Source organism: Microcaecilia unicolor, chromosome 6, assembly GCF_901765095.1.
Source record: "Microcaecilia unicolor chromosome 6, aMicUni1.1, whole genome shotgun sequence".
In the NCBI taxonomy this organism is placed as follows: domain Eukaryota; kingdom Metazoa; phylum Chordata; class Amphibia; order Gymnophiona; family Siphonopidae; genus Microcaecilia; species Microcaecilia unicolor.
Window position 1 is genome coordinate 341,323,782 of NC_044036.1, and position 849,237 is coordinate 342,173,018.

Genomic DNA, 849,237 nt, shown 5'->3' on the forward strand with positions numbered 1-849,237 from the left:
CCCCCCCCCCCCCCCCCCCAAATAATTAAGATCATCCAATCCTGAAATGGAAGTTGATGGGTCACCAGGACAGACCATAGAAGTGCATGCATGGTTCATAAGGACTGACAAAAACAAGGCTTGCTAATAGCTGGTCAATAACATCATTGCATACTTCTGATTCCATTAGGTGGCCCCGATTGCCAGGTCCAAGAACTTGTTCCCTCACATATGTGCACTATCAATCCAACCAGCTGTTTTTCATTTCTTTCTCTGTGGTGCAAAGCTATAACCTTCAGCACCTGAACCCCCTATAGAGCTCCAGCAGCACTTTAAACTGGTAAACAAATGGGCAGGGAATCACTGCAGACCAGAAAAAAGTATATAGTGCCGAGTTCCTATTTCTGAAGTAGGAAAAATGTCAAGAAAAAAAAGTTCCTGCTAGTTCGTCTTTTTCAAGTATGGTAACCCTACTGTGTTTTAGTAAAATTGGGAATATTTAGTCAGCATACAGGATGTTGAATTTGCCATCACCTTTGGTCAAAGCAGGCATACTTCAAGCATTTTAAACCCTTGATGACATTACTTCCACTTGCCTTTTCAATGTAAGCTGTACTCGTGCACACAACCTGCCTATAAACTCTTGAATTCTTACTCAAGAATTGTTGTGCAGATTCCCAAATTGTGATAAAGTTCAGAAAAGTCACCCTTCCCCACTGTACCAGTGTAAGAACTGATCCCCTTGACCTAAGACATAAACTAGCCCCATTAAAGACACATATGGTCCAAATTCAGGAACAAAAAAGCACCAAGAGTCTTCAGAAACGGGACAGTTCCTTTAATTTAAAAGTCAAGTTTTAAAGCTGGACCTGACACGGGCTGTGTTTCGGCGCACAGCGCCTGCATCAGGGGTCAAATTTATTCTAACATACAATGAAAACAGTGTACAGCAACCAAACTTCTTTCTTGAAAAGTAAGAAAAACTTCCAATCATTTGACAGCAGAAGGTCCCTTCACTCCTTGAATCCCCGGGCTGGGTATTAAACCAGCCCAAGAAACCCTCTCTGGCCCTGTTTCCAGTCCCTGAAGTATCTCAGGGTCTGCTTTAGACACGGCCAGAGGGATGGATTTTCTTCCAGAGAAGCGGGCAGGAAGCTCTGGGTGAAGTTAAGTACACAAGTATGCCCTACTAGGACAGACTGAAGATCATCAAGCCTCGCATCCTGTTTTCAACAGTGGACAATCCAGGTCACAAGTAGCTGTCAAGAACCTAAAACAGTACAATACATTTTATGATGCTTATTTTAGAAATAAGCAGGAGATTTTCCCAAGTCTATTTAAATATGGTCTATGGAATTTTCCTTTAGGAAGCCATCCAAACCTTTTTTAAACCCAACTAAGCTAACCGCTTTTACATTATCTGGCAAATGAATGCCAGAGTTTAATTACACACTGAGTGACGAATATTTTCTCTGATTCGTTTTAAATTTACTACTTTGTTAGCTTCCTTGTGTGCCCCCTAGCCCTAGTATTTTTGAAAAGAGTAAATAAGCGATTCACTTCTACCGTTCCAGTCCACTCATTTTATAGACCTCTATCATATCTTCCCTCAGCTGTCTTTTCTACAAGCTAAATAGCCCCTAACTGCGTTAGCCTTTCCCTTTCTTCGCCCCTCTCTGTACCTTTTCTATTCCACTATATCTTTTGAGATGTGGTGACCAGAACTGAACACAATATTCAAGGTTGCAGTCGTACCATGGAGCAATACAAAGGCATTATAACGTCCCTCATTTTGTTTTCCTTTCCTAATACCTAACATTCTATTTGCTTTCTTAGCTGCCACACGAGCAGAAGGTTTCCACGTATCATCAGCAATGATGCCCTAGATCCCTTTCAGATCAGTGACTCCTAATGTGAAACTTTGCACTGCATAACTATAATGCGGATTCTTCTTTTCCAAGCATGCACTCGCTTTGCACTTGCTAACATTAAACGTCATCTGCCATTTAGATACCAGTCCTCCCAAGGTCCTCTTGTAATTTTTCATAATCCTCTTGCAACTTTACAACTTTGAATAACTTTGTATCAACAGCAAGTTACCTCTATTAGTTATTCCCATCTCTAGATCATTTATAAATATGTTAAAAAAGCAGTGGTCCCAGCACAGACCCCTGGGGAACCCCACTATCTACCCTTCTCCATACTGACCATTTAACCCTACTCTCTGTTTTCTATCTTTTAACCAGTTTTTTTTTTTTTTTTATATATCTCATGTTTATTGAACATAATACACCAAACCAGGATATTGTTCTGATCCATTATACAATGTAAACAGTGCCACACATATCCTTATTCAAGTCCAAACCGCCAACCTAAACATTTTATAACATTTTTCCTTCCGTCTCCAGGTCCTCTTTCCTTCCCTCCCCAACGCCTACCCCCCCCCCTCCACCTCAGGAATTCAACACTCTACTGCGAGCCACTGGAGTTAAAGTGTCCCAGAACGGTGCCCAGACAGAACAGAATTTGTCCCCCCTGGACCCTGCCAGATCCGTAATTCCACTACGTTCAAATGAGCAACATGTAAATCATCGCCGATCGCCAATGCGATACTGTTGGAATGTCTGGGGTCAACCCACAGTTGTAAAATTAGTTTTTTTGCCATCAACACAGCTCTTTGTAAAAAGCCATCGAGAGCCTGCCCTGGCCGCTCCCCGCATATTGTAGATACCAAACAGTTGGCCTGGAGAAATACGCCACTTTGTGCCCCACATCGAAGAGGTTTGCAGCGCCAATGACTTCCAAAACTTCTGAATACATATACAGTTCCAAACATGTGACCCAAATTTGCATTGTCTTTCCCACATTTAGGGCATACATCTGAGTCTCGCAAGGTAGCTCGGAACGCTCTTCTTGGCGACACATGAAGACGGAAAGAAACTTATACTGTAATTCCCACCAGCAGGCATTTTCTGTCAGTTTGTATGTGCCCATCAATACATTTTTGATACTCTCCGGGTTCACCGAAAAGGCCAGCTCCTTCGTCCATTGTTGTGCCATCCGGGTAAAGTCTGTGGACTGTAGGTGCTCTCTTAGGAGTGAGTGAAAGTACTTCAGCGGAATCTTTCCCTGTGCCTCAAGCGCCAACATTGCATTTAAACACTCCCAAACTTTTACAGACAAATCCTTCTTAGGTAATGAGTTAACATAATGACTTAACTGCATAAATGCAAAAGGATCCCTCTTTCCCAGGTGGAATTCTCCACTGATATCAGACATAGTTTTCATCCCTCCCTGCTCCGACACCACATGTCTCAAATAAGTGACCCCCTTGGCCCTCCAGTCTCTAAAAGTCCCAGAGGAGTCTCCCACTGGGAATTCCGGATTACCTCTTATAGGCAGCAATGGGGACACCGATTTATTCAGTGTGAAAAACCTACAGAGCCACCTCCACGTCTGCCTCAAGGGACCGAGTATGGCGAAGCCCCACCCAAATTCGGGCTCTGCCCCCTCACCTGATGAAGCCAGCTGGAGAAATGCAAAGGTTCAACCCAGCTCGTCTCAGCAGCCGTGAGGGAAAAATGTTCAGTGGCCCGAAACCAATCTGAAATGTGGCGCATACCACTAGCCACCGAAAACATACGTAGATCCATCAATCCCAACCCGCCCTGTGCTCTTGGGAGAATTGCCCTGTTGATTGTCATGCGTGCCCTTTTTTCCCTGCCACAAAAACACATTTAATTTTGACCTCAGCCATTTATCATCTTTGGAGGTCAGGAACATGGGCAGAGTTTGGTAAGCATAAATCCAGACAGGAAACAATACCATATTGTAGAGTGCTACCCTGCCCATCAGAGAAATGGGCAAATCCTGCCAACTCACCAACGATTGTGTCACCCTCTTTTTTAAGTGAACCATGTTTCTCTCGTATAAAGAGCCCAGGTCAATTGGAATCCTCACACCCAGATACGTCACCTCCTCCTGCACCCACTGAAGCGGAAAAGAGTCCCCCCAGTTCCCTCGTATCCTCTCCGCTGAGGGCAAGGCAAAAGATTTCTTTAAATTCAGCGAGAGTCCAGAGTATAGCCCAAACTCGTCAATAGCTGCTAAGACTCTATTTAAAGAATTGTGGGGGTCAGTCAGGGTCAAAAATATGTCGTCCGCGAAGGACAAAACTTTTACCGAGTGATTTGGCAATTGGACTCCCTCAATATCCGGGTCGACCTCAATGGTCCTCAACAAAGGCTCCAAATACAGCAGAAATAAAAGGGGGAGAGGGGACACCCCTGCCTCGTTCCCGCTTTTATCTGAATCGGAGGGGATTTCGACTCATTGACTAAAATTCTGGCTACTGGGTCCTTATAGAGTATTTTTACCGCATCTAGAAACCATCCTCCCACGCCTATGTAGTCTAATACTTTGAATAGGTACCTCCACTGTACTTTATCAAACGCCTTTTCGGCATCTAAACTAACCAGTAGGAGGTCCCGATCCCTTGCTTGGCAGTGTGCAATGGCCAAAAGTACTTTCCGTACATTAATCACTGAGTTCCTGTTTTTCATAAAGCCTACCTGATGTGCCCCAATCAACGTCCCCATGTAGGGTGTGAGGCGATCCGCTAAGATTCGAGCCAGAATTTTAAGATCCACGTTAATAAGGGAGATAGGGCGGTAAGACTCCACCCTATCCCCCGGCTTGCCCGGCTTTGGGATTAACGTCACTAGCGCCTCGTTACCTCCCCTTGGGAGCCCCCCTTGTTCTATCACCTCCTCAAAATATTCAATTAGAGGGCCTATATACTGTGGTGGGAGAATCTTATAGTATTCGGCCGAGAACCCATCGGGCCCCGGCGCCGATCCCAGAGGTAAAGCTCTTAATACTCTCTGCACTTCTTGGGCCTGTAACGGTTTTGAAAGCGCCTCTCTGGCCGACATGGAAAGCCGGGGGAGCCCAGCGTCCCTCAAATAGTCCTCCACTGCCATGTCCGTTGTATCCCCCTTCCCAGAATATAATTTAGAAAAATAGGCGTGGAATTCTTTTACAATCCCCTCCGGGGTACTAACCCTGGCCCCCCCGGGGGATGTCACCGACGCGATCAGTTTTCTCCGCCCTCGGGTTCTCACCATCTGGGCCAGCAGCCTACCCGGCTTATTTCCATATCTATGGAAATTGAACCCTCTTGCCGTGAAACTTTTCTGAGTTTTTTTCGTGGATTAGGGAGTCCAGGGCCACCTTTGTGGAAGACCAAAGATCACGGGTCTCCGGTGAGGGTCTTAGTAGATACCCTTTTTGGCCTGGCGTAGCTGACGTTCTAAGTGAACTATTCCTGTTGAAAGTTTCTTATTTCTGGCACTCATGTACGCTATCGTAGCCCCCCTCAGTACTGCCTTTGACGCTTCCCAAAAAACTAAGGGGGACTCACAGGACTCCAAGTTAAATTCTACATATTGTTCCCATTGGGCTATGATATATTCTTTAAATTTTTGGTCTTGATATAAAAAGGATGGAAATCTCCAAGCAGAACCCCCCACACCTGTGGTCGGGAACCTCATATCTACCCAAATCAATGAGTGGTCGGTAACCTCCATGGGGCCTATCTCGGCTTGAGTGACTTTGGTAAATAATGAGTGGTGCATCAGAATGTAGTCTAATCTCGACCATGATTGGTGTACTCTAGATTGATGAGTATAGTCAATTTCTGATGGGTGGAGTAACCTCCAGGGGTCAATCAAGTCCAGGGAACGACTCAGGGATTGGATTGCCCCTCCCCCCCGTGCCTCACTCCGCTGTCGTCCGGCAGTCCTATTCACCCCTGGGTCCATGACCTGGTTGAAATCCCCGGCCCACACCCAAGGGGCGTCCGAGTATCGCAGACCCAGGGATATCAAGGATTTAAAAAATGTAGGGGAGTGGGAGTTTGGGCCATACACAGCATATAGATACAATTTGTGCCCCGATAGAGTTAGCTGCAAAAGAATCACCCTACCCTCTTGGTCTTTGTATATCAACCTGGGGTCACAAAGCAGCCCCTTCCTAATCAGAATCGCTACTCCACCTCTTTTGGCTCCCGAAGAAGAATAAAAACATTCTCCCACCCATTGACGCTTAAGCTTTTCATGCTCTAGATCAGTCAGTTTCGTCTCCTGAAGACAGGCAATAGAAACCCCGTGCCGCTTCAGTTGCGCCAATATCTTGGCCCGCTTAATCGGGGATGAAATTCCAGACACGTTCCAGGACATCAAGCGCACGCGCGCTCTATCAGTTTCCCGCTGTATCTAGGCATGTCCACGTTACACCATTTGTCCTCCCCCGGGAGCCCAGCCCCCCTCCCCGGGGAGATCAATTCTCCAGTCCGCGGGTACACACTCCAGCTGCAATCCGATTGTAAACCACCCATATTCCTGAGGCTATTATCCCCCCCCCCAATTTACCCCCCCTCCCCTTCTTGCCCTTCCCACCCTTCTAACCCCCCCCTACCCTGCCTACACAAGTCGTTCCCGTCTTTTACCACGGGAGTGGGTCACTTCCATGCTAAGGCCCCCCCGCCATTTACAAACAAGTAGTGTCAAAATCAAGCCCATACCTCAAGTAATGCTTACAACAATTCAAATACCTGTTACAGACATTAATGTATTAGTCCTTCACTCTCTTTGAGTCCCAGACTTTCAAGTGGCTGCATCTGCTCCTTCCGCATTTAGCTGAACATCATCCAATGTTTTTACATAGGCATCCGCCTCTGCAGCATTGGAAAAAACCTTCCATCCATTGCCGTTTTTGATTTTCAAAATTGCAGGATAAAGAAGCATAAACTTAACTTGTAAAGCATGCAGGCGTTGACACGCTGGGTTAAATTTTTTCCTTTTATCCTGCAAGCCAGCTGAATAGTCCTGGAAGATTCGTATGAGCTTCCCTTCATATTTTGTCGTTTCTCTCTTCTGACGATACCCCCTCAGGATTTCGTCCTTGTGGATATAGTTGTGCACTTTTATGAGAACTACTCGCGGTGACTGGCGGCCATCTTGTAGTCGGCCCACTCGATGTGCCCGCTCTAAACACAGCGGGCCCATGCTGTCTGAGAGGGCAAACTCTCTTTTAAGCCATTGCTCCAGTTCCGTGGCCAGGATTCTGTCGCCCACCGATTCTGGAAGCCCCACAATGCGAAGATTTGCTCGTCGTGATCTGTTCTCCAGATCATCAACTTTGGTCAGTAGATTTTCAATTGTAGTTTCTTGCTGTTTTATCCGCGCCGCCATTGGAGCGCACATGTCTTCCAGCTCAGAAACACGACGCTCTGTTTCGCCAGTCCGTGCTGTGGTTTCGGACAAAGAAGATGTAAGTGTGGCGATTTGTGCCGACAGCTGTGCGAGTCTCGGTTCCAGCGCTAGACTCACTGCTTCCGTGATTTGTTTTAATTGTTCCGGCGTAAAGATGAAACTTTCACGTTTTGCCGGCCCGTCTTCTCCGTTCGGAGTTTTCAACTTTTCTTTCTCTCGTTTTCCGCTGCGGGTTAGTACATAAGTACATAAGTAGTGCCATACTGGGAAAGACCAAAGGTCCATCTAGCCCAGCATCCTGTCACCGACAGTGGCCAATCCAGGTCAAGGGCACCTGGCACGCTCCCCAAACGTAAAAACATTCCAGACAAGTTATACCTAAAAATGAGGAATTTTTCCAGTCCATTTAATAGCGGTCTATGGACTTGTCCTTTAGGAATCTATCTAACCCCTTTTTAAACTCCGTCAAGCTAACCGCCCGTACCACGTTCTCCGGCAATGAATTCCAGAGTCTAATTACACGTTGGGTGAAGAAAAATTTTCTCCGATTCGTTTTAAATTTACCACACTGTAGTTGGCAAGCCTTTACCCTGCGCTTCCACAAATTTATCCATTGGACCCTCAGCTTCTTGTAGTATCGATTTTAGGGCTCGATTTCAGCACTCAGCGTCTTGTAGTATCGATTTTAGGGCTCGATTTCAGCACTTTGCGATCGAAAATTGCATAAAATTGGCGAATGGGCCTAAGAGAGCACGGAACCACGTCCTTCACTCTCTAGTGCATCACGTGACCCACCCTCTTTTAACCAGTTTTTAATCAACAAAAGGACACTACCTCCTATCCCATGACTGTCCAATTTCCTCTGGAGTCTTTCATGAGGTACTTTGTCAAACGCCTTCTGAAAATCCAGATACACAATATCAACCGGCTCCCCTTTATCCACATGTTTGTTCACCCCTTCAAAGAAATGTAATATAGATTGGTGGAGCAAGATTTCCCTTCACTATATCCATGTTGACTTTGTCTTATTAATCCATGCTTTTCAATATGCTCTGTAATTTTTTTCTTTATAATAGTCTCTATCATTTTGCCCGGCACTGACGTCAGGCTCACCGGTCTATAATTTCTCAGATTACGTCTGGAACCTTTTTAAAGTCATGACAAAGGTCCCAGGTGGAGTGGAAGGATGAGGAGGGATCAGAGTAAACATCAGGAAATATTTTGTCAAATAGCATGAAGGCTAAAATAGTTCTAAGAGGTGTAAATTAGGTGAAGCTACTACATAAGCATGGCAAAGCAGTGCATGGCTAACTGGCCCATCTGAACCATCTCTCTATATAAAAGGCAAAACCAACGTTCTATGAAGCCTCCAGCCGGAAGTGTGAAGGGGGCGAGATATCCGGTTTCCCTACGAGTGTCTGCCCCACCCTCTCTGTAACACAGTCAGTGAAGGAAAACAGCAGAGCACGAAATCAAATCGCTGGCTCTGTAACAGTGAAGGACTCAGAGGGGGGAGGGGAGAGAGGCCAGAGGGCAGGGACACACACACTCCCACATGCACACAGAAGAAAACATTGCTAGCCCCCGTTTCATTTGCATCAGAAACGGAGCTTTTTAGAGCACGAAATCAAATCGCTGGCTCTGTAACAGTGAAGGACTCAGAGGGGGGAGGGGAGAGAGGCCAGAGGGCAGGGACACACACACTCCCACATGCACACAAAAGAAAACATTGCTAGCCCCCGTTTCATTTGCATCAGAAACGGGGCTTTTTTACTATCTCTCTATATAAAAGGCAACACCAACGTTCTATGAAGCCTCCAGCCGGAAGTGTGAAGGGGGCGAGATATCCGGTTTCCCTACGAGTGTCTGCCCCGCCCTCTCTGTAACACAGTCAGTGAAGGAAAACAGCAGAGCACGAAATCAAATCGCTGGCTCTAACAGTGAAGGACTCAGAGGGGGGAGGGGAGAGAGGCCAGAGGGCAGGGACACACACACTCCCACATGCACACAAAAGAAAACATTGCTAGCCCCCGTTTCATTTGCATCAGAAACGGGGCTTTTTTACTATCTCTCTATATAAAAGGCAACACCAACGTTCTATGAAGCCTCCAGCCGGAAGTGTGAAGGGGGCGAGATATCCGGTTTCCCTACGAGTGTCTGCCCCACCCTCTCTGTAACACAGTCAGTGAAGGAAAACAGCAGAGCACGAAATCAAATCGCTGGCTCTGTAACAGTGAAGGACTCAGAGGGGGGAGGGGAGAGAGGCCAGAGGGCAGGGACACACACACTCCCACATGCACACAGAAGAAAACATTGCTAGCCCCCGTTTCATTTGCATCAGAAACAGGGCTTTTTTACTATCTCTCTATATAAAAGGCAACACCAACGTTCTATGAAGCCTCCAGCCGGAAGTGTGAAGGGGGCGAGATATCCGGTTTCCTACGAGTGTCTGCCCCGCCCTCTCTGTAACACAGTCAGTGAAGGAAAACAGCAGAGCACGAAATCAAATCGCTGGCTCTAACAGTGAAGGACTCAGAGGGGGGAGGGGAGAGAGGCCAGAGGGCAGGGACACACACACTCCCACATGCACACAAAAGAAAACATTGCTAGCCCCCGTTTCATTTGCATCAGAAACGGGGCTTTTTTACTATCTCTCTATATAAAAGGCAACACCAACGTTCTATGAAGCCTCCAGCCGGAAGTGTGAAGGGGGCGAGATATCCGGTTTCCCTACGAGTGTCTGCCCCGCCCTCTCTGTAACACAGTCAGTGAAGGAAAACAGCAGAGCACGAAATCAAATCGCTGGCTCTAACAGTGAAGGACTCAGAGGGGGGAGGGGAGAGAGGCCAGAGGGCAGGGACACACACACTCCCACATGCACACAAAGAAAACATTGCTAGCCCCCGTTTCATTTGCATCAGAAACGGGGCTTTTTTACTATCTCTCTATATAAAAGGCAACACCAACGTTCTATGAAGCCTCCAGCCGGAAGTGTGAAGGGGGCGAGATATCCGGTTTCCCTACGAGTGTCTGCCCCGCCCTCTCTGTAACACAGTCAGTGAAGGAAAACAGCAGAGCACGAAATCAAATCGCTGGCTCTGTAACAGTGAAGGACTCAGAGGGGGGAGGGGAGAGAGGCCAGAGGGCAGGGACACACACACTCCCACATGCACACAGAAGAAAACATTGCTAGCCCCCGTTTCATTTGCATCAGAAACAGGGCTTTTTTACTATCTCTCTATATAAAAGGCAACACCAACGTTCTATGAAGCCTCCAGCCGGAAGTGTGAAGGGGGCGAGATATCCGGTTTCCCTACGAGTGTCTGCCCCGCCCTCTCTGTAACACAGTCAGTGAAGGAAAACAGCAGAGCAGGAAATCAAATCGCTGGCTCTGTAACAGTGAAGGACTCAGAGGGGGGAGGGGGGAGAGGCCAGAGGGCAGGGACACACACACTCCCACATGCACACAGAAGAAAACATTGCTAGCCCCCGTTTCATTTGCATCAGAAACGGGGCTTTTTTACTAGTTTGCATATAAGCAAAAGACTAACATGAAATGTTAAAAAGCCTTAGCGAAAAATAAACCCTAGAGCTGGGTCTGGCAGGATGAATGTACAACAACAAAATCCTAGCAGGATGCTTCCCAAACTTTTCCTACATGTGAATTTTCAGCTGCTAAATAAAGGTCATATGACCCAGATAATGACAAGTATATCTGTTCCCACTCCCCTCCACATGCCACTATGCATATGTGCAGTAGTGTGCAGGTAACTTTTTTTTTTTTTTTTAATGGGCTCTCTGGGCATAACCAGGCCTTTTGAGGGGGGGGGGGGGGCAAGGGTGGACTGGGGAGCAATACATTCTTCTCTTATCCCCTCTTTTTTATTGGGTGGGCCCAAAGGTGGACTGGGGGGCAATGTATTCTTCTCTCATCCCCCCCCCCCCACGTGTGGGTGTGCTAGGCATACTTTTGCTGGCAGGGATGCTGAGCCCTCCCAGACAAAAACAGCTGCCACTCCCTATTCAGAGCCAGAAACTAGCAACAGGGAGCAGCACGTCTATTTGGCTGGCAGGGCTCAGCATCCCTGCCAACAAAGTAAAAGGGAACTTAGGAGGGACCTGAGACCAAATTTTGAGAATACTGCTACTAGTTATTTCTATAGTGCTTTTCTATAGGGGAAAGGGAATGGGACTTGATATATTGCCTGTGGTTTTTACAACTACATTCAAAACAATTTACATAGTATAAACATTATTTGTACCTAGGACAATGGAGGGTTAAGTGACTTGCCCAGAGTCACAAGGAGCTGCAAGAGTGTCCAGAGCAGAGGAGAGAATAGTATCATAGGAAGAAACGGCTTCATTGACAGACTTAGAGTGGTAGAAGAGAAAAGGTTAGAGACACAAGAGGACAGAGTAAGGGGATCAATAGCTTGAAGATTCCGAGATGTGGGGGTTGACATCGGGTGGGACTGGGGAGCAAGGTGCTTAAGTGTATGCGGAAACAGTTAGGGAGCCAATGAAGTGGCTTGAGGAGAGGGCTAATATAAGCATAGTGACACTGGTGGAATACAAGTCATGCAGCAATATTCTGAACAGACTGAAGGGGAGAGAGATGGCTTAGTGGGAGACCTGTGAGAAGCAAGTTGCAATAGTCTAAGCAAGAGATAAGAGTGTGGATAAGGGTTTTGGTAGTGTGCTCAGAAAGGAAGGGACAAATACTGGTGATATTATAGGGTTTGAGCAGTCTGCTGGATGTATGTAGAGAGAAAAAGGAGTCAAAGATGACCTCACGGTTACGGAGCTGATGAGACAGGGAGGTTTAGGGGGAAAGATAAGAAGTTCAGTCTTGGTCAGGTTTAGTTTCAGATGGCAATGAGATATCCAGGCAGCAATATCAGACAAGCAGGCTGAGACTTGGGGCTGGATTCCTGCTGAAATTTCTGTTGTGGAGAGGTAGATCTGGGAGTCATCAGCAAAAAGGTGATAATGAAATCCGAGCACCAAGGGAAGAAGTATAGATGGAGAAAAGAGGACATCCTAAGAAAGATCCCCGAGGTACACCAACTGATAGTGGGATAGAAGTGGAGGAGGATCCACCAGAGTATACACTAGAAGTGCGATGGAAGCAGTGGCATACTAAGGGCAGGGTGGTGGGGGTGGTCCACCCTGGGTGCTCCCCGCACCCCCAGTAAGAGCGATGCGCTGGGGGGGGGGGGCATCATGGTGATCCGCCCCAGGTGGCATCCGACCTAGAACACCACTAGATAGAAGAGATAAAACTAGGAAAGAAAAGAATCCTGAAATTCAAAGGAGGGCAGCATATCAAGGAGTAGGCGGTGAGATCAACAGTGTCAAAAGCAGGAAAGCAGGAAATAGATAGAGAAGGATGAGGATAGGAGACCTTTGGATCTGACATTGGAAACTTTAGCAAGGACTGTTTCAGTTGAATGAACAGGGTGAGAGATTGAAGTGGATCAAGAATAGTTTGATATCAAGTCAAGACAGTGGCGGTGAACAGCACGTTCAAGCAGCTTGAATAGGAAAGGGAGGCAGGAGATGGAGCGAAAGTTGGGAGAATAGGCAAGGTCTAATGATGGGGTTTTTTTTGAGGAGTGGTGTAACTACAGCATGCAGGAAAGTGAAAGACTGAGGATATGACAAATAGCGTTATCTCTCCTACTGTCATCCTGAGTAGATGGGTGGGGATAGGATCAGAGGAACATGTCAGTCAGTCTGGAGGAGGAAAGAAAAGGTTCAGTTTCCTTTTCAGTAATTTCAGAAAAGGAAGCAGGAGTCAAAGCCCACCTCTTTAACGCTGTTTTTGACTCCTAACCACTATTCACCTGCCCTGTACCCTTTTATCCCCACCTCTTGAATTCTCTTACCTCTTAGTTGTTCTGTGTGCCTGTCCTATTTAGATTGTGAGCTCTGAGCAGGGACTGTCTTTTCATGTATGGTGTACAGCACTGCGTATGCCTTGTAGCACTATAGAAGTGATAAGTAGGAGGAGGAGGAGGAGGAGTTGAAAGAGGGTTCAGAGAATGGACTGTGGAAGGGGAAGTGGCAGTGACTTGGTTGAGAACTCAAGGTTAATCTTGTGAACCTCATGAAAGTACTCAGCTAGACTCTGTGGAGAACGTGAAGGGGAGGGGTTGGAGCCAGTTGTTAAAGTAGCAACCAGGGGCCTACTTAACAACTGGTTCTCAAAATTCTTTAAAAGATTTGAACAGCTCTCATGAGCTGATGCGAGCCTGCTCCAGAACACCACTGCGTATGTGTGCAATGGTAAGTGTAGAACGTATGCAGGTGGGGATAAGATGCAACAGAGATGTCTGAGTGGATGACATATATAAGAGCAGTAGGATCTCTAAGGAGGAGCTGGTGAAAATGGGAAGGTAATTAGGATGTCTCGTGTGCTCCTTGAAGTTTCAAGTCCCCTATGTCTTCTCTGTAGTCTACCTTGCCTTCCTCTATTCCACTCCAACCTGCATCTTTGCTTTTGGCACCTGCACCACTCTATCGCCTCGCTGGGGGCAAAGGGAAAGCACAGGCTCCTTCCCAATATGCTGTTCACCGCCTGCTTCAGGCCGTTCCCCTATGATTAGGCCCAGAACGGTTCAATGACATGGCCCACAGAGACTGACAGGACAACCGATGCTGCTGCTCTCCCCAACTCCCACTAAGGGCAAGGGTAAAGGGTCATGGATTTGATAAGCCGCCTTTCCATGGTACAACCAAAGCAGTTTATAGGAGAAGACTAATGATTAATGCACTGGCCTGAGAACCAGGGGAATTGAGCTCATTTTCCACTGCTGCTCTTTGGTGACTGTGCAAGTCACATTCCTTCAATGCCTCAGGTACAAAAACTTAAGATTGCAAGTCCATTAGTACTACTACTACTTAACATTTCTAGAGCGCTACTAAGGTTACGCAGTGCTGTACAAATTAACAAAGAAGGACGGTCCCTGCTCAAAGGAGCTTACAATCTAAAGAACGAAATGTCAAGTTGGGGCAGTCTGGATTTCCTGAGTAGAGGTGTAGTGGTTAGGTGCCGAAGGCGACATTGAAGAGGTGGGCTTTAAGCAGTGATTTGAAGATGGGCAGGGAGGGGGCCTGGCGTAAGGGCTCAGGGAGTTTGTTCCACACATGGGGTGAGGCGAGGCAGAAAGGGCGGAGTCTGGAGTTGGCGGTGGTGGAGAAGGGTACTGAAAGGAGGGATTTGTCTTGAGAGCAGAGGTTACGGGTAGGAACGTAAGGGGAGATGAGGGTTGAGAGGTAAGGAGGGGCTGCAGATCGAGTACATTTGTAGGTTAGTAGCAGAAGCTTGAATTGAATGCGGTACCTGATCGGAAGCCAATGAAGTGACTTGAGGGGAGGGGTGATGTGAGTATCGGTTCAGGCGGAAGGTAAGACGTGCAGCAGAGTTCTGAACGGACTGAAGGGGGGATAGGTGGCTAAGTGGGAGATCAGTGAGGAGTAGGTTGCAGTAGTCAAGGCGAGAGGTAATGAGAGAGTGGATGAGAGTTCGGGTGGTGTGCTCAGAGAGGAAAGGGCGAATTTTGCTAATGTTATATAGGAAGAAGCGACAGAGAAAGTTCCTGTATATAATAAATGTATGGGTAAAGAGTCACAGATTTAATCTACTGCTTTTTATGCTACAGCAGTTTACATTATATGCAGTTTCTCTGTTCCTTGCGGGCTCAAAGTTTTGTACCTGGGGTAATGAAGGTTTAAGTGACTTGCCCAGGATCACAAGGAAATGGAAAAATGTAGGCAGATAAAGACCATATGGCCTATCCATGCCATCTACGCTTCCCTCTGTACTTATCCCAAGCTCTCTTGAATTCAGATACTGTTTTCATCTCCACCAGTTCACCATCCTTTCTGTGAAGTATTTCCTCAGGTTACTTCTGAGTCTCTCCTTTTTCACCTTCATCGTAAGCCCCCTCGTTCCAGAGCTTCTTTTCAACTGAAAGACTCACCTCCTGTGCATTTATGCCACATAAGTCCCGTATTTCCTCAATTCTAAGATGTCCCTTCATTTTGCAAAAGTGAAAAATATGGTAAATACCATAAGCAAACATACAGAAGGAAAAGCACAAACGTTTTCAATTATCAGTACGACAAAAACTCCTTTTTGACACTTATGGCAATGTATGGTAAATAAACTTACCAGTTAACTACAGTACCGTATAAACTTAGAAAAACAAAATTACCAGAATATGGTAAACAAACATATCCAGAAGGAAAAGCACAAACTTGAAAAACAAAAACCGCGATACTAGTATCCAGTATTCAATTACAGTTTGGTATACAGTACTGTAAATCCTTCTAATCACTATCATTAGTATCAGCAGATTCTTCACAAATTGAGTCATCACTATCATAGTTTGATGACTCATCAACACTTTTCAAATCACAGTCACCATCTGTGTCCCACATCAGATCATCTTCCATACTATTAACCATGTTTGTTATACAACACTTCTTAAATAAGGGCTGCATTATATTTTCTGGAACTTTTTTTCCATATAACAGATACAGACTCCACGATTTTTGAAGGTGGTGCTCTCTTGATGTTCCCAGAAGACGTCAAAGGAAGGTAGTCAGAAAACCAGGTCTCGTATTCTTCTCTTAAAAAGTCTTTAAATGGCATATTGACTGAAACATCAACTGGCTGAAGCTGGCTTATCATACCACTTGGAATAAATACCAAATCACGAATTGTTTTGTTTCTGGCTGTTCTTTATTATTTCAAAAATAGGTGTCCTCTGAATGCATCGACAAGCATATTATGTGGTTTGTGAAGAGCCCATGGCCGCCTATTCCAGAACACATTCACCCGATAACAACCCAAGATGGAGGAGGAAGAGGCCGGGTCAACCGTGGACAGCCTCATCAGCCAGTTCAACACGTACGAGGATTTCCTGGACTCGCAAATCACCTCCTTGGATCTCTATTACTTGGAGGATGAAGAACTTGCCCGCCAGCTGGTAGAGCTGGGCTACAGGGGAACTGGAGAGGTGCTTAAAAGAGAGGAATTTGAAGCAAGAAAAGCTGCTGCAGAGGCTTCAAGACTGTCACAGGGAACTCAACAAAAGACATTATCAAGTGCAGGGAAAGAACTTAAGGATAATTTTCTTAAAGCATTAGCACAAAGAGAAGAAGCCAATCGCAATGGAAAAATGACCTCAATACTCTTCATTCGAGACCGAAATTCCTGTGGTCAGGAGTTGTCAGGCTATATCGACTATGCCCACAGACTGGTCAGAGGATTTTGAAATCTACTTTAGCGGGGAAAAAAAGCTTCTTCCAAGACCGACTGATCTCAGCTTTTACAATTGGGAAACCCATGTCTCTAGTTCCAACCCCAGTCAAAACTATCAAGTGATTGCGGAAAATACATCTGGATTGCTCTTCAAGAACAAGAGAGATAGGAAAATACTAAACGTGGATCCTAAGGTTTCTCCAGGTGACAATTCCATTCGGACTCCTATCCGATCAGATCTCTACCTACAAGTAGTCATCTACGACTATATCACTAGAAGAAAGACTTAGGCACTATTATGTCTGAAATTCTTCTGTACTGGTTGTATGCCTAACATAAATGAGAATCGATGTAGCATTAACATAAAGATAGCTATAGCTGAAAAAAAAAAAAAAAGAACACATTCACCCATCTTCCATCGTTTCAGCAGTCATCTAAGCATTTTTCTTTTTTTGTGCACATACAATTACATCTGTTGGGAAAGTGTCATTTTCTTGGAATACTTTCTCTATTTAGAATCAAATAAGGAGATAGAGCAGCTTTTAAACTAGAAACGGGGGGGGGGGGGGGGGGGGAAGGACAACTGTTGCTCAAAAGCGCATGGTTCGGGATAAGGTATCTTTCAAAGATATCACCAAAACAGGGAAGATAGGGTATCCTGATAGTGAAGTTGCAAAAGAGACCATGGTAGATCAGGTGTCCTTAAATAAAAATAAAAGATTGCAAATTAATACTTTCAAGTACTAAGCATGATGTAAATAGGAACAACAAACATACTTTGAAATGTCTATATGTGAATGGAAGAAGAAACCGACTGAAAATAATAAACAGCATAAGGAATGTCAAGTCAAATGCAAAGCACTGATAAGGAAGGCAAAGAGGGACTTCGAAAAAAAAAAAAAAAGACTGAGTTGGAGGCAAACACACATAGTAAATTTTTTTAGGTATATTAAATGCAGGAAGCCGGCAAAAGAATCGGTTGGACTGCTAGATGATCGAGTAAAAGGGGCGATCAGGGAAGACAAAGCTGTAGTGGAGAGATTAAATGAATTCTTTGCTTTGATCTTCACCGAGGAAGATTTGGGTGGGATACTAGTGCCAGAAATGGTATTCGAAGCTGAGTCGGAGAAACTTAACGAATTCTCTGTAAACCTGGAGAATGTAATGGGGCAGGTCTACAAACTGAAGAGTAGCTGATCTCCTGGACCAGATGGTATTTATCCCAGAGTACTGATAGAACTGAAAAATGAGCTTGCAGAGCTATTGTTAGTAATATGTAATTTATCCTTAAAATCGAGCGTGGTACCGGAAGATTGGAGGGTGGCCAATGTAACGCCGATTTTTAAAAAAGGTTCCAGAGATCCGGGGAATTATAGACCGGTGAGTCGGACGTTGGTGCTGGGCAAAATGGTAGAGACTATTATTAAGAACAAAATTACAGAGCATATTCAAAAGCATGGATTAATGAGACAAAGGGAAATCTTGCCTCATCAATCTACTATATTTCTTTGAAGGAGTGAACAAACATGTGGATAAAGGTGAGCCGGTTGATATTGTGTATCTGGATTTTCAGAAGGCGTTTGACAAAAGTACCTCATGAAAGACTCCAGAGGAAATTGGAGAGTCATGGGATAGGAAGTAGTGTTCCATTGTGGATTAAAAACTGGTTAAAACATAGAAAACAGAGAGTAGGGTTAAATGGTCAGTGTTCTCAATGGAGAAGGGTAGTTAGTGGGGTTCCCCAGGGGTCTGTGCTGGGACCGCTGCTTTTTAACATATTTATAAATGACCTAGAGATGGGAGTAACTAGTGAGGCAATTAAATTTGCTGATGACACAAAGTTATTCAAAGTCGTTAAATCACGACAGGGATTGTGAAAAATTACAAGAGGACCTTATGAGACTGGGAGACTGAGCGTCTAAATGGCAGATTATGTTTAATGTGAGCAAGTGCAAAGTGATGCATGTGGGAAAGAGGAACCCGAATTATAGGTATGTCATGCAAGGTTCCACGTTAAGAGGTAACGGACCAAGAAAGGGATCTAGGTGTCGTCATCGATGATACGTTGAAACCTTCTGCTCAGTGTGCTGCTGCGGCTAAGAAAGCAAATAGAATTTTAGGAGTGGTCTAGTGACAGCACCAGTCTTGCAATGCAGAGGTGGCCAGTTCAAATCTCACTGCTGCTCTTTGTGATCTTGGGCAAGTCACTTAACCCTCCATTGCCTCAGGTACAAACTTAGATTGTGAGCCCTCCTGGGACAGAGAAATATCCAGAGTACCTGAATGTAACTTACCTTGAGCTACTACTGAAAAAGGTGTGAGCAAAATCTAAATAATAAAAATAAAATTAAGAAAATTAAAAAAGGAATGGAAAACAAAAACGAGGATGTTATAATGCTTTTGTATCGCTCCATTGTGCGACCACACCTCGAATATTGTGTTCAATTCGGGTCACCGCATCTCAAAAAAGATATAGTGAAAAGGTTTAATTCTGACCTCTAAATTCCAAAACTTCTCAACTAGCTGGTTTTTAGGTGAGCTACCTGATAATCTCTTTAAATTTTAATGCTTATTGCTTAATAAATTTAATTAGCACTGTGAAACCTCTCTTTCTTTCTGGCTTTCTTTCTTTTCTTTCTGTTCCTGCCAAACTCTGATAGAGAGGAACTGCTATAATTATTGGGAATATTTAGACTTATTTAAAAGGAAAGTTAGTAATATCTAAGGCCGTTTTAAAAGTTAAATCAATTGAAAATTCTTGCTCAGACTGGACCATTTGGGTCCATTCAACTAGAGTATTCCCTTGATAACAGCACTTAGCTGACCCGAAGTGGTGAACTGGATTAGGAACTGGTTGACGGACAGACGACAGAGGGTGGTGGTGAATGGAGTTCGCTCGGAGGAGGGAAGGGTGAGTAGTGGAGTGCCTCAGGGATCAGTGCTGGGGCTGATTCTGTTAAATATATTTGTGAGTGACATTGCGGAAGGGTTACAAAGTAAAGTTTGCCTTTTTGCGGATGACACCAAGATTTTCCAGTTTGCCCCATGTAAGCCGCATTGAGCCTGCCATGAGTGGGAAAGTGCGGGGTACAAATGTAACAAAAAAAAAAAAAATCATCAAACATCTCCATTTTCTGTCTGAGGTTCGTCAAATCTTTCATCATCGTAGGTTGCAATGTTTCAGTCTGCTTATTCCTTTGATCCATTTTCTCTATCATTTAAAGCCTTAATCTCTTCCTCTTTTTGCAATTCAATTTCTAGGAAATTTTCGGTGAAACCATCAATTTGTTTTAAGAAAGTTTGTCCCAGGTTAGACACTAAATCCCACAATGCATCTAAAGTCACTTCTTTAGGTTTAACCATAACTCTTTAGGAAGTGCAAACCTTTCAGAAGGCTGCTCACGGCTCTCACTTTGTCCCTCAGCACCTCTCCCCTCATTCCGCAGCGGTTCCATGGGCAAACTGCCCTCCAGTCCTTTCTCAGATGTAAATGAAGCTTCTCCTCGGCTTTCTTCTGGGCCCGTTAACACCTTCCAAGGGGGACCCTGTCGAGTCAGAGAGGAAGGAACTTGTGCCTATCGGCTGGGGAGGTGGAGTGCGTGCAGCGGGGCTCAGAGTGGTTTCAAGACTGGGGGAAGCTGAAATCTCCCATTCACCAGCATTCCCTACTGGTGGCGTTCTGCCGTCATGAGCAACTCCCTGAGGTCTCAGAAAGTGATCCATTGGACCAGGTAACGAGGGAGGCAGTGGAGAAGCTCTGACCACCATTCTCCCTCTTCGTTTAGGCATGCTGTACCAAACTAAGGAAACAGGACTCAGCGTCTTAGCAGAGCGCGGCCATCTTGGATCTCTCCAAATATGGGCATTCTTTAGGATACGGAAAGGGAAGGATATCATCTAACTCAGCTTCTACAGATGCCTGCTTTACCAGGCCAAAACATACGTAGAATTCCAAAAATTGTTAAACTTATTTCTTCACCAGTAAATATAACAATAACCAGTTGATAATCTTGTCTCTTCTATATTGCAAATTTGTAGCTTATTTGCTAATTCCTTACTCTCACCCACTTCATCACACTACTTCACTACTCTTGAAATTTAGACTATTTTTACTGTAAGCCACACTGAACTCCAGCTTGTTTTGGGGATAATGTGGGATATAAATGTCATAAATAAAATAGTTTAGCATCCACGCTGCCTGCTGGGACTTAACTTCAAAATGAATCAAGCTTTTAAACAGATGAAGGTCTTTCGGGGAAAGCCATTTCGTCAAGACATGGGACCAACAATGAACCATAATGATCTGAGATTTTTGTCTTTGGATAATCTCTAATTCAGTAAGGGCTCTTGAGTCCTAGACATGTCATGCAATCACTAAGAACCAGCCTTATTCAGAAAGATTTCCCCAATATATGCCTTATGGGATGAACAAAGGGTTAACTAGGATAAACAAAACTCTTAGCATAACTGGCCGAGCCTTGGCAACTAGTGAAAACAATGTTTCAATTGTACCCTCTGGGCATCTCCCACAAGCTGCTTGCCTTCCCTATGTTGTGTGGGTAGGTGTCATCCTGAAGACCACAGATAAAGGTTCAAAAGGTCCCTGTTTCTTTCCACAGCTTTTAGCACAATTAAAAATTATACAAAATCTACTGGTCCCAAAAGGCCAAAGTGATTTGTAACATTAAATACAAAAACTGCAATGATCAACTTCCCACAACCCTAGCCTAGTGGTTAGTGCAGCGGACTCTGATTCTGGGGAACTGGGTTCGATTCCCACTGCAGCTCCTTCTGACTCTGGGCAAATCATTTAACCCTCCATTGCCCCTGGTACAAAATAAGCACCTGAATATATGTAAACCACTTTGAATGTAGTTGCAAAAACCTCAGAAAGGCTGTATGTCAAGTCCCAGTTCCCTTTCCCTATTGAGATTCTACATGGAATGTTGCTACTATTGAGATTCTACATGGAATGTTGCTACTATTGAGATTCTACATGGAATGTTAATGTTGCTATTCCACTAGCAACATTCCATGTAGAAGTCGGCCCTTGCAGATTAGCAACACTGCCGCATTGCTGATCTGCAAGAGCAGGCTTCCACATGGAATGTTGCTAGTGGAAGAGTAGCCTAGTGGTTAGTGCAGTGGACTTTGATTCTGGGGAACTGGGTTCAATTCCCACTGCAGCTCCTTCTGACTGTGGGCAAGTCACTTAACTCTCCATTGCCCCAGGTACAAAATAAGTACCTGTATATACGTAAACCGCTTCGAATGTAGTTGCAAAAACCTCAGAAAAGCAGTATATCAAGTCCCATTTCCCTTTCCCTCAATAACCCAGCAGCAGAGGGGGGGGGGGGGACCTCTTACCCCAACACCATCACCCCCAGCCCTACAGCCAGGTTTAACCCTCTATGGAAAATGAGATAACACAATTCTTTACAAAGAATTACAATTGCTGGGTAGTTTGAAAATGCTTTGGCATTGAGAAAAGAAAAAAAAGCCCTAAGCTTAACATGAATAAATGAGCAATCAACTTCTACAATCTACTTTGCTTAATTACAACAAATCTGGCTTGGCTCTTAACTGGCTACAGTCTTGGACATCCCCCTAAGCACAAAACGGAAATGCTGTTACATCCAATTCTGTTCACCTTCACTAGAAGGCAGATGCACGGTCAAACTCCTTGCTGCACCTACCTACATGGCTATTTTTATTGTTTTTTTCGGAAGCAAAGTGAACTCACTTTTTAATTACTGAACCAAACAGGTTTTCAGCAAATACAGTTTAGAACAAGCTAAAACTTAAAATTATTTTTACAACCTTTTGTGCCTATTGTACAATCTCTGGGGCCCTAAATGTATTTATTGGGATTTATAAACTGCCCTTATGAAGAGATTCACCCAAGGCGGTGTACAGCAGGTACAGTTTAACATTTTAAAAAAAAAACTTACAATTTTGTAAACAGCATAACAGTAAAATAACCAAAGAATAAACCTAAATACAATAAATGAAGTAAACTTGAAAACAGTAAATTGAAACCTAATAAAAGAACCACCATGAAAAGTTATTAAAAAATACACACATTTAACAGCACTGGAATTCAAACACCAGAGATATAATACAATGTTAGCATAATACTAATGATACACCCACTAAGCATGCATTAGAACATTCAACAGATATGATGCTAAAGCTCTCTCTATATAAAAGGCAACCCCAACGTTCTGAAGCCTCCACGGAAGTTGAGGCGCCCGAGATATCCGGTGTGCCCTGGAGTGTCTGCACCGCCCTCGCGTCAAAACGTCATGACGTCGAGGGTGGAGCTATAACACTCGAGGGCCGAAACGCGAGGCGAACGCGAACCCCGAACAAGTAACGCAAGTAGCTCCGAGGGACGGAGGGAGGGGGCCCTTGCTAGCGCCCGTTTCACTGCACTCAGAAATGGGCATTTTTTCCTAGTTTTCTATAATGGCAGAGAACATCAAATTCAATTGGACCCAGCGAGCTGGAGTCCAAAAATTTAACACACACCCTATAACAGCAACATCTCTTTAATAAAGCTGTTATCCAACGTGTGACCAGTAACTTTTTTCCTAGTTAAATACAGCAACTGACCAGTTGATGGTCTGCTGAACTGCAAAGGCACGCCTGAGAGACTTGGACCATCTCCAAACTCAGGCATTTCATATTCGGAATAAAAAAATCCCATACACCTTTCTTACAACCTGAGCTTTGCACATACCATAAATAAATCAGTGGGCTGAAAACCAGGGGGTCTGGGTTTGATTTCCACTGAAGCTCTTTAGGACTGGCCAAGTCATTTAACCCTCCATTGACTCGGGTACAAAAACAGATTTGAGCCCAGTAGAGACAGACTAAGAGGCAGATGCAGCAACCAAACGTAAAAAAATCTAAATCGTTAAAGTCCCTAACGATTTTAAAATAACGAAACATGCACCAAAAAAAAAAAGTCACACATGCTGAGATCGGTAGTGAAACGTACAATGTATCAAAGAATCACAATACACATCGTTAATCGGCCCCCAAATCATGCGCAGAGCAGCCAAGCGTTATGTTAGCTGCTCTGCGCATGCCACAAACAGTCAAAACACAGTCAAATCGCAAGCACATGGCTCCCAAATAAAACAAAAATTAAAAAAAAGGGTCGGGAGGGGGCAAGGGCGCTCATCAGGAGCGTCCTGTACAGACGGCCTTGCCCCCCCCCCGCTGCTCCCCACTTTCCGCCGCTCCCCCCACCCCAAAAAAGCAAAATTCTAGCAGCCCCTGCCCCCTCCCCACTTTCCGCCGCTCCCCCCACCCCGAAAAAGCAAACTTCTAGAAGCCCCTGCCCCCCTCCCTTCCTCACTACTCTCTCACCTCAGCTCCGCCTCCCGACATCCTCCGTCCGCGCCCCGCCCCCTTTTGGGGTCGTCGCCGCCATTCCCCTCCTCCATCGGGCCCCCCTTCCTCTTACCGGGCCCGTGCAGCGCCTCTCTCCTCTGTCCGAAGGCGCTGCACGGGCCCGGTAAGAGGAAGGGGGGCCCGATGGAGGAGGGGAATGGCGGCGACGACCCCAAAAGGGGGCGGGGCGCGGACGGAGGATGTCGGGAGGCGGAGCTGAGGTGACAGAGTAGTGAGGAAGGGAGGGGGGCAGGGGCTTCTAGAAGTTTGCTTTTTCGGGGTGGGGGGAGCGGCGGAAAGTGTGGGGGGGGGGCAAGGCCGTCCGTACAGGACGCTCCTGATGAGCGCCCTTGCCCCCTCCCGATCCTTTTTTTATTTTTATTTTTTTATGTGTTTCTGAGGTCCTTTGGACCAATCACAGCGCTTTTAGCTCTGCTAATGCGCTGGGATTGGCTCAAAGTTTGTTTATTTTTTCACTTAACACTTTTTCCTGCCACGGAGCTGTCCTAACGAGAGGTCCAGACCTCTCGTTAGTTTTCCTGCCTTTTTCCTGCGTAAAGGCAATCGGAAAAGGTTAGTGCATGTCGTTTCAATGGGGTTTTCACACTAATTGCTCATCTCCATTCCGTTTTCGTTAGCTGCTACTGTCGTCGGAAAATAGGCTTAAGTGCATGGAAAGGATAGGAAATTCTTCCCTGAGGGCTCATTTAACGATGAAAAACGTTTAGTGCATCTACCTCTAAGTACTTTTTTTTTTTTTTATATGTGAGTAAACTGCTGTACCACGAAAAGGTGATATATCAAATCCATGACCATTTACACTGAATTCATAGCTCAATGCATCACCTATAAACAGGGGCAAACCTAATCAAAGGTGTGTATTGCTTTGTTTGAATTCTGTGCATTCTAGCTATCTTGTTTGCATTTGAAAAGAAATTCTCAACCCACATCCTTCAGCACACAATGAAATGACAAGCAGCTGCTATAGAGTTTGAAGTGGACCATAGGCAGAAAGTAAGTGACACCATGAAGCGATAAGCAAGGAATATGGCAGCTAGGGAAGAATTATGCTGCCACAAAAGCTATTACAGCAAACCAGCTGTAAAGTGCCATTTACTACTACTTAATTGGGTGGCGGAGCAGGTGGGGGGGGAAGAGGGGTTGGTGGTTGGGAGGCTAGGATAGTGGAGGGCAGACTTATACGGTCTGTACCAGAGCCAGAGATGGGAGACGGGACTGGTGGTTGGGAGGCGGGAAATACTGCTGGGCAGACTTATACGGTCTGTGCCCTGAAAAAGACAGGTACAAATTCAAGATATGAGTTTATCTTGGGCAGACTAGATGGACCATGCAGGTCTTTTTCTGCCATCATCTACTATGTTACTATGTTAACATTTCTAAAGCGCTACTAGGGTTACGCAGCGCTGTACAATTTAACATGGAAGGACAGTCCCTGCTCAAGGAGCTTACAATCTAAAAGACAGGTGTACAATCTAAAGACAAGTGTACAGTCCGTCTGGTAGGTAATACTATATTTCATGAGAGGTTAGGTGCCGAACGCGGCATTGAAGAGGTGAGTTTTAAGCAGAGATTTGAAAATGGGTAGGGAGGGAGCTTGGCGTAGGGGTTGACATTATATATTCTTTATACCCGACCTAGTTGCCAGTCTTTGTATAACCCCCGTGCCAGTCGGACCACCACTTGATTTGACTTCCACAGTGGTCCATTTGGGACTGGCAGACAACAGGAGAAGGGAACTAGCAGATGCCCCATCAGTCTGAATCCACTTGAGTTTTGTTTCCAGAATCAAAGTGTGACAAAACTTTGGGACAACATCCTGGGCCTATACTAGAGACGTCCTGATTAAGATCCGAAAGAGAGGTGCCATTAAGCTCCAATGGTATATCGTGAAGTGTCTGACTTGCTTGTTGGGCCAATAAACAGCACGCAATGTTTTTGTTTCGAATTCTACGTTGCCTAAAAGTAGCAACCCCCAGAGATCAGTGAAACTAATTTCCTGGGAAGCTTTAGTCAAATTGCTAATTTATGGTTCATTACAAAATTTCCCTTGTAGGTCGGATGTTTCTACAGTCAAGCGATGGTGAACTAGATGTGTTATCCTCAGTAACACTCATAAAGGAGTCCCAACTAGACTGCCATGCATTTTTAGCACCAATTTCTCCGGTTCTGTTGAAACTATTAAGGCAGTTATTGCACTTTCAGAATCCCTGGCTAAAATATACTTGACCTGATGTGGCCCTAAGGTCCTGGGGCCATATTTATTCATCAATATCTCAGACTGGACATCTGTTTGCCCTGGTGTTGCTTTAGAATTACAAATGTGTTATTGAACTTAACATAGTACCATAGTAATGACGGCAAGAAAAGACCGCACGGTCCATCTGAGTCTGCCCACGATACCTCATGTGTATACCTTACTAATTCATCAAATTCTGCAACTTTTTTGGGGGGGGGGGGTGGGGTGGAACAGGCACCTTAATGGGGCCATGTCCAAACAGGAATGATCAGTTTCCATCCAACTTACATTTTTAAGTCTTATGAAATCTGAGACTTTGATAAATAGCCAAGACCTTTCTGTTATTTTTCCCAGCCGGCTACAGCTGGCTGACCTCAATCTGCTAATGTTGCAACTGTATATTGCAAAGGAATTCTTCATGACGCTTGCAGTGTTATCTCACCGAGTTCAACTTGGTTCTTTGTGCATCATTATGGCTTTCAGATTACTGTGAACTCCATGCATGTTGTATATAGAGAAGATAAAGGTAACACAATGCAGCTGATACAGAACATTCTGGCTCCATTGCTTACTGAACGAAGCCTTCACAGTATCTCTCTGCACTTTTGTGCTCTTCACTGGTTCTATAAGATAAGCAAAATTTGTAAAAAGGTTGAAATAGGACCAAATCACACCACCTATCAGGGATATGATTGATTTTTATCTATCTGGCAGGAAAGGCTAAAGGCGGCTAGGGCTCTTCAGCTTGGAAAAAAGGCGGCTGAGGGGAGATATGATAGAGGTCTATAAAATAATGAGTGGAGTTGAACGGGTAGATGTGAAGCGTCTGTTCACGCTTTCCAAAAATACTAGGACTAGGGGCATGCGATGAACCTATAATGTAGTAAATTTAAAATGAATTGGAGAAAAGTTTTCTTCACTCAACGTGTAATTAAACTCTGGAATTCGTTGCCAGAGAATGTGGTAAAGGCGGTTAACTTAGCGGAGTTTAAAAAAGGTTTGGACGGCTTCCTAAAGGAAAGTCCATAGACCGTTATTAAACGGACTTGGGGAAAATCCACTATTTCTGGGATAAGCAGTATAAAATGTTTTGTACATTTTTGGGATCTTGCCGGGTATTTATGACCTGGATTGGCCACTGTTGGAAACAGGATGCTGGGCTCGATGGACCTTTGGTCTTTCCCAGTATGGCAATACTTATGTAGATATGGTTCGATGCCTTCCCCAAGAGAGTTTATAAAGTAGAGATGCAGAAATCTGGCCCAGCCATAGATATAACACAACGATACAACACACTACTGGCTGGAGTAACATCTCAAGCCTATCGCTATTTTAAGACTTTTCATACAGACCTGTGTTGCATCAGCTAATCTACATATTTCATATGCTGGTGCTGTAAGAATACTGATGGGTGGGGTATAAACTACAAAACAAATGTTTTCTATGAAAGCTAGAGTGCATCACTGCTTTGATTAGGTTTCAGGTATTAAGTGTCACTGTCTATCGTCAGTTTTTAGAACTTTACATTTTGCTTGTTCTGCTTACCTTGGTTAATTGTTTTTAGCGTTCCAGCCAGTTTGCACAGCTCATTGTTCCTTCTATTGGGGTGATCTGTAAAACTTGTGCAGACAGCACCAAACCACCCCCCTCCCGTCCTGCATATGGCATTTAATATGAGCAAGTACGAAATGATGCATGTAGGGAAGAGGAACCCAAACTAGAGCTACATGTTGCAAGGTTTCACATTAGGTTCACTCTGGTGGATCCTCTTCTACCTCTATCCCTCTGCCTGTCGGCGTACCTCAGGGTTCTGTTCTTGGTCCCCTCCTCTTTTCTATCTACACTTCTTCCCTTGGTTCATTAATCTCATCCCATGGCTTTTCCTACCACCTCTATGCTGATGACTCCCAAATCTACCTTTCTACCCCTGATATCTCACCTTGCATCCAAACCAAAGTTTCAGCGTGCTTGTCTGACATTGCTGTCTGGATGTCTCAACGCCACCTGAAATTAAATATGACCAAAACCGAGCTTCTCATTTTCCCCCCCAAACCCACCTCCCCGCTCCCCCCGTTTTCTATTTCTGTTGATGGCTCTCTCATTCTCCCCGTCTCCTCAGCTCTGGCCTCCCACTTAGTCACCTCTCCCCTCTCCAGTCGGTTCAAAACTCTGCTGCCCGTCTCGTCTTCCGCCAGGGTTGCTTTACTCATACTACCCCTCTCCTCAAGACCCTTCACTGGCTCCCTATCCGTTTTCGCATCCTGTTCAAACTTCTTCTACTAACCTATAAATGTACTCACTCTGCTGCTCCCCAGTATCTCTCCACACTCGTCCTTCCCTACACCCCTTCCCGTGCACTCCGCTCCATGGATAAATCCTTCTTATCTGTTCCCTTCTCCACTACTGCCACTACTCCACAGACTTCGTGCCTTCTGTCTCGCTGCACCCTACACCTGGAATAAACTTCCTGAGCCCCTACGTCTTGCCCCATCCTTGGCCACCTTTAAATCTAGACTGAAAGCCCACCTCTTTAACATTGCTTTTGACTCGTAACCACTTGTAACCACTCGCCTCCACCTACCCTCCTCTCTTCCTTCCCGTTCACATTAATTGATTTGATTTGCTTACTTTATTTATTTTTTGTCTATTAGATTGTAAGCTCTTTGAGCAGGGACTGTCTTTCTTCTATGTTTGTGCAGCGCTGCGTATGCCTTGTAGCGTTATAGAAATGCTAAATAGTAGTAGTAGCAGTAGTATGAAAAGTATGTATAGGTCATCACTGATACACTGAAACCCCCTTGCTCAACGTACAGAAGCTGCTAAGAAAACAATGTTGGGAATTAGGAAAGGAATGGAGAACAAAACTTATGCCTTTGTATTGCTCCATGGTGCAACCACATCGTGAATACTGCGTGGTCCAAAAAGACAGCAGGATTAGAAAAGGTACAGAGAAAACGATAAAGGGGATGGGAAGACTTCCCTTACGGGGAAAGGCTTAAGAGGCTAGGGCTCTTCAGCAAGGAGAAGAGATGGCAGGTCTATAAAATACTGAGTGGCATGGAATGGGTAGACATGAATTTGTATACTGGACATTTTATCTGTGCTTATTTTGGTCTCTTATGTTTATGCTCACTTATTTTGAGTGTTTTATACCATACCTCACCTAGAGATGAAAGGATAGACTCTTAATGAAATTAAAATGCCCTCTTCCTCTACCTTAGAAAAGTTCTATTGCCACTTATACTCGTGACAAATCTAAATGCTAAAAATAAAGCCATTACCTAATCAAAACTAACAGCCATGTAATTTAAATTGCTAAATATGTTATATCATCTCTTTTAAATAAGAAAGGCTGTATCTTCTAATCTTGCTTTACTGAAAACAAGGTTTGCTCCACCTGACACCACCCTTTGTTTCAGTACATTGAGTTTCTGTTCCTAAAATGCATTAAGTTAATCCAATAAAACTTGTTTGCTAGCCTTTATTGTTTTATGTTTCCAAAGGGAAAGTGCTTTTTTTTTTTTCTTGGTTGGCCCACTAATGGGCTGGTCATCTGTGTTCTTGCTCCTGCCTTTCTAGCATTAAACAAACAAGACACCACCTCCTGTATTCAAAAAGAAACTGGTATGAAACACTACTTTGTTTTAACTACTACTATTTAACATTTCTAAAGCGCTACTTGGGATACGCAGCGCTGTACAATTTAACATAGAAGGACAGTCCCTGCTCAAAGAGCTTACAATCTAATGGACAAATGTACAGTCAGTCAAATAGGGGCAGTCTAGATTTCCTGAAAGGTATAAAGGTTAGGTGCCGAAAGCAACATTGAAGAGGTGGGCTTTGAGCAAGGATTTGAAGATGGGTAGGGGGGGCTTGGCGTAAGGGCTCAGGAAGTTGATTCCAAGCAATCTCCAATAGTAGCAACATTCCATGTAGAAGTCGGCCCTTGCAGATCACCAATGTGGCCGCGCAGGCTTCTGCTTCTGTGAGTCTGACGTCCTGCACGTACGTGCAGGACGTCAGATTTCCTGAAAGGTAATAAAGGTAGGTGCCGAACGCAAAAAAACTGTGTACTTCTCTCTCTTGCAATAGTTTACCCAAGTAGAACATAGGCCTGGAAGAAGCAGCACCAGCAAGAAAATTTTAGCTCACTTAGCCAACAGTTCAAAACGAATCATACTTTGAAAGCTGTTCCTATTTGGACATACTCATCATCATGGATGAAAACAAAGAGCATGGAAGCGGAATGGATTCAATGCAGGCACCACACTGATGCTACATTAGTTTTACATGCAAGGACTTTGGTTAAAGCAGGGAGCACCCTAAACTTGCCATAATGTCAGAGCCACGGCTGCGTCGGTAGCCCACTTGTGATCAGCCTCCGCTGAAGAGATTTGCAAGGCTGTGATGATGGGTCATGTTTTGTGTTGGGTGTACTCTTTCCCACTCTCTCTTCATCCAATCATCTTTATTCCACTCTCACCTACGCCCCCCCCCCCCCCCCCCCCCGAGCAGGGCATGCCCATACAAACCACTGATAGTGCATCAGAGCGCACCAGTCTGCCCCAAGTCCTGCAGTTCCAGGAGCCAAAAGCATCCCCCCCCTCTCCTTACAAAGAGCAGGGAGTACCTCCCTCCTCCCTTAGTAACACCGCTCAGCCTGTGACAGGTACAAACTTGGGCCAAGCTATTACCATGGTGATCAGAGTCAGCTGGATTCAGTTTTGGTAGATTCAACAGTGCTAAAGAAAAACTGATCCATGGGCCAGATCTGAGGACAGCACAAACACAGGATTAAAAAAAACCACACACACAAACCTTACACCAAGAGCCGCCCCCCCCCCCCCCCCAAAAAAAAAAAGAAAGGGTCAAATCATCCCCTGGGCTACAGTTTGGAGACCTCTGAACTAAGCATGGACCCAGATATAAGTTTCAAATAAAGCCAGCATTCATTTTAAAAACACAAGTCAGTTTTTTTTTTAGAAGGCAAGAAAAATTCAAAAGGGCAAGATAGTGTCAGTAGGTTCCTTAACTATTTTAGGAAAGGTTTACCAGTAACAGCTGGGAAGAAGAGAGACCCTCAACCTACTTATAGGAGGTAGAGAGAAAGGAAAAAAGCCAAAGTAACAATACAGTGACTTATCTAGTGCATTGTGTGCACATTACTGGGCACACAATGCACAAAAGGGTTCAGCACACGAGTTAACTCATGCAGGACACATGAGCACATAGTATATTAAAAGTATCCTGTCACAATGCCTAGGAATTTCACTGCCAGGTCATGACAGTGTAGAAAGGTTATTAAGTCCAGTTTTTTGTTTTTTTCCTGTGACCACAGCAAGTGCTGCAAGTGGTAACAGCTCTGTATGCATTCAAAGAAATGAAAATGTGTGCAAGAACTGGAACATTGTTCTGTGCATAGATAGTAGCTTGAAGGGGGGGGGGTGGGGGGGGGGGAAGTGTGCGAGAAACTTTTGTGAGGCTAATATTTACGTGCATCACATTCTGGTTTGCACGCAGAAAACATGTGCACAGTGAAGATGCTCTTACCGCAGAACCTTTTGTATGCGTGTCTAGTGAGCGTTCCCTGATTTGCATACAAATTCTGCACGTATTGAATTTGCATCTCATTAGCTTACTGCATCGCTGCAGTATATTTCATTAGTAATAGAGTAGAAGTCACTTGCTAAAGCTATCAGCGCATGGCTCTATGTGGCTTTATCAACCCCTCAATCTGAGAATCAAGGCTTTACAGCAGATAAAGTCTATATGGCCTTCTCACCTCTGCCCATCCAGTCCTTCTACTAACAAAGATGTCAAATGAGCTAGTTATCAGGATCTTACACTTGCCTATTTAAGAATTTCAAGTTTGACAGCAATCACATTCTGCTATAATTAGAGACTGTACAGCAATTTAAAATCTGAAAAAATATGAACAATTTTAAGCAACTGGTACAACCCCTTTAATTAAGCTACACTAGCTTGATGAACGCACGTGCCCTTTTACTAAAAGCTTTGCACATGCTAAGAGAGAAGACCGTAGAGAAAACAGCATCACTAAAAAAGGTCTCACGCCCCACTCACAAACGCTCACCTTGGTTTTCTCCAGAACTTCGGATCCTTAAACGTGAAGGACAAAAACTGGAAAGGAGATGGCGTAAATCTCGCCTGGATAAAGACAGACTAAACTGTAGGAAGCACATGGCAAAGTACCGCCAAGCATTAACAGCAACCAAAAAATAGTTTCTCGCAATGCATTGTACAGGCTGCCTATTCAACCAATCAGTTGTTCAGTATAGTAAACAGCCTACTGAAACCCCCACAACAAAACCAGCCTGCCTAGTCTAAACTGAACTGCAATGATTTGCTGCATATGTTGTCAACAAAATTAAAAGTCTCCATCAGGATTCACTGGCAATCCCACCCAGTCCCCAACCAGTCAACCAGGGGTGCACAAACTCGCCCCCTCCTGACAGAGGCAGATGGGACACTTTTAACCCAATGACTGAGGAGAGCCTTGACAAAATCCTAACAGACATTCAACCATGGGCCTTATAGAAGCATGGGCCTTATAGAAGGCGCTACAAAAATTGTGAACACCTCTTTCTAATGGGCAAACTACCAACAGCATTAAAAAGGGCAGTGGTCCGCCCTCTGCTGAAGAAAAACAACCTTGACCAGGACAAACTTGAAAGTTGCAGGACAGTATCCAACATCCCGTTTCTAGGGAAACTCATAGAACAAACAGTCTGTGTTCAACTTAATGAATGGCTAGAAAAAAGAGTAACTGGCTAGATCCATGCCAATCTGGATTCAGACCCGGTTATGGTACAGAAACGGTCCTTGTATCCCTGCTAGATGATCTTCACAGAAACCGAGAAAAGGGATTCGCCTCAATGTTAGTACTGCTTGATTTCTTCAGCTTTTGACACCGTGGATCATGATATCAAGCTAGGACGACTGACAGAAACAAGTATCAATGGAACAGTACTTGCTTGGTTCAGATCCTACCTATCAGACAGGCAACAACCCATAATGTTTGGCAGCAACTCAACACCATGGACACTGACCTGCAGGGTACAACAAGGATCGATACTGTCACCTATTCTGTTCAATATCTACCTCAAACCACTAGCTAAGCTGATTCGGTCAATGGACACTCAGTTCTACATCTATGCGGATGATGTGCAGCTATTCATACCCATTGGACCTTACTTACCTACAGCCTTGAATAAACTGATTTCCTGTCTAACATCAATTCAAGAATGGGTTAAACACAACAAACTCAGGAAATTTAGACTGTCCCAACTTGACATTTCGTCCTTTAGATTGTAAGCTCCTTTGAGCAGGGACCGTCCTTTGTTAATTTGTACAGCGCTGCGTAACCCTAGTAGCACTCTAGAAATGTTAAGAACTAGTAAACTTTGCCTGAACCCAAGTGAAAACCGACCTTCTCTGGGTCCCTTACACAAGTGGATACATACCCGACATCAAAATCCCTTTTGAGAAGTATGAACTCCCCCTCAAATCACAAGTCAGGAACATTGGAATACAGTTAGATTCAACACTTACACAAATTCCCCAACTCCAAGCAACCTTCAAGGGCTGCTTCTACTATTTGCAACAGCTACGCTGCCTCTCTCCTTACATCGAGCAGGTAAATCTTATCCCAGTTGTGCATGCCACGATAACATCAAGACTTGATTACTGCAATGCACTATACAATGGTCTGACTACAAAGGGCCTGCACCAGCTCCAGTTGATTCAGAATGCAGCAGCAAGACTCATAGAAGGTTGCAAGCGACGTGACGACATACCACTATAACACCATTTTTGCAAAAACTTAACTGACTACCAGAACAATACAGGGCTAAATTTAAAACTCTATGTCTGATCTTCAAGGACCTGAAAGGAAATGGCTCTGAGTAGCTGAAAAATAGGATGATCCTCCACACACTGCCAAGGACACTAAGGTTCTCCCAAGGACTTTCACTAACCACACCCTCTCCAAAAGACATTACACAATGTGGAGCCTTCTCTGGAGTAGCCCCCACACTCTGGAATGTGTTGTTTAAAAGGCTGCGCTAAACACAAGACTATCTCTACTTCAGGAAGCAGGTGAAAGCTTGGCTCTTCAACCAAGCCTTTACTGGAAGAAGTAACTAACTCATTAGTCTCACTCACACACACAAGGAGTGACACAGGGCTCTACATACTGCAGCAGGATATGTTTATCCACTCCTACCCTAGCTGAGATAATATTTAACCATTTCTCTGACCTCATGTGCAACTTTCTTTAAATCAATCACCTTACTTTCTAACTCTTCCTACTTTCTTACCCTTCGATATATTACATCTGCTTTACCCTTCGCTATCAATTATAATGTTCTACTGCATATTGTGTTGACATTGTAAGTAGTAACTATGCCATACTTTGTATTTGAATATTTTTACTGCTTTGTCTATTGTACACCGCCTTGATTGAATTCCTTCAAAAAGGTAGTAAATCCTAATAAACAAATGTGCTGCACATCCTATGAGCCACAAGGCACTTAGTGTACACTTTACTAAAAAAAATTCACATACTGTTCAGAACAGAGTGTGAAGTAGACCAGCACCATTTCCTGTGCAAACTTATTTTTATAGCATCAGCTTTATATTTTCATCATTGGTAGTTTGCCTACTTTTCTTTTTTTTTTTGGGAGGGGGGGGGGGGGGGAGAACAGAGGTGTTCAAAGGACAAGAAAGTTATATTGCCAGTGGGAGGAAAGGGGCCAATTCAGCATTAGCATCTGCAACATGGAAGGAATTCATACCGCCATCCCTCTGCCCCTTCCCCAAACTACACCACTGAAAAGCAGAGAATGTCCTTAAACCCAAGTAAAGCAATTTATTCTGGGTAAGAATCCCTACCATTACCATGTGTTTTCTGCAGGGATGGCTGGAAAACTTCAGGCTATTTTCAGTAGGCCAGAAGTTGTGCAAGTGAAGAGTCAGTTCCAGAAAGAGTCCTCACAATACTTACCTAACAAGCATATAAACCCTTCCTAGAATAAAAACTACACAAAAACTTTAACTGAAGTAACTACAATAGTAGCACTTATAAAAACAAGTAAAATCCAGACTGCTCTTGAGCATAGCGCTCTGTAATGGTGCTGTGCTAATGATTCATGCCATTACATTAAAGTATTCCTAAATAATGGATCCTAAGGAGCTTAGCCGAGATTGGGTGGCAGAGCCGGTGGCGGGAGGCGGGGATAGTGCTGGGCAGAGCCAGTGCTGGGCAGACTTATACGGTCTGTGCCAGAGCCGGTGGTTGGGAGGTGGGGATAGTGCTGGGCAGACTTATACGGTCTGTGCCCTGAAGAGCACAGGTACAAATCAAAGTAAGGTATACACAAAAAGTAGCACATACGAGTTTATCTTGTTGGGCAGACTGGATGGACCGTGCAGGTCTTTTTCTGCCGTCATCTACTATGTTACATGCTGTCAATATTTGGCCTATGCCATGCTAATTAGACCACATTAAGGGGGAAAAAAAATACCAATTCACCTACAACCTAAAGTATATTTGTGTCTGTAAAAATGTGAAAAACCAGGGGAAGCAATGCCTATTACCCTATCCGCCCCCCCCCCCCAAACAAGTGTGAAAAGTACTGCCTTTCTGCAAGTTTAACATGCCACAGTTGTCAGTGAAACTCAGGCCACCAAATAAAAGCAATAGATCCTCCAATATATTAGTGAAAGCGTATTACAATAAATCTCAAAAGGAGCAAGCACTTGTAACCTTTTTGAGGCTTCCTGCAGCTTGTGCAACTCACTGGTGACTTCTCAGGTCACACCTCTGTGCCACTGTGATAGCAGTGCAAATACAAGGTAAGGATCCAATGACTCAGGCATAACTGGGATTATGCTTCTTCCTTTCCTGCTCTCTACCTATTACTGAAACGTAGGAATAGTTGCCAGTTTTTCCATACAAATGTGGGGAAGGGGTGCTAAACATAAAGTACCATCTCCTGGGTACAGTAAAGCAGCCTGCATCTATAGAGCTGGCACCTATGGATGTAGGCAAATGGGGGGAGGAAACAGCTAGTTAATGCTGTTGCCACCTCATTGAGCACAGGGCTATCTGTGCCATTATAAAGGCCTAAGGAAAGGCTGTTTTTGAGGGGAACATGCTGTGGAATTTCAAAGTATTAAGAGCAGCTTACTGCAAGCACTGCAACAGAACCAATACACCAGAGCTTTCAAAGCAGTGAAGCTCAATGATGGCAAGCACATATCCCACGCATCACTTACACCCCCTCAGTGATGAGGCATCTTATCACATTCCCTCCACCTTTACAAATTCAGCTTATGGGACTTGCAGGAGCAAAAAGGATTTATCTTTCTTCAACAAAAAAGGACTAAATAGCAACAAAATATCAGCACAATTGAAAAGTGCTCAGTACAATGAATTATACCTCATACCATATATGGTGAGATAAACATTATACAGGGGCCATCACAGCCCCTTCTAACTCATTTGAAGGCCCTTGATCCAAATTATGCATGAAGATAGCATAGAGACAAGGGCCTTTGAATGACTTGGAGGGGCTGTTGTGTGCTGTGGGGGCCCCTGTATAACGGTTATCTCACGACATATGATCAGATGTAATTGATTGGTCTGAGCACATTTCATTTTTATAATTATATATTTCTTTCAATTTATAACGCACTAACATTTTTGCTAATATTCTAGTGGAATTAGCACATATGTAATTGAATTGCTTCCATTGTTTGCGATTGTTTATAATAAATAGTGACGAGTCCATATGAGAAAAATATCAGACATGGCACAGCTTAACTACAACCTAACCCTTAACCCTCTATTCATCTGTTCAGTACCCATGTTTGTTTTAATCATTCGCATGATAAATCTCTCTCTATTTCTGCTGTTTTTCTGTCCATCTTACACTGTGAGGTCTGTCGACCATGGATTTCTGTTGTGTGTTTAGTGTAGTGCTAGTAATTCACATTACTTTACATTTGTCCACATTAAATGTCATCTGCCATTTAGCTGTCCAGTCTTGCAGCAAATTTTTCAGTGTTTACTACACAGAATTCAGGATGAGAATATAAAAATATGCACATTTTACTCCTGCTCCAGAAAAACAATCCTTCTCTCCACAACATGAGAAAATCACTGTAATTAACCTGTACTGCTGGCTTTGGAAAAACTGCATAGCAGACATCTTAGAGATGGAAAAGCATTTGCTCCACCCCCCCACTCACCCAAAACAACAAGTATTAATACTATATCCATAAGAACGAGCCTCTTATATTTTCCCTTTGATTACAGAAAATAATTTCGATTTCCTAGTGCAAAGCATTTGAGTAGCACTTGGTTTAATTATTGTCACAACTTATGTACCACCTACACCTAAGCAGTTCACATGCAGGTTGCTAAAGAACTCTCCACTGCTTGCCTTTTCTGTTTGGGGGAATATTATTTTTCTCTGCCACTCCCTGCCAAGATAAACCCTACTAAACAAGTTCTATCGGAACGACAACACACAGCCAAAGTAAACACAGCAAACGCATCACATGCATAGGGCAACCATCGTACCATGGCAAGCACAATCCTGAAGTTCATACTTAAAAAGCAACTTTCAAGCCATGTCACAAATGATAAATATAATTGCCCCCCCCCCCCCCCCAAGGGTAGATGCGACCTGGTGGCCTGGCGAATCGATGCTTTGATTTATTAAGCTGCCTAAGCAAACGCATAGCTGTGAAATCAAGGAGATCAACAACAGATCTAAAAACTTCGATAAGAAGAAGGTATTTGCGGGAAACTATAGGCAGTTGTGATTTGTTGCTGTTCGTAAACATTGATCTCGGTCGGGGTGAAATTTTGCACAGGTTAAATCTAGAGCCAAAGATTGCAAATTAGAAGAACGCAGAAGGCAGAAATGCACAACCACCTTCCAAAGCAAAGCAGGGCAACAAGTCGGGGGGAGAGAGAGAGAGAGAGAGAGAGAGAGAGTCAAGTGCAGCAGCTGATGACTAAAGTGCTCGTCACTCCTTAAACCGTCCAGGGAAGTTTGCAAACGCCTAAGCGCAGGGCGAGGCTCCGGGATGTCCCCAGGTGCAGGGGAGTCGCTGAGTCTCTCTCGCGCGCGCTCTGGGCCACGGGGTCCTGGTCCTTTCCCCTCCCCCCTCCCCATGGAAGAGGAGGGGGGGGACCCAGGAGACCGGCTCATCTCTCTTCCCCTCCCCCCCCCGGGGGGGGGGGGACACCGACACCTCCGCGCGCGGGAGAAGGGGCCGCACTCACCTTATAGACCGTCTCGGTGAGCCGGTGAACCTCCTCCGAGCGCGACATGACGAAACCGGGCAGAAGAACCATAAACCAAACGTTGGGCGGGAAGAACCGTAACTAAAACCCCCGCAGAAGAGCCAGAAAACTCAGCCTCTGCCGCCGCAGCACCTCCGACGCCGCCTTATAAACTTCTCCTGAGCGCGCGCGGCCGCCTCCTCCGCCCCCGCAGGCCGCGCCGTCTCCACGGCAACCACCAACTTCCGCCGCCCGCCGTCTCCTCATTGGTCAACGGGACCGACGGCGCCGTAGCTGACTGGCTCAGAGCGGGCCCCGCCCACATCCTCTGCCGGGATTGGTAGAGCGCGCTGTCCATCGCCGTCTACCCACGGGAGAGCGCGGGGGAGGGAAAAAGAGGGGGCGGCTCGTGCTAGAGCGCTTGGCGCCCCGTGACGTCAAGCTTGCGTGGGCAGCGCGTGAGAGGCTGCGGAACCCCCGCAATGGCTCTGTCTCCGGCGGTCCTGGGCTGCAGTGCCGACGCCGCTCCGCTGGGTGGCGGCCAAAGCTCGCGCCACAGTGAGGTGAGGCACGTGCCGGCGCGCGCGAGGTTGCAGGATGCACATGCACTTAGTTCTCCACCTACCCTCCTCTCCTCCTTCCCGTTCACATTAATTGATTTGATTACTTTATTTATTTTTTTGTCTATTAGATTGTAAGCTCTTTGAGCAGGGACTGTCTTTCTTCTATGTTTGTACAGCGCTGCGTACGCCTTGTAGCGCTATAGAAATGCTAAATAGTAGTAGTAGTAGTAGTCTCTTGTAATCAGAGGTGATATTGTGATGTCATAATGCCTCAGGCCACCAATAAGAGCCAACCTCATCAGTGATGTCACAATGGCTTGATTGTCCTATACTTGGCTCACTTTTATTACATAGCTCTTTGAGCAGGGACTGTCTTTCTTCTATGTTTGTGCAGCGCTGCGTACGCCTTGTAGCGCTATAGAAATGCTAAATAGTAGTAGTAGTAGTAGTAGTTCTCAAGTGCTGGGACCTGGACCTTACACGCTCCGAAATAACGGCAGTGCCCACCGCTAGCTGCAGCCTTACCTGCCTCGGTAGCTCTAGATCAGCAGAACTGCTTGTTCCATGGGACTGTGAAATGAACCAGTACTGCTGTTTCTATGCGCTGCAGAGGGAAAACACATCAGTCTAGCACTGTACCAGCTGTAATCATATGCACCATCTAGCTAATTCCTGCTCAGATGCAATGGATCCACCGAAGCTTAGCGGAGATGTGGTGGGAGGCGGGGCTAATGCTGGTCAGACTTCTACGGTCTGTGCCCTGAAAATGGCAGATAATGGCATACAAATCAAAGTCAGGTGGTATACACATAAAGCAGCACATGGATGGACCATACAGGTCTTTCTCTGCTGTTATCTACTATGTTACTGTGTATATGCCTGGAATAGACTTCCTTCGTCTTCAAGTCTAGGCTAAAAGCCCACCTCTTTGATGCTGCTTTTAACTCCTAGTGCAGTACCCTTATTTTATCATCCCCACCTTAGAAATTCCCTTATCTCTTATTTCTCCTGATTAGTTTGTAAGCTCTGCTGAGCAGGGACTGTCTCTTCATGTTCCCAGTGTACAGCGTATATCTACTAGCGTTATAGAAATGCTAAGTAGTAATAGTAATTGTAGACAAGGGAAGAGCAGGCGTCCTTGCACAGGAAAGGATATGTAATCCATAGGCACCACTGAGGATGAACATAAATTATACCTTCCTGGACACAGTGAAAGAGTTTGCTTAAAATTGGGATGCTCAGCACGCACTACACCTACAGAACTGGCACCTATGGACTCTAATCCTACCCAGTAGATGAGCTGAAGGACTAGGTAGTTGAAAGTACCAGGAAAAATCATTCAGATTTGTAACTTACCTACCCACAAAACATTAGAAAGTTGAGGAGCCAATGCACAAATCATTACAATGGCTTTAATCTGGTTTTAACAAGGGTTTTGTTGGCCAAGCAGTGCTCAAATGGTTTCAGCACAGGTATTAACTCATGCGGAAACTATTACTGCACACCACATTAAAATGCATGTTAATGCTGTCGCTATGTGTGCTACAACTATGCCCTAAAGAAGAAGAGAAAGGGCTTCTGCTATCTCCCTTGAAAAAGCTGGTGGGGGAAATGGGTCCCCGTCGGGAGTGGCGAAACTGGATTAAATAAGGAAGCTAAGTCGCCCTACTTGTTTTTGCTTTAATTTTTGTTTTTCTGTTAGGAGTTTGCACCACTTTATTATATGTATAAGCACAAAGTCAAATTTTGAAGTTAAAAAAAGTGCAAAAATATTTTAGGAGGCTTTTTATCAGCACTCAAGAAAATTATCTAGGTGCTGTTGTAGACAATATGCTGAAAGCTTCTGCTTAGTGTGCAGTGGCCAAATAAGCAAAAAAAGGGTGCTAGGAATTATTAGGAAAGGGATGGTGAATAAGACCGGAAATACTATAATGCCTCTGTATTGCTCCATGGTGCGACCACACCTCAAGTATTGTGTTCAGTTCTGATACCTCAAAAAAGGTATAGTGGAATTAGAAAGGTTCAAAGAACAGCGACCAAAATGATAAAGGGGATGGAACTCCTTTCATATGAGGAAAGGCTAAAGAGGTTAAGGCTCTTCAGCTTGGAAAAGATACAGATGAGGGGAGATATGATTGAGGTCTACAAAATCCTGAGTGGTGTAGAACGAGTAGAAGTAAATCGATTTTGGACTCGTTCCAAAAGTGCACGGACTAGTGGACACTCAAGGAAGTTACGTCTACCATTTGACGCTAAGGCCCTGATGATCAAAAGCAAACTCCGGTGCTAGAGTCTGTTAACATCATACTAGCGCTGGAGTTTGCTGCCGACCCATGATCAGAGCCCTCGAGCGCCTGAAACAACACACTCGAGGGCTCTTAGCGCAAGTAGCATGCAAATGCATGCTAAACAGGGCTTCTAGCACAATTAGCTTGCAAATGCATGCTAATCAGTACTTAACGCATTCATCCCCAATGATCAGCGTCCAGCGCGCCAGGTCGCTGGCTGCAGCAAAATCAACACCAGCTCCAAGCTGGCGTTAGATTTTGCGGATCATTGGGGAGGGCTGGAGATCCGGTGGGTCTGAAGCCCACCCCAAACCCCCAGAAATCGAGAAGAAGCCGCCTCCGGCCAAGGGCTTTTCCACCCAGGGGAAGGGGTGGGCTGGAGACAGATCTCCTGCTTCAGTTACCCGCTCTCTTCTTCAGCTGCTAGCTCTCCTCTCTCCCTCACACTCTGGTGGGGTCTTAAGTGGTTAATGGCTAAACAGGACCCAGCCCATAACCTGCTGCACCTGTTTCCTCCTCCAGGACTCTCCCCGGTCCTAACGACCTCCTTCTATACATCCCCTTACTGGCTCCCTTTAGTGACTCACCCAGCCCTTCTCCCCGGACATTTTAGGGGAACAGCGCCCTCTAGGGGCCTAATCAGGGTAGGATAGCCTCTTCCTTATCACAACCTCCAGCCCACCCCAACTCCTCCCCCCCAGCGTTCTACTTCGAATACCTGGTGGTCCGTGGTGACAACACCCCCTCTTGGCCCCCCTCCAGGCCCCCCTACCTTTCGTTGGAGGAGGGACGCAGCATGCCTGCCTCCCTCCTCTTCCAGTCCATGCCGATGCAAAATGGCGACGCCCAGCACCGCCCATTGCATCCTGGGATGCGCTGGGCGGGGCTGCATACCATATAAGGGAGCGATTCCCTTACATGGTCTGTAGCCCCGCCCATCGCTGGGTGGGAGGGTGGGAGAGGGTTTGGCCACGACATTTTCTGGGGGTTTGGGGGGGGGGGGGCTGGAGACACACCGGAGCTCCAGCCTTCGTTTGGGCCTCGGCAGGCTGTTTGACAGGTTTGGGCTTTTGACAGCCCAGACCTGTCAAACAAGTGCGGGAGGATTGTGCTGAGCGCATGCTCAGGCGCAATTCTCCCGCACTCAAACATGATAATCAAAGATAATAGCGCTGCTTAGATTTGCATGCATTATCTTTGATCATCGATGCAGAAAAGCCCTGCGCTGTCCCGGCGCTATTATTAGGGCGCTGTTTGGAACAGCGCGGGGCTTTTGATCATGAGGGCCTAAGAGGCTAAGCGTGGTCCAGAGGAAAGTGACCAAACTAATGTGGGGTCTATGCCAAAAAAAACATGAGAAGAAACTTGAGGACATAAATAAAGGTGAGGAATCTCCAGAACTAAGGGGATATGATAGGAAGCTACAATGAGGTAAACTCGGGAGAAATGTCTGAAAACATATGGTGGATGTTTGGAATGCTCTCCCAGAGAAGGTAGTGGAAACAAAAGAGATTCGTTAAAGAGTGGGATATATACAGAGGATTACGTATCAGTTTTCACTATCAAATAGTCTAACACAATCTAGCCCAGTGTCCTGCTTCCAGTCCAGGTCACAAATACCTAGCAGAGTCCCAAATAGTGAAAGAAGAAAGAAAGGGAAAGCTTTACTCTCACAATATATACTCAAAGCAAGGAACTAATAACACTGTGAAAACATCACAACAATTCAAATTTATCCCAACTAATTTATTTATTTATTACATTTGTACCCCGCACTTTTCCGCTCATGGCAGGTTCAATGTGGCTTACATAGTAGATAGGGTTTCAGTGTATTGCAGAGAGAATTACAAGCTGTAGTAAAGCTGTAGTAACGTAGCATGATAGAAGTAGTTAGGTGATATAACAAGAGAAGGGGTAGTGGAGGTGGGAGAGTTAGGGAGGGGATGAGTTGTATTAGTCGGGAGATTTGGTGTGACAGGAGAGCATCAGAAATTCAATTATGATAGGCCACGGGATCTCCTATAGCGCCAGCTATTCAAGATTCTAGCCTAGAAGTTAAAATCAATCACTTGCCACTTACTGCCTCAGTTGAAATATTAAAAACAGCCAATAGACTACATAAATTTTATTTCTATCTCAAAAAAAGAAAAAAAAAGACAAATCATTTCAAATCTCATTCCTCCCTCAAAGACAAATAATTATCAACCATAAAAATGCACACAATCTACAAATCAATAATTTGGGGACGTGATATAAGTACCGCAACCAGACCCAACAGACACACCGCTATAGACACAAACCAAAACCGACTCATACCTATATGAAGAACAAAAAGACAATATAGACACACAGCAAGGACCCGACATCCAGCCATTAAACCAAAGTATTGACTATCATAATCTAATCGACTGCAGCATCGGAGGCAGTAACCTAATCACAACCATAAGAACGGACTAAAACAATGGAGGCAGCAACCTGATCTCAACCGTTATAATGGAGAAAATTAATACAACGAGCATACAAAATAAATTTAGGAGACAAACACTCATCACACCACCCAGGCTACCAAAAACACACACACAGGAACACCGACTTTCATCACACTGGGCTATTTCAATGCCAGATCCAACAGAAATAAATATTTTTTTTTTACATTTGTACCCTGTGCTTTCCCACTCATGGCAGGCTCAATGCGGCTTACATGGGGCAATGGAGGGTTAAGTGACTTGCCCAGAGTCACAAGGAGCTGCCTGTGCCTGAAGTGGGAATTGAACTCAGTTCCTCAGGACCAAAGTCCACCACCCTAACCACTAGGCCACTCCTCCACTGTTGCTACTATTTGAGATTCTGCTATTCCACTAGCAACATTCCATGTAGAAGTCGGCCCTTGCAGATCACCAAAGTGGCCGCGCAGGCTTCTACATGGAATGTTGCTAGTGGAATAGCAACATTCCATGTAGAATCTCCAATAGTAGGAACATTCCATGTAGAATCTCCAAAAGTAGCAACATTCCATGTAGAAGTCGGCCCTTGCAGATCACCAATGTGGCCGCGCAGGCTTCTGCCTCTGTGAGTCTGACGTCCTGCACATACGTGCAGGACGTCAGACTCACAGAAACAGAAGCCTGCGCAGCTTTCTACATGGAATGTTGCTAGTGGAATAGCAACATTCCATGTAGAATCTCCAATAGTAGCAACATTCCATGTAGAATCTCCAATAGTATCTATTTTATTTTTGTTACATTTGTACCCTGCGCTTTCCCACTCATGGCAGGCTCAATGCGGCTTACATGGGGCAATGGAGGGTTAAGTGACTTGCCCAGAGTCACAAGGAGCTGCCTATGCCGGGAATCGAACTCAGTTCCTCAGGACCAAAGTCTACCACCCTAACCACTAAGCCATTCCTCCACTATGATGATATAAGAGATCTCATAGAAGAAAAACATTACAATGTAGTCTGCATTCTGGAAGCCTGGATGGCCAAAGAGGACACAATCATACAACAATTGTACCCCCAGAACTATTTAATACATTCAATAAACAGAAGTGAGAAAAAAGGAAGAGGAGTCTCTGTAATCTACAGCTCTAACCTCCCACCTGAACTAAAAAAAAAAAGCCTTGAGGGGATTTTTCTAAACTTTAAATCATACCTCCATTCACATACCCATAGATTGATAATACTATACCAACTCCCAGGATCATGGCAGGGCATCATGGAAGAATTACACTCATAACAGAGTCTAGCGACCATCCCTATGACCACCATTGTGGGTGATTTCAACTCCATGTAGAAGATGCTGATTAGCTTCCTTCAGGAACTACACCTCAGACTAGTGAACACCTGCCCATCGCACAGAGAATGACATCAATTAGATGCTATCTATGTCCCGAAACTCGCAGTGGGCATGACCCAAGCAACATGGATCACCTCAGCACCTACAGGAATTTAACATCCCCATAACGTACCTCGACTGAAAGAAACCACGAAGGGGAACAAAACTATCCGGAGGCAAAATAAGTGAGCCCAAACTATGGGAACTAGTAGATGAAAAACTAAAGAGAAGTCAAACTCCCTACAACTCTGTAGACAAAATGGTCTCAATATGGAACCAATCGGTACAAGACGCATTGGATTAAATATCCCCACTACAAGAGAAAATGACATCCAAATTAAAGACAATCTCTGGTGCACACCAGAAATAAAAAATCTGAAAAAAAAAACATGCAGGAAACTAGAACGAACCTGGTTGAAAACCCAAGACGTTCAACACAAAGATACTTGGAGAGAACAAATCAAAATTTACAAGGAAAAGATAACATTGGAAAAGCAGAAATACTGCAGCCAGAAGGTGATTGAAAGCAGCAATTCAACACACTCCCTATTTAAACTAGTGAAATCACTGACCAAACCAACACAAACTCAGAATCCACTTTAACTGCAGAAATCCTCGCAACTTTCTTTCAGGAGAAGATGGAGAAACTACTCGACACTATTCCTAAGACATCAGCTCCAGAGAACCCAACAATAGAAACACTGGAAGACAAATACCCCACCGATCGCCAGTGGTCTTTCACAAAACCAAACTTTCTAGACCTCAAACCTACGATAACAAAATTCTCAAAGGGACAATGCATCCTTGACCTGTGCAGAGCAGACTTCTCTTAAATCAACACCAATGAAGATACTGAACTACCTAACCATGCTAGTAGAAACCATGTTAACTAAATGATGTTTCCCAAAAGAACTAGGAGGAATCGTACTTAACCCACTAATCAAAGGAGAATCACTTGACAAGAAGTCTACCAACAACTACCGACCCACCGTAGCTAAGATCCTGGAAGCCACAGTTGCCACCCAACTACAGAATTACATAGAACAACGCCAACTACTGGATCTAATGCAATCAGGATTCCACTCTAAATACAGCACAGAAACAGTAATGGCAGGGCTTCTATCAGAGCTACACATCCTCATAGATAAAGATCAGCAAATTTTCATTATACAACTAGACTTATCAGCTGCATTTGACCTGGTCAATCATGAGACCCTCTTAGCAATGTCCTTAATTGGTTCTCAGAATTTCTGAAATACAGATCTTTTCAAGTCAAATAGCAACAATCCCAATCTCAGCCATGGCCCATGAAACACAGAGTTCCGCAAGGCTCTCCACTCTTCCCTATTCTCTTCATCTTCTATCTCAGAGACATAAGGAAGATATTAGCCCCATATAAAATCAAATATTATGCCTATTTGGAAGACATTATCCTTTTATTCCCAGGAACAAACCCATAATCAATTTACTCACTGATGAAAGAAGTCTTCATGGTGTTATAAGAGTGGTTTTGCTCCATGAAACTGAAAAACAAACCCGACAAAACCAACATACTATGGGTGGGAAACAAGACAACAGGAACCCCAGACATATTACTCAAACTGGCAGGAACAACAATGCCACTGAAAAAACGAAATCAAACTCCTTGGAGTATGGCTAGACTCACACCTCGATACGTCCTCGCAGATAACCTGATACATAAAAGCTTCTTTAAATTAAAACTCCGACATATGAAATATTACTTGACCAACCCCATTTCCGCATTATAGTACAAGCTATGGTCCTTACAGGACTATTGCAACCTAGTATATTTAGGCCTACCAGACGAATCACTCAAATGACTGCAAATAGTTGAAAATGTAGTGGCTAAATTAATGGAAGGAGGTAACTGGTCTGATCATACTACACCATTTCTCATCAAGCTACACTGGCTACCTATCACACTACCTTACATTCGAAAACTCATCCAACTATACCAACCCAAAAGAACCCAAAGATCTCTCAAGGAAATCAAACTAGTTATACTAATTATACTAGTTATGCCGACGGAAGAAAATTCACAACACAACAATTACGGGCAAAGAAGTAGAACTGTGGAAATTGCTGCTGTAACAAATAAGATTAATAATGGAATATCTGAATTTTAGATGCTTAATAAAAACTTGGCTATTCCAGAAACACTTTGGCCCAACCACAGGAAATCCTGTCCCACCTGGAAACAAAACATGGAAGATAAAGCACAAAACTACCTGACAGAACACTCACAAAATGAACCCTAACCCGTTCCTGTACAAAACGGTTAAGGTACTACCTTACAGACTATCAGGGGCATTTTCGAAAAAGGAGGACACAAATCGGGAGATGGGCATCCTTCTCTCAGGGTCGCCCAAATCGGCATAATCGAAAGCCGATTTTGGGTGTCTTCAACTGCTTCCAGTCGCTGGGACGACCAAAGTTCACGGGGGCGTGTCAGCACCGTAGCAAAGGCGGGACTGGGGCGTGATTAAGAGATGGGCGTCCTCGGCCAATAATGGAAAAAAGAAGGGCGTCCCTGATGAACACTTGGCCAACTTTACTTGGTCCATTTTTTTCCACGACCAAGCCTCAAAAAGGTGCCCAAACTGACAAGATGACCACCGGAGGGAATTGAAGATGACCTGCCCTTACTCCCCCAGTGGTCATCAACCCCCTCCCACCCTAAAAAAAATTTTTTTAAATTTTTTTGCCAGCCTCTATGCCAGCCTCAAATGTCATACCCACATCCATGACAGCAGTATGCAGGTCCCTGGAGCAGTTTTAGTGGGTGCAGTGCACTTCAGGCAGGCGGACCCAGGCCCACCCCCCCCCCCCCCCCACCTGTTACACTTGTGCTGGTAAATGTGAGCCCTTCAAAACCCACTGTACCCACATGTAGGTGCCCCCTTCACCTCTTAGGGCTTTGGTAGTGGTGTACAGTTGTGGGGAGTGGGGTTTGGGGGGCTCGGCACCAAAGGTAAGGGAGCTATGCACCTGGGAGCAATTTGTGAAGTTCACTGCAGTGCCCCCTAGGGTGCCCGGTTGGTGTCCTGGTATTTGAGGGGGGCCAGTGCACTACGAATGCTGGCTCCTCCCATGACCAAATGCCTTGGATTTGGTTGTTTTTGAGATGGGTGTCCTCAGTTTCCATTATCGCCAAAAAACCGGGGACGACCATCTCAACATTTAGGTCGACCATCTCTAAGGTTGACCTAAATTGAGATTTGGGCGTCCCCGACCGTATTATCAAAACGAAAGATGGGCGCCCATCTTGTTTCAATAATATGGGTTTTCCCACCCCTTCGCCGGGATGTCCTTAGAGACGGGCGCCCTTAGAGATGGTCGTCCCCATTTGATTATGCCCCTCCACGGGTTCCAAAGATTATCATGTTTATATATTAAGATGTAATTCTTACTATGTTAGCCTATATAAACAGGTATAATTTTAGCCTTATATTCTCAGTTAATTCTAACAGATATTTTTACTATAAGATGTAATGTAATCATGTTTGCTGTTTATTGAAAGGTTCCACTGTAAGATATTAATTTTATTGACAACACACTGTTGACTATAGACTGCTTAGAACTCTGTTGGTGAAGCGGGTTATAAATGCCAAATTAAATTATAAAGACAATTAAAAATCCTTAATACTTCAAATAAAAAAATGTAAGAGAAACCAAAGTAACCACTTATCTGCAGTTTGTAGAATCAGCGCTGAAATGTGATCCAATGGCCTATCATAATTGAATTTCTGATGCCCTCTTGTTCATGATACTGAGTGGAGGAGTAGCCTAGTGGTTAGTGCAGTGGACTTTGATCCTGGGGAACTGAGTTCAATTCCCACTGCAGCTCCTTGTGACTGTGGGCAAGTCACTTAACCCTTCGTTGCCCCTGGTACAAAATAAGTACCTGAATATATGTAAACCGCTTTGAATGTAGTTGCAAAAACCTCAGAAAGGCAGTATATCAAGTCCCATTTCCCTTTCATAGTTGGGATACATTTTAATTGTTGTGATGTTGTCACAGTGTTCTTAATCCCTTGCTTTCTCTGAGAATCCCAAATAGTAGGAAGATTCATGCCACCAATCCCAGGGACAAGCAGTGGCTTTCTCCATGTCTAATCTCAATTGCAGACTATGGACTTTTCCTCCAGGAACTTGTCCAAATTTTTTAAAACCCAGATATGCTAACCACTGTTACCACATCCTCTGGTAATGAGTTCCAGAGCTTAACTATTCGCTGAGTGAACAAATATTTCCTCCTATTCATGTTAAAAGTATTACCATGTAACGTCATTGAGTGTCCCCTAGTCTTATTACTTTTCAGAACAATAAACAATCAATTCACAATTACTCATTCTAATCTGTACCACTCAGGATTTTGTAGACCTCTATCATGTTTCCCTTCAGCCGTCTCTTTTCCAAACTGAAGAGCCCTAACCTCTTAAGCCTTTCCTCATATAAGAGGATGCATTTGGACTACAAAAACCCTGAATGAGTAGGATAGCATAGGATGTGAAGTACTTCTGCGTACAAAAGAGGAGCTGGACTTGGGATGATCATATCCGATTATCTTAAAGCGGCCAACTAGGTAGCAAAGGTGACAACTAAAGCTACAAGGATACTTGGGTGAATATGGAGAGGAAAGGCCAGTAGGGAAAAGGAGGTGATGATGCCCCTGTATAAGACTCTGGTGAGACCTCATTTAGAATATTGCTTATAATTCTGGAGAGCTCACCTTACATAAGTACATAAGTGTTGCCATATTGGGACAGACTGAAGGTCCATCAAGCCCAATATCCTGTTTCCAACAGTGGCCAATCCATGTTACATGTACCCAGCAAGATCCCAAGATAGTACAATACATTTTATGCTGCTTATTCTAGAAATAAGCAGTGGATTTTCCCCAAGTCCATTTTAATAATGGTCTATGGACCTTTCCTTTAGGAAGCCATCCAAACCTTTTTTTAAACCCCGCTAAGCTAACTGCTTTTACTATTCTATGGCAATGAATTCCAGAGTTTAATTACATGTTGAGTGAAGAAATATTTTCTCCGATTCGTTTTAAATTTACTATTTTGTAGCTTCATTGCCTGCTCCCTAGTCCTAGTATTTTTGGAAAGAGTAAACAAGCGATTTATGTCTACCTGTTCCACTCCACTCATTATTTTATAGACCTCTATCATATCTCCCCTCAGCCGCCTTTTCTCCAAGCTGAAGAGCCCTAGACACTTTAGCCTTTCCTCATAGGGAAGTCATCCCATCCCCTTTATCATTTTTATCACCCTTCTCTGTACCTTTTCTAATTCCACTGTATCTTTTTTGAGATGCAGTGACCAGAATTGAACACAATACTCAAGGTGCGGTCACACTACGGAGCGATACAAAGGCATTATAATGTCCTCTTTTTTGTTTTATATTCCTTTCCTAATAATACCCACACTGAGCAGAAGGTTTCAACATATCATCAACGACGACTCCTAGATTCCTTTCCTGGACAGTGACTCCTAATGTGGAACCTTGCATTACATAACTATAATTCAGGTTCCTCTTTCCCAAATGCATCACCTTGCACTTGCTCACATTAAATATCATCTGCCATGTAGACGCCCAGTCTCCCAGTCTCGTAAGGTCCTTCTGTAATTTTTCACAATCCTTTCGCGATTTAACAACTTTGAATAACTTTGTGTCGTCAGCAAATTTAATTACCTCACTAGTTGCTCCCATCTCTAGGTCATTTATAAATATATTAAAAAGCAGCAGTCCCGGGGAGCGGTGACGTCACGCTGAGCTATGGCGGTGTGAGAGAACAGCTCCGCACGCCAGTAGCAAAGTTCGATAATATATAGCCGAAGACGGCGAGCGCGGAGCACACGGACAGATATAGCAAACAGTAGAGGAGCAGCGGAGCACGGAGATGGCAGGCAAAGAGGCATCTGGACCCCGCAAATCGCTAAAAGATTTCTCTTACCGGCCGCTGCAGATGGCGGACAAGATGGCGCCCGCTGAAGAGCGCGGGAAAGCTGACAAGGCCCGAAGTGATAGTTCCCCAGAGAACTTAGCGGGGGAGGGGGAACTATCTGCAAAAGATTTCTGGGCATTGCTAGAGGTGATCCGAGCGGACATCAAAGGAGTTCGCGAAGACTTCGCGACCTTAGCAGCAGATCTCCGCGGCGAGGTCTCAGAGATGGGACACCGCGTGGAGGAGCTAGATGAGCAGATGGAAAGTCAGCAGGAGGCCCTGAGCTCCGTTGAGCTTATGCTAGAGGCGCAACAGGCCATGTGCAGGTCGCTGAATGAGAAGGTGGAAGACCTAGAAAATCGGGGGAGGAGATCTAATCTCCGTATTAGAGGCATACCGGAGCAAGCTGAGTATGTGAACTGCGAACAGGTCACACAGCAAATAGCGAGTATGTTACTATCGGAAGAGGGGCAAGAAGTGACCACCTCCATGATTAAAATTGACAGAGCGCATAGAGTACTGGCACGCACGAAAGCTAATGTGCCTCGGGACATTATCGCATGCTTCTCGGAGTACAAAACGAAGGAAGCAATTCTGCGTAAGGCACGGAAATTGGAAGTGGTGCACTGGGAATCCTTCCCGATTGAAATTTATCAGGATCTTGCCCCCTCTACATTAAAACGACGGGCGGAGCTGCGGAACTTCACTAGATACTTGCGAGATAAAGGAATACCATACAGATGGCAGCATCCGTTTGCATTGACATACAACCAGGAGGGAACGTGGCATCGAGTGGCCACTGCGGAGGAAGCTCGGGAAAGATGGCCAGAAGTAGAGGCACCCCGGAGGGCCCCGGACGAGCAGATCAGAGCAGAGGGGGATGCACGCCCGAAAAGACAACGCTGGACTCGAGTGGCGAGAGGCAAAGGGCGCCTCACTAGACAACAATCTGATAAGCAATTGATAGCATCACGCTCTCATATAACTTGACTGTTGCACTATGAACATTGAAGCTCCAGGTTTGGTTGATGTGATTTGTGTGCTCACGGGCTGATATATAAGGGGAAAGTAAGGGCAATAATAATGTGGTTATATACAGGTACAGGGGATAATTGGGCATCTACTGGCGTGGGGATAGTCACCGTTCTCCTAATTTTGGAGGTGGGATACAGTTTTTCCCATCGGTTAAAGATGGATAGGGGAAAGGAGGAGGGAGGGGGGGGGGACACGGGGATTTCTCAGGAAACTGATAGCATTACACATTGTTCTGATAAGCTGGAAGGGACTATGAGGAAGGATGATAGAGTTGCTGATAAGGATCCACCATGACTGGGTTGATATGCTTATCTCTCAATGTATGAGGTCTTAATTCTCCTTTAAAACGTAGGAGGCTCTTTCGAGAGGCGCTGAGGGTGAAGGCTGAGGTTTTATTTATACAGGAGACACACCTACTACCCCGACATGAACATTTACTACAGCATCCTAGATACCCTCATCAATACTTGGCATCTAATAGGCAGCCGGCAAAGACAGCGGGTGTGGGGATACTATTTAAACAAGGGCAACAATGGGAAATACAAACGGTTAAGAAAGATATAGGGGGCAGGTTTGTGATCGTGGTAGGGACTCTCAGGGGTCATACCTATACATTAGTTAACATTTATGCCCCGAATCAAGCGCAGGGAGCCTTCTTTGATACACTGGGGGCTCAACTGTCGCGTTGTGTGCAAGGGGAGCTTCTGCTTGGAGGGGACTTTAATTTGACGATGGATCCCTCCTTAGACAATTCGAGCGGGACAGCGAACTATGCGCAATCAGACCGGGATAATCTGCTTAAATTCTTAAATCAGTGGGGCCTGGTGGATATTTGGAGGGTGTTACATGGGGGAGAGAGGGACTATACGTGCTTCTCCGCCCCTCATGACTCTTATTCGAGAATAGATATGTGGATGGGAAGTGCGGGCTTGGCAATGCAGGTGGAATCCTCAGAAATACACACGAGAGCATGGTCGGATCACGCCCCTCTTTCTATAACCCTCCGGGGATTCCCAGTAAAAGATAGGCATAGGAAATGGCAGTTCCCGGACAGAGTGTTAGATGATCCAAAAAACGTTCAGAAGCTCGCAGGAGAGATCAGGGAGTTTCTGCAATTCAATGACATACCGGGTACATCGCCAGAGATTCTATGGGAGAGCCTGAAGGTTGTGATTAGGGGGTCTTTGATCTCAATGCAAGCCTTTTTACAGAAAGAGCACAGGGAAAAAGAAACAGCTCTGAGACAAACATTACAACAGTTAGAACCATTAGCCAAACAGAATCAGGCTTCCCCGAGCCAGCAAGCGGAACTACATAGCACTAGGGTGCAATTGCTGGACCTAGATCTCAAGATTATTAAAGAGCAGATGCAGAGGACACAACAAGAATTTTATGAATTCAATAACAAAGCTAGTAAAATATTAGCATATAAATTGCGACAGCTAAGGCAAAGGAATGTCATTAGTAGAGTGAGAACGGAGGATGGGCGGATGTGGGATCAGCCGGCAGATGTTAAGAGACTGTTTGTGGAGTACTATCAGAGGCTCTATAGAGCGGAGGGGGGGGGGCGGAGGGGGCCCCTCGGACCTATTTAAATAACATAGATATGCCGAGCCTGAGGGGGAATGATTCTGAGATGCTATCTGCCCCTATAGAGCTAGAGGAGGTGATATCAGCAATCAAGGGTCTGCCTAGTGGAAAAGCCCCAGGAGCAGATGGGTATAATAACCGCTTCTACAAATATTTTAGCTCGCTATTGGCACCAATTTTACTTAGAGTATTTAATGCTATACAGGCTGACACCGGGCTCCCAAGATCTTGGCGCCTGGCAGAGGTGGTCTTATTATTAAAACCACATAAAGACCCGCAAAGTTGCGGTTCGTATCGGCCAATCTCCCTGTTGGGGACTGATTATAAAATTCTGACCACCATTTTGGCCGCCCGACTGCAGAAAGTGCTCCCGTACTTGGTTCATGAAGACCAGGCCGGGTTCATAGCCAATAGACAGACCTTTGATAATACTAGGCGGGCGCAGTACCTACTGGATAGAATTAAACAGTTGGGACACCCGGCAGTGTTTGTGTCATTGGACGCAGAAAAGGCGTTCGATAGGGTGCTGTGGCCCTTTCTGTTTGAGCTGTTGCGGAAGGTTGGAATAGATGGGCAATATTTAAGCTGGGTCACTGCGCTCTATCAACAGCCGATGAGTCAGCTGCGAATTAATGACACGACAACGGAGCCTTTTGAATTGTTTAGAGGTACAAGACAGGGCTGTGCCCTCTCCCCATTGCTGTTTGCACTAGCCATGGAGCCACTGGCAATTTTGATCCGAGCAGACGCTACAGTACAAGGTATTAGAATAGGGAGGCATGAAACCAAGCTACTGCTTTATGCAGATGATATATTGCTGACACTGTTGCAGCCTGAGAAATCGCTGCAAGCTGTGTTGCAGATAATCCAGGGATATGGTCAGGTGGCTGGTCTCAAAATTAATATGCAAAAGTCTGAGATCATGCCCATACAATGCCCGAATGAGTTGCAGGAGCAGTTACAAGCCTCCTTCCATTTCCTTTGGTCACCTCAGTATATTAGATATCTGGGGGTTAACTTAACGCCAGACACGGGGGACCTATTTCGGGAAAACTTTATACCTAAACTACGCGAACTTTTGCAAGAACTGGACAGGTGGGGAGGGCTACATATGTCATGGATGGGCAGAATAGCTGCGGTTAAGATGACACTACTCCCCAAACTTTTGTACCTGTTCATGGCGGTGACAGTTCATATACCATATACATTCTTTCACGATTTGCATAAGAAGGTGTTTTCTTTTGTCTGGCGTAGAAGACCACCCCGAGTGGCGCGTAGTGTTCTCTTTCAAGTACGGAAAGATGGGGGTATGGGAGTCCCTAATTTTACCTTATATTATAAAGCTGCACTCTTTCAGATGCTGTCCACGGTACAGAGAGGCCCAACTAAACTATGGACCTATGAGGCGCAATGGGGCTTGAGGGGGGTGCCATTATGGGCGGTGGCATGGCTCCCCTTGCCGCTCCTGCGAAGCCTTATTTCTGGAATGCGAGGCCCAATGGGGGTGGTCCTGGGGGAGTGGGTTAGATGTAGAGCGGCCTGGTTTCCTGGACGTAAATACCATGTGATGACCCCTATCATTTTTGCATCCGACTTTACCCCAGGTCGGGCAGACGGGGTATATAGACAATGGTCAGCTGCCTCGCTGCGTTTGTTGGGGCAAATATGGGAAGATGGGAAGTGCCATTCATTTCACACACTCCAGGAGGAATTTGGATTAGGGGACAAAGACTACTTCGCCTATATGCAGATTAGAGATTTTATACAGAGAAGAGCGAGAGAGGACTTATCCCTTGCAGACACAGAACTTGAGTTGGCCATAAGATCAGGGGAAGGTAAAGGGGGGATATCCCGCATTTACAGAGCTTTGCTGCATAAGACACAACCAATGGGCAAATACATTAAGAAATGGGAGACTTTACTGGGTACCACTTATGATCCACTGATCTGGAAAAGAATATTTAAACGCTTATTGGCATTTTCAGTGGCGACTCCTTTATTGGAGAACGGGTATAAAATGCTGTATCAATGGTATATGACCCCTAGCCGACTGGTCCATATTTTTAAAAAGGGATCGGCAGCTTGTTGGCGTAAGTGCGGGGCAGAAGGTACTCTTTGGCATATCTGGTGGGAATGTCCAAAGATACAGCAGTTCTGGCAGGACGTACAGTCCAGACTGCAGAGCGGGATGGGGCTGGGGATAAAGTTGGACCCTGGCTTGTGCCTGCTGAACGTAGTTGTAAAAGAGAGTAAAGACTCCTGCTCTGCACTTTTGCGTTATATTGTTACAGCAGCCAGGACTTTAATTGCAAAATACTGGAAACAACAAATATTGCCCACTGTGGACCAAGTACTCACCAAGGTAGATTACTGTTGTATGATGGACAAACTAACTGCTCTGCGAAGAGGAGGAATGCTGAGATTTCTCAAAACCTGGTCTACGTATGTAGAGTGGCGGGGGCTTACAGGCTGATATTTGTATTTGGTGACATACGTGACAAAACAATGTGTATCTTTTGGGCTATGTTATCCTGAGAGGGGGGGGAGGGGAGGGACCAGGGGGTTTGTAATGCAGAAAAGATGGAGCCTATGGTCAATATGCGTTACTATTTGTTCTGAAAATTGTTAACTTAATAAAAAGATTTTAAAAAAAAAAAAAAAAAAAGCAGCAGTCCCAGCACAGACCCCTGGGGAACCCCACTAACTACCCTTCTCCATTGAGAATACTGACCATTAACCCTACTCTCTGTTTTCTATCTTTTAACCAGTTTTTAATCCACAGTAGGACACTAAACCTCCTATCCCATGACTTTCCAGTTTCCTCTGGAGTTTTTCATGCGGTACTTTGCAGTGGTGTAGGAAGGGGGGGGCGGGAGGGGCGGTCCGCCCCGGGTGCACGCGCTCGGGGGGTACCGGCCCCGCTGGTTCCCTGCTCTCTGTGCCCCGGAACAGGTTACTTCCTGTTCCGGGGCAGAGAGAGCAGGGAACCAGCGGGGCCGACGCAGCTCCGAGTGACGTGCACTCGGGATGGATCGGTCCTCCCGCAGGTAAGAATGCGGTCCGGGGGGGGGGGGTTGTGCTCCGGGGGGAGGGGGGGTGCCGCAGAGGGGGGGGGGTCATGCTGTGCTGTACCTGGTGGGGGGTGCGCAGCGGCGACCCGCCCCGGGTGCCATTATCCCTCGCTACGGCACTGGTACTTTGTCAAATGCCTTTTGAAAATCCAGATACACAATATTGACCGGCTCACCTTTGTCCACATTTGTTCCCCCCTTCAAATAAATGTAATAGATTGGTGAGGCAAGGTTTCCCTTCACTAAATCCATATTTGAATTTGTCTCATTAATCCATGCTTTTGAATATGCTCTGTAATTTTGTTCTTTATAATAGTCTTTACCATTTTGCCCAGCACCAACCTTTTTTAAGGATGGAGTCGGTCCAGAGAGTGGCTACTAAAATGGTCAGAGGTCTTTGTCATAAAGCATGTGGGGACAGAATTAAACATGTATTCTTTGGAAAAAAAAAAGGTGGGAGTGGGGAGATAGAGACATTTAAATACCTATATGGCATAAATGCACAGGAGGCGGATCTCGTTCAATTGAAATCAGGAATGAGGGGGCCTAGGATGAGGGTTAAAGGCAGGGCCGGTCCAACCTAGTAAGCGAGGTAAGCATGGCAGGAGGGCGCCGCCGCTCCATGTTGACCCTCGCCGCTTACCTCAGCTCCCGGACCCCGACAGTAGCCCTGCCATCAGTTTCCTGCTCTGGTACCCGCGCCGCCCTAGGGCATTTAAATCTTGTATTTAAATTTACCTCCGATGTCACAGCAGCTGCACAGCATCAGTGAAAGCGCTGCTGCCCGACGTCTCTAGCTTTACCTTCGCTCATTCGTTCCCTTCTCAGTGTCCCGCCCTCGCAAGGAAATAAAGTCAGAAGAAGGCGGGACACTGAGGGAACGAACGAGCAAAGGGAAGGCTGGGAGACATCGGCAGCAGTGCATTCACTGACGCTGCGCAGCTGCTGCGACATCAGAGGTGAATTTAAACACAAGATTTAAACCAGAGAAGAGGGTGGGCAGGTGGACATGGGAGCGGGAGGGCAGGGGAGAGAGGAGCATTGATCGATGGACATGGATGGGAGGGCAGGGCCCAGGGAGACAGGAGAAATTGCTAGACATGGAGGGGAGGGGAGGGAGGAGAATTGCTGGATATGGATGGGTGGAGGAGGGAAGGGGAGAGAGGAGCATCGATGGACAAGGATGGACATGGATGGGAGGACAGGGCCCAGGGAGAGATGAGAAATTGCTGGACATGGAGGGGAGGGAGGAGAATTGCTGGATATATGGATGGATGGAGGAGGGAAGGGGAGAGAGAAGCATCGATGGACAAGGATGGACATGGATGGGAGGACAGGGCCCAGGGAGAGAGGAGAAATTGTTGGACATGGAGGGGAGGGCGGGGGAGAAAGAGGAGAATTGCTGGATATGGATGGATGGAGGGGGGCAGCCGAGGAGAGGAGAATTGCTGGATATGGATGGATAGATGGATGGAGGGCAGGGGAGTTGCTGGACATGGGTGGATGGAGGGGAGGGCAGGGAGAGAATTGTTGGACATAGATGGAGGGGAGGGAAGGGAAGACAGGTGTAATATTTTCAATGATGCCATGGCTAGTAAAAGGGGTGTGACTAATGTAGGGGCGGGGCCACAGTGATCCCGCCCCTGGATGGGTAGGGGCGCCGACTAATAGGCTGCAGGAGGGCACCAGAAACCCTAGGACCGGCCCTGGTTAAAGGGGACAAACTCGGGAGTAACCTAAAGAAAGACTGGTGAATTAATGGACCAGCCTCCCAATGACTGGATCTGTTTCTGTTGCACAGAGTCTTCATTTTTCAGCCCCGATCCCAGTCTCTGCATAGGTTTTCTCCTGGTTCCCTTGTGGTAGGGGCTGAGGCTGGTGCTGTGGTCTTTTAAGCACTGGCCCTTGGTTTAAGTCCCTGCACGAATTGTTTACTAAGGAGGCCGGGAACATGTCTTTGCACTAGAATTACTGCTTAGAACCTTTCTGTGGTTACTAGTTAACCCTCGGTCTTCCAGGTCTCTCTATTTGATATTTACCCTGACTCTGCCTGTTGCCATGGAAAAGCAGATGTACTGTGGGATTTTTTTTTTCTGTACAAATGTTCCATTTTTAGTATTTTGTTGCTTGGTTTTTTTAGTCTCTTACTGTACCCACCATTTAGTTTTCACCAGAACCTCCTCTTTCATATCATGATAACAGCCTATGAAGCTCTGGGCCACACATGCCTTCAAGGGACTGGATTGCCCGGCTGTGCATACAGGATAAAACTTATAATTGGTGAGCAGAAGACAATCTTCCAAATCCTACAGGCTTCGTTCTGCTACCCATTTGTATATTTTCTGGCTTTTATTATGTGGGTCAGAACTAGAAGAAAGAAGAAATGTCGATGACCTGAGGACAGTTGCGATGGCAAAAAGCCACAGAGGTAAAGACACAATGGTGAAGGTTCCAGAGAAGCATTTCTCAAGCACTGCACCATAGCACACTGGTGTGTCTTCACATCGGACTGGTAGTGCCAGGGAAAACAAATTTCACCACTGCGCTGTCTGCACTGAGACCAGAGTGCAGGGCACGGATAGCCAGATGCCTCTTTTCACAGCATCTCTTCCTCTTGCCCCGCTTCCAGTAAACCTGTTTCTCTGAGTCCTTCTAGCCTCCAGTTGGGTTTTCAATGATGCGCTCCACCTTTCCTTCTGCCCAGATAGTTCCTCTGCCATGTCCACACTGCTTGTTTGTTCCACCAAGGTCAGGATGCACCTGGGGCTTGAAAAGATGGGAAAACATTGCTCTAAATTCCTGGTTACACCTCCCCCCATGGGCAGCTGCTATATCCCATCACCTACTGACACAATCATCCTGTGCCTTTGGGTTCCAGCTCAGTCCAAATTAGGGCTCAGGTGCCCCGAAATTTTACTCCCAAGTACCGGGGAATTTTTTTCTGTTTTATACCTCCTTGTGGCTCACCCAGTCCTGTCACTGCAGTGAGGACTCCTTCCAAAACCCTGCAGCAGGGACTCAAAATCTGGCCACTAGGTGTCAGTGTTGTGTAATGGTTGAGACACTCACCCCAGTGGCTGTACAGCATCCCTACATATCTCCAGGAGTGGAAGGCCTGAACTGGGAATCAAACCCAGGTCTTCCACATGGAAATACTCAGCACTGTCACCAAGCCATCAAGCTGTGTTTATGTGAGATATATATAAAATGAAGGGCTTTATGAGAATGAATATATTATAGATATAATTCATCACCATAAAGCCCTTCATTTTCTTGCACCACATTCTATTCCATTTTATACATTAATTTTGTGGAAAAATAAGCCCTCAATTAAATCAACCAAATGAATGGTGCTTAAGAAATAAAACACTGAATTAGAGAACAGACCTGGAATAATACAGATACTAAAACCAGGCAAGGAATGCTGATCAGAGATAAAGCCCAGGAGAGTGTCTGAGGCATGAGGCAGTGATGACAGGACAGACACTGTACTTCACTGCCTTATCTTATAGCAGCTCTTCTACCGTTGCAGCACATAAACAGCCAGGCCAGGAAGGACCAGGTATCTTTGTCATGCCTGATGTTTCTCCCAGTACGAGGGCAGATTTTCATATTTGTTCGGCTGGTGACGTAAAGGGGCAGAGGAGGTCTCACCAGCTAATGGTAACAAATCCTTGAAGGCATGCAGTTTGGTCACAATTCTTCCCAAGGGGGCCAAGAGAACACAGACTGCTCTGCTGGGATGTTCCCATACCTGCGGAAACGTCATATTGCAGAAGGCACACGCATAGTCCCAGTTGCTTTCAAAAATGATTTGGGCATTGGTGGGGAGGAGGTACAAGATGCGGGAGTGGGTTAGTGGAGGGCTACAGCGTGCCAGTGGGTTTCTCGGTGCTCCATTAACCTCTCTTTTCCTTTACATTCGTGCAGGAAAGCAAGGTTCTGAGCATTCCTTTTGAAATCCCTGGAAAGCAGGGCCCGTGTGATCTGGACTCTCGGGAGATCTGCGCTATTGGGGAAGCAGAAGGATCTAGAAAAGAAGAGCAGCACTGTGTTATGTAAGCAGAGAGGCAATTAGGGGAGCCAATGCATTTGTTGCAAGACATGGAGCTGCCACCTCCTACATGTGAAGCTCCCACTTCTGAAGGCTCTGGCTTGCTTCTTCCCTTTCAGCTCTTTCTAATTGGGCTGCCCTGTCAAATTTTGCTGTTCAGTTGCCGCTGACTGAATAGTTTCTATCCTGCCCCGAGCTGGTTTCTTTCACGTTTTCACGGAAGAAGACAGAATTTTAATAGACTTATTTTAGGGTCTGCTATTCCCAGAGGATTTGTGGAGTAGGCAAGAAGTGGAGCAGAATTTTCCAGGAAAGAGTGAGGAAAGCAGTCAGGTTGCCATTACCCAGCTGTTCTCAGCACCCTGCTCCAAATCTCTTGTTAAGATTGTCAGGCTGTTGAATGAACAGACTGAAGTACCTTTCCTTCATAGGTGCATTAATAGTCACCGATAACAGGAATGATGAAATGACTTGCAGAGTGAAAGCCTAATGTACGGCCTGTACAAGGCGGAGAAAAAAAACAACATTTCCATCTGTTACTAGGAGAGTCGGGCTAAGATAACTGCCCTCTTTTCACCTTGGCTCTGGAAGCCTTAGTAAAAAGGAGCCTGGCGAGGTAATTACGGAGCAGCCGAACCTAACATGGCGGCTGCCTCGTGTTAGCTCCCGGACCGAGTCTTGCCCGCTTCCGGATTCCCCGCTCTCATGGGCGACGCTGTAAGAAGATCTGCAGCGTCATTGGCGGGGGGACCGGAAGTGGGCGGATCCTCGAAAGGCGGGTTCCGTGCGCCGTTTAAATGTTCGCCGGAGAGACGGAGAGAGTCTCTCGGCTGCAGGCACACGGCGCACGGGGTTTTCCCCCCCCTCTCCCTCCCATAGAACGTACTCGAGGTAGTCAGGAGGACGATGGATAACTTGGCTGTCCGGTGCAGATGACTAAAAAATAAAAATAAAAAATAAATAAATAAATAAATAAATAAATAAATAAATAAAAATTAAATAAATGTGTAATTTATGTCATACCACAGGGTTTGGAATGTTAGCGAGCCTGTACATGCCAGTTTTAGGTACCAAGAAGTAAGATGATTACCCACGACTATGCACTAGGGCGTGGGGGCTTTAACTGTATGAGATAACGGTATGTCTTATCGTTAGGGTGCCGATGGGTGGCGAGTTTTATCATGTTATGTTCTCTATACGCAACGATACGTTTATTAACCTCGTCTATGTATCAGTAAGAGTAGGCGATGATTGTAGGGCGATGGGAGGGCAGGAGGTCCAATGGGGAGGCTGTAGGGTATTGCTGTTGTAACCCTCCATGACTGTTCTTATCTATGCTTGTATGCTGTCACAGCTGCGGAGGCACCCGAGCCTGAGAACCTGGGAGCTGTCAGAGCGACAGGCGGAGAGAAGATCAGCACTTCTGCCAAGGAGCTGGGGCGCTCGCCGCTGGTAGACCAAACACCTCGCTGGTTCGCATGGCAGGTGGAGCTCAGGGTCTGGGAGCGAGCGCAGTTCCGAATCCGATGGACGCACGGCCACGCTGGGGGCAGAGCATGGCTGGCCGCAGCGCCGGATGGTGAAGCAGGCTCTCTAGCTAGAAGGCATGGCGGAGAGCAGGATCATCGGCAATTCCAGGTTCAGGGCTCGGGTGCTTCCTAGGGATTGCTAATGTGTTTTGATGTGTTTGCAATAAAGCTGTGGCCATTTATCCCCAAGAAAATCCTGTTTCGTGCTTGGTCTGTGGGCATGACGGGTTAGATGAGGGAGGGGGCGGGAACGAGTGCAGCCTGCCCATGTTAAGAGTTTAAGGATATATTTGCACAGATAGTTTATAGTTAAAACTATCACAAAGCACCACTGTCATAGATATCTGCAACTTACAGAGCAGTGCTTTCAGAAAGTTTATAGTGACAACAATTCAGCAGACAGAAGCCTTGAGTCTGGCACATGGATGATGAAAGCCTGACCCAGAAGTACAAGCTGCCCAGTGACAACACAGGAGTCTTGCTATTAGCATCACAAAAATTCTCATCTATTTATTTATTTAGATTTTGCTCACACCTTTTTCAGTAGTAGCTCAAGGTGAGTTACATTCAGGTACTCTGGATATTTCTCTGTCCCAGGAGGGCTCACAATTGAAGTTTGTACCTGAGAAAATGGAGGGTTAAGTGACTTGCCCAAGATCACAAACAGCAGCAGTGGGATTTGAACTGGCCACCTCTGGATTGCAAGACTGGTGCTCTAACCACTAGGCTACTCCTCCACCCCCAAAGAATCTTGTTACTCTTTGGGGTTCTACATGGAATCTTGTTATTCTTTAGAATTCTAGAATCTTTATTTATTTAGATTTTGCTCACACCTTTTTCAGTAGTAGCTCAAGGTGAGTCACATTCAGGTACTCTGGATATTTCTCTGTCCCAGGAGGGCTCACAATCTAAGTTTGTACCTGAGGCAATGGAGGGTTAAGTGACTTGCCCAAGATCACAAGGAGCAGCAGTAGGATTTGAACTGGCCTCCTCTGGATTGCAAGACTGGTGCTCTAACCACTAGGCCACTCCTCCATCCCAAAGAATCTTGTTACGCTTCAGGGTTCTACATGGAATGTTAATACACTTTGAAATTCTGCATGGAATCTTGTTAATCTTTAGAATTCAAGAATCTTTATTTAGATTTTGTTCACAGTAGCTCAAGGTGTTACATTCAGGTACTCTGTGAGCCCTCCTGGGACAAAGAAATATCCAATCTAAGTTTGTACCTGAGGCAATGGAGGGTTAAGTGACTTGCCCAAGATCACAAGGAGCAGCAGTGGGATTTGGGGATTTGAACAAGCCACCTCTGGATTGCAAGACTGGTGCTCTAACCACTAGGCCACTCCTCCACCCCCAAAGAACCTTGTTACTCTTTGGGGTTCTACATGGAATCTTGTTATTCTTTAGAATTCTAGAATCTTTATTTATTTAGATTTTGCTCACACCTTTTTCAGTAGTAGCTCAAGGTGAGTCACATTCAGGTACTCTGGATATTTCTCTGTCCCATACTCATGTATGCCTCTCTCCCAGTGCCCTCAACTCCCCCGACAATCACATCCGCCTACAAACCTGTTCACCCCCTGAATACTGCTCAGCCATTTCACTTCTGATCAAAGTATGGGGTCAGTAAACGGGAGATACACTCTGCATTTTATGTAGATGGGTTTTTTTTTTAAGATGATTGAATTTGGAATGTCTAGGAAAGATGGACAGAAGCCTTGACGACTGACACTAGCAACTCGCAAGTTTCAAATCTTGTGCTTATTCTGTCCGTTTCTGTGTCTGTTGCCATATGTCCAATGCATGGGCAGGTATCTCTGTGCAAACTGCTTGAAAGTAGCATTTGAGACCCTCATGTGGTTAAAAGCAAGAACTGCACCTAAGGCTTCTGAGCAAAGTTCCAGTCCTAGATCACGTGACCCAGATGCCAGTCAGGTTTTCATGATATTCCCAAGGAATATGCAAGAGATAAATTTGCACAGTGAATCTTAATGTGAACATTGTTTTCCCGGGTACCAAGATCATAAGAATTGCCATACTTAGTCAGACCAAAGGTCAATCAAGTCCAGTATCCTGTTTTCCAATAGGTCAAGAAGTTCCCAACATGATCCAGGTCCTCACTGTGGATACCCAGTGTCACCAGGACAGACTGGGGAAACCAGTGACTTAGAGAGTAGATGGTTAATTACAGTATTGCAGGAAGAGGGAATCCCTCTGTTAGGCTGCTTTTATCCAGTTACATGTTCCAGTGTTCTCCACATCAATACAGCTGTCTGATCTCTACTGTTTGACCACATATGAGTAGGTAAAGTGTCATCTATAAGCAGTAAGAGCGCCAAAGGAGAAAATCAGTGTTGAATGTACTGTATTTTCCCAGATGGTAATGTTATTGCTAGAAATCAAAGAAACAACAGACTCTGCAACTTTCATACAGGATTCCTGGTGATTACAAATAGAGACATGGTGGGTATTTATTTATTGCATTTGTATCCCACATTTTCCCCACCTCTTTGCAGGCTCAATGTGGCTTAAGGTCTCTGGGATCATTCCTAGATAGAACTGATTAGCTAAACTTAAAAAAAAAAGTATTCTTGGGCATGAGCAGAAAATAAGGGTCTTGTATATTGTGTTTGACGGAGCAGCTTGCGTCCGCTGCTTTGGGCTTCCAGCTCAGTCAGAAACAGGGCTACGATGGAATGTCATAGACTGAGGGACAGCTAGAGCACAATATCACAACACATAGGGGCAAATTCAGGATAGTCAGTGATTATGAGTGTTGTTGCTTAAATGTTGCAGCTGCAGGGCATAAGGACTAGAGTTTCTAGACACCCCCTGGACCCTTTGCAGTTCCTTTTCTTGAATTGCGCCCAAGTGCTGTAACTGCAAATTAAGGCCCATTATTGGTACTTAATGCCTATTAGCACTTAATTTAGTAATTACATACACAACAGACACTGATTGATAACTTGCAGGTGCAATTTTGCACACCCAAGTTAAGGGGTCATGGATTTGATATACGATAGAACGCTGGATTTCCAATTATCCGCTAACACCTTCCAACCCAATCCTGGCAGTCCACACAGAGAAAAGTCCTGACCTTTCCTGACTCATACACAGCAGAAAAAAAGCCCTTTCTGCCTTGCTGTTGTGGGGGATGCGGCAGAGGAAACAGCCTTGCTATCACTGTTTGGAAATGGAACAAAGCATTACAGAAATTTGATATGTCCAATTATCCGGATTTATGATTATCTGGACCACACTCTGCAGAGGATACTCCAAGTTCTACTGATCTGCCTTTCTGTGGGTACATCCAAAGCGGTTTACAAATATTATAATGCAGAAACTTTTTCTGTCCCTAGTGGGTTACAATCTAAGTTTGTACCTGGGATAATGGAGGGTTAAGTGACTTGTCCATTTACAAGCAGCTGCAGAGGGAATCAAACCAACTTCCCCAGGTTCTCAGCCCACTGTACTAATTAGATCCAGGGGAGACAGAAAATTGAAATGGAGAGAAGGCTGGAAAGGGATTTGGATTTCGCTCACACCATTCTCAGTACTTCACAGCAAGTTACATTCAAGTACAGTAAGTCAGTGGTCAGATTATATACTTATGTTTAATGATTTATCTTTTCACAATAATATCAAAGCAGTTGACAAACAAAAGAAGAACCAGCCTGGACCAGTGATTTCCAATCCTGTCCTGGGGTAACTCCAGCCAGTCAGGTTGTCAGGACATCCAGGATGAACATTATTCATGAGTTCAATTTGCACAGACTGCCTCTTTGGTATGCAAATCCATCTCATGCATATTCATTGGGGATATCCTGAAAAACTGACTGGCAGGGGGGTTCGGAATCAAAGTGAGAAGTAGAGATGTGCTGTATATTAATATAGGAAAAATTGAGCAGAATTAAAAGTAATGACACTTTTATTTTTGTATGAAAAGGTTATAGCAAAGGAAAAAAAAAAGGCATTTTTTCAGAGTCGATAGAAGAAAACCCTCCAGAATATAAAACTTGGGAGTTTGACACACACAGTGCACAAGCTGTAAATGTAAACAGAGAGAAATATATCGACCTATGGAACAGATTTGGTAACGTCAAACTATAGCTGATTTATACTGTACAACATCAAAACAATGGCCTGCTGTGATAAGCGACCAATCGATGACTCTGAATGTGGACTATAAGAAGACATTTGGAGAATTCAAAAATCAAAAACCCAATCTGAGTCAGTGACTGTTGGAATGTATCAAAAACTTATGTGAAGCACACATATCGATGCTCTGCGTTGCTTTCACAAAGGGTTTGGGGTAAGGAGAGAGTTCGTGTGAGACAGTGGCATAGGTAGATGGGGCCATGGGGGCCTGGCCCCCCCCCCCCAATTTGCTCTGGGCCCCTGGTTGGCTGGCAGGGCTCCCTAACCCCCACCAGCTGAAGACTTCATCCAGCGCTGGTCTGTGGTGCCGCATTGCCTGCCCTGCTCTCTCTTCCCCTCACATCGGGCACACTCCTTTTAGTGAAATTGAGCCAGTTTCTCTAAAAGGGAGTGGAGGAGTGGCCTAGTGGTTAGGGTGGTGGACTTTGGTCCTGGGGAACTGAGGAACTGAGTTTGATTCCCACTTCAGGCACAGGCAGCTCCTTGTGACTCTGGGCAAGTCACTTAACCCTCCATTGCCCCATGTAAGCCGCATTGAGCCTGCCATGAGTGGGAAAGCGCAGGGTACAAATGTAACAAAAATAAAATAGATACTATTGGAGATTCTACATGGAATGTTGCTACTATTGGAGATTCTACATGGAATGTTGCTATTCCACTAGCAACATTCCATGTAGAAGCCTGCGCGGCCACATAGGTGATCTGCAAGGGCCGACTTCTACATGGAATGTTGCTAGTGGAATAGCAACATTCCATGTAGAATCTCAAATAGTAGCAACAGTGGAGGAGTAGCCTAGTGGTTAGGGTGGTGGACTTTGGTCCTGAGGAACTGAGTTTGATTCCCACTTCAGGCACAGGCAGCTCCTTGTGACTCTGGGCAAGTCACTTAACCCTCCATTGCCCCATGTAAGCCGCATTGAGCCTGCCATGAGTGGGAAAGCGCGGGGTACAAATGTAACAAAAAAAAAAAAGGAGCATGCTGGATGTGAGGAGAAGAGAGAGCAGGGCAGGCAATGTTGCGGTGCCGGAGACCAGCGCTGGACGAAATCTTCAGCTGGCGGGGTTGGGGACCACTCCCAGCCAAGGTACTTGCAGCGGCAGTGCTTCAGCTAGCAGGAAGGTGACCAAAAGGTGCCCCCCCCCCCACCTTGGGCTCTGGCCCCCTCCCACCTCAAGGTCTTGTAACACCCCTGTGAGACTAGAGTGCCAGAATTCGTCTCCATCAACTTTTCCTGTCTCTAACATCCTCTAGCAGCTGTAATTTAACAAGATCAGAACGTTTCTGTGTATACAATTTAGATAGCAAATTATTCAAGTTGTGTTTTGTACAGATTCTGACTCATATCATTATAAAAACATTACTAAAAATAAAAAAAAGAAGCTGGGCTGGGAGCTGGCACCATGTGCATGGCAATCACATCTAGCCAGACAGCATTTGTGAGTCTTTGAAAGAAAAAAAACAAACCTCTACCATGCGTTCCACTCCTACAGAATGCGGCTACTCGATCGACCCAGGGCTTGAATTTCAGGGAAGACATCTTGGCAGTGTTTCGGGACCTTCACTGGCTCCAAGTAGTGGACACAGTTTAAAATGTTGATGTTAATTGGTTCAGTTAGCAACGAAATAGGAATACAGTGTTTTGCAGTGGTGTCTTGTACACAGGGATGTGCTCTCCACTCTTCCACTGCTGCTTTAACTACGCCAACTGTTAGGGTGGTTCATTCAAAATTTGCCAGGAATAAAGCTTTTTCCATGACTCTGCCATTTTTGCGGGACAAGTTTTCTGAAGGGTTGTACCACACAGGAAATGATCTGCATTATCGTAAGGGGGTTGAGGCCTGGTTATGGGGAAGCTTACAGTTAACTTGAGTTGATGGTCTTTCTGTATTAGTAAGTTTTAAATTATCTAATACACTTTGGTTTTATTCTGCTTGTACATCGCTTTGAGTTTTTTGCAAAAGAGGTTATGAATAAGTATTACTAAAATACAAAGAAATACATTTATTTAGATTTTGCTCAGACCTTTTTCAGTAGTAGCTCAAGGGGAGTTACATTCAGGTACTCTGGATATTTCTCTGTCCCAGGAGGGCTCACAATCTAAGTTTGTACCTGAGGCAATGGAGGGTCAAGTGACTTGCCCAAGATCACAAGGAGCAGCAGTGGGATTTGAACAGGCCACCTCTGGATTGCAAGACCGGTGCTCTAACCACTAGGCCACTCCTCCACTAGCAACATCCCATATAGAATCTCAAATAGTAGCAACAGAATCTCAAATAATTTATTTGGATTTTGCTCACACAGTAGTAGCTGAAGGTGAGTTACATTCAGGTACTCTGGATATTTCTCTGTCCCAGGAGGGCTCAAAATCTAAGTTTGTACCTGAGGCAATGGAGGGTTAAGTGACTTGCCCAAGATCACAAGGAGCAGCAGTGAGATTTGAATTGGCCACCTCTGGATTACAAGACTGGTGCTCTAACCACTAGGCCACTCCTCCACGCCTTCCAGATGACTTTAGTCCAATCATTGTGATGACAGCCCTTGGCTAGGAGCTGCACCTTATGGAAACCAGATGCACTACTGTGTAAGGACTACGCGTTTATCTTGTTGGGCAGACTGGATGGACCGTGCAGGTCTTTTTCTGCCCTCATCTACTATGCTACTATGTTGTAGCATCGCCAACCTCAACTGAACCTCTGCATGGCCACTATGCCCCCAGGCTAGTCCACTCATCTCCCTCTCAACCAAACTCCTGGCTCCTACAGCCACTGTCAGCTCTCCACTACAAGTCACAGAGATGCGTGTCCATAGGATTGTCTGTCCATTCCTGAGGCTCAGTCTCATGGCTTCTTTTCCACAGATGCTTAGTAATGTTCAAGAAAGCCTACCACAACAATCCAACCCTGCAACACAACGAAACTTGTACCAGAAAAGGACACTTAATTCTTCCTCCTCAACTACCTAAGACACTCTGTTACTCTTGAACTTTAACGCAACTACCACTAAGTATTTCTGACACCGGAATCGGCTTTCGCCATCATGGTACTATGTAAGCCACATTGAGCCTGCAAATAGGTGGGAAAATGTGGGGTACAAATGCAACAAAATAAATGTTATAGGGTCTGCTTTTGTCAGTAGTTCAGGGTGAGTTACATTCAGGTGCAGTAGGTCAACGGTCATTTTGAAAAGATTCAAGAAGTCTTGGGGCAATTTTTCCAAGTGGGTTAGTTTTGCTCATACCGTGACAGGAATGAACCTCACTCCCAAGCCAGAGGATGTGGAGTATGATCTCAGTCTTAAATTTACAGCTAACGCTCATTGTAGTACTTGCAGTGTGCCACAGAGAGCTTTCTGGAGTTCATAAGATGTCATATGTATAGGCAACTTGTCCAGGTGCATTTGGAAGTTCTTTTTAATGAAACCTGTGGCACCCAAAACAATGGGAAATATTTCTGCCACATTTTCTTGGTCTCGGACTGCATTTCGTGGTATTTGAGGATCTTCCCTCTCTCCCAGTGATTCACCGAGTAATCACTTGGGACCAACTCCTCCATAATCAATGCCGTTCTGGTGTTTTTCTCTTTTACCGCTATATCTGGTTTTCTGGCATCCAGTTTTTTTTTTACCAGTCGGGATGGGGATGTCGCAGGTGATTATAACCTGTTCATTTTCAGTAATTCTCATGGGGTCATGATCCCAGTGCTTTTCAGGTACTATGATGTTGTAAGGCTTACAGAGCCGCCTTGTTGTGCCTTTCTGGATAAAATATTTTCCACCATCAGCACTTCGCAGCCAGCCACGAGATGACTAACTGTTTCTGGCTCTTTCTTACAGATGTTTAAGTAGAGGAGTGTGGTAGCCGTGTTAGTCCACTCTTAAGGTTATCAATAGAAATCAAACAAAATAAAACATGGAAAAGAAAATAAGATGATTCCTTTTTTATTGGACATAACTTAATACATTTCTTGATTAGCTTTCGAAGGTTGCCCTTCTTCCTCAGATGGGAAATAAGCAAATGTGCTAGCTGACAGTGTATATAAGTGAAAACATTCAAGCATTACTATGACAGTAAAATAGATACCATTGGAGATTCTACATGGAATGTTGCTACTATTGAGATTCTGTTGCTACTATTGGAGATTCTACATGGAATGTTGCTATTCCACTAGCAACATTCCATGTAGAAGGCTGCGCAGGCTTCTGTTTCTGTGAGTCTGACGTCCTGTACGTACGTGCAGGACGTCAGACTCACAGAAGCAGAAGCCTGCGCGGCCACATTGGTGATCTACAAGGGCCGACTTCTACATGGAATGTTGCTAGTGGAATAGCAACATTCCATGTAGAATCTATAGAAATCAAACAAAATAAAACATGGAACAGAAAATAAGATGATACCTTTTTTATTGGACATAACTTAATACATTTCTTGATTAGCTTTTGAAGGTTGCCCTTCTTCCTCAGATGGGAAATAAGCAAATGTGCTAGCTGACAGTGTATATAAGTGAAAACATTCAAGCATTACTATGACAGTCTGACAGGGTGGGAGGAGGGGGTGGGTAGGAAGTATGCATGGGGACATCAAAGCATATCATTGATATTCTAACAGGATGGGTGTGGATAGGTGAGGGGTGGGTGATCAACAGAGACATACAGCTTTCAATGCTTGCTGTAAACCATCTTGTTCATAATCCACTGAGCTGCGACCATGAGGCATGTGACTGCACAGGAAGAATCCAGAGAGGCAGATGCGCAGTCTGCATATTACCCTTACTACCGGTACTGCGTTCCTGCTTTTTTGTTTTAGTACTCTTCGCTGTCTTCATTGCTAACATTAAAAAAAAAATTCTCCTCTTTAGGCTGCTCTTTCTGATGCAGGCGATATCTGTCTTCATAGTCTTTTCTGGTGTCTCCCAGTCACAGATCTGCAGAAGGTGATGGTACTTGTGTCTCACCTGAACTGTGGGCTAAGCAGTGGCCTGCAGCAGAAAGAATGGGGTGAGGGTATGTGGGGGGGGGGGGGGGGGGGGGGGAATGAATAAACTGGGGAAGGAACCCATCATTGTCATTCGTGTTAGTTGCTACCGACAACATTCTGTAAGAGATTCATTTTGTGGGGGTGGTACTTACACTTAAGATTTGAATTCCATTACTCACCTTTCCAAACGTCAAGCTGAAGAAAGTCGCATTTCAGATATGGGGCCCGGGAGTGGGGTGTAATCTAAACTGTACCTGGGCAATGGAAAATGATGCGACTTGTCCAAGTTCACACGGACCATTGTTGGCAGAAGCAGGATTTGAATACTGGGTTCCTCTTGGTTTTTCATTAGGCTGCTCCTCGACTCGATTTTGGTAGCCGCTGGCTAGTGCCAAAGCCTCAGGATGAGTCCAGCGCTCGGTGCCATTCTGCAATCAACATATTTGACCTAGAAAGTGCCAGGCCCCCTCCCCTCTCTACACAAACCTTTTCAATTGAGTGTGGGATGAGGCTTTATCTACTGGGAAGTGGTAGTAATTGAGGCCACTGTGGTTTTCCTGTTCCTGGAAAAGCGTATTAGCTTCTAGAACGTGGCAAGGCTGAAGAAAAGAGCTGCTTGCACAATCCCTCTTTCAAGGCTGGGAAGAAGTAAGCGGAGCATAATCACAAGTTGAAATCCTTCTCAAGTACATGTGGCCTTTAACTAAAACAAAGCCTGGGCCAAGCATTCACCAATCTGAATAACCATAATGGGTCAGACCAACGGTCCATCTAGCCCGGTATCCTGCTTTCAACAGTGGCCAATCCAGGTCACAAGTACCTGGCAGAAACCCAATCTCACCAAGGAATCACCCAAATCAGCTCACTGAAGACATCAATGAAACATATAAACGGTGAGTGACCGACTCACTTGCAAATGCGCAGTAGAGACTTCCCTCTCTGTCCCGCCCACGCGTCAATACGTGATGACGGGGGCGGGACAGAGAGGGAAACTGTGCAAAGCCGCCGAGGTCGCCGCTACCGCTCCCCCCACCCGGTGTCGCCGCCGCCAACCCTCCAACCGGCCCAGGCCCTCTCTCCGCTACTGAACTTACGTCCATTCGCCAGAATGCAGCAGGGCAGATCAGCTGAGCTGCCGTCGGCCTTCCTTCCCTGCCTGTGCCCCGCCCTCGCTGACGTTACGTCACACGAGGGCGGGACACAGGCAGAGAAGGCCGACGGCTGCTCAGCTGATCTGCCCTGCTGCGTTCTGGCGAATGGACGTAAGTTCAGTAGCGGAGAGAGGGCCTGGGCCGGTTGGAGGGTTGGCGGCGGTGACTCTGGGGGTGGGGGGGAACGGTAGCGTCGACCTCATAAACCCCCAATACCAGCCCGTTTTAACAGGCTCAATGGCTAGTACATTCCATATAACACTTTCATGTTTACCAGGAAATAAATCTTTGTTTATAGCTGTGTTCCACTCTTTTGGTGCTTTTACTCCTTGTGATTTGTCTTCCGTTCCTTTTGTTGTTCCACCTTTCAGTTGTTCATTGGGGCAGCTTACAACTGAAAAATAGTATGACACAGATCATACAGACCACCACATTATCCCCTTTAACCAAGATAAAGTCCAAGTGAGACTGCCTCTCCTGCATATTAGTTACTGAGAAAGCCTGGCGTTGGTGACCCCTCTTGGTATGTTTTCCAGTTCTGGAATATTCATTTGAGAATATGGTAGAGATCGCATTTAACTATGGTCTTTGTGCTTCCAGTTCACTTGGAACCAGGGCTGCAGTCTGCTGACACCAGCCTTAATCTGCAACCACACAGGAATCTCTCTCCCATTTTATACCTTCTCCATACGTAATGTGACAGCGCCAAGGCTCATTCTGCAACTCAGTCACTGTGCAAGAACTGATTCTCCCTTCACACTCTCCACAGTAACCCTACCCGATCCAGGGCTTGAACGCCAGGTCTTTCTGGCATTCAGGCAGCCCAAGATTTTAATTTTATACAGTATGGGCAGGTCAGCGGCAGTGCAGAAAGAAAAGAAAGCAAACATGTTTAACATCATTCTCTGCAACTATGAGAGAAAAGGCTATTTCCTGATTCTGCAGGTCTGTTCCAGCATCCTTGGCGTTAATCACCACAACAGATGGAATGAGCAGAGGCAGCTGGGAAAGCTCTGGAGTTTTAATACTAATAGTCCCTACACTAACATCTCACCATCTCTCACTACTAATCCTGCAGCAGCAAAGCTTCTGCCCTGCCACACACTGCAGATTTAAGAGATAGTTTGTTCTGAGACAGAAGCTGCCTGTGTGGAAAAGAGAAGATAATGAGAGGGAATAAAACCTTCAATAGTGCAGGTTACAGAAGTTACTCCACGCCAGGATTCTAGACACATGTCTACAGGTTTCCAACAAACCAGACCACCACATCTCTCCTCCTAGATGTGAGCCAAGTGTCAGGCGGTCATTCACCGTGACAAGGCCCCCAGGTCAATGCGATACTCCTTACACATTCATCCAAAACCAAAGCGAAAGCTTTTCCAAAAAATTCAGACATAAAAAATGGATTTTGGCTGTATGTGTGAATATCGTGCGATGTAAAAATCTTATGCCAAGCTGTTGCACAGTTTCTTATCCTCTACAGCACAGCTTACCCAGAAAAAGCAGGAGCTGTGACTTATGGGAACAATGAGATCATTGTAGCTTCGTGGTATTAGTAATCCACGAGTGTCATAGTTAACAGATTTATGTGACATGCCGCCCAGGCTCGGCTGGTAAACGGCAACAAATACCACATCTCTCATCAGCAAGAATAAAAAAATGGTTTAAACGTTTTTTTAATATGCTGAAGAAATGAAGATAGTTTTTCAAAGTTTATGAGCACAGTACAAACAGACCCACCTTGGACAGATCACTTATATGTCCAATGAAACATAACCATAGCACACTCAATATTCATTTATAACATAGCAATATCATGCTCATCCCAAAGTCTTTTAATCCAAACACAAAAAAACTTATTTTACTTAACTGTGTCACTATTTTGGGTCACAGACATGGACCATGTTTCTCAGGAAGCCGTTCCAAGAAACCCAGCTGAAAAACTTGTATCTTTTGTGCCAGTCCCTCACATTTCAATCTTTAACTTAACGCATGAATGCTAAGTTAAAGACTGAAATGATGCCAAAGGGTGGTGGTTAATGGAGCAGTGCAGTGCTTCAAGGATCGGTGCTGAGGTCGATTCTGTTCAATATATTTGTGAGCGACATTGCTGAAGGGTTAGAAGGTACAGTTTGCCTTTTCATGGATGAGATCTACTACTACTATTTAACACTTCTAAAGCGCTACTAGGGTTACGCAGCGCTGTACAATTTAACACAGGACAGTCCCTGCTCAAAGAGCTTACAATCAAATGGACTAATGTACAGTCAGTCAAGTAGGGGCAGTCAAATTGGGGCAGTCTAGATTTCTTGAAAGGTATATAATAAGGTTTATAATAGAGTGGATACCATAGAGGGAGTGAAAAACATGAAAAAGGATCTGCAAAAGTTAGAAGAATGGTCTAATATTTGACAGTTAAAATGTAGTGCAAAGTGGTGCATTTGGAGAGTAGAAATCCAAGACAGCCATATGTGCTAGGAGGTGAGAGGCTGATATGGACAGACAGGGAGAGGGACCTTGGGGTGATGATGTCCGAAGACCTTAAAGTTTTGAGTTGAATGGCTAAATTGGTGTCTTGGAATGTTGGTAGCATCACTTCACCTATTGGACTTTTCCTATGATCCCTGGCTTTTGCCCCTCATGTTGGGACTCCAAACATTGGATCTTGCTCATCCCATTCCTAAAGGATTTACTGGCTTTGTTCGACAGGACCTTCTTACAGGGAAACGGCAGTGGTTGGTGCCTGATTGTCCTACTTTCTCACACTAGAGAAACTTGATGATCATTCAAGCCGCTTTTGAGCGCCAGGACGTGCATGACTTGAACATCCTGGCAGGCCACTGTTACAGAACTATTTGGGAACCTTTTTGGACTTCATTGAGTTCAATGACTCATAGTCGCATCTTGAATGCCTAACCAACCCATGCTCTTATTTGTGGCACTCGCTGTTTTATCTGATCCTCAGGATCACACCCACTGTTTGGTCTAGAATTGGGGTAGGATGGTTGGGTGGAGGAGTGATTTAAGCATCAAAGGCTTGGGTTTGTTTGACTGCGACTTAGGTTAAGAGAATTGTTCTGCAGTCTTCTATTGCTCTTATACCTTCTGCCTTGTCCTAATAAAGATGATTTAAATAAAACGTAGTGAAATTTTGCAAGTCTGAAAAAGGCAGAAAGGCCAAGTGGTGATGCTTCAGGAAACACATCTGAACTCCTTGGAGCGTAAGAAGCTGTTGTTGTTGCTGGGTGGGGGATTACGTTGAGGGTCCTACCCAGAGGAGTGGCCTAGTGGTTAGGGTGGTGGACTTTGGTCCTGAGGAACTGAGTTTGATTCCCACTTCAGGCACAGGCAGCTCCTTGTGACTCTGGGCAAGTCACTTAACCCTCCATTGCCCCATGTAAGCCGCATTGAGCCTGTCATGAGTGGGAAAGCGCAGGGTACAAATGTAACAAAAATAAAAGAGATACTATTGGAGATTCTACATGGAATGTTGCTATTCCACTAGCAACATTCCATGTAGAAGGCTGCGTAGGCTTCTGTTTCTGTGAGTCTGACGTCCTGCACGTCAGACTCACAGAAGCAGAAGCCTGCGCGGCCACATTGGTGATCTGCAAGGGCCGACTTCTACATGGAATGTTGCTGTGGAATAGCAGAATCTCAAATAGTAGCAACAGTGGAGGACTGGCCTAGTGGTTAGGGTGTTGGACATTGGTCCTGGGGAACTGAGGAACTGAGTTTGATTCCCACTTCAAGCACAGGCAGCTCCTTGTGACTCTGGGCAAGTCACTTAACCCTCCATTGCCCCATGTAAGCCGCATTGAGCCTGCCATGAGTGGGAAAGCGCAGGGTACAAATGTAACAAAAAGTAAATAGATACTATTGGAGATTCTACATGGAATGTTGCTGTGGAATAGCAGAATCTCAAATAGTAGCAACAGTGGAGGAGTGGCCTAGGAGTGGTTAGGGTGGTGGACTTTGGTCCTGGGGAACTGAGTTCGATTCCCACTTCAGGCACAGGCAGCTCCTTGTGACTCTGGGCAAGTCACTTAACCCTCCATTGCCCCATGTAAGCCGCATTGAGCCTGCCATGAGTGGGAAAGCGCAGGGTACAAATGTAACAAAAAGTAAATAGATACTATTGGAGATTCTACATGGAATGTTGCTGTGGAATAGCAGAATCTCAAATAGTAGCAACAGTGGAGGAGTGGCCTAGGAGTGGTTAGGGTGGTGGACTTTGGTCCTGGGGAACTGAGTTCGATTCCCACTTCAGGCACAGGCAGCTCCTTGTGACTCTGGGCAAGTCACTTAACCCTCCATTGCCCCATGTAAGCCGCATTGAGCCTGCCATGAGTGGGAAAGCGCAGGGTACAAATGTAACAAAAATAAAATAGATACTATTGGAGATTCTACATGGAATGTTGCTATTCCACTAGCAACATTCCATGTAGAAGCCTGCGCGGCCACATTGGTGATCTGCAAGGGCCGACTTCTAGTGGAATAGCAACATTCCATGTAGAATCTCAAATAGTAGCAACAGTGGAGGAGTGGCCTAGTGGTTAGGGTGGTGGACTTTGGTCCTGGGGAACTAAGGAACTGAGTTCGATTCCCACTTCAGGTACAAGCAGCTCCTTGTGACTCTGGGCAAGTCACTTAACCCTCCATTGCCCCATGTAAGCCGCATTGAGCCTGCCATGAGTGGGAAAGCGCAGGGTACAAATGTAACAAATATAAAATAGGAAGGCAGGGGTTATTATATTATTTTGTAAGGGTTTCCTTTAGGAGAAGACAAGACGCATTATTGTGGATTCATCCGGGAGATAGAGTATAGCTCATGCTATTTTGAAACCATAAGCTTCTGTTGTTGATAAAAACAATTTAAATTATTTGACATTTACATATTTTTGATAATGTTCCAATCATCACGGGGGACGATTTTAATACAATCTTTGATCCGCTGATGGATAGTTCTAATCAGTCTACGATCGCTCCAGTAGACTCCTCCAGCTGAGTGTCTTTCTTGTGTGCCTCGCTGGACTTCCTTGACTCCAGGAGCTAGTCCTAGCACGGTGACAAAGCTTTCACCCCTCACTCTAGGGCTCTTGATACACTATTGCATATTGTCTATTTTCTCACTTCCTCTGCCCTGTCTTCTTTTTTACAACAAACGGAGATAGACTCCACTCAGGTATCAGACCATGCTTTGTTTTGGATAACCCTGGATTGGGGTTTGGGACTCAAGGGAGGTTTTACTGGACATTTCCTAGACTTGTATTGTGACCCTAAATTTCATACTTATATACGGTGTCAGTGAATAATAAGGAATGCTTCACTGAAAATCATGTTGTTTTTTGGGAAGTGGTCAAAGCTGTCCTAAGAGGTGTCCTATTCGCTGCATAAGTGAGTTAGGGAGGTGGAGCTCCTTCGCTTAGAAGGCCAAGTTGAAAAAAAAAAAACACATGGAACCTCCCGATTCATACCATCTTGCTCAAGGCTAAGTTTTTTGCAAAGGTTTTGGCAAAGCACCTGGCTTGAATTCTTCCGAGGTTGTTAGCGGAATCCCCAGGGGGCTTTGTGCAATTTCATTCTGTGGTGGAAAGAGAATGGGACTTGATATACTGCCTTTCTGTGGTTTTTGCATAATATACGCAGGTACTTATTTGTACCCGGGGAAATGGAGGGGGAAGTGACTTGCCCAGAGTCACAAGGAGCTGCAGTGGGAATCAAACCCAGTTCCCCAGGATCAAAGACCGCTGCACTAACCACTAGGCTACTCCTCCACACCCTGGGAAGAATACGAGGATTTTGGCATCTTTGGAGATGGTGGGCCATCGCTCTACACCTTCTCTGTTAATAGCTTTGATGCAGAGAAGGCATTTGATCAAGTTAATTGGTCTTTTATATTTGAGGTGTTGCATACCTATGGAATAGCTGCAGTTAATCACAGAATCACAGTTATTGCTTTTTTAATCTTCCTGTTGGTTTAAGTGGGAATATTTCTTTATAAATAATTTTAAAAGTCATTGGAATACGTAAAACAAAAGTTATGATTCATAAGCAAACCTGTGCCTCCACCTTCAGTAGATGAACATGGGACTTGTGGGCATGTGTCTGGGAATACACTACAGAACCCAGAATGCTCTGGGGCACAAGATCAGCCTTTTCCTTGCTCTTGCAAGTGATTTGGACCTAACCCCACTGCCTGAGCTGTCATGCAGAAATGGACATTCTTTCTGCTCATACACTCAGGCAGTTCACTTGCTACTACTACTACTATTTAACATTTGTAAAGCGCTACCAGGGTTACGCAGCGCTGTACAATTTAACAAAGGAGGACAGTCCCTGCTCAAAGGAGCTTACAATCCAAAGGACAAAAATGCAGTCAATCAAATTGGGGCAATCTGGATTTCCTGGATAGAGGTACAATGGTTAGGTGCCGAAAGCGACATTGAAGAGGTGGGCTTTGAGCAAGGATTTGAAGATGGGCAGGGAGGGGGCTTGGTATAAGGGCTCAGGAAGTTTATTCCAAGCATAGGGTGAGGCGAGGCAGAAAGGGTGGAGCCTGGAGTTGGTGGAGAAGGGTACTGAGAGGAGGGATTTGCTGCATTACTATAACAAACTATAACAAAAACAAAACACTGCAACTGTCCAACCTTTTTGCACCTTTTATTACAAATGACCTTTTCAGACTGCTTTGTTTTTTTTAAATAAGCAATGAATGGACTCCTTCACTAGGTCTCTCCTTCCAGTACCAAAAATACCAGGTGGCAAAGCTAGAAACTAAAAGTTGAAGGTTTATTTCTAAGGCACAGAATTTCACGGTATGGGGATGGGATTTCTGAAGACCTGGTTTTAAATGTCTGCCCCAAGAGTGATTAACCTGACAGTCCACATTTTTTGGATTCAGCAGCTTCCTTCAGTTCCTTGGGGACTAGGGCTCAGTAGGAGCCCAAATACATTGTGGTTCTTTTTGTCTAATCTGATCTTTTTCCCCTCTTGTCCCTTAGCCCAGCCACTGCAGTGACATTCCTTGACCAGAGTCACAGGCCATGCTTACCTACTAGATGCCATTGCTGTATAATGACAGGAACTCCCTGCACCGTAGTCTCCCGAATAGATCATGAGCACCTTTCTGTGATACAACCATTCGCCAGCTGCAGGAACTAAACCCAGTGCTCCAGCATGGCGCTGCTCCACAGCAGTCGGGTCAGTCCCGATGTGTGTTTGAAAGCCAAAGTAAAGAAAACCACTAATGGCAAAGAAATGTCTGTTTTATTGCCAGAAGCTCTCATTTTTTTTTTTCACTACTAGGTTCACTACTTTTTTTTTTTTCTTAACCAGGAGACTGCCACTACAGCACTTGTGTCCACATTTCAACCTGCAAAAGCTTCAGTACGCCCGATACCATGGCCACGAGCACAAACTATTATAAAGCAGAGAGAACCGCATCTTGAGATACAATGTGCATTTCCCAGTACCACACATATTACTGAACCCAGAGTACAGGCAAACTGCTGAACACGAGGACGGGCAGAACCAGGAACAAAGGCTGCAATTTATCGAAATGTAAGGAGGCCCTTAGCCTCCGGTTCTGGGGCTCATTTTTAACGGAAGAGAAGCTGAGCAGCTAAATTGTTGTGGCCTGACGTTTACAATACAAAAGAAAAACTCTTTACAAGAGCAGTCAGGCAGTTGCTGTTTCCGCATCGGTGTGTTAGGCGAGGCAGCTACCCAGCACATCCCGAGGTGGGCTTGTTCCTGCTTTCCAAAAGTGCTTGCGCTGTCCTCCTCACGGTGCCTGGTCTTCAGAGTTCCTGCTGAACCACAGCACGTCTACGATGCAGCCACCAGCTCCCCTTTCGGTCTGGCCTTGACAGCTTCTTTGTCTACGCAGAGGCAGAGACAAATATATTACAGACCAATTCCAGGCCCTCCGTTGGGGCTCTGATACTACAGTTTCAATACAGCATAAAATTAATAGTGCACATGTAATAACCTAAGACCAATTAGTGTCTATTTCAAATCCCTTCACTCTCCCCCACTCCATGAGATCTGAGGGTGCCTAAATGAACTTCCGCTCAGCTCTGAAAACACACTTGTCTCAGCTGGTATTTAATCCACCTGAATCATTCTGTTATTCCTAGCTTTAGGATGGCTGCTGTGGGCTGTTAATCTTAGCTAGATTGCTTGGATGTGTTTGTCTGTTTTACACTTTTATATTTGAATGGATTCCTTTTCCTTCTTTTATTTAGATTTTTTTTTTTTTTAATTGTGAACCGCTCCGATTTGTTATACAAAAGGGGCAGTATACAAAGTATAATAAGCGATAAACAACGATAAATGGTTCCTGGCTGAAAGTGGATCAGGAAGTTCCCATAGTACATGCAGTTCACACACCCATGTCTGGTGTCTTCCCCATAAAAAAAAATTCCTGGCCTCAGGGAGAGACGCATTCCCCATAGCTATTCTCTGTTGCATGTGCTCAGATCTCATAGGTAAGTATTACCATACTGGGACATATCAAAGGTCCATCAAGCCCAGCATCCTGTTTCCAACAGTGGCCAATCCAGGTCACTAATACCTGGCAAAATCCCAAAAAAGCTGAAGGCATTTTATGCTGCTTATCCCTTATTGCCTCTCACTCACACAGTTCTCCACAGTGTAAATTGTAAGTGATAGCTCATAATAATTTTTCAACAAAGGAAAGAAAAGGTAATAACAGCCTACAGGAACATCTTTCTAATCCTTCCAGTGTCAGAAAAAAATGGCTGATAAGCACTACAAAAGCTGCATTAAACCTACAGAGACATCACACAGAAGAGGAATCCCCCATCTTAGATGTTTCTTTGAACTCTGCTTTACACTGCAACAAAAGGAACTCCAGGTTTTATTCTATCTGTGGCTTAGGGAAAAAAAACCTCAGATTGCAGCCTGACTGCCACATTTCACACAGGCTGATCCTATCAGCTGGCCAGAGTACTACTCTGTGCAAGAGACTCAGAAGGGAAAGCAGCTTCCGCTCTAACAGCAGAACTGAGGGGTTCAGTCTCAGGAGAGACTCCCTTAATCCTCCATCAGTGAGGGATGTGGTCTTGTCTAGGCAATGTGATGGAGACCTTGAGGATGAGGCAGAATAAAGACACACAACATTTGCATCTAAAATTATGTGAAACTGATTTTTCCTACATAAGTAATGCCATACTGGGAAAAGACCAAGGGTCCATCGAGCCCAGCATCCTGTCCACGACAGCGGCCAATCCAGGCCAAGGGCACCTGGCAAGCTTCCCAAACGTACAAACATTCTAAACATTCCTGGAATTGTGGATTTTTCCCAAGTCCATTTAGTAGCGGTTTATGGACTTGTCCTTTAGGAAACCGTCCAACTCCTTTTTAAACTCTGCTAAGCTAACCGCCTTCACCACTTTCTCCGGCAACGAATTCCAGAGTTTAATTACGTGTTGGGTGAAGAAAACTTTTCTCTGATTTGTTTTAAATTTACTACACAGTAGTTTCATCGCATGCCCCCTAGTCCTAGTATTTTTGGAAAGCGTGAACAGACGCTTCACATCCACCTGTTCCACTCCACTCATTATTTTATATACCTCTATCATAATGTGATTTGGAGAAGTGCTATATGATAGCGTACCTGGGAATTTGTCAGGGAGTGGTTCCGTTGGCGCCTCTGGAAGATCGAGGTCTTCCTGTAGAAGCATTAAACAAGATTGTCAGTCATCTAATAAAAAGATTAGAAACTCTCTGCTTCCTTTCCCTTCCACTACGCTGGCAATTAATTCATCCTCTTCTGGCTTTAAAGATAGATACACTGATGCAATCTGACAGTTTAGTTATTTCTAAAAGATAATTTTCTCCATTTCATGTGGTAATTTTTCTTGACTAATAAGATAAAAGGATCACGTGGAAGCTCACCTGAACAATAGCATCCAACTCCTCCAGGATCGCCTCTTCATCCTCTGCACTCAGACTGCCAGCGAGCATTTCATCAATTTGCTGCAAGGAATACAAGGAGAGGCAAGGTAACAACTGTGAGGACCATCCCGCAACATCTACCCATTTTCCCCCGTTCATCCATCGCTCCGCACCTCTCTGGCCCCCTCCCGCACACCCCCATTATCCCCCATCCATCCACTGCCCCTCACATACGTCCTTATTGCCCCTCAGCCCCCCTCCCGCGTGTCCCCATCGCTCCTCAGTTCTCACCCCCCCCCCCCCCGCATGTCCCCATCACTCCTCAGTTCTCAACCCCTCCCCCCACAGGTCCCCATCGCTCCTCAGTTCTCAACCCTTCCCCCCACAGGTCCCCATCGCTCCTCAGTTCAGCCCCACCCTGCACGTCCCCATCGTTCCTCAATTCTCAAACCACCCCCCCTCCGTACGTCCCCATCACTCCTCAGTTCTCAGTCCCCCTGCATCTACCCACTTACTCTCTGGTATTCAATAGATTCTTGTGTTTCATCCATGATTCTTTCCACTTCTTCTATTGACATAACCTTCGGATAGAACAGAAAGGTACAATCAGTTAAGTTCTCATCTGCAGGAAAAGGATAAGACATTAAGAAAAATGTGCTTAGAGCCATGGCTGAAAACCTCGATACAGTCTGAGAGAGCTACAAAAGGAACCACACTCCAGACTCACTGCAGGCACTGGCTCAAGATTAGGAAAGTATCTATAATGGACCATCTTATCCTTACACAAGGGGAGCCAAAGGTTTGTTTTACATCATCTATATATATAAAAGGCACCTCCAACGTTCCAATGAAGCCTCAAGCCGGAAACTTGAGGCGCCAGAGATATCCGGTTTGGCCTGCAGTCAGTGTAGCTCCGCCCTCACGTCAAAACACGATGATGTAGAGGGCGGGGGAAGGCACAACGCACGAGTTCCACAGATTCTGTGACAGCAGCAGGGAGAGCGCTGCGAACTTTAATCACAAACTCACAACCAAGTGACTGAGGGATGGGGGGGTGTGGAAATCGGGAGGGACGGGGGGGGGGGTCTGGAACTCGGAGGGGGGGATTACCTTGCTAGCGCCCTTCATTTTTATCCGAAACGGGCATTTCTCACTAGTTTAACATAAAATACAGGACAGTATAACACAAACAAAATAATCTATGTCAGAAAGTCTTAGGCAACTCAGACCTTGTACGTCTGACAGGGGTCTGTACACGGTCTGAGTGGACAATACAGAGACTCTCTTGGTTGCAGTACCCACCTCATGCATTTTCTTCAAACATTCATTGCCCACTTTCAGGCCTTCAATCACTTTCATTTCTATTTGTGTAAATTCAATATCTTGAACCTAGAGAACAAAATTGAGAATATCACAAACCAAACAGAGCAGCAATGATGGCTGGTCCCCCCTGAACTGCTCTCATGCTTGTAACTTTCTGCAATATTCTGAGGCTTTGCAATCTCATCACATCAGGTAGACCCGGAAAGATGATGGCAACACATTCGAGAAACCACTTGTCCCCTTTTTTTACGATACACACCGAGGTGAAATTGTGTCATACCTGATAAGTTTCCTTTCTTTTAGTCAGGCTGTATTACCACCAGCAGTTGGTGGCAGAGAAAAACTGATCTCTTCCAGTGAGCTGACCGGTATAACCTGATCTAATGAACAAGATGTCTTTTCTGATACAAGGGATGACAACCCATCTATGCACTATTCCAAACACTGGCAATTGCACAGCCAGATTTACTTACCAGGCGCTCCAAATTACTGATCTGGTTCTCAGTTTTATCCAGAAGTTGCTCCTGGTATCTTTTCTTTTTCAAGAGCAGCTTAGCTTTCCTGAACGAACAGAAAACAGGAAAAAAAATGGCAATTCATGCCATTACATTCTGGCTGGATTTCAGGGGAGTGCAGGAGTTACATATGTGGGTATAGCTAGCATATGAACTAAAACACAAATTTCACTACACCAACTACATAAAATGACAGCAGATAAAGACCATATGACCTATCCAGTCTCTCCATCCTTCCTCTCCCTATGTGCTTGTCCCATGCTTTCTTGAATTCAGATACAGTCTTTATCTTCACCATCTCCACCAGGAGGTCCTTTCATGCATCCACCACCTTTTCCAAAAAGAAGTATTTCCTTAGATTACTCCCGAGTCTATCCCCTTTCACCTCATCCTACGCTCCCTCATTCCAGAGCTTCCTTTCAATTGAAAAGGTTTGGATAAGTTCCTGGAGGAAAAGTCAGTAGTCTGTTATTGAGATGGACACGGAGGAAGCCACTGCTTGCCCTGGAATTGGTAGTACGGAGAATGTTGCTACTATATGGGCTTCTGCCAGGTACTTGTGACCTGGACTGGACACTGTTGGAAGCAGGATACTGGGCTTGATGGACCATTGGTCTGACCCAGTATGGCTATTCTTATGTTCTTATGAAACAGACTCACCTCCTGTGTTTAAATGTCAACAGACTTGAAGACTAAAATATGTATACTCTGAAGGAGAGATGGGACAGGGAAGATATGATACAGACATTTAAATACTGGAACAATATTAATGAATGAACAAACTTTTTCCACAACACAGGAAAGCCACAGAACTAGAGGACATGAAATGAAGCTGCAAGAAGGGAAACTTAAAAGCAAATAGTTTTTCACAGAAAGGGTGGCGGATGCCTGGAAAGCTCTTTCACAGGAGGTCCGTGGGAGAAAAATGGTGACAGGATTCCAAAAAGTCATAGGATAAACAGAGGATTTCTATATGGCAAAAGAATGATATTAAAGTCTAGAGTAATTCCAACAAAAATAAAACATAAATGACCTTCACAGTTTTACAAAAGGAGATTTGTACTGGGGGGGGGGGGGGGGGGGGGGGGGGGGGGTTGGGTAACCCACACACAGCAGCAGGTACCAATCCTGACCACCTTTCTGGGAAGGCCGGATTGACCACGTTAGCCTCTATCTACTACCGTGTTTCCCCGAAAATAAGACACTGTCTTATATTTATTTTTCCTCCCCAAAACGCACTAGGTCTTATTTTCGGGGGGATGTCTTATTTTCTGGGAAACATCGGTCGCCCCCCCCCCCCCCCCCGAGGTCGCCGGGCTCCCCCTCCGTCACTCCTGGAACTAACCTGAAGCTCCTTTCACCTTCGTTATGTTGCATCAGGCGAGAGCGGGACACGGAAGGAAGGAGAGGTCTGCCCTGCTGCTTCGAATCCGAACTTGCGAAGGTGAAAGGAGCTTCAGGTTAGTTCCAGGAGCGACGGAGGAGGGGCCCGGCAACCTCAGGTGGGGGGGGGGGGGGCGACCTCAGGTGGCTCTCGGCAGCCCTGCTTAAAAAAAAAAAATTTGGTAGGTCTTACTTTTGGGGGGATGTCTTATATTTTAAATTTGCAGGAAACCCCCGGTAGGTCTTATTTTTGGGGTAGGTCCTATTTTCGGGGAAACACGGTATGTTGCTATGATTCTCTGATTGATGAGAGATGGTTCCACTTATCCTTGAACAGATTTAAGGTCTTTAGGCTTTATACAAGCCAACCTACTCCCTTTATAAGGGCTCAGAGTGAACCTTCTGTTTGCTGCTGACTAACTTGAATAGGGCTGAAGCTATTTTTTTACATAGTAACATAGTAAATGACAGCAGATAAAGACCTTATGGTCCATCCAGTCTGCCCAACAATATAAACTCATTTTACATGGTATGTGATACTTATACCTGAGTTTACTTATTTACCCCAACTTTGTCCTTTAGATTGTAAGCTCTTCCGAGCAGGGACCGTCCTTATTGTTAACTTGTACAGCGCTGCGTAACCCTAGTAGCGCTTTAGAAATGTTAAGTAGTAGTAGTAGTTTGATTTGTCCTTGCCATTCTCAGGGCACAGACCGTAGAAGTCTTCCCAGTACTGTTCTTGTACTAAAAGTTCTGAAGATTCTGGAATCCTAAAGAGTTACAAGATTCCGGAATCCCAATTAGTAGCAACATTCCATGTAGAACCCCAAAGAGTAACACAGTAACATAGTCAATGACAGCAGATAAAGACCTTACGGTCCATCCAGTCTGCCCAACAAGATAAACTCATTTACATGGTATGTGATACTTTATACCAGAGTTTGATTTGTCCTTGTCATTCTCAGGGCACAGACCGTAGAAGTCTTCCCAGTACTGTTCTTGTACTAAAAGTGCTGAAGATTCTGGAATCCTAAAGAGTTACAAGATTCCAGAATCCCAATTAGTAGCAACATTCCATGTAGAACCCCAAAGAGTAACACAGTAACATAGTCAATGACAGCAGATAAAGACCTTACGGTCCATCCAGTCTGCCCAACAAGATAAACTCATTTACATGGTATGTGATACTTTATACCCGAGTTTGATTTGTCCTTGTCATTCTCAGGGCACAGACAGTAGAAGTCTGCCCAGTACTGTTCTTGTACTAAGCTCTGAAGCTAACGTCAAAGCCCCTTAAAAGTTATACTCCAGCCTATCCATATCTATTCAGTCACAATCAGGGCATAGACCATAGAAGTCTGCCCAGCACTCTTCTTGTACTAAAAGTTCTGGAGATTCTGGAATCCTAAAGAGTTACAAGATTCCAGAATCCCAATTAGTAGCAACATTCCATGTAGAACCCCAAAGAGTAACACAGTAACATAGTAAATGACAACAGATAAAGACCTGAACGGTCCTATCCAGTCTGCCCAACAAGATAAACTCATTTACATGGTATGTGATACTTTATACCCGAGTTTGATTTGTCCTTGCCATTCTCAGGGCACAGACCGTAGAAGTCTGCCCAACACTCTTCTTGTACTAAAGGTTCTGAAGCTAACATTGAAGCCCCTTTAAAATTTACACTCCAGCCCATCCATATCTATTCAGCCACGATCAGGGCACAGACCATAGAAGTCTGCTCAGCATTGGTTTTGCTCGCCAATCACCGGTGTCACCACCCAATCTGTATATCCATCCCTTCTAAACAAGATTCCTTTGTGTTTATCCCACATGTGTTTGAATTCCATTACCGTTTTCATCTCCATCACCTCCCGCGGGAGGGCATTCCATGTATCCACCCCCCCCCCCCTGTGAAAAAATACTTCCTGACATTAGTCCTGAGTCTGCCCCCCTTCAACCTCAATTCATATCCTCAGGATTATTATCTTCTTTCTGTTGCCATATGGGAAAGGTGGACTTTTTTTTCGCTCACTTACTCTTTTTTGCCATCTCGCAGCAGCTGGCGAGCCACTTCTCTCTCCCGTTCCAGCTGCAGAGTGATTTTCCTCTGGTACTGCTTCAGTTTATCTCTCTGCTGCTTCAATTGCTAAACAAGGAATACGATGCACTTAGACTACAACATCATATGTAAGTACAGAAATGCAGTATGCTGAAGTTATAATGTGTTAGCAGAGGCATCAGAATAGAACAGATATAAGGGAGAAAATCTCAGGTTAGGAGTTAATTTGGGGATTAGGGAAGCACAAGATCTTCCTGGCAGCCACTGGTCTTCTGACAAAAGTCATCTCACTACTAGTATTGCACAAAACAAGCAAGCACAGTAACATCACAAAATGCAGTGTAATAAGGGGAATGGGAGATTCACTAGGCAGTGCTGCCCATCGGTACAAGACTAAGAGAAATGGATTACAAGAAAAGAGCTGGATTAATTGGTATTGCTCTTGAACTGCGTAGGTATAGGCAGAATACAAGAACAGAGCTATTATTATTATTAGTTACATTTGTATCCCACATTTTCCCACCTTTTGCAGGCTCAATGTGGCTTGTTAGCTATTAGGTTAATGCTTCACATCTGTGCTATTTGAACACCTTGTCATCAACCATGTGTAGCACCTTCTCCTGATCCCACAGCACCCCAACACCCACACAACACAGCCCAGACCCTCCTTTGAGCCACCCTCAATCCTACATCCAACCCCATCCCCATGTTCTCTCCTTCCACATTAGCACAGCCCGTTGCCCCCTCCCCCCATCCCACTCCCCTCCCATCAGTGGCACAGCCCAGTCACTCCTTTGAGCCACTCTCAATCCTACATCCAACCCCATCCCCCATCCCCATGTTCTCTCCTTCCACATTAGCACAGCCCGTTGCCTCCCCCCATCCCACTCCCCTCCCATCAGTGGCACAGCCCAGTCACTCCTTTGAGCCACTCTCAATCCTACATCCAACCCCATCCCCCATCCCCATGTTCTCTCCTTCCACATTAGCACAGCCCGTTGCCCCCTCCCCCCATCCCACTCCCCTCCCATCAGTGGCACAGCCCAGTCACTCCTTTGAGCCACTCTCAATCCTACATCCAACCCCATCCCCCATCCCCATGTTCTCTCCTTCCACATTAGCACAGCCCGTTGCCTCCCCCCATCCCACTCCCCTCCCATCAGTGGCACAGCCCAGTCACTCCTTTGAGCCACTCTCAATCCTACATCCAACCCCATCCCCCATCCCCATGTTCTCTCCTTCCACATTAGCACAGCCCGTTGCCTCTCCCCCAGCGAAGCCCCCTCCCCATCCCACTCCCCTCCCATCAGTGGCACAGCCCAGTCACTCCTTTGAGCCACTCTCAATCCTACATCCAACCCCATCCCCCATCTCCATGTTCTCTCCTTCCACATTAGCACAGCCCGTTGCCTCTCCCCCAGCGAAGCCCCCCTCCCCATCCCACTCCCCTCCCATCAGTGGCACAGCCCAGTCACTCCTTTGAGCCACTCTCAATCCTACATCCAACCCCATCCCCCATCTCCATGTTCTCTCCTTCCACATTAGCACAGCCCGTTGCCTCTCCCCCAGCGAAGCCCCCTCCCCATCCCACTCCCCATCCCACTCCCCTCCCATCAGTGGCACAGCCCAGTCACTCCTTTGAGCCACTCTCAATCCTACATCCAACCCCATCCCCCATCCCCATGTTCTGTCCTTCCACATTAGCACAGCCCGTTGCCTCCCCCCATCCCACTCCCCTCCCATCAGTGGCACAGCCCAGTCACTCCTTTGAGCCACTCTCAATCCTACATCCAACCACATCCCCCATCTCCATGTTCTCTCCTTCCACATTAGCACAGCCCGTTGCCTCTCCCCCAGCGAAGCCCCCTCCCCATCCCACTCCCCTCCCATCAGTGGCACAGCCCAGTCACTCCTTTGAGCCACTCTCAATCCTACATCCAACCACATCCCCCATCTCCATGTTCTCTCCTTCCACATTAGCACAGCCCGTTGCCTGTCCCCCAGCGAAGCCCCCTCCCCATCCCACTCCCCTCCCATCAGTGGCACAGCCCAGTCACTCCTTTGAGCCACTCTCAATCCTACATCCAACCCCATCCCCCATCTCCATGTTCTCTCCTTCCACATTAGCACAGCCCGTTGCCTCTCCCCCAGCGAAGCCCCCTCCCCATCCCACTCCCCATCCCACTCCCCTCCCATCAGTGGCACAGCCCAGTCACTCCTTTGAGCCACTCTCAATCCTACATCCAACCCCATCCCCCATCCCCATGTTCTGTCCTTCCACATTAGCACAGCCCGTTGCCTCCCCCCATCCCACTCCCCTCCCATCAGTGGCACAGCCCAGTCACTCCTTTGAGCCACTCTCAATCCTACATCCAACCCCATCCCCCATCCCCATGTTCTGTCCTTCCACATTAGCACAGCCCGTTGCCTCCCCCCATCCCACTCCCCTTCCCTCCCATCAGTGGCACAGCCCAGTCACTCCTTTGAGCCACTCTCAATCCTACATCCAACCCCATCCCCCATCCCCATGTTCTGTCCTTCCACATTAGCACAGCCCGTTGCCTCCCCCCATCCCACTCCCCTCCCCTCCCATCAGTGGCACAGCCCAGTCACTCCTTTGAGCCACTCTCAATCCTACATCCAACCCCATCCCCCATCCCCATGTTCTCTCCTTGCACATTAGCACAGCCCGTTGCCTCCCCCCATCCCACTCCCCTCCCCTCCCATCAGTGGCACAGCCCAGTCACTCCTTTGAGCCACTCTCAATCCTACATCCAACCCCATCCCCCATCCCCATGTTCTCTCCTTCCACATTAGCACAGCCCGTTGCCTGTCCCCCAGCGAAGCCCCCTCCCCACAGGAATTCTCCACCCACTCCCCTCCCATCAGTGGCACTGCCCAGTCACTCCTTTGAGCCACTCTCAATCCTACATCCAACCCCATCCCCATGTTCTCTCCTTCCACATTAGCACAGCCCGTTGCCTCCCCCCATCCCACTCCCCTCCCATCAGTGGCACAGCCCAGTCACTCCTTTGAGCCACTCTCAATCCTACATCCAACCCCATCCCCATGTTCTCTCCTTCCACATTAGCACAGCCCATTGCCTCTCCCCCAGCGAAGCCCCCTCCCCATCCCACTCCCCTCCCATCAGTGGCACAGCCCAGTCTCTCCTTTGAGCCACTCTCAATCCTACATCCAACCCCATCCCCCATCCCCATGTTCTCTCCTTCCACATTAGCACAGCCCGTTGCATCTCCCCCAGCGAAGCCCCCTCCCCCCAGGAGACCCATTCTCCATCCCACTCCCCTCCCATCAGTGGCACTGCCCAGTCACTCCTTTGAGCCACTCTCATTCCTACATCCAACCCCATCCCCCATCCCCATGTTCTCTCCTTCCACATTAGCACAGCCCGTTGCCTCCCCCCATCCCACTCCCCTCCCATCAGTGGCACAGCCCAGTCACTCCTTTGAGCCACTCTCAATCCTACATCCAACCCCATCCCCCATCCCCATGTTCTCTCCTTCCACATTAGCACAGCCCGTTGCATCTCCCCCAGCGAAGCCCCCTCCCCATCCCACTCCCCTCCCATCAGTGGCACTGCCCAGTCACTCCTTTGAGCCACTCTCAATCCTACATCCAACCCCATCCCCCATCCCCATGTTCTCTCCTTCCACATTAGCACAGCCCGTTGCCTCCCCCCATCCCACTCCCCTCCCATCAGTGGCACAGCCCAGTCACTCCTTTGAGCCACTCTCAATCCTACATCCAACCCCATCCCCCATCCCCATGTTCTGTCCTTCCACATTAGCACAGCCCGTTGCCTCCCTCCATCCCACTCCCCTCCCCTCAGTGGCACAGCCCAGTCACTCCTTTGAGCCACTCTCAATCCTACATCCAACCCCATCCCCCATCCCCATGTTCTGTCCTTCCACATTAGCACAGCCCGTTGCCTCCCCCCATCCCACTCCCCTCCCCTCCCATCAGTGGCACAGCCCAGTCACTCCTTTGAGCCACTCTCAATCCTACATCCAACCCCATCCCCCATCCCCATGTTCTCTCCTTCCACATTAGCACAGCCCGTTGCCTCCCCTCCCCCCTTCTCCATCCCACGCCCCTCCCATCTGTGGCCCAGCCCAGTCACTCCTTTGAGCCACTCTCAATCCTACATCCAACCCCATCCCCCATCCCCATGTTCTCTCCTTCCACATTAGCACAGCCCGTTGCCTCTCCCCCAGCGAAGCCCCCTCCCCATCCCACTCCCCTCCCATCAGTGGCACAGCCCAGTCACTCCTTTGAGCCACTCTCAATCCTACATCCAACCCCATCCCCCATGTTCTCTCCTTGCACATTAGCACAGCCCGTTGCCTCTCCCCCAGCGAAGCCCCCTCCCCCCCAGGAGCCCCCTCCCCTCCCCTCCAGCCCAGCCCCTCCCTCACCAGCACCGCCTTGTCCTGCTCCGTCACTCGGCTCCGTCTCTTTCGTCCAAATATGTTGCCCATAGTCCCGAGAGCAACACTGGGCCCTGCGGCCTCCGCCCCGGCGCCGGGACCCCCGTCTCCGCCCAGTACAGGGGCCCCAAAGGGACAAACCGAATCGCCAGAAAAAGCAAAGCGGAAATGGCGCCTTTTCCGCCGGCCTGACGTCACGACGGAGGGATTCAGCTTCCGGGCTCGTGGCAGGACTGACGGGGCGGGGCTTAGATGCCGGGTCTTGAAGTCCTGTGAGGAGCGGGAAGGGGAAACTTGGTGGGGGGAGGAGTCTCGGCGCTGCCCCTGCTCTGAAGCTCATCCTAACCGAGGAACGACATGACGTCAAAAAGCTGAAGCCACTAGTCTCTGTTTCCCCTTCCCCGCGCTCAGCCGTCGTTCTGCGTCCACTCAAACAAACCCATGAGCTCCCCTCCTCCTACTACTACTACTACTACTATTTAGCATTTCTATAGCGCTACAAGGCATACGTAGCGCTGCACAAACATAGAAGAAAGACAGTCCCTGCTCAAAGAGCTTACAATCTAATAGACAAAAAATAAATAAAGTAAGCAAATCAAATCAATTAATGTGAACGGGAAGGAAGAGAGGAGGGTAGGTGGAGGTGAGTGGTTACGAGTCAAAAGCAATGTCAAAGAGGTGGGCTTTCAGTCTAGATTTAAAGGTGGCCAAGGATGGGGCAAGACGTAGGGGCTCAGGAAGTTTATTCCAGGCGTAGGGTGCAGCGAGACAGAAGGCACGGAGTTGGCAGTAGTGGAGAAGGGAACAGATAAGAAGGATTTATCCATGGAGGTGGAATGCACGGGAAGGGGTGTAGGGAAGGACGAGTGTGGAGAGATACTGGGGAGCAGCAGAGTGAGTACATTTATAGGTTAGTAGAAGAAGTTTGAACTCCTCGCATCCGTGTTGCCATTCATTGTTGGTGGCATTTTTATTAATCTCGCTTGTATTTTCAAACATGGCAGCAGGTCCAGCATACGGATATACTGAGAGGAAGTATAATAACGGAATAACTTTTCACAGGTAGAGTAGTAATTTATTATAAATCATACTCAGGTACATCTTATAGTCCTGCAGAAATTCCCCCCACCACTAAAACAGAAATCATGTTATAAGAAACTCCTATTTATTTATGGCAGTTATATCTCACATTAAACATGAATAAAATGAAACGTTGTAGAATTAAAAAAAAAAAAAAAGTTCCTGCTCCTAGATCAAGAGAAAAATGATTTATAGATTTGTGGAATGCAATGGTATAAAAATGTTCATTAAAGGAGGGCACAGCTATCTTGACGGAAGTCCAGTCTGTAAACATGCCCACATCGTCCTGTGATATATATTTATTTCTTGTTCTAGGTTTTGTCTTTTTATAATTCTGCCAGGTTGAAATCGCCCAACAATAGCACCTCCCCTTGCATAGCAAGTTTAGGAATAGTTTGTCACACATATGCAATCCATTATGTCTCTATATAAAAGGCAACACCAACGTTCTATGAAGCCTCCAGCCGGAAGTGTGAAGGGGGCGAGATATCCGGTTTCCCCATGAGTGTCTGCCCCGCCCTCGCTCTCTCTGCAACACAAACAATGAAGGAAAACACAGCAAAGCACAAAATCAAATCGCTCTCTCTGTAACAGTGAAGGACTCAGAGGGGGGAGGGGAGAGAGGGCAATTACACAAACATAGCACAGCAGGAAACTTAACACTGAAGGACTGGACTCCGAGGGGGGAGGGGATAGAGAGCAGAGGAGACAGACAGCAACTACTACTACTACTACTACTACTTAACATTTCTAGAGCGCTACTAGGGTTACGCAGCGCTGTACAATTTAACAAAGAGAGACCGTCCCTGCTCAAAGAGCTTACAATCTAATAGACAAGTGAACGGTCGGTCCGATAGGGGCAGTCAAATTGGGGCAGTCTGGATTCACTGAACGGTAAGGGTTAGGTGCCGAACGCAGCATTGAAGAGGTGGGCTTTAAGCAAAGACTTGAAGACGGGCAGGGAGGGGGCTTGGCGTAAGGGTTCAGGAAGGTTGTTCCAAGCATAGGGTGAGGCGAGGCAGAATGAGCGGAGCCTGGAGTTGGCGGTGGTGGAGAAGGGTACTGAGAGGAGGGATTTATCCTGTGAACGGAGGTTACGGGCGGGAACGTAAGGGGAGATGAATGTAGAGAGGTAGCGAGGGGCAGCAGACTGAGTGCATTTGTAGGTAAGAAGGAGAAGCTTGAATTGAATGCGGTATCTGATCGGAAGCCAGTGAAGTGACCTGAGGAGAGCACAGGGGAAGGGACAGAGGGCAGGGACACACACACTCCCACATGCACACAGAAGAAAACATTGCTAGCCCCCGTTTCATTTGCATCAGAAACGGGGCTTTTTTTTTTTTTTTTTTTACTAGTTTCTAATAATCTGGTACTATTGCTTTTAAGAGCAGCTGTAGGTGCATTTGTGACTCCGCCTACTAGCTTCAACCCCTATAATGGGCTTGATAGCCTTGTACTAGCTCCTCTTAATCTAACCTCCTTAATCCTAACAGAGCTCCCCAGGGGGAGGGAGAAAGCAAGCCAAGACCCCTAAATCCAGCAGTAGTGTTTATAACAACAAAAAAAAAAAGAGGGGGGGGGGCTGGGACAGCATAAAGCCTAAGCTATGGTCATCCTGCAGAGGAACCAAGTTACCCAGGTCCAGACTGGAGCTTTTCAAACAGTCCTGGATTTCTAACCATCCCATTCTGATGCATTATGAGAGCTGCAGCACTGATTTCAATGAGCAGAATCAGGCACTACAAATCCCACACTGCTTTCAGATTTAATTTTAAATACCAGGACTAAGCATAATGGCTCCAACCTAGAACTGGGTAACTTGCCAAGTTAGCTGATTTGAAAATTGAACCTAATTGTAAGAATGTGCACTTAGGCCTCTGAAAACAAGTAATACATAGGAAATGACCTGAACGGTCCCAGCCAGTCTGCCCAAAAAGATAAACTCATTTTACATGATTTGTGTATAGCTAAGTTTGATTTGTCCCTGCCTTTCTCAGGGCACAGACCGTAGAAGTCTTCCCAGTACTGTTCTTGTACTAAAAGTTCTGAAGATTCCGGAATCCCAATTAGTAGCAACATTCCATGTAGAACCCCAAAGAGTAACATAGTAAATGACGGCAGATAAAGACCTTATGGTCCATCCAGTCTGCCCAACAAGATAAACTCATTTTACATGGTATGTGATACTTTATACCAGAGTTTGATTTGTCCTTGTCATTCTCACCGCACAGAGCGTAGAAGTCCACACTGCACTGGTTTTAGTCTCCCAATATGTGAGTGGAGGAGTGGCCTAGTGGTTAGGGTGGTGGACTGTGGTCCTGAGGAACTGAGTTCAATTCCCACTTCAGGCACAGGCAGCTCCTTGTGACTCTGGGCAAGTCACTTAACCCTCCATTGCCCCATGTTAGCCGCATTGAGCCTGCCATGAGTGGGAAAGCACAGGGTACAAATGTAACAAAAATAAAATAGATACTATTGGAGATTCTACATGGAATGTTGCTACTATTGAGATTCTACATGGAATGTTGCTATTCCACTAGCAACATTCCATGTAGAAGGCTGCGCAGGCTTCTGTTTCTGTGAGTCTGACGTCCTGCACGTATGTGCAGGACATCAGACTCACAGAAGTAGAAGCCTGCGTGGCCACATAGGTGATCTGCAAGGGCCGACTTCTAGTGGAATAGCAACATTCCATGTAGAATCTCAGATAGTAGCAACAGTGGAGGAGTGGCCTAGTGGTTAGGGTGGTGGACTTTGGTCCTGAGGAACTGAGTTTGATTCCCACTTCAGGCACAGGCAGCTCTTTGTGATTCTGAGCAAGTCACTTAACCCTCCATTGCCCCATGTAAGCCACATTGAGCCTGCCATGAGTGGTACAGTGCGGAGTACAAAATGTAACAAAAATGTTAACAAATAAAAATTGTCACCACCCAATGTCTGCTAAAATTCCATAGATCCATTCCTTCTAAACAGGATTCTTTTGTATTTATCCCACACATGTTTGAATCAGGCTCAGGCAGCTGTGGTGAATCAATTTATGGAAACACTTTTAGAGATGAAAGTTTAGCAGTTTCTCACTACAAGCGAGGCATCCTTGCAATGGCTAACAAAGGGACTCACACAAACAGCGCACAGTTCAATATCACGCTGCAACTGACTGAGGGTACAGAAGTTCTTTAGGAATTAGAAAATGTACCTACATACAATGAAAGACCAAAAATAAGATATGTGATAACTGATTGCAGAGTCTTCAATCCTTGAATGCAGAGCCATAATGTATCATATTTGGAGTGCATACTGTTCAGATTGCCATATTTACTTATTCAGGTATTAATAAACAGTAGTCTTGCTATATTGTAATTGTATTAACTATGTAAGCCGCATTAAGCCTGCAATATGTGGGAAAGCGCGGGGTACAAATGTAATAAATTACCGTTTTCATCTCCACCACCTCCCGTGGGAGGGCATTCCATGTATCCACCACCCTCTCTGTGAAAAAATACTTCCTGACATTACTCCTGAGTCTGCCCCCCTTCAACCTCAATTCATGTCCTCTAGTTCTACCACCTTCCCGTCTCCAGAAAAGGTTCGTATGCTGATTAATACGTTTGGAGGGGGTAGACTAGTACCAACACTAGCCGTGTGTGCTACTGGATAATGTACACTGGTTAGCCATACTGTTGAGGTAGAAGCAGGCAAGAGAGAGCAGGTAACAGTAGTAGTTATCTTAGGTGTAGAGAAATTAGTTGCTCTTTGCAGAGATAAACAAGCTCACTTTTCCAATGAAGAAAAATACATAACGCCACAGCCCTCCTTTAAGTCAGCCACTAGGGGGCAGTGCATACAACAGTTCTGCTTCCTGCCTGGCTTGTGCTTTTACTGTCCAGACTACATCTCAAAACTGAGTTTCTACATTGCAGTTGTACCCAGGGTGTCTAGCCTAGAAATAGCCAATTTTAGCTAAGAGCAAAGTGTAAGTTTAGAGCTGTCATTCATACATTTAAGTATTTATATACCACATAAACTGTTTACAATTTCATTTTACAGGAAAATTTGACTCACACTGTTAGTTGTAGTTCAGTGTAAGTTACATTCAGATACAGTAGGTTTTGGCAGATGAGAACCTGAACAATACTGGGTGTTACATGCTCAGTCACACAGGGCCAGTATGGCTAGCAAGAGCCAGACTAATATAATTGTAGAGTAGAATTAAGCCTATTGATTGAAGACAAAAAAAAAAAAATTAAAAAAAAGCCTTTACCTTAAACCTTTGACCCCCCTCCACCAAATCTTAACAAAAACACTAGAACCCATGCAGCTGATCTCGCTTTTGCGTATTTTCAGTAACCCTAGGTTAAGACTGGCACACTGTCAGGAAACTGAAATGGCATATTCGGAGGAGCCAAAAGCACCCACAGAGCTGCCTTCTTCATGCATATTGCCAGTATGTCTCCTTATTTAGATCAGGGCTGAACAAATCATAGGTACCAGGCTGCCAATAAATTTGGACAGGGGCAGTTAGAATTTGACTGCTCCCCATGGACTGAGGGAGACGAAACTGAAACAATTTTACAATTCCTTCAATCAGATTCAAAATTGACTACTCCCCAGAAAAAGTCATTTTTTTGGACACCACGGTCTCAATCTGTGATGGCTATATACAAACATCTATATACAAGAAACCCACAGACAGATGCAGCTACCTCCACAACTCCAGCTTCCACCCTTCACATACAAAAAGATCCATTATTTACAGCCAAGCCACAAGATACCACCGTATCTGCTCTGACCCAGGGGACAGAGACAGACACCTTGAAAACCTGACTGCAACCTTCGAACAGAAAGGCTACAACCCCAAAATAATCTCCAAGAATATTGTCTCATCCCTCAAAACACACAGGGAAAATCTGCTACAGTACAAAAAAAAAAAGCCACAGACAGAATCCCACTTATAGTGACATACAACCCAGAGTAGGAAAAATTAAGAAAAATCATAAAAGATCTGCAGCCTCTACTCCAGGAGGATGAATTACTGAAAGAGATATTCCCATCCCCTGGCCTTCCGACAGCCACCCAACTTAAAACACAAGCTAATTAGCAGAGCCGGTGGTTGGGAGGCGGGGCTAATGCTGGGCAGACTTATACGGTCTGTGCCGGGGCTGGTGGGTGGGAGGCGGGGATAGTGCTGGGCAGACTTATACGGTCTTTGTCAGAGCCGGTGGTGGGAGGCGGGACTGGTGGTTGGGAGGCGGGGATAGTGCTGGGCAGACTTATACGGTCTGTGCCCTGAAAAGGACAGGTACAAATCAAGGTAGGGTATACACAAAAAGTAGTACATATGAGTTTATCTTGTTGGGCAGACTGGATGGACCGTGCAGGTCTTTTTCTACCGTCATCTACTATGTTACTATGTAAGTAAGCTCCAAACACAGACTCAAAAAGAAGAGAATGGCATACATCCTTGCAATATATCCAGCTGCAAACTATGCCAAAACATTTCACAGGACCCCACAGTCATTCACAAAGGAAAAATATTCAACATAAAGGAATCCTTTACATGCTCATCTTCCAATGTGGTATACATCATTCAGTGTAAAAAATGTGACGAAGGAACACCTCTTTTCGTGTGAAAGTTGGATTTTAGTCCCGAGTTTAGGGAGTAGTAACACTACGGTTGTGTATTTAACCACACTGAGGACGGGGCTCCCCACAGGACGCTGATCCATCTGAGCACAGCTACTGTCCCGGAATGAGCTAAGTAACAACATTCGCTCAACATTTCTCCTACGTTTGTTGGATGTAATAGATACATCCAAGCACTAGTGTTACATTTGATGTAGTAGAGAATAGGACAGGGAGGTGGTGTGCAATGATGTTTTAAAGGGGTTTAAAGCAGTATAATACTGCGAATGAGTCCTGTGGACATAACTCCCTCTACTGAGCACTATTAGCATATTTAAAATATAAAAAAATTGTTTTTTGTTTCACAGTACACTGTTATATATTTTTAGTTTATACTTTAAGTGTCAACAGGTTTCTTGTTATAATAGTCAAAATTTAATGCCAAGAAGTGCAGAGATGCATTTGGGGTGTAGAACCCCAAAAGGGAGATACCGAATAGGAGGGGAGAGATTAGTAAGCTCGACTCAGGAGACAGACCTTGGGGTGTTGGTGTCTGAGGATCTGAAGGTGAAGAAACAATGTGACAAGGCGACGGCCGTGGCCAGAAGGATGGTAGGCTGCATGGAGAGGGGTATAACCAGCAGAAGAAAGGAGGTGTTGACGCCCTTCTACAAGTTGTTGGTGAGGCCCCACTTGGAGTTTTGAAGGCCATATCTTGTAAAAGATGTAAAAAGACTGGAAGTGGTGCAAAGAAAAGCTACAAAAATGGTATGGGATTTGTGTTGCGAACCCTACGAGAAGAGACTTGCCGACCTGAACATGTATACTTTGGAGGAAATGAGAAACAGGGGTGACATGATACAGACGTTCAAATATTTGAAAGGTATTAATCCGCATGCAAACCTCTTCCGGAGACGGGAAGGTGGTAGAACTAGAGGACATGCAGGAGATGAGATGAAAACGGTAATGGAATTCAAACATGCATGTGATAAACCTGTTTTGCAAGGCCTACCCTATTGATTCTACTTAAAAGCCTAAACTCTACAATGCATCTTTACATACATTGCAATGGACATTTTCTTATTTCCTTGCCCCTTATTATACCCATTTACCCCTAAACTTACCTGACCCTTTTTCTAATTGTATTTGTTTAATATCTACCGTATTTGGCGTTCACCATTATGGTATTTTGTAAGCCACATTGAGCCTGCTAATAAGTGGGAAAATGCGGGATACAAATGTTGCAAAAATAAATAAATAAACACAAAGGAATCCTGTTTAGAAGGAATGGATCTATGGAATCTTAGTGGACATTGGGTGGTGATGCCGGTATTTGAAGAATAAAACCGGTGCAGGGCAGACTTCTACGGTCTGTGCCCTGAGAATGGCAAGGACAAATCAAACTCGGGTATAAAGTATCACATACCATGTAAAATGAGTTTATCTTATTGGGCAGACTGAATGGACCATACATGTCTATCTGCCATCATCTACTATGTTGTAGATCATTCTATCTGTGAAGAAATCAGACTAACTGAATTTAAATTGCTCATTCTTAACATACAGTCAAATATCACCATGGCATAAGAGTTTTGGGAGCTGTCAAATCCAATACTAAATTAAAATACTGAGAACCCTGTTTGTTCTTGAATGCATTATTGTGCTGCTTTTATTGTCTTTTCCTATCTTTGCTAACATGATATGAACCCTTTGAACTGACCTAGAATACCAGCTTGAGCTCTGTATCCAGTTCCGTCTCCGCATCTCTTCCCAGCCCACTGAGAAGCGAGCAGGCACTAGATGTCACCATTGCTACATGGCAATGCAAGAGCCATCCTTGTGCAGAGATGGAATCCATCCTTAAGGGGTGGGAAGGGGGAAAGGAAAGGGACCACATTAGCACTTATATGTGCTCTACTTCAGCAGCTGTAAAATATGTATGCAAAGCCAACAGCTGCTCTATGCTTGGTGTTCTGTCACTCCTGGAAAAAGATGATTTTCTCTAGCGGATATTAAAGTCTGTACATTTTGAAAAAGGGACAAAACCAGGTGCAGTTCTGACGAGGGAGAGAGGGAGAGGGAGAGAGAGAGGGAGAGGGAGAGGGAGAGAGAGAGAGAAAGAGAGAGAGAGAGAAAGAGAGAGAGAGAGTCTCAGAGGTAATAGGTAATATGATTGTGAGCCCTCCAGGAACAGGGAAATACCCCCTGTAACTCTCACCAAAAAAAGGTGTGACCTAACCTACTACTTCTACGAATGATTGCTATAATGCTACTAGACTAATAAATACATAACAGAGACGGTCCCTGCTGGACAGAACTTACAATCTAATCAAGACAGACAAACAGGACAAATAAGGAAGTGATTCCCAAACCTGGTCCTAGAGGCACCCAGCCAGTCAGGTTTTCAGGATACCCACAATGAATATTCAGGACAGAGATTTGCATGCAGTGGAGGCAAATCTCTCCAGGATCAGGTTTCAGAAGCCCTGGATTAGGGAATTACTTATGATGGGAATGATTGAAACAGATATAATTACAAATAAATACGATCAGGCCTGGGGAGTGGATACAGAGGTGTCCCTTTGACTCTTGGCCCAGGCATGCCACGCAGGGAGAAGAAAAAGACACAGGCAGAACCCAGGAGGGGGTGGGAAGGCAGAGTATTTTTCGCTTTGCATCAGCGCTTTGGGATTCATCCATTTAAAAGGTACTTCATCAAATGCATTTCTCTGAATTCACCTGAGAACAGCAGTACAAGGGCTTCTTGCCAGCCCCCTCCCCTCTCCTTTTCTCCTGTAGTGCTTAATGGGATTTGATTGTTTAGACACACAGCCCTAACAACTGTGTTGTGCCTACTGTACAGCCATCTGCCAAAAGCAAGTTAATAAAAGAGCGAGGAACAGTATTTGGCCAGCTGCCATACCACAGACTACTCAGTGTAAAACATTAAAGCGAGTTCATCCAAGCTGTCTACTTGGCGTTTCTGCAAACGCTGGTGTTCTTGTGTGGATCTGTTTCATTTCTCAGTGAGGTAAGATGCTCTAAGGACTGCAGTGGACAATTATTTAACCAGAGTACTCCACCAACAACCAACCATATCTAGGTCTCGGTCTGCAGCTTTTACAAACAGTACCTGAGGAAACAGAGGAGAAAACTCTGGTTATTGAGACGAGACATAGGGAAGCCACTGCTTGCGCTGGAATTGGTAAAATGGAATGTTGCTACTATTTGGGATTCTGCCAGGTACTTGTGACCTGGATTGGCCACTGTTGGACACAGGATACTGGGCTAGATGGACCATTGACCTGACCCAGTATGGCTACTCTTACGTTCTTATGTAAATCCACTGGTTCAAGGTCACAGTAACGAGACAGGCAAAAGCTGGACTTGAGCCCGGGTCTTCTAGCTTGCAACCATTAGACCTGTCCATTTGGTCAAGCCTTGTGAAAACACACTCTGAAGGGGAGGGGGAGGGGGAGAGATAAATTAATCTACGAACAGACTATAATGGGTAAATACTGTAAAGCTCATCCATTGTATCCACCTACTGCAATAAAGGAGATCCCACTTCAAGCCCAAAATTCTTGTTCTGGTCCAACCCATTTCTAGGAACTCCCAGTGATCTATTTCAGCTGGTTAGCTGGAAGCACATTCTTTAAGAAATGATTAACATCCATAATCAGGGCACCTGGCAGGATCCTGTTCTATAAAGGAACATAGGCACCTACTGTCCTCTTTAGAATACTAGCTTTAAGATTATTAATAGTAACATAATAGATGACGACAGAAAAAGACCTGCATGGTCCATCCAGTCTGCCCAACAAGACAAACTCATATGTGTATACCTTACCTTGATTTGTACCTGCCTTATTCAGGGCACAGACCGTACAAGTCTGCCCAGCAGTACTTCCCGCCTCCCAACCACCAGTCCCTGCCGCCCATCACCGGCTCTGGCACAGACCGTATAAGTCTGCCCTCCACTATCCTCACCTCCCAACCACCAACCCCTCTTCCCCCCACCTGCTCCGCCACCCAATTTCGGCTAAGCTTCTGAGGATCCATATTTGATGAGATACCACAAATCTTTTAAGTCATAGCGGTTTACACATCGGCATAACATAATTAAAGAAAGAAAAGAACTCCATTGCTGATAGGATAGACATTGAGGCATATTTTCAAAGCACTTAGAATTCCAAAGTTCCATAGAAACTTATGGACATTTGGAAGGCTAAGTGCTTTGAAAATATGCCTTGTAGTCACACACACAACCAAGGAACCACTATTATACTCCAACAATCTACCCACATCCCCAACCAACAGTGGAGGAGTAGCCTAGTGGTTAGGGTGGTGGACTTTGGTCCTGAGGAACTGAGTTCAATTCCCACTTCAGGCACAGGCAGCTCCTTGTGACTCTGGGCAAGTCACTTAACCCTCCATTGCTCCATGTAAGCCGCATTGAGCCTACCATGAGTGGGAAAGCGCGGGGTACAAATGTAACAAAAAACAACAACATATATTTGTTTTCACTATTTCTCATTCTGAACACTGTGGCATCCAATCCTAGAGCAGCCGGACCAACTGTCTATTTTAAATTGTGGTAAGGAGGCCTCATTCCTAATAGAGGGGGGGAGATGGTTCCACAGGTACAGCACCAAGTAATAGAAAGCAGTCTTCCTGGCGACAACCCTACATGCAGCAGCTACCGTTGCTGGCAATAGGCAGTTTTCATTTGCACTTAAAAGTTAAGTGCGTCCACTTAATGCTAGATACAGAGCTGGTGTGCTCATGCCTAAATGATAGAGATATACACATAACTTAAGTACTTTGTAAGTTATGTGCATAAGTGGGAGTCGCACCCATGCATACAGCTCCTTACAAATACATGTGCATATTTACAGAATGTTGCTTAGGTGAAATTTTGGCAGTTGCGTGCCGTTGTTCTAAACATTTGTGTGTGTTAATAGGGCACCTGCTGGCACCCTTGTTATAGAAGTGAATGGTGGGGAGTTGAGTTCTAAAGTAGTGAGAAAACACAACAGTTTCTGAGAGTAGCTACCTCTGCATCAGAAAATATTGAGCCATTTCCATGTGGTGGTGACGGTGCCTGAGTGTGAATTTCAAATCTCAGCTGTTTTTGTGTGTAGCAGTAAGTAAAACACAAAACTATATACGTTGAAGTCCTGGGTTTATGAGGCTGAGCACACATCAAAAAGGAACATGCAATGGTTGCCTTCTAGCGTTGAGATATTATGGTGTATTGTTCTTACGGTCAGGAGTGTGGTTGGTTTTGTTTCTGTACAGTGCTGAGGTCTGAAGCCAGATTGGGATTTGTGCAGTATGTTGAAATCAGTGAGGTATTCTGTTAGTTGTTTGGCGACTATGCCTTCTGTCAATTTGGTTGTTAGGGGTATGGAAAGCTATTGGTCTGTAATTCGAGGTGTCTTCTGCTTTTTTTCTTGGTGTCTTTTGGGATGGGAGTTAGTAGGATATTTCCTCTGTCCTGTGGGAATAGGCCTTTTTTGAATAGATAATTAAGGTGGTCTGTGAGTTCTGTGACGTATTGATTAGAGGGTTTTTCATTATATAGTTGGGGCAGGTGTCTAGTTGGCAGTGGGCGGAGGAGAATTTTCTGAGTGTGTGAGCTATTATTTCGGTGCTTCGATGAGTGAAGTTATTCCACATACAGTCTGCCAGGTATTCCCTTGGGTTTGGATCTAGTTCGTTTATGAAGGTTTCTGGATTAATATTTCCCTGATGCAGATTCTTGTGTAGACTGGTAATTTTTTTTTTTCAAAGTTTCTGGCAAGATTGCATCTGGGAGGTTTGCATTCGGTGTAGTTACTGTTTTGGTGTTGTGTATTAGTTTGTATAATTTCTTTGTGTCTTTGTAATCTGTGCCTATTTGTTCTCTGTAGAAGTTTCTTTTGGATTGTCTTATTTTATATTTGTATTTTGTTTGACTTTTTTGTGTATGTGTGTGAGTCAGGGTTGGGGGAGAGAAAAGTCTACCCTACCTCCTCCCACGTCAATCTAGCGGAGACGGCGGTTAAAGAGGCTTTTGTACAATCCCACCCACTAATCAATTAAATTTTCTCTAATAGTAAATATGATCACGTCACACCATTGCTGCTGATTTTACATTGGTTGCCTGTTCCGGCCAGAATCCATTTCAAAGTTTTATGATTTGATTTTAAGATCTTGAATAGATTCTGTTCAGTATATTTTTTAACTTTGATCTTTAATTCAATTTTCTAAATCTACCACTAGACTTGTGCATTTGAATAAATTGCAGTTTTGTTTTTATTTGAAACCTCGCTCGGCCTCTACAATTAAAAGATTATTTACATTGGCAGGTGGTCCCTATTTGTAATTCTTTGCCTTCTATTATATGAACTGAGACTAATTATTTGAGATTCAGGAAGTCAGGGCTGGTCTTAGGCCGAGGCGGCCGCATAGGGCCTCGCACTTAGTGGGGCTCCGCGCGGTGCGCCTCAGTCAGCCTCCTCCCAGGCATTCACATGACCCAGTTTCGCTGCTCGTCCCAACTGCCCGCCCTCTTCTCGCCCCCAAGATCCTTTTTTTTTCTTTTAAATTTACCTCCGAAGTCTGGCAGAGCAGCGTCAGTGAAAGTGCTCCCAGTGAAAGCGCTTCTCTTCGCTCAGTGTCCCGCCTTCTTCTGACATCATGACGTCAGAAGAAGGCGGGTCACTGAGCGAAGAGAAGCGCTTTCACTGGGAGCACTTTCACTGACGCTGCTCTGCCAGACTTCGGAGGTAAATTTAAAAGAAAAAAAAAAGGAAAGGGATCTTCTTGGGGGGGGGGGGGGGGAGAAGAGGGTGGGCAGTTGGGGCAGGGGAGAGAGGGACATGGATGGGATGGCAGGACTCAGGGAAAGAGGGGAATTGCTGTATTTGACCAATCGCTCCATTGGGACCACAAGACTTTTACCTGCAGATCATGAGGCTCTCCAAAGATATCCAGTAGCTAGCCTCTCAGGTAACGTATATATGCAGGGCTACATACTATCTTATTCTCTGGACAGTGATAGAGATGCAGCAAAACCCTAGCACTTGTCCTTTACTCTTAATTAGTAGATGCAGCTTGCAAGGGCCCTGGATACATGTGAATCAGGCCTACGGACCTCCAGCACTACTGTTAGCATAATCCTCTAGATAGAGGCCATCACTCCTATCAGACCATCAGATGATGTAAAGTGGGGACTCACCATAGCAGTGCTAATGAATACCAAAGCAGAGGTATCTTGAAAATACTCTATAGCTACCCACACAAAACAAGAGGAATGTCACCTTTCATGGTACACAAAAGGTCACTGATACACGATGGGATGGCAGGGCTCAGGGAGAGAGGAGAATTGCTGGATAGGGATGAATGGAGGGGGCAGGGGAGAGGGGGGAATTGCTGGACATGGAGGGCAGGGGAGAAAGGAAAATAGTTGGGCAGGAACGGAGGGAAGGAAAGCCAAAGGAAGGAGATGCACATGGATGGAGGGGAAGGGATAGAGGAGAAATGCTGGACATGGATGTAGGGGAGGAAAGTAGATGCACATGGAAGGAGGGGCGTGGGGAGAAATGCTGGATGTGTATGGAGGGGAAATTGCTGAATTTAAGGGCTGGATTGGAACACTTTGAAGGCAGATGCTGAAACTGGTTAAAGGATAGGAACAGGGCTACAGATGGTAGACAGAACACATAAGGAGGATGGTGAGAGAAAAAATATCAAATGGAAAGAAGATACTGCATAAAACAGAAGACACTGGGACCAAAGCGAATAGAAAAACCAAATGATCAGACAACAAAGGTAGAAAAAAGTATTTTATTCAGAATTTATTAATTGGAATATGTCAGCTTTTGGAAATGTGCATCTGTGATATTTTGCATGCAAGTTTCAATTTTTCTAGTATTGCTGCATGCTGAGTCTGAGTTCTTGAGGTAACTTTCCAGTTCAGTATTTTGCCTTCATATCTGTTGTGTCATGTGTTTTTCATGTGTGATCAAGGTGCAGTATCCTGCTAGCGTGTAGCATTTGCAGCCCTTTTTGTTTTGTTTTTTTCCACGAGGTAGTGTATTGGTGTTTTAGAGCCTGGTGTAATTGCAGTTCTGCCTTTCCACGCATAAGGTTGTAGCTCGTCCTGTCCTTGGAATTAGTGCTGTTATGGTTTGGTAAGGTTATGAGTGTGTTTTTGCACAAGTTTGTGTATAGTGTTTTGCAGTGGACAGATTGTGTGTCCGCACCTCTGACCCCCCCACCCCCCCGGGGGTTATGAGAATTGGAACTACTAATTGTAGTGGACTTGAACTGAATAATTTCTGGGAAGGGGGGGGGGGGGGGGTTCATGATAGCATTGTGCTTATTATTTCAATCAGTTTTTCTGTACAAGTTTAGCTTCATTTGTCTTTATTTGAAATTTCATAAATAAAACATTTTCTAAAAATTGAATATCATCATTGGGGGCGGGGCAAGGATGGGGCCCCACCAAATTGGTCTGCATAGGGCCCCGCACTTGCTAAGACCGACCCTGCAGGAAGTTACTTAAGTCCTGGGTTTTTTTCTAAATATCATTCTTGAATTATTAGTATATTTTAGGTAACATTTGGAATTTTAAGTTGAATCTGATCTTTTAACATTTTTTTTTTTTTTTTTACTATGAACTGTTCCGAGCTTCTAGGTGTTGAAACGGTATACAAGATCTGGTACGTTAATGATTTTCATCCATGGTGCAGTATAGTTGGTGTTAGTCCTCGTGTGTGTAACTAGCTAGTTAAAAGAGCCTCCTGACCTGCTGGAGAAAGAATCAAAAGATGACACAACAAATGGTTTCTGCATTAATTTGCTTTTTTTTTTTTTATTAACTAGTTATTTTCTTCTTTGTAACTGTTCATTCCCACATTACAATCTGTGGTTATTACTTGTTATTTTGGTAAAATAAATAGAGATGGTCAACATTCAGATAAAACACTCTCTAGAGCTTTAGTTAATGTTCATGATTGAATTTCCGCACCCTCCCTGTGCACCCAGGCTAGGGTGGACAGGAAGCCGTCCTGCTGCAGTGCACCTGAGCAGTCAGGGAATGCTACCAGCAGCAACTGAAACATAACACCCCCGCCAACACATTTGCTGGATTGTTACAGGTTAAAAATCTGTAATTTGTCTGAAAAGTTGTTCGGTAGCCAGTGATTAGGAAATGAAAGAATTTCTCGCCACTACCCCAGTAAGGTCACTATGAAACATTCTCTGCAAGGGTCTCCAGAAGGGGGAAATGAGTCCCTAGTACTCTAGGAACGGACTAAATTGTGTGAGTGAGGGAAGCCTTGCTAAGGACCTAGAGCTCACGGCACTGACCTGAATCTGTGCATTTATAACAGAAGGCAGGACAGGATAGGGTTTGTTCATATGTACTTGATTATAGTACTTAGTACTCATCAAGCAGCCACACACGCCTTCAGCTCTAGGCACCTCTAGAACCCTGTCTGCCGATCCCTGAGGGGTGCAGGTCTGAGATCTGCACCACATTTCTTAGTCTTGTGTTTATTTGCTTAGTGCATGGACACTACATGTCTCCCCCACCTTCACAAGAGGTCACACAATCCTGTCCATGGGTCAACCCTCTACAGATGACTTGTGTTGGGGCCGACACCTGATCCTCCTCCTGGACGGATCCTGCAGACAGAGCCGACCAAGAGAACAAACTGATCTTTGCACCTTTGCTTCTCTTATTCTGGGCTGAACATCTTCAGTACTTTAACTCCCATATATTTCATCTATTATCTTATGTCCTGAACATCTTTCCTTTGCATGATGTCTTGAAATGGTCCATTTAATTCTTTGGGCACCGTTTCCTCCTCTTTATTCATAACTCTGTACAATACAGTGTAGAAAGTACCCCTCCCCCTCCCCCTAGCAGCTGTTTGTTATTTTTTTTTTTAATATACACACTTTCCAACTCCCGTTTCTCATAGAAGCGATCCTTTCCAAACCAGATTCTGTATTTGCAGAGTCATGTCTTAGTGGGACCTCCTGAGATAAGCTTAAACACCTGCAGTCTTTCACAAAGACTGACACCAGAGCCAGAAAGGAGTCCATACCTGCCATCTCTTTACTGGACAGCTGGCCGATGGCTGAAGCACATCCTCCATGAGAGAGCGGGGAGAGGCTCTCTCACTGTGGCATACAACCACGGAGGTAGCTCTGTTCTTTAAGGCGGTGGACTAGTGGGGTTTTTTTTGTGTAAAGAACTTCCCTCTTCAGAAGCCCTGAAGTGCAACGTTCTTTCATGGGCCCGTGAGGAACGAGGTAAGGACAACACAGTATGCATTCAGACACAGGCATGCAAGAATGAAGGTAACACTTCAAGGGCTCAGGCTCAGACCGGATGGAATGATCTCCTTTCTTCAAGTATACAGTATGCTGAGGGACCTTTAGCATTCTCTTTACTCAAAAAAACGTCCCTCCCACCAGCGACAAGGACGAAGTTTGTACATGACCTCCCAATCTTAGGGAAAATTTCCTTAACAGCTGCATTTAAAAATACACCAGGTTCTCTACCCTTTTTCTTCCAAATGGAGGAGATAAAGTCAACAGGTGCGCAGGGGGTGTCCAGGCTCTATGACAGTGACAGCCAGTGAGGGATGTACGGTTTCTGTGAGAGAGAACACGGAGAGGAGACCCTTTCCCTAGGGATTCCTTAGTACAGTCAGAATAAAGGAAGCTTGAGCTGTGCCACAAAAATCATTCTTGAAGCTAAAATCTATAGTTCTAAAAAAAAGTTAGCTATAAGCTTCAACATAGTCCTTTTTTGATCATGAAAGCCGCAATCTAGCATAGGAGCAACCATAATTTAAAAAGAAGAAAAAGAAAAGTGAAACGGGTGCAGCCCTGTAGCTGGGACCCCCACTGCTAAAGGAAATGAACAGACTAATTTGTAGTTTTAAATTATCAGTAGCCAAGTCAAGGAAAGGAGGGAAAATAATGTTCGAGTTCCAAGTGGAAACAGCCAATACTCAAAATCCAGGTCGATCATTTCCTGATGTCCACTGGAGGCCACTCCTGTCCAGCAAGCGTCAGACTGCTCTAGGAGAGAGGGACCACCTGCAGCTCCACTTCTTTGCACCGTTCAGACCGAAGATTTTGTTACCTGGCTCGCTTTTCCACAGAGTATACTGACATGCAGTAATCATTACTGCCCACCGCCAAATGAGGCTGCAGAGAGAAAACAAAGAGTGCAGTTACAATGACATCCGAATGCCACGAGAGACAGCAGTATCGGTCTCCTCGCAGTTACACTAACGTGAGAATGCAACGTGTGACAGAATCACCAGTCCCCCTTGTAGTTGCACAGACCTGCAAACACCGCAGGCGAGAGAATTACCAGTCCCCTCGTAGTTACAGGGACCTGAGAATGCCGCTGGCAAGGGCCATACCAGTTCCTTCGCAGTTACACGGACCTGAGAATGCTGTGGGCGAAAGCATTACCAGTTCCTCGCAGTTACACTCACGTGAGAACACTGCAGTTGAGAGCACTACTAGTAACCACCACCACACCCCTCTTCTCAAGCGTACCCCTAACTTTCACAAAATCATGTCACCCAGCTCCTGTAGGGCAACACATTCGAACGATTAGATTTAAACGGAACAAACATGGAGATAACTTGGGATTAGTGAGAGTGAAATGTTGATATTCTCTTTGAATGGATTCTAGGGTTCGCTGGACACGGGTTAGTGCCATTGGTCTGTCATCCTAACACCAGCACACATACATTACTAATGTCTGGTTGCATGAGCGCAGTTCATTAGCTCCTTAATAAATAACCCACCAACTGGGTGCGGCTGTGTACTGACCCAATGAGGATGAAATGCCAGGCAGCTGATGGCTCCAATCCTTTGGCCCATAAATCCATCGTAATATTTTATGTTGCTTATCAGCTCTCCATTGCCATTGTAAACAGCAATAAACTGGTTCATGGAGCCACTAACAGAAAGAGACAGAAAAGGTTACAAAATATTTGGAAGACTATATTCTGCTGACACAAGTGAGCCTGCATCTGGAAACAGAGACCAACCAGGCTCAGTAGAGATACAATGGATACTTGGCCAGAGGAAGTTTTAATTCTGGCCCAGCCAGAACTACCTGTGAATCCTGGTTGTAATCGGGGGATACCAGACACAAAAGGAGAGGCCCTGATGCAACTTCAAATTTTCTCTTTGAGGATTCTTTGCAGGTTATATCACCTTATATTATACTGCAATCATGCATGTCCCTTACTCAAGTGCCACCCCTGACAGCTAATTCAATAAAGATCTCATCCATACCTTGTTGTCAATCTTTAATTTAAACATGTGAGGAAGAGTTATACTTACCAAGCAAATAGGTTTGCCTGAGGATGAATATCTAGAGCTGTCAGCCCCTTCACGATCTGAAGAACGCTCAGAGACTCTGGCATCCGGGGGTCAAAGAATCTCACATCTCCATTCACACTGCAAAGACACAACGTTCAGATGTTCACTGCTCAGCCTGAAGATACCTTAGTTAAAAAGGCAGCGCATCAGGCATGGAGTATAGCATATCACCATGGAAGCAATTAGGACTACACACAGGGAACCAGAACAATGCAAGATCTAACATCGCTGAAGAAGTTACTTGCTTCTTTTCAATTTGAGGACAGCTGAGGAAAAAGGTAGGGACTTTGGTAAGTCTCTTTCTATTTTCTTTCAATAGGTACCTAAGCTCCTACAAGTGAAATATGACTGAGAAATACTATCACCAAAGCTGTTGTCCCTGTTACAGCTTCTGTCCAGATGGACAACATGATCCAAGGTGGCGGGGAGGGAACCGATTCCGTGTGCAAGATGTATGCATGAAAAAAAGAAACAGTGAGGCTGGGAAGCAAAGGCATTAATCTCCAGCTGAGGGGAAGATGACTGGACACGGATCACAAGAGCCTGAAGAAGTGAAACCTCAATTCCACCATCCCCCCGAACTGAGGAACCAGTATGCAGCCCTGAAGGTGGAGGAAGTGAGGGATCACAGCTCAGAACATCCAAAGATGCCAGATCAGTGACCATTATGAAGTGAAGGGTGCTTGGTGATCATCTGGCATTCAGTATTAAGACGTACATTGAGAGAATTCATTCAAAAGTGAGGGTCTTAGACTTCAGGAAACTAACTTCATCAAGATGGGGAGTGGAGGAGTGGCCTAGTGGTTAGAGAACTGGTCTTGACCTCCAGTGGTGCCCGGTTCAAATCCCACTGTGATCTTGGGCAAGTCACTTAACCCTCCATTGCCTCAGGTACAAACTGGACTTCTTTACATATTTATCTTACGGGCTTTCTCCCTGTTTACTGACGGCGTTAAGAAACAGGTTCATCAGCTGTCGATTCATATTTATACGGCTGCCCGGACTACTCTGGCGAAATACAGGAAACAAGCCTCCATTCCATCGATGGAAAGTGTTTTAAAAAAAGTGGCCTATTGTTGTTTGATGTCACAACTAACAGCTTGGAAGTATGGACGCTTGCTTCACTATCATAAAACATGGGATGTTTATAAGAACTAGCGTGATAGGACTGTGTCACTATTATAATTTTTGTGTATATATATATATTTTTTTAAACAGATCCTTTGGTCCCATGACATAACAACGGCGGGCCATTAAGGTGGGGAGGAGGAGGGGGCATGGGGTTTAACTCAGCTGATAATTGCTGGAACTTTCTTGGTTCTCTTGAGAATAATTTTAAAAATTATATATATAAAAAAAATTATGAGGGGATTTCCCTATGTGCTCTCAAACTCAACTACAAAGAACCTGGTAAGAGCTAATCAAATTTGTCCCCTCTGTATGATGACTGTTTCTGGCCTCAGGCCTTTACTGTTTAGTCAAAGTGGCAGCAGGCTATAAGCTGCTTGGGGTTTTGGCTTCCCTTAGTGCCAGTTTAGGGGTTATATGCACTAACACACAGAAAAAGTGGGGCTCAGTTACACTGCTTATGCCAGTGCCAATCTCAAAATGGCTGCTGGGCAGTCTTGGCAGCCATTTTAAACCAGCAGTGGCACCAGGCAGGAAAGCGTGGGGTTCTTTCTTGCCCCTGAAGAGGCAACTAGACCACCAAGGCTTGTTAAGATAGGCCTGTGGAGGGCCTACTTGTATTCTTAGGGGGCGGGGTGGGTCAGGGGTCTGTGTGTTTCAGTTTCAGCCAAAAGTGAACTGGCATTTTTGGCTAAAACTCGACCCCTAGCAGGTTTCAGTGCAGAATCCGAAATTCAGTCAGCCTTTAAAGTCCACAACACAGATTTAATCAGCTTTTGGAAAGAGCAACACTAGAGGACTTAGTGAACGCATACAGCAACCTGTCCAGAGGAACATGTGTCCTGGATATCAGTTCTGAACCCCCCCCCCCCGGTGCTTCTTTTAGCCCTAAGGAGAGTTGCAGTATGATTGCTTTGTACCTGACGCTTATGATGTTCCCATCGGAATGTTTCTGCAGGTGTGCCTTCACCACCCAGGCCATGTGCTCACGGTACGTCATTACACGGCTGTAGACAGTGAGAGAGAGAGAAAAACAGAACACATGAAGTAAGTAATTTTCGTGCATTGGATAAAGATGGCAGTAAAGGTGGAGAAACGGAAAATGTGCTCCTGCAGTAGTGGCTGGTAAGATATTAAAAACTGGATAGGCAAAGCAGTGTTTGTAGAAAGGACTGATAATATATCTCCTTCATTGTGTCTCCTCTCATTCTCCTCCACCCCTGGCAGTCTCTGACTGTGTAATCAGAGCATGGATAGATATGGACAGGTGGCCCTTTACCTCAGCTCACAGCTAAACCAGCCATGCAGGAGCAACTGATGTATTACCAGGGTCTGGGTGTCTAGCTGTTCCTCTGAGACAGCAATCTGCCTCCTAGTGGCCATCACAGACGTGTGCCTGAGGGGCAGGTTAGAGCCTACAGTGGCTGTTTAAAAAGCTGACTGACTGGGAAGAAAGACATGAGGGAGATGGGAATCAATTAAACCTCGTTACTCCACTGGATGCCCAAGAAATACAGCTTTTTCAAGGCCCACAACAAAGCTTCTTGGCTGCCAAAACAAATTGAAAGATCTGGGAACTGAGGAGAGCCACCCTGACCAGCCAACACTGTCCCTCTTTCTCTGCCCCCTGGAGAAACATGAAAGGCCACTGCTATGGCTGCACAGCGGGAGAGATCTTCCAAGCGAAAGGGGAGATTGTGAGCAACTGTGAAGATTTATAATCTGCAACTATATAATACCTTTTATTCAGATGAAATTTCGGTGTATTTATCACGGCACTAGAAATATTCAGGACAGATTGTTAACAGTACTATGAAGGGAAGAGAACAGCATGGATTCACACTGCCAAAGGAAGAATCTCATGGGTGGCAATACAGAGGTACAGTGACATGATTGCTCAGCAAGGGCTGTATTTTTAAGCGCCTTTTAATTGGGCACAGATGAATTTATAATACTGGCATTTTACCATTCATTTAGTGCCATCCTGCGGTCATATACCCGGACCGAACCATCTCCCAGACCGGCAACAATCAGTGAGCGGTGAGAATCGCAGGATAGGCTGGTCACACAGCTGTCTGCCCCCGTCGGGATATCCTGGTAGGAAAAAAAGAGCAACGTAGAACCGTGAAAACAAAGTAGAAAGGATACTGGACGATGACCCACCTTACAGAGGCCAGAATCAAGAAAACAGGCACCAAGAAAAACCAGCACATCACTATTCTATACAGGAGCTCCGAGATGAGTGTCCTTTCTAGAATGCCTGGCGCGGATTCGTGCGCCCAACTTTGAGTGTGAACTTACACCAACTGAAATCAGGTGTAAATCCTGGGGTGCAAGTTGTGAGCGGATCCCCAGTAACACCACTTGCATCTTTTGTGAATGCCCCTGACCTGCTCATGCACCCCCACCCCTTTTTCGGCTACATGTGAAGATTTGGGCATGGATGTTTAAAGAATCGTATGCAAATCCACGCACAAATCCAACAGCTAATTATTGTTGATGGCTCAATATCTAATTTGCGTGCAGATCTCAGGAAAGCGCCCGAATTTGGGTGCCATTTATAGAATCCAGGGGTTTATCAGCAAAAAAAAAAAAAAAGAAAGGGTCGAACTACCACTGCTACTGCAAATGCACAGCCACATCAGAAAAGACAACAGAGCACTGTGGAATACTAGACCTGGGGCCATGGGACATTGGGTTTATAGTGGCCAGTAATAGTCACCGTTTGCACTGGCTGCCATGCACGTGACATCTTGAGCTGTAAGGTCTATATTTAAGGGCTCTGAAATCCATGCACAGCTTTACCATTAATTATAAATGAAATTTGTTTTACATTGGGACGTAAGGAAGGAAGGAAGGAAGGAAGGAAGGAAGGGAGGAAGTATTTAAGGGAGGAAGCTCTGCATCTCTTCTGAAGCACAAATCGAGCCAAAAAAAGCAGCAACAATGCAAGAAAAAGGAAACTCTCCTGTCCTACCATGGCCTCCCAGTTTTCCTCCTTTTGAAGAGCAGCTGAGAGCACAGAAAAGCTTGCACCATCCCACCCAGTCCTTGTCTCTCACCTCTGGGACCAGTTTTGGGACACTTTGCAAGTACCCACTTGTTTCCAGGGGTATAGAAAGAATAAAAAGCAGACAAAAAAAAAAAAAAAAAAGGAGAGCCTTCAAGGAATTCCCTTGGCTCCAGCTTCATTACATTTTTAATGAATCTAAACTTCTTTTAAAGTTGAACTGTGCAGTGAGCTGAAGGCAGCACTGTTTGAACTGAGCTCTTCACGGCCTATTCAAATGCGATTGGTTATCCAGTGAAACCAGCAGGCACGTCCCAAAGGAAAAGCCTGATCGCAATCTCACAACATGCATATCCTCTCTCTCATCAAAAGCCACAGAAACCAATTTACTGCATTTGTTATTTAAAATGGAAAATAAATAACTGTTAATTTACAATAGTTTGGTCCTGCTGCTCCTGAAATTGCAGAGGTAAAATACCACCACAGAAAAGAATTCTAATTATCCTCAGTTCCTCTGTGCAGCGGTGTTGGGTCAAAATGTTCTAATTAATGTTCATCCAGAGCTAGTTAATTTGGAAAAGCTTCAGAGACTGATTCTGGCCCTCTTGGCCAAGGAACTAGACTCTTGTACTTTAATCTGTGTTTCTTTCCTCCAAATAATTTAACATTTTGAGCACAACCCCCTTGATATTCAGCCAGCAGAGATCAGAACTTTAAACTCTGTCACTAGATAAATTAGACCCAGATACTCAATTCTGGGCCATGTTTGGGCACTGGTACTTAATATCCGGGTTTTACTGGCTGCCATTACTTGTGTGGGTCCTGGAAGACATTCAGCCAGGACCTGAAAAAGGGGAAGTCCAATATGCCCAATCAATACCCCTCTCTCCAATCCCTGTAGGACGCCCTCAGGTTCTGTTGCCTCCCTTCCCATTCCCCCCAACTCAGTTCCCGTCATCCCTCTACTGTAGAAGTCTCCCCCTACCAAATTCCTGTAGAATGCCCCCTCTGATCCCCGAATCCCTCCCTCCCCACAATCCCAGATCTCCCTTCACCCTCGGGCTTTCCCATCCCTGGTGTCTAGTGAGACGTGGCTGGAGCAGATCCCTTTCCATTCCTGCCCTGTCCGCTCCAGGTCTCAGAATGGTAGCGCTGTGGCCCTAGTGGCTCAGCCTTACTGCTAGGGCTCAGCCTTCCATATAAGGGCTTATTAGTGAGAGGGAAGCAGCGGTATTGTCAGGTGAACGGCTACAACATCCAGCATGGCTGGCTGGCTTTTTTTTGTTTGTTTGTTTTTTAGCAGGATTGGATCCACCAGCCTGGGACTTTTATTCTGATCCTTTCCTCCTGTCCCAGCAAATCATTTATCCTTTATTCTGGATGTTCTCAGCCAACTGAAGCATTCCAGGTCTCTCCTTCGTAATGGAGGTGTTCTCATCAGTTCATCACCTGCTCTGCTGCAAGTATCAGAGAAATAGTGACACACACTGGCTGCCTCCATCATGCCCATAAACCCAGATCCTCACATCAGATCACTGGAAGCACCTAACTGCTCAAATTGCTACCTGCCTCGGGCCACATATGCTCAAACAGTCTCAGTCAGATATTCAGGTTACTCATAGTGAAAATGCAGGACTTTGCACTCCAGAGGTTTATCATTTCAAAATTTAAGGGTTTATTTTTCAAGCAATTTGGTACTTCATCAGGGCAGTTGCATTATTAAAGTAACATTTTCTGTGCTCTTAGGTGGATTCCATTAAATGGTACAAAATGCTAATTCCTCTTCATTGCCCCCAATACAGTATTGTTACATTTATCTAGACTTTCCATGGAAAAGGAACCTTGGAAAAATCTCCCTTCCCTCCACCCAAGGCACCCTTTTCCCCCTCCCTTTCCCCTTATCACACCCTCTAACCCCCCTCCCCCCCCCCCCCCATTTTTTCTCCTTCTTCCTCCCCACCCTGCCCAAGTGACTCTCTTTGCATTTAATTTTAATGTTTTATTTACAGAAATTTCAAGAACACTTATAAGGTAAACAGAGTACAAAAGAAACACCAATTTCAGGGGGGGGGGGGAGAAATAATTTGTTACTCTCTACATTAAGTCCACAAAAAGGGGGAGAAGCATTATATAGGTGAATATGTTTAAATCGATTTAAAATATCCTCAGCAAATTACAGAACTCACTCAATAAACAGAAGAATGACATGCCATTGCTTCCACCCCAGCACCAGCACTCTCCGCTGCCCCTCAGTCCCATACAGCTGGCATCAGCACAATGATGTCATTGAATCAGGACACTAAGAGCAGTTTTCAGGGTTTTTCAATTACAACTGGAAAACCCAGATTCCTCATTGGGGGAGGGGGTGTTTTAGCAAGGTTTAAAAAAAAAATTATAGCCACAAATGAGAAGCCCTATGTACATGTATGAAATATATGGAGCTGCTGCTGCTCTGAACATATAGGTGCTTGTGACAAAGCAGTGGGTTTTTAAACCTGTAAAACTATTATTTCTTAAATGTTTTTCTCTAGTCTGGCCAGCAGGTGGTGCATGTTTATGTTTACAGAGAACTGACTGTTCCTTCTTTAGTTAACACACATAAGAGGTAACCTGCAGTGATGTGGCCAGCAATTTTAAAGCTTGTTGTTCTGGCCCAGGAGCTCAAAATTCAGCTAGCATGTACTGGCTTTTTCTCTGGTCTTAGCCAGGGAGCAAAGAGAGAAGGATCTCTTTGATGAGGCCCTGTGAGCAGCTATATATGTCCTGATCTCCCCAGGTACTATTTAAATAGATTACAAAGGTTTAGTTAGTTTTATAATTGATCCATATTTCAGTTACTTGTTACTGTTTGCACCTTTTCTGTTCATTGTTCTAATTTTTCATGAGAAAAAACATTTTTTTATTGCCGCTGCTTGTCTGGACTAAGAATCTTGGTGGTTTGTATGTTGAGTCTGTGAGTGCTTTCTTGGAACTGTTGGACCACTGGGAGTGTGGCCCCACAGTAACCTAGAAATCACTGGGGAACACCTTGAGAGTGGGAGACTCGCCTGTGGTTGGGACCCAATCGGTGGGAAGAGGGTGCTAGTGTAGAGCACAAGTGGCAGGTGCAGGCGGACCTGAGCTGTCTTGGGATATACCCTCTAAGTGACCATGGGATAGCCCTAGGCGTGTGGATAGGCGTTTCATGACAGTGCTCATTTATATTTGTGATATTCCAAAACTGCCACTGGTTGGGGGCCCTGATGACCAGTTTGAGCACATATATTTCTAATCTATTGCCAGCCCACATGCTGATCAGCTAGAGCAGGAATCTGGAAATCTATTACAACGTGCCATAAAAATCATTAAAAGAATAAATGCCATTAACAGCTGGCCTGTGCCCTCACCTATCAGCAGTGAACCCCCGTATGCACATCATGAGGAAAGAGATTGAAGATCTTACCTGCACTTTCATCTCTCGGTCTGTGTCCCATATGCGGATTATACGTACATCCCCTGAAGTCATGAGGAGACCTGTCTCCTGCTCCCAGTCCACAACCATCCCAGCTCCTGCATGGGGAAACAAAATCACAAGGCTGAGATAATTCAACTGTCCCAACAGCTTAAGAAAACAGCAGAACAGGTTTGGGCTGAGGTAACAATGAACTGTACTATGAGAATTCACAAAACTCAGCCCTGGCCCAGGAGAGGCGGACGTTTCTCTGCTCAGTAGTAACGTCTGTGAAATATTGCAGGAAGACCTTAGGAAATTGAAAAACTGGGCATCCAAATGGCAGATGAAATTTAATGTGGCCAAATGCAAAATGATGCACATTGTTACCTGATGCTAGGATCCACCTTGAGGGTCAGCACCCAAGAAAAAGATCTAGGTGTAGTTGTAGATAAAATACTGAAATCCTCTGCTCAGTGTCCGACGGCAGCCAAAAAAGCAAATGGGATGGTAAGAATTATTAGGAAAGGGATGGTGAGTAAGACTGAAATACTATAATGCCTCTGTATCGCTCTATGGTGTGACCGAACCTTGCGTATTGCGTTCAGTTCTAGTCGCCGTATCTCAAAAGAAGATATAGCGGAATTAGAAAAGGTTCAAAGAAGAGTGAACAAAATGATAAAGGGGATAGAACTCATCTCATATGAGAAAAGGCTAAAGAGGTTAGGGCTCTTCAGCTTGGAAAAGAGACGGATGAGGGAAGATATGATTGAGGTCTACAAAATCCTGAGTGGTGTAGAACGAGTAGAAGTAAATCAGTTTTTACTCATTCCAAAAGTATAAAGACTAGGGGACACTCAAGGAAGTTATATGGAAATACTTTTAGAACAAATAGGAGGAAATAGTTTTTCACTGAACGCACAAGTTAAGCTATGGAACTCTTTGCCGGAAGATGTGGTAACAGCGTATTCGGGTTTAAAAAAGGTTTGGACAAGTTCCTGGAGGAAAAGTCCATAGTTTGCTATTGAGACAGACATGGGGAAGCAACTGCTTGCCCCGGGACTGGTAGCATGGAATGTTACTACTAATTGGGTTTCTTCTAGGTATTCGTGACCTGGCTTGGCCACTGTTTGAAAACTGGATACTGGGCTAGACTGACCACTGGTCTGACCCAGTATGGCTACTCTTATGTTCATTGCATTAAAACAGAATGAGAGAAGGTTACATTTGTGTAACTCCTGTGAGAAAAATATTTTCCAAACAGATGAGAGTATGTATACTGTGTGCTGATAGATAAATAAGATCTGGGAACCAGAGCATCTTACTTAGAATATTCCTTCAGAGTATGTTCAGGGGATAATCATCATATGAATATTCCACAGGCTAGTGGTCTTGTGAAATGTTTTGGCACTGTTTGCAGCCGGATATATTGCAAGGATGTGTGTCATTCTCTTCTTTTTGGGTCTCTGTTGAGAGCTTGATTCTTACTAGCTTCTGTTTTAAGTTGGGTGGCTGTTGGAAGGCCAGCACTGGTGGGGATGGGAATATCTCTTTCAGTAATTCATCCTCCTGGAATAGAGGCTGTAGATCTCTTATGATTTTCCTCAGTTTTTCCAGCTCTGGATTGTATGTCACTACAAGGGGGATTCTGTCTGTGGCTTTCTTTTCTTTGTACTGTAGCAGATTTTCCCTGGGTGTTTTGAGGGAGGAGGCAATATTCTTGGAGATTATTTTGGGGTTGTAGCCTTTCTGTTCGAAGGATGCAGTCAGGATTTTGAGGTGTCTATCTCTGTCCCCTGGGTCAGAGCAGATACAGTGGTATCTTGTGGCCTGGCTGTGGATAATGGATTTTTTTTGTATGTGAAGTCTGGGAGCTGGAGTTGTGGAGGTAGCTGCATTTGTCTGTGGGTTTCCTATATATGGATGTTTGTATGTAGCCATTGTTGATTGAAACTGTGGTGTCCAAAAATTTTACTTTTTCTGGGGAGTAGTCAACTTTGAATTTGAACATAGGATGGTATGTATTGAAAAAACTAAAATTTTTTCGAGTTTCTTCCCCTTCAGTCCAAATCATAAATAAATGTATAAATCACTGAAACAGTAGAAGAGAATGACAACACTTAGGCCATGTGTTTCAGTCCAGCTAACCCTAAAACCCAGGTCACTATAAGACGGAAAAGCTCACTTCCTACTCAGTTAATTGACCAATTTTAACAAGTTTGTGGAGTCAGGTCTTTTTCACCACAAGGCTTATATAAGCTTAAAAACAAAACAAAAATTCCCCACTTCCCCTCAGTCTGAGGAAGGGCCACGCTGCAAATGAACAAAAGGCCGCGTACGAGGGATTTTAGCTCTGCCATCTGTGTTGTGAATAGGTGTTGTGCATGATTTCCAGCGATGTATCAGCAATGCATATCAACAGTGATTCTTGAAGCTGTAACTTTCTACTCTTGCTCCCTGCAGGATTCCCCTGAAAATGAGATGCTGTTCTCAGCGGGACACTTTGCTGTATAAATACATTTTAATAAATAATCCTGGAATGGCAAACAGCTGCATTCCTAATGTGGCTCTTGGTGATGCTGGAGCCTGTCCAACCTGCTTTCTGTATTCTGATTAGTTAGTGAGTGCCTGCAAGGAACTGCAGTGCAAGGTCGTCTCTGTGAGAGATGAACAGAGGCAGGCAGACAGACAGACTGCTCATCTTATAGGCATCAGCCGCCTTAAGAGCCAAGGAGGACCAGTCTCTCAAAAGAGGAAAGAGCACAGCATCACCTAACTCCATTCAGAAAAGTCACCTGCACTAAGCAGGTCATCATCCACATCACAGGAGAAAAAATCTCTCTCCAATTTAACTGTTGTGCTATCTAAGTGTGGCTCCATGGAACCAATAGCATGGATTAAAATTGATACTCTGGCAAAAAATGATCAAGGTAGATTCCAAACAAACATTAATATCAATTTACAGACAATATAATGTAAGACAAAATCCACCCCCAAATCAGCAGACATTCCCTTCCCTCATACATCTCAACACCTCCCTAAATAAACCTTCAAAAGTCAAGTGTAGTTCTGCTCCCCAAGCAAGGAACCCTGAAGAATATTCCGCAGCAATGGACCAGCAACTGGCACAGACCCTCACCGCCCCGGTACCTCCTGAGACTGCAGGGAACACCTTGGTTCATGTAAGTCCAGCAGTTATACATAATAACATACCGGGTCAGACCAGTGGTTCATCTAGCCCAGTATCCTGCTTCCAACAGTGGCCAATCCAGATCACAAGTACCTGGCAGAAACCTAATTAGTAGCAACACTCCATGCTACCAATCCCAGGCCAAGCCGTGCTTTTCTATGTCTATCTCAATAGCAGACTTTGGACTTTTCCTCCAGGTACTTGTCTAACGTTTTTCCTAAACCCAGGCACACTAACTGCTGTTCCCACATCCTCAAGCAACAAGTTCCAAAGATTAACTATTCTTTGTTTTAAAAGTATTTCCATGTAACTTCACTGAGTGTTTCCTAGTCTTTGTACTTTTCAAAAGAGTTAAAAAAAAATCAATTCACTTTTACCCATTGCACACCACTCAGGATTTTGTAGACCTCAATCATATCTCCTTCTCATCCATCTCTTTTCCAAGATGAAGAGCCCTAACCTCTTTAGCCTTTCCTCATACGAGAGGAGTTCCATCCCCTTTATCATTTTGGTTGTTCTTTAAACCAATTCTGCTATATCTTTTTTGAGATATGGTGACCAGAATTGAACGCAACACTCAAGGTGGGGTCGCACCATGGAGCAAGAGAGAGCCATTACAATATTCTTGATCTTATTTTGCATCCCTTTCCTAATAACATGTATTAAAATTCTAGGGATCTATTTAGACAATTCTTTAACATTAGAAGCACAAACTGTTTGATTAGAAAAACATTCTTTTTCTTTAGGAAATTAAGACAAATATGTAAATACTTTCAGGAACAGCAGTTTAAAATAACGGTGCAGGTCAATTGAGCCAATTGGACTACTACCACTACTTAACATTTCTAGAGCGCTACTAGGGTTACGCAGCGCTGTACAAATTAATAACTAAGGACGGTCCCTGCTCAGAAGAGCTTACAATCTAAAGGACGAAATGTCAAGTTTGGGTAGTCTAGATTTCCTGAGTAGAGGTGTTGTGATTAGGTGCCGAAAGCAACATTGAAGAGGTGGGCTTTGAGCAATGATTTGAAGATGGGTAGGGAGGGGGCCTGGCGTATGGGCTCAGGGAGTTTGTTCCAAGCATGGGGTGAGGCGAGGCAGAAAGGGTGGAGCCTAGAGTTGGCGGTGGTGGAGAAGGGTACTGAAAGGAGGGATTTGTCTTCAGAGCAGAGGTTATGGGTAGGGACATAAGGGGAGATGAGGGTAGAGAGGTAAGGAGGGGCTGCAGATCGAGTGCATTTGTAGGTTAGTAGGAGAAGCTTGAACTGTATGCGGTATCTGATCGGAAGCCAGTGAAGTGACTTGAGGAGAGGGGTGATATGAGTATATCGGTCAAGGCAGAAGATAAGACGTGCGGCAGAGTTCTGGATGGACTGAAGGGGGGATAGGTGGCTACGTGGGAGGCTGGTGAGGAGTAGGTTGCAGTAGTCAAGACTACTACAATATATTTTGGGGGATGTTCAAAACAACTTTTAAACAGGATTCAAACTATACAGAATACAGCACTCTGCTTGATCATTTCATTAAAGAAATTCGATAGTTTATCATAACATTACATCAAGTTGCACTGGTTGTCGGTGGGTGCCAGAGTTTTATTCAGGCACGTTTTATATACAGAACCCTATGTGGTTTGGTTCCATCATATTTTCATGGTTATTTTAAGTTAGCATCAAATAAGAGACATTAGGAAGGGAAATGATAATATTTTTCTCTTTCTTCTCCTAAGGGTATAAAAAGGTTAACATTCTTTGAATATCTGCTATCGTTTCAGGCAGTTAGATTGGGGAAATCAATTTCAACCATAATTAGATCTGGCTCCTATATGGAATTTTGTCGCAATATAAAAACATTTCTATTTAGGAAATATGTATTACATTCAGCATAGGGCTATATGGATGACTGAGGATTAAGTTATAGGCATTTGTTTTGTAAACTGTAGTGAGTTCTAAGTTAGCAATGTTATAAGGAATGTTTTACATTTTTTTATAATTCCTGGGTATTGACCAGAATCTTACTCTGTAAACCACTCTGAACTGAAAGGCTAGTCTGGGTTATAAGTTTTGGTATTATAATTCCTAGAATCCTGTTTGCTTTTTTGGCCACTGCTGCACACTGGGCAGATTTCAGCGTATTGTCTACAATGACACCTAGATCTTTGTCTTTGGTGTTGACTCCCAAGGTGGACCCCCATCATCAAGTAACTACGATTTGGATTATTCTTCCCAATGTGCATCACTTTACATTTGTCCACATTAAATTTCATCTACCATTTGGATGCCCAGTCTTCCAATTTCCTAAGGTCTTCCTGCAATTTTTCACAGTCCGCATGTGTTTTAACAACTTTGAATAGTTTTGTGTCACCTGCAAATTTAATCACCTCACTTGTCATTCCAATTTCCAGATCATTTATAAATATGTTAAACAGCACCGGTCCCAGTACAGATCCCTGAGGCACTCCACTGTTCACCCTCCTCCGTTGAGAAAAATGGGCATTAATTTATTCACCTTAGATTCGCAATCAAAAATTTTAGATGTGAAATTAGATAACTTGTTACTAATGCAACATGTATCCTCTGTAATTAAATCATTTTCAGGCTTATTTTCGAAAGAGGAGGACGCCCATCTTTTGACACAAAACCGGAAGATGGGCGTCCTTCTCACAGCGTCGTCCAAATCGGTATAATCGAAAGCCGATTTTGGATGTCCCCAACTGCTTTTCGTTGCAGGGACGGCCAAAGTTCACGGGGGCGTATCTGAGGCGTAGTGAAGGCAGGACTTGGGCATGCCTAACACATGGACGTCCTCGACTCAAGATCGGGAGGCGGGGCTGGTGGTTGGGAGGCGGGGATAGTGCTGGGCAGACTTATACGGCCTGTGCCAGAGCCGGTGGTGGGAGGTGGGACTGGTGGTTGGGAGGCAGGGATAGTGCTGGGCAGACTTATATGGTCTGTGCCAGAGCCGATGGTGGGAGGCGGGGATAGTGCTGGGCAGATTTATACGGTCTGTGCCAGAGCCGGTGGTTGGGAGGCGGGGCTGGTGGTTGGGAGGCGGGGATAGTGCTGGGCAGACTTATACGGTCTGTGCCCTGAAGAGCACAGGTACAAATCAAAGTAGGGTATACACAAAAAGTAGCATATATGAGTTGTCTTGTTGGGCAGACTGGATGGACCGTGCTGGTCTTTTTCTGCCATCATCTACTATGTATGTTACTATGTTACGTCCTCGACCCATAATGGAAAAAAAGGGCGTCCCTGACGAGCACTTGGACGACTTTACCTGGTCCTGTTTTTCTTAAGACCAAGGCACAAAAAGATGCCCAAATTGACCAGATGACCACCGGAGTGGACCTCCCCTTACTCCCCCAGTGGTCACTAACCCCCTCCCACACTCAAAAAAAAAATCTTTAAAAATATTTTGTGCCAGCCTCAAATGTCATACTCAGGTCCATCACAGCAGTTTGCAGGTCCCTGGAGCAGTTTTAGTGGGTGCAGTGCACTTCAGGTAGGGCATATCCAAGCCCACCCCCCCTACCTGTTACACTTGTGGTGGTAAATGTGAGCCCTCCAAAACCCACCACACCCACATCTAGGTGCCCCCCTTCACCCGTAAGAGCTATGGTAGTGGTGTACAGTTGTGGGTACTGGGTTTTGGGAGGGGGGGGTTGGGGGGCTCAGCACACAAGGTAAGGGAGCTATGTACTTGGGAGCAATTTATGAAGTTCACTGCAGTGCCTCCTTGGGTGCCCAGTGGCCTACAAATGCTGGCTCCTCCCACGACCAAAGGGCTTGCATTTGGTCGTTTCTGAGATGGGCGTCCTTGGTTTCCATTATCGGCCAAAATCAGAAACGACCAAGTCTAGGGACGACCATCTCTAAGGATGACCTAAATTTCAAGATTTGGTCGCCCCTGACCGTATTATCGAAACGAAAGATGGACAACCATCTTATTTCGATAATACATCCTCAGCAAAACTTGGGCATCCCTTTCGATTATGCCCCTCTTTATGTTCTCAGGAAGCTAAGTAAGAGCTATAAAAAAAAAGTTTGTTTGTTTTTTTAAATTGGGATACATTTAGAATATTAGTTCAGTCGCTTTTAAAATCGCAATTTGATTGCTGTAATCTAGTATTATGCTGTTCCAAAAAATTAATCAATCATTTACAAATAATGTAGAATACAGCCATTATATTGATTTATGGCTTGTCAAAATACGACTCAGAGTTACTATTTGAAGTTACATTGGCTGCCGATCATAACTCGTATTCATTTAAAGCTTAATGTTACAGTTTTAAGATTTTGTCAGATGAAGCCCCTTCCTATATGGTGAATATGACTACACTTTTACAGTGCTATGTCTAAGTACAACATCCAAAACCAATTTATTTTGCGTTTTCCAGATACAACTAAATTAAAATCATTTAAACATTTTTCTTCTTTGCTACATTATCATATGGCCACACTGTGGAATGCTTTACCTCTCTGTCACTATCTAGCATTCAGAAAATAGTTGAAAACTTTATTCCATGATGTTGGCTTTGTATCATCAGACTCTGACAGGACTGCATTGCTTATGACCTGTTTTTATTTGTTTGCATTATAATTCCTGGATATTTTGATCTGGTCTATTTGGATGTGATCTGTCCTGAACTGTAGAGGTAAAGGCAGAATAGAAGTCCTGGTGTAACATAACATAACCCTACTGTCTGTTTTCTGTCCAATAACTAATTCCTAATCCACACCAGAACCTTGCCTCCCATCTCATGTTAAAAAAGTAATAAGGCAGGCCAAAAAGTCTTTGAAAAGAAGCCCTCTGCAAGAGCAAGAACTAACAGTCAATGATGTAGCCACGGGTGGGCCCAGGACAACCCAGCAACGGCAAAGCTGTGATGTGGTTGGTAGGGGATTCCCAAGCCCTACCAGTTGAAGACTCCCAGCATCTCTCCCTCCACCCATCCAGGCGATAAGGGGTCTCTTAACTCCACTCCCCCAACCCCTGGTACCTTTAAAAATCCTTCTGGAGCAGCAACACATATCTGCTGCTTGCGCCCGAGCTTTCCTTCTGATGCAACTTCCTGTTCATGGCTTGGGGCCAGCATGAGCCACTGTCGGCGAAGAACTAAAGGACTTAAAAAGTACTGGGGGGTTGGGGAAGTGGAGTTAACAGACTCCCCTGATCACTTGGGAGGGAGGGAGGGAGAGAGATGCCAGGTGGGTGTTGAGGTTCTTAGGCCCACCTAAAACTGGGTGTCTGGATACACCCCCTGCTAACAGTAAAAAGTAAATGCTAAGCAAAAAGTCCACAAATGAGTCAGTTGGGCTGCTCAATGACCGCAGAGTAAAAGGAGTGCTCAGGGAGGAAAATGTAATTGCTCTTAAACTAAACTAGTTGGTCTCAGTCTTCTGCTGAAGATGTTGGGGTCAACCTGGGGTCAACCAGAGCAACTAAAGCACATCATTGTAAATCTAGAAGATGTAATGAAACTCAGGAGTAACATATTTGTCAGTTCTGGACAGCATTAACCCTAGAGTCCTGAAAGAGCTCAAACATGAAATTGTGAATCTGTTACTTGTAATCCAGAACCTACCATTCAAAAGAGCCTTGATGCCTGAGGATCGAAGAGTGGCTAATGTAATGCCAATTTCCGAAATTGGCACCAGGGTTGATTTGGGAAACTGTAGGATAGTGCGCATCATGCTAATGCCAGGAAAAATGGCTGAAGCTACACTAAAAACACAAAATTACAATATAGACACATCTCAATGGGAATGAGATACCATAAGCTGAGCAAAGCCAAGTCTTGCCTTACCAATTTATTAGATTTCATTGGAAGGATAATAGTGAACCAGTTAATATAGTATATCTGGAATTTCAGAAGGCATTTGACAAAGTCCTTCATGAGAGACTCCTTGGGAAATCAGTGCATCATGGGACAGGCAGCCACGACAATTTGTGGATTGCAGACTGGCTAGTCAGTTATCCACATGGAAAAGGGTCACTAGTTTAGTGCCCCATAAATTACCTCCCCTTGTTCTCACCCAGTACTTCCCTCGCCCTTAATTGTCTTGTCTGTCTGTGTTATTTTTAGATTGTAAGCTCTATTGAGCAGGGACTGTCTCTCTATGTCAGGTGTTCAGCGCTGCGTGCGTCCGGTAGCGCTATACAAATGTTAATAATAATAATAATAAGTGGTCTGGAGATAGAAGACAACAGTCAGGAGTGAGGAAGCAAAAAGAGAAAACCAAAGCGAATCCAATGATTCAGGTCTTTATTGCCCAGAAATAATTTAAGCTAAACGTCAAAAGGCTGTGTTTTACGTGCTTTCATCAGGAGCCTTATCTTATTGGACACATAAACAATTGTGTAAGCTATAAACAGGTACAAATATAGTACACAGAGTGAGATGTGTAAAGCGGTTATACTCTAATGCACTACTGTGGAGCTTAGTAAACGGGGGGGGGGGGGGGGGGGTATTCGGGCTGTATAAATAACTGATTTATGAGACCTTACTCTTTCTTTTTGTTCTATGTTTAATGTCTCTCAAATCCTATATAATAATTCTCACCTCCAACGTTCTGTTGCTGCCTGGGACCGTGGCTCCCTCGGATGTGGTCTGCTACGTGCGGTAGATAACACTGACGTCATACATCCCTTCGAGTATGCTGCTTTCCCTTCTCTTCGCTCTGACTCTGGTCCCGCTCTTGCGCAAACAGGAAATGAGGGCGGGACCAGAGTCAGAGCTCAGAGAAGGAAAGGCAGTAGACTCGCTGAGTCTGTTCGCTCTTCAATGCTGCCGATGGGACCGCGGTAAGAGAGGGGGAGGGGGGACTGGCACTCGGAGGGAGGCCAGAGTGAAGGAGAATGACAGAGGGAGGGGGGCCTGCAACTCGGAGAGAGAACAGAGTGAAGGAGAGTGACGGAGGAAGCCATGGAAAACGGAGGGGAGGAAAGGGGGCTGTGGGATTCGGGGGGGGGGGGGGGACAGAGGGAGAGAGCAAGGGAGGGGGGGAGGAAAACATTGCTAGCACCCGTTTCCTTTCATACCGAAACGGGCCTTTTTTACTAGTTTTTTTATAATTAAATAGGTCATGTCTCATGTTATACACATTTTTGTCTTTTTAAATTTCTTTGTACTTATCTTTTTTTTTTTGATTGGCAACTTATTGTATTTTTGTTTTTACATATTTATTTCTAAAATGTACAATCCTCACAATCTACCATTCTCAGCGGCTCACAATAAATATATAATCAAGGACATAAAATAACAATACAAAAAAAAATCAATTTGTTGTTTTCTCATCTTGTAATGGATACTGTGTGAACTCTTAATAATGCAATAACATTGCATTGGAACAAAAAAAAAAAAATGGAAGGGATTTAGAGTCATGGTGGATACATTAACATTTTCAGCCCAGTGTACTGTGGTTGCTAAAAAAGCAAATATGGATTATGCAAAAAGGGATGGAGGATAAAACTAAGCATATCTTTACATCTTAGTTTGGGTCCATGGTGCGACTACACCTTGAATATAGTGCAAATAAAAAAGGTTCGGAGAAGGATGACAAAAAATGACAAAGGGAATAGAACCCTTATTAGGAGAGGCTACACAGGTGAGGGACTCTCTAGCTTGGAAAAGAAATTCATTTAATACATTTATAACCCGCCTATCTAGCCATCTAGGCGGGGTACAACATAACACACAAAAAACAGATAAAAACATGTAAAAAACAAAACAAAAACATACAGATAACAGAGGGGAGAGGACAGAAATCTATAAAATCATGAGTAAGACAAGTTAGTTGTTTAATCTTTCTAACATGGAAAAGAAAATAAGATGATACCTTTTTTTATTGGACATAACAATACATTTCTTGATTAGCTTTCGAAGGTTGCCCTTCTTCGTCAGATCGGAAATAAGCAAATGTGCTAGCTGACAATGTATATAAGTGAAAACATTCAAGCATTACTATGACAGTCTGACAGGGTGGGTATATATCATTCAGTGTAAAAAATGTAACGAAGGATGCTATATTGGAGAAACAGGCCAGATGCTTAAGACAAGATTCAATTTACATAGACATCACATGAACAATACTGGTGCCAGCAGGGTTCCCATGCCTGTTGGTCAACATTTTACAGGACCAGGACACTGTACCAGTGACTTCACAGTGAGAATCCTCAAAGGTAACTTTAAAACCATACAAGAACTTAAGACCTTTGAAGTCAGAATGATTGAATATTTTAACACCCAACAGAAAGGACTTAACAAGGACCTGGGGTTCCTAGCCCATTATAAACCATAAAGCTGTATTTCTCTGTTGATCACCCCACCCCTCACCTACCCACACCCATCCTGTTAGAATATCAATGATATGCTTTGATGTCCCCATGCATACCTCCTACCCACCCCCATCCTCCCATCCTGTCAGACTGTCATAGTAATGCTTGAATGTTTTCACTTATATACACTGTCAGCTAGCACATTTGCTTATTTCCGATCTGAGGAAGAAGGGCGACCTTCGAAAGCTAATCAAGAAATGTATTAAGTTATGTCCAATAAAAAAGGTATCATCTTATTTTCTTTTCCATGTTTTATTTTGTTTGATTTCTATTGATAACCTTAAGAGTGGACTAACACGGCTACCACACTCCTCATCTTTCTAACAAAAATCAGACGACACTCTATGAAACATAAGAACACAATAGCCGTACTGGGTCAGACCGAAGGTCCATCTAGCCCAGTATCCTGCTTCCAATAGTGACCAATCACTAAGGACCAGCAGACATAGTACATACTTGAGCTGTGGAACTGGTGGCCAGAGGACATGATTAAAAGTAACCAACATAATGGGATTTTAAAGAAGTGCAGACATGTTCCTGGAAGACAAATTTTGTGATGAATGTCAGACACTCTTAACGGGACAAGAATCTTCTGCAGCTGCCCCATGATAAAGCCATAAAATTTGCTTATTCTGGAAATGAACTATGGGAAAGAGATCTACTGTGACCCAGACTGCCCACTGTCACAAGAATGGTTTTTCTTTCTTGCTCTCTCCTTTATTTCCCACACACAGCAGATGCTTGCATGTCTTCTCTTCTGTTCACCTGACAGCTTTTTGAACTGCATGGAACAGTGTTATCTATGGAGCCAAATATTAATGAAACAGCTGACGAATAAACCACATGAGCAGAACAGATAAGACAAAAGCGTAAAGTACGCACCAGGATGAATGCTAGGGTTAGGACCACCGGGCCAGGAAACAGAGAGGAAGGGAAGTGGAAAAAGAGGAAGGGAAGAAATAGGATGTTACTAGACCCCTCCCTTCCCCCTCTGCCTGGGTGGAATTAACTTCGATACTTGTAAGCAGATGTTGATTACTTTGTGCGATTGTCTGATATGAAGATTCGCAAATTTATACGTTGGAAAATAATGTTAAAAATAAAATCCAAAGGGTCCTATTTAATCTTTCAACCAGCTGTTGAACAAATATTTTCCACCGATTTCAACAAGTAAACACCTGCAGAAAGCAGTGGGCTAAACCGAGGCCTGTTCTGCAGATGGAGCTATTGAAGGGAAGCCCACCTTGACAAACACTTGTTTCCCTTGCTAGTTCAATGAGGAGCAGAAAGCTGAAGGCTCCGTTCAGCAGTGCAGCGCCCCTAGTCTGATTATGCTTTACAACAAAGAGTTCCTGATGAAAGCCAAGTGCAAATGACAAGGTTCTGCATGCCCTCTGAGCTCACAGGATTCACGCTTTCATGTGAAGTATTTCCTACACCCGGCATTAAGAAACAGGAGTTGTACCTAAGTGGTAAAGGTAATTAAATACATGTAGAAAGCATGTTCTCATTCACCGATGTTTATCATCTCATTGGGATGAAATACAAAGCAATTAAGTCATCCCCCTCCACCTCTCACCCCATTTTCTGTTCTGACATGGTGGGAAAGCAGAGATCTTTGCAGTTCAGCACAGACATTGGCACAAGAATCAAAGGAGGGAGACAAAGGCTAGGAAGGCAATAATATTCCCACGACCTATGTGAGCCAGCAACCCAACTCTCTTGCTCCATTAAACATAGAGTATACCTGTCAACCGTCTCAGTTAATCACATTAGAATTAATTCTACTGACCTGCCCCTAAATCCAGGCAAGTCAATCAGTCTGGCTTCCAGGTGCGTTTACCATGACGCCACATGAAAATGGGGGTAATTCATCAGGAAGAGTTACTGGCAGTCATGAGAATGGAGGGTAGGAGTGGAGATGCAGTCTGGGATTTGATAATAATGTTAGAAAAAGAAGCCACTTCTCAGGAGAAAAGTTATCACCCCACTTAAGTCACTGAATCGTTGACAGATATGGCTCAGATGTGAGGTAAGGGGAAAGTAGGCACTCACCTCCCTGCTTACTCCTGTCAAGATAGATTGAAACCCTTCTTGCCAGACCTGTGAGAAGACAGGGATTAAGGGATTGATGCGAAGGGTAAGTTGGTCAGCCAAAGCAAAACAAATTGTAACCATGAATTAAGAGAGCACAAACAAAGCAAAAAAAAAAAAAAGACCAAATACCCAAGTGGAAATCACATCCCCACCACCCTCCAAGCAAAAGTTTTGATTCTGTCATTTTCTTCAGCTTGCCAGGAATTTGCAATGACTACAGACCCTCTCCCCACAAGCTCTCAGTACACAAAGGTCTGATTAAGTCACTAACATGCCTTTAACTTTTCAGATTTTACCCTTCTGATACACAGCCATTTTAGTACTGAGATGGAGTTTTCCCCAACCACCATCATCGATGGAGGCTTTTGTACCTTGGAACTGAGGCTCCCTACTACGGTAAGAAATAGGAAAAGTCAATCCCATCACCCACTTCATTTAGCTGGGACAGCGAACAGCAATTCAGGAAGCATCTCCCCATTACTCAGTACCCAAATCCCTACAAGTTCAAACAGGACAACCAGATCCCTGACGGGGGTTATAGATATCATGGCCGCCTTTAAAGGCCCTCATTAATGCACCTCCTGAACAGTGTTAAGTGTTGTCTGGCAAACACTCAACATCTTAAATGATCATGCCATTATAATCATGCATTGCATGAAATAAATACAAAGTCACGTGAATACAAGTAAATAATCATACATTAGGCATACAATCAAGTCACTTCATCAGCCAAATCAGTTACAGATCTACTGGAGTTCTTGTTTGTTTGTATGTATGTATGAGTTGTATTTTTTAAATGTAAACCGTTCTGTTTTGCAGTTACAATAAGAAACGGTATATAAAATGAATAAATGATAAATGATCTAACATCCAACGTTAAATCTTTCGTATATTAATGAAATATTGTAATCTAGGTTTTCCTTGTTTCTTCCATACTATTTTATTTTTCATATTAATATGATGGGTGCTATATCACATTACAGATGAAACTGTAAACTGACTGAGCAATCGACACATCAGATGCATGCCTGAATTGTGCTGAAGAAAAAAAGTTATTCAGGCTGTGCTCAGCTGCTGATATTAACTCAACATTAAGAACACAAAATGCATCACACTTTTGTGTTACTCTGATGCATAACACAGCAAGCTGCAGCCATCTAAATAAGCAAATCACTTAACGACTGTTTACATCCTCTCATTTAATACTTGGGAGAGGGTAGATAACATCAAATACCACTTTCAAATTGATCCCTGAGGCAAAGGCCAAAAGTGGCCTAATGGTTAGGGTGGTGGACTTTGGTCCTGGGGAACTGAGTTCGATTCCCACTTCAGGCACAGGCAGCTCCTTGTGACTCTGGGCAAGTCACTTAACCCTCCATTGCCCCATGTAACCCGCATTGAGCCTGCCATGAGTGGGAAAGCGCAGGGTACAAATGTAACAAAAAAAAAAAAAAGGCTGACTTACCTTAGTCACACGGGTTAGTGGCAGAAGTGAACTTTGAACTTAAGCCTTAGGATGTCTTCCTAAATTACAGCCCAGTGTACAGACCATTAAAGCTACCATATTGGCTGGTTGCAAATGAGCTGTTTATTTGTTCATCTGACTTATTTGCCTGGCCATATTAGTTTAAGAATACAAAGGGGCTGACACAGTTTAAGCTTCCAAACACCTCAATATACCTATAAATTACACAGCTGAGGAGTAATGTCAAGGACAGAAGACTCTGAAAACTACAGGGAGAAGCTGAACCTTTAATGAGGATATAATTATTAAAATATTCTATTGTTCCAGTGAGGATCTAGATTGATTTTCTGAGCTTCAGATAAATATGCCAACTCGCAGTTATATAAACTGAACGCACAATTACTAGGGCGCTGAAAAGTGACATTCAGAAGAGTCCGATGCTGTCTAGGACCACTTCCTGCTGGCCCCATGACAACCTGAACAAAACACCCTGTATCGAATCCAGTTTTCTATGTCAGGATCACCAACCCAGAACAGGCTACAAAAGCCTCTACACTGAGAAAGACCCTTCACCAGACAGATCATGCAAAACTGCAACAATGAGCAGCCAGTAAAAGGAAGCAATGAAACAGAACACCATCAAAGTATTTAGGGCCAATAAACTTTGTTATGTGGATGAAAGAAGAGTGGGAGGTTAAGAGCTGATGTGGTGAGGCTGGAAGGCATTGCAAAGCTTACTAAGAACCCAATGTACAACAGTAGACTGCCATACAGAAGTGCTTCTCAAAGCTATTCCTGAAAACCCCCTCCCCCACCCCCCCATCCAGTCGGGTTTTCAGGAGATCAACAGACTTCAATATGCTGCCATAGGTGCATGCAAATTTGTCTCATGCATATTCTTTGCAGGGGCATAGCCAGACACCCAACTTTGGGTGGGCCTGGACTCAAGATGGGTGGGCAGAAGAACCCCTCCCTGTCTCACCTGCATGCCATCTGCTGTTTACAAGGTCTGCAGGAGGAACAGTTCTTGGGAATTTTCAGCTGGTGGGGCTAGGGAATCAGCATAGGTGTGCTGCTACTGGGTGGGCCTGGCCCACCCTTGGCTACGCCACTGATTCATTGCGGACCTACTGGAAACCAGGCTGAATACAGAGTACTGCAGGAATGGACTTGAGAAACACTGTCCTAGGACAGTGGCACAGTTACAGAACAAAACTGCTAGGTGGCATATTACCCTCCACAAAGCAGGTGACAGACACGGAGGTAACGGACATGGCTGACAGAAAAGGGAAGCATTGAAATCTTGCTTTCAACAGAGATGGGGACAGATGCACACTGGACTGCCACAATGAAGCAGCTTTTCTGTGGGTTTTGAAAGTCACACCTTTAGACAAATGTAGTTAATATGTATATAAACGCACACACATGCCTATATGTAGAGAGAGATGCACACACAGAGCATGCAGAGACCTCCCCTCGTTAACTATGAACTTCCTCCACCACCTCTATGGCTTTTGACACTCGAAGATTAAGTGCAGAACGTGTGTGTGAACTATCCTCCATTTCTGCATATTTTCAAGCAACACTTCCTTTTGCTAAATCCAGTGGTGTGCTGGAGCCGGCTTGCGAGAACTGGTTGTTACTTTTTCTTTAGTTGTGCAAGCCGGTTGTTGCGCCAGATCAGCTGGGACAAGAGCGATTCTCCTATGTACGCTCCTGTCCATGCAATCTCCACTCTCCATACAGAAAAGTGACTGCCGTAAGTTTCAGCGGCAGTCTCACGAGATTGCTGTGGGAACTTGCAGCAATCTTTTCTGTACAGAGTGTGGAGATTGCATTGGGCAAGAGTGTAGACGAATCACTCCTGCCCCAGCTGACCACTAGACTACCAGGAATGTGTAAGGTAGGCCCGGGGAGCAGCAGTTGTGTTTGGGTTTTGATAAACATAGTTGCATAGTAAATGACAGCAGATAAAGACCTGAATGGTCCATCCAGTCTGCCCAACAAGATAAACTCATTTTACATGGTATGTGATACTTTATACCCGAGTTTGATTTGTCCTTGCCATTCTCAGGGCGCAGACCGTAAAAGTCTGCCCAGCACTGTTCTTGTACTAAAAGTTCTGAAGCTAACATCGAAGGCCCTTAAAGTTTACACTCCCGCCCATCCATATCTATTCAGCCACGATCAGGGCGCAGACCGTAGAAGTCTGCCCAGCACCAGATTTGCTTCCCAATAACCGGCGTTGCCACTCAATCTCTGCTAACATTCCTGCTGCGTGAGGGAGACACAGGGGACAAGCTGCATGTGGATGAGGGAGAGAAGAAGACAAATGTATGTGGATCAGAGGGAAAAAAGGGGGATAAGCTGTACATGGATGAAAGGAAGAGAAGGGCAAGGAGAGGGAGACATATCGTACATGGAGGGAAGGGAAAAGGGAGAAATGCAGCACTTACAAGGGGATGGAGAGAAGGGGACACATTGCTCATGGATGGATGGGAAAGGAAAGGGGGATATGTTGCTCATGGATGTTTGCGTTTTTGGAAATATTTATCTTTTCTAATTTTGTATTTAGTGGAGTATGAAAGAAAATGTATTTGCTACTTTTTTCACTGCGTATAGAATCAGGCGTTCATTGGTGGTGGTGGTGGTGGGGGGGGGTCTTCAGTTTTTGTCTGCATGTTTTTTGTGGCCCCCTATTTTGTATCAGTTGAGGGTCTGTCCATGTTCTGCATGTGCGACTGAGATGAAGGATACTGCTAGCATGCAGTGTCTGGGTAGAAATCTGTAACGGTCCAGCTTGTTCCTGTTTCCCAGTAGTGGGTATATTGGTACATAGGGTGAGAACTAGTCTGACAGTAAATCATATGTCAGATTTAATGTCAATAAATTTATTGTGAAAAGCAAACAGACTCCCTTGTTCATTAAGCCACGCTAGCGCTGGGGGTGCGCTTTGAATGGGCTGTGCAGGTATTGCCGCACAGCTTAGTAAACAGGGGAGCATAGGTTGGCTACTGATACAAGAATGTGGCGAAAAGCAATTGGCCACTTGGAAGTTACAGTAAAGATTATTATATGATTTAATATTATTTCTAAATCGGTTGCTGCCTGCACATATCACTTGTACCAACACATTGTATAATACAGTTATCTACTTATCTACGGGTGTTTTTTTTTTTTTTTTTCAGGGGGGGGAGGGGAGAAGAGATCCCATTGTTAAACATTTACCAGCACACCACTGGCACAGTCTCGTCTCACCTTGGGTGCTCTCCTTTTCCTTTCTCTCTGTTTCACTCTCAGCTGTACGACCCAGATGCACAGAGCTTAAGTGTTTATTAACCTTTGCTTTCGGCTGGTTCTAGCTATTATGTAGCTAGTAATGCATGAAGGCTGCCATAAGGAGCCACTGAGAACCCCATGCAAATGTATTACAATGAGCTCATTAGTAATCTAATATGTATTCCGGGGGATGCACAGCTCCAGAGCAGCAGTAATTTAAGGATCAAATTTTATGGCTGCTCTGGAGCTGCTGGAGAGAAGCAAAGGCTGCCTCTGCTTGTGTTTCCTACTTCTTAACTCCCGGGCCCCCCCCCCCCCCCAAAAAAAACACATTTTTTAAAAATTTCCCTGGTGGTCCAGTAGACCCCGACCACCTCACCCTGTGGCCCCTGCCTGTAACCCCCCCCCCCCTCGAATCTTTTTTTTTTTAATATTCCCTGGTGGTCCAGTAGACCCTGACCACCTCACCCTGTGGCCCTGCCTGTAACCCCCCCCCCTCGAATCTTTTTTTTTAAATATTCCCTGGTGGTCCAGTAGACCCTGACCACCTCACCCTGTGGCCCTGCCTGTAACCCCCCCCCTCGAATCTTTTTTTTTTAATATTCCCTGGTGGTCCAGTAGACCCTGACCACCTCACCCTGTGGCCCTGCCTGTAACCCCCCCCCCTCGAATCTTTTTTTTTAATATTCCCTGGTGGTCCAGTAGACCCCGACCACCTCACCCTGTGGCCCTGCCTGTAACCCCCCCCCCCCCAAATCATTTTTTTAAATATTCCCTGGTGGTCCAGTAGACCCCGACCACCTCACCTTGTGGCCCTCCCTGTAACCCCCCCCCCCCCCCCCCTCGAATCTTTTTTTTTTTTAATATTCCCTGGTGGTCCAGTAGACCCTGACCACCTCACCCTGTGGCCCTGCCTGTAACCCCCCACCCCCCAAATCATTTTTTTTTAATATTCCCTGGTGGTCCAGTAGACCCCGACCACCTCACCCTGTGGCCCCTGCCTGTAACCCCCCCCCCCCCTCGAATCTTTTTTTTTTAATATTCCCTGGTGGTCCAGTAGACCCCGACCACCTCACCCTGTGGCCCTGCCTGTAACCCCCCACCCCCCAAATCATTTTTTTTAAATATTCCCTGGTGGTCCAGTAGACCCCGACCACCTCACCTTGTGGCCCTCCCTGTAACCCCCCCCCCCCCACTCGAATCTTTTTTTTTTTTAATATTCCCTGGTGGTCCAGTAGACCCCGACCACCTCACCCTGTGGCCCCTGCCTGTAACCCCCCCCCCCTCGAATCTTTTTTTTTTAATATTCCCTGGTGGTCCAGTAGACCCTGACCACCTCACCCTGTGGCCCTGCCTGTAACCCCCCCCCCTTGAATCTTTTTTTTTTAATATTCCCTGGTGGTCCAGTAGACCCCGACCACCTCACCCTGTGGCCCTGCCTGTAACCCCCCACCCCCCAAATCATTTTTTTAAATATTCCCTGATGGTCCAGTAGACCCCGACCACCTCACCTTGTGGCCCTCCCTGTAACCCCCCCCCCCCCCACTCGAATCTTTTTTTTTTTTTAATATTCCCTGGTGGTCCAGTAGACCCCGACCACCTCACCCTGTGGCCCTGCCTGTAACCCCCCCCCCCCCAAATCATTTTTTTTAAATATTCCCTGGTGGTCCAGTAGACCCCGACCACCTCACCTTGTGGCCCTCCCTGTAACCCCCCCCCCCCCCCCCCACTCGAATCTTTTTTTTTTTTAATATTCCCTGGTGGTCCAGTAGACCCTGACCACCTCACCCTGTGGCCCTGCCTGTAACCCCCCACCCCCCAAATCATTTTTTTTTAATATTCCCTGGTGGTCCAGTAGACCCCGACCACCTCACCCTGTGGCCCTCCCTGTAACCCCCCCCCCCCCTCGAATCTTTTTTTTTTTAATATTCCCTGGTGGTCCAGTGAATCAGACCCCTTCCCCTGCATGTGCACACACACCTCCCCCAATCCCAACAACGATTCACCTGCACCCCTCCCTGTACCTTTACAAGGTTAAGGCAGGAGCAACAGCTTCTCCAACGCCCAGGCCTTGCCCAGTGAATTCTGGAATGTACTGGGCGGGGCTAAGCACCATATAAGGAAAAATCTACTTATATGGTGTTTAGCCCCAGCCAATGCATCCCAGAATGCACTGGGAAGGGCCTGGGCGCCACCATTCTGTTCTGGGTGGGCCTAAGGCAAGAGGGAAAAGCTGTTGCTCCTGCCCCCCTGCCTCCACCTTGTAAAGGTACATGGAGGGGTGCAGGTCGGGACTGGAAGGGGAGTGTGTGCCTACGTGGGAGAAAGGGAGGAGGGGGGGTCAGGGTCCACTGGACCGCCATGGAGCTGTGAAATCCCTTTGACAGCTCAGACTCGCAAACAGCGAGCGATATACAAAGGAGGATCCGTGCAGCTCATTTGCATGTGACCCCCCCCCCTTTGTGCATCGCTTGACGTTAGCGAGTCGCTAAATTTTACCCTGGCTGCCTTTGTGCGTCAGGCCTTCGGTCCTTAGCCTCACATGGGCTCTTCTCTCGTGAATAGACCATCTCATTCCTCAGTTCAGCTCCTTCTATTAGCAGGAAAAAGCAGAGATTCATGTGGTGTTGCCCCAATTCTTTGTTGCCACATATGGTTGCCAGAACTCCTCCACTACAGTTTTATCTTTATTTAGAAGCATGCATACATCTATGTCCAAATAGAAACAACTGTTTCCTTGCAGCAGTTTAGAACATAATGCACATAAAATCCATATTCATTTACATAAAATACAACAAATCCACACAAAGGGTACCTTATGAGGCTTCCAGCTACCACTTTACTGTCCCTGAAATGCCACCTTCCTCCCCGCCTAACCAGATGCAAACAACCGGGTTTTAAGTAGTTTTCAGAATTATTATTATTATTTTTTTTAGCATCCAGTTCCAGAGAAATATCCCTAGGTAATTAATTCCACCAAATGAAGGCCATTCTGCTCTATAGCATCTCTCCTTTCATCTCCTCAACAGCGTTCCCATCCCAATTTCCCCATCTCATCCTGGGCTTGACTCAAAGGAGTGGCTCAGTAGAGGAGAGAAAGAAATAATGTACGCATTTGTGTGTGCTGTCCGCTAATTCCCACACTTCAGGTCTCAGTCTGTGGTTAGGCAGGGCATGCATGAAAACACCTGGGTTCAAAAAGGAGCCCCCCCCCCCCCCCCCCCCACTGCTGCAATGTGCTAACAGCAGAATCCGGTGGCTTTTGTGGACCTGTGACTTTTCTGTGCTACATCAGTTTGGGTCTCACTGCTCTCGGAAGCAACTGAGCAGCAAGAGCCACTGTCCCAGCCCAGGTACTGGGTTCTTCCTCTCAGCATGACCTACCTCGGGTGGTCGGCAGCATGTCAGACAGGCCCTGCCATGCAGTAACCATCTCCGGGTTCTTTTCCAGATCTGCAAAGTTCTTCCACACTCTTATAGCGCCATCATCTTCAGAGAAAAACAGAGTGAAAAGATTAACAAAGAATACAAAAGCATCTAATCACTTCTATTTGCATAAGAACATAAGAATAGCCATACTAGGTCAGATCAATGGTCCATCTAACCCAGTATTCTGTTTCCAACTGTGGCCAATCCAGGTCACAAGTACCTGGCAGAAGCCCAAACAGTAGCAACACTTCATGCTACCGGTTCCAGAGTAAGCAGTGGCTTCCCTATGTCTACCTCAATAAACTACAGACTTTTCTTCCAAGAACTTGTACAAACCTTTTTGAAACTCACATACGCTAACTGCTCTTAGCATATTCTCTGGCATTGAGTTCAAGACCTTAACTATTCACTGAGTGAAAAAATATTCCCTCCTACTTGTTTTAAAAAGTATTTCCATGTAATTTAATTGATTGTCCCCTGGTGTACAACCTTCCTCCCTCCCTCCTTTCAATACATTTACAGGCCTGATCCAAACATGTGTATTAAGGATGTGAACAGGTTAAAAAGTAAATACATTTTGGTTTACGTTTGGATTTTTCAGACTTTTTTTTTTCCAATTTTGGTTTTTTTTTTTTTTTTGGGGGGGGGGGGGGTGGTTTCAAACCTTTTAATAATTTAAAAAAATGACGCACATTAGAACTTTTTAATGTGCACAAATCAAGTGTGTACACTACTCTAATGCTGCATTCACTAAATTAAAACATTTGCACCAGTGAAAATGCCTCCCTTGTGTGCACACAGGAAGCAGATATCACTATCACATAGAATTTGGTGCTACCACTCGTGAGTGACAGCACTAAGAAGCTGGCCATGTTAGATCATGTTCCTGTCCAAGTGGGGAGACAGCACTGGGCTACATTAGGGAGCTCTGGTAATTGCTACTCATGCAAAAGTTCCTGAGCTGTATTGCAGGATGCTGCCTCTCTCTCTCATCAGTGCTCAAACCCACCAAAGCCTCTGCATATATGTATTCTCACTCAATTCCTGCTACTCTTTTTTTTTTTTTAATGAACCTTTTCTTTCATACTAAAAAGAAAAATACGAAAATCAATACACTCAGAAGAAAGCATGCTCTTGTCCTTTCACACCCACCCCCAGATTTTTTAATTACACACAGCCTGCCCAAAACTTCCACAATAGGCTGAAAAGGTAATTGAAAACACTTGGAACAACATATTAAGACTGAGTTTCTTAGAAGAGCCAGGGAGCAGGAAAGGGTTTCTGCTTAGCATTTTTGCTGAAGCCGGTGAATGGAAAAGCACAAAGGTACATCACTGAAGCACCAGCTCTCACACAACAGAAAATCCTTTTTCCAGGGCATCGTGACAGTACAGCTCAAGATTTGGCTTTAGTCTCTTCCAAAATGAATCTTCAGAAGGCTCTATCTAGATGCCTATTTTCTACTGTGCACCATCTAAGCATTCTTCTGTTTCCAGATCACCGGATCCCCTTCCACAAAGGTTCCCCTCTTTTAAAATGTGTTCCTACAAAACACTGCTCTGGTAAACTCCATCTGTGCAGCCTATGCACTTCATTGCTTTGTTTTCTTATATGCTTAGATTGTAAGCCACTCAGACATTCTTCGATGGGCGGGACAGAAAATCCCTAATAAACACTTCTGTTTTATTCTGAGTGATCGAGAGGACTACATGGACAGTTATCTCTGTTCCACAAAACAGTGCCATCGCTGACACTTGAATAACATAGCGAGGGCCTCAGTAGTACCCTGCCAAAAATGTAAAGCAAAAGAGTTCAGACATCAGCTGCAGCATAAAAATCACCAGAGAAGGTCAAATGAAAGGTTACCCGACCCCCCCCCCCCCCAATACTTTCTCCATCAACAGCTTACAGAAAGGTTAAAAGAACAGAGCACACATCAAATGTCTGTCTCTAACATGTCAGCAGTATTTCCACAAATTGCTAGAATGAAAAAAGAAAACCAAAACTATTTACCATGAAACCGAACAAACTTAAAACTGTATAAAGTGTTGCCAAGTTTCCAAGTTTATTGCAAGCTTCATATACCACCCATTGGAATAACCCCGTGAGCTTTTTCACAAATCATAATAAAATTATACATATAAGAAAAGAACATACATTAAAGGAAATAATAAAAGCAAATGTTAAAACAAAGGAACCACAACACAAACATCTGAACTAAACCATCAGATATACTAATTAGTAGCTTAGGAACATCACCATACTCCGTATTCCCTTCCCTTCTGTCAGCTTACCTGTGGCGCTCATGAGCAAGGAGCAATCCTGTCCGTTCAGGTACTCCACGGCAGTGATCCTTGTGTAACGTGGGTTCCCGTTGTGGAAATAATCCAGCTTCTCACCCTTCTCCCAGTCCCAAAAACTTGTGAAAGGGAAAATAGAATAAAAATGAGCAGAGAGAGATCAGTTTCCTTCCTAAACAAAAGAATCGGAACCCTGACAGCCAGTTGGTTACCGCCAACATCCTAGCATTGATCCAGAAACCAACTGGGTCAGTTTCCACAAGTGACAGTGGCCAGGAACTGCACAGTAAGCTCAGGGCTCAGGAGAAACCAAGGAGCAGATGAATACAGAACCCAGTGACACTGCAAACCAAGGGATACCCCACTTGGTATCTACAAGCAGGCTACAATTCGTAAGAAACTAACGGGTCAGTGTCAGCAAGCCAGTAGTGACTGGGTGCTGGTGAACAAGACCACAAAGCCCAATGCAGATGGATGTTCCGGGAACTGTCTCACTGATTTTGGCAGCTGGGAGCAAGACATGGCTGGGGCTGGGTGCCAGGTTTAATATGGAAATCTAAGTACTCTTGAAGTTAGAGAACCAATGAGGAAAGGAACTACTTAACTTGGATAAGAAGGGTTATCCTACAAGTGCTCACATTTTATGGCTGAGAGCTGGGATATTTTTATCTATTTTAAAAACTTATGTACCACTTAATTGACTAAGTGGTTTACCAAAGGACATGCACAATATTATAGAGAACCTATATCCTGGAACACTGGGTGAACGGACTGCTCTTCTAATCATCACCTCCTGCCTTGTACCGATTCAGGGTTTACCTACTACTTCGGGGAAATTTTGTTTTTATGACCACCTGAAACCCAACCCTGGCACCCAAAAGCTGACCTCGCCAACTGGGAAACTACAGGCATGCAAGAGTGCAGAAAGATTTGTGATACAAGTTGAACACTTTTAGTGTGACAGAGTTCTGTAGCTGCCCGACAATGATGCTCGATTCTTACTATTTGTACAAATGCCTCTCGCTGTTCTCCTTAAGACATTGATTGTTCTGGACTTTTGCAATGCAGAAAATAAACCCTTGTGGCAAGGATCACAGTTTCACACCTGAATCACACAGCATAGACATTACTGTTGGCCAAGAACACACAGGGAGATGCTAATGGGAATGAGCAGGGCTTCCACCTCCATGGACGGATCTATGTCTAATTATAGAAAAAGAACCTTTTGCAGTCTCAGAAAAACCTGCTCAGATAATATCAAAAGCAGAAAACATTTGCTGTGAACCTAACAAAACGGATCAAAGTTCTGCCAGCACAACTTTATTCTGTAAGAGACTGCTGTCCCTGCGATAGGAAGAGATCCAGCATTAAAAAATGAAACAATAATCAGCTAGCTGTTTAGTACCCAGGGAAGGGGGACAACAGCAGGGCAGTGCTTAAACCCCATGGCTAGCTTGCAGACCCTAAAATGCTTTGTGCTTGAAGACCTGCAATCTACGTTTGAAAGGTAAATTCCTAGTGCAGTGTAAAGCTGAGGGTCAGGCTGCTGGAAAGCTCATATGTTCAAGCAAGGGTAAAGGCAGTGATTTTTAACTGTTGTGCTTATTTCTGGGCACCTCTCCCGCCTGCACTGGAGTCCATCTCTCTCCCCCAGCTCTTTGCCTGCCCGCGGGCTCCTCCAAAAGCTGCAGTGGGTCACCATAGGTACAATACTGAAAGTTGCCTCTCTGGCCAGCAGGACCTTTCCTCTGATGCATCCCGCCCACAGGAAGTCGCATCAAAGCGGCAGGACACAGCAGAGGAAAGGTCCAGCTGGCCAGAAAGGCAGCTTTCAGCGCTGCCTCTGCAGTGACCCACTCCAGCCTTTAGAGGACCCAGAGGGCAAGTGAGGAGCTGGGTGGGAGAGATGACAGACCCAGACCCTAAAACTTTCATTTCTTTTTGCCTTCATCGCCATTTTTCCAGAGACACACAATGTGGATCACCAAACTAAGTCAGGATAACCCTGTGGCCCATGTGAAAATGCACAAAATATATAGTTTTAAGAAATGTGCATTAACATCGATTGTTTTATTTAAAATATAAATTTGTGAGACAGAGTTGGAGGTTGCGAGTCTACCTGATGTAATTTGAGAAACAGACCCAAGATTGTACCAAGCCTGCAGTGATTGGAAGCTTAGGCTCCATACAGTTAGAATATGCGAACTAGTAGTCCCCTCCTCCAAGGGGTCTTCCACAGGATGCAGTCTGTTGCACAGGAATATTTCTTATTTATTTATTTTGTTACATTTGTTCCCACCTACTTGCAGGCTCAATGTGGCTTACATAGTACTGTAAAGGCATTCGCCAAGTCTGGTAGAGAAACAAATACAAGGTGATATTGTGGTCGCATAAGGTACATGTGTTTCAGGTAGAATTGGGGGTTGAGAAGGGGTAAGGTTATATAGTGTCTAACAATTCACAAATCCAAAACAGATCAACTGGACAGAGGGCAAGTCACTACGTTAAGTCTGGGTGGACTCCCTTGCTACATATGCCCAATATCAAACACAAGGACATAGGTGGCAGTGAGTTCGCAGGCCTTTCCTCGTATATCAGGACGGCTCTCTCCCTTCACCATTTTTCAGTTTACTGCGGTTCTCCGTATGTGTCTCCAGGGGGTGGAGCACAATCCTAGGAATTTTGGCTTTCACTCGTTCAGAATAGGTGCAGCCACCAGCATGGCTGTGGAGGGACAATCAAAAACATTCTCATACATCCCAGGCCTCATCTTAATTTACTATAATCATATTTGTTTTATTACAGAGGCTGCCTGCAAGGTGAAAGTAGTGTGGATTGTAAGATATTCCTTTGTTAAATGGGCTGCCCACCATGCTGAAGCAAGACCTTACGGCCTTCACCTTGGCCTGGCTCCCAAGGACGTGCGAGTGCATGGGATGGGGACTGAAATGGACATCAGCCGAATTGGCCCTCCCCAAGCGTCATTATGGTAACGGACTTGGGAGCCCAGTCTTGCATTGAGTTGGTGCAACTGTCAAGACACGATCTGTCCATCATTTCAGAACATTTCCTTTACACCCTATTGTTTGGTCGGACATTAGTATGGGGAAAGGGAAGGAAAAAGGTCAACAGACAAATTGCTTCTCAGGTTCTCCAGCTCGGAGGCCAGCAAATATTACATACATGGGCAGAGGAGCTCTGTGAAGGTTTCTACTGGAAGGATGGCATCCATCTTTCCAATATCAGAAGTGACTTATTCAATAATGACTTTCGTTAGAGAATGTGTTCTTGGCCACAACTGACCGCAGCTGATGGGCTTTTGGCAAGGGGCAAGTGATACTACCCCAGGCTGGTGGCAGGTGTACCTGAGTCTGGATGGGTAATGATGCTTGCAGCTGAGATAGTTGCACATTGGGTTGAACACCCTTTGCTAGATGGCGAGGGAGTTCTGGAAACTATCAGTCTTGCTTATGGTGGTGGACTGGAACACGTACAGTTGGCTCGGATACCCTAGTTTATGAATATTTGCTCCATAATCATTGTTTGGAATAAAGCTACGGCCACGTTGTTGCCACTCTAATTTCAAGTGTCTGTGTGATTACTTATCAAGTTACATGCATGACACAGATGGAGATAACTGATGAGTTTCCCAAGCCCACATGAAAAGTGCAAGTATTGTACTTATGGAAAACTCAGAGGGAGGGGATGGAGCCGGCTAACTACACACATGGCTTTCATTTCATTTTGTACATCACTATAGGTAGTTTCAGCTCTGGATTCTGTCTCTGTTGGACAGCTTACGTGTGTACCTATGATGTAGCCAACACTTTCATTTCTGAAAACAGACTTGTGCATGGGCTTTCTCTACCAGAATGAGTTGGAGAGATTCAAGCAGGCATAATACACCTGCAGCACTGCAACCTTCCAACAGCCTTTCAAAATGGTTTCAATATTGGGCACTGTCATACTATAGTTTATCAGGTAAGATCATATAAAAAAAACAAACCAGATGTTATAGTATTAATATTCTGTATCTCAACACAGATGCATGGAAGCACTGTCAGAATCGCAGTGGTCTATGGGAATGTGGTAGCATGCAGGTAACATAGGATATGCACCCATCCTCTTACCAGATACTGTCTTTATCGGCCACTGCTATACATGGGGTGAAAGGATGGAATTTCACTACTGAAGGAACCCCAGGATTCCGGTTAATAAATATCTGGTCATCCAATCTTGAAACTCCTAAAAGGAAAGAAAGGTTGTGCAGCTGGATGCAAGAGTTTCAAAGCAAACTGAAAACACATAGAAGGGTCTGAAATGATCTATTCTGATGTATTATTCTACCCAGATCACAGTGCATACGAAATAAAAATAATATTTAGATATAGTTTTCATATTTAGCTTAAGGTACGCTAAGTATTTTCGTGTCCCTGGAGGGCATACAGTTTAAGTTTGTAGTTAAAGAATGGAAGGTTAAATAACTTGCCAAGATCAAAGGGGCAGCTGCAGGATTTGAAATGAGCTTCCCTGGTTGTCAGCCCGGTGCTCTCATCAATAAGCTACTACTCCATTTAACGTATTAACCAAACTCACTGAACTTAATATTGCAATGCATCCCACACTCATGGATAATAAACTGCCTTGAAATGTACAAACTATGGATTGATTGTGTACATTTATTTATTGCATTTCTACCCCACATTTTCCCACCTATTTGCAGGCTCAATGTGGCTTACATAGTTTTGTTATGACATTAAATTTACCACGTGGCAAACCACACTATCTGAAGTATGAAGATCTACAGTTTGCGATTCCCTAATCTCATGGTCTGGCAGGGAATATTTCAGGCAGATTCCCTGTCACCACTCTTGCTTTGTACAGCACTTAATCCTCCAAGCATCCTTATTAATTCCTTAGGCTATGGGTTAAGCCTTAGTTCTGAAGTAAGCAAAGACGATGAGGTAACATCACATTTACTGTTTGCAGATGGCTAGAAGTTTTATAGTTCCAGCAACCAACACCTAGTAGAACAACTCTGTGTAGTGAAAAGCTTTTCCAAGGACACCAGGATGACTTTTGCCCTGGATAAATATGTAAGGCAACCTTCCTTAGTGGAAAATTGACCAAAACTGAAAACATTTCTAAACTGATGACTGCGACATAAATGAACTTGAATAGGAAGGTGTATATAGATATCTAGGAGTGGAGGAAGGAACAACAATTCAGCATAAATTACTGAAAGAGAAGATCAGTAAAGGATATTAAAGAAGATTAAAACCAACACTAAGAAGTGCTCTAACATCAAAATACAAGCCATTAATCAGTTGACAATTTTGATGTCTATTTTCAAAGCACTTAGCCTTCCAAAGTTCCATAGAAACCTATGGAACTTTGGAAGGCTAAGTGCTTTGAAAATATGCCTCAATCTCTGCTCGTTCATGCAGCTTTGAAACCACAGATTGGCCTTAAAACTGGATGTAGAACAAGATAACTCTCCCATGTGCACAAGGCCATTTGTACGAATTGGTATATACTTCACTCTGACCACTTTGGCGGACTCCAGAAGCATATTGTGTGACTTTAGATTTTCAGCATTAGCTTTGTTTCTCGCATTAACAACCAGAAACAAGGAAACGCCATCCCACTACGCCATAAGAATCCTAAGGCAGGTGCTCTGGCGCCGAAACACAACAGCTGTGTCGAGTCATTTGGTATCCTATATAATAATTTGCACCTCCAACATTCTACGTCTGGATGCCTGGGTTCGTAACATCCATTCCCACTCATTGCCCTGCCCTCGCATCAAAACGTAATGATGTCAGAGGGCGGAACAATGAGGGGGAAGGGAACGCTAGAGGCAAGATGATGTCAGGAGGAGAGAATCGCGGGACATCGAGGGGAGGGAGGAAGGGCAGGGCACAGGAGAATTGATGGACATGGATGGGATGAGAGGACAGTCATAGGCACCCCGTATAAGAGGCTTGGGGAGGCTAGCCCAACCGTAACCTTCCCCTGGCTGCTGCTGCCCCCCCCCCCCCCAAACGCAGGGCTGCCTAGTGCAGCAGCGCTGCAGCCAGGCAGCTCTCGGATGGTCCCTCAGCTCCCTGATCGATAGCCCTCCTCTCCGTTCCTCCCCCCTTTGCGCGTTTAACCCTTTTACTTTTAGACACAGCGACGGCAGTGAAAAGGACAACACAGCTTATTCCTTCCCTCTCACAGTGTCCCGCCTTCTGTGATGATGCATTTCCTGTTTCTGCGAGGGCGGGACACTGTGTGAAGGAAGGCATAAGCTGTGTTGTCCTCTTCACTGCCGTCGCTGTGCCTGAAAATAAAAGGGTTAAAGGCGCCGGGGGGGGGGGGGGGGGGGGGGAGGAACGGAGAGGAGGGCTGTCAGGGAGCTGAGGGAGTGCAGGGAGAATCACTGGAGAAGGATAGAAAGGTAGGGGGAGAGAAGAGATGGCTGGAATTGGACAGGAGGGCAGGGGGAGAAGAGATCGTTGGACAGGAGGGGAGGAGAGAAGAGATCACTGGACAGGACAGGGGGGGGCAGGGGAGAGGATAATTGCTGGACATGGATGGATGGAGGGGGCAGGGGAGAGAGCAAATTTGCTGGATATGGATGGATGGAGGAGACAGCAGGGGAGAATGGAGAGTTGCTGGACATGGATGGATGGAGGGGAGGGCAGGGGAGAATGGAGAGTTGCTGGACATGGATGGATGGAGGGGAGGGCAGGGGAGAATGGAGAGTTGCTGGACATGGATGGATGGAGGGGAGGGCAGGGGAGAATGGAGAGTTGCTGGACATGGATGGATGGAGGGAAAGGCAGGGGAGAATGGAGAGTTGCTGGACATGGATGGATGGAGGGAAGGGCAGGGGAGAATGGAGAGTTGCTGGACATGGATGGATGGAGGGAAGGGCAGGGGAGAATGGAGAGTTGCTGGACATGGATGGATGGAGGGAAGGGCAGGGGAGAACAGAGAGTTGCTGGACACGGATGGATGAATGGAGGCTGTGGAGAGAGGAAATTTGCTGGATATGGATGGATGGAGGAGAGGGCAGGGGAGTGGAGAGTTCCTGGACATGGATGGAGAGGATGGTAGGGGACAGAGGAGAATTGCTGAACATGGATGGATGAATGGAGGGGGCAGGGGAGAGAGGAAATTTGCTGGATATGGGTGGATGAAGGAGGGGGAAGGAGAGAGGAAATTTGCTGGATATGGGTGGATGGAGGAGAGGGCAGGGGAGAACGGAGAGTTGCTGGACATGGATGGATGGAGGGGAGGTAAGTCAGGAAGGACATGCACATGGATTGAGGGGAGGGAAGAGAGGAGAAATGCTGGACATGGATTGAAGGGAAGGAAGAGAGGAGAAATGCTGGACATGGATGGAGTCTGCGTACTCTATCTTTAAAAAAAAAAAAACTATAAATAAAAATCACAAAAAAAGAAAGATTAAAACAAAACAAAAAAAAAAAAACAGATAAAACAATCCGTATCTCATACCCCTGGCACACATTACTCATTATACACTCTTCCCAATTATTACTTATGACAGAACATTTCTCCTAACGGTTCCCTTAAAAACATAATCGCCATTACATGTTAACTCTGCTAGCGCCCGTTTCATTTGTGTGAGAAACGGGCCTTTTTTTTACTAGTTTCTCAATAAATATCTGGAAATGTATATACGTCTCCCTCGTTGTTTGGAAAAAGCCAGCTTACCCTACTTCTTTTTCTCGCTTGACTGATTCTCGTAGGGATTGAGTGCTCTTCTCCTGTCATCACTCCTCCCCCTCTTTACATGGGAAGGGGAGGAGAAGGAGAGATAGGGAGAGAGGGAGAGAGAGTGTGTATGGGGAGGGGGGTCCTGAGCAGCCTTTCCTGTTTTGAACACAGTTCTACTGATTTTCTATTTTATCAATACATTTATGAACTGCTTTGATGCTTGTTGGTAAAAGGCAGCACATCAAGTTTTAAATAAGAGTAAAAGCAGAGAACATAATAGCTGATAACACCATACCCCAATCTCATCTGCCTATTTCCATCATCTTACTAGAAAATTCTACTTTTAGATGCACCAGGCCTCTCTAAAAGGAGCCCTTACCTTTCTTTATCATTTGCTGTGCTTGTTTCCGGACCCGTGCATTTCGCAGGAACCTCCATTCCCTCTCCTTACGTAACTGACTCTCCACATCATGTTCTTCTGGGATCTTGAAGAGAAAGGGGGGAAAAAAAAAACCCCAATCATTTTGTGGAGGAGCCATCTCATAAGTGCCAGCTCTCCTCACATCTCAGGAATGGAGAGAGTTCGTTACTTATTGAGTCAACATTAGAGGAATTACTGTGAGGAGATCCCTATCCTGTTTTTGGGATAACCACTGGAAGCAGTGCAGCGATTTGGGGCCAGATCTGTTTATCTGCACAGCTTGGCTCCACATTCCCCTGTCCAGCACACAGAGTCAGGCCACGCCACAAAGAGCAATACACCACTCCCCCTAGCCATATGCATATCCTAAAGAAAAAAAGGTCTAGTGGAACTCATGTGCAGACATATGACAGAACTTAGCTGCTTTGTACCACAGTTTGACAGGGTGGATTGGCAGAAAGGAGATTTTATGCTGAATGGAACTTTAAAACCCGCTATCCTGCTTGTAGAAGCTTCCATAGCTAAGTGCATGTAGCTAAACACTATAGTATCTTTGCAGAGAACATTGGCCCTCTGGGATCACAAAGCTTGATAATTCAGGAGCACTGATGGGGAAGGGATAGACTGAATCCCACTGATGCAAGGCAAGAATATGAGAATGAAACCTTCCCTTCTTCTAATCTTGCCACTGTGATAATTCCTTTTACATAGATTTCAGTTTAAACAAATTATATTAAAAACATCAGGTACTGAGGAGATGTAATGCCACACGTATGAGGTCCTGGAATGTGCCAGTGTTGATCACGGTAAGAGGAAAACCAAAATACAAAAGTGAAAAACCCTTACGTGAGAAACTACACTGGCTCCCACTCAAGGAACGTATCACTTTTAAAGTATGCACCTTAGTCCACAAAATCATTCACGGTGAAGCCCCTGCATACATGTCTGATTTAATAGACCTGCCACCCAGAAACGCTAAAAGATCATCCCGAACTTTCCTCAATCTCCACTTCCCTAAGTGCAAAGGCATAAAATACAAAGTACTGCACGCATCAACCTTCTCTTATATGAGCACGCAATTCTGGAATACACTACCACACAACCTGAGAACGATCTACGAACTAACCGACTTCCGCAAACTATTGAAGACTCATCTCTTTGAGAAAACTTATCACAAGGATCAAAACACATGAAGTCCATATACACTAATAGAAATGCATCAATACACTCTCTTCTGAATTCTCTTCCCCCGTATTTTCACCACACTCAAAACTCTACCCACAGATAAAATTGTTGTACCCTAATGTTCTCTTGCTATTGTTTCATCGCCCTATCAATCCCCCATTGTTACATTCCATTGTTCTATTCCCCAAATGATATTCTGACTTTGACTTTGTCTTCCCATAACTCTTCACAATGTAACCCATAATTGTAATGCAACAAATTGTATTTCCATCATTCACAATGTATTGTAAGCCACACTGAGCCCGCAAATAGGTGGGAAAATGTGGGATACAAATGCAATAAATAAATAAATAAATACCTAACCTCTCTTGCTCTCTCTCAAAGCTAGTGGGGTTGTTGTGGTCACCCAGCCAAGATCCCTGTATGTCTGTGTTACAGAATTAGGCTCCAGATGCCCTGCCCACACCTTACACCTCTCAACTAATTACTGGCTGTGAAGTCTTGTCCCCAGGCTGCAGGGCACTATCTTGAAGCAAGCAGAAACTGTTAACTGTGTCCTCAGCTGCTGCCAAGGCCAAGGGAAAAAGGGGAACAGGGCCAGGTCATGTGAGATACAAGGGCATAACCAGACCTGTACAATAGTACTTCTGAAAACTAGAAATCATAGCTCAAATTTTTCACCTGCTGTTTTTTTTTTATTTGTAATCCTTATTGCTTAGACAGAATAATTTGTCATTACAAGCATCCAACGAAGAAAATTAGTCATCACCGGATAACTTCAAAGACCACAATTATCCAATTTAAGTTACAAATAAACCATACCCTCTTAAAATTCCTAGCATCCTGTTTGCTTTTTGGCCACTGCCACACACTGAGCAGAAGATTTTAGCGTATTGTCTACAATGACACCTAGGTCTTTGTCTTGGGTGCTGACTCCTAAGGTGGACCCAAGCATTAAATTTCATCTGCCATTTGAATGATCAGTCTTCCAGTTTCCTAAGTTCTTTCTGCAATTTTTCCACAATCCACAAGTGTTTTGACAATGTTGAATAGCTTTGTTTCATCTGCAAATTTAATCACCTCACTCGTCTTTCTGATTTCCAGATCATTTATAAGTATGTTAAATAGCATTGGTCCCTGTACAGAGCCCTGCGGAACTCCACTATTCACCTTCTTCCATCAAGAAAAATGGCCATGTAACCCTACCCTCTGTATTCTGTCCAACAGCTAATTCCTAATCCACAGAAGGACAGTGCCTCCTATCCCATGACTTTTTAATTTTCTCAGGAGTCTCTTATGAGGAACTTTGTCAAAAGCTTTCTGAAAATCCAGATACACTAAATTAACTGGCTCATCTTTATCCACGTTTATTTACGCCTTCAAAGCAATGAAGCAAAGTGGTGAGGCAAGAATTCCCTTGGCTGAACCCATGCTGACTCTGTCCCATTAAACCATGTTTGTCTATGTGTTCTGTAATTTTATTCTTTGTTTCCGCTATTTTACCTGGCACTGAAGTCAGGTTTACCAGTCTAATTTCCCAGATCACCCCTATGAGTTTGTTTCCATGGCAAGTTTTTCTTCATATTCTCTTTTAGCCTTCTTTATCAGTACTCTGCATCTAACTTGACTTCTTATGTTGCTTCTTATTTTCTTCACTCAGATCCTTTTTCCATTCTTTGAAGGGTGCTCTTCTGACTCTAAATAGCCTCTTTCACTTCACCTTTTAATCATGCTGGCTGTCGTTTGCTCTTCTTTCCCTTTGTTAATACATGGAATACATCTGGTCTGGGCTTCCATTATATTATTTTTAAATAAACGTCCATACCTGATTTAAAGTCCTAACCTTTGCAGCGGCCCCTTTCAGCTTCTTTTTAACCACTTTCCTCATTTTGACATACTCACCCTTTCAAAAATTTAATGTTGCTACAGTAGATTTCTTTAGTGATTTCACTCCAGATATCTGCTCAAATTTGATGATGTTATGATCAATGTTTCCCTGCGAATCCAACACAGTTAACACTCTTACCATGCCCTGCATTCCACTAAGGACTAGATATAAAATAGCTCCCCTTCTTGTCGGTTCTTGGACCAGTTGCTCCAAGAAGCAGTCATTCATTACATCTAAGAATTTTAACTCCCTAGCGTTCCCTGATGTAACATTTATCCAGTCAATATTGGGGTAATTTGAAATCACTCATTATTATAATGTTGCACAATTTGCCAGCTTTCCTAATTTCTGTAAACATTTATCCGTCCTGGTGGACGGCAGTACAGACCTACCAGTATACTCTTTCCCTTCACGTATGGAGTTTCTATCCCTAAGGATTCCACGCTGCTATCTGTTTCATGTAGAATATTTATTTTCTTTGACTCAATTCCCTAACACATAGCACAACCTCCGTCCAATCTGATCCACTCTATCATTGCAACATAATTTGTACACCGATAACAGTGTCCCACTGATTGTCCTCCTTCCACCATGTCTCTAAAACACCTATAATATCTGCCTCTTCATTTGGTGCTATATACCCCGATTCTCCCATCTTATTTTTTAGGCTTCTAGCATTTGTATAGAGACACTTCAAATTGTGTTTTTTCTAGCATCTACAAGCTGCTTTGAAGTTGATGGGGGATAATTTGCATCCTTTGCTGCTCTCCCATTAAATGCTCCTGGCTTTTTTTCATCATTATTGAAACCTCTCTGTTGGGATTCCCTAAATGTCCCGTTTCAAAAGTATCCTTCGAGTGCACTTCTGGGCGACTGTCGTTTCCCCCCCCCCCCCCCCCCCCCCCCGCCATTTTAGTTTAAAAGCTGCTCTATCTCCTTTTTAAAATTTAGCACCAGCAGCCTGGTTCCATCTCGGTTGAGGTGGAGTCCATCTGTTCAAACTCCCCCTTCCCCAGAATGTTATCCAGTTTCTAACAGATCTAAATCCCTCATCCCTGCACCATTGTCTCAACCACGCAGTGAAACTTTGGAGCTCTGCCTGCCTCTTGGGTCCTGCGCATGGAACTGGGGAGCATTTCTGAAATTATTATTTATTGCATTTGTATCCCACATTTTCCCACCTATTTGCAGGCTCAATTTGGCTTACGTTGTTCCGTCATGACAATCGCCATTTCCGGAGTGAGAGATAACAGTGGTATTACAATAAAGATCTTAATTGATATAATAGATTGAGCAGTCAAGTTTAAGGAGTTCATATTCGGAATAAGAGATAGGGTGGTATTGCGTTAGAGTTCATTCGTGGTGGAGTACTCTGGAGGATCTGGATTTCAGCTTTCTACCTAAGAGCCTAAATTTGGCTTCCAGAACCTCCCTCCCACATTTCCTACATCACTGGTAGTCACATGTAACAAGACTTGGCTTCTTCCCAGCACTATCTAAAATGTTATCCACATTATGCTTGAGGTCTGCCACCTTCGCATTAGGCAGGAAAGTAACCAGGCGATCCTCATGGCCACCAGCTACCCAACTATCTAAATGTCTAATGACTGAATCACCAGCTACAACAGCTGTCCTAATCCTTCGCTCCTGGAGACACATTCTTAGTGTTAAGAGGATATTGCATCCCTCTAGTGGGCAGCGCCTGGTTACAAGATTACTTCCTACTTCACTAGGGTAATGCTCTCCTTCTAGGAGACTTCCCTCCTCCAAGGCAACACAGGGGCTGCCAGACTGGAAGTGGGACTTCTCTACAATGTCCCTGTAGGCCTCCTCTATGTACCTCTGTCTCCCTCACACCCTACAAGTCTGCTACTCTAGCCCTCAAGAAGACGGACTCGCTGTTTGTATTGAGCACACAGATATAACCTCTCGCCAACTGGGAGAGAATCATGCATGTGAATCTCAGTGCGAAAGACTGGATAGCACCCCTCTTGCTGCTGGACTGCTGTCAGCATTAATGTGCTGTTTAAACTTCTTAAGGTATAGGGATATTAGATTAATATAAAGAACGTTATGATTATATGGTATATTGTGTGATTTATTTAGGGTTTGCTTCTCAGAAAGTAATTAAATGTAATTAAAACTCTAATGAAAACTCCCCTCTTGTTATCCTGGTCTCAGGTGTTAAGCACAGACTCTGTCACATGGTACTAAGAATCAGATAGAGCAGCAGACTCTGTGTGTGTGTATGTGCGCTTGCCTCCTGTGTCCAATGGAAATGATGCACAGCGACGCCTCCTGTGCCACATACGTGATTGAGGAACAGTGTTGGCTTCATGTGTGTGATGATGTGCATCCCTTCCTGTGTGTGTGCTGTGCAGTAGTATTGTGCACAGATTCAGAGATAACAGACAGATTTGCACATGTGTGCATCACCTCACTGCAAGTGCCTCAGCAGTCCATCACTGGGTCCCCTTACCTTCATAACAGGCTGTGCAAAGTATTTAGCACTCCAGTCGCAAAAGCCTGTCTGCAGTGCGGCAGAAATGAAGTTTTTGTGAACTGTGGTTTCATCACAATCATCTGCAGCCTGCCAGGAGCAAAATACGCATATGAGGAATGGAGAAAGAAATGGAGGAGAGAGAGTACAGATACAGTCTGGTTAGTGATGTAATTCCAGTTCCTGACCTGAGATTTCTAAAGAAATTAATAGAATAAGGAGAATGTGGCTGTGAGCACCTGGAGATGAGCCCTTGGCTCAGGAACCTTTTCCGGAGAAGGGAAGGTGGTAGAACTAGAGGACATGAAATGAGGTTGAAGGGGGGCAGACTCAGGAAGTATTTTTTCACGGAGAGAGTAGTGGATGCTTGGAATGCCCTCCCGCGGGAGGTGGTGGAAATGAAAACGGTAACAGAATTCAAACATGCGTGGGATAAGCATAAAGGAATCCTGTGCCGAAGGAATGGATCCTCAGGAGCTTAGTCAAGATCGGGAGGCGGGGCTGGTGGTAGGGAGGCGGGGATAGTGCTGGGAAGACTTATACGGTCTGTGCCAAAGCCGGTGGTGGGAAGCGGGACTGGTGGTTGGGAGGCGGGGATAGTGCTGGGCAGACTTGTACGGTCTGTGCCAGAGCCAGTGGTTGGGAGGCGGGGCTGGTGGTTGGGAGGCGGGGATAGTGCTGGGCAGACTTGTACGGTCTGTGCCAGAGCTGGTGGTTGGGAGGCGGGGATAGTGCTGGGCAGACTTGTACGGTCTGTGCCAGAGCCAGTGGTTGGGAGGCGGGGCTGGTGGTTGGGAGGCGGGGATAGTGCTGGGCAGACTTGTACGGTCTGTGCCAGAGCTGGTGGTTGGGAGGCGGGGCTGGTGGTTGGGAGGCGGGGATAGTGCTGGGCAGACTTGTACGGTCTGTGCCAGAGCTGGTGGTTGGGAGGCGGGGCTGGTGGTTGGGAGGCGAGGATAGAGTTGGGCAGACTTATACGGTCTGTGCCAAAGCCAGTGGTTGGGAGGTGAGGCTGGTGGTTGGGAGGCGGGGATAGTGCTGGGCAGACTTATACGGTCTGTGCCCTGAAGAGCACAGGTACAAATCAAAGTAGGGTATACACAAAAAGTAGCAAATATGAGTTATCTTGTTGGGCAGACTGGATGGACCGTGCAGGTCTTTTTCTGCCCTCATCTACTATGTTACTATGTTACTAGAAGCAGCTACTACACAAGTTGTAGAAGGTCATTAAGTAAAACCAATGAAAAGTCACATAGACGGATACGAAAGGAAAACACAGGGAGGAGCTATTACAGTCTAAAGGGAAGGTACAGCTGTGTCTGTGGGTTTGGTACTGGGAGAGTAAATGGGTGCTGTGGGGAAGGAGTGAGGGGCACTGGCAGAGCCGGGTCTGTGAGAATCTCAATACTAGAATGTCAGGGGATGGTGCAGGGCAGGAGTGAGGTATATTGGCAAAGCTGTCCAAAGGAATCCTGAAAAGCGTGCATGTGCACTGTAATTCTGTTTTCATGTCATTACGAACGAATGGAAGCTTCTACTAAGGTTCTGGCACCCTGTGCTGGAGCTGAACAACAGAGAAAGATTCCCACGACTCTAGTGTGACACAACAGCACCACTCTACGCACAAAGTCACTGAATATTTACAGAAGCAGAAACAACTCACTACCATCAAATATTTAGAGGCAGCAGCTGTTCCATAGTCAACGACGGAAGATTTTAATCTCAATTCAGCAAATAACGTCTCACACATGTTTATTACCCTTTCATTAATTAAACCTGTCATCAGCAGTTTTAACTGACTGGACTGCAAAGTTAACAAAGCTCCTTATAAAAGCATAAATTTAAGGGCATGGATGCAGGACGAAGGTGTAGTGGGGGCAAATGGGAGACAAGCCCACTGACTAAGAACCAGAGAAGTTCCTCCTACCTGATCAGGCCCCTTATCAAACATCTTTCTTGTCCGGGGAAACTGGTGGGAGTGGGGGGTGTACTGCACTCCAATGTTGCTGACGTTAGCAGGTCTCACAGAGGGCGTGTCCCTGCCGATATGCTGCTTTGGCACCTCATTGGTCAGACTGGAGCTGCTTGTGCTTGGAGTTGGAGGAGACCCCCTGCAGGGAAATAAAAGCAGGCATGGCATACTTTCCAAATATTTCTCCCATCCAGTGGACGTGGGCAAACGTGTGAAGGGTCTCGCCCACACCTAGTGAACGCACGAAAGGGAACTTACCCCACCTGATGAATGTGTATGCCCTTGCTGGTGGGACTCGCTGGCGCAGACTGTGTGAGGGACGAGGCATCGAGGATACGCTGTGGGCGAGCATTCACTGTTGCCTAGTCAGAAAGAAATGTTATTTAAAACTGGGAATAAAAAAGACAATGGGTTCTATCAATAACTTACAGAAGCATGTTATGCCCTGTGGGTCTTTGAACTCTAGTCACTGTGTTAGTTCTGGTGATGAGAAAGAGCAGTGGTTAAACTTCAATTTAATACTATGTAAGCCACATTGAGCCTGCAAATAGGTGGGAAAATGTGGGATACAAATGCAATAAAATAAATAATTTCATATACAAAACAACTAATCACTTTATAATAGTTATATTGGGAGATAAGTGAAATTGAGAACTAGAGAAGCCAAAGGTTCAAAACTCACACTGGCTACATACATAAGTACTGCCATACTGGGACAGACTGAAGGTCCGTCAAGCACAGCATCCTGTTTCCAAATGTGGCCAATCCAGGTCACAAGTACCTGGCAGAAACCTAAATAGTAGCAACATTCCATGTAGAACCCCAGAGAGTAGCAAGATTCCATGTAGAACCCTAAACAGTAGCAAGATTCTAGAATTCTAAAGAACAACAAGAATCCATGCAGAATTTCATAGTGTAGCAACATTCCATGTAGAACCCCAAAGAGTAGCAAGGTTCCATTCACAATCCTAGGTACATGAGTATTGCCATACTGGGAAAGACCGAAGGTCTATCAAGCCCAGCATCCTGTTTCCAACAGTGTCCAATCCAGTTCACAAGTACCTAGCAAGATTCTAGATTCCATGCAGAACCCCAAAGAGTAGCACAATTCCATTCAAAATCCCAAGTACATAAGTGTTGCCATACTGGGACAGACAAAAGGTCTATCAAGCCCAGCATCCTGTTTCCAACAGTGGCCTATCCAGGTCACATGTACCTGGTAGAAACCCAAATTGTAGCAACATTCCATGTAGAACCCCAAAGAATAGCAAGATTCTGGAACCCTGAAGAGTAGCAAGATTCTGGAACCCTAAAGAGTAGCAGGATTCCATGTAGAACCCCAAAGAGTAGCAACATTCCATTCAGAATCCCAAGTACATAAGTGTTGCCATACTGGGACAGACTGAAGGTCCATCAAGCACAGCATCCTGTTTCCAACAGTGGCCTATCCAGGCCACAAGTACCTGGAAAAATCCCAAAACAGTACAATACATTTTAAGCTGCTTATCCTACAAATAAGCAGTGGATTTTCCCCAAGTCCATCTTAATAATAGTCCATTTAATTATTTTTAGGAAGCTAGCCAAACCTTTTTTTAAACCCCACAAGCTAACTGCTTTTACCACATTCTCTGGCAACTTCCAGAGTTTAATTACATGTTGAGTGAAGAAATATTTTCCATTTGTTTTAAATTTACTACTTTGTAGCTTAACTGCGTGCCCCCTAGTCCTAGTATTTTTGGAAAGAGTAAACGAGCAATTCACGTCTACCCGTTCCACTCCACTCATCATTTTATGGACCTCCATCATATCGTCTCCTCAGCTGTCTTTTCTCCAAGCTGAAGAGCCCTAGACACTTTAGCCTTTCCTCATAGGGAAGTCGTCCCATCCCCTTTATCATTTTCATCGTCATTCTCTGTACCTTTTCTAATTCCACTACCTTTTTTGAAATGCGGTGACCAGAATTACACACAGTATTCAAGGTGTGGTCACACCATGGGGCTTCCAAAGGCATTATAACATCCTCATTATGATACTGGGAAAGTCATTTAACCCTCCACTGTCTCAGGTTCAAACCAATTGTAAACCCTCTGCAGACAAGAAAATACCTGAATGTATAGTCTTGAATTACTGGCGAAAGAGTGTGAGCTAAACTCAAATGGTAATGGACACACCCAGGATATCTTTCTTATGATGAACTCTTAAAAGCAGATGAGCAAAAAAAGGAGGTAAAAAACCTCACAAAACCGTGAGAATGAAAACAAAAAAGTGAGGAGAAACCAAGGAGGATATCAAAAATAACTTTATTGGGTTCCTAAAAAAACGACCCAACATGGCCGTGTTTCGGCCAAATGGCCTGCCTCAGGGGTCTTGAACAATCTCAGATGTTGCAGTGTAATATTGTACACCAATGAGAATTAACACACAGTTGTTGTTAAATCAAACCTTCTTATAAGAGAGGAGACCAAAGAAGTTTTGATTTAACAACAACAACAACTGTGTGTTAATTCTCATCGGTGTACAATATTACACTGCAACATTTGAGATTGTTCAACACCCCTGAGGCAGGCCATTTGGCCGAAACACGGCCGTGTCAGGTCGTTTTTTTTAGGAACCCAATAAAGTTCTTTTTGGTATCCTCCTTGGTTTCTCCTCACTTTTTTGTTTTCATTCGAACTCTGAAAAGCTCCAGTTGACAATGCTACCACATAGCGAATGCTACATACCTGTAGAAGGTATTCTCCGAGGACAGCAGGCTGATTGTTCTCACTGATGGGTGACGTCCTCGGCAGCCCCTCCAATCGGAATCTTCCTAGCAAAGTCCTTTGCTAGCTCTCGCGCGCATGCGCGGCCGTCTTCCCGCCCGAAACCGGCTCAAGCCGGCCAGTCCAGTATGTAGCAAGACAATACAGTTCAAGGGAAGACACAACTCCAAAGGGGAGGCGGGCGGGTTTGTGAGAACAATCAGCCTGCTGTCCTCGGAGAATACCTTCTACAGGTATGTAGCATTTGCTTTCTCCGAGGACAAGCAGGCTGCTTGTTCTCACTGATGGGGTATCCCTAGCCCCCAGGCTCACTCAAAACAACAAGCATGGTCAATTGGACCTCGCAACGGCGAGGACATAACTGAGATTGACCTAAAAAATTTACCAACTAACTGAGAGTGCAGCCTGGAACAGAACAAACAGGGCCCTCGGGGGGTGGAGTTGGATCCTAAAGCCCAAACAGGTTCTGAAGAACTGACTGCCCGAACCGACTGTCGCGTCGGGTATCCTGCTGCAGGCAGTAATGAGATGTGAATGTGTGGACAGATGACCACGTCGCAGCTTTGCAAATTTCTTCAATAGAGGCTGACTTCAAGTGGGCTACCGACGCAGCCATGGCTCTAACATTATGAGCCGTGACATGACCCTCAAGAGCCAGCCCCGCCTGGGCGTAAGTGAAGGAAATGCAATCTGCTAGCCAATTGGATATGGTGCGTTTCCCTACAGCCACTCCCCTCCTATTGGGATCAAAAGAAACAAACAATTGGGCGGACTGTCTGTGGGGCTGTGTCCGCTCCAGATAGAAGGCCAATGCTCTCTTGCAGTCCAATGTGTGCAGCTGACGTTCAGCAGGGCAGGAATGAGGACGGGGAAAGAATGTTGGCAAGACAATTGACTGGTTCAGATGGAACTCCGACACGACCTTTGGCAAGAACTTAGGGTGAGTGCGGAGGACTACTCTGTTATGATGAAATTTGGTGTAAGGGGCCTGGGCTACCAGGGCCTGAAGCTCACTGACTCTACGAGCTGAAGTAACTGCCACCAAGAAAATGACCTTCCAGGTCAAGTACTTCAGATGGCAAGAATCCAGTGGCTCAAAGGGAGGTTTCATCAGCTGGGTGAGAACGACATTGAGATCCCATGACACTGTAGGAGGCTTGACAGGGGGCTTTGACAAAAGCAAACCTCTCATGAAGCGAACAACTAAAGGCTGTCCCGAGATCGGCTTACCTTCCACCTGGTAATGGTATGCACTGATTGCGCTAAGGTGAACTCTTACAGAGTTGGTCTTGAGACCAGACTCAGACAAGTGCAGAAGGTATTCAAGCAGGGTCTGTGTAGGACAAGAGCGAGGAGCTAGGGCCTTGCTGTCACACCAGACGGCAAACCTCCTCCACAGAAAGAAGTAACTCCTCTTGGTGGAATCTTTCCTGGAAGCAAGCAAGACGCGGGAGACACCCTCTGACAGACCCAAAGAGGCAAAGTCTACGCTCTCAACATCCAGGCCGTGAGAGCCAGGGACCGGAGGCTGGGATGCAGAAGAGCCCCTTCGTTCTGCGTGATGAGGGTCGGAAAACACTCCAATCTCCACGGTTCTTCGGAGGATAACTCCAGAAGAAGAGGGAACCAGATCTGACGCGGCCAAAAAGGAGCAATCAGAATCATGGTGCCTCGGTCTTGTTTGAGTTTCAACAAAGTCTTCCCCACCAGAGGAATGGGAGGATAAGCATACAGCAGGCCTTCCCCCCAATCCAGGAGGAAGGCATCCGATGCCAGTCTGCCGGGGGCCTGAAGCCTGGAACAGAACTGAGGGACTTTGTGATTCACTCGAGATGCGAAGAGATCCACCAAGGGGGTGCCCCACGCTTGGAAGATCTGGCGCACCACTCTGGAGTTGAGCGACCACTCGTGAGGTTGCATAATCCTGCTCAATCTGTCGGCCAGACTGTTGTTTACGCCTGCCAGATATGTGGCTTGGAGCACCATGCCGAGACGGCGAGCCCAGAGCCACATGCTGACGGCTTCCTGACACAGGGGGCGAGATCCGGTGCCCCCCTGCTTGTTGACATAGTACATGGCAACCTGGTTGTCTGTCTGAATTTGGATAATTTGATGGGACAGCCGATCTCTGAAAGCCTTCAGAGCGTTCCAGATCGCTCGCAACTCCAGGAGACTGATCTGTAGACCGCGTTCCTGGAGGGACCAGCTTCCTTGGGTGTGAAGCCCATCGACATGAGCTCCCCATCCCAGGAGAGACGCATCCGTTGTCAGCACTTTTTGTGGCTGAGGAATTTGGAAAGGACGTCCCAGAGTCAAATTGGACCAGATTGTCTACCAATACAGGGATCCGAGAAAACTCGTGGACAGGTGGATCACGTCTTCTAGACCCCCAGCAGCCTGAAACCACTGGGAGGCTAGGGTCCATTGAGCAGATCTCATGTGAAGACGGGCCATGGGAGTCACATGGACTGTGGAGGCCATGTGGCCCAGCAATCTCAACATCTGCCGAGCTGTGATCTGCTGGGACGCTCGCACCCGCGAGACGAGGGACAAGTTGTTGGCCCTCGTCTCTGGGAGATAGGCGCGAGCCGTCCGAGAATCCAGCAGAGCTCCTATGAATTCGAGTTTCTGTACTGGGAGAAGATGGGACTTTGGGTAATTTATCACAAACCCCAGTAGCTCCAGGAGGCGAATAGTCATCTGCATGGACTGCAGGGCTCCTGCCTCGGATGTGTTCTTCACCAGCCAATCGTCGAGATATGGGAACACATGCACCCCCAGCCTGCGAAGTGCCGCTGCTACTACAGCTAGGCACTTTGTGAACACCCTGGGCGCAGAGGCGAGCCCAAAGGGTAGCACACAGTACTGGAAGTGGCGTGTGCCCAACTGAAATCGCAGATACTGTGAGCTGGCAGTATCGGGATGTGTGTGTAGGCATCCTTTAAGTCCAGAGAGCATAGCCAATCGTTTTGCTGAATCATGGGGAGAAGGGTGCCCAGGGAAAGCATCCTGAACTTTTCTTTTACGAGATATTTGTTCAGGGCCCTTAGGTCTAGGATGGGACGCATCCCCCCTGTTTTCTTTTCCACAAGGAAGTACCTGGAATAGAATCCCAGCCCTTCTTGCCCGAATGGCACGGGCTCGACCGCATTGGCGCTGAGAAGGGCGGAGAGTTCCTCTGCAAGTACCTGCTTGTGCTGGAAGCTGTAAGACTGAGCTCCCGGTGGACAATTTGGAGGTTTGGAGGCCAAATTGAGGGTGTATCCTTGCCGGACTATTTGAAGAACCCACTGATCGGAGGTTATGAGAGGCCACCTTTGGTGAAAAGCTTTCAACCTCCCTCCGACTGGCAGGTCGCCCGACACTGACACTTGGATGTCGGCTATGCTCTGCTGGAGCCAGTCAAAAGCTCGCCCCTTGCTTTTGCTGGGGAGCCGCGGGGCCTTGCTGAGGCGCACGCTGCTGACGAGAGCGAGCGCGCTGGGGCTTAGCCTGGGCCGCAGGTTGTCGGGAAGGAGGATTGTACCTACGCTTACCAGAAGTATAGGGAACAGTCTTCCTTCCCCCGAAAAATCGTCTACCTGTAGAGGGAGAAGCTGAAGGCTGCCGGCGGGAGAACTTGTCGAATGCGGTGTCCCGCTGGTGGAGAGACTCTACCACCTGCTCGACTTTTTCTCCAAAAATGTTGTCCGCACGGCAAGGCGAGTCCGCAATCCGCTGCTGGATTCTATTCTCCAGGTCGGCGGCACGCAGCCATGAGAGCCTGCGCATCACCACACCTTGAGCAGCGGCCCTGGACGCAACATCAAAAGTGTCATAAACTCCTCTGGCCAGGAATTTTCTGCACGCCTTCAGCTGCCTGACCACCTCCTGAAAAGGCTTGGCTTGCTCAGGGGGAAGAGCATCAACCAAGCCCGCCAACTGTCGCACATTATTCCGCATGTGTATGCTCGTGTAGAGCTGGTAAGACTGAATTTTGGCCACGAGCATAGAGGAATGGTAGGCCTTCCTCCCAAAGGAGTCTAAGGTTCTAGAGTCTTTGCCCGGGGGCGCCGAAGCATGCTCCCTAGAACTCTTAGCCTTCTTTAGGGCCAGATCCACAACTCCAGAGTCGTGAGGCAACTGGGTGCGCATCAGCTCTGGGTCCCCATGGATCCGGTACTGGGACTCGATCTTCTTGGGGATGTGGGGATTAGTTAAAGGCTTGGTCCAGTTCGCCAGCAATGTCTTTTTGAGGACATGGTGCAGGGGAACAGTGGACGCTTCCTTAGGTGGAGAAGGATAGTCCAGGAGCTCAAACATTTCAGCCCTGGGCTCGTCCTCCACAACCACCGGGAAGGGGATGGCCGTAGACATCTCCCGGACAAAGGAAGCAAAAGACAGACTCTCGGGAGGAGAAAGCTGTCTTTCAGGAGAGGGAGTGGGATCAGAAGGTAGACCCTCAGACTCCTCGTCCGAGAAATATCTGGGGTCTTCTTCTTCCTCCCACGAGGCCTCACCCTCGGTGTCAGACACAAGTTCACGGACCTGCGTCTGCAACCGTGCCCGGCTCGACTCCGCGGAGCCACGTCCACGATGGGGGCGTCGAGAGGTAGACTCCCTCGCCCGCATCGGCGAAGCTCCCTCCGCCGACGCAGTCGGGGAGCCCTCCTGGGAGGTGGCCGCAGTCGGCACCGCACACGGTACCGACGTCGGGGACCTCACCCCGGGCGATGGGCCAGCCGGCGCCACGCTCGACGGTACCGGAGGCGCAAGCCCCGCCGTACCGGAGGGGTAGGGCGCAACAGCTCTCCCAGAATCTCTGGGAGAACGGCCCGGAGGCTCTCGTTCAGAGCGGCTGCAGAGAAAGGCATGGAGGTCGATGCAGGCGTCGACGTCAGAACCTGTTCCGGGCGTGGAGGCTGTTCCGGGCTGTCCAGAGTGGAGCGCATCGACACCTCCTGAACAGAGGGTGAGCGGTCCTCTCGGTGCCGATGCCTGCTGGGTGCTGAATCCCTCGGCGACCCAGAGCTCTCGGTGCCGACGCGGGGAGGGGACCGGTGGCGATGCTTCTTCGACTTCTTCCGAAGCATGTCACCGGAGCTCCCCGGCACCGACGAGGAGGACGTAGAATCCAGCCGTCGCTTCCTCGGGGCCGAGGCCGAAGGAGGTCGGTCTCGGGGGGGCTGTACCGCAGGAGCCCTCAGGGTAGGAGGAGACCCACCCGAGGGCTCACCGCCACCAGCAGGGGAATGGACAGCCCTCACCTGCACTCCACTCGATGCACCACCGTCCGACGACATCAGGAGACGAGGTCCCGGTACCACCGACGTCGATGCAGCTATCCGATGTCTCGGCGCCGATGCAGAGGGCCGATGCCTCGATGCACTGGCAGCCAAGGAAGAAGGTCTGGACGCTGATGACGTCGATGCACACGATGACCCCGGTGCCGATGCCGACGAAGAGCCCGAGAACAAAACGTTCCACTGGGCCAATCTCGCTACTTGAGTCCGCCTTTGTAAGAGGGAACACAGACTACAGTTCTGGGGACGGTGCTCGGCCCCCAGACACTGAAGACACGAAGAGTGCCTATCAGTGAGCGAGATTACCCGGGCGCACTGGGTGCACTTCTTGAAGCCGCTGGAAGGCTTCGATGTCATGGGCGGAAAAATCACGCCGGCGAAGTCAAAATCCGAAATGACGAATTTGGAGCACCAAAACTTTAAGGGAGAAAAATCTCGACCGAGGCCGAAAAGAGGCCTACCCCAACAACGAAAGAAAACTTACCGGGGCAAAAACTGGAAGTACGGGAAGGGGCAAACGAAACCCAAGGGGGTTTCCGGAGCACTTTCCGTAACGAAAAGAAACTTTTCCGAAGAAAAAACACGTCGATTAGATAACGGACGCGCGAGGTCGACTCTCCGGGGCTCGACACGACAAAAACACAGCCGAACCGAGTGCGGACGAAAGAAGACTGGCCGGCTTGAGCCGGTTTCGGGCGGGAAGACGGCCGCGCATGCGCGGTGCGAGCGGGCGCGCGAGAGCTAGCAAAGGACTTTGCTAGGAAGATTCCGATTGGAGGGGCTGCCGAGGACGTCACCCATCAGTGAGAACAAGCAGCCTGCTTGTCCTCGGAGAAAAACAGATACATACTTGAAGACAGGACTGACCAGACAGAGCCAGCCACTCGTCTAAGACCAGTGGCGTAGCAAGGGCGGGGCGGTGGGGGCGGTCCACCCCGGGTGTCAACGGGTGGGGGGGTGCTCCGTCCACCCCCCCAGTGCAGCGCCTCTCACTCCCCCCCCCGACAGTCCCCACCTGCCTACCAGCTGAGCTCCGGCCATCACCTCCAATCTGCAGCGCTGCTGACTTTAAATGAAGAAAACCGTCTCGTCGTTGGCCCTTCACTCACTGAGTCCCGCCCTCGAGGAAATAGGAAGTTATATCAGAGGGAGGGGCTCAGTAGTGAAGGGCCAACGACGAGATGGTTTTCTTCATTTAAAGTCAGTAGCGCTGCAGATTGGAGGTGCCGGCAGGAGCTCAGCTGGTAGGCAGGTGGAGACTGTCGGGGGGAGTGAGAGGCGCTGCGCGGGGGGGGGGGGGGTTTAGGGTCCACACCAGGGGGGTGCCGACGCCAGGGGGGGTGCCGTTCCATGCCGGGGGGGGGGGGGGGGGGCGCCGTGTTGCACTGCACCCAGGGGGGGGGGTGCGTGCAGCGGCGATCCGCCCTGGGTGTCAGCCAAGCACGGAACACCACTGTCTAAGACTAACTCTTTTCACAAATCAATTATGCCTTTGTGATGTGGCCATACAGTTGGACTCAATATCAAAACGAAGCCCGATAGAACAGGACAAAAACAAGGTGGAGTCGGAGTCCAAAAGGAATCTCCTGCCTTTGCATGCGACAGAATCCTTCAGTACTGTAAGATAAAGGAATACTGTGCTGGTAAACAGAATCCAGCCTGCTGTGTTCAGAAATGAATAGAATATTAGTCTGAAAGGGAAAAAAAAAATACTATGTCAGAGACCTAGAATGGCAGGCTTAGTGACAATGTGAACTGTACATGCCAGAAGAAAGGATTTTAATTTAGCTCTCTAGACATAAGAGCTCTGAGGCTGATGTACTTGGTAAGGCAAGGCGAATCTATGTCCAGCCTACATGAAAACACTGACCTCCAGTCCCTTTAAGTGATACACCAGGTACAGTCTACTTAAAGTCACAAGAACCACACTGCAGGTCTACCCAGATCATTTACTATAAGGCTGGACCTGAATGAGGGCAAGTGTGTTATATTAACACATTAATGTTTGTTAAAGCCAAGTATTAAGAACAGGAACACTGGAAAACACATTCATTTTGAAACTTAAAACACCAACAGTACTTCGTAGTCTATGCCACTACAAAAATATTGCTCCAACTGTCCTCTGTCCCCTTCTTCAGCGTTATCTTCTCTATACTTTGTGAACATCCATGAGGGGGCAGGAAGAGCAAGCGAGGTGCTAAAATGGCCACAGGTACAGGACTGAGTATGGAGCAGCCTAGGTAGAAGATTCATGTAGTAATCAGGGTTGCTAAGTTTTACTTAAAGGGCTGTTCTGGCTGCTCAGATCCAGCAGCTGCAGTCTTGATCGTGGAGAGTTTGAATAACAGCTGCATTAGACAGAAGAACGTTCTTTCTGTTTCTGCATTATATATAAACTTTCCACAAGAGAACATGGATATGTGCTTGAAGCCTAAATGGCAATTATTCAGACTTGGAAGACAGAAGGCATTTGTCTTTACAAGTCACTGCTTGTATAAATAACATTTTAATTAAAAAAATATTAAAAATGGGCCCTTTTTTATTGAAGCTAGTCAAGAAATGATTTAGGAATAGATGTCAAACATAGCACCATCTAAGACTTACCCTGTGGTGAGTCTCAGCCACACAGGCCTGTGATGCAGACAGATTTACCGCATTAAGTAATTCAGCCTCCAGAACAAAAATGAAAGAAACGGAGTGCAATGGAGAATTCACATGATATGCACAAGAATATAGGCTGAGATCAGTTGGCTCATTACGCTGTGATCAGCTGCAGCTTTTTGATATTGGCAGTGTGTGTAAGGAGCTGCGATGGACATGAAGAAAACTGTCTGGAAAACCTCTACTCTACGGGGAGAATATTGACCCAATGTCTGAAAATATGTATGTGGGTGGCATCAGAGCTGACTACAGATTATACGTAAAATTGAGCCACTTGACTATATAATTTAAGTATCAATCTTTATAAGACCAAAATTACCAGTCCAAAAAGGGGGCAGGATTTGGGGCATTGGATGGCTGATGACACTCGGACATATAAGAACAATTCTATAACTGGGTGCGCCTTTCAGACATCTCCAGGGAAAGATGAAAAGACTCTGGATGTAGCAGGAAAGAAGACCCTCCAAGGGACCAGACTGAATTCTGAGAGACTGGAGCCCATCAATTTCAGTGGGTGAAATACTACGACCACATACAAAGGAAGGCAAACGCTGTTTTTTTGAGTCTTGCTTACAGAATGTTCTCGAGGTGTGAGGAGCGGCAATGTTTGCTCTAAGGAGTGGCCTGGTGTGTGAAAATTTGTGTGTGTGTGAGCAACAAGTTTTAAAAACCAACAATTTTTGAGCGCCAGTATTAGCGATGCATTTCTGTATATAGCACAAAATACATTTTTGTGAGCAACCATGTAAAATCCGTGAGCAATGCTCCTAAAATGTATGAGCAATCACTCATGTGCTCCGTTTAGAGGGAACACTGAGGAGCGGTCAGTCCAATTTTTATTTTATATAAAAAAATAAAGCATATAAACAATATCTAGGTGAGCAGTATAATACTGGAAGTTCCAGGTTATGCGTATATATTCAGAGGTGCTGTCTACATGGACAGCACAACCACCATTTCAGTAAGACATTTTCAAAATCAAAATATTAATGTCTAAGTTTAGGAATAGAGAAAGCTCTAAGCAACTGTTGTGTGTAATAGGTCATGGAGAAGATAGATAAGTGTTGTGCGATGACTGTGTGGAGAGAAGAGAATGTTGGGGGGGGGGGGGGGGGGTTGGTGGTGGGCGCAAGCAGGAGAGGTGGTGGTCTTCGGGGGGCAAGGAGTGTGTGAAGGGAGTGTGAGCAGGAGAGGTGGTGGTCTTTGGGGGGGCAAGCAGTGTGTGAAGGGAGTGTGAGCAGGAGAGGTGGTGGTCTTTGGGGGGGGCAAGCAGTGTGTGAAGGGAGTGTGAGCAGGAGAGGTGGTGGTCTTTGGGGGGGGCAAGCAGTGTGTGAAGGGAGTGTGAGCAGGAGAGGTGGTGGTCTTTGGGGGGGCAAGCAGTGTGTGAAGGGAGTGTGAGCAGGAGAGGTGGTGGTCTTTGGGGGGGCAAGCAGTGTGTGAAGGGAGTGTGAGCAGGAGAGGTGGTGGTCTTTGGGGGGGCAAGCAGTGTGTGAAGGGAGTGTGAGCAGGAGAGGTGGTGGTCTTTGGGGGGGCAAGCAGTGTGTGAAGGGAGTGTGAGCAGGAGAGGTGGTGGTCTTTGGGGGGGGCAAGCAGTGTGTGAAGGGAGTGTGAGCAGGAGAGGTGGTGGTCTTTGGGGGGGGCAAGCAGTGTGTGAAGGGAGTGTGAGCAGGAGAGGTGGTGGTCTTTGGGGGGGGCAAGCAGTGTGTGAAGGGAGTGTGAGCAGGAGAGGTGGTGGTCTTTGGGGGGGGCAAGCAGTGTGTGAAGGGAGTGTGAGCAGGAGAGGTGGTGGTCTTTGGGGGGGCAAGCAGTGTGTGAAGGGAGTGTGAGCAGGAGAGGTGGTGGTCTTTGGGGGGGCAAGCAGTGTGTGAAGGGAGTGTGAGCAGGAGAGGTGGTGGTCTTTGGGGGGGCAAGCAGTGTGTGAAGGGAGTGTGAGCAGGAGAGGTGGTGGTCTTCGGGGGGCAATCAGTGTGTGAAGGGAGTGTGAGCAGGAGAGGTGGTGGTCTTTGGGGGGGCAAGCAGTGTGTGAAGGGAGTGGGAGCAGGAGAGGTGGTGGTCTTTGGGGGGGCAAGCAGTGTGTGAAGGGAGTGTGAGCAGGAGAGGTGGTGGTCTTTGGGGGGGCAAGCAGTGTGTGAAGGGAGTGTGAGCAGGAGAGGTGGTGGTCTTTGGGGGGGCAAGCAGTGTGTGAAGGGAGTGTGAGCAGGAGAGGTGGTGGTCTTTGGGGGGGCAAGCAGTGTGTGAAGGGAGTGTGAGCAGGAGAGGTGGTGGTCTTTGGGGGGCAAGCAGTGTGTGAAGGGAGTGTGAGCAGGAGAGGTGGTGGTCTTTGGGGGGGCAAGCAGTGTGTGAAGGGAGTGTGAGCAGGAGAGGTGGTGGTCTTTGGGGGGGCAAGCAGTGTGTGAAGGGAGTGTGAGCAGGAGAGGTGGTGGTCTTTGGGGGGGCAAGCAGTGTGTGAAGGGAGTGTGAGCAGGAGAGGTGGTGGTCTTTGGGGGGGCAAGCAGTGTGTGAAGGGAGTGTGAGCAGGAGAGGTGGTGGTCTTTGGGGGGGCAAGCAGTGTGTGAAGGGAGTGTGAGCAGGAGAGGTGGTGGTCTTTGGGGGGGCAAGCAGTGTGTGAAGGGAGTGTGAGCAGGAGAGGTGGTGGTCTTTGGGGGGGCAAGCAGTGTGTGAAGGGAGTGTGAGCAGGAGAGGTGGTGGTCTTTGGGGGGGCAAGCAGTGTGTGAAGGGAGTGTGAGCAGGAGAGGTGGTGGTCTTTGGGGGGGCAAGCAGTGTGTGAAGGGAGTGTGAGCAGGAGAGGTGGTGGTCTTTGGGGGGGCAAGCAGTGTGTGAAGGGAGTGTGAGCAGGAGAGGTGGTGGTCTTTGGGGGGGCAAGCAGTGTGTGAAGGGAGTGTGAGCAGGAGAGGTGGTGGTCTTTGGGGGGGCAAGCAGTGTGTGAAGGGAGTGTGAGCAGGAGAGGTGGTGGTCTTTGGGGGGGGCAAGCAGTGTGTGAAGGGAGTGTGAGCAGGAGAGGTGGTGGTCTTTGTGGGGGGCAAGCAGTGTGTGAAGGGAGTGTGAGCAGGAGAGGTGGTGGTCTTTGGGGGGGGGCAAGCAGTGTGTGAAGGGAGTGTGAGCAGGAGAGGTGGTGGTCTTTGGGGGGGGCAAGCAGTGTGTGAAGGGAGTGTGAGCAGGAGAGGTGGTGGTCTTTGGGGGGGCAAGCAGTGTGTGAAGGGAGTGTGAGCAGGAGAGGTGGTGGTCTTTGGGGGGGCAAGCAGTGTGTGAAGGGAGTGTGAGCAGGAGAGGTGGTGGTTTTTGGGGGGGCAAGCAGTGTGTGAAGGGAGTGTGAGCAGGAGAGGTGGTGGTCTTTGGGGGGGCAAGCAGTGTGTGAAGGGAGTGTGAGCAGGAGAGGTGGTGGTCTTTGGGGGGGCAAGCAGTGTGTGAAGGGAGTGTGAGCAGGAGAGGTGGTGGTCTTTGGGGGGGCAAGCAGTGTGTGAAGGGAGTGTGAGCAGGAGAGGTGGTGGTCTTTGGGGGGGCAAGCAGTGTGTGAAGGGAGTGTGAGCAGGAGAGGTGGTGGTCTTTGGGGGGGCAAGCAGTGTGTGAAGGGAGTGTGAGCAGGAGAGGTGGTGGTCTTTGGGGGGGCAAGCAGTGTGTGAAGGGAGTGTGAGCAGGAGAGGTGGTGGTCTTTGGGGGGGCAAGCAGTGTGTGAAGGGAGTGTGAGCAGGAGAGGTGGTGGTCTTCGGGGGGGGGGCAAGTAAGTGTGTGAAGGGAGTGTGAGCAGGAGAGGTGGTGGTCTTTGGGGGGGCAAGCAGTGTGTGAAGGGAGTGTGAGCAGGAGAGGTGGTGGTCTCTGCTTAAAGCCCACCTCTGCAATGCTGCCTTCGGCACCTAACTCTTACCTTCAGGATATCCAGACTGCCCCAATTTGACTGCCCCTATCGAACTGACTACTTACTTGTCCTTTAGATTGTAAGCTCTTTGAGCAGGGCCTGTCCTTTTATGTTAAATTGTACAGCGCTGCGTAACCCTAGCAGCGCTTTAGAAATGTCAAGTAGTAGTAGTAGTGGTCTTTGGGGGTGGGGGCAAGCAGTGTGTGAAGGGAGTGTGAGCAGGAGAGGTGGTGGTCTTTGGGGGGGGGGGGGGGCAAGCAGTGTGTGAAGGAAATGTGAGCAGGAGAGGTGGTGGTCTTTGGGGGGGGGGGCAAGCAGTGTGTGAAGGAAATGTGAGCAGGAGAGGTGGTTGTCTTTGGGGGGGGCAAGCAGTGTGTGAAGGGAGTGTGAACAGGAGATGTAGGGGGTCTTCGGGGGCAATCAGTGTGTGAAGGGAGTGTGAGCAGGAGAGGTGGTGGTCTTTGGGGGGGCAAGCAGTGTGTGAAGGGAGTGTGAGCAGGAGAGGTGGTGGTCTTTGGGGGGGGGCAAGCAGTGTGTGAAGGGAGTGTGAGCAGGAGAGGTGGTGGTATTTGGGGGGGGGGGGCAAGCAGTGTGTGAAGGTAATGTGAACAGGAGATGTAGGGGTCTTCGGGGGGCAATCAGTGTGTGAAGGGAGTGTGAGCAGGAGAGGTGGTGGTCTTTGGGGGGGGGGCAAGCAGTGTGTGAAGGAAATGTGAGCAGGAGAGGTGTTGGTCTTTGGGGGGGCAAGCAGTGTGTGAAGGAAATGTGAGCAGGAGAGGTGTTGGTCTTTGGGGGGGGGGGGGCAAGCAGTGTGTGAAGGAAATGTGAGCAGCAGAGGTGGTGGTCTTTGGGGGGGGGGGCAAGCAGTGTGTGAAGGAAATGTGAGCAGGAGAGGTGGTGGTCTTTGGGGGGGGGGCAAGCAGTGTGTGAAGGGAGTGTGAACAGGAGATGTAGGGGGTCTTCGGGGGGCAATCAGTGTGTGAAGGGAGTGTGAGCAGGAGAGGTGCTGTCCTGAAAGGCTCTGCTGCACGAAGACACTGAGAAGCTGAGGTAGACAGACCTACCTTGTATGCAATGCTATTAAGCACCTTCATAGCCAGGTCAGAGGCATCAGGATAAGGATCGGCCGCTAGATGCAAGAGTACTCTCCAGATCTGAGTGTAAACGCTGTTGAAGGAAACCCCTGGAAGACCAAACAAGGAGCATTACCCAGAATTAGATACAACCTATTAACTCTCAATTATTACAAAGTACTGTAATTCCCTCTCCCCTTTTCTTCCCCAAATGTAGCAGGTGCTCCTAAAATCTTAAGCCACAAATAAGCTCTGTTCTCACTGTAGCTGGTATCAAGTTGATAGTCAAACCACAGCAAGGGCAAGCCATTCCTCATGGTAGGGGTGGGGTCAGCACAGGGGCTACTGTGTTTGCTTTTTCCAAAATTGTATCTGAATTCAAGATAGGACATGCAAACTTCTAGGCGCAAAATCCCTAGTGATGCTGCTCTTTGAACGTATTATTTTCTAAAATGGCTCTTCCCATTGTCCATGTTGGCACTTAGATGTGTTCCTCTAGTGATGCTTATATGTGTTTTAGGAAGGCTCGATGTTCCCCAAGCCTTTTCTAAATAACTAGGGTTGGTTTTTTTTAATGCACTGACCTAGACACCCTGTACAAAGTTATCTTTCACATCTGCTGAAGCTGGTTTTCACTTTGTTCAGCTTATCCTGGTACAAATGCATCCACTTTTCATTAATAGCGATTTTGCAAGCACTACAGAAAACGTCTATTAGAAATGAACACTTTATATGGAGCGAGATGTCAGGGCTAGGAAAGGTAAGCTGTAGGCCTCGTACAGACATCACATGCTCTTCCATGGGTCAGATATTACATAAAGATCCACAAGACAGAACCATTTCTGACCTGATTACAGGTAAGAGGCAGGACAGGAAATTCTGTCTCAACTCTCTCAGATCTCTGTTTTCATGATAACCAAGTCACGATGCTTGCAAGCTATTCCTTGCACACCAAAGTGAAGGCTCCTTATTCATCAGTGAATAGATGTTTCCAACATGTTACAGCAGAGTCTGAATGGGGCATTTTCTGCTCTCTCTTTCTAGTCCTTGCTTTCTTTAGGGGGTAGTGTTTACAGCTATTAACTCTTAAGAGAGTTATCTGGTTAAAAAGTTCACATCCTGTTGGAACTGGGCAGAAGGGAGTAGGATCACAAACACTGGTGATATGGGTGTGGGGAGGGAGAAAGGAATTAGTGCAATTACTGAACAAAATTAAATCAATCATGGAGACATAAAGCAATAAGCAAGATGACAGCTAATTTCACATGACAGATCTGTAATTAGTAAAACTGATCTGAAGATCGCTCAATAGATTCTGCATGACTCATTTACAAAAACAATGTCTTTTTCGCTAAACAGAAGTACCAAAAAATTTAACCCCATGCAAATGTAGTTTTCTGTTGCTTGTTTTTAAGACGGTACAATATTAATGCAAAGATCATTCACTGAAGATGGAGAGTGCTCTGCAGGAAGAGACTGAATAGTCAGATTACAGGGAACAAGATAGTCTGCAGAGCATTATGGAGGATAAACCGTAATGGCAGCTTACAGACTAAGGGAATTTCGCAAGTCACAGAGTGCAGTAGGTGGCGGTGGTGGAGGAAAGAAACTTGGGATTTTCTACTCTTCAGATTTAAGCACTGCAGTGCTGTACTAACAGATATATATACCTGTATACGTTGCTGCGAACAAAATAGGCCAAGGTTAAATTCATTACACTGATGTGCCACAATTATTTTATTTGATCAGCAAATGTGACATCTGAACACCACAGACAAGACCCTGTGACCTTTCATGTTCCCCCCCAGACAGAGTTCTCTATTCTCTCCAATGCATTGGAGTCTTTCCATCTGCCCCTCAACCCCCACCCCTGTCTGAGTCGGGGGGGGGGGGGGGGAAGAAGGAACTTTGTGCTCCCCATTTTTTTGCATTACAGCCATTCTGCAACACACTTTGAACAGTCTCCCAAGCGATGATGGCTACTACTTCATCATGAGATGTACTTAATGATAGCCTCTAATCATTGATTTTACCACAAAAACATAATTAATCTTACAGCACCGGGAAAACAAGAGAGGAGGTAATGAGTTGTATCAGACAGCACTGCAGTAAGATGCTCCAATCCCTTCTCTTTCATACACAACACAAAGGATTGAGAGAAGGTGGGGGGTCATTCACAAAAGGGACAAAGGGAAAAGGTTAAAGGTTAGTCTTAAGTGTTTCTTGTTACAATAAGGGGTTGCCTCAGCCTCTGTGGAAGGACTGCAAAGGAAGTCAAACATCTGTAAGCTGAGAATAGGACAACTGTTTGACCCAGTCCTGTGCTGGAGGAAAGGGACACTGGTGCAATATGACTCCATTTACTGAGCCCATAAAATTACTCTCTCTGTCAGCTCTGTTCATGTAATTTAGGTATACAACCTGCACGGGGGCCCGCTAAATCAGGCACTAATGCATTACAGGGAAAAGCACCATACTGTAGAAGAGGTGGGCACATGAGTGGCTGGAAAGCGAGTTCAGAATAAAGTATGATTTGCCTAACCACTGGACCAAGTGAGCACAGGCAATAAAGGACACAGAAATCCTCCAGCTTCTGCTATCACTGCCAGCACATCACCTGGTCTAATGGGTAAAGCCTTCTCTCCACAAGTGCAGCATCTCTCCCCACACCTTTGTGCCAATGTCTCTCTACCTTCCTACCCCCATCCCTGTGGATCCACCATCACTCCCTTCCCCCCCCCCCGCCCCCCTGGGGTCCTGTAAACATTTACATGGGTTGCCAGCAGCATGAGGACAGGTTCCCTTTGGCCAGCTCCTGGATCTTCCTTCTGCCATGCCCCACCTCCTCTGATACAATTTCCTGTGGTTGGACAAGGGAAGAGGAGTGATGCTGGGCCAAGGAGGAAGGGGGTATGTGGAGGGAGAGAGAGACTGAACCACAAGGAGCCAATGAGGGTGGGAGAGGGCACCACTAATGCGATAGTAACATAGTAGATGATGGCAGAGAAAGACCTGTATGGTCCATTCAGTCTGCCCAACAAGATAAACTTATATGTGCTACCTAATATGTATACCTGACCTTGATTTGTCCTTGCCGTTTTCAGGGCACAGACCACAGAAGTCTGCCCAGCACTAGCTTTGCTTCCCAATTACCGGTGTTGCCACCCAATCTCCGCTAAGCTTCTGAGTATCCATTCCTTCTGAACAGGATTCCTTTGTGTTTATCCCACGCATTTTTGAATTCCGTTACCGTTTTCATCTCCACCACCTCCCGTGGGAGGGCATTCAAAGTATCTCCTACTCTTTCAATGAAAAAATACTTCCCAACATTTTTCCTGAGTCTGCCCCCCTTCAACCTCATTTCATGTCCTCTAGTTCTACCGCCTTCTCGTCTCCAGGATTAATAACTTTCAAATATTTGAACACCTGTATCATATCACCCCTGGCTCTCCTTTCCTCCAGGGTATACATGTTCAGGTCACCAAGTCTCTCCTCATATGTCTTGTAACACAAATCCCATACCATTTTTGTAGCTTTTCTTTGAACCGCTTCAATTCTTTTTACATCCTTAGCAAGATGCGGCCTCCAAAACTGAACACAATACTCCAGATGGGGCCTCACCAACGACTTATACAGGGGCATCAACACTCCCTTTCTTCTGCTGGTCACACCTCTCTCTATACAGCCTAGCAACCTTCTTGCTAAGGCCACCGCTTTGTCACACTGTTTTGTCACCTTCAGATCCTCAGATACTATCACCCCAAGATACCTCTCCTCGTCTGTACATATCAGACTCTCACCGCCTAACACATACGTCTCCTGTGGATTTCTACTCCCTAAGTGCATCACTTTGCATTTCTTCACAATGAATTTTAATTGCCAAACCTTAGACCATTCTTCTAGCTTCTGCAGATCCTTTTTCATGTTTTCCACTCCCTCCCGGGTGTCCACTCTGTTACAGATCTTAGTATCATCCGCAAAAAGGCAAACTTTACCTTCTAACCCTTCGGCAAGGTCACTCACAAATATACTGAACAGAATCTACTAAACACTATCTGTTTCTCTGTCGTCATCTCCCAACCTGACTACTATAATTCTCTTTATGCTGGTCTTCTTCTCTATTCCACTAAATATCTCCAGTTAATTCAGTTGACCACTGTCAAACTTCTGCATTTCTCTCATCGTTTCGACCATGTTACTTCCCCGTATAAAGTTCAAGATTCTTTGGCCTGGTCTTTAAAGCACACTCACCCTGTGCCCCAGCTTACCTCCAACTCTGTACTGATCCCTTACACTCCCCTACACGTTCCCTGCGTTCTTCTGCTGCTAATCTTCTGGTCATACTCTCCCTTCCTTCTTTCCTTTTGACTATTTCCTGGAAAACTTCTTTTAGCTTTCTAGGGCCCACTCTCTGGAATGTTCTTCCCTCACATCTCCATCTAGAACCCTCCTAATCAAAATTTAAATCCCTGTTAAAACCCACTTTTTGTCTGAAGCTTTTAGCTGACCTGCTCTCTGTATCCTATCCCGGAGAATTTGTGTTTTTAATATTGTAAACTGTGCAGTAGCCACAGTGGCTAGTGGACCCAGTGCAGTATATCAAGCCTCTGTAATAAATATAGTAATTAATGTGCAAGTCCAAAGCATATGCCCCAAAGAGGCCTCCAGGTGACCCCAACATAGGCATGCAGGCGTCGATTGCACTTTTAACGTATGGACCTTCTTCAGGGAGATGTACACCCTCGATTATTTTGTATTGCACTTCTCAAAGGGACATATGATCAGTGACACCAAGCCCTTCACGCTGGCTAAGATAATTTCTTCTCATAACTGTACTCCCCAGTCAGAAGTCCAAGATGTTTATTGTCATTCACCTAGGAGGTATACTCAAAGGTGTTTATGAAGAAACTTTAAGGGAACATTCGTCTGAGAATCCAAAGTATATGCCTCACGCCAACTCCAACTGTAGATGATTAGGGTTTAAATCTGCCAAATAATGCCAAAGCTGGAGGATAAGCAAATATCTCTCTGTTTGGGAGATGAAATTCTTCCTGTTATGTGGGAAACAATTTCAGATGTCCCTCCCTGAGTCTATACGAATTTCCCAGGTAACGAATGCTGGATTATCCAAACCTGGGGGGAAAGATATGTCGAATATGCAAAAAAAGGAGTAATCTAAGCATTAACATTATGAAACTTGAAGATCCATTTTCATACCTTTCGCAAAGGCTTGTATAAAACGTAATCCTGGGCACAAGAATTGGCAGATACCCTACCCATGTGTAGAAAGGTACTATTTTTTATGAAAAACCAATAGTGTCTCATTCCGCAGCCGATAGTCATAACGCAAACTTAGACGTCCCAAACCTCCTCTATCCCTGGGAGACATAACTGTTTTCATGGAAAGTCTCAATCTCTTTCCTGTCACAAATAAGTTTGCATTAGTTTGTGTAGTTTCTGCTTATCTTGCGCCTTAAAAAAAACAATAGTAACATTTGAAAAATAAACATGGCACAACCATCATATTTAATAAACTAACTATGCCCATCAATGAAAGAGGATACGACCTTTATTAGTCTGCAAAAGTGGGAACACACTCAAAGTATATAGGGACAACAGATCTGCTGGAACATTCACCCCCAAATACTTAAATTCTTCAGCTGATTGTAATGGAAAGGGGCCTACCCAGTTTTCACGCACTTCGGGGGTAGATGGAAGAGCCATGGATTTGTCCAGATTCCTCCATCAACTCTATGGATAGAGGCAGAGAAATGGCAGGGTTCCGTCAGGATTAAATAAAAAGTCATCTGCAAAGGCAGGGAACATTTTGGGCTGCCACCTCCCTCTCGCTCCTCAATGTACAAAAAAAGCAGCAGGGGAGTCAGTGGACAGCCCTGCCTTGTACCCTATTCAATAGGAATGAAGTCTGTTTGTGCATCGTTTACTAAGAAGGAAGCCCTAGGATTATTATAGATACAGAATCCCGAAACCACCTCCCAATACTTACCTAATTCAAAGGCCAGCTCACTATCAAAGGCCTGGGCTGCATTCAGGCTCACTAACAAGGTTGGGATATGAAATCTATGACTATAGGCCAAGGCTAAAGGAATCTTTCACACATTAAGAACAGACTGCCTCCCCATAAAGCCAACCTGATCTTCTTCAATAACGGAAGGCAAATGGAGAGCCAGCCTGCTTGCCAAAACCTGAGAAAAAGTTCAAATCAACATTAAAGAAATTGGTCTATAAGAGTCAGGAATTCCCTCTGACCTTCCCGGCTAACAGTAACGAAATTAGGACTTCATTGCCAAAACAGGGGAATGTTTCCTTGGATACAGCGGCATTTAAATAGGTTAATAGTGGACCACAAGGCTGTGGGTTCAATAACTTGTAAAATACACAAGACAATTCACCTGGGCCAGGGGTAATATAGCTTTTGATCTGCTTTATCACTGTTTCAAGTTCCTTTGCCTACAGAGAGATCTTTATCTGCCATCATCTACTATGGTACTAAGTTAACGGCTCAACAATGGCCGGGGTAAATCTCGAATATTACAATATTCCAAGAAATGATCAGCAGAAAATTCCACATCAGCCTTATACATCTCTTGGAAGTAATTTGATAACATTTGTGCTATCTCCTTCACTCAAGCTTCCATCAGGTGCCTGTGTAGATAAAAATATACTTCTTTCCCTGCCAGTTCTTTGTAATCTGGGCTAACAACCCTTCCAGGCTTGTTACCAAATCTGAAAAAAAATTGATATTTGCGATACAGTAGCATTGTTTGTGTACGCCCATGCAACTGAGACAGACATTACATGGCAGGGTGTAAGTGTGTGTATAGCTGCTCCGTCTTCCAGAAAATCAGACTGAAAATGTCCAGTACCAGCCCCTGACCTATCAATCAAGCAAGCAAATACTGCAATGCTTTGATACACAGAGATGTTACTGTAAGAGCACATTAAGTTTTTGATTTGCATTCATTTTGAGTCTATTGTGAATAATTCACAATGCTAGACACCAGTGAGATGGCATGAATTTCCTTGTATTCCCACTTCTGCTGAAATCCCTGCTCTGCTCATTCCCCCATTGCAGAGAATCATAACATCAGGAAGCAACCCCCTTTCAAAAGCAAAATGGCATATTTCCAAATGGGTGGTTCTTATACTCTTGAGAGTTAGGAGATGGGTTTTTAACTACGTGTCCAAAGTTTCTATTGCTAGCAATCTTGCTGAGAATGGTTTTAAAATCTTTTACCAATGGTATTATATCCCAACAGGACTCCAGACAATGTTTCCAACGGCCTCGGCGACCTGTTGAAGAAATTGTGGGCGTCGAGGTACTTTTTATCATGTTTGGTGGACCTGCCCGTTGGTTCAGCCCTATTGGGCATCTGTTTTGGACACTTTACAGAGTATACTGAATAAGCCTTATCCAGGACGAGCAGAATATTGCTTCCTTTATTTTAAGCTTTCAGAGATTAAGGCAGCGCACCACAGGCCGGCGACAATTTCTTTACAGCCAGTAAACTGGCTTTAGCGCAAGCGTGAAAACAGCCTTCTCTACCATCCCTGTCTTGGATACTACAGAAATTGGACTTCATTTTTCAAATGTCTAAGCTGACAGCGTCGAGACATGGACACTTGCCTAACTTTTATAAAGTCTGGCAGATTTATAAAACTTGGAGAGCTATGCCAAAAGGCAGGGCTCTTTGTAAGGAGACTTTCCATAGAGCAGTCTTGTTATTCAGGCTCCTGCTTCTGACACCACTGCATTCCTGAGGTGGGGGATATGTTGGGGATGGGGGTGCTGTGATTTTCTGTAGTTTTTGTAGAGCTATTTATTACTTATTGTTGCATTTCAATGAAGTATTTTGAGGGGGGGGGGAAGCAAAATGGTAATTCACTCAACCCTTTCCTTTCTTTAGCACAGCTCTGCCGCACATTTCTGTTTTCTACATAAATCCAGAGAGCGCGGGGAGGCAGGCCAGAGTGAGGTACTCACCTATCAGTGAGTTGAGAGAGGAGTAGGAGCTGACCCGACGCATTTTATCGATGGTTTCGAAAGACAGGATGTATTCCTCATTATCCGGGCTACCCAGGGTGCTGCTGGCACTGCTGCTTGTGCTCAGGTTCCCAGGGGAGAAAGCCACAGAGTTTCCAGCTGGTGACAGAAGGAGAAGCTTAATTGACAACATACTCCTGACTGTGAGCATCACAAACCCACCAGAAGGTAGGCAGTGAAGAGGCCCAGCCTACAGAGGTCCCACTACAAATGATTTCTTTCTACCTGAGCTGAGTCTAGATTCCTCCTCTTCTGCTGGTAAGCTTGCAGACACTGAAACCAGGCTGATATTGCCAATGTTTTTACAATAAAACTATAAGCTCCAAAATGAAGTAGGACGGTAGTCTGGAATACCTGAACCGAACATTTATCCAAGCTCTAGCATCTACTTTGAATTATGAATAGAGTTTTCCGTGTGGCCCAGACCAGCTCTTACAGACTAATTCAGTTTTAGTTTTACCACACTTTATGGCTGGTCTTTTAATTTCAATTCCTCCATGAAAAGCAGAATCATAGGCACAGAGAGAAACAGGGTAAAACAGAACAGGAGCGTATGTCAGTGCTGTTGCGAGTCAGTCAAATGGCAGTTCTTATTAAGCAGGACATCTTCAGTGGTTTACACTCTGGACACTGATTAGACCGACTACTTTAACAGTATCCATTAAAGGGGTTTATTGAGTTTCATGTGACTGCAGAGTGAACTATCCCTTTCATACAGGGGAAAAAAAAACCCACCACCAAAGACCTGGTTCCTCCCCTTCTCCCCAGGATTTTACCCTCTTCATTCAACGTCAGGTTCTGGAGAGATTTGTTCAGGTTTCGTGGAGTAGTGACTGCTCGAATGTTCCCGTAGGAACTCACAGAACGAAGACGTGGGGTGCAGGGACCATCACGCACTGGTGTCAAACTTCCACCATCTAGCAAGAAAGAAAAGAAAGAAGAAATTTGTTCTGGCAACTGCACAACATAGTGGATGTACCATACATTATTCTAAAGGAAGGAGGCATTGGTCTGCATTATCCCACAGTCCACTTGTGCTTTCCTTGGTGGACATACAAGATCTTACATATGCAACCGTTTCCACTTCAGAATTTGGGAAAGGGGTAGGAGTCACAAGATAAGACGGACCTCTCCCCATGGCATTAAGGCTAAAATCTGTTCCGCAGTCTGCGTGGTAACGTGCATTTCTTTCTCCAAGGCTCCCAGGTATTAACTGCGCTCTGCACCCACTCATTCTAGCACTGGCCTCGCCCTTTATGAATTACTGCACCCTCTCTGCACGCCACCTCTCTCATATCACCATTTCATTAGGTTTTTCTAGTTTCCAGTGGAAGGACAGATGTACCTGTGGCTGCTGGTGAGGGCAGAGGGTAATTCTTCTCCTCTTCCATGAACTGCAGGGCTACGGTACAGAAGTTGCTTTCATACTGAACCACAAGGTGGCTGAGCGCCACCACCAACTCCTGTGAAGAAAACAGAGCTTGGTTTCATAGCAGGGTCTAAATATCACTTTTAGCTGCTCTTCATTAGTTATTTTATTTATTCATAACATTTGCTAGACCACCCTTAGAGAATCCAGAAGCCAGCAGGACTGCTTACCATAAAATGAATTAGAAACTACAATAAAAGCTACAATGTCAAAGTTAAAGGGAAGAAGAGGAGATAGTACTGGTAGCAAGCATCAACACTCTGCCCCAAGGCCCTGGGTGAAAGACAAGTCAAAGCACCAAGCCTTCATACCTGTCTGGAAAAGAGGACTCAATGGAGATATAGTGGCAGACAGACCCATAGGGAAGGTCCAAGATAAGAGAAAGCTGTGTCAGCAAATTTCCAAGCAGCGGCAAGATGGAGGGAGGAATGAACACAGCAAAGCCCAAGAACAAAGTGCACAAACGAGGGCAAGAATCTTACATTTGAGACAGGTGGTGACTGGGAGCTAATAGTGCAAAATAAGAACGGGGGAGGTATGGTCAAAGCAGTGTGCGCTACAGAAGCGTAATAGCTGTGGACTGAATTAACAGGAGACATTTCAAGGAGGAAAGGGCCAGGCCGATAAAGTTGCAACAGTCAACTCCAGAGATAATGAGGGCAAAAACTAAGATTTTAAGTTAAGCAACTGGGAAGACCTAACAAAAAAGATTTTTATGGAGAGCAACCAAGGATATTTCACTACAACAAGCAGCTGAGGTTTAAAGGTGAAGAAGAAAAAAAAAAAGAATGACATGGAGCATCTGAACAGAATCATGAAAAGCCAACACAAAACTGGCAATTAGTGAGGGGAAGGAACATAAGAGCCGAGACCAGGAAATCAGAAAGTCTCACAATTTACAGATACTAAGAAAGCCATGGACAGATCTGAGATAAAGGAAAGGCAAGTTTAGAAATTATCCTGCGGAACCCATTTCTCATACAGCTATGGGCTCTATTGGCCAATTTGTTGAACATTTTGTACCCTTGGGGTAAGGATACCAGGGCTGTGGCATCACCTGAGTTGGGGATGGGGGACAGATGGGTTGGCTCTTTCTCTAGATGCCAACATCATGCTGAGCCCAGCTGTGCAGGAACATTGCCATAGCCATGACAAGGACCTCCGAGTCCCTTTTGTACCAAGGAGGACAGTGGAATGGTTGGGAATCAACGACTGCAGCCAGTTAGCCAGGGCCATACATCTCAATTGAAACAGGAGCTGAAGATGAGATGGCAGTAGAGGAAGCCCGGATTCTGCCTAGGGCAAGACCACCAGTAGTACTGGCCCAGAAGGCAGATTTAAAGTCAATGGATTTGGGAGTAACTCTACCACATAATTTCTTGAGCATTTCTCAATCAGGGACATCTGAGGAATTCACTGTGTTCGTCTAAAGTCTTTACTTTCAAGACCATTTGGAAGGCAAGTGCAGGTCTGGTAAGATTGTTGTTGGGTTAAATCCAAGGAGCCATAAGTAAAGTTAAATAAGCTGAGCAGAGACAATAGCTCAGATACTGAAGTGTGAGTAAATGGTGGCTGCAGCACAAGAACCTGGGTGTTTTTTTGACAATATCCATTGGATTCTGCATAGGTCGCCCAAATGTGGACACAGTTCCAAGATCCACATGCAATTACTCAATTAGGTGCTAATTACTGGCATTAACAAGCACTTATTGGCAGTAATTACAATATTTCCACTTCTTATATTCCGCTAAATTCTAAGCGGACTACGATCAATCAGAGAACTAAAGTACCTATCTAGGAATGTACAAAATTATAAAATTAAGAGTGCTAATTCTAGCGGAGGAGTGGCCTAATGGTTAGTACAGTGGGTTGTGGACCTGGGGAACCAGGTTCAATTCCCTCTGCAGCTCCGTGTGACCCTAGGCAAGTCACTTAGCCCTTCCCATTGGCCCAGGTACAATATACTTCAGATTGTCAGCCCACCAGGGAAAGTGCGAGTACCTGAATAGTCCTATGTAAACCGCCTTGATTTGAGCTTCAAAAGAGGCAGTATATCAAAAATTGAGAAACTTAAACTTAGGAATGTACAAAATTATAAAATTAAAAATACTAATTCTGAAATAATTCATATTCACAAAACAAAATAGTTTTTATAGCCTTCTTAAAAGTATAACAAGACAAGGATCTTATTGCATTTGCTAATAAAGACCAAGCTCCAGCTGCCTGATAGGTAATTGTTGAAGAAAACATTTTTTAATGATGTAATGGCTCTGGGATTTGGAAAAATTAAACTATTAGTGTTACAAGTTAAACGTTTTGTACTAGAAGGAAATCTACCGATAAGGTTTGACATATAATATGGTGCTGTGCCATTGATGATCTTAAATATCATGCAGTAAAATTTATACAAAAAAAAAAAATCATTTCTTAAGAGCAAAGATTAGGCAAAAGCAACGTTCTGCATTGTTTGTAATCTCTTCAAGTAAATAGGAATTCTTAAGTAAACTATAATACAGTAATCCAATTTACTTATCAGCAATTGAACTACTAGCCTAAATCTATCCTGTGAGATCTATTTACAAATCCTAATGTCCCAAAACAGCGCTTTACCAAAACAATTTACTTGAGATTCCACAGTGAAATCACTATGAAAAGTAATTCCCAATATTTTCAGCAGGTTCCCGACTCTAGTTGATGCCATCCACAAATGAAGTCACTGGATCAATCAATTAAAAGTAGACTAGTTACGTGGGGATCTGCCCTGTGCCCAGTTCTATGACATGCACACCTAGTGTGCAACTTCAAGGGGGGAGGGGGCATTCCCACCTTACTACTACTACTTACGACTTCTATAGCGCTACTAGATGTATGCAGCTCTGTACACATGAACATGAAGAGATAGTCCCTGCTCGACAGAGCTTACAATCTAATTAGGGCAGACAAACAAGGACAAATAAGGAATAAGGGAATTACTAAGGTAGGAATGATATAAAATGGGGACTAAGCAAGTGAGTAAGGGTTAGGAGTTAAAAGAAGCATCAAAAGGTGGGATTTAGCCTAGATTTGAAGACGGCCAGAGATGGAGCTTGACCCAGAAATTAAGTGATGTTCGAGAATACCTGCCTTCTGTGTGCCTGCCATCCGTCGGGCACGAGAATTTACACCAGCCTTGTGCTGACTCAGTATATTTGAAAACTTCTTTCAAAAACTATTAAAAAAAAAAGTTCCTTAGGAGTAAATTATAGCTACGTCATGCACGGTTCCACGTTAGGAGTTACGGACCAAGAAAGGGATCTGGGTGTCGTCGTCGATAATACACTGAAACCTTCTGCTCAGTGTGCTGCTGCGGCTAAGAAAGCGAATAGAATGTTGGGTATTATTAGGAAAGGTATGGAAAACAGGTGTGAGGATGTTATAATGCCGTTGTATCGCTCCATGGTGCGACCACACCTTGAGTATTGTGTTCAATTCTGGTCGCCGCATCTCAAGAAAGATATAGTAGAATTGGAAAAGGTGCAGCGAAGGGCGACTAAAATGATAGCGGGGATGGGACGACTTCCCTATGAAGAAAGACTAAGGAGGCTAGGGCTATACAGCTTGGAGAAGAGACGGCTGAGGGGAGACATGATAGAGGTATATAAAATAATGAGTGGAGTGGAACAGGTGGATGTGAAGCTTCTGTTCACGCTTTCCAAAAATACTAGGACTAGGGGGCATGCGATGAAACTACAGTGTAGTAAATTTAAAACAAATCGGAGAAAATTTTTCTTCACCCAACGTGTAATTAAACTCTGGAATTCGTTGCCGGAGAAAGTGGTGAAGGCGGTTAGCTTAGCAGAGTTTAAAAAGGGGTTGGACGGTTTCCTAAAGGACAAGTCCATAAACCGCTACTAAACGGACTTGGAAAAATCCAAAATTCCAGGAATAACGTATGTTTGTACGTTTGGGAAGCTTGCCAGGTGCCCTTGGCCTGGATTGGCCGCTGTCGTGGACAGGATGCTGGGCTTGATGGACCCTTGGTCTTTTCCCAGTATGGCATTACTTATGTACTTATGTACTTAATATACATGGAAAATCAAGAATCCTCAGATTCAAATGTCTTATGTAGTTTAAAGTTTTCTCAGCTTTATGATGAAAAAAGGTTCCATCCTGAACAGAAGCCCGTAGCTGCTTTAAATTGTTGTAATTGTGGAGTAACTGTCTCCAGTTTACTAGTTGGTGTCCCAACACTTTCTTCCAATTTCAATATTTGAGCAGACTTGAAATTCAGCATAGGTACAACACCAGAACATATATATATTTGTTTTTTTAAATAGATTTTTGAAAGAAGTTTTCAAATATCCTGTCAGGTTTGCCTCCATTTCAAAAGGTATATTATAATCCAGTACCTAACCTATGGATGAAACTGCAGATTTACTGGAGGATACCTCAACAGATAGTTTGAATTTAACTCAAACATGAGAAACCTCAACCGACGACGTAATCTCCCAATCAACATTACTGTTACTTTTGTTTTTCTGCAAGATAAAGATGCACTATTAAGATCATTTTTTTTAGACCTCCTAATTGTATATTTCCTGGAGGGAAAATTTCAATATTTCCGGATGTCTCTAAATGGACTCAAATTAGCAGAAAGAAGTTTTTGCAGTTTAAACAGGTTGTGAATTTGGGAGGTAAATTTCAATTAAGATAACCCTGCCAATGTGTGATATTATTAGAGAACCATACGTATACCTTTTGAGTTGCAGTTTTTCTTGGAAGGAAAGGGAGCTGTAGCCCAGGTTCCAGGATCTACCCGAGATGTCAATCATGAGTTTGATAGGACCTGGTAGATATTCTGTTTCTGTTTGATAGTTTTCTTTTTTGTATTAGCTTCCCCTAATTAGGGGGCAGTGGCGTAGGAAGGGCGGTGGGGGCGGTCCGCCCCGGATGCACGCTGCTGGAGGGTGCAGAGAGCAGCTGTGCGCCTATCGGCTGCACTGGTTCCCTGCTTCCTGTTCCGGGGCAGAGGAAGCAGGGAGCCAGTGGAGCAGACAGGCGCGTGGCTGCTCTCTGCACCCTCCAGCAGCCAAGAATGCACCGGGGGGGGGGGGGGGGGGGTGTCTTGATGCGCCGGGGATGGGGGTGTCATTGCGCTGGGGGGGGTTCTTGATGTGCCGGGGGGGGGGGGTGTCATGCTGCACCCTGTGGGGACAGACACCGCTGCACCCGGGGGGGGGGGGGGGGGGGGGGTGTGCACGCAGCGATGATTTGCCCCTGGTGGCAGCCGACCTAGGATCGCTACTGTTAGGGGGGTCTTTTATTAGCTCACGGTAGAAATCAGCTGGCAGTAAACACCCATAAGAATACAATAGGTGTCTCGGCGTTTACTGCAGCTGATTTCTACCGCGAGCTAAAAATGCTACCGCGACTTAATAAAAATTAAAAAAAAAAAAAAAAAAAAAGACTCCCTATATGAATTATTGAATTTCCTTTATGTGGACTATAATTTGATATCTATGTTTAAGATTACTATAGTTATTTCTTTATTTAATTTTGTATACCGATACCAATATCTTTAAATAGGATTAGTTCCTTATATTATCTTATTTGCAAACTTAAAACTATATATATATATATTTCCTATTAAGGATTTCTCCCCATCTTTTGAGAAATGGATTGTGAAGATTTTTTTTTGCGTTTCCTTTTTTCTTATATATATTTTTTTAAATTGTTTCCATAAGCTTCCCTTTTTCTGTGTAAGTGTTTTGCTTGGAATTGTAAAAGTAGATAAAAAAAAATGCTGTTTATCAACAAAATGTAATTAAACACATTCACAAACTAAATGACCCGATGTAAGGACCCATTCCTAAGTTTCCCAAAAATAAAGGTATAGAAACGTAAATGACCCTAAAGAGGGATGCAAGGGGCTACTGGTCTGGCAGCAGAAAGAGAACAGAACTAAAAAACTCAAATCTCTTGAGACAAGGACCATCTGGCAGGAGTCTAAGGGGAAAACTGTGCGGATACTGAAAACTAATGACATGCAGATTAATCTCTAGTGGAGTTATGCCCCGGAAGACTGTTATTTATTGGATTTCTCATTACAAAACAATCTGTTCAAACAGGATGTGCTGTGGCTGGTAAGTTCTTCAAACCAGAGATAAGGGGACAGAGGACAGCAGGACCTTTTCCTAGGACACAACACCGGAATGATTTGCTTCTCTTGTGATAATACAATGCTTCCAAAACCAAGAGCAAGTAGCTGAATATTAATACGAGTGAAAACTGGACATTGATAAAATACAAGAGACAGATTAGATGACTTTGGATCTTGCGAATCAACCTGAAGAACAGCAGACTTGTTATTTGGAGGGGAATTGAATTAGCTTCATGTCTTAGCGACTGAGAAGCCTCCCATACCCAGCCAACGCATAAGAACCAAAACAGGAGGAGTGGCCTAGTGGTTAGAGCACCGGTCTTGCAATCCAGAGGTGGCAGGTTCAAATCCCACTGCTGCTCCTTTTGATCTTGGGCAAGTCACTTAACCCTCCATTGCCTCAGGTACAAACTTAGATTGTGAGCCCTCCTGGGACAGAGAAATATCTAAAGTAGCTGAATGTAACTCACCTTGAGCTACTACTGAAAAAGGTGTGAGCAAAATCTAAATAAATAAATATTGCTTTTGTGAACAGTACATGCTTATAAAAGGTGACACAGACCACCCCCCCCCCCCCCCCCAGCAAGGAAAGAAACTACAGCTAGCTCTTCCTTTTAGGGAAGGTGATCACTGGGGTCTGCTCAGCTACATCACTAATTGATTTTTTCCCCTTCACATAATTAGAAAAGCCAGGCAAAGTTGTTCAGTATTACCTTCTGTCTCGCTGCACCCTACGCCTGGAATAAACTTCCTGAGCCCCTACGTCTTGCCCCATCCTTGGCCACCTTTAAATCTAGACTGAAAGCCCACCTCTTTAACATTGCTTTTGACTCGTAACCACTCGCCTCCACCTACCCTCCTCTCTTCCTTCCCGTTCACATTAATTGATTTGATTTGCTTACTTTATTTTTTGTCTATTAGATTGTAAGCTCTTTGAGCAGGGACTGTCTTTCTTCTATGTTTGTGCAGCGCTGCGGTCGCCTTATAGCGCTATAAAAATGCTAAATAGTAGTAGTAGTACTATGGCACTGGCAGTGAAGTAAGTTATTAATAACTGGAAGGATAATGCTATTTTATCATCAGTGCAGTTATGGTGGGGTTTAGTTTGCCAAATATATAAGTATGAGAGAGGTGGTGGTTTATTGCAGAAATCTGATGATATTTGGTCTCCTGTTAATGAATTTCTGGAACAGCAAACATGTCCTATAACTGATGTAGTCTGTTTGTTGCTGTTTTGTTACCAACAAAGTCAAAGGATTTTTTGAACTCAAAAAGAAAGAAGGAAGAGATACAAAGAAAAAAGTCTTTTGCAGAATCCGGAAAAGCAATTTCCCTCTGAGTCACCCTGTTAGGAACACACTGTCTCAGTTACACTAAGTACTACTAAGAAGGGGCTCAGACCTTCCTGCTCACCCTCCTAACACTTATCATAAAAGGATGAGACACAGGTGTTGTATTGATTGATTTGAATTCTCACTTTCTATGAAGATGATCAAAGCATATCTCATGGTCTGTGCTTGAAAAAACAGCTGCTGATAAAGGGACCAGATGAGTTCAAGCAGCACATAACCTACCAGCTGGTATATGGACCAGGTCATTAGTGCATAAAAGCATAAGAGCTGTCTGTATGGGCAATATTATAATTTTGGAGAGGAGAGCACTACCTTGAAATATATTCAGAGGAAGAAAGGTAAGATAATGGAATCACAATTAAAAAAAAAACTACCTACCTTAAACCCTCCTCTACTACCGACTGGGCTTATATCATGTGGTTTCAACAAAAAATGTGTTTTTAATGTCTAGTAAAACTCTTATCAGAACACAGAAGAGCACATACCATGGAAACAAATATATCACCTGCACGGAGAAGAGCAGAACAAATGCAGAAGGGGCTCTCAGTAGAGGAAAAGCATGCCATGATTAGTTCTTCGATTTCACGTCTCCACTCACCCCCCCCCCCCCCCTCCCTTCATGTCAAGGCTTTGCACCTTCAGTTTATTACAGACTCCCTTCTCAGAGCACCGGTAGGGAAAGAGCTGAGCAGCAGGGACTGTGGTGATGGTGTAAGGGTGGCGTAAGAAAAAGCCTGGCATGGACTCAAAGCAGTGGTGGGAAAGGAGGGCAGCCAGAAGCAAATCTTGGCTATTTACTGTTTTATCACACTCCAGGAAATTTCCTTAAGCCCCTGAAAAGTTCAGATGGAAAGAATACCAAGCCCGAGCCCATACCCAGGTGTAGGTGGTATGTGGACACTATAATCAGCCAGAAACAGCTGAATGATTAACACCAATATTCTCAAAGTTCAGATATACCCCAGCCATGAGGCCCTTCCATCAGCATCTCTTTCTCGGGCAATGCCTTACCCTTTAGGGTGACCAAGAAGCTCTGAAGCCTACTTACAACCAGCCTAATGAAAGTCTGACCACTAAGAGAACAGAGACAGGCAGCACTCCTTCACCCCTTTTGAGTTACAGGAAATTTTTGGGGACACTTAATAGGACGATAGAGCTAGCCATACATTAAGAAGCAGGACTTTGGAGTCCATGAGGATATACAGAGTCTGCTGTATGAGCCTCTCTTAGACGAGAAATAAACATAACAGCAGACTGTTTAACATCTTTAAGTTACAGGAAGCCCTGACAGCTCTCAACCCCTTAAGGTTACAGGACCTCGTATATTTAAGGTACTATAACTAAACTCCACCTTTATACCACCTGCTCTGCCTTTTAATCAGTAGCAGAAAAGAAAAAAAAAAGCTTACAAATGTCAATGCTCTTCATTTCATGTGCTATACATCTGTCGTGCATGTTTTAGACACAAATCAGTAGGGAAGTGCTCTCCTGACAGAATGAATTCGACAATCGAGTGGTTTCCCTTCATGGCAAGCTGCAAATCATCCTAAGGACATGCCTGTGTGTACAAATAAAGCTACCAGAAACAAATGGTGCAGAAATCCCAAGATAAGCTCTCAACATACACTATGAATGCAGGCTTTGCTGTTGATAAGCAAAGATTTTAAAGGAGAAAAACACTTTAAAAGACTGATCATTCCGCTTCTGCTCCCTTGCCCCAGGACCTGGGGGTTAATGTACTGCTCTCAGCTCCTAAAAAATCGTTAAGGAATTGGTATTTGTGTTTCATCAGGACAAACCTATTGAAGTCCTGCCTCAAGCAGTGTATAAGGACCTCTCGCTACAGTAGAGGTTATCAGTCCAGACCTCAGGGTACTCTGAACCAGTCAGGTTTTCAGGATATCCACAATGAATATGCACGAGGCAGAGCATGCAAATTTCTCATGCATATTCACTGTGGAAATCCTGAAATCCTAAGTGTGTACCAGGAACTGGGTTGAGAACCCCTGCTCTATCAGAAAGCAGAGAAGCTTCTACGGGAGTAATGGTGCTCACCCTATTTTTATTTACTTATTTATATTTTTGTTCAGACCTTTTTCAGTAGTGGCTCAAGGTGAGTTACATTCAGGTACTCTGAATATTTCTCTGTCCCAGGAGGGCTCCACAATCTAAGTTTGTACCTGAGGCAATGGAAGGTCAAGTGACTTGCCCAAGATCACAAGGAGCAGCAGTGGGATTTGAACTGGCCACCTCTGGATTGCAAGACTGGTGCTCTAACCACTAGGCCACTCCTCCACCCCCCAAAGAATCTTGTTACTCTTTGGGGTTCTGCATGGAATCTTGTTTTTCTTTAGAATTCTAGAATCTTTATTTATTTATTTAGATTTTGCTCCCAACTTTTCAGTAGTAGGTCAAGGTGAGTTACATTCAGGTACTCTGGATATTTCTCTGTCCCAGGAGGGCTCACAATCTAAGTTTGTACCTGAGGTAATGGAGGGTTAAGTGACTTGCCCAAGATCACAAAGAGCAGCAGTGGGATGGATTGCAAGACCGGTGCTCTAACCACTAGGCCACTCCTCCACTATATCAAGTAATTTATTTATTTATTTATTGCATTTGTATCCCACATTTTCCCACCTCTTTGCAGGCTCAATGTGGCTTACTGTCTGCACTAAGAGTTTTGATCTTTCAGCAGCAAGTCCACGGAATCCCTTACAGCCAAGGAGCAGTCGTTTTGTCAAGTGGCATGATTACAACTATTCACAAAATATTCCCACCAATATATATTCGCTCACATTTACTATACAGCAACTTTTTTCCAGGTCCGTCAGAATTTTAAGATATTTAGCTCTAAAATAGCAACAGGGCATATTCCTAATCATTAATCCATAGATTTTTTTTAAAATAAACTGCCCTGTTACTAAGTAGCTATTTTAGTGCTAAATATCTTAAAATTCTGACGGACCTGGAAAAAAATTGCTGTATAGTAAACTTGAGTGTGTGGTTTTTCCCAGTTTTGATGCTCTGAAGTACCATGTCATGAGTTTATGCAGTGTGTGAAATGTGCAGCTGTGAGAATGAAGAAACATTACTGAGGATGTGGAACCTTTCAAAATATGGAGCCCTGTATCTTTGGACAAATTTTTGACGATAAACTTACGGAAATAAGCTACAAATTCAGATAATCATGTTGGGGACTCCACATATTGATCTGAGGTTAAATTTTAATTACAGAAGGATCAATATTTTGAAAAGTCTGATTTTGTTTTCACCTTCTTTTGTGGGATCTACCGGTTGGTTTCAGTTGTAGAACCTTTGGAATAATGTAAAGTACAGTGAAGGCAGAATGACTGTTTTGGATCTGCCAAAGAGTATTACAGGCCTCCCACCTTTCGGACCATGGCACTGCCGTCGTTAATGAGCTGTGCCAGCATCATGGCCACGTTGTGATCGATGGTGGTGGAATGATCTGTCCTCTCAGCAGAGTTACCCACAAAGGTGCCGAGGGCAAAAACAGCTGAGCAGCGCACCTGGAAGGGACCAAAACAAAATAACATCATAATGAGAAAGGACAGGAGACTGACAATTGCCAAACATGCAGCATCTTACAGTCCCTTTCAGAGCGGCAACTTCCTTTTCTCTAACCAAATCACATTTTACGTTTCTTTCCATTTCTTCTGGGCTGTTTGTGTATATCAGCTTATTATATGGCCCCCCCCTATACCACTAACAGCAGCAGTAATAACTACATTGGGCTTCCATTGAGTAACCATAGTTAAAACTCAAAATTCAATAAATCTTAAACAGGGGGAGGTGGGAAGTTCACTTGTTTTGGTGACTGAGTAATAAGACACAAATGTGCAGGAGGTAGGTAAATGCCTGAGACGAGGACAGTACTTTAGGGTCACTCTTGGAAGGATGTTGTGCACGGTGGTGGGAGGGGTCTTGAGAGGGCTTTTGGAGGCACAGGAGAGAGTTAGCATTGGGCTGCAGGTGGGAATCTGTAAGCTCATCTACCCCAAGTGGAAGTACCTCAGCTGGGTAGACAATGTTTAATGCGTATTGTGTCGACACTGGAAGTAGTATACTGTATGTCATAATGTGTACTGTTATTTTGATTATTATTTTTCTGCTAAAACTCCCCATTGTCTATGTTCAGCTTTTCTTGTTGCATACTGCCTTGCGTTTTTGAAAATTTTACTCAGTAAATTAAATCCTAATAAATAAAAAAATAAGCTGGTCTTTTCCCTGCCATTATTCATGTTAATGACGTGGTCCTTCAGCACTAGGCTAAGCAGCTCTGCAACACTATCACCAACGCATAGGTGTCTTACACTGCTCAGTTCACCTCCTCAGAAGTCACTGAGCTGTGGACAGATTAAGATGTGCTATTCTGGATCAGACGGAGGATTCATCAAGCCCAGCATCCTGTCTCCGAGTGTGGCCAATCCAGGTCACTTGGAAGTACCTGGCAGATCCTAATGGGGAGATCTGTTCCCTATGGCAAAACAACTACTAAAGAGTGGCTAATAATTATTAATGGTCTTTTTCTACTTACTCAAGTCCTTTTTAAATGCAGCAAAACTATTGGCCCATAGGTTAGTTAAAAGCTGCTGCCACTTGTCTTCATGTGGTATCCCCCACTCGCCATGCCTGATTTTATAAACCTCTTTAGGGAACGAGGCAGGGAAGTGGTGAGAGTGACGGGTCCACAGCAGCCAGTGGGCCCTTCCTGGAAATCGATGCAAACATGGGACTACTGGCATTTTCCCCTCTAAAACTTTACCTCTGGGATGGGATCAGACAGCAGGCTATACAGCTTTTCGTGGGCACTGTCTCTCACACCACACCACCGAGCAGAGTCAAAATTCTGCCAAATACGCCCCAAGCAAATAGCCACCCACTGGCGCAGGAGAGGGTGAGGGTCATTCAGCTGCTCCAAGCAGATGGCAATCAAGTTCCCCTGAAGGCAGGCTTCCTACAATGCAACAAAGAGAAGAGGAGGTTAAATATGCTACCAGCTACCCAATTCTCCAATCCAGCCTCCTCCACTGCCGTTTATCAAATGGACACTGTGAACACTGGCAAACGCTGGTGTTAAGGGAGAGCTCCCACACCCTTTCCCAGTGCACCCCTTTTTCCTAATTTTCAGCATGTCTGACAGCAGCCCCCCCCCCCCACCAAAGTGTCACAGATCACTAAACACGATCCCCCAAGTCGTATCCCTGTATCACTTCTCAGATAGCAACTTCCAACGATGTAGCATCACTCCGGACTTTTCGTTAAGTAACCGGAAGACTCATTTTCATTTTTCAAACTGTTTCTACAGTTTTACTGAATGACATCAACATCTATGGTGCACACAGTTTAAAGAAGACCTCAAAACAAAGCTCAAAAAGAAGAGTCTGAGGTCTTATCAAGGAAGAGATGGTGAAGTAGTAATTACTGCTTCAAGCAGTGGGCCGAGAACCAGTGCAACTCACATCCTCCTCCTCAGGTACAGACACACTGGAAGCTCTTTGGGGAAGAGAATTAACAACAGAACCTGAGTTTGTAACCTGCCTTGAGCTCTGATTTGGAAAGGTAATTAAATTCAAATGAAAAACCCACTTCTCCTGCCACAGCAGCTCAGGGCCTCCTGAGCCTCTAACACACCAGATTAAATCTTCACTTGCTGCGGGACCTTAACAGAAGAGCAGAAATAAAGGAGTGTCGAGGGAAGAAGCCAATATCCAGGGCTGGAGGCTGTAGCTACTGGAGACGCTGAGTCGAGGGTCTAGAGGATGACCACTCACCTGCCCTGTGTTGTAGCTGTTCACAATGACAGCCAGAATGAAGGCAGTCATTGTCCGATGCTCAGCCTACGAAAAATAGACAATCACATTTAAAGGAATCCTTGCTACTTATTCCAACAGACAACCTTGCTGCACATCAAGTCAATGGGACAACTCGCTGATTAAGTGCTGTGCAACACTGTCTCGCTGTAACATGCAGCCTTATAATCAACAGATGTCACCTCTGCCCTCCCCATACACTTGTGATCATTTGTTGATAGATTCCAGTGCTCACATGACAATTAACTGTGTAAGGATTTTAACCTCATTCCAACACAACCTCCAAGGTATATGGAAAGAACAAACACAATCTGTCTGTAAAGGTTTGTTTTTTTAATCATTTTAAGAAAATATCTTTACAGTAAAATTTAACAAAAACTGAAAATCAAAGAGGCTGCTACTTGCAAAAAGGCTTTGCTGGTATCACCACCATGCATCTGTTTTATGGCTCAAATAAATCAGGCATGCTTTTGCCTAGTAAATATCCATAAATTTAGCATCCGCAGGAGGCCGTGAGGACTCCTTATGGCTGGAGACCTGTGTGACAGCACAGAGAACACACAGCCTGCTGAAAGGGGTCTGACCTAGTGATGCAACTAGGACTGAGGTTAACATGGATGGGCACTAGGCATTCAGATGCTGATGCTGCCCCCAATTCTCCTCTCATTGGGCTGTGCTGTTGGCTCCTTACTGGGCAGGCCTGACTCCAAAGTGGTGGAGGGCACCAGGACCCAGCAGGACCACTTGTGGCTACAGCCCTGGTGAGACCTTTAATAGAATGGACAGGGCAACCACTAAACACAAGAAAGGGCAATGCTCCTGCCACAGACCTAACACTATCTCAATCACAAGGTGATAAAGGCAAGAAGCTCGAATGTTTATTTTTGGCTGTGTAATAAGAAAGCAGAGGAGAATGTGGGTTATTGTTTCACAAACTGCCACATAGAGTTACAAAGAGACCACACTCGCTTCCACACTCAGCAAAAAGATGGAAACAAAGCCCACTCCAAGGTTGCATACTATGTGGCATTCTATAGACTAAGGTTTCATTCCTCAAAGGAGAGAGCGCTCAACTTCACCGTAAGCCCACTGAAGAGATTACTGGATAATACAAAGGACCCTGCAGCACCTTAGTGTACCAAGTGCAGTAGGTCTCTCAAGGCTGGTGGATCACTGTGTCAGTAGCACCCCACCCCCCTTCACATTAAAAAAAAACATATGGTTTTGTTCTTACTGGCATGTAAGGATCTGCTAGAACGGAGAGGAAATACTTATGTCCGTTGTCCTTCACCAGGTCTGCTTGACAAGACTGAAAAATGAAAGTAGGACAGACAGAGGGTCAGACGTGCTGAAGGGAACATCCATTGTCTTAAGAAAAAAACTTTTCTTGTGTGCAGAGAACACCTGAATCTAACATACCATCCTTGGGGAGCTCTGAGGCCCTCACTCCCTGTCACATGGTACATTCACCTGATTTCCTTTTTTTTTGTGGATTCCTGTGGACCCAAACTCATGATACACAGTACTGGTTGGCAGGTGGTGGCATGCACCAGCTCATTTAATTTCTGGATTACTGTTGGTCCTCAGGGCCAGATGCAAATCCAGACTACCAGGCACATTTGGCCATCGGTGATGCTGCCTATTGCACTAACATTTCATGCACTGAAATACCACTTCAAATGGAAAAACATTTCAAAAGCATTGGGGGTAACAAATCCTTGCAGAAATATTAAGGAGAGTGGAGCACTGCTGCTCAGTAATTTCTGATCCCAAGTTAATGCACCCATCCAGCCCAATGCATGAAGAAGTTCCCAAACTCTGCCCGAGGCTCTGCAGGACTTCGGCAATATATTTGCATGAGACTGAGTAGTATGAACTGCTATTTGAGAGTATAAAAACTTGGTGGCAGCCTTTGAGGACCACATTTGGGAAGTCCGGCCTTACAGGAACTCTCCTGAGGAAACCTGCAGAGACCCTGAGGATCCTCAGCAGAGGCGCGTTTCACTAGGGCTTCTGATCAGCCCTCAAGCAAGACTTGTATGGAACAGGAGAAGTAACACACCACTCAAGTTTCATTTTGTACATTCTAGATGTGTCATCCTTCTTCTGACAGTGTAACTGGTCTGCATCAGGTTCCTTCCCTGATTTAGTGTACTCTTTAGCAATGCCTTCCCGCTCATTACAAGAAATACTATCAAGATTCCTATATGATTCCAGCTTCCCAGCTATGAAACCCTCCAAACACAAGGAAACAAAATGGCGGAAGGGCTTGGTTTTGGCTGTCAGCTCATAGCCTCTTTGTGAACATGTCATATTAGGATCAACACAAGAACACAAGCGGACTGAATTTTAGTACACATACATATGCACACACCCACCTACTCTCCCCCCGTTCCCTTCCAAGTCCTCATATGGCTGTGATAATCTTACATGTTGAATACATTAATTTTGAATAAAAAAAGGAAAATATAGAAAAAAAACAGAAGTCAGAAGATGATAGAGGACAATATCAGAGCTGGGAAAGCAAGCGCTACTCAAGTACCTTCTTTTGGGATTGAGGCCAGGACAAAGCTCAAGAACCTTCAGGATTCAAGGTGGCATCTCAAAACCCACCATGACTCACTACGCAAGTTCCTCGTGCTAAAGGCCAGTTGTTTAGGGCTTTCAGTGAAGGATCAACGTACTAATCCCTCACTCACACAAAACAGACTTGTATATACATAAGTACATAAGTAATGCCATACTGGGAAAAGACCAAAGGTCCATCGAGCCCAGCATCCTGTCCCCGACAGTGGCCAATCCAGGTACAAGACACCTGGCAAGCTAGCTAAAAGTACAAACATTTTATACATGTCATTCCTGAAATTGTGAATTTTTCCCAAGTCCATTTAGTAGTGGTCTATGGACTTGTCCTTTAGGAAACAGTCCAACCCCTTTTTAAACTCTGCCAAGCTAACCGCCTTCACTATGTTCTCCGTCAACGAATTCCAGTGTTTAATTACGCATCGGGTGAAGAAATATTTTCTCCGATTTGTTTTAAATTTACTACACTGTAGTTTCATCGCATGCCCCCTTAGTCCTAGTATTTTTGGAAAGCGTGAACAGACGCTTCACATCCACCTGTTCCACTCCACTCATTATTTTATATACTTTCGTTGCGATTGTGTACAGGTTGACTCGGGTATTTAAAATTGTTTAGAAATGGTTAGTTGTATACGCGGGAGAGCCTAACCTATAAAATTTTTATTTCACTGCGTGCGTTGTAGCCACTTAAGGTTCATTGGGGTGATTACGTTGTAGCTAATCAGCGGGACCCGTTGGACCGCTGCTCCTCGACTCAGAGGACCTTATTCGCAGGTTTTTTGAGTTCATTTTGGGAGTTTTGCAATGTCCCTTTTTGGGGGCTCTATCATGGTGTTGGTGCCCATGGCCAATAATTATCAGTGTAGTTTTTGGCAGGCATGTTGTAGCTGTCTTTAGAAGCACACTCTGGGGAGTAGTTTTTATTAATTTGGGATAGAGTAGTATAAATATATAATAGCTGACACTAGGTATTTATTCACTTATTCACCCATTCTTTGGGTACATCCCTGTTTACTGTTTTTGTCTCTCTCCCTTTTTATGTCACTAACGGTCAAAGCTGTCCGCTAATTTTTAGTAATTTTTATTTTGGGTCCCTATGTTGGAGTACATTAGCAGATGCGTGAGTATGATTGTGTTATGTCTTTGCATGTTCTACTATCAGGATAATGATTGCATGTTTTTGTAACCTATTAGCACATTATCATTTCTAGGTCTCCTTGTTATCCCTGAAGCTGCCTTTTGAACCACTAATCTTGTACCAAGTCTGGTCAATATATATATTATTAATCTAGTTCATTTTTTCCCTATAGCAAATTACAGATCTGGAGCTTATTTGTAGACCACTTGCTCACTAGGTCCCGTTATTATACATATTGGGTGATGTTGTTCACTGCCCATTATATCATATCTTCCTCTCCGCACCCAACACCAGATACTAGTGATCTGACATCCGAAACAAACCTTTCTATTTTGCGGTTAACCTCCCTATGCCACCGAGAGTTCGGAAGGGCATAGTGATCCCGCCAACTGTTCTCTTTCTCAATTGATTTTCTACGCTGGAAATTACATTGTATGAATTGTGAGTATATTTTCATTTATTGTATGTGTTACTATTAAGCTTGCCGTTATATACTTTCATGGCATGTTGGATTAGCTCTAATTTAAATGTTTTATTTTTCCATATTTAGGATTAAGATTTTGTCCTCAGTACAGAAGAACACCTCTGTATGTGGGACAATAACTGTGTATGTGTATGAGTGTGATTTTCCTTTTCTTTTCTGTCTGTGTGCTATGACTTGTAATTGGCTACTGGAATATTTATTTTTATGTTTTTTGTTTTGAAACCCTAAACAATTCCTTAACCGTGCACATTTCCGATGATTGGTTTTAAACTATATTTAACTTTAAGTTTTCCACGTATCAGGATTAGGTTACAGTTTTAATTTTACGTCTGTATGTTCCTGTGTGTCCTGTAATAAATGGCATATATTAAACCAGCTATTTATTAGGGAATCATCTCTTTAGTTTTAAATTTGTGCTTTAAGGTTACTCTGCGAGATTGCCTATCAACTGCAGTGATAGTAAATCTCAAAGGAGTGTTTTGTTTCCAGGATTGTATATTATTTCATTTAAGCAATGTTTGTTTGATTTGTGATGTTAAATATCTGATTGTTTTTGATTTCTGATAAATTGCTTTCACTAGAAATGCAAGCACTTTATGACATTGTTTAAAATAACCTGGCTTTTTATTGGGGATGTGTTCCGTAATAATGAATTAACTGTTTTAATTTTTCTTTTCACGTCTTATCTACTACTTTCAAACTTCCTTCCCTGCCTCTTAAAGATTTATAGTTTTATGATAGAGTTCCAGCATTTTTGGTTCTCAATAGGATTTAGAGATTAACCCTTGCATAACATAACTAACTGGTAAATCAGAACTGAAGACTTTTCTGTGTTATCCTTGGTACTCTTTGTTTAGAATTAAATTTACAATGTAGGCTTACAAGCTGTTCCATTTATCATATGAACATAGCCTACTGGTCAATTTGTGCATTTATTGCATTTATTGCATTAATAAAAATTGTTATTATATTCTTGATTTTTGAATGTTACTAAAATGTTTAAAGAAATGCTCCTACTTCTTGTCTTCTGCTTATAAAGCTGCTCCTCCTCTGTATTTAAAATATACTCTAAATTGTAAATTGATTGCTGGGAATATATAAGCTTATTTTTAGCTATCCCTCTGAATGTGAATCTTCATATGCTGTCATAATTTAGGGCCCAAAATTGTGAGAGCATAGAAAGGATCAAATTAAAATTTAATATAATTTTTATTTTCCAAATTGGCTGTGAACTATTACAGAGGACTATAGGTTATTGTCCTTCTCATTTGACCTATTTTAACCTTGTAAAGGTCACGTAAGGAGGCCTCATAGAAATATATAGTTTTTTACATTTCTGATATTAGCTTTTCTCTATCTCTCTAAATATCATATTAAAAGGCTACATTTTCCTGGAGCAGACTCTTACCACAATGTTTCCTCAGACTCTGCTTACTTCCTGTGCCAGCAACATCAACTTTACAAAGAACATTTTATTATATTATATATTGACACTATGCTCCACCTACTGATGCGCAAAGGAACTAACAATGCATTTTATAATCTATTCTTTCTAATGGTCTTATGCTGAGATTTGACCACTTGATTTTACTTCTTATATCACCTCTATTTATTAAGTCCTGTAGGTTGAGTGAAGACTGTCAATCCAATTTCTGATCTACCGCCTCTATTCTAGTTTAGTACTTCTACTGCAACTGACTTCTGGCAAGAAAAAGAAGCACCAACTTCTCCAATGAGAATTTTCTTTTGTCCAAATGATGTCATTAATGTAGCCCTTCTTGGTTATGCTCTCAAATATTTTGTTGTATTGAATATTTTTGCAGGCTTCTCATCTTTTCCAGAACCTACATGTAACTTTACGTATGAGCTCTCTATTACAACAGACAACGACCGTGATTCCAGAATATACTTCCATCACCTGGACTATTTATGAGTTTTAGATTTCTGCACATTAATCTTCAACTTTGACTATGACTATTTGCTAATTGACCCTTCTTTCTGAATCATCTAACTCGTAAGTCCTGCTGGCCTCCTGCAGCTGAGGGCTCAACCCTTGGTGAATGGTAGTCATCGTAGGTGAAGATTCCATATCTATTGGCGATAAATTGCAACGCATTGCCCTCCATACATCAATAATTGAACATTTACCATCATCTCTAAATTCTAATTGTTTTTTTGTAGATACAATTTCATATATACTATTGCTATTTATGTAAATTGGCTTTTCATTATTGAACCCTTCTGGTTTCCCTTTTGCTTTTGCACGTAATTAGCACTATTTTCTCCATGTTTACATTGTCTTTCATGTCTATTCAATTCACCCTGACTATGCCCACTAAGATATAGCAATGTATCATTCAGGCATACAGTCATGTTGCATATTCCTTTGACAACCTCTGACTCTTGATGAACTGTTTATGATGCTGCATGCCTAGAATAAAGACATGGAAAGATCCCAATTTGTACACCACAAGTACGTCTTCAAGATCTATCCAGGCCCAAATGATGTTAGATCCCCCAACCATCTCAAGACCAGCCACTTCCTTCAGCAAGCCAGCCTGAAAATCCAGCCCTGTTAGATCTCCGTCCAGATTCTTCTGCGCTTCCACCGCCTCAACCATGATCAATGAAGGAGAATTTGGAACTGATACTTAATTTAAGAATTACTGTTGCTGTTTATGGACATTATAGATTCATGTTTTGTTTTATTTTCAGTTTAGCAGTAATCCTGTCTAGAAAAGGTTTTATTTTATTTTCCTATTATTGTTCTTTATTGTTCTAATTGTTTTTCTAAGAGTTTCCTTGTTATTTCTGTTTATGTAATTTGAATGGAAGTTGATATTGCTCAGATACGAGTATCAACCAGTTATGCCGTTCTACTACTGTTTTCCCCTTATCTTTGCCTCCCATGACTTTGAACAAGTGCAAGCTGTATTCACATCTTTGTGCACTACACTTCCCATAAGACCCTATTCAGTTCTTTTAGTTCTCTGAACTATGCTTTCCCTCTAACAGCCCACAGCCCCCCTTCCTGTCCACATTTTTCTCGGCTATTTTTCCTTACGCTGCATTATAACCTCTGATTTCCGTTTCTCCTTACAGATATATAGTTTCTATCTTATACTCCGGTGCTCCGGTGCTATCTTTTCAGCTGTTATGAATGACTGCGTAGTATCTCTTATTCCGTCCTTTTTTCCTTTTGCATCTTTTTGTATGTCTCTGCACTCCGTCTAATTTGGATTTTTTGTGTGAACTATACTGTTCCGTCTCTGCTTTTCTTAGTTCTTATCTCTGTATGCCGTTGTCTAAATCTGGCTTGGCTTTTTCACTTTGAAGCGCATTTTCTGTTCTTTATTATTTACTGCGTAGTTCAACTGACTGCTCTTTTTCACAGCTGCTCAGTTCTGTGCTATCACCCCACCCCCATGGCCATTTCTTTTTCCCTTAAGTCCAATCTGAATTCCTCCCTCCCTGCCCTCTTCTCTGATGCTCTACCGACTTCTATACCATATGTCTGTGGCCCGCACGATACCATTTGGGGTAACTTAACACCTTACATACACCTTTTTGGCTTCTCGTGCAAACTAGAAATCGTTTTTTTATTCCCTATAAAACTATTCTTTCTTCTTCTCAGTCCCATGTGGTGTGAGTTTTAATTTCCTTTCTGAAACAAAAATTTACTACATTACTAGTAATTGTCATATTTCATATATATTCCCTCTTGGGCTTCGAATCTGCCTTTATAAATCCATTTAAATTTACCCGAAGAGCTGAAGTTCTAAACCCTTTTTTCCCTCACATATTTCTGTAACTTTTAAGAGTTTTCCCTAACAAGCGCTGTAGTTCTCTATCTCAAGGACATGAGAATCTGGGAAGCTTGCCCACTTTAGCTGCCTTATCAGTCAGTCCAGCACTGCTTTGGCAGAGGCTACAGTTCACTTTTAAAAGCTCAGAAAGTAATTTTTTTTTCCCTTCTCCGTCCGTTTTTTCTGTTCTATGCTGAAGCGGTACAAGTTAACCAATCATTTACACAGGGATATTGTGAACCTTTTGCTGTCTATCCTCCGTCAACTGTATTGCTCCTAAATTTATCTAACTATATCTAATTCTCTGGTATATTTCCTCATGCTGCCAAGTCCGTTATACGCGCACTTCTGAGCATGTAAGAATGTACGGATGCATCTTTGCTTTCACTTCTACGATTATGGCACTGCATCTTAGTCTTACTTTGCATTCTCCTTTTACTCTAATACTTTCTCACTCTGTCTCTGAGTCATGCTTTTAAACCCGAGACAGGTTTCTTTATTTTTGCACTGCTACTGACAGCCTGATAGACTTCATTGTGCTACACCATGTGTTTACAAAGTGTTACAAGAGTATCTTTCCTTCAAACATACATAACTTACCCCTTTGGAACTTTCTCCTTCTTTGTCCTAGTGTAGCTTTCTGTAATTATGTTGCAATACTTCTTTAATCTGTTTTTCGTATTATGCTGATAGTTCATTTACGTGGCCCCCCATGATTTGTGCTTCATGATCCTGGTTTTCGTACTTTAAATGGTATTATTCAATTCCTACAGATGTTACTTTCTTTTGCCCTGCATAGATATATGTCTTAATGTTCCACTATAATGTCACATTTACCTTGCTATGATTAATACGCATGTATTTCTTGCTGAATGCTTAACTGGTAGTGTTTTAGGAAGACTGCTGCATATTGTGGTTATATTGTTGAGAAGCAACTGTTTTTGTTACATTTAAATGCTATCATATTGTGCTTGTGCTCTATAATACAGGAATATAGCGTGATTTTCAGAGCATGCTAGCTACAGACTTTTTCTTGTAAAAATATTTGTGCTCAAATTTTCATGACTTTTACTTCTATGATGGCAGTGCTGGTCCGCTGCCCATCTATAATCTTTAACACTAAGCTACGTATACCAAAACTGTTCTACAAGGTTAAGGATTTCTCAGACTTTTTCAGCTTTGTTTGTCCTGCATGATTGCTTTTGTACTGCTTGCCCTAGCTTCCTTTCTGTTCTGCTCTACCACCCTCAAGCTTTCCTTTCATAGTTTGCTGTGTGGCAACCTTAGTATACACTGTAAACTAAGGTGCCTTACCCGAAGAGCTTACATGTTTTTCTCTCTTTAAAACAAAATTTTTTCTTGCTACCTTTCTAGCTATGAACCACACTTCCTGCATTCTATTTAGAACTGCACAGCTACCTTTGTTTCCTCCTGTTATTACAGTTTCGTTCTGTGCACACCCCTGATAAGATTGCTGTTCGGAGTGTGTCCCTTTTTCCTCGTACCCGCTTGTATGTCTCCTTATTCTATTTGTTTATTTATAACTTTCTTTCACCGTTAGCTGGATGCACCGATTACGGCGTTCAGCTCTCTAGCCACTTTTGTTTTACTTCTCTCTAATAAAGGAAAGGTCTGTTTCCTCTCTACGGCTGTTTTCAAGTTCTCAGCTTTTTATGACTGAGACCTCTCGCCCTATACTTGCAGTCTCATTTCTCTGTATTTTTGCTTTCCCCATTTACAAGTGCATAGCTGTCTATTTTCCTCTTTTTCTGTGGCTGTTTTATAAATAACTTCCCCTCCATTCTCTGCCCTCTCTGTCTCTCGTATCTGTTAATCTCTAGCTTTGGAATGTATTATCCTGTTTCTAATAATCTCCGGTAATAACCTTTCGCCCTGTACGGCAACGGCACCCTTCTTTTCTCCTGACTATGCTTCCTGCTCTTACATATAGCCTGTCTGTCTGTAAGGTTACGTTCTCTTCTCTGCCACTTATTTAAATATATTCCTTTTTAATTTTGATAGTCTCTTGGCTACTATTTTCAGTTGTTTTATTAAATTTGTACTTGTCCTACTCTTAATTAATGCTTAAGGTTTGTTATTTATTTTCCTATTTGAAATTTGCTTAGACGCTATATGGATTATATCTTGCTCCCGTTATAAGCTAGGCGCTATGCTGTCCCCGCCCATCAGCTTCTATTGCTTGCATTATCTATTTTACTGTTTGTGTTATACTGCGCTAGATATGAGGGGATCTTATTCACTCTCTAGATAAGATTCTCATATAGTTCAGGTTTCTTGTGCTCTGTTTTAATGACGTACTCGTTTTAAAGACCTTAATAGATATGCATATAAAATATGTTTTCCCTTTTCTGTTGAGAAGATGATGACTGCGTGCCATGAGAATACAGCGTTGCTTCACTTCTTCAGTTATTTCCTGTTGGTTCTTTATAACCCAACCCACCTTTTCTTTCCTTCTAATGCTGCAGCTGTTCTGTTTGTCATCACAATCACTGACTAGTATGTATGTTTTATGCTGTATCATTGGAAGTTCTTGATGTAAGAATCACATGTTTTAATTTGTCCTTTTCGATGTTCCAGTTACATATATGGTTCTCCTCTGTTACTCTTATTATAGTATGTAGTAGTTTCATGTCTTGTTTACAGTCTATATTTTGTTTTCATATACAGCTTTCAACCTACCCTTACAGCTTATTTTTGCCTTACATTACAAATTAGGTAGGCCCAGTTTTTATCATATAATATGTACACTTATCTTTCCTAATTAGTTTTCTTCTTTTACTACAGGTATGAATGAATTTATTTGTACTGTTTGCCCTTGTATTGCAGGCTTTCTTATTGTTACTGTTCCGCTCTAATGCTTTTGAGTTTCCTTCTCCTGGTTTGTTGAGTGGAAAATATATTGTCTAGTGAATGATGAACGTGGAATTTTTCACATTTTTTGTCCTGACTAAGGTGTTCCAACTAAAGGCTCTTTTTATGACTGTGACTTTCCCAAAGAGCTTACATTTGTTTTGTTTTGCTTTGGAATATTTCGTTTTTCTCTCTATTTTTCTATCACTTCTATAGTAATTTTCAGGGGCTTTTCCCTGGGACATACTATACTTTTATTGTTTTCTTATATACCAGTGTCACGCTATAACCATTGGGTTTGATACCGATGTCTGGGACTTACATCCATTGAGGGTGCTCCTTCAATGGATGACGGTATCTCATTTATTAGATTTTGAGCAGACTTCCATTCCATTTTTCGGAGTGGCCTGCGGTTTCGGCATTATTGCCCACCTATGAGTTACTTGTATAGATGAGCGCGGGGTTAATAAAGAGACGTCTAACGACTTTCGTTGCGAGTGTATACAGGTTGACTGGGGCCCTAAATTTTTGTTCTCTTCTAGACGAATATTTAAGCATCTATTGGGGGTTAGCGACAAAATGGCGAGTGTATTCCCATATTTCTAACCGGCGAAAACCAATTAGATCGCTGCCCTTTAATTTTAGAGAACTTATTTTCGCTGTTCGCTAAAATCTTTTTTGGAGTTTTTGCTTCCCCCACTTTTGGGGTTTTCAATATGGCGAGTGTTATCCCATATCAAATTCATGGCGAGTGTTATCCCATATGTAATCCAAGGCGAGTGTTATCCCATGGTCAATTTCTATAGAAGCATACTCTGGAGGGCAGTATTTTTAGAGTAGGTTATATATAGTAAGTGACACAACTGACTCCTGCACTATTCTCATATTTATGGCTATCATTTCTTTGTTAATATAACCTGCGGCAAAAGCATAGGGCTTTCCGCCAATTAGTAATTTATGTTTTAGGTTCCACTTCTGGGACGCTCTTGAAGACGCGTGAGTATAAAGGTGTTTTCTATACGCATGATGCATGTTTTCCTTTGAATGATCTGCCTTTGCACGTTTTGTTATATATATATATATTTATAGAGGTACCTATTATAATTCTTTAAACTAGAATCCAACTTGACATTTAATTTGCCATTTTACACTGTACACCTCCCCCTTTCTCCCTTATACCTGACTCCATTATGTCCACTCAGTCCTCCACTAGCCCCCTGGAAAGAGTTCTTAACTTTTTCCCCGCTGATAAAAAAGAACTTTCCCGTTTATGTCAGACCTGGCACACCGTTTGGTCCGCTAAAGACCCAGGACTAGAATGGCCAACAAAGGGTTCATTTGATCAGGGTAAACTCCAAGCCTTGATCTGCTACAATGAATCCAACAAAACAGGAAAATCTAGGGATAAGCATTTAGCTGCTATTAATAAATTCATACTTATTGCACAAAACCAGCATGACAGAGCCCTAGCAAGGTCTGATTGCGATCAAACCCCTTGCCAAGAGGCAATAACACCTACGGCCCCTCCACCCTATGATGCTGCTACCGCTGCAGGTACTACCAAGCTTCTACCATGTGCAGTGGGATACACCCCAATACCCCCGGGATATTGTGATAAACCTCAGCTACAGATTTCTCAGGGATCTCAGACACAGACCCCCCCATCTCAAGGATCACAGACAGCGATACCTTCGCTGCCTGCGGTACATCCCGCTCCTATCAGATTTGACCCACCTACTACCGTACACATTGCCGGTTTAGTTGATCTATCTCTTCCCTCATCACAAAAAGACCCAATTCCAATATCTCAGGGGTCAGTACAAACCCAGACGCCCTTAACCCCTTCAACAACCCCAGTGGCCACGACCACCGCCCAATTGCCTACTATTACTACTGTTCCAACGATGCAAGCAACAACCCAGACGCTAACCCCACCACCGCCTCATGTATATCGTACTATTGGAGGCTATGAGATTGAAATACCCCCTCCCATTATTGAGCAATACCCTTGTGTCCCGAACCCACCGGTTCCGGTCACCGTCCAGCACCCTGCCATCAATCAAATTGATGTGGCTGCCCAGACCTCCACTTGTCCTGGTCTAGGATCAGGATTCACCTCACACATGACCACCCAAACGACTACCTACCCACATATGGGGCACCCAACTCAAACATCACCTCCACCACTACGTTTGGACTCTTCTGTCCAAACTGGTCCCTTGCCCGCTGAATCCCTACAGTCTATCCTATCCCAATTGCGACAAATGGGTTTCATTCCATGTAGTCCTGCTACACAAACACGGGCTATTTGTCAGGAACTCTATGATCGGGGTTTCATTAAACCGCCCCCTGCTCCAGTGAACCCTAGATGGGACACGTTAGGTGCACGGCCAATGCGTCCCTTGGTACTCCCAACCAAACCAGCTAATAAGGAGCGACCGAAGGTTAGACTCTCCCCATTAGACGAAGCATGGGAAGTTTTAAAACAACAACTCCCCACAAAATCGGACATAGAGGATATTCGAAACGAGCCTCCTCCGATGTTCCATTTCTCCCCTTTTTCAGATAGTGAAGTAATCCCTTCCCTTGCAGACGATTCACCTCGTTTTACGTTACCTAATACCCCAGTCCCCTCGGAAGAACAATACGGTCACGCATTGGCTAGTATGGGAAATGGCCTCGCGTTTGTTTCAGAGGGACTTCGTTCCTTACGCAAGTCCCTGACAACACAACCGCGCCCTGATACCCCGGACACCGTGGTATCTGTTGCACCAAAATCTGATTTTCCTCAACAACATGATCTTATTTCTCATCATACCAGACAACGCCACCCTCAAAGTTATTTTACTAATGAGGGATCTAACCGCTGCCTTACAGTCATTGATAGTCCCCATCATCCTACAGTTTTGCCCGCCCTAAATACCAGTACAGAACCTATCCTATCTGGTCCACCTAGCACACCTGCCCAATATGTGGCATTACATGAGAATTCATGGCATTATGTTCGACCATGGATTGATAACCTTGCAGGATGGTCTGAGGCACTCCAGCCCCAGTCCGCCCTTTTCCCACGTGAAGGATCCCTACGATCAGACAAGCTCTCATTAGTGAGAGATCTTGTTTATGATCACCCTGACCCCCATTGGGATCAGAAAACGACCCTCTACCTAATTCAAGGTCTCCAAGTTTGGAAAAAGTATGAGAATCAGTTTCCCCCAACCACCTCGATTGATCTCCTTAAATCAGTGAAACTTTTTCCCCTGTTGAATAAAATGTCCGGAGGTGTCCCTCATACGGAATATACTCCACTTTCAGCTGTTGAATTGAATAGCCTCATACTACAGCTCCCGGACATTGCACAGGGAGGCAACCGATGGTTGAAAAAATTACAGGACATTACCCTGGGGACTACTCTATCAGTAGGTGATATGAAAGCGCTCCTGGGCAGAACCCCGCACGCTAGTGTCACTGACATATTCACTCAATCAGGCTATGCAAAATTTGTCACAGATACTCAGTATGATGGCAATCCTTTAACAGAGATTCAGACCAAAGTATTTCAGGAAATCCGGACCATGTATCCGACCCTGAAAGATTTTTCAGTTATCACTTCCCAAAGATGGGAAATGGATTCAGAGCCTATTGAGGCTTATTTACTCAGACTCCAAGACCTATATAAGGAAGAAACAGAGGAAAAATTTGACTCTGATAATGCCCTCCCAGTATTCTACCATTTACTGAAGGGAACCTTACCTTCAGAAATTAAACTAAAGTTGGAGAACACCGTGGGTCTCCACCTGGAAAAATGGCCTAAAATTCGTGAACACATCCTTCATCATTGCAGACGGCTTATTAAAAGCAAGCAAGATGAAGCCCAACATCGTAAGACAGTACACACTAACTTGGAAGTGCTGCAGACTGAAGATCTCAAAGAGAAAAGAGCCTCTAGGAGCTCTGACCCTGATACCAATACTCCTGACACTTCTCCCCCTGTTATTGTTATGTATGCTGACCAACGCTATGACAATAATGGCCGAAATCGGCCCTACCGCCCAGACCGTAGAATTGATTACCCAGAAGAACGGGGTCGTCGCTCTCTACCCCAACGAGGTCCCCCAAGGGGCCCTCTTGAGGATACTAGGCGACAACGAGACTACCGTTCCCGGCCTAGCCCTGATCGCTATCCTGATGTGCTCTGTTATCGCTGCCAACAATATGGTCATTATGCTGCTGAATGTCTTCAGACACAGCCATATAGATTTAGAAAATCGCAGGTCCGTCAAAATCCCCCTGAACGGCAGTCATTCCCTTTATGGAACCCGGATCAACACCGTCCGCAGTGACCACAGATTTAGGGATCAATATTACCCACCCCATAATGACTAGGCGTTACCCCAAACCCGATTTGATTTTGTTGCTCTCAGTCACTCATACTACTCAGCTCCTCATTTAGTATCCAGAAACCATTTCTCTGTATATGTATTGGTGTGATGTTTCTGTTTCTATTACAGGTGACATGTCTTTATCTTATATTTTTTTTTTTAGGTTTAATTGCAAGTGTATGTTTATGGTACCATACAAATGACCTAACTGAGTCAGCAAGTTCTTTATTTGTTTTTTTTTGCATACCTTCCCTGGGGAGTTCTTATCAACTGCAGGGATAAGCGATCCCCAGAGGATGTTCATTTTATGTTTTTTTATATAAACCTTAACTGACTTATTTATGCCATTTTACTCTATACGGGATCCCTTTTAAATAAAAGCTGTGTATTGCACATTTTTAAAATGTTTTCTGCTTTAACTGTTACGCTGTTTAAATTGATGTTTAAATTAATGTGACATTCACTTCTTTAGTTTTTTCATGAATATAAAGCCTTCATTTTTGAAATTTCTCTATGATATGTGTGACATCTGAAAGCTTTTCATTATTTCCTTGTCTAAGAAAGAAGAAATATTTAATAACCATTATCCGTTATATGGAATGAATGCGAAAAATATTCCCCTGAACTGGCCATTTGGGGAAGCATTTTGCGCTGATCATAGATTTTGTACTATTCTTGGACTAGGAATTGGTGAAGCTTTCAAACATAAATTGGGAAAATTATACACTCCACTTTCTGATTCCTTTCTATTCAAAACAGGTTATCACAATAAGGCAACTATTACTCTTTTTATCTCTCTGTCTTTCACTGTGAGTGATTGTGAGAAGAACTGGTGTACATTATTCGTGTGCAGCGGTCCTGGAATTTATGCTTTGTGTATTTAACTAACACCTTGCTTCAACTAACTCTTACCACATGGTGGCTTTGTCTTAAAGCGATATGCTTCTCTCTACTTCTTTGACTGACTGAAAAGGTTTTATTTTTATTTTTATATATTTTATTTTTTTTGGGGGGATTTTTTATAATTTTTCATTTTCGATGCTTTGTTTCTTACCAAGCCTCTTTCCTGGCCCCTAGCATTCTGACTTCTTTCAATAACTTAACCACATAAATTGCACTACTGGTCTGTTTAAGTTTTGCCTTTCCTCAGATGGATACAGGAATTCCGTTGACGTCCCTCACCGAGGAGACGACTGCTAGCAAAGAAGAACTACCCAATAATGTATCTGATCTGAAGGCTATGTTGCAGCAAAGAATCGCTAAATTAAAAGACAGATGCACAGACCCCAACATTACCCGGCGTGAGATACGAGACATTGTTGAGCGTGAGTTTCAACAGATGCATCAATTGGTCCACGAGCGAAAGAGACAGGCTCTCCACTTACTGAAGTTGCAAGAAGCTTTGGCCTCTACCTTTCCTTCTGAATCATCTAGCTCGTAAGTCCTACTGGCCTCCTGCAGCTGAGGGCTCAACCCTTGGTGAATGGTAGTCATCGTAGGTGAAGATTCCATATCTATTGGCGATAAATTGCAACGCATTGCCCTCCATACATCAATAATTGAACATTTACCATCATCTCTAAATTCTAATTGTTTTTTTGTAGATACAATTTCATATATACTATTGCTATTTATGTAAATTGGCTTTTCATTATTGAACCCTTCTGGTTACCCTTTTGCTTTTGCACTTAATTAGCACTGTTTTCTCCATGTTTACATTGACTTTCATGTCTATTCAATTCACCCTGACTGTGCCCACTAAGATATAGCAATGTATCATTCAGGCATACAGTCATGTTGCATATTCCTTTGACAACCTCTGACTCTTGATGAACTGTTTATGATGCTGCATGCCTAGAATAAAGACATGGAAAGATCCCAATTTGTACACCACAAGTACGTCTTCAAGATCTATCCAGGCCCAAATGATGTTAGATCCCCCAACCATCTCAAGACCAGCCACTTCCTTCAACAGGCCAGCCTGAAAACCCAGTCCTGTTAGATCTCCGTCCAGATTCTTCAGCGCTTCCACCGCCTCAACCATGATCGATGAAAGAGACTTTAGAACTGATACTTAATTTGAGAACTACTGTTGCTGTTTATGGACATTATAGATTCATATTTTGTTTTATTTTAGCAGTAATCCTGTCTAGATATTGAAAAGGTTTTATTTTTATTTTTCTATTATTTTCTTTATTGTTCTTTATTGTTCTAATTGTTTTTCTAAGAGTTTCCCTATTATTTCTGTTTATGTAATTTGAATGGAAGTTGATATTGCTCAGATACGAGTATCAACCAATTATGCAATTGTTTAACTCTGATGTAGACTTACTTACGTTGCATGTCTTCCTGTAGGTTTGACTAAGCTGCAAGTGGGGTAATGGATATATATATAAAATGCTTCCCATACTTCCAGGTCATTATGCATATGTCAAGATCCATGCATAACCTTTGTTACCCTTTTTGCTGTATGAGGCAACCTCATACTTGCTATCCACTTATTAGTGCTCATGATTGGATGCCAATGATGAGTAATAGTAAGATCCAAGAATTCCGACCTGTTTAAGGATTCTGAATACCTACAACCTTAAACAGACTGCAATCTGAATACTAACTATATATTTGTTGAGCCACCATAACAATGCTTAATCGAAACCACTGTTCCTTCTCAAGACTACTGAGATACATACATTAGATTATCTCCCTATGTACTATGCAACAGATACAATAGAAGTCATAGAAAGACCTGAAAGTATTAGTATGACCTATACTTCATGAGAGTTTGTAGATGAACTCATGGTTTTGTCCCATTCATAAAACCTCTATCACTACAAGTTTGAGTACGCCTCAAGAGGGGTAACATCAAGATTAAGGCCCAAGGGGTTGGGTAATATAAAGGGAATTCCATATGCCCAGAAATATACCACCTAAGAATGAAGTTTTCTGTCTGGCATAATATCTGCTAGCAATCCATAAGAGCAAAACTCCCCCTCTCGTTTGAAAGCTTGCCACCTTCTGGAATGGATGATGACAAGCTTGACGAGCTTTGTGTCACCCCTCCTCAGAGGGGGTGACAAGTGGGGAATGTATAATTATAGTACAGCAAGAGACCCTCACTGGATGCCCACCGGAAGGGTGGGAAGGCCAGATTTTAGGACCCAGGCTGTAAAAATACCAGCCAGGTTTAAAAATCTATGACTGGCTGCGCAAGGACTTGCTTTTCCTGTAAGTTAATATGTGTCCCCGCTTGGGATCCATCCACTGGAATAGTGGTGGGTCAATTTACATACCTTTAACAGCTAAAATAACTGAAAAAGTACTGACTAGGCCAAACAACAAGTAAATGATTTAATATTTCAGAATCTGTAAAAAAAAGCAGGTCTGAACAATGAGTCCTGACACAAACTGGTACAACTGTCACTTTAAATCAGATGAACAAAATGGAGTCTATTACTTTTGTATAAAAGGCAACAGAGGTTATACAGGGTTATACAAGGTTATACAGGGTTTTTAAGATGGCGTGAAAAGTATTGCGACACAGACAGATGTGGAACTGTTATCTCAAAGCTTCCCAAAACATGCTGATAACACTGCATGGGAAAGTATCATCTCAGAAATTGAGAGCTAGGTATCTCACCATTGACTTCTATGGAGAGTTTGTGTATAAAAGAGGGGACAATTTGCCATAGCTTTGGTATCCGCCCCAACGCTTCTGTCAGACGGCAGGGCTCCGTCCGATCATACCAAGAATCTGTCTGCTGAATGTACCTGATTAAAGTCTGATGCCTGTACTTGTACCAACTTGAAGACTTGTCTTTGGGTAAGAAATAAAATGTATCTATCTATTTAAACCTATCTCTGTCTTTATTCTATCTTCTCTTTACCTTACATTTAGCTTACAAGGCAGATCACATACACTAAGTTTCTGGAGAAACTTAGACAGATTTTTATTAGGCATTATCTGGGAACATAAATGGCCCAGAGTATACCTAGATCCAGGAAGACAGAAAGCAGTAGTTATGGGAATTAGAATTCGATTACAGCCCCTAATGCAAACCCAGAGCAGACCTCCTTGTGATTGGGTGACAATGGAGGTTGGAGAAACCATACAGAACCTGTTAGGTAAAATAGGTATCTTTAGTCCCCCGTGTGATCTGGAGTCAGAAAGAGGTCCAAGAGGGGGAAAATAAAACAACCTCTATCATGTCTCCCCTCAGCCGTCTCTTCTCCAAGCTGAAAAGCCCTAGCCTCCTTAGTCTTTCTTCATAGGGAAGTCGTCCCATCCCCGCTTCACTAATTTACCTCAGCAAGACCAGAACAGCTGCCAAGGAAGATACATCTGCATTGTTTTACAAGGCTACTTCAATTTTTTGTAACCCTGGAACAGTATTCATGAGGTCTGAACCCACACAGCTGCTAAAATCTGAGGAGTGCCTCATGAGGCTCTTCTATGCGGATTTACTAAAATAGTGGGGGGGGGGGGGGGGGGGAGGATGGAAGCCAGTAGACTGCTGCCTTTGAATGACTAATATTTTTGTCAGCAGCATCCAGTCACTTTGACATCTGAAAGAGTCGTGCCATATTTTGCAAGGTTTCTGCCTTATTCTGCTGCAGAGATCAATCTGATGAATTGGTGGTCTCTCTTCACCTAATAACTAAAACTAACTACACCCTGCACCCTACTGCTAGAACATAAAACCTCATTCTCTTTGTGTATCTTTAATGGCATATGCCTCAATTTAAAAAAAAAAAAAAGAATTAAATTTGAAACCCAGGCTTACATTTCCACTGAAATCAGTTGTGAACAGATAGCTATTCGAAGGCTCTCACCCACTCCTTCCATTCCTGCAATTCTGCATGTTTGCAGATTATGTGCTTTTGCAGGCTCTCCCTCCTCCCCCCCCCCCCGGTTTCTCCTCTTGCAATGCTGCAGCTGTGCCAGTGTTGATTTTCTTCCACAGTGCTCCCCCTCCTGCATTGTTGCAGCCGTGCAGATTCTGAGACTTGGCTGACTCTTCCCCACTGCTTCCCTTCTTGCAGTACTGCAGCTGTGCAGCTTCTGTGCCTTTGTTGATTTTCTCCCCCACTGCTCCCCCTTCTGCAATGCTACAGCTGTGCAGATTGAGCCTTTGCTCTCTCTCACTGCTTCACCTCTTGCAGTGCTGCAACTGTGCAGATTCTGCCTTTGCTAGCTCTCTCCCCCGCTGCTTCCCCTCCAGCAGTGCTGCAGAGTGGCTCTCTCCCCCCACTGCCCCCCTCCTGCAGTACTATAACTGTGCAGAATTTACTTAGGCTTGGCTCTCTCCCCCATGCTTCCCTCCTGCAGAGCTGCAGTTATGCAGAGTCTGTGTCTTTCTGGGCTCTCTCTCTCCTGCAGTGCTCCCCTTCTTGCTCTCTCCCCGCCATGCTCCCCCTCCTGCAGTGCTGCAGCTGTGAAGATTTTGTGCTTTTGTTAGCTCTCTCTCCACAGGCTGATGCTCAAAACCAAAAGAGGAGGAGGGGGGGGGGGGTACTAGAGGCAATTAGCGCCAAACTAGCGCCCGCATTAGTGAGTGCAGAATGCTCTGAGGCTCTAGTGCAGGAGACAAAGAGCACAGCAAAGATGAGCAGAAGTAACACGCAACTGCAGTCAAACGGACTTTAATCTGATCTTTTCCTATTCTCTCCCAATGCTCAGAGAACAGCGCAAAAAACAAAGTCACCTTACTGTTGAAAAAATAACGAGAGCTCAGAGCAGGCGTTAGAGTGTTTGAAGAGAAGATTTCTCATGATTCTTTCTTTAAAATCTGCTGGATGTTATATAATTTGGAAGCAAAAGGAAGCTCATGCAAGTGAATGTGTGCAAGTCACAGCAAACTCAAACGTGAAAGCACACACCGGCGCCTGTTCAAACACTTATATTTAAAGACATATAGAAAACAGACATCGATGGGTGACTCAAGTTTGGGTTTGCCAGGTGCATGGAGCAGAGCTTACTGCAGAATTCTTCTACGCATGTGCCAAGCACATTCTCCCCTTACCTTGCTTTCACTTTTACAGCTACAGCGTGCACATAATTGAATACAATTTCCTTTGAGCATTAGCGAGCTATGTTTCTGCGCTGTTCCGTCAGTATGGTTTCTGTACTGTTGGCTTACCACGGGAGTTCTGAGCATCAGCCTGCTGCCACTGCTTCTCCTCCTGCAGTGCTGCAGCTGTGCAGATTCTGTGCCTCTGCTGGCTCTCTTCTCCACCCCATGCTCTCCCTCCTGCAGAGCTGCAGCTGTGCAGGTTCTGTGCTTTCGCTGACTCTCTCCCCCACCCATGCTCCCCCTCTCCTGCACAGATGCAGTTGTGCAGATTCTGTGTCTTTGTTGGCTCTCCTCTACTGCTTCCCTTCCTGATAGATTCTGAGCCTTGGCTGACTCTCCCCCCACTGCTTTCTCTGTTGCAGTGCTGCAGCTGTGCAGGTTCTGTGGCTTCGCTGGATCTCTCCCCCCCCCCCCTCCCATGCAGAGTTGCAGTTGTGTAGATTCTGTGCGCCTTTGTTGGCTCTCCTCTACTGCATCCCTTCCTGAAGTGCTGCAGCTGTGCAGATTGTGAGCCATGGCTGACTCTCCCCCACTGCTTTCTCTGTTGCAGTGCTGCAGCGGTGCAGATTCCGAGTCTTGCTGACTCTTCCCCACTGCTTCTCCCTATTGCAGTGCTGCAGCTGTGCCTTTGTTGATTTTCTCCCCCATGCTTTCCTTCTCGCAGTGCTGCAGCTGTGCAGATTCTATGCTTTTACAGGTGTTCTTTCACCAGTCCCCTCCCCGCTACAGTGTTTCAGCAGCAGCTGTGCAGATTCTGCCTTCCACCTTTTAGCCAATATGCAGAAAATGAGCTCCTCTGCATAGAGGTATTTGCCTGTTCACTTCACACAGCTTCACATGTAGGGCCACTGCAAGAGTAAAAACGAACCCAATGAAAACTAATGGAAACAAGGTGAAAAGTTCTGCAACTCCACAAGGATTTTCTGTTTTGGTATTCCATTGTTCTTAGTAATCAGAAATAATGTGACATCTTCAGAAACCCTGGCTTAGTGGGGGTGAGTGGTGGGGAGGAGAGAGCGTGAGAGGTATCAGACTGAAATGAGATGATCGGTTCTTCAGAGGCAGCCAGTCTTAGGCTACAGATGACCAGCCTTCGACCGTGGACTAAAACTTCTGCACTTCTCATTCTTATTTTACTTCGATACCTCTTACACAGTTTTACACTCAGAAAGCCTGTTCACTGCCACAATGACCTAAAACTGAGGCTTGGCAGGCTCAGGCACTCAAGTCCTCCCCTCCAATCATCTGATAACAACTGGAAATAAGAAGTCAATGGAAAAAAAAGTGTCAATAGTCTGCACTAAGAGACAAAACAGAATAAAAGCACCTGGGACCTCAGTCAAAGTTGCCAGGTGGGCGGTTTTACCGTCCAATTGGGCAGGTTTTCGCCAGCGGTGGCGGGAAAATTTCGCCAGCCGCGGGATGCGGTTTTTTGGGCGGTTTTCCCGTCGCCGCTGTGCGAGTTCGGCGTTTTTTTCCGGGGCTTCTATTGGTCCAATTTGGTCCAATAGAAGCTTTTCCGGGGCTTCTATCAGTCCAAATTGTACCGATAGAAGCCTTTCAGGGGTGGGGTTGACGTCAGGGATGACATAGGGGGCGGGGCTAGTGACGCGGGGCGGGGTTAGGTGACGCGGGGCGGGGTTCGGTTACGGGCAGTTTTTGGCCGGGTTTACAGCTCGTTTGGGGCTGGGAAAATTTTTCCCAGCTGGCAACCCTGACCTCAGTACGAGATGAAGAATGAGAGCTCAGCTCTGGGATAAGGAAGAAGGGTCTCAGAGATGAACTCACACTGTCCACTGCTAAGATCTTGGCCCAGATGAAGACCAACAGTGGCCTCAGCTCACGAGCTGAGCTCTGCAGCAGTTTCAGCACGTAGGGAAAAATACCGACAGACAGCGCCTGTGTAGGAAGAAGCAGAATCAGTACATATGCATTGCGTCTCCTGAACAGCTCTCTACGCCCAGGCTGCCAACATCTCATAAGAATGCAGGCTTCACAAACACCGGTGTGGCAAGAAATCTGAAAGTGGGCCCTTTGTGATCCTGTCCAATCCTCCGCCTACTTCAGGCTTTGCCACTAGCCGCAAAAATGTTCTATGTTGCATGGCTGTGCCCCCCCACACACGTGCTTGTAGCAAGTCATCCTAATCAGTGCAAATGTCACCCTAGCACAGTTCAATACACTGGAGCAGTTAGGGGGTAAAAGGCTGTTGCATAAAACTTTGTACATTTTATGTGCAAAATGGTTAAAGTTGCAGATCATAGAAAGGGGCCGAGCAAAGGCAAGGAAAAAAAATCTTATATATTCAGCCATGAAATCCAGAAACTATGGATTTAAATGCCAATGGGTAAATAACAAATATAAAACTTTAGACAGATACATTATACGTGACTTTTTGGTGGCAGCACTTACACAAATTAGGTCCCTGCTGAAAATACATATATACGGCAGCCGTACCTCTGAATATTGACCATACTTATTCTATAAACATAATCACACAATAAGGGCTATTCTGATATTCTCAGCTCTGTGCTCTTCCGTGACACTTATGTGGCAGAATCCATAAGAAGAGGTTACAAACTTATCTTGCCCCCTTTCCAGTCTTTCATTTATCAGGTAAGCTGTCAACCTCTCTGCTCCTCCATCACTTTTGTTAATGCAACTTCATTCTTTTCTTTTTAATTACATGCAAACCTCGCCCTCTCTCCATGAGGGACTTTTCACATCCTATAAATGTACAGTTTTTGATGTGCATGAGATACATACCAGGCTAACAGCCCAGGGCCCCAAGTCCAAGAATCGTCCAAGCAGGTCCAGAGCTCGCAATCGATGCACCTGGCTCAGCAGCACCTGTAAACAAAAAAGCACTTTAGAACTAAGACACATTTATGCAGAGGTGGTGCAGATTTTTCTGCCTTTAAAATCATTTGACAGCAGTACCTAGAACTGTTTAATAGCTGTGCAAAATACTATGGAAAAATAACTCACCGCGACCTGATATGAACATAAGTGTTGCCATTCTGGGACAGACTGACGGTCTATCAAGCCCAGTATCCTATTCCCAACGGTGGCTAATCCAGGTCACAAGTTCCTGGCAAGATCCCAGAAATAAGCAATGGATTTTCCTAAGTCCATCTTAATAATGGCTTATGGACTTTTTTTTTTTTTTTTTAGGAAATTACCCAAACCCTTTTTAAACCCTGCTAAGCTAACTGCTTTTACCACATTCTCTGGCAATGAATTCCAGAGTTTAATTGCACATTCAGTGAAGAAATCTTTTCTCCGGTTTTAAAATTACTACTACACCTGAGCTGACTTGTGATGCTCCCTTCCTTCTCCTGATACCACTGAAAACACAGTGGCCAATAATCAGAACCACTTATCTAGGTAGCCTGTAGTGCTACTCAGATGAGCAGTACTGACCGGGGCCATCCATAGACTTTCAGTGGCTTTATTTGGATAATGCTGCTGGAAATCATTACAGACTGCCCAGGTGCCATCTGGAGAGTGTAGGGACAGTCTGGGGACAGTGCCAGAATTTATCTGATTAGCAATATTCAGCATCAGCTAAACAGCTGTCCTTGAATGCCACTATACCTGGATATCTAGCACCAATATATAAATATCAGCCAGCGCTGTGTATTTGATTCCTCATTACATTTACAGAGAGGGAAGCTTATAAACTTAGTTAGGCAATCATGCCCTTTTACGAGACAAGGGGCCTGAAACAGAAATGCAAATGGCTCTAATTTAGCCATTTGGATTATAGGAATTTCATCCAGGCTGAGCATTTGAAGTATCTTCTTAGGAAATCGCTGATAATGCAGAATATCAAGGTGAAGAGAGTTACCAGCAGTAAGCTTCTCCAATAATCTATCATAAGAAAAGCCATGCTGAGTCAGGCTAAGGTCTATTGAGCCCAGCAACCCACCTCTGGCAGTGCTCAGTCTGAGCCACAAGTACCCAGTAGATAAATTATTCTCCAGGTTAGAGAGAGAAGCAGCAAAAGGGACACAAGACTTTTAGTGTGCTCCAATTAATAGAAGAGAGAGAGAGTTGGATGGAAGAATGTTGTTTTAGTTTTCTTTATGGCAAGAATTGTGAAGTTACTTGACAGGTGATGAGGGGAAAAGAGGCCAAGACACTGCAACAGATTTAACACCCTTAGCTGGTTTAGACGGACATCCAGCGTCACAAAGCCTGTTGTACAGCGGCATAACAAAGAAGACCAGGCAACCCCTTTAGTTTTGGCAAATCTAACAAATTTACTCAGTTATATATGTGGAGGTATCTCTAGAAGCAAATAAAGAAGGTAATATTGTCCTTGTATAGGTCACTAGTGAGATCCTGTCTTGAATGCAGTAGAGCAGCAGGAGCCTAGTGGTCAGAGCAATGGGACCAAGAACCAAGGTTTGGGTGTTCTTCCCCTACTGGCATACCTTGCACTCTTGGGAAGTCACTCTCTCTCATTGCTCAACTAACCCCATTGATTGTGGGGGTCATTGGAAGCAGAGACTAACAAAACCTGAAAACTTCCAGAGGGATGGCCATATTAGCCTACATCGAGGCATAAATCTTGAAGGACAAGACCAGAGTCCACTTTGTCAGAGGTGCTGGCAACATCAAGCAATGACATTACCTCTGTCTTATCCTGTTTCTGATGGAGAACCTCTGTCCTCTTTACCGCACCTGAATTACTAATAATTCTGTAAGTGCATTTATTGATATTCTGTGGTCTAACCCTTTGTAAGGTCCCAGAGCCTGGAAGTGGTTTGGAAAAGGATTACTAAAAGGATACAAGGGGTGCAACATAAACCCTTACTGATTGAGGCTTGAGACATGTCAGATGTGTGTGGTTTGGATACTGTTCTACCTGCTTTAATGAGGAACGTGTGGGTATTAGTATGGAAATGGTGAGTTCTTAACCAGTGGTACAAGCAGAAAGAGGTCAAACGGAGTGTAGAGAAGGGTCTTGAAATCTGAGGCAATTTATTTATTAGAAGGATAAGTGTGGACTACTGTAAATTTAGTGACACAAATAGTTGTCAGTAGTCACTAGTGGACATGTGGTTAAAGGAAGAGGTTTGATGGTCTCATTGACCATTCAAAAGGGTGCAGGAACCAACACAAAAGTTAGTGTTAGTTTTTTATGTCTTAATGTGCTATTATGCATTTTAGAGCTGTACCGAATAGTATATTTTACTACTATTCGGCTGAATACGAATAATGAAAAAAAATATTTGGTCGAATACGAACGATGGGCATCGAGCTTTAACATGATAATAATAAAAGCGACGTGAAATCAGAGATCAAGTGTTTCTTTCAGTAGGACTTAGCACAGTACAGCCCCGAATTATTCGTATTCAAATTTAAATCACTATTTGGCTGAATACGAAGAATGTACTTGGGACCGAATCAAATCGAATATTCGGTGCAGCCCTAATGCTTTTACCCATAAGTCATCTTTTGTGGCAAACCAGAAAGACAGGGAATAAAAGTGAGTTAAATGTACTCATTGGAGAAACAAAAATAAGAGAGGTATATACACTGTCAGCTAGCACATTTGCTTATTTCCCATCTCCTCAGGAAGAAGGGCAACCTTCGAAAGCTAATCAAGAAATGTATTAAGTTATGTCCACAGAAACAGAAGCCTGCGCAGCCTTCTACATGGAATGTTGCTAGTGGAATAGCAACATTCCATGTAGAATCTCCAATAGTAGCAACATTCCATGTAGAATCTCCAATAATAGAAACAGAATCTCCAATAGTAGCAACATTCCATGTAGAATCTCTAATAGTAGCAACATTCCATGTAGAATCTCCAATAATAGAAACAGAATCTCCAATAGTAGCAACATTCCATGTAGAATCTCTAATAGTAGCAACATTCCATGTAGAATCTCCAATAGTAGCAACATTCCATGTAGAATCTCCAATGGTATCTATTTTACTGTCATAGTAATGCTTGAATGTTTTCACTTATATACACTGTCAGCTAGCACATTTGCTTATTTCCGATCTGAGGAAGAAGGGCAACCTTCGAAAGCTAATCAAGAAATGTATTAAGTTATGTCCAATAAAAAACGTCTCATCTTATTTTCTTTTCCATGTTTTATTTTGTTTGATTTCTATAGATTCTACATGGAATGTTGCTATTCCACTAGCAACATTCCATGTAGAAGTCGGCCCTTGTAGATCACCAACGTGGCCGCGCAGGCTTCTGCTTCTGTGAGTCTGACGTCCTGCACGTACGTGCAGGACGTCAGACTCACAGAAACAGAAGCCTGCGCAGCCTTCTACATGGAATGTTGCTAGTGGAATAGCAACATTCCATGTAGAATGTCCAATAGTAGCAACATTCCATGTAGAATCTCCAATGGTATCTATTTTACTGTCATAGTAATGCTTGAATGTTTTCACTTATATACACTGTCAGCTAGCACATTTGCTTATTTCCGATCTGAGGAAGAAGGGCAACCTTCGAAAGCTAATCAAGAAATGTATTAAGTTATGTCCAATAAAAAAGGTATCATCTTATTTTCTTTTCCATGTTTTATTTTGTTTGATTTCTATAGATTCTACATGGAATGTTGCTATTCCACTAGCAACATTCCATGTAGAAGTCGGCCCTTGTAGATCACCAACGTGGCCGCGCAGACTTCTGCTTCTGTGAGTCTGACGTCCTGCACGTACGTGCAGGACGTCAGACTCACAGAAGCAGAAGCCTGCGCAGCCTTCTACATGGAATGTTGCTAGTGGAATAGTAACATTCCATGTAGAATCTCCAATAGCAGCAACATTCCATGTAGAATCTCCAATAGTAGCAACATTCCATGTAGAATCTCCAATGGTATCTATTTACTGTCATAGTAATGCTTGAATGTTTTCACTTATATACACTGTCAGCTAGCACATTTGCTTATTTCCGATCTCCTCAGGAAGAAGGGCAACCTTCGAAAGCTAATCAAGAAATGTATTAAGTTATGTCCAATAAAAAAGGTATCATCTTATTTTCTTTTCCATGTTTTATTTTGTTTGATTTCTAATGAAATATGAGAAGGCAAAACATTCCAGCAAAGAAAACTGAAGGATAGAGGTCATGATATGAAATTGCAGACAGATAGGTTCACAGGAAATGTGAGAAATACATTGCCACTGAGAGGCTGGTAGATACCTGGAATAGCCGACAAGCAAGGGATGAAGAACTCAAAAGCACAACAGAACTGAAAGGGCAGGTATTCACTCAGTGCTATGAATTTCAGAGGGACACAGAGGGCAGAAATACAAGGAAGTGGGCCGACACTGCCACTACAACACTAAGTTTGCACGGTGGTTGTGGGTAAACCACAGTAACCACCCGACTTAACTTTAATTAGCACAGGGTGGTCAGTCGTTTCAGAGAACAGGTCTCACTAGTTCTGGTGGTTGTTTGGAATAGTACAAAGCTTGATGCTAGGCCAGACAATACCAAGACCTGGAATGGTCTACCAGCTCAGCTGGTGGGAGGTCAGCACAGTAACAGAGCTTAAACATATGGTACAAATAAAGAGGTGGAGGATAACCTAGAAGACAACAGTGGGCCAAAAATCAGGGAAACCAGGGTTCAGCTCCTGCTTCTCTAACTGGAATTTTTAGGCTGTGCTGAAAGAAGTTAGCGTAGCTGGAAATAGACAAGGTTTGGATATGTTCTTGGAGGAAAAGTCCATAAACTATTATTACAGTAAATCTGGGGAAAACCCAGAGATAGTAGTATGGAATCCTGCTACTTTTTAGGATCCTGCCAGGTACGTGTGACCTGAATTGGCCACTTTTGGAAACAGGATGCTGTGCTTGACAGAGTTTGGTTGATCCTGAAGGGCAATTCTGATGTTCTTATATACAAGAGCTCATCATGGGATGACAGGTATTGGGAATCAAGATATTGACCTATCTAATGTGATAAGGAAAGAGACAACCAAGCAGAATGGATGGGCCATCTGGTCCTTATCTGCCATCATCTACTACGTTAGCCATCTGCAGATTGAAGGGGGAGTAATGGTGAGGCAGCACGGAACCAATATAAATAGGAACACGCCACTGATCCCAAATCACGACAGTGGATTGTCATCATCTAGTCCGGGGGTGTCAAGTTTTTAGGACTTCCATTTGCATGAATTGCCTCCAGTGTATGCGAATAGATCTCATGCATATTCATTGTGGAAATCCTGAAAAACTGACCTGGCGAGGGCCAAGGCTGGACACTCCAATTTAATCCCTTCTGAGCAGCAGCGTTCAAACTTATTAAAAATCGGCAGAGCACACAGTGTTTACTCCAGCTTCGCCACCTGTATACTGTGAGATGAAAGTGGCAGATCTCTGGGTCTTAAGCTCGTTGAAAGCTACAGCAATATATATCACTAATACTGAACGATTTGCTTGAAACTCTGCCAAACACCATCTTCACAAAAGCATGCAATCTGACATTCTCCTTCAGCGTCTCATGTTTGCACAACATGACCTACAAGCCAGTGTGTGGAGGGGATAAGTCACACCGATTACCTCTCATTACCATCTCACATTGCTGGTAGGCGTGAGGGGATCTCTTGTAGAAGGGAAGGAACAAAACCAATAGCCATACATCTGGATTAAAAGCACTGGTTTATCGGGAATGATATACAAGCTGTACAAGTTTAATGACTTGTGGATTCAAGATATGCATTAAGGTCTACTAAGAAAAAGATCTTGGGAAAAGGGGGCAATGTCTAGAAAGCAGAATATACTAATACCCAAAGTATGGGAAATAAGGTTTTAGACCTTCAGGCTGATTTGGATTCAGTGGTTATCACAGAGAACTATGACTGGGATAATCTGTTTAGGAAAGTCAAGGTAGGAAGGGGAGGGGGAGTGGCATTATATGCTAAAGATATTAATGCCACACAATTGCAGGAGCTAAAGGGTAAGGAAGAGGCTGTGGGTCAATCAGGAAAGCGGGAGGTGTGATGCATAAGCCTCCTTCACAGACAGAAGTGGACAGAGATTTAATTGAAGACATTCAAAATATAAAGGGGAAATACTTCTAATAGGTGATTTTAGTCTGCAGGATGTTGATTGGGGTATCCCTATTTCAGGGTCCTTTAGAAGCAGGGAGGGCCTGGATTCTCTATAGGGGGAACTGTGCCAGCTGTTGGTAATGAAACCCACACAGGATGGGGACATACCAGATTTAGTGCTTACTAATAGGGAGAGTGTTTTTGATGTTATAGTAGGTGGGTCATCTGGCATCCAGTGATCACCAGATGCTGTGGTTTAATATTAAGATGGGTGTGGAGAGGGTTTGTTCAAAAGTGAAGGTTCTAGACTTAAAAAAAATTGTTCAGATGAGGGTTACCTCAAGGAATTGTTGTCTGGATGAGAATATCTAGAAAAAGTTGGAAAGCAGTGTGCAAAATTGTAAGGGCAATAAACCTTTAAGGAAAGGAAATAAAAGAGGGAAAGGAAAATGGAGGGGGGAGGGGGAACTCCCAGGTAGAGTGAAGGAAGTCTCACGGCACCAGATCTCAGCCTGGTTCAGACCAAGATGGAAGAAACAGAAGCACGGACCTGAAAAAAAAACCACATGGCTGGATAATCAGCTCCTATCCATGGACCTTTTTGTTGACATGGAACAGAATTCACAAACCTGATACCCCGACGGAGAGGTAAAGCTGGACAAAGGTTATGTCCTTATTCCCTTCCCCTCCCATCCTTCACAGGACACCAGATGCGCCGTGTAAAGCCAGGCACAGATGAGCCCCTTATAACCCACCCACCCCCACCAAATCCCTCAAGGGACACTAGGAAAGAGACAGTAAAGTTGGGCAAAGGTGAGGTCCTCATAGCTCTCCCCCATTCCTCAGGGGATACAGCATTTGGGTCATCTTATATCTGTACTATAGATCCACTCACACTTTTCATTCCCATCCTTCAGCTATAGAGTGTGTCTATTCCTGTATGACAACAAGTTTATTTACTTCTGCGATAAAACATTTGTTAAAGTAATGGTTAAACATTTTTCAGCTGCACCACACTGTAAAATCCCCCTTAATCCAGTGGCAGTTCCTCAGGTCCTGGACTCTGTCCAAGCAGCTGTGATCCTGTGACATGAATACAGAATCTGCTTCCTTCCTGTACTGGAAGGGTATTACAGGTGTCTGGGGAGGCAACGGGAAGAGTCGCAAGAGAGACAGCTTGCATGGGTGGAAAGAAACTTGCAGAGATTGTCACAGCTAAAGCATTCGTGAGCATTAAAAAAAAAAAAGAAAAACTAAAAAAGCATGAAGGCCAGAAAACTACCGAACTGGTTAACAGAGCAACTCCCGAATCTCCTATTAAGAGGGAAAAGCCAATTGTCTCTTTATCAGAAAGGGAATAAATAGGCAATCAGTTCCAATTACTCCTGAACAAGTCTGTGTAATTATTTATACAAACACCATGTGGCTGAAAGCAAAGGAGCAGTGAAGCGCCAGAACACACAGCCGGCTTTACCCATCAGGCAAGCTAGGCAATCGCCTAGCTTGTTAACTTGTGAAGTTGGCAAAATGCAGCTGAGGTCAAAAATGAAGCAACAGATCCCGATAGCACACAAACTCAAAGGAATAGCAGAGAATATTTTATCCACAAGGAGGTGGACAATTTTCAAATAGCTAATTTAAGTAAATGGCTCATTATAGGCAGATATATACCCAGGGGCGTAGCTACTATGGGGCCACGGGGGCCCTGGACCCGCCTGCCGACGACCCTCTCAACCCCCCCTCCCACCGCCAACCCACCATCGCCGTCTGATATCTTTGCTGGCGGGGGACCCCAACCCCCGCCAGCCGAAGTCTTCTTCCTTCGTTTGGTTTCTTCTGAGTCTGATGTCCTGCACGACATCAGACTCACAAAAACAGAACGAAGCCCTGCAGATCGCAAGGCTTTGTTCTGTTTCTGTGAGTTTGACGTCCTGCAGCAGGATGTCAAGACTCACAAACAAAACGAAGGAAGAAGAGGACCTCGGCTGGGGGGGGGGGGTTGGGGTCCCCCGCCAGCAAAGGTAGGCGTCGGCGGGTGGGTGGGTGTCGAGAGGGTCGTTGGCAGGTGGGGGGGGTATCAAAGTTGTTGTTGGTGATGTTGGCGCCGGGGGAGGGGGCTAAAATGTGCCCCCTCACCTAGGGCTCTGGACCCCCCTCCCACCGAAGTCTGGCTACGCCCCTGATATACACATACATGAAACAAAGCTGAAAAGGACCGTGTCACAATTACACGTTTTTACAGAATTGTCCTGGGAGGGGTGATTACTGATTTCTTTATCAAAATCTCAGGGATGGCCTAAGAGTCTGAAAACTCAGGGAGTGCAAAGTTGTAGGTTCACCTCGGGCATCTGATACTTTCCGATACCTGTACGATGTACTCCCGGCTCTTCCTTTTGTCCGCAAAATAGGAGCCAAGAGACAGAAGAGGGTAGAAAGAAAAGAGGCTCAGCCTGCATTCCAGCACACACTTAGGCAGAGGAATGTAAGTGTGTTTACGGGGTAGGATTAACACTGGCAAATTCTACACGCTGCATTTTTGAAGCGAGATCAGAAAAGATCCCTTTAAGCAGAGAATCCCGTAAGATCATATGAGAGATCAAATTTGTTTCCTGAGAAGGTAGAGTGCAGTGCGCTTCCTGTGTTCATGGCTCAGTCTTATGTGAACGTGACACAACCTTGACTAACAACCAACAATCATTACTTACAGCAGAAGCCGTAACGAGAAAAATTTACAGACTCGTGTACATGCTAGTTTAGTAAAACAGAGGAGGGGTGGGGAAGATAGGCTCTTCCAAACAATGGAGAAGACATATGATTTTAAATAAAAAGTAATGTTTATTACAACAGGTTGACTCAACACAGCTGTGTTGAGTCTTCCAAAGCTTTAACAGGTGCTTGAATAGTTAACACACCACAAGAAAATGCACAGAGGAATACACAATTCCATCTCTCCAAAACTATAGCAGTATGACAGACGTGTAACTACGACTTCATTCGTTATATGTCATACTGTTAAACCTTTGGAAGACTCCTGAAAAAGGCGTCACAGCGCCGAAACACGGCTGTGTTGAGTCAACCTGTTGTAATAAACATTACTTTTTATTTAAAATCATACGTCTTCTCCATTGTTTGGAAAGAGCCGATCTTCCCCACCCCTCCTCTGCTTTCTTTTACTTTGTCTCGTGGGGATTAAGTGCACCTCCACACTCTGTGTGGTACCTCCACACTGTGTGCGGTATCTTTTTGGATCATGCTAGTTTAGTATCCTGACTACACAGCATCCATGTTTTCTCCTTAATCTCCATTAGCCGTGTAACCAGACCATCAATTTTGCGGGGGCCTGAGCCTATAGAGGGAATGGGGACACACAACATTTTGCCTGCCCTTGCCCTGCTTGCTGTGCTCCTGTGCCCACCCCCCCAAAACTCTAAATACCTGAAGCTTTTGGTAAGAATCCTCAAGCCCTGCCAGCCAACAAGGTCCCTCACTGGCGGCCTGGCAGGCAATGGCACTTTCTGTGGGCTGCTGAGCTGCTCCTCCCTCAACCCACACATGCTCAGTTTTGCGAAAACTAAGCATGCACTGGGGTGGGGGGGGGGGGGGAAAGAGCAGTGCCACAGCGTGCCAGGCAGCCAATGAAGGACTTTCTCAGCTGGCAGGATTTGGGGATCCTTGCCAGCCATAGAAGATCCCCGGTAACTATTTTAGGGAGCCTGAAACCAAAGTGAGGGGGCCCAGGTCCCCGAAGACCCTTTGTGGCTACACCACTGGTGTCCAAGCACCAACAGGGTTATAAAGTCTACCAAGCAGGTAATCGGGTCTTCTGTCTGCCTGCAACACACTTTTGCACCTTGGGATGATATATAAATGTTGCATAGTACCTACTTGTACTAAAATGAGACAGAAAAAAGTGCCACTGTCTCCTTTTTGCCACTCACCTGAAGGACGATTGGGAGTTGTTCAGGGGGGTTGCGGTTTTCGACCCCCATTGTTAGCCACACTTGGAAGGCAGTCAGCTGCTCAGCAAAGAACGGGCTATGCTGTGGAAAACAGACGACAGACAGACTCTGTGTTAAGGTACCAGGCCACTTTGCTCTTTTCTAACCTCAGTATTAAAATTCACACACTGTTATTTTCTCTGTTCACAGGTGAAGGAAGGACCAGTCAGCATATAAGTTAGACACATTTGTCCTCAACCATGACCTGTGTGTGCCTCGCCCGCACAGCCCATCCGTACCCAAGAGCAAGCCAGAATCTAACCAGAACAGGGCACAACTCAGACTCCCAGTAAGAGAACAATGAACACAAATAAAGCCCATCCTGATGCCTCATGGAAGGGACTCTGTGTGTGGGTTTTCTACTGCGAGACATATGACATTTATACACTGTTTCCCAAATAAACAGTCAGTGACATACTAAACACTGGCCCCAGAGAATTCTTCCTTCTGGGCACAAGGGGAAAGAGGCAACATGCCAACTGAGTGCTTCAGATTTATAGCTACAGGGCTTGAAAAGCAGCAAAACAGCTTGTGTTTCAGCCACATGGAATCATAAGCGCTGAAAGCTCTGTCTGATTTGAAATCTTTTACATGAGCTGAGGAACACAGCCAGGGAAATCAGGAGCAGTTAGTAATTTCATGCATCAAGAATATGCCAAATCATGACATGTAGGAATGATATATACATGAACACACACAATCCACAAGTGTGGCATATTTTATCTATTTTTATTAAAAATGTTTCTAACCAGCTTATTACCCAACCACACAAGCATGGCGTAAAGGCAGAGATGACAAGTTCACACCGTGTCTTAAGAGTATTTAAATAAAAAACAGTTGGACGGATTTGTCTTTATATAAAGGCAAAGATCACATTCAGGTACAGTAGCTACTTTCTTGCCCTGGAGGGCTCACAATCTAAGTTTGTACCTAAGGTGGTGGAGCGTGAAGTAACTTTTCCAGGGTCTCAAAGAGCAACAGTGGAAGAAGTGAAACAAGGGACAAAAGATTTAGGAACTGGAAGAGAAAACTCAGGAAAAAGGCACGATGAGGGCCCTATGTAGCATGACTGCAAATTTGAGCCCCAGAGCGTCTGGCTATTCTGTGACCCACATCTTGCTCAATCCAACTAGAACAGGAAATTAAAGGGACGCAAGATTTCCCTTGACTAAATCTATGTTGGCTTTGTCTCATTAATCCATGCTTATGACAAATGCTCTGAAATTTTGTTCTTTATAATAGTCTCTAACATTTGCCTAGCACCGACGTCAGGCTCACTGGTCTATAATTTCCTGGATCACCTCTGGAACCCTTTTTAAATATTGGCATTACATTGGCCACTTTCCAATCTCCTGGTACCATGCTGGATTTTAAATATAAATTACATATTACCAACAATAGCTGTACAAGCTCATTTTTCAATTATATCAGTACTCTGGGCTGTACACCATCTGATCTAGGTGATTTGCTATTCTTTTGTCAAATTGCCTCATTACATCTTCCAGGTTTAAAGAGATTTGACTCAGTTTCTCTGACTCATCAGCACTGAAACCCATTTCTGGCACTTTCTGAAAACACTACATCAACCGGCTCACCTTTATTCACATGTTTATTTATGCCTTCAAAGAAATGAAGCAAATTAGTGAGGCAAGAATTCCCTTGGCTGCACCCATGCTGACTCTGTCCCTTTAAACCATGTTTGTCTGTGTGTTCCGTAATTTTATTCTTTACATTAGTTTCCACTATTTTCCCTGGCAATGAAGTCAGGCTTACTGGCCTGTAATTTCCCAGATCACCCAGGAACCCTTTTAAAAAATCGGCATCACATTGCTCACCCTCCAATCTCCAGGTACTACGGACGATTTTAACAACGGGTTATAGATCACTAAAAACAGATCAGCACTTTCATGTTTGAGTTCTTTCAGTACTCTAGGATGCATACCATCCAGTCCAGGTGATTTATCTTTCTAACTTGTTAATTTAACTCAATATATTTTCCTTGAGTGCCCCTTTTATCCCTCGGTCATCCAAAATGGAGAGACAGTAATACACATCCAGGTTTCACTGTGACCTACACCCAGCAGTATCAGTCAGGAAGAGGCCTGCATTCACTGACCAATCAACTCCCCCCACCCCCAGTGTTATTCAGTGTATTTACCAACACCCTTCCCCCCCACCCATTACTCTGGAAAGTCATGCAGAGACCCTGGTCTGGGAACACATGTTGACTGCTGCTGCCATTTCCTGTGCTATCCCTGTAATACTATGTACCTAGACATTATAAGCCGCACTGAGCCTGCTATCGAGCGGGAAAGTGGGGTATAAATGCTATAAATAAATAAAACAATTTCCCTGATTTGGTTAAGTGAAGTCATTGGGAAGGGGGTCTGCCATATTGAAAATGGTAGCAGAAAACCACCAAGGTGGAAAAACTGGATCGGCTATGCAGAACGTGTAGCAACAGAGGAGTAGCATGATCAACAGGACTCTTCCAAAACATCACGGAGACAATGGTGAGAAAAGATATCTTTTAATAGCGGATAAAATACTCCTCAACATGGAACCATGTTTCAACAACAATGCCTGCCTCAGGAGTCTGTATGAGTTGGCTGCTTGATTATGAAACTGGAGAAGAATGTGTGAAAACAAAAACCAAATCTAGTCTTTAAAAAGACTAGTGATAGGGATAACACGAGAGGGATGACTTTGGAATGAAGTACAATCAGTAAACACGGAGCAGGACTTCTGCTGTGAAAACAATGAAAATGGTGTCATATTTGATAATAAAATTTGGGAAGACCAGGGGACAGACACACAAGCTTCCAAACATTCTGTGTCCCCACGTAGGGATAATAGAACAAAAACAACAACCCAAATTGACAGAGCATAAAATTGAAGAGAACTGACTCCTGTGCACTACCCGGAAACAGAGAGGGCAGAGCACAGAAACTGGAAATGATTCACTTGTTACAAGCCACCTGACAGCACATGGTGTAGTCGCCCTTTACAGCTGAGCTCATGGAGTGTGGTGAGGGAGGAGGAAGAAACAGCCTGCAGGCAATCACTCATCGCCCTCAGGGGGGGGGGGGGTGCAGAATATAGAGCCCCAGGACTAAAGTTCTTCCTTAGTTCTGCATATACCAGATAAGAATAATTCATATTACAAGAACTCCCATTCCTGCAGAAGGGGGGCTGAAACTATCTGTTAGTCTAACGGCTGCAGCTTACAACTGTGAGGCAAGTGTATTTCAACTGTTCACGTGATCACGGGCATGGATTCCAAGCCACTTCCACATAGTGAGACCTTGAAACCCTACATATGAATGTTAATTCCGTTTCTGCCACAGACGCTGGTTTGGTCTGAATCATGAGCTGATCCCTGAATCTGTCTATTAGTAATGGACTTTCTTTGAGGACTGATAGATCCTCAAGAGTCTTAAGGATGTTGCTAGATCCATCTTTGAGTATGGTGCCACAGATTAATTTATTAACTGAATACATTTTATTTATTTATTTATTGCATTTGTACCCCACATTATCCCACCTTTTTGCAGGCTCAATGTGGCTTACAGAGTAGGTTATGATAAAGACAGTGCCTAATTTAAATATAATTGATCAAAAGCAGAGGTAAGAGAGGTGGTAGTTGGGCGGAAGCTTGTGTTTAGGTGTGTTTGGGTGAATTGGGGGAAGAGTTGTATCATTGATGGAGACTTTTGTAAGCTTTGTTAAAGAGATGCGTTTTCAAAGCTTTGCGGAAGCTGGTTAGATTGTTCGTGGTTTTCAGGGTTTTGGGTAGTGCATTCCAGCACTGTGTACTTTTGTATGCAAAGGTCGTGGCATATGAATACATGAATACATTTTAGTTTAAACAGCTGTGTTTAGTTTTGTTTTTTAAATAATATAGAGCATTTTAGGATTCTTGTCCAATTGTTGACTCTTTTGCAACTGAACTATTTTAACGCTCTGTATTTGGGTGTTTCATCCGAACTGATTAGTAAATTACAGCTAGTTCAAAATACGGCAGCTAAGTTGAGATATGGAAAATCTAAATTTGATCATGTGTTGCATTTGTCGGTACAGATGCACTAGTTACCTGTCAAAACTACAGTTGCTTTTAAGGTCTGTTTTTCATAAAATTTTGATGGGTAACTCCCCAGAGAGTCTTCCCATCTTAGTCAGTAGGTGTGACTAGACATAGTCGGAACAAGGACAGTCCTGTATCAGCATTTGCATCTGCAAAAGGACTAAATCTGTCTAAGAAAATTCATTTATTATTCTGTAAAGCTCTGGAACTGTTTGCCGCAGGATGTTCGATTGAACTTTAACGACCTGTTCTCTGGAAAACTTTAAATCTTATTTACTAAATTTCTTTTAAAATAAGTGTAATCTGTATTTCCTGATGTTGTAGCTGGTTTCTTGGTACTGTAACCCACTTCAAACCTATTTGCAGGGATTAGGCAGGCTGTTAAGTATCTCACATAACTCTCCACATGACCTGGGCAAGGGCTCCCCCCCCCCCTCCCCTCTCTCTGGTTCACTTTAACCCAACTGCAAAGAAGAAGAACGTGCTACCAGAACATGCAGAGCAGGACTAGCTGCAAGTACGTTTCTAAAGTTTATTGGGATTTAACTTGAACCTTTTCGCTAGTAGGTCAAGTTGAGTTCCACGGAAAGCAGAAGTTACATCAGGCTAGGGCTGGACACAGGAAGGGAAGGCCAGAAGAGACGCAATCTGCAACTGCCGCTTTGAATGAAGGGGACCCGGAGCCGCGGAGGCAGGCAGGTGAGACCGCGGACTGCAGCGGTGGAGGCAGGGCAGCCTTGCCCCGGGCTCTGCCTAGTCTCTCGGCGGCCCTGCTTCCCTGTCAGGCTCACAATCTAAGTTTGTACCTGGGGGCGTAGAGGGTTAAGTGACATGCCCAAAATCACAAGGAGTATCAGTGGGTTTGGAACTGGGCAGTCCTGGTTGTCAAGTCCAACCCTCCAACCACTAAGCTACACCTCCACTCTAAATTTGCACTGTACAGGCATCTCTGTTCCACAACAGAATTTGCTATTTTAAGTGAAGAAAGCTACGTGAGAAATCATTTGAATTTAGTGCCAGATTTCTACTCTGTCCTCCACCATTGTTTTTCGGGCTAGCTTAGGTCAATCCTTAAGCATTTGAGTCCCAGACACTGAGCAAGCCACGTACAAATGCAGACGGCTAAGTAACCAGAACCAGATGTATTAGTCCTCAAAATAAATGTGTATTTTGTAGGGAGATATCAAACATACACAGAACATTTACAGGACCAGTTAAGATACCCAGAGTAAAGGTCTCAAATATCAAACTCTGATTAAAGAGGTTTCATTGCATAATACAGATGCACGAAGAATGAAACAGATTGTTCTGTGTGCATGAACAGCTCTCACTGGAAGGCTGAACACGTAACATACAGTATTACACACCTTCAAATACTTACAGGTAAGAGGCTCCCTCAATTTCCACTAACTACAGTAATCTAGCACAGCATGAAGTGAAGGCCCTCAACTAACCCATTGGGTAGACAAGGCACTTGTCTAAGTTGGAAGCCGTGGGAGGAGTTAGAAAGATAAATCACCTGGACTGGATGGTATACATCCTAGAGTACTGAAAGAACTCAAACATGAAAGTGCTGATCTGTTTTTAGTGATCTATAACCTGTTGTTAAAATCGTCCGTAGTACCTGGAGATTGGAGGGTGAGCAATGTGATGCCGATTTTTAAAAAGGGTTCCTGGGTGATCTGGGAAATTACAGGCCGGTTGGAGCAAAACGACAGGTCCTGAAAGTCACACAAAATCAAAAAGCTCTCAGCACTTCCTTTTACACGTGTATTCATTTGTACAGGACTGTTTTAGGAGCAAAGTGATGACATTTACCATAATTATAACTGTTAAATTTAATGACAGAATCTTAGGGGGGGGGGGGGGGAAACCTATGGAACTTGAGAGGGCAAGTTGAATATTTGCCTAGAGCACCTAACCCTCTTGAACAGTTCTGTCTTGATGCTATAGCACTATGTACATGACCTTCCAATGAAAAGCACACTAAATAGACCCTTTCAGGTATCATCCTGCAACTCCCCACCCTGACTACAGACATCTTTAGCTCAAGAACTCCACTTTGGACATTTCGCATAGGCCAAGCTGCTGCTCTAATTAAGTAGCTGAATGTCACAGTTGAACATTATTCCTGGAATCACATGCGCATGATAACACAGTCAGGATACAGAAGGGCAGAAGACATCATACCTACAAGCTAATGTGCACAAAATCTCTATAAATAAGAAATTTGGATAATTAGATGCACAGAACACACATAGCCAAAGTTATTTTTCTCCTGTGTGCAAGAGCCATTAATCAAACCCTGACAGTAAGAGAAAAATAATACACCAAAAGGATTTCCTATTACAGTAAAGAGAAGACTGAGCTGCAGAGGACTGAAGTTAAAATGAAATCCTTGTCTCTTTCACCCCCCCCCCCCAGCAGAAAATTAACTTTTAACAGAAGGATTTTTTTCCCCATCTCTGGATACATCTCAGTTAGAGATATAATGCCCTCAAAGGATATCAGGTGGCAATAAAATGGAAATAGGGTTGCCAACGGGTGGGTATTTGGCCAGTCTGGGTGGCTCTAGCCACTATCTCCCTTCCCTACCTGCTGCCAGACCTTACCACCGTGTTGTTGCGGCCTTTTCACCCCTGTCCAAGACCTGCAGCAGCACCAACGGTAAAAGAAAGAAAACGTGGGGCCTCATTTAGCCTGTAAGCATGCAAAAAGTCTCTGCAGCATCCCGCCCCCTCTGATGTAGACTCCCTGGCAGACACTTTCCTTCCGCACTCTCACAGACTGAATGAGGCCTGGTGTTTCATTTCTCTTATTATCTCTGGTGCTGCCGCAAGTACCACACAGAGTTCAGGAGGCCACAACAGCACAGAGATAAGGTCAGCTGTAGATATGTTCCCATTTATTGTAAGCCACACTGAGCCTGCCATCGAGTGGGAAAGAGCGGGGTATAAATGCTACAAATAAATAAGAGGGAATTCCACTGCTCAGTCTGGAACATGTCAGAAGTCCTGAACTGGGTCCGGTCAGGGAGAAGTTGGCGGCGAACTGGGGTCATGGAGGCAGCAAAGGCGACACAAAGGGAAAACACTAGACATAGGAGAGGAATAAGGAGCCAGGGGAGATGCTGGATGGAGAGATGCTGGGCAGTGGAGAATAAGGAAATGTGGTACATGTCTGACATTTGGGGGGGGGGGGGGGGGGGGAGAAATAATAGAAAAACAGGGTGAATAGAGAGAAGCAGTGGAGAATAGGGAAATGGAGGACATGTCCGACATTGGGGGGGGGGGGGGGGAGAGGGATAATAGAAAAATGGGGTGAAGAGAGAGAGAGAGAGAGAGGGGATATGCTCGATACACGCGGATAAAAAGATAATGGAGATGCTGGACATGGCAATAGAATAGGAAGGGGAGGGGATGCTGGATACAGGAGATACTGGACATGAAGAAGGGAACAGGGAGAGTAGGGATGCTGATAGAGGGAGAGGGGAAATGCTGAAGAGGGAGAAAGAGTGGGAGGGAGGTTAGAGTTAGCCAAAGACTAGAGAGTAAGGCTGGGGAAGGAGAGAGATAAAGAACGAGAGGGCTACGGTGAGGGTAAGAGAAAGCTGTAGGTAGATGCTGCAAAACAAGAGAAATTAAGGATTGATTCATAAGATAGAAAAGCAGAAACATAAATGGAAGAAAGCTGGAAGAGAGATGGATGTAGCACAGAAAGTAAAGACAGAAAGCAAGAGGAGAAATGGCAGATATACAGGACAGGAGACCCTGAAAACAGAGTCAAGAAAAGATGGCTAGAAGACAGCCAAAACTAGAGCCTGGGACCATCACAATAAGAAAAACAAATGACTAGACAATAAGGATAGAAAGGTTTGGGTTTTGAGGGGGCAATGGACTTGATATGCTACCCTTCTGTAGCACAACCAAATCGGTTTATATATATTATAAGCAGGTAACTTTCTCTGTCCCTTGTGGTTTAGAAAAATGAATTACTTTCAATTCTGTGATTGGAATATCAATTTTCGCAATGTACATAAGAACATAAGTGTTGCCATATTGGGTCAGACCGAAGGTCCATCAAGCCCAGAATTTTGTTTCCAACTGTGACCAATCTAGGTCACAAGTACCGGGTAAGATCCCAAACGAGTAAAACAGAATTTAAGCTGCTTATCTTGTACACAGCCTGCAGATTTACAGAATGGAGTGGATGAGGATATGTGGCTCTGATGAATGGTGGTCTTTCCTACAGTTTTTGGGCATTCCATTTTATTTTATTGCATTGCCTGCTAATGTGGGAAAGTGTGGGGTACAAATGCACCAAATAAATAAATAAATAAATTGTAAATCACTCTATGTATTATGAGTGGTATATCAAGATTTTAAAACTACTGAACTATTATGCCAGGAATAAGCAGTGGATTTTCCCAATTCCACTATAATAATGGCTTATGGACTCTTCCAGTAGGAACTTGTCCAAATCATCTTAAAACCCAGATAAGCTATATGCTTTTATCACATTCTCTGGCAGAACTCCAGCTTAATTACACGTTAAGTGAAGAAATATTTTCTCCGGTTTGTTTTAAATGTACTACTTTGCAGCTTCATTGCGTGCCCCCAAGTCCTTGCATTTTTGGAAAGTGTAAACAAGCGATTCATGTCCACCCGTTCCACTCCATTCAGTATTTTATAGACCTCTATCATCATATCTTTATATTTTACACAGTACAAGGGGAAATAGTTCTATATTTATGATGTTGTATTGCATGGAAAAGTGACTTCTTGGGGTTTTGGTTTAATTTCTGTCTATAAATTTGTATTTTCAGCTTGCGGTCACACTTTTTTTTTTTTAAATTTGATGAGAGTCTGTGTTGTACATATGTGATCAAGGCTGTGTATTCTCTCAGCATTGAGTTTTTATGTAAGGATCTGTACTAATCTGGCCTTTTCAGTTTTCCTATAGATATACTGAAGTTCTAAGGTCCACTGCATATTTATGGTGCTGTCTGTTCCTACAGAGGGTCCTTGTTATGCAAGTTTTGGAAGTTATGCTGGAATGGTAGATTTGCTCTAGGGTTCTGAGTGAATTTTTGTGGAGCTTTGCGTTACTACACAATATGCCTGGTATCGAGGTTTATATGTTGTTACTGAGATAGGGGAAGTGGAGGAACACGGATAATCCCCACAGGAACAGAATAAAAATTCCAAAGGGAGCGGGGAACAAGGGATGGCTCCTCAAAGACAAACCATGGAACCACAACAATGAACTACAGAGACTTTTATTCATAGTTCAACACGTGACACGGTACTGTGTTTCGGCATAAGAGCCTGCCTCAGGAGTCTCATCAGTAATGTGAGTGTAGAAAGGTCAACTACTATATCCTTAGGCCTATATGGCTTAGGTGAAGCAGTCTTTAAAAAGACACATTATCACCTCTGGAAAGTACAGGATAATCTTGTGCAGAGCACATTTCTTTCCAGTGCTCCGCAACAAGAGGCTTAAAATATGGCTCAGTCCAAAATAGTTTTAGGTTGCCATTTTTCTTCTCATGGAAAAGCTTTTAACAGTCACATTCTACCTAGGTTGCAATTTACCACAGAGCGGAACTGGGGTTCCGCTACTCAGACAGAAGAAATAGTACAGCTGGTCCTTATTACAATGGAGGTGGGTCTAAAATTCTTACATTAGTAGCACAGTAGTTATGCATGTCTGTACAGCGTCATGTACATGTGGTATACACTACACAAATCATAAGTACAAAAATACATAAGTAATGCCACACTGGGAAAAGACCAAGGGTCCATCGAGCCCAGCATCCTGTCCACGACAGCGGCCAATCCAGGCCAAAGGCACCTGGCGAGCTTCCCAAACGTACAAACATTCTATACATGTTATTCCTGGAATTGTGGGTTTTTCCCAAGTCCATTTAGTAGTGGTTTATGGACTTGTTCTTTAGGAAACCGTCTAACCCCTTTTTAAACTCTGCTAAGCTAACCGCCTTCACTACGTTCTCCGGCAACGAATTCCAGAGTTTAATTATGCGTTGGGTGAAGAAAAGTTTTCTCTGATTTGTTTTAAATTTACTACACCGTAGATTCATCGCATGCCCCCTAGTCCTAGTATTTTTGGAAAGCATGAACAGAAGCTTCACATCCACCTGTTCCACTCCACTCATTATTTTATATACCTCTGTCATGTCTCCCCTCAGCCGTCTCTTCTCCAAGCTGAAAAGCCCTAGCCTCCTTAGTCTTTCTTCATAGGGAAGTCGTCCCATTCCCGCTATCATTTTAGTTGCCCTTCGTTGCACCTTTTCCAATTCTACTATATCTTTCTTGAGATGCGTCGACCAGAATTGAACACAATACTCAAGGTGCGGTCGCACCATGGAGCGATACAACGGCATTATAACATCCTCACACCTGTTTTCCATACCCTTCCTAATAATACCCAACATTCTATTTGCTTTCTTAGCCGCAGCAGCACACTGAGCAGAAGGTTTCAGTGTATTATCGATGACGACACCCAGATCCCTTTCTTGGTCCGTAACTCCTAACGTGGAACCTTGCATGACGTAGCTATAATTCGGGTTCTTTTTTCCCACATGCATCACCTTGCACTTGCTCACAGTAAATGTCATCTACCATTTAGCAGCCCAGTCTCCCAGTCTTGTAAGGTCTTTCTGTAATTTTTCACAATCACACTATCTACAACTAGCAAATCTAAATTTTTCTTGCTCAGCTCAAGTTCTCATTTTAAAAGCAATCATAGACAAATTACTCTATTTCCTGGTCAATATTCCAAAGCCCCTAATGCTTTCACATCAGCTGATAACTACATAAGTCAGCGGTGTTCATGGACAGTCCCTGAGATCGGGTTTTTGTGTCACCTGTTGAGAAAGTCCAAGATCTACCCATTTGTGGCCCTTGAGGATTGGAAATGAATACAGTGCCGCAAGTGTTTTCCTTTTAAATTTACTGCTAGCAAATGGCTAGTTTTTGTCCTTGGAAGTTCACACAACCAAAATTTTCCATACGAGTTGAGGAGCCCAGGGATGGGGCCAAAAGGTTATGCAGATAGCAGCAATATTCAACCTCTATCTAGATAACTTTCTCCAAGTAGATGGACCATGTAGATAGACATCATGCTTTCCAATGGAAACGTATCCATTTAAGTTTAGGATCACATATTCAGCTCTCCAATTTATATGGATAGGCTGGTTGGAAATCCATCTAAAGAACACTAGATAACTTATCCAGTATATCTACATGGTGGCTGTCCTGCTGTCTCCTTCCTTTCTCTAATCCATCCAGCCATTTTTTAATATGGATGACACGGTTGACAACTTTCTGATGTTAAATCAGGGACCTTCTCATTTTCAGTCCAATCAACTCATCTGCTTTCCAGCACGCCCAGTCCCATATGGCTCCAGCATCTAGCTCACCACCCCTAGTACTCAAGGTCAAACCCAGGCCTGCAGAGGTTTCATGCCAGGTATTGCACCGATGCTCGAAACGTCTAGGGGGTCCGATTTACGCAATATCTTTCTACGTATCCTAGAGATGAGTAGAGGAGAACGGCATGACTCTATACAGAATTCCTGTGATGCACAGTTAGGATACAAAAGCCTTACCTGGTTATTTAATGGTGAGATGGAAGTTACAAGGAAGTCACAATTTAGACAAAATGCTGGATTTTCAGAATCTACAAGTATACCAGCCACAGGTGAAGAATGGATTGGATGGTGCCCCCTCCTCCTTCCAAATGTTGTGAGCACTAATGCTCAGTTGGTCCTCCCACAGATAGTACCAGTGAAGCTGGAGATCTCCATCCTTATGATGCATGGCTACCATCAAGAATCTCAGCCAATTAGTGATACATGGATAACTGGAAATGTTCTATGTGCTGTCATAAGTACATAAGCATCGCCATGCTGGGACAGACCAAGGGTCCATCGAGCCCAGCACACTGCCACCGACAGCGGCCAAAAGAACAAGCAATTTACAATACTCAAGGTGCGGTCACACCATGGAGCGATACAACGACAGAATAATATCCTTATTTTTGTTTTCCATCCCTTTCCTGTCGGGGATTAATGTTTGTACCCATCTCTGGCATAAACATGTACAGACTGTACTCCAGAACTCCTTAAGCTGCAGAGAGAATGCTGGTTATGTGGGAGCCAAACACAGTAACACAACTGTTAATTAGAAGCAGAATTCTCTTATCATAGCATTGCACTAATTCAAATTCTACTTACACTTAATGTATTGTTTATAAAACAATAAAAAAAACCCTCTCCAGGCTGAAGAGGGACTGCATAATAATAAAGAAATCTCTCTCACAGAATTCTGACACAATACTACTACTACTACTATTTAGCATTTCTATAGCGCTACAAGGCGTACGCAGCGCTGCACAAACATAGAAGAAAGACAGTCCCTGCTCAAAGAGCTTACAATCTAATAGACAAAAAATAAATAAAGAAAGCAAATCAGATCAATTAATGTGAACGGGAAGGAAGAGAGGAGGGTAGGTGGAGGCGAGTGGTTACAAGTGGTTACGAGCCACTCGTAACAATACAAAACCACTAAACGTACTGATGCATACAAAAGGGATATGCATACAACATTATGCACATCTTTATCTTGAGCACCTTCCAGCTACCTTATTTTGTACGTTAATAAGATTTATATGCATAAAGGGCCACACAAACATCAGTCTCCAGGGACCACGTACATATGCATGATTGAAAAGCAAATTATAAAATTTTGCCTGAAGCCCTTTTTCCTGCTTGACAATGACGACCTCCTAGAATCCCAAGGTGCCTGAAGCTCAAGCCGTCACTGTGAGCTGGGTGTGAACACTACTGGGATGCAGGGAGTGGAGAATATGAGGCTGAAATGAGACTCAAAAGCTGGACTTACCCTGAAGGCTGTTCCTTCCTCTATTATTGTTGGTAACTGAGAAAGACAAATGTCTACAGCCAGGTCCCAGGCCTGCCTAGAGAGAGACGGGGAAAGACATTACAATTAAACACTAGAAAACCTCCATTTCCAAGATGGCTCACAGCAGCACAGTTCCAAGGCCCCCCCCCTCCCCCCACACACACACATATTGTCCTCTGGGAGTCATAGGTGAGAGTTTGTGGCAGAAAGAAAATATATCCCTGGAAAATGTAACTGAAGGAAAAGCCTCTCCCGGCTCACAGTCCTTCTGATATCATATCTAGTGTCTCTGTGCAACAAGTCTCGCTCCATAAACGCCAGAGGACTCAACCCACGCTCGTAGCAGTAACTCAAGTTAATAAGTGGGCACAATTCACATTAGCAGCCTTCACAGAACCACTAAAATGGGTCAGTTCATCTGGTCATTTCTGGTGAATATCAACAAGCATTACAGATACCAAATGGTCAGAGCTGTTAGCAGTACATTTGAGAGGATCAGATCATATTCCCCATACTCTGCGATTCCACCACAAAAACTCCAGTTTAGAAAATCCACACCGCTAGTCAGTACAGTTACATAGGTACAAAAGTATTGCCACACTGGGACAGACCAAAGGTCCATCAAGCCCAGCATCCTGTTTCCAACAGTGGCCAATCCAGGTCACAAATACCTGGCAAGATCCCAAGACAGTACAATACACTTCATGCTGCTTATTAAGCAGTGGATTTTCCCCAAGTCCATTTTAATAACGGACTGTGGACTTTTCATTTAGGAAGCCAGCCAACCCTTTTTAAAACCCTGCTAAGCTAACTGCTTTTACTACATTCTCTGGCAGCGAATTCCAGAATTTAATTACACGTTGAGTGAAGAAAATTTTTTTTGATTCGTTTTAAATTTACTTTGTAGCTTCATTGCGTGCCCCCTAGTCTTAGTATTTTTGGAAAGGGTAAACAAGCGATTCACGTCTACCCCTTCCACTCCACTCATTATTTTATAGACCTCTATCATATCTCCCCTCAGTCCTCTTTTCTTCAAGCTGAAGAGCCCTAGCCGCTTTAGCCTTTCCTCACAAGAGCTCCACAGCCCCTTGAAAGCAGTTTTGCTCAGACACTCCAAAAACCCTATTGATGCAGCTCTTCTTCCCACTACATGCCCTCCCCCATGACCACAGCTGGGACTATTCTGCTATAAAGGCCCACAGGGCGTATCCTACCCTCCTTTCCCTCCCCCCCCCCCCCCCCCCCCCACAGAGATATTCCACCATATCATGCCAAACTATCCAGCAGTGCATACCACCACACTATATCCCCTCTTGCCACTCCCCTCCCCCCCCCCACTTCTCAGCCCCCAGTATAACATTCATCCTTCTTCCACTCCTCAGCACCTGGCATAGAACATTAATATGCCACCAAAGTATTTCCCCAGTAGTATGTGCACGCTTGAAAGCAGCGGAGCACATCAAAGGAGGATCCTTATTGGAAAGGAGAGGTCAGTTGGGTTCTGTGGTGTTACACCAGGGAATCATTTGGACAGACTGATCTTAGAGTGTTTTAATCAAAGTCATTCCCTCTAAAGTATGTGGAAGTTCGCAACCCACGTTCTCGCTGTTTGTACTGCAATCTTGCTGTTTCAGGACAAGCAGACACCTAGGAGACCTGTCGTCTGCCCCGTGCAAATTAAAAAGAAAAAGACTGAAGCACATCTTTGACTGTATGAATGTGGGTGGTGGACTCCCATGTTGCTTACAGGGAACATTTATCTTCTTTAAGAGGATATAAAGAAATATTTATGGCATCTGTTTACACACTCACCTTTCCTTGTAATAAAATAAACCAACGTGTTGGTACCTGTCTAGATTTACACAAGAAAGAAGCTAAAAGATCAGAGATCTGCTCCTGGGCCTTCAAGGAGCAAAACTTATAACATATCTAAACGTGTTTTACCTCCCCCCCTGACCAGCAACCCCTCATTTCGATATACCTGTACACTCAGCAGCATGTTAGGAACATCATTAGGAAGTCATCAAACCTGGTTGTAAGGAAGGGCAATGAATGTCTCCCTTATGTTTAATAAATGAACAGGCTACAGTCAAAGTTTTTACACAGCACTGCTGAGGGAGAGATTTATTCTTCAGCTAGAACCAATGTCAATTTAATGGAACTGTATCAGGTAACGATCACTTATGCACCATTACAAAGGAAAAGGGGGTTTAGGGATGGGGAGCAGATACTGGCTAGAGACAATTAAAATGCAGTCGTCAACCAGTCTCCCAAATTGTGCTACTTTGGTGAAGCATTAGAAAACCTGGTAAAACGACGTTTAATGGAGGAGTGCTAGATTACATAATGGTCCTTCTAAGTCAAAGAGAAAGAAAACGAGGCCTGGAACCAGCTTCCCAGAGGAGGTAGTGGAGGCCTGCAATGTGAGAACACTTCAATTGGGGGGAACCTCCTTTTTTTTTCTTTTCTTCTGTTTTGAGAAGAAACCACAGTGTCGCCTCACTCTTCCTTCCCTTCCTACCCTCTCCAGCGATCATCTTTGCTCCATCTATGGTTCCCACATGCTGACTGCACATGTCTGATGGAAGCCCTACAAGGTAAGTGAGCAAGCAAGCATAACTGGTCTCTGCTTGGGCAGATCATGACAGAACCAACCACCTGTTACGTTTAACCTTCATTTTCTCTGCTTTGTGTTTGATGCAGCTCGACCTACATCTCTCAGATATCAGAGAAACCTTGAGTATCAGTGCTGTTTCTTACAGATGTAAACAACTGGTAAGAGCTGGGACTTGGAAGCATAAAAAACGCAGACCAATGAAGACTAGGAAACTACTGTCCAAGAGACTTAAAGCTACACAGCTATAGAAAAAGGACAGAGACTGAATCTCTCTCCTGAACAGTGACTATGCTCTGCAGACTAACATCCCCCACATGCAGGTCTTTTGAGTTCACTTTACTCTGAGCACCAGAATTTTGTGTATGTTACATGCACTTGGAGTTCTGTTCTCTGTGTAAGAATTTTGCTGCAGTGTGGCAGTCCAACAAAACTCAACATTTCTTACAGAACAAAATGCTCTGCATTTGTCCTTTTGATCATAAGTCTCAGATTATTATAACTTTTATGAGCAAAGTACATTGGGATACTAAAACAAAACCACACTGAAGAATTTGAAGGTACCTCTTGGCATATAAATGCCTAAATGGGCTACGCCATGAACCAAAATACTGCATTTCTTGTAGGAAACGGTGTTTGACATTCAGGGAATATACAGCGCTATGCAATCATTTAACAAAGGAAAGACAATAAACCTACTGCAAAATATGTAAGGTTTTTGAGAGACACAGGGTTCTGTCTAACTAGCCCACAACTCGACAGAGGGAGAGGACGGCCTCCCCGTACAAGCCAGCCAGGTTTATTTAATGGACACACTTCATTAAATCACTGTCTTCAGGTCCAACACAGAAGGCAGTGAGACTTGATACCGGCACAGTGTCATCACTTGGAACATTTACAGCCTGCTTATTCCATAATGAAGCTCAGAGTAGATTACAAAATTAAACACATAAATACAATCTTCACAATGTGCAAATATAAACAGAACAAAAGGAGAGGATGTATTTGAATGAAAAAGCACATGTCATGTGCAAGTCCTTTGCTCGCAGATGCCCAGAGCTGTAGCCACAGAAAATGGGCAGAAGGCTGTTCGGGCTCTCTCTTCTCCCATTAAAGTTGTCAGCAGGAAAGACATTACGAGGGTTTGGCATAAGGCTGAGATGTGAAACTCCAATAACTACAAGGTGATATTAACTTCCAGCACAAAACAATAAATCAAGGTTTTTGGAAGCTCGGCGTGTGTAATGTTACAGATCAGATCACATTACAGCAGACAAAAGGAACAAGATGTGCTTGTCAGAGCAGGACACTTTCCGCAGGAGGAGGGCTAGAGAGTATTTGCAGCAGGTCTACTTCTCAAAAAGTGAGACGATGGAATGCCACAGTCTCATGCAGAGAACACAGCAACTGCAGTCCCGACTCCCAACCCCCCCCCCCCCCCCCCCCCCCCCCCCCCCGATTAATCCCAAAGCATCCTCACCGCCCGATCCACAATTCTCCCCAGAAGACAGCTGATCAATTAAACACTACCCAGCACTGCTAGCAAAAACTCAATTGCTGCATTCTACAGTAGGTTCCTCTCCCCCCCCCCCCCCCCCCCACCAGTGCATTTATACTGTTCCTTATCACCCTTCCGTGATGGTGGGTCCCACTGCCATATGATTTAATATGTTCAAAAGTAAAGGGAGGGAGGAATTCACATGAATATAAGCCAAAGAATAAAACCCAAGACCGCAGTATACAGCAGCAATGGGTCATGAATGAGCCAGTGCACACAGGACGGACCCGTCTTTAAGTCAAAGGCCAGGTACAATATATTCTGAAGCAGTGAAGAAATCACAGACGCTGCATGTACAAGGCAACGTTTTCTTTACTTAATGTGACACTACTTCAATCAATACCAGGAGTCCTAATTAGCATAGTTACTGCCCTCCATTGGAACACAATTAATTCTTCTATGCAACCAGTTAAGGCGACTATACAAGAAATTAGGAAGGAAATGTTGTACGCTGATGTCAATCATGCAAATGAGTTCCAGAAGTATCTCGACGAGTGATCTTAACCCTGAATTCACAATTAATCCCCATTATAAGGGTTCATGAGCAGTTACCTCTTATCTTTATATTGCTAAGCAAGGAACAATAAACACGCACAAAATCAAACTATTTTATTATTATTATTATTGCATTTGTACCCCACATTATCCCACCTTTTTGCAGGCTCAATGTGGCTTACAGTGTTGTTATGATGCAGTCATTACATGATCTTAGATACAGTCGATAATAAGCTAAGGTAGGTAGTTTAGATGCAGGTGCTAGGTAGGTGTTGTGAGAGGTGTTTTAGATGCATCTGAGTAGTTTGGGGAATAGTTAGTGAGGATGTCCTTAGCAGGCTTTGTTGAAGAGATGTGTCTTCAAAGATTTGCGAAAGCTGGTTAGAGTGTCCATATTCTTCAGGGCCATGGGTAGTGCGTTCCAGAACTGTGTGCTTTTATACGCAAAAGTAGTAGCGTATGCCTGTTTGTATTTAATTCCTTTGCAGCTGGGGAAGTTCAGATTGAGGAATTTGCGGGCCGATTTTTTGGCGTTTCTGGGCGGTAGGTCCACTAGGTTTAACATATAGAGTGGGGCATCTGCGTGGATGATTTTGTGGACGGTTGTACAGATCTTGAACTCAATTCGTTCCTTGAGTGGTAGCCAGTGTAGTTTCTGTCTTAGAGGTTTCGCCCTTTCGTATTTAGTTTTTCCAAAGATGAGTCTGGAGGCGGTGTTCTGGGCTGTTTGGAGTTTTTTTAATGGTCTGTTCTTTACAGCCTGCGTATAAAGAGTTACAGTAGTCCAGGTGACTTATCACTAATGACTGTACTAGGGTGCGGAAGATGTTTCTTGGGAAAAAAGGTTTTATTCTCTTAAGTTTCCACATCGAGTGGAACATTTTTTTCGTTATATTCTTCACGTGGGTCTCGAGTGTGAGGTTTCGGTCAATAGTGACTCCAAGAATTTTCAGACTTTCTGAAATAGGAAGTGTGCCGTATGGTGTGGTTATGGTAGTGTAGTCGTTTGTGTTGTATTGGGAAGTAAGAACTAGACTGAGTTTTTTCTGGGTTCAGTTTTAGCTTGAATGAATCCGCCCACGAATGCATGATTTGGAGGCTCTGGTTGATCTCGTTGGTTATTTCGTTTAGGTTACTTTTGAACGGGATGTAGATCGTGACATCATCCGCATATTTGTAGGGGTTGAGGTTGTGATTGGCTAGAAGTTTGGCTAGTGGTATGATCATAAGGTTGAAGATAGTTGGCGAAAGGGGGGTCCCTGGGGAACTCCACATTCCGGTGTCCAAGGTGGTGATATGTCATTGTTCATTGTTACTTGGTAGGATCTGGTGGTGAGGAATCCTTTGAACCATTTGAGAACTGGGCCTCCGATTCCGAAGTATTCTAACAGGTGTAGTAATATTCCATGATCTACCATGTCGAAGGCACTAGACGTGTCGAATTGTAGTACGAGTATGTTCTTGCCGGTTGCAATAGTTTTTTTTTAACACATACACAAAGAAAATAATAGAAGTGATGATAAAAACTATTTTGCAATACATTAAATGATCCTAACCTGATGCCCTTGTAGCATGCTAATGTAAATGGATAGGTTTTCACTTGCTTTCTGTAGGAGGTCGGATTCGATGGATACACTAACAACTGGTAGATTGGTTAGCAGACCCCACTGGATAAGGCACAAGCTAAGTAAAGATCAGCAGTACAGATAAAACAACGAAGATCATTTTTTAAATCTACAGTATGTGCCTAAGGACTCCATGAATGCAGGTCACAAAACCAACATTTACTAATGATTCCTCTGCTGTCCTGTAGTCAATCTTTCACCTGCCAAAGGTCCCGTTTTATGGAACTCAATACCTGCTAATTTTCATCAGCTACAGTTTTTTCTTTTTGTTTTTTTTTTATTTTCAGAAGATACTCTAACCCTCCACCTTTCAGGAAACACACATTCATCTAGCTTGACCTTAGTTCTGTTTCATTCACTATTTCAACTTTTTTGCCTTCTTGTGGTGTCCCCCAGACTCTATTAATAAGACATTAAACTTTCTACTTTTCTAACAAAAACATTCCAGGTGCATGGGGTCAAGAAAAACAAAAGAATTATTCTCTTGTGTTTTCACCAGCTCCCTACTGCAAAAACCCTAGACTTTAGCTGAAGAAAAACTTTTTGTCTCAACTGTGTGGACCTGGCAACTTCTAGGAATATCATAATAGTCTGCCCAAAGAAGCATTCTTTTTTGAAAAATGAGCTGTCATAATTGAAAATTTATGTTCCTCTTTCTGGAAAGATACCAACAAAGAAGCTCTTTCAGTAACAGGCTCCTGAGAAGACTCAAGAAATCTAGACAAAACTACCTGGAGAATGGATACAGCTTCTTCTTTATTAGGCACCTTAGAATTTCTAGGCAAATATAGGTGGTGACTAACTGAAATAATTTTAATCGTCAACCAGGGGCGTAGCCAGACACCCAATTTTTGGTGGGCAGAAGAACCCCACCCAGTCCTACAGGTGATTTGGTCTCTCCTTCTCTCGCCTGCATGCCATATGGTCTGAAACATCCCCCCTCTCCTGCATACCTTTTAAATAGCAGATTTTCACTGGCAGTGAGAAGCAACTAATACACACTGGTCATGTTGGCCCTACAGCCATCCCACTGCTGCAACTTCCTGTTTCCGCATAGGCGGAAATACGTCAGAGGGAAGGCTATGGGGCCGGTGTGAGCAGTATATATCAGTCGCTGCTATTTACAAGGTATGCAGGAGGGACAGTTGTTGGGAGTTTTCAGCTAGTGGGGCTTCGGAATCCCTGCCACCCATATCATAGATTTGCTGATACTGGGTGGGCCTGAGCCCAAAGTGGGTGGGCCTAGGCCCACCCTTGGCAACGCCACTGTCGTCAACTGCAAAACCTTCAGATAAATTTTAAGTTCTAAGGCAGCCAAAAAAATGTATAATAGAGAAATTCAAAAACCTCAAATGTTGAACCCTAGGGACTCCATTTGTAAATGAATGGCCAAACAATCCTTGGTAGTTGCAGAAACAGCTGATTGAGCAGTAATCATCTGAGATTCCATCTTGTCTAACCGGTGTTCAAATATTTTCAGTCTAGACTCTTGTTCTCTCTGTAAACTTTGCAAAGGAAGACGTTTTCCTGCAGGGCTTTCTCCGTTCTATTAATCATTATCAGCAAATCTTTTAATGATTTCAATTACCCCAGTATTGACTGGGTAAATGTTACATCAGGGAATGCTAGGGAGGTAAAATTTCTAGATGTAACCGGTCCATGAACCAACGAGAGGGGGAGCTGTTTTGGATCTAATCTTTAGTGGAACGTGGAGCATAGTGCAAGGGGTAACGGTGTTGGATCCACTGGGAAACAGTGATCGAAACATGATCAAATTTCAGCTGATACCTGGAGTGAAGTCACTAGGAAAATCTACTGTAGCAGCTTTTAATTTTCAAAAGGGTGACTGACAAAATGAGGGAATGGTTAAAAAGAAGCTGAAAGGTTCACCCACAAAGGTTAGGACTCTGAATCAGGCGTGGACGTTGTTTCAAAATACCATTGTGGAAGCTTTTTAACAATCAAATATTCAGGATTTTTTTTGGCTTGATTGTGAATGTTAGTGCTCAGTGTGTTACATGAGAGATTGAGAATTACTGGTCTAAAATAATCTCTAGAGAATACATTTCTCCATATATAGACACCAAGGCTCTAGCAGCTCAGTGTGCGATCATGGCTTCCATGTTTGGTAAGTTCACTGCTAACCTAGCTAAACTGAAAAGGCAGCAAAACATGGCATCACTGCACATCATGTTAAGATTGAAAAAAGCGATTCATAAATTTAATAAATGAAAATGAAATGAATGTTAGGAAATATTTTGTCTTTACCCACTGAACACGCATTAGAACAGCAGATGTGCCAAACTGGGTCAGACCAAAAGTCCGCCAAGCAACCTGTCTCTGACAACGGCCAATCCAGGTGACACATACCTAACAGGATCCCAAGGAACGGATCCATTCCTTACTGCTCACCCCCAGACACACGCATTACTTGCGGGAACTTACCACATAGCATGCATGTATGTAGGAGGCAGGCGTGGGCTGCTGACTGGGGTACAATTGTAAGACCTCATAATCCTTTCAGCCAACAGGAAGTTACGGAACAGACTGGCCACAAGCAGATCCTGCCTGAACAGCTTCTGGAAGAGATCTGTGAAACAGAAATGGAGCTTGATGTGTGGGCACAGAAGTAAAATAAGTAAGCAATAGCCCCTGGCCACACCAAATGAACATACTGACAAATCTCACTTTCCCTGTTCCCACCCCCATATCATGATCATACAGAAATGCTCACCCACATACATAACAATTTGCACCTGGTGACAGGCCAGAATGCATTATCGGCACATTGCGGGACTTGGCTATCGGCACAATGGTGTGTGGGAGTCCGCTAACTTAAGAAGCAGAATGGGCTGTAGGGTCAGAGGGTGGTAAACCCGCAGTACTGTGTACAGTGGGCTCAATACCAGAAAAACAGGGAGGGCCAAGTCAGTGAGGAGGCTTGCAAGAAACCTGCGCATTCACACTTGAAAGAACAAATGCTTAGGTGAACCACAGTCCTAACCTAACAAACAACTTCATAAATGGGTTTTTTTTTGCCAGTAATACCAATTTTTTTGCTATTAGAGAAGGAAAGGTTTCACCTCTGGGGAGGACGTTCCATGCGATAGTGTCTGTGATGGCCGTAAAGATCCAGTTCAGCTCTCCTAGTGGTGTTCTTCTATCATTCAGTCTTCCTGGAATCCTGCAACAGACAAGATGACACCACTCAAAATATGTGACAGCCAGGGCCAGTTTTAGACATGGTGGGGCCCAGGATAGAATTAAGAAGGCCCCAATCCCCTTTTCTCCCCCCTACCTGCATTGCTACTTCGCGGTCCAGGCACCTCTTACCCTTCTTCCTACCACGGTATGTCTCCCTCCCTACCTCTCACCTTGCAGTTTTCTTTAAAAAAATATTTCCCTTCTCAGAGGGGCCCCAATGCAGCAGCCATCCTCATAAGCTGACCTGAAGCTTTCCCTCTCTGCCGCAATTCGCCCAGGCGGAAACAGGAAACTGCATCAAAGAGGGACAGATTGCGGCAGAGGGAAAGCTTCATGGCAGCCGGAGACAGCTTGTGAGTGTGGCTGCTGCACCGGGGCACCTCTGAGAAGGGAAATAATTTCTTTTTAAAGAAGATCGGGAAGGTGAGGAGGAGACAGACTGTGGTGGGGAGAAGGGGAAGAGATGCCTGGACTACGGAGACCCTGGAGCTGTGGGGCCCAGGGCATCTGCCCTGTTTGCCCCCCCCCCCCCCCCCCCCCCCCCCCCACCAAAACACCGGCACTGGTGACAGCATCAGTCAGTGCATCATTGTCTTAGTAAGTGCAATCACCCTGGATCACCTGTGACTAAATGGCAGATTAGCTCTTAACTTTCTTAAATCCCACACACTGAATTTAGCAAACAACTAAACAGCTGCTGTGCTTTGGAAACCAGGGTCTCACTCAGGTTGTGGTTATACTTGCAACTCGTCCAAAGACAAATTTAGGAACTGGGATCTTCAAAAAGAAAGTGGGCTTACAGTACAGGAAGTACAAGAGGTTACCAGTCCCAAGGTTAACAGTCTGAATCTCAGTCACCTGTAAACAGGTTGACAAGCAATGGTGAAAAAACATAAGGAGAAATTCTACCCGAAGGCAAGAAAGTTATCTAACAGTTATCTTGCCAACCACTGTAAAAAACAAAGCATCGTATAACCTTGCAAGTGTAATTGAATCAATGTCATCTGTAGCAACTGTTAAACGTAAGCCACATTGAACCGAAACTTGTTTTTGGATAATTGTGGGATACAAGTATGAATAAATAAAGTTCTTCTGACCATGAAACTGTGTTTAAAGTCCTCATAACGCAGTTCCGCATATCACTGAAGACCCATCTCTTTAATAAAGCATACCACAAAGATCAACCAATGTGAATATACACAACTCGCCTATATATGTTTAGAACTGTTTCTCAATTATCTGCTTGTATACTATAACTTTGTTTAATTATCAACATGATGACCAATACTCTGTAATACTAAATGTTTATTTACTAACATTCCTCCACTACTCATGATGTATTGTAAGCCACTTTGAGCCTGCAAAGAGGTGGGATAAGGTGGGATACAAATGCAATAAATAATAATAATAATTTACATAAATAAGTGACACAGTAAATGGTTCATTTGAAGCAGAAATAGGAATTACAAAGAAAATTCTTTTGCATGTTCCAATAAGCTTACTCGATGAGGAACAACCTTAGAAAGAGACGATACTGGCAGATACATGGCTTGGCTCCTCCAGTCTGCTCATGTCAGCTCTGACAGGTTTCAGCTGAGCTGGGGTGTCCTTTCCTTTCCCTCTGGCAAACCTAAGGGCCTTTTGGTTCTGTCACATGCACGTTGGGCCCTCTTCTGAAGTTTGTTCCTTTCGGTAAAACTTCTCATATTCCTGTAGCCTCTCTCCCTTCAGCTCCATACGGGGACCCAGGATTCTGGAGTTTCTCATTCTATGGAAACTCATAAGAACATAAGAATAGCTATACTGGGTCAGACCAATGGCCCATCCAGCCCAGTATCCTGCTTCCAACAGTGGCCAATCCAGGTCACAAGTACCTGGCGGAATCCCAAAGAGTAGCAACAGTCCTTCCTTTTTGTACCCTCCTGACACTGCCTGTGTTTTCCAGGGCAGTACTTTCCAAACTGAACAGTATCTCCACTTTTCCCAATGCTTGGCCCTAGTGGTCCTCTGGAAAGAGGTGACAGCTGGAAACTTTCTCCAAACAGGCCTGTGGGAGGAAACCTGAACAGGCACTAATTGGCCAGATCAGTTTCCTCTTCACTGTAGGAGTTCACACACAGCACAGGGCTTCATTTCAGCCATTGGCAAACCTAGGTTGGCTGCCACCAGGGGCAGGTTGCCGCTATGTCCCCTCCCCCCCCCCCAAGCACATCAACCCTCTCCCCCCTTCTCAGCGCATTACCCACCTCTCCCTCTTCCGAAGCGCATCAGCCTCACCACCTGGATGTGCACGGAGCAGTCGTGCAGCTGTTGGCTCCACCGGCCCCCTGTCCCAGAACAGGAAGTAGCGTCAGAGGAGGGCAGGGAACCAATGGAGTTGACAGCCGAGCGACTGCTCCGTGCACCCTCTTGCTGCCTACACCCGGGGCAGACTGCCCCCACAGCCCCGCCCTTTGTACGCTAGAGATTTCAGCAACATCCAGGCTAAGAGCTTGTAGCTTCCTCCCCCCCCCCCCACCCCCCAGGTTTAATAAGTATGACCCCTTTCTTAGTTCACTGCACAGAAATTAAAACTCACTTGTATTTTCAAGCAATGTCATCTTTTGCTCTGACCTGCTCAGGCCTGAAAAGAAGGGGGGTTTATTTTATTGCCGTCTCACAGGTCACCACACAACACTGTATGACAAAATGTGCAGGGCCTGATTAGTACATTCACACAGGCTAATTGCAAGCTACCCACTCTTCCTGAAAAATTAAACTCTCATAGGTTATAATCCTTCAAGTTATTTTGACAATGAAATAAGACAATCTAGAAACATTTTACAGCCTACGTTTCACTGGAGATAACAGCAAACCCATCCATACGGTCTTTAATCTAACACAGTACACAGCAGAGAAGTTACACTACAAACAAAAGATGTGATGAAACCAGTAGGGCTCTCCCTAGAAAATAAATGTTGCCTTAATATACATGATCAGCATAAAACTCTGTGCCGCCTTTGCCAGTTAACATAAGCAATTCAATTAACCTATGGAGAACTCCTTTATTCCATTTCAAATGATTCTTCTTGCTTATTTTTAGAACAGACTCACACCAGCATGCAGAAAACAAGAACAAGCCAGTACAATGAGAAACAGTACTGTTACACAAAGTTTGGCTATATAGTGGTACCAGGTCATGTCATATCCTTATTAAAACAGGCATCTAGACAAATGTGATGACTCGGAGGCTCTAAATAGAGCTCAGATGCAGGATGTAATCAGCCCAGGCACCGGATTTTACTCCACAGCAACACCTGCTGGCGGAGGCATGCAAGTGAGCCTGGGATTGTGAAAGGAGACCTAGATTTGCAGGGCCTGACAAGGTGCCCACAACCGTCTAGGGCCCCAGATTAGAGAATGTTAGCATGTGAGAGAGAAACAGGTTTCAACTGATCTGGAAGAGCAGAACACAGCACCCCAGTTTATAGAAAGTTACAGAGAAGTGCGCTCAGGATTAGCAGAATCCTGGGGACAGTTTCCCTTAATCCAGGAACTTTGATGAGACAGGTGTCAATACCCTTCTCATAGCTACAGAACACTGGCATTTCTCCACAAACTTCTAAACTGAGCCCAGTGTACATCAAACTTCCCCAAGTCCGATTAGAACGCTTGGTGATTGTTTTTACAAGTACAGTCTCAATTACCTGACCTTCACTAACCCATCAGGCACATCTGACAGACCCTCTGGTGACCGTCACTGCATTGCCAGTGAGAAGTATGCAGCTTCTCTTCCTGTTTTTCTGGCTTTACACGTTGCTGGTCAGTGTTAACAAACAATACCTTATTTTGAATTCAGATACTCTATGTCTGCTCTTTACACATAAAGTATATTTTCTGTACATTTTTTAAAGGAGGTTATCATTGTTTTGTGTATTATCCAACTTTTCCCTTATCCGATGTTGTCTCGGTCCCATTTACGTCAGATAATTGAGAGTGTACTGTAATGCCGGCCGAGTCAACTGAAAAAAAGTTTTCAGAAACTTTCTGCCCTTAAAAGGCTTTTGAACTCTGTGTTCTAGCCTGGTTTTTACACTGTGACTTTGCCTTCTGTGTGTAGGAGAACAGCTCCTCTTTAACAATACTAATAAAAGTAAGCGTTCCATTTCAATAAAAACACTGATTTATTGCCAAACAAAACCCTCTCGCATTTCACAACTGCAGGAGTAATTTCCCAGCCTCCCTTTCTAGCCCTACTACTACTGAATCATGTTTTACTGGTATGTGCGCTGACAATGTGCCATCACTAACATTTTGGCTGCCAAGATAACACCTAATCTAACATTTCAAGCACAGTGGGGGGGGGGGGGGGGGGGGGGGGGCTCAGCACACCCAGGAATTCACACCACTAACATCCAGTGAAGCTTCTACTATGGCATACAGGCCTAGATGCACAAAACTCTAACGACCCTTTAATGACCCTCTAACGACAAAATTTGCGGCCGTTGCATGCATTATAGGCCTTTTTCTGAAGCCACTAGCAGATAACGAAAACGGAATGCAAACCAGAAACTACCATTGAAATGTGGACAATTCGCTATGCACTAACCATACCGACGATTCTAACGAATCATTTAACATGACAAATTTAGCAAGCTCTCAGACCTGTCGTTCAGGCCTGAGCTGTCATCTCCCCGCTCCCTCCTGCACCTTAAAAATGCAAGCTGGCATGTTAAAAAAAAAAAGAGTTATATAAAAACACAAACCGGTAGTTCCCCACTTCCCCCTGCACTAACCAAAACAAAAAAAAAAATTCAAATAGATCGGGAGGGGGCAAAGGCGCTCGTCAGGAGCGTCCTTTATAGGCGCCCTTGCCCCCCCCCCCCCCCGAGATCGCCGCTGTTCTCCACTTCAGCCGGTTGTAATAAAAACAAATCTCCAAATTTTCTCATCCCCGGTCCCCCTCCCTTCCTGTGTTTCCTGTCCATTGCTCCAGGGCTCCACCTCCCGCCATCCTCCGCCTCCGTGCCCCGCCCCCTGAGATCGTCGCCGCCGCTCCCACCCTCCACCGGACCCCCCCTCCACATTACCGTCCCGTGCAGTGCCTCTCACCTGTATGCGAAGGTGCTGCACGGGATAAAACATCTGATCGCCAATTGCTTCTCCCTTCTCCGACGTTGTTCCTGGGCCCGCCCTCCATTGACGTAAGTTACCTACGTAGATAACGTAGGAAACTTACGTCAATGGAGGGCGGGCCCAGGAACAACAGAGTGACGACGGAGAAGGGAGAAGCAATTGGTGATCAGATGTTCTATCCCATGCAGCACCTTCGCATATAGGTGAGAGGCGCTGCGCGGGACGGTAATGCGGAGGGGGGTCCGGTGGAGGGTGGGAGCGGCGGCGACGATCTCAGGGGGTGGGGCACGGGGGCGGAGGTGGAGGATGGCGGGAGGTGGAGCCCTGGAGCAATGGACAGGAAACACAGGAAGGGAGGGGGACCGGGGATGAGAAAATTTGGAGATTTGTTTTTATTAAAACCGGCTGAAGCGGGGAACAGCGGCGATCTCGGGGGGAGGGCAAGGGCGCCCATACAGGACGCTCCTGACGAGCGCCTTTGCCCCCTCCCGATCTATTTGGATTTTTTTTTTTTTGTTTGGTTAGTGCAGGGGGAAGTGGGGAGCCACATGTTTGTGTTGTGGTTTTTTTTTTGGACGTTTGTGGCATGCGCAGAGCAGCCAGCATAACGCTTGGCTGCTCTGCGCATGATTTAGGGGCCGATTACGACGGGGATTACGATTCAGTGATACATTGTACTTCAGGATACCGCAACGAACATGTTTGACCTGTTTTTTTGGTGCATGCTTCGGTTTTTCAAAATCGTTAAGGACTTTAACGATTTAGATTTTGTTACGTTTGTTTGATGCATCTGGGCCACAGTGAGTCCCGAAGAAGGCTGGATCTGATAGACCTCAGACCATCATCGTTCTTGAATTTGAATTTTTTCTTAGATCAAGGTAATAAATAGAAATAAAACAAAACAAAGAAAATAAGATAGCGCCTTTCTCATTGGACTGATCTAATACATTTATAATATACTGTATTTATTAGTATGATGGATTACACAGCACAACCCTCCCTTCCCCCTTTTCAGCAAATGATGGGACCTGAACCGGATAACGCACGGAAGAAGGAACACCGCACACCTCAATGAAGCAGGACCCGGGGAAAAATGTGTATCAAGGCAGATTCTAAACCAGAATTTACAACAATGGCCATACAATGCTGGATATTAAAAACCATTTACAGAATCAGTGACTCATTTTGATTCCAAAACCTCCAGCAGCAAATCAAGGTGATGGGTCTGCTATGAGGTTTCAGGCCAATCATTTTAGCAGACCTTTCTCCATCATCCAATCCTTCCCCTATCCCCACCCTCTCCCCAGCTTTCATTCACTCTTTTGCCTCTGCTTCTTTTCTTGAATTAGCTCCTGCAAGCACTGTTATAACAGTATTAATAAGTCATGAATTCCTGGACTTGTGTTCATTAATGATTACTGTGTAACAACAAATGTCACTTCTGCAGCAATTTCACTTATATCTTTGAAAAAAAGAAAAAGACAACGTACATATTTTACCCACAGCTGCTGCAGGGTTCTGAAGTGTGTGTGTGTGTTCGTTCTTCCTCCCCATATCTACACAGGGCAGCATGCAAGCTGTAATTACAGATCAAGTCTATTACAAGGAGCTGCACAAGGACTTGTTCTACTCCCAAATTCTGAAGCGTATTCAGGAAACTGATTTGAAGGCAGTTAGACTGCAGATTACTATCCTCCCGCTGATGCCTGTACCTTGCATTCTGAGGTCTACAATATGGAAAAGGTGTTCTCTGAAAATTACACCCAACAGATTATAAGTGGCTGTTTATTTTCAAAAAGCTTCTTTTGGGTACAGACCAAGGCATGCAAGCTTTGTCCTGTCCAGAGGTGCTGATCTCTGAATTATAGATTCGTTTTCTTGTCAGTGCTCCAGGCTGGGAGGTCAGAGATGTACAGGAGGAAAATCCTAGGGACAAGGCAGGCTGGTAGACTGCAGTTTGCTGATGAATTTGATAGAAAGCCTGCCTCTTACTGGCAGCAAAGTTGAAATAGTTTTTACAAACCTGAAAACTCACTTTTAGATACTGTAAAAAAAAAGGACCATTCCAACAGCTTACTGAAAAACACATTTAAAAGTAGGGAGAAGGCATCAGCATCGGGCATCCAGCTTTTCCTACATAAGCATACAACTATGGAACGCGCTACAAAACGCCGTGAAAACAACGTATGACCACCTAAACTTCCGGCAATCACTAAAAACTTACCTGTTCAAAAAGGCATACCCTACCGACCCAACCTAAATGCCTGAACCCTGCAACACAACGAAACCTAAGCTCGTACTGGACATAACCTAACTCTTCCTCCCTATGATTCCCTAATGGGCCTGTTACACATGAACTTCATTCTTTCACAGCATCACTTTGTATCTGCTCATACCGGAATTGGCGATCGCCTTTACGGTACTATGTAAGCCACACTGAACCTGCAAATAGGTGGGGAAATGTGGGATACAAATGTAACGAATAAATAAAAAATAAATGAAGTAGCAGAAATAACACCATTTCCCTGCCAGTTTGAGTTGGCTGTTCTTCAATTTGGACACGTCCTGAGTGATGTCAAGAGAAAATGATGGCAGAAAAAGGCAGCACACCCAATTATATTTAATCAGCGGCCCATGTCTGCACACCAATAAGGACCAGGCACTAATCTTTCCCTCTAAAATGTTATTTCCCAGTACTGGCTGCAGCAAGCCAAACACGGACCACTTTGGGTTCCTAATTGTGAAGCACGTAAGAGTCATGCTCTCTCCCGATAACTCATGCTGCAATGGCCTTCACTCACTCTTGTCATGGGTGAATCAACACATTTGATCCTCACTGGATCTGATCATATGGGAAGTCAGGGCTAAGGATGCAGGCCACACTCCCTCCTTCCCCCACCAAATCTCTGAACTTCCACCCAGCACTTCATGGGCTTGTTCCTTTCCATTTCACTGCTCAGGAAGATTCCTTTAATCCAGACCTTTTGAAAGTGTGGTTATAAAACAGGCTCACTCAAAGCCACTGATTATCATCTCTCCCCTGCTCCATCCTCTGAAAACGTTAATTCCATCCTTTCAGAAACTCACAACCACTAAAATGAACAGCCCATCCAATCAACATCTGATTCTTCTACACATAATCGTATATTACTCGGATTAAAAACGTAAAACAAAAGATTTCCCAAATGGATTAGGACAATGAGGCAGGCAAAAAAGCTTTTGTTGTGCATAAAAATCAATCTCCACTTAAAAAAAAAACTGAATAAAGCAGTTTGGTACAACATACACAACCAAGCTGTGGCATTTGTCAGAGACTGTAATGGGTAATGCATTTGATATATCGCCTTTACATTTACTATATACAGGTATGTTCTTCTGGTCCTAATGTGCTTACAATCTAAGTGTTTGTATCTGGGGCAATGAAGGATTAAGTGATTTGCCCAGGGTCACAAGGAGCTACAGTAGGAATTGAGCCCAGATCCCCTGTGGGTTTTAAGCCTGTAAATGTATTATTTCTTGAAGCGTATTTCTCTAGTTCGGCCAGCAGGTGGTTCATGTTTATATTTAGAGCTGTTACAAATAGAAGATGGTTCCTTCTTTAGTTAGCATACAGATACACAGAGAAGAAGTTAACCTGCAGTGATCTGGCCAGCTACTTTTAAAATTTGCTGTTCTGGGCTCTGATTGGCCTGGGAGCTCAAATTCTGCCAGGATATACTGACTTTTGCCCCAGTCTTAGTTAGGGAGAAGAGAGAGAAAGATCTTTTTGCTGAGGCCCTGTGAACAGTTACATTTGAAAACCTGTGACAGCTATATGTCCTGATCTCCCCAGGTACTATTTAGATAGTAAACAAATGTTTAGATAGTTTTATAATTGGTGATCCATTTTAGTTATCTGTTACTGTTTGATGACTGTACCTTTTCTGTTCATTGTTCTAATTTTTTAGTTTATTGCGTCCGCTTGTCTGGACTAAGAATCCAAGTAACATAGTAAATGACAGCAGATAAAGACCTTATGGTCCATCCAGTCTGCCCAACAAGATAAACTCATTTTACATGGTATGTGATACTTTATATGTATACCTGAGTTTGATTTGTCCCTGCCTTTCTCAGGGCAAAGACCGTGGAAGTCTGCCCAGCACTGTTCTTGTACTAAGTTCTGAAGCTAACCTTGAAGCCCCTTAAAATTTACACTCAAGCCCATCCCTATCTATTCAGTCATGATACCTCCTAATCTACTATCTACTAACCACACATTGTAAGCCACATTGAGCCTGCAAAGAGGTGGGATAATGTGGGATACAAATGCAATAAATAAATGATCAGGGCACAGACCACAGAAGTCTGCCCAGCACTGTTCCTGTACTAAAAGTTCTGAAGATTCTGGAATCCTAAAGACTTACAAGATTCCGGAATCCCAATTAGTAGCAACATTCCATGTAGAACCCCAAAGAGTAACATAGTAAATTGTTTTTACTCTCCAATTACCGGCGTCACCACCCAATCTCCGCTAAGATTCTGTGGATCCATTCCTTATAAACAGGATTCCTTTGTGTTTATTCCACGCATGTTTGAATTCCGTTACCGTTTTCAACTCCACCACCTCCCGCAGGAGGGCATTCCATGTATCCACCACCCTCTCCGTGAAAAAAATACTTTCTGACATTACTCCTGAGTCTGCCCCCCTTCAACCTCAATTCATGTCCTCTAGTTCTACTGTCTTCCCATCTCTGGAAAAGGTTTGCTTGTGGATTAATACCAATTAATTGGCGGATTAGCGCCAACTAACACAGATTAACAGCCAATTATTAAATAAAGTTGTGTGCAAAAGCAATCTTATGCTATAACTTGCATGAGCAAGTTTATAGAACGAAGGGGGAAAGTTTCTCTGCAGAAATGTGTGTGTTAAACCTAGATGTGCTTCTGTGCAAAAGACTGGAGCAAGGAAAGTGGAATGTAGAACCTTTTACAGGCAGGGAAACTAGGAGGTGGAGCTGGGCGGAAAGCAGAACACTTACTCATGGTCGTGCCGTCGCTGTAGCTTCACCAGCTCCCGCTGCTTTTCCTTGTAACGCCACTGCAGCTCAGCCAGCATCATGCGCATCTCAACTTCCTGCGTATCCAGCTGTTCGATGGCCGCTTTCAGGGGACAAACCTACAGCATGCCGAAAAGCAGCAAGTAGTTTACGTGTTGGGTCTTTGAGTGCTTTTCTAGGAACTGTGGGACCACTGGGAGTGTGGCCCCAGTAACCTAGAAATCACTGGGGAACACCTTGAGAGCGGGAGACTTGCCCAGAAGTGGTTGGGTTCCAGTCGGTGGGAGGAGGGTGCTAGTATAGAGCACAAGCGGCAGGTGCAGGTGGATCAGAGCTGTGCTGGGGACAGACCATCTAAGTGGCTGCAGGAGAGCCACAGGTGGGTGGGCTAGATGTTTTGTGACACCCTGGTTCTCAGCTCACTGCACTAACCATTAGAGAAGTTCCCGGAGGAAAAGTCCATGAACAGTTATTAGCCAGGCAGACTAGTGAAAGCCAGTGCTTATCCCCTGGGGAGTGAGCTCCAAGAAATGGATCTACTTTCTGGGATCTTGCCTGGTACTAGTGACCCAGATTTGTTACTCAGATAAGATGTTAGGGCCAGATGGATCTTCAGTCTGACCCAGAATGGTACATCTTATATAATCTTGCTCATATCCCCAAAATCCATGGTGAAAGAACATAAATTTCCTTTTGGTTTATTTCTCTGTGCAAACACGTTTTCATGATGAAACAGCACAGCTATTTATTAAGAATAATGTAAACACACGTGAACATTTTTGGTCCCCAATAAAGCTCAAGATAATCTACAAAAAGCCTTGTATATTCATGCAAAAGCAGCCTTTCTGCAACTCAACTACACCGCCGCTTTTCATGTTTCAAGCTGGCTCCCAGAATCTTCATACATTGTGTACAGCCAGTCTCTAAATTGAGAGGAGCCATACAGGCCATTTGAAAATCACTAAGTGCAGCGAGAGAAGGGTTCCACATGGCATCTGGCCCTTTAATACTTTGAACTGCTGGGCAATGAGGAAGGTAAGAGGGAAATGTTCTTCAGGCTGTGCAGATACTATGTCAGTAATTTCTAGATATCTACAAGCTGGCAATGCTGCCACCTGCTTCCTCCCTCTTCCCCAAATCTGCTCACTGGGGGTTGAAGGGCAGGACTGGTAGGTTTGTGAGTGGCACATTCATCCCATCCCACCTTAAATGTTTCACTCCTCTGCTGGTGGGAATTGGAAGTTCCACCAGCTTGCAGCCATCCCCATGCTGCTGGGTGCTGCTCTATCTGCTGCCAGGGGCTGGGGACCCCGCCAGCTTTGCAGGAATCCTTACACTACAGTATGGGTTTAAGATTTCTGCTGGTGGCAGTTGGAAATCACCTTGCTGCCACCTCCATAAATGGCAGGGAGGGAGCACCTTACTCTTTCGACTGACCTGGCCGCAGCAGGGAAAGTTTGATGGGCCGGAAAGACTAGTTTGCGAACCCTGGTCGAAGCCCTTCAGTCTCAGTTAACAGCCTCTTCACACAAGAACCAGTAACTTATTATAGCTTTAAAAAGGGACATTTTTACTTTATGTACTTTTTAGGATTTATTTACCACCTTTTGGAGAAATTCACCCAAGGCGACACACAGCAAGAATAAGTTGAACATCGGCAACAGCCAATTACAACAGTAAAAATATTCAAACAGCCCATAGTATGGCATAGTGTGCTACTCAGTGTCAACACAACATGCAATAAAACATCTTATTTATTTATGTATTTGTGACATCTGTATCCCACATTTTCCCACCTATTTGTAGGCTCAATGTGGCTTACATAGTGCCAGAGAGGTGTTTGCAGACTCCAGAGTAATCACATACAAGGTGATGTTCTGGTAGGATAAGGTCCAATGTGGTAGGACCACATAAAGGAATCGTCCAATGGTAGAGACGTGTAATGTCTATTACGAACTTTAGTGTTGTTGTGTTGCGTAGATCAGGCATTTATGTTGGATCGGTAGGGAATGCCTTTTTGAACACGTGAGTAGACTACAGACCACTAAATGTGGAGTGACTGATAATGCAACGTACCCTCACACAGGATCTAACTGTTTTACCTCGTGTGCATCCGTTGAAAACCATACAAATTCATGCTATGGATATAAACTGCAGGAAATTAACACTTTCTAAGACGTGGAAAAGGTCCTAATGCTTACAAACACACTAAATCTTCAGCAGATGTATTTACATAGGTAAAGCATAACAACAAGACTAATTAAAACTTGATTAGCCTGAAAAGCAGAGTAATGGCTAACCCCCCCCTCCCCCCCCCCCCCCCCCGGAACAGAATCACTAGAAGTCCTTCAGCTATTCACAGAAATACTAGAAAACTGCATGAGCTACAGTCTTTCAGCTGTTCTTCACACATATTCTACTTAATGAAACACATGGAGGAGATTATAGTAAAGTCTGCCCTCACAAGTTGAATTTGAAATTGTATACAGAAACTTATTTTTAAAAATAGAAGGATTTTAGTGTCTGTTTTACTGTTCTAATTTTTGATAGCATTTCTTGTTCCTGACGAGATTTCGAGAGTGGTGGAAGTTTGGTATGGGTTGGGGGGAATATATGAGTTCATAGTCCACTGTTCTAGCGTGCTGGCGGGGGGGGAGGGGGGTTCTATACCAAAACATTGATGATAATATTATATGTTAGGTTTTTGAGCTGTGAGTTTGTTAATTATCAGAGTATACATTATGTTTTTCTTGGTACTGTTATCCGTGTAATATCATCAATAAAATTGTTGAACCATAAAAAAAATATTTCATCTCTACACACAAAGGTTAGAGATGACCCTAAACAGGGAGACAAAATTCATTAGTTTAAATCTGAGAGAACAGACTGTACAGACATAAGAGTTGCAGACAAATTTGAAGACTTTCTTGCTTGTTGAACACTTCCCTGTTGTGTTTTGTTTTCCAGGTCCTTGCTAGTAGATTAAAATTCTAAATGCTCAACGTTTTAAGAAGGGCAGTGTAAAAGTATGGAAGAAAAAAAGAAAGAAAGCTATAATAAATAAAACAGAAAGTCTATAGAATCAGAGACACGAACTGAAGCTGCAAGGAGAGAAACTGAAAAGCAACATCAGGAAATACTTTTTCAGGAAAAGTGTAGAAGATGCCTGGAATACTCTTCCCTGGGAAATAGCAGGAATGAAAATGGTGATAGAATTCAAAAGGCACTGGATATACACAGAGGATATTTCTATTCAAAATAAAACAAACGAGACACTCAGAAAAGGAGCACACAGGGGGTAAACTGTAAGGCTAACTATGCTGGTCTGCTATTTACTATGTTACTATATTTACAAAACTGAGTTTGTGTTAATGCAGGCCTTAATACAAAATCAAAGAGCTGATGTGCGTTAAAGCACTTTAGCATTTAGTCAGATTTGGAGGGTTTTTTTGTTTCTTATTTATTTTTTGTTATTGGTAATGTGGCATTAACACAAAGAAAATGAACTCATTGCACAAAGTCACACTCACGAGATTACCATAACAGCCATACTGGGTCAGATCAATGGTCCATCAACCCAGTATCCTGTTTCCAACAGTAGCAAATCCAGGTCACAAGAACATGGAAGAAACCCAAATAGTAGGAACATCCCATGATACCAATCCCAGGGCAAGCAGTGGAGTGGAGGAGAAGCCTAGTGGTTAGTGCAGTGGACTTTGATCCTGGGGAACTGCAGCTCCTTGTGACTCTGGGCAAGTCATTTAACCCTCCATTGCCCCAGGTACAAATAAGTACCTGTACATACTACGTAAACCGCTTTGAATGTAGTTGCAAAAACCTCAGAAAGGCAGTATAACAAGTCCCATTTCCCTTTCCCTATTTCAGACTAAATGGAATGTTGCTACTATTGAGATTCTAAATGGAATGTTGCTACTATTGAGATTCTGTTGCTACTATTTGAGATTCTACATGGAATGTTGCTACTATTGAGATTCTGTTGCTACTAGAGATTCTACATGGAATGCTGCTACTATTGCGATTCTGTTGCTACTATTTGAGATTCTACGTGGAATGTTGCTACTATTGCGATTCTGTTGCTACTATTTGAGATTCTACGTGGAATGTTGCTACTATTGCGATTCTGTTGCTACTATTTGAGATTCTACGTGGAATGTTGCTACTATTGCGATTCTGTTGCTACTATTTGAGATTCTACGTGGAATGTTGCTACTATTGAGATTCTGTTGCTACTATTTGAGATTCTACGTGGAATGTTGCTACTATTGAGATTCTGTTGCTACTATTTGAGATTCTACATGGAATGTTGCTACTATTGAGATTCTGTTGCTACTATTGCAATTCTGTTGCTACTATTTGAGATTCTACATGGAATGTTGCTACTATTGAGATTCTGTTGCTACTATTGCAATTCTGTTGCTACTATTTGAGATTCTACATGGAATGTTGCTATTATTGAGATTCTGTTGCTACTATTTGAGATTCTACATGGAATGTTGCTACTATTGAGATTCTGTTGCAGGACATCAGACTCACAGAAACAGAAGCCTGCGTTGCTGATCTGCAAGGGCAGGCTTCTACATGGAATGTTGCAAGTGGAGGAGTAGAACTAAACATGAATCAAAAACACATTGAAATCATCTTAACAAATATCTTTGAGGTGCTGAGAGGAAAAGCTTCATACTTCTGTTGCTCTACTGGGTATATTACCCGAAACTGTATGACGTACTGGAGCAATACAGCAAAAAAGTAATCATAAGCTAAAAAAACCTCTCTTATTTTACTTCAAAAAGTTATCAACAAATGACAAATTGAATTGCAACTTATCTGTGCCATGCTGTAAGCTATGGGCTGTTACGTTGCTGCTCTCTCCCAGGTTGAGGTCCCGACGGACCCATGTCGCAAGACGCTTTTTCAAGAGTCCTCACTAAAAATCCCTGGAAAGCTATCATCTATTGGTGTGTCAAGCCGGCAGCAAGTGGAGGAGTAGCCTAGTGGTTAGTGCAGTGGACTTTGATCCTGGGGAACTGAGTTCGATTCCCACTGCAGCTCCTTGTGACTCTGGGCAAGTCACTTAACCCTCCATTGCCCCTGGTACAAAATAAGTACCTGAATATATGTAAACCGCTTTGAATGTAGTTGCAAAAAACCTCAGAAAGGCGGTATATCAAGTCCCAGTTCCCTTTCCCCCTTTCCCTTATGACATCACAATATCAGAAGTGAGCCAAGTATGGGCAATCAAGCCATTGTGACATCACTGATGAGGTTGGCTCTTATTGGTCGAATGAGTGGAGGAGTAGCCTAGTGGTTAGTGCAGCGGACTCTGATCCTGAGGAAGTGAGTTCAATTCCCACTGCAGCTCCTTGTGACTCTGAGCAAGTCACTTAACCCTCCATTGCCCCTGGTACAAAATAAGTACCTGAATATATGTAAACCACTTTGAAAGTAGTTGCAAAAACCTCAGAAAGGCAGTATATCAAGTCCCATTTCCCCTTCCCCCAAAGCTTGCACAAGCCACATTACCCTTTTTTCAATGGTTGCATTAAACTTTCTATGACTGACCACTTGTGCTGATGCTGAGCTCAGACCATCCCATGCCATGACTGCTAAAGGGCAGGTAGCCCCCCATCCGTGCACCCCAGTGCAGTTAAAAGATCCCAAGCGCATTCTCAGAACTAAACTGCTCACAACACTTTTGCCCCAGGCAGTGAATCGTAGGCCGGCTCTGAAAATAAAGAAATCAATTGCATCTACTTTTTTTCACATCCATAAAAGCTCAAAAAATGTTCTCAGGCACTTTCTGGATCTGTAAAAACCCAAAGTGTAAAGGATCTCATTTCCTGCCAAGATTTCTGAAGTTGCTCACATTCACATGCATGAAACAGAGCCAAGCTGGTGTCCCAAGAACAGAATTATATTCTCAGAGCAAATTAGCAGCAGCAGGGAGCCCCCATCTGACAGTTTTTACTTCCTTATGACTAACTCACATAAATGGTATCAAACATCTTTTATTTGCAAACCCTGGAGATGAAGACATTGTCAAGACTACGGAGATCCCACACACAATTCTGCCGCCACAACTCACTTCTATTCTGTGGCACCTACTTGATAACCCAGCGGCACACGATTCTAGCAGGAGACCAAAAGACACACCTACATTAGGGACCAACAAGACCAAGGAATTTTGCTCCAGCAAGCTCCATTTAAAAATCACTTTTGGCCATAAAACGCTGGCACAGATCCTGGCGTTTCAGCAAACCCGCTCGGAGCTTAGAATACATTCGTCTGCCTTTACCAGACCAATTAGTGGAGAATTATAGGCAACGAAATTCACACAGTTTGCCCAGTCTTTGTCCTGAAGCTCTCTGTTCAGGCACATTAGTAGAATTATATAACCTTCTGCACAATGGGAAATCTCTTCAGCAAAGTGGCACAGCAGCTCTTAGAACTCGGTCAGGGAAGTGCAAATATATATCAATGTACGTTCCCTCGCCTCTGGCTGTTTTTAGAGTGAATTTCCTGCAGTGCAGCTGTGGAGAACAGCACAAACTAGCTGAGAAGGGGGAAAACATGAAAACTTCAAAGTACGAAAGTCCACCATCTTGGCTGCACAAAAGAATGCAAAATGACGAAGAGGCAGGCGTGCCACTCTCAGCCGCAGCACTTACCACAGACAAATCTTAGTCTTTCGAGATGGAAAACCTGGAGTTGGAGTGGAGGAATAGCCTAATGCAGCTATTATCAACTCAGTCCTCAAGACACACCTAGCTAGTCAGATTTTTAGGATATCCACAATGAATATGAATGAGTAAAATTTGCATGCTATATCTCCATTCTATGCAAATCTCTCTCATGCATATTCAATGCGAATAATCTGAAAGCCTGACTAGGTGTGTCCCAAGGTCTGATAATCTTCAAGTTCCACTGATACTCTGACACTGAGAAGTTACACGGTAACGGAATTCAAACATGCGTGGGATATGCATAAAGGAATCCTGTGCAGTAGGAATGGATCCTCAGAAGCTTAGCCAAAATTGGGTGGCGGAGCAGGTGGGGGAAGAGAGGTTGGTGGTTGGGAGGCGGGAAATACTGCTGGGCAGACTTGTACGGTCTGTGCCCTGAATAAGGCAGGTACAAATCAAGGTAAGGTATACACATATGAGTTTATCTTGTTGGGCAGACTGGATGGACCATGCAGGTCTTTTTCTGCCCTCATCTACTATGTATGTTACTATGTTACTATGTTACTTCAACCTCCATCATCTTACATAGAAACTTAAGTAGGCAAATACCTACTGTACATAAGTCTTGCCTCACCAATTTGCTTCATTTCTTTGAAGCTATGAATAAACATGTGGATAAAGGTGAAGCCGGCTGATGTAGTGTATCTACATTTTCAGAAAGCTTTTGACAGTTTCTCATGAGAGACTCCTGAAAATTTTTTTTAAAAAAGTCATGGAATAAGAGGTAATATCCTTCTGTGGATTAGGAACTGGTTATTGGGGGTTAAATGGCTATTTTTCTCAATGGAGGAGAATGAATAGCAGAGTGTCACAGGGATCTGTACTGGGACTGGTGCTATTTAACATTTTTATAAACGATCTGAAAATCAGGACGACAAGTGAGGTGATTAAATTTGCAGATGACACAAACTATTCAAAGTTGTTAAAACACATGCAAATTGTGAAAAACTGCAGGAAGACCTTAGGAAACTGGAAGACAGGGTATCTAAATGACAGATGACATTTAATGTGGACAAATGCAAAGTGATGCACATTGGGAAGAATAATCCGAATCATAGTTACCTGATGCTAGGGTCCACCTTAGGAGTCAGCACTCAAGAAAAAGATCTAGGTGTCGTTGTAAACAATACGCTGAAACCTTCTGCCCAGTGTGCAGTGACAGCCAAAAATCAAACAGGATGCTAGGAATTATTAGGAAAGGGTTGTGAATAGAACCAAAAATAGTATAATGCCTCTGTATTGCTCCATGGTGTAACCCCACCTTGAGTACTGCATTCAGTTCTGGTCGCCATATCTCAAAAAAGATATAGCGGAATTAGAAAAGGTTCAAAGAAGAGCGACGAAAATGATAAAATGGATGGAACCCCTCTCGTATGAGGAAAGGCTAAAGAGGTTAGGACTCTTCAAATTGGAAAAGAGACAGAGGGGGGGGGGGGGGGTTCAGGTTGAGCCTTATAAAATCCTGAGTGATGTACATAAGAACATAAGAGTAGCCATACTGGGTCAGACCAATTGACCATCTAACCCTGTATTCTGTTTTCCAAACAGTACCTGGCAGAAACCCAAATCGTGGCAACACTCCATACTACAAATCCCAGGCAAGCAGTTGCTTCCCATGTTTGTCTCAATAGCAGACTATGGACTTTTCCTCCAGGAATTTGTCCAAACCTTTTTTAAACCCAGATACGCTAACTGCTGTTATCACCTCCTCCGACGCTAACTGCTGTTATCACCTCCTCCGGCAAAGAGTTCCAGAGCTTAACTATTTGTTGAGTGAAAAAAATATTTCCTCCTATTTGTTTTAAAAGTATTTCCATGTAACTTCCTCGAGTATCCCCCCAGTCTTCGTACTTTTGGAACGAGTAAAAAATCGATATACCTCTACTCGTTCTACACCTCTCAGGATTTTGTAGACCTCAATCATATCTCCCCTCAGCCGTATCATTTCCAAGCTGAAGAGCCCTAACCTCTTTAGTCTTTCCTCATACGTGAGGAGTTCCACCCCCTTTATCATTTTGGTCGTTCTTCTTTGAACCTTTTCTAATTCCGCTATATCTTTTTTGAGATACGGCGACTAGAACTAAACGCAATACTCAAAGTGCGGATGCACCATGGAGCAATAGAAAGGCATTATTGTATTATCGGTCTCATTTACCATCCCTTTTCTAATAATTCCTAGCATCCTGTTTGCTTTTTTGGCCACCGCCGCACACTGAGCAGAAGATTTCAGCGTAATATCTATGATGACACCCAGATCTTTTTCTTGAGCACTGACCCCCCCCCCCCCCCCCCCCCCAAGGTGGACCCTAGCATCAGGTAACTGATTTGGATTATTCTTTCCAATGCGCATCATTTTGCATTTGTCCACATTAAATTTATCTGCCATTTGGATACCCAATTTCCTAAGGTCTTCCTGCAATATTTCACAGTCCGCATGTGTTTTAATAACCTTGAATAGTTTTGTATCATCTGCAAATCTGATCACCTCACTCATCGTTCTGATTTCCATATCACTTATAAATCTGTTAAAGAGTACCGGTCCCAGTACAGATCCCTGCGGCACTCTGCTGTTCACTCTTTCAAAAAAATACAAAGACCAGGGGACACTCAAGGAAGTTACATGGAAATACTTTTAAAACAAATAAGAGGAAATATTTTTTTCACTCAAAGAATAGTTAAGCTCTGGAACTCGTTGCTGGAGGATGTGGTAATAGCGGTTAGCATATCTGGATTAAAAAAAAAGATTTGGACAAGTTCCTGGAGGAAAAGTCCATAGTCTGTTATTGCAATGGACATGGGGGAAGCCACTGCTTGCCCTGGGATTGGTAGCATGGAATGTTGCTACTCTTTGGGTTTCTGTATTTGTGACCTGGATTGGCCACTGTTAGAAGCAGGATACTGGGCTAGATGGGCCATTGGTTTGACCCAGTATGGCTATTATGTTCTTATATAGAGGTAAATGAGATAGAGCTCAGACTTGGAAACAATCATTTGTAAAATTCAAGTCTTCATGGCAAACTGTGACGTGGTAAGCAGCTAAAACATATTGTATAGAATGTCTTCACATGTAAATACACAATTAAATATCCTAGTCCTCTCTCAGGGTCATCATTTCATCAAGAAGGAATTATCACAGATTTATTTGGGTTTACAGCCTAATTAATCTTAGCAATAAGCATCCCCAAAGGCAAACATCTCTATCCAATTATATTAGCTTTCTGGTGGGGAGTGATAAGAGACTTGGGAGCACTGAAACTCCCAAACAAAGATGAGAATCAAAGTCAAATCTGGAAGCTTCAGCTAGCTCCAGGGGTTGACCACTGGTGTTAATCAGTCTACTCCATGAACTGCAATAAAAGATCAGAGCAGATCATAATCAAAATAGAGAATAAAAAGACCCTTAAATATATGCAATAAAACTAGGACAGCAGAGCAGACAGTTAAACATCAGAAAATATTCTCAAATGCTTCTACGGCTCCTTTCCCTAATTCACATATTAGCTCCAGTATCTGTCACATACTGAGAACGGAAGTGCCTGTCCCCCCCCCCCCCCCTAAAAAAAAAAAAATCAGTCTTTGTACGACCTGGGAAAGTGTGTCTACACTATGTATAAAGCACAAACCAGTCAACAGAAAACAGACTGAAAGGTCAATCTCTTAATTAAATCAGCTTATTAAACGCAGGCAAAAGAATCCTACACAGGGTATTGGTCCAATAAGTACATCAGACTGACCTGTGCTCTGCTCCCATATCCTAGGGAGAGGGTGGGGGTGTAGGTAATGTGGTTTCTTGCATTGACAAGGCCTCCCAGCTGTTTCCTCTAACACTGTTTGATCAGAATTTAATAAAATGTATTGACTTTTTGACATATTTGAAGACTTCTTGCTTGCACAGCCATCCTTGCTCCATGTGAAACTGGTGCAATTGCCTAATTATGCCTTAGAATCTCTGAGTTGTGCAACCACCAGTTGGCCGGCCTGTTTCATGCTGGCCCATCTGCATATAATTCTCCCTCTTTAAAGTTAATCCTTGTAAGACAAGTCCAGCTTACACTGCAGTAGCAGAGCTCATACCAAAGCTCCATTCTCCCAAACCTCTCGTTACTTAAAAAATAAGCACAGCTGAAAGACAGGTACATTGCATTTACTTTTCCTCAAACAATGCTGTCTCATTAGGTAACAGTTACCATCCTTTACGTTCAGTGTAGCAAGCTTAGAGCAGTGCCTGGGAAGCCAGGGTTCAGATCCCAGTTCCCCCACGGGCCCTTTATCCTCCACTACTTCAAATACAAAATTGGCCCAGACTATAACGATGCCAAGAAACTCTTCTTCTTTGTAAACAAGCTACTGGATACCACAGTACTTACCACTACGGGAGAATGCACCCCGCCTGCTGCCGATTTAGCAAAATTCTTTCAAGACAAACTCAAGAAACTACAGAGCACCCTTCCGCAAAACTATTCCAGCATTAGTGACTTTATTAATGGTTTGGACCCGGGGCCTGACGAGCAACCAGCAGACCGTTTACTCTCAAGCTTTTCCACTCTCTCTGTTGATTCTGTCAAGTTGGAGCTCTGCAGATTTGTCAGGAAGTACTGCAGGCTGGAGGCTTGTCCCAACTATTTGCTCCAAAGTGCCCCTGCCTGTTTCCTAGATGACTTGACACTACACCTCAACTACATGCTAGGTAAAGGCAAGTTCCCTACAAGCCATGGTAACATCTTGCTAACCCCGGTACCTAAAGACGCTAAGAAAAAAAGTTGTGATCTGTCCAACTACCGGCCAATAGCCTTCATCCCCCTTTTTGTAAAACTTATGGAGAGCCTGGTGAATAAACAACTCAGTGAGCACCTGAACAAATTTAATGTTCTGCATACCTCGCAATCGGGATTTCGGCTGCTCCACAGTACCGAGACTGTACTTGTCACTCTCCTATCTAACTTCAAGAGGGAAATAGTTGAAGGGAAGAGCATTTTACTCTTGCAGTTCGACATGTCCAGTGCCTTTGACATGGTGCACCACGGTATACTTTTGTGACTCCTTGACTATTTTGGTGCAAGTGGAAACGTACTAGCCTGGCTTAGAGGTTTTCTTACATCCAGATCCTACCAAGTACAAGCCAACTCAACACTATCATCTCACTGGAAAGCAGACTGCGGAGTGCCACAGGGCTCCCCACTATCACCTACCCTCTTCAATGTGATGTTGATTCCCCCTGGCAACGGCTCTCTCCAAACTGGGGCTAAACCCGTTTATCTATGCAGACGACATCACTATCTTCATCCCTTTTGAGAAAGACCTAAATGAAATTACCTGTCGGATTCGTCAAGGCTTTAACACCATGCTTGACTGGGCCAATTCTTTTCGATTCACACTCAACGCCGAGAAAACGCACTGTTTGATCCTCTCCTCTCCCTACAACAAACTCTGGCCTCCTACATTAATTACACCTGAGCTCGTCCTGCCTATCTCGATATCCCTAAAAATCTTGGGAGTCCTGGTTGACAGATCTTTGACATTGGAGCAGCATGTGAACTCTACAGTCAAGCAAATGTTCCACTCTCTCTGGAGGCTTAAGCGTATCAAGCCATACTTCCCTCGAGACGTATTCCGCAATCTAGTCCAGTCCCTGGTGATTAGCCGTCTTGACTACTGCAATAGTATTTATGGGGGATGCACAAGTATGTTCCTAAAAAAATTGCAAACAGCTCAGAATACAGCAGCTCGACTCATCTTTGGCAAATCTAGATTTGAAAGCTCGAGACCATTACGTGAGCAGCTGCACTGGCTTCCTGTGAAGGACCGCATTGCGTTCAAGACCTGCGCATTGGTGCACAAAATCATCTATGGAGATGCCCCTTCCTATATGGACACTCTCATAAACTTGCCACCCAGGAACTCCCGAAGGTCGGCCCGCTCGTACCTCAATCTCCACTACCCTGCTCCCCGTGGCCTCAAATATAAGACCATCTATGGTTCCTCTTTCCCTTACCTCAGCACTCAATTGTGGAACGGGCTGCCTCAAGAGGTCAAATTCACTTCAGATCACCCGACCTTCAAGAAGCGACTCAAGACCTTCCTTTTTGGCAGTGCATACGCCGCGAGCCCTACAGGTGCCACCCCCTTTTAGCCCACGGCTCACTCTGTGATAATTTATCACCTCCCCTCTCTTCCTCTTCAGTTATTTCTTTCTCCCACTTGTGACCTTGTCTACTGTATTTTGTACTACTGTACTATTGTTTGCTTATTAACTATTGTACACCACATTGAGCCTGCCCATGGGCGGGAATATTGTGGGATATAAATGTCATAAATAAAATAAATAAATACATTTAATAAACTGCATTAATGCAAGTATCAGTAGATTGAGGGGGGGGGGGGGTGACTAACAGTAATGGATTTGTGTTAAAATGTTAAAGTACAAGATTGTAAGTCCTCTAGTAGTCTAGTGGTTAAGTGCAGAGGACTTTGATCCTGGGGAACTGGGTTCAATTCCCATTGCAGCTCCTTGTGACTCTGGGCAAGTCACTTAACCCTCCATTGCCCCTGGTACAAAATAAGTACCTGAATATATGTAAACCGCTTTGAATGTAGTTGCAAAACCCTCAGAAAGGCGGTATATCAAGTCCCATTTCCCTTTCCCCCTTTCCCTTATGACATCACAATATCAGAAGTGAGCCAAGTATCGGGCAATCAAGCCATTGTGACATCACTGATGAGGTTGGCTCTTATTGGTGGAATGAGTGGAGGAGTAGCCTAGTGGTTAGTGCAGTGGACTTTGATCCTGGGGAAACTGAGTTCAATTCCCACTGCAGCTCCTTGTGACTCTGGGCAAGTCACTTAACCCTCCATTGCCCCTGGTACAAAATAAGTACCTGAATATACGTAAACCGCTTTGAATGGAGTTGCAAAATACCATAGAAAGGAAGTATATCAAGTCCCATTTCCCTTCCCCTTTCCCTCTGGAGCAAAGGAATACCTGACATACCCAAATTAAGACATACTTGCTTAGAAAATATGTTCTGAAAGTTAATAAGTAGCTCTGGGTTAATGTGATTAAACGTTACTATTTGCTGTATTTTCATGGTTATATCCAGCCTCTTATTGATGTAATCTGCAGAACACTGCAAGATAAATGGTGGGATATAAATTGTACTGTTATGAATGTAGCTCATCTTGACAATAATTTTGAAAAAGCAAGTAATTAAATCCAGATCTAATATCCTTGAATGTTCAGGAGGTAATTTTCAAATGTTAATCCGTAGTCTACAGCGTTCTACCCATAGAAATGTGTTTTCATATGTGCATAAAAGTGTAGTATAAAGCCTGGATGTGCACCAGATACAGAACTTCTAAAGGAAGAGGAGGTAAAATTGCTGAAGTCATAGCACTTCTGAGCTGCTGGTTCCCTCTTCTTACAGCCTTCAGTCCTGTTAGGAAGTTAGACACTTCTTGGAATCGTTTGGAAAGGGAGAATAAGGAAGTGAAAAGAGAACAGAAGTACATTCCAGGGGTTCCAGACTAGCAAAATATTTTATTAGATCTAAGACAATTTGACAAGGAAAGTCACACACCTCAGAGAGATAGAAGCACATTTTTTTAGTCTGAAAGAAGAAGATACACTGATCCATGGTGAGCAAGCACACAAGTCTACACATAAGGATTTTCTTAGTGCGGAAAGAAGATGGGCAGAGGAGTCTGCTGAGGAGCAAGGAAGTATATGTATTTATTAGGATTTCTATGCTGCATTTTTTGAAATAAATTCACCCAAGGCAGTGTGGTAGGTCTTCTTCCCGAAGCTCCAGGAGACTGACCTGGAGATCTATTTTCTGGGCGGACCAAGCACCCTGAGTGTGAAGCCCATCTACATGGGCTCCTCAACTGCGGTGAGATGCATCCATCGTCAGCACTTTTTGTGGCCAAGGGCCCTTGCGTCTAGAATGGGACACACCACCCTTGTCTTCTTTTGCACAAGTTCCTGGAATAGAATCCCCACCCTTCTTCCCCTGGTGGAATGGGCTTGACTGCATGAGTCTTCAGAAGGGCTGAGATTTCTTTTGCAAGTACCTGCTCCTGTGGAGAGCTGAAGTAATGAGCTCTTGGTGTGCAATCTGGTGTTTTTTGACGCCAATTCAGGGGATACCCAAGATGGATTATTTGAAGTACCCGCTGCTCAGAAGTTGCAAGGAGTCACCTTTCGTGGAAAAAAACTTCACCCTCCTCACAACCAGCAAGTCGTCCAACACGGATACTTTCTGCTGGAGCCAGTCAATATCTCGTACCCTGCTTTGACTGGAGAGCAGCAAGAGACATACAGTGGGGGAAATAAGTATTTGATCCCTTGCTGATTTTGTAAGTTTGCCCACTGACAAAGACATGAGCAGCCCATAATTGAAGGGTAGGTTATTGGTAACAGTGAGAGATAGCACATCACAAATTAAATCCGGAAAATCACATTGTGGAAAGTATATGAATTTATTTGCATTCTGCAGAGGGAAATAAGTATTTGATCCCTCTGGCAAACAAGACCTAATACTTGGTGGCAAAACCCTTGTTGGCAAGCACAGCGGTCAGACGTCTTCTGTAGTTGATGATGAGGTTTTGCACACATGTCAGGAGGAATTTTGGTCCACTCCTCTTTGCAGATCATCTCTAAATCATTAAGAGTTCTGGGCTGTCGCTTGGCAACTCGCATCTTCAGCTCCCTCCATAAGTTTTCAATGGGATTAAGGTCTGGTGACTGGCTAGGCCACTCCATGACCCTAATGTGCTTCTTCCTGAGCCACTCCTTTGTTGCCTTGGCTGTATGTTTTGGGTCATTGTCGTGCTGGAAGACCCAGCCACGACCCATTTTTAAGGCCCTGGCGGAGGGAAGGAGGTTGTCACTCAGAATTGTACGGTACATGGCCCCATCCATTCTCCCATTGATGCGGTGAAGTAGTCCTGTGCCCTTAGCAGAGAAACACCCCCAAAACATAACATTTCCACCTCCATGCTTGACAGTGGGGACGGTGTTCTTTGGGTCATAGGCAGCATTTCTCTTCCTCCAAACACGGCGAGTTGAGTTCATGCCAAAGAGCTCAATTTTTGTCTCATCTGACCCACAGCACCTTCTCCCAATCACTCTCGGCATCATCCAGGTGTTCACTGGCAAACTTCAGACGGGCCGTCACATGTGCCTTCCGGAGCAGGGGGACCTTGCGGGCACTGCAGGATTGCAATCCGTTATGTCGTAATGTGTTACCAATGGTTTTCGTGGTGACAGTGGTCCCAGCTGCCTTGAGATCATTGACAAGTTCCCCCCTTGTAGTTGTAGGCTGATTTCTAACCTTCCTCATGATCAAGGATACCCCACGAGGTGAGATTTTGCGTGGAGCCCCAGATCTTTGTCGATTGACAGTCATTTTGTACTTCTTCCATTTTCTTACTATGGCACCAACAGTTGTCTCCTTCTCGCCCAGCGTCTTACTGATGGTTTTGTAGCCCATTCCAGCCTTGTGCAGGTGTATGATCTTGTCCCTGACATCCTTAGACAGCTCCTTGCTCTTGGCCATTTTGTAGAGGTTAGAGTCTGACTGATTCACTGAGTCTGTGGACAGGTGTCTTTCATACAGGTGACCATTGCCGACAGCTGTCTGTCATGCAGGTAACGAGTTGATTTGGAGCATCTACCTGGTCTGTAGGGGCCAGATCTCTTACTGGTTGGTGGGGGATCAAATACTTATTTCCCTCTGCAGAATGCAAATAAATTCATATACTTTCCACAATGTGATTTTCCGGATTTAATTTGTGATGTGCTATCTCTCACTGTTACCAATAACCTACCCTTCAATTATGGGCTGCTCATGTCTTTGTCAGTGGGCAAACTTACAAAATCAGCAAGGGATCAAATACTTATTTCCCCCACTGTAGGTGTACGCAGAGGACCTTAACGAGCGCATTGGGGTTGTGCCTAATGAGAGGAGGCAGCATACCTATGCCTCTATGAGAATTAGGCACCCCTTCTAGACTTGTCAAAAAACCTCCTAGATGAGGAGACAGATGCAGAAGGCGTCTGGCAGGAGAGAGAGAGGATGGTATCAGTGTGTTTGTTGATCTGGTCAGCAACCTCCTCTCACTTTCTCGCCAAAAAAGATTATTCCCCCCCCCCCCCCCCCACATGAAACATCTGCCAATCTCTGCTGAACCACCAGTTCCAAGTCAGAAACACACAGCCATGAGAGTCTGTGCATTTCTCTACTTTGGGCAGGGATCCTGGATGTCACATCAAAAGTGTTGTAGGCGGCCCTAATGAAGAACTTATGACACGCCTCCTACAGCCAACTGGTGAAGTGATTCGGCCTGCTCCGATAGAAGAGTCTGCCAAATCCAGCAGCTTGTGAACAGAGTCCCGCAAGTACACACTCATGAAGAGCTGGTATAATTGAATACAGGACATGAGCATAGAGGCCCAAAGCATCTTACGCCCAAAAGAGTCCAAGGTTCTAGCTTCCCTGCCTGGGGGCAAAGAAGCATAGTCTCTAAAACTCTTGGCCCTTTTGAGTGTGGATTCAACTACCAGGGAATGATGAGGCAGTTGAGGCTTATCAAACCCAGGGGTACTCTGAATTCAGTACATGGTGTCGATTTTTGGGAAATACTAGGACAGACAGAGGGGACTCCCAATGCCACATGAGAATGTCTTGCAAGATCTCGTGCAACGGGATAGTCAAATTTTCACGTCGCCTTGGTGTTGGGTCTGACACAGGTCAGACCCAGGGATCCTGCGCAGCAGTCATCGCTAAGGCAAGTGGAGACCCACTTGATGCACAATTGCTCCCAGTGTCTACTGGTCTAGCAGCCATATGAACCGATGCTCCCAAGGCCAATGCAACATCCGACGCCGACGCTGGCACAGCCGAGGTCGATGTCGACATCAACATTGAGGATTCGACCTGGCTCCAAAAACTTTTCGAGCTGAGCTTACCTGGCCAACTGGGTCCCTTTTCTTCATGTGAATACACAGAACACAGTTGGAATGGCTATGGTCAGGCCCCAAACACTGAAGACACCAAGAATGGGCATCCGTGCCAGAGATGGTCCTATTGCACTGGGTACAGCGCTTAGAAAAGGAAAAACTTTCATGGCAAAAGCAAACGACTTGATGGTGCCAAAAAAGGGGCAAAGCACCAGAGAAAATAAGAACGGGAGAACCTGACCAAAGTCAAGGACTAAATGTGGCTAAATGACGCAGAAAATAAAGGAAACAAAGCGGGGGGGGGGGGGGGGGGGGGGGGGGGGGTAAGGGGAGAGAAGAATTTTACTTTACTTCTTATATTCTGCAACTACATAAAAACAGGTCAGTGCGGATCACAAGAAGGAGCAGGCATATCCTGTGAGTTAACATAATCTCTCTATATAAAAAACAACACCAACGTTCTATGAAGCCTCCAGCCGGAAGTGTGAAGGGGGCGAGATATCCGGTTTCCCCATGAGTGTCTGCCCCACCCTCTCTGTAACACAGTCAGTGAAGGAAAACAGCAGAGCTCTGCTGGCTCTGTAACAGTGAAGGACTCAGAGGGGGGAGGGGAGAGAGGCCAGAGGGCAGGGACACACACACTCCCACATGCACACAGAAGAAAACATTGCTAGCCCCCGTTTCATTTGCATCAGAAACGGGGCTTTTTTACTAGTTAATACATATTAAGAAGAAAAAAACACCAAGTACACAAGAACTAAAACAATAAGGGAAAAGTAAAAAGGGGTAACCTGAAGTCGGGTACACAAAGGTACAGCGAAAAAAATGCCAAAAAGGCACTCCAAAAAGCTCTTTTGGACCAAGCTGTGAGGAGTGGAAGAAAACCATCGCTGCAGTAAAAGGAAAAAACAACTGTGGTACTGTATGTAACTGCATGTCTCGCACTCTACATAAACTCTAGACTGGGCAACACGGGATCAACGTTACCCATGTGTGAGAATACATAGGCCTGGTTGTCCACGGAGAATAAGTATTTCTTAAAAAGGGTGGTGGATATGAGGAACAGCCTCCTGGTGGAGCACGTAGAGATGAGGAAAATATCTTAATGCAAGGAAGTATGGAACAAGCACAGAGGATCTCAGAGGGAGCGGAAGGGGTGGCAGGGATGTGCATGAGAACAATGGATACGTCATGTGATCATCATCAGTCATTTTCTCTACTGCTGACCTTCCAGAGTTGGGAAGGGGATAGGGTTTATACACACACGGAGGAATGGCGCTGTTCTCCAGATAAATGGGCATAGCAGACTTATCTAAGGATAGCTTGGCTAGACTTCTGACCTATCCCATTAGCGGCAATATTCAGTCTGCTGACCGGATACCTACCTGAATAAAGTTAAGCTCCTTGTGACTCCTGGCAAGTCACTTAACCCTCCATTGCCCCATGTAAGCCACATTGAGCCTGCCATGAGTGGGAAAGCGCAGGGTACAAATGTAACAAAAATAAAATAGATACTATTGGAGATTCTACATGGAATGTTGCTACTATTGGGAGATTCTACATGGAATGTTGCTATTCCACTAGCAACATTCCATGTAGAAGGCTGCGCAGGCTTCTGTACGTGCAGGACGTCAGACTCACAGAAGCAGAAGCCTGCGCGGCCACATTGGTGATCTGCAAGGGCCGACTTCTACATGGAATGTGGCTAGTGGAATAGCAGAATCTCAAATAGTAGCAACAGTGGAGGAGTGGCCTAGTGGTTAGGGTGGTGGACTTTGGTCCTGAGGAACTGAGTTTGATTCCCACTTCAGGCACAGGCAGCTCCTTGTGACTCTGGGCAAGTCACTTAACCCTCCATTGCCCCATGTAAGCCGCATTGAGCCTGCCATGAGTGGGAAAGCGCAGGGTACAAATGTAACAAAAATAAAATAGATACTATTGGAGATTCTACATGGAATGTTGCTACTATTGGAGATTCTACATGGAATGTTGCTATTCCACTAGCAACATTCCATGTAGAAGGCTGCACAGGCTTCTGTTTCTGTGAGTCTGACGTCCTGTACGTACGTGCAGGATGTCAGACTCACAGAAGCAGAAGCCTGCGCGGCCACATTGGTGATCTGCAAGGGCCGACTTCTACATGGAATGTTGCTAGTGGAATAGCAACATTCCATGTAGAATCTCAAATAGTAACAACAGTGGAGGAGTGGCCTAGTGGTGGACTTTGGTCCTGAGGAACTGAGTTTGATTCCCACTTCAGGCACAGGCAGCTCCTTGTGACTCTGGGCAAGTCACTTAACCCTCCATTGCCCCACGTAAGCCACATTGAGCCTGCCACGAGTGGGAAAGTGCGGGGTACAAATGTAACAAAAAACAAAAAAAAATTAGAGCAGCAGGCTGACAATGAGGGAAGCCCAGTTCAAACCCTGCTGCTGCTTCCTTGTGATTTTGGTCAAATCACATAACCCTATGTTACCTCAGGTACAACCATATTGTGAGTTCTCTGTAACTCACCTTGAGGTACTACCGAAAAGGTGTGAGCTAAATCCAAATAAGAGACAGTAAAAAGGCTGTCCAGACTTTATCCTGTTTCTATCCGGATGGCAGTTCTAATGTCACCATTACCCAGATGGCAGTCCTGGTCTCCACTGAATACAGATGTACAGCTCTGGCTGCTATCCAGAGAGCAGTGTTGAGTATCTGGATATAATTCAGCTGTGTGGACTGGTAGTTAAAAACACAAAAACGCTGATTGTCCTAGCTGAATACTGACCTGACACACTCACGTAAAATAAGCTGGGATGTGTGCGTCTGCTAAGTAGCACAAGTACACAAGCGCTGTGCTTTCCACAGGTAAAGTCTGAAGGAGAAGTGATGCACGTTATGCGCAGGTTAGCCAGCCTCTTATAAAATGATCCCAAGAATAGTGGGTCTGAGCTGAGTGTCCCAGTCGGTGAACTTTGTCTCCTCCTTTATATATTTATTTATTTATTTCCATTTTGCTCCCACCTTTTTCAGTAGTAGCTCAAGGTGAGTCACATTCAGGTACTCTGGATATTTCTCTGTCCCAGGAGGGCTCACAATCTAAGTTTGTACCTGAGGCAATGGAGGGTTAAGTGATTTGAACCAGCCACCTCTGGATTGCAAGACCGGTGCTCTAACCACTAGGCCACTCCTCCACTAGCAACATTCCATCTAGAATCTCAAAAAAGTGGCAACATTCCATATAGAATCTTCAATAGTAGCCACATTCCATATATTTAGATTTTGCTCACACCTTTTTCAGTAGTAGCTCAAGGTGAGTTACATTCAGGTACTCTGGATATATCTCTGCCCCAGGAGGGCTCATAATCTAAGGCAATGGAGGGTTAAGTGACTTGCCCAAGATCACAAGGAGCAGCAGTGAGATTTGAAGTGGCCACCTCTGGATTGCAAGACCGGTGCTCTAACCACTAGGCCACTCCTCCACCCCAAAGAATCTTGTTACTCTTTGGGGTTCTACATGGAATCTTGTTATTCTTTAGAATTCTAGAATCTTTATTTATTTATTTAGATTTTGCTCACACCTTTTTCAGTAGTAGCTCAAGGTGAGTTACATTCAGGTACTCTGGATATATCTCTGTCCCAGGAGAGCTCACAATCTAAGTTTGTACCTGAGGCAATGGAGGGTTAAGTGACTTGCCGAAGATCACAAGGAGCAGCAGTGGGATTTGAACTAGCCACCTCTGGATTGCAAGACTGGTGACTCTAACCACTAGGCCACTCCTCCACTTCTTAGCATATAGCAGTCTGTGCGCAGTTGCTGTGCTATTCCTATTAAACGTACACAAACTACCTTAAGATCGGCTTTCAAGTTGCTGTCCTCTACCACCATTTCAGGGCAAGCAATACTACTACTACTAATCATTCCTATAGCGCTACTAGACGTACGCAGTGCTGTACACATTATATGCAGGTACTTTCTCTGTCCCTAGAGGGCTCACAATCTAAGCTTTTGTACCTGGGCCAATGGAGGGTTAAGAGACTTGCCCAAGGTCACAAGGAGCTGCAGTGGGAATTGAACCCAGGTTGCAAGGATCAAAGCTCGCTGCACTAACCCTTAGGCCACTCCTCCCTACCACACAATCACAATACAATTACATAAATATACACAATGGTATAAAAACCATACAAAATATAGCCCCAGACAAACCACACCAAAAAAACAAAAACAATCCTACACCCAAACAAACTGTATGTGTGGGTCACATCAAGAACAAACTGAACAACTGCTGCTCCTACTTTTCATAAAATTTCGTTTAAAACACTGGATAGGAAGTTTTATCTCCTCAAAAGCTGCTTGATTTATGACACATTTAGCTAGACATAATTAAATCAAGGACATCCTGAAACAAAAGTGTTTTCAGTTTACATCTGAACTGCAGCTGTCCAAAACACAACCTGTTCCAGAGTCTTGGAGAACTTAATTACCTTTACTGGAGACTCAAAGCCCGGAAAACTGATATAACTGTCTAGTTTCCAAGTAATAAAGGAGAGAAAAATCACACCACTGCTATCAAGCCTCAGCATCTCCACAGTAAAGATAAAATCAAGCTTGTTTCCCATGAATACATCATAAATCCGATACCACGTTTTACTTACCGAATGTGCACTTATTGGTGCCACTTCAAAAATTTCTATAGATTGTAAAAAGTTGCAGCTTTGATCAAGGCATATAAGGAGACCTACTCTTAGTTTTCCAGATTTTCTTCCTAGTTACCCCCTGCTGCAAGCATTTATTTACAACAAAGCATCGCACAGCTTCTACACATGATTCAACAGAAATTCATACAATACAAATACTGCCATAGTACGAAGGTAATTCTATGACAGCATAAGAGGATAAACAGTGCCTATTTTCAAGCAGAAGAGAACGCGCTTACATTTAAGGTCTGATTATTTACACCAGCCCCATAGCAGGGGTGCAACAGCTTTGCCTAGTGTTAGCCAGAGTATAGACAAATTACGTATTCTACAATTTACACATGTATTTGCATGTTCCACCCTAGCTCCACCAATGCACACATCCAAAGTACACATTATGGAAACACTAGTGAAAAAGGCCCGTTTCTGAAACGAATGAAACGGGCGCTAGGAAGGTGTTTCCTCAGAGTGTGTATGTCTGAAAGAGTGTGTGTGAGAGTGAGTGTATGAGTGAGAGAGAGTGAATACGCGAGTGTGTGTGTGTGTGACAGAGAGAGAGAGAGAGAGAGAGAGAGAGAGAGAGAGAGAGAGAGAGAGAGAGAGAGTGAGACTGGGTGTGTGTGAGAGAGAGTGAGACTGGGTATGTGTGTATGTGATAGAGAGAGTGTGTGTGTGTGATAATGAGAGAGTCTGTGGGGGGAGGGTCCCCCCTCCCCTCTCCTCACTCCCTCCCAGTTCCAGTGTGGTCCATCCAGTTCCAGGGTTGTTGTCACTCTCCACTTCCCCCCCCCCCCCCCCCCTTCCATGGTCATCCCTACCTCCCAGTTCCAGGTTTGGTCCCTCCCTACTTCCCAGTTCCTGGTCCCCCACTCCCTCCCTCCAGGTTCCAGCTCCTTCCCTCTGTGTTTGATGATCCTCCCTCCCTCCCTCCCTTCGTCCCTGTTTCTGGATCCCTTCCTCCGTCACAGTTGGAGGGTCCTCTCTCCCTCCCAGTTCCAGAGTGTTCCTTGACTTCTCTGCCTTTTCTCCTACATTGCCCTGCCACGCATCATTCCCTTTCTGTTCCCATCCATGGCCCTCCCCCTGAGTTCTGTGGTCGCCCTTGCCCTCGAGATCGCTGGTCACGTCCGCCCCCCCCCCGCCACGTCTTACCCCGTTATAAAGTGCTGCACGCAGCAGGCCAGGCCATCCATGGCCCTGCCCCTGAGATCGGCGGTCACCATTTCCAACCCTGGCGCACCAACCTGTTTCTTGGACAACAGAAGCTCCGGTCTAGTGCTGCACGCAGTACGCCTCGCCAGCCCAGCAGTTCGCTTCCTTTCGGGTCATCTTCCCTCCTTGTGTCCCGCCCTCTTGTGACGTAGGTTCCGGAAGGGCAGGACACAGGGAGGGAATAAGACCCGAAGAGAAGCAATATGTTCGTTCTTTGGGGGATGTTTTCCGCAGGAAAGCGTGTTGTCCTCAGGTTCGTGCCGGGGGGGAGGTCCGGGGGGGGGGGGCAGTAACGCGAAGGGAGGGGGGTGTTGAAATTGGAGGGAGGGGTGAGTGTTGAAGTCAGTGGGAGGGACGGGAGGGGCGTTGAAGTGGCAGCGTTGGAGGAAGAGAGTGACATCTGTGTGGGTGGGGGCGTGGTCAGGTGGTTCGAGCGATCCCTTCACTGTTATAGATCCGCCCTCGACGTCTTAACGTTTGATGCGAGGGCGGGGCAGAGAGACATTGTGAGTGGGATGGCTTCACCACCATGCATCCACGAACCCTTCAGCCTGGGAGCGACGTAAGATGGCTTCAGAACGTTGTCTTCAGAACATTGAGGGTGCGTTTTATTATATTAGATAACATCCTATAAGAGGCCATTTACTGAGTCTCCATATACAATAACCCCCCATGTGTAATTAAATGCAATGAAACTGGGCTCTCGAGGGGGCTCACAAAGGGGCTCTCCCCTTTTGGGTTTCCCCTTCGGCAGACCAAGGTTTAAAGTAGTTAGCCTCACCCCTTCCTTGCAACATGCAGCACTGTGGACACTTAGCTGCACTCTTGTGTTCATAGCAAAGGGACACCAAAACATGCAGCCCACTGACACTGCAACAGTTAGCCAGATAAAAAGCACAGCCTTCTGACTAGTGTTCAAAGGACTCCTCTATGGCTGAGGTCCCCAACTAATGTTATCCTCAGCAAGCAGCACGTTTTACCTGCTGCTGCTTCCTTCCGATGTCTGAGGATACAGCGACACACACTAGAACTGCTGTACACCAGATTACTTGAAGCATAAGGGGAAGGAGACGGAAAGCGTCAGAAGGGAGGTGAAGGTGATACGGGTGACGGAAGGGGTTGGGGAGGAGAAGAGGATGATGTGCTGTGACATAAATATTAGATTTCAATGTGACACTACACTCCCACATTACCCTGTATTGACCAGAGGTTCTAAAGTCAACAGCCACATGCTCAAAAAGCAACCGGAAGGGCCAAAAGGCAGAAATCTAAAGTGGAAGTGCTTACTTTTCTATGAGATCCAGCGTGACACCAGGCACCAGTTTGATGCTCTTCTGCATACAAAACCTGCCAGAAACAGAAGCAAAAAAAACAGGTTTACTAGAAATATTCAGTAACATAAGACAGCAGATGATGACAACGACAAAGGTTGGAGGTTTTAAGTGTTCATTTTATTTATTTGGATTTTTTGCTCATCCCTTTTTCAGTAGAAGCTCAAGGTGAGTTACATTCAGGTACTCTGGATATTTCTCTGTCCCAGGAGGTCTCACAATCTACGTTTGTACCTGAGGCAATGGAAGGTTAAGTGACTTGCCCAAGACCACAAGGAGCAGCAGTGGCATTTGAACCAGCCACCTTTGGATTGCAAGACTGGTGCTTTAACCACTAGGCCACTCCTCCACCCCAAGGAGTCTTGTTACTCTTTGGGGTTGTACATGGAATATTGCTACACTTTGAATTTCTGCATGGAATCTTGTTATTCTTTAGAATTCTAGAATCTTTATTTATTTATTTAGATTTTGCTCAGACCTTTTTCAGTAGTAGCTGAAGGTGAGTTACATTCAGGTACTCTGGATATTTCTCTGTCCCAGGAGGTCTCACAATCTACGTTTGTACCTGAGGCAATGGAAGGTTAAGTGACTTGCCCAAGATCACAAGGAACAGAAGTAGGATTTGAACTGGCCACCTCTAGGCCACTCCTCCACTACACGAATGTTACCCCCCCACCTCCCAATTCTCTCTAATCACATCAGTGATGAGAAAATAAAAGCAAACATTTTTTTAATGTAAGAAAAGCTCACTGTATTTCTTCACCACACCAATTCCAATTATGTCATATGAAAAAACCTGTGCCCTCTATTAACCATGCAAGGGTTCTAAGCCACACAAATCGAGCACTACTACACTAATACCCTAATAAGGTATTTGTGGTCCAGGCATTTTGCTGTTGTTGTTGTTAAACCGCCACCACAAATTCCCTAGACACCGAGGGCAACCATGTTAGCAAAAATGAATCTACTCACCAGCAACTCATTTATATTAGTGTAGGAACCTGTGGATCATTGCGCAGAATTTGTGAATAGAAAGTTCCACTGGGTTCCTCTAAGAAAAAGTATGTAAGAAGCTGCTGATCTCACTGGTTGCCACGCAGAAAGGCCCGCTTAAGAGAGCTGTAAGATAATGTCAGTGAGCAGAGGAAATGAGTGTCCCAGCCCCTAACTGGGGAAAATTAGAAAGCTCGGAGGCGTTTCAGTCCTTAAGAGAAATTTGTATCCCACTTTTTCCCACCGTATGGCAGGTTCAATGTGGTTTACATATTGCTAAAAAGGCGATTACAAAATTTAGATTTGTAGACGTCTAGTACATAATAGAGAAGTACAATAAACTCCTAGCTTTGAATTTTGTTGGCTGGCTTCAGTCTCCTGAACCCTGACCCACAGTAATGGACAGCCCTCCTGCAAGATGTCTCCAGCCTTTTATACACAGCTGTACTGTACTAATCCAGTCAACACATTTAAGCCATTTCTTTTTACAGGCAGGATTCAGAAGTGTCATCCAGATTTCTGACCTGTTGTTTTTTTTGCCTGGAAATAGGGGAGTCACCTCATTACATTTGGGCTAATTTTAGAAGGAGAAGGGAGTACTTATATCTCGCCTATGCTGTACCATCAGGAATCCATTTGGCTACAAACCCAGAGTGTGTCAATCTAAGCCATCAGCTTGGTGAGGGGACCTTATACAGCAGCTCCTGAACCAAAACCCCAGCATCCATGGGCTTATCCTACTGACCTCCCAAACTCCTCAGAGGGGGTAAGAGCTAGTGCTGCCTGGCTCAACAACTAAGTGCACCTATTCCTTGTTACTTACTGCTGAGGACCTCTGTAACATATAGCTGGAGAGTAATAATTTTGTTGGAGAACTCCACAGTTCTCACAGGAAGGAGTGGAAGAAAATGTCTATGCCTAAAGGTTTTGCTGCTCTGCATGTATACTGCCTCTGTTTTAATTGTCCATGATTGTTTAATCCTGCCTATTTTTGAACTGAACTATTATTATGGTTCAGAACACATCAACCATATGGCCTGCTTTTATTCCGAGAACTGAGTGCATGGAGCGTAGCCTTATTTGGCCTCCTGGGTTTTTTTCTAGTCCCGGCCTATGACCTACACAAATATATTGTGTACCCAGGCCAGCTCATGCTCCAGATTGTATGCTAGGCAGCTGATTAAAGATCAAAGCTTACATTAGTATATGGTAGGACCTGAAAATTTCTGTATATGTAAGATGACAAGTGGCATCACAGGGTGTATGTCTGTTACCTGCTTGTGCTGGGAACTATAAAAATGAGCTCCCAGTGGGCAATTTGGAGGACTGTATTCCAGATTGAGGGTGTATCCTGACCGGACTATTTGAAGGACCCACCCGGTCAGAGGTTATGAGAGGCCACCTTTGGTGAAAAAACATTAACCTCCCTCCAACTGGCAAGTTGTCTGGTACGGACACTTTTACTGTGGCTATGCTTAATTGGAGCCAGTCAAAAACCCATTCCTTGCTTTTGCTGGAGAGCAGCACGGGCCTTAGACGCACGCTGTTGACGAGAACGAGCGCGCTGGGGCTGAGCCTGGGAAGGCTGTCGAGAAGCAGGAGTGTACCTACACCTAGGATAGGAATAGGGAGCACTCCTCTTCCCCCGAAAATACGTTCTAGATGAGGAGGTAGTAGCAGAAGGCGCCCGGTGGGAGAGAGAATCCATAGCATCATTATGCTTCTTGATCTGATCAACAAGATCCTCTACTTTTTCACCAAAAAGGTAGACCCCCCCCCCCCCCCCCCCCGGCAAGGAACATCTGCCATTCGCTGCTGGACCGAATGGTCCAGGTCAATGACACACAGCTATGAGAGTCTACGCATCACTATACCTTGAGCAGCAATCCTGGATGCTACATCAAAAGTGTCGAACATACCCCTGGCCAGGAATTTTCGACATGCCTTCTGCTGCCTGACCACCTGGCAAAAAGGCTCGGCCTGCTCTGGAGGGAGAGCATCAACCAAGACAGTTGCCTTATCGAGTCCTGCAAGTGAACGCTCGTGAAGACCTGGTATGGCTGGATCTCGGCAGCGAGCATAGCGGCCTGATACGTCTTCCTCCCAAAAGAATCAAGAGTCCTAGCTTCTCTGCCTGGGGGCACCGAAGCATAGTTTCTAGTACTTCTGGCTCTCTTGAGCCACCACCATAGAATTGTGGGGTAACTGAGACCTCATCAATCCAGGTTCACCGTAGATCCGATACTGGGATTCAGCTTTCTTCGGGACCATGGGGCCATACAGAGGGGCCGACCAGCTTCGCATAAGGACTTCCTTCAGTACCTTATGCAGAGGGACTGTCACAGCCTCTTTAGGTGGAGAAGAATAGTCCAGGACTTTGAGCATCTCAGTCCTGGGCTCATCCTCAACCTCCACAGGGAAGGGAATAGCCGTAGCCATTTCCTGGACAAAAGAGTAAAAGGAAAGACTCTCCTGTGGAGATAGTCTCCTCTCTGGTGGAGGGGAAGGTTCAGAGGGAATCCCATAGTCCTCATCAGAAGAAAAGTACCTGGGATCTTCCTCTGACTCCCATGAACGCTCCTGCTCAGTATCGGATAAGACCTCTGTTAAGTTACTTCGACACTGAACCTGCCTCGACACCAAGGAACGATGTCCTCGATGGCGATGTTGAGCGGCCAACGCCCGGACTGACTGCAGCAAAGCTCCCTCCACCAATGTTGAAGGAGAGTCGACCTGGGTGGCAGCTGCACTGCGGTCTGGGACCTCACCGCAGGAGATAGGCCAGACACCGCTGCAGCAGACGGTACAGAAGGCGCAAGCACCCCTGACACTGAAGCTGTCATAGCTGTTCCTCCAGAGGTTCTGGAAACAAGGCCCGGATGTGCTCATCAAGAGCAGCCATCGGAGAAGGCTGCAGGGTCAGTGGAACAGGTGGTGTCAGAATCTGTGGAGGCTCGGGAGCAGGTACCGGGCTGCTAGGAGACTGACGCATCTGCACCTCCTGTATCGAGGGGGAGCGATCCTCTCGGCGCTGACGCTTCTCGGGTGCCGACCCTCTCGACGCCCCGGAGCTCCCGGTACCGTGTGTCGAAGGAGAACAATGATGGTGTTTCTTTGCCTTCGCTCGATGCCCGTCATCGAGACCTCTCCTTGGGGCTGGGTCCGACGGTCAGTCTCGGGGGGGCCTGCATAACAGGAGGCCTCGAGGCAGGAGGAGAACGGCTTCGGTGAATTCAAAAGACGTGATCAGTGAATTCAAAAGACGTGATTGTGCCTGGTAAAAGGAAAAAGGGCACAGAAATAAGGGAATAACCTGACCACGTGGCCTAAAAACCGGCCTTGACAAAAAACAAAGGAAACTTGAAAGGGAAGAGAATCTAAAAGTACATTATGGAAACTTTTTTTTTTTTTTTTTTTTAACGACAATAATAAAACAAAGAAAAATGAGGAGAAAAAAGCGAAAACTCGAAGACTTTCCTGGGCCTGAGAGGAGCACAGAAAAAAACTATCGCACCTCAACACGGAGAAAAGAAAATTGAGGGGCGCGCACGCCTGACGGGCAGGAAGTCTTTCTTGCATGCGCGCTGCGCGTGATTCATGCGCCAGAAGACTCTAGGCAAAAAAACTTTTTATTTTTGCTTAAAAGTTTGTTCCGTTTCCTGGGCCAACGCGGACGTCGACCCACGTGTGAGAACAAGCAGCCTGCTTGTCCTCGGAGAAATAACAGTACACTGAAGAGTTTAATATGGTTGTATTTATATTCTGTACATTAACAGATCACTGTGTGGTTATTAACTATTCAATAAAGATCTCTTGTTAAATTAAAAAAAAAAAAAAGTAGAACAACAAAACGTAATACTTTCTTCCACAAGTAGCCAGTGCAATGTATCTAGAACAGGACTGACCCATTAGCTCTGAACCTGGCTGCAGTGTTCTGAACATGGAGTCGGAAGAGCTATTACAGTAGCAGATCCCCCGTGTTAAGGCATAAACAGCTGCAGCCAATGTCTGCGTCTTTAAAAAAAACAACACAGCTTGCTCTTCTCGGCAGATGAATGTTAGCAGAATACACGCTAATATTAGCTGTAACGGAAGTATCTACAGACAGCTCATCTAGCACAATTCCTAAATAAGAGAGAGAGACCATGTCTTTCAGAAATGGGTATGTTATAAATTTATTAGCAAAATCAGCTAAACTATAAGATTTCAGATCTGACTCAGTCTAATGGTTGGGCCCTATGTAAAGATGGACATTGTCTGCAAAATAATGTGACATCCAAAATATGCTTCTCAATAATGAGAATCAAGTACACATTAAAAAGCAGGTAACAAGCAGCCCTGCAGGACTCCACATTTTCATTCCAATGTGTTAAATAGCTCTCCCCCCCACATCCCCCTACACACACACACTAAGCTTGGAACAAATAAATCCATTCCTTAACTAAACTATCTATAGAGATAGAGAGGTTGTGCATTTTTGTATCAAATGCTGCCAATAAGTCCAATATCATTCATCAGAAATCTACTTCTAACTGGGTTCTGTGAAATTTACAGATGGACAGCATTAATGACGGTACACTCAAGTGTACTAAATCAGATACTGGGTGGGTGTTAGTTCTCATCACCTCCTGTCCCCCGTCCTTTCTGTAGGGACCGGTTTAACTGCTGCATGTTTCAAGGGGACTGATGAACATTTCCTCTGCTTCTTGATCACAGGTCACATATCCCAATAGGATCTCATTTCATGTGAAGTCATCTGTGACAAGTGTTCAGAACACAGTTACTTCCAGGGGCTTAGTGAAGGTGCAAAAGAATAACTTTAAAGTGTTTAGATAATGCTGCAATAAAATATTTAAGCCTTAGGGGCTGAGAAATTCTACCTGCTGCACGTACCTTTATGAACCTGCCCTAAACACGACCAGCACAGATTTGTTTTAAGCTAGGAGACACAGCAAGATACACATCTCGAATGCCCTGAAAAAGCCCCAACGCGCCACGGTGTTCTCACTGCAACAAGAATGGCACATCAAATAATTATAAAATATTTTTAAGTCAATTTAGTATGTTTGGATACAATCCATGCTCTTAAGACTAAGAAATCAATATGAGCAGGAGCCTGCAAAATAAACAGGAAGAATCCCTTGTCCCTGGCACGGCTGCCAAAGATTCCACATTGTGCTGTTTCTAACCGGTGTCAAAGAACTTTCATAACCAGTACAGCATGTTAGAGGAATCTATGATGTCTGAAGATATGAGGAGAAAGTCAACTGTCCTGTACACACTGCAGAGCTTTCTCAACAGCTAACCTCTGCACACTTGTGTTTGGCTCCATGACAGACAGTTCAGATTTGGTTCTTCGTTTTGTAAATGTACCTATGTTTTTATTTTAGATTTGCTGGTAGCTTCAAACAAGTTACATTCAGGTGTAAGAACATAAGAGTAGCCATACTGGGTCAGACCAATGGTCCATCTAGTCCAGTATCCTGTTTTCCAAACAGTGGCCAAGCCAGGTCACAAGTACTTGGCAGAAACCCAAATAGTAGCAACATTTCATGTAGAACCCCAGAGACAAACAAGATTCTAGAATCCCAAAGAGTGACAAGATTCCATGCAGAATCTCAAAGAGTACCAACATTCCATGTAGAACCCCAAAGAATAGCAAGATTCTGGAATCCTAAAGAGTGACAAGATTCCATGCAGAATCTCAGAGTAGCAACATTCCATACTACAAATCCCAGGGCAAGCAGTTGCTTCCCATGCCTGTCTCAATAGCAGACTACGGACTTTTCTTCCAGGAACTTGTCAAAACTTTTTTAAAAACCCAGATACACTAACCTCTGTTAACAAATCCTCCAGCAGCAAGTTCCAGATCTTAAATATTCTTTGAATGAAAAAATATTTCCTCCTATTTGTTTTAAAAGTATTTCCACGTAATTTCACTGAGTGCCCCCTCGAGTTTGTACTTTCTGAAAGAGTAAAAAAAAAAAAATCGATTCACTTTTACCTATTCTACACCACTCAGAATTTTATAGACCTCAATCATATTCCCCCCCCCCCCCCCACTCAGCTGTCTCTTTTCCAAGCTGAAGAGCCCTAACCTCTTTAGCCTTTCCTCATACAGAAGAAGTTCTAACATTTTCGTCACGCTTCTTTGAAAATTTTCTAATTCCGCTATATCGTTTTTAAGATACAGCAACCAGAATTGAATGTAATACTCAAGGTGAGGTTGCACGATTGAGTGATGCAGAAGCATTATAATATTCTTGGTCTTATTTTGCATCCCTTTCCTTATAATTCCTAGCATCCTGTTTGCTTTTTTTGGCCGTCACCGCCGCACACTCACCAATCTAATGCATTTTTTTGAGGGGGTAAGCAAACATGTGGACAATGGGGAGCCGGTTGATATTGTATATCTGGATTTTCAGAAGGCGTTTGACAAAGTGCCGCACGAAAGACTCCTGAAGAAATTGCAGAGTCATGGAATCGGAGGTAGGGTATTATTATGGATTAAGAACTGGTTGAAAGATAGGAAGCAGAGAGTAGGATTGCGTGGCCAGTATTCTCAGTGGAGGAGGGTAGTTAGTGGGGTCCCGCAGGGGTCTGTGCTGGGTCCGTTGCTTTTTAATGTATTTATAAATGACCTAGAGATGGGAATAACTAGTGAGGTAATTAAATTCGCCGATGACACAAAATTATTCAGGGTCGTCAAGTCGCAGGAGGAATGTGAACGATTACAGGAGGACCTTGCGAGACTGGGAGAATGGGCGTGCAAGTGGCAGATGAAGTTCAATGTTGACAAGTGCAAAGTGATGCATGTGGGTAAGAGGAACCCGAATTATAGCTACGTCTTGCAAGGTTCCGCGTTAGGAGTTACGGATCAAGAAAGGGATCTGGGTGTCATCGTCGATGATACGCTGAAACCTTCTGCTCAGTGTGCTGCTGCGGCTAGGAAAGCGAATAGAATGTTGGGTGTTATTAGGAAGGGTATGGAGTCCAGGTGTGCGGATGTTATAATGCCGTTGTATCGCTCCATGGTGCGACCGCACCTGGAGTATTGTGTTCAGTACTGGTCTCCGTATCTCAAAAAGATATAGTAGAATTGGAAAGGTACAGCGAAGGGCGACGAAAATGATAGTGGGGATGGGACGACTTTCCTATGAAGAGAGGCTGAGAAGGCTAGGGCTTTTCAGCTTGGAGAAGAGACGGCTGAGGGGAGATATGATAGAAGTGTATAAAATAATGAGTGGAATGGATCGGGTGGATGTGAAGCGACTGTTCACGCTATCCAAAAATAATAGGACTAGAGGGCATGAGTTGAAGCTACAGTGTGGTAAATTTAAAACGAATCGGAGAAAATTTTTCTTCACCCAACGTGTAATTAGACTCTGGAATTCGTTGCCGGAGAACGTGGTACGGGCGGTTAGCTTGACGGAGTTTAAAAAGGGGTTAGATAGATTCCTAAAGGACAAGTCCATAGACCGCTATTAAATGGACTTGGAAAAATTCCGCATTTTTAGGTATAACTTGTCTGGAATGTTTTTACGTTTGGGGAGCGTGCCAGGTGCCCTTGACCTGGATTGGCCACTGTCGGTGACAGGATGCTGGGCTAGATGGACCTTTGGTCTTTCCCAGTATGGCACTACTTATGTACTTATGTACTTATGTACACTGGAAAGAAGATTTCAGTGTATTGTCTACACCACCACCTAGATCTTTTTCTTGAATACTGACTCCTAAGGTGGACCTAGCATCAGGTAACCATGATTTGGATTGTTCTTCCCAATGTGCATCACTTTGCACTGTCCATATTAAATTTCATCTGCCATTTGGATGACCAGTCTTGCAATTTCCTAAGGTCTTCCTGCAATTCCTTACAATCCACGTGCGTTTTGACAATTTTGAATAATTTTGTGTAATCCGCAAATTTAATCACCTCACTCATTCCAATTTCCAGATCATTTATAAATATGTTAAATAGCACCAGTTCCAGTACAAATCTCTGTGGAACTCCACTATTCACCCTCCTCCATTGAGAAAAATGGCCATTTGACCCTACCCTCTGTTTTTTGTCTAACTGCCTTCTATCCTATGACTTGAGGAACCGTGTCAAAAGTTTTCTGAAAATCTAGATACACCACATTAACCAGCTCACCTTTATCCACATGTTTATTTATGCTGGACATGGATGGATGGAGGGGTTGGCGGGGAGAGAGGAGAAATGCTGGACATGGATGGAGATAAGGGAAATGGAAGAGAAGAGAAAAACTGCACATGGATGGAGAAAATAGGCAAAAGCTGGATCCATGTTATACCTCCTCCAGTCAATTCCACGGAGGAGGACCCAGCTTTTACCTATGGATACAGGGCAAAAAATGAAGAAAGGAGGAAAGTAAAGAAATAAATGGAAAGGAAGCCCTGGAAACAGAGTTAAGAGAACAGATAGCAGCAGAATCAGAGACTAGGACAATATGGATAGAAAAACAAAGTCACCAGACAACAAAGGGAGAAAAAATCATTTTATTTTCATTTTAGTGTTTGGAATATGTCCAATTTGAGAATTTACATCTGCTGTCTTATTTTGCACTGGGTATACTGGAACTGAAATTATTTATAATGAAAAAAAATCACAAGTTATTTTTTTTCTCCTATACTAGTATAATATTTTCAATGTCTGTTTATATTCGCCATGGCTGGTAAAGGGGGTGTGGCTATCATAGGGGCAGAGCCATATATGGTGACCCCACCCATAATGAGTATCGGCACCTTTTTTTCTACAAAAAAAAGCACTGCCCATATCCCTGTATTAGTCTGGATCAGTGGTGCACTAACATGTGGTGCCCTCAGGAAGTTGGGTTTCCAGAATGGCCACAAAGAATATTCTTGAGTGAAGCTTACATGCAGTGGAAGCAGTGCTTGCAAATCTATCTCATGAATATTCATTGTGAATATCCTGGAAACATTGATTGGATGACCTCAAGAACGGTCTGGGATCCAGTGACCTAAACAGTGTTGGTTACCTTTTCTGCTAGATCTAACATAACGTAACATTGATACTTGTGTACTGCTACTACCATAAAGTTTTAAGCAGTTCACAATCCAAGATACCAGGACACACTCCTACGAATTACAGAGAATACAGTACAATAGTGATAAAGAATAATGTGACAAGATTTTAGCTCAAAACCTATTTCCTAAATAGCAAAGTCTTGAGAATTTTTTCTAAAAGCCTGACAGGAGAATAAAACTTATGAAAACATAGAAATCGCTTGCTAAATTTTAGGAGCCTGATAAGCTAGCGACATCTCTTGTATCTTAAATCTTTTTCTACCTCTAACAGAAGGAAAGATAAAAGGTGGTTGGGAGGCGGGGATAGTGCTGGGCAGACTTATACGGTCTGTGCCCTGACGAGCACAGGTACAAATCAAAGTAGGGTATACACAAAAAGTAGCACATATGAGTTGTCTTGTTGGGCAGACTGGATGGACCGTGCAGGTCTTTTTCTGCCGTCATCTACTATGTTACTATGCCTTCAAAGAAATGAAGCAAATTGGTAAGGGAGAAAAGCTCCGTCACTGCAGATTTCATCAATCAGTTGCCATCACTCATCTGACCCCTGTGACAGGCGCTGTGCGCCGAAACACGGCCCATGTCAGGTCATTTATGGAAGATTGATGTTCAAGTTATACAATTAAAGGAACTGTGTCACGATTTTGAAGGCTCTTGGTGCTTTTTTTTGTTATTTGGACTTTGCTCTGTACTTTGGACCCTCTTTGCGCTACTGTGATGCTTAAATTTATATCAGGGATCATACCTCAGTCAGATTATTCCTCACTCTGAATCTGGCAATTTTCCAAATCTGTAGCCAGGTCCAAGCAACCTTTGGAAACGTGTATGCAATTTAAACCATGCTTCTCTCACCAAGGAGATCCAAAATAGGGAAATAGCTCCAGGGAGCTGTGAATGAAGGGTCATGGAACTGGCACCAACACCCAAGAAAGGCTGGAAGCCCAAAGAAGCAGAAGAAAACAACAACCATACTAAAGGAACTGATAAACAGTAACATTCATGGATCATATGCCACATATATCCAGATCCTGCATGATCTGTTCGGACACGATGGAAGTAGTCCTGAGCTTCCATCTAGATACTACTACTACTATTTGACATTTCTAAAGCGCTACTAGGGTTACGCAGCGCTGTACAATATAACATAGAAGGACAGTCCCTGCTCGAAGAGCTCACAATCTAATGGACAAATGTATAGATAGATAGATAGATAGATAGATAGATAGATAGATAGATAGATAGATAGATAGATAGATAGATAGATAGATAGTGGAAATCTAGACAATAGGGAGATCTCAAAACTTAAGCATGCTAAAGTCTCTGTCTATACAGAGGAAAGGCCTCGAGAAGCCCCCGGCAAACAAACAAAGCTCAAGGGGCTGGACTTCTTCATCCTTGGCCAAAAAACCTCTGTGCTGCTGTAATGTTAGTATCAATTTAATTATTTTTACTTACATAGTAACATAGTAGATGATGGCAAAAAAAATACCTGCACGGTCCATCCAGTCTGCCCAACAAGATAATCTCATATGTGCTACTTTTTGTGTATACCCTACTTTGATTTGTACCTGGGCTCTTCAGGGCACAGACCGTAAAAGTCTGCCCAGCACTATCCCCGCTCCCAACCACCGGCTTTGGCACAGACCGTATAAGTCTGCCCAGCACCAGCCCCGCCTCCCACCACCGGCTCTGGCACAGACCGTATAAGTCTGCCCAGCACTAGCCCCGCCTCCCACCATAAAATCTATTTTTAAAGTTTTTTTATTCATTTAACTATGCCTAATACAGCATAGTTAAATGAATAAAAAACTTTAAAAATATGAAATATCCTTATTAATATGCTTCTATGTAGAGGTTGACCAAAACTGCAGCCGAAACTTATCTCCTGGTTTTGGCCAAAACAACCCAAAAACTAAAGTTTGGTTGTATGAATGTGAGAAAATGGCATCCATTTTGAGAGCAGAGCCAGTCAGAAGCAACTGGGGATCACTCCTGTTCCTCACTACAATCCCTGACAGTCTAGGGGTGTAAGACAGGCTGGGGGGGGGGGGGGGTGGTAACTCCTGGTCAGAGGGGAGAGGGTCAGAGGGAGACAAATAGGACAAAGTACGAAGCACAAATCTTCAGCTTCCACCCAAAAAAGACACCATGGCCGTAACCTTTCAGCCGAAACATAAACCAGGCAGAAGAAGGATTTTAGGCCAGTTTTGGAACCATAACCGAAAGTCAGCCAGCCTCTACTTCTATGGCACCATAAATGACCGCCTTTTATATGTGAATTGCCATACCAGGGGGAAGGGGAAGAGGATTGACAGCTGGCGTTTCTTCAATGATCAATTTCTTTAACTAATGAGAGTAAAATAATTTGTCAACATTCTGCCACCTTCCCTAACACCCCGTCCAGAACCTGTACAAGTCGTTGGTGAGGCCCCACCTGGAGTATTGTGTTCAGTTTTGGAGGCCGTATCTTGCTAAGGATGTAAAAAGAATTGAAGCGGTGCAAAGAAAAGCTACGAGAATGGTATGGGATTTACGTTACAAGACGTATGAGGAGAGACTTGCTGACCTGGACATGTATACTCTGGAGGAAAGGAGAAACAGGGATGATATGATACAGACGTTCAAATATTTGAAAGGTATTAATCCGCAAACTAACCTTTTCCGGAGATGGGAAGGCGGTAGAACGAGAGGGCATGAAATGAGATTGAAGGGGGGCAGACTTAAGAAAAATGTCAGGAAGTATTTTTTCACGGAGAGAGGGTGGTGGATGCTTGGAATGCCCTCCCGCGGGAGGTGGTGGAGATGAAAACGGTAACAGAATTCAAACATGCTTGGGATAAACATAAAGGAATCCTGTTCAGAAGGAAGGGATCCTCAGGAGCTTAGCCTTGAATGGGTGGCAGAGACGGTTGGGAGGCGGGGCTAGTGCTGGGCAGACTTATAAGGTCTGTGCCAGAGCCGGTGGTGGGAGGCGGGGCTGGTGGTTGGGAGGCAGGGATAGTGCTGGGCAGACTTATACGGTCTGTGCCCTGAAAAAGTCAGGTACAAATCAAGGTAAGGTATACACAAAAAGTAGCACATATGAGTTTATCTTGTTGGGCAGACTGGATGGACCGTGCAGGTCTTTTTCTGCCGTCATCTACTATGTTACTATGTTATATTTAGGGACCTAATTGCATCTGCCATTTGGGAAAATCTGTTTTCCTATTTCTGTATGAATTTTCTGTGACTACTATTTTGGGTATAAAATCACACCTTGTGATATTCTGTGACAAACATACATTTTAAAAAGACCAAAGACCAAGTACTGCCTCTTACTGCAGATATGGAATGAATCTGAAGAAAGAACTAGAGGCAAGAGAAAGGCCAACCTCAGTACGAGGAACAAAGACTTTCTGACAAGGGAAGGTTTCCTTGGATGCCTCAGTCCCGAGTGTGTCACAGACCAACCTGAGGGGCAGAATCAAACCCTATACTGAGACATGCTTTACTGGATTTCCTGGGGACAAAAAACAGACTTAGCCTGCATGACATTACATTTTGACATGACCATTTATCTGTTCAAAAAGTTTCATTACTTTATGAAAGCTGTTTTGAAGATGATTTGTCTAAAACATCTCTCCAATACATTTTAGTTTGCATATTCCCTTTGTCTATACTGAAAGGGTTTTTTTTTTAAAAGGACTATTTGAATGGTTGTGTTTCATTCACACAACTTGAATTCACAAATGTAGGCGTTCTCCCATCAATAGGTCTTAAACCTGTGCCAGAATTAAATTATCTTTTCTCTAAATATAATTAAAAGGCTCTAAATACATATTTCAGCAACTTGGTTTTGTGTATGGAAAATATACTGTCTCAAATACATGCGTCACTGAACACAAACCAAGCTGTCCTGCATTACTGAACTTATTTTCACTCATGCTTGGAAGATCAGAGCATTTCTGTAATTTCTGATAAGAAAAATATTACTGTCAGCTAAACACAATTGTGTTTTAAGATGACCTATTACAAAAACACAGAACACTAAAAACTAGAGATAATCCTGAGGTCACATCCATTCAAAAATGGCAGCAGTGATCATCTTACCTTAGCTGCCTTGGAGTAATTTCTCCAGATGGTTTTACCAGAGGGAAATCGTGCCAAACGAATCTCATTGAATTCTTTGATTGGGTAACTGGAGAACTGAATCATCGACGTGCTATAGACATAATCTACTTAGATTTTAGCAAAGCTTTTGACACGGTTCCCCATAGGAGGCTCTTAAATAAACTAGATGGGCTGAAGATAGGTCCCGAAGTGGTGAACTGGATTAGGAACTGGTTGACGGACAGACGACAGAGGGTGGTGGTAAATGGAGTTCGCTCGGAGGAGGGAAAGGTGAGTAGTGGAGTGCCTCAGGGATCGGTGCTGGGGCCGATTCTGTTCAATATATTTGTGAGTGACATTGCCGAAGGGTTAGTAGGTAAAGTTTGCCTACTTGCGGACGATACTAAGATTTGCAACAGAGTGGACACCCGGGAGGGAGTGGAAAGCATGAAAAAGGATCTGAGGAAGCTAGAAGAATGGTCTAAGGTTTGGCAATTAAAATTCAATGTGAAGAAATGCAAAGTGATGCATGTAGGGAGTAGAAATCCACGAGAGACTTATGTGTTAAGCGGTGAGAGTCTGATAGGTACTGAGGAGGAGAGGAATCTTGGGGTGATAGTATCCAAGGATCTGAAGGTGACGAAACAGTGTGACAAGGCGGTGGCCGTAGCGAGAAGGTTGCTAGGCTGTATAAAGAGAGGTGTGATCAGCAGAAGAAAGGAAGTGTTGATGCCCCTGTACAAGTCGTTGGTGAGGCCCCACCTGGAGTATTGTGTTCAGTTTTGGAGACCGTACCTTGCGAAGGATGTTAAAAAAAATGGAAGCGGTGCAAAGAAAAGCTACGAGAATGGTATGGGATTTGTGTTCCAAGACGTATGAGCACAGACTTGCTGACCTGAACATGTATACCCTGGAGGAAAGGAGGAACAGGGGTGATATGATACAGACGTTCAAATACTTGAAAGGTATTAATCCGCAAACAAATCTTTTCCGGAGATGGGAAGGCGGTAGAACGAGAGGGCAGACTCAGGAAAGATGTCAGGAAGTATTTTTTCACAGAGAGGGTGGTGGATGCTTGGAATGCCCTCCCGCGGGAGGTGGTGGAGATGAAAACGATAACAGAATTCAAACATGCGTGGGATATGCATAAAGGAATCCTGTGCAGTAGGAATGGATCCTCAGAAGCTTAGCCGAAATTGGATGGCGGAGCAGGTGGGGGAAGAGGGGTTGGTGGTTGGGAGGCGAGGATAGTGGAGGGCAGACTTATACGGTCTGTGCCAGAGCCAGTGATGGGAGGCGGGACTAGTGGTTGGGAGGTGGGAAATACTGCTGGGCAGACTTGTACGGTCTGTGCCCTGAAAAAGGCAGGTACAAATCAAGGTAAGGTATACACATATGAGTTTATCTTGTTGGGCAGACTGGATGGACCATGCAGGTCTTTTTCTGCCGTCATCTACTATGTTACTATGCTATGTAGATGAGTCAGTTTTGCACATACCATGACAGGAACCAGTCACACGTAGTACATAGGGGAAGACCTCAGTCTTTTAGATTCATACAAATCCTCATCTCTACATTTGCACTGTGCAAAAAAGTGCCTCCTTCTGAATTTTGTAACACATTACCTCTATGGGAGGCTCCAAGCTTACCTGTCCTCAGTCCTAAGGTTAATTCTTTATTTGAACATAAGAATAGCCATACTGAGTCAGACCAATAGTCCTTCTAGCCCAGTATCCTGTTTCCAACAGTGGCCAATCCAGGTCACAAGCAGCATTACATGCTACCAGTCACTGGGCAAGAAGGTATCTCCATGAACATCTCAATGACAGACTATGGCCTTTCCTCCAGTAACTTGTCCAACCCTTTTTTAAACCCAGATATGGTAACTGCTGTTACTACGTCCTCCAGCAAGGAGTTCTAGAGTTCAGCTCTTCGTGCAATGAAAAATATTTCCTCCTGTTTGTTTTAGAACTATTTCCATGTAACTTCATTGAGCGTCCCCTAGTCTTTGTACTTTTTGACAAACTACACCACTTAGGATTTTGTAGACCTCAATCATATCTCCCCTCAGCCACCAAAGCTGAAGAGACCTAACCTCTTTAGCCTTTCCTCATATGAGAGGAGTTCCATCCCCTTTATAATTTTGGTCACTCTCCTTTGAACCATTTCTAATTCTGCTACATCTTTTCTGAGATACGGCGACCAGAATTGAATAAAATACTCAAGGTGAAGTCACATCATGGAGTGATACAGAGGCATTATAATATTCTTGGTCTTATTTGCCATCCCTTTCCTAATAATTCCTAGCATCCTGTTTGCTTTTTTGGCTGCTTCCACACAGTGGGCAAAAGATTTCAGTGTACTGTCTACCACAACACTTAGAATGGGGGTTCAGCACCCAAGAAAAAGATCTCTCTCCCACCCCTAAGAAGGACCATAGCATCAGGTAACTATGATTTGGATTATTATTCCCAATGTGCATCACTTTGCATTTGTCCACATTAAATTTCATCTGCCATTTGGATGCCCAGTCTTCCAATTTCCTAAGGTCTTCCTGCAAGTTTTCACAATCTGCATATGTTTTGGCAACTTTGAATAGTTTTGTGTCATCTGCAAATTTAATCTCACCACTTGTTCCAATTTCCAGATCATTTATATATGTTAAATAGCATCGGTCCCAGTACAGATTCTTGCGGCACTCCACTATTCACCTCGTCCATTGAGGATACGTTGAAACCCTCTGCTCTGTGTGCAGCGGTGGCGAAGAAAGCAAACAAAATGTTAGGTATTATTAAGATAGGAATGAAAAACAAAAATGAGGATGTTCTAATGCCTTTGTATCCCTCCATGGTGCAATCAAACTGAATTCTGTGTGCAATTCTGGTCACTGCATCTCAAAAAAGATATAGTGGAATTGGAAAACGTACAGAGAAGGGTGATGAAAATGATAAAGGGGATGGGATGAATTCCCCATGAGGAAAGGCTGAAGCAGCTAGGGCTCTTCAGCTTGGAGAAAAGACGGCTGAGGGGAGATATGGTAGAAGTATATCAAGTGGAGTGGACCAGGTAGATGTGGGGGTACATAATGAAGTTACAAAACAGAAATTTAAAACAAATTGGAGAAAATATTTTTTCACTCGTGTAATTAAACTCTGGAATTCATTGTCAGAGAATGTGGTAAAAGCAGTTAGATTAGCAGGGTTTAAAAAAAGGTTTGGATATCTTCCTTAAAGTCCATAATTTTTTATTTATTTATTTTTGTTACATTTGTACCTCGCGCTTTCCCACTCATGGCAGGCTCAATGCGGCAGGCAATGGAGGGTTAAGTGACTTGCCCAAAGTCACAAGGAGCTGCCTGTGCCGGGAATCGAACTCAGTTCCTCAGTTCCCCAGGACCAAAGTCCACCACCCTAACCACTAGGCCACTCCTCATCTCCATAATCCATTATTAAGATGGACTTGAGAAAAATATTGCTTATTTCTAGGATAAGCAGCATAAAATGTATTGTACTGTCTTGGGATCTTGCCAGGTACTTGTGGCCTGGAATCAGGATACTGGGCTTGATGGACCTTCGATCCGTCCCAGTAAACCAATGCTTATTTTCTTATGTTCTAAATAGCTATTTAACCCTTCCCTGTTTTCTGTCTAATAACTAATTCCTAATCCACAACAGAATATTGCCTCATATCCTATGACTTTTCAATTTTCTCAAGAGTATCTCATGAGAAACTTTCTCAAAAGCTTTCTGAAAATCTAGATACACTACATCAACCGGCTCACCTTTATCTACATGTTTATTTATGCCTTCAAAGAAATGAAGCAAATTGGTGAGGCAAGACTTCCCTCAGCTGAAACCATGCTGTGTCCCCAATAAACCATGTTTATCTACGAGTTCCATAATTTTATTCTTTATAATAGTTTCCACTATTTTACCCAGCACAGACGTCAGGCTTACTGGTCTGTAATTTCACCCCTTGCATATATCACAGCAGGTGGGGTGCTGCCTGGACATGCACTGATCAAGAGGACATAGACTTTTACTCAAGTTATTATATGGGTGCAGGTAGGTATCATACCTCTCTGTGTGATACTAAAATGCATAAAGATATACTGTCAGAAAGCTCTCCATTACACAGTAAGGTCAGACTCACAGCGAAGCCAAAGAAAATAATTTTTGTTTTACTTGAAGCAATCGGTTCTCAGTCCAGTCTGCAAAGCACCTTGCCTCTCTTTCCAGTTGAAATTTCATGCTATAAGTTATGGACGTGCAGGAGATCTCCATGTATACATGCATTTGGTCTCAACATCAAGCTGATGTATTCAAATATTTCAATGCTGGACACTGGACATACACAGCAATACACATTACGGATAGCCCAAGACCCAGACTGGCCAAAGTGTTCCCAAGGACTAGAAGACTGAGTTCTAAGCCAACACTTCGTTACATACAAAAGAGACCAGAAAGGCTTAACGTTCCCCACTGCATCAACACACAGGCCCCTAACGCTCCTCACATATCAACTTCACTTTTTTAAATTATTTAACATTTAAGAAAATGATTTTGAGGCATAGGGCTACTGGATTCTCCTTGCAGAATGAGATTCTCTGGGAGAGTCCAAAATATGGCGCTAACTGTATGTGAGAAAAGGAGATTAAAAGGATGAAAAAACAGGAAACAATTTGTTCTGTGTGGCACGAATGTTTTCCTAAAATTCTCAAGGAATGATGGGCTTCCACATTTATACAGGACTCAAACTGCAAGCAGCTCAAATATAATCAAACCTCTCTCCTTTCCTGACCAGAACGCTACCGAGCAACTCAATGCAGCGCAAAAATACAATGTCAGCAGAAAAGACAGAGGAGGGTTCAATATATGCAGGATATATAGCCAAGACAACCCCGAGAAGCTGCAGTGCAGTTGCTAAGACAGAGCTGCATCCAGCAACCTTTCCTAGCTGTATAATCAGAGGTGTCAATCAACTCTTGCAGGAAAGCCCCAACTCAGATTTAGCACTGCAACAAACACAGACATAAGCAACACAGACCCAAAAACAACACTTAACGGCAAAAGAGAGAGAAAAAAAAGAGGCACAGAATCTCAAGCTTGTGCCTGGACTAATGTGGCACAGACACTAAGCATGTTCTTGCATTGCTTCTTAGGGAGGACATCACCAAGCCAGAGAATAATAAATTTGTTGAGAAGAGATGTTCCAACACACTTCTGGGATCTCAAACTTCCTGGCGAAGCGCTCAACCTGTCTGATTTGTGCATGAGCATTTCCCATCACTCAGAAGCATAAAAATAAGGCTCGTTTATGAGCTTCTTAGGAGATGGCAATGTAATTTTAATTTCAATGAGCAAAACCCCATCACCAGCATCAAATCCCCAGCACAGTTTTAGAGACAGTCCGTGTGCTCAGGGCCAGCTGGAGAGCTGCCAAATCTTAGTTTTGCCACAGGTCAATCAACTGTGATTCCCTTTACTGTCCAGTGCATTGCATCCCACGGTCTGGCGCGATGCAAACAGGGCAGAATCAGCTCCGCAGGCAAAACTAAAGTTGACACATATGCATGAGCTCTCCACCCCCCCAGAACTGCTCTGTTTCCTCAACATTCAAGGTTAGAAGCCGGATGTCGATGCCCTTCCCAATTCTTTTTATGTTCATATTCGGTTTGCAGAACCCCCTTGACTTGGCTGCATGAGCTTCAGGTAGAACAATCAACTTAACACATTATTTTAGTTTTGGTATATGCGAATGTATAAAAGAATGGCATTTATTAACACGCCTCATCAGCAAGGGGTTTAAATATTTAAACATTGTCTGAAGTACTTCTAACGGTGCAGGCGAGCCTGAAAATGATGGAGTCACTGCCGTGGGAAATAGAAGATGCATTAAGAAAGCATGATGCAAACAGGAACGCGGTGTTTCAGTACAAAGCTGTTCTTGTCGGAGAGCAATTTACAACAAATAATACTCCTCTCACAAGCCAACTCATAAATCCAAAAGCACGGAGGTTTACTCCAAAAGGCCTTTCCAAACTGGCTCACCACCAGAATGCCAGCATGCAGAGTCCGTTAATGTCCAGCTCGGAACAGCATTTCTCTCCCCAAGGAACACTTGTCAGCTCCTCTTCCCAGGCAAGAGAGCACAACCTACTACTTCCATAAAGGAAACTTTGGCACATAAATAAAACAAGTGTTATTGGAGAAAAGGTTCCACTCTGTTGATACCTTGTTAGAGAAAAGGAACAGGGGGAACGTGCAGCAAGAAAGCACACCTTTGAAACGTTCAGTTCCAAAACCATCAAACCTGGATTCAGGTTATAAATGTGGCTGTTCTTCCACCGCCTTATGTGTTGCTGAGTAATGGCGGAAAAAGCTTGTGAAACTTTATACCGGAACATTAATCAATATGGGCCCTTAAGGTTTTAGCAGAATACCTATCACCAAAAAATGAGGATTTAAGTCTGTCTCTAAAAAGCAGAGCTCTGGATCATTGACAGTTCCTGCAAAGAATGCAGGAGGATAGAGAAGATTAAAATGTGGGGGCCCAGCGTTGGCAAGTGGTTTATACCTTTCCACAGCATTATTCACCATTACTTCATATAGCAGCACTCAAAGTTTGCAAGTCTCATCTTACATTTCGATGCTGCTTACAGAGCCACTTACTGAGCACTTTGGAAGGAAAACATTTTCTCCTACAGACCACCACCAATTATCTAGTTTGAAAATATTTCTGCCAGATTAAATGCCTGTATTTCATTTAAAAAAATGTGCTAAATTTATGCCCCACTGGAAGACCAAATTCATTTTACTCATGTAGAATAAGCTGCTCCTGTTCCTACTGGGACCACAGTGGTATTCATTTCCAATCCTCAAGGACTGCAAATAGGTTGGGTTTTCAGGCTATCCCTAATGAAAATGCATGAGATAAATTTGCACACAATGGTGGTCTGCATGGTCTTTAAGGATATACTGAAAACCTCACCTCCAGGATCACCAGTGAGTGCCTTTAAGGTACAGCATCCCACTAAAATCAGGAAATGGAGCACTCCAAGCTCACTTGCAGTCAGCCAGCAAAGGATTTTAAAGGTAGCTCAAGAAGCACCACCTACCCTGCTGGCTAAAGACACAAAAATGCATTAGAAAGTTCCTGCTGCTTCAGGGCACATGTAAGAGTAAATCTTTCGCAAAAATCATGTAATGGTCATTTTTATAGTTACTGATCTATCCAGCACTACACAATGGTGATAAATACTCTAGTACAGCAAGCTCCTTGTCCAAACAGCTTACAATCTAAGTATATATCTGAGTGGCTTGTCCAATGTCCTAAGGAGTTTCAGTGGGAGGAGGAGGAGAAATGAATCCGGGTTTTCCACTGGTCTAACCACTACGATGCCATTTTCTCCTCTTTGGATGGTTTCTAAAACCCTGTTCAAACATTGACCAATCATCAGTATACCTAACCAGACTTCTATCACAGCACTCCACAACGCAGTCTGTGCAAAAAATAAAAATTTAATTTAAGACACATGCAATATAATCAAATCCCAATACAATCATATCTAGTACCACCCCATGCATTCATAAATCACAGAGCAACTGGGCAGAGTTCTGAGGTTTAGCACATTTGCTTTACATGAACATCACTAAACAATGGAAGCTGGGAGCACAGTGCAAAAATCTACCTCAGACAAGCCAAAGTTTATTCTCATCTTCTAATATACTTGATTTAAACTAAATGAATTGCTTGAAAAGAAGAGTAATTTTTAACAACTGTTTGGATCATGTGTGGTAATGGAGAGTTCTACAAGATGGCTTAGCAAATGTCTGACAGTTTTCTTTCATTTGATGTCATTCAGGGGCCCAGATCCTTCATCCCAGGGACTTTCATGCTCAAATGCAATCTCTTCTGTCAAGGGATGGTGACTAAAGTCACAAATCACCACAGCATATTTGCCTTGCACTGTAAATCACCAGCCCACTCATGTGCAGAAGCGAGGCCTGCAGAAAGAGGATCTTGCTTCTGCCCATCAGCTCAAGGGTTTGTTACACCCTTATCTAATTTGCTTTGACTGCACATCCCCCCCACCCCCATTGCATCATTTCCGGCACCCCTCCCTCCTCCCCCTCCCAAGTCCAGTCTCTTTCCTTCTCCTCTGTCCCTCTCCCTGCGGGTCCAGTAGTGCTCCCTCACCTCTCTCATTCCCCCATGCTCCTGAGAGCACCGGCTTCCTAACCATTCCCGCATACAGTTCAAACTCCAGTTATTGGCCTATAAGTGCATTCACTCTGCAGCTCCTCAATACCTCTCCACACTCATCTCTCCCTACATTCCTCCCAGGGAACTCCATTCACTGGGTAAATCTCTCTTATCTGCACCCTTCTCCTCTACCGCTAACTCCAGACTCCGTTCCTTTTATGTTGCTGCACCATATGCCTGGAATAGACTTCCTGAGCCGGTACGACAAGCTCCACCTCTGACCATCTTCAAATCTAAGCTAAAAGCCCACTTTTTTGATGCTGCTTTTAACTCCTAACCCTTATTCACTTGTTCAGAACCCTTATTGTATCATCCTCACTTTAATATTCCCTTATCTCTTGTTTGTCCTGTTTGTCTGTCCTAATTAGACTGTAAGCTCTATCGAGCAGGGACTGTCTCTTCATGTTCAAGTGTACAGCGCTGCGTACGTCTAGTAGCGCTATAGAAATGATAAGTAGTAGTAGTGCTGGACCCACAGGGAGGGGGAAGACAGAAAGGGAGAGACCAGATGGTGGGCAGAGGGAGAAAAAGGTTTAAACCTGTGGACTAGGTGAGGTCAGAGGCTGGGTATTTTGGTGCCCTTGATCGCCAGCACCCTGGGCCAGAGCCTCACCCGGTCCAATAGTTAACCTGGCCCTGATACTGGGTACACAAGAGGCTTCACCTGAGCTCATCCTAAAGAAAGCAGGTTTGAAGGACCGAGGAGGAGGGGGGAGAGAGAAGAGAAAGCGGGGCTGGACTCTGGGAGGAGGGTGGAACACAACAGAGGGAAGGATCTGGCAACAGCTCAGGCAGCCTGTTTTAGCTGCAGGGCTGCTAAAAAAAAAAAAAAGCAGGTTTGACAGAATGAGTAGGTTGTGGGGGGGAGGAGGCAGAGGGGGAGGGCCCCAAGACAGGGAAGCTTCAACGGAGGAGGTAGTACATGGTTGATGGTGAATAGCCATTGCTTGCTGCAAATGATGGTCCATAGGGCCCTTGGCAATGGCAGGTTGAGGAAGCTTCTTCAGTCGTTTTCATTTTTCCATGTAGAGGAGCAGAGTGATGTGCTCCTTGCTCCTCTGTGGCTCCAAAGGGGTAGGACCTGCCCCTTTGGGTACGCGCTGCAAACCACAGCAGAAACGTCAACTTGTACCCAAGAGGGCCCTCAGCCAAGGGGATGATGCTCCGTGGTGTCTTCATCACTGCCTGATACTTAGCACCAACACTGCAGCTCAGATGGATCCCAGACAGAAGTGGCAGACACACCAACTTGTACCCAAGAGGGCCTCAGCCAAGGGGATGATGGTTCGTGGCGTCTTCATCACTGCCTGCTACTTAGCACCAACACTGCAGCTCAGATGGATCCCAGACAGAAGTGGCAGAGACACCAACTTGTACCCAAGAGGGCCTCAGCCAAGGGGATGATGGTTCGTGGCGTCTTCATCACTGCCTGCTACTTAGCACCAACACTGCAGCTCAGATGGATCCCAGACAGAAGTGGCAGAGACACCAACTTGTACCCAAGAGGGCCTCAGCCAAGGGGATGATGGTTCGTGGCGTATTCCTCAGCACCAACAACGCAGCTCAAATGGCTCCCCTTCTGAATAGAACTTGGTAGCACAGTCCCACTTATTCCATTTTACCAGTAGTAGGTGTATTGGCATTCTACACTGCCTGTTCTTAATTAGGATTCTTGTGGTTTAAATCATAGAAATCAGTTACTATTCTATGGTAGATTTGCTACATGTATGTTCAGTTAGGATTTTTTCAGGTTTTGTGTTATTTTACAATGTGCCTCTGCTCAGAGGACAAATCCCTCCTTTCAGTCCCCTTCTCCACCACTGCCAACTCCAGTCTCCGCTCATTCTGCCTTGCCTCACCCTATGCCTGGAACAATCTTCCTCAACCCCTACGCCAAGCCCCCTCCCTACCCATCTTCAAATCTCTGCTTAAAACTCACCGCTTCAATGCTGCTTTCGGCACCTAACCTTTCGAGAAATATAGTATGCCTTTTCAGATCGACTCTACACTTGTCTTTTAGATTGTACACCTGTCTTTTTGATTGTAAGCTCCTTGAGCAGGGACTGTCCTTCCATGTTAAATTGTACAGCACTGCGTAACCCTAGTAGCGCTTTAGAAATGTTAAGTAGTAGTAGTAGTAGTAGAGAGATGTATTTAGTTATTACTGAGATAGTATCAGAATCACATTTTAAAAAGTATACATTCATCAACATTTCAGATTTTAACCACCAAGTAAATAACTTGTACAGAAAAATGTAACTATCCAAATAATATAATAAAAAAAGAAAAACAAACCTTTCAGGTAATCAAACAAGAAAGCTACATTCAAGTTCACATTACTGGATCCAAAACTACATAAAGTGGAACAGTTTTACAAGGAAAAAAAATACTTATAGGAAAAACTACACCTGATGTGCTACCGAATTCCAATATTCAAAATAGAGCATAAATCACAAGGGTAAAATTAAGCCCTGCGACCAAAACAGTGAGGTGAGAAGGTTCAAAACATATACACTTGACAGATTGGAATTTAACTACAAATTTACAAGGATAACGCAAATAAAATGTACTGCCAATTTGCAGTACACCTGGTTTAAGCAATAAAAACTGGAGACGCCGCTTCTATCTCTTGATACATCTGGAAAGATCTGAATGCTAAAGGCCAAGAAAGCCTTATCTTTATTTTTGAAAAACAATTCATCGACCAATATTTAGCTGGTGCACGAGAAACAGTAGCAAGAAAAGTCGAAGCAGGGTCCGAAGATTCTAAAACAGCCGACACATCAAGGGATGGGCTATCTGGATCAAAATTTTGCTGACCCCCGACAGGTTTTGGTGGAAGGTAATAAACTTGGGAAAATGAGGAATACTGTCCTGAGAAACGCCCAAAACTTCTTTAATCTATCTTTTTAAGCATTTCCCTAGGGGTAGGAGAAAAAACCCTTAGAAAACTTAAGAAACACACATTATTAGCTCTAACAGTGTTCTTCAATGCTTCATCCTATGAAGGCCAACTACATCCTTTATTACAGTGGCCCGGGTCTTCTGAACATTATCCAAGTCTTTCTCCTGCTTATCAACCCCTTCTTCCAATTTTTTAACCTCAGAGCCAATAGCCTCCAGTCCTGTCTCTAAAGAATGTAGTCCTTGCTCCAATTTCTGAACCTGGGGGCACAAGGCTTTACCCAGGTTCACAATCTGAGCTCACAAATTGTCAAGAGTCACTTCAGATGGCCACAAAAAGAAAAGAAGGAGCTGAAGAAACCGCTTCCTGAAGAACTCGGCTCTTCCGCAGATAGAGATTAACCCACTGATGCCGCTTGGGGATCCGGAACAACCAGCATTCCCAGGTCAGACGTTGGCTGATTCAGAGCCACATCATAAGAGTGGAGACAGAGACTCTGACACTGGTAAGGTGCTGATTTGTGACTACGGAGGAGGAGCTCTACAGTCGGGGCTCAGAGCGACATCCAGCCCTAAGGGTGCCATGGGGTCTCCACTAACCACGGGCGTCTCAAGCAGGCTGCCTTCCGACCATCACGGAGTCTCAGGTCTCACACCACAAGAGAGTCCATAGTGCCGGCAACCTGTGGGGATGGTCACAGTGAGGCTCCAGCTGCTGACCTACTCCTGCACTTCGGCATCATGAAAAAAACTTTAGTGGGAAAGAGGAGACACACAGCACAGGTCAGGTGCATACAGCCATCTTGGATCCTCTAGTTCAACAATCACAATTTTTTTTTATGGTAACCTCCATGAGAAATATGCTACTTATGATCTTCACCTGTTGTTGGGGAGCAGATATGGTTTTTGTGGACGCAGAGCATGTTTACATTTAATATATAAGAAAAGACTACTACTACTACTTAACATTTCTAGAGCGCTACTAGGGTTACGCAGCGCTGTACAATTTAACAAAGAGAGACAGTCCCTGCTCAAAGAGCTTACAATCTAATAGACAAGTGAACGGTCGGTCCAATAGGGGCAGTCAAATTGGGGCAGTCTGGATTCACTGAACGGTAAGGGTTAGGTGCCGAACGCAGCATTGAAGAGGTGGGCTTTAAGCAAAGACTTGAAGACGGGCAGGGAGGGGGCTTGGCGTGAGGGTTCAGGAAGGTTGTTCCAAGCATAGGGTGAGGCGAGGCAGAATGAGCGGAGCCTGGAGTTGGCGGTGGTGGAGAAGGGTACTGAGAGGAGGGATTTATCCTGTGAACGGAGGTTACGGGCGGGAACGTAAGGGGAGATGAGGGTAGAAAGATAGTGAGGGGCAGCAGACTGAGAGCATTTGTAGGTAAGAAGGAGAAGCTTGAATTGAATGCGGTATCTGATCGGAAGCCAGTGAAGTGACCTGAGGAGAGGGGTGATATGAGTATATCGGTTCTGGCGGAATATGAGACGTGCAGCAGAGTTCTGAACAGATTGAAGGGGGGATAGATGGCTAAGTGGGAGGCCGGTGAGGAGTAAGTTGCAGTAGTCCAGGCGAGAGGTAATGAGAGCGTGGACGAGAGTTCGGGTGGTGTGTTCAGAGAGGAAAGGGCAAATTTTGCTGATGTTAAAGAGGAAGAAGCGACAGGTCTTGGCTATCTGCTGGATATGCGCAGAGAAGGAGAGAGAGGAGTCAAAGATGACTCCGAGGTTGCGGGCAGATGAGACGGGGAGGATGAGGGTGTTATCAACTGAGATAGAAAGTGGAGGAAGAGGAGAAGTGGGTTTTGGTGGAAAGACGATAAGCTTGGTCTTGGACATGTTCAGTTTCAGGTGGCGGTTGGACATCCAGGCAGCAATGTCGGATAAGCAGGCCGATACTTTTGCTTGGGTCTCCGCGGTGATGTCTGGTGTGGAGAGATACAGTTGGGTGTCATCAGCATAGAGATGATACTGGAAACCATGAGATGAGATCAGGGAGCCCAGGGAAGAGGTGTAGATTGAGAAGAGAAGGGGTCCAAGGACCGATCCCTGGGGAACACCAACATAGGAGGAGAACCAGGAGAGGACAGAGCCCTGGAACCCAAATGAGGACAGTGTGGCAAGAAGTAAGTCATGATTGACAGTGTCAAAAGCGGCGGATAGATCCAGGAGGATGAGGATGGAGTAGTGGCCTCTGGATTTGGCAAGGAACAGGTCATTACAGACTTTAGAGAGTGCTGTTTCTGTCGAGTGAAGAGGGCGAAAACCGGATTGAAGCGGATCGAGAATGGCATGAGAGGAGAGAAAATCAAGGCAGCGACTGTGGACTGCGCGCTCAAGTATCTTGGAGAGGAAGGGTAGGAGGGAGATGGGGCGGTAGTTGGAGGGACAGGTAGGGACAGGTAGGGTCTAGTGATGGTTTTTTGAGACATACTGCATTGGACCAAAGGTCTGTTAGGGTCATGTATGCAGTGTGTCAGAGATGTGCGCATCATCCATCAAGTGTGTCCTAATTGGAAAAAAAAGATTGAGAACCACTGTATTAAAGTAATGTAGCTACCAGAAGGACCTCCCATGCTAGACGTGTCTTTATTGAGGGACCAGACTAATACTTAAAAGAAATCCATACCAGATTGATTATCACCTGGGGCAACATGGGCTGATTCTCATTCTACGGCTCCTGGGCTTGGCTATGTGTGCTAGGCAACCAGGATGGCCAGCTGTTGAGCAAATGGAAGAGCCAACAAAACCAAAATCGAAGAAAATTGTATAATCAGTGAAATGCTACTTCAAATCAAACCCCAAAACTGATTTCCAAAAAAACAAAATGTACAAAAATTGGAAAACCAAATTCCCATATTCAGAAATCAGCAAACAATGGCTGATGGATCAACCGATTTCATGAACGGATACCTTTTCTGCTGCAACACTGCAAGAAACGGAAAGGCACTTAACATCTGCCACCGTATCAACTGCGCAAGCAGACAGACCTCAATGGGTTCCGGAGAACTGTACAGCAGAAGTTACTGTTGAAGAACAACAACGGGGACTGAATTATTACATCAGTGCAAGCAACGAGAAAATGTTAATCGAAGTTTGCAGGGAAAACATCACTAAGGTGACAGACAAAAAAAAAAAAAAAAGATCAGAACAGAAATGAACAACCAGAAATGTGTGGATAACTGGAAACGCAAGGCCTTACACAGCGAACACCCTGGGGAAACTGAGAATACCATGGATGCCAGGAACTGAAAAAGCTGTGGTTGGGTTCCACGAGAGAGAGACAAAAAAAAAAAATAAAAAGAGAAAGTAGACAGAAGGATTGATTTTTGCAGCTCAGAACAAGCATTACAAACTAATTGCATGAAAGTGAACACTCAAAATATATTTAAACTAACAGCAGAGGTAGACTGTGTAATGAAAAAAGATGAAACCCACTGACCATTTACTCAGTGGATGTATTAAGATTGCTCAAAGTGACCACAAACAATGTCACGACAGGGTAGCCAGAACAATCCACTGGAGCTTCCACCATTTTACAGTCAAACAGAGATGGTGTTTCCTAAGATATGTGAACGGATACAGGAGAATGGTCTGAAAATAAATGCAGCCAAAACAAGAATCTTATAGGTTGGGGGATAAAACCCATGAATTGCCTTGTAGCAACCCAACTCTCTCTGGGATTAAGAAACCCTTACAAACCATGACAAAGGAGGAAGGAATTTCTATCAATTCCAGGTTAACTATGGAAACATGTGAATTCATTTCTACAAAAAGATGTTTGTGAATTTAAGGATGATTTGTCATATTAAATCTTTTCTGGATGTCCAACTCCTGCAGATGGTTATTCAAGTTTCTGTTTTATTCTTTATGGAATACTGCAATATTGTGATGCTGGGACTTTCAGATAAGCAATTACATAGAATTCAATACAAAATGTAGCGGTAAAGCTCGTGGTTAGGGGGGAAAACGGATAGATAATGCAACCCCATATTTAGACTTCACTGACTCCCAGTCAAGGTAAGAACTGGTTTTTAAGATATTATGTGGTTTTACTCCAGAATACTTTACATCTTTCATATCATTGTATTCTATTCTCCATGGAGATGTTTATAATCATTTCAAGACATTCATCTTATAAATACCAAGTTTGAAGCGAAGTTCAGAAACAGAAAAAAAATCTTGGGAGGGGTCCCGACGCCTGGATTCTGGAAGTCCTTATCAATGGAGTTGAGAAAAATTACTGATCTATCATTTCAATACCATTTTAAAAACATGGCTTTTTCATAAATATCTTTATTTGTACCTGTTATTGAATCATTGTCTTTAAGAAATAGTGTTCACACATCAACCTACTGCTCTAAACTACTTGATTTTAAGTGTTATTGGTTAAATGGACTATAAATGTCTATGTTTAAATTAAATTCTGCTATCAAAGAAAATGAAAACATCAAGATTTTATGGATCTTTTGAATTCAAACAGATCAACATTTTGAACATAACACACCTGATATAACATTGTGATACTATGAGATACAAGAATTAAAGATAAACAATGGAAAAAAATAAAATATTGAGACCTGTTAGAAATGGCAAGAATCTGGAGAAAACCGTCTCAGGTCGTACCACTGGACAAATTTCTACAAAACCTTGAAATTTCAGAGTTAACAGATTTACAAAAAACAGTTGCTGGGTTCAAGCTATATTTGGCCTATTTAATTCCTAAGCTTCTAGGTGAAGCATAAATTCTCTGGTGACACTAGTCAAATCTTTGTGCCATAGCATAAGCAGTGCCACACTGGGACAGACCGAAGGTCCATCAAGCCCAGTATCCGGTTTCCAACAGTGGTTGATCCAGGTCACAAGTACCTGGGCAAGGTCCCAGAACAGCTTTTATGCTGCTTAACCTAGAATATGCAATGGATTTTCCAAAGTCCATCTTAATAATAGTTTATGGGCTTTTCTTTTAGGAAATTATCCAAAGCTTTTTTAAAACCTGCTAGGCTAACTGCTTTTACCACATTCTATGGCAACAAATTCCAGCGTTTAATAACGATTATCGCACAATAGTACCATTAATGTATGTTTTCATTACAGCTTACAGTGCAATAACAGTGCATTTGCTCCCTGGCTCCAGCACAAGGATCAAAACTGACAAGTTGCCACGTATTATATTAACAAGCAGGACAGCATGGAGTCCTATTGACTGTCTGGTGCCTGGCCTTGACCATTCCAGTACACATCCAAGCCGCCTACCTCCCAGGAGAATGCAACCAACTCACAAATTCCCTCAGCTACAAGTAGTTTGGACCCACATGAGTAGTCTAACCCCTACATTCTCCAACACAATTTGCCCACTGGGGTTGACCTCACAGTGATCTCTTTGTCATCCCAGATAATACAAAATGCAAGAACTTCTGCTCCTTCTGTCCAGACCCACACCAATATGCTCACAATGGCTTTGCCATTCCATGTGAGAAGGGTCTACTCTATGCCCCCCTTCTCTTGGATAGCCAGACACTTCTCAAGACTCAACAGGACAAAGCTTAGCTCATCCTTGTTGCCTCCAAATGGCCTAGACAACTCTAGTACCTGCTTCTCCTCTCCATAGAGACCAACAAGACAGTTCCCCTGGCCACTCAACCCATCCTTCTCACACAACAGAGCTCTCTTCACACCAACCTTCAAACTCTCCCTCACAATATGGTACTTGAACGGAGTTATATAAGCCACCTTGCATCAACTCCTAACGTCATGGGCATTCTTCTCTCAGTTTGCAAGCCCTCCACCAAGTACTTCTATCACTCCAAATGGGCTCACTTCTCCAACTGAGCACTCACTTGAGGCCATGACCCCTTCTTACATCCTCTGATCCTTACCTAGCTCCTGGAACTCTGTCTGCCTTCCAGGTGCTTCCATTGCAACCTACCATGATCTGGTCAACAACAAAACCATTTCTGCCCAGCTTCTAGTACCTGCTTCATGAAGGGACTCCTGTATGTTTATCCACCAATTCAGGAACTCCTACCAGCATGGGACCTCAACATCATCCTTGCAGATCTCATGTGCCCCCCCACCCCCTTGAATCTCTTGGCATGGCTTCCATCCAGCATCTCACTTGGAAGATGGTGTTCCTCATCACCATCACATCAGCCAAATGCCTCACTGAACTCCAGGCTCTAGTGACCTACCCTCCCCTTCACCCAGTTTCTCCACAAGGTGTCACTCCATATCAATCCAAAATTCCTCCCAAAGATTATCTCCAACTTACACATCAACCAATCCATTGTCTTCCCAAACCTCATTCCACTTCTGCAAAAGAAACACCTAGACTCTCAACTGTAGGCAAGACTTGCTCTGCCACTTCTGGGAAACTCAGGTTCTTTGCAAGAGCTCCCAACACTATGTCACTTTAACCTGAACAACTCTGGTCTGTCCGCCTGCAAACATACCAATTCCAACTGGATTTTAGACTGCATCTTCTTTTGCTATCAGCAGTCAGCTCTCAACCCACCCTTCTGAGTGAGCCCTATCTGCCACCACCACATCTGTGATGCACCTCTGACCCACTCTCTTGATAGACATGTGCAATGCAGCCACTTGGTTGTCCCTGCACACTTTCACCAAACACTACTGCTTGAATTCTACCAATGCCACCTTCGGACAAGCAGTGCTTTGCAACTTTGCTGCCATTTAATCATGCACCTCTATCTCCTGCACCTTATGGGTCACCCCACAACCACCACCCACAGCGACTCTCAGCTTGGGATTCACCAACTAGTATGCCTGCACTTCCCCTGTTTGTTTGTGGCGAAAAGAGTTGCTTACTTAAACAGAGGTTCTCCGTAGACAGCAGGAGAATGCATCCAACACTACCCCGCCCTCCAGCCCTACTCCATTCTATCTCCTCCACATCTCAGCTACAGTACAACCTGACCTCAATCTGTACCAATGAGTTCCCTTCACAGGGAAGTCTCTGAGCATATTTCACTAAATTTGAATTTAAGCTAGGGAAGATGTCCGGCACATTGTCTCCATCGAATGATATCACCAACTAGTGTGTTTACATTTCCTCTGCTTGTCTGCAGAGAAATGTTCTTTAGTACTCAGGTCTGTCCTCTGGTTTCACAAAGCTTCAAAAATAAGCATTTCAATAAATTCCTCCAATAACTGTCTGTGGTTTGGTAACCTTGGCAGTTTTTGCTTTGTTTTAGCTTTTGTTTCGTTATATTTTGTTGCAGATAAACAACTGCTTTTCTCCCTGTTACTGTCTATTTGTTTGGTTGTCCTTGATTGCTCTTGAATGACTGATTTGAGTTCCCATCATTTGAGTTCCTTTCTTCATTTTATGTCAATATTTTATTTTCTCTAAAACCACCTTGTACTGTTATTGCAGCTAAGGTGGTACATTAAACGTTTAATAAAAATAATACTAAGCATAACCACCCCTGCAGCTATAACGTACGTAGTTCTTGAAACAGGACACATTTCAGTTTCTCTGCCTTTTCCTCTAACACCAAACATCCTGTAACAAACAAAATAACCATTTGGACACCAGTTTTCATTTGTGTGCCAAGTCATTTGCAACTTACAAAACACATTTTCTTCTTTACTACTGAAATAGGTGAAGTCATTGTGAAAGAACAGCTCTGAAACAGATAGAGTGGGTGAGGGAAACACAATGTGGAGGAGTGGCCTAGTGGTTAGGGTGGTGGACTTTGGTCCTGGGGAACTGAGTTCGATTCCCACTTCAGGCACAGGCAGCTCCTTGTGACTCTGGGCAAGTCACTTAACCCTCCATTGCCCCATCTAAGCTGCATTGTGCCTGCCATGAGTGGGAAAGCACGGGGTACAAATGTAACAAAAATAAAATAGATACTATTGGAGATTCTACATGGAATGTTGCTACTATTGGAGATTCTACATGGAATGTTGCTATTCCACTAGCAACATTCCATGTAGAAGGCTGCGCAGGCTTCTGTTTCTGTGAGTCTGACGTCCTGCACGTACATGCAGGACGTCAGACTCACAGAAGCAGAAGCCTGCGCGGCCACATTGGTGATCTGCAAGGGCCGACTTCTACATGGAATGTTGCTAGTGGAATAGCAACATTCCCTGTAGAATCTCAAATAGTAGCAACAGTGGAGGAGTGGCCTAGTGGTTAGGGTGGTGGACTTTGGTCCTGGGGAACTGAGTTCGATTCCCACTTCAGGCACAGGCAGCTCCTTGTGACTCTGGGCAAGTCACTTAACCCTCCATTGCCCCAGGTACAGATAAGTACCTGTATATAATATGTAAGCCGCACTGAGCCTGCCATGAGTGGGAAAGCGCGGGGTACAAATGTAATTTTAAAAAATGGAAGAAAAGTTTTATAGGGAGAAAAAGAGGGGGCAAGCTATAAGTTGAAATGCTGGTTCTTCTCAAATCCAGGTCTATTGTCTGGTCACCCAGAGAACTCATAAGAACACCCAGTTACAACTCAAAAGACAGGAACTATGTCATCGTGAACACCCGACAGACACCTTGCAAATAAATTTAACAAGAAATGTGGGGGGAAATATCAATTTGTAAGCACACAAGAGTCAGAAAAAAAAAATAGAGGCTTCATGCATTTAGATCCGAATTGAATAAGGCAATATTTCTTCCTTCCATATTAGCAGATAAAAAAAAAAAGCAGGGACTGGAAATCGTAAATACATTTTTTGACATTGAGACTTTCTTCAACCAAAATTTATTTTACAATGACATTAATAACTCTCTCAAACATAATCACAGCTCTTTCACTGCATGAAATGTAGGTGAGTTATATTCTTGGAGACTCAAAGGAAGACAAGTTTATACTAAAAGGTAATTAAGTCTGAGGAAATCTGACTCCTAATTTTGCTCATGCAAAGGAAGCTGGCACTGAAAATCTTCTTTCCAAAATCAAACCACCAATAATAGGAAAGAAATGGCCAACTCCTGAATCCAAGTTTTTTTTTTTCCAGAGTCTTAGGCTGTTACCAACAGTGTAATTCCCTTGTACAAGGCTCTGACAAATCATTCATAGTTAAGATGTTCTGAGTTTTCACTGTAGGTACGAATACCTTGTGCACCGACAAGCACCTGAAGAGATGGCTGGACAGGGAAACATGGCCCTCAAACAAATTAAAATACTAGAACCCAGGGAAGGATAAAACGGATAAGCAGGTTGTAAAATAAGTGGAAAGTTGATGAATCATCCCCTCTGAAACTGTTCAGGTTTCATGGGAAATGATACAGCAATTGCATTCTTCACCCAGTCACCGGCCATTGATCAGGCGTTTCATTAGACGCGTTGTGCGGGGCTGAACGTTCCATATAAGCTGCTTAACCTCATTATCCAGGACTGGTGGGAATTTACATTTCCAAAGGATATTCTTTAGGGCTCTTAGCTACATTGACAGAAAAATAAATGAAACTGAAAATGTGTTCTACATTAAACCCTGGAGTGCAGAATAAAACTACATGACCTGTGAGCAAAGACCGAGGAAAGGGATGCATTCCATTAGACTGAAGATATGATATTACAGGACGCTCTGATCACTAATGGATTCTTTAAGTTTCAGGGGATATAAGTTTTGAGGTTTTTTTAATTTAATATTTAAAGACAGTCTATTCCTTCATCATAAAGTACAGGCAGTTTTAAACTCCTTAAGAATAAGGAAGCTGTTCCTTTTCTCCTCGATGAGCAGCATTTCAATAGATTTTGTTTTCCTGTTTTTGATTGTAGGAATGTATTCTCATGAAATTGAAATTTAAAAAATTAATTTATCTTTATAGCCTGCCATCCCTAGTAGTTCTAGTTGGCTTACAGCAAAACAGATGAAATAAATTACCTAAATCCATGTGTAATACACGACTAAAAACACTAAAACTTTTATTCTAAACGCACACATCTCAAGATGAAACAAAAGCATTAAAACCATTCAAAAAGCTTTCTTAAAGAGCTAGGACTAGGGGGCATGCGATGAAGCTACAATGTAGTAAATTTAAAACGAATTGGAGAAAATGTTTCTTCACTCAACGTGTAATTAAACTCTGGAATTTGTTGCCAGAGAATGTGGTAAAGGCGGTTAGCTTAGCGGACTTTAAAAAAGGTTTGGACGGCTTCCTAAAGGAAAAGTCCATAGACCGTTATTAAATGGACTTGGGGAAAATCCACTATTTCTGGGATAAGCAGTATAAAATGTTTTGTACATTTTGGGATCTTGCCGAGTATTTGTGACCTGGATTGGCCACTGTTGGAACAGGATGCTGGACTCGATGGACCTTTGGTCTTTCCCAGTATGGCAATACTTATGTACTTATGTAATGAAGTTCTAAAAGGCAAATTACATTCTACTCTTATCTACACTGGTAACAATCTAAAAGATCGTGGCCAGCATTTTGTTCCTACTAACAGACTTCTGAGCAACACCTAAAGACAGAACATTAAGAGAAAACTAGTTTTGCAAGCATAATCTGTGTGTTGGCATATGTATTGACAATGCAAATTTAAGAGGCAAAGATAAAGCCAAACGCATCACTTTAAAACCATATCATCGGCAAACAGTGCAACTGTAGTAGCACAGGGGAAATACAATTGAAATTCCTTTGACCAGAAATCAAGTGTTTATTTGTAAACAGTTTAATATTGCTACTTGAAGCCCCAGGTAGATTACATTATAGCAATCCAAAGGCATTATTACTAACTGGTGCACCGTAGTCCTAAAACTTTTACCATCTAAAAATGGTTTCAATCTACAACGCGGCTCTATGTTTTCTGGGATTTTTTTTTCCTTGCAATGGAACAGGTACCAGGATGTACCCCAACCGTTGTGATGTAGCCTAGCGCTAGGTAGAGTCCTACTGCTGATAGCATAACTTCCAGGTTGCTTAGCTTGCGCTAGTCAGATCCTTGGATGGTCAATAGGCATAAGCTGGAAGCAAGCAGTCCCTCTAACGTGTTTATGTCAACATCAAAACAGCCCCTTTTTAAGCTCTGGCTGCACACCGTCATACTTGGGATAGGGGAGAAACATTTCATCACTATGTGGCTGCCCTGATTACACATGCACCACATTCTCATCTTCAGGTCCTGACAGCCACTCAGTCTGCTGCCCCTCACTACCTCTCTACCCTCATCTCCCCTTACGTTCCCGCCCGAAACCTCCGTTCACAGGACAAATCCCTCCTCTCAGTATCCTTCTCCACCACCGCCAACTCCAGGCTCTGCTCATTCTGCCTCGCCTCACCCTATGCTTGGAATAAACTTCCTGAGCCCTTACGCCAAGCCCCCTCCCTACCCATCTTCAAGTCTTTGCTTAAAGCCCACCTCTTCAATGCTGCATTCGGCACCTAACTCTTACCGTTCAGGAAATCCAGACTGCCCCAATTTGACTGCCCCTATCGGACTGACTGTTCACTTGTCCTTTAGATTGTAAGCTCTTTGAGCAGGGACTGTCCTTCTATGTTAAATTGTACAGCACTGTGTAACCTTAGTAGCGCTTTAGAAATGTTAAATAGTAGTAGTGGTCTTCTTGTTCTAAATTTAACCAACTATGTAGCAAAACTGCATTAACCAACACTGCATGGGCAGAGAATGCCTTCCTGCTGACCTACTTATTCACACACTGTAACTAATAGTACAGAGGCTCACATTACTCCATTAAGAAAACAACAGATGGAAAAAAATAATTCACCCTCACGCCATTCAGTTCCAACAGCCTCCAGATCCTTTTCATTAGTAGGTCATTAGAAATGCAGCCAGCTGCAACGCCCAGCCAAATGATTTCTGGCAGCTACTTCATATAACTGAGTGATGCTCTAATTCACTAAACCAACATGGGTCCCCAAGACCACAGGGTTCTAAGCAAATCAGCACTCGGTGGGGACAATGTCAATAGATAATTACACAAAGTATAAAGTAGAAATTAACTTTTATATATTGGATTCCTCAGTGCTAAGCTTTGTCATGACAGTGGTATTAAATTTATTTATTGTTTTATTTGTTACATTTGTTACATTTGTACCTACATTTTCCCACCTTTTCGCAGGCTCAATGTGGCTTACATATTAACGTTATCGGCGTTTGCCGGTTCCGGTCTGAACAAATAAAGGGTATAAATGATTATAAGGTGATATTATGGTAGATAAGGTGCATGTATGGTAGGTACAATTGGGGGGAACTTGGAGATGGAGGGGGGGGAGGAAGAGTCATAGTAACATAGTAGATGACGGCAGAAAAAGACCTGCATGGTCCATCCAGTCTGCCCAAGACAAACTCATGTGTGCATACCTTACACAAGTAATGTCCATTACGGTCTTTTGTTATATTGTGTCGCAGGTGTCCAGGTAAATTTTTTATGTTGGGTCGGTGGGGTATGCTCTTCTGAACAGGATTGTCTTTAGTGCTTTCTGGAAATTTAGGTGCTTTTGGCAGTGCGTTCCATAGTTGTGCGCTTAAGTAGGAGAAGCTGGATGCGTAGGTGGATTTGTATTTGAATCCTTTGTTGCTTGGGTAGTGGAGGTTTAAGTATGATCGTGCAGATCTTGTGGTATTTCTGGTTTGGCAGGTCGATAAGATCTGTTATATATCCAGGTGCCTCTCCGTAAATAATTTTATGAACGGTCGTGCAGATTTTGAAAGTGATACGTTCTTTGATTGGTAGCCAGTGCAGTTTTTCTCGGAGTGGTTTGGCGCTGTCAAAATGCGTTTTTCCCCAATATAAGCCTGGCTGCTGTGTTTTGGGCGATCTGGAGTTTTTTTATGAATTGATCCTTGCATCCTACATAGATTCCATTACAATAGTCTGCGGGGCTTAGTACCATTGATTGTATCAGATTATGAATTATTTCCCTCGGGAAGAATGGCTTTACGCGTTTGAGTTTCCACATTGAGAGAAACATTTTCTTTATGGTGGATTTCGCTTGGATCTCTAGTGTGAGGTTTTGGTCGATTGTTACCCTGAGAATTTTCAGGCTGGGGTGTTAATGTTTGTGGGTTTGTATGTATTGTATTGGGATGAGGAGATGAGAGTGTGTTTTTTCTGTATTGAGTTTTAATTGGAATGCATTTGCCCACGAGTTCATGATGTTTAAGCTGAGCTCGATTTGGCTGGTGATTTCTGCCAGATCATGTTTGTAGGGGATATATAATGTGACGTCATCAGAGTAGATAAATGGGTTAAGGCCTTGGGTGGATACTGGGTCACTACTGAAATGGCACAGTCAGTATTTAAAACACACAGTATTTGTGCATATTCAGCTTCAGCCGATATATAGATATGCCACAGACTGCCTTCCTTATGCAAAATGTCGACAATATCCAGACAATTCCCCGCTTTGCTCACAAAGAGAACTTGGGCAGACCAACAATTTTCAGAAACATTAGCTGAAAGCTGCTGCTGAAAGTCTACTGACCAGATAGAAGTATTGAACAAACAGCCAATATGTTAACATATCAGAAAGGACTGATAAGCTTACACACCTGAAGCAGCAGCATTCAAAATATTAAGCATGCAGTATTTCTCAGTGTCTTTATCATATTACTAGTGGTGAAAGAAAGTGTTTTTCCCTGGTAACAAATACGTCCCTTTGTCCAGTGACGTTTTCATTACACACTTACTAGCTTAAGTATCTCAGGGTGTACAACTGAATCTGCAGCTCATGACAGACAATGGGAAATTATTTTCTACAGATACCCATTAAAGGGTTCCTGATAAAGTACAGAAAGAACCTACGTAAGGAGTATATTTTCTTCTCCGAGATCAAACCTCTCTTCCCACTAACAGAAAAAGGGATTTGGATCAAGAAATGCAGCAGATATCAGCTTAGAGCCAAAATCCAGGCAGTTCACTAAAGTAACATTCGAACCTGGTCTACTCCAACTCTGGCTAGGCAGAAAGTAAGGGGTGGGGGGGGGGGGGGGGGGGGGTCAGTGCCAGTCTCGCTCTAGTGCAAATAATGCACCAAATTTATCATCAAAACATTCCTACTATTTTCTCTGAGAAAAACAGCAAAAGCTATTACATGGTAGGTGACAGCAAAAAAAAAAAAAAAAGACCAACAGATCCATGCAGACTGCCTTCTCCTAGTGTATCCCTCCTTATCCAAGTCAGGTTCTCTGCTATGAGCATAAAAACTTACCGCAAAACCACTACTACCTCTAGACTTACAGCCAAGCTCTGGAATAATCGGAATGACCTCCAAACCCCAAAAAGCGTTCTGCCAATACATTTAACCTCCTAGATAACTGCAGTCTTGCTGGATACTAACTACAAAAATATATATAATCAATGGGAGTATTAAACCTGATCTCCAGGTTTTTTTTCCTATTGTTTTGTTACACACAGTCATTATTTTTTATTAGTTATAACATTCATGAGTCTAGCATTTGAGTTAATTTTTACCCAACCTTTATAACAGGTTTGGGATATTATTTGGAAAGTAACTAGCCCCAACCAATGAGATACCAACACTGCATGGGCAACGTTGATGGCCTGCGGTATCATTGAGTCACGAATCGTTTATCTGCCCTCTTCCCTTGCCTCTGCTTGAGAGACTGAATAGCGAGTTGTTCTCGGCATTGCAATCTCCTAACCTTGTCCCTACCACACTCACAGAATATAACAGCAAACAAGGGCTATCAGGACCCTCAATCTGCCTGTAGTGAAGAAGTCCTTATAATCAAAGTAGGACACCATGCACGCTTCCAACTTTTTGTTCTGAATGTCGACTTAAGCTCACGTCTCATGCTTGAGTGTGCTCGGAGGCGATGTGTAAGGAACAGGGGCATCTGCAGCATTGTGCACACACACTCACACACCCTCCTGGTTTTCAGCCCTACTGAGGTGCAGTAACATCTCCAACTTCTGCTGTGGAGAAGGTCCTCTGCTTTCTGTATTATAAAAACTGTGGAGAGAGTAACTACTCCCTATTTGCATAATTTTATACACCTATATCGTATCTCCATCCTCAGTCTGCTGAAATTTAAACATGGCTCTCTGCAGTGTTTTTCAGTATCATCTCCCAACACTGATGGAATATAGTCTTCTCTCCTACGGAAAGACCACTCCAGAGGACTTCAGAACAGAAGAAAAAAACAGCAGACCAGTAGTTAAATAAATAATGCAAATTCTTTATTCTGGCTTTGCATTTAGCCATGCAGCCCTGCCAGCAAACCAGTAGGTAAAAGAACTAGAGCTGTACCAAATAGCATTCAGCTGAATATGAATAAAGAAAATTATTATTCAGTCGAACATGAATAATGGGCATTGAAAAGAAGCTACGTTAAATCAAAGATCAAGTGTTTCTTTCAGTAGGATTTAGCACAGTACAGCCCGGATTGTTTGTATTCAAATTTAAATTACTATTTGGCCAAATCAAATATGAATATTCAGTACAGCCCTAAAAAGAACCCAATGTACATTTTTCAAAGCTCAATTAATGCATGGTAAGGGAAATTTCCATTTTGGTGTGCTGGTCAAGAATCCATGGCTAGACAAAAACGCGAACACAAGTTTTCACTTTTCTAGTGGTTCAGATTTTACTGCCTGTAAAGCAGAGCCAAGGAGAGGGAGGGCTTTGATTGTAACCACAGAAAGACAGCATATCAAATCCCTATCCCACAGCGCTTTAGGCATATCAAAATCAGAAGTGTTCCGCGTAGCCAACTTGAGTTTCTGAAACAGAAGGCAGGGAGGGACTTTCCAAGCTTCTTTCCTTCTTCTGATCATGAATCTGGCAATGCACATGAGCTGCTGCCGAGGTTAGAGCACAGCACAGCGCACGCTGAGAAACTGAATCACAGCTGGCTGATGGCTCTGCACAAATTCATAATCATGTTTGAAAAAGGGAGAAAAATCACTGAAAAAAGTGTCACTTCATTTTAGGTATCAACATGATATTTTCGCACATTTCCTGTCCTAGTTTCTGCTACAGGCATTACACATACTGGATGGCAAATGATAGCAAGGTGAAGGTCAAAGAAAATTCATTATTTCCAAAGGCAGATAATAAGCACATAGATAATGGTCACCTTGCCTCTAGAAACCCTTCAATCCAAAATTATGATCTACAAAACAGAAAAAATTTCACTTTAAACAAATGAATTTATCAAGAGTCTAACCAAAAGGCGCAATAAATCTGGGGGTGGGGGGGGGTTATTAAAACATGTAATTTGGGCACTGGAAGCTTTTCTTTCTTATGATTGTATAATACAGTTGTACATCTATCCATAGTTCATCGGGGCCCTTTTCACATCTGTTCAGCACCAGAATCTGGACAGCTCCCATGTCAGAGATACACCTACATCAAAACTAACACCACTTTTTAAGTTGGAAACACGTTAGGATATCACAGTAATAAAAGTTTGCGCTTTACAGTCCATGAGTACCAGACATATACATGAATCACGCTTTGGAAGAACAAATTTACAGTATGTAAACTTCAAAGTTTCAGAACTAAAGTGTCAGCAATATTAATATTTCCCAATTTACGTTCAGCATACAAAGGCACAAGCCACACAAAAGTCATTGTGAAAGTAGGATTTGAACTTAAATCCCAGGAACATTCCAGACTACTGTTGTATGGGGATACTGCAAACACTGTCAGATAAGAATCTGGGAATAGCTGGTGGGAAGGGGATGGGAGCTGAGCAGGAGACACTCGTCCCCCTGCTGTATCTTCAAGTAAAATGTAAAAAGGATACTATCAAATAAAAGTCTTCACGTAAACACTGAAAAGTCCATGAAATTCAAAGCAATGACAGCTCAGGTTAAACAAAATCTTAAATATTTTCATTAGATGTTTAACACACTGTTCCCTGGAAAAGGACAGCATACCTCAGCAAGTCAGTGAGATAAGTACATAAGTATTGCCATACTGGGAAAGACCAAAGGTCCATCAAGCCCAGCATCCTGTTTCCAACAGTGGCCAGTCCAGGTCACAAATATCCGGCAAGATCCCAAAAATGTACAAAACATTTTATACTATTTATGCCAGAAATAGTGGATTTTCCCCAAGTCCATTTAATAATGGTCTATGGACTTTTCCTTTAGGAAGCCGTCCAAACCTTTTGAAAACTCCGCTAAGCTAACCGCCTTTACCACATTCTCTGGCAACAAATTCCAGAGTTTAATTACACGTTGAGTAAAGAAAAATTTTCTCTGATTCGTTTTAAATTTACTACATTGTAGCTTCATCGCATGCCTCCTGGTATTTTTGGAAAGCGTGAACAGACGCTTCACATCTATCCGTTCCACTCCACTCATTATTTTATTGACCTCTATCATATCTCCCCCCAGCCGCCTTTTCTCCAAGCTGAAGAGCCCTAGCCGCTTTAGCCTTTCCTCATAGGGAAGTCACTCCATCCCCTTTATCATTTTCGTCACCCTTCTCTGCACCTTTTCTAATTCCACTATATCTTTTTTGAGATGCGGCGATCAGAATTGAACACAATATTCGAGGTGTGGTTGCACCATGGAACGATACAAAGGCATTAGAACATCCTCATTTTTGTTTTCCATTCCTTTCCTAATAATACCTAACATCTTATTTGATTTTATTGTCTGTTTTTATTAAAGACAAGGCGAACACAGGAGTTTATCTGCATTGAGGCAGTACTTTCCAATGGGAACGTTCGATTTTAAAGATCTTCAGAGGAATTGGATATCTAAACACACTTTTTAACTTCAAAATCAAAACCCTGACCCCTGAGGCAGGCGTTGTTTAACGCCGAAACACGGCCCGTGTCGGGTCATTTACTAATAAAATACTCCTGTTGTCTCAGTTTTGAAGGCCCAGTGTTGCTCTTTTTTGTGTACTTTTTATGTATGCTGGATATCCTCTCTGTTTGGCTTGGGATAAGCAGTATAAAATGTTTTGTACTTTTTTTGGATCTTGCCAGGTACTTGTGACCTTGATTGGCCACTGTTGGAAACAGGATGCTGGGCTTGATGGACCTTTGATCTTTCCCAGTATGGCAACACTTATGCACTTGGGATTCTGATTGGAATCTCCCTGCTCTTTGGGGTTCTACATGGAATGTTGCTACTTTTTGAAATTCTGCATGGAATCTTGTTATACTTTAGAATTCTAGAATCTTGCTACTCTCTGGGGTTCTACATGGAATGTTGCTACTCTTTGAGATTCTGCAGGGAATCTTGTCACCTTTTAGGATTCCAGAATCTTGCAATTCTTTGGGGTTCTACATGGAATGTTTCTATTTGGGTTTCTGCCAGGTATTTGTGACCTGGATTGGCCACTGTTGGAAACAGGATGCTGGGCTTGATGGACCTTTGATCTTTCCCAGTATGGCAACATTTATGCACTTGGGATTCTGATTGGAATCTCCCTGCTCTTTGGGGTTCTACATGGAATGTTGCTACTTTTTGAAATTCTGCATGGAATCTTGTTATACTTTAGAATTCTAGAATCTTGCTACTCTCTGGGGTTCTACATGGAATGTTGCTACTCTGAGATTCTGCAGGGAATCTTGTCACCTTTTAGGATTCCAGAATCTTGCAATTCTTTGGGGTTCTACATGGAATGTTTCTATTTGGGTTTCTGCCAGGTATTTGTGACCTGGATTGGCCACTGTTGGAAACAGGATGCTGGGCTTGATGGACCTTTGATCTTTCCCAGTATGGCAACACTTATGCACTTGGGATTCTGATTGGAATCTCCCTGCTCTTTGGGGTTCTACATGGAATGTTGCTACTCTTTGAAATTCTGCATGGAATCTTGTTATACTTTAGAATTCTAGAATCTTGCTACTCTCTGGGGTTCTACATGGAATGTTGCTACTCTTTGAAATTCTGCATGGAATCTTGTTATACTTTAGAATTCTAGAATCTTGCTACTCTCTGGGATTCTACATGGAATGTTGCTACTCTTTGAGATTCTGCAGGGAATCTTGTCACCTTTTAGGATTCCAGAATCTTGCAATTCTTTGGGGTTCTACATGGAATGTTTCTATTTGGGTTTCTGCCAGGTATTTGTGACCTGGATTGGCCACTGTTGGAAACAGGATGCTGGGCTTGATGGACCTTTGATCTTTCCCAGTATGGCAACACTTATGCACTTGGGATTCTGATTGGAATCTCCCTGCTCTTTGGGGTTCTACATGGAATGTTGCTACTCTTTGAAATTCTGCATGGAATCTTGTTATACTTTAGAATTCTAGAATCTTGCTACTCTCTGGGGTTCTACATGGAATGTTGCTACTCTTTGAAATTCTGCATGGAATCTTGTTATACTTTAGAATTCTAGAATCTTGCTACTCTCTGGGATTCTACATGGAATGTTGCTACTCTGAGATTCTGCAGGGAATCTTGTCACCTTTTAGGATTCCAGAATCTTGCAATTCTTTGGGGTTCTACATGGAATGTTTCTATTTGGGTTTCTGCCAGGTATTTGTGACCTGGATTGGCCACTGTTGGAAACAGGATGCTGGGCTTGATGGACCTTCGGTTTTTCCCAGTATGGCAATACTTATGTACTATGTATGTAAAGAATTTAAGAAAAAATGAATATGATTGAATATTGTGGATTTACAGCAGCCTTTTCAAGCCCTCATCTGGAAGTGAAGCCCCCACCCTCCATTTCACAACCAGTCATCTGACACATGTCACCCCTTCACTGAGGGTACAATTAGTTCATTAGTAGTTTGGCTTTTGCTCTGGTGACACAACTGCTTTATTTTAGCCTCATGACGTTTGAACAAGAAGAATGAAGGCATGTGCACGATAAACATGGCGGAAGCAGACGTGGGTTAAATCATGCACAGTTCATGTTCCAGGTCATATTTATTTAATAGACCAGGGCAACCCATGCTGTTTATTTCAGGGTTTCTTTAGGCGTGCTCAGTTATCAGTGAACATAGCTTTTAGGACCAGCTCTGATCTGCCACCTCAAAATATCCATCAGATGATTCACAAACTGCCAATATTTTTGTAGATATGAAGAGCGAAGCTGGGTATTCGCAACCTCTGTCCTTTGCCACAGTTCAGAACAATCTAACAGGACAATTAATAGGCACGTGCATGTGTCTTGCATACATCACTTCGAATCATCTTGCCTAGGGAAATGAGTTAGAACCACACTAATGTGCAAATTAAATTATGTATTTCAGCATTTGGTATTCTGCCTATTAAAGAAAATGTATAAAACAAAAAGTGAGGAGAGTGGATGAGGATACCAAAAAATTTTTTTATTCACATGAAAATTAAAAATTTAAAAACCTGATGTACATAAGAATGACCCGACACGGCCGTGTTTCGGCCCTAAGGCCTGCCTCAGGGGTCTTTATAACCTCAGAGAATGTAGCTCAAAACGTGTACTCCAAGGGAAATAACGAGACAAAACTCTCTTAGATCTCCTCTCCGAAGGGATGTCTGCAATTGTAAAATATATTGAAACTTTTCAATATATTTTACAATTGCAGACATCCCTTCGGAGAGGAGTTTTACAAGCTTGTTTCGCTTTTTAATATATATTTTATATATATTCTTTAGAAGAGAGGAGATCTAAGAGAGTTTTGTCTCGTTATTTCTCTTGGAGTACACGTTTTGAGCTACATTCTCTGAGGTTATAAAGACCCCTGAGGCAGGCCTTAGGGCCGAAACACGGCCATGTCGGGTCATTCTTATGTACATCAGGTTTTTAAATTTTTAATTTTCATGTGAATAAAAAAATTTTTTGGTATCCTCATCCACTCTCCTCACTTTTTGTTTTATACTCCACGGTTTCGTGAGGGTTTTCACCTCCTTTTTTTGGTTTTTATTAAAGAAAATGGACATCAAGGCGGTGTACAGAACCTTAAGAATCAGCCAAAACCTTAGAAACTAACCCTATAGAACAAAACAAATCACAAATGGAGCAGCCTGGGATCACAAACAGAGTCAGAGGCGAAGGCGATGCGTCGGCCAGGCCCTGCAGTGAGGAGTTTGGCTATAAGGTTTCATTGTTAATTATCAAATTTTAGTTAATATCTTTTGTTTTCAAAAATAAACTGAATCCCTCTGCTTTACTCTTAAATGATTCAGCAGTGAACTCTGAGAACTCGAGATATTCTCTTTTATCTGTGCTGCCTGGCAGTGCAGCCTGGTGATTTAAGCTAAGATTCAGGTTTCCCTCCCAATTCCACCACTCACCAAGTCATTCTGATTCAAAATGAAGTTATAAGCTCTTTGCACCCAAGTGAACTCTCTTATGTCAGCTCTCATCATTGAAAAGTTAGTTTGCAGCTACAGAAGACAATTGACAAGGTGGTACATATTTGTTCATTCCCTACTCCCCATCCCCATATAAACAAGGCAATAATTCTAAAACAATCTACCCCTTAACTAACACTTTACATAACCATTGTCAGAAAACTCAAAAATAATTTTTAAAAATGTCCGTTGCTCTCCCACAAGCCACTTACCATCTCAGAGCTATTTTGATGGGGGTGGTGAGACAAGAGGTGAAGAGGTCAGCTGGTAGATCAGGGTTCATGGGTAAAAGTTCACTCGCTTCACATGCTGCCAGCTGAATACAATTCTTCATCGATGGGGGCAGAGGCATCTGAGCCAGTGGGTGATTGGGATTAATAGCAGCCACCTGTACAAAGAACAGAGAAGCGAGACATGAGTGGCTCAAGGGTAGGGCTCAAGTACAAACTCCCCCAGTCCAACGTACTGGAAGCTAATCCCAAATAAAAGCAGTACTATGAACTAACCTCCCCCTTCATCCATCTGAGACCCCCTCACAATCATCAGCAATGATCGTTTATAGATTACCATCTCCAGGCATATCTTTGTATGCAGATGTGTCACAAAATACAACCTTCAATATATTTTACTATGAGTTACGGTCCAAAAGGGCTGTGGGATGACCTGTGTGAACTTCAAATTAAAGCATATACTATAATTAGCCAAACGGGGGGGGGGGGGGGGGGGGGGGGGGGGAAGAGGAGGAAAAGGAAAGGCACAGAGCACGGGTCATTCAGGAGTAAATTAGTTCCAAAAGGTTGCCTCCTCACTATCAAAGACATGAGTACCAGGTAGCCAACTGAAGAGACACCCAAAAGCAGCTGAGTGTCCAACCCAAGAAAACAGTTGCCTAATGAGCTAAGACATGGCTGCTTCAGTCCTAACTGGAATCTAAAATCTGTTAGAATCCAAGTCATACAGGAGACTGCAAGAAACTCAACTGAAGTGTCAGAGCAAGCGAGAGGAGCCTCAGTAGTGCCTGATCAGATTACAGCACTGCAAATAAGTGGGGAGAGGGACTTTGCATAAATGCATTCACTTCGTCCACTCTGGAGATTTTATGAGACAGGATTTTCTTTGTCAGAGAGCGAGAGAGAGCAGGCAACCCCTTGCGCACTAATGCAGTGATAAATGTGGGCACAGAAGACAGCAGTCTCTTCCAAAGCTTTTCTTTGTATTTTGAGTAGTACAGTAAGAAAGAGCATTATCATCGGGTCAGATGATCCTTAATCACAGACCCACCAGGATTTAGGAAGAAATAGCACAGGCATAACCAGAGACATTGTACATTAAGCCAAGGATACAAATTCCATTTTCTTTCAGATCTGGGAGCTAAAACCAAGGCCTTGCAAAGCCTCTCTCATGCAGGAAGGAGTCCAATACTGCATTCTGAGACTCAGCCACCTTGTTGTTGGCCCCATTTAGTTTTGGTGACTTTGAAATTAAAAAGGTTAAACTATGTTTGGATATGAACCTCAGAAATCGCCACACTCCTGCAGCTCTTTGCGTATTTTCCAAACCTACCAATTTACCGATGGGCTAGGTATTTGGTATTTTTATAGTACAAACAGAAAGATAAGCATAAATGACAATGATATCATGAAGGTCAGTATAGATAAATCATGCAAGGGGAGGGTAAACTTCCTCTGAAAGGAGACCATCTCTGCCTCCCAACTTCATACAATTTCACAGATAAGTTGTTTTAACAGAGACCGAGCTGCTTAAGGCCTTCAGGGACAGAGGGGCTGCTATAATTATCATTCCGCTGCTAACATCAAGGGATAAACCAATAATTTTCAGAAGGGCAACATGGCAGGAGCTTTGAAAATGTCCACTTATGACTTATCTTTGGCAAGAATTACGGTTACAAGTCATTTTTGTTTTGGCCCTTTAGGCTTCCAGGTCAACAGAAGCAGAGTTGGGATCCAGCAGAATGAGTTTTCTTTCACCAGTACTTGGATTTTATACCCCTCCCAACTCACCTAGTCCTCAATAGGACCATGCTCCCCCCCTCTACTACTACTAGTCATCATTTCTATAGCGCTACTAGACATACGCAGCACTGTACACTTGAACTTGAAGAGACAGTCCCTACTCAATAGAGCTTACAATCTAATTAGGACAGACAAACAGAACAAATAAGAGATAAAGGAATTACTAAGGTGGGGATGATAAAATAAGGGTACTGAACAAGTGAGTAAGGGTTAGGAGTTAAAAGCAGCATCAAAAAGGTGGGCTTTCTGTGGAATACTCTCCCGTATATCTCTGCTGAGTCCTCATCCTAGATTTCAGGAACGATTCAATGCTGTTTTCTTTGAGAAAGTGTTGAGGACATGACAGACCTGCAGTAGCTTTTCCCTCATTCGCCTCAACACTCCTCATTTTCTTTGCATCCCTCTCCGCCACCCATGCTGGTGAAATGCTAAATCTAACCAATGGGTATTACCCATTTTAGAATGGCTGGGACTCAACCTCGTGCACTTTTTTTTTTTTTAATTACCTTTTTATTTGGGAATGGCCACAGCAAGTTACAACACAAACTATAACACTGTAAAACAAAATGATGTTAGTTAAAGGACCTGGGGGCAACTTAGCTCAGTAAATGAGGATTTATTATGGATCACATTGCCCCAGGAAACAAAACGAATTGGGATAAACAAAAAAGCTTCCTCTGGGATTACCATTTTGAGGAATCTTTGGCCTATTAGTATACGGGTAGTGAATTATTACTATACATTTTAGAAACTGGTGCACTGCGGTATAGCTTAGAAAGTGCATGGAAGAGTGGGAGATATGGGGTTAACTATCTGCTCATCTTAAGGAGGCCAAACAGGTAGAAAAAATGATGGCAAAAGCTAAAAGGATATTTGGGTGCATAGGGAAAGGAACAGCCAAAAGGAAAAAGGAGGTGATAGTGCCTCCATAAAAATTTCTGGTGTAACCCCGTCTAGAATACTGTGTACAATGCTGAAGACTGAACCATCATCAAAATGATATGAACAGGATGGAATCAGTCCATTGGGTGGCTACTAAAATGGTTAGGGATGTCCATCATAAAGCATATTAGGACAAAGATCTCTGTGTGTATACTTTGGAAGAAAGGCAGGACAGGGGAGATATAACAGACATTTAAATACCTCTGTGGCATTAATGAACAGGAAATGAGTCTCTTTCAATGGAAAGGAAGCTCTGGAATGAGGGGGCATAGGATGAAAGTCAGAGGAAATGAATTCAGGAGTAATGGAATCAAGCATTTCTTTACAGAAAGGGTGGTGGATATGTGAATCGCCTACCAGTGGAACTGATAGAAATCAGGATTGTATCTGAATTCCAGAAAGCATGGGACAAGCAGAGAGGATCCATAAGGGAGACAAAAGGATTGTAGAGCTTAGCAGTTTGTGCCACCGGTTATCCAAAAGCTCTCAAAGTTGGAGATTTGGTTCACCGAAAGTACTACATCCCTATTTACACATGTGATCTTTATCATCTGTCATTTTCCAGGTTTCTATGTTCCTCTTTTTAAGACATTTTTCTATATTTGGATATATTTAAGAATTATGATTGTAAATGCTCTGGGCAGTTTGCTCTGAAAATACCAAACAAGTATGAGTAAAGAAGCATAATTTCAAAAAAGAATGACTAATCAAAAATCACAGACATGACTAAAAATCAACCCTTACTGAGATAGAAAGTATTTAAAGACACAAGCTGAACATCTCTGGGTAATTTGTTCCCCATCATGAGCCCAATCTCTTCTGCTGACTGCAGGAAACATGTAGGTTTCTAGTCCAACCATCAGTCATTCAAACAAGATGGAATGCCTTCTCCACAGCATCCCCAGCTGACCTGGGGCGTAGATGACCTAGTACATTCTGCCTTGCCTCGCCCTATGCCTGGAACAATCTTCCTCAACCCCTACGCCAAGCCCCCTCCCTACCCATCTTCAAATCTCTGCTTAAAACTCACCTCTTCAATGCTGCTTTTGGCACCTAACCTTTCGTGTAATATAGTATGCCCTCTCAGACGGATTCTTCACTTGTCTTTTGACTGTACACTTGTCTTTAGATTGTACACCTGTCTTTTAGATTGTAAGCTCCTTGAGCAGGGACTGTCCTTCCATGTTTAAATTGCACAGCGCTGCGTAACCCTAGTAGCGCTTTAGAAATGTCAGTTAGTAGTAGTAGTAGTAGTAGTAGTACAGGAATGGAACCCAAATCTGCCACATAGTGTGCAGAACTGCCACTGAGACCTAGACTGGCCACCAGTACATTCAATTAAGTAACATGTTGGAAAATGTACAGTGAATTGCTGATTTATTCAGAGTAACTCCAACTCCCTCAAGGCTATGAAAAGCTTACTGTTTTCCAGTGTAAAATAAAGCTTTTCATTTACCTCAAGCTCACTCATTACTTCTACAGGCTTCTCACTTGTCCAGCCCTCACTATACAGTTCACTGTACCCTATAACAATAAATCATACTGTTTTTGCCCATCCTATGTAACATTCTCAAAACACGTTATTAAATCCTATAAGCCAACTAACTCTTAGGCAGGTCATGAGATGCAAGTTAATAACAAATTAGGCCGGCCCAGTGGGTGCAGCTCTACTGGGGCCCTGTCGTCCTGCAGAAAGCAATAGAATTCTACCTTTCCCACTCTGAACTGACTGGTTAAGGCTGGCACAGAAAAATAAGGATACTGGAGGTATGATTACCCTCACTGCATTGTAACCTCTTGTAACATTGTAAGCTACATTGTGCTCGCTCTAGTGGGAAAATGTGGGGTATAAATGTATCACACATAAGGGAATATTAGGTTCTTACCTTGGTAATTTTCTTTCCTTTAGTCATAGCAGATGAATCCATTACGAGTGGGTTGTGTCCATAAACCAGCAGGGGGAGATAGAGAGCACTGAAAAACTATAGTGCCTCTTGGTCAGCTAGCTCCATCTGCCTCTTCAATATTTGAAGCTTCCAAAGCAGTGTTACACCGCAAAGCATAATAACATGAACTTTCCTCACAGCAGATGAACGCCCCAAAACTGGAGCTATAATTCAAAGGAGGGAATGAACTCATCCTCCTATAACTGAACAGAAATCCTGAAGACTGTTTTCCAACTTCTCCCAATGAGGGAACATATCTACAGGAAAAACTGAACATAAAAGTAACATAAATCACATCATGAACCACTGAGGGAGGGCTCATGGATTCATCTGCTATGACTAAAGGAAAGAAAATTACCAAGGTAAGAACCTAATTTTCCCTTCCTTGTCATCAAGCAGATGAATCCATTACGAGTGGGATGTATCAAAGCAATCCCTAGATAGGGTGGGAACAAGCCACACCACGCGCCAGTACTTGTGCTCCAAAATGCGCGTCTCTCCTGGCAGCCACATCCAGCCTGTAATGTCGGGCAAACGAGAGCTTAGAAGTCCTCCAGTTTCAGCCCAAGAAGAGGAAATTGCTCTTGTGGAATGTGCCTTAATGGCTTCAGGCGGAGGCTGGCCAGATAGCAGATATGCTGAAAAGATAGCTTCTTTGAGCCAGTGGGCTATAGTGGCCTTAGACGCTGGAGACCCTCTGCGCGGACCTGACAAAAGAACAAAAAGATGGTCAGAGGTCCTGAAGGCATTTGACATGCGCAGATATTGCAACAGAGCCCTTCGCACATCCAGAAGGTGCAACTGCCCATAGGCTTCTGGAAACTCCTCTTTAGAAAAGGAGGGCAGGAAAATAGGCTGGTTTAGGTGAAACGCTGGCATGAAGGAAGGCACCGTACATACCATTACCCCGGACCCTGAGAATTGCAGAAATGGGTCTCGACAGGACAGCGCCTGGAGCTCAGACACCCGTCTCGCTGATGTCACAACCACCAAAAAGACCGTCTTTAAGGTCACATCCTTCTCCGAAGCTCGTCTGAGCGGCTTGAAGTGCGAACACTGAAGGGCCTTTAAAACTAACCCCAGGTTCCAGGCCGGACACGGAGCCCGCACGGGAGGATGGGGCCGAAGCACTCCTCTAAGAAACCGTGTCACATCCGGGCAAGCAGCCAGAGGGAGGCCAGCGACCTTCCCTCGAAAACATGCTAAGGCTACCACTTGAACACGCAGGGAATTATAGGCCAAGCCTTTTTGTAAACCATCCTGCAAAAAGTCAAGTATCGGTGAGACAGAAGCCCGCATGGGTGTAATCGCTTCAGAAGCACACCAAGCCTCAAATTGGCGCCAAATCCTGGCATAAGCCACGGAAGTGGAACGCTTGCGGGCCTGTAGGAGAGTGGAAATGACTTTATTGGAATATTAAAATTTTGGCCAATAGGCTTAGCAATATTCTACTGTACTTGGTGGCTTCTCATCAAGTTGGCTTTGTGAAGGGGCATAATGCAATAGCTAATGTAAGATGCCTATTATGCGCTATGGAGGTGGCTATATGTAAAGGTCTAAGGTTTGGCAATTAAAATTCAATGCGAAGAAATGCAAAGTGATGCACTTAGGGAATAGAAATCCACGGGAGACGTATGTGTTAGGCGGGGAGAGTCTGATAGGTACGGGCGGAGAGAGGGATCTTGGGGTGATAGTATCTGAGGATTTGAAGGCGACGAAACAATGTGACAAGGCGGTGGCCATAGCTAGAAGGTTGTTAGGCTATATAAAGAGAGGTGTGACCAGCAGAAGAAAGGGGGTGTTGATGCCCCTGTATAAGTCGTTGGTGAGGCCCCACCTGGAGTATTGTGTTCAGTTTTGGAGGCCGTATCTTGTTAAGGATGTAAAAAGAATTGAAGCGGTGCAAAGAAAAGCAACGAGAATGGTATGGGATTTGCGTTACAAGACGTATGAGGAGAGACTTGCTGAACTAAACATGTATACTCTGGAGGAAAGGAGAAACAGGGGTGATATGATACAGACGTTCAAATATTTGAAAGGTATTAATCCGCAAACGAACCTTTTCCGGAAATGGGAAGATGGTAGAACGAGAGGACATGAAATGAGATTGAAGGGGGGCAGACTCAAGAAAAATGTCAGGAAGTATTTTTTCACGAAGAGAGTAGTGGATGCTTGGAATGCCCTCCCGCGGGAGGTGGTGGAAATGAAAACGGTAACGGAATTCAAACATGCGTGGGATAAGCATAAAGGAATCCTGTGCCGAAGGAATGGATCCTCAGGGGCTGATGGTTGGGAGGCGGGGATAGTGCTGGGCAGACTTATACGGTCTGTGCCAGAGCCGGTGGTGGGAAGCGGGACTGGTGGTTGGAAGGCGGGGATAGTGCTGGGCAGACTTGTACGGTCTGTGCCAGAGCCGGTGGTTGGGAGGCGAAGATAGTGCTGGGCAGATTTATACGGTCTGTGTCCTGAAAAGCACAGGTACAAATCAAAGTAGGGTATACACAAAAAGTAGCAAATATGAGTTATCTTGTTGGGCAAACTGGATGGACCGTGCAGGTCTTTTTCTGCCGTCATCTACTATGTTACTATGTATCCCGTGTCTCTCAATTGCGCCCTCTCAATAGCCATGCCGTAAGTGTAAATGCGTTTATATTGTTGGGCAGACTGGATGGACCATTCAGGTCTTTATCTGCCGACATTTACTATGTTACTATGTAAGACCAAAGCGGCAGGCGTCCTCCATGGTCACTGGGCCCTGTGACAACAGGTTCGGTACCAGAGGTAACGGCAGGGGATCCTCTACCAGCATCCGCCAGAGGTCCTCATACCACGGCCTCCTGGGCCAATCCAGGGCAATGAAAACCACCTCTCCTTGGTGGAGCCGAATCCGCAAGAGTACTCGCCCTATCAAGGGCTACGGAGGGAACACATAAAGGAGGCCCTGAGGCCAGGGTCGAGCCAAGGCATCCAACCCTGCCGAGCGAGGATCTCTCCGTCTGCTGTAGAAGCACGGGACTTTGGCATTTGTGCTTGACACCATAAGATCCATTATGGGCTTTCCCCATTTGGCACATATCTGCAGGAATACTTCGTCTGCAAGTTCCCACTCCGCTGGGTCGATCTGATTCCTGCTCAGATAATCGGCTTGCACGTTGCTCTGACCTGCAATATGAGCTGCTGACAGAAACTGCAGATGAAACTCGGCCCAGTGGCAAATGTGCACGGCCTGCGCTGCTAGTGCTATGCACTGAGTGCCTCCTTGGCGATTTATGTAGGCCACTGCTGTCGTGTTGTCCGACATCACTCTGACAGCCAATCCTTCCAGGGTCAATTGAAAGGCCTGAAGCGCCTGGAAAATCGCTTTCAACTCCAAGTGATTGATAGACCACTCCGACTCCTCGGGTGTCCAAAGACCCTGGGCATGCCTTCCCCGGCAATGTGCACCCCAGTCCTTCAGGCTGGCATCTGTTACCACCAGGCACCAATCAGGGAGCGCTAGCGGCATTCCTCGCCGTAGCATGCTGTCTCAGAGCCACCACTCCATACTGAGCCAGGCCGCAGGGAGCCACGTGAGTCTGTATTGATAATCCTGAGATATTGGAGACCATCGTTGAAGCAGGGAACACTGCAGAGGTCTCAGGTGTGCTCTCGCCCATGGCACCACTTCCAAAGTGGCCGTCATCGACCCCAACAGCTGGACAATGTCCCAAGCTCGCAGGCGAGGCATCCTCAGGAGCAGACGGACCTGGTTCTGAAGCTTGCACCGCCTTTGCTCGGGGTAGGAAGACCATCCCCGAGGCTGTGACGAACCAGACCCCCAAATATTCTAGAGATTGAGAGGGGGTCAGGTGACTTTTGGCTATATTGACAACCCAGCCCAGAGACTGCAGTACTGAGACCACTCTGGCTGTAACCTGATGACTCTCTTCTGCAGAGTCTGCTCTGATGAGCCAGTCGTTTAGGTACGGGTGAACCCGGATACCCTCTTGCCTGAGAAAAGCAGCTACTACCACCATTACCTTGGAAAAGGTTCGGGGAGCTGTGGCGAGGCCAAAAGGCAAGGCCTGAAACTGGAAATGTTTTCCCATCACCACAAAACGCAGAAACCTCTGGTGCGGGGGCCAAATTGGTATGTGCAAGTAAGCTTCTTACAGGTCCAGAGATGTAAGAAACTCTCCTGGCTGTACCGCCGCTATGACGTAGCGCAGGGTTTCCAAGTGAAAATGCCGCACGTTCAGAGACTTGTTGACTTGTTTTAAGTCTAGGATAGGCCGAAAAGACCCTCCTTTTTGCAGCACCACGAAGTAAATGGAGTAACGGCCAGAGCCGCATTCGGCGGGAGGCACGGGGGGAACTGCCCCAATGTGAATCAAGCCTTGCAAGGTCTCCTCTACCGCCGCCCATTTGGCAGCAGAACCACATCGGGACTCCACAAACACGTCTCTTATCGGGGCATTGAATTCTATTCTGTAGCCTTCTCTGATCAGGTCCCAAACCCACTGATCTGAGGTAATCTTGGCCCACTCCTCGAGAAAGAGGGAAAGTCGTCCTCCTATCACAGAAATCGAGGAGGGGGCCGGCGCACCATCATTGAGAGGGTCGCCCTTGAACTCCAGGTCTTGAGCCTGCTGCTGCGGAACGTTTGTCTGAGCAAAAGGAGTTCCTCTGCTGAAAACAGGCACGCGAAGTGAACCCAGCAGAACGCCCCAGGCGGTACCTTCTAGCTTCACTTAAGCGAGGTCTGTAAGAGGAGGGAACTGCCTGACCCTTGAAAGAAGGCCGCGGCCTATCCTCGGGTAAGCACTGGGGTTTAGCATCCCCCAGGCCTTTCACAATTTTCTCCAACTCCTCACCAAACGGGAGAAGGCCTTGAAAGGGCAACTTCACCAACCTTTGCTTAGAGGCCATGTCAGCTGCCCAATGCTGTAGCCACAGAAGACGGCGAGCCGCCACCGCTACAGCCATCTGTTTATCCAAAGCTCTGACCAGATCATAAAGGGTGTCAGCCAAAAATGACAAGGCCGACTCCATCCGCGGTGCCACCTCCGTAAGGGGCTCCGCTCCATCTCCGGGCTGTTCCACTGCCTGTTGTAACCAAGCGAGGCAGGCCCGGGCAGCGTAGCAGCTGCATGCAGATGCCCGTAAGGATAGGCCTAAAATTTCAAAGGACCATTTCATAGCTGCCTCCAGGCGACGGTCCTGCATGTCCTTCAGGGCAACTCCTCCTTCCACTGGGAAGGTAGTTTTCTTTGTCACAGCCGTGACTAGGGCATCCACTTTAGGCACTGCTAGGCACACCAAATGCTCCTCACTTAGAGGGTATAATTGCCCCATAGCCCTGGCGACTTTCAAAGGCCCCTCTGGGTCAGCCAATTGAGCCGTGATAAGCTCTTGGATGGAGTCATGCAAAGGAAAGGATCGAGCAGGCTTCTTAGTACTTGCCATCCTCGGATTACCGGAGGAGGTCTCAGTACTCCCAGGGTCTTCTATAGAGAGGACCTGCAAGGCATCAGTAATAAGCGCTGGCCGCTCATCGCGGTGGAAAATCTTCACCGTGGAAGGATCATCTGGATCCGGTGGCAATCCTGCACCATCTTCTGGCTCTCCAGACCATGAAGGCCTGCCAGACCCCTCAGAGTCCTCACATCCCGACCACAGGGGGGAAAAAATGGGGTGTGCCACTTTCTGAAAGGGAATCCACGCTTCTGCGCTTGTCTTGCGGCCATCTGTCAGGGGAAAACGCACCTGATAGTAATCCAAGGCCAGACTCCACTGGCGGAGATAGAGAAAGCAGGGCCGCAGAGGATCCCTGCGGAAGAGCTCTTTTTAACATGTATGCATTATGCAGCAATAAAACAAATTCAGGGGAAAATGGCTCACCCTGGCCTCCCGGTTCCAGTCTGGGGGAAACAGCTCTTTTATTAGCCTTTATACGAGGCGCCCCTCCAGGCTCAAACCCCTCCGCCTCAGCGGGGGTCGCGCCATGCTGTTCCAAAATGGCGCCCGCTGCCAGCTCCACAGAGCGGGAAGGAACATCACTCGTCATGCTCGGGCCAACACTACTGTCTGAAAAGCATGCCTTATAGAGCCCTGCCGATTTGCGCTTGCCACAAACGGAACAGCGCTTTACTTTCTCAGCAGCCATTGACGAAAGCGGCAGAAATTCAAAATGGCGGATTTGCGCCAAAATCGTCCCGAACGCGGGCCCTCCCCGGAGGAGCTACAAAATGCTCTTACCTCACCAGACCGAGTCTCTGAGCTCTGGTCACGCTGCACAATCAGAAGAAAACCACTTTTCTGGGATCACAGTTCCAAAGCGCAACGCGACTTTTTTTTTTTTTTTTAACGCTGTGAGGAAAGTTTGAGGCAACAGCGAAAGAGGCAAATTTCCAACTCCAGAGGATCAGTAGCATGGGAAAGGCAGGGAAAGGGCGGACCTATGTGCCTGCATCCACAGCGTGGGCAAAGACAGGGCTTGCCTATTTGTCTACTTCCACATCGGGGGCCGGGTAAGGCAGGGAAAGGGCTAACCTATTTGCCTTTAAAGTGGGCACATCAGCCACAACACCCCTGCTACAACTGGTAAAAGCACAGGAGCCACCCCAGGCAGATTTTCTGAAGGAGCTTGAACAAGCTGCAACCACCCTGCTGGGGAGATAGAGAATACTGAAGAGGCAGATGGAGTTAGCTGGCCAAGAGCCACTATGGTTTTTCAGTGCTATCTCCCCCTGCTGGTTGATGGACACAACTCACTCGTAATGGATTCATCTGCTTGATGACAAGGAAATAAATAGACATTAAAAAAATATAAATGTTTAAAAAGGTAGAAGTGATAAGTATTGTGTTTTTTTATCTATTAACTTTACTGCTCAGAATTTGATGAAGCAGGATATAATTTTTTTTTTAAATAAGTACAGATTAGTAGCTGGTATGGATGGGCAGACTGGATAGGCCATATGGTCTTTATCTGCAACATTTTCTGTTTCTATGCAAAGATGATCTCCAAGAGAGAGAAGGGAAATTAGAGATTAGTAATTGGTATGGATGGGCAGACTGGTCTTTATCTGCCGTCACTTTCTATGTCTGTTAAAAGACTCCAAAATTTTGAAAATCCACAGCCCATATACATAGTAACATAGTAAATGGCGGCAGATAAAGACCTGAACGGTCCATCCAGTCTGCCCAACAAGATAAACTCATTTTACATGGTATGTGATACTTTATATCAGAGTTTGATTTGTCCTTGCTATTCTCAGGGCATAGACCGTAGAAGTCTGCCCAGCACCGGTTTCGCTTCCCAATTACCGGCGTCGCCAATCTCCGCTAAGAATATAATGGGAATTAAAGGGGATTATCCGCACACTGCTTTGCTATGATTTCCTTTTTAAATGATCAGTGTTGAAATAGTTACAGGTTTAAAAAATAAAAGCCTGGAATAACTGAACACAAATGTCACTGGAGGGATATATCCCACCAAGAATTACCTCCAGGCAGCAAAATCACATCAATTTCTACTATCAGAGTATCATAATCAAAACAGAAGAACTGAATTATTCAAGTTCTGTTTACTCCCTGTGCTGGAAAATTCCATTTTCAAAAGCACCGAACTTGTGATGTGTCCAGGTTTTCTTCTTCCTCCTCATTTTCTTGCAGATTCAGTAAAACTTGTCTGCCCAGAAATGCTGGGTCCGAAGGTCATTTGCCTCTCTTACATGTTTGTACTCAGGAAAGATATCAGGAAGTATTTTTTCACGGAGAGGGTGGTGGACGCTTGGAATGCCCTCCCGCGGGAGGTGGTGGAGATGAAAACGGTAACGGAGTTCAAACATGCGTGGGATATGCATAGAGGAATCCTGTGCAGAAGGAATGGATCCTCAGAAGCTTAGCTGAAATTGGGTGGCGGATCAGTTGGGGGGGAAGAGGGGATGGTGGTTGGGAGGCGAGGATAGGGGAGGGCAGACTTATACGGTCTGTACCAGAGCCGGTGATGGGAGGCAGGACTGGTGGTTGGGAGGCGGGAAATACTGCTGGGCAGACTTATATGGTCTGTGGCCTGAAAAGGACAGGTACAAATTCAAGGTAAGGTATACACATATGAGTTTGTCTTGGGCAGACTGGATGGACCATGCAGGTCTTTTTCTGCCGTCATCTACTATGTTACTATGTTTGCTTCCATGTAGCAGGATCATGGCATGCTTTTAAAAGGAGAACATGCAGCCAGAAGTCCCTGGCTTTCAAAGACCTATGGAAAGTTATTTGGCAGATTCTTTCTATTGCCCATTTTCAGAGATGAATGTTTTCACTGGAAACTTGTTTACTACAGAATCAGAAAACGTTCTAAAATCATTAATTCATAAATTGGCTCATTTAGATGACATGAAAACAATCAGCAGAGCTATAAATTGTGGTTCGCAATATGTGAAGTTTGATCTCAATGTAAATTCAGTTCGGAGGAAATGGTTCCCATTAGGCAGTCTTTGCTTGCGGCCACACTGATCGTGGCATTCTATGTAATCCTAACACAGCCAGCTGTAACATGGCTTTATCCACCCCTCTCCCTGACAGCTACACAAGAAAATGAACACCATGCAGCAGTACACAAGAGACAGAGGTCCACAGGGTGTTAATATATGCAGGGCTCCTCTACAACATGCTATGCAGGCACTATGCAGTAGAAAGAAAGCATTATATTGCATATATACAGTGGAATATTGAAGCAGGAGAAACCATTTTGCACTGTATAAATATAACTAAGGAAAAGCAGCCTGCATATCACTCCAAGACACTGTCATATTCTTCAGAGCAGCAGTTATTCCCAGTCTGTCAGTCCTTCCACAGCCTCCTCACCCAGGACCTCTGGGATCAATTATGCACACACTCCAACATAGGAGAGCGAGAAATTAATTCTAACAAAATAAGAACAAATTATTTTCACTGCTGGGGCGCATGAAATAAAAGGAGCTTTGTAGCCTGCAGCTAGTAGCAGCAGCTAGTGAAAATTTCATTGCAAACAGACGTGATAATGTTGCAGAGTGTACTGCAAGACTTAGGGCGTCATTTGGTTCCCGAGGCTGCTGCTGCAGTTCATCCAGTCTTTTTAATATCCGCTCCCTAAATTGGATGTTTGTTTTGAGATTTAGCGAGGTGGCGATGATTTGGGTGCTTTGGGTACCAATTACGGCTGCGCAAGCTAAACTGAATCCAATTTCCACTCTTGTAAGTGCAGCATCTGGCAGCAGGAAAAGAAGCTGAGCTTCTCTCTAAAGTCTCAGTGCTTGCAATTATGGAGCACCCAACAAGGGCATCAAATGCTAGTGAGCCTCAATATATATTCATGAACATGCCAGATACAATACAAACTGACAGCGATTTGGGAAGTGTGGGGAAGAAAAACATATTCGTGGAGGGCATTTTGGTAGCCCAATAACTATACCACTGACTGGTGCTTGCAGCATGCTGTTATAGCAGCCTTAAGAAACTCTCTCCCATTGGGCTCAGCTTTATAAAGTTGCCAGTGTTCCATGTGTTAATCCCTGGGCTATTGCTGTTTAGCATCAGCCCCCCCCCCAAATATAACAAGCAAAGCTGTGCAGGTACACCAATTCCACTCAACAGCACACCATGCTATTCTATCGACACCGCGCACAAGGGTCAGCCAATGCACCTCATTTTTGCCTCTCAACACCCCTGGCTATTTCAGCAATGAGAACCCACACAAGGTTCAATCAATGCACCTCATTCTCGTCTTGCAGCAACCCCAGCTATTTCAGCAAGGAGCTTCTAAACTGCTTTGATGTTGAGTACTTGGTTTTCACAGAGAAACACTGACATTTCTTTTATTTGAAGTGCCTGAATTCCTTTTTCTTGAATCATTCCATTCTCAAAGCTTCACAGCACAGCAGATCTCTTGACCTGTGTGTGGAAGTAAATACAGCTACAATAAAATGAAGATTCAAACCAAGAGCCCCCGGATTAGGAAGCGATCCCTCACAGGACACTACGACTGGAATTCATCAGACTGTCATGATGGAAAGCCTGCAAAAATTAGTTGGAGCTTAAGAAAAAGCTACAGCCAGAAGCAGTAGCGAGTTCCATCACTTCCATATTAGGCGAATCCTGAGCTTCTGTGCTCTGCAAGGCAGAAAATGAAATCAAACAATATTACCAATTCTTCCAGCCAAAGCCTGTCCCAACAAGCTCTTCTGCTCTTAACACCTAGCAGTGGTACAGAAGTGTGCCTGAAATGGAATAAAGCTGCAAAATTAAAAAAAAAAAAAACCCTCACTTGGGAAATATCAAAGCCTCCCTTCCCTCCAGACAGAAATCTGTCCAGATTTACAGTTCTAAAGCAGTACACGAACATAATAGCCACATTGGGTCAGACCAATGGTCCATCTAGCCCAGTATCCTGCTTCCAACAGTGGCCAATCCTGGTCACAAGTACCTGGCAGAAACCTAAATAGCAGCAACATTTCATGCTACCAATCCCAGGCCAAGCAGTGGCTTCCCCACATCTATCGCAATAGCAGACTATGGAATTTTCCTCCAGGAACTTGTCCAAACCTTTTTTAAATCCAGGTACGCTAACCATTGTTACCGATCCCACTTGACATACCGGATTCTTCTTAAGCTGCAGTCTGTTTTAAAGAGTTCTTATTACTGCCCAGATTTCTGCACCATATAACGAAGCTTCATTCCAGTTGTTAGCTTCTTATTGTCCCAAATCTTACCCAATCTGTTCACATCTGATACCACTTTACCAATTCTAAGTTTCCTTTCTTTTTCAGTGCTGTCTCTTACCGGACTTCCCAAAATAAGTGGAGGAGTGGCCTAGTGGTTAGGGTGGTGGACTTTGGTCCTGGGGAACCGAGGAACTGAGTTCGATTCCCGGCACAGGCAGCTCCTTGTGACTCTGGGCAAGTCACTTAACCTTCCATTGCCTGCCGCATTGAGCCTGCCATGAGTGGGAAAGCGCAGGCTACAAATGTAACTAAAATAAATAAATAAATAATTCTGGCATTTTTTTTTTCTGGTTCAACTTCTTTTAATTGATTGCTGAGTTACCTGTTATGTTTATAAAAAAAAAAAAAAAACATAGAACAGAAAAAGTTGGGTGGATTAACAGGTACAGTATTGAGAAACCTAGTATAGAAAATACCGACTATTTGGTGCGATTTGCAGAAACAGAATTGCTGCGGAAATGTTTATTTTGGATTGACCTCCTTTTGATTACAGTTGTGTTCAAATCCTTTAGATGTCTGCGAATTCTAATGAATGCGATTGCGCCAAAACACAGCACCATGTCGAGTCCTTTTGAGTACTTGCTAATCTGGGACCTATAATCCAGGCCCTTGTAGGTCTATCCTTATTTGTGACATTAACCATTACCCATGGTGGTATTTTCTACACCAGGTTTCTCAATCCTATGCCTGTTGGTCTAACCCTACTTTTTGTGTATCTGTTAAGTTTATAGCCACAAACCTCATCTTTTTACTAGATGTGGAGGGACATTTTCGATATGATGTCTAAGTCCAACTTTGGACGTTTTACAAAAAAACGTTCAAAATCTGAATAGGAAAGAAGGTCTTTTCAAAAAAGGCAATTTTTTTTCAAAAATATTGTTTTGAACAAGGTTTTGCAAATTGAATGTTCTGCTTTTTGGTCCATTTTTGAAAATAAAATGTCCAAGTGCAAAATGCACAAAATCAAGCCATTGGGATGTAGGAGGAGCCAGCATTTTTAGTAGACTGGTTCCCCAGACAGCCCAGGAAAGCAATAGGGCACCCTAGGGGGCACTTCATAAAAATGCTCCCATGTACACATCTCACCATTGCTCCCTTATCTTGTCTGCTAAGCCCCCCCCCCTAAAACCCACTACCCCTAACTGTACACCACTACCATAGCCTTATGGGTGAAGGGAGCACTTATATGTGGATACAGTGGATTTCTGGTGAGTTTTGGAGGGCTCACAGTTTCCTCCCCAAGTGTAACGGACCTGTCTGCAGTGCACTGCACCCACCACTAGACGACTCCAGGGACCTGCATGCTGTTCTAATGGATTTAAATATAACATTTGAGGCTGGCATAGACGCTGGCAAGTCATGTTTTAAATCACATTTTTGTGGGGTGGGAGGAGGTTAGTGACCACCAGGGGAGTAAAGAGAGGTCATCCCTGATTCCCTCCGGTAATCATCTGGTCATTTCGGGCACCTTTTTGTGCCTTATTCATTATAAAAAAAAAAAAAAAAAAAAAAAAAGAGAGATCTAGCTCAAAACGTCTTAGTTTTAGCTCTGCACGGTTTGGTTTTGTTCCATTATGCCTGAAAAATGTCCAAGTGTTAAGAACGCTCATATCCCACCCTTAACACATCACCTTGTGGTTTTAACATACTTCTGACGGACTTCACAGAAAAACGTCTAAAAACTGGTTTTGAAAAAAACAATTTGGACGTTTTTCTCTTTTGAAAATGAGCTCCATAGTTACCCAATCTGTTCACCAAAAATGCATTACTCTTGGAATTTTTTTTTAAATTATTCTATTTTTAACTCTGTCCTTGTTGATGACTTCTCCTCAAGCAATGTAGATCAAAATAAAGTTCATGACATCAAGGAACTTAAAACGGTTACTGGAGAGGACATGCAGGAAGACTAAGTGTCTGAACTGTGAGAAGGATTACAACACTTGCATCTGCTAATGGCTAGAAACAAATCTGGCTATAAAGCACACAGCTGCATCTCCTCTGCTTCGCCTCCCCAGTTGGGTCCTTCCTCTTTGGTTTTCATAGAAAGACATCGGCATTTGCATTTTATCTGAAATCCATTTTCATGGCTCAGCTATGCACTATTCAACCTCCAGTAAGTGTAGGAAAAAGCTACTTCTCTAGGCAGTAAGGGCTGGAAAGAGCAGTATGAGGATTCTCTCCATCTTCCTTTCCCGTTGATGGGCTGTGTACCAAAAGGACCAAGTCCGGAGCGTCTTAGATTCTCAATAAATCATGAGCAGCTACTTCTAAGGTACAGGTTCATCTTTAGCTACACACAGTCATCCTCAAGCTTCTAAATCATATCTTCCCCTAAATACCTTCCGCAACTTGGTTCAATCCACTGTACTTACCCACGCTGACTACTGTAACAGTATTTTCATTGGTTCCAAGGTCCAAATCCTGAAAAAACTTCAAACCGCCAAAAACATTTTTGGTAAGTCGTGATTTGAGATCGCAACTCCTCTCCCTGAAAAGCTCCATTGGCTCCCTATTGCTGAACGAATACACTTCAAAGTCCACACGCTGATTCACAAGATTATCTACGGAGAAGCCCCGGGTTACATGTATAATCTGATTGACCTTCCAGCCAGAAACGGATTAAAATCTTCTCGAACGTATCTCAACTTGCATCTTCCTAATTGCAAAGGACTTAAGTACAAATATTATGCATCCAACTTCTCCGTCATAGGCAGCCAGCTCTGGAATGCCTTACCAAGATCCATTCGAATAGTCAATAGCCTTCTACCTTTTCAGAAGCTACTAAAAACTTACCTCTTCAAGCAAGCCTACACAAATAACCTGACTTAAACTACAAGTTCATCTGCACTACTGGATCAGACTATGAAAACAGAACCTGGAACATGCTCTCCTATTTAATTCTTTCTAGTATATCCCTCTTCCTACCCCTCCCTACACTATCTAGTACATTCCTTTTCCTACCCCTCCCTTATATTTCCCCATACTAAATAACACGTTAATCCCAATACACACCCTCCTCCCTTTCCCCTACGTTTTCCATCCTCCTTCCTTGCCCATCTTACCTATCCATACATAAATGACCACCTCTTTACTTATTATATTACAGCTGCAACCATTCTGTATTACTTTGTCAACCTGATTTTCTATGTAAGCCGCATTGAACCTGCTAATGAGCGGGAAAGTGCGGGGTATAAATGTTACAAATAAATAAATAAATAACTTGTAGGTCACCAGTGTACAACATAATCAATAGTTCAAACAACAAAGCTATGAGCCAAATGCTGTTGAGATGACCACAGTAAAGAATTAAGATGCAAATGATCTCCTTACAGTCCAGATTCCTGAGACCAGATGGTAGAGGGCACAAGCCAAAGCTGGAGAGGGAAAAATATAAATAAACTGAAAACCCCAACAGCGTGAGTTTGGCTGTACTTCTACAGTGTGATGGTAAAGGAGCAGCAGAGAAAACCAAATGAAGAGTCAGAGATGGGTGTGACTGAAGGGCTCCTAGATGGAATACTCAAAGCAAGAAATTAATCAAAGCCAAACGTGTTTAATGCAGAAACAAGTACAGATGCTCAGAAATAATCACAGATACATTAACGCAGTGTTAGTCTAGTGTTTACATTTCACGTGGCTTAAAACATTTGTTCTAAACCAGGCAAGTTCAGCCAAGTTCTGATCTGCAGGGCTGGTTTCAGTTCTAGGTTTGAATCCTCAGTCCTGATATAAAGGCTCTCAAAACCAACAGTGCTCGTTTTCTGTGCAACAGGTTAATGGGACGGACCCTAGGGAGATTGAGAAGCTGAATTTTTTTTGTTTTGGTTGTCAAGTTAAAGAATGCACTTCGCAAAGGAAAATCAGAAATGTACAAAAAGCTAATTAACTTACAAGCACAACACAAAGAAAACAAATACAATTCTAAATAGTCCACAATTAAGAGGAAACCAAGGGCACATTCCATAAGGAAGCTGGAATTATGGAAAAGGTAAAAAAAAAAAAAAAAAGAAAGAAAATACAACTATTACAGATCAAGATACAGGAGCTTTTGATTGGGTGACAGGAGAATTGAATCAGGGACGAGCTATGGACGTAATCTACTTAGATTTCAGCAAAGCTTTTGACACGGTTCCCCACAGGAGGCTTTTAAATAAACTGGATGGGCTGAAGATAGGACCTAAAGTGGTGAACTGGATTAGGAACTGGTTGACGGACAGACGCCAGAGGGTGGTGGTGAATGGAGTTAGCTCGGAGGAGGGAAAGGTGAGTAGTGGAGTGCCTCAAGGATCGGTGCTGGGGCCGATTCTGTTCAATATATTTGTGAGTGACATTGCCGAAGGGTTAGAAGGTAAAGTTTGCCTATTTGCGGATGATACTAAGATCTGTAACAGAGTGGACACCCCAGAGGGAGTGGAAAACATGAAAAAGAATTTGAAGAAGCTAGAACAATGGTCTAAGGTCTGGCAATTAAAATTCAATGCGAAGAAATGCAAAGTGATGCACTTAGGGAATAGAAATCCACGGGAGACGTATGTGTTAGGTGGCGAGAGTCTGATAGGTTCAGACGGGGAGAGGGACCTTGGGGTGATAGTATCTGAGGATTTGAAGGTGACAAAACAGTGTGACAAGGCGGTGGCTGTATCTAGAAGGTTGTTGGGCTGTATAGAGAGAGGTGTGACCAGCAGAAGAAAGGGGGTGTTGATGCCTCTGTATAAGTTGTTGGTGAGGCCCCATCTAGAGTATTGTGTTCAGTTTTGGAGGCCGTATCTTGCTAAGGATGTAAAAAGAATCGAAGCGGTGCAAAGAAAAGCTACGAGAATGGTATGGGATTTGCGTAACAAGACGTATGAGGAGAGACTTGCTGACCTGAACACGTATACCCTGGAGGAAAGGAGAAACAGGGGTGATATGATACAGACGTTCAAATATTTGAAAGGTATTAATCCGCAAACGAACCTTTTCCGGAGATACGAAGGCGGTAGAACGAGAGGACATGAAATGAGATTGAAGGGGGGCAGACTCAAGAAAAATGTCAGGAAGTATTTCTTCACGGAGAGAGTGGTGGATGCTTGGAATGCCCTCCCGCGGGAGGTGGTGGAGAGGAAAACGGTAACGGAATTCAAACATGCGTGGATAAACATAAAGGAATCCTGTTCAGAAGGAAAGGATCATCAGGAGCTTAACTGAGATTGGATAGCAGAGCCGGTAGTGGGAGGCGGGGCTGGAGGTTGGGAGGCGGGGATAGTGCGGGGCAGACTTATACGGTCTGTGCCAGAGCCAGTGGTGGGAGGCGGGACTGGAGGTTGGGAGGCGGGACTGGAGGTTGGGAGGCAGGGATAGCGCTGGGCAGACTTATACGGTCTGTGCCAGAGCCGGTGGTGGGAGGCAGGGATAGTGCTGGGCAGACTTATACGGTCTATGCCAGATCCGGTGGTTGGGAGGCGGGGCTAGTGCTGGGCAGACTTATACGGTCTGTGCCCTGAAGAGCACAGGTACAAATCAAAGTAGGGTATACACAAAAGTAGCACACATGAGTTGTCTTGTTGGGCAGACTGGATGGACCGTGCAGGTCTTTTTCTGCCGTCATCTACTATGTTACTATGTTTATGTAGAAGCTACAAAAACACCTTTTCCTTCCAAGGAAAAAAAAAAAAAAAAAGAAGCTGTACAGGTTCATAAAATATATCTACTACCCTGAAAAGAAACTAAACATTTACACGGAAAGCGCAGTTGAAATGAAGCACCCAAGGAAACCACAGCTGAACAAAAATGAAGAAACTTCTTCCGCTGGAGTTGAATCCATCGAGAAACATCAGGAAAAATATAAAACTGTTATCCATAAATGAAGCTCTTCATGTTCAAGAGTACAACACTGTGTACATCTAGTAGTGCTACAGAAATGATAACTAGTAATAGAAGCATCCTTAACCTTATATTAAAGTCTTTATATTGCACATTTATCCTGATAAAACAAATTGAACCAACAGGGTTGCTCTGCTAGGTATCTCTCCTCTGTAAATTTTCTAAACGTCCAGATACATCCAAATCAGCATCTGCAAGTTCCTCAATTTTAGACATAGATAAGTAATATATCTTATGAACAAGTAGAATATTTGCTTCAATACATTTCAAAACATCTGAAAAAGTTCCTTAGGTGCCAGTAGCCTGGACACTGGAAAATTTGGCTTCTCTAAGTTCTCAATGCCTTATCTCCAACATGTTGGGCAATAGAATTCTTAAGTTCACCCAAAGATTTTTCTACACTATCCTTGAAGATAACTGTTGTTGATTCGTTTCAAGCTTTCTCAGTCCCGTTGAAGAGTTCAATGAATTAAAAACAAAGCTGGAGCATACCTTGTGGAGATTTTCAACAGCATTCCACAAAGCTTTCGTATCGACTCTTGGCGGTTTGACAGGGGTTTGAGAGGGGCCAGCACGACTTGTTCTCCTGAACCACCAGAGCAAGACAAAGCCATTCCCTCCTACTGCTCCACACCCTCCCCACCACCAGACGCCATTGCCAAGGACTCTCCCCCAAGCTGTGGCTGCTCCAATATCGCCGACACTACCAGTGAAACTTCTTTTGGGTCTACAAAATACATCAACCAGCACTCATCAGGATCATCCCCAGCACACTCAATAGCGGCAGCCTCTAATGCCCATGTCATCCCTGGAGGTGGAGGAGTAGATCTGCCCGGGCTCAGTGAAACCTCGCTGTCCAAGCTGGGCTCCTTCCTCAGCCCAGCAGACTCGCCCATGGTAGCAGGAAACATACAAGATGTTATAAACACTTGGCGCGGTGAAGAGATAACAGGTTGGGCCAGAGAGTAACTCACTGTTTCCCCCAATGCGTCAGCATAAACAAGCAATCACTGCAGAAAAGGAGTAAGTAATAATTCAGCGAGTTGGGGGAGGCCTCTGTACCAGTGTCTCACTGATGCCATCTTGGTTCTGGAAGCTGAATTTTCAAGTCAAGATTTCCTGCTAGGGCAAGACTCAGTGGCTTGGTGACAGCACTGCCCGGGGCCATGCAGAATTCCAGCCTTTGATTCCCAAACCAGACTTCTGTCCCCTAGCTCTGTAGGGTTGAGGTGTTCCGCAAACATCCTCTATTTCTTAATCCATGGAAGAGTACAGCAGCAACACGTAGAGGCCAGACTTATGGGTGTAAATGAACCAATGATCTGGACGAAGCTAGTCTGTGACCCTTGGCCAAGCACTGTCACTGCAAAAGTAGTTGTAGGGGGGCTGGGAGAATTAAAGCACATGCTGAAAGCTAACCTAGATTTTTTTAAAAAGTTGCTTCTTCCTCCTCTGGATGCCCAAAGGAACCCATTCTCAGCTTGGCTTGGTGGAAAGAATAGTTAGTGTCATTTGGTGTCCCAAGTGAAACGAGTTGATGGATGGTCCAGTTCTTCAATCACTATAAAACCCAGCAAGTGCCACTGCCCATCTTTTTACTGTCCTCTAACACATTTCATACTTCTACTAATTCCTTTTCCATTATATCTGTACAATTTTCTTTTTATTTTAAGAATAAAGCCCTGCTTCAAACAGCTCACAATCTTAAGTATCAATTTAGGGCATCATACAAAGAGCAAAATCCCAAGAAATTCCTGACACTCGCAGCTAGGTCCTGCTATGTGCCAAGAGTGTGGTGTGACAGACCACCTAATTTACCCTCTGTCTGGTCTGACCTGAAAAAGGTAATGGAAGCTGTCATGCTGGGTTCTATCTACCTCAGAAAAGCCCCAGGAATCTACTAGGGATTAAAAATCGCTCCCCCAACTTTCCCTGAAAGCAAAATAATCCTTTAACAACCAGCAACGGACTTTTCTTCTACCCCGTTTTCTACAAGAACACAGCTCAGAATCACCACCTTCATGGAAAGCGATACTCTGACTTTTATAGCGTGCTGGTGGTCTTTCTACTCGTAAAACATTAACAAGCAGTATAATTTTGCCATACCAAGTCAATGAATAGAATAGATCTTTATTTTATGTATCAAAGAAATCTAAAGGGAGCCTTACCTCCAGCTCCTGCTCCCTCTGTAATGCAAACTGTTTGAAGGACTTTACAATGAGTCCTGCGTTGGAGCAGTCGTAGACAAAAATGGAGGGACTGCCCATCCACGTCTGCAGGTCATATATGGAGAGTGGGATATACTGCGTGTAATTCTGAAAGAGAACGTTACATGAAAACATTACAGTAGACAATTAGAGATGTGAACACAACTGCTGAGTTCTGTTACAGAGTACAGTACTTGAAAATGATCACAAAGTACTGAATTATGTTGGTGGCAATGTAGCTTAAATCTTTCAGAGGTGTAAGGTGACATGCGTGGGCTTCATTAAATCCCAAAGGCATGCCGATCCTCATTTTGAAGATCTTTGTGAAGAAAAACCAAACGGAAATAATCCTTTGGACAAAGAGACTAGGGAGATATTGAGTTTCACTCAAATTACTTCAGCAGAAATAGGGAAGATAATTAAAAGCAACGTATGTGATTTGTTTAGTTAAAAAAAAATCTGATTTGCAAAATATCACTCTGTGGTTATCTGTTACTAAGAAACCTACTCCAATTACTGTGGCTGGAACAATTCAAACACCCCACAAATCCCAGAATGCCACAAGGTTCAAAACACAGATGCCATCAGGTTTTTCACTGTCCGAATTTCATTTATATTACTGCTATGAAACAGGTCAATGAAAGAGTAGGAAACAGCTCCTGCATTTACGTAGTGGCAGGTCTCAGCCTCACATCGACTATGTGCTCGCCCCAAACAAGGTCTCCCTGTTGGCCACTGCTGTTGGTTCACCCTAGCCTCAGCCTCCACTCACTGAGGATACCTGACTCATAGTACCACTCTTACCTACAAATATATGCTCTACCATGTGACTTATTCAATTATATCAAGGCAGAACCACAGCTCAATAAGATTCAAAACCAAAAAGGTCTCTAAAAGAGGCACACTTTCACTAGGTCACAGTAGGACAAATGGATTCTGTGCTTCCTTTTGGTCCAAGTGTAATGGGCTCCATAGTTCTGGCCTGTAAGAGCTGTACGCTAATCTTTTTGTGTGTGTTAATCTTACTTCCAAAGCAGGTGATACTCAGCAGTATTTACTGGCAACGCTGCTGCAGATTTGTTTTGACAAATGCGTCTCCAAGAATGCATGCAGATGTCATCCAATCAGTTCTCAGACATTTAAAATTCAAAAGTAATATCTGAAAATCTATTCTAGCCTTCACTGGTAACCAGTATAATGCATGGAGTAATTCAATATCAGCTTTTATGAGTCACCATTTCCCATTTAGTTCAGAGCAGCTTACAGAAACATTAAGACACAAATTACAAGGTCATAAAAACAATCAGATACAAATCTGCTATACAAATAGATCTATATATCTGTATCTATACATATACACACTCCCTAGGACATAATACATTCAGCAAATACAACTTAATATGGCTATATTCCTAAGCCAATAATTCTAGCAACACGAGAGGCCTAAAAACAGAGACAACTCACTTGAAGTACTGAGAGCACAACCCATCAATCCTTGGTCTCAGTAACAATTACCCCCTTCATCCTCATGCTCAACATAGAAAGGACAGGGAAAAACATTGACTCAAGCAGAATTAAAGTTGGAAATCCATACATAAGTTTTAGCCATAAAATGCTTCAAGAATTAACAATATGTCGAGATTATCATGGCAAAGATCAAAGTGTATCTTTCGTTCTATAGCCCTATTGTCAATACAGTAAACCAGAATGACTAAGATTTCCTATACTGCACAGTATAGAGAGAATAAAATCTGCATCCATAAACACAAGCTGAACAAGTTCAAAATGTGGCATAAAACCAGTATCTGGCTCTAGCAAGAAATCTGTATTCCCAACATTTCAGACCCTAACTCCCCCATCTTCCTTTACTACTACTATTTAGCATTTCTATAGCGCTACAAAGCGTACGCAGTGCTGTCAAACATAGAAGGACAGTCCCTGCTCAAAGAGCTTACAATCTAATAGACAAAAATAAAGCAAGCAAATCAATTAATGTGTAGAGGAAAGAGGAGAGGAGGGTAGGTGGGGCGAGTGGTTACAAGTCAAAAGCAATGTTAAAGAGGTGGGCTTTCAATCTAGATTTAAAGATGGTCAAGGATAAGTTAAAATGTTTTCTACAGCATATATGTAGATCAACCCCTTCTTAATTTCATAAGTACATAAGTAATGCCACACTGGGAAAAGACCAAGGGTCCATCGAGCCCAGCATCCTGTCCACGACAGCGGCCAAGCCAGGCCAAGGGCACCTGGCAAGCTTCCCAAACGTACAAACATTCTATACATGTTATTCCTGGAATTGTGGATTTTTCCCAAGTCCATTTAGTAGCGGTTTATGGACTTGTCCTTTAGGAAACAGTCTAGCCCCTTTTTAGCTTCTCTGGTGATTATGGTTCTTACATCCTCCCGCCATAACTGTTACAAGCACACGCTAACCATTTGCTTCCACAGATAGCCAAGCAATTGCTGCAATACCTAGGTGAAACCAAGGCCACTGGAAGTAGAGGCCACAGAGAGGGTGGAAGATACCTGGAATGAGATGAAAACGTTAACGGAATTCAAAAACTTGCGGGATAAACAAAAAAAAATCCTTTATGGAAAGAATGGAACCAAACAAACATAGTGATGACTAGTTGGAGAGTCCAGGGACTGGGAAGCAAAGCCAGTGCTGAGCAGACTTCTATGATCTGTGCCCTGATCATGGCTGAATAGATTTGGTTGGCCTGGATTGGGGCTTTGATGACAGCCTCTGTAGTTGGAAAACAAGGCCAGTGCTGGGCAGACTTCTATGGTCTGTGCCCTGAAAACGGCAAGGAAAAAATCAACTATATATATATATATATATATATATATATATATATATATATATATATATATATATATATCATCGCATCATACCTTATCCCATGAGTTTATCTTGTTGGGCAAACTGGACCACACAGGTCGTTATCTGCCGTCATCTACTATGTTACTTTGGGGTCACTTTCAAAGCACTCAGACTTGCAAAGTTCTAAAGCTTACTATGGAATATGGTAAGTCTAAGTACTTTGAAAATACACCTCTACATATATTCCTAACATAGTCAACATACTCACAGGGCAGTAGGCAAATCAGAACAAAATGGATCTTAAGGTAAAATTGAAGGTCAACTCTTGTTCTAACAAACATTTTTTCAAGTGGTCAGCTTTCAAATAATCACTTCTCCTACAACTATTTACTAGCATTTAGGGCCTGCAGTATTTCATACTCGCTCACATTCGTAAACATTAGGGTCGCAATGAACTAAGAAGACTAAATGCAAATGGAGAAGTTTCTTGGACACTCCTTAGATCACTCGAGCTCTGCAAGGAAACATCCTCTCAAACACCCGTACTCTTCATTTGGGATACGCCTTTGCCCACGTTGACAGATGACTCCCTGATTCTGTTTTCTTTCTTAATCTTTATAGCATAATGTGAGGACCAGAATTGAAGGAAACTAATTCCTGGGCTTAGTGCCCAAGGGAAGAAGTGTACAGATAGCAAGTTATATAAATAACCCAATTAGAGTTTGTTGGTGAAAGCAACAGCAGAAGACGAAAGCACTGCAAACGAACAAAGGCGGGCTGAAGAGCTCCGACGATGAATCGGGCTGAAGGATTCCACAGTCTTATATCGCAAACTCTTAACACACCTTGCAACCCATGGACATAATGCATACACTCAGCTGCTGACAAAACTTCAGTCTTCCCATAAGAATTCAGCTAATGTATTCCATTCATTATTTTTCTTACTCATCCTTCTGGAAGACACTCAATGTAAGTGTATCTCTGAATCACAAAATTTTAAGGCATAAAGAAAAGAAAAGATGTGTCACTGCAGAGAAGCTTGGAGAGAAAAGAAAGGGAGGCAATGGATGCAGCTCTCAGAGACTAATAAAAGAGTGCATCCCTGTGGGCTCAGATTTATTCTTTAGACCTTCTATATCACACTGGATTAAACACGTCAAACATTGCTGTCTTCATGCCACAAACTTAAAAATATGGAAGCAACTTCAAGACACTTACACCGCTGTCTCTACAACATGATGAAGTCACAATAAATTAAACCACAGGAGGAGGAAGGTGCATGATACATTTTCTTCCAAAAGACAGCGCTAATTGAATGTTGTGCTTCTGAGCCACATTCCTCAATTACACATACACGTTTCTCTGCGATATGTAGCGATTTTCATCCTTGTGCTCTCATTAAATTATATTGAAATATTCCTCAAAAGGTTTTTACCTTTTAAAATCTCCATATCAAAAGCTGTAATGTCACATCTCTTATAAATACACCACCATATAAAAAGAACGAAATAACGTGTCGGCACATCCTGGGCTCACATGTGCTTGGCACTGATGTTAGTCCAGTACTGCACTATTGCAGAGATGAGAAACGGCAGAGACTGAAGAGAGCTATTCATCAAGCTGAGAAAATAAAGTTTCTGATTCAAGCTTACTGACTGCCGCTCCATTAAATCCATATCACCTACACAAACCATCTTTACCTCTACATGTTATGGCCCAATAACAGCTTAGAAAACAGGTACATTTTCTGGGGTTCAAAGAAAAGTCCATAAGCCATTATTATTAAGATGGACTTGAGAAAATCCACTGCTTTTTCTAAGAGAAGCAGCATAAAATCAGATTTTACTATTCTGGGATCTTGCCAGCTACTTGTGAACTGAATTGGCCACTGTTGGAAACAGGATACTGGGCTTGATGGACATTCAGTCTGTCACAGTATGACAATGCTTACGATTTTATGTTTCTTCCAGAACTATCCAAACTCGCACTGTAGGATTGTCAGAAGCAGTGAGCGAGGGGGAATATAAAGGAGAGCGAGATGAGGGACGATGGGGGTCAAGTGTTCATGGTGATATGCAGGTTATTTGCTTATTGCATGGGAAAATTTAACAAGTTTCAATTGATCAGTGGCCATTTTCATTGTTGCTGAATGTGTGTGCACTCCTGTAGGCGAGCAGTGGTTTCTAAGAATGATAATCACCAGCCATATCCCAGTTACAGAAGAATAGCCATACTAGGTAAGACCAATGGTCCATCTAGCCCAGTATCCTGCTTCCAACAGTGGCTAACCTAGGTCACAAATACCTGGCAAAAAGCCAAATAGTAGCAACATTAATTTCAGAAAATCTTCACCTGCAAACCAAAGCACAGTAATAAGTACAACAAATTATTTTTAAGAACATAATAGCTATACTGGGTCAGACCAATTGTCCATCTAGCTCAGTATCCTGCTTCCAACAGTGGCCAATTCAGTTCACAAGTAGCTGGCAAGATCCCAGAATAGTAAAATCAGTGCTTTGCATCTGACTTGCCAGTGCTTATGTTGCTTCTTATTTTGTTCATTTAGGTTCCTCTTCTGTATATATGAAGACACCCCTGGCAAAACTTCTAGCAAGCCATAACCTTAACCCGCATATATACGCTGACGATGTAACAATATACATCCCTTTCAAACAAGACATTAAAGAAATCCACAATGAAATCAACCAAAGCTTACACATCATGAACACCTGGGCAGATGCATTTCGTTTGAAACTGAATGCAGAAAAAAACTCAATGCCTGATACTTACCTCCCAATACAACACGAATGAATTCACCGCTATAAACACACCAAAACTAAATCTTCCAATTTCTAAAACTTTAAAAATCCTTGGAGTCACTATTGACCGCCACCTAACACTCGAAAATCACACAAACAACACAACCAAAAAGATGTTTTACAGCATGTGGAGAATGAAAAGAATAAGACCATTCTTCCCAAGATCCGTCTTCCGCAGCCTAGTGCAATCACTCGTACTCAGCCATTTGGATTACTGCAACTCATTATACGCAGGTTGTAAAGAGCAAATACTGAAGAAACTTCAAACAGCCCAGAACACATCTGCCAGACTCATTTTCGGGAAACCAAAATACGAAAGCGCAAAACCCTTATGAGAGAAGCTACACTGGCTCCCATTCAAGGAACGCATCACTTTTAAAATATGCACACTAGTCCACAAAATCATTCATGGTCAAGCCCCAGCCTACATGTCTGACTTAATAGACCTACCACCTAGAAACGCTAAAAGATCATCCCAAACTTTCCTGAACCTCTACTTCCCTAATTGCAAAGGCATAAAATATAAAGTGATGCACGCATCAACCTTTTCTTATATGAGCACGCAATTTTGGAACAACCAATTTTGGACCAACGAGCTGACCGACTTCCGCAAATTATTGAAGACTCATCTCTTCGAAAATATCTATTGAAAGGATCAAAACACATGAAATCTACGCACACTTTTAGTTATACATCAACACATTCTCATCTGTACTCTCATTTTAACATACTTAAACCTCAATCTACAGGTAAAATGCTACACCCGAACGTTTTTCGCGCTATTGTTCTATAGTCCTATCAGTATCCGTTGTTCTTCCTTTGTTCCACTGTTTTGTTACATTCTCTTAACGATACGTAGACTTTGTTTTAAACTCAATGCATAACAATGTAACCACAATCGAGTTGTTACAAATTGTACTTCCATTAATACAATGTATTGTAAGCCACACTGAGCCCGCAAATAGGTGGGAAAATGTGGGATACAAATGCACTAAAATAAAAAAAATATATATATATATATATATATATATATATATATATATATATATATAAGAGGGACCTAAATGAACAAAATAAGAAGATATATATATATATATGGAGAGAGAGAGAGATACATAGATAAATGAAGAGTTGTGCTAAGGGTGGGCAAGAGTTGGGGAGGGTGGGTAGTAATGCAGCCTAAACTAGGCCTTGCTGTGCTTTCTAGAGGCTATCTGTTAATCTTGTAGGCTGCGGTAGAAAATTCAAGCTTTAAAGTTTTTTTAAAACTGTAGGGAAAAGGGTTTTATAATATGGAAACTAAGCTATACTGCAAAACTAAAATTAAATCACTAAACTAGGGTTTCCTGTGACTACCAGCTCTGTATTCCTTATTTGAACTGGCTAAGCTGTGCTGCAAAACTAAAGTTAAAACATAGGCAGCACATTAAACAAACAGGATGATGATGTGAAGGATAACAAATTCTGCCCGGTCTAGCTGCAGAAAGGAATGAGAATAAATGAAGAACTAACCAGTCTTGGTCTGGAAATCAGACCCTCATATGCTGTCTACATCCCTTTGAACCCTGCACCGAGAAGCAGTTTTTGGAAGTTTCTTGTCAAACACACCATTATACAGAAGAGCCCAGTGCTTATTCTCCGAGATTGTTTAAACTATTCTCCTGGTCCTTCAACAGCTGCAAAATAGGAAGGCGAGCTTCATCACACACAGTGGGATCAGATTCTCTCTCTCTGGACTCCAAGATCACTAAGCAGTATCTAGATCAACTCTCTTCCAAATAAGCTAACTTTGCCCCTTCTTTGATGGCCCAACATTTGCTACGTCAACCAGACTTGCATGACTTCCAGTTTGGATTATCTGAATTCCAACTCAGTCAGTTGCTGTAGCTCATTCAGTATACTGCGGCTTGAACAATGCCAAGTGTGATAAAATTTGAACGGACTGCTCCTTCCTAAAAACCCCTGAATTGGCTCTGAACTCTCTATTGTGCGACAAGTTCAAAATCCCAGCTGACCTTTGGAATCAAAGGTGATGCATTGCCCTACTTCAGTTGTGCCATTATACATCTTCCTGCTCTCTACACTCTTAACCTGAGCCAGCCTAACTGTCCTGGTGCCAAAGTATCAGAAAGAATCTTTTCAGGCTCAATTCCAACCCTCTGGAACTCTGTCACTGAACTTCAGAGCAATTGAATCTGATAATATTCAGAAAACTACTAGAAACCTGGTCCTTTAAAGCACCTTTTGGACTAAAGGTAGACTTAGTCTACCTCTAAGATACACTCTTCAGTGCTTACAACAGGGGTTCTCAACCCAGTACTCAGGACATGCCAAATTAGCTCTCCTCCACCCCTTCTTCCCTTAGTCCACTCTCCCAACCCTCTTACCCCTACCTCCTTTTCCGAAATCACTGAAGAAGAAACTTTACTTCTTCTTCAATCCTCAAAACTAACCACCTGCTCCTCTGACCCTATTCCCACTCACCTACTCAACACTATCTCTCCTGCTGTCACCCCTTTCACCTGTCATATCCTCAATCTGTCACTTTCCACTGCGACTGTCCCTGATGCCTTTAAGCATGCCGTAGTCACCCCACTCCTCAAAAAACTTTCTCTGGATCCTACCTCTCCTTCCAACTATCGCCCCATGTCCCTCCTTCCTTTCTTATCCAAGTTACTAGAACGTGCTGTCCACCGTCGCTGCCTCGGCTTTCTTTCTTCTCAACCTATTCTTGATCCACTCCAATCTGGCTTTCGTCCCCTTCATTCAACTGAAACAGCACTTACTAAAGTCTCCAATGATCTATTCCTGGCTAAATCCAAAGGGCTCTATTCTATCTTCCTCCTTCTCAATCTTTCTGCTGCCTTTGATACTGTTGATCACAGCCTCCTCACTTGGATTTCGGAATTCTGCTCTCTCTTGGTTCTCTTCTTATCTCTCACAGCGTACTTTTAGTGTATACTCTGGTGGTTCCTCCTCTTCCTCTATCCCGCTGTCAGTGGGTGTACCTCAAGGATCTGTTCTAAGACCTCTCCTTTTCTCCATCTATACTTCCTCCCTTGGTGCTTTGATCTCATCGTACGGCTTTCAGTATCACCTTTACGCTGATGACTCCCAGATCTACCTCTCCACACCAGTAATCTCGGCAGAAATCCAGTCCAAGGTATCTGCCTCTCTGGCATTGCTATCTGGATGTTTCACCGCCACCTGAAACTCAATATGTCCAAAACCAAACTCCTTATCTTCCCTCCTAAAGCAACCTCTCCCCTTTCCCCATTCTCTATTTCTGTCAACAACACGCTCATTCTTCCTGTCTCGTCTGCTCGCAACCTTGGGGTCATCTTCGACTCCTCCCTCTCCTTTTCTGCCCATATTCAACAGATTGCTAAAACCTGTCGTTTCATCCTTTATAACATCGCCAGAATTCGCCCTTTCCTTTCTGAACACCCTATCAGAACCCTCATCACCTCTCGCTCAGACTACTGCAACTTGCTTCTCTCAGGTCTTCCACTCAGCCATCTCTCTCCTCTTCAATCTGTTCAAAACTCTGCTGCACGACTAATATTTCGCCAAAGTCGTTATGCCCATATCAGCCCTCTCCTGAAATCACTTCACTGGCTCCCTATCCATTTCTGTATACAATTCAAGCTCCTCTTGTTGACCTATAAGTGCATTCACTCTGCAGCCCCTCACTACCTCTCCACCCTCATCTCTCCCTACACTCCTTCCCTAGAACTCCCTTCACTAGGCAAATCTCTCCTAATTGCACCCTTCTCCTCCATCGCTAACTCCAGACTCCGCTCCTTCTACCTCGCCGCACCTTATGCCTGGAATAGGCTTCCTGAGCCATTACGTCTAGCTCCATCCCTGGCTGCCTTCAAATCCGGGCTAAAGGCCTACCTGTTTGATGCTGCTTTCAACTCCTGACTTATAACTTTTATCTTATCCTTATGTGTCCTTCTGTCTGTCCTTCCCTTCTCCTTTTTGGTCCTGTCTGTTTGTCCTGATTTCGATTGTAAGCTCTTTTGAGCAGGGACTGTCTTCTTCATGTTCAATTGTAAAGCGCTGCGTACGACTGGTAGCGCTATAGAAGTGATTTATAGTAGTAGTAGTTTTCAGAGTACTCACATGAATATGCATAAAATAGATTTGCATACAATGGAGGCAGTGCATGTAAATTTATCTTATGCATACTCATTGTGGAAAACCAGACTGGCTTGGTGTCTTGAGGACTGGATTGAGGAACCCCCGGGTTAAAATGAGCAATAAACTATTCCATGTCTTTTCTAATGTTGTAGCCCCATGAGGATTCTTCTCTAATGCCTCTATGTACCTACACTGTATCCAGTTATCTTGACATCTTATCCCTACACCTCTTCTTCATTATACCTCCAGAAATGCACATCGTCCCACCATTACCTAATTGGACTTACAAATATTAACAATTTCTACATGTCAAATATAATTTGCATTCAAATCATCTTTATTAAAAATATAGCTTATTAAATCTTGATATAAATCTTATATTGCTGGTAAAATCACTCTGAGCTGGTTAGTTGGAAATGTGTCTAATAAACAAATGATTATGTCTGTCTTCTACTAATGCAGGAACTGTACGATTTCTAAATGTTCATAGCCTTTTTTCAATCTACTTCTCATTCTACTTTCTATTCCTCCTACACCTGACCTCTACGAACACTGTCAACAATTTTACTGTCCTAACATCAGGAGAGAGCATTCAATCAAATCATGTTTGCACCCTGGAAAGAGAGGTTAAAATACTAATGACTCGTCAGGTTCCTTCCTGCAGATCTTCACAGACTTCACTTGGCATTTGAAAATGGATCATTTCATGGGGAGGGCCATTTACACTTTCTACATGTGCTCTTTGTCTACACACACGACCAGTTCACATACCTTGTTGAAGACCCAGATCTCGCCATTAACCGTTGGCCGAGGGACACCATGACCATTATAGTGGAAGAGGACCCGCTCTTCCTTGGCATTGCGGCGTAGGGAGGTGCACAACTTCTTAACTTCATCCACGGTAGGATCTAGGCTCTGTTTGTATCGGGCCTGGATTTACAAAAAGAGGGAAAAAAAAGAACAATTGTGAGAGGTGATTACTCTGTGCTGGCATGCAGCTGTGCTACTCAATCAAGCGGACAAGATGCTTCTAATTTGCAAGCCATAAGACAGTTGCCAGAAAGAAGGTTTTGGCTGGGGGCTGACGACAGATCCTACTAGGAGCACAATGAGTTGGAAAGAAACCTTTGGGGATGAAAATTAAGTAAGACATTTAGAAAAAAAGGTTGAATTATTTACATCTGAAAGGGACACAGCGAACCCACTTTTTAATCTTTCTAAATATGCTTCTCTCTTCTACAGACAAGTGCTTAGAAAAACTCCCACTGAGGTCACAAATTGAATTTTAGAGCCCATCAATTACTCCATAAGAGATGCCTACAGAATTGCCGGTTTTTATTGGCATTGACCTCAGGCTGGAGTTAGATTTTTGTTTCTCACAAGGCCTGGCGCATCCTGCTGTTAAGTAAAAGCCCTACGAAGCTGCAGACCAATTCCTCTTCCTACCAGCCCACTTGCAAGATCTGAAATCACTGCACAGTTAAGGAGGCAAATGGACTGTAGAAATTTAATCACTGCTTGAATAGGTCTGCGCACTCACAGTAATATCCGGAGAGCAGGACCTACACAGTCTTGAAGGTTTAAATGCTTCAAAAGTGGACAACTCTGCAATTAGTCTACTGGAAGAATAAATTCAGTATGTAAAGAATTGTGGAGGTAGGGAGATGAAAAGAAAATATATTTGGAATATGGATATGTAGCAGTGAACCATATAATGGAATAAGGTGCCAAAAGTGCAGGCTATTTTCCAAGTATGGTGATGAAAACCAACCATGACTGCGCATTAGAGATTGACTTCTTCCAACATATATTCAAATTAACTTTATCAAGGCAGAGAATGGTGTCGTGGTATAATTCATTCAACACCCTATATACCAGAAACGTCAAACTGCAATTTTTGAGGACTGCAAAACAGCCAGATTTTCCATAACATCCTACGTGCATAAGATAAAATTCACTCAGTATTGTAAACACTCTTTTGCTCACTCTTGATGTCTCCACTAATAACAATGGGAAGTATCCAAAGAACGTGTCCATAGGCTCTTGGTAAGTACTGTGTACTGTGCAATCAGGACATGTGCTTTTGACGCAGGGTAGTATTTCTATTAATTCTCAAGGGGGGGGGGGGGAGTCACATACTTTAGGTGATAAAGCATGCACCCACGCAGATGTGCCAACATATGAGCATAGATGACCTCTCACAAAACTGGCTAGTGCAAATGATGTGCTTTGAAATGATGGTGCACAAGGGTGGAGGTTGGGCAGAGCGTGGGCTAAGCGTGTAAGAATGTGTGCAGAGTTATATACTATAATTCACACATGTACTTGGAAAATACTGGCACAGATGTTTACACCAGCTCTAGTGCTGATGTGAACGTCTGCGCCTGTCACACTCAAAACATGCACATAAGTCAAACACATTTTGTCACATTACTTGGCCTCAGTGTGAGTAAAAGAGAAGCAGGCAATGTAGTGGTATCCATAATTTTACCCATGTTTTATTCACAGCTGAGAAAAGGAGCAAATCCGGTGAGCAAGGGCTGATCAATTAACTCTGCTCATCATAATGCCTCTTCCAACAAACTTTCGGCAAGACTGGGTCATGAGTGTCCTCCAGCAAGGATTTCTATCCCACTCTTCTTTTCCCATCTCCCCTCCCATAACATTTTAGTACGAGTATCTGTCCTATCATACTTTGGTATTCCTTCCTTAATGCTTTATAATTGTAATCATGCAAACCGCAAAGGTTCTACCCCGGCAGCTAGTGCAGGCTCGAATTTTTGAATAAATTATAAACTACTGCCAATTGTACAGGCACTTTCATTAAATCTATATTAAGCAAAGAAGCCTATAAGACAAAACAGTCATACAAGGCACCCCCAAACCAACTCCAGCTCTGATGTCAGGAGCAGAGATTGTCCACAAGCTTGGAATTTTTCTTTCCATTATTTAGCAGAATTATTGCCAGTGGGTGATGATGGGCAGAGGCATCCTCCCAACCCTTAATCTACATACAGTGGGTGGATCACAGGGTAGATTCACACACTTGTGAGATCCATTATAAACTATGCAAATCGCAGAATATATTGATTCAATATCTAATACTGTCATGTTGTATATCCCTTGTATGCTTTAACTTCTCTATCTTCTTTGGCAAATGTAGAAGGGGGTTGGAGTTGGACCGCAGAAAACCTCATCTGCTTATGTCACTCAAGAAAACTAGCAGAAAGTATTGTTTAGCAGTTGCCAATTGGTATAACTTATATGCCATGAGTCACGCTGCAGAAGATTTTGCTCAAACAACTAGAACAAAATGACCTAGTTGTATGTAATTTTTACATAAAGGATATAAAAATGTTCTGCGGAAGTAGAAACAGAGGTAGAGTTAAAAAAAAATCTACTTAACAGTAAACCTCTGGGAAATTATTTCATAAAACCCAGTTGAACAGTGGAATTTAGCAAAGTAAACAATTGTGTGACGTTCCTATTGTGTGTATGCTGATATCAATATGGCTCCGTTGTTATTTCAGATGGTGTGCAATTTACATCCATTCTCAGATTGTTGTCGAGCAATTATGAAAGTTATCTAGCCATGGGCTGCAGGTTAATAGTAGCTCAAGAGAAATCTTGTACGCTCGCCCCTCCTCCCCAAGTACAATCATATTAAATGAGATAGTGGTTCCTGATAAAAACGATGTTACATCTTTGGGAATCATACTAGAAAACAAATGACCATCCCCACTGCCTCCGGTACAGCCTTCTTCATATGTCAGCATAAAGTCAAGATTACAAGCAGTTGAACTGGGATTTGGGCCAGGCTTCCCCGGCTGTCAGCCTTCTGTTCTAACCACTAGGTTACTCCACTTTATGTTCAATTTTCAGACAGTGCTTCAGGTATTTCCATGTCTGGATACTGTAATGCAATTTATGCTGGGTTACCAGTGTCATCCCTTAAAACATTACCGTTGGTATAAAATGTGGCAACACAGACGAACCAGCTCAAAACTTGATTCTATTACACCTTGTTTGCAGCTGCCTCCTGCTCAGTACTGTATTAGATTTACAGCACTGACTGCGATATTTAAGAGTAAACGTAATTTTGTCATCTGTTTCTTTAGGGTCTCATTAACAGCAATGTACATCTGATCGTCCAGTCGGATCATGTCTGCAGAATTCATCGTTATCTGAACGAGACCTTTTAGACTTGTAGCTTTAAGCTTATGAAATGTGTTAGCACACGAGTTAAGGTCTCATCGTGATTCGATTGATTTGTGGATGAAGCTAAGACATTTTGTTTCATTTGACATTTACAGTATAAAATGTATTTGTCTGTATATATGTTGTGTATATCCCACTACAACTGCAGACAGTGGGCAGACTACACATTCCTAAAATAAGGAGCGAGCGAAACCATTATGTCTGAAAGATGCATTTTCTAAGCTTTCAGCTATTCATGCAACGTGCTTGCTCCACAACTCAAGACTCAAATCACTAACCTCTCCCCCCACAAACTTGATGCAAAGGTACTGCAGTAATGAGCAAGCAATGTATATGGTCACATGGAAGAAGCAGTAATGAGGAAATATGTGAAATTCAAATGAGATTCACTGTAAATTTGCAATCTGTCTACACAAGTGCTGCTGCGGAGGAACCCGGGGTAGCCCTTGCGGTGTAAGTTAGCAGTTAAAAATCAGCTGAATGAATCAATGCGTCAATTGACCTTAAGGAATCCCAGCGAGATCCCGTTTTGAGCTATACGGTATTACTTCAAGAGCTTGCCCAGCAGATCCCTCTGGGATCTGTGTATTTCAGTAGCAGCCATTAGATGTGCTACAACTACATCAACTCTTGAATCAGAAGAGCAAAATCAGATTTCTTTCAGCCACACACTGCATTTCAAGGAAGTCGTATCCAAGAATCAATACTGTTTACCATGTCTTATTATGGAAATCAAACAGACCGAGCTCCACACGCTGCACATCAAAGGTTTTATATGCTACTGATAGGCATCACTCTCCTACATATAACATTTGACCAAAGTAATAAGCAGAAATAAAACAAAACAAAAAAAAAGATGAGAAAGCGAATGCTACATACCTGTAGAAGGTATTCTCCGAGGACAGCAGGCTGATTGTTCTCACTGATGGGTGACGTCCACGGCAGCCCCTCCAATCGGAAACTTCACTAGCAAAGTCCTTTGCTAGCCCTCGCGCGCCCGCGCGCACCGCGCATGCGCGGCCGTCTTCCCGCCCGAAACCGGCTCGAGCCGGCCAGTCCAGTATGTAGCAAGACAATACACTTCAAGGGAAGACACAACTCCAAAGGGGAGGCGGGCGGGTTTGTGAGAACAATCAGCCTGCTGTCCTCGGAGAATACCTTCTACAGGTATGTAGCATTCGCTTTCTCCGAGGACAAGCAGGCTGCTTGTTCTCACTGATGGGGTATCCCTAGCCCCCAGGCTCACTCAAAACAACAACATTGGTCAATTGGGCCTCGCAACGGCGAGGACATAACTGAGATTGACCTAAAAAATTTACCAACTAACTGAGAGTGTAGCCTGGAACAGAACAAACAGGGCCCTCGGGGGGTGGAGTTGGATCCTAAAGCCCAAACAGGTTCTGAAGAACTGACTGCCCGAACCGACTGTCACGTCGGGTATCCTGCTGCAGGCAGTAATGAGATGTGAATGTGTGGACAGATGACCACGTCGCAGCTTTGCAAATTTCCTCCATGGTGGCTGACTTCAAGTGGGCTACCGACGCTGCCATGGCTCTAACATTATGAGCCGTGACATGACCCTCAAGAGCCAGCCCAGCCTGGGCGTAAGTGAAGGAAATGCAATCTGCTAGCCAATTGGATATGGTGCGTTTCCCTACAGCCACTCCCCTCTTGTTGGGATCAAAAGAAACAAACAATTGGGCGGACTGTCTGTGGGGCTGTGTCCGCTCCAGATAGAAGGCCAATGCTCTCTTGCAGTCCAATGTGTGCAGCTGACGTTCAGCAGGGCAGGAATGAGGACGGGGAAAGAATGTTGGCAAGACAATTGACTGGTTCAGATGGAACTCCGACACAACCTTTGGCAGAAACTTAGGGTGAGTGCGGAGGACTACTCTGTTGTGATGAAATTTGGTGTAAGGGGCCTGGGCTACCAGGGCCTGAAGCTCACTGACTCTACGAGCCGAGGTAACTGCCACCAAGAAAATGACCTTCCAGGTCAAGTACTTCGGATGGCAGGAATTCAGTGGCTCGAAAGGAGGTTTCATCAGCTGGGTGAGAACGACATTGAGATCCCATGACACTGTAGGAGGCTTGACAGGGGGCTTTGACAAAAGCAAACCTCTCATGAAGCGAACAACTAAAGGCTGTCCTGAGATCGGCTTACCTTCCACTTGGTAATGGTATGCACTGATTGCACTAAGGTGAACCCTTACGGAGTTGGTCTTCAGACCAGACTCAGACAAGTGGAGAAGGTATTCAAGCAGGGTCTGTGTAGGACAAGAGCGAGGATCTAGGGCCTTGCTGTCACACCAGACGGCAAACCTCCTCCAATGAAAGAAGTAACTTCTCTTAGTGGAGTCTTTCCTGGAAGCAAGCAAGATGCGGGAGACACCCTCTGGCAGACCCAAAGAGGCAAAGTCTACGCCCTCAACATCCAGGCCGTGAGAGCCAGGGACTGGAGGTTGGGATGCAGAAGAGCCCCTTCGTCCTGCGTGATGAGGGTCGGAAAACACTCCAATCTCCACGGTTCTTCGGAGGATAACTCCAGAAGAAGAGGGAACCAGATCTGACGCGGCCAAAAGGGAGCAATCAGAATCATGGTGCCTCGGTCTTGCTTGAGTTTCAACAAAGTCTTCCCCACCAGAGGAATGGGAGGATAAGCATACAGCAGACCTTCCCCCCAATCCAGGAGGAAGGCATCCGACGCCAGTCTGCCGTGGGCCTGAAGCCTGGAACAGAACTGAGGGACCTTGTGGTTCACTTGAGATGCGAAGAGATCCACCAGGGGGGTGCCCCACGCCTGGAAGATCTGTCGCACCACACGGGAATTGAGCGACCACTCGTGAGGTTGCATAATCCTGCTCAACCTGTCGGCCAGACTGTTGTTTACGCCTGCCAGATATGTGGCTTGGAGCACCATGCCTTGACGGCGAGCCCAGAGCCACATGCTGACGGCTTCCTGACACAGGGGGCGAGATCCGGTGCCCCCCTGCTTGTTGACATAGTACATGGCAACCTGATTGTCTGTCTGAATTTGGATAATTTGATGGGACAGCCGATCTCTGAAAGCCTTCAGAGCGTTCCAGATCGCTCGCAACTCCAGAAGATTGATCTGTAGATCGCTTTCTTGGAGGGACCACCTTCCTTGGGTGTGAAGCCCATCGACATGAGCTCCCCATCCCAGGAGAGACGCATCCGTGGTCAGCACTTTTTGAGGCTGAGGAATTTGGAAGGGACGTCCCAGAGTCAAATTGGAGCAAATCGTCCACCAATACAGGGATTCGAGAAAACTCGTGGACAGGTGGATCACGTCCTCTAGACCCCCGGCGGCCTGATACCACTGGGAGGCTAGGGTCCATTGAGCAGATCTCATGTGAAGGCGGGCCATGGGAGTCACATGAACTGTGGAAGCCATGTGGCCCAGCAATCTCAACATCTGCCGAGCTGTGATCTGCTGGGACGCTCGCACCCGCGAGACGAGGGACAACAAGTTGTTGGCCCTCGCCTCTGGGAGATAGGCGCGAGCCGTCCGAGAATCCAGCAGGGCTCCGATGAATTCGAGTTTCTGCACTGGGAGAAGATGGGACTTTGGGTAATTTATCACAAACCCCAGTAGCTCCAGGAGGCGAATAGTCATCTGCATGGACTGCAGGGCTCCTGCCTCGGATGTGTTCTTCACCAGCCAATCGTCGAGATATGGGAACACGTGCACTCCCAGCCTGCGAAGCGCCGCTGCTACCACAGCTAGGCACTTTGTGAACACCCTGGGCGCAGAGGCGAGCCCAAAGGGTAGCACACAGTACTGGAAGTGGCGTGCGCCCAGCTGAAATCGCAGATACTGTCTGTGAGCTGGCAGTATCGGGATGTGTGTGTAGGCATCCTTCAAGTCCAGAGAGCATAGCCAATCGTTTTGCTGAATCATGGGGAGAAGGGTGCCCAGGGAAAGCATCCTGAACTTTTCTTTTACGAGGTATTTGTTCAGGGCCCTTAGGTCTAGGATGGGACGCATCCCCCCTGTTTTCTTTTCCACAAGGAAGTACCTGGAATAGAACCCCAGCCCTTCTTGCCCGGATGGCACGGGCTCGACCGCATTGGCGCTGAGAAGGGCGGAGAGTTCCTCTGCAAGTACCTGCTTGTGCTGGAAGCTGTAGGACTGAGCTCCCGGTGGACAATTTGGAGGTTGAGAGGCCAAATTGAGGGTGTATCCTTGCCGGACTATTTGGAGAACCCACTGATCGGAGGTTATGAGAGGCCACCTTTGGTGAAAAGCTTTCAACCTCCCTCCGACAGGCAGGTCGCCCGGCACTGACACTTGGATGTCGGCTATGCTCTGCTGGAGCCAGTCAAAAGCTCGCCCCTTGCTTTTGCTGGGGAGCCGCGGGGCCTTGCTGATTCGCACGCTGCTGACGAGAGCGAGCGCGCTGGGGCTTAGCCTGGGCCGCAGGCTGTCGGGAAGGAGGATTGTACCTACGCTTGCCAGAAGTATAGGGAACAGTCTTCCTTCCCCCGAAAAATCGTCTACCTGTAGAGGTAGAAGCTGAAGGCTGCCGGCGGGCGAACTTGTCGAATGCGGTGTCCCGCTGGTGGAGAGACTCTACCACCTGCTCGACTTTTTCGCCAAAAATGTTATCCGCACGGCAAGGCAAGTCCGTAATCCGCTGCTGGATTCTATTCTCCAGGTCGGCGGCACGCAGCCATGAGAGCCTGCGCATCACCACACCTTGAGCAGCGGCCCTGGACGCAACATCAAAAGTGTCATAAACTCCTCTGGCCAGGAATTTTCTGCACGCCTTCAGCTGCCTGACCACCTCCTGAAAAGGCTTGGCTTGCTCAGGGGGAAGAGCATCAACCAAGCCCGCCAACTGCCGCACATTATTCCGCATGTGTATGCTCGTGTAGAGCTGGTAAGACTGGATCTTGGACACGAGCATAGAGGAATGGTAGGCCTTCCTCCCAAAGGAGTCTAAGGTTCTAGCGTCCTTGCCCGGGGGCGCCGAAGCATGTTCCCTAGAACTCTTAGCCTTCTTTAGGGCCAAATCCACAACTCCAGAGTCATGAGGCAACTGAGTGCGCATCAGCTCTGGGTCCCCATGGATCCGGTACTGGGACTCGATCTTCTTGGGAATGTGGGGATTAGTTAATGGCTTGGTCCAGTTCGCAAGCAATGTCTTCTTCAGGACATGGTGCAAGGGAACAGTGGACGCTTCCTTAGGTGGAGAAGGATAGTCCAGGAGCTCAAACATTTCAGCCCTGGGCTCGTCCTCCACAACCACCGGGAAGGGGATGGCCGTAGACATCTCCCGGACAAAGGAGGCAAAAGACAGACTCTCGGGAGGAGAAAGCTGTCTCTCAGGAGAGGGAGTGGGATCAGACGGAAGACCCTCAGACTCCTCGTCAGAGAAATATCTGGGATCTTCCTCTTCCTCCCACGAGGCCTCACCCTCGGTGTCAGACACAAGTTCACGGACCTGTGTCTGCAACCTCGCCCTGCTCGACTCCGTGGAACCCCGTCCACGATGGGGGCGTCGAGAGGTAGACTCCCTCGCCCGCATCGGCGAAGCTGCCTCCGCCGACGTAGTCGGGGAGCCTTCCTGGGAGGTGGCCGCGGTCGGTACCGCACGCGGTACCGACGTCGGGGACCTCAACCTGGGCGATGGGCCAGCCGGCGCCACGCTCGACGGTACCGGTGGCGCAAGCACCGCCGGTACCGGAGGGGTAGGGCGCAACAGCTCTCCCAGAATCTCTGGGAGAACGGCCCGGAGGCTCTCGTTTAGAGCGGCTGCAGAGAAAGGCTGAGAGGTCGATGCAGGCGTCGACGTCAGTACCTGTTCCGGGCGTGGAGGCTGTTCCGGGCTGTCCAGAGCGGAGCGCATCGACACCTCCTGAACAGAGGGTGAGCGGTCCTCTCGGTGCCGATGCCTGCTGGGTGCCGAATCCCTCGGCGACCCAGAGCTCTCGGTGCCGACACGGGGAGGAGACCGGTGTCGATGCTTCTTCGATTTCTTCCGAAGCATGTCACCGGAGCTCCCCGGCACCGACGAGGAGGACGTCGAATCCATCCGTCGCTTCCTCGGGGCCGAGACTGAAGAAGGTCGATCTCGGGGGGGCTGTACCGCAGGAGCCCTCAGGGTAGGCGGAGACCCACCCGAGGGCTCACCGCCACCAGCAGGGGAATGGACAGCCCTCACCTGCACTCCACCCGATGCACCACCGTCCGACGACATCAGCAGACGAGGTCCTGGTACCACCGACGTCGATGCAGCTATCCGATGTCTCGGCGCCGATGCAGAGGCCCGATGCCTCGATGCACTCGATGCAGGGGCGGCCGAGGAAGATGGTCTGGACGCTGACGACGTCGATGCACTCGAAGATCCCGGTGCCGATGCCGACGAAGAGCCCGAGAACAACACGTTCCACTGGGCTAGTCTCGCTACCTGAGTCCGCCTTTGAAGCAGGGAACACAGACTGCAGTTCTGAGGGCGGTGCTCGGCCCCCAGACACTGAAGACACGACGAGTGTCGATCAGTGAGCGAGATAACCCGGGCGCACTGGGTGCACTTCTTGAAGCCGCTGGAAGGCTTCGATGTCATGGGCGGAAAAATCACGCCGGCGAAATCAAAAGCCGAAATGGCGAAATTTGAAGCACCAAATTTAGAGGGAGAAAAAATCTCGACCGAGGCCGAAAAGAGGCCTACCCCGACGACGAAAGAAAACTTACCGGGGCAAAAAAGCTGGAAGTACGGGGAGGATTTACACGAAACCCGGCGGGGGGTTTCCGGAGCACTTCCCGACTAGTGACAAAGCTTTCCCGAAGGAAAAAAACACGTTCAAACAAATTGGACGCGCGAGGTCGACTTTCCGGGGCTCGACACGGCGAAAACACGACCGTACCGAGTGCGGACAAAAGAAGACTGGCCGGCTCGAGCCGGTTTCGGGCGGGAAGACGGCCGTGCATGCGCGGTGCGCGCGGGCGCGCGAGGGCTAGCAAAGGACTTTGCTAGTGAAGTTTCCGATTGGAGGGGCTGCCGTGGACGTCACCCATCAGTGAGAACAAGCAGCCTGCTTGTCCTCGGAGAATATACATTATATGATTAACTTCATATACTTTTGACTAGCCAAATAAGTACTTGTATATATGTAAACCACTTTGACTGTAACCACAAGCATATCAAATCCTGCCCCTTTTCCCTTTTGAAAGCAACCCTCTCTTCTGACCCGAAGGTGGTATTACTTTCAAAAGCTAATCAAAAATGTATTTAGTTAGTCCAATAAAAAAGGTATTATATTTGACTAGCAAAAATGGCCCGTTTCTGGCAGCGATGAAACGGGCGCTAGCGGGCAGGGGACTCCCTTCCCCTCCCCTTACGCATGTCTCCCTGGTGGTCTAGAGGTACCTGTTCGGTGGGGGCAGGAAAGAAAGAGCCCCCTCTTTCCTGGCCGTAGCGGTGGTGGTAGCATCCTTGCTACATTGTGTGGGAGTCCGTCTCTCAGCGTTTCAAAATGGCCGCCAAGAGTTCAAGCTGCATCGCGAGACTTCAACTCTCGGCGGCCATTTTGAAACGCCGAGAGCCGGACTCCCACACGATGTAGCAAGGATGCTACCACCACCGCTACGGCCAGGAAAGACGGGGCTTTTTCTTTCCTGCCCCCACCGAACAGGTACCTCTAGACCACCAGGGAGACAGGCGTAAGGGAAGGGGAGGGGAGGGGAGGTGACAGAGGGGGAGGGACGTTGCAGAGGGTGAGTGTGGTACCGTGGGCGGGGCGGTAACTTCTAAGGGGCGGGGCTATGTGGGGAAAGGGGCCGGGTTGATGTGGACGTCCTGGGCGGCTGGGATTTTTTGGAAGGGGAGGAGTAGGGAAACACGCTCTGCGTGTTTCCCTACTGCTCCCCGTGCGTTAATTAGCCTTGTTTTCGTGTTGCGCCCTCGACGTCATCACGTGTGACGCGAGGGCGGGGCATGAAGATGTTGTGTGGCTTCACCACCATGAAACCATGAACCGGTGTGTGAGTGACTTCAGTGACGTCAGTGTCCTCAGAACGTTGAGGCTGCGTTTTATTATAGTAGAATACCTTAAAATGTGGACTAACAACATTCCATGCTACCAATCCCAGGCAACCAGTGGCTTCCCCCATGTTCATCTCAAATACAGACTATGGACTTTTCCTCCAGGAACTTGTCCAAACCTTTTTTAAACCCAGGTATATTAACCACAACCTCTGGCAACGAGTTCCAGAGCTTAACTAATCTGAGTAGAAAATATTTCCTCCTATTTGTTTTAAAAGTATTTCCATGCAATTTCATTGAGTGTCCCAAGGTCTTTGTACTTTTTGAATGAGAGAAAAAACAATTTACCTACACACCCGTTCCACTCCACTCAGGATTTTGTAGACCTCAATTTTATCCCCCCTCATCCGTCTCTTTTCCAAGCTGAAGAGCCCTAACCGCTTTAGCCTTTCCTCATATAGCAGCAGTTCCTTCCCCTCTATCATTTTGGTCGCTCTTCTTTGAACCTTTTCTAATTACACTATATCTTTTTTTGAGATAAGGTGACCAGAATTGAAGTAAATACTCAAGGTGAGGTTACACCATCAGCAATACAGAAGCATTATAATATTTTTAGTCTTATTTTGCATCCCTCTCCTAATAATTCCTAGCATCCTGTTTGCTTTTTTGGCCACCTTCGCACACTAGGCAGAAGATTTCAGTATATTGTCTACAATGACACCTAGGTCTTTTTCTTGAGTGCTGACTCCTAAAGTGGACCCTAGCGTTAGATAACTATGATTCAGATTATTCTTCCCAATGTGCATCACTTTGCATTTGTCTACATTAAATTTCATCTGCCATTTGGATGCCCAGTCTTCCAATTTCCTAAGGTCTTCCTGCAATTCCTCACAATCCACATGCATTTTGACAATTTTGAATAGTTTTGTGTCATCTGCAAATTTAATCACCTCACTCCTCGTTCCAATTTCCAGATCATTTATAAATATGTTAAATAGCACCGGTCCCAGTACAGATCCCTGCAGCACTCCATTATTCACCCTCCTCAATTGAGAAAAATGGCTATTTGACCCTACCTTCTCTTTTCTGTCCAATAACCATTTCCTAACCCACAGAAGGACATTGCTTTCTATCCCATGACTTTTTCATTTTCTCCGGAGTCTTTCATGAGGTACGCTTGTCAAAAGCTTTTGGAAAATCTAGATAGAGTACATCAACTGGCTCATCATTATCCACATGTTTATTTATGCCTTCAAAGAAATGATGCAAATTGGTGCGGCAAGACTTCCCTTGGCTAAACCCATGCTGACTCTGTCCCATTAAACCATGTTTGTCTATGTGTACGTAATTTTATTCTTTATAATGGTTTCCACTATTTTCCCTGGTATTGAAGTCAGGCTTACCAGTCTGTAATTTGCTAGATCACCCCAGAACCTTTTTCAAAAATTGGTGTCACATTGGCCACCCTCTAGTCCTCGGGTACTACAGACGACTTTAACGACAGGTTACAGATCACTAGCAGCAGATCGGCAATATCATGATTGAGTACTTTCAATACCCTGGGGTGTATACCATCTGGTCCAGGTGATTTATCACTCTTTAGCTTGTCAATTTGGCTCAGTACATCTTCCACCAAGATTTCTTCAGTTCTTCCGCATTGTCACTCCTGAAAACCATTTCCTGTACAGGTAGATCATTTACACCTTCTTCCGTAAAGACCGAAGCAAATATCCCCCATTTCCCTTCATCTTCTCATTCTCTTTACAACTTGTTATCTCTGTAAATTGATGTATCCATACATTGTGTTATCTCTGTTACACATTGTTCCCATTTATTGTAAGCCGCACTGAACCTATTGAGCCGGAAAGAGCGGGGTATAAATGCTACAAGTAAATAAATAAATTCATTCAATCTTTCCGCTATGGCCTTGCCCACCCTGAGAGCTCCCTCTACCCCTTCCTGATCTAATAGTCCACAGATTCCCTCACAGGCTTCCTGCTTCTGATATACCTGAAAAAAGTGTTACTATGAGTTTTCATCTCCGCAGCAACTTTTTCTTCATATTCTCTTTTAGCCTTCTTTATCAGTGCTTTTCATCTGACTTAACAGTGCTTATTTTGCTTCTTATTTTCTTCATTCAGATCCTTTTCCCTTTTATTGAAGGATGTTCTTTTGGCTCCGATACCCTCTCTCGCCTCACCTTTTAACCACCCTGGCCGTCATTCACTCTTTTTTCCATTTTTGTTAATAATTCCACTATATCTTTTTTGAGATGTGGTGACCAGAACTGCACACAGTATTTGAGATGAGGTCGCACTATGGAGCGATACAAAGGCATTATAACATTCTCAGTTTTTTCTATTCCTTTCCTAATAATTCCTAACATTCTATTTGCTTTCTTAGCCACCACTGAACATTTAGCATAAGATTTCAACATATCAACAATGACACCTAGATCCTTTTCTTGGGCGGTGACTCCTAATGTGAAACCTTGCATCATTTAGCTATAGTTTGGGTTCTTCTTTCCCACATGCATCACTTTGCACTTGCTCACATTAAATGTCATCTGCCATTTGGATGCCCAGTCGCCTAGTCTCATAAGGTCCTCTTGCAATTTTTAATAATCCTTTTGAGATTTAACAACTTTGAATAATTTTGTGTCATCAGCAAATTTAATGACCTTTCTAGTTATTCCCATCTCTAGATCATTTATGAATATGTTAAAAAGCAGCAGTCCCAGCACAGACCCCTGCAGCTGGTGAACCCCACTATCCACCCTTCTTCCTTGAGAATACTGACCATGCAGGGATGACATCTGATTGTAGTTCTAATAAGGACCAGAACAGCAACACTCGACTCCCTTCTATTCCAAAAGAGAAGACTGGCTAAGAAAGACACTTTTTAAATACTCGGGGAAATAAAACTTATGTATACACACACCAGGAGGGGGATTTGGAGCAGGCCAGGAGGAGGGGGCTATGGTTATTTTATATGTGGAGTGGTAAAATACAACTGCTCTGTTTAGAGTTTCCACAGGCCTAACAAGTGTAGAAGCCGTGATGGCTTCTGCTTATATTTCTGCCTTCCTGAGAGAATGCTGCAAACAGAGAATTTTTTCTGGCTTTTGGAAATCAAAAGCCCTATTTTAAAAAGGGTTTTTTTGTTACTGTAATTTTATATTGCTGGGTTAGCTGTTGGGTTATTTTCTGTAGCTTTAATAGAAGGGGACATGTTTTTTGGTCTTATTTTAAGAAGCTTGCTTGCTTGATCAAGGGCTTTCTTTTTAACCTCTATCTTAAAAGGGAGGCAAGCTAATAATAATCTCTGAAGTCCCAGCACTTCTGAGGTGCTAGTTCTCTCTCTGCTCATCCCAACCTCCACCCACTCCATTGTCCAAATCTTGCTATATAGACCCACTCATCAGTTAAATCAATTATAGTGTTGGATATAGGGTTGGAAGGGAAATCAAATAAGTAAATAAGTCAAGTAAAAGAGCAAAGAAAATGTTCTACTCAATGTGGAAACTTAAAAGGATCAAACATGTCTTCCCAAGGGAAATATTCCGCAGCCTAGTACAATCAATGGTACTAAGCCATCTAGATTACTGCAATGCCATTTACGCCAGATGCAAAGAACAAATCATTAAGAAGCTTCAAACCGCCCAAAACACAGCAGCCAGACTCATATTTGGGAAAGCGAAATACAAAAGCGTCAAGCCCCTAAGAGAAAAACTGCACTGGCTCCCATTAAAAGAACGAATTACGTTTAAAGTTTGCACCCTGGTCCACAAAATCGTTCACGGGGAAGCCCCGGCCTATATGTCAGACCTTATAGACTTGCCTATTAGGAACGCAAAAAGATCAGCACGCTCATTCCTCAATCTCCATTACCCCAACTGTAAAGGGCTAAAATATAAATCCACATACGCAACCAGTTTCTCCTACATCTGCACACAACTATGGAATGCACTACGGAAGGCCATAAAAACAACACAGTTTTCCAATATACAATTAGTTCAATGTGGCTTACAAGTTAATGAACCATTTAGATCTAATACAACAGGAGACACTGATTGAATGGTTCTTCCATCCTACCAAATTCACCAGCTACAGCTCATCCCAAATACGGCAGGGAAGATCCTATATAACGCTAAAAAATATGATCATGTCTCTCCAGTTTTCTTTGAAAAGCCCTGGCTCGTGGTTAGTTTCAGAATATGTTATATTACTGCTGATTCACAATGCTTATTATATGATGCCACCTTGCCTAGCCTCTTCACTCAGATCCTCTGGGACCCACCGTCTGGTCATCCCTACTGTTGCTCATGTGCATCTCGTCATATCACGTGAGACAGCCTTTTGTTGTGTGCTACCTCGATTTGGATCATAATTGAGATCTCTTACCTCTCGGACTAAAGTCTGCGCTAAAGACTTAGCTTTTTATTAGGCCTTTGAGTCATTTATTAATTTATGGTTATCTCCAATGATCTCCTTTGCTTACCAAAGACACTTTCCTACATTTTTTCCCATCTTTTATCCTTTTGTGTTCAGTTATTTATGTACTGGATAGTATTCAGTTATAAGAGGTTTAACTATGCCGTGCTATACTTTTCCCTCCCTGCAATGTTGTATTGCTCTTTTTTATGTTTGTGTCTTTAGTATCGTAATCTTTTACCTTTTGTAAACCATCTTGATATCCCTACATTGTTTGGCAGTATAACAATGTTCATTTGTAAATGGTAAAAGCATTAGTACAGATCCTTGCGGCACTCCACTATTCACCTTTCTCCACTGAGAAAATTGGCCATTTAACCCTACTGTTTTCTATCTTTTAACCAGTTCCCAATCTACAATAGTAGCACATATGAGTTTATCTTGTTGGGCAGACTGGATGGACTGTACAGGTCTTTTTCTGCCGTCATCTACTATGTTACTATGTCACATTGGCATTATTTGGGGACAGCATAGTTTGGACTGTCAGGACCAATTTAGGTGCAATCATACCTCTAGTAATACGAGTCTGGAGTAATTGCTGAGTGATTACCTGTCAGTGAATGCACCTACAGAACGACAGAGTAAATCATAAAATAACTGAAGCTAAACCATGAAGTGATTTAAAAAACAGACAGGAAACTTTAGAAATAATCCTGGCATTTACTGGCCGTCAATGCAAGTCCACCAGCAGCAGGGTAACTATCATATTTACTACATCGGAAAATCATTTTTGCAGCCGTACTCTGAAGTAGGTGCAATCTATTCAGTTGCTTTTTCAGGAAGGCCAACATACACAGAGTTGCAGTAATCAAGCGGTGACAATATATAAAGGCCGGATTGTCTTTAGTTGACTCAACTTTAAAAATACCTTCTTCATTAAATGGACAGAGATTTAATGGAAGACATTCCCAATACAACTATGAAAGGGGAAGTACTATTGATTGGAACCATCCCTGTTGCAGGGTTGTCTCAAAGTAGGGAGATTCTGAATTCTCTATAGAAAGAGCTGCTCCAGCAGTTGGTAACAGATCACAGGCAAGATGGGACCCCATACTGGACCTAATGCTTTGAATGCAGAGAATGTTTCTGATGTTATAGAGAGTGATCACCAGAGGGTATGGCTCAATATTAAGACACGCATGGAGACGGCTTATTTGTAAGTAAAGGTTCTAGACTTCAAAAGAAAAAAAAACTGTCAAGGTAGCACTTAACTGGATAGTTTCTTTTTCTGAGTAATCAGGTCTTTTAAGGTTTGGTATAAAGGGCAAAAGCCCCAAATGTTTAGGTGGAAGTGGGGAATACCCCAGGGATCATCCCTGTCACCTTAAAATGTAATGCTTATTTGCAATCAGTAGGTGAGTTAGTGAGAACAGATGATAAATAGTTATTGCTACCAACAGCAGGAAAAATATTCAACATAAAGGAATCCTTTACATGCTCATCTTCCAATGCGGTATACATCATTCAGTGTAAAAAATGTGACGAAGGGTGCTATATTGGAGAAACAAGCCAGATGCTAAAGACAAGATTTAATTTACAGAGACATCATATGAAAAATGCCAGTGCCAGCCAAGATGTTACACCTATGGGGCGGCACTTTACAAAACCAGAACACTGTACCAGTGATTTCATAGTAAGAATCCTGAAAGGTAACTTTAAAACAATACAGGAACGTAAGACCTTTGAAGTCAGAATGATTAAATATTTTGACACCCACTAGACAGGACTTAAAGATCTGGGTTTTCTAGCCCATTATAAACCATAAAAATGTACTGCTTTGTCACCCTCCTGTCTCCATGCATATCTCCCTGTCTCTCACCTATCCACCCCCATCCTGTTAGACTGCCACTGAAATGCTTTGATGTTTCACTTACCGTATTTTTCGGACTATAAGACGCACTTTTTTCCCCCAAAATTTGGGAGGAAAATGGGGGGTGCGTCTTATAGTCCGAAGGTAGCGTTTTTGGACCTCCGTTCCGTACTTACAGGATTCCATGTTCCCTGGTGGTCTAGTGACGTCGGTGCAGGAAAGAGCCCCCTCTTTCCTGCCCATCGCGCTGCTCTCCGTGCTTCTCAATGCTTTCTGATGGTCTTGGCGATATTCAAAATGGCCGCCGAGATTCACCGGAGCACCTAGGTTTTAGAGGAGGGAAAGAGGAAAATTTTTTTTTTCCTATTTCCCTCCTCTAAAACCTAGGTGCGTCTTATGGTCCGGTGCGTCTTATAGTCCGAAAAATACGGTATATATACTGTCATCTACCAACATTTGCTTATTTCTGATCAGACGAAGAAGGGCAACCTTCGAAAGCAAATCAAGAAATGTATTAAGTTATGTCCAATAAAAAAGGTATCATCTTATTTTCTTTTCCATGTTTTATTTTATTTCTATTGATTAAAATGAAATTAACTAGATGTGTGCTTGGTTGAAGGTAAATTTAGTAGTTAATTTAAACCACAAACCTAGCCATCGGTAATGTTTCACAGACTGATGTATGTATTTTACTATCAGAACAGGTTGCCCCCTGGGTTCAAGCTGAGAGAGTTTCAGGGGGGATAGTGTTTGGAAGGATCCAATTGTTACAGTGTTGAAAAAAAGTCATATTTTAAATTAAAGTTTATTAGGTAATTAAAGCCATTTTTAGAGGAAAAGCCACAGTTGACTGTGTTTTACATTTTTTATTAAGTCTTCTGGATTACTGCGATGTTTAATATATAGATCTTCATGCTATGTATATAATTAAGTTACAGATACTAGAGAATGCAGTGCTGAATAGAAAACATTGGGAAAAGTGCAAGACCGTTATAAACAAATTACATTAGCCTCCCCTAAAGAAGAGGGGCCCGATTTAAATTGTTAATTTTGAATTTTGATTTAGGTTTTTCATAATCACAAACCACATTACTTGAAAGATAACATTCTGTTATATATTCCTAATTGACTTTTAAGGACCTTGAAGGGAATTTGTAAACGTTGTAGGACTCGGGACACATATAGAAAGTGAATTGGAGATCTAAAGCATTTATACTTTCAGTCCCATAATTATTAAATAAGTTACCTATTGAACTAAGATTGGAATCCAATCTTTTGGTGTCAGAAAGAAACTAAAGGCCTATTTCCCCTTCATTCTAATAGTTCTGACTATAAATGCTATACTTGTATTGTCTTATGTTATCTTAATTCATTCTTGAGTTCTGAACATAAGAACATTAAGAGTAGCCATAATGGGGTCAGACCAATGGTCCATCTAGCCCAGGATCCTGTTTTCCAAAGAGTGGCCAAGCCAGGTTACAAGTACCTGGTAGAAACCCAAATCATGGCAACACACCATACTACAAATCCCAGGGTAAGAAGCTGCTTCCCATGTCTGTCTCAATAGCAGACTATGGACATTTCCTACTTGGATCTTTTAATGTTTTTAAGTCTAAACCATTTTGAATTATCTTTCATCAGGAAAATGATACAGAAAAATCAATAAATATAATGAAATATGGGGGAATATCTCACAGAGTTGTTGGCTGGATGGAAAGATCTGGAGGAAGTGGAAGGGCAGTAGGCAAAACAAAGAAGCTGTTTTAAGGGCAACAAACCTTTTTGATAAAAAAGTAAATAAAATAAGAGGGAAAAAAGGCTGCTTTGGTTCTCAAAAATAGTAGGTGAAAAGGTAAGGGGGGAAGATTACCTGCTCCCCCTCCTTGGCACCCAGCAACTTTGCTTTCACAATTCTGTCAAAACGTTAGCTGTTATCTTTGATTCTAGACTCACTTTCAAAGCCCAGATTGACTCTGTGGTCCATTCCTCCTTTTTTGTGTGTCCGTTCATTCATTTGTCTCCTCAAATCATTCGTTCTCTGGTGTTGGCTCTGATTATCGCTCACTCATATTGACACTGTAATTCCCTTTATGCTGGCCTCCCTCTTTGTCTTCAAACGCCTCCAGTTAATTCAGTCTACTGCTGTTAACCTTCCGCACCGCGCACACCATTTTGACCATGCCACTCCCCTTCTTCATCTTGAATACTGGCTTCCCATCTCTGCCCGCATTTGTTTTAAGATTCTTACGTTAGTCTGTAAATGCTGCTTCCTTCATGCTCCAGCCTACCTAAACAATTTGCTCATTCCCTAAGCTCTTCCTCAGACAAAGGGTATGATACATACCTGTAGCAGTTGTTCTCCGAGGACAGCAGGCTGATTGTTCTCACGACTGGGTGACGTCCGCGGCAGCCCCCACCAACCGGAAAGAAGCTTCGCGGGACGGTCGGCACGCAGGGCACGCCCACCGCGCATGCGCGGCCGTCTTCCCGCCCGTGCGCGACCGCTCCCGCCAGTTGAATGACTAGCAAAAAGATGAAACACACAACTCCAAAGGGGAGGAGGGAGGGTAGGTGAGAACAATCAGCCTGCTGTCCTCGGAGAACAACTGCTACAGGTATGTATCATACACTTTCTCCGAGGACAAGCAGGCTGCTTGTTCTCACGACTGGGGTATCCCTAGCTCTCAGGCTCACTCAAAACAAGAACCCAGGTCAATTGAACCTCGCAACGGCGAGGGTACAACAGAAATTGACCTACGAAGAACAACTAACTGAGAGTGCAGCCTGACCAGAATAAATTCGGGTCCTGGAGGGTGGAGTTGGATTTACACCCCAAACAGATTCTGCAGCACCGACTGCCCGAACCGACTGTCGCGTCGGGTATCCTGCTGGAGGCAGTAATGAGATGTGAATGTGTGGACAGATGACCACGTCGCAGCCTTGCAGATCTCTTCAATAGTGGCTGACTTCAAGTGGGCCACCGACGCTGCCATGGCTCTGACACTATGAGCCGTGACATGACCCTCAAGAGTCAGCCCAGCCTGGGCGTAAGTGAAGGAAATGCAATCTGCTAGCCAATTGGAGATGGTGCGTTTCCCGACAGCGACCCCTAGCCTGTTAGGGTCGAAAGAAATAAACAATTGGGCGGACTGTCTGTTGGGCTGCGTCCGCTCCAGATAGAAGGCCAATGCTCTCTTGCAGTCCAATGTGTGCAACTGACGTTCAGCAGGGCGGGTATGCGGCCTGGGGAAGAATGTTGGCAAGACAATTGACTGGTTAAGATGGAACTCCGACACCACCTTCGGCAGGAACTTTGGGTGGGTGCGGAGCACTACTCTGTTGTGATGAAATTTGGTATATGGAGCATGAGCTACTAGGGCTTGAAGCTCACTGACCCTACGAGCTGAAGTAACTGCCACCAAGAAAATGACCTTCCAGGTCAAGTACTTCAGATGGCAGGTATTCAGTGGCTCAAAAGGAGGTTTCATCAGCTGGGTGAGGACGACGTTGAGATCCCATGACACAGTAGGAGGCTTGATAGGGGGCTTTGACAAAAGCAAGCCTCTCATGAATCGAACGACTAAAGGCTCTCCAGAGATGGCTTTACCTTCCACACGATAATGGTAAGCACTAATCGCACTAAGGTGAGTCCTTACTGAGTTGGTCTTGAGGCCAGACTCTGATAAGTGCAGAAGGTATTCAAGCAGGTTCTGTGCAGGGCAAGAGCGAGGTTCTAGGGCCTTGCTCTCACACCAAACGACAAACCTCCTCCACTTGAAAAAGTAACTCTTTTTAGTGGAATCCTTCCTAGAGGCAAGCAAGACCCGGGAGACACCCTCAGACAGACCCAACGCAGCGAAGTCTACGCCCTCAACATCCAGGCCGTGAGAGCCAGGGATTGAAGGTTGGGGTGCAGCAACGCTCCGTCGTTCTGCGAAATGAGAGTCGGAAAACACTCCAATCTCCACGGTTCTTCTGAGGACAACTCCAGAAGAAGAGGGAACCAGATCTGACGGGGCCAAAAGGGCGCTATCAGAATCATGGTGCCACGGTCTTGCTTGAGCTTCAGTAAGGTCTTCCCCACCAAAGGTATGGGAGGATAAGCATACAGGAGGCCGGTCCCCCAATGAAGGAGAAAGGCATCTGACGCTAGCCTGCCGTGTGTCTGAAGTCTGGAACAGAACAGAGGCAGCTTGTGGTTGGTCTGAGAGGCGAAAAGATCCACCGAGGGGGTGCCCCACTCTCGGAAGATCTTGCGTACCACTCTGGAATGGAGCGACCACTCGTGCGGTTGCATGACTCTGCTCAGTCTGTCGGCCAGACTGTTGTTTACGCCTGCCAGGTATGTGGCTTGGAGAAGCATGCCGAACCGGCACGCCCAACGCCACATCCCGACGGCTTCCTGACACAGGGGGCGAGATCCGGTGCCCCCCTGCTTGTTGACGTAATACATTGCAACCTGATTGTCTGTCCGAATTTGGATAATTTGGTAGGACAGCCGATCTCTGAAAGCCTTCAGTGCGTTCCAGATCGCTCGGAGCTCCAGGAGGTTGATCTGTAGATCCTTTTCCTGGAGGGACCACAGACCCTGGGTGTGAAGCCCATCGACGAGAGCTCCCCACCCCAGGCGAGATGCATCCGTCGTCAGCACTTTCGAAGGCTGCGGAATTTGGAATGGACGTCCCAGGGTCAAATTGGTCCGGATGGTCCACCAGAGCAGTGAAGTGCGGCAACTGGTGGAGAGGCGGATGACATCTTCTAGATTCCCGGTGGCTTGGAACCACTGGGAAGCTAGGGTCCATTGAGCAGATCTCATGCGAAGACGAGCCATGGGAGTCACATGAACTGTGGAGGCCATATGACCCAGAAGTCTCAACATCTGCCGAGCTGTGACCTGCTGAGACGCTCTGGTCTGCGAAGCCAGGGCCAGGAGATTGGTGGCCCGCGCTTCGGGAAGGTAGGCCTGAGCCGTCTGGGTATTCAGCAGCGCTCCTATGAATTCCAGAGACTGGGATGGCTGGAGATGGGACTTTGGGTAATTTATCACAAACCCCAGCAGCTCCAGAAGTTGAATAGTGCACTGCATGGACCGGAGGGCTCCTGCCTCCGAGGTGTTCTTGACCAGCCAATCGTCGAGATATGGGAACACGTGCACTCCCAGCCTGCGTAGGTACGCCGCCACCACCACGAGGCACTTTGTAAACACTCGTGGGGCGGAGGCGAGCCCAAAGGGCAGCACACAATACTGAAAGTGCCGTGCGCCCAGGCGGAATCTGAGATACTGTCTGTGAGCTGGCAGTATCGGGATGTGAGTATATGCATCCTTTAAATCCAGGGAACATAGCCAATCGTTTTTCTGAATCATTGGCAGAAGGGTGCCCAAGGAAAGCATCCTGAACTTTTCTTTGACCAGGAATTTGTTCAGGCCTCTCAGGTCTAGGATGGGACGCATCCCCCCTGTTTTCTTTTCCACAAGGAAGTACCTGGAATAGAATCCCTGCCCTTCCTGCCCGGGTGGTACGGGCTCGACCGCATTGGCGCTGAGAAGGGCGGAGAGTTCCTCTGCAAGTACCTGCTTGTGATGGGAGCTGAAGGATTGAGCTCCCGGAGGACAATTTGGAGGCAGGGAGGCCAAATTCAGGGCGTATCCGCACCGCACTATTTGGAGAACCCACTGGTCGGAGGTTATGAGAGGCCACCTTTGGTGAAAGAATTTTAACCTCCCCCCGACCGGCAGATCGTCCGGTACGGACACTTTGAGGGCGGCTATGTTCCCGTGGATCCAGTCAAAAGCCCGTCCCTGGCTTTTGCTGTGGAGGCGCAGGGGGCTGCTTAGGCGCACGCTGTTGACGGGAACGAGCGCGCTGGGGCTGTCCCTGTGCCTGACGAGGCCTTCGGGCCGGCTGGTTGTACCTACGCTTTGCAAGAGAATAGGGTGCAGCCTGCCGGGCCCGGGAAAAACGTCCACCTGCTGAGGTGGATGCTGAAGGCGCCCGGTGGGAGAGCTTGTCGAGAGCGGTTTCCCGCTGATGCAGTTGGTCCACCATCTGCTCGACCTTCTCACCAAAAATGTTATCCCCCCGGCAAGGGACGTCGGCCAGTCTCTGCTGGGTGCGGTTGTCCAGGTCAGAGGCACGCAGCCATGAGAGCCTGCGCATCACTATACCTTGGGCCGCAGCACGAGATGCCACGTCACAGGTGTCAAAAATACCCCTGGACAGGAACTTTCTGCACGCCTTCAGCTGCCTGACCACCTCCTGATAAGGCCTGGACTGCTCCGGCGGGAGCTTCTCGACCAGGTCCGCCAGTTGTTGCACATACAGTGGGGGAAATAAGTATTTGATCCCTTGCTGATTTTGTAAGTGTGCCCACTGACAAAGACATGAGCAGCCCATAATTGAAGGGTAGGTTATTGGTAACAGTGAGAGATAGCACATCACAAATTAAATCCGGAAAATCACATTGTGGAAAGTATATGAATTTATTTGCATTCTGCAGAGGGAAATAAGTATTTGATCCCTCTGGCAAACAAGACCTAATACTTGGTGGCAAAACCCTTGTTGGCAAGCACAGCGGTCAGACGTCTTCTGTAGTTGATGATGAGGTTTGCACACATGTCAGGAGGAATTTTGGTCCACTCCTCTTTGCAGATCATCTCTAAATCATTAAGAGTTCTGGGCTGTCGCTTGGCAACTCGCAGCTTCAGCTCCCTCCATAAGTTTTCAATGGGATTAAGGTCTGGTGACTGGCTAGGCCACTCCATGACCCTAATGTGCTTCTTCCTGAGCCACTCCTTTGTTGCCTTGGCTGTATGTTTTGGGTCATTGTCGTGCTGGAAGACCCAGCCACGACCCATTTTTAAGGCCCTGGCGGAGGGAAGGAGGTTGTCACTCAGAATTGTACGGTACATGGCCCCATCCATTCTCCCATTGATGCGGTGAAGTAGTCCTGTGCCCTTAGCAGAGAAACACCCCCAAAACATAACATTTCCACCTCCATGCTTGACAGTGGGGACGGTGTTCTTTGGGTCATAGGCAGCATTTCTCTTCCTCCAAACACGGCGAGTTGAGTTCATGCCAAAGAGCTCAATTTTTGTCTCATCTGACCACAGCACCTTCTCCCAATCACTCTCGGCATCATCCAGGTGTTCACTGGCAAACTTCAGACGGGCCGTCACATGTGCCTTCCGGAGCAGGGGGACCTTGCGGGCACTGCAGGATTGCAATCCGTTATGTCGTAATGTGTTACCAATGGTTTTCGTGGTGACAGTGGTCCCAGCTGCCTTGAGATCATTGACAAGTTCCCCCCTTGTAGTTGTAGGCTGATTTCTAACCTTCCTCATGATCAAGGATACCCCACGAGGTGAGATTTTGCGTGGAGCCCCAGATCTTTGTCGATTGACAGTCATTTTGTACTTCTTCCATTTTCTTACTATGGCACCAACAGTTGTCTCCTTCTCGCCCAGCGTCTTACTGATGGTTTTGTAGCCCATTCCAGCCTTGTGCAGGTGTATGATCTTGTCCCTGACATCCTTAGACAGCTCCTTGCTCTTGGCCATTTTGTAGAGGTTAGAGTCTGACTGATTCACTGAGTCTGTGGACAGGTGTCTTTCATACAGGTGACCATTGCCGACAGCTGTCTGTCATGCAGGTAACGAGTTGATTTGGAGCATCTACCTGGTCTGTAGGGGCCAGATCTCTTACTGGTTGGTGGGGGATCAAATACTTATTTCCCTCTGCAGAATGCAAATAAATTCATATACTTTCCACAATGTGATTTTCCGGATTTAATTTGTGATGTGCTATCTCTCACTGTTACCAATAACCTACCCTTCAATTATGGGCTGCTCATGTCTTTGTCAGTGGGCACACTTACAAAATCAGCAAGGGATCAAATACTTATTTCCCCCACTGTAGGTCCGCATGTGAATGCTCATATAGAGCAGGTATGACTGGATGCGGGTCACGAGCATGGAGGACTGGTAGGCCTTCCTCCCAAACGAGTCCAGAGTGCGAGACTCCCGCCCCGGGGGCGCCGAGGCGGTATCCCTCGAACTCCGTGCCCTCTTGAGAGCAGAATCCACGACCGCTGAGTCATGGGGCAATTGGGGCCGCATGAGCTCTGGGTCAGAGTGGATCCTGTACTGGGACTCTGCTTTCTTGGGAATGGTGGGGTTAGTTAATGGTCGCACCCAGTTCCGGAGCAGCGTCTCCTTCAGGACATTGTGCAGCGGCACCGTGGAGGACTCTCTAGGTGGTGATGGATAGTCGAGGACCTCGAGCATCTCGGCCCTCGGCTCTTCCACAGAGACCACGGGGAAGGGAATGCTGATAGACATATCCCGCACAAAGGAGGCAAAGGAGAGACTCTCAGGAGGTGAGAGCTTCCTCTCCGGTGAAGGCGTGGGGTCCGAGGGAAGGCCCGTAGACTCCTCTGAGGAGAAATATCTAGGGTCCTCCTCTTCCCCCCACGAGTCCTCATCCTCGGTATCGGACATTAGCTCATGTAGCTGAGTCCTGTACCGGGCCCGGCTCGACGTCGAGGCACCGAGGTCTCGGTGTCGTCGAGCGGTGGACTCCCGCGCCGGCGGGGACGGAGCTCCCTCCATCGACGTCGACGGGGACTCCACCTGCGTGGCAGTCGAGACCGGCACCGCAAGCGGCGGCGGTGTCGACAGCCCCGGCGCCGGGCTAGAGCTCGCCGGCGCCACAGTCATCGGCGCCGAGGGCGCAAGCACCCCGGCGCCGGCACAGCCTGGCGCATCAGCCCTTCCAGGATCCCCGGAAGGATGGCTCTGAGGCACTCGTCCAGGCCCGGTGCCGGGAAAGGCGGTGGGGCCGGTAAGGGTGTCGGTGCCGGAAGCTGCTGGGAGCCAGGAGACGGCACCGAGGTGCCGGAACCCCGACGCGTCGGTACCTCCACAACCGACGGAGACCTCTCCTCTCGACGATGACGCTTCGGCGTCGACTCCTCTTCGGGATGCACCGAGGGCGTCCGGTGACGACGCTTCTTATCCTTTTTTCGATGCACGTCACCGGCGCCGGAGGGCATGGAGGAGGAGGAGGTCGATCCCACTCGGTCTCGAGGCACCGGGTCAGACAGGGGTCGGTCCCGTGGCTCACGAGCTGAGGGAGTGACCGGGGCCGACTGCCCACGCGGCCTCTCAACCCCACTCTCACCGGCGGACCGGCGGGCCAACGGGACCTGTTCTCCTGGGGTCGCTGCCATCGGTGCCGATGTCTCGGGCATCGATACCGGTACCGAAGAACCGGCCTTCGATACCGATGCCGTCGAGGTCGACGTCGAGGGGCCGGCGCAAGTTCCAAAAAGACGGTCCCGCAGAACTTGCCTCGCAACCTGAGTCCGTTTCCGGAGACCGAGACACAAAGCGCACGACTTGAGATTGTGCTCCGGCCCGAGGCACTGGAGGCACCAAGCGTGGGTGTCGGTCTGCGAGATCGGCCGGCCGCAGCGACCACACTTTTTAAATCCACTCGGGACCTTCGAGGACATCGACGGAAAAATCGCGTCGGCGAAGTCAAAGTCGTCAATGGTGGCTAAAATCACACCACGAAAAGATAAACGACCGAGCGACCACTAGGCCGCAATGTAGCGTCCCCGCTGGAAGCGAGGGAAAAAGGGGAGCGCGTGCTCCACACGCGCAGAGATTTTCTCTTTTTTTTTTTTTTTTTTAACAAACAAGAAAAAGAGGGAAAACCGAACGGTAATCCGATAGCGAAGCGACGATCCGCGTAAACGCGGTCGAAAAATCCGGCGGCTGAAACAGAGAGAGTGGCAGAAGCACAACTCTCTCCAGTCGCGGAAAAAAAGGAACTGGCGGGAGCGGTCGCGCAAGGGCGGGAAGACGGCCGCGCATGCGCGGTGGGCGTGCCCTGCGTGCCGACCGTCCCGCGAAGCTTCTTTCCGGTTGGTGGGGGCTGCCGCGGACGTCACCCAGTCGTGAGAACAAGCAGCCTGCTTGTCCTCGGAGAACATTCTTTGTGCCCCTTCTCCATCAGCTCTGCACCTATCCCTCTCTCGCGACATTGCATTCAGTTATCTGGGACTCAAGCTCTGGAACAGTCAACCTTCTGTATTTAGAGCACCCATTCCCTTACAGTCTTTCAAGGCTCTCTTAAAGGCTCAATTTTTCTCTGATTCCTTTGCTTCTTCATAAGCCTTCTCTTTTTCTTTTCCATCTGTTCTTTGTTGCCCTCGTGTCTCCCCTTTCCTTTTATCTCATTCCCTCCTTGCATTTCCTCCCCTTTTTCTTGACCTTCATCGGCATTGTTATAATTTTTCTTTTAATTACTGCTGTAAACTGCTTAGTCGCCTGTCAAGGATCAGTTTGCAGTACATCAAGTGTACAAATAAATAAAATAAAGTACAAGAGATCACAGAACGAGGAAGAGAGGCAACAATATCTGAACAAGCTAAGAAGATGCTATAGTAGTCAGGAAAGCAAAAAATGCTAATGGAAAAAAAATAGCCAATATGGTAAAATGGGAGGGCTAATTTTTTTTTTTTAAAGATATGCTAGTGATAGGAGGAAGTACAAAAGTGACATTGTAAAACTCAAGAGTGAAGGGAAGGAATATGTAGAAGCTGATAAGAATAAAGCGAAATTGCTTAAATATTTTGTTCTGTCCTCACAGATGAAAGGCCGGGAGTAGAACCGCAGAAGACAAATAGAAATGAAAGTGTGGTAGACCTTGAGTCATTTTCAGTAGACTGTTCACAAGCAGCTAGCTAAACTAAAGACAGACAATATGATGGGGCCGGATGGCATGTGTTTTTTCTGTTTATTTTGGAGGCTTGATATACCGCTTTAACTAAAAGGACAAAGTGGTTTACAATTGAGTCAACATAAATTTAATTAAACTACTGCTGCTACTACTAATCATTCTATAGAGCTACTAGACATACGCAGCGATGTACATAATATATGCAGGTATTTTCTCTGTCCCTAAGTTGTTGTACCTGGAGCAATTGAGGGTTAAGTGACTTGCCCAAGGTCACAAGGAGCTGCAGTTGGAATTGAGACCAGGTTGCTAAGATCAAAGCCCGCTACACGAACCATTAGGCCACTCCTCCACTCCATTTGCGATAGGGTATAATCAATCATACAATCTACAACAACACATAAACCAAGACAAGAAACAAAGGAAAGAGGGGAAGGAGGGAGCAGAGGGGGAGGGTCATGTCTCAATCTCACAGGCCTATACCTAGCTGGAACCCAATCTGAAAGCTATTGAAAAGAAAAAGGCTTTAAAGTTTTGCCTTAAATTTAGGTAAGGAAAGCTCAACTCTCAGATCAGCAGGTAAGCTAGTCCAAAGGGAAGGGGCCAAAAAACAGAAAAGAATGCTGAAGTACAAGTTGCTTCATGATGGGCTTGACTAGGGGAGGAGGTATTGATGAAGCTTAAGGAAGTTCTGGCAACTCTGTTGACTAACCTTTTTAACGCTTCATTAGTCGGCAGTGGTCCCGAAGGACCAGAAAAGGGTGGATGTTATCCCTCTCCACAAAAAGGAGAGGTAAGGAGGAGGTTGGAAAATATAGGCCGGTTAAGTCTGACCTCCACGGTGAATAAGTTAATGGAAACATTTCTAAAATCGGAGGATAGTGATGTTTCTGGAGTTCAATGGATTGCAAGACCCAGGACAGCATGATTTTACTAGAGTCAGGTCTTGTCAGAAAAATCTGATTAGTTACTTTGATTAGGTAATCAAATCAGTTGGATCAAGGGAGAACGCTAGATTTAGCAAAGCCTCTCTCACAGTTCTACATAAGCAACTTAGAAATAAACTAAGTGCCCTTGGTATGGGATTTAAAGTGAATGATTGGATTAGAAACTGGTTGAGTGGAAGATGACAAAGGGAAGTAAATGGAGTTCATTCTTAGGAAAAGAACATCATCAGTGGTGTAATGCTGCTTGTTTTTTGTTTTGTTTTTTGCGATATTGCAGAAGAGCTGTCGGTTGAAGATTTGCCTATTTGTGGACAATACAAAAAAATCTGCAATGGGGTAGACACCCCTGATGGTTTCAATGTGAGAAGGAAACTAACAAAACTTGAAAAATGATCTAGAATTTGACAGCTAAATTTCAACACTAAAATTCAGGGTTATTTCATTTGGCTGCAAGATCCCAAAAGAGCAGTATGGTATATGGGTAAAGTACTTCTGTGCTTGTAAGGGGAGGAAGAGTTGGGGTGATCATATCTCATCAGACCTTAAGGTGGACAAAGTAGAAAAGGTGATAGCAAAACCTAGAAAGTGCTTGGGTACATAGGCAGAGAAATGTCCAGCAGGAATAACAAGGTCATAATGCCTCTGTATAATTCTCTGGTGAGATGCTATTCAGAAAAGTGTGTACAATTCTGGAAACCACACCTTCAAAAAGAAACAGGATGGGGTTGGTCCAGGAGGTACCTACTAAAATGGCCAGTGGTGTCTGTCAAAGCAGGGGCGTATCTAGACTTCGCCGGTAGGGGGGTCCAGAGTCGAGGTGAGGGGGCACATTTTAGCTCCCCCCAGCGCCACCAGAACCACCTCCAACAACTGTGGCCCGCCCGACGACCCTCTCGACCCCCCCCGCCCGCTATCACCTACCTTTGCTGGCGGAGGACCCCAACCCCCGCCAGCCGAAGTCATCTTCCTTCGTTCATTTGGGTTTCTTCTTTCTGAGTCTGATTCTGCCGTCCTGCACGTACACAACGTGCAGGACGTCAGACTCACAGAAACAGAACGAAGGGTCCCCCGCCGGCAAAGGACATTGACGGCAGGTTGGCGGCGGGAGGGGGGGTTGCGAGGGTCATCGGTATGGGGGTCCAGGGCCAAATCTATGGGGGCCCTGGCCCCATAGCAGATACGCCCCTGTGTCAAAGCATACGGTGACAGACAAAAATCACAGTAAGCATACTTTAGAAAAAAGGTAGGAGGAAGATGTGATAGAGGCATTTAAAGATCTCTAGAAATGCAGAGGAGGCAAATCTCTTTCAACTGAAAGAAAGATCTGGAATGAGAGGGCATAGGATGAAGGTGAAAGGGGATACTGAAGAGTAATGTAAGGAAATACTTCTTTATGGAAAGGGTGGTGGAGATTTGGATCATCATCCTAGTAGAGGCTATCTGAATTCAAGAGAGCACAGTACAAGGACACAGGAAGTCTAAGGGGGACACAGGAAGTCTAAGGGGGACACAGGAAGTCTAAGGGGGAGGAAAGGATAGTAGATGATATGGGTGGGCAGACAACAGAAAATGGCAGATTAAAAAAACCACATGGCCTAAGTTTCTATATATTCAGCAGTTGAATTGAAATGGCCAGTGCCACTGACTATGGTGGTTATTTTAAAAGCTCTATGTGTGTTCTGGACGTCTGAAATACAGCATTCAGACATCCATATTGCCTGAACATTCAAATCTTGATTTTATAAAGCCAGGATATGGATGTCAAACTGTAGTACATCTATATGGCAAGGGGGGCATGGTCTCAGTGGGACTATGGAATGGCAAAAAGATGGATGTCCAGGTTAAAAAAAGTTCTTCTGATTGAGCAGCTCTTCACTGAAGGGAGTTAGGGAAGTCACAGTAGGTATTTTTCTGTTGCTGGAGGGCTCACAATTAAAAGAAAGAAAATTCACAAAGAGCTGTAGTGGAATTTGAACCAATGTCCTTGGATTCTCTGCCCTGGTTCTCAGTCGACTGCTCTATTAGACTCCTCCTCCACGTTGGCATTGGTGTGCCATTTTATAACATTGACATCCCTATGTTGCTACAAAGAGGTCCATGTTCCTTGTTTTATCCTGTTCAAAACTTGGACATTTCGGTTTGTAAAATGGATGTTCGTGCTGGGTATAGCCAGCGCTTGGGCATCCATTTCTCAGGTATTTTAGAGCAGGCTGTATGTCTGCATATCCTCTTCTAAAATGCATGAGAAATGGACACCCATATCTGACATACAGACTTGGACGTCCTTTCTAAAACTCTGCTCCACACTGAGAGTAAAGGCAGCACCACTGTTGGCAACAGCATTTTTAATTATCTAAATAGAAATGGTCTGCTTTAATGGGGGGAGGATGAGCAGAGGAAAAAAAAAAACAAATTAAAGGCTTTATAAAAAACCCTACAGTTGTATTAAAGAGCATGACACATTCACTGCGTTAAAATAATAAGCCACATTTTTCATTCTTCCACCTCCAGTGCTTCTGCGATTCCAATCACTCATACACAAGCAGCTGTTTAAGGGTGAATAAATGGACAGATATGTGATGTGCCAGTTGGATGTGCCCCTTCCTTAAACAACGCCGAAGATGAATATGGCATAAGTACATTTTCACATTGTCTCTCACCAATCACTTCATGTTGCTAACGCCTGCATGAGTTCATTAACTAGCAACAGTTAGCAAAAACTGTTCTTTCCAGTTAAAGTCACAGAGACCATGAAAGCCTCGGTTTTTACAGCCTGAGATCATAAACAGAACTACCCTCATTCTACAGTAGACAGGAATGTTGTCACATACATTGTATACTGTGGAAAAGCCAACAGTCCCATATAGAGAGAGACCGCAATGCCCTTCTGCTTCTGATATCTCCAGCAATGCACCTATCGATCAGGGTGAAGTATGACATAAGGCAATAATGCTATATTGAGCACTTAATTTCTCTGTAATAAGTGAGGAGCTTATCCAGAATCAAGAGAGTTAATTTCTTACCTGATAATTTTCTTTTCTTTAGTCACCGTTCTAAACTAATGGGTGTTATTCCCTTCCTACCAGCAGGTGGAGGTAGAGAAAACTGAATTTTGTCAGTGACATCACCAGCATAAGCAGAGGTGCTCCCTAGAACAATCCAGTATGCATCTGACCAAGCAACAGAAGGTCCCTTTGTAATGCATCCATCCCTCATCAACCACTGCAGCTGCAATGATAATCAAGCAAGCAAAACACCAGAGTAGCACACGTTACCTTGCATATACCAGGATATAGTGATATCATGGGAAACTGTATGTCTACCAATCACAAAATGAAGTTCCGGTTTTTTAAGGCACTGAAAGGAAGCACAGAGCACACCCTGAACCCCAGGCCGAGGTCTTCCAAGGGCGGGACTTCAGAAAAAATTAGTTAAGACAATTTCTCCTTTCTTAACATCAGCTCCGCTGTTCCGAATATACAGAGGCAGATCTATTGGGTAGGGGAAGACAAGGCCCCATGAATGACAGTGCTTAGGAAACAAATAAAGCAACAACCAAGTCACAGCCCTGCAGACCTCCCCAGGGGATACTGCCCGGGCCTCCACCCAGCAAGTGGCCTGAGCCCTAGTAGAGTATATTCTGAACCCCTGAGGCACTTGATAATTCTTGCCGATGTAAGTGGACTCAAAAGCCACCTTAGTCCACCGTGCAATGGAGGCCTTCAAGGCTGCCTGGCCCTCCCAAGGGCCATGGAAAAGTACAAAGAAGTGGTCTGAGAGACTAAACTCATTCGTCTCCTGGAGATACTTGAGCAGTGTCCTCCAGACATCCAGCATGTGAAACCTCGAACCCTCCAGTGATGCCATGGAGAGCAAGCAAACTCCCTGATTCACATGGAATGGGGACATCACCATCAGAAGAAAGAGAAATAGGGATCCCAACAGGACAAACCCTCCCAGCAGAGGTGACAGTCACTAAAAACACCATCTTGAAGGTTAGATCCTTAATGGAAGCCAAGTGCACGGGCTAAAACGGAGCATCAGACAGTGCCTAGAGGACCAGATTGAGGTCCCAAGGAGCAAAGGACAAAAAGGGGGGCACAGATGCACATCCCCCTTCAGAAACTAATCTACCTCTCTATGCAAAGCCAGAGAGATGCCCTTCCCCTTCTCCTGAAAGCTGGACAACGCAGCCACCTGGACATTCAGGGAGCTCAAGGCCAGCCCCAGTACAAGGCCCTGCTGCAGAAAACCTAAATCATCGAGAACCTGAGCGTACCCTGCACCAGGATTTAAATATACACTAGACCGTGACACAAGCCAGGGATGAAGAGGACTTCCTGAAGCAAAACAGGGTAGAAAGCACTGTGGGGGGAAAACCAACACTTCTCTAATTCACCTCTCAGTGGCCATACTGTAAGCCAAAGGGGATCTCAATCCTCCATCTCGACAGGTCCTCGCTGAAGCAGACCCCAACCCCTGGGTAGCAGAAGCGGATCCTCTACCAGCAGACACCAGAGATCCATATACCAAAGCCTGTGAGGCCAATCAGACAACACCAGCAAGACCAATTAAGGATGATGCACAACTCTGCACGTGACCAATGAAAGGCCACAGAGGAAAACTGAGGGATCTACTACTGACAAGGCTGTATCAGAGCATCTATCCTGTGAGAAGCCAAGTCCCTCTGGCAACTGAAAAGCGTTCCACCTTCACTCTGGCTCTGGACGCCATCAAGTCGAACTGAGGAGGCCCCCAACGGTCCACAAAGAGCCAAAAGGCCTGAAGCCACAGCTCTCATTCTCCTGGAGCCAGGAGAGTGAAATTGAGGAAGTCCACGTGCACATTGTCTTTGCCTGCAATATGGACTGCTGAGAGAACCTGCAGATGCATCTCTGGCCACTGACACAGACTTTCCACCAACATCTGGTTTCTCCCTGCTTTGTGATGTATGCCACCGCCATGCCGTTGTCAGACAGCACGCTGCTTTCCCTTCCAAGAATGGCTGAAACTCCTGCAAAGCCAGATGGACCACCGGATCTCCAGGTGGTTCATGGACCAGGAGGCCTCCTGAATTGATTAGGTGCCCTGTGCCACATGCTCAAGACAGTGAGCTCCCCAATCGAGGAGTCTCGCATCAGTAGTGACTAGTTGAGGAGGATCCAGAGGGACCCCTCTCAAAAGGTTCACCGGACTGTCCCACCAGGCCACACTGATTCTTGTCCTGGGCAACACCTTACCGCACCACCTCCAGGGTAGCAGCCATGGAGCCCTCTCCTACCGCACCATCTCCAGAACTGCAGCCATGGAGCCCAAGAGCTGCAAGTAACCCCAAACTGTGAGCTCTGGGAGATCGCACAACTGGCCATGTCAAAGCAGACACTGAGATACTCCAGGGACTGAGACGGGGATTCTATGAGGGAAATGTCCTGTGAAACAGCCAATATGGCCTCTGAAGCTGAGTCAGCCCAAAATAGCCAGTCATCCAGGTGGGGATGAAACTGAATATCCTGACACCAGAGATGTGCAGCCACCACCCCTATTACCTTGGAAAACATGTGAGGCACCTTAGCCTGGCCAAGGGGCAAGGCACAAAACTGAAAGAGCCACCCCAACACACAGAAGCACAGATTTCTCTTGGGATGATCCGCAACTGAGAAGTGGAGATAGGCCTCAGGAATTTACAGGGAAGTCAAAAACTCCCCCAGCTACACTGAGGCAATGACAGAAAAGCATTTTCATCTGGAAGCGCTGGAGTCACAGACAAGCATCCACCCCCTTGAGATCCAGGACAGAGGGAAAGGAACCGTCCCTCTTCGTGACCATGAAGTAAATGGAATACCTGCCCAGACCATACAGAGCTGCTGAAGGGTAACAAATAGCCTGGCACTTTAGAGCCAAGCTGCAGGGAGAGGTCATTAAGGTGAAATCCATGGAGTACCCCTCTCAACTACCTCCAAAACCCCCTGATCTGAGGTAATGCGGACCCACTCATTTCAGAACAGAGACAGCTTGCATCTCACCAGAAACAACAAGCGGCACACTCATTGGGCATGCTGAGCAACTGTAGTCCCGCCTACAGGACCCGAGGGCCTGGCTCACTTGAGGCCTCGAAAGAACCCTGCTTGAAAAACCTACTCTTCCCCCCACATGGGCCGAAGGGTACCAAGTAGACCTGAAGCAGCCCGCCCCCCTTGAGGAGCAGCTCAGGGATGCAGAAAGCCATGCTTCCCCCATACCCTTCACTAACATCTCCAAGTTATCAAAGAGCAAGCGGTCCCTAAGGACAGCTGACTCAAAAGTGGCGAAGTCACAACCAACGGTGACCTCCCCCAACAGGGGGAAAAGGGAACAGCACATGTAAAATGCTCACTGAGAGAAAAGCAGACAGACTGAATGAGCCAAGTTTACACACTATAAAAATAGTCCATTACCCCTGCTCAGCTGCTGGATCTGAAGGCCAAGCCGCATGTACCGTCAGCATGCCCTACCCCACAGCAGTCATGCATTGGCCTGCCTAACTGCCCTGGACTACCTTGACCCAGGGCTCCAACATCTCTGCTGTCCCCGGAGGGAAATTCCCTACTTAATAGTAGTATTTTACAACAACATTAATCCCTAACACAGGACATGAAGCTAGCCATGGCAATTAAATTCATTTTTCTTTTTCATATATGTGTTGCCGAAGTGAGCACATTTGAAAAGCCTGGAAGCTGCAAGGGGAGCCTGTGGGGAGTGCACCCAAACAGAGTGAGCAGGCTAGAGGGGTGAGGGGACCTGCACCCCCTCAGGCAAGGCCCCGCAGGACCAAGCCAAAGCCTCATACAGTGACACTAAGAAGTACAACTGGGGGCTGCAGAGCCAAGGTCCGAGCTCAACCACATACGGTCCTGAGACTGTGACCTGGGAGTGGCCATTAGGCTTGACCATGCTGTTCGGCTACAACCAGCAGAGCAAGGAGCTAGGCCAGGGACAAGAACACCATCAGCACAATGTACCACCTGCTGAAGGTAGAGGAAAATACTGGAATGTTCCCGGAAGCACCCCTGATTAGCCTGGGTATGTCCCTGGCAAAATTCAGTTTACTACCGCCACCTGCTGGTAGAAAGGGATAACACCCACTGGCTCAGAACAGTGGAGCTGAAACTAAGAAATGCCCCTTTCCCGCACCCTGTCCAGTCACCGTCCCAATATTCTAAAATCCTATCTCTGGATCATGCATTTCTGCAACTAGCAGTATCAGCAGTTAATAAGGATGATCTACTTGTTTTTAAATCTCTCTATAAAAGAAATATTCCTTAAAATCTTCCGCATAAACTATCTGTGGAGCAGTTCCTGCTGTCAATCTTGCAAAGTTGTTTCCACATCAGACTGAATTTTAAAGCTACTTCCCTCACTCTGCCAATAAGAAATTCAAGTCATTAGGTGATTGATCCATCTCCTCCTATTCCACTTTTACAAAAAAAAAAAAAAAGAAAAAAAAAAATCAGACCCTGAAAATCTACCTGCTGCATGTTTAAAACCTCTTCTGAACGTTGCTGAATATATAAAAGGAACCCCTGACCACAAGAGGAATAGGGGGCGAGGGAGACAGGTTATGAAAAGGTGAATGGTCTTGAGAATCTACTACTACTACTATTTAGCATTTCTATAGCGCTACAAGGCGTACGCAGCGCTGCACAAACATAGAAGAAAGACAGTCCCTGCTCAAAGAGCTTACAATCTAATAGACAAAAAATAAAGTAAGCAAATCAAATCAATTAATGTGTACAGGAAGGAGGAGAGGAGGGTAGGTGGAGGCGAGTGGTTACGAGTCAAAAGCAATGTTAAAGAGGTGGGCTTTCAGTCTAGATTTAAAGGTGGCCAAGGATGGAGCAAGACGTAGGGGCTCAGGAAGTTTATTCCAGGCGTAGGGTGCAGCGAGACAGAAGGCGCAAAGTCTGGAGTTGGCAGTAGTGGAGAAGGGAACAGATAAGAAGGATTTATCCATGGAGCGGAGTGCACGGGAAGGGGTGTAGGGAAGGACGAGTGTGGAGAGATACTGGGGAGCAGCAGAGTGAGTACATTTATAGGTTAGTAGAAGAAGTTTGAACAGGATGCGAAAACGGATAGGGAGCCAGTGAAGGGTCTTGAGGAGAGAGGTAGTATGAGTAAAGCGACCCTGGCGGAAGACGAGATGGGCAGCAGAGTTTTGAACCGACTGGAGAGGGGAGAGGTGACTAAGTGGGAGGCCAGCAAGAAGCAGATTGCAGTAGTCTAAACGAGAGGTGACAAGGGAGGTGACAAGGAAGTTTTTAGGTTGGACAGAGAATTCATGCAAGGAAAAAGAAAAATGTGCTCATTTACCCTGCTTGGTATTCCCGAGAACAAGACCTGCTTGTGGCCTTTGAGGACAGGAGTTGAGAAGAACCGTACTGCCCGTTCCCTCTCTAGCAGCTATCAGGTTTCTCTTTTCCCCGATACTGTCTACACAGAAGACAACGGAGGATCTGAATTTTCTTAGGATCTTCCTATTTCTATCATTCACTTGTTTTGAACAGAGCCATCAAGCTACTCCAAACTGGTCCGAGGGCAGAAAGGAAACCGGGAGGAGATAGGTGATATCACCCAAAAACGAAGTTACAGTCAGAGACTCAGACAAGGCCATCTTCTACTGGCCAAGGAATGGGAAACAATCCACCCATCAGGCTGTGTGACTTATTAACCCAAAAATACAGATCTTGAACCTGATTTATAAAAGGCTCTTCCTAAGACCTACTTATTTGGGCAAACTTACCCTAAAGATCCTGTCCTGCCACTGTGATTCCTGGACTCCAACTCCTCTAAAGATCTTGTGGACTTAACTTTCTCCTTGCCCCTCGTATCACTTTCCATTTATTGAACTTTCCTGTTTGTTAATTCAATGTTGTAAGCCCCATTGAGCCTGCCAGAGGTGGGAAATTGTGGGGTATAAATGATATAAATAAATAAATTAAGAGCATAACAGGCCAAAAAAAAAAAAACTCTGAAAAATCAAAACCATTCACCCAATTAATGCTGTTCTAAGGCACTTGAATACCTGGTCCACCTCTGCCACTCATTACACTGCTACACCAGCCATTACCCAGCATGGTGGCATGCTGCCTGTCACTGTGATTGCTTCTTAAGATCTCCTTCAGAAGACAAGGACAAGACACCGTATTCATTTCCAAGTCAATACCCTATCCCTAGCCTCTCTTTACAGTGTTCTTATGAAGATGCTGATCTGCAAAACGTATGCTTTAAATCAGATGCAGCTGGCATCTTTATAAACAAAGCAGAGGAACTGCTGGGAGGGGGAGGGGAAGAGGGAATAATTTCTCAAATCCCATACCTATCACTTTTTTAATATATGCATCAGAATATATCAATATAAACAACTTCCTGCAATTAATAGAGGTAAATATGTAACATCGGAAATGGGGAGAGGGGGAATGCAGCTCCTTTTGGAGACGTAATAAAACATTTGTATACTTAGAGAGATTGTGCTGCACTGGTAAATATCACAGCTCCCCCCTCTTGTGCACAGAGCGACAGCTTCACTTATGAAAAGATACAGGAACGCCTGCTCTCACGCACAACATTTTCGGTCCAAAGAAAAAGAAGGAGCATGGGAAGAGTTAACATTTGCATACAGTATTAATGCTATATAAAAAGCTGGTATTGCATGCATGCACTATAGCTTCACAGAAAAAGCTCCCTTCCCGAAGTACCTGCAGTTCACTTATCTACTATAATAAAATGCACCCTCAACGTTCTGAGGACCCTGACGTCACTGCAGGCACTCACACACAGGTTGGTTAGTTCATGGTGGTGAAGCCACAACACTCACCATGTCGGCAGGCCCATCCCTCACGTCACACGTGATGACGTCGAGGGCGGGACACGAAAAAAAGGCAAATCAACGAACAGAGAGCAGTAGGGAAACACGCGCAGCAGCCCCTTTCAACACATTGCCCCACCCCTTTGAAGGTACCGGCCCGCCCCCGGTAACACACTCTTCCCCTCAACACCTTCCCACCCCCTTGTCACCTCCCATCCCCATACGCCAATATCCCTGGTAGTCTAGCGGTACCTGTTCGCTTGGGCAGGAACAAAGGAAACCCCGCTATCCTGCACGCAGCGCTGCTGCTAGCTGCCCGGCTGCATCGTGTCTGAGTCCGGCTCTCGGCAAATCAAAATGGCCGCCGAGAGTTGAAGCTGCCTCGCGAGACTTCAACTCACGGCAGCCATTTTTAAACGCCGAGAGCCGGACTCAAACACGATGCAGCAAGGAACCAAGCAGTACCGCTACGGGCAGGAAAGAGGGGGCTCTTTCTTTCCTGCCCCGACTGAACAGGTACCTCTAGACCACCAGGAAGACAAGCGTAAGGGGAGGGGAAGAGAGTCCGGTGCCGGCTAGGGCCCGTTTCATCACCGCCAGAAACGGGCCTTTCCCACTAGTATATTTATAAACGCAACAACGCTGGCAGTGTACCCCAGGGGTAAAGCTTGCAGCTGTGAAATGGAAAGATCCAGGTTCAAACCCAAGGGTGCCCAGTGTGTGACCTTGAACCAGTCAATCAGGAGCTCCTTCAGTACAGAGGTGAAGGTCAGCCCTGCAAGGACAAGGACATATCTGCTCTACCTGAATGTAAGCTGCCCTGAGCTACAACTGAACGAGGCGAGAGCCGCAATCCCAATACATGCAAACATACTGGAACCTCAACATCTGCTCCTTCTGTGCTGTACAATATAAAAGTACTTTGGGATTAAAGATTGTTTTGAAAGGGGCTACTGGCTTGATTTGCCATTATCAGCAGATCAATTCACAACTCTGTATTTAGAATGCATTAATCAATTTAACCCCAGAATTTATTGAAACTAAATAAATTGTTGGTACAGTTCATCAACTGCAATCAATTAACTAAGCCAAGACCTTGAATGCCAGATAAAGTCCAACCTTCTTCTCACAATGAGCTAAAAAATACCAGGAAGAACTGGGTGAATTTCTTGTACTACAAACACAATCTATGTTATCCTACTACTACTACTATTTATCATTTCTATAGCGCTACAAGGCGTACGCAGCGCTGTACAAACATAGAAGAAAGACAGTCCCTGCTCAAAGAGCTATGTAATAAAAGTGAGCCAAGTATAGGACAATCAAGCCATTGTGACATCACTGATGAGGTTGGCTCTTATTGGTGGCCTGAGGCATTATGACATCACAATATCACTTCTGATTACAAGAGACTACTACTACTACTACTATTTAGCATTTCTATAGCGCTACAAGGCGTACGCAGCGCTGTACAAACATAGAAGAAAGACAGTCCCTGCTCAAAGAGCTTACAATCTAATAGACAAAAAATAAATAAAGTAGGCAAATCAAATCAATTAATGTGAACGGGAAGGAAGAGAGGAGGGTAGGTGGAGGCGAGTGGTTACGAGTCAAAAGCAATGTTAAAGAGGTGGGTTTTCAGTCTAGATTTAAAGGTGGCCAAGGATGGGGCAAGACGTAGGGGCTCAGGAAGTTTATTCCAGGCGTAGGGTGCAGCGAGATAGAAGGCGCGAAGTCTGGAGTTGGCAGTAGTGGAGAAGGGAACAGATAAGAAGGATTTATCCATGGAGCGGAGTGCAAGGGAAGGGGTGTAGGGAAGGACGAGTGTGGAGAGATACTGGGGAGCAGCAGAGTGAGTACATTTATAGGTTAGTAGAAGAAGTTTGTTCTAGAAGCGTAAATGCTTCAACGTGTGTCCCCTGTAATAAGAGCTAAAAGCCCCCCCCCCCAGCTGAATCCCCCTCCTTTTTGCTAAAAGTGAAACAAAGCATCCCCTTCTGTGAGCAAGCTTGTGTTGATCCATGCATTTTGGAGAGAAGCCCCCCATCCCCAACAGAAACCTCCTCCAGCTGGAACCAGACATAATTCTCCATTCTTTCACCCCCCAAGTGTGCACCAGAAAGTCCCTCAAAGCCTCTGGCACTAACTTCAAATTTTGGGCATTTCAGTTAAAGGAGTATAATAGTTGTGTGTTACAGAAGAGTGAATTATTTAAATCTCTTTTTGCAAAAAGCTGAAGCGATTTCCAAATCTGCCATAACAATCAAATGCATAAAACATAATGAAAGTGCCGTGTGCAGCTCCCGACTATGCCATGGGGAAAGGACGCGCATCATACAGCGGTACCTAGTAACACAACGAGCCTATGCATCAAGGTTATCTGCTGAAGGATGTGGCTATTGTCTGCTCCGCTCGGAACAGAAAGCTCTCATCCCACACTCCTCCATTTAGGACCTGTAGACAGAGAAGTTTAAAATGCTACTGTTGCCGACATTAGCAGTCGCCTGCAGTTTGTACAAATGAAAATGCAGGAGCCAGAATACAAAGTAAGCCAGGAAGTCCTTTCTTTTAAAGAATGCAGCTGTAAGTGCCATTTTTCTAGTCCTGGGGATTTACAGAATGCTTTTTCATCCAATCTGAAAAAGTCTTACAAGTAGAACTTCTCAGAACAGCCATGCTGCCACCTCCAGGCTGATTACCGTGGCCAAGAGCGTTTGGACAACCCTCAGCTTTAGTGGCCAAATACTCAACGGTAAACTGACGTACAGGGAGATTGAGAGTCAAAAGCAAGGAAGTGAGCCATCTGGAGCCCCGAGTTTTGGCTGAGTGCCGAGCCCTTGAAGGTTTGGCTTCCAGTAATGCACTCCATCACCAACCCACAGGTTCTAATCCATATGGCTACCCTTGCAGCCAGTGACATAGGAAGTGTCGCAATACACACATAACTATGCTGCCCGTGGGCATTAGAGAGAAGCTGATGCTTTACTTCCATATTTATGTGCAGAATGTATAACTGCTCTTGTTTTGTTTGGATAGTACTGCTTCCCCATAACATGAGGGACTAATTTTTTACATTTATATTGGGTGCACTATGAAAACGCTATAAATGACAAATGCCACTTATACATCTGTAATAAATCTTTTTTTTTTCTTTTCACAATTTTAAGCTTGGAACCTAAGATTGGCAGCAGGCTTTTCTAGCAGTTGTCTTCTGCAAATGATCAGTTTAACATCATACCCAATGCTTTCCTCAAGTCACTGCAATCATGCCATCCAGATTTCCTGATCCCATTATTTGCTGTACTTCATTCCCTCGGTGTTTAATCTAGCATTCACCTTCTGCAGAATCCGCAGAGGTGCAAGCGAATAACATACAGTACAGTCTCAATTATCCAACCTTTGCTAATCCAACCTTCCGGCATTTCCAACAGACACCCCCCCCCCCCCCCGAGTGACATCATCATGTCTCTTTCCATTTTCCACCATAGAACAGAGGCAAGTTTCCCACCTGAGAATCTGTGTCAGACCCGGGACCCTGCTTTTACAGCCTTTGTGTATACACTGTTTGAGGGGTTACCACTGTTTTCCGTATTATCTGACTTTTCACTTATCCGACAATGGGTCGGTCCTGTTTACGCCAGATAATCAAGGCTTTGACTCTCCTGTTGTAGTTTGAAGTGGAACTCTAACCTAAATCAAGGTAGGGTATACACAAAAAGTAGCACATATGAGTTATCTTGTTGGGCAGACTGGATGGACCGTGCAGGTCTTTTTCTGCCGTCATCTACTAGTAGCACATATGAGTTATCTTGTTGGGCAGACTGGATGGACCGTGCAGGTCTTTTTCTGCCGTCATCTACTATGTTACTATGTAATTGCACTTGTTGGACAGTTTTTCCTTCCCTTGCGTTTTCTGTGATTGACGCCTAACTCTGTCATCCTATGTTTCCACCTTTCATTTACTGTAACTTTTCTTGAGCTACTGTACGCCACATTGTGCCTGCGCTTGTGGGAAAATGTGGGATAGAAATGCACTAAAATAAATAATCAAGGCTTTACTGTAGTAACATGAGAAAAGGCAAACCAGTAAAATAACTGAGATGACACAAAAGAGAAAGAAAATCAACAATGTACATTACGATAAAACATTTTTGAATAAGTTATTGAGAGCACATCGGAAACTGGAATATGAATTGATACATATAAGATTGTTCTGCCCTCACTGGGTATGAATGGCATATGCAGCTTAAATCAGAGTATAGATCACTATGAGAAGACTCAGAACTCTTGAACCAAAGTCTTCTCTAATGCAGTAATCAAACAAGGAAAAATAACTTACAGTTCTGATGTGTTGGACAAGAGTTTTTGCCTTGCAAACTGTTCTAAACCAGCTCTCTCTCTCCATGCAAGAGAGAAGCTGGGAATAATTTAACAACACGCTGCAAGTAATGTGGTTTATACTTTTACACTGTTAAAATCTTGATAGCATCACAGTAGCTGAAAGGGGGTCATACAGCAAAATAGAGCACAAGGCAGTTTCAGTTCACAGAGGAGAGATGCTGCAAGCTAACTCTTACACACTCAATGGGGAGAAAAGAAGGGAGGGGCAACTTGCCCAGCATGCACAGAGAACAAGGCAAGCCAATAGAAAGAGTCTCAAAAGACTCTGAGCTGGATATGTGCTTTGAAAGCTTATCACAGGGAACTACAGGATTACAGGGATTTGTAGTTCAAAGGCACCACCCTATTCCCTTCCTCCATGCAAATGGGAGGCAAATCAAAGATCTTTAGGTAGTGAGTTCCCAACATAGAACAGCTGGAAAGATCCTTAGAGTGTGCACATCTTTAGGTGTAGGAAAATATGAAATAAATAAGAACTCCATGCCCTGAGATTATTAGGAAAAGAAAATCAATGTACCAAGAATTCTGGAACAAGACCTTCAAAGATCTTATAAACTGTACAAGCTATTTCAAAAAGAGTTTGTGCTTGACCTGGCAGCCAGTACAGCTGAATCAGCAAGGGGGTGGTACTCGCCCTTATGAGATCTGAAAATCATTCTTGCCGCAGTGTTCTGTAATGTCTGTTATCAATTTAGCTGCAATATCAGAATATAGGCCATTGCAATAAGTGTGAAAGCATCAAAGCTTGAACTAATAAGAAAAAGTGTTTTTTCCAAAAATAAAACTCTAACAGTACAAAGTTGACATAGCCTTAAAAAACCCACCTTAACAACTCTGTTTATTGCATTATGGCTGAGATCAGGAAACTCACCTGGAGCTTGATACAAGAGACGGTAAGTGAATATAAAGAGAAGAAGGACGTTATGGACTCAAAATACTAAAGTAGTAATTATCATTCTTCCTATTTATAAGTATCAGTGTTAGATATGAAGGGGGGCCCCAAAGCCTCCCCTTAGGCTATGCTTCGGGTAGACATGGGGGCCGCACAGGGCTATTGCCCTGGTTGCTACTCTCTAACACCAACCCTGTTTGTGGTTATGTTTCATAGGGATAACACATGAAAATAAGTACATCATCATTTAACATTAGAAATAACATCATTTAAAGGCCAACTGACCCAGTTGTTCATGTCCACACTAAGGAGATGTCCCAGCTGCAGAAGGTTCACTATATAGAAGGCATCTCCACCATGCTAGGCAGATGAACCTACTTGTTGCACTATCAACGCATGTCAAGCTGATGCCCACTAACTCTGGATTACGTCCCTGCAGCACATAACTCAGCTGAAGGCTTAGCTTCCTGAAGACAGGGCTCAGGAGAGTAAAGTCTGGCACAGCCCCTGTGAACCTCTAAGCAAAGTGACAACCAAAGGCAGAGACTGAGGGAGCCTACGACAGTAAAAACTGAAGTACACAGTGGAAACAGCTTATGCACTCATTTTCCAGCACTTTTCAACTGATCCTTAGACAGATTATGAACATCTTCTCTTTGCCCCTCACCAAGCGTAAACCTGATCAGGGATTGTTTTTGCTTAAGATTTATTGATGTATTCTTGTATCCCACTATTATCCCAAAACAGGTTTCGGTTCAAATTGGCGTACTATTTATATTTTGGTGGAGTTACAATAGTGTTGTACAATGTGGAGAGGACGTCTATAGCTCATGTGGTTATTCATAGAGTTTTTGAAGAGGTAGATTTGAAAGGAAGGCGATGATTCTTTGTGATTAGCTGTAGAATGTTTTTTTTTTTTTAAGTAGGTTTTCATTTCTTTTCTGAAATGGAGGAGATTTGTGATGCTTCTTATGGTTTTTGTTATCGAGTTCCACCATTTGGAACCGTGATAGCTAAATCCTGCTGTGTAGATAGTTTTGTAGATGGTGTTTTTGCGATTGGGTAGACGTAGGAGTAGGTGGTTTCTGTTTTCTGGCCTTGCAGAAACTACCTACTCCTCCTACATCTACCCAGTTGCAAAAACACCATCTTCAAAACTATCTACACAGTACATATTGGATCAAACCTTAACCACTTTAAATATAAGTTCAAAAGTGCTAAACATATCCTTCCCATGACAGTTTGGTAGGTCCCCTCGTCCATGTAGGTGGCACATATATGAGGAGGCTAAATGTACAAGCTAGGTACTACAGTGCTTCAGGATTTTGTGACTCCTGAAGCAGGTGATGTTTGCCAAAGGACAGTGCTGCATTATAGTCCTCCTGGTGATAAGGTTTTACAGTACCCTTTGTGGGCCTATTTTTTTTTCCAATAAAGTTTGATTTTTCTGTTGACCTTCTAGTGCCTTTCATTTGCTTTTGTTGGAAGGTCTGTCTTTGCCACCCCTACTTTTGCTTTTTACTACTACTACTTAACACTTCTATAGCGCTACAAGGCATACGCAGCGCTGTACACCATACACGTAAAAGACAGTCCCTGCTTAAAGAGCTCACAATCTAAAAATGGAATGTTGCTAGTGGAATAGCAAAAAACAAAAAGGAGGTAAAAACCCTCACGAAACCGTGAGATAGAAAGAAAAAAGTGAGGAAAATGGATGTGGATACCAAAAATTGTGTTTATTCGCATAAAAAATCAAAATTAAAAAAATAACAATGGTTATATGAAGTATAAAACGGACCCGACACGGCCGTGTTTCGGCCCTAAGGCCTGCCTCAGGGGTCTTTGCAACCTCAGAAAATGTATATCAAGGTATGTACTCCAAGGCAAATATCTGAGCGAAAAATCTCTAAGATCTGTGTACTCCTCTCCTAGAAAAACATATATATAAAATGTGCTGAAAAGCACAAAAAGCGTATGAAGCTTCTCTCCAAAGAGATGTCTACAATTCTGAAATATATATGTTTTTCTAGAAGAGAGGAGTACACAGATCTTAGAGATTTTCCGCTCAGATATTTGCCTTGGAGTACATACCTTGATATACATTTTCTGAGGTTGCCAAGACCCCTGAGGCAGGCCTTAGGGCCGAAACACGGCCGTGTCAGGTCCGTTTTATACTTCATATAACCATTGTTATTTTTTTAATTTTGATTTTTTATGCGAATAAACACAATTTTTGGTATCCACATCCATTTTCCTCACTTTTTTCTTTCTAGCTAGTGGAATAGCAACATTCCATGTAAAATCTCAAATAGTAGCAACAGAATCTCCAATAGTAGCAACATTCCATGTAGAATCTCAAGTAATAGCAACATTCCAGAATCTCAAATAGTAACAACATTCCATGTTCCACTGCACTAACCACTAAGCTACTCCTCCACTAGCAACATTCCATCTAGAAGCCTGCCCTTGCAGATCAGCAATGCGGCCGCGCAGGCTTCTGTTTCTGTGAGTCTGACGTCCTGCACGTACAGAAACAGAAGCCTGCATGGCCGCTTTGTTGATCTGCAAGGGCAGGCTTCTACATGGAATGTTGCTAGTGGAATAGCAACATTCCATGTAGAATCTCAAATAGTAGCAACAGAATCTCAATAGTAGCAACATTCCATGTTCCACTGCACTAACCACTAGGCTACTCCTCCACTAGCAACATTCCATCTAGAAGCCTGCCCTTGCAGATCAGCAATGCGGCCGTGCAGGCTTCTGTTTCTGTGAGTCTGACATCCTGCACATACGTGCAGGATGTCAGACTCACAGAAACAGAAGCCTGCGCAGCCACAAGGCCAGGCTTCTACATGGAATGTTGCTAGTGGAGGAGTAACCTAGTGGTCAGTGCAGTGGACTTTGATCCTGGGGAACTGAGTTCAATTCCTATTGCAGCTCCTTGTGACTCTGGGCAAGTCACTTAACCCTCCATTGCCCCTGGTACAAAATAAGTACCTGAATATATGTAAACCACTTTGAATGGAGTTGCAAAAACCTCAGAAAGGCAGTATATCAAGTCCCATTTCCCTTTCCCCCTTTCCCTTATGACATCACAATATCAGAAGTGAGCCAAGTATCGGGCAATCAAGCCATTGTGACATCACTGATGAGGTTGGCTCTTATTGGTGGAATGAGTGGAGGAGTAGCCTAGTGGTTAGTGCAGTGGACTTTGATCCTGGGGAACTGTATTGGGCAATCAAGCCATTGTGACATCACTGATGAGGTTGGCTCTTATTGGTGGAATGAGTGGAGGAGTAGCCTAGTGGTTAGTGCAGTGGACTTTGATCCTGGGGAACTGGGTTCGATTCCCACTGCAGATCGTTGTGACTCTGGGCAAGTCACTTAACCCTCCATTGCCCCTGGTACAAAATAAGTACCTGAATATATGTAAACCGCTTTGAATGTAGTTGCAAAAACCTCAGAAAGGCAGTATATCAAGTCCCATCTCCCTTTCCCTATTTGAGATTCTAGATGGAATGTTGCTACTATTGAGATTCTGGTGCTACTATTTCAGATTCTACATGTTCTGTTGCTACTATTTGAGATTCTACATTGAATGTTGCTATTCCACTATCAACATTCCATGACTGCCCCTATCGGACCGACCGTTCACTTGTCTATTAGATTGTAAGCTCCTTGAGCAGGGACTGTCTCTCTTTGTTAAATTGTACAGCGCTGCGTAACCCTAGTAGCGCTCTAGCAATGTTAAGTAGTAGATCAGCAACGCGGCCGTGCAGGCTTCTGTTTCTGTGAGTCTGACGTTCTGCACGTACGTGCAGGATGTCAGACTCACAGAAACAGAAGCCTGCACGGCCACATTGCTGATCTGCAAGGGCAGGCTTCTACATTACTACTACTACTTATCACTTCTATAGCGCTACAAGGCATACGCAGCACTGTACACCATACACGTAAAAGACAGTCCCTGCTCAAAGAGCTCACAATACATATTGCACCACACGTAGGGGTTTCTTCTCCTTGTGTTTTTCCTTTTTAAACGTACTGGTGCCAGCATTTAGATGTTTAACTAACGTTAGGCCTGCTATTCAGTAAGATCAACTTCATATGAATAACCTATGCATTTAGCAGCTGAATGTTGCTATGAAATATTTAAAATGCCAGTGCCAACTTCACCCTACCCTGATGTTGGCCCCGTTTTATACTCACAAAATCTGTGTAGTGAATTAAACAGCCTGATTTTATATGTATAAGCACTAACAGAGTTGTGCGTTTGCCACCTATTGGTAAATGCATAGCTTGCTTTGAATACCGAACTTATTGCGTAAAGTTACCTAGCAGGCTTACTGTAATTTAACCAACTGGTTAAAAAAAATAAATGATTACTATACATACCAAGGCTCTTGCATTGCACAGTTTGTTATTAAATCTGGATGCGTCTTTGTTCTACACAAAGTTCACAAGGAGTCTACTACAACTGATCCCAGCCAGCTTACAAAGATCAGTGGGCGTTTTTCTCTTCATTTGGTTGGATATTCCCACTGGATTCAAACTCTTCAAGCCCTGCTTGGACTCCAGTTGTTCTTCACAGATCTAACTAGTTTGCTTTCACTTTAATTAGCCCGACCCAATGGATTCTAGGCTTCACCTGTGCCAAATCTTCTAGCATCTCACGCGCACAGTTCATGCCAGATGCTTTGGTTTCGCTGAGTGAGTTTTTAGACAAGGCCATCTGGATTTCCATTACTATACTGATGACATCCAGCTGTATTACACAGCTCACAGCTAATGCCAGGAGGGACTTCTCAGTCTTATCAAGCACTGAGGTGAGTGGCACTCATGGAGAAGCAGCAGGTTTTTGATGGAGACACCACGTGTATGTAGCCTTTGCCAACACCGACTGCATCTGCTATGAGAGTCCCCCACCCCCACCCCATTGTCAGACACAGACGCTACCAACATAGCACACAAACTGTTCAGATAAAACATACCTGGACTACGTCTATGTAAAACTGATATAGCTATTTAACACCTCCCCCTCCCAAAAAAAAGTTTCAACTTCCCAATGCATTAAACTCAATATAGACATCTTGTATTACTACCAATAGCTTAATCATTTCATGGTTAACTTTTTTTTTTTTTTTTTAATGCAAGCAATGAAATCTGATCCAAGTCCTAAGGCCACTTGGATGAGAGAGACCAGCACCAAAACAGATAGAAAATGTAGGCAGATAAATCCAGTGTCCCTACCCATTCCAACTGCTAAACTCTACTATCCTTTACTCTCCCACCATGCTCGTCTTAGGCTTTCTGGAAGTCAGATACTGCCCTCCCCTCCTCTCCACCTCAGAAAGGCTCCCATGTATCCACCACTCTAGGGATCTGGTTGTCTTAACTGGTGCCTGCTTTTTGGCATCCTGATGCAGCACAGGGAGCGCTGATACACATCATGCACCAGTACTCACCTGTGTGCATCTTCCGTCTCCAGCGGTGGTACGAATCTTTCTCCATTAACCTTCCCTGCTTGTATTTTAACCCCAACCCTTCCTGGTGAGGCTTATTCAGCCTCCTGTACCTGAGTGGGCCTGGAAACAGGAGCAAGGCTGCTTTTGTTAGTCTCATTTGCCGTGCAGCTAAAAAGAGCCTTTAACCTTTTACTCAATTCCAACCTTAAGCCCCTCCCCCACTGAGCCCCACTAAGAGATACACAGCACCAGCACTCATGGTTTATGATATGAATGCAATATAAACAAATACTTGATCCTGATCTGCCTATCATTTTCAGTACACAGACCACAGAAGTCTGTCTGGGACCGGCCTTACTTCCCAACTACTGAAGGTGCAGATCACGCACCTCTCCATCCTGCCCATCATCACACATTAACAGCCATGAGGGAATTTAAGGTTTGTTTTGATTCCATCCTCTTTAGATTGTAAGCTCTTTGAGCAGGGACTGTCCTTTTATGTTAAATTGTACAGCGCTGCGTAACCCTAGTAGCGCTTTAGAAATGTTAAGTAGTAGTAGTAGTATTACATATAGCAGTGATTTAACCAGAGCTGAGATTGTGATGTCATAATGCCTCATTCCACCAATGCCTGAGCCAACCTCATCAGTGATGTCACAATGGCTCGACTGTCCTATACTTGGCCCACTTCCCCCCTTAGTTTCAGTCTCTAGTATCCAGAGCTGAGATTGTGATGTCATAATGCCTCATTCCACCAATGCCTAAGAGCCAACCTCATCAGTGATGTCACAATGGCTTGATTGTCCTATATTTGTCTCACTCTTATCTATTAGATTGTAAGCTCTTTGAGCAGGGACTGTCCTTTTATGTTAAATTGTACAGCGCTGCGTAACCCTAGTAGCGCTTTAGAAATGTTAAGTAGTAGTAGTATACAGGGATCCTGTATATTTACCCCATGTGCTCTTAATTCTATCACTGTTTTTGTCCCCACCACATCTACTGGGAGGGTGTTCCAGGCATTCACCACCCTATCTGTGAAAAAGTATTTCCTCATGTTACTCTTAAATCTGCCACCCTACAACCTCAACTCATGCCCTCTAGTTCAACTACTTTCCCTTCTCTGAAAAAGATTTGCATATCACTACCTTTCAAATTTTTAAAAATCTGTATTTATTTATTGCATTTGTATCCCACATTTTCCCACCTTATTTTATTTATTTATTGCATTTGTATCCCGAACAGAGCAGATCGTTTAACAAACACAAATGGATTTATTAATTGAAAAACAAATTGCACAATATGTATACACACAAACAGCCCTCCTTTTCTGTAGTTTTGACTGGGGAACGTTCCTTATTTCAAGGCTTCTCAAACCTGTCTTGGTGACCCCCATAGCCAGTCAGATTTAAGGTATCCTGAAGAAATATTCCAGCAAGAGTACTACCGTGTTTCCCCGAAAATTAGACAGTGTCTTATATTAATTTTTGCTCCCCAAGACCCGCTAGGTCTTATTTTCAGGGGAGGCCTTATTTTTCGGGAAACATCGGGTCGCCCCCCCCCCCCCTCGATCGCCGGCTCCCCCCGCCCTCAGTCACTCCCGGAACTAACCTCTTAAACGCTTCCTTTCACCATTCATCTTCGCACTCGCAGCAAGCAGCAGGGCAGGCCACTCCTTCCTTCCGTGTCCCGCCCTCGGACACGGAAGGAAGGAGTGGCCTTGCCCTGCTGCGAGTGCAAAGATGAATGGTGAAAGGTAGCATTTAAGAGGTTAGTTCCGGGAGCGACTGAGGGCGGGGGGAGCCGGCGATCGAGGGGGGGGGGGGAGCTGGCGACCCGATGTTTCCCCGAAAAATAAGGCCTCCCCTGCTAGGTCTTATTTTCGGGGGAGGCCTTATATTTTCAAATTGCAGCAAGACCTCTACTAGGTCTTATTTTCGGAGGATGTCCTATTTTCGGGGAAACACGGTACATACAAAGGAGTCAGAGTATGTAAATCATGTATATTGTGGTCAGACTGAAAATCAACTGGCTAAAGGGACTTCTATGACCAGACAGAGAACTCTTACTATATATTTCAGTACAAGGCGCAATGTCATTTTCAGTTGCAGGATGCAGTGAAAACATGCAATCAATAAAAATATATCAGTGGCTCAAGCATACTATACAGGAAGCTAAGGGCTATCTCTAGGGTTCCATTTGTAGGAAAACAAGGCCTGATACAGCGGGAGCTGTATTAAGGGCACCATATGCTTTGTGGATTGATGGTATTGGTGGGCAATTTCTGAGGTTTCCCTGTGCACACACAAACTACGAACACTGCAGACACAAAGCACCAAGATGTGCCTGCATACCTTCCAGTGAGAGGAATCATGCAAATTTAATTGAAAATTCTGAATCAGAACACGACTCAAACACATCAACTGAACATGAATGAGTGAACTGCACTGTTCTGCAAAATAATGCAGAATTATTAAGTTTATTCCACAGAGAACAGAATAATTCAGTCAAAAAGAGAGCATTGTTATCCTAAAAGCACACAATAACTCAAGAGTTCATAAACATTCCTGCAAAACCCAGCAGATCCCAAAAGGCAGATCTAGCTCATGGTTAGTCAAGCTATTGAATAAGACACTTTGCCCCATCTTTGAGCTCTGCTCAACAGTCCTTGGAAAATCATCCCATAGTCCAAGGCGCCAAACATTCTCTATGACACCATCTACACTGTCATGCATTCATTTCCAGCAAGCTTCCCTGCTTCAGCTTTTATCCTTGTGAGAAATATGTAAATACATTGCTTTTTCACTTAACAAAATTGTAAAAGTAAAATACATAGCTTATGCCCCTTTACAAAGGCAAATCTTTGGGGATAAATGGTGTAACTATATTTGTGTGAGTGTGTGTGTGCTAATATTGCAGGCCCTTCCTAAAATGGGCCACCACATTAATACATAGATTAATGTAACATTTTTAAATATTTTAGGTTGCTTAAAGTACTAACAAAAAATATTGACAACAGGGTGTTGCTAGCTAACAACCAATGAGAAAAGCAAGATAAGCTATAGTCAAGTAAAGCGGGGGGGGGGGGGGGGGGGGGGGGGGGGGGGAGGATGAAGCCTACCACGTCAGAAACTACTGATGCAGAAATTTGTGAGAGTCTTCAGGACACTGAGGTCTGAAGGCTGAGATAAGAGAATGTAAGCCAAGCATAAGAAATGCCTATGGGTGGACACATGTAAGGTAACACCCGAAATAGAAACTCCGTAGCTATGGAAAATTTACAGTTTTTAGAAGAAAAGAAAAAGGGAACAGAATAAGGGGTGGGGGTTGACATACAATGTTTAGAAGTAATGTAATAGGTTATAGATATGAAATGAATATCCAACGAAGAATTTAGGGGCAGAAACCTATGTTACAAGAAAAAAAGAATATAAGCTGTACGAATTAAGGTATGTGTGTGCCTGCTTGCTATAACAGACACCCATTCTTACAAGACTGTATTCTGAAATAATAAATTTATTAAGACTTGCTTCACAAATTTGTTTTTGAAGTTCTTGGTTTAGGTTCTTAGGTTATCTAGAACCTATTTCTTACACCCTCAACAAGGAAAACTGATATCACCACCATCTGCACATCTTATCTGCTTCATCCTCTTTTAAAGCCAAAAAAAATCACTGCCTGATCCTGCTTGTTAGAGGGTGGGGGAAGACCTAACAGTATTATTTGTGCCAGCATGGATGAACAGCATCATATAACAGTAAGCAGGCTTGAAAATCCTTGGCAAAAATCTCAGATCTTGGCACCAGCCAGACCCAACAACTCGAGGGATATCGTGTCTGGTTGACAGAAAAACAACTCTGACCCTCAGAAGGAAGCCACCAACTCCCAACAACCTTTCACTTCCTGGTGGTTGCTGGTCCTGAACGCCAATTTATTCCTCTTGTGATGTGTTCAGCTCATCCACTTCCAGGGCTGCAACTAGTTCTTTAATCTTCAGAAAGAAGCTGAGGGGGGGTGGGCATTTCGTAGGCTATGATGATCTGTGCCCAGCTGTCATCCTTTACTGAAGTTTCATCTTCCCCCCTGCTGGAAACATTAGATGCCTCAAAAAGCATTGCCTCAAAAGAGCTCTCACTGTCACACCTCCTCTTAATTCCTATACTTGTTCCCTGAGGGAGACAACTTGAAGTCACCTTGCAGGCTATGCATTTGGACAGAGTAAGAAGTTGTAACATTTACAGTCCAGTATAACTATATCCCAGTCAGGGTTTTTCATCTACCTCACAGTTACAGACATATTCACACAATGTACCGAATCGTAATCCCTGGGCAAGAACATCCTGAAAAACTGACATTTCCCAACCAGTTTTTACTGATCTGTCAAATATCTCTGAATTTATGGACTGGAAACACTAACTCAATTCCAAGCCGAAGTGATTGTTCATCATTGTCTATTACCAGCATATGTAAAGTGCACTGTTCTAATTCTCTGTGCATAAGCAGTCCCAGTGGCTCCATGCAACAGCTAAGAGAGTGACAGAACATGGCAGTCCCAGGTCTTCTCATTCACCTTTCCATGCTGTATTTATTTGGATTTATTTACTGCCTTTTTGAAGGAATTCACTCAAGGAAGTACAGTAAGAATAGATCAAACATGAGCAATAGGCAATTACAACAGTAAAAATATTCAAATAACAATACAAAGTATGGCATGGTGTACTACTTGCAATGACAACACAATATGTACTAGAACATTATAATTGGTAGTGAAGGGTAAGGCAAAGTTGTAACATACAGATGAGTAAGAAAGTAGGAAGAATTTGAAAGTAAGGTGACTGATTTGAAGAAAGTTGCACATGAGGTCAGAGAGATGGTTAAATATTATCTCAGTTAGGCTAGGAGTGGATAAACATGTCCCGCTACACAATCCTTGTGTGTGTGAGTGAGACTAACAAGTTAGTTACTTCTTCCATTGAAGGCTTGGTTGAAGAGCCAAGCTTTCACCTGCTTCCTGAAGTACAGATAATCTTGTGTTAAGCGCAGCCTTTCAGGCAATGCATTCCAGAGTGTGGGGGCTACTCCAGAGAAGGCTCGCTTGCGGGTATCACATCGTGTAATGTCTTTTGGAGAGGTCCTTGGGAGGACCTTAGTGTCCTTGGCGGTGTGTGGAGGATCATCCTATTCTTCAGATACTCAGGGCCAATTCCTTTAAGAGCCTTGAAGATCTGACAGAGTTTTAAATTTAGCCCTGTATTGTACTGGTAGCCAATGAAGTTTTTGCAAAATGGTGTGATGTGGTCACATTGCTTGCAACCTTCTATGAGTCTTGCTGCTGCATTCTGAATCAACTGGAGCTGGTGCAGGCCCTTTGTAGTCAGACCATCGTATAGTGCTCACTGCAGTTCCCCACTACAGTGTAGCAAACGTTTTCACACATCTTGCTGCTAACTCATTCTAAGTTTTTGTGCATACTTTCAGATCACCATCTATACATTAACGCCTCCTCGGAATCGTGCAACATTAATGGAAACCAAATTAAAACTTAATTTTCCCCAAATTCTTCTCCATGCCCCTTGCAATAAGGATTAATTGGAAGCTGGGCATCCACTGGTAGGTCAAGCAAGAATTTACAGGAATAAAGGATTTGACATCATTAAGAAGTTTTCCATGTTTTAATCACTTTTCCCTGAAGGGCATCTGGAAAGAAGCTTGCTTGAGCGATGCTTAAGTACCACTGCTTTTCTCTCAGCACAGAAAGGGAAGAAAGCGCTATTTTGTGAGGCCCCTTTGCTGTCACTTGTGCGAGCGTGAAATTATTCCTGTTTTCATTTCTGTCTTGCTACTGAGGCATGTGTGCAAACTGTTTCATTGCTGTGTTTCTTCTAGTACAGCATCACTCTAGATGTGCAAGTGATTTTCTCTATTACAAGGGTCTCCTTCCATTTATTCACGTAGGAGACTCATTTCCCATCCGTCAACAAAGTTCAGAGTCTGAAAACTCTTCAGCCTATACCTAGATTGACTTTGGGTGCAAAGCTAACTATTTCAAGTTTTAACATTCAGATGCAACCTCAGCAGCTTAAACAACTGGAACGAAAATTAGCTGATATTCCAGTTGTTTGCCTTTTTGAGGTTGCAGTTAGAGGCTGGTCTGGTGCATGAGATTAACTGTTACAGGTAACACAATTGTACGAAACAGTTAATCTCTGTTTCAGTACTACAATAATTTGTACAGCTGTGATTGTTGCCTCCATCTGGGCAATGGATTCATCTAGAACCATGCCTTGCAGTGAAACCAAAATTTTTGTGTGTGCTTTGTTTACCTGATTTTCTAACCAAAGATGTTGTGGAGAGGTGGAGTAGCCTAATGGTTAGTGCAGTGGGCTTTAAACCTGGGTTCAACTCCCACTGCAGCTTCTTGTGACCTTGGATAGGTCCACTTAAACCTCCGTTGCCCCAGGTACAAAAAAAAAAGAAAAAAACAACTTATGTCAGCCCTGTGTATTATGTATATAGCGCTGCGTACGTCTAGTGGTGCTATAGAAATGATTAGTAGTAGTAGGAATCTCTACTTAAAAAAAAAAAAAAGATTTCAAAAGGAGACCAACCTAAGGGACTAACCTAGTTCCTTAGGTCAGTCCCATAAAAAGGCATCTGACAAGCCTTGAACAGTTATCGTCTCTTCATCAAGTCAGTGAACAAAATGCAGGTGCAAAGGGATTTAAAATCACAGACTCAACTAGGTTTTAGGTTTTCTGCATATTGTTAGTACAGCACAGTAAAAAGGGACAGGAGGATAGACATATGAGACAGTAACACTTCACAGTTCAGAAGCCCTCTATCTGATAATCGGTGAGAAAGTCAAGAGAGAACACAGTTCCTGCTTGCAGTGATCTAATCACAGGACAGAGAGAAACATGGTAGTTTGATAAAACAGGGTGGAGAAGACAGCTGAAATGGAAGCACATATCTGGAAGACATCCTAGAGGCTCTGACCTTTTGTTGAGCTTGGATAAAAATGGAGGCCAGACAGGAGCACCAGTGATGTGCTCCTCAGACGAACTGAACCCAATCCCGGAGACTGAGCCGCAGCTGGATCATCAGAGCATATCTGACGGCGAATGGAGGAGTGACTCAACCACTGCTGGTCCAACAGATAGGAGCTCACGTGGAGAGGCCAGTCCCGGAGATTGATTGCATCTGGGTCCTCAGTGCTGGCTTGGTCATGAACAGAGGAGCGAAGCAGCCAAGGGACACAGACGCAGATGAGGGTGAGCCACCATCGCCAGATGGGAAATCATGTGGCATGCCCTCAGGCGAACCGGACCCAAGCAGTGGAATTGAGTCCTGCCGCTGGACGGAGCAGACAAGAGCTCAAGTAACATGCTTCACGGTGCATCAGGCCTAGTTTATCATTTTGTTGTCAGAGTGCACAGGCGCATGATTTCCGTAACTAATTTGAGCATGCGAGTTCTCTCTTTCTTCTCTACACCCGCTCCGGGACACATTCAGAGCCACGTCCCCATCCCCACGTAGCAGTAACAGTACTCACTAGGCCGCCTGCTGCTGCCCACGATCATTACAGGATACTTGTTGTGTCTTCAACACGAGGGTGGCAAGATTAACCGCTGCAGTATACTACCCAAAACCGGGGTAATGTTTCACTGCTGCAGGCACCCTAATGCATAGTAACTAAGTTTCTAGAAAACTGAAGTTTCACTGTTGTATCAACATTACAACTTAAACTTTCAACACTGAATGCTTTCTCCAGGTTAATGATTCGTTGTTGCAGGAGCCAAAAGGAATAGTAGCTACCCTTCTCAGAATATTTGAAGTTTTACAGCTGCACTGTACTAGCCTTGGTTGTTACTCCAAGGCAGTCTAACTCATTACTGCAGGTAATGATCTATGTTGTAGCTACTTCTCCTCAAACCATCCGTTCTCCACTGATATAATCTCCACCAATACTGACTCGCATGTTATTTCTGAATAATTTCCCATTGATGTAGATGGAATATTCTGAAATTAGATAGCCCTTTTTCTAACTCATTAGACCATTGAACTGTACATCTTTTGAATGTATTCCAGGGATCTCTCTTTATTTTGATTTTCTTTCTGCAATCGTTATATCATGTGCCAGCAACTTCATTTCATAATTACTGTGAACTTTGACTAACTTTCTGCTGATCCATAATCCACATCACTTACTTAAGATCTCAGAGGGTTGCAGCTTTCCCTGCAATACTATCCACAGCAGGAAGGATATCATATACTCTAAAGCCCACAGTTTTCCTCCACACACTTGATCCTGAAGCACCATAACTCTCTCTCGAACTGATCGTACAATTGTGTTACCTGTAACAATTAATCTCATGCACCAGACCAACTTCTTAACTGCAACCTCAAAAAGGCAAACATAAGGACATGATTTTATACTGTATATTATAATAAACTAATAATAAAATTAAAAATTCGAGAGTCCAAAAACCCCCAAAAAGCAAAACACACAGCTGTCACCCAACAGTGTCTCAGAATATTTTTATCAATAGAAATCAAACAAAATAAAACATGGAAAAGAAAATAAGATGATACCTTTTTTATTGGACATAACTTAATACATTTCTTGATTAGCTTTCGAAGGTTGCCCTTCTTCCTCAGATGGGAAATAAGCAAATGTGCTAGCTGACAGTGTATATAAGTGAAAACATTCAAGCATTACTATGACAGTAAAATAGCTACTATTGGAGATTCTACATGGAATGTTGCTACTATTGGAGATTCTACATGGAATGTTGCTATTCCACTAGCAACATTCCATGTAGAAGGCTGCGCAGGCTTCTGTTTCTGTGAGTCTGACGTCCTGCACGTACATGCAGGATGTCAGACTCACAGAAGCAGACGCCTGCGCGGCCACGTTGGTGATCTACAAGGGCCGACTTCTACATAGAATGTTGCTAGTGGAATAGCAACATTCCATGTAGAATCTATAGAAATCAAACAAAATAAAACATGGAACAGAAAATAAGATGATACCTTTTTTATTGGACATAACTTAATACATTTCTTGATTAGCTTTCGAAGGTTGCCCTTCTTCCTCAGATCGGAAATAAGCCTGCACTGCTGCTACTTATGCTGTATTGCAAATCTGAAGGTCAAATGAAAGTACAAATGGAGGGAAGTCCCTTCAACTCCATGGCTTATTTCCGATCTGAGGAAGAAGGGCAACCTTCGAAAGCTAATCAAGAAATGTATTAAGTTATGTCCAATAAAAAAGGTATCATCTTATTTTCTTTTCCATGTTTTATTTTGTTTGATTTCTATTGATAACCTTAAGAGTGGACTAACACGGCTACCACACTCCTCTACTCAGAATATTTTGAAATGGCTAATATAAGGGCATGGCTACTCCACTACATGATCATAATGTGGATAACTGGACTACAAGGAACCTCACAAAACGAGAGAAACAAAATCCATTTACTCATCTCCTAACAACAACGCACACAATACCAAACTGGAAGGACCAAATCCCCATCACCAAAAAATACACCAGAGACCAAATTGTTAATAGCAAAAAGATAAAATCAAATAATTGCCAACAGGACCAAAAATACAAGAAAGATAGAACGCGCAGAAAATTACAAACAAACACACCAACATTAAATATATTAAATATGTTCCTATTCCAATATCTACATAAATGCAAGGTCCACAGTCTATAAATCAGTGATAATCAGAGACTGGATTGAAACTGAACTAGGGCTATTGGTTATAACAGGTGGTTATGGGTGAAGGGCAAGATGGCGTCGTGAAGAGAACGTGGTTACGCAGTTCTTTCTCTCCTACCGTCATTTATTGTTGGAAGCGTTTTCCATGCTTCAATGCCTAAGAGGAGGGGTAAGCAGCGTGTGGGCCCCGCAACACCTGCAGTACCGATGGTGGGACCGATGGGCCGCTTTGCCGCTCTTGGGCGTTCTTCGGGGCAGGAATACTCGCTGCTGGAGGGAGCGGTGGAAGGTGATCCGCTCCTCCAGCTTGAGGCTGATATCTCGCTGAATTGGCACGAATTTAAGGAGGTTAACTTGAAGATAGGCAGGTTTATTACCTCTTTTAGTAAGAGCTATTGTGCTTTGGACCCCTGTCCTGCTTCAGTGCTGAAACATCTTCCAACTGAGGGATTTTGGTTAATCTCATGTTACGGCTGGGTTATCATCATATTAAAGGGAACTTTTAGGGTTACCATATGGCTCCAGAAAAAGGAGGACGGATTGAAAGCAATGGAAGTAAAACCCGGCTGGCTCAATCCGTCCTCCTTTTTCTGGAGCCATATGGTAACCCAACTCTTAGCACCATATAAATAGACTTGTAATTCCATCTCCATCTAAAGGTAGATGGGAATCAATGCGAACATCGGCATTTTTTTTCTTAGCTCCCTCACTCTGAAATTGTCTTCCTAAAGAACTTAGGCTTGAAGATTCTTATACTCATTTTTGTAAAGCTTTAAAAACACATTTCTTTCGAGAGTCATTTGAAAAACACGCTTAAAATAGAAATAAAGGGAAAAAAACTTTTAGTTTTTTGACTTTTATCAATGTTTTTATAATTATAGCTTGTGAAATCTGTATGTCTGTTGACTTTTTGCAGTGCTATCATAAATGGATTTCAGAGTATGTCTACTTATTGTTTTAATGTTATTTTAATGTTATTGTATATTGTAAACCGTTCTGATTTACCTTTGTAATAAGTGGCGGTCTAATAAATAAATAAATAAATGATAATCTTTAAATATCTTATTTATTTTGTATACTATATTAATTAAATCAGTGTGTAGTGCTCAGACATTTCAACCTTCCCTGTAGAGGAGAGGCAAGATTCCACTGTTATCACACAGAATTTTTAGCTAAAGAATTGCAGTCAATATCAAAAGCAATTTTGCTTATCAGCTTCAACAAGAGGTCAGTATAACCACCGTAGATGTTTCATCATCTTCTGCAATCCTTGAGATTAGGACTCTTTAGCTTAAAAAAAGAGACGGCTGAGGGGAGATAGGATTGAGGTCTACAAAATCTTGAGCGGTGTAGAATGAGAAGTGAATCAATTTTTTAACCTCTTTGAAAAACTACAAAAAGACTAAGGGATGCTGAATGGAATTACATGGAAATACTTTTAAACCACATAGGAGGAAATATTTATTTCACTCAACGAACAGTTAAGCTCTGGAACTCATTGCTGGTGCATGTGGTAACAGCAGTTTGAATATCTGGGTTTAACAATGGTTAGGACACATTCCTGGAAGAATCTATTTCCAAATATTTTATTAATTTCCAAGAATACAAATAACAGGAAAACAATGATGGAAAAACATAGGAAGCAAGAAACACAACAGGTGGGAAAGGAAAAAAGAGAAAAAAGGAGGGGAAAGCATCCAGGTGTTTAACAAATAAGTCCTTTGTACTGGTTTAAGGTGTGGCCTGAATAGTTTGGAGGTAGTTGTCCAAAATAGACCACATTTTTTTCTTAGATATTATCATCCGACTTTTTGCAGCCATGGCGAGCTCAAACTTCTGATGCTGCAGGACTGTATTCCACCAGAAATGAATATTCAGCAACTGTGCGTTTTTCCAGTTTTACAAAATATGCCGTTGAGCAATAGTGAGGAGAATGTCCAATAGTTTCGATTGCGGGGAGGTCAAATCAAAAGTTGCATGAACGGACTTAAAAATTACAATTGAATAAGTCAGGTCATCAGTTATGGGCAAACTTTTTTGTATAATATTCCAAACAGCCTTCCAGAATTGAAAGATCGGAGGACACTCATAACATATGAGAGAAAGTACCCACTTGCAACGAACAGTGCCAACATTTGTCTGATGAGCTCAGGCCAGCAGTAGCAAGTTTTCGAGGAGTCCAATTGGTTTTATGATATAAAAAAAACATAGACTGTAAAACCGCTGCAGAGGAAAGAGGAAAGAGGTTTCATAACTTTAGACCAGAAACAGAACCACATATTTTCATCTACCACAGACTCTGTATCAAGCTGCCAATTATGTTGAAGGGCAGTATTGAAGTTGTGTGTTGCGTTACTAAAAATTTTATAAATAGATGAAGCTGTGTGCCCAGCTAATACTAGTGTCTGGGCGTTGGCAAATAAAGAAGGCAGCTATTGAGATAGATATGGGAAAGCCACTGCTTGCCCTGGGATTGGTAGCATGGAATGTTGCTACTCTTTGGGGTTCTACATGGAATCTTGTTACTCTTTAGGATTCCAGTATCTTGTTGTTCTTCGGGGTTCTACATGGAATGTTGTTACTCTTTAGGATTCCAGAATCTTGCTATTCTTTGGGGTTCTGCCAGGTACTTGTGACCTGGATTGGCTACTGTTGAAAACAGGATCCTGGGCTAGATGGGCCATTGGTCTGACCTAGTATGGCTATTCTTATGTTCTTATGAAAGGTCTAGCAAAAGAAATAGCACAGTTTTATCCTGATCTGAGTTGGCCTGAATAAAATTAAGTATGCTAATGAGGGCGATTTCAGTGTTATGCTGACTATGGAACAGTGATTTGGATACAAGTATGTTCCAGGCAGATAGATTTACTTATCACTAGTCAAAACATCAGCCCTAGACTTCATCCATTTCCATAGAAGGGCAAGAAGGAAAGTATTAGCTCAATTCCCTTTATTCATTCAATGCCCAAATGATGGGAAAGGTTAGAACATGTGATTTCTAAGGTTTTGTTCATAAATGAGACGTCTCCGAAATGGTTCTATTGGCAGAAAACTGTTATAATACAGAACTTAAAGTGATCACAGTCTATGGAAGAAATGGGTTCACTCACTCATTCTCAAGATGTGGTTCTTCCAGACAGTTCAAAACCTAAGAAGGTGTTGGATTTCCCTGCTCACTACAGAATAATTCTTACAGCAGGTCTTCTTTGGAGACCTTACAAAGGAGTAACACTGTTAAACATATGCTAATGTTACTTTTAACGGTGATAAGAAAAAAGTAATTTAAATACCTATTCACCCTGCCATATGTACCCTAGCTTCTAATAGGTTTTCACTTTGTTATAAATCAACTCTATTCTTAACTGGCTCTGCTATTATCCTATTTGCCATCTCCTTCTCTCTTTCATAGCTCTCTTTCGCAGTGCTCAGACAAAGCTGCAAGGTACTGGGAGCTCTGTTACTGGAACATTTTCCTTTTAGTCATAAGGATGAATGCAGCGAATGAACAGAGAACAAATTCAGCTGTTGTGAAAGCTCAAAACAACTGAATGTTGTCACTTCTTATTCCCTTTTCTTGCTTCCTTGCACTCTAAACAAGTACATGTACTGAATGATATTTAATAACCAAGGAACTCCTGAAAGAGGTCTTCTTCAGCATGTCCCTATGCTGTCTGATATTTCACAACAGCCACTTAAAGAATCACAGTCTTAGTTGAGTTGCATCCTGAATTATTAGACTGTAGGCATCTCCTTTAAGTACTTATGTCTCTCTTACATACATTTAAGGGAAGATTTCCATTCCCCCTATTCATTCCACATGCTTATGAAAGAGATGTGAATGGAGCTGAGGATGAGACCTTGACAAGTTTCAAACTTGCACTGATTTAACCTCCTTTGTGTTTAAACATTTAAAAGAAGAAAAGCATTTCAAAGCGGGGGCTAGAAGCACTCAAACTATGGAATTAAACTGGAAGGGAAAACCAGAATCAAAGCCTGAGTCTTCTCCTTTATAGAATGCCAATTGAAATCAGACAGAAGATAATAATCTATTACTATGCAAAAAAAGACGACAGTCTGGTTTATTCTATGACAGAGTTAAACTATTATGGCTGACGTTCTCTTTTGTGATACACTACCTACTGATTTTTATTATTATTTTCTATTGTATTTTTGTGTACATGTTTGCTGCAATTTTATTTCAATACCTTATATGTTCATATTCCCTTTTATACTATTCATTTTATGACCAATGCCTTGGACAACTTCTTGAGCTAGGAGATGGTCTAAAGGTCTTAAATAAAATAAGCATTAGGCTTGGCCTATTCATTTATGACAACTGACAGGGAGGGCAATAACTATTAGTGAAGGTGACAAACTTAGGGCCAGTGGAAATTGCCCATATTTTGGCTTAGCCTAGTGCTTACTACATACAATAATGCACAGAGGCCCAGGAATACACCTGAACTACCATCCTTTACTTTGCAAAGTACTAAAGAGTCTTTACAGTATGAACAACTTGAAAATCTAAAGGTGGCCAAAGCCATGGGACCGGACGGGATCCACCTCAGGATATTGAGGGAGCTCAGAGAGGTTCTGGCGGGTCCTCTTAAAAGATTTGTTTAATAAATCCTTGGAGATGGGAGAGGTTCTGTGGGATTGGAGAACAGCAGGTGTGGTCCCTCTTCACAAAAGTGGAGATAGGGAAGAAGCTGGAAACTACAGGCCAGTAAGCCTCACTTCGGTTATTGGAAAAGTAATGGAAGCGATGCTGAAGGAAAGGATAGTGAATTTCCTGGAAGCCAATAAGTTGCAAGATTCGAGACAACATGATTTAAATCGTGCCAAACAAATCTCATTGAATTCTTTGACTGGGTGACCAGAGAACTGAATCAGGGACGTGCTATAGACGTAATCTACTTAGATTTCAGCAAAGCTTTTGACACGGTTCCCCATAGGAGGCTGTTGAATAAACTTGACAGGCTGAAGATAGGACCAACGTGGTGGATTAGGAACTGGTTGACGGACAGACGCCAGAGGGTGGTGGTTAATGGAATTCGCTCAGATGAAGGAAAGGTGAATAGTGGAGTGCCTCAGGGATCGGTGCTGGGGCCGATTCTGTTCAATATATTTGTGAGTGACATCGCCGAAGGGTTATAAGGTAAAGTTTGCCTTTTTGCGGATGATACTAAGATTTGTAACAGAGTGGACACCCTGGAGGGAGTGGAAAACATGAAAAAGGAATTGCAGAAGCTAGAAGAATGGTCTAAGGTTTGGCAATTAAAATTCAATGCGAAGAAATGCAAAGTGATGCATTTAGGGAGTAGAAATCCATGGGAGAAGTATGTGTTAGACGGTGAGAGTCTGATATGTACAGACGGGGAGAGGGATCCTGGGGTGATAGTATCTGAGGATCTGAAGGCGACGAAACAGTGTGACAAGGCGGTGGCCGTAGCTAGAAGGTTGCTAGGCTGTATAGAGAGAGGTGTGACCAGCAGAAGAAAAGAGGTTTTAATGCCCCTATATAAGTCGTTGGTGAGGCCCCACCTGGAGTATTGTGTTCAGTTTTGGAGGCCGTATCTTGCTAAGGATGTAAAAAGAATTGAAGCGGTGCAAAGAAAAGCTACAAGAATGGTATGGGATTTGCGTTACAAGATGTATGAGGAGAGACTTGCTGACATGAACATGTATACCCTGGAAGAAAGGAGAAACAGGGGTGATATGATACAGACGTTCAAATATTTGAAAGGTATTAATCTGCAAATGAACCTTTTCCGTAGATGGGAAGGCAGTAGAACTAGAGGACATGAAATGAGATTGAAGGGGGGCAGATTCAAGAAAAATGTCAGGAAGTATTTTTTCACGGAGAAAGTGGTGGATACTTGGAATGCCCTCCCGCAAGAGGTGGTGGAGATGAAAACGGTAACAGAATTCAAAAATGCGTGGGATAAACATAAAGGAATCCTGTTCAGAAGGAATGGATCCTCAGAAGCTTAGCGGAGATTGGGTGGCAGAGCCAGTGGTAGAAGGCGGGGCTAGTGGTTGGGAGGCAGGGCTAGTGCTGGGCAGACTTCTACAGACTGTGCCCTGAAAATGGCAGATACAAATCAAGGTCAGGCATACACAAAGTAGCACATATGAGTTTATCTTGTTGGGCAGACTGGATGGACCATGCAGGTCTTTCTCTGCCATCATCTACTATGTTACTGGGGGGGGGGGGGAGGCAGTCAGGTCTAACAGCAAGGCTGTTACCTGCATCGTTGTAAACCTAGGTAACATTTCATGCCATTTAATTTCTCAACTGTAAACCACGCATTTAGATCCACACACTGCTCCCCCACAAAAGCAGTAAAGAAAGGGGGAAAAAAAGAATAAAACTATATGCAATTAAGAGCTGAAATTCCCAATCTGTACTTTCTGCACATAATTGCATAAAATATATGCACAGCCTCCACTTCAGACACATTTATTTGCAACTAAAGAGATCTACAATGGACCAATGTTTCAAATCAATCTTTCTGAGCCTTATTCCAGTTTGTTTACGGCAACACAAAGTAATATTTTATCAAAGGGGCTCATGCAGCTCATTTTACAGGCCACTGGCAAGAGGAATGCTAGTAGAAAGCAGTCATTTCTGCCTATAGAAATAGAGAAAGCAGCCCGACTAGCTTGTGTTCAAAAAAAGGTGGCAGTACCTTCCTTTTTTATATATACCAATATATCACCTAAGTTTCTATCACACAAATATTCACAACTTACTGCAATTTAAAGTGATCTCATCCTTAACGTAATTGCTCGTACCAATTAATAAAGATGATAGCACATACAGTTTTCAATAACCATCCAAGGGAAGCTGCCCTAAAGCTGTTTCCGCTACAATCACTAACACCTTGAGTCGGCAGGGCCCCTATTTATGGAATAAAACTACACTACAATCTTGCTAATCTGACCATCCAGCATAGCCGACAGGCCCCCGGTGACCTCGTGCAGCTTTTCTCCGATTTCTGAATCCAGGACCCTACTTTTACCGCAAAACAGTGCTGTTATGAGCCAGGATCCTGCTTGTACTGCTTTTGTTTTTGCATTGTTTGAGGGGTCACGTTGCTTTCCGTATTATCCGATAATCAAGACTTTAATGTTCCAATAAATCTTAGGATAGAGCTGAATTAGAGATTTTAGGGGAAAAAAAAGACAAAAAGATGTGCCTATTTATGAATGACTTGGAAGTAATGTTTTAGGACTGATTCATCTGTTACTGCTATCTGTAAGCTTTTATATTGTGAACTACCTGGTTTAAAGTTTATATATATAATTCACTTAGAGATTTTGTCTTGAATGTAAAGTGAAACATTAAATTGAATAAAAGCTAAATTATGGTGGTGTGCTAGGTACCGGTACATGTTTCTTCCAATACAGCACAATATCTATTCTTGTATATTAAAAATAATGTCCTGTCACAATCCTCAACCAGTAAAACTTGCACTGCGCTGAGGAAGGAAGAACAGCGTCCAAACAAAAGAGGGAGGTGGTGGAGATGAAAACGGTAACGGAGTTCAAACATGCGTGGGATATGCATAGAGGAATCCTGTGCAGAAGGAATGGATCCTCAGAAGCTTAGCTGAAATTGGGTGGCGGAGCAGGTGGGGGGGAAGAGGGGGTGGTGGTTGGGAGGCGAGGATAGGGGAGGGCAGACTTGTACGGTCTGTACCAGAGCCGGTGATGGGAGGCGGGAAATACTGCTGGGCAGACTTATACGGTCTGTGCCCTGAAAAGGACGGGTACAAATTCAAGGTAAGGTATACACATATGAGTTTGTCTTGGGCAGACTGGATGGACCATGCAGGTCTTTTTCTGCAGTCATCTACTATGTTACTATGTAATACCTACCTGACGAGAGAAACTCGTACTGAACATTAAATGTTAACATGCTGGATGATTACACTTTGCCCAGTTGCCTCTGCCTACACTACATCATCATCCACCTTTGCTGTCACTTCTGCCTTCTGTGGAGGAGGTCACCAAACTGCCAGCTGTACCAGTCTATTGCTCCCAACCTCTTCAGCTGTTAGCTATCGTTCCACCCACAAATGCCCCATTCTTTCTCTGTGTTGATCAACTTTGTCACTTCTTGGGAACCTGACACAGCTCTAACACCAGACCATGCATGCCGCCTTTGTCTCCTTCTCAGGACTCTGCTATTCCGAGTTACTGAAGAGCCTAGTGATACAAGTCATTAAGGACATCAAATGTGATCTTCAGGAAATACTTCTTTACGAAAGGAATAGTGGACGCATGGAACGGCCTCCCAGTAGAGATGGTGGAGACAAGTAGAGTACCTGAATTCAGGAACGAATGGAACAAGATGAAGGGATTATACAGCTCTACAGCTGCTGTGGATGGGCAGACTGAATAGGTTATATGGTCTTCATCTGCCATCATTTGTATGCATTTCTCTGACAGTCCTGTATATAAGAAATATAAAGTAATGGTGGTAATCTGACAGTGCAGCTCCAACACTTTGCAAATGTGGCCATGAGAGGAATAGTGCTTAGATGCTAAATGACAAGAAGTACTGAAATGTTAATGAGAAAATAATCTCATTAATTAAACAAAAAGGATTAACTTTTTTCTGATCTGCCAGTCACTTTTCCAGGGGGAGGGGTGCTATCACAGGTTATTTCCAGCATAAGGAGACATTATTTTTTACCTGATAATTTTCTTTTCTTTAGTCAGTGTCACTGTTCTGAACCAGTGGACGCTATCCCTTCCCACCAGCAGATGGAGGTAGAGAAAACTGAATTCAACCAGAAACATCACTGATTATAAATGTGTGGTCCTTTCTGGAACAATCCAGTTTGCACCTGGCCAAGCAGCAGGTGGTCCCTTTTTGTAAGGCACCCAGCCCCATCAACAACTACAAGCGAGTAAAACACCACAGTGGTTCTTGCTACCCTGCGTATACCAGGGAAAAGCCATCTCATGGGAACCCCATATGGCTGCCAATTGTGCCCTGAAAAAGACAGGTACAAATCAAGGTAAGGTATACACAAAAAATGGCACATGTGAGTTTATCTTGTTGGGCAGACTGGGTGGACCATGCAGGTCTTTTTCTGCCGTCATCTACTATGTTACTATGTTAATTGTAATCCAATCTTTTTCTTTTTCATTTACTTCTAATAAGACAAGACAGAGCATAACCAGAACCCCGAGCTGAGGTCTTCCAAGGATGGGATTTCAGAACACTGACACTGACTAAAGAAAATTAAATTATCAGGTAAGAATTTCTCCTCTCTTAGCATAAACTTACACTGTTCTGAACCAGCAGGATGTACCAAAGCAGACCTAATGGGCGGGGGAAGACAAGGCCCCCTCAATGACCGCTCTACCAATGTCCGATTGGACCCTGGCCAGAACATCCAACCTGTAGTGGTTAGCAAAGGAACATAGCGAGGATCATGTCGCCACCCTGCAAAACTCCTCAGGTGAAAAGAGCCCGGGCCTCCACCCAGGATGTTGCCTGAGCCCTCAGTCCTTCAGGCACCTCAATAGCTGCCTTTATCCACCTCATAACAGAAGCCTTAGAGGCCACCTGGCCCTTCTGAGGTCCATAAAAGAGCACAAAGAGGTGATCAAAGGGATGAAACACATTTATCTCCTTCCAGTACCAGAGAAGTGCCCTCCAGACATCCATTTTGAGGAGCCTCCAGTCTGCAGGGGATGACGCCCCCACCACCACCACCACAAAGCTGGAAAAACACCTCCTGATTTACATGAAAGAGAGACATCATATTCAGCAGAGAAGATGGGACTGTACGCAAGGTCACCAAATCCTCTGCAAAGGACAGGTACAGGTCCTAGTACAATAGAGCCTGAAGTTCCAAGACCCTCCAAGTACAGGTGATCACCACCAGAAACACCGTCTTGAGTGAGAGATGCTTGATGGAAGTCAAACGCAAGGGCTCAGACTGAGCCCTCGACAAGGCCCAGAGAACAAAATTAAGTTCCCAGAAAGGAAAAGAAGGATGAAATGGAGGGTGCAAGTGTGCCACCCACTTCAAGAATCGAACCACCTCCCTGTGCTAAGTCAGACAGGTGCCCCTCACCTTTCTCTGAAAGCTGGTAAGTGCAGCCACTTAGACCCTCAAGGAGTTCAATGCAAACTCCTGCTCCAGGCCCTGCAGCAGGAAACCCAAGACATCGGGAACTGCAGCCCTCCAAGGGGATAGGGACCATTCCTCGCCCCATGATTCAAAAGCCTGCCAGACCCTGACACAAGCCAAGAACATGGTCTTCCTGGACTACAGCAGAGTAGAAATCACTGTAAGGGGAAAAAACCCACACCTCTCTAAACGCCACCTTTCAATCACCACACTAAGTCAGAAGGGATACAGATCCACCAGCCCCTGCTGAAGGAGCCCCCAACCCCTGGACAGAGGTAGAGGGTCACCTACCAGCAGGCACCGGAGATCCGTGTACCAAGGTCTGCGAGACCAATTGGGCACCACCAGCCAAAGCTAGCACGCTGCCTGAACCTGGTTTGGCCTGGGGATCCAGCTACTGTGTCATCCCGGGCTTTCTGGGGGTGCTAATTAAGGGAAATTCCTTTTATTATAGTGAAATCCCTCAACCACGAAGTAGGTAGGGGATTTCCCTGTTCAGGGCTGCTCTGCTCCGCTCTCCCCACCCCCCGCCCCCTTTTAATGAGACAGGTGCAGGAGTGGCCTAGTGGTTAGGGTGGTGGACTTTGGTCCTGGGGAACTGAGGAACTGAGTTCAATTCCCAGCACAGGCAGCTCCTTGTGACTCTGGGCAAGTCACTTAACCCTCCGTTGCCTGCCGCATAGAGCCTGCCATGAGTGGGAAAGTGCGGGGTACAAATGTAACAACAAACAAACTCCTTAAAAGAGGGAAAACCGCTGCCAAGGGCACCTAGCAGCTGATGGGTGAACCCACACTCCTCAGGCGAGATCCCTCAGGACAAAGTCAAAGCTTCACCCAGTGGCACTAAGGAGCCAAGATCTGAGCTCAGCCAGGTACAATCTTGAAACTATGACCTGGGAGTGGCCATTAGGTTCAACCACTCTGTGTGGCCACAGCCAGTAGAGCGAGGAGCTAGGCAAGGCACCGAGCACCACAGCACAACCTACCACCTGCTAGAAGGTAGAGAAAAATACTCGATCGTTCCAGAGAGCACCACACATTATAGACAGTGATATCACTGGTTGAATTCAGTTCTCTACTTCCATCTGCTGGTGAGAAGGAAGGGATAATACCCACTGGTTCAGAACAGTGTACGTCAACGCTAAAGAAAACATCTGTTTAGGTTTTTAGCTGTCATGTTCCAAAGCCCCTGGGCTATGAATAAATAAAGCCGCTACAGAAATACTGAACTCGTACTACAGGATCAAGAGCTTCCTGTTCAACAAGTCCATGTAATGAAAATTAATTAGAATGTGCCAAAAGAACATCTTTTCTTTTGATATAGCATTGAGTCTGATGTTTAGTTTTATTTATTTATATTCTGCTTAAAACTATGCACAAAGATAATCATAAAATCCCAAAACCACATTAAACAAAACAAAATACAACACATTCTCTTGTCTCCATTGTGCAATGATTACTTTCTTTCAACCAGCTAAAATAACTTCACTGCTTCAAATCATAAATGCTTCTGCAAATAAATACTTCTCGAATGCACTTGTGTTCCTCATTGTCCTGATCCATTCTAGCAACAAGTTCCACAATCTTGGTTCCCAACGTTGAAAATTATTTTTGCTTCGTTTCTTCAAAATGGATCCTACATAAAGCTGGAACAGACAATAAACCAGACCCCCGCTAATTTCAGAGGCCTATTTGGTTGGTAAATCCAATGAACGGTTATCAAATAATAATCACCATCAGACTGTAAAGCTTTGTCAATCAAAAGCAAAATGTTTAAGAGAATTCTTTTCTGCACCGGTAACCACTGGAACTCTTTCAGTATAGTAACATAGTAGATGATGGCAGAAAAAAGACCTGCACGGTCCATCCAGTCTGCCCAACAAGAAAACTCGTATTTGCTGCTTTTTGTGTATACCCTACTTTGATTTGTACCTGTGCTCTTCAGGGCACAGACCGTATAAGTCTGCCCAGCACTATCCCCGCCTCCCAACCACCAGCCCCGCCTCCCAACCACCGGCTCTGGCACAGACCATATAAGTCTGCCCAGCACTATCCCCGCCTCCCAACCACCAGCTTTGGCACAGACCGTATAAGTCTGCCCAGTACTATCCCTGCCTCCCAACCACCAGTCCCGCCTCCCACCACCGGCTCTGGCACAGACCATATAAGTCTGCCCAGCACTATCCCCGCCTCCCAACCACCAGCCCCGCCTCCCAACCACCGGCTCTGGCACAGACCATATAAGTCTGCCCAGCACTATCCCCGCCTCCCAACCACCAGCTTTGGCACAGACCGTATAAGTCTGCCCAGTACTATCCCTGCCTCCCAACCACCAGCCCCGCCTCCCAACCACCGGCTCTGGCACAGACCATATAAGTCTGCCCAGCACTATCCCCGCCTCCCAACCACCAGCTTTGGCACAGACCGTATAAGTCTGCCCAGTACTATCCCTGCCTCCCACCACCGGCTCTGGAGTATCAGGGAGAAACTGCGACACATTGGAAACAAGGCATGCCAAAGTGTTCTCAACAACCTGCAATGCCCTAATACTAGATTCTGCCAAGCTCAGATACAGGACACTGCTGTAGTCCAGACCACTCATTACCAAACTCTGAACCAACAATTTAAAATCCTCCCCAGGTATACAACCTGCTTAAAAAACAAACTCTGCACTACCTTTCTAATATGAAGTTTAAAATTCAAATGAACGTCCAAAAAAAACCCCTCAAATTAGGAACTTGTTAGGTCAAATGAACTGCATTCTCACAAAGTTTGTCTGTCTCTGGAGCCTGCTCCTCACCACGTCCACCCAAAAACAACCTCCGTTTTCTGCACATTTAACGCCAGCTTATTAATGTGATGAGTGTCCACAGGGCTCTCTTACATGCACAACAGAGGGGAGAAGGGTCCAAAGTACTGAACTTGCAGAACGCTGAAAAGTTATGTTCTTTTCTTGAGAATGTCGAGAGCTCGGTTTTACCAAGTTATACCCACAGGCCAATTTTCAGCCTAACTGGATCGATTAATTGGCTGGGCTGAAACTCCTCTCCACATTAATAAAAGAACAGCCTGTATATTTTATTTGGAGCCTCATTCACTCTGAGAACAGTTGATTTCAAGAGTCCCACTGCACAACTGGCTGAGTCATTATAGATTTTGTGTAAAGCCAGGATTGGTAACAGCTGTTGGAACTCAGACAAGGAAGACAAGATAGAGAGACCTGCATGCTATCAGAGATTCATCTTTACAAAAAGGATTTCTTAGCCGATGGTGGGAGGCAGGGCGGGTGGTTGGGGGGCGGGGATAGTGCTGGGCAGACTTATACGGTCTGTGCCAGAGCCAGTGGTGGGAGGCGGGGATAGTGCTGGGCAGACTTATACGGTCTGTGCCAGAGCCAGTGGTGGGAGGCGGGGATAGTGCTGGGCAGACTTATACGGTCTGTGCCAGAGCCGGTGGCGGGAAGCGGGGCTGGTGGTTGGGAGGGAGGATAGTGCTGGGCCGACTTATACGGTCTGTGCCAGAGCCGGTGGTGGGAGGCAGGGATAGTGCTGGGCAAACTTATACAGTCTGTGCCAGAGCCGGTGGTGGGAAGCGGGGCTGGTGGTTGGGAGGCAGGGATAGTGCTGGGCAGACTTATACGGTCTGTGCCAGAGCCAGTGGTGGGAGGCAGGGATAGTGCTGGGCAGACTTATACGGCCTGTGCCAGAGCCAGTGGTGGGAGGCAGGGATAGTGCTGGGCAGACTTATACGGTCTGTGCCAGAGCCAGTGGTGGGAGGCGGGGATAGTGCTGGGCAGACTTATACGGTCTGTGCCAGAGCCAGTGGTGGGAGGCAGGGATAGTGCTGGGCAGACTTATACGGTCTGTGCCAGAGCCGGTGGCGGGAAGCGGGGCTGGTGGTTGGGAGGGAGGATAGTGCTGGGCCGATTTATACGGTCTGTGCCAGAGCCGGTGGTGGGAGGCAGGGATAGTGCTGGGCAAACTTATACGGTCTGTGCCAGAGCCGGTGGTGGGAAGCGGGGCTGGTGGTTGGGAGGCGGGGATAGTGCTGGGCAGACTTATACAGTCTGTGCCAGAGCCGGTGGTGGGAGGCGGGGCTGGTGGTGGGAGGCGGGGATAGTGCTGGGCAGACTTATACAGTCTGTGCCAGAGCCGGTGGTGGGAGGCGGGGCTGGTGGTTGGGAGGCGGGGATAGTGCTGGGCAGACTTATACGGTCTGTGCCCTGAAAAAGACAGGTACAAATCAAGGTAAGGTATACACAAAAAATGGCACATGTGAGTTTATCTTGTTGGGCAGACTGGATGGACCGTGCAGGTCTTCTTCTGCTGTCATCTACTATGTTACTATGTTTTACTAGATCACCACTTTACCAGACTTTGGGCCTGGACAAATTATAAACCCGGTAACTGATCAAATTATATTCCAAAATAAAAAGAAGGATGCAAGGGCGCAAACACGAGTGCTGAAATACAAATGGTTCCTGGAAGACACTGCAGGCAGATGGCCATATCTAAAGCCACTACAGTAACCGACTTTCACAAAGACTTTGCACAATATCTTCGATTAGAAACCTCACAAAGAAATTCAAAGGCGACTTGAAGGCACGTTTTTAGCATGGCTTCTGCTCATCAGTGTTGCAGGAGAGGCAACATGATGGGGTAATGCATTTAATACACAGCCTCTCGTGGTAGAATCAAAGTGCGTTACACATACATTACATACGCCGACACTGGGCTCTTTTCTTCTTTCCTTTCTATGCAGTGTAGTCCTGTTATTCTTATCAATTGTAATCCCACTGGCAAAAACAAACAAAAAGAAAGCGTGTGCTTGGATTCTCTCTCATCTGTTCTGTTTCAAGAGCTCGCTGAAGTTTGGCAGAACATATGTGAGTATCAGAAATAACTCTTGAGAATCTGCTTTTACCTCCTACATGTTGGGAAGAAGTGCCCTTTTTCCACACAAATTCTCTCGTTCCCTCCCAAAGTGCACATATACATAAGGGAATGCCCCCTCCAATAGAACGCAAGTGCCCAACTAGTCTGCATTCACGTTCTCCTTTGCTCTTCCAAAATGTGAGATAAATCTAAGGGTTTCCGTCATCTAAGCCTCCTCCCACCCCAGGGAGCTGCAGCAAAACACATGGTTGCATCCGCTGCCGTCTTCCAGATGGGCAGACATCACCCTATGGAAAAAGCTGCTGTGACCTTTGATATGCCTGCATTGGCATTATTTCAAAGATAGAAAATACTAGTAAGGCAAGATACATGATATTTGATTGTTACGTCTGTGGCCGTGACCACCCTCAGACTTACCCTGTTTCTGGGAGTCAGTGGCTGTGCTGGCTTCTACTTGTCTCTGTGTCTGTCTCTGTCTTAGTTTCTCTCTGGCTCTGTGTGCTGATTGCCCTACTGAACCTCACCTGTGTGGGCTATGCCTTTTCCAAGATGGCTGCCGCCGACTCCGCTATGCCAGTATCCAAGATGGCTCCCGCTGGGCTGACTTCTCTGTGTGTCAAGCCTCTGTTTGGATGCAAGGTGATTGCTGCAGCTGTGCCTCTGGTGTGGAAGGGCTTTATTAATCACTTAGAGACTACAGCCCTGGCCTTTGCATTTCATCTAGGGCCCTGGTGTATAGAGTGCTCTGTACACTGTTTCAGTGTTTGCTCTGTGTGAGTTTCTATGTTTGACTAGATAGCTTAGGCACCGTGTGGCTTGTTAGCCTGTGTATAGCTTTGCTAGTGCTCTGTGTTTGTTTAGACTAGCCAGCTTAGGCACCGTGTGGCTTGTTAGCCTGTGTATAGCTTTGCTAGTGCTCTGTGTTTGTTTAGACTAGCCAGCTTAGGCACCGTGTGGCTTGTTAGATTGTGTATAGCTTTGCTAGTGCTCTGTGTTTGTTTCCAGTGCATGACTTGTTAGCTTGGGCACAGCTTTGTTGTTAGCTGGTGTATAGCTTTCAAGTCTCCTGAGTGTGCTCTGTGTATGTTTCTTGTGTATGACTGGTTTGCCTGGGTATAGCGTTTCTATTAGCCTAGGTACAGTTTACTATTCATTGTGTTTAAACCTGCCGACTGCCAGAACCCGGACAGTCCCTGCCTGTCGGCCTTGCCTGCGCCTAGGTGCCAGGGGGCACTCCTGGATCTTCATTCCTGCTGTTCCTGCTTGCAAGTTCCAGTTCCGGGTTTTCCTGTAAGTCCTACCGGCTGCCAGAACCTGAGGGCTCAACCCTCGGGGAAAGGTGGTCAAGCGTAGGTGAAGCCTAGGTCCAGGGTGTTCCAGTCCAGCGGGTTTCACTCTTGTATGTTCCAGTCCTGTGGGGGCCTCCAGTGTGTTCCAGTCCAGCGGGCCCCACTCCAGTGCGCACCCATCCAGTGCGTTCCAGTTCCGAGTGTTCCGGTGTAGAACTCCAGTCCGGGGTTCCGGTCCAGTTTTGTCTCATCTCTACCTTGGAGGTGATCTTCCCTGCCACTGCCGCTCCACGGTAGTGGCCCATGGGCTCACGAACCCAGTGCTCCCGGGGAAGAAGCCTGACAGCATGCCAAGGTCCTCGAGCACGCGACATTGATATGTTAAACATTTTCAGCGAAAGCATTTTTGGAGTGGTTTCTTGTTTTCTTAAACTGCCATTTTACTTTGTTTCCTATCACAATGAAATGAAGCAGTTAAAAAAAAAAAAAAATTCACCCAGTAGAAACTTTAATAAAATCTGACCACAACTTCTCAACTGTACAAAATGGTTATTTGCCCTGCAAAGCTAAGTAGAAAGGTCAATCAGCTGGTTTTGAACATCCTTCAAATAATTAAACCATGTCTACTCATACAAAGCACCTTCCCTTTCTAGCTGTGTTATAACGAAACACCCAGTACCTCTTCACTCCCCCTCGGATACTCCGCTCTGTAGATAAATCTCTCTTGGCTGTCCCCTTCTCCTCTACTGCTAATTCCAGACTCCGTTCCTTTTATTTCGCTGCACCTCATGCCTGGAATAGGCTTCCCGAGCCTATACATCTAGCCCCGTCTTTGGCCGTTTTCAAGTGCAGGCTAAAAGCCCACCTCTTTGACGCTGCTTTTGACTCCTAACCACTACTCACTTGCCCTGTACCTTTTATCCCCTCCTCTTTAATTCCCTTTCCTCTTAGTTGTTCTGTCTGTCTACCTGTCTTATTTAGATTGTGAGCTCTTTGAGCACGGACTGTCTTTTCGTGTATGGTGCACAGCGCTACGCATGCCTTGTAGCGCTATAAAAATGATAAGTATTAGTAGGAGATCACATCAGTAGAGGAGTTTCTAATGATCAGAACCACAACAGCACTTAATGCACTGCGTTTCTCTACATTTCTTCTACCTTACTTTCAATCAGAACACAAGGCTTCGCATACAGGAAGCACTGTGCAGAGGCATCAGAGGAAATGCAGTCTGGGTTTCCCTAGAGTCGCTTTTATGTCAGACGGGGCCTTTAAAAGAAGGTTTATTGACTGCTAAAAATAACTTGGATCTCTCAGTGCTGCAAGAAAAGTGTTCCCTTCCTCTGTAATCAATAATTTGTGCTGAAAATATCACTGCACCTATAAGGATGGGCAGCTGTGACCACTCAAACTAATTTAGCAACTGAGAGACGGGAGAACACAATCTTAGCACACAGGTGCCTGTACTGCCAAAGCATTCAAAATGCACAGCTGCAAGCATACAGGAGGTGAAAGGGTAAAGGGTCCTGTTTTCTTCTGGTGCAACCGTGGCTGCATTTAAAATTTATTTATTTATGGCATTTATACCCCGCTCTTTCCCGCTCAGTAGCAGGCTCAGTGCGGCTTACAGGATATGGTACAGAGTATCATAGAGATAACACAAAGAAGGTACAGGTACACAGACTGTGGTATGAAGTGTAACAGAGATGATCCAGTTGTATGGAGTAGTACAATTGGGAGAGAAGTGGGGGAGAGGATTGGAGTATGAGTAGTGTGGTTAAGTTCAAGAATTAAGTTGGGTTATTGGGGTAAGCTTGTCTGAAGAGGTAAGTTTTCAGCAGCTTTCGGAAGGGTAGGTGTTCATTGGTTGTTCGGATGTGTCGAGGTATTGCGTTCCACAGTTGGCTGCCTATAACGGAGAAGTTGGATGCATAGTAGGTCTTGTATTTGAGGTTTTTGCAATTGGGAAGATGGAGATTAAGGTAAGTACAAGAAGATTTGGACCCGTTCCTGGCTGGAAGATCGATCAAGTTGTTCATGTAGCTTGGAGATTCGCCATGGAGGATCTTGTGGATCATTGTGTGGGCTTTGAAGTTTATGTGTTCCTTGATAGGGAGCCAGTGAAGTTTTGCATGAAGTGGTGTTGCACTTTCAAATCGTGGTTTGCCAAAGATGAGTCTGGCTGCTGTGTTTTGGGCGGATTGGAGTTTTTTCATGATTTGGAAATGCAAACCAATCTGTTGAAGAGCAAATATGGAAAGCTAGGAAAACTTCTCCTCATTATCACTGGGCATTGTGGCACAAGCACAAAGTAATTGGAGTCAAAGAGGCCGGACTCCTAACAAGACAGAGTATGCAGAGTAACTCCAAAATATTTATACTGGATTAAGACACCCCAACCTAGAGCACAGCTCTGTATGACAAATTAGGTCTTACCATCAGTCTTTCCTACTACTCTAGAAACCGTGGGATAGTTGTGTCCTTCAACCAGCAGGTCGAGATAGAGAACTGAAAACTGAGCTCTCTCTTGGCATCCAGTCCAGCTCCCTAATGTTTACACAGACAAGCAGTAAGGAGAAACTCAGAACAACCACCTTAAACAACTAACCTAACACTAACCAGATGAGCAAACGTGTGGATGACTCATCTCTGGACAACTTGTAGAGAACAAGAGAAATGCAGGAAGCATCACTCAAGGTGACAGTCATTATTTGACCCATTACTTCACACAGACTAAATATCTCAAACCTCAACCGGGCCTCTAGAATAAAGGGAAGATCTAATGGAAAGAAAATGATCAGGTAAACCCTAAATGTATCCTTCCATTATGTAGCTTCCCACTAAACTAGAACCAGTGGGATGTTCCAAAGCAATCCCTAGAAGGGACAGGATCCTGGCACTGCTGCCGCCCTGAGGACTGAAGCCCCATAACTGGCTTCCAATGGCGCTGCAATGTCCTCCCTGTAGTGTTTACCATAGTAACATAGTAGATGACGGCAGAAAAAGACCTGCACGGTCCATCCAGTCTGCCCAAGAAGATAAATTCATATGTGCTACGTTTTTATTTGTACTGTCCTCTTCAGTGCACAGACCGTATAAGTCTGGCTAGCCCTATCCCCGCCTCCCAACCACCAACCCCGCCTCCCAACCACCAACCCTGGCAAAGACCATATAAGTCTGCCCAGCACTATCCCCGCAGCCCAACCACCAGCCCCGGCACAGACCGTATAAGTCTGCCCAGCACTAGTCCCGCCTCCCAACCACCAGCCCCAGCACAGACCGTATATATCTGCCCAGCACTAGCCCCACCTCCCAACCACCAGCTCTGTAGTGTTTACCATGTCGCCACCCTGAAAATATCCGGAGACAGTAAGGCAGTTTCTGCCCAGGATGTCACTGTACACTTTGTAGAATGAGCCCACAAGTCCTGAGGAGTCTGCTTCCGCGAAAGCAGATGCGATAGTCTCCTTAAGCCATCTAGCAGTTATGGGCTTGGAAGCTATGAGGCCAAGCCTCTGTTTACCACAAAGCACAGTCTGTCCAATTTACAAAACCTATTCGTGACTTCAAGATATCTAATAAGGACTCTATGCACATCAAGTACCTCAGGGTTCTATCCTGTTCCCTCATTCTTTTTAACATTTTTCTTAGTCCACTTGCTATCCTCACCCAGTCTCACAATATCAAAACTTTTCTTTATCTTACTAATTTTTAAATAAACCCCTTTCAACATTAAACTCTCTCCATTACAAAATTGTCTTCGCTCATTTGCCTCATGGTTGAAGGACCATGAGGTTGTCCTTAGCCCTTTCCCAGCCATCTGTTACTCCTATTCCTATCCCAGCAGTTAATTATTTCCATTATCTTGGTGACATACTTCATTCTAAGCTGTCTTTTCAGTCCCTTATTTTGCACATTATTCAGCTTGGTTTTCTCACTTTGCAGGTTATGTTTACCGAGTTCATTCCTCAACTGATTCATTTCAAGCCCTCATTCATGCCCTTTTAATCTATTGTAACACTGTACTTATAGGTGTCTCTTCCAATCAACAAAAGCAACTTCACTGCCTGCCTGTCTCGTTCCATACTCCTTTTAAGATTCGCTGTTTTACCCATAAATCCTGCCATTCTGGTCATCAACCTTACCTTGCTAAACTCCTCAATCCCTATACACCCCTCTCATGCCCTCAGATCCCTTGATTCTCATAGGCTGCTCCTTCCCAACTCTAAACAGGCCCACTATGACACACATTTCTGTTGTTATTATCTAGTACCTAAGTTATGAAATAACCCTATCTCCAGCCATCCAAGCTTAGAATTCTCTCTCAAGATTCGAAGTTGTCCTTAAAACATATATATATATGTTTTGTTTTTTTTTTAATTTAGCATTTTGTGGTGCACACAGTAGTTATGGAGTGTAAATGTATTGAACTATGTTTTTAGCTTTAGTCCTCTCTTGTTGGATGATTGTGTGCTTTCCTACTTGATGGTTGGAGTTCTCGTTTTATGTTATACTAGTAAAAAAGGCCCGTTTCTGGAGCAAATGAAAGGTTTTCCTCCTCAACCCCCCCCCCTCCCTACCCACCTCTTCTTTGTTGTGAAGGCACTGACGCCATTGCTCCGCACCTCGTCAACGCAAGCCACCTTCATCTCCTGAGTCCTTCTTCCTTGTGAAGCCACTGACGCCATTGCTCCGCCCTCGATCTGTGACGCCACTGCTCCACCCTCAAAATCATAACGTTTGACGCGAGGGCGGGGCCCAGAGACAGTGATTTCGGTGGCTTCACCACCACAAACCCTTCAAACCCGAAGGAAGTGACCCTGACGTCAGTGTCCTCAGAACGTTGAGGGTGAGTTTTATTATAAAGGATGTCCCTAGTATATTGTAAACCGCTTAGACCCATGTGTTGCATTTAAGTTTTTATATGTTTTTGCCTCTAAGGCAATCTTCTTTTCAAAATCTCTTTGCCTTTCTTATCATCGTTCTGCATTTGACTTGCCATTCCTTATGCTGTTTTCTATCATCTTCAGTCAGATTCTTTATCCATTTTCTAAAGGACGTTCTTTTAGCTCTAATAGCCTCTTCTGTCATTTGGCTATCTTTCTACAGACCTGAAACCTTTTCGAACTTGCTTTTGGAATGGAAGACTGAGGCTTCTGCTGGTCCCAAGCCAGTTTTATTTATTTTTTTTTTTTTTTAAGAAAATACTACTGGTGTTTACATGGTTTCCAGTGGATGAGGAGTTGTGCCTTTCATCAGTGGCTCCATGTGTTCAAGAAATGCATCACAATGAACTGCAGAAAATGTCCATCAGAGATAACCAGAAACTAATCTGAGGAGAGGATCAAAGTGCAAGACCGTGCCACAGTATAGCAACAGAGCAGACAAAAAAAAAAAGAATATTCCATCCAGTATGTTACTCCTGTCTCTACACTGCCAGCAGAGTATAACAACAGAGCAAATAACGGCTGGAAAAGACCCACTGCTCTATCCAGTCTGTTACTCTTATCCATACTATAGCTCTATAGCAACATAGTAGATGGGACGAGAAAAGACCCACTACTTGAAAAGGAAGAGCATAAATTTACATAATACAGTATAAATAGTACAGCTGTACCGAATAGCATATCTTACTATTTGGATGAATACAAATAATGAATTATTCAGCCAAATATGAATACCAACTATAAATAATGGGCATTGAGCTTTAACATAAGAAATAATAAAGAAGCAACATGATATCAAAGATCAAGTGTTTATTTCAGTAGAATTTAGGCACAGTAGAGTCCTGGATTATTCCTATTTGGCCTTAAGTTACTATTTGGCCAAATACGAATAATGTATTCGGGGTTGAATCAAATTGAATACAAATATTTGGTAAAGCCCTAAAAAAATAGTAAAGAAAGATTAAGGCTATTGCTGCACCTCATCTAGACCAAGTCAACCGACCATCAGCTCCATGGTGCAACCGCACCTCGAATACTGTTTTCAATTCTGGTCGCTGCATCTCAAAAAAGATATACTGGAATTAGAAAAGGTGCAGAGAAGGGCAACAAAAATGATAAAGGGGATGGGATGACGCCCCTGTGAGGAAAGGCTAAAGTGGCTAGGGCTCTTCAGCTTGGAGAAAAAGGCAGCTGAGGGGAAATATGATAGAGGTCTATAAAATAATGAGTGGAGTTGAACGGGTAGACGTGAAGCATCTCTTTACGCTTTCCAAAAATACTAGGACAAGGGGGCATGCGATGAAGCTATAATGTAGTAAATTTAAAACGAATTGGAGAAAATGTTTCTTCACTTGTGTAATTAAACTCTGGAATTCGTTGCCAGAGAATGTGGTAAAGGTGGTTTGCTTAGCGGAATTTAGAAAAGGTTTGGATGGCTTCCTAAAGGAAAAGTCCATAGACTATTATTAAATTGGACTTGGGGAAAATCCACTGTTTCTGGGATAAGCAGTAAAAAATGTTTTGTACTTTTTGGGGATCTTGCCAGGTATTTGTGACCTGGATTGGCCACTGTTGGAAACAGGATGCTGGGCTTGATGGACCTTTGGTCTGTCGTATGGCAATACTTATGTACTTATGTAGCATTCAAAGTACTCACAGAATTTGGTAAAGAAATAGGTCTTCACACCATTCCTGAATTTAACAAAGAGAATCTCGATCTTCAGATACTTTGGTAGATTATTCCACAATACAGGCATTATCACACTAAATATCTAACCTTACATGATGAAATGAGGGTAATACCAGGAGGTTCTACTGAGAGGACCCAAGTGTTCCAGGTGAAGAATAGGGTATTAGTAGGTAAGATATTTTTTCAGGTCTTATTTATATCACATGTACCAACGTCAGAATTTGAAATGGCATTCTTGAAGAAATTAGCAATCAATGTTCTCCAATAATGGAGTAACGTGGTCAAACTTTTGGGCTCCTGTAAGGAGTTTTACTGCAGTATTCAGAATCCCAGATACCTCCTAACAGCTTGGTCGACTTTCTCCTTCCTCTTCCAGGTCACTATGTGTTTCTAATATAAAGGGCTGCACCACCCCTGCTTTTCTGTACTTCCTTGCATCTCAAAAGCCCACAGCCTGTGAAGATCAAGTCCTAACCCCTACTTTCGTCACACTAAAATCAAACAGAGCAAGCATCTCCAAGACTGTGTCTGCCCTGAGGGCGTCCAAATCCATGATTCCATTAAGATCAAATATTTATACACACGACTCTCCAGTACGTGTCCTCACATGCCTTTTCCTCCTCTACTGCCATTAACTATTCCCCTTTCATTCATACAGCCCAAATGCCTCCCTCCCCCAGCTGAAACTGTAGCTATGCTAACTCACAGTCTGTCCAAAACAGAGGTGCAAAGAATAACTAGGTCATTGCTAGGAAGTGAAATGGAAGCGAGTTCCAGGCAGTCCTTCACAGGGACAAATCCTGCTGTTCCCACTACAGCTCCATCAATTACTTCTAGTGCTGCAGAAAAAGTGAAAAACAGGCAAACTGTCCAGCCTGACATCAGCAACGCTGCACTTCCACCAAATTAACGCTTGCTTTTGTGTGTTTATGTAATATGTGCTGTAATGGCAGATCAGTGGTTGGGGGAGGCTGCGTACCATGAAGAGAACTAGAGGGGTTACATCAAAACACAACATCACTGCTCCTACAGTAGCATCAGGTGTAAACTGAGCTTAGGCTCTGGCTGGTATCCAGTATCACATACAGTTATAATAAGCACTTCCTGTCTCTAACACCCAATGCACTGCTCACCAAAGGAAAAAAACAATTAGACCTGGAACAGAAGACAGAAGAAAGAGTGCTAGTCTATCCTCTTAAAAGGAGACAGGCAGAACACAGTTATCGAGTCTGAGGAGATGTTATGTACAGTATACACTGTTAGCTTGACACTCAGGATCAAAGTGAATTGGTACTGCTATCCGGCAGGGGGCTGGAAAATCACTGGCACCAGTCTTGGCATTAGAAACGATGCAGCACCAGGGCTGTCTCAGCACAGCTTAGCAGAAAAATTGAGAGAGACTGGGCTCATACTGTACATATCCTGGCTTAGCAGTGACTTTCATTACTGCAAAATGAACCCGTTTGGAGACCCCTGCCCCTGAACAGCAGTGGGCTGCACTCCTGAGATCAAAGTGAATTGGTTCCACTACCCACCAACACCAGGCCTGCCATTAAAAACGATGCAGCACCAAGGCTGTTTCAGTACTAAAACAGTAGTGGGCTGTACCAGCAGACCTGGGGATACAATTCCACAGCTACTGAATGATCCATACCAGACTCCAGTGTAAAGTAATCACCAAGCTCTATGCCAAAATGAGGTTGGGGGGGGGGGGGGGAGAGACAGACACATATAATTTATTTATTTTATTTATTGTATTTGTACCCCACATTTTACAACCTTTTTGCAGGCTCAATGTGGCTTACAGAGTATGGAAATGAGAACGTCATTACATGATTTAAGAAAACAGTCGATCATAAGCTGGGTGAAAGAGGAATTTAGGTAGAAGGTGTTAGGTAAGGTCGTGTGAGAGGTCATGCTACATCTTCCTGCCTTTAACAGACCAGTATATCCAAGTGTATCGCCCTGACATTCATATCCCCCATCTGCTCCGTATATCACAAGTATTGTACTTTCCAAGTATTATTATCCTTAATATATATGAAATTCCTTTCTAAAATCTAAAGTTGACTTAAGATGGAATTTAAAAAAAAAGGTTTTTTTTTATTAACAATAGAAAATATCAGATGTTTACTAACAAAACATAAAACATGACAAAGGCAAGTACAGAGGGGGAGGGTAAGAGAAGATACGAAGATTCAAAATGGACACTGAGCAGAGGGGGATTTTTTTGTTTTGGTTTTTTTTCAAACACAAAAGCCTTATTTTTATGGTTGAACATCCTACTGCACCACGACTTTTAACAAAAAGCTGACAGACATGCTCTCTAGAGACAGGCTACAAAACAAGATAAATAAGAGCTGTAATATAGTGAATGATTTCCAAGATACAACATCACAAAACGCCACTTAATCTCACCTTTATTGCCAGAATGCGCCATGGTGGAAAGGCATGTGCTTAATCAAACTTTCTGCTGTCTGCAGCGCACTCAGTGCTGAACAAGTACTGTATTTATAACCAAACCAATATCGGGCACAGATTAAATGAACTAAATACATTATATTTCAGTGTGATAATCAGCAAGGCTCATAAAACACAAACATCAAACTGATTTGTTTGTCCTCCTGACACAACTATGCTCTCAGGAAGTATATTAGACCACACTGGTATTACACCATAGGAGTGTACTAGACTTGCTTTTATTTCTTTTGGGGGAGAGGAGGAGGGAGGGGCACTAGGTTCCTCATTTCTTCTTTTTATGAGAAGTTAGACAAAACCAAGGCTGGGATCTTCAATACAACCACATAGGGATCTATTACTTTTAGCCCTGCACCTACTGTTCCTGGTGTGATCGTTGCAACAGAGGTCCTGCCTCAGGTCTCCTTCTAGAAGCCCATATCATGAATTCTCAACCTGACTCCCAAGTGATCTGACCCAAGGTTTCCTTCTAGCAGCCCATATCATGTATTTTAAACCAGACTCCGAGGTGCTTTGCCCCAGGTCTCCTTCTAGAAGCCCATATCATAGATTCTAAATCTGACTACCATTCTTTCCTTTCTGAGCAAACCTATGATAAATGGTCCCACTGATACCTAGGCTAGAAAGTCTGGCTAGAAATAAATCATAGTCAATGAGACTGAAAGAAGAACAGAGGTCCAAGGAGTTAACGAGGAGAAAATTATCAGATTAAGAAAAATGTTTCCTTCCTTAGTGTCTAGCTACACTGTCCTGCACAAATGGGATGTACCGAAGCTGGGCGGGGATAAGACAAGGCCCCCCTGAATGAAGACTCTGCCAAAGTCCGAATAGACCCTTGTTAACACATCCAACCTGTAGGGGTTGATAAAGGAACGGAGTGACACCAAGTCACTGCCCTACAAATCTACTCAGGAGTCATCACCCGGACCTCTGCCCAGGAAGTGGTCTAAGCCCATGTGAAGTGGGCCTGGGTACCAGACAGTTCTTGCAAATGTAGGTGGTCTCCATAGCTGCCTTGATCCAACTCACAATGGAGGCTTTAGAGGCCACGAGAAAGGACAAAGAGGTGGATCAGAGGTGAAATTCACTCATTTGCTTTAGGTACCACAGCAGCATCCTCTGGATGTCCTGCTTGTGGAGTCTCTGGTTCAAAGTAGTGTCTTCTGCCACAAAAGAGAGGAAGCAAACTTCCTGGTTCACAAAGAACAGAGAAACCACCTTAGGAAGAAAGGAAGGGACTGTGCAACGGGAAATGGAACCATACACAAAAGACAAATGAGTATCCCAACAAGAAAAGGCCTATAGCCCAGAAATTCTTCAAGCTGAAGTGACTACAACCAGAAAGATTGTCCTGAGAGTGAGGTCCTTAATGGAGGCTCAAACACAGCCTCGGCCAGAACTCAGAGAACCAGATTGAGGTCTCACAAGGGAAAGATGGGATTTTGGGGGGGGGGGGGGGGGGGGGGGGGCGCGATGCATCACACATCAAAGGAAATTGGCCAACTCCCCCATGCAAGGCCAGGAAAGTGCCCTTCACTTTACCCTGAAAACTGGAAAGGACAGTAATCTGGACCCTCAGGGACCCCAATGTCAGCCCCTGGTCTAGGCCTTGCTGGAAGAATATCAGAATATCAGGACTGTGAGCCCTCCAAAGGGACAGCAACTGTCCTTAACACCAGGTCTCAAAAACCCTCCAAACCCTGATGTAAGCCAGAGACACGGAGGATTTCCAAGAGTGAAGAAGCATAGAAACCACTGTGGTAGAAAAAAGCTGCACTTCTCTAAGCACCGCCTCTCAATGGGCAGACCATAAGCCAGAAAGGGATCTGGATCTTCCATTTTTACCAGTCCTTGCCGGAGAAGACCCCAACCTCTGGGCATGGGAGAGGGTTGCACTCCAACAGGGCATGAGGTCTGTATACCATGGCCTGTGAGGCCAACCCACAGCCACCAGCAAGACCAGATGAGGATGATGCACAATCCGGCACAAGAGAAAACCTATCAGAGGCCAGGGTGAGAAAACAGAGGTTTCCTCCACCAGCCTCTGCTGGACTTGGGCATCTATCTCTTGAGAGGCCGACTACCTCTGGCTGAAGAAATGCTCCGCTTCACACTAGCACTGGAAGCCATTAGATAGAACAGCAGGGGTCTCAGTGGTCCAGAATGAGCTGAAAGGTCTGTTGCCCCAGCTCCCATTCTCCCAAATCAAAGGACAGCACGACTAAGAAAGTCCACTTGCACATTGCCCACAATATGGACCGCTGAGAGGGCCTGCAAGTGTGTGTCTACCTACCAAGAGAGGCACACAGTTTTCAAGGCCACAGCCTGACTCCTGATGTCTCTCTTCTTGTTGATATAAGCCACCGCAGTGGCAATGTCTGACATCACACTGACCACCCCTCCCCCAAAAGGAGCAACAGAGACGTCTGCTGGGCCAGGCAAACTGCCCAGGTCTCCAGGCGATAGATGGACCAGGCTGCTTCCTGCCGAGTCCACGTCCCCTGCACCATATGATCCAGGCAATGAGCTCCCAGCCAAGACAACTCGCATCCATAATGTCAATCACCCACTGTAGGGGATCTAGTGGTACTTCCTCCCCCACTCAGGAGGTGCCCCAGGCTGTCCCACCAGGTCAGACAGATTCTCGTCTTGGGCGACAGGGGCAGGGATGGTAAAAGTCCCAAGAGAGTGGTTCCCACCAAGACAACAGGGCCTACTAAAGTGACCGCATGTAAGCACTTGCCCAAGGCACCACCTCCTAGAGTCACAGCAATGGAGTTGTAAGTAGTCCCATACCATGGGAACTGGGAGTTTGTACAATCTGCACCTGAAGCTTCTCTATCCAGTCCTCCAGGAAGAACATCCCTCAGCCAAGTACAGGACCTGGGAAAGAGTCAGGCAACCTTTGCCTCGATTCACTATCCAGCTCAAGGCCTCCAACCAAGAGATGACCCGAGAGATAGTCAGGTTGGCCGCTGCAGCTGAATCTACCTAAATCAGCCAGTCATCCAAAGGATGTAGTTTGATCCCTGGCAACGCAAAAAGGCAACAACCACCACCATAACCCTTAGAGAAAGTGTGGGGGCCATGGCCAGTCCAAAAAGCAAGGCCTAAAACTAGAAATATTCCCAAGAACACAGAAGCAAATATAACGCTTGTGATGGGCTGTGATGGGAATGTACCGATAGGCCTCCGTGAGGTCCAGAGACTTCAAAGCATTTGCTCAGCCAATCAGAGGCAAAGATCTAAGAGTTTCCATACAAAAATGTTGTACCCGTAGACAGAGCCCATTCACATCCAGGATAAAGCAAAAGAAGTCAACCTTGTTTGGTAGCAGAAGTAAATGGAATACCATCCCTAACCTTGCTCTTCTGAAGGCACTGGCTCCACAGCCTCTAGCTCCATGAAATACTGGATCAAGGGTGATGGCCCATCACTTTTACTCCAAGCCACATGGAAAAATCATGAAGGCATCGGGAATGGGGTGGGCACGGTCCAAGGAGTAACCCCTCTCGACCACGTCCAGAACCCAATGGTCTAAGGTGATGTGGTGTTTGCTTCATAGAGACCATAGCCCATAAAATGAACCAGTTTTTTTTTTTTTTTGGGGGGGGGGGGTATTAAAATATTTGGTAGGATTGTCTGGGGGGGGGGGGTTTTTTTTTTAGGTATTTTGTGTTTTTTTTTATTATTTTTCCTTTTCATGTTTCTTTTCAACCTGCTGCTCTTTTTTTTATTTTATTTTTTGTGCTGCTAGTTTTGCTTTTTTTTCATGTTTTGGGCTATGGGGGGAGTTTTGATTTTTGTTCTGTTTAACTGTTTCCTGTTTTCCTTTTCCAAAGAACTCCTTGTGGCTTGAAGGGATGTAGGTTGCCCATGTTACCTTTTCTGGGTGGTGTTTTCTGATGGGAGGGGCTGCTGGCTCATCTCTAAGAACAGACTCCTTTCGCCCCAGGAAAGCACTAGAGCTGGCAAAGTTTTTCTGGTACTTCTGTTACCTTTGTGATAAATCTCCTTCTACCATTCCAGCATCATATGCAGTGTTTGAATAAGACCCGTGATGCAGGCAGACTGACCGCCGAAACACGGCCCTGTGTCAGGTCTTGACTTGGTGCTCCAATAAAGATCTTCTGCTTATTTATTGCATTTGTATCCCACATTTTCCCACCTCTTTGCAGGCTCAATGTGGCTTACAATACATCGTGATAAGTGGAAATACAGTTAGAAAATATACAATTACTGGTACAGAAGGATCTTGGGTAACATTAAGAGACATGATAGTATAATAAGCAGATATAGTAAGACAGTTCTCCATTCACGTGTGGAAGTCGTGAGTCATCCTCTACTCCTTTGGTATTAGTTCTGGACTTATGTAGAGGTCTTCTCCTGCTTCTTCTTTAGTCATTGTCTGCACTCCATCCTAACCAAACAAGATTTTGACATCACCATAGTTATCTGCTTCTTGCTGGCCTCCCACTTAGTCACCTCTCCCCTCTCCAGTCAGTTCAAAACTCTGCTGCCCGTCTCATCTTCCGCCAGGGTCGCTTTACTCATACTACCCCTCTCCTCAAGACCCTTCACTGGCTCCCTATCCGTTTTCGCATCCTGTTCAAACTTCTTCTACTAACCTATAAATGTACTCACTCTGCTGCTCCCCAGTATCTCTCCACACTCGTCCTTCCCTACACCCCTTCCCGTGCACTCCGCTCCATGGATAAATCCTTCTTATCTGTTCCCTTCTCCACTACTGCCAACTCTAGACTTCGCGCCTTCTGTCTCGCTGCACCCTACGCCTGGAATAAACTTCCTGAGCCCCTACGTCTTGCCCCATCCTTGGCCACCTTTAAATCTAGACTGAAAACCCACCTCTTTGACATTGCTTTTGACTCGTAACCACTTGTAACCACTCGCCTCCACCTACCCCCTCCTCTCTTCCTTCCCGTTCACATTAATTGATTTGATTTGCTTACTTTATTTATTTTTTGTCTATTAGATTGTAAGCTCTTTGAGCAGGGACTGTCTTTCTTCTATGTTTGTACAGCGCTGCGTATGCCTTGTAGCGCTATAGAAATGCTAAATAGTAGTAGTAGTAGTAGTAATCTGTTCATAGTTATCTGGATAAATAAAAACCTGCCCTCTATATATCTCTGGATATTTCAGCAGCCTTTGATCTGATCGACCATTTATGTATCTTCTAAATCAACTACCCTACAGTGTTACCAACACCACACTTGACTGGTTTACATCATATCTAAAAAAACAGACAATATGCACTCCATTTTAACAATGAGTTATCTAACCCATTCACACTTGATTTTGGAGTACACCAAGGCTAGATACTTCCCCCAACATTGTTCAATATCTTCCTTGCACCTTTTCTTACCCTAATACAATCTCTCGGTTTCATTATGTTTGTTTATGTAGATGATATCCAAATACTCTGCCCACTGAACTTTTTCAACCAACAAGAAATATCCACTATCAACACTAAACTAAGGTCCATTACATCTTGGCACTGTGACAACAAACTTCTTTTAAACCCAAATAAATTCAAGGCACTGACCAAGGCCAAACAACCCTCCCCCTCCCCCATTCTTCTTGATGACACTCCCGTTAATCAGGTACACTCCAAAAGACTCCTGGGAGTTTTCTCGATACCACAAAAAAAAAAAAAAAAAATCACCCTTTATAATCAGGTAGCCCAGGTTGCACAATGTTCTTTTTACAAACTTTGTTTAATTAGATCTGTCCAACCTCTGTTACATCCTCCTGATTTAAATATTCTGATACATTCTTTGGTTATCAGCCAACTAGATTATTGCAACTCTCTATAAATGGGCCTCTGGACTAAAGATCGCTACAGACAATACAAAACACAGCAATCAAACTCATTAACCATCTTAGAAAATATGATCATGTTACATCTTATCTTAGAAATGCTACCAATTTCACAACGCATCGCCTACAAGATATTGTTATTGGTATTTAAGATTTATATCTTTGAGGAACCCACTTATCTTTACCATTACATGATTCCTTCCCTATGTCCCCTTACGGACCCTTAGATCCAACCAATAGGGAAATCATTCATGAACATTCTAGACACACTGTTCCCAGTTCAAAGTCCCAAACTCTGGAACTCCCTTCCGCTTTACATATGTCAGCAATCATCCTTAGCACAATTCACAGTTGACCTCAAAACTTTCTCATTTCGAGACACCTACTCCTAATTATTTGTTCAACAATTCTTCAGTACACACTTCTCCCTTTTCTTTTTTTCACTGAGGGACTGGTGGAACCAGCTGCAGTGCCTGGAAGCATGGGCAGGCTAACCTTCTGTGCCTTCCCCCCCCCCCCCTCAAGTGCAGCAAGCAATGATCAAACATTGTGCATGAACTTTTTCTCTCTAGTCATGGTGCACCTTGAATACTAGGTGAAGTTTTGGTCAGGGAAGGGTGAGCAAAATGATTAAGGAACTGGAACAGCAATTTATTTATTTAAGTACATTCATACCCCGCCTTTTGCCACAGTGATGCAGCCCCAAAGCGGCTTACAATGAACCAATTAAAATAAATACATTACAGTTACATTTTAATAATTAGAGTGGGAAAGCAGGAAAAGAAGGTTAGGATCTTCAGCTTGGAGAGGTGATGCCAGAGGGGATATAAGAGGTTTATGAAACAAGAGTGGAATGGGACAAGATGTACCATGAATGAGGGGACACTATGTGAAGACAAACTAAAATCTTGGAAAGTATATTTTCAGTCAATTCGCAATGAGTTCAATTCCCACTTCAGGCACAGGCAGCTCCTTGTGACTCTGGGCAAGTCACTTAACCCTCCATTGCCCCATGTAAGCCGCATTGAGCCTGCCATGAGTGGGAAAGCGCAGGGTACAAATGTAACAACAAGAAAATAGATACTATTGGAGATTCTACATGGAATGTTGCTATTTCCACTAGCAACATTCCATGTAGAAGGCTGCGCAGGCTTCTGTTTCTGTGAGTCTGACGTCCTGCATGTACGTGCAGGACGTCAGACTCACAGAAGCAGAAGCCTGTGCGGCCACATTGGTGATCTGCAAGGGCCAACTTCTACATGGAATGTTGCTAGTGGAATAGCAACATTCCATGTAGAATCTCAAATAGTAGCAACAGTGGAGGAGTGGCCTAGTGGTTAGGGTGGTGGACTTTGGTCCTGGGGAACTGAGTTTGATTCCCACCTCAGGCACAGGCAGCTCCTTGTGACTCTGGGCAAGTCACTTAACCCTCCATTGCCCCATGTAAGCCGCATTGAGCCTGCCATGAGTGGGAAAGCGCGGGGTACAAATGTAACAAAAAAAAAATGCAACTACAGAATCTGCTTTCAGAAAATGTGCACAAAGGCCAGTAATTTAGCTAAATATTTAAAGGTTTTGTTTCTAGAGGGCAAGTCCACTAGCTTTCTCAATGTCGCTTGTAATGAAAGCACATCCATTAGTTCTCCTCTCTCTTCAGACTAGCTCAAATTTTCAGTTTCATTTCAGTCTCCTCTATGTGTTTGAGAATACGCCAGACAGCTGTGAATAAGTCTTGTCATCTCTGCAGCGTGTGAAGATCTAAAGAAATTTCCCATTAAACTGATTTTACAGGTTTTCTGAGTTTGAGCTTGAAGGATTCCAGGTTATTGCTATACTTCATACTATGTTTGAGGCCTCATCAAATTCTATTTCAATACGAATTAGACAGGATCATCAGAAGATTTGCAGAAACTGCCAGAGATCGTTGGAACGGACCTAACGTTATACCGCTTGAGGGGTTTATTATTAAGATGTTGTTTCACCCTCCTGTGTAGCACTAGCAGGGCATTAATCCCCCACATCTTCAGCACACTGTTCAAACCCTGTATGCAGACAGACAGATGAGTTCAATCAGAAAGGTTCAAAATTCAACTTTATTTAATATACCGCATATCGAGATCAATCTAAACAGTTTACAACATAAAAAAAAAAGATAAATGGGCATAAGGAAGAAAATAAATGTAAACACACAAAAGGAAACTAGATTACAATTCAGAATAAGGAAAAAGGGATGCAAGGAAATATAATTAACCCTAAAAGGCAAACAGGGGTGAAGGGAATAAAGGAAGACACCCTAAGGCCCATGAACACAGACAAATTGAACAACAGGTGTGCGGATGTTATAATGCCGTTGTATCGCCGTTGTATCGCTCCATGGTGCGACCGCACCTGGAGTATTGTGTTCAGTACTGGTCTCCGTATCTCAAAAGATATAGTAGAATTGGAAAAGGTACAGCGAAGGGCGACGAAAATGATAGTGGGGATGGGACGACTTTCCTATGAAGAGAGGCTAAGAAGGCTAGGGCTTTTTAGCTTGGAGAAGAGACGGCTGAGGGGAGATATGATAAGAGTGTATAAAATAATGAGTGGAAGGGTCGGGTGGATGTGAAGCGACTGTTCACGCTATCCAAAAATACTAGGACTAGAGGGCATGAGTTGAAGCTACAGTGTGGTAAATTTAAAACGAAACGGAGAAAATATTTCTTCACCCAACGTGTAATTAGACTCTGGAATTCGTTGCCGGAGAACGTGGTACGGGCGGTTAGCTTGACGGAGTTTAAAAAGGGGTTAGATAGATTCCTAAAGGACAAGTCCATAGACCGCTATTAAATGGACTTGGAAAAATTCCGCATTTTTAGGTATAACTTGTCTGGAATGTTTTTACGTTTGGGGAGCATGCCAGGTGCCCTTGACCTGGATTGGCCACTGTCGGTGACAGGATGCTGGGCTAGATGGACCTTTGGTCTTTCCCAGTATGGCACTACTTATGTACTTATGTACTTATAACATGGAATCACTATATCCATCTTACATGGCCATAAAGGCCTTATTAAAAAAAAGCATGGTTTTAACACTACTTTGAAAATTTTTAATGAGCGTTCGACTTGGAAATGACAGGATGTGGAATCCCAGTGAGAAGGAGCAACAACATAGAAACAGGTGGATCTGGCACGATGCGAATGGACCTGTAAATGACTAGGAACAATGAGCAAATGCTGATTAGAAGACTACAAGGAACGTACTGGTGAGTAAAGAATAAGAATTGTGGAAACCAGTGTAATAACTAATATCTTGAAAATAATGCAAAAGTGAAGGGGGAGCTAGTGCTTTGATTTCGGGAGAGGAGCGACATCACCATATTTCTGGCACCAAGGATTAACTGAAGACAATATAACCGATACTGAGGAAGACCATGGAGTAAGGAGCTACAATAGTCCAAACAATTAAGAACCAAAGTATGTATGAGCAAATGAAGAGATTGTAAATCAAATAATGAGCAGGCAGCCTTAATTTCTCTGAGAAAAAGATGTCTTTTGGACGACAGACTAAATATGCCGAGTAAATGAGACACGATTATAACCAATGATCTTAACAGTATCTTTCTGTGGAACACGCAAACCTGCAAAGAGGAAGACATGAAAGAATAGAGGAACCAACCAGAAGACAAAAATGTCTCAAATTAGTATTTAACTTCAATTTATTTGTACTTAACCAATTAGCAATCTTAGCAAGTTTCAAAGAAACCTTTTCTAAGTTGATAGTTATCCTCAAGAGGAAAAATAAGTTGGACATCATCAACATAAATATAAAAAGTGATGCCTAGAGACTGCGAAAGAAGTGTAAGTGGAGAAAGAAAAACATTAAACAAAATAGGGCCCAGGACGGATGCCTGGGGTACTCCATATGACACATGAAGGGGGTTGTAGAGCGAGGGCAACTGTAATGGGGGTTCAAAGAGTGGATAAAGAACCTCTCCGAGACAGAAACTATTAAAGAGCATCTCCGAGAGAAAAATCCGTCCTTGAAACAAGGCAATGCAATGGCTTGGCAATGACCCAGTAATTAGGACTTGTATTCAATTAGCTTTCATGTCTAACTCTTAAACAGCCTTTGATTTAAAAAAAGAAGGGGGGAGGCAATGTCATCAATTAATTAAGAGATAAATGAATAAAGCAGATTAACTGGAAGTGAAAGTCCAAATGAAAGCAGAGCGAGACAAGATGCAGACATTGAAGGAGTAACAAGGGCCTGCGGTATCTGAACTCAGGAGACTTCTAACATCACATCAATTTTAAACAGAATACAAACAAATCATTTGGAATTTAGACATGAAGATTACGAGTATCTGCTAGTGGCTGAGGGACAGGTAGCAAGAGCTGTATGTTAGTCTCAGCATCTCTACCGCCTCCTCCTTCCCCCATCCTTCACCTCTAAGAATTCACTGTCACGCCATTTTTTTTTGCTTCAGTTTCCCACATTCTCTGTAGATATTTTCATTATTATTAATGGAAACTGCACAACAGCTGTTTTATTATTGGGTACATTTCTGTATTTAATGTACAGCTCTCTGTCTCCAATCACTCTTTATTTCTCCAGTAGCCCTGGAAGCCTCAGAGGAACAGAAACATGAGCACAGTTAAATAATAAGTCATTCTGAGCCCCCGTTTTGCATTTGAAAGCAACAGAAAAGCATAAGCTCCACATGTACAGCTCCAAGTTTTTACCATGTGTTCATTACCTAAGAGCAGTGTTCAGCTGAAGGTGCCAAATATAGAACTCTGCATTTTTGAAAAAGACAACATGCAAATGTGCTTGTTCATGGACCCAATTACTAGCACAGGGGACCTTTTACAAACCAGCGGTAAGCCAAACGTGGGCTTACCACACGCTAATTTGGGGCTACTGCCAGCCCAATGTGGGCACTGGTGTAGTTCCAGCCTCAGCACGAGCCATTTCCTGCACTAGGAAAAAATTGGCCCGTATTTTTTTTTACAGCGGCGCTAACGTGGCAGTATTCAGGCAGCGCCGTGTGCTACGCAGTTACCGCGAGAGCCCTGGGTGGCAGTACGTATTCTCCCTCTCCCCCTGCATGGCCACGCGATAAGAGCAATATTAGCAGATGGCCACATCTTTTTCAGCGTTTTTATATACTGCAGTAAAAATGGCCTCAATACGCAGCAAAAACGCCCCCTGCCGCTAGCGCAGGGCCCTTTTTACTGCAATCTATTTAAAAAGGGTTTAATAATAACTTTAATTTGTACGTAAGCTTATGTTCTTTGAAGTATTTTAATACATCTCCGAGCAGAGTAAATGAAGCAGCTATGCAAACGCCATCAGACAATTTGGTCAACGTTCAGATAAATGGCCTTTCCTTTCGCCCATCAACACACTGAACAGTATGTTCAACTGATGGACCTCTTGCTCTTCTAGTCCCACATGTATCCCGTGGTTACCCTACCAATATAGTCCACAGTGATTTTTTTTTTTTTTTTGGGGGGGGGGGGGGGGGGGGGGGGGAGGGAAACATCCCTACCAGATCAATAGTAGCTCTTTTAGAAACTGCTTTACTCAGGCTCATTTCCTGTTCTTTTTCTCTATCTGCATATTTTCAGCTTTTTTACTCCTCTTTCTTCAATAAGTTTACAAAAGCTCTTTACTTGGATGGACCATTCAGGTCTTTATCTGCCGTCATTTACTATGTTACTTCTATGAAACCATTGGGATCTGTCCATGATAGTGTCCCTGCGAAATTGCTTAAGGACTGCTCGACTCTAATTCCTGTGCTTCAGCATTTAGTGCACTATTAATGCAATTTTTTTTTTTACTGCGATTACATTTTTTATCATGATCCAAATTTCTAACTCCCGTCCGTTGACCAGCATTGCTTTCTCTCCCCTGCCTACTCTATTTCACGTTGGCATAACATAACAGAGTAAAGACATTGGCGTCAGTTGCAAGTAGCATGTGAGAATCGCTGCCGCAGGTCCTATGACGTGTCAGATACAATAAATGCGGTGGGGGGGGGGGGGGGGAGTCCACCTACACCACCACTGGATGGCTGCGGGTCCCAATTTGTTTGTTGATATAAGCCACCACCATCAGGTTGTCTGTGATGAGTCGTCAAGACACAGGTGAACTCTGATTCTCTGGTGCCGAAGGAAGGCTGCCAATACCACCACCATAATCTTGGCAGATGATCCTGGTGCCCTGGCGAGATCCAAGGGCAAAGCCCTGAACTGGAAGTGATGGCCCAGTACCACAAAACGTAGACACCTGTGAAGCAGGGGCCCATATGGGTATATGCAAGTATGCCTCCTTCTCCAGCTTGAACTGAGGCTGTGACTGCTCTTAGTGTTTTCGAGCTTCATGTTGCCACTATTTGGGGTTCTGCAAGGTACTTATGACCTGGCTTGGCCACTGTTGGAAACAGGATACTGGGCTAGATAGACCACTGGTCTGACCCAGTATGGCTTTTCTTATGTTCATGCAAAAGTGAGACACTCTGAGGCAGCGGAATGAACAAAAAGGTGCTTTCCTGCTTTGGGACAATGAAGTACACAGAGTATCTGCATTGTTCCTGTTCAGCCTGGGGAAGAATGGCCCGGAGTACCAGCAAGGAATCTACAGTGGCCTGAACCTCAACCGCTTTTATTCCCTTTTGACAAGGAGGCTTCAATATCCTTGCACACTGAACAAACTTCTTCTCCCAGTGCCTCCAAAACAGCCAGCAGCTCACTTGACAGAAAGGGAGCTCCAAACCCATTCCTCTACAGTTTGCGCCACGATCTGGCTCAAATGAGCTAGGCCTTGCAGCCAGCGCAGTCTTGCCTACATTTCCCAGACACTGAGGTTTCAGCATGTCTGCACTAGCTTTGCTTCCAGTGTATCTGTAGCATTCCAGCCTCGTCTGGGAGGACATAGTTCATAGCAAGGGGATATCACTCAAACAAAGGCAAAATAACACCAATGGAGGGATATGTAGCCTAAGAATAGTGCGCAGCTCCGATGGAGCTTTACACTAAAGCGGCCATCCACTCTGATGACATTACTTCCTCCTCAACAAGGAGACTTCAAGGAGCAACTGGGTGGGAGCACTCCAACTTATAACCTTCTGTAAGAATATCCATGATTTTGGCATATACCTCTCAAAACTCCTGAAGATGTCTTTCCACTGGAGGAAAAGAAGAGTGGACCAGCCTCACATCATTGCGAAGCTCGGGAGGCATTAGACACTCTAGCTAAAAGGAAGACTGGCATGCCTCAAAGTGGGACTTCCAACCATATTGCTGACTACCAGGCCAGTACCGTCTGCTATCTTGAAATCAAGATTTAGAGCCCCTTGAAGACAGATGACCAGAGACTTTCGGCTTCCCCTCCAGCAACTGCTGTGGCTTAGTTTCCCCAAGTTACTGAGATCTTCACCAAATAGCCACTTGCCCTGAAAGAGCAGTTTAATTAGATGTGACTTTCACTCTGCATCCGATGTACTGTAACAGTCAAAGACATACAGCGGGCCATAATCTATAACATATCATAAATAGCATCAACCAAGTAGGCCAACCCTGCTTCCAGCTGGGCGTTATGGTGCTTGTCTTGTGTTGCAGACTTTTTGGCACTTCAGGCATGCTCTAGCCATGAACAAGCTACACAATGTCGCTTGAAGGCCCAAAGAGACAACTTCAAAGGCTTGTTTCAACGAGCCTTCTAGCTTCCTATCCTGTAGGTAATTTAAGGCAATACCCCCTTCCAACGGCAAGCTGGTCTTCTTAGTCACCACCATAACAAAGGAGTCCACCTTATGAAGATGCAATTTCTCTTTCTCCTCCAGAACCAACACGTAGAGGCGAGCCACAGCTCTTCCCACTCTCAGCCCCACATCCATTGAGACCCATTCTGCTGTAATCAGCTCCTGAATGTCTGGATGCATCTGGAAGGCCTTAGAAGGACCTCTAAGCCCACTCATGAGAGACGAAGATGGAACTCCTGACGTCAAAATCAGTGGTTCCTCAATGGAAAGCACGGTCCATACCTCAGAAATAAGTAATGAGCTCCTCTTTATTTTGGGTCATCCCTCTTCTCAGGAGGAAGCTCTCTCTTCACTAAGAGCTCCTTCAATGATGGTTCCTCAGAATAGACCAAGGCCACATCAGATAAGAAAGGAGAAGCAGAGACAGACCTCTAGGAGTGGACAGATGAGGATAAATGAGATCTCTTATTAGCCAGAGTGGCAGCCAGGTGAGAAACTGAGGCACTTTGCAGCAACTCTGCCTGTCCCTGCTTCAGTAAATAGGCCTGGTTAAGAGCAATATAAACTCCAGAGAAAACAAAGATCCTGAAGCAGCTGAATGCTCTGTTGGACCCTGAAGTTCTAAAATGGCAGCTGTGCTTTGTGTGTGATCAGAGGCTGTTACTCACTGCCAGTCAGCCCCGACAAAATAGCATCCATTCTCACATTCTCCTGTATCAAACTACAGACCAGCCTCGTCATAGCGCCCAAAGTCCCCAGCATATTTGGATGCTGTGCCAAATCCAAAGATGTGCTGTCGCTGACCGTTTCCCCTACATCATACAGGATTCCTGGCTTGCATTCAATACCAACGACAGCCAGTGGGCCCACAGTGGCTGAAAACCGCTTAACTGCCTCTGCAAGACTTACCCCAGCTGAGAAAGAATCAGGACCGATACTCTGCCCATTGCTCTCCAGCAAACCTTTTTTTTTTTTAAGGTTGTTGTGCTGGAAAAGTTTAGCTACACAGGAAACAGAGGAGAGCTGAAGGGAGGGAAGAACTACACTTGCGAGGCACCAGAGACAGGGATCTGAAGACCTCCAGATATGATTCTACAGATTCAAGCCACTTGCAAAACTCAACTGGAGAGCAGCTGACCAACTGGACCAGGAGCAAATCACTCAGAACCAGAGGCTAAAAAGTGTGTCCATCCACCTGCTGGAGACAGGAAATACTGAGGAGCTGGACTGGATGTCAAGAGAGATGGCTCAGCTCAGATTTCAGTTCTGTCTCCATCTCCTGGTTGATGGACACAACTACCCACAGGTTCTGGAATAGCGGGAAGCTAAGTAATGGAATGAGGATTTCTCTGCTATGTATGTAAAGACCATCTATCATTTCCCAAAGCAAAGTTAAGTCCAGCACTGTGGTCAAACTTCAACCTAAATCGCCAGTTCAACTGACCAAATACTCACTGGTCTCCTTCACAGGCAAACAGTTTCCCCACATACAAACAGTTGCATCTGAATACATTCTCAGGAATTTACACACATACAAATCATTCTGCAAGTCCCCCACAAGTCCTACTAGTCACTGCTGAATGGACTAAAATCTCTCTCCTCCCTCTCTCACCCACTGCCCGTCGTATAATCACTAGTCAGGATATCCACAATGAATACGCATGAGAGAGATACAGTGGGGGAAATAAGTATTTGATCCCTTGCTGATTTTGTAAGTTTGCCCACTGACAAAGACATGAGCAGCCCATAATTGAAGGGTAGGTTATTGGTAACAGTGAGAGATAGCACATCACAAATTAAATCCGGAAAATCACATTGTGGAAAGTATATGAATTTATTTGCATTCTGCAGAGGGAAATAAGTATTTAATCCCTCTGGCAAACAAGACCTAATATTTGGTGGCAAAACCCTTGTTGGCAAGCACAGCGGTCAGACGTCTTCTGTAGTTGATGATGAGGTTTGCACACATGTCAGGAGGAATTTTGGTCCACTCCTCTTTGCAGATCATCTCTAAATCATTAAGAGTTCTGGGCTGTCGCTTGGCAACTCGCATCTTCAGCTCCCTCCATAAGTTTTCAATGGGATTAAGGTCTGGTGACTGGCTAGGCCACTCCATGACCCTAATGTGCTTCTTCCTGAGCCACTCCTTTGTTGCCTTGGCTGTATGTTTTGGGTCATTGTCGTGCTGGAAGACCCAGCCACGACCCATTTTTAAGGCCCTGGCGGAGGGAAGGAGGTTGTCACTCAGAATTGTACGGTACATGGCCCCATCCATTCTCCCATTGATGCGGTGGAAGTAGTCCTGTGCCCTTAGCAGAGAAACACCCCCAAAACATAACATTTCCACCTCCATGCTTGACAGTGGGGACGATGTTCTTTGGGTCATAGGCAGCATTTCTCTTCCTCCAAACACGGCGAGTTGAGTTCATGCCAAAGAGCTCAATTTTTGTCTCATCTGACCACAGCACCTTCTCCCAATCACTCTCGGCATCATCCAGGTGTTCACTGGCAAACTTCAGACGGGCCGTCACATGTGCCTTCCGGAGCAGGGGGACCTTGCGGGCACTGCAGGATTGCAATCCGTTATGTCGTAATGTGTTACCAATGGTTTTCGTGGTGACAGTGGTCCCAGCTGCCTTGAGATCATTGACAAGTTCCCCCCTTGTAGTTGTAGGCTGATTTCTAACCTTCCTCATGATCAAGGATACCCCACGAGGTGAGATTTTGCGTGGAGCCCCAGATCTTTGTCGATTGACAGTCATTTTGTACTTCTTCCATTTTCTTACTATGGCACCAACAGATGTCTCCTTCTCGCCCAGCGTCTTACTGATGGTTTTGTAGCCCATTCCAGCCTTGTGCAGGTGTATGATCTTGTCCCTGACATCCTTAGACAGCTCCTTGCTCTTGGCCATTTTGTAGAGGTTAGAGTCTGACTGATTCACTGAGTCTGTGGACAGGTGTCTTTCATACAGGTGACCATTGCCGACAGCTGTCTGTCATGCAGGTAACGAGTTGATTTGGAGCATCTACCTGGTCTGTAGGGGCCAGATCTCTTACTGGTTGGTGGGGGATCAAATACTTATTTCCCTCTGCAGAATGCAAATAAATTCATATACTTTCCACAATGTGATTTTCCGGATTTAATTTGTGATGTGCTATCTCTCACTGTTACCAATAACCTACCCTTCAATTATGGGCTGCTCATGTCTTTGTCAGTGGGCAAACTTACAAAATCAGCAAGGGATCAAATACTTATTTCCCCCACTGTATGCACACCAAGGAGGCAGTGCATGAAAATCTCTCATATGTATACCCATTGTGGATATCCTGCCTGTGGACCTTGAGGACCGGAATTGAGTAGCCGTGCACTAGGGTGTCACAAAGAAACGTTGAGCCATTGGGATGTTTAGGCTCCTGTTACACAACTTCCTAAAACCCAAGTGATAATGGCACAGATTTATGATTATCAAAAGTACAGCAGCATCATGATTCATTCAGACACATGAACAACAAAGACTGGCTGGATATGAAAAATTCAAACAATGTTTCCCAAAATCTTATGGATTTTGTGCCCTAGAGGAAAGTGACTGGAAAGAATGAAAAACAGAATTTATGGTTTGTTTTAGCTTGCAAATTAGTTGATTTCACAGAATAGTTATTGGCTCTGCAGCCTTCAGCAGTAAAACCTCACTCAAGAATAGACTTTGCCCCTGCCACAGACTGAGTACAATTTATCCCAAGTACGTGTCACTTTGTCGCGCACTGATCGTAGACTGGTTCACTGAGGACCAAAACCCGTAGATGGTGACAGATGAAACATTTAGATTTGATCAATGTCCCTCATTTGAAATATTTTAATACAACAAATGCTCTATTGCTGAGAGAGGCTATTTTTAAGTCAGGAAAGAAGCTATAAAACACTAATTTCTTCACATTATTTACATTTTTTTTTTTTTTTTTAGGGAAGGCAGGAAAGAGGTTTCTCTGGTAGTCATTTGTCACCAGAGACCTGACTGGTTAGAAAAATTCTTGAAAGAGAAATTTTTCATTCTGCACCCGCAGCTCTCAAATCTCCAATCCAGTCTCTTCACTTCAGCCTTGCCAGGAAAGGGCTCCCCTCTTTTTAAAGTGCAGGATTTTGCTGATCATGTTGGCTTTGTGCCCCTCTCCTGCAGCTCCACTGCAGAATAAAGCAGACACTTGGTCTTAATCAACAGAAATACTACAAGCAATGGGAAACTGTCAAAGAATTTCCAAACGAGCTCGATAAAGCCTGGCAGAGAAAGATGCGACTAATTCAGAGCACTGGGGCAGATCATAATTTCATCATCAGTATTAGCCTCCAAGCAAGCTGTATGAAAACCAGCTTTAACATAAATAACCCATCAAAGATATTGATTTCAACACTATTCTCCAAGTAAAGACAAATGAATGGCTCAGGATGGAAATGTTCTATTCCTACTCTGAGCAATAATGAAATCTACAAGAGAAATCCTTTGACATTGTCAGCAAGGGACATGGTTTATGTGGCTTATAAAGAAGCTTAGATGGGGAAACCATTAAGTCCCAGCGTGAAACAGGAAGAAAAATCCTTGAACTGCAAGAGACTGTGAAAGTTCCAGTTCCACATACTTATCCCAAATGACATTTCCCCAGTAAAAAAGATGTGAATCAGAGTGTTCTGCCTTAGCGGGATATCTGCACTTCTCCATGGTGCAACCGTACCTCAAATACTGTGTGCAATTCTGATCCTAATGGTAAAGTTGGTTAGCTTAGCAGAGTTTAAAAAGGGGTTAGACGGTTTCCTAAAAAACAAGTCCATAAACCACTACTAAATGGACTTGGGGAAAATCCACAATTTCAGGAATTACATGTATAGAATGTTTGTACTTTTGGGAAGCTTGCCAGGTACCCTTGGCCTGGATTGGCCGCTGTCGTGGGCAGGATGCTGGGCTCGATGGACCCTTGGTCTTTTCCCAGTGTGGCATTACTTATGTACTTTTCTTTGCTTTTAATTTTTATCTGTAAACCGTTTGTTCTGTTTGTCAGTTAGGGGCCTTTTTATGAAGCGGCGGTAAGCCCAACACAGGCTTATCATTCGCTAAAAGGGAAGTATTGCCGGGCTACCGCAGCAGCCTGGCGGAAGTTCCCTCCCCTAGCGCACGCCATTTCCGGCACTGCAAAAAACTTTAAATTTTCGTACCGCTGGTGTGAACCCAGCAGAAATCAAACAGTGCTACATGCTGCCCGGTAACCACCAGGTTAGCGTGGGAGCCCTTACCGCCACCTCACTAGGTGGCGGTAAGTGCTCCCCCCCCCCCCCCCCGAAATGGCAGCACGGCAAGAGGTTTACTTGCCACGCAGTCATTTCTTTAAGAAAAGGGATACCTACCTTTTACCCACTGCAGTAAAAGGGGGCCTCGGCAAACGTCAAAAAAAACACACACCAATGCCAGCGCAGGCCCCCCCCTTTGCCACAGCCACATAAAAGGACCCCCTTAAAGCAGTATATCAAGTCATGAATAAATAAATCATCACATCTCAAGATAAAGGGAAGGCTGATGAAAATAATAAAAGGGACAGGAGGACTTCCCTATGAGGTTAAGGCTCGTCAGCTTGGAGAAGAGAAGGCTGAGAGGAGATATGATAGAGGTCTATAAAATACTGAGTGGAGTGGAACGAGTAGATGTGAATCACATGTTTACACTTTCCAAAAATACAAGGACTAGGGAACACGCAATGAAGGTACTAAGTAGTAAATTTTAAATACTACTACTACTTAGCTTTTCTATAGCGCTACTAGATGTACGCAGCGCTGTACACTTGAACATGAAGAGACAGTCCCTGCTCGACAGAGCTTACAAAAATAAACTGGAGAGAAGTATTTCTTCACTCAACCTGTAATTAAACTCTGGAATTCATTGCCAGAAAAGGTGGCAAAGTGGTTAGTGTGGTAGGGTTAATAAAGGTTTGGACAAGTTCCTAAAAGAAAAGTCCATAAGCCATTATTAAGATGGCCTTGGGAAATCCACTGCTTATTTCTAGGATAAGCAGCATAAAATCTGCTAGGTACTTACGACCTGGATTGGCCATTGTTGGAAACCAGATACTGGGCTTGGACCTTTGATCCATATCATTATGGCAATGCTTACGTTCTTATGAAGGTACAAAAACCAGCAAAAATATACAACCTGCCTTTACTGCTTATGTACAATATACCAATGTACTCAACAAATAAAACCAGAGTCAGTGAACCTTGATTTCTTGTTTTAAACGTGCAAGTGCTTAGCACCAATACCACAAAGACAGGGAGCAAATGTATTGTCACCATGCATGAGCACATCTGTACAGAAATAGGAGTGCCACCGAGTCTAAGAATCAGGGCTCAGTGGATACCTGTGGGAAAGGAGAAACTCACAGATACACCCACTACCTCTGCCATGGTTCTCCAGTTTGAAAGCAAAGGATGAGAGGGGTGAACATTAGAGAGAAGATGCTGAACACTTGAGGGACTGGGGGGCTTTTACAAAAGTGGGTGAATGCTGGAGAGGTAAAGAGAGCAAACGCCTCCTGTTCCTTATCTCCCTGAAGTTAGCAATGCAAACTTGGACAGTTTGGGACTGCAGTACCATGTGTCCAGCCGCAGGTGAGAGAAATACGGTGATAGAGTGGAGGGACTGGAGATTGATGGTGTGAGAAAAGGTAGTAAGAGATGGTAAATTAACTGGATGAAAAGTGGTTGGATTGAGAGAGAGAAACTGGGTGGTGATTTTTTTAAGTCAACAGTAGTAATAGGAATGAGGGGCATGAAAGAAAACCAGAGACTGTGCTGGGGCATGGGTGGGATAGAGATCATGAAGGGTATGATTGAGAGAAAGTCAGGAGTGGGAAACAGGAAAAGAGGGTGGTGAGAAAAGTCAGAGGTGGTGAGAAGAAGGGGGAAGGGAAAAAGAGAGACATTCTCAGAAGGTAATGGATGCGGAGGGAGAGCACTAGAGGTGGTGACCGCCAGGTGTGAGCGCCACCAGGGCATTGGAGGGAGGAAGGGAGCAGAGAGCAAGTGGATGATTAAAGTCAGGGAGTAAAGCTCAGTGCATATCTTTGCACAACACTACCAAGATTATAACAGTAACCCTTAACCCATCCAAATACTGGAATATACACAATTGTCAAAGTTCCTGACCCACTGACAAGAATGAATCCAATTTCATCCCCCTTTTCTCCCAGAGTAGACAAACTAGATATGTCAGTAGTTCATGAAACAATTTGGGAATTCAATGTTGTTCCCACTGCAGATGACACGTCAACTGCTCTATCACTGCAGAAAAACTCAAGAGCCTGTACAGTGCCACAAAAGGTGACATGGGTGGTCTGTCAATAGTTCCCACTGCTGTGATTTACACTCTGAAGCCAGTGCAGCTCCTACACAAACATCTTGGTCTCATTTCCTCTGGAACAGAGTAGCCTAAGGGTAAGAGCAGCACTGCGAACCATGACGTTTGACACGAGGGCGGGGCCCGGAGCGATTTCCCACCCCCCACCCGCCTCCCTGCCAACCCCTTCGTTGTTCTGCCATTGCTCCGCCCTCGAGGGCTGGGCCCGGAGCGATTTTGGTGGCTTCACCACCACGAACCTTCTTGAAGGAAGTCAGGGCTTGGCTTCACTGACGTCAGTGTCCTCAGAACGTTGAGGGTGAGTTTTATTATAGTAGATATGTCTTGGCTGCACTGAGTTTCAAAAGATGAGAATTAACCCAAGAGTGAATCAAAAAGAAGTTTGTAATGTTGGAAAATCTGATATTACGGGAATCAAAATAAATATATAATCTGCATATGGGCAACCACAGTGACCAGATAAATCCAGAACCAAACCAAAAGAACTCAAACACACTGAACAGAATCAGAGACAATGGTGAACCCTGTGGAACAGCAAAGTCTGACCTCCAAGTAAATGAAAAAAATCATCTTCTTCTTTACACAATATGATCTATTTCTCAGAAAACCTTATATCCATTTATAATCAGCTCTAGACATCCCATATTCACTCAATTTATTCATGAGGATATCATGATCCATTGTGTCCAATGCTCCCGAAATAATCAAATTGGAGCAAAACACAGTGAATTCCCTGGCTAAAGAACTTTTTGAACTTTAGAAACCAAAAATACTACTAATAATTCTGTATTATGCAGAGTCCTGAATCCAAAATGAAAATTATACAGACAATGAAAAGACTCCAAATATGATGTAATTAGCAACACAACTACTGATTCCATACGTTTTGTCATCCATGGAATACTGGCCACTGGTCAAAAATTGGATACAACTGATAAATCAGCTCCGTGTGATTTTGGAATAGGAGCTAAAATAATTTGTCCCGATTCTAAAGGAAATATCCCATCCTTCAATAGGGTAATTAACCAACATCGTAAGCCAAACTATTAATTCTGATGAAATATCTTTCAATAAGAAGGACAAGTATCCACTAAACACGATTTATGGGAACATTTCTTCAGAGAGGTCACTGTAGCCACATCTACTAATAGAAAAGATGACCATTCCCTGTCTACTGGGGAATTGTCAGTTTCTGGCACAATATTTTTAAATGATTGTCTAATAAGTTTTACCTTATCTATAAAGTAATTCGCCTTCAGTTGAAAATGGTTGTAAAGATTCTGGAATATCAACCACTGATGATACCCGTGTAAGTTTATTAAAGATATTATTAAACAAACGTTTTTGATTTACCATCAACTTCCCATCCTCTATGTTGAACTGAAAGTCTCTCCACTCTCAAGAGATCATGCATCTGGTTGAACCACTGCAAAAGGGTCAGAGGTAAAGGTTGAATCCATTGCAATAAAATGCAGTTCTTCGCTAATAAAACAGGATTTACGCAAGAAGACTGCTGATCCTTGGACTCTCTCTAATATAGTCCTTTACATCCGGTAAGTTTTGCTGTGGGGTGGCATCCCAACGATGGTTATACATCATCCTGAATAGCTCAGAACCTCAGACCCCTCGGCATTTGCTTCTCTCGTTGAAGCTCTCCAGCTGCTGTTATTTCTGTCCGAAGGCTCATATTGTTTACTATTAATACCTAGACATTTTGTGTACGTTCATATTTTTATTGAGCTCAAATCGATTTTTATATAATTTGCATTTAGTGAATATTACATTAACTCATCTGGGAGGAAAATGCTAACATATCGTAAAACAGTAATATAACAAAGCAAGGCTGCAATTACAGCACCAGGATCAATACAGGTTTTCAGACTTCCTGACATTTTTGTTTTTTTAGCTATAGCCATTTTCCTATCTCACGGGGGATCAGAAAGTTGAGGGTTTAGATGCGATACGTCTGAAATGATACTGCTAGATTCTGATTTCTTACCTGATAGGGAGCTGGAATCTATTCTGCAGAAAACTAAACTTGCTTGGCTTGCTAGAGACTACGAAGCAGGTAACATAGTAGATGACGGCAGAAAAAAAGACCTGCACGGTCCATCCAGTCTGCCCAACAAGATAACTCATATGTGCTACTTTTTGTGTATACCCTACCTTGATTTGTACCTGTCCTCTTCAGGGCACAGACCGTATAAGTCTGCCCAGCACTATCCCCGCCTCCCATCCACCAGCCCCACCTCCCAACCACCGGCTCTGGCACAGACCGTATAAGTCTGCCCAGCACTATCCCCGCCTCCAAACCACCAGTCCCGCCTCCCACCACCGGCTCTGGCACAGACCGTATAAGTCTGCCCAGCACTATCCCCGCCTCCCACCATAAAATCTGTTATAAATTCCCTTTTACATTTATATCTTTATTGACAAGCAAATGCAGAAGGCAATAATGATCAATGTCATAGTATTCATCAACATCAGCATAATTCAACACATTCATATACAGACATTTTTAAAATACTCCCCCCGCCCTCAAACCCCAACTGCCTTCACCCCTGCCCCAAATACAGCTCAAATAAATCTTTACAAAATCTTCTGAAATTATTCAGATTCTGCCAATGCAATAAGTTAATATTTTGACATCCAAATCATTCAATAATGCTGAACGTACTCTCAAAGTTAAAGGTGTCTAGACAAGGAGACCAAAGTTTTACAAAGTGCTTTTTTTTCTTTCCGACCTCTATGTTCAACGGAAAGTCTCTCCATTCTGAAGAGATCATGCATCTGGTTGCGCCACTGCAAAAGGGTCGGAGGTAAAAAGCTGACTCCATTGCAATAAAAGAAAGCGCTTCGTTCATAAACAGGATTTACACAAGAAGAGTGCCGATACTTGGACTCCCTTGGTAAAACCATCCTTTACATCCAGTAAGATTCACTGTGGGGGTGGCATCCCAATGACAGCTATACATTTGACTCAAGACCAAAAAGATTGCCAAAACTGAAAAAAAATCAAAGAACAATCCCAAAAACAGTGCTTATATGTTGCTTCCGATATCCCACACTTGAGACAAATCCCGTCTATTGGGAACCCGTTTTTTTGGCTCAGGCAGGGTGAATATACTTGCAACAGAAGTTCCTAATAATTGGTACATTCCACTACAGGAATGAGAGTATGGCGTAGGTCCCAAAATCCCATGTCCATTCAGTCACCACTGCCCGGAGAGGCACTGTGCCCACAATCGCTTTACTCCTTCATAATATTGGCCAACAAAACCTTTCTGGACTGCTGCAAGAGGCCAATACTCCTCAAATGAAGATTCTTGAAAGTCCACTCTGTTACTGCTACCAAAGAAAATAAATGTCAGACTTGCATGTAAGGATACCAGTCACGAGGCAGGAAACCATAAGTGCACTGCACTGTGGAATAGTCCAACATTGCAGGCTCATCATCCTCCACAAGGTGGAGCAACATCTGCAATACCACCATCCCATAACACTTATAACAGGGATCCCTAAAACCCGGGGGAAAATCAGCATTACCCATCATCAAACAACGGGAATGCAAACCTTTACTCACTGTCCAGGTCCAACGCACAGGCTTTAATAAAATATGTCTTGTTAGTCCACTAGGCAAACATCCCTTCTTAACATGTGGAGGAGTGGCCTAGTGGTTAGGGTGGTGGACTTTGGTCCTGAGGAACTGAGTTTGATTCCCACTTCAGGCACAGGCAGCTCCTTGTGACTCTGGTCAAGTCACTTAACACTCCATTGCCCCATGTAAGCCGCATTGAGCCTGCCATGAGTGGGAAAGCGCAGGGTACAAATGTAACAAAAATAAAATAGATACTATTGGAGATTCTACATGGAATGTTGCTACTATTGGAGATTCTACATGGAATGTTGCTATTCCACTAGCAACATTCCATGTAGAAGCCTGCGCAGCCACATTGGTGATCTGCAAGGGCCGACTTCTACATGGAATGTTGCTAGTGGAACAGCAACATTCCATGTAGAATCTCAAATAGTAGCAACAGTGGAGGAGTGGCCTAGTGGTTAGGGTGGTGGACTTTGGTCCTGGGGAACTGAGGAACTGAGTTCGATTCCCACTTCAGGCACAGGCAGCTCCTTGTGACTCTGGGCAAGTCACTTAACCCTCCATTGCCCCATGTAAGCCGCATTGAGCCTGCCATGAGTGGGAAAGCGCAGGGTACAAATGTAACAAAAATAAAATAGATACTATTGGAGATTCTACATGGAATGTTGCTACTATTGGAGATTCTACATGGAATGTTGCTATTCCAGTAGCAACATTCCATGTAGAAGGCTGCGCAGGCTTCTGTTTCTGTGAGTGTGACGTTCTGCACGTACGTGCAGGACGTCAGTCTCACAGAAGCAGAAGCCTGCGCGGCCACATTGGTGATCTGCAAGGGCCGACTTCTACATGGAATGTTGCTAGTGGAACAGCAACATTCCATGTAGAATCTCAAATAGTAGCAACAGTGGAGGAGTGGCCTAGTGGTTAGGGTGGTGGACTTTGGTCCTGGGGAACTGAGGAACTGAGTTCGATTCCCACTTCAGGCACAGGCAGCTCCTTGTGACTCTGGGCAAGTCACTTAACCCTCCATTGCCCCATGTAAGCCGCATTGAGCCTGCCATGAGTGGGAAAGCGCAGGGTACAAATGTAACCAAAATAAAATAGATACTATTGGAGATTCTACATGGAATGTTGCTACTATTGGAGATTCTACATGGAATGTTGCTATTCCAATAGCAACATTCCATGTAGAAGGCTGCACAGGCTTCTGTTTCTGTGAGTGTGACGTTCTGCACGTACGTGCAGGACGTCAGTCTCACAGAAGCAGAAGCCTGCGCGGCCACATTGGTGATCTGCAAGGGCCGACTTCTACATGGAATGTTGCTAGTGGAACAGCAACATTCCATGTAGAATCTCAAATAGTAGCAACAGTGGAGGAGTGGCCTAGTGGTTAGGGTGGTGGACTTTGGTCCTGGGGAACTGAGGAACTGAGTTCGATTCCCACTTCAGGCACAGGCAGCTCCTTGTGACTCTGGGCAAGTCACTTAACCCTCCATTGCCCCATGTAAGCCGCATTGAGCCTGCCATGAGTGGGAAAGCGCAGGGTACAAATGTAACAAAAATAAAATAGATACTATTGGAGATTCTACATGGAGTGTTGCTACTATTGGAGATTCTACATGGAATGTTGCTATTCCACTAGCAACATTCCACGTAGAAGGCTGAGCAGGCTTCTGTTTCTGTGAGTCTGACGTCCTGCACGTACGTCAGACTCACAGAAGCAGAAGCCTGTGCGGCCACATTGGTGTAGAATCTCAAATAGTAGCAACAGTGGAGGAGTGGCCTAGTGGTTAGGGTGGTGGACTTTGGTCCTGGGGAACTGAGTTTGATTCCCACTTCAGGCACAGGCAGCTCCTTGTGACTCTGGGCAAGTCACTTAACCCTCCATTGCCCCATGTAAGCCGCGTTGAGCCTGCCATGAGTGGGAAAGTGCGGGGTACAAATGTAAAAAAAAAAAAAAAAAGACTAGTCACTGCCCAGCGAGTGCTCAAAGACACATCACAAAAATCAAATGTAATAAAAATCATATGTAGTGAAATTGGTGACGCTGTATGCTTTTAAATCCGGGATACTCAAGCCCTCATCTGCTTCAAAAGTTGCAAGGTTCAAAGGCTCAATTGCACCTTCTTTGTCCCCATAAACAAAAAATGCCAAATAGTGGTATTCCAAACATGCAAGTCCTTAGGTTTCAAAATTATAGGCAGATGTTGTAATATATGCATCCATTTTGGTAAAATTGTCATCTTCAGCAATTGCACCCTGCCCCACAGAGAAATAGGCAAGGTACGCCAATGCTTACAAAGGGCCTGGATTTCCTGCAGAAGTCTTGTTACATTATAGGAGTATATACTTGGGAGATGACGAGTAATAACTAAGCCCAAATATTTCAATTGATCACCCACCCAATGAAGAGGAAAAGAACCCCCCATCTAGTTTCAAGATCCTCAGTCAAACTCATAGTTTCTGATTTATCCACACTGATCCATAATTACAAAATGTGACCGAGGAAATTCAGGGTCTAGAAACATGGTTAGTAAATCATCTGCAAATAAGGCTAATTTCAGATTCTGTGTCCCTACTGGCTAACTATGGATTGCAGGATCAGCCTGGATTTTTAAGAGCTAAGGGTTCCATACAGAGCACAAAAGAATAGGGAGGGACAAGGGGCACCTCTGGCAGGCACCCTGCCCAACTGAGAAGGGGACTTGCACCCAAGGTTCAACATACAGCAATTGAATCCATTCTAAAACGGAGCCCTGAAAGCCAAAGTGACACAGGACTTCCCACATATATGGCTAAGAGATTGTATCAAAAGCTTTTTCAATTTCTGAGCTCACCACGATGGTCTCTAACTCTTTACATATAGCCACCTCCATAGCGCATAACAGGCCTCTTACATTAGCTATTGCATTATGCCCCTTCACAAAGCCAACTTGATGAGAAGCCACCAAGTACAGTAGAATATTGCTAAGCCTATTGGCCAAAATTTTAACATATATCTTAATGTCCACATTCAATAGCGACATGGGCTGATAGTGGCTTGGGGATCTTTTCTTGGTTTAGGGATTTTAACCATGAGTGCCCTATTCATGGAAAGGGGAAACTGGTTATTTTCATGGGCTTCCTTGTACACCACCAGGAGTGTGGGGATCACCCTATGCTGTAGAATCTTATAAAATTCCAATAGCAAACCATCTGGACCAGGAGTTTTATGGCACACAGAGGTCTTAAATGCATGCTGCACTTGCCACGGGTCCAGAGGAGCAATAAGTATCTCCAAATAAATTCCCTTTTAGAGATGTTACTCAAGAGGTTGTTATAGATCCAAAAATACAATAATTCTAATTTGGACATTTTATTATTGCCTAAATATAGGCCTACTAGTAAAAAAAAGGCCCGTTTCTGACACAAATGAAACGGGCGCTAGCAAGGCTTTCCTCAGAGTATGTTTGAGAGAGTGTATGTGAGAGTGACTGTATGTGAGAGTGCGAGTGTGGGTGTGTGTGTGAGAGTGAGTAAGGGTGCGAGTGTGTCTGTGAGAATGAGAGTGTGTGCAAGTGCGTATGTGAGACACAGTGTGTGAGAGAGAGAGAGAGAGAGAGAGAGAGGGGGAGAGAGAGAGAGAAAGAGAGAGAGTGTGTGTTTCACACAGATACAGTGTGTGCGAGAGAGAGAGTGTGTGTGAGACACAGACTCTCTGTGAGACTGAGTGTATGAGACCAAGAGAGTGAGTGACTGTGTGAGACATAGAGAGTGAATGTGATACAGTGTGAGACAGAGTGTGTGAGAGACCGTGTGTGAGTGAGAGAGTGTGTGTGTGACAGAGATACCTCCCTCCCCACTCTGGTGTCAGGTCCCTCCCCTCCCACTCTCTGGTGTCAGCCCCCCCCCCCCCCCCTCTCTCTCTCTGGTGTCTGAGCGCTACTGTGCAGGACGCTGAGCTCTGGCTGTGCTTCAAGGAACTGACCAATTCTATTTAATAGAATGCACCTCCAACATTCTGAAGCCGAGAAACCTCGTGTGGTTGGTCACTTCTGCTTGTGACGAACCCGGAAGTACGTGATGTCAATTCAGGAGATGGATACAGAGAGCAGGAATGCCTCAGCCATGCAGTCAGCTTCAGAATGTTGGAGGTGCGTTTTATTATATAGGATAACTAATATGCCTTACTTGGGCAAACTTATTGTAGGGGTATTATTATTATTATTTGTAGCATTTGTATCCCACAATTTCCCTCCAATTTGCAGGCTCAATGTGGCTTACATTTGCCTTAATGGCGATTGCCATTTCCGGGTAACAGAATTACATTCATGAAACATATATGGTAACATAGTATATATGGGACAGGTCATGGTATATATATATACCATGTGCATACATACATGGTAAGGAAGAGTACATTATGGTATTGCATGAAGGTTCAATCGATTGGACTGTATCGTATATTAGATCGACTGTAGAAGGACCCTATTCGGTATAAGGTTTAAAGTGGTAGTGGTTAATTATTCGTGGTAAGGAGGTTAGTCAGTCGTGTGATAGGAGTTCGGTTCTGTGTATATCATGTATAATGTTGTTATTTAATGTTTAAGATGGATGTTTATGATATGCTTTCTTGAAAAGATCTGTTTTCAGTAGTCTTCGGAAGATGGTTAGGTCTTGCGTTATTTTTATGGCCTTCGGTAGTGCGTTCCATAGCTGCGTGCTGATGTATGAGAAGCTGGTCGCGTATGTGGATTTGTATTTTAGTCCTTTACAGTTAGGATAGTGGAGGTGGAGGAATGAGCGTGATGATCATTTTGCGTTCCTAATAGGCAAGTCTATCAGATCTGACATGTAGGTCAGGGCTTCCCCGTAGATGATTTTGTGGACCAGGATGCAGACTTTAAACGCAATTCGTTCTTTTAGTGGGAGCCAGTGTAGTTTTTCTCTTAGGGGTTTGGCGCTTTCGTATTTCGCTTTTCCAAATATGAGTCTGGCTGCTGTGTTTTGAGCGGTTTGAAGTTTCTTAATGATTTGTTCTTTGCATCCAGCATAAATGGCATTGCAGTAGTCTAGATGACTTAGCACCATTGATTGTACTAGACTGTGGAATACTTCCCTTGGGAAGAAAGGTTTGATTCTTTTAAGTTTCTACATTGAGTAGAACATTTTCTTTGCTGTATTTTTCACATGGTCTTCAAGTGTGAGATTTCGGTCAATTGTGACTCCCAGGATTTTCAGGCTTTCTGAGACCGGAAGCGTGTAGTCTGGGGTGTTTATGGTATTGGTTTTGTTTGTGTTATATTGTGAGGACAGTATGAGACGACGTGTTTTTTCTGCGTTTAGCTTTAGTTGGAATGTGTCCGCCCATGAGTTCATTATTTGGAGGCTGTGTGTGATTTCACTTGTGATTTCAGTTATGTCTTGTTTGAACGGGATGTATATCGTGACATCGTCTGCATAGATGTATGGGTTGAGTCCTTGGGTGGCTAACGATTTGGCTAAAGGTGTCATTATTAAGTTAAACAGGGTTGGTGTTCTTCTGTTAGGATACCAACGTGAAATGAGGAAAAAGCTAGCCATCTGACTTTCAGTCAATTATGGCTCAGAAACATCTCTTGAAGCTTTGACAGATGATCGCCAAAGAGGGATGGACTCAGACCAGCACTCTGTAGGCTGCTCCTTGATTTATCCTCTGCCAGATTCTTAATTAAGAGACTCTGGTCAGCTGTGTCAGACAGCCACTGGTGTTGCAAGTAAAAGAATGATTTATTTTGTTTCTTAATCACAATACTCTGTGTGTCCAACCAGATAATATTTCCAAGCTGTGAAGACTGATCTATGTCGTTATCAAAGTGTATGTCCCTCTCTTTACTGTCATTTAACTTTTTATGTTCGGGTGCTAAGAGTTTTGATCAAATAAATGTTGCCAAAAGCAACTGCTCGATACATAGATTTTCTTCATGCTGGACAAAAGGCATGTAGAAAAATTATATTTGCTTTCATCCTGTCTTAATGAAGTCCAGATCTCAAAGGAGAGATCCAAAATAGATTTCATCCCTTCTCTTGTCTTGGGAGGATTACCATCTTTGCCTAAAATTTAATGCGAAAATCTTAGGAACAACAGATGCTGAGTTATAAATGTCTGTGCATATCAGTCATCTGTGAAAGCATTTCTTTGGCAGTTATGGATCATCTGCATCTTCATGCTTATTTGCCCAACAAAAACTTGCCAACTGCTGTCCAGATGCTCATCCTGGGTTACCTACAGTAGATTTTAACACAATTTTGAGAGCTTAGCTCAGTTTCTTACTATACAGCGGATTGAAACACTCACACAAAACTCCCACGCTATAGAAATGCCCTCTGCTCTGGATAACCTCTGGACACTTACTTTAAAATCATGTCTTTGGTATATAGGACAATTCATGGTTCTGATCCCCAACACCTAAAAATAACCTAGCTCTATCTAAAGTCAGACAGAGCTCGTTGCTCACCTCAAAGTATTCTCTTGAACCTCTAGTGATCACGGGTGAAACCCACATTAAACTGTGTAGTGCCCAATCTCTGGAAGAGATTTACTAAGGAGTGAAAACCCAGGTGTGATTATTTCTACAGGACACATGAACAGCATGGAAGTTTTGCTTCTTTACAGCTGTCTTTGGAAGTCAAGCATCTTAAATCTGTTGTACTTGAAACTTTTATTTTCTCTTGGATGGAATATTTTAATTTTGGTATTTAAATTTTATGTCTTATGCATTTTTTCTCTTGCAATTATGGCTGATATAGTATTTGCTTATTGTACTGAAATACTTATTGCACATTTATCCAGAAAATTGGAGAGTAATGCTATACAGGGATAAGAAAAAAATTTTCACCCTTTCCCAATTTCCCCTCTTATTGTATATATGACACAATGGTTTCTGATCTTTAATCAGAATATAGTACTAGAAAAAGCTAACCTCGAAACAGTTTTTAAATACCCAACGCCCATATCACTCATGTGAGTAACTAAGGAGGTAGTTACTTTAACAATCAACCAATTGACCAAATTGAATTGATAATTAGATTCAGCTGATTGAACACAATTAGGCTTGATTTTAACCAACCCTTTTGAATCTAAACCTCATTACGTCTTGAACCTTTCCATGAGAGTGACGTAGTCACCAAAGAAAATTCCAGAAGAGATGCGAAAAGAATTCGTTGACATATCTCAGTTTGGAAAGTGTTACAAAGCCATTTCTATAGCTCTGGGACCCCACCAAACTGCAACAACAGCGATCATCTCCAAATGAAGAAAGCGAAAGCTTGGAACATTAATCTTCCCAGGAGTGGGCAGCCCGCCAAAATTACTCTAAGGGTACAGGAACAAGTCATCTGGGAAGTCACAAAACATCCAAAGAACTGCAGGTCTCTCTAGCCTTAGCCAAGGTCAGTGTTCATGATTCCACAGTGACAAGAAACTGGGCAAAAACAGGATCCGTGAGATAGTAGCAAGGTGGAAACCACTATCATCTAAAAGTAATGCCTATCTCACATTTGCAGAAATACATCAGGATGATCCCCAAGCCTTTTGGGAGAGTGTTCTATGGAGAGATAAGTCAAAAACGGAATTCTTTGGACAACACAGGTCCCATTTATGTCTGGCATAAAGCAAGTACAGAATTCCACAGTAAGAACATCATACCAGCAGTCAAACACGGTGGTGATGGTGTAGGGATGATCTGTAACCTCAGGACTGGAAAGCTTTCCATTATTGAAGGAACAATGAACTCTGCAGTGTAGTGGAAAATTCTTAAGGAGAATGACCGGTTAACTCTCTGAGCTCAAATTTAAAACATTACTCAAAATTGATTCTTTCAACCATTATTTAGTTAAAGTTATCATGCCTCCAACATTTACATTGTACTCTTTCTTCTGCTCCTTTCTCTATTACGAATGATGGAACTTCTTTTCGCTTCTTACTATTTTATCTGTGCACACCTCAGAAGCATTGTGTGTACTGAGTAGTTTATCAAATTTTGTTAAATAAAACAAATAAAAAGCTGAAGCATAATTGGGTTATGCAGCAAGACAATGATTCAATACACAAAAGAATGTCTGGATGAAGAGAAACAAAATGAAAAGTTTTGGATTGATCTAATCAAAAGACCTGACTTGAGCCCAATAGAGATGATATGGCAGGACTTACGATAGTAAGACCACCAAATGAAAGTTTGTTGGGTCCCAATAAACTTTCATTTGGTGCTCTTACTACTGTGGCTTCAGAAGTGGTCATTATTGGACTTTTTTGGCGTTCTTCCATCCTTGTTTGTTTTTCTGATCCAACTGGTTAGCATGTACAGAACATGGGAGCCCTTAGCACCTCCTAAATAGCTGGTACTAAAGCGCTCCTGCATTAATTTCTTGAAATGACCACGCACTAATGGGAACATTAGCACAAGCGTATGAAAACAGCGTCAACCAGTGACAGACAAATAGTTCACTGTGCAAATAAATGAATGAACATACGGAAGGAAAAATGGGAAGCAAAGTCTCATAAATCACCAGGTCAACGCTCCACTGTTCACTTAAAGGAGCCTAATTCAACGACCCTTCTCTGATCGGTGTAATCATCGATAAAAAAAACCCTCTGTCCAAGTGTTATGTGGCATTCAAAAAGTGATACATGACTATGTATTTAAATTATTTTGAGTGACTGGAAGAAACTCGTAAGTAAAGCAGGGTAGCACTTATCTTTTAGCTCTCTCAGTTCCGATGGACTGCATTCAGTTCTGGTCACCTATCTCATATAGAGAAATTAGAAAAGGTTCAAAAAAGAGCAACCAAAATGATAAAGGGGATGGAACGCCTCTCATATGAGGAAAGGCTAAAGAGGTTAGGGCTCTTCAGCTTGGAAAACAGACAGCAGAGGGAAGATATGATTTGAGGTCTACAAAATCCTGAGTAGTGTAAAACAAGTAGAAGTTAATTGATTTTTTTACTCTCTAAGTACAAAGACTAAGGGACACTCAATGAAATTACATGGAAATAATTTTTAAACAAATAGGAGGAAATATTTTTTAAGCACTGGAAATCTTTGCCGGAGGACAGTAGTTAACATATCTAGGTTTAAAAAACGGTTTGGACAAGTTCCTGGAGGTAAAGTTCATAGTCTGCTATTGAGGACAGACATGGGGAAGCCACTGCTTGCCCTGGAATTGGTAGCATGGAATTTGGGTTTCTGCCAGGTACTTTTGACCTGGATTGGCCACTGTTCAAAACTGCATAGTGGGTTAGATGGACCATGGGTCTCACCCCAGTATGGCTATTCTTATTTTCTTATCAAGTGTTCAGATATTTCCTCCTGTTCACAAACTGCCCAATCAGCCGCTCTCCAAGTAAGGGGTATGATCATCCAAACCTGCAACAGACTTGTTCCAAAAAAAAAAAAAACAACAGCCCACTGAACCAGCTCTATATGGATCTTTAAACACTTTTTGCAAAATGTTTCTATCCCTCAGCAACTCCCAGTGTCTTCTGCTAACATGCAAGTACTTTAGAGGATGCCAGCAGAACCTTACCATAGGTTTTAAAAATCTCTGGGATGTATTGCCATTGGATAAATAGAATCTGGGCAGAACTGAACAGGGTTGGTTTATATAAAAGGACAGAAAAAGGTTTTCCCCCTCCCTCTCACCATCTTGGAGAGAGCGAAGATAATCCACTTTTCTACGGATAACACTAACCTACGACCATCTAAACTTCAGGAAATCACTAAAAAACCAACCTGTTCAAAAAGGCATACCCTACCGACCCAACATAAATGCCTGAACTCTGCAACACAGCAAAACCAAAGCTCGTAATGGACACTACATAACCTTTCCTCTCTTCGATCCCCATTGTGCCTGAATCACACGAACCTTAGTCGACCACAACATCACCTTGTATTTGTTCCTCTACCGGACTGGGCGAACGCCTTTACGGTACTATGTAAGCCACATTGAGCCTGCAAATAGGTGGGAAAATGTGGGATACAAATGTAACAAATAAATAAGACATAGATTGGGACAGCTCCCATCCTGTCACAAAGGAACATGCTGACCAAGGGCCTTCCCCCTAGAAAGCCCAACTCCCCAGCTGAGCTGCTGCTAGGTCAGATACTCTTTCATGTCTCACCTTACTACTTTGGCAGTTTGTCAGGGGTTTCTTTTTCCACGTGAATACATTTTCAGTGCCAGTGAATGGTACCAAACCGATCTGTCTACAGATCATATACGGCACAAGGAGTAACAATATCAGTTTCTCTCTTATTTGTCAAAAGGGAGCACTACCTATAATTCTGCAGAAGCAGCAGCTAGTGTGGATTGCTGTGTATCTAAGGGGGCAAGAATAAATGTTTCTCTCTAATTCTTGCTGGGGATTAAGGCAACACTACAATTGGAAGGAAAAGGAAGAAACCTACTGACCACACATCACCCAGGAAAAGGTGCCCACCTATATCTGATGGTGGTAACAATGGAACAGCAGATAACATCCCTGCCGTAAATAAAGGCCATGGTGGACTCTTTCATGGACCCAATGCAGTGGGACATAAACAACAGATGTTTATGAAAACATTAAGTGGATTACTAATTACCTGGAAAGGAGATAATGTACTGGTACTGGCTTAGGAGGGAAGTTCATTACGGGCATAATATGTATAAAACTAACCCATTTATAGAGGCATTGCCCCTATTCCAACTTAAGAAGTTGGATGCAAGAAAACCAGACATGGCAGTGAAGGGAAAAAAAAAACCACAAGAACTGCACTGATAATAGATCCATGCCAAAGGATTATTCAGTTCAAGTGAAGAAAAAGAAGATACTCAAGTACCAAGCAATGAAGCCAGAAACCAAGAAAATGGGACAGAAAGATAATTAACTATTTCCCATTATTCTAGACACCACAAACCTGACAAAAAGGAATTTTCAAGCACACCTGGACAGGCTGCCTACACACATGACATCTTATGAACTCTCTGACCTGAAGCTAGTACTACGGCAAGTCTCAGCAATAAATTTGAGATCAATGTACATTACTATCGTTGTATGTACAAAACTGACCCATTTAGAGACTTTTCCTCACCCTCCCCACCCCAACTGCTTCAGTTCTAAGAACAGACCATATGCCATGCTTAAAGGGGAGCTTAGTTTTTCTGGGATCTGACTGAGACTGTCTAGCCTTTGTGTCAATCTACATTTGGTCCTCTGCAAAACAGATAACCCAGAACCACCAGTCACCATCATGGAGGTCAGCAAGACTAGTCATGAGCTATCATGAACCAGTGCAGTCATGCTCCAATCCCTGAGCCATTAATCATACAAACCCCAACCTGCAATGCCATCCAGGCAGGTAGAGCTGCTAAATAGCCAGGCTTTCAATACACTTATGCTGTCTGAAATCGAACTGATGCTATCAAGCTTGAAGCATTAGTCATCTCTTCGTTACAGTTTTATGATGCTCGGTGAGGGCTAGGAGAAATTCTTTTTAATAAACTGAAATTGCAGAAAATATTAAGAGCATTTTTCCAAAACTAAAAAACTGTACAAGAGCAAAGGAAAAAAAGTAAATATTGAACGTGCCCACAGACAGCAAAGAGGAGCTAGGGGACAGGGTGGAAGGAGAAAGGGAAGGAAAACAAAATACCCAGATGAGAGCTGAGCAAGCACAAGGGAGACAGAGGCACAAAAAAAAAAAAACATTCCCCGTCCACTGTCTCTCTCCTCTGTGGTGGCTGCAGCACAGTGGGCGGAAGAACTAGGGGACATGTTCCACAGGGAGCGATTCCAGCTCGGGACACTCCTGCAACCAACTGAACTGACCACATAAGAAGTGGGAGTGAGCCACAAGACATGAGCAGCAGAGAACTCATAGCTTAACAGGCTGTAACAAACTAAGCTAAGACAAGGCCACAATACAGACCCACACGTCAAGGTGTGTTGCTGGTGAATCAATGCTAATCTCTCAAGGGATGATAGGGAAGGACACTGTGGAGGTGAGAAAGACAGAAAAGCAAAGCAAAAACCACACTTACCCTGGGCTGCCAGTTTTCATATTGCTTCTGTAAGTTTGCACCAATTGTTTCAAGGGCTTTCTGAGGACCCATTGAAAGAGGATCTAGGAGGAAAACAATATTGAGAGCCTGATAAAACTGCTTATAATACTGATAGCACAAACCCATTCAAACACCACATCTATGAACGTGCAGGGGACAGAGGCTTAGTGAGCTTTTAGTTCAGTTCATTCTACGATTTGATTATTCGCCTTCCACCTCTGAAGACCTGCAGAAATTTAATGCTATCCTCAATTACAACCGATATAAGTCACACGACCTGGCGTTAAATCAATGAAAATATGTCCACCTCACAACATACAATTAGAAAAAGCTGCTAGTGACTGTTCCAACAACATTCAGAATGAAATAAAGAGGAAAAAGAACAACCTTTTGTCACAGAAATACCCATGAGAGTCCTTAATTTATCTCAAAGAATGTATGCTCACAATCTTGTGGTGACAAACATCAGACAATACTAGAAAAACAAAATTAAGACTAGAAACTAGAGCTGCTGCAGGGCAGGAATGAGGTGCACTGAGGAACCGTATAAGTCTCACTATAGGAAGCAGAGGGTGCTGCAGAACAGGAAAGATTCATTGCCAGAGCAGTGCAAGGATCTCAGTGGCCGAAGCAGGGTGTGCTGCAGGCCAGAAATGAGGTACACTGACCTTCGTACCGTTCTGTCACTGTGGCAGAAAAACTGTCTTCAGCAAATGAGTGGAGTAGCAGCCTAGTGGTTAGTGCAGCGGACTTTGATCCTGGGGAACTGGGTTCAATTCCCACTGCAGCTCCTTGTGACTGTGGGCAAGTCACTTAACCCTCCATTGCCTCAGGTACAAAATAAGTACCTAAGCCGCATTGAGCCTGCCATGAGTGGGAAAGCGCGGGGTACAAAAAAAAATATATAGCTGTGAAAGAGGAAAGTACACTAAGGAGAAATTAGGTTTTGCCTGAATTTTCTCTCCGGTGCTAAGTAATAACTATTTGAGAAAACTCCTAGTGAAAAGTGCTCTGAGGTGTGGAAAAATGTGATATAGAATATACTAAAAGCTGAATATAATAAAATACCTCAAAAATATGTGACCATGGCTACTTAGAGAAAGCACCTTGTCAAAGACAAAATATGACTTCTACGGTCTGTCCGAGAGCCGGTGGTGGGAGGCGGGACTGGTGGTTGGGAGGCGGGGATAGTGCTGGGAAGACTTATATGGTCTGTGCTAGAGCTGGTGGTTGGGAGGCGGGGAGAGTGCTGGGCAGACTTATACAGTCTGTGCCAGATCCGGTGGTGGGAGGCGGGACTGGTGGTTGGGAGGCGGGGATAGTGCTGGGCAGACTTATACGGTCTGTGCTAGAGCTGGTGGTTGGGAGGCGGGAAGACAAGATAGAGAGACCTGCATGCTATCAGAGATTCATCTTTACAAAAAGGATTTCTTAGCCAATGGTGGGAGGCAGGGCGGGTGGTTGGGGGGCAGGGATAGTGCTGGGCAGACTTATACGGTCTGTGCTAGAGCTGGTGGTTGGGAGGCGGGGAGAGTGCTGGGAAGACTTATACAGTCTGTGCCAGATCCGGTGGTGGGAGGCGGGACTGGTGGTTGGGAGGCGGGGATAGTGCTGGGCAGACTTATACGGTCTGTGCTAGAGCTGGTGGTTGGGAGGCGGGAAGACAAGATAGAGAGACCTGCATGCTATCAGAGATTCATCTTTACAAAAAGGATTTCTTAGCCAATGGTGGGAGGCAGGGCGGGTGGTTGGGGGGCAGGGATAGTGCTGGGCAGACTTATACGGTCTGTGCTAGAGCTGGTGGTTGGGAGGCGGGGAGAGTGCTGGGCAGACTTATACAGTCTGTGCCAGATCCGGTGGTGGGAGGCGGGACTGGTGGTTGGGAGGCGGGGATAGTGCTGGGCAGACTTATACGGTCTGTGCTAGAGCTGGTGGTTGGGAGGCGGGGAGAGTGCTGGGCAGACTTATACAGTCTGTGCCAGATCCGGTGGTGGGAGGCGGGACTGATGGTTGGGAGGCGGGGATAGTGCTGGGCAGACTTATACGGTCTGTGCTAGAGCTGGTGGTTGAGAGGCGGGGATAGTGCTGGGCAGACTTATACGGTCTGTGCTAGAGCTGGTGGTTGGGAGGCGGGAAGACAAGATAGAGAGACCTGCATGCTATCAGAGATTCATCTTTACAAAAAGGATTTCTTAGCCAATGGTGGGAGGCAGGGCGGGTGGTTGGGGGGCAGGGATAGTGCTGGGCAGACTTATACGGTCTGTGCTAGAGCTGGTGGTTGGGAGGCGGGGAGAGTGCTGGGCAGACTTATACAGTCTGTGCCAGATCCGGTGGTGGGAGGCGGGACTGGTGGTTGGGAGGCGGGGATAGTGCTGGGAAGACTTATATGGTCTGTGCTAGAGCTGGTGGTTGGGAGGCGGGAAGACAAGATAGAGAGACCTGCATGCTATCAGAGATTCATCTTTACAAAAAGGATTTCTTAGCCAATGGTGGGAGGCAGGGCGGGTGGTTGGGGGGCAGGGATAGTGCTGGGCAGACTTATACGGTCTGTGCTAGAGCTGGTGGTTGGGAGGCGGGGAGAGTGCTGGGCAGACTTATACAGTCTGTGCCAGATCCGGTGGTGGGAGGCGGGACTGATGGTTGGGAGGCGGGGATAGTGCCGGGCAGACTTATACGGTCTGTGCTAGAGCTGGTGGTTGGGAGGCGGGGAGAGTGCTGGGCAGACTTATACAGTCTGTGCCAGATCCGGTGGTGGGAGGCGGGACTGATGGTTGGGAGGCGGGGATAGTGCTGGGCAGACTTACATGGTCTGTGCCCTGAAAATGACAGTTACAAATCAAGGTAAGATATACACAAAAAGTGCCACATATGAGTTTATCTTGTTGGGCAGACTGGATGGACCGTGCAGGTCGTTTTCTGCCGTCATCTACTATGTTGATGTAATTCTGAATAAAAAACATATTAAATGGGCATCATAAATGCAAACAGCTTTGTGTGTGAAAGGTCGTAAAAGAACAAGTCAAATATGCTAAAGAGGATTGAAAATGATAGAAAAGAAATTCTACAAAAAAAAAAAAAAAAAGACAGCTCTATATAATATCTACTGAGCATATTTAAATCAATTTTCTTTGCAGAACACTAAAAAAAATAATAAGATAAATGGTATTTAATAAGATGCGCTAGTCGTCAACTATCTGAAATATCAAAAAAGTGCAGAACGTGTAAAGAGAACAGTGAGAAACAGCACTTTAAAATAATGGCTGCTGGAAAGTTTGCATCTCTAAATATACACAATATTTATTTATTTATTTATTTAGTTGCATTTGTATCCCACATTTTCCCACCTATTTGCGGGCTCAGTGTGGCTTACAATACATTGTAAATGATGGAAATACAGTTTCTTACATTACGATTATGGGTTACATTGTGAACAGATAAAGATCAGTCGCCTTTGGGGCGTGGAAACTAAAGGATATGGTGTAGGGGACTTACTACGCTGATCGAATAATAGCAAGTAAGCGATGGGGTAGACAGTTTTTATCTGTGGGTAGATATTGAATGGGAGAGTACGGGGACGTGGAGTACGTGGGGTAATATCTTGAGGCATTGTTATGATGTATATGGGATTTATATGTTTTGATCCTTGTGGTATGTTTTGTCAAAGAGATAGGTCTCCAATCGTTTGCGGAAGTCTGTCAACTCGTAGACCGCTCTCAGGCCGCGTGGTAGTGCGTTCCAGAGTTGCGTGCTCCTGTAGGAGAAGGTTGAAGCATGTAGTCCTTTATACTTTATGCCTTTGCACTTAGGGAAGTGGAGGTTGAGGAAAGTTCTGGATGATTTTTTGGCGTTTCTGGGTGGCAGGTCAATGTAGACAATGTATCTACATTGCTAATCCAAAAGAGCTGCTTATAAGCCTGAATTGTACCACAGAAAACCAAATCTAGAGTTGGTCCAAAAATAGCATGTAGTAAGTGTAAAAATATCTACTATAATAAAACTCACCCTCAACGTTCTGAGGACACTGACGTCAGTGAAGCCAAGCCACTGACAACAGTTCCTTCAGGTTCGAAGGTTCGTGGTGGTGAAGCCACCAGGCCCCGCCCTCGCGTCAAACGTCATGACAACGAGGGCGGAGCAAACGTTGAGGGTGAGTTTTAGTACTGTACCTGTGCTCCGCCCTCGCGTCAAAACGCGATGACGTTGAGGGCGGCACAGGAAAATCGACACCCACACAGAGCAACGCTAACAACAGCGGCGGCAAACGAACCACCTACAACCGCGACGAGCCATGGGGCGGCCCTGGAAAATCGCCACTGATCTCCGTATGTGAGTCAACCCCCCCCCCCCCCCCCAAAAGCTAGCGCCCGTTTCATTGCTCGGAGAAACGGGCCTTCTTTCCTAGTGTGTAAATAAGACGCGGTCCCAACATACTTAAGTGTTACACAACATATTCAGCAAATATATTAAAAATCATAGTAGCGTGAAACACACACTGGTGGTAGACTACCTAAAATATCAAAAAAAGTGCAGAATGTGTAAAAAGAACAAACAGTGAAAGATAGTACTATAAAATAACGGGAGCTGGAAAGAGTGCATCTCTAAATATGCCTAACAGCTATCTACATAGCTTATCAAAGAGCTACTGGTAAGCCTGAATGATACAATACAAAACCAAATCTAGAGTTGGTCCAAAAATAACATGCAGTAGGTGTAACAGGACAAGCTATGCTGGTAGTGGGTTTTGGCAGGAAGATGAAAAAACCTTATATGGTAATGAAGCCCTGCCCAGTGTATCCCAGTAAGGGCAGGGCACCACCATTTTGAGGTGGCACTCGCAGGAGGGAGTGCTTACTCCCTCCTTCTGCTTCCAGGTACGAGGGGAGGTTGGAGGACGCACTCAACCACCAGGCTAGGGAGGGAGGAGGACTTTACCACCAGGCTAGGGTGGGAGGAGGGAGGAAGGAGGCACTCGACCCCCAGGCTAGGGTGGGAAGAGGCACTCGACCACCAGGCTAGGGTGGGAGGGAGGGAAGGTGCGGCTAGGGGGTGATATGTGGGGGTGGTGTTGATGGACCTCCAGCCCCTTTGTGTTGGGGGGTGGGGGGGGGGAACGAGATTGTAAACATGCAAATGCATGGTGGGCAGGGTCTCCCCATTCCTCCCCAATGCCCTTGCAAAACCTAATATTAGCTCCGAGCTGGCGCAGAGTTTGCTGCGGGAGCATCACCCTTGTTTGGCGCGCTGCCCGCTAAGCATTGGGGAGAAATAGGCAATGGCCTGTTTAGCATACTCATCGCATTCAGAGCCAGCGAGCTTGTTGTTACATGCGCTCACCGGCTCTGATCATTGGGCAGGCTCCAATGGCCTCTAGAGCCCGTATTTGCTTTTGATCATCTGCCTACTTGTGTTCTTCAGAAAAAGGGGATTATAGCAAAAGACCAGGATAGATCCGGCACGCTCCTAGCTGTGTAAGAAGGCCAGACATTGTTCTATTAATATAATCAACGCCATTCCAACACCACAAGCATCCAGCTGGCCAGACAGAAAGAGGTGCTAAGGAATCATGCTTGCTCCGACACATGGCTTCCATCATGGGCTGCATGAACAGGAGACTCTTAAGCCTCTGCTCCATTAGGCCACTGTTAAAATACTGATCTGTCTTTAGCTACCTACAGGACATGCATCTTTTTTTAAATGGGATTTTGTTTTTCATTACTGTTTAATGTGCTTAATATGTTGCCTATAAAACAGAAGGCTAGCTGAAGACGCGTGCCATTTCCCTGAAAAAGGATAGGGAGAAACATTATGGGAATGGCACCTATTACCTGAATTGCAAATCAAGCTCTCAGTGGCCTTGAGTGCCAGGGAAACAAACAAACAGAGGAGCAGGGACCCATCAATCAGCCCAAAGGCAGTGCTGGGGAAAAAAATAAAATAAAAGCACCAAGTGCAGGGTCACCTCATTACCTGCAGGTCCCAAGGGGCTCCCAGAGGTCTTGGAACGCTAACTCTGCCAATTCAGGCTGAATATGCATTGTGAGAAGTTCTCAAAAAATGTGCTTAAAATGTCCAATGGACTTCAACAGCTACTCCATCCTTCTTGAGATATTCCCCCCACCCAGTGCATAAAGCTGCCTTCCAGAGGCCATATTGGTCTGGGAGAACATTACAGCCCTTATAGGCCGTGATTTGTTTTATTCATACAATATAAGAAGCTATAAACACATCAGTTTTAGACTTCACGAGCTTCTGAGACATTATGTGGTCTTGATCATTACTGATGTTCACCTTCACTTTTACAGACCAGTAATCAACATTAATTTGTTGGGGTTGCAAGTCAAAAGTGAGGTGTGCTGTAGTGGTGATGGGGTGAAAAGCCCAGTCAAAACTGGAAAAGCAGGGGGTGCTCAAGAGCTGAACTGGGCTACAGTTGTGGGGGTTTGGATCCGAATTTAAAATTACTCACCTTTCCAAATCCAAGCTCAAAGTGAGTTATCATCAAGTGAATTTAACTCCCTTTCCCAGAGGACTTACATTTTTAGGTATAACTTGTCTGGAATGTTTTTACGTTTGGGGAGCGTGCCAGGTGCCCTTGACCTGGATTGGCCACTGTCGGTGACAGGATGCTGGGCTAGATGGACCTTTGGTCTTTCCCAGTATGGCACTACTTATGTACTTATGTACCCAAGGGAGCAAAGGATGAAGAACTTGCCCAAGGTCACAGGGCGCATCAGAGAGAAATGGAATTGGAACCCTCTGCTCTAACTACTAGGCTCTTTCTCCACAGAAAAAGGTGGAGGGAGGGGGGTCTCAGTACCGGAATAGCAGAGGGTGCTTTAGGGAAGGACTGGGGAGCATTGACAGAGCTGAGCGACTATTTCAAGTTAGAAGCACTAAAATTCACCAACCATACTTAAAATACTGATCATTTATTCAGCTACGATTGAACTTTAATTTTGGGGGACAAAAGGGGATTTCATACCAAATTATATATTCCATAGCAATTTTACAACAGACTGGATGGGAGAGGGAGAAGGAAAGCAAATAGTACGCAACATGCTGCTCCTGTGTGGGTCTCATTTTTAATCTGCACCCGCAACCAGCTCGCTCATACTCAACATCAGCACGCACTCAAACTTCCACTCTTGTTCCACAGCCTTTTCACTTTGCCCTCCTTTGCCTGCTCAACCTTTGGACACTCAACATTTCTGCAGGAGGGCTTTGATTGACGAACTGTAGCCACAAGTTGTTTCATTCACTCTTCTGAATTCTCACCCCCCCCCCCTCTCCCCTTGTTTAAAGAAGGGCCACAAAGCCTTTTCTCAAACACTTGCTACATTTTCTTACTGTGGCCCTTCTTTATGCAACACTAAATCCTGTTTAAATTCTGAAGAGCCCAACAAAACCAGTTCCGATTACAGCTATATCGAAAAATATATTTTTCTATTCGGTCAGATACGAGTAATGAAAATTATTATTCAGCTGAATACAAACACCAAATATGAATAATGGGTAATGGGCATTGAGCTTTAACATAAATAATAAAGAAGCAATGTGAAATTAGTGCTTATTTCAGTAGGAGTTAGCATAGTAGAGCTCCAGATTATATTCAAATTTAAATCACAATTCGGCTGAATATGAAGAATGTATGCGAGGCACTATTCAGGGCCCGAATCAAACACAAACATTCAGTACAACCCTAGTTCTGATAAAAGAACACACCGCTGTATACTGATGAAAACCAGTGAAGGAAAAGAAACCATTTCCTCCCTCACATAACAGTATTGTTAACGTCACAAAGACCAATGGAGGCCCACACTGCCTGCGCATTACAGGACACACTAAGGAGGAGCCTGTGACATTAACTTAACTATTACTCAGTTTTATTATTTAGTGATCAAGCTAGCTACTGTTTAAGATTTTAATTATTTTAATTAGTTGTCTAGGTTATTTTAATGCACAAGTATATCCTGCGTGCCAGATCGAGAAATTGTGTCTTACCTGATCATTTTCTTTCCTTTAGCACAGCAGATGAATCCAGAGACTAGTGAGTTATAACCATCTACCAGCAGGTGGCGATAGAAAACACTGAAGTGCCTCATGTGACAGATAGCTCCTGGTCATTCAGTATTTCTTGTAGCAAAGCAGTAGAACAGAAAGCATACTTTTCTCCTTTCTCACAAGAAGCAAAATTGAACATCCTTATATTAAAACACACTGACGTGAAAACTGCAACAACGACGAAACAGAACAGCAATCCAGGGTGGGCTTCTGAATTCATCTGCTGTGCTAAAGGAAAGAAAGTTATCAAGTTAGCATTAGCAGCAGATGAATCCAGAGGCTAGTGGAATGTAATAAAGCAATCTTATCTAGGGTGGGGAAACTGACACGCCCAATCCCAGGACTGCGGCCCCAAAGACCACAGCAGACTAAGCCAATAATGCTTAGAGAAAGTAGTGGAGGAGTGGCCTAGTGGTTAGGGTGGTGGACTTTGGTCCTGGGGAACTGAGGAACTGAGTTCGATTCCCGGCACAGGCAGCTCCTTGTGACTCTGGGCAAGTCACTTAACCCTCCATTGCCCGCCGCATTGAGCCTGCCATGAGTGGGAAAGCGCAGGGTACAAATGTAACAAAAAAAAAAAAAAAATGCATCGACGATGAAGTCACCGCCCTGCAAATCTCTTCCAATGAGATCAAGCGCATCTCCACCCACAAGGTAACTACCACCTGAGTCGAGTGAACCCGGAGATGCTCTGGAATGTGCTGGTGCACCAGTAAATACACTGAAGCAATTGCCTCTCGTACCCAGCGAGCAATAGTTGCCTTATAGGCCACCTCTCCTTCATGAGAGCTGGCACGCAGCATGAACAAGTGATCAGATCAACGAAACTCATTGGTTACCTTTAGTACCACAAAAGGATACGTGGGACATCAAGAAGGCAGAAGGAATCAAAATCCCGAGGGCATACTTCTGCCCAAAAGGCTGGAAGGAAAAGCTGCTTCAGGTGAAAGGCAGAAACCACCTTAGGAAGATAAGAGGGAACTGTGTGAAGCATGACCCCCCCCCCCCCCCCCACATCAGCAGTGAAACACAGAAACAGCTCCTGACAGGATAAGGCTTGCAGCTGCAAGACATGGCGCATCAAAGAGATCACCAGCAGGAAAACTACTACTACTATAAATCATTTCTATAGCGCTACCACCTTGAGGGTCAGATCTTTCAAAGAAGAGCAACACAACAGATTGAAAGGGGCGTTCTGCAGAGACCAAAGCATCAGAATAAGATTCCACTCCGGACACGGTGGATGCAATGGTGGCTTGAGCCGACACACCCTTTGAGAAAGCGGACAAAATCTGGGTGCATTACCAGAGAAGCCCCAAGCAACTTGCCTCTGTAACAGGCCAGCACTGCCACCTGTACCCTCAAAGAACTGAGCACCAAGGCGGCCAAAATTTGGGGAATGGAAAAAGCCAGTGGGGGAATCACCTGGTCCACACATCAAGCCTCGAAAAGGCACCACACGAGCATAAGATGCTGAAGTAGAGTACTTTTTTGCTTGACAGAGGGTAGTTATCACCTCCAGCGAATAGTCTTCTCTCTCAATCATGCCCACTCAACAGCCAAGCTGAAAGACCATAACTGGAGGGATCCTGCATCAGAACCGGACCCTGGACCAGTAGACCAGGGCCTGCCGGCAGCCTCAGTAGGTCGTCCTACTGCAAACAAATCAGATCTGCATACCACGGACGACGAGGCCAATCCAGGGCCACCAGGATTACACAGCCGGCATGGACCTGAATGCGCTTAACTCTGCCTAACATGGGCCACGAGGGAAACACGTAGAGCAGGACTCCGGACAACCTGGGCTGGAGAAGCGCATCGAACCCCTCATTGTGGTGGGTCGCCATCAGGTCCATGACTGGTGTCCCCCACTGGGCCTCTATCAGCTGAAATGCTGAGGCTGCAAGCTCACATTCACCCAAGCCTAGTACGTCTGCTGAGTTAATCCACGCAAATGTTCTGGGGTCCAGCAATGTGAGTTGTGGACAGCTGCTGCAGATGAGCCTCTGCCCACTCGAACAGGAAGCGCACCTCAAGAGCTGGTGCTGCACTGTGCGTTCCCCCTTGCTGGTTGATGTAGGCCACCGCTGTCACGTTCTCTTAGAGGACCCGAACCAGTTTGCCCTCTACCACAGGAAGAAACTCCAAAGGCACAAGGCACACTGCATGAAGCTCCAACTGATTGATCGGCCACAAAGCTTCCTCTTGGGACCAGAGCCCCTGAGCCACCCGACGAAGGCAATGAGCCCCTCCCCCCCAATCCCGAGAGGCTAGCATCAGTGATTACCACTGTCCACTTCGACGTCGCCAAGGGAAGGCCCCAAGTTAGATTGGTATCTGATAGCTACCAAGCCATGCTGTGACTCGCTAGAGCCACTCAGTAAAGATTCCGCTTGTAATCCTGAGACACTGGGGAACAGAAAGAGTTAGAGCGGACACATGTGAGCCTGAGCCCAGGGCAGCATGTCCAACATTGCTGCCATTGATCAGAGGACTTGAACATAGTCCCAGATCTGGGGAGCTAGAGACTAGAGCAAAAGCCACATCTGCCGTTGCAGCTTGGCTCCTCTGTGCTTGGGCAGAAAGACCCTGCCCTGAGCCATGTCGAGTCCAACCCCCAGATACTGAGGGGGCACCAGATGACTCTTGGGAAAATTGATGACCTATCCCAAGGACTGCAACACCGAAATTACTCGGACCACGGCTTGCTCTCTCTCCTGGACCGAGGAAGTTCAGATCAGCCCATTGTCCAGATAGGGATGAACACATACTCCTTGGCACCGCAGGTAGGCAGCTACCACCATCATAACTTTGGAGAAAGTTTGAGGCACCATGGCTAGGCCGAAGGGATTGGCCTGAAACTGGAAATGCTGACCGAGTACCATGAAACACAGGAACTTTTGTTACATTTTGTACCCCGCGCTTTCCCACTCATGGCAGGCTCAATGCGGCTTACATGGGGCAATGGAGGGTTAAGTGACTTGCTCAGAGTCACAAGGAGCTGCCTGTGCCTGAAGTGGGAATCGAACTCAGTTCCTCAGTTCCCCAGGACCAAAGTCTACCACCCTAACCACTAGGCCACTCCTCCACTCCTCCACTTCTGATGTAGAGGCCAAATGGGAATATGTAGGTAAGCCTCCTTGAGGTCCAGTGCTGTCAAAACCTCGCCCTGTTGCACTGCCTCCAGCACAGAACACAAGGTTTCCATGCGGAAGTGCCAGACCTTGAGGGTACGACTGACCTGTTTGAGGTTGAGAACCGGCCGAAAGGCTTCTCCTTTTTGTTTGGGAACTACAAAGCAAATAGAACAACATCCCAACCGCAACTCGCCGCCAGCACCAGAACGGCTCCCAAATCCAGCAGACCATGAAGTGAATAAATCGCTGCCCACACGGGGAGTCCAAGAAAAAATCTGAGACGGGAGAGGTCAATTCTAATTTGTAACCATCTTGAATGATATCAAGGACCCACTGGTCTGAAGTTATGCGGGCCCACTCCTCAAAAAAACAGTGACAGCCATCTGCCATTCGGGACCGAGGAGAGACCTGGCGCCCTATCATCGTGGGGTACGAGCAGCTGAACAGAGCTGCCAGCCTGAGGAGGGTGCTGGACGTCTGTCCGAGTGAAAGGGCTGATGAGACTGATAGCGCAAACACTGGGAGAACCCCGATCGTTACGATCCCTGAAACGAGGATGGGTCATCCCAGACTTAGAAAGATTAGCCCGATCATCAGGCAGATGCTGAGACTAAAAGTCACCCAGGTCCTTTACCAGCTTCTTCAAGGTCTCACCAAAAAGCAAATGGCCTTTAAATGGCAATTTCACCAAACGCTGTTTAACGTCGCGTCCGCTGCCCAGTGGCACAACCACAAAGAGCAGTGAGCAGTGACTGACAAGAGTCATCTGCTTCACCGACACACAAATGAGATCATACAGGGAACCTGCCAAACAGGCAAGCCCTGATTCCACATCGGGTAGCTCCAAAGGGGCCCGGGCCTCAGAATCTTGGAAAGAATCCGCCAACTGCTGAACCCAACTGAGACAGGACCTGGCGGCGTACGAACTGCAAACAGCCATCTGCAAGGAGAGCACAGACACCTCAAAAGAAAGCTTGAGCGAGGACTCGAGCTTTCTATCCTGAATGTCTTTTAAGGCGATGCCTTCCTCTACAGGCAAAGTGGTCTTCTTGTTGACTGCCACCACCAAGGAGTCCAACCTAGGCGAAAGCAGCTTGTCTAATTCTGCCTGCTATAGCAGATATAGATGGGTCATAGTTTTGGCCACCCGCAGAGGTGCATTGGGGGTGGATCACTGCGCTAAAATTATTTCATTCATAGCCGCATGCACCAGAAATGCCCGAGGTGGCCGCTGAGTGCTGGCCATCTTAGGATTGGCTGCAGCCGGGGTACAGGACTCTGGTTCCGCAATATTTAAAACGTAAAGGGCCTTAATAATAAAAGATGCCAATTCCTCCCAATGACAGATGATCCAGTTTTCCTCCTCAGAGAATTTCCCTCTCTTCCGCGTCTCCCTCCAACTGGGAGGCAACAGAAGGGCCTAAAGGAGCCATTTCAGTATTGAGAGGGGGAAGGGGAACTACTGAACCTGTCTCCAACAGAGTCACAATACCACCTCTTAGGCAGCAGAATGCCGCACGAAGAGGGGGAATTGGTGCGAGTTTCAGGTGCGCAGGAAACCCCAGCGACCTCTAAGGAACCAGCTCCATCCGGCTCTGCAGGAACACTGCAGCACCCGGGCACAAAGACCTGATGCTGCTCGCCACTTCCCACAGCGAAAGCAGCACGTAACAAGCTCTGCATCCATAAGCGGCGCTGCCTCAATCCTAATGGCGCTCCAGGACAATACTACTGCCGCAGTAATATTCACTCACCAAACGGGGGTGCCCCAGAGACTCTGACTGAAGTCATGAAGCTGCTGTATTCAATTCTCTCTCCAGGACAACTGCACACTATCAATGCCTCTACCACCAGTTGGGACCTAGGGAGAACTCAGTCAACCAGCACGGACTGTAGTTTTGTTTTTGTTTTTTGTTTTTTTTTAACAAGTGAGAAAGGAGAAAGAGGCAAGGAAAGGAAGTGGTGTCTAGTGGAGGAGGGACCTGGGGTGACCAGGTGTACCCCTCCAAAGGCGGCGCTGCTCAGCCACACAACCCACAAACTAAACTGAAGCCAAAAAGGCCAGGAGCTAGCAGCAGAAGAATCAGGAGCTGGGAAAGATCCATCTACTCACCTGCTGGAGATAGAGAATACTGAATGACCAGGAGCTATCCATCACATGAGGCACTTCAGTTTTCTCTATCTCCACCTGCTGGTAGATAGTCACAACCTAGTAGACATGTGGATTCATCTGCTGCTAGTGCTAAGGAAATATGGATTGCTGCCTATATTTGGTAAGTTTTGTGAATTGTTAACTTTTCCATTTGTAATCCACTTTGTACAAACTCAAATTCAAGAAACAGAATATACATTTTAAATCAAATTAAACAAAGGACACAACAAAACCAGAGGCCTACAATGTTTTCTGGAATCACCTTGTGATCAGAAGGAACTTTGGGGTTATGAAATGTAAACAGGACGTAGAGCTCTAGACTGTCCCCACTGGAAGTGTTCTCCAGACAAGCAGAGCCTGGGATCCTGCAGAAGTGCTGTTCACACTGGAAAGATTTGGGGTATACATGTCCCAAGCCCCAGAGGGAGGGACAGTCTCTGCCAAGGACCAGCTCATAGTAACTGGATAGATGCAACAGAAGGCTTATGGTGACATAGCCCAAGAGAAGCCCAAAAGGTGCAGGAGGAAAAATGCTGGGCCAGTATGTTGACAAACGCACACACAGGCTTACCTATCCAGCACTCCAGGCGGGCACAGGGACTTGTCTTCACCACATCTGGAGGGTCCACGCCCACATTCAGGCATAAAACTAAGGCAACGCTAACAGTCTTCATCTAAAAAGGAAAAGGAGAGCACAGGTCAAACACCTACTTCAAAATTTCAGTTCACACATTTACCTTTCAGATTTATTTTCATGTCTTGCAACTTACTGGAATATTGGTTTTAGAGGAAAAAATACTTTTATAGTTCAACGTTTTTATTGATGGCATTACAACATTACAAATCACAACTCGAGTGTACATATATTCAAGTATTATATTATCCACAGGCATAGGAGCCAACTTTTCAAAATTATTGGGGGTGCTAAGCCCAGTGGAAATAACCCCTTCCTGGACACATACAAGGAATTTTCTCAATATTGGGGGTGCTCAAGCACCCACAGAGTCAGCTCCTATGTCCACAGGTACTTCATTAAGATCATATCGTCATCAAGTTTTTTGCTCTTATAAGAGTATCCCTTCCCCTAGATAATCGCAACTTGTTTCAGTATATTACAAATCTTCAACATATATTAACCTAACATCTTAGCTTCAGCGAATCCCACCCGAACAAAATTAAACATCCCTTCCCCCTCCCTCCCTCAACCTCCTACTCCCTCAGACCCTTACCTTCCATTCCCCCCCCCCCCCCCCCATTACCCCACCATAAGGATCCAACTCTGTTAACATGAGACTTTACCATCACCTCGAGACTGTCGTGTACCTCCCATTCTTAAGTAAGGGAGTCCTCCATCTGATTGACAATGAAACTACGAGCTCAAGGCGCTAGCACCTGTATGTAGCTTTTCCAGGTTAAATCAAACTCCTTTTGTCTTTTAAATTGCAGATGAACCTCTCGCAGTTCCATTAATACAAAAACATGCAGCCGGTTACGCCACTGCCAGTATGTGGGAGCTTCTTGACCCACCCAGTTGACTAATATGCATTTTTCCCAATTAGAAATGCTTTATAGAATAGCAAGTTTTGATAGACAGCACTAGCCCCCACCAAAGCATCCACCCCCAGCAGAACATTCTCTGACTGTAGCAAGATATTGGTGTTCAAAATTTGTCTCAAAAAGTTGATTATTTTCGCCCAGAACTGCTGTATCTTGGGGCACTCCCACATAGCGTGATAGTAGGTACTCTGAGGCCCCCCACATTTAACACACTGAGGTGAGTCCACTCCTCCCATTAAGTGCACTCTCAGCTTAGACGTATACGCTCGCAGGATCACCCTTCCCTGACATTCCCTTAGCTCTGCACTACTCGTTCTTTTTGGGATTTGCCTCATACTTCTCAACAGCATTTGCGTTGCGACTTCTTTTTGTATGTCCGCCAACCATTTCGCCCTCAGGCGACTCAATACTCTAGGTGGTTGACACTGCTGAAGCCTTTTATGGAGTAGTGAAACAGAAGCGGCTTCTTCATTAGGCATTTCATAAAGCTGGTCTATCTTATTGGGCACATCAACAACCAAAGATTGTCTAGGAATCGCTGCGATATAGTGAGAAACCTGCTGATATGCAAATTTGTTCATCCATGCTAGCCCATCCAGCCCCAGAGATTCCAAGCTCCTTACCTTACCATCAGAGTCTACTATATCATGTAAGGTGTCAATCCCCTTCTGCCGCCAGACTCTAAATCTGCAATTTTCTAACCCGGGGAGAAAGTCTCCATTCCCAACTATAGGCAACAACCTACTATGCTGTGCGTCAAACCTCCATTCCCGTACTAATTCTCTCCGAAGCAGTCGAAGAGGTCTGACCAATATACTCTTCCCCAAATGTGCTGGCAAGACCGACGCCTGTAGCACATATTGTAACCTCAATGGACCGACCCACTCTTCCTCCACCTCTCGTGCAGTAAAGTGTGATGTTCCTTGCAGCCAATCCCCTAGGTGTCTCAACAAACAAGCTCTATTGTATCGTTGCAAGTTTAACATCCCCAAACCACCTCTATCCCATGAAAAAATACTTTTAAATGCATTACATCTACACATACAAATACCCAGCTTAATTTAACCATGACCTAATCTTAGCAATGGCGGTATATTAAGTACATAATAAACGCGTCATATTGTGCCAGAATCAGAATGGTGTACAATGGTACAAAAAAACAAACAAGTTACCATGAAGAAAATATACACTTCAACTCCTGGCAATCACAAACACCACCAGATTACAGCTAGGAACACACCCAAACAAGGTGAAAAGGCAAGAAAGGCTTAAACATTTTACCAGATACTTTAGACCGATATCCAAGAATCTTAGAGACAATCCTCAAAATCTACTGGTAGGCAGTGGCTCTATCACATCCTTTCCCTACCTCAGCTGCAGTATTTTGCAACAGCTGTAATATGCATTTCTCCACAGCTCCTGCAATGCAAGAATGCCAGGTCAGGGTATCAGAGTGGTGGACTGGCCTAGTGATTACAGCAGCAGGCCTGTATCCTTGGGCAAGTCATTTCACCCTGCACTGCCTTGTGTACATAACAGATCGTAAGCCCTCTAAGGCAGGTAAAAAGCTACCATACCTGATTGCAACACCACTTGAGTTCATGTTTAGAAATGTATAAAGTAAATAAAATAAAAAAAATAAACTTTTTAAAAGTAGTCCACAGGTGTGACAAAACCCCTAGCACCTGCCTGTGTCTATCCCCATGACAGATCACGTCTGCCTGCACCTGCTGCTTGTGTTCTACACTAGCACCCTTCTCCCACCGACTGTGTCCCAACTGCTTCTGGGCGAGTCTCCCGCTCTCAAATTATTCCCCAGTGATTTCTAGGATACTCCCAGTGGTCCCACAGTTCCCAGAAAGCACTCACAGACCTAACACACAAACCAACAAGATTCTTAGTCAGTCCAGGACATCAGAGCCAATAAACAATTATGTTTAATTTCATAAAAATATTGAACAGTGAATTATAAAAACAGATGGAAAATAATTGGCAAATAGATAACTGAATAAGGATCAATTATAAAGCTAAATATTTTGTCACTACCTGAATAGTGCCTGGGGAGTACAGGAAATATAGCTGCTCACAGGTTACAGAATATAACTGCGCACAGGGCCTCAGTGAAGAAATCTCTCTCTCTCCTCTCCCTATCTGAGACTGGGGAAAAAGCGAGTTGAACTTGAGCTCTTGGGCCAATCAGAGCACTTAACATTTTTTTAAAAGTAGCTGTCCACATCACTGAAGGTTACTTCCTCTCTGTGTTAAACTAAACAAAAACAGTTGAAAAAGTCATTTCTGTAACAGAATTAAACATAAACATGCACCACCTGCTGGCCAAACTAGAGAAATACACTTCACAAAATCTATATATCTAAAAGGCACCTCCAACGTTCCAATGAAGCCTCAAGCCGGAAACTTGAGGCGCCAGAGATATCCGGTTTATCTGAAGGGGGACGTGTGCTGCAGCCCCTCCCCTTCATTAATGCTGGCTGTTGTTAAAAACAGTGATGGGAACATGCAGGGACGCAGCTTCAGGCTGCCTTGCAAACAGGAAATGAGGGCGGGAACTGAAACAAAAGCAAAAACAAAGCTTAAAAAACCCTGAAACTGCGTCTGTCCCTACTCCTCTTCACTGTTTTTTTACAACAGCCAGCAATAATGAAGGGGAGAGCCTGAAGCACACATCCCCCTTCACATAGGAGCACAAAAGACAAACTTTTCTTTCTCCCAGTCTTTGCAATCGGCAGCAGCTCACAGGTTCTAAATCTACCCACTTACGAGTCAACTGGGAAATATTACAGCTCAGCCTCTGCACGTACACAGCAGCAGCTTCAGTGCAACACTGAACCGGAGCATGGGCTGCAGCACACGTCCTGCTTGCACTGCGGGGCCACAGACACCGACAGTGAGTGCATGGCACCAGAGAGAGAGGGGGGAAGGGGCTCCAGGGATGACAGATGGGGGGAGGGGGTCCTGAGAACTGAGAGGGGGGTCCTCACACCAGTGAGGTGGGGATGGAAGGGGGGTCCTGAGACCATAAAGGGGGGAAAGGGCATACAGGACGAGGGGGTATGGAGGGGGGAGCACTGCCTACGACGACCTCGGGGGGGGGTTGAGGGAAGGAGCGCTGGCACCCTGGGGGGGGGGGTGGAGGGGTCACCAGCGCCGCTTTGACGAAAACCTTGCTAGCGCCCGTTTCATTTGTGCCAGAAACGGGCCTTTTTTACTAGTATTTTTATAATTCATATGCTAGAAAAATCACTATTTCGCCACACCAGGCTAAGAGGATAACATGTTTCTTCTGGAGCAATGTCTCCAATGAGTTAATTTTGCCCATAAGGAACTCAGTCCTATACCTGGATATGATAGAAATTATCTCCATCTCTCAAACATTCTGCTAGTGCTCATTTCACATGTATTGTTCCGAGAGTCATTGCCCAAGCCACCCAAGACTCAGAGGTGAAAGCTCTGCATCCCTCTGCCCATCTTGTCCTTCAGTTGTCCTGCATACAGGAGAAATTAATGGCCCTCTGCAATGTATTTCAATCTTTTCAAAACCTGACGGTCTTGTAGCACAATACTACAGTTGTTTTGTGCTAGATAAACACAGCTATAAAGACACACACTAAAGTTCGGCCAGACTGAGCTGAGCAACAGTCCTCCCAAGCGCCTCGTTACGAAGGCGATAATGTTTGAACCCCACTTATTCATATGCAACTGCTCTTCCTAAGGCTTTGGTCCTGTTCTTTGGTGTATCTCAAGGGAACTTATGGCTCTGATCCCAAATTGGAAAGCCCAACACAAACCATTAAGCAGTAGATCCCAAGACACCTATTAAACAGGCAACATTCCAGGCAGAGCTTTCCAGAATAATTTTGCTCACCTCTACAAGATCTTTATGCATTTAAAAGTGTAAATAATTGTTTCTCCATGGCAGCTGGTCCTGGGCCACATTATTTCTAGCAATCCCCAGAGCCAGACATGCCTTATCTAAGGACAGGCAGCTTTGTGTGTATACTAGAAGGCATTTGCTGCTTCTAGCAGTTGAGTTTTAATAAAAGGCATTACTATAAAAATCATTTAAGTTCTAGAACAAACCCATACTATGGTGCTAACCCCTTATCATCTAACCAGGGAAAACATTTGCACTCTGAAATCAGTCTTCCACACTGACATCTACCAGGGTGTCTCCGATAATGAATAGTTCAAAGTCCTTTTTCTAAGGATCACAGGTTTCAGGGGTTGGGGGGGGCAGGGGAAGACGTTTGACAGCACCTCCAGGGAGCAGTAGCTCACTTTACAGAGCAGATACTCCCAGGGGACATTAACTTTCAATGAACTAAACACCTAGAGGTAGTGTTAAGTCAATCTGTGTTAATTCAATTTGCATACTAATGAGCTGCTTAGAACGCATTAGCGTGCTTCACAGCTCATTATTATTTAAAGTGTGTTGCAATTTTTAAAATCCTGGATTAAGTTGCATTACTGGAAGAGAGACTAAGCTGCTTTACAGCACAGTCTGGAATGGAAGGAGGAGTGGCTTACTCAGGGTCACAGATGTGTCAGCGAAGTAAGCAGATGTAAATTCCGCTGCTCCAATCACCAGGCAACTGGGACATTAATCATCATGGTAGAGTGAAATAATTTGCTGAGAAAGACAAATATAAAGTTATCCCAGGTGAACGCTGCTATTTTCTTACAAACAGGGAGGAACAGGGGAGACACACTTGCTCCCCTTTAACCTCTGGGTCTGTCCTTACCATATACTTTAATATTCAGACGTATGCAATTACTACCCATAACCTCCCCAATTAAGATCAAAGAATGTGAAATGTGTATACCTGCAAAAGACCTGCATTTTCTTAAAAAACAGACTACATGAAGTAATGGAGACAGAAAGATGACTGGAACAGCTCATCCTTGAGGATGGCTAAAAAAGCACAGCAGTCAAGTTATCTAAACTTGCTCAAATCAACAAAAGCATTACTCATCCCATAGCAGAGTTAATTACAAACGCTTTCACAGGTCAGAGTGCTTGCAAGAGAGTCAGTAGCTTTTCATCCCCCATTTAGAATTTCTGCACATTAATCTCTAATTCTAGGTTTCCTAACAGACACCAGGGCTCCACTGCACAACTGAAACAAACGCCAATCCCCCCTCGCCCATCCTCTGGGTGCTCATTAGGAGTCACACCAGAAAGAGAAAACCTTGGAGCTAAGCTAAGACCTGTAAAATGTATAATTTATAAAGAAAACTAGAGCGTGCAAGGAGGGGAGGAGGTGACCAGCAGCTTTGCAGGAGCCACAGAGAGCATCAGCCTGCAGCATCTGAAAGTGCGGAACAGCAGCTCAGGGGTGATCAAGGACAGAGAATCCCATTTAGGAAAGGTGATTAACAGTATAAGTACACTTCAGCCCCATTTCCCACTGTGAAGAAGTGTAGAGACCTTCCTGGAAGCCTGCCATTTCCATCTCAGCAGGCAGCGTACTGCTGCTTCCCATTCCAAGGCATAATTACTGTGCCCCAGCAGAGTCTCTGCCCCTAAAATCAATATCACTATAAATCGGCTTGCGAGCACGAAATTCTAGGTTGCGTTTGGATCTGAAGCAGTGCTGCATTAAGTACTTAATGTACTTTAGACCCACGGAGCCCCTATGTTGGCTGCCTGTGCTGGGCATTGGGGGGGGGGAATGGGGGCAGGTTAGAGACTGCTCAAGCCAGTCACCAACACCCAGGTGTAAGAGCTGTTGCTATCCTCCTATCAAGCACTTCCAGTGAGTGAATTCTCATCCAGCAAAAAAGGAAACTGACTCAGGCTGACTGTAAATTTTTATTTTTATTTATTTAGATTTTTGCTCACACCTTTTTCAGTAGGGTTACCATATTTTGTCCTCTGAAAAAGACGACATGTCACGCCCCCCTGCCCCGCCCACACCACACCCTTCATATCCTCACCCAGCCCTTTCTCACTCTCACCCCGCCCCCTGTCACATATTCCCCTCACCCCCTTACTTACTATCTACTGCCCTGGTGGTCTAGTGACCTCTTAATCGGGACAGGAAAGAGCCCCCTCTTTGCTGCCCTTGCCCTGCATCCTGTTGCTGTGTGACGGTCTCAGGATTCAAAATGGCCGCCGAGAGTTGAAGTCTCGCAAGGCCACTTCAACTCTCGGTGGCCATTTTTAATCCCGAGATCGTCACACAGCAACAGGATGCAGGCAAGGGCAGCGCTCTGGCCAGGAAAGAGGGGGCTCTTTCCTGTCCCGATTAAGAGGTCACTAGACCACCAGGGCAGTAGGATAGTAGGCAAGGGAAGGGGAGGGGAGGCTAGGATAGGTCCACCGCCCGCCTACCCGTTTGTCCAGAAATCCGGACAAACGGGCGGACTGGCAAAACCCGCCCAGACATGTCCTCAAAAAGAGGACATGTCCGGGTAAATCTGGACGTATGGTAACCCTAGTAGTAGCTCAAGGTGAGTTACATTCAGGCACACTGGATATTTCTCTGTCCCAGGAGAGCTCACAATCTAAGTTTGTACCTGGGGCAATGGAGGGTTAAGTGACTTGCCCAAGATCACAAGGAGCAGCAGTGGGATCTGGATTTCAAGATCGATGCTCTAACCACTAGGCCACTCCTCCACTCCCTAATGTAAAATTTCAAGAATGTTTGAAGTTCTGGGAAACTTTCTAGAGTCCTCTTAAATGAAAGAATCTGCAATACATATATTTATTAGACGTACAAGTTCCTTTCACTATTTTCTCTCCTCTATTTTGGGCTTCCAGCTGTTTTGAACTAGCCTCTCACGAGTCTTCATTTGTGTTTACTCCCTTGTTAACACCATTCTCCTAAATCCAGCCCAGCTACTGAACCACCAGTGTTCGGCCAACGCCCACAGCTTCCACCACAGCCCAGAATGTCTGCAACCTAATACTATCCACAAGAGGTCACTGTTGAGTAGCAGCTGAGCTCCTCTAACTGTAAAGCCCCAGCCAAGCCGAGCACAAAGGAAGGGGAGTCAGATGGGCTTCGAGTGCTACAGATCTCCCGCTTACAACGAAAGACATTTTGGTTTCTGCAATTCTAGAATGCACTTTTCCAACATGAAACCCTTGTTTAGTAATCCAGCCAAATCCATCAGCAGTGCCATCACCCTAGGATTACTGCCTCAGAAAGGCTTTGCATCTAGGAATAAAGTCTTTCACTTTTCTTTTTTCCTGTTTTTAAGAGTATAGATGCATTTACATCCTTCAGACTAGTGAACTTTATTCCCCATAAGTCAAGAGATGTCTAAAAATGCTGTGGCCAATTCAGACATATCCCAGAAAATACCTATGTCATGTACACATTACCAACACACTACGTTCCTCAGCAGCATCTTTGATATATTTTCAAGTGAGATCACCAAATAAAGTGGTATGAAAAAGTCTTCGCCGCCCCCACCCCACATTTCCCCAATTATTACATATACGTCACGCTGAATGGTTTCAGATCTTTATACAAAATGTAATATTAGACAAAGGAAACCTAAGTAAACAAATATCACAATTTTAAAATTATGACTTCATTTAAGAAACAAAAAGGTATCCAAGAGCCATATCATCCATGTGAAAAAGTAACTGACCCTCCCCCTTTTTCATTTGCCATTTAAAATTTGCTAACCCACCTTATCTGTAGTACTGGTCAAGGTGGCATGAGCTTCACTAAGATGGGGTCCCTCTGTGTAAAGCCTTACGTCAAAACTGCCATTTTAAATTGGGTACAACAGGTATAGCCAATGAAGAAGAAACAGTAGAAGAGTCTCTTCTTTTAGCACAGCACAGAAGGCTAACTTTGTTAATCAACCAACTGACCAACTTTGATAATTAGATTAAAGCTGACTGAACGCAGCCAGCCATGTTTAATCTAGACTTCACTGAACCATCCCACCAGAGTGAGGTAGTCACCACAAAGGTTCTACAAGAATGCTATGGACATGATCAAAGGAAATTCCAGAAGAGTATATCGTATATCGTAGTCCGGAAAGGGTTACAAAGCCATTTCTAAAGCTCTGGGATTCCACCAAACCATAGTTATGGCCATTAACTGCAAATAAAGACAACTTTGAACAGTGGTGGATCTTCCCAGGAGTGTCTGACCTGCCAAAATTACTCAAAAGGTGCAGTGACTACTCAACTGCAAAGTCTCAAAACATCCCAGAAGATCCAAAGAACTGCAGCCCTCTGTAGCCTCAGTCAAGGTCAGTATTCATGACTCTACAACAACAGAGATCCAAGAGAAACCACAAAATCGTATCTGATCAGTTTTCAGTCCATAGATGCCATCTAAACAGCATGTTTTACCAGGCTTTCCACCTCTCTGGGGAACACTATAACAAGCTTATTCCTAGTCATTTACATCCAGAAGCACATGACATTTAAAATTCAAAACAAAGTCACCGATTTCTAAAAGTCTGATTAGCCGCCATTTCACAAATAGACCACAGCTGTATACAATAAAAGAGCACACAAATTATACAGCCTAACAAAACAAATACCAGATGACATTACAACAAATAAGACATAAGATTAACAAACAGAAAACAATCACCGAGTGTGCTTTCCTTCTAGCCAAGAGAGAAAACAGTCTGTCATCCCTGTACAGAAGGGGGAGGCCTGCAAGAGTTTCCAGCTTCCCCAATTCTTAGCCAAGTTTTACAAGTGTCACATTTCTTCACAAGCTAGTTGCATATTTAGGAGATAATTTCAGAAGGATCTGACACCATTTGAGGAAAGTCACCAGTAACAGGAAAAGATCTGAAGGGGGGCATGGCTCAGACAGCCTAAGTACGTAAGAATTCTGTATTTTAGAACAGCAATACACTTGTAACTTGGAAAATTTCATCGTGGGCACTGACACTTGCTTCGAGTCGCACGTAACTGTGGGCTGACTTCTCATTTGAACCAGGGCTTGGAAGGAGAATGCGAGAGATGCTTACCTGACGGCCAATGAAAACCACTCTGAAATGGCAAATATTAGAACTGTGGAAGGCAGATTCCAAATTAGTTGCAGACAGATGTGCAGGTTTCTGATACAGAGATATAGATTGTGCCACTTCAATGCACAATCTATACTGCAATCTGCTTCTTGCTGGCCTCCCACTTAGTCACCTCTCCCCTCTCCAGTCGGTACAAAACTCTGCTGCCCGTCTCATCTTCCGCCAGGGTCGCTTTACTCATAACTACCCCTCTCCTCAAGACCCTTCACCGGCTCCCTATCCGTTTTCGCATCCTGTTCAAACTTCTTCTACTAACCTATAAATGTACTCACTCTGCTGCTCCCCAGTATCTCTCCACACTCGTCCTTCCCTACACCCCTTCCCGTGCACTCCGCTCCATGGATAAATCCTTCTTATCTGTTCCCTTCTCCACTACTGCCAACTCCAGACTTCGCGCCTTCTGTCTCGCTGCACCCTATGCCTGGAATAAACTTCCTGAGCCCCTACGTCTTGCCCCATCCTTGGCCACCTTTAAATCTAGACTGAAAGCCCACCTCTTTAACATTGCTTTTGACTAGTAACCACTCGCCTCCACCTACCCTCCTCTCCTCCTTCCTTACACATTAATTGATTTGATTACTTTATTTTTTGTCTATTAGATTGTAAGCTCTTTGAGCAGGGACTGTCTTTCTTCTATGTTTGTGCAGCGCTATAGAAATGCTAAATAGTAGTAGTAGAACTGGTTACCTGTACAAAGCCCTGAGTGACACCATTTTAAATTCTGTGACACGTGTCAAGTCAAATACAAGTACTGCCACCCATTCCTTGAGACCCTTATTTCTACATGTTTGAATGGATTAATACAGCAACCAGCATAGGCTTGAGAGAAATGTTCCAAGAAACACTTGCAAAAGATCCTCAGATGAAAGGTCCAAAGATGGGCACAGCAGTGATTAACATGTCCCACTACTGCTCGCATCAGTACCGATTCAGCAACAATGCTGACTTCCAGGAACCACATTGAGAAACATGAAATGGAATCTGCCTTTCAATCTCTTGCTAAGGTCAATTTAAAGAGAGACAATCATCTTAATCTGAAAAGATAAAGATAATGAAGCCTCCATCAAGCTTATTATGCAGTTAGGTAAGGTCTTTTCGTGCCCTGGACCACTGGGCAAAGGATGCTTTGGAGTCCTAGAGGCAGATGCACTAAAGCTAAATGAGCCTTTAATGACCCTCCAACGAGGAAAATTTGATCCGTTGCATGCATCAAAGGGCTTTTACCGAGGAAGCCAGCAGCTAATGAAAACGGAATGGAGATGAGCAATTAGTGTGAAAACCCCATTGAAACGACATGCACTAACCTTTTCCGATTGCCTTTACGCAGGAAAAAGGCAGGAAATCTAACGAGAGGTCTGGACCTCTCGTTAGGACAGCTCTGTGCCAGGAAAAATCATTAAGTGAAAAAATAAACAAACTTTGAGCCAATCCCAGCGCATTAGCAGAGCTAAAAGCGCTGTGATTGGTCCAAAGGACGTCAGAAAACACATCAAATAAAAAAAATTAAAAAAGGATCGGGAGGGGGCAAGGGCGTAGGTTACCGACGTCAGACGGGCGGGCCCAGGAGGAGAGAGACGCGCGACAGAAGCTGGGCGAAGGCAGGCATCAGCTTTCTTCTTGCCCGTGCAGCACCTTAAGACAGAGGAGAGAGGCGCTGCACGGGCCCGGTAAGAGGGAGGGGGGCCCGATGGAGGAGGGGAATGGCGGTGACGACCCCAAGAGGGGACGGGGCACAGGGCGGAGGATGTCGGGAGGTGGAGCTGAGGGGAGACAGAGTAGTGAGGAAGGGAGGGGGGCCGGGGCTGCTAAAGGTACGTTTGCTTTTCTTCTTGCTTTTTAATTTAGAATGCAGGGGGAAGTGGGACGGGGGGAACGGCGACCACGGGTGGGGGGGGGCAAGGACGGCCATACAGGACGCTCCTGACCAGCGCCTTTGCCCCCTCCCGACCCTTTTTTTTTATTTTTGTTTTGATTTGGGAGCCATGTGCTTGTGATTTGACTGTGTTTTGACTGTTTGTGGCATGCGCAGAGCAGCTAACATAACGCTTGGCTGCTCTGCGCATGATTTGGGGGCCGATTAACGATGTGTATTGTGATTCTTTGATACATTGTACGTTTCAATACCGATCTCAGCATGTGTGACTTTTTTTTTTTGGTGCATTTTTCGTTATTTTAAAATCGTTAGGGACTTTAACGATTTAGATTTTTTTACGTTTGGTTGCTGCATCTGCCTCCTAGTCTTTGACATCTAGTTGTCACATTTAAGGCATGAGTACAGGGCTCCAGAAGCAGCCCAGGCACTGGCTGTTGGCCAAGTGCTACTGTTGCAGTGACTGGGGGGTAGATAGGAAAAGAATCCCAAAGTTGGAGGCAGATCCCTAAGACGACAAGGAAAGATTATTCTCTCTCTCCTAAAGAAAGCTAAGAGAAGACAGGCTTTGCAGGTCACCCAGCACCATTTCAGTGCTGCAAAAATTCTATTTCCTCAAGAACCAAATACAGCTTCCAAGTTTTTGTATTTCAGTAAAACTGCAGAGAACGAATTTATAAACCGGTGAACCTGACGTCGGTGCCAGGCAAAATGGTACAGCCTATTATAAAAGAACAAACTTACAGAGCATATACATAGGCATGGATTAATGAGACAAAGTCAACATGGATTTAGTGAAGGGAAACTTTGCCTCACCAATCTATTACATTTCTTTGGTGAATAAACATGTGAATAAAGGTGAGCTGGTCAATATTGTGACTCTGGATTTTCAAAAAGCATTTAACAAAGTACCTCATGAAGGAAACCTGAGGAAATTAGAAAGTCATGGGATAGAAGGTAATGTCCTATTGTGGATTAAAATCTGGTTAAAAGATAGAAAACAGAATAGGGTTAAATAGTCTATTCTCAGTGGAGAAGGGTAGATAGTGGGGTTCTTCAGGGGTCTGTGCTGGGACCGCTGGTTTTAAACATTTATAAATGATCTAGAGATGGGAGTAACTAGTGAGGTAATTAAATTTACTGATGACAAAGTTATTCAAAGTTGTTAAATCACAAGACGATTGTGAATAATTGCAAGAGAACCTTATAAGACTGGGTATCCAAATGGCAGACTATGTTTAACGTGTGCAAGCGCAAAGTGATGCATGTGTGAAAGAGGAACCCAAACTATAGCTACATGATGCAAGGTTCCACCCAGGAAAAGGATTTAGGTGTTATTATTAATGATACATTGAAACCCTCTGCTCAATGCACAGCAGCAACTAAGAAAGCAAATAGAATGTTAGGAATTATTAGGAAGGAAATGGAAAACAAAAATGAGGACGCTATGCCTTTGTATTGCTCCATGGTGCAACCACACCTCAAATACAGTGTGCAATTTTAGTCACCACATCTCAAAAAATATGTAGCGAAATTAGAAAATGTACAGAGAAGGATGACAAAAATGATAAAGGGGATGGGACGAGTTCCCTATGAGGAAAGGCTAAATCGACTACGGCTCTTCAGCTTGGAGAAGAGATGGCTGAGGGGAGATACAATAGAGGTCTATAAAATACTGAGTGGAGTGGAACAGGTAGACGTTAATCACTTGTTTATTCTTTCAAAAATACTAAGACTATGGGGCACACCATGAAGCTACTTAGTAGTAAATTTAAAACAAGCCAAAGAAAATATTTCTCGACTCCACATGTAATTAAACTCTGGAATTTGTTGCCAGAGAATGTGATAAAAGCAGTCAGCTTAGCAGGGTTTAAAAAAAGGTTTGGACAATTTCCTAAAAGAAAAGTCCATAAGCCATTAAGATGGACTTGAGAAAAATCCACCGTTTCTGTTTTAAAGGAAACGGGTGCTAGCAAGGTTATATTCATTAATTTTTTTACCTGGGGCGCTGTTGCTGGGGTGTTCCGGGAGGTGGAAAACGTGTGGGCTGGTGTCCGCAGCGGGGTTTCTTCGGCAAGGCTGGTGCGGAGCTGAGGCAGTATCTCAGCTGGAGTAGCGATCCTATCCATATCGGGCTGAGTTGGGAGGTAGGTGCGGGCGGCAATTTGGGGCCGTGCCTGGCCGCGTTCCTGCAGTGGTGATCCGGGAAAGGTGGCCAGAGCGTTGGCGGCATTTTTACAGCCACTTGAAGAGAGAAGGGGCGGTCCGGACCGGAGTTGTCGGCCGCTAAGGCCACAAGAGCAGTAGAGCAGGTGCAGGGGTGGCGTGAGGAAGTGGAGAGGTCCCTCCAGTGGGGTTTTGGGCGGTCGGTGGCGTTGGAGCGGCGTGGACCACCTATTTGGCGGTGCAGGGCACGTGCCAGTTCGTGGGATTCGATCAGCTGTGTGGGTTTTTTTCTCTCACCCGGGATCACGTCATAATGCGGCCACTGACGTCAGTCTGATCTACGGAGCCTCGCAGGCCAACTCTGAAGGAGCCACGGTCCCAGGCAAGACAGAATGTTGGACGTGAGAATTATTATATAGGATAAGCAGCATTGTTTTGGAACCTTGCCAGGTACTTGTGACCAGGATTGGCCACTGTTAGAAACAGGACACTGGGCTCAATGGACCTTCGGTCTGTCCAAGTATGGCAATGCTTATGTACTTAGTATGTGTTTAAATGTTGCAGTGAGGAGTTCTACAAGCTTATGTACTGTAATGCACCAAGCTATTCAACATTTGAAACCTGCAGGTAAAAACTGGAAAACAACACACAAGCAGCGTGCAGAGTCCATAATGCAGCGGATTTGTCCAACTCCTGGAGTAAGTATACCGGATGGAGCTAATGTTCACTGTCAGGTGAGACACAGACCAGGGAAGGAGAAAAGCAAACAGTGTGGGGGGAGAGGGGCTAGGGTTTTTATTCTACTGCAGGGGCTTCAGAGATGGTTCAAGGTAACAGTGTGCCACTGAATAATTTACTAAGAGCTGGAAGCCTTCAGTCACGTGATGCATACCATGGGACGGGCCAGACCTGGCGAACTATTTATGATGTGCAGCAGCCAGAAGACTTCCCCCGGTCTGCTGTGCATTGTGATGGCATGAATTCAAAGACATTTTTAACTTCTTGCCAATATGTTTAACACTTCAAAACATTTGTATCTTTAATTGAATAGCTCCTCATTAATGAACAGTGGGGAAGGAAAGAATATTTTAAAAAGCATCTTTAAACATTAAAGTGCTGTAAACCTCCTTCCTCCAAAAATGCCATTTCTGTAGGAGATATTCAAGCAGCTGCCGGATTTTAGGAAGCATGTAAAATGTAACACCCTATCACCCACACAACCACTGTTCTAAGAATATGAACACCTTGCCTACACGATTCCATCTGCCTTCAAGAGCTCCCTGCTGACAGCACACCAACACACAGACCATGGACAACGGGTCATGCGTCTTAGGTTCAGTGCTAGAGAGACCTCATCGCTACTCTAGTCAGGCAGGTAAGCTCAGACACACTAGCACCTCTGTCTACCTGCCTACAGGTCAAGTGATATTTTTGTTACCGATGACAGTATACTGCATGCCGGACAGCCATCAACAGAAAACCAGTGTATTGGTTCACGACCTACATCTCAACTTCGAGCAAAACATTCATTCCAACCCCAGAGCCAGAAACAAGAGACTTTGCCAGGAAGGAAAACTGCACAGATGGTTGTCAATTGTTTGCTTACCAATAAATCCTTGTAATTATCTATAAATCACACTGTTCACTGCTTGTGCCTAAAACCCTCCTCTGCAATGTTACAGCTCTCAGGAAAGATCCTGATGCAGCAAAGCTATTCAATAAAAAAAAAAAAAAGCTGCAGTCAGGCAGCAGCTCTAAACCTTTAAATATTTAAAGAATTTTTTTAGCCTTCATCCAAAAGAACCATAGCCTACTGTCTCCTGACAGCATCTCTGAATCACACTGACCATCACATGGCCCCAAGGCAAGTAACTTGCTAGTCACATCGGATGCACATTCTGTAGCAGGACTGGCATGAATATAATCTCAGCTAGGGTAGGAGTGGATAAGCATTTTTTTTTTTTTTTTGTTACATTTGTAGCCTGCGCTTTCCCACTCATGGCAGGCTCAATGCGGCTTACATGGGGCAATGGAGGGTTAAGTGACTTGCCCAGAGTCACAAGGAGCTGCCTGTGCCTGAAGTGGAATCAAACTCAGTTCCCCAGGACCAAAATCCACCACCCTAACCACTAGGCCACTCCTCCACTGTTGCTACTATTTGAGATTCTACACCAATGTGGCCGCACAGGCTTCTGCTTCTGTGAGTCTGACGGTCAGACTCACAGAAACAGAAGCCTGCGCAGCCTTCTACATGGAATGTTGCTACTGGAATAGCAACATTCCATGTAGAATGTCCAATAGTAGCAACATTCCATGTAGAATCTCCAATAGTAGCAACATTCCATGTAGAATCTCCAATAGTATCTATTTTATTTTTGTTACATTTGTACCCTGCGCTTTCCCACTCATGGCAGGCTCAATGCGGCTTACATGGGGCAATGGAGGGTTAAGTGACTTGCCCAGAGTCACAAGGAGCTGCCTGTGCCTGAAGTGGGAATCAAACTCAGTTCCCCAGGACCAAAGTCCACCACCCTAACCACTAGGCCACTCCTCCACACATGAAATCTTTCTGATTTCATGTGCAAATTCCCTTAAATCAGTATCCCTAATTTTCTAACGCCTGTTGCTCTATTTTATCTGTGTGTTCTACCTCCGCTTAAACCACATGCTGTCTTATTAAGATGTTTTATTGTGTATTGGCATAATTGCATTATTTGAATATTTTTTTACTGCTGTAATGGACTGTTGCCTATGTTTGACTTATTCTTGCTGTACACCGCCATGGGTGGATTTGTTCAAAAAGGTGGTAAATAAATCCTAATAAATACATATATAAAACAAAGCATTGTCCGACTTCTCGGGACTTGCACCAGAGGATAGGTTCTGAACAAAACTGACATCTTTATAGATTAACACACACATATTTGTTTTTTTTAAGGAACAAAAGGATAGTACTGGAGCAAGTCTCAAAAAATCCAAACCTTCATACTTGAACAAACGCTACTGTGATCTCAAGCTACTAGCACACTGTCCACTCCCAGAACACCGCCAGAGGTCAGAGAACAACCTGCACCTTCTGGGTCTGCTGTACGACAGCAACAACTGCCCAAACGTCACCTTCCAAGACCTCTCCAATACAATGAAACTCTTCTTTTACAAGAGATTTACATCTTCATTCTGAGCTCATGAAGAACACAACAACTATGCCCATTAAAGTTACCCTTAACACACCAAAAACATACTAAGAAATCCTCTGCCAACAATAATCCCTACCCCACCCTGAGCCCTTACGTCTGCCTGTCCCAGGAACGCAGCTTGATTCATTTTTAATTAATTTCACTAAGGAATTATCTAGTTAACAGATATCAAACAAAAACGAATGCTGTAAGATTAGATCATGGGTCATATTACAAAACACTGTGGCTGCTCGTGATCTACAGACCACCTCACAGTCAACACCACATCTATGCAAGAACTGCTGAATCTGGTGACCGAGGTAGCCCTGAGCTACCCTGGGTTACCAATCATGGGAGACCTATGGAACTTTGGAAGGCTTAAGTGCTTTGAAAATATGCCTCATAGTGTTCTGCAAAGGGGTCGATATCTTTGAACACAAGGTCAGTGGCATCAAGGTAACACCTCTTACATTGACACATCTTTCTAATCACATTTTCTATTAAGGACCACCAAAAACAGATGGGTCCAATCAAAGTTTGGAAAGAATTTCGAAACATGAAAAATCTGACTGCTGATAACTTCATGTGGATGTAAAGACGACGACCACAGTGTCAGAACAGGTTGATACCTGGAATGCACACTTAGCAATGGCCCTGGAAAAGACAGCCACCCTGAAGAAAGTCCTATGCTCTACGCACAAATGCTCCCCATGGTTCTCCCCAGAACTATGGGTCCTTAAGCATCAAGGACGCCAACTTGAAACAAAAAATGGCAAAAAATCTCACCTAGATGAAGACAGGCTCAATAGCAATGTACCGCCAGGCCTTAACAGTAGTCAAAAAACAATATTTTTCTCAACACACTGAACAAGCTGCAAATTCAACCAACTATTTATTTATTTGTAGCATTTGTATCCCACATTTTCCCACCAATTTGCAGGCTCAATGTGGCTTACATTTGCCCTAATGGCGGTTGCCATTTCCGGGTAACCAAATTACAAATGGTATTGCGTTAAGGTGCAAACATATATAGTAACATACATGGAACATAACATATATGGAGCAGATCATGACATACATGGTAAAGAAGAATTCCATGAATGTTCCTGAGTAATAAAATTGGATTGTAACATACATTAGATCATCGACTATGGAGAGACCCTATTCGGTATAAGGTTTAAAGTGGTAGTGCTTGATTTAAAATAGTAAACAGCGTACTGCGAATCCCAAAATAGAACCTGCCTTCCTAGTCACAACTAACCAGCAATGATTTTGCCACATACTTTGCCAACAAAATTAAAGGTCTCCATTAGAAACTACAGACAGACAGTCTCATCAAAACTCTCACCAGCTAACAAGAACACTCCCTCTCCCCCATCATTCAAAGCCATCTTGGATTCAACCAAGTTGCAGAGGAAGCTCTTGAAAAAATTCTGAAAGGTCAACAACCTGCCCTCTTGATCCCCCGCCCAGCAAAGATAGTGAAGCGAACAAGTAAGTTCAGGCCTCATTGAAGGGGCCTCTAAAATTGTTAACTCCGCCAGAAACACTAAAAAAAACCTGTGGTGCGTCCTCTACTGAAAAAGAGCTCCCTTGACCAGGACAGGCCTGAAAACTACTGACCAGTCTAAAATTCTTTTCTTGGCATAATATATAGAACCATCTATATTCAATTCAATGACTGGCTAGACCAGTGTCAGTCTGGCTTCAGACCTGGGTACGGAACAGAGACAGTTCTTGTGTCCCTTCTTGATTATCTGCACAGAAACAGAGGATCTGGCTCAATACTAGTGTTGCCAGATTTCTCAGCAGCCTATAACACTATAGATCATATCATGCTTATGAGGATGGCAGAAACAGGCATCAGTGGCTCGGTATTTCCATGGTTCAAATCCTATTTGTCAGACAGACAACAATCAGTTCTGTTCATCAATAGCACCACATCATTACACATCCATACTGTTTCCCATTTTACTTAATATCTACCTGAAGCCTCTGGCTGAGCTGCTTCAGTCGACTGGCACAAAAATCTACATCTATTCTACTCATGTCCATTAAACCAGATCTACCCACAGCTTTGAATAAACTATCTAACTGCAACTCAGGAATGGGCAAACAACAACAAACTCTGCTTGAACCCAAGCAAAACAGATTCTTTGGGTACTTAACACAAATGGGTAAGTACCGGACTTCAAAATACCTTTTGGGAAGTATGAATTCCCCCTAAAAATCACAGGTCAGGAATCCTGGGATATTGCTGGACTCACTCTGATTCCATAAATTCAAACAACCTTTAAAAATTATCACCTGCAGCAGCTATGAAATCTTTTTCTATATACTGAAAAAACAAGTCTGACCACAGTGGTCCATGCCATGATAACAAACATCACAACTAGACCACTTTAACGTCCTGTACACCAGTGCCATAGCAAGGGTGGCTGACACCCGGGTCGGGTCGCCGCTGTGCACCCCCCCCCCCTGGGTGCAGCACGGCGCACCCCCCCTCGGCGGGCACCCCCCCAGAGCGCATTCTTACTGCCATTCGAAAGCGGGAGATGGGCGGGAACACCGATCCGCCCCGAGTGTACATCACTGGGAGCTGCGTCGGCTCCGCTGGTTCCCTGCTCTCTCTGCCCCAGAACAGGAAGTAACCTGTTCCAACTAATGCTGCAGCTCAACTGATAGAAGGCTGCAAGTGGTGTGACATCACACCCTTCCTGCAAAAACTACACTGGCTACCAGTCCCTTACAGGGATAAATTGATAAATTTAAAACTGTTTAATTTTCAAGGTCCAAAGACAAAATGGGCCAGAGTTAAGGGAAAATTAGCTCTTACCTGTTAATTTTCTTTCCTTTAGTCCCAAAAGATCAATGCAGAGACTTGTGGGTTATGTCCCTCTCCAAGCAGGTGGAGATAGCGAGAACACCAGACGTCTGCTATACTGGTCCTATACAGCAGCCATAAGCTCAGGATTGTCGATTCCAAAGCAGTGCTAAATAGTAGTAGTAGTAGTAGTAGTAGCAGTGGTGCAAAAGAGCCTGACTAAAGCAATCTCCTGCCTCTAGAAAGAGTGTGTGTGAGTGAGAGAGTGTGTGGTGAGAGTGTGTGGTGAGAGAGAGTGTGACGTGTGGGCCTCTGGATTGATCTGTTGGGACTAATACAAAGAAAATTAACATGCAAGAACTAATTCTTCCTCCCATAGTATCCCACAGATCAATACAGAGCCTTGTGGGACGTACCAAAGCAATCCTCAAGTAGGGCAGGAAACTGCAACTCTAACAGACAAGACCAAAGCCCCAAATTCCGCATCCTTGCATGCCGACATGTCCAGTCAGTAATACTTCGAGAACATATGGACCAAAGACCAAGTGGCCAACCAGCAAAGCTCATCAACAGAAACCAATTTTTGTGCCCTGGTGGAATATGCCTGCACGTGCAGTGTTGGTGACTTCCCCTCCTTCAGCCAATGGCCCGTTCTCTCTTCATGCGGCCAGCAAACAGGATAAAAAGATCATCCAAATGAAGGAAATCATTGGTAACCTCCAAGCACCGGAGGAGAATGCTCTGAACATCCAGGCAACACAGGGCCCTGAATTCAGTTGGATAATCCTCCCAATGGAAGACCTGGAGGAAGAGAGGCTGATTCAAGTGAAAACGAAACACAATCTTTGGGAGGAAGGACAGGACCATCTGAATGCACACACCTGCCTCTGTAAAGTGGAGATCAGGATTCCAGGAAGGAAAAATGGCCTTGTAGAAGAGGACAGAAGTGATTAACCCCCACCCCCAAAAGAAAAGATCTATGTCTGGGTGATCCACTGAGGTGCCTTGTGACCGTAGAAGCAGGCCAGTGCCGCCACCTGGACCTTCAACAAACTGAGGGACAGGGAAATAATTCAGGCCGTCCTGCAAAAAAAAGGCCCGCCACAGAGCACCAGGACTCAAAGGTCCGCCAGACCCACACATAAGCCATCGAAGTGGAGTGAACACATGGGACAGACGCTGGAAGCTGCTCGGCAGTTCCCACACTGGAAGCAGCGCTTCACTGACTCAGACGGGTGTCACCATGAACACCCTTTAATTTAGACCAGTTCTCCATATCTTATTTAAGTGTACAAAGGTTTTGCCTTGAGTTTAGCCACCCATCTATTTATCACAATTGACTCTGTACTACCTACCTTGCCCCCATCTATATATCTGCATTGGGCCCCTCAGCTACATAGAAAAGCATTAGTATTATACCTATGCTGTTTGACTGTTCTATTGCATTGCTTATTAGGTATTTCATCGGTATTATGCTGACATAAGTACATAAGTAATGCCATACTGGGAAAAGACCAAGGGTCCATCGAGCCCAGCATCTTGTCCACGACAGCGGCCAATCCAGGCCAAGGGCACCTGGCGAGCTTCCCAAACGTACAAACATTCTATACAATCAAGCCATTGTGACATCACTAATGAGGTTGGCTCTTATTGGTGGAATGAGCCACTATGACATCACAATAGGTTAAATCACTGCTCTATGTAATAAAAGTGAGCCAAGTAGAGGACATAAGTACATAAGTAATGCCACACTGGGAAAAGACCAAGGGTCCATCGAGCCCAGCATCCTGTCCATGACAGCGGCACCTGGCAAGCTTCCCAAACGTACAAACATTCTATACATGTTATACCTGGAATTTTGGATTTTTCCAAGTCCGTTTAGTAGCGGTTTATGGACTTGTCCTTTAGGAAACCGTCCAACCCCTTTTTAAACTCTGCTAAGCTAACCGCCTTCACCACATTTTCCGGCAATGAATTCCAGAGTTTAATTACACGTTGGGTGAAGAAAAACTTTCTCCGATTTGTTTTAAATTTACTACACTGTAGTTTCATCGCATGCCCCCTAGTCCTAGTATTTTTGGAAAGCGTGAACAGACGCTTCACATCCACCTGTTCCACTCCACTCATTTTATATACCTCTATCATGTCTCCCCTCAGCCGTCTCTTCTCCAAGCTGAATATTTTTCATGCTACTATATTGCTAGTATTGTATTGACATTTATCATATTTGTTATTGTTCTGCAATGCTGTTCAATGAGCATTTCTGTTTCATGTGAGTCCTATTACTAGATTTAAAGTTTCCAAGTTTCTCTTTGGTCATTTTATTATTGTTAACAAAATTGTACGTTTTAAGTTAAACTGGACCTGCTGTACACTGCCTTGGGTGAATCTCTTCATAAAGGCGGTTAAGTCCCAATAAATGAATAAAATGTCCTAATAGGAATCAAGCCCACAAAGAAAATGCAATAAACTGCGGAGCAGCATGAACAAAAGCTGGAAGGGACCTCTGCTAGCTGAGAAATTCTCTCCCCGCCTAAATAATAACCAACATACTAATTCCTAACATACAACAAAGCTGGTTTTGCAGGATTTCCAGAGAGGAGCTCTGAATAAGACTGTCCTCCTCAACCATAGCTTCTCGTCTCCGCAGGTACAGGACGGCTCGCTCTCTGCAGGGAGGCAGATACAAAAAAAAAAGATTTATTTCGCATGTTTTTCTTTCAGCCTGTTCTTTATGCAGGTTGCACTGTGTTTGTAATAAGAGAACTGGGAAGCTATTCACTCAGCGAGAGACAAACAGAGAAAGCGGTGCTGCATCCTCACCGCTCAAGAACATCTCTAAACAGACCACCCTGCTGTTTCATTTCAGACCTCTTAAAGCAGAAGAAAATAAGGGTCAGACATCCCTCCAGTGCAACTAAACAAGATGTAACAAAGCACTTCGTTCTACAGTGGCTGTCGGCACCAGACCAAAACAGGACGACAGCAAGAAAAATGCTGAGCTGAAATTATGTCAGCTCACAGTCTGTCATGTTTCAGCATCAACCTGTTAAAAAAAAAAAAGAAATACTATACCTTTAGACTGTCAGAGCTAAGTGGAAGTCCATGTAGTGTACTCAGAGTAAAAAGAAATACACAAACCTCACATTATTCTGCCTTTATCTGCTATTCCCAGCCCACTTACCGCTAATTAAACATTAGTGCACAAGGCACTCACTATCATACAACATTCATACATGATTTCACATGAAGAAACCAGCCGGCACCTATAGAAAAATTACCAAATGGCCGTCTAGCTCTAATACTGCCTGAGCAAAGAGCCAACCTGACGGAGACAGAGCCAGTGCAAGGGTAGTGGGCACCCTAGGTGGACCATCAGCCTTCCCCCCTCCCCTTCCAAACAATAACTTTCAAGCCCCTCTCCCCATCAAGATTTTGATTACTAAATTCAACAGACATGATCAACACACAAAAATCCTACATACATGCAGGTTAAAGTGTGTGCTGATAGTTCTAGGAATGGGTCCAGCTGTCATTAGCAATGGTTTTGGATGAAGAGAATAACCCTAGAAAGCTCGTCAAAAATACATTAGCTCAGTAAAAAGGTTATCACCTTGGTTGCTGATCTGCTAATCCTTCCTGGTATTCCCCCCCCCCCCCCCCTGAGCACGGCCTGAGAACAGACTGTACAGTATATGAAGGGTCACTTAATATTCTGCAGCTTAAGCAAAAAGGAGGAAGTGACTGATATTCTGTATCCTGACTGGAGGGGCCCAGGGCTCTGTGTGGTCCTTATGTACCTCCATTGCCTCAGGTACAAACTTAGATTGTGAACTCTCCTGGGACAGAGAAATATCCAGTGTACTTGACTGTGAATGTAACTCGGAGCAGAGGAGTAGCCTAGTGGTTAGTGCAGTGGACTGGGGAACTGGGTTCAATTCCCACTGCAGCTCCTTGTGACTCTGGGCAAGTCACTTAACCCTCCATTGCCCCTGGTACAAAATAAGTACCTGAATATATGTAAACTGCTTTGAATGCAGTTGCAAAAACCTCAGAAAGGCGGTATATCAAGTCCCATTTTCCTTTCCCTATTTAAGATTCTACATGGAATGTTGCTATTCCACTAGCAACATTCCATGTAGAAGCCTACCCTTGCAGATCAGCAACGCGGCCGCGCAGGCTTCTGTTTCTGTGAGTCTGACGTCAGACTCACAGAAACAGAAGCCTGCGCGGCCGCAAGGGCAGGCTTCTACATGGAATGCTGCTAGTGGAGGAGTAGCCTAGTGGTTAGTGCAGTGGACATTGATCCTAGGGAACTGAGTTCAATTCCCACTGCAGCTCCTTGTGACTCTGGGAAAGGCGGTATATCAAGTCCCATTTCCCTTTCCCTTCAGCTTCTACTGAAAAAGGTGTGAGCAAAATCTAAATAAATAAATAAATGTACTATGTTAAATTAAGGCTTCAGAGTGACTCGCTGAGGGAGTTACTGCATGCCACCTCAACCAAGTCAGAAGTCAGAATGATGCTCCTTGCAATAAGAGATCCTTCAAAGTCAAGGTTGATTCTCTTCTGCAGGTGAGTCAGTTGCTCAATACACTGCTTTGGGCCTCATAACTAGTCTCTGAAATTTCACGCTAATAGTAATGCTCATAAATTTCATTTGTGTTTTTATAGCCCATGTTTTCAGTCCAAAGGCTGTATAGAGTGAGTTACAATAGTTAAAAATAAGTTACATCATACAATAAACCACAAAGTATAGCCATCAGGAAAAGCTAATTCCTGCATTCTTATCTGTTATTTCCACATAAAGGTTATTCACCTTCCCAAATCCAAAATGTTCCACCCAAGGTGATATACAGAATAAACATCTTACAAATATAACATTGTCAGCACTTTCTCTTTCCTGCACCCTGCTACTACTACTATTTAGCATTTCTTTTTTTTCTTTTTTTTTTTTTATTTATTTAATATTTTAAATGATACACACTACAATGTGACCATGCAAATCGCATTAGATCCGAAAATAGAAAAACATTTAGTTTAGCATATAAGGAAACAAAAAGAACATTTTTTCTGTCCACATAAAAGAAAGAAATTGATTCCAAGATTAGGAATTATATTAACAAAAGAAAACAATTAATTTAATACGCATTCGCTACCTCTTTGTTCATGCTCCAGCCTGTTATGTGGGTGGGCATATAACATTCACTTCAACTCTAGCATCTAGGAAATCTCTAAGCTGTTTAGGGTCCACAAATTGAAATTGTTTACCTTCAAACATTACATTACAAATACAGGGAAAACGTAATACAAAATTTGCTTTAATGGCCTCAACTCTGGGTCGCATTTCCAAAAAGGCCCTGCGTCTCATTTGTGTTGGCCTAGATAGATCCGGAAAGATCCTAACCTTGGAACCCATGAACAAGCTATCTAAATGTCTCAGGAAAAGTCTTAATACTGCACTCCGGTCTGGTTCCAGCACAAAAGTAACCAACATAGTTGTCCTGTGTGTAATCACTTCCAGGGAACTTTCCAGGAAGGAAGTAAGATTCATTTCTGCCTCCGTCCCTCGTTTAGGTAATTCACCCGTTGTTCCTTTAGTATTCCAAATATAATAGGCCCGAGTTAGAGGAGGTAGTGAGTCTTTATCCATTCCCAGTATATCCGTCATGTATTTTTTCATCATATCCATTGGGGAAATTAAAGGGGATTTGGGGAAATTAAGTAACCGAAGGTTAAGTCTACGAGCTTGATTTTCTAGGTATTCTAACCGTTTATGTACAAAGTTACTGTCTTTAACCAAAGTAGATTCCAAAGTCCCCATTTCTTGAATTTTAGTGTCCAAACTTTCAATCTTACAGGATTGCTGTGCAGTTACTTGAGCCTGTATCAGAACGGCTTCAGAAAGAGTTCTAATATCATTAGTGTTTTCTTGCAACATTTTTTGCATAGAGGAGTGAGTGTCATGAATCATATCCCACAGTGGCTCAAGCGTCACATTCGAGGGTTTAATTATTCCACCTGTTGTTACCAAGGTGTGGGATGGGGATTCAGTACGTGACAATTTATTCACAATGTGTTGTGGTAATACCTTTAAGGCCAAACCGGCCGAAAACGCCTGTTCCTGTGTCCCACTCCGATTGACAGCAGACCTCCCCTCCAACAGTTGCGGATTAAACACTCCGGTGTCCGTTTCTGTTCGGGCTGCTGAAAATAACTCACTCCCTGGTTGTGGTGGTGCCCTGCGTTCCACGGGGCTCAAGGAAGCCCCGTCTCCGCTTCCCATCGACGTCAATGCATCGATCTGTACAGAGGGAGTCGATGTGCAAAGAGGACCCGGTTGCGCCGTGGGAAATTGCAGAATAGCTTGTTTCAATCCCGACGATGGTCCAGGAGTCGAGGGGACCTCCTTTACCTTCCCCCTTCGCTTCCCCATTAAAAACGAGGAGTCGTGGGTCTCGGAAGAAACAGCAATCCGCAACAAACACTCGGAGCCTCAACAGGTGCGTGCGTTCAAAGCGCCATCTTGGAATCCACCCTACTATTTAGCATTTCTATAGCGCTACAAGGCATACGCAGCGCTGCACAAGCATAGAAGAAAGACAGTCCCTGCTCAAAGAGCTTACAATCTAATAGACAAAAAATAAATAAAGTAAGCAAATCAAATCAATTAATGTGAACGGGAAGGAAGAGAGGAGGGTAGGTGGAGGCGAGTGGTTACAAGTGGTTACGAGTCAAAAGCAATGTTAAAGAGGTGGGCTTTCAGTCTAGATTTAAAGGTGGCCAAGGATGGGGCAAGACGTAGGGGCTCAGGAAGTTTATTCCAGGCGTAGGGTGCAGCGAGACAGAAGGCGCGAAGTCTGGAGTTGGCAGTAGTGGAGAAGGGAACAGATAAGAAGGATTTATCCATGGAGCGGAGTGCACGGGAAGGGGTGTAGGGAAGGACGAGTGTGGAGAGATACTGGGGAGCAGCAGAATGAGTACATTTATAGGTTAGTAGAAGAAGTTTGAACAGGATGCGAAAACGGATAGGGAGCCAGTGAAGGGTCTTGAGGAGAGGGGCAGTATGAGTAAAGCGACCCTGGCGGAAGATGAGACGGGCAGCAGAGTTTTGAACCGACTGGAGAGGGGAGAGGTGACTAAGTGGGAGGCCAGCAAAAAGCACCCCTTACTGAAGGTAGCCTGCTCTCCCAGGGTCAGGCTTTTTCTGTTCTGGATTCCAACAAGAGTACAGTAACATTCCCCCTACACTATACATACCAGCAGGGGAAAGGTCTGCAAAACATTTAGCACTGCATATCACTAGAGGCTAATTCACTCCGAAAATTAAGTACAATGCTGCAAGTTCCAAGATCCCTAACTCAAGAATCTGAAGTCTTTATTGGTGTAAAAAGAATTGAAGTGGTGCAAAGAAAAGCTACGAGAATGGTATGGGATTTGCGTTACAAGACGTATGAGGAGAGACTTGCGGACCTGAACATGTATTTATTTTATTTATTTATTTATTTATTTACATCAATTTATATACCGTATCTTATTGCTACTGCAAGACAGAACGGTTTACAATTTATAAAAAAAAAAAAAAAAAAAAAGCAGTACAATAAGTACAAATTGGACAAACATTAGAACTCCAATCATTACAGGAAAGCACAGCAAACCCAACAAACTAGCTACATAAGATGAAAACAATATAACTCATGATTAATACACAGGAGAACACTGCAGATACAAAATTAAATACATAATATAATCTACACAGACAGATAATACAGTTTTGACTTAGTATATATTACAGATGCCCATTTATAACCTTTCTTCCATTATTCTAAATTCTGATCTACATACTCGATAAAGTAGAAGGTTTTCAAAAGTTTCCGAAAATGAAAGTAAGATTTCTCAAGTCTGATCTCTTTTGGAAGGCCATTCCAAAGAGAGGGAGACAGATAGAAAAAAGCCGAATTCCGTGTAGATTCCCATCTAGCCCTAGCAAGAGGAGGAATCACTAACCTGTTATCTGTCAGGGATCTAAGGGTTCGTGTGGCAGTGTAAGGAATAGTTAGATTTGACAGATAGTATACTCTGGAGGAAAGGAGAAACAGGGGTGATATGATACAGACGTTCAAATATTTGAAAGGTATTAATCCGCAAACGAACCTTTTCCGGAGATGGGAAGGCGGTAGAACTAGAGGACATGAAATGAGATTGAAGGGGGGCAGACTCAAGAAAAATGTCAGGAAGTATTTTTTCACGGAGAGAGTAGTGGATGCTTGGAATGCCCTCCCGCGGGAGGTGGTGGACATGAAAACGGTAATGGAATTCAAACATGCGTGGGATAAACATAAAGGAATCCTGTTCGGGGAAAAAAGGGATCCTCAGGAGCTTAGCGGAGATTGGGTGGCAGAGGCGGGGCTGGTGGTTGGGAGGTGGGGTTAGTGCTGGGCAGACTTATACAGTCTGTGCCCTGAAAAAGACAGATACAAATCAAGGGGCTGGTGGTTGGGAGGCGGGGCTAGTGCTGGGTAGACTTATACGGTCTGTGCCCTGAAAAAGACAGATAGCAATCAAGGGGCTGGTGGTTGGGAAGCGGGGCTAGTGCTGGGCAGACTTATACGGTCTGTGCCCTGAAAAAGACAGATACCAATCAAGGGGCTGGTGGTTGGGAAGCGGGGCTAGTGCTGGGCAGACTTCTACGGTCTGTGCCCTGAAAAAGACAGATACAAATCAAGGTAAGGTATACACAAAAAGTAGCACATATGAGTTATCTTGTTGGGCAGACTGGATGGACCGTGCAGGTCTTTTTCTGTCGTCATCTACTATGTTACAAGGACCCCCCCCAATGTGTCCTACTACATCGGCTTATTGGCTTTTATTGTTCTTGCTGCGGGAAGGAACATTTCAAGGCTTGCAGTAAGAGTGTACTCTTGAAGGGACATTCAGAGGATATGGGGAACCCTCCAGTTCAATCACATTATCAAGAATGAAAGGTTTTCCGACTCTAAGCAGAACATATTTTATTTTTGTTACATTTGTACCCCGCGCTTTCCCACTCAAGGCAGGCTCAATGCGGCTTACATGGGGCAATGGAGGGTTAAGTGACTTGCCCAGAGTCACAAGGAGCTGCCTGTGCCTGAGGTGGGAATCGAACTCAGTACCTCAGTTCCCCAGGACCTAAGTCCACCACCCTAACCACTAGGCCACTCCTCCACTATGCTGCCCTGGGTCCCTATTCCCTGCAGGGATCTGGAACGGTGCTGCTTTTTAACATCTCACTAGCAGTTCTCCAGTCCAGCCCCTTCCCTTCCAAGATTTTATTTACCAGCTGCAGTCAGCAGCTAAACAAAATTCAAGGACAATCAGTGATGAAGGCTTGGCTCTTGATAAAACAGATTTCACTCCCCGCTGCACCCACTGTTTACTCAATATGTACTTCTCCAGGGCTGGTGTTGTGGACACATTAGTAGCGCCAATCAATAAGCTTTAAAGTATGAGCACTTTCCACTCTGTGCTCCAGATGGAATATGTTGCTGTTCATTGAAAAAGCGAGACTGAGAAATACAGCTATCGATTAATATGGAAAGGACTTTGGACGCTGCTTTCTGAGATGCTATTCCTACGCACTACATATAGTTCTCTTCACTGACGTGTTAGTGATCCTACTCCAACACGGGCATCATCGCCTCCTTTCTTCTCCCTATGCATCCGAGCATCCTTCTAAGCTTTCGCCGTTGCCTTTTCTACCTGTTTGGCAACCTTAACATCATCACATATAATCACTCCCCTTTCATACGCAAAGGTTCTTCACCTCTTAACTGTACCGTTCCCTCAGGTTTTTAGCATTAACGCTAAGCTGCCAAATCGCAGACCAAAGTCCTTCCTCATGTTATCCACACCAGCGGAAGTGTCCACCCTGTTATCATCCGCAAAAAGAGGTAAACCTTACCAGACAGCTCTTCAGTAAAATCGCTTACAAAAGCGTTAAAGAGAACTGGCCCAAGAATCAAACCTTGCACACCACTGACAACATTATTTTCTTCAAAATTAGTTCTATCTACCACTACCCTCTTGTCGTGTTCTACTCAACCAGTTACTAACAGAGTCGGTCAATTTTGGGACCATACTGAGGGCACTCGGTTTATTTATTAGTCATCTATGCAGAACCGTGTCAAAGGCTTTGCTAAAATCTAAATACACTATATATAGCACTCTCCCTCAAGCCAACAAAGAAATCAATCAGATTTGTCTGACAAGACCAGTCTCTAGTGAAACCATATTCCCTCGGGTCCTGTAATCCATTGGATTCCAAAAACCTTACTATCCTCTGTCTTTAAAGCATTTCTATTAATTTACTTACCACAGAAATCAGACTTACTAGGTTGTAGTTCCCAACCTCTTACTTCCGCTTCTGTGGAGAGGGACCACATCTACTCTTCTACACTCCACCGGGACCACTCTTCACTCTAGAGAAGCTTTGAAAAATTCAGCCAGAGGAGCCGCCAGAACTTCCCTAAGTTCCTTCAGAACCCTCGGATGTATGCCATCTGGCCCCATCGCTTTGTCCACCTTTAGTTTAGTCAGTTCCTCACAAACAAAAGTCCTCTGAAAATTGTTCAGGGTCAAAAACCCCTCTGTTCCTATTTCTGCTTGTCTTCTGCAGTCCTGCTCCCAGCCCTCCAGCTATGAACACAAAAGAGAAATATTTGTTAAGCAATTCCACTTTATCTTTACCAACTTCTACATATTCCTCCCCTTCACCCTTTGAGTTTCACAATGCCACTTTTGCACTTCCTACTATCACTAAAATATCTAAAAAATATGTTCTCCCCCCCCCCCCCCCCCCCCCCCCATTTTACGGTATGGAAAAATTATGTTCTTACCTGATAATTTTCTTTCCTTTAATCATACCAGACCAGAACAGACTAATGGGTTGTGTCCATCTACTAGCGGAAGGACACAGAGAAAATAGTTCTAAGTAAACCGCCCCTTAAGGGTATCGTGCAGTCTGGAATGTTCAGTATTTTGAATAGCCAAGTTCTGAAGTCTACAAGAAAACACAGTTAATACCAAACAGGCAAACTCTTGGAGCCAATATGCAGAACCTCACTGTTCCTGCTTGGCCAAAGGCAACTGCAACCTCCCCTCACAGTAAAGTAAGCGGGAGGGAATGGTCCATACTAAGATTGTTCAAACACAATCTACCCTTGAATCAGGGAAAAGAACTCAGTGATGCCAAGTAACAGGAGTCATACAGAGCTGGCACAACAAGTGGCAGGAGCTTGAATAGAGAAGATGAAGTAGGCAGTGCTGTAGGACATCACAGCGTATTGAAACATCATGGAACAGCCAGGAATACCTAAAGGAAACAACACTCCAACAGACTTTAGCACGGGAGGGCATCTGGATTGGTCTGGTATGATTAAAGGAAAGAAAATTATCAGGTAAGAACATAATTTTTCCTTCCTTGTCATCTATACCAGACCAGTCCAGACTAATGGGATGTAGCAAAGCAGTTTCCCAAAGAGGGGGGGGAGAAAAGAAGAATGCAGAAGGTTGAAAAATCAACAAAGCTATACACACAGCAAAAAACTGATCAGCAGAAAAGGATTCGAATATCCGAACCACCAGGCTACCAAAATGGAACAGAGTTAGACACTAGAAAAGAAACTGAAGCCGTAGGAAATAAAACAAACGCCCTGAGCAAAAGAAAAATTACGCACCCATGTCCCGAGAGTAGTAAAAGAAGCAGCAAAAAGATACTCATGCCAAAGGACCCCCCTTGGAAGAAAGGCAACAGTCGTATCTGAGCAACAAGGAGAAGAACTCTCTCTCCTAGACCAGTATCCACTTCTCCGAACCCTGGCAGGACAAAGACTAAATCCCAAACCTGCCAGTCTGCCTTGAGTCCAAGATGATCAGATGAAGCGACCCTAACAAGTACTAGGAATATGCAACCCCAAACAGTGCGTCACACTTCACAGAAGAAAGGGAGCAAGGACCAGGAACCACCCAGACCCGTGCCTAGTGAGAGAATCAAACTCCACAGAACAAGAGACTCCAGAGTCAAGAGAACCAACTGGATTGCTAGTCTCTACAGGAGAACCATGAAGAAAAGGGCAGCAGCATACCAGGGTACAACCGTAGAAAGAGTACTCCTCAACCAGCTCACTCTGGACTTAGGGATGAAAGAACAGAGCCAAGAGAACAAAAGGAGACAAAAAGAAAGAGTCAAGAGCCACACTGTGGAGAAAAGACCCCCAAGGTGCCAAGTAGCCACAAAAGGAGCAGAGACTAATTCAAACTCCAGCAATGGAGAAGCTTCTTGCCAGCCACCAAGAGGCTACGGCAAGAAAAGGTGGCACAGGAATGGTAGCTAACAGGAGACAAGACAGCCTTGTCTAGCAGTCTAAACTGCGGTATGCCACAGCTGCTGAGAAGTTACTGTATCCAACCCGCACAAAAAAGCTGGGGTTGACCAACAAGGTGAAACAGTGCCCAACAGGCAAAGGTGAAAATATGCTCCACAGTCAGAGACTGAACTGTGCTCAAGGGACAGAAAAGAAGCTGCGCTCATCAGGCAGAGTAGGATCCGTGCTCAATGAGAACGGATTTGCACTCAAAGCACACAAACTAAGTCACGCACCACGGGCAAAGAAAGAGTTGCACACCTCTGGCAAAGATAGAAATGCACTGAACAAGCAGAGAAGAAGCTGAGAGTAACAGACAGAGGATGAGCAGTGCTCCACTGAAAAAGCTGGATGTTAGAGGTACCTGCAGAACTGAAGCTGTGGTAGCGATGGAACTGTGTATAAAACGCAGACAAGGAGCTGCGCTCCGGATGCCAGCAAGGAGCTGCGCTCCAGATACCAGCAAGGAGCAGCGCTCCACACGCCAACAAGGAGCTATGCTTCCTACGTAGACATGAAGCTGTGTAGCACCTGCAGTCACAGAGCTGTGCTCCACATACCACCCTGGAACTTCACCCAATTTGCAGAGAAGAGTTGTGCTAAACATACAGAGATGGAGCTGCAGGTGGTGGAGCTGCGCTCTGCACGCAGACAGGGAGCTGCATTCCATACGCAAAGAGAGAGCTGCATGCCACGCACACAGACAAGGAGCTGCATTCCACAGGCAGACACAGAGCTGTGTTCTACATGCAGACACAGGACTGTGCCCCACGCTGAGACCTGCAGAGAAAGAACTACACTCAACACGTGACAATGGAGCTACATTCAAAATGCAGTGATGAAAGGTTGCAGAATAAGCAGCAAAGGAACTTCACTCAACATGCCATGATAGAGCTGTTCTCAACATACAGCGATGGAGCTAAAGCCAACCTGGAACAGTGGAACCGTGCCCAGCATGCAGCGATGGAGCTACAGCCAACCCGGAACGATGGAGCCGCGCTCAGCATGCAGCGATGGAGCCACGCTCAACAAGCAAAATACACAGATGGAGTCCCGGGGAACAGCCAGAGAAGAAGGTGCTGCCAGGAGGCCAACAGGAAAGGAGCACAACTTGTGGAAATGCAGACCTGGCGCTGCACTCCCCTGGCCCAGAGGGACTAAAACTACAAGAAGAGAAAGCCCCATGCCCCAAGAGACACTCTCAGCTCTCAAGTGGTCTCTGAGCCCCAATGACCGCCCTTCTAGGCAACCAATATGGAGCAGCAGTCAACGTAGAGAAAGAACTCCTGCCAAGAGGGAGGTAAGCATCACGGAGCTGGAATCCTCAGACCAGAGGGAGCAAAATGCAGCCGTAAGGCAGTGAGGAAGAAACAACTCTTGCCAGGCCAGGAACAAAGAAGAAGCTGGCCACTAACACCAAACTGAGGAAAAACCAGCTAAGGGAGAGTCAAACTCCAGACCTAGAACAGAGCCAATTCCCTGCAGAAAAGTAGAGAAAAGCGAGGCGCTAAGAGGCGATAATCCAGATGCACAGCCATAGATCTGCTCAGCAGGAAAGAACTGCGCCCCTTACAGAAAAAAGAAGGAGTGCCAAATGTGTCAGGAGAGAGGCGCCTGAAACTACAAAAGGCAAAATCCGCCTGTGCCAGGCTAAAACTCCCGCCCGAAAGCAATGGAAGCAAGGAAGAGCTGTGACAAACTAGTCCTAAAAAGGCACATTCCCGTAAAGAGACACTGAACTGAGTCAAGAAAGGCGCTCCCGAGGGTATTCAGAAGAGGGATTTGAGCTAGCAGTTGCACACCAAGGGCAACTCGTACCCCCACCAGAAGGAAAGAACCCTGCAGACAAACCAGAGCAGACAGGAGGGATCCATGGGGACGAGAGAACCAGAACCTCCCTAAGGAAGGGAGGAAAAACTGCTGCCAAAACAAGAATCAAATAGCAGGGGCATCTCAAGCAAGATGCCTGAAACAGCAGAGACCGGACGGTCTGAAAAAGAACTGACCAACAGCCGCATAAGGCTGACAGGAATGAAAAAATAGCCCTGGACTAAAAAGACCGAGCCTGCAGCCAAACGGAGCCAGCGAGAGACTTCTCCCACTTTGGAAATGGCAGACTAAGACCTCCGAACCGCAAAGGTACAAGTTCCAGCAATGGGGCCGCCCTCTGAACCAGCCGCCATCTAGGACCGTGAAGAGGAGAAAAACAACAGAGTTTCGTGATCCAGACACGAGCCATGCCCCGCAAAAAAAAAAAAAAAGTAAAAAATCAAAGCAACTGGTACCAGCTCAGAAGGGTCCAAGATCAGAATCAGACGCCAGCCAGCGAAATTCAAAGAAACTTCGCAAGCGGCCCCCTAGAATACATTGCCAAAGGCGGGAAAATAAATCAGGTAACAGGCAAAAGAAAGAAGGAACAACAAAGTTTCTTTCTTTTTTTTTTTGTAAACAACCTTCTTCACTAGTGACAGAAATAAATAAAGGCTTACCTCAGAGGCAGAAATTCAGATATACCCTACCACCACAGAAGAGAAGAATCCCACAGGGGAGACAAGGTACTCCATACCACAATCAACCATCACCCTGCTAGAAAGACAGCCAGGGGAGGGGAGGGAACCAGGGTCACTGGATATCACCCTAGCTAGCAGATGAGGAACTCAGGACCACCGAGTATCATCTAAAACTAGCCCCAACACATCTACCAGCACACCCCTGGCTCCACTGTCACCAGAAGAATCTGGGACAGGAGCTACCAGTCAGCAATCCAGAGCAGCTGCACGATCCGTCCACCATCCGCTAGGAGACAGCGAAAATACTGAACACTCCAGGCTGCACGATACCCTTAAGGGGTGGTTTACTTGGAACTATTTTCTCTGTCTCCTTCCGCTGGTAGATGGACACAACCCATTAGACTGGACTGGTCTGGTATAGATGACAAGGAATGGCTATTTTTATTTCCAATTGCTTCGTTGCTTTCCCAACTACTCTACCAGCTACTCTTAGCTTTTCCACATATTGTCGACCGTCTTGCTCTTGTAGTTTATAAAGGTTAACCTCTTTTTTCCTTACCTTTCTTTCCAGCTACTACTTCTGGAGAACCAAAGTAGCATCACTTTCCTCTTATTTTAATTTACTTTCCTTACAAAAAATGTTTGTTGCCCTTATAATAGCGCCTTTCAGTTTTGTCTACTACTTTCCAGCTTTTTCCAGATGCTCCCATCCAGACAGCAATTCCTTGAGGTAATCCCAAAATGTAGACCTTCAGTTTTGAATGAATCCTCACCACATGTTAATATTAAACCACACCATCTGGTGATCAATGGATGTCACAAGATCACCTAATATAACAACAATCAAAAACACTGTCCCATTAGTAAGCACTAAGTCCATTATGGCCCCATCCCACGTGGGTTCCATTACCAACTGCTGGAATAGTTCCCTCTGTAGAGAATCCAGGACCTCCCTTCTTCTGAAAGACCCCGCAACAGGGATACCCCAATCAACATCTGGCATATTGGTAGTACTTCCCCTTTCACAGCTCTATTTTGAATGTCTTAAATTAAATTTATGCCCACTTCTGTCTGTGAAGGAGGCCTGTATACCACACTAATGTAAACACATTTGCCATTCCCTCTTTCCAGATTGACCCACAGTCTCTTCTTTACCCTGAAGGTCTTACAATTGTGTACTTTAATATTTAACGCCACTCCCCCCTTTCTTCCTACCTTGTCTTTCCTAAACAGGTTATATAGCCCAATATAACTATATGCCATTCATAGTTCTCTGTGATCGCCACTAAATAGAGGCTTCCGTCAAGTGGTGTCTGTGCTGTAAACTAATGTTATGCCAAACTCTAAAATGCAACCTAATACATTAAACTAGACTCACTATTTATATAAAACCCTAACAGAGACTTAAAAGGCTACACTACTGTCTAAAATGACTTTGCTAAATAAGTAGAGTAATTTAACACAATGAAATTACCTATTCAACCCCAAGTTTGAACGCAATTTCCAGCAGGTAAGATACGCTAGTGATTTTCCTCCCCTCAGCACTTCTTCAGGTATATTACTTAGTAACTTCATAGCCTGCCCCCACCCCTCCCCAGTCTATATATTTTTTGAAAGAGTAAATTAAGCAGTTCGTATGTACATATTCCATGCCATTTACTTTACAGGCCTCTATCATGTCAGCTTGAAGAAGAAAAGACTGGGAGGCAATGAGTCCTAACCTCTTTAGTCTTTCCTTTGATCATTTTGCTCTCTCTTCTCTGTACCTTTTCTAATTCCACTTTATCATTTGAAATGTGAAGACCAGCACTGTATACATCACTCAGGGTGTGGTTGTACTACGAACGATGCAGAGGCATAAGCCTCTCTTTTTTTTCTTTTGCCATTCCTTTCCTAATAATTCCAAGTGCACATGAGGCAAGTCTCTTTCAACTGAAAGGAAGCTCTGGAACGAGGGGGCATAGGACGAAGGTGAAAGGCGAGAGTAATTTAGGAAATATTTCTTTACGGAACTGGTTATGGATGCATGAAAGCCTCCCAGTGAAGGTGGTGGACACGAGGACTTATCTGAATTTAAGAAAGTGTGGGACAAGCACACAGGATTCTCTACGGAAGGACTATAGGGTTTAATAGTTGATAAGGATGGGCAGACTGGATAGGCTGTGTGGTCTTTACCTGCTATCATTTTCTATCTTTCTAACATTCTATTTGCCTTTTTTTTTTTTTTTTGGCTGCCATTACACACAGTGAACTGAGGATTTCAACATATGATCCGCTGCAATGCTTAGATCGTTTCCTGGGTAGCGACTCTTAATGTATAATCCTGTATCATGTAGCAATTGCTTGGTTTATTCTTCCCTACATGTATTCCTTTGCAGTTGTCCACATTAAATTTTATCTGCCATCTGCCCAGTATTCTATGGTCTTACTGCAATTTCTAACAGTCCACTTGTGATTTAACAACTTTGAATGATTTTGTGACCCCCCCCCCCTTCCAAGTTTGATCACATCACTCATTCCCATTTGCTGATCATTTATAAACATGTTGCAAAGTATCAGTCCCGGTACAGATCCCTGGACTACTCTTAACTATTCACCTTTCTCCACTCTCTTAACCTTTTACCAAACACAACAGGACATTATTATTATTATTATTATTATTTATTGCATTTGTATCCCACATTCCCCCACCTATTTACAGGCTCAATGTGGCTTACATAGATTTGTTAATATTGTCATTTCAGGATATCAAATCAGTTAGTAATGTGCATCGATTAAGGAAGGGAAGAAAGAAGAAGGAAGAGATTGATTAGGGTAGTTATAGAAGTGAGCGTTCATAATTGAGTGGGTTGGTGAGGTGACTTAGTGAGGCTATAGGTTCTCATTGTAGGCCTTGTTGAAGAAGAATGTCTTCAGAGATTTTCGAAAGATAGTTGTTTCGTTGATTGTGCTGGGCAGACTTATACGGTCTGTGCCAGAGCCGATGGTGGGAGGCGGGGATAGTGCTGGGCAGACTTGTACAGTCTGTGCCCTGAAAAAGTCAGGTACAAACCAAGGTAAGGTATACACAAAAAAGTGGCACATTTCTTGGGCAGACTGGATGGACCTTGCAGGTCTTTTTCTGCCGTCATCTACTATGTTACTATGTATGTTACTATGATTGTTTTCAGGTCTGTAGGTAATGCATTCCATAACTGCGTGCTCATGTAAGAGAAGGCAGTGGCATGCATCAGCTTGTATTTAAGTCCTTTGCAGCTGGGATAGTGCAGGTTGAGAAATTTGCGGGATGATCTTTTCGCGTTTCTGGGAGGTAGGTCGACGAGGTTTAGCATGTAGATTGGGGCGTCTGCGTGAATGATTTTGTGTACAATCGTGCAGATCTTGAACGCAATGCATTCCTTAAGTGGGAGCCAGTGAAGTTTCTCTCTTAGGGGTTTTGCACTTTCATATTTAGTTTTTCCAAATATGAGTCTGGTAGCCGTATTCTGGGCAGTTTGGAGTTTTTTGATTGTCTGTTCTTTGCACCCAGCATACAGTGCATTTCAGTAGTCCAGATGACTTATTACCATTGATTGTACCAGGGTACGGAAGATGTATCTCGGGAAGAAAGGTTTTACTCTTTTTCCACATGGTGTAGAACATCTGTTTCGTCATGTTTTTCACGTGGGTATCAAGAGTGAGGTTTCGATCAATGGTGACTCCAAGAATTTTCAAGTTTTGTGAGAAAGGGAACAGTATGGTGTGATTATGGTGGAGAAGTTTTTTGTGCAATGTTGTGAGGTGAGTACAAGACATTGTGTTTTTTCTGCGTTAAGTTTTAGTTGGAATGCATCCGCCCAAGTGTGCATTATTTGGAGGCTTTGATTGATCTCGTTGGTGATTTCATTTAGATCATGTTTGAATGGGATGTAAATTGTGACATCTGCAAAAATGTAGGGGTTGAGGTTTTGATTGACTAGTAGTTTGGCTAGAGGTATCATCATTAGGTTGAATAATGTTGGTGAGAGAGGGGATCCCTGGGGGACTCCGCACTCAGGTATACATGGTGGTGATCTGTCCGCGTTCGTTGTTACTTGGTATGATCTTGTGGTCAGGAATCCTTTGAACCATTTGAGAACTGTGCCTCCTACTCTGAAGTATTCTAGTATATGTATTAGTATATCATGGTTAACCATATCAAAGGCACTGGACACGTCGAATTGCAGGAGGAGGATGTTGTTACCAGTCGCAATTGCCTGTTTGAATGAGTTCATTGCGAACACTAGTACAGTTTCGGTGTTGTGATTCGACCGAAATCCTGATTGACAAAATCACTCAATAGAGACTCCTGGGAAAATTTAAAAGTCATGGGATAGGAAGCAAACAACTTCCGAAAATCCAGATACATTATAGAAACTGGCTCACTTTTATCCAAAAAAAAAATGTTGCAGATTATGGATTTAGTCAAAGGAAGTGTTGCCTCAAATCCACGTTGACTCTGTCCCATTAAACCATGTCTGTCTAACACCCGCCCCCCCCCCCCCTTACACTTTAAATGGGCTGCTGACACAGCCCATTTAAAGTGAATGGGCTGTGTTGGCATTACCACGTGGCTTTGAAAAAAAAAAAAGGGTGTTCAGTAATTTTGATCTTTATAATAGTCTCTATCATTTTACCTGCCACCAACGTTAGGCCCCTTGGTTTGTAGTTTCCTTTCTAAATTGTCGCTATTTTGGTCACTCTCCAATCTTCAGGAACCATAGAGAATTTTAATGATAGGTGTGACGGAGCATATACTACTACTACTACTTAACATTTATAAAGCGCTACCAGGGTTATGCAGCGCTGTACAATTTAACACAGAGGACAGTCCCTGCTCGAAGGAGCTTACAATCTAAAGGACAAAAAAGTGCAGTCAATCAAATTGGGGCAGTCTAGATTTCCTGAATAGATGAATAATGGTTAGGTGCCGAAAAAGACATTGAAGAGGTGGGCTTTGAGCAAGGATTTGAAGATGGGCAGAGAGGGGGGCTTGGTGTATGGGCTCAGGGAGTTTATTCCAAGCATAAGGTGAGGCAAGGCAGAAAGGGCGGAGCCTGGAGTTGGCGGCGGTGGAGAAGGGTACTGACAGGAGAGCATATAGGAAGTTGACAGCTCCCTTCATCAATACTCCCTCACAGAGTCACATTAAGAAGCCAGGTCATACAAAGCAAAGCACAAAGGGTGTGGCTCAGTCAGGGGAGAGCAGGGAAGGTATTGTTCAAGTACCCAGATAAATTGCTGAATAGTCAAGCCAGAGAGGCCCAGGGAAGAGAGAAGCAACCGTACAGCATCTGCTTCCACTACATATGTACAAGCTACCAGCAAACCTGGTTAAGGTAGGCCAAGCTTTATCTTGACTTGTTTAACGCTGCAGCTAGCCTGTGCACACTGACTTTGAGGCTGTCAGCAACAGGCACGTATAAAGACAGACTCTTGGGATTTGGGGCAATTTCTAATTTACGGTCACCTGTGAAGTAACAGGCTTCAGCATACTTTGTGTTAATAAAGGGTCTTGCCTTATCTGTGAAAGCCCGTGCTCAACCCTCACTCAAGCTATCACAATAGGTTAGAAGGTCTGCAATCTCATTTTACAGTTTGCCCTATTATACCTTCCAGGCTCATCAAGGCTGTTACAATTTCTTGGCGATTTGGAGAAACTGAATCTCTGTAAAGACCAAAACGTGTGTACGTGCACACATGTATCAAGGCATATTAGCCAACATGTGTTTTTCAACCGATTAAAGAATGCTTGACTAATGGCATCCGTCCATCTAGTTGGCTTATCTTTAAAGCACAGATGCTTTTCCAACTAACCTTTTGAGAGAAGAGAAAGGGAGCAAATCATCTGAAACCAACGACAGTTTTGTTCACCACATAAAGGAACAAAATACTTCCCAAAGCTAAAGGTATCACTGGGTTTTAAAATTGATCACAGATTCACCTTGTTGCATACAAAGTCTCCACATCTGGGTTTCCATGCCACATTACCATGGCTGACAGGCTTATACCCAACACCTGTGACTTTTCCCAGGGTAGACATGTGCCACAGCTCTCCCTCACACCTGCAACAGCTAAAGAATCCCCACACTCTTCCTAAATTTTCATTGCTTACTGTGTCAGTCCTGCAGGAGAACATGTCCTAAAGTTTGCCTATTTGCGGATGATACTAAGATCTGTAACAGAGTGGACACCCGGGAGGGAGTGGAAAACATGAAAAAGGATCTGAGGAAGCTAGAAGAATGGTCTAAGGTTTGGCAATTAAAATTCAATGTGAAAAAATGCAAAGTGATGCACTTAGGGAATAGAAATCCACGGGAGACGTATGTGTTAGGCGGGGAGAGTCTGATAGGTACGGACGGAGAGAGGGATCTTGGGGTGATAGTATCTGAGGATTTGAAGGCGACGAAACAGTGTGACAAGGCGGTGGCCGTAGCTAGAAGGTTGTTAGGCTGTATAGAGAGGTGTGACCAGCAGAAGAAAGGGGGTGTTGATGCCCCTGTATAAGTTGTTGGTGAGGCCCTACCTGGAGTATTGTGTTCAGTTTTGGAGGCCGTTTCTTGTTAAGGATGTAAAAAGAATTGAAGCGGTGCAAAGAAAAGCTACAAGAATGGTATGGGATTTGCATTACAAGACGTATGAGGAGAGACTCGCTGAACTAAACATGTATACTCTGGAGTAGAGAGTTGCACGGGGACAGAAATCTTACCCGTCCCCGCCCGTCCCTGCTGGAATCTTACCCGTCCCCACCCGTCCCCGCTGGAATCTTACCCATCCCCACCCATCCCCGCAAAAATTTAACCCATCCCAACCCGTCCCCACAAGAATTTAACCCATCCCCACCCGTCCCCGTAAGAATTTTAATGGTACATAAAAGAAAATTCCAGTTAGCTCCCTCAGTCTCTCTCTGGATTTGAGCCACAGCACTGTAGGCAAGGAAGGAATGGAAGTTGGATGTTGGAAGTTGGAAAACTCTGGTGCGCACATGTAAGACTTGTCTCCAATTCACTTGCACTGTGTGCTGAGAGGTCGCCACATGCACGCGCCAGTAGGTCAGGTGACATCTGATTCTCGTGCCTGTGTCAGAGCTGAGGTCTGTGCACCAGCCTGGTAGCAAAGAGGATTAATAGTAACATAGTAAGTGACAGCAAATAGACCTGAACGGTCCATCCACTCTGCCCAATAGTCACACTCATGATCAATTCATCATTAAATCAATGAGTGTGATATTATATACTTGATTATGGTCTTTCTTTCGTGTTTCTAGAACAAAGACCACAGAAGTCTATCTGGCCCTATCCTTATGTTCCAACTACTGGGGTTGCCGTTGAAGCCCACTCCAGTCTATCCGTCTTCTCATTTGTGGGACACAGACCGTAAAAGTCTGTCCAGCACTGTCCTCATGTTCCAGCCACTGAAGTTGATGTCTAAGCCCTTTCCAGCCCATCCTAAACCAGATTGCCATGTATGAGACACAGACCATACAAGTCTGCCAGGTATCAGCCCTAGTTCAACACAGCCAGAGTCGCCATCTAAGCGTCACTTGACACATCCACACACATGCAGCCATTTAAGGTTAGGTTTTATATAACGTCCATTTTCTAATTAGAGATCCTCTGTGTTCATCCCACGCCTTTTTGAATTCAGTCATCATTTGTGACTCTACCACCTCCTTAATGGAAGACTTTCCACATTTGTGCTGTTAAAGCAAAGAAGAAGAAGAGGAGGAGAAGACAGCACTCAAAGAAATTGGTATTCGGTAGATGAGAGGCTGGTGCAGGTGCAGCTTACACTTCTACGAGAAGACCGCAGAACTGCTTCCATCCCCATGGGAACCCCGCAGGAACTGCCTCCGTCCCCACGGGAACCCCGCAGAGCTGCTTCCATCCCTGCGGGAACCCCGCAGGAACTGCCTCCGTCCCTGCGGGAATCCCGCGGGTTCCGCGGGATTCCCGCGAACCCCGTTCCCGTGCAACTCTCTACTCTGGAGGAAAGGAGAAACAGGGGTGATATGATACAGACGTTCAAATATTTGAAAGGTATTAATCCGCAAACGAACCTTTTCCGGAGATGGGAAGGCGGTAGAACGAGAGGACATGAAATGAGATTGAAGCCATGCATGAAGCCACACACACCTTTCATGGAACTCCTGACAGTCAGGAAAGGAAGCGGAAGAGAGAGCTCTGGATAAGGGTTTCCTAATTCAGGGGTACATGCCTCAGCCAGCGCTCATACCATGGCACTACAGTATGTGCACACACACACACACCACAGCATGGTAGCCAGTGTGTATGTTTTTCGACAGACTGCCAAAACAAAAAATAACCACAAGGAATAAGAAGGAAGAGAACAGCTGTTCCTGGAATTCTCTGCCCACTGCCATCTGCTAACTTATCACAGCTCCTCTGATCTATTACCATTTGCCATACCTGAAGCATGAAAAGAAAAGAAAACACCCATTGTGATGGATATTTTTAATTAAAAAATGTTAAATTTATGGTTGAAAAACATCCCCCTCTTGCTGATCTCATAACAGGATGGAGACTGCAATTCACATTTAACTACTCAGATCTGTTCATTCATCTTCCTTTGCTCTGTCGCTTCATGGGTCGGTTTGGATTTCTACAACTCAGCCACAGGGGTGATGAGCAGCAAATGTCAAACCCATCTTCACATGACTGATGTGCCATTTGCATCTCTTAACTACTGGAAGCACTATTTACTTTACGTGCAGCTGGTAACTCACAGAAAATGGGAACAGTGTCAGTTGGGCAGGTACAGCTCCATCTTCACCTTCCACCATCTGATTACACAAATGGAAGTTACAAAAAAAAAAAAGTGGGCTGGCTCAGGTGCTTAAAGGTTTGTGCACTGCGGTTAGCTTAGCAGAGTTTAAAAAGGGGTTGGACGGTTTCCTAAAGGACAAGTCCATAAACCACTACTAAATGGACTTTGGAAAAATCCACAATTCCTGGAATAACATATATAGAATGTTTGTACGTTTGGGAAGCTCGCCAGGTGCCCTTGGCCTGGATTGGCCGCTGTCGTGGACAGGATGCTGGGCTCGATAGACCTTTGGTCTTTTCCCAGTGTGGCATTACTTATGTACTTATGCCTTATGGGATGAATCCTACTGACCATTCAGGAACCATGATTGTAGGGGGTCCAAAAGTAGTCCTAGTGCATGCCCCCATCCCTAGGACTGTCATTGCAAATGACCATATTGTGTTTGCAAAGGACCTGGGGGGGCTGAACAATCATAAGAACTGCCATATTTAGTCAGACCAAAAGGTCCATCAAACACAAGGAGAAATTATGTCATACCTGATAATTTTATTTTCTTTAGTCAGTGACACTGTTTTGAACAAATGGATTGTTATCCTCTCATAGCAGCACACAGAGAGGATAATAATTTGCAGTGCTTAGCAAAGGAATGGAATAATGACCAAGTTGCCACCCTGCAGATCTCCTCAGGGGATACCACCTGGGCCTCCACTCAGGTAGCGGCCTGAGCCCTAGTAGAGTGGGGCCTTGAACCCTTGGGTACTGGACGATTCCCAACAATGTAAGCGGCCTCAATAGTGCAATAATCCACATCACAATGAAGACCTTCAAGGTCTCCTGGTCCTTTCAAAGGCAATGGAAGAATACAGAGGCAACTGAGCAACATCCTCCGGATGTCCAGATTATGAAGCCTCCAGATCCTCCAGTGACAATTCCTGTGCCACATAAGATGGAAAACAAACCTGAGGGGAATTAATGTACAAGAAGTGAGCCTTTCTCAAATGAAGGAAAATTCTAGAACGAGTGGGCATACAGTGAAGTTAAGAGGAAATAGGCTTAAGAAGAAGTGTGGAATGGCCTCCCGGTGGAAGGACAGAACCGTGAGCAAAGACACTGAATCCTCCAAGGAGAGATAAAGATCCCAACACAACAGGGCCTGAAATTCTGAAACTCTCCTAGCCAACGTGATAGCCACCAAAAACACCATCTTGAGGGTAAGATCCTTGATGGAAGCCAAATGCAAACGCTCAAACAGAGCCTCAGATAGTGCTCGGAGGACCAGACTGAGGTTCCAAGAAGGAAAGGAAGGAAGAAGAGGGGGATGCAGACGTGCCACCCACCTTCAGAAACTGAGAGACCTCTCTATGCAAGAAGAGAGGCCCTTCACCTTCCCCTGAAAGCTGGGAAATGCAGCCACCTGGACCCCCAGGGAGCTCAAGAGAAGCCGATTTTCCAGGTCTTGCTGCAAATACCTAAAAAACATTGAGAACCTGAGCCCTCCAGGGAGATATGGACTGTTCTCCACACCAGGATTCAAACACACACCAGATCCTGACATAAGCTAGGGACGCAGAGGACTTCCTGGAGTGAAGCAGGGTAGAAACACTGAAGGGAAAAACCCATGCTTCGCCAATCGTCACCTCTTGAGGGCCATACTATAAGCCAAAAAGGATCCGGATTGTCCAGCTCTACCAGCCCTTGCTGGAGCAGACCCCAATCCTTGGGCAGTGGGTCCTCCAATAGCCAACACCAGAAATCCACATACCAAGGTCTGAAAGGCCAGTCCTGCACCACCAGCAAGACCAGATGAGGATATGCAATCCAGTGCAACAAGCAGTCCATGAGAGGCCATGGAGGGAAGATACAGATAGGCTCCATTACCGACCAAGGCAATAACAGGGCACCTATCCTTTAATTGACACTGGTCTTGGCAGAAATCAGAGATTTATCTGTGTCTTTCCTGCTTACTTTAAAAGTTATTTTGTATTAGTCTCCTGCCCCCTCCCCCACCTTTTCTCTAAAGTAGTCACCTAGTCTTGGAGGCAGGCTTTTGTTGCAAAGCAGAGGTGTCGTAGGGTGGTTTAATACAGCACTGGAGATAGGTTTCACAGCTAACACATTCTACCGATCTTTGGTTCAGAGATGTGGTTAACGGAGAGCCACGGCTGGGATATAGTTAAACCTGGCTATAATCTATTCAGGAAGGGCAGGGTAGGAAAAAAGGGTGGAGTGGCATTATATATGTTAAGAATAACATTAATGTAACAATTGCAGGACATATAGAGGGTAACATACAGAAATGGATAGAGATTTAATTGAAGGCATTCACAAACTAGCTAGAACATAAGAGTAGCTATACTGGGTCAGACCATGGTCCATCTAGACACAGTATTCTGTTTCCAACAGTGGCCAAACCAGATCACAGGTAGCTGGCAGAAATCCAAATCAAGGCAATAATTCCATGCTACAAATCCCAGGGCAAGCAGTTGCTTCCCACATCTGTCTCAATATCAGACTATGGACTTTTCTTTCAGGAACTTATCCAAACCTTTTTTACACCCAGATACACTAACCACTGTTACCACATCCTCTGGCAAAGAGTTCTAGAGCTTAACGACGGCCAAAGCCAGAAGGATGCTTGGGTGCATAAAGAAAGGCATCACCAGCAGGAAAAAGGACCCCCAATCCTGGATTCATCTGCTGCCCCAGAGGAGAACTCTAGCTTGTAACTCTCTCTGATAATATCCAAAACCCACTGATCCGTAGGGACACTGACGTACTCCTCATAAAAAGATAGCCAACCAGCCCCTTATCCTGAGAATGGAAGAGTGGGTCAGTGCCCTGTCACTGGGAAGAACAAACAGGCCACCTGGCCAGAACGAGGGGAGGCCCCAGCAGCCCGCTTCTCATTCTGAAAGGAGGAGCACCCCTGAAACCAGGACCACTGAAAGTCAACCGAAGACCTACTTGATCTTGAAGTCCCCGATGGGGAGGAAAGTTTAAGATTGTCCTCCAGGAGCCGGTGTGACTTGGTGCCCCCCAAGTATCTCAAGCTTCTCCAAATCCTCCTCAAATAAGAGCTAGCCCCAAAAGGGCAACCTGGTCTCTGCTTAGAGGCATCTACTGCCCAGTGGCGCAGCCATAACAAACGACGGGAAGTGACCGCCAACACCATCTATTTGGCTGAGGCATGAACCAAATCGTAAAGTGAGTCTGCCAAATATAGCAGAGCAGATTCCATCTGCGGCAAAGACCTAGCTGGGAGCTCGTCTGCCTCAGGTTCTGCCACATTCTGAACCCAGCTAAGGCATGCCCGGGCCACATAGGAACTACAAATCGAGGGCTCAAAGGAGTGCTTCAGCAAAGCCTCCAACTTCCTATCCTGCATGTCCTTAAAGTGCCACTCCACCCTCAATGGGGAGAGTAGGTGACAGCTGCCACCAAGGAATCCACCCTGGTCAAGGAACTGTTCCAGAGAATTCACCGGCAGGGAGTAGAGGCAAGACATCACATTAGCCACCTTGACACCCACTTCTGGAGTAGTCCACTGGGTCGTAATAAGCTCATGAATGGACTCACGAACAAGAAAGGCCCTGGATGGGCTTCCAGGTACCAGCCATCTTTGGGTTCACCACTGAGGAACCCTGGGCATCTAGATCTACAATACTGAGAGCCTCCAGGGCCCTTAGAAGTCAAAGAGGGCAACTCCTCCCTATGAAAAAATGCAGACAGCAGATGGGTCATCTGGCTCCTCCGGAACCAGCTCACCCTCCTCCAGCTCATCCAACCAAGAAGGGTGCAGGGTTACCCAAGACATACTCTCCCGTTGTCATTTCTGCATGGGGTCCGCAGAGGTCTGTGTCCCTTCCCCCACCCCCATTGGGGGGGGGGACTGCAAAAGAGGTTGTGATAGTGGAGAGGCCCACTTTAACCTGTAGGTCTTATGCAGCAAGAGCCCAAATTCATGAGAGAATGGCTCCCCAGCCCCTGAAGGCCCAAAGACCTCCTCCACCCCTAGGAACCAGCACTGAAGTCGCCCCCCCCTCCCCAGTTGTCCCTCACGAGGACAATATATCTGGGATAATGCTCGGATTCAAACACCAGCGAGAACCATCAAAGCGCACCAACACACTATGTAGTCCTGAGCAGGAAAGATCCCAGTCGGCAAGGAGAGGTCTTCACAAGATGCCCCAAATCAGAGCACCTATCTAGGCACACCCTGGCCGCAGACTGCCATTTCTCACAACTCTACAGCCATGAGAAAAACCAGTAGCGCAGCATGGCCCAACAGAGTGAGGCAATTTAAAGCAAACTCACCTGCAGCGTTCAACCCAAATAGGGATCCTGCACCAGGGAAGCCTCCAAAGCTGGCCTCCCAGGCCCAGCTGTCCCAACCAAAGGTCAAGCTGCTCCAAATGCTGTGTTTTGCCAAAGATGGCACCACTCAGCGAATCACCTCAAACTTGACTGAGCCAGCAGAGCTAGGCCAGGAGCACCCCTAAGCAGAATAGTCCAAGCGCTGAAGAGGAGCCGTCCACCACCTGCTGTAGATAGAGATATACTGACTGAGGAAGGAGCTGGCCATCCTGTAAGGCTGAGTTCAGTTCAGTGATCTCTATCTCCACTTCCTGGTAAATGGACAACTCATCAGTTGCTGGATTTATCTGCTGCTTTGCTAAGGAACTGTTTTTAATCTTCCAGCAACTAATTCTAGAGATTCATAGATTTTGTATCTCCTCAAATATTAGACTGCATGCTTATTGATATGTCGAGCGGTGCTTAGATAGTGACTCCAGGTGTGAAGAACTAAGACCGGTGCCAAGCAGACTTGTACAGTCTGTGTCCTGTATATGGCAATCCGGTTTAAGATGGGCTGAAGAGGGCTTCAACGGCAACTCCAGTAGCTGGAACGTGAGGACAGTACCGGGCAGTCTTCTATTGTCTATCTCCTAGAAATGCCAAATAAAGTCCATGAACAAATATCTTGTGTTACGTTCATTTGCATCACCATCCTGGGCCAGATAAATGAGCTGATTCACAGCCCCCATGAACTGAACTGATTTCAGAAAGTCAGAACCAGCACTGTCATGAAACTGTTTGCAGCATACTAAATCTGTCTTCATGGAGAGCATGTACATAGTCACTCCTTGTGTTGAGGTTGTTCTGCAGAGAAATGGAGAACTCGCAACCAATCTGGAACTTTTCAGCAGTATTGTGGTAGTCCTATCCTCCAGTCTCTCCACTTTGGGTATTAGATTGTTGCCATGTGCTACTCTGTCTTAGGAACTGACTGGAGAGTTCATGCGATGGAACAGAACCATTAGTTGCCCTTCTGAGTCAATTTCATTTTCTCTTAAATCCCTTTAGTGTCCAATGTTCCCGTAATAAGCCATATGGGAACAGATTGATGGGAACATTGGACACTAAAGGGTTAAATATGAGTACTAAACCCTAGTTCTAATGTAGTGGCAGCTTCTCTAAGAAAGGGTTTAACACCTAGATGAAATAAAGGAAAGCAAATCCCTCCAAAAAGAATGATTTTAGCAAGTCTGTTCAAACACACATTCAGCTGAATGCCTTAACACCAATTTGTAACAAGGGCATGAGAAGAAGGAGTTAATCATCTGAAAAAAGTGGGAGCATTACCCACCCTTTAACAGTGACTAATGAAAGATACAAATTTAGCCCTAGATGCCACTAACCCACACATAAACAGAGGCTAAAGGAACAGCTCGAATCCACGTCTTTGCTACATGGAGACAAAATGAATTCCTAACACAGATTTAAAAAAAAACAAAACAAAAACCCAACAACAGTCAACTACTTTAAAGAATTCAACAATAAGTCAGTCACTGGTCAAACGGACAATACCATGTTCTCATAAAGAGATGAGAGAATATAAGAAGAAAATATTTAAATATAGCTCTGGTCTAAGATTTAGTATAGAGAAGCGTCTGTTTATCAGGGCAGGAGATATGCACTAGTAACACAAGTCCTAGAAATGTGGGAAGATCCATCAGTTGAGCTCAGTTCTCCCTAAGTGAAAAGGAAACCCTGACCAGCCTCCCAAAATACTGTGCATACCTCTCTGGGACCCTGCTGAACAATTATAATTCAGATTCCAGTCCCAGTAGTCAGATATATCCAGAGAAAGCACTGGTGGCAAGATACATACTTACAGCTAGAAAATAACAAGGTGGACTGCAGGCCCCCAGGACGCCAGCTGTTTCAGATCTTACACTAATTGCAAGCTAGTTAAGCAGTAATTAATTTCCTGGGGCTCAAATGCTTTCTAAAATTGAGTTAAGGGAAAAGTGCTGCATCACTCATAAATGAAACTGGGGTCTGAGATGCAGGTAGGACTACAGAACAAGCTTTTTGATGTGGATATCTAAAGTTCACCAACTGATCTTCCACGAAATACGAGTCATCCTTTAGACCTCTGACTGCCAACTTGTTATCACAGCAGCATCTGTAGTAGATGGCCAGTGACACTGGTGGTGAAAGGAGTACAGCAATCCCTGCGCTTCTCTGGAGATCCAGCCTCCGACTTCCCATTGTCAGAGAGGACAGGAGCTCAAGATAGAGCGAAAAGAGCATTTATACATTATGCACTGTATTCCTTCCGTCAGTATATTTCATAATATAGACAACCGAGACCCCTCGGGCATATAGGTTATCTGATATTTACAATAATAACACAATAATAATCACCAGACACACAGTATTTTCTTAAATATGGCACAACTTGGCCGCAGCTTTATTTAGATACAACATATCTTAAAACCTTAGGTATACCCAAGCCGAATTCAGCCTTTGGCTCATTATCCAACATTCAGCCTTCGGCTCATTATCCAACCCAGTCCGCCGTAAACGTACCCACACTCTTCCCACATTTATTACAAACATTATCTTCCCACAGCCTCATGGTCTTCCCTCGTTCTTTGGTGATGTGCACTCTATATAAAATTCTATACTGTATGTCCTGCAATGCTGCATTTGGGGTTATCTTATGTAGACCCTCAAAGATTGCCGTCCGGGCTCCGCCCAGGGGCTTTTAAACCCCTTTGTAGCTCTTCCCCCTTTTCAGTGCCCTTCGGGCGGCAGGAACATGCCCATCATGCCTCGCTTGCACCCCGCTGGCCCGGAGCGCATGCCCGCCAGGGCACGGCGCCATATTATAGGCGGCTCCGTGCACCCGTGGGGGGCACTGCGCCTTGCTTTTCTCAAATTCCAGATTATTTTCTCCTGGAAATCCTGTTAAAGATGAGGCTAAAGGTGGGTCACACAAAGGCGGATCCAAGCACAGTGATTACAAACAAATCGACTCTGATGATTACACTGGACTGTGTTATCCCAACCCGAAATGAAACCCTGCCCCAGCCATTTTATTTATCAGTAAACATGCAATGACAGTGGAGAAAGCACCCTGGGAGCTCTTTAAGGGAACAATTCTCCCTTGGCTATTTCTGTATTGTTTTTTAAATTGACAAAAGACAGCTTAATGCAGAGCCACCCCACCACCACCCACCATGTTTGAAATACTCACAATGGCAAATAATGTATGCTCAGAAAGCACAAAATGGAACCTCCCCAAGATCAGAAGCAGCAGAAAAAGAAAAAAAAAAATCACAGTGAAAGGCCCCATCACTACCCAATCAGATCTTCTGACCACAAGAGCTGGTCTCTTCCATGGCCACTGGAAGCACAAGATGCAGAGAAACACATCATGGCCTATCACTTGTTCTATTAGATGAAACACAGAAGACGGACTGTTGCACTCTACCACTTTCTGTGTAATCTGTCACAAAATTCTTCCTTAGCTGGGAATCACCAGATAAGACAAGTCCTTGAATTTACACCTCTATTAGTGTTATTATAGTGCAACATAATAGGTGGCTACGATGACCTTACATTCAAAGAAGCCAAGTGAAGAACCTCAGTAGCATATGACTTGAAAGTAAACAAATACAGAAGCAAATTATGTTCTGTCACCAACGCCAGTCACCTGTGTTCCTTTGCAGAAGTACACCAGCGTCTAGCGCTCGGGGTCATGAACACTACTGTGCACTTCCATACCATGGGCTGCAAGAGTCAAAAGGGCCTGGCAGGAAATTCCAGCAGCCAGCAAATCCCTCTTAAAATCAGAGCAATCAACTTCACTTTTACTATTACATATGCTACAGTGCATGTGTGTTAGGCAAGTCATTTTCTATCTCCCAGCTCTGGCTTGATTGCATTGTCAGTAAACTATGTTGAGAAGTGTTCCGAATGGAAGAGCAACATTCAAGCCTGAGAAACATTCTTCTACACAACTTGGGAGAAGATGGGTTTTAAAAGTTACAAAATATTTTAGCACAGGTAACTTTGTTTTAACCCATAACCCTTCTAAGCTTAGGCCAACGAAAAATGACACCAAGTGAAGGATAATTTAATCCTCTGACTGAACTCTGGAAGTTGCCTTTCTAAATCTACAGACCCTGCAGCATTCCAGAAAAAAAAAAAAACAACTATTAACATTTAATGCCCCTTTAAAATGGAATTCACGTAGTTCTGCTCCAAAGCTCAATTTCCAACATCTGCCAAATTACTTGAACTACATTAAAATCAAGAGCATGCTCCATTCTCCAGTTTGAGTACATAACTACTGGAAGCGATATATCCACAAAAAAAGCTGAACATTCTGAATCAGAATGAAACTGCTACCACAGGGTCACCAGATGTACCAGGAATGGGCTGAGAACATTCATATTAAACATTTCTCAAAAGGGAGACCACTCCCTTAATGACCTCACTATCAAAGCACTTCAAGGGAATTTAAAGAGCTCACAAGCAAAAACTTTAGAAATTAAGATAATCAAGTACTTTTAAACAAACACAAAAAGAACTTAGGAACACCAGCTCTCTCATCCCATTGAGCTTTACAGTCAGTCACTCCTGTGGATCCCACTCTGGCCAGGATGACGTACAGCCAACTTGGTAACCCTATCATTATACAATGTCCTTCAATCCTTGCATGCAGAGTTATCGGGCAAGTCAACGACTGGGCACTCTGGAATCTATTCTATACAGACATCTGGGCACCCAGGTTCCATTACAGAAAACTGGCATAACCTGACAGGGGAGAAATCAAGGTGAACATAAGCACCGCCATACTGGGAAAAGACCAATGGTCCATCAAGCCCAGCATCCTGTCTCCGACAGCAGCTAATCGAGGCTTCAAGAACCCGGCAAAACCAAAAAAAAAAAAAAAAAAAAAAAAAGGAGCTTGTTCTGATCATTAGACTCGTAGCAGAAAGTTAGTTAGATCCAGCTTGTTTATCAACTAGATGTTTACACCAATTAAAATTAGAAAACAAAACACTTCCAAAATCAGAAATGCTAAAGAAGTCATAAAACTGCAGCTTCTCCGTCTTCCACTTAATCACACGCACAAATAAGGTTCAAAGATGTAGTGCAGGTGAGACCTTTCTAACAAACTCGGTATACTTGTGACCAGCTTTCAAGAGTTCTACTTTTTGCATAAGGTCAGAGGCAAAATAAACTAAAGATAATGTTGCCTGAATAAACGGATCTCTGAAGACTGGATTACAGCCTCCATCTGTCACTTAATGACAAACTAGAACTTCTTTAACAAGTTAGCAAGTGGAAGAGTGGCCTGCATGTCTGGCGCACTATTCTCAGCTCACCAATAACTCTTTAGCAGCACTCTGAGAGCCCCTGAAACACTACAATAAACTTACAGGTGTCCAACATCCTGAGCTCTGCAAAAACAGCTGCCCCCACCGATTTGCCTCAGGAAATGAGCTACAAAGTCCACAGACAAACATTTATGAGCTCTGCACATGCTACCTATAACCTGGAAATACACAGAACAGAGGAACAGAGGGACCCGAGGCTTAATGCCCCTTCTTATGGTCGTCAGGAAAACTGTTTTCTTCTCAAAAATAAAACTGAAATACTGCTTGTTTCTTCAGATTGACGTTTGCAGAAAGTTCTCAGAAGAGCTTCAACAACGTTCCTTCAATAACATTTAAATTGGCTATTTAAAACTTTTTATTCCAATTTCAGATCAATTCTCATTAAAAAATTATTTGCATCTTATGAGAGATTTTCCATGATGTATATCAATCGTATGGAATATGGGAGACTAATGGACTCCCCAGCTCATCCCAAAATCTCTGCTACAATTATTTTTTTATTGCCAATATGCAACCCCATTCAGCTCACCTGGTCGGACCAGAATATAGTTTTGTTTGAAGTGTAACAAACAAAGGAGTAGCCTAGTGGTTAGTGCAGCAGACTTTGACCCTGGGGAACTGGGTTTAATTCCCACTGCAGCTCCTTGTGACTCTGGGCAAGTCACTTAACCCTCCATTGCCCCTGGTACAAAATAAGTACCTGAATATATGTAAACCGCTTTGAATGTAGTTGCAAAAACCTCAGAAAGGCGGTATATCAAGTCCCATTTCCCTTTCCTTATTTGAGATTCTACATGGAATGTTGAAACTATTTGTTGATTCTAGATGGAATGTTGCTATTCCACTAGCAACATTCCGTGTAGAAGCCTGCCCTTGCACATCAGCAACACAGCCACGCAGGCTTCTGTTTCTGTGAGTCTGACGTCCTGTACGTGCAGGACGTCAGACTCTCAGAAACAGAAGCCTGCGCGACCGCATTGGTGATCTGCAAGGGCAGGCTTCTACATGGAATGTTGCCAGTGGAGGAGTAGCCTAGTGGTTAGTGCAGTGGACTCTGATTCTGGGGAACTGGGTTCAATTCCCATTGCAGCTCCTTGTGACTCTGGGCAAGTCACTTAACCCTCCATTGCCCCAGGTTCAAAATAAGTACCTGTATATATGTAAAAAGCTTTGAATGTAGTTGCAAAACCCTCAGAAAGGCGGTATATCAAGTCCCATTTCCCTTTCCCTTATGACATCACAATATCAGAAGTGAGCCAAGTATCGAGCAATCAAGCCATTGTGACATCACTGATGAGGTTGGCTCTTATTGGTGGAATGAGTGGAGCCAAGTATCGAGCAATCAAGCCATTGTGACATCACTGATGAGGTTGGCTCTTATTGGTGGAATGAGTGGAGGAGTGGCCTAGTGGTTAGTGCAGTGGACTTTGATCCTGGGGAACTGTATTGGGCAATCAAGCCATTGTGACATCACTGATGAGGTTGGCTCTTATTGGTGGAATGAGTGGAGGAGTAGCCTAGTGGTTAGTGCAGTGGACTTTGATCCTGGGGAACTGAGTTTGATTCCCACTGCAGCTCCTTGTGACTCTGGGCAAGTCACTTAACCCTCCATTGCCCCAGGTTCAAAATAAGTACCTGTATATATGTAAACAGCTTTGAATGTAGTTGCAAAATACCACAGAAAGGCGGTATATCAAGTCCCATTTCCCTTTCGGAAAACTGGGGTTGCCAAATTCACAGAACTGATGTGGTAGGTCTGGGACTCTACTGGGAATTTGGACCAAACTTTGCTAACTTGTATTGATAAAACTATGGTAGGTCCTGAATCTCCGAGATACATATATATATAAATAAATAGATCTGTGATAGCAGGAAAAACAAAGCACACAATTACACATTACTTCCTGCTGTTAACATGTCAGCATGGAGAACTCTGAACACAAAAACAGAATATAAAGAGAAACCTCAGCATTAAATGTTCCCCACAGGGTATCAAAAACTCAGAAGACTTTTACAGAAAGGCAACAGATTCCAAATCAATGGAAAATCAAGAGGCCGGACAGGGAAGGGCTCTCAAGCTCAGTAACCTCACAGGAGGTCCCAGAAATAAATGATGATGCCCTGTAGTGAACCCCTTGATTTTGGTGGTATCTCAGTTATTAGCTAAAGGTCTTTCTTTTGTTCCAGCTCACCCATACAATACCTTCCACTTCAGAACTGATTTTCAGAAGTTAGTTCATTCATTGTTTACAACTACAATTATACTTTACTAAAAATCAAGAGGTAGAGAATGCCAACAGATCCGTGATGGGGAGAAATCTACATAGGTGCCACCTGGTCCTATAGATCCAGCGATATAGACTTTTCGAAACTTAGGGCCTCTCTTACCAAACCACGCTAGCAACTCCTGCACAGCAATGCCAACAAAGCACATTCAAAGTCAATGGACTTTGTCAGCATTGCCGTGCTGGGAATCGCTAGCGGGGTTTGGTTCTTCAGGAAGTTGACTGGATGGAGTTGGTGGGTACCAAATATTTTAAACCTAATTTGAAGCAGGAACAATGGCAAGCTTTATGTAAGTTACAGAAGAAGTCTAATTATTCATAAAGCAGACAACAGAGATGCTACAGTACTCTAGAACAAGGAAGATTATCTATAGGAAATTAGGTATCAAGTGGGAAACCACTAATGTTATGAACAATTGATGCAAGATCCTACTGAAAGGTTACAAAACGAAATTAGAAAGATAACACAAACGTTTCAAGTTTATTTCAGTCTTGATATACTACCCATGAATAGTCTATATGAGCGGTTTACAATTTAAAATATATAACCTGTGAAGGGGAGGAATGCAGTGGCTAACATGAGGCGGCTCTTATGTGCCATGGCAATTGTTAGATCCCAGTAGCTTGATGTTCTTCTGGTAAGCTTTGATATAAAAAAAAAAAAAAAAAAAAGCTTTTGATACAGTCTCGTGACCGTATCTCTGGGAAGTGTTAAAATGTTATGATTTCCGGGGTCCCATTTTACAAGTGATTCAACTTCTTTATTCTATCCATGGGCTCAGGTTCTGGTAAATGGCTTATTGTGGCTAAGAATGCCTACCCAAAGATGAACACGACAGGGATGTCCCCTTTCCCTGATGTTATTTCTCCTGTGTATAGAACCTTTAGCATTAAAATTACTTGGAGATCGGACAATTAGAGGCATACCCTTTGGCTCACAGGAGTTTAAACTGGCCCTTTTTGCTGTTGACCTCCTTATAGCTTATATATCTCCTGAGGTTTCCCTCCCTAGAACTTTGGATGTGCTCTTGAGGTATGGACAATTAACTGGTTTGTGGATAAATGAGGACAAACCTGAGACATTGTGCTTGACAGAGAGCTTAGACTGCTGGTAGAGGGAAACTTTCCCTTTGTCCTAGGCAAGGACTGAACTTAAATATTTAGGTCTTCTCATTCCTAGGGATTTGTCTCATCTTTATACCACAAATATTACTCACCTTCTCCACAACACAAAATGTCTTTGATCGCCTTGGCCCCTTTCCTCTGTCATTGTGGGGTCAGATTGCTTTACTCAGAATGGTATTATTGCCTAAATGGTTATATCCTTTGCAGCATTTATCAATTGTTTTAACATGCACTGATTTGACAAAATGTAATAATACGATCAGAAAGTTTCTTTGGGGGTACCAAAAGACCAACCTTACCCTTAAACATTTGCAACTGCTCCGCAGAGACAGAGGCTTGGGACTCCCTGACTTGCGTGCTTATAATGCCGTCTTGTCAATTGCGCTATGTCTGACATTGGACTTTTGAGTTTTCAGAGTTTTGTGACTAACGGTCTGAAAGCAATTTGGGAGGAGGTTTGGCTTTATCTTATTTGATCTGTGCTAGCTATGGAGCTTTACCCTCCCATTGTAAAAACCATATTCTCCTTCAGTCCATGAAATGGGCCTGGGCAATTCTGAGAAATAAATATGGCTTACATTCCACTATCTCTATATATAAAAGGCAACACCAACGTTCTATGAAGCCTCCAGCCGGAAGTGTGAAGGGGGAGAGATATCCGGTTTCCCCATGAGTGTCTGCCCCGCCCTCGCTCTCTCTCTAACACAAACAGTGAAGGAAAACAGCAAAGCAGGAAATCAAATCGCTCTCTCTGTAACAATGAAGGACTCGGAGGGGGGAGGGGAGAGAGGGCAGAGAGGGCAGGGACACACACACTCCCACATGCACACAGAAGAAAACCTTGCTAGCCCCCGTTTCATTTGCATCAGAAACGGGGCTTTTTTACTAGTATCTAAATATTTACCCTTGTTGGGGAATAAGGATATTCCTCCTGGACTGACTGATCTGTGTTTTCAGCAGTGGGCATCCCAAGGTTTGGCTTTACTACAATGTGCTCTTGAAGATTATGAACCACAAATGTTATCTTATGAAACAATACAGACAACCAACAATACAGATAACATACTGCAGCAGGACATGTTTATCCACTGCTACCCTAGCTGAGATAACATTTAATCATCTCTGGACTCATGTGCAACTTTCTTTAAATTAGACACCTTATTTTCTATCTCTTCTTACCTATCTACATGTTCCACCTTTCCTTATACCCTATGCTATTAAAATGTTCTATTTTATTTATTTGTGACATTTATATCCCAGTAATATAGGGGAAAACCCACTCAAATTCAACCTCGATGGTCACACAGAAAGAGAGCGAGCAAGGTTCAACAAGTGATTAACACCACATTATCCCAAGTAAGTTTCAGCTCAATGTGACTTACAATAAACAGTACAGGATGCATAATAAAGAATAATACATAAGTAATTTGTTGTAAGAATCCAATTTTACAATATAGTATCATAAAAATACTGGTGTAGCGATGGATGTTTAACATTTAGAAAAGAAATTGTACATGAAGCAAAGAGAAAGTTAATGGTAAATAGAGTAATAACCAATTCAGGTAATAATTAATTGTTTAAGATATGGTTGTGAGGGTTTGTTTGAATAGAAACGATTTGAGGATTTTGCAGAGTCTAGTATATTTAAGTATGTTAAGTAGTATATTCCTGTATATTTCTTATTTCATATTGTGTTGACACTGTAAGTAGTATACTATGCCACACTTTATATTTATTTGAATATTTTTACTGTTAATTGTCTACTGCTTATGTTTGATTTATTCTTTTTGTACACCGCCTTGAGTAAATTTTTTCAAAAAAGGCGGTAAATAAATATTTGCTACAACCTTGAGACTGGTATCCTTATCAGCAGATGCAACATTACATTAAAATAAAACTATCCTGTGGATTTTTTTGAACCTCAGTTCAATGAAAATTGGCCACAACTGGAAGTTTGTAAAGGCCTGGTAGGTCGATGTTATGCTGGGCTGCAGAAATCGTATTTCCCCACTTCACAGAATAGTTGATCAATGGACTCGAGATTTTGAACCCTATATATATAAGGCGGCAAGGCATTCCCCACGTGTAACAAGTTGAACACCCGAGCTAACGAGGGCACCACCTACACCCAAAACGTTTTATAAAAAACAAGCCCACGAACCAATCTTAACCCAGAGACTTAATTTCTGCTAAGGACCTCCCCCCCCCCCCCCCCCCCCCAGTTGCCTCAGACCCTAACTGGGCTAAAGAAAAAGTGGGCAGGTATTCGGCAACACGTTGAGGGTCCATTCAGGAGTGTATAGCTCTTCAAAGAAGGCCTTAAAGCGATCTTGAATATCCACCTCTTTAAACTGAAGCCCCTCAGACTTGTCTTTAATAGGTAACATATTACTTTGGTCTGTTGCACCTTGGACCACAAAAACAAAGCAGAGATAGATTTTGCTGCTCTTGTTGCACGTTGAGCCTGTGGACCAATAAGCGACAGATTCAAAATAGTTCTGCTTCTTTAAGCTGAAATCTAAACTCCTCATCACAAAGTGCTCCTAAAACCGCTTTAAGCTCCCGAATTCTAGTCGACAGGTCTCCTTTTCTGGGGCTGCCATTTATGTTACTGCTCTAGAGTGGCCTGGAGATCCTTCTCTTTTCCTGGCTGCAAGAGCTATAAATTCACCCCATAATACAGCTTTAAAGTATTCCCAAATACCTCCATATGAGCTATAATCTCCCAATCCTTAAGAAAGCTATCACTGAACCTCCATCATATTAGCAGGCTGAACAACTGACCAAACTGAAGCATGGTCAGACCATGTTATAGGCTCAATCTCCATTCTGTCCACCTACCTTCCTCCCTCCCCCGTCGCTCCCGAATTCTAGTCGACAGGTCTCCTTTTCTGGGGCTGCCATTTATGTTACTGCTCTAGAGTGGCCTGGAGATCCTTCTCTTTTCCTGGCTGCAAGAGCTATAAATTCACCCCATAATACAGCTTTAAAGTATTCCCAAATACCTCCATATGAGCTATAATCTCCCAATCCTTAAGAAAGCTATCACTGAACCTCCATCATATTAGCAGGCTGAACAACTGACCAAACTGAAGCATGGTGAGACCATGTTATAGGCTCAATCTCCATTCTGTCCACCTACCTTCCTCCCTCCCCCGTCTCCACTAACAGGTAAACTATACAGGAATATGGCAGATGCACAGTGGAATAAGTAATTTTTCTTGCCTCAATGTTGCTCCCACCAAATATGCACCGGTCCCAAGGTACCTATAAAGTTCTGGAACAGTTTCTCTCCTTCTTGTGCTCATCACCGCTACCCCCGGATTTATCCCACAGGGGGTTGGAAGCTAAGTTAAAGTCCCCACCTACCAAGAGGATCCCCTCCCTAATTGCTAAGATTTTCTCCAGCAAGTGGTCCAAAAAGACTCTGCCCAGAGTTTGGCACGTAGACACACATCAGCATCATATGGGATCCATGGATAGTGCCCACTCATATTATCCACCTATCCCCCCCCCCCCCCTCAACATTAAGCTCCTTTTCCATAATCACTACAACCCCTCAGGTGACAAAGAACACCCACCCACCCTTTTTCCTTTGCAAGCCTATTAGATGCCATACAAAGCCCTGCCACCTCTTTCATAAGCAACAGTTTCTCATGAGTTTTCAGGAAATAGACTTCCTGCACAAAGCAACACTTGAGCTTTCAGGCGCCACACAGCAACAATTGCCACTTACAAGGAGAGTTTAGGCCCTTTACATTGAAGGTGACCACTTTAAACACTCATTCATCCCAAAAAGTGCCGCTTAGTGCCCCCTGTGAATATAACCATGTGAGAATGTACTCCCGCTGAACCCCTCCAGCCTCCCTTCTACCCATTCCCCCCCAGAAACCCCACACACATCCCCATGCAAGAACTCCTCCTCTCTCCACACTTCTCATGATTTCAGAAAGGCCTCCATGTCACACACAACACCCCATTCACACATGCCCACTCATGCATTGCCCCTCATTATAAGTACATAAGTATTGCCACACAAGGATAGACCAAAGGTTCATCAAGCCCAGCATCCTGTTTCCATCAGTGGCCAATCCAGGTCACAAATACCTTGCAAGATCCAAAAAAAAAACTCAATACATTTTATGCCGCTCATCCCAGAAATAAGCAGTTGATTTTCCCCAAGTCAATTTAATAATAGTCTATGGACTTTTCCGTTAGGAAGCAGTGCAGACCCTTTCTAACCCCGCTAAGCTAACCACCTTTACCACATTCTCTGTCAACGAATTTCAGAGTTTAATTCCACGTTGAGTGAAGAAACATTTTCTCCGATTCGTATTAAATTTACTACTTTGTAGCTTCATCACATGCCCTCTAGTCCTAGTATTTTTGGAAAGAGTAAACAATCAATTCATGTCTACCCCTTCCACTCCACTCATTATTTTATAGACCTCTATCATATCTCCCCTCAGCCGTCTCTTCTCCAAGCGGAAGACCCCTAGATGCTTCAGCCTTTCCTCATAGTGAAGTCATCCCATCCCCTTTATCATTTTCGTTGCCCTTATCTGTACCTTTTCTAATTCTACTATATCTTTTTTAAGATGCGGTGACCAGAACTGAACACAATATTCGAGGTGTGGTTGCACCATGGACCGATACAAAGGCATTAGAACATCCTTTTGTTTTCCATTCCTTTCCTAATAATACCTAACATTCTATTTGCTTTCTTAGCCGCTGTGGCACACTGAGCAGAGGATTTCAACGTATCATCAACAACGATGCCAAGATCCCTTTCTTGTTCGGTGACTCCTAAGGTGGAACCTTGCATTACGTAGCTATAGTTCCAGTTCCTCTTTCCCACATGCATCACACGTCATCTGCCACTTAGATGCCCAGTCTTGTATGGCCCTCTTGTAATTTTTCACAACCCTCTCACGATTTAACAATTTTGAATAACTTTGTGTCATCAGCAAATTTAATTACTTCACTATTTAGCCCCATCCCATTTACTAACAAACTGGGCAACACGATAAATACATAAGTATTGCCACACTGGGACAGACCAAGGTCCATCAAGCCCACCTTCCTGTTTCCAACTGCTACTGGAATTTTGCCAGTTTTTGAACAGACGCTTTCCGGGATTATTCCAACCGGGACACCTGAACTCCCCGCTTTATGCAAAACCTGTCAAGCCTCCTGAACTGTAGAAACTCTATGATGCTGGTGAAAAGGCAGCTAAAGGAAAACACCCACTGATAGCAGAGATTAGCCCAAGTAAGTGAGAGGGTCTTGTGTCCTTAGCTTTTGGTTTTTATTTTTAGCAGAAACTCCCTTATCCTTCTAGTTATGCAAGCAGGCCACAGTATCTCGGGAGAAGTCTTTATTCTTTGGCTCAAGAGCTCTATCCACCATCAGCTGGGGTAGTTCCCTCCCCTCCTCAGCTGCCCCTTGCATACCTGCTGCACAACCCAGCTGGCATTCTGGCAGCCCAATGTGTATAGGACCCTCTAATACTGAGGTTTTGCCACCTAGATCTGTTCTCCAGGTACTCAACTTGGGTCAAAGAGTCAGTATTTATGCACTGCATGCCCTGAACTGTACTACTGAGGTCTGTGGTAAGCGCCTCCTGCTCTCCCACTCCTTGCTCCACCTCATACATCTGCCCAGTGGATGTCCTTAACTGCTTCCTTAACCCAGCCCTATCTGGAACTCCATCTGAACTTCTGCCATCCACTCCTGGAGATCCCCTTTAGTACATGCCTCAGACTCTGCACCTCTTGCTGGACCTGGAAACCTGTGCACACCACCATCTTCCTGCAACTCGCTCTCACCTGACATCTCTGCCTCCATCTTGGAAGGCTTTGTGGGTTAAAGCCTCCACAATCCGGTCCTCCCTGCGGCTCTTCTGGGCTTTTTTTTTTTTTGCCGTCATCATACCTTACTGAATGGTGCACAGCCTCAAATTTCAGAATCACTGTTGCTGATGAGGGAACAACTCAGTTACTTGCTTCACACATCCATGTACCCCACTGACGTCAATGGAAGTCTACTAACTTATTTTAAACCAAATGTAACAACAGATCAGTAATGAGATGCATCACAAAGCAGCATCTCAATGTTCAGCCCTTGCATATATACTGTTTCTATTACTAATATCCCAACAGGCTGCTGATGAACAGCATGCCAGTTGTCAATAACAAGGCACAAAAATCAGGTGAAAAAAAAATGTATTTACACAGTTTGAGTGCACAATTGTTCCAAAAGCAAAGTGGATCAATAACTGTAAATTTAAAAAAGCATTTCTTCATTTGTTTCTAGTTATAAATAGGCTACTTTTACAAATAAAAGTTAATTTATAATCTATTAAACATGAAACACGTTGAATCCATGGGCCTCTCAAAATCAGAGTAAATAAAGAGGGAGATGAAAGTAAAAAAAACAGCCAAGTTTAGGTCTCTCGTCTACATCAGAATTGCAAAACTGGTAAACGGGAGGATAATTATCAAAGCCATTTACACAAGATTTTCAGCCAGTTCTATTTCCCTCCTCTGCTTGACCACTCCTATGCAGTTTCCAGAGCGCATGGGTCACCCGCTGATTTCCTGCAGTGGGTTTAGATCAGGGAAGTGAAAAGCTGAGATTCTGTCTCCAGTTGGCCACCTATGCAAGTAGCATGTGGAAAGTATTCAGGTATTTTTATGCATATACTTCACAGCTGCTAAATTTTCCAATGTAAAACAGCTCTTTCACATTAAAAATGAGCTCCAATACACAAAAACTAAAAATGTCCACACGCTGCAAAGAAAGTCAGCTAGCTTTTCACAAATGCCTCATATTGTAGTGAAAGTGTTCCGATGGGAGAACCAAAGAGCTATTGCCAATATCTTGGGTCGAATAGCACATCAGAATTTGAAGACAGCCAAGGTAACTTAAGACCCTGAGAAACTACTCACTTTCAAGCCCAATCTAGATCACTGCTGAATACTTCCAAGATCCTAATTGGCAGATTCATTCTATACTGCTCACTCACAGAAATCACAATGTCCAAGTATATCCAGCTAACAGACCTGTCTTCCAGACAACACTCCTATCCCTTTTTGTGGTTCAAACATACTGCTAGCCTTCATCACATTCTCCAGCAATAAATACAGCACCTTAATTGTGCATTAACTGAAAACACAGATTTTTCTTTAACCTGTGTCAGATCTACCAATTGGTTTGCTGGCGCGTCACCTAGTCAGACTATTTGAAAATCTAAAACATTTTTTATGAAATTTGTTATACACCACTCATGATTTTAGACACTTCTAACATAGACCTATGACTCTTTCAAGCTCTCCCTGCACTTTACAGTCTGCTTATGTTTTTAACTACACAGGATATCTGTCATCTGCAAATGTGATCACCCCATTCATTGCTCCCTTGGTTACTTAGACATACTTGAACAGCTCAACAGATGGTTTAGAGCATTGACAAAAAGTAATAAAGCATTTAACTGTACTATTACCACTAATTGCTAAAACTCTACTATACATATGCAGTGCTGCACAGATTCACCATATTGTAAGCTTCATGGATCAGAAACTATCTTGTCAAGACAAACAAGAGACTAAAGGAAATATATTTATTATAAAGAAGTAGTTAATATTCAAAGGCAAAGTCTTTAGATTACATTTAAATATTTTGAGATGCTGCACAAGCACTCTCAGGCACATGGTAACAGCAAAATAGAAAGCACAAAGTCAGGAGCTGATGATGAAGAAGCCTGCATTGGATTGGTTGAGGCACTGCATGCTTTCAGCTTAGAGAAGGCAATCCCAATATGCAGCAATCCACACCTGTGCAGAGATGATCAGAACATAAAAATAGCCATACTGGGTCAGACCAATGGTCCATCTAGCCCAGTATCCTGCTTCCAACAGTGGCCAATCCAGGTCACAAGTACCTGGCACAAACGCAGGCATCAGCAGATTTCCAGGGTTCTTCTAACCCTAGCACTTCTACTCATCTTCTGAGCTGCTGTTACTCTCTGTACCTATGACTTCCATAAAGTCATCTGGCACTGATCTGAAAGACTGAGCCTTTAAAACAAGCTGCCAGAACAACCCTAGTAACGCACAAAGCTACACCTGTTCACAGATAAGTGCAACTACGTATGTGTATACTATCATGGGCACATGCAAATTTATAAAGTATGCATGTGCTTCTTGGTTCTGCCTAAATACCAGTTCTGGGAATGCCTACACATACACACACACACACCACAGAAAAATGCGCACTGGTAAGTAAACACATGCAAGGCTAGCTTGTGGGGAATGCAGAAAAATGCAGAGCCATGTGCAAAGACTCTCTGTGGGGTTTCATTTGCCCAAGTCAGAAGGGGCTTAAAAGCAGGGTCACGTGAAAAAAAAAATACTTGCAAGCACATATACACCTACAAAATTTTATAGTTATTTTCTGGGTGTGAAACATGCCCCATAATGCTCCAAGTCAGAGACGAGAATGCTAGCTGAAAACCTGAATGTCAGCAGAAATAAAACAAAATAAATAACTCACCCCCCCCCCCCCCAAATTTTTTTTATATCTATTCTAAATGGTTCCTCCCAATTACTTCTGTCACAGTGACAGTTCTCACCTTGGACTCCATTCAGAACTTGCAATCATGAGCCCAATTTTAACAATTAAGGGTCACCATGCACATGCTCCCTAACCTCATTTCCAAACCCCACTCCCCGGCAATGAAGGCTGCCTCCAGCATCTCCAGCCAGTTTTGGGAACCAAAATCAGCTCTCTCCACATGACAGTTCCTGAGCCATCAGACTGGCTCTATGTTAGTACTGTCAATCAATGCCAGGCTTTTCCAAGTTTCTCTTTCATGGTCAAAGCCGGACGCCCTCTATTTCTGTCATCAAGTGAGATAGGATATTTCTCAGGGTGTCAAAGAAACTACATACCTTGCAGACATTTTTACAACATTTTCAAGATGGTTTTTGGCCAATGGTTATTCTGTTCAATGGTTGTACCAAGGTTTTCCACAAAAGCCCTGTTAGTGTGCCTTTTTGAAACTGAAATGGTGACAAAAAGATACATTTCTTGGGATTAATGCTGCATTCAAGTGAATGCAGACAGCAGGATGTTGAGAATGTTGGATCAACACCAGAATGATATTGTACATTGCACCAGGTTACTGCTAAAAAAAAACTCAAGGTTAGGGCTGTACTCTCACTTCCACCAATAGCTTTTGATGTATTTAGGTTAATTGGGGTCACGCATTTGACAGAGGCTTTGTATGTGTACATGGTTCCACTAACACCGCTGTAATGCGTTCATAAGTAAGCTATAACAAAATACCAGCATCTAATATGAACAGTATTTATATCAGAAAAGACCTGCTTTTTCCAACACACTATAGATTTCCACACAGACACATACATACAAATAACATCTTAAAATTGTAGTGCTTTAAACGTTTTGAGAAGGAAAAAAATTGTGGGGCAGAAGTCATAACTTCTGTAGTTAAAAATATAATGAAACCATCCTACATGTATTACTTGAATAAATGAGTAAGTTCCAGCCACATAACATACAGACATAAAGGTTAACAAAAAATAGCATAAGGTGATCTTTAATGGACTGATACTTTTATTCACTAATCTTCTAAAATTGACACTACCTACCTAAACTTCTGTAAACTAGATAAGTTCAATAAAAATAAGTTATATTCTTTGTGCTTATTTTTAGGAATTCAAGTAGACTTATATGACAACCACAGTACCAGTCCTACATGGTCATGATTTTCTCTTTTAAACAGAAAAGTGAGAAGAGGCAGGTTGCACCTTATAAACTAATTTATTCAAGCATGAGTTTTTGAGGGCAAGAGTCCATTTTGACAGATGCATCTGTCCCCATTCCTGTAGTGCAGCACAAGAGAGGGATGGGCAAATGGCCTTCCAAAAAGGGACCCAAAGCACACACAAGGTCAACTTTATTGATGTCACCAATTATATCTGGATTCTGTATGCAAACAGACTCGACACAGACCCGTGTTTCCGCACCTGCTTCAGGAGTCATTTCATCTTCTAGAAATCCTGCTTTGTCATAGAGTAAAATAGATAAGAAATGTCACCAGGTATAGTCTCAGCAGCATGTCTGCAATCTCAACTATCAGTGAGAAAGCGTGGGAAACCATTCCTGTAGTGCTTGACCAAGTGGACTCTTGCCCTTAAAAAGTCATGCCTCAGTAAATTGGTTAATGTAGAAGGCGCCACTTGCCTCTGTCATTTCCATTACATCAAACTAACAGAGTTACCCCTTCAAAGTATATTTTGAACGTAGTTACCTATGTATGTACTAATGCAGGTTGAATTGCTAATTGTAATGCAGTGGTGGTGGGAGGGCTGAAGAAGGTCACGGCCACATGAAGCAGCCGAACCTGGGGGGGGGGGGGGGGGGGGGGAGCAGTGTTAGTCCCAGGGGTCACTTACAGTGCAGGAATAAGTAATCACTCCCTTCCTTCCCTTACTTAATCTCTGCACAATACTAACTGTATCTGAGATCCTGGAATGACAATGTTAACAAAACTATGTAAGCCACACTGAGCCTGCAAATAGATGGGAAAATGTGGGCTACAAATGCAATAAATATAATATAATCAGGGCTTTTTTTGAGGGGGTACTGAGTACCGGCACTTTTTCCGTTGTCTGCTAAAGTTGACCCATGGTCCCCAAGTTTTAATGAAAGAGCTCAGGCTCTACACACCAATTCTGCCTTGTCATAGATTCTGTGACTGGTTGCAGGGGGGCCTGGCTATTGTGGGGTGAGTCCCACAGTGATCACCCCACCCTTGAAGGGTGGCCTAGCATTTGAGTACTGGCACCTTTTTTGCTAGACAAAACACACTGTGTAAGCCACATTGAGCCTGCAAAGATGTGGGATAATTTGGGATACAAATGCAATAAATATAATCAAGGCTTTTTTGAGGGGGTACTTGGGGGTACTGAGTACCTTTTTCCGTTGTCTGCTAAAATTGAGCCAAGGACCCCAAGTTTTAATGAACGAGCTCAGGCTCTACACACCAATTCTGCCTTGTCATAGACTCTGTGACTGGTTGCAGGGGGCCTGGCTATTGTGGAGTGGGTCCCTCAGTGATCACCCCACCCCTGAAGGGTGATCTGGCATTTGACTACCTTTTCTGTTGTCTGCTAAAGTTGACCCATGGTCCCTAAGTTTTAATGAAAGAGCTCAGGCTCTACCCACCAATTCTGCCTTGTCATAGATTCTGTGACTGGTTGCAGGGGGCCTGGCTATTGTGGAGTGGGTCCCTCAGTGATCACCCCACCCCTGAAGGGTGATCTGGCATTTGACTACCTTTTCTGTTGTCTGCTAAAGTTGACCCATGGTCCCTAAGTTTTAATGAAAGAGCTCAGGCTCTACCCACCAATTCTGCCTTGTCATAGATTCTGTGACTGGTTGCAGGGGGCCTGGCTATTGTGGAGTGGGTCCCTCAGTGATCACCCCACCCCTGAAGGGTGATCTGGCATTTGACTACCTTTTCTGTTGTCTGCTAAAGTTGACCCATGGTCCCTAAGTTTTAATGAAAGAGCTCAGGCTCTACCCACCAATTCTGCCTTGTCATAGATTCTGTGACTGGTTGCAGGGGGCCTGGCTATTGTGGGGTGGGTCCCTCAGTGATCACCCCACCCCTGAAGGGTGACCTAGCATTTGAGTACCAGCACCTTCTTTGCTAGAACAAACGCACCGAATATAAGTAAAGTTGAAGAACCGACCCTCGGGGAAGAAGCTGGGAAGTGCCCAGAGATTAAGGAGCAGAAAGTGGGAGCCAGAGCCGCAGGGCCGGTCCAGAACTCACCCGGTCTTTCATTCGCCAGCTCTGCGCCAGGGACTTGGAGCCCTCAATCTTCTCGCAGTGCCTCTTCTTCATGAAGGCGAGCGGCAGGTTCCAGTCGCTGAGATCCGCCTCTTCCTCCTCGCCCAGCCCCAGGGCCGGGGACAGCAGGTCCAGCTCCATGACGACGGCGACTCTCAGCCCCGCGTCCGGTCAGTGGGCGGTAGTGGCGGCGGAGCGAGCCCGACTCGGGCCCGCATGGTGCGGCGGAGCCTGTGCGACAACGTGAAAAGCCCCTCAGCACAGCAGCAGGGAGGACGCCATTTTGCGGGGAGCCAGCATGCATTGCGCGCTACGGCCCGCCGCCGGGGACATAATAAAGCCCAGCGTTCCAGCCAATCGTTGGCCGCCGATCAAGACCGTGGCTGCGTCAGAGCCGTGCGTGAGTGACGTGCGGTAGACTCCACCCTATCATGTTGGTCCTAGAGGTCACCAATAGAAATACAAGAAAGTAACAAGATTCCTTGCACTAACAGTACTTTTTTCATTAGCTTTTGGAAGGCAATAGCATCTTTGGATCAGAAATGAGCAAATGATGGTAAAGTGCTGACCCACAAAATCATGTCTGTGGAAATTCAATATTTAGCATCTGGTCTGGCTCCAATATACAGTTTACCATTTAGTTAAAATTTGCTATGTTGCTACATTTTGGACACATCCAAGCAGTTTACAGAAAAAAAAAAAACAAGAAAGGAACAAGATTCCTTTTGCACTAACAGTACTTTTTTCATTAGCTTTGGAAGGCAATAGCATCTTTGGATCAGAAATGAGCAAATGATGGTAAAGTGCTGCTGACCCACAAAAGTGACATCCTGGTCATGTCTGTGGAAATTCAATATTTAGCATCTGGTCTGGCTCCAATATACAGTTTACCATTTAGTTAAAATTTGCTATGTTGCTACATTTTGGACACATCCAAGCAGTTTATAGAAGAAAAAAACAAGAAAGGAACACCAATAATATAATAAATAAAGCTTCCCAAATCTTTCCTGAAAGAGCTGGAGACACAAGTATATCAACAATCTTAACCTAATCCAAAAGCTAGTGAGAAATAATGTGTTTTTAACATAGCTTTCTGCCCTTATATCAATATGTAGCTGATTCCACACTTTTTGCATAGATAGATAGATAGACCATATTTGAAAATATTTTCCCCATGTGAGTGACTGTGGGATCCTGTGAAATGTATTAGCACAGTTTGCAACTTGGAATATTTTTATTTATTGCATTTGTATCCAACATTTTCACACCTATTTGCAGGCTCAATGTGGCTTACATTGTTCCGTCATGGCAATCGCCATTTCCGAAGTAAGAGAAGCAAGTGGTATTACATTAAAGAACTTGATTGACATTGTAGGTTAGGCAGTCAAGTATTGCAGGGATGTGTGCCATTCTCTTTTTCAGCTTCTATTGGGAGTTTGCTTTTCACTATTTTTGCTACACATTAGGTGGTTATTATTTATTTATTAGGATTATCAGATTATTTATTAGGTTGTCTGAAGGCCAACATTGGTAGAGCTGGAAATAGCAATCTCTCTCTCTCTCTCTCTGTTTTCCCTTCGGAAGCTGTCAGACTACTGAAGCTTAGTTTTGTCCAATCACTTAATGCCTTATATTTTCTCTCTTATCTGGTATTCTTCAACTCTGACCTCTAAGGTCACCTTCACATAATTCTGTTTCTTTATCATTTATTTGGTTCACTTGTATCCCACATTTTCCCAGCTTGTGCGGGCTCAATGTGGCTAACAAAGTTACAGGAAAATTACATAATACAGCAGGATTTAATAGTTATTTAATAGTTATTTTTCTCAAATATTCATCATTTCCCTTTGCAACCCCAAATCTCCCTGAATAACACTCATATTTCCTTCACTGAAAGTGCTTCTCTGTATTAATTCAGAGTCTGTTTGAAACAAACAGAGGCTTTAAAGTTTACAGACCATTATTTTAGGCCAAGCAAACCTGTCTGTTAACTTGTCCCTGAGAAGGCCAAGAAGACACAGGCTATAGCTATAGATCATAGATAAGGGAAAAAGTTATATATATAGAAAGCTGGCTGATCTGCAAAACCAAACAGCTCTATACTAAACACAAGGGTGCTCTGAGGCCCAGTATCCTGCTTCCAATAGTGGCCAATTCAGGTCACAAGAATCTGACAGAATCCCACAAAGCAGCAAAATTACATGTTCCCAGTCCCAGGGCTAAGTAGTGGCTTTCTTTCCCCATGTCTGTCTCAATAGCAGGTTATAGATGTTTCCTCCAGGAACTTGTCCAAACCTTTTTTAAACCCAGATGTGTTAACCTCTGTTACCGCATCCTCCAGCAATAAGTTTAAGAGCTTAACTATTGGTTGAGTGAAAAAAAATGTTTTCTACTATTTGTTCTAAAAGTGTTACTATGTAGCTTCATGGAGTGCTTAATGGCAATGAGTCAGCATGGGTTTAGCAGAAGGATGTCTTATATTACCAGTTTATTATTTATTTCATTTGGTACTGCTTCCTGAAGTGTTAGATTTGTTTTGAAGGTGTAAACAAACATGGATAAAGGTAAGCTGGCTCATCTAGGGGCTTATTTTCAAATCACTTAGACTTACAAAGTTAAGTGGAGGGGCTTTTTCGAAAGAAACATCCAAGTTGCGATTTGGATGTCTTTGTAAAGTGTCCAAATCCGGGGGCGGGGCAAACCGTATTTTCAAAACACGATGGATGTCCATCTTTCTTTTCAAAAATACCGTCAGAGACGTCCAAATCCAAGAACGTACTTAAATTTGGACGCCCCTAGATTTGGACATCCTTGGATTTGGATGTCTTTGACTTTCAGCGATTTTCGAAACCAAAGATGTCCAAGTCAAAAACGTCCAAATGCAAACCAAATTTGGATGTGGGAGGAGCCAGCATTTCTAGTGCACTGGTCCCCCTGACATGCCAGGACACCCACCGGGCACCCTAGGGGAACTGCGGTGGACTTCATAAAATGCTCCCAGGAACATAGCTCCCTTAACTTGTCTGCTGAGCCCCCCAAAACCCACTACCCACAACTGTACACCACTACCATAGCCCTTACGGGTGAAGGGGTCACCTATATATGGGTGCAGTGGGTTTGTGGTGGGTTTTGGAGAGATCGCTGTTCCCTCCACAAATGTAACAGCGATCTCTCCAAAACACCCATCTCAGAAATGACCAAATCCAAGCCCTTTGGTCGTGGGAGGAGCCAGCATCCGTAGTGCACTGGTCCCCCTGACATGCCAAGACACCAACTGGGCACCCTAGGGGGCACTGCAGTGGACTTCAGAAATTGCTCCCAGGTTCATAGCTCCCTTACCGTGTGTGCTAAGCCCCCCCAATACCCACTACCCACAACTGTACACCACTACCATAGCCCTTACAGGTGAAGGGGGGCACCTAGATGTGGGTACTGTGGGCTTCTGGTGGGTTTTGGAGGGCTCACATTTACCACCACAAGTGTAACAGGTAGGGAGGATGGACCTGGGTGCGTCTGTCTGAAGTGCACTGCACCCACTAAAACTGCTCCAGGGACCTGCATACTGCTGCGATGGATCTGAGTATGACATTTGAGGCTGGCAAAAAATATTTTTAAATAATTTTTTGAGGGTGGGTGGTCATCTGGTCAGTTTGAGCACCTTTTCGTGGCTTGGTAATAACAAAAAAAGGACCAAGTAAAGTTGTCCAAGTTCTCGTCAGGGATGCCCTTATTTTTTTGATTATGGGTCAAGGACGCCCATGTGTTAGGCACGCCCAAGTCCCGCCTTTAACTAAGTTGTGTAGGCGCCTACGCGCGCCCAATGCACGCCAAATTGGAGTTGCCCGGTTACCGTGTGGCCTTTGTGGTAATTTCAATTTTGGCGCGCGTCTGCTACGAGCATCTGAAAAATATTTTTCTTTTCTGACGCGGCAGCTACGTGCGTCAAGTGCAAGTGCTACGCCTCCGACACGCCCCCGGGAACTTTGGTCATCCCCGTGACGGAAAGCAGTTGGGGACGCTCAAAATTGGCTTTCGATTATGCCGATTTGGGCGACCCTGTGAGAAGGACGCCCATCTCCCGATTTGTGTCGAAAGATGGGCGTCCTTCTCTTTCGAAAATAAGCCTGATAGTAACCTATGGAACTTTGTAAGTCTAAGTGCTTTGAAAATGAGCCCCGTAACCTAATCATCTGCGGCTGTTGTTCACATAAACTTCTTGCAGATAAAATTATTGCGAGTCTGATATTTATATGCACAGAATAACAGGCACGGGTGTGTGCTGTACTTGCATTTTTATTTGGACACACACATGTTGTTGTTACCTCCTGTCTGTGTTTTAAAGTTACAGATACTTCTTGTAGCTGGAGAAAAAAAAAATTAAGTATTTTATATCACAAAAAGGGCACAAAAGCCTCTCAACCACCCCTTCTAGACTGGCCTAGTCCTGATGAAAATTTTCATGTGTTATCCATATGTCCAAAGCTACTTTTTCCTTCTGTGTATTGCTACGGAATACATAATGACCTCATGACCATACATTTTATGTTGAAATATCTTTATTAAATCACCTACATAGCAGAGAACAAAATGCAAAACAGTATAAGGTTATGGACACCTATCAAAGCAAACAATGCAATAGACAAGGTGAGAATAATACTAACAAACCCCCAACCTGCAATCCAAATTCCCCCACCCCCTCCTATATAAAACTGCATAGACACAAGCCAAAAAACACAACTAAGCACCCCTATTCTCTTCCTATCCACTTCCCACCCACCCAAGTGGGCACCACTACTTGGAACAGTCACATATGAGGACTCCCCCGCTAAATGAAATAACCCATCACAGCTCCAAAGAATTAAAAAAATGAGAGCGAACTCTTATTGATAACGTACTCAGAACTTACAAAATAAAACATAGAAAAGAAAATAAGATGATACCTTTTTTATTGGACATAACTTAATACATTTTTTGATTAGCTTTCAGTGGTGGCCCTTTGTCAGATCGGAAATAAGCAAATGTTGGTAGATGACAGTATATATAAGTGAAACATCAAAGCATTTCAGTGACAGTCTAACAGGATGGGGGTGGGTTGGGTGAGAGACAGGGAGAGCTAGGTGGATGAGGGACAGGAAGATATGCATGGAGATAAGAGGGTGACAAAACAGTACAACTTTATGGTTTATAATGGGCTACGTTTAATTTACATAGACAACATATGAAAAATGCTAGTACCAATCAGGATGTCACCTAGGTGGGGCAGCACTTTACAAAACCAGAACACTGTACCAGTGATTTTATGGTAAGAATCCTGAAAGGGACTTTTAAAACAATACAGGAACGTAAAACCTTTGAAGTCAGAATGATTAAATATTTTGACACCCACCAGACAGGACTTAACAAAGATCTGGGTTTTCTAGCCCATTATAAACCATAAAATTGTATTGCTTTGTCACCCTCCTATCTCCATGCATATCTCTCTGTCCCTCATCCACCCAGTTCTCACCTAACCCACCCTCATCCTGTTAGACTGTCACTGAAATGCTTTGATGTTTCACTTATATATACTGTCATCTACCAACATTTGCTTATTTCTGATCTGAGAAGAAGGGCCACCTTCGAAAGCTAATAAAGAAATGTATTATGTCCAATTAAAAAGGTATCATCTTATTTTCTTTTCCATGTTTTATTTTGTTTTATTTCTATTGATTACCTTTAAAAGTGAACTAACATGGCTACCACATCTGTGTACTCAATGTTTGGAGTAGAAACAAGAAAAGCCCGGTGTGGCCACATTTTGCCCTAGCAATGGACTGCATTAGGGGCATAAGTTATAAGGAGCAGATAAGACCACATGTTCTTTGTAACAGAAAATCTGTCCACACATGTAAGTAGAATGAGTACCTCCAGGTATTATCTGCTCCTTCTAGTTCATGCCTCTGATACATCCCATTACTAGGGCAAACATGGCCATTCTTTCTTCTCCAAGCATTACAAGATAAAAAGTGTTTTTGAAAAATCATCCTCTGTGGTTTGTCTGATCTGCTGTCTTCACCTCCTTGAGGGGTCCTTTTACTGAGGTGCGCTGAAAAATGGCCTGCGGTAGTGTAAATGCATGTTTTGGGCGCGCGCAGAATTATTTTTTAGCACACCTACAAAAAAATGCCTTTTTTGCCGAAAATGGACGTGCGGTAGAATGAAAATTGCCGCGTGTCCATTTTGGCTCTGAGACTGTACCACAAGCCATTGACCTAGTAGTAAGGTCTCACATGGTAACTGGGCAGTAATGGTCTATGTGCGTCAAATTGCACTTGACGCACATAGCTGCCGCGTGTCAGAAAATAAAAATATTTTTCAGATGCACGTAACAGACGCGCGCCAAAATTGAAATTACCGCAAGGGCCACACGGTAACTGGGCAGTAACTCCAATTTGGCGTGCATTGGGCATGCGTAGGCGCTTATGCAACTTACTTAAAGGGCCCCTGAGTAACTTCTGTGGTACATGTACTAAAGGAGATGTCCAGCCTTTTTTCATCTAGTCCTGCGTCTCAGCAGCAGAATGACAGCTCTCCAGTCTGCACCAAACAGCCCAGGGCAGGGATTCTCTTACATCTATTAATGATTCACTGTACAAAAAAAACAAAATCTATGGGAAACAACAACATCAAGAAATGCTCAAAGAAAAATAATGAGGTATGTCATTCATTCAATTCATAATTTGCCTTTCCATAAATTCAAGGCAGGGTAAATAATTATTGAGTTGCTTTAAAATGAGCCAGGACTGACTATGTGATGACAGCTTAGTGATCTTCTATCCAGTATTGGAGCTATAATCAGATAAGGAAACATCTCCTTGGAAAGAGATATTACACTGTTGATTATCCTGTTTTTATAAATCTCTCTTATGCATCCATTTAGGCTTTATTTTATAGCCAGCCTGTGTAATTGCTCAAGTCAGGATTTATAATTGTTATTGATTGTTTTTCTTTCATCTCTTTACCTTGGTAAAATGTAGTTGTTTCGCACGGATGCTTCACTTTTCTGCCATTTTTCTTGTGGCTTTTGAGAAGTTGCTCCCTTATTGTGTGTTGATCAATGACTCTTTCCCAGCGCTACTAAGCTGTAAGTGCGGTAGCTGGAGCAAGTCCATGGACATTTGCTGCACGCATGCATGCCAGCATCTGTACTGACTATGCTTCCAAAGATAGAAACACCTTTTTTTCCTGTGAAACAAAGCTTTTCTTTCTTTTCTTATTTCTGTTGTGTGTTTAGGTTGGTCCTGTTTTATGCTGGTACTGGGGAGAGAGTTAGTCACTCTGCAGTCATTACTACTGTGGACCAACCAGGGTCCTGGAGAACGTCTTTCTTTGAGGTCTGTCACTGCAATGATCAAGATAGCAAAACTAAGAGGGAACATAACAAATAGCAGAAAAAAAAATCTCTGGGTGGTTGGAAATGTAGACTTATAATGGCACCAGATGCCAGCTTTGGTTCTAGGTGCCCAAAAGAACAGCATGAAACTGCCATGCTAAAAAAAGAAAGAAAGAAACAGGAATAAGGAAGTGAAATCTGGTTGCTACTAAAATCAGGTCACATTGTTATTCCACCACTGAGCACTTGCTCTTCCGAAAAGACTAATGAGCAAGGTATCCATAGCCAATGAGCAGCTTTTCTGGTCGTTCTCCCTCTGCTACTAGGTGCTATACCATGCACAGTATAATCCTTATTAAGAGGTGCCACTGCCTGGTACAAAATAAGTACCTGTATATATGTAAACCGCTTTGAATGTAGTTGCAAAAACCTCAGAAAGATGGTATATCAAGTCCCGTTTCCCTTTCCCCCTTTCCCTTATGACATCACAATATCAGAAGTGAGCCAAGTATCGGGCAATCAAGCCATTGTGACATCACTGATGAGATTGGCTCTTATTGGTGGAATGAGTGGAGGAGTAGCCTAGTGGTTAGTGCAGTGGACTTTGATCCTGGGGAACTGGGTTCGATTCCCACTGCAGCTCCTTGTGACTGTGGGCAAGTCACTTAACCCTTCGTTGCCCCTGGTACAAAATAAGCACCTGAATATATGTAAACCACTTTGAATGTAGTTGCAAAAACCTCAGAAAGGCAGTATATCAAGTCCCTTTTCCCTTATGACATCACAATATCAGAACTGAGCCAAGTATCGGGCAATCAAGCCATTGTGACATCACTGATGAGGTTGGCTCTTATTGGTGGAATGAGTGGAGGAGTAGCCTAGTGGTTAGTGCAGTGGACTTTGATCCTGGGGAACTGGGTTCGATTCCCACTGCAGCTCCTTGTGACTCTGGGCAAGTCACTTAACCCTCCATTGCCCCTGGTACAAAATAAGTACCTGAATGTACCATGTAAACCGCTTTGAATGTAGTTGCAAAAAACTCAGAAAGGCGGTATATCAAGTCCCATTTCCCTTTCCCCTTTGGCTGCTCTGAGGTCCTGATCTCACCCGTAAGAATATCCTTCCAGCTCCTCTTTTTCTTCACACTGAACCAGACATAATGGTAAAAGAGAAAAATATGAGAATGGTAATGCTAATAGGGTTGTCAGTGCAAAGTGATTCTTTTGTATAGTATCCTTCTAATTCTGTAATCTTGTGCACACATTGTCATGATCAGAGTGCAAAATTGGCCACCTAGGTTATAGCGAGCAACACAGCAGAGGGAAATACCAGCACCGAAGTGTAGTCAAAGGCCAAAAGAAGGGCAGTCGGCCAGAAATTTGAATAAACTTTGTCTCCGTATTACTTGTGGCCAACTGCGCTTCTTTTGGCACTTAGGTCATAGAATATTGGCAGTTATGCAAATAAATTAATTGTTAAATTAGGTGCTAATTGGTGATGAGAACCAATAATGAGCCCTGAAACTAATTGACACTAATTTCCAGTTACGTGGATAACCCTACTTAGCAAAATTCTGTAATATTAGAGCCTAAATTCTATAGTGCATAACTTTGAGGGGGGTATGGAGGTGGGAAGGACATGGAGCGTGTCACAGTCCTACCTTGACTCCTGGATCGTAGTTCTGGCTGAACTTGATGCTCCTAGCAGTGTGACGCTCTCTCCACTCCAGGTACTGGCTCACATTACAGTCTAGGGAGCAGGATTCTCAGCAGGAGCCGTGGAGGCGGGTTCAGCAAGACGATGCCGTGTTCCAGGAAGCACTTAGCCACCTTCCGGATCTGGCATCGTGGCCTCTACATCTCTAAGCTCCTGGCTGTGTCTGGGTCTTGAAGACGCTCTTGGTTCTTTTAGATGTTCCTGAGTTCTTTCCTGGCTGTGCCTAGTGCTACTGTGTGATGGGGCTCCAGTGATGCTTTCCAACTATCTTGTGAGTGTGTTTCCAAGGTGCTTTCCTGTTACCGAGTGAGTGGGTTCCAGAGATGCTATCCCGCACTCATGTAAGTGGGTTCCAGACATTTTCCAGCTATCCGTCTGAGGGCTTTCAGAGACATTTTCCTATTACTGTGTGAGTGGGTTCCAGAGATGCTATCTCGCTATAATGTGCATTGTTATAGAATACACCTGTTCCACGTGCAATTTAGGCGTCGTGATTTATGCCAGGTTTTACTTATTCTTAGGCTTATTCTATAAAGTACGCCTAAATTAAGATGTACTTCATAGAATATGCTTAAGCGAATTTCATTTTGGCACCTAATTTTTAGATGTGATATATATAGAATCTAGTCCTATGCGCATAATTGCCATTTTTCAATTCATATTATAGGCGTCTAACTTTAGGCAGCCTTTTGAGAATTACCCCTATGGGGTAAATTCAAGAAAGGTCATCTAAAGTTAGGTGCCTAAGTTTCTATAAAAGTTGCTAAAAATTGCACAAACAATTTAATTGAATAATGAGCCAAGTACTGCCAATAATTGGGCCTTAACGATCAATTATCAGTGCTAAGTGGCTTCAGATAGAATTTACGTGTGTAAATCTAGGCATCAAGATCGGTGCATAAAAACTAGACTGGGTCCAAAAGTGGGGCATGGCCATGGGAGAGTCATGAGTGGATCAGGGAATTTCTTTAACCTACGCATGTTGTTACAGAATAAAAGGGGTCAGACGTGGGGATTAACACCAAGTGCTATACTGTAAACGGTGCCTAACTAAAACAGCTGTTTCGAGAATACCGCTAAGTGCTTTTTTTGGTGCCATTTACAAAATTCCTAAATGTGAATTCTATAACAGCAATAAACGCCCGGATTCTCTCTCTCTATATATATTTATTTATTTATTACATTTGTATCCCACATTTCCCCACCTATTTGTAGGCTCAATGTGGCTTACATAGTACCGGAGAGGCGTTTGTAGACTCCGGTGTGAACAAATACAAAGTGATGTTGTGGTAAGATAAAGTTCATGTGGCACAGCCACATTAGGGAATCGTGCAATGGAAGAGTTGAGTTATGTCCATTACGTACTTTTGTTGTGTTGCAGAGATCAGGTATTTAAGTTGGATGGTAGGGTATGCCTTTTTAAACAGGTTCGTTTTTAGTGTTTTCCGGAAGTTTAGGTGGTCGTTCATAGTTTTCAAGGCTCCGGTGAAGTTGTGGTAAGATAAAGTTCATGTGGCACAGCCACATAAGGGAATCGTGCCACGGAAGGGTTGTGTTATGTCCATTATATATTTTTTTGTGTGTATGTTGCAGAGATCAGGCATTTATGTTGGATTGGTTGGGTCTGCCTTTTTAAACAGGTTTTAGTTGAAAATCCACACGGAAACTGCAGCTTATTCTATAACAATGCGCATAACGTAACTGATTAACTAGCTAGTCAGCATTGTTAATTGGATGTTAACAAGCAATTATCAGCACTAATTGGTGTTAATTGAGATTTACATGCACAACTCGCTAAGTATATTCTATAATGTGCTGCGTCCAACTTCTAAATTGCATAGTTGAAAAGGGGCTGTGGATATGGGTCATGGGCATTTCTAAAAATCTACGCTCATTACTATAGAATACACCCAATCAGCACCTAAGTAAAACGTGGCCTAAATGAATGCGACCAAATTTGGTCACGTGGCAAACTGTTTGGCGTATTCTATATACCGCACAGAAATTAAAGTCTATTCTATAAAATTTAGGCGCAGTTTAAAGAATACACATAGGTATCATTTTTTCCACATGGATTTTTTTCAGGTGCCATATATAGAATCTAGTCCAAAGTGTGTAATTGCTATGGTTTGTTTCTCTTCATAATAAAAACATAAAAAAAAAAAATTTACTTATTTATTTATGGTAAATTTATACCCCACATTTTCCCATGTGGCTTACAATGTTACAAAAGGTTACAATGCAAGGAGGGTAAGGACACGACAGGTCAGAAAGACGGGAAAGAACAGTAGGATTACACAAGGATGCACGACTAGATTGAAGTAGCAACGGGTATAGTCTATTTGAGGTAGGTGGGGATTAAGCGTTAGTTGGTAGGATAAGCTTTCTCGAATAAAAATGTTGTTAAGGATTTCTTGAATAGTTGGTGGTCGTCAATCTCCTTTAGATGCCTTGGTAGAACGTTCCAGGACTGTGGGCTGATGTAGGAGAAAGATGATGGAAAAAGTAGCTTATACTTAACAGACTTGCAGCTTGGATAGTGCAGATTAAGGTAGGATCGAGCAGTTACTGAGGAATTTCTTGATGGTAGATGTATGAAATGCAGCATGTAAGCAGGGGCTTCCCCATATTTTATTTTGTGAGTCAATGAGCAGATTTTGAAGGTAATAGGGTCTATAACGGGTAGCCAGTGTAGATTAAAACGAAGAGGCTGTGCATGGTCAAAGCGTGAATTGCCTAATATTAGCCTTGTGGCTGTGTTTTGAGCAGTCTGTAACTTTTTCAGAATGAAATTTCGGCAACCAGCATAAATTACGTTGCAGTAGTCAATACTACTAGAGTAAGTCTGCATTTACGCACTAACATATAGGAATGATCACTTATGCCATATCTTACATAAGTACATAAGTAATGCCACACTGGAAAAAGACCAAGGGTCCATTGAGCCCAGCATCCTGTCCATGATAGCAGCCAATCCAGGCCAAGGGCACCTGGCAAGCTTCCCAAACGTACAAACATTCTATACATGTTATTCCTGGAATTGTGGATTTTTCCCAAGTCCATTTAGTAGTGGTTTATGGACTTGTCCTTTAGGAAACCGTCTAACCCCTTTTTAAACTCTGCCAAGCTAACCGCCTTCACCACGTTTTCCGGTTTCGAATTCCAGAGTTTAACTATGCGTTGCATGAAAAAACATTTTCTCCGATTTGTTTTAAATTTACTACACTGTAGTTTCATCGCATGCCCCCTAGTCCTAGTAATTTTGGAAAACGTGAACAGACGCTTCACATCCACCTGTTCCACTCCACTCATAATTTTATAAACCTGCTATGAGAATCTTTTGCTGTGATGCTACCAGTGTATAAACACGATTATAATTGTGAGTACAGGCCAGGGGTTCTCAGCCCAGTCCTCGGGACACACCTAGCCAGTAAGGTTTTGTGTAAATCTGTGGTCAATAAGATGGTGGACTACTGTGTAACTCTTAAGATGCCTGCCTTTTGTGGAGCAGAGTTTGCCCAACTCTGTAAAACAGCAAGGTAAGGTCAGACAGTATTTCGGTATAATCTTAATATTCTACTTGCAATCATAGCAACAGTGAGGGGTGAAGAAGGAGGTTAAGCCCTAGGACTATTCTGTGCAAAGATTTATGGTTGGAGGTTATGAGACTAGTTTTGCTGGAACAAGTAAATCAAATGTTTTTAGATAAGGGGCCATCAACTGAAACAGCAGACTGAGAATTGTCACGTATACATAGTTAGAAAAAAAGGTATAAGGTTTATTGCTACAGAACCAGGAATCTTGCTAGCTCTGCGTAGCGCTTTTTGCTTTGCTCCAGGCTGGTAAATCCTCCACAGGAGCATAGAAAGGAAAAAGACTATCTGTATGTACTACTTATGAATTGTAATTGGCAAAGCAGCAATTAGATGTCTATTTTCCTATTTGTAATAAACAAGCTTCTATGATAAATTTATGATTGGCTAATGGTGTATCTCTTCCTGTGTTCTTTGATCCAAATTATTTTATCCAGGGAACAAATGTCTGAAGGTTTAGCCTTTCATCGTGCAACCTGTCTGATAAGGGGGCATAGGTATAAGGTTAAACACAGCCAAGGAGTTTTTCTCTGCCCATATTCAACAGATTGCTAAAACCTGTCGTTTTTTCCTTTATAACATCGCCAGAATTCGCCCTTTCCTTTTTGAACACGCTATCAGAACCCTCATCCACACTCTCATCACCTCTCGCTTAGACTACTGCAACTTGCTTCTCACAGGTCTTCCGCTCAGCCATCTCTCTCCTCTTCAATCTGTTCAAAACTCTGCCGCACGACTAATATTTCGCCAAAGTCGTTATGCCCATATCAGCCCTCTCCTGAAATCGCTTCACTGGCTCCCTATCCATTTCCGTATACAATTCAAGCTCCTCTTATTGACCTATAAGTGCATTCACTCTGCAGCCCCTCACTATCTCTCCACCCTCATCTCTCCCTACACTCCTTCCTTAGAACTCCGTTCACTAGGCAAATCTCTCCTAGTTGCACCCTTCTCCTCCATCGCTTACTCCAGACTCCGCTCTTTCTATCTCGCCGCACCTTATGCCTGGAATAGTCTTCCTGAGCCATTACGTCTAGCTCCATCCCTGGCTGCCTTCAAATCCGGGCTAAAGGCCTACCTGTTTGATGCTGCTTTCGACTCCTGACTTGTCACTTTTATCTTATCCTTGTGTCCTTCTGTCTGTCCTTCCCTTATCCTTATTGATCCTGTCTGTTTGTCCTGATTTAGATTGTAAGCTCTTTTGAGCAGGGACTGTCTTTCTTCATGTACGACTGGTAGCGCTATAGAAGTGATTTATAGTAGTAGTAGTAGTTCTCCAAGCAAAGAGAACTTCTCTAAGGCTGAAGTGTAGTCCACTCCCAGGGGCAGGGGTCGGGATTACAGTTTTCAGGATAACTACAATGAATACACATGAGAAAGATTTGCATGCACTGTCTCCATCATATGCAAATCTCATGCATATTCATTGTGGGTATCCTGAACACCTGACTGGCTAGGTGTGTCCTGAGGACTGGGTTGAGAACCCCTAGTATAGGCAATGGTAGAGAGGTTGGTTACACAGAGTCTCAACAGCAGCATAATGCAGCAATGAACACTGCAGATCCAAGACACTCTTCTCTTGTAAATGCATGCTAGCAGTGAGGTTATGAGAAGGGTGGTGCTACTCCTTTTATTATGGCTTACAAATTGCCTATGTTAATTAGGGAGATCTTTGGCACCTGTAATGCTTGCCAGATGCTGTGAAGAAGGAAGATGTCATTCTTGGACCCAGCTTGTCTTTGCAACATCACACACCATCTGTGATGTGGCAGGTGAGCCTGCATTGCTGTCATTGTAGCTCATACTGTCTTTCTGAAGTCTGCCTTATTTTTAATTGCCTGAATTAGGAGGGATCATGCATTTGGAGGAATGCCGCAACCTTTCTTTTAGGTCTGGCATGAAGTACTCCTTTGAGTCTGTACGACCTGAACTTGGATGACGAATAGCTGTTGCAGGTCCTGTCCAGTCATTCACGAGAAATAGAACAGGAGCTTTTCTGTAGGTTCTTGGTCTCTTACTGCATTTGTATCATTTTAACATCGCATCTGTGCCACGTACATTCAACTAATCATAAAAATGACAGAAGCAATTCTCTGTGCATGTGAAAAAATAGAGTTCTAATTTTCAGTATTCTGCTGTGGTTCATTGAGGGCAGGGAAGAAGCAAAAAGTGAAAAGCACTTCTTAGCGTGGCCTGTGAAAGCTTAAATTTGCTGTTTTTTTTTCTTTAAGCAAATGCATTAAAATTGCAATGTCTTAGCTTTTTTTCCTTTCATATGGTTTTACAGATTAGTATGATTCAGTTCATAGTCTCATGCACATCTTTTTGTAAATTGCCTGTGAGTGCTTTCTTTGGCCCTCTATGGGCATTTTAACATCCAAGAGTACAAAAATGTCAGTTTAGCCCCTACTGGCCAGTCAGAGCCAAACTAAAATGGTAATATTAAACACCTACATAAGTACATAAATAATGCCACACTGGGAAAAGACCAAAGATCCATCGAGCCCAGCATCCTGTCCACGACAGCGGCCAATCCAGGCCAAGGGCACCTGGCAAGCTTCCCAAACGTACAAACATTCTATACATGTTATTCCCGAAATTGTGGATTTTTCCAAGTCCATTTAGTAGCGGTCTATGGACTTGTCCTTTAGGAAACCGTCTAACCCCTTTTTAAACTCTGCTAAGCTAACCGCCTTCAGCATGTTCTCCGGCAACGAATTCCAGAGTATAATTATGCATTGGGTGAAGAAAACGTTTCTCCGATTTGTTTTAAATTGACTACACTGTAGTTTCATCGCATGCCCCCTAGTCTTAGTGTTTTGACAGTATGAAATTACATTCAGATTGCATATTCTGATGTTCAGAGCAAGATCTGGATTAATTGGTTCCCTGTATATGAGGCACAACCTTTGAAGACTCTTAGGTGGGGATAGGGGGGTTATAAAGATGCAGATTTTCACACTTAAATCCTCTATCATGGCCCCTTCCAAAACTGTCAGTCTCCAGCCCCCAGTGGAGATCTTCGGATGGCAGCAGCAAAAACAGGAAAAAAAAAATCAGTGTTCTGTCTCATCCTCCTGCAAGAAAAGAGACTTCACGGGGACTAACGGTGCCTGCCAGCTCACAGGCCCTGCTTGAAGGTCTCTACCCACTGGTCACTCAACTCAAAATATGGCCCTTTCTGTGGTGGATAAGCTCACATTGTTGCTGCCCCTAGTGTTCCTGTTCTGTAGTGGGGCTGTGCGTGAGTGTGTGTGGACATGTGTGTGCGTGTGTGTGCATGCACATATATTGAGGGGGGGGGACCTGTCATTGCTGCTGCAAACAAATGGGAGGATAAAATGAAATTCATAAATCAACAATGGAGCAACTAAATGGTTGAGACCTGCTTATTACCCCGAAAATAAGACACTGTCATATTAATTTTTGCCCCCAAAAATGTGCTAGGTCTTATTTTCAGGGGCTGTCTTATTTTTTGGGGAAACATCAGGGTTGGATCGGGGTTGGCCCGCCCACCCTCCGTCGCTCCCGGAACTTAAATGCCTCCTTTCACCTTCGCAGCAGCAGGGCAGGCCACTCCTTCTTTCCGTGTCCCGCCCTCGCCTGACGTAATGTCCGCGAGGGTGCAGCACGGAAGGAAGGAGAGGTCTGCCCTGCTGCTGCTTGCTGCGAAGGTGAAAGGAGGCGTTTAAGGTTAGTTCCGGGAGCAACGGAGGGTGGGTAGAGGGGGGTCCCGGCGACCTCGGATGGGGGGGCAGCCTCGTCCGACTCTCAGCGGCCCTGCTTTCAAACAAAAATTTGCTAGGTCTTACTTTCGGGGGAGGCCTTATATCTACCATTTCAGGAAAACCTCTACTAGGTCTTATTTTCGGGGGATGTCTTACTTTCGGGGAAACAGGGTAATATTTTTTAAAACCCATAATGCCCGAAAAAGCTAGATTAACCTGTGATCCCAGTATCCTCCATCTCGCAGCCATGATGAAAGGAACACTTTCACGGATTCCTTATCACAGTTGCTGTTGTCACAGACTATAGTGAGCTCCCTTGTGTACAATTACCTGTTCTTCATTCTTCAAACAGTGCAGTCTGAGTTTGATGCACAACCGTCCATGACTAGGACAAGCATCTGACTGTACAGTAGGTCAAATTGTTTAATTATTTGAAGGGGAGAGAAGATGAGTATGTGAATATCTGAGTTTATTGGTTTTAGTTTAGATTGGAGTGGACTGGAGGAGTGGCCTAGTGGTTAGGGTGGTGGACTTTGGTCTTGGGGAACTGAGGAACTGAGTTTGATTCCCCGCACAGGCAGCTCCTTGTGACTCTGGGCAAGTCACTTAACCCTCCACTGCCCCATGTAAGCCGCATTGAGTCTGCCATGAGTGGGAAAGTGCAGGGTACAAATGTAACAAAAATAAAATAGATACTATTGGAGATTCTACATGGAATGTTGCTACTATTGGGAGATTCTACATGGAATGTTGCTATTCCACTAGCAGCATTCCATGTAGAAGGCTGCGCAGGCTTCTGTTTCTGTGAGTCTGATGTCAGACTCACAGAAGCAGAAGCCTGCGCGGCCACATTGGTGATCGGCAAGGGCCGACTTCTATATGGAATGTTGCTAGTGGAATAGCAACATTCCATGTAGAATCTCAAATAGTAGCAACAGTGGAGGAGTGGCCTAGTGGTTAGGGTGGTGGACTTTGGTCTTGGGGAACTGAGGAACTGAGTTCGATTCCCTGCACAGGCAGCTCCTTATGACTCTGGGCAAGTCACTTAGCCCTCCATTGCCTGCCGCATTGAGCCTGCCATGAGTGGGAAAGCGTGGGGTACAAATGTAACAAAAATAAATTTAAATGTAGTTTATTACATGTTAATATTTGTATAGTGCTGTATCTCACTCTGGACATTTTTGGATAATAGGAAAGAAGGGTAGAAGTGTGTCAACCCCCCCCCCCCCCCCCCCCCCACACACACACACATGATGAGGGCCTTGGGGAATATGAGTATATGAAAATGTCATAACAAACTCTGTAAGCCACATTGAGCCTGCAAATAGGTGGGAAAATGTGGGATACAAATGGAATAAAATTAATAAGTAAATAAATAAATAATGCATACACTGAAAAACATGCACTAATGCACATGCATTCCTACAGTATTTGAGGCTAGAATGCTAGGCAATGAAGGACTAATGCCTAGGGACCCTGAGTTGTGGGACAGCCCAGCGTGAAGAAACAATTGCTCTGAATACTTTTTGGGTCATAATGAATCGTAGACATTAGAACACGTTCATTATTGCTCTCAGCCACAAAAAATGGTCTGGAAGCTGTGGTTGATGCACTATGAGGAAGTAAGGACTCCAGGATCCAGCAGCATTATCTGCAAACTGACCAGCTTGCTACAGGTTTTAAATAGAGAGATATATATAGTCCTGGCTTTATCTCATGAGATGTGTGGGATTGTAGTGGTTCTTTTGCTAGGGAAATCGGATTACAAATTCCTGTTGCAGGGGAGATAAACCTGGGATTATGGCTAGAAACAACTGGTCACTAGATGCATCAGGCTAGAGAAGGTAATTGTTTTTGTTTGTTCTAGGTCACAAATTCATTTCCTGTACTGTTAGGAACGTTTGTTTGGGATTTTGTTTAAGATGTTGTAAGAAAATAGTTTTCAGTGGGATCTCATGGTGTGAGACTGTAAAAGAACCATGCTTCACACTCACCAAACAAGCACTTTAAAAAGGTTTGGACGGCTTGCTAAAGAAAAAGTCCATAGACCATGATTAAATGGACTTGGGGAAAATCCACTATTTCTAGGATAAGCAGTATAAAATGTTTTGTACTTTTTGGGGGATCTTGCCAGGTATTTGTGACCTGGATTGGAAACAGGATGCTGGGCTTGATGGACCTTTGGTCTTTCCCAGTATGGCAATACTTATGTACTTATGCACCCCTTTACATTTTGGTATTTTTAGTTACTGTTGGTGGAATACCACCAAATTCTTGTCAGAATGGTAGTACACTCACTTTGCCAAAACGTAAGAGTGCTGTTGGTTTCCTGTCCACCTTATAATTGAAAGAGAAAAACGCCTAGATTTCGACCCAAATCGGGAGATAGACGTTTATCTCTCAAAAACGAATAAATCGGTATAATGGAAAGCCGATTTTGGACGTTTTCAACTGCACTCCATTGCGGAAGCGTACAAAGTTGACGGGGGCGTGTTGGAGGCGTGGCGAAGGTGGAACTGGGGCGTGGTTATCGGCCGAGGAGAGATGGGCGCCTTTCGCCGATAATGGACAAAAAGTATGCGTTTGTAGCTAGAATTTAGGGCACTTTTCCTGGACCCTGTTTTTTCACGAATAAGGCCCCAAAAAGTGCCCTAAATGACCAATTACCACCAGAGGGAATCGGGGATGACCTCCCCTGACTCCCCCAGTGGTCACTAACCCCCTCCCACCACAAAAAATGATGTTTCACAACTTTTTATTTTCACCCTCAAATGTCATACCCACCTCCCTGGCAGCAGTATGCAGGTCCCTGGAGCAGTTGTTAGGGGGTGCAGTGGACTTCAGGCAGGTGGACCCAGGCCCATCCCCCCCTACCTGTTACAATTGTGCTGCTTAATGCTTAGTCGTCCAACCCCCCCAAACCCACTGTACCCACATGTAGGTGCCCCCCTTCACCCCTTAGGGCTATAGTAATGGTGTAGACTTGTGGGTAGTGGGTTTTGAGGGGGGTTTGGGGGGCTCAACACACAAGGGAAGGGTGCTATGCACCTGGGAGCTCTTTTACCTTTTTTTTTTTTTTGTAAAAGTGCCCCCTAGGGTGCCCAGTTGGTGTCCTGGCATGTGAGGGGGACTAGTGCACTACGACTCCTGGCCCCTCCCACGAACAAATGCCTTGGATTTATTCGTTTTTGAGCTGGGCGCTTTCATTTTCCATTATCACTGAAAAACAAAAACGCCCAGCTCACAAATTGTCGAATAAAACATGGACGTCTATTTTTTTTCGAAAATACGGTTCGGTCCGCCCCTTCACGGACCCGTTCTCGGAGATAAACGCCCATGGACATAGACGTTTTCGTTCAATTATGCCCCTCTGTGTGTCTTTGGCTGGCAGCCTGTCACAGGAGCTGTCCAGACCCTGGTGCTGAACAGCAGTGAATCGCACTTTAAGCCCTAGGTTTGTTCGTCTTGTTTATTCATACATTGGGTATTTTTGGCACCTTATACTGTGAGAATGAGGATCTGTGAGAGAGCAGGTTTCATAGTATCGTTCTTCTTCCTATGAATTTTGTCCTATTTCTTACTTATGGTTTTGTATGTCCAGTACCACCTTGTTGAAGGAATGTACAGTAGTATCTTATTTACTGGTGGGTGTGAAGTAACCGTGGTTGTTGGTATTGCTTTCCGAGTACTTGCAATCTCCTTCTGCCCTGAGATCTCAAAAGGGGTCTTTTACTAGATTAGTGCAAGTTATCTGCCACAGACCCCATTTTATTCCTATGGGGCTGCTGCAAATAAGAACGCACTCATTTTAGTAAAAGACCCCCCCCCCCCCCCCCAAAAAAAAGGTTTTTCTATAAGCACAGCATTGTGGAGGCCGTGGTAAGTGGGTAGAAAGAATAGGCAGCTTGTTTTTTGATCACAATTTCTCCATAAGCAAAGGACAGCTAGAATGAGCTCAGATGGTGTTTGGAGGATACCCTCCAATTTTAAAGGCAAAAATCTCAAAGCAAGCTTACTTCTTTATCATTTATACTGAGTGAATATATAATACCTCATGACTAATACTGCAAAGCATATTCTTGAACTTTCCAGATTCATTAAAAAATGTTATCCACAGATTTATCTATTCTGTGGGCTCTTTTCTGTCTTTATATGTGTAATTTGCTGCCTTTTGTGTTGATTACTCTGTCAGTCACACTCTGAAAAATCACATTTGTGCTGCCTTTTCTGACATTTAATAATTGATTTTGTTTCCTGAGGCTGTAGTTTCAACTATCCCACTAAACCATGTCTTAATTGAAGATAAAATACAATATAATTATTTTCCTATGGGATGCAAATCTGGCAATTTTCTGCATGTTTCATGTGAGCTTGCATGATGCGTACAGGTGTAAAATGGTTCCTTTTTCTGGATCTAGCACAGTGGTTCCCAAATCTGATCCTGGAGGCACCTCAGCCAGTCAGGTTTTCAAGATATCCACAATGGATATTCATGAGAGAGATTTCCATGCAGTGGAAGCAGTTCCTTCATCCTGACATAGCAGTATTGTGAAACAAGTAGCCCTTGTCAAGGCTTCGTGGAATATGTGAGACATCTCATGATATAAATTACAAACATCGATTATGTTGGCTGTTTGAAGAACTGTGCCTGAGATGTTATGCTGGGGTTGCTCAAGCATTTTTTTTCAGAGATGAGTAAAGCAAATAACAGCACAAATGGCCCTTCAAGACAGGAATAATGAAGAGTTCTTTATTGAAAAGATGCAACATGGGCCATGTTTTGGAGACCATTCACCTGCATCAGGGGTCAAAAAAATCCAGAACTCCTTAATGAATCATGCAGGTCAGCCTCTTAAGAGCGTAATAATCTAATTGTGTTCAAAATCAATTGCAAAATGTCAACATGTGAGCAGTGAAAATGGCTGCCTTAACCTTACCAATGTGTGGAAAATGCTGTAGGTTGAAAAAACTGCCAAAGTAAGGTTAAGGCAGACCGCTACTAAATGGACTTGGGAAAAATCCACAATTTCGGGAATAACATGTATAGAATGTTTGTACGTTTGGGAAGCTTGCCAGGTGCCCTTGACCTGGATTGGCCGCTGTCGGGGACAGGATGCTGGGCTTGATGGGCCTTTGGTCTTTTCCCAGTATGGCATTACTTATGTACTTATGTTTGCCCAGCTGCCTTCCAGGTGCTGTGGAGGACTTGCAGCCTAGTCTGGGGTGACTCCCAGGTCCACCCCTATCCTTCCAGGGTCTTGGCTCCAGGAGCCTTGCACTGAATGTCGCATCTTCTGTAAATTTTTTATACTTTCTCTGTCCTATTTCTTTTGGCTCCAGTACAGTTCCTCTTCTTGGCACTTTCCCTTCCCAATCTCTTTCTTTATCTGAAACCACAAAATTACATGTGCAGTTGAGGGCATCTTTCTAGAACAGAACCACTTATGTGTGTACCTTAATTACTTAATTGGCCCTTGATTGGCAATAATATCAATAGCTGACCTTAAGCAGCATTAATTTGCAGTTATGCCCCTATTCTAGAAAGCGTGTGTGTAAACTGTATGGGGTAGTCATATGGTTGAGTCATGAGCATCAGTTCCACACATTTAGGCGTGTGCATTTACCACCAACAGTAGCACCTCCCATTTTGTCTTATCCCTTCTTCTCAGCCCTGAACATTCAGTGTTTCATTCCTTTCATTCAACCATCTCCATTCTGTCTGAGTACATCTCATCTTCATCGCTGTCATCATGCCTCTCCTACTCTTCTCCTTACTCTATTGCTTTGTCTACTGCTCTGCACTGGTGATATCAAACCCATTCCTGGTCCTCCACATCAGCTCTCATCCTATTCCTGCAGGTCACACAGTGATGTCACCATTTCTGTTCTTCTCCTCTCCCCTTCTTCTCTCCCTTTCTCATGTGCTCTGTGGAATGCCCGCTCTGTCTGTATCAAGCTTTCCTACATCCATGACATCTTTATCTCTTGTACTCTCCATCTTCTTGCCCTAATGGATACAGCTTTGCCTTGAAGACTCTGCTTCAGCTGCGGCCCTGTGTCATGGATGTTACCTTTTTTCCCCATACACCTCACCCAGTTGGCCGCAGAGGTGGTGTGGGGCTACTACTCTCACCCTCTTGTAGATTTCAGCCTCTTCTTCCACCTCAGTCTCACTGCTTTTCTTCCTTTGTAGTCCACTCCATCCATCTATTTACTCCTCTACCTCTCCAAGTAGCTGTCATTTATCGACCTCCTGATAAGTCCTTTTCTTCCTTTCTCTCTGAATTTGACTCTTGGCTTTCCCTCTTTCTTGAAACTTCATCTCCTTCCCTCATTCTTGGGGATTTTAACATTCGTGCTAGTGATCCCTCTGACTCTTATGACTCTCAGTTTCTCACTTTAACATCTTCTTTCAATCTTCAACTGTACTCCACTACCCCTACTCACCAGAATGGCCACTGTCTTGATCTTATCTTCTTCTCCACTGCTCACTACCCAGTTTCTGCACCTCAGCTCTTCTCCTCTCTGACCATCATCTGATAACTTTCACACTTAAACACCCTCCCCCCCCCCGTCCCATCCAATATCCACCAATATATTTAGGAATCTTCAGGCTATTGACTCTTCTACTCTGTCTTCCAGTGTTTCAAACCTCTTGTCAACCACCATGTTATCCAAGTCTGTCAATGAGGCTGTCTGTTCCTATAATACTATTCTCTCCTCTGCTCTGGATACTCTCGCTCCTCCAACTCCCTATTATGCAAGGTATACCAAACCCCAGCCTTGGCTTAACTCTAGAATCCGCTGCCTTTGTTCCTGTGCCCGATCTGCTGAATGCCTTTGGCTGAAATCCCATGCCCATGCTGACTTCATATATTTCAAATTCTCGCTGACCTCCTTCCAGTCTGCTCTTTTACTTGCCAAACAGGACTACTACAAACTCTCTTGGCTCAAACCCTTGATGTCTCTTTGCCACACTGAACTCTCTCCTCAAAGTGCCTTCACCTCTAACTCCCCCTTCACTCTCTCCCCAGACTCTGGCAGAGTACCTTCATGATAAGGTTAATAAGATTAACCTCAAATTCACAACCAAGTCACCTTCACCTCTCCTTCCCTCAGTCCATTCTCTCAACCCCCCTTCAACCCCTGCCTCCTTTTCTGAAATCACTCCTCCAAACCGACTGTTCCTCAGATTCTATTCCTACCCATCTACTTAGCACTCTCTCTCCTACTGTCATCCTTTCTATCTGTCATATCCTCAAACTTTCACTTTCCACTGCAACGGTTTCTGATGCCGTCAAAAATGCCGTAGTTACACCACTCCTCTAAAATTGGACCCAACCTGTCCTAACTATTGACCTCCCTCCCTCCTCCTTTTCCTATCCAAGATACTGGAATGTGCTGTTCACTGCTGTTGTGTTGACTTTCTTTCATCACAAGCTATTCTTGATCCACTTCAATCTGGCTTTCGCCCTCTTCATTCTGAAACAGCCCATGCTAAAGTCTCCAATGACCTATTCTTGGCCAGATCCAAAGGTCTCTATTCTATCCTCATCCTTCTTGAACTATCTGCAGCTTTTGACACTGTTGATCACTGCCTACTCCTTGATACGCTGTCCTCACTTGGATTTCAGAGCTCTGTTCTTTCCTGGTTATCTTCTTATCTCTCCCATCGCACTTTTAGTGTATACTCTGGCGGATCCTCCTCCACTTGTATCCCATTATCAGTTGATGTACCTCAGGGCTTTGTCTTGAGACCTCTTTTTTTTTTTCCATTTATACTTCTTCTCTTGGTGTTCTGATCTCATCCCATGGTTTCAGTATCACCCTTATGCTGATGACTTCCAGATCTACCTCTCCACACCAGAAATTTCAGCAGGAATCCAGGCCCAAGTATCAGTCTGCCTGTCTGACATTGCTGCCTGGATGTCTCAGCGCCATCTGAAACTAAACATGACCAAGACTGAACTTCTTATCTTTCCCCCCTAAACCAACCTCTCCTCTTCCCCCATTCTCTATCTCTGTGGATAACATTCTCATCCTTCCTGTCTCATCAGCTCGTAACCTTTGGGTTATCTTTGACTTTTCTCTCTCTTTGTCACGTCTGTGGCCGTGACCACCCTCATACTTACCCTGTTTCTGGGAGTCAGTGGCTGTGCTGGCTTCGGCTTGTCTCTGTGTCTGTCCCTGTCTTAGTTTCTCTCTGGCTCTGTGTGCTGATTGCCCTACTGAATCTCACCTGTGTGGGCTTTGCCTCTTCCAAGATGGCTGCCGCCTCTTCGTCTCTGCCAGTTTCCAAGATGGCTCCCGCTGTTACTTTCTATGGGATGCCTGCTCTGAGTGTCAAGCCTCTGTTTGGTTGCAAGGTGATTGCTGCACCTGTGGCTCTGGTGTTGAGGGGCTTTATTAGTGACTTGGAAACTACAGTCCTGGCCTTTGCATTGCCATTCCCTCCGCAGTGCCTTAGGTCCCGAGGTTAGTGTACTGTTAGCACCGTTTTGCTTTCCTTGTTATTTGTTCTATGGGTCTCCTACCCTTTTGTGGGTTTTCAGCCCTTCTGTATGTATTTGTTCTATGGGTCTCCTACCCTTCTGTGGGTTTTCAGCCCTTCTGTATTTATTTGTTCTGTGGGTCTCCTACCCTTCTGTGGGTTTTCAGCCCTTCTGTGTTTATCGCTTGTGGGTTTCCAGCCCTTCTGTGGTTATCGCTTGTGGGTTTCCAGCCCTTCTGTGTTTATAGCTCTGTAGGGTTTCAGCCCTTCTGTGTTTATAGCTCTGTAGGGTTTTTGCCCTTCTGTGTTTATCGCTTGTGGGTTTCCAGCCCTTCTGTGTGTATAGCTCTGTAGGGTTTCAGCCCTTCTGTGTTTTTTGCTCTATGGGTTTCCTACCCTTCTGTGTCTAGCTCTGCTAGCTCTCTGTGTTTGTTCCTAGTGTTAGATTAGCCAGCTTAGCTCCGTCTGGTTTGTAGCCTGTGCCTAGCTCTGCTAGCTCTCTGTGTTTGTTCCTAGTGTTAGATTAGCCAGCTTAGCTCCGTCTGGTTTGTAGCCTGTGCCTAGCTCTGCTAGTTCTCTGTGTTTGTTTCCTGTGTATGACTTGTTAGCTTGGGCACAGCTTTGTGGTTAGCTGGTGTATAGCTTTACTAAGTCCCCTGAGTTTGCTCTGTGTATGTTTCCAGTGCATGACTTGTTAGCTTGGGCACAGCTTTGTTGTTAGCTGGTTTATAGCTTTTCTAAGTCTCCTGAGTTTTGCTCTGTGTATGTACCTGTGTATGACTGGTTGCCTGGGTATAGCGTTCCTATTAGCCTGGGTACAGTCTACTAGTCATTGTGTTGATTCCTGCTGACTGCCAGAACCCGGACAGTTCCTGCTTGTCTGCCTTGCCTTCGCCTAGGTGCCAGGGGGCACCCCTGGACCTTTCTTCCTGTTGTTCCTGTAAGTCCTACCGGCTGCCAGAACCTGAGGGCTCAACCCGAGGGGGAGGCAGTCAAGTGTAGGTGAAGCCTAGGTCCAGGGTGTTCCAGTTCCGTTCCAGTGTGTTCCAGTCCAGCGGGTTTCACTCCGGTATGTTCCTGTCCAGTGGGGCCACTCCAGTGTGTCCAGTCCAGCGGGCCCCACTCCAGTGCGCACCTGTCCGGTGCGTTCCAGTTCCGAGTGTTCCAGTGTAGAACTCCAGTCCGGAGTTCCGGTCCAGTTTTGTTTCCTCTCTACCTGGAGGGTGATTTGCCTTAAGGACTCACAAACCCCGCGCTCCCGGAGAAGAAGCCTGAAGGTATGCAAAGGACCTCGAAAGCGCGTCCCGCATGGGCGGGCACGCGACACTCTTTCTCTGCACATATCCAACAGACTACTAAAACCTGTCATTTCTTTCTCTATAATATCACCAAAATGTGTCCTTTCCTTTCTGAGCACATTACCAGAACCCTCATCCACACTCTTATCACCTCTTGCTTAGACTATTGCAACTTGCTTCTCACAGGTTTCTCTCTAAGCCATCTTTCTCCCCTTCAATCTGTTCAAAATTCTACTGCACGACTTATATTCTGCCAGTGTCGCTACACTCATATTACCCCTCTCTTAAAGTCACTTCATTGGCGCCCTATCCGTTTCCACATACAGTTCAAAACTCCTCTTATTGACTTACAAGTGCATTCAATCTGCAGCTCCTCAGTAGCTCTCCATTATTCTCTCTCCCTACACTACTCCCCGGGAGCTCCATTCATTAGGTAAATCTCTCTTATCTGCACCCTTCTCCTCCACCGCTAACTCCAGACTCCCTTCCTTTTATCTTGCTGCACCATATGCCTGGAATAGACTTCCTGAATCAGTACGTCAAGCTCCATCTCTGGCTGTTTTCAAATCTAGGCTAAAAGCCCACGTTTTTGAGGCTGCTTTTAACTCCTAACCACTATTCACTTATACAGTAACCATGTTTGTTTTACCAGTTCCACCTTGGTAAATTCCCTTAGCCTTTATTTACCCTGTTTGTCTGTCCCAATTAGATTGTAAGCTGTTTCATGTTCAAGTGTACAGTGCTGCGTACATCTAGTAATGCTCTAGGAATCAAGTACTAGTAGTAATATTTTGGACATGATTAGATTATTACACTATTAAGAGGCTGACCTGCATGATTCATTAAGGAGTTCTGGACTTTTTTGACCCCTGATGCAGGCAAACACTCGCCAAATCACGGCCTGTTTCGGGTCTTTTCAAGAAAGAACTCTTTATTATTGCAGTCTTGAAGGCCCATTTGTGCTGTTTTTTGCTTTGCTTGGTTGGTGTACTTGTGAACCCATGCAGAAATATGTACACACGTTTTTTCTATTTTTTTAAAATTTGGAATTGAATACTCTTTGCATCTAAGTGTGTTTTTGCATTAGTTTTTCCACCTGTTTTTTTAAAATGGGAATTCTTTTCCTCTTTTTTTTTTTCTGGGGATTGTCCCTGTTCTTTTTTTTCTGGGTGTGAACGGCCTATGATAATACATGGGACTCCTTAAAGGGATTGCCTGCATATTAAGAGCAGTACCCGGGAGCTTTGATTAATATATGCTATTTAAAACACTTGATGTAGCTTTTTGGGTCTGTTCCCTACATTTTGTGTTTTGATTGAAAAATGCTTTTCACTACCGGAGTCACAGGAGCAGTAACGCCATGTTATGAGATATCGTGATTAGCCAACAAGTTGCTTGGCCCCCTGAAGAAGCTTATTATATATAGCGAAACGGAGAGCCCCGTAGGGCATGATCTAAAAGCTAAGTAACATTAAATACTGTTTCTAATGTTCGATATTAAATAAAGATAGAGAGCAGAGTTTTTTTATGACCGAGGATTATAACGGAGTCCAAAGTTTGCTGGCGTTCGAGCACATGAAGCGTAGTAACGCCTAGCTTGGACTGATGAGGTCATTTTCTCTGCTTTAAAGACTTTATAGATAGTAATAGATACCATTGAATGCCTTGATTGGTAATTCAAATAACTTTCAGCTCACCATTGCCATTATAGTTAAATTTTGTTTGCTGAAATTGTGTCCAATTAGATTCTTTTGATTGAAAAATAGCCATAAATATAAGACATTGCAATACTCAAAATGAGTAAATGTATAACAATAAATAATGTGAAATGTTTTGTATTTATTGTTATACATTTACAGTCGTGCAATATTATCATGAATGTTCATAAATGTTTGCTGTATATTTTATAATATATGATTGGATATTTTTTAAAGAAATTTTTTAATCTAATTTGTGTTTTTTGTAGAAAGTTGTTTGTGACCCCTGAGGCATTTTGGCTCCGAAACACGGACTGTGTCGGGTCCTTGAAATGAATATTCTGAATAAACTGCTCTTTGATATTATCTCCCTATTGGTTTGTACATTTGTCAGTCTTTACTTTTGCTGGTTTGTTTCGATTTTCCATGGAGGCTCCTCCTGTTTTCTTGGATTTGTTTACCACGTGGTGGGTAGCTCATGAGCCCTTACCGCTAGGTTAAGGGCTCAGGCCATAAAAAGGCGCATGCTAGTTTTAATTTCAGCGCACGCCCATTTCCTGGCCCATTAAAAAAAGTCCTTTTTCCCAGCCACGGTAAAAAATGGCCCAGTGCATACCCAAAACATGCAGCCATACTCCTTCAGGCCACTTTTTACTACAGCTTAGTAAAAGGACTCCATCATCTTTTTATTAAATCATAATTTTGAAAAGATTATATTAATTATGGATTTCAGGTGTGGACATAATGAAAGCGAAAAATCTAATCATATGTCTAAATAACATATTTCCTTGAAAATAGAAATCAAACAGCCTTCAAGGGACAAATTAGCTGGACAAGGCGTCACGTTAAGTCAAGATAAAAATAAAAAACAAGACTTGGGTCTTGCCTACATTTAATTGGAAACAGTTTGCCAATATCTACTGTTTAATCAGTTTAATACATCAAATGTTCGAGGGCTCAACGGACAGAACAGTCCTTCTCAACCCAGTCCTTAAGGCACATCATGTCCCATCAGGTTTTCAGGATAACTACAATGAACATGCATGGAGGCAGAGCATGGAAATCTATCTCATGCATATTCACTGTGGATATCCTGAAAACCCAATGGGACTTGGTGTACCTCAAGGTCTAGGTTGAGAAGCACTGTGATAGAGGATTTAGCCAGGAAAAAGAATTGTAAGCCCTTGGCATACAGTTTATAGTTCAACCCCAGACAGGAGAGTAGTTTACAAATCAGATAGATGTTTAACATATAGATGTTAAAAAGCACAGCTGAGAGAGATGAACGTTAGAGAAACCCTGAATCAGGATTACACCAGGAAGATGTGCTAGTGTCTTGTCTAACTTGGAATTGATACGGTTGCAAGAATGAGTGAAACCATGATAACACTCATCTCGTTATCCCAAGACCTTCTAATCTATTTATTACAATTGATGTCAGGTGTGACCATTTGAATAGAGCCACCCTCTAACTAACTGTTCATAGTCTGTTCATTACAACAATGGACCTGGGTCTGAGAACCAAAGCACCATGGCTCTTTCCAGAACCCTACATCATGGGTATTTGAATTTCACCATCAAGTGTCACATTTAGCCATGGCTGTGAGTCCCGCCTCACTGGGGCTTCTGAACACTGCCTCCACAGCATCCCCTACCACAGCCAACCTGCAGTGCAAGTGGCCCTGTCCAGGAATGAAATTGGGGACCTTTGCATGGCAGTGCAAAGGCTGCCACTCAGTCAGTGGACCAGCCCAAAATGGCATTCTAACCTTTGCTCAGCCTCTGTTCCCATAAACATGCATGTTCTGCTGGGAGAAGTGCATGTGTTCGTTGATCCACTGCAGAAGGTAGTGTGTATATTTTCAGTAGGTGAGGATAGGGTCGTTCTCAAGGGCAAGGAGATGTTGGCATATGTAGATCTATATGTCTTTTCTTCCTGTCTTTTGTGATAGTATATTGAAACATTTTGCATGTTTTGGTTGGTTTTCCCCTGTTTTGTAAAGGATGGTATTGCTTATATGACATCATGATTTAATTTGTTTATGACATCACAAAGTTTTCCATGACTACAGTTGATGTCATGAACTGAGTTAGAAACCAGTTGATATAGGGTTGGCTGGATGTGCAATGGGACTTGGAAAGGCTGCAGGAAATGCAGAAAACGCCTACCCCTGGATTCTATGTAGCGGGCCTAGAGATCCTCCCTGAAATCCAATGCACATAACTGAAATCCAATGCACATAACTTAATCAGCATTGATAACAGCTCTTAACAAGCAAAAATGAGCACTAGTTGGCAATAATTAGAATTGATGTGCACAACTCACTAAACGCATTCTGTAATGCAGTGCGCCTAACTTCTAATGCATGCAGGCAAAAAGGGGTATGGGCGGGGAAATGAGCATTTCCTAGGCATTCTGAAATTTACGGGCATAGCTACAGAATATGCAGTGGCGTAGCAAAGGGTGGGGCGGTGGGGGCAGTCCGCCCCGGGTGCACGCTGCTGGAGGGTGCAGAGAGCAGCTACGTGCCTGTCAGCTCCACTGGTTCCCTGCTCCCTCTGCCCCGGAACAGGTTACTTCCTGTTCCGGGGCAGAGGGAGCAAGAAGTCAGTGGAGTTGACAGGTGCGCGGCTGCTCTCTGCACCCTCCAGCAGCCAAGAATGCACCTGGGGGGGGGGGGGGGCTTGATACGCTGGGGAGGGGGACTGTCATTGCGCTGGGGAGGGGGTGTCGTGCTGCACCTGGGGGAGTGCGCAGCGGCGATCCGCCCCAGGTGGCAGCCGACCTAGGAACACCACTGGGAATATGGCCTAGTCCACCTAAATCTACGTGCCGGGATTTATGCGTTTTCGTTGGTGTAAATGGAGGTGAGTAGTTTTAGGTACTGAGATATCAACAAGTGTAAAAGATTCGTTTGAAAGGTATTAATCCGCAAACGAATCTTTTCCGGAGATGGGAAGGCGGTAGAACGAGAGGACATGAAATGAGATTGAAGGGGGGCAGACTCAGGAAAGATGTCAGGAAGTATTTTTTCATGGAGAGGTTGGTGGACGCTTGGAATGCCCTCCCGCGGGAGGTGGTGGAGATGAAAACGGTAACGGAGTTCAAACATGCGTGGGATATGCAGAGAGGAATCCTGTGCAGAAGGAATGGATCCTCAGAAGCTTAGCTGAAATTGGGTGGCGGAGCAGTTGGGGGGAAGAGGGGGTGGTGGTTGGGAGGCAAGGATAGGGGAGGGCAGACTTATACGGTCTGTACCAGAGCCGGTGATGGGAGGCGGGACTGGTGGTTGTGAGGCAGGAAATACTGCTGGGCAAACTTATATGGTCTATGCCCTGAAAAGGACAGGTACAAATTCAAGGTAAGGTATACACATATGAGTTTGTCATGGGCAGACTGGATGGACCATGCAGGTCTTTTTCTGCCGTCATCTACTACGTTACTATATATGTTACTATGTATTTTATATACTGCACCTAAATCTAGGCACCGCTTATAGAATGCGCTTAGTTGGCATTGATTTCCACACTCATACTTTAGGCACCATATACAGAATTCCCCCCCCCCCCCCCCCATTATGTCAACTGAGCAGGACGGAATTTTGCTGTGAAGTGAACATTTCTTGTTTTCCATCTGCATCATTGCACATAAGAAGAAATATTCAGCCTGTACTGGAGAGGCACATACTGAATAGCCAAACAAAGCTGATTCTCTCTGCTAGCCTGCAAGCTACAAAAGCATCAATGTTACATAATAAAAATAGGCTTACCTTTGAAGAAACACTGCATTTAAAACCACAAATTACATTTTTTATGAAAGTGCATAAGAGCAGCAGCTCCTGTAATGTAATATTGATGGTGCAGTACAGCGAGCTAATACGAAATTGCACTAGAAAGCTTTTCAAACTATTATGCAATATGTAGTGAAATAAATTATTTGTTATAAAATATTCCATAGCCTGGGCTTGCCTAGTGCCATGCAGAGCAACTGAGCTTGATTCCATCATAATGACTCTGTTCTGCCATGGGGGCAGGGGAAGAGGGAGTCCCAGTCATCACACAACAGGAACAGCCTGTGCCCAGACATAGGGTCAATGACTGCAGGTTCCCCAAAAGAGCCTGGGATACAAATATGGCCTCCTGCTGAGCACTGTCACTGCAATGACTCAACTGAGCGAGTTGGAAGGGGATATATAATTAAGATCAAACCTCAGCAGAGCAGCTAATTAAAAGGTAAGACACCAAATATAAGCAAAGGAGTAGCCTAGTGGTTAAAGCAGCAGCCTGAGAACTAGAGTTTAAATCCTGCTGAGTGAAGTACAATCTTATAAAGCTTTTTATATACCAATTACAAGTTAATAAAAACAATTGAAGCAATGTACAAAAAACCCCCCAAACACACCTCCCTTCTTCCCATACCCAATACAATTATACCCCCAAACTAAAAGAAATCATAAAACATTTTCAGTTCCTTATTTCCCCCATTTCCCCCCCTTAAACAGTATAATCAAACTATCCAGAGAACAGCCAGGGTTTAAGACTCTAAAATCTCTCATAATGATCGATCACATAGAGTTCAGGTGGTAATTTATTTCACTTAATGGGGCTGCCACAGAAAAGGCTGTACCTCTCAGATGAGAGCCTTGAATATGGCAGATCGGCTGGACTTCTAGACTGTAAACTTGGATTGTAAGCCCTCTGGAGAGAAGAAAATACATACTGTATTTTAATGTAACTTGCCCTGAGCTACCAATGAAAAAGTGTATGCCAAATCTAAATCAATTAATCTATTCAAAAGGGACAGGAAAAATTGCTGATAAAAATAAATATTCCATGTGCTTATATGTCATGTCCCCTACCTCAACGCAAGCGGCATCCTCGGGCTGCGCAGGGTCCCGTCAACACACACACTTGACTGGCACAGCCCTGAGCCATGTGTGTATAGTTCTTCTCTGGCTGCAGGCTCCTTGATTGCTTTGCTTCCATGCACCTGGGTCTGCTCTTCCTCTGCCTGGCTTCCCTTGCTTCTCTCCTATTGGTCTTCTGGTTCCTCCTTCCCCTGCTCTTGTCCTATGGCTGTGCCCCTTCTCCCTGCTGATGTTAGACACCAGCACTTTATCAGCTGTGCTCTCCCTAGACTCCTTGCTTCGGCTTCTACTTTGGTAGGTGTTACTTGCTCAGTAGTGTGCTTCTCCTCTACTTTGTTCTTCGTTGCTAACTCTGCCTGTACCTGGATTACTCTTGTGTCTGCTGCCTGCCTACTGACCTTGCCTGTACCTGGATTACTCTCGTACCTGCTGCCTGCCTCCTGACCTTGCCTGTACCTGGATTACTCTCGTGTCTGCTGCCTGCCTACTGACTCTGCCTGTACCTGGATCACTCTCTTGCCTGCTGCCTGTCTGGCCGTCACGTTCATCACCCCGCTTCCTGCTCCATCTCGTAAGCCCTGCAGGCCACCCACTCCTAGGGGCTCAACCTCTGGGGAACGGCGGTCAGCACAGGTGAAACCCAGGATTGTCCAGACGCCAAGCAGAACCTGGTCTGAGTACCGGGCTCGGCAGTGCTCTACTTGGTACAAGAACTCACAGGTCTAACATTATAACAGCCTCCAAAATTAGCAGAGTGCAGAAGTCTCTGCTCATATTAGCATCCAGAAACTGCGGCATTTGCAAAGAAAACTGGATGAGGATTTCTGGCAATGCTGCACACTTGAATCTTCCAGCATTGGCTTAAAGCAGTGCTCAGAAAACCAAGGAAAATCACCCACTGCAATGGAATAATAAGTAAAAACATATGGGAAAACGTATATTAAATAACAAACAAACAGTGAAATATAACTTATTACAAAAGGCACTGCATAGCACCTGCAAAAAACCCAGGTAGGCAGAAGGTGAGAGAGCAGAACCCGAGAACTGTGCAACTACAATTTAGGATGGTCTCAAAAAAAGATGTCAGTGGTTTCTGGGCCCCTTTGAGTACACACAAAGGGGCCAATGCAGAAAAGCTTATGCAGATGTTTACATAGCGTTAATGTGACATACATCTGCATGCAATTTTATGGCTGCATGATGCAGAGAGATTTCCTGCAGAAGAAAACATTGTGAGAATCCATGCACAGCATATTAAGAACATAAGATCATAATTATTGCCAAACTGGGACAGACAGAAGGTCCATCAAGCCCAGTATTTTGTTTCCAATAGTGTTTATGTTTATTAAAAACTTGTTATACCGCATGTATACCAAACAGAAGACCTATGAGGTTTACAATCTTAATTAAAAAAAACCATCAGAAAGAAAAGAATTCCATATTAAAATAGGACAAAGTGACAACCATAGGATAGAACAACTACACCTTATCCAATATCATATAAAACAATCAACATTCAGTCATGGGCCCCAGGTCACAACCCACAACAGAGAGCTCAAGGGAGAACAATTAGGAAAACCTGTGGTAAAGTAAAGTAATGAGTTTTGAGAAGAACCTTGAAGTGCTACTCATCCCAGAAATAAGTAGTTTATTGTTCCCAAGCCCATCTTAATAATGGATTAATAATGGTTTCCTTGTACTTTGTAGGAACTTGGCCAAACCTTTTTTTAAACCCTGCTAAGCTCACTGCTTTTACCACATTCTTGATGTTATCGCCTACCTTCAGAATGTCGGAACTCTCTCCTAGCAACAATTTAAACTAAAACAGTGCCTTGTGCACCCTCCGTCTTAGAACCTATCATTCCGTTATTTCACCAGTCTGTCTAAAAGCTCACTTCATCTGCAATTCGGGCAGGGCTGGGTGGGAGAATGTGGCTCTGGATCCTGCTTGTCCACGGAGAACAACCATTATAGGTAAGTCAACTTCTTTTTCTCCATGGACAGCCAGGATCCATAGCCACACTGATGGTGACTCCCTAGTTAAAGGTTGCTCACACACCACTTTCATCCCTCAAGCAACCCATTCTGAAGGAGGAAGAGGAGGCAGTTGAAGTGAAAACGTTTTATTAAACATTTTTCTACATCAAATTAACCAAATGTAACATTACTCAAAATCTAATGCAAACCAATATCCTGTAAAGCCAGAGAACTACTACTACTTGACATTTCTATAGCGCTACTAGGGTTACGCAGCGCTGTACAATTTAACAAAAAAGGGGCAGTCCCTGCTCAAGAGAGCTTACAATCTAAAGGATGAAATGACAAGTTGGGGTAGTCTAGATTTCTTGAGTAGTGGTTAGGTGCCAAAGGCGACATTGAAGAGATGGGCTTTTAGCAGGGATTTGAAGATGGGCAGGGAAGGGGCTTGGCGTATGGGCTCAGGGAGATTATTCCACGCATGGGGTGAGACGAGGCATAAAGGGCCAAGCCTGGAGTTGGCGGTGGTGAAGAAGGGTACTGAAAGGAGGGATTTGTCTTGAGAGTGGAGGTTACGGGTAGGAACGTAAGGGGAGATGAGGGTAGAGAGGTAAGGAGGGGCTGCAGATCGAGTGCATTTGTAGGTTAGGAGGAGAAGCTTGAACTGTATGTGGTACCTGATCGGAAGCCAGTGAAGTGATTTGAGGAGGGTAATCTAAAAAATAATGCTTTGCAAACACAAGAGAAGAGGACCATGTCACTGCTCTACAGATTTCTTGGAGTGATGCATAATTTAATTGAGCCCTAGATGTGACCTACTGCCCTTAAATTATGCGCTGTTTCATTCCTCTCCAAAAACGTCCTTGAGGTTTGATAAATGTTTCTAACTGGCACAGCTTTGCCAGAGTTTCTCCAATAAAGAGTAAACTTGAGTTTTGCATGGTCAGACCAGGGTACATGTGACCAACTTGGGTTATCTAAATAGAAAATACCAGTATTTTGCCCCCCAATACACTAGTAGGTCCAAAAGGTGACCTCCAATATGAGAAGAAGGTGACACATTATGGACAAACTGCCAAGAAGCCAGAAAATCAAATAGGTTCCTTGTGTATAAATTACTGGTATTTTCTAATTGCAGTTTGATATCATCCGTCAACAGGACATTAGAAAATCTAGTACAGACATCAGAGACAAACTCCGTAAAACAACCTTCCACAGGCAGCCAACTACCTGGCGGACAATAGAAAAGTAAGAGGAGCCAGTCAGCTATCATCAGCAATTCTACAAGCCTGAATTTCTAGACCAGGAAAATTGTAATGAGAGACCAATGTGACATTAAAAAAGGATCGATAATGTCATACCCAGCTCCATCACAGCACTATGGAGGTCCCTGGAGCAGTTTTTAGAGGATACTGCAGTGCACTTCAGGCAGGTGGACCCAGTCCCATTCCCCTCCTACCTGTTACACTTGTGGTGGTAAATGGGAGCCCTCCAAAACCCACCACAAACCCACTGTACCCACATCTAGCTGCCCCCCTTCACCGTAAGTGATATGGTAGTGGTGTACAGTTGTGGGGCGTGGGTTTTGGGGGGGCTCAGCACACAAAGTAAGGGAGCTATGTACCTGGGAGCAATTTCTGAAGTCCACTGCAGTGCCCCCTAGGGTGCCCGGTTGGTGTCCTGGCATGTGGCTCCTCCCACGACCAAATGCCTTGGATTTGGCCAGGTTTGGAGATGGCCGCCATTTCCATTATCGACGAAAACCAATGGCGGCCATCTCTAACGCCGGCGATCTCTAAGGGCAGGCCAAATGTTGAGATTTGGCCGGTCCCAACCGTAATATCAAAATGAAAGATGGCCGGCCATCTTGTTTCGATAATACAGTCGGGTACGCCACTTAACGGGGCCGGTGTTAGAGATGTCCGCCCTTATAGATGGCCGCCCCCGTTCGATTATGCCCCTCTATGTCTACTAGAAGCTAAAAATGCTAACACGGCTTAGTAAAAGATCCCTTTAGAGCATAAAAACCTTGATAAAAACACACATAGCACCCATAAAAAAGAATAAATTTGTAATTACATTGGGGGCAAATGACAGAATACAAAAATATTTGAAAAAAAAAATGGATATTGATTTATAAAAGTATAGGTGTGCTAGCTTTTTAGCATGCGCTAAAAATTGGTGCGAGTTAATGCTAGAGACAGCCATAGAATCTAGCATTAGCGCAGGCTCATTTTTAGTGCGCCAAAAAGCGTGCCTACATCGTAGCTTTGGAAACAGGGCCCTAAATGAAGTATCAATAAAGATAGGTAAAAATAAACATGAGAATAAACATATTATTAAAATATATGTTTTTAAATATAAGAATGAACAAATCTTAAAAATGGTGTGACAAACAGAAATAGAACAGAAACCAACACATATGGTTTAATATATAGGGAAAGGGAAATGGGACTTGATATACCACCTTTCTGAGGTTTTTGCAACTACATTCAAAGCGGTTTACATATATTCAGGTACTTATTTTGTACCGGGGGCAATGGAGAGTTAAGTGATTTGCCCAGAGTCACAAGGAGCTGCAGTGGGAATCGAACTCAGTTCCCCAGGATCAAAGTCCACTCCACTAACCACAAGGCTACTCCTCCACTAATTCCACCAATAAGAGCCAACCTCATCAGTGATGTCACAATGGCTTGATTGCCCGATACTCGGCTCACTTCTGATATTGTGATGTCATAAGGGAAAGGGGGAAAGGGAAATGGGACTTGACATACCGCCTTTCTGAGGTTTTTGCAACTACATTCAAAGCGGTTTACATATATTCAGGTGCTTATTTTGTACCAGGGGCAACGAAGGGTTAAGTGACTTGCCCACAGTCACAAGAAGCTGCAGTGGGAATCGAACCCAGTTCCCCAGGATCAAAGTCTGCTGCACTAACCACTAGGCTACTCTTCCACTAGCAATATTCCATCTAGAATCTCAAAGAGGGAAAGGGAATGGGACTTGATATACCGCCTTTCTGTGGGGTTTACATAGTATATACAGGTCCTTATTTGTACCTAGGGCAATGGAAGGTTAAGTGACTTGCCCAGAGTCACAAGGAGCTGCAGTGGGAATCAAACTCAGTTCCCCAGGATCAAAGTCCACTCCACTAACCACAAGGCTACTCCTCCACTCATTCCACCAATAAGAGCCAACCTCATCAGTGATGTCACAATGGCTTGATTGCCTGATACGTGGCTCACTTCTGATATTGTTATGTCATAAGGGGAAGGGGACTTGATATACTGCCTTTCTCAGGTTTTTGCAATTACATTCCAAGCGGTTTACATATATTCAGGTACTTATTTTGTACCAGGGGCAATGGAGGGTTAAGTGACTTGCCCAGAGTCCAAGCTCCTGCAGTGGGAATTGAACTCAGTTCCCCAGGATCAAAGTCCACTGCACTAACCACTAGGCTACTCCTCCACTCCACATATGGATGTAAATGCAGAACAAAGACAATTATGATCAATAGAGGAAGAATAAGATGTTAAAAACATATTTAAAAATAATTGGTAAAGGGGGTCACGTGATGCTGAAGGAGCAGTAGCCACGCTTTTGCACTGCTCTGCGATCCCTGCCCGATTCCCGCCCGATAGCGCCGACAAATAGCCCTGAAAACCGACTGACCGGACAAATTACGGCTGACTGGGAGTGCATGGACCAATATTTAGTGTCCATGTCGCCGGGAACAACCAGAAAGAGCGCTAAACCAGAGAAAGATAAAGCGGCTGGAACGAGTGGCGATTCCAAGATGGCGCCCGGAACACCGAGAAGTGAAGTGGAGTTTTCGGCCCGTCAATTATCACAGCTAGTAGCGGCGATGGAAACAGCGCTAGAACCTAAGTTCACATTGTTAAACGATCGCCTGGGAAAAGTGGATGAGCTGATGGCAACGTTGGTGAGCCGTACAACGGAGGTGGAAACGAGGGTGTCTGCGCTGGAGGACGTATAGCAGCAGTGTGGCCCGGAGGTGGAAAGCCTTAAAGACAAAATACAACAGCATGTGGAAAAACTAGATGAGCTGGAAAACCGGGCTAGACGAAGTAATCTCCGCCTGGTGGGATTGCCGGAAACCATACCAGAGAAATGTTTGAGCACAGTGCTGGAGGAATGGCTAGTCAAAGAATTTGCCTTATCGGACAGTCGTGGGCCGCTCTGCCTGGAGAGAGCACACAGGATTGGGAGACAACATCAAAATATTCAACGCCCCAGAGTTGTTATTATAAAGGTACTGAACTATATTCATAAAGAAGAGATTCTCCGGGGCTACCGTTTGAAACCGGAATCTCTGACATATGCTGGAGCACAAATAAGAATTTTTCAAGACTATTCAACTAGTTTACAAGAGAGAAGACGGAAGTTTCATCCAGTCTGTACCTTGCTAGTGGAAAGAAAGCAGCGCTTCATGTTGATATATCCAGCTACTTTAAAAATCCAACATGAGGGGAAATGGCTCCCGTTTGTATCTGACCAAGCAGCCATGCAGTTTATTAATAGAGAACTGATCTCAACTGGGACACCCACCTGAAAGTGAACATTGACCTGGCGGGTCAGTCGGGCATGTAAGATATTGTGTACTTGCAGAATGCAGGGGCAAAAATTGCAATGTTTTGAAGTTTGGGTTTGAGAAAGTTCATGGGAGAAAAGGGCAGTTGGAGGGTGGGGGTGGGGTGGGGATCGCAGCATGTTGTGACTCAGGTGACATGGGAGTTTCACAGTTGTGGGTTCACGAAGGGGGGGAGAAAGAAGGGGGGGCGGGAGGGTGGGTAAAGCAAGGGGGGAATTTGAGGGGAACAAAGATGATGGTAATGTTACATAGGAATTCGAACTTAGGGGAATGTACACGATATGTGGAATGGATGAGAAGGGAGGGTTCCGGGGTGGGGGCTGGGCACCCAGGAACCTTGGAAACATTGATATATCTAAGGAGGGTGGAGAGGGGATCCTGGGATCCGGGCTAGATGCTTCCGGTTAGATTAATATCGTGGAATGTGGCTGGGATTGGCTCGCCTATAAAAAGAACAAAAATTTTAAATGCCTTACAACGTCACACAGCTGCCATAGCATGTTTACAGGAGACAAAATTGTCTGAGGAGGAAAGTCAAAAGCTCAAACAAAGGTGGGTGGGGGAGTGTTTTTTCGCACCAGCAGATGGCCGTAGAGGAGGTGTGGCAATCCTGATCCACAAATCCCTGCAATGTAAGGCCAGAGTGGTAGCCCGAGACACACAAGGGAGGTATATCCTTATACATTTGAATATAATGGGACAAGAAATATTCTTGCTTAATATTTATGGCCCAAATGTATATGATCCTACATTTTTCCAACATATTATTCACTTGGGTCTTCAACACACTACAGCCCCCTGGCTCTTAGCAGGTGACTTTAATCAGGTGATGGATGGGAGATTAGATAGATCAGCGCCATCAGCGGGGATAGCATTGAGTAGAGGTAAGGGTATACAGCATTTGTGTAGGACATTGAATCTAATTGATCCCTGGCGTTTAAGCAACCCCACTGCACGAGACTATACTCATCTCTCTCGGGCACATGGCACGTGGTCTAGGTTAGACTATATTCTAGTAGAGGGTAATCTATTTCCGCAGATTGTGACAGCAGAGATAGGGCCTATGGAGGTTTCAGACCACGCTATGATATGGGTGGAAATGGAGATAGGAGCGGGTAGATTTAGAGGGCAACAATGGAAATTTCCATCACATATTGTGGGGGAAGCACACTTTCAGGAACATCTTAGGCAGAAATGGCAGTTGTTTGCAGACACTAATATACAACATGAGGAAGACGCTCTTCTCTATTGGGAAACATCTAAGGCAGTTATGAGGGGGGAGGTTATCTCTTACATGTGTGCCAGGGCAAAGAGGTTAGCCCAGGGTATTGTCCAACTGGAACATAAATTTCAGGTAGCAAAACGAAAATACTTGGCGGCCCCCTCAACCAGAAATAGAGAAGAGATGGTATCGGCTCTTGCAGCATTGAATTCACTCATTCATGAACGTACAAAAAAACAACTGTTCCATAGATCATTCACTTTTCACAGATTTGGTAATAAATCAGGGAAATTATTGGCTAGAGTAGTAAAGAGGTGGGGGGGTAACAGGTTCATCCCATCCTTGATAAAGCCAGATGGCACCCGTGAGACTCGACTGGGAGGGATAGTACAGATCTTACATGATTATTATGCATCCCTCTATAGTAACCCAAGTGAGCGGAGTGGACCGGACTTGGTAGACTATTTAGAAGATTCAGGCATCCCACAATTAACGGAGGAGGTAAGAGATCGGTTGAACTCTCCTTTGAGCGCTACGGAAATTCAGAAAGTGGTTAAAGCGTTAAAAAGGGGTACGGCCCCAGGCCCGGATGGGTACACGGCAGAATATTATCAGTGTATGTTGCCGCAGTTGGGTGGAGCTCTGGTCTCTTTTTTTGATGCCTCGGTGGAGGGGGGAGGGGTTCCACGGCATTCCAACGAGGCGTGGATCACTTTGATACCGAAGCCGGGGAAAGATCCAGAACGCCCGGAATCATACAGACCGATTTCTCTCATCAATGTTGACCTTAAAATATTAGCTAGGGTGTTAGCAGAGAGGTTAAGTCCGCACATGGCCACATTGGTGGGAGAGGGGCAGGTGGGATTTGTGAAGGGCAGACATTCTTCTATTAATGTACGTAAAGTTTGCATGGCCATAGCTTATAGTCGCATGTCACAAGAACCTTTGCTCTTGGTGAGTCTCGACGCAGAGAAGGCATTCGATAAAGTACGTTGGGATTATCTGTTTGGAGTCTTAGAATATGTGGGCTTGAGAGGCTGGTTTGCACGTGCGATTGCTGCCTTGTATTTCCATCCTCAGGCCGCTATACTGGTAAATGGGACCCGCTCGGATAGGTTCCAGATAATGAGGGGAACGAGGCAGGGGTGCCCTCTTTCCCCGTTGTTGTTCCTGCTCTATCTGGAACCTTTGTTACGCACGATTCAAAGAGACCCTGGGGTGGCGGGAGTTGAGATGCCCTCCCTCTCAGTAAAAACTTTGGCATTTGCAGATGATATCCTGCTGACTTTGACAAATCCTTGCAGGTCGTTGCAGGGCCTCCTGGATATTATTGGAGAATTTAGCTTCTTCTCGGGGTTTACCCTTAACTTACAGAAATCAGTGGCATTCCCAGTGCAGGGCTCGATTAGAGAGACGTGGGTGGGGGAATTTCCCCTTACCTGGTCTAAGGGGCCCTTAAAGTATCTGGGAATATTAATCCCTGCGGATTTGTCAGATTTGTATAATATAAATGTTGAGCCGCTTCGGCGCAGCACTCAGCGCACACTGCAGAGCTGGCATTCGTTTCCGTTATCCCTTATGGGGAGAATTGCATTATATAACATGATATTGATACCAAGATGGACTTATATGCTCCAAATGGTGCCGTTGTGTCTATCACAAAAGGATGATCGGTGGGTAACACGACTGGTAGCAAGGTTTATATGGCAGGGTAAGAAGTCACGTATGCGAGCGGCCCAACTCTTTTTACCAAGAACAGGGGGGGGGCTGGGGCTGTTGAGTATTAGACTCTTCTCAATTGCTAGTAACATGCGCCACCTCACGGATTGGTTCCGGGGATCATCTTATTTTTCATGTACGGGAGCCGAGACGCAGCTGTTTGCCCCAGATCACTTTAGCGCCTGGTTGCATGCGACGCCGGGGAGTCTTCGGACTCCGCCGGCTTTTGCACCAATAGTGATGCCTCTGAGGAAAACTTGGAGGTGGGTCTGTAAGTTCTATGGTATATCTGCAGAATCCTCTCTGTTGCTGCCAATACAAGGTAATAGAGACTTCCTGCCGGGCATCAATTCAGAGGGATTTATTGGGTGGGGGAAAAAAAATTTACAATACTTATATCAATTATATGATTCGGAGGGCACTCTGAGGTCTTCGACAGAACTACAGTTGGAGTATGGGGTTAGGGGACTAAATTTTTTTTCTATGTTCCAGTTGCGCCACTATCTGAGATCTTTGCCAGCCATTACTTTGACAAAACAGGCGTGGGAGCAATTAGTTACCATATTGGGATTAGATGCACAATTAAGGGTTCCCCTTAAATATTATCATGTTTCATTGCGGGAACATTTGGGAGAGGTGGAATATGGTAAATTGGCCACCTGCTGGAATATAGAGCTAGCGATGAATCTTCAGAGGGAAACTGTAAAGGTCTGTCTTTTGGGCACCAAAAGACTGACAGAGAATGTGACGTTGCAAGAAACACATTATAAATTTGTAATGAGGATGTATATTTCACCCCATAGAGCTCATAAGGCAGCAATGGGGACGGAGGACAGATGCAAGAAATGCGCTCAGTCCCCAGCTGACTTAGGTCATATGTTTTGGAGGTGCCCGAAGATTCTGGGGTTTTGGCGCCAAGTTAGTCAGCATGTGTCTGGGCTATGGGGGGTAGTTTGGAGACCAGCTCCAGCACAGCTGTTTGAGAAGTTCAGAGTGTCACCATCCGCTCCGCGGGGCCTTAAATGCTTCTTGAAAAAAACAGTCTTGGTTGGGAAGAAGTCGATTCTTCAACAGTGGATAACTGGGGATCCGCCTACACTACAACAGTGGAGATCTAACATGATACACCTCTGCGCATTGGAGCGTAAGGGAATAGAAGATCTAGCCTCGACATCAGGAGATAAACTTTGCCAAGTTTGGTCCCCTTTTGGGACTCATTGACTGCAGTAGCGCGTAGTAGAATTTTGAATTCCTAAGTGCGCTATATGAGGAGTCTGGGGGGGGAGGGGAGGGTGGGGGGAGTTGGGATATTCAAGGGAAGGGGGGGTGGGGGGGGGGGAAAAAAAAGAAAATGTATTTGTACTGTTTTGTATTTGACCTGGCTGAGAAGATTTTAGCGATGTATGGAGTATTCCTCCAAGGGCAGTATTGTGTTTTGTTTCTCTTTGCAACAATAAACATATTTAAACATAAAATAAAAAAAAAAATAAAAATAAAAATAATTGGTAAATCAAATACCTGTAGCATGTGTTGGTAAATTGTGGCCTCATAAATAGTTCCTCAAATTGACTTTTGGTGTACTGGGAAAAAAGTAAAAAAAAAAAACCCAACAGGATAAAAAAAAAATCAATTGATTGTATAAGTTAATCAAACAGAATATAAATAATCTTGTTGGAAAAGTGACTGACATAAGTACATAAGTATTGCCATACTGGGACAGACCAAAGGTCCATCAAGCCCAGCATCCTGTTTCCAACAGTGACCAATCCAGGATACAAGTACCTGGCAGAAACCCAAAGAGTAGCAACATTCCATGTAGAACCCCAAAGAGCAGCAAGATTCTAGAATTCGAAAGAATAACAAGATTCCATGCAGAATTTCAAAGTGTAGCAACATTCCATGTAGAACCCCAAAGAGTAGCAAGATTCCATTCAGAATCCCAAGTACATAAGTATTGCCATACTGGGACAGACCAAAGGTCCATCAAGCCCAGCATCCTGCTTCCAACAGTGGCAGATCCAGGTCACAAATACCTGGCAGAAACCCAAATAGAAACATTCCATGTAGAACCCCAAAGAATTGCAAGATTCTGGAATCCTAAAAGGTGACAAGATTCCCTGCAGAATCTCAAAGAGTAGCAAAATTCCATGTAGAACCCCAGAGAGTAGCAAGATTCTAGAATTCTAAAGTATAGCAAGATTCCATGCAGAATTTCAAAAAGTAGCAACATTCCATGTAGAACCCCAAAGAGCAGGAAGATTCCAATCAGAATCCCAAGTGCTTAAGTGTTGCCATACTGGGAAAGATCAAAGGTCCATCAAGCCCAGCATCCTGTTTCCAACAGTGGCCAATCCAGGTCACAAATACCTGGCAAGATCCCAAAAAAGTTCAGTACATTTTATGCTGCTTATCCCAGAAATAGTGGATTTTCCGCAAGCCCATTTAACGGTTAAAAAAAACAACCTAGCAACTAGTGTATTAAACAAAATGAAGAAATTAACTAGCACTCAAGAGTGGCAGCGACAAGGACAAAGAATGTTAAACTGTGAGCATGACCAAAATAAGAGCTACGTTTGACCCATGTGGAGCACCATACTAGAAAAATAAGATATGTGTGAACATTAGACATAATGAATGTAACAGAGAAGAGATGATTAAGATTCTGTGTGCTCAGTGGAAAAATAAAACACTCGTAAGTGCCAACCTAGCTGTTGCCATGAGAGAGAATAATGACATGAAGAATCTCTCTACTTGGCTAGAAACAATGTTGCAAAAAAAATGCAGATGAAGCGAATATAAGGACAGATTACATAAGAAACAAGAGGAGATAGTAAATAATATCATTAAACTAAAAAAAAGCTCTCGTCTTGAGCATCTGACTTTCTTCTCCAATATAGCACCCTTCTTCACACTTTTCACATTGAATGATATATACCACATTTGAAGATGAGCATGTGAAGGACCTCCTTATGCTGAATATTTTTCCCATGTGAATGACTGTGGGATCCTGTGAAATGTGTCGGCACAGTTTGCAGCTAAATATATTACAGGGATGGGTGCTGCTCTCTTCTTTTTGAGCTTCTATCCAGAGCTTGCTTTTCACTAGTTTATGCTTTAAGTTGGGTGGCTGTAGGAAGGCCAACACTGGGAGGGGCTGGGAATATCTCTTTCAGTACTTCATATGATGTTTCTCAATGTTTCTAGCTCTGGATTGTATGTGACTACAAGGAGGATTCTGTCTGCGGTGTTCTTTTGCTTGTACTGCAATAGGGTTTCCCTGGGTATTTTAAGGGAAGAGGTAATATTCTTGGCGATTATTTGGGGGTTGTAGCCTTTCTGTTTGAAGGATTCAGTCAGAATTTTGAGGTGTTTGTCTCTTGGGTCAGAGCAGATATGATGGTATCGTGGCTTGGCTGTGTATAATGGACTTTTTTTTGCATGAGAAGAAGGGTGGAAGCTGGAGTTGTGGAGGAAACTGCATCTGTCTATAGGTTTCTTCTATATAGATGTTTGTATATAGCCATTGCTGATGGAAACTGCTCCCAAGGGAGCAGCATGTCCTAGGAGGTGAAAGGCTGATATGCACAGACTGGGAGAGGGACCTTGAGGTGATGGTGTCCAAGGACCTTCAAAATGAAAAAAACAGTGTGACAAAGTGGTGGCCGTAGCCAGAAGGATGCTAGACTGCATCGAGAGAGGCGTAACTAGCAGAAGAAAGGACGTGTTGATGCTCCTGTACAAATCACTGGTGAGGACCCCATCTGGAATACAATGTTCAGTTTTGGAGGCTGTATCTTGTTAAAGATGTAAGAAGGCTAGACGTGGTCCAGAGGAAGGCGACAAAAATGAAATGGGGCTTGCGCCATAAGACGTATGAGAAGAGACTAAATATGTATAGCCTAGAGGAAAGAAGGGACAGGGGAGATATGATACAGATGTTTAAATACTTGAAAAGTATTAATATAGGAACAAATCTCTTCCAGAGAAGAGGAAATGTTAAAACTAGAGGACATGAGCTGAGGTTGCAGAGTGGTAGACTTAGGAGTAATGTCAAGAAATTCTTTTTCACGAAGAGAGTAGCCGATGCCTGGAATGTCTTGCCAAGGGAGGTGGTAGAGACAAAAACAGTGATGGAATTCAAAACGGTGTGGGATGAACACAGAGGAACTCCATTAAAAAAAAATAGATGGTAGAAAACAAAAATAAAATTTTAAAAAATGTCTGCAGAGGGTGGATGTGTGAGTGACATTTGGACAGCTACTTTGGCTGTAAAGAACTAAGGCTGGTGCAAGGCAGACTTTGTAGGTCTGTGTCTGTATTTGGCAATCCAGTTTAGGATAAGCTGGAAAGGGCTTCAGTGGCAACTTCAGTAGCTGGAACTGATGATAGGGCTGGGCAGACATTTGTGGCCTCCTGCTAATGACAAGATGGCTTTGGATAGGCTGGAGTGGGCTTTGATGGCAAATCCAGTAGGTGGAACTTAAGGATAGAACCTGCGAACTTCTATGGTCTATGTCCCAGAAACGCCACAAAAAGACTCGTGACAAAGTATATAATATCACACTCATTGTTGACTTAATCATGAATTGATAACTCTCTTTTTCCCCCCTCTTGGCTCTTCCCTCCTCATTTTCCACTCAGGGAGAGAGTGGAAAATGAGGAGGGGAAGAGCCAAGAGGGGGGAAAAAGAGAGTTATCAATTAATGATTAAGTCAACAATGAGTGTGATATTATATACTTTGTAACGAGTCTTTTTGTGGTGTTTCTGGGAAACTCTCTCCCTCCCCCGGGCTATTACCCTCCTCATTTTCCACTCTTTTTTATTTTCCTCTGGGCTCTCCCCACTCCTCATTTTCCATTCTCTTTTTTCCCCCCTCTGGGTCTTCCCCCTCCTCATTTTCCACTCTTTTTTATTTTCCTCTGGGCTCTCCCCACACCTCATTTTCCACTCTTCCCCACCCCTGGGCTCTTCCCCCTCCTCATTTTCCACTCTCTTTTTCCCCCTCTGGGCTCTTCCCCTCCTCTCCACTCTCTTCCCCTCCCTGGGCCCTTCCCACTCCTCATTTTCTACTCTCTTTTTTTTCCCCCTCTGGGCTCTTCCCCTCCTCATTTTCTACTCTCTTCTCCCCCCCCCCCCCGGGCTCTTCCCACTCCTCATTTTCCACTCTCCCCCCCCCCCAGCTCTTCCCATTCCTCATTTTCCACTCTCTTTTTTTTCCTCTGGGCTCTTCCCCCTCCTCATTTTCCACTCTCTTCCCCTCCTGGGCTATTTCCATTCCTTATTTTCCACTCTCCCCCCTCTCGGCTCTTCCCCCTCCTCATTTTCCACTCTCTCTTTTATTCCTCTGGGCTCTTCCCCCCCCTCATTTTCTACTCTCTTCCCCCCCCCCCCGGCTCTTCCCACTCCTCATTTTCCACTCTCTTCCCCCCCCCCCAGGCTCTTTCCATTCCTCATTTTCCACTTTCTTTTATTTTCCTCTGGGCTCTTCCCACTCCTCATTTTCCACTCTCTTTTTTTCCCTCTGGGCTCTTCCCCCTCCTCATGTTCCACTCTTCACCCCCCCCCCCCCCAGGCTCTTCCTACTCCTCTCCAGTCTCTTTTTTTTTCCTCTGGGCTCTTCCCCCTCCTCATTTTCCACTCTTTTATTCCTCTGGGCTCTTTCCCCCCTCATTTTCCACTCTCTTCCCCCCCCCCCAGCTCTTCCCACTCCTCATTTTCCACTCTCCCCCCCCCCCCCCCCCCCCCGCTCTTTCCATTCCTCATTTTCCACTCTCTTTTATTTTCCTCTGGTCTTCTCTTTCTCATATTACTGTCCTGATCATCAGACCGCAGTGATGGCATCCTAGTGGGAAAATATTGCCGGGTCCGGTAGGGGATCACACATATTTACTTCCCTCCTTGCCCCCTCACACACTCTTTCGTGATGTGACTGAACTCAGTGCTTACTCTTGTGTGTCATTCTTCGCTTTCACTCCCTTTCCAGCCCCCAGACTGCGTACATTGCAGTACAGTAAAGCGATGGAAATGCTCCTGACGGAGATTGATCGCAGGTTTCTTTATTTGCCTGGCTTTTCAGAAGGCAGGAAAATCCTCTCAGGGGTCCCGCGGCAGAGAGGCAGGAGCCCCCCCCCCCTCCTCCCCTCCCCTCCCTTGCCGGGACTTACTGGCACTGGCTGATAGTTAAGGTGGTCCAGCTTTGAATCTGGCTGCTGCTTGCAGGAGTCGTTTTGCAAGCGGCTGAAAACTGGTGGTACTGACCAATACCCCAAATGTAATGATTTCTCTCTTGGCTACAATGCATCGAATAAAGCCTGGATAATTAAAGGCTCAGTTCTTATCCTTTGCTCCCTGGGAAGCACCCTGTGATGACAGTATGATTATTTAATCTGTGGCAGTCCGATCAGGGACATCTATGGCAAAAACTGAATTTGTCAGCTCCTTCACCGGACCTGTCTATATACACAAAGCCTCCCTGGTTCTGCAGTGAGATCCCCTTCCTTCCCTCGCTCGAAAGAGCGTTAAGGACCAAGGACAGCGTCCTCAGTATCCTCTGCGGCTGGAGCCCAAAGTCACTCTCTGAAACTTGCTTTGATGCCCCTTTCCCTCAATAAGGTACGATTTCATCCGCTAATTCCTGAGCAAGGTCAGAGACGAGCTACATTTTTCATCTTAGCCAGATCCAAAACAATTCAGGCTAACGTGTCATCGACAGGCATCAATTTCCCACACCTTGCTAGAAAACCCTTTCAGTGTATGAGAGCCAGTTGAGTCCAAGGTACTGGCTGGTCTGTAAAGTTCATTGTCCTTGACACCTTCAGGGACTAGACACATTCACTTTACTACTGAAATATTCTGGTCCTTAAGGGGGGGTTCGGAGTCCTTCTTTAAATGCAGTGGGAAGGATCCTTTTCACAATCGCAATGAAATAATTGCAACTAGCTTTGACCAGGAAAAGACACCGAAATGGTCAAATATCAGTGCAAAATATAGCTAGGAATGATATTTCTCCAAGACAATCATGGCTGTGGCGCTTCCTTAAGACCTGCCGGGGTGGTCACAAGCCAATTACATGGGCTTCCAGCCCCGGCTGACGTGTGTTGCAGCCTCCTGTGCTCATATAAAGGGCTGCCACCGCAGCAGATCAGAGAGAGCAGCTCCTTGCAGCCCAGATTCCCCTCCAGCCATGACCCCAGGAGTTCCGTGGAGGTCCTTGCTGCTCTCCTTCTTCTTTCTTCATGGATCTGCCCAGAATTTCGGCCAGACTCGATTTATCTGCACCTCGGTCCCGGTGGATACGGACATGTGTACGTCCTCCATGCAGAGCAGCGGTCCAACCGAGGACTTGAAGACCACCGTTCTGCAGCTGAGAGAAACTGTGTTGCAGCAGAAGGAGACCATTATGAACCAAAAAGAAACCATCAGGGAACTGACCAGCAAGTTGGGCAGATGCGAGAGCCAAAGCTCGCTGGAGCCTGGCCCCAACGAGGCAAAAGCCGTGGGACAGGGAGGGAAGAAGGAGACGCCGGCGTCCAAAAGCAGCGCGGGGGAGCTGTCCAGGGTACCTGCCGCAGAGACCCTGAGCCAGCTGGGGCAAACCTTACAGTCCCTTAAGAACAGGCTGGAAAACCTTGAGGTGAGCGGACATTCAATGGTTTAGAAATCTAACAACTGATAGAGAGATCTAGGTAGTATTTGCACATTACAAATCTTGCTTTTCGGAAGTTAAACCTACAGAAGAAGCGCGTCCTGGTCCTTGACACTCCGTGTAGGATCCGGTTTAGCTGCCAAAGTAGCGATAGGGTTGGTGCAGTAAATAGCATTGCGGAGTTCATTATGTACTAACAAAGCGCCTTCTCTCTTCTCCCCACGCAGCAGTTCAGTCGGGGCAACTCTTCCGTGCAGACGACTAATCTGAAAGAGCTCCTGCAGAATAAGATAGAAGATTTAGAGAAACAAGTCTTGTCTAGAGTGAACAGCCTGGAAGAGGGGAAAAATCCGAAGAATGAAACCGAGCAAAGAAACAAAATAGAAAGCACATTAACCTCTCTCCACCAAAGGATCACAGACCTGGAGAAAGGTAAAAGAGAACAACTGGAAGACACTGGGCAAACTCAGAAGGAAATTCTTTTCTCCTTGAGAATACGATCCGTTCCCATTTCATTTTGCAGGGTTTTTATTATTATTTCTATGAACGTTAGACTTTTAAAAGTCTGATAATTTCAGGTTATTTAAAATAATTGAAAGGAAAATATTACTGTAGCCCCTGCTGATGGGGAAAGAGATTAGGTTTTTACAGAGAAGGTTGAAAGTGAGTTAGTGGTAAAGCATCGCAAGACTCTTCTGATCACTGGTTCCTGCTTCTTACCGGCAGTGGGAGCTTAAATAGGAGAGAAAAACACAGGGAGACCCCTCCAGCTTATTTAAAAAGTTTAAAGCTGTGAATTTCACCAGACTTCCGCAGTTTTATCCTCTAAATGACCTAGCGGGGGAATTTTCTGATTTGTAAGCACTTTCTGATCCCCAAACTTCAGCACACTGTGCAACTGTCCCCAGTCAAAGCTCCGGAACATTGATTGGTATTTGTAACTGTCCACTTTACACAGCAGAAAAATCAAACAAGGTTAAGAGAAGAAAATTATTCCCATAGCCCAATGCATGTGACTGGGATTATATTTTAAAATGCTGGGGTAGAGGTGAATGAGCGCAGTATCGCCATCTACAGGTTAGCAGCGAAAATTACAGCCGCTGAACTGGGGAAGAAAGGGAAGGAGGAAATGATTGGTGATTGGGGGGTGGGGGGCAATAAATCAATTCACCTTATTAAGGGAGAGTAGGGAGTTCTGAAGCAAATAGTTAAACTCGAACTTCATATCTTTTCTAAATCTCTTCGGGGGGTTCTGGGTGGTCACTGAGGAAAGGGATGTTGGACTTCTGTAAAAATATTTTCCCATACAAAACTTCTGAGTAATTAAAACCGCATTTTTTTTTGTTGCTTAGGTCAAAAAGACATCAAAGCCACCGATAAATTCCAGCTAGCCTTTCCGTTGAGGACAAATTACTTGTATGCCAAGCTCAAGAAAAGCTTGCCTGAGATGTACGCTTTCACAGTCTGCATGTGGCTAAAATCCAGCGCCTCTCCTGGAGTCGGCACCCCCTTCTCCTATGCAGTGCCCGGACAAGCCAATGAGCTGGTCCTGATAGAATGGAGCAACAACCCAATGGAGATTCTTATCAATGATAAGGTAGGTATGCCAAACAGACTTCACGCCTCATGGTCGCTGCTGCTGAGGGTTCAGGTTTCCCTTACACACCAATCGAAGGCATCCCTATTATTCCAACTACCCTCATGCTTCTTAAACTAAGGAATCGAAATTGTATCCCTTCCACTGTCCTGCAATTACCTGTTTGGGTCTTTGTTGTCTATGACCGCTCTTTCGTCTTTCTTTCTATGCCAAGCTTTCCAGACCTGTCCCGGGAATCCCAGCTCCAACGGAGTTTTCCAGATCTCCACTATTAGCATGCATTGGGTAAACCTGGAGGCTCAGCATATGCAAATTAGATCCTGTAAACTCTACACCTGGTCCCCAGGGCAGCTTTGGGAAGTCCGGTTCCATGCATTCTTTTTCTACCTGGCAAGATTTCCAAAAATTATCCCTCAAATCATTCTGCCTATCTTATCAAAACTAAAACAAGGGCCTGCTGCAGTTACTTCTTGTGCCATCTAGTAGTTCCAGGATTGCCCGACTCGGGAGAATGGGTTGTTCCTGAATATTTCTGAATGATGCCACCCTTAATCCCGGTTCTGTTTTGATTATTTGTCTCTTTGTTTTGAAATAAACCTCTTTACCTTTTTTTTTTCCAGGTAGCTAAATTACCCTTTGTGATTAACGATGGTAAATGGCATCATATCTGCATTACTTGGACGACTAGGGATGGAGTCTGGGAGGCTTATCAAGATGGCGTGCTTAGAGGGAATGGAGAGAACCTAGCACCGTATCACCCAATCAAACCTCAAGGTGTTCTTGTCCTAGGTCAGGAACAGGTAAAGTACATTAGAAATTTAGCAATGGCAGGGTTAGGAGGTGCTGAAGAATCTGGGGAAAGGTATGGAGAGCTCAAATTACTGTGCTCTGATGGGGAAGTCTGGGAATTGCTCGGTGGAGCAAAACGCCTTCTGCAATACAAAGATCAGACCGAAATGGCGAGAGCTGGGGAAAACTGAGTCCTGGCACATACCCAGGCAGTTCTGTAGAGCAGGGGCTTCTCAAACCTATTCCCAGAGCCCGTTGAGTTTTCAGGTTACTCACAATAAAATATGCAGGACTAGATTTTCATACAATGAATGCAAATTTATCTCATGCTGTGCTTGTGGATATCTTCACAGCATGTCTGGCTGTGGGGGTTATCAGAACAGGGTTGGGAAGTCTTGAAATGGAAATTGTAATAAATAGGAGGTCAAAGATTTAAAAACATGGAAACTCTTATCTTAGGACAAAACCTAGCGAGAGGATATTCCATTGCTGAATTCTCAGGGGGGAGAAAGAAAGAGACAGGAATGCCAGGGAGAGAAATACGGGTTTCTCCATCATGGGAGCCAGCTGTGACTGATAACCCCAGTACCCTTCACTGTGTCCACGGAGGGGTACTTTGTATTGTGTTTGGCATCCCCTAATCATTTTGGAAAAATGGTACCTAGGCTTCTGGTAGTGTTAACCGCCTAGAAACCTTAAAAGCTACACAAAATCTTCATGGTTGGGAAGGCTGCGCTGTGCAAAGTAATTAATAAATAAAGTGAAGCAGAAGGAGGTTTATCTTGGAGGGGGGGGGGCAGACTGCCAAGTCTTACAATTCAGACCTGGGTCCCTCTAAAGTCTGAACTGTACTTGTTGATTACATTTTCCTTTTTTTTTTTTTTTTTTTAGGGAACCTAGATCATAGCTGAACGGAATTGTTTTCCAAAGTCGGCTATCACTAGCGCTTTCCTCTAACCAACCTGGGTATATTCACATTTTCATGCTCGTGCAGCAGTTCAGCACCTCAGAATCTTTGGCAGTAATCTTCAGTTGATCATTTGTCCCTAAGTAGAGGAGTGTGGTAGCCGTGTTAGTCCACTCTTAAGGTTATCAATAGAAATCAAACAAAATAAAACATGGAAAAGAAAATAAGATGATACCTTTTTTTATTGGACATAACTTAATACATTTCTTGATTAGCTTTCGAAGGTTGCCCTTCTTCCTCAGATGGGAAATAAGCAAATGTGCTAGCTGACAGTGTATATAAGTGAAAACATTCAAGCATTACTATGACAGTAAAATAGATACCATTGGAGATTCTACATGGAATGTTGCTACTATTGGAGATTCTACATGGAGTGTTGCTACTATTGGAGATTCTGCATGGAATGTTGCTATTCCACTAGCAACATTCCATGTAGAAGGCTGCGCAGGCTTCTGTTTCTGTGAGTCTGACGTCCTGCACGTATGTGCAGGACGTCAGACTCACAGAAGCAGAAGCCTGCGCGGCCACGTTGGTGATCTACAAGGGCCGACTTCTACATGGAATGTTGCTAGTGGAATAGCAACATTCCATGTAGAATCTATAGAAATCAAACAAAATAAAACATGGAAAAGAAAATAAGATGATACCTTTTTTATTGGACATAACTTAATACATTTCTTGATTAGCTTTCGAAGGTTGCCCTTCTTCCTCAGATCGGAAATAAGCAAATGTGCTAGCTGACAGTGTATATAAGTGAAGACATTCAAGCATTACTATGACAGTCTGACAGGGTGGGAGGATGGGGGTGGGTAGGAGGTATGCATGGGGACATCAAAGCATATCATTGATATTCTAACAGGATGGGTGTGGATAGGTGAGGGGTGGGGTGTCCCTGAAATTAGGGTTATGTAAAAAAGAAAACAAAAATGTAAATGAACCAGAGTTCTGACCCTCCCATCAAACGTCCTCCTTCTTTCAATCAGATATTTATGACAATGTCTTTTCTTGCTTGTTTTCACCTTTCTGTAAAGGACACGCTGGGAGGTGGATTTGATGCCACGCAAGCTTTTGTTGGCGAACTTGCTCATTTCAACATGTGGGACAAGAAGCTCACCCCAGGGGAGGTCTACAGCCTGGCCACGTGCAGCAGTAAGGCTCTGACTGGGAATGTCATAGCCTGGTCTGAGACCAGCATTGAGATATTTGGAGGGGCCACGAAATGGACATTTGAAGCCTGCCGTCAGATCAACTAAGAACAAACTCTGGGGATAAGGGGGTTACTCTTTCTTTACGAGCTTAAGCGATTATCATGATTTAACCTTTCCTCTCCCTCTGAACGGGGATGAGCCAAGGACCCGTTTCTTTTCCTTTCGTTCAGAACAAAACAAAAAAAAAGACCCTCAATAATACAGTCACTTGTATTGCCATAAAGAAATCACTTTTCTGTGTAGGAACTTGGGCTAAGTGTGTCTCGGGCATAACCTGAAGAACAGAATGGAAGAGACAGAGCACTTTATGAGGTGAGAAGGAATGAATTGGCTCTTTGGACAAGAAGCCTGAAGGTTTTATTTCAGTAATTGCCAACTTAGTTTTAAAGCCTGAGTGCCTTGGGCTGGTGCAAATCTTCAGTCAGCACATTTGTCTTCATTTGCATACTTTTTAAATACACACACGCATATATATTATTACAATAAATGTCTTTATATGCAGTTGGTTAAAAGCAACGTTGTCTTTTGGCAGATAATGGTTATTTTGTACTAAACATTGTTCTCTATGGATGGCTTGAGCCTAAAGTTGAATCACACACTGGCAGCTTCAAAGATTAACTTTGGGGGGAAAAAAGACCATTTGCTTTTTACAGTATTAGTTATAGAGCATGGGCAAACACGAAATCTTCCTATTTTATTTTGTAATGATGAAATAGCCATTACCCTTTAGGGGAAAGAAATATATTTTTGAAAAAAAAAAAGAGACAATAAATACTGAAGTATATGTCAGAGAAATGAGAAAAAATATTAGGTGAAGTTTTCCATTGGAAGCGACTCTGACTGTATCCTTTTGCTATGATATACCTTTTCCGAGGTGCGGTTTACACGTATATTCTGACTTTGCTTTAATATGAAACAATACTGTGCTAAGAGAGAAGAGACTTCCTATGGACAAAAAGTAACTAATGCAACCAAGGCCCTGAGCCTGCAAACCTTGCCTTTATTTACCAAGGTGGACAAAAGACTACAAGAACGGTTGCGAATCTGCTGCTCTTCTGTCAAGTTTTGTGACCAGCCATTAATAATTTAGTGCAAGCTGGCCGAAATGGTCAACTGTTCCCTTCATGACACTTAAGGTTTCTTGAGGTTTTGAATTTTCCTTTTCTGTGATTGCATGCTTCTCTGTAGGTGATACGTGCTTTCTCGTATTTATTGTTAGTCTAGTTTTCTGGCCACTCCTTCATACTAAAATAACCGACACATTTGCACCAGTAAGAAGCAATGTGCAAGTCCAAGGGTGGATGTAGACGAACATTACACATAGGCAAACATACGCAAGTCTCGTGCTTCTAGCCCCTATAATCCAGCAAACATTGGGAGCTGTCCATTCAGCACCACACCCGGGCCAGACGCACTGCGGTGGCATTTCCAAGGAGTTTTCGTTCCTGTGGCATCCTCTGAAGCACCGGAAGATCTTGAAACCAAAAAAATTCTGAGTGTTTCGCCATTTCTTAATCGAATTAATGTTCCCACTTGCACTGAATACTAAATGCCTCTCTCAGGTTCTACAATTTTATAGAAAGGTACTGTTGAAAGATTAGTGTCTTTTTTTTTGCCTAATTACTGTGTGCTAGTCCAAAATTCATCTGAATTGTTTTATTGTTGGGGACTAGCCTTCTAAGCGGCCCTAGTGGGCTAAGATACTAATAACTTTACGGCCTTTCTTTTTTCCTTTTGATAATGTTCTATCTCTGTAAAAGAAATTTTATTGTTAACTATTGTGTTTTGTATCTCAAAGAGATTATATATGCAAAACTAATTCAACCTATTGTTCCCTTGAAAAGTCTACGATTCTGGAAAGTACTAGAATGAAGCACTTTAAAAAAAAAACGGAAATCCACGTTTTCTGTGGTTTCTTTTTCTTTGCTGGAATGCCTGCTTCATTACTGAAATATATAGAGCTCAGCCCGGAAGCTTCTCCGCTCTACAAAATTTCTTTTTCAGGGGTGAACAACTGCAACAACGTAGGAGGCTTGTATAGCCTATCAGGCCAGCTCTAGAACGGGCGTAATATTGCTCATCCCAGTCCTCATGAAAAGCCATGTGCACTGCACTGTAGGGCTGAAAACATTCACACCTTGGTAGAGCTGGTCAGAGGGACATCAAACCTCAGCAAGCAGGAATTCTCAATAAAAAGCCATGGGTGAAGCCCAAGAAACTATATGAGAAAGAAAGAAATGAAGTGCTCAGTGAGAGAAAAAAAAAAAACCTGGCAAAAGCACCTATGATTCTCAGCAAAGAGTTCTTTTTTTTACAGCCAAACGAAGTCTCAGGGTACAATCTGTCCAGTCTTACCGTCCTTCAAATCTCGTGAGTTTCTTTAGTTCAGCTCTTGGGTTGGTGTCATCTCACGGTAACCAAAGTTCTACTTTCTGAAAAAATACATGTCACAACAAACATGAAGTCCACTACCCCAGATGTATATGGTTTGACAAAATTCACTGGTTTATAACGTGTATATACTGTACAGTATTGAAGAGAATGACCGTATCTATACTGGCCAAAGCTGTAAATTCCCCTCCATAGCTGATGAAACTACGTTCACTCACCTGGACTTATTCTCTTTCTACTGGTGTTCCTGCTTTTAAATCCATTTTACTGCTGAAACTGAATGACTTGTTGAGTTTATTTTTACACAATAAAGAGTGAAGAAAAGCATTTCCACATAATGTAACTTTCTTGTATTTCATTTCTCGTGTCTTGTTAGACCCTTGTTATGTGTAACGCGGTGACTGCTTGAATTACCAGTCGCATAAAGATGATTTCGTGTATGTTCTGGTTGTCACACAGCTGTCTATGGACCGAGCACGGCTTCCACAAGATGTGGATGGAGCAAAAAGTGCGACCCCCCCCCCCTCCCCTTTATAACCCTGCTCTCAGAAAACGCCTACAGTGTCAGAGATACAAAGACAGAACAAAGTCCTGAAGGGAGACTCTTCCCCCTTTGAGTTGGAATAGAGGAAGATAATGCATAAAGGAATAGCTTGGGAGTGGAAGAGCTTCACCAGTCACATCATCATCATCATCCCCCCCCCCCCCACACTCACTCTCTCTCTCTCTCTCTCTCCCTCCTCAGTCACTTTCCAATCAATCTCTCTGTATCTCCCCCCACCTCAGTCAGTCCCCAGTCTCTCCCTAAATCTCTCTTTCCCCGCTTAGACCCCCAGTCTCCATTTCTGTACCCAGCTAGCCACCCTGTCTCTCTCCTTCCTCCCACAGCAGCTCTCTCTCTCTCTCTCTCTCTCATAGACAAATATTTTCTACGACTCCCCTTCCTTCTCAGGGGCTGATGAACCTTCTCTCAGGTATTTATGCCATTTTCAATGTGGAAAATATGAACATGATATGAACATTCATGTGCAACAGAGAATCGCTCTAATCTCTTGAAATTTTAAAATGCGAGGCACCGCGTGAATTCAACCATGACACCTTAGACTTCCAGAAAATTAAGAACATGTTCTAAATGAGGGAATGGTATAACTCAGATTTCTTTTTCCTTTTGTTTAGCTGATTCTCTTTCTATTCCACTTTGACAGCAATAGCTTGCCTACCTAGCTACTACAGCGCCCCCTACAGGATGCCCCAGCTCTCAGGCCACCGGGACCGGTATAAATCAGAGGGTTTCTCATAGGAAGCCAGCTTTCACAGATACTCCATCCATGCAGAAGACTAAATACATGTGAGCTGTTCATGGATCTGTAAGAGGGAGCTTTGCATTGTCTTGCCCAGCTCTTACACAGTTGTTGAAGGCTGCTAAGGTTGATGCTTTTCCAGCCAGGATTTCTCCATGGCACTGTGGAAGGTAAAGAAAAAACAATCAGGGATGCATTAGAGCTGCCTTGGGTTTTAGTTGATCCCCATCAGTCACTTCTAATAGTAATTGCTTCTCACTCTTTATCTGACTCTATATGGGTACCTTCTAGGCCTGCTTCCTAGGTGACTGTTTTCTTCCCCCCTCCTCTCTCAATCATTCTTTGTGACCCCCTGACAGCTAAGCAACTTCTTAGGTACCCTTCTCATGACACTTTCCATCCTGCTGCCCCAAGGAAATGAGTAAAGGCCCTGCTGGATACATATATGTGTGTGCGTGTGTGTTGGCCTTTTCTATATTTTTTAACGTTCTTTAGCTTCATTTCACACATTTTTATTAATAAAAGTTTTTAATCTGCATACACAAGCTTCGGCTTTTAGGTAACTTTTATTCCTGCTGTGCTCAAACAATTTAGTGTCTCCAAGCTTGTCTCTTCCTCTGCTTTGCATTCACACAGAGAAACAGATCAAACCTCATCTCAGATATGGGCTACATGGTCCCATAGACGCTGGGTGGTTTAGCTGTTTGGGGAGGCTTAAGTGGGTGGGGTCTGAGTCTATAAATATGTATCAAATGACATAGACTAAGTGACAAAAAAATTAAACAATGTAAATGTCAGTAGATATATGCGTAATTAAACTCTGGACTTTGCTGCCAGAGAATATGGTAAAAGCAGTTAGCTTAGTGGGGTTTAAAAAAGGTTTGGATAGCTTCATAAAAGAAAAGTCCATAAGCCATTATCAAGATGGATTTGGGGAAAATCCACTGCTTATTTTTCGGATAAGCAGGGAAAAAAATGTACTGTTTTGGGATCTTGCCAGGTACTTGTGACCTGGATAGGCCACTGTTGGAAACAGGATGCTGGGCTTGATAGACCTTCGGTCTTTCCCAGTATGGCAATACTCATGTACCTAGGATTGTGAATGGAACCTTGCTACTCTCTGGTGTTCTACATGGAATGTTGCTACACCTTGAAATTCTGCATGGAATCTTGCTATTTTTTAGAATTCTAGAATCTTGCTACTCTTTGGGGTTCTACATGGAATGTTGCTACTCTTTGGGTTTCTGCCAGGTATTTGTGACCTGGATTGGCCACTGTTGGAAACAGGATGCTGGGCTTGATGGACCTTTGGTCTGTCCCAGTTTGGCAACACTTATGTACTTATCTATATGTGATTGTGTACATATAGATACATGGATATGTATATAAAGAGAGGAAATAGCTTCATAGAGGAAGAAAATGAATGACATCACTGACAGTCAATGGGGAAGATCAGTGAGTGTCCAAAGTAAATTTATAATGAATGTTGAGGTCCTGAGTCGCTAAGAACTAGATTCAGTAAAAAAAAAAAAAAAATCCAAAAAAACAGTGGAAAAAAATCTGCCTAGAGCTCAATAGAATTTGACCTGAGAGGATTGAATGAGGGTGGACAGAAAACTCCTCCAGACACCTAATAATTTATTTGGTTTAGCTGAAGGTGATTCAGGCTGAAGGAGTTTTGAGAACCAACCAGACCCCTCAGATGATTTGACTCCCTTCTGCCCACTCAAATCACAGTTTCCCAGGAGAAACAGAAGCCCTCTGGCACTGTCAACTTTAGCAGTGTTCAGACTGCAGCCCTAACAAACCAGTTCCAACTCTCTCTGTGCTCACTAATGAGGCACCTGGCTGTGCCCAGCTGCCATTCCGACACTACAGAACGCATTTTATGAACCTTCAGACACTAGCACACTGTCCCCAAACTCTCTTAATGATTAATTTCCCCGAGAGCAACCTGAAGACCTGCTGGAGGTAGAGAGGGGTCCATGGGGTCAGCCAGGGAGCAGGTCCCGGAATCAAACATCATTCATTCAACCGGGAATGCACCTGTCTCCCCTCAAACTCTCAGCATGTAGTTGCTTTGGTTCTGCTGCTCTGGGTTGATTTTTAATGTTAAATTTTATTAAATATAAGCTTTGATTACTTGTGGTATAATTACCTAATATCCAATACTCTGAATATTAATAATGTTCAATGTGCAGTGAGATTTTACTGCATTGAACCCAGGCATTAGACAAACCCTACCAAATAGTTCTCTTGCTCCCCAGAACTTACGTCCTGGATTGGTGGGCTACACATTTGCATAAATACATGAATAAATGTTGACCGAATGCCCCAGAGAACAGTCATTTATGGTACTTGTTTGCATGAACAGTGGACTATTTCCAAGTCTTGTTGCTCAAACTGGGGGGGAGGAAATTACTTTTCTGATTTTTAGGGATTTAGAACTTGTTTTTGCTTTGTTTATGCTTTTGTTCCATCACTCTAACCCTGCACTCATCATGGTTTAGATAAAATTACAGAACAGTAAACAATGTAAGTATTAGGAATTCATAAAACTGATTAAGCATCAAGCACTCATCATTAAACCTCTCCCCAGGGATGGCTCAAGAGAAAGTGGCACCCTGCGTCAGCTTGCTTTGGGATTACTACTACTACTACTTAACATTTCTAAAGCGCTACAAGGGTTACGCAGCGCTGTACAATTTAACATAGAAGGACAGTCCCTGCTCAAAGAGCTTACAATCTAGAGGACAAGTGAACAGTCAGTCCGATAAGGGCAGTCAAATTGGGGCAGTCTAGATTACCTGAAAGGTAAGAGTTAGGTGCCGAAAGCAGCATTGAAGAGGTGGGCTTTAAGCAAAGACTTGAAGATGGGCAGGGAGGGGTCTTGGCGTAAGGGCTCAGGAAGTTTGTTCCAAGCATAGGGTGAGGCGAGGCAGAATGGGCGGAGGCTGGAGTTGGTGGTGGTGGAGAAGGGTACTGAGAGAAGGGATTTGTCCTGTGAATGGAGGTTACGGGCGGGAACGTAAGGGGAGATGAGGGTAGAGAGGTAATGAGGGGCTGCAGACTGAGTGCATTTGTAGGTAAGGAGGAGGAGCTTGAATTGTATGCGATATCTGATGGGAAGCCAATGAAGTGATTTGAGGAGAGGGGTGATATGAGTATATCGGTTTTGGCGGAATATAAGACGTGCAGCAGAGTTCTGAACGGATTGAAGGGGGGATAGATGACTAAGTGGGATTCTGAAATGTTGCTACGATTTGGGTTTCCGCCAGGTACTTGTGACCTGGCTTGGCCACTGTTTGGAAAACAGGATACTGGGCAAGATGGACCATTAGTCTGACCCAGTATGGCTACTCTTATGATCTCTCTTTGCTTCTCTCCAGTCAATATTCAGCCAGCAGTAATCATCATTTTTTAATAATCTGACCGTTAGCAGCTAAATTAGACCCAGATATAGTAATAATAAAACGTATTTATAATCTGCATTATCTCACAATTGTAAGCAGAGTACACTTTTACAGAAACAGAATCAGATCATCACGATCATACCTAAACCTACATTACCCTAATTGCAAAGGACTTAAACAACTTACGCATCCAGCTTCTCCTACATAAGTGCAGAACTATGGAATGGACTCCCAAAAGCTGTGAAAACAATCCGTGACCATCTAAATTTCAGGAAATCACTAAAAACCAACCTCTTCAAGAAGGCTTACCCCACCGATCCACCATAATCCCCCACACTCAACAATACCGCATAACCAATGATCGTACTGGACAACAGACAATCTTCATTCCCTTCAACCCTCATGGTGCCTGACACACACCTATCTCATTCGACCACAATATAACCTTGTATTTGTTATCAACCGACAAGGCGAACGCCATTACGGTACTATGTAAGCCACATTGAGCCTGCAAATAGGTGGGGAAATGTGGGGTACAAATGTAACAAATAAATAAATAAAAATATTAAAATGACAAAAAACAAACAAACAGATACTCAAACCGTCATCATACACCAACAAAACAAATCATTAAATATCCTGGTTCAGCCAAATACAGAACAGCAGATCAGTTCCATCACTTCTGCATCCCATAAGCTTGATGGAAAAGAGAAGTTTTTAGTTCCTTCTTAAACTGAGTTCAAGAGGCAGAGTGTTCCACTATTTAGGGCTAACCACACCATGTGGTAAGAGGGTCACCTCAAGCATCACATTCAGAGAAGATCTCAGCACATGTGGGGCTTTTTTACTAAGTTGCAGTGTGGACACCCGGCAGTAATTTTGAAGTTGCTGTGCATTGCTTCCTGTGGTAGAAAATATTTTTCTAATTACTACTGTGGGGGGGGGGTTCCCAGCAGAAATTGGCAGGCACAGCCACATTAGCGTCTGACAGTGGCGTACCAAGTGGGGGCGGTGGGGGTGGTCCGCCCTGGGTGCATGCCGCTGGGGGGGTGCCGCGCGCCTGTTGGCCGAATCCGCTCGTTCCCTCCCTGCTGCTTCCTTTGCACGGAACAGGTTACTTCCTGTTCCAGGGCAGAGGGAGCAGAAGGGAACGAGTGGACTCGGAGCCGACAGGCGCGCGGCACCCCCCCCCCCCCCCAGCAGGTAAAAATGCACCCGGGGGGGGGGGTCACGCTGCACCCGGGGGGGATGTAATTTCGCCAGGGGGGCCGCGCTGCACCCAGGGGGGGCGCATCGGTGATCCGCCCTGGGTGTCACCCAGCCTAGGAACGTCACTGGCGTGTGATGCGCGATACCACGTGAGTAGTGCATGAGCCCTTACTGCTAGGTCAATGGGTGACGATCAGGGCTCAGGCAGTAAAATAGTCAGGTGCTACTTTTCATTTTAGCACACGGCCATTTACTGCCCCAATAAAAAAGCCTTTTTTCCCAGCCACGGTAAAAATAATGGCCCAGCGTGTGCCAATTTCACGCATCCAAACTACCATAAGTCACTTTTTACTGCAGCTTAGTAAAAGGGCCCCTTAGTGAGGCCCAAAGAGTAATTAAAAGCTTTAAAACCCAACAATAGATAACCATAAACTGTTTTAATATCAAAGATTTAGCAAAAAGAAAAAGGCAAAAGAACCATCACACAAAAACAAAGAGAAAGAACGACTCTATTAAGGTGAACTTCATTAATATTTAAATTAGCAGTATCAACCAGATAACAATACTAAAATTAAAAAAAAACAACAAACATACAAGGACAAAGTATAGTATATAAACAGAAAATGAGCTTAGTACAAGTGGAGATACATATTGATACAGTAACTGTTGCGTCACTTGTTGATATCATGATGTTACACAGTATCAAGAGAAAACAGAGAGTTATTTGATATTTTAAAAAAACCCCAACAATAATAGAATCTTAAACCTAATTCTATAATAGATAGGGAGCTCAAAACACGGCAGCTAGGCTTATCTTCGGAAAAATGCGATTTGAAAGTGCAAAACTCCTTCGCGAAAAACTACACTGTCTCCCAATCAAAGAACGCATTACTTTCAAAATCTGCACTCTGGTTCACAAAATTATCTACGGTGAAGCCCCGGGATACATGACAGACTTGATCGACCTACCGACTAGAAACACATCCGAATCAACACGAACGTACCTAAATCTGCACTACCCAAGCTGCAAAGAACTCAAATACAAATCAACTTACGCGTCCAGTTTTTCCTACATAAGCACACAACTGTGGAACGCATTACCAAAAGCCTTGAAAACTACGAACGACCACCTAAACTTCCGGAAAACACTAAAAACCAACCTGTTTAAAAAGGCATACCGTACCAACCCAACATAAATGCCGATTTCTACAACACAACAAAACTAAAGTACGTAATGGACATAACACAACTCTTCCGTTGTACGATTCCCTAGTGTGGCTGGGCCACATGAACTTGATCTTACCACAACATCACTTTGTATTTGTTCACACCGGAGTCTGCAAACGCCTCTCCGGTACTATGTAAGCCACATTGAGCCTACAAATAGGTGGGAAAATGTGGGATATAAATGTAACAAATAAATTAATTAATTAAAATGGGGGTAATATAACTAAATCGAGAAATTCCAGTTCTAACTCTAGCAATTGAGTTTTATGCTCTGAGAACTAGAGAGCTTGAGGGTGGAGAAGGACATTAGTTTGTTGAGTTCTGCTGTCTGTCATATCAACTCTGTCCCCCAGTCTTCCTACAGAAACAGCTTAGATGCTTCCCTTTTCCCAATCATCCTGCCTTTTTCAGTGTCCGTAATGATTAGCAGCTGTGTTGTGGAATGGAAGAGGAGATGACTCCAAACACGGTCGTCATCAATTCATTTCTCATGGTGGCTGTGCTGTGGAAGAGTTGCCTTATTATTACCACATCTGTTCTGCAAGAGTGAATTTTGAACAGGAATGACTCAGTTCTTATCTCCTAGTCTTATTTCTCAGGCACTTGACAGCTTCCAAGCTTTGCAATTCAGACCTGTAAATTCAAAACCAACATGAGAATGAAAGGTGAAGCCCCCTGCAACTTCACCCCTGTAATATGCAGGCGTCCTACACAGCTTGCCCTTACCCCTCTGATGTACACAATCCATTATGAGTCAGTTCACCTGAACTGACAAGCCAAGAATCCAAGGGCAGGTTGTTTGCTGGTGTCAGAATGTCTGAGACAGGAAGCACATAATACGTGATCAGCACCTTAGCTTCTCTGTAGCTCAGACAACAGCAGGCAGGGATACGCCTGACCTGGTGACCTCTAAGAACATCCAGTGTGAGCCTGCAAATAATAGAGCCCCCCACCTTTACTTTCCTATTAATCAAAATAAGTCTTTTCCCCCATCTCTCCCCTGATTCAGAGCCAGTGTAACCTTTAGGCGAGACTAGGCAGGTGCCTAGGGTAGTGGCTTCCGGGGGCAGCAAACAGCAGCTGCAGTCAAAGCAAAACAGGTAGATCTGACTCACATGTTAACTCTTTCCAAAAATACTAGGACTAGGGGGCACTTAATGAAGCTACTAAGTAGTAAATTTAAAATAAACTGGAGAAAATATTTCTTCATTCAATGTGTAATTAAACTCTGGAATTTGTAATTAAGCTGTACAATTCATTGTCAGAGAATGTGGAAAAAGCAGTTAGCTCGGAAGGGTTTAAAAAAGGTTTGGATAATTTCCTAAATGAAAAAAAATCCGTGAGCCATTATTAAGATGTACTTGGGACAATTCACCGCTTATTTCTAGGATAAGCAGCATAAAATCTGCTACTAAGTAGTAATTTAAAACAAACCAGAGAACATATTTCTTCACTCAACATGTAATTAAACTCTGGAATTCATTGTCAGAGAATGTGGTAAAAGCAGAATGTGGATAAGGAACTTAACATCTGCTACTAAGTAGTACATTTAAAACAAACTGGATAAAATATTTCTTTACTCAATGTGTAATTAAGCTCTGGAATTCATTGTCAGAGAATGTAGTAAAAAAAAGTTAGCTTAGCAGGGTTTTAAAAAGATTTGGATAATTTCCTAAAAGAAAAGTCCATAAGCCATTATTAAGATGGACTTGGGAAAATCCCACTGCATATTCTAGGATAAGCAGCATAAAATCTGTTTTACTGTTTTGGTATCTTGCCAGGTACTTGTGACCTGGATTGGCCACTGTTGGAAACAGGATACTGGGCTAGATGGACCATTGGTCTGACCCAGTATGGCTACTCTTAGGTTCTTAGGTTAGTAAGGGAGCTCCCCATGTTAACAGGGGAGCATATAACATTGGCCAAAATAATCGAGAGCCCAGGTTTATGAGGAGTTCTTTAGGTCTAGAGGTAGTTAAGAGAAAAGAGGGGGGGATTGGGAAGGGTGGAATGGGTTTTGGATAAAAGAAGTTATGGGGAAAAGGAGGAGGTTAATAGATTGAAGATTGGAGTGAAATGTGGAGGCAGGGATTAAGGAAGCTGATTGGAAGTTAAAAAAGGGTGGGTTATGGGGAATTTTGAACGCTGGGAAGTGGAACGTTTGGGCTGGAAGAATCATTTTCAGGAGGATGTGGGGTGGGAGTTTTGTACCTTTTAGTGGAGGTGAATTTGTGGCATCCTGGTAGAGGGCTTGAGTCCAGAAGTGGTATTTTGGAAGGCGGAGTTGTTGAGTTAGCGCTTTTGGTGCAACTCGGTAGGAGTGTTGTGTGAAGAAGTGTATTTGCGTGTGAGGCATTGCTTTGACGTCACAGCTGACTCCGGTATGTTTTCCATTATTGGAGATTTTTGAGGGTAAATATTTATAGCTCTAGTTATTTAAAAAAAAGGAGGTGTCACTATTATTTTAAGGTAGCGGCTTTGTTTGGGAACAGGTTTTATTAGTAGTTGTGTGGTGCCATAAGGAGCCAACTTTTCAAAATTATTGGGGGTGCTAAGCCCAGTGGAAATAACCCTTCCCTGGATAAATACAAGGAATTTTCCCAATATTGGGGGTGCTCAAGCACCCACAGTGTCGGCTCCTATGATCATGACATCTAAGAAGTCGGTATTGAGAAAGGCTTCAGGTAATAAGAAAGGTAATTCAGCGGGTAAGAGTAAGACACCAGCTACTGTGAGCAGGAATGTGCAGTGTTTGGGTTCTGGAGTGAAAAAGGGTTGGGTATGTAAAAGAACTGGTGGGTTCTCAGCATAGGAGCCGATGCTGTGGGTGCTTGAGAAAATTCCTTGTATGTGTCCAGGGAAGGGTTATTTCCACTGGGATTAGTACCCTCAATAATTTGGAAAAGTTGCGCCTATGGTCCTCAGTGTCAGTGAGTCAGAAGGTCTGCAGACTCTCCTGGGTGTTCAGCAGGTTCTGACCTTCCTTGGGAGTTCAGCAATGGGTCTGGAAGGAGAGCAGGATGCTGTATCGTTCCAGAGGGATGTGATGCCTGCGGCCGAGACCTGTGTTAAGTCTACAGGACATGATGAGTTGGATGTAATTGAGGATAAGTACATAAGTGTTGCCATACTGGGAAAGATCAAAGGTCCATCAAGCCCAGCATCCTTTCCAACAGTGGTCAATCCAGGTCACAAATACCTGGCAAGATCCCAAAAAAGTACAAAACATTCTATACTGCTTATCCCAGAAATAGCGGATTTTCCACAAGTCCATTTAATAATGGTCTATGGACTTTTCATTTAGGAAGCCGTCCAAACCTTTTTAAAACTCCGCTAAGCTAACCGTCTTTACCACATTCTCTGGCAACGAATTCCAGAGTTTAATTACACGTTGAATGAAGAAACATTTTCTCTGATTCGTTTTAAATTTACTACATTATAGCTTAATCGCATACCCCCTAGTCCTAGTATTTTTGGAAAGAGTAAACAAACGATTCATGTCTACCTGTTTCACTCCACTCATTAATTTATAGACCTCTCTCATATCTCCCCTTTTTTCCAAGCTGAAGAGCCCTAGCCACTTTAGCCTTTCCTCATAGGGAAGTTGTCCCAACCCCTTTATCATTTTTGTTGCCCTTCTTTGCACTTTTTCTAATTCCACTATAACTTTTTTGAGATGCAGCGACCAGAATTGAACGCAATATTCGAGGTGCGGTCACACCATGGAGCGATACAAAGGCATTATAACATCCTCATTTTTGTTTTCCATACCTTTCCTTATAATACCCAACATTCTATTTGCTTTCTTAGCCGCAGCAGCACACTGAGCAGAAGATTTCAACGTATCATCAACGATGACACCTAGTTCCCTTTCTTGGTCTGTGACTCCTAATGTGGAACCTTGCATGACGTAGCTATAATTCAGGTTCCTCTTTCCCCTATGCATCACTTTGCACTTGCTCACATTAAATGTCATCTGCCATTTAAATGCCCAGTCTCGTAAGGTCCTCTTGTAATTTTTCACAATCCTCCTGCGATTTAATGACTGAATAACTTTGGGTCATCAGCAAATTTAATTACCTCACTAGTTACTCCCATCTCTAGCTCATTTATAAATATGTTAAAAAGCAGCAGTCCCAGCACAGACCCCTGGGGTACCTCACTAACTACCCTTCTCCATTGAGAATACTGACCATTTAACCCTACTCTCTGTTTTATATCTTTTAACTAGTTTTTAATACACAATAGAACACTACCTCCTATCCCATGACTCTCCAATTTCCTCTGGAGTCTTTTATGAGGTACTTTGTCAAACACCTTCTGAAAATCCAGATACACAATATCAAACGGCTCACCTTTATCCACATGTTTGTTCACCCGCCTTCAAAGAAATGTAGACTGGTGAGGCAAGATTTCCCTTCACCAAATGCACGTTGACTTTGTCTCATTAATCCATGCTTTTGAATATGCTCTGTAATATTGTTCTTAATAGGTCTCTACCATTTTGCCCGGCACAGACGTCAGACTCACCCGGTCTTTCCCGGATCTCCTCTGGAACCTTTTAAAAAAATCGGTGTTACATTGGCCACCCTCCAATCTTCCTGTACCATGCTCAATTTTAAGGATAAATTACATATTTCTAACAATAGCTCCGCAAGCTAATTTTCCAGTTCTATCAGTACTCTGGGATGAATACCATCCGGTCCCGGAGATTTGCTACTCTTCAGTTTGTAGAACTGCCCCATTACATCCTCCAGGTTTACAGAGAATGAATTTCTCTGACTCGTCAGGTCCGAATATCATTTCTGGCACCGGCATCCCACCCAAATCTTCCTCGGTGAAGACCGAAGCAAAGAATTCATTTAATCTCTCTGCTACGGCTTTGTCTTCCCTGATCGCCCCTTTTACTCCTTGGTCATCTAGCGATCCAACTGATTCTTTTGCTGGCTTCCTACTTTTAATATACCTTTAAAAAATTTTACTATGTGTTTTTGCCTCCATTGCAATCTTTTTTTTTGAAGTCCCTCTTAGCTGTGATTACAGCGCTGAATAATCAGGCTGCTCGTTGTCCATAAATGGTGGAACTGTTGCATTTGATTGTTTTGCACTGTTTAAAACTTAAAATCTGGTTGCGTGCGCAACATGTTCCTGGTATGTTTAATGAAATAGCCAATGCATTGTCTCACTTCCAGTGGGCCAGATTATGAGGGCTGGTGCCAGAGGCAAAGCGAATTCTGAAGATCATGCCACCAGTCATTGGAGCCGACTTTGTGGGTGCTGTGGGTGCTTGAGCACCCCCAATATTGAGAAAATTATTTGTATGTGTCCAGGGAGGGGTTATTTTCATTGGGCTTAGCACCCACAATAATTTTGAAAAGTTGGCTCCTATGCCTCCAGGTCCAGTTTTCTTCGTCCCTCAGAATGCTGATGATGAAGTAATTGGCTGCGAACACATGGAAGAATTTTAGTGGGGGTTGGCATCATTTCCGCTTATTCTTGAGGAATCAGGAGTATGAACTTTGCTTCCTTCTCTGATCTTTTAGATGGGCAGACCGGAGGGGCATAATCGAATGGCACCAGCCATCTCTATGGGCGGCCATCTCCGGGGCCGGCGCCGTAAGTGGGCGGAGCCAACCGTATTTTCGAAAAAGATGGCCGGCCATCTTTTTCTTTGCTAATACGGTTGGGCCTGGCCAAATGTCAGACTTCGCTGGGTTTGAGATGGCTGGCATCGGTTTTCCGCCATAATGGAAAATAATGCCGGCGATCTCAAACTTGGACAAATCCAAGGCATTTGGTCATGGGAGGAGCCAGCATTTGTAGTGCACTGGCCCCCCTCACATGCCAGGACACCAACCGGGCACCCTAGGGGGGCACTTCTAAAAATTAAAAAAAAATAGCTCCCAGGTGCATAGCTCCCTTCCTTTGGTTGTTTAGCTCCTCCCCAAATTCCCCCCAAAACCCACTCCCCACAACTCTACACCATTACCATAGCCCTAAGGGGTGAAGGGGGGGAACCTACATGTGGGTACAGTGGGTTTTGGAGAGCTCCCATTTACCACCACAAGTGTAACAGATAGGGGGGGGGGGAATGGGCCTGGGTCCACCTGCCTGAAGTGCACTGCACCCACTAAAAACTGCTCCAGGGACTTGCACACTGCTATCAGGGAGCTGGGTATGACATTTGAGGCTGGCAAAAAAGGGTTTTTTTTGGGTGGGAGGGGGTTGGTGACCTCTGGGGGAGTAAGGGGAGGTCATCCCCGATTCCCTCCGGTGGTCATTTGGTCAGTTGGGGCTCCTTTTTGAGCTTGATCGTGAAAAAAAGGGACCAAGTAAAACTGGCGAAATGCTCGTCAAGCCTGGCTTTTTTTTTCCCATTATCGGGCAAAGCCGGCCATCTCGTGAGCATGCCCCCGTCCCGCCTTCACTACCCTACCGACACGCCCCCTTGATGTTTCGCCGGCTCCGCGACGGAAAGCAGTTGGCGCCGGCCTAAATCGGCTTTCGATTAAACCGATTTGGCCGGGTTCAGGAGATCGCCGGCCATCTCCCGATTTGTGTCGGAAGACGGCCGGCGATCGCTTTCGAAAATGAGCTGGATGGTCTTTATCTGCCTACATTCTTCTATGTTTAATTAGAATTTATGCACCCTTCTTTGTAGTGAGGATTGTATAAAGACGTGCGAGTAAATTTTTATGTACGGATCCAAAAAGGGGGCATTCCTACAATTTGCATGCAGTGTTCTAGAATAAAACGGAGGCATGCCTAATTTAGACGCAAGGCTTTACACCAGGTTTTAGTTGGTGTAAACCCTTGCCTTGCCTATAACTGGGTGCGGATCCCGGCTCCAAGCACTGTTCTATAAATGGTGCCCAGATCTGAGTGCTCATTTGTTTATTTGGATTAAGCCTTATACCTAAGTATAGCAGAGTGATTTATTTTCAGACAACCTTTGTGCTGGCCTAAATTAAAACCTCTTAATGGTACAGGTAGTTCAGTGAAGAAAATGTCTGTATATTTCCACTGAGTGCAGTGTGGATTACTTGCAAACAGTAACAGTCTATTGCTCAGAAAGCACAACCCATGTGTGTACAGGCCCAGGAGCAGTGAGTTCAGGGCATTGAGTGCTGGGTCTGGCATTGTGTAAGCACTGAAGAAAGAGAAAAGCTTTCCCCTGCCCACCATCCACTCATGGCTCAAAGTATCTTCTTGGTTTTTCATCTGCCAAAAATATGAAGGACGTTGGACTCAGAAACAGAACGAAGGAAGAAGAGGACCTCGGCTGGCGGGGAGTTGGGGTCCCCCCCGCCAGCAAAGGTAGCAGACGGTGGGTTGGCGGCGGGAGGGGGGGGGGTCGAGAGGACAAGAATAGTTTATCGAGCTGCACAGGATAAGCGCAGGGAGCAAGGGAGGAGGAGCTTCTCCCCTTGACCTACACCATGGGTAGTGGCCAGAAATCGCATAGAGTCCAGTTGTGGGGACATAGTTATCAGAGCAGCAGCCTCCAACCAAGTTACAGCTAAACCCTGAATAACTACTTAAGGCTGTCAGTGCATGGGTTGCTTATCCTTTCAGGGATCTCAAACATCTACTTTGCTTAATGAAATGTTCAAAAATAGCCAAGACTCGGAAGTTTCTTACCATCTCCCACCCACCGTGAGGCACCAAGCTGCCAAGAAACTCCTGTTTTCCAACTCAGACTAATGCTTTTATAATGCGTGTGGGTTCCAATTCACACATGCATTTTCCTGCATGTGGGAATTGGAACCCACATGTAGTAAAATGCACATACAGAATCACCATGCCCCATGCACACCTCCACTATCCTCCGAGGGGAAGGGAGGTGTCCAGCAGCTTGCATAGTCCTTCTGGTTGCAGGTTAATGGACCTATTATTCATGTATTTATTAGTATATATTTACATAAGTATTTATTTATTGCATTTGTATCCCACATTATCCCACCTCTTTGCAGGTTCAATGTGGCTTACAATATATCAAGGATAGTGGAAATGAGAAGAGGGTAAACATTTAGTATTACAGAGAGATTTGGGGTTAAATGGTAAAGGAATAAATGATAATGCATTATTAACATTTCTAGATATATGTGGGAGATTCACATGTTTTGGTCTTTGTGGTATATCTTGTCGAAGAGATTGGTCTTTAGTAGTTTACGGAAGCTAGTCAGTTCATAGGTCGCTTTTAGGTTACGTGGCAGTGCGTTCCAAAATTGTGTGCTCATGTAGGAAAAAGTTGATGCGTGCATTAATTTGTATTTTAGACCTTTACAGTTGGGGAAATGAAGATTAAGGAATGTGCGAGAAGATTTTGTTAGCATTCCTGGATGGTAGGTCTATCAGGTCTGACATGTAGGTTGGGGCATCGCCATGTATGATTTTATGTACTAGGGTACATACTTTGAACGTGATGCGTTCTTTGAGTACATAAAGTACTTAGGTATTGCCATATTGGAACAGACCGAAGGTCCATCAAGCCCAGCATCCTGTTTCCAACAGTGGCCAATCCAGGTTCTAGCAAGATCTCAAAACAGTACAATACATTTTATGCTGCTTATCCTAGAAATAAGCAGTGGATTTTCCCCAAGTCCATTTTAATAATGGCTTATGGACTTTTCTTTTAGGAAGCCATCCAAACCTTTTCTACCCCCTACTAAGCTAACTGCTTTTACCAAATTCTCTGGCAATGAATTCCAGAGTTTAATTACATGTTGAGTGAAGAAATATTTTTCCTGATTGATTTAAATTTACTACTTTGTAGCTTCATCGCATGCCCCCTAGTCCTAGTATTTTTGGAAAGCGTAATCAAGCGATTCATGTCTACCCATTACACTCCGCTCATTATTTTATAGACCTCTATCATATCTACTACTACTACTTAGCATTTCTATAGCGCTACTAGGGTTACACAGTGCTGTACAAGTTTAACAAGGGGAAGGACAGTCCCTGCTCAAGAGAGCTTACAATCTAAAGGAAACAAACTATGTAAGTGTAGGTATCATGAATGGGGAAGGTGGTTAGGCGCCAAAAGCAAGGGAGAAGAGATGGGCTTTGAGTAAGGACTTGAAAATGGGCAGGGAGGGCGCATGGCGTATGGGCTCGGGAAGACTGTTCCAGGCATAAGATGATGCGAGGCAGAACGGGCGGAGTCTGGAGTTAGCGGTGGTGGAGAAGGGTACAGATAGGAGTGATTTGCCCTGAGAGCGGAGGTTACGGGTGGGAACATAGGGGGATAGGAGGGTAGAGAGGTAATGGGGGGCTGCAGATTGAGTGCACTTGAAGGTCAATAAGAGAAGCTTGAACTGTATACGGTAGTGGATCGGGAGCCAGTGAAGCAACTTGAGGAGAGGGGTGATATAAGAGTATCGGTTCACGCGGTAGATAAGATGTGCGGCGGAATTTTGGACAGATTGAAGGGGGGATAGGTGGCTAAGCGGGAGACCAGCGAGGAGAAGGTTGCAATAGTCAAGACGAGAGGTAACGAGTGAGTGGACGAGGGTTCGGGTGGTCTGTTCAGAGAGGAATGGGCGAATTTTGCTAATATTATAGAGGAAGAAGCGATAGGTCTTAGCTATCTGCTGGATATGGGCAGAGAAGGAGAGGGAGGAGTCGAAAATGACTCCGAGATTGCGGGCTGAAGAGACGGGGAGGATGAGGGCGTTGTCAACAGAGACGGAGAGCGGGGGAAGAAGAAAGGAGGGTTTGCGTGGAAAGAAAAGGAGCTCAGTCTTTGCCATGTTCAGTTTCAGATGCCGGTTGGACATCCAGGCGGCGATGTCAGAGAGGCAGGCCGAAACTTTCGCCTGGGTTTCAACTGTGATGTCGGGAGTGGAGAGGTAGAGCTGGGTGTCATCGGCATAGAGATGGTACTGGAAACCATGTGATGAGATCAGCGAGCCCTCAGTTGTCTTTTCTCCAAGCTGAAGAGCCCTAGCTGCTTTAGCCTTTCCTCATAGGGAAGTCGTCCCATCCCCTTTATCATTTTTGTCGCTCTTCTCTGTACCTTTTCTAATTCCACTATATCTTTCTTGAGATGCGGTGACCATAATTGCAGTTTCTGATATATGCATGCAGTGACAGAAACCCAGAGGTTAATCTTAGGGCTACATTTACATGATTAACTCCCTAGCAGATAGAGACCTCTCCTCTTCGTTCTCTGTACTTCTTCCCTTGGTGCTCTGATCTCCTTGCATGGTTTTCGGTATCATCTTTACGCTGGTGACTCCCATATCTACTTCTCTATACCAGAAATTTCAGCAGGAATCCAGGCCCAAGTCTCAGCCTGACTGTCTGACATTGCTGCCTGGATGTCTCACCGCCTTCTGAAACTGAACAAGACCAAAACCAAGCTTCTTATCTTTCCCCATTCTCTATTTCTGTGGTTGACATTCTCATCCTCCTTGTCTCGTCAGCTCATAACTTTGTTTTCATCTTTGATGCTTCTCTCTCTGCACATATCCAACAGACCGCTAAAACCTCTTCTTTCTATCTCACCACCAAAATTCATCCCTTCATCCAAATCCTTTTCATCACCTCACCCTTAGATTACTGCAACCTACTTCTCACAGGTCTCCCAATAAACCATCTCTTTCCCCTTCAATCTGTTCAAAATTCTGCTGCACGACTTACATTCTAACAGTGTCGCTATGCTCACATTAGCTGTCTCCTCAAGTTACTTCTTTGCCTCCCTATCCGTTTCCATTTCCAGTTCAAACTCTTCTTATTGACTTACAAGGGCATTCACTCTGCAGCTCCTCAAAATCTCTCCACTCTTATCTCTTCCTACACCCCTCCCCAGGAACTCCATTAATCGGGTAAATCTCTCTGTACCCTTGTTCTCCACTGCCAACTCCAGATTAATGATTTGGTAAGGAAATTCTTTTTCATCTATGGAAATTGAGATCTATTAGGGCATCCATAAGCCCTGGTGGATTTCAAACAATAATACAGGCAATTTTGCTGCCATTATTAGATATTGTAATTCTTTATATTGCGGCATAAACACACAACAAATGCAGCGGCTCCAACTTCTGCAGAATTCAGCTGCTAGATTAATCTTTGGATCGGGCAGATTTTGTAAAGTTAGACTCCTTTTGGATAACTTACATTGGCTAAGATTAGAACCTTGAATTCAACCTATCTGTTCTATAGATGTGTTTATGTGGAGCAGTGGCCTAGTGGTTAGGGTGGTGGACTTTGGTCCTGAGGAACTGAGTTCGATTCCCAGCACAGGCAGCTCCTTGTGACTCTGGGCAAGTCACTTAACCCTCCATTGCCCCATGTAAGCCGCATTGAGCCTGCCATGAGTGGGAAAGCGCGGTGTACAAATGTAACAAAAAAAAAATGTTGCTATTCCACCAGCAACATTCCATGTAGAATCTCAAATAGTAGCAACAGTGGAGGAGTGGCCTAGTGGTTAGGGTGGTGGACTTTGGTCCTGGGGAACTGAGGAACTGAGTTCGATTCCCACTTCAGGCACAGGCAGCTCCTTGTGACTCTGGGCAACTTAACCCTCCATTGCCCCATGTAAGCCGCATTGAGCCTGCCATGAGTGGGAAAGCGCAGGGTACAAATGTAACAAAAAATTCAGTTATGGTGGGAAACTTGTTTCTATTCTCAAGTCATAGAGGGCATCTAAGTTCTAAAAATCTGTCACTCGATGTCTCTTTGGTAAAAAAAAAACATGCAATTGAAGTCTGTTTGGGAAATTCTTTTGCCTTCCAAGGCACAAAAATATGGAATAGTCTACTAGTTCTTTTCCAAAGGTCTTATTTGTTTGTTTCTTGATGTTATGTTTTATAAAAATGATTTAGATGGATATTTTTTTTATTAAGATTAATTACTGACTTTAATTTAATTCTATCCAGTTGGGATATCTCTTTGCTCTGTGATCCGCTTTGAATCGCAAGTTAAAAGCAGAATATAATGGAAGAGACTCCATTCCTTTTATCTTGCTGTGCTGTGTGCCTGGAATGGACTTCCTGAGTTCGTACATCAAGCTTCAAATCTAGGTTAAAAGCTCACCTTTTTGAAGTTGCTTTTAACCCCTTATTCACTGTTCAGTACCCAAGTTTGTTTTAATCATTCCCACAGTAAATAACTCTCTGATCCCTTATTTGCCCCAAAAAGTAAATAAATTTGAATCACTTTGTAAAACTATTTATTTATTGGGATTTATTAACCGCCGTTGTGAAGAGATTCACTCAAGGCGGTGTACAGCAGGTACAGTCAGGGGCGTAGCTAGGGTAGTTGACACCCGGGGCTGGTCATTTTTTAACACCCCCCTCCACAATCCAGTACTAGGCATACCGAGAATACAAAACACTCAGGACCTATAGAGCAATTCTACCATACCATAAGCAGTCATTTCTACGAGTCACACAAGGAAAAGGAAAACATCTTAAACACTACAGTGAGCACTAGAACATTTATTAACACAGTTACAATACTACTTTATCCTAAAGCAAAAAAATAAAAATATATATTTTATTTACAGTTTGTTGTCTCTGGTTCCTGCTTTCCTCATCTTCTTTTCACTGTCTTCCTTCCATCCAGTATCCGTCTTTGTTCTTTCTCTGCCATCCAGTGTCTGCCCTCTCTCCTGTCCCCTCCATCCAATGTCTGCCCTCTCTCCCTTCCCCTTCCATCCACTGTCTGCCCTCTCTCTCTCCCTTCCATCCAGCATCCAGGGTCTGCCCTCCCCCCCTCTCTCTCCCCCCTCTTTTCAGCCCCCAGTTCCATCCCCATTATCCCACCTGCCCCCAGTTCCAGCCCACTTCTCCCACCTGCCCCCCTTTTTTGGTTACATTTGTACCCCGCACTTTCCCACTCATGGCAGGCTCAATACGGCTTACATGGGGCAATGGAGGATGAAGTGACTTGTCCAGAGTCACAAGGAGCTGCCTGTGCCTGAAGTGGGAATCCAACTCAGTTCCTCTGTTCCCCAGGACCAAAGTCCACCACCCTAACCACTAGGCCACTCCTCCACTCCCAGTTCCAGTACTAGCCCCCTTATCCCACCTACCCTCTTTTTCAGCCTCCAGTTTGTCCCCTTCATCCACCTGCCTGGCCCCATTCTCCCTCCTGCCCCCTTCTCTGACCCTAGTTCCAGCTCCAGCCCCTTTCTGAGCCCCCCCCAGTCCCCACCTGCCTACCGTAAGCTCCCTCCTCTCTGCCACCCAGTCCCCAGCATTGTAAAAACCTTGAAATCGGCAGTGCAGTGCGTGCCGCGCGTCTGCCTGCCTGTGATTGCGAAATAAGCAGAGAGATTGCCTCGTTGACGTCGTCAGGCCTTCCTTCACTGTGTCCCGCGCCCTCTGATGTAACTTCCTATTTCCGCGAGGGCGGGGCACAGTGAGGGAAGGCTCGACATCGACGAGGCACTCTCTCTGCTTCTTTCGCAATCACAGGCAGGCAGACGCGAGGCACGCACTGCCGATGTAGAGGTTTTTACAATGCTGGGGCAAGTGGCAGAGAGGAGGGAGCTTACTGTAGGCAGGACTGGTGGCAGCGGTCTTTGGGTAGGGAGCAGTGGGAGGGATGGAGCACCCCACCTCCTGCTGAACCCCGGGGCGAACCGCCCCCACCGCCCCGCCCTTGCTAGGCCACTGGGTACAGTTTAACATAAAACTTACAATTTTGTTAACAGCATAACTATAGTAAAATAACCAAGAATAAACTAATACAAGAAATGAAGTAAACTTGAAAACAGTAAATTGAAACTTAATAATAGAACTACCATGAAAAGGTATCGAAAATACACACATTTAACAGCACTGGAATTCAAATACCAGAGATATAATACAATCTAATATAATAAAACTCACCCTCAACGTTCTGAGGACAAGGACGTCACTTCCGTATATAAAACACAACCTCAACGTTCTGAGGACACTGACATCACTTCTGTAATGAAGGGCTCGTGGTGGTGAAGCCACCGAAAGCACCATATCGCTGGGCCCTGCCCTCGCGTCAAACGTGATGATGTTGAGGGCGGAGCAATGGCGTCATGCATCGAGGGCGGGGCAATGGCGTCAGTGGCTTCACAACCAAGAAGCTGATGAAGGTGCGTTCACGAGGTGCGGACCTATGGCATCAGTGGCTTCAGAACGACAAACCGGTGGGTAGGGAGGGAGGGGGTGCTGGGGAGGAAAACCTTGCTAGCACCCGTTTCATTTGATCCAGAAACGGGCCTTTTTTACTAGTGTTAGTATAATAAGCAAAGATACTTACCTGTAGCAGGTGTTCTCCGAGGACAGAAGGCCTTACATTCTTTTAGCAAATAAATGTAGATTTACAACCCTTCTTGTGTGTATGCATAATTTATTCCCTTTGAAGTATAATTGATGGGGGATCTCAAATATCAGTGTGGGAGGAGATGGTTTTGGGAACAGTTTGAGGAAAGAAAATCTGAAGAATATAGAGATCTGTGATATAGGATGGGAAAAGGAAGGGGAAGAGATGAAAGAGATGGAGGGTGGAGCAGTGGCGTTCCTAGGGGGGGGGGGGGGGGGGGTGCGGTCCGCCCCGGGTGCATGCCGTGCGCGCCTCTCCTCCGTTGTTCTTCTCTGCCCCGGAACAGGTTACTTCCTGTTCCGGGGCAGAGAAGAAGCATGGAACAATGGAGGACAGGCACGCGCAGGGGGGGGGCCCCCCCCCCCCAACGGCGTGCACCCGGTGGGGGGGTTCCTTCGCGGGGGTGTCCTTTCGCTGGGGGGGTCCGCACTGCATCGGGGGGGGGGCGCTGCACCCAGGGGGCGGGTCGCATCGGCGATCCGCCCCGGGTGCCAGCCCCCCTAGGAACGCCACTGGGGTGGAGTTATTGGGGATGGGGAGATGGGAGGCAGAGAAGTGGAACGGGTAGATGTGAATTACTTGTTTACTCTTTCCAAAAATACTAGGACTAGGGGACACACAATTAAACAACAAAGTAGTACATTTAAAACTACTCAGAGAAATATTTCTTCACTCACGTGTAATTAAGCTCTGGAATTTTTGCCAGAGAATGTAGTAAAAGCAGTTAGCAGGGTTTTAAAAAAGTCTGGACGGCTTCCTAAAAGAAAAGTCCATAAACCATTATTAAAATGGACTTGGGGAAAATCCACTGCTTATTTCTAGGATAAGCAGCATAACATGTATTGTACTGTTTGGGCCAGGTATTTGTAACCTGGATTGGCCACTGTGGAAACAGGATGCTGGGCTTGATGGACCTTTTGGTCTGTCCCAGTATGGCAATACTTATAAGGTTTGGGGATGGAATCAAAAGAAGGTGGATCTGGGTAGGAAGGAAAGAAGAGGGAGGTTCTGGGATCTGCATGGAAGACAGAGCTCTACTACTACTACTACTACTATTTAGCATTTCTATAGCATTACAAGGCGACGGCGTACACAGTGCTGCACAAACATAGAAGAAAGACAGTCCCTGCTCAAAGAGCTTACAATCTAATAGACAAAAAATAAAGTAAGCAAATCAAATCAATTAATGTGTACAGGAAGGAGGATAGAAGGGTAGGTGGAGGCGAGTGGTTACGAGTCAAAAGCAATGTTAAAGAGGTGGGCTTTCAGTCTAGATTTAAAGGTGGCCAAGGATGGGGCAAGACGTAGGGGCTCAGGAAGTTTATTCCAGGCGTAGGGTGCAGCAAGACAGAAGGCGCGAAGTCTGGAGTTGGCAGTAGTGGAGAAGGACTTACTTCTGTCTTTCCCCCTTCCCAGCCCTGATTCTCTTTTCCCTATCCCAGTTGCCCCCACCCCCACACTCTCTTTCTGACCTCCAGCCTCTTTCACATATGACCCACTAATGCCCCAACTGCTTAGACCCTTTCCCAGAATATAATACCCCACTGACCTCCCTCCCCATCCTTCCGGTGTTGGCAGGCAGATAAGATTGGGACACTGGCTGTCTTCCTCCTCTGCTGGTGGAGAGATGGGAGTAACTAGCAAGGTAATTAAATTTGCTGATGACACAAAGTTATTCAAAGTCATTAACTTGCAACAGGATTGTGAAAAATTACAAGAGGACCTTACGAGACTGGGAGACTGGGCGGCTAAATGGCAGATGACGTTTAATGTGAGCAAGTGCAAGGTGATGCATATGGGGAAAAAAGAACCCGAATTATAGCTACGTCATGCAAGGTTCCACATTAGGAGTTACGGACCATGAAAGGGATCCGGGTGTCGTCGTCGATAATACACTGAAACCTTCTGCTCAGTGTGCTGCTGCGGCTAGGAAAGCGAATAGAATGTTGGGTATTATTAGGAAAGGTATGGAAAACAGGTGTGAGGATGTTATAATGCCGTTGTATTGCTCCATGGTGCGACCGCACCTTGAGTATTGTGTTCAATTCTGGTCGCTGCATCTCAAGAAAGATATAGTAGAATTGGAAAAGGTGCAGAGAAGGGCGACTAAAATGATAGCGGGGATGGGATGACTTCCCTATGAAGAAAGATTAAGGAGGCTAGGGCTATTCAGCTTGGAGACGAGACGGCTGAGGGGAGACATGATAGAGGTATATAAAATAATGAGTGGAGTGGAACAGGTGGATGTGAAGCGTCTGTTCACGCTTTCCAAAAATACTAGGACTAGGGGGCATGCGATGAAACTACAATGTAGTAAATTTAAAACAAATCTGAGAAAATACTTCTTCACCCAACGCATAATTAAACTCTGGAATTCGTTGCCGGAGAACGTGGTGAAGGCGGTTAGCTTAGCAGAGTTTAAAACGGGGTTAGTTTCCTAAAGGACAAGTCCATAAACCGCTACTAAATGGACTTGGGAAAAATCCACAATTCCAGGAATAACATGTATAGAATGTTTGTACATTTGGGAAGCTTGCCAGGTGCCCTTGGCCTGGATTGGCCGCTGTCGTGGACAGGAAGCTGGGCTCGATGGACCCAGTGTGGCATTACTTATGTACTTATGAGCACGACTAGGAATTTCAATGACATGGGGCACTACTAACCCCCACAGTTCAAAGTGCCAGTTATGCCCCAGGTAGTAGAGGGACACAAGAGGAGCCTGGGGTACCACTGCTCTCCTTATCCTCTTGCTGACTCCCGAGGGTGGGGAGGGAGATGAGGGTGCACAAATGTGACCTGGCACTTGATGTCCCTCTTGCATGATTGAAAGGGTTAAATGAAGCTTGTGACAAGGTCTGGCCTTTGTGGCCTTTGCTGCACCATCACAGGACAGGTACCCTATATCTAATATGAAACTTGCTGGAAAATACACAAAAGAACATAGGACACCATCTGTTCTCTTTGGCTTCAAGTGACTCTTAAACTAGCAGCATGAGAATGATCATCATTTGATCAGCAGGCACAGAAAAGCCAGATACACAGACATAACCTTCATGAAGGGCAAAGATGAGCTGGACAGTTGTGGGGTGTTCCTTTTGTACCCACTCAGTCACTTCCATCCTAACAATCAGAGAGTGCTCCGCAGAGCAACACACAACACAACACAACATAAAGATCAGCTCCAAAGAGCACCCATGGCTTTCATTATACAGGACAATATTGACGTCCATGGGGATATGTAAAATGTTGATTAGCATTTAATCTTGCACCCAGCCCTTGTGTCAGTCTTTTGCTCACTACAGTTTATTATTCTTTCTTTCACACACTATTGTGCTTGCAAATTTGCTTTACAAAAGATCAACTCATTATTTAAACTGCAGACTATCTCCAGGCACACAACAGAGATTCTGCAAGACATGATTTATGCCCGAATTAGCAGCGAGAAATATCCTTGGTCCTGAAACACACAGCATCACCTGCAGTTCCTCTAGCAATGTAAGAAAAGGCAGCGCCAAGCCTCGACGCCTAAGTACAGACTGGAACAAGCCATCCCACATCTAGGCAACAGTTTGCCCCAGTTTATTATTTGATCCAAAGTATTAAGGCTGGAGCAATACAAAAAAAATTCTCTTCATAAGAAATCCTACAGAAATAAGCAATCCCCTTTTTCATTCTCCAGATGGTGAAAGGAGGGTGACATAAGAAGATACGAACAGCCACACTAGGTAAAACCAAAGGTCCATCAAACATTCTATTTCCAACAATGTGCAATCTAAGCCAGGAGCAGTGACGATCCTAGGTCGGCTGCCACTCGGGGTGGATTGCTGATGCGCACCCTGCCCCGGATGCAGCACGACCCCCCCCCGGGTGCATTCTTGGCTGCTCGGAGCAGCCGCGCGGCTCCGCTGGCTCCCTCTGCCCCAGAACAGGAAGTAACCTGTTCCAGGACAGAGGGAGCAGGGAACCAGCAGAGCCGACAGGCACGTGGCTGCTCTCTGCATCCCTACAGCAGTGTGCACCTGGGCCGGACCACCCCCACCGCCCCGCCCTTGGTACACCACTGGCCAGAAGTATCTGGCAGAATTCCCAAGACTCCATGCCACCAACTCCCGCAGCATTAAGCAGTGGCTTTCCCCCAGGTCTACCTTACTAACGATTTATGGAGTTCACCTCCAGGAATTTGTCCAAATCTTTTTTAAACCCAGCGCCATTGTTTTTACCACATCCTCTGGCAATGAGGTCCAGAGCTGAATTATGTGTTGAATGAAAAACATTTTCTCCTATTTGTTTTCAATGAATGACTATATAACTTCATGAAATAGCCCTAGTCTTTGTACTGTTTGAACGAATAAACAAGCGATCCGGATTTTACGCAATCATTCCATTCCACTCAGGAGTTACCAGGCTTCTATCATATCTCCTGTCAGCGGTTAGCGCATGGGTTTAAAAAAGGTTTGGATAAGTTCTTGGAGGAAAAATCCATCGTCTGTTGTTGAGTTGGACATGCAGAAGCCACTGCTTGCCTTGAGATTGGTAGCATGGAATGTTGCTACTGTTTGGTAGTCAGGAATCTTGTTAGTCTATGGGATTCTGGAAACTTGCTACTATATGGGATTCCGGAATCTTGTTAGTCTATGGGATTCCAGAATGTTGCTACAGTTTGGGTTTCTGCTAGGTACTTGTGACCTGGATTGGCCACTGCTGGAAGCAGGATACTGGGCTCGATGGACCATTGGTCTGATCCAGTACGGCTATTCTTTTGTCTCTTTCCCAAGCTGAAGAGCCCTAAGCGCAGATTCAACAAGCCTCATGATCGAGCCACAGTTCTACCGCAAAAATCCCCCCACAGAATTCTATAATAAATGAGCATGCAAATTACTACCACATTAAAATTGGGGCAGTAATACACCACTCATTGATAAATGTCAAGATCGGGAGGCGGGGCTGGTGGTTGGGAGGCGGGGATAGGGCTGGGCAGACATACGGTCTGTACCAGAGCCGGTGGTGGGAAGCGGGACTGGTGGTTGGGAGGCGGGGATAGTGCTGGACAGACTTGTACGGTCTGTGCCAGAGCCGGTGGTTGGGAGGCAGGGCTGGTGGCTGGGAGGTGAGGATAGTGCTGGACACCCTTGTACATTCTGTGCCAGGGCTGGTGGTGGGGAGGTGAGGATAGTGCTGGACAGACTTGTACGGTCTGTGCCAGAGCCGGGGTTGGGAGGCAGGGCTGGGGAGGTGAGGATAGTGCTGGGCAGACTTATACGGTCTGTGCCTGTGCCAGAGCCGGTGGTTGGGAGGCGGGGATAGTGCGGGGCAGACTTATACGGTCTGTGCCCTGAAGAGCACAGATACAAATCAAAGTAGGGTATACACAAAAAGCAGCAAATATGAGTTATCTTGTTGGGCAGACTGGATGGACCGTGCAGATCTTTTTCTGCCGTCATCTACTATGTTACTATGATTGGTTCAAGCACCGACAGGAAGGATGATGTTAAATAGGCTGCAAGCCACAGCATTTTTCCTGTTCCAACACAACCCCCAAACAGCATCTAGTGGCTTCCCCCCCTCCCCTGAACAAACTGGTGTCTAGGGCAACCCCCGTTACCCCTCCATCCCCGAACTAGGAAAAACAAAATTCACTAGCGTCTAGTGGCACCCTTCCCCCACCCCACCTGTTTGCACATTTCAAAAGGCAAAGTCCCTGGTGTCTAATGGCACCCCTCCCCCAGACCCTGTACCTCTTAATGAGGTAGGCGGGATGCCCACTCACTCTTGCCTCCAGCACTGTCATTTTCAAAATGGCTGCTCCTGCCCCACGAGGTGCATCCTAGGCCTGCACCGGGTGGGGGGTCCTCCCTTATATTGCAGACTGTCCCCACCCGGTGCATCCCAGAATACAACAAATAGGGCAGGGCACTGTCATTTTGAGAACAGAGCCAGAGGGCAGGCGCAAATGGGAATCAATCCTGCTTCATTCAGAGGTACAAGGTCTGGGGGAGGGGTGCCACTAGACACCAGGAACTTTTTTTTAGAAATTCTGATGGGGGGGGTGGGGGTTCCAATAGATACCAGGGCAATAGTTTTGTCAGGTGGTAGGGAGAGGGGGTGCCAGAGGGGGAATTTTTTTTTATATCGCAGGGGTTGGCTGATTTCACAAGATGAGACTGTGCTGCAGTGGGGTAGGAGATAGGGTTGATGCAGGGTCTCTACACCAGCCTGCTGGTAGGTTTCTGGTACTGAGCCCCCCGCCGTAGCCATCAGTCCTGCATTCTATGGGGGAGTTGATCAGCTCTTCGGCATCCATTTTAATATGCTGTGCGTGTCCACTGCAACAAACTCCTTTAGTACACAGCAGCCGTTAATGAGCAGGTAAACTGCTCGTTAATCGGGTTATCCAGTAAATACAAGGTAGCAGGGTCCCGGAGTGTGTGAACACCAGGCTGTCACAGAGCTTAGCAGGGTACAAAGAGCATGAAAATTAGACAGTCATAAAGGTAAAGGTATTTGTGAGTAAATCTAGGTGAAGTAAAAGTTGGCTGCATAAGCAGATCGTCGTTTGTGCCTGTCCATGTCTAAAACAGACCAGTTTATTTGTGTTACGGAAGTGCAGCCGTACATGTGAGCAGCCGAGAATCCACTTACCTGCATAGGGTTGACTTAGACACCTTCCCACCTAGGCAACACTCATCTTAATGTTTTGGAAAGAGACAGAATCCTTTTAAGCTACCCCATCAACAGCCTGGAGCCTCCCCAGCATCCACTGAAGGGCTTTGCAAAGGCCCCAGGGCAGAGGCAAATGAACTTCAAGGGAGCTGATGTGATCATCAGGAATGAAATAGGAAGGCAAGAGAATATTTCATTCATGTTTATTTTTTTATTTCTTCTCCAGAGGTTAAGCAGGACTCCATCCTGCTCCCTCCCTCTACCAAAAATGAAGGCACAAAGGCACATTCTTTTTCATTTTCCAAATGGATAAAAAGTACAGTATAAAGAATTAAAATACGACCCAGACAGGAGGGTCTTCAGACAGCAGAGAAAAACAGACTAGGGGGAACAGAAGGAGAAGAGAATCGACTCTGGGATCAGAGCCGGGAAGATCGCAGGAGTTTAACAGCTGGGCCCCTCCATCACAGCCCCCTCTGCTCATGCAGGACTCTCTTGAAAACTTGACATGTCTCCCCCCACATTCCCACTTCCAAGAACGTGCCAGCACCCTGCTCTTTGCGTCAATAATTCAGAACCCCTCCCCGACCCACCGATGGGGAAATTACAACTGTACACAGTTATATGGTAATACTGGTAAGACCGGATAGTGCTGGGGGGAAGGGGGGGAACAGCCCCAGTATAGCTGATGAGAGAGTTTAATGTCAACCTGTAAGAAGCAGCATAAAGTGAGTCACTCTGATGTGAGAAGCAGTATTGAGACTGTGTGTCAGATTTATGAAGCTGCCATTACACCTGGGTCCTGACTTGCAGCACCCCCTGCTCTCCTAGAACAGAGACCACCCCCCCTCCCACAGCTACAGAATAGGCAGTAGAACGAGGATCAGGAAAGCCAGCTCTCTCTGCAGAACCCAGCACTGGCCCCTCTGCCGGGAAAGCCGTCAGCTGAGGTGGGGGAAATTCTGTCGGATGTGGGCTCTGGAGCGGATGTCAGCCTGGAATGGAAAAGAAAGAGCCTGTAAGCAGCAGACAGGAGATATTAATTCAGACTTTCTGTCTTTCTGTGACAGGGATCCCGGCTCACTTCAGACTGTTGAACAGAAGCCCAAATCTGTTCTGGCAGGCAGCTGGTCTTTGGGATTTAAAACGTCCACCACTTAAACAGAGCACTTCCTGGGGCCCTATGACCTTTGCAGTACAGAGGAAAAGCTGTTGTCTGCATTACACACCCTGACTGCAGACATTAGGTCTGCTGTATGAAGCCACAGACGGGGGTGCTGGGCTCTGCTAATGACACACACTGGCCCCACAAGCCACAGGGCGATTACCTGCTGGCTGGACTCAATTAGCTAATGGTGTCCATCTGAGACAGGCAGTGGGTACAAGAAAGCTACAGCCAAGTTCTCAACAAGTGAAGGAAGGAAGACGAGAGAGAAAGAAATGAACCAGACTCTCCTTGTGATTTCTGTGCAGGAACATGATAAAAATTCTGTTTTGAAGTTTTATTTTCGATTTGGGACTCAAATATTCGTACATTTCTCACTTGTCTCGTTTATTTTATATACCGCCTAGACCGAAGCGGTTTACAATTTTCTCTTTCAGGTACTGGAACTGTCTCTAATGTGCTCAAAATCTAGTATTATATTGTACCTGGGCAATGGAGGGTAAGTGACTTGCCCAGGGTGAAACGGAGCTGCAGAGGGAATCGAACCCAAGTTCCCAGGACCTCAACCCACTCCTCCACGGAAGCCTAGGCTAAGGCCTTGAGTTCAGGCTTTAGATGACAAGTGTATTTTGAAATGTCCTGATAAAGTGTTGTACCACCTATCAAACTGTCTTCTTTGAGCCTAATCAATGGTTGATTTCATCATAGCTAGGGAAGGGATCAGTGTATTAGTGGGTTTGGATGGACCACCTCACAGTTCATGGCTGTAGGTTGTTCCTGCTGTTCCTTAACAATATTACATTTGTTTTTCCTTTTCTTTGAGTTGATGACCTCTTCTTATAGTGGACTAAATAATGGATAGTTTTCCTTTTTTCTCTTTTAACTAGTAAAACAGGCCTGTTTCTGAACGAAATGAAAAGGGCGCTAGCAAGGTTGTCCTCTAATGGCAATTATGTTTTAAAGGGAACTGTTAGGAGAGAGTATGTGTGAGAGAGAAAGAGTGTGTGTCAGAGAGAGAATGTGTGAGAGTGTGTTTGAGAGAGAGACCGAATGTGTGTGTCTGTCTATGTGAGAGAGTGTAGTGTGTGACCTGTGTGCACCAATTATGCTCTCTCCCCTGCATTCATCCATATGCAGGCAACGTCCTCTGTGCCCTGCCCCCTCCATGCATCCATGTGCAGCATCTGTCCCCTGGCCCCTCCATCATCACACCTCCCCCTCCCTCCGAGTTCCAGGCCCCCTCCTCCCAGTTTCAGCCCCCCCCCCTCCCTCCCTCCCTCCGATTTTTAAAACTCATCTTCACTTACCACGTCGGGGTTACGGCGGCCGGCAACAGCGGTACACAGCGTGCAGCCTTGGCCCTTCTCTCTCTCTGTCAGCTCTGGTCCCTCCCTTGAGGAAACAGGAAATGAGGGCGGGACCAGAGCTGACAGAGAGAGAAGGGCCGAGGCTGAATGCTGTGTTCCGCTGTTGCCGGCCGCCGTAACCCCGATGTGGTAAGTGAAGATGAGTTTTAAAAATCGGAGGGAGGGTGCCTGGAACTTGAAGGGAGGGAGGGAGGAAGGAAGGGAGGGGGATGGCGACCGTGGAACTGGGAGGGAGGCGGGATCGTGAAGCTGGGCGTCTTGCCTGATTCTCTTATAAACCCAAAGGCTCTTTTCAGAGCCACCACCACACAGATCAAACAAAGAGTAAGATGAGTTTGGTTCTTATTAAATGACTTGAAAAGCCGGCTTCTGCACAGTTGCTCCTCCAAGGTTCCAAGTGATGTCAGGAGATGGTTACGATCCCAGTGAGACACATTGGAATGTTGGAGGAGCAAATTATTATATTAGATATGTGAATTTTCTGACTCCTTTCTAGTTTATGGATTAATGTATACCTGATTAATATTAAAAGCAGAAAGGGAAAGTTGCAAAAAAACACCTTTCTGTACAGGTCCTTATTTGTACCTGGGGCAATGGAGGGTTTAGGTGAATTGCCCAGAGCCACAAGGAGCTGCAGTGGGACTCAAACCCAGTTCCCCAGGATCAGAGTCCGCTGCACTAACCACTAGGCTACTCCTCCATTCATTCCACCAATAAGAGCCAACCTCATCAGTGATGTCACAATGGCTTGATTGCCCGATACTTGGCTCACTTCTGATATTGTGATGTCATAAGGGAAGGGAAATGGGACTTGATATACTGCCTTTCTGAGATATTTTGTAACTACATTCAAAGCGGTTTACATATATTCAGGTACTTATTTTGTACCAGGGGCAATGGAGGGTTAAGTGACTTGCCCAGAATCACAAGGAGCTGCAGTGGGCATCGAACTCAGTTCCCCAGGATCAAAGTCTGCTGCACTAACCACTAGGCTACTCCTCTACTAGAAACATTCCATGTAGAATCTCAAATAGTGGCAACAGAATCTCATATAGCAACTTTCCAGGTTGAATCTCAACTAGAGAAAGGGAAATGGGACTTGATATACTGTTTTCTGTGGTTTGGAACTACATTCAAAGCGATTTACATATACAGGTGCTTATTTGTACCTGGGGCAATGGAGGATTGACTGACTTGCCCAGAGTCAGACGGAATTGCAGTGGGAATTGAACCCAGGTTGCCAGGATCAAAGGCTGCTGCACTAACCACTAAGTTACTCCTCCACAATTTTTGTTCAAGTTGCAGCCTCTACTTACTTGGCAGCACTTATACCGGCAGGTTTGGAGAATGGGGCAGCTAGGAGTGGAAGACGCCTGGTTCATACCACTCGCTTTTCCTATATGTACTTTTGTAACTACGCCCACTGCTTTCCAGCATCAGCCCTGAGCACGTCCCAACCTGGACTCTCAGTTCCCATCTCTAGAAAATGGGACTCAACATATACAAATTACACCTCAAGTTGCAACATTTTTCTAAAAGTTTATCAATGATTGCATTTGTTTAATTTTAATTAAACTATATTTCATTCTAGCAGCAGTCCGACAAGCTGAAGCAATTGGCAATACTACCAACCACAATCCAGTTCTGCCCTCTGGTGGCTGCTTGAGGTAATACCACCCCAAGAGGTGTAATAAACAGAAATGATACAATACAAAAAAGGAGAAAATAACTTTCATACAATTTTTTGTCTAGATTTCGAAGGCCAAAACCTTCTTCCTCAGGTCACAACAGTATGAGCAAAAGATGACGACAATAACAGAATATAAAAACATTGCGGTGACAGTCTGGCCTTCAAAAGTAGTCAAAAACTGTACGAAGCTAGTCAATTAAAAAAGCATTTTATTATCTTTAACCAGGGCTTCGCAGAGGGCTCCTCTCACCTGGCGGATGGGCTCAGGGACTCGGTATTTACAACAGCAATGAATTAAGCGCACTGCGGACTCTAAGCTCATCTTGTGCCCCACAGAGACGTAGACGGGTTTAGTGCTCTTCTCACAGCTCTTCAAAGCCTGCCAGAAGGGACACAGAGAAAGCGTAGTAAGGTAACTGGTCAGCGAGGGGCTCTGCCCATGTCAGGATAAAGAGCAGCCTCACTCCTGGATTTAGCCTTTCCATGTCACCTTCTTCCTGTCCATGGGGTACCTGGAAGGAGCGTTTGATCTCTCCTGATCCTAACAAGCTGATTCTCACGTAATACAGGCAGCCAGATTTACTGATCCTCCTTAGCTTGAATTCTGCTGTAGCTACACAATGGCTGCTCCAATACCTGAAACAAGATGACTGGGATGCTTACAGCCAGATCTGGGAACCCTGCCGGGCAAGGTATGAAAAGAATGCACCGATCAGAAGCACGTGTGGCCCGTTCTTTCTGGTCAGAGATGTACCTAACCTCCTTCTATCTATCTATTCCAGTGAAACAATGGGGCGTTAATCTTTATAACCAGTGGCATAGCTACGTGGGGCCAGGGGGGCCTGGGCCCCCGTAGATTTGGCCCCAGACCCCCCCTTCCGACGACCCTCTTGACCCCCTTCCTGCCATCGCCGTCCTTTGCCGACGACCTTCTCGACCCCCCCCCTTCCGCCGCCAACCCACCGTCGCCTACCTTTGCTGGTGGGAGACCCCAAACCCCCCCCCCCCCCAGCCAAGGTCCTCTTCTTCCCGCCAAAGGCTTCCTTTGGCGGGAAGAAGAGGACCTCGGCTGGCGGGGGTTGGGTCCCCCACCAGCAAAGGTAGGCGACGGTGGGTTGGCAGCGGGAGGGGGCAAAGTTGTTGGTGGTGGTGGCGGCGGCAGGGTCGGCAATTGCCGGGGGGGGGGGGGGGTCGGTGGCGCTGGGGCGTGCTAAAATGTGCCCCCTCACCTCGGGCTCTGGACCCCCCTCCCACCGAAGTAATGATATTTATTCAGACATAAGACAGACAAATAATAATTGTGTGAATCAATCAGCAAATACATAAGCAAGCAAGCACCTCTGAGAAGGATGCTCGCCACAGAAAAGCTGAATTGAACCTAAAAGTAGACGCACTTATTTCAACCATTGCTTTAGGACTTTGAATACTAATTCAGAGAGGGAATTAATCTGGGCTGACTCTGCTCTGGGAAGTGTACTTGGTGCTTAAATGTGTTACAGGCCCACAGCGTCAAGAACCTGGATGCTCAGGATTCAGCCCAATTCACTGACAAGATTAACTGCCCTCCCCAGATTGACATAAGGCAGTAAAGATCTTTGGAATGGGACCTCACAAGGACAGGGTTCCTGGCATACTGTGCTAAGGGCTGCATATTGTCATTGCATTCAAGCACTTAATAGGAAACTTACCATTCCCAGGACTCTGCCTGAACTCTCCACCAAGGGGAAGGAGTCTCCGCCCATCTGCAAGCTTCGGATCTGTAACGAGGGAGCACAGGATCCCATGTGTGATGCCTTGAATTAACCTAAACTCACCCCATTACCTTCTCCTGGGCCACACACGTGGGATTACAAGAAACCAGTGACAGGAAACTTAAGCCTTAGAGAGCCACAAAGGATTTGGTTGTCAACACGGATTACAGAGTACAAATATGCAAATAACTCATGAATATTCATGGTGAAATCCTGAAAGCCAAACTGTCCATAACAATGAGGACTGGAGTTTGCCATCCCAGGATTGCCTGCTCACTCTGGATCTAATATGCCCATCCCTCCACCAGAGAATCAGCAAAACCCAGATTAAGTTTCAGACAAAAATCAGGAAAAGCTCTCGCACCACAGCATCGTCTGCTGTAGGATTGTACGTCCTACCACTACTGGAAGAAGAAAGAAATGATGTGAAAGCTAAAGTGAAGGGAAAAACACCTGTGTTACTTTACAAAGAGGGTTGACCAGACGATATAATAAAGCTGTACTCTCCTTAGGCTTCCTTTTCCTGATTCACTATCATTCAGTTCTCATTTATCTCAAATCTTTCAATGCTCTTCGGAAGATCAGATCATTCAGACCTTCCCCAGAAGGCAAGGCCTCGAAAACATCGGTGAAGGGGGTCACGTGATACCGCGGGGCTAAGTCAGGTAAACTCTTACTCTCGATTCCGCTCTCTCTAAACTCACCTTTTAAGACGACCCTCTCCTGGAATCATATCAGAGTGTGGGGGGAAGGTATTATAATACTCCTGGAGATGCCAGTCGAATCACTGCTGCGGGATGTCCACAAATCCCCGCAGAAAGAAGAGGAGCAAATGTGTACAAGAGAGACCAGGATGGCGGATTTGGCAGGTCCTTCCTATCCTACAGTGGGTCTGCATTTCCCCTGCTCGTCTGCAAACACACCTCATCTCACCCCTTCTACTAACACCGTGAACCTTCAAACCCTTTTGTCACCAGATCAGCACCTAACCAGTGGTGAAGCTACATGGGGCCTGAGGGGCCTGGGCCCCCGTAGATTTCAGTCGGGACCCACTCCCGGCGAACCCGCCCCCGCCTACCTTCCGTTTTGCTGGTGGGGGACCTCACTCCCCGACATGCAGGACAGACGTCAGACTCAGAGAACAGAACTGTTCTCTGAGTCTGACGTCCTGCACGACGTCAGCATACAAGGAAGAAGACTTTTCTCTGCAGCAGAACGGTCGGAGAGGACGTCAGCTGGCGGGGAGTGGGGTCTCCCGCCAACAAAACGGAAGGTAGGCGGCGGCGGGGGAGGGTTCGCGGCGGGATGGGGGTCGGCAGAGACGGGGGGGGGGACAATGGCGGCAGGAGGGGGGCGGCGGCGGGCTAAAATTTGCCCCCTCCCCTCGAGCTCTGGACCCCCCTCCCACGGAAGTCTGGCTACGCCCCTGCACCTAACTCTCTGGTGAAGCTTTAATCAGACACACTCACCCTCCGATATTCTCCTAGAGCCTTTCAGGCAATGCCTCAGGTTCTCCTCTCTCTCTCTGAATAATTGGGAACCAGGTTTCCTGGCACATCTGCAGCTGGACGAAGCTTGCCATAACAACTCACATATTCTACCACCACCTTGTCTTACCTGCTCCTTGTGAAGCTCATCATTCTCCAGTCCAGACACCTGCAAAAGATTTTTGGCTATGCCGATGCAGGGTAGGCCAGTGAGGACTCCCAGGTGACAGGCCACCCCGAAGCCTGCAGGAGGAAGCCCAAAAGACAGGCAGTGAGATACAGCAGTGGAGTCAGTACCACACATCTCCTAAAAGTATACAGCTTTTTCAGATATATTGGAGAAAGGAGAAGAGATAGGAATGGAATTGCGAGACTGAAAGATAATGAGAATGGCTATGTGGAGAGTGATGAAGATAAAGCGAACGTGCTAAGCAATTATTTCTCTTCGGTGTTCACGGAGGAAAATCCTGGAGAAAGACCGCGGTTGGCTGCCGAGGGAACGTCTGGGAATGGAGTGGATACTGCGCTGTTTACAGAAGGAAGAGTTTATAAACAGATGGAGAACCTGAAGGTGGACAAAGCTATGGGGCCGGATGGGATACATCCCAGGATACTGAAGGAGCTCAGAGAGGTCCTGACGGGACCTCTTAAAGATTTAATAGATCTTTAGAGACGGGAGAGGTTCCGCGAGATTGGAAACAAGTGGATGTGGTCCCTCTTCACAAAAGTGGAGACAGGGAAAAAGTGGAAAACTACAGACCGGTAAGTCTCACGTCGGTGGTAGGAAAAATAATGGAGTCGCTGCTGAAAGAAAGGATAGTTAACTTTCTAGAAACCGATGGGTTACAGGACCCGAGGCAACATGGCTTTACCAAAGGAAAATGCTGCCAAACGAATCTTATTGACTTTTTTGACTGGGTGACCAAAGAACTGGATGAAGGACGTGCACTAGATGTAATCTACTTGGATTTCAGCAAAGCCTTTGATACGGTCCCCCACAGAAGACTCGTGAATAAGTTGAAAGGGTTGAACTTAGGACCGAAAGTGGATGAACTGGATAAGAAACTGGTTGATCGACAGGTGGCAGAGGGTGGTGGTAAATGGAATCCGCTTGGAGGAAAGGAAGGTGAGCAGTGGAGTTCCTCAGGGGTCGGTGCTGGGGCCTATTCTGTTTAATATATTTGTGGGAGATATTGCTGAAGGGTTGGAAGGAAAGGTGTGCTTTTCTGCTGATGACACGAAAATAGCCAATAGAGTGGATACCCTGGAGGGAGTAGAAACGATGAGAAGGGATCTCCGAACGTTAGAAGAATGGTCGAGGGTCTGGCAGTTAAAATTTAATGATATATTGGTATCACAAAAACATTTTTTTGAAAAACAAAAAATGAAAAATAAATGTGTAAAATATAAAATATATTTATATATAATGTTGGTTTGTGCTCAATTTTTTTGGTGTATTACAGTGACCTGGCGGTTCAAAATGTGTATAAACACCACATTCTTACATCATTGCACACCCTTCCTCCATCCTAATCATAATGCTAAATAAACGGGCAATATTGTTTATCCAAAAAAACTGATATACCGTTGATAAAAATACAATTCATCTACTTAGCTTAGGTCGCGTCTGTCAAAATACTCAAAAATATGACAAAACTAGTAAAAAAGCCCCGTTTCCTGATGCAAATGAAACGGGGGCTAGCAATGTTTTCTTCTGTGTGCATGTGGGAGTGTGTGTGTCCCTGCCCTCTGGCCTCTCTCCCTCCCCCCAGTCCGAGTCCTTCACTGTTACAGAGCCATGCGATTTGATTTCGTGCTCTGCTGTTTTCCTTCACTGACTGTGTTACAGAGAGGGCGGGGCAGACACTCATAGGGAAACCGGATATCTCGCCCCCCTTCACACTTCCGGCTGGAGGCTTCATAGAACGTTGGTGTTGCCTTTTATATAGAGAGATAGTAAAAAAGCCCCGTTTCTGATGCAAATGAAACGGGGGCTAGCAATGTTTTCTTTTGTGTGCATGTGGGAGTGTGTGTGTCCCTGCCCTCTGGCCTCTCTCCCCTCCCCCCTCTGAGTCCTTCACTGTTAGAGCCAGCGATTTGATTTCGTGCTCTGCTGTTTTCCTTCACTGACTGTGTTACAGAGAGGGCGGGGCAGACACTCGTAGGGAAACCGGATATCTCGCCCCCTTCACACTTCCGGCTGGAGGCTTCATAGAACGTTGGTGTTGCCTTTTATATAGAGAGATAGTAAAAAAGCCCCGTTTCTGATGCAAATGAAACGGGGGCTAGCAATGTTTTCTTCTGTGTGCATGTGGGAGTGTGTGTGTCCCTGCCCTCTGGCCTCTCTCCCCTCCCCCCTCTGAGTCCTTCACTGTTAGAGCCAGCGATTTGATTTCGTGCTCTGCTGTTTTCCTTCACTGACTGTGTTACAGAGAGGGCGGGGCAGACACTTATAGGAAACCGATATCTCCGCCCCCTTCACACTTCCGGCTGGGGCTTCATAGAACGTTGGTGTTGCTTTTTATATAGAGAGATTCATAAATTCAGCAAAATTGATTAAACTTTGTAACTCACTTGTTCGGCATAACTAGCGAGAGTAACACCCAGCCCGGTCCAAAATCTGCTAAAGAACTCCAGCGATGCGCAGATTATATATAGGTTGTCAGCTGTTTCTTCAAACCGCGGGAAAACTTCAAAGCACTCAAGGTGATGAAAACAATGTGACAAGGTGGGTGGCCAGAGCCAGAAGGATGATAGGCTGCGTAGAGAGGGGCATAACCAGTCGTTGGTGAGGCCCCACTTGGAGTATTGTGTTCATGTTTTGGAGGCCATATCTTGCAAAGATGTAAAAGACTGGAAGCGGTGCAAAGAAAGCTACGAAAATGGTATTGGGAGTTGCGTTGCAAAACCGTACGAGGAGAAACTTGCCGACCTGACATGTATACCTTGGAGGAAAGGAGAAACAGGGGTGACATAATACAGACGTTCAAATATTTGAAAGGTATGAAAGGTATTAATCCGCAAAACGAACCTTTTCTGGAGACGGGAAGGCGGTAGAAACTAGAGGACATGAACTGAGGTTGAAGGGGGGCACACGGTCAGGACTAATGTCGGGAAGTATTTTTCACGGAGAGGGTGGTGGATATGTGGAATGGCCCTCCCGCGGGAGGTGGTGGTTGATGAAAACGGTAATGGAATTCAAACATGCGTGGGATAACGCAAAGGAATCCTGTTTGAAGGAATGGTTTCCGTGGAATCTTAGCGGAGATTGGGTTGGCGACACTGGTATTGGAAACAAAACAGGAGCTGGGCAGACTTCTACGGTCTACGCCCTGATCGTAACTGAATAGATATGGGCTCGAGTATAAATTTTAAGGGCTTCGGTGTTAGCTTCAGAAACTTTTAGGACAGAACAGTGCTGAGTAGACTTCTACAGTCTGTGCCCTGAGAATGACAACGACAAATCAAACTCGGGTATAAAGCATCACATACCATGTAAAATGAGTTTATCTGTTGGGCAGACTGGATGGACAGTTCAGGTCTTTATCTGCTGTCATTTACTACGTTAAGTTCTGTAAAGGCGGCCTTTAAAAGGACAGCCACCAGCTCCACATACCAACAGCGCACCTTGCTCTAGTAATGGAAGAAGGAACGCATTCCTTATGATACAAACCTGTGCCATTAAGCGCAAAAAAGAAACACAAAAAAGGGAAACTCACAGCCTGTAATGGGGTAAGTTTGGGCTTCTGTTGTGATATCACATTTCAGGTGGCCCTAATATACTGAGTGGGGGGGGGGGGTGTAATTTCCTGTATTTGGAGACTATTGCTTTCATGTCCTTTTCATTACTCGAGCAATATGAAAGAAGAAAGAGGAAGCATGTGGAGTTGAAGTGGACCAGGGTTACCTCTGTGATGCAGAACTCCGTTACCGTCAACGAGGAGAACCTGGAAAAATAAAAAAAAATGATCACAGATGACATTTTAGTGTCCCTTCTTGAAACTAATCTCCACAAACAAAGCAGATGTGTGTTGGGCTGGCAGGACAGACACACCTACACCTCACATTCTGTGCTTCTTTGACCTAGCCTTTGATTCTGAAACCAGGGCTGGGATCAGGCAACATGAATCTTTTACACCTATGCGGGGAATTGTGTCCTCAATTTTTTTCTCTCAGTCTTCCGCTGGGGGTTCTGCATCATGGGGGCCCTTCCAGAACCCTTCATTCATGGGCTCTGAATCTGGTCACCAGTGCACGAGGACCGAGTGTCCCTAGATGCAGGGATTGTGAGCACTGCATCTGTAGTATCTTTATTTTCAGCTTAGCCAGAGAGAGAAAACGTGAGCGGAGAACTGAACCCATGACAGTGTGCAGCTTTGCCACAAATCAATGGACCAGTCTCTCACTTCATTTTCTGTGGAATGTGTGTCACAGTATAACTGAGAAGCACACACACTGCCTAGAGACACAGCCCAATAACTCAGTAGTTGCCAACACTCATTACACACTGATCGGCCAGCATCATTGACCATTTCCTCCCCTAAACATACCGATCGATACTTAATTGGCACCTTAACCAGCCATCCATACTCAGCGGGAGATAGCTGGTTATCTCCTGCTGAATACTGACGGTTAGAGCTTAGCAGATAACCGGTTATATCATGCAACAAAACCGGTTATTCACAAGCACATCGCTGGCTAAGTTTGGTGGCCAAATTAGGTCTCAGAAATAACAAAGCCTATCTTTGACCAGCTTAACTTAACCAGCCAGCAATGAATATTGACTTGGCCAGTTAAGTTGAAACCAGCCCAAAAGAAACTGGATATTCGATACCAGTCACCGGAAAAGACCCTGGGCTCAGCGCCAACCGTGGGATGCAGCCCGGCTAACCTCTGCGGTCTGAGTATCAGGCTCAGATGCTCCCACCTGGGAAACAGTCTAAGTCCTCAGCTGCCACCTAGAACATACATTTGGACACAGCCCCAGCCCCGTACAGACACTTCTCCATGTAACCGTTTAGCACCTGGTAAAAGCTATAACACAGGACCTAAACCTGTAATGCGAGGTCTGCACAAGATCTCCTGGTTTTGCAATATACTTCCTCCCCTCCCCTCAATTAAAGCCCAATAAAACTGCTTCTTGAAGGGATGAATCTATGGCGGTTTTTGGTTATCCTCTAGCCCAGTGTGCTCGTTGCAGCACATTAGACTAAGCAATTCTGGACCAGTCTCTAGTGTAAAGGTGCTGGCAGGGCCTCCATACTAAGAGCATCTGGGCCTGTCCAATGTGAAGGTACTGGGCAGTTCCTCTTGGCCCACTGGCAGGCCTCCTCGCTCAGGGAGGTTTTTCAGTAAACAGCTGCTTACAGAGGAATATATCAGGAAAGGCAGGATTATGTTTGCACTTTTTCCTCTTCAAATTGACATCTCCTGTGGACAAATCCAAAATAGCATTAAATGTTCCTCTCTGTTCTCCAGAACTAATAGAGTTAACTGCTTAAATCTTTTTTTCCACAGGTCCACAGCACTCTCGGCAAGATACTGCAGAGTAAAAGTATTGAAAGGGGGGAGGGGGGACAACGGGGCACTCAGCTCAGGAGCAGTGAACAGGAGATTCCACGATGCTGCTGTCAAAAGCAGAAGGTACTATTGAACCTTTATGTGGCTGCTGCATCATTGGAGGTGTCTCCAGTCAGCTTGTTGTATTATCAAAAGTTCTTGCGCCCTTCCTTGTAGCCAGCTCCACTTTCTGATTTGCCCAGGGCACTTGGCTGGCTTGGTGATGAGTTGGCTGCAGGAGGTTTTCCCATCAACTTCTCTAGTCCATTGAATTTGCTCTTCCCAGCTGGTCTTCCAGACCCAACTCTTCTTCACTTTTGAAATCTGTCAGGTTTGGCTTATTCAGGGACCCCAGGAGTAGATTTCTGGATTTCTTAGTTCTAAATGTGGAGGAGTAGCCTAGTGGTTAGTGCAGTGGACTTTGATCCTGGGGAACTGAGTTCAATTCCCACTGCAGCTCCTTGTGACTCTGGGTAAGTCACTTAACCCTCCATTGCCCCTGGTACAAAATAAGTACCTGAATATATGTAAACCGCTTTGAACGTAGTTGCAAAACACCTCAGAAAGGTGGTATATCAAGTCCCATTTCCCTTTCCCCTGTCTCTAAATTTAATTTAAGTCTCCTGTTGCTCTGCTTTTCCTTCTCACTTGCACTAAGGTTTCGGGCTGCCTCTGGGTCTCTTTGGGCTTCAACATAACTGCACGAGCCTTGGCTCTCTCTCTCGTTACTTTATGGCTCAGCAAAGAGATAGGATGTACCTCTGAGATTTCCAGGTCATTATCCCAATGCCCACATTCCACTGGATCTTTTCAACCCATATTGTACTAGGCCAGGGGTAGGCAACTCCGGTCCTCGAGAGCCGCAGGCAGGTCAGGTTTTCAGGATATCCACAATGAATATGCAGGAGATAGATTTGCAAGCACTGCCTCCATGGTATGCAAATCTATCTCCTGCATATTCACTGTGGATATCTTGAAAACCTGACCTGCCTGCGGCTCTCGAGGACCGGAGTTGCCTACCCCTGTACTAAGCCTTAAAAACAAAGAACTAAATGAATTCAATAGGTTATAATGTTAATGTTCACCAACAGGGATTTTAGAGGACATTTGATCCAGCGTGAATAAGGGAGCTGCCCTGTAGTTGTATTGTGATTAGAGAATGACACGGGGGCCAAGTTTGTCCCCATCCTCATGGGTACTGTCCCTGTCCCATCAGGTTCTGTCCTCATCTGCAGAAGCCTTGAACACCTAATAGAAAACAATAAACAACAAGCAACTTTAATAACCCACCTCCCCTACCCTTCCAACCCCAACAATAGCTGACTTCTACTACCCCAAGAAATCCTAATCCACCCTGTTGAAATGTCCAGGAGTACAAAATACAACCCATCAACAATCTCAGGATTCAGTCTTAGCTCTCCTGCCTTCCACAGTCCCTCCTGCAATAGAAGATGTCTTCTCAGATGTATTGGTAACAGGATGTACAGGATCCCCCATGCAAAGTTTGCTAGCTGTGGCCAGCATGTTTGCTTGTTTTTCCCAAAAAAAAATCAAAACATTGATGCCTGCATCACTTAAACATAACAGTCCAGTTTATTAACATACTTCAAAGTAGAAATGACACGGAGACAAAGTTTGTCCCCATCCCCGCCTCGTTCCTGCTCAACTGGACAGGCCAGGAGCAACCACCAACCAGGAAGCTGCACATGCTATGACCATAGAGAATACTGAAGGGAAAGGCTACTGCACAGGACCCTAATGGCAGAGCACTTCGTTCTCTATCGCCACCTGCTGGTAGATGGGCATAACCCACAAGTCTCTGGATCGACTTCCAGGATGTAATGGAAGATATGCTTATTAGTATCACCTGAGGCATCAAACTGGGATCTTTGTCCTGAAGTGTCTCAACAGCTTCCACCAGCGAATGCACCTCACGGAAAGCCAAGAAGCCGGCCACATATGGAGCAGTCAGACTAACCATGCGGCAATCTTCATAGAGAACCTATGAACCCAGCAGCAGAGAGAGAGAGAGACTGAAGGCCAGAGCAGCGACAGTACATCGACATTCGCTTTAGTTTTCGTTTCCTGTCAAGCTCCTCTATCACTTCTAAACTGCTCCTGCATCAAGACATTTATTTTGCTAATCATCTCAACAAAGGAAAAATGATGGTTTTACCTCCTTTAGTCCTACTAGACCAGTCCAGGACCATCGACCAACGGACAGAGACAGAGAAGAAAAGAAGTTCGTACTGGACATAACCTAACTCTTCCTCCTTATGACCCCCATTACGCTACCATAACCTCACTTTGTATTTGTTCACACCGGAGTCAGCAAAAGCCTCTCCGGTACTATGTAAGCCACATTGAACCTGCAAATAGGTGGGAAAATGTGGGATACAAACGTAACAAATAAAGAAATTGACTTCCCCCTTAGAGTATTGTGCAGTCTGGAACATTTAGTATTTCGACTAGCCAAGCACCATATTGTCGGTCACCATTGAAAAGTCGAGACCATAAGTCTCACTCAGCCAACAATTTCAGGAATCTGACATGCAGATATTTCACTAAGTTAGGAGGTGTGCGAGACTGAATACAGTAAAGAAACAACAAGCAAACAAGGATGGAAACCTTTCAAAAGGAGAAAAAGAAAAGACCAACAGGAAGGAAAACTGCATAGTGGAAATAACTAATGAATGAAGCAAGGTGGGTTTCTGGACTGGTCTGGTAGGATTAAAGGAAAGGAAAAAAATCCGCCAAAGGACGGAGAACTCTAGATACCCCACGGACAACAACAAAATGGATAAAAGTGGGAGGAAGACCAAGGATTCCAAAGACTGAGAAGATGTGTAATAATAAAGATGTTTATTGAGGTATAAAGACTCGACACAACGTTGTGTTTCGGCCGTTAGGCCTGCATCAGGCGTCTTTAATCGAATTTAAATGCATAGATTATAAAAACAATATATAAATAAAATAACAAATATATATATACATTGAAATATTTTGAAAAAACGTTGAAAAAAAGTTTTTTTTAATTGGACGTTGTGTCGAGTCTTTATACCTCAATAAACATCTTTATTATTACACATCTTCTCAGTCTTTGGAATCCTTGGTCGTCCTCCCACTTTTATCTCATTTTAGGATTAAAGGAAAGAAAATTATTAGGTAAAACATAGTTTTTCCTTCCTTAGTGTCCCTACTGGGCCAGTCCAGGACCATTGGGATATAGCAAAGCAGTGCCCAAAAGGAAGGGTGAAACTAGGAGAATAAGAAAATTGCAATCAGGAAGACGAAAGGTGTTAGGAATACTTAATATTCAGGGACTATATTCTGATCAAGTATGTGAATGCCATCTCAGCAACACAGCATGAAAAAGGCATGGCAGAGAGGATGAATCGTTAGTAGCTTAGTAGGTGACGGCAGATTAAGACCTATGTTAAGAAACACTGTAACGGAACCTGCACGGAGGAGAACGTGACCAGTTTGTGCCCTACAGCAGACAGGTACAAGCAAACTTGTCTGGTGGTTACAGAAGCTACGTCCGAATGTAAAGCTAAGGCCACGAGAACCAGATTCCTGCCAACTTTATTCTATATTGCTCGGAGACATAATTACTGGCTAAGGGAATTACTGGAGGCTGAGGTTTCATCTCTGTCAAAATTAACCCTAAAATGCCTTTCACCCTATAAAGACAGAGAAAAAAAGAATAAATACTGAAAGGTTAGGCTCTGTCTAGAAGGAAACCCCAAACGCGAACAGCAGAGGCAGAAACTGACAGAGGCTTCTAAATAGCCCATCAAACCCCTGAAATCAGAATCAGCGCCTTGATAAAAGGCCGGGTTGCAGGGAGAAGAGTAACCGCCAACTTCACTCAGGGATAAAAACACCAGGCAGCAGACAAAAACTTTTCTAATGAGGCAGTAAATAAAGCCGCCAACTGGAAGCATTAGGAAATCAGCAAACTAGAGAAACCTGTTGAGAAGCAATTATGGAATGCAGGGAGCCATGACTGGGACTGACACTGACAGAGCAAACTCAGCTAAACCCATGCTGAGGAGAAAAGTGAAAATTTGACAAATTCTACCAGCAGCAAAAAGAGACCAAATTAAAACGGCCATTTAGCTTAAAGAAAATACCATTCCTCGGACAAAGTATTGCATCAAAAGGCGACAATATGCAGGAAATGCAGGTTAGAGGGTTTCCTACCCTCCATGCAACACTCACCAGCGAAGCCAAAATGCAACAGAATCAAGGAGGAGTAAAAATACCCATATAAGAAGAAACAAACAGAAAGACTGTCTTACCAAAAAGGCAGTAAAAGAGAAGCAGCTTTAGCCTTGATATCTCTCTGTAGAAACTAGAGAACACCAGGCGTCACCCCAGCTCCAAACAATGCTCTAGAATATTTAAGAGAAGCTGCAACCAAATATAATGAGACCCCCTCCCCGCTCAACTGAGAGCCAGATGTCACTGGATCAGGAGCTGGCTGAGAAAAGAGGAGCTGCATGGTCCATCAACCATCCGCTTGGCGACAGAGAAGAATACTGTGCAGGCTGAACGATACCCTTAAGGTGTAAGTCAGAAGAATTACTTTTCTTCTCTGTCTCCATCTGCTGGTCGACAGACATACTCAATGGTCCTGGACTGGTCTGTTATGGACGCTAAAGAAAGAGATTTAAACACACTACTTCAGTGAAAGAAAAAGTATAAGGAATGCAAAACCATCATCCATACGACGGGTCACAAGTTCTTACCGCCAGATCTGCCTGGCTGGCTACCTACTGAAGAGGGCTTTAAACTAAAAACATTGGGGATGGGTGAACAAAGCCCCCTGGCAAGGAAAAGCATTAATTCTCTCTATAGAAACGAAGAAAAGGGGCAACGTTTGGAAAGCAATGTATATTAATGCCTGTAGTGTGGGAAATAAGATTCTGGATCTAGAGGCTGTGATGGAAAAGGGTGAATTGGATTAGTGGCGAATCACAAAGACCCATGACTGGGATATAATTATACCAGGCTTTAACCAGTTCAGGAAAAACAGGGTAAGGGGAATGGCATTATATGTTAAAGATAAAATTAAAGCCAAACAACTGAGGACTTACAGGCTCAATTTGGAAAGAGGAAATAGAAAAGTCCACTTGCATTGGTGTGATATAAAGGACTCCTTCAGACAGAAGTGGACAGAGATTTCATTGAAGACATTTTCAATATAGCTGTAAAAGTGGAAGTACTACTAATACGCGAGGGAGAGGTATAGAATAGGGGGTCAAAAGGCAGCCAAATCACCTAGAAAGCAGTGGTTATGGGAATTAGTTTCGTATTGTGGCTGCTAATGCCTCCCCAGAACAGACCCCCCCTGGGATTGGAGGGAAACTGTAAACCTTTTGGATGAACTTAAGATGTTTAGTCCCCCATGTGGAAGAGCCCAGAAGGGGTCTAAAAGAGGGCCATTTAAACAGGACTCAGTACTCTGATGAACTCAAACCGCTGACACACACACACAAACACAAGCAGCAGAGTAACAGCCACAGAAAAATGCCAAACTGAATATTCAATCTAATTACTATTATAAACATCAATGTAACATAGTAACATAGTAGATGACGGCAGAAAAAGACCTGCACGGTCCATCTAGTCTGCCCAAGATAAACTCATATCTTGAATTTGTACCTGTCTTTTTCAGGGCACAGACCGTATAAGTCTGCCCAGCACTATCTCCGCCTCCCAACCACCAGTCCCGCCTCCCATCACCGGCTCTGGTACAGACCGTATAAGTCTGCCCTCCCCTATCCTAGCCTCCCAACCACCAACCCCTCTTCCCCCCGCCACCCAATTTCAGTTAAGCTTCTGTGGAATGTTGGTGCTATTTGAGATTCTACATGGAATCTTGTCACTCTTCGGATTCCAGAATCTTGCCATTCTTTGGGGTTCTACATAGTAACATAGTAACATAGTAGATGATGGCAGAAAAAGACCTGCACGGTCCATCTAGTCTGCCCACGATAAACTCATATGTGTATACCTTACCTTGATTTGTACCTGTCTTTTTCAGGGCACCGTATAAGTCTGCCCAGCAGTATTTCCCGCCTCCCAACCACCAGTCCCGCCTCCCATCACCGGCTCCGGCACAGACCCCGTATAAGTCTGCCCTCCCCTATCCTCGCCTCCCAACCACCAACCCCTCTTCCCCCCACCTGCTCCGCCACCCAATTTCAGCTAAGCTTCTGAGGATCCATTCCTGCTGCACAGGATTCCTTTATGCATATCCCACGCATGTTTGAATTCCGTTACCGTTTTCATCTCCACCACCTCCCGCGGGAGGGCATTCCAAGCATCCACCACTCTCTCTGTGAAAAAATGTAATAGGCACTGGAATTTAACTTATGATGAGAGAGCGAGTAAGGCCCAACTCTAACCCACGGGAGGGAGAGGGGAAGTGGACAAGACCAATTCAACAGTACACATTTGGGTGGGGGCATGCTTCAGATGCCTACCCCAAACTCAACTAACCTCTAGATCTGGGTAGCTGAGAACAACCAGAGAAGCACAGGCGGTCGAATCATCTCCTTTAATATAGGACAAGTCTACACCTCCAATTCTTTGAAGCCCTGCAAAACTAGCATCTTCCTGCCAGTCTTCCGTGTCATATTCAATGAGCTTTGACTTCAGTTGATTCTGTTCCCTAGAGAAAATTAGAACCACGCCCAGTATAAAAAAACAAGGTGTCCTGACAGGCAGTAAACAATATACTACAGAGTTGTCAAGCATCATATAAATAGCTCAGCACAAGATTTCATGTGGAATGTGACACGCCTAAGAAGGGAATCTGCTATGAACAATAAAAGATCCATAAAAGAAAATATTCACATTGTTCATCCAGGCAACATATAAGAAATACAAGATCTAAAATATTAATAAGACCACAAATCAGCGAAGTTTATAGAGCGCTGAGTGATCTCCAGGAAGTGAGCACATGGGGAAATTTAAACTACAATTCCGAGCAAGGAGGTTTAAAAGACAGGAGACCAAGTGATGTCAAAACGTAGAAACCAATTAGGTCAGTCTCAGTTTCCCCTTCCCTATGCAGCTGTCATCGCCATACTCTCAAAACAAAGAAAGCAAACCTATGAGCTCCTGCATCCACGTTGCTGCTCTTTATTGTTCGTAGAATTTGTATTTAATCTCACTTATATTTTCAAACATGCTGGCTTGTGCAGCATATGGATGTACACAGAGGAAGTATAATAACAGAATAACTTTTCATAGGTAGTCATTTGTTATAAATCGTAATCAGTGTGTCATTGGGAGAGGCTGGTGATAGGGACACCATAGCACATGTTATACTAGTGTAGAGATTTGTTTCTCCTGGTAAAGGGCCACTAAAACACACATCATGTTATGAGAATTGGGTGCTCAACATTCAGAGTTTCTATGTATTTATTTATGACATTTATACCCCACATAAATTAGGTTGAAACCTGAGAAAATTTTAAATCTTTTTTTAACCTGTGCCTAGATTGTGGAGGAATATTATAAAAGTGCACTTGATATTTTTATTATTTAAAAGACAGATATTGAATAATGAGGGCAGAGCTACCTTCATGCAGAAGTCCAGAGTCAGTCTAAATGTGCCAACATTGTCCAGTTCAGAACATTATTAGCCGCCAAGTTCATACAAAGTTAATTATGTTCAGTGGAAAATAAATCTGTTGCTCAGGCTGCCTGCTACGTGAATATTCCATCATTGTTTCATTATTGCTACCACAAATTACATATGGGCATTTGCTTTAAACTTTGTTTTAATTTGTTTATCCAGACCTTACATACACATGGTTTGCTTTTTAAACCTAAAGGTGAATCCTAAGGGTGGTTGAACAATTAGGCATAAACTGTTGTTTCTGACTTTACTTGTTTTGGACTGCTTTGGGTCCTGCTGATCTGTACATCTGCTGTCTGAAATTTTGGAAGATGGAAATAAGGGGAAAAAAAATTAAATTTGAAGTTGTTGTTTACTTTTGTAATGTGATGGATGCCTGTTCTGGTGTGTGCATGTGATAATCTTTGAATAACTACCTATACTTATGGATATGTCTGAAACATTTAACAATGTTGAGATTAGCATATATACCCAACTGGGCATTTAAAAGGTTTCTCTTTTAACCCATTAGTGCCCAATGTTCCCATAGTAAGCTCCCATCTGGGAACGTTGGACACTAATGGGTTAAAGGACAAACTCTGAAATGCCCAGTTGGGTATATATGCTAATATCAACTTTGTTAAATGTTTCAGACATATCAATTTATTTGTTGTCATTATATAACTGAATTCTATTAGTCTGTCTCACTGTATTTTCAAACGTAAGCCACATTGAACCTGACTTTGCTTGGGATAATGTGTGATATAAATGTAATAAATAAATAAAATCTTTATTCTCCACATTTTAAGACACTGCCTAACCTGCTGGATAGTGATGGCACAAGGAAAGCAAGTTAGGTCCAGTGAAGACAACCTCAAAATAACCTGTTCCTTAGCTGTGCCCTAGTATTACCATACTGAAAATGCGACCATACCATGCCTCTGTGGTTGTGTTCCACTAATAAGTTAAATGATTAACTGGAATTCTTGAAAGGATTATATCAACAGGATGCATGACTAGGGAAACAAACATACACTTATTTATTCAACAGAGTGGACACCCCGGAGGGAGTGGAAAACATGAAAAAGGATCTGCAAAAGTTAGAAGAATGGTCTAATGTTTGGCAATTAAAAATTCAATGAAAAGAAGTGCAAAGTGATGCATAGGGGAGTAGAAATCCATGGGAGATGTATGTGTTAGGCGGTGAGAGTCTGATATGCACAGACAGGAAGAGGGATCTTGGGGTGATAGTGTCTGAGGATCTGAAGGCAAAGAAACAGTGTGACAAGTCGGTGGCCGTAGCCAGAAGGTTGCTAGGCTGTACAGAGAAAGGTGTAACCAGCAGAAGAAAGGAGGTATTGATGCCCCTCTACAAGTCGTTGGTGAGGCCCCATCTGGAGTACTGTGTTCAGTTTTGGAGGCTGTATCTTGCTAAGGATGTAAAAAGAATTGAAGCAGTGCAAAGAAAAGTTACAAAAATGGTATGGGATTTGCGTTACAAGACATATGAGGAGAGACTTGCTAACCTGAACATGTATACCTTGGAGGAAAGGAGAAACAGGGGTGATATGATACAGACGGTTCAAATATTTGAAAGGTATTAATCCACAAATAAACCTTTTCCAGAGACAGGAAGGCAGTAGAACTAGAGGACATGAAATGAGATTGAAGGGGGCAGTGCCGTAGCAAGGGCGGCTGACACCCGGGGCGGGTCGCCGCTGCGCACCCCCCCCCCCCGGGTGCAGCGCGGCACCCCTCCCCCCTCGGAGCACATTCTTACGTGAATTAGGAAGCGAGGGGCAGGCGAGAGGGCCGATCCACCCCCGAGTGCACGTCGCTGGGAGCTGCGTCGGCTCCGCTGGTTCCCTGCTCTCTCTGCCCCAGAACAGGAAGTAACCTGTTCCGGGGCAGAGGGCGCAGGGAACCAGCGGAGCCGACACCCCCCCAGCGGCGTGCACCCGGGGCGGACCGCCCCCCCTTCCTATGCCACTGGAAGGGGGGCAGACTCAGGAAAAATGTCAGGAAGTATTTTTTTCACAGAGAGAGTGGTGGATACTTGGAATGCCCTCCCATGGGAGGTGGTAGAGATGAAAACGGTAATAGAATTCAAAAATACGTGGGATAAACACAAAGGAATCCTGTTCAGAAGGAATGGATCCACAGAAGCTTTGCGGAGATTGGATGGCAACACCGGAAATTGGGAAGCAAAGCTAGTGCTGGGCAGATTTCTACGGTCTGTGCCCTGAAAATCAAGGTCAGGTATACATATTAAGTAGCACATACGAGTTTATCTTGTTGGGCAGACTGGATGGACCATACTATGTAATATCACAATTCCTCATGTACAGCCACAAAACAGCCTTTTAGGGTGCATAGTGGTCACAATGAGTTCATTTTATTACCAACCAGATAAAGATAAGAGTGTTTTCAGTTTTGGCAAAGTAAAAGTCATCACAAGAACAAAATATAAGAAAACCAACGGGCTGCATTAGGGGTTTATAGCCCATTTATATTTAAACAAAAGATCTGCATGAAACAAAATATTTATTTTTATTTTGACTTATAAAATCACTTGGCCCTGAAACATGTTCAAAACAGAGTAATCCATTTGTGTATCTAAAAGGTAAACTTCTACAAAACAGATGAAGATGTGATTCCATTGAAAGGAGAGTTTAATTCTACTTCCATTTGATTTCAATATATTGCATCATCTTTATAACACCAGGAGGCATATTTTCAAAGCACTTAGCCTCCCAAAGTTCCATAGAAACCTATGGAAGTTAGCCTCCCAAAGTGCTTTGAAAATATGCCTCCAGGCTTCCCAAGGCACATTACAACCAGGGGCGTAGCCAGACTTCAGCGGGAGGGGGGTCCAGAGCCCGAGGTGAAGGGGCACATTTTAGCCCCCCCAGGCGCCGCCAACCCCCCCCCCCCCCCCCAGCAGAGCCAAGGTCCTCTTCTTCCCAATCCCAAGCAAGGCTTCGTTCTGTTTCTGTGAGTCTGACATCTTGCACGTGCAGGGCGTCAGACTAGAATGAAGCCTTGTGTGGGATTGGGAAGAAGAGGACCTTGGCTCGGCTGGCGGGGGTTGGGGTCCCCCACCAGCAAGGGTAGGCGGGGGGGAAGGGGGGTCATCGGCAGGGGGGTCCAGGGGCAAATCTACAGGGGCCCAGGCCCCCGTGGCCCCATACTGGCTACGCCCCTGATTACAACAGTAGTTAAGATGAAGCCATCAGGAAACAGGCTATCCTCATCACTCAAATCTGCCCATCTGTATTGCATAGAAGTAAAATGAGCACAAACTACAGAGTTTATAATTGCTGCTTCTACCAGCTACAATCATTTTTAAAGCTGTTTTAGTGATACTCAATTGTTATTTCTTTTCTCCCCCACCTTTTAAGAAAGCTTTAGACTTGTTACAGATGAACCAACAATAAAGAAGGACAACGTGGATGCAGCAGCTCATATAATAAGTTGGCTTGCTTTGTTTTGAGTGTATGACAATGACGGCTGCGCAGGGGAGAGGAAACGGAGATTAACCAAATTGGCTTCCTTGCTTACAGTGGACTACCATAGGCAGGGCTCACTTCCACTCCACGGCCTCCGCGTTTTACTGCTCAACCGCCATTACCTTTCCCACCGAGCCCGAATCTCTTGCTCTTCCTGCGACAGGCTCTCATCGCTCTGTTCCTGGGACTCCCGGTTCCCTTCCGCCATAACCAGCCTCAATCATGGTCCACCAGTAAGTAACCAGGAAGAACGTCACTTCCTGTTCGTGCTGCAGCGTCTCGAGCGTCCGGAGACGTCACTGTGGAGCGGAGCCTCCTGCCCTTAGCTCCGCCTATCGCTGCAGGGGGCGGGGCGACGGCATTTGAGCAAGCTGATGCCTAAATGAAAGTTCACAAACAGTTGCAATAAAAATAATACAATCAAATTACAGAGAACAGACTGGCAGACAAATTGGGGCAGCTTCTGCGTCTTTTCTGACCCGATAACACCGGACACCATGCTTAAGGTTATCATATTTGCAGAGACAAACAATAAAAATGACTGTCCACTGGCCAGGGAATAAGTATGGATGTATGTATGTATTTATTTGTTTGTTTGTTACATTTGTAGCCCACGTTTTCCCACCCATATGCAGGCTCAATGTGGCTTACATAGTACCGGAGAGGCGTTCACAGACTCTGGTGTGAACAAATCTCTCTATATAAAAGGCACCACCAACGTTCTAAGTGAAGCCTCCAGCCCAAAGTGTGAAGGGGGAGAGATATCCGGTTTCCCCATGAGTGTCTGTCCCGCCCTCACTCTCTCTGTAACACAAACAGTGAAGGAAAACACAGCAAAGCACGAAATCAACTCGCTCTCTTTACAGTGAAGGACGGAGAGAGGGCAGAAGCCCTCACTATCTCTGTAACACAAACATAGCAGGAAACTTAACACTGAAGGACTCGACTCCGAGGAGGGAGGGGACAGAGAGCACAGGGGAAGGGAGAGAGGGCAGGGACACACACTCCCACATGCACACAGAAGAAAACCTTGCTAGCCCCCGTTTCATTTGCATCAGAAACGGGGCTTTTTTACTAGTAAGTACATAAGTAATGCCACACTGGGAAAAGACCAAGGGTCCATCGAGCCCAGCATTCTGTCCCCGACCGGCCAATCCAGGCCAAGGGCACCTGGCAAGCTTCCCAAACATACAAACATTCTATACATGTTATTCCCGGAATTGTGGATTTTTCCCCAGTCCATTTAGTAGCGGTTTATGGACTTGTCCTTTAGGAAACCGTCTAACCCCTTTTTAAACTTTGCTAAGCTAACCGCCTTCACCACGTTCTCCGGCAACGAATTCCAAAGTTTAATTATGCGTTGGGTGAAGACATTTTTGTCCAATTTGTTTTAAATTTACTACACTGTAGTTTCATCGCATGCCCCCTAGTCCTACTATTTTTGGAAAAAGTGAACAGACGCTTCACATCCACCTGTTCCACTCCACTCATTATTTTATATACCTGTATCATGTCTCCCCTCAGCCGTCTCTTCTCCAAGCTGAAAAGCCCTAGCCTCCTTAGTCTTTCTTCATAGGGAAGAAGTTCCATCCCCGGCCCACATAGTGATGATGTGGTAAGATAAGGATCATGTGGAACGGTCACATTAGGGAATCGTAAAGTGGAAGAGTTGCAGTATGTCCATTACGTACTTTAGTTTTGCTGTGTTGCAGAGTACAGGCATTTAAGTTGGGTTCGTAGGATATGCCTTTTGAAACAGGTTAGTTTTTAGTGATTTCGGGAAGTTTAGGTGGCCGTATGTTGTTTTCAAGGCTTTCGGAAAGGCGTTCCACAGTTGCGTGCATATGTAGGAGAAACTGGATGCGTAAATTGATTTGTATTTAAGTTCCTTTGCAGCTTGGGTAGTGGAGATTTAGATAAGTCCTTGATGATGTGGATGTGTTTCTGGTTGGTAGGTCCATGAGGTCTGTCCTATATCCCGGGACTTCAGCAAAGATAATTTTATGAACCAGGGTGCAGATTTTGAAAGCAATATGTTCTTTGATTGGGAGCCAGTGTAGTTTTTCACAGAAGGGTTTTGTACTTTCAAATTGCGGTTTACCAAATATAAGCCTGGCTGCCGTGTTTTGAGCGGTCTGAAGTTTCTTTAAGGTTTGTTCTTTGCATCCCGCATTAAGTACCTCACACGATCCCAAAACAGTACATTCTATGCATCTTATCCTAGAAATAGGCCTTAGGTTTTCCCAAGTTCACCTTAATTATGGCTTATGGACTGTTCTCTTAGGAAATTATCCAAACTTTTTTTTTAAACCCAACTGAGCTAACTGATTTTTACCACAATTTTCTAGCAATAAAGTCCAGAGTTTAATAACAGCTTGAGTGAAGAAATATTTTCTCTGGTTTGTTTTAAATTTACTTGAAAGCATGGCTCTTCTCCCGAGCTTTTAATACATGTGACCGACTATACACTCACTCCATACCTGGACTAGCTTGCTGCACACCCTAGAACTTAGCCATCTATTTATCACAATTGTCTCTCTGTACTACCCCTCTTGTCCCCATCTATATGTAACCCGGGTCACATTACAGTGGTGGAAATAAGTATTTGATCCCTTGCTGATTTTGTAAGTTTACCCACTGACAAAGACATGAGCAGCCCATAATTGAAGGGTAGGTTATTGGTAACAGTGAGAGATAGCACATCACAAATTAAATCCGGAAAATCACATTGTGGAAAGTATATGAATTTATTTGCATTCTGCAGAGGGAAATAAGTATTTGATCCCCCACCAACCAGTAAGAGATCTGGCCCCTACAGACCAGGTAGATGCTCCAAATCAACTCGTTACCTGCATGACAGACAGCTGTCGGCAATGGTCACCTGTATGAAAGACACCTGTCCACAGACTCAGTGAATCAGTCAGACTCTAACCTCTACAAAATGGCCAAGAGCAAGGAGCTGTCTAAGGATGTCAGGGACAAGATCATACACCTGCACAAGGCTGGAATGGGCTACAAAACCATCAGTAAGACGCTGGGCGAGAAGGAGACAACTGTTGGTGCCATAGTAAGAAAATGGAAGAAGTACAAAATGACTGTCAATCGACAAAGATCTGGGGCTCCACGCAAAATCTCACCTCGTGGGGTATCCTTGATCATGAGGAAGGTTAGAAATCAGCCTACAACTACAAGGGGGGAACTTGTCAATGATCTCAAGGCAGCTGGGACCACTGTCACCACGAAAACCATTGGTAACACATTACGACATAACGGATTGCAATCCTGCAGTGCCCGCAAGGTCCTCCTGCTCCGGAAGGCACATGTGACGGCCCGTCTGAAGTTTGCCAGTGAACACCTGGATGATGCCGAGAGTGATTGGGAGAAGGTGCTGTGGTCAGATGAGACAAAAATTGAGCTCTTTGGCATGAACTCAACTCGCCGTGTTTGGAGGAAGAGAAATGCTGCCTATGACCCAAAGAACACCGTCCCCACTGTCAAGCATGGAGGTGGAAATGTTATGTTTTGGGGGTGTTTCTCTGCTAAGGGCACAGGACTACTTCACCGCATCAATGGGAGAATGGATGGGGCCATGTACCGTACAATTCTGAGTGACAACCTCCTTCCCTCCGCCAGGGCCTTAAAAATGGGTCGTGGCTGGGTCTTCCAGCACGACAATGACCCAAAACATACAGCCAAGGCAACAAAGGAGTGGCTCAGGAAGAAGCACATTAGGGTCATGGAGTGGCCTAGCCAGTCACCAGACCTTAATCCCATTGAAAACTTATGGAGGGAGCTGAAGCTGCGAGTTGCCAAGCGACAGCCCAGAACTCTTAATGATTTAGAGATGATCTGCAAAGAGGAGTGGACCAAAATTCCTCCTAACATGTGTGCAAACCTCATCATCAACTACAGAAGACGTCTGACCGCTGTGCTTGCCAACAAGGGTTTTGCCACCAAGTATTAGGTCTTGTTTGCCAGAGGGATTAAATACTTATTTCCCTCTGCAGAATGCAAATAAATTCATATACTTTCCACAATGTGATTTTCCGGATTTAATTTGTGATGTGCTATCTCTCACTGTTACCAATAACCTACCCTTCAATTATGGGCTGCTCATGTCTTTGTCAGTGGGCAAACTTACAAAATCAGCAAGGGATCAAATACTTATTTCCACCACTGTATATCCACCACTAGCTCAGTCTCTCGGGGTCAGAGCACCCTGTAGACTCAGGCCACATGTAGTACATTCTTTTCCGCCTTCACTCTTTCCACTCACGCCATCACATAATTCACCATTCAAGCTTCAGAGTGGGTCAAGGTCCGGAATAGGGATCGGGGAGACTGGGGTGTACAGTTAAATCTTCATAAGAGTGCAAATGTCCTTGCTCTCACTCCACAGAACCATTTTCTACTCCAAGGATTTGATTTTTATGCCAAGCTCAACTTTATTGAATTTTCTGCAATCAGTAGGCAAAACAGCTCTTAATCTTGACTCCAAATGTCTCCTGTCCATCTGAGATTGTGTACTATAACCTAAACTGCCTTCCACCTTATTTCACATGGTAAACCCCAAGGGGAGCCGAAAAACACCAAGAAACAAAGACTTTTTCCGTCACACCTTGATAGAGCATTTATGGCAAAACTTTGGCCACAGTTGAGGTGAATGAATGTTTATAAACTGAAGAGGTCTCCTTCACTAAAGCTAAGTTTGCTTTGTGTCTTTTTCTCGTTTTGAACTCACAATGTTCTGGTCCCTCTGTTTGAAGATAAATGACGTTTTAGCATTCTTTCTGAAAAGGTTTTTTTTTTTTAACGCCGGTGAATAGTAACATAGTAAATGACAGCAGATAAAGACATGAATGGTCCATCCAGTCTGCTCAACAACATAAACTCATTATACATGGTATGTGATACTTTATATTTATACCCGAGTTTGATTTGTCCTTGCCATTCTCAGGGCGTAGACTGTAGAAGTCTGCCCAGCACTGGTTTTGCTTCCCAATTACCAGCGTCACCACCCAATCTCTGCTGAGATTCCACGGAACCATTCCTTCTAAACAGGATTCCTTTGTGTTTATCCCACGCACGTTTGAATTCCATTATCGTTTTCATCTCCACCACCTCCCGCGGGAGGGCATTCCATGGGTCCACCACTCTGTCCGGTTAGCTCCTAATTCAAAACTTAACCAGCCGAGGTCATGGCATAAATAGGACCATAACATAGTAGACGACGGCAGAAAAAGACCTGCACGGTCCATCCAGTCTGCCCAACAAGACAACCCATATGTGCTACTTTTTGTGTGTACCCTACACTTTGATTTGTACCTGTGCTCTTCAGGGCACAGACCGTATAAGTCTGGCCAGCACTATCCCCGCCTCCCAACCACCAGCCCCACCTCCCACCACCGGCTCTGGCACAGACCATATAAGTCTGCCCAGCACTATCCCCGCCTCCCAACCACCAGCCCCGCCTCCCACCACCGGCTCTGGCACAGACCATATAAGTCTGCCCAGCACTATCCCCGCCTCCCAACCACCAGCCCCACCTCTCACCACTCCCCGTTAAAAATCCTATCATCTTTTATTTAAAAAAAAAAAAAAAAAAAGCACGGGTGGAGGAGCGGGAACTGAGGCTTTTTCCCTTTTCAAGATTTTTTTTTTTTTTTTAGATTGCATGTCATTCCACTATAACTTTTTTTGAGATGTGACCAGAATTGCACACAATATTCCAGGTGTGGTCGCACCATGGAACAATACAAAGGCATTATAACATTCCCATTTTTGCTTTCCATTCCTTTCCTAATAATTCCTAACATTATGTTTGCTTTCTTAGATGCCACTACACAGCAGAGGGATTCAATGTATCATCAATGACGACGCCTAGATCCTTTTCCAGGGCAGTGACTCCTAATGTGGGACCTTGTATCATGTAACTACAGTTCGGGTTCCTCCTCCCCACATGCATCACTTTGCACTTGCTCACAATAAAAGTCATCTGCCATCTGGATGCCCAGTCACCCAGTCTCATATCCTCTTGCGATTGTGTGTTTCAGTTTCTCTAACTCATCAGCATTGAATACCGTATCTGGTACTTGTATGTCCCCCCCGGCATCTTCCTTGGTGAAGACCAAAGCACAGAATTAATCTGTCTGCTATGGCCTTGTCTTCTCTGAGTACCCCTTTTAGCTCTCGATCATCTAGCAGTTCGGCTTCTTGCTTTTAATATACGTAAAATAATTTTTTTTAACGTTTTTGCCTCCAACACAATCTTCTTTTCAAAGTCTCTCTTTGCCTTCCTTATCAGCGCTTTGCATTTGACTTACCATTCCTTATGCCTATTATTTTCAGTTGGATTCTTTCTTCCATTTTCTGAAGGATTTTTTTTTTTTAAGCTCTAGTAGCTTCCTTCACCTAGCTTTTAACCATGCCAGCTGTTTGGCCTTCTTTCCTCCTTGATTGGTAAGTTGAATACTGCCAGCAATAATTGGGAATGACATATGGTTTTGTTTTGTTACATTTGTACCCCGCGCTTTCCAGTGGCGTAGCCAGACTGCCATTTTGGATGGGCCTGAACCCAAAGTGGGTGGGCACAAAATTTTCTCTCTACCCCCCTCCCCCAGCAAAATTTAGTCACGCTAATCAGATGCATTTGTCACAAAGGGTAAAGTGCTGCTTCTCAGTGCATCAGATTTCAGAAAATTTATTTAATAGCCTAACACCCTTTTCAGTGAGCTTTCAGAGGCCAAAACCTCCTGCCTCAGGTCAGTATAATGCTGTTACGGTATCCTCTCCTGACCTAAGGAAGGAAGTATTGGTCTCTGAAACTTCATTAACACAGGTACCATATTACTTTATCCTAAATTAAAAATAAAATTATTTTCTTTACCTTTGTTGTATGGCCATTTACTTTTTCTCATTGTGTTGCTCCCAGTCTCTAGATTCTGCTTTCCTTCGTTTTCGCTTAACTCTTCTGCCACGGTTTCCTGGCCATTTCTCATTTTTCTCTCCTTTTTCTTTGCTTTCTTCAATATTTTTCTGCCTCTCTCTCTCTCTCTCTCTGTCCTGATTTAATTCATTCTTACTATCCATTCTTTAATTTCCTTCATCTACTTATGGCTTTTCATCTTTTTCTCACCCTTGTTCTCCCCATGCCCCTTCCTCTTATTCTCCAGTCTTTCACTACTCTCCTTTTCCATCCAGCAGCTCTCTTCTTTCTCTCCCCATCCTTCCAGTCTCCCCTCTCTCGCCCCATCCTTCCAGTAGTCTCTCCTCTTTCTTTCTGCATCCTTCCGTCCAGTGTCACCTTTCTCCCTACCCTTCCATCCAGCGTCTTCCCTCTTTCTCTCCCCATCCTTCCATCCATCTACCCTCTCTCCTGATCCTTCCATCTAATGTCTCTCTCTCCCTTTCTAACCAGTCTCTGTATTTCTCTACCCTTTTCTGTTCAGTGTCCCTTCTCTATCCACATCCTTCCAGTCTCTCCCCTTTCTCTCTGCATCCTTTCATCCATCTCCCCTCTTTCTCTCCCCATCCTTCCATCTGTTTTCCCTCTTTTCTCTTTTCTTCGAGGCCCGCCCTGCATGCCAGCGCCAGCTCCCATTGCTGGCTACTGCTGCTTTTCCTGTTGAGCAGCAGGGCCGGCGCTACAAAAAGAAGAAGCACTAACGCTAAGGACGAAAAATGTAAAAAAAAAAAAAAAAGCGCGGCACCGGCAGGCACTGTCTAGGCAGCCTTGAGGCATTGGCTGCTGGCTCGCAGGCTCCTCCCGTCTCTTACGTTACTGCCCCTGCGTCGCTCCAGGGGCAGTGACGTAGAAGATGGGAGGAGCCTACGAGCCAGCAGCCAATGCCTCAAGGCTGCCTAGACAGTGCCTGCCGGTGCCGCGCTTTTTTAACATTTTTTGTCCTTAGCGTTAGCGCTTCTTTTTATAGCGCCGGCCCTGCTGCTCAACAGGAAAAGCAGCAGTAGCCGGCAATGGGAGCTGGGGCTGGCACTGGGCAGGTGGGTGGGCCTGGGCCCAGCCAGGCCCACCCGTAGCTACGCCCCTGGCGCTTTCCCACTCATGGCAGGCTCAATGCAGCTTACATGGGGCAATGGAGGGTTAAGTGACTTGCCCAGAGTCACAAGGAGCTGCCTGTGCCTGAAGTGGGAATCGAACTCAGTTCCTCAGTTCCCCACGACCAAAGTCCACCACCCTAACCACTAGGCCACTCCTCGACACCAGCCACTCCTCCAAGACCTCATCATGTTTGGCTGCCTATAGGTTGTGTATTTTTTTTTCTAGTAATTACCTTCTAAGGCTGTAGAAATTTATGGTTTGACATTTGGCCTATGCTAACTTGTGGTAAGTTGCTGGTCAGCAACTCAGAGCCAGAGACTCCTATGACTAAGGACACCTGCAGTATCCTGATAAACAATCAAAAGGAGAAGTGGGTGTGGGTGAAATTGTAGCTTCAGCAAGAGGGTGGGGGCATTACAAGGACATAGGTCAAACCATTATCCAATAAAAACGTAGGCTTATATACATGACAGGCCCTAACTGTCCGTGCAATGAGGGAATAAATGAAAGGAGTTGGAAGATGGTAGAAAGTGCTGGAACAGGACTGACCATAAAAGGAAACAATGTTCTGGAAAGATGCACATTCATTAGGTGTGAAGGGTAATTATGCCACATTGAGCCTGCAAAGAGGTGGGATAATATGGGATACAAATGCAATAAATAAATAAATAATTATAATTAAGACGTTAAGGAAAGAAAGGTATATAAGAGGGAAAAGAATTGAGGATGGCGAGCCTCAGTGTGTCCACATTAACAGGTGGACATATTGACAGCTCCCAGGGAAAACTCTATGCGCTATATATTATATACTTCGTTTGGGCTTTTGTTTGTTAACTATTTCAATAATTACTTGTTGGCTTGACAATTTGAATAAACATTTATTACGTTTAATACTTATTTAGGAGCCAGAGTCTTTCTTGCCTAGGGGAGAAAAGATTTACTCTACGGTCCAGCCTCCAGGAGACCTCCAGAAGGTCACTCCTGTCTCTGAGGCAAAGACAGGAGTTGCAGTTGGCATGGTGGAGACTTGACAACACAGAAAGAGAGTGGGAAATGGACCAATGACTCCAGGAGAACGGGAGATAAGAAGAACCACTTTATTCAATGAATCATTGAATAAAGTGGTTCTTTGAAATCTTATCTCCCGTTGAGTCATTGAATAAAGTGGTTCTTTGAAATCTTATCTCCCGTTCTCCTGGAGTCATTGGTCCATTTCCCACTCTCTTTCTGTGCTGTTATTTTGACATGGGAGTTAAGTGTTCATCCACTTAGGTGGATTACTCTCTCCTTTTTTGGAGACTTGACAAACCATGGCATGGGTGTCTGGGGCCCACACAGAGTGGCAGGCAGAGCTCTGGCCACCTTCTGGGCAGACTGGATGGACCATGTAGCCAGGACCCAAGTCCAGTATTTCCAGGCATGAAGGTGACGAACATGTTAATGAAAGACATCCAGTTGCTGAAGGGGAGACCGTAGTCTAAGATGTTGGAGGAACATATTCCAGAGCTCTGGGCCTTGAATGGAGAAAACTGAGTGCAAAGTATTATCAAAGACAATTTCTGCCAAGGACCGGACAATCAAATGATTCTGATTAGTTGATCAGAGTGACTTAGGAGGAGAACACGGTGTCAGAAAGCATGAGAGAATTAACACTTCACTGGAGCTGTGGATTTTATTAGTAATAGTAATTTTTAAGTTATCCTGATGTGAGAGAAGCCAATAAGCTGCCTTCAGAAGAGAGGGTCAGATCTTATTTTTTTTTTGCTCCTGTAATGAGTTTGACATTAGTGTTTTGTAGTAACTGTAGGCATTTCCACTCAGTGATCCTATCCCTCCCCGTGTGCAGCATTGCCCCTGTCTCTATGCTGCCTCCATGCCCAGCATCTCTTCTCTATCCCTGTCCCTCCCCATGTGCAGATTCTCACCTCTCTTCCCTCCCCCTCCACAGGGCCAACATCTCTCGTTCTCACCACTATGGTCCTTGCCCCTCCCTCCTTCCACTGGTCCAGCAACACACTTTCCCTTTCCTCTATTGGTCCAGTATCTGTCTCCATCTCCCCTTGATCCAGCATCTCTCCCTCTGTTGATCCAGGGTTTCTCACCCCCCCCCCCCACCCTCCCTTCCTCTATTGGTCTGGTCTCTCTCTTCCCCTTACACTTCCCTTCTCTTCTTCCTTTTTAATCTGGTGCAGCCTCTTCCTCCACAGGTCCAACAATTTCCCCCCCTCCATCCCCAAAGGTCTAGCACCTCTCCCTCTGCGGGTCAGGCCTCTTCTAACTCATTATGGATTGCCAGCAGCAGCAGTTATGAAAACGGTACCTCCAACTGGCCCATGGACCTTCCCTCTGTCACATCCCACCCATAGGAATTTGCATCAGAGGAGGCAGGACACAGCAGAGAAGACCCTGGACCAACCAGAGACAACTTGTCTTCATCCCTGCTGATGACTCACAGTGAGTTGGAGGACAGCAGGGGGGGGGGGGGGAGCATGAAGGGAAGGAAAAAGAGAGCAGGGAGGAGGAAGGCTCTGATCTAACAGTAAGTGACCCTTGCCAGTGGGTAGCCCTGCACTCTGCTAGGCTTACTCAAAAGGTAGCTATGCCCCCCCTGCCACATTCCCTTTCTCCCTCCTGATCACTTCCAGCTGGAAAGAAGTATCATGAGTGTCTGTCACCAATGAGAGGACACTAGACCTTACCAAGGCTTTGAATATGCTTTTTTGGATAGCGAGTAGTAGGGAATACACCTGTTTGCTTTACTCATACTACCCCTCTCCTCAAGACCCTTCACTGGCTCCCTATCCGTTTTCGCATCCTGTTCAAACTTCTTCTACTAACCTATAAATGTATTCACTCTGCTGCTCCCCAGTATCTCTCCACACTCGTCCTTCCCTACACCCCTTCCCGTGCACTCCGCTCCATGGATAAATCCTTCTTATCTGTTCCCTTCTCCACTACTGCCAACTCCAGACTTCGCGCCTTCTGTCTCGCTGCACCCTACGCCTGGAATAAACTTCCTGAGCCCCTACGTCTTGCCCCATCCTTGGCCACCTTTAAATCTAGACTGAAAGCCCATCTCTTTAACATGCTTTTGACTCGTAACCACTTGTAACCACTCGCCTCCACCTACCCTCCTCTCTTCCTTCCCGTTCACATTAATTGATTTGATTTGCTTACTTTATTTTTTGTCTATTAGATTGTAAGCTCTTTGAGCAGGGACTGTCTTTCTTCTATGTTTGTGCAGCGCTGCGTAAGCCTTGTTGCGCTATAGAAATGCTAAATAGTAGTAGTAGTAGTCTCTTGTAATCAGAGGTGATATTGTGATGTCATAATGCCTCAGGCCACCAATAAGAGCCAACCTCATCAGTGATGTCACAATGGCTTGATTGTCCTATACTTGGCTCACTTTTATTACATAGCTCTTTGAGCAGGGACTGTCTTTCTTCTATGTTTGTGCAGCGCTGCGTATGCCTTGTAGCGCTATAGAAATGCTAAATAATAGTAGTAGTAGTTTTTCTGCTCTGTACCATTAGCGCAGCCAAATGGATAATTCTGGGTGGGGATGAAATGTCCTCTCTGTCCCCTACAACTCCCCCTGCTGCCCAGCTTGGCCATAGCTTTTCTGAGTCAGCGACCCTGGCATCTTGCACATGCTCAATTTTCACACGAAAAGCTTTAGTCACACTTAATAATGGCCAACAATCTTCAATCATATGAAATTGGTTTATTGAACCAGCAATATTTTACATTTCAGTTAGTACCAAAAGAAAAAAAAAAAAAAAAGTCTTCCATCCATAAAACTGGTCCAGTGTTTCCAAAACCTGCCCTGAGGGAATGTCAGCCAGTCAGGTTTTCAGGATATCCACAATGAATATTCATGAGATCGATCTGCATGCCCTGCCTCCTTGGTATGCAAATTTCTCTCAGGCATATCGGTTGTGAATATCCTGAAAACCTGACTGGCTGGGGTTTGGGACAGGTTTGGGAACCCCAGATCTGGACATTTACTAGAATGATCAGTGGCAGTTGCTCAGCATTCAGTAACCATGAAAATGACATTATTTTCTCTTTTGTTAGGTTTATTAAACCTCGTTTTCACTCCAGTGAGCAGTGATGCTATGTAAGGCACTCAGATTTCTATAATGTGCTTGTGAGCACCTCTGGGAAGGCCTTTTTCCCTTCCACACAGCATCAAACTTCATCTGCACCGACACGAACCTCATTAACTCAGGCCTTTCCATCTTCATTATAGGCAGTTGCAAGCATCTTAGAATCTAACAAAGGGTCACATTCATTAAGACATGTTAATTCAAGCACATAGCTGGGTCCCAGCGAGATATGAATTACTTATTAACACAGTAAACAGGTCCTGGATTTTTAGAACCAGGATATCTTATTTTGGGTAACATAGTTCCCTACAAAAACTCCCAAACCAATTCCTTTTCCTACAATGAGCAATCCTTCCCTCTCTTCTCAGTGGCTGGGCAGTGCTGGAACAATCCACCCTGCTGTTTATCTGAACGCCAGTCCACGCTGCTCGTTTTCTGAGTTTAAGTCGTCATGCTATTTTCTGTATTTCGCTGTTCAATAAATAATATCTATTTTACTAGCTCACGTGTACTCTTAACATAAGCCTGATACAATTGCTGTGAAGCGGGGCAGGATAATTAATCTTTTCCGCTCTGTCACAGGTTTCTAACTCTGCTTTCATTAGAACTCAGAAATATGAAGAAATGCATAGCCGAGGAAACTCCTTCTGAGCTAGGACCTGCTATGGCTGGGTAGCGAGAGCATCTATTCCTGGAAAGACAGAGGTGCTTCATTTTTGAAACCTATCGCAAAAGCCCCAACCGATACCGGCGCTGTGGAGGATCCCTTCCCACGCAGGTCTCTTGCGCTTCCAGATCAGGACATCCCTCGCTGAAGACCGCAGGCTCAGCACCGAGAGGAGGGAAAGCACATTTTAATTAAGTTTTCACTAAGAACTATTCTTATTCAAACAAAATTCTTCAACAGCAAAATACTTAAACATTTGTTCTATCAAGTCAGGTGAAAAAAAAAAAAAAAAGAAGGGTGACAGACTACACATGGACCTGGTGCCTTCCTGGACCTTGTGCTACAGAAGCACAAACGGAAGCCTGCCGTCTTCCTGTTCTCTGGCTGTGGCTTCCAGTCTGGACTGAAGGCAGATGATGTTTCCATTCGTTACCATCCTGAGAAACAGGGGCTTCTGAGAGCAACGCCAGTTACCCCCTTCAGCCAGAACAGTTCCCAAACAGGTGCAGTATTGGAAATTCACAGGTGCATCATGGAGAGGGAGACAGGGTCCAGCCTGCATCCCAGCTTTTGGTATATGAATCAGCGGCTACCCGCTGGAGTACAGCTCTGGATCAGGAAATCCTCGATTTTGATGGCCACTCCCTGTACATTTCCATCTGCAAGTGTCTTCAGTCTCTTCACCGTCTGACAGTTCTGAATTCCAGAGGTAAAAAATGTGATCTCACCCTTTCCTGGGCTCCGACAGCTTTCCACATCAGTGGCTGAAAAGCAGTGTGCATCAACTCAGTCTCAGGACACGGTCCCGCCTCAGGCCTGCCGCTGCTTTCCAGACTTCCACGCAGTGGGAGAGAAGAATCTCCTCTGGAAACTGCTCCTCCAGCTCCGGAAGCACATCCACTCCTTTTCTTTCCATGACGGAGGCCAGCGTGTCCCTCAGACTGCAAGACAAAGAGTACATCAGGTTATCAGACATCACGACTGGTACAGAAGCTCTACGACTACAACTGCACTGCAAAGATTTCTTCTCTACCGATCTCTTAACTGTAGTTTATGGATCCGTCTCAAAGCCTCTGATCTGTGGATCTGCCCATTAATTGACTCTATTCAGAAACACTTGGCTGCCACAGGGCTAGTTAATATGATAGGGATCTTTAAGTCCACTCTTCCTATCACCTGTTTTATAGAAGGAAAAACCTTGCAATCCCTCCCTTCAGCTCTGTGATAGACTGCAGTTTCCTTCCGTCTTCTCTTGCCTCCTTTTTCTGTTTTTTAAAATTCTCCTCTCCCCCCCCCCCCCCCCCCCCACACATCCCAGCCACAGCTGGGGGGCCACTTATTCCCATCTCTGTAGACGGCATCCTTCTCACATCAGATCCCACCTCAGTTTCTTCTCATCCCCTGGCTTTTCAGTACTAATGACTGTACTCTCCCCTCACTTTACTGCCCGTTTTGTATGATTATGAAGTTGATACTTTGACGCGTGTAGCACGCAGGACTTGCACACATGCCGGATAGCAAGGAGAGAAGTACCTCCAGGAGGGATTGAAGTCCTCCGTGGCACGAGAGGCTTTCAGTTTCAGGAAGATGAATTCATGGAGCTCCAGCAGGAAGATTTCCAGCCCCACCTGTGCCAGGAAGGCGTTCAGCAGCCGTGAATTTTCACTGCTCATCTCCTCCTTGTATGCTGGATTCACATCCCCAAATGGCTCCTACCAAGCACAGACAAGACTATATATGTGAGGCCCTGACAGCAACAGCCTGCACCTTATGCCATGAAGACCTACACAACACTATCAAGACACCCCGGAATCATCACTGGGAGAACAGAGTGCAGGATATACACTGTCTGCCATGTGGGAATTCTGCTCTCCCCTCCAGTATGGGAGCTGGTCCAGCACCACACAGCTGAAGGCATCTACTGATCAGACTGAATATTTATGGCTAATGACCTGCAGGATCACAGACAAAACAAGAAAAGCAGGCTGTCCAGAAACAACGAGGAGACTTCTAATGATGATAAAACGTTTACTTCAGAGACTTGACAGAGAACCTGCTTCAGGAGTCTTCGTAAGTATACGTGAATCACAAACGGGTAATCGCAAATTGGTACAGAGCACTGATAACTCGTTGTTACTTTCACACTGTGTTCGCCTCACAAAGGTCTTTTTCAAGACCATTGTCTTTACTCATTGTACCAATTCGCGATTCACATATATTTAAACAAAGACTCCTGAAGCAGGCTCACTGCTGAAACACAGGTTCTGTGTCGAGTCTCCTGAAATAAACGTTTTATCGTCATTAGACATCTCCGCGTTATTCCTGGACAGCCTGCTCCCCACTTTTCTTGTTTGTCTGACCGTCTTTGTGGGATTTCAGTGTGTTCCTCTGCTTCGGCAGACTCTCACAGGCCAGGTTTGAGGACTAGCATGTCAGGGTAGTACCAGATAAAAGTCTCAGACCTGTGAACAATGGCATGTTTCTAATTTCGCTTTCTTTTAGATTTTCGGTGTCTTGTAATCATCCAGACCCTGGAATTAACTGCATTATTACGCTGGTATCTGTACACTCTAACCCAGGGGTGGGCAACCACTGTCTGAGAACCACAATCCAGTCAGGTTTTCAAAATTTCCACAATGAATACGCATGAGATTTACATGTACCTGCTTCCATTGTCTGCAAACCGATCTCATGCGTATTCATTGAGGAAATCTTGAAAACACAACTGGGTTGTGGCCCTCGAGGACCATGGTTGTCCACCCCTGCTGCACACTTCTGTCCATGCTTACACATGGTTCAGAGCACTTGTAACCACTTGCCTCCACCTACCCTCCTCTCTTCCTTCCCGTTCACATTAATTGATTTGATTTGCTTACTTTATTTATTTTTTGTCTATTAGATTGTAAGCTCTTTGAGCAGGGACTGTCTTTCTTCTATGTTTGTGCAGCACTGCGTACGCCTTGTAGCGCTATAGAAATGCTAAATAGTAGTAGTAGAGCACGAATGGTAGGAATATCTCAATGTAGGGGCAACACTACCTCTCGTGAAACTCTTACCCGCCTCAGGCGCAACAGCTGTTCAGATTTCTGGCCAGACAGCAACTGCCAAAGGGCGATGATGTGCTTCAGCTGACAGCGACTCAGAGCCTGCAAAAGCAAGCACAGCTCACGGATCAAGTACAGTCTGCGACTCTCATTCCGCACTTCCCTCTCCCCTTCTATCTGCCTCCAGATCTGTCTTCCCCATCCTTCCTCCTCCAATCCACTGCCGGCTACAACTCCCTCCCCCCTACCCTATTTTGCTGGATCCATTCTCAGGGCTCACCTGCAGGACATGAGCGCTTATCTGCTCTCTCATCTGCAGAACATCCCCCAGGTAGGAAAGTACAGGCATCTCTGGCTCCCCGCCTGCCATAGCCAGGAACCCCAGAGTCACTTCGATCACAGACAGTGCCTCACAGACCTCGCTGTAGGAATGCAGCTCTCCACACATCATGTTGATCACCGAATTAGGCAGGGAGTCCTGCAACAAATAAAGTACCCCATCTTTGGTCAGACTGTGCAGCTCTTGAGAATTAGCCGTGTTCAGGGTGAATCCAACATAAAATCGGTTCCCTCCGCATATTCTGCGGAACCCTGCAGAGACCCACCTGCTGTAGTTTTACTTTCACATCAGAGAAAATATTCTCATAGTTGCGGTCTTGTCGGTAAACCAAGGTTGGAATTCCCTGTGGAGAGAAAAGGAATATATATCATACCTATGAACTTGTCCCACTTCCAGGAACCTTCCAACACAGCAGGTGCATAGCCAGACCTCAATTTTGGAAGGGGGGGGGGGGAGGGGCACATTTTGTTGCACCACCTCCTTGCTGCTCTCCGCCCCCACCACAACCCCACATACCTGGGCTCCTAACGCAGACGCCTTCCTCCAACAATGTTTGTTGCCTGCCCTACTCCCCCCCCCCCCCAAACCCCACGCATGCTCAGTTTTAATGCATGCGCACACTTGCTCAATTTGATTAAAACCGAGCATGAGGGAGGGGGGAGAAGCAAGCAGCGTGGAGGAAGGCTTCTGCTGGTGGTGACTTGAGGACCCCCACCACCATAAACTTGGGGGGGGGGGGGGGGTCCCATGTCACTGCAACACAGAATTAGTAGCCATGGAAGAAGGACCCTCCATCCATGTAAATGGTAGGGCTGGGGGCTCCCTATTACCTTCCCAGTACAGGAATGGGAGGCCAGGGCTGGCTTAATTATCAGTCAGACGATGCAGCTGCCCAGGGCGGCACCTTCTGGGATGATAGCTGTTTAATTATCAAAATCTTTGGGGGAGGGACTGGGGTACAGCACAGGGGCCTGTAATGTTGGGGTAGGACACCCCCCCGTGCATCTAGTACAAAACACTTTCCTGCTCTGCACCTGCTGTCAGACCAGGCCCTGAGCAGCTAAACCACAAGCTAAGGAAAGGCAGTCTCTGGGCCGTCATCTTCCTTCTGCCCTTACCACTGATGTGATCAGGGGTTTCCCTTGCAGAAATCTGCTGACCACCTGACGCTGGATCTTCTCCAGGTCGAACTCCTGCAGCGTCTGCCCACCGCTCTCTACGCTGTACTGACAGTTTGAGAGAATGAGCGGAACGATATCCTTCTCCACCTCGTAACTGATCATATGCAGATCTGCGACTTCTGAGGGGCTGACAGAGTATCTGAGGGAAACAAAAGACAGAGAGTTCACCCCTGCGAGGCTCCCATCTATCCAGCTACTTCATACGCACATGACCTTACGACAGCCTACGCAGACTGCTGATAGGACCATATCTGCGCATGGATGCTTTTCACATGGTACAGAACAGCCCACATGTGGAGGACGTGCTATTTTCATTTAATAAAATGGGACCTGTTAAAATAGCACGAATTAGTGATAAAAAAAAACCATGTCTTTACTGTAACTCACGTTGATAACTTTACCCCTAAGTGACTGCTTTCTTACAGAATTGGATGAGCTCCTGGAGGCCACAATGACCCAATTACCAGGAGCAAAGGTTTACCAAGATGCTCCAGGTATTTCTTTCAATGTGATGGAACTCAGCATGTGCCAGATTGATAGATTTTGAATGGCGGGTGCAGACATGTGTGGTAAAGGCGGTTAGCTTAGCGGGGTTTTAAAAAGGTCTGGACGGCTTCCTAAAGGAAAAGTCCATAGTCCATCCTTAAATTGACTTGGCGAAAATTCACTGCTTATTTCTGGGATAAGCAGCATAAAATGTATTGAACTTTTTTGGGATCTTGCCAGGTATTTGTGACCTGGATTGGCCACTGTTGGAAAGAGGACGCTGGGCTTGATGGACCTTCGGTCTGTCCCAGTGTGGCAACACTTATGACAGTGTATTTAAGAGGAGGAAGGACATACGTACTCCTCGACTTCCTCGGTATATTTTCCCACGATGCGCACAAACTCATTGTGCACGTTGATGAGATGGCTGACCAGGGCAGTGGCGCAGAGTCCCAACCCCTGCCTCCGTGGCAGCAGGATTTCCAAATCACTGCTCAGGCTTAACGTTTTCTCACAGATGCCTTCAGGGAGTTTAATGTCACCTGCAGCAGCCAGAGAAATCAATCAGAAATACCAGACAAGCAAACAGAAGCAATGAGTACATCGACCTTAGGTCCTCGAACACCTCTTTACACACAGTCACAGCAAAAAGATTCAGGACATATATTTCAACCTATGGCATCATAAGGACATCAAGATTTGTGGTATTGGGGGGTGGGGGGGGGGTGGGGAGGAAGGAGGTGCATGGGTGGCGTTTGCATGCGATTGAAGTTTGCACCGCCGATGTACGTGTCTGGGTGCGAGAGAAGACGACATTCTCCAGGCTGAATATGTGATGAATCCTCTCTTGTCACCAAACTGCTTTTACAAAATAAATCGAGGTATTCTTAAACAGCAGCAGGATGTGGAGAGGAAAGGTGCTGCAGGGTACGCACCGCTCGTTTGCAATGATGTCCTCAGCTGGTTCCACGTGCAGAGAAATATTTCTATTCTTCTCTCGAACACCTGCCTGGTTCCATCTGTAGCAGAGAACAGAGGAAACACTGTAAGACTTTCATTACTCGATCGGCTATTTAAAAAAAAACCCCCAAAGAAAAGCAGATAACCAAGCACACCACCATCTAAATTAAAACTGAGTGACAGCAGAGGAGCAGCAACTGTCCAAGTTTTTGTCCTGTTCTTTCAGGCTTTGGAGGTTTCTGGTTTCAGTCTCAGACGGACTGTCTTTATATTTGCTACCAGGAATGGAAATCAAGTTTCGATTTTTAAGCAATCAAAGGTTTCAAATCATTGTGGGGATGACCCGGTGTCAATCTTTATTCAATCGTTATTTAAAATTCAGAAAAAAAAAAGGATAAATCAGGTTAACCAGCAAGAAGAAGAATGTGGTGATTATTCAAGGGTAGATTATGTTTCACAGGAAACTCTTCACCTTCAGGAACTAAGACAGGGGGGTAAGCAAACATGTGGACAATGGGGAGCCGGTTGATATTGTATATCTGGATTTTCAGAAGGCGTTTGACAAAGTGCCGCACGAAAGACTCCTGAAGAAATTGCAGAGTCATGGAATCGGAGGTAGGGTATTATTATGGATTAAGAACTGGTTGAAAGATAGGAAGCAGAGAGTAGGATTGCGTGGCCAGTATTCTCAGTGGAGGAGGGTAGTTAGTGGGGTCCCGCAGGGGTCTGTGCTGGGTCTGTTGCTTTTTAATGTATTTATAAATGACCTAGAGATGGGAATAACTAGTGAGGTAATTAAATTCGCCGATGACACAAAATTATTCAGGGTCGTCAAGTCGCAGGAGGAATGTGAACGATTACAGGAGGACCTTGCGAGACTGGGAGAATGGGCGTGCAAGTGGCAGATGAAGTTCAATGTTGACAAGTGCAAAGTGATGCATGTGGGTAAGAGGAACCCGAATTATAGCTACGTCTTGCAAGGTTCCACGTTAGGAGTTACGGATCAAGAAAGGGATCTGGGTGTCGTCGTCGATGATACGCTGAAACCTTCTGCTCAGTGTGCTGCTGCGGCTAGGAAAGCGAATAGAATGTTGGGTGTTATTAGGAAGGGTATGGAGTCCAGGTGTGCGGATGTTATAATGCCGTTGTATCGCTCCATGGTGCGACCGCACCTGGAGTATTGTGTTCAGTACTGGTCTCCGTATCTCAAAAAGATATAGTAGAATTGGAAAAGGTACAGCGAAGGGCGACGAAAATGATAGTGGGGATGGGACGACTTTCCTATGAAGAGAGGCTGAGAAGGCTAGGGCTTTTCAGCTTGGAGAAGAGACGGCTGAGGGGAGATATGATAGAAGTGTATAAAATAATGAGTGGAATGGATCGGGTGGATGTGAAGCGACTGTTCACGCTATCCAAAAATACTAGGACTAGAGGGCATGAGTTGAAGCTACAGTGTGGTAAATTTAAAACGAATCGGAGAAAATTTTTCTTCACCCAACGTGTAATTAGACTCTGGAATTCGTTGCCGGAGAACGTGGTACGGGCGGTTAGCTTGACGGAGTTTAAAAAGGGGTTAGATAGATTCCTAAAGGACAAGTCCATAGACCGCTATTAAATGGACTTGGACAAATTCCGCATTTTTAGGTATAACTTGTCTGGAATGTTTTTACGTTTGGGGAGCGTGCCAGGTGCCCTTGACCTGGATTGGCCACTGTCGGTGACAGGATGCTGGGCTAGATGGACCTTTGGTCTTTCCCAGTATGGCACTACTTATGTACTTATGTCTAAAACGGAAAATCATCAGAGCTCCTGCTTCGGTCTATTGTGTTGAAATTTAATTTCTAAAGGGATATTAAAGACCACACAGAAAGGAATGGGAAAAAAAACTGAAATACTTTGGTGAGACCTGAACAGTGGGCACAATTTTGGGATAAGCCTCTACAGTACTGGATTTCAATCCTCAGTGCAGGTAGTCACAGAACAGGGTCACTCCCTTTCCTTCTGCTCTTCCACTGTGCCATTTATTTTTATTGTTTTAATTTATTTTCAGTGCTTGATATATTGCAAGTGATCCTTAAGGTGACTATGTTGTTTACAATTTCTATTACAGGCACTTTTGCACTGTCCCTACAGGGCTCACAATCTAAGTTATGTATTGTACCTTTGGCAATGGGGGGCTAAGTGACTTGCCCAGAGTCACACAGAGCTGCCGATGGAATTGAACCTGGTTCCCCAAGATCTTGGCGAAAAGGCGGCTGAGGGGAGATATGATAGAGGTCTATAAAATAATGAGTGGAGTTAACGGGTAGATGTGAAGTGTCTTTACGCTTTCCAAAAATACTAGGACTAGGGGGCATGCGATGAAGCTACAATGTAGTAAATTTAAAATGAATCAGAGAAAATGTTTCTTCACTCAACGTGTAATTAAACTCTGGAATTTGTTGCCAGAGAATATGGTAAAGGTGGTTAGCTTAGCGGAGTTTAAAAAAAAGGTTTGGCCGGCTTCCTAAAGGAAAAAGTCCATAGACCATTATTAAATTGGACTTGGGGAAAATATTTCTGGGATAAGCAGCATAAAATGTTTTTTTACTTTTTTGGGATCTTGCCAGGTATTTGTGACCTGGATCGGCCACGGTTGGAGACAGGATGCTGGGCTTGATGGACCTTTGGTCTGTCCCAGTACGGCAATACCGTATAAGTACTTATGAACAGAATAGAATCTGATTTCTGCTGTGAGTGTGACCATTCTGCCTTTGTTGGCACTTGGCAGAACAGAGGGGAAGGGATTTGGATTTAGCTCAGGCCTCTCTCAGTAGTTCTTGCTGTGGCATACAAGATATTTTCCTGTTCTGTAGGATCTAAGTTTTGTAGCTGAAGCAACAGAGAGAAGTTCTTTTTTTTTTTTTTTAATTCAGAGAGAAGTTCTTTGCTTGAGATCACAAGAAGCATCAGTGGGATTGGAGTCTGGTTCCCCTTGCCAGGTACTTGTGACCTGGATTGGCCACAGTTGGAAACAGGATGCTGGGCTTAATGGACCTTTGGTCTGTTCCAGTATGGCCGTACTTATACACTTATGTATCTCAACCCACTGCAGGAATTGAACCCGGTTCCGCAGGTCTGCAACCCGCTGAACTAACCATTAAGCCACTACTCACGTCACGCATGTATGTACCTGATTTAGGTAGAATACTATAAAGGAAAGCAGACATCTACCAGGCAATCTGTTATACAATTACCCTGTCTATGTCTGTAGTTCTCTGTGTGGATGACAGAACTTACCTGAATCAAGGTTTTCCAGAAATTTTTCTATCTTTTGCTTTTCCACATCTGAAATGCTCTGGAACCTCTTCACCAGATCTCTTTGAAGAGCTAAAATCTCTGGCAGGAACTTCACCTGGCGCAGCTCAGCCTCCTGGGACAAGAAAAAGCAAGGAAAAAAAAAATTAAAAAAAAGATTCAGAGCAGTGCCAGAAATTCATGGAACAGCAGAATCCAAATGAGAAAATATGTGAGCAGCTAGAAATGGGTCTCATCTGGGTCACCTGTTAGGGTGAAATTTACACCACAGGTTCAGAGAAAAAGTATGGGCGAAAAACAAAGGCCCTCTATTTCCGAAGCAGTCTTTTTCTCCGTATTCTGGAGCTGCGTTGGACCAGTCGGGTTACTGGCTGACCACGGCAGTCAGTGTCTCCCGGAGTGCTGCAGGGATCTGTACTGGGACCGGTGCTATTTAACATATTTATAAATGATATGCAAATCGGAACGGCGAGTGAGGTAATTAAATTTGCAGATGAAAGAAAACTATTCAAGGTTGTTGAAACATGTGCGGACTGTGAAACTTTGCAGGAAGACCTTAGGAAATTGGAAGACTGGGCATCCAAATGGCAGATGAAATTTAATGTGATGGACAAATGCAAAATGATGCACATTGGAAAGAATCGAAATTACTACTACTACTATTTAGCATTTCTATAGCGCTACAAGGTATACGCAGCACTGCACAAACATAGAAGAAAGACAGTCCCTGCTCAAAGAGCTTACAATCTAATAGACAAAAAATAAAGTAAGCAAATCAAATCAATTAATGTGTACAGGAAGGAGGAGAGGAGGGTAGGTGGAGGCGAGTGGTTACAAGTGGTTATGAAATCATAGCTACCTGATGCTAGGATGCACCTTGGAGGTCAGCACTCAAGAAAAAGATCTGGGTGCTGTCGTAGATAATACGCTGAAATCTTTTGCTCAGTGTGCGGTGGCAGCAGCCAAAAAAGCAAACAGGAAGCCAATCCAGGTCACAAGTACCTGACAGAATCCCAAATAGTAGCAACATTCCACGCTACCAATCCCAGGACAAGCAGTGGCTTCCCCATGTCTGTCTCAATAGCAGAGACTATGGACGTTTCCTCCTGTTACCACATCCTCCGGCAACAAGTTCCAGAGCTCAACTATTCTTTGAGTGAAAAAAAATATTTCCTCCCCTTTGTTTTAAAAGTATTTCCATGTAATTTCACTGAATGTCCCTTGGTCACTCTTTGTACTTTTTGAAAGAGTGAAAAACTGATTCACTTCTACACCATTCAGGATTTTATAGACCTGAATTGTATCCCCCCCTCAGCTGTCTCTTTTCCAAACTGAAGAGCCCCAACCTCTTAAGCCTTTCCTCATATGACAGAAGTTTGGTCGCTCTTCTTTGAATGTTTTCTAACTGTGCTATACCGTTTTTGAGATACAGCAACCAGAACTGAACGCAATAACTGAAGGTGAGGTCCACCACGGAGCAATGCAGAGGGATTTTAATATTCTTGATCTTATTTTGCATCCCTTTCCTAATCATTACTAGCATCCTGTTTGCTTTTTTGGCCACTGCCGCCGCACACTGAACAGAAGATTTCAGCGTATTTTCTACGACAGCACCCAGATCTTTTTCTTGAGTGCTGACCTCCAAGGTGCATCCTAGCATCAGGTAACTATGATTCAGATTATTCTTCCCAATGTGCATCACTTTGCATTTGTCCACATTAAATGTCATCTGTCATTTAGATGCCCTGTCTTCCATGGTAACACAATAGATGACGGCAGAAAAAAGACCTGCACGGTCCATCCAGTCTGCCCAACAAGACAACTCATATGTGCTACTTTTTGTGTATTCCCTACTTGATTTGTACCTGTCCTCTTCAGGGCACAGACCGTATAAGTCTGCCCAGCACTCTTCCAGTTTCCTAAGGTCTTCCTACAATTTTTCACAATCCACATGTGTTTTGACAACTTTGAATAGTTTTGTGTCATCTGCAAATTTAATCACTTCACTCGTTGTTCTGATTTCCTGATCATTTATAAATATGTTAAATAGCACCAGTCCCAGTACAGATCCCTGTGGCACTCCACTGTTCACCCTCCTCCACTGAGAGAAATGGCCATTTAACCTACCCTCCATTTTCTGTCCAATAGCTAATTCCTAATCCACAACAGAACGCTGCCTCCTATCTCAAGACTCTAATTTTCTCAGGAGTCTCTCATGAGGAACTTTGTCAAAAGCTTTTTCTAAAAATCTAGATAACGCTACATCAACTGGCTCACCTTTATCCACATGTTTATTTATGCCTTCAAAGAAATGAAGCAAAAACTTCCCTCGGCTGAATCCATGCTGACTCTGTCCTATTAAACCATGTCTGACCTAGTGTCAGAGCTGAATGGTAAGACAGCAGTTGTCAGGTGGACGGAGAGAAGCAGCAGCCTTGAAGCTGGTGCAGTGCCATGATGATCCTGGGTACAATTCATGGCCTTATTCACTCCTGCCTGTATCTGCAGCGGGTAGCGCCAGTCTCTAGGAGCTCCAGGACCCTGCTGCTGAGGAGCTGGGTTATTAAACAGTTAAACCGTAACGCTCAAAATTCAATGGTGGGGAGGAAGTGACGTCACGCAGAGCAATGGCAGCTTGAAAACCGAGCTCCATCAGGGCAAGGGAGTCAAAGCGCAAAAAACTCCTTCCTTTTGGGTCCAAGAGGGGGAACAAAGCGGTGATACACTGTTGCACGATGCCCCCGAAGAAGGGCTTAGAAAAATACAAGTTCAAAATTAAATGGTAAAATTACATAAATCAGTTAACAGTTTAATGCATTATATCCCTATAACAAATCCAGTCTCTGTATCAAGTGAAAGCCCCCGACCAGGTACACACAGGTGGTATTGACGGTTTGGGGCCATTTGTCAGTGGTCACTGCAGACTTACCCTCTGCAAGAACTTCCACAGGACAGGTACCCTGTCCTTGCCGTCCTGCAGCTGAGTCACGTGTCTCAGGTTCTCGACGGAGATTCTCTTCCTGCAGCTCCACAGTCTGGAGCAATGCACTCGACTGTCCTGCGGTAACCCGGACAGGAAGGTCCCGGGGTCGCCGTACACCATTTTCACAACGGGATTGGAACCAATTCGCTCATCCTGGCTGAGCCTACCATTCACCTCCAACAGCTTCTTATCTAAATGCTGTGTGCAAAATGACAATACTGAAACATTACACCAGTGGCAGACAAACCCCCCCCCCCCCCCCCCCCCCCCCACAAAGCTGTGTATATCTCCATCACATCACGTCTGAGGTAATCCAGCAATCGTTCCAAGAGCGCAGCCTTTTGGCTCCTAGCCAAATTCTGCATCTCACCCCATCAGTGCCGGCAGGGCAGGCCTAGTGCTTCCTACCTTCATTACTGGAGCAATGACTGAACTGGCAACACATCTTTCCCAGGCGTTCCTGTTGTCCTTGCTCGAGAGTTCACTATCAAAGCGTACCGGCCCTGCAAGAAGAAAAAGGAAACCTTTCTTAGCCCAGAGGAACAGCAGGTACCTTACACTGCAATGGGAGAGAGGACGAACGAGGCAGGGCCGCTGAGAGACTGGGCCGGGCCCGGGACAAGGCCGCCCCCTGGGCCCCCCCCCACCCGAGGTCGCTGGGCCGGGCCCTCTCTCCACCCCCGGGCCCTCTGAACTAACCTTTAAGCGCCTCGCCTCCCTCACCTTCGCTGCAAGCAGCGGCAGAGCTCTCTTTCCTTCCGTGCCACGCCCTTGCAGACGTTATGTCAGGCGAGGGCGGGACACAGAAGGAAGGAGAGGTCTGCTGCTGCTTGCTGCGAAGGTGAGGGAGGCGCTTAAAGTTTAGTTTCGGGAGCGATGGAGGGAGGGAGGGCAGGCGGCGGCGGAGGCCTTTATCCCCCCTGCCCCCCCCCCCCTCGGCGGCCCTGGTAGTAGGATCATGGGGCAGTGAAACAGCGCATTAATAAAACCCTTGTTAGTAAATTCTTCAATTGATTCATCATTAACATTTGTGGTGCTCTACATCTGACAAGCAGATATGGGCAGGAATGTAGAAACAGACAGACGTGTTGCAGGGGAGCTGCTTCGTGGAAGCAAAGGCGGGGGGGGGGGGGGGGGGGGAGGGGGGGGGGGTCGACGCCTTCCATAAGGAAGCAAGCACAACACCAAAGGGTGGAAGCAGAAGCAAGTCCAAATGACCAGCCCAGACAGGAAGTAAGAGCGTCAAAACAGTTTACTGGGACCCAATAAACTGCTTTGACGCTCTTACTTCCTGTTTGGGCTGAGCTGCTTCGTGGGGCATGTTTGGGATCAAAATACTTTCCTCGATGAGCTGCCCCATGAGGTATGTCTGGTGCTTACACTGGCCGGGCTGTTGGTGGGAGGGATCTCTTAGGAGACTACACAGCACCAGGTGGACAACTAAGATGGCGTCATCAGCACTCTTCCCCAAGGTGCTTTGCAATTGTTCCAAATCCTTCCTGATGTGAGAGTGAAGAAAAGCCACTGGATCCCGCACTTGTGGTTTTATCATCCTCAGCACAGACTACAAAACAAAGCAAAAAACGCAGGACGAAGATGAGGTAACAATTGCTAGAGAACGAACCCTTCAAACCCCAAATTCCCGCAGGCTGAGAGAGCGGAGGCCGTTACTAGTGAGAGCCTCAGAACGTGACAGGTTTTATCTGTACCAGGTCACAAGTGTAAGAGGGAGTGTGAACGTGTTACTTGTGCGTGTGATCAGTTCCAAGACTATTAAGTTCTTGCTACAGAGTCAAACCGGAGAACTTTCTAGGCGGCTTAAGGCACAAAGGGGAGTTGTGGGAAGATGCTGCATTCACAGGCTACTGAGTTGCAGAGTGCCAAGCACGTCAGCGGGTGAAGCGTTCACTTGCTGGCAGGATTCTGTTAAGTCCACCCAGAAGTGGCAACGCGTGGAAACGCTAGTGAATGCACACATGGGCGGAGCTTCCATTTACACAATAACGGCTATGTTTCAATGTTTCTGTGCTGCAGCTGCTCAACCTCCCTCTCCCACAGAAATACATTAGGCCATTTTGGGAGGCCTTTAGTTCAATCTAGCCCATTTTCACAACGGATGCGTCTTTTCCCTGTTCCTCCCCCCCCCCCCCCCAATGCACATTAACTTTTCAGAGAGTTATTTTGCACCTGACACAGACAGACGGACAGACATGTTTGATCCCTTTACATATAATTTCTTTCCAACATTCTATTAGGTTGGACAGAATAAAACAGAGTTGCAGTTGGTGCTAAATTTTACTTATTATTATTAGCATTTGTATAGCGCTAACAGACGCACGCAGCGCTGAACACCTGATACAAAGAGACAGTTCCTGCTCAAAAGAGCTTACAATCTAAATAATACAGACAGACAAGACAGTTACAGGTGAGGGAGTAATGGGAGCTAAAAAGCAGCAGTGAAAAGGTGGGTTTTCAGCATAGATTTGAAAACAGGTAGAGATGGAGCTAGACGTATAGGTCCAGGAAGTCTATTCCAGGCATAAGGTGCTTCTCACCTTTCAAGCTTTCAGATTAGATGACCTCCCCCCCCCCCCCGAAGTATCTGAGTTCCTTAACTATTCCCCATACGTCAGCCGGCTTGCTGAGATCATTAAATGACCGTCATCTGGTGTTACCTGGTCCTAAATATACCCGACATGAATCTACATTTCAGTCTGCATTCTTCTTCACTGCTCCTTCCCTCTGGAACAATTTACCCCTAAACAATCCGTTGTCATTTGTCTGCCAAACGTTTTCAATCACAAGTCAAGACATGGCTTTCAGCATACCCACCCTCCTTAACTTTCTACATCTTGGGTGTCTCTCATATCGGTTTCTGCACTAGAGAGTTGCATGGGGACAGAAATCTAACCCGTCCCCCGTGGGAATCTGCACCTTTTGTTTTCTGACATTCTGTGCCTGAATAGTCTCGGATGTGTCTTTTCTATCTGCAATATACAGTTCCTTTCTTTTGTGTTATTTCAGCCTGTAAACCGTCTAGCCCTGCCACTCAGATTTGTGCGGTATAGAAAGTCCCAAATAAATAAATAAAACAATGAGCCTACAACAGCTTTTCCAGGCAGGTTCAGATCGTAATCTGGATGTTTGGCTAATACAGACTTAAAAGTTTGGAATCATTTCGCAGAAGTGATCCAGGAGTCCCCTAGGGATTGAAGGATACTTTGACGTTACCTAGCATCCTCAGATTTGGTGACAAGGCTTTAATTCTATCATGCCCGGGTTACTATAGCACTATGTATATTGTTGTCATGCAGATTGGGGGGGGGGGGGGGGGGGGGGGGAGGGGTACAGAACGCTGCAGCTCTGATCATGGGACGGCTGCCAGCCACAGATAGTACATCAGCACTGTTAGAACAGTTACTGTGGCTTCTGTACAGAATCAAATTCAGACTGTGGACTCTGATAGCTAGGATCAAGCAATGTTTAGGGCCTAAATATTTATAGGAGGCGATGCAAAGTGTGTTCCTGGCTGGTCTTTACGATGGTAGGGGAAGAGCTTTTGGTTGTACCCTCGGTAAAGGACGTCTGACAGATGCAGCTCCAACAGAACACTCTCTATGACCAGATACATAAGATATGAGGCAGGAACAAGATCATCTAACATTTGAGAGGCTTCTCAAGACGTTCCTGTTTAAGCAGGCATCCCTTTAATGGGGATAATTTTAATCAAGCTTTTTCCGCATAGGAAGTCAGCTTTAAATGCAGAAAAGGGATTTTACAGAACGGTACAACTGGGGGGTCACAGGATGTGATGCCAGGGATCTGAATATCCTCTGTGGCATAGGATGTAACCCAAAAGGCTCAGAATTAACCTTTGCTACGTGAAACATGACTTGTTAACATGGGTCACAAGCAGAGCGCTGCTTTCACCATCCTACCTGCTCATCGGCATCTGTTCCCAGCAGCATCGCCAAGTGCGTGAAAAGCCTGAGGAGCACGAAGGAAGCTGGAGGGAAGTCCCGGTCAGGGGCCACCACAGCTTCCCTGGAACTGGAGTCTCCCAGTACATGACCTGTCTGGGTTCTGTCCATAGGCTGCCCCCTGCACAACAAAATACAGTGTAGTAAATTTAAAACAAATCGGAGAAAAGTTTTCTTCACCCAACGTGTAATTAAACTCTGGAATTCGTTGCCGGAGAAAGTGGTGAAGGCGGTTAGCTTAGCAGAGTTTAAAAAGGGGTTGGACGGTTTCCTAAAGGACAAGTCCATAAACCACTACTAAATGGACTTGGGAAAAACCCACAATTCCAGGAATAACATGTATAGAATGTTTGTACATTTGGGAAGCTTGCCAGGTGCCCTTGGCCTGGATTGGCCGCTGTCGTGGACAGGATGCTGGGCTCGATGGTCTTTTCCCAGTGTGGCATTATCTATGTACTTATGTCCTCTACTTGGCTCACTTTTATTACATAGAGCAGTGATTTAACCTATTGTGATGTCATAGTGGCTCATTCCACCAATAAGAGCCAACCTCATTAGTGATGTCACAATGGCTTGATTGTATAGAATGTTTGTACGTTTGGGAAGCTTGCCAGGTGCCCTTGGACTGGATTGGCTGCTGTCGTGGACAGGATGCTGGGCTCGATGGACCCTTGGTCTTTTCCCAGTATGGCATTACTTATGTACTTTTTAACTCCAGATGCAGGAGTCCACAACACTAATGTCGCATGCTGTGGGTGGGATTCTGTACTTACAGGGCCAGGAAACATCCCAAACTCAAACTGTTACTACTATACAGAGCAGCTGAAGACAAACAAACATACACAGGACAGCAAACAGCAACCCAAGACACACATACAACCCCCCCCTCTCTGCTGCTTCTGTCCTCCCTTTACTCCTTTCTTCAATAGATGACCTCTGTATACCAGCCATTTCATTTGATTTTGTCAACATATTAGGAATTCTGGATACAGGGCCTCTTGTTTAAAAAAAAAAAACAAAAAAACAACAATTAAAACAATCTATGTGAAGGCAGCAAAAACTACTGCAGTACCAAAATATAATTCTGCTGAAACGGAGCAGGTGGGGGAAGAGAGGTTGGTGGTTGGGAGGCGAGGATAGGGGAGGGCAGACTTATACAGTCTGTGCCAGAGCCAGTGATGGGAGGCGGGGAATAGTGCTGGGCAGACTTATACGGTCTGTGCCCTGAAAAAGGCAGGTACAAATCAAGGTAAGGTATACACATATGAGTTTATCTTATTGGGCAGACTGGATGGACCATGCAGGTCTTTTTCTGCCGTCATCTACTATGTTATACCGTGCATCCCAATTCTATAATCTAATAAAAATAGAGTATTGGAGAAAAAGATCTCAGTCAATAATATCATATAAGCCCAAAAACTCTTAACTCTTCCTTCAAAGTCAAACAATGGTGCAAAAGTGGAATGGACGTTAGGCAACCAAGCCAAACAGAAAGAAGTGTTTATTGTCACAGAAAGGTTTGGATTGGTCAGTATTGATTAGTAGGAAATCCTTCCTTGATTCGTCAAGTGTCTGGCAAAGTGGAATGACCACATCGCTTTAAGCCATGTAGAGAGAAAAATTATTCCAATAATAAATTATTTCTAATATCGAAGTCCCATCAAATATATCAAATTCTCAAAAAAAAAAAAAAAAAAAACACCTCATGTTTAAATGTCTTCCATAGATCTTTCACCACTAGGAGTAGCCTAGTGGTTAGTGTAGTGGACTTTGATTCTGGGGAACTGGGTTCCATTCCCACTGCAGCTCCTTGTGACTCTGGGCAAGTCACTTAACCCTCCATTGCCCCTGGTACAAAATAAGTACCTGAATATATGTAAACCACTTTGAATGTAGTTGCAAACACCTCAGAAAGGCGGTATATCAAGTCCCATTTCCCTTTCCCCCTTTCTCTTATGACATCACAATATCAGAAGTGAGCCAAGTATCGAGCAATCAAGCCATTGTGACATCACTGATGAGGTTGGCTCTTATTGGTGGAATGAGTGGAGGAGTAGCCTAGTGGTTAGTGCAGTGGACTTTGATCCTGGGGAACTGGGTTCAATTCCCAAAGCAGCTCCTTGTGACTCTGGGCAAGTCACTTAACCCTCCATTGCCCCTGGTACAAAATAAGTACCTGAATATATGTAAACCGCTTTGAATGTAGTTGCAAAAACCTCAGAAAGGCAGTATATCAAGTCCCATTTCCCTTTCCCTAGTTGAGATTCTACATGGAATGTTGCTACTATTGAGATTCTGTTGCTACTATTTGAGATTCTATATGGAATGTTAATGTTGCTATTCCACTAGCAACATTCCATGCAGAAGCCTGCCCTTGCAGATCAGCAACGCGGCCGCACAGGCTTTTGTTTCTTGTGTTTCTGTTTGTTAACTAAATGTTGTAAGCCACATTGAGCCTGCCAGTGGTGGGAAATTGTGGGGTATAAATGATATAAATAAATTGCTTTGAATGTAGTTGCAAAAACCTCAGAAAGGTGGTATGTCAAGTCCCAGTTCCCTTTCCCTCTAGCAAGGCCCCCTCCCCCCATGAAACCTGGTAGCTGCCTCAGGGGAAACGATAGTGACACTTCAAAATTTTAGAAGGAAAGTGGCTGCTATGGGTTAAATCCACAGCAATCTAAATTAGTCGCCTTATTTTCTAATTCCTCTTACTCTCTCTCACCTTTCTATATGTTCCATCTTTGCTTATACCCTACACTGTCTATTGAAATGTTTTATTACGTATTGTGTTGACATTGTTAAGTAGTAACTGTGCCATACTTTATATTGTTACTTGGATATTTTTACTACTGTAAATTGTCTATTGCTTATGTTTGATTTATTCCTACCGTTCACCGCCTTGAATGCATTCCTTCAAAAAGGCGGTAAATATACCCTAATAATAAATAAAATATTTGAACTGGCCAATCAACTGAAATGGCATATGATAGGTCATTAATAATTTTTAAAAATTCAATCCATTCTATAGTCTACGACAACTAGTTTTCACCAAATTTAATTTTTAAAAATCTATTTTTGTTCCTGTTTAAGTCAAAGCTTCCTAAACTATTTGTTGGGACCTCAAAATGGGGTCTTAAACCCATGTTTGAAGTTATGACCTGGATAGGTTACTTATAGGTGACATCATTATTCTGCAGCCCTGGGGGGGGGGGGGGGGGGGAGGTTCCTCTCAATTTTATTTGGTCACGGCCACAAAAAGATTGATAAGCATTTGGTTTATGTAAAGTCGCTCTACATTGCCGACTGTGCTTCAAGGCGCAATGTTTCACCAAAGGCAAGTTACACAGGGTTCAATTAAACTGGGCTTAAAAAGCTTGCAATGTTTCCCAACAACTTGCAAGGACACAATTGTATAGGTCACATTCCTAGAAGCACAAGTTGTCTTCTGCTTCCAACTTCTGTGGCCTGGCTCATGTCAAGCAGACACACAGCACTGTACAACCAAACTGTGAAAGCACTGCACTACACTGGGAGAGATCACAGAGGATGCCTCATTAATCCCCCCCACCCCCATTAACCTCAAACAAACAACACAGGATACCCAGAACCACCGAGAGAACATACTGGATCACTGTAAAGCCTTCCTTTGGTCTATGGCCTTGACCACCGATTGGAGCCCCACAATCCACACATCGCGCAATTTCCATTGGAAGTCCACACTGTGAAAGAAAAGGAGGAGAAAAGATGAGCCATTAGAGGAGCAGGCGCCGCCACGGGCAAGGTGAGAAGAGCCGTTAGAGGAGCAGGCGCCGCCACGGGCAAGGCGAGAAGAGCCGTTAGAGGAGCGGGCGCCGCCACGGGCGAGGCGAGAAGAGCCGTTAGAGGTGCGGGCGCCGCCACGGCGAGGCGAGAAGAGCCGTTAGAGGTGCGGGCGCCGCCACGGGCGAGGCGAGAAGAGCTGTTAGAGGAGCAGGCGCCGCCACAGGCGAGGCGAGAAGAGCCATTAGAGGAGCAGGCGCCGCCACGGGCGAGGCGAGAAGAGCTGTTAGAGGAGCAGGCGCCGCCACGGGCGAGGCGAGAAGAGCTGTTAGAGGAGCAGGCGCCGCCACGGGCGAGGCGACAAGAGCCGTTAGAGGGGCAGGCGCCGCCACGGGCGAGGTGACAAGAGCCGTTAGAGGGGCAGGCGCCGCCACGGGCAAGGTGAGAGGAGCCGTTAGAGGAGCAGGCGCCACCACGGGCGAGAAGAGCCGTTAGAGGGGCAGGCGCCGCCAGGGGCGAGGCGAGAAGAGCTGTTAGAGGAGCAGGCGCTGCCACGGGCGAGGCGACAAGAGCCGTTAGAGGAGCAGGCGCCACCACGGGCGAGGCGACAAGAGCCGTTAGAGGAGCAGGCGCCGCCACAGGCGAGGCGACAAGAGCCGTTAGAGGGGCAGGCGCCACCACGGGCAAGGTGAGAGGAGCCGTTAGAGGAGCAGGCGCCACCACGGGCGAGAAGAGCCGTTAGAGGGGCAGGCGCCGCCATGGGCGAGAAGAGCCGTTAGAGGAGCAGGCAGTCACTGCAAGCAAGAAAAACAATAAAACAAAATTTACAGCAGTTTCCTGCGGAGTTATTTCAAAAGTCATTTATATGTATTAGAGAGATTCATGCATGGAAATGGTGCCTACAAAATTGCCAGGAGCACACGCGTGCACAAGCACCGTATGCACGTGGTGCCACTCCACGTGTGCTTCCACAGTGCACAGGTAGAGGCATTCCCGGGGTGACGACTTAACACACATCCTTCTGCATTTTAGGAAAAACGCACAGAATTTTCTCATAATTTCTGCGGTAATAAGTAGCAAAGTGGGGTAATTTTTCCAAGGGGGAATGTGCACGTAGCTTCCCTCTGAAATCTGATGCGACTTATGCACATGTACATTGGCCCGTTAGAAAATTACCCTCCATCTATCAGGACAAACAGTTGAGTGGGGAGGAAAAGCTTCCTTTCAAATAAGTCATATAGTGAAAAAAACAGCCACATACAAACTGCAATGAGAACGCAGTGCAGAACCTTCTCTAACAGTTACACGCGACAGCGCGAAACAAAGCACGAGAGAATATGAGCGCGCGCATGCACATGCGAGCACACATGCGAGAAACAGCCTGCACGTGTGTGTGTACACAAAATAAGCACAGAGGAGCTGAAGGACAGGAAGGGGGACAGTTAATGTACTGATAAATTTTTGTCGTGTTCTGCAGATTATGGCGTATCTTTTTATTGTTACTTGCACAAGAAGTTTGATATGCAGGACACAAGTAAGCTGCAGAGCTGTGCATGGGCTTTGTGATCTTTAACTGCTCTCATGTTCTCTGTTTCTCTACATATTTACGACAGACATGTAATAAACACACTTCTTACCTCTCCTATGGTGCAGTAGTGACCATTGGGACACTCTAGGAGACAAAGAGAAAAACAGGAACGGCACTCAACAAGAGACGGACCCAAAAGGAGACAAGGCAAGGGACAGAATTAAAGAGGCCAGACAGGGCCAGCCCAAGGGAATCTGATACTGTAGGCAAAACGTCTTCATGCTGCACCTCCCCCAATCTACTGGTGCCCCCTATGGTGCACTTCCTCTCCCCCCTGCTGGTGCTGTCTGTGGTGCACCTCTTCCCCACTGAACGCCCCCTCCCGAGTCAACCTCCATACATTCCCTCGCCCTCCAATAATAATTTTTGAAGAAGTTACAAATACAGGCTCTCTCAAATTTATTATTGGGTCCAGCATCTCCCCCCTCCCCCCCCCCACACACACATTTGTAGCCTTTCTCCTTCCTCCAAGGGTGCAGTTTTTCTATTCCCCCCCCAACCAAACAGTGCAGTTTCTCCCCAAACAGTGCCATCTCCTCCCGTATTCAGCATCTCCCCTCTTCTCTCCCTCCCCCCCCATAGTCAGCATCTCCCCACTGTTTCCAACTTCATGTCACAACCCCGTCTCTTCCTTCTCTCTTCCCTCAACCCCAACTTCCCATGGTCCAACATCTCAGCTTCTCTCTTCCCTTCCTCTAGTTATCCTGCATCTCTCTCCCCTCCCTCTTTTTACTCTAGAAGCCACCAGCACTGGTAGCAATTCACAAAAGCTGCCTGTAGCCAAGCCCCAGAGCCTTCCCTCAGATGTGACCCATCCTGCCTCCTCTGATGCAACTTCCTGTTTCATGGTGGACGGGTCGCACCAGAGGGAAAGCTCCAGGTCCAGCTGTGGGCAGGGTTTGTGAATCGCTGCCAGCAACTTCTAGGATAAAGAGAAGTTTGAAGACAGACCTGGGGGGTGGGGGAGACATGACATACTGCTGAGGGAGTGCGAGAGATTACCGCCCATAAAATTCTGCTGGCCCTGAGCCCAGTAAGCCTAACTGTGCACCTGGGCTACATTTTGGAATAAGCTGGGTGTGTGTTGTCCATCTTGCTCAGGACAATGGCTTTCCTCGCTGTCCAGATAGCAGCAGGGAAGCTCTTTAAAAGCCACTGTCACCCGCAGCCCTTCAGCAACCCAGCATGTGAGCATATGCTGAAAACATGCTGTGTCTCTGGATCCCTCCAACAGCGTATAGGAGGGGTAGGATGAGGCAGGCTTTGAGCGTTGGGTGCTAGGGAGGCTGAAAGGCCCAATGATCAGAGTAGCTTTTAATGGGTTTCCTCGTTGCTATCTTTTCTGGCTGTGCCGGCCTGCGCTGCCACCTCTCACCCCCCAAAACCTGTATTTTCTTTGGAATCCCACAGTGGTAGGGTGGAGGAGGAAAGAGGGGCAAGATGCTAGAAATTTTGGGTGGGTGGCGGAGGAAAAGAGATGCAGACTACGGTGGATGGGAGCAAGTAGGGAAGGGGAGATGCAGACTACGGTGGATGGGAGCAAGTAGGGAAGGGGAGATGCAGACTACGGTGGATGGGAGCAAGTAGGGAAGGGGAGATGCTGGAATGTGGGCAGGACAGGATAGTGGCTGATGGTTTGCTTCTCCCTGCCCCCCCCCCCCCCAATTAGCTGTGCTCCAGATGTTTCTGCTAGGCAGGGTTAGCCAGCACAGCTGGGAATCTCAGCAGCTGATGAAGTGTCTATATTAAATCTGTAGAATCCATGGTAACGTGTAGGTCAAGCAGAGCTGGACATCTGCATAAGTTAGACAGGATACGCAAGCCAGTTCTGTTCATCCACTGTACATCAGGGCAAACACAGGCCCTGCTTCCCTAGGCATGCCCCACCCCTCCCAACCAAAACATCCAGCGGACATACGGAACCGTGGCAATGCAAACAAAGGCCTTGCGTTACCACCAGTCCCTCCCATACTTACGGTACCAGCGCAGGTTCTGCATTCCGTCCCACACCCGCGCCTGATGCAACAAGTCTTCAGGCATGGTAGGCAGGAAAGCATTCTGAAAAGCAGACCAAGCAGAAATATCAATTCCAAGTCAACCCATCACTCTTTCCCAAGTTCCTCTCCCTATGTTAACACCCACGTGCAGCAGTGACAAGAACTTTTTTTTGGTTGGTGGGAGGGTGGAGGGTGCGATACAGAGGCCTGTGGAAGCAAAATTGATAAGAGCAGTGGCACATTATCCACTAACCCCCCCCCCTCCCCATTTCAATAACTTTACTGCCTAAAGGTTAAGTGCTAGTTGCATTATAGAAAACCAAGTGCAAGCTTGAAGATTAAGAACTGATGAAGTGGGTGTTGTCAGTCTCCAGGTGATGAACTTTCTAACTTGTGAGCCAAATCACTGAGGTTCTTAAAAAAATAGATTTACATATCTGATGATTTTGTGACAAATTATTTATAGCGTACTGGATATATATTATTGCATATGCTGCTATATTTTGAGTTAGTACATAAGTACATATAAGTACATAAGTAGTGCCATACTGGGAAAGACCAAAGGTCCATCTAGCCCAGCATCCTGTCACCGACAGTGGCCAATCCAGGTCAAGGGCACCTGGCACGCTCCCTAAACGTAAAAACATTCCAGACAAGTTATACCTGAAACTTTCCAAGTAAAACTCAAAATACATTTTTCTACCTTGGCAGTCTGAGCATTTTATTTATTTAATAATTTCAATTCCGCCTAAAACTAGGTAGATCATAAACCAACATACATAATAAAATCTATTTTTCCATTTGATTCGGTCCGTGTCTCCATTGTTACTCCATGCCCAGCACGTTTGTGCCCTGGTTCCTCCCCTTCCTCTCATACCTCAGGTCCAGCATGTCTCCCTCTCTATCCCCTACCTGCCCCACCATGATCTGGCATAACTCCTCCTCTCCATTTCGTCCAGCATCTCTCCTCTTCTGTTCCGCTCCCCACTCCCGTCAGTCTCTTCCCTCCCCCAGTCTGGTCTCTCTCTCCCCTCGTGCTCCCCTTCCTGGCTGATCCAGAACATCTCTGTCCCCCTCTCCTCCAGTCCCCCTCCTAAAGGTGCAGCACATCTCCACAGTCCAACTTATCTCCATCTTCCTCCCTCCCTTCCCCCCTCCCAAAAGGTTCCAAGATCCTTCTCCCCTCCTCAAACCCAGCATCTCTCCCTCCTTCCTTGACCATCTAAACTTGCCTCATCTCTAGCACTGGCTGCGATTAAGGCACACTGCTTTGGCCAGCATCGGGGCCTTCCCTCTGCCAGGTCCTGCGTTCTGTGAGGTAACTGCCTGCTTCCGCACGGGCAGGACCAGCAGAGGGAGGGCCCCAACACCTGCCACATCAGCATGCCTTAATCGCAGCCAGCGTTGAGGATGAGGGAAGTTTAGAAGATCTGAAAGGAAGGGAGGGAGTGACGTTGGATTTGAGGTGGGGAGAAGGAAAGAGGAGGACAAGCTGGGGCCACCAACATGGGGCCCTTGGGCGTGTGAGGCCTCATGTGGCCACCCCTAGCCTCTAAGCTGCAGTGGGAATCAAACCCAGTTCCCTCATGCCTTTCTCAATACCTCCAAAATACAAAAGAAGTTACATAGTAACATAGTAGCATAGTAGATGACGGCAGAAAAAGACCTGCATGGTCCATCCAGTCTGCCCAACAAGATAACTCATATTTGCTACTTTTTGTGTATACCCTACTTTGATTTGTACCTGTGCTCTTCAGGGCACAGACCGTATAAGTCTGCCCAGCACTATCCCCGCCTCCCAACCACCAGCCCCGCCTCCCAACCACTGGCTCTGGCACAGACCGTATAAGTCTGCCCAGCACTATCCCCGCCTTCCAACCACCGGCTCTGGCAGACCATAGGCGTAGACTGGGGGGGGCGAGGGGGGGCAATGCCCCCCCAAACGACGCGAGGCGCCGCCGCGCCATTAGTTTAAAAAAAAAAAAAAAAAAAAAACACATGCAGGCACGCGCTCCTCTCCATCCGCTTGGCTTCCCTGCCCTCTCTATCTGCGTCCCGCCTTCCTCTGACGTCATTTCCTTTCGGGCGGGACGCAGACAGAGAGGGCAGGGAAGCCAAGCGGACGGAGAGGAGCGTGTCCGTCTACCCCTCTCTTCCTTCCTCCCTCCGGCGCAGGCAGCAGTCTTTTACAGCGTTCCTGGCAGCGGTAGCGTTGTACACGCTGCCTTTGGCTCTGCCCCGAAGCCTTCTCTTCAAGTTCCTGTTCCCGCATAGGTGGGAACAGGAACTTGAAGAGAAGGCTTCCGGAGCAGACCGAAGGCAGCGTGTATATCGCTACCGCTGCCAGGAACGCTGGAAAAGACTGCTGCCTGCGCCGGAGGGAGGGAGGGAGGAAGAGAGGGGGTAAACGGAGTCACCATCTTGGACCTCGCGGGGGGGGTGGGGAGCAGAGGAAAGATGGATGGGACGGAGGGATGGTGAGCAGAGGAAAGGAGCAAGAGATGGTTGGGACTGCGAGGGGTGGGGAGCAGAGGGATGGACCAGGAGATGGATGGGATTGGGAGAGGTCAGGCACAGCAGAGGGAAGGAGCAGAAGATGGATGGGACGGAGGGATGGTGAGCAGAGGGAAGGAACAGAAGATGGATGGGACTGGGAGGGGTGGGGAGCAGAGGGAAAGAGCAAGAGATGGATGGACTGCGAGGGGTGGGGAGCAGAGGGATGGACCAGGAGATGGATGGGATTGGGAGAGGTCAGGCACAGCAGAGGGAAGGAGCAGAAGATGGATGGGACGGAGGGATGGTGAGCAGAGGGAAGGAGCAGAAGATGGATGGGACTGGGAGGGGTGGGGAGCAGAGGGATGGACCAGGAGATGGATGGGATTGGGAGAGGTCAGGCGCAGCAGAGGGAAGGAGCAGAAGATGGATGGGACGGAGGGATGGTGAGCAGAGGGAAGGAACAGAAGATGGATGGGACTGGGAGGGGTGGGGAGCAGAGGGAAGGAGCAAGAGATGGATGGGACTGGGAGGGGTGGGGAGCAGAGGGAAGGAGCAAGAGATGGATGGGACTGGGAGGGGTGGGGAGCAGAGGGAAGGAGCAAGAGATGGATGGGACTGCGAGGGGTGGGGAGCAGAGGGATGGACCAGGAGATGGATGGGATTGGGAGAGGTCAGGCACAGCAGAGGGAAGGAGCAGAAGATGGATGGGACGGAGGGATGGTGAGCAGAGGGAAGGAACAGAAGATGGATGGGACTGGGAGGGGTGGGGAGCAGAGGGATGGACCAGGAGATGGATGGGATTGGGAGAGGTCAGGCGCAGCAGAGGGAAGGAGCAGAAGATGGATGGGACGGAGGGATGGTGAGCAGAGGGAAGGAACAGAAGATGGATGGGACTGGGAGGGGTGGGGAGCAGAGGGAAGGAGCAAGAGATGGATGGGACTGGGAGGGGTGGGGAGCAGAGGGAAGGAGCAAGAGATGGTTGGGACTGGGAGGGGTGGGGAGCAGAGGGAAGGAGCAAGAGATGGTTGGGACTGGGAGGGGTGGGGAGCAGAGGGAAGGAGCAAGAGATGGATGGGACTGCGAGGGGTGGGGAGCAGAGGGATGGACCAGGAGATGGATGGGATTGGGAGAGGTCAGGCACAGCAGAGGGAAGGAGCAGAAGATGGATGGGACGGAGGGATGGTGAGCAGAGGGAAGGAACAGAAGATGGATGGGACTGGGAGGGGTGGGGAGCAGAGGGAAGGAGCAGAAGATGGATGGGACTGGGAGGGGTGGGGAGCAGAGGGAAGGAGCAAGAGATGGATGGGACTGGGAGGGTGGGAGCAGAGGGAAGCCTACTGGAAAGAAGACACTGCATAAAACAGAAGACACTGGGATCAAAGCGAATAGAAAAACTAAATGATCAGACAACAAAGGTAAATAAAAGTATTTTATTTATAATTTATTAATTGAAATGTGTCAGCTTTTTGAAATGTGCATCTGTGATATTTAGCCTTTAAATTTCATTTCCTTCCTCCATATTAGCATATTCATTTGCATATGTATATATGCAAATGATATGCTAAAATGCCACGCCCGTTCTTTGCCCCCCCCCAAATGAAACAGTCAAACTACGCCTATGTGGCAGACCGTATAAGTCTGCCCAGCACTATTCCCGCCTCCCAACCACCGGCTCTGGCACAGACCGTATAAGTCTGCCCAGCACTATCCCCGCCTTCCAACCACCGGCTCTGGCACAGACCGTATAAGTCTGCCCAGCACTATCCTCGCCTCCCAACCACCAGCCCCGCCTCCGGCACAGATCATATAAGTCTGCTCAGCACTATCTTCGCCTCCCAACCACCAGCCCTGGCACAGACTGTACAAGTCTGCCCAGCACTATCCCCGCCTCCCAACCACCAGTCCTGTTTCCCACCACCAGCTCTGGCACAGACCGTACAAGTCTGCCCAGCACTATCCCCGCCTCCCAACCACCAGCCCTGCCTCCCGATCTTGACTAAGCTCCTGAGGATCCATTCCTTCGGCACAGGATTCTTTTATGCTTATCCCATGCATGTTTGAATTCCGTTACCGTTTTCATTTCCACCACCTCCCGCGGGAGGGCATTCCAAGCATCCACTACTCTCTCCGTGAAAGTTGGACTGTTGTCTTCCTTTACTCGGTTAGGAAAGGGTCTCCTGGGGGGGGGGGGGGGGGGGGGGGGGGTCAATATACTCAGGCCTTTACCATCATCTTAGCTGGAGAAAAAGCCAGATTCCTCATTGGATCCAGGACCCGGTTCTTTCCACAGACCAGGACAGCAGCAGTGTGAATCAGGATCTCTGTCACTGTCCCTCTGAAACTGGAGCTTCCGGGGTTCACCCTTAGCGCTGGCTGGCTGTTCATCACAAGGGATTCTGCAAACTTCTCTACTGTATCCGATTGCTGCAAGGCTCTGCTATTCTCGATGAATTCAGTCAGGGTTTCACGTTGCTGGAAAGAAACGAAACAAGAGGAAGAGGAGAAGGACCTTACGATACCATGAGAAACAAAAACAAACCAGTGAGGTAAGTCCAAGGAGGATAATAAAAATACTTTATTGGAAAAGGTAAAAACGACCCGACACGGCCGTGTCGGGTTGTTTTTACCTTTTCCAATAAAGAATTTTTATTATCCTCCTTGGACTTACCTCACTGGTTTGTTTTACATTGCAGGAAAGAGAAATCGTACGCAAGAGTTATGTAGCTGCAGGTCCTGGGCATCGTGGAAGAGAACATTCGTGGGCAGAGAGGAGGGCACAGACCCAAGTGAAGTGAAGGACGCAGCGAGAGATTGACTTACTGCTAGCTTGGGACGCAGGGCAGCATTCTGGGAGCCATACAGCACAGTCAGTTCCCGAAAAATGGCCAACAGTAGGTGGACAGCATGTTGCATAACAGAACTCTTACATTTCTAAGGATAGAAAGACACGGAATTAGATTACAGGATGCAAATATTCTGTGCATCACGGCCACCATTTGTCACGACTAAGGCAGCAACAGCTTCTTAGGGACCACAAAGAGCTGCTACAGTCCAAGCCAAAAAATAGGTCCTGACACCCAACAAACTCATACAATCATCAGCACATTCTTTAACCTGCAGCAAGGGGGCAGCAAAGAGCAAAACAATAGGTCCTGACAGCTACCAAAGAACCAGCAGCAAATTCTTTAAACTGCATTTTTAGCAAATGTTTGTGTAACGATCATATTGAGTTTATCAAAATCGTGGTGGTGGTGGGGGGCTCTAACCACTAGGCCACTCCTCCACTGCAGGAGTGTCCTAGTGGTTAGAGCACCAGTCTTGCAATCCACAGGTGGCCGGTTCAAATCCCACTGCTGCTCCTTGTGATCTTGGGCAAGTCACTTAACCCTCCATTGCCTCAGGTACAAACTTAGATTGTGAGCCCTCCTGGGACAGAGAAATATCCAGAGTACCTGAATGTAACTCACCTTGAGTTACTACTGAAAAAGTGTGAGCAAAATCCAAATAAATAAATTTAACAGTTCGGGGGGGGGGGGGGGGGGGAGATGAAGGTTTGCCTGGGGTGCCCACCACCCCATGCACCAGCTCTGATGACATCAAACTTAACATTTCAGACCTCTTTCCCTGCCTCTCCATCCCTCCTCCAGAGAGCTAACCTCAAACATCTTGTCAGCAAGACTAACCAGGTGATGCCACACCCTACAGACCATGACACCATCCCTCACTCCACCATGACACATTACAATTTCTTTTTATTTTAAGCTACAAATGCCTCAAGGCACAGTTTGGTCCCCCATCCTTCAGGCACAGAAAGATGGCTCTGGATGCTGGGTTTCTGGGCCGAAAAGACTGCAGCTAAATCCAACCAAACTCATGTCACCCAGGGTCCTGGGAAGGGAGTGAACATGCCACATTGACACAGTACCTCTCTCCAGGCAGGATACGAGACAGCTGGGATAAAAGTACATTTTTTTTCACAAAGATTATGATTTGTCTTTTTAAATCCAAGGTCAAGGAAAGTAACAACTCAGGCAGATGAATTATGTTCCTTCCCAACTTGGCTTTTAATCTAACTTGTACCTAAAGCAGCAAAGGGGGATGTGACTTGCCAGAAGTTTAAATGTTGGTTCTTTGCTGCTGTAAATCAGTAGGTCATTGTCAGAGAAATCCAATCTAATTCCAGGTAGGCAGAGCCGGTGAGAGTAGAGCTAGGGAGATCTGAGGCAGGCGGGAGAAGAGCCTGGAGACCTCAGGCAGGCAGAGCAGGTGGGAAACAGCCTAGAGACATCAGGCAGAGAGAGCCTTTGGGAGAAAAGCTGGGAGACCTCAGGCAGGCACAGCCTTTGGAAGAAAAGCTGGGAGACCTCAGGCAGGCAGAGCCGGTGGAAGAAGAGCCTGGAGACCTCAGGCAGGCAGAGGAGGTGGGAGAAAAGCTAGGGAGACCTCAGGCAGGCAAGCTCAGAGAGTGAAGAGAGATTCCTTGTATTACCTTCTGAGCCTGCACAATGTCCTCTGTCTTGCACTCAATGATGGCAGTACCCAGTGCATCCCGCAAGGCTTGGTACTCCTCACCATAAACCAGGAAGAAATCCACGCTGCACATCTGTTCCATCTGTAACTACAAAGCACAGAGATGGGCCATGAGAAGCAAAATGACTTTAGAAGGGGGGCATGAACCCCCAAGTGCCTTTATGCAGAAGTAAATCGAAATGAGTCTGGTGCACATCATGACAGGAATGAAACCAAAACCTAAATCAGGGTATGATATGGACGATCTCTTCTCTGATTTGTTTTTAGTTTAAATCTTTTTATTGAAACTGCAGCAGATAAACCAAAAAGAGAAATGTCAACATTATCTGCATGAACCATTAAGCTAGAATTTTAATTCAAAAGTTCTGCCTCTCCTCCCCCAACATAACTGTCAAACCTCCCCCACCCCCATCACGCTCCCTCCCTTTCCACTCCTCCTCCCCCACCCCACCACGCTCCCTCCCTTTCCACTCCTCCTCCCCCACCCCCATCACGCTCCCTCCCTTTCCACTCCTCCTCCCCACCACGCTCCCTCCCTTTCCACTCTTCCTCCCCCACCATCACGCTCCCTCCCTTTCCACTCCTCCTCTCCCACCCCCATCACGCTCCCTCCCTTTCCACTCCTCCTCCCCCACCCCATCACGCTCCCTCCCTTTCCACTCCTCCTCCCCACCACGCTCCCTCCCTTTCCACTCTTCCTCCCCCACCATCACGCTCCCTCCCTTTCCACTCCTCCTCCCCCACCCCCATCACGCTCCCTCCCTTTCCACTCCTCCTCCCCCCCCCCCATCACGCTCCCTCCCTTTCCACTCCTCCTCCCCCACCCCCATCACGCTCCCTCCCTTTCCACTCCTCCTCCCCCACCCCATCACGCTCCCTCCCTTTCCACTCCTCCTCCCCCCACCACGCTCCCTCCCTTTCCACTCTTCCTCCCCCACCATCACGCTCCCTCCCTTTCCACTCCTCCTCCCCCACCCCCATCACGCTCCCTCCCTTTCCACTCCTCCTCCCCCACCCCCATCAAGCTCCCTCCCTTTCCACTCCTCCTCCCCCACCCCCATCAAGCTCCCTCCCTTTCCACTCCTCCTCCCCCACCCCATCACGCTCCCTCCCTTTCCACTCCTCCTCCCCCCACCCCATCACGCTTCCTCCCTTTCTACTCCTCCGAATTGTTAGAATTATTATACTGGAAAATTGCTCTTTAAGTTGCAACTTCCCAATGATTGTATTGGCTGTATGATTGTAAACCACCTCAGATCCTTTATGGGATTAAGCAGGTTAAAAATGTACAAAATTGGATTAGATTAACTGCTATTGCTCGATGCTTCCATTGTGTCAAAGAAGAGCCCAATTCTACTCATCAAATTTATCTGATCTCAGACTGCGATCCATCAGACTCCACGTGGCACCAAACACAGACTATGGCATGCTCAGGAGGGCAGCAGCACACCCGGTCCTTCCCTCACCTGCTGCTGAATGGTTTCTGATGGGAACAGCCAGCGGTATCTGCCATCCTTGGAGAGAGCCTGAACAAACTTAAAGCTGAATTTGTCTGCCAGTTTGCGAACCAGGCATACGAGGTGCCAGGCATTGGTAGACCTGATGCAGAAAGTTTCCACACACTGTAGGTACCTCTTCTCACAATCAGCCACTGAGCCTGCGGAGAATCAGAGAAACTGAGTAAGAGAAAGTCTGCTCTTCACCCCTGCACCCAACCAGCACTCTCCCACAGGGCCGCCAAGAGACTGGGCCTGGGGCAAGGCCCCCCCGGGGCCCCACCCCCCGAGGCCGCCGCCTCCTCCGTCCTCCACAGGGCCGGGCCGCCCTGAATTCAAATCATAACGCCTCACCTCGACCTCGCTCCGTGTGAAAGAAGCAGAGCGGCGGCAGTCTGTAGATCGCCTCCCTTCGGGCCTTCCCTCCCTGTGTCCCGCCCTCGCGCAAGTTGTCCCCCCTGCCCCCCCTCTCGGCGGCCCTGTTCTCCCAACCCTGCATAAAAACCAAGGAGTGATAGCAGGAGAGCAGTGCACCATTATTTTAGGATTTCCTTTTCAAGGCCAAACTTTACAGCAGTTCCGTGACAGGGAATAAGGGAGTGAGGGTTAACAGAAGCGGTGCATTTCCAGATTGATGCACTCTTTCAATCTCCATCCCTCGATATATCAGGAGACTGAGGCAAAGTTCAGCTTCTGAATCTTCTGAAGACCAGGGAGTCAATTTTCAGACTGAGGCAGAGGAATTACAACAGCTGTCTGTTTTATGGTAAACCCAAATGCAACCTAGCAAGTTCAAATTTAAACCTGCAATAACTGTGGAGAGATGTTTTTGGATTAAAAACTTTCTATCCTCAGCTTAATCCTGTCCCTGGAATTGTCCTTTTTAGCCACTCCGTGCAGATAGACTTTCAAAAGACTGATCTAGAAGGCACATTTTGGGAGCAACTTTACTATTCAGTGGCCACTAAGGCTTTTTGTTATTTTAATTAGATTTTATTTATGAATGTCACATGATGATTTGGGGGGGGGGGGGGGTGCTCCAGCTTGGAAAAGGGTGGCATATAAGTACATAAACCATAAATTGACTAATTGTCACCAGCGTCAACTTTGAATTCTCTCTCCACAGACTGAAAAGAGGAGGCTGACCACAGTGATACAGATCATGATAATGTCATGACTGGACTACTGTAATACCCTGTATGTTCATCAAACCAAAAACAAGTTTCCACCTGCTCCAACTAATTCAGAATGCTGCAATACGACTGATAGAGGACTGCAAGTAGTATGACTACATCACACCCTTCCTGTGAAAACTACAATGGCCACATTTATGGCGAAATTAGGTCTTACCTTATAATTTCCTTTCCATTAGTCCTTCCCACTAATCCAGAATCTGTGAGATAGTTGTGTCCAACCACCAGCAGGTGGAGACAGAGAACTGAAAACTGAGCTAAGCCGTATCTTTCTTGGCATCCAGTCCAGCTCCCCAGTATTTACGTAGACGAGCAGTAAGGAGAAACTAAGAACAAACAGCCTTAAACAACTTGCTAACCCCCCCCCCCGCCAACCAGATGAGCAAACAAGTATAGACCTCTTTCATCTCTGGACAATTTGTAGAGAACCCATGTCAGACCTAATAGAACTACCACCCAGAAATGCAAAAAAAATCCTCCCGCACATTCCTCAATCTTCATCCTCCTAAATGCAAAGGCTTGAAATACAGATCGATGCATGCATCAACCTTTTCCTATACAAGCACAAAGCTCTGGAACACACTGCCACGTAACCTGAAATCGGTCTACGAAATGACCAACTTCCGCAAACTCCTGAAAACTTATCTCTTCGACAAAATATATCATAAAGAACAACACGCGTAACTCTACTTTCTTTAAGATATCCAGGAATGTTCTTTAATATCTTCGGCTTTCACACTATCATGTACCTAATGTCTATGACTTTAATACTATCATGTATCTCACCATCATGCACCCAAAACGTCTGCTAACACAAATGTATACTCTTTTCTATTTCCAGTATTATGTATTTCACCATCATGTACCTAATACTTGCTGTAAAACCAAATGTATATTATTTTCTATTTCCAGTTTCCACGATGAATTGTAAGCCACATTGAGCCTGCAAAAAGGTGGGATAATGTGGGATACAAATGCAATAAAATAAATAAATAAATAAGAGATATGCAGGAAGTACCATGCAAGGTGACATTCGTTATTTGACCCATTACTTGCACCAGCGAAACATTTCAGAAACCTTGGGCAGGCCTCTAGAACACTGGGAAGGACTAATGAGGACTGAAGTGCCAAAACTGGCTTCCGGGTGTGCTACCCTGTAGTGCTTGGCAAAAGGTATGCAGCGTCTACCACGTCGCCACCTTGCAAATATCCAGAAACAGTAAGGTAATCTCCACTCAGGATGTCGCTGTATGCCTTGTAAAATGAGCCCACAAGGCCTGAGGAGCCTGCTTCCACATAAGCAAATAAGCTTATTCTGTTTCTTGCCTCTCTCTCTCTTTTTTTAAACCAGCAGCAAAATCTGATCCAGGACACCCCTGAAGCAATCTCTTAAATACTATTCTACCTTTTCTTACTAAATGGGGCCAAAAATAGCACACCCAACCAAAGAAGAGCAAGGCTGCACAGACTCACCTACCTCTGCTGGAGACTGAGAAATACTGAGCAGGTCAGGGTTGCACAGCCCCATATACAGGTGTCACTACTCAATAGTTCTCAGTCTCCCTCTGCTGGTAGGAATGCATATTACCCACTTGTTGGGAATGGTCTGGAGCAGACGATAAGGAAGTTGAGGGATATCACTGAAACCCTACATTTTTGTAAACACTAGAAGGCCTCATTATTTCAGTCTAGGACATGATGATGGTTTCAAGGATGGGGGTTGTGTTGGGGTTGGTGGGGTAGAGGTGAGCAACACGTAAACTGGATCTATATTGCTTCCTTACGTTTTGTGGAATCATGTGTTAATATAAAATACATTAAGTAAATTAATCAAAGAGGAATGGAGGCTGAACACAGGAGAAAGGCTCTGAAATTCACAGAGCGCAGGCACAACAGTGTCAGGCTTAAGTCTGATGTCTCGGAGCCACTCACCGGCTTCTCCATACGTTTCACAGATCAGCTGTGCTGCGGTGTCCAGGCAGAGCCTGATACGTGCCACTCCTTGCAGATACTCTATGGAGGACTCTCTAGGGGCCTGCTCCTGCATCTCCTGGTGGTAACTCATCAGGAAGCGTCCATCCTCCCTCAGTTGATTCACTTTTGTTCCTTAATGAAGGCACCTGTCTTCTCATACATAGCATCCTGCAGGCCACAGAACATTCAAAATACTTTAAGCTGGTTACATTTGAGAGTTCACAGCTAGAGTGTAAGTGTTTGAAATTAAGCTTCGTGAATGGATAACTTTTGATCCACCTAAAAAGTTACTAGCTTAAAAGGAAGAGTTGGAAGCATGGCATTCACAGCTTTCAGCGATATCTGCACATCAGTGCCATTCTTTATCATCCGCTAGGCCAGTCCAAAATCAATAGGTTATTACTGTATTTATTATTTGAATTTAGGTCACACCGTTTCAGTAGTAACTCAAGGTGAATTACATTCGGGTATGCTAAGTATTTCCCTGTCCCTGGAGTGCTTACAATCTAAGTCTGTACCTGAGGAAATGGACAATTAAGTGACTTGCCCACAATCACAGGGAATAGCAGTGGATTTGAACCTGACTTGACTTTGCTGGTTGTTAGCTCTGTGCTATAACCAGTAGGCTACTCTTCCAATCCTATCAACCAGCAGGTGGAGACAGAGACTAACTTGTGATCTCTGCTCTATATAGGGCAACGTGCAGCCCCTGCTCATCAGTATTTCTCTGTCTCCAGCAGGCAATGCTGGACCTACCATGCAACAGGATGGTGTGGTGCTGCTTCTGGACCGAACTGACCTTCTCCGAATAGACAGAAATCCAGAATACAGCTGTGTGTGGCTGAAATTCATGGGAATACCTAGGTCTCTCACCTTTGCTTGTGGACCAAAACTTCTCTTTTTAACTCCCTCCTGGCCTCAAAAGATAACATACACAGAGAGCTCTGCTGGTCCAGAGGATATCTGCCCATGACAATCCTGTCGGCTTGAAGGGGGAGAGCATACTGGCAAGCATAGGGCCTAATGTAGCAGGAGGAAGCTTCAATTGCCAGCCTGATGTTGCAGCCTACTTCCCATCACACCAGGAGCGGCGCTGAAAGGGAGCCTGGGGTCAGTAGGAAGAGAGTGTGCCAGTGTGATAGTGAAGCACAGGAGGGACTGGAAACCTCAATGGACTGCACCAACTGCTCTTACTGCTGTGGTGGCCATGGGACAATCAGACCTTGTGGCACCACAGGTGCAGGCATAATCGAAGGCAGTGGAGAGGCTACTTACTGATTTCCAGAGTTCTTGGCTGCATCCTCACAGGGCTTTATGGACCCCACCGAGAACCGGGGAACAACAGCTATTTTGGGACCTGCTTCTTCAGTCTCTCAGGGGGGAAGTTATCAAAATTAAGATGGGTTATTTTACCACAAGTTGGGCTATTTTAGCATAGGGCCTTTCATATGATGAAACCCTGTGCTAAAAAAGAAAGCTTGTGGTAAAATAACATGACTTAATGGTAACCCACATTGATAACTCCCCCCCCCCCCCTTTAGGGTACTTTCTACATAGGAAGAATCAGAATTTGATGCACAACCATTTTTATCGCCCATTAGTTCAGGACTGGGCTGGTAAATAAGGAAGGAAAATTTTGTTCTTGCCTGCTAATTTTCTTTCCTTGAGTCCTACCAGACCAATTTGGAGTGCTGCTCTAAGGTGTTGGGTGTGTTGGGGGGGGGGGGGAGAACAGATGCTATTCTGGCTCCCTAAGGTCTGCAGTTGGAACTCTGCATTCCCTCTTTCTGGAAACTGTGTGTGTGGGGGGGGGGGGGCGGGCGTTTTGCTCTTTCTTTGCTTTGTTACAGAAACACTGATGAGCAGGAGCTATATAGGGCAGAGCTCACAAGTCATTTGTTTTCATGTACTGGTTGACGGGCATAACCCATTGGTTCTGGACTGGTCTGAAATTAGCAGGCGAGACCAAATATTTCTTCCAGTCACCACCTGGTTAAAAGAAATCAGTTGACAGCAGATATACACTTTGCTTTTTTTTCCCCTCCATTTTACTTAGTCTGTATGCCGAGTATTATTTTAATTTTTATCATAATTTGTATTTTAATTTAGTTTTATTGCATTTTAGTTTGACTTATGTCTTGCATTTTTTTTTTATGTGTATGTTCTAGTTGTAACCCACATTGATCACTGGAAAATAGCAGGCTATAAATGTTGAAAATCACTATTAAAATAAAAATGAAGTAAAGATAAATGGATATCTAACTGGCTGTGTGAAGGGAGTTCAACACCTGGATCTCATCTGGAAGAACTAGTTAAATATAAACTTATCTTTTATCAATCCCCTGAATAATTAGTCCCACATTCCACTACAAACTACTTACCTGGACATGCACAAAATCCTCCACAGGCCTCAAATGTCACTGAAAAACTCCTGGAATTAACACTAAGGAAAAGTTATGTCATACCTGATAACTTTCTTTCCTTTAGTCCTATCAGACCAGTCCAGACCAATGGGCTATGTCCAGTGGATGGAGACAGAGAATAAAAGTATTTCTTTGTGAGTTGCCCCTTAAAGGTATTGTGCAGCCGTAGCAAGTTCAGTATTTCAAATAGCCGAGCAGTGGTGCTCATGTTCACAGTGTCGGAAAGACCAATAGTTTTGACATCCAACATGCCATACTCAGCCAATCCAGAAAACTCGAAAGAGCATGGAAAAAAAAAATAAAAGACGAACACACGCTTAACGCCTGGAAACACACACAAAGAAAATACAAATACGCAATAAGACAGGCCAAAAGAACATATTACAGAACCAAAATAGGACCAGACTATAAAGAAACAAACGAAACTATACCAACTCATTAAACTGCTAGACACCACCTTGGTCACCTCAACAAACCCAGACATCCCATCTGCAGACAAACTAGCTAATTATAAATGTACGCAAAACACTCCCCCTCAGCAATACCGATATCGAAAACTTCATCAACACCATGGACCCAACCCCTGGAGAATACCCAATGGACCAAATCTGGACAAACTTCGCACCCCTCACTACCGAAACAGTCACCCATGCGATCTATAAGGGCTCCAGTGCAAACTGGATACATGCCCCAGCTACCTAGTAAAATCCGCCCCCGACCGCTTCATAGCGGACCTCACCATCCCACCTAAACTACCTGCTCCAACAAGGCTTCTTCCCCAAGGAAAATGGCTACATCCTACTCACTCCAATTCCAAAAGACACTAAGAAAAAAAGCAAGCGAAATCACCAATTACCGCCCAGTTGCATCCATCCCACTAGCTGTCAAACTGTTGGAAAGCATGGTAACCAAGCAATTCGGTGACTACATAAACAAATTCTCAGTCTTACACGAACTACAATCAGGATTTCGCCCCCTCCATAGCACTGAAACAGTACTCACTCTCCTAGCCAAATTCAAGCAGGAAATAACAGGAAAAAAGCATTCTTCTCCTTCAATTCGACATGATAAATCATAATCTATAATAAAACTCACCCTCAAAGTTCTGAAGACAACGTTCTGAAGTCACTCAGTCACTCACTGAAGGGTTCATGGATTCATGGTGGTGAAGCCACAACACTGACCATGTCTCTCAGCCCGGCCCTCGCATGACGGACCAATCAGAAAAAACACACTCAACATTCTGAAAAACAAAGGACCATCACAACACTGTTCCCAGGCAACACTAGGCAACGTAAGACGGACCAATCAGAGGAAACTACGTGACAATAAGGGAGGAGCATTCCCCAGCAGAATGGCTCATTATCTGGGCAGCACGGAGAGCACAAAACCACCGCTGGAACGAGAGAAGAATATTCCAGCTGTGGGTATGTGCAAAAATAGACCGTGGGGGGGGGGGGGGGGGGGGGGGGGGGGAGAAATTTTTTAAATGCCTAATGCCAATACTGAAGAGTGCCAGAGGGCCTATAGCACAGACTATATTTGGGATCGCTTGACATGGAGTCAGAGGAGCCGGAAAACAACGTGCCCGTCACCATCTGGGACATGGGCGAACAGGACAACTTGCTGACCTGAACATGTATACTCTGGAGGAAAGGAGGAACAGGGGTGATATGATACAGACGTTCAAATATTTGAAAGGTATTAATCCGCAAACGAATCTTTTCCGGAGATGGGAAGGCGGTAGAACGAGAGGACATGAAATGAGATTGAAGGGGGGCAGACTCAGGAAAGATGTCAGGAAGTATTTCTTCACAGAGAGGGTGGTGAACGCTTGGAATGGAACGCATAAAGGAATCCTGTGCAGAAGGAATGGATCCACAGAAGCTTAGCTGAAATTGGGTGGCGGGGGGAAGAGGGGTTGGTGGTTGAGAGGCTAGGATGGGGGAGGGCAGACTTATATGGGGTCTGTGCCGGAGCCGGTGATGGGAGGCGGGACTGGTGGTTGGGAGGCGGGAAATACTGCTGGACAGACTTATACGGTCTGTGCCCTGAAAAAGACAGGTACAAATCAAGGTAAGGTATACACATATGAGTTTATCGTGGGCAGACTAGATGGACCGTGCAGGTCTTTTTCTGCCGTCATCTACTATGTTACTATGACAAGCTGCGGCCCAGCTGGAAGGATTACCCGTGACCCAGCCAGCAGCAAACAGCGACCAAGGAAGGGGGAGGAGTACTCCTTCCCTGCCTAGGAATCGCTGGAGACTGGCTGCCAAACTAACAAAACAACCGCACACCGACGCACCACCGCCAACATTCGAAAGGCATCCACTCTTTCTTCAACAGAAATGCAAACTAATAATACAAAACAAACAAAGAATACATGGTTTCTCAGGCGGCTGCAGGTAACTCCCCACCCCCTTCCTCTTTTGCCGAAGCGGCCAAGGACGTGCCCAACCATTCCCAGCCTCAGGCAAGCTGTCTCCCACCTCGGGGATTCCCCGAGCACCCGGGAAAAAGACGGCGCTGATTCCTGCAGCGCATAAATGTTCCAGCATTCCCCTGCAGCCGTCAAAAACCTGCACACACACCGCACCCTCACACACAAAATAACTCTGTGACACACACACACACAAAAAAACCACATGCTAGCGCCCGTTTCATTGGTTTCGGAAACGGGCCTTTTTTACTAGTATACTACTTAACACTCCTAGAATACTTTGGTATTGGGGGAAATGTACTTAGCTGGATCAAGGGTTTCCTAACCAAGAGAACATATCAAGTAAAATCAAACTCAAACATATCACCCTGGAGCGCCGAATGCGAAGTACCACAAGGATCACCACTATCACCGATCCTCTTCAATCTAATGACGACACCACTAGCCAAATCCTTATCCAACCAAGGCCTCAACCCTTTCATCTATGCAGATGACATCATGATATACACATACCTTACAAACACGACCCAACAGAAATCTCCAATAAAATCAAGCCCAGCCTAAACATCATGGACTCCTGGGCAAATGCATTTCAACTAAAACTCAATACAGATAAAACACACTGTCTTCATCCTCTCATCCCAACACAATACAAACAAACCCATGAAAATAAAAAACACCCCTGACTTCACCCTCCCTATCTCAGGCAGCCTGAAAATCCTCGGTGTCACTATCGACCGTAACCTTAACTCCACGATAAAGAAAATGTTCCACTCAATGTGGAAACTCAAACGCGTGAAACTATTCTTCCCGAGGGACACAGTTCGTAACTTGATACAATCAATGGTACTAAGCCACGCAGACTACTGCAATGGAATTTATGCGGGATGCAAAGAACTCAAAGAAACTACAAACCGCTCAAAACACAGCAGTCAGACTTATATTTGGAAAAGCGCGATTCGCAAGCGCCAAAGCCCTCTGAGGAAAACTACACTGGCTACCAATCAAAGAACATATTACTTTCAAAATCTGCACCCTGGTCCATAAAATTATCTATGGAGAAGCCCCAAACTACATGACAGACCTCATAGACTTACCTACAAGAAACACAACCAGATCAGCACGAACATACCTAAATCTCCACTACCCAAACTGCAAAAGGACTCAAATACACATCCAGCTTCTGCTACATCAGCGCACAACTTTGGAACGCACTACCAAAAGCCGTGAAAACAACGTACGACCACCTAAACTTCCGGAAATCACTAAAAACCAACCTGTTCAAAAAGGCATACCCCATCGACCCAACCTAAATGCCTAAACCTTGCAACTAACATAGCAAAGCCAGAACCGACACTGCACAGCTCTTCCTCTCTACGATTCCCCAATGTGTCTACAACACATGAACCTTTATAACCTTATATGACCACAATAACTCTATGTAGTTGGCGAACGCCTCTACAGAACTATGTAAGCCACATTGAGCCTGCAAATAGGTGGGAAAATGTGAGATACAAATGTAACAAATAAATAAATAAAATGCCATGTGTACAGAAACAGACACATACTCTACCTATGTGCAACCTATTGATTGCATCAGGAGCTATAAATCATGTGTAGAGAAACAGATATACACTCTACTGACGTGCAGCACATTAACTACATCAGGCGTCGTAAGCCAAGACGTACAATAGGAAAAGTTAAAAGGAAAAGGGAGGTGCAAGGATAATTTGCTTGATGCTGGACCTGCCTCTTCTGGCCAAGCAGGAGGGGGCTGTATATAGTTAACCGGTTCAGTTGCAGAATTGAGGGTGAACCCTAAAACTCCAGCCACAGCAAGAAGAGCTGAGAGGTGCAGTCTGGAGACCAATCGGGACGCTCGAGTCTGGAAGAAAACGGAAGGAAGGAAGCTGTAGAACATCAAAGAACCTGTAGAAACCTCGAAAGAGAGGAGATGACTGGAGCTGTGAAAGTCGAGAGAGGTCCACAGCCTGTGCAAATACCTGTGCTGAGGAAGTGTTGCCTGCTAATTGGAGGGTCCTTTCCCTGGGTTCTAATTTCTTGGCTGTAGGCTGTGCCCTATGGAGATCCTTCAGGAGAAGCTCAGGAAGTATCTTGGTAGCCTAAAGCTACATGTGTGTTCTCAAGCTGGCACATTGCCTTTTAGTTTTCTTATTTTGTTCCTGGGGAATGCATTGCCTTCAGCATATCTCTGGTTTCAGGCTAATATTGTTGTCAGGCTTGCAAAACGTGTTCTGTTTTTCTCTTAGAATTATAGTCCCACCCGCTCTGCTGACCCTTTTTTGATTTTTCAGATGTTTTTTTTTCGATTTCATGCTCCGTTTTTGCGCCTCCTGACTCAGCAACATGTCCGCATGTCAGCAGAAGATCTGCCTATCTTTTTGCATCATGCGTTGGTTGAGTCCGTGCCTGACTCAGTAGCTTACCTGCATGTCGGTAAAGGATATAGCAACATATTTTGGCGGACACTATGGTCACTCTTTAGTTGCAATGTAACCCAACAGTATGCATGAGAGCACCATTGCTTGGCTAGTCAAAATACTGAGCATTCTGGTAGGACTAAAGGAAAGAAAATTACCAGGTAAGACAATTTCTCCATCTTAAATTTAGGTGCCCGTATTTCTACCAACCACAGATCTGGTGTAACTACAGCTGCCCTGAGAGACTGGAATGTGTATAACTTATTCATAAGTTGTGTGCATAATGGGGAGTCCAGCTGTGTGCAATCCCCCCTCCCCCCCGGGTGCTTATGCATACTCTTATAGAATAGTGCTTAAGACGCTTATATGTGCATTTTTTATGCATATGTGCGCAGAGGTGTGTGCAACCACAGGAGCCCCACTTCCAGAACTGCCCTTTAACAGATCACAGGAACCCTCACATCTCATTCAGATGTTCCCTCCTTAAGAATAGGAACCATATTTTCACTGTACCTCCAGACAGCTGACAAAAAGCATGTAAACTTCGGTCATATCCTCCTGGCTGAGACACGTTGATTTCTCTATGTCAGATAAATACGTTTGTATGTACTCTCTCACATCCTCAAAGCTAAAGAGAGAGAAACCATATAATCACCGTACGTTACAGAAAGTGACCCCTCTCACCTCAGCAGGTCAAACAGTGCATGTCAGGAGTACAGTCTAAAGAGAAGGAAGCGGCAGGTTAGGGTGAAGAGATCAAGCTTGGGGGTGAGTTGGGGCTGGGGAGGTGGCAAGAGGATGTGAAACACATGCCAAATAAACAGTGTAAGTAGACACAACCCCCCCCACCCCAAGGTTTCAATACCTGTACTTCAGCAATAATTTGAGCACTACAGAGCGAATAACTGGACTCTTATCCACAGAGTCATCGAAAGGAGACAATGATTTTGTGCGGCTTGTCCGACCTGAAATAAAGGAAAAATATGAAGGGAGACAGGCATCTGACATCAGGTGTGGAGAGACCCCAGTGAATGGTGAGAGAAGACAAAAAAAAAAAAAAAAAAAAAAAAGACCCCAAACAGTGAAGGTCCCCCAAGGGAACCCCAGATCCTAGAACTAAGGAGCCAAACCCGGCACACCCACAAACCCCAGAGAAGGGTTGCACAGCACACCTACCTCTGCTGGGAGACTGAGAAATACTGAGTACGTCAGCGTTGCACAGTCCCTCATATAGGAAGCACTGTTCAATAATTCTGTCTCCCTCTGGTGGTAGAAGTGCATATTACCCACTAGTCGGGAATGGTCTGGAGAAGATAAGAAAGACTCACTTTGCTCCAGGGCTTTGCACAGCTCCTTGTTCAGGAAGAGCAGGGAGAGGAGCAGAAGGATGACTTGCTTGTCTGGAGGAACACTGTCCTTGAAACACATGCTGGACACTAGATCGATGAAGAAACCATCACACAACTTTCGGAAGACAGAATACTTCTCTAGAGCAGCGCTGTGGAAGGAAGAGTACAGCAGATGTGAGTCAGGTTTACCATTTTTCTTCTCAAGTATTTATGATATACTAGTAAAAAAGGCCCGTTTCTGACACAAATGAAACGGGCGCTAGCAAGGTTTCCCTTGGAGTGTGTATGTTTGGGAGAGTGTATGTGAGAGTGACTGTTTGAGAGTCAGAGTGAAAGTGTGAGTGTGTGAGAGAGAGAGTGAGTCTGGGTGTGAGTGTGTTTGTGAGAGAGTGTCAAGCTCATTTTCAAAGCACTTAGCCTCCCAAAGTTCCATAGAAACCTATGGAACTTAGCCTCCCAAAGTGCTTTGAAAATATGCCTCTGTGTGTGTGAGAATGAGTGTGTGCAAGTGTGTATGTGAGACACAGTGTGAGAGAGAGTGTGTGTGTGTGGGCGAGAGAGAGAGTGTGTGTGAGACACAGATTCTCTGTGAGAGTGAGTGTATGAGACCAAGCGAGTGTGTGAGTGACTGTGTGGCACATAGAGAGTGAATGTGATACAGTGTGAGACAGAGTGTGTGAGAGTGAGAGTCAGAAAGACATTGTATATGAGAGAGAGAGTGTGAGTCGTGCCCTCCCAATCCATGGCCATCTGTCCCCTGCCCCCTCCATTCATCCTTTTCCAGCAATTCCCCTATCTCCCTGAGTCCTGCCCTTCCAATCCATGTCCATCCATGCTCCTCTGTCACCTGGCCCCTCCATTCATCCCTATCCAGCATTTCCCCTCTCTGCCTGAGGCCTGCCCTGCAATCCATATCCATCCATGCCCATCTGTCCCCTCCATTCATCCCTATCCAGCAATTTCCCTCTCCCTGAGTCCTGCCCTTCCAATCCATGCCCATCCATGCTCCTCTGTCACCTGGCCCCTCCATTTTTTCCCTTTCCAGCATTTCCCCTCTCTGCCTGAGGCCTGCCCTGCAATCCATATCCACCCATGCTCATCTGTCCCCTCCATTCATCCCTATCCAGCAATTCCCCTCTCCCTCCCTTCCAATCCATGTCCATCCATGCTCCTCTGTCACCTGGCCCCTCCATTTTTCCCTATCCAGCATTTCCCCTCTCTACCTGAGGCCTGCCCTGCAATCCATATCCATCCATGCCCATCTGTCCCCTCCATTCATCCCTATCCAGCAATTTCCCTCTCCCTGAGTCCTGCCCTTCCAATCCATGCCCATCCATGCTCATCTGTCACCTGGCCCCTCCATTTTTCCCTATCCAGCAATTCCCCTCTCTCCCTGAGCCCTGCCCTCCCAATCCATGCCCATCCATGCTCCTCTGTCCCCTGCCCCCTCCATTCTTCCTTTTCCTGTAATTCCCCTCTCTTCCTTCCATGACCCCCCCCCCCCCTCGCATCCATGCTCCTCTCTGTCCCATGTCCCAGCCTGGCCCGCCCTCTTCTCCCCCCCCCTCTTCGCATCCATGCTGTCGTTTTTCCCCTGCCCTCCTACTCCCAGTGTTCAACTTTGCTGCCCACCCTCTTCTATCCCCCCAACATCCCTTTTCTTTTTTTTTTTTTTTAATTTACCTCCGTGGTGGCGGTTCCTGCAGCGCAGCGTCAGGGAAGGAGGCGGCGTTTCCGACGTCTAGCCTTCCCTTCGCTGTGTTCCGCCTTCTTCTGACGTCATCATTGACGTCAGAAGAGGGCGGAACACAGCGAAGGGAAGGCTAGAGACGTCGGGAGCGCCGCCTCCTTCCCTGACGCTGCGCTGTCGGAACCGCCACCACAGAGGTAAATCTAATATACTAAAACGCACCGTGCGTGGGTGCGATCAGTTTGTTTTTTTTTCTGCCCTCGCGATCCGTGTGTTTTCCCCGCCCTCGACGTCATGACGTTTGACGCGAGGGCGGGGCAGAGACGGCTGGGTGGCTTCACACCACGAACGCCACGAACCCTTCAGGGAGTGTTTTAGTGACTTCAGAACGTTGTCCTCATAAGAACGGTCACGGTGCGTTTTATTATATTAGATTAGATACCTCCAGTTGGTTCATAATTAACAAGTGTTTCCCCTGGGGGATTTCTATATAAAACTACACAATGCCGAATTTGTTATAATCCCCCCCACAGTACAGAATTTACAATTCCTCATCATCCATGCCAGATCAGTCCAGATGAATGAGTATTTCTCTGGCTCCAGCAGATGGTACAGATATGCAGCCTGGTGTAGCAACAGTGGGTAGGCCACTCACAGGAAAAGTGGCCTTTTTCACTAGTTTTTAAATATTGTGCACAGAAATGTGTGTGAATTTCTCTCCGATTTCCATGCATTTCTAAGATTCTGGGAGGTCGTTGAGCTCCCTGAGGACAGTTACAGAAAAGTGGGTTTGGGATGGGTGTGAGGGAGGGTTGTACCTGAGCTCTCGACAGACGACAGCACTGTAGTCGTCTGGAAGGGCAGTTCTGCAGTAGGGGCAAATCATTCGTGCCGGTATCAGCCAGGGCTGGATGCAAGCTTTACAGCACATGTGGTCACAGGGTAGCAGAACCGGCTCATCTGGGCTGCACAGACAGATTGGACACTCCTGGAGACGCTTCCTGCAAGAGACATGCAGACATGTCAGTCTGTCACCTTCCCAGGGCTTTGAGAGACCTGAACCACCTCCTGCAGCTCAGACATGTATAAAAGCAGCTCACACATGAAAAAAAAAAACAAAACAGCTCTTAATCAGATAAAATGAAGGGGGGGGGGGGGGGACTTGAAATTTTCCATGCACAATCCCAGAAGAGCTTCTAGCAACAGCTGAATGATGCTCCATTTTACCTGCAGAACACTGCATTGGCGTTGTTCTTACAGTCACGTAGCACCTCTATCAAAGCAGTGAAAGGTCCCAGACTCTTTAAATCGGCATCTGCTTCAAGGACCTAGAAATCGAGACTCAAAATCAGAACATTGCATTGGTTTTTCTCTACACAAAGTGGATTCAACACATTTCACTCTTCCTGTCCTGCTGCTTTGAAAGGAGATCCCCCTCCCACCCCAGTGTCTGCCTGTTCCATCATAAGTGGGTTGGGCAGGGCCTCTGATGCGAGACCCTTCCTTTTTTTTTTTCCAATTTCTGCCCGTCCTGGCAGGGCAGTACTCACCTTGCCCATTCTTCTGGTGTTCTGCTTAACCAGACTGTAGAGTGCTGGATTCTGGGACCCCACACCAAGCAGCACATGCTCCACAAAGAGGGCCATGGAAAAGATGCGATTCCACTGGGCCCTGCACAGCGAAGACAGAGGCGAGAGCTTACAAACACAAACTCATCATCGTCACCACACCAGCCTATGAAAGCCTAATACAGCACCAACAAACATCAGAACCAGCCTCTGAAAGCTTAATTCAGCACCAAACATCAGAATCAGCCTCTGAAAGCCTGATTTACATAGTAACATAGTAGATGACGGCAGAAAAAAAAAAAAACCTGTACGGTCCATCCAGTCTGCCCAAATTTAGCAGTGGCAGAGCTTCTCCAAGCACGATTACTAGTTAACAGGACTGAGAAAGAGCGGCAGGTTAAACACGTCGTCACAATACTCACTTGACTTGTTGAAACCACCGCCGACAACCACGAGCTCTGCCCTGTGTGTAGCTCTCGGTGCAGAGGAGCTCAATGGGCATCTGAAGGTTCTTCACTTGGCATAGCCAAGCCTTGGGCGAAGGCTGCAACAGCTGAGTCTCCAGCAGCTCTGTGCTGGCCACGGCAGCAAACACATCCAAAGACTGAAAAAACACACGTGGAGTGTGTGTCAGCAGAGTAGGACAGACTACAAAAAGTAGGGTAGCACAAACCCACACATAGCCCTCCCCGATGAGACCATGCCAGTATTTTCGTGGGATGTTCTCATTTTATGCATATGTCCCTTGTACCGACAACTTAGTTGACTTCCAGTAGAGCATAGAATTGAGTACAAGTTAATATCTTTAGTTTTTAAGGTTTTGAATAACAAAGTTTCTGTGGAGTGGAGGAGTAGCCTAGTGGTTAGTGCAGTGGACTTTGATCCTGGGGAACTGGATTCGATTCCCACTGCAGCTCCTTCTGACTCTGGGCAAGTCACTTAACCCTCCATTGCCCCTGGTACAAAATAAGTACCTGAATATATGTAAACCACCTTGGATGTAGTTGCAAAAACCTCAGAAAGGCTGTATGTCAAGTCCCAGTTCCCTTTCCCTATTTGTAGATTCTACATGGAATGTTGCTACTATTTGAGATTCTACATGGAATGTTGCTACTATTTGAGATTCTGTTGCTACTATTTGAGATTCTACATGGAATGTTGCTACTATTTGAGATTCTGTTGCTACTATTTGAGATTCTACATGGAACGTTGCTACTATTTGAGATTCTGTTGCTACTATTTGAGATTCTACATGGAACGTTGCAAGTGGAGGAGCTGCCTACTGATAAGCGCAGCGGACTTTGATCCTGGGTTTGATTCCCACTGCAGTTCATTGTGACCTTGGGAAAGTCACTTAACTCTCCACTGCCCCGGGTACAAAGTACCCATATATACTATGTAAATCGCTTTGAATGTAGTTACAAAAAAAAACAAAGAAAGGCGGTATATCAAGTCCCATTTCCCTTTCCCTCTCTCATTGCAGCAGGTTTGGATTTGTATCAAACCTGCCCTGGATATGAGATCAGTAAGTAAGGCTCTGTTGAAGGTTCCAACTTTTTCATTAGTACATCTTGAAGAATATCGATCAGATATTTTTACTGTAAAAGGTGCACAAATTAGAGTTGAAGAAGATACACAGTCTTGATCTTTAAAAAAAAAATTATTTCTCTGTTTATTACCCTCCTCTCACCTACCAACACCCATCCTGTTAGAATATCAATGATATGCTTTGATGTCCCCATGCATACCTCCAACCCACCCCCATCTTCCCACCCTGTCAGACTGTCATAGTAATGCTTGAATGTTTTCACTTATATACACTGTCAGCTAGCACATTTGCTTATTTCCGATCTGAGGAAGAAGGGCAACCTTCGAAAGCTAATCAAGAAATGTATTAAGTTATGTCCAATAAAAAAGGTATCATCTTATTTTCTTTTCCATGTTTATTTTGTTTGATTTCTATAGATTCTACATGGAATGTTGCTATTCCACTAGCAACATTCCATGTAGAAGTCGGCCCTTGTAGATCACCAATGTGGCCGCGCAGGCTTCTACATGGAATGTTGCTAGTGGAATAGCAACATTCCATGTAGAATCTCCAATAGTAGCAACATTCCATGTAGAATCTCCAATGGTATCTATTTTACTGTCATAGTAATGCTTGAATGTTTTCACTTATATACACTGTCAGCTAGCACATTTGCTTATTTCCCATCTGAGGAAGAAGGGCGACCTTCGAAAGCTAATCAAGAAATGTATTAAGTTATGTCCAATAAAAAAGGTGTCATCTTATTTTCTTTTCCATGTTTTATTTTGTTTGATTTCTATTGATAACCTAAAAAAAAAAAACGAACTGAAGACCCTTAATTATAAAGGCTTACGGAGGAGTATAATGGAACTGGTGGTGTCCTGTACACTTTATTCTGAATCGGAGAAGAGGAATGCTTATTTTAGGGGAGAAGGAGCGTCACATGCTTTAGGGACAAAGGCATTTCTCAATAGAAGAGAATGCACTCCAGAATACCTTCAGTGAAAATGTTGAAAAGGCAGGCTGGAAGGGATGGATGCCCTTTGGATACACTGGTGAGTCCCGAGTAGTGGCGTGGCCCTGCATGGGAAGATATTTGCTGGTTGTCCTTTAGCACTTCCAGCCAGAACCGAACCAAACAACTTTAATGAAGCCTCCTTGCTCAAAGCCCACCTCTTCGATGTCGCCTTTGGCACATAACCATTACACCTCCATTGAGGAAATCTAGACTACCCCAACTTGACATTTTGTCCTTTAGATTGTAAGCTCCTTTGAGCAGGGACTGTCCTTCTATGTTAAATTGTACAGCGCTGCGTAACCCTAGTGGCGCTTTAGAAATGTCAAGTAGTAGTAGTAGTAGTTAAGGGTTTATATGAAAATCTTTAACCTTGTGATGATGAGAGAGGGGAGAAAAATTTTTCTCAGGTCACTTCACTAGCTTCCGATCAGATACCGCATACAGTTCAAGCTTCTCCTTCTTACCTACAAACGCACTCAGTCTGCAGCCCCTCATTACCTCTCTACCCTCATTTCCCCTTACGTTCCCACCCGAAACCTCTGCTCACAGGACAAATCCCTCCTCTCAGTACCCTTCTCCACCACCGCCAACTCCAGGCTCCACCCTTTCTGCCTCGCCTCACCCTATGCTTGGAATAAACTTCCTGAGCCCTTACGCCAAGCCCCCTCCCTAGCCATCTTCAAATCCTTGCTCAAAGCCCACCTCTTCAATGTTGCCTTCGGCACCTAACCTTTATACCTATTCAGGAAATCTAGACTACCCCAATCTGACTGCCCCTATTTGACTGACTGTACATTTGTCCTTTAGATTGTAAGCTCCTTTGAGCAGGGACTGTCCTTCTATGTTAAATTGTACAGCGCTGCGTAACCCTAGTAGCGCTTTAGAAATGTCAAGTAGTAGTAGTAGTATATGTTGGAGTTGGATGGACTTATTTTGTATGATTTTGTAGGTTATCTGCTGAGCATTATTCAGATCAGACAATCTTGATCTACATTCAACGCAGCAGTCCACATACCCAGACCTGCAATCCACAGTGTGGAGAGACAAACTTTAAAAAGTGTTCTTCCCTGTTAGTCTGGCACTGGAAGTAAGGGGGTGTATCGGAACACTTTGGACCCAATTCAATAAAGCTTTTAACTTCCCATCAACACAGAAGGGGTGAAAAGCCTCGGTAAATCAGGCCTTTTGGTGCCCCACCCTAGAATGATTTGCATTCCATGCTAAAACCCCCATCTGCAACGACTTTTGTACTCTGTAACCCGGAAATGGCAACCACCATTACGGCAAACGTAAGCCACATTGAGCCTGCAAATCGGTGGGAAAATGTGGGATACAATGCTACAAAATAAATAAATCAATCAATCTGTGAGAACCATAATATGGAGAGACCACCTCCTGCAAGAACCCTACCATCTCATGCTGCGACTGCGCCAGCAGCTCTTCAATCCTCAGGGTCAGCGACTCCAGCACACGCGGGCTGACAGCCAGGATACGGGAGAAATTCTGCAGCCGGTGCCTGAACTGGTGGTAGCCAATGTGGACCCAGGGTAACGGGAGAGGCTGCTGTTCTTCCTCCTCCCTGCTCAGCTCTTCTACACACGATAACAGAGCCATCTGTAGAAACTAGAAGGTGAAAGAAACTGGGCTAAGAAGCAATGAAAACGCTACTTGTGACCTCCAGCTGTAGACCAATTTGCATTCCTCTATAACATCAGCAAAATTCGCCCCTTCCTCTCCGAGCACACCACCCGAACTCTCATCCACTCTCTCATTACCTCTCGCCTGGACTACTGCAACCTACTCCTGACCGGCCTCCCACGTAGCCATCTACTCCCCCTTCAGTCCATCCAGAACTCTGCCGCACGTCTTATCTTCCGCCTTAACCGATATACTCATATCACCCCTCTCCTCAAGTCACTTCACTGGCTCCCAATCAGATACCGCATACAGTTCAAGCTTCTCTTACTCACCTACAAATGCACTCGATCTGCGGCCCATCCGTACCTCTCTACCCTCATCTCCCCTTACGTCCCTACCCGTAACCTCCGCTCTCAAGACAAATCCCTCCTTTCAGTACCCTTCTCCACCACCTCCAACTCCAGGCTCCGTCCCTTCTGTCTCGCCTCACCCCATGCCTGGAACAAACTCCCTGAGCCCATACGCCGTGCCCCCTCCCTACCCATCTTCAAATCAATGCTCAAAGCCCACCTCTTCAATGTCGCCTTCGGCACCTAATCACTACACCTCTTCTCAGAAAACATATCTACCCCAACTTGACATTTCGTCCTTTAGATTGTAAGCTCTTCTGAGCAGGGACCGTCCTTATTGTAATTTGTACAGCGCTGCATAACCCTAGTAGCGCTCTAGAAATGTTAAGTAGTAATTATTTAACGCACAATTTCTCCTAATTCTTCCATCTCTCCCTATAGCTGGTCCCTACACAGGGGTCCCTGGGCAGAGCCTGTGCAAAGGATCAAAAGGTCTCACATTGTCCAAACTTTGGGCCAGATGCACTAAACCTAACGAGCCCACAACTTGCATTTTAAACTGGTTCCAGCCAGTTTAAAACGCAAGTAGTTTACCGGGGGGGCATGCACTAAGGGCATTTTCCCTGTCATGGTAGCAGGCAACGGAAACGGAATGCAAATTATCCAAAGGCTATTATAATGAGCTGCACTACCGTTTTCCCCGATTCCCTTACCGTGGGAACCCTAACACGAGTCTGCACCTCTCGTTGGGGCTCCTGTGAGGGAATCGGAAAGGAAAAGGGCCCCCCAAAAAAAGTAAAAAAAAAAATAAAAAAAAAGCAGCAGCGAGTGCACGTGAGGGGCGTCCTTTATGGACGTACTCTGCCTGCGCTTGTGAGGGACGTCTTATTTGTCTTTTCGCCGGGTTTTTTTTTTTTGTCTCCCTGGTGCTGCTCACCTTCTGTACCTGTGCGAGGAGAAGGGAATCGGGGACATGCGAGTCGATCGGGACGTCCCTTTCGATTATGCTCCTCTTCCGGGTCTCTTCAGCCAATCAGAGTGCGTTTAGCTGACACCAGCAAGCTAGACGCGCTTGATTGGCTGAAGAGACCTGGAAGAGGAGCATAACCGAATAGGACGTCCCGATTCTCTGACTGGCTACCGAGGTAATGGTGAATGCAACGGAGCTACGAGTAGCTCATTTGCATTTCCTTTCCTTAGTGAATTCCCACCGACGACTTTAATGCATCTGGGCCCTTGTTGGATAATGTGGTATATAAGAGTAAATAAATGAAAATGAAATGAAATGCCACAGGTGATATGACACTGCTGAGGTCTGATGGTGCAAGCGTTCTGTACAAATTGGTCAGAGCCACATGAACGTCCCAGGCAGAAGCTGCGACAGCTCCTGCTCCTCTCCTTCATCCGAGGATACCCTTGTAGGCTAGCACCAGTGACACCCAATTATAGTCACATCATGGCGCTCTGTGTACCAGAGGAAACATTTGGCATGGGATTCTTTGGGCAACACGTCCCTGCGGTTAGCACTCATTTAGAAGGAGAAATTAGGTCTTACCTGCTAATTTGCTTTCCTTTTGTCCCTCCAGACCGGCCCATAGAAGACTTATGGGTCATCCATGCCTACTAGCAGGTGGAGACTGAGAATTCTGACACTTAGGTATTTCAATATCTGCGCTGGCAAAAACAGACTCTTGAGAGGATTGTATCATCCAACCTAGGGACTCCAGAAACTGATTTACCCATGCAGTAATCTAATGGCTCTCCTGATATGATTTTGCACAAATTAACCAACTGTCCAGATATGGACGGATCAGAATTCTTTCCTGGCGGAGGGCTGCTGCCACTCAGACCTTGGAAAACGTATGAGGGGCTGTCGCCAGGCCAAAGGGTAGCACACAGAACATGGGGGAAGACTGGGGGGAAAAAAGGGGGGGGGAGGGACTCAGCCACCTGAGTGTAACACCCCCAAGGCAATTAAGAACCCCCATGGGCCTCAGCCCCAGCCAGCAAAACAGGTAACTCGACAGAACACAGATGAACAGCAAGAGAAAGTAAAGAAAATCCTCTCTCTTCTGAATATGGTTCAAAGCAAAGAAGAGAAAATGAGAAATTCCGAGACTGAAAGGTTCACCAAATCCACCACCTGTTCCGATTCTAGTAGAGACTGTATAGGGTTTTACTGGCTCACTCAAGAATTGGAATTCTCAGTCTCTACCCACTGGTAGGCGTGGACAACCCATCGGTGTTCTCTGGGCTGGTCCGGAGGGATGCAAAGGAAACAAAAAAATTATCCTAATAAAAAGGGATGGATCAGAGTTCTCTGCATCTCTCTGAACTCAAGAAAGTATATGTTTATCATACACAGACCTGCAGCTCTTCTAGGGATGAGACAGTCATGCTCAGGAGCAGGAAATCACGCATATAGTGCAGGAACAGCCCGTGTCTTTCTTCCTCACGCAGACTGGAAATGAACTTCCCCAGTGGCGTTTGTTGAAAAATGTCTACAAACTTCTCCTTGTGCCCTGGAGAGAGAAAACAGCCACAGGAAACAGTGAGGGAAAAAGGTCTACAAACTTCTCCTTGTGCCCTGGAGAGAAAAGAGCCACAGGAAACAGTGAGGCTGTCGTGATTAAGCCACATAGGAGGGTAGGCAAAAACCAGAAAGACATGCACCCCCTCCTCCCTACTACTTTCTATAGCGCTACTAGACGTATGAAGCGCTGTACACTTATACGTATGAGACAGTACCTGCTCAACATGAGCTTACAATCTAATCAAGACAGACAACAGGACAAACAAGGGATAAGGGAATTACTTAAAGTGGGAATGATAAAATAGAGATGGGAACAACTGAACAAGTGAATACGAGGATTTAAAAGCAGCCCCAAAAAGGTGGGCTTTTAGCCTAGATTTGAAGACGGCCAGAGATGGAGCTTGACGTACTGACTCAGGAAGTCTACTCCAGGCGTATGGTGCAGCAAGATAAAAGGAACAGAGTCTGGAGTTAGCAGTGGAGGAGAAGGGTGCAGATAAGAGAGATTTACCCAATGAACAGAGTTCACGGGGAGGAATGTAGGGAGAGAAAAGAGTGGAGAGATAATGAGGAGCTGCAGAGTGAAGGCACTTGTAAGTCAATGAGGCGTTTGAAATTGTATGCGGAAATGGATAGGGAGCCAATGAACTGACTTGACAAGAGGGCTACTACAAGTTATAAAAGTTAGTCTTACAAGCTCTGTTACTATTAATAAAAAGATTTAACCATATAAAGTTAGTCTTAAGAACATTTTGGCCTGTAGGATATGAGAAGTATCTTCATGCCGCATGAAACTGTGGTGAGACAGAGTAAATTACTGTTTAAAGAAAAAATCACAATGGGGCTCAAATTAGTATGGAACTTTGTAAGTCTAAATGCTATGAAAATACGCCTCTTTGGGACAATCCTTTCACATGTATGATACCCCTTGGTGTTCTCATTTACAAATTCTGCTCATAAATAACACCGGAGATGGGTGGCACGGCCCCCCCCCCCCCCCCGACAAAAGAACCCCCGATCCCCCGGCAAAAAGACCCCCCCTCCGGGTGCACGCCTCTGGGGGGTGCCGCGCGCCTGCAGGCTCTTCGTTTTCATGCTCCCTGTACCGGGGCAAAGGGAGCATGAAACGAAGAGCCAACAGGCGCGCGGCACCCCCCCCAGCGGCGTGCACCCGGGGCGGATCGCCCCCACCCCTTGTACGCCACTGGGTACAGCTGCTATGACCAGGGCGGGGACAGGAAGAGGATTTTCTCTTACACCTGTCTCTCCTCACCTGCCATGTTCTGGACGTACTGAGCCTGTAACCCAGCTCTCTCCAGGTAATCTCTAATCCTCCAGCTGAAGGCATCTCATTGTGGAAACCCTTGATGGATTCATGTAATTCTGTACCAAGATGGTCTCAGTCTGAAAGCTGCACCCCAGGAACCATTACAAAGAAGAAGAAAAAAAAAAAAAGATGATGAGAAATTACATTCAGGAACCACAGGAGCAATGCAGTCACACATTTCAACTCTACAGCAACCCAAAGACAAAATAAATTACTGCTTTCTCTCACACCGATAGCTCACCTGATGTTATCCTTCATGTAAGGAACACTAAGCAACTTCATATCCATGAAGATGAACATCCAGAGATCTTTCACACAGCAATCCGTGCTGGTACCCACCAGCAACTCCAGGTTCCCATCTCTGTCTAGGATGGATACCAGGTGTGCCAAGAACGGGGTCACTGTAGCCTGAATGCGCATCCACAGTGTTTGTCTGAAGTTGGGAAACAGGATGCAGGAGAAAAAGAAAAGAGAGATTATGTCTTACCTGATAATTTTCTTTCCATTAGCCCTCCCCACTATTCCAGAACCTGTGGGATAGTTATGTCCATCAACCAGCAGGTGGAGACAGAGAACTAGAAAACTGAGCTGAGACATCGCTCTCTTGGCATCCAGTCCAGCTCCACAGTATTTATGTACACAAGCAGTAACGAGAAACTCAGAACAAACAAAACAACCTTAAACAATTTACTAACGTTAACATTAACCAGATGGGCAAACATGTGTGAACCTCTCTTATCTCTGGACAACTTGTAGAGAACAAGAGATATATGCAGGAAGCACCATGCAAGGTGACATTCGTTTTTGACCCATTACTTTGCATCAACTAAACAACTCAGCAACCTCAGGCAGGCCTCTGGAATAGTGGGAAGAACTAATGGAAAGAAAATTAATCAGTTAAGACCCAAGTTTTACCTTCCATTACATAGCTTCCCAATATTCCAGAACCTATGAGATGTTAAAAAGCCACCCTGGCAACGCCACCCCATAACTAGCTTCCAAGCACGTTGCAACATCCACCCTGTAGTGCTCAACATAATAACAGCCAAACTGGGTCAGACTAATGGACCTTTCCTCCAGGAACGCGTCCAAACCTTTTTTTAAACCCAGACACGCTAACCACTGTTAACACATCCTCAAGCAGTGAGTTCCAGAGCTTAATTATTTGTTGAGTGAAAAAATAGTTCCTATTTGTTTTTAAAGTATTTCATTGAGTGTCAACATTCAGACCGCAAGAGAGAGCTCAGTTAACTCCTGTGGTTGGAGGTCAGCCCGGATATTCAATGCTGGTTTATTTTTAGCTGGTTTAAAGTTAACCGGCTAAGTCGATATTCAAAGATAGCCGGTTATCTTTAAACCGGCTAAAGATACACCAGCTACTTAAGTGGCCCAATGTGGCCGCTTACAGTAAGAACGTACCATAAATAGCAGGACATGAATTAAATATTCACGGATAGCCAGCTATATTGCGCGATACAGTCGGTTATCACCTAGGCGCTAACCGGCTAACCCCCACTAAATATCACGGATGCCCGGTTACATGGTTTTGAAAATCGGGGGGATGTAATGTCCCTTCATCTTTGTACTTTTTTTTTGGAAAGAGTGGAAAATAGATTCACTTTTACCACCCAGGATTTTTTAGACCTCAATCATACTCCCTCAGCTGTCTGTTTTCCAAGCTGAAGAGCCCTAACAAGGTATCAAAGATATCACCAAAACAGGGAAGATAAGGAATCTCGATTGCAAGGTTGCAATAGAAACCATAGTAGAGGAGGCAGGGGTGTAGCCAGACAGCAGATTTTGGGTGGGCCTAGGCAAGAAGTGGGTGGGCACCAAGTGTTCTCCCCTCCTCCCCAAAAAATATCTAAGCTGGTGGGAAAACGCTTCTCTCCACCTTGGCAGTCTACAGCAGGCATGCGCTGAAAACAGAGCATTCGCAGGTGCCAGTATTGTGGATCACACCATTTTCATTCCCATCAGGGGGAAGTCTTCAGCTGGTAGAGCTTGGAATCCCCATCAGCTACTGCCAAAGATGTGCTACTGTTGGGTGGGCCTGAGCCCTAAGTGGGTGGGCCCCGGCCCACCCGTGGCTACGCCACTGAGAGGAGGTGTCTTTAAATAAAAAGCAGACAAATTTTCAAGATTGCAAATTGTCACTGTCAACTGCTGAGCAAGATGTAAATACAAACAAAAATAGTTTCAAATTAGGGCTGCAGGTCGATTAAGAATTGTAATCGCGATTAAAATTTTAATCTTGCAGCTCAAGTTGGCTCCATAGCTGGCTGTTCATGGGGGAGGGGGCGACAGGCATTTCATGACACTCGCATAAAAATTCTGCACTGCCCTGAGGTACAAGCGATTTATCGATCACAGACTCCTGCTCCATCCTGCTCTCCCCAACCTGACATGCTGGCTTATGTTGTCACTACCTCCCAGTGGCTTAGCTATGTGGGGCCTGGGGGGCCCTGTATCCCCCCTGACGACGACCCTCTCGACCCCCCCTCCCGCCGCCACCTGCCTTTGCTGGTGGGCGACCCCAACCCCCGCCAGCCGAGGTTCTCTTCTTCCCGCGAAAGGCTTCCTTCTGTTTCTGACGTCCTGCATGTACAACGTCAGAAACAGGAGGAAGACTTTCGCGGGAAGAAGAGGACCTCGGCTGGCAGGGGTTGGGGTCCCCCGCCAGCAAAGTCAGGCGACAACGGGTTGGCAGCAGTAGGAGGGGTCGAGAGGGTCATCGGCAGGGGGGGAGGGAAGTTGGTGGTGGCAGCGGCAGCGGGGTTGGCAATGGTGAGGGGAGGGTGTCGGGAATGGCAGCGGGGGGGGGGGCTAAAATGTACCCCCTCACTTCTGGATCCCCTCCCGCCGAAGTCTGGCTACGCCCCTGCTGCCTCCCACTGTTACTGGAAAGGGAGCTCTGACAACTCCTGTGTGACAGCCACTACTGCATACTCCGCCTGGCAACCAGAATCCAAGGAAGATGACACCAGACACATGCGGTTGAGAAGAAATTCCTATAACAGCCACATACGAGCCCTTGCCTGTGGCACCACTTCTATTGCTTCCATCAGTGACCCCAGAACCTGGACATAGTCCTATACCCTGGGCCTGCCTTGACCAAGGGAAGACAAATCTATTGAATCAGCTTTGACCTCCTGCACTCTGTCAGGAAGATCCTCTCCCGTGCTGTGTCGAATAAAACATTCCAATACTCCAGCATTTGAGATGGAGTTAGTCTGCTCTTCTTGAAATTGATCACCCAACCCGACTGCAGAAGACGTTGTCCGTCGCTGCCACGCTGTCAGAATAGGATGACATACGAATGAACCAACTGTCAAGATACGGGGGAACTCGGATTCTCCGGCGTTGAAGGATGGCCACCACCATCACCTTGGTAAAACATTCTTAAAGAAATGGCAAGACTGAAGGGCAAAGCCTTAAACTGGAAGTGACAGCTCAGCACCGCAAAACACAGAAACTTCTGATACAACAGGCATATGGGTATATGCAAGTACGACTCCTTGAGATTGAGGGCAGTGAGAAATTCTCCCTCTTGAACCGAGGCTACAACTGCTCTTAGAGTCTGCATGCAAAAGCAGGACACTCGTAGGCGGCAGTTTAGATCTTTCTAAGACTGGATGACACGTGCTTTCCTTCTTTGAGACAATGAAGTAGACTATCTGTCTTGTCTGTTCAACCTGGGGAATTGAACAATGGTCCAGAGTGCCAGCAAGAAATATACATTGGTCTGAACCTTGACTGCCTTGGTTCCCTTTTGACAAGGAGACTGCAAGAAGAGAGAGAGAGGAGTGCCTGGGCGGGTCAGAACTCAAACTAGTAAGCTTCTGTAAGAATACCCAGAACCCACTGATCTGATGTGATTTTGGTCCACTTCTCCCGAAACTCCTGAAGACATCGTCCAACCAGAGGAAGAGAAGAGTAGACCAGCTTCACTTCATTGCAAAGCTCTAGAGGAATTGGGTGTTCTAGCTGACTGAGAGGACTTCCTATCTGCGTAAAGAGAAGACTGGTGTGCCTGAAAGCGGGACATCTGACCATATTGACGATGACCAAGCTGGAACCCTCTGCTGTCTCAAAATCCAGAGCCCCACTGAAGTCAGACAACCAGAGGCTTTTGGCTTATCCTCAGGCAACCGCTGTGGCATAGCTTCCATCAGTTTTTCATCAAGTTACTGAAATCTTAATAGTCACTTGCCCCAAAAGGGCAGTTTACCTAGACATGATTTTGACGCTTCATCCACTACCCGATGCTGCGACCAGAGTTGCTGATGTGCCATGAAAGTCAAAGACGTACTGCAGGCTATAACCTGTAACATGTCATAAATAGCATCAGCCAAGCAGGCCAACCCTGCTTCCAGCTGGGCGTTATGGCATCCATCTTGTGTTGCAGACTACTGATACCATTTCTCTTGCCATGAATGAGCTGCACACTGTCGCTTGAAGGCTCAAAAGGGCCACTTCAAAAGCTTGTTTCAAGCTTTCTAACCTGTAGGTCTTTTAGGGCAATGCTCCCTTCCACTGGCAAGGTGGACTTCTTAATCCATGCTGTAACCAGGGAGTCCACCTTAGGAAGCTGCAATTTATCTTTCTTCTCTGGAACCAACGGGTAGAGGCAAGCTGTGGATCTTCCCACTCTCAGCCTCATGTCCAGTAAGACCCGTTCTGCTGTAATCAGGTCCTGAATGTCTAGATGCATCGAGAAATCTTTAGAAGGACCTCTAAGCCTCCTCATGATCGATGCAGATTGAACTCCTGATGCCGAAGCAGAAGGTTTCTCAATGGAAAGCACCACTAGTGTCCCTGAAATAAGAATATTGAGCTCCTCTATGAAATAACCTCAGTACTTTTGGATCACCCCCTCCTCAGGAGGGAGCTCTCCCTCCTCTAATGGCTCCTTCAATGATGGCTCCTCTGAACAGGCCAAGGCAACATAAGGAGGGAGAAGCAGAGATTGCCTCATCTACCCACTCCTGGTGGTCTAAATGAGATCTCTTAGGAGCCAGAAGGGCAGCAGGGTGAGAATTAAACTTAAGCACCTTGCAGGAACTCTGACTGTTCCTGCTTCAGTAAATAGGCCTGGTGTAAGACCCATATAAACTCCAGAGAAAATAAAAGATCCCAATGTAGCTGAATTCTTTGTCAGGCTCAGAGTCTGTAAAATGGCAGCTGTACTCCGCGAATGATCGGTCAGAGGTTGCTCCTCATTGCCAGCTGGCCCCAACAAAATGCCGGACATTCTTGTTCTCTCCTGCATCAAACTGCACATCAGCCCTGCCAGATAGCTCAAACATCCTGTCATATTTGGATCCTCCACCAAAGCTGAAGATGTGCCTGCCACCAACTGTTTCCTCCGCATCCCATGGGATTCTCGGCTTGCATCCACTGCAATGCCCCGGCGCTGGCCAGAGGGTCCCACAGCAGGACCACCACTTAACTACCTCTGCAGGACTGTCACCAGTGCAGTACAATGTGTCCCAAGCGGTGAGTCAGGATCACTTCCCTACACTAAGCAGAACTTGCAGCCCTCTAAGCAGTTCTGTGTCAAACTTCAGTCAGACTTACCACTGCCAACTGCTCCCCACAAGCTTACAGTCTTCACGAGTCTTGCCATAGATGAGAAGGGCTCAGGACTGTCCCACACTCTTCAGCAAACCTCTTTCCTTCTCCTTTGCTGGGCTTGAAAAGGACAGCTCCAGAGGAAACAGAGGAGATGTGAAGGGAGGAAAGAAGTAAATTTGCAGGGCACCACAGACAAGGATCTGTAGACCTCCAGAAATGAATCTGATGACTCAAGCCCCCCACAAAGCTCAACTGGGGACCAGTTGACCAACTAGACCAGGAGCAAATCACTCAGAACCAGAGGCTGAAAAGTGTGTCCATCCACCTGCTGGAGATAGAAAATACAGAGGAGCTGGACTGGATGCTGGATGTCTCAGCTCAGTTTTTAGTTATCTATCCCCACCTGCTGGTTGATGGACACAACTATCCCACTGGTTGTGGCATAGTGGGATGCTACACAATGGAAAAGGAGTTTGGGAGATGGGGCTTGTCAATCTATGTCAATGAATCACACACTGTACAGTGCCACAGGACATGCAGGGAGTCTACGGAGACCAAGCTGTCTGACAACTCCATGAGAGGCACATTTTCAAAGCACTTTGACTTACACAGTGATCTATGGAACTCTAAGTCTGAGCTTTGTAAATGAGCCTCAGAGGTTACTACAGTGATCAGATTCTGTAGAACACAGAGGAAAACAGGTGATAAGACACAGTTAAACAGCTATGCACAGGGAAGAGGCTTAGAAGGACCACACCTGACAGCTGCATATGAGATTATAAGGAGATGTGTCACTGGCAGAGAAATGGGAAAACCCGTAGCCCCAGATGGGTCAAATATCCTCAGCTGCGACTCCACCCACTTCAGAAGCGAGTACCTGAATGTGCCAGCTTCCTGCAGGGCATCCACATTCAGTGCCTCCCTCAATACCCATTCCTCTGCTTTAAATGAGTTCTCCTCCTGCTTCTTCAGAAGGTCATAAAGACGATATTTTAACATCTTCAGAAATGCATCTGAAATAAAAAGCCAGAATCCTTTAGGACCCACTCCAGAACGCGCCCCCCCACCCCCCCCCCAACCCCCCAATTCCGATACAGTCAAGAAGCTTAACTATTCCAATGAGGTCTGTGTTTAGTGCCTCCAACACTTCCACTTTGTTCAGGGGTCTGTCAATGTTTTAGAGCCAGAACGAAAACAGTTCACTGCACAGAGACCAGAAGCTTAGGAATTAAAGGGTCACTAAGGCCCTTGTCCTCTGGGCTCCATAGCTGAGATACGCTTTTAGGGGTAATTTTACAACAGGTCATCCAAGTGAGACACTCCAGAAGTGCCTATTACTAGTTTATTTTACGTAGAGGAGTGTGGTAGCCGTGTTAGTCCACTCTTAAGGTTATCAATAGAAATCAAACAAAATAAAACATGGAAAAGAAATAAGATGATACCTTTTTTATTGGACATATTATTATTACATGATAATACATAATACATTATATACATGTATTAAGTTATGTCCAATAAAAAAGGTATCATCTTATTTTCTTTTCCATGTTTTATTTTGTTTGATTTCTATAGTTTATTTTACAAAAGGCACAAAGGCCCCTGTATGCTTTTATAAAATACTACGGCAAAACCTTCCAAAATCGTGGCTAACCTGAGCTTGTGTAATTTACGCCTGCTTGGGAGCAGCTGTAATACAGGCACATGACGTGTCTAGTGTGTATCTTATCTACATGCGTATAGTACACCCGGGTCCCATAAACACATACCTATGTGGCAAAAGGTGAACTTTAAAAGCAAGGGTAATTTCATACGAGGCATTTTAATGGCACATGCGTGCGAAGAATGCGTTATGAAATTATTCCTCAGTATTTAGGGATGGAGTGGTGCTGTCATGGCTCCTGTGTGCTCTTCAAGCCATTTCCCCAAACATCTACGTGTGAAATGGACTAGGCAACATACACGGTAGATGATTGCAGTTAATAACCAACTGCTCGTCCTGTCTACCCAGCTGTCTTCCTCTCTGGTTTTCTGTCACTTTGGGTAAGTGTGTGTGTGTGTGTAAAAATTCTATACTGCACACTCCAAATCCCTCCCCCCCCTCCCCCAAGTCATTTACCCAGTTTCTTAACCCTGTTCCCAGAAATGCCTTCTGCATCTATCCCAAGAATACTTCTTGTGCCAGGGTTATCACCACAGTTGTTCCATACAGCATATTCCAACCCGTATCACTAACATTAGGTTACAACCGTGACCAAACCCCATGTGACACCACATTACCTTTTAACTCCTCTTCTGTGCTGAGGAGACTGGGAGAATCTCGATCTCCTGGTGCTGCGACTAGAGGCCTCGCCCTGGTCCCTCAGCATTCCCACTGCATTCTGCACACAGCTCCGTATGAGCATGGTGGTGTCCAAAACCTGGGTCATTCCACAGAGACATTGAAGGGAATGGGGATTGAAAGAAAATCATTCACTACTCATGAGCACCAGAGAACCTTCATACATATACCTGACCTTATTTTTAAGGCTCAGTATAATACAGAGCTCAATACTTACAACCCTCTCTTCTGCTTCATTCTGATCCACTTCAGGCTTGACTTCCATCTCATACTCCACTGCCAGAATTTCCTCTTGAGGTCTGGCCTCCTCTTCATGAGCATTCATCTCGGCCTTCTTCAGAAGGGCCGGTCCTTGGAGGCCACCCTGCAGGAATCTGCCCTCCTCCTCCTCGCTCTCCTCCTGGGCTCTGGCCTCCTCCTCACTCTCCTCCTGGGCTCCGTCCTCCTCCTCACTCTCCACCTCGCTCTCCTCCTGGCCTCCGGCCTCCTCACTCTCCTCCTGGACTCCGGCCTCCTCCTCACTCTCTTCCTCCTCACTCTCCTCCTGGGCTCCGGCCTCCTCCTCACAACTCTCTTCCTCCTCACTCTCCTCCTGGGCTCCAGCCTCCTCCTCACCACTGTCTTCCTCCTCACTCTCCTCCTGGACTCCGGCCTCCTCCTCCTCACTCTCCTCCTGGGCTCCGGCCTTCTCCTCCTCCTCACCACTCTCCTCCTGGGCGCTGGCCTCCTCCTCACTCTCCTCCTGGGCTCCGGCCTCCTCCTCCTCACTCTCCTCATGGACTCCGGCCTCCTGTGTCTTTACTGCTTTGCCATATTCCTCCATCTTGGTCTTCTCCTGAGGGCCCACCTCTTTTTCATGTTCCTTTATCTTGGCCTCCTGGGATTCATTCTCCTCCTCAGTCTCCACCTTGTCATTTTGAGGTCCTGCCTCCTCTAATCTAGTCTCCAATGGCTCTCACTGCCATCCCATGCTCCTCTTGGACTCTGTTCTCCTCTTTGCTGTCCTCTATCTTAGCTACTTCTTCACACTCCTCCAACCTGGCCTCCTGGAGTTCATCCTCTTCACTCTCTTCTGTCTCCCATTTTGGTCTCCCTCCTGTCCTCGTCTTGAGATCCAGTCTCCTCCATTGTAGTCTCTTTGAGAGTTGTAACTTCCATCTTGGCTTCTCTTGGGGCCCTCACCTCCATCTTGCACTCTGCTACATCTCTTTTCTTGACCACAAACGTACCTGTTATCAGAATAGTGAAGCGATTCACGAGCAACTAGAAGGAAATTCAGCTTAGAAAAAGTTGAAGAAGGGAGAAAGTGGACCAAAGGATGATAGGCTAAGATATTGTTACTTACATTTAGGTTGCTCCTCATAAAACAGCTGGCTGATGGTGATGATCCGCAGTGAAGTTACATCTGATACACATTCCTTAGACCTTCGCAGGTCATCAATATGTACAGACCGCCAGAGACCTTGCCAGAAGAAAAGAAACAATCAGTCTAGATATGCATCCCTAAAGCAACATATCCACTTCCTCTGTAATACAGCAACCACCACCAATGAGCAGTATGAATCCAGAGTGACCCCTCCCCCACCACTCTAGTAACACAAGTATTGTGTAGAGTATTCATAGAAAACCTGCTCCCATCCTGCTAACCCCCATAACACTACAAATATCACCAGTGTAAGGCATCCATAGAGTAACACCTCTTCCATCCCTCTCCCCCAGAATGCTGCAAATATCCCTAGCACTGGGTATGCATTTGAAGGGCAGCACCTCCACTCTCCTCTTACACCACCCACTGTCAACAGGGGGTGCCAGTCTGGAATACAGCAATAGATTGGCTGATGGGAAAACTCTAGGTAAGCAGGGTCTAGGACCCAATCCTTAGGGGTTACAGTAGCCACATCAGATCACCAGTATATGGAAGACAAACTTTGCACCGTTCAAAAGTAATGTTTTAGTATAAGAATCTTCCAGATGGAGCAGTGTTTTGGATGGCCCTGTACAGCTCTAGTAACCTCGATCCCCAGGCTGTTCAGCATCACGGAGAATGCAGAACAGACGACCTACCTCCATGGAAGCACCACATAAGACGTTCCACCTTCCACCCGCGGCAGCTTTGTGATGAAGCAGACGAACAGAGAGTGTCTTTTAGCTTTACCTTATTAATTTCATTCACCGCAGAGTATCTACAGTAATAAGGTACAAGTTACAAGTGGCCCTTATAGGCTGCAGCATCTTTCTTGCTTAAATATATAAGGGGAATTCCCAGGCACGGAGTTTAATTCATTTTCCGCTTATATATACATCAAGCAGCGTCTTCCATCTACCGCTACTGGAGAACAGACAAGACTAAAGGTTGCAGGCTGGACGCCATTGATATGTCCTTTTAAAGGTGCCACTTCACTCAGCTCTTCAAAGGTGACACAAGCTTTCCCCGAGATAAAGGCTATTAACACCTTTATAAACAGCTGAGTCGTAGACCATGAATCTAACTTCTACTTGAGAGACGACACAACAGTAGCATCGTAAATGAATGCCACTAACAGATGAAGAACAGAGGAAAAACATTCCTAATGGAGCAGACACAGTTACAAGGGATTGCAGAGTCAAAATATCTATCTAAGTCTCTAAATTTCTTCTTTTCTGCTGATGTCTCCTAAGTGGCCTAAGCTCTAACTTATCATATCCACAGACAGAGCTTAAACTACAGCGATGCTAAACCTCATCACTGCAGGAGTCAAAGGAGAATTATTAGGAGACATGGCCCTTCATCCAGAGCTGTGGGGAGGAGGAGGCAAAAGGGCCGGCTGCTGAGCACCAAACTGGGTTGGGGTTGTAATGCCATCAACACTACAATGTATTTATTTTATGGCATTTGTATCCCACATTATCCCACCTCTTTGCAGGCTCATGTGGCTTACATTTCGTCATGGATACTGGAAATACAGTGATATACATTGGTTTACAGAGGGTTTTGTGTTACATGGTGGTGAAATACATGAAGGTGTTAAGCAGAAAGACATTATAAAACATTATAAGACAGTCTGGCAAGTTTTAAGACTATACAGTTACACATGTTGATCTTTGTGATATATCTTGTCGAAGAGCTAGGTTTTCAATGAAAACAGAAGTAAGTTTCTACAGAGCCACACTTATACGGCCTCATTCTTTGATAGCTAGCAGGCAAGTAGATGGTCCCATCCTCACTCCACTGACCCCGACTGGCTGGCCATGGCATTGGAAACTGTCCCATCCCCCCCGCCCATCTACATCGTAGCTGGAGAGGGAACCAACTTACCCAGCCACTGTCCAGGGTACTGTTTAGCCAAGGAACTATCCATCTCCCATGAAAAGCTGGGCATTTCATGGTCACTTACTTTGCAGATGCAATAAGATGACCGCGCTGGCTGCCATCTTCAATTCAGGTCTGAATATGAGGACCTTATTTCCGACTGTATCCTCAAGAAAGTTTCTAAAAAGAACGGAAAACTTCACACTAGTATCTGATTTTGTAATTCCAACGTCCATCTCCCCTTGGCTGATGAGGAGATCTAGACCATCCACATCAATTTCTCCTCTTGTCATTCAACCAGAATCCAAGAGTATGGACCTCGGGACTGCAACAACCGACTCGGTGAATGCAGTGCAACGAATCTGACCATGCTTTAAATAAAGGAACAAAAACCGGTTGAAGGTAAGGGTCATTTTTCTCCTGCAGTGGTTGCAACCTCTTTTCAGTTGGGACACACCTGACAGACAATGCTCTCATACATGACCCTCACAGACCTTTAGTCTGATACAGTACGGCAGTTCTTATACATGTAAATGTAAACATGCCCTGCATACACAACCCCTCCCCCCCAACAGATGCCGATCATAACTAGCCCATTATCTCCAATATAAGTGATCATACAAAAATTATCTGTGTACACGTACATACACATTCCGATTCCCATTGCATCTGAGCATAGTAATGTAGAAGTCTCTCCATTACCAGAATAATACAAAACCTGGGGGGAAAAAACCCTCTAACTCAAAATACACAGAGGCAAATTTCCAAAGGACTTAGGCTTAACGAGTTACATAGAGGAGCATTTTCAATGACATCTAAATCCGACTTTGGACATTTTACTGAAAACATCTAAAAGTCAAGTAGTGAAAATCACCATTTTCAAACCAGAAAAACGTTTATCTTTTTTTCCTTTGAAAATGACCATTTCCTAGATGTTGTGCTTAGTATGACTATCTTTTTGGACTATGTGTTTGGAGTGGAGGAGTGGCCTAGTGGTTAGTGCCGTGGAATTTGATCCTGGGGAACTGAGTTCGATTCCCACTGCAGCTCCTTGTGACTCTGGGCAAGTCACTTAACCCTCCATTGCCCCAGGTACAAATAAGTACCTGTATATACTATGTAAACCACTTCGAATGTAGGTTGCAAAAACCACAGAAAGGTGGCATGTCAAGTCCCAGTTCCCCCTTCCTGCACATCATTTATACGTTTGAGGTTGCTATTATATAACGCCCCCCCCCCCCCCCCCAAGGTCCTTCTGTCTAATCTTCTGAAATAGACAACCATTTTGGTAGCCCTTCTCTGCACCGTCTCCACTCGATTTGTGGGTAGGACCTCCAGAATTGAACATGACGTTGCAGATGAGGGGGTCTTGCTAAGGACCTAGACAAGGATGTATGATTTTCCCCCTGGTTATGCCCCTTGCTATGCACCGTAGCATTCCTCAGACAGAGTTGAAATACTAACCGGATTTCCTTCAGGAAGGCGTGTTCTGTGTCAAACTGCTGTAGTGACAGAACCTCAATTCTCTGAACTTTGCCTTTTATCTCCTCCTCCAAATTCCTCCTGTCAGCTGCCGTCAGGAGCCGTGAGAAAGTTGTGATCTTCAGAGAAAGAGACGGGATGAATGTCAGCGCTTCTTGCAATACCAGGTAAACCAGTGCTGGATTCTGGTGCCACAAATCTACATTACCCTACCTCATTTAACTCCACAGTGAAACTCTTTAACACTTATATAACAATCCATAATTTGCATCGTAAGTTAGCGTGCTTTCCTTGCGGCAAAACACAATTACTCGCTGGGTTAGGACGAGACTGTACACAAATGCAATCCACGCCAATGACCTACTCAATTGTTTAAGTCTCAATTACATTATTCCTCTCCCCCCATGTTACTTTATGATAACCAAATCTCTCTATTATAATGCTTAAAATAATCAGCTTTCATGGAGGGTGTCACAAAAGGGCAGGACAGCCTTATTACGGTTTGACTTCTAAGACTCCTGGGTTCTTGATAACCACAGAACTGCAACTGAAATTGAAGGGAAACCCTGGAGCTTCTCTTTCAAAAGTACCATCAGGCCAGTGCCACAGGACTAGGTTGACCATATGTCCAGATTTCCTTGGACATGTCCTCCTTTTCAGGGGACTGGGTGATTTTTTTCAAGCCTGCCCGTTTGTCTGGGGTTTCTGGCCTCAGGCTACCCTCCCTGAACCTCCTTAAAGAGCCCCTTGGTAATCTAGTAGCTTCCACGGGTCAGGAAAGAACCCCACTCTTTCCTTCCTGCTGCCGCCACGTTTTTAAAATGGCTGCCGAAACGTCAAGTGGTGGCCTCACGAGACTTCCGTGGAAGTCTTGCAAGGCCATTGCTTGAAGTATATTGGAAGTCATTTTGAAGACGCAGCTGCAGCAGCAGGCAGGAATGAGTGGGGTTCTTTCCTACCCCAAGGAGGCCAGTAGACCATCAAGGTGCATAAAAGTAGGTTCATGGAAAAGGCAACCTGACTCAGGGCTAGAAGGGTGACACAGGGTGGATGGAGGGGGCTATAAAAAAAAGGTGGATGGCGTGTGGGTGCAGGCAGTGGCATACTTAGGATTGGTGCCACCCGGGGCAGGTCACTGCTACCCACCCCCCCGGCACATCACCCCCCTCCCTCCAAAGCACATCATCTTCACCACCTAGGGGTGCACAGAGCAGTCGCACGGCTGTCGGCTCCGCCGATCCCCTGCCACAGAACAGGAAGTACGCCAGAGGATGGAAGGGAACCGGCGGAGTTGACGGCCACATGACTGCTCCATACAACCCCTTGCCTGCGCTCGGGGTGTCACAGCCCCCACTGCCCTGTCCTTGTGTGCTACTGGGGTGCAGGGATGGAGATGGAAAAAAGATTGGTGAAGGGGACATACAGCACATGGATAGAAGGGGACAGAGAGGAGAGGGGGACATGCTCATGGATGGGAGGGAAAGGAATGGGGAACATGCTGCTCATAGATGTTTGCACTTTTGGAAATGGACATCTTTTCTAATTTGGTATTTAGACTATGGAAGAAAATGTATTTGTTACTTTTACCAGTATTTCACTGCTTATAGAATCTGGTTTTCTTGGGTGGGGGGGGGGGGGGGGGGGCAACGTGACTGTGCGGCAGGGTGTGGTGCGGGGGGGGGGGGGGGGGGGGGGGGGGGGGGGGGGGGGGGGGGGGGGGGGGGGGTTGAGGCGGGGCCGGAATTTTATTTTTTGTGTCTGCAAATATGGTTAAAACTGTACACTTGAAGTTAAGGTACAAAACATACAGAGAACAGAAGGAAGCAGATGCGAGGATTCCAAAATGAGATGCCCACATGTACGTCTGTCAGTCCACCTTGGCACTTTCAGTAGGTGTACATAGGTTGATCTGCAGAGGGCAGGGCAATTTTCAAAAAGGCGGCTTTTCCATGGGTATAAATGCCCTACAAGGCTCCAAAATGTTTGGATTCTCTTCCAAAGAACTCATGTTGCTCCCCCTGACCAGAAACAATCACCGCACAAATGGACTGGGTGAAATACATCCTCTGTTTCTCAGTTAGTTTGGAAAAGGAATATAAGAACTAGAGCTGTCCATTAATTAAAAGTTTTAATCACGCGATTAATCGCATGATCCTAATGTAAAAGAGTTGAAATTAATTTAGAAAGTACACGTGGAGGCCTATTTTCAAAGTACTTAGATCTGCAAGCTACACAGCAACCCATGCAACTTTGCAAGTCTAAATGCTTTGAAAATGAGCCCAATAGTTGTTTACATTTTTTTTAATTGATTCTAATAACTTTGATTCCATCGCCCGCCCTTCAACCTATAACTATTTCCTCCCTTCTCTCCATCCACGATCACCATTTTTCCCCTTCCTTTTCCTCCCCTCTCTTCTATGGGCACCATCTCACTTCCTTGATTCTTCCATCCTCTATTTCTAGCATCTGTCCCTCCCCCCCCCCCCCCCCCCCCCAACCACTCAGTCCTCAACTTTGTTTTTTTTTTCTCTTCTCCTAGCACCTCTCCTTACCCTTCAGGCACCCCCCCCCCCCCAATCGCACTTCTCTCTCTAACACCCCCCTCCTTCCTGCATCTCTGGCTCTTCTCCTCTTTCTCCCGCTGCCACCACAGCAACTTCCCTCCCACCCCCCCAGGGTGTGGTCCACATCTTTCTCTGCGTCTTTTTTTTTTCTTTCTGCTGGTAGTGGCATCTCTTCTTACCTCTCTGGCATTCGGGCAGCCCCATCTCCTCTACAATTACTTCTCCCTGCTCCTCACAGCCGCTGCAGTGAAAGCACCCGTGTCACCCTTGCTGAAGCCCCTCTGTTACAGGAAGTTCCGCCTCCTCTGACAGAACTTCCTGTTTCAGAGAGAGGCTTTGAGCTGGGTGACACGCAGCATGCTTTGAGTGCAGTGGACATGAGGGGCAGGGAAAAGGAGCCAGAGAGGTATGAAGTGTGAGAAAAGCAATGCTGAATGTTTGCAGGTGGGGGAGAGACGCATTAACTGGCATTAAAACTCATTAATTGCGTTAACACGTTAAATATGCAGGCCCTAGTAAGAACTTCTTTACCAAAAAGGAGTAATAGTTTAAAAAGAGAAATTACCTCAGTAAACACACTGCAACAGTCAGACTCTGCCCAGGTGTGAGAGTGGAGAAAATCCACAAGGGAATTGTGTTTCTGCTTCCTGAAGTATTTATTGACCAATGACTCAGCAGCATAAGAATCCAGCCGAGAGCTGCTCAGTCTAATGACAGAATCAGGAGTAGCACAGTTCAGCAGGGCCAGCCTCGCTGCTTCAGTTACGGCTCCTAGGAAAGTCTCAGACGTACAATCCTGTCTGAGTCTCTCTGTCACCTGCAGGATGACTGTAGCACAGGTGTCTTCATGGTAACCAATAAAAACGTCAACGGGTTTGTAGGTTCGTTGGCCCACCAGCATCGACTTTGTACTGACTGTGGTGAAGTCCTCTACCCACTTCTCAAGGTTTTGGACAATGGTCTTTTGCTGTTTTGTCAGGACAGTATTGATGTCCAAGTAGTGTTTCTCTAGTCTGTTGATCAATGGAATAGGAAAACGAGTGTACACAATGTCTTTCTCTTCAATGACTATCAAACGAAACTGATTGTGAACTCTGCACTTCACACGATGTGTGCCCAAGCCCAAGTCAACATATTTCTGACCAGCCAGGTACACATAATACTGGTTAAGGGCATCATAGAGGCTTTCGTACAGATTCTGCAGGTTTAGAAGGACCACCATTTGTCCAGTTTCCATGCAGATTTTCACACGATTGATATTTCTGCAAATCTGGGTGTATTCCTGGTCTTTGGGGAAGCTGGAGCCAAAGATGACTTCGGGTTGTTTTCTCTCACTGAAGATTCTCGCCTGTTGGAGAATCTGCAGAGCTGCATAATTTTTGGTCAAGATGAGCAAGTATCTGCACTCGTCCTGACCATCACCGAGTATGTTCTGCCGGACCAGGTCAATTGTGTCAACATCTTCAATGTATTTTTCACTCATATTAGACATAAAAATCTCCACAGCATTAATGTCATCTTTCCCACTAAAATTGCGAAGAATCACTTGCACTATATCACGAATGGTAGGTTCTTTGCTAGAGGATCGGGTCAAGGCAAAAAACATTTTTATGAGGCTGTAATAATCACGCAGTCCAAAAAATTCCTTGCCTTGCTTCTTCTGCGTCTTGCAAATATCTCTATAAGCTTTGGCAAAACTAGGAAAATAGTTTTTGATCTTTCGTAGTACAAAGAGATTGTCTGATGAGCAGATTCCCTTTGCACTCTCAATGAGTTCATCCTCTTTAAGATCTCCACGGGATACAAAAATACCCCGATTCATCTTAGCAGGATCCAAGGCCCAGTTGGAAATTCCAATAAACCCAACTTTTTTGTGAGGAAGGGGATCGTCATCAACACAACCATCTTCTAGGAGAGGGTGCAAGGTCTTCAAAGGCATTTTTGGAGAGTCTTCTGCCAGTCCTATCTCATCCAACACTACCACCGAAATGTAGTCTTTCAGGTTCTTTCCTTCCTGGAAACGGGCACAGTGTTTGAAGGTGCCTATGATCCCTTCTGGAGTTGAATGTGGGCTGCACTGGAAGGACACCAAGTGGATCTGTTTCAGTTTCTTATAGAGATCAGAATGGGCTGCTTGGCCTTGCATGGCATCAGCCACAATAGTCTTAGCAAGGGACTTGGAGCTGCCAGGTTTTCCTACAAGGAACAAAGGAATTTTAAGTTCAATGCAAATGACCATCATAAACACATTTTCCTTCAGAGCCAGGTTCCTTGCAATGGTTTCCCTTAAATTCACACCATCCAAAAATAGATCTTGCATGATGGTTATGTCATGCAGGATCTTTTTGGGATCTGTGTAAGGGTCGGGAAGATCCTTACAGACTTTCTTTCTGTATGCCTCTTTACTTTCTAACGATGCATGATAGCAAACACCAATGGCAAGCACTAAGGACCAAGCAACTTCATCCGTGGGCATGCAATATTTAATTTTATGCTCCTTCACGTACTGTTCCAGACTACTCCACAGCACCTCACTATGACTGTAAAACCAACTGAAAACCTCCACGCAGCGCTCCACATCCCTCAGACTGACAAAGCTGCATTCGTCTTGCCTTTGCCTCATGAAATACTGTGAAGACGACAGTACATTTGTCAGCAGCTTGGATTTGTCACTTGATAACTGTATCGACTCAACTAGTCTCTGTACAATCTGCTGAATGTATTTCTTTTCCGTGTTGTTGTTCAGTTGTCCAAAATCCCACACCAGAGGGATCATGCTGGGTGGCAGAGAGTGGACACGGTAAACAAGCTGCCGCAAAGGGATGGAGCCAAGCTTCTCTTTGGTATCATCTGCATTGACTCGGTACCCTAGCCCAGCCGACTCAAGGCGCTTAATCATTTTGTGCGTGTGCTTCCGATAAGGATTGCATGCTGCTATGATCTGCAAGCCAGTCCCACCAGCCAAAGGCTCTCCTTCTACTGTGCGGTCACACAGGGCTTCCTTAATACTGCTTACGGCATCCGTCGTGTTAGCCTCATCAAAAAACAACACAGTGTCAAACTGATAATCCCGTTTGTTTGTGACTGCAATAGCCTCTGCTTCTCGGATTTTATTGTAAATTGTCTTGGCGCTTGTACCACCATGAACTTTGACCAGCTTCAAGTTATCTGCGACGGCACCGCTCCTGCGCAGTTCACACAGGAATTTAATAAGCCTGGTTTTCCCACATCCTGTTTCTCCCATGATAATGACGGGGATTCCACACCTGAATCGCATCTCAATGGCAAGCATCTTTAGCATGTTGTCCATTGTCAGCTCATACGATTCGTCAGGATCTAGTGGCCACTGGATCCCTAACACAAGACAAAGTCTCTCTATCTTTTGGTGTCTGGGCAGCTCATCAAAGTCAATATTGAAGGGAACCCTCTGCAGCTGCAGACCTTGATATAATTCCACTGTCATCACGTTCTGCTCAATAATTTTCCCATTGACTGGATTGATGGCATCCACACTTCTAGTGCTACTGTTAGGCCTTAGGTGGAAACCAATAAACGTCATAGATTCATGGTCAGCATTGAAAAATATGTATGGGTGGGGTTCAGTTTCCCATCTTTTGCGCAACAGGAAAGGAGCGATATCCTCTTCTTTAAGGTCATCTACGTTAACAGGTGCCATACTTCCTTGACTCTGATCCGAAATGTTTAAGGATGGTGTTGCGAAATCTTTTGCCATCAGGATCATAAATTTGACCACAAACGTTTTGAAACCCTGTAACACGTCTTGAACAAAGAGCGCGTTGCAGAAGAGAGAGGACTCACAATCCCTCAGCTGGAGGTTCAAGAACCAAGTGAAGTTTCTGAGCTCTGACCAGCTGGGATCCATTATCCCACAGTATATCAACAGGACCTGCAAACACTCTACGGGGCTCCCTTCTACAGAGCCTAGTTCATAATTAAACAAGTCCAGGTTCCGGTTCATCCTGAATCGTGTCAGGTACTGAAAAGGTCGCTGAAAGGCCTCACTACAGAACTCTTTGCGGTCCATTCCAGGGTCTACGTTGTGCTGTTCGTCTTCATGCTCCTCCATCTCTCTTTCTAATACTTCTTTGGGAGCTCGACATGTCACTTTCGGGAATATATCTAGAAAATGGTACTGTGGTCCACGAGAAACCTGAAGGGAGAAACACAAGAAAATTTAAGCCTATCACTCACTGTAAAATAAGGCAGAAAATACACAAGATTAGTAATATTTTAGGAATAGGAGCTCTCTGGGGGCGGGGGGAGAAAGGGCGGAGGGCACAACTTTTAAAGTGTCCAACACAGCTGATACTTTTCATCTACGGGTTGTGAACCGATGGCTAAAGAAAGTAGAAATGTACTAATCACTTTCAAACTTGCTGTGGGTGGCACCTGCTTTTGTGTAAACACATTTTTCCCATTGAAAATTAACATGCACAGAGCTGAAAACAAAATCTAATAGTACATTTTCTCTTCCGGTGTAGACACCTCCTCTAAAGCATGGGCGTCCTCTCGCACTGCCTGTGCCTTTAGCTGTATAGAGGGAGGATAATTTTCAGACAGCCAATTTCTAAGCATAACCTGCTACTTTTACCCACGTAAACTTCATAAACTTTACATTTTTTTTCCTATTCAAAAGGGTTATTTAGGTCTCAGTCCAAATATTTAATTAAAATGAGTTGTAATGCTCTTCAGGGTCTTGAGTTATTACATGCAAATATTCAGAAACTGAAGATCGAACTAGATGACCTGAGTGGCGACTGTCATGTGCCACAAACATTTTTTTTTTTTTTTTTTTTTGAGTAATAGAAGAACTGACACCCCCCTCTCATTCTATAACTTGCCACTTACTAATGGACATCAAGTGTACATGTAGTTTACAGAATTCCAGCACTTAAGCTCGTCAGAGGGTACCAATAAGTGGGATTTAATCACGCTGCGCAATTGTTCTATGAAGTACACAGCAAAGTTGCTTAGCATGTAAAATGCGAGGGAGGTACACGCGGGTGGAGCATGGGTTTATCACCAAGAAACAAGTGCAACTTACAGAACACTAGACACTCTGGCCTGTCATAAGTAAACACGCCTAAATTTTGTCAGGCCAATGGCTCAGAGTTAGTATTCTGTTAACGGCTTAGGCACACCCAAGTGACTGTGTAAAACTGGCGTTTACATCTTGGCATTAGATGAAAAAGATTTCTCCCCTCAAAGTTAAACCCCCAGAATGCGACACTGAAGACTTACGTTCCCAGGAAAATATTTCTAGCAGGGCAGGGGCAACTTTCTCTTGATTCTATGGAGGACGAGGCTACATCTCAGGATATCTGGTAGCAAAGTCCACCACTGTCAGGGCCGTACCGACGCGGTAAGCGAGGTAAGCATGGCAGGAGGGCGCCATCCTTTGGGGGGGCGCCCCGCCGCACCATGCTTACCTCGCCCTCTTCTCCCCAGATCCTTTTTTTTGTTTGTTTAAATTTACCTCTCCGGCGCGCGGCAGCGTAAGTGAGAAGGAGGCGGCGCTCCCCCGGCCGCCCCGATGTGTCTTCCCTTCGCTCGGTTCCGCCTTCTTCTGACGTCATTTCTGACATCAGAAGAAGGCGGGACACAGCGAAGGGAAGACACGTCGGGGCGGGGGAGGGCCGCCTCCTTCTCACTAACGCTGCCTATGCTGCCACGCGCCGGAGAGGTAAATTTAAACAAAAAAAAGGATCTGGGGAGAAGAGCGCGGGTAGTGTAGCGCTCGTTTTCGGGGGGGGGGGGGGGGGGGACGGGCGCCAGAGAGGCCAACTGCAGGGGGGCGCCGGAGACCCTAGGCACGGCCCTGACCACTGTCAATATATACCTTTTCCCAGTCCGGCTAGGGACAGCGAGAGGCCTCACTATTTCCACAGATATTCTCTCAAAGGGCTCACTGATAATGGGTAAAGTTTCAGGGGTAAATATGAGGGAAAATCCACCAGAAGATGGAAAACTCAAGCACCCCACGGTAAAAACAGTGTTCAAAAAGTGGGAGTACGACCAAGGAGACCAGACACTGGAAGACGTTCTTAAATAAAAAACTTTATTAAAGATTTGAAGACTCGACACGTCGTGTTTCGGCTGTCAGGCCTGCATCAGGAGTCTGCTGTGCAGAGTGCTGCAGAGTAATGACGATGAAAATGCTCTGGAAATCTTACAGCAGTCTCTTACACGGAGAGTTGCTATAGAATGATAAGATTAATTCTTCAAAAAAATGGCGTGGTAGTCTTGAAAAAGACTGTTCTGAAAAAATTCGTCATGAGCGAATATATATATAACAGTGCGAGCAGCGCTCATGACGAATTTTTTCAGAACAGTCTTTTTCAAGACTACCACGCCATTTTTTTGAAGAATTAATCTTATCATTCTATAGCAACTCTCCGTGTAAGAGACTGCTGTAAGATTTCCAGAGCATTTTCATCGTCATTACTCTGCAGCACTCTGCACAGCAGACTCCTGATGCAGGCCTGACAGCCGAAACACGACGTGTCGAGTCTTCAAATCTTTAATAAAGTTTTTTATTTAAGAACGTCTTCCAGTGTCTGGTCTCCTTGGTCGTACTCCCACTTTTTGAATAAAGTTTCAGGGGACCTCGGGGGTGATCTTGGGTCTTGCCCACTCTTTGGCCTGCGTCACAGGTTCGACAATAGTCAGCTACGGCTCGAGATACTCCCGGCCAACAGAAGTTCTGGTCACCCCCTGATGTCATGCTAGTGGAATATCACGTGCAATCTGTAGGAAATACACTTCAGACATATCAGATACATTTTAGAGGCTTAAAACACACTGCTTCTTCACACCCCAGCTGAGGCTTATTGCTTAGTCAGCATGACTTGTAGATTTAGGCATTCAAATACATGGACAATTTCTATCATACTTTAGAGAACTCACTTTTGCTATAGAAGATCATCTCCCTCACCTGACTTCTCTCAGTGGCTGGTAATATAACACATGCAGGACTCAATAAAGAAGTTCTTACTGATAAACTTGTTCGACTGAATGTTTCTTTTTGCAGCCTAAAATCCACACTATTAACTCAGGGACAATGACTTACTACTATTATGCATTTCTATAGCGCTACAAAGCGTACGCAGCGCTGCACAAACATAGAAGACAGTCCCTGCTCAAAGAGCTTACAATCTAAAAGACAAAAATAAAGCAAGCAAATCAATTAATGTGGGGGAGCGGTTACAAGTCAAAAGCAATGTTAAAGAGGTGGGCTAATGACTGCATAGTTTCTGACAGAAGCGTCAGTTCATCCAGGGCAACCCCTTTTCTAAATAGCAAACAGAAGAGGCGCCAAAGAAAGCAACACAAGATATTTCTTTTTCCTTTTTTTTATCAGAATTGTAGTTCCTTTCTTGTCCTTGCTTTTAGAATTTTGTTTATTGCCTTGATATTATTTTGAAAGACAGTATATCAAGTTTATTTTAATACACAAACATAATACTCAGAAAGCCTGAGCAGGACACGGAAACACAGGTGCCACAACATACCAGTCTGGTTTGTTTCTTAGGTGCCACGGTAGATCCTTCCAGAAGCTCAATAAGGTACAAATGGTGGGGATTGCGTTTCCACATTTTTCCGTCTCCATCCATCAAATACTGTAAAACCAGCAACTTGAAGAGAAATTCAGATATTCCGCTGCGAACCTGAGACAAAATTGAGACAAACATCCTTTAACATGACAACTCAGGTACTTCTACAGCCCTATAACACCAAGATTCTACAAGTGGGTGGCGATTTCCAGAGGTTTTCCCCTTGAGAAAAACATCTTTAAAAATTGTCCCCTTTCATTACAGGTAAATGAACATTTTCAGTCACATCCAAAAAAGGGGGAATAATCAAAAAGGTGAAATTAGGTCTTACCTGATAATTTTCTTTCCATTGGTCCTTCCCACTATTCCAGAACCTATGGGTAGTTCCACCTGCTGCCTCCTGATCAGTATTGTGAGTGATATCATCTGTCAGATCTGAACTATCTCCTCAATACCCCCACCAACACCCCATATATTGGAGGTTCCACCAAGATGAAGTGTACACCACATATTGTTGGTTCAACAAGATGTAGCGTGTTCCACACTATATTCTACTTATATTTGGCTTGTTCCCGTGGCACACCTCCAAATTAGCATTTTGGCAGGTATCCATGCAAGAGAGGTGCCCACCACCCTAGTGTGCATGGTTTTAGACAATTAGAGGGTTGCATTCAGATGTCTTAGCCTCTGCAGCCATGCGGCATAGTTTTCAGCCTGCGTGGGCTGTCTGTTTATCTTTCTCCACTGAGCACAGTGGAGCGATTTGTGATTCTTACTGAGAGAACTGTCAGCTATTTAAAGGCTCATAATTTTTGTGTGTTAATTTGTAAAGCTGTTTACATCCATACTGAAGGTTGCAGTGGTGCTGTAACATCTGTGCTAAAAGGTTGCCGCAGTGTCCGTGCAGTCTGCCTTCACGCTCTGTCTCAGCAGAATGTTTCAGCCTTCAGTGTTTGTGCTGATAAGAACAAAAGCTGTGTTACGTTGGGGCAGCTGAGTGGTTTCGTAACAGTTTCAAACCATTCTGATTTGGTTGCAGAGACATTGTAGACCGCATTTGGGATGCTAACCATTACACGTGAGTCTTAGCTAGTCTTGCAGAATTAGACAAGCTGGGCCCAGCTAGCTTTTGGGTGGAAACTGATATGACCCAGGATACGTTAGGAGAGACCTTCACAAGGTTTCACAGGCTACAAACTGTGTATGCCTAAGCGTGTTGGGATGATAGTGCAGTTCAGTGAGTTGGTCTGGATTTTATCTAGTAAGTATCATAATTTGTAGCAACCTGTGGCATATCGATCAGCACAGCTTGGGATACTGGATCTTGAACTTGAAACTCTGGTGCAACTATATGACCTGCTGTCTATTTAAACACCAGTGACAGCTTGAGTCTGTTCAAGTGACTGTCCCTTTTAGTTTGATTCTGATTGACGTGTCAATTCTAAAGTCCAACCATGGTAATTCATGGTTGGACTTAGAATTTCACACAAAGCTATGGAAGAGAAGTAGCCTAATGGTTAGTGCAGTGGGTTTTGATCCTGGTGACCTGGGTTCAATTCCCACTGCAGCTCCTTGTGACCTTGGGTAAGTCACTTAAACCTCCATTGCCCTAGGTTCAAAAAGATTGAGAGCCCTCTAGGGACAGAAAAAGTACCTGCATATAATATGTACAGTGCTGTGTACGTCTAGTAGTGCTACAGAAATGATTAGTAGTAATAGTAGTAGCCTCCCAATGTACAGGGGTTTAAAGAATGATCACAGTACTGTCTTCACTTGCAAGAAAGGTTCCCTGTTAATTTCAGAGTCATATCAGGTACCTGTTTGCAGGTGTATAAGAATTTGTTAACCATGGAAAGCCCAGTGGCATATTACCAGCATTATCTCCAACTGCTTTTAAGCAGTCGATTGGAGAGTCAAAAACTCATGAAACAGCGTTGGAAATATCCTGCAAACAGGTTTGAAAGGCTCACAATAAAAAGTAAGCCAGAAAGGGAAATACCAAGGGCGCCCCCTCTGAGACTTGAGGAGACAATGGATATGGAAGAACCATTAGGGCAGGACTAAATCAAGGTTCCACCCTGGACACAGAGTACGAAAAAGAGACCACAAACAGCCCGCTCCCCACAAGAATCGAATGCAAGTCTTTTCAACATGTGGCCTACCATGAGCCAAGGAGAGAAGATATACAGTAGATACATCTCCAGCCGCAGCTGAAGTAAGCCCAATGCTTTCCATTGGTTGAAAACCTTGGGCACTTTGGCATTCCATTTTCTCACCATCAAGTCCAGAAGCAGAGAATCCCATTGGTGCACTATCAGCTGAACCCCCTGGCTGGATAGTTCACTTTCTCCCTGGTCCAAGGAGCACCTGCTAAGAAAGTCCGCCTCCTTATTCAAGGACCCAGCGATATGAGCTGCTGACAAGCACAGAATATTTTTCTCCACCCAACTCAAGAGGGAGGCCACCTCCACCACCATCAAATGACTGAGGGTCCCACCTTGATTGTTGATATAAGCCAAAGCCATCCCATTGTCAGAGAAAACTCAAACCGGGCCACTCACCAAAAAGGGACCGAAGTAACGTAAGGCATTCTGCACTGCCCTGATCTCCAAGTGATTTATCGACCATAGGTGCCCTGTGCCAGATGGAACTTTTAATGAGCTCCACAACCCAACTTGCTGGCATCTGTTGTCACCAGCTCAGACGGTCAAATTCCTGGGTGACAACCACCACCGCATACTTTGTGGCAACCAGCACATATGAGCCCTTACCTAGGGCACCACTTCTACTGGCACTGTCACTGACCACAGAACCTGAATGCAGTCCAAGACACTGGGCCTGATTTGACTCAGAAGATGAATCTGTTGAACCAGCCTTCACCTCCTGCATTCTATAAGATATTCTCCCTTGCCATGTCAAATAGAAAGTCCAGATACTTCAGCATCTGCAATGGATTTAGTCTACTCTTCTTGAAACTGACCACCCAACCTAACTACAGAAGATGGACAACTGTCTGTCACCGGCACACTGTCCAAACAGGACTATGTATGAATAAGCCAGTCGCCGAGATAAGGGTGAACTGATTCCCTGGTGCAGAAGGAAGGCTGACCATAACCTTGGTAAACATTCTTGGAGCTGTGGTGAGACTGGAGGGCAAAGTCCTGACCTGGAAGAAGAACATTACTAGGAACGAATTGCATTTTTTTACCATGCTTAATTACTGTAAAACTAGACGTATACCTAGAGGACTTAGAATTTCAAAAGCACCCACAATGTTTTTAGATAATCAGGATTTTTTGGATAAGTGGTGTGCCATCTTAAATAAATGTAGTTTGGATCTTATGATCCTTATTGCAGAAGCTTCACAAGCCAAAAGTAAAACCCTTAAGGATACGCTTGTCACAAAATTGGATGTTTTACATACCCAGGATCCTCATTATGATGAGGTACTGAAAGATGTTGACAGCAAAATAGCCAAATTTAGAAATGACACGAAAGAAATTAAAAATAGTAAATTTAGAAGGGATGAGTTAGATTACAAAAAGGGTTCAGTGTACCTATTCTCTAAGGCTAAGCCATACATTATAAACAATAATAAGTTTAAAAATATACATGTTCCAAGGTCACACACTAACATCAGACACATTCCATCCACAGATGTCACCGTACATCACCCAATTGAACATAGACATAAGCGAATTAGGAGTGACTCTGGTGACCTTTATAACTCCCCTTTGGGCAGTCCTTTTTCTCGCTCCCCACTTCCGTGCCACTCCAGACATTCGTCAGCATGTGAGACATCTCCCACACGACGACAAGTACTTCAAATCGGTATCCCGAACGGACCTTTTTTTAGAAGAACTTTGGAAGAAGGACAACAATTTTGTACCACAGAGAATGTCTCAAAACAGGCCACTCCAAAGAGGAAGAGGAAGAGGCAGAGGCAGAGGAAGACTGGGCCCACCCCAGCGTTTCCAATACAGAGATCCATCCAACAATCGGTTTCACAACCGATATTAGAAGAATCGACCCCTATTTTCAATTTATCCAAACATCATTTAACACGGATTGAAGAAGGCATCCTGAAGAAAGGTTTATCGTTTGTCCCTACAACTGGATACAACGCTTTTAATACGCGTGTTGATCTTTTCAAATTCCAACGTAAATTACAGATTATACAATCTTTCTCCAAATCAACTACCCCTTACCAGGACATATCTGTGGTTAAGAAAACCAACATGGATACCTCCAGGTCAAACACATCCTCTGATAACAGCTTTCAATTCATGTGTAGAAAAAGACATTAAGAAATTTGAAAGGAACACAAAACCACGCCACTACAACATTAGCACCACTGAGCATCAGGTCATCAGAGAGTTAGCCCATAACTATGATATTGTCATCAAGCCTGCCGACAAAGGTGGAGGGATTGTGGTCATGAACAGAATTGATTATACCAACGAAATCAAGAGACAACTGGATGATCGTGAGTTCTATGTACCCTTGGACAAGGACCCCACGATGGACATACAAAAAGATATTAAAGAACTTATCGATATTGCATCTAGGATGGGTTTCATTACACCAAAAGAGAAGGACTTTTTACAAGTCTTACATCCGACCATTCCAACCATTTATGTATTGCCTAAAATACATAAATCACTCACAAATCCTCCAGGGAGACCGATCATTTCAGGCAACGGCTCAATTTTAGAACCTTTATCCATATTTGTAGATTTCTTTTTGAGGCCATTCGTACCGTTAATACCATCGTTTATTCAAGACACTACTCACATGATCAATATCCTGCAAGATTATGAGGGATCACTTATAGATACTATACTGGTTACAATGGACATTGAATCACTATACACTAACATCCCGCAGATTGAAGCTTTAAGAATTATTGAAAATACACTACAGGACAGATCCACACACAGACGCATTCCTAATCATTTGATTTTGACATGTGCAACCATTGCACTCACACAAAATTACTTTGGATTTGAAAGAAAATATTACCAACAAATAAAAGGCACAGCCATGGGTTCAAGTATGGCTCCCGACATAGCCAATCTTTATGTCGGAGACTTTGAGAAACAATATTTGACATCACATCCATTTAAAGAACACATCAAAATTTACCGTCGATATATAGATGACATCTTTATTTTGTGGCAGGGGAATGAAGACACTCTACATTCTTTTTTTGATTGGATCAATGCTCAGGATCCCAACCTTAAATTTAAATCTGACTATAATAATCACCAGATCAATTTTCTGGATCTCACAATTCGGAAAGATGACTATCTATTCAATACAACCATTTATAAGAAGCCTACAGATCGCAATACATTTCTACACTACTCCAGCTATCATAACCCCAAATTGAAAAGTAATCTTCCTTTATGTCAGTTTCTCCGCCTTCGAAGGATATGTACAGATTTTGATGAATTTAATCTACAAGCAACATCGTTGGGCAATAGATTCTCTGCTAGAGGGTATCCTCGAAAACATATTGATGCGGGTTACACTAAAGCCCTAGCCCAGGACCGTGAAGAACTTCTTCAACCCAACCGACAAAAGAAAAAACCAGATATTGTTTGTACACTCAAGTACTCTTTTTTGTCCAAACACATTGCTAAGTCCATACGCAAACATTGGCACATTTTGGAGGGTCTTGACTGCTTCAATAATAAAGAATTAGTGATTGCATATTCAAGGAATAGAAATTTAAAAGAACACCTAGTCCCTTCTACCTTGCCAGATATAAGAGACCCTTTAGATAATCTTCATTTAGGCCATAGGAGATGTGGTCGGTGCAGTGTGTGCAACCTCTGCATGGAGACCACTTGTTTCATTCATCCAATTACTAATAAAACTTTTATGCTAAAACATTCATCAAATTGCAATACTACTCATGTAATTTACATTATTCAATGTCCATGTTCTTTACTATACGTTGGCAAGACTATTAGATCTGTCAAAACACGCATCATTGAACACAGAAGCTGTATATCTAGGAATATTCAATCCGCACCTCTAGTTCAGCACTGGCATGAGGCTAACCACACTATAACAGATATTAAGTATCTGGTGTTTAAGGTATTCACCAGTAGATGGAGGGGAGGTAACCTTGATAAACTTATACTTCAGGAAGAACAAAGGCTTATTTATAATCTAAATACCATTAGCCCTTATGGCCTGAATAATGAGATAGACTTTCGGCCGTTTTTATAGTTTGAATATTCTTTTAATCTAGCTGTTCCTTGCATTATTAGTACAAGTATAAATAAGGATTTTATTTTTTTAATATATATTTATATATATATTCTATAGATTTCATATTAACTTGGCAACTATAAACTTTATATCAATTTATACTATAGAATTATTTATTTATACATTTTTTCGATATTTCTGACATTGTTTCTGATATAACTTATATTTTATCTAGATATCATATATATCTCCTGTCCTGATTTGTATTATTATATATACATGGGATTCATTTTTATTTTATTAAATATTCTTTTATATATTTTAATTTTTTATTTTTTCTTTTTATTATTATTATCATTCTCTAATTTCTAATTTGCAAGGTTTTTGTATATGTATATATATATGTATGTATGTATGTCTTACATATATGTATATATATTTAATTAGGCAATTTTGATTTTACTATACTATTTCATCACTGTGTATCTTTCCCTTTTTTTGTATCAATAGTCTTTTGTCACGTGGTTATGTATCATACGTCAGCACATGAATTAATTTATTTCGTCAGTACATGAATTAATTCATTTCATCTCTATATGTTTTCACATATCCTCAGTGCCACGTAGTTACGTGGCTCCGCCCACTCTACGTGCGTATGACGCGTTCATATCTCATGATTTTGAATCAGCTGACTTTAGTGTCGGTTGTTCTTCGCGTCTTTTCGCGCCTTCCTGCCTATTTGAATTGCCCTGTAGCTCACTTTCATTTTCATTATTACTACTGAGATCGCCGCGACAGACAGACGGTTTACTCGCACTACGGTCTTTTTCAAGGTATGCGGTTCACGTTCTTTTTTCTACACATGTAGTGCGTGCCCCCAGCGCTCCCGCCTGCTAGCATTTTTATTTGATTTTCTTCTAGGTATGTTTTTCTCATCTTCCTTTCAGCACATATAGTTCGCGCTTCCAGCGCCCGCGCTGTTGAGCAATTTTAGCATTTTTGTTTCACTTGCAGGCGGTCTCCTCTATTATTAACATGGGCTGCATGTGTCTTTTTCCTAAATTAATTAGCCTAGCGTTACTCAGGCAGTCTTACGCTTTTACTTTTAATACGGAGTGCGTGTTCAATTTCCTTAACCCTATTTCTCGCACATGTTGGAAAAGACTTAATAGTTAAGTCTTGCGATTTTATCTTCTTCTTTTTCTTTTTCTTTACTTTTGCATTTTTCTATATTGGGGTGATATTCAACTTGTTTCACATGTCCTCAGGATTACACTTTATGTATTGTTTCATATATGTTAGCCATATTCATTAATATACCGTCTTTTTTGTGCATTCCCCTTTTTCTCTACAGACCATTTTTTAGATGTTATCTGTAAGATTTTTGGAATCTTTTATCCACTAGTTGAGATTTATTCAATTCCAACTTGACCAACAAGGTTAGTTTTTCATATTTTCATTAACTCCCATGTATATATATGTATATATTTCAATTTGTGTCCTGGTTTTATTATTCTGTAAATCCTTCTCCCTCTTTTTTTAATGCTGCTGTTTTCAGTTTGTTTGTTTGACATATTATTTGATATATTCATATAGATATACAGTCCTGAATTCATTTTTTTGCTATTAGCAATCTATTTTTTGAATTCACATTTTTTGGATAATTTATACATGTTCCTCTTTTAGTATATGTATATCATTATATATAAAAAATTATTTTTGTTGTATGTTATCAAAAATTTCTTTGCTGCATATTATTATTATTATACTCTTTATTTTTAATATTTTTTTGCTCAGTTGGTTTATAGTTTGCTCATGTTTAAAGATTTATTCATGTTTAAAGATTTATTTCTGCATATTATTATTATCATCATATTTCTTATTGTTTTTTGTTTAATTTGTTTATGGTTTGTTTATGTTTATAGACTCCTGATGTAGGCCTGTTTGGCCGAAACACAACGTTGTGTCGGGTCATTTTTTATGTATTGTTTTATTACCATTTACTTGGAAATTATTAAACTTTATTTTCTTAAACATAATTTGGTTCCATTCTTTGGATAGCCTGGCTCATATTCCCACCTTTTTTATTTTTTCTATTTCACGCACCGTGGGATCTATTGAGTTCTCCACTTGTTGTGGATTCTCTTTAGTGATGGCCCAGCACCATAAAAATGTAGAAACCTCTGATGTCGCGCTATAGAAATGTTAAGTAGTAGTAGTAGTAGTATGTAGCGGCCATATGAGTATATGCAAGAATGCCTCCTTGAAATCGAGGGCAGTGAGAAATTCTTCTACTTGAACTGAGACTATGACGGCTCTTAGCGTTTCCATGCAAAGGCAGAACACTTGAAGGCGGCAGTTTAGACCCCTAAGATCGGATGAAAGGTGACTTCCTTCCTTCGGACAATGAAGCAGATGGAGTATCTGCCTTGTCCCTGTTCAGCCTGGGGAACTGGAACAATGGCCCAGACCACCAGCAAGACATCTACAGTGGCCTGAACCTTGAATGCCTTGGTTCTATTTTGACAAACAGACTGCAAGAAGAGATAAGCAACCAGGCAGGACAGCAACCTTCTGTAAGAGTATCCAGAATCCACTTGTCTGATGTTACTTTGGCCCATTCCTCCTGAAACTCCTGAAAGCATCCTCCCACCAGAGGAAGATTAGAGTGGACCAGCCTTGCATCATTGTGAAGCTTGGGAGGTACTGGTTGCCCTAGCTGACAAATTCCTGTCCACACAAAATGAAGAGTGGCGTGCCTGAAAGCGGGATTTCTAGCCATATTGCCAACAACCAGGTCGGTACATCTGCAGTCTCAAAATTGAGATTGAGAGCCCCCTGAAGACCAACCGCCACAGGCTTTTGGCTTATCCTCTGGCAACTGCTATGGCTTAATTTCCCCCAGATCTTTCAACAAGTTACTGAGATCTTCTCCAAACAGTTACTTGCCCTGAAAAAGCAGTTTGACTAGACGTGACTGATGCTGCATCTGCTGCAACCAGAGCTGCCAAAGACATACTGTAGGCTGTAACCTCTTAACAAGTCATAAATAGCATCTGCTAAGAAGGCCAACACTGCTTCCAGTTGGGTGTTATTGCGCTTGTCTAGCATTGCTGACTGATGATGCCACTTTAGGAATGCTCTCGCCATGAACGAGCTGCACAATGTCACTTGAAAGCCCAAAGAGGCCACTTCAAAGGCTTGTCTCAGTGAGCCTTTTAGCCTCGTACCCTATAGGTCTTTTAGGGCAATGCCCCCTTCCACCAGCAAAGTGGTCTTCAACACCGTAACACGAGAGCCCACCCTGAGAAGCTGCAATTTAATCTTTCTCCTCTGGAACCGATGTGTACAGAACTTAAGAACATGTGTTGCCATACCGGGACAGACCAAAGGTCCATCAAGCCCAGCATCCTGTTTCTAACAGTGGCCAATCCAAGTTACAAGTACTTGGCAATATCCCAAAACAGTACAATACATATTACTCCTTACTGGTATTTCAGCAGTACTAGCTCTAATTTTCAATTGGAGGAGTGGCCTAGTGGTTAGGGTGGTGGACTTTGGTCCTGGGGAACTGAGGAACTGAGTTCAATTCCCGGCACAGGCAGCTCCTTGTGACTCTGGGCAAGTCACTTAACCCTTCATTGCCTGCCACATTGAGCCTGCCATGAGTGGGGAAAAGCGCGGGGTACAAATGTAACAAAACAAAAAAAAATTATGTCATTACTATTTACCCATTTAAGTGGCTTTGAAAATTGTTTTCTTTATGACGACATTAGGCAAACATGAGCTTTAGAGACTTAATCTAATTAATCTAACCACTGCATCATGCCTAATTTAATCGATCATCCAGGTATATGTCTGCTTCTCTACTTTTGAGAAAGCTGTACTGGTTTAAACCATGTTCCATGACTTTTCTAATAATTCATGGTTATGCTTCCACATATTTAGGGAACCTAATCCATCTTTCAGTCAGAAACGTAGCACTAGGTAGCAGATTACCTTTACTGCTACAATGCCCCAGTAGTCCAAGAGGTGCGACATACCAAACTTTGTTCCACATTGGTGGAACTCATTACCATTGAATATTTGTAAAATTTTTCAATAATCTAGGGCCGACTTTCTAGTGAATTAAGTGGGCAGGAGCCTCTCCTGCCCACTTAAATCATCTGTCACTGCCCAACCACGGAAATTTAGCAACACTAAAGTGGGGAGTGCCGCTGAATATCGCCTCTGACCAGCCCCCCCCCCCCCCCCCAAAAAAAAGAGGGCCAGTCATGGGCGGGCCAAAAGGTAGCATTGGGGAGGAGCCAGGACTCATTCGGGCGCCAGGAATATTCAGCTGAGGCCTGCATAAGGTAAGCAGGTGAGGTTAGGACAGCTCAAAAGCCCAATATCAGCCAGGCCTGCATAAGCTCCAGCAGCCTGCCTACCCCAAATTATGCTCCAATATTCAGTGAAGGTGCCTGGACGTGGCCCGGCACTGAATATGGGAGCATTACCTATCTGGCAACGATCAGAGCTTTACAAAATGATGACCACTGTTGGTTGAATTTGGAGGGGGGAGGGGCTGTATTTAAGAAAGCTCTAAAAACCTATTATGACTTTCATTTAAACTCTTCATGATTGTACCCTATCTGGAAATTTTACAAAATTGGTTTTTTTTTTATTGAATTGTATGAAGTCAAAGAACAGTAACAGTCCACATATATGAAAACATGTAATCAATTCAAACATTATTTTCCCAAACAGAGCATTCATAGATCAAAGCTAGACATAGTAGAGTGCTTGGGTTCTTATAGCCCTCTACACAAAATTGGGAATCAGCTATTAACCCAGCTATTCCCACTCCCCCCCCTCTCCAACGTCAACAATTTTATTAGTGAAGGTACAAACTTGACTTACAATGTCACAACTGGTTACCAACAAATCCAACTAATCATGCTAACCACTGACCCATTCATTTTATTCTCTCTTCCTTCATTCCCAACACCCCCCACCCCAAAACCAATAACAAACCCCCCTTTCACCCTCCCTCCCCATAACCCAACCACTCCCCATATTTGTGAGCTGTCCGCCAGTGTAAATAAAAGCAGGAAGAGAAACTCCCCCCTCCCTACACCCCAAACAAAACCCTACCTCCAATACCCCTCCCCAGCCCCTGTATCCGTAGACCAGCTCCAATTTACCCACTAAGAATATCCTCTCTTATGAGTTAATTAACAAACTGCACCCATTGGGACTAAGAATTTGCATATCCGGAAATTTTAAACCGATGTATTTCCAGGAGTTTGTCCGGCCTCCTTGATTTTGTGCACTGCATAGAACTCCTAGGGGACAGTGTGGTATGTAAGTGGAAGCTGTAATGATATCAATGATCTTCTGTTCAAGTTCCTCTGCGTGCGTCTGACGTCAGATGCACACAGAGGAACTTCAACAGAAGATCATTGAGGAAGCAACAGAAGATCATTGAGGAAGCAACGCCGCGAAGGCCAGCACAGGACTTCGGCTGACGGGGGCTGGGGTCCCCCACGCCGGCGGGGGACGGTTTTTGCCGAGAAGGGGGGGGGGGGGAGGGTCGACAGAGTCGCGGAAGGGGGGGTGAAAACGGAGGGAGGACAGAGTCTGGAACAGCGAGGGAGGGTGGGGGATGGCCTTGCTAGCGCCCATTTCCTTCCCTTCAGAAACGGGCATTTTTTTCTAGTGTAATATAATGCAGGCATTTACCGTATTTTTCGGACTATAAGACGCACCTAGGTTTTAGAGGAGGGAAATAGGAAAACATTTTTTTTCCTTTTTCCCTCCTCTAAAACCTAGGTGCTCCGGTGCATCTTGTCCGAGTTTTGGATCGCCGCCCCCTACTTACGCGATGCCATGTTCCCTGGTGGTCTAGTGACGTTGGGGCAGGAAAGTGCCCCTCTTTCCTGCCCATCGCGCTGCTCTCCGTGCTCCTGACTGCTTCCTAACGGTCTCGGCGAGATTCAAAATGGCCGCCTATCGCCGAGACCGTCAAGAAGCAGTCAGAAGCACGGAGAGCAGCGCGATGGGCAGGAAAGAGGGGGCTCTTTCCTGCCCCGACGTCACTAGACCACCAGGGAACATGGCATCGCGTAAGTAGGGGACGGCGATCCAAAACTCGCTACCTTTGGACTATAAGACGCACCCCCCATTTTCCTCCCAAATTTTGGGGGAAAAAAGTGCGTCTTATAGTCCGAAAAATACGGTATATATCACAGAATCCAAAACAGATCCTAAGCAATTTACAATGTTAAAAACAGCACTTATATAAAGTAAGCATATAACAACAAAATCTAATAAAATTCAATACCAATTATGTCAAGAAAAGGGGTTTTTTTTTTAAACAATAAGTCTTCTAAAGATATAACTCTTGCACGAGTTCAGAACAGCAACACTAAATGCAAAATGCTGTGAATACAGAAGCCACGGCAATACGTACAGATGATGTAATATCAAAGTGAAAGATCACAGGTGCTCTCTCGAACTGCTTGCTCAGGAATGGCAGCAGTGACTGCAGAACGCTGCTCTCATCCACTTGGGGATCGATCAACCGGATGGTTTTAAGGAGAGGCCATTTGCTCCTTCTAATGGCTGTCAGTCTTCCGTGCAGTCTTTTCACATAAAGCGACTTTCCTGTTTCACATGCGAGAGTCGGTTATTAGACTATCAGGCAAAACTCAATGAGCAACTTTTATGACAACCTGCCTTAAGCCAGCCGAGTCGAGTCTCGCATCTTCGATTTACACCATATTCCCGACTGTGCCTAAAATGTGCAGGAATATCTGTATGGAAGAACAAAATCCTCGCGGAGATAATCACACTCAGGAGACGGCGAAGGTGACACAATAAGGCAATGATGCTATGTGTCAAGACTCTTGAGGCCCCAATATCTTGGAGTATAACCTTGGCGCACCAATCACCCGAAGTCTCTATTATTTTTTAGGAAGTCTCTTTTATTGAATAAATCACAGATAACTTACTCACAGATAGATGTTCAGAGGTGCTGCTCCAGCAGGGGCGTATCTGAAAGTCGGCGGTAGCGGGGGCCGAAGCCAGAGTGAGGGGGCACATTATAGCCCCCCCCCCCCCCAGCCACCGCCGCCGCCATTTCCGACCCCCCCCTCCCCCCCGCCGCCGTGGGTACCTTTGCTGGTGGGGGACCCCAACCCCCACCAGCCGAAGTCTGCTTCCTCCTGCCGCTGCGAGGTTTTTTAAGTTAATTGGGATTCGTCCTCCGTCACTCTGTGCTGCTGTTCAAAGAAGCTGCTAGCTGAATGCAGTTTCGGACTGAGTCTGATGTCGCTGCTGCACGTTGTACATGAGTCTGACGTCCTGCACGTACAACGTGCAGCAGCGACGTCAGACTCAGTCCGAAACTGCATTCAGCTAGCAGCTTCTTTGAACAGCAGCACAGAGTGACGGAGGACGAATCCCGATGAAGAACTTGGTGGGGGTTGGGGTCCCCCACCAGCAAAGGTACCCACGGCGGCAGTAGGGGGGTCCAGGGCGAAATGTGGCCCCACGCAGATACGCCCCTGTGCTCCAGGACACAGACTCCTTAATCTGAGAGCTGTTGGGGGTGGAGATCTGAAAAGAGGTAGCTATATTGCATGGGGGGGGGGGGGGGAAGGATAGTTGAACAGGTAGAAATGGTTCAAAGCTGGATGACTGGAATGTGCGATCTCTCATTAGGGAGGAGATATTTTCAAGGTAAAAAAAAAAAAAAAAAAACAGGTTCGTTACAGGGAGTTTCAGCAGGACAGAGCTGTCTGGAATGAGATGGTACATGCTCCATGTCTCTGGCTAGGTGGTGGGAATGCCTCATGGCTGAAGGGACCAAGAGGTGTTGAGGCTTCATGTGGGTTCAGGGAGGAGCAGATAGAGACCAATGGGGACAGAGCCTGCCATCGGGTAGCAAGCGGTGGTCCTAGAGGACGGCTCTCGATGGGAGGGAAAGGTCATACCTGGCTGACCTCCCAGGACAGAGATAGTGAGAATGACTAGGAAATGATAGCAGGAAGACGAAAGAGCCAAGCTTGGCAGAGAGAGAGAAGAGGTCTGGGCAGCCTCACAACCAGTGGTAACAGTTCTTACACAGCCAAGCAAGTGTGGTTGCACTGCCTGTGAACTACATTACCCACAGTGCATTGCTCATGTATCTTTGCAGTGAGAAACTGCAGCAATGATAGTCCTTAGAACTGAGAATAACAGTAAAAGCATTACACACATTTTAGGATCACGTTATAAACAAGTGCATGGCTGTCGGAGGACAGAACAGTATGATCTAGAGAAGGTTAATCAATCAGCAAGAATGACTCGACTTGACACAGCTGTGTTTCGGTCCGTGGCCTGCCTCGGCAGTCTTTCTATGTCGTATAGATGGGTCTGCCAGTATCACCTGCTGTAATAGGGAGTTTCTAATTTTTTTTTATTGTTGTACACAAAAAAGGCGGGAAGTACAACTGATAGCGCAACACGCCCTCTGCAATCACGCATCAAATCTTCAAAGACTTAGGACACCGGGTCTCCAGTCCTACGAATCTGTTATTCTTAGGAGTGATTGCAAAGGGTGTGTTGTGTTACTAGTAGCAATTTCTGCCTTTTTTTTTTTTTATACACACAACAATAAAATAATCAGAAACACTATTACAGCAAGTGATACTGGTAGACCCATCTATACATACATATAACAAAACAGTGGGTAAAAAACCAGGAGTTCCAGAGTAAAGATGAACCAAACTTTATTAATCAGTCTATTGACTCGACACAACGTTGTGTTTCGGCCAAAGGGCCTACATCAGGAGTCTAAATACTTGAGAACGATAATGATGATCCAGAATTAGCAATGTTGTAAAATACAGTCTGTATTGTAGTGGTCTTTGTTCTGAAGCGTGAGCCAGATCTCTCGCATGAGAGTCTGGGCTGTGCAGTCTAAGGACCCATCTATACGACATAAGACGACTCCTGAGGGAGGCCACTGGGCCAAAACACGGTCGTGTCGAGTCATTCTTTCTGATTAATAAACCTTGTAGATCATACAGCATCATTGCCTTATTGTGTCACCTTCGCTGTCTCCTGAGTGGGAGTATCTGTATGACCACACACTGGGCATGGTTGCCACCAACAGATCTGGTCCTTTACCAACAAATTCTTCTGACCAGGGTCTGTTCAGAGCTGCGAGCCCTCGTGTGATGACAAGTCACTTATGCTTATATGTATAACTATAGAGTGACATATTAAAAAAAAAAAAAAAAATCACAACCCCCCCCCCCCCCCCGTCAAAACCAAAATCAAAACGCAAAGAGTTAACACACAAGCACACCACTAAGTGAAAAGTTACTTAAGCAAAAGGGGACATGAAAAAGTCTTTGACCTCACCAGGCATCCAAGGCAGTTCAAACTCACCAACTCCAGCTCGTTTAGAAGACACAATCCCCACACAGGATCCATCTTTAAACACAGACCCTGCCGACAGGATCCCCGGTGGCACCATGAAATGTTTTTTCAAATAGTTCTGAATCCTCTCCAGTGGCTCTTGTGGAATGATATGCACTTTGTACTGGCTGAAGACGGAGGGGATGTAGCAGTGGTCCTGGTCTGAGTTACAGAGGATCACCAGCTGGTACGACTCCTTGCACTGACCCTCCAACCTCTGGAACAGCTGCTCCGACTTCAGTCCAACTTCATAGCTCAGCCTGTCGGCATGCAAAAGGGTATAAATCTTTTGCCCCCGACTGCCAGAGATGAGGCACCGCCTCAAGAAGAGCTCCACCTGCTCAAACGTGGTTTGTGGGGTACACAGAAGAACCTCGTCGAAGGTGGGCAGAGGCTGGTCTGGGCTCTGCATGTAGATTGCCAGCGCACAGGACAGGATCTCATGAGGGGGGCAAAGGATGAGATTGGGACGCTCAGGCTGCAGGCTTGGAGGGAGAGTTCTGTTCACAGTTTCTTGTTCCGTCTCTGCCAGGGAGGCCAAACAGCGCCCCAGGGTGCCGATATCCAAGGACTGCGGACAGAAGGAAATCATGTGCTCCATGTAATTGTCCCAGACCTTTGTCAGCTGGCTGTTCATCAGAGTACAAATGCTTGACAGTTCTGCAGTATTCACCCCCCATGCCCTGGGGGGCAGAGAAATGCTGGATTGTGATGCTGAGCCTCCTTCACTGAATGAACTGGGCTGCAACAGCGCCAATAACCCGGACGTTACTTTAAGTCTGCTCCTGCGCACGTCAACACTTGTGCAGCTGGACTTTATGAAGGAAAGCATCATCAGGACATCTTCAGTGATATCCGTCTGCGACAGTTCCTGGCACAGGTACACCAGCTGCTCGGCTGTGTAATAATTCAGGAAATAGTGCCGAGAGCGCATCGTGTCCATATACGCCTTCCAGCTTTTGAAAAGGCGCTCCATCTCTTTGCAGAGGGCAGGGAGCAGATCCACTGCCGACCCCTTCCACTTTATCACACCAGCTGCTGCCAAATGGAAGTCCATGAAGATGCCAACCTGGATTTGGGAGGAGCAGTAGACCCTGGCCTCCCAGTACCTGAAAAGTAAGTTCCCAGCAGAATGAAGATCGATGAAAGAGGAGGTTAGTCTCTGGACACTGGAGAAAATCTACAGGGAAGCAGAAAAAGAAATTTTACAAAGAACACCAATGACTATAGCCCCCAACTCAACCTTCCCTGAGGTTCTGGTTCCTTCCAGCGCATTTATATTTCAACATTTTTATTGATGACAAAGATAACTACATCCAATATCTGGCAGAAACGTAAATGCCACCAGCAAGCTTTCATAATAGAAATACAATGATAAAGTCCATCATCAATCTTTTTGACAGTTTCTCCCCTCTCCCCTAACCCTCCCTCTTTCCCCTCTATTTGTCATTCTTGACCGTTTTTATTGATGACATCTCCAAAGGTACCAATCCACCTAAACATAACATTCTCAAAATAATTATACAAAACTCAGTGGAACAGCACTTCAACCATGCAACATTGCGTACAGCCATCCCATTTTGAAATACATTTATCCCCCCCTCCCCCCAGACCCTATTCTATATTTACTTTTTATGTTTTAACTATTGTTATGAATGAAGACGCATTATTTGCAATTCTTTGTTATACAATAAAAGTCTGATAACAGATAATTCTATCTTAACCCATAAACTTCCATATTAAACTCCAATAATTGTGTCTCGTGATTGCTCTGTATTTTATTACCTCATTTAAGTCCCAACAATGTTTACAGACGAGACTTCTGAATGTTTTTCTTCAAACAAAACTTTTCCAAGCTATTATGACATGTAACCCTTCAATTTACATAGTATCTTACCTTTTTTCAAAACTATTTCCCCTTCCTCCCACCCCCACCTCCCTCCATCCTCTTAAACCAACTTTTAACTTCATGGCATCCCTCTCCCTCTCCCCTCTTCCAGTGTAGCCTTCCAGTGCATTTAAATATAGCAGGGAGTTGGTTCTTTCATTAAGCCAAACTCGTACTACAGATCAGCTGTGCAGCAGAGAAGACAGCAACAGGAAGCACTCACCTCCGAAAAGGTCTCCACTTCCACGTTGCCCTGCTCTCCTCGCCCAGACATCAACATCAGTTTGTTCTGAAGCTCCTTCAGATCCTCCAGAGAGTAGCAGCGCACCTCCTCCTCACCGTCGTGGCTCTCGGGGAGGTTCAGGCACAGGACAGAGTCCATGGAAACCTACCGGTTATAAAACATCAGCACACATTCCTCTCTCAAGACGCTACAAGAACTCAAGCAGAAGACTTAAGACACAAGTTCACAAAGCCAAGCAGCAGGCCTTCAACGCTAGATGATTCTACCTCAAATGAAACCAGCTGTTACTGGGCACAATACAATCAACCTCCGTTTACAAACGTGGGGGTGGGGGGGGGGGGGGATTCCCCGTTTAAAAAAAAAAAAAAAAAAAAACTCTTTATACCCAGGTTGCTCAGGCACTGCATTGACAACCTCAGGTACTCTGTATATGTAAACCCGGATGCTAAGCACTAGGTGTTCCCACTGGTTTCATGGCAGTCCGTGGTGGTGTGGGGGGAGGGGGACACATTCCAGTCATTCTACAAATGTGTTGACATTGTTAGTAGCAGTGCAATTTTTCTAGTGAAAAAGGTGCCGGTACTCAAATGCCAGTCCACCCTTCAGGGGTGGGGTGATCACTGAGGGACCCACCCCACAATAGCCAGGCCCCCCCCTGCAACCAGTCACAGAATCTATGACAAGGTAGAATTGGTGTGTAGAGCCTGAGCTCTTTCATTAAAACTTGGGGTCCATGGGTCAATTTTAGCAGACCATGGAAAAAGTGGCAGTACTCAAATGCCAGGCCACCCTTCAGGGGTGGGGTGATCACTGAAGGACCCACCCCACAATAGCCAGGCCCCCTGCAACCAGTCATAGAATCTATGCCAAGGCAGAATTGGTGTGTAGAGCCTGAGCTCTTTCATTATAACTTGGGGACCATGGGTCAATTTTAGCAGACAATGGAAAAGGTGCCGGTACTCAGTACCCCCAAGTACCCCCTCAAAAAAAGCCCTGCTTTTATCACATGTAGCAGTGATTTTGATTTCTACAGGCATTTCTTTTTCATTTAGGGGGCTTATCAACATGAGCTATTGTTAAGACATGTTATTTTACTGTTAACTTGTAATTAGCTTGATTGTTCTATACTTGGCTCACTTTTGATAATGTGATGTCATAATGCCTCATTCCACCAATGGCTAACAGCCAACCTCATCAGTGATGTCACAATGGCCTGATCACCCACACGTGGGTCACTTTATCCAGTGCGTTTGTTCTAGCAAAAAAGGTGCCGGTACTCAAATGCTAGGCCACCCTTCAGGGGTGGGTGATCACTGAGGGACCCACCCCACAATAACCAGGCCCCTCTGCAACCAGTCACAGAATCTATGACAAGGCAGAATTGAAGTGTAGAACCTGAGCTCTTTCATTAAAACTTGTGGGTCAATTTTAGCAGACACTGGAAAAGGTGCCGGTGCTCAGTACCCCCAACTACCCCCTCAAAAAAAGCCGTGGTTAGTAGTATACTATTATTGTTATTTGAATATATTTTAACTGCTGTAATTGTTTATTGCTCATGTTGATTTATTCTTACTGCAAGCGCCTTGAGTGAATTCTTTGAAAAACGCGGCAAATAAATCCTAATTAATAAATAATGCCTCATAATAATCCCCATTTCACTTTGTTGTAAATTATTTATGTAAATCATTTCAGAGAAAAGTTTCAGTGTTCAGAGCAAGACTGACAGGTGGAGGTCACGAAAACCTTCCAGCTACGCCATATCCCCCCCCCCCTCCCCTGAACACCACATGGGCAAGAACCAAGTGCGATTGGTCCAGCGGCTACGTACTCACCTTCTGGCCTTCTTCTGGCGCGCTGATGAGGAAAATTCCTCCGCTATTGATTGCACTCGCCAGCGATAAAGAGGACAGTTCCACGGACCCGTGACTTTCTTTCACGGTTTTCAGCCACTCAAGATGGCGAGCAGAGTCCCTCTGGGGTGGGGGAAGAGAAATTATTTTTACCCTTTTCAGCCATCCTGAGCGCACAGGCAGAAACACAGAGCAATGAGAAATAACAGACGAGGAGGGAGAAAGGGGACAGAGCCCAGGTCATGGAAGAGTTTAAACATTTCTTTTACGTAGATTCAGCCCATAGTATTAACAGAGGACGCAGGAAATGCTTGTTGGGCTGACTGAGGCTCCCTTTCACAGACCTTTGCCAGTTACTGACCTGAAGACTCTCAAGTGATACAAAGGATCAAATGAATTTTAACAGTCGAGAGTGCAATTTCAGTGTCCAAATTGTTTACCATTACTGTGTGCACAAGGAGGACCTTTACTTAAGAGACATCTGTACACAGCTGCAGATTTACACCCCCCAGCTGTCACATGGAAGATTTTGAGGCTGATATGCAAAACAAGTTAGACGTGTAACAAAAGACAACATATAATTTGGTAATATGTACATTTTCAAAACTTATACGGATAATATTAGGTCATTTAAAAATCACCAAACAACTTTCTATCATCCTTATAAAAGGCCAGGTTTGAGGTGGAGCAAGGGAAGCCATTAGTAACATAGTAACATAGTAGATGACGGCAGAAAAAGACCTGCACGGTCCATCTAGTCTGCCCATGATAAACTCATGTGTATACCTTACCTTGATTTGTACCTGTCTTTTTCAGGGCACAGACCGTATAAGTCTGTCCAGCAGTATTTCCCACCTCCCAACCACCAGTCCCCCCTCCCATCACCGGCTCTGGCACAGACCCCGTATAAGTCTGCCCTCCCCCATCCTAGCCTCTCAACCACCAACCCCTCTTACGTGTTTAGGCCTCCTGGATATTCAGTGCTGCAGGATAAATAGATTAAATCGAGGCTTGACAAATCCCGGGCACAAACCATCATGGTGCCCGTGATTGTTTTCTCCCCAAATCTGCTCCTTTTGAAGAGCTTCCTCAGAATCAATGTGTCTTCTACTTCCACACCATGATTTGACTCTTTGTAAGCTTCAGCTCTGCGATTCGGGAAGTCTCAGGATTTCATGGGATTTGAAACTGTAAGATCAGCCCGAACTTTCTACACCACAAGACTCAAGCTAACAGAGAGAGGCAAATGGCAAGTCGAAGTGGGGACTCTCTCTGAGGCAGCTCTGCAAATAGAAAACCAAAGGCAATAGGTGGCAGACTCCCAAACACATTAATGGCCTGGGAGTGAGAAGCATGAGACAAAGTGAAAGAAAGACTTGGGGGGGGGAGAAAAAAAAAAACTAGGCAAAGGTTGGAGAGAAAAATAAAAGACTAGGTAAACATTGTGAGGAGAGAGAGAAAGACCAGGTAAAGGTTGGGGTAGAGGAGAGAGAAAAGGTCTACATGAAGGTTAGGGGAGAAGGGGAGGGAGAGGGAAAGGGAAATGGGACTTGATATACCGCCTTTGTGGCTTTTGCAACTACATTCAAAGTGGTTTACATATATTCAGGTACTTATTTGTACCTGGGGCAATGGAGGGTTAAGTGACTTGCCCAAGGTCACAAGGAGCTGCAGTGGGAATTGAACCCAGTTCCCCAGGATCAAAGTCCGCTGCACTAATTACTAGGCTACTCCTCCACTCCACTAGTGAAGGCTGGGGACAGAGAAACAAAAAACTAGGTGAAGGGTGGGGGGGGGGGGACAGAACAAAAAGACTAGGTAACGGTTGGGAGGGGAGAAAGAAAGTACTAGGTGAAGATTGGGGGAGAGAGAAAAAAAAAGACTAGGTGAAAGTTGGGGGGGGAGGGTGGAAGAGAACAAGAGACAGACTGGAGAGGACCCAGGCCACAACCACCTCTTTGCTTCACCTATCAAGGAGGTACTGTCAAAAAGCTGACAGTCTGCTTTGGGAAGGGAGAGTGATAGCTTTTGCCAGTGCAGACACCTTAATGGACTGATTTACTAAAGTGTCTTTGCCCACAGACAGAGAATAGGGATGGAAAAATGGTCTCTCACTTAATTTTCTTTCCTTTAGTCTTACCAGACCAGTCCAGAGCACTGGGAATAGCTGTGTCCATCAACCAGCAGATGGAGACAGAAAAAGAGAGGTTCCTTGTGAGTTATCCTTTAAGGGTATTACGAAGCAACAGGAAGTTCAGTGTCATTCAGCCAACAAATGCTGCTCAATGGTACTTCGCCTACCACTTGTGTACATTTCAAAACAAAATAATGTACTTCGGCAAGCTTGCAGTAATCCGGTAGGCATACGCTCCAATGACATGCAGTGAGACCACCGAGTCAGGAAACAAAGTGAGTCATATGCTCCACTGACACGTAGCGTAACCATCAAGTCAGGCGTAATAGACTGAAGAGTCCCACAGATACAGGGAATAAACTCTTGAGAAGAATAAAATAAACATTCACAGCGGGTCTCTCGACTGGTCTGGTAGGACTAAAAGAAAGAAAATTATCAGGTTAAACATAATATTCTTTCCTCCGCGACCTTACCAGACCAGGCTAGGTCAGACCACCGGGATATAGCAAAGCAGAACTCATACAGGCTGGAACTAGAAGGAACAGCAAAGTACACGAAAGACAGCCAAGGAAGACTGCCCAGAACAGAAAACGGCCTAGTGAAGCGACTGTAATTTTGAAAGATTTCCAAAGTTCTTGGCGTGTTTTCCGATACTATTTTGTCTTTAATTCCCGAGGTTAATGCAGTAATCAAGTCCGTCTGTAATAAGCTTCACCAATGTAGAAGTACTCTCGCTCTCTGTTGACAAACATCTTTCTACTTTGGTCCAGTCTGTTGTCCTATCAATTGTAACGGTCTATACTGTTTATTATCTGCTCAGGAACTCTATTGTTTACAGGTTTACACAGAATACCGCGGCCAAGGTGATGATTTGGCAAAAAAAGATCTGATCGTGCCACTCTTTAGAAACAGGATGGCAGATAAGAGTGTCAAAATGACCCATCCACAGCAACCACTATCTCCTCCTTTCCCTAAGGGATTCCACATGCCTGTCCCACACTTTCTTAAATTCAGACACAGTCCTCGCCTTCACCACCTCCACCAGGAGGCCATTCCACACACCCACCACCCTTTCCGTAAAAAAGTATTTCCTTAGATTACTCCTGAGCCTATAACCTGTTAATTTTATTCTATGCTCTCTCGTTCCAGAGTTTTTCTTCACTTGAAATAGGCTCAACCTCCTGTACATTAATGCCACAGAGGTATTTAAACGTCTATCAAATCCCCTTCTCTCCCGCCTTTCTTCCCAGTGAGAGCCTTAAGTTTATCCCCATACGCTTTACGAAAGGAGACCACCGACCAATTTTGTAGCCACCCTCTGGACCGACTCCATCCTGTTTACATCTTTCCGTAGGTGAGGGTCTCCAGAATTGCACATAAATGGGGCCCTCACCAGAGACTTAAACAAGGGCACTATCACCTCTTTTTTCCTGATGGCCATTCCTCTCCATATGCATCAGAGCACAGGCTCCTGGCTTTCACCAGAAGGAAGCTCAGGTGCTTAGGGAGAGGACTGGCTTTGCTTGCTGCAAACTACACTGGCTTTCTGTTAAAGCTTGTATATTGTATAAATTGGCGTGTTGGATTTATAAACTCTGTGAATGTTTATACCCAGATTATTTACGTTTCCTGTATCTTCATTTATTTCAAGAGCTGGAAGATTCATGCCTTCTTCATTTCCCTTCTGTATCAGGAGTCAAATATAAATAATCTTTACAGCTCTCTCATTGATCAAGCAGTTCAGATTTGGAATTCGTTGCCTTTAGAGCTTAAACTTACGTCTACATATTTTTCTCTCTGTAAAAATTTAAAATCTTTTTACTGAAGCTTATTGATTTTATTTATTGATTTTAAAGTTAGTGTAAATTTGCTTTCTAATTTCATTGTAATCCGCTTTGAACGAACTTCGTTGGGAATTGGCGGGCTACAAAGTACGGAGTCATATCACATCATAATATAAAAAATCCTGCCAGAGAAGGAAGTCAACCAAATGAGACTTCCAACGGACAACAAACCACCTCAGCAAGCAGCAGCACTGAAGAAAAAGCCAAGCCGGATGAGGAAAACAGGGACGTTAAGAAATCAAAGATGAAATAGTAACATACATAGTAGATGATGGCAGAAAAAGACCTGCACGGTCCATCCAGTCTGGCCAACAAGATAAACTCGTATGTGTATACCATACCTTGATTTGTACCTGTCCTTTTCAGGGCACAGACCGTATAAGTCTGCCCAGCACTAGCCCCGCCTCCCAACCACCAGCCCCGCCTCCCACCACCGGTTCTGGCACAGACCGTATAAGTCTGCCCAGCACTATCCCCACCTCCCAACCACCAGCCCCGCCTCCCACCACCGGTTCTGGCACAGACCGTATAAGTCTGCCCAGCACTATCCCCGCCTCCCAACCACCAGCCCCGCCTCCCACCACCGGTTCTGGCACAGACCATATAAGTCTGCCCAGCACTATCCCCACCTCCCATCCACCAGCCCCGCCTCCCACCACCGGTTCTGGCACAGACCGTACAAGTCTGCCCAGCACTATCCCTGCCTCCCAACCTCCAGCCCCGCCTCCCACCACTGGCTCTGGCACAGACCGTATAAGTCTGCCCAGCACCATCCCCGCCTCCCGCCACCGGCTTTGCCACCCAATCTCGGCTAAGCTCCTTAGGATCCATTCCTTCTGAACAGGATAGAATTAAGGAAACCAGCATTGGTGAGAGAAAAAGGCCACACCACCGAGCCAATGCCTTGGCTAACTGAATTTAACTGAAATTCACCACCATACCACAGCGCTGGTTGGCAAAGGAGCAGATAAAAGACTCACTGGAACACTGAAGCGTTAAGACTTTCCACCGTAGCCCCAGCAGAGGAAGAGAAAATGAAACATTTCCTGCCAGAATGCCTCGTCCCCTGCCTACAGAATAACACTGGCAAGGAGGTCTCTGATAGCCAACAGCTCTGAAAGGCAAAAATGCAGAAGATTGCCACTCACAGCTGTCGAGCTCGTGACTTGCCTAGACACCGAATGAACTAGTAGATCGAGCAGCTGTAGCCCCAGAAGGCCACAGCCTGAACGCCAAAATGCTGACCATGTCTGTCATGCCTATCTAATAACTAGAGAAGTTGAGACTTCAGTCAACCAGCATTGATGTGCTGTACCCAGTGGGTAGCCCAGACATATCCCATAGGTAGCCAGTGCCGATGCAAACCAAGACCATCCACCACAGATGTGGGAAAGAACTAGGTGCTGTAACCTTATCCAACAACCTGAAGCTGCAACTGACATACCGTTGGCAAGAGTCTCCAAGCCACACAGCTCGCTATGGACCACCTCTGACCTTTTATGGCTGGTGGTAGAGGTACACTGCTGGAAGCCTAAGCCGTGACATACAGCTCCTGAGGAGTTGCTGTAGAAGCTATGGTAGCACCGGAGAAGCCAAATAACCGCACTGGGCGCTGAAGCTGTCGAAGGCTAGAGCCAGCTACTAGTCCGCTCTCTGTTGGAGTTCCCCAGGGATCTGTCCTTGGACCCCTTCTTTTTCAATCTACACCTCTTCCCTGGGCTCACTGATCTCATCTCATGGTTTCCAGTATCATCTTTATGCTGATGACACCCAGCTATATCTCTCCACACCAGACATCACCGCGGAAACCCAGGCCATGGTATCGGCCTGCTTTTCCGACATTGCTGCATGGATGTCCAACCGCCACCTGAAACTGAACATCTCCAAGACCAAGCTCATCGTCTTTCCACCAAAACCCACCTCTCCTCTTCCTCCACTCTCGATCTCAGTTGATGGCACCCTCTCATCCTCCCCGTTTCATCTGCCCGCAACCTCGGAGTCATCTTCGACTCCTCCCTCTCCTTCTCTGCGCATATCCAGCAGATAGCCAAGACCTGTCGCTTCTCTCTCTTTAACATCAGCAAAATTCGCCCTTTCCTCTCTGGGCACACCACCCGGACTCTCGTCCACGCTCTCATTACCTCTCGCCTTGACTACTGCAACCTACTCCTTACTGGCCTCCCACTTAGCCATCTATCCCCCCTTCAATCTGTTCAGAACTCTGCTGCACGTCTTATATTCCGCCAGAACGATATACTCATATCATCCCTCTTCTCAGGTCACTTCACTGGCTTCCGATCAGATACCGCATACAGTTCAAGCTTCTCCTTCTTACCTACAAATGCACTCAGTCTGCAGCCCCTCATTACCCCTTACGTTCCCGCCCGTAACCTCCACTCACAGGACAAATCCCTCCTCTCAGTAACCTTCTCCACCACCGCCAACTCCAGGCTCCACCCTTTCTGCCTCGCCTCACCCTATGCTTGGAATAAACTTCCTGAGCCCTTACGCCAAGCCCCCTCCCTAGCCATCTTCAAATCCTTGCTCAAAGCCCACCTCTTCAATGTTGCCTTCGGCACCTAACCTTTATACCTATTCAGGAAATCTAGACTACCCCAATCTGACTGCCCCTATTTGACTGACTGTACATTTGTCCTTTAGATTGTAAGCTCCTTTGAGCAGGGACTGTCCTTCTATGTTAAATTGTACAGCGCTGCGTAACCCTAGTAGCACTTTAGAAATGTCAAGTAGTAGTAGTAGTAGTTAAGGGTTTATATGAAAATCTTTAACCTTGTGATGATGAGAGAGGGGAGAAAAATTTTTCTCAGGTCACTTCACTGGCTTCCGATCAGATACCGCATTCAATTCAAGCTTCTTCTTACCTACAAATGCACTCCGTCTGCAGCCCCTCACTATCTTTCTACCCTCATCTCCCCTTACGTTCCCGCCCGTAACCTCCACTCACAGGACAAATCCCTCCTCTCAGTACCCTTCTCCACCACCGCCAACTCCAGGCTCCGCTCATTCTGCCTCGCCTCACCCTATGCTTGGAATAAACTTCCCGAGCCCTTACGCCAAGCCCCCTCCCCACACATCTTCAAATCCTTGCTCAAAGCCCACCTCTTCAATGTTGCTTTCGGCACCTAACCTTTATACCTTTCAGGAAATCTAGACTGCCCCTATTTGACTGACTGTACATTTGTCCTTTAGATTGTAAGCTCCTTGAGCAGGGACTGTCCTTCTATGTTAAATTGTACAGCGCTGCGTAACCCTAGTGGCGCTTTAGAAATGTCAAATAGTAGTAGTAGTAGTAGTGTAGGGCAAGAACACTAGACCTTAGAAGAGCAAAATGTTAAAAAAACTTGCTGATGTGGCCACAGAATGCGCTACTGCCACAGCTATGAGAAAGGCTAGAGATGCAGCTAAGCACATGGATAGCCATTGTCGAAGGCAAAATGAAACACTAGCCACCTGTTCCATCGCTGGAAGTTGCTATAGCCATGGCCATGATGAGACCATGCCTAACAAAGGTGAGATGGAGTATTCGAGCAATGGTGCAGACTTTTTTTTTTGTTTTTTTTAATTGGAATTTCAGAAAATTAATATACAAAGCTACACACTTGGATAAGTAAAACAGAATCAAATGTCTAAAGAAAAAAAAAAAACATTAACAAGAAAATCATGAATTCCTTCTTAGACCCAAATAAAGAGAGGGAGCAGAATAGAAAGACAAGGCGATCGTTATTAAGAAAACAATTAGGTAACGGCACCAACGTGAAAAACCTCCCACCCTATCTATTCAAAGCATGCAAAATACACCATGCTGGAGCCATCAACAACAACAAAAAAAACCTCAGTTTTTCTAGTTGAAAGAACACATTTTATGCCTATCAAACATTTGCAGTGGTAAGTCAAAAGAAACGATGCATCCATTGTAAATGCTTCTTGTCTCAATGTCAAGAAAGCCTTTCAATGTTCTCGAGTTTACCTTGTTACATCAGGATATATCCATAACTTTTTTTTTTCTTATTCCAGATTTTTATTAACACAAAGCATAATACAAACCAGAAAAATCAAATACAAAACAGAAACCCCCCAAGTGTCCATTAAGAGGCAGAAGATGCCAACCCAATGCCCCACCAGAGGCTGATGATGCCAACACAGAGCCCCACCAGAGGATGACAACAACTACGACGACGACAACACAGTGTCCTCCAAGAGGCAGAAGATGCCAACAGTGCTATGCAAAAGGCTGCAGATGCTGAAGACCTGTCCTGCAAATTGCCACTGCTGTTAACAGAGCTGAAGGCGACAAAACTCACGTCAGCGACTGCTGAAGGTGACCCAGTGCCCCAGAAGTAGCAGCTGAAACTGAATCCGCAATCCTGCAAAGGGCTGGCAATACTGACACTGCAACATGCAGGGGGGCTGGCGCCACTGAAGTTGCTGTATACAGAGAGCTGGGGCTGCTGAGGTTGGGCCACACCACAAGCTGGTACTGTAGAACCTCTGCCAAACCCGGAACTACAGCTGTAGAAGCTGTGCTATACAGATATCTGGTGTCACTGTAGCTGTGCTAAGTAGGAAGCGGGAGCTGTAAATATTGAGCTCATGGCTGCAGAGGCTGTGCTATGCCGGCCATCGGAGCTACTGAAACTGTGCCATGCAGATGGCGCTGTTGAAGAAGGGCTATGCAGGAAGCTGGAGCAGCTGAAGGAGAAATTAGGTCTTACCTGATCTTTTCTTTTAAAAAGTCCTTCCCACTACTGTGGGCTAGTTGTGTTCACCAACCAGCAGGTGGAGACAGAGAACTGAAAACTGAGCTGAGAAATCTCTTGGTACACACTACAACTTCCTGAGGCCGGCCAGCTTCTGCGAGAGTCGCCATTCATCCCAATTGTCACCTGCACACACAACGTGTTCCAAGCAACGAGTCCACCATCCGCACGGAGACAGAAAATACTGAACTTCCTGTACAGCTTCTCCTTGGTGCTCTATCTAGTTCCAGTACCAGCTAATTTCTGGGTGTCAGTAGAGCAGAGAGTTTCAGATTATTTAATTTATTTTTTCCTTGGAATTAAGCCTCGGGGCATATCTGATGCTGCGGGTCACTCTGTATTTTCTATCTCCAGCAGCTGGATGGACACACTTTTCAGCCTCTGGGTCCAGTTGGTCAGCTTGAGTCTGCAGAGTCATATCTGAAGGTCTTCAGATACCTGTCTCTGGTGCCCCACAAATTTACTTTTCCCTCCCTTCACCTCTCCTGTTTCCTGTGGAGCTTTCCTTTCCCAGGACAACTGGGGAGCTTGGGACAATAACAGTCCTGAGCCTCTCACATCGTTGGTAAGACTTGTGGAGAGCAGTGGATGGAGACAGAAAAAGAAAAGTTCCTTAAAGGGTGAATCAAAAGGAACTTTCTTTTTATGTCTCCATCCACTGGTTGACGGACACAACTATTCCCAATGGTCTTGACTGGTCTGATAAGGACGCAAAGAAAAGAGTATTAGTAAATCAGTTTCTGAAAGAGCTACTACAGATCTGGGAAGGGATTCCACACCCCCCCCCCCCCCCCCCAGGGAAAGGAGAAATGAAAGATCTCAGCCACTGGTTCCTATGTTTTTTGGCTGGATCCTAGATTTCTTGAAAATTTGTCAAGGGCTTGGTTAAGTTAAAAGCCAACATCTGCATTGAATTTAACCCATTCACCACACTGGCTGAATACCATCAGCCTCTTTATGAACAAACGCTGACACTCATTTGAGCTGGCTGAGTTCATTTTCTATAGATATTACCAGTTTCTTTGGGAGATTTTCATCACTTTCCAGAGCCTTCCACAGTTTCTGCAAACAACGCATAAGCCCTGCAAAGCCCATGTTGTTCTTCTGCTCATAGAGGAGGGAAGAGTATCCAAAGACGGCATCGTGAAAGCAAGCCACGCGATCCACATCCATGTCATTCTCACCCGCTGAGATGGATGCCAATTCTACGAAGACTTTCAGCTCATTGAGATCTGAAGAGGGAATAAAGAAAGGAGGCACCAAGCAGCAGGCCCAGAGAGAAATGAAACAGTATTACGCAAGGAAAAGACACCAAAGAATCAGCACCAGCAAAAAGCATAACCCAAGCCCAAATTCCCTAACGACTCAGGGGTTTCTAAATCCAAATGTCAAATCCTTCTGCAGGCTTGATTTTTTAGCTTTTCAAAAAAACCTATTTAATGAGGCTCTAAGCCCTTCTGAAACTAACATGATAGGCTCTAGGTATCTGAGGACAGAAATGAAAGATGAGGAAAGCGTATCAAAAACATGGAAATGGGGAAGGGGGTGAAATATGAAGAGTGATACACTTTATCGAACATCTCAAGGAAAGGACACATCCGCTGGTAGGGCTGGTTAAGGAGGAGGGGAACCAATTGATGGGAGGGGGGAGGGGGGTGTAGAGGGGTTCAGGGTTGGATCTGTTTAAGGAAACTGCCAATGCAGGCCATACACAGGACTGGTGTAGGATATAATCTAGTAAGGAAGAGTATGAAGTTTGGGGTAAATTGTCACTGTAGGATTGTCGCACAAATGGTGGTTGGTCAGACATAAATAATGACGGCAGCTGGCCTTGCTGAGTTTAAAGGGGGTCTGGACAGATTCCTGAAGGAAAAGTCCATTGATCGTTATTAAATTCTGGGTTTTTGCCAGGTTCTTGGGGCCTGGATTGGCCGCTGTCGGAGACAGAGTGCTGGGCTTGATGGACCTTTGGTCTTTTCCCAGCGTGGCAGTGCTTATGTACTTATTGGGGGGGGGGGGGGGGGGGGGGTCGAGTTTGAATGTTTATACTTGGAAAATGGATGGTCTCATTGGGTTACATAGAAGTCTGTCTAAGTTTGAATTCCATTAATAAAATGTTAAAACAATATTAAGGGGGGGGGGGGGGGGGTTAAATGTTTGAGTGTGTCACCATGGCTGGTGGGAGTCTGGACACCCTGACAACTTTTCTACGGCACCTAATAATAGCCCTCCACCATAATACCTGTACAGTTAGAATACTGTGCAAGGATCCTGAACTATTCGACCTCGTACGTACACAATCTGATAGCCTAATCAAGTCAGTACATATAACTCATTGCAGCTGGCCTCACCCAGCTCCCATGAGCAATCGTAGTGACACACATGATACCACCATCTGCTATACAGACAATGTGTACCAGGGCATGATAGATATATCTGATATCCTTCTGTTTCTGCAGCCTGATTAGTTTCCTGCTGATGTAGCAAAAGCACATTCTTTCTATGCTGGGAACGGAATTGCAGTGGGAAGAACAGAAACATGTGTTTACACTATTCTAAGATAACCTATGTACAAGTATGAACTGCCCAAACAACTTTGGGAAAGTACCTGACACAGTCCCTGAGCAGCGCTTTGCAGCCAGTATCTGAGAAAGGACTTTCCCCTCAGCTAACGATACTATTTTATTGCCTTTGCCAGATTATTCTCCTGTACTGTAAGTACCTTACATTTATTGTGTTATCTATGACATTCCTATGTTGTATACCCAATATTGTTGGTTGTGTTTAGCCCCTAACACCTCCCTTCTAAAAGGTAGCCAGGTAAGGGCTACCAGGAGAACTACCCAGCTCCCTACACTAAGGGGGAAAAAATTTGAAATTTCCTCTATGGTTCAGAGTTCAAGTGTGGGCTGGAAGAAGTATGTTGGCCAGAAAAATGAGTTCCACAGATTACAGCTTGTGAACATCTGCTCTCAGGTTTCAGAGTGGTTTTTCCCTTCATTTCAGATGCAGGAAGCAACGGATGGCCCCAACCCTTCATGGTCATGGAGGTTAAGTGTAGGATAACGTATCTAAGATACAAGAATATGTAGGACAACAGTACTTTACTTGCCAGCACTAAATGGGGAAAAAAAAACCTGGTTCAAGGGAAGGGCAAAGAGAATTGGGACTTGATATTTTGCCTGTGGTTTTTGCAACTACATTCAAAGTGGTTTACATGGTATATACAGGTCCTTATTTTGTACCAGGGGCAATGGAGGGTTAAGTGACTTGCCCAGAGTCAGAAGGAGCTGCAGTGGGAATTGAACTCAGTTCCCCAGGATCAAACTCCACTGCACTAACCACTAGGCTACTCCTCCACTCATTCCACCAATAAGAGCCAACCTCATCAGTGATGTCACAATGGCTTGATTGCCCGATATTTGGCTCATATATTGTGATGTCATAAGGGAAAGGGGGAAAGGGAAATGGGACTTTATATACTGCCTTTCTGAGGTTTTTGCAACTACATTCAAAGCAGTTTACATGTATTCAGGTACTTATTTTGTACCTGGGGCAATGGAGGGTTAAGTGACTTGCCCAGCGTCACAAGGAGCTGCAGTGGGAATTGAACTCAGTTCCCCAGGATCAAAGTCCACTGCACTAACCACTAGGCTACTCCTCCACTAGCAACATTCCATGTAGAATCTCAAATAGCAGCAACATTCCAGAATCTCAAATAGGGAAAGGGAAATGGGACTTGATATCTTGCCTTTCTGTGGTTTTTGCAACTACATTCAAAGTGGTTTACATGGTATATACATGTACTTATTTGTACCTGGGCAATGAAGGGTTAAGTGACTTGCCCAGAGTCACAAGGAGCTGCAGTGGGAATCAAACCCAGTTCCCCAGGCTCTAAGTCTGCTGCACTAACCACTAGGCTACTCCTCCACTAGCAACATTCCATGTAGAATCTCAAATAGCAGCAACATTCCAGAATCTCAAATAGGGAAAGGGAAATGGGACTTGATATCTTGCCTTTCTGTGGTTTTTGCAGCTACATTCAAAGTGGTTTACATGGTATATACATGTACTTATTTGTACCTGGGCAATGAAGGGTTAAGTGACTTGCCCAGAGTCACAAGGAGCTGCAGTGGGAATCAAACCCAGTTCCCCAGGCTCTAAGTCTGCTGCACTAACCACTAGGCTACTCCTCCACTCAAAAGGGATTTTGGATTTAGTTCAAACCTTTTTCAGGCGAGTTGCATTTAGGTAGAGAGAGATATTTTCCTGCCCCCAGAGGGCTTACAACATTGGTTTGGTTCCTGAGGCAATGGAGCCTTAAGTGACCTGCCCAAGATCACAAGTAGCCGCAGTGGGATTCGAACTCCGATTTGTGTGGTTATCAGCCTGCTGCTGGATGTATAAAGCTGGATGTATGATCTCATGCGTTGAATGGGGGGTCGGAAATACAGAATGAAGATCTCACCCTACCCCTGTATATTCTGTCTACCTAAATCACATTTGGAATATGGGGTTCATCTCACAAAGGATCTCCAAATGTTAAACACGTACAAAAGAAGTATCACTGACCAAAATAAGGGAGACAGGGGCATCAGAAAAGAAAGCTATTTAAAGGAGACATGCAAATACACTCCCAGATATTAAAAAAATAAAAAAGACTCTACAGGGATCGCAGAGGTGATCTTTTGCCAAAGCAGCTGCAGCCTTATGTAACAGGACAGCAGAGAAATAAAAGCTGATAAGCAACAGCTGACAGACAAAATGCTGCTCACACTGCTGAACTCACATCTGAGGCTTTTAGAGCATTCCTGTTGGTGACTCTGAAATGTGTTCATTCTAGAAATTTTCTGAATCTATTAAAGTTTTTCATGTTAAAATACAAGAATTTATGAGATTGATGATTCAAAGAACTATTAAAAGGTACCGAATTTCCTCCCCCTTGTTTTCTCCGAGGTCCTTCAGTCTCTGAAATTAATTTTCTTTGTGAAACACGATTTTTACGTAAGCTGTGACACAAGAGTGAAGAGTGATTATATTTTCTTTTTGTTTGCTACCTGTCAGGGCATCAGTGACCCAGTTGATGAAATCCCTTCTGTTTGTAACTTCCTTCAGACACCTTTGACGCGCCTCGCTGATCTCCGACAGTTCCTGCTTTGTCCGCACCAGCTCATCGTTGATGCAAGATAGCGGCTGCTGCTTGAAGAACTCGAAGTTGTCAGCCTGTGCAGAAAGGCAGGAGCAAGGAACGAAGCAACAAAACTTTAGTGGTGAGGTGCCCGTGTAATAGCCTTTTAAGTGAAGACTGGCATCACAGTAAGAGGTGTATATCACAGAGGCCATGATAAAAGGTGCAAACCATACATATTTCTAGATTTTATTTTAATATGGCTATTTTGCTTTTCTTGAGCTGGGAGCAGAGAGTTAAAAGACAGATGTGTGTTTTTTTTTCTGAAAACTACCCTTCTAAGGCTGTGGTTTGACATTTAGCCTATGCTAACGTGATAAATTGCTGGTCACCAAATCAAAGAGCCAGAGACTCCTATGACTAAGGACACCTGCAGTATCCTGATAAACAATCAGAAGGAGAAGTAAGTGGGTGTGGGTGAAATTGTAACGTCAGCAAAAGGGTGGGGGGGGGGGGGACTAGCATAACAAGGACATAGGTCAAACCATTATCTAATAAAAACGTATGCTTTATATGACAGACTTTAAACTGTACATGCAATTAAGGAATAAATGATAGAAGTTGGAAGATGGTAGAAAGTGCTGGAACAGGATTCACCATAAAAGGAAATAGAATGTTCTGGAAAGATGTATATTCATTAGGTAGGAAGGGTAATTATAATTAAGATAATGAAGAAAGGAAGAAAAAAGTATTTAAGAGGAAACAGAACTGAGGATGGGGAGCCTCAGTGTGTCCACTAAAAGGTGGTATATTCATTAGGTAGGAAGGGTAATTATAATTAAGATAATGAAGAAAGAAAGAAAAAAGTATTTAAGAGGAAACAGAACCGAGGATGGGGAGCCTCAGTGTGTCCACTAAAAGGTGGACATATTGACAGCTCCCAGGGAAAACTGTTTTTATTTGCTACATATTTTACTGTATTGGGAGTTATATGTTACTATTTCAATAATTAGTAATTGGCTTCTTTGACAATTTGAATAAACGTTTATTATGTTTAATACTTATTTAGTATTCTTTCAATCTACACCTCTTCCCTGGGCTCCCTGATCTCATCTCATGGTTTCCAGTATCATCTTTATGCTGATGACACCCAGCTGTATCGCTCCACACCAGACATCACCGCGGAGACCCAGGCCAAGGTATCGGCCTGCTTAGCTGACATTGCTACATGGATGTCCAACCGCCACCTGAAACTGAACATGTCCAAGACCGAGCTTATCGTCTTTCCACCAAAACCCACCTCTCTTCCTCCGCTCTCGATCTCAGTTGCTAACACCCTCATCCTCCCCGTCTCATCTGCCCGCAACCTCGGAGTCATGTTCGACTCCTCCCTCTCATTCTCGGCGCATATCCAGCAGATAGCCAAGACCTGTCGCTTCTTCCTCTTTAACATCAGCAAAATTCGCCCTTTCCTGTCTGAGCACACCACCCGTACTCTCGTCCACGCTCTCATTACCTCTCGCCTTGACTACTGCAACCTTCTCCTCGCTGGCCTCCCACTTAGCCATCTATCCCCCCTTCAATCCATTCAGAACTCTGCTGCACGTCTTATATTCCGCCTGAACCGATATACTCATATCACCCCTCTCCTCAGGTCGCTTCACTGGCTTCCGATCAGATACCGCATACAGTTCAAGCTTCTCCTTCTCACCTACAAATGCACTCAGTCTGCAGCCCCTCATTACCTCTCCACCCTCATCTCCCCCTACGTTCCCGCCCGTAACCTCCGCTCACAGGACAAATCCCTCCTCTCAGTACCCTTCTCCACCACCGCCAACTCCAGGCTCCGCTCATTCTGCCTCGCCTCACCCTATGCGTGGAATCAACTTCCTGAGCCCCTACGCCAAGCCCCCTCCCTACCCATCTTCAAATCCTTGCTCAAAGCCCACCTCTTCAATGTTGCCTTTGGCACATAACCTTTATACCTTTCAGGAAATCTAGACTGCCCCAATTTGACTGACTGTACATTTGTCCATTAGATTGTAAGCTCTTTGAGCAGGGACTGTCCTTCTATGTTAATTTGTACAGCGCTGCGTAACCCTAGTAGCGCTTTAGAAATGTTAAATAGTAGTAGTAGTAGCCAGAGTTTCTCTTGCCTGGGGTTCTGTCTGGGGGACAAGGGTCCACCTTCCAAGAGACCTCCAGAAGGTTACTCCTGTCTCAGAGGCAAAGACAAGAGTACAGAGGACACGTGTGTAAAATGGACAGCATGCATGTTTAGCGAACAGAAAACTTTTTTCCACAAACCACAATGAAATATCAAACTGTTGTTTCTCTTACAGCTCTGCTCTCCGTCCTGCACAAAGCCTTGAGGCCAGAATGGAGCCTGCCCTACGTCTTCATATTTCAATGTAATGCACTTTATTTGTATAAAAAAATTTATATAAAATGTGACAGAGGAAGCAATTCATCTGCATAAATCCCAAAGTAAGTCCACTAATGTTGGTGTTACAGGGCCAGTGCAGCGTACTTACAAAATTTAAGAAGGTCTGCAGGATTCTGAAGTCCCCAGAGAGCTTGAAGTCTTCCTTGACCTGTGCAATGACCTTGGCAGAATCAATCGCCAGGTGGAGCTGATGATACTGTTTGATCTGCTGGAGTCGATTATCTATCCATTCTCTCTGGTTTCCCGCATCCAAGAGGCACATGATCCGGAGGTCCTTCTTCAGGTCCTCATAGCGGTCTTTATAGACACTGAATACGTCATCTACAACTGCAAACTTCAGTCTGCCAGATTTTAGATCCTCATACAGGGCTTCGTATTTCCTCAGACAGGGAGGAGAACACCTCTTCTTCTAGCTCGTCTAGACTCAACACTCTGTTCATACTCGCATCGTTAATATCTTCTGTGTCATCTGGTTTGCCTTGGGCTTCCTTCTCAAAGCACAGCTGGAAGATGTGGCTATGACAGAAGGTGTGAATTCGCTCAGACATGTCTTTTATCCTCTGGCTTAAGTCAAAGTGGATCACAGTGCAGGGCTCATGCGAGGGAGAGTCCAGACGCTTCACCGTCACTACCTCGTTAAGTGGCTTCAAATCCAGGTCCACTCGTTGCTTGTTCTGAAGTTCTTCAGTTCCACTTTAAAACAAAACAGCCAAGTTACAATCCGTTCCACTTCAGAGACACATTACATACATTTACCAAATCTGCTCACGAATGGAAAAAAGGTGACAAGGGACAGAAAAAAGTAATGGAATATTTCTTCTCCCAAAGCCTTGAAGTGTAAATCCTCACTGCCAAACCATTCCTGCAAGGGAGATGAAAGCAATAATCCAAATTGCCATTAGCTGTCCAATGGACACTATATTCGGTTGCCACAGAGTCCAGACTATCATCCATCCCTAGAAAATTCATCACACTTCAGGGGAAGCAGCAAAATAAGAAAAGGGGCACCGCAGGGTCTACCAGCCATAACCCCCACCCCCCACCCTCCAATGAGCCAAAATCATAAGAACCGGTTACTCTTCAAAATGTCTGAAACCCATCAACTTAAGGGTAGGTGACAGTTCATCAAGTCTCTGCTTTATGCCCCCAATATTTCTGCTCATGTCTGAGAATACCTCAAGGGATTTACCCGGATATCCCTTGCATGCAACACCTCTGACTAGCGCCTTCTGAATCACTCACACGGCCCTTTTGTAGCTCAAAATGCTCAGCTCAGTAGGAAGCACAATAATTCAGCTTTCTAAACAGTCCAGGCACTTCCCCCACTGTTGTAAAATTTACTTACTTAATAGAGAAGGAAAATACAGGAAGTAAAAGGACTTACCTTGCAGAAATTCAGACACGCTGGAGCACATCTTCAAGAGAGACTTCACCCACTCCCTTTCCAGCTTCAGCTGCTTTAACTCCTTCTCCCTCCAAATCAGCACCTGATTCATGTGATCGCTCGGCTCTTTTTTCTCAGAGGCTGACAAATTCTTCTGTTCTGGAAAGAAAAAAAAAAAAACCCCAGAAAGTTCAATGAGAATCAACCCCCATCCCCTGTCAAAGCTCTCCATACACACACCAACCAACCAGCAGGTGAAGCAGCAGGCATCAGAGGAGTCGGTAAAGTGGCAAACTGCAAACAGCACCATGAAATACAAATGAAGGAAGAAAAAAAAAAGGCTTTGCGCTTTATCACCTGCAACTCTACCAAGGGCATGTGGCCCTGGATATTATACTTCCTGGGCGTGACGACACTGCTCAACTCTGCTTCATTTGAATCTTTGGTTCAAGGAATGTCTTGTGTTGCTCTCACTAGGGGGTCTGTTTATTAAGCCACGCTGTCGGTACGCACACTTTTTTTTTTTTTTTTTTTTAATTTGCAGGAAGTCTTTATTATCAATTAAAACAAACCATACATAGTTACATAGTAACATAGTAGATGACGGCAGAAAAAGACCTGCACGGTCCATCTAGTCTGCCCAACAAGATAAACTCATATGTGCTATTTCTTGTGTATACCTGACCTTGATTTGTATCTGCCATTTTCAGGACACAGACCGTAGAAGTCTTGCCCAGAACTAGCCCCACCACCCAAACACCAGCCCCGCCTCCCAATCTCGGCTAAGCTTCTGAGGATCCATTCCTTCCGCATAGGATTCCTTTATGTTTATCCCACGCATGCTTGAATTCCATTACCGTTTTCATCTCCACCACCCCCCCACGGGAGGGCATTCCAAGTATCCTCCACTCTCTCCGTGAAAAAATACTTCCTGAAGTTTTTCTTGAGTCTGCCCCCCTTCAATCTCATTTCATGTCCTCTCGTTCTACCGCCCCTCCCATCTCCGGAAAAGGTTGTAGATGGCCGTAATATTCCTATAGGCATTTACACAGTTAGCGCATGCTGAAAACGCTAGCGCACCTTTGTAAACAGTGTCCTAAATCTAGAAACCCCAGGAGAACAGCAATTCCCTTTTTTTTTTTTTCTTTTTGTTAAGTAATGCAGATCCCACAGCACCTACCTACCATCTGCTGAGGAGACTAAGGGGTGCAGGGCTCCAGAGCACTTCAGTATTCTACATGGAATGTTGCTACTGTTGGCGATTCTACATGGAATGTTGCTATTCCACTGTGTCCCCATCTGCTGGTAGGGCACACAACCACCATGGTCTGGAGCTGACACTAAGGAAATTCCGTTTTCTTTGTCACTTGTGTACCTCTGACATTTAAACACCAGCTCTACGGCTGATCTATACACGCACGCCTAAATTACAAATGCATAGTTTCATTGTTATACACAGATACCCCTAGTGCTGAAGCTGTGAGTGATCTCTCTTGTTTGATAAGAATATTTTTCATTATCTATGCTCTCCTGTGTACATGCTGAGAGAAACAGAAAAAATAAATAAATAAAAACACTTGTATTTGCCAGCAAACTTCTACATATTTTACAAAAGGCTCCACATAATCAGCATAGCCTTTTGTAAAATACCAGGGGAAGTGAACTTTCTGAACCGAATGTTCCACTTCCTACTTCGACATTCTGTGCAAAATGGAGCTTTCAGTAACACACCTATAGAGAAGTGTTGAAAATGTTTTCCTGTTAACGTAACAATGAACTTTAACCATACAAAATACACTATGAAATATTAATTATATAAACAGAGTCCAAGGCGCAAGAAAATACACCACTTGGCATTGTTCTAATTTGCAAAAATCATCAAAACAGAACTTCAATTGTTTATGTGTTTCTCCCCACTCTCCTCCCGAATCCACAGATCTCCAACCCCCCCTTCCTACCCCCCCCAAGGTACGCACACTTTTTAGCGACGCCAGAGGAATATAAAGGGTGTGTCTATCATTAGTGCTCGCTCAATTTTAGCGCGCGCTAAAAGGTTTTCGCGCCTACAGCACAGCTTAGTAAACAGAGCCCTAGATTTTCACCTTATTTTGTCAAAAGATTTTATAACGATTCAATACCTGCTGCTGTTATTCTTCAATTAACAACATAATAAAATTGTAACTTTTATGATTATTTAAATGTAAGCCACATTATTATTATTTATTGCATTTGTATCCCACATTTTCCCACCTATTTGCAGGCTCAATGTGGCTTACATTGAACAGAAACTAGCATTTGGATAATTGTGGGATATAAGAACGAATAAATTAAAAATAAGCAACTAAAAAACATTGTTCTTCATCCTTTTTAAAGACTAAATCCAACAATGGACACAGGATACAACAGTCACACTTAGCCCATGTCACGAAATGCCAAGCCACCCGCCTGGGGCTACCCCGCAGCCACTTAAGAGGGTCTATCCGCAGCACAGCTCAGGTCCGCCTGCACCTGCCATCTATGCTCTAGACTAGCACCCTCCCCTCCCACTGATTGGGTCCCAACCGCCTCTGGGCGAGTCTCCCAATCTCAAGGTGTTCCACAGTGATTTCTAGGTTATTGGGGCCACACACACTCCCAGTGGTCCCACAGTTCCTGGAAAGCACCCACAGACCAAATACACAAACCACCAGGATTCTTAGTCGGTCCAGACAAGCAGAGGCAATAAATTAAAACTGTTTACTGTCATGAAAAATGAAGCAATGAACAGAAAAGGTGCAATCAGCAAACAGTAACAAGTAAGTGAATATGGGGAGATCAGGACATATAGCTGCTCACAGGTCATCAAATACAACTGTTCACAGGGCCTTAGCAAAGAGATCTTTCTCTTTTCTCCCTGGCTAAGACTGCAGCAAAAGCCAGTATATTCTAGATGAATGGAGCTCCTGGTCCAATCAGAGCCCAGAACAAGAAGTTTCAAAAGTAGCTGGCCACATCACTGTATGATTAACTTCTTCTCTGTGTGCTAAATAAGGGCCTCTTTTACAGAGCCGCTCTACCGATCCTGGTGCAGCAAATGAAAGGAAGCCCATTCAATGCCTATGGGCTTCCTCTCAGTTGCCACGCAGGAATCGCTAGTGCGGTTTTGTTAAAGAAGCCCTAAAGAAGGAACAGTCTTCTCTCTGTAACAGCTTTAAATAGAAACATGCACCACCTGCTGGCCAAACTAGAGAAATACGCTTCAAGAAATAATCAATACAGTTTACAATATAAAAAAAAAACAAAACACTTTTGTGTCACAGCCTACAAACCACTTACAGACAGAGGTGGACGTGTAACCCATCACAGACAACAGATTCAGCGAGCTCTGTGTTTTGACAGAGCTCAGAAGGAATTATGTTCAGCATGATCTAAAGTGTCCATTGATTAATGATCATTTACACAGCAGGGCAATGAAGCTCCTTGTCCCTAGAGAAATGTCTGCTGTTTGTTTTCAATATCATTTCACCTCAGCACAAGACCACCAAGTTTAATTATTTCAGTTTTCTTTTACTCTGATTTCTAAAAAGAAAAACCAGTATAGGTCTAGTGGCTCTGATAGCTGACCTTTTCAATGCTTTGCTAGAGTTGGGAGTGTAATATACTGTACATAATATACCGTACATTGCCAGTCTGTGGTTGAGGGCTCTTGATTTCTTTATCTCTGAGCTAGTTATCAGCAGGGGCGTATCTGGACTCCGGCGGGTGGGGGGGGCCAGAGCCAGAGGGAACATTTTAGCCCCCCCCCGCCATTGCCAGAACCCCCCGCCACCAATGACTCTCTCCACCCCCCCCTCCCGCCGCCACCCTGCCCCCGCTGCCGTTGCTTATCTTTGCTGGTGGGGGAGGGGGGGACCCCAACCCCCGCCAGCCGAGGTCTGCTTCCACCTGCCGCTGCCTTAAAAACTATTTCTTCAGCTGGCGGGGGACCCCAAACACCCGCCAGCCGACCCGAAGCGTTTAAAGTTCATCTTCGTCCTCTGTGGCCGTGCGTCACGTACAACTTGCTGCGACGTCAGACTCCGAACTGGATTCAACAGCTCCTATCAACAACAGCATGGCCACGGAGGACGAAGATGAACTTTAAACACCTCAGGTCGGCTGGCGGGGGTTTGGGGTCCCCTGCCAGCTGAAGAAATAGTTTTTAAGGCAGCGGCAGGTGGAAGCGGAACTTGGCTGGCGGGGGTTGGTGTCCCCCGCCAGCAAAGGTAAGCAACGGCAGCGGGGGACGGTAACGGCGATGGGGGGGGGGGTCCAGGGCGAAATCTGCGGGGGCCCAGGCCCCTGCAGCCCCACGCAGATACGCCCCTGGTTATCAGTTTGGGTGGAGGGTTGGGGGGGGATGTACTGGAATGTATTATGTTGTAGGTGTTCTGGGAGGCTGTAAGAGTCCAAGCCTTTCAGTATTCAACTCTGGACTGTATGGGGAGAAGGGGGGGGGGGGGGGGAGGAAGTGGGGATGGATTAAGGGGTGAAAATATTAACATCTGTTTCTTGTTGCTATTTTGTATTTTATTTGTTCAATAAAAAAAAAACTGTTTAAATATTATATGATTAAGTAATTACAGGCAATACACAATTATGTTGAACCAACGAAGTTTAGATTACTGGTCCAAGCGTCATCATCTAGACTCGATTACTGCAACGTTGTTACATCGGCTGTTCAAAGACATTGCTCAAAAACCTTTGCAGTTCATTCAAAATTAGGCTGCATGACTTATTCTACTGGGAGGTTCGATTCTGCCTCTTCGCTGCTTGCTAAACCGCACTGGCTCCCTGTAAGCACAAGGGCCCAGTTTAAATTTATCACGTATGATTAGGTCACACTTCTACATAAAGGTTCTATTGGTTAAACTTGCAAATCAAATGTTACCATGTTTTCCATCAGCCAGACAGATAAGACGTCGAATGTTCTTTTTTCATTATCAGACCGCCTTAATACGGAACTTGTTGCCATCGCAGATCCGTATATTATCAGATTATCTAATTTTTCGAAAAGCCCTTAAAACCCAATCTATTTAAGGAATGAATGTGATTTAAATCCAAGTGAACAAATACAATTGATCTGTAGTTCCTGGATTGTTTTCCGGCTATCTTGGTTTTGTGATCCGCATTGAACCAGTTATGGTATTTGCAGAATAAAATACCTCTATAACATAACGTTGTTAATGATCTAAGTTCTGATTAAGTAACATCAAGTTTTGTTATGATTCTGTTTTGTGTTTGGTTTTTTTTATTTCATGTGTATTTTACTTTGTACACCACAGTTTATAAATATTTTAAATAAATATAGTAAATTTGACATAATTCTGGCAATGCCTACAAACAGGGGACTCAGGGGTCTCCCAACGACCTTACCGTCAGATGCCAGGTTGAGTCACCTGGCAGTGAAAGTTAACTGTTTAACAGTAGAAATGTTTAAAAAGCGGGTCCTTACTCAAATCCCAGATGCAGAGAAACTGTTTCTTGTTGTGGGTGATTAACTCCAAGTGCTTGACCAGCAGGGTCCCACTCATCAGGCTCTTTGTCACTTCCAGGAACACGGAGTCTGCCACCCCCATTAGATGTCTGGCGTCCTCTGTGAGCTGATGCAAGACCTTCTCATCAGAACCTGCAAGCGAGTGTCACAGTTTCAGAATGGACTGTTAAAGCAGATGAGATCTGAGGTCAGAAACACTCAAAAGGTACCTACAAGCGCACGAAATGAAGCTGAAGCGCCTCTTACCATACAGTTTAAAGATGTGCTGCACATCCGGCCATTCCTGTAGATGCTGCAAGACCCTGTCAAAGTCATCCCGGGGTTTCCCATTCCCATTCTTTGGCCAGGAGCTGGTGATAACCACAGACACTAGTCTGCCAAACTTCTCCATGTGAAATCCGCTCAGTCTGTGAAGAATATTGTTGTGAGCCTAAGAAAGAGGAAATGAAGTTTTGAGCTGCTCACTGTAGTACAAAATTATCATTTTGCAAGTGTGATATGGCAAAGGTTTGGAATAAGGTACATACGTACATAAGTAATGCCATACTGGGAAAAGACCAAGGGTCCATCGAGCCCAGCATCCTGTCCACGACAGCGGCCAATCCAGGCCAAGGGCACCTGGCAAGCTTCCCAAACGTACAAACATTCTATACATGTTATTCCTGGAATTTTGGAGTTTTCCAAGTCCGTTTAGTAGCGGTTTATGGACTTGTCCTTTAGGAAACCGTCCAACCCCTTTTTAAACTCTGCTAAGCTAACCGCCTTCACCACTTTCTCCGGCAACGAATTCCAGAGTTTAATTACACGCTGGGTGAAGAAAAATTCTCTCTGATTTGTTTTAAATTTACTACACTGTAGTTTCATCGCATGCCCCCTAGTCCTAGTATTTTTGGAAAGCGTGAACAGACGCTTCACATCCACCTGTTCCACTCCACTCATTATTTTATATACCTCTATCATGTCTCCCCTCAGCCGTCTCTTCTCCAAGCTGTATAGCCCTAGCCTCCTTAGTCTTTCTTCATAGGGAAGTCGTCCCATCCCCGCTATCATTTTAGTCGCCCTTCGCTGCACCTTTTCCAATTCTACTATATCTTTCTTGAGATGCAGCGACCAGAATTGAACACAATACTCAAGGTGCGGTCGGGCCATGGAGCGATACAACGGCATTATAACATCCTCACACCTGTTTCCATACCTTTCCTGATAATACCCAACATTCTATTCGCTTTCTTAGCCGCAGCAGCACACTGAGCAGAAGGTTTCAGTGTGTTATCGACTACGACACCCAGATCCCTTTCTTGGTCCGTAACTCCTAACGTGGAACCTTGCTTGACGTAGCTATAATTCGGGTTCTTTTTTTCCCACATGCATCACCTTGCACTTGCTCACATTAAACGTCATCTGCCATTTAGCCGCCCAGTCTCCCTGTCTCGTAAGGTCCTCTTGTAATTTTTCACAATCCTGTCGCGATTTAACGACTTTGAATAACTTTGTGTCATCAGCAAATTTAATTACAGCTAAAGTGAACACAGAATTCCTGCCTTCAAGGCCTGTTAGTTTCAGACTTGGCTCATGGCAGAAAGGGGTCAGTAACCAGATCAGATGTGCTGGTACTTTTCCCAGTGTTTTGGGCTTTACAGGCCATGTCCATTCCACATTCAGAAAGCTCCTCTGTGGTCATTTTCAGCCATATAAACGGACTTCACAAACAGCCATTTTGACTTTCGTATGGATAAGTTATCCGTGTAAAGTTGGGGCACATTCAGTGCTTTGACTTGGAGCTGATTATCTCACAGATATCTGTATATTTCAATGCAGACAGTGCCCTTCTTACTGCTGAATTTCCTCATGTCCAATTATGCATTTTTAGATGATTGCACTGGAAAGATTGAAGCTGGGGTAAGGATGATGAGTATAATCAAAATCTTTGGGGGTGGGGGCCTTGGGACCTCTAATATACTTGAAGAGGCAAATGGCTGAAGATTGACTTAGGGTGCCAAATACTCTAATACTGGCCTCCTGTCATGGTTGAATTACATTTTTAAGTGAAAAATTGGATTTTAATATAGCACCGATTATATTCCACTCTTTCAGTCACAGAAAGCTGTGCCATGGGATTAAATCTTAATCATTATGATTACTGATATATTAAAAGCAAATTATTGGCCATTGTTGGAAACAGGACACCGGGGCTTGGTGAACTTTTAGTCTGACCCAATATGGCAGTTCTTGTGTTCTTACACAAGCCTGAGAGTAAGACCCCTGTCAGTACGTACTACATTCAATGCATTAATACACGTCAGCAGTGCATTTTTTTCCAGCAAAAAAGGTGCCGGTACTCAAATGCCAGCCACCCTTCAGGGGTGAGGTGATCACTGAGGCACCCACCCCACAATAGTCAGACCCCTGCAACCAGTCACAGAATCTATGAGAAGGCAGAATTGGTGTGTAGAGCCTGAGCTCTTTTCATTAAACTTGGGGCCCACAGGTCAATTTTAGCAGACAATGGAAAGGTGCCAGTACTCAGTACCCTCAAGTACCCCCTCAAAAAAGCCCTGACACATCAGGAAAGCACAGGCACCAGGGCCGCCGAGAGACTGGGCCAGGCCCCTGCCACCCCCCCCCCCCCTCCCAGGTCATCATTGCCACTGCCCTCTCCACCCCCCCCCCCTCCATTCACCACCAGGCCGGGCCCCCTGAATTCAAATCAAAGCACCTCACCTCGACCTCGCTCCATGTGAAAGAAGCACAGCAGCCCTTCATTCAGGCCTTCCCTCCCTGTGTCCCACCCTCGCGCGTCACCACATCATATGAGGTAGGGACGGCACGAAGGGCTGAATCTGCAGGACTGCCGGTGCTGCGATTTCACACAGTGCGAGGTGGTGAGGCGCTGTGATTTGAATGGAGGGGGCCCGGCCCGGTGGCAGCCGGGACTACAGCGCCGGGTGTCCCCCCCCCCCGCCCCCCTCAGCAGCCCTGACAGGCACCACAGCTGGACAAGCCTAGCTAGAGGAAATCCAAGAGAATCTATGCAGGGACAGAAGTGAGTCAAAAACCAAGCTGACACGCCATACCAGGATCTGGACATGGAAAGAAGATCTCCGCTTCAGAAACAAGCCTTCAGTGTTTGTGCTGATTCATCCTGATTTCTCCAGTTTAATAATCTATTCTGTCATCAGTTTTACATTCTCTCCTAACAGATTTGGTGCTAACAGAACTCATCGTGAATTCACTTTGATTACCTGGCATACAGAATGCACGGCTTCAATCGCACATCTCTCAAAGCACTTGGCAATGGACTGATGAAACTTCTCAAACGTGTCATGGTACTTGCAATACACCTCAATCTGAGAGAATGGCTCCTCCTGTTGCAGGACAGAAAGAGGGCAAGACAGGGACTTTAGTCTATCGTATTTCTTACACCAGAAAATAGCATCATATCACCACCAACTGTTTGCCTGTACCCTCAACACTTCAGCTCATCCCCCTTATTTCCTGGGAAAGAGCTGTTGCACAGGTCAAAGAGGCAATTGCTGGCTAAATTCACTGCTGAAGACTATTTCCAACAGTGGCCAATCCAGGTCACAAGTATCTGGCAGAAACCCAAATAGTGGCAACACTCTATGCTACCAATCTCAGGGCAGTAGCGCCCCCATGTTGGTCTCAATAGCAGACTATGGACATTTTCCTCTAGGAACTTGTCCAAACCCTTTTTAAATGCAGATACGCTAATTAATTTGAAACATTTCTTTAGTTTCTAACCCAAAACAACAGGAACAAATCCCAAAGTGGCAGGTTGTTAAATTTCAGTATTTTCCTCCATTGTTAATAGGCTCAACACTGGCTGGCGCCCTGAGATTGGTAGCATAGGATGTTGCCACTATTTGGGTTCTCCCAGGTGCTTGTAACCTGGAACGGCGACTGTTGGAAACAGGATACTGGCTAGATGGAACATGGATCTCACCCAGTATGGCTATTCTTATGTTCATAATGCAGAGGAATATTACTTGCCCTGGGAATGGTAGCATGGAATATTGCTACTATTTGAGTTTCTGCATGGAATCTTGTCACACTTTAGGATTCCAGAATCTTGCTCTTCTTTGGGGTTCTGCATGGAATATTGCTAGTCTTCGAGATTCTGTATGGAATCCTATCACTCTTTAGGATTCCAGAATCTTGCTCTTCTTTGGGGTTCTACATGGAATGTTGCTAGTCTTTGAGATTCTGTATGGAATCCTATCACTCTTTAAGATTCCAGAATGTTGCTATTCTTTGGGGTTCTACATGGAATGTTGCTACTCTTTGAGATTCTGTATGGAATCTTGTCACTCTTTAGGATTCCAGAATGTTGCTATTCTTTGGGGTTCTACATGGAATGTTGCTACTCTTTGAGATTCTGTATGGAATCTTGTCACTCTTTAGGATTCCAGAATGTTGCTATTCTTTGGGGTTCTACATGGAATGTTGCTACTCTGAGATTCTGTATGGAATCTTGTCACTCTTTAGGATTCCAGAATGTTGCTATTCTTTGGGGTTCTACATGGAATGTTGCTACTCTTTGAGATTCTGTATGGAATCTTGTCACTCTTTAAGATTCCAGAATGTTGCTATTCTTTGGGGTTCTACATGGAATGTTGCTACTCTGAGATTCTGTATGGAATCTTGTCACTCTTTAGGATTCCAGAAGGTTGCTATTCTTTGGGGTTCTACATGGAATGTTGCTACTCTTTGAGATTCTGTATGGAATCTTGTCACTCTTTAGGATTCCAGAAGGTTGCTATTCTTTGGGGTTCTACATGGAATGTTGCTACTCTTTGAGATTCTGTATGGAATCTTGTCACTCTTTAGGATTCCAGAAGGTTGCTATTCTTTGGGGTTCTACATGGAATGTTGCTACTCTTTGAGATTCTGTATGGAATCTTGTCTCTCTTTAGGATTCCAGAAGGTTGCTATTCTTTGGGGTTCTACATGGAATGTTGCTACTCTTTGAGATTCTGTATGGAATCTTGTCACTCTTTAGGATTCCAGAATGTTGCTATTCTTTGGGGTTCTACATGGAATGTTGCTACTCTTTGAGATTCTGTATGGAATCTTGTCACTCTTTAGGATTCCAGAATGTTGCTATTCTTTGGGGTTCTACATGGAATGTTGCTACTCCTTGAGATTCTGTATGGAATCTTGTCACACTTTAGGATTCCAGAATCTTGCTCTTCTTTGGGGTTGGGGTTCTGCATGGAATATTGCTAGTCTTCAAGATTCTGCATGGAATCCTATCACTCTATAGATTTCAGAAACTTGCAATTCTTTGGGGTTCTGCATGGAATCTCGTCACTCTTTAGGATTCCAGAATCTTGCTATTCTTTGGGGTTCTACATGGAATGTTGCCACTCTTTGGGTTTCTGCAGGTACTTGGGATACTGGGCTAGATGGACCATTTGTCTGACCCAGTATGGCTATTGTTATGTTCTTAAGACCTAGACTATGCTTAGAGGGAGGGTGGGCTCCCACGTTATGGTATATAACAACTCTCCACCCCTACCTGTTTGATTCTCCCTTCGAGGTCTGACAGAAGTGGATTTCTCCAGGACTCAGCCTGCTGATCGGTATGAAAACTCAGAGTCATAAACCGATTCCGAACCTAAAACACACAAAAACATATGAAAGAAAAATGTCAAAATGGGGTCAGAGTTAACTATCCTTAGCAAATAAGGTTGAATGTGTTATCAGAGAGCCAAAAAAACCTTCTGACAAAGAACCAGATCAAAACCAACTCCTAGAAACGAGATAAAAAACAGAGATTGGGGAGATCACACCACAACCTGAGACACAGGGACAAGAAAAAGATTCCTCGCTCTACTGCAGTATATGAAAGATTCTCAGTGCAGAAAACATTACACGTTACCTCAACAGGATCCAGTAAGGGAAGAATGAAGAATGGGAGGTCCTGGAACAGAGGGATAGAGCTTACACAAGAAAAAGTGCAGGGGAGTAGCCTAGTGGTGGTCACAGCAGAGGGCTGGCAACCAGGGGAGCCTGGCTCAAATCTCACTGCTGCTCCTTGTCACTTCAGGTAAGTCACTTAACCCTCCAATGCCTCAGTTACAAATTCAGCGGCTAATATTCAGTGAACGGCAGTCAGCGTTAAAAACCCCCCACTCCCAATGCAGCTGCTGAGATTGTACCCAGTTATTCAATGAGGGTCACGGCTGGTACCAACATTAAATATCCAGGTATAAGCTGACGGACGACTTAGCAAGGTTAAGTACCAATAGTCACTTTACCCAGTTAAACTGGCCATAGAGAGGACGGCTATTTATGAGGTCCTTTGGCAAGGTAACTTAACCAGTTAAGAGCTGGCCCCAGTAACCTAGAAATCACTGGGGAACACTGTGAGAGCGGGAGACTCACCCAGAGGTGGTTGGGACCCAGTTGGTGGGAGGAGGGTGCTAATGTAGAGCACAAGTGGCAGGTGAAGGCAGACCTGAGTTGTGCTGGGATTAGACCCTCTAAATGGCCAGGAGGCAGCCCAGGCAGGTGGCTAGGTGTTTCGTGACAATATGTAATGAGATTATCTTGTTGGGCAGACTTGATGGTCCGCACAGGTCTTTATCTGCCGTCATCTACGTTACTATATGTTATGATGCAGGAAAAAAAACCACAGGAGTTTGATATCGGAAGGGTTTGTCCGAGTAACTACAGAGACAGCGAAACTCTGGCATTTTAATTCCCTCTTAACTAACCCAAACTATTGAAAGTATGTGGTATCAGTTTGAAGACTTTTTTTTCCTTCTGTTCATAGTGGATAAAAATACCTCAGTAGTCACTGCGTGGCGATAGAATAAATGTACTCAATGGCCGCATTTCATTGACTCTGTTATCACTGGTCATAAAAAACTCCACTTGTGTGCCATTTGAGCACAGTATGCCATTGTTAAGGCATCATGATTTGCCATGGGTTACTTGCCCCCCGCCCCCCCCCCCCCCCCGAGGAAGCTATATTGCAGAGTGAAATGGAGAGCCCCGTTGGGCAAAAATGCAAAAGCTAAGTAACATCATTTGTTTAAGCAATTCTTAAGCATCACGATTCTATTTCTGATGGGTTATATTTCATTTCATTTTTAGTCCATATTTACACACAAGTGTTTTTTATGACCAGTGATAATAACGGAGTCAATGAAATGCGGCCATTGAGTGCATTTATTCTGTCGCCATGCAGTGACTACTGAGGTCTTTTTCTCCACTATAAACAGAAGAAAAAAAAATAAAAAATTTTCAAACTGATACCACATACTTTCAATAGTTTGGGTTAGTTAAGCCTTAGTCAGCTTTGTATTAGTACATTTGCTTAATTTTTTCACTGAAATTTTGTCCAGTGTTATCTGTTTTAATTCCCTCTCCATCCCCGTCACAGGATGCAATTTCTCTGGACAACTTGTCACCCACAGAACATTTTGCCTGGATAAAAAGATGCAGCGCTCGGGTTTAGTTAAACCTTAGCTGGTAGTTGGCACAGAACTGGCTAAATCACCGAATAAACTCAAGGCTGCACAAACAGCCACCTTAAACTGAAGTTCTGCTAAACACCCAGATCAATTTATCTACCTCCAATCAATCCATTTTTTAATTAATCTCAAAACTTTGTAGACAAATTCAGTAATGCAAGCGAAGAATGGAACATCTGTACATAAAACTTACAGTGAGGCTTTAATTATATGGGGTCCTAATTACTATCTTTATATTTATTAGGGTGCTTGATATAGAACACTAAATGGGAATAGGAAAGGAACACCAATTTTATGACAGGACAGAAGGAATAAAAATGAAAGAGGTGAAAGGGGAAATAGGCAAAGAAGGAGCAGGGGAAGAGAGACAATCGTCTGTGGTAAGGTTTTGTAGTTAACCCCAGGGGCGTATCTGCGTGGGGCCTCAGGGGCCTGGGCCCCCGCAGATTTTGCCCTGGCCCCCCCTACCGCCATCAACCCTCCCCCGTGCCCGTTCTTACTTTTGCTGGCGGGGGACCCCAACCCCCGCCAGCCGAGGTCTGCTTCCACCTGCCGCTGCCTTCAAAACTTCTTCTTCAGCCGGCGGGGGACCCCAAACCCCCGCCAGCCGCCCCGCGCTGTTTAAAATTCATCTTCGGCCTCCGTGGCCGTGCTGCTGGGATAGGCGGCGCTGTTGAAATCCACTTCGGAGTCTGACGTCGTTGTACGTTGTACGTGCTGCGACGTCAGACTCCGAAGTGGATTTCAACAGCGCCGCCTATCCCAGCAGCACGGCCACGGAGGCCGAAGATGAATTTTAAACAGCGCGGGGCGGCTGGCGGGGGTTTGGGGTCCCCCGCCGGCTGAAGAAGAAGGTTTGAAGGCAGCGGCAGGTGGAAGCAGACCTCGGCTGGCGGGGGTTGGGGTCCCCCGCCAGCAAAAGTAAGAACGGCAGCGGGGGAGGGTTGGCGGCGGGAGGGGGGTGGAGAGACTAAGTCATTGGTGGCGGTGGGGGCTCGGCGGCGGGGGGGGGCGGCGGATTGGGGGCGCTAAAATGTGCCCCCTCCCTCTGGCTCTGGCCCCCCCTACCGCCGGAGTCCAGATACGCCCCTGGTTAACCCATGGGCTAATTGCCAAAATTAAAGTGTGGTGACTGGAAAGCCTCTGTGCATGAGGGGGCAGAATCCCTCCCAGGCATGGTGGGTGCTAATGTTGGTCTCCATCCCGCCCACTGCCAATAATGACCCCCCCAATCCCCCTGTGTTAAATGCTGGGGGTGTCCCATCACGTTTCCATTCTGTCAATACAGAGAAACATTTTTTTATAACATGCATTAATTGCGCTGCACATAACAGTGCAGCCAACAGCGTCAGGTTAACACTTAACTTACATGAGCTACCCCCACACTGATTGCAATGCATACCCCTGCCCATTCCACGTCACGTTGAGTTGACATGGTGCCTGTATGGTTAACACAGTTTAGTAAATTGGCTTCACAGTGCATCTGAGTTGTGATTTACCCGTCTTTACCTTATACAATGTTGCACACATGCTCAGCTTTTATCAATATAAATGAACAATTATGAAAAAAGAGGAACATTTTCAAAGCTATTCATTTAAGGGTAGGTATTCTCAGCTGCAGGGAGGAGAGGGGTTCTGGGCTTGGGGGGAGAGGTATTTAAGTCAAAAGACATGTAGATAGCATTGTCCAATCTCTCTACTACTACTACTACTACTACTACTATTTAGCATTTCTATAGCGCTACAAGGCATACGCAGCGCTGCACAAACATAGAAGAAAGACAGTCCCTGCTCAAAGAGCTTACAATCTAATAGACAAAAAATAAATAAAGTAAGCAAATCAAATCAATTAATGTGAACGAGAAGGAAGAGAGGAGGGTAGGTGGAGGCGAGTGGTTACGAGTCAAAAGCAATGTTAAAGAGGTGGGCTTTCAGTCTAGATTTAAAGGTGGCCAAGGATGGGGCAAGACGTAGGGGCTCAGAAAGTTTATTCCAGGCGTAGGGTGCAGCGAGACAGAAGGCGCGAAGTCTGGAGTTGGCAGTAGTGGAGAAGGGAACAGATAAGAAGGATTTATCCATGGAGCGGAGTGCACGGGAAGGGGTGTAGGGAAGGACGAGTGTGGAGAGATACTGGGGAGCAGCAGAGTGAGTACATTTATAGGTTAGTAGAAGAAGCTTGAACAGGATGCGAAAACGGATAGGGAGCCAGTGAAGGGTCTTGAGGAGAGGGGTAGTATAGGTAAAGCGACCCTGGCGGAAGATGAGACGGGCAGCAGAGTTTTGAACCGACTGGAGAGGGGAGAGGTGATTAAGTGGGAGGCCAGCAAGAAGCAGATTGCAGTAGTCTAGACGAGAGGTGACAAGGGTGTGGATGAGGGTTTTGGTAGAGTGCTCGGAAAGAAAGGGGCAGATTTTACGGATGTTGTAAAGAAAGAAACGACAGGTCTTGGCGGTCTGCTGGATATGAGCAGAGAAGGAGAGAGAAGAGTCAAAGATGACCCCCAAGGTTTCGAGCTGAGGAGACAGGGAGAATGAGAGAGCCATCAACAGAAATAGAAAACGGGGGGAGCGGGGAGGTGGGTTTGGGGGGGGGAAATGAGAAGCTCGGTTTTGGTCATATTTAATTTCAGGTGACGTTGAGACATCCAGGCAGCAATGTCAGACAAGCACGCTGAAACTTTGGTTTGGATGCAAGGTGAGATATCAGGGGTAGAAAGGTAGATTTGGGAATCATCAGCATAGAGACGGTAGGAAAAGCCATGGGATGAGATTAATGAACCAAGGGAAGAAGTGTAGATAGAAAAGAGGAGGGGACCAAGAACAGAACCCTGAGGTATGCCGACAGGCAGAGGGATAGAAGTGGAAGAGGATCCACCAGAGTGAACACTAAAGGTGCGGAGGGAGAGGTAGGAAGAGAACCAGGAAAGGACAGAGCCCTGGAATCCAAGTGAGGATAGGGTATCAAGAAGTATGCTGTGATCGACAGTGTCAAAAGCAGCGGAAAGATCAAGAAGAATGAGGATGGAATATTGACCTCTGGATTTAGCCAGTAATAGGTCATTGGAGACTTTAGTAAGCGCAGTTTCGGTTGAGTGGAGAGGGCGAAAACCAGATTGTAATGGGTCAAGAATAGCATGTGAGGAGAGAAAATCAAGGCAGCGGCGGTGAACAGCACGCTCAAGTAATTTGGAGAGAAAAGGAAGGAGGGAGATGGGTCGGTAATTAGAGGGACAAGTAGGGTCAAGTGAAGGCTTCTTAAGGAGAGGTGTGACCACAGCATGTTTAAAGGCAGCAGGGACAGTTGCAGTGGAAAGTGAGAGGTTGAGAATGTGACAGATAAAGGAATAAGAGTAGGAGAGATGGCATTAAGAAGGTGGGTGGGAATGGGATCAGAGGAACAGGTGGTACATTTTGAGGAAGAAAGGAGAAGTGTAGTTTCCTCAATAGTAACTTCAGGAAAGGAGGAAAGGGAATGAGGGGAAGGCGAGAGAGGGGAACGGACTAGTGGAGGGAGAGGTGGTGAGGTAGAGAAAGCAAGGTTTATCTTTTGAACCTTGTTGTGAAAGAATTCAGCAAGGGTCTGAGGAGATAATGAAGGGGGAGTTGGGGGAGGGGGCACCTTGAGGAGAGAGTTCAATGTGGTGAAGAGAAGTCGAGGATTAGAGCCAAGAGAGTTGGTCAGTTGGATATAATAATCCTGTTTGGCACGTAAAAGAGCAGATTGGAAGGAGGTCAGCATGAACTTAAAGTGTAAGAAATCAGCAAGGGCCCGAGATTTCCGCCAGAGGCGTTCAGCAGAGCGGGTACAGGAACGTAGGTAGCGGATATTAGAAGTCAGCCAAGGTTGGGGTTTTGTACGCCTTACAGGGCGGGTCATCAAAGGTGCAAGAGTGTCTAAGGCAGAGGATAGAGTATTGTTGTAAGAAGAAACAGCCTCGTTGACAGACGTGGGTGGTGCCACAGTAGAGAGGAGGTTTGAAACATGGGAGGATAGAGATGAAGGGTCAATATCGTGAAGCAGGTGGAAGTGACCATGTGTATGTGACTCTCCCATCATACTCCCCTCTGAAACCTGGTACACAGGGTGTAGAAAAGTATGCACAGACTTTGCACCAGTGAGGGCAGTTTTGAAAGTTTCCCCCAGATTGCTACAGAACAGCAGGCGGAAGAGAAAGGCTGGACTGCAGTAAGATTGGCCCTACGTGTTGTATTTCCCTACGCACCTGAAGCTCATCGTTAAGAGTCCATGGATACATTGTTAATGTCCTTGGGAAAACTCTTCGAAACCATTCTCTCGTAACTTTCAAGGACTTCTCCTCTTCCTCTGTCAATGGCACCATCTGCTCCGCTTCCTTTCAAGTAGTTCTCTCATTTTCTGGGGTTGCACAAAGAGAGAAAATGAGAACTCAAGAGGAAAGCACTAGAGAGAGGAAGCACTTTCAGGCACAGGGATGCTGGGTAGTGACCACAGAACCAGGCCCTTGTGTCAGCACAATACACTACATGCCAGGGATAACGCTGCTAACAATTACAGGCTGAAGGTTGTTAGATGTGGTTCTTGGTCTGCTTTAGATTGGCCAATTAATCAGGAAATGAGGAATATAAGGTTTTATAATGTAATTAAAACTCTCAGCTTTCAGACCAAAGTTGGGCAGACCATGGACAAAGTCAGGTGTAGAGAAAGCGCTACAGGCCTTGAGTGGCTGTGAACATGCTTCAGCAACATCTGGAAGGTGAAGCATCACCACTGCTTTCCATTTTGGTCAATTATCATCTCTCTGGAGAAGATACCATGTGATCTCTCTCAGAAAGAGTTAAGTATACAATAGTATAACGTTATCTTAGACTCAAATGCCACTTAACATTTGAAGAGATTTTGGGGGCGGAGGGATGGACAAATTAGTTGTTACTGCTAATTTTCTTTCCTTTAGGCCCTCTAGACTGGTCCAGCTGCTGACGCTTGGGTTAAACTCGCCCACCAGCAGATGGAGACCGAGAACGCTTAACTTTTAGAACTATATAAGAACACTGCGCAATGTTTACCTAGACAGTATTTCACTAAGAAAGCAGATAATGGAAGAAAACACTAAGCCCCATGGCTTTTCTCTCAGTATATTCAATCGCACTCTCAAACAGAACTCCGCCATTCAGCCATTTCTGTATGCCAATTCGGAAACGAAAAAAAAATATATATATATTAATTTTCTTTAAACACCTGCCAACAGCAGCTTAGAGACAAGAATTCCCAATTCAACTATGTACAAGTAACCACTTGTATCATCAAAGTCCTCCAGATCCCACCCCTATCCTGATGTCTGCAACCAAACCAAGGGAGGGTTCTGGTCCGGTCTGGAGAGCCTAAAAATTAGCAGGTAAGAAATAATGGAGTTCATTTTCAAAGCAATTAGACTTTCAAGGTTCCATAAATTACTATGTAACTTTTTAAGTCTAGGTGCATTGAAAACATGCCCCAACCTCGCCTCCCTTGTCAGCCCTCCAGACCAGTCCAGCAGCTGACACTTAGGATGTACCAAAACAGTAAACAGAACTATAGACAGGACCTAAGGATGCCAGACAACAGCACTCCTGCACCAAAAGCTGCAACTTTACCTTGCGCACACATCCACACGGTAATGCATCACAAAGGAATGCAAGATGACCAAACCGCCGCCCAACAAATATCCCTGAGAGGAATCAAACTGCTCTCAGCCCCAAGATGCCGCCATTCCTCACACACAATAAGCCTTAAGCAATGGTGGCACTGGGCAAGCTTTCATAATATAAACCAATGCAATGACCTCCTTAAGCCAACGGGAAAATTGAAGCCTTGGCCACCACAGCTCCTTTTGTGTCCTCCAAACAGAACGATTTTACCTTCAAAAATCTTCCGTCCTCTTCAAATATTCTGACAAACCTCTCTGATCACCCAGTTGAAACAGGTGCCTCTGTTCCTTATCCCCTTTAGAATCCCTCAGCACAGGTAATGACACTGACTAACTTGAAGAAAGGGCACCGGATACAACACTACTCTTATCGTTAAAGAACTGAAGGAAGACTCCTGACATGACAGGGCCTGCAACTCCAAAATCCGGCGTGTAGAAGAAACAGCCATTAAGACTACCAACTTCAAGATAAAATACTCAAGAGAACAAGATGCAAGAGGCACAAAGGGTGCTAAGATCAACGCTGTCAAGACCAAATTGAGGTCCCACTGCGGAACAAGTAGCCTACAAGAACAATGAACCAGCTTCACTCCCTAAAGAAATCGTACCACAGCTGGAAGAGAAGCCAAAGACCTACCCTGTACTGGACCTCGAAAACAAGCCACGACCGCCACCTAAACCTTCAATAAAGCCAAGGCCAAACCCTTCACCAAGCCACTCTACAAATAAATCCAAGATGTCTGCCACAGACACCCAGAGCAGAACAATGCTTTCCTCCTGGTACCAACTTTCAAAATTTCACCACACCCTTACAAAAGGCCAGAGACGTAGACCTCCTACGAGACTTCAGCATCGTAGATATCAGTCCCGAACAGTAACCTCTCTCCCACAGGTGCTCCCTTTCAAGAGCCAAGCCGTGAGAATGGAGGTAAGTCTAGCAGAATGACCGGCACCTGCACCAATTGCTTCACCCCTACGAGAGGAAGAGAAACTCTCAGGATCAAGCGCATCAAATTTTCATACTAGGGGTACCGAGACCAGTCCGGCACTCTATGCGCTGAATGACCTGACTGATCAGCAGCCCAAGGGGGAAACGCATACAGGAGACCCTGCAGGGGCCAAGGGGAGAAGTAAAACATCTAAGCCTTCTGCAAAACTAAAAAATCATGTTGACTAGGCATTGGCTGCCCACAGATCTTCCCCAAGCCTGAACTACTCTGTTGAAGGCTTCCTGGCCCAGACTCCATTCACCTGGATCCAGCATGTACCTGTTTAAGAAATCTCCCTACTGTCTACCCTGTCACATGTGCTGCTAACAGGTCCCGAACGTGTCTTTCTGCCCATGCCAACAATTCTGAAGTCTCCAGCCCCACCTGAAGACTGCTGGTTCCTCCCTGATGGCTCATATAAGCCACCGCCATGACTCTGAAAGAACTCCAACTTGCCTTCCAGGATGCCCCTTGAAAAGAGTACATGGCCAAACAAATCACCCATGTCTTCAACCTGTTGATTGACCACTGAGCTTTAGTCAGTGACCAATGACCCTCTACCACTTCAGCACCCCAGCTGGACAGACTGGCATCCATGGTGACTACTATCCAATGTGGGACATCCAAAAACATGCCCTGCTGCAAAGTGACAGAATTCAGCCACCACTGCAGAATGCATCTCACCATCCCCCTGAGGGACAAGTGCACCTCCAGATCCTGCGGTGACCATCAAGGTAACAGCACCCCACAATAGAGGTCTTGTATAAGCCATGGTCCACTGTACAAGATTGAGTGATGCCACCATCGAACCCTGCACCTGCAGATAATCTTGGGCCCGTGGTGTTCTGTAGGAAAGGTGGCTCCAGATTCTCGCCTAGGGAAGATACACCCTGCCCATTCGAGCATCAAAATGGATTCCCAGACACACTAGACACAGAGTTGGAACAAGGTGACTCTTGGCCAGTTTCACCACTGACACAATAACTGCACCACCTTAACAGCAGCCTGCCTGCTCTCCTGAAAAGTCTTGTCATGGGTCAACCAATCATTGAGGTACGGAGGTACCAAGATACCTTCCTTTACCAGCGCTGAAGCAACCACACCATCACCTTGGAAGAGGTTTGAGGAGCTGTGGCCAAACTGAAAGGATGCAAAAAAATTGAAAATGCTGCCTCAAGACAGAAAAAAAAAAAAAAAAAAAAACATAGAAAATGCTGGTGCAGCTGGCTGATAGGAATATACAGGTACGCCTCCATGAGATCTCAAGCCGTGAAAGACTCCCCACACTGATCACGATGACCCAGCAGAGTGTCTCCAGTTGGAAGCAAGGAACCTTTTAGGCTCCGTTTACCCACTTTAGATCCAGAATAGGGGAAAAGGAACCCTCCTTTTTTGCCACCATGAAACAGATGGAATACGAGCCTGTTCCGTGCTCGAGGAGGTACTGTGACCACTACCTGCAGAAGACGTCTGTGTAAGATATCTCTGATGGCCTTGATCTTCCACCGAGCCCAACATGGAGATTCCAAACACAAACTGGGTAGAGGATGTTCGAACTCTAGTGCATAGCCGAGACAGACAATCTCGAGCATCCAGGTGTCATTTCAAAGCAATCTGGGTCTACCTCTGATAAAAACGCCCCAGCCTTGCTCCCTACCAGAGGACCCTCGACATCTTCATTAGGAATTATGGACTGACCCAAGCCAACAAAGCCAGAATCTCAGCCCCCTCCTTGAACGAACGGAGTTCTTTCAAAGAGACTACTACGCTAACCTCTGCTAGACCTGCCTGGACGATAGTGCCTAGACTGTCTGCCCCTAGCTGCCGAGCACTTCCAGCAGCCAGGAACCTTAACCTTGCCTAACCCCTTTAATTAACATCCAGCTCCTCCCCAAAGAGCATGGAACCAAATGGCAAGGAATACAACTTAGCCTTGGAGACATTATCCACCACCCAACCTTGCAGCCAAAGAGCCCCACAAGCCAAGACCACCAGGGCCATGTTCTTTGCAGAGGTCAGAACCCATCTCCAACTTAGCCACCTCCTGATCCAGCACCCAACGGTCTGCGACCAGGTCATCCCAACACCTTCTCTAAGCAGCGGAAACATGCTCTTGTGACTAGTTCCCCACCTATAGCCACCTGGACAGCCAGCACTGACAGATCAAAACTGAACTTAAGCAAGGTTTCCATCTTACGATCTTGGGGGGGGGGGGGGGGGGTGGGGGGGGGGGGGGTCTTTGTGCCACGCTGCCATTTACTGGTATCGTGGTCTTCTTGGGAACCGCCATCACCCAAAGCATCCACTGTTGAAGATCAAAAAAGTCCCTGTCCACAGAGGGAATAAGATGAAGCTTGGTCATCGCTCAGTCACCTTACAGGATGTGTCCTAGGGAGTCCTAATACACATGAATCATCTCACAGAGATCCTGGTTCACAGGAAAACTGCTGGGTGGCCTCTGAAAACCCCTGACCAAAGGTCCACCTTAGCGGTGAGCCTTCCACCACATTTTTATCTTCAAAATTATGGACCAAAGAGACCCGTGAAATGAGCTTTGCCAACTCCTCCCTTTGGAATATGCATACAGAGGGGTCATCCCCAAGGGGAAAGGACATCACCACCAACTTCTGGACTGTGGAGGACATCCTCCTCCAATAACCTGGAATCGAATTCTTCAAAAATCTTCTGGCCCCCTGAGCCATTTAGCTAGCTCTAGAGCAGAACGGGCAGGCAAAAGTGGCTCAGTGGGTACACCTAACCTCCCAGCCTGATAGAGTGCCCAAATGAGCTCAGGGGGAAATCCCGTGCCACCACCATGTTCCTCGTCTCCCCCAGCCATGATAGACACAGTCAGGGAGGGTTCTCTGGAGTCGGGTGCGACAGATGCTCAAAGGCGCGCAAAAGCCCAGCAATGGTGGTTCCCATTGAAACTGAAAATGCCGCTACATTCACTCCCTCCCTCCCTCCTCTGTGTCAAGTGGGGAAACCAGAGCCTCGAAGGCGCTCTTAGATGCACCCTCCAAAACAGGAGGCAGCAGCAACTTAGGCTCTCCACATAACTTACATCTAGTGCCTAGTGCTCAAGATCCTTGTGCCCATAAGCCACTGGGAAACTCATGACACAGTTGCCAAACTGACCTGCTCCTACAGGGTCCTGGACTGACTGCACCGCTGGGCTAGCTCAGAAATAGCCAGAAGCTATCCGTTGACAACTTTTTTTTTTTTTAAGCTGCTTCTAGCCATGGAACAGGCTCTCAAAGCACCCGGTAAACCCTGGGGCCAAGGCATTAAGTCCTTCCAGCAAACGGGGGGCTCAGGGGGAGGGACCTAGCCACCCAGGTGTGACATCCCCCAATGGCCCAACCCCTAAATAGGCGCAAACAAGAAGCAGAAAACAGCCAGGATTTTTTTTAGTAAATTGGGGCCAACCTCCCAAACAAAATATACATACACTAGACCCTAAGGGGTCCCCCCTCCCCACCAGATCGGCACAGGCTGTGCGGCCACCATCTGCTGAGACTGAGAATATATTGGCTAGGTAAGGGTTGCACAGTGCTCTTATACAGTTCTCACTCTCCATCTGCTGGTGGGCGACATAACCCAAGCGTCCAGTTGCTGGACTGGTCTGGAGGTTGACAAGGAATTCATCTTTCTGCAGGTACTCACCGTGCTTGCCTTTACAACTACCTCAGCAGACAGGGCTGGTACTAGATAAAAATTCAAGAAGTCTGTTTTCTTGCAGATCATCTCATGCAGTTTACCGCTGATACTTAAACACGTCTTACAGACTCCATCTGAAGAGCTCTGAAAATTAGAAGGCCAAAAATATCAAAGCCACTGAAGGGAGACTGGGCAAGGAACAAAGGGTCCTTTAGAAAAAACAAACATACATTTTTTTTTTTTTTGTTACATTTGTACCCCGCGCTTTCCCACTCATGGCAGGCTCAATGCGGCTTACATGGGGCAATGGAGGGTTAAGTGACTTGCCCAGAGGTCACAAGGAGCTGCCTGTGCCTGACGGTGGGAATCAAACTCATATGAACAAGGTGATTATCAATGATTAAAAACAAAGAAAACCAGCATACTGTTGGCCACGTCATAGGCATAGTTTGGGAGGATGAGAAGGGGCACTGCCCATCCCCCCCCCCCCCCCCCCCCCCCCCCCCCCCCCCCCCCAACGAGCTGTGCTGCCTTGACCAGAGTTGAACTCCAAAAAGCCTGCTTGCCACTCCCTTCCTCAGTATTAGCATGTTCTTGCTCCTTCTACCCCCATGAGAGAGCCTGGTATCGCTCTCCACTACCCCTGTACCCACCCCCAGTCCTCCAATCTTTCTGCTGCCGGCAGCCTCAGCAATGAGAAAACACGCTGACTTCAACCTGCCCTAGAAGCCCTTCTCTCTGCAGCTTCCATCTACGCAGGAACAGAACTCTTGTACAGAGAAGGGCTTCTGTGGGGGTGGGGGGGGGGGTGGATACATAAGTATTGCCACACTGGGAAAAGACCAAAAGGTCCATCGAGCCCAGCATCCTGTCCATGACAGCGGCCAATCTAGGCCAAGGGCACCTGGCAAGCTTCCCAAATGTACATTCTAAACATGTTATTCCTGGAATTGTAGATTTTTCCCCAAGTTCATTTAGTAGCGGTTTATGGACTTGTCCTTTGGGAAACCATCTAACCCCTGCAAAAAGCAGTGTAGAGACAGGCCAAAGTCAGTGTGTTTTCATATTGCTGAGGCTGCTGGTGACCGCAAGATTGGAGGGCTGGGGGCAGGTGGGGTGGGGTGGAGTGGAGTGCCATATTGGGCCTTATGAAGGTGAAAGGAGAGAGAACATGCCACAGTCGCGGTTAGGGGAGAGAAGGGTAAAAAAATATTGATGAGAGGGGAAGAGAAGCTGGACTGGGGTGGGGGGTAATGGGGAGATTAGAAAAGATGTTGCACTCTTGGAAGAGAGAGAAAGAGATTGATTCAGTACCAGGGGGAGGACAGATGTTGGCCGGGGTGGGGCTGCAAGACCTAAACTGTACTGGGGATAGACCCTCTAAGTGGCCAATGGGTAACCCCAGGCAGGTGGCTAGGCGTTTCGTGACAAGGAGGTATACATAGATGTGTAAAACACTTCTAAATGAGAGAACGCCTTAGCCCCCAGTGGGGAGAGTCTAGTGAACAATTGAGAAGTCGGGTGTCTGCTAGCTTTTCCCCAATTCTAATCTTTCCTTTTTTCATGTTTTAGTAAGCTGTTAGTGCACGGCTTCTGCTAAGATTTTGTCCGCATTTGAAGATAATAAAAGAAGTTTGCTGAATTGACAACTGATTGTGTGAGATTCATTGGGTAAGCATCACCCATCGCAGAGATGCTGTGAAGAGGTTAAAACCTCACTAGATACGCTCAATCTGGGCTCCGGCTGTACTAGCGTTATAAAAGCAGTATATACCTATCTACATATTGCCGTATCTACATCTAGACTGATCAAATTTGCTAAACGTGTTGCTGTCATGAGAGAGACAGAGAGATATAGATATGTTTCTTTTCACTTATATTTAGACTGATTTCTCTTTCCATATTTATCAGTATATTCAGATTAATTTATGGATTAAGAGGATTCATAACTTGTAGAGATGGATTGGCCACTGTGGAAACGGGATGCTGGGCTTGGACCTTTGATCTTTCCCAGTATGGCAACACTTATGTAAACCAGCGAGAGAATCCCAGCACGTCCAGGGAAGATTCGTGAGAGGGCCTGGAAACTGCAAAGAGCTCTTGGTGACACTGTAATTATGGTTCATTAGACTTAATACACCGCTTTTGCAGGTGGCATCAAAGCAGTGAACAAACAAAAATAATAAGAAAGAAACTACAATATAGTATAGGAAAGTAAAAGAAGAAAAAGTACAAGAAATAAATTTACATAAAATACTGTTTGTTCCAAGGAGGGGATGAATATACTGCAGGGAGTAGTTAATGTTGAAATAATCAAAGGCAACTGAAAACAGGTGAGTCTTCAAGAAGGACCTAAATCATGGGTAGGATCCTTCAAGATGGAGATGTTTAGGAAGAGAATTCCATAGAGAGGGTGCAGAAGAGCAAACAGATGTAAGAGAAGCTAAATTCAAGGAGGGAGGAAGAGTCTTCGGACTTCCAAAGAGCAGACTATTATTAGGGAAGAAAGATAAGAAGGACTGATAGAATAAAGGATCAAATTCTATAATGGCATCGAATAACATGCTAAGTGCTAACTCTATAAATGGTTTATAGAACATACTTAGCGCCAGGACCACCAACCAACTTTAGACACAAAGATTTACACCAAATAAACCCTGATGTAAATCCTCACCTCTAAATTAGGCACAGACGCCCCTGATTCTTCCATTGCCCTTTTTTGGAGCCACATGACTAAAAAATGTGCATGTAAATTTCAATTAATGTCAATTATTGATAATTCGTAAAATCCCAGCACCAATACGACAATACAAAGACACAGTCCACTGAACATGGCAGCAAAGACTCCGGCTGTGAACCCCCCCCCCCCCCCCCACATGAAGAGCACGGCCTCACAGCTCACACAACCCATCACAGGTCCCGGGCTTAGACTAGTTTGCTCCTAAAGGCTGCCATGTTTCCAAGACGGCTTACTTCCATGTGTTTGAAGGACACAAGGCCCAAATTTAAAAATTACCTGTTCTGGTTACTGTTCATAATATGCATATCTTTGTTAAGAGAGGTCTCCACCATCTGGAAAAGTAAACAGAAATGTCAATTCTAGCAACTAGTCTATTCGAAAAACACAGACAAGTTAATATTTGAAACCCAACATGTTTTCTTTAAGTGCTGACCACAACATTTAAATATTTGTGTGTACACAGTGCAGCTATATATGTGGAAGCAGCAGCATGGATGGAGAAATTAGTTCTTACTTGGTAAATTTTCTTTCATTAGTCCTTTCCACTGTTCCAGAACCTGTGTGATAGTTGTGTCCATCAACCAGCAGCTGGAAAACTGAGCTGAGACAGCTCTTGAATCTCGGAAACCTTGGGTGGGCCTCTGGAATAGTGGGAAGGACCTAATGGAAAGAAAATTATCAGGTAAAACCTAATTTCTCCTTCCATCACATAGTTTCCGAGCTGCATGGAGAACACGTTCTTTTAGCTTATAATCGCGAAAACATGCGATAATACCTTTGGGGAGGTTATTCCTTGTAGCCCCTAAGGCTCTATGGGCTCTGTCCAATAGTACTTGCTCAGGCTCTAGAGGCGATTCGGGGGTTGCCACCAGTGCACAGACTATCTGCTGGATCACTGTTTCATTGTCTTGATAGGTGGGAGATTCCGGCAGCCCCCGAAACCGGAGGATTATTCCGCCGGCTGCGATTTCCCAGGTCTTCTATCTTGTCGGTTTATAGTTTCATGCCCCAAGTCTCTCTCAGTCACTTTCCGGTCTAAGGCCCCATAGTCTCTGTCTGTTCCTCAAGCCGGGTCTCCGTTTCTTTCAACTCTGTGCCCCAGTTCTTTAATTTCGCTTCTGAAATCTGCCCCCATCTTGGCTAAATCGGCTCGCATCGCTTTTAATCAGCGCAAATTTCATGTAGCAGAGTTCGTAGCTCTGGAAGGGATTCCTCCTCTCGACTTATCTGATCGGAAACATGTCCTCTGTGGAGGATTGCGTCTCCGCTCCCTGCGTTTTCCTCTTCACTGGCCGCCATAGTGATTTGCCTCGCAGTTCCCGTGTAGGCGAATTGGGAGAGGTTCGTCGCTGCAGCGCTCGATTCCATATCTTCTCTAGCTCTGTCGCGCCGGAAGGTCCACGATCAGTCCCTCGTTCCCACTGATTAGCACGGGACCAGCGGACGAAACTCTCTCCCTTCCCTTCTTGAGGATTTAGTGTTTAGGCCGCCCTCCCATGTCACGCGAAGGATGGATCCGCAATCAGCTTTTGTCGGGGCACTTCGCAGCCGTTTTTCCCAGTGTCTGCACTATCAGAGGCTCACTGCTGCCAAAATTCGCTCACCAGCCTCTTTAAACGGTAGGGAAGCGCTCCGTTTTTGTTATGGGCAGTCAGGAGCTCAGCGTTTAGGCTGCCATCGCTCCCGTGACGTCACTTCCCCCCCATCACATAGTTTCCCACTATTCAAGAACCCTGTGGAAGGTATGAAAGCAATCCCTAGAATGGGTGGGATCCTGGCGCTGCGGCCGAGGGCCAAAGCCCCAAAACCGGCTTCCGAGCGCATCCATCCGTAGTGCTTGGCAAAGGTATGCAGCATCAGCCTCCTTGCAAATATCCGCTAGAGACAGTAATGTACCCTCTGCACACTTCATAGAAAGAGCCCACAAGGCCCAAGGGACCTGCTTTTCCAGAAGCAAATAAGCTGACACGATAAGTCTCCTTAAGCAATCTAGCAATTGTGAACATGGAAGCCATAGGTCACAAGCCTCCGTTTACCAAAAAGCACAGTCTGGTTGATGTGCGAAACTCATTTGGGACTTCCACATATATTCAGAACTGTCTTATAATATCTGCTCATTATACTACTATCATGTCACCCAAGATTCTTCTGTAACACTAAATGTCTATTTTCTAATACATTTCCACCATTCATGATGTATTGTAAGCCACATTGAGCCTGCAAAGAGGTGGGAAAATGTGGGATACAAAAACACAACAAATAAAAGGACTCTACACACATCAAGAAGCTTTAAGGAAGAATACTGAGCCTCTTCATCCTCTCTGCGAAAGGATGGAAGCTAAACGGATTGAGATGAAACGCCGGTACCACTTTTGGAAGAAAGGAAGGAACGATGCCTTTGAAAAAGTGGAGAAAGGGATCCTAATAAACAGAATTTTAAAAGGCATGGGATAAGCATGCGGGATCGCTTAGGAACAGGAAGAATTAGGGTTACAGAGGATGGGTCATTTGGCCTTTGTCTGCCGTCATGTTTCTATGAATTTCTACCTCGTTGCTTTTAATTTAGAGGTTAGACTTTCTTCTGGAGTTGATGGCTGTTCTCCTTTAAATACAGTAGCCTAAACTTTCTTAAATAAATACGTAGAACAGCAGCTCTCTGTGGCTCGCCTGTGAGCCAGTTGCAAGACATCTGGAAAGTGGCTCTATGAAGACCAACCTCAACTCGCTGTAGCTCACGGTGCTTCTTGCAGCCTGTAATATGTTCCCAGAAAACGTCTAGTAAATCCATGGGCATTTCTGTCAGGAAATCTTAAGGTGCTTCTCAGGTAGCAAAGAGAACCAGGACCGGATCAGGGTTCTGTCCATTTCCAGTAGGTGTTTTTTGCTCTTCATAAGAGACAGGACACTACAGAAAGAAGAAAACCAGAGACGCTTAGAGACAAAATTAAACGTCATCTCAGCCTTTCTGCATACCTTCATCTTCTAGACCTGCAACAGTGCATCCCATTGGCTTAGTAAAAGTCACAGGACCTGACAGTATATTTTGGAATCACCCTGCAACCTACCAGTCAACGTTAGTTTCCTGTTGGGAGGCAGGTGAAAGGTTCACAAATAGTAACATAGTAGATGACGGCAGAAAAAGACCTGCACGGTCCATCCAGTCTGCCCAAGAAGATAAGTTCGTGCCAAATAAAAAAAGTAGCACATATGAATTTATCTCTGGGCAGACTGGATGGACCGTGCAGGTCTTTTTCTGCCGTCATCTACTGTGTACTATTTGTGAACCTTTCACCTGCCTCCCAACAGGAAACTAACATTGACTGGTAGGATGCAGGGTGAATTCCAAAATATACTGTCAGGTCATGTGACTTTACTAAGCCAATGGGATGCACTGTTGCAGGTCTATAAGATGTATTGTAATGCAATCATGTCCCTCACCTCATACCCCTCCCCCCAGCTTTAAGAATTTTATTTCTCCGGTAGTCACTATTGCCTCTTTAGGCAGAATAGAGCTGCCTGGTGGTTATTTGTTGGGGGAGGGGGGGTTGTTTAAGTACGCAATGCTGTGAGTGGATAAAATAATTCATTTGCTTTGGGGTAATTTGCTGGGTTGAGCAGTCCTGGTTGTTAATATTTAGGTTGATGAGGGCGGGGTTCTGCCTTATAAACATTGGAAATATGGATTGTATAATTTAATATTTTGTACTGTGCTCTGAGCAGTTTTTTTGGGGTTTTTTTAATACCAAAGAGTCAGCAATAAGGAACTCCAAATACTGTAAATATTATACAATATTGAAGTTGCTGTCAATAGGTTGTTTTTTTTTTAGCGGAATTAACTGGACAAGCTTCTGAACACAAAAGATCCTCAATATTTTTATATTAAAAGGCAGGCAAATTCACTGCTCTGGATCTCAGACCCCAAATGGTTGGCTTACATGTCCTCTGCCTCAGTGTAACTATTTTGACAAGTTTAATATACCATCTCGCTGAATATGTTAAATGTTTGGGGTTTTTTTTTTTTTAATCACAATAGATATAACCACAGAATCAAGTAGACCCTTAGCCTGAATATCCCAGTGGATAGAACAAACCCCACCCTCCAAACTTCAACATCTGTTAGCAGAGAGAACTACAGCTTCACAATTATAGCAGAGAACACAGAAGATTCTCCCCCCTCCCCAAAAGGAATAAAATGCAACGTTTTCCATCTCAAATAATTTAAAAAACAACCGATGCTATAAACGTTTCCTACTACGGACTAAAATTAAACAAGAAAAAGAGGCAGGACAGAATGGCATGAATTGCTGAAGGCAGGGACACTTACTCATGATAAGAAGGCTTCTTTTCGAAGATCATTGAATGGGAATCCTTGTAGCCCATTCCAGCAGCTTCATGTTCGAGAGAAGCCCCCAATGATGAAAAGTTGTCGGGAGTGGAGGTGGTTGCAGAAAATTCATGCAGTAAAGGGATGACGAGCACCCAGGTGAGACAGCCTTCATCGATGCATCTCTGGCACAAGTGCACCAGATACCTGCTTCATTCTGTAATGGGATGAGAGTGGCCCCAAGGAGCCAGTCAGGAAGAACAGGGTCTGTAGATTCCTGCCCCTTCCTCCCCACGGGAACACAATTCAGAAGAAAGGGAGACTTTTTCCTAATTCCTTACAAAGAAATGTGGAACAGGTCAAAATGTAGTCACTTGTCAATCAAGCAACCAGGGCTGCTAATTTGTTAGCGCTCTTGGTCTCATACTGCAGTGTGGTGTCAGTCCTCAAACGAACAGTGAAAGTTCTGTCCTGCATCTGTCCTCACCTCTCCTTCTGCTGATCAGAATATTAACAGTAACCCTGGCACACTACAAAGTTCCACTAACATCACTTGTCCAAAAAGCACACTGAAAACGCTCCCCAGGCGGTAGGACACTAAACTCTTCACTCTATTCTGGGTATTTGCCCGCCTTAATGGACTTGGGAAAAATCCACAATTCCAGGAACAACACCGTATAGAATGTTTGTACGTTTGGGAAGCTTTGCCCAGGTGCCCTTGGCTGGATTGGCCGCTGTCGGGGACAGGATGCTGGGCTCGATGGACCCTTGGTCTTTTCCCACTGTGGCATTACTATGTACTTATGTCCTCTACTTGGCTCACTTTTATTACATAGAGCAGTGATTTAACCTATTGTGATGTCATAGTGGCTCATTCCACCAATAAGAGCCAACCTCATTAGTGATGTCACAATGGCTTGATTGTATAGAATGTTTGTACGTTTGGGAAGCTCACCAGGTGCCCTTGGCCTGGATTGGCCGCTGTCGGGGACAGGATGCTGGGCTCGATGGACCCTTGGTCTTTTCCCAGTGTGGCATTACTTATGTACTTATGTCCTCTACTTGGCTCCTTTTATTACATAGAGCAGTGATTTAACCTATTGTGATGTCATAGTGGCTCATTCCACCAATAAGAGCCAACCTCATTAGTGATGTCACAATGGCTTGATTGTATATAGAATGTTTGTACGTTTGGGAAGCTCACCAGGTGCCCTTGGCCTGGATTGGCCGCTTGGTCCGGGGAACAGGATGCTGGGCTCGATGACCTTCGGTCTTCTTCCCGTTGTGGTGCATTACTTATGTACTATGTTCCTCTACCTTGGCTCCACTTTTATACATAGAGCAGTGAATTTAACTAGTGTGCTGTCATAGTGGCTCATTCCAACAATATAAGAGCCAACCTCTTCGTTGATGTCACAATGGCTTTGATTGTATCGACTGTTTGTACGTTTGGAAGGCTTGCCAGGTGCCCTTGGCCTGGATTGGCCGCCTGTCGTGGACCGGCTGCTGGGCTCGATGGACCCTTGCTCTTTTCCCAGTGTGTGCAGTACTTATGTACTTAAAACTTCCAACACTCTGGTTTTTTTTTTTTTTTTGGTTTCATTTCAAGTACTGGTATCCTCAAGGAGATTTCTGCCGTAAGGTCACCAAGGTCCCAGTGGAACCGCTGATTTTATACACAGAACAAGCATTAAGAGGTTCGTGCTGGGTCTTCCCTAAACCAGTCCTCTGAAGACACACAGGTCCAATGCTAAGCTGCAGGGTTATTTACATGTTGGAGAGGATATGTGTGTGCCTGAGAGCAGGGAGGACAACGAAGAAGAAGAGGAAGGGGTGAGCACACTGGACGATGCATAATATTTCAAACTATCAAACAGTTAACTATTCATTATTTCTGGACAGTCCTCTCCCCAGACAATCAATGAATTACTCACGTAGATACGAGGTCTCCTTCATGCTCTTGATTTCCTGAAAGAAAGGCCCCTTCGACATCTTCTCCAGACAGAGGAGGTGACATAGCTGGGTCAGCTGATTTTTAGAAGTTGGAAGTTCAAAATATTCACGTATAATAAGCAGGAGCAGCCCTGTTGTCAGTCGGCTTTTCCCCATCACAGTCTCCGCTGTTGCATCCTTGTCCTTGCTCAGAAAGGGCTGCGCTAGGTTACTCATGAAATCTAAATCAATCCCTCACCTAAAAAAAAAGGCCAAAAGCACAGCTTTCACTTAAGGCATACAAAGACCCTAATTATGTGCTGCAGGTGAAGAGAACCTCAGAGGAACCGTTACAGAAGAGGCGATACGGACGGAGAATGTCCACACCCTCAATAAACTACAACAATTCTCTCTGATACTCTTAATAAAGCTTATGGTGTTATTAAAAAGAGTAACAGCAATAGCCACCAATAACTATCAAAAAGGAAAGTCGGTACAAACCAGGTAGAAAACAGGAAAAAAGACAGAAATATTCTCCGTTCTCCTTTCAAAAGCAATGACTCTGGTGGCCCTGACACTAAAGAACCACTTGACAGATATAACTAGGAAGCAACAGTTACCACAGAAAAACCTCTTTTTTATTCTTATCAGCCAGCGAAAGTTGGAAGAATTATAGAAAAGGGGTTGTGTGTGCTGCCTTTTTTTTTTTAAGCTACCCCCCCCCCCCCCCGTAAGTGTGTGGTTAATTATCAGTCGAATAAATTTGTTTTCTTTGAACCTTCCCACTAACAGCCTTTATAACAGCTAGAAAAGTATAGGGAGGATAAATCTCTTGGTTAAATATGTTAATTCTGGTGCTGTCATAGGTTAAGCCAAGTAAATACTTCTAAAAATTGTTGCAATTAAAGAAAATTCCATTTAGTTAATCTTGAACCCACAATTGTGGACTTGAGTAAAGATGGTAGTAATGTTTTTCCTTTTTTTTTTTTCTCTATTACGAGAACTGCGTTCAAATTATGTTGTACCAGTATTTTACTTTTTTGTGAAAGTGTTATACTTGAATGTTTAATGAAAATCTTATAAATAAAAATTAAAAAAAAAAAAAAAAAAAAAAAAGTTGTGAATGTCTGTGAAAATAACTCTCCAAAATGTTTACAGATTAGGATGAAACTTTGTACACAGGAAACAAATCGATAGAGATACAGCAAGCTTGAAAATGAGCCATATCAGACTGGGATTCCAATAAATAAGCCCCCCCCCCCCCCCCCCCACAAACGTTCCAATGCATTTATATGCAAGAAGTTGTTCCAGCTTCAGAAGTTTAAAAAAAAAAAAAAAAACACACACACAACTTACATACAGTTAAACACAGCAGTTTAGAGAATTGCAACTTTCAAACTGCCTCTTCCCGCTCTTTCCCCCAACCCCTAAACTGCCCCTCAATGCAAAATCAGACATCCCAGCATAAACACCATCCCCAAGAACTACCCCTGCAACTGTCCTACCACCCTGCAAACTGCCCCCTGAAAAACGTACCCTCCACAACTCCCCAACACCCAGCAAAGTCTCCACCTCCAAAATCTACCCCCTACAAAATGCCCCAACACCCTGCAAACTACCTCCTTTCAATTTCCCCTCCACCCTTCAATCTGGCCCCTCTCGCCACAACTCTGATAGAGATGTTTAAATATCTCCGTGGCATTAAAGTACAGGAGTGAACCTTTTCAAATGAAGGAAAACTCTGGAATGATGAAGTTAAGAGGTTATAGGCTGAGGAGTAATCTAACAATACTTTTTCACAGAAAGGGTTGTGGATATGTGGAATAGACTCCTGGTGGAAGTGGTGGAGACAAAAAAAACGTATCTGAATTCAAGATAGCGTGGGACCCCTTAGGGAGAGGAGGAGATAGTGGGTGCTGTGGATGACCTTTATCTGTCATATTTCTAATTACTCCCACGTACATAACACATGTGGAGAACACGAGGAACACACAGACACACTAGCATCACACATAATTCCCTAGCTGTGATGTGTTGCATTTTAAGTTGTTCAGTATTTTTGGGACGCTCTCACTCCTGTGGCAAGAAGCAAAAATTGAATGTTTAACGTTAAGGGGGGGGGGAAGGGTAGGGAGGGGAGGAGGTTCGTGGGGACAAATATTAGAAACTAAGGTGACTAAATTGATGTGTTATATATTGTATTATGAGCTGTCTGACTATTGTTCAAGTTTTGAATTGCAATAAACAAGAATTTAAAAAAGTTGTTCAGATATACATTTCATTTTCGTTATTTCTACTGAGAAACCTTTCTGACCAAATTGTACCAGCTTTCTTATTGGTTCCTAGGTTTACCACCAACTAACATCTGTTACCACTGGCAGGGTCAGATTTACAAAAAACCAGTGGCTTTGGTTTAGACCAAAACTAAATCCACAGCCGAAATTCATTGCTTGGTTTCGACCGGAACCGAAGCCAAAACAATTGTGTCGGCCTTTCCCCTCTCCTGGCAGAGACCTGGGACCCCGATTGCCTTACCACCCATAGGCCCTAACTTCCTGTGGCATCCTTGAAAGACTGCTGCAGGAAGCCCTGATGGCCCATTTTGAGATTAGAACCAGCGGCAGCCAAAAACGCAAACAGGATGCTAAGAATTATTAGGAAAGGGATGGTGAGTAAGACAGAAATACTAGAATGCCTTTGTATCGCTCCATGGTGCGTCCGCACCTTGAGTATTGCATTCAGTTCTGGTCGCCATACCTCAAAAAAGATATAGCGGAATTAGAAAAGGTTCAAAGAAGAGTGACCCAAATGATAAAGGGGATGGAACTCCTCTCGTATGAGGAAAGGCTAAAGAGGTTAGGGCTCTTCAGCTTGGAAAAGAAACGGATGAGGGGGAGATAGGATTGAGGTCTATAAAATCTTCAGTGGTGTAGAATGGGTAGAAGTAAATCAATTTTTCACTCGTTCCAAAAGTACAAAGACTAGGGAAGTTACATGGAAATACTTTTAAAACAAATAGGACATTTTTTCTCACTCTGGAACTCTTTACCAGATGTGGTAACAGCAGTTAGTATATCTGGGTTTAAAAAAAAAAAAAAAAAAAGGTTTGGACAAATTCCTGGAGGAAAAGTGCATACTCTGCTATTAATACAGACATGGGAAGTAGTATGGAGTGTTGCCACGATTTGGGTTTCTGCCAGGTACTTGTGACCTGGCTTGGCCACTGTTTGGAAAACAGGATACTGGACTAGATGGACCATTGGTCTGACCCAGTATAGCTACTCTTATGTTCATATAAGCAGGAGCAAATCTCAAAACAGCCACCAGGACCTCCCACAGCTATTGATAGCCAGGTGGGCTTCATGCCAAGAGGCCAAAAGACCACCACAGATTCTTGAAGTACACCTGGGGAGGCCTACAGGAGGACGGGTGGTTGGCCAGCCTGGGGGGGTGGGGGAGGGAGGAGGCAGAGACGGAAAGTTATAATGTGGCAGGGGCGAGAGATTTTCTGTTTGGCCAAGATTTCGGGCCAGTTTCACTGCCAATCCAGTTGTCCTGATATGACCCTCACTAATATATCTCATTTAGTCCTAGCACACCCTACCCTCCTTATGAATCTTAGTTGCATTTTAAATTATTTCCCACTCTATCCCGTTCCCTTATAACGTGAAAATTGTATTATAGGTTTCATTATGTTCTATTACACCTTATGCTCCCGTATTATTTTTGTGATAATTTTTTTCCACCACCTCCTTGGGAGGGCATTCCAGGTATCAACCACACTCTCCATGAAAAAGATTTTCTGATATTACTCTTAAAGTCTACCATCCTGCAACCTCAATTCATGTCCTCTAGTTTTATCGTTCCTAGAAGTCAACAACATAGATATTACATCTGCTATATAACCGCAATTCAACACAGTGCCCACTTGGGAGCCATGCTGTGAGAATCAAGTCATGCCTGACATTGCTACTGGACTTTGATACAGCAGAAGAGTCATGAGAGAGGACCCGGACATGACCCACCAAGGGCCACAGCCCACACCATGGTCATGGTTGGACAAGGGCATCAAGCAGGGGTGTACCTGGAATCCGGCAGTAGGGGGGGCCAGAGCCAGAGAGGGGGGGGGCACATTTTTGCCTCCCTGCCCTCTTCCCCCCCGCCACCTCTCTCCCCCCCTCCCCTGCTGCTTACTTTTGCTGGCGGGGGGCCTCAACCCCCGCCAGCCGAGGTCCAACCCGAATCTTCATATTTCGTCTCCTCCGTGGCCATGCTGCAAGGAAGTAACGCTGCAGTGCTAATTCGCTGAATCCAGTTCGGAGTCTGACGTCGCAGCACGTTGTACGCAGCGGGGGAGGGTTGACGGCGGGAGGGGGGCCAGGGCGAAATCTGCGGGGGCCCAGGCCCCTGTGGCCCAAGCAGATACACCCCTGGCATCA

The 849,237-nt window shown here is 44.8% G+C and overlaps 5 protein-coding genes, 1 long non-coding RNA gene and 1 pseudogene across 8 annotated transcripts in view; 3 read left to right on the forward strand and 4 right to left on the reverse strand.

The window, feature by feature from the left end:
• Positions 1-16,114: 16,114 nt before the first annotated feature.
• LOC115472879 lies at positions 16,115-16,814 on the forward strand (annotated as a pseudogene).
• Positions 16,815-79,420: 62,606 nt separating this feature from the next.
• Positions 79,421-92,541, reverse strand: LOC115473547 (charged multivesicular body protein 6-A). Its single transcript, XM_030208597.1, has 8 exons — positions 92,370-92,541; positions 87,911-88,020; positions 84,447-84,534; positions 83,953-84,039; positions 83,166-83,231; positions 82,651-82,731; positions 82,370-82,424; positions 79,421-80,609 (listed from the first exon to the last, which is right to left on the reverse strand). The coding sequence occupies exons 1-8, from the start codon at positions 92,430-92,432 to the stop codon at positions 80,557-80,559; spliced, it is 603 nt and encodes a 200-aa protein (XP_030064457.1). The 5' UTR covers positions 92,433-92,541; the 3' UTR covers positions 79,421-80,556.
• A 16,077-nt stretch (positions 92,542-108,618) lies between these two features.
• On the reverse strand, positions 108,619-574,941 carry RPTOR (regulatory associated protein of MTOR complex 1). Of its 2 annotated transcripts, XM_030208598.1 has the most exons (35): positions 574,642-574,941; positions 505,897-505,999; positions 491,955-492,037; positions 370,116-370,274; positions 359,517-359,663; positions 336,036-336,211; positions 289,245-289,304; positions 254,073-254,173; positions 253,435-253,579; positions 244,677-244,752; positions 231,609-231,710; positions 221,408-221,491; positions 220,430-220,540; positions 198,541-198,615; positions 197,268-197,333; positions 196,259-196,450; positions 194,862-195,002; positions 183,898-184,015; positions 183,329-183,469; positions 182,493-182,651; positions 174,479-174,597; positions 159,115-159,218; positions 158,812-158,995; positions 156,864-156,974; positions 151,270-151,375; positions 147,293-147,407; positions 143,157-143,281; positions 140,818-140,922; positions 132,648-132,695; positions 119,078-119,184; positions 114,592-114,719; positions 113,546-113,632; positions 111,459-111,575; positions 110,940-111,069; positions 108,619-110,300 (listed from the first exon to the last, which is right to left on the reverse strand). In XM_030208598.1, exons 1-35 carry the CDS (start codon positions 574,798-574,800, stop codon positions 110,232-110,234), a joined length of 4,053 nt encoding a protein of 1,350 aa, XP_030064458.1. In that variant the 5' UTR covers positions 574,801-574,941; the 3' UTR covers positions 108,619-110,231. The 2 variants fall into 2 exon arrangements, with proteins under 2 accessions (XP_030064458.1, XP_030064459.1); XM_030208599.1 differs by lacking the exon at positions 132,648-132,695.
• A 1,900-nt stretch (positions 574,942-576,841) lies between these two features.
• On the forward strand, positions 576,842-595,580 carry LOC115471612. Its single transcript, XR_003942378.1, has 3 exons — positions 576,842-577,043; positions 582,419-582,423; positions 595,570-595,580. It is a non-coding gene; the product is annotated as an uncharacterized LOC115471612 (long non-coding RNA).
• A 28,556-nt stretch (positions 595,581-624,136) lies between these two features.
• On the forward strand, positions 624,137-629,204 carry NPTX1 (neuronal pentraxin 1). The gene is made up of 5 exons (XM_030207323.1): positions 624,137-624,586; positions 624,826-625,030; positions 625,951-626,195; positions 626,816-626,995; positions 628,983-629,204. The coding sequence occupies exons 1-5, from the start codon at positions 624,137-624,139 to the stop codon at positions 629,202-629,204; spliced, it is 1,302 nt and encodes a 433-aa protein (XP_030063183.1).
• A 30,652-nt stretch (positions 629,205-659,856) lies between these two features.
• ENDOV (endonuclease V) lies at positions 659,857-684,136 on the reverse strand. Of its 2 annotated transcripts, XM_030206604.1 has the most exons (8): positions 683,957-684,133; positions 679,200-679,371; positions 674,557-674,691; positions 671,038-671,077; positions 667,261-667,373; positions 665,581-665,649; positions 664,143-664,271; positions 659,857-660,665 (listed from the first exon to the last, which is right to left on the reverse strand). In XM_030206604.1, the coding sequence occupies exons 1-8, from the start codon at positions 684,040-684,042 to the stop codon at positions 660,612-660,614; spliced, it is 798 nt and encodes a 265-aa protein (XP_030062464.1). In that variant the 5' UTR covers positions 684,043-684,133; the 3' UTR covers positions 659,857-660,611. The 2 variants fall into 2 exon arrangements, with proteins under 2 accessions (XP_030062464.1, XP_030062466.1); XM_030206606.1 differs by lacking the exon at positions 674,557-674,691 and having other exon boundaries at positions 683,957-684,136.
• A 12,919-nt stretch (positions 684,137-697,055) lies between these two features.
• Positions 697,056-849,237, reverse strand: part of RNF213 (ring finger protein 213) — a 250,730-nt gene continuing 98,548 nt past the window's right edge. Inside the window, 65 exon segments of the mRNA XM_030206876.1 lie at positions 697,056-697,610; positions 698,203-698,381; positions 699,726-699,815; positions 699,994-700,191; positions 700,319-700,396; positions 701,172-701,373; positions 702,082-702,262; positions 702,656-702,739; positions 705,960-706,092; positions 708,907-709,158; positions 709,369-709,463; positions 710,341-710,524; positions 712,899-713,061; positions 716,565-716,659; positions 718,337-718,371; positions 720,264-720,345; positions 725,007-725,252; positions 725,601-725,711; positions 727,270-727,398; positions 728,777-728,967; positions 731,932-732,102; positions 732,105-732,141; positions 739,794-739,908; positions 740,146-740,245; positions 740,609-740,778; positions 743,138-743,320; positions 743,547-743,647; positions 743,870-743,990; positions 744,310-744,491; positions 747,844-748,056; positions 750,789-750,943; positions 752,228-752,300; positions 752,302-752,365; positions 752,523-752,714; positions 758,736-758,871; positions 760,136-760,170; positions 760,172-760,275; positions 760,414-760,836; positions 760,951-761,134; positions 761,263-761,425; positions 761,542-761,658; positions 762,261-762,273; positions 762,275-762,345; positions 762,348-762,379; positions 763,571-763,628; positions 763,631-763,665; positions 764,950-765,086; positions 768,097-771,702; positions 775,064-775,219; positions 787,782-787,975; positions 790,748-791,957; positions 792,889-793,053; positions 794,742-794,882; positions 804,530-804,747; positions 808,573-808,738; positions 811,178-811,480; positions 811,482-811,782; positions 811,939-811,951; positions 812,474-812,632; positions 817,947-818,120; positions 818,235-818,418; positions 821,231-821,353; positions 823,528-823,626; positions 833,136-833,282; positions 835,809-835,946. Of these exon segments, the coding sequence (XP_030062736.1) occupies positions 697,451-697,610; positions 698,203-698,381; positions 699,726-699,815; positions 699,994-700,191; positions 700,319-700,396; positions 701,172-701,373; positions 702,082-702,262; positions 702,656-702,739; positions 705,960-706,092; positions 708,907-709,158; positions 709,369-709,463; positions 710,341-710,524; positions 712,899-713,061; positions 716,565-716,659; positions 718,337-718,371; positions 720,264-720,345; positions 725,007-725,252; positions 725,601-725,711; positions 727,270-727,398; positions 728,777-728,967; positions 731,932-732,102; positions 732,105-732,141; positions 739,794-739,908; positions 740,146-740,245; positions 740,609-740,778; positions 743,138-743,320; positions 743,547-743,647; positions 743,870-743,990; positions 744,310-744,491; positions 747,844-748,056; positions 750,789-750,943; positions 752,228-752,300; positions 752,302-752,365; positions 752,523-752,714; positions 758,736-758,871; positions 760,136-760,170; positions 760,172-760,275; positions 760,414-760,836; positions 760,951-761,134; positions 761,263-761,425; positions 761,542-761,658; positions 762,261-762,273; positions 762,275-762,345; positions 762,348-762,379; positions 763,571-763,628; positions 763,631-763,665; positions 764,950-765,086; positions 768,097-771,702; positions 775,064-775,219; positions 787,782-787,975; positions 790,748-791,957; positions 792,889-793,053; positions 794,742-794,882; positions 804,530-804,747; positions 808,573-808,738; positions 811,178-811,480; positions 811,482-811,782; positions 811,939-811,951; positions 812,474-812,632; positions 817,947-818,120; positions 818,235-818,418; positions 821,231-821,353; positions 823,528-823,626; positions 833,136-833,282; positions 835,809-835,946 (13,770 nt within the window). The 3' untranslated portion in view covers positions 697,056-697,450.

What these genes read in the sequence shown, in the direction of transcription:
- LOC115473547 (XM_030208597.1), bottom strand. Translation starts at nt 92,432, where the DNA reads ATGGGCAACATATTTGGACGAAAGAGACGGAGCCGAGTGACGGAGCAG. An exon ending in AGCAGGACAAGGCGGTGCTG is followed by an intron (nt 88,021 to 92,369) that starts GTGAGGGAGGGG and finishes TTCCTTGTTTAG; the next exon opens with CAATTGAAGCAGCAGAGAGA. An exon ending in AGTTGGATGCTATTGTTCAG is followed by an intron (nt 82,425 to 82,650) that starts GTGAGCTTCCAC and finishes ATGCTTCTACAG; the next exon opens with GAAGACCTCGATCTTCCAGA.
- RPTOR (XM_030208598.1), bottom strand. Translation starts at nt 574,800, where the DNA reads ATGGAGCTGGACCTGCTGTCCCCGGCCCTGGGGCTGGGCGAGGAGGAA. An exon ending in ACAGCAAATGATAAAGAAAG is followed by an intron (nt 147,408 to 151,269) that starts GTAAGGGCTCCT and finishes CTTTCCTTTTAG; the next exon opens with GAGTTTCAAGATTGGATGAC. An exon ending in AGGATGGCACTAAATGAATG is followed by an intron (nt 113,633 to 114,591) that starts GTAAAATGCCAG and finishes CACTGTCTACAG; the next exon opens with CCGTGTAATGACGTACCGTG.
- NPTX1 (XM_030207323.1), top strand. Translation starts at nt 624,137, where the DNA reads ATGACCCCAGGAGTTCCGTGGAGGTCCTTGCTGCTCTCCTTCTTCTTT. An exon ending in AGATTCTTATCAATGATAAG is followed by an intron (nt 626,196 to 626,815) that starts GTAGGTATGCCA and finishes TTTTTTTTCCAG; the next exon opens with GTAGCTAAATTACCCTTTGT. An exon ending in TTGTCCTAGGTCAGGAACAG is followed by an intron (nt 626,996 to 628,982) that starts GTAAAGTACATT and finishes CTTTCTGTAAAG; the next exon opens with GACACGCTGGGAGGTGGATT.
- ENDOV (XM_030206604.1), bottom strand. Translation starts at nt 684,042, where the DNA reads ATGGCGGAAGGGAACCGGGAGTCCCAGGAACAGAGCGATGAGAGCCTG. An exon ending in ATTCGGGCTCGGTGGGAAAG is followed by an intron (nt 679,372 to 683,956) that starts GTAATGGCGGTT and finishes AATTTTCTCTAG; the next exon opens with GGAACAGAATCAACTGAAGT. An exon ending in CAGGCAGAGTCCTGGGAATG is followed by an intron (nt 664,272 to 665,580) that starts GTAAGTTTCCTA and finishes CCCTTCTGGCAG; the next exon opens with GCTTTGAAGAGCTGTGAGAA.